This window comes from Melospiza melodia, chromosome 2, assembly GCF_035770615.1.
Source record: "Melospiza melodia melodia isolate bMelMel2 chromosome 2, bMelMel2.pri, whole genome shotgun sequence".
NCBI classification, from domain to species: Eukaryota; Metazoa; Chordata; class Aves; order Passeriformes; family Passerellidae; genus Melospiza; species Melospiza melodia.
This window is the reverse complement of record NC_086195.1, coordinates 108,841,240-109,816,414: the sequence shown is the minus strand read 5'-3', so window position 1 is coordinate 109,816,414 and position 975,175 is coordinate 108,841,240. Positions and strand designations below refer to the sequence as shown.

Below are 975,175 nucleotides of genomic sequence, written 5' to 3'. Positions count from 1 at the left end.
TCTTCAGACATTTCTTAGTGCTGCTCATTAAGTTCATTATCACAAATGAAGTTTGTACAATCCCTGTTTTAATGCTGTGTTGACTCATGCATAATAGAGTAAGAAATGTCTAATAGTGATGTAATCCCATGGGGAGCATCTTTTTTACTTTTGAAGTAATGCAAATAATATTCTGTGTTGCATTAAATTAGCATGAGGCTGATAAAGGGCAAAACCTATCAGCTGTATCCTCCTCAATTTTGCTGTTCACTGGTAGTGCTAGCGGTTGCTGCAGCAAGTTCAGAATGATAAACCTGATGAAAAAGTCCTTTAATAGGAGCTCTACATCTAACAATTCATGTCATGCCAAATAAAAAATAATTAAATAATTAAAAATCATTTATGTATTCATTTTGATTATGTGAAATATGAAATATAGAAATACTGTCAATCTTTAAACAGTATCTGTCATAAGCCATGTGTATCATTGATCAGCTTTTGCAAACTACTTGTTTTGCGCATTTTTGCATAGGCTATACAAACTTGCTTTTCTAAATTTTTTGAGAGGGACTTTTTTTGGTTGTGATTGATTGTTTTTTAATATTTTTTTTCTATTTTAAGGTAAGTGGCATGGCATGAGGGCTGAGATATACTGAAGGACATCCATAGATTAAAAAATTAATTATGTGTAAAGATCACAACAAGTTGATCATATTGGGGGAAGGACACATCTGTATCCTTATGTCATGATGAACTTGGCAGGCAGCTAAATACCACACATTAATTTTCTAGCATCCTGGCCTCAAAGTGGGATAGATAGAGAATCAGAAAAAAAAAAATTGAGATTTGTGGGTTGGGATCGACAGTTTAATAGAACAGAAAATAACGACTACTACTACTACTGCTCCAACTAACAATGAACAATAACAAAAGAATTATACAAAAGAAGTGATGAGCAACAGAATTGCTCACCACCTGCTGAACAATGCCCATCCTTATCCTGAGCAGTAGCTTCTGGCCAACTTTCCCCTGGTTTAAATGCTGTCATTTCCGTTTGCCCATTAGGGCCAGTTTTTCTGGCTATGGATCCTCCCAACTAGTGCCCAGCAGCCTCCTCACTGGCAGGGAAATATAAGAAGCTTAAGAGCCCTTGTTTTAGAGTAAGCACTACTTAGTAATAACTCAAATATCAGTGTGTTATTGTTCTCATCCTAATAAACACAGCACTGTACAAATTACTGGGAGGAAAATGAACTGTATCCATACTGACACCAGGACACACAGCTAAATAAAATCAGTCATCCAGTTGTTCTTGACTTAGCTAGACTAATCATAAACCAGTTGTTCAAGTAGGATTTTTATTTTTAAATTTTTACCTTTATAAAGTATTTATAAAGTATTTTTACCTGGTATAAAGTATCAAGGACTGTTCTTTTTTGTTTTCCCATGTTTTGGGTAAGAATAAATGAGGTGGTACTATTCTGAACTGGTTAACTTTCTTTAAAAATGTACCAGCCACACCTTCTATCATTTATAAGTTTGGGTCCTGTCCCCTTTTCATCCCTGCCCTGTCAAACTCACACCATCTTCCTCACAGTGGAAACAGCAGAACTATTTCTTGAATATACCAGATCAAGCCAGGAAGTATAAATAAGCCCTCCTTGCCCTAGATATCCATAAGAAAACGTAAGCTTACTCCCACAGGTGTACATAAGTGCATGAAATAATGTTATTATGTTAGCAATTTCATCACTGTGGATAAACAACTACAGCAGTTTCACCATGCTTGGCACTTCCTCTTAACTGTTATAGCTGTAATCACAGAATCAAAGAATCACAAAGAATGTGCTGAGTTGGAAGGGACCCTCTGGGATCACCGAGTCCAACTCTTGCCCTGCACAGCACCATCCCAAAGAACCACGCCATGTGCCTCAGACCACCGTCCAAACACTTCTTGGACTCTCTCAGGCTTGTCTTTCAATCCAGCACTTCAGGAGCCCAGAAATTTTCTCTTCATATTCAAAGCCAAATCATGTGAGGTGTCAAGTCTCTTTGAAAGTTGTCTAATAAAATAATGGAATGAATTAGGGTTGTTTCCAAATAGCTCAATTTTACTATTTCTCACATAGTCATTCTGATAATATCAAAATATTCCACCGGCTTTCAAAACTTGGTGAACAGTTTGGCAGAAGGTACATCTAATTTACCAATACTAACAATATTTCAGATAAAATTATATGAAATATTTCCTTTCTTACATGTGATTTGCAAGATTTAAGACTTGTCTATTTTTTATTCTCCTATTATTTAATTTTTTCTGCTCATACAGCCTGAAAGTCATTGAGTTATTTATCATTCACTTACTACATCTGTGTTGTGGCAACCAGTCTGCCTTTTTTTGTAACAAAATAGAAAAATGTTTTAGATTAGATAGATGGCATGCACCTGACTGTGTACAGAATAATTTGGTTGTGACTTTATTTGATGTAAATGAAGTGAATATACTTACCTTGATCAATCACACTGAATAATAATGATGCACTTTACAGTGACAAAAATCAGTTTTCCCAGAACAGCACCATGTGGCTTCATCCTCCAAACCAGACTGGAAAAAATGCTCCACTGCTCTGACACCTGACAACTTTATTCTCCCGTTGCAAAGCTCAAAAGGAATTCTGGAAGTTGTCTGTCTCATAAAACATTAACTAGGTCTCTCTCCAGGAAAATTTTTCCACTATAATGTTCCAAAAGAGTGCAAAATAAAATGGACAAGGAAAACACAGTTATTTGAATAAACAATCATATTCACTAGAAATTGCTTATAGGCACAAAGGATGTAATAAATTTTACTTTACACACAATTTAAAAAAATGATAGCTGTCGCAGAGGAGGAAGAAACTGTTCTATGATATTGACCTAATGCATAAGCCTGATCTTAAATTGCTCTGAATTTAAAGAGTTCACTTTGGGGCTTACTTTAAATTGTATTCTGACAAAACACAAACAAAATCACGTATTCTAGTTAGAAATGTTTCAAGGAAGCAAAGTTTACCAAATGCCAGCTCAAGCCTTGTTAAAATATGTGTATGAAAAACAAGCAAACTCATAATATAAAATTTACCTTTCCCCAAAATACACTTTAAAACATTTATAAATATTAAAAATTAATACTATATGTTAGGAATTGATATGGAACAATTGCATACTTTTTTGACAATTCTAAATGATGTAAGTGGGAATTGTTTCAACTAAAATAATGATTATGATTAAATTACTCATTTAAGTAATTTTTTAGTTATTATTTATTAAAATTTTATTAACTATTCTTTCTCCTTCCTGTTTCTTTTTCCTTTCAGCTTTTTCCTGATGATAAACCTCTCTTTATTATGGGGAAACATTATAAATAAGAGCACTTAGAGCAACACTACCAGTACCAGAACTTTAAATAACAGCATTACTTAATGAAGAGCTGAAGAGACCCAATGGTACCAGACAGGTATATCAATAAGTTGCTCACCTTTTGCAGAATGATTTTCTCCTAAAGTGTTCCAAAGCACTGTGGTAAAGTTCCAGTGGCCATGTTTGCTAAGCATTCAGCCCTTTTTTATATTCTTTAAGACATTTATAAATGTCCTGTAAGCACATCCATTTCTTTAACAGGGTTTCACTCAAAATATGGAGAGAATTGTTCCCTTCTTTTTCCTTCTCCTCTGCTGAGATGGCCTACCCTACCCCATGGTGCCCAGTGTCTAACAGTACATTGAGTGCAAATGTCATGTCCAAAAGACAAAGTTGTTGCTCATGGAAAGTAAACATAAAGTCTTAATTCAAAACTCACTGAAACATTGAAATCTCTGGAAAGGAAAAAAAAAATTTAAAAACTACTGATTTCAGTGACCATGGAAAAAGCCAAGACATGCAAAAAAATGTTTCAATTACAATAGTGCTGTATAGAACATTAAGGTACATTCATTGCAATGAATGCAAGCAATGGACAATGGAAGCCCATAACAATGCACTTAACAGGGAGAACAGTTCTCACAGTGTAAGAGGGGTTGGGGAGCAATTTGACAAAGGAGAAGGTCACGTAGCAGATTATTATCAGCTTGCTCTAGCAACACAGAATGTTATTTAATAGAACATGAATGGTGGATTGTGTCAGGACAAAGATTCTCTGATTTTAACAGAAAGAAATAAAAGTGAGAGGTGGCAGAGAAGGTGGAGTTATACAGAGTGCTTCAAAAAGAGTGAATGGGAAATTAAATTAGGGCAGTCAGTGACCATATTGCAGAAAGATAAAAAAAGGTTATGAATGACAAAACACAAGATCATTTTACTGTCACATGCCAGACTTCCAAAGATGGATGCTGATGGAAAGATCATAGTTCTAAAGACAGAAAATAGGTACACCATTTAGAGCTTTAGGTGGGATGAATTTTCCTCCCTCTGGTTTTGAAGGAGTTTTAAAAGAAAATTGTACTACATTCTACTAAGGAACTGGTATGATGAATGAGAAATGAAACAAGCTATAGATAACACCAAGTTCTTGATTCTTGGAGTAAAATATTCAAATAGGGATTTAAAAATTTTCTATAATGCCTGACATTTAAGACTGCAGATTTTGCTGAGTAGCTGATTTCCCTGTGTAATCTAAATGAAGACCTCAAATTCCACACATTGTGCAAGAAACTGCCTTTTGGGTGAAGACAGAGATATATCAGAAATCCAGGTGTCCTGTAGGGCTGTACATGTTTGTGTCTGTGTATTTTTATCTCCTCAAGAGCCAGTGATGGTAAGTGAGCCATGGGTACCCATCGACTAAAGAGCCTGTGATAACAGCTGATGTGTTCACTCTTACTTGACAATGAAGCAGGTAGAACGACTGATCTCTGAAGGACTCCTACATCTACAAACCATGAGGGTCCAATTTCATGTCCTTTAGGATCTGTGAGTGCCCTCATTAACCTAATTTCTCAAGCTACAACCCACCCCATTCTAAGATGGGGATATTGTGCACTTCTAGGTCTGAAGTGCTGCTCCTGCAGGCAGTTGCTGCCAGAGAAAGTAGCACTGAGACCAAAACCAAGTGTTGACTTTAGCTTGTTGAATTTCCAGGGAATCAACAAACTGACCTGCCTCACTGCTTGCCTAGCCAAAATGCAGGAGCAGAGGGAATGTGATGTTGCAGACATGGAGGAGGTTGGCACTTTCAGCAGGACACTGTCCCACATGGGCTTGAGCCACTCAGGGAGCTTCACTGCCAGTGGGGACAGGAGGAGAGCAGATCACGCTTTATCACACTGAGCAAGTACAGAAGGGAAAAAAGAGCAAATGTGGTAAATAGTACAACTGAAACAAAACAGCAAAGCAAATGCCAGAAGTTGGTGTATTTGAACAATGTATTTAGAAAAAAAATTGTGTTATGCTTTATTGAATAGTAACTACATAAGGGAGCACGTTCATGACAGGTGGATAGTTACCAGGAGCAACTGTTATGGCTGCAAATGTAGGCAAGCACAAAAGATAATGTGACACAACTTGAAATCTTTCTGTAAGGGAGCCTTGCAGAGAAAAAGGAACAAAAGGAAAAAAGAAATGTGTTTTCTTTATGTTTGTACATCAGGAATCAAGACATATCTGCAGTAATACATATCTTGCTATATTCTGATAAATGAATAAGAGCAAAGGCAGAGAATAGAGATTTCCTTTTGCAATGTAACAGAGGCATTCAGAAACAGTGTAGGTGAATTCACGAATATGAAGATATACCAGTATTTGTACCAGATCCATGAGCTGTTACTACCTGATTCCCTTGTGTCTTACTATAATTTGAAAATCAATTTTATTTGATTGACTTTCCATGATTTGTGTCTTCTATTAAAGAATAAAATCACATTACATTAATTTTGTATATTGTACTGATAAAATTTATTTTCTACTAAAAAAAATTCATTCTATGCAGGAAATACAAACAAAAGGATTCACAAACATTTTGAGAGCCTTTAATTAAGTAAACAGAAAATAGGCAAAACACGCACTGCTTAACATTTTAGGCAACTCAACATAAATTTTTATTTTACTTTATTTTATTTTGAGAAAAATATAATATAGGGGGCTTTTAACCTATTATCCAAGGATAAATGTTTTTGTTGCAGCATTTTCTGTTTCCCTTTCATGAGGGAGCTATAGGATTTTGTGGTTGCTTTTTAAAGGAGTTTGGATTATGAATTATAACACACATGCTAAATTCATCCTCAAAGTATTAAATATAGTTTTACCTGCTCTATAAAACTGTTAGATCTTATTTTGTATTATTTAAGTGCCTCTTTTAATGCAATATGTTCTTTTAGTCCCCTGTTACTTGATATCTTGCAACATTAGCCATGCACTGTAGATCCTAAAGGGAAAAACGTAAAAGGTGTTAGTGAATTCTTATTAATAGGCTTATTTTGCCTCTGAAGGTGACAGAAAAAGGAAAGTGGAGGTTGCCTCCCTTCTCTGACGGTGTAAATGTGTAGAGAAAATAAATGTTACTGTTGCCTATAAAATGTCATTAGCTTTAAAATCAAGGAAATGATTATTTTCATCAAGTGGGGATTGATCTACTCTACCATGTCTCAAGTAAAAAGACAAGAGGAAACGCCATATGTAGCACTAAGGGAGGTTCAGATTAGATATTAGAAAAAAAATCACTGAAAGAGTGTTAGGCATTGTAACAAATTGCCTGGGGACATGACCCAGTCATTTTTTCTGGAAGTGTTCAAGAGGTGTCTGGATGTGGCACTTGGGCATAGGGTTTAGAGGTGAATACTGGTGTTGATGGTTGGACTAGATGACCTTCAGAAGGTCTCTTCTAAACTTGATGAGTCTGCAATTCTTTGAAATGCGCTATCAACGAATACAGCACCAATTGTTCAAATTACCACAGAGCCAAAATCTTAATAAAATCCAGAGTGGGATGTTTATATGAAAAAATATTCTGATATACACGGTCAAGAGAAATTATGAAAAATATTCTGACATAGAGGGTCAAGAGAAATCTCCTCTCCTCTCCTCTCCTCTCCTCTCCTCTCCTCTCCTCTCCTCTCCTCTCCTCTCCTCTCCTCTCCTCTCCTCTCCTCTCCTCTCCTCTCCTCTCCTCTCCTCTCCTCTCCTCTCCTCTCCTCTCCTCTCCTCTCCTCTCCTCTCCTCTCCTCTCCTCTCCTCTCCTCTCCTCTCCTCTCCTCTCCTCTCCTCTCCTCTCCTCTCCTCTCCTCTCCTCTCCTCTCCTCTCCTCTCCTCTCCTCTCCTCTCCTCTCCTCTCTTCTCCTCCTCTCTTCCTTTCGCCCATCTCTGCCTTTCCCTCCTTTGTTCTCTGTCCCATCCATCCTCTCAATTTTCCTCTCTCCCCTTCTGTCCCTCCCTTCTATCCTCTCCTTCCCACCCCTCTCCTTCCTGCTCCTGCACCTCTCTCATTTGTCAACAGCTCTTAATACGTGTCACAAAAAAATTTTCCCTGGAGATATGGTAACTTTTATGGTAAGGAAGAAAATATATTGTCACTGTACTTTTTGGCAGAGGCAGGTCTCTAAATTTAGACTTAAAACAAGCTGTTCCAATAAAAAAAATCTATTGCTTAGTAGGTATCATTAAATTCACATTATGTTTGTTATGCAAGCTGATCTTGACTGTTTAACAGAGAGAGCTTTTGGGAGATACAACACAGGGTAATGCAAACAACTCTCTTTGCTCATTTCTACTCTGTCCTAGTAAAACAGTTACTCAATATAAAAAAACACTTCCTGCCACTAACTTTAATATTCTTTTAAAGGGAATTATCCTTCAGTAAGGGTAGCAATAGTTAAAAAATGCATCTTACAGAAACAAAAGTTTTATTTACCCTTTGAGAAGATATTTGTAATAGTGGTGTTTTCAGGAACATTTTTGTGTTTGAAGTGGGCAAGGCACTAGCCTTCTTCCTTCTCTCACGGAATTAAACTAAAAATCACTTCAAAATATTAAAACAGTTTTGGATTGCCATGTAGTCTTCTTTATTCTTAATTTCCATGTCCAAGCAAACAGATTTCCTTGACTCAATATTTTGGAAAAGTTTAACTTGCGTATATTCAATGATAAATATGAATTGCAAATATTAATAATCCTGTCATAAAAGCACTGAGTTATGACACTTTTACATTCCATTTTCATAGCAATTGATATTTCCCTAGAAATTCCTGTTGGAATTTATCAGCTACTGAATGAAGAAAAATAGCCAGTAAATTAGCAGTAATATAGAATTACTGTTAGTTTTGCCACTGGCAAATAGTGTTTTCAGTACAGGCTCATTAGCCTTTGTATAAAGCGTCTCTGAAACTGAATCATATCCTGGGGCAGCCTTACTTTGTAGTCTTGCTTCAAGCAGAAGTTTACAAGCAAAGACCTTTTATTATTTCTGCTTTGTTTGTGTTTGTTGTGGTGGATTTGGTGCTTTTTATATTACATTTTGGAAAACAAAATGAGACACGTTCAGATCTTCAGATTCTTAGCCAGTCTTACTTGTCAGCAGTAAATAGTGTCTGAAACAAGCAAGAACCTCATCAATCCTTTGGAAATGGACTGCTAATGTAATATTTAATCCATTACACATTATGTCTTTGTTCATTAATTTCATTAGCAAAGATCTAAAATGCACCAGCCTTTCCTTTTAGATCCATACTATATCCATTAATATCCCTTGGAAATGTCTTTGGGTTTTTTTGAAGTTTACAGTTAGTAGCAGAAAGCAGAATTTATGTGTGCTCCTGTCAAATTGGGTTTGTAGCAAAGCTAATTGTTGGAAGCTAGAACGCCAGGTTTCTGAATTTTTTTTTTTTTATTTTCCTGTTCCAATCATGGCCTCATGAATATAACTAATCCAAATTCCTATTCCCAGGTCATTACTGCTGTGGGGCTGATATAGCTGCAGAGTTGGCTGGCTGTAATCAACAGATTGGAAGAAAACCGTGTTCATAGATGGAGTTAGGTTGATGATTTTTATTTGCTCTTTGGAAAGGCAGCAACATTTTTAACCTTTGAATTTATCATTAATTTAATTTCATTGCATAATAATAATAATAATAATAATAATAATAATAATAATAATAATAATAATAATAATAATAATAATAATAATAACCTTTCTAAAACAATTTTAATAATTATAATTATATTTGGAATTCCTTGTGGTCATTAAGGCAGTGTCATTTATCTCATTCTTGCTGGACACTGGAGGTAGGGATGAGTCTTGTTATTTACTATCCAAAAGCTTCAGTAACTTATGTAATTTAGTCATCTAAATTCTTTCTAGAGAGAGTTGAAGGAGATGCGAATCTCCAGGGGATAGTTCATTTTTCCTGTCATATAAGGTGGTATTAAAATGTGCTACAAATATTTCACAGATGACTAAGAGAATGTTTGGACAAGCTTGGACAAAATAGTTTATTTTTGGAAGAATGAACTTAGGCGAGATGACTCCTATATCTCCTCCAACTAGTTCAATTTATTTTACATTCCCAACAATGTGTTCATTCAAAGATTTAAAAATACAAGTTTTATTAAGGTAGTTTTCTGCGAATAGTATGCTTCCTTTAAGCAAGACAAAAACCAGTCCAAATCACTGTAATTTTGATCTTTGGTGGAAAAGAAATATGAATTTTCCTTTTAGAATTGATTTCTCAAAGTCTTTGTTCAAGAACTCAAATTTTTATTCATTGAATGACTCAAAATTAAGTCTTTTTAACTTCATTATTAGCTAAGCTATTACTCCCTGGTTTTAGAGCAGACTGTCTGTGTGAGTTGGGCTGAGCCTTTTGCATTGGAGGAAATCCAGTTTAATGGTATCTAGAAAGACTTAGTGTGTTTGATCTAGTGGTTTCTAGGCTTGGGAGCCAGAAACCTTTCACACTGATCCTGTTATTCTAAGTTTTTTTCAAAGAAGTAGAGGATAAAGCTTCTTAAAACTTACTTTTATTTCTCAAAAACCCTTTAGTTGTAGTTGGAAGTTGGGGAGTATTCTGATATTCTAAAACGTTCACTCATTCACAATGCCCCAACATAAATGTAAATTGACATTCAGAGGTAGAGAGAAACCTTAGCATGTTTTCAAAGTTTTAATTAAAACATGAAATATAAAACAAATCAGGAGGTATTGTACAAATCCTGAGTTTGACTAAATGCACAGTGTTAAGGATTAAATATAATCTCCACCACAGACAAGCAAGAAATAACTTCAGATTTTTCATGGGAGGAACCGCCAAGTGCTACATACTTGTGTGTAAAGACTTAATCAGTTCAGTAAAATCCCAGACCCCACACATAACACTTTAGTAACTTCACACATCTTGAAATTAATAGGACTTCATAGAACACATTGCAAGTTATGGGTACAATAATTTTCAATCTGTGGAAAAAAAATTGCTACAACATTCTTTGTGGCCCCCTGGATGCTGGATTGGAGTAAATTCATACATGACTCTTTTCATCATTTAAACTTGGGCCATGTGCCTGCATGGCATCAAGGAGTGAAGATAGCTTCTTCTCTTAGAGGTGAAAAGAGGAATTTGTAGGAATTTTTATCTACTCGAGGTTGTCAGCACAAGAAACTAGCTATTGCTTACACTGCACTATGGAATTTCTTTTTCAAGTTGAGTTTTTTAATGAAAAAGGGTATATAAGATCTCACAATGTACTTACTGTGTCATAAAGGGTAGGGCAACGTTAAAAAGGATATTTGAATTTGACAAATTCAATTCCATTCAGAGACTCACTGTTTTGAAGCTTTTTGAAAAAATGAGATACAGCCTGAAGGGAAGAGAAATAAAGGGCAGAGCTAAGTTTGTTTTTAACCTCACAATCTGAGCGAGTCTTCATGCACATACATCATATAGCAAAGATATAATTTGGTGAAAAGCCAGTGTTGGGCTTTGCTGCAAAGCCATTTCAATACAATGTGCCATAGATCAAAAATCCTCAAGAGCATTTTGTTTAAACCATGTAGCAATGTTTGAGAAATGATAATTACTAACCTTCCTGAAATGAAAATTTAATTTTGCCTTAGCATTTGACAGCTTTATGGGTCTTTTCCACAAACCATTTTTTCTGCAATCTGTCAGACTGACAGTTGTGAGGGACTTAAAGAATGCAATTGCATGTCTGAAAACGCTGTCCCATAGTAGAAGCCACCACAATGGAACTTGAAATAAGAGCATAATGCACAGCAGGAAAGAGTTAATTCCAGGCCTAATGGTGTTAAAGGCAGGCCTAATGGAGTTAAAGGTTTGGTTAGCATCCAGATAAAAATTTCCCACTGTCGCAAGCTGTTGGGAAAGGAAGAAAGTGCTTATGCACATGCCATCTGTAGTTATGGGAATGGCATTTTCACCCCATGGACATCCAGGACCTGGACTGCATAAACACAGTACTTACAGAAGAATGACTCAGGGATCAGCAGAATGCCACTTGTTGTGGTGATATATTTACTTAACCTCTCTCCCACCCTCTTCCTATTTCTTTCTATGTCTCTATCTCACATTTACTGTTGAATAAAATTTGTACAGGTGACTTTGGCATATATTCTTGTTTGCACCTTAGTTTGTGCAGGGGCGTCTCTTCTATTTGGATCATAACAGCAGTGCAGGAATCCAACAGCTTTTATCTAGACACTGAACAAAAATCCACAGCAGCACTGCAGGCTTCCTGACATTGCCCTGTCAAAGACTTTTCTTCAGCTCCATTCTGACAGAATCAGTGAGTGAGTTCGGTGTAGTTCAGCTGCTGCTTGTTCAAACCTCAGCCTCATTGCTGAAACTGCTAATCAGATAGTGTACTAGTCACAGAGTGCCTAAATCTGCAGTGTTCTTCAATGTAGTCCAGCAAAAAGCTATCAAATAAAGCAAATGGTGGTGCTCCTTGTTTGTTTAAATGTTCTAAACCTGAAATAGCTCTTAATCACCTTATCAGTTCCTCGGCTCCTGTGACAACATCCCGTTAAAAAGGCTGGCATATTATTATGCCAGAATTAAATTTCTCCTTCTTTTCTAGGGTCTCTGAAAAGATAGAGGCTAGGGTCTCTGATAAGATTTTGGTATCATCTTAATAAATGAAAGTAGAGTGAAAGTGGAAAAGGTCACTGTGATGAAGAAGATAGTCTATAGAAACAGAAATGGCAAAAAATAATGCCTGCAGAAATATGTATGATGGTCATATGGAGAGTGTAACCTACATAGCCACTTAGCAATGGATGAAAAGGTGTTATTTTCCTTCTGAGACTGAATTGTGTCTGAGCTACTTGAAATTCCCCAACGTTACTTGGCTTATCCTCAAGGGTTTGATACTTATTTAACAATGGGTTTTCTGGACAGTTTTAAGCAATAAATATCCTCTGACAGTCATTGTTGGAGAATCAGAAATTGTAAGTTGGGTGCTGGATCATGGAGCTGGAAAGCAGCTGTGAACTCTTGTGACTGAGAAGTTCCTCTGATCCATGACATGTAGCTCCCCACTAGCTGAGGCAATCCAAATAATATAATCACTTTCCTAAGCATATCCAGGTCTATATGAAAAACAAGATGTTTAGGTTTGGGGTTTTAATGTTTTTCCCATTTGCCTCATCAGGAGACCTGATGAATAAATTCAGTTCTCTGAATTTAGATGATTCTATTAATTTCTCACCTGAAGTCAATTAAAATTAGAAATTGATGTTAAATAAAGTATCAGTATGGAAGCAAAGGCTGACTTTTGCATACCAGCAATAGCATCCCATACTTGATGTCATGACAGTAATTTTTTACTCATCATAGTAATTTTCTAAGCAATAATTTTTGAAGTAGACTCTCCAAGCCTAATAACATAGGGATACCCTTTCAATCGGCCACGAACAAACCTACAAAAAAGGGACATCTCTGCAATTCTGTGGTCGAATTAGAAAGAAGTGCTAAAATTGACAATTATACAGAATAGTAGATAAAATTAGCATGCAAAAAGAGCAATAGGGTATAATGCGAGAGAGAAAACAAAATGCTTATGCAGTTGTGGGCATGAACTATACACATCCCAGTTAGTGGTTATACATCTGTGCTTTCATCTGTTTTTCCAGAGAACAGATAGAGTTCATATTTGTGCAGGGATTTAAAAAACATTTAGGGTAACATTGTTTTGCATGTTAATTACTACTTTTGCCCACTGTTGTTTAAGTTTTACTGGGAAAAATAAGAGCAATGGATATTGACAACATTGGATCTTTTTCAGAGACAAATGATGGCCTTTGAGACCAGATGTTTTCATGCACTGATAAGCAATGCTTTTTTGTTAAAGATTGGTACATGGGCTCTTGACTCAAATAGCAATGAAATATGCTATTGCTTTTGAGATGAAAATGCATAGTTAAATTTTTTTATCATCTTTATTTCCTAAGTGTTCAATCAGTTGTAAGTTGCCTTTTGTTTCTAAAACAGAAAGATTCTCTTCCAAAATAATTTTATGACTTAAAGAAACCATTTGTTGAATAAAAAAAAATAAACAAACCCCAAAAAATTGTGCTACTGATCATTGCTTGTTTGCATATAGAGGCAAGTGTATATATATCACACAATTTTACTTTTTTAAATTTCAGGTGAATTCAGTGCTTGGCTTGAGTTTCAATGCTCAGGACTCTGATTCCCCTTAAAAGAGAGCTTCCATTAGCTCCAGAGAAATTACTGGTTCTTCTATGCCAGAGATCTCTGTGTTTTCAGCAGTGATATGAGTGTTTGTCCTTGCCACAGCAATTTAGACCCTAATGTGTTTCTGCAAATTGCTAGGCTGCAAGCTGTGGCAACTTAGGAGCAGACATGATACATTCTAGGGGGACAACAATAGCTTTTAGAGGCAAAAACAAAAAAGCTTCTCCACCATCAGAACTCAGAGACAGTGAGTTTGTTCACAGAGAGTATGAAATCTTACTGTCTTCTCTCTGGACCATGTCAGGATTTTATCTGGGAACAATTGCACCTAAAATGGAGAAACCACTTAGGAGCAAGAATCAGATTTTTCAGGATGTGCATCACAGATTCACAGATTTCTAAGTATTGGAATAATGTCATGTTGGAGGACTTTTTGTTGTTGTTGTTGTTGCTGTTGTTGGTTTTTTTTGGTTTTGGGTTTGGTTTGAGTTCAGTTTCATGATTTTGTTGATCAATCAGTAAATTAATTGCCAATCAGAAAATTTTATCAGCAAATAAACTTCAAGATTTTGCATTACATTAAGATAAAACTGAAGACAAAATCTAATTAGACAAAAGCGAATTTCACTTGCCTATGGTACAGAATGGTTTATTTTCTTTGTTATTACATATCTACATTTGAAACAGAACTGATCATTGCTCAAATAAGCAAGTATATTCATGGGTTTATAAACTCTCAAATATGATTTGGAATTCCAGTAGTTTTCCAGAAATGTACAGAGAGTATCTTCCCCTAGCTTTCTCACATTAAAAAGAAATTATTCCATAATTATTTTTATTTAGTTTCAAGGTTACTTAGTATCAAGTCGTAAACAGTTTTAGGCCCATGCTGCCATAGAAGGCTATACAGCAGATACAGATAGTACCTGAGTATCAGGGGATGTAGAGGACCAGTCCTGCTAGAGTATATATTCAAATTCCCTGTTCAGGTAATGAAGAGAGGTAACACTTAAGAAGGTTTTGTTCTAGAAGGAAAAGGTTGGATTGAATCCCAGTGTAAAAGTAAATTTTTTCTCTTGTAAATTCACATATTAATTATTAGATATCCCTGAACAAATCTCTTTTTCACCAGAAGAGACATATGTGACCCTATATTTCTTTCTCAGGATGAGAGGAATCACACTTCCAAGGTGACCCTTTGATCCAGAGGACTCAGTTGATCTGAGGCAGGTGTCTCAGACCATCCTGGTATAAATGTGTAGCCTTGGAATATGGCATTGCCATGGCTAAAGTGGCCCTTATGGCTTTGAATGGAGTTGTCAATCCCTCCAGACTGGCACTCCTCAGACTGGCTCTCTGAACGTTTCTTTACTTGCCTGCAGCTTTGTTTTGCTCACTTTAGCTTTGACAAGAGGGTTTTCTCCTGACTGACCTGATGACTACGGCAAATTGGGTTTACTTTCATTTATCTTTGCAAGAGACAAAAACAGTTTTATATAGATAGCAGTAACAAGCAGTCATTCCATGCAGAATGAGATATTTATGACTCTAAGGCAATGTTGTAACACAGAGCAATAGAGGCTTACTGCAAGAGCAGAGAATTGCAGACACAGTTTGTGGTGTAGAGGAAGCACAAACATGGGATGCCAAAGGACAGGGAAAAGGATTGCTGCTGGAGACCCCATAGCTATAGACAACAGACCCTTAGTCTCTGAAGAAATGTAGCTCTGGAGCAGGAAAAAACTGGTTTTATATGGATAACAAAGAGAATCAAGAGGTAGTATCTAACATATGTAAATGGCACCATTTATATTAGATTCAGATGTAATCTGGAGCAATAGATGACTGAAGGAAGAGCAAAGGTATAAAAGCATGTTAGCAAACTTAATGAAAAAATCAGTCCTGAAGTGAGAAATAATAAAGCATCAATGTAATATTCCTCCTTTGAAGGGCCCCAGATGCTGCCCACCCAACATTCCCCCTCTTCTGCAGTCTGAAATTGCCAGTTTTAAGACCCATATAAAGAGTGGAAGGCTGACTATAAAGTTATAAAAAAAGATAAAAACTATTTCATTTCCTCTTTGCCATATATTTAGATTACTGAAATGCTGAAATTTATCACCAGATTACATAATTCACACATTTTCCGAAGAGTCACAGAGGTAAGGGTTCACAATATAAATCTTTATTTTTTACATTAATTTTTTATTTGTTATGGTGTACATATAACCAGGAGAGAGCAGAGAAATACAAATTGCTATTACCTGTAATTTTGTGATGCTTTTCTGAAAACAATCTTATTGCATTAAGTGTATCAATTCAATTTTGCATGTAGACAATACAAAGTTGGTTTACAGTTATATCCATGGAATTCAGTAGCATTGCAAATGTCTAAAAGAAGGAGCTGGGCCATGAACTAATTTCCAGTCTGGTATTGTTCTGAAACTAAAAACAACATATTTTTTATAGCTTGCTAAAGATATACATGACAAGCAACCTTATGCTTTAGTGTGATGTTGCTTTTTACCTTTGTGAAGGCCTGGCATTCTTTTTTTTTTCTTTTTTTTTTTAGTTGATAAACTGTGTTTGTTGGTTTTTTGTAATACAGAGGGTGAAATACATGGGTTTCATGAACACCTCTGTCTGCCAAAAAGCAGGGATGTAAACAAACATGAAAAATATTTTTAACAGCCATCACAAAGGTGTTAGCTATACTTATAAATAAGATGAACGGAAAGTAAACAGGAAAGCACATTCTATACAATTCCAATCCCCTAAAGACAGATACAAAAAAGAGAAATGACTCATCGTAAGGCACACTGATGTATGTATTGAGCAGTACGTTTTTGCCCATGAGCAAGAGATCTGTTATACACTTTCAAGTGTGGCGTGAGTAAAATCAGACTTTACTATGATTTTTTTAATGGCCTTATCCTGCTTTAGAAACTGAATTATGAATCCTCACACATAACACAGTTATGAAAACAACTTTGCAGTATTTTTAAATGCTATTTAAGTGGGGTTTTTTGTTCCTAGTGTGTCCACCTGCTATAAATATGTGGCTAAAATTCCAGGAGCACTATGGCCACACCATCCAGTGTACCAGCAGCATTGTCTTTGAAGATGCAAGGTGAACTAGATCAAGGAGATCCTTTGAGTCAGAAATACCCCGGCCAGTTTCACTGCGTGATCCAGTGAACTCTTGTACCACTCAAATGGGAAAGAGAGTGACATTGAGAGGAGCAGGAAAATCAGAAAATGCTACAGAGAAAGACCTCCGTGTGACTTACATTCAGGAGACCAAACAATTGACTTGGACTGCCTGACAAACCTGGAGAGACTTGGCTGTGACACCTAAATTAGGCATGCACAGCAGGTGATCCTAGCACGGCCCTCCGCGCTGTGAGGGGTGATGAGATGGCATCGACCGAGTCCTCCCAGCCACAGAAGCTCAGCATGAGCTTCCTCCTCAATGTGAACTGGAAAAGAGCCTCATGGGCTACCTGCTTACTGTCTGCAGCGTTTCACATTAAAAAGTAGTAAAATAAATTGAAGACAAAGTTTTTTAACTGCCTGAAATGCAAATATTTTCTCCCCAAATTTGTTCATGTATGACCAGGAAGAAAGAATTAAGACTTAAAACTTAATTAATTTTGCTGAGAATTTCAAGAAGAAAATCTGGATTTTTCTAGAGTCACTAGCTTTTTTAGTGTAACATAGTTAAAAATAACTTTTATTTTAATTCCTATTATAATCAGTTGTGACCCAGAGCACATAGAAAAGCACACCATTTTCTAAATAAGATTAATGCTTACACAATTATTTCAGAGAAGAACTGAATATAAAAGAAAATAAATAGAGATGGCTTCAAATACATATTTTAATTCATTATCCTGAGAAGATGATATGGAAATAATAAGGTTAATCTGAAATCTTCAATAGCTTAATATAAACCCTGTTATAATCTCAACAATATCATTATTTTAATAATATACATATAAATATACAGGTACAGAGTAGTAAAGAAGTTATATGCTTATCTATCTACAGAAAGAAATAAAAAGATAACTTTTGACATAGCTGTAATTATGCATCATCTTTTATTATTTATGAAAAGAACCATGATATTTGCTTTCTAAGGAAACAGGTGCTTCTTTTTCTCTTTCACCAGCTACACACAGGAAAGTTTTCACCTTGAAATGTTTATTTAAAGTGCTAGGACATTAGTTATGAGAATAAGTAATCCAGTCAGTACCTTTTCCCCAGGAGATACAAGTACATTTAAAAACACAGGTACATCTTCAGAAAATAGAAATGGAAAGACAAGAATTATAGAATCATTTAGCCTGGAAGAAAACCTTGAGATCCTCGAGTTAACCCAGCACTGCCAAGTCTGTCACTAAACCATGTCCCTAAGTGTCACATCTACATGTCTTTTAAATATCTCTGGGGATAGTGATTCCACCACCTCAGTGGGCAGTCCATTCCAATGCGTAGCAACCCTTTCTGTGAAGAAATTCCTCCTGATACACAATCTAAACCTCTCTTGGCACAGCTTGAGGCTGTGTCCCCTCATTCTGTTGCTGGTTTCCTGGGAGGAGAGGCCGACCCCCACCTTTGTACAACCTCTTCTCTGGTATTTGTAGTGTGTTAAGGTCTCCTCTGAGCCTCCTTTCCTCAAGACTAAAAACCCCCAGCTCCCTCAGACACTCCAGACCTGCCACCAGCTCCCTTGCACTTTTCCAAGCACAATATGGCCCCTCAGTCTTTTTGATTGACCTTGGGCTTCCTGGAAATCCAGTACCAGACAATGATCTGAGGGCTGTACCTGGGGAGGCAGCAGGCTTCCCTAAAAAATGGGTGTGCTACATGTAGGACCTCTCTTAATCTTAGGGTAGAAGAGGAATGCCTTAATTTTATCAAATAAAAATATTATGGATTTCTGAGGTGTTGTATTTTTTTAGAATTATTCCTTTCCTGGAATTTTATTGTAAGTAACCAGACTGTTCTCCAAGAAATTTCTTACGAGGCTCTCTTGTTTTATGGCTGCTATTTAAAAAAAAAAATTGTACCATGCCAGGTGTCTGTTTCTCGGCTGTTTTAAAGACCTGGAAAGGCTCGGGATGGCCTTGGGCAGCCCGCGCTTCAAAGGACCAGAAGAAGCTTCAGGGTTTTTCTCGGTCTCCAGTGTTTATTAGTTTTTTATCTAAAAGATTTTCTCTTGGCCCGACAGAGGTCTGCACAGCAGCCAGCCATGAGCACACTGAGAGCCCCCGGGGCGGTCACCTATCTTTATACTCAAAATTACTTATACAATATTTATCATTTTTCCCCAATACCTTTTACCCTTATTGACCAGCGCACTTTTAGTAAGAACCAATCCCAAAGTGCCAACATCACTACAGAAGTTGGAGGCGAAGAAGAAGGACAGGACATGCCCCAATTCCTCCATCTTACTTTAGACCCCCCTGTACAGAAATCCCAAGCCCTGTGTTTCACACTCTAATCAACTTATCCCTTCACCATTTACCCCAGTGAAATCCTCCCATCCTCATACAGGTGTCATCTCCCGTGTAGGATCAAAGTCCTGCCACCAGACACTTCTGGCAACATTCCAGGACTCCCGAGCCCCCCAAGGGAGGTCTCGGTCACTCTGCACATCAGTCCTGAGGTGCTGAGATCGCACAGCCAGGTACAGAACTCTAATATTGCAATTTTAGTACGATCAGTCTTTGACTGAGTGTCTGTCAGAGAAATAGCACTTTGAGTAAAGTATTCTGGTTTTAGACCATAACAGTTATAATACATGAAAAGATTATTTAAAAGAAGGCAAAATAAAGCCAAAAGCTCATCTGTTCTGGGAAATACAGAGAAAATTCCGACTATTAAAAATGTCCCAATACAAACAAATGAAAGGAAACAGAAAACAAGAGTTACATGTCATTTCTGAGGTCGTCTGAGGAGCTCAGAGGCGGCCCTGTGCAGCCTGTGTGACCTCATGCTGGGAAAAGCTTCTGCATGCCCAGGCAATTGACCCAGATTGACTCACATACATACTGTGATCAGTCCATCATTTTATGTGGATGGAAGTGGTTTTATACTCTATTATCACAATGTCCAGCTTAACATTATTTTTACTATTTCTCATCTTGACTTCTGTAAAGCATTCTTCATGTTTCTGTACAGTGCTATTCCCCCTTCCATTGTTTTAACATAGCACAGCAACATCAGACCTTTTTGGTCTTGTTTTTTGCCCCTTGCCTTCCAAATGTGGAGTTTTACAAAATTCTGCAGGTTTCCACATTTTCATGCAATGGTACCTCCATTGCAAGGTGGCCTTGGGACAGATTGTCAAAGACCCTTGGCTCCCTTCTCCTTGCTCTGACTTGTTTTGGTGATTATACAATAGTTCTTTAAGAAACTAGAATATTTCTTCGTAGCATGGTAGATTTAATGAAAAAATCTTGATGCAGCCTGGCAGATGTATGACTGAGCAATGATGTGGAGTGTGCAGTGATGCCTAGAGGTGGATGGAACAGGAGGGTGAATGAGGTCTCGTGGCAGAGTAGTGAGTGAGAAATCTCCAGACCTCACACTATTATTCATATTGCTACTAGTTTGTTCATTTGTGTCTGGGAAGGAGAAACCTAATTTTCCACTCCAAAAGGAATCTTTGAATTATTCTGTGTAGGTACAGGGTTGAAGGTAATGGGAATAGGCCAAGAAAACCAAAAGAAAGGTGTATTACAGACTAGTAATTCACATATACCTGAGGAGGTCTTAGGAATTATGACTATCAGTATTTGAAAATGAGGCTTGTGCTTCCTAGATTCTATAGAAAAAACTACTATTCCTGGACCATCTGTCTTTGTAAGGTCTTGAACAACACACAAAACTTACGAATGGAAACAAAGTGCTTCAGGACATAAATAAAATTCTGAGTAATGAGTAATTGTGGATTTCTTTTCTGCATTTCTGTGTCTCCTTTTCAAAGCCTTATTCCATTTTCACTGAAGTGACTGATACTGGCCACTGTTCAAAAAAAAGTTGCTGAACTGGATTGATTACTAGTGTGAATTGACATTACAAAGGAAAAGAATGAATTCTCATTTTCTTTCCCTGAATTACCAATGTCATAATTTCAAGTAAACAAGACAAGTGAATTTGAAAGATTGATTTGCAAAATCTGCAAAGGAAAAAAGAGGTCAACAAAATGTACACACTGGCACACATGCCTAATAATGATATTTATTTGGGAATGGAATTGTTCATAGAAATGTTCATTTGCTTTTCTACCTTTTATATCAGTTTACTTCTTTTTACTGTATGTTTTACTGTGTGTGTTAATGACTAACATATACATTTGGGAATAAAAAGTTTCTTTATATTAGTCTCATATGAGAGTAATGTTTTTTGTCTAGAAAGAGTTCTAGTTATCATGTGAATACATACAATATGAACAGGTGGTTTTTTCCCTCTGGCAAAATACTCTACAGGAGAAATAACTATGAAATATTTTAAAATATTTCCTAGTTAAAATGAAACAAGAATTAGTCATGGCAGAACAATCAAATTTTCTAACAATAATACATAATGTACCATTAGTGCTGCAGCACACTTTTGCTTGCCTCTTCTTATGAAGCATAAGAACTTGAGCTGGGATTGTTGTGATTCAGGTTTGCATTCATGTGCCACCACTCCAACCAGGAATCTTAGCTTCCAGTAATATTGTGGATGTTTGGCGTATGATTCTTGGGCCCACATGTGAATGTCTGAGTTAAGGATGTCTCACCTAGCTGCCAGCTGCCACTCCCCATGGCTCCCAGTTAAGGAAGCCTCTGGAACATCTCAGAAGTCCTGCATCATATATGCCGGTCCCCTGAGGATGTCCTCAGATACTCCAAGAAATCTTAGGTGGCACAAGTCATTTATTTTTGGGCAACTGAGCTGCTTTTTTGAGTGTCTGTCTTTGTATGAGCTGAAAAATGCGCTGGGCTTCACTGACAATGTTGACAAAGGGCTGTGGTCTCTTGCCCAGAGAAAGACCTGAGGCCATTCAGGACAGTAGTGGACACCAGCTGGGGTTTTTTGGGCAGCACAACAGACACTCATTGGTATTTTAGCAATTGAATCCAAGGGCGACAGTTACAGCTTGAAAAGCACATATGTAAATATCTGTATGTTGACATAGATGTTAAGATACCTTAACCTAGCACTGAATCTTAAACCTTGCTGTTACCCCTAGGTAAAATCAGCTATCATATACATACATAGTATCTAACATATAGATTTTTCTGAACTATGAAAAAAATTCCGAATTCAGAGGGACCCGGACAGATGGAAGAATTGGCTTGATAGGAATCTCAGAAAGTTCAAGAAAGGGAAATGACAAATCCTCCTCCTGGGGAGGAATAAACCCATACACCTGTAAAGGTTGGTGCCTGCTGGTTGAAAAGCAGTTTTGCAGAGAAGGTACCTTTTGGTCCTAAGGGATACCAAGCTGAAAAAGAGTTCACACTGTGCCCTTGCAGCAAAGAGAGCCAACTACCTTCTGGGCTGAATCAGGAAAAATATCAGCAGGTCAAAGAAGGTGATCGATCCTTCCCCTCTGTTCTCCACTAGTGGGACACATCCACAGTTTTAAGTTCAGGTCTGATCTCTCAGGGACAATGACAAGAGAGACATGGGCACAGTGGATAGATTCCTGCAAAAGAGCATGAAGATTTTTAAGGTATGGGAACAAAACTTGTGCAAGGAGTGGATGAGATAGCTGGGTCTGTTTGGCCTGGAGAAGATGCAGAGAGGGATCTTTTGAAAATGTATAAATACCTGATAAAGGGAGAAAAGAAGACGGAGCCAAACTCTTGTCCTTGGTGCCATGACAGGGCTTAGTGTGCAAAATGGGCAAGAAGCACAAACTGAAACACAGCAGCTAAAAAATATCTGCTAAGAGTGTTGAAGCACTGGTACAGTTAGCCCAGGGAATCAGTAAAGTCTCCCTCCTTGGAGACACTCCGATGTCAACTGAACTTGGTCGTTGGAAACTTGCAAGAAGTGAGTCTACTATGAGCACAGGGTTGGTCTAGACGATCTCCAGAGACCATTTCAAACTTGGTAATACTCTTCTTTTACAAATTGTTTTTAAGAGAAAGATTATCATAGACAACTTATTTTCAACATAAAATATTAAAAAAGAAAACATGACTTTTTATGACTATACGGGTGTTTAAAAAAAAACCAGATAAAATATTACACAAAACTCTTTGTTAATATTCAGGGCTAAGATCACTGGCTGATCTTATACAAGATATCATAAATTTTGCTATATTCACCAGATCCCTTATTCCAGGCTTGTGAGTAGGGATAAATAGATGACAATGAGATACTTATATCAAGCCAGAAATAAGCAGTTACCAAAGAGTCAGAAGCAGTATTACCAAACTAATCAGCATAAATGTCACATAATCGGCCATTGCTGTACATCCTGCTCCAGTTGTGTCTAAAGTGCTGCCATCGTTGGTTTGATGGATTTGCTTTACGTCACTGAGGTTCGTCTTGTCTGGCATCCCTGCTGAGACAAATAAGAAAATTCAGTATGATGCATGCCTTCTCACTACTGGCAACATATTATAGCAAGAAAAAATTTAAATATCCTCAGCGCACAGACTGTCTCAGTTTGGTTTTTAATTCTCATGTTACTGCCAAATTCAAATGCTTTATAATTGCATCTAGAAATAAGCACTATACTATAGGGCTATTCATCGCTGAAAGCATTTCTGAGCTCTGCCAACTCTGAACAAAGTTGTTCTTGTAGAAATACATCTCAACAAACATTTACAGACTGAAGTGAACAGTTTTGCAAGTCCCAGTAGTACCTGAAAGTCCACTGTTCACATCTTTCTTGGATTTGAAGAAAAAGGAAATAATTTAATGCGAAATTTCTTGTATCTGGGTCTCAATATTATTGCAAAATAAAGTATAACTCATGGAAGTTATGCAGAAAAATATAGTTGTTGCTATATAAAACCTCCATTTTGGCACAATTTAAATAGACTTTACAATCATGTAAAGAAAAAGTTCTAAAGCTACCTTTAAACAGGAACCCTTTTACTGAGTTTCCAGCTGAATATTTGTACTTTTTTTTTTCCAGGGTAAATATTTCTCTACCTAAAAACAGTACTCTTATGGAACAAGGATGTAATCACCCGTTATATTTCCTCTGCCTGATTAAACATGGGAAAGAGAAGGTCTTAGAGACACACTGAAATTTGGTAGCATTGTCAGCTGCTTGTATCTGCTATGCATGCTTGTAGACTAACTGCCTTATCCCATATAATAACTTGTGGCATGCCACTATCAATCAAAATTAACAAGTCTAAATTCAGTGTTATTACATACAGCAAATATTGACATTGTAATTACACCGAGACTGAAAAAAGCTTCAAATAAAGCAAAGTCAATATTTATGTAATTAGGTCAATACATATATAATTCAGAAGGTAAACTCTACTGCTGGAACAGCAACATTAGAAAGAATCTCAGCTCTACTGAGCTGATATATTGATTTTACAGTCTGAGTTTCTGCATCAGTATTCACTGTTTAGGTGCTTTCCTTTCTGTATCATTAGGAAAGATGAATAAACTTGTGAATCTTTTTTTTATTACTCAAAGTAACTATAACAAAGTATAAATATTTTAGTCATGGTGTTATCTTTGTTAAGCTGGTTTAGCAGAAGCTGCAGAGGACAGTCATTCTTAAAAAGAACAATTTTTTTTTTTTTTTTGTGCTTGCGTTAGAAGCATTCTTTTCTCTAAAAGCAGCTTGAAAGCTGCTTTTTGTGAACTTCTGCTCTATGTACTCATATATCCTTCCTGCAGCCTTGAAAAAAAGCATTAAGAGACGAGTCAGTTAAAGTCAAACATGCTGTCTGAAAAAACCTGCTGGATGCTTTCTGAAAAAAAACTGCTAGAATGAATTAATATTCTTGCTGCTGTACTAAGCAGTGTACCCTGATATTTTGTGTGGATTTATCAATTCCATTCTCTTGCTGGAATTTGTGAAAATTAGCTGTATGTGTACAAAGCAAGTGGACACACAAGAAGGAAGAGTGACAGAACAGATGTACAGAAGGAGGGAATACGACTTTTCTTCATCATGTACTTTCAGTAACCAGTGTAGAAAAACATCAGTCAACCAATGCTTCACTGAAGGTATTTTGGGTGGATCATCACTATCAAGGTATATCAAGGGGTTTTCTTCAGGGAAGGTTTTTAAGTAGAAAAAAAGAAAAAAGTTTTCATAATTTTTCAGAGTTTTACTGAGGTCTTCTCATATTTAAAAAGACCAATTTCAGTAAGTGAAAAATTCAACTCTCACCTATGCAGCAAAGCAGTTCAGCAAGTGCTATATGTGGAACAAAGTAGATTTTTCCAAGATTAACAGATACACTATAAGAGTAATGAAAGATTGGGCCTTATTCAGGACATAAATTATAAAAGCTAAATCATATAAAGATGAAAAATATTCTTCGATCTTGCAGTTGAAGAAATAACCAGCTTCCACTGAATATGTTTTGAATCTGAAGACAATGTGACTAGATAATAATGAATGACAGTCAGGTGCAATTTCTAGTGAAAATTTAATTTACAGTATTTCAAAAATAGGGATTTCTTTTGATGGGAATTTATTTTTTTCTTTCCAGCCTCAAATGAAAACTGCAGACTTTGGACATTCCCATGAAAGCAGTGTTATAAAATAAAGTTCAAACCTATCCATATGTTTTCCTTTGATCCATCAATATGCCATAAATCATTATGTATAATCTCTGATCTTAAATAAATACACTGTTAGAACTGTGGTGTAATCATGCAGCAAACCTGTCACCTATTCAGCCCCATAAGTCTATGCCTCACTTTGACTTTACTGAAATAAGAAGTCCAAAAAAAATGTATAGATATCATCTGGTGAAAAAAATCACTGAGAAGAAAAACACTCCTTTAAAATAGCATATTTGAACAGAGCCCTGCTATGCTGCTGGGGTTTTTTTAGCTCTAATAAGTAAAACTATAGATTTAATTCCTAAACCTAGGCTATCTTTTTTATTTAAATTAGTAAGTTTTGTTGTCCCTTATGAATCAGGATTTAAACATATATGCCACCTTTCAAATATCATAATTTGTAAAAGAAGTGATCCTTCCCTGTAAATGAATTTAATTTTCATGGTTCACAGAATACTTGCAATGAGAGATATCCAATCATTTTTAGCAGAACAGACCAGAAATTAAGCAAACTTGTTTGGTTTTAATCTCCTCACATGTCTGAAGCTGGAATTATGTTACAGAAAAGGCATTTAAGTTTCTCAAGTATCTCAAATTATCTCTGATAAATGCCTAGTTTAGTAATACAATCATACTAGAACTAATATTTTCACTGGAAACATGGTGAAATTCAGAAGTCTCATCTGAGATTCAGGGGGATTTTTTTTTTCTGATGAATTTATAATTTCAGCAGAGGAGAATATAAATAGCTTGGGAATCAAAATCCAAATACCATGTTTGCATAAGCCTACATAAAACAAAGCTGACAAGTATCACAGTTGTGTCCCCAGCATCAGCTCTGAAACTGTGTAAATAGCTGCAATTGAAAATATTGTCCTGCTCTGGTTTAGAGAAAATCAGCAAAAGAATTTCCACAAACATTGTGATTAATATTACAGCATCAGAACACAAGTTCAATGTTTGGCAGAGCAAAATTTTATCTGTTTGCTGTGTTGTTTAAACAGTTCAGTTTGTGTCAGAAATGTTAAATAAGTGTGAGCACCTCCCCAAATGCAGCCTAAAGTAACATTATGTTGATGCTGAAGTGATGAGCTTTAGAAGATTTGTAAGGGGCAAATAATTCCACTTATTTCTTGGTATTTTTAGAGTCTACATTTATACCTTGGGTGTAAATGGTTAAACAGCTACCTACAGGCATTTTAGGTATAGGAAAGAGAGGATGTATGCCATTTGGCATACAGCTGCTTGTCCAAAAGTAGCCTGATTTTTATAAAACACTTTAAGGATGCCTTGGACATCTTAGAGCATCTCCAGTGACTTTTGACCCTTCTTGGCAGACAACTGAATCAATGTTAATTACAGCAGCTTGCATTACAGCGAACACAGAGAAATAAGGAAATGCAGAAGAAGATGGTGGAATACTCAGATGTACACATTTGGTCTGAATTTGAAGAGACAAACCCTACACTTAATAACATCACAGGTTCAACACTGAGTGACCAGGGAGTGTTTCCCAATATATCCCCGACCATCAATCTTTATATCTTTCTTTGAAAACTAAAACTAAGTATTGAATCATGTAGCAGTGGCAAATAGACTACATTTTAGAAATTTTAGGTAGGAAAATAAATAATAAATAATAAAAAAAGGAGGAATATTGATCAAGTTCATATTTTTTTTCTCCTGTAGTAGTATATTTTCACTTTTATGCCTAAACCCTTGCCTTTAATCAATTTTGGTTTCAGCACCTGGTGTTGAAGGGCAGGATCGAGGGCTGCATATTGCCATGAAAGTAGCCAATATCTGATGTGTGCAGACATTTATGAGAAGCCAGTACTTCATGAAAGTGTTTCCTGTTAAAGCACAGAAAATGTCATTGCAGCTACATTTACATAGTTAAATATGTGTCCCAGAAGGAGATCCTTCAGGCAAGGTAATGTTGAGTGGCTCATGCCTGCTGTGCTCAGGGACAGCAATACCTAGAAGAAACTGCTAAACAAACCTCCCGTAGATGGTACAATGCCTTGCATGTCTTTTAAGCCACACACAGTGATCTCCCGGGCTCAGGGATCCAGTTATCATTTTGTTTGTTTGTTTTAGTTCAAAGTGTCCGAAATAAAGATGAGGGCTCTGCTGCAACCCACCAGGTGGTGTTTTTATAACATGAAACTGAAGGAACGCATTACAAACTCTGGGATATGATATCCAGGCAAGGGAAAGTGCTTGAAAATAAAAAGCCTGCTGTTGAGGGACTCTGCAGCGCAGAGAAACCCAAGCCTTCAGCCGTCTGGTTTGTGTTGCCTTTTGGAAGCAGTCCTTGGAATGAATTATCCACAGAACTTGAAGTTTACTTTGGAGTGACCAAGATCATTTTCCTTAATGATCACCATTAGTGTGTGATGCCTTGTGAAGGCTGACCTGGAACAGAGACTAGACAAAGCTAAAGAATAAAGTAGATATTTATTAGGAGCCCTCAATGGATCCACTTTGGGCAGCACAAGAACCCAGCCAGGGCCACACTCAGGATGAAACAAAAAATGGTCACCAAATAGATGACTGGTCAGGGGGTCTTACACTTTTATAAGTTCTGGTCCATTAGCATGATGGAGTTAAATGTCTAATTACAGCTTTAGCCCATGAAGTCCCATCCTCCTTGTTTTTCTGTCTTCATTCTGCCATTGTTTATGCTTTTGGGCTGAGATTTGGATCATTTGTCCTTGGTCCCCAGCTAGAGGAGGAATTGTTCTGTCTGCCTACTCCATGAGGAGAGCTTACTATCTCCTAAAATGAAGCTCAGAACTACACACTAAAGTACAGAATGTGAAAAACATAAAAGCTAAAACCTGAGACATCAAGTGAACAAACATCCATGCAATGTGGGTAAACAGAGGTGAAACCAGGAGACAACTCACAAGCCAAGCTACTTGACAATGTAGACATAGACAATGAAATCACTAAAATTTGGAGTCATGCTTAGTATTATAGGAAGGTTTTATAATGTGATATAAAACCTAGCAGCAAATTTTCAATGTCTTCGTAGGTCTCACCTCTGCAATTGGCCAGTCATTTATTTCAGTGAAAAGCAGTCATTGTTGAGTTTTGATTGCTGCTCCTAAGTAGACCATGCAACCTGTATCAACATCCAAGGAGAACTCTGAGTACCAAAAAGCTAAACCTGAGCTGTATGCCACAAAGTGATGTGGAACAGAGAGATCATGTTCACCTAGAAACCAACTAAACTGCATAAATACTCAAGAAATTTTCTGTAATATTTATTTGGAGGAAATAATTTTATCTAAAATCCTCCTTTTGTAACTTTGTAAATCCTAACAATCATTGTAATAGTACACAAACCAACATAAATAGCAATTTTAACTGTAGAGGGAATATCAAGATGGAAGTAATCTGTTGTACAAACAAAGGAATAGTATTACTGTTATTATTAGAAACCAATTAAGAAACCTGCCTAATGATATTAGCTAAGAAAATTCTGCATAGTTAACAATATATTAGGAAATGAATCCAACATACCATATTTAACTGTGCATATTTCATGAAACCTGTATACGCAAGAAATAGAGTGTAACCAATGATCTTACCATGAGTCTGGCAAGTAATTTTAACTAAAAGAGCAGCAGACACTAAGTCTCTGGTCCAGTATTGGAAAGTTTTCTTTCAAAGTTGACAGTGGCATTTGTTTCACATTATACATTAATGAACTCAGTATTTCCATTGAGAAAACAAAGCTTTTATGAGTTAATGTAACACAAACAAATGGTGTCATAGACCAAAACATTTCCATTTGTTTCACATTCTTAAGAATAAAAAAGTGATAACATCATTTGTTGAAATAGCTAACATGTACTTTTTTAACTTGTAGGTCAGTTTTAGCATAAATAACATATATGCTAAAACTATATTGCTAAAATAGCAAGTCTTAGGTGCCTAAAAGACTTGGGTTTATTTTCCAGACAGAGACCAAAAATAACTATGTCTGAAGTAGAGAGACCCACAGTAACCTTCATTAGATCTATTCCTATTGCTTTCTTGGGCCATAGTTTCTAAATCCATGTTCATGACAAGACATGTTCATTATAACTTCAAGGCTCTAGGGTGCTAGAATCAGCATTGCCAATAATGCCTGTTTTAAATGAAGAAATCCATCTTTTCAATCCTTTTCACTATTGAAGGAGTTTTAACCTTTATCATTAACCTATGCAAAGGCTTTGTAATCAATACAAAATTAAAATAAGGCCAGAGTTCCATAAATCAGTCTGTGTAAAAGTAAGCAAATTCTTCATTCTCTGAATTTTCTTCTTATTAGTACTAGTTTCCTTCCTATGAGTCAGATATCCAGATGTCCTATATAAATTACTGTCCTTTGAAACAGTTTACCCATTATTCTTTGATCTTTTTTTCATTTTTTCTGCAGGAGATTTGTAATCAGCAACTCTGGATTATATAAAACTAATCATATAGAAGAAGGAGATGAATTTGAACTGAAACTCCTGAAATTAAGAAGTGAACTAGGTTTGAGGAAGAATGTTACCAGTTAGGGTCATTAAAAAAATGTAATATTTTTCAATTTAGCTCTTTTAATCATTCAGATTCCCCTGATTTATGGCCCAATTTCACAGCAGCAGTTCATTATTCTACTGTTTGTCTTGTTGCTATTTCTAAAATAAAAGTAGCAAAAAAAAAATCACTATTTTCTGGAAAATAAATCTGAACTAAACCCATTTCCAGTATCAAGATATTCAACTAACTTGATAGTTTTTTTCTGATCAGTCTACCTAGAATTCCAGTCATTCCAGTCACTCCACTCTCTGTTATAAAAACATCATCTGTAGATTAACTTGATCCCCAAAATACTGACACATTAAGTAGTTCTTAAGTTTTTCCTGAAAAGCAGATTTAACAGTTTTCTAGAACTTACGTTTTCTTAGAAAACTTCCTAAGTTTTCTAGAACTTAGAACTATTTAAGGGAGAAGTTTTTACAGTTGTTTCCTTATCATGCCTGCAGATGGGAGATACTAAACTCAGCTGTTGCCATGCAGTGGCACATTTAACACCCCCCTTGTGAACCTGTTCCCAAAGGTGAGTGGTCAGATCTGTGATTTTTCTTGATGAGTTGGTTTTACTGCCTCTTGAGCTCACTTTTAGAACCACCCCACAGTGGGATCTAGTGTGTGTTGGGAAGAGGAAGAAGAACCATGCTGTTATAATTTGGAAAAGAATTTAAGCTCTCAGCTAATCATAACATTGTCGCGCACCCAGAAGCAGACTAAGAAAATGTAAAATCTGCTGTTGATGTCTGACTCATCCCACATCAAAGACTGGATTACTGACTCAAAAAGGAAGTGTGGAGCAGTAAAGAAAGTAGATGTCCTTGTCTCCATTCCTTCGCTGTAAACAAAAGCACAGCTTGTCTCCTTACAAATAAAAATGCAACACAGATATTCTCTTCAGTGCTTTCTCTTCCTCTCTAAGTTTACTTTCCATTCCACAAGTTTTAACTCAGCTACTATGTTGAAAATATGTCAAAAGCATAGAATTGAAAAGAATAAATTTTCCAGTATCATCTTAGAAATGCACTTCCTAATCAGATTATGAAGTTTTAAAAACCACAGTTTTTCACAGAAATTTTTCATCTCTGGCTTTCATTTCTGAGACAGTTTTTTCTGGCAGAGCATTTCAATTTCTTTCAGGCAAGATGAATATCGGTGATAAATTCTATGGTGCTTACTGATGAATATTGATCTGCATCCCTCAGTGTGTTTAGTGTTATGAAATGCCATAGGAAGCCTTGTGTCTCAGTGCATCCCACGAGTACAAGATCTGTACTCCCACGAGTACAGATCTTTGATCTGAAGTCACTAAACATAAATAGTTAAACATCAAAATATGTGTCTTCTTTAAGTTCAGAGATAACCACTGGGCAATTCAGAGAACCAACTTGATATCTGCAGCTGTTTAACCTCTCCCTAGGAAAGCTGCCTTGCAGAATTCCTATAAATATGTAGGTTCACACAAATATACAGCTCCAATTCAGTAACACTTGAATAGTGCTGCTTCTGTTTAGCTCCCAAGCATCCATCCCTGAGCAGAAAATGACTGCTAATCACCCTGTGCTCCCACAGCCTAGCAAGGCTGACCATTGACTTGATTGGCTGCGGTTGACTCACTAGAAAAAAGTACTTACCAACAAAAGCAAGATATCAGTCTCCAGGCTAGCAGCAATGCAAGTAATGTAACACTCCTAAACATAACATGTCAGAAGGAGGAAAAGAAATATTGAGGGGAAAAGATTTGTTTCCCAGATTGGTAGTGTGGACATTTGGGAAGCCAAAATAAAAAGAAAATCTATATGACTTCAAGAGTTTATTCTTGAAAATATGTCACTTGTGCCTGATCCTTTCTTCTAACTGAGTGCCCATCTATGTTACCTCACTTAATTAACCTAAATATAAACAACAAAACAGAACTGCTATTTCTGGTTAATTTGATCATTTTGGCATATTTTCTAAACAGGATTTTAGTCACAACCCAGCTCTTCAAAGACAGCAGGAACACAGATGGATGAGAAACAGCTGAACTTTCACAGTTTAAGTTTTTAGCCTGAAGATATTGATCCAAGAGAGAAAGAATTGAGTAAATAATGGATGAGGGCTGAAAAGCGAAGAGAAGAGAGAAAGGTGACCTCTATTTAAAGCTATTCTGTGTGGACTGTAAGTTAAGGACACTATAGGTTTGGACTTAAGTTGGGCTACCATTGTCAGTGAAAAGGTATGTCAAAGTGCAAAAAATGCTTTTTCCACGCATGGGTGAGTCATGGGAACAGAGGGGAAACCCTGTATCAACAGAGCAAGACCACCTCGACCACCTCCTCCACCCCACTCCTGTTTCCTCTGAAGATTTAGCATGCATCAAAAGAAGGGGAGATGGTAACAGTGACCTTGGCAGACAACATATTCACCTCTTTCTTCCTTTAGATGAAGAGAAGGAAGATTGGATTCAGATCCCACAGTCAGTGCAGCAGAGAAAGTTTTGCCAGAACCCTCAACCCAAAAGTCTACAAATGTATGCCAGATTACCTGAGAACAATAATTGACATCCCAGAGTTTGTTTCCCAGAGGTTTCTTTAAGTTGATGTCCCTACCTTAGTAGAAGTGTCATTTCTTGGGAATTATTAGGGAGGGAAATCATTCCAGTGGAGTAAAGCCTGGGTATGAAGCACTTTAAAGCACAATAGAGCTTTGTGCCCTGAAACTGCTTTTGTTTTTAAATAGTCTTCTTCCAAAAAATGGCAGCTGAATAATGAAATGGATACTTTACAGACCACCACAGGTTTGCTTTTCAGTCTGACACCAAGGATTTGTAATTTCATGGAGAGATTAAAGGTCACGGCATAAGTTTGGGTGAATGTTCAAAACAGAGAAAGGACACCCTGGTTCAAATTATACGTATTTCTAGCAGTACAGACAGTCCTGAAGAAAGGTATCTTATCAGGGCAATGGGATTTTTCTCTTTTAAGGGGCTCCAAATAGCCTCTCTGAAGAAAATTAGCATATGTATAAGGTGAAGAATTGGAGTGCCTGGCTCCTAAAGCAAAAAAAAAAAAAGCTCAGTCTACAGTGAAAAAAGCTTGCATCTTAAAAAAAGTGAATTAATTACATAGATCTTCTCTTACCACTCAAGTGTTAAAATAATCCCATGTTTACTTTAAAGCATTTGATTTGATTTTGGGAAGTTAAGTTTAGGCAAGTTGGGTGGTTTTGTTGTTTTGGTTTTTTTTTAATGATATCAGTTACATACATATGTATAAAAGATTTTGGCAAATCTGGCCACAAGTTAAGGTAAAGAAGCAATGGAAACATTAAAAAAAATAGGCTACTGAAGTACTATCATCAGCATCTACAACCAGCGTAAGACCAAGACTGAACTTACACAAACTAGATATTTGGCATAAAAACATGGAAATAATTACATGAGTAAAGAGGCAGATTTGGAACAGAATGAATGAATGCATTTAAAAGGTAATGTGAGCTAAACAACAAATGAAATTCTCCAAAAATAGTTCAGCAGAATAAGCAGATGAGTTAAACTGGTGAAAATTCCGACTGTAGGTTTTTAATAAGTCAATAAAACTACAAGTCTGGGAATGTCATGTAAGTCTAAGTGGTAATCATGACATTTCCTCCCTTGTGGTGTGCTCTCTTCCTAAGAGCCCCCTCTTTTTCCTTCAGTCTCACGGATGAGTTACATCATGTCATGCCTCTCCTCCACACAGGAGGAGTTCCAGGACGTGTTCAGCACACTCCAGTCATGCTCCAGCGGTTTCCACAGTCAGCAGGGAATTAGGGAGCAGCAGAGACTCTCAATGTTTACAGCAGGGAGAAAAGTATCAAATTGCAACACCCTCCCAGACATCAGATCAAGATGATGTCTCCTCACTTTGCCAGACAGAATACCAACAAACAACTCTGATTTTGGGAGCAGAGCTGCAGAAAGGAGAAAGATGGGATTAATTCTTCCAGGGTTTACTTCTCTGTCTGTTTGGGCTCTGAGGGTGACCCTAGTGCAGGCCATGATGGTGCTTGTGGGGTGCAGTCCTTAGCACCTGAGGAGTCTTGGGTTGGTGACTGAGCAAGTTCTGAGCACTGCTCAGTCATACCTAGGCAAATTGAGGTATTGATTGAGACCAAGGTCCATCAAGGAATACCAGTCAGAGGCTAGAGTAGGAAATTGGGCCAGAATCGGGTCTGGAGAAGAGGTTTCATTCAACATTGGCTTGGGGCCATTCAGGGGGCAGGACTAGGAATGATTGTATCTGCAGGATAGCTCAGAGAAGGTCTAGGTGCACAGGACAGAGCTGCCGTGGGGCTCTTGGGCCAAGAAAGTATGGCTGGGACCACAGGTGAGGCCAGTCAGAACCATCAAGGGTTGGCATAGGGACCATGGTTAAATCTCAGCGGCAGCTGTCTGAAATTAAATCTTAATTAGTGTGATTTCCTCAGCACCCTCATGGGAATACCCTGAGGTGCTCAAGGAATACCCTGAGATCTCATCCGCTTTCCATAGCGTTGCTGGATGCTGCAAAAGGTTCTTGTTCCATTTGTGCCTCTGGATAGGGCACAGGCAACGCAGTTTGGATGAGCAGCTGGTACAGCGGCCCTCACACAGCAGAAGTCTCCCTCCATTCCTCATGGTGCTGGCAGCCATCTCAGCCCTCTCGCTCTGCGTTACGGGCCTGAGAAGAGAGGCAGGTAGTTATAAAGGCAGACCCAGGGAATTCCTGCTGGCACTGGGAGTGCGTGCCAGTAGCTGGTAGGGCACTCTCTGAGGAGGAACTTACAGAGTCTTACACTGACCTGATGATTCCACCAAAAGGGCAAAAGAACGCAATCCTATTGGAAAACGCCGGTCCATTTGGGCAAAACTGCTGTAATTCCTCACATTTATTCATAACAGAAGTTGATTTCAGTAGCCTGTTTAGTCAAATGCATGCTGATATTGTCACTAAACTGTGCACCTGCCACTTGATCCAGTCATCCCTTGCTGTAGTCTTTGCATTCCTCAAGCTTCTCTTTAAATAATTCAGTCGAGATCTGACTAGTTGTATGGAACGTCTTTCATTGAGATTAAAGACAGATGAATGTGTTGTGAATAATATAATGCCTCTTGCTTGATTACTACCAGCCTTTTCCATGGGAACTTATTTCATAGTTCAAACCTTTAATTTCCTATTAAAAAATAAAGGATTGAGATAAGACTATGTAAGCTTATACAGGTAATGTTTTAGCACACTAGTATCAAGCATAAAGTTGTTGCAAACAAAATAAAACAAAGAAAAAATCTCAATTTTTAAAATCAAGAACTTCATCCCTTTTACAATTTTTGGTTGGTGGAAAAATATCAACAATAACAATATTATTATATCTTTAAAAATCAGGTACTAAATGACTTTAAAAAGATTTTTCCTGGGAAAAACCCTGTCTGAAAGATTGGCTAATTTAGGCAAATTGTGTAAGTTTTCTGCATTCTCAGGGATGTTTCTAGCTTTCCATGGAGTATTACAAATTTAGTAATAATGTGATCAGTTTTCCAGAGGGGAAAAAAAAAATTTTGCCATTCATAATGCTTGAAAATATTGAATGGTGTACACAGAGTGAACAAAATTGCTAGATGCTACTGAAAGCAGGGAAATATCTTGCTCTTTTAACCTTTTATTGTCACAGTGATCAGCTTGCCAAATGCAAACTACTTTTAGTGGCTTTCTCTGTATATGGAAGGCGGAAGCATAAATAAAGGAGATTTTCTCCACACAGGTGATCTGATTTATAAATAGACAGTGAATAACAAATATATTTAACACCATATATCAATAAAAATCCAAAGGAAGTATGATCAGACATTGTTACAAAATTGTAATTTAAAGACTGATTTCATTCTAAATGTAAAAAAGCCCTTTGGTATTCTTTTAAAACCCATCAGTAAAATAGGTTTTTTAATTTAATCAGGAATATAGAAACTTCAGGAATAAAGAATTAGAGATGCATTCTATTTTGACTGTTAAGTTATTCAAAATTGCATTTTGTTTTACACTTAAACTGCATGCCCAAAATAGCATGTTAGAGACAGTGAGTCGGTCTTATTCTGATTTTTGTCTGACTTGAAAATGACTTGTAAATGGGAAAATGGAGACACACAGACATAAATAATTATTCATTCCCAAGCATACTTTCAGATGACACATCTGGGCTGTGTATGGATATCTTGATATATTAAAATTCAATGGCCTGCACTATGCACAAAATCAGACTAAATTATCAAAATGGAATCCTTTTAGCTGTAGACTTAATAAGCTATGTGCAGATTGAAATCCTCTTGAACTGGAATTAATACTTATTAGCCAGGCTTCCACATTATCTCTTCAACTGAAAACTCTCTAATTATAGGGAATCAGATAAAAATGTTCACAAACAGGGTAGCCTTAACTGGTGAACTTGACTTGACCAGACTCATGGAGGTTGTTTTTAATTCTTGGATTATTTGAAAATTGTTTTCTTTTTTTGAATTGAAAGTAATACCAACATTTTCAATATGTATTTCTACCCTAAATTTCTTACATTTGCATATTTTGCCATATTTTGTTGAACTTTTATAATGTGCAAGTGACAAGCATCTTTCAAAGATATATTTCTTATCACAAGAGACTGTTTTGTCAGGAGCACTTTTGCATCAAAATGAATTCACAGCTTCTAAAGAGATGAATTTCTGAAAATAGGTCTTTACTAGCTGAATGCTGACAGACACTTACCTGAAGCTCTACACTCAGCACTGTCCAAGTCCCCAAGCACCACCTAGGCACTAGAAATTCTGTACCTTGTCTCTTCCCCATGTTTTGTATTCAGATGACATTTTTCAAAGTCTTCCTGTATGCAAATACTTTCCCTGGAAAGATATTTTACCTCTGGGAGTGCAGGTGATTTTTTGCTGTTCTTTATTAGTGATAAGAACCTGAGAAACAGATGATTAAATATGAGAGGCCTTCCTCCATGGCTATTGTGTCAGTACTCTAGACCTTTCTGTCTATTGTTAAAGGAGTATCTCAAAATAGTTAATGGTCTAAATGTTCAGTAACAATATGAAAATTACAGCTAGGCTGTGCTCAGCATTTTTGCCCTGTGGAGTGATTATGAAGAAAGAAAACACAGCTACCCAAATCTGCATCTCCTAAACCACATTTTCAACTTGTATAACAGAAGGTATGTAATTTATTATTACTTTTTAAGTATCCGTTCCAGTATACTGTGGTCCCAGCGTAACCATGATTTATAACATATCCCAGGTTTTCTGAAACATTTGGCTTACATTGAAGTGCAACTTGAGGTGGTCATTTGGCTTAAGAAGACTATTTATGCTAATGTGTAATTAATTATTTTAGCATTCCCAGGCATATTTCCAGACATTTTGAAGGAGAGAGAAACCTTCTTTATTATAAAGAAAAGAAGAAGAAAAAGTAAAAAAGACTATAAAATCAAGGTTAATATTAATGTTAAAGATGTTACATGTTGAGAAGGTGCAAGGTTAGCATGATAACGGTTTGATCATGTTCACATTAATTGGTTTAATTAATGGCTACCCCCTACAACACTCTCCCCATAGAGAAGCAGTACAGCTGTTTAGGGACAGACTGCCCAAACATGTTTGCATGACCATCAGGAGAATGAAAATCCAGAAATCCTGGCCCGGTGGTCCCTCTGCATCCACAGAAAGACAAAGAAAGCAAAGCAGGTCCCACTAAGTCTGCTATAAGATGGATTATATCCACTTTTGAGTCTACCAGTCATGGCAAGGCTGGATTTACAAGGTCAATGATACACTGGCTATGTCCAAGCATTAAGTGTGAAAATGCTGAAATTTTAGCAAAGCTAGCTTAGTGAAAGAAACCCCAAACTTGTTTTTTTCAGGAGAGTTAAAAAAAAAATCTCTATATTATTTATTTTGTAGTTCCTTGCCAAATTTATTCTTTATTTGCACAGCCACTATAGCTGATATAAAAGAATTATTTACAGATGGATTTTTTATTTACTTATTTGGAGACTGTTTGCATTTTGTTTCATATTGAAATCTAAACAAGAGAATTTCTTGACATTAGAATTTCTTAACATTAGATCTGTTAAATGTAAAGAAAAGCTGGAAAGTTTCTTTAAGAAAGCTTTTATTTATATGCACCATTTATGTAATTATTTATGAATGGACAATATTGAAAAAAGTGTATTAAAAAGAACCATTGCCCTGGATATCTTCTGCTCTTGAAATCTTTCCAGTGTCATTAGAAAGCTGACTTCTCTCCAAGACTGGAATTCTTTTGTGATCTTTTAAGAACTGCAAAGTGTAGTAAAAGTCAGTAATGTTTGGAGATTTTCAGAATCCCCTTAATTATTCAGAGAACAATTGTTTCAAAAATGTTTAGATTTTATCAAGTCTGCACTAATAATATCTAGCCCGAGTCAGTACTTTGTCTATCTCTTACTAATGCTATCCAAACCACTAAAGCATCCCAAAGGGAGAAGAGCTGGAAGAATTCAAAACTGTCATGAAGCAATTATTGCTGGGCAGACTGCTTCATATCCATGTGTTCAGCACATCTATTTCAATTTGTTTCTGGCAAGAAGGAATATAAAATTAAGGATTCACACAGAGGAAGAAACAGGAATAATATTCAATGAATTCAAAGTAGGCAATAAACCAATTTATCCAACAGTACAACTACAGATACTTTCAAGTGAATGTAATTATTTCAGAGCATCTGGAGGAAAATTCTCAGGGCAAGAGGGATTTCTAATATTTAATACAGGTAATTGTTTAAATCTATGTGTAACTTGACTTCTGAGAGTACACATGTACATTAGGAAAATTATATATCTGTCTGATAAATTAATATATTTGGGTAAAGCTTTTTTCCATTTGTTTCTATTCTGAATGAAAATGGATATAAAACCCCACTTCAACAAGAATACAAATATAGATTATCAGCTTTAAAAAATGCTATATTTTTGTTTGGTTTGAGGTTGGGTTTTTGGCTGGTTGGTTAGTTGGTTGTTTTGTTTATGGGGGTGGTTTTCTGTTTGTTTTTTTCTTGAGGAAGACTGACTTTAAAATACTTATAGATGAAAACTGATAAGGTAAAAAAGAAAACCTGTGTGCTTGCTGGTGAGCTGCTCTGGACAGATGCAATCAGAGAGGCTCCTGGGGGCTGGCTACCCAGTCAGAGCACGAATAGCCCCAGCCAAGCCTCCTGTCCGTGCCAGGTTTGTAATGGGGACAGGAGTCCATCCACACTACAAAAATTGTACAGATAAGGGGAGACAGATGAACAATCGAAATGTTCAGAGCTTCAGGACTTCAAAATTATCCCGAATGATGGTTCAATTTTGCCTGAGCATTGAAAGCACCTTTACAGGTAGTCGGAACAGTAAAGTTGCCCTGGAGCCTTGACTACAGGCCACTGTTTTCAAAGAAATTGCTGAATAAAATACAGGCATTGCAAGCTAAGGTGGACAGATTTCCAAAAGAAGGCCCTGTAACAGAGCAAAAATAACAAATTGAAGCTTTTCAGCTGGAAGATGTGTTCATCTACAAAAAAGTCCAGCATTATGTGCATAATTTCTAGACTCCAGCATCCAAAGATCTCTCCCATGACACATGTAATTCCTGCATTTCCAGCACAGCACACCCAACCCAATACCCTTGAGTGTATTGAAAAAGTTTGGTACAGGCTAACTATATTATAAGTATTGTTCAAACAATTTATCAATACTAATGTCTGGATTCCACTGCCCAGTAATGTTCCTGATTAATGTTGATTTGGCTGGTTGTCCAAGAATCTAGATGAGAAAACAGCTTCTTGAAGCATTTCTTCACAGTGCATGAGAGGGTTTTTAATTATCTCTCAGACTTATAGAGACATTTGGGAAAGATCATGATGGCCAGTAAATGTAATAACAAGAAATGAAGTGTCAGCATATGCAGAAGTAAAGCAAAGTCCCTCAATGAGAAGGAAATCCTCTTTCAAGTAAACACATTTGTGTGTGAGCATATCTGGGGCCGAATAAAGTGAAATAATAGCTCAGAAAAAAAGGGAAATGATTGACAACTGAAGCAGGTTTAGGTCAAAAACATTATTGATCAATAGAATCTTCAGAAATTATTTTAGATTTTTGCACCCAGTATGGCTGTTCTCATATCCTGATGCCAAAGAGTAGGATGTACTTTTCTGTCAGACCTCTTCAGCAACAGGAGCTTTCAGCTACTGAAATTACTGAACAAGGATACTAGACTTAGTGCTTTTAGGCAATCCTCTTGGTGATTCTTCCATTTGAGCCTGAATATGATACATGCTTTACATTAAGACATCTACTCCAGCTCTGTTGTTTCCCTGCAATTCACTGCTGGTGGTTTTGTGGTTGTTTTAGGGTTTTTTCTTTTTTTTTTTTCCCCTGGTACATGTGCTTGTACACTCACTCTCTGCCGTATCATGAGTGAGTACTAATTTTTCCAAGCAGCCTGTTGTGGTTAGAAAGAATGATGGTGGAGTTGGTGGGACATGGATTCTGAATGAAGCTCAGAACAGAACCAAACAGATTATGGATTTCCACACTACTTTTGCAACAGAGGCCTTGATGCACACACCAGTGAGCTACGGTGGGAGGCCTTTCTCGTAGTATTGTAGAAAATTCCTGGCATGTAGAATGACACTTCATGGGAGAAACTAGGGTAAGGGGTGAATTCCCTTAGGGAATAAGCAAGTTCCTAAGGCCTTTCTGTGCATCTCAACTGTGGAACCACTTGTCTGGCAGCATAGCAAAAGCACTCATCTCCTGAATGTAGACACACACGTGATTCAGCTGCCTGCCTACATTTAGGGGCCCCTGTTTCGGGCCCTGCCAGGTATCCTGCTTTCCTACTTACTCTCAGTTGAGAGGAATGGTGACTTGCTGTGACATCTGTGCTGAACCTGTTGGCCTCCAATCTTGAATACTCTTGCATACCTTGGAAGATGTTATGTACCTGTCAGTACAGACATAGAGGAATCCCACTATTGTTGTCTTCCACTGTGGTATCAATCAAAATTGGTTTGAGTTGTCATCTTGACATTGCATGGTCCATCTCTGCTTCCAATATTTAGAGGTATCGTAGATATTCCTGTCCTTTATTCCTGTTTATAATTAGGCTTGCTCTTTTCCTGTGGACAAATCAATTTCTTTGAATGACAACTTGAATTTGAAGGAAAGCCGTGTCTCATCCAAAGGAATATCCAAATAAACATTTATCAGAAGCAAAACGTTTATAAATTTCTTCCAAGTCTATCAGATCCAGTATCTGTCAGGGAGAATGTGCAGTTCTGGTGATTGTCTGACAGCTGCTGTAGTTGGCTTTCATAAATGGGAATATAATTGATGTTGATGAAACCTTTGAAAAGTCATGAAAGAAAATAATATGCTGGTTGTCTGAAAGTACTAAGGTGGGTTCCTATTTTTCTTCATTTTTCAGATTGTTTCATAATTTGAAGATAGATACTTGCATTTATATGGAAGTGTGCACAAAAAAACTGACTATCTAATGTTTCATACATAACAAAACAATTCTCTTTCATATGTTTTTAGCTCATATTTTTCTCATTCTTGGACTGCGATACATGCATATAATTTTTCCATGTCTATATTTTATGATCAGTTGCTATAAATCACACACCACACAGTTACAGTTATTCACTGACATTACTTAGAAACTCGGGTTTTGTTGCCACTTCCTAAGTGGTGTCTGATGACGATAGAGTGAAAAATGACATTATGATGTACATATGTTACTGACATCTGGGTTTTATCCCAATACCCTTACCTGTTTAATAATTTTTTTCCTATACAGCTATATTGTGTGCAGTTAACACAAAAGTACATGAAGACATGATTTTAGGCACAAAAATCAGGGACTGATCATTCCATCTGTAACTGAAATTAATCCTTTCCAAAAAGTCTGAAAAAGAATGATATATTTGAAAAAAGTAATTTCATGTTAGTGTTAATCAAAATAAACTGACAATTAACAGAATTAGCACTGACTGTTTCTACCAGAAAAAATTCCAAGAACTGTTAAGACCTGCATTTTGGTCATAATGACCTTCAATCAAAGTGACTTTCAGTTGCAGAGAACTGGATAATGGATGCTAGTGCATCAGTCCAGCTCTACAATTCCTACAGCACATTAATGCTGCATTCATCTCCTTCTGCAGGTTGTACCTTTCAGAACATAAAAAGAACATTTCTTTTGCAGGTCTTTTCAATCTCCTTGTTTTCATGAGAACGTGTCTAGTTTTAAACCATCCTATTTCATGAAAGTTCAGAACATATGTTGTAACGACAAGACTGTGCTCTTTAATCTACACTTCATTACACATTCTTTGATAGCTTTATTACTCTTTTGAATTTTATACCTGCACAAGGAACATCTGTTTCTCCTTTTCTTTCTTTTCTAAGTACATTGTGATACATCTATTACAGTAACCGATTTACTTCCTGTTTTCTTTCTCTATACTGCATGTAAAAATAATGTGTGCATCAAAAGCAGTGGCTAGTAGGACTATTAGGAGCAAAGTGAGCATCTTGTTTAATTTCTGCTCCAATTGCTTTTGCATACAGGTCAGACCTGTGTTTATAGTATTTTCTTCAATATTTCCTCTAAATTTAATCTCTGCAGGGGGTGAAATTTATTTCATTTTCCACTGTCTTGCTCACTATTTCACTAGAATCATGCCGATTTTAAGTGTATATGACATTTCAAGTTCGACGGAATGCCCTTATTGAGATATCAAAATTTATATATTTATTAAACTGAGTAAAAGTTTATTTCTTGAATACTTATCAAATAAGATTGTGTATCCTGAATTATAATTCCAGGATAGAAATGCGTATCTTGAAAGGAGCTGATATTTTGTGCCATCAGATATTCACTGGTGTTGGCACTGATGTCATCTGTAATAAAGGCTTTCTGGACTTGTCATTAAAGGTGGCAAGATTCCTGCTTGCCAGATTTGAGTTATTTATACTCAAAAATCTCAGAGTATTTATTGTAGAATGAAGTAAAATTCAACTATTTATTTGTAAATACTCAGAAAAAAATATTTGAATATGCGTGAAAGAGACACCTGTAAAAATACATGTTGATTCCCAAACATTTGCACCTTTTTGCATTTACATCTTCTCTCATGTGATCATTAGTCACCTTTGGTAATGAAAGTGTTTCACTAGCTAAAGAAATGGACATTTAGTGACTTGCAATGATATTTTTTTTAATTTCCCCACTGCAAATCTGTAACTATGCCCAGTTACATAGTTTTGAGTACACTTATGTAGTAGAAAAGTAATTTTCTTCCTTAATATTTCTGAAGAAAGCATTTCTTTGGTTCTCCTTGTTATGATTAAACTCCTCCTGCATCATTACAGTCGGGTAACTGACCTTGCTTCCTGTTTAACATGGGCACAAGTTCAAAACTTTCCTCTGTATTTTTTCCCAAAATTGCTGCTCTTCGAGCACTGTCAACGAAAATAAGGGTGGCCTTCCATCTGTGACAGAGTGGCATCAGACAGACTAAATTTGGGACAGAAACAAAATCTGGTTCAAATGCAACAAATATCTTGTGGAGAAGGGAATTCACTGGTTGAATTTGCTTATACCAAGACTAGGGAAGGGGAAGGAAGAGCTTAGAACAAGAAGAAAACATAGGGAAGACTGGGAACTTTGTCTGGAAAGGGCATTCAGTTCAAAAGAAGAAAGTGACAAAGGGGATGGTGAGACTGACAGGAAAATCAGATTTCTGAATGAAGAAAGTAGCTGAGCTGAGCAAACAATGAGAGAGTGGAATCTGATGAAAAATAGATCAGCTGGTGAGGCAAATTGACCTTGACTTGAAGCTAGAAAGGAAGAGGTGAAAGAATGAGAATGAGATGGAAACTAAAAAGTAGTACTTTAAAAAACAGTTAATTTTTTAAAACTGCATAAAACATTTGAAAAGAGAGATCGGTTACCATTGAGTTAAATAACCTACAGTAGGAAGGAGACTTCTATTTTGGAATTGAAGACACAGTGGAATTGTATAACAGCTGCTTTAGAGAATTTGTTTATTCATTCTCATTTTATCTTTTAGTTGAAACAGCAGAGTTTTGGCAGACCCACTTCAAGACTCACTTCAAGACCCACTGATTGTCATTGTAACTATGTGTATGAAAAATGAGGGGAGAAAAGCAACAGGATTTCTTTTTGTTCTGGAGTGCTTTCTTCAACTTATTTTTAAGACACAAAAAAAAAGAGAAAAAAAGTGCATAAAAACAAAAATACATCTGACTGAAAAGTCAACTAGTTAAAAAAATTAAAAGTAATAATCAAAGTCACTTCTACTGAATTGATTTGTACTTTTTATTACTTTTTATTTCTAACAAAGAACTGTAGGGAATGTTTTAGGTGACTGAAAGTAGAAGATGTGTAATTCTGAATTGTCAGAATGGTCTTTGACTAATGGTCTTTCCAAACCCATTTCCAGTCACAGGCTGTAAGGCATTATGAAGCAGAGACACGTAAGCAAATAGTCACTTTGGGTCCATTCACCCTGTCTTGGAGGGAAAGAGGGCTTAAATTTTTCTGTCCAGTTGGCTTTAGTGCTATTTAAGAGTCTCATGCACATTTAGTTTACAAGTATGGACAAATTCTTACTATCTGACCCAAGAGTTTTTTAAGTTCTAATTCACATGCTGCTTTTTTCTCTCTGCACAAATTCAGTTAAAATTGTCCATTGCAAGGATAAGTAATATTACCAATCCTAAGTAAGTAATCACTTGCATATACAACTCACCACAAAGCTGTTTCTGGAGTTTTCAATGCTAATAAATAATTCAAATTTATTTTTAATGATGAAACATGCTCAGAAATTAAGGAAAACTCTATTTACATTAGTATTGATCTGAGCAGTTTGTCAGATATGCATGCCAAGTGTGAAAAATACTAAAGACTTAGATGTCAGATCAGATTTGAAATTTGGAAGTTCCTTTATAGCCCTAAAAATAAATCTCCTGCTCTGTTATGTGCCTTCTGTAACAGTTCCTTATGTGCCATTGTAAGGTGACAATTAATGACACCGATCTGCCTGAAAAAAAATGCACCCAGTTTGAATGCTTGTAATAGTGACAGAAAGCATGGATTAGACACTGTCTGCCAACAGCAGAAATTGGACAAGAGCCTTTTTCTAAACTCAGTGAGGAGGAATAATTGCTCATTGCTATCCAACTGAGTCTGTTACTTTAGGAGAAAAGAAATCTAAGAATAGGTTTATACAATATGCAGTAACTCTCCCCTGCAGACACAACAGACTTGAGGCAACTAAATGTCTTTAAAAATCTGGCTAAACACTCAAGATGTACAAAAAAGTATGTAGGGCAATCTGTCTACTACCAGAATATTCTTTTGTTAAAAAAAAAATCCAGATTTATATTTTTTTCTTTACTGTGTTATGAAAAAATATAAAGGTTTTGGGCCCAAGGCCAGTTGTATGGGCCAAGAGCTGGGCCCTGCCTGAGTCACAACAACCCAACGCAATGCTACAGGTTTTGGACAGAGAGAATGAGAAGCAGCCCAGCAGAAAAGGACCTGGGGGTGTTGGTTGACAGCCACCAAACATGAGCCAGTGTGTGCCCAAGTGGCCAAGAAGGCCAGGGGCATCCTGGCTTGGATGAGAAATAGTGTGGCCATGAGGACCGGGGCAGTGATTCTTCCCCTGTACTCAGCAATGGTGTGGCCACACCTCAAGTTCTGTGTCCAGTTTTGGATCCCCACTTCAAGGAGGACATTGAGGTGCTGGAGTGTGTCCAAAGAAGGGCAACAGAACCTGTTGGGTAAGTCCTGTAACAAGCACCTGAGGGAGGGGGGGTTGCTTAACATGAAAAAAAGGAGTCTCAGGGGAGACCCTATCACTCTACAACTGCCTGAAAAGAGGTGGTAGCCAGACAAGGGTCGTCCTCTTGTCCCAACTCATGACAGAACAAGAAGACATAAATCTTAAAGTGGGTCAGAGGAGGTTCAGGTTGAGCATCAGAAGTAATTTCTTCACATTAAGGGTTGCTAAGCATTGGAACCAACTGCCCAGGGTGGGGTGGAATCACCATCCCTGGAACTGCTCAAGGAACAATTGGCCATGGCACTTAATGCTGTGATGTCATTGACAAGGTGGTGATCAGGCAAAGGCTGGATTTGATGACCATAGAGGTCTTTTACAAATTAAATGATTCTGTGATTCACTAAAAGGAAGTTATAGTGAGAGGGATGTCAGTCTCCCCATCTCAATTATAAGTGCTAGGACAAGAAAAAACAGCCTCCAATTACATCAGGTGATTGAGATTGGATGCTATAAAATATTTCTTCACAAAAAGGGTTGTCAAGTATTGGAAGAGGTTGCCCAGCAAAGTGGTTGAGTCAGCATCCCTGGGGGTATCCAATGGACATGTAGAGGTGGATATTTTATAGCATCCAATCTCAATCACCTGATGCAATTGGAGGCTGTTTTTTCTTGCCCTAGCACTTATAACTGAGATGGGGAGACTGACATCCCTCTCACTATAACTTCCTTTTAGTTAATGAGACATGGTTTAATGGCAGACTTGGCACTGCTGGGTTAACTGGTCTCAATGAATTTAGTAGTCTTCTCCAACGTTAATGATTCTATGACTCTTTGTTCTTTGATTCTATGCTTTTGTTGTTGTTTTTACCACAAAAATGCAGCAAGGCCATGAATGCCAGAGCAAATATAAATAGGTAGATTATTTGAAAAGAGGTAAAGCCAAGGTCAATTATCTGCCCTAAGTACAACAGAGACTTGAATATTAGCATCCATCAGCCTCCACAGAGCCCTAATCTGTCAGATTTTGTTCCAATTTCTGTTTTTCATCTAAACTATTATGAAAACTCCAGTGGAACAGTTTCTATCATATTTTCAACTATAGCATTTACCATGGAAAATATCTTCGTCACAACCAAGGCAACATGGCAAACCTTAAAACACTCTTTTCAGAAAGAAATAGGGATGCTAAATTTAGATTTCCCAAAAAATTATCTGAGGTGTCACCCTCCATAAATAAATCACCTAGTTTCTGATATTGATTACAGCCTGAGGAGTGCTTAATTTCTACAGTAAATTTAAATTAAAATAAAATGAAATGTTTGAATTATCTATTTCAGAATTTGAAAAATGTGTTTCATGCCCATTTTAATTGGCTTATGGGTTTTACATTGCTCTTCAAAAGTAGTGGTATGACATAGAAAAAAATAAGTTCTCATATGCGAACTATCATTTCCCCTGTCACACTGAGTGATATTTTTCCAGAAAGAGAGGTAATAATTTTTCACCTTCCTAACTGGTCAGCCTTCCCTGTAAACAAATAATAGGCTGAAATATCAGCACATTTGGGAGAAACTAGATTATGATTTCATTTCCCTCAGGAACAGAGTGGAAAAACAGTCAACATGAGCAATTCTGTTGCAGCTTAATCTCACAGACGAACAGATTCCTATGGCCACAACACCTTAACACTCATGAAGAAATTACAGGGACTAGTTCTCACAGTCTTGCTATTTCTAAGCAGGTTCATAATTGGAAAAATCCCACTAAAAATTGATAAAATTTTAAAGAAAGCAGATACTAAATCTAAGGGTTTAAATCTAAGTAATGGAATAAAAAACATTTTGATGCAAAGATTTAAAACAACTACAACAACTGCAAACTACAGAGCAGCAGTAGATAGGTGTGATGATATTCCCAAGACTAGACCCTTAACGCAAAACTGAGAAGCAGGAAGGCATCTTTCATTATCAGCCACCAAGGCGAGATAATCAACATAGCATCCTTTACCATGGCTTTAGAATGATGGAATCATACTTTGTCACATCTCTAATGCTACAGGAATGAGAAAAAGACAAAAATTATCCCAGATGGAGAATTGGAAAAAAATAATGCTGCACAAATTTCCTTTTTCCGTACTCTAGTCCAACTTCATGGAACAGTAATAATAAGTGCTCAAAAATTTAGTGTGATTTGATGTATTACTCTCAGTAATACAACTTCATCTCTTGTGAGAACGAAAAGTACACAGAATTTTCATGGAAGGAAACATGTTCACTTATAATGAAGGTTTCCCTAAGTTTGTGTTCATCAGAAGATGAAATAAAAGGCTATAGGAGAAGCAGGAGACTGGAAGAATTCCTAATTTAATCTTTTTATGTACACTGTGGCTTAAATACTTTGTTAGTGTTTTGGAAAAGTACATTATTTTTTAAATCAATCTTTTCTATTCTTTTCTTTTCTGAAAGTCTAAAATACTTTTCAATCTTCCTCAGTCATATCCTTGAATGGGGGAACTTCTACTATTTATCAAATATTTCAAGGTGTTGCTGCCAACTTTCTTTGCTCTTTTACTGAGGGTACTCTTCAAAAGTATGGCTAATCACAATTCTGTGACATTGATGACAAAAATATTCAAAATAGAACTGAAAGCAGGTTTTCATATACAGTTTTTTTTTATATTTTGAAGCTGCACAGTTTCTACGATTTTCTGGTTTATAAATCTTGTTCCTAGGCATATGAAAGTTACATTTATTCTCAATTTTACTCATCCAGAAGAATCAGATTTGCATGTGGAAATTTAAAGCAAAATATTTCCAGCTAAAGTGAACTACATTTTTCTGGGTAAATTCAGACATTTATATGAAAGAAATATTATATTGATTTCAGTGCTAAAACGAGGTATATTAGGTGACAAATCTATTCAGCATTGATCAAGAGAATATCTCATTTGAGACTAAAAGATTTATTCATTTCACTTTGTTGTACATTACTTTCTGAAATGTTTTAATTCAAAATGCCAAGCAAGATCCATCTTTAAGGCTGTCTGACTCTTCATGGGAGAGAGTACTTCTTGTGAAGGGCCCTTAGTATTCTTCAAATTTTTATTCAGCAGGGGAAGGTGAATGAAAAAAATACACAGATTTAATAAAAAGGATCCTCTTTGTCTCTCTTGGAAATTTTTTATACCTATCTAGCTACTTATCTATATGCACATAAATAGGTGTGTATATGTACATATGTGCATGTATCTATGTATATTTCTATACACATGTATATTTATATACATGGCATTTAATCTTTATGTTTAATTTGGGGTTTTTTTCCACAAAGTTACACAGTTTTATAAGATATTTTTCATTTGAAAAAAACTCATATTTGGTTGGGTTTTTTGATTTTTTTTTAATCTATGTACAAGAACATGAATGAAATGTCTCTGTGCTCATTGCAACATTTCAGATACTTATAAAATATGTGCTCTGGCAGCCAAGATGGAAAGCAACCATCCTGGGGTGCATCAAACACAGCATGACCAGATGGTCAAAAGAAGTGATCATCCCTGTGTATCAATATTGATGTGGTCTCACCTGGAGTGCCAGTGCGGGGCCCTACTCTTTAAAAAGAATGTGAAGGTCCTTGAAAGTGTCCAGAGGAAGTCAGCAAACTGGTGAAAGGGCCGGAAAGAATGCCCTGTGAGAACTAGCTGAGAAGTTTGTGCTTGTACAGTTTGGACAGAAGGAGGCTGAGGAGTGACCTCATTGCTGTCTGCAGCTTCCTGAGGAGGGGAAGTGGAGGAAAAAGTGCTGATGACCCATGTAGGTCCCTTCCAACTGAAATGGTTTATTCTAAAAATATTTTTTTTGAGTTTGAGGTATAGGAATCCAAAGGACAGCATGAATTCTTACTAAATCTGTACAGAACTTGGCAGGAGTAATTTTCTGAATATTTAACCTCTCTTTTTCCTCTTCATAACAAGTTTTATGGTTTTAAAGTCCAAATTTTGCTTCTGAGTTTTGTAACTACCTGAGAACAAAACTTCATGAGCATGATAAATGCTTTGCCTGAGTTAATTTCACTAAGTTTTGCTCTCCAGAATATTTTTCCCCCCCAGGAAAATCAATCTCTTGTTTTCAAGATATATGCTTCTTTAATAGGAAGAACAAAATATTTTGCTTAATTTGAACTTCGCCCAAAGATGCATGGTTTCCAAAATTTTGTTTAACCTACGCTGAATTTTTTAGTCAAAACTCAATTTTAATTGATTTTTAGTTTGATTTAAAATATGCTTCTATCTTGAACACTTGTGAATGTAATGAAGTTTTTATTGAAAAAATATACAACAATAGACCAGAATTAGACAAAGAAAACATGTTGGTTGAGAAGACTAGCAATTTGGGCATCATTTCAGAAAAGCACTTAAATGTGTGTTTAAAAGGAGAGTAGCTTCATTTGAGGCAGACAGTAGACAGTGCATGAGACAATGTAGAAGACTGTCTCAAAAAGTACAAGATCCCAAGACACTTAGAGTTTGGCAAGACAAGAAAGCCTCAAAAATCAAGCAGTGGGAAATTGACCAAGACTGAATAAGCAGTGTTTGGACAACTAAGTTATATGGAAAGTTTTAATTCAGCTTGCAAGATATGCTTCAAAGTTTATAAAAAAAAATGTGTCTGGGATGTACTAGATGTGGTTATCCTTGTGTAGCCCTACTAGCTGGCAAGATCACTAGACAATAAGGCAATCTAAAAAATTATTATCTATTGAAGAGAAAACAAAGGTTCAATCTTCCTGCTGAAAAAGAGGTTTTAGATGCAAAACGTAGTAAGAAGAAACAGAAACAAAACCAAAACCTAGCAAACAAACAAAACAACAACAAAAAAGGAAGTATATCCTCTCACAAAGCACATATGCCATTGGATGCTGCGGACTTTCATGAATTATTTAAGTTCAAGAAGCAGTTGGGTAAAACTACTACAGCAAAGTCCAGCCGGAACAATTATAAAAAAGGCTCAGTTTATTTGCTTTAACTTCAAAATTTAGTGTTGTTTCAGGCACCCTAGAAACTTGCAGGTGGATGTTAAACCTGAAGACACTTTACTTTTTTTTTTGACCAGAGCTGGTGAGATAAACTGGGGTGCTTCAAGTGACACCAGGCATTCATGCTTATGCATCGGATGTTTACTTGAGCATGAACTGAATCTCTCTTGAGGTTCTATTGACTGTCTGGACTAGACAGTTCATTAACTATATTTCAGTGCATTACCTATAATTAAAGCTTAGACATGTAGCTCACAGCTAAGCAGTTGCATGGAGACATCCAAATGAAAGTGTATTAATGTTTTGCTAACTACTGGAAGCAACTGCCTCTGAATCAAGAAAGCCCTGAGTTGCAGACTGACAAGAACAGGGGAAATATTCCAGGAAATGATCAATGGCTTTTTAGTCTTGTTGTTTTTGTAAATCCTTTTCTTTAAGCAGCTACTATTAGTCAATGGGGACAGATGACAGGTAAAGTAGATGAGGTTGAGGGACCCTGAACTGTCTCAGAACAGCAATATAAATGCCCTTGTGTTGTTCTCTGGGAACACAGTACATTGGACACTGTTAGGAGTTAAGGGAATGTCAGCCTAGCAAAAAAAAAAAAAAATAAAAAAAAAATAGGATTATCAAGAAATCCAATGAAATCCAGGTGAGATCAGTAGAGAAGAAAAGATTTTAATGTCTGCTGTATGAAACAAACTTTTGCCCTGGAGGTTTGCTAATATAAAGATCTTGCTGCTTCAGGTAGTACCTTGAATTGTGTAATCTGCTTTATATGAAGGCACTAACACATGCCAAATATCAGGGTACTACTAAGTCTGAGTAGCTGAAACAAATTATTTTCCCCATTCTGTGGCATCAGTTACCCTCATACTTTTGCATCTTTATCTCACTTCCCTTGCCTGATCTAGCAATCTTCCTTACTCTCCCACACTTTCTTTGCATGATCACCCCAACTCTGTAGCAGCAATTTACAGAGTTGTGATCACTGTTCTGATCACTGACCCAGCAATCTGTCCTCAGTAATGGCCAGCACACTCCACATAGGGTTTCAATCCACATTTCCAGACAGAACCTAGGAGTCATTGGGATGAGACAATACAACGCAGGCTGTTTGCAACGCAAGGGATGATTAACACCTTTTTATTCTAGGAGTGAAAAGAAGGAGGAGTTTGCTCATCTGACTTTACAATTCCTTGATATTTATCTTCTAATCATACCTGTCGAGTTTAATTTACTAATACAGATGTAACCGAGTGGGGCTTTTGGTTTTTGGTTTTTTGTTTGATTTGGTTTTGTTGGGTTTTTTTTTACCCCAGAAATTGTTTACAGCACTCCTGCAAAGCTCCAAGCCACCAGAATACCAGAACATTATCTTTTTTTACAATTTTATTATCTTCTTCTCTCTTACCTTTGTGCTTTCCTTGTGCTTATTTTTACATTTATATTTTAACTATCATTTCTGTCTGACCCTACCATGAGTTTCAGATGGTTAGTGTTCACATAAAACCTCACCGTGTTTTCTGTGAAGCAGGTAGTTATGGAATTGATCCTACAGATTCTGTTACTGTAATCCTCCCCCTGTACAAACATAGCCAGTTTTTACTAACAGCTGCATCACAGAGGAGTACAAAAACAAAATTTTTCCTGTAAATAATGTATGGATTTTTAGAAAAGTGTGCACCAAGAAAAATTATAGCCTTATCTGCAAAAGTATAAAAACCCCAAAAACTTTGGGGAAGCAACATATATTTATTCTTCTCTCATAAATTCCCTAATCCACTGATGTCCACTGGAATGAAGATGAAATAAATTCATGCAGTTATGTATTACAATGTCAAAATGTACACTGGGTTCTATGCACTAATTTGTATGTCACAGCTATAAATCAGATAATTAATGTGTTAAACACACTGCCATTGTCTGTGAAAATTTACATTTTTGCAATCACCATTGCCCTATTTGATAGTAGCAAAGAAACCTTTACATGTCCAACAAGATTTAAAATGCATATCAAATGAGTTGAAGTCTTAAAAACCTGACAAATGGAAATAATTTCTGAATTTGTTACTAATGACTCTCTCATAAGTCATACGTTGTTCTCTCAAAAAACATGAATTTGTGACTGCAAGTTATGACAACTGTATTTAAATCCACACTAAGTAACCTAATGTGTGTACATTTGATTTTTTAATAAATTTTCTTTCAAAAGTTCTCAACAACATGCAATAATTTCTATGGCTTTCTGTACTCTAAAGGAGAAATGTTAACAGGATCAATCCTTTTTTCCTCTGCTTTTGCCAATAGTTATTTAAACTACAGTCAGTTTTTAATTCAGCAACATCTCCAAGTCCATTAGTAAAGTAAACCAAGCAAAGTAAAAATTGAAAGCAGACAAAACTGAAATTCTGAGAAAATGCTAGTGACTTGCAAGTTGAATTTCATTTACACTGCTGTAATAATTATTTTCCATGAGAAATTATGTGCCTGGATTAGTGAAGTACATTTTAAATCCACAGGGAATATGTGTCACTTTAACAGAATCAAACATTTTCAGCGAGGCTTACTATTTCTTTGTGAAAGTCATATTATGGAAAAGTAGATTTCAAAAAAAGTGTACAAAAAGAACAAAATGATACTTCCTCTAGACAATATCAAGTCCCAAATAAAATAACAGGAAATTTAAAGGTAAGAAACATTGATCTGAATTTTTTTTATATTATTGGCAGAGCTGACATGTAGGCAGTATACAATCTTTTTCTATCTACAAAGTCAACAGATGAATCAGACCTAAAATGAGCTGGAGATGATTTTTAAAGGAAATAGAAAGCTGTAATTTTTAACAAGGTTTAGGAGTTTTTCTTTTTTTTTTTTTTTTTTTTTTTACTGCAAAATATACATTGACAAAATAGAGAGAGTTACAGATGAAATTACATTAATTAATTTGTAATATATTAGTTTACATAGAGATCTGGGTGTTAATCAAAGAAAAAAGACTTTGGAGATTAAAGTAATCAGTGAAAACTGGTGGTATATTTGCATGTGCCAAATTTACAGAGTGTGATAAACCTATTGTTTTTTGATGAGAAAAAGAAATATTTAAATATTATAAATATCTTCAGTTTTAAAATAGATTTTCTTAACAGAGGATAAACTTTATTTATGGTGTCCTATTCAGTATGGGAAATAAGGACATTTTAGAAACAACAACAGTCTGAACCTTCAAACAAAACTGTCAAGAAATATATGGACACAATGGATAAAATATTTAGAAGAGATTAAAATTTAATTCCCCTCTGAAAGCTGCAGGAAATTAATACACCTAAAAAAATTAGAAAACATTGTATAATTATCATCTCATCATCACAGGGGATGCATAGAGGGGACTTCTTTCCTACAATTCCCATATATGTATCAATATTACCTGCAGAATGCAGAGGTACAGACATGCCTCTAGAAGGAATTCTGGGCTGTACTGTTTCTGCCTTTGCACAAAGTTCTTTCGTGGGGGGGCAAATAAACTTACTTGTATTCTGTCTCCCATATGAGTGAAAAGAAAGAGCTGTTTGATGAGGGGTTTTTGCCTCCTTTTTCTTTTTTGTTAATGAACAATTGTTTCCAGAACACAGTTTTATTCCATGTGTCACTGCTGGACAATTTATCAAGATGTTAAGGTAAAATTTTCCTTCTGACAAAAGAACAATGATTCAACACTCCTAATTGTAATCAAAAGAGGTAAAAATACACAAATATTTACTTCAATGCATTATATACAGTAAAGCAGCTTGATCAGAACTCTGAAGATGTATCCAGACAATTGAGTAAAAAGCCTAGTCCCTGACTACTTATACTATTTTGTTGCCACCTTATCGTGAAGCTCTCATGCCTTCTCAGTGATTTCTCATGGACAGCTCCTCACAGCACTGACTCCTTCCTCACAGCACAGTCAACAGACTGCATCTCTCCTCACCCAGTTACCCCACTCTTTTATAGCACTCAGCTTCTTATTGGACACAGCTGTGGCCTATTAAGGGCAGGCTTGTTCCTAATCTTTGGTGATTAGTACAGCTGCAACTCAGGTGTGAGACTACCTTCTGTAGTATATTTTCTTACATTCTATCCCTCCGCACTATTTAATTTCTAACATGGTTTCTGTTAATGGTTTTGGTCTTTGCCAGCTATTGTAGTTCCACATGATGCCTGGACATAGCTCCAGTGATAACATACAGCAGGAATATTTCACATGAGTTTGGGCCACTTGCCATCTCCTTTGGGTGTAAGAGCTGTGTGGATGTGAGCCAAGATGTACAGGCGACTTTATGTGTTGCTCTTAGTTTGTTTCAATCTTTGAACCCTGAAAAAAAGAACAGCTAAAAGTAAAATATCTCTTGAACACATTTGAGTAAAATGATGTTCTGGATCTGGCTGAGATAAAGGTAGCTTACTTCATGGCAGCGCCTATGTTGCTGTGGTTTGGATTCATGACCAAAACAGCGTTGGTCACACTCCAGGGTTTTAGGTATTGCTGATCAGTGTCTGCATGGGCTGATGCTTTTCCTGTTTCTCACTGTCCCAAGCTGTGAGAGGGCTAACAGTGGGCAAGAGGTTGGTAGGGGACACAGCTGGGTCAGGGATGTCCCACACATTGGGGTACTGTGTTCACCAATAAAACTCAATGGGTGTAGCACAGGGACTATTTCTGAAGTACCTAATGCTCAAGAGACCAAATGGATATTGATCTGCTGGTGGGAGGTGGTGAATGATTGCCCTTGCATCACTAGCTGTTTTTTGAGGTCCCCTTGACTCCCCTATTCATTTTAACTCCATTATTAAACTTGCAAGTTATTCTCAGTTTTATCCATCTGATTCTTTCCTCTATCCCACCCCAACATGAGTGAGCAGTTGTGTGGGGGCTTTAGCTTCCAGCCAAAGTCAACCCATAACAACTGGTTTTCATACCCTACAGTGATAAAGTTGTACAACCTCGCTAGCAATGTAGATTAAGGCTGCCTTTTTAGAAAGTTTTGGGATTTTTCCTGATGTTTAGTTTAATTCTTCCTGCTGTAACTTATAGCCCATCAGTTCTTGCCCTATCCACAGTGAGCATAAATGCAACTTTATTATTACCTGTTGTAAAGATTTTTTGAAGAAAAATCTGGAGGTTGTTATGAATTAAGTATGACTAGAAATACGTGTTTGAAAAAGAAACTGCACATCACAGAGTTGTAAGAGTGGCCTGTATTGATCATAGATGTCTCATCAGTGAGGAACCTGCATACAAGCTCCAGGAGGATGCCAACAAGATTGCAGCATATCATGTATATCAGTCCTTTTCCTTCTAGCCCACCAGAAAAACTTGGTGTTTTTCAATAAAGAAATAATATACAATGGGCAGCAAAGTGGCCTAACAATTAGGGAAGCTGAGTTAAGTAAGGTTCTGAGAAAAATGACCATCCAGCTGTTGGCTCCTACAGTGCATGAAAGATCTGTCAAAAAAATGGTTTGTTGCCACCAGATAGAGAAAAACAAGGACAGGACAAGGACTTGTATCCTGTTCTCTTTTGCACACAAGCAATCCTGAACAGACCACCTAGAGAATGACTGCATGTTGAAAAAATGAAATTTATGAAAGTAAAAGTGTGAGAAATAAATCTATTGACATACCTTGGGGGATGGGGTGGGGAGGAGGGAGGCAGTGGGGTGGAAGGCACCTTTGTTTTCTAGAAGGCCTCTGAATTTGATTACACTAATTTCATTGCAGTTCCTCAGTGGACAGTAACGCGTTGGAAAGTCTGTTATTACAGCAATTTCTAGGCTTTCCTTCTCTGACTCTGGGACCCAAATATTTGAAATTTTTTGCCTTAGGTCCTGTTTTCTAGAGCTTGTTGGTTCCCAGTCTTCCCAAGTCCATCTGGCTCCTGTCCATTCCTAAAATTGCATCTCACTGGGTTCAGAATAGTGAAAATCCAGGTTGATAAAAAAGTATCTGGATGACTGGACTAAAGGGGCACACCTTACCTGGAGGCTGGTAAGGCAGAGGCTCTGAGCAGAAGTTCAACTACAGCTTCCTTCCAGTCTGAATTATTCTGTTTCTTTGGATCACTGCTCAAAGTAAATAATTGGAAGGGAAGTAAGGAAAGTGAAAGCTATTTTGTAAAAGTTTTTGAGGCTTTGTGGATTGTATGTCCCAACAGAGAAGCTATTTCTTCACAATACCACATTAAATGTTGGCAAGAGTTCATTTTGTAGTCCATAATAATCCTCAGGTCCTTTTCTGCAAAACACATTATTTCCTGGTCTGCATTTGTATCACAAGTTTTCCCTGCCACCATGCAATCCTTTCCTCCAGCTGACTTGTATTTTACTTAAGCATATTAGTAAAAGAGATTTTTTTTTTAATCTTATCTTCCAAAGTATTTTCACACCTAGAGCTTCATAGCATCTGAAAATTTAATAAAGGTATTATTTCTTCCACTATCACAAGTGAAAAATATTGCAGAGCTTAGGGCAGACTTTTGTGATACCACAACAAACATTTTTTCACTCTGACAAAGAGTCATAATTAATTCTTTCCTAAAATAGTTTTCCACTAATTTCATATCTATATTACAGTAGTCTAATCTGGACAGTATTTCCATTGTTTGTTTATAAAACTATCATGTGATAACTTCTAAAATCCTTCTAAAACAAAGAGGTAGAGCAACACCACTCTCCCTCTATCCACAGAGTGCATTAAAATGTAATAGATGTTTAATGGGAGAGTTCCAGTTTCTGTCCATATCTATATTGTTACCAATTACAGAGTGGCAGAGTTCAGTATTTCTGAAAATTCATGCTTTCTCAAGGTATTTAATTGAAGCCTAAATTTCACTATTATTAGCTATGGTAATGATTATTAGAAATTAATGCCTGTTTTTTCAAATTAAAAACATTTTAGCAGTAGAGACTTCTGACACCACTTTAATTCACTTTAACCATCTGAAATTAAACAAAGGCAAATGCAATGTCATACAACTGATAAGCTGTGCTTTTCTTAGAGTGAAAAATTTTTGGTATGCAGAGTGCTGAGACTAAAGACAACCAATGATTTCCACTGACACTGTGTTGATATCAGCACACAGAGATAAACTCCACTTATATTAAAGACACGTGAAGAAAAGTAAAAATAAAGAAGATAGACTACTCATAAAATCATTTAACTGCAGAATCTTTTGACTAAACGTCTGAAACAACTTCCTTGTATTACACTAAATCTGAAATTATTTTCTCATAGAGTGCAATGTCATATGTTATTGGTGATGAGGCCCTATGTGTCATTTTCCCCAGCTACATTAATATTTCTGAAGATTCAAAGACATCATATGCCACAGCACTCGATGTCCATTAGCTGCAAGCAGCTGGGAGAAAGAGCAGGGAGGAGAGTGCTTCAGGCTTTTGCTTTAACTGTCTTTCCACCACTGGGAGTAGTGGCAGAGGAAGGAGAGCTGCTTTGCAATTCGTTTTCCTTAAGAAAACCCAAAAAAAGCATAATCTTTAAGGAGCAAACAAAAGATGCTGTAAAGTTAGGTGGTGACACTGAGCAGGGCCACAGGTAGTGAGTAGAACTACATCATAACCAGTGCAGCTATGCTTCTGAGAGACTGCTGGGGCTTTTTTTTTCCCCTGCTCAAACTTTGGCATAGGAAAGGAACAAGGAAGCTATTTGCTGTTGGATTTAAATAAGGGGCAGAAAGAATTGCGCCTGGTTAGTGTCTGGTGATTATTCCCTTGATTCCCTGGCTTTTTCCATCTCTCTTTGATAGGGATGGAAGGACATATGAATATATCCTGGCACTACATTCCCAGTTGCAGATGTTACAATGAGCTGACCCTGAGCAGTGCCAGTGGTGCATTTTCCCATTGACTGCTCAAGTCACCTGCATCTTACCAGAGCTGTGTCCTATTCTATTCTGATAGTGTTTCAAATACTGTACAGGCAGGAAAAGGATATTGGCAGGTGAGGTACAACTCCTTACCTACTGCCTAAGTATATCCAAATGAGAATTTAATGCTTTCAAAAAGCTTTCTGAGGAAACCTGCCACAAGAAAACAGAATGAAAATGCTGCGGTTTGCAACTGGTGATAACCTATCTTATCTGATAACACAGGATTTCCCATGCTTTTAATGGAGGCTAGGCTTGACTCTACAGTAATGAAAAATGTGACATGCTGCACACAAATATAAGCAACATTTTAGAAAGATATTGAGAGCTATGCTGGCAAAAATACCAAAATGAAAGGCTTTTTTTCTTTTTGACACTGTTGAAAAAAACATGTGAGAATATTAGTTTAATTTTTATTCTTGTTTTCAATCTGTTTCTATTTAAGAGTTGGCAAACGCAGAAATATAGTTGTTATTTTGGTTAAAGAACAGAGATACTTCTCTGTTTGTTTCCTCATAAGTAAAACTGTTCCCACAAGAAGGGAAAAATGCTCCTTTCACTTAATTTTCAATGAATGGCTTCCTGATGCTTTGCAAGAAATAGTTCAATGTCTGCCCCAGGAAGCCCAGTCTCACAGTGGAAGAAACATGAATCTGAACAAAGTGAGTAATAGGGGCAAAGGTACCTGAAAGAATGTATTTTTCTGCTGCTCATGGGATGCATTTTGCAGCTCAGCATTTACACATCATAGGGGGCTGACTCCTATAGGCATTCATTTAATGATGTGGGGGTGTTTTTTAATCTTCTCACTGGTAGAGACAAATATATACTCAATAAAAAATGGAGAATTACTATAAAAAACCTGTTCTTGATTCAAGTAAAAAGAAAAAGAATAAGAAAATAAAAATGAGCTAGAGATATAGATCTACTTTGTACTATTCAGTTTCCCTATTAACAAGAAAATGGAGAATGCTCTCATTTAATCCTTGTTAGAATTTCACTGATCAGCTGCAACAGCTGCAAGCATTTGATAGTATAACTTGGAAATAATCATTGAGAATCACTTCAATTTTTTCTGAAAAGCTTTCTGAGAAGGTGAGGAGTTTTCCCTAGTGGTTTCTTCTCCTCTCCAAGTCCTTGCTCTATTTCTGACGCTTCAGAAACCGGAAAATCTCTGAAATCTGTGTAAAGATCTGAAACCAGATCCAGCCCCTCAGTGGTCAGGTACTTCTGTGCATTCCTTCCACAGAAGCCTCATTCACCTCTAAGGATCACAGGCAGCCTATTGCCTTCCTGCTCTGTAGTTCAGAGAAAACAAGTTCCATAGCAGAAAAACAATGAAGCTGTGGCACTATGCAGCACCACATGGTGGTTTTGGCAGCAGCTTTTAAAACCAGGCTTAAATTTTCAAAGCCAGATGGTGCAGTACAGTTGCGTCCGGATCATATTTCAAGACAGAGCATTACACAGTCCACCCAATAATTCAATATCAATACCAAAATAGCTATTTGAGTCACACAAGGCACAGGCAGTGCAACTGAACCAAAAGTAATGGGTTTTTTTAAAACTTCAATACTAACTGCATCCAGTCCTGGGCTCCCCAGTAGAAGAAAGCCATGGAGGCATTTGAATGATTTCCTAGGAGAGGCACACAAAGGAGCCAGAGGGCTGGAATACATCTTCTGTGCAGACAGGCTGAGAGAGTTGGGGTTGCTCAGCCTCAGCAAGAGAAGCCTCCACAGAGACCTTAGAGCAGCCTTCCAATAGCTAAAAGAAGCTAACAAGAAAGCTGGAAAGGGACTATTTGTAAGGGTGTGAAGTGGTAGGACAAGAGGATATAGGTTTAAGCTTGAAGAGGGTAGATTTAAATTACACATAAGGATGAGATTTTTTTAGGATGAGGATGGTAAAAAGTTGCAACAGGTTGCCCAGAGAAGTTGTGGGTGCTCCACCTCTGAAAGCATTCAAGGCCATGGTGGATGAGGCTTTGCATAACCTTATCCACTGAAAGATGTCCCTCTCCATGGCAAGGAAAGATTGGATTAGGTGATCTTCAGACATTTATTTCAATTTGAACGACTTGTTTCTATGATTCTATAAGTAGGAGTTGTAGACATGCTGCAAGAATGCAGTATAAAATAAGCATTATACCTCCAGAAGCTCCCAGTCTCGGAAGTTGTACTATTTTCACCCATATAATTTTAAGCTTGCAGGAAATAAACTGTTCTGAAACAATATCTCATAAGGAAGAAAAATAAAGTGAAGAGTTTGCAGATGATCAATGGGGAAAGACTGGAAAAAATAATAGATTCTATAATTGAACTTGTTAGCTTTGTCTACACATATCAACACTAAAGAATGTTACATAGCAAAGTAAACTTAAAGTGCAAGGACACCATTTTAATGGCAATGAGATGTCTTGATATCCAGATAGCATGGTAAAACTTCCTCGCTCAGGAAAAGGTGGGAATAACAGAACAGTGGATATGGTGTGTTCCATTTGAAAAGCACATTAATCTCCTTGTAGGCAGATGTGGCAGAAAGATGCCAGGTGGATTGTCTCAAGTGTTGCCAGCAGTGAGGATGCTGCACAATTGAGGTGGGACTCCTGCTCCCAACTACACAGAAAAACCTCTCCAGAACAGTTCAGAGCTGCTGTTAGCTGAATTTACCTGAATCAAGCCTAATTTTCTGAGACTTGATCCATCATTGTTTCATTGCTATTTCCCCTACTCTACTAGAATTTTTCAGCTTTTTTTTTTTACATGTGTCTCAAAATCACAGAAAATTTTTGAGATTACAGGTTAGCACTGCAGGTTAGCACTCTGCAGGTTAGCACTGTCTAAGGAATTGATACTTCCTCCCATAAAATAAGGAATAAAACCTTCCAAAGATAGATTTTAGACTGACTTATAAGAAGAAATGTTTGCCCCTTTGAAATTATTTGTCACTTCTCTATTGATTTCTTTGGATTTATGTCCCAGAATATTCCCTTCCTCACTAGCAAAACCTTTCAAAGAACTGTTTGGTCAGATTGTATAAAATTATTAATTTGATCTAAGATCATTAATGAAGGATATTGTAAAAGTGAGACCATAGATATATTTTGGAAGCTGTGACTTTCCTTCAGAGACATAGCGGTTTTGCTCCAGGAAATTGTTCATAGTGTAATGAGCTTTTCCCAAAGCTTCCAGGGAAGACTGCTTACATACTTTTAAATAACAAATGAACTTTTGGAAACTTGACACTTTGTATTTATCATTTAACAGTCAAATGGCATCTGAAACACCCAAGAAAGGGTTTTAACCTGTCTAGACAAATGTTTTATAAATTATAGATGTTCTGCTCAATCAAGATGAGCTATCTCTTTTTTAAAACCTTTCATCCTTTACTCTTGCGTCTAATCTGATGAAAACTGTTTATTTTAAACTAAACCTTGAAGTGATTACTCAACATTCAGATCAATTACTTTTAGTTTTAAAATCAGTAAAAAGCTTTTTTTAGCATCACAAGAAAAAAATTAGTTTCTCTTTCTCCAACATAAAGCCAAATAAGCTTTTTTCTGCTCTTCTTGGGAACAAAGTCTGTGGCAGCAGACCAGGTGTAGAGTTCAAATAAGTGGCCAATGGTGAAGGGTGGCTGAAAGGAATCACACAGATTTTGAGAAGTGTTTGGCCAAGCTGGGAAGCTGCTGTGAAGAGTAAGGATGTTCCTGGCAGTGACTGTAGGCACTCTCTGTTTGAGAACACCGAGCCAATCCTTGGGACCTCTGTCCAGAGCCCAGGGGTTACCAGGGCTCAGTCTTGATCCCTGATTCCTGGGACTCCCAGACGCCCATGGGGAGACCCTTGTGTACTGCCCTTGGAAGCATCAACAGCAAAAGCAAAGGACTACCCCAATGGGAAATGGAGAACAGCTTTTTAGGCACAGTTCTACAGCATCTGATGTCTGAAGCTTCCAGCAAAAGCGAAAATAATCTTGCTTGGGTACAAGATTCCTGCTACTGACAGTGCATGTGTCTTGGATTCAGCTGAATTAATACATTTAGCAGAAAATCAACTCTTCCAAAAGATTGTTTCCTATGTTCATATTTGAAATAGAGGATGGCAAACAGTGGACTCAGAACTTAAAAAAAACTTTAACAGGTTTAGTGGTGATTCATGTATTTGATTACAGAACACTTTTATGTATTCTGCTTGTTTTCCTGGGATAATTCTCTAAAGGCAGAAGATTTAGACCAATGTTCCATATCAAGAGTGTTCTCTTCATCAGTTTTTTGCTGGGAGTAAAGGTGAGGGAGTGTGGGTGATGCTGGGAGGGGGAAAATATTGCCTGCTTTAATGCACACAGCAAAATTTCTGAAAGCACAAAAAACAAATACCAATCCAATCAATACTTGGAAAATGAACCAAGAAATCATGCCCAAAGTCAATGGAGGGAGTTAACTCTTCACAATCTCAAGGTGAATCCACTCAGAGTATCCTTAATTACACATTGTATCCTAGAGCTGGTAATTCAAAACAAATATATGATGAAGTAGGTATGTTATATTTCAAGTAATGTTTTTTGACTAATTGATTTACACAGTGTAGTATTCAAATTGTACTGATAAAACCAGTATTTCTATAAATATACCACTGATGTAGAAAGATGAATCCTGTGTATAATTTCCTGAGTGTGAGACTTGAAGAGCTGTCCTTGCTATTTACATTTCCTAACCACTAAGAACAGGCCTAAAAGGTTAGAGCTGAAAATCTCTTGCCAGTCATTTCTAGCATCGTGAAGGCTCCCTTCATCTTCTTCCTGACTGAAGTTACAAAGGAGATCTTTCTGTTGCAGTATTGCTTCTGGTCTTCTCTCAGTGCAGAGTGTGTGTCCTCTCCAAATTAGTAACTTCTGCTGACTTCGTAATTAAGTGAAGTAAACATGCTAAAGATTTCCTTGGATGCTCAGCCACATTCTGCAGCATTTTGATATTTACTTTTCTTTCTCACTTTTTAATGTCAATTCCACCATTTTAACACTTGCTCTGGCCTTGAAGTTCTCACTGGATAAAATCACTCTTTTGATCCTTTCATCTTACCCCCTGGCCTCTCTCTTACTCTCAAGCACTTGCCAAAACCTTGTGTGACTGCATGGATGGAACTGCTTCCCTGTCTGCTTTTGAGATTCCCAAAAGTGATGTGAAAGTGCTCTCAGAACACACCTCCAGTTCCATGTACTTGGCTGCTTTGATCTGATTCATTTCACCTATTTGTGGCGCATAACATGAATCCCTAAGGCAGGAGTGTAGTCACCCATGGCTTCATTTATAGTTAATGGGAAGTGGCAAAGACCTCAACAGCGCAAATTAGGATGTCATAAAAGAGGTTTTTAGGCAACAGTGCCTTTTCTTTCTTCACTGCCTATCTAAGAACCTAATGCCACTACAGGCCTAAGTGAAATCCCTGTATGCAGTGGTTTGAATGCACTAGTTACTTCTTGATTTGTATTTCCTTCTGATTTATCTTCACACAATGAAGACAGACCTTTATGTCCCCAGCCCTAAGGTATATATTCATGAGGGATGGTCATGCATGATTGTTAGGAGTTTACTTTCCACATGTCATCCCATTACTTTTTCCTACTTCCATTACTATTACAACTTGTATCCTTATTTGTCTTATCATTAAAAATTTAAAAAACCACAAATAAAATAATGGGATTTTTATTTTGCTACAAACTGCGTAAAAAAATCCAAAACCATACACCATGGACTTATGTTTTATTTTTGTACCACAAATGTCTTTTAACAGAAGCTGACTTAACCTAAACTATAATATTTTCAGGTACATTAATGCTGGATATTAAAGTCACAGTAGTTTATGCACTATTATCTTGGAGAATTTACCTGAATATATATTTCCTGAAGCAATCTCACCATAATGCAATATTTTGACCATTCACTCAGTTGCTTGTGTCTGAAATATATTTAATAATGTATAATGCTATTGTTTTTCAAAATTACAAAGCTGGACAAATGAAAAATGAACTCCCTCGCTAGTATGCACAGTAAGACTTATTTTATGTAATCTACAAAAACCTAAGAATAAATGTATATGTGTGCACACAGAGATACTCTTTGGTTAATTTCTTTTCTTTCAATTCCATTTATGAATTTATTTTTTATTTTGCTAAAAGCCTGATAGCTACCTCAAACTGCCAGGCTAAATGCAGAGTGTTGTCCGACATCTGACTGACAGTGAATGCTGGAGCCCATCCTCTTTTATCCAAAGCATTGATTTGTATTCAGGAATATATGAGTCATCTTAGGCTGCTAGACTTAGGAACGTAGCTCTTCTCTTCTAAATAGATGTGTTTAGCAATTTTCAAGCAGCCTAGAAATATCTTCCCAGTGAAAAATATTTGTCAAGGATAAGTTCAAATCCCCAGCCAGGATGTCATTAATGCTGTTCAGTGAGAGTGGCAGAGGCTCACAAGGAAATGAGGAGTCCAGCAAAATGTGCAGCCTCTTCAGTTCCTTTTGAATGAGGTGCAAGTTACTCAGCAGATCACTAGAAATATGCAGCATATAACAGATGAAGCCCAAATAAAAAGCATTTTCAGTGATCTGGTAACTCATTTTACTTGTGCTGAGATTGCTAGTTTCTTGGTACCCTGCAAATGAGGTTCCAAAAAAGCAGACAACACTCCCAGGATAATTAGTAATCAGAACCATAAAGCTTTTTAGAAAATGTATAAAATGAGTACTTGTGATCCTTTTGCCAGTCTGTTAATTCTCCAATTTAAAAAAAAAAAAAAGGGAAAAAGATAAAAAAGGAAGGGGGATGCCTCATTAGAGCTTAAAAGAAGCGAAGGAAAAAAACCCTTGCAGAACAAATAAATAAACAAAAAGCACCTTGCCTTGAAAATCAAAGACAAAACATTAAAGAACTTTTGTAAAATAACTTTAATGTTCATGAAATATGTTTAAAGTGGAAATTGCTTTGGGAAGTTGGGAAATGTTCACGTGGCGCTGGATGTCACTCAGAAGACGCAAGCACAACACGGTTAAAAAACACGAAATGAGTCAAATGCAGAATTAAGATGAGCACAGTATTAAGAGAGTGTGGGAAAAAAAACTCTAAAAAAGGTCCTGAAAATGATATATACAAAATAACTACAAATATTTTTTCATTTTCAGTGTTTAGTTGCTAGATCCTTTGACCTTTCTCAAAACAAAAAATGAAGCATTTAAATCTCATATTACTCACATTTAACTTATGTAATAGACAGATGATGTTTTTATGTCCAGATTCACTAGAATTCAGTGAAATTACTAGACTACACTGATTGAGGGTAACTTCTGTCTTCCGGATACTTTTCCTCAAGGGTAGCATCTGGCATAATAACAGATTATTCCCCTACAACCTTTCTTGCATTTCGGTTTATACTATGCCAGCTGAAACACTACTATTAGGAAATATTATTATTCCAAGGAAGGTTTTCAGATCCTCCGTGTTATATGCTCTTTAGCCAGCAGAAAGCAACAACACTGGCATAATTTCTTTCAGCACTTGAGGCCAAAGCGTGCCTTAGGCTCCCCCAGTGAACACTTGCCCTACCTGTCCCTAGCTGGCTGGATCAGCTCTGTGCTGGAGCTTTGGCCCATGAGATTGGCTATCCCTCAGGAATGACTAAGAGGAGGGAAAATTCAAGTTGCTGCTGACAGCAGCCTGGGTGCAGCTGCGTGATGAAAAGCTGTATGGGATGTGACGCACCATTGCACTTAGATTTGATCTAGGTGTCATCCAGACACAGGCAAAGCAAGGATGAGTCTAACTAGGACTAAGGCTGGATGAAGAGCCTCCAAGTTTCTGTAACAATAATAAGAATCCCCATGCTTCACACCAGGAAATCCAGGCTGAATTGATGCATGCTGTTTTTAGAATAACAATCTCTCTCATGCGTACAGTACACAGTGCACTGTGAGAACAAGATCTGAAAGGTATTTGTAGATGAATACACTGTGCCACCTGGAGTTTTAATAAACCAAACCAAATTATTTTCTCTCCGTCTCATATAACTTTATTTAGGAATAAAGTATTCAGAATTTGACCAAGAGTTTACTTCCATGAATCAAGAATTAATGAATAGATTTTCAATTGGTCTGAGAAAGGCTCATTGGCTCTTCATAAATCACTACTAACTCTGTTATTTGTTAGTATATTTTGGATACTGGAAAAAGGAGGGGAATAAAGAGGTAGAGATAGGTGCAAACACACTACCCAAGTGTGTCTTTCAGAATATTTTCAAATACCAGTATTGTGGGTAAGACTCATGAGAGCTACCACTGCAGAGAAATCCATAACAATTGTCATTTTGGGATTTTTCACTCCTTCTTGTCCCTCTCACTTATGCCTGCCCTAACAGCTATTCTGGCTGTTGTACAGCCTTATTGCATCTTTAGAATTCTGTCTGGATCAAGTAGATTTAAATAGATAGGCCCAAGGTTGAGGCATTTCTATGTTGCTTCTGGCGCAATTGCTTTTCTTTAGAGAACACTTACTCCTTTTTTACTGACTTTTTATCTGGAGAAACCACTAACTGACACAAGAAGAATTCTGCGGTGAAAGTGTGTCTATAGGTTTTTATTTTATATAGAAAGAGCAAATGTCTACAGCTACAAAGTACTTGTACTTCAACAACAGACAATGTAGCAAGTACAAAAAGGTGAGAATATAAATCACATTCCTTTCCTTATAACAAACAGAATACGTCCACTTTTGTCACCTGAAGAAAGATTCCTACTTTAGCAATATGAACAGCTCTTGAAATTGATAAAGGCTTTTCAAGATAAGAAAGTTTCCAGCTGAAACTGGAAGAAATTCATCTATTCAGAAAATAATATGGCTTTCAGCTTTGCCTGTCTAGTAAACAAAGAAAAAAAAGAAAAAAAGCAGTACACAACTTCTGAGGATCTACAAGCATAAGGCAATATATTCTTGCTAAAGCTATAAGAACAAAAAAAAAAATCTCACTTGAACTGTCAGTCTACATATTCTCTTTTCTCCTTGTGAAAGCCAAATTACTGCTAGTGTCAGTAGACTCAGAAGAAACTTTAAAAACCCCCACTGGCTTGACTTTCATTTTTTTTCCTATTAGAATAGTAGGTTAATTTATGTGCAATTTTACTTACACACACAAACAATTTGAAGAAGGGAACAACATTTACCCTTGAATCGCTGTGTGTGAACAAGAGTTTTCAACACAACCCCCTGCTTCCAATACGACCCAGTATTAAATGAGATCAGTTAGGCAGCTTTGCACATTGCCAGATGGAGTCTCGTGTTTACTGATATGAATATACTGCATCCACTATCCAAACCTGGTCTCGGTTTTAATTTTTATTCAACATTGTGTTAGTCCTTGGCCACGAGTCTGACTCATCTTTCTTGGTCTGTGGTTCTGAACTATTTGGTGTAGCAAGGCAAAACTATGGGGTAATTGTTTATGTCCTATGCCAAGTACTGAAGCCTGGAGTTTGGAATCTGAGTACCCTTTCTTCTTACAAGGCAACCACAGTCAATTATCTTAACAGAATGCCTTGCAAGAGTGTCTAGATAGATGACTTAGTAAAGTTTTCAAAAGAAATTAATTTTCAGTAAATGTGATTTTTCTAGGGTTTTTTGGAATTTCTTTTTTTTAATTTGAATTGCAACTTAAATGGAGATCATTAACAGAAGAGTAGGCTGCAAAGCAAGAAGAGTTAGACATAGGCCAGGAGAAATATCCCAGGGCTCCTACTGCTTCCTTTGTAGATGATTATCTGGGAAATGTAAGAACAATATCTTCAGGTATTTAAAATTACCAAAGTGTACCTGGAAGCCTTGAAAGGATATGAAACATCATAGGTCATCAAAAGGTGTGCATGGCTTCAAGATCACTCCATAGAGCAATGAAGAAGAGGTGCTGCTTTATTCCCAGCTGTACTGAAGTCTTGGTCTCTGATCATATTTTGGACAAATGCTCAGTAATATTACATAGCAGAGAAACTCTGGCTTACATGAACCTCAAAGAAAAAGTGTCATCTACAGGATATGAAGAGAATCCAGTGAGTAGCAAGGATGCCAAGCTATCCTCCATAGGACACACACATCTGAAGCAAACCCTGAGGCAGCTAGCACATGCTGCTCCAATCCTAAAAAGATGAACAAGAAGCTAAGGAAGTCATAGCAAAAGTCATAGCAAAAGTCCTGAAATCTTACATCCCTCCAATAGAGTGCCAGGCAGCTTGAAGTGTTTAGAAAGCAGTGTACAAGTAGTCCTGAATCAAAAAACCTGTAGGCCTTAGCAATTATTTCAGCAATCTCCTGCACATGCTGGGGGACATTTTCACCAACTGAGGGGCTCGCACTCTGGGCTCACCTCCTCTAGGCACTGCATCACAAGGCAGTCTGAGCAGAAGTCCTTGGAAAACACCAGGATGAAGCCATTGCTGAGGTCATGTGAGCTGATCCAGCTCTGGGACTGAAGACCTACAGTCTGAGGGACAGAGGCCAGGGAAGTCAGCAGTGGTAGCAAGTACACCGTGTGTGCCATTATTCATCCAAGCATTAAACTGCTAACTCTGCAGAACAAGCAGAACTCTGACAACAAGTTACAATGAATTCCCACCTTTGATAGGCAGTGAGCAATCCAGCAAAGTGCCTAGAAAGCAGAAGTTCAAGGCTGGTCAAATGGCTGGGACCAAAGGCCACAAGAGATGAGGGATGATGGATATGTATAGGATTGGACTTTGCTAAAAAGTTGCTGAGGATGAATCTCATTAGATTTAAGAGAAGACAGCTGCATTCCAGGTAGAAGACAGGCTGTTGCTAACAGGTAGCTGTGAAGGAGGTGACTTGGCATCTGCCAAGATGACATGCACACATATTTATTTCATTTTCATGTCCTTTTGAAAGGGACAAGGTGAGGAAGAGGATACCACATTGTGTCTATTTCAAGCATCTTCCAGTGGTCCAGAGCACATGGCATTTCGGAGCCCTGCAGTCTGGGCTCCACCTTCTTATGGTTTCTCCTCTCATTCTTTACTCCCTCATGTCCAGATCCTGTTCTGTCACCCAGAGCCAGTGGGAAGTGAGGGATCTCATTTGTGCTCACCTGGCGCCACATGTGCAGCTCAAGGCTGCTCTCTCTGCTGAGATATGGCCCCTCAGCTTGGTGAATTTTTTGCTGCTATTTTCTAACATTACTCTGCAAAATAGCCTCCGTGTTTTCAAGAAAATATGTGCAATTTTTTAATCTTCACCTGTAGACAAAAATAGGTGGAGCAATCTATTTAATGGTTAGACATCATGGGTGGAAAACCACTTTTCATCACTGTTGTGCAAACTTCTATTTCCTCCTGTCACAAAGCAGCAATAATATTTTTTTCATACAACGGACTTAAATTAACTTTTTCAGCTGAAAAGAAAGCATTGTTTTTGTCAGCTACATTTAACACAAAATAATGGTTTTGACAACTGGTTAAGCAAGACATCGTATTTTTTAATTTTAAACACCATTTATTACTTGTAGACTTAGGTGGTTTCAAAAAGGAAATCAGAAATGCCATTTAAGTTCTCCTTGCCTGCTGCTATTCACTTCATGTTATTTTCTCTGGTGTAAGACTGACAAACCATTAAGCAATCAGTGGAAGGGCTTGTTTTATCACTTTAGAACTAAAAACAAGTTCATAGACGTGAAAATATGGGAAATCTCACCCATATTTTATTAAAGAACATGTTAATATGTCTTCTTCAGGGATTTTCTCAGTGTGAAAGTACACAAATTCCATTGCTTATAAAAGCACAAAGGGAATTTGATGCACACTGATAAAAAAAATAAAGCCTTTCAGAAAATAACAGGCAACTCACTGGGGCATAACTGACCTATTCCTTTCTCACTTATTAAATGAATCTGAGGACCGTTTCGGGATCGTATTGATCGTGTTTTCAAAATGACAGGTGACCTCCAAATCAGTTCACAGGCCAGTGTCTCCTAGTGAAGCACAGAGCTGCTTGTCAATGGTGCCCTCGCAATTGAAATAGACATTGATGGACAAGATCTTCAGCTGGCTGTTTAGAGCATGCAGATTCCCCCGATTAGACTGGCCTTTTTGGTTGGGTTTTTGTTGTCATTTCTGTTGCTTGGAGTATTTAATGAGCTTTTATTGATTACATGTTTAGCGTTACAGTGTTAAAGAATGTGTGCGATACAGTTGTTCAGAATTTGTATTCACCGCCTTTGTAATACAAAGGGTTTGCTGCAGCTTTATAAAAAGAATGATGCTTTTAGCTATAAATATGTGGTCTAGTAAAAGTACTAAGTGTACAAGCTTGACGCTCATTTCTGTTTTGAAAAAGGTTATGTGAAATTTCTGTAAGTTAACCAGGCTGTTCTTCTAAAATATAATAAGTATTTACTACCTATGACACAACTCAGTGAGATTAGTTTACAGATGTCAGTATACTTGTAGTACCTCAAAATTTGTGGCAGCTTTTTGGTGTTAGAAAGGTGAAAACAAATTATGATTTATCTTTTATTTAATATCTAAAATATTGTTACATAAGCATGCCTTATTTTAAATGCAGCAACCATGTAAAAGAAATGTTGTCTTTAGAAAAGGTGGCTGTTACATGCATTTTCTCAGAGCCTGATTTTGCTCTTGCAGTATCCATTGTTTACATAATACTTTATTATAAGGTGTTGTTAAAAAAATGAAGCTTTGGTCACAATTGCAACAATATGAGTGAACGAAGGAAAAAAAACATGCATAATCATTCCTTCCTCCCTGACTTCCTCTGCAAAGTTTTCCTGGTTTTGATTTTCCTTTAAGAAAAAAGTGAATGCTATAAATTTGTAATTGAATCTAAGTTCCACCACATTAGCAATTCCTCCAGCTCACCAAGACAATAATTTTATAAAGTTCTTTCATTAAAAGCATTTACCGCAAAAGTATTCACAATTTCCTCTCCGATTTTTTCCTCTTTGAATTAGATTACTCTCCTCCATGTTTCATCCTCCAAAAATGCTAATTAAAATGCTCCTGGACCAAAAGCAGACTACTCTGTGAGGTCATAGCATCACTTTCTATCTTGACAATTTCAGTGTAGCAATAATTCTCCATTTGACTGTGCCTTATGTAAGTTGCACATACCCTGGTTTTCACATTGTAAATAAATTTGAACTCTTTCAATAACTTTTCCTCCATTTTGAAGTTCAACTCTCATGATTTTTGAGTGAAATTATTCAAACTATTTGACATGAATCCCATTTATCCTTTCCCAAATCCCACATTCTAAAAGTTTAAGTGAAGCTATGGATGGCATATATTAACTCCCAAAAAGGTAAGATTTAATCCCAAATCTCTAAAGGTGACATTATGAGTATCATATTCTGCCCAAGTGTAGCGCAGGCAGAATTCAGACACATTTGTCTTGGTTAGGATGGACACAAGGCTCTCTCTCTGCAATTTGAGCTGAAGAACCATGGCCCAGCTCAGAAGTCATAGTTGCATTTATCCTGCCCCTGAGACAATGCTTCCTGTCTCTCAGAAAAGAATATACACTCTGTTGCTGTCAGTATGTGTGGAGCACAACCATACCCAGCTGAAGTTCAACCAGCTTGGAAAAATTTATGTTGCCTGAATAAATTCAGAGCTGCAGGATGCAATTTGAATGACTTATTTTTCAAGCATCACCATTACATATCAGTTGTTAGGAGTATCCCTAGGCCAGCTGGTTCAGGTCAGCACCCTAGACACAAAATTGTGTTCTGCCCCATCTTCTCTCAGCTTGGGAGAATTTGTTTTCATGGTCACTGAGAGTGCATTAAACTGCCTGTGCAGAGCCCAAAGGTTTGCCTTTTCTTATTCCAGACAGGCATCATTTCAGTCTGGGAGGGGTGGGCAACCATAAATAAGAAGCCTGAATCTGTCACCTGATGATTAAGACATATTATTTACAGGAGAACAACAACAGGTCCTGGCCCTTGTACCAGGTACTTTTGTGCATTTTCCTTTGCCATTAGCAGGTAAGAGAGACTTTGAGCAAGAATGGGAAACATGACATACCTTCCCCATATTCTACCAGAAAATATAACTATTTCTGGGTGATTTAGATAAATTATTTTTTTAAGTGAGAGAAAATCACAAAAGTATCAGAAAACATATGTTACTGTAAAGTCAATGATTCAACACCTCAGTATTATTTTCAATACATTGTTGCATCATTAGCAATCTGTATAAATCTTGTTAATCTTGTAATGAGAGCCTAGAAACAGATTTTGGAAGTTAGAGTGGCTCTGAAATCCAAATTGCCCACAAACTCAGCAGTATTAAAAAGGGAAAATGTACAAGAAATCAGGCATCTCAAAATCTTTCAAGCAGTACTCAGAGTGTTGGAAAATAATTCTGTGTCATCAGAGTGCCAAAATGCTGGCCCAGCAAAAGTCGTCTGACAAATATTTTTAAAAGCCTGTGGTTTTTTAATTTTTCTAGCAATGAGAAATTGATGTTTCAGAATTCTAAGAAAAGTGAATCCATTAATTGTCAGGTTTCTTTCTATTATTTTCAGAGCATGCAATAGTTGGCAAATTAACTGGGAAATTACTGGGAAAATATGTTTCAATTAAAAGAAAAAGAGAAACAAAACCAGCTTTTCATTATTGTTTATTTTCACAATCTTTCCTGTACAGGTTTTGAACTTGTTCTTACACTTTTTTCTTGAGCAAAGAGCTTAATGCAAAATCTTGACAGCGGTTGAGAAATTTATGCTATGTTCTGTTCCATTCTAAGGCAGTGACCAAAGAGTAAAGGCACTTAATTTTTACATGTAAAGGGAAAGTCACAATGGAATTTTGTAAGTAAATTAATTTTAATGGCTACTCTATTACAAGCTATTCCCACACCAGTTTTACATCTCTGATATTATGTACCTTGGAGTTTTGACTGTTTTGGGGGGAGAGGTTGTGCTTTAAATTAAATTCATGCAGTTATTCTCATGAGTGCAAAGTGTTAATCAAAGCTGCTGTTTCTAATGACATAATGACTTCATTCTAACTAATATTTCCAAGTGAAGGGATGCTATCTATTGAAATGATATAATGCTCTGTAAATGTATACATTCAGAAAAATTCCTATCAAAGTACAGAGGCTATACAAACATATTTAAGATATATTTATGAGATCGCAGTGAAACTAGGGGAAGAGACAAAGAGATTTCCTAGTTGCTTTTGTTGTGTGCCTGTGAATAAAATTTTAAAGGGCTTGCTAGCCAGGAGTGTTATAAATAAAGCAGGACTTGGGGCAAAAGGCAATCCATGGCAAGGGCAAGTTTTGTGGTAGGTGACTGTGGCTTCACAAGCTGACAGGACAAAAGGATTGAATCATCTAAGGTGAAAATAATAACTATTCACTTTTTAATTTTAGAAGAAAACCTATTTAAATATCCCATTCCTTAGGCTACAGTGCAGCATCTCTGGAAAAACAAAGCAAAACTAAGGAGACTGATCAAACTTTGTAGCTTCTGAGCTAGCATGCTCATACTCTTCATATAATAAAGTAATAGCATTGTTGTATGTGGTAGGGTCATCCTCCTGGGTTGCTCTTCTGATTGTAGCCCTCATATTTACTAATCTGAAGCACACTTGTAGTGAAAATGTATTTCATAAATAAATCAGGTAATTTCCCACAACTAAACCTTTGGGACGAAATCCTAAACCTATTTATTCAACAGGAAAATCTCAATTAATTATAAAGCAGGTAGTATTTTACCCTTTACCTTTCAAAGCTCCCATGTTATGAAAGCATAATGAGAAGCTGGTTTACTAGTGCCATTAGCAATACAAGCCTCTATCAGAGGCTATTGCTACGCTAATACCAAGCTTTGTGTGGCTTCACTCTTGAGGTTTCCTCCCATTTCAATGAAGTAAAATAGTCTACCTATAATAATACAACATATTCTAATTGGGATGGTGGAAAATGAAACATGCTTCTGTTATTTCAGGGATCCAAGCGCCTTTGAATTACTCTATAAATACAGTGGGTACATTATTCAAATGGAGTCTGACTGTACTGAATGGTGCACTAAGCCTTTACATTCCACCTCCTGCCCTCAAAGTTTTGAGCTAACACTGACTGAGTACAATAGGTATGCTCATATATTTGTTTTAAGTGAAGGAATGGCTTTTTGGTCAAGGACTATTGGAAGGAAAATTGTCGTGGTAGTGTGAGCCTAAGGGTCAAAAATGGAGGGTGTAAAAAGAACGTGGAGAAGTTCACTGTAGAAGAGGAAAGAAAAAAATCTAGACAAGACAGATTTTAAATAGACCAAAAAATGAGTGAAAAAAATAAGCATGAAAGTACTTTCAGCACATAGGAGAAAAAAAATACTGTTTAGAGCTTCAACATTCCTATTCATAACAAATCCTGCTAACACATCTGAGTGTGTTAATGCAATTCCCTCACTTCTTCTACACTTCTAGCTAATAATGTGTGTTTGTTTACTTTGGTTATTTTTATTTGGTAAATGTTATGGGTCTCATCAGGAAAATCTTCCATCACAGCTTTATTGCAGCTTCATATTGACAACCTCAAACATTCAAAAATAGACAATGTGGCACAAAAATAATAACATTTTCTTTAAATATTCAAGAAGTCACATAAATAAATATGAGGTCTCTGTGTAGGCTGCCATCTCATTTCTGAGTTGTTAAATTACACTTGCTTTCTCATCAGTCTGTGTATTTGAAAAATTAAAAAAAAAATTCTTGCACTGCTGTGCCAGCAACTATGGTTTGATCAAAATTATTTAATTTTATTCACAAATTAAAATTGTGAGTGTGGATAATATAGATTACTGAAAGAGTTAATCTTTCTCCTGGGTATTTCTTTAAGATATTGAAGATTTTTAAAGATCAAGAGATTGTAAAGACTTCAGCTAACAGCTGGACAATAATATTTGAAAGGACCAAAGTCAACATGTACTGCTAAAAGTGTCTCGTCCTGAAGTTACTGTGTACCTATAAATAATTACATTCAGGTTATTACTGAATATTATATACTGAGATAAATTATTCTAGAATGGAATGCTACAATAATATCTATTATGTTTCACTTTTAAACTGCATCAAGCTGTGCTAAGTGATTCAGTGATTTCCCCAACACCCCAGTGTGTTTTGTTTACAGCAAGGCATTGCAACTGTCAAAGATTTTGCTTTACATTTTTTTCCCTGTACAAAACCACTACAAATATTCAGCATTAAGAGAAGATCAGAAGGCATCCTGCAGCCCAGATTTTAAAATTTCTTCATCCATTTATATTTCATGGAGTTCAATAAAATTGGTTACCAATTGTGAAATGTAAGTCCTGAATCCTTCTGTTGTGATGGAAACTGCACAGTTATGCGATGCATGGGATTGATCCGCTAAGCATCTGCCCATCTATTTACTTATTTGTTTGTTTAAATAGCCATACACATGATTCAGGCAACTAGTTATGCAGCCTATGCTTGTTACAAAGTACTTAATGGAAATCTACCTGGAATCTCAGGGTGGTGCATGCTGCAGCAGCCTGGCAGAATTCTGAAGGCCGCATTCACCAGACAGTGGTTTCCTGAGTGCAGCTGAAATTTTTGAGCGTGTTCTGTAAATCCGTAAGGGCTGGCATTTGCCGTTTCACAGCTTTCTCCTTTCTGCTGGTGAAAATGCCACAGACAGATTAAACAATCACAGGCAAGCTTGTTTATACTTGCTAGAAAAACATCTTCTGTAAAAAGGACTGGTTCATTTTCCATGTTACTTAGCACAGTCTGACATTTTTTTCCACTCAAAATCAAAAATAAATTTTTGATTTCAGTGACTGTGCAAGCAACCAAAGTGGGGATTTCAGTTTTGACTAGAACACAAATACCAGTTATTAACTATGCTCAAATTCTTGGGAGAAAGGCCAACAAAAGAGGAGTTCTCATCTCTTTTGTTGCACTCATCTCTTTTATGTTTTTCCTCCTTTGGCTGAAAGTACCAAAAGTTTCTGGTAGTACTGTGGCAGCACATCTTGAACTTTATAAGCATCTTTAAAGTCTTTTGAATTTCAATATTTACTTTTATAATTTTTACATAACTTCTTATATCTTTTAATTTATATTTAATGCATGATAATAAGCATATCTCTAATTCTGAACAATATCACAAGTATTAGCCCACAGTGAGACTTTCATTTTGAAAGTACCTACACTGGAACAGTCCTTTATAATATACTTCTATTTTCAGCCATTCTTTGAAATACTAGATGGTTATTTAATTTAGCAGCACAGAAGGCAAGTACTGTAAACACCACAATCTATTGATGGAAAGTAAAAATAATTCATGGAGCTTCTAATCCAAGAAAGCAAGCTATGAGTGACTAAATCGAACTGCAGACTTATCAACCACAGGTCAGGTTGTGTTAAAAATTTGCTGTAAAAAAAAAGGGAAATTAAATAAAAAGGTGGTTTAAATATTAGTTACTGGTCTCCTCAAACAATCTTTCTGCCAGGAAATTTGTCTGGGGAAGTTGAACTCTTTCGCAGTTAAGCTGTATGGGCACAATTCCTATCTTTTGAAATAAATCATCTATAGAAGTGTCTTTGCAGAAAACATCTTTATGGTGATTAAAATGTAATTGCTCACTGGGAACTTGTTGCATAATTCAGTATCTGTCTCTATAATAGGAACAAACTGTATGGCTTGAGCATGCTTTTAGATGCAGATTGAGCTCTTTTCTATCTCCAAGATGAAAAGAAGCCCTGGACTTCTCTGATAACTGCATTTGATTTTAGAATGAAAAGAGACAGACAAATTGGGAAAGTAAAATTTGAAGATCAAAGCCCCATCACAGAAACTTTTACAAGCCTGAGAAACAGAATACAATGGTTAGGGTGCTTTTATTCAAAGGTGTTATCAAAAGTAGATGCTTGATTTTGGAGACTGTTTTTCTTTATTCTTGGACTAGCACAGAGTGGATGCAACCTAGAAGCCAGAAAAACTAGATTAGAGGAGAAAAATAGCTTCATTCTGGAAAACCTTTTGCTTACCCATTCCTGAGGTCACTAAAGTAAACTTCAAAGAAAGATATTCATATCCCTTATACTTTAATATATAAGTCTAGCCTTTGTAATTTATCTGCCAAGGATTATGAAGAGGCAAAATCCAGCAGTGCTCAAAGTAATTTCATTAAAAAATAAAAAAAAAAAAAACTACAACCCTAGCATTTTATTAGGCTTGATCTCAGTCCAACATCTCTATTTTCTATTCCAAGTTAAAAAAAGTGAAGGGGAAAGGTAAGGGATCTCCAATAAACCTTTTTCATTTAGTTGATCCATATCATGATTAAATTAGTGTTTATATCACCTTAACCACTCACTTTTCCTGCTATTATTTCCTTCTTAGGTAGTTCTAGTGAACATAAGATAATTTCTTTTGTTCATATAAAAATCAATTTGAGAAATAAAATTTCAGAGAAAGACATGGTCAAGATCCTCAGCATATACACACCATATAAGTATGCAGATCACAGCCTCATGGATCCAGTAAAATTCCCAGAAGTTTACCCTTGTTTAGCTCTCAGAAATACTCTCAGACCACTGACATATAGACTAAACCCCATAACTTTGCATCTACAAAGATGATGTCGTCACCTTGGCACTATGCACAATCCGTCAGAGTGGGCTCTCAAAAAGCTAACTCACCAGGTGTAGTGTCTCTCCCAGAGCTCTGGGAATTTCTGACTACAGAACTCACCTCTGTCATATTTCAGTATTCTGGGAAAGCAGAGATACATGAGAGAACTGGGAGTGTTTGCAGTTGCTGATTTATTTGGCGACAGGACATGCTATAAATTGTGAAGCAGGTGGTGTTTCCTACAGGCTGATGGTTTGATGCCCAGGTATGTTGCATTGTCTTAGTCCAGATGGCAAAACACATATGTCTGAGAGCAGGACATAGCCTGCTAGGCTTTGAGCAACTGGATATAATGCATTCTTATGACTGCTGAGGTCCCTCAGAGAGCAATCCAGCAGCCCTCCCAACCTAATTAATCGTGGCCATGAAGAACATGGCTGTAGCTGCAAGAACAGAACATCCAAGTATTTTCTGCACTTGTCAAATCTGCCCTTTTTACCTTCAGTATCAGCTGCTTGACTTCTTCATCTGGGAGCTGATAGCTGTAAGGACTGGATTATTTTGATGGTATTGGATTTTTGGTTGTTTTTTTTTTTTTTGTGAAAAACAGACAAGAGTGTCTGTGGTGGGTGAGGAATGCTCGCACTGGAATCCACAGTATTTCACAATACAAATGATGTTAGTTGTTAAATGGATCCAGCGTCCAATGGTGCTGTCTCTGCTACCATGGTGTATGTGTGTTCATGTTTCTGAATATAAAATCATGCACGTACAGAGACTCTTGCTGCACTTAACACCTTTTGAACAGGAAAGATTTGAATTTCAGCTTCCAAAGGGAAGTCACTGAGACTGTGAAATAAGCCTGGAAGAAAGCAGGCAGGGGAATCAGCTCCCTTTACCTCCTTGATCATAGATGGGGACGTTTAGCTACAGAATATATAGCCTCAGCATAGGAAACATGATTCAAGCAAGCCAGAGGGAAAGGAAACATATGAGAAATGTGGAACCATAGTGATAGGCGTCTCCAGAGGATTTATTTTTTTCTGCTACATGCTTTCACAGCAATTGATGGCTAGTTGTTCAGGCCACCTACTGTCAATTTTTTACCGCTCTGAAAAAACATTCTGATGTAATTATTCGGTGAATTTCCAAATGTCAGTGTTGTAAAGGAAATGATGGGGCTAGGAGAGGTTCAGAGAAAAAATCATAGCTAGTTTTTGGCTTGATAAACAATTTACTCAGTCAAACAGAATATTTTTTGCACAATGCAAGGTGTGTGGCAAATTATATAAGAAATCAGAGGTGGTTTTTTTTCTAAAATGAAACTTTCATTACTTTTTGACTAAATGTTAGTTTGAAGTATAGTCTTTACCCAAATATCTCCTCTTTTCTTAGTTTTACTCCTTTCCATGTAACAGTAATGGTTTGAGTCACAGCTGCTTCACTGGAAAAAACATCTTCCATTTCAATGCAAAGGAGTAAATCTGTTTAAGAAAGCTTCAGTGTTAGCTTAAACTAATCTATTTCACTTTTCTCAAAAAGGGACTGGAAATTAACATGATCAGTTATGGCGTCTCAGCTGCAAGGCTGGTAACAAGCAGCTGTGAAGGATAATTTCATAAACTATTTTATCCAGAAGCCTAAGAGCATTTCTACTTGTGTGGTTGAGAAAATTGAAAAGTCCTCTGAAGTCATAGAGCACAGGCTAGTTACAGGGAATATGAGTTTGTTTATGTCTGCTTATAATTAACAAGCAAATCGCCACAGACACCTTGTGAATGTGGATTGCACCTTGCAGATGACTCTGGATATTTGGATATCTAAGACTGTGCTAAATTGCACCTGGACTCAAATAAAGTAAAGAAAAAGAGTGCAACTGGCAGATTTTTCTCTTTTTTGGCAAAAATGCAAAAGCACTGTCAACAGAACAAAAACTGTCAGCATAGGCAGAGTGATCGTGTGAAGCAAGAAAAGCAAAACTCAGTGAGTGATTTTCTATCAGCTGTGGAAATCACCATTTGACTGTTGTTTGCCAACCTTGTGGTAAAATGAAGACCTAAAAAGGCATGTCTCAGGTCTCGTGGGATAATTGATGTCTAACCACAGATGTCTGATGCTTTGAGATGCCTCGAGATATCCTCACTGGCTTTTCAGCTGCTCCTTTCAAAGGGTGCAGAATCTCTGTGACTCAGGAAATTTTTGCCAGGCTTGTGCCTTAGAAACACTGTAACATCTCAAGGGGTAGGTGAAATACACATTTAGTTAAATGAATTTAGATATTGAACAGAATTCCACTCTATGGAAGGGAATACTAGAATGAAACTAGGGAAGAAATGCAAAGTAAAGGCTTCTGGATTTCTCATTCAAGTAAGGATTTCACTTTGGTAAACGTATTATTGAGTGCCAACTCAGCCCTCACCAAAATTACTCGAAACAGATTTTGTATTGCCTTTTCTGTGGAAACAGTTCAGGAATCCACAGTCTATTACTGTGAGCAAATACTGCAAAACATGCAAAGCTAAAATGAGTCTATGAATTTCCAGCTATGTGACAAAACACTTGTTTTTTGCTTAATACATGCACAGAACCAGATTTTCTAAAAGCTTGGTGTATGCAGTTTTAAACAAATGCTAAAAAATTAAATTTCAAAACAAATAGAAGGTCTAACAATTACAGATAAAAGAAGCAGTGACATGCACATTGTCTCCTTTTAACAGGCTACGTTGTTTATCTTAAGGTGATAAGTCTACTTTTAACATAAAAAGTAGAGCTTCCTGAGAGGGGGACTGAAAGTTATGTCTGAATCAGAACAAAATGAGTTAGTAGCAAATGTAAGTAATCATATAGCCAAACTTCTCTCCATATGCTAGGCCCAGATATCCTTAAATCATTTTCCTGGGAGACTTGCCTAATGATGGAGGCTATGCAATCTTCCCAGCCACCTATTCCAGTGTTTGTACAATTCAAAGATGCGTTTAATTGTTTTCCCTAAAATATATTCTTTTCTGTATTATTTGCAATTTATATGAAAACAGAATATTTTATCCTCTTAGCTTGTTCCTTCCTCAATGAGATAATGAATTTTTCCCGGTACTGACTTTATCAAGCACAGGTTACCATTCACTTTGAAGAGAAGTACACTGATTCTCTCTACAGAAATGCAGTCTTCTGTTGACTGTAAACATTGAACACCTTCCACCACTTCAGGTTATGAGACAAATAGTACAAGTACAAAGAAATTAGTAGCAATATTCTCTTAGATGAATGATTAACAACACCTATTAATCGTGTTCAGGAATTATTTTGTCAGCGAGTAAATCATAGCTTCAAACAGTCTTGTATTCAGTACCTGCATCAGTGGATCTCTACCTTAAATGTCCTCTGCCATCCGTCAAATTTGATGAGAAAATTTTGAAAAGAAATACCTATACTTAGATGATAGCTGTATTATTTAAGAAAACATTAGGCTTGAAACTGTATGATTTAATACATATATTTTAAACCAGTTGAGACATACTGGATTGAAGCCTTGAGTGCCACATAATTATCAACTACTGTTGTCCAGCATTTTACCTTGAGAACTGAAAGTTCAGACGTATCGAAATGTTGCTGTAACAGCAGGACACTGCATAGAAAAAACAGCATTATCCCAGAATATAAGGTATTATAAAAATCACAATGAAAACTATGTTTGAAGAGGGATAAGTCAACAAAGTTTTCCAGAAGGAGGTCTTGCCTAAAAAATCATAGAAACAAATATTAGCATCATACATTTTAAATTTCAGGGTATCCTAGAAAGGATAATAAAATCCCAAACAAAACAAAACAGACAAACAAACCAAACAGAAAACCTCTAATTGTATCAGTCACAGCAGATAAAAAATTTGGAAAAAAACCCATTAAATAGTCTTTTTTCCAATAGAATGCACTCAAATAAGATGCCTCTTTCTCCTAGTATGTGTTGGTCATCGTACTCATTAATTATCTGAAAGACAAGGTAAATAATGAGAATAAAATTTACTGATAATTTTAAATTATTCAGGATTATAAAATTAAAAAAATACTGCAAAGATATGCAGTAGGGTGTCAAAATATTGACTGACTATGTAATAAAGTGGCAAATGAAATTCAGTGTTGATTAGTGCAAATTAGCACACGTAGGAAAACAAATCAAAATATATACAATGACTGATTCTAACCGTCTACTGCCACAGAGGGCTTCAATTTCATGTTCATTTAAACAATGAACATGAATTGAAATGTTCATGTTACTAGAGATGGTAGCATGAACATTTCAATTTCATGTTTATTGTTAAAAAAAAATGGAAATTTAAAGAAATATTGGTAAAAACAGATGAAATCACCCTTATAAAATAACATGCTGAATCTTGACTATATGGACTTCTGATTCTGGCTTGTGAAAGGAGTACAGTAGAACTCAGAGACAGAGAAAATAAACAAGTTTATTGAAGCTTTATATCCAATAACCTCTGTGCTAAGAGAAATTAAATATAATAAACTCATTGAAAGAGGGAGCTAGGAATAATGTGAAATGAAATCACCAACATGAGAAATTTAGTTGGAAGTTCTTATTCAGAGGAGGAAGTGGGATCAACATGATTTTTGACATGATAGTGGACTTTTAAAAATACATATAAACCTTACTAAACCATTTCACCTGCCACTACAAAGAAGCTGCTAAGTAATTATTAAACCCATGAAAGTACACTATTGCCAACTAAATTGGGCTGCTTCAGATCATCAAAAGCGCAGGCTGTTTCATGCAGGCAAGCATGACTGTACATTCTGGTCCTCCACAGTTGGCAAAACTTTGCATGGGGGACCTTTTTGAGAGATAGTTACTGGAGTAGATGGGCAAAGCTATGAACTGAGTGGTACTCCTGTAGAAACTCTTGTATTTTCACATCTGCATTCAGAAAACAATTCAGTGATGGCCATGGCAGGATTGCACCAAATAACAGAACATCCAACGGAATATTCTTTCTTTGAGAAAGGAGTTTCAGGTGAGGGAAATGATTCTGATGATAGACTGCTTTTGGTTCATTTATTTTGTCACAATTCTGGGTAGATCTATCTCTCTGGAAGGCCTGGGAGGAGTGAAAGGCAGCTCTGCTCAGTGCAAATCTCAGCCTCCCTGTTTTATGCCTTTCCTTGCTTGATCACCATCCCTCTTTCATTTTAGGGCACAATTGATTTTAAGCTGCCTCCACATCCCAGTACCCAGGTCTGAAAGCATATCTAGTACATCTGAGGCCAGCTATAGAGCATTAGGACATCCTCCAACATCCATGCCAGTGCTGAGACTCGCAGTGTTGCACAGCCTCATAATGCAATGGGAGCAGAGCCCTCAATAAAAGGCTTTACTAGCCCTCTTTATGAACACAGAGAAATACCAAAGTGCTTTGTTTGCAGAAGGTTCTCCTTTTCTGAAAGACACCAGAATGCATGTTAGAGATTGGATGGATCTTCTTTGGTAGATGACAGAGTTTGCAGAAAGCAGACAATTAGAGCCTGCCCACTGGAAGCCTCCCAAATTATAGCAGCAATGATTTTGTAGCAAACACAACAGAAAACAGACTGCAAACATAGAGAGAAGCTTCTTGTATTTTCAGTGCTGGTTATTTCAACAAAAAGCTGGGGTTTTTTTCAGAAAGAATGAGTCCTCTCACATTGTTAACCAGAAGGTGGTACATACAGGGGCACTGCAGTCCAGCAATGGGGAGACAAATATCATCTTTCTTGCTTTGTAAAAACAACTAATGGATCTTCCTTTATGCTTGAATTAAACTGGAAAAACACCTTACTTCCAAATTGCTTTCACTGTACTTATTACAGGCAGAAACCAGAACAGGAAGCTTTGCTTTTGCTTCTGTTTTAAATCTACCAATTAATTCCTCTGTTTCACTGACTCAATTCTGTTATGCTTATTATACAAACACTGTTTTACTTCAACATTAATAATGTTCCATTTCCCTACTTTTCCATTTTAGGGTTTTTTTTTAAATATATGTTTGATTGTATAAATAAATACACGGATATGTAAAATGAAACATATGCAAATGAAACTCCATGTAGTGAATCCATGCTTGTATTTTATAAATGTTCTATTTTGGAATACTTCTCCAACAGAGCTGCAGTAGAGAATTGGCCTTGTATTGGATGAACTGAATTTAGAAGCTAAATTCTGTCACTTGTCTATTTCACAGATGAAAATTCCTAGGAAAGGACCTAAAAAATCCCCCTTTTTAGGTAGAAACAACTTACAAAATATGCCCCTTTGGGACAAACAGTTCCTTAAGGACAATATCATATAAACTTAGAGTAATTTTGCACTGAGGCTTGATGTAACATTTTTATGCGATGTTTCTATTTGGACCTATTTGTTTATAGTCTTACTGGCAAATGTAGAGACAGACGACCTGGAGCGGAAATATAAAATGAAACTGTTGCTCTGTGAGCCAGTTTTCATTGAAATATAAGCTGTACGTGCAACATACTCATTGACATGGTAGCAGGCTGGTGTAGTGCCCAGGTAACACTGGACTGAGTGTATTCACCAGGCAGGGTGCAGCAACAGGCAGGTACAGCCAGCACACATTTTAGGTGCTTCTTGCTAAGTCTACCTTGTAACACTCAGCCTAATAAAGTCAACCAGGTCTGTGTTAGCTCAGCTGTTCTTGCACTGCACTCTGCAATGCACTGTAAGCATGGATGATGTTTTTTTCCCAACAAACTAGAATTATGTGTTTTTAAAATAAAGGGCAATGTACTTTCACATTCTTGGGGTTTTTACACTATCTTGCATTTATGCTTATGTTCCAGCTTTATATCCTACCATAAAACCTGTTTGTGTTATGAACCTTTTTTACACACCAAATTTCTTTTTTATACATCATTATTGATGCTACTCTATTAGGAAAAGGTTTAATTTTTAAGCTCTTTTAAATGTTACAATGTGAAACTGGTTCAGGTATTCTATTCTTAATATACTCTTAGTTCAGCTATGTGTGCAATATTTTTGTAATTGAATCTCCTGTACTGACAGGGCAGTAGCAAACCACAAATACTATGTAAAGTATAAGACAAGAATAATATCTCAAACAAATTGTCTGGAGAAATTTGAAAAAAAAAAAAAGATGACTGAAATATTAAGAGGAAAATCAATATATCTTCAACACCAAAAGCCAATTATTTGAAGATGGTGGTAGTTTATGTGGTTAATCCTTTACCTCTACTGTTCTCTAATGCTACAACAGCTTTCATGACACAAAACAATTAAGCCCAGGGAGGAGCATAAACTCTTATTCTTTTTGCCTCATATTTCACAAGTACTGTCACTCAGAACACAATCATATATATCCCTCTTCTAGGGATAACAAATCTATGCCCAAATATAAAGACCCCAATATTTGCTATAACCTTAGTTCTCAAGGAGAATATATAATCATGATCATCTCACTTTTCAATACAATAAAGACCTGACTTGCATGTGGCAGAAAGTCTCTTACATCAGAAGGATGTTTTAATGGGAATTTTTTCATGCTAAAGTTTCTGAGAACCTAATCCATGGTTATTGTACACTATACTGTCTGGTTAACAGTTCCTGTATGTTCCCACTATTGTCTATTTAGTTTTTCAGTTTGTCATTGTCATTAGAAATCAAAGCTACTGCTGCAGCTTAATTTGAGTACAAGCCCCTGTGCTGATACAGTCTTTGGATGCCAAACTTTGTCTCAGGAGAAATTTTACAGCTGAGTTGCTTGCAAAGCTCTCATTTACTTCTGATGAAGAAGCATGGTACATGCATAGCAAAACTTGGAATGACTGAAAGAAAAAAGGATAATCTTGTAACACTGATAATTTAAATTAATAAAATGAAAACTCCCAGTCCATAAACTACTGTTGCCACAAAAGGGCAAGATATTCCCGTTATTTGGAAGCTCCTGAACAATCAGATAATTACTAATTCAAATCTAGCAAAAAGAAAAAGTGTAGCACACTCTTCATGTACATTCCCATCAGAAAGGAACTAAAACTCAGACAATGAGCTTAGTACTGTTTTTTAGCATTATTGTGAATGCTCTTAAGGAGTAGGTAGTTACATATATGACTTGTCAAATTATCTAGAAAAGCTTTTCAAAAGTTTTAAGAAAAAAGAGCCATCCCTTTTTCTCAGAATAATGATAGCTGGAAAGTAGAATTTTTAGACAATAATGCCTCAAAAAAGTGTCAGATTTCTTGACCAACTCGTAAATCCATACAGCTGTTCCATCTTTAAACACTTGGCAGCCTGCAGTGGTGCTCTATACTTCTTATACACCAACAAAAGCACTGGAGTGTGAATAAAAACACCAATAAACTTTGTGGTTAATCCTTTCTCAAAGTGGACTGTACCTATTTTTACAGCTCAACTAGTGAATTCCATATACTAATCTTTGGTATTTTCAATGCTATTGATTTACAGGGAACATTAATTTCTTGAGAAAAACTCTCTGTGGCTATCTAACTCTAGCTGACTGTGAACTATTAAAATGTGCTTATCAGAGTTTTATGGGGAATAGCTCTGGAGGTTAACTTCATGTAATGCTCTGATAAGTGCTGAAATTTGGCTTGTCTTTCAAACAAGAATTAAGTAAGCTGGGATTAAAACCAGGATTTACACAGTTCTACGCTCAAGTCTGATTCATCATTGACCTTACATATAAATGAGCAGCAGAGGGTGAGTAAACAGTATATACACCACTCTCTTTGCTTGCTTGTGCACCAAACATTTCAAATGGCAGTGTCTTAGTGCAAGGTATTATTGCTTGTTTGCTGAAAGAAAAGAAGATTGTATAAAAGGAGGTAAAAGGAAAAGGCAATTGGCTCATGATGCAGTATTGTCCCTTAGTCCACAGGAGAGCTGCTGAAGGGTGTCAGCCTTCCCAGTGCTCAAGGCATTCCAGCAGAGATCATGGCACACAGACCTGGAAGAACCTGCCCTTATAAACCGTATTCCTTCAACCACAGTGAGGTGGCTGACTGTTTTATGTCCCATAAACTGTGACACTATTTCCTGCCTTTTCTTCCCAATGTGATAAAAGGTTTTTCATAATGCACCACATAGAGTTTGTGCAGTCTCTACCACTGTGTTCTGTATTTTGCATCCTGGAATGGTCTCTGGGAAATGGAAGCAAAGCAAACAAGTAAACAAAACCACTCTTTATCTTCTGCTTTTCTTCCTTTAAGAGAACATCAATGCCACCTTTTATTCAAGCAAAACAAAACAGCACTGTCACTAAAGGATGCTGTCTGTCGTAAAGCTCATGGTGTTTTGAGCTGAGCAAAAGGACAATTAAACCCAATAAAGTAGTAAAGGAAACCATGGGGAAATTTAACATAAAAGTAAAAGGCGATTCAGAATCCTGAATATCAGATTTGTAATGTAGTTCTCTCTCTTCAGGGGAACAAAGTTAGCTATATAAAAAATTCTCACAATATTCTTAAGTTCCTCTCTGTTAAGATACATGAATTTCAAGTATTTCACTCAGTACAGAAATATCTGAGGCTATTAGAAGTCTCTAAAACTGTGCTTAGCTTTGGCAGCATAATTTCAGAGTTATCATCTATTAACGGACACAAAAATAGTCAATGAAAATTTATTATTGATTCCATGATCAGTGCAGCCTCCTCTAAAAAAACCCCACAATTTCAGCAAAGATGGTCCTTGCTTGAAATCCCTACATGAATCTGTTCTCAGGACTGCCAGGTATTGCATTTGTCATGAAGAATAAAATAGCAACATACAGTGTTCTTGTTGAAATAACCTGTGGATGTGATAATAGAAATATACAAGTAAGGTGAAGTTGCAGACAGAGTTACAGTAAATCAATTAAGCTTTAAAAACTAAAGAAAAAGGTCTAAATTTGTGAGATGTGGCTCAGATAGAAACTACTTATGGCAGATTGCACCTCAAAGCTCCAAGTTCATGGAGACAAATAAGCAAAAAGAAAGTGCTGTACCAACAGATTCAATTGCTTTGACTAACCAAAAATGCCTAGAGCTGTTTGGGCCAGCCTGGGCAATACTCTTAGACCTTGTCTGCAAACACCTGAAGGACATAGGCCAACCTTGTATCTTATCTGCCACCCATGTGTGGTTTCCAAGATGCTTTAAGCTATGTCAAATAGCACCAGATTCCTCTGTGTGGTCAACTGACACCTTCATTGTTCAGAATACATTTTAATATGTGCAGTTTCAGTTTGCATTTCTTAGTCTCTATACGATACCATAGAAAATTTGAATTTATTGCTTCTTGACTGGTTCTAAATTCTTTACCCCAGCCTCTCTTCCTTCTGACTGGTACTACATTAAAGACTAAATAATAAAGGAACAGAAGCATGAAAAATGAGCAAACCACTCAACAAAATATATTAATTACATAGGTCAGACCAAAGTTCATATAGCATGTTACATGAACCAAATTTTGTTATCATTAATCTGATAATGGTTTATAGATGAAGTTTAGGAAAAAAATTGAAAGTGTGATAGTTTTTTTTCTGGCTATTTTCCCAGCTTTAAACAATCTGCACTACAGAGACTTCCTTAAGCATAAGTGATATCTTTGTGTTGATACATTTGTCTTCCACAGCTATCAAAGGTCAACCAATCATTTATTCCAAGTGAGTGACTTGATTGTTTGCAAGGAGTTTATTGACGAGAAAGTAAAAGTTGCTGTTGTGGTTGAGAAAGAAGTAATTGGGAAGTGCATGTGATTTAATCAGTTTCTGAATAGTTCCTTTAAAGAAAAAAAATGAATGTATTTTCCTGTTTCTGATCATAATGAGCTCATACAATGTGACTTGGAACAGGCAATTTCAAATGTCAAGATGCAAGGGTAGCAGAATGTGCTTTATATTGGTTTCACAATCAAAAGCAGGATGAGTTGCATTTTATCAAAAGGAACACCAATGTCAGCAAGAAGAATGACCATATTTGTTCAAGTGTGGCCCAGCAGAGAGAAAACTCCAAAAAATAATTTGAAGGTGTTATACAAAGTAGTTGAAAGACAAATTTGTAGTGAGATGTCTTTTTTTCATTGTGTCAGAGCAAAGTTACCTGTTTATTAAGGAAAGATATGTCAAAGGAGGATGTAAATCCAGGACCAGTTCTGCCTCACAGAATACATCAATATCTTGAAACTCATATGGAGTGATAATATGTGATAAACTCTTTGTTTTACATATGATTTACAGAATCATCTAGTAAAATCACACCTTTTATTTCATATATTATGGGGTTTACTAATTACGCACATTTTTTTACATTGAGAATCTTACATTCTTAAGAAAACATATTATAAAAAGATCATGACTTCCATGTACGTCAGTGAATAAATTTGTTCGTTCATTTTAATTGAATCCCGTTGTTCATGCATAAAATCTTACTTTTCCTCTTCTTTTCCCCAGGAGAAGCCTAATGTGTAGCTTTTACCAATGTAGCTGTTGTTAAAGCTGAAAGGAAGAATAAGAGGAAGAAAGTACACTGTGCCTTTCCATAATTATGAACCAGCGTATTGTTTCTTTCATACGGCTTACAGCCCTATCTCAGGAACATACACATTGAATTGACCTCTGGATGGTCTAAGATTAAACTGTTATAGGAAAAAAATAAGTAACAAGGGGCAGCTTAAAGCTAAGTGTGCTCCAGGCAGGGACATAGAGAGCCTGGCTGCACATGCAGTCTAAATAAGCTGGCAGAATAAACCTTCTATGGAGAGAGCTGGTGGCACCTTTCCCTCCTCTTGCAGGCAGCCACATAAACTCCCCATCACTCCTGCGGATGCTGCGCTCATAAGCAAAGGAGCTCTTGAAATGTTTCAGGCTCTTTACTGACAGAAATTTCTTAGAATATTTATCCAGAGAATATACACTGGGTTTTAAATGCTCTCCTGGAAAACAGCACAAAACCATCTTGGGGTTCACTCCAGACCTTGCCAGCTTGCTTCCACTGATGAGTAAGACAGGACAAGTCCTTGAAAGCCTCACCAGAGAACAATGATTACATTTCAGGACCTCTGTGCTTGAAATATTTGTCTTAGAAAGAAAATGAACGTGTTTTCACTGTTGGATTTTAGTTTCTAAAAATTTTTGTTCCAGCAAGTTTTAGAGAACATAGAATGGTGTCTGAGCATCTAGATGCCCTTCAGAGTTATAGCTTAAGACAAGTAAGAGACTATTCTTGTGGTCTGGGTTTTTATTTTTTCTTTAAAAATTTTGTTGTTTCAATGTCTGAATTATGTCTTTACTTATACCTGCATTTTGAATATTTTCACCTTTTGATTTATTTTTTTCTCCTAGATTCCTACTCTCCTTTGAAACTGGTAAAGAAAAACAGAAAAAGTATACTCTGGTTTATAAAATGTCTTAATGTTTTATTTTTGGTAACTTTTTATTCCTGGATTACAATGCACCTAATTTTTGTAGCAAGCTACAGTCACTGTTCCATTTATTTTCCATCTCATATGGTGTGGATTTTTGTTGTGCCAGAATGTCTTTGGAAATAGATAAAGTTCTTAAGACTTTATCTTTCAAAAACCTGAAAGTATACAGGCATAATCTGAATTTATGGCCACTGCATGAAATATTATCCTGTAGTCCATAGTGGTTCAGGATCATCTTCCCTTCTTTTATGAGAACAGCAATCTCTGGGAGATGGGACAGAGAGTAAAGGGAAATATTGAGCCAACATTCTCTGTCGGAAACAGAATCTGTAAATGAAATGATGGCACCATGGAAAAGAATGGCAAAACGCTCTCTGATTTCAGTAGAGCGGAATTTTGCCACCACTTTAATGAGACAAGTAAATAGAACTACATGAAACGTTTCTATTTAACAAATGCAGGGTTCAGCCTCAGTTTTACATATTAATGTTTAACCTATCCTTTTTTTATCATGTCAGAATATGTTTCACTGATGGCAGTACTGAAAAGGAGCCTAAAATATTGTGTGGAGCATAAAATGTGAAAGAAAAGTAATATTTGAATTTGAAAACACCCTAATTTTTAACAAAGTTCTATTCCCACCTTTTTTTCTTATATCTCTGATGATGATAATAGCAAAGTGTTTATTTTGTGATAGCTTTCTAAGTGGTCATAAACAGGCAAGAATGACAGTGAGTTTAAGGAATACTTTCCCATGCCACTTGATTTTCATATTACAGCAGCAAAGGGATGCTACCAACTCACAAAAGATACTTTTCCTTCGTTCATTTTTTAACAAACTTTCTCAGTGTTGTCAGCCTTCACGCTATTTTATAAATTTTTTTAGTACCTAATGTTTTACATAAGTATTTACCTCTTGAAAGTGATGATTGTGTAAATAATTTCAGATTTTATTAAAAAGCATGTCTTATGGTGTTATCTTGACAGCTCTGAAGACCTAAGTAGCCCCCACCTTACAAGGAAGCATTAGAGCCTTTTGCTAGTTTTCAAACATGGTTTTAAATATTTGGGATCAGAAATGATGAACCTTTGGGCAGTCTTCCCCTATATCATAAACCTTCCCTGGTTGCAGTCAGACTCTGACTTAATTCTTCATTCCTGTATGCCTTTTGTTCTCTGTTTATTTTTTAAAATTTTTCTTCTTTTTCCTCCTTACACCATTTTCCTTCAGTATGAGCCCAAACATTTGATGAGGTGTCAATGTCTACTTCCACAGAATTGTTCATCTTCCATTCATACTGATGTTGGTAAGATATGGATCGTGTCACGTGAGATGATCATTCAGAGAGAATGGGAACATCCAAACTCCTCATCTCTCTCTGTCTTATCAGCATTTTGGTACTCCAGCCCCATTGCTCAAAGGTATTTTTTTCTAATTTTCAGGATGTCCTGTACTTCAAACATGATTAGAGCTTCCCTAACCAATAAGTTAATAATCTGTTTTCTGTTCTTTTAAATTAATGATCACAGACTTTATTCCCTACAGAAACACAGTTAAAATAACAAATATAGATTAATAGGTAAGCCTTTAAAATTTAGGGTTTAAAAAAGTTAATAATATCATCTAAAAATTAAAAAAAATCTTTTGTACTCTATGTTCAGTTGTCTGTGTGTATAAATCAACAAAAAGAAAAAAGCAATCCAGTAGGAGGGAATTTGCAATACACAGTATTACACCAGAATAATCTTACTGTAGATTTTATTGGCAATAAAAAGGAAATAAAACTCAATAAAAAGGAAAATGTGTTAAAAAAATAAAACCTTATGGGTTTTTTCTGTGTGCCATCTTATAAGATGGCACACAGCAGCATAAGAATTTTCATTTCTAGACAATTAGAATGAGTAAAGAAAACTTCATTTTCTTATGGGTCAACAGTTTTTTTTTCATTGTGCTGCTCTAGTTTTATATAATATCTCCTAGCCATTTTACAAGGGGGAATATCTAGACTATTATGTAGAAAGGGCTTCTGTTTTGTAAATATACTTAAGCAAACAAAGGAGCAAACTCTCATTCCTATTATAAGTGCACGCATACATACATACACACATGCATACATACATTCATAAATACATATATATAAAATACATATATGTAGATATATATATATATATATATACACACAAATGAGTATAACTACTGATGGGGTTTTTTTTCAATGGCATTTCAAGGCATTGTTCTGAGAAGATTGTTTTCTTTACCCTTGACTTGTGTTAAATATTCCACTCAGGTTATGGAAGATGGTTGTCTGATTGCTTGCCCTATTTTTCTTTGCCAGAACAGATAGACTATGCTTATCTATTAAAAGCACTCCCGAGCTACATTAAGCTTGGATACCTGTGGAGCTTGTCAGCACAGGTTCTCACACAGGTCACTGGTTGCTGGGGCAGCCTCAAGAACAGAATAACAAGCGCTATTTGATATGGGAAACACACATCTGTGTCTTTTTCTTATCAGCATACTGATGAGAAATCCTTTGGATAATGAAATAGAAAAGCTCTCTAGGTAATTTTGGTGCTTTTTTCTTTCATTTTTCTAACTCTTGTTGTCGCTGGTGCAACTATTTTTTATCCTTGAATCACAGAAAGATTTAACACCTTTGTAGTGGTTGGGATACCTATGCATCACTTGCAGTTCTTGGAGAGATGTCTCGGTTCAGAAAAGAGCTCACAAACTCAGATAAGTAGTTGACCACTTGAAAAAACAGGAGTGGAAATAAGATCCATCAGAGATGATCTGGCATAAAATTATACTATGACTATGATTTTAGAGACTGTATTCAGTTTTGCATAGATGTCCACCAGCTTGGGACATCTAAGGAAGCTGTTTATATATATTTATTTATTTAATCCTGAGTTGGGAGCCGTAGGAGACCTGCAGTTTTCTAGAGATGGAAACTAGTTGGGACAACTCTCAACACATGAAAATGCACAAGACACTTATATTTATGAAAATAACTTGCACTCCAGTATGGTTTGATTTTTCATATTGTGTTGTTATTTAACATCTTAACCCTGGGCTCAATTCAAGTGCCCACACAGAGGTGATAGCTAAAGATGTGATTCACAGCAGTAGCCTGCCCAGCTTTAGATCATCCTCTCATAGGTAGGTTCTCATGCAGATCCTGTGTCACAGCTGATAAACCTGTGTCACCTTCCCTGGAGCACCTCAGGTTTTACCAGATACTCACGTATGGACAGCTGCTTCAAATCTCTGTGTGCTCCTATCAGATTCCTTTTTAACTAATGCTTTCATTAGTCTTTTGTATAAAAATAATCTACCAGGACTGCCAGAACTGCTCTATTATCATGTAAAGACCAATGTACATGATATTTCTATTTGCAGGATATATGAAATACCATAATATTTTCATTTCATATATGCCTGCTGTTTTAAAATTTTGACTTTTTAAAGAAAAAAAAAGCCATAAATTCACCCATTAATTCACCCACTCTCCTTTTAACATAGACACTTTCCTTTTAACATAGACTTCCACACTGTTCAAATTTCAGAGTGTACCAGAATTTACTGTAGATAAATATTTATCTGTATAGTTGTAAACCATAGTAGATGTTCTATCAGTTTATGCTGCATAACCCTGGTCTTACACAATTGCCTAAAATAAATCCACTAACTTGCCAAAAGACATCTGCAGTGGTTTGACCAGGAAAAAATGGGAAATCTGGGATGCTGTGGTCAAACCAATGGGTGCTCGGATTTTGATATTGGCACCTGATGTGGCCAGTGGAGTTTGGACACACCTCTGAGAACACACAGGTGTTAAAAACCTGAGCTTCGGCCCTGGGAGGCTCTCTTGGGACTTTGAGGGAAAGAGGTCGGATCACCCTCCCTCATCCAGCCGCTGCTGCTGGGCAGGGGAGGGGCAGCCATGTGGTAGGCCTGGGCCTGCACAGAGATGGAGGGTGGAAGGGTGGAGGAGCTCCAAGAGACATTGGACAGCCATCCCCCCCCCACCCCCCCAGGAGAGAGCCAGCGACGACGGAATGTGATAGCAGCCGGCCAAGGAGGAGAAGGGGGGGAGTGCGACGAGGAGGTGCCCGGCCAGAGCAGCAGCGAGTGTGGGAGTGCCGGAGCTCTGGGACAGACAGAGACTGAAATGTTTAACCCTTTTTCCTTACATGACTGGGACCTCGCAAAAATGCTGATCCTCCTCGGAGCTGAATGAGAAGGAAGATAGGAAATGAGATAACCAAGAACTAGGCCCGAAGGACGTGGAGAAGACTGGCTGAGTGGGGAGAGAGATGACTGGAGTAGCCTTTTGGCTGGACTTTTCTTGTGTGGCCATAGACTGAACCATTTATATTCCTGTGACACAGGGACTGCATTTAGAAGGAGGCAGTTCCTCAGAACCAGGAGGGTTCATTGTGGAGACCCCTCAGTCTCCACAATGGGGGGGACAGATGTCCCAAAGCAGAGACTGTGCCTTTTTGGAGTGAGACAAGGCATCCTTAAAAGACAGCCCTAGAAGCAGCTCTGGTCCATGTACAGTGGTGAGAGCACTGGGCATGGAAGGAAGATGTCACAAAATGGCAAAAGGACTTTCCGGGCGGTGCCGAGTGACATGGAAGCAGACGAGGTTTCAGCGTGTTTCAGGGGAAGCCTATGGTGCAAGAAGGACTCCTCTCCTCTTCATGGACTGAAGTTTGAATATCCTAGAGGGTGGTGCCAGACTGGGCAGTTGGTGATTGGGGGGAATGTATCAGATTAAGAAATTTTGGTGGTGGGGAGGACGAAAGTGCTTGTTGTAAGGTTTTCAGTTCTGGAGCCTGCTTTGCTTATTCCTGGTCACATCTCACAGCAGACACCACGGAGAGGGTATTCTCATGGGGGCACTGGCTCTGTGCCAGGCCCAAACCATGACAACATCATGCAATGCCTGGTTATTGTCTAAATGACATTCCTTCCTTTCATGTGTCTGTTTGATTCATTAAAAAATCTTAAGGAAACATTGCACAAACTGGATTTCCATTAAGCAGAGAAAAAGAAAATTACCCTAAATAGAAGCAAGCAAAATTTCATTATCATAATTTTGTATTTTTTATTTATTTTCTGTAACTTTTTTTTTTATTTTAAAGAACTATCCAATTTCACTCTTTTCTTCTCTCCCTTGCAAACTGAGCATTGCTGAAACTCCAGCATGACTTCTAAATTTTGAGTACAAATATATACACTGTATGGCTATACCATATAATTGTTTTGGAATTAAGTTTTTTCTGTCTTGTTTTACACACTAAATAAGAGCTAGACAGCTTTTGACCTTAGATCTATCTTCAGGCAAGATTCCTTGTGAGATGAAGAGGTGACTGAGATTGCCTAGCTTTCAGACTGCTGTTTTCAAGATGCAGCTGTGCTTCGGAATCTGGATAGGTTCTGTCTGTCCCACTAATTAGGACAGGGAGCAGATATGAGTTTTTAAGCTTGGAGTCAAGCACAACAGGCTTGACACATATACACTACTAACTTCTACCTAAACTACTTAGACCTACTGTCTTCTACAACACTTTTTTTTCTGAGATCAAGGTCAGAGTGGTCCAAACTAAATATAGAGGTAGCTATCAGTTAAGAAGCAAGTTCAATTGAGCATCCAATCATCCAGTAGTCAATTTCACTCCCTGGGTCTCTTTTACCTAGCAGGGTAAGTGAATGCATCCATGAGGAAACTGAAAGAACCATAGATTTGTGTCAATGTTTTAAGTGAAAAAATAAAAAATAAAAAAAAAAACCCCAAAAATTCTTTACATATAATTCCCCTATTCAGGAGTAGATGATTTTTGAGCTTTTTGTTGAAGTGATGACTTAGGGAACGTCTTGGTTTCTTTCCAAGTCCTAACTTGTGTGAAGATATTTTTTTAAATTTCAGGTTCACAAGAGTGCTTTGCTATTTTGTATTAAGCAAATATCATGTGCAGGACATGGTATTTGGAAATGCAAAGGAAGAACTCTATCACACTAACACTTACAATCAACTTTTTAATAAAGTAATTTAGAATTGACAAATAGCTAGTAACTAGTAGGAAAAAAGCTTCAGAGAGAGAGTAATGTGTAGAATGACACAGAGAGAACACAAGTGCTAGTGGGACAGTTCTACTTTCTCCTGGACTAAAGATTCTTGCTGTACTGCATAAAGTTTTTGCTGTATCCTTGTACTTCTCTACAGTTTTTCCTCCTAGCTGGCAGACTCATAGGTCAGCTGGAGTTTGGTCACCTTCTAAAAAGTGTGTAAGGCAGTTTCTGTGGAGCAGGGTTTACTGTGGTGAATTAAGGACATCTGATGCTTTTCCTATACACTAATACTATACATCAATTAATATAAGTAAAAAAAAAATATGCTTAAGAAAGCAAGTTTCATAATCTTACTTCAGATAGGAAATTTCAAATTTCAGGTCATCAGGTCACTATAGGCTTTTCAAGTCATGGGATCTTTAAATTCCACTTTTCACACAGTAATTGGATTTTGGCAACAGTCTCTTGCTGTGTCTTTTTTTCTTTTGTGCTGTAGTTGGTTTTTTAACTTTTCCTTTCATGCCCACACCTAAATGATCAGTCCAGAAAGTAGGATTTGTGAGACCCACGTTTATTTGGATAGGCAAAGGAGTGTGCAATAAAAAATGTGGAAGCTTGTAGGGTAGTCACATGACAATAATGTTTTTTCCAAAAAGCATCTGCATTAATTGACACCAAACATTTAACTCTGGGTAAATATAGCTACTCTGAGAATGTACAGATATAAGAATCAGCACCGCAATTCACCATTCTCCCCCAAGACCTGCATCTTCAGCAAAGTAGAGGCAAAAGCCTACCAAACCAAGGCAGAGGGAACATTTGCTCTAGGAATACCCCCAGAAGCAAGTTACTCTAGTAATGGGCATATGGCAAACAGGCTCTGTACCTTAGCTGAAAACACAATTGAAGAAACTGTTGGGATAGTGGAGAGACATGCATTAAGAAATTTCTAACATTATTTTTGAGAGCCTTAATTCTATGTGAGTGGATTTGATCTGAAACATGTTATGCAAATACGTATATGACCCTATTAACGAAGTTAATATCTTTAGTAATAAGTTTGGGGATTTTTTTCTCCTGAAGTATATGTTCTTGATTCTTTGGGACCTGTATTTTATAAAGGTCAGGTCAGTTTCTGGTATTCTGTTATCAGAAAAGTGTTCACCTTCTATGATACCATTCAAAATTGCTTCACACTCAGCTAGAACAGTCTACATATTGAATTGGAGGTGATGAATAATTCATACAATCTGATTTAACTTTTTTCCTTGACATTAGATGATAATTTAGCATAGGGTGCAATCAATGATTTCTAAGATACTGACATTCAAGGCTGTGCTTGGTAACACCTAGAAAATGTACAAAAAACTTGCTTTCACAATAAATTTAACACAGTATCTACTCTTTGTCACTATTATGATACACAAAATTGTACTGCATGTGTTTATTGACTCCCTAGACATTTAGAATGCACTCATTAATGCTAGCATGGTAATATAAGTTGAAAGATTTCTTAATATGCCATCATCAGGTTTTGACAACCTTGATATTTCTACATTGGCTTTGGGAAAACTTCCAGACCCGTAATTCACTTTGGGTCTGTGTACACTGACTTTTCCTTTTTACACAATGATTTTAGATACTGTGTAATTCACAGTCTAAAACCAAGACCCAAGACTGAACTGAGGAGATCTATTATGAAATACTAATAGTAATGTTATTAAGGATGGTTGATCTTTACCACTGTTTAAAAATGTGTCAAAATTTCAATACTTTTTTCTAGATTCTGCCATGGATTTTATACCCAACTTTGGGAAAGTGGCTTGAGGTCAATCTTTCCATATTGAATCTGTAGGTATGTATCTATTGTGCTTATTTCTCTTGAGTTTATAAAATGTTTATAATTCCTTGCACCCCAGAAGGCAAGAGACCTTGGATGTTTAACATTTGTGGACATTAGACTGAACTGGGTAATCAGAAAGTATGGTGGCTTGTGATGGTATCCCTTCTTTCCCTGGAAAGGCAGAAAAGCCTGTAGCAGGGACAAAACCTGATGCAAGTTTGTGTAGGCTGCTGTGAGATCACATTCTCATCTGCAGGTTGGCTGTCCCTGCTGCCAGGGCACACTAACTGCTTGTCCATGAGCAGCTTGGATGGTAACTCCTTTGTATGACCCAGTGCTTTTATGACACTAAATGTATGTCAGCCAGGCTGTGTGGCCACTTTTGCCAAATATGAAATAACAATTTTTTTTTTTCTTTTTCTTTTTGTTGTTGCTATTTTGTTTTATTTTTGGGGTTTTCGTGTTGCTGTTGGGGTGGGGGGAGAGTGTTTTGTTTTTGTTTTCCTGACTACTTAGCACAGACTTTGCAGTAGATACTTGTAAATAACAGATTAAAGTTCCTGCAGAATACTTATCGTCAGCAAGTTCCGACAACCTTGAGATTCAATGACAGCTTTACTCCCACAGTTTTAAACCCCTTGCAGTTATCTGATTTCCATGTTGCTGTTAATGAATCCCACTGGCAGAGCTAAGAATTGTGCCCTAAAATACACTTCATTATCATTCCCTGAAGCTTTCTGCTATGGGAGGTGGCAGTGGGCAGTAAATTTGAAGTACAATACCTGTTGTGTTGCATAGGTCAGAAAACCACATTGGTTTAGGGAGTGTCACTAATGCTCATTTTTGTTTTTCTGAAGACTCATTTATCTTCCAGGAGTCAACAAGTTTCTGAGCTAGAAACAACCATTAGTGATTGTCATCAGAATGCTGCTGAGCTAGCACAGGTTGAACAACTTTTTGTTTTACAAAATATGATGAATGAAATGTACTTCATGACAGTAAGTCTAAAGATTTAGAGCTGGAACTGCTCTGGAGGTTCCCAAAATAATTTCTTTGTAAATTGACCTACACTATTATAAACTATGAAATCCCAGAATTTATTTTGTGACAAATACGGCAGTCTTTATTCTACTCTTTAGCAAAATAGTGAAATACCACACTTCTTATTTCTTGGGTAAGAACAAGTAAGAAACTAGTTAGAATAAAATAATCTAGCCCAAGAATCTTGGGTTAATTAGAATAAAATAATTTATATTAGAACAGATTCTAAGAAGACAACGGCTTAAAATTATTGTTGCAGTTTAGGTAATAAATGAAACTATGTTATCTTGGGAATCATAGCTTCTAGCACTAAAGTTGATATAGAACCAGTTTCATTCAACACTTTCTTTTCTGAAGAACATCTAAACATAAATGTCGACATAAAAAGAGGTTAGGTCAGATTTTACATTATTCATTAATGTTTTCTTTTCCTTAATTTTGAGAATGCCTTTATCCTATCTTACCATTTGGAGTAATAATATATTTTAAATGTTGCATAATTTTTTTAAAATCAAACAAATATGAGGCTGGGTGGCAAAATTAACCTTGAAAGATGTATATTTTGATTTTTTTGGAGGGGGTTGAAGATATTTGTATCCTAATATAAGAGGAAAATGATTTTTGCACTATAAACCTCTGTTTTGAGAAATATTGCTTGTGGTTAGGCCTAAGACAGTAATTTTCAGTACTCAAAGTACTTATCTCCTTAATTTCCTATATTTATAAAGCTCATAACATGCCTAATTTATGACTTTATTTGCTTTAGCCTTCTTGCTCTTTTCTGAGTAGAGATACAGGTATTTTGAGTGATTTACAACTTACTTGGATTATTTCTCTCTATTGGCTGCAGAATGAAATATTATTACATCAAGTGAAAAGCTTAGTGTTTATATGCACTTTGCAGCTACACTAATACACAGAGAACTACTTGTGGTGTAGTCAAATACATCTTTAGGTTGGTATAGCTACAAAGAAAGACAATTTGGATATTTCAAAAGACTGGACATCTGGATGAGAACTAAAATAATTTGGTTTATCTAGACTAACAAACCCCTCCATGAGATATATTTGCTGTTTATAGATGTTTTGGAATTCAAACAAAGCAAAAAGTTCAGAAAAGATTTACTTTAGTTGAAGAACATAAGGAAAACCGGACTATGCATAAAATATATTCAAAGAGGAAATCAGAAAAATATTTTTAACCACTAGACTACTGTGATTGTCTTACAGCTTTTCCATAAGCCTTATTGTGAATAAGTCTGTATTTCTGTCTTTCAGATGAGAAATACAGACTTATTCACAAAGTATATAATTAGGCCCCTCCTAAACTGCAGATCAGAAATTCAGTCAGAGATAAACTCTTAAATCAGGGAGGTTTTGATCACATCGTCCTCATTTACTTCAATAGGATTTGGACTGTCAACCCAAAAGACACTGCAGACAGTGGTAAGAGATGGGCTGCATAGAGAATTTCTCCTTTCTAACCTGCCTGCTTCCTGTATTTCAGCTGAAAGTTAAACAGAGTCACTAAAGTAGCTGAGTGGGTATCATGAAGAATATATCACATGCTGGTGAGCTTCATATATTCCAGAGCCTAATGGAAGGTATAAGAGAGGTGAAAATGTATTATAGATAAGGAAGTCTGATCAAAATAGAAGCTATGGGTTCATTTTTGTGAGGCATTCTCTGTGCCTACTGCAGAGAATATTTTGAGTTATTCTCTGCATTTAAAATTACAAAATGCTTTTCACTGTTTTTTTCCCCATTCACCAGAGGTCTCAAAAAGCATTCTGTGTACTCACTCAGGAGGCTATTCTTGCTGTCCTGGCAACTTCTCAGTATAGCTGTTCTTTTTCCCAGTGGATGGGATAAAAAAGATGTAGGCACAAATGCAGCAAGACTTCTTGAAGGCATGTCTCATAACAGTATAGATTGACAGTGAGAATGGCAAATGACTGAAAAGAATTCCCCAGCTGATTAGAAGCCTTCCTAAGCAACCTGGTCTATCTGAATACAGCTTGTGAATGAAGTCTGCCTAAAATTAATTCTGATGTAACAACAGGAGAAGTGAATTGTAGAAATCTCAGGCTTTTCTCTAAGGAGGATATGTCACCCGCACCATGACATTTAAGCTAAATATAGAGGCTGTCACTTTAAATGTCTCAGTTGATCTCAACTACTGATATAAAGCATAGAAGACAGAGCAGGTCTTTAAGATACTTAGGAGTCAAAAGGTAAAAGGTTTTATGGGCAAAATACCAGACCTTGAACTGTACTTAGAAAAAAAATCAGAAGACACGGAAAATGTTACCGGACTGGTGCAGTAGTTCTCTGCACATGAAACACTACCAGTAGCAGAACAGGCATGTTCTTTCATAAATGCACTTTCTGAGTGGTTTGCAGATGCAGATTTCACTTCAGTTGTATACATCTGTAAGTGGTCCGCTGGTGACTCTGACAGCATTTGTAAACAGAAAATCTCCAACACATACTTGCATCAAGACTGTAAGTATTCTGACAGAATGTGATGCAAAGATAGGAGGTACTTCAAGTCATAAGGCAAACCGAGAAGAATTATTATTTCATATTCTTTTGTGATTAGATATATGACTTCTCTTTGTTTCTGGGACAGGACCAAGGTATTTTTATTACATCTATATAAATGTCATGTCTGTTTCACTTATATTACTGCAGAGAGGTTATCATGCTGTAATAAGGAACCAGATGCATAAAAAACTCTGATGTCCAAATATTTAGATAACAGTGTATTCATTCACCCCTCTAAAAATCCATTACAAATTTCACACACAAAAAACCAAAACACTTTAAATCCCATAGAACTATTTATTTAAGAAATCAAAGAAGGTTACTATTTATTTAAGAAAAATATATATTACTTGTACTTGAGAACCATTTATGTCTTAAATATCCTTATAATTACTGCTGATTAGCTGTAGAAATATCGTGTTTAATTGTTTCAAATATCCACTTAACTGCTTAGTGCATATTTATCTGTTACAATTACTTTTTTCTAGAAACACATTTTGACAAAATGCTTAAACCTTAGAAAAAGCCCCTAAATAAAACTAGCTCTTATTTGGTGATCAAATGCTGGTATCAACTAGTGCACTACAAAGAAGGATCTTAGAGTTTTGGGATATTCTTCAAGTGCTTACCTTAAAAATTAAACTTTTTCTTCTAGAATTCCTTAGCATGATAAATAGTGCTCATTTTCCCACATATCACATTCTTTGTTAGTATGCGCTTAAAAAACCTGCTTGTGAGTGAACATCCTAATTTTTCAGGTGAGAAAATTAAAGCACAGAAAAAAATCATCAAATGTCACATTTCATTGGCAGAAAAAATAAAATAAAAATTCTCACATATATCTTGAATTCTGTTCTCTTAGCCCAAATCAAAACCAATATTTTTCTCCTTTGCAAGTACCTCGGTGACTAATAAATGATAACCAAAATGAATAAGCAGATTTTTTTCAAACTTCAGTACACTGAAGTAGCAATTTTAAAAGAAATTAATGTGTAAGAATTATTTTAAATTTTTTTCATTTCCTAATCTCTTAATGATTGTGTTCATGTTGTTGATTATCTCTGCTCATTTTACTTAAGTGACAAGAGGTCAGTGTAATGTTTCTTTCCTCAAAAAATAATGTTGTCTCCATAGAGTAATTCATGTTAATTCATGGTCATATGGCCTTTCAATCCATTAATTAAATTAATGAGACTTCACTCCTTTCACCGATGCACCCTTAATTAAAAAACCTGAGAATGAGAAACACAAAAAAGTAACATATGGCATTATCAGTGTTGTGCCCAAGAGAGCGATTTAATAACAGCTCAAGATAATTTATTGTTAATAAAACCTAGTCACTCTCTCAAAATGCATACGATAATGTGGAAAATCTGTGAATATTCCGACTTATAGAGTCTATTCACTTTTCTCTGCATCAGTCTTGGTGACTAATGCTTCATATTTCCAGTAGCAGCAAGGTGGAATATTCAACTGCGAATCTGAATTTGATTGTATCAGAGCATATTTGATGAGAAGTTGTAACTGCTCTTCTGCTGATGAGATTTTTGGGTAGCTAAAACTCTGTGTCAGAGGAGTTCAGCATGTTTTCTCGACAGACCTGCCTGAAGTCTATTGAACAAAATATTTGCTCAGCATATGATTTACTTTGTTTTTTACTGGATCATTTTCCGAGGCTGTTGATGGAGCCTAGATGAAACAGTAAATCTTAGAAACCAAGGGAAAGAGCTAAAATAAAAAAAAATACAATTTTCATTGCCACGCAAACAATAAGGAAGTCAATGTATCTGGAGTAAAAAAATAGTGCCTGTAGATTCCAATAAAGTGAAATTACTCACTTCTCCTAAGTTAATGGCTTAATACACCCCAGGTTTTGTAGTCTTAAGAGGAATTAATTAGGGTTCTGCACAAGCTCTACTTTCTGATATGCACGTCACCATCCCGAATAACTCCTGCTGGGAATCTACCAGGCAGCTGGCATTGAAGCCCTGCCTGAGGGACCCTTCAAGGTGCCTTGAGCACAGCAGCAGGGAAAAGTCAGAAGAGGAGCAGCCCTGAGGTACTCAGATAACCAAAGGAATAGGGATAGAAAACGAACGGAGAGAAATGGCAAGTCTTTTGCTTACAAACATCTAAATTATCTGAGCTTGCCAGTGGTTCCCTGCATGCAACTGCAACTAAAGAAAAATTCAAATTTTATTCACAAGGAAAACTTAATTCTTGTCATCTCAAAGATGTATAGTAGAGCTATAAGTCCTTCCTTTCAAGGACAGCACAATCAATCATTTCTCAGCTGCCCTCATTCACACACAATCCTCTGACTCCCTCTTGGTAGGAGTTCCCAGGTTTCCCCTTTAGGAACTAAATTAATGCTCTGCAGATGGATTTTAGTGGCTGAATTCCAAACTCTTTGTGTTCATTGGCAGTCCACTGTATCAGGATATATCCAGAATAACTTAATTCAACTCCTTGACTAGTTTCCACTGAATGCTTTAAACACTCAATGATGTATTACATTTCTACTCATAAGAAATGGGCACAATAATATAAATATGTTAATGCACAGGACTGGAAAGACTTATTTTAATTAAACAAATCTCTAAATGAAAGCAAATTATAACAGCTATAATAATTAATAATCAATGCAATGGTCTCTCTAGTCTAGGATGTTTGTTAGGGATTTTTTTCCATACTGTTTTATTTTTAAAATTTCTTTATTAATAATATAAAAATTATACTTAATGGTTGTTTTAGAACTGAATGATTCTTCCCAGTTTCAATTCCTCCACCAGTTTTGTAGTCATGGGAAATACCTAAATCTTGCTTACTATTTTTCACCTTTTCTAATAAAAGTTAATAAAAATGGTGAAAAAGCATGGTTATTTTTTTGCAACTATATGGGATTTTTCTCCACATCACGCTTACATTTTCTCTTTAAAGTTTAATGTATCCTGCATGGTGAGGCTTCCTAGAAACAGTATGTGTCAGTAATTAATCCTAGGTGTTTTAATAGAACTAAACCATTATTTAATTAATTAGATTATTCCAAAATGATCTTCCTTCCCAACACCTTGTTTATCATTCTGGCCTTTCACAGTGTGTTTTTTGCCACCAGATATTGGCTTTCTTCTAGTTTAGTTCTCTGAAATAACCACAACTAAGGACAAAAGAGTGTCAGAGACTGCAAAGCAGGGTCAGAAGTGCAAGAGCAAGTACAGGAGGGAAGAAGCAATTGAAGCAGCACCTCTTTAAATCATCTTAAACTTTTCTAGAACTATGCTTTCAGTTGTTACAAATAACTGTGTTACATGTATTTTATATGCATTTTTAATTGCTATCTAGAGAAGCTAGACACACAAAGCCATTTTAATTCTTTGCTCTGCATTTGTTTCTTTCAAATCCTTAACCAAGTTCCTCTTGAAATACCATTTCTCTTTTTTTCAGCAATCCCTGATTCCATTAGAAATAGTCACAATTATGGATTTTCCTTCACAGAAATTTACTACTACATATCCAACCCCTGGCTAATTTGCACAACATTTAGAACAGGTCTCCTCATCTCTTGTGTGGTAAATTCTTTGAAAAATATTAAGAAAGCAAGAGAGGGAAGGAGAACATTAATTGCATTTGGTCTCCACTACTTTGGATACAAAAAAAGACTCATATTGTGCCTGTATTACTCCCAAATTTTATCTTATCACTCCTGACAAAAAAGGATTTTAGTTGCACACAACATTTTAACATGGATTTTTTTTTACCATCCCTATTCAAACATCTGTTTTGCAATAATATTATTACTTAATGCAAAACAAAATTAGTGAGAGCCCATAATCAAAGGTCTGGTGACACCATCTGCTTTGGACACCTAGTACAGTTGTTTTTGGAAAGAACTCACGCTGCACTGGGAAAACCCAGAATAATCTTTCTGACAAATATACAAGTTTCACGCTATGCAATATGTGGGTAAGACAGCAGCCATTTCCAGCAAACATCTTGAGCAAATCAACTGGACAGTACCAGATTTACCTCCTGCTTTACCATGGAAGCAAGCCATGGTACTGAGCCACCTCCATTTCCTCTCTCGTTAAACATATGCACACACAGAGCCAGCCGCTCTCTGTCACCCCAACTTCCACGAGCATAACTTATTTGCTAAATGAAATGGAAGAGTCCACACAAATTCTGGTGTCTTGAAATTTTTTCTTGACTTATTTGGCTGGAGATAAGCTTGGTTTCATGCAGTATGCATAGGGGAAAGAAAAAGAGAAAGAGATTTTAATGCTTCACTGGCAAAGAGCCAAAATAAAGTGAGCCATAATGAAAATAAAAACGAGAGTATTAAATACTAAAGTGTTCTCTTTTCTACTGGTAGCAGTCTGAGATATGAGAAATGCTTGTTGTCTGTATAAGTAAGTAAAAGCATTTCAAACCAGTTTTCAGCATCTCCCTCAATGCATCCAGATGCTCTACACAATACCTGCATTCCACTGGCCTGACTAGTTCAGGTCACTAAGTTGTTTTATCAGGTATTGAAGACCCATAATCAGTGTGTCCCAGGAGGATAAGAAACAAAGTATAGCCATGTTTAGAACTGATCTACAAGTGGCAAAACCTGTGCTCCAGGTGTTGCTTCTCTTAAGCAGCCTCAAGTACCCTGCTCTTTGGTAGGAGGAAGATTCAAATGAGACTATTTTTAAGCCTCTCACTTCAGCTGAAAGACTGTACAAAAGTAAATGCCATATGCACAAATCCAGGGATATAATAAATAAGTGCAGATTTGCCTCTACATCCAAGTTGAAGAAAAAAAATCTGTTTTCTATATTCCACAAGCTTTGTTTTATTTGTTAAAGAATAATAAATTCACAAACAATATTTGCAGCACAGAACAGTATGTGAAGAATAAAAATGTATTGTAAAGACAGGTCAAAAGTTTAATGATGTCCATAAATCCTTTTTCCACTCTTTGTTTTCTGAGATTTTGAGCAAGACCTCACAAAAGGACTAATATTTCAAGATTTTTTTAATCTCAGATGTTCCAAGTGTTCATATTAAAATATACTGCTGTATAGATAGATAAATTGACAATTTTTGGTGTTTAAATATATAAAGATAAGATTTTATGTCTTTTTTTCCTTGTGCTGATCTTAAATTGAGTCATTTATGTAGTCATTCACTTACCTTTTACAAGGAACTCTTTGGTTTTCAGACATTTCAGGTGTTAATTTTGCATTTAAAAGGTAATTATGATACCACAAACCCCTGATGCATTATTTTCCCTTACCATCATAGAAAGGGGACAGTGGGGGACTGCAGAACTTAATTTTTTTTTAATTAAAAACTTAGCAGGTCACCTTCTAATAGATTTACCTATGCAAAGGGATTTATATATATTCAGTAAAGACATAAAAGTATAGATGGCAATTAAGAACTGTCCTATGGGATATCAGCATATTCAGCCTTCTTTCACCATCTGTATAAAGCTAAGTGTTTCCTATCAGACGTCAAACACCCTAAGAACCACGGCCAATAGGTATTGAAGCAAAAAGCAGTATTTAATGATGCACAGCTTCATGGAGGATTGAATCCCACATAAGATGAATAGTCTTAGATTTTAAATTATAATTGTGATCATACAAAGAAAGAAAAGATATAGATAACTTTATTGCTCCTCTACATGTGGGCAAAAGCCAGAATTGTTGGTAACCCCATGAAAATTCAGCCCTGGAACATTCCCATCCAGGGAGTTGATTAGAAGGAGAGAACTGATAAAAAAATATATCTGATCTAGGTAGTCCAGGATAAGCATTCAGCAAATGAAGATGCTCAAAACCTCAAATAAATTTTCTTTCTCAAAATACAGATGGATAACTTTAAAGTACTAAATATGATGTCTAGGATAGGGCATGGGAATCCCACATCTTGTTAGGACTGTTGGCCACCTTTCAAATTAGTGCAAGGGGGGCAAAATCTTCCTCAGAACAAGGCAGAATTAAAATCCTCTTTTATTTTGTATTTAGTTTTTTTGAAGCAGTACTTTGATTTGCCCTTTGCAGGTATTTTGCATAATATATCAGAGAGGGAGGGACAAGCAGTGACTTTTCGAACAATGCTTGTTTCAAAAAACATAAATGAAGGTATCCAGTAAAGGAGTACTCCTAGGCTGAGAATTAGTCTGACCTTTATGAAAATTGCAATGGCCAAGCCTTCGTACCTGTAATTACAGGAACAGTTGAAGAATTAGCCCTTATGACAAAAGTCATAATTTCTTTAATCACCAGTCTTCAAAATCAACAGTGCTCTTTAGAATTAAGAAGAAGAAAAAAGTAATTATTGAAATACAGGCTTATTATTAAAATGCTAATGAACTCAAAGTGGTGACAATTAAAGGTAATAAAAGTGATTTTGCAATATTATTTATCTCAATTCCCTAGTTTTAGGAGCTGTATTCATTATTCACTTAGGAATATTTAAATACTAGATTTGAATGATATTCATAACACTATGTTTGATGTGTTGGTTGACTCACTGTCTTTCTTTAAAGTGCCTTACACTTACATGACAAACTTCTGTGAGGATTTTTTTTTCCTCTTTTCACCAGAGCCAGGATACTTTTATTCAGAAAAGCACCTGAAGTAATTCTGAACAGTAAATAGTTGTACAGGGAGTTAATAAAGAACTGTGAAGTGCAGCACAGATATAATAAAAGATTATATCACAATAGATAAAAGGCACAGTGGTGCTTTTCTCACAGGGATTTTGAAAAGGACTTGAGTTCAATTACAGTGTTAGGTACTTTAATCCTCATTCTCTGTTTGCTATAAATAAAATCAGAACCATATTTATCAAGTCAAATGATGAATAGCATTCATTATTTTATACTACATTAACCCCCAAAGTTCTTCAGGGTAACAATGATTCACCTCAATAAGTCATGCCCAACTGAGGCCACTTCTAAGAGCTTCAGAGTATCATAAAAAGACATCCATGTGCTTGTACATGGAATATTCTCTGTTTACTCCCATACACAGAGAATAAAGGACCCTTTCTTTGTTCCATATTTCTTTTTTAAAAAATTAAATCTTTCTACTTTAACTACAATGGATTTTTTTAAATTCATATCTTTTCAGATTCACCCTAATTACTTTCAGTACTTAGCTAAGGGAATGAATTTTGGGGTCTAAAGTTGTCTTAGAGTGCTCTTATGGTTGCTGAGAGAGGTACCAACCTCTACAATGTCACTTTGAGCATCCTCCTGCATTTTCCTGTGGAGATACAGATATCGTAATGCCAGCGTCTAGTACATAAAAGAAAGTGAAGAGTTCTGGGAGTTCTCCACTGCACAAGGGAGACATGAAGTTCCTGGAGCAGGTCCAGCAGAGGGGTAATAAGTTGGCCTTGGAGAATGTCTCATACAAGGAAAGGCTGAGGGAGTTGAGTCTGTTTAGCTTTGCAAAGAGGGAACTCGGAGAGATCCTTTCTCTAAATACCTAAAGCAGGGGTGTGAAGAGGATGGAGCCAGGCTCTCTCGGTGGTGCTGAGCAATACAAGAGGCAACAGGCAGAAACTGATGCACAGGAAGTTCCACCTGAACAAAAGGAAGAACTTTACTCTGTGAGTGACCGTGCACTGGAACAGACTCTCCAGAGAGGTTGTGGAGTCTCCCTCAGTGGAATTACTCAAGTACTGTTTGTTTGCAAGCCTGTGCCACATGGATGACTCTGCTTGAGCAGGGAAGTTGGACCATTTGACCCAATGTGGTCACTTCCAACCTGACCCATTCTGTGTTTCTGTGATTCTGTGAGTCCATCTGACAATGCTTCACACGCAAATTTGTTTTGATTCTTCAAATGCACTTGGCCTCCCCTCCAGTCTCTCATGACTTGAAGCAGTGGATTCCACAGGTTCTTATTGCCCACAGCAATGTCATGCTACCTGCGAGGGAAAAGCAGGCTTAACCCTTTTTTTAGACCAGTGAGAAAATAACACTTCTCCAGGATTACTGAACATCAACAACCTGACCTAAGCACTAGCTTCAACTTTGATCAGTGGCCCAGTGTTTAAATGTTTTGAATAACAGACTGCTGAGCATATGCAATCAGTGCAGTGCATCCAGAACACGTAAAGCATACTGTGTGTGTTCTGGCCATCTGTGCAGCTCACAGGCAATTGCTCAAGTGAGTCCCAATGTGTCAGGATAACTGTGTGTACCTTGTACACAACACAATCCCAGGTTTCCTGAAGGTAGCACCCAAAAAGCAGAAACAGAAGAGAGGCATGTCATAGAACACCTGTGTTGCAATCCCCTTGCCTCAGTTAGATTGCTCCTTACCAGCTATTTTTTTACCACCATCAGAAAGGGGCATGTATCAAAGAATGCCATATGACCTGAAAAGTACCTTTGTGTAATACATCTATCCAGGTTTTTTTACTTCTCCTAAGTTAAATACTCAAAATTACTCAAATATTTTCTTCCTCAGAATCCTTTGTATCTTTCTAAATCTTTTTATAGGTTCTTTCTGAAAACTCACGCTCCAAAGAGCTGCAGGAAGGTGAATTGTTGTGAAATGAGACCTTGTTTTTCAGGACAGGCTACTGTCTCATTCTCAGCAGAGCCATTTGGCTGCAGACTCTGACTACTGGAGTAACTCTTTTGGTGGTGTGGTTGTGAAAAGCCTGGGAACAGGAAGACAATACATCACTAATGTATCTTGAGGGTTGCGTTAGTTTCTGGATCAATTCAGGATGAAGCCTTTGGGTGTGATTGGAGTTAATTTGTGTTACAATTCTTCTTCTCCCCTCAGAGAGATTCCCTGCTAGATTCATTTCCAGATCAGGGCTGTAAATGTGATGCATACTTAAGGCTACCACAAGGCATGGGAGAGATGGGTAAGTATTCTCTTGAGACCAAAATGTGGGTACATATTGCAGGCACTGCAATCAGTGGTAAGATGTTGGAAGCATATATTCAAATGACAAAAGCTGAATTATTGACAGATACCTGAAAACAAGCTTTTTAAAATAGTATGGCATACATGAAAGATGACTTATTTCTCAGGTCCCAACTCTTCCCTCCTGTCTGACTGAAATATTTTTTTTCAGCTATGACCTTTTCTGGTCAGCATAATTTTATAAAACAAGGTGGCTTTACCCACAAATACTGCATAAGAAATTTAAGTAGCTTGCAAACTAAAATGACTCTAAAATTCCATGTTGCTTGCTTACCAGGACCTTACTGTCTTCAAGCTGCTTGTTCTCACCCTAGACCATTGTTTCCAGTAATGTAGAAATGGAAATCACACATGTGGGACTCATGTGTCCATGCTGTGCATTTCTTTCTATTTTTAAAAAGAAAAAGAAAAAAGGAGACTACCTACCTGTGCCTTTAGTGTTTTGCTACTGCTCCTCACTGTCCATGATTCTTCAGAAATAGAACCATAAAACCAAAGAATAGCCCTCTCTCTGAAGAGACTTTGGAAGACCATCTGGTCCAACATTCACTGGAAAAAGGAGCTTAGCTGGGTTATTTAGCATCCTCTCTAGTCAAGTCAGGAAAATCTCCAGTGATGAGGACTTCATCCCTAGGGAAGTTGTTCCAATGATCGATTGCTGTCACTGTAAAAAATGTCCATAATATATCTCTTAATGCATCTTGTACCCACGCTCCTTGTCTACTCCATATGGGTTCTTGTAAAGACAGAGCCTCTGTCATCTTTGAAACTGCCTTTTATGTACTTGAAACTGTGATAAGACCTTCCTGGATCTTTTCTTCTTTAGGCTGGAAAGACAACTGGTGTCACATTTAGTGACCATAGCAGAACATGCAGCCACGAGGCTCTTGATCACCACTGACTTGCAGAGAGTAGGACACCATTTGTCCTTCATGGCTTTGAAAATGTCTTCTACCTTTTAAACAGAAATATTAATATCTTGGGCAGGACAGTAGCTCAGCTGACTGATCTGCACATGTTCAACTTTACAGGCAATTTTTCCTTGATAATTACTCATTTTACTTCTTTTCTGAAGAAAATTTTCAAATAAAAATAACATGGCAGCATTTTCTGCCACTTATTTAATTGCCTGCACTACTTTATTCTTTTAATAGATCTACTTTCTCCTCAGTAATTCTTTCTCCACTGATGTATTTGTGCAAGACTGTCTCTTTCCCATTGACCTTTATGGTTAGCCTCAACATACTTTGATTTTTTGCTGCCTTTGTCTTATCCTCGATACCAATAATATGCATATTATTACCCTTACATCCAGATAGCATTATTACCATTACAAGTCAATGAATACTTTCACCTTAGATAATAGTTTTTGCTGGGGAGTAAATTCAAAGTTAAGTGTGTTAAGAATGCATAAATTATTTTCCTTGAAGCCTCAGCAGGTACTGAGTCACAACCCATTAATCTTTTCATATACTTCTCAGCACGAGCAATTACTATCCCAATATAATGAGTATATAAAATAAGTCTAGTGATGTGAAATATTAAAATTTAAAACAAGCAGATAATCAGAATCTTAAAGACTATTCGGAGAATGTTAAGTATTGTTAGATAGAACTGAGATCAGTTCAATGCATATACACAGAATCTAACCATTAATAGTAGAGAATGCATTTTCAACTATGAATACTATCCCATAAGATCTAAATTAAAAATGCAAATGCAATTCATGCTTGTGATAAACTAGATATATAATGATATAACTTCCTCTACAGAAACAAGGATATGTCTGCATAAACCTAGAATAATACACTGTCTTGTTGTTCCTTTTACTAGCAATGGATGTACAAATGTATACAGCCACTGTGTAGTGGCAGAAAACAGAACAATGGAAAAATCTATCCAGAAAGATGATTTGATGTTACAAAGCATAATGAATAACTTGTAAAACCTCATGACAGCCATTGCTGCACTTTTCATGAAATCAAAGTCTGGTGTGGGTCAACAGACCCTTTTCTATAAAATATTGTTGGTTAATTTGGGTTAGCTACTGTTGATGAAATAAATTTATATACTGTGAAGTATCTATGAATTTACAAACCTCAGTGAACACTTTAATTATATCTATAAAAAATCAACCTCTGTCACTATATCAAATTGGAACATAAATCTGTCTACGGTTGGTGTGCAGCAGCAGAACCATTGGAAAACACACTCTGGAATTAAAGGTTGCCAGTTACCCTTATGGTATTGAAATATATTAAACTTTTGAAAACCAGGAAATTGGATCTTGTCTTCTCTAATTTTGTCTCTTAATTGAACTCACAGTAAATAGATATTGCATCAACATAAGCAAGGAGTTCCAATTGCTTGGAGGCTGACTTGTAACAATTCAAAGATCACAGTTATTTCAATAACTGCAAGAAGCTCAGTAGTTACAGCACTCAGTTTTCAAAGACAAACAGAGATGCTTAAAGTAAAGCTCCATCCCTTTTTGATGAGAAAATGAGTCAATCACTTAAATTTATTTCTTAATCTTCAATAGTTTTTCAATTATAGTAGAGAAGGCTATAACAAATAAAACGAGAACTAAACACTAGTAAGGGAAAACAATGCTTTTGGTTAAGATAAATTTCTACTTGAGGCCTTTCATCTTCTTTGTAAGCTCTTGCTGTGCAGGAAAATAGAAGCTGAGTTCCAGTTCAATGAGTTTTCTTCAATTATGTTTGGATTGTCATTAAACCCATATTAAAAGATTCAATATAGCATCATAAGGCTTTAGATCAAGCCTACATTAAAGAGTGAAAGACTGCTTTTTTTCTCTCACATAATTTGCTGAAGTTATCTCTCTCCTATGATTTAGGGATGAATATATGTAGCCTTTGGAATATATATTTGTCCTCCCACGTGGCACTCCTGAATGACCCAGCTTCTCTTTAAGCTTTATGAAAGCCATGCTAGAGGAGCTTTATTTATTGGAGCAGTATGAAAACTGAACTTACATTTGAATATAGATGAACTCCCCTAAAAGAGTGTGCAAGGAAAATAAGTTTATCTTATCTATTGTGGGTTTAGGAAAAGAGAATCAGAGTCAAACATACCATTGATATTACTTATCCTACTCTTGCAACTTCAAATAACTGAGACCACATTAAGCCTTTCTGCAGAACAGGGAGGAAAAGAATCTCTCATTAATTTCACAGGAATGCAGTTAGACTGCATCTAAAAATCAAATTTAGCTTAGGTGTAGAGAAAAGCACAAGGCAATCCAGGTCATCTTGAGAAGGATCCATAAGATAGGTTAAATACCTTGGATTCTTTGGAATTGCTCTTTCCGTAAGCTGTAGAAGCTTCGGCAATCTAGGCATCCAAAGTTAGGTGAAATTAATCATACAAAAATCAGCAGTTTCTGAAAAATTGTCAAATTTGGCTCTTGAAAGCAAAATGTTCTTACAGAAAAAAAAAAATAGCAAGAAATTGTATTAAATGTGTATGGTTTGCTAAGTTTCTTTTTCCTAACAATGAAATTATTGTTTTAACAATCTGTGAACATATGACTTTAATCAAATGGCATATTAAGTTAGCATAGATGAGTAAATCACAAAGCATACTCAGCAAGTGCCATTTTGCTACATGAATCACTTGCAACTTTTTAAAGATTTACATTATCACAAATAATTACACACAAAAAATTAGAATATGATTCCTTCTATCATTTGTGGGAGTTTCAGCAAGTTTCTGAACTTCTGAACAACCTGTTTTGTAAAGGTTAGGTAAGTCTCATGGAATACTTCTGTTCTCTGATGAGATGAATCATGATGAGATCTGATGTGTTAACATATCTGAATATGAATTGGAAATGTAATTCTTGCTTGATTTATATGAAAGAGGTAATTGACAGAAACATATCTGAAAGCGTTTGTTAAAATAGACATAAAATTCAAGGCACTCCTGCTATTTTCCCTTACATGCCTCACAAAAAAGTAGCAAAAATAGAAAAAAGCTCTGGTCCAGAATGGGTATAATACCATAGGAAGACACACAGCTTGGTCTATAAGTTCTGCAGAGTAAATAGCGTCTGACCACTGTTCTTATTGTCCCTTTTAGCCTCCACACTTTTTAAATACTTGACTGTCCACAGCTGGTTACTGACTGGCTATTTGCAGCATCCCTCTGGGAAACAAGGACCCAGCTTCCTCTTCCCAAATCAGTGCTGTCATCACATCAGTTTGGCATCAGGAGAGGTTTGTGACTTCTGTTTCCGTCAGAGAAGCTGAAGCCTTGTCACCAACCCCAGAGACGGGTGGCTGCAGGTGTGCTGAGGAGCCTGGGTCAGCCCCACGTCAGATCAGCTCCTGTTCTTACTCTGCTGTTGGTAGACCCATGGTTGCCACACAAAAGTGAACCACTTTTTGGAGGTGCCTTTTTCTCTGTGTTAATCATTTGACAAGAGCAGGTTTTTATCACTGTGTTCTGCTAGATCCTCCTATTTATGGAGATTATGGTTCTTAACAAGCCACTCCAGCAATCTGACTGCATAATCGTAATTACAGATTATGATTATGATGACAGCTTCAGTGCTGAGTTTTTTATTTCAGATCTACAATGGAATACCTTCCTTAGAAGTCACATCATAAGAGTCTTCAATTAAAAAAAAAAAAAAAAAAGAGATATCGTCATAAACCAGCAAGATACAGAGAAGGGAGGTACAATAGCAAGAATTTGGATGCTCCTCAGCAAAACTCTCTCTGCCTGGTATTATCTTTCCCTTACTTACAGAATGTCAAACCTTCTTACTTGTAGCAGTCAATCAAAATGAAATTCAATGAAATATCTTTTGTGCAGTAGAAGTGAGACTTTGAGTCATGTACTTTTATTTTCTTATAGCTTTTTCTTTGGCCAAAAAATCTGAATTAATTTTAAAGTGGAATTTAATTTTGAGATGAAAAAACCCAAAAATTTTATGCTAATGCAAAATGGTACATACTGAATTAAGTAGGACTGTAATGAATTAATTCTATATATTACATGGTTAAATTTTATAAGTTTATTAAGCACAGAAACTAACTGAAAATAGTAAATGTATTTTAAGAATTTTTTTGTTCTCATTTAGCACCTGCCTATCCATCAATTTTTAAGCAATATTTTCAGGATTTGTTTCAAGATTTCTTCCATCTTCAGGCAAAACTAAAATCAATATTAGGAGTTACCTAATGACTGTATATATAGCATAAACCTCATGAAATAATATAAGGAGTGAATATAAAAATCATTTAACAGGTATATACAAAAACCTTTTTTGCATTAAATCATGCATTTCAGAAATATTTCACTTGAAATATTGGATAAACAGATGTTTTAAATATCTACCAACAAAAATATCTTTAGTGTTTTGTCACTTTAAATTCTCTTATGAGCTGTAATTCACAGCAAGGGTACTCAAATAAAGATTATGATATCACATTGAGCACTTGGTAGAATTTGAATTGGCCTTTGAAAAAAAAATGAAATAAAACTTAGCGTTTACAAAGATGCTTGTTTCAACATTTCTATGTTTTTACCTGTCATTCAACTGGTAGTCCAGTTGAAATAATCTGATTTTCTGAGTGAGCCTTACTTTTAAGGAAATGAGCACCAAGATGCAAGAACTTAACTTTGCCTTATACATAGTGACTTCTGTTAAGACAGAACATATTAGACTTCAATTTATGCTAACCAGGAAAGCCCTTTGCCCAGAAAAAAGGGAAACCTGGGGTTTGGCAGTGTTTTTTTGTGTTTTTTTTTCAGATAATTTTTCTAGATCTTTCTATAAGTCACTTCACACTGTTTTCTCATGCAAAATATACATGATATCCATACACAGGAATCTTTATGCAAATTCTGAAAATGCACAGCTGGAACAGGTATTATAGTCCTAAGCAATGCTCTCTTCATGCATGTTGACAATGCTGTGTGGAACAGAGATCACTGCTAAACTTGTGGAAAGCAGGCAAAGGCACGGGCAGACAGAACATTAACAGGCCTGTTTGCTGCTGTCCAAAACATTTGTGATAGCAGCAGAGAAACCTGCCTCTATGCTCAGGCCAGATGCCTGAACAAGGAGGGGAGACAGCATGATGCTCCTCCAGAGTCAGACAGTCCTGGGGAAAAGAGAGGCAAAAATCCATGCAGAAAGCCCCGGCACCTCAATAAACACACTGTGCAAAATGGCTGTGATTAGCTGAGGTCGTGAGGAAAGGCAGGAAAATGGTTAAGAAAGTGGAAATCTGTCAGTCATACTCACTTGGCTGGTTACAACAGTACTCAAACTTTCTGTTCATCACCTTACTCAGGAGCCCTTGGACTTCCTCAAGACTACAAGCTGTCCTCCCAAACACTTTGCTTTCTCAGGTACTGGCACAGCATCCCTAGCAATGCATCCATGCTTCCCAATCTCCTCAAGTGCAGGATCAAGTCACAGGTGCTCTTTTGTTCCTGTGTTGGCTTGCCTTTTAGTCTATTCACATGGATCTTCCTCCAATTCTGAATGACATAAAAAAATTAGTATTTTTTCTTCAACCAGGTCTCCATAGCAGCAATAATAGGCTTTTCAATCAGCTGGTGCTGCTCTGGATGCTGGTAGCCCTCATCTAAAACATGTAAATAGATTAATCCTGGGATTAATCCTGGGCAGGAAACCCACAAAAAAGGTAGCACAGAGGTGAGGCACTGAAGAAACAAGAAAGAACAAGGGTTGTGGGCAAAATGTTTAACCTGCTAACTTCTGAATGAGGATTCACATTCAGAAAAGTTCACTCATGTGAACTTTTTTCTTTGATGAAATCTCAAATCACTTTGTCAAAAAGGAGAGGAAATGCAGAGAGTTTAATTACCGTCTCCCAACACAATAGGTAGAAAAGTTAGCTCTTCTGAATTGCTTTTCACTGGTCAGAGTGGATTGCAGTAGCAATGCAAAGAAAATATATGTATATTAATCGGTGCTTTAAAGGAATTTATCCCCAGGACATAATGTCACTACCTTTAAACTGAGGGTAATAATAACTGCTGCTCAGTTCTGACATATGTAACAGCACTACACTTAAGAGAGATTCATTTGGCTGGTATTATCCGATTAAATGGTGTGTGGTCATTGGTAAACAGATGTAAAATTTCCAGGCTTTCAGCTGTAAAATGAAAATGGAAAAATAAAAGTGAAGTTAAGAGAACAGGATATTTAACTCCTGTGCCCTTATTTCTGAAGTGATGTAAATGCAAGATATATTTAAACTTTTCAAATCAGGACATTCCATTAACTGGAAAAAACAATGACTGTGAGGAATCCATTATATAGTGATATAAAAGTTAGTACCAGACAGCACTTACAGTACAAAAGAAAGAAAAAAAAATCACTTAACATATGTTCTCAGTGTAAGCCATGTGACTAAAGGGGAAAAAAAAGTGGGGACATATGGTAACTGCCTTCAGAATATGGTAAAAGTAAGTTGAAATAACTCAGGACTGAGATGGTGAGAAGTCCCATGAGGAACCAAGAGTTTTAATTCCTTGTTTCACCTCTTTCTTCTTGCCGCTGCTTTTAGCTCAAATGCACCATATATGTGAACTCTATCAGAGTTTCTTTAGTGGAGGTATAATTTAGTAAAATGACTCTAAAGGATGTTTTATACTGTCAAAATAAGCCCAAAAGTGGGAAATGCTGAAAACCTGAGGCTTCCATTGGAGGGAAGCTGCAATTTATAAATATCTTAGTTGAAAAAGTATCATGTTAACTCAATAAACAAATTGCCCCAGAAATGCTCTGACTTTGTGACATCTTCTTTTCCCCAACAGAAATACCCTCAGCAAAGAAGAAACAACTACATCCAGCATGTGGACTTCAGATGCTGGAATTTATATATGGACAATATTAGCTTGTTTTCATGACAGAAAATGAAAGCAGAGCTAGCCATTGTACGTGGTGTTGTGAGAACAATTGAATGCAAGTGGCAGTGGGAGGCCTCTTTGGGGGCTCAGTGGGGTTTCACCAGCTGTACCTGCTTTCTAGTTTTGCAAGAAACGCATGTGTGTGTGTTCCAGCACATGTAGAGGCATCCAAAGCATACTCTCTTACATATGGACCAACACACTAGGAAGAGCAGTTAGCCTTTGCCCTGGATGGAACTTTTATTCCCTCTTCTTCACTCCTTGGATGAACAGACATATTTTTAGATCATAATGCCAACTGCTTCCATTGAGGAAAGAAAATTATTAAATGAAAAACCAGTCAGCTTATCCATACTTAGCATTTTTTCTGTGTTAAGAAATATAGAAGTACTCTACCTTGTCAAGCAGAAGCAGTGAAGACAATATGGAAAGAATGCATTCTTCATTATTCCCTCAGAAAGGTTTTGTGAGTAAAGTGAAAATAAGCTGTAAGAAAAGGAGTACAGGTTTGTCTAAAAGGTGCATGAGACCACAATGATGCCTTCTATGGAAAGTGTTGTACTTTTCTAACTGCTCTGGTCAGCAAAAAAACCAAACCCTCCTATTATTTGCTATTTATATGGTAGTAGATAAAATGTCTAAGTCATCTGAAGAGTCCATTTCCCAAAGCTTTTCCAAATCAAAATAACTTGTGGCTTCATGAAACAAATACTAGAGAAAATGGGTTCTGCACTGTTGGCTTACACTTTAGGCAGTTACTATTGAGTCTATGGACTGCACAGACTGTAATAGATATGGCATACATAGCTTATTCAGAAAAAATTTCAGCTTTTACTAGTCTCCATTAATGCGATATAAATAGAATCTGTAGTGAAAAAGCTGAGTGCTCACCCCCACATTTAAAAACACAATGTATTAGTGAAGCTACAAAATACTTTTTCTTCAGTGTTTATGTTGATATTTTTAGAAAACGAGATTGACTATATAGTTTGCTGCAAAATTTCCTTATAACCAGATGCTCTTTTGAGACCCGAATCCTGCTGACTGGCACAAGAAGCATCTGGCCAGCTGTCAGCATTGATTTGGCTCAGTAGAAACTGGCAGCAATAATATAATGGAGGAAGGCAGCAATTACACTAGACAGTAACCCCTCCAATTCCAATAGTTGGGAGCATAACCAAATACCCTTGACATCTGGTAAAAAAAAGAGCTGATATAATGTTCAGTTCCTGCATTAGTGAAAAAAGGTTTCATAGAGTTCCGCCAGCACTGCCTTGTCAGCACCCTAAAAAATTACTGCAGGAGTTACAAGTGGAAACCTGAGAAAAAGGATATTGAGAGAGAAAGAAAAACAACCTGTGCTTCCTCCCTAATCCTTTTAACTATCTTCTTCATGCATAAGCCTTCACATGTTTCATTCTGTGACTATTAATGACTCATATTTGCAATGTCTTTGAAAACATTTTTTGTAGCATTTTGGACTTCGCTTAAAGTACTTGAATCCTCACAGGACAGAAACGCCATCCTTTAAGGAGAAATAGGCTGGAAGGATTCTTTCTTCTGCCTTCAGTTAGAGCTGGCACCAGCTGCAGTCAGCTGGCACGTGGTGACTGCATGGCAGCAGGTACGTGTCATTTGTTTGTTGTCAGCTCACACTGACATTAACCAGACTGCAAGGTGAGAAGATGCAAGGGGAAAGGGGAAAGAAGAATAAATCCACAAAACCTGTCTCCCATCTTATTCAGTTTCTTCTGTTCATACTTGAAGGCCATTCTATTTTCCGGTATTGCGAACACTTGTATAAATATATGGTTATTTCATCTGTAAAACTGAAAGATGTCGAGAGGATTTTAAATAACAGAGCTCCTGAAGACAGCAGGAATGTAAAATACCACCATATTGTCTTTCGGAAATCTAGGCCCACCACACAAGCTAAAGTGAACTATTTTATACTTAACCAGGTTTCACTTTTTGCAGAGCCAATAGCAGCATAATAACCTCACTGAGAGCATGTACTATAGTGCAAGAGACTGCAAACTTCCTCTTGTCTTACAGGAAGGGAGTACTACTCCTTCAGTGGAAATAGTACATTTTTTTTTCTGAGAAATATAACGTGGAGGTTGCTAAATTCCTTATAGAGCAAGAAAAATTTTAAAACTCACAGAAAACTTAGGTAAATATGAAACTTGGGTAAAGAATAAGATTTTCATCTCTAAAGAGCAAATTTACATAATTTAAAAGATAGATAGCTTACAAACCATAGATATTTTATGGTAGAACTATTCCCCTACTGCTGTGTATGTGAATTGTTTTACTTTAACAAATGTATCTCTGTTATGCAAACAGGCACACATCCCATCCATCTCCACTGAATCCATAAGTAGCACACTAGTATTTTTCTTGGCTTCTAATTTAATATTGCTTTTCACTAGAATAGCCTGAATGGTTCTAAACACTCTTTCTTTACACATATAGATGCCTCATTCTTTGACAGTCATGCTGGAATAACTGCTTAAAAAGTCATCAAGAAAGGCAGTGAACCAGCCTGCATCCCTGAGGTCTTGTTAATGGAGACGGTGTGCTTTTCTAGTTCTACTGCCATTGTCATGAAGACTTGGTGTTTTCCATGGCTAAGCATGAAAGGGGTTAGATACTACTCAAAACCTCATTACTGTTATTTATTGGTACTAAAAAGTCAAAGAAAAATTACACCTGTCTTGTTTAATGTCATCTCTTACTATGCTTGTTTACTTTAGCTGCTAAAATGCTCATGGCAGGAAGCTATCATTGCGTTTCTTTCCAGGGCAGAGCACACTAAAAGTTTGGATTGACTCTGCTATGTATAATAACTCATGTGGAAACCACAAAGGCTTCTCCAGACTGATAAAAATTAGTGTTATCTTGAATTAATGGGATCTCTGAGCATTCGCAAAGAAATTTTACGTGCTCAGATTACAAAAGACTGAATTTTCAGTAACTCTTTCACAGAATTAAAAAAGATTAAGGTTGGAAGGGACTAATGCAGGTCATCTGGACCAATCCTTTTCTCAAGCTGGGCTGCTAAGAGATTGTTGCCCAGGACCTGCTCAGGAGGCTTTCGAAGACCTCCAAGAATGGAGAATGCACAACCTATATAGGCAAGCTGTGCAAGTGATTGATCAATCACCCTCATCATCAAAATTATTTCCTGGTGTTCAGAGGGAATCTCCTGAGTTTCTCTTTCTGCCCATTGACTCTGGTCCTGTCACTGGGCACCACTGAAGAAATCCTATCTCTGTTCTTTTCACACCCTCCCTTCAGGCTTTTGTATACATTGATGGCATTTCCCCTAGGGGTTCTCTTCTCCAGGATGAGCAGTCTAGCTGTCTCTGACTTTCCTCACAAATGAGACACTTCTGACCTTTAATCACCTTTGTAGCCCTTCAGTGCAGACTCTCCAGTATGTCCGTGGCTTGTGTTACATACAGCCTGTATGAAAAGTTCAGCAGGTATTTAGTATGCAGTCATATATAAAATCTGAATATTATTACAAAGATGTTATATATGAACTTTTAAAATCTGAATAAATTGCTTGGAGATTAACAGACAGAAAAACAAATGTCAGCCAAAATACATAGCACCTAGATGTTCTGTAATCTGATTTTGGTCTCAGGTTTTAGAGAGAAAAAATGGTGTACAAGAGGACAGAATACTATGTCTGATTTTTTTTCGGGAATGGATTCTATTAAGGCAAGAATAAAAGTGTCCATTCACACCCTCTTAATGGATTTAAACCATTGGATCAATAGTAAGGGATAAACTAAACCACTTAAGAAGGTATTGCATTAATAAAATCCTTTGCACCTGTCTCTGTAAAAGAGGATAAACAGAGCAGAGTTTCAGGGGGTGATTAAGAGAGCATCAGGTTGCAGTGAAAGGCTTAAAGGGGACAAATTAGCCTTTGCTGTACATGGAGATAAGGCACAGGGCTGCAAGACTGAGCTACACATTACAAGCTTTTACAGGCAGATTAAAAGGTTTCAGCTTTTTTTAAAGATGCCAGGGGGATACCACATGACAAAATATCTTGAGGCTGTTTATATAACTAATAAAAAAGATGGTAAACTACTGTGCTGCAGCTACCCTTAGGGCTGCTCGTTGATCTTATTTATTGCAGCCAGAATTATACTTGATTCGTAGCTGTTCTTGTATTCATTCTGTAGAAAGCCTTCTGGGACATGTGGGGAAAATGTGAGGATTCAGTATGATTTTATTGCATTTTAATATTAAAACGTACTAGTTGTAATACTTTTATGAGCTTGTTAGTTTATAAATACAATCTAGCCACAGCCACAGAACCCCCTGTGTTCATGCTCTTCACATTCTTCTTCATTCTCAGATGGAAGCTGTCTTCACAGTTTCACTGAGCTGTGGACCAAGGAAGATATTTTATCACCTAGTCTCACTTCTTAGAGGTGAATATACACAGAATTTTACCCCTATGTTGTCACAACTGGGGTTATATGGGGTTATAACAAGCAAGCGCTGAAAGAGATCTGTGTCGCTATGTGTATCACAAAAGTTTATTAGGTAAACTACAGACTAATAGATCTTGGTAAATATATAAAGGTGGTGCAAAAAGAGAATGAGAAAATGGCAGTAAATGGCCAATTATCACTGTGGGACGAGAACATCAACAATATTTTATAAGACTTTGTGTTGGGCCCCATATCATTCAAAGCATGCATAAATTTCCTGGAAAAAAGGTGAAAAGTAAAGTGAAAATATTGGTATTACTAAGCCATTTGATATAGTGAAGACGGGGGTCAGCTATGAAGGATCCAAGAAAGCATTTTAGGGGATTAGGGAAGAAAATAGCTAGAAAAATGCAGCCAGTATAGACAAATATAAGGTGATGTTTGTGGCAAAGAATCACTTTCCCTTTTGAATTTTGAGTAAATTTTTATCAGTCAAAGAAATGATCCTGAAGTTAGACCAGCGAAAATCATTAAGATATTGGGTGAATCTCAGTAGCAATAACTACTGAGTTTTTAGAAATTAAGCATAGAATTAAAAAATGGACAATGTTATTATAAAACTTCATAAAGCATTTTGCCTACTGTCTGTACTCTAAGTACCCAGAAAACAAAATGATAGAGAGGAACTGGATAAGGTTAAAAGAAGGACAACAAAGAATATGAGAAGTATGAGACAGTGTCTTTACAAGGAATAAATAAGTAGTCAGGGACTCTTCTGCTTGAAGAAGAAATGACTGAGGGGGAAATGACAGAGCATGTAGAAAACTGATCTGTTGTTCTCTGCCCCTTGACAGCAAAGGCAGTAGTAGGCATCAAATGAAGCTGTCAGCTGTCAGGTTCAAAACATGGTTACAGATAGACTGTGTATCACCTTGACACAAAGTATTGTGGATGATAAAAATGTAAATGGGCTTGTAGGAAGACTAGACAAATTCATGTCAGAAAAATCCATACAAACCTTTTCTGCCTCAGGAAATCTTGTAGGCTTGAAGAAGTATTACCATATGCTGTTGGGTTTTTCTCTGGGCATTTACTTTTAGTACATGTCAGAAAAAACTCTTGTGCCAACTTAATCTTTGGTTAATCTTTTTTGATGTCCTAGTTTCAATTGCCCTGTGATGCTAAAATCTCCAAAACCTAACAAGACAGCTATGAACAAAGAATGAAGACAATAGAGGCTTTTATTGAAAACAAAATAATAAAACTCATTTTCCTCTCCCTTTTGAACTGTCTTGAGGGAACTGTTTCACCTAGAGTTGTCTTCAAATCACCTTATACCTATAGGATCGCTTTAGGGATAAAAATTTGTAGTCTAATATAGGTAATCGTTCTTACCCAGCCAAATTTTCAGTCAAATGTATTGTATTTTAGGCATTTGAGAAATTAATGATAACCTCATATTTATGGGGCAAAGAAATCAAACATCTTCTGACTTCAACTCTAGGTGACATGAAGGAGTACAATCATAGGGAAATCACTCAGTGGTAAGCCGTGGACATGAGATTCAACCTGCCCTACTGTTAAGAGTCAGATGTTTACACATGAGCTATACACGTCTAAATTACCACCACATTCAACAGACTCAAGGAATACCTCCATGAGGGGGGTAAGGGAATGATTCAATGAGTGGGCTATTCAGATACTTAAGCCAAAGGATATCATGCCATTTTAAGTACTCAGAGGCATTTTCTCAGACATGACAGACATTATGCTAGACCTACAACAGAGCTGTATTCTTCTGGACTCACAGCTGGAGGCTTGGCAGCAGGTGGGAAAGCATCTCAAATGTTTAAGCAACTTAAACACATCCTGTGTGTTTCCCTGATGATGATGTGGTCAGTCTCTACACTTCATCAGCAGTATCAGCTGTATTTTCATTTATTTATAGAGTAGCATAGCATAGCCTGTAATAGAATAAATGGAATAGTTCCAATTGGAGAGGAAGTTACAACAACCCTTTAGTTCAACTACCTGAGCATTTCAGGGCTGACCAAGAATGCTGAGAAAGGGCATCCCCTAATCAGTGGGGCATTGCCCAGGATTGTCTAGGATGCCTTTTCCAGGGTTTACCATTCCCACACATTCTATCATCTCATCCTAGGGAGGAGAGATCAGCTCCTCCCTCTCCACTGCACCTCCCCAAGAAGGCAGAGAGAGGAAATGGCCCCTCAGCCTCCCTTCTCCAGACTAAACAAGCCCAAAGTCCTCAGCCACTCCTCACAGGACATGACTTCCAGTCCTTTCAGCAGAACTGCTGCCCTCTTCTCTATGCATTGAAGGAATTCAATATCCTTCTTAAATGGTGGGCCTTAGCACTCACACAGCACTCTGGGTGAGGCTGTACCAGTGCTGAATACAGAAGGCCTCAAGCCTCTGTTCTCCCAAATTTTACTTTTGCCCAGCCTTACTCTGTCCTAGGTACAGAATCCAGCATATGGACTTGTTAGATTTCATGCTGATGCTCCAATGTATGCAGATCACCCTGCAAGACCTTTTGTCCCTCAGGGATGCCAGCAGGAGCTCCCAGTTTGGTGTTGTCAGAAAGCTTCCTAATGGCATATTCCATTGTCCTGCATCCAGATTGCTGATTGAAGAGCACTGGCCCCAGAACTGAGCTCTGAGGAATGTCACTGGTCACCAGACAGATGTAGCCCCGCTCACTACAGCTCCTGTGAAGGACTCTGCCCTTCAGCCAGTCCTCCACACATCAGTTACAGTATTAGTAACAGGTGTACATTTGCACACGGATATAAAAATAGACAAACTCATAAAAACTATAATTCTAAACACCAACAATGTACCTTTGTTTGACACAAAATCCCAATGTGATAACATAAAATGTATTTTCATATTTCAAAATTCATTGTAGATACTTTAAATATACTTAGAAGGAATGTGTAATGAAAACATTTTCTGGAAGTGAAGTAAGGATCATTGTGGTAGTTGCTGGCAGGATACAATAAACCTTAACACGCTCAAAATGAAATAAAGAGATATAAAAGCCTTCGCATAATTCAGTAAGCCATTTATAATGAAATATGCATCTTTTAAATAAAGAGAATGCATTAGCAGTAGTTAATATGTGAAAATTATTCCTTTCTGTTAACCTGTTGTAAGTTATGCATGCTTATAATGTATTAATTTTTCCTGAGTCATTGACAGACAGGCCTTTAATACACTTTGAAATATCTGTTTCTGATTTAAGCCTTTCATCTTCTGCAGTTAAATCAAGATTGCGTCTTGTGTCACATTTTAAAATGGCAAAATTGTTTGAAATTGATACTCCTTGTTTTAAAAATATTAAATATGAAGTTTAGAACACATTTTTTTAATTATTTGTAGCAGGAAGATAGTGCAATTGTACTTTGAAAAGAAATAATATTTCTCATCAGTTTCATAGTACGAGTCAAATTTTCTATTTCTGAAGGATACAAATAATGTTGTTAAATTTTGGGATTCTGATGTCAAGATGCTCTGGCACACTTCCTTCTGATTCCTTATGAAAACACATAATGTTTGCAATGTTCTTTATTTGAACATACAGTCTTCACTTGCCAAAGTAATAAAACCACATTTATAAAGCTGCCTTGAGAACCTTGGAAAACTATATAGAAATCTGGAATATGTCACTTTTTATTAGGTGACTTTGCTGAATACACCCACAAGTTCGTGTCTCTTTTTATGGGACATTATAATTTATGGCTTTTACACTTTGCTATAGATATTGTGTATTAGCAGGCCTGGAAAAGCCTTTTGCGGATTAAGGTGGATGCAGAATTTCAGGAACTGGATTTCAGGACTATATTTCTGTGATAGGATTGCCTGGCGTGGTGGATAGACAGATCTTTGTTCTGCCCAAGCCCTTGAAGTGTTGAGATGCTGTTTGTGAGGCTCCTCTTAGAAGGCTCTGCAGAGACATTTGTCTGCCAGGGCAGCTTTTGCCACTGCTTGACAAGAACATGTCAGAATTAAGAGTGAGGAACTTGTAGGAGTACAGAGAGGGGCACATGCCATACAATATGTTACTATGTTCGTTGTGTGCAAGTTATAACATTACTGAGTGAGCTGGGTTTTCATGTTATTTTCCATCGTATATTTCCTGTTTTATGTGTGTCTCTGCTACAGTGGGATAAAAGGTGCAACAAGGCAAGGAGAAAAAGAAAGGCTTCATTCTTTTACATATAATTAGAGACTAAAAATCACAGATTTATTTATTAAAAGAGAGGTTTTGCAAAAATTTAATATGTATTCTTTTTCATAGTGCTGATTTTTCAGCCCTGTTACTTGTTAAACTATCCTAGACCTGATATATTACTGGTTTAATATATTTAAGTAAATTTTAATAGCAGGAGTTGCTTATAGAAAGAGCACCCTTTGTGTTCTTCACTTCTAGTTTCCTTTTATAAATTGCACCTCTGATTTTGCTCATCATATATTAAGTCGAAATTATATCTTCCTCATTTCGTTCTTCTTGCCTCAAAGGCCACTGAAGAAAATGCAGGAATTTCATAGCTTTCCTGTTGCTGAAAAGTGCACAGGGACTGATACTAGTATTTATCTTCTGTAATATATGGAATAATCAGGGAAGTAGCTTTCCTCTCAGCCTTCCCACAGTAGAAGACTCAAAATTAAATGACAGCAAGGGGATACCCAAACAATTTTGTTAACAGTTTCACCAGTACAATATTTGCATAAGAACTTAGAATTAATTTTCACTAGGACAAGGATTTGGGAAAATAATTCCACAAATTTTTATCTCTTTAGACGGCTTGGACTGGCTATGTATCACTAAGTTATGAATAATGGGGTTTTTACCTACATTGCTCTTTCTAATGGAAAGATACAATAAATGCCAGAAATGCACATTTGTCTTATCTAAGTCAGTAGGTACTTGAATCTTAAAGAAGTAAGGGAATTAATGTTATTTTGTGTGGTCTTAATTATGGCATCATTTCATGCTGGACTGCTGTAACATCAGCAGTGCTATAACAACATTACAGTTCTTTTATGGTATCTGTATGGTGAAAGGTGGTAAAAAAGATCAGATACTTCTTTTATTTCAAGTGATTCTTTTTTAGGGGTGGAAGAATTTGAGAAGTACAGATTAACTGAACTGATCTATAACGCAGATGAAAAATAATTTTTTGAAGGATTTGAAGGGTGTTCATCTCTAACAATTGTATATATCATAATGAGAATAAAAGATTAAAAGAAGAAGCTAAGAAAACAGGGAAGGGTAGGATTAACCTTATCCACTCTCAAAATACATATTATGAGTCATTGACATCTACATACAGACTGTTTTGATTCTACTATATTCTTTCAAAAAAGGACTCCTGGTTTCAGTTCAGTTATGCTAAGATAATAAAGTCCTGTGGCAGAGAATATAATGTGAGTCCCATCCAATCAATCTCATTAAAAATTTTAGTGGTCAGTGCATCTAGTTTAAGAAGAACAAAAATGAATATGGATAACAAGTACATAAAGCTGTAAATAAACAATCTAAATTACTCTCAGAAGCATTCTCTACATGTTTTGCCCCAGCATGCGTAGGAGTGTGCAAATCTGAACCAAACCTGAGGAAGAGCAGCTAAATAATTAAGTTATATGGACAATCACTGGACAGTGTTTGAACCTGTTCACAGGCCCTGATACAGACATGTCTAAAGATCCCTCCAGACTAGAGCTGGACTCCAGAATGTGTCCAAGTACAGTGACAAAAAAAGAGATTTTGAAGTTAGGACACTGAAAAGATCTGTAACTAACTGCACCTAATACTGATGTGGAGTAGCCTGTACCTGTTTTCAGGTTGTGAATGGCTCCCTTAAGACCATACAAAAATTCTTTCACAACATTCCATTACTTGAGTTTGTGTTGTGAAGGATGAGAGTTTAACAGATTTCTATAAATTTCTGTTACAGATAAATTCTTCTTGATAATTTGAGGTACAGATCAGTGTGATCGTAAACCAGCATGGGGGAAAAACACAATTACAAATCATAGGCCCAGTCAGGTCCTGTCTGCCCTGTCCCACAGGGTCTTATAAGGGATAACAAGCTGGGGAAATGCCATCTTTTTGCTTGACTCAGTAAAGCTCACTGAATGGCTCTGTGCAACCTGGCTCAATATGTGCTAGAGAGAAAAAAAAGGGGGTTCATTTCATGATACATGTATATCAATCACTCCTTTTTGTCAAGATAGGTCTCTTAGTGAAGAGGTTTTACCTTTTAGAAATGGATTCAGGCTAAATCTAGCTATTTGAATAAGAAGTTCTTAACCCAGTCTTTTGGATGTCTCTGATACAAAGATATTCCATTCCATTTCATTGACCTTATTTTGCAATTAGCTTTCCTTACATATGGACTCTCATTAAAAAGAAACCAGATACACATTTGGAAAATGTTAATAACTAAATGATATTTCTATTTGTTCCATTCTGAAAAGTAGATAAGGAAGAAATAGAGCTAGAGATAATTACCAAATTTCAATATTTATAGAAACCAGGCACTTGTGTAGATAATAAGACAATTCTCAATGTGCTTTGATTATGATGAAGTGCCAGTTTTCTGTAAATATTGAAATAAGGTAATTATCACTTGAACTATTTATTATTTATCTGGTTTCAAATCACAATGAATACAGTCTAATTGCCATTTTTTCACAGGAATGTGAAGCTAAAAATAAGTATTGTGTTAACCTTTTATATACTTTCTTTTTTGAAGTAGTTTGAAAAGTGTTTTACAAGATGTAATGATAGAGAATCTCTACATACATCAGGAAGGACAAATTTTTAAAGCTAGTTTTTAAGTTAAGACAGCAGGCTTCTTAAAAATGAACTATCCAATGAGTATTAAATCTCTGATCTCACAAACATTGACAAAGATAAACCTATTTACCATATATGTGCACAAGTCTACTAAATAAGAGCAAAGGACATGTCCTGAGTGGTTGAGTTCTGTACTTTTTATGCCTGCAATTACATTAGTCAATCTGAAAAGCATTAAGACTCTTTTAAAACCAACTGCCTTTGTTCTTTCTGCTAATTTTATGTGAAGGCTGTTTCAGAACCTACGTTTTTGGAAAGACAAATTTTAATTTATCCTTAAAATAATCCAGAGTACCCGATAAATATTTATTCGCATGCAAGTGTTACTAAACACATATGTAGACATTTGCAAGAATAAGTCTTGGCTTGTACTGCGCAAGGACTATATATTAACTTTGTTCTTTAAACAGCTTTAATTACAAAAATAAATAAAGTGTAGTTTTCATGGATAAAAATACACTACAGCACTCTCTGAATGTATCGATTTTCATAATTTTTATAATGTGTTGAATGACACAGAACCACATGCAGATAATAATTTGGAAACATTGTGACAAGAGAAGTATTGAAATGCAAATTAGCACACCAACAAAAATTTCACTTATGATAAAATGATACCTACATAATATAACCTTTATATTATTTTAGTGTCTGAGCATGCTGCACTGAGAATTATATTCTAGTAAGACAATATGGAGTACATTTATTTGGGTCCAGATCCAAAAATGTATTTTGCCCAAAGATTGGAGGAAAGTAAATATTACTTCCTTCAAGAAAGGGCAGAAGGAGGACTCAAGGAACTCAGACTGGTAAGCCTCACCTTGTTCCCAGGGAAGATGATGTAGTAGATCATTTTGGAAACAATTTCCAGGCACATTAACAAAAGGAAAATCATCAAGAATGGTCATCGTGGATTCTTCAAGTTGAAGCCATGCTTGACCAACTTAATGAACTTGTATGATGAAGTGATTGGCCTGGTAGATGAGGGGAAAGTGGTGGATACTACTTGGACTTCAGTTAGATCTTTGACACTGTCCACCACGAGATGTGTACAAAGAGGCTGTTCATGTACCGGCTGGACAAGGAGACTGTGAGACACACTGAAAAGTGACCTTGTGGCTGGGTCTGAACAGTGGAGATTGGCAGTACAAAGTCCAGGTAGAGTGGTGTTCACCAGGGGACAATACTGGGTGCAGTCCTGTGTGACATAGTGATGCAGAAGTTGGGTAAGAGTGAATGCTCAGCAAGTTTGCTAATTACATCAGACTGGGAGGAGGGGCCAATTTATCAGAGGCACTCACTGCCAGCCAGAGGGACTTAGACAGGATGGAGAAATAGGAACAGGAACCTCATAGAGTTCAACAAGGGGAAGCACAAAGTCCTGCACCTGGGGAGGAACAACTCCAGGCACTGGAACAGCCAGAAGGCAGCTTGGCAGAAAAGGACCTCGGTGTCCCTCTGCCATTAGGATAAACATGAACCAGGAATGCGTCCTTGTGGCAAAGAAGGCCAATGGTATGCTGGGCTGCCTTAGCATGAGTGATGCCAGCAGGTTAAGGAAGGTGATCCTGCCCTTATACTCAGCACTGTGCAGCCACACCTGAAGTCCTGTTTGCAGTTCTGGGGTTCCCAGTACAAGCCATGGACAAAACAAGGCAGTCCAGCAAAGGACCATGAAGATGATGCCAAAGAGGCTGGAATATTCCTCTGTGAATAAAGGCTGAGAGATCTGAGACTGTATAGACTAGAGAATAGAAGGCCTGTGGGTGGACCTGATTAATTTTTTCAGTGGTTCCAGTGACAGGAGCAGAGGCAATGAAGTCAGAAAATGCTTTTGGGTTGTGAGGCTGACTATGAACTGCCGTAGACTTCCCAGAGAGGTTGTGAAGGTGTTCAGGATCTGTCTGTACAGGGTCCTGGGCAAGCATCTCTAAATAGCCCTGCTTGAGCAGGTGGGTTGTTCCAAAAGATCTCCAGAGGTCCATTCCAACCTCAACCATTCTGTGATTATTTTTCTGTAATTTTTAAGCAAGTTAGAGAACCAGTATTCAGTCATATCAGACAAAATAACAAAAAGTTTCCATCCATTGAAAATCAAATGTGTCTGTTTTAAAAAATATGATCATGACCTCTTAAGATATGCTTGTTCAAACTTAAATTTGCAGCAGAAAGAAGGAATATCTGAAGGCTAGATGCCCAGGAATGCTCTCTCAGAAAGACAATTAGCTGTCACGGGGTCTGGAGTCCTCAGAGTGCTGCCTGTGCAGGGATTGTGCATCATCAGACTATGTGAACTCTTCTGCACTCAACAATGCTTCATTTTTCTCAACAATATGCTATCCCTCCTCAGCTTCTGAAGAGCAGCAGTGTGGGATTCTCACCTTACTATCAGTGGGTCCCTTGAAAGCACAGTCAGATTAGTTGTGGCTACATGAGGGCTGGACATCAAACAGCCTTGATCTAGCATTTAAAGCAAAGGTGTCAGTCTAATATGCATAAAGATAACTTGAAATATTTTTCCTGTTTGTTTTCCATGAAAGTCACAAGACTTTATAAGAGAATCTTTCAGAAATAGAGCAAGACTAATTTGCGAGATAAAACCTTTCAAGTCAATAAGATATTTCATTGAAGAACACTTAAAAGTAAATATAATATGCCTACAAGCTCAGTGTCAAAAGATCAATTCCCTTTGAGGAAAAACTGTGCTTTTGTTAAAATTAGGAAACTGGTAGACTCTATAGCTGATTTCTATGAGATTCTTTGGGCACATGTTTTTTAGTTTCTGGCTAAATAGGGCAAGAATTTTGATGTCACAGGTGGGATTCATGCATCTAAACATAGGCAGGTAACCCCAAGGTACTCAAAAAACCAGCCCAAAGCTTGTTTTATGACAGGGACACACTACTCACTCTTTAAAAAATGAATGAGTTTAAACAATGTACTGGAGAAAGAAATAAAATTCTGTGGTTATTATATGCAAATGGTGGAAGCTTCCTTGAAAAAAAAAAAAAGAAGACCAGACAAATAAGAATCAAAGAATAACATTTTCACATCTACAGCAGTTAAAAACCTGAGAGTTTAACTGATTTATCCTAAGCATTGCAATAACATTTTTAAAATAATTAACAGATTTTTAATATATACTGTATATTTATTAAAAAATCATTAGGTAAGCAATCTGTGGGATGATGTGAAAAATTACATCTACAAAACAGCTTACACTTTTTTTTATCTTCTGTCTTATGCAACAATTTTTCTAAGGCTATATGGACTCTTAATAGCTTTTCCATTTCAGCCTTTTAAATGCATGTGCCATGGCTCATAGGCACATGTTGGTATGCATGATGTTATGTACAGCTATTTAAATTTTCACGGGGGAAAAAAGAAGTATAAATATGCGTTTGTTCAGGTGGAAGTAGCATAACAGTGCTGCAAGGATGTGCACTTCAATTCCAGAAAAAAATAACGAAGAAGGGGAGTGACTCAATACTGATGAAGATGTGAGCATACTCATGTAACAGGCAGGTGTATATTAGCATTAGCTCTGCAATGCTACAAATAGGAAGCAATTCTTACTCTTGTTTAAATGGTTAAAGTCCTGGTTCCACATGGGCTGCCTACAGCTGGTATTTGTGTCAGACCTTAGCAACTTCAGACAAGGATCATAGCTGTTCACAGCATGTTTCTAACACTATAGCTTACTACAGAATGTATACTATTAAAGCACACGGTGAGCATACCATACATCAGCCAGAATCAGAATCATTATTTTTACAGCATGTTGCTTTTAAGTACAGTAAGGCAAACAGGACAGGTATGAGTAATGACATTAAAGCAGATAGGTAGTGTTCTGTATTTTTTCATATGCTTCATGGCTAAGAAATTTTGATTAAATGCCTCTGCAATTATTTCAAGGCTTAGAGATGTCTATCTGCTTTTCTTTTTTCTTTTTTTTTTTTTTTTCCTATCTGCTTTTCTTTTCAGGTGTCTATCTGCTTAGAAAATGCAGAGCTTAAGAATCTGTAGAATAGTACCACACTGTGACTTGGGAGTTTCCATAACACTGAGGAGAAAGGATATTTTTTTAACAAAGTATCCCCAAGTTACAGATTATTTAGATGGATCCAAGCTGCTGAATTTATATTACTTCCATTTGCCAGATGTATACTTGACCTTTTGTGTTTGTTCATGTGCATATGTTACATCCAAAATATTAATTTTTCTAAGCATGCACATGAGGTAAGCGTAATAGGCAATATTTCTCTGGGTTCACTCATAGGCACCAGAGAAACTTTCTGGCTCAGTTCCCTCCTTTCTACATTAACAAATCCAGACACGACCATACATATTGGCCTAAGAAGTAAAAAGGCTGCTCTCTTTTCCCTGTTTGTAGGTGAGGAAGCGAGCAGGATAAGGCAGATTCAATGTGCACCATCTGATGGAGCTGACTGAGCAAGCAGTCTTGCTACAGACAGACTGCAGAAGAGATGTGTATATGATCTGCAAATTAAATTGCTTTAAAAGAGTGGTTGTGTCTCTACAGCAGCATCAATCTGAAAATTGAAGCAGAAATAGGTATTGATAAGCAGATCTTAAATCAAAATTTTCTGCATCAAATTTATAGCAACAGAAATGTTGTAGATATTGTATCCTATATTTTTAATATAAAATAAATTTTACTTATTGATTTTTCAAGGTTATTTTATAATTGTATGAGTTCTTTTTTTCAGAATAAATGTGTGGTAAGGAATCAGAAATTTTCTCATTGCTTTCTTCACTGAAGACACATTAATTTGAATTGCTTGTGCCTTGGCTTTGTGTTTTTTCTGCATAATAATTCAGTGAATCAACGGACCTATGTATCTTTACTGAGAATTAAAAAATTCAGTCCCATTGAATCAGGTGATTTCTTCCTTGCAACCTTCTCTTTAGCCTATGCACACTGTGACAGTTAGGGGCCACACTAGCAATTTATCTATTCAGACCATGCTGTCTAAAAAGGGAGTAATACCTCCAAAAGGGAGTATAATTATTTCTGAAAAAGCCACACATATAGTCCAGAACACTTATAACAAAACTTTGAGCTGACTTTTAAAAATAGTTAGTAAAAGCAGAAAGGTAATTTGTGGATTCTTAGAGGTAATGATATGTACTCAAATACCTACTGAACAACAAAAATGCAGCTGTCGAGAAAGCTGAAGGAGGTAATAGTAATAATAACAAACTGAGTAAATTAAGGCACAGAAGAATGGCACGGTAAAGAATTCAGAGAGCAAAACCATTTTTGCTGTTCCTCTTACATCCCTTCTAGGGAACCTTCATGCTTTCATTATCTGCCTGAAATGGCTGCACACAAATGCAGGCTGCATGGGGAATAAACAAGAAGAGCTATAAATCTGTGTGAGGTGGAATTGCAGAGACATGGTGGGATAGCTCAGGTGACTGGGGGGCCATATACGTTCATCCATACTGTCATGGATGGCCATATACTTTCTAAAAAGAGCATGTCATGAGGTGAGATGGTAGAGTTGCTCTTTATATCAGAGAACAACTGGAATGCTCTACCCAGGCACAGATGAAGGAGATAACAGCTTATGGGTAAGAATTAAAGGACGTCCTAAGAAATAAGGGTGACAACTTTTGTGGGTTTTCACTGCAGTCCAGCCGATCAGGAGGAGGAGGTTGATGAGGCTCTCTGTGGACAGCTGGAATTTGCTTTGTGTTCATGGGCCCTGGTTCTCCTGGGGGACATCAACCCCTCTCATATTTGTTGGAGGGACAAAAAGGTTTGACACTCAGGAAATGCCTGCAGATCACTGAAGCAAACTTTTTGGTGCAAGTGGTAAAGGCACCAGTGAGGAGAGGTGTGTTGCTGGGTCTTATACCAACAAGCCAGGAGGGACTGGTTGAAGATGTGGAGATTGAGACAGTCCTGGCTATAGTGACCATGAGGTGATGGAACTCAGGATCCTGCTTGGAGGAAGCCAAGCAATAGCCAGGACTGGATACCTACATTTACAGAGAGATGGCTTGGTCTCTTCAAAGACCTACCCAGAGGAATCCTGTGTGCTAGGCTCTAGAAGAGAAACGGAGCCGTGAGAGCTGGTCATTATTTAGGCACCATTTCCTCCAAGATCAGGACCAGTGTATCCCAATGATCAAGAAATGAAGCAAAGGGGGCAGGAGACCTTCATGGATGAATAGGGAACATAGGGAACTTCTAGTCAATCTCAAACAGAAGAAAACAATTTATGGGATGTGGGAAACAGGAGAGACCATGTGTGAGGAATATTGAGCACTGTCAAAATATGCAGGGATATGATGAGGAAGACCAAGGCCCACTTGGAATAGAGTCTGACAGAGGACATCAAGGACAGGAAGAAGAACTTCTACAAGAACATCAGCAGTAAAAGGAAGATTGAGGAAAATACAGGGCTGCTGCTGAATCATATGGGCGTCCTGGTAAGGGAGCATACCAGAAGGCAGAATTACTGAGTACCTTCTTTGCCTCAGTCTTTACTGCTGAGCTCAGCCCTCATGAATCCCAGATCTCAGAGGTAAGAGAAGAAGGCTGGAGAAAGGAAGAATGCGCCCTGGTTGTAGGGTTTTTGTTATGGGTTGGCTAGGCAGACTAAACATCCATATATACATGACCCCTGATAGGATGCACCCATGGCTGCTGAAGGAGCTGGCAGATGTTTCTCTGCAGCTCACCATCATCTTTGAAAAATCATGGAGAATGGGAGAAGTACCCAATGAATAGAGGAAGGCCAATGTCATCTCCAAAAAGGGCAAGAAGTAGGATACTGAGCAGTCATTGTCACTCCCATCCCTGAAAAAGTGATTGAGCAGATCATTCTGAAGGTCATCACCAAGGATGTAGAGGAAAAGAAAGTCATTGGAGTAGCCAGCATGCATTCAGGAAGGGGAAATCATGCTGGCCAATTTCATAGCCTTTTAAGGTGACGCGACAGGATGGGTCAATGAGGACAGAGCAGTGGATGTTGTCTGCCTTGATTTCAGCAAGGCTTATGACAGTGTCTCCCACAACATCCTCATAGGTAAGCTCAGTAATTTGGGGTTAGATGGATGGACATTGAGGTGGACTGAGAACTGGCTAAATGGCAGAGCTCAGAAGGCTGTGATCAGTGGAGTAGGACTTGGTTGAAGTTTTGTAGTCACCTGCATTCCCCAGGGATAAATACTGGGCAAGGGTAGGATCCTGCACCTGGGGAAGGATAACCCCAAGTGCCAGTACAGGTTGGGGGCTGTCCTCCTAGAGAGCAGCTCTGCAGAGAAGGACCTGGGAGTCCTGGTGATGACAAGTTAGCAATTAATTGGCAGTGTGGTCTTCTGCCAGGAAGGCCAGCGGTATCCTGGGATAAACTGGGAAGAGTGTGGCTGGCAGATCCAGGGAGATGATCCTACCCCTATACTCAGCCCTAGTGTGGCCACATCTGGAGTGCTGTGTCCAGTTCTGGTGATCCTCAATACAAGAGAGAAAAAGAACTACTGGAGAGGGTCCATTTGAGACCACAAAGATGATGAGAAGTCTGGAGACTCTCTTATGAGGAGAGACTGAAGGAGCTGGGCCTGTTTAGTCTAGAGAAAAGAAAACTGAGAGAGGATCTCATCAATGCACATAAATATCTCAAAGGGGTGTGCCAAGAGGATGGTGCCAGACTCTTTTCAGTGGCAACCAGCAACAGGATGAGGGACAATGGCCATGAACTAAAATAAAAGTCTCATTTCAAATGAGGAAAAAATTCTTTAGATTGAGGGTGGAAGAACACTGGAATAGGCAGCCAAGCCTCTGTGGGTCACCGAGTCTTCCTCTCTGGAGATATTCAGAACCTCCCTGGATGCATTCCTGTGTCTCCTGCTCTGGGTGACCCTGCCTTGGCAGAGATTTTGGACTGGATGATCTCCAGAGCTCTCTTCCAATCCTAACAATTATGTGATTCTGTGTTAATATATTAAAATGAAAAACAATAGAGTTCTGTGTGACTCGACAGCTTTAATTTTATTACAAGGTTAACGGCAGCCAAAATCTCATTTGAAAATTTACATATATGGCCAGGACGTTGTAACCAAAACATTTCCCTTGGACAACTCATGTATGTGAAGAAAGATCAATGGAGATGTATGGCTGATTTTCTGAGCTGGTGCTTGCTGTGGTCTGTTTGGCATCTCCTATAAAATTCTAATTGTAAATCAAATTAATCCAATAGTGAGTTCAGTTGCCTAAGAATAGGTTTGGAGTGAAATTTTAGAGATTCTAGGGTGTCCACATGGCTTCCATCTGTGTCCCTGGAGGAATATAAAAGAAAGTTCATAGTCACCACAGGGGAAAACTAAAATGGCAACTGACTATTTTCAAGCTTATTAAGCCCTATTTAATATTTATGAAAAAGAAACCAAATACCAGGAGCTTCTTAGATACACGTAGACATCTCTCATCCTATATTGTGTGGAGCATATTCTCTTTCTCCATCCCTTACTTTGATTTACATAAATTTCTGGAAGTGTCATGCCCAAACTCTAGACCATGTCTAATAACTTGGGCATCTCCTAAACAGAATTGTCCTAGGCATCATAGCTGTATTGATAATATAGGTAAGCGGTTTGAAACATGGTATAAATAATAAACAGCTTCCTTGAAATTTAGCCTGCTAGTTCTAACAGTTGAATTAGCCAAAAGTGTAAATATAGTCCTGCTTCCCTCAAGGTAAAATAGGGTATATTATAAAATCTACTTATTCCCATGTGATTTGTATGAAAAAATTAAATTAAGTTTGTCAATGTCATAATGTTTTTTACATTTATAATTTGCATACATCTTGAGGACATTTCAGAGAGGTGCAAAAATATATGCAAATACCATTCCTAACAGTCAATAAGGAAAGACAGATAATTCTAGAGACTCAGAGCAGAAAACTATTGTAGAAGTTATTAACGCTTTCTTCATTCATCAAAAGGAGAGCCTGAAGGATCAACTCCTTGAGACTAGCCCTGGCCCCTTTAGTCATGTGTGTACTCATATATAAAAGAGGAAGGAGGAACAGCAAGCAGGGACTCTGAAAAAGTTCCTTGCTTAGTCCTGGTCCTTCTGATCATGCTTTGGGCAACACTTCAGGCACAGTTCAAGGGAATCTATTTGGCAGACATTAGCATCTATGGGCAGTTTTGGTCAAAGCTGGTATCCTGGCACCATTGCCAGTCTTCCAACACCATTATAGCATTCTTTGCAACTTCAGCTGTTCCAATGTCTCATGCCATGTCCAGAACATCCCTCACATGTCTACTCTGCCCTCAGTTTCATGTTGTGAAAAATCTCACTGTGGCAAGCTACAGGAGAGTATTCATATTCCCTTATTAAAAACAGTACACACAAATGATAATTGTAATTTTTCAAGTCAGAGGCAGTCCAGGGCTAGATGCTATGAATGGAGAACACAAAAAATGTGATTTTCTTCCATCTTCAAGAAAAAAACTCATGTGCTTTATCCATCATGCTCAAATGCTGTTAATCCCCTCCTTTAACTTCCAGGCTACTCTATTCTTGATAAAGTGGACCATTTATATCATGCTTGTTCTCCTTGTTTAGAATGCAAATTGGAACACTTGTGTTACACTGATTTCAGACCTTGTGAAGGTTTTTGCAAGGCTGTGTCCAAAATTACTGCTATCATTTCTTCCCAAAAAGCTCATTTGAAGCTGTACCTTCTACAGACGGTTTGATTTGGTCCCTGAACTATTTCAACAAAGAACATGTCTATTCATAATATCTCAGGCTTCTATTTGGAGAATAAATGTATACAGGTATCTATTAAAAATTAGTAACAGAAATACTGTATCTTATCATCAAAATTGTTTTTAAAATATAGATGTGCACTTCTTCCCCTTTTGCCTTCATAATATCTCTCTTCCTATTAATATATTTATTTCTTTAAGAAACATAACTTTTCTTGAAGTTTCATACATTTACTTCCAAAATATATCTGTGTGGGGACAACACTGTCAACCTTTCTAATTGGATTTTTATGAAAGAATAAACATACTACACTGAAAGAGGCAAGACATAGATTGTGCTCTGAAATTCTTCCAACACTCACTTTATTCCCTTAGTTTCCTCTGAAATCTTCTCTTCAGAACATGAGCATATCAATATAAGTAATCCTGTTAAACTGAGTACAGTGCATGCATGGCAATCACATCATTGTCTCACTTCCATTTGAGATTTCTTAATCTGAATTAAATCTGAAACTTAATTGAAAAGAATGTTCCCACTTTAATACTCTTCTAATATCAAATGCTACTTTTGTCTTTGAATTTTTTCCCACAAAAACCTTTCAATAAACAAAAAAAAGGGTTTTGGTTTGTTTCTTTATTTCTTTTTAAGTGAAATGGATGGTGTTTGCTAAATTTTAAAGACAGAATTTTACTTATTTTATGCATACACTGTCAGATTTGACTGACAAAATGTTATTTGAAAGAAGGTCATAATATAATGAAATTATTACTGTTGGAGATTCAAATGGAGACGGGATGAAGAAGCATGCCAAACACTTTTTTTTTGTTGATCAAAAATCAGATAAATATATATTTCTTCTTTGGATTTTTTGCGCACTTTGAAGCACTGGAGTTGTTACTATGTTCTTTTATTGTCACACTGTTGCAGTTTTACAAAACTTTACCAGAGATTCGACTGCTCATTTGTTTTGCAAGACTTTCTGATAAGAGAATGGTTCTGCAGGGTAAGTAACAGCAGGAACTGGTTTTTTAGTATTTGTGAAGTTCCACTTCCTTGCCAGAACAGATTGAACTTCAAAGCCTGACTAAAACCACCATACACAGTTTATTTGTTTGCAAGATATAAAAAATAAAAGCCAGAGCTCGGCCAGAGCTCGGGTTGCTACAGTGGTATTTCAAATAAGTGATAGCGACAGCCAAGTATTTGTCAAAGGCTGAATATGCTTTTTAACAGCCAAACAATTTCTCTGTTCCCGAAGTTAGTAATTGATCGCTAACTTAACTGCTTTATTGATGCTCAAACTGTCACATTGTATCCAGAGCTAAAGAAAAAAAAGAATTCATATTTGTGGATCTATTCCCTCTTTTAATTTTTTTTAATACTCAGTGTTTTTAATGGTTGCCTAATCATAAATTCTAGTCAGACTCCTTTAATTGGTTTTTGACCTACATTCTATTATGGGCCTGATTAACAATTCCCTAATCAAAGTTGCAAAACATTCTTCTTTGTGTTCAATAATTTAGATATCCATGTGGGAGTTCTATTGTTGCTCTTAGTCTCACTGTGAATTTAGTTCATTCTGTGCATGTAGTCTTGAGATTCACTTGAGCAAAAATAATTTCAAACTCAAAAACCCCGTAATACATCCAAGAATTCAAAGAGTCTCTAAACTGTACTTTTTCATTGTTAAAGACACCTACAAATTGAATCACTGTGTATTTTGCTAATTAGCAAAATGGCATATTTGTTCTACCAGAAGCTCCCAGGACCAAGTCTTAAGATGATTACTTTTAACCATGTGGCCAGAGTGCTTTTGGAGCTATCGAGATGTTAACAGGCAGGTTTAGAAAGGTTGTTCTCCTTCATGAACAAGGCAGAGAAGATGACATAAAATGCCTCCTGTTAGCACTGTCCTTCTCTAGTGCCAGGAAAACAGGAGCTAGATGTGGAAATATTTCCTGGCCACAAAATACTGCAGCATTGTGATTAAAGGTCTATAAGGCCAAATGTCTGCCCAAAACCCATTGACCTGTAAATTACCTCATTCCTGTAGCCTCCAAAAAACAAGAGAGTGATGTGGACATCTTCAAGACCAAACAGTCTTTTCCCAGAGGAACAAATGTCCTTTTAGAGAGGTAGAGATTAAAGTACAGGTGAGGACAAAGGAAGAGGTCTGAAAAGCAGCTCATTGGTCTTAACACGCCTCAGTGACTTCTGCCCTATTGTCTACTTCTTGGTCTTCCTATATCAGGCATCCTACCATGGCAAGATTCCCCTTCTTACCCTCCAGCCTTTCTCCTTTGTCCTTTATCCACACAGAAAATTGCTGGCTTGTTTCACAAGTGTTTTATACTTAGGGAACTATTTCAAAACACATCTCAGTTGAGTTGCAGCTTATTCCCCGTTCAAATTAAACACAGACAAGAATTATATATCTGATCACCATTCTCTTGGTGATTCATTCAAACAGTTGGACAAAGACTTTCGCAACTTAGTTGGAAAGAAAACCCCAAAACCCATTGTGGCCGCCTAGATTGCCCCTGAGTATACTGAAAAATAGATTTTGGCTAAACATTTTATCAAAATATGCACAAGGCTAAACCCAGTGTATTTCAACTAGTTTGCTGATGACCTTAGTTAGCCACCTGGTGAATTAAAGTAATACTGAAATCTTGGAATTACCTAATGAGCATTCTAATACTAAAGATGAGGGAACAAGCTCCCTTGTTGATAAACCTGTGACATATTCTTCACAGCCAGGGAATTTTATGTATCAGAGTAGACTTTTTAAGGAATAGAAAATCTACCTTACATGCATATTTAGTCTGATGCATGATGCTTTGCCAGGCAGTTTTTCCTCAGGGAACTGTGTTGAAATCCATTATAAATATTCAGTTTCTGACATGTCTGCAGATGAATTAATACAATCCAGTAGATAATTCCTTTTTTGCAAGAATCAGACAAAGTAGTTCCATCACCAAGAAGACACAGAAGTGTTTTTAAAATATATGCCTCCTAAATGGTACGTGACCAGCAGCAAAATGCAATTGAATCTCTTGTAAACAGATACTAGGAAAGAACATGAAAGTTGAAGAGATTTTGTGTGCTTAATTGCTTTATAGTCCTAATTTTCTGCAAAGTTTAAAAGTGTAATGAGTTTCTTTTCTTTGTGTATTTTGTACGCAAACATACATATCTACTATTATGAAAGTGCATTTGGTCCTTAATGCCATTTTTATGCACTATGAGAGAAGCAAAATTTTTAATATTCTTAACAAAACTAAAACTCACATCTTGCTTGACTTCAAGGGTTATAATGCTATTTACAGATTCAACAGGGATGCAAAATAAATACAATATGAAATTAAGCGTCAATCCTAAACTCAGCAGAAAGATATAAAATAATAAAATAATTTAATAAAATTTAGACCTTATCAGGTAGGCATTATCAACACAAAGCCTATCAGGAAGTTGTTTGAATGTTTATACTAAAGTCCCCAAATTGCATGCAAATGATAGAAACTGTTAGAGAATACAAGTGAAAAACCCAGCATGACATGCACTTTTATTTCAAGGTTATAAAATCTACCCATTTATGTACCATAATCACTGTGTCTACAATAAATTAGATGCCATAAAATTTAAACTAAAGCGCACATTATGGTTTCTGAAGCTAATGAAGGATCTGGGAAACTTCAGAGACCACACACAAAAATTGCCAAGAAATCACTGGGGGTCTTAAACTACAGGAGGAAGTGAACAGTAATTGCTTAAAATCTTTATCTAAATGTTTAGCTAAGATAAATGATCAAGACTACATGCTCAGAGGACATTTCTGCCTGTTGAGTTTAAAGGGAGTTTTAGATACCAACAGAGCAGGGCATGATCACTTCGGAATAGCAACAGTAATGATACATTCTACGAAATTACATACTGAGAAAACACTTATTTCAATTTTATTTGTCATGTTCCAGTTTTGCATATGAATTTTATTGAACTCTTCACAATGTAACCTTTCATGGAAGAAGGTTTCAATATTTTCAAACCCTAGAAACACAAAAAAGGAACAAAAACCATTTACCAACAAGAAAGATGAGCATCTGAATTACAGAGTGGAATGTGACTTTATGGAGTTAAATGTTAGATATTTTGGGAAAAAAACCGAAACATCTCCCCAAACCAAAACACCAGAAAAAGATACTTATTTTCTTACTTATGATTGTGCTAAAATAATGATTCTCCCATTTTTCTTATGCATTATTTTATGAGGAACTAAATTATAAAACATTCAGATTTTGAAAAGATTTGTTGCTCTTTGAATGAATGCAGAGAATATATATCTTCATCTGTATGATAATATATTCTTTATTCATCTTAAATTTCCAGTAAATATTGTAACAAAGTGATGGTAAATTTGTAAAGATGCAATGAGTTTTCATCTATTTCTGATTCTGTTTTGGAAGTATATTACTGTTTTTATAGATGGAGAGATGACTGAAGAAAAAGAGATAAGGTAGGTATAATATAGCACAGATCATTCTATCTTGAGACATGATTGCCACTTCCAGCATTACCTTTGTGAGGGCAGATGGTATTGGTATTGATCATTGTTGAAATTATACACATATTTCATTGGGTTCTCCAAGAGCTCAATATCTTATATAATTCCTCTGTTTTACCTAAAAAATGGTGAACTTAGTGGGTAATGGCATCCTTGGTAGTATTTATGTCAGAAATGGTTCAAACTCATTTAAAGTTCAGACATGCTTCCAAACCTGGCCAGTTAGAGACATCATCTCCAGAGCTTCTGAAAAATGACAGCTGAGAATTCATCCCTTGTAAGTTAGCCAGTGCTGCTGATATCCCTGTTTGAGACTGTAGGAGACAATCCAACTGCCATGTTACATCTGCTTCCAGTGCATGGGCTGTTTTCCAATGGAAGTATGTCTAGATCACAAAATCATAGAATGATTTGGGCTGGAAGGGACCTTAAAGATCATCTAGTTTCAACCCTCAGGGCACAGGCAGGAAAATCCTCCACTAGTTCAGGTTAATCAAGTCCAAGCTGATCCTGAACACTTTCAGTGACTGGGCATTCACCTGTTCCAGTGTCCCATCATCCTTATCATAAAATAATGTCTTACCTTTGTCCATTCTAAACATGCCCTCATTTGTTTTAAAACCCCTGCCCATTCTCCTATCACTATGCTCCATGACAGAGTCCCTCTCCCTCTTACCCGTGGGTCTCTTTAATGTACTGGATGGTTGCCATCAAGTCTCCTCAGCACCGTCTCTTTAGACTGAACAAACCTAAATTCTCCAGTCTGTCTTCATAAGGCTGATGTTCCAACCCCTGATGACCTTTCTTATCGTCCTCTGGACCCAGCTGAGCAGGTCCTTGTCTTATCCTGAGGGCCCTGGAGCTGGATGCAGTGCTCCAGGTAGATGGTCACAAGAGCAGAGTAGAAGGGGAGAATCCCCTCCCTTGACCTGATGGCTGCTTTTCTTTTCATGCGGCCCAGGATATGAGTTGCCTTTTGGGATGTGAGCACACATTTCTGGTTTATACTCAGTTTTTAATGCCAAGCCCTTCTCTTCAGGGTTGCTGTCAATTCTGGCATCGCTCAGCCTTTTTTTGTGTTTGTGAATCTCTAAGCCAGGAGCAGGACTTCGCACTTCACCTTACTGAGCCCCATGAGGTTTAAAAAGGCCCACCTCTCAAGTCTGCCCAGGTCCTCCTCAATGGCCTTTATTTTATGTATGATGTCTACTGTTGTGATAAAACTTTTATCTTTACTCTCTTTTAAAATTTTATTTTAGAGAGATAGAATATTCTTTACATTTTCCTTCTGCTCCTCTTCAGGCATTCAAAACCTGCTTGGTAGATTCACTCTTTAAAAAGGATAATGTTGAAGTCTATTCTAAATGAGAAAAATCTAGGTCTATGAATTTGGGAAAGAGAAGTTCATTTAGTATTTATATTAAAACTAGGTGACTGGTCTCTGAAAATCAGTGTGTGAAGAGTAATAACATGAAAATGTGTTAGAACTAGTGCTTGGGGAAGCAAAAATGCTTTGTTGCTGTTTTGTTTTTAGAATCAATAACTGGACTTTCACAAAAACTGAGGGAACAAAGTATTTACTGCTCAGTCCAGCTATTTCACTTTTGCCCTGGTACTGCAATTCCCATTGATTTAGCAAGAAAAGCTGTCAAATTTCATATAAGGACAGAAATGAAGAACAAAAATCTTCTAGCTTTCAGGAAGATTAAATCATAACTCTGCTTGGACTGTTTTTTAGTTCCACCTATTTGACACTAATGGCTATGATTTCTGAACTCCCAATAGTCCAGATGGGGTACCTCATACTGCTGGAATGAAATTGAAGATTAAGTCTATTTGCAGAAATTTTTACTTCTTGGGATAGGTAAGCACTACGTTTTTCACAAATCACACACAGACAATATTGGGGTTTTTTTTTCCTTTGCTTCAAATATTTTTCCATAAAATTTGCATCTCTTGAACTCTAAAAAGAAGACATCAGCATCATGTGTTTAAGTGAGATTAAAAAAAAAGAGATACCATCAAAATTCTGAACTAGCCATCTAAAGGTCTGTTTATAGTTTGATGAAATCGATATTGGATTTATTACAATGGCACAATGAGAACATTTCCCACTGAAGTGTCACAGTTTACATCATAAAGTGAGATCAGAGAGAGCAAATGGGAAAAGAATTATGAGAAATTTACCTTATTTACCTTAATACCGTAACTAACGTTTTTTTGTTTTTTTTTTTTTGCAGATCGAACAGCTGTGAAAAAGCTATTTAAATTAAAAGAATTCGGATTCCCTGCATAACGAAATTCATTTCCTTGTGATTAAAAGAAAATGTATTAGATAACTGTTGCTCAGAATTACCAACACTAGTTCTGTGAGCAATTTTATATTTCAAATCTAGTATTTATGAGTTTATATCAGCACACTCTTCCTGATTTTGACAATTATTTAAGTCACTGAAAGGTATGCTTTCTTATATTGTTTCATAACATGTTATCTTTTTTTATCTCAGTGTATACAAACTTTTTGACAATAAGGTATGAGTCCTCCATGCTAGATGCCCTATACAGGTAAGTGGAAAAATGTCCAAAGCAATGTCTTGCCTAATTAAAGTTTCTCGTAAGAAGTACTTTTGAAGTCTTGTGGGACTAGTGAAGAACTATGGGTTATAAAGCTTAATTTTTTAAACATTAAAAGAAAAGTTGTTCAATTTCAAATTTTATTGACATTTGATCATAAAGTACTTTAATAGCTGTACTGTTATATGTGGGAACATGTGTCACTGCAATATGCAGTACTATCTTCAGTAATATATTCCAAAATAGAAAGACCTCTGAATGTCAGAAAACTTCACAAGCAGTGACTTTTTAATGGACAGATACAATTTACAGCAAATTTTTCCACTTATTGAAAGAACTGTCTATGTATTTTGGGCAGAAGCGTGGAAACACAACTCACAGAAAGACATACATATATTTGCTTCAGAAAATGAAAAGGTGTTCAAAATTTTTTATACAGAAACAATCTCTCTTCTTCCCTTCCACCAAGGTAGGCTTCATGAATTTAGTCTAGTTAGCCTAACTGGTAGAATAAAGCAGTGTACCTACTCTTTTAGATAGTAGAAGTAAGTAAGATGCAACAATCCATCTGTTCCAAACAACAGAATATTTGCTTTGTGAGTTCAATTAGATAGACAGCCAAACTATAAAAGCTGATCATCATAGGCAAACATGTCCTGGAGTATCCAGAACAAGTAGGCAACAGTGACAGCAAACTGGGAAAAGAATGCAATTTGATCTCATTTTGATCACCAATGAGACATTTTCTACCCAATCCTACAAATGAGGACACTCAAGAATACTCAGAGAAGCCGGAGGAAGAGATTCCAGCTGGGACACAGAAAAAGGAGATAATGTGAAACTCTGATGGGAATGCCTGACCCTGAAGCATGATTTGGGACCATGACTCCAGCACTTCAGACCTTGTGGCCCAGCCCCAGAAAGGCACATCCCATGGCTTTGATTGCTGCACTAACCTGAACGACTTCACAGCTGCATTGTCTCTCCCATGGAGCATGGGCATTGTGTAATTCATAAAGTTGCATATATCTATGATTAAACTATTTTGGCATCCACAGCCATTTAGTATTCACTTTGTGATTTGGTCTTAAACCACAAGACTTAGGTTTCCATTGCTCTTGGGGTTTTTTTTTTTCACACAAATGAGAAAATCAGATGGGAGTTTTAATATATAATGGTTCCAGAGAGCTGCTATCCTTAAGATCTTCTTCAGAGGCTGAAGATGCAAGACTGAGCAGGATCACAGTATGCAGAGCCACTCACTAGAGCACTTTGAATGGTTACAGCTCCTGCACATCATCCATGCTACAAGCAGTAGACAGTGCACAACCTCAACCTTGCAGAAGGCATCTTAGCATCCTGCACAGGACTAGGTACTTCTCTGTCATCCAGCACTTCTCCTGGGTCTCTTGCAGGCTTCAAATATAACAATAATATTTCTGTGTACTTCTCCAAGTGTTGTGTTGCTCTGGGAGCAGTGTGATGAAGCTTACCAAGCTAAGTTTTACTGCATGAAACAGAGGACACGAAGGAAACACTGGAGACATGGCATGAGGACATACCATGTATTTTGCAGGCCTAGAGGTATTTTTTGAAGGCCAGATGACATCAGTCAGTGCTGTCTCAATCCTTCTTACTGTAAAAGATTCTCAAAATAAAACAAAATATCCTCAAACTCTTTTGGTGCTTTGAATCAGTGAGAAAATTAGCAGTTCTACAGGTAAGATTTTTCTGGGGACCTAGTTATGCAACACATCCAATTTTGCCAGAACAGTCTAGAATTTAACAGTCATAATGGCAGTTTATGTTAACCATAAATCCTAGAGATTGTGTCTGCAGGCATAGCACATAATTTCACTCTGCTAAAAAGCATGGCCAATCTCATTCCCACAGAACCATGTCCTAAACACATTTAATGCTATTAAAATCTGGTATGCCTGGTGTGCTCAGACTATATCTTGCAGCAGTCCTGCATGACTACAAGGTTAACATGTTAAATAATCCTTTTTTAATTTGAGAGCAGTGTTAGGCATTCAAGGCCACAGCTAAACTGTCACTATCCACGCTGTTTTGTAGTGTATAGGTCATAACTCCCTCTTCAGATAAAAGAAATAAGTCATATCCTACCTTATTGACAAATCCCTGTTTCCTTTTACAGTGGGCTATTTTTTTTAAAGATGTCCTCTAAAATTAGAGGCAAATATATCCATACAAAAAAAAAAAAAAAAAAGCAAAAAAGCCAAATAAAAGAAAACAAGAAAACCCTATATTTCTGTATTTTATATTATCAGTTTGGTTGTATTGAAAAAGATTTCTCCAACAGACATGACATTTAAAAATATTATTTAAATTTATAAATATCCACAGGAAAGTAATTTGAATATGCCAGAATTATCCCTACTGCATTTGGCAGAACACTGAAGGAGCCAAAGTTACTAGAACTAGCTATAATCAGATTTCTAGAGGAAACTTTGATTAAATAGATTGTAAAATAAAGGAAGGGATGAGTTTGGAATTAAATTCCATAGATACATATTTTGCATCTACTCATGACCATATAATTGTTCCGTAGAAAATAAAACACTCACATTTGCCTTAGCTGTAACTTCACTGACATATGTAGCATTATGTCAAGGAATTTTGATTGATAGCTTCAAAATATCAATGCTGGAACACAATTATTTGGGGTGCTGTAAGTTTTTCTACTTAACCATCCAACAAGAGAAAAAATGAATTACCTTTATGAAAATACATAAAACACAGAAGGCTTCTATTTCATGGTCAGATCTGCCCTTAATTGCAAAATTATCTTAAAACAAAAGTCTCAGTTCTTTGAAAGCTAAAAATGAATACTGTATGTATTTGTGAAAAACATTAATTTCTTAAGCAAGATACAAAACTTGTGTAAAATAGAAAACTTCAACCTGAAGAAACTGCCTTCTCTGAGAACAGAGCTTAAGATCTTTTAACCACAATATTTTGACCTGATTAAGCAGGTTGAAAAGCCACTTAAATGTATCTATTTAAATTTGCAACCAGTGCACTCACTAGCAGTGAAGGTGACTTGATTTCTTATTTTTCCATCTGCCTCACATTTCTTACCATGTACAAAGTCAACAAAAAAAGGAAATTCAGAACAGGGACACTGTACAGTGGCCCAGTAAAAATGCAAACGAAAGCTTATGCCTACTGTGCAACAACAGTGTCCTGACCTTTGAAGTGTGTTACCAACTTGTTGTGAGAAGTGCTGTGTGAATTTGAGTTTAATACCAGGCGTCTCTTGTTATGATGTCGAGTTCAAGCATGGATAATAGCAAGTGCCTTGAAAATGTATTGGAAAACAGAGGACCTAGACCTGCGAACAATCCCCAGATGTCAATTAATTACTGGTCACTGGGGACCTACAACACTGACGATGGGGAAAAGATTCCTTTCAGCATACTAAAGAAAAGAAGCAGGTAAGCAAAAGAAAAATAGCTGAGCAACAGGATAAGGCACCTGCCTGTGAGAGTAAAACCCTCAGTGCACATTGCAGTCCTGTCAGCAGAAGCTAAAGGCTGAAACTGCCAGAAGCGCAAACATTGTGTAAAATGACAGGATTAGAGTTGGGGTATAGAGGAAGAAGCATTTATGACAAGAATTGTTTCAACAGAATTGGTGAGATCACTGGAGTAGTGAGAGAGCTGCATCCTTTTGCTGCCTGTTCCTGATAGTATAGGGATAAAATGGTTCTAAAAATCATGGGCTATTCAGGAGAGTTGGAAAGAAAGATTGGGGCTGGTAGGCCCTGGGAAAATGTTAGGCTTTACTGGATCATGCGAAACTGCGCCTGTATAATCATTTAATGACTATGATAAATTATACGATTGTTATGTGATAAATGCTATGATTGATAAATGTGATGATTGTTTGGTAATTGGATATAATTATTGTTTAATTGTAACAAGAATCATGAGAAACTATGTTTGGGTGGTTTGATGGAAATTACAAAGATCCATGCTTGGATGAAATCAATGTATACAATAGAACGCTGTAAGTTTGAAAACTAATATGTGGTTATATAATGATACAGGTATAAAAACATGTTCATCCTGAAACCATGGGGGAGTCAGATTTGGGTGTGTACCCCTGACACCCAGAGCTCTTCAATAAAAGCTGGATATAATCATTCTGTGATTATGTGTTTCTGAGTGCTAACACTCCAAGAGCAGCAGCTCTCACGCTCTCTGCCTGTTGCAGAAGCCCTTCATTCTTTTGACCTGCTGTTATCCAGGATTGTGTGTGGGAGGTTGTGTATGTGTGTGCATGTGTGGGTGTGTCTGTCTTGCAATTTCTATGTATTTTTGCCCTGTCACTCTCTAACGTGCTGGTTAAGCCTTATTACAGATAAATGGTTCTGTTGTTTCCTCAGCTGCCCTTTACCTTAGTCTGTTCTCTTCATGTAGCCTCATATAGTATTGTTCAACAGTGCCTATACTATTTTACAACCCAGAAATTATATTTTCGTGAATCCAAGAACTGGTCAAAATATTCTGCGTGCTGTGTTTAGGAACATGCTAGGAATGGGTGACTGCATGTATCTCTCAGTCATTTTGGTATTTTCTAGCTAGTGGCCTTATTAATGGGTGTAACTATCCTCATCCTCACCCCTGATTCATTAATTTGAAAAAAATCTTGATACACTTATTTGTCTTAAATCCATTTTCAATGTTTTTAATAAATCTAACTTAAAGAAATTTGGTGATTATGTAGCTAATTCAGCATTTCACTTTCAAGGGTAAGAAAATCTTAAAACTACAAATAAGAAATTCAAAATAAAAGCTAACTGGTACAGCCAAAGGGAACAGGTGAGATTCACCTTTACCTTAGGAAAATGTGATTAAAAATACAGTGACAGGTTTCATATCACAGGAAATTAAAATAGAAGGAATGAGATTTTAAGAGATGCAACACTCCTGGTTTTTCAAGAGCCTTATTGCTACCTTCTAGCCAAAAATTATTTTTGCTTTTCCTATGTTTTTCCTCTTTCCTGTTTCAGAGAAGGTGAAATATTTTACTGCAATTGAATAGGGTAAAGAATCCCAGTGGTGAAATATATTACATAGTGACACAGTCTCCAAAGGAAAGTAGTAGAAGCTTTATTGCTCCGTTCACTTAAGTCTAGATGAGACAAAGCCCTGGAAAATATTCTTTAGGGAACAATCTGGCAACTACATGAAACAGCCAAGCAAATAGCTGTTTTCAGCTCTAATTTCTACCATTAACATCCATGTTATAGTATGACTTGAAGGTTATTCAGAGATTAATGCGTTACAGAGTTGCTAGATGAGATTAATAATATAAAAATCTGCATTTCACAATATTTTGCTCATTACAATAGGTTCCAGGGCTTGTAATTTAACCACACTTAAAAGAAAGCATAATAAGCATAATAACAAGGACTGAGCTGTAGCCAAAAATAGCCATCTGATTTTAAGTGATTGTTTTTCACACAGCAACTAGAAAATCTCACCTCTGATCTGGCTTTTCTTCATAATGATAGATGCTGCCTAGGAGTAACAATTCAAATAGCATGTCAGTGAATACACCTACTGGTGTCCAATGGGCTGAAATGGACAACCAAGACAGATATAAAATGCTTTTAAACAAAACATGCTGATTTATCAAGATAATCCTTTACTGATGTAACTATAATGCTAGTCTGTATTCACTGCAGGGGTGGTGATAAAATGATCTGGGAAGACCTCTCTCAGAAAATATATAGATCTCATCCAGAGGGAACAGTGTTTACAATTTACCTAATAATGGGAACTTTAACATTCTTGTTGTTGTCAGTTTTACCTTCCTTTTATTTTCCCCTGCTGATTTACACTTGTATTTGAGACTGGGAATGAAGTTACTAAAATAATTCATCAGTACTTATAAACAATACTATTTAAATACAATAAATGGAAATGTGTGACAGAACAAAATATTGGAAGTTTGCTAGCTTTAATATCCTGATACACAGAAACATGTCAGATACTACCCCAGTACTCTCTCACTCCCACTCCTCAATGGGACAGCGGGAGAAAATATTATGTAAGATAAACAAATGAATATCACTTACCAATGAGCAAAATAGATTTCACTTCAGGAAGAGTCCATGAAAATTATCAGAAGGCTGGAACAATTCTGCTTTGAAGGAAGACTGAGAGAGTTGGGGTTGTTTAGGCTGGAGAAGAGAAGGCTCCGGGGTGACCTTATAGCAACCTTCCACACTTAAAACAGGATTTATAAGAAAGACAAAGAAAGATTTTTTACCAGGGCCTGTAGTGACAGGACAAAGCTCAGGGATTTTAAATTAAAAGAGAGTAAACTTAGATTGGACACAAGGAAGACATTTTTTGCAATTAGAGTGGTGGAACATTGGAACGGGTGGGTGCCCTAACAATGGATGTGTTCACAATCAGGTTGGATGAGGATTTGACTAACCTGAACTGGTAGCAATTATTCTTGTCTATGGATGATGGGTCAGACTACATGATCTTTAAAGGTCCTTTCCAACCCTAACCATTCTGTGATCTAGGCACACTTGCTTTGTGCCCACTCTCTGGAAAATGATGGAGCACAGCAATATGAGATGCCATATTACAATCTCAAACAGACTTTTTGTGTGGGACTGGCTATATTACCAAAGGTGAATTCTCAGCTTATTTTTGAAAAAAAAAATGTAATTTATTAGCAATTAAAATAGATTTGTATAGTGAGAAGTAAAGGAAAATTTTGAAATAGTTTCCCATCGTCTATTTCCCAGATCCAACTGCACTTACACAGTCCCAACTCCCATACCTACCCCTGCTTCATGCAGCACAGTGTGGTATTTTCGGGGTTCCCAGGATGAAGGAGAAATTGATGAATCTGACTCCATATTCTTAGAAGGCTAATTTATTTTTTATGTACTTCTATTTTGCATAACATTCTATTAAAGAATGTTATACTAAACTATACTAAAAAATAGAGAAAGGATGCAGATAGAAGTTTGCAAAGAATGATAATTAAAACTTGTTACTGCTTCAGAGTCCTGACATAGCTGGATGGTGATTGGTCATTAAGTCAAAACAATTCACATGAAACCAATCAAACAACCACCGGTTGGATAAACAATCCCCAGACCACATTCCAAAGCAGCAAAAGAGGGAGAAGCAATCAGATAATTATTGTTTTCATTTTTCTCTGAGGCTTCTCAGCTTCCCAGGAGAAGAAATCCTGGCAAAGGGATTTTTCCAGGAAATACAATATTGAGAGCACAGGGAGATGAGGAATGGGCTATCATGATCAGTCAGCAGCACCTCTTATGCCCATCCTTCTTTCTCACACCTTTCCTCCACTTACAAGGGGTATTTCCATGGCTTCAGGAAATGCCCATATGTTTTGGCATAGGGCTGTACACCAGCCACACTGTGGATATCTGCTCCAGCACAGTTCTCCATAGGTTGAAGTGGGACACCCTTCTCCATTGTGTTCTGCCCCACTGTCTGTGGGGGAATCTCTTCTCTGGTGCCTGGAGCACCCTCTCCTCAGCTCCTTCTCTGACCTTGATATTTTCACCATTGTTTCTTCCTTTTTTACCCCCATCACACTACTCTTTGTCTGGCATTTTTTCCCTTTCTTAAATGTGTTTATGGAGGCACCACATGCTTGGCTGATGGGCTCAGCTGTGTTCTGCAGTGGGTGTTTTGTGGAGCCAGCTGGACACAGCTGTGTCTGGCACAGGGTAACCCCTGGTCTCACAGAGATTACTCTGTAGCCCACTTGCTGCCAAAGCCTTGCCACCCACACCCAATGCAAAGCAGGGTACCCAGTCCAAACTTCTTACCCAGCATCTGCTTTAAAGCTCTCTTTAAACCAGTTTTATTGTCTTTAAGATTACCCTCTACAAGTCAGAGAAGTCACCTTGTGAAGTCCATTGCTTTAAAGGGATACCAGAGTGTTTCAAGGTCTATTGACTTCTGAGAGCTCTGTTTCTCAGAATACACATTCCTGATCCTGCCTGAAGTATGGACTGACAGAGTTGCAAGGAAAGCAAACACTGACATTTGTGGTGTTGCCAGCACTATCTGTTCAAATACTGGAAAGGCACATGTATGTGCATTTTCCTGAAAAGGAAGGACTGAAGGACACCTGCAGATAGAACTTTACCTCATATTTCTCAATGGCATAATGTACCAGGATCTAAGAACATTCCTGAACTCTTTATGATAAGTCCTCATCTTGAGGTACCAGAAAGTGTCTCTATTCAATATTCCTACTAGGGATTTTTTGTCCTATTGGTTATTGGTATGAAGGAAAACCTGTATTAATAGAATTCAGCCAAAAGCTTGTAATATTCCTCATCAAGTGATAGTGAAAAGCAAGTTAATGCATGTTTTATGTCTCTTTCCTGCCTAAATCTTTTTTCTCTATTCATATATGCAAAGCTCTTTTGAATTCAGAAAATAACTGCAAATGTTATCTCCCAAGACATTTACCAACATAACGTCACAAAAAACAAAAAAACAAAAAAAAAAAAAAAAAAAAAAAAAAAAAAAAAAAAAAAAAGAGATGTCTTTTAGCCAGCTCTTTAGCCAAGAACAATGTAGGAAAAGATGTAAAATTAATCATACAAAAATTCCTAAGTTTATATCTGCATACATTATGATATCATTCTAAATCATATCTGCCGTCATTTCACTTCACCTTTCAGAGAATGAGATTGTATATTTGTTTTGGTGCTTGAAATATTAAGATAACCATTCATCTTTTTGGCACAATGAAAGATGAATGTTTAATGAAAAAAGTTAGGAAAATAGATGTTTCTTGGGAACATCTAGTTCTTCTATAGTAATTTGAACATGTACAGTCAAGTTTCTTATCTACCTGTTAAGATTTATATTGAAACTGATCTTTCTACAAGATAATGAAAGGATGAACTAAACCAATGAGTTATTATTTTAGAAAAGAAAATATCCTCTCTCTATCACTTTAGCAATACAATTATAAAATGAAATGCTCAGTTAGACTGCTTTCTCATTCTGTTCACTTCAGCTTTGCATGACCATGATTTTTGTGTGACAAACTTTTAACTGGGTCTGACAGAATTTTTCATTTATTTTTTGGGCTAGAGAGTCCAGACATTTTTGAATACATAATTTTTTCTTTGATACTGAGGGAAACTGCATAAAGGTAAACCAAACCCAGAAAATATGGGTGTGGTTTTGTTTTGTTGTTGTTATTTTAGGAAAGCTATTAATCTAAATTTATGCAAGAAATCTGGTTAAAAAATTGTTATTACCTTTAACATTATTCCTTCAGAAACACTTTTTTATAAATTTCTAGTATTAAATGGCAACTCATAGGACGGGAATAATGTCTGTTGTCTATTTTGTCTCTAAGTATTTCACAGTCCTTGGAATATTTGCAAATATACATTTAAATCTTTTTAGGAGTGATAGGAACTCTATGCTACAAATTCCTCTAATACTAGAGCTATGAATTCATTACCTAATGAAACATGCTTCTGCTTCTGTTTTATAGCTTGACCTGATTTAGCTCTTCTATGGAGTTCAGATGTTACTTGTGAAAGACATTAGGCCTTTCCTTCCTGAACTCATGTATGCAGAGATATTACAGAAAAACAAACAAAACTAATAATAAAAAGCTTTTAAACATGAGATCAGTCACTGTTAAAAGAGAGCTCATTTAAATTAAAAAAAGAACAGAATTAAATCAGAAATTAATGAGAAAAAATTCCTAAAGTAGGTGGAACAAAAGGAGAGTTGTGCAAGAAAAACATGTGGAAATCACAGATTGGATATTTCCCAATTAATTAATTTCTCAAATTCTGAGCAACCCAAAATTACCAAGTGAAATGTAAGTACCACCATGCTTATAGTACCATAAGTGCAGGAAGAGTAAAGTACATCACCACTAATAGCAGACCATAATTTGTATGTGTGGAAAACATAAAACAGGATTTGCACAGCGCTTGCTTTGTTCTTTCCTCTTCCAGAAAACTACAGCATGTGCCTTTTACAGCTGGAACATCTATTTGAAATGTGATGTCTGATGGCCACAGACAAACCATTTCTCCGTGAACTTGTTGAAATAATTTTTGACTTTTTAGAAAATCTTGTGCTGAGTGGAAAAATGATTACAGTTGTTTATTTTAAACCTGCTACCTGAGAATTTTTTTAGATCTTTCCACATTCTCATATTGTATGATATAGTCCTTATTCACCTCTGTCATTTATAACTCTCTTATACATCACCCAAGGTCATGCAGTGGTTTCTAAAGGATATATAGAAGAGAAACACAGTAAAATAGTTGCAAAAGGGAGGTTTTAAATTCAATCAAATGAAGAAGGGAAGCTTGAAACTCAATTAAATGAAGAAGCTTCACTATATGTCTTTTATAGACTCCCTATTTAAAGAATAAGTTGCAGCAAGCAACACCTTGCCAACATTCTTTTCTATTTTGTAATTTTTCAACTGTAGAAATGTCCCTTTAAGAAAGAAACTTAATCACCAACCAACCAAAAAACCCAACCAAGCCAAAATCAAACAGCTGATTATCATGCAATCTCTACAAGTACTTGTAAATTCTTACACTTTCTATTTAGTGTCACTATGTGAATTTTCAGCTCCTGAGGCCATTTGCTGTCTCATACTCTCTTCAGTGTTAAACAATGCAGTTTGTGCTTAGAAATCACTCTGTATTTTTCTGATTTATTTGTTCTAGAATCTTTACCTCACCCTCCAGTATTTTCTCTTCCTCCTCTGTTGTCAGCTTAATAAGGGTAAATTGCTATCCACCTGCATTTGTCTTCACTGTAGTCGCTCTCAAATTTTCATCATCACTCCCATGCATCTCAGATACATTCAGAGATCTGTGATTTTCCTCTTGGAACCTTTTCTTGATTTGCAATCAGTTTCTTAATTTCTAGTTCTTGGAATTCCCATGTCCTCTGACATTATAATTTTGTATGATACTATCTCTCCTTTGTCAAGTACTTTGTTTATTTTCTTTAAGTAGAGAGTAATAATACACTCAGATATTTTGAAAACATAATTCCTATTTTATTCTCAAGCTTCAGCTAGAGAGGACGTAAATATTATCCTGCAGTTCATCCTTTTAAAAGGCTGTCAAGTGTCTTAACAAAAAGAAATGAACAAAGGTATCTTATTTCTTATTCCAGGTTTCAGAGTCACCCTTCAATTTCTAATACTAACTGAGTCACTTAATTTTATATATTCAATTTCTCATCATTTTATGTTGTGAGATGGGACCAATGTGTTATTATTCCCTTGTTACAAAAGTTAATTTAAAGTACTGAAGGAAAACATATAGTTGGAAAATCCAATAATAAATACTAAAATAGAAATTTAGGTTTAGTGGTGTGCCATACTTTGGGGCTTGCTTTGGAAGAATCTTTGAGAGATGCTACTACAATAGCCATAAAAACCTTCTTAAAGTGATTTTTATTTTCAAGCACGTCTCAATTCTTTGGAAGTGTAGGTAGAGCATATTGCAAAGGCACTTTCTCACTCCTTTACAGCTCTGCACAGGATGACAAATATTTTGTTTGATTGGTTTGGTTTTGTTTCTTGTCTCTAAAGAAAACTAGAATAAAGAGTTCTTGTTTTGCAAATTAATAGCTCCTTGAAATACTTATATGACACAGAGTAACAGTGCAAAAGTATTCCTTCCCCATCCCTCCCTCTTCTTAGCTATCTACTTAGTCTAAGGTCACCATTTGAAAACAAGAATTGAATAATTTCTTCAGTTATCACCTATGGAGAAGCATATAAATTAAAATTTATAACACCTGTGTGGCAAACTGCCTCCCTATTTCTCTGTGAAGAAGATAATGAAAGAATAGATGCTTTATGTGAATGGTAAAGAGAAAAATGCATTAGAAACATCACCTTGGAATTTTCCTTACATGGAGACTGATTGAGAAAACAGGAATTTCTAATTAATCTACTTTTACTCTTTATATGTGTGGCCATAAGAAGAACATCTGGAGCCTTGTGGGTAAAGTATGCCATGCTTTTTAGCTATGCTTTGAAGTTGGAGATATTTAACTTACTTTTGGCTTGCAGAAAAATAGTATGTGTAGGGCAGCTAGCTTTCCCTGTCTTTAATGTATGGGCAAACACAGCAGAAGGAAGGACAAGAGTAATCACATAGTCCAGAATAAAAAATTCTTTCATGCAGCACCACAGAAAGGGAAGATAAAATGGTAAGTCATCTAAGAATACATTGTCAGTACCTTACCAACAGGCACAAGTATTTTTGACAATTAGATCTTCTCTGCAATTGTCCATATATAAAATTCATTATTCCTGGAAGCAGGCAAGCTATCCTATATCAGCTTTCTATAAGGAATTTTTGCCAGACATTTTTCCAGACAATTATTGCTCTCTACCCCCACCCCAGTATTAATAAGACAGTACTTAGCAGAGAAGTTGTCTGTGGTGGAAGAGGATAATTCTTCAAAGGATTGTCAGCAGAAACAAGATCTTTGGAGCCTTCCATCTGCCAGGGACCAAATTAAGTCAAGCTGTGTATTGTAATGTGTGTATTGTACATCATTTATGGTAGGGATAGAAAAGAGTGTGTGGTTGTTTAACACATCTCCCTCAAGCAGATTGGTGTGAACGAGGACTAAGAAGCATTCTAAATATCCTTGAAAACAAGCAAAAATCTCATTAGATGCCTCAGAGGAACTGTTTCTAACACTCTTTAGCATAGAGATTGTATGTTTTTATTGATCAGTAAAGTAAAGAGTGAAAAAACAAGCCTAAAGACTCGAAATTAGAACTAAAAAAAAAAAAAAAACATTAAATCAGAAGGCAGATAAAACAAGCCTGTTATGAAAGTTTAGACAAAATACTCCTTAATATTTCCCAGCTGAAGCCCACCATAGCATGATGTGCTAAGTATATAGTAACCCTATGTTCCATTGAAAGAATCTCAAATTCTTAGGTATCTAGATGCAAATTAGTTACCTAGACACAAATTATTCATTAGAATCATTTATTATAAAAATAATAAATTTATTTTAAAAATAATATTTCTAATATTTTAAGATCTCATTGTGACTTGATTAATATTGTAAAGAAAGCTGCATTCAATGTACAAGCTGAAAGCTTTTACCACTGTAATGAAAAAGACATTGTAAGCAAATTTACATTTTCCTATTTAATTTTTGCTATGACAATCACCTCTAAAATATGAGCCAGATAATAGAGACTAAGCATGTAAAGAAGCCCCTCTTTGAATAGGAGTGTTACAAAAAGTAACAAAAAGTATGGCAAAAGTATTACAAAAATTTTAAATCTATATTTTTGCCAAGTTGATTCAATATCCACAAGACACTATCAATTTACCAAGATGTTTTAATGCCAAATAATTCCAAACTTATCATAGCATTTTTTGTCATGGGACTAATCTTTCAGTTTGACATAATTTAATAAAATGATATTTTCTTCTAAATGGTCTGAAATAGATAACTTAATAGAAATAAGCCATTGCCAATTAAATAGGTAATGCTAGACCAAAACACCAGGTATTTCTTGATAATGAGGACACCCAAGAGTTCTTCGGGTCATTTGTGGTACAAAGTAATTTTCTTATTGAACAAGCAGGGAATCTGTTTCACTCAAATTGATTGACACTGCTCAAAGGGAAGATATTGACTTTTATTAGCCTCTTTTTAGCTTTTTCTTTCACTCTCAAAGTCTTCAAATAAATTGTTTCAATTGACACACACACAAAGAAATAAAAATGCTCTGCCTTGTGATAGAGCCTGGGCTACAAAGAAAATCATTCACTGTAGTCTTAGTGTGGAAACTCCAACAGAGGACTAATTCAGATGGAATTATTCTTTTCAAAGTGCCCTGAAAATTAAAAAAAAATACAAATGAATAATATAGAAAGAAACAGAGAGAAAAGATGCAGTGGCCAAATGGAGCCCTTATTGGATATCTACAGAGATTTCAATACCATTTCTATTTTCTTCCTAACATAGAAACAAAACAAAACACAACAAATTACTTTTTCTTTTTCCCCCTAAAGCATGTAGTTTAGTGGAAATGTGTATAGAGGCTAAAGAAGTAAAGAGATGACTTTCAAATAGCTGCCTTTCCTAATCTGCAGCTGGCTCATGTTTCTGTTATTTTTATGGCACAGTGTGCCTGTGATTGGCAACAACAGCCTGCCTTCTGACCATTTAGAATTACTTCCTTAAAAATGAAAAGTCTACAAAACAAGGTTAAAATGTAATCCCTTTTTTGGTGTTAATTAAGGATACCAAGTAATTCAAGAACAAACAACAGATGTGTAAGGACCATATTTTTATACTTACTGATAAGGAAAGCCACCTTCAGTGATTTTTTCACTGATACCATTTACCAAGGGCAATGCTACTCAGTATGGAAGAGTGTTAAAAGTTGCTCAAATAAGTTTGTAAATGTTGTGTAAAAAATATTTTTTTCCTAAAATATACACAGTTATGAAGGATATTTGGAACAACACCTTTTCTTGGTTTGTTTCAAGTACATCTGTTTTCTTCCTATGCAGACTAAACACCATGCCCTATGGTTTAATAGCAATGAAACAAAAAACAGGTTTGGTTATCTTTTGTTAACTAAAGCAAGCCAAAAAGATCAGAAAGGGACAGGATGATACCTTGGGTAGATATGTAAGAGGAATAGTATGCTGATGTATTTTTTGCTGGCTTTCTGTATCAGTTTGACTGCTTTCCCTGTTGCTACAAGAGTCTCCGAAAAAAAATCTGAGAATATGAATGGAGGCAGAAGAGGTGGCCCAGTGTAGTGAAGAGTGCTGGGCAGAGAGATTACATTCAGCTCTTGTTTCATAGCATCTCCCAAAATAAAAAGGTCCCAAATGAAATCTGAAAATATACATTTCCAAACACAGTAAGTTTTTAGTCTAAGACTTGGGAAAAATCCCTTTTTTCCTCTCTCTTTTTTCTTGGCTGAAGAAATGGAAGACAGAACACTGGAAATATGTATGTTCTGTAACACGAGAAACAATACCTGCTGATATTCCTATGCTGTCCTTTCACAGATATCCTTTTGAAGAATGATACTTTATTTCCTATAGTTGTGACTACTTTCTAATATTTAAATAAAGGTCAATTCCCAAAACATGCATCTTATATAAAATAATGCACATTACATGTGACACTTCACAGAAATCCTGTCTGAATTCTGCTGTACTAGACTATGGAACATATGGTTCCATAGTCTAACAAGAGATTGAGGCATATATTAATAAGAACTCAAGAAATGAAACATTTTTGATGGATGGAAGTGTTCTTCCTTCTATCACAATATTTCATGAAGTTGTCACAAGTCTGTTCTAACTCAATGTAAAAATGTCATGTGCTGCCTTCTTTCCTTTTCTGTACTTTTGCATTGAAAATCTTCCTTAATCAATTCTGAATATAGCAACTTCAGTTTTTCATGCCAATTTATGTATAGACTTTAAAGCTGTACAACAGGGTTTAAAATGTTTGCCAGATGCTGTCATAAGTGATAAATTACCATTACTTCTACTTTCTAAATATTTTTTTTCAGCATTGGGAAAAGCTAGGGATTTTTTTTTCATTAGATGTTAGAGTCTCCTTCTGGATAAATTCAGCCTGTCATAATCAGAGCAACAGAAGGCTCCAAAAATTTTGTTGTATAACTTCTTTTGAAACATAATAAATACTGTAAAAATAGTATTTTGGAACTTTAAAAGAGATAAAAGTGTTTAAGTCAGAATGAGTGACCAGTATCACTCAGAGTGTTGCTAAATGGCAGCAAAGGAAACTGTGCAGGCAGAACTTTGAAATTTCAATTAAGAGCATATGTATAGATAGATTAGGATTTCTCTTAAACAAATAAAATAGTTCCCACTAGAGGTTAGTTTTATTATGTATTTTTGTAAACATTTGCCTTGTTTCTTCTTTTCTTAGGTTACAGCTGTACTAGCCTCATCTTTCATGCAACTCCTCCTCTGAAATGTTGAAGGTCAGGATTGAGTTCACCTACTGTACTTGTGTAATTTTTCCTTTGTCCTGACTCTTCCCATGAGCTTTAAATCCAGTTCAAGACAAAACTCAATTTCACCAAAAATTTACCCCAGTGTTGATCATCATAAAGAAATATATATTTAAAAAATTAGTTAACTGACCAAGTCCAGCTACACAAAAGAGGATAAAAAATTAAAGCAAAGAAATACAAATATTTCGTGTTCCTGTACTGCAAAGAATAGTTTTGAATCAGGTTCTAGCCTATGAAATAACAAATTCAACAGACTTTTTTGGGTTTTGGGTTGTTGTTTCTTTTTTTTTTTTTTTTAGCTTTTTTTTGGTTAAGATGATCTGCCCTTATCATTCCATAATTAGAAAAATCAATACTTCAATGAAAAGGAAGTCACAGCTATCATTTTAAAGCCAGCACTGTTCCTTGGTGGCAGCCACAAAACTACAACAGAAGAAAGATTTTTTGCATTCAAACTTTTATTTTCTTCTTTTACAGTATTATTTTAAGACCATTCTAATTTAAAACTTTAAAACAAAACTCCCAAACTATGAGTTTCAAAATAAGAAGATAATATTATCAGAAAAATATGCTTAGTTTTACAGATTGTAAAGCTGTGTCTGTTCAAGAGATAATAGAGTTTCTTGTGGATGTATAGAGCAGTTGACACAACTGACCTCTTCCAGAGCTGTCACAGCTTGCAATGTAAATATGCATGAGATTCACATTTTTAAGCTGATAAAAGGCAAATTCAACATATTTGAAAAGTAAGGCTCAAAGGTAAGTGCTGAATCAATGAAAAGGCAAAGATCATCACAAAGCACAATGAGAACAGAAGAGGCCTAGAATTTGTTCAAGGACAAACTTTTAGGTAAAATGAAGGACATTACAGTGGCTGTGGCTAATTATCAAAAGCCATAAAGAGCACATGCTGCCTTCTAATTTTTTTATATTCACAAAATATTCTTTCACTTGCTCAAAGCCATGCTAGCAGAGAGTCTGAAAACATGAACAGGTTATCCCAACACTGACAGCCCAACAAGAAAAGTACTGCAATCAGAGGAATAAACAGTATTAACCTAATTATTGCTGGTTCCTACTGAATTTTATGCATTGTGACATTGCCTATTCTAAGTGCCATCTGAGTAGAATCTCAGTGGCATAACAGATGGAAGGGGCAGTACAAATGTGGGATTTTTATTACCGTGGTTTTTTCTAATGCAGGAACTGCAATAAGGAAAGTAAAATTTCAGGAATGTTGGTCTAAACATTAGCAGCATCAGCAAACAAAGGACATTCACAGTCCTAAAAACACTTGAGAGAGATAGAGAGATGAAGAATAAGGACAGCAAGAGACTTACAAAAACACAACAGCCAAAGCAAAAAATGAAAATATTTTTCTGTGTCTGTATTTATTTTCGTTTATTTGTGTAACAAAGCAGAGAAGGGGTAATGAAAGAAAGGGAAACTCCAAAATATGATCAGTTGGTAGAGAAAATGCAAAAAATAACAAAGAATGAGGAAAGGGATGTAGTGACAGAAGACACACCCTTAAGATGTAAAGAAATGCAATAGCTATAGATTCTGATTTTTGCTATGGAAAAATCAATGGTACAAAATTAATCATCATTAAAACAAATATAGATAACATAGCAATAAAGAACCATGAAATTGAATCAGAGCAAAAATCATTCCTTGGTTAGTTGCAGATACGTAGATTAAAAAAATATATGACACAGGGCAAGTATAAATTGAAATAACCCTAGTTGAAGAACAAGTGTTCAGTAAAAGTTTCAGGCAACAAACTATATGCCTGATATCATTGTTGTGCAAGGTGCTTCTCTTTTGTGATGGCAAACAATTGGGAGAAATTGAGCAGAAAAAGAGGTCAATGCAAATCTTTTTCTCTAGCTTTCCTTTCTTCTATACTTTAACTCTAAATCATGAAGTACAACCAGAAATTGGCCGTGGGAGAATAATCAGAAGTGATGTGCAAGTTTTGCACCGGCACAGATGGCCAATATATGAAAAGAAACCAATGGCATTGGGATCAATTGGTACACTGTACCCAGGAGCCCTTGGCCTATTTTTTATGAACCAGTTCTTCAGTCCACTTGCTTAATGAAATATAAATTTGTTTTTGACGTACATGACTACGTAATTTTGTTGAATCCGTGACTACAGGATGATATTCCCTGAATTTCTGACATAGTGAACAAAAATCAAAGCTGGCTTTGACAGAACACACAAAATTAACTATTTCTATCCATATGATTTATGATGATTTTCCATGTGAAAATCTGTAAATTTTTTTCACTCATTTTTCATTTAGCAATTTAACCTTTTAGAAATCTGCTTTCTAGTCTCAAAATACATATCTTCTATTGTAAATATAACATACTCATGATATTTTCAGAACCAAAAGATAGGGTACATTTTAAGAAAACCCGGAAAAACCCCAATAACAGTGACAGAGCTCTAACACCTATGGCTTTGTAAGAGCATTTTCATAAGAGGAGTTGTAGCCTGAAGAGAAAACTGAAGATATAATAACTGCCTTAATTTATGTAAAATCTTCTGTTCTCCATGTCCATAGTAGAAAAGCTAAAAAGTATGAGACTTGAAATAAATCAGGAAAACTTTAGGCTAGACTTTGAGAAAGATTTTCTATCAGAAGGACCCCTAGGAACTAAACAGGTTACTGAACTAAATTGTAGAGACTCAAGATTGGCAACCCTTAAGACTAGATCTGACAAAATCTGTCAGGAATGACCTTCCTGGAGTTGATAAAGATTAACTCAATAAAGTGGAAGGATATCCCTGCAACTGCTGTAATTCCAGTTGTAGCTCATTATTTCACCTGGGAGTCGATCTCACATGCCTATTAAGAAACAGGGAAAAATGGTGTTAAGGAAGGCTTGAAAGATATTAATGCTTAAATACTTTAATTCACCTTTCACAAAAGAGAATTAATCTATTTACATGGGGATAGGCTTTTTGTCTAGTGTGCATTAAAAAACTCCCAGTCTCTTTGAAAAGAAACTGCTATTTGTAAACAGGCTGATCCTCTAGCAAAAATTATGGAATGACAGTAATAATTGCAATATAAGAAAAATGACAAGAAAATTCAGTTACACTTGTGGACTACCAGTATGTCAGGTCTGTTCCTGTGCACATAAGCAGCACATTCAATCTGTTCCTGGAGTGGTCCAGAATGTCACATCTATTGTGAGCAATGAGACAAGGAACTGATGTGAGACAAAGTGGCTGACTGAGCTGCTATCTGGTTTCAAAGAATACATTCAACAAATTATCACAGAACCTCTTCAGGTGGGAATTTCAGACAGCCCTAATGTCATATCCTTACTCTAGGAAGCTCTTTCTGGACCTACACCAATTGATAGGCACTGTCTGTATGGATAGATGTACTGATAAACACTCCTGGGGACAATTACAGAAACACTCTCAGACAGATCCTTCTGCTTGTGCCTAAGAGATTTCTCTAGAGTCAGTAGAATATTTTCTGGTAGGTATGGAATTGTTCTTTTCACAGAATCACAGGATGGGTATGTCTGGTATGGCTGGATGTGGGTGTCCAACATCCATGCTCAAGCAAGCTCATCCTGCAGCACAGGGCACAGATCTGCACTCATGTGGGTTTTGAATATCTCTGGTGAGGGACACTCCACAGCCTCCCTGGGCAGACTGTTCCAGGGCCTCACCACCCTTGCAGTAAAGCATTTCTTCCTGATATTTAACCTGCCCTCTTTGGAGCTTTCTGGTGTGCAAATTCTGCTCTACCTATGAGGCAAAGTGCCTTTGCCTCAATCCGTGAGCCCCCTCACTCTGAGCCTTCAGATTCTCTCCTGCACCCCACAGTGGGGCAGTGAGCCCTGCTAAACCTGTGCAGGGCTTAACTGACTATGGGGTTAACCCACAATAAGTTTAATAATAAAAAAACAAGAATTAAAAGTAAAAAAAAGTTCACTTTTATGACAAGCATATATATGGGTGCATTTCTGTATATATAACAACAAACCCTATTTTGACCAAAAGAATGTTGGAAAAATTCTTGAGTTCCTAGACTTAACGCCATCTCTTTGTATGCATTCACTTAGCATATTTACACGTACATTTTAATTTTTTATTTGAATATTTAAACAGTGAAAATATGGCTTTTGCACTTCTAAAAAATTATATTATTTTAAAGTATTTCAAATATTGCCGTGACATATTTTACTGGGCCTCTTGTAATGTAGCCCTTGCAACTGTTCTGTTTTAAACTTTTTAAATTTTTTTCTTTTTGTATTTAACTGTGTTAGGCTGTAGCAAATAACAGTCTTGTTCTTACATAAAATATCCATGTGCTTAACTTTGAGCACAAGTAACCTCATAAAAACCAATGACTTAAGCAGATGTTTAAAATTAATCATGACAATAAATCTTCGGAGACTAGAGTTCTTTAAATTATATGTACCAAAAGTTGTATAGTAACTTTCAAGGAATGAAAAGAATTTTTATCAAAAAAAAGTAATTCGCATCAAATTAACACTTATGTATATATTACGGAGTAATAACTTTGGACATTACATTTTCCCTTAAAAATTGAAATCCTAGGCCAAACAAAATTGAGTTTGTAATTTCTAGAAAGAAGAGCCCTAATTAAGAAGCATATGTGGTGTAGGGATGAAAGCAAAAGGAAATTGTACTCAGAAGTCATAAATAACTTTAAAATAATTTCTGAGCACTATATTATTCAGAAGAATTTTAGGGCTGTATTCAATATTGTGTTATGATCATGAAGTGCAACTTATGCGAAATTTAACACTAAAAATGTGATCCAGATACCTTCAACTACATTTTGGTTGAGTTTTTGCAGGTGCTTCAATTTTTACTGTGTCAAATTACTTACACTGATTGCACAAAAGGGTCGCAAGATAAAATTCATAAATGGATTCAAAGAAACAGCCACAACACTGGACTTTTTCTTGTTGCTAGTATGCCCACAAGTCCTGTCTCCAGTAAAATATTTACTCCCTTCCCTTTCCTTTTTCCTTTCCTTTCCTTTTTCCTTTCCTTTCCTTTCCTTTCCTTTCCTTTCCTTTCCTTTCCTTTCCTTTCCTTTCCTTTCCTTTCCTTTCCTTTCCTTTCCTTTCCTTTCCTTTCCTTTCCTTTCCTTTCCTTTCCTTTCCTTTCCTTTCCTTTCCTTTCCTTTCCTTTCCTTTCCTTTCCTTTCCTTTCCTTTCCTTTCCTTTCCTTGTCCTTGCTGGTTCAGACTTTTGTGTTCTTACTGGCTGTGCAATATGGCAACATGGCCCAGCTTCAACATGAAGTGTGCATTCATCCCAGACTGTATTCTGGGTGGAGAAGTCAGATTTGCAGATTTGGGTCCAAGAAGGTAAGGGCCTTGACCTTTTGATCCTTCCTTTGTGTCCACACAGTGAATGCAGAGACCCATCTGTCAGTACCTGAAAGGATTATCTGCAGCACGTCAGTGTGAGCCCAGCTGAGTTAACATGACAGCAGCCCAAACTGGTGGAACACAGGTTATTTTCAGTCTGCAAATGCCTTGCAGCTGCACTCTTGCCAGTGGCAGCCACAATAGTGACTTATTAAGGCCAATCTGATGGATCTATATGCACGCATAGGCTTGACATGGTGTATATACCTATTTTTGGACAGGATCTATCTTATATCCAGTCTCTCCATAGTGTGAGTGAAGACCATGGGTCACACCTCTGCCTCTCTGTGCCAACATGTCATGAGGTGCCTGAGTTACCTAGTTACAATGAGTCTTGCTGGGCAAGGATTTTGAGACATAGATCTGGTTTCTGGGATCTCATTCCAGCTTCCTAAATACTATATGTTAGTACAGTATTTAATTATAAATAAACCCCTGGTCTTCATCTTCTATTACTTAATCAAAAGTATTTTTCCTGATCAGACATAACTAGGAATTTTCATTGAGGTCACATGTATAAGACCAAGTTTTCACTTCTTCATACATTGAAAGTTTTTCTAAATAAACTACCCTAGAGAAAACAAAATAGAAAATTTTTCAGTCAAAATTAGAGAAGTGAACAAGTAATGCATTCTTAATGGACTGCCAGTCCTGGAAAGACAATTTTTGTTCTTTGAACTTGGACCACAAGAGCTATTATGTCAATGACTATAGTACCTTTAAGAATATTTTGTTTTGACATTGTGGGTGACAAGTCTTTCTCCTACCCTTCCAGCTCCTCCTTTTATGGCAAAAGTCATAGCAACATTGGCCTTAATCTCTCAAATAAATCAACAGATCAGCCTTTGCTATTAAGTAGTGTGGTGTTAATTCCTGCACTCTGGAGATAAACAGGTATGTTTGTAAAAGAACATTAGGAAAGCAATTTCAAATTCACAGAGTGCCATTTGTTCTTTTCCATTGTCAAGGCAATCCTGATAAGTTGGAGATGTTTGCTACTGCTCTGCTAATCTGTTTTTATGAAGAGCTGTCTGTCCCCTAGTCTTTCCCAATTTAGTGAAGACATTCTGCTTCTTCACTGCAAGAATTGCATTATATGCAGAACTTTTAGGTCAAAACAAAATTCTTGGTACTTTCCTTCTACCTTTTCAGTGATTTCTGGTCATCATACCTACATGGTTATACTCAAGTCTAACACTGATTGATTGGGGCATTAGACTTTACTTGGCTAATGCATTTTCCATATAATTAATATCCAGTTTCCTTATTATATAAATATATCCCCTTACAGAGGCCATGCAAAACATAATGTGATGAAAATGAGAGAAATTTCTTGATATCCAAGTTCTCTGTGGCAGAACCCAGAGACAAGATTAAGTCTGTCAAGTACTTTGAGTTCCCATCTCCATGATAAAAAATACTCATGTATTCTTGGCTGTATTAGACATATTTATTTCTGAAATCTTACAAGAAGTTCATCTGGCATACTTATCCAAAGTTATTTTTCTATCTGGTCTGCCTAGGTTTGGTCACAGATCCAAAATTTCAGGATTGCATAGACAGAAACTTGTAGTGACCAGACATAACCCAAGACTAAAAAAAAAAAATAAAATATATAGAGTCTCTGATCTAGGGTAGCTAGGAAAGAATACAACCAAGAATGACTTCAGAGGATTGTTATAAAATCCATGGAAGTTAAGATGCAAGAAAGAAAACATTTTGGGCTTAGCAAATAGATTTTTTGCTGAAAGCTGTCTCCAGCTGTCTCCAAGAAAATATCCAGTTAGCTCTGTTTGGTACAGAACTCATCATGAAGCTCCATGCCTCCTAGTAATGGGATACAAAACAGATAAGTCTATATAAAAGTACATAATGCATGATATATGCAGCAGACACATTTGCTCTTTTATTACAATTTCATAGAGGCTTTAATGTGAGAGCACATGTCCCAGACATGGAACTCTCAGTCAGAGGAATAAACACACACATAAAGGTGAATATAGGTAAGTAATATGTTCAGTCATGAACAAAAATAACAAATAAATCAGAATTCTGAAACAAGCCTTGCATTTTCAAAAAAGGTAATGAGGTAAAAAGTATTTAAATGCTTAGCCCTGCTTGCTCAGCATTTATCTACTTATCCATGATCTTAGCCACGAAACAAACCCTTTCTTATTCTATTCATGATTCTAAAAACGGCTGCTTATTTTCAGTATGAGATTTAAAGGCATAAAAAGGATCTCTGAAGTAAGAACATGTTCTTATAAAGTACTTTTAGGCATAGAAAATAAGCTGAAAATTAATTAAAAAATTTTATTTGCCTAAAAATCATTCTACTCAAATACCACTCTGGATGATCAGCTGAGAGAAAAATTGACTGATGTTTTTGACCCATCAGCTAAGTCTTGACACAAGGTGAACAAAACTGGCACAGTGTGTAGGCTGCAATTGGCAAAGAAAAAATTCAGAGCATATTCTGTTTACATTAAAAGTGATGTAGAGCACAAGAACAGTGTTCAAAATCACTCTGTGAAAGGCACAACATGGACCACAGAATTCCTGAGGGATTCTGGAAGGGCACAGTGGGCACGGTCCTTGTTTTTTCTTGCAGGGTAGTGCCTTGGTCCAAGATTTAAATTATCATAGAATCATAGAATGGCTTGTGTTGGAAGGGACAGTAAATGCCATCTAGTTCATAGATCCACAGTGTTAGGCTGGAACAGACCCTTGAGATCATCGAGGTTCTCTCTTGAGATCATTGAGATCATCAGTTGCCTCTCTGGGCAATCTGTTCCAGTACCTCTCCACCCTCACAGTAAGAAATATCTTCCTAGTAAAGAATTTCTTACAGTGATGATGTTGTTTAATTTCTAATCAATCAGGGCAGCAGTGAAGATGTATTTCTTGGAGGCCCCTGAACTTGACTTTCTGGGGATGGTGAAGGAAACAAGAACTCTGTAAGAAGCTGAAGAAAGCCAAATTAAAAACACACATGATTCACTGAATTGTGAAATACCTACCTCAAAGTTTCCCTGCTGAAATAAAGGTGTACATGGTAATGGGACCTATAGCTTCAGAGACTAATCTATGCCAATTGCTTAAAAATAGGTACAAGACACAGATCCATACTTAAAAAAAAAAAAAAATTAAAAGGACATAAACCAGACTGTGATTAAAGCTAAAGTCTTAAATATTAATGTTTGGTTTTGATGATATTACTAGCTCTCTGTCGGAAATACCTATCACAGACTTCATTAAAGTAAACTAATTCAGTGACCTCCTTATTCAGTTTTAGAAGGGAAGACAAGTCTACTTAATAATGTATTCATTTTTTAAATTACCATCTGCAGTCAGTTATACCAGTTTATTGCTTGTGCATAGTGCTCACTCGGAAATGTTTCAAGCAGAAATGCCATTCATTTATATGATTATTATTAGACTCTTCCTCTGTGCCTCTTTCAGGAAGGAAGTACAGGGAGTTTGCTCCCCATCTGTTTAGCAAAATGCAAAACACAGGTGAAATCTACCTGCATTCAAGGGATTTTCAGTTGCTTGAGCCCCAGGACATAGACTGATATACAGATCCAGAGCTGAAATACATAAATTCTGGCATTTCCCGTTAGTACCCTTATACACCTCTGAGGCCTTATAAAATATTTCTTTTAACTATGATATCAGCAAACTTGAACCAGCAGATCTCAACCAGCAAATCTCCTGATTAGCTATTTAAAATACGTAATGATAGGAAGCATAAAGGCATAGATTCCAAAATTAGTATAGACCACAACAATATTTTAAATTCATAACAACTATACACTTATAAGAATATGTGATAGACCTTTATGTGCATAGAGTAGATAATCTCTAAACTGAGTCAATATAAGAAAGAAAAGCAGAAAATCCAGTTCAGATTTCAGATAAAATTCAGACTCATTCCTACTTTATACATGTAAGTTCAGCCAAGCATAATAAATCCTTCACAAACTGTAAGAGCATGTATAAGCTTACTTTGGTGAGAAGAATATTATTTCTGTTTGTCATCACAATAGAGGAACATAATAGATTTGTTTTCTTCTGGAAGCCTTTGTGTATGCATTGCAACCAGCCCTCTGCGTGCTCAAGGACAGGATGGACCTCTTAGAGCAAGTTACAACATCTGCAATGGCTAAAAATTTTTTAAAACAGTATGAATTTGTTCCATTAAATAAATATCTCACATCAATTAAAATCTGTTCCACTTCTGTTAGCTAACTAGAAAATTGCTTAAATTAATTATAATAGATAGTTTTCTAGTCTCTCAGAATTAAGTTGCAAGCATTGCTCACAGCCTGAAAAATGTTTTTATTAAATTGTCATTTCCAAGATATTATGCAACCATCAGTCAATTGTTGTGTTGAGCCATAATACATAAAGTATCTAACAAAAACTTTTTTTCTGACTGTAACTTCTTTCTTTCAACTACAGAAATCACTTTTTCCCTCTGGAGTGATCTCCACGAATGACATTTGAGTCTTCACTGTTTGCTTATGTAAAGAGAAATAATAACAGAATATGTTATTCCTCATTCAGTTCTTATGTCAAATAACTGTGATTTCTATAACTCCTCCATATAGTCATTATGAAGTCCACACTTTAATGTTCAAGCTGCAGGGTAACTTAGGAACTCTTAATACAACAATAAATGGAGTGTCAGTAGGTAGTACAAGTATAATGTTTAAACTGTCTATTTCTTATTCAAATGGTTATGAGGTGAACTGGTTCCACCATGACAGCAATGTAGCTTCCTTGTCAGGGCATCCAAAGACCAAACTATTCTGTCCATGTGCACGTTATTCCCTGAAGTAGCTCTCATGTATCTCTAGAAACAGAAGCTTTGAAGCTTGGCTCTTAACCTGGCCACTAACTGTGAAGTTAAAACTGTTATAAGGTAGGAAGATCAAGTTTAACTCTTCTCTCATTTTGATGCTCAGAATACAGAAGAGTTTCATAACATCATAAATTTCCTGTGAGTATTTATATGCCCCTTCTACATGCAGGGAAAAATTGATTCAATGAAGAATTTTTGGTCACCTGGAAAAATTCACCACTAGAGAAATGGAACACAAATTTTAGGAAACCAGGGAAATAAACTGAACGCACAAGTTTTCTACTCAAATTTTATTAGGTTTATTAGTCAGACTAGTGTTACATATAGGTAAAACCTCATAAAATAAGGGCCTTGTTACCCTTGTAAAAGCCTGTTTCTTAAGCTAAGTAGAAGAGAACGATGGGAGAGTGACTCAGCTGGAATAGGGCAGGGTAGAGAGACATGAGACACGTGAGACAGGTGAGACATGTGAGACATGTGAGACAGGTGAGACAGGTGAGACACGTGCTGCGTGACTGCCGCGTGTCCGCATCATGGTGTGTGGTGGTTGGGCTGGTTCTGCCTTAAAACCATGTAAACTGGTAATGATTAACTGCTTGAAAAGGCCTGGGGATTTTTGCAATAAAGGGGCTCTCCTTTGCACTGCCTGGCAGCTCTGTGTCACTCTGCATGATCACAGGCAAATGTGCAAAGATGAAATAGTCTCACCATTCAAAGCAGCGTGCTGGGTAAGGATGTATCACACATGATCAAAGTCGTGAACAGATCTGTTGATTACAAACATCTGTAATTAGACATTTAGATTACAGTGCCTTCTGTTTTCTGTCTTTACTTTTCCTACCAACTGACACCTGTTCCCTGGTCGTGTCTTTTTGCCAGCTGCACCCAGAGAAGTCTTACATTTGTTTTTCCAACTCTTTGTAAATAATAGAATATGTGACTGTAGAACCGTATTTTCCAGAGAAAAATTGCCTGCAAGACTTCTGAGAAAATTCATTATCAGATTAACTACAGTACTCAGACTGTGTTTTATCTTCTGGAAAGATCTGCTTCTCACCCCACTGCTAAATTCATGTAGGCTGAAGTACAGTCACAGCTAGAACTATACAAGCAGAGTGAAATCATTATTAAAAGAATCAGTATATTAATGGGAGATCAAAATAATTTAGAGCAAAGAAAGTGGCACAGTCAATGTCTTCCAAATTACATTATGCAAATGCATGCACTCCTTAAGACAATCTACAGAATTGTCTTTAAACCTTTTCCTTATTGTGTGTTTCAAGAGAAGATCACAGACAGAGTCTACAATGTGCCTAAAAGATTACTTTCTGCTTCCCTTCTCCAGAATATTTCTGAAATCTTTGTACACTTCTCCAGATTCTGATGTATCAACTACTACTTTTATATGCAGTTCTATGGAACAGCTGGTCTATACAACTTTTTGCTTCTGTTTTGATATTAGATTACGAACACATCTGCAAAGCCTGTCTATAAACACCATGGTGTTAGAACAAAAGAAGATCTAGTCAAAATATATTAGTTCATTTCTCTGAATTGTTCTTATCAAAAAGTACTGAAAGTGATTGATTGAATAAAGGTTTTTACTTTCATACAACTTTCAAGAATTTACAGGAAGCAAGTTCTCCAATAGCAACAGACTAGCAGTAGAAATTTAGCATGCAGAAGTTGTGAAAGAAAACTGTCAGGATTTTTATCCACAGATGTCTAATACGTTAATATATACTTTTTCTGCAGTTCCTTGGCTCTGTTCTGCCTCCTCTCACTCACAATATCAGCCTCCTGACTCCTTCCTTGATTTATAATTGCACACTGCCCTCTTTGTCTTCCAGTCTGTTTACTGACCAACAGTATGTGTTGGCATTTTGCGGCTTTTGAATAGGATTTGTGAAAATATTTGCAGATATTCCTGCATTAGTGTTGCATAACCAACTAGGTGAAGAACTATTTGCATTTACAGGCAGAAAAATGATTTAACTTGTAACCTTTCCAGCTCGCCTATTCTACATATTAATTAAGACCATTAATCATTTCTCCCACCTCCCCTCTTTTTTGTAAAGGTCACATTTGGTTTCAAATTGAAAAGGATTCTTTCTTAAATTTATATATGTGTGTGTATATATTTATAAATATATATATTTGCATATATAAAATTTATCAAAATCTGTCAGTAACATGCTTTATGTCATAAACTTCACTAGCACAGACCAAGTAGTACTTATTTACCTTTCCCCTGTTACTCAGACCATAAACCTTTTGCAACCAATTTCACAGTCTGTGTGACCCTATTCACAGTCAGAGTAAAGAATGACTGGAAATTCAGTAACACAAATTTTACAAAACAGATGAGGGATTAGGTACATATACAGATAACATTTCAAAAGTTTTGGCAGCCTGAAGGATAACTAAAATACATGCATTATGCTTATATTAAGAACTTTTTTTGCACCAGGGTGAAAAAAAAATCCAGCTCATGTGTATATTTCCATATACAGTATTAATACCTTCTCTTACCTGTTATGTTTTATACTTTTTTTCTTTAAATAGCCTTAGCTTGTGTTCAATCTTCTTAACTGAAGTGTCTAATTCACAGTCTTAATTACCAAGGTTTTCCTCCCTAGCCAGTCACCCCTTAAGGGAATAATTTAATAGACCTAAAATCTCTGGAGTGGTTTATCACTTCCAATTAGCTATTGAGGCAGCTGAAAGAAGAAACTTTCCTAAATTACATGTGCTGTACAAGGAGTAGCACCAGTTCATGCCTTCACATTAAAAGGAAAACATGAATCTGTTTGTTCTGCTTGAAAGAGCTTTGTGGTACAATATCCACCTTAAGGTTTCCTTGCCAGATGGAGGTAGGAAGCTTTCTGTTGTCAATAATCTTTCTTTTTACTCTTACTACACTAACTGCTAAAACATTCCTCAGGAGAGTCAGAACAATTCGGGGCACTAAATCTAGGCTTCTTCTGGTGTTTTTTTTTTCCTTTCCCATTGACTGGAGCCTACATTTGCACATCTTGTGACTGAGCATGTGAACAGGCATTCAACTTCTACAACTTAAATTTGAGAGCCTCAATATAGTCACTCACTATATTCCCTGTCTTAAAAGAACGTCAACCTTACGCATTGACGCTTGGGATGAGATCTGCCAGATTTCTAGATGTCAGAGGATGTCTGATATCTAGGTTTCTACTGGAAACAAGGCAAGCAAGTTCCAAATAAGCTCTAGTGAAAGGACATGGTGCAGAGATGGAGAAGGAATTTAATGCAATTCAGAGACACTGACATGTTAACTCACTGCAAATATGACAGTCAGTTTTGCTATAGAGGTTTATTGTATTGTCATAGCATCAGAGCATATCCTGAGCTGGAAGGGACAAACAAGAATCATCAAAGTCAAACTCCTGTCCCTGCTCAGGACAGCCCCTAGAATCATACCATTGTGCCTGAGAGCATTGTCCAAATATTTCTTGGACTCTGTCAGGCTGGTGCTGTGACCACCTCTCTAGGAAGCCTGTTCCAGTGCCCAGCCATCCTCTTGGTGAAGAACTTTTTTCTTGATATCCCACCTAAACCACCCCTGACACAACTCCAGGCCATTCCCTCAGCCTTGTCACTGGTCACTGCAGAGAAGAGATCAGTGTCTGCCCCTGCCCTTCCCTCATGAGGAAGCTGTAACTGCAGTGGGGCCTCCCCTCAGTCTCCTCTTTTCCAGGCTGAACAGACCAAGTGAGCAGCTCCTCACACAGCTTCCCCTCTAGACACTTCACCATCTTTGGATGCTCTCTAATAGCTTTATATCTTATATATATTGTGGTTCCCAAAACTGCACTTGGGACACTACATGAGAGCACAACACCATGGAGTACAGCAGGACAATCACATCCCTTGACCAGTTTGTGATGCTTTTGCAGACACTGAGTGCCAAAGATGCTGTAGATCTAACATATTTCCCCTTCCCAGTATTGGAATGACAGAGGTGAGTGCCTGTTTGCACAACAAGGTGTCCTTGTCTGTCTTAGACACAGTGCTGAAATCTGGTTAATCATTAGTATGTTTTAGAAATTTTCACACTGAAAACCCACCTAGCATTTGACATATTTTTAAACTTAGCAGTGTTATTTCTGAATAGAAAGTTATGTTTTCAAAATTATTTTATGCTTGTAAGTTTCTTTTAAATTTAAAATCATAAATTGGAAATTGGGATCTTACACAGTAAATCATTCTGAGTGCTGTGTTGGGCTCAGTAAGATAGATAACGTGAGGTAAGAATATGTTTTATGGTTCTGGTCAATTCTAAATAGAACTAGAAGCAAGAATCTGCGCTAGAAATTTTAGAAGAATGAAAGTTGTCATGAAGTTTTTAGGAATACTGTAAAATTTCAAAAGACTGAATTTTCAAATGTGCTCAGCACCGTCAATGATGCAAAGTCTCCAATGTCCCCCACCCGATAATTTACTTTGGGTATGATGTGCATGGAAGTCAAAGGAAAACCTTCCAGTCCCAATGAAAGGAATAAATGGGGAAAAAAGGAGAGCTTCTATCTTGGAAAACACATCCAAAGAAGCTATTGTGTTTAAAGTCTGATATATGGGGGCTTTTGCAATTTTACGTTACGCATGGTAAAGATAGAAGCTAGTTTTTTATATTGCTGGTAAGGGAAAATATTAAAAATTAAGCTAGCATTAAGAACGTGATTTCTAATTACAGAGCTGTCCATTATCACGTTTTTATCCTTGAGAAATGGCTCATAGATGGTGCTAACCAGAGTCAATTACTACCCAGTATCTTGTGCTGACAGATAGCCATTCTGCTCTGGAGGGCACTTGCAGAGAGCAGAATTATTTTTAGTTGTAGATACTTGGGAGCTTCAAGTCATTCACTATGGATCATGTGGCATTAAACACCTGCGGCAAGCTGCCACCTCTGACAAACTCTTTACTGTGGCCCGTGAGTACATGCACAATTAATATCAGACTGCACATCATTAAATTTTACTGTCTGACTGAGTTCTGCCCTACAGGCACAGAAAGAAGAAACAACAATGATCCTGCTTACCTGCCCAGGAACTGCTAACTTGCTTTTGATATGTCTTCCCCCATGACTCATAAAAAGACTGTTAATTACATTGGTGATATGTCATCATACTTTTATCCTAATAGGGATTTCAGTAAAAAATTACAGCTATTTATATCAAATATTACTTCTTCCATCACTGACTTAAATTTATGTAATTTAATTAACTTATGCCTCAGTGATATTTTGAAAATGAAGTAGCTCAGAAGTAGCCATTGAATGGGATTCAATTGATATTCTGTCAGAGCATACTGCACCAAAAATCTCATTCTTTCAATAAAATGACACTCTCAATATCAAAAAGGAGGAAAATTGGACCTTTCTACTTAGTATGAAAAAGACCATGCTGTTCAGATGTCCCAGCAAAGTAATTGTGCTGAAGAGGAAAGACTGATGAAAAACTAAAGCTTACTTAAGGGTAGGTGTCTTCCAGAGCAGGAGCTCTCATTGACAGTGGAAATGCTGCATATTTTGCATATTCAGTCTCTCTCAGAATTGATGGGTGCTACTATTAATTTTCATTATTTTGGGCCCATGTTCAACACAGCTGGTTTCCTTTTCATTCATCTATAGACAGCAGCCAAAATAATATTTTCAGTTTTCATATTTCTTTACAACTTGGATTTTCACTTGTCTAAATGCAGACCTAGCTGTCTAGGCAGCATCTGCACTTTTTCTAGTAGCTAGTGATCTAAACTTCCTTTATATTCACCGAGTCATACAGAGCTTTTCTCTGAATTTAAAAGTAACTGTATGAGTCTAGATAATGACTGCAAGATCAAACATTATGAAAATTAATGGACTAAAAGTTAACTTTTAAAATTTTATTTTGTTAGATAAAGCAATTCCTTATTTACATAAAAACATTTTCTGTTGTTTTAAACTGACATTTTTCAGAGAGCCTTTCAAATAAAATAGTGAAGTTTTTTATAGCAGGGGAAGAAAATTACATTATCTTTTGCAAAGTCAATTAATTATTTCCCACATTAAAATAATTTTTAATAGTTTCAGAACATAATATGAGATCCTAAATAGACAGACAAATAGATAAGCAAAGGAAATTATTTTTTTCCTCCAGTGAACATAAATATTTCAGGGAAGGAAAGTATTATTATCATTATAGTGAAAATTTGTGATTTGAATACAGTGTGTAGTCTTTTCACTTTAAAAAAAAGCCCTTAGCCAACACAGAGTTCTCTGTTAATAATAATATTCAATATAAGTCTACTAATTCATGGTGAAATGGAACGTGTACACTACATGCAACTTAAAGCTCCCTTTTCTAGTCTCTTATCAGTAGATATCTGTAGAGTCCTGTCTAAGTGAAGTAAATTCCACTTAATCTTAACTTAGTTTCTAGGATTTTAAGTGATTCTTTTATTGTTTGCTTGGAAACAATACATATCCATGCAGAATCAGCCATTTTGGATGCTACTATGGTATATCAATTCTACTTGACCAACATCAATATGAGATATAAAATAGATAATTAATTTCCTTACAGACAGCATACAGTGTGGACTAATGCAGCTAAAGCCTTCTGCTGCCATGATTCAGTCAGGCTGTTGCTCCTTCTCTACACTGAGAGGACGATATTGCATGGTCAAAAGAAAGCAATTGGTCTCAAAAAAAAGAAAATAAAGGGGTTTGTATTAGGCACTTTCTTGAATCAGGTCTCACAGTTTGTAACAGAAGCAGGGTGGTAAAAATGGTAGTTATGGTTATTATAACAACTGCAAGTATTGCTGTTTGTACCTCCAATGAGAATTTTTCTGTGGCCCTTTCCATCAAAAAACTATGTCAAAAAAGTTGACACAAGGGAAATCTGTTTTCTGTCCCTTCCACACCAGAGAGAGAAAATATAGCTCCCTTTAAGCTTTTTCACAGGAATTAAATGTATTTTTAAAACACTAATGTTATTGCAGATAGACTACAAATGGCTGGATTTTAGGAATGTGCAGAATACGGTGTATGAGTGTTTCTGAGAACCAGGCCTGGACTGGAGATGAGCTTTGTGTGGGCCAAGTGTGGGCCATATGCACCAGATAGAATATCACCTGGTGTGAACAGTCCTCGATGCTCCTCTGCTTCTTGGCACCAACTTTATTCCCTGTTGAGGTCATTTCAGTCCATTTGATGAGCGGGAGAGGACAGCTTCCCTTTAGATCAGGAAGCAGAGTTAACGAAGTCTGTTGCAAAGGTATCGGAGCCAGCTTGGCCATGGGAGGAAATAAAACATTAAGTCATTTCTGATATGACTCAGTTTATGGGTAATTGGTAGTTACCCTCTAAACTACCTGGCACTCAAAAGATAACATATTCTAAATTTCTGGCAGCCATTAGAATGCTAATGCTTAAGGTTGGCATAAATTAGACTTACATGAGCCAATCTATTGCTCACTACTCTTACATACTTCAGCTGAATCACTCATGTTTTTGTTACTGTGGATTGCCTCTTTTTCCTTTATTGCTGTGCTCAGATACAGATGCATTTTGTTTTAATTAAGTCATTACTGCTATCTTGCAGATCTGCTTAGCACTTTCAATGTTCAGCTGTTATCTACATCTGTAATCCTCATCTCTATAATTAATGTTATTTTTATGATATTTTAATGTGAAATCACTTTGAGAGATACAGCCTTTCGCTGCTAATATAAGCTTTAAAGAGATAAAGCTCCCAAGGCTGGAAGTGGCTGGGATCTTCAAGGCTTATTAATGACAGCAACACACTTACAGCTATGCTTACATATTCAAATATTTTCATCTATTTCAAATTGAGTATCATTGCTGTACAAATTTGTCCACATGGCTCAATGGACAAATTTGTCCACATCCAAATTTCCAAAGGCTCTCAAAAAACAGAAAATCTTTTGGAATAATGTGGGCCTAGAGTGGCACATGAGGGACAATGTTGAAGATTCAATAATTTCAAATGACCCTTGTTTTCTTGGTTCTTTTAACAAAAACCAAAAAATGAAACAATGGTGATCAAGCTTAGATTTTGAAACAGAAGAAAATAGAGGAGGGAAACAAATCTGACACAGGATCTGAAAAAAAAAAAAATTGATTTTGAAGAGGGACTTTTGCGTCTATGACCAAAACTACCCTTCATTGTATAACCACCAAATAATTTATTCAGTTATTTCTGATTCACACTTACCTTCCAACTATGCAGCTGAAATTCACTGAAAAAGAAAATATGTACAAAACGGCAAGAAATGGGATGCAAACTGTGCATATGTTCACTGTCACAAGTACAAATGATACAAAAACATGCTTACCTTCTATAGTTAGTTTTTTTGACTGCTTTATGTTTCTTCACAAAAGTAATTTTCACTTTCATTTGCTTAGCCCCATATGCCTAAGGATCTTTTCCACTCCTGAGTTGCTAAAATTTTTTTCTTAACGTATTCCCTGGCTCAGATACCTTTTGATTCTATTAACTATAAACCAGATTGAGCATTAAAACTGGTATATAACATCAGAAGTCATTATGTATGTTGTGAGGAAATGTAATTTCAAGTGATTTTATACTGTAGGTGTCCTAGAAACTTTAATCAGATTTTCCCTTTCCATTTCTAATATCAAACTGTCTATTAATAAATAAAAGAAGACAAAAATACAGCAACTTAAGTTCACACAGAGAAACTCTTTGCAACCAGCCTATTATTTTTGAAACAATAGAAAGGTACCTCATATTACCCAAGACTGCTTTTTCTTTCCTGCTGGCAACTGTTTCAGTTTACATTAAATTGCATCCCCTGGTAAGAAAAAGCTCTTGAAGAGAGAAAAGTAGAGTATTTTCTTCTGAGATTAAAGGAGGCATTTTCTAGGCTACTGCACAACTAATATTAATGTACATTTATTTTAAAAGGTTATATTCTGTACAATTTTGCCATCATTCTTTATATGTAAATTTCACTTTGAAATCTAAATATTAAGAATAAATAGACAACAGTTATATTAATATATCAGTGAAGGTGAAACTGTTTCAAGTTAAAACAGAAACGAAAGCTTTAAAAAATATGACTGCTGTCTTCCAAAAATTATCAATTAATAGAATTTACAATTTATTTTGAAATTAAATTTCAAATTTACTAGAAAATTATTCACTAAAAAAATATAGAAAACATTTTGAGTTGTATCTCAATAAATGTTTTCAACTGCTTATCTAAATAGCATTTTTTGATTTTTTTTTTAAATGACTATATAAAGAAAGTTAACTGTCTCCTCAATGGAGCACCTTTGCTCCACTTAATTTCTCTATTAAGCTTTCAAAGGAACAGCTAAGGAATACAATGGCTTTTGCAATTGTTCTCTGTGCAATAACAAAGACATATTGTCATTTGTTACTCAAATAGGTTGTAAAAAAATATATTCCTTCAGCAAACAAACGAACCAAAATAACCTGCATTCCTTCATAAGAAATCAAACTGGAGTTTAAATTTTACTGAAATGCACTATTGAAAGGAACTATTTTTACTATCACAAAAGCAATTTCCCAGCATGAGTGTACTTCATCGTATTAATCAGTAATAATCATGTATCTGCTTTCTACTATTACTTAATGGTTTTCATTCTGAGTATTTATGGTAAAAAGTAGTAGGTGTTTTGAAAGTTGGGTGTCTCAGTGTGCCTGACAAACATTCAGATGGATAGACCTATTTTAGTCTATCTGAACAGGAAGCCAGGTCACTCAGTAAAGAATGGTCAATAAAAATGGTGAAATAGGTTTTCTCCCAAGGACTGATAGCTGGATAATTTGAGAAAACGATGGAGAAGGATCATGAAATACCTCTGGATCGATGGCTATTAATTTAAGAGCACCACATTTCCTGGAATGAAACAGTTGATGTTGTTGTGTGGAACAATTACCATTTTCAATTAACTGACATTTCACATAGCTTTGAGACTAGAGGAAGACAATAACCCTCAGCACCTAATCTCAGCTCTGCTGTTAGGTGAGCCTTTTGTCAATAGTTCTGTGCTTTTATTTCAAAGGCAAACCCAATACACTGTGAGATGTTACTTTCTTTGTCCTCAAACAGTAAGAGCTGCAGACACAGTTCAGGCACAGTTCAGATGCAATGAGTATTGAGACAACTGCTGTACTAATGTATACCTCTATGTGCATATAGCTTTTAATATAGATAAACAAATGTGTATGGGTTTGTTTGTATTTATGCTTTTAAATAGCTGTATATGTGTACTTCTTTTACCATTTCATCAGCGTGAGCTTTCATGGTTGTTATGGTCTGTCACAAAAAAAAAATGGTAAAAGAAATATCAGTGATACAGCAAGCTATCTCCTTTGAATGAAATTAACTAGTCTGCTCATCAACACTATATTTTATATCCTGCTATATAAATCACCATTTAATTTCCTAGACTAAATTCTTACCACAGCTTGGGAGATTCAGATAAGCCTCTATAATGACAGTCTCTTTAAACAGACTTTAGATCCCCAAAGAGTCAAAAATTCAAGGGGAGAAAAGAGCAAAGAGAAGAGCAACCAAGAGGAGCCAGATGCAGACTATGAGTCTATAGCTGCAGCTGTTGCAATTTTGCCCTAACCAAAATCTCAAGTATGAACCAATACATCTTTTCTGGGACTAAATTCAGTTATCATTGGTTCCTTCTGCGACCCAAAGTGTGGTTTTCTGTGTCACTGATACAAGATGGGTAAATGAAGGGTGCAACAACCCCCAAAGCCAGGTCAAGAAGGGAGGTGAAACACATGAATGAGAAATGCAGCAGAGAGGAACTACAACAGCCAGTGTTTACATCAATTTAGGCTGCTGTGGAAACACAGGATTAGTAACATATTATTTAAATAATACATCTAGGAAAAAAAACTCATAGCATTGCGCTGAATTCTTTGTGCTTTCAATTATTTCTGCTTCCTATCAACTGACTGTTTAGAATGAAAAGGATAAACAGTCCAAAGATCAAGCTGAGAACACAGAGTGGTTCCTTTTAGTTTCAGCCCTTTGAGAATCACTATATACTTCCATGTTTTTAAACTGAAAAAAAGTTAAAATACATCAGAAATTTATTTGTAGTCACAAAAGGGGGAAAAATCAAACCCACAACCAAACAATCATGTTACAAAATTATAAAAATCATAAGCTGATTTGAAATGTAATTAACTAGATTGTAACACTACAAAAGTGTGTGGTCTCATCCTTTTAGCTTCTTAATGAAGTCCTGAGGAATGGAGGTATCCACTGATACAAGGTTTTATGACCAAGAGATAAGCAATTAGTTCTATGATGTAACAGAACAACTTATATGTCCTTTTAATATATTGGGCTGACCTATAACTTGTAAAAACATTGGCCCTTGGCCAGTGTAGAAACTGCAATTGGTAAAAAATCACATCAGAAAATGAATAAAATAAAAATATTAAAGAATAAAAAAGAATATAAATAAACATACTTCCCTAACAGATGGAAATGTTTTCAGTTTTGATGTCCTTCATTGAGTAAAATTAAATAAAATAAAATCCTAATCATGGATGTTAGTTTCTTCTCAAAAAAAAAAAAAAAAAAAAAAAAGAAAGAAAAAAACCCCAAACTCTGAAAGTATTTTAATTTCTTTGTATAGATAAAATAAATTTTATAAGTAAGGGTTGATACAGAATTGCCAGAAATTATTGCAAGTATTTCTTTAGACTGCATCTAGTACTTGAAAGAAATTTTCTGAATATTAAACTAATTTTCATCTAAGGCCACTAAGCAGCATTATCCCAACCTTTAAACATGTGGACATTGATTTGAAAAAAATATTTATTGAGCAGTAATAATAAAAATTTTTCTTTTCTACACTGTATAAATTCTTATTACATAATTCTTTATTTTTTTGCCTCAGTGTATGTTCAATGGCATTCTGAGCGATGGTAGTAACACCTGTCACAAATGTCCTGTTCACAGTTGTGTTCTCTCATCCTCTCTTTAAGGAGAACACACATGCTGCTTTGTTTTGATTGTTTCCAGTTTCGTTTCTCTTCCAAATCAGCAAGACAAATACACTATTACATTGGAGAAGTTAAGCTGAGCTGCAAGGGACTTTCATTTACAGGAAGGAGTATCAGAATTTGTGATGATGTGTAGCTCCACCAGGATTTAGTACCAGAATGCCTGGAAATTTTATACCCAGAAGAAATAATTTTCTTTTTTGAAATGTTTTTGAGTGTAAGAATTGTGCAAACATCAGCCTTGGTTTTCAGCCTGGAATTCTTAGATATCATTGGCTTGGTCCATTGAACAAATCTTGAATATCATTCAATACTTGCAACAGAAAATGGTTTCAATAAGTAAAAGATGTGCTAGACATCCTGAAATCCATGTAGGGTACACAAATCTTCATGATAAAGTCCTTGGCAGATATTTCTTACTGCAGTTATTAAAAAAGAATAATGATCTTAAGGTTGTTGGCTTCCCTCCCAATGGATGTAGTGCTGTTCCTGAGAATTTGGTACAATTCATAGGCTTTCATAGCAAAATCAAGATGTCAATTGCCTGAGAATTGGAAGACCTCTCTTCAGAGTTCAGGATAGCATCTATACTGGGGTTTAACAAATATTGAGCGCTAAGCTGAATGACAATTTGTTCCTGCAAGTTAATCTTCAACCCAATATCTCCAAATCCTGTGTTTCATTTCTTCTCTGAATTTGAAAAAGAAAAATAAAGTCTGAAGCAAACTGCTAGAGGACTCTTTGCTTTCAAATGTTAAGCCAAATATCTCCTTGATGCCACTCTGTTTTCTCAGTAATTGCTGGTTTTCTGACCCTCCAGATTTGTTGTTATCCAGCCAGCCAATACAAGAGAAATAGAGGAATTCTCTTTGCGAACTCTTTGAGTTGTGTAGAAATTCTAATAGATAAAGTTACTTGAAAGTTATTTTTTAAGTAACCTTTACTGCAATTACTTGGTAAAATGTCGAAGAAGCATCACTGATAGATTTTTCAGATTCTTGAATTGGAAATACTGCTATGTAATTGCAGTAAAATTATTCCTAATTAAAAGTAAATTAATATCACAAGTAAATAAAGACATTATCCACCACATTCAAAACACATCAGAATGGTACAAACATATATGAAAAGCACTCTCACCTTTATCCATCTGACTTTCTGCCAGTATTCATGGCTTTGAGGCATTCTTTCTGCACTAACACTTTTTGAATTAACTATAGATTAGATTTTCTTGCTGAATTGTGGTAACCAATCTCACTTTTGAAATCCTCCAAGGGTCCAGACAAATTTAATCTTTCTACCTGAAACTTTTATTTCCTCCTTATTCAAGAGACAGTTTTCTTGTTCTTCTTAATTAAAGTAAGCATCATTTTACTCGCTTAGGGATATCTCTTTGTTAGATTAGATAACATCTCCTGTAATTTAGTGACTAATTAATGTTTCCTCAATGAGTTATAAAAAAAAATCTCATTTTTCCTTCTCCTTTGCCAATGAATACTAAGTTTCACAAAACAGGTTGAAAAAAAGGCCCTGTTTTCATGTGCATAAGATCTAGGTACATGACTTATTGACAACAAAAATGGAAGTGCTGTTCCTTCTCCCTGAACCCAGCTCCTTAGTTTTTTCTAGTTTTTGTCCCTCTCTCTCTCCCATTCAGCTCCCTTCCTTTTTTCCTTTTCCTTTTCCTTTTCCTTTTCCTTTTCCTTTTCCTTTTCCTTTTCCTTTTCCTTTTCCTTTTCCTTTTCCTCTTCAACCACCATATCTGACCTGTTTTGAACTCCTCAGTGCATTTTCTTAGCTCTCTAAATCAATTGAAAACAAAAGTGGAGAATCAAATCTGGAAATTTTTTTTTCAGCTGAATTAGTATTTTTGGACAATCCCTGGCAGTGGCTGCACATACTTGGCATGGAGGAAAAGGTGAAACTGCAAAAGCTGAAGAGAAAGTGGAAGGACACAGGTAGAAGGAAAGAGAGGGGAGGAACAAGAGCCTCAGCTACTGATTGACCCATGCGAGCACAGCTTTATTTTTCCTGTTTCAGAAGTGACTTTCGCACTGAATACTGTTTTCTGTATCATCTGGACATTAATTATATACATCATATAAACATCTAAGTAGCATAAGCATTTGCAACACAGATGTCTCTTGCTTGAGATCACCCACCACCAATTTGGGGTGCTTGCTCTTCATTGTCTGTCTTCTAAGTTTTCTATAACTCTGAGTATGATTTGTCTACCTTTAATTTACGTGTCCACACTGTAGGCACCTGTGTAATAGTGAGCTTATTTCAGTCAGGTAATCACAGGTGTCTAGTAGTTTGAAGTGATATACTTTGTCTGAGATATTCACAGGCAGCACAAAATATGTAAGATCTACGGAGGTCATGCCCATACACCAAGACACTAAAAGTGGTACTAGTGACCTACAAAAAGATAGTTAAATCTCACCTCCTACCCCATGATTTAAACACTTTCTTGAAGAGCACAAATCTAACCTTCATTTTAGAAATTTCAACTCTTTAGGCCCATGCAAGTCTTCTATTCCTCATAAATAGGAGGGAATTAAATGGTGAAGATGAGAATCATGGCTCAATTGCCATGATTCTCTAATATGCTTTTTTTTTTTTCAACTAGCTGGGAAAACTTTTAGCTCAAAATTTTAGCTCAAAATTTTATTTCTAAACATAAATATACCTACAATATATATCATATGCAAACATCTTGTGCCAACACTCAACTAAGAATTAGTCCCACTGCACTCATTCAAGTTTTTATCTGACATACACACATTGGTGAGTTTATATGCAGCATGAGTGGTTATATGCTTGAAGCTATCCATGTGTGAATTATCTTGCAAAATTGAGATCACAATAAGCACTACTGTTTCAGAAACTGTTCTGTTGAAATCTAAATTAGGATAAGGAATCTACTAGATTGAATGATATCTCTAAAAAGCAACATTTTATATAAATTTCATGTTCAGTAATGGGGTCAGAATTCTTCATGATATACTAAAATTTATCTCCTCTTACCATTGAAAGCAAGTGCAAATTCCATATGAGACAAAAATAGTCACCTATTCAATTTCTTGATATGAATTTCAATTTCATGGGTGCTCTAATTATATTAAGTAAGCTTAGAAGCCAAAGTATTTTCAAAGTTTCATATATTTTAAAAGGCATGAATCAGTTCCTTAGCAAGCCAGACACCTACTGCTGAGTTCATTTGTCAGGAGGATCTGATGTTCTCTGTAAATCATCATGTCTGTGGAGATGCACAATAATCTTTCTTCCTGTTATGATATTTCAATTCTTCCTTGTTTCTCTAACTAAACATTATAATTGTTTGGATGAATGTTACTTTGAAATATTTCCTCTTTATTGAGACTCACACTTGAAGTTTTTATGAAATTCCTGGTTAAATACTATATATTATCCCCATAATATTATGCCACAAAGGTCCTGATCCTTTCAGGAATTCCTCATGGAGTTAACATAGTCCCAAATGTTCTGTTATTTAATTGCCTTTTCTCAAATTTATTTTTACAGGAACAGATGTTATTTTTTCAAAGTATACACTTAGGGCTAAATCTTCCATTGGGGCCAAATCAACCAAAAGGTTACTACACAGTGTGAAAGAAAACATTTCCAAGGCACTAAATAACAGTATAGTTAATCTCAACATCAACAGAACTGAATTTTGTATACACAAATGGTTCCAATAAAAATGTGGATACATTTTTATTATCAGAAGCAGTTTAGCTGCATGAACTTCTCTAAGATGATGGATTTGTACTGTTGGAACAGAGCCATATCTAATGTTACAAATGCACTCCAGGTGTTAGAAGTAAAATTCTGCTCAGGAATTTACCCAGAACTACTAGAAACAAGAGGAGATGGATCATTTCCTGTATTGCTTGGACAGATGTTTTGGTCTGGCTGTTCTGGAAGCTTGTGATTTTCATTTGTGTCACCACAAAGGCTATATCCTCAAGGGTACATAAGGAATTGCCAGTCGACATCTTGAAAAAAATTAATTTATCAGGTCAGAGCTCCATATTGAGAATTAAGCAAAAAATGGGTGAATCTAATATCTAGGCCCCTTTATAGAAGACATCAGCTACTATAAAGAGCCTTCTCACTGCATTATTATTTGGAAAAAAAAATTGCAATCATGAAAAAAAAAAGGTAATTCAATCTATTATTTTAGTACACTTGAGAGTTGAGGAAATGGACTCTTTCCTCACTTTTGCAGGACAGTGTCAGGCGTTTTGGAAAACAAAATGCACTACTTGGAGAACACAATCTTGAAAGTCAAGACTTATTTTAGTATTCTGCAAGTAGGTTGGAGGTGGCAAAATATACAGGCAAGTAAATATTAATTGATCATCAGTTGCTCATATTCTCTTACAGGACAAACAGCCTCCAACCTACACTGCAGCTCCAGTTCATAAGGGTTATTAAAATACAATAGGCAGAGAAAATTCCTATGACTCAGCTTATTGTGCAAGTGTACACATATAAGGCACACCATCATAGAAACAGACTGACATGGCAACTGTAATTTATTTCAAGTCTTGGTACCCTTACAAGCAACTGAACCCTTGAAGAAACCATCCAAAAGGACCTTATATATAAAAAGTCAGTGTTCTATCATCAAAGTCCCGAGGAACTGCCAGAGGCAGTTCATATTTTATTCATATTTTCTGAGGACAAAACACCCTACTTGATATGATAATAAAATTTATAGTTAAAGCTGAGCCTCCTGTTTTCACTTGTATGTAATAGTCTCATATTTTTTTCTTCAGTGACTGAGACTTTTCATATCACTTTCCTTATTTTGGAAATATAGCTAGTCAAGGACATCAATACCTAAAATCAAGATCTCATATTTTTGGCAGTCAGTCACCTAGAATCCTGCAGTAGTCAGTAAGCTCCTGCTGCATTGTATTGAGAGAGTAAGGCACAGGTAATATAAGCCTTAGTGAGAATTGAGTCCAAAGCTGTATCCAAAACAATTCTCATAAGAAAAATCCTCTATTTACTATTTCACTGAATTTCCTAAGAGACCTGGAATTATGTTATGAGCTGTCCCAGTTTAAAAATCTCACTATTTTTTTCCCATCTAAATGGATTCCATTAAGATGTAGCAATGGGAGAGGAATATTGCCTAACTTGTGCCTTGATTTTAGGGGCCTAAGACTATGGAAGACAATTATTTATTCCTTGCACACTCAGTCTAATGGATTCCCCTTAATCCTTCCAGAAGTAGGATTTATTTCCCTGACTTAGATTTCTATTGTTAGATGAACTGGACTTATTTTGGAATGACTTACCTACCACTATATATATATATGTGTGTGTATATATACACACATATATATTATCAGGTGATGAACTATGCCTTAGATCAGTATATTTCCTCCTTCTGTCAGCAAAGACAACTTCAGGTAACTGACTTTGATGCAGATACCTGCTCTATAAATTTGGTCAATGAATATCACCTTAGATGTTATTCTTCCTCTGCCTCTTCAGAGTGCCTAATACGCATCAGCAACAGTTTCCTGCAGCTGTGGACATTCTCTTTCAAAGGGAAAGGTAGAAAAGGTGTTTCAGCTTGTCATAATTCGCAGTATAAATTGCCATATCTGGAATAAGTGCCAGATGAGTTCCCTAACAGCAATATGGAATCTCTTTGGCTACCACAATGTTTCAGTACATGTTATATCCTAGAGTGGATGGATGGGGAGTGCACCAGGATTCGTTGGAGGTCAGGGCATAGTGGTAGGAATCAGGAGACCCAACTATCTACATACCAAAGACCATGCTGAAAGTTTTCCTTTTATCTTTCCACCTTATGAAAAAAGAAAAGCAGGAACTGTAACGTTTTCTGGAACCTGATCCTGTCAATCTGCATTAGGCATCCTCAGCATAAGAAACATGTAAGGCATTTGAGCAGAAAACCTGATGATTCAGACCCTAAACTATTTCTTGACATATTCCTGTTCTTTGTGAAAGGCTGATGTTTAAATATAGCAATATCTGAGATATCTGTGGACTTTCAAGATATCCACTTAAGGCTTAATTGCTGAGGATGTATGGGCCATTCTTTGATTTTCTGAGGTGAAGACTGGAGGTTACTTAAGGTCACCCCAAGGTCTAATAGACTACCCAGGATGTCTCAGATGCAATAAGATACCCCAACTGAGGCTACTTCATTAAATTGTAGACTTCCATTGATTTTGACACCTGTTTTACATGCATACATCTCAATCTGGACATCTTAATCTGTCATTAGGAAGCATAGAAAGGAATGGTGTTATTTTCAAATTCAGATAACATCCATACAAGCTTGCACTGAGTCTAATCCTACATCCTTGAATCTTAAAGCTTTATGTATAATACAGATTCGGTATTGAGTAACATTTAGTGGTCTTTCTATTTAATTTGGTCTTTTTATTTAATTAGTCTTAGTACCACACATGGTGTGTAAATTCATTAGGGAAACAGTGCAAAAGAAGCTGGACAGCCACAGACTGTAATTCTAGGTGGAGAACTTCCCTTAAAATATATGGCCTCAGCACATTCTTAATCATGGCAACAAAGTATATCATCATAGGCGCTTTCTATCAAATCAGTTAGGTTTCAATTTATCATACATATCCTAACTCAGCTTTTGTACTCACCTTTGAGAGAAGTTAATCCATCACGACCTATGCAAACACATTCCTTGTCTTTTTCTCAGGGTTAACCCTGCTAAAATCTGGTGAGAACTGGGCTGTGACAATACATTGCTCCATCCTTATTTTCATGGGAATTGACAAATTTTTATTTTCACTTTCTTCCTTTGTGAGGAAAGGGCTTTAATGGTTTTCTGAGAACAAAGAACTTTCCTGCTTTGTGGTTTAACTCTTGTTCCCCTTGCAGAAAGAACAATATTAAAACTAAAAACAGTGTTAAACCACTTCAGTACAATGTTTAATGTGTTAGGCATGCCACTAACTCACTTTCTACTAAAATAATTAGAATTTGGCAATGTGTGTTAGATTAGGAAAATGAAGAACACTTTTCACATCTCACTTTCAAACTCTGCTGTTTTTCCTCCCTTTTATATTCTGCTTTAGTGCACCAAATCCTGGTTGTAGACTCAAGTACTTCCTCAAACCTTCCTTTGACAGTAATAAAACTTAACTGCATTTACCAGAGAGGATTTAAATATCAGGACTAGAGCCAAACCAGCAGAATTCTTATTTGTTATCCCAGATGTGCAGCTTCTCAGAAAGCTGACTCTTTATCTCTTTTTGTCCACAAACATTTACACTTTTTTATCAGTAATAATATCAGTAATAATTTCTAGAGTTAGAATACAATGAGAAGGAAGGCTTATATTTTATTTGATATAATTTCATTTCTCTACCTTCTTGAAAATTCCTGATAAATAAATAAATAAACAAATAAATGTCATAACAGAATAAATACTCCTTCTACGAAATTATGAACCATCAGGAAATTTTTGACACATTAGTAGGTCTCTACACAAACATATGAGACTTCTATAGTTTCAACAATGCTAACAAGCCCTTGCAAACACTCTATTCATCTTTCATGGAATTGCATTGCTCTAGCACTTGTCTTTCCCAGAAGTGTTTGCTACTATTTAACTGAGTATTTGATTTAGAAATCACAGCTGTTCTTGTAAATAGACAAATCTGCATCTAAGTAATAAATGTGAAATTGAGTAAATATCCACAATATGCACTCCAACACTCCAGTCCATATAATAAGCATATCTAATTCAAACATATTCAAGTGTTTCTTTTGTCATCTTTGTGATACATAGACTAAAATCAATTTCATCCATCAATGGGACAATGAAGAATTTCATTGAACAATTTCACAGTAGCTGATTTTTTTGAATTTATTTTTTAGAATGAGTGTAAGTAAAATCTGTCTCTAGACTTCCTGCAGGAACTTTCCCTGACACAGATAACAATATACCCCTACTTTTCTCAATCAGCAAGTTACCAGCATCTGCATGGTCTGTTGTACTCCATTTCTTTGTATTGCCCAGTTGTGTGACCAGTTTTCTGGATGGAGCAATGTGGTGGTTTTTTGTTAGACCTATATGTGAAGTGGTATACTCCCAAAATTCAGTAGTAGTAGAAAAAGCAAGGCAATTATTTGATCACAATGATATATATTCTGGTTTCTTCATCCAGGTTTGAAGACTGGTGTCATACAGAAGCTAGGTCCATGCAGTTATGCTCTGTGTATGTGTACGTGTGTAAAACCCTTGAGCTGTTCTCAGAAAATTTTTAATTCCAACCCCAGTGTCAACAAAAAATGTTGAAAAGGATTTTAAAAGGTATTGGTTTTGTGTTTTGTAAATGTAGGAAATGGAGAAAGGAGGAAGAGCCTCTCTGACAGAAAAGCTGAGGCATGCACTAATACCTTCTTCATGAAGGTTCATACTTTAGATACACCTCAGTTAATCTCTGATGCACACTGGCACATAACCCTGGAGTTTTGATTCCCTGCTCATGGGAGCTCTTTGGGATGCATAAGAAGATTTCATCTGAGTGGATGACAGTGTGAAGAAAGTATACAGCCCTGACAGAGGCAGATGATGAACCCAGGCCTGCAGCCTGAGGCTGCTGGATCAGTGTCATCTAGACACATCCAGAGACACACTATAAATACTTCAGCCAACAATGGCAGTCAATCAACCACAAGATGCAGAATTGTAAGAAATAGGCTTCTGATACTCACAGACAAGAAAATTGCCTGTATTTTCATTGTGAGAAGTTTGGTATTTTTGCTTTTACAGAAACATGGGGTAATTTCTCTCAGTGTCATTCATGCCTTTGCCATGTGAAAGGGACAACTTCACTTGAAATGCATAGCAAGGATCATTATGTTAGAAGTATGTCTTTGCTAATACATGGTTCAGTTGGACACTTTTTGCATAAAATATTTTCCCCTTCTAAAATGCTCAGTCCTTTACCTCTGTCCTTTACCTCACTGCCTTTTGTGGCAACAAGCTTAAACAAGTATCCCCTGCAGTTCTATGTATAAAATATGCATAATGTGAAGAAACATTTTAATTCTGTTAAGGATCTTTTGCTTTTGGCTCTTTAAAGAGATACCAAGTTTCTATTCCTGTGCTAAAATAGTAAGATCAGTTAAGAAACTTGATTGTCAACATCACTGTTATACAAAAAAAAGGCAGCTCTTTCTTTCTGTAGTAGATAGAACAAAGGATCATAATAACTATAATCTGTGATAGTAATATAAAACCAAATTAGGTCTGTCTATGCTGTCTACAGTCTTTAGACCACACACAAAACATTCTGAATTTTTTGCTTCCTGGTTTCATGTAGATATTTATTTTGATTAGAGCTGAATCATTTTCTAACAAACTGACATTCTATTTATTACTTTATATGACCACCATCAAAGCATTATTTTCATGTTTCCCAAACATTAGTCCATTTATTGTTACAAAATCCAATGGTGACAGAAAAATATTGTCTCCATTTCTGCAGTTGTGCCCAAAGACCACACAGTTAAGGATACATCAGACCCTGGAACTGAACCAAAAACTCAGAGTCCCAGCCCAGCACCTTCCTGGTATGACTAACCTTATAAATTTCCTCACAGACTTTCCTTATGGTTGTCATTTCAAGCAACACTCTACAGCATGAAGTGATAATTACGTAACCGTATTTACAGTCCGTCAAGAGTTACCACAACTTGAAACAGGGAGCAATATTTTCTTTGATATAAAGGAAACCCATGTCAGATGTTTTCATCTTCCTTAGAAGTTGAGTAAAAATACTTTCGGCATTGATGTGTTATCTTAATCCAATATAGCTGGCTATCTGGAGTGTGTGTATCACAACTTGGCGTCTAATACGAACAGAAGAGGGCATTTTCTTATGCATGGATGGGCCATTTGATATAGACACAGTTACTCTTACTTCTCAAAGCTTTTTATACCTATCCTCCTGTGATTGCACTTTATCCAAAGATCTGTGTTGTGAGACCATTAAGACAAGGTCTTTATTAGGAAAAGAAGTTAAGGAACCAATACACCCTTTTGTTATTTTCTTTCCTACTTATAGTTTATATGATTTTTACTGAAAGACTTAAATTTTTACGTATTAGGAATTTCCAATAAATTAAATGTTAATAATATAATAATATATATACTCATATATATATATATATATATATATATAATTATAATTATAATTATAATTATATATTAAAATTATGCATTATTATATATCTAGTAATAAGATGTTTAAGTCTGAATAAGTTGATAATGTCAAATTTTACAATGGAGAAGTATGGAGAATGGAGTCAATGGAGAAGAATCTTCAGCTGATTATTCATTTGATCTCCCTTGGAATGAAATTTACGCTTGAAATATCTGTGTCTTTCTGTTGAGAAAATAAAAATACTTTTGAAGACTACAGTTTTGATACTTTAGGAGGCCTAAATAGTGGCAGATTAACTCTATCCATATCTGTAAAAATAGATATGTCAGATCCGAAACAAATATCCTCATGTTTTTCCCCTTCACTGCTATTTTGCAGAATAATATGTATCTTGGTACTGAACAGAAATACCTTTGTTTGAACTGCACTGCTAGGTTGCAGAAAAGCACTTTATTTTAGAGAAAAAGCAAATATACTTTTTAGCTATTTCAAAATTTTTATACAGTGTGTAAGATGCTTTAATTATTTTTTCTGTTTATAAATCAAGAGTATGCCTTTCATTCAGTCCAAAAGATCATAGCACTTCACAAGTTAGTTTTAATAAAGGTTGTCCTCCAAATTTCATGTGTCATTTAATGTGGATAATGTCATAGTTATCTATTCCAACAAAACTAAAAAACAGAAACCCCTCAAAGAATGTCCTTTAGAGAGGCCATTAGAGAGAAACACCAAGTTTAAATTTCATTATCTTTATGTGAGAATAAGAAATATTTTGTAATTAGTTACTTGAGTCCATCTGTCAGGCAATACTGAAAGGCAGCTCACATTATGGGGACACTTCACTGTATTCAGATGCAAGTCATCCACGGAGATATGGTTTATACCTCAAAATTGGACTGGAACCCCCTCAAACTTTTCAGTATTTCTTGATAAAAAACAATTTTTAGAATATTATCAACAGGACTGGAGTTGTATTTGTAGTTTAGATAGTATATCTAAAATTATCGGAGCACTACCAAGGTCATTTAAATAAATGTATTTTATTTGCAAAGCAACAGAACAGTAAGAAACCCACACTTGGCAACTGTGCTTTCAGGAACATCAGGGATCAGGAGATGCAATTAAATTGTTTTAACAAAACCGCAGTAACCTGCCCACAGCCTGAGGTAGGAGAGCATGTATGTTAAAATGCAAACTGGAAATTCAATCCTGTCTGGCATTTTTGGGGCATTGCCACAGGAATGACCAAATGTCTACGGCAATCCCTCGAGTAGTTTATTTTCATTGGTCTAGAGCACCCAGCACACTGAACCCCCTAAACAGAGAAACAGATGAGGAACATAAACAGAAGTTACCCATCAGCAGTCAGTACCACCTTTTTCTACCTTATTCTAGGCCTGTGCAGATACCAAAATACTCCAGTGGGAGAAACAGCAGGTAGAAATATAAAGAAGATATTTTTCCTCTCTTGAAGGCAAATCTGAGCATAATTGTGACCATAAGAAACATGTCCAGTGTTCGCAGGCATTATAAGAAGCTGTGGCACTTATTTTACCTTGACACCTTATATTGTAAAACTGATTTGGTTTTTTTCTACTACATGTGGCTTCAGTGCTCCCTTTCAACCAATTAAAAAAAAAAAACCTATTTGGGGGAAAAAGCTTGACCAAAATTTTGAATGGTCATCTGGGTGTTGAATACTTTCTTTACCAAGGTATTGCTCTTGTACATATACTGTAAGTAATAAATCTACTGTTATATTAGTATTTAGATATACTTAGTTTACTTTTTGATCAACTTTCAGGATGTTGTTTTATAGAAAATGTGTGTTGCATTTTTAGGCTTTATGCATATTTAAAAAACTTATGCCTGATTTAAACACTTGGTGTCTGGGTTATTTATTATTAATAAAAAAATATATATATAACTATAAAGTATAATTAATGTTTTTAATCACTTTGAATTTTTTTCTTTAACTCACCAGTTCTTAGAAACCAGTAAATAAACTAGCTGGTTCTCAAATACACTTAAAAATCATATGGTGTGTGATAAACGCCAGCTCTTTCCAGCTATCACCATATATACTATATGTGCCATGAATACACATCTTTAAACTAATTTTACAAATGGCATTCGTACTTGTGTTATGCTTTCTGAATATCATTGCCAAGTAAATTACAAAATGATTTTGTTAAGTTTTGATTAACAGATTCCTAGCTCTTGGATAAAGATTTATGAGTAAGTTTACCACTCATGTATTTTTTTTCAAACTATATTCATGTTGACTATAAAAGAACCCTGAAACAAAACCAACTGAACAAAAAGATCCCCAACTTAATTTACTGCAAATATTTTGAAATCTATGCTTTCAGCCCTAAATTTTGCATCTTCTAAGACTTTTCAGTTATCTAAATACTATCAAGCAATATACAGCATCTGCCTCGGTGTACCTGCAGCCTTAATTTTTTATGAAGAAGATGGTAATTCACCAGCTCTCTTAAGCCATTTATGTTAAGCAGCTTTATAGATCTGTTACATTTGGGAGCCACATAACTCTAAGGCAATTCAGCCTTATGTTAAAGTGTTTTATCTCTTTGCACTATCTGTCATAAGGTAGAACTCCATAAAGGAAGGTGACTGTGCAATTCCCAGGGATTTCAAGGGCACTTAGGGTTCTAAATAACTTAAGGCATTTGTGTCTTACCTGGTAAAGCATTTTGGGGTGTACTTTAGCACTCTGCCGAGTCAACACCTAATGTCTTCTCAATTTTTGCCACTTAATCTTCAAAAGAAACAATGAGTAAGGTAATTTCAGCTTTAAGCAAGATTTTTGTCAAACAAGGATAGCACAGAAGGAGACTGGCTCCTGCACCTTAAGTGTCGAAATTTAGGTAGGATAAAGTTTCATGAAGCAGTAGGGATCTGCTGAGTTTGTATCTTTAAGTAACCCCTTCATCAATAGAAATAGGCAATTTTGGTATGACAAAAGCAAGTAAATGACCCTGCACTTTTAAAATTTTTTTCATAAAGCTATCATTTTAAGTAAGGAAGCAAAGAAGCAGCAAAAAACACCACAATGAAAATTTTGAGTTAGCTAGTTAGTTAATTATTTTGGTTATTTTTTTCGGAATAATTTGTCTTCAAGCAGGTTAATACTGGTGGATATTTGATTTGAATGCTTTTCTGCTAAATGGTATTTTATTCAACACATTCATTTATCCTCCCCAATTTCATCAGCCTAAAGAGTAATAAATACCAGATTATTTTTCCTCTGCATAGCACACATGTAATTATTTTTCATCCACAGTTTGCTAACAGTATAGGTTTTTAATGCAGCCTCCAAAGAACAACTTTGGCACTTTATATAGGAAAATCAGTATACATAGCTCATGCCAGTAATCTTAGTTATTTTAAAATTAGCCTTTCATTTAAAAGCTTAATTCCTGTAAACAACATGTATTAAGAACATTTTAGAATAATCTATGTTAATTTAAATGGTGGCAAGGCAAGGACTGCAGACACACTAAAATGCTATAAAATAAATATTAAGGGTTACTGTCTTCTGAGAATAAGAAATTAGAGAAGCTTTTATAAAAGATTAAAATGGTCATTATTTGGTTCAAAACCCAACATTATACTCAGCAAAGGTTTTATCTTCCAGTATCTGAACTGTGATGAAGTCATTGTGGTACTCAACATCAATATTTATTATGCTACAGATCTAATGAAATATATAAAAATTAATTGAAAGGGATAATTTTTCTATATGTTTAGACTTTTAAAGGATCTCATAGGTTACTGAATACAGTTCCTTTTGTTACAGGTAAAAATATCTGTCAGGCATTACATGGAAATTGGAATTAGAATTAGATTTCCAGTTTTTTCTGCTTCTACTGCAAGGATATATTGGAATTTTGCTTACACATCCCTGAAAAACCATAAAAGCCTCCTAAAATTCCAGACTAAATTTATTCTTGAAAAGTGACAAATGCTTGTTCTCATTCAACAACACCCTCCAGCTTAACATCCACCTCTCCTCCCAGTGCTTATTCCCCCAATGTCTCTGTAATGTAACTGTATTTCTTCTCCTAACCTCAGTTTTGGTAGAGTTGGTAAATTAAATTCATTTACTCTCCTTTCATAAAATAAAGCTCTCTTCATTCTCCTGATTTTGTTAAAAGCCATTTCTGCATCTCTTCCTCTAAAAATAAATTTTTTAAAATAAGAATGAGCAGGAGTACACACAGGACTCTAGATGATATCTTATGAGTACAATGACTTGTAATACAGTATTTAATAGAAATACAAGATTTTAATACAATTCTTTCCTCTAATAACCTTCAGATTGTACTTTGCTATTCATAATACTAATCTTCATACCAAATATTTCTCTGATTTTTTTATTTCCAGCTGAAAAAGTCTTCATTTATGGCAAAGTATGTTCCTTGTAGATACATCTCAGTCCTGTGTTCAACATCATCAAGTTACATGACATTGTCACTGTGCCAGTCCTCAAGGAAAGTAATATTCCTATTGTCTTAGATATAAATGGTGCTTCTAACTTAGGCAGAAATTTCCTCAGAGTTTTCTCGTACATTGTATTTAAATTCTTACTGTAAAAATTATGTAAGCTTAGTTTCAAGGGTAATCTTAAGAAACCCCACTGTTAATGCTACTGTTAATGTTTCAGCTCTGTATTTCTCCTGATAGACCAGTTGCAATCACTTTTATTTTCATCTCTTTACCAATTTCATAATATTTTAATTAATCCCCATTTTTCCACCTTGAGATATGAACTCTCATGTGGCACCAATACATCATCTGCTGAAATCCAGATGATAAAGTTTGCTGCATTTTCGTATTTTAGAGTCTCAGATGAGATAGATATAGATATATTAGCTATATATGAGATACCGAATGGAATATGGATAAAATTAGATTGTTCTGGCATTTTTTATATTTGTAAATCAATGCAGTATTTTACTCTTTTATTTCTAATGTACTCTAAATCTTATGGATGATAGCCTAGTGAGGTTGCCTGGATTGTTTTTCCTGGCTTTTTTTCCATTCTTCAGACATAGGATAATACTCCAGATTTTAAAATTATTCTATTCAAACTTCTTTTGGTTTGAAATGTCACTTGTGTCAGAATAGTCAGTAAGATACAATTCACTTTTCTGGAGAAAATTGAATTTAGTGCATTGCACTTCTTTAGTTTTATTTCTGTTTTAGCACTGGCATTTTTCATTTCTATACATTTATTCATCTTAACTTTATTGCCTTTGTTTCCATATCTAACATCAACTCCTTGGTGGAGAACTGGGAAATATTTCATGTTGGAATACATGGGCACTGATTTCCAGATTACACAGCATATATCAGATGCAAGCCACACAAGTCATAAGAGAAGAGAAATCTCATAAAAGAGAAGTGGAGAATCCTGAAGCACATAGGGTACTGACCAAAGGAAGACCATGACAGAAGGAAGAAAGCAGCCGGAAAGAATGAATAAAGAAATACACATTTAGGGAAAAGGAAAATTTGCTGATATGAAGACCAGCATAGACATTTGTTTGGCTTGCACAAGGAGGAGAGATTTTCATTAACAATATCTTGCATTAACAATATCATTAACAATAACATTAACAATAATCTTGCAAAGATCTATTTATAGATTTGTTCTTGGGTACAGCAAATAGCCTTATATTAGTGAGTACTCACTTTAGATAAGACACTTTAAAAGCAAGGAGCTGAAATAGCAACACATAAATTACTCTGAAAGAAAAGACAATGTCCCTGTTGTTAGCAACTATCAAAAATAACACATGTAAATCACCTTCAGATTTTACTTTCTTTAATTGTGTACAATGCTTGACATGTTGCATTCCCTGAACAATACTTTGAGAAATATTTTGTGTTTTCAATATTTACCCTAAGGTGGTTTTATTTCAGAAATTGAATGGTTATCATACACTGCAGGTGTCATGTTTGCTTGCCTGTTTTTTCTTTGCCTGATAATATTATTGTGCTTCAAGCATTAGCAAGATATTTCGTACAGTATGTGCTTCATTGTAGTTTATCAGTTATAGGTCCTTTGGTCCAATTATCAAATAACAGCCATTTAGCTTTTTGTAGATTTTCAGAAAGGATGTTTGTACCTGAGCTAGTTCCCTACAGAGAATGCAATTGCATTCTTGAGCGGCATTTTTCTGACACATAGCAGGAACCTGGTTCAGGATAAAAGAGATTTTTTTTTTAAATATACCTTCCATTGCCTATACAGCCACAGGAGTAATCTGGTGCCATATTTTCACCTCCTGTTTTTAAGTATATATGTCCAAATTTTTTATGTGAACTAGCTCTAATATTTTTTTGGCTAATTGGATATTTATTCAGGAATACAATCTCAGTGGTGTTGAGATGAAAAAAAATCTAGGTGTTCTCTTTATAATAAACTAAAAAACTTCTACTTTTGCTCATACTTTAGGATGCATTGCACAGGTATTTATAATCTGGAGAAGAAACTAGCCCTAAATGTCAGTTGGTCATGTATATCCAATGGGGTGCCTTCATGCAAAATTGCACCATTTTTTGTTTGGTATAATAGTATCGTTCGGTCATTTTCATATCAAATAATTGCAGAAAGAACATGATGGAAGAAAAAAAATGAAACGTTATCAGCAGGGTAAACTGTGTGGAGTGCCCACAACAAACCCTTAGTGTCAGTGTCAAGTCTGAATTAAAATGTTTGGGTTTTATTTTTATGTCCTGAATAAACCAATAGGAACTGTATACCTATTTTGGCAGAACTAAAGCCTACTGAATCATGGAATCACAGAATGGTTGATGTTGGAAGGGGCCTCTGGAGGTCATCTGGTCCAGCTGCACTTCATGAACAAATAATAGAAAAGAAAGAAGTCTTTGTAAGTTAAACAAACTTTTCTCTTTTTTTAAGACATGAAAAATGGGACCTCCTCCTCAAAGCATTATCTCATGCCCAACTTCTCCCTCAGCACTGAAGCAGGACACTATTTTAGCAAGAGCTAAAAATCAGCTGTTGATTTTTGTGGCAGTAGGAAAACGTGCGCTGGCAGCAGAAACTGGGAGGGTGGTGGGATTCTGGGTTGCAGAGCTGATCTCCAACTGCACAGACATCTAAAGCAGGCAATCTTTATTTTAGTACTTTTCCTTCTACTTTGCCATGGCCAGGCTCTGGGCACTGAGCGCAAAAATCCCACATGCAAATCCAGGCTCAGAGTCTGTAATTACTTTCTATTGTTTTAGGTTTCTTCAGTTTAAAACAAATATGTTCTGTTCTTTCAATATCATTTTTAGAGCATAATCACCTCATGCATTTAGCTCCCATGTTATCAGTAATAAAAAGTAATTCAACAGCACTCTAATTTTATGTCTGATTGTCAGAGGGATCTGCTAATTTCAGATTTATTAAATTTGGAATCATTTATTCAAGAGCTCTCTTCCCACCTAGGATTCTCACTTCTACTCTCCTCACTATGGATTTCCCATCTAAATCCCCATTTTTGTACATTTTAGCCTAATGCAATGTATTAGCTTTAAATCTTTGATTTTGTCTGGGGTCCAGAAAAAAACACTTTCAAGCACTGGGTGCTTGGACATGAATGAGACTATCTTAGCATAAAGCTATACGCATGTTTTTTAAAGACAAATATAAGGTTATTTCTATATTTACTGTACCAGTAAATAATACTGAAACCTTGGATGAACAACAGCCAAAGCAATATCAGAAGAGCAGAACTGAAGACCCCTGACTTGAAGATGTTTTTGGGTTTGAGGTGGTTGGTGGCTTCGTGTTTGCTTTGTTTTATTTTTGCAGAACAGGAAGCATTCCACTATGACAAAATCATAACAGTCAAACACAAATTCCCTTCCAAAGCCATGGAATTGTAATATATATAGGGATTAAATAGGGATTGCCTTTGTACCTGTTTGGATCAGAAATTCTGAGTTGTAAATGAATAGGAAAATAGATAGATGTAACACTATATGATGCATGAGAGAAACTGAGCGTCTTGGAAGAAGATTAATGAAATATGTATTTAAGATTTAAAGTATATTATCCATTTAAAGAAAATTTATTTTCTATTCTTTAGATCTAATTATATTAATTATTATGAGATAGGGTATTTTTAAATAATCATGGAGCCTAACATGTTTACACTGAAAAAATTTCATTGTTATAGAAAAATAAAATAACTACAAAGTTTCTAGGATTATGACATAACATTTTGCCAGTTTCTTGGGAAGTGAGGTAAAAGGAGAAAACAATGAAATACTTTGTGGTATCAGAAGAGATATTCTAAAAGAGAAGTAGAATACACTTTGGATAAGTCTGAGGACTTCAAACAAATTGTCCCCTTTAAATCCCTAGCATAAAAGCAACTCCTGAATGTTCCTGTTTGGTGGTCTTTTAGGCCACAGCATATTTTAAGAATATATACATTGGGGTTTTTTCCAGAAGTAGGGAGTTGTAAAAAGAACATGTATGAAGAACAGCTGAGTGCGCACAGTACCTAAATGACAGGAGGACAGCTCTAAAGCCTTTCAGACATCTGCAGAAGATTTTATTTGGAATAATAATAAAAACACTTTACCAGCCTGTATAAAAATGTAAATAATATACAGATAAGGAAGCTTATAACAGCTAAAGTTCTGCAAGTCTCACATGGGCTATCAGGATGTTTCCCTATCAAGGAAAGCTATTGCTCCCCTCGGTTTTGTGTTTGGCTAATAGAAGTTTTTCCCTGTTAGGAAAAGAAAATTGTCTTCAATTTATTTTAGTAAATACAATTCCCTTGACCTCTAGTGTTTCAGGAGGGAGCAATTGTATCGATTTCAGAAACTGAATTAATGACAACAATTTATATGCATAACTATCCTTTAGTGCATTTCAGCACAACATTGCCATTTTTGTTCGATGTGTTTGCAGTGTCCCCGGTCCTTTGTGTCAAGCTTCAGCACAGAATACATGCAGCAAGGAATTGGCTGAAAAAATATTTCATGTTGCTTGGATAATATTTGCTGTCAAGTAGTTGGTTTATTTGAGAGCTCATTCTCAGGATGTTGATTACACAATAAAAACATGCATTGCTTCATCTGGATACATATACCAAGCATGTATTCATATATTGATATAGATATTCTATAGATATACATTCTATATGTATTTTAAATATATATATATACAAAATATTTCTATATTTCTTTATGTAAACCAAACTCATATATATATATATATATATATATATATACACATAACAATATAAATCAAGTTAACATCTTTCTGCATTTACAAGCAGGTTTCTATAATAAAAGACAGTCACGTGATAGGGATCGACAATGTGTGTTTCTTTCAACATCTGTATATTTATATGACTAAAAGAATATGAGGAAATTATTGACATAGCCAGGAGGTATTATGGAGAAGAACACAAGCTTGCAAATTCTTTGAGTCATCCCATGTTTAAAGCTGAATAAAAAAATATTTCATTTTAGCTGACACAAACAGTTACTTTAATATTCAAATAATTGAGATTTTGGATTCCTTCCTTTTCATGTTTTTCTCTGACTGAAACAATCTTTAGCATTTTATGTAATGAACAGTTAGAAGTCAGCATAAATTACAGTATGTGGTAATGCAAATGGTCACATATTTTGTGAATGAGACAGGATTCTCCTCATAATTTCAGTCTTTCTCATTCTCTCCTTTTGCTGGTTCATTGGGTACTAACTTGAATATTCTAATGCTCTTCACCTGTTTTATAAACCTAATAATCTCATTGTTTGTAAATCTATGCCCATCAAAATCCCATCAGTATTCCTACTCTTTCCAAAACCTATGGCCTTCTTATCAGTGTTTGTCTATTTTCCAAAAAGTTTGCAATATAATAGATGAGGTTTTTCTTCCCACAGAGATTCCTAGCATCCTTTCTGAGTTCCTTAATCTGTGCCTTTTGACTTAGAAGAGTTGCTCAGGTGTTCAAATCCCTGTAGAGGACGTTATTTGCACCAGTGATTACTTTTCAAAAGAGACTCAATATTGGTCCCTAAAATCACATTACAATTTAGACCTTTTTGGAGGGAAAGGAGTCAAAAAGTCTCTCAGAACCATTAAAAATTTAGTGTTAAGCTAAGATGAAACTCTATACAATGGTCATGAACAGATAGCCTTTCATACCACAGGCAGCTTTGGAAGAAGCACAAATACTTTGAAATGCTCTCAAAACATTCACGTATTTCAGCCTGGCACTGCATTCCACAGAATAAGGATTATATTTCCTTAGGTATCATATCCAGATTAATTCTTCCTAAATCTAGATAATTCTTTCTAAATCTAGATTTATGACTAAGGTGAGTGTTTGAAGAGATAATTTACCTGAACTATGATTACTAAGGGATAGGCACTCTTTATTAAAATAAACAGCTTCCCAAAGGATTCAGAAGTACAAGGAATGGACAGATATGTATAGATTGTTTCCAAATAGTGCCTCGAGACAAAATGAGTCAGTACTCTAGGGATCACCATGCACAAAGACTCTGGGTTTAAAATTCAGATTAATTTTTAACAGTCTCCAAAAATTACTTTTGTGCTAAAGACAGTCAATTTAAAATAATGTGCAAATGTCAACTACAATACTGTGAAGAAACCAAGTGAAACAGGAATTAGAATGTTATATAAAAATACAAGATATTCCGAGTCTAAAATGAAGCGTTTAAATAGATATTTAATCAGGGCAGTTAACCAGTAATGACACCAATTAATCAAGGAGTGGAAGCACATTCACCTTGCAACCCTTCCCCCACACCAAACCCATTACATTTTGAAAGAGATTGATTGTGTTTATTAAAAAAGTCAACAGTGTAATTTAATTATTATAAGACAATGTCAAACAGCTTGTGAATTCTGTGAGCACCAGAACTGTGGCCCTTTCTCAGACTAATGTCTTGTATAGTTTGTAGACATTTTACTGTATAAGAAGTACAGGATTGGGCATTGCATGAAAAGTAGGAGCTACATATTGGGGTAGAAAGAGATACAAAAACAAAAACTTTCCCCCCACAAGGAAAATAGAAAATTACTGAACTTAAATTGTCTTTTTCAAGTATTCTAAAAAACAGGTCTCATAAAACTTAAACTTCTGAACTTGCCCAGACAGTTCTCATCCTGAGACTCATTTTTATCCAGATAATCAAAAGAGGCTTTACAACAAAGTAAGAACAAATTTTCTGAGACAAACATGTTTTGAGACTGAGAAAGCTAGAATAAAAAGAAAAAAAAAAGTTTACTAATGCATCAGTTGAGAAAATTGACATACCTATAAAAATGCAGTAGCACCAAGTGCCTCTGACAGAAAACATGAAGCTATGTTAGTGGTAAGCATAATTTTTAAATTCCAGTTTACCACTCCAGTTGGCTGACATTTAATAATCCTTCTTCTCCTCCACACAAGTTAATTAAATCAGGATTACATATTTATTTGCTCATGTATTTCTTTGTCATGAAAACACTGTGATGACTGCTTAGCTCCTTCTGCACTTTTTAAAGTTTTTTTACAGCCACTCACAGTGTACTCCTGCAACACCAGAAAGAATAAGACTCATGCAGGATTCTGACAGACAGAAGTATTCAGGACCAAATAAGAAAGAGAATATACAGTCAGATAACATGAACTTGACATATTGGTACGAGAAAAAAAATCAGAGCTCAAAAACAGGACTGAATTGTCCTCTTCTCTCTTTAGAAACTTTTTAATGTTTTATAGCTTGTAGCATTCCAGTTACAGAGACACCTGATTAGAAATGCTTTTAGAAAGAGGTAGAAGGTAAGCAATCAATATTTACAGCAGAAGTGAAGATCTGCATGCTTTGTGAGAGGATCGTTGGCTTGAATCTAAACTGTATTTAGCACCTCAAAAAAATCCCAGTAATTTCCTCCTTGGTCTGTATGGTGAAGCAATTACTGAGGAAGAAAGCCAGAAATGGATCTCAGAAAGGGCTGATTGACTCCTGGGGTGCATCACACAGGGCATTGCCAGCCAGACCAGGGGGGGATTGTCCCACTCTGCCCCGCACTGGTGGGACTTCACCTGAAGATCTGCGTGCAGTTCTGTGTGACACAATGCAAGAAGGACAGCAAAGTGTGTCCAGAGGAGGACAAACATGTGAGAAGTCTCTAGGGCAAAAGTTATGAGGACCAGCTGGTTTGATCATCTTGCAGACAAAACGGCTGAAGGATGAACTTTTTGCAGCCTATGATTTGCTGTTAGGAGGGCAGCAGAGCAGGAGCTGTTGAGCTCCTCTCTGGTGATCAGGGATACCAAGGAAATGGAATGAAGCTACATCAGGGACAGTTCAAACTGGACATTAGGAAAAGGTTTTTCACTGAGAGGGCGACTGGTCTCTTGAACAGGCTTCTCAGGGAAGTGGTCATGGCACCAAATCTGTCAGAGTTCAAGGAATATCTGGATGATGCTCTTAGTCATATGACTTAATTTTAGGCAGTCCTGCCAGGAGAAGGGAGTTGGATACAATGATCCTCATGGGACTCTTCCACCTCGAGATGTTCCATGATTCTATGTCTTGATTTTGGATTCTAATTTTCCTGGGGAGAAAAGTTATTTCCCATCCCACATAGCTGGACAGGTGCTATTGCACACCACAAAACAAATGGATAATTTGTTTTGATAATAATTGATAATCATTTTTGTTAATTGATAATTAAGAATGCAGAAGGAGCCCTTTCAATACAGTCTGACATAGAGTAAGCTCTCAAAAAAATTGAGGAGAGACTGAGCAGGCTGAAAGGCTCTTTCAACCCTTTAAACAACTGGACTGCGGCTAAATTTAAGATCATTTGAAGTCTAATAGCTCTTGGCAAGAGGTTTGACATATTCTTCAGCAATTACTGTAATTTAATTGTAGTTATCTTATAGTATTAAAGTGTACTAGGCAATTTCCTGTAATAAGCTTGATTAAGATACCTCTCAAACATCTACCATCAGTTGTAAGTCTGCTTTAGAAGGTGAATCATGCCCCATAGACCCTGTTTCTTTTTATTGCCTGTAAAGAGTGTCCAGATGGTCAGCTCAGAGGTAAAAGACTACTTTGTACAGAGATATACTTGGCCAGTTGAAGATTCTTCTTTGTGTCTACAATCTTTGTTTGTAAAAGAATGGATCTCAGATTTTGAACTAATACTTTGCCTTTTTACTATGTAAGAAAAATCAGTATTATACTTGATTGTTTTCCTTAAGTAGGAACTTCTCCATTTACAAACACATCACTTCAAGCCTCAGAATCATAAGGTTAAAAAGTAGTTTTAAATCCCAAAGAAGGAAGCACAAAGTTGGGATGTGAGTCACACTTCAAGGGATGCTGACTCCACTACTTTACTGGCATGTCTCTTCCAATGGTTTAGAACACTTCCTGTAAAGAAATTTTTCTAATATGTAATATAAACATTCCCTGGTGAACCTGATGTCATTTTCTCTCATCCTTTCCCTTGTTACTTGGGAAAAGAGATTGATACCCACCTCACTACAACCTCTTACAGGAGACCTGTGAACTTTCCCCTCAGGTTGCCTTCCTCTAGGCTAAAAATTACCAGCTCCTTCATTGCTCCTCATAAGACTTGTCCTGTAGCCCTTTCATCAGATTTATTGCTCTTCTTTGGATTCTCTCCAGCACCTCAATGTCTTTCTTATAGTGATGGGCACAAAACAAAACACAGTACCTGAGATGTGGAAAGTCAGTTCCTAATTGCTTTAATTATCAGCTGAACCACAGCAAAGGTCCAGTCTTGGCAATACCAAGGATAATATTTCTCTTTACAAAAGCATTTATGCAGAAATAAAACCAAGTTTCAATGTTCTTCTTACAAATCCCTTTCTCTGCCTATGAAACACAGTTATCAACTGGAGTCTTTATAGTAAGCAGAATTTTTTTGTTGAGAACATCCATGAATTTTGTATTGATGCTTTTTTTAGCTTTCTGAGTTGCAAATCATTAGACAACCTCATTTAGAAATGTCCAGGCTCTTTGTTGTTAAGGTGCTATGATCTTTAAGGTGCTCTTTTTTCATTGATTTAGAGTGAATGAAAAAGATGTATATTGAACTCTTGAAAAACATTTCCTGTATTAAAACAACAGTGAGTACAGGAAGAAGACTGTTTTAAAGATTCTCTCAGGTTTTAATATCCTTGAGATGGAGGTGAAACTTGACTTTGTCAAAGGTCAGTTTCCTGTCCATCAACTCATGAAGTTACATGGATATCCCTGAAATTCTATTTCTTGTGTTTCTCATGCTGTTACCCATTCCATCAGTTTTCTAGAAGTTGTGGTTTTGTTTCACATCTTCTTTCTGGAGGGATGATTCTTTAATAAAAGTTTTGGTGTCCTTAATAAGTGTAATGGCGACAAAGGCATGAGGCAAAGGCTGGCTTTGGTCACCAGACCATTTGTATTTTACCTTCATGATGACAAAGGCTGAAGCATTGAAAAACTAGAAATACAAACTCTTGCTATTAGAGATATGTGGCATATTAGGAAAAGTGACAGGAAATAATTGATAGGCACTAATAACCAGCAATTCAAGAACTGATGTGGTTCATAAGTACCTATGACAAGTGGCATTGATATAGTTAGCAATGCTAGTTGCTTTCTTTGTATGTTTAACAGATATGGAAGGATTTTTCTCTGATAATACTTCAGTCTTCTCTGGAAATAAAATGATGATATTTTATAACCCTGAAATCTTTGTGGCTCATCTGCACCAGAATTATTCTGTTCCAGCATGAAATGGACATAAATCATAAAAGAAAGAAAGAAAGAAACAAACAAAACATTTCAACACAACAAACTAATCATTTTTTTCTTTCAGGTATTAAAAGTGGCCCATCAGATCTTCCGATATTGGTGCAAATTTGCTCTACCAAGGCTTTGACAGCCTACAACTATGTGTTACTTGTGCAAACTGTAAGAGCTAGACTGAGACCTCTTTAGAGTTTGCTACAAAATTATGGAAAATTATCTTTTATAAGTGACCTACTTTATTATCTAAAATTAATTTCCTTCTTGCATAGCTATATTAGCAAGATTTTTATCTATTACTTGAGTTTTTAAACTGGTTGTTTATAGTATGTTTGCATCATGGATAAAAACATGGATTACAAAATAGCTGAGACAAGATGTTTGAAAAAGAAGCACAAAGAAATTGACTTTAAGGCAAGCAAGACATGTTTTTCCTATGGGAAATGCTTTGTTTTACTATAGATCAGCCACAGATTTCATTGAAGTGTATTTACTGACGGCATGTGAGGAAGACACACCATAGCTTTAATTGTCTAGCTGCCTTTATGAATCTTATATAGACATTTGCAATGGGAATATGTGGATAAGTTCCTTAACTACTCTCATCCAGTGAGTTTGCACAAGATCCTTAAGGACATTTCCTGCTTTTTACTCCACTCCATAAATATTGTCAGAATTTTATTTTCTTTCATGTTCATTCCTACTAAGCGCTACTAGTTTCAAAAAGCTGCCTATAAAAATCTTAAGACCTAATTCCTGAGTAATATCACCAGTTATTTAGTACTCTGTGGTCATTTTGCAAATGTCAACCATGAGTATAATTTTTGTTATTAATAAATATATTAAATACTCATGCTCTTCTTGAAACCTTTTATTAATACTATGAACAGCATGGGATATCTACATCCAGATCCATAAGAATCTCTTCATCTAGATAAGCTAATTGTTTGCTCCCTATGTTTTTTGTTGTCTTCAAAACTTAATCCCTAAACTTTTTACAAGTCTTTAGTGGAGACTTGTCAACTTTTTTTTATATCCAAGAGCACTCTAATGGGTATTGTGAACCATGGGTTCATTTTACAAAAGGCATTTCAGCTGTTTCTCAATGTATCATGTTAGTCTGGAGTTAACTCACTCCTCTAAACAGCCCCTACATCTTTCTTAACAAACTCATCAGGCATTTTTTCCCCCTCAGGATTTCTTTTGAAGCTCCATTTAAAAATTGGCATTTGCCCCTTTTGTGGCAGTGCTTTGGCAACTTTCAGGAGCATTTCAAGTAAAAGTGTCCATGCCTATTTTTCCAATTAAATGTTTAAAAATGTTAGGTGATTAGCATGTGGTCCTGGTAATTTGCTGCAGTTCATTTGTCAGCCTGTTGTGCAGTGTCTTCCAGTGACACCTACCAATTTTAAACTTGCTGTTGTGGAGTGTCTTCCAGTGACACCTACCAATTTTAAAATTGCTGTTGTTTTTCACATCTCATTAAGGACCCCCTCCAAGCTTCTCTGTGTGGATCAAGGAATAAAAACACCAACATTTCATTTATGCTATGGCCATGGATTGTTTGAGTGTTCTCTCATACTTGTATATTGATCTAAAACATCCCAGATGTATTTAGAATGGCCAGAAGTTATCTGCAAGTGAATTTTGTAATTCTTTGGTTTAGAAAAGCCAAAAAATATTTGTCGGATATTGACATACTGTGATAACATAAATATTTCTGTAAGGCATGTTTTGGTTTCACCAAGAAAGTTAAAAATGGGCCGTTTTATACTAAAAGAGAAACTGTATCTGATACCTCACATTGACAGTTAACATTGCAGTCCAGTCCACACAAAGCAGCATTTTGTGATTCAAACCCTTTTGATGGAGAAAAAGAAAATGTGTATCTCTACATCTTACATCCATCCCTAAAGAACCTACCAACCAGAAATCGTTTGTCAAAAATGCATTAAAAGCACATTCCAGGAGATGAAAATTCAGCAGAGTATGCAAAGAAAATAAGATATCAGAGCAAGCCCTCTCCCTTTTTGACGCACCTTTCAGTCCCATCTCATGTAAACAGAACTTGATGTAGGTTAAAACATTGAAAATCCCATTCTGAGTAAACTTCACCTGGGTAAATAGGATTCTTGCCTTGAATACTGCTGTTATTTTTCCCTTGTGTAGTATACTCTCTCAGCATGTAAATATATATTGTTTGGGATTTTTTTAAAGTGATATGGATGTATTTATTTCAGCTAAAAAATGTTCTGGTGTTATTTGAATACTCAGGCTCTTCAAGGTAGTAGTAATATGAACTGTCTTTCTTACACTTATTATTGTAAAAATGGCTTTTCTAGTCATTCTTCCCCTTTCACAATGTGAGCAAAGCTGAGACTAGATTCTAGCAACAGATGTTTCAGCTCCTTTATAGTGCCAGGTAACATAAAATCTCTGTGCACAAATATGTCAAACATTGTATTTTCAATAATATAATGGGAAAAAAAGAACAAAGAGTCTCCAGTGAACTTGTGTATGCATAAGCCAATTTTCAGAAGTGCTAGTCCTAAGAATTGCTGTTTGACAGACCTACTTATCCGAATGAAGTAAATATTTATTTATCAAAGATAAATTGTGAATGTATGATTCCTGACAATAGATGTGCTACAGTTCAAAACAATTTCCCACAGGATCTTTTTCACTGCGTTCAGACTAATAAGCTTCTTCACAGAAATGTTTCCTTCTATCTGTGTCAGTAGAAAAGAAGATGGTAAAAACAGAGCTTGCACTGTATTTGGAAAGAACTATTTGTGAGTGCATTGCAAGACCATATTTAGTCCACTTGTCTATGACAAAGATACATGAGCTTTGAAAGATATTACTGAAGTCAATTAATTTAAAGCGATTTTAATTAAAATTTGATTGGTTATGGTAAGCAAGTGGAAAGTCAATTTTTTATCTCCATGATTTTTCCTCAGAGACTGCAGCAATTCTACTCTACATCATTATAACTTTGAACACCATTGCTGTTTGATGAGATCAAAGAGAATGACACAGGCTAAACCAGAACACTCTGAGATGCAATGTGGCTGAGATGCAATAAATCATCAAAATTTTAAATATAATGTTCAAATTATTTAAAAAGTGAATGGGAAAGCTATCAACCAGTGCTTCAAGTGGGGTTTTTTACAGCATTGACATATTATTAAGGGAAATAAACTTTTTCTTTCTTTGTGTATAGAACAAAAAATTAAATGCTAAATATTTTTTCTAACACTCCATAGAAATTTTGAATTTAGTTTTTACCTTAGCAGATGAATGTTTTCTAAGGTACTACCTGAATTTAAAGCAGAAAGCTATTCTGGTAATTGTTTAAACCAATTGAGACAATATTTGAGGTTCATCTTGCCAAATCTCGGACAATTAACTAATTGGCCTACCTTTCTTTAGTGAATGTAGAGAGACCTGGACCTTTTGCATTCCTGGAATGTCAAGGATAAAGACCTGTCTGTCTCAGTGTGACATTGGGGCTGGCACTGCCTGGAACAGGTTGGACTGGAGAGCTCCTGAGGTTCTTCTAAACTGAACAATTCCATGATTCTGATGAAAGAAAGGCAATCCGAAACACATTATGTAAGGTTCCTTTTTACACAATGGTATTTATTATGTTTCTGTTTAGGTTTTTCACCCTGAAGATGGTCTTGTTGCACCACAGCCACATGAGCATCAGTATGAAAGGTAGATGCTTTAAAATTGGTGTTGCTATGGCATCACACCAATGTGTATTAGAAACCAGCTCTGAGAGTAGAATGGGAGGGGTTTGGGGTGAAACAGCTTTTAAGCCAACACATACTGGGAGCATATTGAAAATTATTAAAAACAGAGGCTTTGAGTGCTTTTTTCTCATCTACATACTGCACAGTTGTAATTGCCCTTTGGAAAAGTTTTGTTCCTTGGATTCTGAAAACAAGGTAAATATCCTAGAGATTGTTTATGTATTAATCAGAAACACCTAAAAATATGCAGTTCAATGCTCAGTGATATGATAATCTGGTTTTAAAAAATGTGCAGCTATTTTGATGCTACCTACAAACACGTATCACTCTGATTCTCAGAAGACACATTAAAATCTTATAATGTCTGTTTAAATGAATGCCTGTGTACAAAACAGTGTGGTGCACCATATGACAAATTTTTTCCCTGCTAGGCAATAATTCATTGTGTCTATTTGTTTTAAACAACTACCTCTGAAGGAAATGAGTGATAAACAATTTATGTGAAGGGGACCTGATAGCTATCATGGTCCTCTGGAAAATATGCTTTAATCACAGGTTTGTTTAACAGTTGCAGTTTATAAGTTCATAAAATGAAAGCAAAGTATTCTAAACCAAAATAAAATGCTGTTATACAAACCCATTATTCTTAAATTCTTCCACTGTGATTCATATCATATTCATATTCACATTTAGTTAACTTTCAAATATTACAATGTGATAGCAGATTTTAACTGGTTTAGACCCACACAATTTTTTTTAATTTTTCAAAAGGTTTTTAACATGTAAAATAACATCATGTTTTTTCTTCAACATATTACTCATGATTTGTAATAATTCAGCCATTGTGTTAGTTTCCAGTACACAGGCTGATTATGTCAGGAACTTACATCATGTACTTTATATTAATAAAAATTATGACATATTAAGCATTAAGTTTAAAGTTTGTGTCCCCTGTCTACGGCCTCCTTTCTGCTTTAGCAAAACAGAAACACTGAAATAAAGATACACTATGTCATAGGCACTCTAAAGAAGTTTGAAGCACAGGATACAACCTCCCACAAAGCTGCATGAAGCATGATGGATTGGAGGTTCACTATGGTTAATGATAAAGGAATATTCAGAAAATTCCAAAATTTATATTTCTTGGCATCTGAAAATTCTCCAACTTTATCCCCAGAATTACAGCATAAGTTTAGGAGAAAAAGCTTTCTTTCCCCAGCTAAGCAGAGAAATACACATTCAAACTGTGACAAAGAGAAACATAACAAATCTCTGGGTTTTTCCATTGCCCCAAAACCTATCTCACACACAGCTGCTTTCCCAATTGTCACAGTGAGACTCTCAGATTGCTTCTCACTCAATCCTTCCTTGACAGAGCAGACACTTAAAATTTGTCTTCTTGCCATAAGACTTAGGAAAAAAACCATACTTTTTTCTTTGAATGGGTGATGGAGAGAAGTTATTTATGAAGAAAAGAATTAAAATATCTCAAAAATAAAGAAACTTAAAATTATAGCTTATGCTTAACCACTTTGATATCAGTCATGTCACAAACCACAAATGCCATCAGTGCCATAAATCACTATGACACACTTATCTGTACTTGATTTTTATGGCTGATTGCATAGATAATAGTTTGGGTGATTAGCTGAAATGCTGAATGCTGGTACAAACAGAACTGTTCACTAGAAGGCTATCATTGAGCAGATTGTGGTTTCTACTTCTAAATAACTTGGTTTCTGAAACTCCTGTTCTCCACTTCCTCCAGATTTTTAAACAGATAAACAAATAAATCCCATCTCTGAATTTTATACTGTCACACACAGGACTATCAAGAGGACGAGACAGAGCAGGGGATGACTACAGTGAAAATTTTACAGGTGTTACAGAAATGAGTCTATCATGCCAGTTCATTTAAGCTCCATTTATGCTCAAAGTAGTTACCAAGAAACTAAAAGTGAACAAGCCCTGCAGGGCCTATTCAAAAGCATTAGCAATAAACCAGCCCCCACTGTGTCACTTAAAAGTTACAAGTTCTAATTTCATGTGGGAGTTATCTGGAAAGTTTGTCTCTACTATGATTATATCAGCCTGATTTTATTCCCCCTGTCACACAAAGTCTCAATTTTTTTTCATGCATAATTGGCACACATCGTGGCTCTGTCTCTAATCTGCACAATTATCTACCTACACCGATTTTCAATTAAAGGATCACAGTGCACATGGTGATAGCATATTCTTGAAAGGCCACAGCCTCTATATGCAAGCTCAGAGTTTTGCTATCAGAAAAAGGCTATGCACTAGTTTTTACCTGACATTTTGCCTTTGGTGTAGCTCAGCAGGTACAAGAAATATGAAAAGCAATCCTCAGTCTCTTTCACTGACAAATATTTAACAGAACAGCAGGGGCTGAGAATGTTGGTGGCCTTGGCTGTGAATTGAAATGTCAGTAGTAGCACCATAATGCAGTGTCTATCTGTTCACACACTTCAGAGAATGAAATCCGAGTGCTATCCTTATAGCAAGACACTTTAACATTTACCAGTGCACACACATGGACACAGCAAAGAAACAAATGGCACAAAAATGTTTCAATTATTGCAAGAGGTTATGTGGTATATTCTGAGCTACATTTTCAAAGGTCAAAAAGCTCTGAGTTCTGAATATGGAATTACAGACCATACAGTACAAGTTAGCCAATTAAAGTGTTTTTAATAATACATATTTTGTCCTTCCATAGATGAAGTCTATTTTCTAGAAAGTCAGGTTTTGTATTTTGGAGGGAAAAGATAATGAATGTTGCTTAATTTTTCTTCAGGGAAAAACGCTGCTAAATGTTTTTGTCTAGCAAAAAGAAGGCATTCAAAACAAGCAGACATTGGTTTAGTGCCATCTTGGTTTTGGTTTGTGTCTTCACATTTTTCTCTATGACATCCAGCTCAAGAGCTAATTTCTTTTGATGTTACTTGACTAAAAAGACCAAGAAAACAGTGTCTTGCCTGCAATCAAGCCTATCAAAGTTCAGTTCCACTAACAGATTCTGTATGAATCCTCAGGGAAGATTGTCTGGAACCCCATTTATTTAGTCATTTAGATAATAACAGAGACATGAGCACTGTCTTCTGTGCTCTTGCCTCTGTTTTAACAACTCATTTACATGGTAATTTGCTTGCTTAATCTGCTGTTGTGTACATGAAATTATTAAATTCCTAGGTTTTGATTTTCACTAAAGAAAACCCTTCTGTAATTTCAGTTTCCCAGTATATTCTCCTCACAGTCATGTGCTTTGTAGCTTACTTCTGTTTCTGTTGTCCAGTGTGTCATAGTTTTTCACTTTTCATATGAGCTTTAATGTTTTATTTGCTTCACATCACCCATAAAAATCTCTTCCTCCTTCTTCCTGAGTAATTTGAGTAAAAATCATATGCCTTTAAAAAAATATATATATATATAATTTTTCATTTTATCTTCTCTGGGATATTATTTAATTAATTACATACTCATACCTTAACTAGCTCTGAATACTTTTGGACCTCAGAAAGATAAAGGGACTCTGGGTTATAACTATAATATTACTCATGTACAGATTGGACCACTTGGTGAATAAAAATTTTAGGTTCCTACTGTCTCATCTCTATTTGGTTTACTTGTTAGGCAGATATGAGTTACTTCTGCCATGACCACATATACACTCTTCTTTATTCAGCTGTGTTGTGGTGATCTTTTAATAAATTTGCTTATTTTCTCTGCCTACTCCCTCACATCCTGTCACTAAATTTCCTGGTTTTATATCCTCTACCTCTACAATGAGCATGGACTTTCTCTAGGAAAAAGAGAAGCAGTCCAGTAAATTTTACTTTCCCATTACAACCCCTTCACCTATTACCAATGTCAATGCTTCTCATCTGCCTTTTTAAAGAGATTTTATTTTGTTCATCTGAATTAAAGTAAAAGATTTCAATGCACTGTTAAACAAAGGGCAGATACTTTGAATAGTCTTCCATTATGAATCTTAGCAGTAAATTCTAATGTATTAATTTAATATCACTCTGTGGCCCAGAGAACAGTCATAGATTATGTAGATAAAATATGCATAGTTATCATGTCATCCTCTGCAGGTTTTTTCTCCCAATTTATTATGCTGTATATATTGTCATATATCCGCACACAATGAAAAAGAATGCTATGAATTTCTCCTTGTAGAGGCCTTAGCAAAGTAGTTTTTAAACCTCATAGTTAATTCTAGCCATTCTCTCCTTAAAACTAATATTAAATAATGAAAAGCAATCTAAAGCCAGTTCTTGGTCTTAGATGAATGGTGAGTATGTACAAGGTTAGATTCAATTCTGTGCATTCAACATCTAAGTGTCTGGAGGTTGACTATACACTAATTATCTGTGCATCTATCACAGTCAAAGGGCATCTGGGGATCTATTCAATTTCCTTAATAGAGGCACACTGTGTAATTTGCCATGCTTGACTGTCACCACAGCTTCTTCTTCATATCTGAGGTCTGGCATACCACAGCATTCAGGCTCATTGGCCCTAAGGGCCCCAAAGACTCCATGTTCAGGTGACCTACTTCAGGGATGAAGGAGTAGCTCTCTGAACCGTGCTGGGCACACCTGTCCATATTTTCTTAGGTTCCACCAAAACAAAAAAAAAAAAAAAAAAAGCCCCAGCATCATAGGAAGAGGGGGAATGGATAAGGAAAGCAGGATGTGACAGACATACTCCTCTAGAAGTCATTCTTCTCTAGAAAAGTAGCAGGGTCCGGGTAAGATACTTTAGTGCACCTGGAATGGCAGATTCAGGAAACTAAATCCCACCTTATATTGCTGATCTTCACCTCACCTGCTGATAGCAGGGGTGGGTGGGTTGACCCTGGCCAGCAGCTTGTTCAGTCCTCTTGTGCCAAGCAGGATGGGGAAGAGAATTAGAAGAGCAAAAGCAAGAAAAACTAATAGATTGGTATAAGAATAGCTTAGAAGGAAGGAAGGAAGGAAGTGGCGGAAGGAAGGAAGTGGCGGAAGGAAGTGGCGGAAGGAAGTGGTGGAAGGAAGGAAGGAAGGAAGTGGCGGAAGTGGCGGAAGGAAGTGGCGGAAGTGGCGGAAGTGGCGGAAGTGGCGGAAGTGGCGGAAGTGGCGGAAGGAAGGAAGGAAGGAAGGAAGGAAGGAAGGAAGGAAGGAAGGAAGGAAGGAAGGAAGGAAGGAAGGAAGGAAGGAAGGAAGGAAGGAAGGAAGGAAGGAAGGAAGGAAGGAAGGAAGGAAGGAAGGATTATAGCTAGATTGACAAATGTTACCCAAGTATTCTGTTCTCCTGACAAAAAAAAAAAAAAAAAAGAAAAAAAAAAAAAAAGAAAAAAGAAAAAACAAACAAGAGAAAAACCAAACAAAAAAAAAAAAAAAAGGAAAAAAGCCATTGGAATTAAAAATAAGAAAACCACAATATTTTTTTTATTCCTTTTGGCTCTAATTCCTTGAGTACTATATTCAGAAAGGAGCACTGTAAAAAAATACCTGTCACTAAAAAAAGCCATCATGAGAATGAAAAATGTTAAGGAAACAACCAATTTATCTAGCAACATCTGTACCCTTGTCTCATGGTGCTGTTTTTTGACTCTGGACATGGGATTTTCATGATAATACTCCAAGTTATCTCGCTTTTTTGGTCTGGTTAAAGATGAATGACAAAAGCTTTTTGGGCAAATCTAGGCTGCACCTTGTCAAGGGGGGATAGGAGGAAAAAAATCAACACACACTTTGCAGAGTTTGAGATATTCTAGATGATTTAAAAACTGAGTAAGAATAATTGGGGAAGGAAAAGTCATTATTTATGTAACTGAGTGATAGGTGAACACATTTACAGTTGTCTTTATCTTTAGAAAATCTTGTATGTTTCTTATATTCTTATATTTGATAAATGTAGCTGTCAGAAAACTAAGTGATTATGCTACCATTTTCCTTAGGTTCCTGGTAACTACAATGGGAAGAGTAGATGTTTCCAACTGAAGGAGATTGTCCTTAACTCAGCAGGATCCCAGTACAAACAAGTCTGTCTGTAATATATGCTTGCCTATACAATTCACACAATTACTGCTGTCAGAGCATAGCTCACATTTCTGTCCCTTACCTGCGCCATTTACATTTGATTCCTCGGTAAACACTGCCTCAAAACCCAGGAATTATTTTAAAATAAATATTCTTTATTCTTTGTTTCTTACATGTCATGGCTTTGTACTTTAATTTCCTGGTGAAGGTTGCAGTGTGGTTCCAGGTCACCATCTATCTCACATCTTAGTTTTGGGACCAAGCTCTTGGATGAGCATCTATAGCAAATGTGATGAATTATTATTGACAAAACCATCTGGGTTAGTGAACATGACTTTTTTTCAAAATCTCACTTTTAAATATGATAAAAATATATTCAATATAACAATGTAACTATTTTAATAGTGTTTTTAAAATGTCTTTATATATTTCAAATTTCTCACTTCCACATAGAGAACTGTGGAGATACAAATATTCCTATATAAAGTTAAAAGTACAAAAATCTTGCAATTCACATGAGAAGTTATCCCAAAACTGATGTGTGCAAGAAAAAAAATACTCAAAGGTATACAAATGCAGTAATGAAGAGGCCAGGGTCATAAAGCTTGCTATTTTTTACATGCCTCAAGGAAATGGCTGACTATAAATTTTTAGAACTGAGAATAAAACTGTTGTGAAAAGCTGAGAAGTTTGAAATCGAAAGGAATCAGACAGTATTGTTATAAGTATCTGTGATATAACAGAAATTGGAACTAAAAATAATTTTTTTTTTAAAGTTTCTGCCTCTTAGAAAGGACTTTGTAATCAGTTCTTGAATGAAGGATGACTTCATCTTTTCACCTGATGAAGCTGGAAAATCTATGTTTAAATCATGACTAGAACTCTAAAACTAACATTTATTGATAAGTATGAATTTTTTAAATTTATTAATAGGTATTATTTTTTTTAATATTTACATCTCTTTGCAGAGTATAGTCCGGAGGTTCATTTTGAATTCCAGCTGACATGTGGTGGCCAAAGTAAACTTTCCATCTGCATGTAACAACAAGGTTGCAAACAGATTTTAGATATAATGACTGTTATCTGGGCTTATTTTACCTTTACCAGAATTGACCCCAAACATATTTAACTGCTGAAATAATAACCTAATTTAAACTCATCAGAGGGCTTTTAAAATTTTATGAAAAGATAGATACACCTTCAGAGTGTGATTCATCTAATCTGAAGATAAATATCTAAAATGATTGGGAGGAATAATCACCCTCTGAAAGGGTCTATTTTGTCTCTATGACTGCCAAGCAAACCTATATGACTGTGAAAGGAATGAGACAGTGAAAGCAATTCTACTGACTGACATCCAAGAATAAGAGCACAACATAACTCAAGGAAGAACACACTGAAATAACTGAGCAGCACAGGATGGCATTTATGTCCAAATATAAATATCTGCTCTAAAATGAACATCTAGGTTTGCTCTGTAGACAAAGCCACTGGGAGTTTCCATGGCTTGCTTCTAACAGAGGTGTTTCATGATGTGAAACTGTTTCATCATGTGAAAGTGCTAAAACCAATGACTGTCTCCAAGTAATTTTGAAATATGGATATACAAAATCGTGCTGCTGTGGACTTAAAACCTAGGGGATTGCTCTGTCTTCCAGAGTGCACAGCTGATATTTAACCATGACCAGAGACAGGACTGGAGGAAACAGCATGGAGCTGAATCAAGGGAGGTTTAGGCTGAATATTAGAATAAGATTCTTCACCCAGAGGGTGGCTGGGCACTGGAACAGGCTCCCCAGGGCACTGGTCACAGCATCAACCTGACAGAGGTAAAGAAGTGTTTGGACAACGCTTTTGGGCACATGGTGTGACTCTTGGGGATGTTCTATGCAGGGCTAAGAGCTGGACTTGATGGTCTTTGTGGGTCCCTTCCAACTCCGGTTGTTCTGTTTCTATGATTCAAAGTATCAACAGGAAAATGTTCTTGGGATAGATTGGTTCTATTCATTAGTCAGTAGCTACCCATGCTTTTCTCCTTTGTCTCTGAGGAAAAGTAAACAGCACCAGTGGTGCAGTGCTCCAACAAACTTCCATCAATTTGGACTGATGCTACTTTTCAGTTATTAAAGGAACATTAAATTTATTATAATAATTCAAATACACAGACACCCATGCACTCAATGTAAAGTCCCAGTTTAACAGTATTTTGAACTGTGACCTGAACATTAAGAGGTGCTCCATATGAATACCCTGTGTACTACATAATTTAGGACAATGATTGTCATTAAAGCACCTTCCATCACCACTCAGTCTCCAAGAAATTTTAACTAATTTCCTTTTGGTTCTTCAGAGTACAGCTAAGAAAACCAAAACCAAAGAACCTCAAAATAAAAGATTGTCCAATAAGGTAACATAAGCAAGACTGATTCCTTATTTAAATCACATTAACTAATCTAATTTCTTCAGATAGCCAGCTGAATGTAATGCAAAAAGAAATTCCAAAATTGTATACTTTTATATAAAGTATATTTTTTTATTAATGGAAAATAGTTCTAGTTAATGAAAGATTTGTTAACTCTTTATAATTTCAGTCACTAGAACAAAATGTCAAGAGTAAACAGTGCAGCAATTAAATATTAATCTACTTAGGGCTTATGTATGAAAAAAAATTGTTAAAGGAAAATTCAAGCTCTAAGAGAAAGAAATAACTACGATGAGTATGTGCAGCCCTTGAGCAGTTATGACATTAATTGTTCATAACTAAAGAAGCCATGTTGTGTCAATAACAAATAAAACATCAACAGTACTTCTAAGGAAATGCCTGTAAATTAAGGTTTATGGATTAATGTATATCCATGGTACTTCACTGTCAGAGAAGTATCCAGCTTATCACACAGCAGATCCACCAGAGAAACAACAGCAAAAAATGCTTATATTTGAAAAAAGAGAAAAAAAAAAAAAAAGAAACAAAACCAAAACCTTTCATAACTTAGTTTGAGAAGGTATGTCTTAAGCAAATCTCACAGCAGCAGTAAAACAGAAAGTGCTCATTTTCCTGTTTCATGTGATCTTTAGAGCTGCATCACCAATTATCAATTTCCTACCCCCTGTGGCTCCTGGATGAAGAGTCTGACACACTGATCAAAATGTTACTAAAGCATCAGTTGGCAAGTTGGACGCTATTTAAACACTTTGCCCTTTCATCAGATTCAGAGGGAGGTGGAAAAAGAAAGGAGTTTCCTACCAGACCATAATATTTCTGAAATAAACAAATGCATTCTTATTCAATCCTTCATATATAAGCCAAAAAGTAGAGCTCACAAAAGTAAAATCTATTAATTACTTGTAATGTAAAATTTTACAGGAGTTATACAAGAAAGCAAATCATTTAAACAGTGCTTTCCACTATTCTGTACTTCAGAAACTTAAGAGCTGCTAGGCAGTTTTAAAGATATGAATTACACATGATTAGACAGCAGGGAAAATGTAATGTGACTTTTTCTGTTGCTGTGACTGACAGTGTTAGAAGCCAAGCAGAAAATACGACACAGCCTTCTGATAATGTCAGACTCGGCAGCCTCACAGGGTCCAAATGGAGTCCTCTCATTGCTAGCAGCCTCCAAGTCACTTAGAGCTGGGTATTGCCCAAATTCTTTTAGCTTTAGCTTAGATTGGTACATACATGTGGTACAATGGTTTTTGTTATAATATTTTTGGTGAATTTCTGTAACAAACAAATTGTTAAAAAATAGTATTTATTCCTTGTACTTATAACACCATGAACCGCTAGAGCAGTATGTCAACAACCCCCATGTACAGCTGGGCATATCTGACTTATGGGATCATACCTCCCATGACACTTTTCCACATGAATTGCATCTTGTTGTTGGAGGACAGAAAATAAGGTCAATTTCCTGTCCTGTTTTCATAGGGAACTTCCAAAGAGATTGGGAGGACTTTCAGTATCCACTGGGAATGAAGCAGTAACTACTCCCAGTTGTTTGTTAATACAATACAAATGCAACAACCACTACATTGAGGGAAAAAAAAAAGGCTTAAAAACACAGCCTTTAGAGAATTCGTTCCCTGGTTTAGAAAAACTGCTCTTAACAGCAATAAGCTCCAACAAATATTTAACTTTCAGGTAATAAAGCATGTCCTTGGTATGCATTTTCTCATTTAACAATGCAGTTTTTAAAACTACTGTAGATCACAGATTACCAAAGGACAGGATTTTGAAGCTGTTTCTGGTTTTGAAAATGTTATGTGAAATACACATGGAATCAAAATGCAGTTGTTATAAAATAATAGTGCTATTCTTTGGGGTTACAGTGTTTTCCTGAGAGATATAGAGATAATTTTGTGTGTCTTGATTTTATTATCTCACCTGCTTCTTCTTAATTTCATTCTATTTCTTTCCTCTTTTTTATTATGTATTAGAAAAAAAGTAATACTCTTTGTATTATGTGCCCAGAACATTAACAGATGCATTCAGAACTCTTTTTACAGCACCTTAAGGATTAGAGAGTATTTTATTCCTATTTTAAAAACAATTCTTTCAATATCTGGCAGATATTCTGCTGATCAGATTCCAACAAGATGAATAAAAATATTCCCTCTGTTGCAATGACTTACAAGTTTTATCTCCTAACTCAATAAACTCAGAATATATCCTATACGTTACTGAACATCAGTGAGTTGTATGCTATGAAATGTTTTCTCCCTGCTAGTTTTATATTATCCAGTTTAGAGATACGAAATGTTGAATTTTACCAGCCTGTTGATTTTTACTTTATTTAAACTAAACAGTGTACTTGACAAGTATAATGTTGGAAAATTTGGAGACCTACTTTTAAAGGCTAACGGTAACCTATAAGATTTATAAGTAAAATGGGAAAGAGGGCTGCTATACTAAAAATGTTTTTCTATATGTCTATCTATCTATCTATCTATCTATCTATCTATCTATCTATCTATCTATCTATCTATCTATCTATCTATCCATTTATCCATGTTTGTGTTTATGTAAGTCTATATTGAGATCACTGTATGGTGATTTCTAAACCTAATCAGAGATAGTATTTTAATTTCAAATTTAACCTCCCTTAAAAATCTGCTTAGGAAGTGATATTTTGTGATTACCCAATATGCTAAAATAGTTCACAAAATGATGGATTTTTCACATAGGGATATTTTAAAAATTGAATTGTTTCACAAGATATCTGCATAGGGTGATTAACTTGTTCAGCATTACCTTTGAAACACTTGTTTATATTCCTTAGAATAGTAGCACATAAAAAAAAAAAGAATCTGGCAGTTATATAAGAGCCTGGAAATCTGGATGCCTCAACTTCAATTTCCAGCTATCACATCTCTAAGGCTGATTGCTGGGATCTTGTCCATTGTCCATTATGCAACAGAAAAAAAAATTAAGAAAAAGTTCAATAAATTCACTCATTTCCAATTTCAGAGAAATTATGTTAGTAAGAATTGCAGTTTGGTACGGCCCATCTTGATCCCTGGAGAGGTAATCAAACAACTAATCCTGGAAACCAATCTGACAACCTTCTATGAGTTCTATAAGTTATTGGCAGTTAAATGGGCACAAACTAAAACACAGAATGCTCTCTCTGAACATCAGGAAACGCTTTTTCACCATGGAGGGGATCAAGCACTGGCACATGTTTCCAGGGAGATTGTGGAGTCTTCATCCCTAGAGATATTCAAAAACTGTTTGGACATGGTCCTGGACAGTTGATTCTAGGTATCTCTGCTTCAGCAGTGGGGTCGGTCCAAATGACCTCCTTAGGTCCCTTCCAGCTTCAACTATTCTGACAAAATAGTTTAGTCTAACAGTGGAAAAAAAAAATCTGTTTATATTAATTTACTTCTCTCTACCCAGCTGATCTCCATGTTACAGCCAGCCTTGTTTCAGTCCATCAAGATTTCTGTAAAGACAGGTGTGTCTAGAACACAGCATTTGTACCACAAAGTCCATTTGTAAGTCTTCCTTTCATTGAGGTCTGTCCACTTATACAATTAGATTTTGTCAGAAATTGGTCAGTTTTCCTAAACCTCCCAGTTAAGGGTTAGCAGAAGAGTTCTGAGATCCAGCATATCTCACTAGTTTTTCCTTCTCACTCTTTCACTGTGAGATGATATTCCAGATGCCTGAAAGATAGATTACTATTAGCTTCGGGTTTTTTCAAAGCCGTTTTACTTGACTTCAAGCCAGGATGGAACTGAACTGAAGGAGGAACTAGTGCATTCCAACAGGTAATCACATAATAACAATAAAAACAATATTAACAATAAAAACAATAACAACAATAACAACAACAAAAATAATAATAATTACAATAATTGATGATGATGAAGATGATGGTAAAAACTAGACTGGAGCTAGACTTCATTAAAACCCCTCATATATTTACAATGCTGGTCCTGGAAAACAAGTGTTTTTCTCCTCAAATCCCACCAAGCCGCACTACTTGCTCCAAAACAAAGTAGCACCTCAAAAGGGTCAAAAGAGTGGTTGCTGTCAGGTGCAAAAGAATGTTTAGATGGCTCGCGACTCTCAACCATCTGTGAATAAAAGGGGAAATTCTTCACTCATTTTGTAAGAGCTCCTAAAGAAGCACTTTTTATACTATAGCTCTAGAAATGAAGTTTAAAATACATTTTACTTTAATATAAATTTGCTCACTTAACTACTGCTGACCTGGACTGGATTTCATGAAGAGCCCTACAGATAGTGGCAGCATGTTCTCCCATCACTGGCCTCTTGGATCACCCAAGGAGTCTACTTCTTCCAAACCACAATATTCCAAAAGATCTCCTAATCCAATTTTAGATGTTCTGTAAATAAATAATCTTTTTTCTATAGGAAACAGATGAGCAGATTATCATGCATCTGCTTATTTTCATATGTGAAATTCTTAACTGTACCTACTACTTGACCGCACACTTGAATTCATCTGTGAAAATATAGTGATGCTATTTACCCAAGAGAACCATTTACTCTAGTCTCCTTAAAATAAACATTACAGGAAGATCCCTGGTGTTTTCTCACTGAGAAACGTACATAATTTATAACATATGTAGTTTCTATATAAGGTACTGCATTCAAGATGGATCAAAACTGAAATAATAATGAATTATTTTGCACCTGAAGATTCAACGACTGCTCATGCAAAAAAATAACTCCATGATTTGTAGATAAACTGTTTACCTCTTTGTTTTATTTAGGTGTGTTCAAGTTTACTATTTGACATTAATGTCATCTGTCAATCTATTCTATGACTATCAATGTAGAAATATACTTTTAATTTTCTGCCTTGTTCTAGAAAGATGAGTTTCCTTCAAACTTGCACTCGTGTTACTATGAATTCTGCTCTACTATTTCAGTTTAAAGTTAAAAATACATTGAGCATTTTTTTTCAAGCATTTTGTCTCCTCCTATTTCATCCCTTTGATTCTGCAGCTGGAATAGCACAATCTTGGTTGTGTGTATAGACCAGGGGATGGAGGCTGGAAAGCAGTGCTATGGAAAGGGGCGTGGAGGTCCTGGTTGATGGCAAGACAAACATGAGTCAGCAGTGCCCTGGCAGCCAGGAGGGACAAACCTGTCCTGGGATGCATCAGGGACAGCACTGAGAGCCGGGCAAGGGAGGAGTTTGTCCTGCTCTGCTCCGCACTGAGGGCAGTTTTGGGCACTGCACTATAAAACAAAGACATTAAGCTATAGACAGTGTCCAAAGGAGGGCAATGAGGACCGTGAAGGGTCTGGAGGGGAAGCCAAATGAGGAGTGGGTGAGGTTACTTGGACTGTTCAGCCTGGAGGAGACTGAGGAAAGACCTCACCGTGATCTTCAACATCTTCACAAGGGGAAGTGGAGGGGCAGGGAGTGATCTATTAATTCACATGACCAAATAAATAAATAAATTAATAATCACTCTGAAGTTCATGTTCCAATGTACTGCCCTATTTCAGAAATTAGATTTATGGATTTCAAAATACAGACTATATATCACCATTTTACTACCCTGCCCTTCCCCCCCCCCCCCCCCCAATTCTTTCTGTTGGGAATTTAGCTGACTAGAGACTGGAAAAGTACAAGGCCATGGCTAATTCCAGGTCCTGCACCTGCAAGGTGGCGCGTCCTTGGGCCTAGTTGGGTATGATGATGGGTGGACAGAGAGACGTGGGAAATGAGGAATGCAGACCCAGGGGAACGAGGAAGAGTTGATGGTATAGTTTAACCAATGGATCGCTTGGCTTGCAGAGTATTTGTAAGCTTATTGCTTGCTGTATGGGTGTCTGATGCCCTCTCCAATAAACGGAGCTTGCTGATCTCTCATATTGAGTGTCCGAGTCTCCCCTCACCGACAAATAGCTCATCCCCGACAACAGACCTTTCTGCAACACTTTCTAGTGGGTAATTAAATTGCACATAATATACTTTTCATTTCACAGTAGATGCCTCTCTAGGAACAGTGTAACAAGTACTTGGTATCTATTCAGCCTCCTAGACCTTGCTGTTATCTCATTCCTATTTTCCTCCACAGTCACAATAAACAGAAGAGTAATGCATCCCAATTTTTGGTAAAAGAAGCATGATCTCAGCACTCTGTTAAATCCTCATCATTGTAAGAAGCTTGCTCATTCCACTGAAAGACAATGCACAAGTTTGCAATTTTTCTTTTGTGCGCAATGAGGGGAATGTGGCACACAGCAAATGCTTCTGCTAAATCTCAACAGAAGCTTCCAGAACTAGCTCTAACAAATTTACAAAAGAATACTACATAAAAAATCATTCTGAATCTGCTTTTCTTCTTGCAGTTGTACTCCCTTGAACGAAGACTATGGGCAAAGACAAAGTTTCATTTTTGTATGAAACTAGCTGTAAAGGTCCGCCCACATCTTGATGTGCAGTGTTACCATCTCAGTGATCCTTTTCCCAGTCTTTTGAGTAGCCCTGCATACCTGAGATAAATGTCATTTTTCATGAAGCTTAATAGTGCAGGTTACAAAACATATTTATTCTCCTTCCACAGGCACTGAAAAGTAATTCATGTATGTCAATATTTTATATTATATCAAAGAGCGCCCAAAACATCTGACTGCAGAGAATGGTATGGTTTGATCAACTTCTGTTACCAAAAAATTCCCCATACCCACCCCCAGGTACCCTGAAAAAAGGCTTTGGACTGGATTTAGCAGCGGTAATGTACTTCATGCTGACAGGAAGGAAGCCCAATTGGGAAGGATTCATCAGGGGCTGGCAGAAGTCCTGTTTCCAGTTCCAGAGAGAGGTTAATGGGAGCAGTGAGCTGCACTCTCCTAAAGACTGAGCTGTACTTAGCCTCACGATTGGTCTTAAGAACGGAGGAGTTTCAATGGTTGAACTTGATTATCCTGGAGGTCTTTTACAACATTGGCCATTGCATGGTGGCATGACCTGTGAGAAGTCAGCAGGACACTCAGGAGCAGAGGGCATCAAGCACTGTCAGCCAATGAAATGGCTGTTATTAGTGGGCAAATGCAATGTGCACGATGACTGCCTAGCAGAGTTTTCAGTGTTGCTTCTACCGGGGGTGCCTGTAACAGGGACACCAAAGAACCAGGGGATTCGCTACAGGACCAAAGATGAAAAAGATAAATAGACCTGAAGTCTCCCACTCTTCCTTATCGTATTTAGGATTATTAACAGGAGATTGCTGCAAAGCTTTCCATCATCTTTGTGGCTACATTCAGCCAGTGCTGTCCATCAGGTATTTCCACAATAAAAGAAGATAAATTATTTTTTTCCTTGTACAGTTTCACAATCTCAAAATAAATATATTCAATTAAATTCAAAATCTCCATTTTAAAAAACAACATATGGATTTGATGGGTCCTTTTTAGCCCAAAAGTTTTTTAAATATTCATTGAGGTATAAGTCAAAAGACTCTGCAGTTACCACCAATAAAAAAGAATGACAGAGCAAAGAGAATTCTTCAGAGCAATACTTTCTTCATGTTTACATGTTTCCCTAAGCATTATATTTTGGCTGTTAGGACAAGCTGTAGAAGCAAAGTAAGAAGTGTAATTTTGCAAGCTATCTCTAATTTTAAAGCTTAGAAAATTACTTATTGCCTCATCTTTGCACTATTTTTAACTCGTTAACTATTTGTTGCTGTTTTTGATAATATATCACATGTATTTATCCCTTCTGGAGCTCATCTTAACATTGTACTGCATTGCTGAGCCTAGCATTATGCAGAAGTGTACTGGATATTAATGAGTTATCATCATTCATTCAGACAAAGCTGATATTATTGCAACATCTAAATTATTCTATCTTTGCATTATGCTCTTTTTATTTCCATTAAAATTCTATGAATCTATGATTATCCAAAAATGTTAAACTGGGATCATGGCCTTAAACTAACGATTCTGCATGATTTTACAGGTTTATACACTAATATCTTCTTTAACATTTAAATTATATAAAATGCACAAAAAAATAGTGGTGAAAACATTAGGTCTTTTAGGACATAGCTAGAAGTCCTAATTCCCAGCTGCAGAAATGTGTTGTCTCATGAAGGTTTCTCCAGAATGTTGTGAATCTGAACTTCCTGTATGCAAAGAAGATTGGCTTCAGCAGAAAATAAAGAGGCAACTCCCATCTACTCCACCCTAACCTAAAGCAGGAGTTTCCAACTGATTTAGGCTCTTGAAAAACTGATGTATCCACAGTTACATTTTGGCAATGTAAGGACCAAAAGACTGCCTTTTTGATGAAGAAGTGTCAGGGAACATAGCTATCTGAATATAGGAGTGAGTTTCAGAGACTTGCAATAGAAATTCAGAGCATAAATCCCAGTGAGCCTCCTTTTCAAGAAAACTCCTCTCTGCTGCCACTTGTGTATCCTTTGTATCATGAGGGCTCTGATGACAGTCCTTGGAACTCTATTTTCCTAGTAACAAGGCAGTATGTTGAGTGTAAGATTGAAATTTCATTTAACATTTTTCACAATCAGCATCTTACATGGACTGTGATGTTATAAAAGGAAGAGAATCAGAATGAGCAGAAAAGGAGCTGATGTCCTGGGAAACAGTTCTAGACATGTGAGGTCTGATTCTCTCAGATATTGAAATGGGGTATATGGGACTTCAATGAAGCAGAGAATTAAGACACACGAAAAAAAATTGTTGTGATCACTGCTCAGCTTTAGAAACTATTTTGAGGCTCTTCCTTCCAACCAATAAATATCAAAATTATTTTGAAGATATAATGATTTCTGACCCAAGAGTCATCCTGTGTGCTTCACTGATTACTTGATGCAGTTATGATAACAGCCTAGACCTCTTAGACTACTGAACATCTATCTGGCTTGAAGTTTTCTATTATCACACAGAGGAAAAGACTTGGAAAGAGAAGACAAACCGTGGTGATTAGGCCAAAGTCTTGGCCAGAAAAGAGCATCAATCAGCAGTTTGTTTCATGCATGTGGATACCTTTATCCCATCTCCTCTCATATTCATTGTCCTCAGTCTAGCTAGACCTCCCCTTTCCTTGCCTTTGGCCTTTCCCATAAGCATTCCACTGTAAAGTTTTGCTCAATCTAACAAACCCCTTCCCACATCCCAGGACAGGTTTTTATGAAAATGCTTTTTACCAGTCAAAAATTTGTGGCTGGACATCCTCAAGGCTTTGGCTCCTTCCAAGGCCTATCAGTCAGCGATCTCAGAGCTCTGGACTTTCCCAGTGACTCTGTTTCATCCTGATACTTAGTTTGTGCATCTGGCTGCTTAATTTATTACTTCACATGGTTCTTTATAATGTGAGTTAAAAAATTCACAAGCTGCCTTGCAAACCAGGTGTCCTTACATTGCCCTTACATTCCCTCACACTCTGAGCATGCACGTCTCTCCATCCAACTGCACAGACTTGATTGTAACTCAAATCACTTAACGTGGGACAGGGTTCAAAGAGAATTCCAATTTAAATAAAGCAGAGCCAAGAAAGTTAGTGAAATAAGCAACACTTTTCACAGGCCCAATATCCATACAAAATGAGAAACCAACTACAGAAGGGTTCCCAGGAGTGAGTACCAATTAATTTGTTAATATCTAAAAGACTTACATTTTTGGAAAGAAAAGCATTGACTCTTTTGTCAAAGACCATTTGGCCAGCAAATCTATGTAACAGGTCACCAATGAACTTTTTCATTTGATCAATAAAGAATTATTATTTTATTTACTTATCTTTTTTTATTGCACATTCATTTTTAGTATGTATCACTTTCATGTAGAACTTTAACAGCAGTGGAAAAAATACGTTTTTTTCCATTTAGGAAAAGGAAAAAAAGAAAATGTCTTTTAAAGAAACAACACCTTTCATGAAAGGTAGTCATTCTATGAGAGTCTGAAGTTTAAACATCTATTTTAAGATGTAAGAAGATAATTAACAATAAATGCACTGCAAAAGACAAAAATAGGGTATTACAATCTCAAGACAAAGGTTTATATAATGTGTAAAACTTTCAAAACATAATCTGTCTTTAAATATGCTGACCATGTGGAATGTGCTCTTTGGTTTCAGCAGCAGTGCTCAGGATTTTCCACTAAAGTTGTAAATGTAGAGATATTTACAATGCCTCCACAATGAGAATTGTTAATTAAAGCTGTTTTTCCTTTAAAAGAACACATATCAGGTTAGAATCGTACAATCATAGAACCGTAGAATTCCATTTGTGTTGGAAGGGACCTTAAAGATCATCTAGTTTGAATCCTCTGCCACGGGCAGGGACACCTTTCACTACACCAGGTTAATGCCCTCTCCAGCCTGGCATTTCCAGGGATGGGGGAGATGAAGGGTCCACAACTCCTTTGGAGAATCTATTCCAGTGTCTCATCACCCTTAAAAGAATTTCTTCCAAATATCTAATCTAAATGTACCCTCTTTCAGTTCAAAGCTGGTTTTGATCTCAAACAGTCTTTGTGCTTATTCATGCTCTAGCAGCTCAAGACTTGGACTCTTCTCATGATGTCTCTGCTGTAATTACTGCAGCAGATATTTTGGTGACCCACTCTGGACCCTCACTTGATACGGACTGAAAAGGTTCAGGTTTCATCTGTGCTCCCTGGTAGTGATTGAAAGTTGGTTTTTGGGACACTTCTGGGGCAGTGAGGTAGATGCCTTCTGGTAGGTGCTAAAAGGGTTGGGTACTGCTAGAAAGTAAGTGGAATGAAGTGGTGGCTGGGACCCAAATGGAAATTTAGTTTTCCAATTTACAGGTCATGCAGGATTTAAGGGAACCAGGTTTAGTCCTTACCTCCTCTATTAACAAGTAGAAAAAGCATCCCAAAACTTCAATTTTTCATCTCAGCTTCAACACTGGAAATGAGTTTTGGCTGGTTTGGGGCTTGGGGTTAGTGTGTGTTCTTGTGTGAATGGCAGCCTCTAGAGAAACCAGAGCACTGGCTTCAGGCTAATCTGGGTGCTGACCACATGCCATGATCTGGTGGATGACTGGGTGAGGAGGCCTTTCCTCTGATTAAAGAGAGATCCAAGACAATGTGGTTTCATGTGTGTCTAGGGTCAACAGACAAGAAAAAGCTTCTTACAGCACTCAAGCTGATACTCATTACAACCCTAACAAAATACTTACGTGAGGGAAAAATACATTCAAGTAAAGGGTACCTTTCCACATTCTTTTCAATAACCAAGCTAACACATGCAACATGGTTTAGAGGATATATGGAGGAAATTCTAAAGGAGGAAAATTAGCTAGAGAAACAAAATATACAAAATCTACCGGTCTTCCTGAAAGCAGGTCTGCAGAGATTAAGGCAAACCAAATGTGCCATATTATAGACAAAATATTTAGAAAATGCTCATATTTAAGTATCTGAATGTTCAATTTATGTATTTGGGGTTTTTTTTCATCTTTGATAGCACTTCTTCCATAAAAAAATGAACCTGCTAAATTCTTGACTGCATTAGAAGGTCTTCAAAGCTCTGTTCCCGATAGCAGTTTGGAGAGGGAAAATAATACCATGAGATATCAGCCTACCCTCATACCTGGAAGGAATTGCTTTGACTCTCAGCAAGAAAAAGTATAAATGATTCTGTCTGCAATCCAGGTGTAATCAAGTTCATTTACTCTCTGAAGCCTTGCCTTGGAGAAATACTTTTCTGATGGAGTGCAGCTAATTACATTGGAATTAAAGTGCAATATTTCTGCCTACTAAAGAATTTTAACTCAAACTGAAGTGAGAAAAATTGCCAGATTAAGTAAAATAAACCTGTTGTGGTTCTGTGGGCTGGGCAGAAGAATATTGATGGGCAGCTAGGATCACTTTTTATACATGGTAATTCATCTTAGAAAGGGTAATCCCTAACATCCCATTTTTTTTAACTAGATATGTTCTGAACATATGATAGTCATTATTTTAAGGCCAAACAAGCACTATAGATTTATATGTGTTTCTGAGACTTCAAAAACATGGAAAAACAATCACAAAGTTTAATAGCTGCATTCAGGACACTGATAATTGCTACGACATCTATAAAGATGTGGAAAGAAGGGTACATGAAAAGAGAAACTCATTTGTTTACAATGAAAATTATGGAGAACCATTAATGGTTACATTGCAGTTTCATCTGAGGAAATGAAGTCTTTGATTTATTTAGTATGTATTTGGTGTTAACTCACAAGGGAACTGCATCTCGTGCAAAGCAAATTGCAATGTAAGAAGTTTGGACATACTTTTCCCTGCACTTAATGTGCTATTTCATTATTTGGAACATAAAGTAAAAGTCAATTAGACACTAAAAAAGGAGGAAGGACTTTGAGAAGAAATATTTATCAGCCATTTAGATGGCAAGCTGAAAATACTTAGAGTTCAGACTCAATGGGAATTTATGTTCAAAAATATTTTAACATCATATATTGAGGAAACCCTATACTTCAACTTCTATATGTTTCCTTTATAGGAACTTTTATAGGAAAGAAAATAAAACTGTTTATAAATGTATCACTACTTCAGGTTTTAACATTTTATTTTGATTCCCTTTAAACTGGTTTATTTATACAAACATTATTTAGCTCAGTATGCTCTGTTTATCTCATATAAACACATCTTTTTTTTTTTTTGTGTTTGATATTTTCTGTCTTTAAGCTAACAAATGAGAAATGTTCTTTTCTTCCTTGTTTTTTCACAACTGTTTAGTATACAGTTTCTATTTCATCAATGTCCAAAATCTGAGGATTTTTGGTAGAATTTCTGGGCCATCATTACAAACTTATTTTTGCTCTTTCAGGAAAGATAAAGTTATCTGGAAATAGAAGCAAACAGGTTATGAATGTCATAAGTTGCTAAATTAAGCGTTCTGATGAGGAAAGAAAACTATAATAAGGTCGAACAGGTTAAAACAATGGTTAAAAATACTGTCTCAATATAAGAAGAGAATGCAGACACTTAAGCTCTTACAATTTTCAAAGTTAGAACAAGTATTGAAGAAAAACCCCATAAAGTGTAGTAATATATGAGAAGATACAATATATAGGAATGAAAAATAACACATCAATTAGCTATACGGTGTTTCAGCAATTGGTTATATTGTGTGAAGTATTAAAACCTAGATAGATGGAATTGATTGATCAAAAGGCGAAATTGAACCACTACCAAATTTTCACTGCTAAATTAAAGATTGCCATTTGTCTTCCCTCTATTACTTTTGCAGTCTAAATGCACACAGAGGGAGTCAGAATCTCGGTTTAAACCACTCAAAATAAGACATCATAACCAAATCTTTTCCAATATCTTTTTCATGTGCTGAAAAACTATGAAGTTTGGTGAGCAAAGCTTACAGGAAAAACTCTGCCTAACTAAATTGCTGTAAACCATTTATTATTACTGCAGTAACTAAGAAAAAGAAACAGCAGTGGTAAAAGTATTAAGAAGCTATTAAATCATGTCCCTTCACACGTAATAAGCTCTAAGTATGACGTGAAAATTGAGGTTTTATGAAACATTTACAACTTTTACTCTTGATGGTAGTGCACTGCTATTTCTTACAGAAAATTAGACAGTGGTCAGTGTAAGAAGCATTGCAATAATGAACAGGCTGGGAATATCTGGGAACCTTACTTCTAGTTGGAAAATGCCATGTTTCTTAGTCCTGGGAGCAAAGTCTAGTTAAAACTACTGAAGACAGAATAGGAATGGCAAAAGAGTGAGGCTAGAATGCTCTCCTGAGTGTTGAAAGAGGCAGCTTTTGGACTTTTGATATCACATCTCCAGCACATGCCAAGCAAGCAAGAGTGCTTCCAGTGCCCTTTGTCTCACCTACCCTTTTGAGGCAATTTTAAAATAAAATATTACTCTCCTGCTCTGAAAAGGTTCAAATGCTTACACTCAGGCAAGAAATAAGGGTTATATGTTATCTGCTGAATCAGGTCCCGGGAGAGGTGCTGCAAACACTCCTGTCACCGTCCTCACCATTTCTAATAAACTCATTTCTACAGCTCACTGCTCTATGTTGGATATTGTTAATATTATTCTAACGACTTCCAAAGGCACAGGCAACTCTGCAGCTGCTGCACCCTTCTCGTTTGCATGTGGGAGTGAGAGCAATCTTCCACTGTTTGACCTTGGTGCAGGGTAGGCACATACCATTGAAAAACAGAGATGTGAGGACCAGATGTAGAGTGAACGACTCTTTCTAAGGCAATTGTTGATGGCTATTTCCCTGAAGTTCCTGCAGTGGTGATAAAGTATTACTGAACTGTGGGAAGGACCTGCTTGGTTAAAACATAGGTATTTAAAATTACTTACTAAAGAAAATTCTTAAAGACTAATTGCTCAACAGCATAAGAAATTAAAAAAACCTCTTAACAGTCTTAAACCAAGGTACTCTAAAATGTTTTGGAAGTTATGGGGAAACAAAAGGGTTTACCTTTCAGAATTCTATAGCAAGAGAAGAAGTTTTATTTGAAAACTTTGTTTTCTCTTGCAACACACTTTTCAATAATCTTCTCATCCACCGGGCAGTATCAGTTGCCCATTAACAAGCATTTTATGATAAACAGCTGCACATGAAAACTGAGCTGGATTTGAAGCCAGAGAAGTGGGATAACTGCATTCAGTCTGCAGAAAATAGAAATGAATATTGCCATGTTTTCCGTGGAAAGATGTTACGACAACATATAATATTTTGCCTAAATCCAGTAAATGAACACAACTGGCTCAACTCATCTCAGCAAGGACAAATCAGATATTTCACCCTTCTCAAACCATTTTACATATGCTTGCACATGTCCTGGAACACTGGATTGTGATTAATTATGATTAGTTCAAAACAAGAAATTTAAACAATAATGGTAATTTTTTTATAGAAGATTGCAGGAAATTTTATTTAAAGGCTGCAGCCAAAGGCAACACTGTTGCTATATTCAAGCTTGAAGTTTGTTTCTACCTTTTTGGATTAATTTAATTTGGATTAATTGTGATATGGATTAATAAAGGTACTTGACAAATTAAATTACAAAACATATCACAAAAGCCTGCTGTCATAGTCCTTTTCCTTCTTCTATCACTTAGATTATATCAGACCTAGGGAGAGTCAAACTGTGATGAACCTTGCCTTTTGGAAACTTGAATGCATTCGACTTGCAATCAGTCTGAAGGCCTAATAAACATTTTACTCCTGAAACTGTTCCAAAATGTTAAGAATTTGTAATTACATTTGTCTGGAAGTATTATTATATTGCCAACTGAATAATGTTGACCCAAGTTAGATTTCAGACCCCTTTTACTTTGGGAAAATCTAGAGATACTAAATATAATTGTTAAAGAATATAATTAAATAAGCACATCATTAGATCTCTCCATAGACTTATTTAATTGAATTGAAAAATTCCACATTGAAAAAATATGTAAAAGTATCAGTCACTACAGAAAATTTTAAAAAATTGCCCTGCTATATTGCTGAAAGCTTTATTAATTTTACCAGTTTAAACTTCTAAGCAGAGAACACACAAAATTTTGTTAAAAATTCTCAAATGTGCTCAATGTTTATATAATGATTCCTCTTCACAGATGAAAGAATGAATGGAGAATAAATAAATTGTGACCTTCCTGAAAAACAACTTTACCTTTAAAGATGGATCATGTAGGGTGATGCTTCACTGCATCCAATATATTAATAGTTATTAAGCTGACAGAAAGTCAATTTCACCATAGTTTGTTCTTTACCAGAAAGCAACAGTAAAATGAAAAAAAATAAAAGGAGGGCATTCAATCCATGCTTCCTGTAAATGTCATTGTACATTTTAATAGAAAAAAACCTCTTCATAGACATTAATGAATAAGCTGTACATAAAATTTATGAAACCCAAACCCTATATATATTCCTATCATGTACTGCTCAGGCATTGACTGATTTTGTAGTGCAGTGATCCTTTGAAGTCATGCAGGACAAGTGTGTCAAATAGCCAACAGTTCCTGATAGGAGTAGGATTTCTGCCACTCCTAAAGCAGTACTGGCAGAACATGAAATCATACAGTCATCACTACTATACAGCTATTTAGAAATAAATTATTATAAAGGACAGCTAATATAATTTTCTATGGCATACTAGTTATTGCATACTAATAAGGATATATGAATAAATAACGTTTGACAGAAAACAAAAGCTTAAGCCTTAAAGACAGCAAAAAATTCCAAATTAATATGCTAAAAAGATACACCATAAATGTAGAAAATGAGGCATTTTGGATTCTGGAAATGAAAAATACCAGACAGATTTACACAAGGATTGATTTATATTATTTTTACTGTACCTATTGTGAGTAAATACTGAATATATTTTCAGCCGCTCAGTTATTTTAACTGACTGAACATATGCAGTGCAACAAGAAGCTGTTACATGACATGGTCATGCAATTATCTAGTGTATTTTATTAAACTGCAGTTGCACATTAGGAAGCCACTACAATTTAAAAAGTGATAGCAGGAATCAGGCACTGAAATTCTGATCCCCCTTCAACTTTGCCTAAAATGATAATCTGAAATGAATCCTCTGTGCCTGATGGTGAAACACCAGTGTTTTCACAACTCGGCCATCTCAGAGTTGTTTGCTTCTAATGAGATGAGTAACACAAGCTGTTCACAGAGATTTTAAGAGCTGAGCTTTTCCATATGGAAACTTTAATGTGCAATCTAAATGCACCTTGGTGAACATTGGTGTTGCAGGGGGTCCAGAAATGCCTTACAGAGAAGGGATAGAGAACTATTTCTCAATTCAGTATGAATAAGCACTCCATAAATCTTCTTTTTGTTCACAGAGCACAGGCATTTCTAGAGTCAGAGCCAAAGCGATAAACACTGTCCTAAATGTTATTTCATAAGTGTTACTTGGAAATTTACTCTTTCAAGACTGCTTTTTTGTGCAGACTTTAAACTGCTTATGTATTAGAGAAATATCCTTATATGGCAACTTAAATTAAACACAGATTTATAATTTTTTTAGTCTAAAAATACAGTGCAATGGAGTGACTTGCAAACAGAATAACACAGGACATAATAAAGAAGATACATAACAAGTTCACTGAGACAAATGGCACTTAAAATCTTGCAAAGACTATGAAAAGTGAAAAAATCCTCTGGTGTTAGTATTTCAAAAAAGGGCCAAGCAATTATTTTAAACAATCAAACAGTTTGTTTTCTGTTAAGAGTTATTTATTTCATATACCCTTGTAAATGTGCAGCAACCTTCTGCAGAGGACCATACTTCAGAATGATTTTTCTCAAACATTTTGAGTATTGCTACAGGAGAGGTGATCAAAAGTGAAGGGTCCCGTGGAGGTGGGGCAGCGCTGTTCTGATCCAGCTTCCTGCTGTGCTTTGATACTGGGACTCATTCCCATCCTCCCATGTCATGTCCTGGAGAAGGGCTGGCTGTGCAAGATACAAGATAACACCTGGAAAGTCAAATTTACGTAAGAGGCCTGCACCAGGTTAACTATAAAAAGACAGATTAGAAAGATCTTGCTGTTTAGGGTCTCTGGCATCTCTTTTTTCCTCTCTTCTCTGCTCTTTTGCTTTTTTCATCTCATTGTTTGCCCCAGCACTGGATCATCCAGGTCGGGATCATCCAGGCAGCAGCACCAGTGGAGGATCTAAGGACTGGTGCTATTGTTTGTTTTTTTCCTTGCTTTGCCCAAGCAAAGCACAACCATCATATTCTATTCCATATTCCATGTTAAATCTCTGCTGTGGGAGTGGGGAGTACACTGCTTGTGTGAGGGTGTGTTGCGGCTTGCGAGCCAGACCTGTGAGGCGTTTCTGGTGTGAGCTGAAAACTTTTTGAAGTGTAGTTGGCAAAATAAAGGGCTTGCTATCTGTCACCTGTGGAATTCTACTGTATGAATTTACAGGCTTGTTAGCCAGCACCTTCTCAGTCTAAATAGAGGGCTGATTGCCAAAGTTTTGGTGACTGTAAAATAAAACAAGGCTTCCCAGACACATTTTTTTGTTCAGCCTCATAAGAATTTACAAAGAACACCACAACCCCTACCTGTGGTTCATGACTCTCACTGGTAGGACAAATGATAGTAGCTGTTTTTTATAAGAGCTTAATTGTTGATATAATTTTATAGCACTCTATTAGGTATAAGGTGTGCTAGAAGATGAAAGCCTGTAAAGGGACTAGGAAAAAGACCTGTTCTAATAGAGTTTTCAGGAAAATGCCACAAAAGTGAAGTTAATCTAGGAATTCCAGTAAGAGATGCAATCATCTTACTTAAGGGAACACTTTGGTATGGGGTCTATAATGAATCAAAAAGTTTATAAAGCATTGCTAGCATGTAGATTTGAATTCAAAACTGTTTGATGAGACCCCTGGAAAAAGACAATAAATTATTTTCACATTGAAATGAGTGTAGCTAATATTTCCCCTACAAAAGCACAACATATCTGAGATAGCAATTAAATACTGTGTATCTGATCTGGTTCTCCATTACACTTGAGCAGCACAGGTAGAAACCTGTACAGTACATACAGCCCCCAGGATTTCTCTGTGATTTCACCTACTCTCTGCTACACAATGAACTTATGAGGTTGAAAATTATTCTTTAAAGAATAATTTAACTACAGCCTCAAATTTTCATTCTATAGTGAGAGTTAATTAAAAATCTATTATTGCTGATTTATTGAAAATATGAGTACTACTAGTTTTTTTCTTCATTTCATTTGATCTGTCTAAACAGGTAGATTACACATCAAGAAGACACCTGGGTGCTATAGGTATGCAAATCTTTCCCTACAGGGAATTGTTTGGTTAAGTTTCCCAGCAATCATTCTTATGATTGAAGACATTTAACATTTTTGATTAAATCACCTTGGCACAAAGACCAGGAATGTATTCATGAGGTCTGCTGATGACATTCTCATCACTATGGAGGACTGGAACTTCTCAATAAAGAAGATCCAGAAATAACTGGATCTTTCTGATGTATGAATAACAGTAATTGTATGAAAATCATCAATGGTATAGACTGACTGAAATAAGTAGGGACTGAAGAGAAACAAAAAGAACTGTTTCTTGGGTTGGTTAACTACAATAACCACGAACCATCAAATAAGGCAATGGTGGAGGACAGCGTTGTGCTGGCTTCATCGCATAAAGTATTTTTAGCACAGTTCTGCAGGGTTTCTGTAAAACCACATTTTGAAAGATACAAATTATTATCTCAGATTGGACTTGATACAAAGACAAATGAAAAAAAGCTGGTACTACCAGTCTATCAGTAGAGGTAGTGAATAGATTTTCACTACAAAGCCAATGCATTGTGAATGGAATATAAGGTAGCCTTTGACTGCCCCCAGTGTCCCAGCTGATTCCCTACTTATCAGGAAGCCTGTTTTCCTCAACATTTTAGGGGTGTTGTTGGGAAAAAATGTATTTTTATACATACAGTTAATTCAGATCAGCAAAGACTTTCGGGTAGGTAGAAAATCTAGGCTTTTAAAAATAGAGATCAATTAAATAAAATACATGCTATTCTGCACAATAATGGTATTTTCTTTATTTTTGCTCATGAAATAAAATGTTATTACCAAGAAGAATATTACCTGTGGTAGGGAAGGTAATATTATTAAGCTGACTTTCATAAAAGTGAATGCTAATTATAGCTGTTAATCCAATGAGACACATTTCAGAGGTGTGCATAATCACTACAAATTTCACCTTTCTGTGAATATATAATGAAGCATCAGAGACTTATTTCTAAGCATATCAACTTCTGTCAAGAGATTTTCATTACATCAAACATTGATTAAGCTAAACTTAGGTCTACCACACAAGCGATGGCTTTGAAGTGCTGGTAGGCATCATTTAAAATGTATCTTTGCAGAGACCTCTATTACAGTGTGTGAAAAGGAAAGAAGGGAATATTGTCAACTTGCATAATGTACTTTAAAATTAAAAAGTAGAAACTTTTGTGATTTTTGTTAATTTGAAATCTGGAGACTGTGGGGAAGCAAGGATAAGCAATGGAGGTAATTATAATTAATGCCTTTGACGGTTGTTGTTCTTAATAATAGAAAGCTTCTGTTAACAAACTGTGATAAACTTGTCATGCTGTTAGGATGCATGTGGGATCTTGTGTGGAAAAAAGAGCTAACACATGTACATCCCCTGTATATACAGAAGAACATATACACACTTTACATATACATACTCTGATACAGGGTAATTCTTCCCTGTAAAGAGAAATTCTTCAGTAGTTTATGCAAGTTTTATATTACAGACTTAGACAAATGCTATCCTGGTAATCTGGTCTCATCTGTGCTACAGTGTGTACATTTCTGTCACAGCAAGTTCTGTTTATTCATTTGCTGAATAAAATATATGAATATGTGTATTCCAACATGCTGCACTGCATCTTTATCTGGTCCTGCCAAAATGTACTGCAGCACATTTTCAGGACTGTGCTACGCTATATTTGAAATATTATCTTTCTGTTTTACATAGGCTGGTTTTGAGTGGGACAGAGCTAATTTTCTCCATAGTAACTGATATGGGGCTGCTTTGGATTTGTGTTGCAAACAGTGTTGATAACTCAGGGATCTTTCAGCTGTTGCTGAGCAGTGCTTGCACAGGCAGGGCCTTTTCTGCTCCTCACCCTAACTCCATCAGTGAGCCATCTGTGGCTGTGTGGGGACACTGGGAGGGGACAGAGCTGGGGCATCTGATCCCAGCTTATGAAAGGAATATCTAACACCATATAGTGCCATGTTTAGCATATAAAGATGGGGTAAAAAGAAAAAAGGAAGTGATAGTTTTGAGTGATATTGGTTTTTTTCCAAGTCACCATTATGTGTGATGAAGCTAGGCTTTCCTGGGGACGGCTGAATGCCTGCGTGCCCACTGCAAGTAGAGAATGAATTATTCAGTTTACAGTAGATTGTACTGTTGTAGTCAGTATAAGTACCCAAAGAATACAAAAATGGTACTCAATATTTCATTAATGCCCAGAGAGCCTTCTGTCTCCACAAGCAATAAATCTTTTGAAAGAAAACAGAATAATTCTTCAGTTTGTAGGAGGATCCTGTGTTAAGTTAAGCTCATTTCTCACAGCACTGAGACACCATCTTCTTCCACTATTTCTAATAGCAGTTTAGAACACTATATCTTCCAGGAGCCATTGCTCCAAATTTTATTAAAAGCCTTTTTAACACAGTACTGTGCTTTGAGGAGTCTGATAGTTCTCAGTACAGTCAAGGGAAAACCGAGGTGTTCAAAATAAAGCATACAAAGCAGCTACTGTCAGGGTGTGGCCTCATATATTATTTTTCACATTGAGTAAGATTACAATTTTCTAGCCCTTTACTGTCACTATCCCTCTGAACCATCGCATCACCACTTCATAAAACTCCATGCACAAGTTTTCAAGTACTTGGTCCTGTTTGGGTTCCTGTTGTAGTCCAGCCCCTGGTGTTCTTATAGCCCTGATCAGCTGTCAGGGAGAAATGCAAAGGTAACTCTGAGGGATACAAACAATGTAACTGAGGAGCTGCACACTCCAGGTTAACTCTAAGCCCAGTAGTGTTAAGGAGGTTCATTTTGCAGCTTCCAAGGAAGATTCATGGGATGAAATACACATCCTAGCTCACTCCAAAGGCTCCTTCCTCAGACAATGGAGAGAAGTGTTTTCAACTAGGAAATTATGCACTTCAGCTCCAGGGACTCAGTCAAATTGCCTAAACAAGTCTGCTGAAATTTGAGCTAGGATATCCCACATGGTCTTCCACTGACGCGCCAGAAGGGAAAAATTCTGTTGCAGAACGTATAATATTGGGGTTGGAGGTCTTTTGGAAGCATCAGGAGAGCAGTTTCAAACATCTGCCAAACCCTAAGTTTTGGATTCCTTAAAGCATCTTAGACACCTTTAAAGCCCTCAAATTAGCCCTAGATGTCTGTATGAGAATAAGATATGCCCTAGCAATGCTTATTCCTTTCCTTAGCAAAGATGTTCAAGGGTAATGAGATCAGATACAGATGACTGGAGTCAAGTGAGATGAATACCACTCTCTATTACTGCGACAACTCTCAGTGGTGATTAGGTACTGCTTTGAAAAACATCAACCACAAAATGTATAGGAGTGCTTCTATTACTCCTCTCCTACCCTGCCTGCAGCTATGCTGTAGCAACCAAAACTGCAGAACTTGCAGGTTATATACTGGGGAAATCATGGGGTCTCTGAATACTCTGGCTTGGGGGCAACTTGTCTCTGATATGGTGCATTTCATAATAGTCATCCTGAAAGTGGCATAAATACCACCCATAGTTCTTTCTTAGGGAAAGGTTCTACTAAACAAACTGAATCTGCAGATATGCAAGAATGGTGTAGACATTTACTAGCAATAGCAAGGTTATAAAAAAATCCAGTCAGAACTTCCCTTTTTCTTTTTCACTCTATCTTTACCTTTTAAAATTAAACCCTATATCAGTAATAAATACAATGCTCTTCACTGCTGCTTTGAATTAGTATTGTAGTTTATTGCAATTGCACTGATCTAACAAGATTGTCTAGCCAGCTGTCAACAAACAACATAGACAGGAGAAAGAAAGGAAATTAAAATTAAGTCAAACAGACACAGTTGAAAAGTGCTAATTAGCATGTCTATAGATAATGCTGTAATTTTTGGTTTTCTACTATTTTTAAGACCATATTAAAACATGTAAAAGGTTTTTGGTCTAAGGACACATTAAAGGGTGACCTGGAGTGGTACAATTATCAGGTCTGTTTGTGCACCTCTGTGAGACAGGAAACCCTGCAGGAACTGAAGCGTGCCAACTAAACACTGTAATGGAGTTCCACGACCTGTATTATGTTTTGGGGATGCAATTTCAGTTTACGAAGTCTGAATGGAAGACCAGATTACTGGGAGAGGTCATGTCTGCTCCATGGAGTGGAACCAGAGCTGAAAAATCATTGTTCAAAGTGGCTTTACATAAGAAAGGCTCCTGTTTGGCAGGACAGTTTCCAGCACTCTAGAACTGCTGCACATGTTCTGCAAAGGCGAAATCAAGAGACTTTCAAAAGAAATTTACAAACAATCTTCATTTCATTGGATTTTTAGAACTGGCATATCTATATAAAGTACTGTCTCTCTAAATTCTTTTTTAAATTATGTAGCTAATGTGGGGAGATTGCAGTTGTAGCCTTACATGCTAGTATTTGCTCATGAAAGTTTTGCTGATGAATTGCTTGCTTATTTCTGTCCTCAGTCCTGCCAATCACAGTCTGGAATAAACATGTACATATTTTTTATTGAAATCTAAAAACATAGTGTAAAATGAAAATTAATCACAAAATTTCCTTCAGTATACCAATAATACACTATTTTAGGATTCAAAGTACAATTAAACTGCTGAAGAAGCTATTGAACAGCAAAACACTTTTTTTTCTTTAACTGAGAGCCAATACCTTAGAGGATAATATCCCTGTTAACAAAAAAAAAAGGGAGATAATTAAAATCTTTATAAAGCATCTGTCATCCAGCTATACTCATTAGGGATTGAAAAACCACACAGATTATAAAACATGAAAAAAAAATTAAATCTGAATTTCTTCCCAAAATAAAACAGAAATATTAAAGAAAAACAGATAATGGTCAAACCTTTGCAAAAAAGCACAGATATATTAAACCAAAAAACCCCAAACCCCAAGCCTATAACTTTGAGTATGGTTCTGATGTGTAAACAAAACAATCACCATGTAACATTTCCTGAGAAAAAAACAGAATGATGAGCTACAGTGTGGATCACAGATTATTGCACTTTAATTTCTAAATGAGCTTAGACATCTGTGAAATTAAAACCCCAGGGCGGACAATTTATGTGACAGTATGTTGAGAAAGGAACAAAGCTTTGAGATGCAAATTCCATCTTTCCATTGCGTCAGACCAGGTAACCTTGCAAACAACCTTCACACAGACCAGTCTTCTCCACTCTGACTGATGTCTCCCATATGTATCTATTTCTCCTCTCCGTTTTCCAATCAAGTTGACAGCAATTCCCAGTTCGTTTTCTAAGGAGACTGATAAAAGCCAGGCTGGACCTGTACCTGTTATTAACCTCTCTTGTACCATTATTACTTATTTTTCTCCTTTGAGATAAGCAGTTACGTTGCACTTGCTGATCTTTGCATGTGATGTGTTATTGCATAAAAACGGTACTGCAAATGTCAGCCTGTTACTGGGTCATTAAAGTCAGGTCATGATATTTGAAAATTTGATGTTCTCAACCTTTTCGGGAATTAACCAACATATATTACAGGATTATTTATCTTTGTTTGTTGTTTTTGTCATGGTTGTTGTTGCTTACATCAATTATTCATGAACACAAGGGCATATATTATGCTATAAAAAGCCATGAAGTCTAATTGATTTATTCATATTATTGAAACTATGATTTAATCATTAATAGTGTTTACATATTTATTTTCACTGGCCAGTTTGGGTCTCCTTCATCATTGTGAAGAAACAATTTTGAGCTTTGTATATGCACAGTTACTCGAATGTCTTCTATACATATACACAATAGCATAAGGTTGAATAAGATGGAAAATGGCCCCAAGCTGCAGCAGGGGAGGTTTATTTTAACACAAGGAAAAATTTCTTCACCAAAATGTTGGAAGATTTCTGGCTGCCCAGAGAAGTGGTGGAGTCACCTTGCCTAGAGGTATTTAAAAAATGGGTAGATATGGGACCTTGTGGGCATGGTTTTCTGGTAGACTTGGCAATGCTGGGTTAATGATTGAATTTGATCTTGAATATATTTTCCAGCTTAAATGATTCTTTGAACCTATTATTCTGTGATATCCTATTTTTCTAAGTGAAAATAAGGCTTTTTGTCCTATCATTAGCATTCCTGAATCTTCTTCAGTTATGTACACCTTCATGTTTGTTAAAAAAACAAGGCTAAATGACAGATATTTCTCATTTTCAATTGTAAACTAAAATATTTGATATAATATGTGTTTGAAAATGGGACAATTTTTGTCCTGATATTTTTCAGATATTAATGAACTGCAAATCTCAGGTAATGTTTAAATACATCATATGATAGGCATTCTAAGATGCCAGAAATTATGGCACTTTCTTATGTAACTGCAGCTCCCAAAACCAAAAATCTATGAAGTTCATTAGTTTTTGTAGGCCCAGTATTATTTTGTGCCAACAGCTGAGGGAAAAAAACCAAAAAAGATAGTATTCAAATACCTGCCATGTTTGTTTTGAATTGGAACCAAAATTCTTCAGAGAAGCCTTTCAGAACAGAAGGTATGAACCCAGACTCCATCTTCTACTCACATAGTATAATTTTCTAAATAAATCAATTCAATATTTTTTTTCTTGACTTCTCTGCATACCACATGGTTTCTCCAGACTTTTGTCTTCCTTTTGGTTATTACATTAAAATTATTCTTTCATAAAGAGCATACAAAGAATATTTTTTGCTAAGTGTATACCTAAAAGTTTACTATAAAAATTTTACTATATATAAATATATTTTAATTCATTCATTCAATATACTTGATGAAAAGATGTCATGTAGAAAGTCTTCTATGAGAACCTTCTTTGATTGCTAGTATAATTTGAGTAAAGTTGCTAAACAGCTCTGTGTAGGTATCTTTTGCTAGATTTTATACATGCATTTGTAGAGCAATAATGCTAACAGCATACTGGCCATCTGTCGTAGACATGTTTTATGGAAAAGCCTTTCCTTAGGATTTTTCCTCCTGAGAAGCTGAGAGGCCTCAGGAACAAAATGTAAACATTGATTATCTGCTGCTGTGGAATGCAACAGGTGCATCTGTGATTGGTCTCATAGCGTTGTTTCTAAATAATGGCCAACCACAGTCAGCTGGCTCGGACTCTCTGTCAGAGACAGAAGCTTTTGTTATCATTCCTTCTTTTTCTATTCCTAGCCTTCTGATGAAATCCTTTCTTCTATTCCTTTTAGTATAGTTTTAATGTAATATATATAATAAAATAATAAATCAAGCCTTCTGAAACACGGAGTCAGATCCTCGTCTCTTCCCCCATCCAAAAACCCCTGTGAACACTGTCACAGCCATCTACTGTCCAGCTTTAAGAAATGAATTCTCATTCTTCAAAACCAAGAAAATACCTTTTTTTTCCTGATATTTTGTTCGTGGATAAATACTCTTGAAAATTTAAGACAACTACCAAAGGAACAAATCACTTTTTACAGTGACAATATTTAAATTCATTTAAATCAGGCTGTTTACAATACCATACTAGAGAAGATGATTTGTGTATCTTTTTCACACTCCTGAGAACCACCACTGAAACAGGGCCATTTTATAAAACATCATTAAAACAATCAGTAGTTTTTAAACTCAAAATAGGAACTGTAAGAATGCATCCTGTCATTACAGCAATCACTCTTGTTTAGGAGAAAAACAGCACAAAGCTGTCAAAACTTGTAAGCAAAATAAGCTGCTAAAAAAAATAAAATCACAGATTAATGATTCTAGCAGTCATGAAGATGTAAGCTCCAGAAGTGATTTATTACCTTTCTGGGGAGGTGAATGGGCAAAGTGTGATAAACTAATTGCAAGTATGGGTATTTTTATGGAAAGCTTTTGCTTCATGTCAGCTCAATATGCTGTTGAATCAGTTGCTGATATGACACAACCGACCAGCAACAGTGAGAGATGCATCAAAAAGCCATTCGCAGAGGGAAATATACTATTCTTCCTGGTAGTCCTGGGGTGGAGAAGCTGACTCCAAAATGCTAGCAGCATGGCTCTTCTGACAAAGCAGAATATGCCTTCACTCCTTCTTCTGGGTCATTTTCTACAGTAAACTTCTTTTGTCGTTTGTTATTGTGTTATTACTACCAAAGCAATCCAAAATCACTGGAATGCTCATTAAAGACATTTGTTTTTCCTTAAGAAACCCTCATTCTTTCATGTTTTTTCGGACCTGTGGACCAAGGCTATATATTTCATGGGTGGCTTGATCCCATCCATCAACAAAATCTTTTAAACCTTTGAATTTCTTTTAAAGACAGTGTGTGTCTTCACCATATTAGGACAGGGCTGCCTAATTTACCTTTACTTTTGAAATAAACGTTTCTCTGGAGTTTTGACCATTTCTCCAGGGAAATATTCCCCAGACACACTTGAGAGATAAATTGTCTAAATGAACTCTTTAATAACTTTTTACACAGTATCTAATTGTGGACTAGCCTAGCAGGCAGCCTCAGCAGGTGCATTTCTATCAAAATAATTTCACTGCATTTTCTATATAATTGAATTGACTAAGTTCTGCTGCATCATGATGTTTTCTCTCATTATAATGACAGCTGTGATATATTACAAGTTAGTTCTTGAGAAGGAGAAAAAAGTGAGAAGAAAAAATATACATTTGAACCATAATTTTTCAAACCAAGCATCCAAGGGAGAAAAAAAAATAATCAAGCAACAAATCATTACCCCAAGATAGGAAGCAAATAATCTTGAAAGGCAAATATTTTTGTTCCAGATGTACCTAGACTTTTTTGGAAGACTTAGCATATTTAGAGTAAAAATAAAAATCCTTTATCATTAATATGTGTCCTCAAAATATTATTCCTTGTGGTAGAAGAAAAAAAAAATATTACTACCATAGAGAAACTCATGGTGTTCTTCAGTTTCTTAGCAGTGAAATTAGTCCTGAAGTTCTTCCTGGTGGTGTAAATAAGGCTTTCTTTCACTTTTTTCACCAGAAACACACATTCCAAAACATTTGATAAATATAAGCAGAAAATATATTGATCATCTGAGTGTCATACTGTAAACTGCAATTTGCAGCCATTAAGAAAGTGCCCTAAGAATAACTAACTCTTTCAAAAGCAGAGCTTATTTACTAAAAGAAAAAAAAAATTATTCTGTATGAACATCTGTTTTCAAAAAAGTACAAGGAGTAATTTGCTGTCTTTGAGAATGGTGACCACTGAATTAAAAGTAGCTTTTATACTCCACTGTGTTGAAAGAGTGTGTTCAACTGTCTAATAGTCAGAAACAAGATTCCTCAAATAGGACTTATTTTACTACCATAATTGTGACTTCTTAGTCTGAATATTACTTTCTCTTTGCATTTGTAAGCATACATGGCACAACACATAATAAATTAATAACATTATTGGGCTATTGAGTAACTAATTACTTTCTCATTAATAGTTTTCAAAGATTTCACCCATTTCATCTGAACTGAGAAATTGTTGTTGTTACAAGCAGCTTTTTCATGCTTATTGGAAGAAGTATTTATATTATCACTTTATACCCCCTCAAAACATGTTGCCTCTGTCAAGACCTTTTAGATTTCATTGAACTGCTACTTTTCACTACTCCATGCAGTACTTTTGAAAACAGAAAAAATGATGGAATGAGATGCCAAAGGGAAAAATTCAGTTGTGGCAGAAAGGCAGGCCCAAGGAAGAAAAATGTAAATTAGTTGTGTTCATCTTAGGCAATGCCTTCCATTCCTCATAGATGAGTGTATGTGCTTCTTTCATAGTCCTTCATCTGAATGACATGCAGACCATATGCACTTCTCAGTGGTCAACAGCCTATTGCCAGCTCTAAAATGTTCCCCTGTGCCTCTAGTGCCAGCTAAAGGTTCAGGCATGAGATGGTAGAATGCAAGAGAAAGCTCTCAGGAAATAGAAAATGCATTATTGTAGGGAAATTGTTGGCCCAAGGGGTAACAGGGGTTTGTTCACTGCACAGACTGAACTTTTTTTAGGAAAGCTGAAAGCAGGAATGGACTTCAACATTTAGCCTATAATTCTGCCTTTAGTGGCAAAGCCCATTCCAGGCTGGAGAGTGGACTAAGCCCTTGAACTCCATTGATTCAGATAAAAGTTTATAAACCTGCCATATACCTAGACAAAAACACCTTTTGAGAAGTCAGGAGTATCCAAAACCTCCATTTGGGTTGGCGTATATTGCAGAAGTCTTGTGAGAGGCCTGTGTACTTCTGGACCAGCAGAAGGAGAAGAAAATTGAATCTCTGAATGCATTAAACACCATAATTACAACAACTGGACCATGACATAAGTGTCTGTAGGTGAGTTAGGTCAGGGGATCCCCAGAACCCAGTTCAGCTGCTCACATGCAGACACTATGTTTGGGCACAGCCTGATTAGCTTGGGACAAATGAATAAAGGACCTACATTTGGTTATTTCCTTGTAAATGCCTACAATCTGGAGCTTTACTTGGGGCACAGCTCAATAAATCACTTGAATGATCACTGATCTTTCTTTCATGACACATGAATTCTGGCTAGTGTCTCTTGGAATTTGTTGAAAAGAAAACTGGAATACTATAGAAAAGAGGAAGGGAGGTAAGATAATGGAAATATATTAAAAGCAGCATTTTCAAAAATTTTAGGAATTAATTCTTCAAGAAAGTATCCATTTATTTCCAAGAATTTATGAAATGTTTTCACAGATTTGTGGAAGGACATTGTATAGGAAGCAGGGCAAATTTTACAGTCGTTATTGTTCATTTTTTACAGAAATAAATAACTTATAAAAGCTGCCTATCGGTGCTTTCTCTAGCAGAACTTCAGCACACACATGAAGTAGAAAAATGCACTTACGTGATAACACAAATCTGATTTAATAAAGTTTTGGCACAAACCTTAATATGATACCTAACATTGACTAAAGTCACATAAAATATAGACTGTCTGTATTATTTACTGTTGGACAGTTTATTGATGTAGTAGCTAATTAGCTATGAGAATCTGAAGGTTATCTGCTATGCACTAGTATTTTGTAAAGGAACTATTTTTCTTTAATTTTTGTCCTTGTCAATAACACTCTTGCTTCTCTAATTCTATCTATGGCCACAAGGGAATATTTATAATCTCAGTGAATGATCAGAAAAATTTTGTATTAATTCATATCAATTTCTTAGTACTTCATGTTGAATAATCTCATTTAAAAAGAAATATTTATTTAAAGGTAGGGGATTTTTATTTCTAGTCTCTGAGCACCTAATTTTGACTCTTCTATAATAAAGATATTGTCATAAATTATCTGCCTGTATCAAATCACCTTGGAGGATATTATCTCAAAACCTGCTTTGTCATTTACCACTTTTCCCCAAAGTATTTACATAGTATTCCAGATAGGTCTTCACCTACATTTCATGCATTTTCCAGTTTCATATATTATCAGAACTTCCAGATATGAAAAATCACTGTAAAATAGCAATTCCATTGTGCATGAAAAGCTGATTTCATTTATAATTGATTTACCTGTCCTCAAAACAACTACAGATCTAAGAAAGTGAAAGGATTAAGGGAATTAATATGGTTTTAGGGGACCTACTTATCATGACCTTAAATTGGACAGGGGTTTAAATTACATGTAAAATTACATGGACTAGGGTCAAAGATGGCCTCTCTCAGACAAGTATATGGTTCATCTGATCTACAACAAAAGTGTCTAACATATGCTTTTATGGACTGCATTCAGGAGCTTCTTGATGAACAAGACTGTATTGGGTTTGCATGGCTAGGTTTTGGTAGGGCAGGGACTCCAGGGGTGGTTTCTGTGAGAAGCTCCAGCAGCTTCCTCCATGTCCGACAGAGCCAATGGCAGCCGGCTCCAGGACAGCTCTGCAGGCCAAGGCTGGGCCGGTCAGAAATGACAGTAAAGTCTCTGTGATAACATTGTTAAGAAGGAAAAGAAAGTCATTGTGCAGATGAAATTGTGGCCAGGGAAGAGCAGGGTGAGAACACGTGAGAGGAGCAGCCCTGCAGACACCAAGGTCAGTGCAGATGAGGGGCAGGAGGTGCTGCAGGTGCCAGAGCTGAGATTCCCCTGCAGCCCCTGGTGCAGCCAGCCCGTGGTGAGGCAGCTGGGACCCTGCAGCCCATGGAGGTCCCTGGGGACACAGAGACCCACCCCCAGCCCATGATGGTCCCTGGGGACACAGAGATCCACCCCCAGCCCATGGAGGGCCCTGGAGACACAGAGACCCACCCCCAGCCCATGATGGTCCCTGGGGACACAGAGACCCACGCCCAGCCCATGGAGGTCCCTGGGACACAGAGATCCACCCCCAGCCCATGGAGGTCCCTGGGGACACAGAGATCCACCCCCAGCCCATGGAGGACGCCCACAGCAGGGCAGGGGGTGCCTGGGAGGAGGCTGTGGCCCCGTGGGAGGCCTGTGCTGGGGCCTGTGCTGGGGCCTGTGCTGGGGCCTGTGCTGGGGCCTGTGCTGGGCCTGTGCTGGGGCCTGTGCTGGGCCTGTGCTGGGGCCTGTGCTGGGCCTGTGCTGGGGCCTGTGCTGGGGCCTGTGCTGGGCCTGTGCTGGGCCTGTGCTGGGGCCTGTGCTGGGGCCTGTGCTGGGGCCTGTGCTGGGCCTGTGCTGGGCCTGTGCTGGGGCCTGTGCTGGGGCCTGTGCTGGGGCAGGTCCTGCAGACCCATGGAGAGAGGAGCCCACCCTGGAGCAGGTTTGCTGGCAGGACTTGGGATCCTGTGAAGGGACCCACACGGAGCAGGCTGTGCCTGAAGGATTGCACCCTGTGGAAGAGGGACCCTTGCTGCAGCAGTTTTGGGAGGATTTGTGGGATGGGATCACATTGCAGCAGTTTGCAGAGAGCTGTTGCTCGTGGCAGGGACCCCACGGTGCAGCAGGGGAAGGACTCCTCTCCCTGATCTGCAGGAGAAGCCTCAGGTCATGAACCATAACCCCCATTGCCTGTCTCTCTCTGCCATTGGGGAAGGAGGTTGAGCAAGGAAGAAGAAAGGGGGAGAGTGTTTTTAAGGTATATTTTACTACTCATTATCATGCTCTGATTTTGTTAGTAATAAATTTAATTAATACCTCTAAGTTTAGTCCGGTTTGCCCATGATGGTATTTGGTGAGTTGTAGTAAACTCCTCAGGTTTAGCCAGGGCCCCTTGGAGAATAGAATGCTGACACAGCGGCAAAGAAGTTTCCTGTCTCCAGGGGCAACCGCCTTGTACCTTATCCCTATAGCCATGTAAGGCAATATGTTGTTAACCCTACTATTGGTCACTTATGGTCACTCTAACACCTTTGCCATTTTGTCAGGATTGGATCCGGGCCAAGTGTATAAAAGTAGCATACTGTACCCCTACTAACTCAGAAGAAGAAGAGCTGAGACCCTTCACGGACCCTCCAATAAAGCCATACTCGTGGAACAGCCAGTGTCTTCTCCTTCTCCTCTCTCTACCGTCTGCTGGAGCCTTAGGCCAAGGGAAAAGCTACCTAGCAAGCAAAAGAGCTTGAAATCATAAGAGCTGCCTAATCACTAAGAGCTGAATATTCCCTGCTTGCTAGGGCTGTCCCACGGCCTTGGTCTGAGAGCGAGCTGGCTTCTAGCACCCAGTCCCCTTGGGGACTGAGCTCTGGAGCTGTAACAGCTTGCACAGGATAAGACCAAGCAAGGCTCATTTAGTGAGTGAGCTCTCTCTGTCCTTATCTCAGCTGATGAACTCTTCATTATGTTTTATCTCCCCTGTCCAGCTGCTTAGGGGAGTGATGGAGTGGCTGTGGTGGGTGCCTGGCCTCCAGCCAGGGTCAACAGACTAAAATGTCATCATGGGAACAGAAACAAAACCCCAGCTTTTCCATCACCCCAGGAACAGGTATATTATCCAGCAGAGCTACCAGGACTTCTGTTCCTTGATTTCAGTTCTGCCCCTTGCACCTCACATTGCTGGCTGTGCAGTGGCACAGCTTTGCCAGAAGGACATCATGCCTGTGTGCTCCGTGCTTGAGAACTCTCAGACTCTCATGATGATACAAGTTTAAAGCCCCTGGGGACAGGAATGAAAAGCTCCAGATATTCCAGTCCTGAAGCTCTACTTCACCACTCAGATAACAACTTTTTGTTGAGAAAATTTTGGCATGTCAGCATACACTATAGTGTCTCCTAAAATGCAAACTATGTCATAAAAAGTGAGATGCTGATGAAACTCCCTGAGTAGAGATAGGAACAAGCTGATCTATGTGACCCTATCCATGTATCTTAAAAGCTGATATGCCATTTCTTTTCACATTTTGCCACAGACCAGATGTGCTTTGATATGCAACATGTTTGAACAGCTAATTAATATTTAAAAGTGTCATTCTGGCATAATCTGTATAAACGTACATTTGGAATTCACAACATCCTGTCAAATACAATTTTTAAAAAATTGTATTCAGAAAAATGGTTATGAATGCCTATATGGGTGGCAAATATTTCTGAGTTTATTGAAGAAAACACAGGGTTTTTGCTATTTCTTCCTTCAGAAAATGAGATTCACCTTCAAGTAGATAAATGCAGAGAAAAAAATATTTCCAATTAACAGCCTTTTGAAAAAAATTCATTACATCTATTTTCTTAAAAGTAGTAGGTTTCTCCTTCAAAGTCAGAAGTCATTAAAAAAACTTCCCAGAATAATTTCATTTCAATTTAAGTACAAATTTTAAGATTAAACCATTGGAGAAAAGGGATGCAGTAATTTTATAGTTTTGTAGAAAAGAGAAACAAAATGATATCTTCACTTCCAAAAGTATAACTAGTTTGCATATATATTTAATACTTATATAATCATATTTGGAGTTAACTATAGCTAAATAAAGAATTTACACATTTAAAATCCCAGTGGTATTATTTCCTTAAGAAATGTTTCTCAGACATGCTGTATTGACTGTCATGCTCAGTAGTTGGTTGCCTTTTTAGCTTTACCAGTTCTTTAACTGGTTTTGCGTTTTAACACTTCTCTGAGTGGAAGAATGTGGATGTTCAAAAACTCCTTAAATTCTATAGTAAACATCTTCAGGAGCTTTTCTGCAACACTGGGTGGGGTACAGCTACAATCAAAGAAGACCAACCATAACATTTCTTTTTTAGCCAAATAGTTAACACTAAATATAAGCCACTTATGGCCTTGCAACTTTTCTCAAACAGCTATATTCAGCATTTCAGAAAAGATAATGTGTCTGTGAGCATATGTGTAATCACAAATAGCTTTCCTAGCAGAAACTAAGTTGAGTACATTTTTAATCCAAATGTACCAATAAGTAATAACAGTAAATTAAAAAATCAGTAAGATAATGCACCTACTAACTTTTCATTAAATCAGGACAGTTTGTGGAACTTAATAACTTATCTAAAAGACAAAATCATACTTTGCTAGAGTATTTAATTCAGTGCTGGTAATACATAGCACATTTTACAAAAATACTACACAGCAAGCAGTGGTGCTTTGCATGATAACAATGAAAGGTACAAGTAATCTGCCCCACATCATATACATAGATATTTTAAATCTTTTTTCCCAAGAACTGGTTTAAAACTTTGTCTTTTTCACAAGATGTTAAATATGTCAGATGAATAATTCTCTACAATACTTATTTATGCTTATGGGTTACAAAATAACGTATTTTATTTAAAATATAGGTGTTCTGTATTGCAGACTATAGGGTAGATAAAAGATTATAATCAATTTCCTCAGATACTGAGTCTTACATAGTCAAAGTTTTCCATTTTAATATTTTTGGAGTTAGCTTTGCAATCAGATATTGCCCAAGATCTTGAAATGAAACATGTCCCCTCCTCAGCATGACTTCATACTTTCCAAAGCTCTACTTTAAGTAGATCTACTGGTTTATAGTTCTGTGAAGCCACTGAAAGCTATGCTGTTGTGTGCCCTTTTCCAAGTGTATTTTAAAATCAATTTTTCCTACACAAAATATAATGCATCTAATCAAGTTTGGGTGACTTCTATATTTAATAAAGAAGTAGTTATTTATGGCACACAATGGTTAACAGCAACATGTTGATTCATTAGAAATCAAGTTATATTATCTATATGATAAACTATCAACAGTAGATATTTAATTATTGATATAACCACAGTTTAAAAGATTTTTTTAGGATGCAGTAATTACTACATACCAGTTTTTTTAATTTAAATTTTTTTTGTCTTTTAAAACTCACAGATTACTTTTGTAAAAAGCTTCATATCCCAGGCCACCAAGGGCTTGTTCATATGAGCTTCATGTTCTGAATTTGAATATTTCATGTGTTTTTCAGTGAAAAGGAAAGGAAGGGAGGAAAGAGCTGACATAGCTCAGTCTATGGGGCTTTTTCATACAATACATCAATTGGAAAACTTCCAACAAAAAAAAATGAGGACATTTTTCTCCAGGGAGAGAGGAAAAAAATAGCTATATTTTTGATATATACATGCATGGACACATGTAGCCTGAATTATAAATATATAGTTTTATAGATATGTGAGTGAAGGTAAACAGCACCAGGTAAAAAATTCTTTTCAGTGCCATAACTCTATTTTTGTACTGGCTCTAGGAGATCCAAGTATGATTAGACTCTAAACTATAAATAAATAAATAAAGTGCAATCACATCCTTTGAAGGAAAAAAGCATGATAAAGGAAGAGACGTTGACATTCAGGAGACCTTTTTCTCTCTGACTCTGTTGTTACAGCAATGTAAATTACAGCATTAGCTCATGAACTGTTTCAAAAGCAGACTTTCAAAGGTGATCACTTGAGTTTATTAAGGACATTTCCACTGTTCTCAAAATATGTCATTGAAACAACTTTGTGTTTTCTGTAGCAAACAATTATGTATTGTTGGATTGCTGTGTTGAAAAGTTTAAACCTTTCATCTTTGATGCTCTTGCATTTCAGAGAAACATGAACTCTATTTATTGTATGAAGTTTCTAAAGCCTTTCCCTGTGGAAGACAGACTGTACATAAACATAAGATACTGCATCACAAAACTGGAGAAATCTTCTTTTATTCATATTCTGTTCATACTGACTCCTAATGAAGTAAATGGGAATGTTGCCACTGACTTTGTTAGATCTGGAATTTAACTCCTCAAATTTGTTTCCTATTACCTTCAAGAATCCCAAAGCATTCTTATCCCTTTTTCTCAGACACCTTCTTTACTTATAGATCCTTCCCTCACTAATCCCCTCTCAGGTAGAAAGAAGACAGTGTATCTGCAAACTCATTTTTTGATAGCATTAATGTCTAGACCACAAGGCACTTGGTAATGTCTCTGCTTGTCTGTAACACATATAACTCTCAGGTTCCTTCCCTAAGTGACTTACAGCTTTCAGCTAGCATTTGAGTTAAAGCCTTTTTCCTTGATTTTATGTTTAAATTGCTCCTTTTGCTCTCTCAATTATGATTAAAAGCTTCCTTAAGTGAAAGAGCATTCTAATTTTTTTTGATGTCATCACTTTTAAAATGCTTAATCTGAGCAACTGTGGCCATATTACATTATCTCTGTGATATATCACATATCTCTGGGATAGTTCTCTGTACAGCACAGGAACATAGATTCCTGGAGTCCAGTTCCTTCTTTAATTGATGGGTTACATGAGTTAAGAGTCTGTACCAGACTAGGTAAGGTATATATATATAATATAATATTATATAACAGGATAATATACCTGTTCCTGTACCAGACTAGGTAAGGTAAAGGTGAGGAATTGCAGTATACACCAAAGAGTGGAGTGGGGACGTGGTTTGCTTCAGAGTAAGCTACAGACCTGCAAGTAACTGCTACAGGAGCTCCAAAGTAACAAGACTGAACAGTCTTCACTGAGTATGGAGAGGATTCTAAAAATACCTGGAATGTGTCACATACACTAACATGACAGCATTACTCTACACTTTACCAAGAGATGTGCAATACGTAGGCACGAGGCAAAGCCCAGCTCTCTTTTGCATCCTCATTTATCCAATATCACTGGAGCTACATGAAAGTATGAAGTCATGATTCATAGGAAATTTCAGTGAAGTTGTTGGCCTCTAAGTTCATGTTAAAAAAGGAAGATTACGATCCACGAGATGTTAGAACTGACAATTGGCTGTATGTATCTGGTAACTTGGAAAAGCCTGTGAGTGATAGGGGCTGCACTGAAAAGGAAACCATTTGTGTTCCTCTGCCACTGGACTCCTGCTGAATGCCTGGCTTTGGTAGCTGGAGACTGTGAAGCTGAATTGACAATTAATTCAATGAACTTCAGCTCCAAAGAACACAAACCACTTCAGCCTCTTCCAGTATAAAAGAGATTACTTCTGTTGTAAAGCAAAGAAGAAATATCTTTTTAATTTCTTGCAGTCAATGGATTTTAACTGCATTATAATCTTTGCCTTTTGGTTTTGGAGCAAGTACTCCAAATAAACTCCCATACAAGTTGCTGCAATAAAATCCCTGTTAAAAGAAGTTATAGACAAACTGACATAGATAAAATGCATTTTTAAAGAAGATCGTGGATAAAATATATGCTTGATATTGTTCCTTCCATTATGCCCTTTACTACACTTTGCAATATCAATAACCTAATAATATAGAAGTAAATCCCTCTGTTCAGTGTACTATTCAACTACTACAATAGGAAAACTTGAATTTGTTTTTAAAATATTATAAACCAGACCTGTGACTATTATAAAGAAATGAATTAGAATAATCCTTAAAATAGATATGTTTTTAAAACAAATCCAATTTTTGGAGAATAAATTGTTTTTAAATCCTACCCATTACCCATGTATTTTAACCCCTTTTTTCACTGCCACTTTTCCCTTCTAATAATTCTGTATTTTTTCCATATTTTTACCTAAATATATAAACCTTTAAATACAGATTGCAATCCTGAAATTAAACTAGCCTACCTTATTCATCTGGCCTGCTCCTATGGGTCTAAATATCCACTGGCATCTGGTAACAAGGCAGCCTGCAGCACTGGAACAAGAAATGCTATAAAATCATAGTAGTGAAGATATCATTTAATGGGGGCCATATGTACAATGCACTATGCAAGTTTGCTTGTTCTTTAAACAAAATAATCACCATGTGGACAGAAATATGCACCAAGATTTCTGAAGCATTTAGTCTCAGCAGCCTCTTCTTTTCCAGCTTTTGCTTATTTATGTTCTATTTTCCAGTGTTCAAATCCTAATACATCTCCTAATTTAACTGTTATGTGCAAAAAGATTTTGTGCCATGGAAAATAAATTATTAGTTCAACTTGCATATCATATCTGTTTTATTAATAGGTGAGTGGTTATTAGAAGATACATACTGATCATTTATTCAGGAACATATAAATGTATATGAATCATGAAGAGAGGAAGGGAAATTGTTCCCATTTCCACATTTTCAATAGAAATAATATTTTATCAGATTTTATAAATCAAAGCTGCTCCATGTTTTATTTCCTCTCAAGTGTTCATATTTTCCTTGAATTAAGTTTTTAGTTATATATGAACTTCATAGTAAGTTTTGCTATCTTACAAAAATAAAGGTTGCCATATGCTTTCATAAACAGAACATTTATTTGCTGTTATTAGCTTGCTGCATCAACACAGAGCAGATTGTTTTTGAAAGATGCAGTTTCAGACTGCCAAAGAAGATCCAGAAAAGAATGCACCATATTAAAACTACAGTCCATTTCATGAGGATCTCTTCTTTGAATGAGGTTTGATTATATAGGGCCTACTTCAATGTCAAGACTGCAATCTAAAAAAGGCTGGGGCTCCATCCTGCTTTTTTCATATTTTTTTTCAAACTTCAGTATAACTGGAAAAACATGAAATCATTATAGTAATAAGCATATTGGAAATTATAATAACAAACATACTGACCTACCTTCTCTTTACTTGTTTCTTTTTCTGTTGTTCTACACCTTTATTTGCAATGTTTTAAATATTGCTTTCTTTATACTCTAGAAGTTATATAAAGTTGTTCAACACAGCATCAAAATAGATACAAGGACACGCATTTGAAATGGATATTTCTAACAACTAGATTAGATTTTCAATGATCTGACTGACATTAATCTCTTTAGAAAGTAACAATTCATAAAAAAAACCCAGCTTCAATTCTGTCTGGATTCATAAATATTCTAATCTCATTCTCACAGGTAAATAGTGATAAACTGTTAATGTAATTTAGCATTCTGAACTGATAATTTCAATTTATTTTCCATTATACAGGGCAATATTTTCTTCATTATTTTTGTTTCTTTGTACAGTGTCATTTTGGTTAATAACAGCAAGGTAATTCAAACTTGAATGATGAAGGTAAGATACATCTTATTATCATTCCTCATAATACCTTATTTTTGACATAAATTTCTATGTTGCTTAAAAAAATCATTAAAATGTTTTTTTTTTTTTTTTTTTAAGTAGTCATAAAATTAGAGTGCAGGAATTAGAATGCTGAAAGCTCAGGGGTAATTATATTTGTTATGCTGGCTGCATTGGTACAGAAGTTCCATGAAAAATCACAAGCAGTTAGTTTTAAAGATTCTCAATGCATGTGAAATAAATGGAAGGAAGACAATTTGACAGACTATTCAGTAAAACATCCTCACAGAAAAGGGATCTTCACATCATACCATTATCATGGCGAATAAACTATACACCACACACTGAAAATTTTAGTGTTGCTATTTAATGAAAAGATAAGAATTAGTGTACCAAATCTTCTTTAATTAAGATAAATTAATTTAGAAATCAATTATGAAAAATAATGTAATAAACTTGAAATGTAGTGGAAAATAGATTCTTCTAACCAGAGATTTTATAAATTAGCATTTTCTGAGCATTTGACAGAAGAGGGTTTAGGGAGTTTAGAAATGTTTATGTAATAAACAAAATGCTGATCTTAGTTTAAGAAAACACTATTTTTTGACTACTGAAATTAAGCATTAGGCATTAGACCATGTTCAAAGTTAGTGAATAATTCAGAATTTCTGTGTGGAAAAATATCTATTTTTACTGAGCCTCTAGAAGTAACATCAAGATCATTTAAGTATATAATAAATTAGTGCTAATAACAAACAGTACATTATTGGCACATTTTGACTTTACAAAGTCAGGAAATCAGAATTCACTAGCTATGCACCAGGTGCCCCCAGTGGTAATTTGAATAACTGCCCCTTACTCTTGTCTGCTGAGCTGGGTGCAGTGCCCTGTGTTCACCTGGAAAAGCTTTGTGATTGCACAGAAGAAAAAATGATATGAATGGCTGTAATTTCAGAGAAGTCAGTTTCCCAGTCTTTATTTCTACACAGCTGCACAAGTGCCCATGCCAGAGCAGAGGTGATGCAGGGGCGGGAAGAGGTAACTGGGATGGAACAGAGATTCACAGGATGAAAGAGACACCAAAAAAAGTCAATAAGGTGTTACAGCTGGAATCACATTAACCTCATTATTGCCTCATTAACACTGCAATAAATTAGGGTTGTTAATTTAGATATCTGAGTGAAATACATAAAGACATGTATTGACAGCATTCTTGCCCTTTCCTTCCCAAAGCATATATTTAATGTTGGTAAATAAGGTGAAAGCCAGGAAACAATACAGAATTCTCACCATTTGTGCAAACTAAGAATTCTACTTTTAAGAAGCACTCCAGAGAAATTAAAGGAATGTTGTCAGGTATATCTACAGCAGGACTTCAAGAAAAAAAATTTCTTTTCTTTTTCAATACCATTTTTAGCAGTGATGCTTTTTCTCGTCTCCTTTTCAGACTAACAGTGAACATTATTTTCCCATTTCTCTCTAGAAAGCAGCAAATAAGAACACAGTAAAATTTTTAACAGTTTACTGCAATGTTTCTTGGGACATTAACCATGAACCTTGTACTTAGACCCTATCCTCATAGTTCTAGTATGAAAGTTTTCTGTGTTTTGCATGGAGATTCTCTATTACTGAGATGCCATTTTCTCCATGATGTTTTGAGCTTCTAAAATGCAAACAGTTAAATTGGCAACATTTTTTCCCTAGTCCCTGTGCTAATAGAAAAAGGTTCCTGTATGCCAAGCACTGCCAAATACATCATTTAGGGATTCAATCTGTATTTCCAATCAAACAATAGTAGCTATACCTGTTAAACTAGAAACTCAAAAAGAGAGTAGCAAGGTATAGAAGGAGCAATTGCTCTTTCCAAATGCCATAGGTCACAGTTAGTTTGTATCCAGAGTTTGGGAAGGTAGAGATCATTTAAATCTCAGGTTGGAAAAAAAAAAAAAACTTACGACAAATTGAAATTTTTTCTGACTATCTTTCTTTGGTTTCTGGGATAGTCCTTTTTTTCAGATACTTAGATGGCAGATTTAATATTGCTGTTATATTTGTGAAAACAATGCAGTCCGTAGGGCAAGAAGACTTAAATTACACATAGGAAATGTTTATTATTTTCCTGAACGAGCGAGTGTTAAGAAATTGTCCTGAAATTCAACATTATAAAAGCTTGTGGTACAGGGTAGTAAGTTCCTACCTTATGAGCATTTCCACAGGATCCTAGTACATTCAAGCTCATTCAAGCACATAGGACAAAAATTAAGGTCCACTTCTATTTTTTCCTAACTTCCATGTGTTTGACTTTGAAAATCTCAATTAAATTATTTTAATTTGTTTCTGAATACAATACAGTACCAAGGATATAACTGGATCAGGAAGGAGGTAATAACTACAATGAAACATATTTGCTTCTGGGCACTCTTTTCATGTAAAAATGGAAATAGTTTAATTTAATTTTCTTCTCATTATGGCATGAGGGACAGCTCACCCTATTACTGAATGAATCCCACTATTAATGAACAATTCAATTGATGAGGTAATCATGCAAGCATTATTTTTTTTTACAAATCTTATATTTCTAATATACAAATAATGATTATTTTTTTATCTTACTTAGCTCCTCCCAATAACACTTAGAAGTTTTACTCATCTCCCCTTTACTTCAAACAAAACAAGATTTTCTTATGTATCCTCAGCAGAGGGAGCCAGAAAATTCCCAATCCATGTGAAATCTGAAACTGAATAAACAACAGCAGTGACTGGCCTAGTCCTCTGACATGAATTGTAATATTCACATGACTTCTGAGAGATGCTGATCCAGCATTAAGTGAAATTAATTCTTCATTAGACTCACATGTTCAGCACACTGACCTCAGTTTGCTCTTTTAAGGTGAGTCCAAGACTGGCACTCACAGACACTCCAGACAAAACAAATTCTCCATTAGTATTAGGATGGACTCCATTTTACCACAGATATTTGAAGAAGGAACTTTCTGTCCTCACCAAGCAAGACAGTGCCAATGTCTGGCCACGTATTGGCTTCTACAAATCTGAAACTGCTACACTGGAAACACAGGAGGTCAGAAGTCAGTAGGTTTTATATCAGCCACATGTAACGCAATTCAAAATGTACAAAATAGATCTAATTAATTTATATCTACCTACAATTCTGTCTTTCTTACACCCTTAGGTCATTCATTATTTCTTGTAACAAAAGTACACTCCAGAGGTAAGTTTTGATTGGACTAAGTCTGGATGACAGCAGTTAATTTTCTGGGCCCAAGATAAGTAATCCAGAAACACTTTTTTTTCCCTTTTTATTTAATCCAGTTTGATCAACAGACAAATGGGTTAATTTTATGTCTCCCTGTGTTTGGGGGTAGGCTGCAAGATCCAACTGAATTCTGGATTTCCTGGGAGAGAAAGTAGGACTAGGAAATAATCAATCAATGGCCAATGCCAGTTACTCCTTTAAAATATGGGCCACAAGTAATTAATATTTTAAACCATGTATAATTAAATAAATTTCCTCAAAAGAAGACACATTATTTAATTTAAATTGATTTGATTTAATTAAATAAAAAGCTATTTTGAAGGCCCTATGGCTGAAAAATGATGAAATGGAAAAATACAGTTCATAATAATGAAAAAGAAAGGTGAAGCCAGCATTTCTGTGCTTTAGCACTCTTTTAAGGACCACTTTTAACTAGTTCTGCAGCTAAAAGGTCTTGCCAAGCTTTCTTAATTTTGTGGAATGAGAAGGCCAGATTCCAAGCTCCAGTCTGGTAATTTGTCACAGGTAGCTATGCTGTTTTCCATGGTTATTTTTAACCTTCTAACTTGCTGTCCTTCCAATCTTTCTTTTCATTCTGCTGCTTTGTCTTCCACTAATGACTTCAGTTGTTATTTGTGTGAGGAAATAATGTAGTATTTGATTCATGGCTAATAAGGCTTTGAGAAGAAAGCCTCTGAAAGGAGAGATTATGTTTTGATGGACTAGATATTCAAGTAAAATTAAAATGAAATAGCTGTTGAAAATGCAAATACCTATTGTTTCCAAGCAAGTTTTCTATTTTAGAAAACTCATAATCTGTGCTCTGTGTTTAAGATGGACAGAGATATTAAGTTCATCTGAGAAAATATCATCTTATATATTGGAGTAGTGCAGAACAGGAATGCTTACATAGGTGAAGTGCAATTCTGCCCACATGTCCCCTACAGGGGAATACCTCATATTTATCTGTCCCTACAGGGACAGATAAATATGAGGCATCATCCATCAGGTGTTCTTGAAGGAAATCACTGTAGCAATTTAAAAGTAATTACACACTGTAGTCAGGAAAACTATCAGCAAGGACTCAAGCCTGAAAGAAGAAAGTAGATTGTCTGGGTTTTGGAACCAAAATGTCAGCAGAATTAAATGAGCATTTAACACATTTGTTTCTTCCAGAAAGCCCTCTGGTGAAATAGGATCATGACTTGAGGATATCTTCTTCTCTGTACATTATAGGTAAATATACTGATGTTCCAAAGCTAGAAATTCTTGAAAGCAGAATTTTGTCAATGAGGTTTATTTGCCTTTGAAAAGGAATATAATCAACAGATCCTCTAAAGCATTCTGAATGAGTATCTTCATTTCAGAAGTAGTGTGGATAAAAAATAAGAAATGCCTGTGAAACATTTATAAAATGGGAGACTATCTTGCCTACCCTGTCAAATGAAATAAGATCAGCATTTAATGAGTAGTAAAAGTGAGAAATGCAAATATAATTATCTTATCTTATCTCCTGTTCTGGTCTCCTGCTTCAAATCCAACAAGTATTCCCCTAGAAAAGAAATTGTAAATATTTCTACTCAAGTTGCACCATGCTTTGTGTGGAGAATTACCATTGCACTTACACACATATTAACAGTACACCAGGAAAATTATGCTACTGTGTTGAAATTAGGGACTCAATAGGTTTTTTAATAGGTTTAGTATTTCAAATAGGTCAGATCTGGATGGGTTGACAGTCACAGAATTTGCTAGTAATCAGCACACAAACTGCTTCAAATTGTGGAAATTCTTCACAGACATGTTTAATGGAACAATAAGTGGGAAAAAATTCCCTTGTTTTTTCTTGATTTTGGAAATGACTGAGATAATTCTTTTTCCTTCAGGTTTCCACACACAGAGAAAGAAACCTTAATCAGAGAAGTATAATGTTTGACCAATCAATAAGCAGAGAAGAGCAGTGATTTATAAGAGAAATTACTGCATCACCTTGATTACCTATGATTTGAAAAAGTGAAAACTATGAAGATTTGTAAATAATCAAAGTGAATAACCTGTCTTCCTCCTCTTTCCACAGCACATTTTGATTTAAGAGTACATATTAGAAGTAAAATTATTTTAGAAAGTTAAAAATAGCAATCATAACTTGTTTGTATAGGACATATCTTTCATTTTGACTAGCACCTTCCTTTACAAATCCCTAAAATTATTTCCATGGGATTATGGTGGATTAAATGACTGTTCAGGGTAAAACTGGCAGAATTAGGTCCTAGGAGATTTCCTGTGCTATGCTATGATCCCAGAAGAGAAGGAGCAGGAATTACACTACTAAAATTATTAAAGTCAAATTGGGATTTATTATTTAATATACCCTTTGAGAAACATTTCTGCATTAACAGGAGGACAGACAGGATGACATGGAACTACATATTTTACTTGAGTCTCATTTGTCACTCATAGCTTGGTCTTTGACAAAGGTATTGCTACTTAACTTTATTTTTAAATCTGAAAAAAAATGATTATTTATATTCCCTGAACATATTAAAATTTTCAGCTCATAAAATAAACCCTTTTACAGAATGGTTTGGATTTCTTCATTGTGTGTTTTTACTTGGATTTTTTGGTTCTTTCTGTTTTTAGGATGGAGAGAGAGAGACAGGAGGATACAAAACTATGGCCTGCCTATGAAATGGCAAAAAGCAGGAACTGAGAAATTATATTGTGATTTATTTCATTAAAAGAAAATATAACTTCTCATTGTACACTGAAAATGAGACATTTGAGACACTGCAAAAATGAATTTGCTTAATACATTCCAGCAATTGAGAAATAGCAAATGCAATACTTGATACCCCATCCACTGTAAATATTATCCTTTTATCTTATCTGCTTCAGCTGTACATTTTCTTACCAAAATGTTGCAGTATTCAAAAACTATTCAAAATGTTTTCTGTGAGAGTTTTAGGAGAGCAAATGAATCGTAGTAAGTGTGCATCAAAAGGACTCAGGAGATCTTTGAAACTACAAATAATCAACAAAACTCTGTCATTCTGAGTTCATTCATATAATTAAAAGACAGAGAAAGACACACCTTGCAACTTTAGATATCTGCCAATGGCAAGAATCTAAGGGTCTTAAAGTTCTAAATTGTATTTTAACACACTAATATGTCAGTAATAAAATTAAAATCCTGGCAAGGAGAAGGATGAGTAAAAGCAAAAGATATCTTTGGAGAAATTATGCAAATTTGTGGAGAAACATCAATTTTAAATCTTGAGAGAAGAGTGGCTAAGCGGATTTGATTATATCTAATACTTTTCTTTATTTCTATGTTTCTGTGTATATTTATATACACAGAAACATACTTTTACTATAAAGTTACTATACTTTTCTACATTTTTATGTTTCTGTGTATACTTATACTTTTCTTCATTTCTATGTTTCTGTGTTACTATGTTATCCATAGTCTTCTAAATATGTTCACAACTTTGTGTCAGCAAATCTGCAGTGACTTTTAGTGTTTAAAAACATGTCCATGTCCAAAGCGTACTTTATCAAGGTTAACCATTAGAGCTTTAAATCCCATCATATCAACCATTTTAAAAAGGGAATTATTATTATTATTATTAGTAGTAGTAGTAGTAGTAGTTGTAGTAGTAGTAGTAGTAGTAGTAGTAGTAGTAAGGGAGAGATAGAGATGTAATGCTTTACAGAAGGAATAGTGGTTTTTCAGAATTAGTACTATTGCTTTGCCTTATTGATCCTCACAGAGCTGCTAAAGCTTCATCCGATATGGCAGAAAAACTGTACTGTATACCGTAACACAGATGAGAACTCAATATAAACAAAGTAAATAATTACCTTAAAAGGAGTTAAATATAGCCTGAAATGCACAGTGAGTCCAAGGAGTGGATGTGGAGTCAGTAGAAGGCTTCCATTGTCCAGAATAGAAGATAAAGGATCTGATCCTATTTTGTACTCTCCTAAACTCTCTGTTAGAGACCTCTTCTGTTGAAAAGAGCACAATTTGCCAAAGCAAAATGCCCAGTAACTCTCTGTTGTGAGCACTTGCACCAGGGATTTTCTTTCAAAGTCATGCACCTCTGTCCTCCTATTAATATGAAAGTTTAGTGAGTCTGTGGCTTTTATTTAAACATTTGCTACCACAGACCTGTGCCTGCTGCAGGACTTCCTATCAATTCCAAGGTGTTTTTCCCACAGCTGTAAGTCCCATATTCTCTAAGGAGGACACTGATTTCTATTGGGATGTCATATCACCACAGTCATTGTGTTCTCAACAAGATTTACATTGCACTGTCCCCAAAGAAATATGGGGCTTCACAATTAAAAACTGGCTTCTTTCAGTTTATTTATTAATTGTATAAGAGCAAAGAATATTGCAAGCACCTCACAAATATTGAAGAGGGGACACTGTTTAGAGTAATTCTCATTTTCAGGCTATTTAATAGGTTTGGATTTGAATTACTGCATTAAACTCAGTGTAAAAAAAATCACCAAAAAGAAAGGTCATGAGACTCACTTTCGCTATGAAAAAAGCCAAAAAAAAAAAAAAAAGGTTGCAAAATACAAAGTTAAAAAGGACACTAACAGGATAAAAGTCATATTTTTTTAGTGGATGTCATTTCCTTAGCTACTAATTACATTAGATTTATAAGACTGAGAGAGGAAAAGGTAATTTAATTTTCAGCATTTGTGTTGTATATTGCCAAAGGTCAGTCTCTTCACAGCACAGTATCTACCTGCATCTGATAGTATGTAAATCAATTCACAAACAATTCCAGAAAAAGAAAATAACATTAAAAAATAATCTAATGACACAGTTTATAAGGGATAGGAGAGATGCAGCTTTGTAAAGTATTGAGCCTTGGAGTGATACAAAACAACCATACTGAGTACAGGGCACATCTCCATAAGGAACCAGCAGGGCTTTGTGTTTGGTATTAACCAAATAAGGGAAATTGCCAAATTTTTCATCTCAGCAGAGTTTCTGCAGCAAAAGAACTACTCCAGCAAAAGAACTCTTCCATTTTCTCGGCAGCTGGAGGTCTTCAGACAGTTTAGAAATCCTAGATTAATGATCACTACTTCACCCTAAATTATCTTCTCTGATTACAACAAATGCATTTGGGGCTGAAAGAAATCTTATTGCTGTCTGACTACTTATCATTATTAGTGCTACAGTTTGTAGATGATAGTAACTAAATGCAAATAAAATAGTTCACTTGCTGTTCAGTGCTTAAATAGTAACCTTGAAAAGAGCCAACAAAATCTATTACAGCAACCCTCTGATCTGTACTGTGCCTCAGATCATTGTTCAGAAGTGTCAGGGCACTCTCACATTAAATATTCCCTTCTCTACTGAAGAGGCACAGCAGTCAATACAAGTAGTAGGAAAGATGACAGCACAACAAAACATTTATGAGAGCTCTTGGCATCAGGTGCACTTGGGTACAAAGTGGAAAGAATGAACATAGAGAGACCAATGCTGCTGGAGGGCAGCAAGGGTACGTAAGCAAGGCACAAGCACGTTAAAGTGGTTCACAATATCACTGCAAAGCATAGCTGGATCAAGACAGAATGAGAGGCACCAGGACAGTACTAATCCTAAAAGAGAAGAAGATAATGCACTGCACTAAAGAGACAAACTAAAAGTCTGGTGCTCCATATTGTTTCTTCAAGTTTCTACAGAGCTCTACTGCTTCTAAGAGTAATGGCATCAACTATAGGCTGCTACTGGAAAGAATGGATATTTCAATCCACTTGAAAAGACACTTATATCAGAATAATAGAATATCCTGAGCTGGAAAGGACTCAAAAGGGTCACTGAAGTCCAGCTCCCGGCCCAGAGCAGAACAGCCCCAAGAATCACACCAAGTGCTTGAGAGCATTGTTCAAATTCTTCTTGAGCTCTGTCAGGCTGGTGCTGTGAGCACTGCCCTGGGGAGCTGTTCCAGTGCCCAAACACCCTCTGGGTGGAGAACATTTCCTGATATCCAACCTAAACCTCTCCTGACACAACTTCAGGCCATTCCCTCAGTCCTGTCACTGGTCACCAGAGAGAAAACACCAGTGCCTATGTCAGCACCTCACTTTAAAACAGAATGCTTGAGCAAAGTGCCAAGACTCAGACTTAGAAAAATATTTGGTTTATGAAAAAGTGAGTAGCACCCATTCAGAAAGAGACAATGTAGCAAACCTTTGCAAATGTAATAAAAATAAAGCTTCTGTCCAAAAGACCCATTCTGATTCTAAACAGGGTCCAGTTGCTGGTTACAGATCAAAGGCTAAAGAAATCTGACTAAAATTTAAATGATAGGAAGTTTTTTAGTCTCCTGATCTCATAGCATTGCCTGACATTTTGCTCTTAAATAGATAATTTAATAGGAAAGCAATTTTAAAAAGAAAAAAATTACAGATTGCTGCTTTGCAAAACTTAATGCAAACATTTTAGAGACACCAAATTCATCATGTCTATGTAAGTAGAAAAAAGATTTCACCAGAGGGCTAAGGTTAGTATTCAACAAAAACTTAGTTAAAAAACACATGACAGTAAATTAAATACTATGGAAAAATAAACACATTTTAAGACTTCATTTCTTTCATAGTTAATTAATTCATGTTATTCATAGAAGACATGTTTCTTTCCACAGCCTCTATTGGGCATCCTGACTCTTAAGACAAGACAGCTGTTTTCTTTGAGGAACCGTTTTAGACAGTTAAATCTGCAGATTATTGAATGGTCAAATCTGTAGGAGTCCCTTAGAGGTTGTAAAACATTCTTCTACATTTGTAATATTAATACCTAGTTTATCCTTGAAAAGCAGCAAAACCCATTTCCTGCTTAAGTTAGAAACCTTTTTTGTAATCAATTATGTGAGTACTTTAAGTTCTGAGCAAGGAGTGGCATTGCCCAGGATAAAAAATGGAACATAGGGGATTAGATTTATTTGGTTCTTGTAATAATTGTTCTTACTGGAACAGACAGAAAACATACATGTTTATACTGTGAGACTAGAAATTAAAAATTATACCAAAAGTTTGAAGAAAATTGTCCTGGGGTGACGTTATGATGCTTGTATCCCCATTCATCTGTTCTGTGCCTTTAAGACCGGCTCTGAAGAGTGGAAGTTTTGTTTGCGTTTCTCTTATCAGGGACACAGAGACGGGCAGTACATAGGGCTGTTTTTCACTTCTTGCTTCAGCTTGCTGCTTTGCTTGCTCCCTTTTCTGCTCTTGCTTCTGCTCTGCTTTGGCCTCTGCTTATTAGCTAGTTTAGCTAAACAGTCCACATTCCTTCCTGGACTGTTTCTCCTCTCCTGTTCCTGTGACCATCTCGAACCTGCTCCGGACTGGGACCCGGGAACACCGAGGGTTTGCACTGTTCGGCTGGGGCAGCTGCCCCAGCGCCGGAGGGACTGCGAACAGAGCAACCACCCCCGAAAGAGACTTTCTGATTTTGTCATCTTTCTCAGACCGGTGTCATCGGGCATTGTTCATTTTGTGTGCTGAGGGGTGCTGTGCCTGAAATAAACAGGTTCTTTCCACCTCTCTCCAAGGAATTTTTTCCTGAACTGGTTGGGAGGAGGGGCCGTGTGGGTTTTGCTTTCTGGAGGGGCCCTCCTTTGCAGATTCTTTAACAAATTTGCCCTAAACCAGGACAAAAATTATATGGAGCCATTATTATACAACATTAAACAGTCTTGAGATATTAATAATTTTCCATCTGTTTACTTATGTTCTTAGAATTTCCCTCATGAATGTACTTGAGATTTAGCTCTCCAGTGTTGCTAAGAAAATTTACATAAACACTGAGTTCTCAAAGGACTTCTAAGATGTTACTAATGAAAACTTGGCCAATATCCCCACTATCAGAGTTTGATAAAGTAAATACAAACATAATTATTTTTTAAAAAAAGGAAGACTAAAATCTTATATGCATAATTATGTAATGCGCAGCATGCAAGTTATTATGGTCAGTATTTTTTAAATATACAAATTTCCTTTGGTGGAAAAGCATAGGTCATTACTATCTGTCATTACTGAACCAGTAGACTGCTTTAGAAAAGTAAGTTTCCACCAGCATCAAATTCTTTGACAAAAAAACAGTGCCAAACCAGCCAAAAACAATAGGCAAAAAGCAGTCATATGTTCTGTTATGTATTGCTAGCCTCATCACATATTTGGAAGTTCAAATCTCCCAATTCTTTTTTAAAAATGCATTTCTATTTGTTTATCAGTTGAACTCAGCCCTTTTGCAAGTTAAGGTTTTCTTATTACTTTTGGTTCATCAGAAATTCAAATATAATATTTCCATTTTTTTCCATTTTTTAATATACAGTACACGTAAACGTTTTTAGAAAAAATTTTTATTCCTTTTTTGAAAATTAAATCATATTTAGGCACATAATTATTTCTGAGGATGTAGTCTATAAGAATCCCAGCTTCCATGAAGAAAACCAAAACCTTGGGCATTTAGAAATCAAGATGACTGTCTAAAATGCCTGATATTTTTTGAAAATCAGGTTTATAAGTTGTAACAGAAATATATTTACACATCCTTCAATTTTCTGAGTGATCTAGAGTCTCTGTCTTGTCATCATAAAAATATAGCTACCTATGGGGAAAAATTAATCTATGTTTTATTAATGCCATAGTTTTTGATCAAGAAAACTTTATTTTTAATTATCCAATTTTCCTGATAAAATAAAAGTGAATCTAGAGTAGTCTAGATTTAGGAAATGACCTTTAAATTGAGACAAATCCCATTTTATATCACTTACAATCATTGTTTGAATAAGAAAAGAATTTTTAAAAAATCTGTATTTCTCCCATATTTTGTTTTATACTTGAACTGAAAGTTAGTTATATATAAGCTGGCTAATAATAAAATTTGGACTCTGCATCTCACTAATATATCTGAGAAAAGGATTAATAAAAATGCTGATGGGTGTAAAAAAATCAATTTTGTCTGAGCATGAAAACGTAGGACACATTTATAGTATGATGCATTGCAATTTTGGACATTATTTTTACAACACAGGGAAAAGATCTTTATATTTTAGGAATTCATGAGGGCATAATAGCTTACAGTGGTTACACAGAGTTAAATTCTAGTGTGATATAACACATGGCTTATTTATTTAGTAAGCTAAATAAAAACTGCAAGAAAATTATCTTTTCCCTATAGCCAAACAGACTAACATTAGGTATGAGCTTAAGTCACTCTTTAATAACTCTTTCATAGTTCATTATTAAAACAAATTTTAAAAAGCGATAATGTGTTGTGGTCATGCAAAACACGTCAGACTTTCTCTTGTGGGACAAATCACATGCAAGTTACACTGAAGAATAAAAAAAAATAATGGAAATGTCATTGGAATGGATTTCAGATGTTCTGTGGCATTTACAACTGGTGTGTATAGGTGTAATTACCTGACAGGTTATATGTGGTGGGCTGACCCCAGCAGCAGCCAAACCCCTCCCAAGACTCTCACTCGCTCTCCCACAGGACAGAGACGGAATAGAAGGAAAGCAAGGAGGCTCAGGGTTCAAGCAATTACAATATGTGAAACTGGTTTCTTTAAAGATGTCTATACAAGTCTATATGACTATCTAGTCAGAAAACTGAGGTTTTCTGATTTCGACTTCTAGGCAACCCACTCATTATCAGCAGAAATGACAGCAATTAAAAACTGGGAAAGCACCACCAAGACTATTATACCACAGTGACAAATACTGAACTACTCAAGAGTCAGAAAACTGTTCTAGGAAGGATTTGTTTTTATTTAATTCAGAAATATTTCTTTCACATGAAAAGTAGATTTCCAAATATATTTACATTATTTTGGTTTCTTTGCAAGTTAATAGCACTTAAAACCCTGTGTAAATATAATAAAAAATGTAACCAGTTTGTTGAAAGACAAGGATTTAGAAAAGAATCCTGACAGAGATTAAGCAGCAAATAGAAAATTCTCTGTAATAGAATCTGAGACAATTATAGCACCAATGATTGAATAACCCATTCATTTTCCCTTTTAAAGGATCAAAAGAAAGAAAAGAATTTTACAAGCTGAAAATTTTTAGATATTAAATGTAGCACATTAAATTAAGATCTTCCCTCTCAGCCTGCAAAATGCTTTATAGCAAATGCTCCATCTCATTCATATTTAAATTATATGAGTTCATAGGAACCTTAGAAAAAGTCTGAATTAATTTAGTCTTTTTAATGTTTGCAAAATGCAGGTTATATCAAGGTCCTCAAGTCTACTAAATCTACAGATAAGCATGGATCCAAGTGACAAGAAAAGTATCTACAGGAAACTTTGCAACTGAAAATACAAAATTCCTTCACTGACTGCAAGTTGACGTATATTTCTGAGTATGCTATTACACAGTTTTCCTTTCGGATTAGCACCTGTAGCTAATAGACATTATGCTAAACTCATGGCAAAATGGAAACAAATACAAAAAAATACCATTTCTTAAATAAACTTAGATAATTTTTATCTTAATCTGTCTTTAGATTTTAAAATAAATCATTGAGTTATAAACTCTTGAACAAAAAGAAGAGTATTGTTTGTCACACTGAATTTCTATAATGTAATTGCCAGCACCTAAAAACAGAAGAAAAAACCTACTAATTAAAAGAAAAAAATATCCCCCATTTATGGATTTTTGTTTCTGATAGACAAAAACAAAATATATTTAAATTTATATTTATTTGTAGATTTTAATGCATTTATTTGTATCTTTTATAACAAGATAATTTAATGATTATTTGATTTTTATTTTTATTCTGATGCAGTTCTTATGTTCAATTAAAAATTGAGAAAATTAATAAAGATTAAATATGTACTACTCCTCAAGTATTGTATAATAGGACTATAAAGTTTGGTTACAATTTTGAAAATTAAAGATGTTTCATTTCAAATAATACATTTCATATCCATATAAATATAAATACATCCTTTCAGAATATCCAGGCTAATATGGATAAATGTGTCATTCTAAAAAAATTATTTTCATAATCCTTGATACAGTTCTTAACATATGTGCTTTTCTCTCTCAAATTTGATACTTTAGAGAGAAGCATATTAGTAGCACTGAGTTAATTACACTGTTACACTGAGATTTAATTCAGGAGTTCAAAAACTTCATTTGTTTGAAGACCTTTCTCTGGGATATGGATGGGTTAAAAAAGTTCTGTAAGGATAGGTCCATGTTGGAATACATAAAAACTCAGTTACTTACATTTTGGAGATTTCTGTTTCCCTCAAACTTATCTGTCTGATACTCTTTAGTTTGGTGATGGACAAGATGATTTTACCATGAAAAATATATGCATTCAATTAGACAATTTTTAAATATTCAAGGTATTAATCATAAATTCTGGTATAGGGAAAAAGGCTTATTTACACTCAGTATTTATTACCACATACATTTTGTGGAGAGTCTTCCTATATTTTATTGATACAGCATATAGGCAGGTACAACAATGCTCTATGTTAACTTTCCAGAAATTACAGAAGTAAAATACGGTTACTGAAGTTCACCATATGTGCCTTTAAGATTTTTAAAAATAGGTAACATTTATCTAATCACATACATTTGAAGACAAGGGTGTTTTTTTAGCAGTGATTCTATTCCTCTAGATGTTAGTTTTGATTAATTACTAAAGGCTTACTTCCTTCCTGTGATTCTCCAAACTGACACACTTTAGCGAAATAAAAATGTCAGAATGCCAAAAGCACAACAGTCACCACGACCCCAAGATAAAACAAATGGAAATAGATTCAGAAGTCTTTCTATTGGGTTTAAGAATAAGGGCTATTTTTTAAGAGTAATCTGGAATTTATTTTAAGAGTAATCTGGAATCTACAAAAAAGGAAGATATAGGAGTAAAATTCTGGAAAACCGACAGCTATTCATTAAGGATAAGGCAAAGTAAGACAAGCAATGGAAAATTTTGAAGCATTTGGTGATTTATAGAAGTTTAAAGTAGGAAATGTGATTTAATACTAATGGAGTACAGGGTTGCCACTGTTTTACTGTAGTTGAAATAATCTAAAGGGGTAAAAGAGAAGTACATTATTTAATTTCTATTTTGGATATATTCATGTGTGCATGCAAATTAGTCTCTAAAGAACCAATATCGATACTGGAAATACGGCTGGGATGGTGAGATCCATAAAGAGATTTACCAAAGAAAAAGCCTGTATTCTGACTGGAATGTTTTTCACAACACTAAAGCACTCGTACAAGTGAGTTGTTGCACATTCTGTGTTACATAAATGGACAGAAAAAGCCCAAACAAATAAAACAGTAAATAAAACAGGAAAGGCTTAGAGGCCAGAAAATGAAAAGTTATTGTTTTCTCTAGAAAAAGCAAGGATTCCTCCTAAAAGGTCAGAATTTCTCTTCCTTGGAACCATTCCTTATTGGTAGTAGATCCACCTGGAAGATTTCTTCTTAACTTATAAAAGATGATGTGCCAGAGGAAGGATGTTTCTGAAATTAGTCTAAGTTCAAAACAATTTATACTGCCTTGTACCTGGGAAGGGCTTACAGCCTACTCTAAAAAATACCTGCTAAGACTCAGATGTAAAGTGATAATATGTCAAGCTCCAAACTCAATTATGGCTTATAAATGTCACTGAAAGAAAAGATGTATGCTGATTTAGTTTAAAAAAAATCTACCGCTTAGTAATTTGACATCTTCTGTTTCTACATTTTCCTTTGTAAACATTTTATTTCAATTATTCACCAAGGAAAGATCAGCTATTAATTCTGTAGGGAATGAATGCTAACACTTTGGAAGGGAAGATCTGAAAATCTCTATAGATCTTGTCAGAAAAGATAAAAATAAATGTAAAATATATTATTCCAGACTGTGTCTTTAATGGTGTATGTTAGACAAAGTCATACCACACTGCATTTGAGGGATTTGGTTGCATTTGGTATTAGATAGGAAACTCAATGGCAGGAACATTCATTTCTCTGAAATAACTTAGTGTGGCCATAGTACTTCCTCATATCCATTTTCCCTATTCTTGTTTCTAATGACCTCGTCTAAATGTAGTTTTTTCTCTAATCACTTTTCTGCTATGCAGGAGTTTAAAAGTGTATTGGTATCTTCTCTTTTGATGTTAAACTGAACTTTACAGGGTAATGTGAAGAGATCATGAAGACAGCAGGCTTAGTATCCTTCAAACTTTTTTTATTTCAAGCCCTGCACACATATATCGTGTATAAGTATAATTTTACTTTCAACCGAGAAAACTGCACTACACACAATACCATTGAAAAGTTCTCTTTAATGATAACACAAAACAAAGTTACAAACCTTGCATTCATTCCTATCACTCTTTAAGCTTTCAAATTAAAAAATAAAAAAATAAAAAAATTGCATATATCTACACAGTAAAGAGCTGTGGAAAATAACCTAGGATCAATATATTCACTTAGAGAGTAAATAAAATTTTTTGCAGGTATGTGGTCTAACCCTGACCAGCAGACACAGCCCCACCCAGATCCTAGCTCACCCCTCCCCAGTGGGAGAATGGAGCCATAAGAAGGGTAAAAGTGAGAAAACTCGTGGATTAAGATAAAGACATTTTAATAAAAGGAGTGAAAGCCATGCACAATGCAAAGCAGAACAAAGAACTCTTTCATCACTTCCCATGGGCAGGCAGGTGTTCAGCCATCTCCAGGAAAGCAGATTCCATGCAGCAGTGTGAAGACAAACACCATCACTCTGAAAGTCCCCCCCACTTCCTGCTTCTTTCCCCCTCCCTCCCCTTTCCCCATGCTCAGCATGGCACCAGAAGGGTGTGGGATATTTGGTCACCTGGTCACAGCTGCTCCAGCTGTGGCTCCTCAGCCCCCAGGGAGATTGGACACTGTGAAAAGCAGGAAGGGCCTTGACACTTGATAGCTAATACATTGCTGTGTTATTAATCTAGGTTTGGTCACAAATCCAAAACACAGCACCTTATAAAGGACTATGAAGAAAATTGATTCTATCCCAGTCCAAAACAGCACAACAGATAACTTGTTTAATTCTGTGCAGGGGACAGCTGTTAGAAGAAAATACACAGTTCTAGCCTGGCCCCTCAGTAGCATCAGTCTTACTGACATCCTTAGCCAAGCTGGATAAAGGGCATCCGAAGCACAGCTCCTCACATTTCAGATGTGAGACACAATTCTTTGACCTTGGTTTGCAGAGAATTAAAAATTCTGGTGTACACACATAGTTTATCCATGGGGAGAGAAAGGAAAAACAAACATGATCTGACAGACTATGCCATGTTACTTAAGATTATTGTTGGCCCTCTGATGACAACCATGATACAGGAACCTGAGTAGAAGCTGAAAGCACAATAAGCATTCCTTTCAATCAGCTAGTAAAAGAGAATTATCTATTATTGATTTTTTTCATCATTTTTCTCTTATGTAATTACATCAGACAACAGATGGCCTCGGTTGTTTCACATCATTTTAAAATACAGAAAAGGCCACTCTTGTTTTCAGTCTTTGACTGCCTTCTCTTAAAAAATACATTCCTGTTCAGTGTGGATCTAATTCATATAAAAAAGGCATTGTCTTACTTTTATTATAAGGCATCATGCTGTGTGTTTAACTAAGCTGTACAAAGCAAAAAGAATGTACCTTGTTAGCCAATGTATGCTATTGCATATAAGCTGCAAAACCACTACTATAAATAGGACATTAATTTCAAGGTAAAGAACAAAATAATTCCAATACAGTTGATTCAATTAAATCTTTAGTAGCTTATTGATTTTTCTTTTTTTTTTACTGGTCCTCATAATTAAAGAATAAGAGTCTGGCAGTTGAAATTCATTTTGTGGAGGAATCAATATTTGATATTAAATGTGTTAAAAAAATAATTTGATTGCTTTTTGCAAAGGAAAGGGTACTCAGACCAAACAAGCCGACAATTTTCATTCTACAAACTGTATGGCTCACCTAAATACCCTATGTGTAAAAGAAAAATACAAGATCTGATAGCTTTTACAAACCAGTCTCCAGCCTCTGAATACTTTTTCATTCTTCATTGCCTCAGAAAAGTATGAAAACAGGAGCAGAAATCCATTAGCTGTTTCTTCAGTTCTTAACCTACTTGGCAGAAAACTATTTTTTTTATTTATACAGGTTAAGAGGAGCAACAGAGCAGATATCTGTGCTCTGTATTCACTGAATTGAACAATATGATCAATATAACAGCTTTTTAGATCAATATTTACTGAAGCTGGAGATGGCTTAGGCATGGGGGGGTTTGCCCACATATGAATGCATGGTAACACCACAGTATGTAATATCCCCTTCCTCCTTTCTTGTCCTTACCTTTACTGATTGTAAAGGTAAACTTGAGAATAGGAATAGATAAAGCAAAGGCCATGGCCAGGGCTGTATTTCTCTCTGCTCCCAAAGTCTTTGAATGGATAAAGCCAGCTGAAGTTATGTCAGCTGTCTCAAATGATCAGTTTCTGGATATTTGCTGCCCTTGTAAAAGGCAGAGCTTCATGAGTCATGGGGTCACAGGAAGATGGCCTTTAATATATTTTTAGCATTGCTTATTGTTGTGAAAGAAATTTGAAAATTTTAAATTATTATGACAATAAAAGTAGAATAAAAGGAAACAAAATGCATTAAAATACTCAAGAGGAAATTCAAACCTATTTAAAATCCAATTTTTGAGATGTCAATTTTTGCAATGTATATTCAGTGAGACCTTGTTAAAGCAGCATGAGGGATTACATGACAGCACAGAGATTATGCCCAGTCTAAAGGAGAGTTAGTAGTTGGCTTCAGATACATGGGTGAAATGGAAATTTTCTGTGCCAGGAACGGCCAGAGAAGATAGGAAAGCAAACAATATGGTGAGGAAAATACCACTAATATACTTCAGAAAAAAAAGAACCAAAGGAAAGAGCACCTTCAAGACACATGTTCTGAATTATGCACAAAACAAACAAAACTGCTATTTGCTTCTTACTGTATGCAGGAAAATAATGAGATGTACTTCCATAAATTAAAAACAAAAGAGGTTTTGTCAGTATCAGTTCCTATTCCTTGCTAAAGTGTACACAAACCTGAAGAAAGACTCACTAAATACTTAGATCACAGAAGAAATGAATTGCAGATAATATAAGGAAAATTAACATGTTAATGACTGAAAGTTTCCTGTGATCAAAGATTCATAATTCATGCAAGAAGGGATAATTAGAAAAAATATTTTTCTTTAATCTTTTAATATGAGAACAGCCATTCTCAAGATTGACTATTACATAACCTAATTGGTAGTATGCTAAATATAATATTCATTCAAATAATTGATATTTACAATTTTAAATATTGACTTAATTACTGGATTAAAAAACTATATACAGTCTAAGAATGCATTTACAGGATTTCTTTCAATGCAAAATAAAAATCTAAAGGAAAAGGCATTCTTGGCAAATATTGAATTTTTTAAAAACAAACAGCCAAAAAAAAAGAAGAGAAAGATCATAGTCTGAAAAAGCAACATCCTTCAACACATGATGCCATGAGATATTGCCTCACACAACCTTAATAAAATACACTATATTACCATACTTCAGTCCTGTATGTAAGCTACTGGTTCGGCTTATTATCAAAATCACACTACAAAATTTAACTAAAAGTACATTCATGTTCTGTTACTTTCTGCTTTGTATTTCTGTTATATTTTAATAAAATATTAGTATGTGTTGAATTTTCACCACCGGGGTTCGGTAGCAGGGGGCCTGCAGGGGTGGTTACTGCAAGAAGCTGCCAGAAGCTTTCCCCACTGTCTGACAGGGATAAGGTGAGCTGGTTCCAAAGCAGCCAAGGCAGAGCCCATCAGTGACAGGGCTAGCGCCTCTGGGATAATGTAATTTAAAAAGGGTGAGAAAACCCCACTGCAATAGCACACAGAGAGAAGAGGGAGAATATCTGAGCGAAACAGCCCTGCAGACACCAAGGTCAGGGCAGAAGGGTGGGCAGGAGGCTCCCCTGCTGCACCCCACAGTGCAGACCCCGCGAGCCAGGCTGTGCCCCTGCAGCCTCTGGAGTCCATGGTGGAACAGCAGATAGCCACTGGCAGCACGTGGAATGCCCCATGGAAGAGATGGGTACCTAAAGGAGGTGACGGTCCTGCCAGGACCTGTGGCCCCATGGAGAAAGGAGCCCCTGTTGGAGAAGGTTTAGTGGCAGGACTTGTGATCCTCTGGGGGATCCATGCTGGAGCAGTCTGTTCCTGAAGGAATATGCTCCATGGAAGAGATCCATGCCTGGAAGGGCGCAGAGAAACTCTGTGAGGAGTGGCAGAGACACATGAGGAATCTCCATTCCTGGCCCCCCTGCATGCTTGGGAGAGGTAGAGAAAATAAGGAATGAAGCTGAGCCCAGGCATAAGGGAGGGGGAGGGCCGGTGGTGTTTTAAAGGTTGGGTTCATTTCTTATGACCCTACTCTGATTCCACTGGTATTAAATTTTAATAGTATCTCCAAGTCAAGTCCATTTTGTCCCTGATGGTAATCAGTGAGCGACCTGTCCCTGTCCTTATCTCACCCTACAAGACTTTCCCTTTATTTTCTCTCTCATATTCTGATGAGGAGAGAAATAATAGAATGACTTTGGTGGGCACATGGCATCCAGGCAGAGTCAATTCATTACATAGTGAAATTTAGATTATTTCATAAAAAGAAATATTCAGAAGTGGTCCATCAAAATCTTTCATTTTAATTACTTTAAACATTTTGTAATAATATTTACCACTGATATTTTCCAAAAAAGAGATGTGGGCACAGCTGTGACTAAATGCTTCATCACAAATTATTTTGGATCCATCATACTTTTCTAAAGATAAAGACGAATTCAATGCATCAAAACAGGAATAAGCAGTTTGTTGCTGCAACACTGATGTGCACACTGACATAATATTCACTGTCTATATCACTGGCCTACCTATGAGTCATCAAAATAATTCTCTATTGCATACTAAACACCTCAGCCACACTGTGCTTTGTCTCTCATCTTATATTTGGTGCCTCTGAATAATGCATGTGAACCACAGTAAACGTGAAACCCAGGGACTGTGGTAGAGATTGAGTTAGTTTTTGCTAAAATCAAAATTAGGTTTTATGTGGGTTCTATTTAATTCCAAATATACCTTTATTCACAGTTATTTTTAGCTGTATTTAGGGTAGAATAAATTCTATTTCCCAGATAAAATTGTTGTAATTGCTGGTGAAAATACCATACATTTGTAACAGATGGGATACACATTTTATGTACTTTACCTTCTTTGCCAAAAATGTACTCTGTTGATGCATTTAACATGCACTTTCACCTTTTAATTATACAGCTCTAAGTTAAAAATATAAGTACTCAACTTTAGGGTGTATTTTAGTATTCACAAAACAAAAAGATGCAAAGATGAGTTGCTATGGAGAAGTAATGAAGAAAGTTTTACAGCAATGCCAAATAAAACAAATGTCTCAAAGTGTAATTACTATATAACATTTTATTGGTGGATCCAGTAAGAACACTTATGTTCAGTGCCTAGGACTGACTATTTGCTATTATTACACCAATTTCATAAGCTGTATTCAAGTCATATGATTGTTTCAGCAAAAACTTTTGATGGCTTTTTAATCAAAAATGGCAATAAGCAGGTATGTGAGTTGTTGTTTTTCCTCAGAGTAATCGACTCTTCAATAATCTGCCACTTGACTAAATATCCTTTCCCATTCCTCCCTACATACTTCTTCAGAAATTGGAAAGAAAGGACAGAATGATCAGCCAGTGTTTCATGAAGACAGGTGAGAAAGCATTAACTTCATTGTAAAACACATCCCCAATTTCCTCACCACCTGGTGGAGCTCAATGTGCCTTTCAAAGCCACAGCACAGAGACCAGGCTTTTAGTCTGTATGGAAACTTAAGAATTCTGATAACAAAAATTCCGGTAACAAATTCTGTTTTTTCACTAAAGAGATGATTACTAACAGAGGAGCTACTGAACAGGCTGAATAGATGTGTTGGATGTGAAAACAAACCACTTTTGACCAGTAGACAAAAGGAAGGCATTAAACATGGGTGTTTGGGACTTTAGAAAAGCTTTTGATACTATCACAGCATTTTAATGAATAAAATGTCCAGCATACAGCTAGACATGAACACACAACATGATGGGTGAACAACTTGCTGAAGGATCAGGTTCGAAGACTTATAGTAAATGAGGTAACACCTCTCTGGTGGCCAGTCACTAGTATTGAAAAATCCTAAATTCTGAATGAGAGACCTGCTTGATCTCAAGACGTGAGGTCTTTATATATTAACTGAAAAAAGAGAATATTGATAATACATGGCATAAAATTTGCATTGTGCAGCGCTTGTGAGTAATTTTTCCACCTTTTGTGGCAGAAAAACCTGCATAATTTAAATTGCACAGCAGCATTCTGATTGTCCATTTGATGACACTCACATTTGACAGTGGATTGCAGTGTCCCACTGGACAACTTAAGTGCACACACACTTTGCTTGCTTTCTTATGTAGGCACCCTGAGGACAAACAATTAATTAATAGAGAGCTTGTTCAAAGGAAGTGCTTTTAAAGTGCTTCTTCCTATTGTAATTTTTTATAGATTATCAATTTGAACCTTTTTTGACCATCATACCATTGCACAGTAACCTTCCTTCCTCTTCTCCTCTGTCACCAGCAAGTAGCACAGCTTTCAAAAGGTAAAATGTTTAAATTGCTCCAAAAAGATAAATAAATCAAAATAAAATAAAGCATCCTTTTAGGTAGACCTTTTGGAGAAATATTTTCTGGCTGCCCTGTTTCTTTATCACCTCGGGGAAAACCTAGTTTCTAAAGCTAGTGATGGACTGCCCACTATGAGAATTTTTAAAGTATAGAAAAAAAGGAAAAAAAAAGAGAACCATGACACTGAAGTAGATAGATGATCTCAAACCTCTCTGCGATTAACCGGATACAGAAGAAAATGAAAGAGTAACCTAAGAACACTATTTTTTCAAAGTGATTTATATGTTATATTAAACAGCAGGAAAATCCTCTCTAGAAAAATCCTTTGGAGAAAGAACATGTACTCCTATTAGTGTTTGGTACACTGCTGCAACACATAAATATTCAAGGCAGCAAATACAGGACTAGGATTGCAGTTTATGAAATTATGCCATAAAATAACTATTTCCTTTAATTCCCAATATGTAGTTGGTTTTATTTATTTTTTTTAAAATAAACAAATATTGCAGAATCTCATTCTCTCACCAGATTAAGATGCTGTACTTTTAGGATACTCACAGTAATACCTTCTCAGGTGCAATCAATCAGATGCTGTATCTGATAATATTCATGTTCTTCTCCCCTGTCATCAGCCTTTACTGTTTGTAAGCGAGTGCTACAGTGGCATCTTCTGGCATACAGAAGAATTAATTGCCTTCTTGCTGAGAAAGAACACTGCTATTTAAAAAGGTAAGTTAAGAAACAAGACTGAAGAACTGAAATAAAAAGCACCTGCTGTTCTTCAATTATTCTGTTTAGAGCAATTGAAATAGTAATGAATGGTGAGAAATTAAAATCCACTTCCTTGCTAAGTGGCCGTTTGGACACAGAGTTTATGTGTGAGTCAACTGCTCCTAAGGCTATTAGTATCCTACATAATGACTTATAATTATGTCAGTTGACATAAAATGACAAATGGCAGTTAATTAGAAAAAAGGAAGGAGCAATAAAAAAGGAAGAAAAAAAGCAATAGATAGCACTAACTAGAAGAGAAATAAAATCTGATGGTGCTCTTTTTGAATCCATAGCTAAACACTTTCTTTTACATTTTACGACTTACATTTCTTAGAAATTGCTACACAGTAAAATAAATTAATGTTTATGGATTTGGGGATGATGAGAGTTGTTAATGAACTGAATATTACATTTGAAACTTTACTAGAAAACTACTTTATAACTTCATAAAAATGTTACTGAGCTCACAGCTTTTAATCAGAATCTCTTTAATTATATATTATATTTTCCTTTTCTGTGATACATTCTATGTCATTATGCATCACATGTCTTGCTAAGTGCATTCAAATAAGAAGTGAATCTTGAGAAGCAGAAGCAGCAACTTCCTCAGTCTACTCATAAGAGCCTGAAGGTCACACAGGTTCTGAACACAGGCTGTGACAAGTTGCATTTTTTCTACTATCTGTTGAACTTTTCCCTTTTTTGTGGAAGTTGTTAACACCAGTATCAGGTTATCAATCACAGGGCCACTTTTCACAATGGAAAGCTACTGGGATTTTCGTAGTTAGTGACAGATTCAGGATTAGGTCCTTTGAGACAATCAAAATACTTGGTACAGGAGCATGAGCAGCAGAAGTCCTGAGTGTGCATAAGCAGATCTACAAGCAAATACTCAATAACTTAAAAAAATAACAGATCTTGCCCTCGACAGGCCAAACCACTGCATGTGTGTGCAGCTCTCAGCTGAGTCCACAGGACTGGCCAGAGATCTCACGGCTCATGACCACGGCCAGTGATTAACCTCAGCCAGTCCCCTGGGCCCTACTTCTAAAGGTCATTCCCTCTTGGTAAATACAGGGCTCCCCTGTGTTATCTGACACACCAGTGCCCAACATGCAGTTGCACTGGGTGTGCGTGTAGGGGGATAAAATCTAAGTAAATAAAGGCAGTATAGAAAGTAATCTTACCCCCTAAAGAGTTGCAGCTGGGTTAATTATTAAAGATTAAGAGCAGGCCTGAACTTTAACAGGCCACAGCTGTAGCAGATAATGAGAAGAGTGCTATAAAAGAGTGGATTGGTTGGTTGATGGGAATTAGAGTCAGTTGGCTACTGAGAGGGCAAGGAGGAGTCAGTGCTAGAGGAGTTGCCTATGAGAAACATCAAGGAGGGACAAAACTCTAGCAATATGGAGCCTTTGTAATGTAATGACAATAGAACTCTTGCAATATAATGGCAACACGTGTGTGCCCTACTGAGGGCTGTAGGGCTCATATCTGTGAGGAGAGACTGGCATGCCTCATGCCTGACACAGGCATTTGCAGCAGGATTCTGCAGATCCATCCAGGGCACAGCTCAGCCCCACCAGTCAGGACTGTGGTGCCCCAGGGACAATGTATTTTAAAAAGGGCAAAATTCTGCTTATCACTGAGAAGGAGGAGAGAAACTGAGAGAAACAACTTTCTGAACACCAAGGTAAGAGAAGAAGGAGAGGGAACAGGTGCTCCAGGCACCACAGCAGAGACTCCCCTGCAGCACCTAGAGAGGAGCTGGTTACCACACTGCAGCCTGAGGAGGGCTTTGTGTTGAAGCAGGTGGATGTGACCTGAAGGAAGCTGAAGCTTTTCGACAGGACCCACAGCTGCACAGTGTTGTCATCTTATTGCAAAGCTCCCATACCTTCTCAGTGATGTCTCATGGGCAGCGCCTCGCAGCACTAACTTCTCCACAGCCCAGCCAAAAAACTCCATATTGCTTCTCAACCAGCTAACCCACTCTTTTTTAACACTCATCCTCACTGGACACAGCTGTGGCCTGTTAAGAGCAGGCCTGTTCTTAATATTTGGTAATTAGTACAGCTTTAATTCCTCAGGGGTGAGATTACCTTCTGCACTATCTTTATGTTCTTACATTCTATCCCCCCACAGCACAGGAAAGAAAATGTGAGGAGAAAAGGCAGCAGAAAGGAGCTGTTATGAACAGGCTGCAATCAATCCCTTTTCCTGGTCACCCCTGCAACACCCAGTGTCCGAAGGAGGCAAAGGAGCTGGGAATGAAGAAGTAACATAGATTGAAAAGAAGTGGGTGATGGGGGTGAAGCTGTTTGGTTTTTACCATCTGACTCTATTTTAATTGGCAAGAAATTAATTTTCTTCAATTTGAGTCTTTTTATTTTTGGGATGTTAATTGGTAAGTAATCTTTCTGATTTTATCTTGACACAAGAAAGCTTTTGTCTTATCACACTATATTTTTATCATTTGTTGAGGACAGGGAGTTAGAGAACAGCTGAGTAGCTATCTGGCAATCAACCAAATCAACCCTGCACATCTATATTAATATATAGCACAAGCACATTAAGTTTGCATCAAAGTTTTGGTCTGTATTAAAGAGCATCATTTGTGGTTCAGCTGTAGTGCCTAGAAGAGTTACAGCTCCAAAGGATGGGCAAGGTGGGCAGCGCAGACCACATTCACAGATAAATTGATTTGCAAATGATAATCTATACTCTTAGTTTGCCTGTATTTGAAGTGTGTCTGGGTATCTTATGTGTCTAAGTCTTGGAACTACCAGAGAGAAGCAAATTGTAACCTGGAAACAAACTTATTCAAGTTCCTTATTATCATTCAGTTCATTTAAATGAGTAGGCATTTTCAGTTGTTGAAAACAAAATCCTTGATGTGCACTTTTAATTAGCAAACCCTTAACAAACAATAAATGTTTTAATAAATCTCAAGGTCCTCTGCAAGTCATTACATATGATCAATATTTCTGTCCATAGCTAGTTTTTGATGAAAAATTTTATTAGGAAATACCTAATAGTTCCTTCCTTTTTTTTTTTGGCCAATGACTGTGTTTATATATGTAAGGCAACAACACAATATGTAATAAATCATTATTTTGTAGCTATTTAGTTCGTATGTAGCTACTTCCTTTTAGAACAACTCCCACATTCTGGTTTTGCTCCCTGACATTTCAGAAATAGTTTTTTTTTTAACAGCTAGCTGTCTCCACTCTAGCAACTGACATATTTTGCAAATGTCACTGTTACAATCCATAAGATTCTCTTAAGAATATTATACTTTCTACATCACTATCAGCTGTGCAAGTGCCATAAACTGTGTTTCTCACATCCCAAAGCTGATCACAGGATTTACTCTTTAGCCTCAGAGATGCAGACTTACATTTATGAGCATTTCTACTTTAGACTGTGAACACTGGGGAAAAAAATGAAAAATGGTGGAAGAGACATGGTAAAGGTAGTGTACAAGGACATTTCTGCATTTCTCTCTTACATCCTCCTCTATTCAGACTTGTTCTCATTCAGATGTCTCAATCAAACACTTTCCTCAAAAAATCCTCTTTGGTATTTTCTTATTCTTAGATATTTTATTTCATCTTATCCCTGTTCTCAAGGCTACATTTTTGCTTCTGCAGGCTAGATTTCAGAGACATTTTGGCCCTGAATTAAAATGACATTGATTGAACTATGTCCATAGGGCATTAGTGATAATAAAATAAAAAGTGTTTCATGTCCTTTCTAGAAATCTGACCTATCTTTCCGTGTGGTCTCTCCATGTTTATAACAAGCCCAAATCTTATGCCTGTATGAGAGACGTAGCAGCTACTCAGGAGGCCCTGAACTCAGTTTGTGCTGTAAAAGCATTTACCTGGGGATGACTGCAGGCAGCATGAACTTGAGAAAGGAATAGAAATGGGAGGAAACATCCATGTTTCAGAGATGTAATGGGCTTGACATAAAAAATGCTAGTGACTACATGGCTCCACAAAGGATGCTTTGATGAAGTCTGTGGCTATTGAGCTGTGGTGTAACCTTCTCTTTCAGCATATCACAATGAAGCAGGAGATTTTTCCCTTCCTTAAGCACATCTACTGGCCTTGAGAAGTGTCTGCCTAATGGGGCTTTAAATAGGGAAAATAACTAAAGTTAAGCATGTCTAACCTCACTGCTACTGGCCAATATCTGGGAAAGTTGTTCTTGTTAGCCAACCTGTGAAAACCCAACAACTGGAATTTATGTCCAGTTTAAATTATCTAAATGTAGGTATCTAGAGCAATCAATCTGAGCTAGCTTCTGCCATAGGGACTGGAAAAAGAGTTCATACAATCAAAATAAACCAGTGACAACATACAGAAATGGACTCCTGAAATGATCTGCTGAAATGACAGCTTGTCTAAGCAACAGAGTCCCACCTCTCCACTTGGGTATCTGCTATAATGTTTTGCCTTGCAAAATCTTTTCCACACAGCCTTGCAAAAACCTTTTCCATACATTTAATTCTGGAAACTTAATATCAGTACTAGTGCCTATTATTAGACTGCTTGTAGAAATGAGACATCACAATCCTGAACCAGATTGGAATTATACCTCACTGCTTCTCTTCAAAATAACAAAAGAAAAAGAAAAGTCCACTTGCTGTCTTCCAAATACATTATTTTACAGAATAGAGGTCATAACTGAGTATTTTGAATAGTTTCACTCTTTTTTAGGGAACTTCTGATGATTTTTATAAGTGTGTGTATATGTGTATATATATATATGTATATGTATATGTTCACACAAGTTTTGCAGATTTTAAGATCTAGATCTTTCTTAGGCTTGTATCTCCCTTAGATTGTTTCTTGGGGAAAAAAAAAAAAAGATAGTGCTAAGCTTCTGTATCAAACAAAAATTAATTGATTCTCTTTTATTTAAAAGTTAGCAAATGGTTTGAGCATGAATTACTGAGAAGTAGATTAGTCAAGGCATTGGAGTTATAATCATTAATAGTGGAAGACACAAATATGAAACTAATCTAATTTAAATCTCTGCACAGGTTGCAAAGGGAACTCTCAGGATATCACACACACTTTGATTTTCTAAAAGAATATAATAAAGCCTGGAGATGCATGACAGGCCGAAGAGCTACCTTTGACTATAAATCACCTTTGAGTAAATCCAAGTGTGACATTTATCATGGTTACAGTCTGTTTAAGAAATAGAAATATAACAGTCTGAAATCATTCACAACTTTGAAAAAGGACAGATTCTTTCATAAGTATATTTTAAAAGTGTTTTACAATTCCTTTTTGATTCAGTGAAGTAATTTCTTATTCATGTAATGGCTATGAAAGTTTTGTGTTGTTATATTTTTACATTTATTTTTTTGTTCAAAATCTAAAAGGAGAAACAGGTAAAAAAGATACCAAGACAGTTTGATAACAAAACACATCATGGTATTTACAGACATTCCCAATTGTTTTTTCACCACTACCCACTTTCTACATCACAGATGATGGAGAATAGGAATGATTTCTTCTCCCAGCAAACTAGAGCTTTGAGACAACATGAATTCTGTTTTACAGATCTTATTAGTTGTATTTGCAAGTACCCCTCTATTTTTTATTGCAAGAAGTCATTAGTGATACTGACAATAAGACTGTGAAGTACATTTAAAGATATTTAACCCTTATCTAAAAGTAAAAATCAATATTGAATCAGAACCAGAGTGAATTCAAAAGAAGCTAACTTTGGGAAGGCCTTTTCTAACTTGAGGTATCTGTACTGAAGGTACTAAAGCTTGTCCCTTTACAGACAGTTGAGAGAAACAAGGATTGTAGGGCACAATTCTCAACAGGCATGCTTAATGTAGGCCTAATGAACTGTGTCCTCATGTGCTTACTCATTTTCAGTGATACATGTTAATTCCTTTATAGTGATTATAAAACCAGTCTAAATATTTTAGCTTATGACAAAAAAATCCCGTCTCTGTGTCTATCGTTATTAAAGGAGGATTGCCTACTAAGGAAAGAAATGAAATACACAGTAGCCTATAGCTGCCTCCAATATTCATGTTTAGATTTTGGATGGTTACAAGTAGCATTTTTACTGTAAACTTGAAGTAGTGAATAAAGGACAACTCATTTTGAGGCTTTTGGTCAATAGAGTAGAAGTAAACCAGAAGAGTAAAAGAATCATCCATGGTTGGATAATAAAAGCTATCACAGGTAGTATGGGAAATGGAACATCAAGAGTGAGATGCTGCTCTTCCCCTCCTTCTGCCAAAAAAAAATTAAATGATAGACAGATTTAAAAAGAACACTTCAAAATTATGAAGGATTTCTTGTAGAAAGATCTCCTAGGCACAATAAAATCAGTCATAAGGGTAACTGGAGATGAAAGTGACTATTCAGGAGGTCTGTTCTTTAAAAATGCATTGACTTTTAAGGGCTTATTTGAAGTAAAAACTCTCATGTCTTTGAGGATTAGACATCACTACTTAGAGAAAGGGATTGATTTAAAATACAATTAATTAGGAGGAATGTATTTTTGCCACAAAAGATCTGCTCATTTTTGTTTTGTGTAAAGGAAAACATTATAAATTCTCATCCACTGAATTAATGGAAGTATTTGATTAAACAGTAAATGTGGTTAGAATACAGGGATCAAGAGTTATAAAAATGTTTTCTCTTCATATCCTTAATACATTATTATGAAACACATTTCAAAGAACACATTAAAAATAAATATTTGAATATGATGAATGAATATTTATTTATTTAATTAATTATAATCAATGGCTAATCAGAAATTATTAAAATATAATAGTGAAATTGGTTCAATTAAATATTACATGCATTAAAAGGCTCCAAATTTCTACCAAGTTCAGAAGTAGTGATATTATTAGAAGGTAATGCCTTTAAAAATACAATTAGAACTTTTTAATTCCATCTGAACTTATTACTTGGTCTCTCTGGAAAATACAAATTCATATGAAGTCAGTGAAGTGATGCCTACTCTGAATAAAGTGAATCAGAACTAATTTCAAACCTAGCAAATTAGCCTTATTATTTTCCTATTAACCATACTTTGCATAAACTAGCAGTGTATTTTGACTTGATTTTGCATATATCAGATGCACATGCAAAACTAAATAGTCCATAACCTAATATAGAATAGATAAGGAATTTTATTGTCTAGTATGGAAAAAAAAAGATGGTACACTTATTTTTTTAAGAGTTGTTCCCTTGATGAAATTTTCAAAGTTCTTCTCTGTTAACAGGATGAATCATAAAACTTTAGAAGTTTTTTTAGAAAAACAAAACAAACCTAAATTCAGATCAGACATTGGTGCAGTGGTTATTCTGATTTTAGTCTCTCTGCCAGCTGAATGGTTTTAACTATAGCTGTAGAGACTTTGCCTGATTATTATCTCCTGCTCTGTCCAAATGACTGAAGAGTCTTTGCCCCAGAGAGAGACGCTTACAGTAGGTAGAGCTAGGAAACAATGTACTTGGGAGAGCATGCTGCTTTTCGAAGGATTAGCCTTAACTGGTTTGCCACTGGCTCATTTGAGGGGATTAGATCAATAAATAACACAAACTCTATGGTATCACATAAACCATTTGCATTTATAGTCACATTTTATTCTGTGTTTGTGGAATGTTTATGGTTAACCATTTCTTGCTTAGCTAGAAGAAGTGGCATTTAGTGATTGCTCTTGATGCATTTTAAAGAATTCAATGTCGGCTTTTTTTACCCTTATGAATCAATCAAGAAAAGGTCTGTTTGTATTCCCCCTTTCAAAATTTTTTTCTAGCTGGTGGTTTGCGTTCGAGATATGTCTGAAAGATCCTCTAGAGGAGGAGGAGGAAATGAGGGAACTCACAAAACAATCCACCCCATTTCAAAAGAGGGAATACAACCTTGCCTTATGTAGGACAAAAACTTCCAGACAGAAGGTGTTTTTACTCTCCACCTTTCTTAACAGTACCATTCAGAATTAAATCTTGTAGTCCACAGTAGGAAATTTGACATTCACTGTCAGGTCAATTTAAGCAAGGACTGTATCTGTACTTGGCTTTCTTTACCTCTGTAATTGCTTCTGTGCTCTTTGGCATAAAATTTAGGTGAAATAAGGAAATGGTATTAATTCTTCTATCAAGTTACTTACAAAGTATCTAACTTGTTGATTGAAAGCTTTGAAGCGTTTGCATCTCTGGAAGACTGATCACAAGATTTTGGGGTTTTTTCCCCTATCTCTATTCAAGGAAATAGCCTGAAGGATGTCTATGCTGGTCAAAAGTTAGAAGAAAATGCATAAATCCACAGAGAGGAGTTAATTGGAGCTTTAGTGTTCTCCAGGCTGATAAATTACTCTTTTATTAATCCATTACCACATAAAGTGTCTATCTCCACAAAGATATTAACTTTATTCTGATGTATAGCACACCAGGTCAGATGAGACACAACCTGCATGATACCTTGACCACACAATACCATATTCTGTATTTCTCTGATATTTCCAAAAAGGAGCTCTTGAAGAGTTATAATCTTTATATGTAAATATAGTATTTGATATATAATTTTTTTGTTCTTTTTATTTTTCCTCTCTTCACAGGAGAATCTAGAGCAGAGAAGGACATACTGGAGTATATCTTCTGTCCTCAAGTTTGGGAGGCATAAAGCCGTAGGCAGGAAGTGGATTTTGGAAGTTTTTAAAAACTAGTAATAAGTAATAAACCAGAATTTGTTGAACAGGCAGGTGCTGTACAGTAGCACTTTTGTAAGAGTGGCACTGGCTACTTTGATTCTACTGCTTTGGAAATAAGAAAGCATTTAGGACATTCTCAATCCTGATAAGTAGCTATGACACCTAATATCTTATTAGGTTTCATCAGGAAATATTATAGAATGGATGAGAAAGCAATAAACATTAGCACTTTGCCAGAAGTTTGTTTCTTTACTGGTAACCGCGAGGGAAAATATTTTTACATTTGTACATTTGCACATTATAAATATTTATGCATTTGTTCAATGAAATAATACATGTAGTAAAAGACTCCAGATTTCTGGTAACTTCAGAATTATTGATATTATTATAAGGAAATTCCTAGCCAAATATAACCCCATGTTATTAATGCAGGTTGTTTGTAATAATTTCACTGCTCTGATGTGCTGTTTTAGTCCAGTGAGTGTGCTCATTAAACACTTCATGATAACTTAAAAACTTTGAAGAAAATTGTTCTGCTTTGTTTGTGTGTGATAGCTGCTGTCATAAAAATCTTCATGTCAATGTAACATATTAATACAAGGCAAAAAAAGTTACACTGCTGCAAAATATGAATTTTTATATTATTTGACCTAATTTCAGTCTCTGTGTAAATTCCCTCAGCAAATTTTACATAACCCTTCCCCTTGTTTGTTTTTGAATTAACAGTCCATCCTCACAATACAGTTTCAATCCATTACTCGGGTTAAATGAATCACTCAAAAAGTAGGAATGTTGATTCATGAGACAACGTGCTGAGAGAGAGATGATACTCTTTAAATAGAATACAATCAAAAATTGAAATATTGTCTTTTTTCAAATGCATAATATCATTATGCAGGTCACGCCTTTTTGCAAAATATTGCATAAGAAAGTTGTATTGTAACTTTTCTCAGTTTTTCAAGGGCATTTTAAGCGCAATCCTTTTGGTTTTTCTCTCACTGCTTGTGTTGGTTCTGGCTGAGCTGGAGTTCATTTTCCCATAGCAGCCCCCACAGTGCTGTGCATTTTGGTGGCACTTGGCACCCGTAAACTCACCACAGTGCCTCATGTTGTTATACATCTGACAACTTTATCTGTTCAAACTTCACTGCCTGGTGAAAGTCTATGCTTAAGAACCCAAAAGTGTTTTGGGGAATTTTTCTTTTTTTTGGTAGAAATCTTTGGAACTCGTGCATCCTTTGTCTTTGTTTATGTTTCAATAATTTATATCATCATGTATTTTTGTGCCAACACTTGATCATGCCCACGGAAAAATCTTTGAACTTCATATGTGTTGACAATATGTATCTTCTTGCTTAGTATTTACTAATTCTGGAAATGCAAATTTTTCATGGGAATGTACTAACTGCAATAAATCTCTCTCTTCAAAAGATTTTCAGCTCCACAAAAGACAAGAGCTATGAGAGAAAAGAGCTCAGATTATGATAAGTCCTTATGTGAAAAGGAAGGGTGAGATTCTTCAAGCCTCTCAATTAACAACAGCCTATGAGAATGTTATTGTTAAATTTATTATTGCAATATTTAGACCAAATGTGGCATTCACAGCAAGAACTTTTTTTTTCTTATTCATTTTTATTAGAACTGAGATGTTCTGAACTGAGTGAACTATGAACAGTGAAGTCATGTAGCCCTTCCAAAGACACCTGAATAACACCTCACATTAACATTTAGGAATTAGGAAGAATACTCTAGTGTGTAAATAAAACCTGAAATCCTACTCAGACATAAGGGATGTCTTACTTTACTGAGGTAACAGAATGTAGATGAGAGTTAAAAAGAATTTAACAGATGGCAAACATCATAATGGAGATTTTATTGCCAGCTTTAAGTAGTTTTGGTCCCAGAATATGCCACCAGAATCAGATTTAACAATGAGAAAAGCAACTATAGTGAAGTGGGTGAAGGAGCAGAAAGAGGAGAAAGGACACTGAGACTTGAGAATGCAGTATAACATCAGGCAAGAGACATAGACTGGTTTATTTATATAGAGATCACAACATAAAGCCTTTTCCAAGGCATTTTAACTCTCCAGCATGATTTGAACAAAAAAATTAATAATCCACAGGTTAAGAAGCCTGAGAAATAAAACATTTAGGAGACTTCTTTCTTCAAAGAGGATAAGCATCGGGTGAAATTTAAAAAAAAAAAAAAAGTAGGAGACAAGGTTTGCCCATATATATCTTAAGCACAAAGATATCCTCGATATTTCTGCATATGTGAGCCCTGAGATCAGGGAGATCACTAGAAGAGCTCTGGCTGCAGTGTAGAAACATGTGTGCTGCATGTTAAAATGAGCAAAGAAAGACAGACAAGTGGTAGAGCACTTTCCAGTGAATCGGTGGTCTTGCTAGAAGTATTATGAGAATTTTGATAGATGGTATTGAGAACCTCAATGGAGTGATATTGGGATTGGCCCCTCCTCACAGAGCTATTTGAAAACAGATTCAAATCAATATGTAGGTGATAAGTATTTGTTGTTATTACTGCTGCGTTCCGCAGGGGGTTTCAAAGAGGTAATTCATTGTGGCACACGAAATAGTCCTGTGGGAGCTCCCAGGTTAGAGGAGAATAAAACTAGCAAATGAAGTGTCAAGACTTTATACTACTGTTTATTTTATACATTTAAAGTACACTATCCTTTCTAGTACCATTTCTTCAAATAGCTGCACGATTTACCGTATTTTAAAAGTACTTTTGAAAGAGAAACCAGTCAGCACAATTGCAGCACTTTGAAGCATTAAATATAATACATTGATTGGACTATTTGAAATCTAGATTTTGAAAAACTAGATTTTTTAAAAGATATATATTTTTTCAAAATATAACACATTTTAAACATTTTTGTAATGCAAGGCTATTACTTCTATATTACAAATACCAGATCTCTTCATTTGCCTTCTAAAGCCCAAAGGCTGTCACCACAAATTTGTCAGTCTTCAGCACCAAATGAAATAAATTCTTACATCTCTAACACTGAATGTGGAAACAGGTAATCTTCCACTTCACAAGCTACATGTACACATAAAATTGGTAAAAGTTTGTTTGGCAAAAGTATATCCCTTCCCTTCCTCTCTGTTCCTTCTGGGCTTGAGTATCAGGCACACATCCAAAAGGCAATGACATAGCATCAAAAAAAAAGGTGGATGTGTCTTTATTTTTATACACAGCAATGTAATAAGGGAGGCTGGTTCTGTATCATACTTTAATAGCTTATTAAGATCATTGATTTGTTGCACACAGGATTATCTCCTTGGTGAAAATGTCTGCAGAAGCTACCAAGAGAGCTTGGGCTATGGCTAGGACTTCTAGATTCAACTATGGAAAAAAAAATACATAGCAATCCCCCTTTCTTTCCTGGCTGGTTATGAGAGAAAGCAAAGTTGTCCAGAAATAAACAAATGCAGGAAGTTTTTTGATAAGGAAAAATAATACTGACTTTATGACTCTGTAGAAAAGGTAGTGCTGAGGATCAAAATTACTGTGGTCAACTTGTACGCTTGCCTGAAATTCAGACATACTTTTCAAGTAGCTGTAAGCAATGTCATCATAGTGATTCTATCTCTTCTGTTTAAAAACTATGCTTTTAATTGATACCAGTCACCCAAAGCTAAGAAAATTACACAAAATTATATATGTTGCATAAGTATATGCATAGATGTTAAAAATATAACCCTAAATTCTTATTATGTATATATTTTTTTCATCATAAGTATATGCACATAAGTGCATATGTACATACGTACATTTTTTCAACATAAGTATATGTATAGATGTTAAAACTATAAGCCTAAATTCTAATTATGTTTATTTTTTTTTCAACTCTAGTTCCTCACATAAAATTTTAAATCTTGAGAAGACAATTTTGTTTTCTTACTAAAATGTATTGGTTCCCACTTTAAATCTAACTTTAAATTCCCAAAGTCCTACTCATATATCAGTGATGCAATAGAATAATTTTTCAAGCACCTGTTTCATTTATCTTAAACATACACTTTAACATATACTTAAAGACACAAGTGATTTCTGAAAAAAAATCTTGATCTATATTGTAATAAAATTCTACAAAATTGAATGTTTTAACTGTTCTGTTGGACAGCCCATACCTGATGCCTCAGAACAAAGTAGGACTCTTTCTGGTACACATTAAAGACAACTTTTAAGTTGAATTCCAAAAAAGGAATTCATGCCAGCTTAAATCCATGAAATCACAACATGAGAAGTTGTGATTTCATGGGAGGTACTAGTAGCTCAAGGGAGGTATTAGTAGCTCAAGATTTATGCACAAGTCAAAATATCAAAAATTATGGGTTCATATTTTTGTTCTATAATATCTTAGAAAATGTTCAAATGAAACAGAATTCATGTAAATTTCACTATGCCTAGCACACAGCTTCTAATTCTGGCAATTTAGAAGATGTAGGATAAAGAGGATATGAAGGTGTGAGAGTCTGTCCGAATTTTCCCTCATCTGCCTCACGATCGTCCTTGGGAGACCACTGAAGAGAAGACCCCCCCCATCTATATCTGGCTCTGAAGGAGAAAGTCACACGCCATGGGCCCTGAGACCTGAAAGCTCAGTGTAGAGCTATTGTTTTCACAGGAGTGTTTGCTGTATGCTAAGAAGAGGGCACCATGCCCCATTTGCCACAGTAGCAGCTCTGGAAGCTGTCCCACCTCTCGGCCTGGCTGGATTTCTCCTGAGTTTCAGGTGGTCTCCCACAGAAGACCCTCACCTGTTTTACAACCACCGTGACAGACAGACTGAGATGGAAGAAGTTTCTCCATCAAGGACTGAGACATGAAACTCCTAAAAGGCCCCTCTGCTCCTTCCAAGGATTGGGACTGAAACCCCCAGCCCGGGGGAGGTGTGTGGGGAGGCAAGCTGACCAAAGAGAGGTGTTTGCCTGCAGGTTGTGACCACTGGAGCAAGAAAACAATGGCTCTCATTTACTGCTGAGAACACAGACTACCTGTTACATCTATCAAGCTCATTTACTGCTGAGAACATACACTACCTGTTACATCTGTTCCCTATTGTATCTGTTTCCCCCCCCCCCCCCTCACAGTTTTCAGTAATAAAAACCTCTGAGTTAGCCAGAGCCTTTGAGATCTCCCCAGCGTAGCAGGTGGACCCTCGGCTGGACTGGACCAAAGGACTTCGTCTCTGCGTTGGTAGCTATATTCGCTCTCTCTCTCTCTCTCTTTCTCTATCTTTTTCTCTCCCTTAATCCCTCTATCGCATTTTTGCTGTAGTTATTTCAATAAAACTGCATTTGTTTTGATTATCACTGCAAACCCCCTTGTACCGTGTTGGTATTTTGCACTCTGAGATCATTCCTACAAACCATCAGGTCATCTGTCCATTAGGACGGACCCTGACAGAAGGCTAATTATAATTTTGACATTTTGAAAAGATTGCACTAAATATATCAATATTAAGAAAATTCTAATGCAGTAGAAGAGAGTGAAATGAAATATACTGTTCTTGAAATTCTTTTTTCATTTAATACTTTCTTAATAGCTCTAGTCACATTCTAAGACCATTTTACAGTACTTCAATACCACAGTGTGTCATTATCAAATAGATATATATGCAGTATTACAAAGAACATCTGGTTTTAAATATTTGAACTCCTAACTTCTTTCTCTAAAGTTAAACCTCCAAGGGCACTCTAAGGAAGTAAGTGTCCAAACTTTTTTAGATATTGCTCAAAATCCCATCTAGACTTTTAGTAGGACTTGAAAATGTATAGATTAAGTGTCAGTGCAAGAAGATCTTAGGCTGGTTTCAAACTGAATTGTTAAGGCATACCCCAGAATGTTCTGTCACATTTTTCCAGCAGTTCAAAAAGAAATGGGAAACTACATGATCTCTACAGCCACATTTTTAATTGCCTCTTTACTGTCAAGTCAAAAAGAACCTGGATTTCACATCTAAGCCTGAAAACATGCAACACCCTCAAATTCAGTGAGTACAGATAACACAAAATGCAGAAAAAATAATTCAAAATGGAGAAATGGAGTTTAGATGAAAATATTTATCCATTGCCACCATCTCTGCCTATATTTCTACACTCAAAGAGAAATAAGAAGAGAAATCATATGTGCTGAAAAATGTCCTGATTCAGAGCAGTAGTAACTTACTTTGCTTGTGGTTAGAGTTCTATGCCTATCAAGTGCATAGCCACAGGATTTTTAATGAGAATTATTACAAATGTGAGCTACCTGCCCTAAACCTCATGGTTTGCCACAGTTCCATCAAAAATTAGTTCAGTTTCTCTTTTTAACTGCCAAATCTCTTACGTTAATGTAATAACTCAGAGGGACATGCCACTTTATACCTATTATTTGACTAAAATACTGTGTTAAGTCTATATTGGGCCAAGTGTATTTTAACATGTGTTATGATAAAACTGATACTCATTGATACTGTGCTCACAGAAATCCTATAATCGTAGGCCTTTTCCTGTAAATCTTGCAGCACTACACAGGCAACTTTTCACATATTTTCTGAGATAACATAGTGGCATGTATTAGTGGAAAACATACCAATTCACTCTTAAAATGCATGAAAGAAACAGAATCGTGGACTTACGGTCTGTTATTTTCAGGACTCTTTTGAATTCTCCACTTCCAGATCCTCCACAACCATCTTCATCATCACAATCCCCACTGATTTGTTCATCTACACCTCCACCACTGCCTGTTTGTTGGAGATCCCATTTGTCATATTTTGGAAATGATTTGCCCTGCAACAGCTGAAGACAAGATATAGTATGCAAGTTAGCAGTATATGTGGAGAGCTTCAGAGAGTACCAAAAATTTCACATAAGTCCCTAGTAATTACCTGATTTGAAAAGGAAATTTCAGGATCAACAGAATGAGAATTCTGAATTTTTAAATTTTTTTTCTTTAACACTGACTTACAGATAGATTTGAAAGAGTGGCATTTGGAGATGTATTGTTTTGTTTTAATTTTAAACCCACAAATTGTCTTTATCACTATATAAGAAAATCACCAATTTCTTGCCCAGAGGCCAAGTGGAGTGGTTAAGTACATAGAATCACAGAAAAGTATGGGTTGGAAGAGACCTTTAAAGGCCATCTGGTGCAAATTCCCCTGCAATGAGCAAGGACATCTTCAACTAGATCAGGTTGTTCAGAGCCCCAACCCAACCTGATTTTAAATCTTTCCAGGGCTGGGTCATCTACTGCTTTCCTGGGAAACTTGTTTCAGCATCTCGCCACCCTCACTACAAAAAACTTCTTCATTATATGTGGTCTAAATCAAACCTCCTTCAGTTTAAAACTATTGCCCTTATTTCTACCACAACAGACCCCACTAAAATGTTTGTTGCCCCTTTCTTATAGACCCACTTGGAGCAGACAGCATCTGTGCTGCTTAACAGCTGGATCTGGATCTTTTAAAGGCCCATGTGGCGTCTACTGACACTTAAGATACATTTATTGTTTTATGTGAATTTATCGCATTTGAAATATCTGAAATAGTGTGAGAGCTGTGTTGCAGTTCCATATTGGTGAATCCAAAACACCCTTTTCTGCTCTGAGTGTGTCATACAGAAATGTAGTAGAAGCTGAAAAAAAAAATTGTTGGGATGATATCAAATGCCTGACCAAGGGACAGCAGACCAAACTAGTACATTCAGAGGCAGGGCTAGCATGGAGACAACTGTTTCCAAAGGACATCCAGGTATTACTTGGGTTGAACTAATAAAAGTGAGGTAAAATAAAACAAAGGGGTAGCTGGTACTGGCCTAAGCAGTGTAGATTATTCAGTTCCAGTAAATAAGATTGTTCTCTGACTCCTTTTTATTTCTCACTGTAGAGATTGCAATGATATCTGCATTTTTTATAAGAAAACAATAGAGATCTGTTTAAACATTTCTCCACTCTGTTGAGCAGTGCTGAGCAGTTATCTGAATAATGTTAATCTCTCTCATTTATCAAATGTACAAGTGCTGTCATACCGTATTTAAATACGAGGTGGTACAACTGTCATATACACACAAAGTGCCTTCTTCCCCATTCAGATTCATTTCAGTTTATCTGTCAGATATATATGAACACCATCACCTATAAAAACCCAGGTTCTTACAAATGTTAATAATTCTTATAACCTCATCTCATCCAAAATGCCAGTTTGTACAGGTTTGTACATTACTCATGCTTCAATCTAGGAAGACTTCTTTACACTGGCCAAAACCTCACTGTCTCAGATTCTTTAATTTAATAATCAGATAGTATTTTCTCTTTAGGAAGATATTAATTAGTTAGAAACAGACTCAGTTGTTTTATAACTCCAAAAATGTGTTTGCTTTGTTGTTTAACAAGATACTGGGTTCATATGTTCAACCTACATACTGAGTTTATTTTCAGCTTATGGAATCACTTCCCAGACAAGGATCTCTTAAGTGCTGTACAGTGCCCAACAAAAAATATTTTAATCACTACTGCAATGAGATCGTTCAGATAAATCTCAATGCTTCCATAAAATCCACTTGCTCCTCTGTGTAAGAACAGGAGAATGCCTCTCACCACTGAATTAGCAGAGCCAATTTATGCAGCACTTTTAATTCAAAAGTTTTATTAGACATTTATATGCTACCTGAAAGACAAACTACTTAGCTAAGAGGAAAAAAAGATCCTTGGTACTGCTGCTCTGCTCCCTGCTCATTGTGTAAGCCGTGCCAATTTCTAAAAAATAGTATTTATTGAACCAAAACACAGACTATTTAATGAACTACACTCAGTTAAAAAACACACTACTTTTTCACCCCAATTCATATTGTGACACATTCCCAGGGCCAGTTGTGTGATAAGGTACTCTATTCCTGAGATCTGTGGCATAAACATGGGCAGGAACTGCCAGCAAGACAGACAGTTTTTCAAACAAAATGTGTTGGCAAATTTTCTACAATATGCCATATACATATATACCATATATACAATATATATCTAGTGTTTGTATATATATATATACATATATATATATACACCTATCTGTGTGTGTTTATATATATATATATATATATATATATATATGTAAACACACATTTTTTTCAGCCAGAGAACATGCATCCTCCTCTATATCTCTGTCTCAGTCTTACAAATATATTGGCTTAGTAAGGTTTTATATTTTGTTGCATCTTTAAATTTCAGCATACTTAGTTATTTCTCTTTCCTGTCTTTTTCTTCCTTTTTTTTCTTATTATTATGCATTATTGACTTATGACTAGAAACCTAAAAATACAGATGATCCCACTTAATTGCTTTAAAGGTAGGTCCAGTATTGAAAAAGTACACTAACTTTTTTCAAACTTTTCACTATGCTTGAAATAGTAGAAATTAAATAATGATTAAGCTCATTTGTTATTTGGACTTTGTTATTCTCAATTCAGTCTCCTTAAATGTACAAGAAGAAATTTTGTTTCCATATAAGTTCACAAGTCTCAGTGCTAGTCCTCTACTAAGCAAGACTTGGATCTAGTATAAATTCTTTATTAAACAGAAATCCATGTAGTGCTTCAAAGCTAAATTGATTCACATTATAAATAAAGATAAAAGTTGTTTAGAAGAATTGTTCTCTTCTGCTGCACTTTTTATAAAGCTATTCTTTGAGAGGAAAATAAGTACATGTTCTAACTGGAAAATTCTGTTGTATATACTTCCTGGGTCTTCCAGCTGAATGAGGAGGGTTATTAGCTGTATACTATCTGCCCCTCCAAAAAGTACAATGACTGTTTTCCTGCTGTGTCGTAGTGTAATAGTTTCTTTTCTTCTTTTGTCTAAAACTTATTCCATTGTATCAAATTTTTTGTCTCAAAAACCCTGAAACCACAAACGCCATGAACTGAATCACACATCATTGTCTTTCAATTTCAATTAAAGAGGCAGCAAATATTCTTGGCAACTGTGTTTATTTGAATGAGTGGCAAGGGTTAATTCACCTCTGTTCTGAGACTGCAGTAGATACACCAATATTCTAGATTTGCTGGTTCTTAATGTTGATGGAAGTTTCTTGAACTAAGACTTTGGTATTAAAAGCATTTCCTCTGCTAGTGGTGTTTTATTTTCCCAGAAAATTTGTGCACCACTACTATGGTATATGTGCATGGGGGAATGATTTGGTATAAATCAACTAAAAGGTCCTTGGGAGTCTTCAGCTTCACAGCTTTCCTGCATAGCTTTGGGAAGTCTGGCCTCCCCCTTAGATCTTTTAGTGCTCAGTTGCCAAAATACCTCTCAGGACCAGTACTGATGGCTTAGTGAAATGCTTTCTTTGACCCAAAAGCAATTCTGAACAAGGTTATAATACCAAAAAGAACCATTAATAAAATTTGTGACATTTCACATTTTAGAATGGAAATATTTGCATTACAGAAGTTACATTGTTGTATTAAAGTACTTGCAAGGTTCTGTAAATATATGACTCTGCTCTGTAACATTTCAGTAAGAAAATGAACTGCTTTCAGCAGCTACAGAGGCATCTTATGAGGGTTGTTGAAGCTTCTCAACAAATCTCAGAGTATAAGCATAATTAGGAAAATTATCACTAAGGATGTATGATTATTGTACAATCCTATAGGGCCTTGTAATATTTCAAGATTATTTGAGACTTTTATTGATGATCTGCAAAGCAAAATGAAAAACCAAGTGGTAATGATACATCTCTTATTGCCACGGGAACTGGAGAACTACTAAATAACAAAAAGAAGTGACAAACTTAGAAAATCTCATCTGGCAAGTGAGGCAATTGAGTGAATTTTAAAATACGTACTACAATAAAATACAGACAAAAGTAAATTTGCAAGTCTAAATATTGTATTACATGCATATTAAAGACAAAATATTCTGTTTCGTAAATTAATTGTGGGTGTCCTGTGTAGCCAGTGGAATATGAATTACTCAGAGCAGTGTTCTAGCCAAAGATTTTAATGGGATATCTTTGGGGACATAAATAGGAATACTAAGTCAGATTAGGGATGTTATATTACTCCTAAATCCCATTCTCATTGTCTTTGTTCAGAAAGGATGGCCCAGAAGTGAATTCCATTACAGTGATTAAAATGGAACCAAAAATCCTTTTGTTTTAGCCACAGAGCTCATCCTTTCCTACACTCAGAAAACCTTTGATCTCAAGATTTAACCAGCCTTATAAGCCTTGCAAGTGCCTATATGGCAAATAGAGATTTAACAGATTTGGCAGGCCAAAGCATAATGGCAAATAAATTTCTTTTTTTTTTATTTAAACATTCAAAGTGAATAAAAAAAAATCTATGCTACAGGAATCATACATTTAAAAACATTCAGATTGATCTATATAAAAAAAAATTCAGTAATTAATAGTAATAATCAACAGTTGGGGTAAGGGGGATTCTTTAGTTTGGTTTGGTTTATTAAGACTTTTGGGGGGGTTTTGTTGTTTTTTTTTTGTTTGTTTGTTTGGTTGGTTGGTTGTTTTTTTTCCTGGTTCACATAGACTTTGGTCTTAAAACATGAATTAATTCAGAAGTTCAAGGACATGGTATGTGTGAGGTTAAAGTAAAAAACTGAAATAGTCCCTTCTACCTCTCAAAAATGTATAAATTCATATAAGTAAATCCAAAATGGCAAGAGTGTACTCTGTTTTGTATTTTTCTGCTTAACAGGAAGTTACAAGTGATTTAATCCCTGTTGTTCATCTCGGCAGGAACACCAGACAGCCATTCACTCACTCCTCCTCAGTGGGATGAGGAGAAAATCAGGAAAATGGTAAAACTTATGGGTTCGGATAAAAAAAGTGTAGTAGGACATAAAAGGAATGGCAAATAATAATGGTGAGGGTGATGAAAGAATGTACAAAACAAGCGATGCACAATGGAATTTCTCACCACCCAGTGACTGATGACCTTACCAGTGGATCACCAGCCAGCTCTCCCCAGTTTACATTCTTAGTGTAATTTTGTATGGTAAGGGATAACTCTTGGATCATTTGGGCCCATCTTCTTGCACACCTCCAGCCCTGCTCGCTGGCAGGGCAGCAAGAGAAGACAAAAAGTCCTTGACAGAGTAAGCACTGCTCAATAGCAATTAAAATGTTACTGTATTATTAACATTATTCTTGCCCTAAATCCAAAATACAGCATAATACCAGCTGCTAGGGAGAAAATTAACTCTATCCCTTCTGAAACAAGGACAATGTCTAATGAATGATGAACATTGAAAGGCAATAAAATTTTTGCAATAAAATGTTTACATGATTGAAACTGATGTGATTCAAAAATCTAGTATCCTATTCACTTATTCTACATCATAGACCTTAATGGGAAATATGCATTGTCTATACATTTTATTGTATTGTATTTCAATGAAAATATCTTGATGCTCTCTTGCAGTTCAGTGTGAACTAAGCTCAGTCACAGAATTTCCTCTCTTTCATTTATGTGCACATCATAAGTACTTTTGGAGGGTATCTTAAAGGAGCTCAGCAGTGAATCCAATTTAGCTAATCAAGTCAAATCCAGAAGAATTATTTCTAGAAGTCTTGCTTCCTTGAACTCTTTCAAATGAGAGGAAAAAACTGCTATTTTTTTTACCTCTGCTTATCATTACATATCTGTAGGGTTTCATTTCCTTAACAAAACTATGCATTCCAAATTAGAAATCCAGCTTATATTGGAGACTGGTATTTAGATCACTAGTACGAGAATTCATAGTCCCTTATGAATAGTGAGTGCCCTGTGGGGATTTTTTTTAATTGAAAAAAAAATTATTAAAAAAATTATGTAGTTATGTACTTCACACAAAAATATGTATTTTTGTATGAAGTACATAAGTACATCACCTCTTTTCTTTATTTTTGATAATATTTTCTCAGAGAGGATGAGATTTCTAATCAGCTATAACCTTTATACCTTTGAGATGATACCAAGTACAAGCAATGTATACATTGCTATGTCAAACCCACTGTTTCCTGCCTAGATCCAGAGCTACAACTCTATGTTTCAAGCCTGAAAACTCATTCTTCTCCATAAAATCACCAGTAGCCTGAATTTCTGATGGAAGTAACACAATACTTCTCTCGAGTCTAAGCTAACTCAGCTGAGCAAAGAAAGAAATAGACATTCATTCTGCTTACTGAGCTGCAAAAATTAGAAAGGTGGCTGAGCACCAGCACTGCACAACACACCTTCAACCTACTCTTTGTGCTTTCTTGACATACCTTTACTACCTCAGGATCAAATCAGTTGCTGCCTGAATAGCAAAAATAAAAATCACCCCAGCTTGTTATTACACAACTACTTCAAAATCCTTCTCAGTAGTTATTCATGTAGCATTCAAAACCACTTAGTAAGAGAACAAAATTTTCAAAGAAAGCTAATTGCTAAATCAGGTAGCAATGACTAGCAATTTTCATTGAAGGTACAATTCCTCACAGTGGGACTATGGGTTCAAGCACAAGCACACACTGTACATTTTATTCCATCCCTAGCATGCTTCCTGACCATCACAAAGTTGAATTGACCTAACTAGCACTCTCCAAAAAAAAATGCTTGACCCCAATTTGAGCCTTAGAATAGTCTACAGACTGTTCTGAGTAGGCAGCCTGTATATGGTTATTCTGCCGTTTTTTTGGGATGTCCACAGTGCCAAATAAAAGAGAACCAGGCAATAAGGTACAGTGATAGACACTGAATTCTCAGTCTTTCTAACTTACATCTGTTCACCAACCAGTCCTCCCTAAGCCACTTATTAAGAGGCTCTTTGTAATCACTGGAGATGTGGAGCAGTGTGCTCTCACCCTTTTTCCTCCTTTTACTGAGTAATATAGATACAGCTCCTAAATGGAATTGTCCATTCACAAATACCCTTTTCCCAATTTTTTATGTATAGAAATCTTGCTTTGTATCTGGGATTGCATTTTACATCAAACCCACCAACTCAGGTTCTCACTTGAGTTCTGTCGTGAAAAATTACTTTTCTTTCCAGTTGTTACTGGATCTGAGTGAGTACAAGAGCAAAAGCTTGGCTCTTATCCCTTGGTGCAATCCCTGCCACCACAGTTATGCACACTATCAACTTGATTTGTTTAAAAATATTTACGTATTTCCATCCATAAAAATGCATGTCTTGCTAACATTTCACTGCAGGTTTAAATCAGCCTCAGAAAATTAAGAAAATTAGTTAGAAAGAGTTAGACATTTCTGAGATAACAAATGAGAGCAAAACTAAACCCCAGAACCATAGAAGGTACTCTTATTTCTGGCTAGCAGCTGAAGTAACAGAAAAAAGTCACATTTTATATGATTAATGTTTAGAGACTAATATTCTTTGCCTGTTTCACTCATCCATGCATATGCTTGTTTGGTTTTTTTGTCACTATTCTTTTCTGTTCATCTGTTTCCTCTTAGTTATTTGAAGGTTATTGGTTATAACCCCTTCCAGTAGATATTACAAATAATTTTTCATATAATTTTCAAATAACTTTATCCTTTACCTTCTCCTTATCTGAATTTTTGGACCTTTCTTCCTTGGCAAGGGATGATATAGAGAGACATATATGACATATATTAGACAGTTTTCTTTGGTCCTAATAGTAGAGTGAAATTATGTCCTTCCAGAACAGAATATGTGAATCACTAGACAGCTTAATATCGAGTGCTTTAATGAGTGATTAATGAGGTATAACCAAAAAAAAAAGAAGGATTGATTTAAATAACATGGCACACTGTGATCAGATAAAACTCATTTGAACAAACAGAGCCAGGATTTTGGGTGGGGTTGGGCTTCAGAATCATATACCTGAGTGTAGATGTCAAAAAATTGACATGTTTTTATGTAAGTGAAGTGTCTAAAGTCCTCAGTAGTTAGAAGTTTGATTCAGTTTTGTGAAGATCATTGTTTAGTGCTTTTTGATATGACCTAGAGTATCTGGTGTAGAGAGACAGGAGTGATAGAGAATTTGCAGAAGACATCAAGCAACTGCTGGAGGCCAAGGAACATCGAGCAGCTGGAATGGTTCCAGGCATCTGAGCACATGCAATTGAACCATAATCCTAGTTAAAGCTGGGAGTTATTCAGCTAAGCAAAGGCTGGAATCCAAAGATTCCAGAAAAGAAAATAATATAGAAAAGAAATAACTAAAAAATGTTTATCAAGAGGATTCTTAATTCTTTTAGCCAGGCAGTGCAATTTTTGTTTGTTTGGTAACAACACAGCTCATAGCACAACAATGCACAACTGGATAAAAGCACAGTGGGATACTAACCATCTATCTAAATCCTATAGATATAAAATTCACTGTTTTTCTGTATGTTCCCTCTCTATTTAAACAGCAAAAATAATCAAATTATTTGTGAGGAAAAATGCTGATTACAACTTAAGAATCAAATTTTCTCAAAGAAAGTTTCAAACCAAACATTTTCAGTGATACCAGCTAGAACTTGGAAAAACATATGCAGAATTAACCAGAATTACAGCCAGTTTCAATAACCTCATGACTATCATTACGCAGGATGCAGTTTTTCAAATAAAATAGGAAACCAACACATACCAGTGAAGCTGTGCAACAGAAGAGTGTGGAAACCCAGGGCACCAGGAATATTTCTCTGTCTGCTCTGAAGTAACCCTGACCCCCAGGGGAGCACTGACTTTGACCCTCATTCATAGAGAACATTTCCTAGACTTCAAGATAGACTAGAATCCAAAAAAGTGTGAAATAAATTATAGAGAGTACTGTAAGTTTATCACTTGGTAAAAAAGTTAAGTTTTAAGTTTTTTTATATGTTGTAAATAGAAATAAAATAGAAAACACAAAGTGTCATCCTAAGTTTCTTCTTCATGATTCTTCTCATAAATTTGAGCAGCATTTTGTAATTAAGCAGAAAAGTCTGCATTGCAAGCTTTGAAACCAGTTATTGAGTTAAAAAAGAAAATAATCTAAGTGTCCATTCTTAATTAAAAAGTTTAGTCTTAAAAAACCTTGTAACAAAAGATTAACCATTTTGTGCCTTCTAATGAAAAACTACCAAACTCACAATAGTAAAACTATTTTACTAATAAAAAAATAATAAACAATTAAATTCAAACATAAATTATTATCTCAAATACCTTCAATCCAAATCCAAAAAAACCCAACAACTAATACCCCCACAGAAGAGAATTCACCAACCTGCAAGATTAATATATGCAGACATTACGGACATGAGTACACGATCATTAGCTCATTATCATGCACTGATTTGTACTGATGGTAACATCAATCTGTTATTAGTCTGGCTGTTACTTGGACATAAAAATCATGGCATTAGCAAAATGTAAATGTTTAATTTTATTTTTTAAGAATAAAGTTTGTTCCGTGGTTCAACATGTTTTTATTAAATTGCTACTGAACAATAAGCTATAAATGGGTTCTACAGCAAATTATCTATAATACATCAATTTTCCACCTGTATATTTCCAGTCTGTGGCAATTTGGAGCTTATGGCTACAAAACTAAGACATAAGCTTTGTTTTACTCCCTTGACACAGCTTTTTACTTAACAGTTAATAATCTGTAAACCCTAGTTTCTTCTCATTATCAGTGGAAACAGAAGTTTGATGTTAGAGCTGAAGTAAATTAAGCTTCATGATAGATAACGAAAATCACAGACAGGCTATTTCAGGTTTTGATTTCTTCTTATACTTCACAGATCTGCAAGTGAAAGGGCATAATATTGAGCCATTTAGAAGAAGGACCTTCTGGAACACTTTTCACTTTATAAGAATATGCTACTTGACATTTCTTCTGGAGGGCCATTCAGAAGACATTATAGGAAAAGCTGCATTGAAATAATCTGTGATGCCATCATGAGCAAAATTGTGCCTATACTGTTAGAGGTACATTTCTTTTGCTACCCTATTGTGAGTGAATAATTTGATGATTTATCCAGTGAACTGATTTCAGAGAATTCAGCAGTCAGTGGAGGGGACCCACCAGCAGTGCTGACTGACACACTGCTTTCCTTTATCCAGCAGCAGCATGATAAAGCTACTTTTCTCTTCTGCTTGGTGACATTTCTAGCCCTCCCATCAGTGGACTGGAGTGAGTGAGGAAAAGCAACATCTGCTGCGTAAAATTCATGAAGATTAAGCTGACAGCAAAGCCAATATTGTGTGACTTCATAAAACTAGTATGCTTCTAGCAACAATTGAAAGGAAATTAAATACAAATATAAAATAGAAGGAAGCTTTTACTTTTGCATTAGGCATTGCTCTGTAGATAATGCAAGCGAAAAATGGTCCCATATACTCAAAAAATTGAAACATTAAAAATAGATTTCCCTCTTCAGCAGCTGCATATGTACTTTTCCCTTAAATCAGAGCATTCTAAATTGATCTAGAATATGATATGACAGTAGACACCTATAAAATTTAATGCAGAACTCAGTATGAAACAAAATCCTTCAGTATTCATTTCTCTCATAATGGACCATAGCAATGTTTTCTGTGGAACAGCTTTTGTGGGGAGGGATTCTCTATGCAAATATATTGTCATGTCCCATCTCTCCTACCCCCTCCCCTGCAATACAAAAGATATTATGCAGAACCTTAATATAACTGATATAACTTATAGCCAGGAATCTCCTTATATTAGTTAGACCAAGTATCAATCACAAAAGCATACCTCCACTCCTTATCTGTGACTTTGTTTGGCCCCATCCTAGAATAAGAGATTGCCACAGAAAAAACATGGATCCAGAATCTTCTGCATTATTTACCAAGTTTTTCTTAAGGTCCAATACATACTCTTTTAATTTTCAGAATATATCCTTCAGACAGAATGCCAGTATAAACTCTATTACATAATTTATGCCACACTTAAGTCTTACACTGAAAGTTCTCCAGTCACTGAGATTGTGTGCCAGCACTCTCCAGAATACAAGTGAATTCTTAATGAGGTTAAAACAAGGCCTTCCTGCCACAGAATTTGCTCCTTGTCCCCATTCTCAAGTTGTCATTTCTTTTCATGATTTCTGTATAACTACACTTCTCTGGTTATATTCGTGTAGTAAGGCTGCTTTGCATAAATTGAGACTTACAATATATGAAGGACTGTGTTTTTAAATCTTCTTTGCCTCCAAACTATTCATAAAATAGTTCCCATTGCCTAGTCTTGTCAAAATGCATCATGCCTGTTTTTCAAAATCTTCAAGAGAATTAAGGCATCCTTGAAATATGAAAGTGGTCGAGGAGCAGACATGTACATTACTTGAGAACAGGTTTCTCGGTGCATAAAGAAGTGAACCATTTACAATCAGAGTCTTCTCAGAAAGATTTGCTAGAACAATTCTTTAGATCCCATTGGGTCTTTGTATGTGTGATAAGATTACAACTTTTCTCAGAAAAGCTAGCTTCAAGTTCAAGTAGCTGCCTATGCTATTTCTCTGCAGCATTACTTATTCAGATGCAATCAAGTACCATGGAGAATATTATAAAATAGAAGAAGCCTTTTTTGAAATTCCTGAGAAAGCCTGGCTCATACATTTTGCAGCTGTAATATGTGCACAAAAGTCTAATTATAGTAATCCTAATCTATGCAGACTATGTTATTAAACGTGACATATATTTTAATTGTTGACAGATGGCTTTGAACCATGTATAAATATTTATAAAGTCACACATATTCCTATAGCTAGCACACACAAAATTTCCAGGTATATTAGTCTGTCTTTTCTGAGTCCTTTTATATGCACATGCAAACTCAGGATTTCCATTTTAATAACTATTTTATTGTTTAGGTTATCTGAAGACATAAAAGGACCATTTTCTTTTTAAAGTGAAATGAATATTGCATAGATTACAGACAGTTTTGATTACTGTGGAAATCAGAGTACTTTTTCATCAGTGCATTGTATTGCGTTAGCACACGTGCTCACAGTTATTAAATATTGCCATTGTGTGTTTGTTTCATAGTCACCCATCTTCTCTCATCCCTACAGGGAAGATATCAATAGAAACCCTAAAATCTCCATGAACAGTGCATAAAAACAGGCTCAATCCAGCAAGACTATTCATTAACACACAAATCTAATGCATGTTCCTCTTATTTAGAACTCAGAAATCCTCATGTAGCTGGTTATTAAAAAAACACCTAAAACAAGAAGAAAATGGGTAACATTTACAAGAACTACCATCTTGGAAATACATTATCTGAGCTCTTAAGAGATGTCCAAGGGTAAGCTTAGACTAATGAATAAGGTGAGGGCTGAGGGATCCCACAAGTCAGAGAAACTGCTTACACATCTTTTCAGCTCTTAGGGTGGGACTCACTTCATGTAGCTCTAGAAATCTAAACTTAGGCATCTGTCTCTGCAGAAAGACAGGCAAGTCCAGTGGGTAATTCATCTCAGCCTAAAGTTATCTGTAAGATGTTTGTTGAAGTCAAAAGTCAGATTCTTTGCTGATACATGGTTTTGCAAAAAATCCCAACCCACCAACCAACTGGCCTGCCAAACAACTGCAACCAAACCAACAACAAAAAAACTTGTGCAAGTTTACTTTTTATTTTCCCCTCACATTTGTATTCAACTTAAACACCTCCAGGCTATTTATGTGGCACTAGTTACCTTTCAGAGTCACTAGAGCTTTTAGAGTCAATGGAAAGAAACAAGAACATCCAAAAGCCTGACCTCACCCTAAAACAAATCATGCAGGGATGTATGGACATCTGCATTACTGATTTTGGAAGAGCATAATATGGTGCCACATATTCCAAAGAAGGTTAAATTTTTTTCTGTGTGGATTCTTTCGCTAAAAGCTCATTGTGGCACAAACTGCTTTCCTGCAGAAAATGGAGGGAGGAGGCAGACATTTAAAACAGCAAAGTGAAAATTAGAAACCTTAGAAATTAACTTCAAAAACTGTAGCCATGAAGTGATAGGAGACTAAGTCCTTTCAGGAGGGTGTGATAATTTCGTCCTTGAAAGTCAGGTGGAGGGATGAATCAGCAAGGAAGGAAAGAAAATAAATGTCAGCCATTTGATGTCAGTCTTCCTACTGTTTCAAAAGTACAGAGAAACTATTTTAAAATTTTTGAGAGTAAATTAAAAAGCTATTTGTTAAATTCATTTTCCTTACACTTAATAGAAATTGTTATGACAAGTTTTTATGCATTTTTAGCACAGTGACAGTAAGCTTTCAGTTCTTTTCTTTGTATCAAAAATATTTCACACAAAGTGTGCCAACAATCCAACATCAGAAATAGATGAATCAGCATTCTAAAGAAATACAAAAATATATTGAATTCCTTTGAGATGAGCCATATTTATTGTATTTTATTTTCTCTCATACAGAGCATCTAATTGGGGAAATACTGCAAACTCCTGTTCAATGCAGTTATACATTTTTCATTTTATTAGAAGTATGAATTTCTACCACTAAAAACTTTCATACAAAAAAAAAAGTCATTGTTGAAGCCAAGCATAAATATGATATACTCTTTGCAAGGCACTTTGGGTGTTCTTCAATTTCTTATAATCCAATTACATATCTGCATGTCCTAACTTCTCTGGAGATAATATATGACAGATGCAGTCTAAATTTTCTTTCAAATGCTAGTAAAACTTATATATTGTACTTAACCTGACACAGATTTCATTACTGCAATGTGTTCATTTCTGCATAGTTTTGTAATGTAAATTCATGTAGAAACAGGAATCACTAAGAGATCAAGTATTAATGTCAAAAAATATAGAATGCCTTTGATAAAATATAAGACACAATATATAAAAATGTTAAGTCTGAGGTTTATTTTCAAGAGTTCAGTGTTCCCATTTCTCTTTATATCTTTCAAAAATTGAATGTGTAATAATTTACAGTCCTAGAAGTTGTTCAGGTCAAGACTTTTACATACAATCAACTGGATATGCACAGTATAAATGTTAGTAAAATACAGTTGTGTTTCTAATAATAGAGCTTCAATCCACCACATATAATGAAATTTGATTTTTTTCTTTTACTGTAGTGTTCTTTTGCAGGCAGGGCCGGGCTATACCGCTCCATAAATTGCAAAGAAAGCAGAGCAGTTCTAATGTGAGCTGGTGCACTACAGTGCAATACCAGGGGCTGCCAACGCTCATGCTCCAGCCTGGAAAAAAAATAACCCCCTAATCACAGAATCATAGAATAGTTTGGGCTGGGAGGGACCTCACAGATCAGTTAGTTCCAGTCCTGCCATGGGCAGTGACACCTTTCACCAGAACAAGTTGCTCAGAACCCTACCCGACCTGGACTTGAACAATTCCAGGGAAGGGACATCCACCCCAAGAGGCAAATGTCCCCAAGAGGCAAAGATTTTTTTACAAACACAGCCCTAGGAAAGAAGATACAGCTCAGAAATCAAGCTTTTACATGCCTCACCCTATGTTAAAACTCTGTCAATAGAAGAACAGATATCACTTACTTTCTTTCATATCATAACTTATTTATTAAGGTTTTCATGCAAAAAATGAGAGGCTCAGGCTGAAACCCACACCCAGTTCAGTGAATCCTATCCATATTTTTTCTATTACCCTAAATTTTATACTATAATCTAGTTCCATTTAAAAAGACATGTTCTCAAGATATTCTTACAAAAATGTATCAGTGAAGAATTAATTCTTAATATTTCATTGACCCAAAGTACTAAAGAGAAATCTGAGATTTGTAACCTCTTAAACACCTGAAAGTTATATTAACTGAAGAATAAAATTCTTCCTCCTCAAAGATCCTGTAGTTTTGATGTAGAGACACCCTCGCTAGAATAAGCTGAACTAGGATTTCTCAACTTGCACTTCAATCACAAAATATTATTTGGGAGTGTGGGAACTCAGCACATCACTCCGGATGTCCAGAGTTACCGAGACAACCCTTGGGGGGCTCGGAAATCCTGGAATGTTGCCAGAAGCGCCTGGTGGTTGGACTTTGACCCTGCAAGGTATGTGCCACCTGTTTGAGGACAAGAGAGTCACTTGGGAACGAATGGTGTAAGAATGAAGTATCTACAGGGTGAAATATAGATTTTGGGATTTTGGTACAGGGAGGAGACAAGATGGAGGGATCAGGGCATGTCTTGTCCTTCTTTCTTCTTCTTGTCATCCATTTTCTGTGGTGATATTGGCACTTTGGGGTTGGTCCTTGGTGAAGGTGCACTTGCTTATATGGGTGAAAGGTATTGGGAAATAAAGGTAAATATGATGTACGTAGTTTTTAGTATAAAAATAGACACCCGCCCAGTGGGAGGTCAGAGTGTCCTTGGCTGCCTTGCTGGTCAGACCTCTGTTGGGCTGAAAGAAAATTTTGTAGATAAGAAATAATAAACAATTTGAAGACTGAAAATCTGAAGAGTCCAGATTCATCTTTTGAAGCGCGGGCTGTCCCAAGGCCATCCTACAAGTGTCCATGCAGAGACAAACAGCCGGAGCGGTCAGGGAGGAAAGAAAGAAAAAAGCAACATCTTTTTCTCTTAGATCATTGTTTAAAGACTGTAATGTTTAGAACAAGTGATTAAATTATCATGTCTGCCAATATGAAGGAGCATACCCGTTCCAATGTCTGGAGGGGAACCAAAATCAGCCAGATAGAGATGAACCCCCATCCCAGCCATCCCATAAAAATCCTAACTTAATGGGCTGGGGTTTATCTGTCTTCCAGACTCTATGGGGAAAGATCTCCATGGATCACTTCTTATACTGAAGGAGTTATTTCCTAAGAAATGTGAAACACTTCTAGGATGCAGGGGAAGAGCCTATTGAGATTGCACAAAGCTTAATATGAGATGCTTAGAGGCAGAACCAAAGATGGGGAAACATAGAGATCAAGGGGTTCTGAGGAGGAGCAAACATGGCAAAATAAAGGGGCAAAGAGATTAAAAGGGCCTGTTAATTTTAAACAGGATCTCATCAGTACATTTAACTATCTATGCTCTATATATGACATGCACAGCCTGCTCTGTACTCCATTTGTCTCCCTCTCTAAGTGTTATTTGGGGTGAGATACTGGACAGGTCAGAGGGTCAATGAGTGGGTCAGTAGAAGGGCCAGGAGGCCATTTGCACATTCATGTCAGTATGGGAGGCCACCTGCGACCAGAGGATCCCAGACTGATGGTAGATGTTGAATGCCTAGGGGTAGTTACCAAAAGGACCTCTAGTCTGTGTGCCTGCAGGTATGGATGGGCAAAGGGCATCTGCCCCAGGAGGAGTCAGACGGTAAGCCTGGAAGTGGGATAGCATGCTCAAGTGCCAGCAACTGGGGACATCAGATTTCAGTTCATGGACAAGATAGGTGTCCAAAGGCTAGTTATTGAAGGAATATGGTGTATGTGTGGATGAATATATACTACATATAAATACAAATATAAAAATATATATAAAAATATATATTATGCATAAATATATGTATATATAAATATATATATATATTATTTATTCACAGTGTGTGTATATGTATATATATATGTATGTATGCATTTTTCATTAGCTGGTTTTTGTCCTGACCAGTCAGCCAGGTGAAGAGAATGAGGTAGTTGGTGCAATTTGTGTCTGCATGATCACAGCATTTGCCATCTATGTTGACATGTTGCATATAGCCCTGCTGTGTGTTTATACACGTTTCCTTATTGGGAATACATGCTCAGCCTTGGTACTGACTGAACCTGGGAACATGATGCATCAGGTTTGACAAGGCCTAACATTAGGCATTCACATTAATGAGGTTTTTTTTAAGGACACCACCCTCATGGTCCATGTGTGTTCAGCAATCTTTGAGAATGATTGCAAAAATGAGCTTTCCAGGACTGCTGCACAGAGAGACATCTTATTTTTGTGTCTGCAGTTGCAGAACTTTGTGGTTGTCACAAAGCTCTTCTGGGTAAGACAACTTCACACATGCAGAAAGTTTCCTATTGAAAATTTTAATTTAGATTCTCACCTTCTTGGTTTTGGGGTCTTAGATTTTTGGTTTTTCTTTTATTTTTTTTTTTTTCAGGGTTAGAGGAGGTCCATCTACCCTTTAAGGAAGACGAACAGAATCCTGAAGAATGGCATTGATCACAGCAGATACCCCTATCTGGTCAGTAGGCTGTGCAAGTTTCACATTCTATAAGAGCCCTCTGTATATTGGTGAATAAAAGATAACAGTACAAAGATAATATAATTTTAAAAATTCCCTGTGAGCCACATGACATTCCTCCTGGCATGAACCTCATTCCACAGAGCATTTACTTTCAATGCCTGATGTTGATATCCAAATTCAGACATATTTTTCTCTTTTTTTTTTTTTTTCCCCACAAATAAGAAAAGGCTCCAGGCCAGAACCTCAAGACACCATGCATGCATAAAAGAGCATTTATGAAAATTTCATGCAAATTATAAACAATTGCATCGTATATCAAAGACTGTATATTGGCCAGCCTCTGATATTCTTCAGTGTACTTCTATTGTTTTAAAACAGTTTTGCTATAAACCATCAGTCCTGTTCTACTATAGCATTAATGAAAGCTAGAATTGCAACAGCTTCTTCTTATTCCTTTAGAACACACTCTCACTGTTGTGTTCCTACTTCACAAGCCAAATCTCAACTATGCACTACTTGGTACATATCACTAAATCAACATAAATTAGGGTTACTAGCTGGCCAGATTAGATATAGAATTAATAATTCACTTGATGAATAATTTTGAGAAGACCCATTGCCTAACTAATTAAAATGTAAGCGTTGGCAGAGTAGATTACATATACTACGAAATCCCAGAGACTCATTTGTGTTCCTGCCTAAATTTCAGCCCTACTTATCTGGAATTAACCTTTTCATAGGTCTTTTTGACCTGAAAAATCATAAATTGAATTGTTTGTTAAGGTAAATTTCCTAATTTCCTTCCCTTAACTTGCAAAACCAGCACAATTTGAAAGAAAGTAGTATTTGCTTTGCCATATTTTACTGAATTTAAACAAAAAGCCTTTACTCTCCAATTTATACTCACAGAACACTGTGAGGATACACCCTGTAAAATACACAAAAAAAAAACCCTCATTCAAATACTCAGCTCTAAGAGGATAATTATATGTGGCAAAAAATACAGGTTGCAGTAGCTCACCATATCTTGAGATAAAACATATTCTCAATAATAAAACCCATCTGCTTTCACTCTCTTGCTACTTCTGTTATTTCATTGAGTCACTGTCTCTTTTACCAGATCACTTTTCTCTGATTTACAGCTTGCAAGCAGCATTGAGTCAGGACTTTTGAAATGAGGGCCAGCTATTACAGCAGATAAATATATTCTACCAAGAGAATTCAGAGCAATATACGATCCAAGAGAACATCATTTCACCTATGTAATTTGGACACTGAGGCCTAATTTTCAATTATTCAATTATTCTGTTGAGTTACTACAGTTTTAAGTGTTTTGTGATAATCAGCAAAAACTAATTAGACGTAAAACTCTGAGACATTCATTTTCAAACACTTTATTACATTGTAAATGCTGATATTAGCAGATTACACAGCATTTTGTTTGGTTGCTTCATTAAATGATTGCTAGAGAATGCTCTAAAAGCAGTAACATTTGCACACCAATACCTTCAGAGTCCACAGTAGATGCAGACTACTGCAGGAAAGACACAAATTATGTACATTTACTGTCAAGCATACTAGATGGATAAACAACCACTGCTTACATTCACAAAGTTGCAGAGCGATGTCAGAACTGCTTTTTGTTAGTAGGAGCTACAAAATATTTCTGGACGTGAATGAATTAACAGAAATGGTCTAGCATATTAGCTCAGAATTGTAAACCATCATCTCCACAAAATAAAATCAAATACAAAAACACCCCCAAAACCAAAAGCAAAACCAAAAAAACACCCAAATCTGAAGAGACCACTAAGGTAGCAAAAAAAAAAAAAAAAAAATCCTAACAGCAGCCAAATACATCAGTGGAATAATTCTTTCAATGGAGACAGTACTTTTTCAAGGCCAAATGCTCCAATATCTGCAAGACTATATATATTAATTTTATTCTGCTATTTCCATACAGTTTTCTAGCTTTAAAGTACCACCAATTTGCTTTGTTAATATCTCTGTAGCAAATTACTACCCTGCTATTCAGATTTTTCTTCTTGTAACATGAAGATTATAAATATTAAGCCAAATATATTAGTATGACATACTACTGGAACAAAACACATACAGAACCTTTTCTTAACCCTTGAAAACAATCTGTTGAGATACTGTTTATTCCAGGAGTCTGATTTAATAGCAGAAAAAGCTACGGAGAAGCAAAACAGAATAAAAAACAGCTGGCTGCATTCCTGCCAGGCACTTTCACAGTTCATAAACCCCCAAAACACAAATGAAATACATTAACATCAAGCAATTCTTATATTTTAACAAAAATCTTTAACTTCACAGCTGAAAAATATAGCATAATCTCATTTTTCCTGAAACTGACTCACACTCTATTGAAAGTCTCTCTGCAAAACAATAAGCATGCTGAGAGATTCAACAACAACAACAACAAAAAAGTAAGTACAGGACTAATTTGCTTCTTCCAGGAAATCATACGAAAATATTAAAGACTGCAGCTTAATCCAGAGCTACTGTATTTTCTCTGCTTTGAAGGCAGGCCATGTAAAGGAATGATTACATTTTTATATGAGACAGAATAAGAAAGTATAGACAATGATAGCATGCATAGAATGCTATGGAAAGTTAATATTTCAACACTGATACAAAGCACTTGTATTATTTCCCTTTCTAACTTTAAAAGAAAACTCACCACATATTGACAAAGCTGCACTGTAACTGTACCAATGGTATATTAAGTAGTCTACACACTGAGGACTCATTTTAATGTAGGCACAAATAATAAGCAGAACACTTTGAAAGACAGCCATAGAAACTGAAAAATGCATTTTCCTAAAACAAATAAAAGCTGAAATTTTTGTATGGCCTAGGAAAAATGCTTGGAATGGGTGTTGTCTTCATGCCTAATTAATTTTTGAGTCTAGGAATTTTTTCTCAAGTCAGGGTTTTGCAAAGTTTTACTTGTGTAATTAACTTGCATTCTGAAGACCACACAAAGGTGTCCATACCATTTAATAAACAAGTTGTGGCTGTTGCTCAGTTCTCAGCCATAATCATTCCTACTTTCCTGAGAATGTTGTAGAATATCATCTACAATATCCTCTAGCCTGTATCAGCTGGCAAGGGCCACAACTTGTAAAGAACAAAATAATATTTAAATTGTAGTTTGTCTAAAGTGGACACTTCATTGTCTCCATGCAACCTCCTAGTGTGGATACAGCCATCCAATCCATCAGTTGAATACTTTGTGTATCAACATGAATCCTTTATTATAAAAGCAATATTCACAAACAGATGACAGAGGTGTTCAGCAGTTATCACATAGCTGTTGAAACCCAGAATTAGACTGCCCGTGTACAACCTCAAATTCATAGAAAAGGGAGCATGTTAAATTTGAACAGCAGCTCTACTCTGAATGTTGATACTCTTTATTGCAATAATTAGCCTCATTGAGTTTCTATTCCTAAAAAAAATTAAAAGCAAAGAGCTTAATAGAAATCTTTTTTAAATCAATCAGAAGACTTTATCTGGTTACTGAGGCTCGTGAATCATTCCAAAAGCATGAAATAGGTTCAGTCTGAGAAAGTGAAAGTTTTAAGTAGAAGAGCATAATTGTTTTAAATCTATCCTCTGTAAAAACACATGAAATATTTCCTATGCAGAACTCAGACTGGAAGTAATTGTCAGAAATAAAAATCAATAATACAAGAATCAAGAAAGACATACATTACACTAAAAATGTGTAACAACCTCCTAAGACAAAATTTGAAAATTGAGTTAAACTTTTCATGCAAAACACAAAGAAATACCAGAGAGTTCACTTTCAAGTAAGTGTTTTCTCTTTTGAATTCATTGTTTGGTAGGCCATAGCATAACTAAGCTTGGAATTCATGATTCACATTGTTCTCAGTTAAATATTTCCCAGACAGCTATCATTGCCTACCAGCATAAAGAAGAAGAAATCAGCACAGTAGAATGAATTTTTAATTATTTTTATCAGTGAAGCTAATGTCAGGACCTTTAAAGCATCTGCTATGTTTAAGGAAAAAGTATGGACAACTGGCGATTTTGCTACTGAAAAAAATTTAGAGGAGAAACATATGTTCCAATGGCAATTTTCCCCCTGAGTGCAGAAGGTAAGAGGCAAACAACATGTAAGCTCCACAGTTACTGTTCCAGAGTCTTGCATATTCTGAATTGCATTCCAAGATATTCAGGGTTTTTTTTCTACATTTGCTGGTGGTCAAGGGAGCACAGGGGACAGAGTAAGTAACCAAACTGTCTTAGGATGTATGCACAGTTCAAAGTGAACACACAAGGATTCATATGCTGATGACTGAACCAGCTATCTGATCACTCAGACACATTCTGGATAAACATCCTGGAAACTAACAAAAAAAAAAGTCTGGTTTCCTGTAGATACAAATTATAAACTTCCGTCTCTGCTACTTGTACTATTTCATGGTTCATCCACACTTTAGGAATATCCACTTAGAAGGATTTTATAAGGCCCAAGGCATTAGAAGTGGGCAGAGGGTGTTTTTCAAGGCTGACAAGAATTTTTTTCTTGCCCCATTTGGAACTGACCCATTCTGAAGCACTCAGTATCATACAGGCAACTGTGATAGCTTGCCTTGCCAGCATCTCAGCTGCAATTATTTCCCTTCCTCCCCTATGTTACTGTGAATAAAAAGACAGAACACTTTTTGCACCTGAGCTTGTGCTGAAGTCTGTCTTTTCACAGGACACATGAAAAAGCAAACAGAGAATGAAGCTCCCAACTGATTAAAAAATTATCTGAGAGGTATGTCTATGACCTTGGCAATGCTTATTAGCTGAGGACAAAGAACCAAACCTTTCTGTGACCTTCATATGGCTTTAAGCAAGCTCTGACTCTAAGGTATAACAATTCTTTCATGGGAGTTTTTAACTTCTGGGTCCAGAATAGCATGAGGAAGCTGTGCCAGCTAATCAGATATGTGAGGTTTATGCATTAAAAAGCAAATACATGAGGAAACTTTTCTGGTTGTGGCATGTGACTATGTGGTGGTGCCTGGTGGTGTAAAGCCTGCCTGAGTTACTGCTGAAGGTCGGCAGAGACCCAAGGAGCTCAATGTAGCTGAATCACAGAACTACCTAAACAAAGCTCTCCCTAAAGTGAAGCAATTTTGAATGATGTATTGGAGAAAGATTGGGTTTTACATACATAAAATACATTCATGAAAATAACATTTACACATACATTTGCTGCGTTCTATGGTCCTCACAGAAAGCACTGATTATAAATCAGGGCAATGCAGTACACAAGTCATTTAGAGGCCATCCATGTGAAAGGAAGACATCATGAAAAGCTTATGTAGAGAATACAGCTGCTACTTCTTATTTAGCAAAACTGACCTGAGATGACTGCACACCCTGTTAGGGTTTGCAAAGGACATCAGAATTCCCTTACAGTTTCTTGTACTCAGCAGGCATCATATGCAGTGCCTAAGGAAAAACATTCTTTAGAAAGGGCTTTAGAAGGAAAATGTGATCAGAATTCTCCTTGCAAAAATTCTTGTGAAAACTGCTAAGGAATATGGTACTTTCGAAATTAAATCTCTCAGTACAATGAAAATTAATTAGGGTTGTATACTCTTGCCTGAAATACAAAGCTAGAGACATATTTGTAGAAGTGACAGGTGGGAGGTTCTAATGGGCAACATGCCCAAATCAAAAGGGAGAGACAGAAATGTCTTCTAAGAATTTTAATACAACTATTGTGAGTGCAGGCAGAGTACAACAGAAATAGAGTATAGATTATTACCAGGATCTCATTCTCCCTAAACAGTATCTCCTATTGCTACTGTAGGAGCAAGAGTACTGAACTCAATGGACCACTAATCTAAATGGAAAAGACTTTCTGGTGCTCTTAATCATTTGACACTGAAGGAATAGCCATTTGGGAGGAGTCAACATAACAAAATACCCTTTGTGTAAAATAACTAGTATTAGTTTTTGGTAAAGGAAGAAAATAATAAAAAACTTTAGACGATAGATGAACAGCTCTGATCTAGGCTAGAATAAGTATAATGCTATATTTTAATAAATTTTTGTATTTTGCATTTGTCAGTAAATATAGCCTACTTCTGACTAACATCACATTCTGGTTTTTAGTCTGGGGATACAAAGAGTCTTACTATACTGTGTTCCTCCAAATTCATACAGCATCTGATGACATAGATATCATTGAGTATAAGCACGTTAGTTAGCTTCAGACATATGAATTATAAGCTCATGGGGACACAAATGCAAGGCAAATATTTGCACAGAAGTGGCTCAGTAGGAACATTTGTATGTGAAATAGCTTTTGAGCATTTGGATTAAGAACCAAAGCTGAGTGGGAGGGATGAAAACAGATTATACCAGACACAGATGTCTTTCAGTAATATGCCTTGAGATGCATAACCACAAAATTTATGATTTTACACTGCAGACTTTACCTGGTGAGAAAACTGAAATAAAAGACCAGGTCCTGGGAATGACTTCATTTGAATATTTCACTATTTCAATATTTCAATAATTGTCTTCATATTAATTTGTCCTTCAGCTTTTAAACTGAAGTTTTAAAAAAACAATGAATCTTATTGTGCAACAGTCACAAGTGCATTAATTATGAGAATTTTTGTCAAGAAAATATTATTCATTTATCTCTTTAGACATCTACATTACACAAAAAGTCAGAATTAAATACTATAAGAAACTGGATAAGGGTTAAGTTGCTTACAATCTTTAAACAGAGTTAGATCCACTGGTGTTACTCTAACAAATTTCTGTTTAGTCATACTAAAAAAAAAGTCATATTTCATTTTCCACATGCAAGTCATTATTTATGTAATGCAAAAATGAAGGAAAAAATAATTTCTGCATTCCCCTGAATTGGGACGTTCATGACAGAACATGCACTCCTTTCTGCAAACTTCTGGATTATTCAGCTATTTGGCTGCATGACCAAGCATACTACAGATGATTCAGAAGTATATAACCTAAGATTTATTATTTCTAAATATAATGCAGTCCTTCCACCAGACTAAAATCTAGCAAAATTGGTCAAAATATTAAAATCCTGATTTTTGGCATTCTCTGTTTTGCTGTTGGTTGTTATCTTGACATACATATATTAGATACAGTAACTAAAAAGCAAAACCCCATTTGGGTAAAAAACCTTTGCATCCATATATAAACTGTGGTAATACCTTTAAGGGATGACTAAAAATTTCTGTACAGGATAACCTCTGATATTGGTTGTCCTATTAAAAATGCAGACAGAACACACTGCGAGCATTCAGGCTGAAGGATTGTTTTAAGCTCAAGTCAACCTTCCAAACAGGTCCGCTCCTGCCTGGGTGGTGGTGGTTCCTGACATGCAAGAAAGTAAATACAGTTATGCTTTTGTTCAAATATGTCTGGCATTTATAAATGAAAATATTTTAACCAGCAAATATCTCGTCAGTGACATGAGAGTGGTAGTTGTCAGAGGGACTAGAAATATGACTGATGGACAGAGAGAAAAAGAGAATGAAAGAAAGAAGGAAAGAAGCAATGAAGGAAAGAAAGAGAAAAAAGAAAAGAAAGAGAGTAAAAAGCCCCACCTGCCTTTTCCCAAAACAACACGAATGTTAATCCAGATTCCACAACCAAACTTCCATTGCTTTTAATGACATAATGGGGTCTTCAGTCATAGAAAGACAGCCACATTTCCGTGTAGCACCAAGAACTCATTTACATTGAGGAAAGAAATAGCCACCTAAAACTAAAAGTTTTTGTGCATAGCTTTATATGAAAAAGACATATGACCCAATTTCATTTTGACAGAAACCATGCAGTGAAATGGCCATCTGAGGTAAAATGCTCCCATTAAAATTCATTTGTTCTGTGAGCTTTAATTCTTAATAGAACTTGGGCCATACAGAATTTAGGTACAAATGCAGTTATTAAATCATGCAGAACTTAGCACAAAAGTTCTACTTTCACTTTGAGTCCTTCACTTGAAGGAAGAAATTGCCTACCATGACATTTGCTGTAGTTACAACATGACTGAAAGGCAAAACCCTTCCAGGCAGGAAAGGGAACAATTCCAGAAGAAAACAGTAAGTCAGTAGTGTTTTTCAAAGGTTTTGATTTTAAGCAGGCTGACTACATGCCCTAATACAGCAAAACACTTTCTACACGCTTAGCTTCTTGAATATTTCCATCAAAGTCAATGAGATAATTCAAGTACTTGCAGGATGAAACAAGCATTTGAGCCATTTATACCACTGAAAAATCAGCTTGAGCAAAGAATAGCCTAAACATTATGAACCTTATTCTTGATAACTGCAAATTCCTATTATCCCCTGAATTTGTTTTAATTCCATAGACTTTCAGCCATTGATGATGTAAGGGCATTTAAATTGTTTAAATGCAACTTCTTGGGAGAGGTGCAACCATTTAATCGTTATTTTATCTCTAACAAAGTGGAAAGATAATTTAGATAGTTATAAATAAAGCCTTGTTTACACAGTTATTTATAATAATATTCCACTCATTTATAGCATTTAAATAATCTATTAAAATTGAGCTAATAGATTCTGTAAATTTTATAATATAGTAAGATCAAGAAAAACAGTTAACCTATTCACAAATAGTCATCTTACAGTTTTTCTCAAAGTCCAAAAACCATTAAAGATATGAAAGACACTAAACTACAAAAATCAAATAAAAGGGATTTGAAAATTACATTATTTAAGCATTGAAATAAATTGTGTGCAAAACCACCCCAGAGAATACAATCTATACTGAATTTATTTCTTTCTTATTTTGTGCTTAAATATACGACCTGGCCTCTACTGACATTTTTAAATGCTACTTTTAGAGTTATGTCATGCTTTAAATAATTCCAGTTTGAAATAATTGATTCATGAGCAGTTTATCTGATTTTCTTCCCTACCAGATGGCACAGAAATGTTCTGTGTCATGAGCTGTGCTACTGGATCTGGCTGAAAGACTGGATTATTTTATGCATTGCACCTGTAGTGCTTTTTAGTAATGAGAGCCCTGTAAATTAGCTCAATAAATGAATTTGACATTTATCTTTCAACAATCACTGATTTTTAGACTACAGGAAAAGAAAAATGGTTCTGGATTTGTGTTAGCAGCTATGGTATAAGAAGTTCCCTCCTAGGTATCATGAACATATACCTTGAACAGTCTCATTTAGTGTGATCAAATACAGAAATTCAAGCAAAACCCTCATTAATAGTTCACCCTACGGGATATGTAAACCCTGAAAAGTGAAAAAGATTATGATATAATAAAAAAAAATTAAAAGGGATCAGTCTCAAATTCTGTATTTCAGTATTCAAATTGAAAGGAAAATTATTCTGGCATAAATTTTTGGACCCTTACAAAGTGCCATATAAAATTTTCTCTATCAAAATCTACTTCCATTTAACATAGTAATGCTTTAAAACATTAACTACATCCAAAACTGTAAACATGTAAACTTCATAAGTTTAAGGATAGAGTTAAATTCTTTCTCTTTCATTGCCTGATGCTACATAACAATTTATGAGATGAATATAGGAAACACAGAATCAGGAACTTTGAGAAAACACGCCACTTTATCCATTCAAATCATTAAAGAACCACACATGATTGAACATTTTGCTGGTATCAAGGTAGACACACTAGAATTATGTCACCCAAGCAGGAAAAGGATGCTGAAGCCACAGAAGTGCCTTCCTGGAAAGTTAAAGAAAAACTTTGCAATGCTGATTTATTAAAAAACCCCTGTTGGCATCTGCCAAAAGAGAATGGCAGCAGCTTTTAAATCCAAACTGTCTCACACAGATAGTGAAAAAAACCTGACAAAGTGTTTATGCCCAGAGCTGCCGTTACAGTGAGGAGAGTATTCTGTCCTTCAGAAATATAACACTATGTAAAGTGGTAAATGAGCTGATAGAAGGTATGCAAAAAAAAATTTCATATGAAAATTGAGTTCCATAATCACGAAAAATATTATCTAAGTCAGGTGTGGTTTGCATTATGAGCTAACTGCCGTGGGCTTGGGTTTGTGAGTTAGGGGTTTTTTGAATTTTTAATCTGAAAAAAAAGCAGCAACTGCAAAGAAAAACATTTTTTGTTGGCTCCTCACCTACAATTTGAGAGCAGTGGGTAAGTAAAAAGCTGAGACAAGGGATGAACATAAAAGATGCTAATATGGCAACCCATCACCTGATGCTTCCCAAAAAGGGAACCAAATAACAAACAGAAGCTGGAGGCAAAGAAATCAACAGATGGAATTTATTCAGAGAGGAATCACCGTGTGAAAACCATATCAGGCATGAAGAATTGATACTTCACCTTTGAGGTTTGGAAATAACAGTCACTCTGTCTCAAATCCAGCAGGAGAATTTCCACTAAGGGAATTTATACCCAGTGGTGGAGCAGCTAGAGGGCAATGTAGGGAATGGAGAGACACGGACACCCCATCTGGTAATACTGGTGACCAGACAATGAAGAAGTGACGCGTGGGAAGCGGGGCCCGAGCCATCTTGTCAGGTTCCCTGCTTGGCCATTTGCTGAGGAGCAGCCCTGGCTGGCACCAGGGACCAATGGTGGTTCCATTCCTGACAGATTGCTGAGGAGCTTCTCAGGGGGATGGAGGAAAGCTGAAGGACTGTCACTCATCCCTTCACTACTGATGGAAAGCACACACTTTGACATCAAAGAACAGAGAAGTAAAACTCTGTGAAATGGAAGTGTTAAGCACTGGAGAATGCTCTGAGGCATGTCCTCCTCTTGAAACTGCTGGAGCAACAAGAATGAGCAGCGATAGAAAGCACTGACAACGTTATGATTACTGAATGATAGCTGCTCAAGAAGGCATTCCAACTAGGTGTGTCAGATGCTTGTTCATATGCAAGAGGGTAGACTTTCTCCATGTCATGTATATGTTTCTCTTTAAGAAATGCCTTGATGCGCTCTCTCAGCAGTTGAACATTTCAGTTCTTTATTTTTTAATCACTTAGAGAATTTTGACCTATACTTCATCAGATAAGCAAGCTGAAGGGAACAAAACTGTTTTATTTATGTTATCTTATCTCCTCAACACAATCTGCCAACTTTTAGGGTATATTAAGACTATGTAATGTGGGAACACTTCTGATTTCCTGGACTCAAGCATTAACACCAGCCATACTGCCTCTCTGTCCTTGGAGATGTAAAGGGATGATACGTGATGTTGACATCATGCTATGGATGAAGGAAAAACCTTTCTACAGCATATAAACACAGTCATTGCTTTAATTTTATTCTGCTTTTAGACGCAGGATTCTGAATCTACGCAGGTGATGCTGCTGCTGTTTGTGCACAGTAATACACGCAGACTTGGTTTCAGTGGAGCACACGTGCTTACAGCCTTCCACATGCCATTGAATATGTATTTACTTTAACAACATACATACTTGTTTCACATATCCTGCTTAAAACTGCATATATAGTCAATTTCAGTAAAGAACAGTTTCCATATTTCATTGGCAGATTCAAAATTTAATCTTCTTGATATGTGGATTTAGTGTAGGGATCTGCCAAGCAACCATATATCTGGATTTTATTTCAATATATTAAATCTTATTTTAAGCCTCAAATAATCCCTATGATTAAAAAACTGAACTTCTGACAATATGTCTCTGATTCTACTTGTTCCTTGGGGTTCTTCAATGCTGTGAAGTATAGGTCAATAGAGAGATTCATATAATTGTGTTGATCATCATTTAAATGATCACTAAGTCTAATTCCTAAGAAATCTAAAATGATCCATTATGCAGTTGCATAACTTTTCCTGTATCAAACAAAGTAGCTTTTTCTTTCTGAATTATTATTATTTTACTACCAGTACCTTCAAAGACATGAAGGAGCAGATCTGGTCTGTTAATTCACTTTAACTATAAAACTGTCTTGTGCAACAGATAGCACTCCTGTGAATTTTAATTCATTTAGTCTGGTGTACTACCAGAAGAGTAACACCATTATATGGATGCTTTGAGCAATCAATCAACAGTGCTCCAAGGGAGGAGAAGCTGAGCTTTGGAACATTTCACCAGCAGAAACACAGCTTTTGAGCTTCTGAATGAAAAAAGGTTTCTTGCTGCTTTCCTCAAATAAAACTTAAAAATAAAAATAAAATATAGAAGAAAAAATGAAAATCAAACACTATTCCAGCTGGAGGAAGAGGAGGAGAAAAAGCCAGCAGATTATTCAGTAAGGTCCTCTCACCTATTTTTGCTCTGAACAATGTAATCAATCTCTGCATTACCATATTCACTTTGCATTTTCCCATTTGACTGATTTGCAGATGGAATCACTGTCACATAAGAGCACTAGACAGAATTACTGTGTCTTTTCTGCCAGCTACTGCATTACATTTATATTCAATATCTGGTGTTCATTTTCTTTTTTCCTTTTCACATCCTTATTTTACCTTCTCTCTGACCAGTGTCATCCCTATTCCTAATTACACTCAAGACTTTGCAGGTACTTGAGGATGGATTTTCATTATTTATCAGTAGTTTATCTCCTAAGTGCTCATAATGCGCAGAATAGCCTCACAGTACACTGTATATGGGAATATGCATGTAGGAGCAATAACACTCTTTGAAGTGTTTCCTTCATGCTGTGTGCCAAATCTAACTCCCTATGACATGTTTGCTGCATTAGTCTGTATTCAGGACATGAGATAGATAGGGCTATTATTATCACAGTTTTTGAGAAATTCCTCTTATTTCAAGAATAAAAGTTGAAACAGTTGGGCTCAGAATGGCATTTATAAAGTAACCAGCAGTTTTTACAATCTTTTGACTTATTCTGCTTTGTTAGCAAAACTGAAAAATGCAAGGATTAAATATCAGCGTGTCAAAAATTTCAGATGCCAAACCGTGAAGCAATCAGAAAAGCTATAAAAACAAGCTAGATTAAATAGTTCTAATGCATGTTTCCAAGTTTTTCTGTAAATTATGAGCCTACAGTAAACACTACAGTGTTACTCCCATATTACACTGCTGCTCACAGCTCATGGTACCAGGAAATTCAGAGCATATGGGTCCCAGAGCAGTTCCTTTTGCCACACATAAGGAAACCAGAGCCTTCATGCCCTGCATTCTCTAACTGCACTATGACCCTAAACAAGGCTCCATTTTACAGTGCCCAAATAGGAGTTTAACACCATGTCACCACCTTTTCCTACCACTCCTTCAGACTGATACCCTATCCATCCATTTAACTTCCTGGCACATCCTTGTCACTGATAGCTGTAATCATGTCTGGGAATATATGTAATCCCACAGCCAGAAGTCAGCCCCTCCAGACAGTCAGTTATTACTCTGAGATTGCTGAGTGTCAGAGATTTAGGTTCAAGAACTCCACAGAGGCAATGGTTAATCACTGATATCTCTATTACCTAAGGGATATAGCCTGCAACTAAGGTGAGCTTTTCCTCACAGGCGGTGGAATCATATGGATCTGTTTCCCATAAGAACATTTCAAGGTTTATGTGCACTAGGACGTCTGTAGGGGGACTGAAGCATTATGTTTTTGTCATTTCCTAGAATTTCATAATCTAATCAGGATACCTTTCCTGAGAATCAGGACCTGTCCAATCCAGAATACAGAAAACAGTAGTTTGCAAGTGTTTTATCAGGGAACTGTATTTGCAAGCATCAATTCTTTCTCCAAGGACTGGAGCACTTGAACTTTTTGTCCTGGAAGACAAAATAAACCGGAGATTGTGTTGTTTCATTGCCTGCTAGAAAACTCCTAAAATTTTTTCAAAGAATAATGAATTCCAGAAAAATTTCTTAGAGGGACTGGCATCTACCATTTCTATGTATCTCTTTGGGAATCAATGACTAACAGACATTTCAAAAAAGATGGGAAAGCCTAGTTGTATTTGATTAACTACTCAGCTGTGGAATTAGCAACTTAACATCACAGATGTTAGGGGAAGGAAGCGCAAGTGTCCAGAGATTATGTGTGCACTATACACTAGTAACATGCCTGTGATGGTAGTGACTATATTATTCATTATAATTTCATCTGGACCAAATAAATAATCACAATCTCTAGCCAATCTAATGAGCTAGTGTAGTTTATTCCTTCCATATCTCTAATTTTTGACTTTGGAATTACAAATGTTTAGTTCCATTGTTTGCTTTAATTTTGCCATTAAATTTAGTGTTTAGTAACTGTGAATTATCTAGAAATGGTGAAGTGAAAGTAAGACTGTTATTTGAGAATGGGCAGACCTGGTTTGACAAATCCAGATGGATTATAAGGTTTTCTCAAAGAATTTTGTTATTCAAAAAACTGCTGGAATCTAGCAGTTTTGAGAAGCCACAATTCAAGTAATATGTTTTAATTTTTTAAAATTGATAATACAGGTTGGTACTGAAATAACATTTTGTCTTGAATGAAATACAAAACCACTCCAACTAGCAAAAATTCACAGAGCTTTACTAGGCATTGATGCCACCTACTGGAAACCAATAAAGGCAGAAAATCCAGGTCTGAGCAGTGCTCAATTGCCCAAAGGAAAATCAGTGAATTGCTGTCACATACAATCACTAAACACATAAGCCTGATGTCAAACATGGACAAGCTCACTGAAAAAATCAAAATCATGGTACTGTATAGCTACACAGTAACAAAAGAGAGTGCTTGCAATTATGTGTACCAAAACAAAATCTGTCCATTGTGAACATTAAACTCTAAGCAAAAACCCAGAAGTTCTTAAAGAATTCTTTAGTTTTAAGAGGGGTTTTTGTACAAGGGACAGTCATACAAAATATGTGACAATATGAGATATTTCCCTGTAGCTTTAAGGTAAAGGCAATTTCTTTGTTGAGAGTTGAAATAGACCTTCCAATTACATTTGAATGCATAACCATATATTTCTGTTATAACTTGAAAAATCATGCATCTGCCAATTGTAAAATGAAGTCAACATATTATATAACCAAAATAAGGAGGGTCTCTAGACCATCCCTAATCAGAAATTAGATCAAAATACAAATTACTTTAAATGTTATTTGCTGATTTGAAAGGGAGTTAGTATAGCCACCTAATAATAAATGTTCTAAAGGAAAAAGTTTAACACTTCCACTCAGGCAATTAAAACCTTCTTTTCTTTTTCCTCTCACAAACACAGAGCATTCTAGGCATATTTATTTTGTGTCAGTTCAAATTTTCTGACACACTGAGACATTCCAAGCATCCTCACACTATATATTACATTGTGATCCTAATATTATAGCCCAGTAATCAGTGCCATGCACAACCCACCTACAAGTATGAGAACAATTTTTAATAACAAAGAAAAGTGTAAAAGTACAAATTATAATGGGGGAAAAAAAGGATCACAGGGTCGTGGAATCTTAGAATATGCTAATTTGGAAGGGATCCATCAGGATCATCAAGGCCAATCCTGGCCCTGCACAGGACACTCTGAGTCACACCATGTGCCTGAGAGCATTGTCCAAACATTTCTTGAACTCTGTCAGGCTGGTGCTGAGACCACTTTCCTGAGGAGCCTGTTCCAGGGCCCAACCACCTTCTGGGGGAAGAACCATTCCCTGATATCCAATCTAAACCTCCTCTGACTCAGACTGATGCTATTTCCCTGAATCCTTTCACTGGTCACGTGAGTGAAGAAGTTGGTACCTGTCCCTCCCCTTCCCTCACGAGGAGGTTGGGAGACTGCAGGGAGGTCTCCCTTTAGTCTCCTTGAGGCTGCAAAGACCAAGTGACCTCAGCCATTTCTCATAAGGCTTCCCCTCAATGCCTTCACCAATCTCATGGCCTTCCTTTGGACACTCTTAATGCCATTTTATACTGTAGCATCCAAAACTGCCCCCAGCACTCGAGAGGAGGCTGCCCCAGTGCAGAGCAGAGCAGGACAGTCCCCTCCCTTGCCCAGCTGTGATGCTGTCCCTGATGCCCCCCAGGACACGTTTGTCCCTCCTGGCTGCCAGGGCACTGCTGACTCACATTTGTCTTGCCACCAACCAGGACACCCAGGTCCATTTCCACAGTGCTGCTCTCCAGCTTCTCTTTCCCTGGTCTGTGCACACAACCAGGGTTGCCCCAGCCCAGGTGCAGAACCCAGCGCTTCCCTGAGTTAAAGTTCATGTGACTGGTGATTGCTCAGTTGTCTCTCAGTTCTCTTGAGGAACCTCAGTTGAGGTCCCTCAAGACAGTCAAGAGCTCCTCCTAGTTTAGTGTTACTGGCAAACTTACCTGGAACCTCTTCAAGTCCCACATGGAAGTCATTTATGAAGACATTGAAGAGAACTGGGCTGAGGATGGAGCCCTGTGGAACCCCATCAGTGACCAGATGGCAGCCTGATGTTGCTCCACTCCCTAGAATCCTTTGTGCCCAACCTGTGAACCAGTTGCTCATCCATTGTGTAACCCTTATTCAACTGAGTGCTGGATATTTTGTCCATAAGGATACTGTGAGAGACATTATCAAAAGCTTTGCTGAAATCCAAAATCATTAGATCTACTGGATTTCCTAAATCAAGTTACCTTGTTGTATGAGGAAATTATGTTAGACAAACATGACTCTCCCCAGGTGAAGCCATGTGCATCTTGGATATTCTCAAAAGAAATAAATTTTAAGTCATCACTGTCTCTAAAACAATGTTTTGTGGTCTTGTGTATTGCACTCTTCAACAAAAATAAAACTTAAAAGGTCATGTTGGTCCTTAGTATCTCAGCTGCTCTGTACAGATATACAAATGCAATACTCTAGACAGAAATAGAAACGGCAGAAACAAGAAAGGGCTTAGTGTAAACTTGCTATATTAACTCAACAGAAATAAAGAATCATAAAGATAAAATGTAGTAAAACATGAGAAGAAATCCTGCATCAGATACAAAATCAATTAAGAGTTAAAATTGTTTTAATATTGCTCTAGAACTCAAAATTAAATAGAAGAATACATTCACTCTATGCCAATTCCTTTACAACATACATTCCAACCTCATACAGAGAATTCTTGTCAGACAAGACTTTGTTAATTTGATGTATTATATATTTCAAGAAATAAAAACTTATCCCAAAGAGAACTCTTGTTCCCTTAGTCTCATAAAATTTCAGCATTTTTGCAGTGCCATTGGCAAAGGTAGCAGTAAAAAGCAGGGAAAGATTTTAAAACTGATAGTATTCTGCAAAGCTATAAGCACATTTAGTGGTTATGGCACAGGAAAAAAACCTTATGAAAGGCTGCACAAGACAGATATATGCTGAACCAAAGTGTAAAAATGAATAAATCTGGTCCTAAAACTATGCAGGATATCCTTTACAATTACTGACTGATCTCATATATGCAGTGACTGCATTCTTTTCAGCATAAGAGATCCCGTATCCAATTTCCATAATCTCAGCATAGTTATGGCAACTTTGAAAGGGCTTTAAAGTAAGTGCAGAGCTAAAGTCCTCTTCTCTCCAATGCTGCTTATTCCACATCAATTCTCACTGATCTCAGAAAGAATTTTAGAAATGAGTACAGTGAAGCCTAGCCCCATGTCTCCTGATATTTTTTCAAGTAGTAAAGATGAGTAGAATAGGTTTGTCAAAGTACAGGTGTAACTGAATGTAGAGAACTTTGAGGCAGTAAGATCCCTGCAGCTGGGAAACCCAAGCAGACAAATAGATCTGCAAAAGGAAAAGGGACAGGAAAATCTAAACAAATAAAAATATGCAACTTTTGGCATGGAAGAAAAGTTGACCATTCCTTGCCTTCAAGCTGTAGCCACTATGCTTAAACTTAGAGCTCCCCTCCAGAAGTGCTTTCATATCCTTGAATTTTATAAACCATATGTAAGACAATGTTAAAATCATAAAAAATCTTAGCTACTGGGAAAAAATCACTACTAAAATAATTGAAAAATTTAATTATTCAGATTTCACTGTGGAAATTCAAAATTAAACCCTGTGATAGTTAATGAGCTGGTAATTACAGTGTTTAGGTAGAACATGGACCAAGGTTTCAGACTTCTCTGAGATGAGCAAAGAGCAAACAGGGAAGGTGAACAGGGGAATCCCATGAAAGGATTTGTTTTTATTGCAGTACAAAATGATAAATATTGATGTTACAAATTAACCTTATTTTTCACTGAAGTGTAGATTACACTGATAACAACATTCACTTTCATCTTGGACATTTTATTATTAAATATTTCAGCCCCAGTAGGTCTATATTTGCCATAGGACCAGAGTATTTTGACTTACTTTTCCTTTTCAGTCCCCAACAACATCCACAGAGGCTTCTGTCACACAACCCTGCTTTGGTGTTAATTGTATATTGTTTTCATTGAGCTGTGCAGTTCTGACAGCATGCAATTCTTAAGTCTAGCCTGCTGTCACTCTTTAATGCTTCTCCTCTAAAGAACTAGACATATGCTCAGTTATATTTAGAGCATAATTCAACAAAATATTTAACTGCATGTTTAAATCTATTGCTATGAGTTATGTACTTAGATAACTTAAAAGATATGGGGTTTAAAGTGTTTGTCAGGTTTTATACAGACAGTGTTCTTCACCTTGTATGGGAAAATGTTTTTATTTTAAATATGTATTTATCAGATCTTGTCTTTTCAGTTAGCACTGTTGAAAAGAAAGTGTGAAGAGGCAATACTAGCTGACATACTGTCAAATCACAGCCAAAAACTGGATTTTTTAATCTCTAAGAAGTTAACACACGAACACTGAATCATTATTGGCCATAAAAAGATAGGAATTAATTAAGTCTTGTTAACTATTAATTGTATTTTACTCACATCTATAGGCACCATGATTCATCTTTCATTTTGATACATATAACAAGGAAGGAAAGAAGTTGTGTCTGGTCTCATAATCTTAACAGTTTAAACAGGTTCCTATAAAAAATAATTGGAAGCATTTGAGAATTTATAGAAAACAAAATTCTTCTCAGTGGGTTCATCTGATTTTAATAGGAATGGATCTCTGAAAAAGACATACAAAGCCAAATTCAGCAAAGCTCTCTATGCCTCCAGCAGAATCAATGCCTGCTCAGGTAACAGGGCTGTCTACACTGCTCACAGTAATAAGAGGTGTCTTTGATACTAAACATGGAGATATCCACGGTCAGAAGATGCAGCTCATAGAAAAAATATACAGAGAAAAACAGGGGTGTGAAATGCCACCTTTTTTTCCACAGTTCAAGGATTCCATCACCAGGAATCAGAGCCATTCTTTTGGATAAGTAACCAAAGAACCCACCCACTCTTAGGCTGTGACTGATACCACTTCCTATATGTATGGCTCTGTGCGTCCTGTTGGAACTGCTTTTACTGCTCAGCAAAGAATTTGATGAACAAGGTGAGTAAAAGGAGTAAAAGGCCAGATGAAAAGGCCACTTTGGTAACCCTGTAATTATGGCTGAGAAGATACTTGGCACGTGCTCTGTGTACCTGCTACAAAGGCTGTGTTTTTATGCAGAGGTGTTTAAAATGAGGTTTAATCATTCCTGAAATGAAATGCCAAGTTGAGTTTATGTTATGGTTCTAATGAAATGCCTGTGTGTTGGATTTGACACCTATAATTACAGCCAAATTCATGAATGTAGAAGTGAAGTTCACCTTTATTTTTTTCACTGCTTTCAACCTGGTCTAGGGGGACATGCCCCTGCCCATGGCAGTGAGGTTGAACTAGATGATCTTTAATGTCCCTTATTATAACTATCTTATAAATTAAATATTACTGAATTGTCCTCCTAATCATAAAATGATAGTGAAACCTGGTTTGTCACAGACATCTGTCCACTTTCCCATATGTTTCTTCTGCCTATTTTCATTGATATGGAACATGATCTCACCTCCATCCTATCCTTAAAACAACTCCACAGCAATTCTTCAGCTTTCCTCCAGCAGTTCCCAATTCAACAGTAATGACAGACTCTCCTGACATCCCTATTGCCTGCTTGCCACAATTTAGCAGACTTTCATCACAAAATCCTTCCTAAAATCCCCTCAGTTTCCCCTAGCAGCACATTCCTCCAGTAATACTAGCTCCCTTTCTCCATTTTTGGTACATGGATAAATTAAGTCAATATCACTGCAATGTCTTGCTGCTGAGTGACATCTATTCCTTAATTAAATGTGGATGAAGAAGGGTAAAAGGCACAGAAGTTATCAGGAGCATTGGTAAACACACCACCACTGCACAGGTTTTAGCTTCTTAGGAGGCTGAAAAGATGTTCACATCTGATTAACAAATCCATCTTACTGGAGGTAACATTTGGATAGTCATATTTCTCTAGGCAAAACCTATTTTGTGTTGCAAAGGTAACTGGAATCATGGTACAAATTGATTTATTTAAAATATTTTGCTGCAGTGCTGCTGGGAAAGCGTTTCTCATGTTATATTAAATTAGGTCAATGATGGGCAAGTATCTGTACAGTAGTAAGAAATATTTTCTTTTTCTTAATTCCAGGAACAATCTGCTGTATGAAACAATATTTATGCATCTTATATACATGAATGCATGTTGGTAATGCATACTCAGTTTTCACAGTGTATGGGATGCACACTACAGGCAATTCAATTTTAAAAGCAAAAAAAATTAACAGATTGGCTCCCTCTTGAATCCAAAGTGGTACTCAGACATGTTAGTCAAGTCAGTAACGATGCCTGCTGTTCAAGTTCATCTTGCTATGTGGTTTTGTGGAATTTTAAACCACATCTTTCTCTCATTTGAATAGCCGATTTCTTTATCTGGAAATAAATTACTTTTGGAGGCATTTTAGGAGAGAAAAAAGTTTCCAAGCATTTCTCATACATAAAATATATCAAGCCCATGTGAAATGCCTCAAACAGAACACTCAGCTTCTAGCAGAGGCTTTCAATTTTACCTTTTATTCTCTGTAATAGTTACAAGCCATTTCCCCCTTCTTTTCAGTATTTGAATGGCATATTTCATTCACACGTCCATTGCTTTCTGCCCAGCATGGTAATTCAGCTAAAGGAAAAAGCTTAGTATTTGAAAATGTCAGCTGCCCAAAAGATATTTAGAAGTCTGTGAATGTTAACCTTTCTAACATTTGCTTAAAGCCATCTGAAATTAATTTTCCTCTCTGCCTTCCCATATCTGAATAAGGAAAAAGAACTACTCTAAGATGCCTATTTAAGCAGAAACTGATACAAGGTGTATGATCTCTGGGGAAAACAGGCCTCCTAATATATGTAAATAACTCCCATTCACATTACCATAACTGCAGAGGAACAGATTTTCTCCCAAGATTTTTATTCAGTAAATTAAATTCATGTTCACCTCTCTCAGTTCCTCTTACTTATTCTCATAAAAATTTCTTTTTCTGATGATCTGTGCACACCTTTCTCATCAGTTCACTGTACATAAAATTAAATGAATAGAGATTTACAAGTAGCTTTAAATAATCTTAGTACCAAGGATATTTGTTTTTAACCATTGATTATCAATTCATCAAGTCAAGATTACTGGCAAACACATAAATCCTGAAGAAACCTTTGAAAATATTATCAATTCAAATATGACTTCACTGTGTAACCACAAAACACAACAGAACTACAGAGTAAAATGCCTCAATTGCTGGATCATCATTAATGTGAATGTGACACTGTCTAATATTTGTTTGATTGCATTCTCTCAACACAAAGTAAAATGAAACTGCAGATCTGATTAGAGATAACACACCATGTAATTATTTCAAAGCAATACAACAGAGCTAAAATTGTTTGTAAAGAAAAAATAATGATCTTAAAATGATTTATGCTTGAAGCAAGTAACTTTTTGCTACTGACACAGTTCATTCTCTATATCAAAACAAGGTTTTTAAAAGTATATTCCCAAAAATAAATAGTACGTACTCGACATTAATAGGTCCCATTTGGATAAAACAATGAGTTTACAGAGGCAAATCTAAAATTTTCACTTTTTTTTTTTCTTCCCTCTGTGTTCTTGAGAAAAGGAAAAGTTACACTCTTTCCTGCTGATGTGTAATCAGAGCTCCTGCAGAAAAACCACTCTGGGCCACGTAAATGGAAAGTGACCATGGCAACCAGAACAAATATTAGACAACGTGAGGCCAAAACCAAGACTTATATAAAGTCCTAATTTTTTACTTTTGAAATGCTTAGCTTCTCCTTTTGCTTTTAAAATCACATCTGAGCTCCATCTAGAGTCCACATTGTTCATTGTTAATCCACAGTGTTATCTTCCCTAAAGATGCTAGAGTTGATGTCCAGCATCCCACATCCAGTGTCCTAGCACACATCCTTCTCCTTAACCCATGGCAGATACATCCCAAGCCTACCCCAAGAGACAGAGAGCTTCCCCTTTGCACAGCAGAGCACTGCCCTCCCTGTCAGGAATTCCCTCTGTCCTTGACAGGAGATGTGACACAAGAGACACCTGTACCTACATGTAGGATCTTATCCTGTGCTATTGAGAAGAACATCAATTTCAAGGCTTAAAATTAGGAATAGCAGCATTCAAGGTTGAATCCCTAGGCTTCAATACATATTCTTCAGCATTTCAAGAGCACCTGACTAGCAAGAAAATGCTCCCCACTGTTGCAAACTGTCACATATAAGTTCCCAATTTAATATGAACCTGGTGGTAATCAAAGTCTAAAAAAATTGTTCTTCATTACTCCTGACTTTTGTGGTTTGCATCAACCACTTCCACAAAGCATCAGACAGCTTCATCCAAGCTGAACTCCTCAACTCTCATTAGGGTACCTATGCACACAACCTACAGCCAGATTCAAGATATCTGGTTTCCTTAGCATTTAGGTCTTCCAAAAGAGATTTGTGTGCTTCCATCTGCCTCAAAAAAATCAATCCCTATGTTACTAGACTGCCAGTGTACACTGTGAATGTTACCCTCCTGCTATTTTGAGCCACATATCCTTGTCTGGATTCTTGCAATTTTCAGCCACTACTGAACCCTGTGAGGCTAAAGATGGATATACACCTTCAGGCAAATGGCTCGATACTGAAGGACTTCTAGGGACAGTTTAGAAACCTGCATCCCTGAAACCATGAGGGTTATCATGGTTTATTGCACTTTGCTTTATTTCTGAGAGAAGTCTGGAGAACCACACCATGTACACGAGTTGAAAATACCTCGTTCAATACAATAAAGACTGGGGCAACTGCTGCCATCTCCCTGGTACTCAGGAAGGGGAACAAATTAATGTCCTATGAAATACGTGAATGTTGAGCCCTAAGGGCTCACACCTTCCCCGAAGACTGCTCATCCATGCAGAGCAGCGTACCTGTAGGGAGAGAAAGAGATGAGCCACACTATCCTCCAGGGAAGAAAAGACAGCACAGCACACAGTATCCAAATGCAAACTGGTTTGCAATAAAGCATTCTAAAAGGATAGTGTATCTCAAAATGAAGGCACTAATTAATCTGTGGTTGACTTGCAGGATCAGCCAGTCTGACTGGGAGAAAGGGAAGGGAAGGGAAGGGAAGGGAAGGGAAGGGAAGGGAAGGGAAGGGAAGGGAAGGGAAGGGAAGGGAAGGGAAGGGAAGGGAAGGGAAGGGAAGGGAAGGGAAGGGAAGGGAAGGGAAGGGAAGGGAAGGGAAGGGAAGGGAAGGGAAGGGAAGGGAAGGGAAGGGAAGGGAAGGGAAGGGAAGGGAAGGGAAGGGAAGGGAAGGGGAAAGAAGACACAGTCTGACTACCTGCCGCAGATATGATACATCAGCCTGATTGCCAAAATGAGGTGATAGTATCTGCCTGTCCCTCTTCCCTCTGGATGTCCTGTGAAACTTCATTTATATCCAATTGTTTACAAGCTTTGATAGGGCTTTGGCAATGATTTTACAGTCAAAGGCCTGACAAAAGTTGATATAGCATATCTACTTAGATATAGCAGATAGCAATTTTCAGAGGGTTTTTTCCCCTACACCCCTAAATTTTTATTGATTTTAATTGCAATACCTTGTCCCTTGGACAGTGGCCACCAGGGCTGAGCTTTCCAGATGCTAGGACATAGTCAAGAGGCCTGGAGAAGCATTAGAAAATGTAGAAACCCTGTAGAAACCAATGCCTTGGTCCTTCCTGGGCCTCAGTACTTGCTCCCTGCCAAGGCACTGTTGAGTAAAATTCTCCTCTGCACCCACAATGTAGAAATTAAATAAATAGTCCAGACCAAAGCAAGGGAAGAAAACTAAATTAATTTTATGATGAATGACTTGAGTCCTACATCAAAAAGTAAAGTAGAAAATGATCCAATTTAGGTAATTATCCTCTAACCTTTGGCCACTTAACCTGAAAATCTACAGAGAAGGTTGGTGGATAAGCCTTAACTTCAGCTAAGTTTGGCCTCATGAAGTCCCTGAGATGCAGGGCATTTCAGGAAAAAAAAAAAACCAACGTAATCTTATGCAGCTTTACCTTTCCTTCACTGCCATGTGTTTTGTTCTCTTTGAATATTGCTAGCTCTTCTGAGCACATTGCTGGCTTTTTTTTTTTTTTTTTTTTTTTTTTTTTTTTTTTTTTTTAAGTGGAGTTTCAAATGATGCTGTCAAGGATAAATATTGGAATGCTGTTTCTGGTTATTTGCAAAGCAAATGGTGTTTAATCATTGCCAGAGATGATTTGACATGAAATTTTCAAAACCAAATTATTTTTTACACTAAAACCTGACCAGTTTTAATCTCAAATATGAAAAAACCCATGATTGAGATTGTGATTATGTTCACAGAGCCTACATATTGCAGTCTACTCTGCTTTATATAATTAGAATTTATCACCCATTTCTCAGAGAAATGACATCCTCAAATAAGAAGTTTCTCTTCACCAAGATCATCTGCATAAGCTGTATGTATGAATTCAGTAAAAGTCTTAAACAGACACAGCATGTAAAAATTCATCCTGTCAAAATGACTGAAGATGTCTATAGCCAGGGAATGTTAAATCACTTCCTTTATTCTTTACAAAGTTGACAAAACATTTGCACTGGAACTTAAAAACCATTACGAGATGTATTTTTTGCTTGTTTGCATCTAGTGTCTGTAAATATATGTAGTCAAAAGTCATATAGAAAGAAAATATTTCAATATAATACAGGCCCAAAATCATCAGTCACCTTTGCTTGATTAAAGACTTTGGCCTTTCTATGAAGATAGCCCTTTAAGGGATTTTTATTTGCTCTTTATAGATAGTTGTACTAATTATATCTATTATGATTACTGAACTTTTAAAACTTAGTTTAGATGGGACAGTTTTGTTCTCTATTTTGCAGAGAACAAAAGAGAGAGAAAACTTCAAGTTTTATGGCTGTTTTTATACAGCACTGGATGAAGTCTATAGGTTCAATTGTATATGTGACACCAAGTTTATTTTTAATTTTATAACTAGTATCAGTTTTTCTTTTTCCTCCAAGACTCAAAATAGGAAAGGTGCAAGGCACAACTGAGCTTTTGGCTTGCTCTAATGAAAGAAGGATTATCTAAAAAGCTGTGGTGCCACACCAACTCTTAATGAATTTGCAGGGAGCCCCGACGAGAGGAGAGAGAATGATGCATCTGACTCCATCCTATCAGAAGGCTAATTAATTATTATACTATATTATTCTACACTATATAACATTACATCTAAACTGAATCTGCCAAGCACTCAACTCTGCACACAACTGCACTCCAGTGTACTGAATCTCGTGACTGTCCCCCGACAGTTGTGACACACACACACACTTGGCCCTGATAGGCCGAGGAAACAAAACATCCTTACTTTGGTTAAACAGTCTCCACATTGCATTCTACTTTTGCACAAACACAGGCACAGCAAATGATAAAAATTGTGGGTTTTTTTCTCTGAGGTTCAGAGAATGTGAATCCCAAAAATATTCTTGGGAAGAACCGTCCCTTCCTCTTTGGGATGAGAAATGTGGGGCTACAGACTCTTCCTCTCTGCTTTCAGCTATGTATTCTACCTTTTTGCAACTCACTGTGTCCCAGCTCAAATTGATTTTTCTATTCAGTAAAATGCAAGAGGAAAGAAAGTGATATTAATAGAGGCCCTGTAAATCTTTGTGTGTACCAATATCACAAGCCCTTCAATCATCATCATCTTGCACTGCTACTAAAAATTGCCATCTTGCCTCTGGCGTGTCTGTGACTTTCCCAGTTCTTTTTCACACGGAGCTTTTGCAGCCAGGCAGGGAGCTGAATCTGAAAATTAACTACTGCTAAAAGAAATCCTCCAAATGCATCAGTTTTGGCTTGTGTTGGTTGCCTGATCCTGTTCACCACGTGGTCATGTTAACATGCCTGCGGGTGAAAAGCATCCAGCTGTGCAGGACAAGGAAGAGGAAAAATTGTCTCTCCCAGAAGCCATTTCAGTTGATAACAACTTAAAATGTGACAGCCCAACGAAAGGTGGGATAAGAGGTGCACTAATCATAAATTTTTTAATAGTAATTAGTTAGGCTACATATCCAAGAGGTGTAGGAAAATGTAGTTAGGCTTCAGCACCTCATTGCAACCCTAAGGAAGAGCCAAATATAAGTTTGCAGTATGAAAATCTGTTCAGTCCATTGAAAATTATACAGTATTTAATCATTCTGAAATCACTGTGACACTAATAAGCTCAAATGCAATTTCGTCTTATTTTGATGATTAAATAACAGAGATTCTTATGGGTATTGGAAAACCTCTAAGGTCTACTAAAAAGATATCTGAAAGGATGGTGGAAGCCAAACAAGCTTTTATCAGTTGACTGCCTTTGCTTTGAACACTGGACTGATAACAGCATCAAAATGTTTAGAATACTACCATCCTTCCTGCACTTTAATGATAAAAATAGATAACTTCAGGAATTTTCTGTTGTTGTAAAATATAACCCAAAAGCTCTGAAATTGATTTGTTCAAGAAATTCTCTCAAATATTTTTTCATCCCAGGTACCAACAAAAACCAGGGTTTTGCATCCTTCCAAGTATACCTATTTTATGGTGAAATGTCTATCACCAGGCCTTTCAAACACTTCACACCCAGCTCCCATCTGAATTCAGCACATTCTGTTGGACAGACCAGCCCAAGGAGACAAGTCCTTAGTTAAGAAACCTCTGAATAAGAACTGTGTACTTGTGAAACAAATTTAAATGGAAGTATGATAACTGAATAACAGATTTAATGCGATGGGGTGTGTGTGATTTGAAGATAAAGTCACTTTGCAGTGAAAATGCTTTAAAAGCTGCTGAATAAAAGAACCTGGAAGAGTGTGCAGAGCTCTTTGAAATCTATTTGCGTGGACAAACTGAAATGGTCCACACAATTTTGTAAAAATTGTTAAAATTTATGAGATTTTGTTAATACTAATGAAATTAACTAGTAAAAGTTTTCACCAGAACTTGCAGTGTAACTTAAAGCTGCATGATTTATATTATTGAGTGGCCAAAAAGGAAGACAAACATCAGAAGATGTAAGAAGTGTGTTTCCTGAATTAACAGAGACTTTGAGTCAATTATAAGTAGCCCCGTCCACTTCCAGATATTAGGGATTATGGGGTTTTCTGTTTGTTTTTAATGATTTAATAGTGCTACTCTCATCAGAGTTTTCAGGATGAAAACATTTGCTTCTAATATGGTATTATGGTCCCATGTACAGTGGAAAGAATGGTCTGTGAGATCTAACTCAGACTTCTGTTGCATGGTTGTGGACTGAGGGCATCAGCACTCTGTGATCCACAGGACACCTTCCCAGACTATATTTTCATACAGAAATAACAATCACAGCTGTATAGTCAAAGACTGAGCAAATAGCATGTAGGTAATAGTACTGAAGTTTCTGTTGCTGCCAAAAAGATTCAATTTTTGTAATTTTAGCTATCAATGGGAATGGAATAGAGCTCACATATGAAAGACCTGTAATGCTTTAAATGAGTACATATACAAGAGATTTACTTGCAAATCATCATGGTTTAGGAATGATTCTCCACAATTCAGTGCCCCCACTGAGACTGAAACCACAGGAATGTTTTCTCTCCTTCATCTGTTTTACCCTCCCCCTTCCCACTGCAGTGGGATGGAGCTGAGAATTGGAGACACAAAAGGTAAAGATCACAGGCTGAGGTAAGATCAATTTACTGGAAACCAGAGAGATAAGAAAGCAAGCAGTAGCAGGAAAAATACTGATGACAGAAGGTCAAAAAATCCCCAAACCAAACCAAACCAAACCAACCAACCAACCAACCAACCAAAACTAAACTAAACTATTCGCATGGGAAAAACTTCCTGGTAATAGACAATACCACACAGCTTCCTCCACTGTGCTTTCTTGGACTGTTTTCTTCTCCTCCATGGAAGAGAGTTCTTTTTCCCTGCCCCTGTCAATGATGTAGGTGGAATAGAAAAACCTGTGTCCTAACCATGCTCCCTCAGGCTACTGAAAAAATTGACCCTGTCCTGGGACAGGGCAAAATATCTCTTCTGACTTTCAGGCTTTGTATAATAAAATTGAGACATAGAAATTTGTCAAAAGAAATTAAAACTAACTTCTCACAAGTGATTACTTCCTTACACTTCTCACTTTTTAATTCACCTTTTAGCACCACAAAGTCTTAGTGTAAAAGTTTATGAAAACATTGAACCACATATTTTGCATTATCAGCTCTGGAGCAGTGAAAATGACATTATAAGAGTGATGTTAAATTATTTAAGTTGTAACCCAGTTTCAATCTATGTTAGCATGCAAAAGTTATTTTTACCATAGACTTTCTCATAATAAAAAAAATTGTACATATTTCAGTGTGAATAGGCACAGTAATTAAAATATTATAACAGAATCATTGGGGAATCACAGCCATTCTATTGAAGTAATTGCAGGTATTCATATCAGTTAAGCTTTATTTGGAAAACACTTTAATTTGATTGTGATATATGAAAGTGCATTACAGAAGTTAACTGATACATTTACTTGTAATTAAGGTTTTTAGTTAAACCCTGACAATTTAATAGGCAGATTCTCTTGACTTCATTGAGTCTGCACAAAAGGAAATAAAGGGATTTAATTGGCATTTACAGGTGGGAATGCACACCTACACTTAACAGTAGGAAAATTAGGCTAAATTGCTAAATAGTATATAGCATTTATTTGATTACTAATTAGGAATGAATTTTTTATTATTATTACTTTAGATGAATTCTATTTTTGTCGAGCCAAACTTCAGACCAATATTACAATTTTTTTTTCAACAAGTAGGAAAAAAAAAGAAAACCTAGCAATTGAGGATGTGACTGTTCAGGATGAAACCAGTTACTTATAGCCTAATTTGAACTGACCTCCCATAACCCATAGCTTCAAATCTGTTCTACAATATCAGCCAATAAATATGAAAAATGTAAAATTCCTTAATCACAAAGAAGCTAAATGCAGCATGACATTATAGAGCAGCAATTGGTGTGCTGAGGGCCAGAGAGAAATGTCACAGCTAAGCTTCTGAGTTCTTACTCTTGTCTCCTTACTAACTATTTTGTAACTTCACTACAGTAATGCACTTTACTCTTGCAGGCTTCTTAGTGGTTTAAAGTTCAGTTTAGATTACCACATGCTGGTACTTGTAATTGCCACAGGCTGCACATCTGTTTTAAGAGGGAAAATAGTCTGAGTCCATCATGTAGAAGGCAGTGGAGGTAAAAAGCCTGAAGGATATTTCATAGGCCAAATAAGCCTCACATTCCAGGTGTAAGTTGGAAGAAAACTTTCAGTTATTTCTATTGTAGAATTCTGCTGCCTGGTGCCTTGATTAAATTCTCTATTTGGAAAATCAAAGCAATAAAAAAAATCCATGAAAAATCTTAGTTTGCTTGTTAGGTTACAGAACATTTTTTTTTTTTTGCTTTCTTTAAATGACAGCTAGCAACAAATAAACCCTAACAAAGCATTTCCCTTAAAAAGATTTTGTGCAGTGAAGCAGCCATCTACAACAACCCCTTAGCTAAAGACAGCTGGGACCCAGTTTCAGCAGTTCTAATTAATCAATTAGCAAATATTGTATAAAATATATTAAAGAGCTATCTCAAAGTTAAAGGATTGAATTTATTTGGAGGCAAAAGCTTCATATTTATTCTTAGCTCTTAGAGAGATTTTTCCAAGTTAGTACACTAAAGACACTATCAAAATCTTAAAATGTTAAAAAATACAAAACATACTGTGTCCCATTCACTTGCAGGAGCTTTTTGCACAAATGTAGTCTGCTTATAAGGAAGCAATAAACATTGTATATGGGAGATTTCAGAATGAGTACAAGAAGAGATCACCAAGTATCCCTGGCAAATTTTCAAATACAGAAGTCTCTCCAGAATAAATAAGCCTTCAAGACATTTAATTCTGTGAACTCTGAGGAAATAACTAGTCCTCACAAAGGGCATGTGCCTTCTGACTAGAGAAAAAGAAATAAAAAGAAAAGTACTGATGTAATGCACAAAAGAGCAGCTCAAAATATCGACAGCCATTAACTGGTTTTGCCATTTTACTGCAAAATTAATAATTTTGATTAACATACAAAATCTAAATATTACATGGATTTTTCAAAAGCAGACATTTAGATTACTTTATGGAAAATCTTCCCTTAGTGTACATATGTATCTCCTGCTACACCTATTCTTTTCTGCAATTACAGAAGAATGGTTTTAGCCATCATTTTGTTCAACATGCTGCAACTTTGGATGGCCACCAAAATTGTGCTTATATCCATCATTTCAAAGAAAAATTAAACCTTGATTTTATGAGTAAAGGGTAGAATTATAGTTGTATTTAAGATTTTCATTGTTTCCAATTTACTAAAATCACCTGAAATGAAACTGAGACAGAGAAATATGCAATCTTAATAAAAAAAGAATAAATATTTTCAGGATTTAAGCTCAGTATTTTCTGCAAATGAACTAAGGCATGCTGCTGTGAACAGACCTGAAATCACCATTATCAATTTATGAAGGTAAACAAGGAAAGGAAGTATTCCCTTCTACCCCTCTCCAAGACCAGAGAGAACAAAGAGTCTTTTGTTTTGTTTTTTTTTTTTTAAATAACATTTATGCAATGTGCAAGGTCCCTTTCCTGCTCTCAAAATTGGCAATTGTATTACTTTGGGTGTAGATTTTTTTATGAGTTGTTGTAGTCTCTGTAAACTCGAAGACCGAATGATAGCTCTACATATCTATCTCATTGAAATGTCAATGAATCATACCAAATCTTCTAACAATGATGGTTTTGACCTCAGGCTATTCAAGTTTTCTGCAGAGACCTGTTCTACACAGCATGTTTCTTCTAGAGGCCTTGACATATAAGTAGAATTTACAGCAGAAGACTTTTTTTCCTCTTAAACACTTTTTCTAAAATGACAAAAATGTATTAAGTAAAAAGATATACTGAAGATTTGTGCATAACTGAGTGCTGTGCTTCTTTTTATTTAAGTACCAGCCTAGTAAAAAAAGACCCTAAACAACAAATAATAATTTTTACAAAATAAAAAAAATAAAACAAGTGAGCAAACAACTCCCACACATTCACATTTATAATTACATCTGTGCCCCTTTCAAGCAGTGGCATTAAAAAGGATTATTCTACAAAATCAATTGTGCATTGGTATAATTACTCTTTTTAAGAATGATAACTTACAGTCTGTGTAGTAAGTTTGATGGTATTTTCAGGTTCCTTCTTTCATCACAAACTCAACTACAAGTATAATGCAGAAGCTTCAAGCTACCACTTAGCACTCAGCCATTGCAATTAATACCAAAGGTACAACGAGACGAAACAACGTAAGTCAGATTTTAAATTCAAATGTTTTTCCAAAGGTAGATTTTACATATCAGAACTGGAATTCTCTTATGTTAAAGACATAAAAATGAAATCCATACTCTGCAAAAGTCCTGCCTCAAAGAGCACAAAATATGTGCAAGAAAAAAAAATATAGGAAAAAATCTCTACTGTCCACATTTCAGAAATCCCGAATTTAGACTTAATGAGAATCTCAGTAACCAGCTAAACATTTACTAGACCAGGATATAATGGAGTATTCCTATCAGTAAGTACAGTAAAAGATCAGTCATCCTCTCTAAAGGACGATCCACAGAGAGCCTGAAGCATTGGTGTACTGAATTCCATGACTTCTTCCTCATCAGGCATTGGACTCTCAGGATACTACAGAGGCTGGAAATCACCAAAAGCTTTCTGTGCCATAGAAATCAACCACAAAGAAATGTTGAACATCTAGCTAAAGTGACATATTTTTGCATATTTTTGCAAAGACTCCTATCAGAATAGCCTGAATTTATGTGTTTAGACTGATCTAAGTTATATTTAGAGTCATCAGGCCTTTGTCAATGTGAATTTCAGCACTGGCAATTCATGTTTCCTGAATTCCAAATAAGTAATTCAACCATTAAACCTTACATTTTACTATAAAGTCTTAGTTCTGCAGATAATAGGTGCACTGATGTTGAGCCTTTGATGCTCATGATTTCTTAAATAGTTGTATAATTTTTTTTCTATCTAGATAAGCATATCTTATTAAGCAATTACCTCCCTAGAAGACAAGTACTAGTTTAGGTTTCTTCAGGTAAATCCATCAAGGAAAAAAGGTCACCCTTGTATCTTGTATCACTTCATTAATCGAATTGGGTGAGGGAAGGCAGAGAACAAAAGAACAAAAATACCAACGTAATATAAATGGTTATGTTGGTATTTTTAGAATGGCCATTAATACTTCTTTTATAACAATATTTTCCTCTCCCCAGATTTTCATTTCAAAATGAACCAGTCAGAAGCAAGCATCAGGTCTGTAGGATAACTAAGTGAATTCAACAGGATAAATAAGCTAACTATAGAAAATTTGCAGTAGAGCACAGAGCAGGCACGGAAACCCACAATATCCCAAAATCAAGCACACAATGGAGGTGGCAATACCAGCTGACGGCTTGTATTTTGTAAAAAAATTACCATAAAATTATCGTTTTAACAACTGCATTGGGCTGAACATGTCTTCATTGCCAATCTTTCACTAGTGGCTGTACATTTTCTTGCTGTACAGGGAAAAATTGAAAGAATTTTTTCAATTTGTGTAAAAATACTACTTCATAAAATAAAGCAATTACTCAAATTACTCTGTGTACTGTTTACCTCACTAGTTTATCTCTTTCTCTCATAATATGCTCAAATAATAACAATAGCTGAACAAACAAACAAACATCCCCTCCCCTAGTTTATTATTCCATAGAATTTCTCTTAAATGTAATTGCTGGGAATAAATTTCCTGTGCCCTTCGAAGAGAAATCAAAATCAGTATGAAGAAATTATTTAACTGTGCTGCTTTTAATTAGATAGTGGCAGATCTCATTAGCAATTTTAAACTATTATTCAACTATGAAAGGAAAAAAAAAAAACAACAAACAGAAAACCAGAAGTAATTATTATTCAAAAGTAGAGCAAGAGTGTATTGCCAAGACATCCAAAATTCAGCCGATTCTCTCTTTGTACCTGGAAGATAAACTGAATTTTTCTTCTTTCAGGTACAAGGATGTCTAGGCTTTTTAAAATTCAATGTTTACTTCTAAAAAAAATAATCTTTCTTCAAGATTTTTTAAAATTATGGTTAAATTATGCAACTGTTCTTTGGCTGAACATGTACGGGGACAGAAGGCCATTTCATTTTTTTAGTGTTATTATTAATGGTTAAAAATTGTCTTTCTATTTGCAGGTACATTTTCTTTTCAACAAAGCATACAAAACTCATAAAAATAATTGTTAGCAAACAGTCAGAAGGGCAATTCATTTTTTAAAATTTAATATAGGATTAAACGTATGTGGAACCTTTAAAATTTGAAAAACACCAAATTTTTCTTTAAAAACACAAAGAATATTAATATAGCTTGAAAATGTATTGAAAATTGGAGTAGATTAATTTGATTGACATAGGAAGGACATACAACTTTTAAAATATTGTGTGTTTAAGTATATTATGCTAAGAAATGACAAAACATCAAGTATTAAAACATTCAGTAGTCACATATTACTTCAGCTCTTCATCAATTAGTCAAGGCCAAAGCACTTACCATGCAGAATTCCAGATGCATTGAAGATGGTGACTGAGCAGGTGAATTAAATGCCTAAAGTGTTGAAAAATACCAAGCAAAAAAAAAAAAAAATAAAAGCAAGCTGCTCCTAAGTCAGTTGAGATCTATATTAGCTTGTAACACATAGAAAAGTGATGGTAGAGCAATTATGGATTACTGATTCTTGAACTCAAGAAGACAAACAGGATGATAGAATTATTAGGAAATTACTAGGAAAAAATGTTGCTGAAGAATCACAGAATCATGGAAAAGTTGTGGTTAAAAGGAAGCAGTGGAGTTCAACTGGTCCATCTCTCTGCTCAAGCAGGTGACCTACAATAGGTTTGCCAGGACCATGCTGAGACAAATCTTTAATATCTCTAAGGATGGGCACTCTCACCTCCTGGGTAACCTGTGCCAGAGCTCGATCATCCTCACAGTACAAAAGCATCTCCTGATTTTAGGAGGGAAGCTCCTATGTCCCCCAGATGACAGGGATTAAAACTAGAGACAGCTGAGAAGTTATATTCACATCATAACAGAATTTATAATTGTATGGATATTTTAGGGTAAAATACAGTTGTTGCTCCCTGGACGGAATGCAGTTGGCATGCTCCATTATGTTCCTCCACACAAGCACAAATACCGGCTAAGGGAATGGAGTGGAATGGAATGGAATGGAATGGAATGGAATGGAATGGAATGGAATGGAATGGAATGGAATGGAATGGAATGGAGGGCAGAGCAAAGAAGAAACAGTGGCCAAGGATCTGCTGAACTCCTGGCAGGGATGGGAACTCAAAGGAACTTTGCAGCAGAGAAACCTCATAGCACCTGTCAGCCAGGGATGATAGGGGATGTCTTGCTGCGGAATCAAAAACTGTGGAGAAATCGTTCTCAGGTAAACCTAGTACATTTTAGCCTAGTTCTAATATTTATGCACACCTTCATCCTAAAATTACCAACATTCAAGGTGCGGCCACCTTTCACTGGGCGTGCCGTCTTTATTGATTTTGACTTTATCTTTAAAAGTGAAGCAAGAAAATTCTACGCCAATCAGTAACAAAAATATGCATGACTAGTGTAAGTCAAGCTCCACCTAAAAACAAAGAAATAAAATAAAAGTAAGTCAAAAATGTGGGAAAAGTTATGTGAGACTCCATCATAACTGCTGGCATCAGTCAATGGGCTGAACCTGTCCTCTCCCCCACAGGGATGCCTACTGGATCAGAACCATATTCTGTGCATGCTGAGTACTTTTGTTGGGGATTACAGCTTGTCTGTGTACTGCCTTCAATGTGTCTTTGCAGTCAGAGGCTTTCATCAACAATCCTCAAACCTTAACCTGTCAGACTTTTATACCAGAGAGTGTTATTCTGTAAATTTTTAGTGTGAGTCCTTCAAGGGCACTGGCAGCCACTATCAGTGGGTGATAATACCTGAATTAAGTGGGAAGATGTGCTGAGGGGTCATGAAGTGATGTGTGAGGGGGTGGTGTGTGCCCCAAAATCAAACTCTCTGATCCAGAAGGACTACTCAGTGAAGAACCTCTGACAGACTGGTTGGACACAAGGCTCTTGGCTTTTCTGAAGAACTGACAGACAATATTAAATTGAATATTGAATATTAAAGGTAGAGGCGTTGAGTTTTAATTAAGGCATTGACTATTAAGGGTAGAGGAAATCTCCCCACACTATGGGTTGAGGAGATCTCCCCTTTTTTAACATGAGAACCCCGAGTTCTTTCCACAGCTATCTGCTGTTTATATGGCCTTCCCCCAGCACACACTAATGTGTGGGGCTGTTCTCTGCCAGGTAAAGGACTATGTCTTTCCCCTTGTTAGGGCTCTGTCAGCCCATTTCTGCAGACAGTTTGGTCCTCCAGACTGGCAGCACAAACACGGTTTAAAACTTGCAATCATCATGTAGCTGGATAGAAAGAATCATCTTCAAGACAGAAAGCAAATATGCCATTGGCAAAAACAGTATTCACTGCAGTCTACAGAGCAAAAAAATTTTTCTGTTTAGTTATGTGGATTACACTACTCAGATAAAAACAAAGTAAGTTTTGGCCTTATCAGCTCTTACACTTTGTGTTTGATTTTATATGATGGTTTTCTAGTGCTAATAACTTCGGCACATGTTAATCCTTCAGACAAAACTCCACAGATTGCAACCAATTTTGCCAATGTAAACGACAAAAAATGCCCAATATCAATCACAGATTATCACAATAAGTCTTACAAATCATCAGGTATTTTAAAATTTAAATCATGAATACTTAGCTGCCTTCTAATTTTCAGTTTTTCTGCCAAATAATTTTGCGGGTTCTTCACTGATAAAGAAAATGCTATGCTGTGTACAACATGAGACCTTCTCCTGGCCTTTCTTTAGGCTTCATTGCTTTCCACAGCTGGGGATGTTCTCATTTCCTGTTATATAAATGACAGCTTGGTGTTAAGGACAGAAAAGAGGAAGTTGGCAATGAAAGAACATAATTATGTCAGAATAATTTCTCATAAGATGGAAAACTGGAAAATTAAAAGAACCATGCTGCTTCTTCTTAGCATTTTTACCTCATATTTTTTTTGTCCAAAAAACCTGCATGGTTCCTAAAACATGTATTTCACTCTATAGGTTATCTGCTTTTTTCCTGTGAAGTGAGGTTAAAAAAAAAAGGATGATTAGATATTTACGATCTGCTGTGATTTGATCACCAAAGTCATTTGAGGCCCTGATAACTTCTAGGGACAGACTGCCCTGAGGGAAAAGGGAGTGAGAGCATCTGTGGCCTTTGTTTCACCTGATACAATGCATCTGTCCTCAGTCCTGCAGAGTGCTAGCAGCCACTCAGCTGCACAAATTCCTTTCTGCACACCACTGTCCCAGAGACCTGCTTCCCCTCCATAAATCTCAACTCAAACCATGATTCCTTTCTATAACTATTCCTCTCCTTCACAGTTTGCTCATTAACTTTGAAATAATTTAGCAAAACTTAAGTCTTACAAGCATGTGGAGAGGGCCTGCCATCTATTTCTGTCACATATGTAGCTCATGAGAGGAATGAGAGGCTAAAAGTACACATGGAGAATCCAACATTGTTAATCTGAGGTGGCTTCAAGGAAATGACAAATGGAGCTGGTTTGGGGTTTTTTTTCAAAAATAACTATTTTGCAAAGCATCTTTGTCAAGAACTAAAAAGGCAAGATAACTCAGGCTTAAGATTGACACCTTAATTGCAAACAGCAGCCTAAAAAATGCCATAAAGAAAAGTGATGTCTGCAAATATGGGATTTAACATGTCAATTTGTTTGGATGGAGATTTGTCAAGATTGGAGGTAAAAATTACACATAATTTCTCCTTGGAAATATGTAGTAGGCAACCTAGTTGAAATCATGTCTTCTTCCTATCTCCCCTGCTATCAGTGAGTTGTGCACATTCCAGATAACATCTCATCATGCTGATTCTGTGATTCCCTACTTCCCAATGCATTTCTAGTACATATTACATGGTACAGGATGTAATTTTTGACAATAACCTTTTCCCTGTTAGACAGCATTTCAAGATGTCCACAGCAGCATTCACAACTGATTCTTTGCTGTTTGTGTTTGGGGTTTTTTCTTTTAGAAGTAAGATATAGCAGTGGGTGAATTTGTGCTACTTTCTTATACATTTATTGAGGGCATACATAATTTGTCTGAAATCCTCATTCCATTCCTTGAAACACACAGAATGTGCTTCGGAGATGTATCAAATGTTAATAGCTACCATCAACCTCAGCCACCAAGGACAATTATAATGTATAAAATCCAGGAAGTTGTCACAGACATTGTCAATGAGGGAAGAACACAATAATGAAAAGTGCTCACACGGAGGGCAGAGGGAGAGTTAATGCTGCAGCTGGTTACATTAAGCTCTGAACTGTGCTGTATAACAGAACACAAAAGAAGCAGCAAAAGGCTCTACATGAGATCCTTAAATCCATTAGACTTGGGGTGAAAAAAGAGCTCAAGCACCCCTTACTCAAGAATGGTTAGTAAACACACTGACAAATCTCCATCAGACACACAGATGTCAAGCAAAACTGGTAGGGAAACCAAATTACTGGGTTATTTAGCTCTGCAGCAACCTAACAAAAAAAGGCACTGAAAAGTGATGGAATATTTTCCTTCTCTTTAAACCAAATAAGAATTTGATATTATAATAATTTGTTATTATAATATATAATCTGTAGATTATGATATTTAAAAAACCAAAAAAACCCAATTATGTCTAAGGAAGGTTAGGGGACAGTAAGACTCTATACTGTAAAGCATCCATTGAACAATGTGCAGTGACCAATCAGGAGAACAAAAGTTTGCTCTTAGCCTTTGGTTCCTGGTATTTTGCCTCAATGTACTTCAGATACCATGTCATCTCTGAGAATCTGGGAAACAGGCAGTTCAAGCCACATCTCTGACTGCTTTTTTAAAAGAAAATGTCACCATTGTGCCTTAGCACCTAAATCCAGTATTGGGCATGTGCAACTTAATAAATAACCTTTTCCACCAGGGAGACTAATCTCCTAAAATATGCCAAGATCCTTTTGAGGACCCTTTTAAAGTCAAACCAAACTCTTTTTTTAAAATTCAAACCAGATTTTTTTTTTTTTAATTTTCTATATCTGATTTCAGTATTTCAAGTCTTGTCCAGTCTCATTATCTGGACGGTCCCCTATGGCACCTAATTTATATTTTTGAAAAATATTAGTGCAATATTATAAATTTACCCTCTTCTTTCAGTACAAAATTCTACTGAAATTTCTTGTACTATAATTACCTTTTTTCCTCCCACAGCATGTTTCCATCCTTATCATAGTCACTACTTGTTTCTGAAGGCTATCTTTAAGCCCACTAACATTTTTGACCCAGGATTTACATTATTTTCTTCTTTTTGTTCTTTTATATATTTATACACGCAATTCTACACTTACATACAAACAGAGCATTTGAACTCAAAACTTCAGAATGCTGCATAGAATAATCCACCAGAGGACAAAACAAAATAATAAGACATTGTCTATCCCATTTTGGCTAAGGTGATTGCCAGTGCTACATGGCAATCACACATTTTCATATACTTCAAACAAACATAAGTTTGCTCATGCTAAAAGTTTTATTTTTATTTCTTATTGCCTCAATCAGATTATTTTTAGGTGAATAAGCTGTCTGACCTTAAACAAAATGTAATTTCTTGTCACATAATGCAGTTTTCTTAAATTAGAACAAATATATCTTTTCTTGATCAATTTTCATTTCATAGCTTTGACTTGTGTTTCAGCATGTAAAGATATAAGAGGCCAATCTGTCAAAGTGCTGCACTTCCATGCTGAAAATGCATTTAATGTTTTTCTGTTGATTAAAAAAGCATATGACAAATACAAAATAGAAAAAATTGTCCACAACCTTCCAATACTCAAAGGAGAACGATGTAACTGTTTTAATCAACAGAAAAAGTGCTTTTCTGGATGATTCAATGAATGAAGTAAACAGAGAAGATTTATTTTCACTAGAGGCAAGGGTGAGGAATGACACCTTGGCTACACACTTGCATATATATCCACCTGACCAACATACATCCATTTCAGATGCTGGCAGCCTTTCTCTTGGTGTATTTGCTTTGTTTTTGCAGGTGAAGGAAACCATGGGGGAGATGTTTAATTGAACTCTGGTGTGGAGAACACACAGCTAAAGCAGAATGGTTCCAGCTTTCACTTACAAATGACACAAAATCCTCAGGGATATTTAACTGGTAGACATTTGGAGGAAATTAAATGCTAATGTGTGCAGTTGTACTTTTTACACGCACAGACATCAAATGTAAAAAGACACTTGCTTCTCTTCTGTTGCAGCAAATTCATAATAAATGCACAAGGTATAAGGTTAAATCTCATGAAGCAAGGTAAGAGTTCAGTACCACATCATGCACTTGCAATATAACATGAGCCTAGACATTTTCAGCCTTAAACAGTTTAAATAAATGCCGAACAATTTTTTTTTTTAATGTGCAAAAATATGGCTCTAGTGTGGAATTAGAGAAGGTCCTTGTTGAATACTACAATGTGAATTGTGCCCAGGAGAATACAGTAAATGATGTTCTGGGATGGCATTAAAGCTCTTATGCATAAGCTTTCAACACCTCTATCCAGAGAAGAAAAATGCTTTAAATATTTCCCATTTAGGACTTCAGCAACTCAGGAGAAAGAGTATGTGCAAGTTATGGCACAGGTTGAGTGCTGGTGACAGTGGACTCATGAAAGATCATGATCATATTCTTCTTTTCTGTAGGTTATGACAAACGTGTGCATGTGTATAAAGGACAAATTGGGATAATATTATGTTTGTTTTGCCCTAGTTTCAGAAAGATGCCATCTTTAGGAGAGAGCAGTGTGTAAACAGTCAACTTAAGAAGCAATTATTTGCAAAAATGGTCTGAGAAAATATTGGATCATCCCACAAATGGACTTTTAGAAATCAGTCAGCAGCTAATATACGAAGAGTTGATGAATTATATCAAATGTGTGCTTTAAAAATACAAGGAGAAACAATGGAATTTAAAAGGGAAAGGTTGATTTTGCGGGTTTAGAGGATTCCAAAGAACAAAAAAATCCAATCCAATTTCTAAGGAAACCTAAATATTGGGTCCTAGACGAACACCATGCTGAGTTGTTCCTTAAGAATAAAGGGAATCAGAAAATGGGATCTGTGAGACATAAATGTTATCTATACCTGAAAAAGGCTCATTTTGTAGTTAGTGAAGAGAAATAGCTATTGTAAAGACAACTAGGATTACAAATGTTTAAGTTTCTAATACTAACTGAGATGTATTGTACCTCAAGTATATGTAAGATACAACAGCAATATAGAATACAGAGAGGCTGTATTTGAGCCTAGTAGAAAACATGGACAGAGATGGGATTTGTTTGGAGCTGCAAATATAAATGCTAGGCAAAATTTATTACAATTTAAACTAGCAAGTCTTCAACAGATTCTCATACAGCTGGCTTTAAGTCAGTACACACAGATCTTCTGTTTCACCTACAGAGCTGATTCAACAGCTCCCATTTAAGGTGTTTATCTTTCCTACTTATATTTCTTACCTATCCATCCTGTGCTTTGCAGACCTGCTATCACCAACATGAAATTTCCAGAAGCAATGGAAAAAGCAAGGGATAAAGGTTAAGTGTTTTGAAGTTGAAGTTCTTATGAATCAAATCTTTTGTAAGTGTTTAAAAAAATTAATATAGAAACTAATAGCAGCAGGCTTGTCAGAATATTGAAACAGTCTGATAAAGTAGTACTTCCGGAGGAAAAAGTTCCAATAAATGTGGAAATGTAAAAAAACATTATCTGAAAAAAGAACCAACCCTCAAACCCAAAAATCCCAAACAAAACCCCAAACAAACCCCTACAATTGTAATAATGAATGTAACTCTCTTGCACTTGCAATGTGTTACCATACTGGTATACAAAACTCGGAACTTTGGATAACTTTTTCTTTTTCTTCTGATTTACAGAAGTATGATTTCACTCTAATAAAGCAAAGACGGATTCAGATTCTAATACTTTTTGTATACTTTGTCTGTAATGGTGTAGAGAGAATGTAATTGAGTCTTTTTATGTTTAGAATTCTATGTTTAGAATTCTTAAGACTGTAATGAAGAAGAGCAATTCATCTTAGAAAAAAAATTAGAAACTTCAAAAAGATGGATTAGTTTTACTTTTAAAAAACCTTACTGTGATTAATACTGAAAATATTATAAAAATTTTAATTTTAACTTGTACAATCTGTATTTCTTGAATTATTTTTTCATGAGATTTTGATAAAATGACCAAATATGTTGCCCAGATAAGCTTATAAAATTGTTTTTACCTCAGCAATCCCTACAGCATAGAACATACAGAAAAATTCTTACTGTGTTTAAAGCATATTTTTGTCAGCCTCAATGGTAACTTATCAAAGTATGCAAATACCTAATGGGGATGAGTGAATAAGATGTTGTCAGATGTTTCTTGGTACCACCCAGTGACAGATGAGAGGCAATAAGCACACAGGGAAACTCAGTAACTTCCATCTCAGCGTAAGAGAAAACCATTTAATAGTGACAGTGATCAGAGGCTGGAGGAGGTTGCCCAGAAAGGTTTGGAGCATCCATCCTTGCAGGTATTTTAAATCCAACTGAACAAAGTTCTGGGCAACCTGTTCTAGTTGGCTCTGCTTTGAGCAGGCATGTCAGCTTTGATGATTCCAGTGACTCCTTCCAATCTCATTTACTCGTCATTTTTTGAATCAAAAGGCAATAAAGCAGCTACAGTGTTAATCCAGGTATTTATTTGAAACAAACAACTCCAAAGCAACAGATTATGATCAAGACACGTTCTACTGCTGAAAAAGAGTTTCCTAACACAGATGATCATACTAAACACTGTCTCACTGGAGCACTTTTCATTGAATCAGAGCAGAAATAAATAAGAGTCCAAATTTTTCATTTCTGTGCCTATGCATTGGAAGAATGAGGACTGTACTGACTGTGGTACAAAGAGAGAGGGAGAGAATTACAACACTTTTGACTGGCCAAAAATTGCCTTTGCCTTAGTGATGGCACATCTTTTATTCCAGCCTCCCACTCCTGATGTTGCCAGGCTCAGTTTCTTGCAGTGCACAGAAACAGAATCCTCAAGGCAGTCGTTGTTCTTTTTGGTCTTCTTTACTTATAAAACATTCAATTTCTGGAAGGAAATGTTTTGTTTTTTGAGGTAAGTTCAGAATTTAGGATTAAAACACTCTAGGAAAGCATTTCTTAGTTCTAGTACTAGATACGCTAGCAAAATGAAATGAAAAGCTCTTTATTTTTTACATAGGTGACATGGAAAAAGGCATGCAAAAATCAAAGCACACCAATTGAGAAAGCAAACTGAAAAGCACACCTTTTTCTTTACCTTGTATTAATATAAAGGACCATTTTCCTTAGCAACTGCAATACTGAGGGGCAATGCTTTTTCACTGTATTTCAAGTCAATAACTCTGATAATGGTTTCAACAAACCAAGTTAGTAGCAAGACTGAATGCATTTTAATGGTTTTTTTTAAGAATACTCTTGATGTCTGCAAATAACATCTCCCACTGCATCTGGCCAAGATCTAACCCTCTCCCACCAGGTAGTTTTAAAATACTAGACCACTTTAATAAAATTAGAAGACCCGCATTACTTTAATATCTAACCCTAGTACACAGTGGGAATACCATCTATACTGGTCTGTATTATATACCCTTCTATAACAGTATATAATACAGGCCATCTATAATGCTCTTTATGTAATTAGCTCTTCCACAATTATGAACTTGGAAAAAAGTATCCATTTGAAGAACATCAGTGGGATTCCAAAAATCCAAAGGAAAACAGAAAGCTTGGTAAGTTTCTTTGATACCAAAGTGACTTTTTGTTCACAGACAGGTATTTCTTTTCTTTAAAGTTCCTGAATATCCCTCCCTCAGCATTATACAAAATATTTAATACTTTAATTACTTTAATTCTTGAATAGTTATTTTCATACAATCATGCTGAATTAGGGGACGTGAGATGCCATGAACTTCCAGAGGGCTGGAAACTATCCAATGGCTACTCAGCAGAACACAGACAAGATTTATGAAAAACTATCACTCAGAGTACGTTTATTCTTGTGAAATGTCAGTGAGGTTTATATAGAAAAGTGAAATTCTTTTTTCCAGTCATAGCATATATCAGTTATAGTTACAGCTGACATCCATCATCATTCATTTTCTGGTGAGGCATATATGCATTTACTTTTGTTTAGGGATCCTACTTCCCACACTGCTTTTCAGTTACTGAAGAAAAGTCTAAAAAAATAAACGCTGAGGCATCATGAATTGTTGGGTTTTGGTTTTTGGTTGTTTACATACAGTCTAATAACTTGAGATACCAACTTTTTGCAAATGTAGCTGTACAGGTACACAGAGTATTCTCAAGGCCCTCTCATTTCAGGATTTTCTCTTTCATTAAGTACTCAAAAAACAATCTAGGACTCAAGACATAGAGAAGCTTTGTGAATTATTTTTTAACTGCTAGCTCTGAAAAGAATACCCATTTCTCTGGACAAAAGAATTAATATTTAAGACTGTAGAAGCATAGTCACTTTCTTGAGTTTGCATGCCAGAGTATGCAAAGATAAGTAATTCTCTTCAAATGCATAAGATTAAAATGCAGATAAGCTAAATGTACCTTTTCATCTTTGCAGGTTGCAATGTGCTTTGTAAACCAGAGGATTAAATAATAGCTTTGCCTGCATCTCCCCACAGGAGACCTCCACAGAGGCTGAATTGTCTTTTACAAGAAAGAAAGGATCATTTCACTTTCTTGACTTGAAAGACAGGATAAGTATTGTCTCCAGGGCAGACTTAAAACCCATAAATATGGTTCCCTAGGCTCTGAGAAAGACTAGACTGAAACCACAGCACCGTCAGTGTACATATTCTGCTCTAGGCAATTTGAGGCATTTTAGTCTCTGTGCTGCAAATAATAGATCTTATTCTGAGGCACTTAGGTACTCACAGGATATATATTTTGTTTAAGGTACCATGGCATAAAATTTAGGAGATGAAGCATCAGCTCAGAATTCCCCCTCCAAACCACAAGTAAATGAATCTTTGCTTTCAAAATCCTTGGTTTGATATGGTCTGTTTCATCTGAATCAAGCTCAGCGTTTTCTATGTTCAGGAAATATCCCAGTCACAAAGTCATTGAGCTCTTTCTTTTTTGTTTGGTGTTTCCTTCCTCATCAGGAAGGCAGATGTTGATTTTCATGTTGGCTAGGTAAATGATTAAACTTCTGGGTAGCAAATCTTTCTCTAGTTTTCTGATGCAATGCATGTGTTTGGGGTAGGTACGCATACATTTGCTGACATAATTTCTCATCATTCTTTGCCCCCAAAATTCCTATTGAAACAAGCTCCTCCAAAAATAAATCTAAATAAATTTATGGGCAAAATAAATTTATATATCTAAATAAATTTATAGCCTGAAAAACATCACCCTGGATCTATCTGTGGCTTTTTTTTAATGTATAAACTTTGCATGCTGGAGTTACTTTACATGCTGTTAGCTGTCAGTACAAGGAAGAAAGTTTTTACCAACTCTGATTTGGGGACCCGGATACTACTGCTTACAGGACTTTGCACAGTGCTTTGCTAACACCTTTATCATCTAACTCAGAGATCTTGGAAAAAAAACTGCAGAGATTTTGCTGTTCACTTCAGGAAAAAAAAAAAAAAAGATGCTCCTCTCAGTCTTAAGAACTGGCCCTGACAAAAGCAGATGAACTATGGCTGAGGAGGGGATAAGGGGAAACACAGTGAGCAGATTCTGTTTGTGGTACAGACTGAGCAGAAGGCTTTATGTATGGAGTGGTGCTGCACAGTAGTTGTGCTGCTGTGACTGGGGCTAACAGTTGGAATTTATGGATAAATTTGAAGTAACTTGTGGATTCAGCAAAATATACTGACATGGAAAAAAAAAATCCTGTGCTAGTTTGTTCTGTGCGTGTGTATATATATGTATACATATATAAATATATATATATATAACATTTTAATTGCTTTGACTTAAAATACTGTTTTACATATATCTAAACTACACTGGAAAGAGTGTAAAGAATAAAATGCATACTTCAAGGAAATAGTATTTTTCAGCATCTTGGCTAAACTATTATATATATTATTATAAATGCATGTCTCTCATACTGGGGAGCCCAGAACTGGACACAGGACTCCAGGGGTGGCCTGACTTCTGAGCAGAGGGAAAGAGTCACGTGCCTCGACCTGCTGGTAACACTCACACTAACATAGCCCAGGACACCACTGGATGCCAGGATACCATCTCTGCAACCAGAACACACTTCTGGCTTATGTACAATTTGATATCCACCAGAACCCACAGGTCCTTTTCTACCAGGCTTTCTATATTCTTTCTATATAATGTGCTGATCCATGTAGTTGATGGCTTTTTTCTTGGTGTTGTTAGAATAAATTATTCTATAAAATCTACTTAAAAGGCATAAAACAGTCATGTTGTTGAGTCCAGTGGTTTGGGTTCAACTATCTAAATTAAGTGTCCTGTACTATTTAAGAAGTCCCAGGGTGTCTAAGACACACAAACTGAGATGAAAGTTATGACACAGGAAGAAAATGAAACTTGCAGCCTATTGTAGGATGAGATGGAAGCCATGAGAAAATCTCAGGTGACACTGGATGTTTTATTCTACGTTAACCAGATGAATCCCAAAGAAAGACATCACTGTGGAGAACCTAAGACTTCATTTACAAGAAAATACATGACAAACTATAAAACTCTGTTTTATACCCACTGCTATTTCTGGCCTTTCTCCTTTCCTCCCTCTGCTAATGTGCTTCACATTGTCTAAAATGCAGCTGGTAATATAAAAAAAATATTTAAAGTTTCTTACTTGTCCTGTCCATTTCCCATTTTGCTTGCTAACCTGCTCTGTTCTGAACTATTTATGGCGTAACTGTGATTACAACCAGAAAAAATAAAAATCTAATTCTTGCACAATATAACGTTCTCTGGTCATTGTACTAATAAAATAATAAATATGCCTGGTATATTACTTGTTAAAAATAATACAGCTAACCAAATTGCAGGAATACATTGCCCACACACTCAAATAAATCAGTAATGGCTGTCTGCTATTTCTAACTTCTAGAACTTCTGCTGATTTCTCAAACCCTCATGCTAGACTTCCCTTTATTTCACATTATGCACAAAGGATTAAAATGACTAGACTCTGATTTGTTTTTTGCTTTTTCCTAATCAGAAATATTGAACAATCAATTAAACTACATTATAACTTTAATATCTATGATTTATTCATTTTAAGTCCATTACCACATGGACTGAAAGTTTTCTTACATATAAAAATATATGCTTGTGTTCTTATGTAAGGAATGAGTTCATTGTGTTACATGACAGTCAAATCCCAAAAAAATCTTATAATATTATCAGAAGTTTTATGTAAGTTTTTTAACAGTATTTTTCAGAAAAATGTGCAAATCAAAAACAGAAAGCAAGACTATGGAACGTGTTATCACAACTGAGTAGAAACCTTCTGTGTACATTTGTCCTTCTTTTTCTTATGGACTCAAGTACTATCTGGAATAAGTAATTTTATCAACTCTCATTAAAACTGAGTGCAGACTGTTACTTGGGAATATGCACATTTGTCTATCTCGGAAATACAATTTATCATTGGTTATGAGATAATGATAAATTTTTGTTTATTGTTTACTATTGATTCTCTACACTTTCCACAGCCATAACAATTTAAAATTTAATAACTGATAATAACAATGTTTGATTTTATCTTACCTGTTTCTACAACTGAAAAGTACAAAAATGTGGAATAGAACTAGCTGACTAGACTGGTGAAGATGAGTTGCTACTGTGCTCTTTAAACACCTACTTTTAACACTGATCCTAAATCCAACTACTCTGCAGGGCCCTTTGGCATATCAATTACCCATGCATTCCAGTACTCTGCCTTTGTGGACGTCTGGTAGGAGACTTCAAATTATCAATAGGAACAAATATTTGTTCTCAAGGATTTCTGGTGGGAAAACATGACCAGAGAAATGAACACTTTTACAGAGGTTGCATTCTGTTCAGTCTTAATGACAAGGAACCACCACCAACATACATCACCAATGGAAACATGGAGAAGCTGACAGCCATGTGGTACACATTGTCAGCTGGGAAATATAAGAAATTGCTAAAGGAAAACAAAGATATTAATGAGAGTTATAAGGCAAATATTAAAGCTCATAAGTAGTACATGAGACTGGAAACAAAATATTCTAAAATATGTGACTTGAATTTGACACAGATGGCCAATTCATCAATCAGTCATAATACAGCATGTCAAAACAGCATAAGAACATTCCTGTGTTTGGAGCAAAGCCAGGTGAAATATCTCACTGCAAGTGAAAAGAAAACCCTTCCTATCACATCAGTAAACAAAGTTTTTTTTTCAAATGACACCTGATAAATGTTTTAAATGTAGTTTAGATCCTGTTTTTAAAATAATAAAATTTGGGGTTTGAATGTCACTATGTTGCAAACTGAAAATCTGTAGCAGACAATTCAGAATATATAAATACAAGATAACCCAAATAACTCGCAGGGAAGAAGATTGAAATTACAAATCAAGGAGCAGTCTGGATGACTGGTGTTGATACTTCAATAAATGGCTGAAGTAGACTACAGTGCAAGGCCTGGGGAATTTGCACCAGCTAATGTTCTCCTCAACATTTGAAACTGGCTGACCAAGGTAAGTATAGGTCAATTAGTTCCACATTAATTTCATTTAAAAAAAAAAATCAAAAAAGAAATGTACATCCCATCAAAAAAAACCAACCAAAACCAAACAAACCCAAGAAAAATGTATATGTGATGTGATCTACAAATACTTAACAGATGGCAGTGAAATCATTGCAAACTTAGCACAGCTTACATCTACATATCTATACATATCTATACATATCTATACATATCTATATACATCTATATCTATACATCTCTATATAAATGTCTTCTCAGGCAAGAACGATGCATAAATGTATTCTAATACCCAATCATGTTTATGAGTGCATGTATGATCATTTATAAGAGTGTATTTATTCATATACATAACTATCGCTCAAGGCAAAGAAAATTACTCATAAAATTAAATTTCCCTGGAATACAGCACTCCATTTTCAGAGGTATTTATTAACCAACCTACCTTCTATTTCAGTCTCTCATGGCATAATATTAAAAAGCTTACATTAAATCATTCTTTTGTCATCTTAAAATATCTGAATCATCTATTCAAACAAAGCAGTAAAATATTAAAATTTCTTATGCTGGTATCTCATTGAGGAAACAAGTTTAGCTGTCTATTGAAAGTCAGGAAAAAATTGCTATATGACTGTAATATGGAGCTTTTTTTTCTTTCTTAGGAGAGAAAAGTGTTTTGGGCCTCTGCTTCCTTCTTTTTCCTATTTTCTTTCATAAAAAAAATAAAGAGCAAACATGACCAATCTATATTTTCACCATTTGCTGCTAGAAAAACAAAACTTTAAGAGCTTTATAGAAGCTAGAGATTATTTACTTGCTAGCGAGTTAATACTGCAGTGGTTTTGGGAATTCCTTGCCCGGGACTAAGTGGAATAGGAACAGGAAATAAAGGTTATGCATTCAAGTGAAAACCCTCTTGATTATTACAAAGCACCAAGATAACCTAGAGTTTGGCTAGAACTATGGGGAGTGTAGACAAAAAAGTGTGCAGAAATCATCACAAAATGAGGAGAAGGAGTATCAGCTCTACAGAAATAAATATATGCTGACTATCCAGCAGTGGTTCTCTGCAGCAAAGACTGTGCAGGAGGAAGACTCTAATTTCCTTCTCCTTAGGATTCCTCTCAATCCTAAATTAGATCTATATCCTCTTTCAGATAAATGTTGAGCTTGCTTTTTCTCACCTTTACTATATGCCTTCCTGTTGTTTCATTCAATTTCTCTTTCATTTAGAACAAGTTTGACCAAAAAACCTTCAGGGGAAAAAGTGCAGTCTAAGTCCTTTCAAGTCTAAGATCAACTAAGTGATCTTTGCTTTCTCTCAGAGCAAGATTTGGGTTCAGTTAATTTTTTCTTTTTTTAAAGTGAAAATTTAGAAACTGTAAAGCATTGTTTCATATCTAGAATCTGTGAATTACCTGAGGACAAATGTACTAATATGGCATATATTTGCAAAAACCTGTTATCGTGTACATTGCAGAAGGTTCTTTTTATTCCTGGAGATCTCATGTAGAATACTGTAATTTGTTTCACAATGAACAACTGGTGAAGCATCTTGCATAATGGATCAGATTGCCTCCAGAGGAAATTGAAACTTTTTTTAATAGAATTGAGAAACTGACCTGTGAAGGTCCTTTAAGAGAATACACCTACTTACAGCAGCAGGACAGATATACTTTTCAATTTTCCCTTTACCACCAACAGCTATTTATAAAAGCAGAAAGGCTTGTCCATATTGTGTACATGCAGTTGGTTTTCTTTTTTTCCCCTTATTTTTAGAAAAAAATATAGACACCAAATTTCATAAAATAATTGGCAAAACAATATATCATAAAACAATATATCACATGGTACATCTTTCACAACTTCATAATACTCTTAAATAGAAGTAATCTGATTTTTCATTAGTTTGTATTCTGTGCAATTAATGTTATATTCTGTGGGTAAAGAGATTTAATTATCTAGTTAACTTTGAGATTTAACATGTATTCCAGAATTACTTCAGTGTTCAAACATTTTGTTCATATTTGCAATTTAAAGCAGCATTCCCAGTGCTATCTGACAAGATATTTGTTTTACAAACAAAAAACCCAAACAATTATTTATTGCAACAGCTGAGCAAAAAAGGAAAGAAGACAGCTTCTATGTGAAATCCATACCTCTGGTTTCCACTTTACATGGTGTCATTGACAGTGTGGGTTTTTTATTAATTAGCATAATTACAAAAGTGAAATTTGAAATAACATTTGAAGGACTGATCTGTTCAGTGTTGTGTTAATCAGTAATCTGGGTCAAAGTAGAGACCCAAAGCCTCTTCTTAAGAATACCACATTTTGAAGAAGCAGACAGGTAGTTCATTGAAGTGTTCTTCAATCAGGTTTATAAAGAGGATAATTAAAATACTAGTGACTGCATCAATGTATTCTAATTTTTCTCCTCATAGTCTTACACACAGAGCTATTTGGGAGATTTTCTTTGCAGGCATTATTGTAAAAAGGTGATTTACAAACAGTTTTGGCAATGTCAGTTCAGCCTTTGCATATTGTGAATGTTACCAAAAATAAAATAAAATTACATAGTTTGATGCAGATTTCTGTATCAAAAACATTGTAATTATATGAAATCCACATAGTAGTTTCTCAAAAACGATATCAATAAAAAAGGCAGTCAAATTATACATTCAGGAAAAGTCATATTTGCAGTATTTTGTCACCATCAAACCATCAAACAAGAACTCAAACCTGCAAGTCTTGCTGAAAATATTTTTATCTTTTTAAAAGCACAGAAACTTTAGCCTATACATATAATAAAAAATTAAAGGCGTTAAAATGAATATACACTATTTCATTCTTCATACATAAAAAAGCCCAAAACATTATTTTCTTCCCTTTCCCCTTTTTTGTTTGTGTATTTTTTTGTTTGGGGTTTTTTTGTTTTGTTCTGTTATGTTCTGCTCTTTTGCAGAGGTGTGGGGGAAAGCTCAGTAGAATAATGATGGGGAGAAAAAATATCACAGATCCATAAAAATAAAAATGAGAAATTTAGTAAATGATCCATACTTGTGGATAATTTCTCTATTGTATTGGGTGTGGACAAAGACTAAGAAGTGGTCATGCAATAACAAATATAAATTCTCAAAGGAAGTCTCATTACATTTAAGTAAATGGTAGATCACTGTGCTACAAGGGCATACAAATCTTCATTGGCAGCTTAGGAACATTTTCCAGTACTGAATACTGGAAAAGGGAATATGAACTTTCAATAGACAGAATGTGAAAGAATTTGCAAAACCTTCTTATTTTTTAAGGCAGCTTTTAATTTTTTTAAAAAGAATGTAAACAAATGTTCAAAAATTAATACTGGCATTGTAGACTATTAATTTGCTAGTTCCTTTACTGATAAAAGTGAGAAATTATCCCAATTAAGCTCTGCAATATTTATGTTAAGTAATGTAATATTTTATTCATTGCACCTTGTTCTCAACCGCGTTATCCACTAATTATTCCCTTTTTACTTTTCAATAAGTGTATTATTTTTAATAAAGCAAATTAACCTCAGTTGTTTCTCTGTAAGGCAAAGAGTTACACCGTTCAACTCGGCACTACTTAATCATGCCATTGCCATTTGATTTTAGGCTCACTTGATTGAGGACTCTCAGATACACAGGGGCATACAGTGAGTGTTGCTGGGACTATCTCAGTTTAGGAAAATCAAGATTGATAATTTAAAAGTACCACCCTCTTCATATAGCTTTTCTATTTTTTACCAAATTCTTAATTACCTCCAGAAAGTCCATAAATCTGATGGATCTGAAATCATTCAAGTCCACAGGAAAAACTTAACTAATATTATTGAGCTCAAATCAAACTATGAATAAGAACAGTAAGACCTTTTCCCAAAGCGTTGCTTCTAAATTCAGCAATGTGAAATTTTTTTAAAAAAATCAATTAAACTATTATACAAGTATATAACTATGACAATAAAATTATTTTTCTTTGAAATATCTTACAGGAAAATAAAGAGGGTTTTTTGATAGCATCACTTTAAGCAATGCTTTCACCTCACTGAGTTTCAACATGCTGCACTTGGTTAACAGGCAGCTAGATCTTTTCCCTGCTATAGAAAATCAATAGAAAATGTATCATCGATTTCAGGTAGAAGTGAGAAATAGCAGGGAGTCAAGTCATAAAAGGGCAAAAAAGAGATTTAAACACATTTCTTTTATTGATTTCTTTTGCCTATATCTTCAAACCCATAAACAACTTGATTATAAAAGAAGGGGCCCTAATTTTTTCCTTGTGTTGGACAGAAAAACAGAGTGCATGGAAAAAACTGCACAAGGCAGTTAAAGAAAGGAAAGTGAGGTGAAATGCTGACAGAACTCTCAGGTGCAGTTGAGAAATTACTTTCAGTAAGTTAGTGAAACAACTCAGAAGAAGATATATTTTCTTTATCAGCATTGCCTAATATACAGCTATTCTGCATGAAGAATTACTGATAATATCACAGTATTTCAGTTGATTAAGTAATCTAATGTTAAGGAACATAACCAACTTCTCTACACCTACTTGGATCAGTAGAAATAAATGGTTGGAGAGACACGTTTTTTCCAGAGTAGAGTGTGCACACCTAATTTCAAGGCTTTGCCATAAAATATAGGATTCTGTGTCACAAAATGAGCTGCTAAACTTAGTGGACAAGAAACTGCTCTGGTTTTGCTTAGAAATGTAAGGCACAGCATCAAATACATACTTAATGGCAAAAGTTGGGGTTAAAAACCTTATAATTCATAAGCACTTGGTGTCGTGGTGCCCAATCACCTAAGCTCAGCCACAGTTGTACAGCAGTGTCTGCTTACATCTGAGTTGAGTCTATCCTGAACAAATGACACTAGCAAGTGTGAGAATGCAGGAGAGATTTTAAATCCACAATGTGCTATAGGAATATCCAGTCCTTCCCTGTGCTCCACAAGTGACACATAGCAAAACCTTAAAGACAAAAGACCAGAACTTCCAGAATATATGCAGAGGAAGATACTCTGAATAATCCCCCTCTGGACTGTTCTCCTCAGTAACCAGGACAACAGGCAGTATTGCTTTGCTTGTTTGCTACATTCCCATCTGCTGCACCCCATGTAACCTTCCTTCTATTGTGCTATGATGTAGAGAAAGATATGGTAGAGACCAGAAAAGCAAAAGTGACTTATTCCTCTTGGCATGGCTGAGGGAATAAATAGGTATAAGATAGGTTTATGTTCCCATAGATTCTGAGGCTACCTGAAGGCAGCTCACTGCAGTGCTAACTTGAGCAGTGACAAGCCTTCAGATTTACAGCACCCAATGATAATTCCCCAAACACTGTTGTAGCTGCTAGAAATTCCCTAAGCACAGCCAGATATTGCCTACATACCTGCCTTTTCTGAGAAGATCAGAGGGACAAGCTGATATGAAACAGCATCACAAAATCACTAACCTGGCCCCAAGCCCAAACACACCTATTGTCATTTTGGCAGTGCTTCCAGTCATTGTGTCCTTGTGTTATTTCACATGAATTTTGCATAAAAGAAAAGTTTAATCAGTCTGTTTTTATGCAATACATTTCTAGCCCCCTACCTGACCAGCTCTAAGAGCACCAGCACAGAATACACTCAATGTCACATGTCAGAGGAAAGAATGAAGCCTGCTGTTGTGCACACATGATGCTCACAGAGGCACCTATGGTGCATGATGAGCATAATTTTGTGACATAGGCTGAACAATGAGGCAATTACAGCAGCCATCCTGCATTTCACAATCACCACTTCAGAAAACATTTTGTATACACAGTCATGCTGTTTGGGAAAGAACTTACTCTCAGAAGAGATAAGAGCTGATTGATTGAATCCTCTGCTGAGACTGTTTTAACCAAGCATGCTTTATTACAGCTTACTGCTCTTCAGTTCGTGTTTATGAACATGCAATGCTGAACACGCCTTGACAGACAATGATGATGTCTCTGCCTGACATGACTGCTCTGATACTGTGATTTTATTAGCACATAAATATTACTCCATTAAATCTTTTGGATCGCATTCAATTCTGAAGCCACTCAAATGGTTTCACTAAGCAAAGAGACAAAATAGAGAGTTTTGCAGTCTAGTGCGATCTTAGTACAAAATTAAGTAAAAAAAACCTTGGAAATGGGTTGTTTTCTAGTGCTGAAATCAATCTACTTGTAAAATGTAACTTGATTTTAAACTTAATTCTCAAATTCACTTTCAGTTAATTATATTTAAATCCACTTAATATTCTGTAATAAATGTTATACTTGTAATGGATAGGCTCAGCACATTAAAACAATAATTTTTTTATTAGTGAGATGAGGCCAATTTAAAAGAAAATTAATCTGTGGATGGAATGAGGATTGAATTTCAATAGTCTAATATCTCAGACAAAATACACTCTTACCAAGGGCACCTCTATCAGTATGCAGCATATTATTCTACAGTACAAAGTACACTGGCTTGGAGAGTCTTCTATTCCATTACTATGGTCCCCAAAAACTTGCTTCGGCTTTCTGTTGAATAATAACTGTCTACCTTAATTGATATTTTAACAGAAAAAAAAAAAAAAACAACCCAGAAGACAAACTGAAATCTCAAACCCGAGGAGCTCATTTTGGAAACAATGGTTTTTAATTTCAAAAATTTCCAGTAGAAACTGACAGTCATCTCTGGGCCTCCACATAATTTATGTCAACACTTTCAAGTAAAGCTTGTAGTTCTTATTATATTTGCATCAAAATGAACCTGAAGTTGCAATTTTGTAAGCAAAGACATTTTTAGCCTATTTTTATGCAGGAATTAGTGCTTGTTTCTTAGATTTTTTTTTTTTTCTGGCAGATTTCTGGACTCTCAGGAAAAATGCTAAAAATAATTCAATTCATCATTCTTGATAATTCATGAATTCTCTCAGTAAAAAGAGATTGCAAAGTTAAAGAAATATTCCACATAGAGGAATCTGAATTTTTACTACCTAGCTCTTCTCTGGAGCTAGTATTCAGGTATTCCACCTGTTCTTAGAGTTGACACTGTAAATAAAATTGTATATTATAAACCTTACTTAAATGTTAAAATAGCACAATTAAACAGAATTAAGGCTGCCATACTCATTTAATTCAGTTTCTTACTACTATTATAATCATCTATTAAAAATTAAAATGAGAGTTCATGAAATGGTCAGGTAGACATCTCCTTAATACAGGATTTCTGTTCTATGCTTTCAACACCAAAGAACAATATTTCTCCTACTGAAACTCTCTGTCTCACTCACTATGGCCTCTTACTCATCAGTCCTGTCTTTGAACAAAGTCATATTCACCGAGTCTCCCAAAAACCACTGTTTTCTTACTGATTAATTCTAATCCACATTTGGTTAAGCATTTTATTTTCAAAAGAAAATATTACTTTCATTCAGAGCAAATTGGCAGCACAGGATGATTGCTTGTCATGAAAGAGACTACATGGGCCATTTTTATCCTAAACCCACAATTTAAGTGAAGAACTCCTCCAAAATATTGGAAAATGTTGAGACATATTTTTTTCATCTTATGGCTTCAAATGCACATTTTTTCTAAGAATCCTTTAGACCAATGATCAGGTTCAAATATTAGGGGTAGAAGGGAAGGCACCTATACACTTTACATGTGAATCTCACCCTCCACACATTAACATACAAACACAAATATGTACGAAGTTAGAAAAAGCATGATTCTTGTTTCTTACTGATTAACACACTCCAGGAAGGAGCTGTACAGCAGTCATTACCGAGTCCGCCATTTAAATTAGTTAAAACTAACCAAGACTTTCTTGTTTCAAATGCTAATTTATTCAATGGTAAAGACTATATTATTGCTTGTTATATGTATATAAAATGCTAACTAATTCCACCCTAGTCATTCTCTTTTCCATTCTTCTTCTCTTTTAAACTTCTCTTTTACTCAAATGTAAAACCACCACATAGATCCCATGATGCAATTTATCTACTCACCATAAATACAAGTTTTATATCATGCATCTTAATTCCCATACAAATACAAAGGAGAGGAAATTAGGTCTCATTTTGAGTTCTCTCCTCTTATATTTAGCCAGTAATAGAGCTTGGTTAATAAAACATGACTACTATTAGGGCACTGGACAACTACAAATTATCCCAAAATTATTTAATTCAAGCTTTGTAGAGTCACATAATCACAGTTCTCCAAGTAGCATCCAAAGGTTGTTTTGACGTGCTTCCTTAGTAGTACTTACTTGGTCATTTAAAATGGGGTTGCTATAAATGCTTCCATTACAGCCAATACATGAGTATTAGGAAGTGAATCAAATTACAGAGTACAGTGTTCTCCCTGTTCATCACTGGGGTTTCTGCCACTTTTCTGACTTTATTTTTTCTTTGTTTTTAAGCCTTTAAAATGTCAACAAGAGACACATTACTTTCTATGGCAGAACAACTACTCTATGTTAGAGAGAATAAGTTATTTGGATAGCAAAAATATAGCTAGAACATGTTTCTCAGAATTCGCTTTAAACCAGATCTTTTATGGTAGATTATCACCAGTTCTTTTCCTTATTTGATATGTATATGCTGTGTTTAATTAGTAACTGTGTTACAGTTTGTTAGTGCTGATATGTTATAGATCACTTTTATTACTGAAGAACATCGCTGAAAAAAATCAATAAAAAATAATCACAAGCTTTAGTTACATATCAAACACCTTCTTATAAAAGGCAAAGTCCTTCTATTTTCAACACTGTCTCTCACATACAATTCATGTGAGTATTTGAGGTCTCTTTCTGAATTGTGGTATTTTTGCTATAGGAAAAGCATGAAGATCGTGTCTGCTTGAAAAAGAAAATGTGAGCAGTAGTTACTGGGCTCTCTCCTGCAGATGTGATAGAGGCACCAATATTCTAACCAGATCCCATGACTTGGGAGATGTTTTGGTCAGGGGCAAGTTTAGTGAAGCTCCTTGCAGTCCCTCTGCAAGGCTTCTCAGCCTATGGAAAGTTACTTTTTCCTCACCACAGGCAGCAATCATACTGCCAGCAGCAACCTGGATCTTATCAAGGCCATCTACAGAGCTCTGGGGTGGAAAGATGTGGGCCTAGGAGTTGTTCACCTTAAACTTCTCACTGAGGCAGGAAAGGCTTAAACAGAGATGGAACACTCTATGTTTTTAGACATAAAATATTAAAATTGCCGTAAAAATTTAAGCCCTGACTCAGATTGCATGGAGAGCTTGTGGTATCTCTGTCCTTGCAAGCACTCAAGACTCTACTAGATGTTTACTCTGAGCTATCAGGTCTAATGAAACCTGCTGTGAGAAGGCAGCTGAATGACTGACCCCTGGAGAACCCTGCCAACCCAAGTTATGGTTATGTTTTTCAATGTCTTTATGAATACGTGCCCTGAAAAGAGCATGGGAGTGAAAGACGAAGGATTGTTCCTGTTATAAAGTTACTCAGAGTAATAAAGTCAAGGCTCAGCTGTGACGACCAGTGGAAGAACCTTGTGAGTGGTTTGCCAATAAAACAACTCGTGGAACTTAATATAAACAAATATAAATTGTTTCATAATGTGGAAGAAAAAGAATTCTAACAATATCTAGGACAAAAGGATTTGATATGATCATTACCAGTCAAGGACCTTGGGCTCATGTCAGCTATTTCCACCAAAACACCAAACCAATAAATAGAATACCTTAGAAATACATACAAATTGTTAGGAATTATTAAGAATCTATAAAAAAGAAAAACCACAAAGAGTATTAGAGAACATTGTTCACTCCATCAAAATTCACAAATCACACTCAGATTTAGACCTGTGTGCAGTTTGGCTCATTCTGATCTGAAAAAAAGAGAACCACCAAAACAAAGATATTTGATGAGAAGTAAGCAAAGAATTTTGTACTATGAGCAATTCATTAAGAAGGCATTTTCAATAAAGAAAATATGTCAGGGGAAAGTATACTATAGAGATTCAAAAAGTGACTGGCTTAGATATAGTAGATTGAAACAGACTATTCATCTTTTCAAAAGGAAGAAACAAGAACATGAACTAAGGTCAACTGAAGCTAGTTTCATAACAAGCAAAAGGGGTACTTTGTGGAATGAGGCACAGAATTGTAAAAATAATTGATGTATAGTGCTGTGAATGCTACATGGATTTAGCAGGAAAACATGACCAGTTAATGGAATATAATGGTTATTTAATATGTAAAAATGACCCTGCCCCTGAATGTATTAAGGAAATGCTCTTCTTCAGGCATTTGTTTTAGATAATACGCGAGATGGGGACATGGGATTTCATAGATCTAGTCTGATCTGGGATAGCCATATTAAGTTTTGCGGGACAGTTCATCTGCGTGTCATAATTATAAAACCATAGAACGGCTTGAATTGGAAAGGACCTCAACGATCATCTTGTTCCAGCTCCCTTGCCATGGGCAGGGACACCTTACACCAGACCAGGTTGCTCAGGGCCTCATTCAGCTTGGCCTTGAACACCTCCAGAGATGGGGCATCCACAGGTGCTTTGAGAAACCTGTTTCAGTGCCTCACCAACTTTACAGTAAAGAATTTCTTCCTAATATACAACCTAAACCTACCCTCTTTAAGCTGATCCCAGCTTGTAAAAAGGACTGTCTCCAGGTCCTTCTCCAGATTTCATGTAGCTCCCCGTTAGGCACTGGGAAGCTTAAACCTCCTCTAAGGTGTGCTTGACACATATGCCACAAGTGAGACTGTCTCATAATATACAAAAAAATTAAAGCACACTAGTCAAAAGAAATTACTGTGTTTATTTTTCTTTTCTATTGCTACATAGCGAATAAGAAGGGAAAATTTCAGATACGTGTTTCGTGCTGGATCACCAAGGAACATTTATGACATCACTGTAATTTAAAATAAAGCACTGTGGTACTCTGGTTTGATTTACTTTTAAAAATCCTACTTATTTTGCAACTAAAAATTCCCCATGCTTTTAACATGGAAGGGAATAATTTTCCTGTAATACATGCAAGGATAAATAAGAGCTGACAGATGGTATAATATACAATAAAAGTTTCTATTAGGTTCATAATACATATTATACAAACATATTCCTTATGCTCATATATTCCCAATGGCCTTGGTCTAGGTTCTAGTGAAACCAACAAGACCATTTCCATTAAATTTGCTGTATAGCATAAGAAAATTAACAGTTTTCCAGTAATTTCATATTTTTAATAAAAAATGAACAAAAATTTATTGCTTGTCTGGAGTATTGATATGCATTGATTTTAATAATTTATGATTCCTCTGCGTTTATGTACTGCAGCCTGAAACCACACGATTAAGCTAACTATATACATAGTCAAGACAGCAAGAATTTATAAAAGGAATGTATTAATATCAAAAGAAAATGGTGTTTTCCTTTTAGTTTGACTCTTTGGGCATGCATTCACTCCATAATGCCCAGAGGAAACTCAAAGCTGTGGATCTATAAAAAACAAAGGAATTAGGTAAAGTCAACCATGACAAAAATAATAAAAAAGATGGAAAAAAGTGTATAGTTTTAGTTTTTGATAAATGCTCTAGCTCTAAGAATATCAATTGCCTAGAGAATTTAACCTATTAGTACTACATATTCTATTCTTTTGGGGCTCTGTAGTAGCTAGTTAACTGTAAACAAAATTCGATTAAGCAATGAAAACTTGGAAGATTTTATGCATGACAAAAAGAGACATGAAACTGTCTTTTCTCTTTCTATGTCAGAAGTAACCCCGACCCCATGAGGACTCATTCTGGCTATAGCCCTAAAAGACAATAAAAAATGTTTCTATATATAGATTAGTAACAAAGGGAGGGCTAAGGATAATCCCCATACTTTGTTGAACATGGGGGAAACAGTAACAAAGGAGGAAAAAGCTGAGGCACCTAATGCCCTTTTTTGCCTCAGTCTTTAATACAAAGACCAACTGCCCTCTGACCTGGAAGACAGGGATGAGAGCGGAATGAAGACTCCCGTAATTCAAGATAAAATTATCAGTGACCTGCTGCACCATTTAGGCACACACAATACTAAGGGTCTGAATAGGATAATAGAAATATAGAATCATTAGGGTTTGAAGAGATTAAATCCAACCATTGAACCTTTCCTAATCTCAGACAGTGTGGGTTTACTAAAGGCAGGTCTTATTTGAATAACCTGGTCCCTTCTATGGCAAGATGACCCACTCAGTGAATGAGGAAAAGGCTGTGGATATTGTCTTTCTGCACTTTGGTAAAACATGTGACACCATTTCCCACACAATTTTCCTGAAGAAACTGGAGTGATGGTGAATAGAGTTACAATCAGTTGGCAGACAGTCACAAGTGGCGTTCCCCAGGGCTCAGTACTGAGGTCAGCCCTGTTAATTAACTTTACCAACAGTCTGGACAAGGGGATTGGAAGCACCCTCAGTAAGTTTGCAGACGCCACGAAGTTCATCTGCTAGAGGGCAGGAAGGCTCTGTAGAAGATTCTAGACAGGCTGGATCTATGGGCCAAGGACAATGGGATGAAGTCCAACAAGTGGAAGTGCTGGGTCCTGCAGCTGGGTGACAACAACCTCATGCAGTGCTACAGGCTGGCAGAAGGGCGGTGGAAAAGCTGCCTGGTGGAAGAGGACATGGGGAAGTTGGTCAACAGCCACTGAACAAGAAACAGCGAGTGCCCAGGTGGCCAAGGAAGCCAATGGCATCCTGGCCTGTATCAGCAGGACCAGGGCAGTAATCATCCCCCTGTACTCAGCAGTGGTGAGGCTGTGGCTGAGGAAACTAGAGTAGTTTAGCCTTGAGAAATTAAGGTTCAGGTGGGACCTCATCACCTTCTACAACAATCACCTTCTACCACAACAGGAGATCGTACTGGGGTAGGGGGTCAGTCCCTTCTCTCAGGTAACAAGAAATAGAAGAAGAAATCACCTCAAGTTGGGTCAGGGGAAGTTTAGGTTTGATATTAAATTAATTTCTTCATGGAAAAGTAGGTCAATCACTGGAACAGCCTGCTCAGGGAAGTGGTTGAGTTGCTGCCTTTGGATGTTTTTAAAAGACATGTAGATGTGACACTTAGGGACATGGTTTAGTGGTGGATTGGCAGTGCGGGTTAACAGGTGGGGTCAATGATCTTAAAGGACTTTTCTAACCTGAACAAATCTATGATTCTATAACTGACAACTGTGACAGAAAAAGAAAGATTTCTTTAGGATTTTTTTTTTCAAGAAAATAGCTTCCTTTTGAAAAATGAACACAGAAACAAAAAAGTAGCTTATCCCAGGGGAAAAAAAAAAAACAATTTTATTGTTGCAAACACCTTTACAGTTTGGTTATATTATAATCATTCTGTTGATATGCTGAATAAATGAGAAACTACAAAAAGCTGTCTTCACAAAGTCTTTGAATGGGTGACAGACACAATAAATACAGATTTTTCCCTTTTATTTACCTCTTTCCTTAGTTTTTCTTCAAAAAGCAGGAGAACCATTAGGAAAATGAAATGGTTTGATCTGAGAAGTCTAACAACATGAAACTTCTAACTCTAGAACATGGCTATTGTTTTTGTTGTAGTGTGCAGTTAGCTGTGGATATGAAAAACCTTAATAAAAAACCATTCCCTTGTAGTCAAACAGAATGAACTCCCAAGGGCATCTCTTATGTGTCATCTACATTGTGCTTTTTGATCTGATCAAATTTAATCTTTCATGCTTGCTGAATACACAGGTGGTGTCTTATAATGTTGCCTGCTCCTTGGATTTTCCATAGCTGTTTCTAAAATTTGTTTTCATGTTCTCAGTGCCCCCTGGGGCAAACGCAGCTACACCTACTTTAAATTATTTTTGAAAGTTAAAGTATTTTTATCAGTATCTAACTCTTTTTATGTTTTTTTCAACTTTTTTTTTCCCACACATTTTTCAAACCACCATTTTAGTGCATTTTATAGACTAACTAGAAGAACTTGGGAGGCCAGTAGTTTTGAACGACACTCAATTCTAGCCCACTTATCTGAGCATTAAGTGCAAGCTCATCTAGTACATAGAAGAGAAACTGAGTGTATGACAAAACCGTGATGCCAGAGAGAAGGGAATGTTAGAAAGGTGGGATTTGTCAAAAGTGGTGGTTGAGAGTACATTTTTCCTTTTTTTTCACTGCTACACAAAACAGGTGAGTGATTACAAATACAACAGCTATGAAATAATGGAGGGAGGAGTACTAGTTAGTTTTACAAATATTACTTGAAAGTACAAAAGGTAAAACAGGAAAAGTAAAAGTTTGTGTATTATGGTAACTATAGACAAAGGAATACGGACTTTGAAATTGCAGAAAGAGAATTATCAAAAAATTTTTAGAGGTTCTGCCAACATTTTGAAAAGCGCTGTGACAGGCTTTCAGAGGGTGGAGAGTGAGGGTGCATAGGGAAGAGTGGCTTATATTTTACATTAAGTATAACAAAAAATTATAAAATATTTTGGGAAGAAAATAACACCAAACAAATTTAGACAGCTCTTTCTGATTCCCACTGCTTAGGCTTTTAGATTAACCTTTCAGGAGACCATACCTTTTTAGTTACTGCACTTTGTTTAGAAAACCCCAACTCAAGAACCACAGACCTCAAAATATCTCTTAAAAATTGAGAAATCAAAAGGATTTAACAATAGGATAATGATGGTTCTTGGATAATGAGCCAACACTGGAAAGGAAGGAAAGGAAACTGCAGTAAAACAAAGATGGAGCATATCTCTTTGGATGAGTTATTCCTCCATGCATTTCTACAGTTTTAACAAACAATAGTTTAGCATCTAAATGCATAGCGTTGCAGTTAAAAAAAAAAAAAAATTTAACCAGGCTTTTAAGAATCATCCAGTTGAGCATGGAATAAACACACCATGGTGTGACTGAAGCATACAATGCAAAAAGCCATTCAGTCATAACTTCCTGATCTCACAGTATGAAGAGTTAATCTTCATATTAGTGCACTGGTGAGCCACCCTTACTAGTAAAAATTATTTTCTCTTCAAATGTGTCTAACTTCTTTTGCTCATCATTATTCTTCATAAATTTCAGATTAAAGCTCAATTTCCAGATTTTCCTTCTGAAAATTATAATAGACCAGGAAAATATTTCCCAAACCATCCTCCATATTTCTTCGCTTTAAAGAGGAGGCTAAAGATGTAGAAATAGCAGGTTCTGCCTGAGAGTTATCTTTTCTAAACATAATAGCTTTCTCTGTATCTTCTGTATGCTTCCACACTCCTTTAAAGTATTGACTTCAGGTCTGCATTGTGGTATTGGTCTCCTCAAGGACAGATTTGAATGAAAAATAATGTTTCCTGTCTCTACTGTACACACTTTTGTTGAACCTTTCAAGGATGGCAATAAACGTGCCTGCACATATTGTAATCTCAGACTGCTGAACTTTTTCCAGGAGTACTGCTTGCAAAGGCACAGCCACTGTTTCTGTGGGTATGGCCTACTCACAAAATATAATTATATGCATGTCTACCTTTTTTATTTTTTTCAACATAAAATTCAGACCCTGATCTGAATTTTTAGTTTCTTTAATAGTACTGAAACCAATTCATGTCAGTGCATGGTTTAGGAGTTCTCTACTACTATCAATGAATAAAACAACCTTAGCTAGTGAAAACACTGCAATTCATTTTCACTCACAGATTATTTGCAGCAGTAATATATAAGGACATAGGTTTTAAGGCTAATGGCCTAATAATTCACCTTTTTGCAGCTTCTTAACATTAATTTAATTCAGTGCTCTTTGGGAGTGGTAGTTGGATATATTGTTGCTTAGGCCACTACATCATTTTAAAAACAAAGAAACAAACAAAAACCCAAACAAAAAGAAAAAAAACTTAGCTGCAAATTAAAACACAAAAAGTTTCTTAGTGTTTTGTAGGGAAAGTAAAAGGAAGGAGGAGAGAGAAGCAAATATTTAACCCACATCTTCCAGCTTCTTGCCACAGAACCACTCACATTCCCAGATCACAAATGAGATTTTTTTCAAGATGTTTAATTTAAACAAAAATATTCTGTATGCCAGAAACCGTGCTTGTGCTACAGGATGGAGCAAAAGATGAAAACTGACATGAGAAACCAGTGTGTTCCATGGCTAAAGCACTATTCTTTCTCACTCCATTTTCTACATCAGAATATTTGCTTATGCAAAGATTCTGATGCAGTTAAAAACGCTTGTACCACAGGCACGTATTTATCTCTAAGATAGGAATCTAAACTATCATCACAGTCAGTGAAGATCCACTAAACACAGTCAATAGAGTCTACAGAGCTATTTGTGTCACTCTGAAACCAGACACTGACATTTGATCTGCTGGTTCTTAGACACTATCGGAGCGCTGACAAGAGGCTCAATTCACTTGACCGCAGGTATTGATTTAGTGTCGCCTGAGACAGCAAAGTCTATCCTGCAGGGCCTCCAGCTGCTGCTCCTGTGACACCTGCGGGTCCCAAGCCACGTTTGCCAGCCCCATGCAGGTGCCTGAGGTAGGCTAAGGCGTTCCAGAGAAGTCTTTGATCCACTGAACAGAGCTTCACCCTCTCAATGTGAGAACTGCGAAGGAGGTGAATTCCACGGCTGTCGGAACTTAAACAATACATTTAAAATGTCTCAGCTCACTGTCAAAGAAAGTTCCTGGAAGATAAACCACCACAATGGGCACAGATGTAAAAAAGGGAGGCATTAATTTCAGGCCTACACAAAGGTGAAAGGTTTGGAATTAGCACACTACACAAAACACCACTGTGCAGACTGTGAGAAAAGCACAGGCGGCAACAAAATGAAGATGCCAGGCCTGATGAAGCAAATCCAGGTAACTTATCCAGACAAAAATTCCAGCCATGCCAAACTGTGAGAAAAGGAAGCAACTGCTTACACACATGCCATCCCAAGTTATGGAAATGGCATGTGCACCTCGTGGATACATGGGATTGGACTGTGTAAGAGCAGTACCTCACTTGGGCACCCACACCACTGAGCACACCAGGGTAAAGAAAGGCCAGCAGGAAGCTGCAGGAACCCCTGTGGTGGTGATATCTTTGCTTCATATCTCTCTCTTACTCATCTCCCTTCTCTTCTTCCCCATTCTCTTCCTATCTGTCCCTATCTCATATTTATTTTTCTATAAAATCCATACTGATGGTCTCATTTGCACCTTTATTTGGGCAGAGGCATCCTTTAATAGTTGGACCCTAACATTATTTTAGTGTATCACATTATTTTGATGTCAAAAGTGGGATCAGAACAATGGCAATACTCAGTCCTCTCCTCACACTTCTCCCCATTATCTAGAGCCAAATAACTGGGGACACAATGAAGCTCTTTCATTATTAAGTACCATCATCAAACCAGGGTTTGGGAGGCAAGGAAAAACAATACTTATTCAGATTAAATTCACAAATAATAGTCTATAGTATAAACTATTTAACTAACACTATTTGATACAGCCTTATATATCAAGGTCAGTGATACTATTCACACTATTCACACTTAGTTTGAGCATTCTTTTAGCACATTAATAGTGTAATTGTGGTGCAGAAATATCAAATAAATACAGGTGATTAAGTATTCACAGCTATAGACAAGACTGACATAAAGTCAATGCAAAAATTATGCATTTTTATTCCATCAAGTAAATCAGTTACTTCTGCTAGTTTTACACTAAATATTTGCAGTGTGATTTGGAACACACAGCAGTGGGATTTTAGCTATTTATATTTTGGAATTACATTGCACACACTTCATGAGGCAGCCATTAATCTTCTACAGCTGGGAAGCTTCAGTAAGTTAAGAACTATGTGATGGGTATAAATTAATATGATAGCAAATTTTTATTTAGAGGATTTTAAAAAGGCAATTTTGAATTGTAAATTTTATAACTTTCAATATCTAAGCTTTAGGTGCACTTTGAGTATTGATTTAAAAACAGAAAAACAGGATTCAATTAGTTTTTGCAACCTTTTGGCAAAACTAGTTTTTCCCAAAAAATTTTGCTTTCCCAAACACCCATTAAAAGCTCCTCATTATTAGATTTAGCAATATCTAATATTAAAAAAGTTATAATAAGCACTTAGATTATTAGAACTTATTTTCAGAAGCCTTAATAATTTTTTTTCAGAATTAATGTAATTTGTCTTTCACTTATTTATGACAATGAAACTAAATTAAGTAGAATTAATGTAATTTGTCTTTCACTTATTTATGACAATGAAACTAAATTAAGTAGCCAACTTATTTTTTCTATGTTTGAGTCTTTTATTTGCTGGCTCTGTGTCTCACTTTAGGCTGCAAAATGGAATTAGAATGAATAATCAAAGTATTTGGACTTGTGGGTCCAAAATGACTTTTTTGCAAGGGCTATATTTATCTATAAATTTTTTTAAAAATAAAACTTAATATGTTTTTTCTAATTATTTTCCATTTTGATCATACAAAACCAGGAGCAGATTTTACATAGGAATCAGAAATTCATTTTTTTAAAATCTTAAATAGGTGTTTTTCTGCTCATTCCAAGAAAGTTTCTATCATACTGTAGTACTAATTCTAAAAGGTTTCTGGATGTTTATTCAGGCAAGATTGTGGCTGAGTATTACCAAGATAAAAGAATTATGAATATGTTAAGAATGTTCTGGAGAAAATAGGAGTTTAGTATAAAAACCTTATTTACAAGCTATACAGACACATAAATGAATAATCATTTATTTTATTTATGTCATTATTAATTTTTTACTGTCATTATTAATTTTTTACTGTCAATTTGTGCACTGTGCACTGTTACAATGGAATTTATTGGAAAAGCATCCAAGGTTTTTAGACACCTTAAGGTATGTGCAAAACTTCACCAATTATTCTTTATGCTGACTAAAATTGATCATACAGTTTGTGATCTCTTAATCACTTTCTGCAGTACACATATTTGAACCAGTGTCAGAACATTTTGCATCTTCAAAAAAACCTTTATTTTATTTCTTATTAGCCTTTATGAGCAAAAGAGGAGTTATTGTGTAAGCACCAAGGTTCACCCTTTTGCTTCCATTCTACAATTTTTTATTTTTTGTTTTTTGAAGGGGTGGGTGTTGGCTGTTTGGGAGGTGGGGGATTACAGTGTGAAACTGTCATTAAGCTCTGCTAACTGAGCAGAACTTGTACTTGGAATGATCCTGTCTCTTGTGAAATTCTCTTTAAATATCAGTTGAATTACTGAATTTTCAGTTCAGTGAACCGCTTATCTTAGCATTTGGACTAACGCCTACTTACTCTGCTCTACAAATTAAATGCATTACTTTCCCTTATCACAATATAAGTGGCTTCTGAATCACCCTCTTGCATATTGACATCAGAGCTGTATCTGTAACATTCTCAGGCATTAGTTTCCATCTTCTTCACTCATCACTGCATTCCTCGCTGGTTCACTCTGCAACAAAAAGTTTACCATGCTCTTAATGTTGGGGGGTTTTTTGGGGTGTTCGTTTTTTTTTTCTTGTTGGTTTTTGTTGTTGGTGTTGTTGTTTTTTTTTGGTTTTGTTTTTTTTTTATCTGAGGATGTGTGTCCATTTTGAGCTACCTGTCTACAGTTAGTAAGTTCCCATTAGTACAAGGTTGCATGAGAGATAAGATCTTCCAACTCAGGATTTGTTTTTCTAATGGTCATCATTTGGCTAGGCAACTTAAAACTTAGTTAGACACAGATCATATATTCTGAACATGTATGTGGAGAAGATATCTTGGTTCTGTTTCCCCAGGGTAAACTCCAAAACTAAAAACTTCCTTCATGAAACACAAAATTGTCATTTTATCAGTTTTGATTTTTATCAGTATAACTTCACACATTCTATGTTCTCTTTCTCAAAAGTTGTGGGGTTTGGCCAAGTCCTTCAGTTCACAACTCTGAAGATAACAAATTGCTTCAAACAGTAAATCTTACCTATGTATTTGGTCTGACTTAATTTTTCATCCTAAAATGAACTTCCTTGTTGACCTTCACCTCTAGGATTGCTCTCCTGTTCCCCCAGTGATTTCTCAGTTCTGTAAATCCCTGATACAGAATAGATATACCACGAAATATCCTGGTTTCCTGGTGACATTGGTGAAGCAATGAGTGTCCTGAAGTGACTAGAATTTCATAACTGATGCTCCAACAAAGATTTAATCTCTGACTGTAAGTTACCTACTACAAAGCTCCCAGCCAAGTTTTGATTGGACTGATTGGAATAATTTCTCCCCCAGGCTTCATCTATTCTTGTGCATCAGATTACCATTCCTAAATTACTGGCAATTAAAGATTGTGTGCTGGTTGCTCAGACATTCAAATTCACAGCCTGGCACATTAATCTCCTATGCCACTGGTTTTACTTTAAATAAAAATTGCAATCCACCAGCTGGGAGTAGCTGGAATGTGCTTGTTTCTAACAACCTTGGTTTCATTTGGAGAGTGACTGCTTCCATAAGCATGCAGAGACAGGACAAGGGGAAATGGTTTTAAACTGAAAGACTTTAGAATAGATATTAGGTAGAATAGCTATTAGGTAGATACTAGAATAGATATTAGGTAGAAATTCTTTGCTGTGAGAGGGATTGAGGCACTGAAACAGGCTGCCCAGAAACTTGTGGGTGCCCCATTCCTGAAATGTTTAAGGCCAGGTTGGATGGACTCCAGCAACCTAGTGTAGTGGAAAGTGTCCTTGGCCTCAGCAGGGGACATGGAGATAAATTATCTTTAAGGTCCAAATCAAACCATTCTATGATTCCAGGACTCTATGATTTGGACAGCTTCTGAAGAAAAACATAGCAGAAGAGATGGAAGAAATGGGTTTTTTTAAATTGCATGAAGAATTAATTTGTCTGGAGTTATTTGTCACCCTCCTGAAAAAATATATAGGCTTTAATTCCTTTTGTGAGGTTTTCAGCTAACTTAAGTCTTATTTTACATTTTCTGGGACATACTAGATTTTTTCATCCTCCATTTTCTTTTTTTATTTCATTTTTCTTCCTTCATTTTTGTTTATCAAGGTACAAGCTATATGCACTGTCTCCATGGAAACAAAATCTTATGGTTGCCATCAGTACTGTCTTTTTTGGCTACTTGGTTACCCAAACACTGGGGCTGTGTGGGGTCAAACAGTCCCTATGCAAACAAATTCATTTACAAAGGAAAAAATAAATCTCTTTCAGGCCGCACATGGTCCACCATTTTTCTTCTCTAGCTTTCTCTGTCTTGCAGTCTTGTTGAGTCTTGTGGGTTTTTTTCTCCTTTTCTTCTGTCCTTTTTTTTTATTTTTGGGCCTTGCAAATAAATGTTCAAAGACAATTTCCTCCCCTAAGTGCCTGCCTATGTGTTTATTCTGGGAAGTGATACCAACCTGGGGTTGAGGGCAAGGCTCCTATTGTTCAGTTAACTAGTTCTATAGAAGGTTTTACAGCTTCTATCAAATCAGGAAATAATTATTATCAAATAGTCTATCAAATCAGAAAAAAATATGGGCCAGATTCAGTGACGCTGAATCTGGCCCATAATATTTTCACTCGTCATGGAATCATACTGATTTCTAAGCCAGTTTGCATGACGACATTGCAAATGCTAAACAAAGTAAGTTTTCTTTTATCTGCCAAGGAATTAATATCTTTCTCCTGACACATCTACTATAAGAAAAGCTCCTGAGTTTATGCCAGAGTAATAAAATCTTCAGTGAATTGAAACTTAAAAATAATCCTATTCTAGTAGAGCTAAACAACTTGCTTTGCAGTAATGTACTTAAAATATCAGACAAGAAAAATGTGAGAAGTCTCCACAGCTTTTCTCTAGACACAGCTAGATGATCACTCTGATAGATTCCATTCTTTTGGTCCTTGGTTTTCTCTTACTGAAGTTTGTAATATCTTATTAAAATTATCTTAGGGTGTAGAGATATTTCAAGGAGCTTATTTCTTTCCACTAATATCTAGCTTCCTGATTATCAGTTCATTTATGCTTTCCAAGGAATCATTTATTTTTTGAGACAGTGTAATTTTTGTGCAAGCCTGACCGTTATCTCATTTGCTTGCAAAGTGACAATTAATTCCTGATATATAGCCTCTAGCGTATAGCCCGTGTCAGCTGCACTATGAAATACTCACCCACTCATCTTGAGATCTGTAGGAAAACATACTAAAACTTGTATAAGGTTTAGGGGGGGGATTGTTTGGTTTAGGTTTTTTCCTATAGGAATGAAATTAATGTTGACACATATGTACACATATTATCTGCTCCAAGGCCGCTTTTATTAATTGTATTTAAAACTATACTACTCTGCATTGGATCCTCTAGTTATTTCATTTTCTTTTGAAATTTTCCAGAAGACTGACATTTTAGACATAAAGTCCCTCTGTTCACTTCCTTTAGATGCTCGCTATAAAAAACCAGCTAGTGTCTAGTGAGAACATGTATTGAAGTCACAAAATTACTTTCAAGTAAAAAATTAGACTGAGAATCTTTAAAAATGTGTAGGAAACTTTCTCCAACCACTTAATCACTGATTAACAAAACTATTTGGAATGGACATTTCCATGAGAGGTTAGCAGGGCTCTTGCCTTGACATGGGTGAAAACCTTGTTCAGAGAAATCTGGGATCTAAGAGAAAGTCAGCTAACACATTAGACATCTTTAAATGGATGGTCTGATAAACTTTTATGGACTGAAGCGATGTGAAGGGTAAAAAATAATTTTTAACTGAGGAATGATATTGAGGCAGCAGATGGAGAGAGCTTGAAGAAACTGTAGCATAGTATGTAGGGTAAAAAGTACGTGAAGAGAAGTGGAACACAGGTTTCAATTAAATTTACACATTTGGATCACTGGGGATAGTCCAGATTTGAAAAGACAAAGGAAAGGACATAACAGCGTTCTGCAAGCTGGAACAGAACTTTCCAATCCTCATACCTCCCTTAGCTTTTCTTCTAATGTTTACACAAGATTTAATTTATTTTGCCTCTAAGTTAGAGCAAAGCAACCGGCTAAGTATATATATTCTTTAAAATATTTTTTCATTAAGGTAAATAAAGTCTTCATAGCACTAGTATAAGGGGTTCCATTCCATTCCTGCTGAATTAGCAGTAAATTTCAAAGTGTTTTTAATTAATGCTGTCTACATTAATGAATGTTTAACCAATGTAATATATCTATCCCCTTATCTGCAATAATGAACTCCAGTAGCAAAGACAAGAAAGAAAAACTATACAGTGTTAAAAGATAAGACAAAAATAACCCCAGAGCTAACATATATTATTTACCAGTCACAGGCTGCAATCTAAAGCTTAGATGAAGAAAAAGAAAATTTTGATTTGGTATTGCTGAGCTTAGCAGGGCTACCACAACACCCTCACTAGATTACAACTGCAAATATTTACTTGATTCTTTGTCCAAGATTTTTTCTTTAAATCTCCTAACTATCTCAATTTTTTACAAAGTTACACTCTCATGGAAAGTAGTTGGAACTATACTTGAAGTTCACAAATCTAAAAACGTCAGAACATGAAAATACCCAGGTCTATCAAAACATTTGGCAGAGCAAGTTTATCTATAAGATCTATCAGGCAAGTGCATGAGGACATTGTATGAGGACAATCTTCAAAAAGGGCAAGAAGGGCCCTGGTAACTATGTGCCAGTCAGGTTCCATACTGGGTCCAGCACTGCTTAACTTATTGACCAGTCACTTGGATGAAGGCACAGAGGCCTCTGCAGCAAGTTCACTGATGACACAAACCTGTGAGGAGTGGCCGATACCCCAGAGGGCTGTGCAGCCCTTCAGAAGGACCCAACAGACTGCAGAGATGGGCAGAGGAGAGCCATCTGAAATTCAACAAAGACCAATGCAGAGTCCTACACCTGGGAAAGAATAACGCCGTGCAACAGCACAGGCTGGGGGCTGCCCTGCTGGACAGCAGCTCTGCAGAGAGGGACCTGGGTGAACTTGTGGACAACAAGCTGTCCACGAGCCAGCAGTGTGACTTTGTGGCCAAGAAGGACAACGATGTCCTGGAGTCCATTAGGAAAAGCTTTGCCACTAGATCAAGGGACTACTAAGCCCTAGTGAGGCCACATATGAAGTACCATGTCCAGTTCTGGTTTCCTTGGTAGAAAAGAAACCTGGAGATCCTGGAAGAGTTCCAATGGATGGCAATGGAGACGGTTGCAATGGGCAATGGACTGGAGCATCTCTTTTACAAGGAAAGGCTGAGGGAGTTGGGCCTGTTTAGCCTCGAGAAGAGAAGTCTGAGAGGAACCTCATCAATATCTATAAGTATCTGAAGGGAGGGTGTCAGGATGGTATTTCCAGGCTCTGCTTGGTGGTGCTGAGCAATATGACAAGAGGCAATGGGCGGAAACTGATGCACAGGAAGTTCCACCTGAATATGAGGAAAAACTTCTTTTCTGTGTGGGTGACCATGCATTGGAACAGATTGACCAGAGAGATTGCGTCCAGACTGTTCTTGAATGTCTTCAGTGGGGGAGACTCCAAAATCCTGTGACATGTGCTCTAGGATGACCCTGCTTGAGCAGTGAGGTTGGACCAGATGACCCACTGTGGTGCCTTCCAACCTTACCCATTCTGTGATTCTGTGCCATAAAAAAATTTAAATATATACAGTCATAGTTGCTATCGTGAAATGACATATATATGTATATGTATATATGCATAATCTGCATGTAAGTAGGAAATTTCTTATCTCTAGATACATGCACACAGAGTAACACTATTCCTTTCTTGCTTTTCTTGCCTCTCTTTTCAGCCCTCATTTGTTTGTTTCTTTTCTTCTTTTATTTCTTTTTTTATTACTGGGGCATGTATTGTCTTCCCTTTTTTCCAATGTTTTATCTTCTTGCTTGTCTTCTCCATTAAATTTTTACTAGTATATATCTCATATTTCAGTTTTTTCCCCCTAGAGCAGTTGTTGCATTTTGCCACAATTTTCATCTGCCTTTCAGTGAATATTTTCTGCTTCTACTCATCTTTACTCTTTTCCAGAACCTTTGCTTTTTTTTTTTTTCTCCTCCATTCAGCTATTTAGTTATTATTATTCCGATTTCCATTTGTAATCTTTATCTTTAGGTCACACTCTAACTGTGTAGTGCTAAACTGCATGCAGCAACACACGTAAGTATCATATAATAGTTTTAGGATGCGTTTCTATGCAAAGCTTAAGTTATATTTTAATTCATTTAAATATGACAGCAATAGATGTGAGTAGGCAGAAAAAAAGGTCTTCTTCAGCATATTTGGGAGATGTAGTGTGTGGGATCTATTACTTTAATAAATGATGTATTTCATTCAGTTTTCAGCTTGTTTTGAAACAAGCCCCATTGCCATTCTGTTCATACTCTGCCCAATGTAGCACTTCTTGTTGATCTTAAAGACAGTCAATAAGAGCTACTGCAGCATTACACAGACCTTCTCTGTCTTTTGTTTTCTGCATAGATATCAATTTGTTAAACAATCTGAATCTTTGATGACTTACAAAACAGTTCAGCTAATGGTCCATGCTTTAATGCATCTTATCAGCAGCAAACATCTGCCTAAAAATGGCTGTGCTTTCATGACTGTCAGGCTCTAGGGGAAATGTGAAGATAAATGTCATTTTGCTGATCAGGTTTAAAACAAGGACTGAAAGATAAAAGATTCCTGGTTTTAAGCAGCAACTCCATGTAAATAATTTATAGTCCAAAAATAATATGCTATTCAACACTTAGAGGAAGGAATCTTCTTCTGTGTCTCTGTTATAATAATTCCTTTAGAATTCTTCCAATTAATATTCAAAGATTACCAACTTCCTATCTATAAATGAGTTGCTTATTAATAATACATAAGCTGTTCTCCTTTCTTTTGATGAGGCAGAGCACAACATGCTGCAAAGGGTATTGACAGGAAAATACATGCTTTGGAATTGTTGTGAAGCTATTTACCATTCATGAAGTAACTTACTAATAATAGTTGCCTGCTTATGAAAACTCAGATGTCAAGGTTTTAACAGGGCACTGAGATCAAAAAGGATTAGTAACGAATGACCTAGAACTGAATTCTTTCTTATAAAACTGCATAGAGCAAAGTGTTCAATTTGATTTGCACATACATGTGCAACACATGCAAGAATTTTTGTTTGCTGGAAAATTCAGCGGAGAAATATGACAAGCAAAAAAACTGTTTGTAAATACCTTATTTACTGGCTATAGATATCAATAAATAACAACATAATTAAAGGGATCTTTACATCAGTGTGCCTTTGAGGAAACAGAGGAACTATTCATAAAATCAAAGAATCAAATATGCTGAGTTGGAAGGGACCCATCAGGATTGTTGAGTCCAACTCCTGGCCCTGCACAGGACACCCCAAGAGTCACACCATGCGCCTGAAAATGTTGTCCAAGCGATGCCTTAACTCACTGGACAAAAGCTAAGTAAAGGTTGCCTTCCACACCCAACATCAATTTATCTAAAGCATGTACAAATCAAACACAATAACAATAACTGTAGAGCAGTGATGTACTGAATGAAACTTCATAACTACATGCCGATCATTTTGACAGGTTCAGCTGTTTAATATCATGCCTGACTGCTCCTTTATGGCTTATGATTTTCTTTTGTTAAATATGACAAGTCTAAATAAATTTGAACCCAAGTGAATTAAAACACTGATTTATTTACTTTGGCTAAAATCCCATATGAACAAACTGAATTCATGGTTTTGCTATTGCTAATTCAATGATAGAAATTTACAACCATCTAAGAATTAATCCAATTGCTGCATATTCTGTAATTCCACTGCAGAAGCATGTGTATAGATCCTTTAAGATAAAAGACAGACACTATTCCTCACAGGAGGGACCAAAGCCATTTACCCAGACAATTTTTTTCTTTTTTTTTTTTAATAAGTAGAGAAGCCAAGACTTTGCTGGCTCTTAAAATAAATTTGGAACTGGTTTATATATGGTAAATGTGGCATTGTATTGATCAAATAAACTAGTATGTTATAAACACTAGAATAATGTTTCCTAAAGGACAAAAATGGATTGCACACAAATGAGCAGTCTACTTGGGCAGCATCACTAAGCCACACCAAGATCTAGTTAGTATTGTAAAAACTAAAGTTAATCAGCACAGCATTGGGACGGGAAGGAAAATATATGTGACAGCATTTTGTCTACTTTATAAAATAAATCTCAGTAATTAGTTTATTTTTCTTAGGAGATAACTGGTTTATTTTTCTTAGGACAATCTCTTCTATGGTCCTGCCTTTAAAAAGAACTAGAGTTGAAACAATTTAATACAGACCATCTCTATTTTTCCTTAGATTAAAAATTTTCCAGAGCAATAGGCAGGCACACAAACAGGAAAGAAACACTGTTCTCAAACGCAGTCCTGATTTTGCACAATTTTTCTTACATATGTGACATACATGCTTATCCCTTTATAATTTCATGATATCACTTTCTGTACTTCCTCTACGTGTTGGAAAATGCTGACTGAAAAAATGTAGCTGTCAAAACAAACAAGCAACTGTGAAAGACAAAAGAACTAGAGGTACAAGAGAATTAGGAGGTAGAATTTGTGTGAAAAAATGAGAAAAAGCCTTCTTTCTTGAAAGGCAATTATTATTAAGTTTTCAAAGCTACATCAATTATTGTGCTAAGACAGTACATAAAAAAAGCAAAAAAACCCACCAAACTGTTGCCGCAGCCCCAAAATAGATGCAAAAAGGAAAAAAAATATAAATAATTCATATTTAAATTTACCAAAAAAAACCTAAGTTGCAATTTATATGGAAAATCAGCTTCTTGGATTTTCCTAGGAATTTGTCATGGAAAAGAAAAGGATAGCAATAATGTTAATGAAGTCTCTATTTCCTGTTAATTTGTGCCTCTTAGATACCAAAAGGCCAACTGAAATCTGATAAGAGCAAATTGCAATGAAATTGATAGTATTTCTAGGAAGATTGGAAGGATCTTATTGTTTGAATTTGAAAGATAATTTTCCAAAATAAGCATGACTAATTGCACTAAATTCTATGTTTTCTATTTAAAAACACAACTTAAAAGATCTTCAAAATGTGAGTCAAGTATTGCCTGAGTTTCTGCTGCCTTGAATATGAATGTGAATGTGAACATAGGAACATACAGCTTCCTTTCAGTGCAATAAATTTCACTGAAATACCTTCTTGATAGGGAAGAAAAGCTGCCATCCTCACTGGAGTAATACCAGTAGGGACATACAGTTGCAAATCTAGAAGTTTAATTTCTGAACACCTGTAGCAGAAGCAGCAGCCATGACCAAATTCTGTATAGCAGTAGAACCATCTTGATGTGTGCTAAGGAGGAAGCAGAGGATGACAGGACTAATAAATCCATTCCTGAAGAGCTTAAATCCAGTTTCTGCAAGAGTTTGCTCATTTGGTCATAAGAATTTACCTCTCTTGCCCTGTAAGCAAATCTATCACAATAAGACTGCTTACTCATAGTTGCCCTTCCCAACCCTCTTGCAATAAAAGAAGATGGTAGTTTTTTTAAAAATTCAATATAATCCTATGATATTGATATTTTAATGGATATAATATAATATAATATAATATAATATAATATAATATAATATAATATAATATAATATAATATAATATAATATAATATAATTAATATAATATAATATAACTGAATATAATATAGGCAAGGATGTTGGATATATTTATTTGAAAAAAAACGTGGGTTTAGCGTTCTGGAAGGAACTTCACTGTCAAAGATCTCAGCTTGTTTGCTAGTTGAAAGGTGTTATCTGATTCATAAGATGGTTCAGATACACATAAAGCTCTGCATAAAAAAACAAGAAGCCTCTAAGTCTGTACAACTGCACAAAATGATTTCTGAAGTTTTGGCCAGGTTACTTTATCACAGTAGGGTGGTCAGACATAATTTACCTCTGGTAAGACAATTGCAAGATTTTCCCAGGGAATGAGGCAAAGATGAGCCTGTAGTTCCTTGGGCTGACCTTCAGGCTTCTCTTTCTTTCCAGTCACCATGTACTTTCCCAGATCTCCATGATGTTCCAAAGATGACAGAGAGCAGCCTTGCAAGGACATCAGCCAACTTTCTCAATTCTCTTGGCTGCTGCCCCGAAGTCTGTACACAACTTCTGTCCTTCCTTACTTCATTCAGGGTACTGAACTCCCTGGTTTTATAGTGATTGCAGCCAAAGTTACTGCCAACTGACAAATCCCTAGGAAGTTCCTGTTCTTGAATATCTGTTCTGTCTGAGAGCCTTCATGTAAAGAAACAATAAAAACACTTTCACAAAATTAAGAGCAATTCAGCTGTTGAAGTAAATGAAATTGGAAAATGTGGGCAGAGCTGAAAATTAAAAAAAAAAAGCACAAAAAATATACAGGGTAAAATCCTAAGATTTTACCAACTGTAGCAGTTTTTGGTTTTTTTTTTTTTTATAAATCTCTAGGTTAAGTAAATGAGAACTCTTATTTTGGTAATATATCGCATCTTAAAAATAAATTCAGTTTTCATTGATTTTGAAAGTAACACTTGCAAGTATGAAGGTAATAGCTTTTTGATTGATTCAGTCAGAATGATTTAGGCTTTGTGAATAAAGGGGAAATTAATCAGTAAGGGTTGATTTAGGGCCTCTTTCATAATATGGATTTCCATTTTTGTGTGTCATTGTTCTGTTGTTAAAAACCTGATGGACTGTTTGCACTGTGGTGAATGATTAAATGTCTATAACTAGGAGTGACTGAGGAGTGAGGCTGTCTTTAAAGAATTAAAGCCTTCCTGAAATTAAATTCAACAATCAAATCTAATGTAAGAAAGTCTGCAGGAACCTATAAAGTAAACAAGCAGAAATGAAAACATTTTCCATTTCAGACAGAGCAGCTCAGAAAGGAGAACTATTGCAGAAATTAACTTTCAGCAAGTGAAAAAATTGGTTAGGAGGCAATAAAGAAATTAATTGAGGTATTTGTGACAGGCATTCAGCATGTGAAACACTTCCACTGTACACAGAACTAGTTTGACAAGAATCACCACATAAAGTTGTTCCCTACTGGACTTTAAGTTTCCTTTTTTTTCCCATGTAGATAAATGCTACCTCAGCAAGGGCCAAAACAATATTAGACTTGCTAAGGAAAGCTGTGCTTGAAATGGAGGTTACTGGATAGTGAGCTGAACAAGTAGTTTTTTGGCTTTTTCTCTATTAGAAATAATTGTTCTGGAAATGCTGGACTACAGCAGTAGATACAAGTTTTGTGCCAAAATTTCTGTAAACTAATCTACTTTCATGCCACTGGACTGGAACTATTATGGGACAGAACCACAAATAAAATTCCAAACAATGCTTGTTTCTTTTCCCTCACAGACAAGACAAAAGAGGTCCCTGTTATCTGCTACCTTCAAGCAGAGGACATTCCCACCATAGTTATTTTTCTCTAGCCACAAAACCAGACAAGGTTATAGGATATTTCAGTGATTATGCATAAAGATGCTTTCTGTATGCGCGTGTGTAAGTGTATATACTTATATAACTTGCTAAAAGGAAGAAAGAAATTTATAAAACCCATGTAGAAACAGACATTACGTAGATTATTTTTAATGCTTGCATATATCATCATGTATTTCTCCTCATTATTATCTATAACTCAACTAGTTTAAATGAAAAATAAAGTAACAATCATGGAATAGGCTTGTATCATAAGACCTTGTTAATAATAGCACATATTGTAATAACTCATGAACTTACAGCTTACAAATTGATATTTCACCTGTTTCCTGAAACTGACTTAACTGATTATGATCAGCTAGTCCCTTTTAGAAATTATTCTTTTTAAAGACAACATAGTTTAAAAAAACCTAGTAAAATATTACTTCAAAACCTTGAGTATGATACTATGCCATCAGAGCACTTGAACAGAAAACTGATCCTGGCAAACAGCCTGCATCATAATCAGAAAACAAGCAGTATGTGCATACTTTAATAAGTTCAGAAACAGCATAAAGTAAGATGCATGAATAGAATTATTCAGTTGTTTGTGATGAGTGCAACAAGAGTATTCTTTCCTTTTCCAGATTGCTGTATGGTTACTACCAGTTTTCTCCACTACATTCTGTTAATAAGGCCATGATTAGGCATGGGAGGAAGTCAGCTGTTTGTGTTGATTGCTGTGCTCCAGGTAGATATATAGATAATGGTACAGTCTAGGGAAACAAGATCAACATGCAGTCAGATTCATAAGCAAGCACAAACAATGGCATGAGACTTTTCTAGACAACTCTTCCCTGCTTCCTGTGTTTCAAAGAGGAAAAAGTCATAAATACCAAGCACCTCACTGTATTACCATAAGAAGACCACAGAAAAAGGCAAAGAGAACCCTGTGTAGTTCTTCACATCCCGGAAGTACATGTTCCTGCAGACAATCACACATGCAAAAATGAAAATTGTTCTGTTTTCCCTTGAACATGGCAGATAAATGCCAAATTTACCATCATTTTTATCTGGCACCATGGGTGGCCTGTTTAGAGCAGTTTTGATCTAAAACAACAGAATCATTTCCAGATGCTTATAAAAGAAAAGGAAGAGATATAAGAGTAAAGAGTTTACTTTTAAAAAGCTTCGCTATATCTGAGTTTTACAAGGCAGCACTAAAGACACTACTGTTACAAAACAGTGTGACTAATGGTAGAATATTCTTTTTTTCTAAATGCACTGGAATACAGAGCTATCACTAACAATAAAATTATTGCAGCTTCTTTCCCAAAAAAACCCCAAGAACTCTATGAAAATCATAGTTTGCTTTATTCTACACTGCCAGTGTATGTTATACACTGACTTTTTCCAGTCAGCTAAACTGGCTGGAAAAAAAAACACATATAGACTGCATTATGGATGGAAATACAAAAGTTATAGAGTGCAGGTGGGTAAGTCAGAGGAATCAATTATGGGTCCAACAAAGCTCTTGCAGGGAGCAGATCTCTACTATTTTGGCAAACTATTAGGAGAACCAAAAGAAGACTGGGCTTGGTGTGGCAGCAAAGCAGAGAGCTATTCAGTATCAAAACTGCCAGTGTGCTTGAAAGTCATGTTTTTGCTTAAAGCCTAAGACTGACCTTTGACTTAGGGGAACTGAGAGAAAATAAATCTGTTGGATGACAGAGTGAAGACCACAACAGACAGAAATCCTGGACACTACCCAGCTCAGAAAGTCAGAAAATCAGCTGAGGAAAAAGTCTTTCAAAGTCTAAGTGATCTTCCAAACTCTAAATTGAAGGGTATGGCTGGCAAGCTGGCAAATGCTGTTTGGACACACATTCCTTTTCTCACCTCTCAATATTGTCTCACTTCTGTTTCCCATGACTTTATGGTGTGCAGTACTCCAAAGGCAGGAGGCTTATTGGGAACATCATGGCTTTATATATTTGCAGACTACTCTGCAAGCCTCTAATGATGCTGATATCTTGGCTAGTTTGGATACCTCCTCAGTATTCACCACCACTTGGTTTCCCATTGACAACTTACATAAAATGAGACATACATTCTGAGTGCTTTCTGAAATATTATCAAAAAACCATAAAAAACAGTGCTAAAAATAGTAGAAAAATGGCACAAATAAAATAAATAGGAATAAAGGAATAAAATCTTTTGCTGAAATAGATGTACATTTTATGAAAATTTGGGAGCATGAAGTACTGAATTAATGATTTTTCAAAATGAGTACTTTCAAAGGTCTTTTGATAATAGCTGCACTTTCTTACTTATTTTCTACTGTTCATTTTACTCTATTTTTTTCTTGCTAATACAGAAACAGATTGCTTGCTGTGGTCACTGTAATAAAGGATTTTTTTAAGATAGCAATTTAATTTCATTTGGATATTTCTAGGCAAGAACTGTACTATAAACACTTACTAATGCATTTTTTTGCCACTTCATGTCAGATAACATATTGCAGAGACAACTGTTATACTAAACACTTCTGGAGGACACTTTTCAGTATTTTCTATTACTAGTCCACTGGAAATTGGATATTTTTGTTTTCTTCTACTTGGGAGAGACAGGAGTGCGATGGACTGGAGAGCTGGAACTGCAATTTTTATGAGCAGTTTTGGAGTTTAAAAGTTGAAGACTGATCTAAATATCTTTCTCTTTGAAGGCACAGTATCTACATTCACTATTCCCCAAGTATTTTTATACACATTTTGAATGAGTTACATTTTTGTGTTCAAGTACATGTTATTTATTGGTATTTATCTATCCAAGTGCACAGATTCATTTCCAATAATGAATACAGTATATAAATAATACAGTGCAATTAAACATGTTGCCAAGACATGCCTGTATGAAATCCACAAATTCACAGCAATACACTGCTTCAAAGTATGTATCGAAGTTACAGTCATTAAGAAAAAACAAAACAAAAAAAAAACCCACCAAAAAAATCCAACAAAACAAAAACCACCACCAACAAAAACAAAACAAAACAAACAAAAATACAAAAAAAAAAAAACCACAAAAAAAATTTGGCACTTAGGGAGGAATAACTCCAGGCTGGGGACCACACAATTGGGAAGCAGCTTGGCAGAAAAGGACCTGAGGGTACTGGTGGACACCAAGCCATTGATAAGCCAGTGATGTGCCCCTGTGCAAAGACCACCAGTAGTCTTCTTCACTTTACAAGTGTTGCCAGCAGGTCAGGGAAGGTGATCCTGGAGAGAATCCAGGGAAAGGTCACAAAGATAATTAAGTGACTGGACTACATTTTGTGTAAGAAGAGGCTGTGAGAGCTGAGGCTGTTCAGCCTAAAGAAGGCTCAGGGCATCTCATGAATGTGCATGAATACCTGAAGGGTTTAAAGAAGAGGAGCCAGGCTCTTTTGGATGGTGCCCAGTGGCGACCCACTGAAACACATGAGGTTCCCTCTCAACATCAGGAAGCACTTTGTTCCTGTAAGGGTGACCATACACTGGCATGGGCTGCCTGAAGTGATTTTGGAGTCTCCATCTCAGAGGTATTCCAGAACTGTTTGGACATGGTTCTGGGCAGTTCTCTCTGGGTGGCCCTGCTTGAGCAGAGGGGTTGGGCTGTATGATCACCAGCGATCCTCTCCATCCTCAGCAGGTCCATGATCCTGTGATAATTTGTCTTCAGGCTCCAATACTCTCAGCCAGAGCTGTTCTTGGATTGTGTGTATTGCTGTGCAGCTGCAACACTGCTTGCAGGATGGCTGAGGTAGGTAAGAGCCCATTTTTAGCTGTTGGTTTGTAGTTTTCATTTCTCGTAACTTTTCTTGAGTGTGGTGTTTGTGAGGTCCCCAGGATGAGGTGAGAGATGAGATTTTGACTCCATGTTCTCAGAAGGCTGGTATGGATTGTATTGTATTATAGAAAATGATACACTAAAACTATACTAAAGAAAGAGGATACATCAGAAGGCTTCACAAGAATGATAAGGAAAGCTCGTGACTCAGTGAGTCCGACACAGCTGGCTGTGATTGGGCATTAAGTTAAAACAGTTCACATGGAACCAATTAAAGATGCACCTGTTGGTAAGCGATCTCCAGACCCCATTCTAAAGCAATCAGATAATTATTGTTTTCATTCTTTTCTGAGGCCTCTCAGCTTCCCAGGAGAAGAAAGCCTGGCGAAGGGATTTTTCAGAAAATGTCATGGTGACACCTGAGTCTGATCTACTGCTCCTTAACTTGCACCTATATGCCCACCTTAAACATATGATGGGAGAGAAAAATAAAGGCTTATCTTTTTTCTAATCAACACTGTCATCACTTCATTTACCTTATGTTAATGGAGTAACTCTTTTCCAAATTTTAATCCTACCCATATCGAAATCCCCAACAGAAATTCAAACTGCAGAATGACAGAACTCACAACACAAGGAGATTTAATATTCTGAAGAGCACCTCAGAATAAAAAACAAACCAAGGGAAGGAGACAGGTGTGTTAGTGTAAAGCATTTTGCAATACACACCATATACATTTAAGCTAATTTTACACCATATACATTTCAGCTAATTTATGGCACCTGAAGAATCAAGCTTAAATTAAAATTTATGGCAAAAGAAATCAAAACTTAGCAGACAGACAATAAAAAAAAAATCACAAATAATTAGGAACGCATCATTTCCTGTCTTCCAGATATTAAGAAAATATTCCTTTATTGTTTCTTCCTTACACATACATACACATACATTATGCAGTCTCACCAAATACCCTTTAAATCAAACTCCCATTAAAATCAGAAATTAAAGAGAAATGCTGAATTTTTTCTTATCAGTAGACAATTAATTGTGATAAACAGGAGATATTGGGCCTTTTCAAAAATAACAGGTTGATAGTAAAAACTTTAAAGATAAAACCAATAATTATATTAATTTTATTATCTAACAATGACTTGTATTAAAGTGAAATTAAAATTTTATTCCTTAAGAAAAAATAGGATAAAGGTGGTGTGATTATACAGATGCATCTGAGTAATTCTTATTCCAACAGAGGTAACAATATGTGCAAGCTAGTCAGCACTTAGCAAAAAAAAAAAAGGTTTTAATTTCTTTTTTTTTTTAATTTTAAAGAAGAGTCTGCAAAACCAGTCATTTTATGTCAACGCTATATTTCCCAAACCATTTTCTTGGTAATTTTCAGTGGTAAAGGAATTTCTGAATGAAGTTTCAGCATTTTTTAAACAAAAATTTCGTCAGCAGTTTCGTCAGTTTTGAAAAAAACATGAAAATACAAACACTAAAAAATATTTTTGGCAAGCATTAACACTTATAATTGCAGAAAATTGTATAAATCTATGCCTAAGGAAAAAATGGCACTAAATCAAAACAAGGAATACTACTAAATATTTTTTCATTATAGTATTCATAATAATAATAGAATTAATTTCCAAAAGTGTAATAAGTCATAATTCAAAACAATTCTTTCAGAATTTTCATTTAAATATTTTTCTGTAAAATTAATTTCATTAGTAGCATTATACAAGCTTTAAAAAAAAAGAAAATTAAATCCAGATTTACATTAATCATAATACATAGAAAAATAAAACAATATCTGAATGCCATATGTCATATGCCAATAATCAAAGTAGGTACTGTAGTCAACCCTTTTCATTATTATTAAACTTTCTAAAATAGGGAGACAAAGTCCTTTGATCAAGTCTGATATGGATGAAAAAGACACAAGTAATAAGTATTAAAAATCTTTTTCAAAGCCTGTTTCTACTTTTTTTTTAATCTCAAAACTGCTTAAAAAAACAATTAAGTGTTGGAAAGTATCTTAGGACCTCAAGAGTTTGGTTTTTTCCTAAGAGAGTATTTCTACAATTAAAAATAAAGATATTTTTAGAAGTCTTTTAGTCTTTTTTGCCACATACAGCTAGGAAATAAAAATATTGGTTTACCTGGACATGGCATAAAAGCAAGATTATTTTTTTCATTTTGTTTTGCAAAGACTCATATCTTTTAAAGAGTTTTACAAAAAGCCTGGCTCAAATTTCACCACTTCTACAGTCTAAAATGTTCACGACCATCACGGTAGCAAAAACAAAGAAATGTTCTCAAAACATTTCCATTAAATATTTTTTGATTGCAATTATATCGTATGGAAAGTTCAATGTAGAGAGAAGTTCCTTATGTTTCACTTATGTCTTTTGAAATTATGTAATTGTGAAATTAGATGTAAAAATATCAATAGAGCAGAAAATGGTTAAAATTAATCTACAACTGTTAAAGAGTCAGCAGATATTCAATGTTAATCAATTTTTTAATATATTTTAGTGAAGTGTGTGGAGTTTGGGAATACTCTGAGCCTTTTAGTTCTACTGTGTTTACTAATAGTAGGATTATTGATCCTGTCAAGACAATAAACTGAAATAAAATCACTTTATCAGCTGAAGCACTGATGATCAGTGCATCTCAGAAGCATTCAATAGAAGGTAGGAGATACTACTATAGTAATTTTTAAAGCAGTGTTACTTTTTCTCTAAGTCCCAGCAGTATCCTCTTTTTTTCATTAAAAGCTCAACAAAATGACACAATCCTCATTTTCTAAAAAATACCCAACATTTTTTTACGTTGCTAATACTGCAAAGCAGGTAAGAGATTTTTAATCTCTTATTTTCTAGAATCAGGCTATCATATCTAGCTTTAGAACAGAACTGTTTAATATTTATAGATGGTTTCAAAATATTTAGGTATTTAAGTGAAGCAGAAAGAACTGAAAATACAAATTTTCACTACCATCTTTTCTTGTGACAATATGAAACACTAAAATTAAATAGAGAGCCTGAAAATAAATTAGAAAATGTTGAATATAATACCATAGTGCAACTGGATTAATGAAATAAACAGTTCATATATTTATCCAAAGATTCATCAGTCACACTGAAATATACTACTATATTAATACCATTATTCAAGCTTTTATAGAATAAGGCTTAAAAATAAAAATCTACAGAACTAGCATATAGAATTTGTAGAAAAAATATCAAATTTCATTTTTATTTAGTTTGTTATTCAAGAGGAAGATATAAACTCGAAAAAGCTTTTTAAAAACCAAAACAATAAAATCCAGGTACATTCTACCCTTCCCTCAGTGCATATGTCACCATATTTAAATACTTTATAGAAAATAATTGGGAAGAAGATGAATGAGTGAGAAGAATCTGTTTCTGGACCTGCAGCTGTGAAAAAAATAACAAGCCTTCTATGAATCCAAATTACTGGGAAACAGAGGTGTCTCAAATTCATCTTATGGTCAGTTGCCAGACTTGGATGTGCTCATTTGCTTCCAGCTGATGTGATTCAGCCTCATAGAATTTCTGGATTGTAACAAGAAGCTGTCCAGCAAAAACTCTCATTTCATATTTTGGTATATAATTCTATTGCGATTGTTTTAGTTCTCCATAATTTCCATATTTTCTGAATTTTCTTCAGATTGCCAAATCTTGTAATTTCCAAATTTGTGAATTACCACCTTTTTAAGCCAAAATTATTTAATACTGGCTGCAATGCTGACCTACTATTCCTAGTAATCTTTCTGCAGTCTAATAACCGCTCTTTAAACAGAGATGGTTGTAGGGGGATAGAATATAAGTAAATAAAGGTAGTATAGACAGTAATCTTACCCCCTAAAGAGTTGCAGCTGGCTTAATTATTAAGGATCAGGAGCAGGCCTGATGTTAACAAGCTGCAGCTGTAGCCAATCAGAAGAGTGTGATAAAAGAGGGAATTGGTTGATTGAGGGGGCTGGCATCAGTTGGCTGCTGTGAGGACAAAGGAGAGTCAGTGCCTGGAGGAGCTGTCTGCAAGAAACATCAAGGAGGTATGAAACTCCAGCAGTGTAGAACCTTTGCACTATAATGACAATAGAATCTTTGCACTATAATGACAACAGTTGGTGACACTTTTTCTTTTCCTAGTTTTTTTCTTTTTAACTTAATTTCTTCACTATGAACTCCATAATCCTTATTCTTCCAACTAGTTTAAACTTAATTGATATAGTATTTCAGCAACCATTTTACTGAATTACAGAAACTTTTCTGTGGTACTCCTTCAAGCAAACATTCTAAAACATGATGTTTGAATGGTATATTGAGAAGATCTTATACTGCTGACAAGATATTCTATTGCTCTGTCACAGGCTCTCTGTAAACACAGGTTGTCTCTTTTCACATTTCCTGCTTTCTCCTTTCTTCCTCATTTTCCCCTAAATTGATTCATGGCTGTGTGGTCCATCTTTTGGTATTTAAAGCAAAATTGGGACTTAAAATGTTTTACTTTAACTCCATCATCTACATTTTATTTCCAAAGCCTCATTCCCACTGATCACCCTTCAGATTCCATAACAATTATCATTGTTGCTTGAATAGATGAACAGAAGCTTAGCTCTCTCAAAGAGGCTTTTTACTTTTCTTGCTGAAATTTTTGTTACTATTTATTTTACTCCTGCCCATGAATTTAAATCAGCATGGCTTCTGGAAATTCAATGTAATTCCTGCACTTTCTAATACCTTTCTGTGGAGTTCCTCATTTTCACTAGGACTTTATTTTTTGGCTTATTGATTTTGAATTGGATCCTCACTTTCTTGTAATATTTTTCCTCTTTTTTTTTATAGTTATACTTGACTTTCTATATTTCAGATACATCTTGTACTCCAAAGCATTACCTTTGCAGAGTTGTTCTCATATCCCTAATTTTATACTGCAAACAGATCAGAGCTGGGCAAAAGCAATCCTCCAAACTCCCCGCAAACCAGCTATTGAAAACTCTGAAAACAAGAATAAGAAGAGTGCTGAGATGGGCATCCTGAAGACTGGCATTTCTGCTAAAATTTTGTGTCATGGAAATTTTCCTGAATTTATTATGGTCATTCAAATTACTCCCAACAAATTAGCTTATCGGGGGGTTTAATGGCATTTACATGTCTGGGAAGTTTCTAAAAGGTTTTAGAAACATACAGGATTTTTGTGATGCAGAAAAGCAGTCAATCTATTCTTGACAAACAGCTGCCTTAGGTCCACATGAACAAATGCAAACAGAATTCAGTGTTGCCCACAATGAAGAAAATTCCCTATCCTTGGCCAAATATATCTAACAAAGGTACCTCAGTTTGGACTGTGGTTATACTAAAATGCCAAAATAGAAAAAATGAGACATTCTAGAGTATGATGCACAATATCTCAAGCCTGAAGTGCCTCCAGAGGTGTCTTTTTCCCTTTCCTGCAAAGAAAGCAAACTATTTAGAGTATTTAAGATTTAAATGACTCAAGATTTAAACCCAGGCTACAACTTTGCTTTCAATATTAAAGTAGTGATAGATATTCATGTTACTCTGTATTTTTCTAAAAATACAAACAATATCAATATAGTATATTCCTATCCTGGAGGAACTTGCATATTTCACAGCCTGAATAATGAAACTGTCATATAACTTAGAAAGCAATAAAGGCAAGACTCAAAAATAATCATTAATAGTATTTTAAATGTATTGGCAAACAAAAGAGAGAGAGATTGAAAAGAAGAGGAAAAGAGAAAGAAATTGAGCAGCATCAAAAATAAAATGATTTTAAAAAATTAAGTCTTCAACTAAGTCACCCATTCCTGCAAAATGCAGAAGTACAGTGGAAAAGAGCACAATCTCGGGGTGCACAGATGACATTCCTCGTTGATCATAATACCAAAATGTCTTATGAAAAATTGGCTTAAAATAAACAAATGCGGGTATAGTTCTCCATATTATGCAATTTTTAAAAATTAAAAGTCTTTAATTAAGTCTTTTAAAGCTGAATATGGAATCAAAACTCAAAAGAATGTCTGAGGGGAACATTTTTAATAGAAACTATTATACAAATATCAAATAAAACTAAAATAGAATTTAAATATTCATAGCTGCTTATTTGTTCCTATATTTCAATTATTAACACTTTATATTATTTTTTGTTTATGTTAAATCATTTTTTCTAGGGGTTTTTCCTTCATGTTGAAAAACAATTTTAGGAAAAATTAGAAATTTAATTGAATAGGAAACATAAGAAGGAATTACAAGTTTCATTTAAAACCAATATTTTTTCTCTTTAAGAACTTCCAAATAAATGCTTCCTCAAAATTCCCCCAAATTGTCTACTTTATTATTTATGTTTTCATAAACCATTGTTTCTTGATAAAACTTCTGTCACACAAAAGTTTCTAACTGAAGAAATTTCCTCCTAGATAGGAAGATACACATCTTTTTACTGATGTGCATGAAAACAATTTTCTTAAAACTGATGTTTTATAAGGTGACATCTTCACATATAAGCCCCCAAGATATATCAATCTATTTTATGAGATTTAATTTTACTTACACCAAAATCACAAGTGTCTGTTTGCAACACCTGCAGAGCTTAACTACGATTATCCAGCAGAAAAATACACTTAAATCTGACCAACCCAGTGGTATGTTTTAAAAAGTATCTTAATGGATATGTCCCCACTTCACCAGCTAAATCCTAACTTTACACTCTGCTCTTAGCACATTCCTCATACAAAACTTCCTTAAAAGTACTCAGAGAAAATCAAACAAGTGGTTTCTTGAAGGACCTGCACAGAATGCCAGTAAAAGCAATAACAAATGCACTCTTATTAAATGTAGTAACTAAAGATATCACAGTACCTCACCTGGCTATGGTGAGCCCTGTCAGTTGTGTGGAGAAGATATGTAATAACTTTTGGATATGAAAAAATATTAAGGCTACATGTAGATCTATACAAAACCAATCAAAAAAGCTCTGGAGACAACATTTAAGCTGCTGCGAGAAAAATTGAAGCCCAAGCCCTACGTAGTAGTATTTACTGACATACTTTGAGAATCCCACATGCCTCCAAAAACAGAAGTAGATGAACAATATTAATCTAAAATTGAAGAAAAATTGCAAGGAAAAAAAATCTGATTAATTAATAACAATAGACAGTAGAAATTAAGAGAGCTGTTACAGGAGGAACTAATTGCAGCTGAACTGTAAAGGAGCCAGATGGCTGGCACTTCAAACAAGGCTTCAAATAGGTTGTAAAAGAGTTCTTAAACAGAAGAATGGGGGAAAATTGACAGCTATGATAAAATATGTACTAGGTGCATATATTTAGGTATGTAACATTGAACTGTGGCATGCAGGTACAGAGGTTTAGAGGAGGACTTCTAATGAATTAAATGACAGAGGAGAATAATAGTCAAACAGAAGGTGGAAAAAACAGATTAAATGGATTAAATTATTACAATAAATAAAAACATTTCCCAAAGTGCATTCATGCAACTATTGAATACCATGCTCCATGATTATGATGCTACCTGATTCTTCAAAATCTGTATGAGACTTACTTACTGGAAAGCAGATTGTTACATTTCTGTATATGACAAGGGTGTAAAATCAGATGACCAAGAAATAAAGGAAATAATGATGGATAGTTTTATAAACAGTAGCCTTACTGTGATGGAGGTCTGGTAGAGAAGTTTGCACACTTTTCACAAAAAATTAATGTTGCTATATTTATTGACACATTATGCTGCAGGTTTTTGTCTGCCCAGATCTGTGTGCTTTGATAAACTGAGCATAGACTTGAGTAAATAGTTCTGTTGCAAGGCAGCTGCATTAAGAAGGAAATTACAGTTCAAGGTAACAGAATTGGAATTTTGCAGCCTCTTTCAATCTTATCACTGTGTTTTTATCATAGTCATTCATTATTTGCACTTTGAAATACCTTCCTGTCTTTCATCACAATAAAGACAAAAGTTTTCACAGAGGCTATAATACACTTCTCTCCTCCTTCCCTGCATGAATAGTTAGTATCTAACAGTAAGACTTTAACTCAGATATTTAATCTAATTTTTTCAGTTATAGTCCTGACTGAATGGGAAACAATTTTCTTGCTTTTGAGCTGGGTTGTCATTGTCCCAGACCTACGTACCAGCAGGAAACATAGAAGGTCAGATACCTGTTAAAAGAAATGTTGAATATGACATGGAAGTATTTTATGGAATGAGATGAAACCCATGTGATTATTTCAAAGAGGAAGCAGAAATAAGAAGCTGACAAGGGGAAACTGATCCTGGAAAAATAACACTTAAGGATTATAGAAGGATAGGACAGTTCTGTATTCACTGCAAATATACATGCCATTAACAGGCAGAAAATAAAGGAAAACACTTTTATCTAAAATTAGCTTACAGTACTTCTATCAGCATAAGCCTTGAGTCCTCTTAAATTTTCTTTTCATCATTTGCTCAGCCTGTAGTATGGGCCAGTGTACCCATGAGGACATTTATGCAGTAATCACATGTCAAGTAAACTAGATGAGGATAGTGATTACTTTTAATGACTAATTAACTTTGCTCAACTGAAGTGACAAGCAAGTTACAAGAAGAGAAGTTTCTAATCAAAACATTATCATACATGAAAAGCTGGGCTCTGTATATTTTGTTTAGGAATTTGCAGACACAGGATTGGTTTAGGGTTCTCTTTAGAGATGCAATGAATTGTTCATTGCTTGGGGTTTTTTTATCCTACAGTTGTTTACATCAGTGCAGTGAAGCAGGCCACAGATCAAGCTGAATGACTCACTAAGAGAAAAAATAAAAGTACAGGAAAGACAGGAAACAGCAGTGTCCCACCAATGTCCCCCTGCCAGAGCAGCAGTTTACTACAATTATCACTGGCTTCAGAGAAGAACGAGAAAAATGTGTCTCCATTTTCTCTCCAAAGCATGACCTACAAGGATGGAGCTTTGCAAACAAGTCAGGGTGGGTATTTGGCAGCAGAATGTTTAGATCTTCTGCAAAGTATTCCTTGGTCTGCTCTTAAGGATGAAGCTTATCAGACACAGGCAAGTGTTGAAAAGGCCAAAACACAGCATTAAGGAACTGGTAAGTATGCCGGTTTTAAGCCAACAAATAAGTTAATATTACTTTCAAGATGCAAATCTTTGAAAAGTCACTTAAAGTAATGAACACATTAAAGAATTTAAATTGGACTGCACAATCTGTTTGATAAAGTATATTAAGATTGGTTTGCTTTTTTAAGTGCTAAATTTGAAAAATATTTTTTCAAAGGAGTAGCTAACCTGTCTTGAAAAGAATATAAATCTCTATTCAATCAGGTTACTATCAAAGCTATTATTTTTTTCTATCTTGACAAGTTTTCTTCTGTGAATGTCTTTTTTTATTATATGCTTGTTTTAGAAGGAATTTAGAATTAGCATATATATCAGGCTTCTTTTGGGTTTTGTTTTTTAAATATATCAGTCAGTTAAATACAGGGCAGTGTAATATTTCTGTACTGCAGAGAAGCTAAGAAACCTACCCACAAACCTAGTGCATAATCACAGTCTGCCAGGATATATTTGTATTTTTCTGTATTGTCTCTTGAAACAAACAACTGCTTTAAAAATGCACAGCACAGCTTGTTTCTGACACTTCCTTTTACTCCATAGTCCTGAACAGCTTTGCTGAGACTTCATGCAAATTAAATACTTCACCTTTGGTACTGATTTTTCAACTGTTCGCTGACTTAGTCTCTCAAGACAAAACCAGGGTTGTGCTGAGCAAAATTTCTGACCATAAACTATATGGTACAGTTTCAAATACAGTTTGTGTTATCCACATGGATTTAGGACCCACAGTGTTCAAAAGCAGCTGAATGCTCCATACTGTGCTGCTGCTTTCCACAATTCCAAAACTTCCAAAGAGCAGATGAGTTCTTTAGGCAACACACAGCCCTCATAGATAACATGAGATTTCTGTTTGTAAGATTTCAGAGCAACAGATTGCTTTCCAGATGGATTTTTCTTGTGCCTACAGAACACATTGCTTATTTTGCAAACGGGCAAGGAGAACAAATTATGATGATGCCTGCAGCAAATGACTTGCTCTGTATTGCTCTCCACAGGTCACTGCCTCCCAGGATTTCCCAGGACTGAGACCAAAAGGAAATAGCCTGTCTCAAATAGGAGACATTCAACATGCTCGAAAAGGATTTTCAGGCCAGAAAGTCTGTAACCAGCAACATTTTTCCCTTAACAGTTAACCATTGAAATGCTTTTGAAATGCCTTTTTTTTTAAGGTGTTTTGTGTTGTTGTAGTACCTGTTTCATTTTAGATTCACAATTATGTATAATGACTGTTGCACATATTCTAAGAAATGGTCTTAGGATCACTGGTGGTAAACAATCCAGTTTCCTTTGTGCTTTCTGTTTTATAATTGCTGACAGCACCTTTTCATGTCCATAGTATTTATGACAGATTTCTCATGTGTATTACCTGGTGTTATAGCATATGAGTTCACACAGTATAGTCATAGAGTCAATAGAATCATAGAATAGTTCTGTTTGGGAGGGACATTTAAAGGTCTTCTAGCCCAACCCTCAACCCCCCAGGAGCATTCTCCTCAGCTGTGACACTTGGACTGACACAAGGCAATGCATCCCCATCAGTATTTTCGGAACTGCTGCTGTATTTGAACACTCTCTGCTCCTGTACACAACCCACAGCTGGCAGACCAAGGTGGGACACAGTGCCGAGCCAGCACCAATGGACACCCAGCACAGCCATCCTGCTCAGTGCCTTGATGGGTCAGCCTGGAGGAACCCCTCACATGGGAATCTCCATGGCACCGAGGAGACCTCTGCAAGACCATGGAAACGGCACTCACACCTCAATGGCGCCTACTGTCCCACTCTTCTTTCTCCTTTTTAATGAATTTGCTCGAATACAAAGTATCTTCTTAATGTTACAGAGATGTTGACAGATTACATCAGCCATTCATTAGTACTAACAGGAACAGTAAGTGGCTTCTCAAATTTTTGTTGATACTTTCCATCCTGATCTGATATTACTCTATGGGGTTGCTAAGCTTCTTAAGAGGCTGTCAATTAAGGTAACTATGGGAAGGCTTTGTGACGTGTGTCAGATTTCATAAGTTAGAACTACTACTTAATTTTCACTTCTGACTAGAGACTTGATATCTTCCTTAACTTAAATCTTTTAAAGCCTTATTTGATATTGCTCTATATTTCTCTTCCCTTTTTACCAAACATGTTCCAAGCATGTCAGTTTGAGAATATTCCTCTATCTATTATCAATGAAATGAGAATATTGATTTAAGAAGTACGTATTAGAACAGTGTACAGGGTGTGGTGGTCTCTATGAGGAGCAGGTGGAGCTACTCCAGGCTCTTCCAAAATCTCAAACCTCTCCTTCCCTTTATATTGTAGTTAAAAATGAGAAGGTAGAACAATGGTCCTGTTTTGCTAAAAACCCTAACACAAGCAATTTTTACCAGTTATAACAGCAAACAGTTTAGGTGCAAAATAGACTTTTGTAGATAGGATCTGCACCATAATGAATACTTCAGTTAGCGTCACTATCCACCTAAGTAGCTAGAAAAGGCTGTTTTATTTTCTCAGCCACTGTTCTCTTCAAAAAAAATGGATAAGAATTGACAGTATCTCCCTGCTGTATCAACAAATATGTTTTCTCACTGTGCACTCTGGAAGGCCTTATAAGAAATGCAAGGAGAAAAAAAACATACAATCAAATGTTAAGGGTTTTTTTCTTTTTTAATTAGCCCATTATTAAGAGCTTTATACAAATTTGAACAACAAACAATTTCAGAAAGCCCTTTACAGTGTAGACTTTTTTCATTTCAGCATAAATCCTATTTAAAATAGATACTTCACAAAAATAATCATTTGTTCTAAATGAACAGGACTTTGATTAGCCCTTAATAACTCTGGTAATCTAGTTAGTGAAAAACAGAGTAATCTAGAGAAACTATTACTGGTGTTTTAATTAAATTACTGATCAGAAGGACTATGTGGCTGGTGACTGTTTTTCTCAATTTACCTCCTAAGCATCCCAGCAGTGGGAGATGCATCAGCTAAACTGCATACCCTCCTAATCACTTTTTTTCTGCCTTCTGCCTGTAAACAATACGTAGGTTTGAGTTTACACATAATTTTCCAAGACATATAGTCATCTCAGAATGTTCCCGTAACTTTTAGTGTTTGACTTAAAAATACAGACAGACCACCTTTGTGAGCAACACAAAGGGTTTATACCTTCACTATCGTCACAAAACTGTGAAGAAAACCTTTTCACTCCCAAGAGATGGAAAAGCATCAGCAATCCTGCACTCCTTTGTGTGCTTTTGAGGCTGGAGGTTGAAGTACATTTTAAAGGGAGGAGTATGAATCTCAGAAAATAATTTCCCACCTAATCTCTAACTGCTCAATGTTTTTACAGGAATTCTGCCAATATTTTACATGCAGTGGTAATAGTCAAGCACTTAACATATTGTTGGCACCAGCCAGCAGCCAGAGGCAGCTCTCAATAGAAAGGATAAAAGACTGGAACAGCTCACACAATGATATATGAAATAGACTTCTCTGTCAAGTAGGAATATCCCGGTATCCCTACAGCACTAGTACTCTACTATCATGCCTTGCCAAAACAAAAATATGTTCAAGAGTTTGCTTTCAAAAAGACAGTAGCATTGTATTTCTTCCAGAAATAAACAATTTAAAAAAGAAGCAGTGCCAACAAATCACTGGGGGAAAAAAATTAACATAATCAACATACTGAGCTATTCTTTACCTGCAGATTTGTTCTAACTTTGGATGAAACCAAAAAGTGTAAAAAAAAACCAAATAAAACCAAAATCTAAGGCAAAATTAACATTTAGATATGCATTTGTAATATGAAATAAAGAACAAACTCGTGAGGAAGTCTTTCCTAGTGCAACAAAAAAAAAAATAGGCAGTTTAGGAGCAAACACAGCTGAAAGCAATTCTAATACCAGTGAATGCTGAATGGCTGCTGCAGAAAGTGCACTGAAATTTGGCTTCCCACTTACCTGTTATTGAAAGGTACAAACTGCAGGTTACGCTATATCAACAAAAAGCATTTAGGAAGAGAAGGGGAAAGAAAAGTTTAGAAAGTGAGACTCCAAGAAGGTGCCACCGAAGACTGGGTCAAACTATGTGTCTGTCTAATGCTGTACTCTTGAGAATTCCTTCATTCCATGAGAAAGAATTGTATTTCAGTCATTAAAAAAGTAATTGAAATGTCTAATTTGTGACATGTATACAGCTGTTGGCAGTAGTTTAAGAGGCAGGGAGGTTTTAACTATTAGGTGGTTATCGTAAGTAAGTAGGCACAAATGCCACACCTTGTGGATGAATGATTCCAAAACATGGTTCTTTGTAGGAGCAGATGAGGATTCAGGTAATATATTCCATCCCAATTTCCAATTCATACTTGAACAGCTCTTACAAAAACACACGTTACCTTGACTGTGCTGTGGTACATTGATAAAAGCTTTAAAAAATGCAGATGGAAAATTTAGTTGTTAGCATGCCAAATCAGTGTCAAAACAAAGTCTCATCTCACTATTTTTGCAACCTTTTTGAGACAGGTAAATGGGCAAATGGCAGCATGGTGAAACAGAGCGTTCACCATGCAATAATAATGACAAATAGTAAAGGAAATATTAGACTGTCACCAGCATTTAATGTCATATGAAGTAATGGCATTCACTCCTTTAAGGAATGTAAGCATCAATTCCATTAGGGACAGTTTTCAGCCCTTTGTGGAGAAGGTAAATATTATTTTATGCATATCAGCTAGCACTCTAGTGGTATAGCAGTGCAAGATGGGATCTTCTCCAAATAAGTTCAGACATGCCTTTTACTGCACCGAGAAATTGGAAACCATTTATCCTGAGAGAAGCATTCAAATTTCCAGTGTAGTCACTAATGGTAGGTGCCTCTGGAGATCTCCAGAGGGAGATTTGCTCTGCCTAATTTAGACAGGCAGACATATGGGTATCTTCTGCCATGGCAAGATTTCCTAAAATGAGGAAGACTTTATTTAACTTGTAAATACAAGCTCCAAGTAATGTCAATTACTTTCAAAAGCAGTATTCTTTTGAGATTCTCTTCTGAAAGAAGAAACACGCTGGAAAGACCAATATCCAATTGTCTGTAATCACAGCTCCAAAATATCATATTTACTTCATAACCTCAGTATTTGCACTTGCAGGAATGATGAATTAAGCATGGTTTTAACTTATTGGGGAAGAAAGGAAAATAATTCCCATTACTGTTTACACCATATGAAACTGACTTTGCTTATCTTGATTACCTATTAGAGTGATAGTTGCAGACTGCAGTACATAAAAATGATATGCACTGAACCCATAATTTGCCTGTCAAGAAGATAAATGAATGAGAAGGGTCCATCATTTAAAACTCTCAAAAGTACTAGTCTGTACAAGTAAGGAGTTTTACAGAAGAAGGTGACTTTTTCAAGCCATATTCAGCACTGACTGGTTCATATCAATTCCTGTAACTTCACTTTGTTGCTGTGAATACGAACCTGTGGAGTCCAGGGCTCAGATTACAGGCATTGGGGTCCAACAGAATCAAAAACTTCTATTGATTTTTTTGGTAAATCCACTATTTACAGAAAAAGAAGGATTACTGTGAGCCTCTCACAAAGGAGAGCTACCCAGAAACCACAGCCTGCTGAAAAGAGATACTGTCACTTATGCAGCCAGGGGTTGATTTCAGGGGTTTAAAGTTTTTAACAGGAGACAACCTGGAAAATACAGTTTAAACATTGGATATTTACATATTTTAAAGCAAATTCTTTGCTTGGGATTTTTATGCCTTTGTAAAACCAACAGGAAAAAAACTGAGGAGATGCTAAGAAATCCGTCTGTTTCTGTATGCAGGGCAGATTGGTCTGGATTTGTTTTCCTAAGTTAACATTAAATGTGAGCAGAAAAGGATCTCAAAAATATCTGCCCTTTTGCTATTTTCACCCTAAAAATGAATTAAAGTATACAGTTTGTAAATTTCAGAAATTATTGGTTTTGAAAAACTTCACCAATATGTTTTACTCCCACTAAATTAGCTATTTAAAATTTTGAAGTTCAGAAATACAGCTTGGATAGTGTGTTATGTTTAAGTATGACTGTCTCTGAGGCATCACCACAATCCATTAAGCTCCCCTTATTTTCTGCCCCATTGTAAGCTTACTACGTGATTCATCTTTTTTCATATCACACAGGACAAAAAGGTGATCTTTTGTATTTCAGTCTCTAACTTACACTCCTCATCTTCTTTTCCCAAGCAGTAAATGGTGAAGAAGAAAGCTTTTTTGCAGCTTCTTCAGCTGGGGAAAAGCACTTATATGTCAGGTCTCTAAGGATTTTGATGCTCTCTTTATCCCTTGACCCTATTTTCATACTCAGAGCTACAAGGAAAGAAACTATCCCACAGAAAGAAAATATACTTGGAGGTTAGTAAGCATTTCAGTATGTAAATTGTATGTCCTTTTCCCCAAGATCCACTCAAGTCTTTAGGGACAAGGGCAAGTAAGCTCTCAAAAGGAAATACTTTATAATGGAAATTTTCTATTCCAGTCTTTTAGGTACTCACTCAAGGAGAAAACAACACAACTTCAAGTCTCTAGAGGAAACCAACACAATAAACTATACAGAGCAGTTTCATTATAAAAGGAGGAAAGCATTCCTGATAGATGGAACTTACCAAGTAATATTTACAAAGTTTATCTTTGTATAGTATTTTGTAGTTATTAATTAAACCACTACCATCTCTTGTAGTGAAAATTGCATTGATTTTTCCAACCATTGTAGATGGCATTTTAATAAAGAAGAGAGACAAAAGCATGATGCTGAAGCTGGAGGGATAAAAAAGATATTTCTTTTAAGAAGGAAAGAATAATGATTGCCTTTGAACTTCAAATCTAATTCCACTTCTCCCAGAAAACAACACTACTGATGGAAAAGAAATTTTTCTGGTTTTTTTCTTTTTTCTATTTCAGCACTCTTTGTTTGGTTGTCAGAGCGGAGTTATTGTTCACAATTAGAGATATAAGAACCAAGAGGTTTCGCTGTGAAGCTATCAGTAATATTTCAACTCCAGAAACCATGTGGAAAACTGTACTTAAAACCTGTCAAGAAGATGTAAAAACAGAATTAAAGCAAGTCCTTAGATGGATATAAATGCACTAGGCAAGAAGAAGACATTTAATATCTCTAATTCTCTTGCTTGGGGAATGGGGTAGAGAAGGGAATTCGAGACAATAACAGTGAGAAGCTTCATGGCCTCCCTAAGTAGCCTCTCCTTTTACCAGTGCAGTGAAGAGGATACTGGGTTAAATGGGTCACTGACAAGAAATGCCTGGAGAACCTTTCTGGTCAGTGAGCCTTCAGATCAGAGTGAAAACTTGTATTTTTAAACTGAAATACAAAGCTTTTTTTGTTGTTGTTGTTGTCAAAATAACTGCTGTCTTGTTCTTCGACAGAATTATGCTTTTGTCCTCTAGTTCTGACTATCTGTGCATATAAATGTGACATGTAACCAGAGACACCTGTAATCCTGTAAACCTATTGCAATAATATAACTGTACAGAGCCACGTTGGAATTGACTTCCTTGTAAGCCTTAAATTTAGTAAGTCACAGATATGCATACCAGGTAAATAACACCAACTTTCATTTAGCAGGCATGTGATTTTCATTCAAACTTCCTAGTTTTTTTATCTGCCATCTAAACAAAGTTAAGAAAGAACCTAGATTTAACAAAGAGGGAAGAGGGAAATTATGTCTTATTGTTATGTAAACATGTGCACACAGTTAATATCCCTGAATCATCCTGTTGGTGCTTCTGCATGCTCGCTGCAATGCCGAGCTGTGTGCTCGCAGGTACAGATGGCCCAGCTACCAGAGCCTCACTTCCTACACTTATCTGCCATATGCAAGCCTTTTAACTAAATCATTTTTAATAAGTGAAGTGAGACACAGAGCAACTAGTGTTTTGCTGTGGATGTGCACTCAGCAGAAACTTGAATTAACCTTTATGGTGCAGTAAATTAACACTTTCATTACTAGAGTGGTAGTTAGAACTATACTGTATCCATAGGAAAAAGCTCCTTACCTGAATAACATGTTTCAGCTTGTCAATAATTTGACTTATTACAGGATCTGTTCCCTTCACTTTCACTTCTGGATTTGCAGACTGAGCTTTGATTCCACTGCCAACCACACGGTGTGTATAGCTAGTTTGATACAGAAACACACAGAAAAATGGTTTAGTAACTTACTCTCAGAGAGTCATCTTCTAGTTTGTATTGCCTCTCATGGCACCAGCATACCTCTTTAAGGAGATGCATTAATTTTGTGCGCATTTTTTTCACAAAAAGAAATACAACAAAATGTAATTGCTGCATTCCATAAAGTTCTGTTATTTATTACCATTTTAAATTTACTGCAAACTTTAATAAGGAAAATTATCTACATTTTTTAGCATGAAGCATTCAGCCCTGTGCATGTCTTTTTGTGCGTGTGCAAAAAGACTGTGCTCCTTTTTGATTTTGCTAAATACAACAGCATGATGATTACCTTAATGCGTGACATTTCAAGGTCTTAAAACAAACTCTAGATTCCATACACACTCTATGTTCAGAAATAAACCTGAAGATTTTTAGTGGTTTTGTGAGTGCATGCACAGACTGAATATTTATTGAAAGATAACAACCATATTGTGCATTAATTATTTAGCATTGCATAAATTATATAAGTAAGAGATGGCCAAAATGTACTTGATATGTAGATATATAAAAAGACATAAAAACTAGATATAAGCTGATTCAAAAAAGAACTGCTTCAGAAAGTAGAAGTTATACATTGAACATTGTTTATAATACATCAAAATTTAAAATACAGTAAATAAACTAACCACCGAGCAGAATTCTGTAGCTTACTAAGAAGCAATTCTTCATTCAACTTACCATATTATATGTAATACTCAAGTTATGCAAGAAAAACTGAATATCTAGCTTCTCATCACAGATACTGTACATTATGCAAATACCCTCCATATGCTATATTTTTTCAGTGTACTCTATAAGAGGATAGCTCTATAGCTCTCTGTCTCAAAAGTATTTTGCCAGCTGTTATGCTGTAAGGAAAAGAAAGGAAATAACCTTATCAGAGTAAAGAAATATCTAATTCCTGCCTGCTAGATCTGCATATAAGTGCAGACAACACTGCATATTTAAATTTTGCAGAATTTGTTTTATGAAAAACATTACAGGTCCTCTTAGCTCTGCAGAAAAGCTTGCATGTATGCTAAACAATGAATGCAGTTCAGTAAAAAAAGGTTGCTACATGACAACAATATTTTGTCCTTGATCTTTACTTAAATTTCACCCTAAATGAGATTGAGGATATTCCTGAGGAAGTGTACACACTGAATAAATGAATGGCTCATATTTTTGAAAAGGTGTTACTCTCATTTACAGCAGACAGCTTTTTGTGCTGCCTTGTAGCAATGGAGCCATTTGCCAGCTTGAAATGATGGGGAAAAACTTTGTATATAGGGCTACAAAATCCACAGTCTGCCTGCTTATCTTGGGCTATTGTTTAGTGCAGTAATTTGGACAGGGTCAGTAAACTTTCTGATAATTCTAAGTGTGAAAAAATTAAAATTAAACATGAAAACCTTAAAAAAAATTCTTTGGCAGTCATTTGTATAAAACAAAATATATAAACAAATAAGGAATTATTTATATATTCCTGAACAATGCTGCAGTGACCAGAAAAAACAACTGGTTTAACTCAACATACTAGTTTAATGCAACACCAAAATTTCTCTTCACACCATAACACTATAAAAAATCTTGAAGGTTATGTCTATTCTTTTAATCCAGTGGTCTTGTTCTGTTTCACAGCATGCAAAATCTGTGTTCTCACTTTCTGTCACTCAGAATTTTCCAATTAACACCTTTTTTTCAAATGCTGCAAACCCAACTATTGCACATTTTCCTGTGAACTGCATAACTGTGAAAAAGAATACCCTTTCTCTTTTCTTAATTCAATGATAATCATTTCTCTAACCATGCAAGAAGAAATAAATCATGCAGAAGCTGAAAGTTCCCTAGACTACAATTTTATTCGTATTCACTCACCTGAGAATTAGTTGGCTATGAATCATTCAAGACTGACTATCATTTATTTTTCAGCTATTTCTACAATGAAATCAGAAGTTTTGCACAGCTGGTACTTGCTGTAGGACTGACTCTTTCACATGAAAGAAAGTAGCTGGGATAATGCTGTCTTGAGAGTGGACCTGATATTAGGAGTTTCAATCATGTTCTCCAACCTCTTCAGAGTCAACATTCTCCAAATTCCTCTTCACCTTTTTTCAGTTGAGAGTGGGGAAGGGTAAGAAGCTGAAGCAGAAGTGACATGCATTGAAACAGTGACAACTAGCACACTAGTGCTTGATAACAGCACATCTTTAGGTCTATTAAACAAATATTTGGATCAATAGCTATGTTAGTAACAACCTTGGTATTACTTTTTCTTATTTCCCTGAGCTGTTTAGCATATTTCCACCTTCTTTCTGACTACTGATCCTTCTCTCACCAACAGCTGGCATGATCCTTTCCAGGGTTTACAGAATGAATTTGTTATTTCCCCTGCTTTCTGCTGCCTGCAGGCTTCCTTATCCTTCATTTTCCAACAGAACAGTACACCTTTCCACCTAAAGCCTTCCCAAATACTACCCCCAGACTCTTCAAACCTTGCTCTGTGAAAGCTGACATATTTCATCCCATTCTCCTGACATTTTTGTCTGTTACAGGCTCTAGAAGATCCCGATTAGCATACAAGTTTATGTCAATACAGAGAATACCAATCCTTAGATACCAACACTTTGAACCCAGTATTGGTATAATCACTACACATTCCAAAGTTTTCTGGTTCATCAAATTTACTAATATTTACCATATTCCCACCTTGACTTTTAAAGGAGTTGATATTTTTCTACTTTAAAAAATCCTTATACTTTTGAAGTGATGAGTTGTTATTCAAGCTTTGAAATTATTTTACTCCTTTGAGAGTTTTTAATTTTACATTCCAAGACTTCAGTCTTGAAATTGATCCTCCAGGTTCTGGATGTGAGTTCTCCCCCAGGATCATACCAGAAGTAACCATCACATATGGAAAATGAAGAGCTGGATTTCAAAAATTAAGATTCATTTAAATGGAATTTGATTTGGAAGAATATTTTGCCCAAAATATATTTGGTTTGCTTGGCAAAAGCAAAGCCCAGGGGTGGCTGCAGGAGTGGCTTCTGGGACAGGATGCCAGAAGCTTTCCCCAGAGCGGAGCCAATGCCAGCCAGCTCCGAGACAAACCCACTGCTAGCCAAGCCCGAGCACTTCAGTCAGTGATGGTGTAGCACTCCTGTGACAACAGATTTAAAATGGAGAAAAAACTGCTGAGCAAGAGGAGGTGGATGAGATGAACTGAGAACATGAGAGAAACAGCCCTGCACACCCACATGGAGAGAAGTCTGTGCTGGAGCAGGTTTGCTGGGAGGTGACCCTTGGAAGAATCCAAACTGGAGGAGCCTGTTCCTGATGTACTGCGCCCTGTGGAAAAGACCCACGCTGGAGCAGCTTGTGAAGAACTGCAGCCTGTAAAAAGGATCCAAGTTAGAGAAGTTCATGGACAACTGACTGCCATGGGAGGGACTCCATGTTGGAGCAGGGGAAGTGTGAGGAGGAAGGAGTGGTAGAGAGAGTGTGTAATGAATGCCAAAATGTGAGTACACTCAATGTATTGAAGTAAATTAATGTACAAGTTTCTATTTTTCTTGTTATTGGGAATCCTAACCCGTATTAAATTTGCCTTCACTGCGAGGTGATCCAGCTTTGACCAATTGACATTAAAAACTCTCATTTAACTTTGAGTTTGTTGTAATTATATGCTCTGACAAGTCATAAGGCAGATTGAAAACCTTTTTTCTTTCTTTGGGTGTATAATAAGGCATTGACAAAACCTTATGAAATATTGCTTTTTTGATTCTTATCATAAAAGTAAGATTATGAACATCAACATAGTTATGTTTAATCTACTCTTTGTCTGCTTGAAACACCATCTTTTGCCTGCAAAAATTTTAAATTACTCATAAGTTGTTTCATACTCCACGTAATTGTGTTTAATTAACAAATGTCTAAAAATCTAACATCTTCAAGTATTCTAATGTAAATTAAATGATCTGTCAAAGCTAAACAGGCTGTTGGGAATCTAAGCATGGTACACAAAACTTCATCCCTGTAAACTCACATTTACATGCAAAATTTGTTTCCCTTTATTTGGGGGTGGGGGGAAATATAAAAATCTCAGACTCTTGGTTTGAGAGACTTCATTCATTTTAAAATTTTAATATGGCATTAATCATTTTCTGTTTCTCTAACTCCTAATGTACAAGTAATGGGAAAAATATTTTAAGGATCCCCACAGAGGTAGTCTGACTTAAGCAAGTGTTGCTCAGATTTGAATCCTGGGGAAAAAAAATGACAAATTTCTTGCTAGAGAAATAATAGACCCGCCATCTGTGCTCATTTCTGTACAAGCACGGTAATGTATCACATCACTTTAATAGGCAGACTTGGTCCCCAAGTACTATTCATTTTCATCAGCATTAGGAAAAAACCCCAAGAACTAATATATTTGTATTCTATAAACATGTTTTAAAATGATGAATAACTAGGTGCCCATTTTCTGAGTTCAATATATGAATATTCATATAAATACCTATAAATTACCTATTACTCTCTATTGTATTTATGAATACAATTGGTGGGGTTTACTTGTGATTCTCTCAAGATAAAAGAGAAAATCATGCTTTATTTGCTATCACTGATTTCTTGGTACATGCAGTTGGAAAAGCTATTAGAAGTAATAAATACATAAATTCTTGTATGATTCAGCCATTTTGGATGTGGTGCTTCAGGAAGATCTGTGCATGTATATCCCTCCAGCACAAAATAATCTGTATAACACATCTTCTGATGACAACTAATACATCATGTTTATGGTCAACCACTGATTAGGATTTTCCTTTTCAAGCTACTTTTAGATACTTTGACCATGTTTCATGTGGGAGATTAAAGTAATGAAAAGTGTACTATGACAGAAAAGTTATTGTCCAGAACATCCCTACGTGCACTGGCAGTCAAGCCTCTCCCAAGACACCTGGTGATATTCCACACTTTAGCAAGTTTAGCAGGTCACTCCATCCTGATGTATCTCTTTCAACTGCTACCATCACCACCTGTCACAGCTTTCTTCAGGCCTCCAGTGGTGTTCCTCAGGAATCAGTACTGGGGTTCGTCCTGTTGAACACCTTTATCAATGGTTTGGAGAAGTGGCTCAAATACAGCCTCAGGCAGTTCACAGATGACACCAAATTAGGTGGGAGTGTTGATCTGCTGGAGGGTGGGAAGGCTCTGCCGAGAGATCTGGAAAGATTCAAACAGTGGGCTGAGGACAAAGGCATGAGGTTCAGCCAGGCCAAGTGCTGAGTCCTGCACCTGGTTCACAGCAACCTCATGCAGCACCATAGCCTCAAGGAAAGGGGGCTTGAGAGCTGATCATCAGAAAGGAATTTGGGGGCGCTGGCTGACGCACAGCTGAACATGAGCCAGCGTATGCCCAGGTGGCCCAGCACTGATTGTCCCTCTGTCCTCTGCATGGGTGAGGCCTCACCTCAAATCCTACGTTCACTTTTGGGCAGTCATGTCAAAAACTACATTGAGGCATTGTAACATATCCTGAAAAAGGAAACAAAGCTTATGAAGGGTCTGGAAAACATGTCCTATAAAGAGGTGCTGGGGAAATTGGACCTGTCTGGAAATTGTTTAGTCTGGAGGAGACTTGGAGGGAACATCATTGCTCTCTGCAACTACCTGAAAGGAGGCTGCAGTGAGAGTTTCTTCTGCCATGTCTCAAGTGAAAGAGGAAATGGCCTTAAGATCTGACAAGAGAAGTTCAGATTAGATATAAAAAAAGCCCAGATCACTGAAAGAGTGGTTGGGCATTGGAATAAGTTGCCCAGAGAGGTGGTAGAGTCATCACCTCTGGAAGTGTTTGAGAGGAGTCTGAGTGATATGGTTTATGGTGATAATGCTGCTATTTTGATAGTGGGACTAGATGATCTTGAAGGTTTCTTCCAACCTTGATTGATTCTGTGTGAATCTTGTGCTTTTCAGTGCTTGGGACAATTGCCACTATCAAGAGCTACTCAGGAATCTCTGCATTTAGTTGTCAAGTTACCCTTGGGAACTTGGTAACAACTGGGTAACTTGACAACTTAATGCAGAGATTCCTGAGTAGCTCTCAAAGTGCCAAGGGTGATGAAATTGAGATGACTGTTGTGGTTGGGACAGGGTTACACAGGGCTACATTGCCTTATCCCTGAAATGCTGTGTGTGTCAGATAGTCACACAGCTGTAGGATGTTCAGCGGGGCCAGAGCTGCTGCAGCTGTACAGAGACACTGCCTGACAAAACTTGCTTTGTTAATCACTTTGTGGCAATAGAACTCTCATCTTCATTTGTGATATTTCATCTCAAATGAGATCTTACTGCATTAGAGTAATCTTCATGACAGTAAACAGAAAACAACCACAAATTTCTCATCTGGTAACAATGGTGAAGTCTGTCTCCATCCACCTAATTTTCTGCATCAGAAACCAATTTGGTGTAAATGATGCAATGCTGGCTCTCATCTGCTTGAAGTAAGCAATGAAATGCTAGAAAACTCTTTAAAGTAAGTGTTTGCTTCTACTGGGTTCTTTGAGAAGATCCAGATGATGAGAATATATGGTCAAGAGACCAAACAACTTTTAAAATAGTATATTTATTTACCTTCCCTGTTTTCATATCCTTTAACTGCCATTAATAAAGTAACCAAGCTGCAATTTCTGCAGAATGTTCTCTCCTTTGTGAAATGGATTTTCTTTTTTGTATCCACTAGTTTTCAAAAGTAAGCCTTCATGTACTGGCCTTGTTAAGGGATTTGTTTTGTTCAGCTTCTCACATTAATTGAATTCTAGAACTTAGCTTGTTGGCACTTACAAGTTTCGAGCAAGCACCCGTATATATATATATATATATAGTCTCACTGTGTTTAAGAATGGTAAAATACCACAGTGTGCCCACTACATTTTGTTTTATTTCAGACATGGGATATGATTTTTAATAACTCAGCTTGCTTGCTTTATGATTGCTGATAATTACTGGTTTACATCTGGTATTGTTAGCATCTTCATCACGGCTGGGCATTTCAAAATTCTGGGTAATGTTAATTGAGAAATTAACAATTACCTGAATACAAGTGAAAAATAAACATATGCTACAACAAATGAGTAAGAGTGTTCAGTGGTGTAAATTTTAATTACCAAATATGAACAAATCAAAGAATCTCTGCAATAATAAAAACTACTTGGAACTTACTTATGCTGGCTATTTTTTAGTGTTACGTAGTTTTTTAAGAGTAGATATTGCAAAATTAGCTTCAGAAAGTTTGTAAAAAATATCTTAACACCTAGCTATCAGAAACAGTACTTGCAGTTATTCTAGGGGAGATCCCATTTCCCCTAGATATTTTCAATACATTTTAATTGATAAAAATTTCAGTAAAATAAAATATAAAATAAAATGTATTTGAATTTTTCTGTGTTTTCAGACCTGCAATTTAGTATATGTTTAAAAAAAACCAGATTGCATATACACTTGTTAAACATGGAGAGTGGAAAAAAAACAGAGTAAAGTTGTACCACTGTTTGTGCTTCAGAAAAAAAAATTGCTCCTATAATTATTTAGGCTAAAACATATCTTTAAAAAGACAGGTATATAATTTTCTATCATTGACCAGACCTGCCTTGTTAAAGGAAAACAAAAAATAGCAGATTAGTCTTAAGATTTTTCTACATTTGAAGACTAAGTGACATGTTTTTGAAATAGTGTTTTTAAAAAAGATATTCCATTTTAACATAGCTATTTGAAACTAGGTTCACATGAATAAAACAACACTGAAGTATATAATTAAATATTATAGAGTCTTTTAGAGTATTTATTTCAATGAATTTCCAAGTGTGGCACAGTCCTGTTTTTTATTTTGTACAGTACAAGATCTTTTATCATCAATAATTTCCATTATGTTCTAATCCCACAAAACATTTTTGTGCTCTTCTAAAGCTCATAAACCCCAACATTCCATCACGGCCTTTGTCTGAACACTAAAATTTTTGAAAGGATTCTGTGTGTGGTTGGAAGCCAGTTGGCCAAAGTTTTAATGTTGGCTCAGTCTCCCAAAACTTAGCTCTTAATAGGCCTTGAGAAGTGCTAATTGTGTCCTGAAGGCTTCCTTGGGCAGACAAGTTTCCCTCTAGAGATTTCCGAAAGCATCAACTGGTGTCCAGCTGCTATGCATGGAACATGTATTTAGAAGGATTGTTTTACTGTGCATCTGAAATTCTCTACAGGATGTCTGTAAGTCAGACTCTCCTTTTTTGCAAATAATGTAACTTCTATTAAGAGCTACGTTTTCTTCAGAAGAAAAAAATGCTGTAACCTACATACTGAAAATTCATTTATTAAAGCTTTCTTCTAGCACAGCAAATTTTATACTGTTTCAAAAATTACAGAACTTTTGAAGAATTTTCACTCGAAAGATGCCGTCAAAATTTGTCTTCTTGTCAATTAATGGTAATCACAGTAATAGTTATCTATCTGCACCTATCCCTGCAGTATGTTGCTCTTTTCTGGACAGAGACACTAGTCTTACATGTGATGCAAAATGAATGCCCCAAAAAGCATGACAAAACATGTCTGCAATGCACCTCAAAAAATAAATGTGTTCTAGTAATTGCAAGGTCTGTCAAAGAGAAAAGAAGAGCTTTGAGACCGATATTTCATTTAAACTAGGTGCCTTGGGTAAGTCACATGTTTAAATTGAGAAAATAAATTCTTATTACATTAGAAAATAACTAAACAGCAGACATATGCAAGTGCACTAAATCTATATAAATGAGGACAACAGTATCTCCTTCTTCTTGTAGCATTCTGGAAATCCTCTAACAACCATCATAATTCTATTGTACCTTCATTTAATGGAGCAAGGAAATGAGAGATATTAATTACCATAAACAAGCACATAAATGTTTACAGCAAATAGCTGGCAAAACAAAAGGAATTACCTTGGAAAAACAATTCAAGCAACTTGGAAATACAAAGCTGTCAAGCCTAATTAGTGTAAAATTGAGAAGCCTGCTTCCCCTATAGGATACTGAAATGTTTCTGCTTGGAAATGACAAAAGGGTCATGCAACTGTGGCATTATGTAGAACATCAAACCCCGAAGACAGAAGCATGACGTGCCAAATTTTGTCCAACATAATGCTTCAGTGCAGAGACCAAAGGGTCCTCTAGGGACCTGGAATGCACCTGATAATTTTGGGACTGATGAGGTTTATCTCTCAACCTCATAAGAAGTACACCACTACAAATTATGTCAAAAGTGCACTTATACAATCTGTTCTTTGTTATTGAATGGTTTGGGGTTTTTTCTGAGGTAATTTATGGAAAATTAGCACAAAATGAATGTAAAGCTCTGGTGAAGGACTATCAAGCAGATAATTAACTTGAATATGATTATTGATAAAAGAAAAAAGGTCATTCAGCAAATAAAGGTCATATGGAGGAATCAACCTAAGTCACTGTGCAATGCTAACATGAAGTGCTATTTCAGCAAATTCACTGACATGAGCCACTCAACAGATTTTTTCTTGTTTATCCTAAAGAATTAAATCCCATATGAAAAAGCTGTTTTGTACTGTCCCTCTCTGTTGTCCAAGTACACCCAGAGTTAGCAAAATATTGGTGAATTATTAATAAATCAGTGTAAGTGGCCAATCCATCTCTGTGGCTTTGGACTCCTTTTGCCTTCCTACTTTATCTAAATGTGGATTAATGATAATGATGCATACTAGGACTCGATGACTAGCACACAACAGATGACACTTTTTATCTTAAATGTTTTTTGAAACCTATGAGCCTAATAGTAATTGGGAGGCGGGATGGGGGACAGGAAGGGATTTGTTGTTTGTTGCTTGCTGTTTTGATTTTGTTGGTTTAGGTTTTTTTTTTTCCCCAGTTAAAACACTTCAGTGTAATCTGTTCCCATTTTCAACACTATCAAGTCTTGGAGAATGTAACATTTTCCTGAGGAGATTCCTGAGGATATAATTGCCTCTTCATTCAAACAATTTTAGACTTACTCAAGCACACTTACATCATATACATCTGTGTGGAAGGAAAATCAGTCCCCTGGATGACTCCACATTTTGGATTGGAGAAAACTTTTCTCAGCAACTAGAAGTTTGTTCAGGAGTCAACCTGTAAATTTTTTTCATTTCACGGCTTTATTATTCACAGCACTTTTGCTGGGAGCATTTGCATTCCCTGATTTGCAAACTACCCGCATTGCCTGTTCTCAGAGCACCGTGAAAGCTCCTATGAAGAACAAATATGGAGTTATGTATCAGAAGTTCTACAGCATGCTGCATTTTATTAAATAATAGAAACAAGCATTACACTAAAATGCCATTTATGTGATAGTGTTACTTAATCTTCATGGGAAATTAAGCTTTTTGTACAATGCCATATTTTAGCAATTACAGTAAAGTAACTTTTCATTTTGCGCTGGTGCTTAACAAACCTTATACAAAAGACAAGTACAGTTGCCTTAACCTTTGGTGCTTTTCACCCTCCATGAGAGCCATGATGGGTATTTTTTTAAAGTATTTCAGGACAGATCACGAAGAATATAGACTTCAAATAAAGTTGTACGCAAAGATAGTGGCATATGCATGAAGACCTTCAGTTTCAGAAGCCATTAGTAGCAGAGTAATCAGCTGAACTTCTGTTCCAAGTAACAAACTTCTGGAGAAGGCTGAAGTATATTCTGGGAAGTCACTATGCAGTTATCTGGAATGGCCTGTTAAGACTTGTGTCCTTCATTTCCAATTCTGTTAGACAAAATTATATCAGTACCACAAAAGCATGTTTTAGATGCACATTTTTAATATCTAGCAAAATAGGAATAATGTAAACACTATACACAAAGGACATAATGACACAGGGGACATGAGCAAGGATAAAAACACGTTCGAGGATCTTTCAGTTCTGGCCACAACATTTCAGCCCAATAATTCTTGCATTCATGTGTCATATGGAGCCATCTTTTAATGTTTATTTTAAAAGATGAACTCACTCTTTATCTTCTGTGGGCACAATCAATAAATATGAGCTAAGAAAGCTGATATAGATAATGTTTAACAGTTTAAAGACTGGGATTGTATTAGAGGTTTAAGAGCTTTAATGAACTTAGGGGTTTCCCTTTCTTCCCAACCATCCCTTCTTGTGTCTTTTTACAAATTATACTTATCACATTCAGTTATTTCTTTCTTTATGATAGAGATGAGTGAATGTAAATACATTTATTTTTTCTTCAGTAGGAAAAGGTTCATAGGACCCTAGTGGTAAAAATATTTTAAATAAATTTTATGAAGATCATATTTTCAGGTCCTTGGTTCAGTTTTGTTGTCATATGAATCACAGTAATTGTTCTTTGTCTGGGCCCATTGTGAAAAAAAAATGCAATAAAAATGCAGCAGTGACTCCCATTCAATCAAATCTGAACAAAATACAGCCTTTAGACAAATGCCACAAATTTTTACCCTGAGAATGCTCCCCATAAGAACAAGAAATACTATGAAATAATTAGCAACTGTACTCCACCTACTTATTTTAGCTATTGAAAAATTAGGCATCCATTGCCTAAGCATCTACTTCCCACAGAGTATGGAAAAAGAAAGAAAAAAAAAGGCCCTCCTTCTTTTGGGAAATAAAGCAATAGTGTAGGATGAAATGATGGCTTGTCCTCTCCATTGGACATGCCTCCTAGACAACCAGTCTAGACACAATACTGAACTTTTAAATAACTAAACTCAAATTAGATTGCCTTACCCTTGGGGTACTGCTTTCTGAAGTGGTAAGCTTCCTGAAGCAAGCCTATTATTCTCTCTGTTTTTCAGTTTTCCATTCTAAAGTGATTAGAATTCTTGCTAACTTGCATCATGGAAAGCTCTGTGAAAAGACAAGAGCTAAACATTATGATATGTCCAGCTATTTCAGTAATGGGAATTGTATACCTAAGCACCAATAAAATGTCAAAGAACTTGGCTTTTTTTTCTGGAACACACAGTTCAGTGCATTCTAGAAAACAGGACAGATAATGACAAGATTTATCTTCCCTTTTGTTTCTAAAGAAGACCAAAGTATTTAATTTACTGAAATATTCAGCAGAACCAGACAAATTGAAGGACAAAACTTATAAGAAACTAATATAGATTGTAATGAAATGCTGAAAGCAAGGAAAAGAAGGGTTTCACTTTCTTCCTTTGGGATCAAAAGGAGAATAATTTTATCATCTGTTATATGTTTGGAAGCTCTGTGTGACTGCTTAGTATGCAGTCTGATGAGGGAATCAATCTAGATAAGGCTATTCTCATGGATTTGATTTTTAACTTCACTTGTGATATTGCCTTGGTTACAGAAATTAATGTCAAGTAGGCAACAAGGGGTTCAAGGACAATGTAAGTCAATCAGGCTATCTTCTGTATGGGAAACACTGTCAAAGGAAGACAAGAAAGGGCAGTCAAAGTACTGCCAAGAAACATTCTTCAGGAAAACAGTACCCTACAGCAAATATTTCATGTCTGAAAATACTAAATGGACTTTGTGTTTCAAAAATATGTACAGTTTCTCTGTATAGTTATGTATTTGTATGCATGTATACGTACAGGCTATGATCTACATACTAAGCCAAACTCAAGTACCCCTGTTCTGTATCATGAAATGCTCAGAATGTTTATAAAAAAATGGCTGGATTTTAAAAGCATTGTAACAGTGAGGAATTTCACTGAGAGATAAAAACATGCTTCAGTACCATGGGACTCGGGAAAGTAGGGTTTCACTTGTGTCTACATATTCCTGATTTAACAGTGAACACGCTACCTGTATTACAGTGGCATTTTAGTCATAAGTTTTAGGTCGTTGGCTGATGTCAGGAAATTTCTTATGCAAAATCTCTGGAGGGAGAGAGAGCAGCTTTAAAAAAGGAGTCACAATAACTAGCACAGTGACAGAAATGAATATGTTTCTTGAGCAAAATATCATTTTTTGTTTATCAATACAGAAAAATTTCAAGTGACCTTAAAATATTTCTCTTCAGTGGGTTTTCTTTTATTAATTATATCAATTCTGTGGAGTTTACTTCATTGTCAACTGATAGGATTAAACATAATGATTCAAGTGATTGATGTGCCTCAGATTTATTTCATGCTGTGACACAAGAAAGAGCTGGTAACAGGAAATTCTCCTCTCTGTTGACAGAGTGTTAGTCACATCAGAAGGCCATTCACCTATAGACTAATTTGATTAGAGAGAAAAAGGACTATGGTTTGTTGTAAATAGTTGGGGAGGAAATGAAGGAAGATAAAAGTTCCCAAATCTTTACATATAAGTACATAGCCTTTCTTTTACAGTTCCTGGATAAAATGATGAAATGTGCACCACAGCATGAACTAAGACATCTAATTCCTAGCAAGCCATCCTGATCACTAGACTAGAGGCCTGGTCATTATTGAAATATTTTTTTCAACTCATGAATCTCAAATTATTCCATGTAACCTAAAGAAATATAAGTCGGACAGACTAAGAACTGTGTTCTTGATGCCTGCAATGGCCTATATCCCAGTGGATTTCGAGATGAGCAGCAGCCCTGAACCCTCACTCATACCCTGGTAGTATGTTTCTAACTGCTGAATTAAAGGAAGCAGAAAACTTTGCCAGTTTTTGTTTTGTTTTGGTGTCTTGGTTTGGGGCTTGGTATTTTCTGATGCATCCTAATCCATTACATATGCTCTGATAACACTTAACAGATTGATTACTGCATATAAAACAGCCAAATCCTTCAAACTGTGAAGCCCAAAGAGGTTGGTGCTTGAGCTGGAATTCAGCTCTTCCACACTCTTATCCCTGGAATAGGCATTTAATAGCCAGGGAAGAAACAAAAGTTGGCAAGCAGTTTAAAGAGGAAGTGCCATATAAAGTCAAGCAATAACTATATGGAGCAACATGAATAGCCATGCAAACTTCTGATGTGAAGGGGGTTGTGCTTTTTTTTCTTTTAAATCAGTGCCATTCATTATTATCTGCCCTCTCTGGGAGCTAAAAATATTGTATAAGTAGCCCTTAGTATCAACATCTGAAGTCCATTCTTCAGACTGCAGGGTTTCCTCCCCAGATTTTTTACTGTAGTCTGTCAGTAAAATAACTGTTGAAACAAAAGGACTTTGACCACTAAAAATATTCATTTACAAATGAAAAATTTCTTTTTCTTTCTGCTTAAGCACCCTCTCTATAGCATAAGGCCTGATTGGACTAATAGCACAAAAGATGCTTCACTATGAAGGAGCTGAAACCTTAAAATACAAATTATTAGTTTATCACAAGTCCTGTGAAGTGCTGGAATAGGTTTGGGAAAAGTTGTGGACTTGCCATTTGGGATTTGATGCTGGCAATCCCATACTGTTGTGAGTCTGCTGAAAACACTAACACAGCTTGGAAACAGCAATTTCACCTGAACTGCTGAGCTCTACACACAATAACACAAAACTCCAATATGCTCAATATTATGAATAATATAGTAATATAGTCTATTACTTCAACTTTTTTGGCCTCTTTCTACTTGATTTTGAGTAAGCATTAAGATGTATTTTTCATTAGAATTCATCTTTTCAATCAATATAGATAGAACAAAGTGAAAGTCAAGTCCAGAAAAAAAACCTGGGTCAAAGTATTCGGAACACATCCCAGAAATACTCATTATTCAGGTCACTGATCTTATTACTTTGTTTTCAGAATAGGACTGAGTCGCCAAATAACACTGAATATTTTTTTTTCAACTGGCAGCATTCACAGAGAGCAATACTAATGCAACCTATATTCTCTGACTTAATCAAGACACGATATTATGCTCTTCATTCAAAGGAATTTTCAGTTTAAGGTCCTGAACTTTTAATGAGTTTATTCAAAGAGGTCTCTGTCCAGGCAGGCACTGAAAATATGGACCTCAACTGCATACTGGATTATTTTTTTTAATATCACTGTTTTGGACACTTTAGAAAAATATTGAAAAAAAAAAAGGTGCCACATTTTTGTTGTTTTTGGTTGGTTGGTTGGTTTGGTTTTTTGTTTTTTTTTTATTTACTGGAGTGCTTTTAAAATATGGCAGCAATATTATAAGCCAGAAGACATAACAAGAACTTCCTAAAGAGCCTCCAGTATTATCAAATGAATGTGTTGCTCACCACAATAGGCATGTACATATCCTGCCCTGGGACCCCAACTTTCTTTTGTCTTAGATGAATTTTGGCAAGTGTCATTCAAGCATATGAATTCAGAACCCTCGTTCAGAGTAAGAAACAGTTCCAGAGTCCTTTAGACATTCTGCTATAGATCTACCAGCTCAACTGTTTCTAAAAGCTTTATCAACCCTTAATGGAGGCAAGTAGGGTGGTTGTTATCAGTGACTTTGAACACCCTAATTCCCTTTAGGAAAGTTTGACAGCTAAACATACCTTTTAAAGTGATTATTTTGAAGAAAGAGATTGAAAAGTCAGAACAAAGCACGGAAATGAACGCATATTTCTCAGTTCTCAAGTTGTGACAATTATGAAGTTGTTTTTTTCCTCTGAAGGAACTTAGTTGTGTAATTTTCAAACTCAAATGAGTTGACAGAAATATGAGTATCAACAGAAGCTTATTTGTTCCCAGAGAAAAAGAGATATTAATTACATCAATTATTTACCAAATATTCAGGTAAAAATTAGCTCTTCAATAAAATTTAGATTTATGGCCAATTCTCAGGCATGGTTAAATTAAATTTTTTTAAAGGATACAATATACTCAAACCCTAGGAAAATAATTTGTTAAAAATTATCTCTATTTTTAAATGTTTCTCATTTGTAATATTTAATAGATTTTATATAACTATTTTTATATGATTTCTAAATATCTTTGAACTAAATTCTATACTGAATTTCAGGAATAGACAATACATTGATATGAGAGGATATGATATGATATGATTTATAATTAACTGTAGATTAGGAGGGGGTTGCCAGTTTGCTCCTAAGGATAATATCAGCTTAACAAATTTAACTTTTTTTTTAGTTTGTGCCTCATTCTGATTAACTATTAATCACAGACAGTGATCAATAGTACCAGGAGACATATTTCATTAAATCATCCAAATCAGTTAACCCAGGAGCCTTTCATTATATTTTCTCTCTCCTGTCCAGCTGAGGAGGGGAGTGATAGAGAAACTTTGGTGGGCATCTGGAGTGCAGCCAGGAACAGCCCACCACAGATCTGTGCAAAATAAAATCAACAAGGCATAGAAGAGTTTTGAGATGCTCTAAGTTTTTTAAGTTTCACTTCCAGATTTATCTTGCAAACAACATGGATCACAAACTTGGCAGCACACTGGGCAAGGGGTTGATTTTCTAAACAGCTGAACTCTTTCAGAAAAGCTTTTAGTTGATTTCACTTAAGTATTTCCTTTTTCTTTCCTTAGACTAGGCTTTCATAGATATTGGCTATGTCCAGAAGGACTCTTTCTCTCCCTCAGCTATGCATGTGGTGCTTGAGATGCTGTCAGGTACCACAGCTGGCCAACAGCTGCTGCTTCAGACCTGTGCAATCCCCCAGGGTGTGTCTGCCTGCTCCAAACAGGTCATTCTACTTACTCTGGGTATTGCAAAAAAGCACATTACAAGCATTGTATGTTATTAAACAAAATTCAGTATTATGAATCCCTGGATTGCATCAGGAAAACCTAACATGCTTAGCCATAGCTGTAAACTGACACTAATATTAATATATGCAGTGGTTTCTTACATCTATATTGAAATAGACAGGTTTTTTTACTTATTCTTTAAATCATGACTGCATTGAAATAAAAATTTGACATAAATCAGATATAAATTTAGCCCTTGGGACTTCTTGCTTTGTTTTTGTTTGGGTTTGAGCTTTTATGTTTTTTTGGGTTTTTTTATGCATTTGTTTCATATGAAAACTCCAATTCTGAGAGTTTTTCTCAAGACCTGTGGGTTTTGAGAGATTCTTTTACCCAAGCTCCAAGCTGGATAGATGCCAGCCAATCCTGACCTGAGGGATGTGAGCTCCAGCTCCTTTAGAAACCCCAGTGAGAGTACAGCAGGGTGCTAACAAAGATGCAGAGCTTTCAGGCTGGAGCAGGCTGGCCTTCAGCCAGCTCCAAGCACATGGAAGTTTGAGTGTGGGTGTGTCTGCAAAGGGCCAGGAAGATTTGCTGTGACTTGCAGCACTCCAGACTCCCAGCACCTCACGGAATGATCACACTTTGCACAGCCAGGTGTTGAACGGCAAAATCTCTGAAAGCATCTGTGGCTAATTTTTGAATAAATGTGTTATGTATCAAGAGACCTTTGCTGGCATGATAAAACTGCCAACTACACAAAAATGCAAGAAGGAAAAAATAAGTCCCAGTGAGATCTAGGAAACTAGAAAGATCTACTTGATATCAGGGTTATACACGCAGGGGGCTTTTTACCCAGAGAGACATAAATGGGCCTGAGCTACAAAGATAAAAATGGTTATTCATTAGAAGTGGGGACCTAGTATCTGGACTATTTCACATGTGGGCACTTTGGAAGCCACTAATGTTAAAATAATCATGTACTTGTACCAGACAATATCGTCAAATAAATTTGAAAAGCCACCTGTGTAACTAATATGAATGCAATTCCATAATTTCATACTTCCACGATTTCAAAATCTTTGGAAAATGAAAATTTTGCAGGACATAAAATATGATAAAGGTGTTTATGAGAAGTTATATTTATACCGTCATGACAACTCATTTTGTCAAGCCACATCACTTGAGAAAACAAGATTTTATATATAAGCATAAATAACAGAATTTGAGAAGATTTTGTCTGTTGTTGTTTTGTCTGTTTTACTGTTTTTTATGGAAGACAATAACAAAATAATGTTTACTCATGACTTCTTACTTCTACAATGTGAAATGTGTGATATTTTACAATAATTTTAGTGACTGATAAAAAGATGTATGCAGAAAAATTTTATAGTTCTATTAAACCTAATCAGAATCAGTTAAGGACTTCATCAATATTAATTTTATTGATGATGCCATTTGCAATACATACAAAGAGATTGTTTTCCTGTTGTTATGCTGTTAAATACATTTGGATGGAGGGAATGAACAGAACAAGAATTTTTTGTTCTTACATGAGCAGGAAGTAAAAATTTTGAAATGAACATTTTGCACATATCACATTTTGAAATGTGGTATGAAAGAACAGAACAAAAAAAATCAACAATCTTTTTCTGCTTGTTATAATACTTATGGAATTTATATTAACAACATCCGGTTGACTAGAGCTCCTTATGTTTGGAGCAAAACTGAGTTCACACCAATCAGCTTCTTCATACTTAGTAGGCAGCCAAAAAGTGCCTGCAGATTTTGACTGTTGCTTAAGTGAATAATCCAGGAAAAGTACCAAATAAAATATGCATCTATTTCAATGCAGAGAGAGATGAAAATTCCCTAAGCCGCTCACACATTTCTTACAGTGTAGCATAATGTGCAATGCATCTTGTGATGCAATTCTGTGGTATTTCCATCATCTACCATCCACACAAATTGTTCAGCACCCATACACACAGTGAACATGTCCATGCCTGGAGAATGCGTATGTATATATTCATGAAAGGGCATGTATGTCTAACAAACTAAAAACACAGCAATCAATCAAATCCCCAAAGTGGGATTTTACACACCATTTCTTGGGATAGCCTGCTATAATGTACTGCTAGCAGAACAAAGCATGTAATAAAATGGTCAGAGTGATTGTAATGTAGAGGAAAAGAAAGACTTTTGATCCGCTTTAAAAAATGGCTTTGGCAGCTATCAGACAGCTCTCCAGTGGCAGGATATTGTCTGGGGGTACATGGATTGGCCTGGGTTAATTCTGCCGAAGTAATTGTTTAAAAGTGCCAAGACTGTTTGCTCAGTTGCTGAGCCCCTGTATAGTCAGAGGAGAGACAGGAGCAACTTAAAAGGGAGAATCATCCCAAGTGAGTCTGGTTCAGCTTTTGAAGAGCCCGGCTCTCTCCACTGGTGGCAACCAACACACGACCACCACAACAGACAGAAGACTGAGAGGAGGAGGGCAAGGAAGATGAGCTCAGGGAAGGAGGTAAGGAGTCACTGCAGAAAACTGAGCCCACTTAAACATGGCAGGGACAGGAGGGTGACCTTTCTGGCAGATACCCATTGTACCAGTGTGTCTGCAGGCTGTAATCAGCATTCCCCATGATAATGAGGAGACAGCAATGCTTTCTGAGCTAGCCAGACCACCATCCAATGGATCAACCCAGCAAAAATTATAAAAGCTGCACAGCTAATGAAAGGAAATTATGGCTTTTACCCACATGCTCCTTCACAGCAACTGAGTTGCAGCAACTGGTGCCACGACATGTTGGTGAGGATACAGGGACCAGTAATGGGGATCATGTTTGTTTTCTCGTTCAACTGTGTATTTCAATCCCTCTCTTATGTTTTGTTGTGATTTCTTTCTTATGTCAAAATCACATGTAATGCCAACTACCTTCACACAAGTAAATTAGATGTTCCACATTAAGTTCTCCTTGTGTGAAATATTTAAAAAAACCCAGTCAAATAGTACAGGACTCTGACACCACTGAACATAGAAGGCAGTAGGACACAGACCCTTTGTTTAGGAGACAGGCTGGTCTTAATTGTGATGTGATGAACAAGGGACAAATGGGATGTTCAGGATTCAGGTTACTGGATTTCAAGAAGCGTGGTACCTAATAGGATTTCAGGGACTACACATAGCTGACTTTAATCAATACAGGACAGTCATTTACTAAAGAATACAACATAATTCCATTTTGAGCAGCATTTTTCCAAATGGATGTCTCCCTATATACTGGGTACACTGGCATTGTTGGGGCACTTTGGATGTTTTGGATGCTCTGTGGGTGATTATCTGTCAGTAAGCCAAAAAAAACCCACAAAAAAAGTAAGGAAAAAGTCTATTTCACATATTGGCCTTATTCTTTACCCAGTAATAGACATTTTCCAGGTAGTTCTGTGAGCAAATGATGGCCAATGTATATCCTCTAGAATATGTAACTGTAGTAATCACATTAAAGAAGATGCAAGTGTTCTGTATGCTATGATAAAAAAGGGAGACAGTACTATCAATAGAGGAGTTGCACTTCAGCAATCGCTTCTGGCTGTCAAAATAACTGATTCTAATAGGGAGATTCAACAGAGAAGGGAAAGTGCAACCATATATTATGCAAGGAAAAAATTCATCACAGTATCATGTAATTTACAGACCAGTGAATTGATTAGCCCAGGTTCCTGAATTTTTAATTTTGTCTGCTGTCAGTACAATCACTGTAGCTCATGCCAACACCATATGTTACCTCACATAAACGCCACTCCACTTCTGGGCACTTCCAGATAATGAAGATCTAGGAGAACTCTACTCGCTTGGCTGAGTCACTTGTGAGGTTTAAAGAAACTTGGCTCTGTGTATTCATGTTTCTAAAGTATGCACTTGGTCCATGAACAGGTGTGGGTGTTAGGTAGAGATATATAAAGAATATATATAAAAAACAGATATATAAACAAAATAATCTTGCTGAAATGAACCTTTGGGGAAAAAATGTTCAAGAACAGAGAAGTACATGTGAAAACTTTTCAAAGTAGATTTGTGTTTCCAAATTAAAATATTCATAAAAGTCATTTGAAATGAGAATCATGTAAGTAAAATACTAATGAGAGTATGGAAGATAATTTTATATTTTAAATTTTAATTTTAGAATGAAATCTAACAGATAAACTTTAAGAGCAATGGAAGCAAAGCTAATATGTATAAGAGCTCACAAGTCAAAGACAGACATGAAAATGAGAACAGCTATAATTTGAACTGGAAAATGGTATTCAAGGACTTGAAAAAATATGGCATAATTGAGGAAAATTTTAAATATCTCTTATTCAAAGTCTATAGAAAATCACCTATATCTGTGGTATTACTTCAAGTCTACAGTTATAGACAATTTAAAAACTTATGTGTACATGCTGCCTTACACATCTTGTAGCAAGTAGTTTTCAGACCTAAAATCACTGCCACAATTTGTTTCAGCCCATCACTTAAAGCACCTTAAATAATTCAATGCAAACTGAGTCTCTGTTCTCTTTTGTACAACATAAAGCAAAAATACAGCAAGACTGAATTTGCTTGAAGAATTTACACTAAGCTATAGCAGTAAATGGGCATAGCACTGTTTTATTCCCAAACTAGAAACAGGACTTTTTGCAATGCTGAGCAATGGAACAATTACTTAAGAGAATTAATAAACAGAGCAAGTGGCAGTTACCACCTTTCTTAAAAATAAAACTGGCTATCATTAGAATGTTAGGTGTGGATCTCATCCAGAAAGTGTGTGGACAACATGCCTTCAGATAGGGCCTGTAAGGGATTTAGTGAGAAGAAAACCTAATTTAATGATCAGTGTTTGGATTTGACATGAGATAATCACGTAGCTGCTCCACTTGAAATTGCCTAAGATAATTCTGCCTACACAGAAGCAGAACTTTTGGTTCCCTGTTAGATGTTCTGATGACTGTTGGTGTTGAGGCAGGCATTTTGATGATCACAGCTTCACATGTGCACATAAATTCTGTGGACCAGAGCCAAATTTATTAACCAACTTGCGATGCAGAAAATCTCTGGCAGAGGCATGCAATGACTTGATTCCTGGAAGCAAAGGCAGTTCATGATTACACACCTGATCTGGAATTAAGGGAAATGGCTAGTTTAATTCCCTGCTCTGTCACAAACTTTCTGTGACCTTCACCAAGTTCTGCTGGATACATCTATTTATATGTGTATCTATCTCCAGATTTTTTCTAAATGAATCAATGTGAACCTCTGAAGCAGCACAGTTGCATACACACAGATCTGTGAGGCAGTGCACCCTGGAATCTAATTCGCTCAATTTCTCTTCCAGTAATTCCTTATCAGCCAGATTTCAGGACTGAAAATATCTAAAATAATTAAGTTCTAGCAGCTATGAGATTTTCTTAGAAAAAAAAAAAAAAAAGCCATTCCATTACCTTCTTTTCTATTTCTTTCCTGCTCAGCATGAATCAAATATTTATTTAAAGACACTTCCATCACTCTGATACAGACACAATCCAGATGGTATTTCTGGTTATATTTTACTCCTTACAGAGCTGTTACTTCAATATTGAATGTTTGGCAAATGGAGAAGGAAACTTCACTGCATCATGTGTACAGAACACTAAGTTACTAATTCCACAGATAGCCATGGTCCCCCTGTCTTTGGCATTACTGAAGAGACTTGAGCTATGAAGGTGAAATTTGCTATTCAAACACTTTTAATAAAGAAACAAAATAGGATAACTAGAATTTTGGTTTTGTCACTTCTTTGGTTCAAAGTAATGAAAACATTCTATTAAATTATAAAGAATTTAACCCAAAAAGGGTTGAAGGGGTTGAATGTGATGTTACATATTTACAAAAGTCAGAAACTACAGCAAAAGTGTCCTTACCAAAGGTTTCAAAATCAAAAGTATGGTTACTGTTTGATTTCTACTCCTATTGCAGCACTTGCTTTTGTTTCAGGCTCAGTAAGAGTTGGGTGACAAAGAAACTGCATGAATAAACCTGTCATTCTTTTAAGCTGTGTTTTCAGAAAAAAAAAAAATCTTGATAGTGAAATTGGAAGACTTAAAGAAGGCCATTCATGTTACCCAGGAGAATACAAATCAATAAAGTTCATGGCTCAGAGGTTCTCATTGATTGGAACATACTGGTAGCACAGTAATTTCAAAAACCAATGCAGGGCTTGCCAACCACACCACATTTTGTGATTGTGGACAATAAAACTCTATGACCTAGAAACAGCTCTCTACGGTACAGGCCTCTGAATGACTTAATGTGCTTGACTCCAACATGGATCAGCTAACTACTGACCACTTGAAATGTATTTCAGAAGATTATAATACTCATGCAACATAAAATGTTTAATATAAAGAAATCCATAAAGTAATGTCAGCTGAAGAGCACAGACATTTTAAAGGATAAAAGAAAACTAATAATTCAAGTAAAATTCTTATGAAAACATGCTTAAATGCCATGTAATGCCCTTTAAAAATGTACCAAAGTAAACTCTTCCATTCCTTCATTAGATGTTGAAGGTATTATTGGCTGTCACAGTCAATTCATGCATGCTGCTATGCCAGTAATTAACGTCAAGTGAGCAAGGGGAAAAAAAACCCCACTCCTCTTGCTCAGAGACATATCTCATTTCAATTCTCAAGCAAAAATAGCCTTCTCTATCAGTTGTTGCTGTGAAAAAAATGCAGATTATGTCTGAGCTGTATAGTAGACTACTCTGACTCATGGGACACACTGTGAATGCTATATTCACAGTTCCAAACCATGGAAACAAACGTGAAACAAATTTCTACACAGTGCATTAACTCCTGCAGAGCCGAGCAGCTACACGTGAATATTTAACTGAAGTACAAACACATAATATAGATATATATAATTATAATAATGTAACAATCTCCAGTTAGTAAAGAAGCAACCCTAGGTCTGAGGCAGGTTATTTGTTTGATAAAGTCTGTATGGTGATCAGGCACTCACCCCTCAATGCCTGAGTCAGAAAAAAGTGATCAAGAAGAGCATTAATCCCATGATTTTTATTTTTTTTTCTTTTATATGTGTTTTGTTTTCAAACAAAGGAAGAGGTTTTGCATGGATTGAATGCTTCCCTGAACAGTTTGTCCTTAATAATTTTTGATTTTCACAGTAAAATCTGCATAATCCTTCCTGTTCCTCCATCACTTGTGCCAAGCCTACAGCCTATATCCACAGGACTTGCTCTGCTCTGCAGCTTATGAAGGATGACTCCTTGCTTACCTGAGTCTAGAGAGAAGACTTTGTAAGAACCTTCAGTGTCTGGGAACAGACTTTACAGGGACTACTTCTTCTTTCTTCTTTTTATTTTTTCCAGACTGCTCTAGATCATTCATGCTCCACCTCTGTCTCTAAAGTCATGTATCAGGTGACAGAAATTGCCAGTGTCCAAGCATGGATCTACTGCTGTGTGAATCTGATTCATTCCTCACCTGCTGCCTCCATATTCCTTGTTAGAAGCACTGGCTGCCAAGAAAGGCAGATATTCCCATGCCTTTCTATCTTACCTTGATTATTTTTTTCTTTAATACTTTTAGATAAATACTTCATGATAGAAAAAACCTCACATTTTATGTGTTTGTGTATTTCTGCTTTCCAGTCTTTTTAAAATTTATTATGCTTGTAATAAATAAATTACATTTACATGTCATCTAAAGGACCATTAAATCTTATCCTCAGTGGTGTGCCAGAAAATCACTTGGCTTCAGGCCATGTGAACAAATATTCTGCCAGCCTTTTCCAGTTAGCTAAGCTGACTGCTTGCTATAGAATTTTTCTTTCAAACACCTGATATGCTTTCTCCAACATATGTGGGGTCCTGTCCTTTTTCCTTACAGAGTTCAAACAGTCTTCCCACCTGTCTTCTTCACATCTTTTTTCTTCTCCTCCTCCTAGCAGTCTCCCCCTTAACACCTCACACACTCCAGAAGTGGAAGGCTGTATGACACAACCAAATCTGTAACCACAGCTGAATTTCTCCTAGGAGCACTCAAGGACCAGCAGAGTTTGAGGAGCTCATACATCTTCATTGTTCTGGAGTGCCCCAGAGGCTGTTCTGAGTGGTGTGCTTTTGGGTAGACATCTGGGTGAAATTTAAATTGGGTAAGAATTAGTACAGAATGGACACTGTCTTTCATAAAGAGATAAAGGCAAAAGCAAGAGAAAAGCCTATACAATATCAATTACCTATTACCTATGATTATCATCATAAGAATTGTTAAAATCCCCAAGTAGGAACAGAGTTTTGGCACTAGAGATTTTTGTGGTATCTTGGACACTGCAGATAAGCTGAGTGCATGGTCTGAGCAGTAAAATTCTGACATCAACTTCAAACACAAAATCCTTAGAGATTATAGCAACACTGAGACTAAGCTCACATAAAGCCTGGATGACCTTGATGCTAAGCCAGTTCTTTTTAAAGCAGGTTCTTCTGTGAGGATGACAAACCCAAGCTGAAGTGAACATCACTACAGACACTTGGACACATCTTCACAGCTCTCCCAGGCAGCAGTGTCCCCAAAAGCAAATGCTGACAACACCTCTCTTCATTATATTTCAGTATACTCCATCAAGGTAGAAAGGTCTTACTACACTCTCCACCTTCTACTGCATTACAGGCTTAAATACAAATGAAGTACAACAGAGGTTAGGTTAAAAAAAGTATCTTCACATGCAAAATCAAATTTTCTACTCTGCGAATCACTTATTTTTGCTATTAAGCCAAAAGAATTGCATATCCTACAAGCAATGAAAACTCATTTTCCAGACCTAATATGCTAAAAAAGTAAATAGAGATTCCTTGTGTCCCAAAATTAATAATAGGTTGTTGAGATTTCTTTGCCCCAGATAATTATGACTTCTAATTACAGTAAGGTGTCATTTGCATATATCCCAATCTTACCAAGCTAAGAACAGTCTGAACTGCTGCAAAAAGACATGGCTAAGAACAGGCACCCATGAGAATCATTATAAATATATGGTTTTGGATCACCTGTCAATTCAAAACATTTCTACATATGGTCATGGCTTAATGCTTCCCAATGCTCTTCCCACGCTCATGCTCTCCTTTCAAGTCCCCTCTGCAATTAGTAGTATGTTGGAGCCAGAGAACAGGGTGTAAATCAGCCCCAAACTTGTGTTTTTATGATCCCTCCTGCTGTTGTTCCTCCTCTTCCAGCTGCTTCTCCTTCTGTTATTTTGCCACTTTACAGAATAAGGGCAATAATCTGAATTTTGCAGACTCATCAGTTGACAAACATTTTTGAAAAAGAGTGCCAGCCTTTAAGAATTCTAGTTTCCACAATGCTTGTTTGGTAATTTCCATAATAATTTCCAATCTGGTAGCCAGTTTTGTGCTGAACACTGTATGGAGGCTAATTTGGCATTGGTTTTTGCCACTCTGAAGTCATATAAGTTGCCAATGAGAGTGTGGCAACATTATCTGTAGTTAAACTTCAAACAGGAAACATGGCAGAAAGAACTTTTAGGAATGGTACTGAGATTCAAAAGACTTTATTTTAAAATCTTGACTTTTTTTAGTCCAATTACCATAGTTCCATCCAGTATAATTCAAAAGCCTGTGTTATCCTCCTCACTACACAAAAGCCACTACAGCTACTGAACAATCCTCTAGACCCACATTCAAGTTTGGAAGTCTCATTTGGGGAAGGAAAGTTGTCCCAGTGTGTCATCTTTTCCTCATAAAGAAACAGCTCCAGCAGAACAGTCATCAAGTATTCCTGGCTATTATTTCAACTAATAGAGCTATTTAAGGAGTAGATAATTGGGCACATCATGGATTCATCTGCTTTTCATTTCCCATGCTTGGAAGATTAACAAAATTAATCCAACTGGCAATAAAATTTTTAAGAACTGAAAAAAACATTTGGGATATTGCCAAAACTAAAGGCAGTATCTCTATCTAAAAATGCCTTATTTGCAAATCAACTCTAGAGCATTTCTTCACCCTAATGACACTTACCACATGCTTTCCCTTTAGATGTTCAAAAGAAATCATGTGTGCTCTGTTGGCTACGCAGGTATTTAACTTTTGTCTCATCTTTTATTCTGCATTTAGTGATCCAGCAGAAATCTAAAGGGCCATCTGTTTTACAGACAAGACCACCATGAATTGTACCAGGTAACGCAATTTGAAAGAATTTTTTTGGATTTACCTTCATTGTAAGAAATGATCTTAAAATAAATTATTTTAAATGACAAATAACAAAATTCTGTTTAAAAGGAAAAACAATGAAAGAAAAAGGAACAGGATAGGCCTATCATAAAATTTTGTGTATTTTCCGTTAAGAGGACTTAAGGACACTTTCTAAAAGTGTGGACTATTTTGACCCTAGTTAACAGTACTTTACTTAATGAAACTCCTTAATTTTTAAATAAATTATAACAGGATATCTCTCTCAGTGGGAATGTATTTCATTTCTTACTTTCATTGCCTTTGCATTGCTTTCAACATATTGAAGAGAATATTTTTTATCTTTCAACACAAAAGTTTTTTATCACATCCAATTAGTCAAAACTAAATTGAATTCTCTGTACACTGGTCATATCTTTTTGATGTCTGGGTATTGAAAAAGGAACACAATATCATTGCGTTTCATAAAGAAGGACACAGACTCCTAGCTTCATATTCATATTCTCTTCATATGTATTTTAGAAAATCACAGCAGATTTTTGCTTCTAACATGTCAATTTGCAAGGTGATACATAATTAGCCAGGAAGGAAAAGAAACAGAAATGAGAATATTTATCTCGTGCAGGGTCAAGTTGTATTTTGAATTGTTCCTTAGCAAGGATTTGGAGTTTGCAATCTTCTCTTTAGCAGACTTATGATTTCCCTCAGTTCTGTTCATTTGAAATGCCTGCAGAGACCTTTTTCAGTCTTTACAGAACAATTGAAACTTTCCATCTTTCATCAGAAGTCTTTCATGGTGCAATGACTACAATGAGGTGCAGAATTGAAAAGGCTTCTTCTGTCCTTTGACCTATTCATTACATGAGATATCACGAGCAGCCTTTGGAACTCCTCCTGAATTTCTGACCACACGGGAAAGAAATATGGTCAAAGAGCACAAGAGTTGCTTCCCGCCTAGATGATCCATTTTTAACCCACTCCCTCAGATTTTCTTTACATTCCTATTGTTGTTGCATGATCTCCTGAACTTGTTTTTTCTTCATTATATTCTTAAGCCCACATTTTGCTACTGACCTTTGCTTTGCAAATCTTGCATTTTTCTGTTGATAAAAAATACACATTTTTTCCAAGAAATTTCAGGCATAGTTGTATCATCATATTTTTTATATGGATGAAAACACCTCCTGTCTAAAATATAATCCTTGCAAAGAACAAGCAAAACTGAAACAACATGTATATAGGTATCTAAATTAAATGTTATATCAAACAGAATCCCACTCACAAGCTTCCTTATTTAGGGCCATCTGGAAGATAATAAGCACACTACTGTGTACTAAAAAAATGGAAAACAGATGACAGGAAATCTCAAACCAATTAATCTAATACATATCTATATTTTTTTTTAATCAGTTCAACAAAGGATTCTATATTATGCTCATATGTAAATCTCTCATTTTCCAATTGATTAATTGACTTGCCTATAAGTATAAATATTTCACAGCCTTGAGTAATAACACCTCGTGCACAGCTCATGCTGTTTACCTTGATATGCCACAGTTCAACATCTCCCATTTCATCTCCCACTTGCTTATCCTTCTCCATAAAGTACCATATGTATCTGGTGGCCACCTCTGTTAAGTTTTTTGATGAAATATAAATATACTGTTCGTTATGTCAGGGTCAAATGCTAAGGCTCTCTTAAGCTCATCGTTAGTAATGTTCGGTAGGTCTAGTGCTGCTTGGCTCCCCGCTGAGAGAAAGAAACCTGGCCCTGTCCTGCAGGTTCCACCAGGCTCTGTTACACACAACCAGGAGAAGGAACCTCCCAACCCAAGCCCTCTGGATTACTTTTTGAAGGCTGTCAGAGGCACTTCACTTTCTGGGAAAATAAACAAGGTAAGCACAGGTTTCTAATTTAGGCAGCATGAAACACACTGCTTAAGCATCACATCTGTGTTTCAGATGCAGAATCCAAAAGCTCTTGGGCAACATTAATAAATCGAATTCCATGACATGTAAAGTAAACTATACAGTATACTTTGAATTTTCCACTTTAATTCCAAAGTCCACTCTGCTAAATAGAACACATTTCTCTTTGCTTACTATATTTACTGTTGCAGAGCCCCATCTTCACATCTCCTGTTGCACAGCATGGTTATACATGATTTGCATTCAACTTATGCCAAGATTCATTGAATTCTACACCTAATCTGTGATTTAACAAAAAAAAAAAAAAAAAAAAAAAAAAAAAAAAAAAAAAAAAAAAACACCAAAAACCAAAAAAACCAAAAAACACGTATATTTCAACCCTGCGTTAAGAATCCATTTTTATTATCAAAAGTGTAGAATCAATCCTGTCAGAAAATATCTTAATTCATCTGTTTTTTTGAGAAGCTTCATCCACATCTTGCTTCAGACTACCATAATGGATAATTCTATATTCATAAGCGCATTCCATAAACATAGCACTCCTCCAGCATTGAAAAATTGAAATATTTTTCAGTTCTACTGCTGGCAGATGAGCTCCTTGTTGCTCTTTTTTCTTTCTTTATAAAGTAGTCAGGGTACAAATAAAGTGTGTGCATTCTACTTAAAAGAACCCTGATGTCTACACCTGCTTTAAATACCTGCAGTTATTTAACACACAGCTCTTGTTGCCTTTGTCTTCAAACGTTTGAAGATATTCCCATGAGACCAAAAACTGAAATAAAAAGTGCTCATCAAAATTGACAGAAGCCTTATTCTGAGAACCAGAAAGAAGACAAAATATGGAACAAACTTTTAATTAAAAGAATAAAATAATCTTATTTGGAATCTGACAGAAAATATTTGTTGAATAAATCTTCAGCTTTTCTTTTAGATGCATAGACAGACTGATAAATAGATAGACAATTATCTAGCAAATGCTCAAAATACCATTAATTTTATTGGCACATTGGAGAAAAATATTGGTATTCCTGAGTATTTCTAACTACTTAACAAGACAGGCAATTCTGAAAAACAACAGCCTATTAAAATATGTGTTTTAAATAATGGGAGGTCACTGGAGAATTAACACTGAGTACTTTATTTTCTCTCTGTAATAATAATTAGGACATTTTTATCAGCTGGGCAGTGAACGTTCTTGAAAAAATTATATTAATATTTCCCATGTTATGGTGATAGTGTGGTGAAGACCAAGACAACCAAATGGATATCAGTCATGGTTTTTCTCTGAAGGAGAAAAACTTCTACTTGATCAGCTCTTTCAGATCTATATCTTCAAAAAAAGTCAGTTTTTTCAGGTGTGTAATTTGGTTTAACAGAATACATAATTTTGTCCACAAACACAAATTTTGAATTACGTTTTTTACTTGTTCATCTGAGAAACTAATGATTTGAAAAATGTGGTACAGAGCACTGTGAATATCCAATTTTAAATCTTCTGAGTCACATAAAATGGAAGAGTTGACAAAACTATAGTCTCCTAGGAAAGCCATTTAAAATTCTTACCAGTACAGCATATTCTCATTTATTTAAAACTCCAATAAGAATTTTATGGAACATTTCAGTCTGTTCTAAATTAACATATTTACTCCATTAGGATATGTGGACTGCAACTATAACATGAATTCTGTGACTCAAGAGACACACTCCTTCTCTTCAACTGGTGTAACAAATAAATACGCTTTTTAGCAAACTTTGTCCTACACTGGAAGGGCCTCACAATGTACTTCTTCTTTCAATGATCTATAAATCCTTATCATTGAAAAAAGAAACAAAACTTTGTGTTCCCTTTTCCCTTTGGGAAAAGCCATGCTTCAAATTACTTCAGTCTTCACAAGAGCAAAAAGATGCCTTCTGTCACATTACAAAAAAAAAAAAAAACAAACAAAAAAATAAAAATAACTCCTGGCAGATTTCATTAACCCCTCAATAGGCTACAATTTAAGTCCCAACACCATTGTTGCATATTAAAATGCAGCACTGTACTACTCAGTTTGGCCTCCTTGGTTCCTAATAATGCTTTCAGTGTGCTGTACAGTATATAGGGAGGCTCCTAAAAGAGAAAGACTGCCTTAAAATACTCTTTCTGTAGCAGTATTGAAAATACCAGTTCTATAATAATAAAAAAATTCATAAATTAAGAGGGGAAAGAAAAGGGAAAAGGCTTAGATATCAGTGCAAGACAGTATTTAAAGGTCATATTTTAAATATCTCAAGTATGCAAAAGTAAAACAACCACTGAACAATTACAGGTTTTGTACTTTCAGTTCCTCATGTAAAAATTAAACAAAATAAAAAAAAAAGCAAAGTTTTTCCTTCCTTATGACAAGATCCCATAGTGACCCTGTTTCTCATTTATACTGAAGGCAATCTACATGTAACTGGCAGGGTTAAGGGGACTTTCAATGAGTGTAAATCTAATTTAAGTTCAACCAAAAATGAAGAGTTGATCTCTCCCTGTTCTGCAGTTCCATTCTAATGCATAATTTACATATAACTGAATCATTAATGTCAGCTAAAATAATTAATTTTTGAAATCCTACATAAACTTAGTACCAAGCTTCATTTTTAAAGATGTTGCTAGGTGGCCTTTAATTTATATGATGAACAGTAACCTTTTCCACTGGTAAATGTGCAGTTTGATCTGCCAATTAAATTAAAAAGCTGTTCATGCCAGGAAAGATGTTCAAAGGATGAGCATATTTCTGGTAGGAATAACATAAAGCTTCTTTTCTGTTCAAAATATAACAAGATAACTTTTCATCAGTACCCAGCATTAACACAGATTTTACTACACTTGATGCTGTCCTTCAGCAAATCTCATACAAGAAAAAAAGCCAACAACTTGGTAATAGATCATACTAACCACATCTAATCCTTTCCACTGCACCTGAGAAACTTTTTTGGATTCTTGCTACTTCATTCTGTTTTATTAAATCAGTTGAGCTCTGCATATGAAGATTGAGAGAAAAAATTAATTTATTCTTGGAAGATGATGCTGAGTGTTAAGAATAATCACATGAACTACAGAAATTATATGACAAACCACAAACATAAATAAATAAACAAATGCAAATTGTGAGGACAGTTTTGGTTGCTGATAGGCCTGAAGTTTGGTCTACTTTCTAATCACAGGAACCATCCATGTATTTGTAGATATTCCTCATTCCCTAGAGACCTGATCATTGAACAAAGACAGCAAAAGATAGAACATAAAGTTTTGTAAAAACAAAGTTAGAAGGCATGCAAAACCAGGAGTGGCACGCAGCCCTCATTTTTAGCTTGGAAAGTGAACAGGGATGCCTGAAAGAAGCTGCTTGAAGACCTTTGAAAATTTATACAGTAGTAGACTCAGTAGCTTCTCAATACAAAATTTGCTATTTAATCCACTTAGATAGTTTTATATTATACTGCAGCTTTCCATTGGCTCTATTTTCAAAACTGTGGAAAAGCATAAAAGAGCTGAAACATGTGCCATGAGATTGATCCAGATCTTTTTTGTCACTTCTGTCCCAAATGTTTTTTTTAATGGCAACTTGAGCAGAGAGAAAATCCATTATATAGTACGGAGATTGCTGTGCAAACATGAACATGTGAAATTTTTCTTTTTTACTAAATCATTGTGACACCATCTGCTCAGCATTATTTCCATACCGCTTGACCTATTTCCATATATCAAAGCAAAACCAGTCAGAAAACAGAAAAAAAATGTCACTTGATAGTAAGAGATGAAAAAACAGGATTTGTCCTGCTGTTGCTATGACAAAACTTTAACCCATCCCAAAGCCTTATTGAGACAACTGCTTAAACACAAAATCTATTTTCTGTATTTCACAACAGTCTATTCACTGCTAACGACAAAGACTCAAATAGTCACACTACTAAATTTTCAGATCCACTCATAGTTTTTATGAGCCATACATACTCATGTCAGCAATACAGCAAAATGCTGGAGACAGAGCTAAAGAAAACAGCCAAAATACATTGAAGTCAACATGAATGTAGATTTTGAAGCATGAGCAATGAAGACACCAACAACATTTATGTCATTTCCCCTTGACATCCTCTCAACCAGGATGAGAATAGACAGCAGCAGAACTGCTGCAGTTCTAAGCAGCAAATGAGATGCATGTAGCCTAAATCCTAATTCAAATACTCCCTGTTTTCACTCTGAGACTCATCTCAATCTAACAGTCAAGCTTTCTTAGAGACCCACAGGTATTACAGGAGGATGTGCCCACCCTACAGTGCATTCAGGGCCCTGGCTACTCAGATCACTCAAGCAATTGACTCCCGTGTTGTGCTTACCTGGGTAACATCCCCAGGCTTCCTTTTTGATGGAGCTGGTGCATTGGTTTCTCTCACAGGATTTAATCTGGATATCTGGGTGCAGCACAGATAGTGCCATCAGTAAGGTATTGGTTTGGTCACAGAAAAAGACCAACCACAGACATATTTACAGAGCTTGGTTTTTTTTGTTTTTTTTTTTCAAGCAACTTGCCAATTATGCTTTATTTAAGTATTTTGGTATTCTGCTGTAATCAGCACATTCAGTTTTCCAATAAAATTGAATATCAGCACTAATGAATACAAGCATCATTTGAGATGTGATGGAGTAAGTGGATCTGACATAAAGGTGGAAGATTGATAAAGAGTGACCAAGCCAAAGGATGGTCTAAGAAAATGATCTATGCAGGATGAGTGACTGGAGTAAAATTAGACAAGCCAGTTCAGTGAGCCCAGTTAGAGCAGCTATGTTCATAATCTTACCGGGTCACTAGCAATCTGGAAGTACATTTGAGAGAATTTGGCAGCACTTGGGGCATTCTGTGTGATGCTGTAAACCCACACTGCCAGTTTACACCAAATGGGAACCAAGTCCAGTCACAGCAAATTCTCTTTACTTGGCCATGCAAATTCTTTCTGCTTGGCTGTGCTGGTCTGGGCTGAGGTAGTTTTCTTCACCATGGCTGTGTTTTGTGCAGGGCAGGGTTTTGGACTTGTGCTGAACACAGTGCTGCAGAGAGGTTTTCATTATTGCCGAGCAGTGCTTACACAGGGACAACATCTTTTTGTACTGCCATGCTGGCAAGGAAGTTGGGTGCATGAGAAGCTGGGAGGAGGCACAGCCAGGGCAGGAGACACAAACAGGCCAGAGGAACATTCCAGACCATAGGACATCACATTCAGTATGTAAAGCAGGGGGATGGAGAAGGAAGCATTTGAAGTGATGGTGTTTGTCTTCCCAAGTCACCATTAAGTAGGGCCCTGCTCTCCTGGAATGGCTGAACACCCCCCTGCCCATGGGAAGCAGTGAATTGATTCCTTGTTTTTGCTTTGCTTGTGTGAGTGGCTTTTCCTTTCCCCATGAAACTGTCTTTACATCAACTCATGAGTTCTCCAGCTTTTACTCTTCCTATCCTCTCCTCAATCCTGCTGGTGAGGGAGTGAGCAAGTGGCTGCGTGGGGCACGGGTGCTGGTTGGGGTTAAACCAAAGCATTAACTAATCCAGCTTGTGTTGAGTGTATTCCATACTCTTTATTAGCAAGCAAAATAAAATCTATTACCTTGACTACTTCCCTGTGAAAACAGCCCTCTATCTGAGCATACAGAGATGAAGTATGTGATTTGAATAAAGCTGTTAAAGAGAAAGCTGAGAAAGTGCTCCATGGAAAATGTGGATGTATTGATGAATCCCCTACGAGCTTTGCAGGATGGCACGTGTGACTGAAGGCCTTCTTTCTCTGGAACAGTGACATTCTTAAAATCCTGAGTGTATTGAAAACATCAAGCCCTTGGACAACAGAATTTTGTAGTGCAAGCAGGTTAAGACTGCGATAAAATGTAAAAGCAGAATGGAAAATAAATAGACCCACATTTTGCAATTTTTTTTCCCAATATTCTGAAACTTGTGACTGGAATACTCTGATGTTTTCCATTATGCTAGAGTGTGCACAGACATCATATGGCGATTTTTTTTAAGATCACAGCAATCTCTGTCCCGAAACTACTTATTACAAATTTATATAAAATAGCTGGTGTTCTGCATAAGCCACTGGGCATTTGTTGATACTACACGCAGCAGGTGTATTTACAGTACTCAAGAGAAAGTGGTGTAGTATTTGCTTTTGAAAATTCTAAAGCATCTTCAAGGTACAATGGAAAAAACCCACAAAAATAAAGTCTGCCCTGCCTCAGCTCATTGAGCAAATGCTGACTATTTAGAATTAATTTGTCTTCCACTATAAAATTATAGTAATTTATGTTAACTGCCAGGTGTGGGAAAAGGAAGAGCAGAATAAAGTTGCCCTGGCTATTCAGACACTTCAGGATGGTAAAAGCTACCTGAAAATATAATAGGAATTATTAGAAATAGGAAAACCTGGCACTAAACAGTGTTGTTCCTTCATAGAAAAAGGAATGGACACAACCTAGGTCACTTAGAACAGGTAAACCTAGGAAAGGTTATGGCTTTACTACTTGAGGAAACTATTTTAAAAATCACACCTGAAACAGCAAAAAAATGTCACCTTAACCTACTAAGAATGACTGAAGCCACATAAACTAAGTGATGTTACAACACTGAGTATTTTTTATTGAAAAGTGATAATGAAGTCCATGTCTGCAAAGGAAATTAATTTAAAATTTAAAAAAGCTGAGGAAATAAAAGCTGAAGGCACAGGAGACAGCAAAACCCAAAACTATCAGCATTTCTTATCACTGAAATGTGCATCAGTAATACTGCATTTTTGCATAATTTGATATGCCAAGACATATTCCTGGAAATAACTGGAGTGAGGAAATGAAAAAAAAATAGCTTTTCAAAAGAGTGAAGAGATTACACAGCCAAACTATTTGCAGCACAAAGCTTACAAAACATGCAGGACTGATTGTGTGATTTTCCTTTTGATAGCAGAGCACAGCTGAGGTTCATCAGACCTCATCTAAGTTTATGTAATTATATCTGGCTAGTTGGGGTTTAAGCTGCCTAAACAGAAGAGTTTAACACAAGTACAGATATCTACTCTTAGAATTCATCCTAAACATGGCAATGGATTTACTGAATGTCTTTAAAAGATTTGGTGAAACACATCCTCTTTATGCAGCTGAGAGCATACAGGGATCCCAGTGGTCCTGGCTATCACAGAACCATAGAAAGATCTGGGTTGGAAGGGACCTTAAAGATCCCCGAGTTCCAACACCCCTGCCATGGGCAGGGTCACCTTCCACCACACCAGGCTGCTCAAAGCCCCATCCAATCTGGCCTTGAACACTTTCATGACAATATTGTGGACCCTGCTCTGAAAGTATCACAGCATTGCTTAAGACTCTCCAAATAATCTAATTAATATAAAAAGACTGATTATTTATTCCAGCATTTTGCAGTTTCTGGTCTCTGCTGAAGAAACACTAGTCTGTCCATTGCATAGTTCCCATACTGTGAGATTTCTTTAAGATAAGCTGCACATTTGTGTACACTTTTCAAGTCACAATTTTATAGGTCCTGTGTTCAAAGCCCTTAGGAGGTTAAGTGTCATGTTTCAGCCTAGTATAAAGCTTGAAAATCTTTTTTTTGTTGCACTGCAGGTCAAAAGTGCAGATCCTGACAGGTCACTAGTTCCCACTTGATGGTAAAATATACTCTGTGCTGCAGAGGAGATTTCTCAGCTGCTGCTGAAAAAGATTGATGCCTGGAACCTGCTTAAGGGCAGGCAATATAGGCTCTACCTCAGCATAATCTCTACTATTAAAAGCTTCATTTAAAAATATTCTTCTCTAATATCTTCCTTACTGTAAAAAATATTTACTTTTGGCAGGGTAGAAAGAGCACAAACAGCTTTTCTTCTCTCCTTAGATTCTGTAAACATATTTACATATATACTAGTTTAGAACGTCAAGTTTACCTTCTGCTTTTGTACATCAGAGCCCAGGAACAATTTTCTATTATAACCCAACAGGAGAAAAAATCAATAAATGTTGATCTTGAGTGTCTGCTAGACAATGGTTATGAAAAATGCTGACTCCAACAATATGGAGGGAGACCATGCTTATCTGTAACAAAAGAAAGAATACACTGCTTTTCCTGTTACCTTTTCCTGTTACCTTGTATTCTATTTCAGAAGATTGCTATCCTAGATGTTAAAGCACTTGCTCAACTGTCCAGGTTGATTACTTGGTAATAGAAGACAGGAAAGAAAGATTTATCGTGGTAATTAATTATTTTTGCCTTGCATATAGAACACTGATGCCATCTACAGACATGTGTAAGAGCATTCCTAAATGCATCCAATTCAATCTATGAAGGTTATCTCCTGGATATTAATTAATATGTTTATTTCACTAAGACTGGAATACTAATAGTTTAACCACTAGAGATGAGTTGCTCCGTGACTAAGATCAAATAAAATGCTCTCACCAGTTTGGCAGAAACTGAATTAGGGTCTGAAACAGTTTTTCTTATAATACCACCGTCTCACCACACACATAGACACCCCCTCCACACACACCACCCCTTCCTCTGCAAACCAAATTATTTCCTCAAATTTTTCTGCACAAGACAAACTGTTCCCTTGTGCCCAGTTGATATATTTTGCTTGATTTGGACAGACTTACCAAAGTCTTATAAGAGGTAAACTGTTCTGCTACAGTTTTTCCTGAGAAATTCCAGCAAAATACTAGAGGCGTAATTCCTACAGTCAGGCACAGCCCTGCATTGCTTTTACATTCACAGATCATCCAAACCTTTGGGAGTTTGTCTTCTACTCATTTTTCTTGATTTGGGATTAAACAAGTGCAGTCCAATCTGATTTGCATTTTGGTTTGTGGCCTTTTTTTTCCCTTTTCTCTTTGCTTTCATTACATTCCCTAGGGAATTCCACTATCTCACCTGTCACTACGATTTTGTTCAAGAAATACTTTGTAGAGCAAAAACTGCAACTCTCTATTTCTGCAAATATCATCCTCAATCCAGACACTGTCACTAGTTCATTTCCAACAGCTATGTTTTATTTGCATTTCTAGTGGACTTGGCATTGAAAATGTATTGCCTCCTGAACAGGGTCTGATGAGAGAAGGAAGTTCTAACTGAAATTATCAGAAACCGGAAAGCATGAATGTAACTGTGGTGTTCTCCCTGCTCTGAGATTGTATGTTCTTAAATAAACCCATGTAAATAAACTTCACAGTCTTTATCATGCACCATGATATGCTTTCAAAGATTTTGAAGTTCATTATAATCACAGCCTTTTTTTTTTTTTTAATGGGTAGAAAGAGGAGAAATGAAAGCAGCCCTGAAAACAGGCAGCATAGGTACAGGGAAGGCAAAGTGCCTGACCCTCCTGGGGTCACCACCTGGCATGGTGGCTCTGGGGGTGAGGGGAGAACAAAGTGTACAACCTACTTCAGCAAAGACTCTGAAATGGCCTGGCATAATATTCTTATAGCCAAGCTGATGAGATATATTTTGGGTAAATGGTCTGTAAAATAGTTGTAAAATTGGCTGGATCACTAATTTTAGTGAGCTGGGATCAGTAGAACAACGTTTAATTGAAAACCACTTCAATGGAGTCAGAGTTGGGGCTGGTACTGTTTAATGGCTTTATTAATGACCTTTACAAAAGAAGGAAACACGCTTTCATCAAGTTGCTGGGTGATGTCAAATTGCGGAACAGCAATCAACAGGCTGGAATTGGGCTGCAGTTCAGAGGCACCCCTGACTTGGAGAAATGCCTTGAAGTTCAAGGAAGGGAAAGGCAAAGTCCCACTCCTACACCTCTAGCTAGGCAACTCTACAGGATGTCTGGTTTCTTGGTACCTACCGAGCAGACAGGAATTACTATGAGAATCTGTGGTAGGAAAGCACACATTAGGCAGGATTCCTGATTTCTACATCAAATGCTAGTACCAGGAGGTTAAAAACTAGAAGAATAAAAAGTTTAAATCCCTAATCACTTGGACTACCCTGATTTCATTAAATGCTTTGTCTCATTCTGTGTTGGATACAGCTACTTCCTTCTCAAAGCAGAAATCCACACATACATACTTTGATGTCAGCTTTGTAGCTTACAAAGAAAGGAAAATTCTAGATAAAGACTAATTTTTAGACATTCTGCATTGCAGACATATGAAAATATGTATAAAAAAATCACTGTTTACTTAAATTTCTCTTTTAAATTAAGAGAATAGCAAGAACAATCAAGAACTAAGCCAGCACTTTGACTAGAAGATTCCTACTGAAATTTTAGGAACATCTAAAGCCAGGCTGAACAACAGGAAACTGAACTCAATATCAGATTAATGAACAGAACAAGAAATGTAAGGGTCAGCTGTATACATCTATTGCACAGTTTGCACTGAGCACCCATGTGTGAGCAACTGAAATGTTTAAGATTAATGACTCAAACAATCAGCCATTTGAAAAAGCAGCAGGTGCTTTGCAGAGGGCAGGTTTGGACCTCTCAACCAAATGGAAGAAGATTTTCTGGGCTGGTGGTAGCAAAACCTCAGATGTGCCCAAGAACAGCCCAGGTGCAGAGAGGCTGCCCTCCTGCCACCACAGGACAAACACGGCAAACCAAACTTCATTCTGCAGCAACCTGGGTTTTCAGCCAGGTAAGGAAAAAGGATGATAAGAAGAAGACCCTTTGGAGCTGGAGTAGTGCTATATATATATATATATATATATATATATATATATATATATGTAAACAGCCATCATTCAGGGTTGTTTTACCCTAATCAATCCCAAGGGATCTACCAACAGGAACTTCAGTTACCTTCTCTTGGGGATAGGTCATAACACCATGGCACACTACGTCCAGTGAAGCAGAATTCCAAAGGTGAAAACAAAGAGGTCGAGGTTCAAGCATGAGAGTAAGACTGGAATTTAGTGCTTGGATGGAGGGTGGAGGATTTTGTAATTGGACAAGAGAACTGATACACCAGAGACACATACAGACCATGTGCATTCCTTTAAACTCTAGTTTAAATTCCAGGAATAAGTTGGCAGGTGTAGCACAGCTCAATAGTTTCAGAAAAACTTTTTCATTTCTTATTGTTTTTATTTTCCATTTGTTGAGTGCAATAATATTGTCTTTCTCTTACTGTAACTCTGGGAAGCAAATCAGTAAATGGATAAATGACCACCTAACAATACTTGACTGACTGCACAAGCCACAAACACTTGTAAGTTCTCAAGTGCAGTTTGGTATTTGTCTGAATTGCAAATGTTTTCAAAGTAAGACAAAAGGGCACATTTTCCATCCTGTTTCTCCCTTGCCTGATCATTCCCATAGAATATCCAGGAACATGCCATAGAATAGCAATCATGGCATTTTCCAGCAAAGTGCAAATGTGGAGAGTTACTTTGCTTTTATAGATATAGCTCAGAAACTGAAGAGACACGTTGAAAACCTCAGAAAAGGAGCTCAGTATGTTAAACATGCAACGTCAGTTTGTTATCATGCAATTGTATTCCCTGTATCACTAATAAAAAGACAAAAAAGATTTTAAGTTCTCTAATACTGACACCACAGATGCTATTACCACATGGTCTTGCCACATCTTAGTTTAGAACCTCATTCAGAATGCATCTGTTTAGGTTATATTCAATTTAGAATACACTGTAATCATTTGCTTTAATGAAAAAATGAGCAAACCAAACCCTAAACTCTCCAGCAATGACAGTGTGAGTCTGGGAGATGGAAAATTGAAGGAAAGATAATTACTTTGAAATGGTGAGTGTCCAACACACAGAGAGCCGGAACATTTCAATTCATTCTCTGGTATATGTGATCTATCTGTATTACATTAAATTGACATTTGTGTGCTGGGAACATTTCCTGACACCAAGATAAACAGGTGTGAAGCAGCCCTTGCCTATGCTAGTGAGATCACCCAGCCTTCAAAACAGGGTGATTGCAGCATATTGCTTATTGGGAACAGTGCCTAGAACCTTCAAACTCCCAAATTATGCCTGGGAATTGCTTGGGGAAGTGCCAGTTGATATAAATCAAAACTCTTCCAGGGACTGTTCTAATAACCTAACAGGACAGATGATATTTTTCCAATGCCCTGATACATTCCTGAGCATTAGTTACATTATACACATATATAAAAAATAAACATGTACATATACACATATAAAAATATATTCAAATGATTGCTCATGTGACCAGAAGTTCTGACTGGCTAGGTTAGAACTCCTTATTTCACAGAAATCCTAGTGAAAAAATTCAAAACATTGTTTTGCTTAACCCACCTTCTCCTTCAGACCCCACTGGAAACTCCCAACAGGAAAGCAGGACTTGTGGGCATGGATACCAGCTCAGCCCATTCTAATGGGGAACTTCTATTTATAGAAGTGTCATTCTGGATGGGGAACTAACTGGTACAGCACATACAATAATTTAAACTTCTTTGTTTCTGAATTTTAAATAACAAATGAGAAATCACTGTGAATAAATAAAAAAGAGACTTATCAGCAGTCGAAGGACATACTGAGTTCTATAAGAATATTTAGACATAAATCATCCAGACTCTAGCCAGAGTATATAATTTTATTTTAGATCTATAAATTCACTAATGTCTTGCAACTCACTTTGCAGACTGTTCTCCTCAGTTTAAGCAGCACTGCTATGATGAGCAATGGGCATAAAAAAAATCCTGTATATGTAGAAGAAATGGCTGCCAAGGCAGCATCACACATGTGAACTCCTTTCCTTTGAAATTATCCATTTATTTCTGGATCTAGCACACCCCATAATATTTCATAAAAGCTACATAGTCCATAAACTCTACACTGGGTGGAATTTCTACGGGGAAAAAAAAGGGATGCAGTAGGAATTTTTTTAAGTTGGTCCACTGCTAATGAGTACCATCTGGCTGGAAGGGAAGCAAAAAGCTGCTGGCTGGATCAAGTTTGGTTTGTACCTGCTTTTTCTTGTGTTTTGAGAAGGAAGATACACAAATTCTGGACTGGCAATTTTTGGGAGAGGACTTAAATAAAAGATAACAGATAACAAGCTTTAAAAAATACAGAAAAATAAAAGTGAACTTACTAGTAGTATCCTCAATAAGAGTAATTTCCCTGAGTTACCACTATATATGCCATATGAAAGGCAACTATTACGAATATCATTATTTCTTGCAACATACAGATGAAGGCACTAGGGCTGCATACATCATTCTCTCAGCTTTGCAAGAATGGACAGAGCCCTGCTCAAAACAGTGGTTGTACTCCCCCTGAATGACAAAATACTCTGAAGCAAGTCATGTTTAACAGCAGTATGTAGGGGGTCACCTCCATGTGATGCTTTTTAACAAATAGCTATCTCATATAATGCTACCACTTAGTGTAACCACAGACATGTCTACAGCTCGTCTGTACTCAGATGACTGAAATCCTGACAGTAATTTGGCTGTAGTGGGGTTTTTTTGCAGCCAGAAGCCTGACTATTCCTGTCAGTCCAATGTGTCCTGGACTCCACACCGCCCAGTTTTAAATCAGTTCGGTATGTGTGCAAACATATATATTGGACAGTGAGCTGCAGTCTCATCACAGAATCACAGAAAGGTTGGATTTAGAAGGGGAGGCTGGAGATCATCTAGTTCAATCCCCCTGCTAGAGCAGGGTCACCTAGAGCAGGTAGCACAGGGTAACATCCTGACAGATTTTGATTATCTGCAGGGAAGGGAACTCCAGAACCTCAATGGGCAGCTGGTTCCAGTTCTGTCACCCTCAAAGTAAAGAAACTGTTTGTCATGTTCAGATGAAACTGTGTTTCAGTTAATGCTTGCTGCCCCTTTTCCTGTTGCTGGGCACCACTGAAGAGAGTCTGGTCCCCTACTCTTGCCCAAACTTAACATATTTAAGATTGTCAAAATTCCCTCTCAGTGGCCTGTTCTCCAGTTAAAACAGCCTTTGTATGTAACACAAGTATAGATGTCTGTAACAATACTGGTGTTTCTAATCCAGCCATTTCAAGAAGGCATTAAATATGCATCTGATTCAATGCAACACACAGGGACCATTGCCATTATTAGGTGGCAGTAGTCCTTCCCTTTTTTCCTTCCTTTCACCTTTGGTTCCAACCTGCTGAAGAAGACTGCTAAATCCAGGGTGGGTTTTTCTCTTGGCTAACTCCATGCCAGCAGTAGGCTGAGTCCCTGCTCTACCAGAAGCCCCTGCAACCTATCAGACAGTGAAAAAATATATCTAAAAAATAAGGATGTTGATACCTTTGCTCCATTCTGGAGTTTCATTCCCCATAATCTGGAGTCCCTGCGCTGGCAGTACGAGGTACTGCTGCTGCATCACAAGACTACAGTGGCAGAAATCTCAGCAGCCAGACAAAAGGTAATGACAATTTCAAAGGTACAAGGCTCTTCTTGGAGCTGCAGAAAGTGACAGAGCTGTCAGTGGAATCATAACAGAAGCACCTAAATAAAAAGAAAAAACCCACAAATAACAGCAACAAAACAGAAGGCCTTTTTTCTGGAGATAACTGAAAGTGAAGGTTAAAAATACTATATATGTAATTTAAGAGAAAAAGTCTTTCCCAATACTCCGGAGGTTGTTTCCATTAAAGGAGCTAGCAGGGGAGGGAAAGTGATTTTTTTTCCTAAGGACAGAAGAAATACCTCTAACATTAAACATTTAATAATCTGTCAAGAACAAAGAGTAAACATACAAACACAGATGGCATTCTGTGTTTCTGCAGTGTAAATGCCTCTTGAACTGCAAATATTTAGCTGTTCCATAGTCTGGTCTTTAAAAAGAGAGTATATTTTCAGCCTGCAGACCCAAAGGGAATTAGATGCCAAGCTTGGATATGTACTGTGTTTTACATTTAAAATTTCTTCATACTGCTCAGAAAAAAATACACTAAAATTATATGAATTTCCATGTACATGTGGATTGCTTTGTCATGACCATTTTTAAATTATTGAGTTTAAAATTTTTAGTATAATAACCTAACAATCAAGAAAAATATGCTTAAGAAACAGAAGCTGTATTTTATATGTTTTGTATAGAAAAAGCTATACTCAAACATAAGTCAAGCTTTCTGATATTAATATAGCGCACCAAAAAAGAAAATGACAAATCACAAAGAATATAAAATCCAATGCTTTCAATTCTACACATGTATATACATTTTATACAAATATTTACAAAGTTGCAGATACAGGAAAGAATCCAAAGGAGGAAAAAATAATTCCTGCATGGCATTTGCTCTAAAATGCTGCTCCAAGAATGAATCTTTTAGTAACTTCGCCTGTAATGACACAGGCAAAGCAAGGGTTAGAGGAGAAGCAGCCAGAGGATCACTCCAAAGCCCTTTAGGAAATCTCCCCTTCTGATATGTGGCTTAAACAAGAAGCAGAAACCTTCCTGCAGCATCTCTGCAGCACCTGCTAGTGCAGCAAGAGCTCCCCCTTTTGTTTTCACAAATTTTAACCACCTTGCTCACTTCTGATACTTGAAAAAGAAGATGGGGGTGGAAAAAGGAAAAAAAGTAGCTATGAGCCCCTATGAGTGAGGACAAAAACCCAAGCAAATTAAAAAATTTAAAAAGGCAAAAAAACCTCCACCCCAAAATACAAACCCCAACTCCAAATTCTTTATTTCAACAGAAAATATATAACCTGAGTACTGTGGGATCTTTACAAAATCACCCACTTCAAGCCAAAGTGGACTTGCCTGGAGAGCAGGCTATTGTGAAGCAGTCACACTGGGGAGAAGGCCCTTCTCAAGGCAAATACTTCCATAAGCCTCTCTGATAAGTCAGAATCATTTATTCATGCCCAGATCAAACCCCAGAATCTTCTGAAAACAAACACCTGGCATCTCTTTAAAGACAGGAATTTCTCCAAGCTTTTACCACTTCAGACAAAAATCTGGACACTGAGCTAGGGCCTCTCAGGCTGACTGGCTTCTTTATTGAAAATTTACTGAAGTTGCTTATTTTATTGAAAGTTTATTGAAAGTTGTTTAAAGATCTTCAGTACACCTTGTGAAAACCAGTGATGCACAGACACTGAAAAGCAGTAAAGATAAAAAGAAAGGGCAAACAAACCTGGAAGACCATTTAAGACATTATCTATGAAGATTTACTAAAATCCCTTAAAAAAACATGACTAAAAGTTTGAGTAACTGCACTTTCAGTAACTATAGCAATTATGGCACAGACTCTTAACTTACTTTCCCTGCACACAGACTAATGGTAATAAGTAACATTTCTTATGGTACTCCATTACTGGTTGCTTATGGTAATATGCCTTAATTTCAAACTAAAGCTGCATGAACCAGGAGGAAAGTTGAAATGTATCTTAATTTTTCCAGAGAATGTTTTATCTCAGTCTTGAAACAAGTAGAAGGCCTTCCTATTAGCATATTATTCTTAAGGGAAAAAAATCAGAATAGAATTAAAATGCATTTGCACACACTGTAGATTAACTAATGCTTTTTCTCAATTATATGTTTCCTGCTTTGGTGGACCTGGTAGGGTGCTTCAAAGTTTCTGACTCATTTAGCTGTAGCTCCACGGTGTGGCCAATGTGAGAAAATACTGAGGGAGAGAGAACTGTCTGTGAGAATATACTGAAGGAGAGAGAGAATTGTCCAGTCGCTATGTGCCTTCATTCTCAGGTATCTAGAGCTTTGTCCATAGCCTCCTCTCCCAGTAGGAAAGACTACAGGATGCTAATGGTTTGATTTAATTTTTTTCCCAACATTATTTTCAGGAAGCTTAACACCTTTGTTATATCCTGGAAAATGATGGCTTCCATATAAAATGTCATAATGGAAAAAAAGTTAATACTATTTATATAGTATTGACCAAAACAAAAGCTACATCTGCCTAAGAGAAAAGCTTTTCATTTTTTAAGCAAATTCATGCTCTGGTAAGACACAAACAGACTTCAGCCATTATTTCTTTTCCTGCTGGAACAATCTACTAAGTGAACCAAATACATTATTTAAATTACATGTTATTGATCATTAAATTCACTTACAATTATTTTCTTATGCTGAATTATTTCTTTGAGACCCTTAAAGGTAAAACAATTCAGGTTATTTCTTGTGGTGTCTTTGCATGTGCACAAGCTCGTTTAATTTAAAGCTGGACCACAGATCTAACATTCCCTGAGGGTGAGTGGAGACAATACAGATCTGTTGTTCATTCAATACAAGTACTTATTGAAATGAACTTTTAGAATAAACGCATTAAAAGTTCATTCAGTGTTAACTGCAGAAGTGATGACTATTCTGAGGGTTTAAGAATACAATCAATTCTGCACTACCATTGCCAAACTGATTCATTCTAGCAAGGAAGATTTTAAACTGGGAAATTACAATACAGTTAAGGTTGCCAGTTTGCATTATTCTATTCCTAGCTAAACCTTTCAGGCATTCATAAATTGACCATAAAGATTTGCTCTGCCCTGGGGCTACTGTGATACATATATTAGGCTGACAATCTGTTCCTTATTCAGCTTGCTGTGTCTAGATAAGAAATATCACACGCTATCCTGAGTCTGCTTGCACAGTCTGACAAGGGTGTATGAAGTTAAGAATCCAATGACAAATTTTATCCTGTCTTTTCTCATACCAATTGACAATGAGCTGCAGAATTTTGCTCACCCAGTTTTGATTATCCTCATGATAACTAACAGAGTAATGATGATTTATCAGAATACTTTAAAAGCATGATTTAATTTATATTCATTATACCACCACAAGGCAGCTAGGTAAGTGATGTCACCCTCATGAGGGGAATCAGAGAAAGGCAAAGTGACTTGCAAAAGGCTGTACAATGATTTCATGCAGAACCATAAGACCAAGACTTTTCTAATCATATATTCTCTCTTCTGGATTCCAGCTCCTGCCACATTTATTGGTCAGCCTGGTCTACTGGGAGGTGTCCCTGCCTATGGCATGGAGGTTTGGACCTAGATTATCTTTAATCTTTCTTCTCATCTACACCATTCTATGTTTCTGTGATTTTATAATAAAAGTATTTGATACTAAGATTATATTTTTACAACATATAAGCGCACTGATGTTGTGAATATACCTTTATATTCATATTTAGTTCTGTGATTAAAATTAATTTAAGACTGGTCCTGACTTAGAGTTTGAAATATCTCTTTTAAAGTCATGCTGGCAACATCAAATATACACTCCTTCCACTCATCAAGCATCTGATGTAACTGTATATGAGAGAGATAGTGAGAAATAACACTGTTTTTTTAAGTGAGTCTGATAGTTCTGGGAAAGCTTTGGGTATTTTGGGTTTAGCTGTTATTACCAAACCCAAAAGCTGTTAGCAGGAGCATTGTAACAAATTGTCATCTCTCCTTCTGCTCTTTCAATGATTACTTTGTATTGAACACCCAGAAAAACATCCAAGATCTTAAAAATATTAACTCATTATATGTGTCCAGACTTTTTGTTTTCATTTTAAAAAATACCTGAGAAAATTTTAGTCTTCACAAGTACGTGCTATATGAAAATAGACATTTCAATTCACTTTACCTCATGCCACAAAGGCTTCCTTGGAGTTAAGCCTTCTTAAGAAGTGTTGATCCTCTGCACTGCAGCATGGTCCTTGCTATCTGTGGTCTGACTCCCTCACCACCCTGATTTAAAGGGTGTAGTGCTCTCTCACACCTGCCTCGCTTCAATGAATTTGCTTGAACACTTTAGTTATAAAAAGGTTTTTAAGAAATCTAGTATTGTTAATAGAAAGAATTAACTTTTTTTTTTTTGAAGGAGAAGAATGTCAGAGAAAGAGAAGTAGTTTTTTAAAGAAACTTATTGGACATTTCTTTAGAAGAAGAAAGTCCTGAAAATTATACACCAGTTTTTGGTTTTTTGGGTTTTTTTTATGCAATGCTTGCCAATATGATAGTAGCCAAGAGAACACACAAGTTTGCTGAGTTTCAAATCATTGTTATTATCTGTGTATTTATTTAACTACAATCAGCTGCTGAAGTAATTGAAAAGAGTGTCTTTAAGTTCCACTGATAATTGCAGCCATATCCTTCGTAATATGCTCTCTGCTTGCATGTTTTGAGAGCATCTTTAGTGCAAAGAGCATATAATTTCCTTTTATCTTCCGCTGTCACTTCTTGCCTTCAAAGGCTGTGAATATACCCAATATTATAGTCTGAATAATGAAACATTTGTTTTCATCTAAAAGCATAAAATAATATCAGTTCAGGCTCTGTCTCTGTGCTTTAGAGACAAAGGAAAAAATCCAAGTAACTTTAACTGTATTATAGTAACATACAGTGTAGCATGTAAATATATTATTCTAGGATAAAAACAGTTTCAGAGAAAGGAATCACCTTTAAAGCATTTGGAAACTGTGGCCAAGAATCATAGCAATTAAAATAAAGCGAGAAGAGAAGAGAAGAGAAGAGAAGAGAAGAGAAGAGAAGAGAAGAGAAGAGAAGAGAAGAGAAGAGAAGAGAAGAGAAGAGAAGAGAAGAGAAGAGAAGAGAGAAGAGAAGAGAAGAGAAGAGAAGAGAAGAGAGAGAAGAGAGAAGAGAGAAGAGAAGAGAGAAGAGAAGAGAAGAGAAGAGAAGAGAAGAGAAGAGAAGAGAAGAGGGAAGGGGAGGAAAAGGAAAAGAAAAAGAAAAAAGAAAAGGAAAGGAAAGGAAAGGAAAGAAAAGAAAAGAAAGGAAAAGAAAAGAAAAGAAAAGAAAAGAAAAGAAAAGAAAAGAAAAGAGAGGAGAAAAGAAAAACCCACATGGCTGAGTATTCTCATTAAACTCAAAGTCTGTCAATGAGTATTTATCTTTATTCTTCTGCCTGGAAGGAAAGCCGAAGGAAGACAGCAAAAACACCAATTTCTGTCAATGAGGCTTAGTAATCAACTCTGTCACCAGAAGTCCTCTTGCTGCCAGCTGTCACTCAGATGACAGGTTATTTCAATATATCAGCAGAGGGCCAGCTGGCAGGGGGATAGAAATGACAGCCTTGCTTGAGTAGTGAAAAATATTTTCAGCAGAATTAGCAAAGCTGAGATGCCTGTATATGCCTGAGGATACAATAAGGCCAAAGGAGGGATGCATTTGAGCAAATAGGCAGATTTATTCTCTGCCTTCCAGTGAATGGAGGGAAGTGGTTTTTTTCCAAATAGCATAAAGTATGTCACTCAGAGGTAAATTAATGTTTGATCTGTTTGACAGGTTACCTTTTCTCCTCTATGTATATTTCCTGGTGTTATTCTCCTGTCACATACATTTAACTCTTACAAGTTTCAGCTCAACTCTGTTTTATTGCATGACACACAGTGGTTTCTTTGGACTTCCTTCTTCCTTTTCCTCCCTTCTTTTAAACATCTGTAGGGGTCTTATTAACTAAAGACCCTACATGACTTCTTCATTACTTCAGATTCCTCTCAGTCTCTGTAATTTGTTCCCTGCTGTGCATTCATTCAACTTCCAACCCCCTCTCAGAGGTTTAACTTTAGTTGACTTTAAAATTATCTGCTTAGGGATAAAACTTGTATTTCCAAAACTTCACCACCAAAATTGGAAGGTCCTGTTTGTAGTGCTGCAGTGCAATTATAAGAAACTTGCACTGACTTTACTGGGCGCTGAAGGTAACAGAAGTTGTTGACATTTTATCTCTGATTATGAGTATAGACAGATGAAAACTTGACTTTTTTCTGCTACTCATTTAGTGCATTTCTTTTATTTATCTTCAAGTTTCAAAGTCTATTTTCAGTATTTCTTTTCAATCCTGTCTTTTTTCCATCAAATTGTTCAAAAATTACTGAATTTTCCATTTTCATAGACAGAATGTGGATTTATAGTGAGGGATTGGAAATTCATATGACTTGGAATTAGCTGGTATTCTATATCCTACTTTCAGTTTTCAATTGCAATATATTAAATAACTATTTTCACCTTTAAAAATAATTTTGTTAGAGAGGGAGAGACCTTATATAAGGTCAAATCAAACAGTTATTTCTATGCTGAGAATTACATTATCTACAGAAGAAATTATGTCGAAATTAATGTTTCTTATCACACTCAGGCATGATTCTATCTGTTTCGTATTAAGTAGATATCACCCCACCAACAGGTTGAACCAAGAAAAAATAGTATGAATTTTTGAGCAAAACTCATTTGAGTATCAATAACCTTTCTGGCCCCCCAACAATATTTTAATATGCCATTTATAAATTTTTAGCCTGCCCTAAGGCACATTTTGCTACTCCATTTATCAGTGCCTTTTGTAGGTGCAGAAAGTACCAGAACAGCTGCCCACAACATTCCAAAGCAGTTTAACGTTTTTACTAAAAATACCATGAAGTGTTCTAATGGTATGTTCTAATCTATGTCTTATGGAATGTTATAATCTATTTCGGTATCGAATTTCAGTTTTAAGATGAGATTTCAATAACAAGAGGACTTTTAAAACACCACACCACCTTTCTATTTACAGACTGCTTTACACACATGTGCTTTAATGTACTTTTTTTTTTTTTTCTTTTTGCATAGGTTTGTTTTCCTTTCTATCAGGATAGTGAGAAAACAGGAAATTCCTCAGTTTTCAGGCATTCCTATAATGAAATTTCCACAAATCTCACTGATGATACCTACCTTCTTTTACTGGGATGCTGACACTGAACACTCAGTGAAGAGATTTCCTTGCCATACTTCCAATGCCACGCTGCCAGATTTTAGAGGATAACAGCACAATGCAACTTTTCTAAGAAAACTAGTGAGCTCCTTCGCTGGGTAAAGGGAGGGCGTAGAGATCCCAGTGGTCACTGAAAGGCCAGCTGTGTCACATCTTTATCCAAAATATTCTTTGAGAATGGCCTGACTCTACATTCTTTAACAACCTCAAGGCAGCTTGCATCCCTAAGAGCGATGCTGCTATTTTAAAAAGTGCAACTAAGCAAACTGCAGACACAACACTCCCCTGTTTCTCATGACAGAAGAAGAGATGAAAGCGCTACTTATGTGGCCTAGCAGCATTCAATATTGTTCAGTATTTGGATATCAGAGTGACAGGTGCTGTATCAATACACAGAATTGCTTGAAGACATATAAAAAAGAAATCCTGATTAATGGTAAACCAGTCTTTAAAATGCATGACTGCACTGTGTTACTAATAAAGGTGCCTTGGAGATAATGCTGGTGAAAGCAGAGATGGGTTCTGAGTACCCTCTCCTAATTCTCCTGTGAATTGAGTGCATTATAAGCAGAAAGGGAACAGGGTGATTCTTCTGAGATTGCACACTGGAGAATTCCATAGTGTAGCTTCCAGCACATTCATTAGCATGCTCTTTCAGATACAAAAGAAACATTAGAGGATATGGTAGGAAAATGATCATAAATGAGCCACAAGTCATGAAATTAATTTTTTAACCTCTGGAATGAATCAATCCCTTTTTCCCTCCTATGATACTTTCCCTGACATCATCAAAGGCTGCTTCAAATCAGAACAAACCCAGCTTAAGATGTAATGTATTATTCAGGGCTGGAGTCAGACCCAGTTTCACTGGGACAGCTGCACATCATGTGTTCAGCATCCCCATTTCCCACATCTCCCACACCTGTAGTATCTTACAAAAATTAATATTCACATGGTGGTACCCTTAAGGTTACAGGGAAAAAATAATACATAAAAAAAAAGAAAAAAAAACAAGAAGAAATTAATACTCTTATAATAAAACTCAAGAATTTATGCTTAGGAAAATACTCCCAGAAAAGACAAACTTAAAAGAACTGAATATGCTGTGGAAAGAATTAGGTGTTCTACATCTTTTGGAAATAAAACATCTATGCAAATCCACAGAACAATTACATTAACCTAAGATATCTTAAAGATATCTTAAGATTACTGTATGGATAAGATACCTTAAATTACTGTATGGAAGATATTTTTACTATATCTAGGCAAAATAGTCAGAACCAATAATAATGTTCTTAAAATTTTCTGACAATATATATTTTTAAAATCTGATTGGTCATTTTCAATGATTCATTAAGGTCTAGGGCATAAGCTGATGCTACCAAACATAGCAGATGGGCACTTGAAATGTTGAGATAACTGTCAAAAGGCTACTTCTGAAAAATGCAAACTGATAAGAAAATTAATAGGACTTAGATCAGTAAGGAAAGAAACTCCCTCATTTTTCATGGTAGTGCACAATTCTGCCTACACAGACCTGGCTAATAAAAAAGATTTCTTGTATCAAATGAGTGCTTAAATATATACTAGGCCATTTCTTCCTATTTTTTTAGGAATCTTTGAACAGGAAGAAAGAAAACAATCATTATGAAATATTATCTCATACAAATATTTTAGGAAAAGGGTAAATATTTGGTTGGCTGCATACTGTAGTTCTCACTGACTGTTTAGTTATGAAAATTGCTCAACAGCCTCTGTATTTCCTGCATTTTTTTTTTCTCTGATACTCCCTGGGAAACAGTGATAGAAGGCTTATGTATATTTAACTCCATTAGATGTTGACAAGTTGAATTAATTACTCTGAGTTTTCTGTAGTTTTAAAAATATGGATGTGACCCCTTGTTTCAGATGCAGCAGGCTAGTTACAACCATGAAAGGATGCCACATTTAAGAAAATTAAACTGGTTTAAAAATTGTTGCTAGTATGCCATGCTGTCCAGCACAGATGCTGACTTTCTGGCCCTTATTCAAATGAATTTCCTCTCCTTTTCTTCCCCCATTCTATACAGTTAATCCATTTGTCCTTTTATTAATTTCTCTCATGGTATCTCTCATCTTTTGTCCCCCTAACTTAGCAATAGTTAAAAATCTTCGTATGTACAATTTTTCCTGCCTGTTACAATATAATAACAGTCTCCAGTTCTGCTCTTCCTCTAAATCGCACTCTGTAATTTTGCCACACAACCTGTGCTCTGCTCAAACTCAAACAGTGCCTTCTCCTCAGCACACTTCCATCCAATGCCTGGAGCTAAGCTTGACCACAGCTGATTCACAACCAGATCATCAGACACTCACTGGGCTGCTTTAACTGGCTTGGGCTTTAACCAGGGCACAGCATCCTGCTGGACACATCACCCTACTCCAAGGAATTTGGGAGCCTATCAGTGGGGGTGGACCAGACAGACAGACAGACAAATAGATAGATAGGATGGATGGATGGATGGATGGATGGATGGATGGATGGATGGATGGATGGATGGATGGATGGATGGATGGATGGATGGATGGATGGACGGATGATATAAAACCATTCTGGTTCTGCTTGGTCCATCTGATTTATACTATTTGTTTTCTAAACTAACAGGGAAATAGAGGCTCGAAACTTACTCAGCACAGTTATGGAGAGTTAATTAATAGAATTTGAACATCATGTGAACATCATTTAGATAAACTTAGGTGATGCCAAATCCAGCTGCACTCCCTCTAAAAAACTTCAGTGAGGTGAGCCTGAATTATTATAGGTTGATACAAAGATAGCTCTTGTGACAGCTGCACAACATCAGTAGGTGCACTGGGGTTTTATGACATTGCCAGGGACAAAGAAAACAGCTGATAAGGGAATCTGGGAGGCATTTTTATTAACCTTTTTGCTCAATTGATGGATTTCAACCGCAGTTCATAGAAAAAATTTATGGGACCCAGTAGAGGTCACCACTCTGCATGTTTCCCAGTTACAAGCTTAATCATAAATAATAGGTAAATAATTTACGTACAAGTATAAATGCCTAAGTAGCGACTTTTATGCACAAACAATTAAATTTATACCCTTTGCTATTTCAGCTCTACATAGGCAACTTTTTCACAAGATTTATAGACATTCCCAATATTCATATACACTTGAATAAAAGAACATTGTAGACATTGAAATTTGCAGGTTTTTTATTTTTTTATTTTCTGCACTTTATTATTTGATAGTATAATTAGCATTTTGGGAAAATGTTCAGGAAATATTGGTATGTACTGAAATTTGTTTTTATCTAGGTAAGGGAATAGATTCAATTGGCAAGATAAATGGGAGGAAGATAAGGAAAATGAGTTTAAGAACAGAATCTTATCACTCAATATGTGCTTGTCTGGCTTTTGTAATTAGTGATTGATAATACCTTCTAGAATGAAGAAAAACCTGCAGCTTAAAACTTAAATAATAATAGCAAAATACAAAAAGTAATGTAGTGCTCTATACCCCAAAAAGATCTTAAATTAATAAAAAATATGGACTAAACAAAGGATTATGAAAATTTTAAAACATGAAGATTTCAGACAAACAAATATTTTAATAGGAATACTTTGAGCACATTTTAATATTGCAGACAGGTTTTTTTGTGTTTAATCTTTTGCCCACAGTTTGACAAATCACCATCTTCAATATTAATACGTGATTTGGACATAATTTTCCATTGCTAGCAATTTTTCAGGTAACACTTTGCTACTCTGTAAAATTCCCTCCCTGAAACTACACTTAGAACCCCTTCTAAATTTTAACTGAATCTTCATAGAAGTTGCTGGACTTAGTATTCTTTCCCAAGAAGGCTAACATTTAAATTCCATATTTTTTGTGTTTATTTTATCTGCCTTCAAAGAGCCTTCATCTTTTAATATTTTTTACCAACAGTAATTTGAAAACTCAAATTAATCATATGTATGTCACCTACTTACTAGTAAAGGTGCTGAGAAAAACTCAGACTCAGAAAAACAAGTTACTTCTTTTCTGTGTCAGCAAGAGCAAAAAGGACAAGATTTTAACAGAAAGAAAGAGACATTGAGCTTCCTAAGGAAAATAGTTCTAACTTGTGGATTTATCACTTTAATCACTTCCAAGTCTCCTTCACAGCTTACAAAATGTGGAGGTTATGCTTTAAAAAAATGGAATCTTGATTTTAATTATAATAAGTCTATCAATACAATAAAAAAGAAATTATTCCTCTTGTGAACTAAATGTGCATTGTAACTGAACAGCTTTTGATAATTTAATGGTATTGGAGTCCTGAAATGGATATTTAATCTAAAATAAAAAGAAGAATCTTTAAAGTGCTCTAAAACTGCTTTGACACATAGCCAAATATGTATATTTTAGATAAACTCAACCAGCTCATGCCACAAAAATATGATCTGATAATGGAAATGTAAACATTACTTTACTGTACCCAGTTTGCCTTCATCACGTGTCCAATATCAGAGATTGTCAGGGGTGGTCAATACAAGTACAGTAGAAGGAGTCAGAAATTAAGTGACAGAGCCCTGTATCATTACACTTTGTAATATTCACATTTTCCCCAAGATTATGTTTATGTACTTAACAGAAATTCTTTTCCCTCTCAAGTATACTTGACCACATAATCACAGTGAGCGACCAAACACTGCAGCCATGAAAACAGGATCTTCAAATGCAACAGCAGAACAAACACTGCTCTGTGTGACTCAATATTCAGCTACACTGCTGCCAGGGGGTGGCGCCTCCAACAGTGCAGGGTGGACATGCCAGCTCAGCTAGGAACCTTCTGCAATGCATTCCTTTCAGCAGGTAAGATATGTCCTGGAAGAGTTTCTTTAGCTTAGCAGAACCCTTAGCCACCAGACTAAGGGAAGATGATTGCTTCCATACACACACACTGTTCAAAACCAGGAATGGTCACGAGGTACACAACTACAAATTAAAAGTCAGGTGGCACAAGAACAGGACACAGACTCAATATTCTACAAGCTGTGTAGCAATGTCTGAAGCTCACCTCCCAGGTATGACACCTTAAAGACTTCAAAATAGCTTTAAAATATTTTCTATTATTCTCAAAAGCCTTGCTTAATGTGGGAAAAGGAAGAGAGAGTAGACTCTGGCCAGTTCACAGATCTGCTTGGACAATTGACATGGGAGATGGCTCTGGGGAAAAAACAGGTCCAAAAAAGATGGTTCATCTTATCCAAGCTCAAGAACAGTCCACCCTCTTGTGCAGGAAATCAAGCAAAGGAGACAGGAGGCTTACACGGATGAACAAGGAGCATCTGACTACCCTCACACACAAGAGAAAGTCTGTAGGAGGTGGAAGTAGGGTCAAGGCACAGAGGATAAATATAGAGATGGAGTACAAAGATGGAGGCAAAACAAAAGCCACCTGGAGTAAAATCTGGAGAGTCACAAAGGATAAGAAGGGAAGTTTTTACAGGAGAATCATAAGCAAAATAAAGCCTAAGGAAAATGTGGGACAGAATAGAGCCCTGAGAAAGCAGCCCAGGTGACCCTGCTCTGAGCAGAGAGCTAGACTGAATGTTCTCCAGAGGGCCCTGCAGCCATCCTACGCCTGTGTGACAATCCCAGCATACTCATCTGCTATAGAGCTGTAAAATCCCTGAGCCATGGCTGACTTCAAAGGACTTTGTGTCCTGTTCATCAGGTTTCATTGACAGTGGAGGATTCCTGCTTGCTTTTTCTTTTCCAAAGGAAATGTGAAACATTAATTACAATGTTTACCCTAAATCAGAAAAAGATTTTTCTGTCCTGTGCAAAAATACTAAATACAGCAATTTGCACCTTTAGCATTGTGCATATCAGAGAAGTTAGAGAAGACTTCTGCCTTTGCAGAGAGAGAATGCCCTTACCTATTAATACCATTATGGAGACACTTAATTTAATGTGGAGTAAATGGAGTGTTGCCAGAATAAATTAGATGGACCTGAGATATGTGACGCCTCCACAAATCACCAATTATTTTCTCAGACATAACTATCATGATTTATCTCTGACCAGTGTTACTTCTTTCTGTATCTTTCCCATGGTAATCCTGCTCTGTTTTTATAGCAACACTGGTCAGTATTACAGTGCCAATATCATAACAAAATGACACAAAAGAACTAACAACTAAACAGACCCCAAATTCTGCGAGGGTGCCACAGCTCAACACTGCTTTATGAACACTGTCCCACACAGCTCTCAGCAGGAACTTGCACTTTCCAATCCCTGCATACCCTGGCTGGCCACACCATTCTGGCTGACCCTTCCTTTGTCCTGATAGAGTTGAAAATACACAACTGTTTGGCATCCTGTGATATATGCTTTCCTCTTTCCCAACAGCACACCTCTCTTGGAATACATTCTGACTGTGATGCAGCACAGCTTCTTCACTTTCCTTGGAGAGCTGCTACCTAACCAGTTCGCCCAGTAAGCCCACAACATTTATTTCTGTCTATCTACAATTGCTAACTGGAGCTTTCCCTATTAATTTTTTATTCAGATATTTCCTATGCTATGTCAAAGTAATTTAAAAATTTTAGTGTTATTCTCCACTGCATGAGCCATTAGAGATCCTACACAAATACCCAAAACCCAGAAACCTCCAATGCTGCATCATTCATTCTATTTCAGAGTGCTATTGGTCTTCCACAGCTCAACCTGCTCTTTCTGCCAGCAGGTAATAGTTTGAATTACAGATTCAAATGAGAATAAAAAATTTGTACAAAACCTATGCTAATTTTATATTAATAATAGAAAAAACTATTACAGAAAGTTATTATTTTATAGAAAAGATTTTCTATTCTGACAGAAGCTCCAGCTATACAGCCTGATTGAGTGCCTGACCTTCTTTCTTTCCCTTGAATAGGCCTTTTTATAGCTTGTTTCTGGATAGCTACACTGAAGAAGGGAAGCAAAACCTGCAGTTAATCACCTTCTTCTCTAGAGATCAGAAATGGGTCAAGTGTAACTGTCCAGTATCTGAACAAGTAGTGTTAAATAAAAAGAATTAATGTCTTTATGTTTCTGCATGTTGATGTGAAAATATATTTGAAATTTTTTTTAAATTCAGCCATATCTCTGAAATATAGCAGCATAGTTCTTTCTGTTTATCATAAGAGCCTTTATCCAAAAATAAAACTTGTCATCCCTTGGCAAAAAGCACATGTGAAATATCTGAGTGACTATGCCACTTTAAAAGTCTCAGTCAGTCTTTGCAACAGCTTCAGCATACATACATTTTTATCTAAACACAAACACGAGAAGAAATACTACAGTTATTGACTGCAAAAGTAATGCTGTCTGGTTACTATTTATTTAACAAAGAACTCTGCCAAACAGAGAGCATATTCCTCAAAAACTTTATTATCTAACAACCCAGCTTTGCAAGTACTTTTTTTGTGTGTGTGTGGTTACACACATAAGTAGTTCCTTTGATTTCAGCAATACTTCTCTGACTGCATTTACCTTCCAAAAAGCCTTTTTCTTGTCTGAGTTAAGCAGATGACAAAGTCAAGGCAAAGGAAGCCTGCAAGAAAGATGAATCAGAGGGATTTGGGCAAGGCTTCCTATGTTATCATGGGGGAAAGGTGGCTGCTTCTCCAAAAGAGCTGCTCAGAGAAGAAGCTTAACCCAGGGCTTCCCAATCACCTTCTTGCAGTCTGTCCAGCTCTGGCTGCTGTTTAGGAGATTAGCCTAAGAAAAAGCCCAAAGTCAGATGCCTAAAGCCCAGGTTAAAACCATGCTCCATTATTCCCAGTGTTTGCAGACCAGGAACTGAAGCACATAATCCACCACGTTGTGGCAGCAATAAAATGTATTTTCTTAGGCTCTAAATCCACTTCCCTGACTAGAGTAGAAATGTAAAGAAGCAAACATGAAAGCTTCATCCCCCAGATATTTTAGACAGAAAAAGGTTCAGCTTTCTTTTTCTCCCTAGGCCAGGCATACAGGGATTCCAATTTGAGAAGCATTTCCTTTCAGCAAGAAAAATATTTCATAATCTGTATTTGTGGTGATAGAGGTAGTGTTGCATTCAAGCCCTCAAAACACTTTCTATAGCTAACAAGTACGGAAAATCAAACTATGATATAAAAAGTTACAATATTAGCCAATTTTAATTACTACATGTTGCAGATTTGACAAATTTGCTACTTGGTCTTTAATATGCTAAATTGACACATACACGGACGGATATATGGGATTGATTTATCTATCTAATTAAATTTTTGTTGGTAAGTACCATGTTAGGTTTCATTTACATACTATGTCCCATACTGCTAATACAATCTTTTTAGTCTTCTTGGAGAACATATTCATGCTTTGAATTTACAGAATTTTCCTTTTTCCTATCCCACCCGTGTCAGCACACACACACACAAAGAATATAAGTGCATAAGTCAGGATCATTACATTTCTAAAAGAAACTATACTTGTCATTATGCAAAAAAAAAAAGTCTTAGTAGTTGCCAATTTTATCCTTATTTCTCATGGCTTAAACAATTGCTGTAAACAATTATGTATTTACAAATTTTAAGCATTGTCATTTTAGCCAATTGCTTATTTGTTTTGCTGAGGAAAATGTTATAAAATAACAACTTCCCTAACATACAAAACATGTTTGCCCTCAAGATTTCCAAATTTCAAAGAGAATTAAAAACACCTTTTTGAAAATTGTTCATGTCTTTGAAGACTGATACTTTGAAGGCTTTTCTCCTATTTTCAAAATATCTTCAAATACTGTCATCTCCCCTTATAAGCATAGGCAGGCTTTACAGACTTTAAATTTACATTTATTTTACCAGGATGCTTATACTGCACAGGTAAAAGAACAAAAATATTAAGGAGGAACTATTTCATCTGGATTTAAAGTGTTACCTTATAAATAATGGGTTTCAGTAATCAGTTTTTAATCAAAAGAAACAAGCAATAATGAGGAGTTGTATTTTAAATTCCTTCACTAAGCAGCACATTATATATACTTGAAATCTGGACACATCTGTCACTTTACCCAGTCATCCATCACCTGATGATGAAACTGAAGTGTCCCTGACTGTGTACAATTTATTCAGTGTTCCAAGATTTCAGGCAATAGGATAAAACCATCCTGCAGCGTGAGGTTTTTTCCAGCTCTGAAGTAAACACTAGGGAGTTTAATCCACTGTCAGACACATTCGCCCTTTCAAAGAGCAATGTAATCTCTAAGACTGCAGAAATGCAAAGCAGCTGTTCCAAAACAAGATGAAGTAAGTCTATTAGTTGACTGAATGACTGCTGCACTCAAGAGTTTTCAGTAGCAGAAGAAAATAAAATCTAACCTACCAAGAGCATTTGGCCACCCTTCTGTGAATCCCCTGTATTTCTTCCTTTTCTCTGTTTATCACAGAGAACAGTGTCACATTGCTCATTTGATTTGTCCCCTTTGGTTTATTTATAAGTGTCAGACCAGACAACCTTTTGATACTGCTTATTGGAATGGGAGCACTAGCAAACACGCTGTCCTCAGACCTCCCCTTTCAAGTTCCTGTTTCCTCCAAGAGTCAAAAACTTCTGTGTAATTCTGCTGAGATGATCCCTTTGTTCTAGACAATCACATTGGCAGGATTTTGAAATACATCTGTTCCTTATGTGTAATAGAAAAATAATGTCGAAACCCTGTAAATCAGTAAGAACCTGTAAGATCTTGAAAATTATATGATTTCATGCCAATAACAACTTTGGCTGTAAAAACTGTAATTTTTTAACCAGTGCAGCTATTAAAATTGCTGTTATAGCTCCAGGTATTTCAGAAGAAATGCCTAACGTGTTAAGGTTTTCCCCTTTATGTTAAAAGGATCCATTCTGCTGCAGGCATCTTTACACCCATAATACTGAATCCACACTGAGTGAATAAATGTACCCAGGGAGCAGAACAAGGAAACCTTAATAACAGGCTCAGCAAGAGATCTCAGTCATTCTGATACCCTTTTGTGCAAGACAGGCTGAGAATGCATAAAGAGCAAAAGCTACAAGTAATTTGTAGCATTTCACAGTTACATTAACACCTCTAATTGTAACTGACAGGGCAATTAAGGCTGAAAAACATCCCAATACACTGCTTTGTACATGATGATTGTCCCACTGAAACAACAGAGCATGTACTCTGTTTGGAGGAAAAGTGTTTCACTTTATTTTCCTCCATTGAAGTAGATGCCCCAGTTCATCATGCCTCATTAGAGATTTGTGTTGCTATAAACATGATTATTTCAAACAATCACAAGCCTTTATATCAAGCACATAATTTAACAATTCCCTCCTCAATACAAGTGTCAACAAGGTTCTTTTTTAAAAAAGAATGTTAATTGTTATATAAAACATTAAAATAATGAGTCTTAGAATAATGAATGGGCAACATAGGCTGAATACAAATATATGACCCTCCTTTTTTAATGAAATCCAAACTATTCCCCTTATGTGCCCAGGTTTACCAGGTTTTGCACACTTCTTTTCCTACCAGTCTCCCTTCCTCCCACACACATGCACAGCTCCCTATGGTGAGCCATAACAAGCCAAGTTGTGTCCAATATTAGCAAGTAGCTAAATTATGTAACCACCAATTTACAGATGTATTTTTTTTCTGTCAGAACTTGATGCTTAGGGCGCAATATCTACACTACAGATATCTGTGGGGGAGAGTACTTGATTAGATCTATTTTAATCCCAAGAGACTGAATGCCCATTAGTAGTCAGGCTGTGTTAGATGTGATCTTCAGGCACGCCTTACTGTTTAGCTTCATCTAAAAGGAATCCTGTTTATTTGGCCCAAGACTGTTTCACAACATGAACTGAAGAAACTAGAGATGACTGAGAGATTTATGTCAAAAGCACACTCTTGATCCAAATTAAAATGCTGCTGTAGATGCCTCTGTGTCTGATTCTTCAAGTAAAAAGGCAGTAAAAAGTCCATAATTTAGGAGAAATTAATCCATCTCCAGTTTCTGCACATATATTCATGATTTAAAGTGGGTGAGTTTTTTTTTTCTTGTCTGAGAACTCTCCCCAATCTTAGCTGTTGATTATTTATTTTTCTATTAACCATTTGTTATATACATCCGTATATCAAACATCAACAATATCTGGCCACAATTTACACACCTTTGATTGTATAGGATACAATCTTAAAGGATATATAAGAATAAAAATAGTCTGAAGGCTGTATAATGATGTAACCAGTTCAGCAAATTAAATAAAATAGAATAATAAAATTACTGATTTTAGAAAAATACTCAAATCGATACCCAAAGTGTGACAGAGGTAATTTTAAGGGTGAGCAGTGAATTTCAGAGTGTATTTTGTTACCTTGCCCAACCTACACTCAAGACAGAGCACTGAAGGGAAGAAAAAAAGGACATAACACAAACCAAAATGCTAATTGCAAATGCCACAGCTATATACAGGCCTTTATGGACATGAAAAGAAAAGTGAATCCATTAAGATGACACCAAGATATTAAGAGAGCTGGAGAACTTGACTTATAAAGAGAGGATGAATGAATTGTGTTTATTCAGCCTGGAAAAGAAGAGGTTGAGAGGGGATCTCCCCACACAATTTATAAAAATAGCTAAATTATAGGTACAGAGAAGGAGGGCATAATCTTTCCACAAGGATGCACAGTGATGGAACAAGAGCTAACATGCACAAGTTGCTTATGGGAAATGCCATTAGACATATGGAAAGAAAAAGCAACGAAACATCGGGTGCTATAAAAATTAGCGAAATATCAGCCATTGAAAATGCTACTTAGCTTGCCAGTGTCCTGAATATACTAATCTATGGCCTTGACTTGTTACAGAACTTTTACCAGCAATTCCAGAGGTCCTTTCCTAATGCAAGCTTTTCTGTGCTTCTGAGACCAGACAAACAAAAGAAATGCTACACACAAGGTGAAAAAATATTATCCTTCTTCTTCCCATTGGAATCCTGAACTGCAGCAGTTTATGCATATTTTTACCTTGAAAATTATAAATAACAGCATGTTTTTGGGGTTTTTTTATTCACACTGCAGACAATGAGAAAAATAAAAAATACAGAGGCAGAGGTTTTAAATCCTTCCAAGTTTCCGCCTTATCTGCTACAACCTGGTTTCGTGAGTAAAAGACTGAAAAAAGGAAAATGCTAATGTTAAGAGGGCTTTAAAGAAACAGAACATCTCACAAGAAGTTTAAACACCCTCCATGAGCATTTGTGGGCAAAATTAGCCCTAACCTCCTCTTCTTCCTACTCCTGAAAAAGTCTTTGGGGCAAGAAACTGAAAATTTGAGATACCAGGTAGCAGACTAGACAAGGAGGGTTCTTGTCAGCTGAAAATATGAGGGTCAATTGAAGACATTGAGTTTCTGTTGCTTTTAATCTTTCTAAAGAAAGGAAGCACTCTTTGAGATTGTTTGCTTGGTAACTTGGCCTTTGTCACAGCAATGGCCTACTACAGGCTTCCAAAGACAAAGGATTTACCAGATATGTTTCTCCATTTGTAACTGGTCTCCTCTGGACACTGCTGGACACCAGGGCAAAGTGATGGCTGTTCAGGGATTGCTTCTGACATAGAAGCTACCGGTCACTGTCTTCCATCCAATATAGCTCTCTTCCACAGAGTCCATCAGCACCCTTCCTCTTTTTTTCTGTACTCCAGTTCAACCTTCTGCCCTCCTTTAGCTAAATACTCAGAGTATTTCCTTATGATACACTACTTAAATACCAGTGGCTGCCAAAACTTGCCTATATTAGCTTTGTACAGCAATTGCAAACACTTGGATCAAATAAGTACAGAATGAGTCAGAAAATTCAGTAATATGAAGTGAAAAAACAGGTTTGGAGTTTGGGTGGTTTGTTTTTCTTCCCTCAAAGTTGTGAGCTGCTTGTTTAAACATAGCTAAGGCTAAAAGATGTTTGTGTTAAAAAGATTTTAACAACACATGGCATAACTTAAAGGAAGTTGAAATTAGGATAATTTTTTTCCTAAAATATAAGGCACTGTTGCAAATCACTGCTCTGATCCAGCGCCACATTGATCAGTTTTTACATTAATGTAAATGGAGCTGCATCTTTGCTCCATGTTATATGGCATTAGCACACCGGCCAAACTCAGCACAGAGCAGGGGCAAACACCAGAGCAAGTGAAAACAACAAAAGCAATCAATGTGTCCCCAAAAAGACCACCCCCAAGCATCTGCTGGCAGAATAAAGGGCTACTGTGCAGGGGGCAAGAAGTGGTCACAGCACCAGAGGTCGGTAAGTGCTTGGACAACACTCTCGGGCACGTGGTGTAATTCTTGGAGTGTCCTGCACTGGACCAGGAGTTGGACTCGATGATCCTTGTGTGTCCCTTCCAACTCAGGACAATCTATGATTCCATGATAAAGCTCCTCACTTTTGGAATTATGACCAGGAGAAGTTACACTCTTCTCCACTGGGTGGCAACGCAGGACACAGCATCAGACAGAACAGCTCTCTCCGCAGGAGCGCCAAAACAAGGGAGCTTTCTCCTGTCGCTGTTTCACTTTGCAATGCTGCGACATGTGGGGGGCGGTGGGAAAGGCAGCTTTGAACACGGGTAATTGACTATGGGCTAATCAGACTTGATGCACGTATTAATACAGCTCCCTCCAATTTTTTGTTTCTTTTTGATCGTAATAATGTAATGAAATGTACACTAAAGTTACCATTAAATGCGCTGGAAACTAATGCTGACTTCTCATAAGTGGTTTTGCACATGCATCATGGCTACAGTTCTGCTATTTTTTTATAATGAATTTTTTTAAAGTCATTTGAAGTAGTAGCAAGATAATTTAAGACACAAATAAGATTTAAAAAAAACCCACAAAGACTATGCCTCTGATTTCTTTAAAATACAGAATGCATTTCTTCTGAAAAAATTCCCTAGAACGTAATTATAGTATGCATCTGTACCTCTTAATTGCCAAAAGACAGGTGAAGGTGATGGAACATTACTCTCACATCCACAACACAAGTTTAAATGCATAAGCAAAGAATTATTTCAAACACACATATAAATGAGAAAAAAATAACTTAATTCACTGCCTACTTATCAGGAGATGTTTTTCTAAGACATGAGTTGTTCTGTACCTAGAGAAAGATTTTTCTCTCTTTCTAAGAAATGATAGTCTATTTTATTCATGTTCTATTTAATACTTTTGGAAAAAGGGAAAAAAGGCAGTGTAAATCCCAAAGAGTTAAAATGTTTTGCAGATTGATGCAATTATTAGAGAAAACTGGTCCTCTGAACTGTATCATCTTTTTACATATGGCTTCTCTTCATGTATTCCAGTACAATTTGTGTACACAGCTGAGACACGAGTTTTTCTTGTCGTGAGCATCTGCCTGACCCATGGTGTGTGCTGCACCTACCACTGTGAACCTGTCCAATGGCACTGCTGAAGCATCTGCCACACACGCGCTCTCTACAGAGGATTTCAGAGCCTAGAGGAACCTGAAAGGTGGCAGGGAACGGCAAATCAATGAGCTCTAGCTGGAGTCCAGGAAACGTGAGGGTTTTTTTACCTTCTGATAACACCTAAAGGTGGTGCACGGTGGTGCACTTGTAACTACAGCTCCATGAGGCACAGGGTAGAAGCAACCCATTTCTGTACTTTCCTTTTGGTAGCTGTGAAATATGCTCTGAATTGTGGTGGTTTTAACTGGAGTAGAGCCATTTTTCTTCACAGTGCCTGGTATGGGGCCATGTTTTGGAATTGTGTTACACAGGGTTGATAATATAGAGATGTGTTTGTTATTGTTGAGCAGGGCTCACACAGAGTCAAGGCATTTTCTGCTTTTCGTACTGCCATGATGGCAAGGAAGCTGGGGATGCATGGGAAGTCGGGAGGACACACAGCCAGGACAGGGCCCCAAACTAACCAAAGGGATATTCCAGACCATAGGACATCATGCTCAGTATACAGAGTGGGGGGGAAGAAGGAGGAGGGGGGACATTTTTGGAGAGATGAAGTTTTGTTTTTCCAAGTCACTGTTACATGTGATGAGGCCCTGTTCTCCTGGAGATGGCTGAACACCTGCCTGCCCATGGAAAGCAGTGAATTAATTCCTCATTTTGCTTTGCTTGTGTGTATGACTTTTGCTTTCTCTACTAAACTGTCTTTATCTCTGCCCCTGAGTTTTCTAGCTTTTACCCTTCTGATTCTGTCCCCAATCCTGCTATTGGGGTGATGAGCAAGCAGCTGTGTGGAACTCAGCAACTGGCTGGGGTTGAACCGTGACCATCTTCCCTCAGGGTGCAAATGTTTTACCATCAGACTTACATGTTCTTGAGGAAAAGATTGAGATGATCTAAGCTACACAAGCACTCTGTGCTGCACACTCCCAGGTGATTACAGGGGTTACAAACAGCCAGTCCACTAGCACTAAGCAGGATGTGTCTCACTCCACTGACTGCACTGACTCAAGAAGCCCAAATCAGATGACTGTGTTTGCATAGCTATAGATGTCAGTTGAATCTCACCCCAAAAGATGAAGTTGTACACCCAAAATGTACACTTCCTTGTACACTCAAATATGACATTGTCATCATATGAATACAAAATAATTAACTATACTGACTGAAACATAAGCTGAAATAATTTTCATTTTAAATTCTTCACAGGTGTCAAGGAGAATAAACAACTTCTGGCTGTTTGATTCAACTCTTTTTCACTATAAATATATTCCTTTACTAAGCAATTAAAATTACAGAAGGGGAAGACAGCCTAGCTATAAGCTCTTGAACTAACTGGTAAAAAATTCTTGTTTGAAAAACTAATTCTCTCTATATTAAAATATTTATTTGCAATTAAATTACTACTGTGAATCTCTGTGAATACAGTCTGTGCTGTCAAAAGGCTGAATGGCAGTCTTTCTAATCTCAGATGTTGTTGGGTTTGATCATAGTAAAAACCTTCCTGTACTAGAAATATATGTCGTACAGGGCTAGTAATATTTATCTAGAGATTCTTGTTCAAAAAACCCCTACAATGGTTTATGCCACCTCTCTCCAACAGCTAGCTCCTATCTAGCACCCCAGCACCATTCAGTGTTGTTCTTCAACCATTCAGAAATTGCAATGTGTTAGCTGAAAATGTTTAATACTTTTCACTGCAAGAAAAAACATTCTTATATCAAAAACACTGTTAGGATTATGTAATTAGTTTTTTATTTATTTTAAGCATCTTCTGTTCAAGGATTTCAGCAGGCACTGATTATATACTTTTCTTCCTTAAGTAGAAAAGAGCAAGTTGTTTTAATGTTTGTACTGAATAATATTAGCTGCCTGCCCTGCTATCTCTGTACATTCCAGAAATACTTAACTAAACAATGAAAAAATGCATTTTTATTAGATGTAACATAGGCCAGGCTTGTTACTTCATCTATAACTGTTGTACTAATGTGTGATTCAGATGTTTTAAAGGCATCAGGGTATGAGAGTGATGCACATTAAATAACGATTGCTCATAACCTATTTTATACAGGAACAGAAGAATGTCTCAAATATTGTCATTGTCGTATTTGCAAAAACAACATGAACGTCTAGATTTTTATAGCACTTAATAAGAAGTGCTTTAAGAACTGTTAATTACAGTTTATAATAACTGCTTATAAGAACTGCACCTTGCCCAGAGGGATTGTGGAGTCTCCCTCTCTGGAGATATTCAAGAACTGTCTGGTCACAATCCTGTGCCACGTGCTCTGGGACGACCCTACTTGAGCAGGGAGGCTGGACCAGATGTACCCTTGTGGTCCCATCCAACCTGACCCATTTTGTTACTCTGTGATTCTGGGGCTGAAGACTTAAAACCTGGAGTTCTAGACAGCATAACATCACCCACAGTGAAAACAGGCTAAGGAAACAGGGAAAATTAATCTTCTTTTCATAAACACTCTAATTCTCTCCAAATCTGTGCCCAACTTCATCTTACATTTAAACTGAAACTTTAAGAAACTATGTGAAACGCAAGGTTTGGTGCCTTATTCAAGAATATGTTCCATCCTTGACCTACAGCACTGAGAAAGAATCAAATGATGCTTTGTCTTGCCTAAGTATTTTATACAGCTTAGCTCAGTGAGCTTAATACATCACTTTGACCTGAAGATCAGTACTAGCAAAAATAAATCAACAGTGATATTACATGCAGTATATGGATAAATATGGGTACCTAGTTTTCAAGTGAAATATCTCAAACACTTAGACATAGTTGCCTTGGATTAGTCTACTACATGTATCATTTAGTCTTTAGGTTATTTTGGTTTTTTGTCTCAGCATAGATACTCTGTATTAGCTTGAGTTACTAGATATTTTAACCTTTTATAACATAAATTCTACCAGTACTTTTAGACTGATGCCCTTTGCAAAGGGGAGAAAAAGTCCTTCTAGGAAGTTCTATCCAACTATCTGGAAGACTAAACTAATTGTACCCTACAAGGCTCCACTTGTCTCCTCACTGAAAAAGAGGCCAAGAGGCCCATTCAGACTTGCATTTCTTCACACAAATACCTGAGTATGTAAGATCAAGAATAACACAGGTTTCAACAGGGCAAGCTCTTATTAACATAAGACATAAATGTGTTTAATATATGAGAGATTCACTCCTCAGACTAAGGAAGAGAAGCTACATCTTATTACACAGCAGTACACTAGAATGCAACCCCTCCATCCAAGGGATTTTCTCAAATATGCATAAAGATTCCCAACAGTTTGAAGGAAGATCTTGCTAGTAGCAGAGATATCTTGTTTATTCTGAAAGAAAGACAACTCGTGATATTGGACTGGCTTTTATGCTTCTTATTTCCTTTCTCTCTCTCTCATATATATAAAGCATGGTTTTAGGAAGAATCTGCACAGTCTTCTGTTGCGTGAATGCAACAATTTAGTTCAGCTGCTTTGATCTGTTATAATAACTTCTGATATCTTAGGTGCTACCTGTACATGGAAACCTTTCAGATTTGGATGTGACTATTCACATCAGTGCTTGACTGGATCATTTACTAAGGCTGCAGTATGGCATACATGGGTGTACCTATGTCCTTTTCACTGGGTTTTGCTTCAGTCTTTTTTCAGAGAGAGTTGTCACAGAAGCACTCATAGCAGGTAGGCATTAACTGGGTTGCCTCATTGCATTTCTGTGTGGAACACTACACTTTAAAAATTAAAATTTCTACCGAATTAAAGTAGCTTCAGTTTGGGTTATTCAATGAACTGAGAAAAAAAATGAGCTAACATCACTGATTACTAAATTCATAGTCTTCATTAATGCAGCTTAATTTTCCTGAGAGCCCACTTGTGGAATAGTGCTAAAAATTTCTGACCCTAGAAATGCAGTGTTACAATGGAAATAGAATGAAATAGTAATTTTAATGAATATAAGACAATTTGTGCTTCCAATCATAATTCTAAAGGAATACTAGTAAGTAGAAGCTGAGCTGCTAAAGAAGATAAGAACCCATGACTTTTATTAAGAAGGAAAAATTATATTTTGAAGTACATGCTCATAGACTAACAGTTCTAAATGGGAGATTAGTTTTACTTCATTAGAGAGGATCTAATATTTTTTTGACTACAAAAGCAGCAAGAAATATTTGATAAAACTGGAAAGAATAATATTTATTTCTAGAAAAAATAATGAATGAACTAATTTTTGAATGAATTAATAAAACTATATGAATACCAATCTTTTGTCATCTGTACTATATAAATGAGAGTAAAAACACCGATCTGTACAAATAAAAATCCACAGAATATTCATCAAAATAGGACTACATATTGAATTTTTTTCTTATATAAAGAAAAGCTTTCTGCAAAGTTTCACAATTAGGCTCATAAGAAAAATTTGTGGTTTTCACATAAGTCTCCCAACCAATTTCCAGACCTTTAAAGGCACCCTGCTTGAGTATCTATGTCATCTGTAAAAATGTAAAAAGCAAAACCCTCAGCACAATCTAAGTTTCAAAAGCACACTTTCACAGTCAGTGCAGGATGCTCAACGAAAACCTGACCTATAGCTGCCAAAAGAAAAAGTCTTCAGCAGAGGTTACATAATAATATGAAGGTTGAAAGGAACACCTGTAAATGCTGCAGTGCTGAACATTATTACATTGAAGTCTCCTCTCTGGACTGGTAAAGTTAAGAGAGTTTACAGAAAACTGCTGTGGGCATTACATTGAAAGAAGACCCCATAGACAATATTTCATAATCCAAAATATTGTTTAAATAACTCATTGAGGGAGGTGTATCAAATTGTCATGGCTAGAGGTGATAAATAACTTGGGTTTAGAAATATAAAACGTTTCAGAGTATCAGTGTGTGAAATTGTAAAATATCACTAAACTTACTCTTTGAAAGAGAACCTGTATATCTAAGTTGAATTCAGTAAGAGCATATTTCTTTTATAAGAACTTCAATGAGGCACAAACTTTCTGTCTAGTATAATCTACTATGACTCAGTTATTTATTCTATGCAAGGTTTATTTTAGAACTATGCATCAAAGTCTCCTGCATGAGTTTTCCTTCGTTTCAATACGAACCCTTATACAAAAAGGATACGACAGATTTTTATTTGTATTGCCTCCATTCTTTCATGTTATAAATTGTAGTAAAGTAGTTCTGAATTCACCTGGAAAACTTTTAAGAGTCATCAGATCACTAATATTAAATCGTGCTTCTTATTCTTCTATGATTGTGTAAAATGAAAAGCCAAAACCCTCCAAAATGAAGGCATGATGATGCAATAATTCAAACTTGGAATATTCTTTCTTACTGTTCTTTCTCATGTCTATCTTTGAATAGTCTTCTCTGACTTTATAAATGCTACAGTTTATTTAACATGGTGCTAATCATGTTTTTAACTTTAAAAGTCAATAAAATTTGTAAATTATTACCAACCTAATAGAAATTAATTCACCCACTGTCAGAACACTTCTATTAGAGGCTTTGCTGTGCACGACAAACAAGTGCAATGATTCTAGGCAAACACTGCAGAAAATGATATATTTGCTCGAGCAAACAAAAGGAAAAGTAAAACATTTATTTTGAGGTCATCAAATGCAATACATACTTTGCTGATTTTATGGAGTTAAATCCATTCCATCCTGAAGCGACATGAGATTTATCTAAGCATATACCAAGAACAGATATTACCAATATTAAAGCAGGAATTACTTTTATTGCTATAACTCACAGCAAAATAGAGAACATACCCTAAATTTATTATAAACAAAGGGATCTTATGCCAGTTCATGTCTTTTCTATGTTGACACAGAAATATGTATCATCAGCCCCTCTTAAACTGACCCAGTGCTTTGGTATTTGAGAACTTCTGGTTCTCCTGAGGAAAGATAGTGGTGTGAAGATTTTTGAGTTCATGGGAAGACTGAATGCTCACAGTTATGGGCCAGGCATTTGCAAATTTGCATGTTTTGAGGAAGAACAAGCTTACAGTTGTTTTTTCTCTATGATCTGTCACTGGTCCTTGTGGCAGCAGCCTATTGGGCAAAGCAGTAAGGGCCCTAATAGGCTGTTCCTATATTTTAAGTAGATTAGGCACATCAGGTGTCAAGTGGTGCCTTAGATGGCAGTTCACATATTTCCTTGTTTTAAAAAGTGATGATTAGCTCAAATAGAAGGAAACTGAAATAAATTTATTAATTTCCCTTATATAATCATTTATCTTCTTTTGTTGGGTAAGATAAGAACAGGAACAGGATTGTAGTAGTTTCAGAATATTTAAGAACCAAAAGAGAATATTTCCCCAGCCTAAGAGCTGTGCTAAAGCTAAGCATTTATTTGATGAGAGATGCTTATTATAATCACTTTTTAACGATTTGCTCAGCAATTAAAATCAATCATGCTGTTTAATTTATCTTAATTTGGATACTTCAGATATGTGCTTTATATGAAACTCTTCCTTCAAAACTTGATTAGCTGTTTTTAATAATCTCCACTACTCCTGAATCCTTCAACACACAAAATATTACTATTTTTTTCACTCACATCTATTTTTATTTCCGTTAAATTGCTGGTCCAGAGATGTACAGTATATATTATGCTCTCCTCTGTGTATTTTTAATTTATCTCTCTTCACATTCTAGCCAGACTCTGTGGACAACCAAAGCTGTATAAATGTCAGTTAAACCTCTTTATGTTTGTGAAGTGGAACAATCTCAGTCTATTTACATAGCTCCTGTTACTTTAGTTTAATGCTAAGATGCCACTGAAAATCCAAACTCATGCTTTGGTAGTGCATAACTTATTACTTTCAATTCCTCTTTTTCCATTGAGCTTAATGAATCTTATAACACTAAATTCCAGGTACATCATCAAAACACTTGGCTGTGGCTTTGGAAGTGAACTTTGAATTTCAATTTCATGCTAGACCACTGCAGTGACACAATTGGGTAAGACAGGGGAGGGGCAGAAGACTCCTCTGAGATGTCTTGTGCCTCATCTCATGCTGCAGTGACACAGATCTCATGAGAGTGGTCTTGCTCCCGGCCACTTCTGATCCTGCCAGGCATGAGTGCAGGAATGTGGGAATTCTGGTCTGAGGTCCTCATGAAAGCAAGAGCCTGTACTGTGTGAAATGCTAGACACAGAACAACTTCTAGAATTGCAGAATCAAGGGCCATATTTCCATGGCATTGCGATTTGAAAAAAAAAAAAAAAAGGCTTAAACCAAAAATGGGACAGCTGAAGTGTATGAAATGTAAACTGTTAAGCAAGCTTTCATTTCAATAATACCATTTTTCATTTTCTGACCTTTTCCCATCCAGGCTTGATAATCTCTAGGATAGCATTAGAGAAGGCAAAGGTTACAAGATTTAACTGATACCCAATATTGTCAGTGTAGTGTTAAAACCTTTGAAATGCTTCCTTTAGAAAGATGCACAAAAAAAGAAAATGAAAAACTGCAAAGACTTTTTTTTCCCTCATTCATCCATCTTCAGGGCTTTTTGCTACATGGAGCTTGAAACACAGATACAGCAAGCAGGCTAAGCAATCTCCTCAGGTCCTGGTAGACCAGCAACACATAGCTCATTATATTGTTTTCTTGTGTCAAGTCCAAATTTCAGTCATCAGCAGCTGGCTATGGCACATGTTTTTGAAACAGAAGGCAAAAACAGATGGAAAAGAATGAAGAATCTCAAAACAGATAAAATCTATTTGTTTTTAACTCATGTGAACAATGTAGACTTTTCCCCATCAGTGCCAGAAACACTGGTGAGATGCACTGATGAGTTCATCAGTATTGTTATTTATTATTCTATTAGTGGGAAGGCAGGATGAGGAGAGAAAAAAAAGAGTAAAGAGAGTGAGAGTGAGTGTACAGGTTCTTCAGTATTTAGAGAGAAAAACAATGATGCCTGCTCAGTCATTATCACTTCTAAAATATCACAGTATCCTGGCATCAGGACAATAGAAGTTGAGCAACACAGGATTTAGATAATCCTGGTTTCAGAATCATAGGGCTAGAGGAGATTTTAAGAAGTTATCCAATTTATCTCCACATCACTAAGAAAAATCAGCTTTTGTTGCATCATTTCTCAGTGCCTACCTTGCCTATTCTTAAAAATCCTTCTTTATGTAGATGCTGGACAACAAAGCTATTTATTTTTGTCCTTGTCAGTAGAAAACTCTTGCTAATGTTTAAGCAGAATATATTTTAAATGCTTGCTATGCATCCCAACCATTATAAAAGCAGACACTAGACACTTCTTCCTAGGTCATCACTTCTGATACTAACAGTAAAAAAAAACCTCGTCTTGCTCAAAATGCAGGGAAGCTTTCCCCCCTTCAGTTACAAAAGAACAAATATAAACAAATACAATTGAACAAAGGGCATTTGGACTGAATAAGCAGGCAAAATGAAGCAGTGGAAGATCTGAGTCTAGGACAGATCTGAGTGCCTTCATGAAGATACTGAAACAGGAGATTGTGCTTCACAATGTATTCAGTGTACAATCAGAGGTCTTGAGTAGGAACTAATCTACAGGTCTCAGCTCCATTTGATAATCCAGAGCAACTCAGGGTTTTCTGCTCTTCTGGTTTTAACAATCATTCTGTACTTCTACTATCTACATCTCAGCTCTTTCAGGAAACTGACACTGACATGTATTGACCAAAAATATAAATATATATGCATTAATATATATACAAAGACAAAATATTTTAGTTAAGGAAATTTTTACATTAAAATAATAACAAAGTGTTACTCCTTACTTTTAAGATACAGTGCTTTTGTCATCCATTATATCTTTTGGGTGGATCCAATATTAAAAACATTGTATGCACATATATATATATAAAAGCATATATATAAAAGCATATATATAAGCATATATGTAGCCTATATATATATTAGCATAACTGTTTAATTACATATAATCATATAACATAATAATAGATACAGTATAATAGTATCATATGATAAAATAAGAAAGGGTTTGAAAATATCTAATGTATTAATAGTAAGTATATAAGCAGCCACAAGTAATGATGGAAGAACTTTGTTCTTAGGAAATCTTGCAATTACAAGATCATTCTTTTATATTGTTACTGAAATACTTGATAGGAATACTTTAAGTGAACCAGGGAATGGTCAGAAAAACAAAAGCAAGGAGGTAAAGTTGAGATTAAATCTCAAATACAGTTACCTAAAGAAGGAACACAGCCTCTTCAGAAGATTGTTGAAATCCCTGGACAAAGGATGCCAGTGAGACTGTCAAGGGAGTCAACCACTCACAGGCCTTTGGTGCTGCCAAAGCACGGGACTGCCCGAGAAGATAAAGGAAAGTGGGCCTGTAGCTGTTTGATAAAAGGATGGCCACTAAGGTTCCTCATGTATCAATTAATAAATGACAACTCCCACCTAACTTTTTAGAGATACCTAAAGGTGCACATTGCCTACTGCTCTCTCTATTTGCTAGCTCATGCTTTACTAACTCTCCTCACAGCCTTCTTTGATATGACTTTTGATACTACCTACTAATCCACACAATATTAACATAATCATTTTTACTACAAATAACTGCAACAAACTTTTCAGTATTTTGGTCTCTGTCATCAGGAAGGGAAGCATTTCCTGCTCAGAGAAATACTTGTTTTGGTGATCAAAGCAATAAAACAAAAACATAGAGATCAGCTCTCTGAAAATCTTTCTGCCATCCAAAAATGCTAGTGTTTTATAAGCTGTGTAATATATTAATCCCAGAGATACACATCTAGGACTGTAGCAGTTTATTATCTCTTCTTTGCCACTGCTGCTGAATGATGTCTCCCAAGCTGCTGCATATATAAAAAATACATGTTTCACTTTTAAAATGTTTTATCTTCACATTTAACTTTTAGTTCTCTCATGGGAAACAATATGTATTAAGAGATTACTTCATACTTCAGAGCTAAAGAAGGTTTTAAGCTTGAGTCTCTGACCACACGCTGCATTAAAAGGAGCATTTTATAAAGACCAAGCTCAAACAAAAATCCATACTCTTTTTGTACAACTGTATTTTGTAAATGCCAATCCAGCTTCTTTTCCAGTGTTTAGGTGCTGCAAATTTGAGGGACAAATGTCTGAAGAACATTGGAATTCTTTTTTTCTTTTTCCCAAACAGAGATGCAGGAAGATTTTATTTACTGTGTACAGGCGAAGCCTGAGAGAAGGGAACCCACGCTTATTTAATTTTCAAACTAATTTTGACACAGACACAAGGAAACACCACACCTGACTGGAACAGAAGCTGTTTTAGCAGAACTTGACTTGCAATGCACAGAAAACAGAGAGAAGTGAGCCGGAAAGCTACCTTCCTACGAGATCTTCTCCATTCCAGCAAGGGAGCCCGTCGGCGGCTGCCAGCTCGTTGGCGCACAGCTGATCCGCCAGGCCGCCGTAAAAGGCTCGGTACGGCCGCAGGAGCCTGAGGAACTCCCTGCACACGGGGACACCAGAAACCACTGTCACTGCCAACCAACAGCACCGAGCTGCCCCGCTGCTGTGCACCTCTAAAACATAAGGAATGGCCTCATTCCATTACTCTCCACTGGTTCCGGCGGCATTTTAAATCGATCTGTCAATGGATGAGTTTGATTCTTTTACATACACTTCATTAGTTTGAAAAGTTGATATTCCCACTGGTCAAATTAAAAACCCTACTTTACATATGCTCTGGAACAGGAACTATTTCTTTCAACCTGAAATTTTCTTGCATTGTAGTGATGCAGTTTGCAATGCTATAGTTGGACAAACAGATGAAAAAATGTTCCAAAAAAACCTCATGGCAAATAAAAAAATAGGTGCAGATAATAAGTCTCCTGTTTTCCAAAAAGTGCTGACAAAAAGTCCCCTACTTATCTTTACAAATACTACACAATTTTAAAGTTATGCAGCAACTCAAGATTCAGGTAAAATGGGTTTAAGATGTTGGAGTTCAGTATTTAGCAAAGATTTAAATAACCATCTGAAGAATTGTATCAGTTCTACCATGTGCTGTGCTAGCAGATTATAAACTATGTATTGTAATTTTAAATAATTTTAAAGATGCCCAGAGGTAGTGATAAGGTTTTGTACTTAATTCAAAACAAATGAATTACTTTTTAATTGGTATGTTCTTAACAGAATTGTGGTATTTAATATAAATTGTTTGTTTATGAATTGCAAATCTCTTCCTGGGAGACCCTTTCCTACTGGGAAAAATTAAAATACTTATTCATTCTGAAATGGAACATGACACATTACTGAGTTATCTATGACCTGCAGGCACACAGAAAAGCCCCACCAAATGCTGCACTCATTGCTCTGTAACCCAGCAAGCTCCACTTTATGCTAACTCCCTTTATAGTGTCTGGAGCTGTGAAAAAATGCCAGAAATAGTATATACATTTCCCTATATTTAGTTACCACAGGACCATATGCTATAGGGAATTTATTCAGTATTGTTTACTTCAAATTAAAACAGATAAAACATCAGTGATGTGTACAGTGCATCATCTAAAAAGCCATACATTCTTTCATGTAATAGGGCAAATATTTTACACAAACTACAGTGGTTTTGATTAACTATGTCTATTAAATGTGATGTGAGTGCCCTACTAATTCTAAAAGTGCAGTTCTGAAAAATCCCATGCAGGGTCAATTTTGACTATGCAACATATAATTGCCTATGTGGATTAGGTTTTAAATATGATTCATCCACACTCTCCCAGCCATGAATAATCATATCTTTTATTTCTCCACACACAAAATTGAATCCAGTATGCACAGTGGCTTTGCATTTTCCCTCCAAATGCCATTGAGTGGATTGATTTTGATTTTGTCTATGCTTTATGTTTACATTCTGGCTGAAAAATAGTGTTTAGAGAGTCCTCTCAAAGTGAACAGTTGGAATTTCTTCTGAAGAAGAAATAAAAATAAATAAATGTAGCTGTCATAATATCTTGCCACAAACTGCATTCTAACAGAAAGGTCATTTGGTTTATTAGTAAATATGTCCTGAGGCAAAGATAAATTTAATAGAGAAGTAATAACTGATTTCAGCCCCTGTTAATGCCTGACCAAAGTAGTTAGAAGGGCAAATGGTATGAATGTCAATTTTCACATGATCATCCTCTAGACCAGATAGCATGCAATTATAGGCAGCTGACCACAAATGTGCAATTACAGTCAGTGGAAGCTGAAGATCCTTTTTATCTGTTTATTCAGAAATATTCTTCTTTTATCTTTTTCTTTTCTTTTTTTTTTTTTTTAACAATTTCATCCTCTGTACTAGAAGCTGTTTACAGTTCTGGAGAAAAAAGCATTACAATACTTCCAAGTTGGTATGTTGCTGTGGAAGGGTTCGCTTAGATTTTTTAAAATTCATCTAACAATTTTTTGGCATCAAAAGAAAGGAGAAATTTCTTTTTCTTCTTGTACCAAATAGTACCAGAAAGTACCAGCTTTTTCCAATAGGTAAAGATAATTCAGGAGAAGTTCAGGTAGCAGCAGTCCAACATGTACTTTAAAATGTAAACTTTCATCTGGACATGCATTTGGAAAACAGAAGTACCACAGGAGGTAAATAGGGTGGAGTTAGAGAAGAGCACTTCCTTAAGAGCAGGCTGCGAGCACTTGCTGAAGTCACTTCCACGTGAGGTTCTTGCAGTTGCTATGGGAATATAAAGTGAAATGTAAAGTGAGTGTGCCTAATAAGGAAGGAGGTGATCCAGGAGGTAACAACTGCAGATGATGGCAGATAGGAAGCTGTTAAACTGGAATCTGCATTAGTGAATTTCAAAATTTCTTTGCCTTCCCCTTTTCGGTGCAGTTTGCATGCCATGAAGAAGTGTCTCTAGAATCTCAGACAGGTGAGAGGGAAGGGAAGTTTCTGGGAAGGGAAGTTTCAGGGAAGTTTCAGGGAAGTTTCAGGGAAGTTTCAGGGAAGTTTCAGGGAAGGGAAGTTTCAGGGAAGGGAAGTTTCAGGGAAGGGAAGGGAAGGGAAGTTTCAGGGAAGTTTCAGGGAAGGGAAGTTTCAGGGAAGGGAAGTTTCAGGGAAGTTTCAGGGAAGTTTCAGGGAAGTTTCAGGGAAGGGAAGTTTCAGGGAAGGGAAGTTTCAGGGAAGGGAAGTTTCAGGGAAGGGAAGGGAAGTTTCAGGGAAGTTTCAGGGAAGGGAAGTTTCAGGGAAGGGAAGTTTCAGGGAAGGGAAGTTTCAGGGAAGTTTCAGGGAAGTTTCAGGGAAGTTTCAGGGAAGTTTCAGGGAAGTTTCAGGGAAGTTTCAGGGAAGTTTCAGGGAAGGGAAGGGAAGGGAAGGGAAGGGAAGGGAAGGGAAGGGAAGGGAAGGGAAGGGAAGGGAAGGGAAGGGAAGGGAAGGGAAGGGAAGGGAAGGGAAGGGAAGGGAAGGGAAGGGAAGGGAAGGGAAGGATGCTGCTTTGTGTTGCCCACTGCCTTTCACACCCCTGAAGGTCTCTCAGATGACCTCCCTGAGGTCAATACAGTGTTCTGCTTTGAAACATGGAACAGTCCTGGTTTAAGTGAGACTTTAGAATATGGTATTGTGTTTGCAGAGTGTCAGCAATCAGAAAACATCAAGAACTTGCATGTAACTGAGAAACATGCACCCATGTAATGGGTATTCACTGAAAAACACCTGTGCTGGCTAAAGCAAACTTCTGGTTTGCATATCTTTCTGTGACCACAATGTTTGTAAAACCTATTTATATTTTGCATTGTGTTGGAGTTTTTTTCATTATTTAGTAACTGAAGGTCCTTACACTGAGAAGAATGGTTTGCCTTTGAAGCTCAGAGGCACCTTTTCTTCTCCAGACATCAGGAGTGAGCAATTATTCCCTGCAATTCTCTCACTTCTGTTTCCTTCTGCGCTACAAAGTGAAATGAGAAGAAAAAGAGGACAAAGAAAACTTCTCTGTGTTTTAGCAAACACTGTGACAGAAATGAAATTTCTAATTTTAACTTTGTACTTTATTTGCATAATGGAGCCTTTAATCTTACCTGCAACATTCCTAATGCCTTAGAGTGCTATTATGGTCATGAAAAACCTGACTGACTTGTCTAAATATAGACTGGCCTTTGAGATTCCTTCAACTACCTCAGATATCTGCAGAAAGCTGGAAGCCACCACAGAATCACAGAATCTGCTGATTTGGAAGGGACTCACATGGATCTTTGAGTCCAACTCTTAGCCCTGCACAGGACCACCCTCAAGAGTCCTACCATGTGAGAGAGTATGAAAGTATGTTCCAAACACTTCTTCAACTCTGTCAGGCTTGAACTCTGTGATACAACTTATGGGACACGTGCATCCTTCTGGGCAGGAGAGGATCAGCTGGGACACCCCAGGGTATCTCTGAGTGGCACTGGATGCTTACAGATGTGTGGGCAGCTAAAATGACTTCTCCTTCCCACTGACTGTAATGGCAGCTCAAACACCTAACTCATGCAGTTACACAAAGTTCACCCTGCAATGCTGAGCCAGGTTTAAATGAAATCTCCACACCTCTGCAGTCACTTCAATTCACTACATACCAGCAAAAGTGTCAGAGAAAAATAAAATCAGCAGGTCTTGCTTGAACAAGGCTTTCAAGATTAAGTCCCGAATGCTTAGTTGTCTGTTTTTTTACAGCAGAAACATGTGAGAAAAGTCATTCATTTTTTGTCTTATCAGCTTGTACAAATAGTTTTCTGTAAAAAGCTACAGTCATTTTTTGTCAGATTTAATAATGACTGCTAGTATGTAAAGTTAAATGCAGTTTTAAAATTTACACATAGAGCCAATATGCATAATCAATCAATGTTATACACCCTCCTAAATAATTTAAACCACACCAAATGACTCTGATCATACGTCCATCACTTCTGAAAACAAAATCTAGTCATGAAATTAGTCTTTCTGAAATGTAACAGAGTAGGCTGTGTTGCTAAAATGTTTCATTCTTTGGAGTCTTTATTCTCTAGTAATGCAGGCCATAGCATTGAGCATAATCTACTCTGTTGTAAAATTAATGGCTTACTTTATTCTTTCTTTCTGACTGTAAAACTAATGTCTTACTTTCTTCTGTTGGTGAGTGTTTGTTCACTGTCTCTGGAGAACATCTTCAACACTTGATTATCTGTGTTCTGATCAAAGGAGCAACCTGGAGACTGTTTAGGCTTCCTTACAGGAGGGCCACATATCTTATTCACCTAAAAGGAAAAAAAGCCACAAGAAGAAATAAAGAACACATGTAAGCAACAATTGTTATGTATCTCTCAATTCAGTTTCATTACATTTTAACAAGAAAGAAAGACTAAGCTACCAAAAGAAAATTAATTATCATACTGTATAACACTGTATCCATAATGAATGCAGCAAACACATAATTAGTCATTTCATAGTAGAAAAAATATTAAAAGCATTCCTTTTTAAGGGATACCAAGTGTGTAAGAAAGTCACCATATATTTTGTTGACGGGGGTGCTTTTTTCCCATAAGGAAGTGTATTTTTATGTAGACTGTACCAGAATCCTCAGAGAATATGATGTGTTGTGAACAGCAACACATTTCCATTTTTTCCCGTAATGTAACCCAATCACACTTTTAATATACATTGAACTTTGTGCCTTCTTTCAGGGCTGATGAATTATTACGGCATGTTCAGCCCAGCTACACAAAGATATAGTGAACAGTTAGCATGCTGGAAACTTGCATTACAACATTGAAAGATGTTAAGGCAGTGACCCAAGATGTAAGTTTAATGATATTGGACCACAGATGCTGAAAATATCAAGGAATTTTATGTCCAGCTTTCTGATCTAGTTGTCAACAGATAAAAATTCACATGAAGACTCATCTTCTTCTTTGTAAAACATGATATTGAGCATTTTGTATGACATAGGACATTACATCCATAGCTCATTACTCTTCCTAGTCATTGAATACAATATTAGGCATATACATATATTTATTTAATAAGAAATAGTTATGCTTGTAATCACATCTGATAAGATACATTAAGCAGGCTGAACAGCATGCATTTGTATAAGCTGTCACAGGTGAAAAACTAATACTGTATGTGACACGAAAACTTGGTAGTCATTAGGCAGTCAACTTTTAGAGAGAAAAGGGAGAGAGGAGATCAATGTGGCCTCTAAGGCAGATATCCAGTCTTGAAGCAGAAACACATTCAAAATGCTGCCATGTGAAGGAAGGAGTGTGTATGCTACCCAACAAGGATTATTGTTTCCTATTTTATATTCCCACATGTAAGAACAGAGACAGCAAATAAATCTCATTTTCAGGTTATCATCATGCATTAAAGAGAGAAATGCAAGTCTTACAGACCATCTTTCCAACTAAGAACTCCTATAGAGCTAGTTAAGAAATACATTTAAAATTTTAAATAGAATAAACACATTTAATTTTAATGAGTTTGTTGGCATGCATGTTGTATGTGGCGATAATGAAACATTGCTGAATGCACTTGCTATGGTCTGTGAAAAGAAGAAAGAATCAGCATTATTGCTACATAAGAACTAGTGTTCTCCTTATGATTTGAAATTGAAGGTTAAGTTGAAAGTGAGTGGTCCTTTTAGGGTGTGGTTCACATGTCACAACGCAGACAGCCAAGTTATAGTTTAGATGCCCTTCAAATGACATGCCTGAATTTACCTGCAAGACAATTATCTCTGGACATACGACTGGTGTCCTTCAAGGGATTACACTCTGAACATCACTTGAGGCATGCATCTCAATGTTTCTTCTAAGAGGCAGTGTCTCTCTGGACAGCATCTTACTACAATCCTTCTTGTCTTCAAATTCAGTTTCAAACCTACTTCACTCTATTTCTCCCAGTACTTCTTCCTCAAACACATTAAAGCTTATTCCAGCAGCTTAACTGGACTCCCCATTTCCCCCCCCTTGCAAGGCTCTACACCTTTTCTATGCTTCATGCATCCTTATGCAAGTTTGCTCCTCCAGTGCCAGCCTCTGCAGCAGCTTATCACATCAGCCCCTCTATGCCAATAGAATGGAGATATACCAGAGCCACAAAATTTTTCCATCATTTTATTTTTCTCACTGTTATCATATTCTTTTATGCTCACTGATGTGACACAGGGAGCATTATGCTTATGATCAGCTCCTATGACAAAGCAACTGATTGTTTGAGTTGCCTCAGTTCCAGCTTCCCATACACTCTTCAGCTACTCTTTGTCTTACCAAAAGTAAAAATAAGGTTTAACAGAGAGTGAGAGTGAGATCCAGATGTTTGGGAAGGAGTCATATCCAGATGTTTTGTCTCCTGAAAAGCCTGGGTCAAGTGTGTAGGGTGTTATGGGTCTCAGGTGCCTTGCACATCTGAACAAGGCACCTCTGCTGCCCAGGCAGCCGCAGAGCCTGACTGCAGGGTGAGAGCCTGAGGGGAGAGGAGAAACAGGGTGGGGGTGACCTGCTGGCCAATGCAGCCCCTGAGCAGATGAGTAACAGTCCTTCAGGTCAAGGGAAAAAAAAAAAGAAGACAAAAATAAATAAATTAGCTCCACCTATAGTAAACTGAAAAAACCTCATATACATTCACCTTCACTAGGAAAACAAGAGAATCCACAGCTCTCTGTTTCTTGAATTTACAGTAAAGTCTCATTATATTTCGCTCTGGACAAAAAAAAAAAAAAAAAAAGAAAAAAGAAAATCAATAATCTTTACAGTCATAGTGCCCTGGAATATGGACGATACTTGTTTTACACGTGCTTTACATAGACAGTTGTTTCTAAATACTGTCTTACAGCCTTTCTCTGTTCTCTTTGAGTCAATGTCTCAAGAAATGCATTTGAAAAAGTAGGAAATTTGCATTCACTGATACATGTAAATACAAATCTTATTTTCAAATACAAAATCTTTCTTAAAAAGTAATCTTGGGTAAACTTTATGCATAAAAGTAACATTAAAAACCAGTAATTATCTGAAATGCCTTCTTAACATCTTATTTTTCCCCGGTGTTGAAAAATTCTGAAAATTGTAATAAAAAGCATTTGCACACCACCACAAACACCTTTGCCATTCTCACAAAGATATGCATGACAGTAATCATACTGCTGAGAACTCAGTTCTGCTAATGAGGGCAGCAGCACAAAATTCACTCTTTAGCAGTCACTTCTTATTCAGACACAGTTTCTGAAGGATGAGCTACTTCAGCATTTACAATGGTGATGTCAGCATCTCTGTAACCTTTCTCATATCTGTGATATTTAAACCTCTGGGACCACTGGCTTTGTGTGGTGTTGGCTCTTCTTTCTGTGTTTGGTTACACCAGGCTCATATTGCTCACCCAGCCGAACCCAGCCTGGGGTTTTTTAACTGTTCAGTAGTGTCTGTCACTTCTATGTCATTAACTTAATGTGCATAACAAATTTACTTTTGCCTCCCTCACTAGCCTAGTCTTCATCATCACCTCGTTTCTGCAGTAAACTTGTGCATATGAAAATGTCATGTACTCTTGCCTTGCCTTCAGGTGCCTGTTCTGTCTGTGAGCCAAATAATTAATAACTCAAACATTCTGGTATTCAGTTTCCCAGTACAGGGCTGATGACAGTCTAAAAACCAGAAAAATACAATTCCCATAATAATTTCTGCTTTATATTTATTTTTTAATGCTTTCTTTATATCTACAGGAAGAAGTACATCTGACAAGCCTAACACCACCTAGTCGTATTTCTTGTGCTTTCTGAAGGACTTCAACTACATTCATTAGCTACATTGTTTCCTAATTTTTAGTCTTTGGACTGCAAAATTAACATTCCAATAGAGAAATCATTCAGTGCTATTATTGCCAGTCTTGAGAGACTGGAATCACAACTTTGAGAGAAGAGCAATGCTCTCACTACCCTACTGAACTAATAAATTTTGCAGCAATATCAGGTCAGAATCTATTCTTACAATCTTCCAGTGCCACTGAAATGGGATTTCCTCTGAATGTTTCCACAAACTGAGCATTTTTCTTGGCTTCAAAAACAAGAGAGTGTGAAAAATGATCCTCAAAGGGGATGAAAATAGAAAAGTGACACTGAAAAATCATCAGAAAAATAATTCAGTGAGATACCTCTCACTGAATTTCAGGCAGACTTAAAGATTTCCACAAAATTTTAAAGCAGGAAAGCCTCAGCAGCTTTCTAGGATTTTTTTCTTGTTTTTTTTTTTTCTTTTTTTTTTGAAATGTTCTTAAATACCACACAATATTTAAGGGCATAAAAAGAAACCTCTGAAAATTATAAAACTCCGGATTTTCACAGTTCAGACAAACCTATTGTCATTACAGTCAGCATGCTATTATTACACACAATTTGTATGCCACAGTATGATGACTGAGTTAATTAAAAGCTCTTGTAATAACCATGCAGTTAAATTGCAATTAGTGCCACACATGAACTTTATGGCAGTTTGATTTTCCTTGGTGTGATTCCTTAGAATGCCTACTTATGATTACTCACAGTTTGGAAAACTGGAGCATTATAAACCTTTGTATTTAAACAGGACTGCACAATAATGGGAGCATCATAGCAATAATGGTCAGACACTGTTCTCTTAAGTTCAGACACTCAATATGTGAAATGTGTCACATTCTTTATTTCAGTTTCGGTTTGTGCCTTTTGCTCTTTTTTCCCACTACATAAATGGTTCTTTCTGACCTCAGCATTTCTACCAAAATTATTTTACATCAAATGACTGAAGCAAACAATGCACTGTCCTGTGATGCACTTCAAACTAGATTTACCAAGTCTCAGTAGACTCAAGTCTTAAATGCCTGCATAGACCATGGCTACACTGATGCCCTGAAGGTTTGTGAGACTGGATCAATCTAGTAAACACCTAACACATACTCAATTTACAGGAAATCCTAGAGATATACACATACATGTATGAAAAACTTACAGTGCCTGCAAAATTTACCAAAAAAAAAAACCCAAAAACCACGAAAGAGTTAAAAAAAATCTTTAAATAAAGGAAAGGGCAGTTTTCAGACTCCTGATTCTGACACCTAGCCAGATCTGAGTAAAAGACCAAGAGGTTTTGTACCCAGAGAGGTGTCTTCTCCCCTGTTGCTCAATGCACAGCACAGTCTAAGTGACTAGCTATGCCATGATCTGATTTTATTTAATGCATGCTTTAGCTAGTGATTAGTCTGGTGGTTTTCAATTCTAACTGTCAGATCAGAAACTTGCCATATTCCTTACAGTTAAATCCCCTCAAACACTCGTGAGCAAATGGACAGCTGAAATCTAACAACCCCAAAATAAAATTTTATTTTCTGTTCTACAAATACAAAACGAATACTTTCTTCTAAAAATAGATTCTTGATGAGTTGCCAGGATTTCCAGCACCAGATTAGTAATCAAAAATACCAAAGATTTTGATCAAGGAAAATAATGTATTAAACTGTTATAGTTTCCCTGGTTTGTTTCATTTCAACTAAACCACAAGAGGGAGCATCAGTATTTCAGTGTTCCCAAGCACTTCAGCAGCCTTCCATTAGTTTGGGGGGTTTTAGGGTTGTTGTTTGGTTGTTTGCCTTTTTTTTTTTTTTTTTTTTTTTTTTTTTTGCTTGTAACAGTTGCTCATTTAAGCTCAAACTTCTGTTTCAAAGAAAAATGCATTTTGATATATGAGAAGGTGCACATGGCACGGGAGATTAAAGTATTCCCAACTTGAGACAAAATCCAAGGTTTTGAAAACAAGAGAGCAAGCATGAGGTAATAAAAATCTGCTTTTCCTTCAGAACAGCAAAAATGTTAATATGCAACCATTAATGTCAGGAGAGACTGGTGAAATACCACGTTTGCAACTCAGGAAAACCATGAAGAAATTCTGTATTATTTTCTTTGCTCTCTTTCCAAATTTGTCTTCTTATTCGGTGACTACTTGACTGTAACAATATGTCTCAGACATAGGAAAATAAGCAACTTCTGGAGTTACATTGGGAAATTACAAAATTCATACCTACGCTTAAGCATTTTACAGAATTTGCAGGAGAAGTCCGTGACAAGTGAGGAGGAAAACATTGTGAACAAAAGCCTAGAGAATTAGACACTTAGAATAATACCTGCTAAAATTACTAAACAATTTAGAATCTCCTGTAAGACAAATCTCAAATAGACTTGCCAGCTAATGATATTTTCCAAGAAATTTTATTCAAAATTGAAATTGAAATTTCAGGTGATACACAGTAATGTGCAGCTATAATTTTTCAAGAAAGATAGATTTGGAAGTGGTTTCAAGCTCAAAAAGGACAAATCCAATTCAAAGAAAACTTGTGAAATATAAGAGTTTGTCTCACACCCAGGTAGGTGGTATTGAGGAAAAATAAATGTAAACTGCAGATGTACAGAGGCACACCCACCAGCAAGGCAGTGGTAGCCTCCTCAGGGAAAAAAATGAAAGGATTACATGTTGGAAATAAAAGCAAAGTAATTTTCTGTGATATATAAATTGAAGTACAACTTGGAGATACTGAGCTAATAATTCCACTTGGTTTGGCACCATGCAGCACCACTGCCATGGGGAAATGCCCCATGCCTGGAAGTATTCAAGGCCAGGCTGGATTGGACCTTGAACATCTGGTCTGGTGGAAAGGGTCCCTGTCCATGGCAGGGGGGTGGAACTAGATGATCTTTAAAGTTCCTTGCAATGCAAACCATTCTGCGAGTCTACAAAATCTTCAGTCAAGACCAAGCAAAGAGACAAAAATGCAAACACTTTTCTAACCAGCTTTTTATAATCAGATTTTTTTCATATGATTTTGTAAAAGACTGCTGTTCAAGCTGTTGGATTCTAGGAGTCACAGTTCCCAACTTTCACATGATTGAGATGCATATTCTCCTCCTACTACTACATTTATCAAAATCAGTTATCCTGTCCAAGTTCTTGAGAGCTCTGTTCTCACATCTTATCAATGTTTAATTATCTCTGCTTTCCTTCATAATTTTGCATGTTGGGGATTGCAAAATGAAATCCAAGAGCCTATTAAATATGATCCACTTAATGTACTTTTAATTTGTGTCTTCTGGTCTTGAATCACTAAAATTGTAAATGGTTTTAATTCTGTTGCTCCATTCATGAGGGACTAACACTCAGCAAGTCTGGCAGTAAAAATAGTTTCTCCTCCTGAATGGAGCTGGAAGGGAAGGAAATTATTTTTTCTTTTTTTTTACTTTAAATGACTTAATGTCAGGGGAAATCCAAATGTTCTCAGCCAAGTTACCCTGCAGCCAGAACACAGCACTGCCAGTTCAAACTCTTCAAAGGCAGTTCAACAAAAACTGCTTCTTCTGAGAGGCTGCCAGCTCTCCCGATCCAAGTCTGCTTCAGTGGATGCCAAGGTGTTCCATTTATGCTCAGTGAAAACACTCTGTGGTTCTCCTCCCAAAAACAATTACATAAAACCAGCAGTAGCCCTTTCCAAAGATCAGCTGCCTCTGTGTAGTTTGACTGATTTATTTGTGCTTTCTTGTGGTTCAAATATACTTTATTTCTCCATATTTCTGTGTGCCCAGCAAATACAGCTCTCACACAGAGGGCTGTCTTGTAGGACACAGGCAGAATTGTTCTTTAAATCTAGGTCTAATATTATCCAGGGTCACCTGTGTAAACCAAAAGAAATTCAGTAGAAGTGTGACTGTCAATGAAAGCAGAACTGGGTGTCTATAACCTTTATCAGGCACATAACTCACTTAAAACAAAAAATACATTTCAATTTATAACACATAAAGAATTAGTGAAAGCAAAGCAAGCTGGCTGCATCAGCATATCTGCACAACATGTTTACACTTTATTGCAGGCTGCTATTTACATTCCAAAATTGTGAAGAGCAGAGCAGTTTTGTTAGCAAAATTACATAACAAAAGTATGTAAGCTAATAAAAATCGTGTTCACTTAAATTAGCAGTCATAATACATTATTTCATTTAGCATTAGACATTGTCAATAACTCTTTCTATAACTGGAGGGTCACCATTTCATGATAACAAGAATCAAAAAACATCAGAAAAAAAAGGAAGAAAAAACCCCTATCTAGTTAGTATTTCAGAGAATCTACATGTTTCTTCTCCATTCCAAATTGCAGCTTACAAGATCAATGCTTCTGCTTGCTATATCTGTACATAAGTGTTTCAATGCCTCCTCACTCTCTTCTTTGTACCTGGGAAAAACAGTTTTCCTTGAAGATCTTTTGTAATGTACAAGACAGCCACTTATTCATACATGTTGATATCATTTCAGGGACCAAAATAGTCCAGAAAGCTCATTTGCTTCAAAATCCTTGGATTTGCCCTGAAAAAGGTTTTTCCCTTACAAAGAATTGGTAACAATTTAAAGGCCAACTGAGATACCAGAAGTCTGGCCAGCTCAGTACATCTCTATGAAGTTCCTCTGTTTCACAATGAAAAACAAAGAGCAGAGAAAAAACACATACACAGCTTACAGAAAGGATTATTAGTGCTCTTCTTTGCACTTGCTCATGCCTTCTACTCAGCTTTGGAGAAGGAGTGAAAAATCTCCTTCCTTCTCTTTTTGCAAATATGAAGAATCAGATTGCAGTACTTTCAGTCTCCGAGAGAATCTTTCTCACCTTCAGTCCAAGTGCCCAGTAGCACATTGAGGCAAACCTGCCATTGTGCCAAAGCAGAGTTAGATATCTATCATATCACCTAAAGCCAGACCATGATGGCAGCACAGACTGCTTACTCTTCGTTTTTCAGACCTCTGAGTGCCCTCTGACCAGTCCATAGAAAGTGAAAAGCCATTTCAGATCTGCGCATTTTGCCCAAATTTTAGTAATCTTCTGTTACTAAAAAAAGATAAAAAAGGAAAGGTCCTTTTTTAAAGATCCTACACACTCCTGACATACCAGATCTAAATCTTTTTTTTAAAAAATGCAGCAAAATTGAACAATTTAACAAGTTTCAAGTAATTTCAAATTGTGAAGCAGGTTCATTTAAAACACATTAAATCCAAATGCATAATGCATGCCATGATCTACTCCTACATTATTTACTTGGCAGTCTAGATTGAACAAATCTCATGTAAACCTGCACCACTTAGCATTGCTTGCCAAGGCCATGCATGTGTGTTGATAACTGGGTTGGACTTTGCTAAGAGCAAAGGCTCACCCAGCTGCTCTCTCACTCCCTCTCCTCTAAAGAACAAGGGGAGAGAAATAAGAAGAAAAAGCTTGTGGCTTGAGATTAAGACAAGGAGATCACTCACCAGTTAATGTCATGGCCAAAATAGCCTCAGTTTGGGGAAGACTAATTAATATACTGCAAATTAAAAAGATATTACAATGGTGGAAAACAAAGTTCAGACTAGAAACACCCTCTTCCTATCTTCTCTCTCCTTCATCTCAAGGTAAATCTCGTTCCTTCACTTCCAGCTCTTCTGCTGCCCCTCAGTCCCCCAGGTACTGCAGGGGGCTCAGAGACTGGGGATTGTTGTCAGTGCACCCAAAGCCCATACAAGTAACCTCACCATGGGAGAGAAAGGGGAGGAATCTGGGCAATTCAGCAAATGAATTTTCAAAAAGCACTTTTCACGAAAGTGTGAGACACGAACTTGATACTGTATTTGAACGTCTTCTCACTGAAGGTGAGAAATATGTCCCCTGTCATTTCCATTAAAAAAATGAAAATTAGAAAAAAAGAAGAGGTATAGAAAAGGATGTACCTTGAAAGTGGGACCAAAAGCTGAGATACCATATATTTAAATTCTGAGAAGCTAAGGAACATAGCAACTGATTTTGTTTAGACAGTTGTGGTTTTGTGGTTTCATGGTTTCATGTTCTGCTATTATGTTTTAAAATTTCTTGATGAAAACAAGTGCTTCCAGTGTTTGCCACACATCTCCCAATGTATCACAAACCTTAAAATAAAAGACAACAAGTGTACATCCAGCAATGTGTACATATTTTGTCTTTCCAATTTGTCTTTCCAGTACAATGCCTGGATATATCGAAGGAGCAGATAACCCTAACACCCATTTTTCCACAATGTGCACTTAACTATGCACGTATTATTGCCTCTGCCAATATTCTGTGCATGATTTCAAGGCCTGTTACTACACATCAGAAAAAAGTAGAACAACTGCACTGTAAAAGGACACCAGTTCTGAGGATTATCCAGCAATATTAGGCATAGAACTGCCATTTCAACACACAAAATGCTCTGAGTTGTGATTGCCACGATTTTTATGTTAGATGTTGTAGCAGGTATCTTCTTATTACTGGATAAACACTGATTTCAGTGACAAAAGAAACAGCATAGGGACTTGTAGTAATACATAGTGTGTGGTATAAATGCCAGAAATAACAGCAATACTCCAGACCTCAGTAAATGCAAGCTGCTGAAATATATAGAATGGATGGATCAAAAAAAAAAAGATGGGAAGGGCTGTCCAATTTCTAAGTATGTTCAGGTAGGAATAAAGTCTACTGTTTAATGATAACAACTTTTCATTAGGTAGAAACAAGCCATAAACACTTTATTTGGTGATTTTCACTTTGTTTTCAAAGTTCTCCATTCTCTTTTCTGATGAACAAAACCCAGCTTAGCTTCAGAAGAAAACTTTTTGATAGATGCAAGGAGCTTTTCCATGATGAAACAATGGAGAAGTGAAATACACCCCTAGAAGAGTCTGAATTTGTTCGAGGTCACAAGTGCAATAGGCTTACTTCACATTACATTTAGGAAATGACATATATATAAAAATACGTCATACTGTATCATACAAGCAGTACAGTTTTTCACAACTACGGCTGGATGCATATCTGAATGGAGAGAAAGGGAAGGTGATGGTCTTAATTCTGTGTTAGTTGAAGCAGGAATCTTCTTTTCGAACACAATTGTATTAGACTTTAAATCCAATTACTTTTCAGCAGTTTTCACAAATCAGTTTCTATTGACCTTGTGAAGTAATTTAAAGTCATCAATGTATCAAGTAAATTAAATTCAGCAAAGTTATGATGGCACAGTCATGTGCCAAAAGCATCAGGCAGAATTCCACAATTTTATTCCAAAATCTGATTTGCTGAAAATGTCAAGGGTTTGGGGGTTTTTGGTCTTTTTTTTAAGTATGAAAGAAATTTATGGCAAGTGGCTCACTTGGGAGTTGTCTTTTACAAATTGGTAATGGGAACATACACTCACTGAAAGTTAAAGGAGTACAAGGCTAAGTCCATATTAGGTTGATTTCGTGACAGGAACAATATAATTAATTTTCCCACAATGTCAAATTTAGGTAGTATCTGTCCAAGCTCTAAATCAAAGCTCATTTTTCCTCCATAGCTTAGCACCAATACCTCCACTTCTCTTGAGAACCAAAGTACTACAGCTGAATGGTAGCTTGGCTACCATTTCCTTTGAGAACCTTCAGGCTATCGCTCCAATAGTCTCAAATTTTATCATCCTGTTGTGGGGAATTCTATCCACACTTAGGGACTGTATAAAGAGCAATTCATTCTTTTGCTTTGACCAAAGATCTGTGAAATAAATAGACAGTGCATACAGACTTGTGAGGATTCGGTTTTAGCAACATGCTTGCATGGCAATGTTCACCAGCCACAAGATGAAGCCAGTGCACTATAGGAACACCATGAACAGGACATGTTCCTGCCCTGTCCATGATCCTTCATGCTGGTCCTATCCCACCACAGCTACTGAGTGAAAGATGGTTGGCTCCTCAGTAAGAATATTCCCCTGATGCACCCACCTTCGAAACCATTTCACAGAATCAGATTTATTTAGGAGGGATTTTTTGAGGTCGTATAGTCTAACATCACTATTCAATCAGGGTCAGATACAGCTGGTTGTCCAGGTTCATATCTAGTTGGGTTATGAATATTTCCTAAGATTGAAACTCCAAAACCTCTCTGGACAACCCATTCCATTGCGATTTCATGGGTTATGATGGCTGCCCACTGCCTATTGTCCAGCCAGTGAGCAAGGCTGAAAACAGTTTGGCTTTTTCCTCTCCAGGGGCTTATACTATGTATTTCACAGAAATTCTAGGTTGGAAGAGACCTTTAAGATCATCGAGTCCAACCCATGTTCTAACACCTCAACTAGATCATGGCACCAAGTGCCATATCCAGTCTTTTTTTAAACTCTTCAAGGGATGGTGACTCTACCACCTCCCTGGGTAGATGATTCCAGTATTTGACCACTCTTTCTGTAAAATACTTCCTCCTTAATTCTAGCCTGTATCTCCCTTGGCACAGCTTGAGACTGTGTCCTCTTGTTCTGTCTTGTTGCCCAGAGAAAGAGACCGACCCCCAGCTCACCACAGCCACACTTCGGGAAGTTGTAGAGAGTGATGAGGTCACCCCTGAGTCTCCTTTTCTCCAGGCTGAACAACTCCAGCTCCCTCAGTCGTTCTTCATACAGCTTGTGTTCCAAGCCCCTCACCAGCCTCATTGCTCTCCTTTGGACACGCTCAAGCATCTCAACGTCCCTCCTAAAGTGAGGGGCCCAGAACTGGACGCAATACTCCAGGTGAGACCTCACCAGTGCTGAGTACAGGGGAAGAATGACCTCTCTGTTCCTGCTGGCCACTCCATTCCTGATACTGGCCAGGATGCCATTGGCCTTCTTGGCCACCTGGGCACACTGCTGGCTCATGTTCAGCCGACTGTCAACCAGCAGCCCCAGGTCCCTTTCCACCTGAGCACTATCCAGCCACACCGTTCCTAGCTTATATCGTTGCAGGGGGTTATTGTGGCCAAAGTGCAGGACTCGGCACTTGGACTTATTGAACTTCATCCCATTAGATTCTGCCCATCCATCCAACCGTTCCAAGTCCCTCTGCAGAGCCCTACATCCCTCTAACAGATCAACACACGTTCCCACCTTAGTGTCATCTGCAAATTTTCTAATAAAGGACTCTAAACCCTCATCTATGTAATCAATAAAAATATTAAACAGAACTGGCCCCAGCACAGACCCCTGAGGGACACCACTGGTGCCTGGCTGCCAGCTGGATGCAGCACCATTCACCACCACACTCTGGGCCCGGCCAAGCCAGTTCTGAACCCAGCAAAGAGTGCTCCTGTCCAAGCCACGGCCTGCGAGTTTGTCTCGGAGTATGCTGTGGGAGACAGTGTCAAAGGCCTTGCTGAAATCCAAGTATACAACATCTACAGCCTTCCCTGCATCCACTAGGCGGGTTACCTGGTCATAAAAGGTGACCAGGTTGGTCAAACATGACCTACCCCTCCTAAATCCATGCTGGCTGAGTCTGATACCCTGGCCATATCTTGTAAATTTTGCGTGATGGCGCTTAATACAAACTGTTCCATTATTTTGCCAGGTATAGAGGTCAGACTGACTGGTCTGTAATTGCCAGGATCCTCTTTTGCACCTTTTTTGTGAATGGGTATCACATTGGCCAGCTTCCAGTCATGTGTAACCTCACCAGTGAGCCATGACTGTTGGTAAATGATGGAGCGTGGCTTTGCAAGCTCGTTTGCCAGCTCTCTCATTACCCTGGGGTGGATCCCGTCTGGTCCCATAGATTTATGAGTATCCAAGCATTTCAGTAGTTCTATGACTGCCTCCTCTTGGATAATGGGGGGACCATTCTGCTCCCTGTCACTATCAACCAGCCCAGGCGGGCAGGTGTCTTGAGGGCGAGTCATCTTCCCACTAAAAACTGAGGCAAAATAGGCATTAAGCACTTCTGCCTTTTCCTCATCTTCAGATACTAAGTTCCCTCCTTTGTCCAATAAAGAACAAAGGCTGGTCTTACCTTTCCTTCTACCATTAATGTATTTGTAAAAACATTTTTTATTATCCTTTACAGAAGTTGCCATTCTAAGTTCAAACTGAGCTTTGGCCTCCCTAAATTTTTTTCTGCATGCTCTAGCTGCCTTCTTGAATACTTCCTTAGAGACCTGACCCTTCTTCCAACGCTGATACATCCTCTTTTTATTCTTAATTTCCTCCAAAATCTCCTTGCCCAGCCAGGCTGGACGTTTACTCTGTTGACTGATCTTTCGGCACACAGGGATGGTCTGTTCCTGTGCCCTCAAGACCTCTGTTTTGAGGTATGCCCACCCTTCCTGAACTCCTTTGTTTTTTAGGACTGCTTCCCAAGGGACGCTCGGAATAAGTCTCCTAAACAGGCCAAAGTCTGCCCTCCGGAAGTCCAATGCAAGAGTTTTACTGGTGCTCTTCCTGACTTCACCAAATATTGAGAACTCTATTATTTCGTGATCACTCTGCCCCAAGTGACCTCCAACCACCACATCTCCCACCAGCCCATCTCTGTTTGCAAACAGCAGATCTAACATAGTCCCTCCCCTGGTGGGTTCACCCGCCAGCTGCAACAAAAAGTTGTCCTCCATACATTCTAATAATTTTCTGGACTGCCTCTTTATTGCTGTATTAAGTTCCCAGCAGATGTCCGGTAGGTTGAAGTCACCCACAAGAACAAGGGCTGATGATCTTGAAGCATTACCTAGCTGCTTATTTATACACACTGATAAGATTCCTCTTGAGCCTCTTCGTCTCCAGGCTCAGCAGCCCCATATACAGAATACCTCTATATATATATATATATATATATCAGCCTCTCCATGTATGGAAGATGCTTCAGTCTCATATTCATCTTTGTGGCTGGCCTCACTTCAGTCACTCCGTAACTTTCTCATACTGGGCAGCCCAGAACTGGACAGAGCACTTCAGAGGGGGTCTCAGCAGTGCTGAGAAGGGATGGATCACCTCCCTCAAACCACTGGCAGCACTTTTCCTAATGAAACACAGGAGGCTGGTAGCGTTCTTTACTGTACAGGTGCATTTCTCATGTTCAGCTTGGTGTCCTCCAGGAGCCTCATGCCTTTCTTCCAAAGCTGCTTCCCAGTCAGTCAGCCTCGAGCAGCTGTTGATGCATGGGATTATTCCTCCCCAGGTACAAGACTTTTCCCTTTGTTGAACTTCATCAGATTCCCCTCAGGTCAATTCTTTAATCTGTTCCTTTGAATGGCACAACTATTTGGTGTATCAGCTGCTCCTCCCAGTTTAGTTCCGTCTGCAAACTTGCCGAGGGTAAACTGTTCCATCACCCCATCCATTAATGAAGACATTAAAGAGTATCTGCCCCAGTATCAACCCCTGGGGGTCAGAGCACTAATGATCTGCCTCCAGCTGGGCTACTGGTGACAATCCTTTGGGCCCAGCCACCCATCCATTTTTCAGTCTTCCTGACTGTGCATTTTGACAGTTTCTACTTAAGGATGTTGTAGGAGACAGTCTCAAAGGCTTTGGTAAATTTGTAGACATCATCCAATGTCCTATCCATATCCTTCAATCTGGCTGTCCTATTAAGGATGACAAGTAGGTTAACCATTACTCCCAATCAACTTTTTCTCCATTTGTTTGGAATATAGTTTCTAGGATTAGTTACTCCATCACCTTTCCTGGGATGGAGGTAAGGCTGACTAACCTGTATTTCTCTGTCTCATCCTTTTTACTCTCTTTAAAGATATCACTTTATTACAGCAATTCTGGCTGTTTATAGCTAGTCAATTCCAGGAAAAATAATAGGAAGAAAAATAAGGCTCAAAATAAAGTCTATTAAATTCTTCTTTCTGCTAGCATTCTATGCCCCAAGGAAGACCTTGCTTTCTTTCCAATATCAGACAGCTGATTAAAAAATAACATGACAAAAGTCTCTCTTAATAGAAGATAATTATGCCTATTTTTTAGAAGACACATAACTTAAATATTCTTTCAGGATTAGACTGAGAAGAATAGACTTGAGAGCTTCCACAATATTTAGATATATTGATATTTTTGTGGTCTACAACTGTTTGAAAATTTCTTAGAACATAGTGAAGACACAGCATTTTTGAAAATCCCATTCTGAATTTATGTAGGCTTATATTACATATAAAAAATACATACAAGAATTTTACCAAACCTGTAGCACAGATTGCTCACTTTCAAAATAAGGAAATGCCAGAATTTTTGTGATCTTTTTTTTGTGTTTCTGATTCCCACATTTATATATGCATATGTATCTTTTAGTATCATGGTCACATACTTCATTTTCCTTCAGATCCCAAAATCATCAGTGCTCAGAATAGCCAATGAACAACTAATCAATATTCTTTTTCATCTCTTTTTATTCAATATTAAACTCAGACACCATTGATCTTTTGGGAATCAAGAACAAAACTCATATGCAAATTTTGCATGGAAAATTCAACTATAAAGCCCTGTGAATTTTAGCTTTCTCTTTTCTCCTTTTCCTTTCCCCTTTTCCTTCATCTTTTGCCTGACCTCAGACCCACTTCCCCTTCTCTCAGGTCCTCTGTTTGTTCCACTGCAATGACCCTCTCCCTTGCGGGTTACTCAATGCGTGGCAGCACAAGTCTTCAAACAGCAAAACGAAACTCTAGCTAAGAGCACAGACACTCCCTCAGCCAGCGTGGCTTTCAGCTGCCAGGGCAGCAGGCATGGAGACAAAGGGGGGGAACAGAGAGCTGAGGATGGTGCCAAAGCAGGACTTGGGCAATCCAGGGTGACACTGCATTAAACTGCTGTTGAATCACACTGTAAATGACACTGGAGTGTGTCTTTCATGGCCTGGGCTAGTGACATTAACCCATACATAAAGGGAGTGGGAAAATGCTCCTGTGCTGGGGATAGTAGGCTCCATCCACACCAAAACTTTGTAGATCTTGCTGAAATACCTCTTTGTCCTTCTGTCTTAACATTGACAGTGGTTTCAATAACAGAATGGGGGTGGCATGAAACAATTTATTAAAACTTGTAAAAAAATTTCCATGGATTTTCTGTTAGCTTGGTTTTTGGTTTGTTGTGGTATTTTGGTTTGGGGTTTTTGACATGTGCGTAAGACTTAAATGTGGTATAAAGTTCTTGTGCATTCATCAGGCTGTACAGTGCCCTCCACAGGATTTCTTTGGCTGTACACAAGCTCAGAGACCAGCATGTGGCAACTCAGGCTGAGCACAAAAGAAACACAGGATGAGTCTGCAAGGTGTTCTGTAACAATGGGCACTTTTAGCTGTAATCCAGAGTGTAAGAACCACATAACCTCTTCTTCAGATTATCCTAATAATGCAACTGTTCTTGTTTTGTATGGTACAGCTCTCTTAAACTCCTATTACACTGTATCTGCACGAGCATTCACACAGATGTTTGCTAAAAAATTTCTGTTCCAGCTAAAAAGCATAGGGTGCACTATGCACTGAGCAATATATGGAGATATATAGACTTCAGGAACAGAAGTGGTATTAAATATATGACAATATGTAGGTGTGAAAATACAGAAACACATGAATAGTTGCACAGCCCACACATCTCCACTAAATTCTGCAGAATAGCATCAAATAATGCACAGGTATCGAGATGATGAACAGATGCTGCACTTATATTTGTCAGTCAGCAGAGCTGTGGGAGGCAGAATTAAAGGCAATTCTGAAACAGTAACAAGAAAGTGAAAGATAAATTCCAGATGGACACAGAGTTGGCACTGCTCTGCTGACCCAAGCAGAAAATGGAACAAGCTGTAAATTACTAGAAAAAGAGTTTTGTAAAAGGAAGCCATGCTATATAGGCATTAGTGTTCTTTCCACACCACACAGAGCCTAGAGCATGAATATACGTCAGATTTAAATACTCCTGCAAAGTGTTAAAAAAATCCTTTACATATGGTTATTTACACAAACAGCAATGAATGAATAAAAAGACTGAACAGCTACATGTATCATCAGGCAGGATACTCTAGATTCTCACATTAACACTTGCATAATTATATATGAAACTTCCAAACATTAAATTTTTTTTTTCTCTGTTCACTTCTTTAAAACTCACAAAAAGTAATGAAATTCTCTTTTAAAATGGCAGACTGCTGCGTGCCTAAGCAAACCATTATTTGCTTGCTCATAATCATCCTTTCCCTGTCTGTTAGAGTCACTGATGCATTAATTGCTTATCAAAACCTGAAACAGTTCATGAGTCACTCTGAAGATAAAATAAATATTAATGAGCCCATTTCAATGAAATTCCCATCCCCTGCCTCTTAAAGCTGAAATACTATATTTATTACATGCCAGAGTTAAGTCTTGATACCTAATAAATGGGAAAATATGAAATATATTGACTAGATAACCATTTTTCAAGGGATCATATTGCATTATAGTCTTATTTGACCAAATTAGTGATCAAAGAAAGAAAGGACTGGTCAATTATAACAGAAATTAGGTGAAAGAGATGTCTAGGTCTGGTGCAGTTGGAGTCAAAAATGAAGTATGTGGGTTTTGAAGCTGGGAAATGCTTCTATATCAGATGATTTTAATGCAGCCTTAGTAAACGCATGATCTTCAAACAAACACACTGGCAACAAATATCATTACAAATGAAATTTTAGGAATTCTTCACAAAGAAGTTTTAGAAATTCCTTACATTGAATGAAGGATGGGGAGAAGGAAGCCATGCAGTTTTCAGGAATATCAAATTAAAGTACTATATTTTGGATCAATATGGAATTTTCATTAAGCAAAAACACTAAGTGGAGGGCTCTTCACCCATTTAAAATTCAGTGAAATATATACTATTTTGCACTGTAAAAACTGTCATTTTGAAAACATGAATGTGCTGAGAGATTTTTAAGTCTGGGCCAATGATAACGTACTGTTGAAAATCCAAGTTTAAAACTTTTCAAATTAAATGACACAGGATGAAGTAGGAAACACAAGTCCATCCCTTGAACCTTTACTTGCTTGTTCTAGCTTGTTCCTGGAAAGGGTAGGCAAGAAGGATCCCAAAGAAATCAAAGGAACAACAGGTTATTTCCCTAAAAGGCAACTGTAGGTCTGAAATAACTTGGGAATTAGAGAGACATCAGTGAACCATTTTGAGTCAAAATGTTAGTGAAAAACCCTTTTACAAACAAAATGACAGCTTTTCTCAAGAAGTTGAGCAGCAGGATAGTATGGCTCATGAAGGTGGCTGGTATAAAGCTGATATAGTGGGAAATCTGAAGAAATGAACCCTGCTATTCACAGATTACAGCAGGATAAAGAACTCGTTTTATCAGACTCTGGGTTTTAGTAAGAAATGAAGAAACCTCTATTTCTGATATTAGGCTAAGCTGTTTATTGTCAGAGGTCATGTCAGCTGCTGAGCAGAAGACACAGCTTTAACTTCAGCTAATCAGTTTTGAGGCATCCTAGAAGCGCTCCTGCACCTCAGCTGATGTCACAGCACAGGGACACCCAGACAGCCTCTTTGGGGTGTACTAGAAAACTAAAGGCATCTCCCCAAACCAAGCTATCCGATCCAGTACTTAACACAGAATATGCCACTGTCAGTGAAGTCTGCGTGTAATAATACAAGAAAAAATGTGGATTAAATAAAATACAGGAAATATTTGGATTTTGGTAGTTACCCTCATAAATTAGCATATATACTAGCTTTTTGCCCTAAAGTGGAGTTAAATACTGTCTACTTTCCATAACAGTATTCTAAAATTCTTAACACATCCACAGCTAACAGAGCTCTCACACAATTTTTTTTTCTCTTAATTCTAAGATAGGACTCATTTCATGTTCCAAATGAACTGTGCTGCTTCCTCTGAAATATTCCAATTTCCAAGATTATGGAAATAATATATGCAAAGTCATAGGTTCTTTAAGGCAGGCCAGAGGTATCTAAAATAAGGATTGTTTACATTTATCATAATGTGCACATAAGATAATAATCAAATAACTTTCTTATGTTCATGAAAAGTATCTTTTGTGCTCCCAGAAACTGCTTAGTAAAATAAAGCTGAACTCAGATACAAACGTGTACCTCACCATAGAAATGGCCAAACAAGTAACAGCTATCAGTGATACCTTTCCTACTTTCGTGTTTGCCCTGAGTGTGGATAAAACCAGCGCCTTACCTGCTCAGATACCTCTGGCCCGTTGATCCGAGCCTGTACCAGAGCGTCGTGAACGAGGGAATGGAAGTTCAGCAGCACGTGCTCGATGCTGTGTGCTCCACTCAGGGCTCCTGAGAGCTGCTCCAGGGCCTGGATGTAGCCCTGCCAGTGGAGATCAACTTCTGCTAGGTGGGCCAGGCAGCCCCGGAGGATGTTGAGGCAGTAGCCCAGGCAGGGCTTGCTCAGCGTCAGCCCCTGGCAGTGGGGGCAGTACTGCATCCTCAGCAAAGCCCTGCTGCACTCTCTGGAGAAGGGCAGGTGGTCTGTCGTGTTGATCACTTCAACCCCCAGGTTCAGAGCCTGCAAGAAGCTCCGGCTGGGTAAGAGGGATCGTCCCATCTGCCCTATGGCCTTTCTGGGAATGCTGCCGAAGGGCCTGATGTCTCTTCTCGCCGCTCGGAGGCACTCCGCGTACTCCAGGGAAATGTCAGTCGGACCAGGGTTAATCACGTGGTTGTACACTACTGGAAACAGGGTGTCAAAAAATCTATTCACAAACTCCTCTGTGCTGGCGTCTGTGCCAAATAGGAAGAGCCCAACATCTGTGAAAAACTCCTGCACGTGCACAGCAGCCTCAGCAGCCATGTTTCTATATGCATTGCAGAAAAGTGTGCTTGTGTAATTCTCAGCCAGTCTGATGAGCATTTCAAAGGTTTCTGCAATAAATCAATAAATCAATCATTATTTTTAAGTTTTTTTTTAAAAAGAAATTAGAGTAAGAACATACAACAATTATATTAGGACAATTTACATATATCACAAAATAATTTTTGCATTAGAATTTTTGAGGAGACAAACTTTGCACAAACTACAACAACTGTCAATTCTATATAGGGAAGCACCTTACATGTAATGTTAAAACACAATTAATAATCCATATTTTCTTTGCAGGTTGCATTAAACACAATCTAACAAAAATATATAACAGGAAATAATTGCAAGCTGAGTTATTAAGTTACAAAATACAGAAAAGTCCTATTGTATCTGTCTGTGCATATAAACACATGAGCTCTCATCTCACGACTCAATCTGCAATAAGAGCTGAATGCCATTCCTCTTACCATCCTAAATGGATGGGCAAAATTAACATTAAACAATATAAACAACTGTTCGATTCTATTAAAACTTAATAACTCTTAAAGATCAGTTTTTATTTTGTGTCTTCCAGAGGAAGCAGATGTTCCAAACACACATAAGAACATGATTTTAAGCAGTGTTGTTTCATCTGGCAATTGGCATGGTCAAGAACTGCTTTCCTCAGGAACTGATGGATATTCCCTTGCTGAGCCTCAAAAACTGGATAATGAATAAAGCCTGAATGGACAAACTTGCATTTCCCACTTTAGGTGGTAATCCTTAAATACACTGAGTAGTGTTTAATAAAGCAGTTTAAGTATACTGGAAAAATATCCTCTTCTGACTTGATCTATGATTTGCAGGTAAGGAAAAACATCAGCTTTCAAAACACAAAAAGAATGTTTGCATTGAGGAATTCCCTAGATCTGCCTGAGAAGGTTGCACTTCAGGGAAGGCAATGAAGCAATATATGGATCAAAAAGAAATTTGGCTTAGAATTGAGAACAGAAACACAGAAAGACATATTACAAATATTAACCCATTTTATACACTGAATGGCTACAACTCAGTAACATCTATTTCAAGTTTTACAAGTTTTCATGTATTTTTTTCCCATTTGATTTTAAATAAGACAGTAAAAATAAAGTAAGGAAAAGCATGAAGTACAGTTAATACAGGCTAAACAGTGATGTTAAGTACAGGCAGAATCAAAGTGTGAAACCATGTCAAGCGATTTCAGAAGCAATCTGAAGTCTGCTGGTCAGTCACTGACTGAAAAGTATAGTAGAAAAACCAGAATAAATGTAAAAAAGACAAGACTGGCTACCACATATTTTAGAAATACCTATGCATAAAAGCCTTATATTATGATAAAATGTTTGTTCTATTCAGGTCAGTGAAAGGATTCTTGCTGACTGCAGAGAGTTTGAAATTGCATGCCTTGTGAAAAGATTACATATACTTCGTATTTAGTCCGTCTTTTCTCCAATAAAAGAAAGATACATGCTTCTAAATCACAATCATTCCTCCGCTATCTCTAAGTCTTAGTTTCGTATTTCATGCCACTCTTAAATTGAATTTGCTGTTCTCTTTTCTATTCTTCTAGCATTCACACATGTAAGAAAAAAGTGTTGACAGCTCACAGTAAGGAGTCAGAAAGTGCATCTCACTTGTGTGGTTTTTTGGGGTTTTTTTATTGCTATGTCACATACATATGTGAACTTCCCCTTAAGTGAATTTCACTACAATCATTCATAGATGCCAAATTCATAATGTCAAAGAGATAATGCCAAAAATCAAAGAGATTAATTTGTTTCAAAAGTCATACTCCTAAAGTCAGTACCCTTCATGAAGCTAGGTTCCCACCAATGGAGACCTATTCAACACAGAAAAGCCTCTTGGGTTTATCCTGTGAGTGAAAACGCAGAAGTGCCAGCTGAGTACCTCTGCAGCTCCCAACACCTCCACCAGCCCTCACCCCTCATCCCTGAGCTATGGGACACCCATTTCCCTCTGGAGCAGACAATGAGGCACAACAAATCAAACAGGGCAGATTAAACTGATAAAGATGCCCACTTTAAGGCACCTGAACCAAGGATGAGATCTCCACCAGCTGTACAGGCAGTTTGGAAACTCAGCTCCCATGAAGGCAGGAGTACATGGGAAACTAAATTACAGCCCTACATTATTAAATATCTAACTGTAATATATCTCATTTTTACTGGGGGAAATAAGGAATGCAAAGAACAAGCAGGCCTACTAGAGAAATTTTATTTAGTCACCTAAGAGTGTTTGATAGCATTTTTAATGGTAGATGCCATTTTTATTTGCCTGTCTAAAAGATCATTTGTGTTCTGCAGGTCTTGCGTCATATCTGTAGGCTCTTTATTATAAACATTCTGCATTTAAAATGATACTAGATGGCTGTGCTGAGACCACTGAACTAAATGCTAGGTAACTAGTTATCACAGACTTGACAACCCTTTATATAAAATCCTGGAGCAGCCTAGAAGAGCAAAGACCAAAAAAATGAAGTAAAATTGATTCTTGGTTTAGATGGCTTAAAATAATAAAATGTGAGGAAAATTAATTTTTTTTATTATTACTTTCCTAGATAGAAACCATAAAATCTGTGATCTAAATGTCTGTTACAATCCATGGCTGCAGTATCCTATTACCAAGTGCACAAATATTAGTTGAAAGAATAAATCATGCTGCATGTGGACAATCAATAGATTTTACAATGTGGTCTAAACAATAACAAATCTTCAATACTGAACTGTATTTCTGGTGCCTCAGCAACCCCCAGATGAATGAGTACAATAATCAACTACATAATTTACTGACTATTTCTGCCTTTCTAAATAGATTGTGATGATACTGGCCACTTGTGTTTACAATTCTGCATCATGCTTTTAATTGTCATTTCATGATTTCTTACAGAATTTGTTAAGTTTTTTTCCTACTGACACATTTTCTACTTTATAAACATGGCTATTTCAGAGATTTGTTTTGCTCTTAGCAAATTTGCTAACAGAGAGCAAATCACACCTATGTTTACTTTCAATATTGAATAGCTCCTGTGAATACCTTACGATGGCAATCTATGTCATTTACAGCACATTTTTGAAACATCAGTGACAAGTTATACTGGTTCAATACTGCAAACTAGCAATTTGTTTATCTTTTAAATCTATGGGCTGAGACTAACATAATCAGCATTAATTACTCAGCAACATAAAAGAAGTGATGAGTTTTCAAACAGTATAAATGTAATACATATAAAATACATTTTAAGTATAACTAAGATGAGCTAGACAAGCTCTTTCTACTGTTATCAAATGATTTTTAATCTTCAGGTCTCTTATCTCCATAATTTATGAGATCATCATATTAACTGCTATACAATATCCTATAGATACTTTGTGCAACCCTACTATTATTAATGTCTAGTTTTTACACAGATGACGTCAATTTTGTTTTTCTTTGGTGACAATTAAAACAATTGTTTGTACAATCCTAAATCAAATTTCAGGGCTGTCAATATTTTAACCAATTCTTTTTTTTTAAGAACAGTAGTATTTCTCTTCCTGATTTTACTAAGAAAAAAACATGAGGCTAAGAAATTTATAGATGAGAAGTTGTTTTATGTATAGCATTTTTTCAGCTGATACTTCATATCAGTACATATATACATTATTTTTTTATACTAGTGTGTTTAACAAAGTGATTCCAAAGTGATGTAAAAATAACTATCAGGTCAGTGCTTTAAAGGGTTTGCTCTCTGCCTTTAGCCTTTCAGTTCCTTGGAGCCATGGGTAGGTCTAAATTACAAAGAAGTTCCAAGGTATCAATAGTCCAGTGGATAAATGGGTTTAAAATAAAAATCAGATGAATACACATGACTTGTTTACTAGAACAAAGAGAACAAGTCCAGCTTTTTATTCCTGCACATTAATCAGATTTAATGGAAATACTGCACTGAATGAAATAGAATTTGGATTAGATTTTAAATCAGCCCTGCAATTCTCACCCGTAATAGTTTTGGCAAAGGGTCTTTATACTATAGATACCTTAGAAAATTAATTTGAAATACATTTCTATTTGCTGTTGTAAAACAACTACACTTTTTAAATTTTACCCTTTCTTTACACAGATGTTCTACAAGTCTGCTAAATGAGACAATGCACGGTTCTAGATGCTGAGCACTACCTTTTGAAGAACATACGGTATGTAATGCAGACACAGTCTAATAAATTAAAAATCCAGTATTAGTAGTGGTCCAACAAGTTGTGAAGTCTTATAATTTGGTAATAATTCACCAGCCTAAATTACATATTATAAATTAATTCATATTTAGGGTAACAGATAGAACTCAATAAATAATTACCAGACAGGTTAAAATCCATCCTTGATTTATGACATTGTATTTAGCAAGACTGCCTTTCACAGTCCAGAGGAGATCCAAAATTGACGAGCCTGGACTATTCGACGGGTCAGCCCATAATATACAGGAATCAATAACTAAATCCAAGCAAACCTGGAAAACCTACACGTGTTATAAATTTATTATGATTTGAAAAATTCTATGGGAAAGTATTGCCAGCTGCCATCGATGTTTGGTGATCTTGTAGGTTTTTCTTCTGTTTATGGGTAGCACAAACAAACCAGAAGCATCATGCTCCCTCTACTAAAGATTTATACTACAATCAAATGTACCTTGCATGCATTGTCCTTCCAGAGTCACAACAAATGTCTCAGGTACAAGTTACAGCCAGGTAAGCAAAAGGCATTCAAAAGTTATGAAAAAAAAAAATAGTGGAGAAGAAATTAATCCAGACAGCATTACATTCATTCTATCTTTTTTTAAAATGCATCAAACAGAGAACTATGGGTAGGTGGAAAATTCAGTGTAGTTATTCCTCTTTAGCAAGTGACAGATTTAATGCAAAATCCCTGAATCATTTAGAATATCAGAAAAATGAGCTGGAATGATCGAGTCTTCAAGACATATAAATGAATTATAAAGAATGAACTCATTAGGGCATTGCCTGTGAAGGTTATATGGGAGAGAGATCAATAGGGTGATAGTCAAACAGATTTGGGACTCACTGAAACTGCTCCTCATTAATACAAATTTCAAATTAATCCATTTCACAGACTGCAGACTCACCAATGAAGTCAGTAAGAAAACAGGTGTAACAGATGAAACCTGTAGCATAACCAACTTTGTGTTGCCAAAGGGCAGCGATGCACCTCGGGCTTTTATAGCTCAAAGTACTCATAACAGACTTTAGAGTTTGCCAGGTCTTGTCTGGTCTTGAATTTAATTTAGCTGTCTTTGAAAAAACACAAACATTCAACAAACTTGAATTAGAATTGGTTGACCATTGCCTAAGTTGCTCTGTGTTCAGTGGCATATTATTGATATACTCAAGGAGTTTCCTACATATCCTGTGATTTGGAGTTTGGTTTAGTCATACTGTATTCTCTTTAGTTGGGGCTTGTGTTGGGGATTTTTTCTTAGCATCAGTACACAAGGAAGTTGGCATAGGACAGCTTTAGTTGGAATATTAATAGGAATTAGCAATCATACATAATCATACATAATTCAGGCTATAAGCATTATTTACACTAAAAAGAACTGTTGCACTTTGAAATGAAATAGCAAATTGTCTCAAATCCATATGTAAGGTGTGTTCTTCTTTTTTTCCCCCAAAGAAATTGTGAGAACTCATAAGAAACTCATTCCCAAGTCAACCAATACATAGAATGTAGAGAAATGTCCAAAGCCAGGTAAGATGAATTTCACTCATTTTCGTGCTTCATCTTTTCACTAGTCTGAATTGGTAAGTGTACTTCTCATTCTTGTTTAATAATCAACTCAGTATCATCACGCAGTGTTAGTTTTTCCTGACTAAACCTGACACAAGCTATTTTGCTATGTAGAATTTGCTTTCTAAATCAGCAAATTTAGGTGTGTTTTCCTTTCCTTCTCCATCTTCTCAGGTATGCACTTGAGAAACAGCCCTACAATGGAAAAGGTCATGTTCCAGTGATTTGACATGATGATCCAAATCTTGTCATTTGCTTGGGGGTTTTTGGCAGGTTTTTTGTCTGTTTGCTGGTTTTGTTGGGGTTTTTGTTTGTTTTTGGTTTTGGGGGGTTTTGCTGGTTTCGTTTTTTGTTTTGGTTTTTGTTGTTGTTTTGTTTTTCAATAAAATGTTGGAATAAATTTATTTTTTATCCAGTTCTTTGGAGTTACATTAATTTTTTATGACTTAATGGAAATCATCACAATTGATTCAGAAGACTATTTTTGAACTTTTCAGTGAAACTTGCTGCTGTGGATTTTAAAATATCTAGCCTTTGAATTTGTTATTTAACATACACCTAAGTGGAATGTAAAGTATTTAATCCTACCTCGACAGATCATATTTTAATACTGAATGTCTGTCATATGAATGAAAGAATGAATGAATAATGCAAGGTTATCATTTTATCTAGTTATAAGCAATGATTCCACTTTTCTCTCAAAACTGTTCTTTCCTTTACTTTTCAGTCTGGTCTTATCCTTTTAATAGTGATGACTATGGAACCATTCATCTTGTCATTTTGGCAGCCACATGAGCAGATTGTTTTCTATGGTGTCAGGAGAGAAATAACTAGCAATTAACAGAGCTCGACCAAACCATTTTCTTTTCCTCTTGAATTCTGCTTGCGTTCTCTCGGATTTTGCATTGCACTCAAGGCAATACTTTCCCAGAGGAAATATTTCCAAATTCTGAATAGACCGCTTACTGCTGTGGAACAAAATATGCTCAGAGTTGCAAGCAGGGCATTCCAGGGAATCAGAGCTTTAAAACTGGTATCTTATAACAAAATTGTTTGAAAATATTTTGACATAAACTGCCGTGCATGGTTTGCAAAAGGACATTAAATTGATACCGATTTAAGATAACCATTTTTACACATTTGCCATAATAAATAAGGACAGCAAGTCATCTCAGATGTATGAAAATATATTGTTCAGAATTTATACCAGGATGATGTTGAGATAGGAGGGCAAGAAAATTAACAGAATAGAAAGATAAATTCATTTCACATAATTTTCAAACTATATATATGTGAGTTAAGAAGCACTTCTAAGGCATGATTCATCTTTCTGACAAGCTTAAACTGAGATGAAGTGCTCACTGGAAGTGCTTGTTCCTCTCACTTTTACTATAAAGGGATGTGACACTGAAGCCCTAAGATTTTTGTAGGGAACTGGCATAAAGGGAGGTGTCCTTAAACAAAATTCAGTACTGCAATTTATACAAATAAAGAGCTTGGATGATCAAGCTTCTATCAAGTGGTCTTAATGGTAGATAATTACAAACTTCTTATGTATTTATGCAAATCTTTTTTTCCTCTTCACACTTGTAATCTGCTTTTCTTAGAATGAAATATATGGTTGGTTCCAGGGAGCTGCTGGAGCATTATGTCTATACATGTTACTTTTATAGGAATTAATTATTTGGGAATCATAGAGAAATTGCACTTGAAAAGAAAGAACAACCTCATGAAGATTTCCATAAAGCTACGATGATGACTGACATGAGATGAAGCTTTTGTCTTTCTGTTTAAAAGTTTAAAACCTGACTTTCTATTTATTTTTTCAATTTTCCCAGTTTAATGGTGACAATACTCACTCATCTTCAGTAAGCTGGGGGGGAGGGTATAAAATTAAAGTGAAATGTCAATCAGGTTCTAGCACATGCAACACTATGGATCAACATTTCTTGCACATCAAACAAGTAAATATATTCATTTTGTATCACTGATTATTTAATCTCACAGTTTTTTTCTAAGTGTTGATTGAGATTTGGTGAATTCCTGCATCTGACTGTCAGAGGAATTCAACACCAAAAATTATCAGACCAGTAAGACAAAGGAATTTAAGGAGACTGTTTACTTGACATATGACTACATGTAATAGGTTTCAAAGATCCTCAAGAGAGCATGGTAAGGGATTAGATGGGTTTATTATCTTTCAATTCACTTTGCTTAACTTCAAATTTACTGAAGAGAAAAAAAAATATGGAAAAAAGATCCTTAAGGCTTCATTTCCTAAACAAACATCCATGTTTTTCATGGAAGATGCAAGAACAATGAATTTTATGACTGCATCTATACTGCACTGAAGTATAGTTCTGTATTCCTTTGTAAATATTGGATATCAAGAAGAAAAACTGTATGTCTCTATGTATAGCTCTGGTATATTGGTGATTAGTGACCTTAGCACTGTTCATGATTAGTGATATGTGCAAAATTCTGCTTAACACAGGTGATACAAAAGGCATTTTGGTCTATGCCATGTATTTCAGTATCTATTTTGGCACATGATATAAAAAAGAACGAAGTATGCACTTCCAAGTAAATGCAGCATTTCTCACTTGACAAGGCTCAAATGAAGTGGATAACCAGGCAGCCAAATGTTCTCATTCACAAGTAGAAGCAGAAAATAAAATAGCCCCTGTGAAAAATGTAAAACTCCAGTTCTCTAAACCAGCTAGGAAAGCACATACAGTTGATCTAAGTTAAGTGAAATTCAGAAGATACTTGTACTCTAGGGAAATCCCAGGAAAGAGTAATTGCTTCTTGAACGACAAATGTATGACATATTCTGTGCAGCTGCTTTTGATGATAACATCTTAAAATCAAGCATTGGTACGGATTGGAACAGTTCACTCTACTTCAATTCACCCTTCCTTATCCAGTATGAATCCTGATTTTATACAATTAATTTCTACATCAACTAATGACTCATTCTTTAGAAAATAAGGATAAAATAATACATGTTAAATGGTCCAGAGTTGCTAGTAGCTTTGGCACTTAGAATGAAAGAACAGAGGAACTGTTTAGGTCCCACTGAGACCCCTTCTGTCCCCTGCAGGCCATGAATCTCCAAGCCTTCCCTCTGCTGAGGTGCAGAACAAAGGATCTCCCATCTGATTTCTCAGTCCAGCTCTCTGACCTCACGGCAACAGGGAAGAAGTCAAACCCAAGATTTCTTCATTTAGTCTGGATTTCTTCCAATAGTCTACACACGTTTTCAAGAAGCAGACTACTCTGAAAATTTTTATATCCTGTTTTTAAATACTAATACACTTATACATTTTTAATGAGATTATTATCCCACCTATTATTTTCTGGTTTTGTTTTGCATAATGCCTTTTTATGACTATTAATATACAGTCAGAGCTGACTCAATGGACCAGAGAAAAATTGATGTTAGATTTAAATGCATATCAATTTCCTACTGTGTAATTGCATAAATGTGGGTTGAGTATGGGCTGAATATAATTAAATTATTCTCTTAAATTTTGTATCTTAACGCTCTTTAGACTTCACCAAGTTCCTTTCAAATACACAAAAGATAATTTGCCTTTTTTAAATGATGCTAGTTTCATTTCAGAAAGATTATGAGTATAGTCAGTGCATTATCTACTTTCACAGTCTAGCTTTACCTGCTTTCACCCCAACGCTGTTAGCAGATGTTCTGCTAAGCACTGTCCTGCAAGCACTGCTGCCTCACACGTTCTCAAGGCATGGAATGCTTTCCAGGAAGGACCTGCAGATATTAGCTGATGGAAATACATGTCTTCCAAACTACAAGCCCACAGTAATTCCTACCCCATCATGTGATTTGCCCCATTGCGCAGTGTGACAAAGGTTATGCATTTCTGGCATCACTGAAAAGTGGATCATTACCTCCCCACTCCCTTTACAGTTATGTATCCTAGATTACATAGGACTGGAAGATCTATCACTAAAGAATGAAACCATGTAGAAACACAAGGCTAGAAGGCACTTAAGATGTGTTCTAATCCATCCATTAAACCCAGAGCAGGTTCAACTTGATTTATGACCTTATATTTTAACATCTTAATCTAAACTATCCTTAAGATACTCACATTAACAAAGAAGCCACAACCTACAAGAAAATCATTCCAGTATTTCACCATACTCTCATTTGCTTTTACCAATGAGAACTAATTATTTTCTTCCTCCTCTTAGTTATTTCAGATTAGATTCTCTGCAAATGACAGTAGACATCTCTAAAGACCAAATACATCTCCAAAGCAGATTTGTCCACATCTCAGCTACCAGTAGAGAGGATGATGGCATGATTCATCTGACCTAGTTTAGATGTCCACATGGAAATGAGATGAATCATACTGCTTTTCTCCTCTATTTATACAGAGAAAGGAGGGTGATTAGATCAGAGAAACTGGGAGATGAATCTTACTCCTGAAAAATGTTAAAAATCTTTCCTCTTCTTTTTATTAAAAGGATTAATCTTATTTCAGTCATAAGGGGGAGCACATTCTGCCCCTATGTAGTTGAATTTAATTCTAAATACCAGTAAAAAGGAAGTCTAAATTGCCCAAACTATGTGTTTAAGTGGACATGCTGGATGCTTAGGTGTTCCAAATTCATCTCTGCCTGACTAGCTGCTATAAAAATGTTTTGCTAAACTACTTCAGAATTGCATGGTTTCTCTAAGTCATGTTTACGGTGGGAAACACTAAGCTTTATACATTATTTCAACAGAACAACTGCTGAGCCAGTCCTTCTTCAGTCCTCAACTCAATCTTATTCCTGCCTCAGTGCAGAATTCACATACACCCCATTTTGAATTCTAGCTCTATTTTCCACCCTATGAAAGAGCTCCTGCTGCCTTCCCTCACTGAGAGCACACTGATTACTTCACCATTCAACAGAGGGATGAAAATCGTGTCTGTACCTGCCTAAGAACCACATCTGAAGTGCCTTTTTCTAGTCTGACTGTGAACACTTGCTAATCAATCAAATGAACATTTACAAAATTTTTAGCATCTGTTTAGTGGTAATTTAATCAAGATCACTCCCAAATTACTTTTGAGAATGCCACGTTGAAGATCATAAAGAGACTTAGGAAAGCCAGTTGATTTAACACCTGTGCTTTTCACAAATCCACATTTTGGATCCATTTCTCTACAGGGAAACTTGTAACATTGTTATTGCTTGGTATGTTCTTGTTGTTAGCTTCTAAATAACTCAGATTTTTATTCCCAATAATTGAAATTAGGCTAAGAAGTTTAAAATGGTCTAGTTTCCTCCTTTTCTGTTTAACAAAAAATAAAACATTCACCCTTTTCAGTCTTTTGCTATATCTAGAACTCCAAAGACAAGTACTAGGGCACTTCAGAATGTGAACATGCTTACATCTTACAAGTGCTGCTCCCTAGCTGTACACAGGGGTCCTTTACCTGATAACAGACTGATCAACATGGGTGATAGATGGGCTTGAACAAAGGTAACTGTTTCTAGGGGATCCTGATGGGACATGTGGGAAAATTTTGCCCTTTCCTCCTTTTTTCAATGGATCTGCATCAGAATCTGATTTATGCCCCTAGAGTGATAAAATTGTGATATCATCTATTAAAACACACTTCATATCTGTAATACAAAGTAAGAGGTTCATTATAGAGCTTTCAATTTTATATTTTCCAGTTCATATGTATCTTTGAAGGCATGCATGTCAATACTGATGAAAGTAGTTTACATTCACTAAATAATGACAATGCCAAACTCAAAATCCTGAAGACAGCAGATAAAGATCACATCTGTTTATCACACCTGTCACATAAGTATACAGGGTAGTGATTCATCTCAGCTACCACCTCAGCTAAATGCCATATTCTCTTTTTCTCAACAGTAGAAACTTATGGGATGTTTAAGGTATGATTCATCTGACACATTTCAGATGTTTATGGGAAAATGAATCATGCAAAAATATTTATGTGGGCATGAATCATGCCAAAAAAGTGCCTCTCTCCATTTTATATTGAGGGAGCTGATGGTGACAAGTTCATCAATCCACTCTATTATATCAATCATCATTAGTTTTGCTATTTCACATGTACATCTTGGCTATCTCAGTTAAAAATTTACTTAAACTTCCATATTGTTGTCTTGGAAGAGCTGTATTTGAATTCCTGCTGTAGAAAATTAGATCAAATTCTGTTTGCTCCAGAGGTTTACTTGTCCAGGGACTATTTTCTTGCAAGTAGATAAAATGTTTTTTATTATGTATTCATCTAACTTCCACTGCATGAATGCAATCTATATCATAGAATAAATTTCTGCTAAAAGTAATGAACTCTTAAAAAAAAATACAACCTGTACAAACAATGAAAAATACGCCTGTACAAATCGGATGCCATGTTCCATTTCTTTTTGATGTCACTTAATGTTGATTTAGTAGTCACATGATATAAATTTGTATGCATCTCCTTTTATTTATGCATATTTACCACTAGACATACAATTAATAGCTTACTCCCAGATTTGTTTCAGATCACTCCTACTAGTTCTTTCCAAGAATGCCTGTATGGTTCTGTAAACAGGCTTACCACAGGAACCACTCTGAAAAAACAGTATAGCTGAAACTGTAAGCTTCAGCACTCTCCACACTCTTTCAATATTGCTCCTTAAAGCTTCCCATTTCCTTCATCCTTCTGACACCCCATGGCATACAGCAAAGTACCTTGGGTTTATTTTGGTAGGTGCAGTTCGGCCCTCCTATTATTGCAGACTAAAAAAAATGCATTTAAAAATACCATGTAAAATCAAGAGTGCACACACAGCCAAGCAGTACATGAAAAGAATGTTCCATCCTGCTCTAGAAAGAAGTCCTAAGTGGTGTGGACATGAGCCACACTGTATTACTTGGCCAGCAGTCTGATATTTCTAGAGACCTGTGCAGTTAGCAATGCCGACGCAGCAAAAGTTCAGTGCTGGGCAAACTTTCTCCTGTAATGTTGAGGGCCATGCTGTAGTATTTTCTTGCTCTTGTGTACCTTTCATTTAACTTCTGAATATTGTATATAGTTTCAGAACTCCTCACAGGGCTCCCTCACCCTCTACTAATAGAGATTAAACAGATAAAAGAGGTACAGGAGAGAAAAGCAATACTAATCGTGTACTATCTATTGAAGATTGGAAGTAGCACCACTACTCTCCATTCAATTTACCAAATACCTTTCAATTCCTTGTCAATTCCAGTTTGACAAGAAGATCAAATGTTAAACTATTTTCTCAGTTGGCTACTTAGTAGTGACAAAACCACAGCTCTTTTCCACATTGGAGTCTATGAAGAATGGGATGGGAGTAGGAAAACCAAGAGCACCAATCTGCTGTAACCATCCAAGGAGAGAAAATTTTTGTTTCAGTTCCAATAGTATGTTTCTTTTAAAAGAAAGCCATGGAAATTAGTCCCACTTTAATCCTGAGGGATGAGTGATAATCCCAGCTCTTGAACACAGACTGTTACTCTGAACACAGGATATACAAAAGATGTAAAACCTTTCTCCATAACCATGAAAATCATCTGTCTAAAGCAGTAAAAAACTCCCTTCTCAAATCCCGTGCACGCGGGAATGATTATACCTCCAAAACAGCAAGTAATAAACTGTGAAAACAAGAGGAAGGTGAACAGCAGAGAACTACTCAGTCACTTGAGACTCTTATAAGTGCCCCACTATTCTCTTCTGTGACCAGAAGTTCGTATGGGGAGTTTGTACATATTTAATATTACAGGAATGTTCTGAGAAGTAATTTCCTTCCTCTCTTTATCAGTGGGTCTTAGAGAGATGACATTTACAGCAGAGACACAGGATCATCCTGTTCCTTCTTGAGACTCTTTTGAATTGCTCTCAGTGGTTCAAGAAGACTCCTCAAACCAGCATGACTGTTGATGGAGGACTCTCCTTCTTGGAGACAAGAAACTGCCCTCAGAAACTGGTCATTTGATTCAAAGCAAACAGCAAGGAAGGCATCCTCTCCTAGCTGGCAGATAATGCAAATCAATATACTTTAATATATCTTAATGCTACCCTAAAATAAAATAAAGATGCAACTAATCACCTGGTAGGAGGCTCAAACCCAGAGGACATGTGCACTTCAGAAGCTTCAACGAGCATTACCTATGTGAAGCGGCGTATAAGAACATTTTTTAAACACCTATTTCTTAGATTCTCTGACTTATTCCTATCATGAGGATTTTTCAAATTTTTTTTTCACCTGACATTTTGCTGTATGGTAGGTTCTAGGTGCATAAATTAATTGGCTTTCTGTACATGAGCCATAATCACGGGTCATTTAGGAAGCATGAAAAAATGAAGTAGCATTGTAAGAGTCATTGTGGATCAACTGAAAATATGGGGCTTAGGAAACTTCCATCTACATGAGAAAAGATGACACCCATACATATTTTTTGTGGAAAAACACACCATACCATAAACCATTCCACTGAGCAGACACAGGTCTGTGAACACTCATATTACAGTCATATGTCTTTATAGATAGCACATACAAAAAAAAAGATTCAGAGGATTAATGAAAAAAGGGCAAAAAAAATCAATATAAAATATTTTTTTTCTATTTCAAGGAGAATGTTCCCTGCTTCTTGGGCTTTACTGGTTTTAGCTTTTCTAAATCCACAATAAATAATAACAGAACTTTAAAATTGCAAAGTTCTGGCTTTATTCTGTCTTTTATCTGTTAATACAGTTTATGCATCATTTATAACTTCTTGTTACAATCTCAACAAATCAATAATTTTCAATAATAAATAAGTAAACAAGTCCTGCTGTATGGCTTAGTTAATATGGGCAGGTAACACAACAATGCAGCTGTATTCTCTCTAAACAGTGTACTAGGATGGGGGAAAAATAAAGTGAATAATATTTTATATGAACAATAACATTGTAATTTGTAGTATCAAAATAATGAGACAATTAATGCCCAAACATTATTTTTTCAAAATTTAAAGCAGGATTAATTTAATCTTACTATACTCATACAGAAATCAAACACTTCACCTACCCCATCTATTTGGATAATCAGTGGATAATCAGACAGGCACCTCCTCATATTTTAGCCCTGAGGCAAATATAAGGTTACTAATTAATTAAAAACATGCTTTAACTGCACAAGCCATAGTTCCCACTGACACAATTCATTCTGATTATGGCAACCATCCACCTTAGGATGGGGTAAGTTGAACTCTGGAATTCCCTTCCTTTATGAACCAGCCTGAGCCTAAATGAGGCAGTTGAATAGACACTCTTTTAGCTACTTTATAGTGACTAAAATTAGAGAAGACTAATCCCACTCTTAGGAGTCTGCGAATTCAATTCGGTTCAGTTCTAGGGGGATTTAGTACTGAGTTTGCCTAGTTCATAGGCCTTCAATTGCCACAAAGATAATTTCTATTAATTAAAACACTGAGAGAGGGGAGAGGAGACAAAAAAGGGAACAATATTTTACAGAGTTCTTTACTCTTTGGGAACCTTTATGTGTTGAATACCTTTATATCTACCAGTAATATATTCGCTTTTAGCGTCAATAAATGTGTGTTGCTTGATATATAAGTCTGTTACCATACATTTAAGAATTTAATAACACCCATTTTCCATTCTTACAGTATCTTACAGGGATGCAACACACTGCTATTTCAATACATTTTTTCCTAAAGAATAATCTACCATACTGACATGATTTTTTAAAATTTATTCCATAGAAATAGATATACTCCCATAGAATAGTTCCCATAGAAAAGCAATACTGCAGTGAAATACTTTGCTGACTTTAAGATACTTTTACTAGCAAACTACTATCTCCACTGAAGTCTCACTTGAAACAACTCTCTGAACTAAATCTTTATTTCCAAAAATCCACCTAAAATAAAGCATTCTAAATACCTGGATCAACACAGACATTAAGATCCCAGATTTGTTTTTTTTTTCTGGGTCTGGCTGCAAGACTAGCTAATTTCCTGAATTTCAGATAAAATCCAGGTATGCAGCATTTCCAATTTCCAGAAAATAAAGTTAATTTTCCTAAGAAGGTCTACAATCAAAACAACTAGGAGAGCAAGACGTGAAAGTAGGAATCCAGTGATTATTAAATAGTAACACTTCAATTTTTTAAGAATGCTTGTACACAAAGTTGAGCCAGCTCTACAGAGAGATTTCTAAGCAGCATCCAAGCAGGCTGGAGGTGAATAAAAACCTTTTTGTACACTGATGTTCTCTGGTCTTTCTCACTTAGCTAGGATCTGAAGAGAAGTCTGAGTTTTACCAGCACTTGGGCCAGCAGAAACTTCTCCCTTCAATGGAAGATGGAGAAAACTGCTCACCCTATTCTTCAGAGTTTATCCTTTCCTGATATGCACACCTATCTCACCTTAGGAAGATTATTTATTATTTAAAAGCTAAAGTCCTAAAAAAATTCTGAGAGTTACTTTAGAGCATTATTTGAAAATAACACAGAACATAATATATTGCTGATGTGTAAGTGGCACAAGGTTGTGGCATCCATCTGTGTCCCAAAGTGGCTTCCAGTACAGCATGGGACAGAATAAATAGCCTAGTTCTGCTAATGATCCACACATAATAGTTTTCACACCAGAAGAGAAATTACCCAGTAACAGTTTCTAAGTTCCTCCAAGAAAAACAATGTTGTGTGGGATCACCTATATGACATAATCAGTTACTGATGTTTGATATCAAAGGCCAGAAGGGAGACTGAGCTTAGAATCTCATACTGGTCATAGTGATAAGAAGTTATTGTTTATTGATGTTACTGGCCCTTGATCTTTTTTGTTGTGCTGTACTACGTCTGATCCTTGACTGTGAAACATACAGGAAATTCATTCATGTTGTGCGTTTCTGGAACTCAGTGATTACTTCTTTCCAGGAAGGAAAAACCTGAGCTAGTCTGAGAGATCCTGGATCAAATGCTGACAAAAAAAACGAGACTGCATTTTCAAATAATGTGTTAAGTACACTTATCTGAAGGAAATCAATTATTTGGCTTAACAGTGAGAACAGTTTTGCTCTATTATTTAGAAATCAGGAAAGAAATCTACTTTGGAGAAGAGAGTGTGAAAAGTTTTCAAAGCTACTTGAGTTGCAGCTTATATTATCATGCTGAATGCATTAAAATTATTAAATAAACGTATCTAATTCCTTTAGGTAGAAAGCAAGTGCAACTGGATTTTTTATACTCTGTTCAGTGTTATTAGTAGACAAAATAAGACTATCAGTTCCTTGGAAGCCTCCAAGAAAAGCCAGGGCTATTACAGTATTTTGTGTTGAGATCAATTTAGCACACTCTGTGAGAACCAGGATCCAAGAGATTTTGGCATGGGGACCTCTAATTTTTGCATGCCACCACCACAGTTAATTTAAAACCTGAAACATTAGAAATTGAAGTGCTCCTATATATTTATGGAAGTACACTTTTTGAGCACCTTTGGGAATTCAGAAACTGCAGGACCTGTAGAGTTAGGTACCAGCTAAATGGCATGTTTTCAGATTACAGTTCTGAAGGTAGACAGTGAAGTTTTCTCCAGCTTCTGGTATTTGCTATCAAAGATAAGTTTGTCAATGAGTCATCTAAGATCATTACTGTTCAATAAAATTTGACTTCTTCTCGGTATAACATGAAAGACAGCTGTTAGCTGGACACACAAAGCCTATTCACTCACTTGTATCAGTTTACAGGTTGATACAGAATATTATGCTTCATCAGTCTGTCACACATCACACCGCAATTTGTGTGTCAGATCTTAATGTAGGAGCCCATTGAGGTTGATGCTTAACTACCTGTTTGGTGTTTAATTGCCTCTTTTAGACTTAGTTTCTTGATCTAATCTTTTAAAGATGATTTGCAGACTTAGAAGATTTGCTTTCACTGAGTGTCAAGTGCTAAAATCTGAACAAAAAATTCTAGTTTTCTTACTGTGTGATAATAAATAACACAAAGTACAAATCACTTGTCAGTCATAGTTACAGCAATAGTGAGCAATCAAATAGTGCTTTGAAATGGTGTATTTAATTGAGTGAACAGGTTAGACTGCTTATGCTATTTAAAGCTATCCAATCTAAGACCAGATCTACTTGATTTTTGGATAGGTGCTAATAGCATAGCATTTTGTAAAAAAAAAAACTTGCCCAGCTTCTGCATCATGCAAAAATGGTTCAATTTCCAAGGAAAGGTCTACTTCTGAGTCGTGTATGTTTCAGTAACAGAAATACTGGCAGACTCCATATAAAACTAATGGGTAATATCATCATACATGCTCATTTGATAGGGTATTGTACAGAATCTGTATCATAGTACTTTAATACTGTTAAGCTATAGTGGGACACTGTGTTCTGAGATAATAGATTGAAATTTATGTTATGTTATTTAGGACTGAGAGCTGAAGATATGGAAATAGAAGTAAAATAGTATTTCCCACAATAATGTAGGGTAGTTTGCATCACTGAATAGTACTGAGAATCATGAAGACTCAAATTCCAGTATCCCCGAAATTTTGAGATGCTGACTATCTGTGAAGATCTGGGGAAGCCCTGTAATTCTGTCTGTTAGAAGACAGCTCTTAGACCAGCAAGTAGAAGCATTAACCCAGAACTGCAGTGCCCACCACTAAACCATCCCATTCTTTTGCAATGTTAGGATAATACACTTGTATAGAAGGAGGCTGTAACGATTGTTTATTACTTGATCAGCATGTTTTACACATCAAGAAACATAAATAGTCTATCTACACTTATGACTAAATCAAGACAGGAAATTTGTCTGTAACATCATTAATATTACATCTTTGTTTACATATTCCAAAAATATATAAAATGTATGACTTGCTATATGTGACTATCCTTTTTCCTATTACTGATTGCTCCTTCTATTATCTTTGATAACAATGAGGAAAGAAAGGTGGAAGCTACCGCACCACTGACAAACCACAAAGACTAAATAGATCAAGATAATTCTTACACACATCTAAGAAACACTGCCTGAAAAATAAAATCAGAGACAATTACAATCTCCAATAAATAAAATATATTTTGGGAAAGTAATATAGTGAAATGCAGACTATTCATCAGTCTCTCTGGGTAGACTGATAATAATTTGTTACACAGAACAGAAAGCAAGAAGACATAGACCTTACAAAAGAAGACAGATGGACACACACACCGAGAAAAATGAGGGCACAAAATGTGAAACAACTAGCAAGAAACAAGAAAGGTAAACAAAGAAAAAGATCAGTAAGATCATTAACTGCAAGGGGAAGACAAAGGAAAGCTGGTCCATTACTCAACAGGGAAAAGCCATCAAGTCATGGCACTAAGAAAACATTACTGTTTAATGCATTTACTGTTTCAGTCTTCACTAATAGAGTTAGATGTAATCAGGCAGATAATGTAAATAACACAAACATCAATGCATTTAAGATAGAAGAAAGGAAGAAGGTTAGGGAACACACCCATTAGTTAATTGGCTTTAAATCATTCCAAAATTATGAAATTCAGGGAATTTGCTGAAGCAATTTCAGAGGTTCTTCAAAACCTCAAGGATGATGAATGGGATTCTGGAAGGCTGTGGAAAAAAAACAAACAAGCCACCTATCTATCCTTGAAAAATGGAAAGTAGAAAAAGCTGAAAAACTGTATGTATCAGTCAGACTAATACTCGTTGCTCGAAAAAACACTGGAATATGTCAGCAAACTAAAAACTACAAGTGTCAGTAGAAGGGATGATGAGTAAGACTGAAACAATTTTTTAAAGCAAATTCCTATGGGACGCAAAAGGGCAAAACAAGATTTTACTTGTTTAATAGAAAAAAGCAAGCTTTAGTGAAGCTTCTGATACATAATGATCTCTTAAATTCGCATAAGCTGACTTAAAGTAGTCTAAATTAAGTTACTCTTAATGAGCAAAACCAGTTGGCCAGGTATTTCCAGAGAGATAAAAATGGTTCCCTGCTAAGCAATATAGTGAGAGACATGAAAATGGTTCCCTAATAAACAAGAATATACATATCTGTGATTCCTTGGAATCTACTGTTGGCTGAATCAGTATTTTCCTTAGTAGGCAATTTTGGCATATTTTTAATAAACGTGAAGTTATGAAATACAAAGGTATTGCCAAGCTGAAGCTAACAGTAAGCATTTTTGCTCACAGAACTAAAATTCAAAATGACCAGAACATATTGGATACACAATCTGCAAAAACAGAATTAATTTCCCCAAAGAGAAGTGAAAAATACTTCACTCAGGCAGAAGCAGTCAATGGCACAAGTCCAGACTCTAGAATAACTGCCTACAAGAAATAAAACATCTGGGGGCTTTCATGCATATGAAGTTGAACAGGAGTCTTCTATGCCATGTAGGAAAGGAAGAGACCAGACTAGTGCATTAAAAAAAAAAGAGAACATATCCTGTAAATATGTAAATAATCTTTCTGCTGTAGCTGGCTTTGAGATACATTACCCTGCAACATTAAATTTTATTTTGGAACTAGAATCCTCAAAGTATCTGGATTGTCTAGAAGAAAGAGAAGGGACTATAACAAAAAAATCATCTGAGATGATGATTTAAATATAATATGTAATGAAACCTACAAGTAATATAAATTAAATCCAGCCTAAAAACAGGAAAGGCATGATAGAAGGTAACTGCAGAGAGGAACAGAAAAAATATTCTTCATGTCTATTGTGGGCAGTGCAAGTAGCAATAGGCTTCACCTTTGGAAAGGGAGATTAATTTAGGCATGAAGAAAAGCTTACTAGACGTGACAGCTATGATCCAGAACAGATTGCCTTATGAGAGTGCAGAGTAAACCTCAGTGCGATTTTAAAAAATAAATTAGACAAAAGCTATTTAGTTTTTTCCTTTGTGATTTGCAACCTAAAACATTTTGAGAGATTCTGTCTTGACATTTCCCAGACTTCATTGTTTTCTGAATTCTTGAGCTTCTTATGATACTTGGTACCATCGTGACAAATGAGGAGAGAAGTTTGGTGCTCCTCAAGATCATGTTAAGATGGGAAAGGAGATGCTGTGAGGAAATGCTGACTGTTGGTCACAAAGGTAAGAGATGAAAAGTTGAAGTTGTCAGGTGACCTAGCAAACAGCCCAGCAAATACAGAACCAAAGCTCTACCTGAGCTCAGCTGTCTGATAGCCAGGACGCCTGATAAATGAACATTTCATCATGGATAATCATATGACAGGGAGGACTTTGGAAGACAGATCAATACTAAGGAGAGGGAAAAAAAGTCACAAGATCCAAAGGCCAAAAACCCAAGAGAATATGGCAGGTCTGTAGAAAATGAGACAAGAAACCCTCAACAGTTACTGGTTTTTTATGATGAAAGGTTTTTTCCTACCAGTATATGCCAGAGGAATGTGTGAACTGCCGCTGGATCAGAATTTTCCAGTGAAAACTGCACCACCTACCAAAATACTGAAAAGCGGTTTTCTGTAATGGAATGAAATATCACAAAATCACAAGGGACTGTGTCAGAATTTTAAAGAAAAAAAAAAAGGATTAAACACTTGCTCAGGTGACAATGAAGCCATAACATTTTTAAGTACAGGAGTATCAGTTAAGTGAGTGAGAGTAACATTTGAGTAAGGAAATGAGAAAGATCTTTTGACTGTTGACGTTTGATCCTCTTTTTAACTCATTTCATTTTCACGTGAAGATAATTACAAGGGTGATTACTGGGCCATGTTTCACCCAGATGTTTTGCTCCCTCTCCTTAGTGGTTCTGTATTGCTTACCTGTCCCAGAATTTCAGCAGGAAAAACCAAATCTAGAGATGATTTTTGCCAATGTTTGCACCAATGGAGGAGCACAGCAGCTGTGAGCAACAGAGCAGGGCGCAGCCGTGGATGCTGGCAGCACAGGGGTCAGGAGGAGCAGAGAGCCCTGCTGAGATCCTGGGGTGAGCAGTCAGCACAGGCAGGACATGCACTCGGAGGAATGGGGAAGCCCAGTGGTGTGTTAAGAGAGTTCACAAGAAATGAGGTCTCAGGACAGAACACAGTGCAGGACTCACTGTGGGTAAGGTTTGGGAGACTGTAGGAGCTGGAGCCTCAGAGGAGATGGAATTTGGGGTGGTCTGAGAGAGGGAATTATAAAGAGTTCTGAGCTTTAGAACTTTAGGCTTTAGAGCTAGCACAAGAGGCAGACTTACATAAGAATGAACCTCTCCACTGAGAAGTCTTCAAGGTTCTAGTGCAGATGTGGCAATAGTTCAATTTTGGGCACAACATTTGTGATTTGGCATGTGAAAGGCTTTGAGTCAGGACAAGAATGAGTTTTAAAACCTTCTTCCTCCCTCTAAACATCTATAACCTGATCTTGAGTGATCAACACACAGCTCATCCTCAAGTTGGGATAAAACTGCTGCGTATGTTTTTACCTCCTTTCCACATTATTTTTTAATTTTTTTAACTTTTTATGGTTTTTAATAGGCAATATGATAACCACACAGAATTCTATATGTCACTCTCAGAAGGATGCCTCAATTTCAAAAGCTTAATAAATGAATTCCTGCAAGACCTTAGGAGTACAGCACAACTTCTACATATCACCCAAAAAAGCCAGTGACGGTAAGTACATTTTGCATCAGAAGCTGCTCTGTTTTGCATTCCATCAGCAGCAGCCAGTGCTCCACCATGCATTTGTTACTACAGTATTGGATTGAAACTTCCCTCATTAACTAAGAACATAATGTTGTTTGTTGTATCGCTGTCATTTGGAACTACTGCTCTGCTGTGCTTTGTGGAATCAGTCGTGTGTACAAACAGTTCACTGAAGGGTGGCAACTCCTTTGTGAGGTTAGGAGTTCTACACCTGTCCCTCACTTGTCAGAAAACACCAAAGCAATTATCAGAATTGTTCATGAAAGCTGCTGCAATATTTAGTTAAATCACTTTACCAGACATATTCTATTTGTTACTTACAATGCACTTAAAAATTCCCCACAAGATAATATATTCTCTCATCTGCACTTATTGCTCTGTATCAGCCATTTTAAAGGAAATATCTGAATTCACAAAATTGCATTTCTAGAACTTTTCCACAACAGGCAAGTCATTAAGCATAGGTGATATTTTCAAACTGAATTTTCAGTATCATATTTGGGGGAAGGAGTGTTTCATATCAAAAAATCCTTTAAATATGTATTCTCCTTTCCTCATATCTCTGTCTCGTGCAGTCATGTTCTTGATGCAAAGAGATAACAAGTACACTAACAATAAATACAACCCAATAAACAATTAAGAGCATCACTATCTTACTTTTTAAATGCTTCAAATATATCAATTTGCTTCAGAAGTAATGTTCAAAGCATGACAAAATTAGCTCTAAAACAAACCAATTACTGAAAAAACAGAATATGTATTCACAAAAAAATTTTTTTCTAATTCATGTAATTTGATTAGCAGACAAAATATGCTTGAACATAAAGCCATACACTGCTAAAAGTATTTACTGTTGCCAAGGATGCCCATAACAAACAATTCACACTACATCAGTGACTTCAAAGTGCTCCTTAGGACTTCTAAGATGGGGAGTGGGAAGATGACTGGGATGGTTGCTCAGGAACACAGTTTATTGATAGATCTGGCAACGATAGATTAACAGTTGAACTAGGTATCTTAAGAGGTCTCCTCCAGCCCTAAAAATTCCAAGATTCTATGTTCAAGGTCAAATTATCATGAACTGGAAAAAAATAATCTCAAAACCTGCACAATTCCTGAAGAAATTACTCATGTTCCTAGGAAGAATGATCTGAGTAAGGTTTGTATATGCTAGATACTCAGAGCAAATATACAGGTGAAGAGGGCTCTGGAGACAGAGCCCATACAAATTGCTGGAATTCTGCTGACTAAACAGACTTTGGAGTAGACAATAAAACTACTTTTATGTTCTATATCCATTTGTCTACACTGAGTATTCAGCATGCACACATCAAGAGAGGAATACAGTCAGAAGACCAAATGTGCTTCCAGGGATATATTTCAAAATAATTTTTAAAGTGCAAAGAGCACAAAATTGTATGCATTAAATTAGTTTTTATGGTCATCAAAAGAAAAAAAATCATTATACATATGTATGTGTGTATGTAAGTGTATGTATAATAGAATTTAATCCACTGGCATGTCCTTGAGCAACATTATTACTTTACAACTGTATGTATGATTCTTTTACCTCTAAATTCTCCTGTCACAGCTGCTTTATCAATGTCATGCTTCTTCATTTTCTTGCATGGCTGGCTGCAGAACTCAGAGCAGCCTGATAGAGAACAACTATGAGAAAATACACATTCACTTCCTTCTTTGCTGCCCAGAGCAAATGAAAGGAATTTTGTCAGATGAAAAGTAATTTAGAATCTGGGCATATATGATTATTTTGAGGAAATATTTTACTATATGTATCTTTTGAATTATAAGAAACTTCTGTGGTTCTTGAGCTTTTTTAGCAAGATGGATTTTTTTTTACATAGTTGGAAAGAAAACAGATGACTAATTTAATAGAAAAAGAAAATATAATAGATGAAAATTTCTACTTCATTTAATGTAATATTGTTATTTTACTCCCTTTCATTCCTCTCAAAGAAACAGCTTTAAAGCAGAACTTTTACAACATCTGAACATACTGCTGTACAACACAACTCAGTGGAAAACAAGTTTATAACACTTATACACTGAACAAATATACCATCACTCTGAAGGGCACATGAAGGCTTATGATGCCTTTGTATATATGCTGGTTATATCACAGCTTTCATTTATATGTTATAAATCCTGTCCTTCTGGGAAATTTGTAATGTAGTTTTCTTAATGACACAACATAAAAGCTTGCAGTTCTTTTCCTCAGAATAACTTCTCTTTATCTCCAATTAACAGATGGATTTAACATTCCTTGGGCATTGAGAGGGCAGGTGGGACTAGAAAGTGTTGCTCTGTTTGGCTTTCTAGATTATTTTGGATTAAAATCTTTCTGTATTTCTCTTTTCTGTCTCAACTCACCATTCTCTCTTTTAAATAAAAGTGGTGTTTTGTTTTGTTTTTCTCTTGCTACTTAGAGGATCATGAATCAGTGCTTAAGTCACAAAAACATTGCTTCATACAACAGAGATGGATAAGCAACATGCCCTGCTTCTTCTGAAGTGGGCAGCCTGCGGAATGCAGGCTCAGGTTAGAAATGCTGAGAAGATCAGGGATAAAATTCAGTTGGTTGATCTGGCATCTCTTCAGCATCTATATTATTCTACATTATTTACACTCCATATTGTTACTGTGTATTTACACTTTAGGTATCCGTTCAGTTTATGTTCTGCTGTCTTTACGATCTGTGTGAACTAAATATTTTAAGTGTCCAGCAACTACATGGATATGATAAAAAATGTGTGACCATTCTGAGTACGTTTCACAACAACGTGAAAAACCAGAGTCACTTTTTAATCTCATCTTTTCATTAAACTTTACCAGTTATGGTACAATTAATCTAAGGAAAGACAGACATCTTTAGCATAGGTGTGTATTTCAGATACAAATTCTAGATTTTGTTTTTACAGAGGCATCCAATACTGTTCCAGTGGAGTAAATCTGGACTATGGCTCATTTTTTCCATTGACTATAAAAGGAATGGGAATACTTTTAATATAAACATAAAAGATACAATGGATAAACTCCAGATTAAGTTTCTGAACATGATTTTTTTCTATTGCCTACCGTAAGGCAAATTTTCTTGTTAGCACTGGGACACCTGCACTTTAGTGCCTCCAGATGTTGGAAGCCTTATAAAATACTTAGCGATGAAATCTGCTACTGTACACAAAGTCTAAAACCTTGCCTGAAGTTTCTTTAACTACAACATGTCTCATTTTCCATGGGTTGTTATGTGCAGAATAAAATTATTTTAGAGGAATTACAAGTTGAATATAATAAAATAATATAACCTAACATACTGATACATTTAAATCTGGGTAAAATATGTAGAAGGTTAAAAAACAGTTTATGACAGAAAAATAAATTAATTCATTCCAAATGTTACACTAGAGTAGGTTATGTATTTCTGCCAGATGTTTCTTTTTACACAAATTTTATTGTGCCGCAAAGGGCAATTTGTTTTAATATTTTTTTAGAATAATATTTACTTTGGAAAGCAGTACTTCTCTAGCTCCGCATTCTAATGAGAACAATTTCCTTTGATTCATTGGTGTTACCATTCATACGTTGACTCAGTCAAAACACAAATTAGCTGCACACATGCTGCAAGAGTGAGAAAGCAAGAAAATGCTGATCAGGGTCCCAATCCTGAAAACTCCTGTTTAACACCATTAACTTAGTGGATTTCTTTGCATTAACTGATTGCATGATTAGGAGCTTTAAAGATGCAAAATTACTAAATAATTTGGTCCACTGGGCAGCTATTTTTTAAAATAAAAATGTAAGCACCTTCATTGTTTAAGTTGTGTCATCATCAGCTGGTTGTCCTTCCAGGCTATACAATTGTTTCAGCCCTTCTTCTCCAACATGCATTCAGTATATATTTGTCCCTTACACCTGCTACATATTACTTAGCTAATGCTTCAGACTTAGAATCTGAATTCTGGTATAGACAAAATTCAAATAAAAATATACAAGTGCTCTCGTATTTTCACCTATATCCCACTCTTTCAAGCTGCTACCAAAAAATATAATCTAAATTATGTGCTGAAAAGTTGAAAGGTAAAAAAAAAGGATTTTGATTAAGAAAATGAAATCATTTAAATTTGGCTTTAGCTTGCAGGGTTTTTACATCTTCTAGTTTGGGCAACACAGATTTTCTCATGAAAAAATTAAGTCAGTATTATGTCTAGAAAGACTCAGATGTTTAAGCAAGTAAAAGAAGACTAGTTTATCTTTCAGTGCAAAAATGGGTCCCTTGAATTTCTATGTGTTTTATGAAGTATCTATCTGAAACTGGGATCACAGAAATTTATACAGCACATGTATCATGCATAAACTTAGAATTGTCAATTTCTTCAATTAGCAAGACAAATAATTTATTTTTTTCCTGCAGAGCAATCTCTACAGGTAAAGTTCAGTAATAAAATTACATATTGAAAATACATAACCTTTCAGTGAATACTGTAACTTGTCATGTCAATTTTAACAACTTAATTTCTAAAGATTTGCCTTCTGACATTGATTCTAAAATTAGTGTCCTCTGGCCCCACATGTGAATCATAAAAATGTGGTAGAGAACAGATTTTAGTGAACTGTGTATAAGCAGGAATTGAAATGATAGGGAATAGATTCTTCAATTTTTCATTTTAAATTACAACAACAAATTACAACAAGCAACAAATAAAACCAGTCTGCTGACTTAATGATGGTTTTTGTACACAGTAGCTCTGAGTAATATGTAGTAAGTAAGCTGTAATAAGTTAATGAAGCTTAACAGTTTTATAATAAACTCAAGAACATTATTATAAATTAGAGTTTTGGTTTCACATGGAAATTGAGAATAGCCATTAATCTGAAACTTTTATTAGTTTCTCTGGGTTATTTCAGAAAAAAAATAATCACTTACATAGCTCTGAAACAATCAGCTTACTTACTACATTAAAAAAAGGAGATCTATTTACCATAAATGATATTTTTTCATTTGTTAACAGGAATATGATTAAGTTCATTAAAAATGTTTGTTTTTAGGGACCACTGGGAAAAAAAAATCATAGAATCAAAGTTTCAGTTGGAAAGGGGCCTTAGGATCTTTGAGTCCAACCATTCACATAGCACTGCCATGTCCCTGAGTATCACATCTACAAGTCTTCTAAACACTAACAGGGATGGTGATTCTACCTCTTCCCGGGGCAGTGTCTTCCACTGTTTAACAACCCTTTCCATGCAGAAATTTTTTTCCTGATATCCAATTTAAACCTCCTCTCATGCAATTTGAAGTCCTTTTCTCTCCCTCTATAATTTCTTGCTTGGAAGAAGAGGCCAACGCCCATCTGGCTACAGCCTCCTTTCAGATTGTTGTAGACAGTAATAAAGTCTTCCAGCTGACTACTTCTCTCCAGGCTGAACAACTCAACCTCCTTCAGCTGCTCTTCACAGGACTTGTGCTCCAGACCCTTCACCACTTACTTCCATTGCCTTTCTCTGGACTTGCTCCATGTCTGATGACATGGATGACTTTATGATGCTGAATTGTATCCCCATTTGTCTGTTCAGCCCAGAAATAAGTTTTTCACCTTTAAAGCTAGATCTGAAAGTGAAGAGAGGGAGAAGGAGAAGTGGTGGAATGCCTGAGGTGGCTGTATTCAAAAACATAAAGGTAGGAGCTTCATCTTTCCTTCTCACAGACTGTGTTTTCTGCAGCACAGACAGTGGGAAAGAGCTCTCCTAATTTTTTTAGCTAGCTGAGGCAGAAAGGTTCTCTGGACTGCAGCTTTTCTTGGAACTGATTGGCCCAGCCCTGGACTGAAAATCCAGAAAAACAGAGGAGCTCATATGTGTGGCCCACTGGGGCCTGGGGACATGGCATTTTCCAGCTCAGGAAGGACTGATAAGAGAGTGAGAGAGCTGATCTACAGCCCACAAAAAGGACTTTCTGAATTTGCCATCTCTTCAGAACAACTAGAGGTTTTATTGTTTAATAATATTCATTTCTTAAGCTTGTGAAACAAACAGTTATTCATTTCACAAGCTGTTCACTCTGCTTGTTAAATACACAGGTTTTTTCCACTTTTCTCCAAGGAAATATTTTCATGAACCAGTAGGAGGAGGGGCTGCTTGAATCTGCTTTTTAGAGGGATCCCTTTGGAAGTTTCCTCCCTAAACCAGGACACTCCAGCACCTCAATATCTTTCCTACAGTGAGGGGCCCAGAACTGAACACAGGATTGGAGCTGTGGCCTCACCAGGGCTGACTACAAGGAGACAATCCATGCCCTGGTCCTGCTGACCACGTTATTGCAGATACAGGCCAGGATGCCATTGGATTTCTTGGCCACCTGGGCACTCACTGGCTCAAATTCAGCCACTGTCAAACAGCACCTGCAGGTCCTTTTCTTCTGGACAGCTTTTCAGGCACTCTGCCCCCAGCCTGTGGAGCTGCCTGGGGTTAGGCAGGATGTGAAAATTAACATCAGGATCTGAAAATTAACATCATTGCACCTCAAGCCATTGGTCTCAGCCCACTGATCCATCCTATCCCCGTCCCTTTACAGAGCCTTCCCCAGCAGATCAACACTCCCGTCACACCTGGTGTCATCTACAAACTGACCGAGGGTGCACTTGATCCCCTCGTTCACATTGCTGATAGAGATACGAAACAGGGCTGGCCCCAACACTGAGCTGTGGGGAATCCCACTCATGAATGTCCATCAGCTGTGTCTGTCTCCACTCACCAACACTCTCTAGGCCCACCTACCCACAAAGACTTTCATCCAGCGAAAACTGCACCCATCCAAGCCAAGAGCAGCCATGTTTAAAAGCAGTATGGACATCAATTGATACATTCCTTCTCACACTACTTCTCTGTGCATTTTTAATAACTAATTATCTCACTGCAGAAGTGAAAAAAATATTTTAAATACATCAAACACAATAGCTATTAATTTTCATTTCCAATGCTGTATGTCTATTTTGATTTTTAAATTACTGTGAATACACATTGCTTAAGGTAATGACCCTAAGCCCATTAATAAAATTCAGAAGGAACTATACATGCAGCAAACTGATAGTAATCAAGAAAGGTAACAAGACCCAAGTGCCAGAAGGGTTTTCAGCCATTTGATACATATGTATAACTGTACCTAGCAAATATATCATGTTGTACTTTGAAGTGAGGTTAAGCTGGTAATATTGATGGCTTTATCAACAATGCACTGCTGTTGGTTTTCAGGTGCACTTCCCACAGAATGGAAAGAAGAGAATACCCAGAATATGTTAAAGATGAAACAACTACAGACTGGGCAATAGGTATCACTTCTACTTTTGCCTTTGCAATTCAAAGATGAAACAGAAAGAAAATCCCTGTGAGTCATGCTGTAGGACTGATCCATAAGGGACTGGCTAGTGACTGTATCTAGTGATTTCTCCACTGTGTGATACTTGGCTGCCTTACCGAGAAAACTAGCAGTGTAGTCTTGTAAAACTTGGCACTGTAAGCCAAGTTTTACAAGGTATAAGCCAAATTCAGACATATATTTGAATTTCCTGGATATTTATCATTCCTAGAAATACTCCTCGATACCTGTAAGAGATGTCCCTCAGCATTATTTGCTGGAAAACTGGTGTCCATTTCGATAAATATTTTTAAATATTAATGAAAAAACTATAGAAATAAATGTAGATTCAAGCTTTTTAAAGCACCTAACCATCTGACATAACTGTACAGATGTTAATGTTGAAAAAGAGGCACAATTCCAACAAAACTGTACTCACTCTTGGCTGTGTTTGAGGTTTTATTGTGAGGTTTTTTTACAGCTTTATTTTCCTTTTCTTTCCAAATTAACCTGTCTCAGATCCATTGAATTGTTTATAACGTAGCATACTCTAACTTAAATATTATTAAATATGTAAAATAAAAGTTATTTAAAATAAACCCATTTGTCTTACCCTGTGCTCTTCCTAGTAGATGAATGGGTTATTTATTACTTATTATTCTATCCCATTCCAACTGTGCAGACTGAGAAATAAGTGAAGAGGGGAAAAAACCCACAAAGACATGTAGAAAAAGACAAACACTCAAAGAAAAAGACATGCAGAACATGCAGAAAAAGACAAACACTGCAAATATACAGTGCTAATCTATATGCAGATATGTTATAAGTATATATACATACATGGATGCAAACCTAGGTTGTATCAAGAATTCCTTTGAGCGGATACAGGGTGAGTGATGCCTTCTGGTTACCTTTTACATTGTAGACTGTCAAGGCTCAGCAATATTCTAGTTGGATAGAAGGGATACAGACAACCACATGTATCAGATCTACTGCCCTATTCTTTCTTTTTTAATCACTGACACTAATAATACTTGGGTAATCTGATTAAATAATTGAAATATCATTTTACTTAGCAAAAAAACTCCAACCCTGTGCACTAAACTAACTGCTCGTACACTTTAACTTACTATTTGTTCCAAAGGGTATTCTTCTCATCATTAAAGATTTAATTTAGACTGACAGAATTAATAATGATCATTTCCCTCCTGTCCCCTTCAGTTCTTGAAGATCAGTTCCACCTTAACTTTCTCTCATAATCCTCCAGTGCCTACGCATTTTTTCTTAATTTTATTCTTTTTTAGAATAAATTACATTTGCAATAAACTGTGTTTAAATTCACTGGATCTATACATGTTTTTACAGTTTACAAATTTCTGTCTACCTTGGTTTAAGCCCAGCTGCTATTTACTGAGGCCCAGGCCATAATGCAGGCTGTAAGAGAGAAAAGCAGAGTGAGGAGTTTGCCTGACCAACCAAAGCCAGGCATGGAGCAGCCAGCCTTGCAGAAGCAGAGGTGCCTCACCAGCTGCCACTCCTCACTGCACAGCTGGAACAGTGTGCGCTGGCAGATAAACATGGGCATGATTTGAGCAGAAAAGGCAAGTCACCGTCGGGTGCGGATCTCAGCCTCCCAGACCTGTTTCTCACCCAGACTGCCTAGCTGTGTCTCTCCTGAGACTTGGAACAGACCCTGATGTGCCAACCTGATCATGCTTGCTCATTCCTTTCCTTTTGCTTTCTTCCTGCCCCCCCCCCCCCCAGATTGATTTTGTTTTTTTAAATCACTTAAGCACTTGGCTACTTAAAAGTCATTAATCATTAATTTAATCTGCCTTATTTATTAATAAGCTTACTTTCTCTCTAGCCCTCCACTCTCCCTTGATATTCTTGCAAAATGGTATTGACTGTAACTGCTCCAAGTGCCACTAATCTATTCTTATGTTTTGCTATCCTTACCTTTTTCTTGAATTATAAATCACCTTAAATCCATTCAAATGTATCCCAAGAAATGCCTTGTAAGTAAGTAAACACCAATTGGTTTCTTTCTTGCACAGTCTCATGTTTACAAATTAAATAAAGGAGTGAAAGATTGCACATGCAGTAATTGCTTTACTGCTGGTTATCTACCTGATGGTCACTCAGAAAGGTACTTGCAGAAAAAGCTGCAGCCTGGGTGGCTGAGAGCTGCAAGTACAGATGGTTGAAAAGGCCTGTGAGAAGGAAGAGACTGGAACTATAAAAACAGTAAGATAGGCTGAAATGTGACACTGAAACACAGAGTTTTGTTCACTTGGGATCAACTTCCAGTTAATGCAGTTTCTTTTTTTGATCTAATTATGGATCCATTCTTCAAGCAATCTATAAATAAATGAGCAGCATCTTCTAACAAAAAAAAAAAAAAAAACAACACAGAATCACAGTGATTTTTGAAAACCTACCACTACAGTAACATATGCAAGTGATGAAAAGCAACATGAAATTAATGCAGATTTCAACTCTGCAGGTTTAAATGTACGCTGATTACAGGAATTGAGATGTAGATTACACAACAGTTCTTCTTTGAAGTACAGTCTTTAATCTGGAAAACTTTGGGCACCACACACACCTCTTCACACGAGATACAAAAATTTTTTGTTTTCTCCCATTTTTAAGAGATACTTGCAGCAGCTTGCAAGACAATAATCATTTTCTCTTTGAAAAAAAACATGCAACACTGAACTGGAAGGGCAGTAAGGAGAAATTGGTTCTCACTTTGCCCTGATAATTGCACACATCTAACGCAAAAAGTTTTTGTATACTGTCATGAAAACCTTGAACAGAATGGCAGAAAATTTACCAAGAGATTTCATGTACAGAAAAAGGCATACACATTTCACATTCAGCTTCAGAAATAAAGGATCTACTAAAACATAATCCCACCAGAAATACCAATTCTATTTCCTGTGAACGTGACTATCACAGCATCACTGCAGAAAATACAATTGATTGTATTTCTCACCTTCTAATTGATAGATAAAGCCCAACCGATTTAAAAACTTAAGGAATGACGCTGGTGTGGCATGAAAATTTGGCCTTAAACTTAGACTAGGAAGTTGACTTAGAGAATCCAGCATTTCATAGTTAACCTCTTCTAAGCAGGTTCACTTAACAAAAAAAAAAGCCAAGTAACATCTATTCTAAGTCCACATTAATATGTCAGAACCAGATAATGCCAATACAAAGTCTCAATGATCCCATAATATCCACAAGTGTACCATGAGACACAAAGTAAAAGTAAAAAAATTCAGTATTTTCATCCACTTAAAGTTACAACTATAAAATTAATAATGAAAAGAAACAGGTGAGTATTGTCTTTGTTAATAGACATGCAAAAAAAACTTAGGTGATTGCTGGCACCAGTGCTAACTCTAGTCTGTGCTTTAAATTAAGTAGGAATGCCTCCTACTGAGACTGACTGCCTATGCCAGTGCAGAAATATTCTTTAACAGGAAAAAAATATTGTCAAAAAAACTTGGTTGACTGATCTGGGCATTTTTTTTTCTGCTGCACTTAGCTAATATGCTTAACTCTAGGGATGATTTTATTTATCATTACAACAAAATATTAATTTGAAGCAGCTGAGAGATTTGATACTGATTCATACAAGAATTATCCATACATTTCTTTGGTGTTCTAGTATATAGATGTGAATTACCTGACCCTTTGTTCTTTTGAAAACTAGCTTTGTCTGTATTTAATAATCTTATCATCACTCTTACACAGATTATTTCACATGTTGAGCATAATTCTTACACTCACTTTGGAATGTTAATATACTTTGTTTCTGCTAGGAATTTAACCTGTAAGAGGTGAGAACTACCTAAATATATACCATTAGTCATGGATACTTCTAGGTGTGCAGAATTACTGTGCTAAATCTGTTCTACTGGGACAGATTAGCCCCAGACTCAGTAATGCCCTGGAGCTGCAGTGCCCTTGCAAAGGCATGTAAAGATGTGAGGACTCACTGCATCCTGTGTCTTCTTGCTAGCGTTTCAAAGCTGTATTTTATCTTTTACAGTGCAAGCATTAAGGACATCTCTTGGATCATCATTTCTGATAGCACATTTATCTTTTATTTCCTGTGATTTGTTTAAAAATTTCTTCAAATCCATGAGATAAATTTAGTGGTAAGGTACAACATAATGCCCTACATGAGAAAAAGAACACCAAAGTAACATTTCTAACCAATAAACAGGCAACTGTCTAAGGAACTATAAAACCAGTACAATGCAGCTGCAGGGCAGCAATACAGGACTGACACTGAAAGGGTGCATTAAAGATGACAATTAGACAGGGTTCAAATAGGTGTGAAGATGATACAAACCAGGTAAAACAGACACAGAAATAACAGCACGAGGGTTGAGAGATTTTCTGTGGGTATATGAAAGCAAAGACAGAATTAAGAATGTAAACAAGAGATGAGACAGGTAGCTAGAAATCTTACATTACTATTACATATGTAAAGAAAATAAGCCATACTCTTACACTTTTCCTTCATGAAGCATCATTCTTTCTGGATAAGCAGATCAAATAAAACCCTCTCAAAATAAAGTGTTTCTAATAGTCTGAATCACTCAAAGTTTGACTCAGGCTGATTTACTCCCATAACTCCAAGCTAATGCTCTTTCCAGACACGTTACAGCAGAGGGTTTGTCCATACTGAAGGCTGTGTCTGTGCCAGACTGATGGGACCAAGCACCACATCTGAATTCAAGGAACTCACACATGCATGCAGCTGCAGCCACTACAGATTGGTCCATGACACAGCACAGGTCTCTGGACATCACACAATAAACCAAAACTATGACTGATAAATGGCTGGTGACAAGTTAACAGCAAAACAGGGATATTTTGTCACACAAATATTCAAAATGTCACTAATTATTCCAGTCCTCCTCCTTATTACTATAATGAAAACTCTTTAAAGTTTTATAAACTTTAAAGTTTAACTCTCTGAAAGTGCTAACAGCCAACTGCTTTAATGGCCACAGTACACTCCCCTTGTTTGTCAAATGCATACAGCCTACAAAAGCCTAAATCAGTCAGTTACCTTACAATCTAGTTATTTATACCCCATTAAGAATATTTTGTTATGTAGAGTTTTGTATTAACTATAAATATTCTGAATTTCTACAGCTTGCAGTTTCAGGAGGTAAACACCTGTTGTCTTGCAAGTGACAGGACTGGGCAGCCATACAGATTCCCCGGAGTGAAACAATGCTGCATTAGGATGTAAAAAACTTGATAATAAACTAACTCTTTACAAGTTATATTCTCAATATTTTCCAAGTAAGACTTTTTTCTAAAAGACACAGTCAAAAATCATTACCGGAAATTCTCACGGTTAACCACAATGATGTGAATTTCACTACTACCTCTGGGTATTAGACAAAACTCTTTGCTTATTCAAGGAATTCCATACTCAATAGAAAATCTGAAGAACAAAAGAACTAAAAAAAACAGCCCAATGCAGTTCAAAAGGTGCAAAGAAATGCTTAGGGATTCTACAATATTACAAGAATGTCTTTGCTGATCTACATGAAGCATGACAGGTATAATCCAACTGTGACAGGAAAGATTAGTAAAAATCCTACCACAAAGGCATGCAAAACACCAAACTATGCTGCTATTAAAACATTCCTTTTGATATGTATGCAACAAAATTTCAAAATAAGTAAGTGACTCAGTATTGCTGAGGAGAACTTCTACAGCATCTCGTATTATATTGCATCATTCATTAAGAACACGAGGAGAGGAATGGAATAACAGTAATACCCTATATACAATGAAATATAACTATTGGACCCTCGATTGAAATTCAGGAAAAGACTAACTTTGTTCTTTCATCTGCCACTGATCACCTGTGGGAGTTAAAGGAAATAAATGCACTACTTGTTCTTTGCTTCTCTTTCTCATTTACTTACACTGTCAACTTTTTATGATTGAGACTTTCCTTGTTATGTCTCTGCAGAGCACTGGTAGCATGGGAGACTTGGATAAATATGTACTTCAATGTGATGCAGTAGCAATTTTAGTCAAAATGAGCTCTTACATTTATTTTCCACCAGTGCTTACTCTTAGAGCTTTAGACACTTGTCTACATACTCCCTCGCTTGTCTTAACAGTTTTCTCGATAGCCATACTTTGATATTCACATATCCTAGGTCAGAAGAGTCCTGAGACAAGAACACAGCCAGCTGTTTTCCTTTTATACTCCTAAGTAACCTAAGGTTAAATTAATTACATCTTCCTCCTGCCTAAAGGTCTGAAAGAACCCTCATTATTGAGTCTTCATTGCAGCTACCTACATCTCCTGCAAACTGCTGCTCGTTAGTCATAACTTTGCTTTAATGACCGTATTTAACACCTTTTTCCTAGCAAGACAATTCAAATCTAGATGTTCACCTTGATATAGCTTAAACACAAATACTCCATCTCAAGTAGAGGTTCTTTTCAGGGTACATGCCACAACTGCCTACTCCTTTTGAGAGTTTCTGGCCAAAGAAGCCATAAAGACATGAGCAACACATAGTAAGGGCAATCATGTTAAGAACAAAGTGTGTCAGTGGCATAACTGATAAGGATATGCGGAGTGTGGGACTATTTTTCCAGTTGGGAGGATAAGGCAAGGGAGACAAAATAAAGAGAGACATAAATCCAGGCCAGTTAGCATTAGCAAACAAGAACCAGAAAGCCTATCAGTCACACTAACTGATAGGCTTTCAAAGAACTGTACTTTTTCAAGAGATGAGGATGCAAACCTGGGAGTCCTGCACTGTGGAAGGGGGGTTTGGTGGGACTGTGTCAAGCAGTGGGCAATGAGAAGGAGGAAACAGAGGGGTATACAGAAAGGGCAATAAACAAGATATTTGCATTGCTAATCAGCATTGGACAGAGGCAGTGGGGGTACTTATCCTACAACTGCTGTGAACGGTGTACATATAAAAATAAGCCTGAGGTACTGGGTTGAGTGAGGGGCTCAGAGCTGGTGGCTGGAGTGGGTCTTGGGTCACAGCCCATGTGCCTGGTGTTGGCTGATGGGGTAGTGTGTTTGTGAAGGGGCCTCAGGTCCCGGCAGAGGTCTCAGACAGGCAGAGAGTCCGTGCTGGTATTTAATGTGGGGTATCTGTGGGATGAGAGTGTGAGTGCTGTGTTTGCAGCAAGCACCCAGCTGCACCAGCAGCCTGTGGGGCAGGTGAGTGGGGCTGGGATACAGGCAGAGGTGCCGGCTGTGGAAAGGTACCCCAGGGTACCTCACAAATGTCCATGTGCTTGTGAACCTGGCGAGTGTTGTGTGTGCTCTGCTGACGATGTCCTGAGGCAGCCTGGGTGATCAGCCATGTCGGTGTCCTTGGTGTGTCCCCTCACCCCTGTGTGTCCCTGAGACACAGACTCGGCTTCACCAGTGCCTGAACCTGCAAACCTAACAACCCTTGGCAGACCTAACACACATCACACTGCTTCAGACAATCCATCAACAGTCCCTCTGTCATTGGAGACAAAGGCAGAAACACAACAATCCTTGCTCCAACAGAGAGCAAGGAAAAGGAAGACTGAGTTATAATTTCTGGCAAGGACAGTAAGCTGAAAGGAAGAAAATTAAAACTCTCATTTACTTTCTATCCGTAGATTCACATAAAATGCCCAAGCACACAACAGGCAGAAACCAATGTCTGCCTCTGGTCTCACAATTTCTTTTCTGAATGCTTGACAAAAAAGCATTTTTCACGTTATCAACACACTAACTTTTTCCACTCAGACTGGAATGAAATCTTGCTACCAGCAATCTGTCTTTAGAATGTTCTTGCTCTTTTTTTTTTTGGCAATAGTTTAAATTTTGAATTTTGCCATTCTCATTTGCAGTTTATACTAATTGCATATTAATTATTTCTTATGAAAATGATAAAAACAATTTAGCGAACAAAACCTATTTTAATCAATTTTAAGTTAAAAGCTACAACAACAAAGCGGGGTTTTACCTGCTTATGATTTGCTGGGAGAAGAAGGGAAAATAGACATTTATTTTTTGCATAAATTAAATAAATCAAATCATAGATACATGCATGTCCTAGGTTACAATATTAAGATATATTCTATTCCCATCCTCAAGAGCTGCTGAAACCAGGAGGGGCATTGTTTCTTCCTTACCTCCTGTCAGTGCCTTTCCACATGACTCAGAGATTACTCCCTCCAGGAGCCATTTCTGTTTAATGGGCCCACCACAGGACTCACGGAATGATAACAGCCCATAGTGAGATGCTCTGCCCAGGAGGGAGGAGCTAAGCATCCCCACCTGGATATAATCTGGGATTTGGGACAGAGCAGTGAGTCTTTCCACTGGATCTACAGAGAAAAGGTTGTCTTTTCTACTGGATCTTCAGAGGAAGATTACACCCTTTCTACAGAATCCCTGCTCCAACAGAACCACATCTGCCATTCCAGGAGGACTGCAGCCAACACCCTGACCAACAGGGTGTCAGGCTGTATTCTGACTTTGTCAGTGGTTTTTCTTTTGTATTACTGCATGTATTTTGGTTTTCTTTTCCCTTTTCCTAACAAATTGTATTTCTGACTTGGAGTCTCTCACTGGTTTTGCTCTCAAACCAGAACAATGCAAAATAAGGTTTCTAATTCAGGTAAATATATATGATGCTCAGCATCTGAACTTCCAGATACTTCAAAAATGTCAGGAGCAAAACCATGTAAAATAGTGTCTAACAATGTATTTTTAGGACATCACCATCTGTTTCACCTTGTGTAAGGGATGTGAAAGTATATATTATGTACTGTTTATTGCCATAAGCCAATTAAGGTAGGTAAACTCATCTTAGACTTAAAAATTCAAATATGAAAATGTATAATAAATGTTTTTCTTCACAATCTTTAATGATGCTTTTCTCAGTTCCCTCAAAGAGACAATGCTTTAGAAAAGAAAAATGGGTGTTTCTTCATTTCAGCCTCAGGAAAGAAATCACTTAAGCTGTACCATTTATCATTCTGGAAAGTACTGTATGTATTTCAGATCACTGTGAAAATACCATGTTTTGCTTGATAATGCAGTAACTTTTAATTTGGTTCACTCTGCTTAAAACGGTCCCTTGGATAAGGTCAAATGAAAGAACAGAGGAAAAAGAGAACTGAATGAGATATACCATCCTAGAACAGCCCAGGCTGGAAGGGCTCTTGAAAGATCAAGTGGTCCCACTGAGCCTTTTGTGGGAAAGGGAGCCTAGATCAGATTATCAAGCAACCCATCCAACTGAATCGTGAAATCTTCCAATGATGGGTACTCATCTCTAAAAAGTGCATTTACTCACTGTAAAAACTTTATTTCTTATACTGAGATGAAAGCACTCCAAATGCCACTTGGAGCCATTTCCTCATGTCACCTCCATGTGGCTTTTTATGGAGAGCCTCTGTCCTCCCTGTAGCTTCCTTTTTAAGTATTGCTATGCTGGACTTCAGCTAGGGTTAAAAACCCACCCATCTGATTGACAATAGATAAAAAAATCAGTCCTCTTACTTCGTCTTGAAAAATTTCACTCAAAAATGATTGAGAGATGTGAGATAAAGAGACTCCAACCATCCTTGCAGTCCTTATGGAGAGCTGAACACTGCCAACAGTACTGGCTGCACCTGGAAACCTCCAGTAACTATGTTCAGGTGCATTAGCTTTACTACCTGTCTTGCTTCCATCAACTCTTACACGAGCCTGCTAAGTTCATTGACTTGGCAGGATTGACATTTCAACACAACTGAGCATTTAAATATGGCCTTGTGTGTATTGCCACTTTGGAATGGATTTAGGGAGATGGTTAAATGGCATGCCATGCCATAATCTCTGCAAACCCCAAGCACTGTGTCATTTCTGTGCTTCAACCTCTTCTAAACACTTCAAAGTCACATAAGATAACACGTACTCCCTCGTTTTCTGTAGTTGTTTAGCTGTTGTAACTGACATATAATAAGACATATATACAGTGATGTAATTTTTTAAAGAGTTTTACCTAAGTGCGAGACTGCAGAGCCCTCCCTACCAGGAAATGCTCCAAATTTGCAGCTCTCAATGACACCACTCTCCTTTTACAATTTAGACATCCACAAGACTGAGTCTAAAGAGATCCCAACATATAGTTATAAACCCACAGTATAATTTTTTATCTCTTTCAAGTTTGGTTATTTGATTCTTTTTTTGTTACTACTACTTAATACAAAGCAATACCAAAAAAAAGTCACACAAATGCTCCCAAATGTAATTAATCTCCATTCACTTCAAGAAATCAGAAATTAATATTTCACCTCTTGCCAAAATTAATGCTGTCCCATTAAACAGAAATCTTCATGAAAAACATAATCCAGACGTTCCAGGATGGAACTGGGTTTGCATCTTTGCTCTTTGAATGCATGTACCCTGAAAATAATATCATTCCAATGAACATCTCCCTTTCCAAACAAAAGAGTGCATTCACACTGAAAACAGTTTTTTACTTACCTATACTCCCATGTAAAATAGCCAGATGCAAACAAAAAAGAAATGCATATTTTAAGTACTTATCTCCAGTATAATCCAGATAGGGATGAAAGACCTTTTCTAAGATGTAAAGAAAATAAATTGAAACAGCTTATAGTCTTGACCACAACTGACTTCTCTGTTTCTCCATTTGGAATTGAAAGAATTCATATGTCTTTGCCTTAAGCTGGAAAAAACATGCAGTAATGGAATGGTGTGAACAGAACCATAGTATGGTTGATGCTGGGAGGGACCTCTCGAGTTCAGCAGGCCTGATTTCCCCTGCTCAAGCAGAGCCACCCAGAGTCAGTTGTCCAAGACCAAATCCAGATGACTTTCGTATTCTCCAAGGATGGACACTCCACCACCTCTCTGGGCAGCCTCTGTCAATTTTTGGCCACCCAACGCAACAAATTATTTCCTAATTTTCAGAGGGAATCTTCTGTGTTTCAGTATGTGCCCATTGCCTCTGTTCCTGTCACTGGACAACACTGGAAAGAGCCTAACCTCCTCCTCTTTGCACCCTCCCTTTGGGTATTTACAGATGTTAGTAAGATCCCCCTGGGCTTTCTATTTCCAGGTTGAATGGCCTCAGCTCTCTCAGCCTTCCCTCATATGAAAGATGCTCCAGTCTCTTACTTGTCCTTGTGGCACTTTGCTGCAGTATCTCTGATATATCCGTGTCTCTCTTGTACTGAAGAGCCCCTGCTGGACACAGTACACCAGGTTTGGCCCCATCCATGCTGAGAGGAGCAGCCAAAACAGGATACTGGTCTTATTAGTAAGGAATGAGGAGAAGAAGGAATTGAATACTGTTGTCATCTTATTGTGAAAGCTTCCATACCTTTTCAGTGATTTCTCATGGACTTCTCCTTGCAACACAAATAACAAATTCCAACTCTCTTCACAGCACAGCCAACAAACTCCATCTCTCTTCTTAACCAGATAACCCTTTTGTAGCACTTGTCTTCTTATTGGACACAGCTGTGGCCTATTAAGGGCAGGCCTGTTCCTAATCTTTGGTGATTAGTACAGCTGCAACTCCTCAGGTGTGAGACTACCTTCTGCACTATCTTTATTTTCTTACATTCTATCCCTCCACAGAATACCTCAGCATATTCCATGTCCTTTGCACCATGATCACTGCTCATTCAGCAGCAGGTACAGGTTTTCCCCAGTTAGCATTTGGATGTTTATATATTCAAAGTCTCCTTTATTGTTGCCTTTGTCATTCTTTCATAGTTTCAAATTCAAGTAGGCTTTGACTTTGCTAACTTCATCCCTCTAAGACTGGACAGCAATTCTGTGCTCCACATGGGTCATGTGTCCATGATTTCATATTCTGGATGCTTCCTTAAATCTGATTTTTGCCAGCAAATACTTTTAGCCTCTTTTTCCTATATTCCTGACTGCTGGGGTGGACACCTTTTAAACTTTATCCTTGAATATCAACCAGCTTTCTTGGCCCCTCTAGCCTCAGGGACCTCATCCCAGAGGACTCTCAGGGCAAGGATCTCTGAAGATGTCAAAGTGTCCTCTCCCGAAGTCCAGACTTGTGATCTTGCCTTTTGCCCTGCTCTCTCTTCTCAGGATCTTGAATTCCACTATCTCATCATGGTCACTGCAGCCAAGGTTGCCTTGTCACCCCATCCCCAAGGAGCCCTTCTTTGTTCTTCAGTATGAGGTCTACTTAGGCACTTCTCTATCACCTGTGTCAGGAACTGGTCATCAGTCCTCTTGAGGAACCCTCTCGATTTCCTATGTCCTGCTGCACTGTCCCTCCAGCAGATACTGGGATGGATGAAATTCCCCATAAGGAATAGGGCCTGAATATGTGAGGCTGCTTCAGGCTGTCTGCAAAACTCATCTGTGGAGTAAAGCAGGTGCTTTCCTTTCCGTAGAATAGGCATTTCTTCATTTACAAACTAAATTTGTGCTAACAAGTGATTACCAGCCAAAATCCAAAAGTGCCTAATGAATTTGTCAAGACACAGAACGTTGGGAGGGAGACAGACTGAATTGTTGACTAGGATTTGATGACACTGCAGGGGCCCAAGACCTAAATAAATAATGTTCAGGTGGCCTGGAATTATTGTGAATCTTGAGGAATGCTCTATTTCAGATTTCTACTAGTAAATGTTCTTAAAAAAATAAATCTGATATTGCAGAACTTTCTGTACTGTAGCAGATTAATTGTATATTTAAAGTAACTTCAAGCATTTATAGCAATGCAAGCTCTCTACCCCACTAGTACATTGCATTTTAAAGTCACTATTTTATTACATTTTTACCATAATCAGGGTTTTTTCGGTTTTTAAAACAAATGTTAATACTAATTTTCTGTAAAATGTAAATAATTATGCATTTTTCACTTGTTGAGTAAGAGGGAAAATTAAAAAGAGAAAGTATTCAATACAGAGAAATTAATGATCATGAAAATACTATAGAATGTGCATCAGTAAAACCATTACTCTGTAATAATTGAGAACTTTTATTTTGTTCTGCTGTCGTTAAGTTAGCAGGAAAGAGAATTAAATAAGGTATAATACTTTCCTTTTAAAGAACTGTTGATGTAAGAAGAGATATATGAATGCAGTAGAAAAGTGCTTGACTTCTTTAACTTTTGACTTATATGTTCTTATTAAACCAATTATTCCTGCACCAGCTAAATCCTTCTGAAATAATTTCCCACTGGCTGAAGCAAAAGCCACGGCAGGGAGCAAAATCAGCCAATTTTTTAAAAGCTGCCTTCATTGAAAGCCCACACAACATGCTAGAGAATTCAAACAGATGTTTTCAGCTTTTAAGATTAAGGAAACTTTGTATTAATGTCTTCCAGTGGCCTATTCAAAAAAACTGATGCCCTTTAGCTTCACTGGGGCCTGAGGTCAGCAAGAATGTGATATAAAAATATTATGGTTATTCATCACCAACAAGTAAATCTATGAGCTTGTAGCAAACTCTGTGAATAGGATTTGTATTGCAGTCTAATCCATTATTTTTTACAAAGCAGTAAATTGAAAGGCTTTTTTGTCTTCATGGACTTTTGAAGTGTACTTTCTGTAATATAAAAAAATAAATGCTGTGTAATCACATGTTGCATACTGAACAATAAAAAGTGAGTACTGTCACTAAACAATATATGGATCTGACTGAATATAACAAGCATTATCATCAAAATCTTTTAGAAGTATATATGTGAAAGCCTGCAAGGAACTGAAATTCTTTAGAGATCCTTGTAATAGAGACATGACTTTTACACTTAGCTTTAGGCAATGAACTGCAGATCAGTCTGAGCAACAGAAAAGGAAAATTGTAGCTTATTCTCATTATAAGACATTTTTACATCAGTTTGCTTGGTAATAATTTTTTTTTGTTTCTAGATGCATTTTCAATATTTGGAAAATAAAGGAAATGTGAAGGGGAAAAAAAGGCAGGAAAAAGAGTATGAGGGATGTTGTTTTCTACGGTACAGTTGTCTGTGGAAACCAAAGAGTTGTAACTTACCAAAAGGATGGCCATGAATACTAACTATTGCTCACAGTAGCCAAGTGGCCAGTCCTGAAACAGATCACTTACTTTTTTAATGAGTTTACTTATTTGACTTTATGATAGAAAATGAATATGGGAACTAGTTTATGTAAATCCCCTTTATGTTTTTACAGGGTTACCAAAAATAATTCAGAACATAATATGTTCCCCTACTTTCTGAGTCTGCCTAACTTTGTGAGTGCCAATTCATGCAGCATCCTCTTTGCTCTGGAAGGTCTTTTGCCATTTAATTACAAACCAGTGCATTTGCTTATTTCTGAGAGTTTTACACTTTTCTCCTGCCTAGAATGGCATTTCAATACTTCTTCAGACAGACGGGCATCCAAATCCCACCTAAAAGCCCTAAGGAAGCCCCAGAAACTTGCATCATCTGCAGTAGGTACCTGCAGGGTAACAGGTATTACCTGAATTTTCTATACTAATTTTGATACCAGAAATAGGTGTCAGCTCGACAAACCAAAGGAAAATTATCTTTCTGAAACTGGAAAAGACAGACTGTTTTTTCAGATGAAGAAAGAATCTAATGTATGCAGATTTAACTGTTTCTTAAGAAGCAAATAGAACATCTTACACACATCTGAATCAATTCACTCATAACAATCACAAAAAAATCAGGGAAATATCTTAGAAATTTTGCTTTTTGTCAAAGTTTAGCAAAACAGCCTGTTTATAATGAAGATTAAAAACTCCATGACAAACTAATGCTATCCCAAGGTAATCACTTTAACTAATAAAAAAGATCACTATATAAACAAATACTACTACTATACTATTATTATTTTTAATTAAACAAATTTTAAATTCATGATTGAAAATATCATATTCATAATTTCTCCTAAGACAAAAAAGGTATCGAAATCCAAATCAATGTACATGTTATCTTGAGCTTCAAGGAAATTTTAAAGATACAGCTTAGTTTAAAATCACAGATCGAGGGAGGCTTTACAACCCAACCAAAGATTAAGCATCTGTATAGCCACTGAAAGTTCTGAGGATCAACATAATGAAGCACATTTAAACTAATTTCAGCTGTATGTTTCTACCAAATGAGGATTACATCTCCGTCTTTCAAATCTGTAACATTTTGCAACTTTGAGTTGAAGCCTTTCTTGTTTTCCTCATTTTTTTCAGCAATCACAATGTATAAAGCAATGAGGAGCAAAAACAAATAAAGATTCCTAGGGGATTTTTCTTTCATTTTAATCGTCTGCTATATGCAGAGCTTTTGTTTTATCTGAATTTCCTAAAACTCCCCTCTCAAAAATTAGAAACCATCTGGAACAAAGAAGAAAAAGCTCAGGGGAAGGAAATCAGAGCACTAATATTTGTGCAATATTCAGTGCTCCTAACTCTCTTTGGATTTTTTTGAAAGTGGATCAAAGACCTTCCCAGATATTTTGTACAATAAATTCTTCTAACATCAAAGTACTATAAGATGTCACTATTTTCCTCTAGATGAAAAATGTCATTGGTTTCAAAGTTGGTTTTGGTGCTCAAGAATGAATTGTAGTCAGGTAAGTGTAACATGAAATAGCATAAATTCCCTTAATTACTTGATTTTTAATTAATTTGAAAAGTTTTTTCTTCTACACGCTAATCCTTGTATTTTTCCTTGCATATTGCACTGAAAAAATTTATGACACAAATAAGACAACCAACACGAATTAAAAAATAACTTTGTTGAATAATTCTTGCCAAGTGAGAGGCAGTCTCAGCATTATCATCCACATACATACGCTTCTCAATGCAAGCTGTTTTTCTAGACAACTTCATGAGCCAAGTCTTAAGCCAAAGTTTTACTGTCATTACTGCTTTTAAAAAGTTGCCAGGTGAAGAGAGTGTCCTTAAGGTTTCTTAAGATACTGAGCAAGCAGCAGAGGTCTCGTTAAACATCACGAAGTACAAGAACAGGTATATACAGTAAATCTTTTCCCTGACCTTACAGTTGAGAGCAATTAGCTTTGTCAGTTACTGACATGAATTGATTTACTGTGATCTCAACCATAATTATGCTCATGGGAGTCACTGATCTGATAAATTACTATTTACCTCTTTATGTGAAGCCTAAATAAACCACAGTTTTCTGAATAGCACTGAATAGACTTTTCATAACAATGTTATGCATTTGTTTGAAAGCATAAAGATAAGACCCTTTACTAGTGTCCTTATCTACTACTTTATTTGAAGATCTGTTAGTGATGGACTTTGGCAAACATGAACAGAAGAGCCACACAGCAACATGAGAGGTGATAATTTTTCATTCTTCCAAGTTATCTGCTGAAAAGGTAACCATATGCTATTGCTACACAGTCTTTATTAAGATGATAAAATGAGGTTGCAGCTGCCTGAACTGTAATTTTTTTTGATTGCTTTCATGATTTCTTAACCTTTCAACTCTAATCCTAATTGACTCCAAAGAGTAAGATTTAAATTCTGGCAGAGCAAATCTGCTTGAAGGAAGATGCTCAAGAGCAAGCAATCTGTTTGTTACACTGTAACTGATGCTTAAAAAATTTACAATTTACAAAAATGACCTCAGCTCCAAAATGACAATCTTTACCTAAAAAACAGAGCGTGACCTATTGAAAACTGTGGATTCTTTGACCTCATATCATAAAAATCTAGAAATTACAAACAACTTCTATAAGATGCAAGTATCAGTACTAGTTAGTGTACATTCAATTTTTTTTTTTAATCTAGATATACAGTCATACATCACTGAAAGGTTAGGGCTGAAAGGGACCTTAAAGATCATCTAGTTCCATACTCCCAGCCATATGCAAGGATGCCATTCACTAGATCAAGTCATTCAGGGCCACATCCAGCCTGGCCATGAACACTTTCAGAGGGGGAGAATTCAGAACTTCTCTGGGCAACCTGATCCAGTGCTACATCACCCTCTGAGTAAAGATTTTTTCCCTAAATCTAATTTAAAACTGCTTTCTTTTACTTTAAAACCATTGTCCCTTGTCCTGTCCATTGCATTCAACATACCTCAAGTCTGAATTAAGAAAAATCATGAGCTGAATACCACTTAAGTGCACAATGGTTCAAATTTCACATCTACTGCATACTTCTATTGTGCTGTTCAGATTTTCCCTCTTCACACCCTAACACAGAATCTTTCCAAAGTCCTTAAAAGAGGTGATAATTTACATCATATACAATAACAGATCTTGAAAATGTATTTAAATGCCAACCTTTGCCTTTATTTTATTTCAGTTGGATTTGATTCTGTCCTGTGGAATGGAAAATGGATCTCTAATACAGCAGCCCAAAAGGCTATGGGCAGTTCTCCAAAGCAGTAAGTGACAACAGAAGCTGTTTTAGGAGTGAATCCCATGTGAGACTGTCAGGTGTGACATGAGCCTGTAAGGCCCTTTCTGAAGGCACAGCTAATGGTCAGACAGGGTACTGTAGAAGCCTCTAAAATGGCACCTTCTATATTTTGCTAGCAAATCTTATGTAGTATCTGCTAAATCTTCTGACTCTCAGTGTCTTTTCACATACTGCTGGATGTGTAAAACCATGGTTCTCCTCTCTGTGGAAAACATACAATTATCTTTCAACCACAGCAGACAAAGTTACTCATACAGCTACTTACAATGATCTTCTGACAGCTTCTGCTCCCTCCGATAACTCTGCTTTTGAGTATTTTAAAGCAAGAAGAGTGTAAGAAGTAGTATTTGATTACAGGAAAAAAAACAAGTCTTCTATCTTAACCATTAACAAGGAGAATGGTATCCCTTGCAGCTCCATAACATAAACTATCATAGCAACGTGCTGTAAACTTTTTTTTCTCCATTCTGATACCTCTGGATCTTGATATCTTAGTGTTGTGTGCCACACTTTACCACTAGACTAATTTTAGTTGAACAGAGGTGGATGCTTAGGTTTTCATTCAAGAACCACCTTCATATCAGGAACTTAAATTAGCTATATCTCAAGCAAAAAATACACAAACCGTGTCCACCCTTGATGGAAATTAGCTGCACATTGTTGTCATTATATTGCAAAGGTTTCATATTGCTAGAGTTTCATAATTCCTTGATGTTTCTCATAGACAGCTCCTCTAGGCACTGACTATTCCTTGTCCTCACAGCAGCCAACTCACTCCAGCTCCCCTCAATCAACCAATCCACTCTTTTATAGCACTCTTCTGATTGGCTACAGCTGTGGCCTGTTAAAGTCAGGCCTGCTCCTAATCTTTAATAATTAACCCAGCTGCAACTCTTTAGGGGGTAAGATTACTTTCCATACTACCTTTATTTTCTTATATTCTATCCCCCTACAGCACATGATGAGTTTTTCATCTCACTGAGTTTATTACAGTTGTTTTAAATAAAATTGTTTTAATTTAAATATATTCTACACATTCACTTTACAAGAAATAAAGAGATAAATCCAGAAGACAATTCACTCCTTTCCTAAACAGGTTAAATGGACTGACCACTGCGAAGTTCTGATGATTCTGTAGGTCACAGAAGAGTCTTTCATGTACTTACATGAAAACTATGAGAGACATTAAAATTCATCTGTCCTGATTTAAAATTTTTGCACCTGAACTAATCCTACTAGTCTATACTTGTAGAATCTATATGGACAACTTGGTTATCTAAGCACCATTCATCTGCTCCTAAAGTACGAATTTGTTGCTCTGTAAGTGTCTCTTTCTCTCCACTGACTTTAAATGTTAGCTGAGCAGCTAACATTTGATACCTAAGTTTTGATACCTAAATTTGGACAAAGTTCAAATTCCCCAAAAAATGCAAATTAACCCAGACCCGTTGAGAGAGGTTAACCTCCCTGTGAGAGCAACACCAAATGGGTTTACATTCACGAGTCGAGGAAGAGTATTGAGAGCCTTTAAGAAAATTGATAGGAAAAGGAAAATTCTTTACAGAAATAGCAATTGAAAAAGATATTTTATTCTGTAATGACAAGAAAGTATTCAATTTTATTAAATGAACAAAACAACATAGTGTTCATCCAAGGCTATTACAAATTACAACTGGAAGAAATAATTTGGATCTTCCAAAAATATTTGATTCTGCTGAATTTCTGAAAGATCCAAAAACATGTATTGTAATAATTGTTTTTAAAAAAAGATAAAGAGCTCATAAATACTATGTATGCTAACTGGATACTGTTTCACTAATCTGATACTGATTACAGGCAAAATAATGTTCTTAAATTAGAGTAAAATCACAATTAGTTCCAAGAAGCGTAACTTTGTATTGGAATCACTGCAACAACTTTGTGGAAGATAGGTCTTCTTGACAAGATTGCTACTTTATAATGAGATCACAAGATATTTCAGTTCACAGAAGTAAACAAGATGAGAACTTAAAGCTTGTGAATTAATAATTAAGACAAGAACAAGCACTTGAAGTGAAAATGAAGCAAATACCCCTCTTGGATCACTAAAATTAACCAGATTCTCTAAGATCCTGTGCTGTGACTAACTGCATTTAATGGAAAAAAAGAGAAAATCTTTGCTGATACAATTTGCAGATAACGTAAAATTGGAGAGAATACAAATAATGGTGCAGTAAAACCAATGATACAGCTAAATCTGGATCTTTTGGTAATATGCAGACATTTGCACAGAGATGAAATATAGCTGCCAAATGCAGAGTTCAAAGGAATATAAGAGAGGTAATGCAATATCTTTAAATAATCTGATACTGAGGGACCTAGAAATACTGGCATACAGAGAGCTGAGTTCAAATTGCTTTTATGACAGTGCATTTATAACTCAGTTCTTGGGATCATACTGTGTCAGAATTGATGCACCCATACATAAACCCAGTGCAACCAGTATTAAAATCCTGTGCCATCTTTTTGAGAAGAATGCAGAAAAGTTAGAAACAATTCAGAAAACAACAACCACATCAAAAAAAGTTCAGCCCAAATGAAGACGTCAGGTCAATAAATGACATGATAATGATTAATACATTACCATAGCGTTTTCCATATTTTTACAGCTTTGGCTGCACATGGATAGTGACTGCTATGCCTCCTGAAATCCTCAGATACAAGGGTCAAGGACATTTGCACTAAGTTGTCACGGTAACTCATTACACACTAAGTAGCAGTGTAGTGACAACAGTTTATTTCCTCATGCACATACACACGCCAAATGAATGCCAAACCCATGAAAATGGTGGTAAAAGTATAGAATCTTCAGAAGGCAAAAGCATGGCTAGGAAATATCTAACCCCAACCTGCATGGGGTAAGAGACGTCTGACAGTAAGCGGCTGAAAACAAGACAGAGTGAATGAAAGCTCAAACTAGGCTACATAGTAAGAGAAATAAGATACACCTGTTCTGGGACAAGAGGACACTAATTACTGATGAAATGTACCTTAAAAATACCACAAATCCTTTAGTATAAAAGGATTTACTTAAAAATACTACAAATCCTTTATAATTAGAATCTTTTCATTCAAGACTGGAAATCTCCTTTTAAGATATGGCTAAGTCAAAAAAACCCATGCCAACATGAAAATTCCTAGGTGAGATTTGATGCCAACTATATTGAAGTTATTAACATTAGATTACCACTGGCTTTTAAAAGCTCCCTGTATAGAGTCTTTAGATTACTAGATCCTTTAGCAATATCAAAATGCTTCCAAAATCTTTTACATCTATCTGAATGCTTGTACACTGTTCAAAGAAATTCTATCACAATGCTCTCAAAAACAGATAGATGACTGCCTGTATTTCATATTTTTTATGCTTGTTTTCTGCTTTAATTTGGCATAAGATTGCAATCAAAATTCAGAATTTCCTAAAAATTATATGAATGAAGCCACAACATGAACTGAAACTCCAGGTCATTCCAGGTTCCTTCCAGGTCAAGACTTTGTGGTGGATAAACCAAAATGTTATCTATTCCAGCCAGTCCCTGGGGCCAGGTCACCCTGCACCGGCACACACATTTTCTTCCCAGGCCTGACACAAGTGCAGCAGCACCAGCAGAGTCTGGCAGGTGGCAGGAGGAGGCAGCAGGAGGAGGCAGCAGGAGGAGATGCTGACCCCACTCAAGCTGGCACCTCCCATCTGCACTTGAACTCCTCTGTAAGCTCCACATTCCCAGGAGCGTTTGCTGCCATCCTTTCCCTGTGTCCCCCAGAGGGCACAGTCACCTGCACAGGTCACCACCTGGGAGGAGGGTCTGATGCTGTTTTCCCTGCCTCCCCACAGACAGCTGTCCTTGGTGGATGTCATCTTGCAAAGGGTACTTCCACCATTCCAGGTGTCTCTCTGTCCTTGGGCGGATTGTGAGATTTGGGAATTTTGTATCTAGGGATTATTTACTGTTATTTTCTCCTACTGCAGTTTCACTTGTTGGCAAGTTATTATTTGTTCGCTTATATCTACTCGTGTTTATTTCTCCTTATTAGTGGAAAGGGATTGGTTAAAACAGAGGGAAAACTCAGTTTTGAGTGTTGCCCTTTAAATTGTTTTAAACAAAGACAGAGAAATTATTCTTTGCAAGAAGACCATAGGTCAGGGAAAAACAAATGCCACCAAAACAAACAGAAAAAAATCCAAACAACCAAACAAAAAACACCACGACAAGCAAAGCGTAACTAAATAACTTCTGAAGTAATCTCTTAGAAGTTGCATTTAATATTGATAACTCATGAGAGATTTTATGTGCATATACAAGAATAAACATGTTTTGAGATATATATACAAATAGGTAACCTCAAACATCAATTCCAGAAATTTAACTAATACAAGGAATAACATATATCTTATACTGGCTTCATCCAAATTTTGATACCAATCACAAAGCTGACAAGTAAATTGGGGGTTCAAGGCTAAGAAGTGAGACATATAATTCAGGTACCTGACAGTCTCTCCTGACAAGTTCCATGTTTTCTCTGCGGTGTTTAAGAGTGGCAGAAACCCCTGCTTCAACCATTGTCAAAGATATACAGAAATGAGACAACAGATCAGTTGGGTAGAGATTACTCTGTGCAGATGACAGTAAAACATCAGTTTCAGTATCTCAAGTACAAAGAAAACAAGCAAGACATTTTAATCATCACTCTTTCTGCATGTAGTATTGACAATCATTTAAGAACTAGGTCACAGTATCTGATTAAACTGATTTTTTCATACTTTTTTCCTTCAAATCTCCTTTTAAGTTAAAAAAATGCTACATTATTTTTTTAATCACTGGCAAAACTTTGTCTGTTTTATGAGCAGACTTGGGTTCCTTTGACAGCACGAATGTATCTCATTTAAACAATCTTTATGAAAACCTCCTTGTCACTTTTGTAAACTGTGATAATTAAGATCAATTTATGAGTATAAATATAGCTTTATGAATTTCATCCTGTTTGGTTACCTTTATTCTAGTTGGCTAGACTGTATTTGCTGAGTATATTCAATATTACTTGTGAATGATACTGAAATATCAACAAGTGAGTTCTGATAAAGTATTGGTATGCTACAATTATGCAATATTTATATTTCAACAACTATTACACAGGACAATTATAAAGAAGCTAATAAACAGAAAAACCACATTATCGAAACCTTGAAGGCTATAAAAGTACCTAATTGTTCTTAAGAAGACCTGAAGTATATGCTCTTGCTATTATGTACCTGGAGAATCTATTAACATTCCCTTATGTGAGTGCAAATACTTTCAGTTCCATCCTTTTCTTTATTTTCATTCAGAGGTCACATCCTCTAGCTACAAATAAAATGTGTAACTTTATCCTACTTGAGTCATGTCCAGCGCTTCAGCTAACTTCAATGGAGAAGAGAATATTCACAAAAGAAAACATTACAGATCCTATACATGCTAAAGTTCAGAAAACTACTTGCTTTCTTTTTATACACACTGTAGAGGTGTGCATAAAAGGATTTCTCATGATTCTCCTTCCTCATTCTAAAACCGAAGGACTTCTCATGATTCTTTTTCGTCATTCTCAGTGCCAAGCAAGTTTTTTATTTTTCCATCTCTTTGGCACAATCTGCAGGGTAAATTTACCATTACACAGATCCTAGCCTCTTAAGAGTCGCTAGAATCACCTGTCATCATTCTGTACTGACAAATAATTAGATCATTATAAACAGTTTAATATTTAAATATATGTTTACTGAATAAACAGAATATACCAGGCTTCCAAGAACTTACCAGATAAAACAAGCTGATTGTTTCCCTACTTTTATCAGCCACAACTGGTTCTTCACTTCTGAAGCAGATATAAAGTAGTGCCATTGCTAATGAACTACTGTTTTGTTAGGATTAAACTTAAAACTTAATCACTTTTATGGTAGGATTCCACTGAAACTACTGAAACTCAGAGCTATGGTTTATCATATACTACTTCCCTAATCTTTCCTGAACAATGTCAGGCTCACCTTTGGATTGAGGATTGCTTTAAAAGCCTTTATGAAATACAAAGCGTGACTCCCATACTTCAGCAGTGATTCCTTCAAACAATAATGCACTGCTCTGCAAGCAGTTTGCTATTAAATGGCTTTGTGAAACCTTCACATTTGCTCAGCACATTCTTTTACAAAGTCTAGGAGACTTATTCAATTGACCAACGTGTTGCTTGGTAGCAGCTTGATCATTTGATTCTTAGTGGGAAGATTAAAACTAGAGCATTTCATCATTGTACTCAATTTCTACCACAGTGAGTCAAGAAAGCAAAGGCAAAACAGGTCTTTTACCTAATCTTAAATTCGCATTTGCACAATTCCTAATCAGATGCAGCTTCTGATAAAAATCCCGCATAAAAGCTCTTTGTTTCAGATATCACAGGCAAAAAGAAAGCTCACTTCAGCACAATATTACAACACAGCTTCAAATCTTTTTTGCTTTTAAAAAAAACAAAAAAAAACCCCAAAAACCAACAATTCCCAAATGCCAACATAAGTAGGTAAACTTTCCAAGAATTCTAATTATTATGTGCTTACAATAGCACTTACTAAAAGCAGACTATGAACTGATTGATCAAAGAGGCAAAAACATAATTTTGAGAACTTCAAGATTACAGATATCTGTGACACTTAAGTTTCATCTGCACTAATGAATTAAACATGGCTGTGTATTTTGTCATGGAAGACAATTTGTGTGGAATCCACATCCACTCTGAACCACCATGCTGGCCTCTGGCAGTAGGTGTTCTTGAACCATAACTACTCCAGAAGTCTACACAGAAGTTTTTGATATTGTTCTGGGTGACTAACAAGCAATAATGTTCTGACATAACTTGCAATCATAGGAATGGTCAATTCCAGAACACAGGCATTTGCCTGGATACTCTACTAGTGATTAATTAGTAAAAACACAGCTTGTATTTTCATAGACTTAGTTCTTACAGGTCAACAGTGACAAGTGGAAAGCCATTAATAAACCATCCAGTGCTGATGAATGCAGAGAAAATGCTTCAGCATCTTTAACTTAGACCAGAAAATATCTGAAAGCTAGGTCCTGACTTTGGAAAGGTGATTCACAGGAATGGCAGTACGTGACTTAAGCCCCACACAAATGGGGCTAGGTGTAAACCTCTGAAGTATACAATGATCTATTAAATACTGATTTAATCTTTTAGTAAGGCTGGCTAGATAAGCTCTGCTGCTGTTCAACCTGCAAGTTATCTTCTGTAAATGCTGGAAAATGCTGAACACAAAATTATTTTGGAGTTCCAATCTTCTGTGGAACTTCTGTGCCTTAGTATGTCTATTTGCCACAACTATTTTCTGCTTAACTCTCCATTACCAAAAATCAGATTCTGAAATTTGGAATTAAAGTTATTAAGTAAGTCCTAAAATGTCACTAGTGGTGGCTGTAGCAGTGTACAAAACCACAGTCTTTCTCAGGGAAGAAGCACTGCAGCATTAGTTCCCTGTGTTCTAGAAAGTAAGAAATTTAGATATTCAAATTCTTAGATTTTAATTTTCAAGGAAAATCATAGTTCTTAATGTATAAAAACATAAAAATTTGTCAGCTGTGGTGACTGATCATTTTTTATGTTGAAGACATTATAGTTTCTAATTCTCATTTCAGAGAAATACACAGTTCAAAACGTAGGAATAACCCTAAATAAAATAACAAAAATATATCAAAGGAAAACAGGTCTTTACTGACCATTAAGAGAAAAAAGTACACGTGTACTTTTACCCAAGAAAATTATTCATAGTACATACACAGGATATAGTCAGTAGGATGAAACAGAATTCCTTTAGTGAATAATACATAGGGAAGTAAGGACGAATATATCAAAGCATGAGATTAGCAATCCAAATGGATTCTAAAGTGCCATTTTAGCTTTTCTTTCCATTAATAAGCATGTACTGACCTGGGACATAAAAAAAAGAAGTTATGCTTTGACAGATTTTTTTACCAGAGAGAATTTTGTTACAATTCACAATAATTTAGTTCACAATAATTTCTGGCTTAACAGTTATAAGCATCTACAACACTGCAAATCAGCATAAAAATGCAAGAGAATATATCATTCACCATAACAATCCTTTGAATGTTTTTAAGTGTACTTCAAAGCACACCTGTTAAAAATATATTAATATAGGATGTTCTTTGTAAACATGCCACACAATGCTTGCAAATCAAAAAAATCTTTTTAACATGATCTATCATTGCCATGTTCTGGTTTTAAAATCTTTAGCAAAACACACAAAGTGTAAATTTTGTTAAGTGTACACAGGATTGACTTCCATGTGATTTCATGAAGTGATTTCTTGGTGAATACAGCAAATTTAAAGAAAAGAAATTTAATTCTAAATTTCTAAAATTTAGAATTAAATTTCCTTCAAAATTACATAAATTTTCATCCTTCAAAAACTACATAAATTTTAAATCATAAATATCTACCTTATTAACTCCTGCTTTAAACATAGTTCAATCTTAAATTACACCGAACTTTCCCAATTAGCATATAGCAAATATAATCACACTTGAACAGAAAGAAAATGAAATTTGCTTCTCAGCATAATTCTCACAAGTGTGAAACTTACAGAAAAATATTAATAGTTCCTCCCAGAGTAACAAAAATGGCAACTTGATTTCAGTTAATTTTGTAGTAGAATAGCATGGCTGGTTCCTTTCTTTTTCTAACGTAACTGAAGGAGCTGTGGACAATGTAGTGTACTAAAAAAGTGAACATTTCTTCCTTTTTTGCGCATTTGGGGATAAAATGTTTTTCCATCCTAAGACACTCATACAAAGACATTGGTGGAGAGGCCCTTGACTTTATGATCTGGAAAGTGCTTTTTTTACAGAGGAGGGAAAAAAACCCAAACCTTTGTTTTAATGCTCCCCTCTCTGGTGGTGTAGATTATTACTCTATTCACCCTCTCTGCTGAACAGAATAGTCAGATTCTGCTGCTTTGCAAAGGGAAGAATTTTATGAGCTTTAAAGGATATTGCTTAGATCACCAAGATGTGCAACGTCAGTTTCTGCCATGTGATCCTTCCCATAAAGCTCTGCCAACAAAACTGAGCTGTCACCTTAAAATAAATAATCCTTTCCAAGTAACAAACTAATGGGGTTCTTCACTTATTGTGCTCTGTTTTGCAATAAAAATATATAACGGAAGTGCAGACAACATGTTCTTACATGAACTTTTCATACGATTATCTAAAACTTTACAACAATTCAAGAACATATATTCTTCTATTTATTGGAAAAAACCCACAACTAAAAAAAAATGAAAACCAACAAAAAGAAATAAAACAAAATCTAGGCATCTAGGGAAGAAATAACATATTAAATTTAGAAGTATGGTGCTATATGCTACTCAATGTAGTAGCACAGCATTAAGCATTTCTATGAAAATATCCAGGATTCTCTTTACACTTTGATGTGAAGTGTTTGTTCCTTGAAAGTGTTCTGCATTGCACTGATAAATCCCTAAACTGTTTGATGCAAGGCTGGCTGCATGAGCTGTCCTTAATGGATTCCCTCAGGGCATCTATAACCTATACTCCCATATTAAAATAACAGATTAACTTCTTTTCAAACCAGAAGGTTGAAATCTATAAACAAAATGGTATTTTACACTCAGAAACATAGGACATTTTAAATTTCAATGTTTTCTCCATCTTTTATATTAACAGACTTTCAGTTGTAGATTTCTCAGAAAAATCATGGTACTTGAGTCAGCACAAAGGTATGGAAAACTGTTTCTCACATAGTATTTTATGCAGCTCTAGAATATATACTAGTACTTGATCACATTTTCATTGAGTAGTAATAGCATCCAGCTTTATGGAATAGGGGTATCCTGCAAGTCACTGAAAACTATTGCAGTGGATTTCCAACAGAAGACTAAGTGTGAACAGAGATATCAACAACAGTTTGCAGTTCTTGATTGATTTTCTTGTGTACTTCCCTTCAAACTCTTCTTGATTAAAAGGAAAACAAGGTTCTCCTTTATTCTGATTCAACACCTGAAAATCCTCATATTTTTTATCAAATTTCATATTACTTACAGCTACAATCTACCATCTTCACACCATCCTCATTTCTCTGCAATGTCTTCTGGAAAGCTACACTACTTCCCCCTCATCTTAACTATTTGGTCACACTGTCATGAGTTTCAGAAATCCTCAGTCTAGATTCATTCTCACAGCAACTAGAAAATATTGTAATAAATGCAACTTTTCACACTTCATTGAGCACATTTTTATTAACATGCAGCACCAGTTCTATCCTCTGTTATATACAGGAACATGCATAGTATCATTTCTAATACCTATTAACCTATAAAAAAGATAGGAAAAACTTTGATGAATTTTGATGTAACAAGTTCCAGTTGCCACTCTTCTGTCCGCTTATCTTCAAGTACTGCTATCTTTGTGTAAACTGGACTATCATCTCAAGAAAAGATATTTTAAAAAATACAGGAATTTGAAAATTGTTTAATTAGTCCTCTGTGGAAACAACTGACATGATCCCCAAGCAATAATATTTTGAGCTAACACATACGTGGTTTAATCATTATGGGCTGAACAGAACCGAAAACAGAAGTCTGCTGGGAAGATCTATCTTAAAGATCTATCTTAAAGGGAAGATCTCAGGTAAAGAGTTGGGATTTGTGTGTACGATACCAAGAAAACTTTATCAACGGCCAACACAGTGCAAAGTCAACGAAATACATACAGACAGGATATATGTGTACTCAATTCTAAGTAAGACCTTCTTGCACATACGTCCTGTACATATATATCCTGTGTAACATTCGATTATTCTTCCCTCCTGAATGGTTTGAATATTTATTAGCTAATCTCTGAAATTTCTGTTAACTGAGAAATTAACTGAATCTCCATGGCCAGCCAAACCACAGCCATTTTGAACATATGTTTTATTTCAGAAGAAAGGAAAAGATACCAAATGCCAGGGAAACATTTTTTTTTAGTTGTTAACTAGTGTTCATTAACCTTTGTAAAGGTTATGAGTACTTCAAGAATTCTCTCCAGTCATGCAAAGGAAAACACATACATATGCAATTTAAGGTATTATCCTTACAAAATTTTTTTGTGTGTGTGTGTTAATAGGACTCCTGGGGTACAAGCATTTAGGTTATTATAAATAATCTAAAAATTTAAAATAAATTTTAAAAACCCACACAGAGGCATTAAAAAACCCCAAACAACTGTGTTACCAGAGATACCAATTAGCTTATGATCCAAATTGTTTCTAAATCATCTTGCATATGACAAACAAATACAGAATATCAAAAACTCCAGAAGGAAATGACCATGAGAATGTTTAAAAGGCAAGCATGACTCTGTTTATACAACATTCTCCTTAGAGATTTAAGCTGTCAGAAGATAAAGGGATCTAGTAAGACTGCAATGAAAATAAAAAATCATATTTTCCCAAAGGAATTAGAATAGCTTTGTAAATTAATAAATAGAAGACATTAATATGCTCCTACAAAAGAAAGGCTTCTTAATTTACTACGATGTATGAATAAGTGTCTTTTATTCACACTGTTGAAAGGAAGATGAGCAATAGTTAAGGGCAAAGGCTACACTTTCAGTAAAACAGAGTGCAAATTAATGGGAATTAGATGAATATACCAGATGCAGATAGAATACATTCTTTGGAGAAAAACTTGTAATAGGGATCTATAAAAGTGTGGTTTTGGCATTACCATGCAAGACCAATAGATACATAATTGTTCACAGAGACATCTTTCAGTCACTGAATACATCAGAATTCAGTGTACTAAACTTGCAGAAGTAAATTATCAATAAATTGACTGCAAACATTAAGATGTGTGAAAAATAATGATTAAACACAGGATGCTTCCCTGATCCAATCCTCCATGACATAAAAGTTTGACTTGCAGTATGGCCAGGCCAAGGGGTTTAGTCTACTGTCCTGCCCTCTCTGTTTTGACCTGACAGGTGCTCTTTGCCACCATCCACCACACAGCCTGAACAGCATCTTATCCATTCTGTCATTCCTGTGCTCGCCCTTTTGCCACTCTTGGGTCTCCTTGCCTCCAATCAATCTCCTCTCACACAACCCATCTCTAGCTTTTCCCCTCTGGTGCCTGTTTTGCCACATTCATACTCAAATTTAGAACACGTGCTACCATTCCCAAGTAGTTGTAACTGGTATGTACTGCCAGCCTGGCAAGACTCTGCTCCTCTAAGCATCTCCTCCAATGCTCCCCTCCCACTGCCTGCAGCATTCAGCCATTTCACCCATAACACCTGCTTTAATTACCTAGAAATCCAGCCATTTCTTATTTGCAGTTTCTCTCATGCACTGTCATTTGTCACGAACACCTATTTACATGTCATTATGAGAAGTCTCTAACATCCTGTTTGATTATTCCAGCCTCAGAAGAGGGAACAGTCATGTTCCCATAGTCCCAAGGGCCCATTCTACTTCCCTCCCTGGACTGAGCAAGTAAGGCCACTGTGTTTAACCTCACAAGTTACTTGACTGGAATTGGGAGGAATCTGAGTGGAAGGACACTAAGTGATCCAAGCCTGCAGGGATCTGAGCTTGCTTTGCCTACAGACTTGAGCCCACATACATACCACACGACTGGCCTTCTATCTACAAGTTGTTCAACTGCCTGTGCAGCCTCTAAGTATGGCAGCCTCTCCCTGCACTCCATATTTTGAAATTCTTGGCCTCCAGCTTGATTTCTCCTTCATCTGTGTACTACTCACACGAGAAGTAAAAACCCAACAGTGTTTCTTTACTTTCCAGCTAATACCTTTGCTGAAAATTCCAGGAATATGGAAACCAAAATTTCTTTCATACACCAGAGGTGCCAGAATGTGTTGTTACGTATTTTCAGCCTAAGAAGTCTTCAAGACTCCCTGTGTTCTTCTCCTCACCTGATGTGGGACACAGAGGCCTTCCTCCTTCCTCACATACACTAAGAAAAAAAAGAACTGGGCCCCATTTTTCTGCTAATCCTTTTTCCAAGATGTTGGAAATGATGGGGAAAATCCCAGGAAATTCTCCTCATTCTCCTGGCACTGGAAGAAGATGGCTGGATTGCAAGTGAGCTTTGTTTCTCATGTCAGGAAGGGACGATGGGAAATATTGCCCTGATTAGCTGTGAAAGGATTATCATCCTATCATTCCATCTTGCATTCATCCTGACTGCACACAAGCTTACCACCAAGTCTTTCCCAAACCCCTAGATTCTCTGTGTTTTCAGGGGGCCTAATGCTTCTTAGTTATAGAAAAAAAAAAGTTTATTGGACTTATGATAACTTTATTTGCTTTAACTTAGCTGGGCTCAGTTTTCAATTTGCCATCTTTAACGTTTTATTAGTGTCAGCTCCATTTTGTATACAATTTTCAGGATCAGAGTAGAGTAACATTATCTGTACACTAGAAGTATTGCTCCTTACAAGTTCTCCAAAAGCTCCACTGAGCAGCAGGTGAAAGCTTTAAGTCTTTAGGACAGTAACACCATTAGATGACACTGTGGAGGAAGAAGTGCCCATCACCCCTAATCACACTCAGCTCATCATGGGAAGAAAAGCTGCGGTGTAAGATATGGTAACAAATATCACAGGCAGGTTCAGGAAAAATCCCAATACAAATATGTATTATTAATAATGCAGGAGAAATATAGAGAATATTTAACCCCTGTGTACAGAGCTATGGTGATTTGTATACATAACTGATACATAATTCCCATCACTAACACTATTTCACAATTAGGTAAAATGTTTTACAGTAAAGTACTTAGTGGGTTGATTAGCTTAGTGAAAAAATTATTGAGAACAATATAATGGCATTCACATGGAGAAAATGCTACATATTAGAGAGCTTTTAACATGAAAGATGTTCACTTGCAGTGTGATTACCTACTGAATCAAATGATCAAAGAAAAAAATGGCTCCATATCTCCCTCTTTACAGTTTCAAAACAAAATTAGATACCTCTTGGAAAATAGTTTTAACTACATTTTAATTATTGAACTCAATAGAGATGAAATAACAATGTTTGACAGTAGATGATCTACTGATACATATTAGGGAGATATTTTGTCTGAGTATGGACACAGCTTCAACTGTCAAAAGTAAGGAATTACATTAAAAGATCTTTGGAAGAAAAATAACAGTTTTCACATGCAGCTGGTGAAAGTGATAGCAATTCTCCCAAACTTACCCCTGCTAATCATGAAGTACAAACCAGACATCACAGAATTATACATTAATACTGCAGCAGAGCAAGACACCAAGCTGACACAGGAAATAGTATCATGTGTCTTAAAACATACGGATATCCGTAAAAACAGTAGTGGGCTCAAGAGGAATACCTCAGTCTTTCAGGCTTGACCTCATTTAGCACAGCCACCCTTTCCAATTCACAGTCCAGAATCTGTACATTAAAACTACAACTAAATTAAAAGCTGCAGGTGTTACAACAGAAAATGGAAATTTGCTTCCTTGAGCTTATTACATTTAATCCATCACAACACATTTTTCAATGTGCTTTTTTCTTATGTTCATTCATTTGCTAGATATGTATATTAATGTACGAAAATTGAAAACAACAAGAAGAGATTCTGTGTATTTTTTTACTATTATAGGAATCATTTGTGATTTGAAGGGCAGTTTTTAAATCAATTTCTGCGGTGTGAGTGAATTTGCACGCTACACAGACAAAAAAGGTTAGTATTCTAGATTCAAACTTTTTTAATGTGCATTACTAAAAGTCAGCTAACTGACTAGGGAAAAAAAAAACTTTAACAGATGTAAACAACAGAATGCATCTGTTTAGGTGTGATGGTAAGTAACTGGAAAAGTAAAGCATGCAGTAACTGCAAGAGACCAGACTGTTCTGACCCAACACAAAAATATTTAAGGAAATCCTTAAAAATACATCATCTACAAAATGCAGTAAGAAGAAAGAAATATGTTGTGCACTCTATCTGTCATACTCATTGCCAAACTGTATGAGCAATTCTATGAAAATTATATTCATGGCAAGATACCTTTTCCTCTTCAGCTGATACCTCAAGTACAGGCCTCTGTAGAAAACCAGAAAGCTCTTACACATGACAGATATGAAAAATGTACTAGTTTCATTCAATCTTCCACTTTCCATGTACTCTGGGAGCTCTTCATAAAACTCACTATGTTCAGGTATTAAAAAACTCAGAGATGACCTCATAATAAATTGGGGTTAAGTGCCTAAACGAAAACCAAACCTACTTCAGACTCTGTACCACTAAGAGAGACATCCTGGAGATCAGGTCATCTTTGGGTGGCCTGTATCACCTTTGAAGCACAGGTTCAGCCCACCAAGCAGCTGGTGAACCATAAGCCATCAGCACCTAATTTTCATTTCCTTTTTCAAGTGTCTGAAGGTGTGCCACAGTGAGTTGCAGCACCTTTCCACAGCATGTAACAGAACATAATGTGTTGTGACAATAATGTCTGAGGTCCATGCAGGATAAATACAGCCAAATGTACCACAGCCTCATCCAAATGGCATTTAGGGGTCTGTCTCTGTGATGAACATTTTAGCAAGCACAACACGGCACAAGTCAAACATTATCTGAGAAAACACTAATGATCGGGCAACACAAATGAACAATAGTTTTTACCTTCTTTCCAGGCAATTTGCTATTTATCACTACAGTTGCAGCTCAAACTAAAGCTAGGAATTATGAATATTAACCCAAGATCTTACTATTGTCACTCTGAGTGAGCATAACTACGTGCTGAAGTCACGGCCATGGTGTGATGTCCCACCTCTGTAACCATATGTGAGCAAATGTGAGCTCCCCCTCTCTCATCTAAGTCTACTCCTACATTTGCTAGATGAATTAGGCTTCCTTTTGTTCAAAAGCTTGATTTCCCCTTTGTGGAAACCTTGGGCACCAGCAATATTTCTCTGTTTGTTCTGGGGTGCCCAGACCCCCAGGGGAGCACTGACTTCGACCCTCATTTGTTTCCTAGACTTCAAGATAGACGAGAATCCACAAAAGTGTGAAACAGATTTTAGAGAGTAGTGTAGGTATATCACTTGGTAAGAAATTTAGGTTTTGGGATTTTTAGTATGTGGTGGATGGAAGCAAGATGGAGGGCACAGGGTGTTGTCCTGAGTTTCTTCTTGATGCTTGTTCTTCCTTCTTCTTCATGGGTTTGGATGGCATTTTGTAATTGGGCAGAAAAATCTGCTTTGCGGGCTCTTTGGGATCAGTTGTTGGGTTAAAAGGGAAAATAATCTAGGTGTCATTTCCTAATTGGATGGTTTAGTCTTGTAATAAGAGATTTTCAGCCATTTTGTGCCTTCTAATGAAAAGCTGCCAAACTCACAGTAAAGAGAGTGTTTTACTGATAAGAAATAATAAACACTTGAGTTCAAACAAGAATTAGTCTCAAGTGCCTTCAATCCAGACGCAGAAAAACCGATTACTGGTACCCCCACACCATTTTACTCCTTTGCTACACTTTGTTTGCAAACTGCTGAGAGCTGGTACATCTGCAAGCAGCAGAGCCTTGGTTAAGACAAGATCCCCAGAAGGACCTGACACATCTGGATCAAAAGGAATGCCTGTGACCCCAGTTAGTACAAACATTTGCCTCGTTTTTTTCCTTCACTTCTAAAATCTCTACACCACATTTTTGTAATACTCGCTCCCCAGAAAAAAAAAGACATATTTCACACTCCTCATTGATAAGAAAGACAATCTCTGGAAAACAATTACAATAAAATCTAGCAGAGTCAGAGTGCAACATGACTAAGGAGTACTATGAAATCTGTTGAGACGTAGTAGTTCCACTTCACTAAAAACAATATATTTATGCTTATTTAATGATAAAATGAAAACACAACACTTTCAGATCATAATGCAAAAATTGAATATACTTAACATTAATCAATTCCAAGCTTATTTTGTCCAAAAGTCTCCAGAAAATGTCTAGAGTATATGTGAAGCAAGAGTTGGATGGGAAAGACTTGAAAAAAAATGTAAAAAAGATAAAGAATTGATGGTATTTGAGCTAATTTCTAAATAAATATTACTTATAGATTAATTCCCTGTTCAGAGATTTTTCTGGCCAGATACAAGAGTAAGGAAATATATTCCTTCTTCTTTTGATTAATAACTGTCTTCTGAATTATTAATTATTAATTAACCTTAAATATGAATATTCTCAAGAAACTGCATCTCTAGATGTGGCTGAGACAGACGTCAAATTTCAAAACTGTATTTTTTTCAGATGGATGCAACTTTACAGGATAGAATATTTTAAATTAAATATTATTTATATCTTCCATTGCTGTAACTTCAATGCACCTTAACATTTATTCCCAGATTAAGTTCTGCTGAATTTCAGAGCTCAATTCAGAAATTCTACAGTAACTTATAGATTTAATTTGTGTAGTTGTCCTATTTTATACTAGAGTTGTTTCTGTCAATTGTCTTGAGAGAAGTTTGTGTATGAATTAAATACTACTATATTTTAGCCTGCACTGTAGAGAACTCATGCAAAAAATTTACAAAAGAATCTGTATGAAGTAGACTACAGTTCTGATGCATTTACTTAATTATAAATAATCTGCAGGAATTATACTGTACTACAGACAAACTATGTCAACCTTCTAATTAACGCATTTGCTAAAATGCATTATCATAAAAAGCACTGCATAACTAATAATAATGCATTAGTTATACAAAGCACTGAAAGTTACAAGATTGCCCTACTGCTTCCCTTTCCTGAACTTAAAATAGCTTGTTTGATTCACAGTAAAACAGATGAGGTTAATAACTACATTGGGATGAACTTGAGTACCTACTCTAACAAGAAAAGAAAGACTACAAAAACAGAACTTATGGCAGACATGTAATCATAGCTGCATTTTAATTATAAGCACTGGAGGTAGCTCAAAAGCACCATGACTTAGGCTATGGTTTCACAAGTCTCTGGCTGCAGTACCAGACAGACACACAACTGTTTGTGCAGCTGCTCCATGAAGCAGATCAGGGAAAGGATCCAACTTAAACATAGTACGGCAGGAAAAATTATCCAGTGTTCGTTTCCCACTGTACTTCACTAAGAAACCACAAAAGTGGTTGGGATATTACAAAGAGCAGAGGACAGCACATACCATCAAACAGTCAGCAAGGAAGGAACATGAATAACTTAAAGTTTATATTGAGGCTAAAAATAAATAAAGAGACAAATAAGAAAGAGCTTTAGAAATACCCATGATGAAAACTGGCAGTTAACTGAGAAATTGCCAGACAAATGCATCCGATTCCATTTGAACAGAATACTATTCCTCAGCATAAATGTTTCTGATACAAATCAGCGAAAATGAAGTGATCTCCAATACACAGCTGGTTCACAAGTCTTGGAATAAATTTTATCCTTCCAGAATCACAGATACTTAAAAGATTAGGAGATGTGCAAGCATATAACATGAAAATAAAAGCCATGCTTTAAAAACTCATACTGACTTTAATTCAGAAACCTACATTAAATAAGGAAATTGGGATTACAGGGCGCACCACAAATCCAACAGAGAGAAGCAGATTCTTAAGTGAATCCACTGAAGCTCTATTTGCACAAGAAGCTTGAACATGGATGCTAGAAAACTAAACACTTAAAGACAATGAATGTGCTTTTTAATACTCAAATTCATAATGGCAACCCAATTCCTACTGTAGGAAATCGATGTGACTTGATACCTCATTTAACATTGTCTAACTTTGGGGAGCAACTGAGGCGGGAGATGAAGAAGCAGGCTAATTTTCCTCTGCAAGCACCTTTCTCCCACTGTTGACTACAGAAGAACTCAGGAAAGCTAGGCTCCTAACTCAGTTGCTCAAATAATGTGGAAGGAAGATGGGTTTTGGTATATTTGTGGATTTAATTGAGCTGCTCAAATGCACTTAAGTACAGACGGCAAGGAGCCTCATGGCTACAGGCTTTTTCTCTTGCTAATAGAGAAAGACACCTCCAGGAGTCATGACTGGCGCACCTCGCTGTCCTTCCTCTCCACAGCCTACACTGAGGGCTGAACTGTCTAATTTAGGACAGAACTTTCAGCAGAATTTCTAAAACCTGTAATCGCTAAGTATGAGTGAACAACAGTAAGAAATAGGTACCTTTCAATGGCAAATTCAGATGCTGTGTCTTGGCAAAGTCTTTCAGCAGATCCCCAACAGATGAATTAATTATCTCAGTGACTTCACCACTCAGCTGTCTTGAGTAACTCAATGCCAAATCACCATGCTAGGAAACTGCTCTCCCTGAGTTGTACTTTGCACTTGCCACCTCTCCGATGAAAAATATAAATCCTGGACTTCAAGGTCTTCACATACTCAATGTATGAATGGGAGGGTAGGAAAAACACCTATCCTTTCTTTAAGAATCTGTAAAAAAAAGAAAAAAAGGATATAACCTGAACACATTAGCGTATGTTGCAAAACCTCCTGCTTTTACTGTACCAGAAATGACAACATAAATTGAAAATTGATGAATTACTGTGCTTGTAGGTTCTGAGCTACAGTACAGAAAACTCTTTAGTTATAAAATGTTTTTTTAAACTACTTTCCTTCAAACTGATACTGCAGCCATTAAACACCAAGAATTTTAACTTTCAAAGCAAATGTAACCACAATGGTTTTCCTTATTCTTCTTGAAAGAGAAGTATTAGAGTAACTATATATATAAACCATTACATGCAATCCTTCATGGTTATTCTTAAGAGAGCTTTAAGTGAAAAATTTATAAAGAACAGAACATTGGTTTTCACTTTCATGTGTTTATAAGTGTGAAGTAAAAGGTCAAAGGCAAGAGTAGAATTTCTCACAATACTTTCATTGTGAGTAACAGCTGAGAAGTCTGGAAAGCAAACTAATTGCTTAACTTTCACATTATCAACAAAGCTGTCTTTTGACAGTGCAGTTAAAATCTCTGTCATCTGTTATGTTTGATCAAGTTAGTTTTGACTGAAGTACTCACACTGTCTAATAAGAGAGCTCCTTATTTTTTAAAGGGTTTCAGAGACACCTAAGAAAATGCTGTTTCTTTTTGACTTCTAAGCCTTTCTGGGAATGGATGTAAAAGCCATAAGTACCACCATCAGAAGAATCTAAATGACGAAACAGATGGTCTAGTTAGAAAAAAAGTACATTGAAACAATGAATGTTATCAGGTTATTTTGAGTTTGTGCTACCTTAACACTAAACATTGAAAGAACCACCAAATCTATTAAGTTGGAGAAGACCTCTGAAATCACTGAGTTCAGCTTCTGACTGAACACGACCTTGTCAACTAGAACATACCTCCAGTCATTTCTTGAACTTCTCCAAGAATGATGACTCCTCTATATCCCTGGGCAGTCCATTCCACCATTTAACAATCCTCTCAGTTAAAAAACTCCTCCTGATAAATTCCTGTTGACGTCCAACCTCCCCAAGTACAGCTTGAGGCCATTTCCTCTTGTCCAGCTGCTAGTTGCCCAGGAGAAAAGACTGGCCTTGCTACAGTCTCCTCCCAAGCAGCTGTAGAGAGCAGTAAAGCCACTCCTGAGCCTTCTCTTCTCCAGGCTAAATATCCCCTCTCACTCAGCAAAAGCTCCAACTTCCACAGAAAACAGGGAACATGTGATTCTATCTCTACACATGGCATATCAAAGAGAATGAATGGTTCAAGTCTTGATCCACATCAAAGCATTGTCCAACATTACCCCAAAAGGATTTGAACCTGGCTCCTAGACATTTTAAAGAGCAACAATATCTGAAATAGAAAAAGAAAAATTTCAAAAAATATATGACTAGACATTAGCCCATCTGTGTAATTCTACCGCTGCCATCAGTTCTCTCTTTGGGAGAATCAAGATCTTCTCTAGTCGTTATTGGGACTGCTGGAAGCTTTACATGGCAAAACAATAGTATAACTTCAGTACAGACCCTAAGAGGATGAAACTGTATCATGCAGCTGGTTCTTCCTTGGAAAGCCAGATTTCTGCATGCATCCCAGTAAACTATATATATATATATATATATTAAACTTCTCATGTCTCCTGAGTAAAAAATAGCTTATTCTCCCAGTCTCATTGCATTCAGCTACTTTCTAAACAGCAGTGTTAAAAATGCTGTTGTCCAGCAGTTCAAATGCTGTCAACACTAATATCAATAAAATCTGCTTAAAAGCAACTTGAACAACCATAAATATACAGAGCAACCGAAGGAGCCCCAGAGTATCTGTGATAGGAAGATGTGGCACAACATTCACAGGAGACGTGCTCCTCCAGAAGAACCCCTGAGGGCAGGTAACATGTTTCAGATCACTGAATATAGTATTAATGTTCATGCTTAGGAAACCAAATAAAAAGAAAACTTAATTTTACAAGAACAGAACAGCTTTTTTTTTTTTTTAGTATTACTGATTTTAATCGCAAATGAAAGTGCTAACTAAAAATAACCAAACTAAAAATAGATAAAGAAAGTAAAGTTATGAGTATAAGAAGGAACATCAGATAAATCAGATAGGAAATGTACATGGATGAATAAGAGAATGATAAAATTTGATATAAAGAAGGAAAAGTACATTAAAAAACAACCAGGATCCTTCCTACTCTATGAGCTAGCTATGAATTGTTACCTATGACTAAAGATGTTTTTGTATCTCCACATTTATCTGCTGAGGAACTTGGTGTATCTATCAAAAGCATCATCAGGGATTCTAACATGAGAAGGACTGCCACCTGTGTTTCCTTGGCAAAATAATGGGCTTTATTTTGCAAGATTAATTTTCTCAAATTGGTCTAAAGATCATACAGGCAGACTGCAATCTCTTCTAAAGAAAAATAAGGGAAAAAAAAACCCAAAATAACTTATCCATAGACACAAAGGGAAATTACTAAAACAAATGGTCTGTACACATACTGCAGCATTCTCCTGACATTAGATATGCTAGAATTTCCTAGCACAATATTTTGGAATAAAGTTTAAGATTCTTCCCTGATGAACACATTTCTCCCACCAGCTTCACAACAAGCCTTTCAATCACTTTTTAGCTCACTGCTCAAGCTCCTCTGTATTTTAGGCCCTGGCTCTGTCGTTAGCCCAGCCAGCTGTCTGTGGCCTCCTCAGGCAAGGAAGAATATATCTGTGTTGTACATAGAAAGGGAAAAAATCAGCAATAGAATAAATCTGGATGTCCATGTTGTTAAAATATCTAACACATAAAGCATTTACAGTTTTCTTTAAGATGGATTAAAACCCAAAAGAAGTGGATTAACTCTTTGCACACATCACTCAGGGGGAAAGCAACTAGCGTATTGAAGTACACATACATAAATATTGATCTAAAACACCAAGCAACAACCCAAAAATTATCCAAATTTCAAATTAATTTATTTAAATCTGGAAAGAGACAGATGGGGCTTCTCCTTGGCATTAACAAGCCATGTGGAAGCAAGTATCTCTCACCAGTCCTAGTCAGCTAGCTGGCCTCTGTCCTGGGATATAAAATTCTCAGGGTGGGAAGGAGAGCGGAAAAAAAAGATAGATAGATAGATAGATAGATAGACAGACAGACAGATAGATAGATAGATAGATAGATAGATAGATAGATAGATAGATAGATAGATAGATAGACAGATAGATAGACAGACAGATAGATTTCTATCTATCTATCTCTAGCATTATCATCAAAAACTCAGAGATAAAGACAGAAAGACAGAAAGACAGAAAGACAGAAAGACAGAAAGACAGAAAGACAGAAAGACAGAAAGAACTAGGGGGCTAGGCTCTCCTATGGAGACACAGAGCAAGAATGTCTTGACAAGCTTCAGTGCTAGGTTTTGAATTCAATTCTAGGTTTTGAATCCACCAGCTGTTTAAAATAAAACACATAAATATATAAGAGAACAGAGTCCAAATACCCCCTACTGTCCTTTTCTAGGTAGATGCTTTTTCCCTCCCTGAACAGAAAGGTAGGGAAACAAACACCAAGTTTTGCAGAAAAAGTAGCACAATTAAAGGGTTAGGAAAGATTCTGGCTACTGTGCTCTCACAAAGTAAATACTTGGAAGCAGTTGCTACATCTAATTTCTGAAAACTCATCAAAGTGACAAGAGAAAAACATAAATCACAAGTAAAAATGCTTTCACTTAATCCATTTCTCAGACATCCTCCAAGTCATAATTTACTAGGGTAGTAACAACAAGTAGATTAGAACAGGCTTTGATGTTCAAAGGGCAACTAGATACTGGTGTTGGAATAAATCTGGGAGAAGAAACAGAAAAGACCCTTTAAAAGAAAATTTTCTCAAGTAGAACTCATTGCAGACAGCATGGAGTACAAGCATTTTCTCTTTAGATTAATTTTCTTACATCTAAAGTAGGCTATGTACTAGCATACTGTTCTTATAACTCTGGTGACCTCATTACACAGATAAGACTAGGATTTGTAGATACAGAAAATAACTTTTTATGAGTTCAAAAAAACATAGCTGAAAGTTTACCCACTCAATACATATCATAAGAGAAATTATCTCCATTACAAACTTCTGCTTAACTTATTTTATATAATAAAATCCAGTAAAAGTTAGAATTTTAATGATGGTTTATACAAGTCCTATTTTATTCCTACCATTTGTTTACTTCCTTCAGCTAGGAATGTTCTCAATCCCATATACTTACTATAGCAACAGAGTCATGAATCAAAAGAGATATTTGAAAGCACACCCAAATAAAAGCTCCAAATATTATTCACTAGAGAATCACAGTAAAAATAACCTGGTTTCACTTAATAAGGCACATTAAATTTAGCCTGCTAAAGAATGGAGGCACAATATTACTTACATAAGGTAAAGACTCATTTATCAATTAATAATAAATCATGGAAGCTTGATTCTAATGTCATTCTTTCCCTGCATAGTTCTACAGATTTAATCTGATAAAAGGAAGATGACTCGGGGAAGGAACAGGCAGAAACTGTTTCTTCATGGTAAAATAGCAGCAATGTAATATGTCAAGATGCTCAAAGTACCTCAGTTTTGTAAAAAATAAAGTAGCTGTCAGGCACAACCTTTCTCCCTCTGTGACCAAGTAACAAAAGCTTGGACAAAATCTTTAAAGTCCCATTTTGTTGTAAAACTCGATAGCTTGAAGTCCCATAAATGGATCTCAGGTTTTACTAGTTTCTTAAAAGCCTGAGACAAATTCCGTTAGAGAGTATTAATCACAGAGAAGAGTGTGAAACAAAAAAGAGGAAATTCTGGCTGTTATCTGTTTTTTAAAAAAGCCTTAATGAATAACTATGCAAAAACTGACTGCACAGAGCAATAATGTTAGTGGTGTACAAGTCTGTGATGCTGAAAGAAATAAGTGACTTCAGCACCTAAACAAGTAACGTGACTTGATACTCCTAACCCAAACCATCCAGAAAGTATTCATTCAGGACACAAAAACGCATAAATCCTAAGGTCCTAAAAAATTTATAAAGCCTGCGAAGAGTATCCAAATCAACCATAAACACTTGATGTGATATTTAGACTTCTGTCTAAATAAGAGAACAAAAAATTAACTTTGTGATTCATATACAGTGCTAAATCCCACTTAGGTGCAAAGCTCCTTGGAGAGACTGAATAGCTCAGCGGTCTCCTCTCAAAATTCTGCATGAAGAAGAAATATGGAGGGAAGTGTGTGGAGCAGTCTGCATTCAGTTTTCTGATTAAACTGACACTATACATCTTTCAAAGAATCACTCCAGTGCCAGACTGTACTATGATGAATGCTTTCCTACATTCACACTTACCATTTTTAAGACTGGAACAGGATTGTAGATCTGACTGCTGTAACACACCTTGGGCCTGCAAAATAATCCTTTACAAAACAGGGCAGTGGCTGGCATTTGATTGCAGTGAAGAAGTTGAGATGGGGTTGATATTCTGTCACCCCCAAACAGCCTGTTCCAGTGGCTAATCCCCTTGACTATCAAAATGTATGGCTTATTTCCTACCTGAGTCCATCTGGTCCACGTATATTAACCAACTGGGGAAGCACTGCCTCAGATACTGCTTATGCCTAGATATTGGAAATGAACCTCAACCAGCTGAGTACCTCCTCATTGCTAGAGATCAGCCTGCCTAGAAGCTGCATTCACCACTGTGGATTGACTTGGTAGTTCACCGGGTTCATATGCTGAGTATTTACTCTGTCAATGTGGACCCAAGGAACAGCAAAAGAATGCTACTAACTCTGCATATCTCATATATTAAATAGGTAGAGTCAGCTTCTGAAGGTTAAGTGGTAAAGGAAAAAAAGAAAATAGGAAAACAGAGCTGTAGAACAAACCAGCACATGTTTCCCCAGAATTTGTCCATGCTCTAAAGCTTTGAGTCAAGAGTAACCAGTACCACCTTCTCCTATGTTATTATGGGTACAGAAATAAGTTGGAAGGTTTTTCTGAGAAACAATTTAAACTTTGACTTAAACTCTACCTGCTCTCTTCAGAATATTTTTCTTGCTTCATTTTCCTAGAACATTAAATAGAGCTTTCTTCGTCGTCAGAATTTTCATTTTTAAGTTTTCAAGAAAGTGCTGCAACGCTGTTCTCACACTGTATGAGGTTTTACATTTTCAGGTGTGACAAGTTAAAAGCTATCACTTGTTCTGAATTCTCAGCATGAACAGTGAGAAGAATGCCAAGGCTGGACTTCTTTCAGTGTCACAGAAGTTACTTCCATGTAAATGAGCCAAGTTAGGGCACTGCTCATTCTACTGCAGCTGCAGCTTCTAGCTGTACTGTTTTCACTGAAATTTAAAGCTACATAATGCAGAGGAGTTATAGTCTCCTAAATAAAACCCAAACTTTTTTTCTTTAGGTTACATGAGGAGAGTAGTGTCCTCATTTGAGAAGCAGAAAAGAGACTTTCTGGATTCTCTGCAAAAAGCAATTGATGAATTCTTAATATTGCCTTTGATTTTCACCTTCCTTTCTGATACTTACCATCATTTTAGCTTGTGATCTTCTCACTGTTGGCTTTAGTTATGCACTAGGCAGGTGAGGGAACTGTAAAGCTCTAAAGAAATTAAGAAATTAAAAAGACAGACCTACTTTTCCCTTTTCTTTCTTCTTAATGTCCTAATTTTATACTTCTCTTATTATTTCTCTAAAGATTGGCTTTTAAGGGTTTATTCATCTCAGATTTTTTAATTTGGTTTCTTTAATCCACTACTGTGATGAGTGCACAGACATAGCTAATGCTCAGTTTTTTCTGAAGATCTTTAATTGACATAGATATTTTTAATTATTTTTGTCACTAGGATAAATACTCTTGATTGGTTTTATAAGAGGTGTTGATTTTTAAGAAAATATGCAAAAAGGTTGCACCTTTGTACATCTTACCAAATCCTTTTGACAGTAAGTTTCTGTTCCGGTTGCATTAGGAACCATAGCAACTGCAGGGAGGGAAGCTGAGTATCAAAGAACCATTTCAGTTAGTAAAGCAAGTCTGTAGTTAGAAGCAAGACCAAACGTATGATCATGATTTTTTTTTTCAACCTGTTAACTGGTCTGTTCTGCATCTTAACTCAAAAACTGGCATCTTCCTCAAAAGCAGCAATTTTTAAATCTTCCTTCCCTAGGCTCTAGTGACTCTTCTGTAGCAGTGACATTGTCTAGGGCTACAATATAACTTAGCCCCTTGCTTTCAGAACATACATACATACAGTTGATGTAAGTAAAAAGGAGTAATCATTGGAGCTACTTGACTCCATTTCAAACAGACATATTTGATCTCATTTCCTTTGAACACGATGGGACTAAATTCCCCTACCTCACATGCAGAGACTGCATTGTCGACTTCTACATTCTGCATCATTTGTCCAGTATAGAGTAATTTGCTTTTCTCAAGGTTTTGCAGGATATCTTCTGTGGGACCAGCACCTTGCTGTAGTGTTTGGCCAGGAGGACAGAAAGGATACCCTAAGACAGCTAAAACAGCACTAGAGAGACGCCTGTTGTGCAGCTGAATCAAGCCCAGAATCTCATCCCAATCACCTACCGTTAACACCTCTGCCTCAGGGAGGGTCACACTGAACTATGCCATAAAACCATTTTGTTCTTAGGCAGTTACCTTTTCTTGTCTTCATGGTGCCCTCCTAACTTCTCACTATTTCATCTTCCATGTTCTGGGCTAGTTTGCACCACAGTAACTGAAAGCACTGAAAGAGGAAGCAAAATCAAATTTCTTTAAACCAAAGGGGTCATTAATCTGCCTCACAATAAGGACTAAGCGCAGTGAGTGGAGGCAGAGCTATCTTGAAATCCTAAATTATTGTAAGTACTCAAAAAACATTGTCTTTAAAAGAAAACAGCAGGTTTATGATCCCCAGGTGTAAAAACAAGGGGGAAAAAGCCAGCTTAAAAAACCATTAAATATCAAATGAAATTATTAAATGAAGACCTACATCTTTCCCATGGGAGCAATCACTACAAAATTTCCTTAAATATTAGCTTCTACGTAATAACACAATAAAGAAAAAGACCTTGCATAAAACAAATTACAGATTTTAATCCTCTACTCTGAAGGAAATCCTTAAATTAGATGGCTATCTCAATTTACCTTCAAAACAACAAGAGTAAGTCATGAAGAATCAAGTCTCTCGTGGGATTGATCAAAATTGAATTTGCAGTTTCCTGTGCTATGCTGACAATCATTTACAATAAAATCGGAATGAGAAAGGGAAATTGTCTGTGGGACCACTGAGCCAGGTAATAGCCTCAGTATAACATGGTCACACAGCCAAAATCAAATTAAAATGGACATAGAATTTAAATACGGTTGAACTAAGTCTTACTTTGCTTATAGGATTCTGGCTTTCTTTTAGGTAACATATCTGGAGTGAAAAAAATTACTGATTGGTGATAATCAGGCATTCTATATTACCAGCAATTTGTTAAAAATAACATGATATTAAAATTGTTTTAGGGAAAACAAAGAAAATTCGCTTGTAAACTATTTTAGTTTATTTTTTATGACATAACACAAACACAAAGGAAAGCCATTTTATAACTTAAAATTTCTAGTCCTTCTCTGTACATCTCTAAATCTTGTAAATAATAACTACATTATCCCATCTTAAAAAACTCAAAAGACCTCATAGGCACAACACAGCACAAAGAAAAAGGAATACTTCAAATATTTAATTATTTTCAGATGCCTAACAATAAATAAATATAGTTATATATCCATAATGTGTTTTACACAAGTATGGAACAAAGATTGGTATACTTCAATTTAAAAATAACATATATACTTGATTTTAAAGAAATCTTCTCAGCAAGTCTGGCCCTGCAGAAAATCTTTGCCTAAGTTCATTTCCACAAGCAGCCAGCCCATGGCTATCACAGTGGTAGCAGTGGAGGGAAATGTCCACTGGAATTTAAATACATATCTCTTTGTTCTTAAGAGAAGTTAGTTAATTGTCTCCCAATCAGCAAATAATTCCTTTTTTTTTTTTTAAGTCTGGTGACCTTACAGGATTCACTGAAAAAGGCAATAAAATAGATAAGATCTGGACACTGGAAGTATATCCACCCCACATCTCCTACATATCTTGAAAAAGTTGTTCTAAAGTGATTCAGGCCTGAGAGTGCAGACTATATTTATAAATTATACAAATTTAAAATACTCACTGGAGCAGTACCCTTGCTTTGTGGCACACAAGTACCCTAATCACCAAACTACTACAGGGCTAATTTTTCACTTTGCTTCTATCACAGTGAATATTAAGTAGATATACAGACAAAGACAGCTGGAATAGGAAAGAGTTACACACTGCAAAATAAATAACCCAGAAAATAGCCAACTCTCCTCAGTAAATTCTGCTGCATTTTTAGACACTACTGAAAACCCCTAGATAAACAGCTACTGTGCAAGTACTGAATGGCTATGAAGCTGATCTACAGCAGATCTGTAGATCTGTATTTTGACCTGGAATTAATATGCATTTCAAATGCACTGAAATAGTGAATACAAAATGTTTTCTTCCAGAACTCGAGGATCAGCAGATTTCTATCATGGCACTCCTCTAGTCTGCACAGATCTAAGTTCAGGCCTTCAATACAAGATGAAATTTGTAGCTTTATTAAAAATGGATATTACTTGTATCAATAGCCCTTTTAAGAATCAAAGTACAGCTACTTACACTTGCTCATGATGTGTTTCATATTAGTAAGCCAACTTTCATTACCACTGTAAAAATCACTGTCACCTACTTCGTTACATGACACACATAAATTTCTGCTTAATTCAAGAAGAACAGAAAGAAAAGTAGATATTCACTTCTTATTTTGCATGTAAGCAAACTGCCACAAGATAAGCAAAAGAATGAAGAATAGATTTTACACTATGCTTACAGAATCTTCTTGCACATTTCTACCTCTCTAGCAGGAGGGAAGCAGTAAGCCAACTTCCATTTACATCAGGATAACAGCAATCATCTCCAAGCAGCTGATAGGCTGGAAACTCAAGTGTGAGCTTACTGCTCAATAACCTGCTTTTGTTCCCAAACTCTACTCACAGCTTGCACTGTCAGATGGGGTGGCTGTAAGGTTTCAGAGGGTAGGGAACTTCTGAGGGCTCTTCCTTTGATGTGTAGAATAGGCTCACTGGGGCGCAGCTTCAGACACACCTCAGCATAGGTGTCTAAAAGGTGAAATTTAGCCAAGTGTCCAAACTGTCATTACAGTCAATGGTGACACTGGACTCAGCGGCAACACTCAGCTCCGTTGTCTAACTTTATGTTTCCAGTGATATTTGGCAAGTCCTGGGGTCTTCAGTGACAACCTTCGGTTTTTGTCTCCACTGAAGCAAAATTTTCCTACCAGGTTTATGTGTGCAGTACAGTCCTTTTAATTTTCTCTTTACTATACTTCATCTACTTCAAGTACTGGCTTAACTTTTTTACAGGAAAAGTTAGTGCTTGGTTTTCTGAATTTTGTAATAATGTATTTTAATGCTTGATTAATTCCAATTTAATGCAATTCTACCCTTCCTCACATTTCCTTTTTGCTGTTTTGACACAATCGTTTTCTAATTTAAAAAATCACTTAAAATACAATCAGATTTATCCACTCTAGATGCAAACATACCTATCTTTAAAATTCCCTGTCACACCAGATAACATTAGGTTTATGTCTGTTGGGAAACCAAACCGGTTTTACTACTCACAAAGCCTTTGAAATGCAGTACATGACTCCACTTCTAAGCAGTACGTCAGGTTCACCAAGATGGAAACTGTAAGCTAAAAAAGGTTAAAAATAAGATTGTCTGTACTGTAAAAACTGCACAATTCTTTGAATTTCCCATGTAAAATATGTAGTTCATAATAGCATATCTGCTGAAGTGACAGTGTACAGATCTATTAGCTCTATACACAATAGTTCCACTGCAGAACTAATAATGAAAAAAACCCATCATGTATCAAGTTATGAACAAATTTGTGTTCTTTAAATATTGACAAATAATATTCTAAATTTAAACCCATTCTGAAGAGTCTTTATGACTGACGCAATCCATCCCATTATGTTATAGTAAGGAACTGTGTAATCTTCTTGGAGAGAGATTAATGAACAAACCCTTTTTGGTAGAGCATAACACCCACAGATTAATCTTAAAACTAGTTAAAACATTTAAATCACTTAGCTTTTCTTTGTAAATCACATTTTAAACCTATCCTAAGGCCAAGAAAAGTCTGTTGAGCAGTCCAGTCTAACCCCTGGCCTGCAAGCAGAATTAATCATATTTACAACATAATTCTTAGCAACTGTTTTCTTGTCCAGCTTGTTTCTAAGATGTAGAATTCCCAAAATTGTTAACCAAAAGCATTTTAATACTGTCATTGAAAAATGCTTGCTAATATTGAGCCTGTATTTTCTTTGCTGCAGTACGACACCACTGGGGCTTTATCTACTGTGAAGGAGTACAGATAAGCACTTTCTTATGTGTAGTTTTTTCTATGTAGGTTTCAGAGCATATTTTTTCTCTCCTCTTTCCAATTGGTCCATGTCTTTCTAGTACACTACCCAAAACTGCACAATGTTCTCCAGTTTACCTAAAACAGAAGATTCAATTCACAGATCTCTGCTGTCTTTCTGTTTAAGAATCTTAAAATAGTTGCCTGCCTGACAACAGTGTGAAACTGCTGACTTTTGTCTTTCATTATTGAAGATCTACCATTATTCACAGAACCTCTCCTACAGAACAAATTCATTGCAAGAAATCTCCCATACTATTATGTCTTCCACTGTTCCTCCCCAGATAAATGGAGCCCTTTGCATTTGTTCCTATTGAACAACAATTTTTTCGCACTTTGTCTCCATCATATCAGGACCATTTTGAGTTCTGTCTTTCAACAAGACTTGACTTACTAACTTTTTGGGTATTTACTTTTTCTTAACAGAGAATAAAAACACTAAGTGCAAACTTCCATGGATATTTGAAAATCTTTGAAATCTAAAAGGCTGCAGGCAATTCTACCTTTGAAATAACATTAAACATTCATTCAAAACCATCAATTTTATACTACCTTCTCTGCTGGAGTTCAGTCTTTCAAACTCCTGCATTTTGTCAGCTATTAGCTTCCCAAAGTTCTCAGAATAAGCAGAAAGCAGGCATCCATGAAAATACAAATTTTCTATGGCCACTGCTCCCAAGGGAATGATGCTTTAAATCTGTACTTCACTTCCTTTTTCAAATGCATAAGAACTACATAAAGCATAAAATAAATCTAAATTAGCATATGTGTGTACTGATCACCGTGTTACTGAAACATAAACCAAAATAGTAGTTAGCTGGGTATTAACAAAAATATGAAAGAAATCTTAGTACTCACCGAGTATGAGACTGAACAGTGCACTGACATCAGCTTAACTCTAACTCAGTTACTACTGTAACTCGGAGAAATAATTGATGGTAAAGGAACAGGCTGAGACTAGAATACAGGAACACAATTGCACACTTGAAAAGAACAATTCAAGAAAAGACTGATGTTGGTGAAAACTGTTAGAGAAGCCCATTAAATCCCTGTGCATTTATAGATACATACTGATACTCCAGGAGTGCCTACAGGCACAGCCCACATGTAGGCGAGAAGATAAGAATGAGATAGAGTAGAACCAAACTCCTTTGGAATGATAAAAGACTTGCTTGCAATACAGAAATAAAACTCAGGATTAATAATGAAATTTTAGGTATTAATCTAAATCTCTACATTTCTGCACTTATAGCAGTCCTTAAGTGCTCTGTTTTATGTATATACAGACATACTGGGTCCAAATCTAAGTTATATTAGCATAATGTTTATCCTGCTTCTTTATTATAAAGGACACAAAATACCATATGAATAGATGGTTCCTGAAGAATAAAGGCTGTATAACAGCTTTGTTCCTTAGACCAATCCGTGGGTACAATGATTCTTCTGTGCTATTAAAATTCCCTACTTTTTCAGTCCAGAGGGAAGCATGATCATAGCTGTGGGGAAGGGCTGCAGAGCAATCGAGAAAGAGGAACGTAGCTCTGGTGAACCACAGATATTTTTGAGACTCTCATCCCTCAATATAACAGAGTGACAAATGGAATCTCTCAACCTGTCCACATTTTTGTCTTTTAATAGAATCCCTAAACTTCATTTAATTAAAAGAAGTGGGATTCACCAGTATTTAGATTTAGGTTTATTTATATCACACTTAAAATATAAAGGATTATGGAGATGTGAAAGAAGAAAATATTAGAACATCAAAGCAGTTTGTATTGCAAATGATCTGACAGGCAACATATCATTTGAAACCATGAGAGATATAGAAGCTCTAGCTGGAAGTTTTCTGATCTTCAAATCATTCTTCAGAAAATTTCACAAGTGGAAAGCAATTGAATTAGTGCCAGGGCACATTTAGTTTCACAAAGATAAACAAAAATTCCATTATTTTTATAGATTACCAGAGAAAGCAGCTCAGATTTCAACCCATTTTCTAGTTCACACAATTTACTTTAGCTACTGACTAAAACTTTTTCCTATTTAAATGTAATAATTGTACTGTGATCTCAAACAATATGATGCAACAATTTTACTTCATTTAATTATGCTCTAAGATAAAGTGGAAATTGATCTACAGTGTAGCAATAATTTCATAGAAAAGCATGAAACTGCATCAAGAAAGCTTGATTCAACAGACTTCAGAACTTACATAGCAAAGGCATTAAATTTTTCCTACACAGTAGGAAGTGTCAGGTAATGCTCTATTGAAGAGTGCAGTTTATTACCTACTGCATACAGACACACATTTGCCAAGTCCTCTGCTTCAGTGACAGGCAGCCTCATTCAGAAATGATTGATGCTTCCATATTTATGAAAACTATGCCACATTACCAGAGGTGCCAAATATAGTAGCACAAAGAAAAGTCCATTTGCTTTAGACTCCACAACTAAATTCTTATCTCTGAACTTCCCTTTCAACCAGACAAGCTGTTATCTTGCTCTATGTCATACATGGCCACTTTTAAAAGGGTTATGAGCTCTCTTGTGGAAAAACAGTGAAGTGACACAAGATCTGCTATTCTGTTGCACAGCACTCCCTCCTACTGCAGTTCACCCGATTCTTAAATGCCTACTCAATTCCTCTCCAAATTTCAGAAATTGTAGGGATTTCTTTTTTTCTCTACACAAAAACCAGCACTTCAATGTGACTACACAGTAACCCTGGTGGCACTTGTTAATCTTTTGAGTACAGGTATAGACAAAGGTCAGTGTGAACTTTGAGTAACAGATATCTAAGAACTGTACAAAATGAGTGTGTACATACTGAGATATGTCTATGTCATGCAAATGTAAGGTTTACAAAGGATTTGGGTTTATGGTTACCAGAAGGGAGATGTTATAGCAATCCCTGTACAGCAGCAACAATCTCTTCCTCAAATATTAAGATAAGAAATACTAAAAATCAGAAATGTGCAATAATGTTATCCTATCAAAATTATTGTCTTGGAACAAAATTTTCATACAGCTTAAGTTCTCTAGTCACCTTTCCCAAGGGAAAAATGATATATTGCTCTCCATAATGTATCTCCCAGTTACTGGATTAATATCTTATTTAACTTCATTGCCACCCATCCTTCTGTTCCCTTACCATTCCTCAAAGCTATTAAAAAAGAAATAGAAGATTCAATGAAAAAGAAAACACACATTCTGAAACACCCCAAAACATAAGGAAAAAACTACCAGCACTCAGTAGTACCCAGTACACAAGTGGTGCAATTTGCACCATGTAGCCTGACACGTCCTAAGAGGCATGGAATTTTTGAATCATTTGAAAATTGTCAATAGTTACTGTCAAGAGGCAGCACTTAGCACAATACAGAACCATGGAATTTTCATAACTATTAGAAGGTGACAAAGATATATCAATATATACAGATTAATTTATTCTTACATAAAGACACATGCACACATGTGACAAGTTAATAGACTGATAGGTAGACAGCCGCCTCATTTCACCAAGACAGTCACCATAAAGTCCCAGGTAGTTAGACACCCTGGAGATTCAGGATCTCTAGACTGTATTTAATGATAAATGGAAACACACCTCTGAAGACCTCCAGAGTCAGAGACAAATAGTTTATTTTAACGGCCTACTTCTCTCTACTGAATATATAAGAAACTGAGAAAAAGTTAGCTATTTGTTCTGTTGGGATCTGGTCCACCCCTTTAAAGCCAACCTCAACATACTTTGAGAAGAGGCAGGTGACAGCAGTGACAAAATCCATGACATCTGCTCTGTTCTCTATACACCCCAACAATCCCCTTCAAGCTCTCTGTGTGACTCCTGAGATGTCTGTCCAATTGCCAAAGTAGCAGAAGAGATAATCACATTCCTATCTGCCCAGCCCAGCCTTGTCTAAACATAAAAGGCATGCCTAAACATTTGGTGGTGAGATAGGCACCCTGTCATACTGTAATTCAGATTGAAAGGGCCTTAATAAGTGTCCAGCCCAAAGTCCTCCTCAAAGCAGGGTCAAAACTGAATTCAGATCAGATAGAATGTCTTACTATGTATCTAGAATTCCAAGCTGAAAAAACATCACCAGCATCTTACTATTGTTTCTGAATCTGAAATCATTTAGCTTCAATTATAGTTAGCAATGGTTGCAATTCTTCAAACATTGGCAGTATATTCAATAGCATGCTTTTTCACAAAGCATTACTTCAAAGTTAAACAAGTTTTTAAATCCAAATAATACTAGAATCCATGCAACATTCTCTCTGTTATACTTCTTTACATAAAAAGAAAGACAAAACTACTATAGACTAAAGCATGTACTTCAAAAATATGTGAAGTGTATAAGATATATAAAATAGATTTCACTTTTAAGTATATGCTTTGAAAAGTATTTTTTTAAATGCAAATGATGGACTAAAGACAGCAGAACAAATTGAACATATTATAATATGTACCAAACTCTAGGCTAACTCTTATGGTAGAAAGAAAAAGATAATACACAGAATTTGAAAGGAAGAACAAAGGCAGAAAAGATATGGAAAGATTTCTCTGTACATTATATCAACGATTCCCTGATTGTTACACCTTTTGACAGCTGTGTTAGGCAGCTAAATGGCAAAAGTCCCAAAAGGTGGAGAGCAACTCGCAACTCCAGCTTGTTTTTAGCATTAGACAGCCTAAATTTAAAAAAAAAAAAAAAAAAAAAAAAAAAAAAAAAAAAAAAAAAGGATGCTTTAGGACTCCAAAGTCAACTTTGCATTTTCGGACCCCATTCTGCTATTGATTTCAGCATCAGAGGTTAAAAACAAAAGAATTGCCAGAAGGACAACTTTCCAAGCCTGTATGAAGTTACCATGTTATCCTTTCCAATGAAGCGGCCATAAAGGTTAGTAAGTACATACTAACAGATGAATGACAAGACTTTAGGGCCTTGTCCTCAACACATGTAAACTCTGTATCTCCTTCCATCAGGTACAACCTCATATCTCTATTTTCACATCTTCTCTGCTCCTTAACCAATCTCTGCATTAACTTCTGGCTAATTAAATCAAAAAGAAACTAACAGGATACGAAGCAAAAAGGAAACCCCACCACCAGTCCAAATAACTATTACTTATCAGGTAACCTCCTGTCATTTATTAAAACAACTATGGTTCAACATGCAATTATTTTTTCAATAATATTTAGAAACTCAAGAGTCTGAAAAACTAGATCTGAAAAAAGAATCTCAAAATCAAACTACCCAAGAATGTCTACTAGAAAAAGACAAAGAATATAGTGGGTGGAAACAGTGGTATAAAAAAAACCAAAAATATCTCTTTTGTAGCACTCCAGGCATTAATAAACTTGGCCATTTTAGTATGCCCCAAGTTAAGGAAGTTAAAAGTAATGTGAAGTTACAGGTTTACAATTAAATTCAAAGCATCTTACAAGAATGCTTCCTTACTTTTTATCAAATATAATTTTTTTAAATCCACAAATTCCAAAAGCAAAGCAGTTTCTAATCACATGCATGATTTATTACTACTTATTTGAAAGCATAAAAGCATAGGGAGAAGCTAAAAATTAACAGATAACTTTTATTACATCATAAATAATCAAAGATGAAAATCAATAAAAGTATGAACAAGTTTAGAAACAAAAAGTAGAAAGTTTTACCTTGAAAAGCAGCTGCATTACGAGATATTAAAAATTTTAATGCAGCACTTGATGTTTGAAGCACTTGCTGTATATCTTGCTTTGCTGCAATCTGATACCTTTCTTCCATCTTTTTTGTACAGCATGTTGAATTTTCAGAAGTACAAACCTGGAGATCAACACCTAAGGAAAAGGCAGTTCCACTGATTAATATAAAACAAAAGTATGCAAAACACAAATGCCAAAGAGATTTTTTATTTTTTCACATGGGTATTGACACACAGAAGAAATTTTCAAAGCTTTAAACCATTTGGTCTTGTTATACAGAAGGGGATACTGATTAAAATTCTGTGGGAAGAGTACATTCATTACAGCTAATTAAAGCCACATAACATAATTTCCCTGACAATGTAATCTTGTTCCAGCTGCGAATATTGCTAACTAATGCTGGTTAAGTATGTTGAATATGCATTGTACATCACGAGACAGGTGGCAGATGTCCCACTCCTGGAAACACTCAAGAACTGCTTAGATGGGGCTCTGGGCAACCTGATCTACTTGAAGATGTCTCCGCTCATTGCAGACTAGATGACCTTTAGAGGTCCCTTCCAACACAAACCATTCTGTGATTCTGTGATCCTCTAGAATACTGAAATGCTGGAGCAGCTCATGGCTGCCACTCCTGTCCTTCTGTAAATCTTGGACTAGAAAAAGTTAATTACTTCCAAACGTTACAAACACTCCAGTGGAGAGCCGATTCTTGACAGATGCATAATGAACATGCTTATATTAACTTTTATATGGAGCAGTCCTAACTTCCAGTCTAATGTCCCTAACTGTGTCTTTCTCTAATGCCAAATATTCTCATGAATCCCTGACGCCGACTCCCTACTTCCCTAATAGGCTGCGAGACACTTCTACAAAGAAGGATTTTTTTTTTTTAATTTTGGGCACACTGAAATCCCAGAGGGAAAACTCAGTACTTTTATAACTTTACAACTGGAGCATAATCAAGCATAAAAAGCATTATTCACCTTCCTTGTTATCATGTAGTATTCAAAATCTTTTTCTAATACTGTATCTAAGCAATGCTTTCTAATACAAAGAACAAATATATCATGAAAGAACAAATATGAGAATTTAAATTATATTAATAAAAAACTTAACAGTTCAATCCAAATTTTGTTCTCAAATACATTGTTATTGCAGTGACAGATATGACAAGATTTTGTGGAAACATAGTGAGAAACTTATTTTCATCTGCATGACCTTTAAATTTCTCTATTTTCATTATTAACAAATAATATACAGGGTAACTGCTCAGTTCCCTGTGTACACAGGCACAGACATTAATAATATTTGTCTAATATTAAAATGAAATAACTTAAAATTAGGTTTATTACCCAAACTCTTCTTAGTATTTTAAACAATTGTTAGTCACTGCTTAGCTTTCAAACCTTTGACACTTGTAAAGCAGAAGTATAGATACCTAGATATACTCGTAAAGCAGAAGATATAGGTTACCACTGCTACAGAAGTTAATTTGAAACTTTATCTAGGCTGTATGGACTTGAGTATAGCTTCAAGAAGACACACTTTCAGCCAAATCCTAAAATAATAATGTATATTTGTATATGACTTCAGATGAAAGGTCAGTATTATTTTATTTCCTTGATTTTATCAAAAGTATTTTTTAAGCAGCATCTTTTGAACATGGATCTCATTCCCAATCCTAAGTGAATTTTGTTTTTTAGTTTTAAGACTGTTAATCATGTACATATGAAGTACATTTTATTGATCTACTTTTGCTCCAGCTCATTAAACACAGCTGCTTTCACTGGCCATGAAAAAGTAACCAACTACAACATACAAAGAACCCAACTGACTAAAAATTGAATTGTTACTGAAAACCACAGAGCGGTTTACCAGTTGTTTTTTAAGAGATCTACGGAACAAGGAACAGCTCAGAGATAATGTTTCAGAAGACACATAAGCCAGACCATGAAACAGGTCCTTCCATTTCAGTACAAGCAGTATTAAAAAACCCACACAATTATTTTCTGAGTTTTCACATCTAAAAAACTTTCCATCTTCCACAAGAACTGTTTTATCAATAACCAATTTTGAAATAAAGGGAGAAAACACTTTCTACTCCAAAAGGGCATATTGGCTCTTTTCAGTACCAAATTCTGATGACTCTACATTGTGATCCACTTTGAAACAGGATCACAAGACAACTGGAAGTGAAATACCTTAGCCTGTAATAAAAATATATTGAAGTAAACAGTTATGGTTTAAGAAAGCTTTTAGAACTGAAAATAATCTCAGTCTAGGAAAGACAGTTTGGGAAGAAAAACATAACTGTTCTAAGCTGCAGGTTTATCTGTCTGGAACTGATTTCAAACTTTTAATCATGGTCTCAGCTGTACAAATCTGTATTTTCAGTACCTTGCGATAAACAAATGCTGACAGGATGAGGCCATTAACTGCCAGGAAGAGCAAATGCCAGATCTGTGGTAAATTTCTGCCTGTCTATTTCGACTTCCAAGAGATCACATCCAGGGTCTGAAAAATCCCAAAACATTAGAATTGTCATGACAAACAGTCTTTCAAAAGCCAGCACTGAAATGCCATATGGCTTGGATGCAATTGTCAAATCAGTGGTTTATTTCAAAATGGATTTGGAGCCTGTATCAGACCTAAGTCCTTCTCATGCTTATCCTTTAATATTTATTAACTTATTTTTGTTACAAGCACCACTCCAGATTTAGCATTACTTGCTATCACTACGATTGTTGTAAAGTACTTCAGCTTGGCTCAGTAAAAGAGATGGGGATCAGCCTCAAGCACCTGGCCCTGACTGTCGATGCTGTTGACCCATCATCTCACTTTTTTGTGGCTCTCTTCAGCAGGAGTCAGTATTTCTCTCACCTGCACTTCAAGAGATGGTGAATTCTACATACTGCTTTCAAAAGGACTCCAGACAACACTGCAGCACAAGTTTGGCTCCTTCCTTATACACTCCAAGCTCATCTTCCTGCCTACTAAGAAGCACTGCAGCAAGGTGAAACCATCCCTTTATACGCCCACGCTACAGTTCACAGAACAAAACACGTCACCCTGTCCAAAAGCCCTCCTATTTTGAGACTGCCTGAATGCCACAGTGACTTGGCACTACAAAAGTCCATTCCTTCCCCAGGACACCAGCCTTAAACAGTGTAGACATAACCCTGGTCTGCTCCACTCGTGTGAGAGTCAGGAGGCACTCCTTGAGCTGCGCCACCTTTCAGGCCCACCCAGCCAGATCAAGACCACTGAGCACTGATGACTTCCTGGAGAAGGTGAAAGACGGGAGACTGAGATAGGAGAACTGCTATAGCGCTGAGCTCACTTTTTTGCTGATTTTAATCTCAAAATATTGTCAAATTTCTTTTCACAGTGATCATTTTGTGGATCCAGAGGTGAAATGTTCGCACACACACACAAGATTATGCTGTTGGCAACAGTCCTTACAAAAACAGATGTGATATAATGAACATCAGTAACTGATTTGACAGAGCAATTCACTTTCTGTCTCTGACTAAATCATATTCCAGAGCTCTGAATGCCTGTTAAACAAATACAGTAATTAGAAGTGTCCCTGCCTCCATACAACAAAAGCAAAAAAATTTAATTTGACTTGAGGTAGAACCAAAATCCAAATTACTGGAATGTAAATTATATTAGAAACCCAAATTAAAATTCAAATATGATCTTGGAATTGCATTAAAGTAACCTGCTGGATTTTAAACTGACTTCTATTGTTACTTTAAGGGGAATTAGCAAGAATATTTTAACTTGAATTAACAATAGTACCACAGAAAAACTTTTTCTGCTACTATCTCATCTTTCCAGCATGGTTTTTCTCATTTATTCAACTTCATATTCATAATGGTTCTCTACCAAAAAGCCTTTACAGTAAAATTTTAAATAATCACAGTCTTCACTCTCTTTTATGTTTCTTGTTCTCATAATTGCACACATGATCTCCCTGTGTGTTTGCTGAAAAGAAGCCTAGATTGATCCTTGAAAAAAATAAACCAACTCAAAACCAAAAAAGCAAACAAACAGAAACCAACCAAAACCAAACTGCTGAGAAAAAATATCTCCAGCACTTTCCCCCACCACTTCATTAGGAATTGTTTGATTCTACAGTGACAGTAAATGTAATATTTTTCAATAAGCCACAAAATTCAGCTTTTTGGTGCAAACAGAAGCTTGAATTTTTTTTTTTTTCCCCTGACATACCTACAGGAGGCTCTCTGTGAGGAAGGCAAGAGTGGAATGTTCATCAGCCATCCTATTCTGCTGCTGCTAAAATCGGATCATAGAATGGTCTGGGTTGGAAGGCCCTTACAGAATATCTAGTTTCAACCCTCCACCATAGGCAGGAACATATTTCATTAGACCAGGTTTTTCAAAGCCCTATCATGCCTGGCCTTGACCACTTCCAGGGATTAGGGACACACCACTTCTCTGTTCTAGGTATTCTGAGAGAAAGAAATCAAAAAATAAATATTGTTTGCAACCAAGATAACAAGAAGAGCTCAGAGCTCCCATTTAATCTGTCTGGGAAAAAAACAGCTGCTGAAATTAGCTAAAAGCTCTAGATTTACTAGCATTTAGGGTAAAAGAGTGGAAATCTTCAAGAAATCTTGAGTTACAATACCAGAAAGGATATACAGTATCTTGAACATAGGAAATAAAAATATGCTAAAAAGTATTTTGCAGACAATTTCTTTTTTTTTTTTAAATAATCCAAGTCATATTGGATTACAATACGACATATTGTAATCCAATATCCATACATATCACAAAAACAAAATAAAAAAACTCCAGCCCTAACCTTTGAGTACTTTTTATATTTATTTAATTCTTCATACAGCAAAAAAGTGTCTTTCAGGATTTTTAATTACTGAGGTTATTCTGTACAGTCCCATCAAAAATGTTCTTGTAGCACAGAACCAGACAGGAAAAAAACAAAGTATTTTTGCAACTAATACTTGAAATTAGCATTAAGGCAATTAATGTTCCAATATAGCATGTGATGGGGCTGAGCATAAGTTTGTATTATAGTTCCCAAAACACATGTACAAAAGACCAAGAACAGTTAGTCAAATGTCTTGATTGCCAGGGGTAGCAATAAGTATCTTGAGAGTGGTAAAAAAAAAATATATATCTTGATTATTAGTTGCCATTTTCAACACTATATCCTGTCCTATGTGGATGATAACATGAACTCAAATTTGTAGCTTCCATATCCTTCAAGATCACTTTTATGTACATATACATGTCATTTCTGCATAGGATGACAGAGGTATTTTTTTCTTCCCTTAAGGATACACAACCTCTATACAACAGCTGCAAAACTAATTATATAAAATAATGTATAGGTTTTTGAGTTAACATATATTCAAAATACAAACACACGACAGTCTCCAGAACTAGAATTTACATTATTTACTGATATAAGGCTGCTGGTTTTATTCCTACTGAGAAAAGAATGGGAATGGTACAGCCTTTTTTTATACATGCAATGAAAACAAGGCAAATATAAACCCTGTAATTTTATTGACTTCTATTGCATACAAAACCATATGTCAACCAGCATTGCTGCTGTTCTTCAGCTGGTGATCATGCCCTACCCCAAAGACTCAGCTTAAGACATTTAAATGAACGTGTTCTTAAGTTATGTCTACGGCACCACTAAAATGAAGACAGAGAGGCAATGCAGCAGAGGCATTTATGCAGCTTATTCTGAAGACAACACCAACGTTTGATAATGGAGGAGCTCCAGGATGCCACAAGCTGCACTGGCTGTCCATGGTGGCTGCCCACAAGGAGCACCTCAGATGCCAAAGGTATCCCACCCACTGCACACTGCACTTATAGAACGATGTAAGTTTCCACTACCAGAAAGATGTAAGTTTCCCAGAGTTACTGCATCTGTCAGCACCACTGGGAACATTATGGAAACCCTAAGATAATTAAAATGCTGCTAGATGCCCACATTTCAGCACCAAAATGAAACCTTGCAAAGGCAGCTTGGACACCTATTTTCGTAAGGGGACACCTACAAGAAATGTGTGTGTTGTATGGGGGCGTGCATGCATCTTACACACAAACACATTTCTTGGTGTCATCAGAAAAGGTTTTAAAATTTTTACATCTTGCTTCAAAAGAAGGCTTAATATAGAAGATCAGGAGCAAAAACTGACATTTCTCTTCACATTACGCTTTGAGCCTACTAATCCCTTTAATCACACCTAAACCTTCTAAAATACTCATTTAATCCCCATTTTCTTGTTATTGCACTTCTGGACAGATTTTACTGTTCGCAATTATTTGTTTCATGATATCTGAACAGAGTTCTTAGAACAAGAACTCTGGCAGCCCACAGCTATGTAATTCCTTCAAAGAGTGAAAGGCTGCTGACCATACAGCTGTACCACATCTCCTGCTGCTCACTGTTTGCAAGGGCAGCAGCAGAGAAAGGAATTCTTTTAGATTCGTACAATTCAAACATGGTTTTTACTACGAGCGGGAAATGCAGAAAAGTCAAAATCAAAAGAAGAAAGTGAGCGGTAGTATAAAAACTATGATAGGGGAAAGGAGGAAATCAGAGAAGAAGACCAGAAGAAACCTATATAAAGCACTATAGTTCTTTTCTCTTGAGTCAACATTATTTCCTCCCTATCCCTAGTACACAAACAAAGCATAGTAATCAAAATAAGAAATAACAGAGAAAGCATAAAATTTACACTAGGCTATGGAATGAGAAGAACATAGATAAAGTGATACCATATCATTCATACTGAGATTATTCACACAAATAATCAGCACAGAAAAATTAAATCGTCAACAGGACTGTAACTCAGATTTCACTTTCCAGACATCTTCATTCGACAAGTACCTGTCTCATCAGGCTTTCCAACTGAAGTGTTTATTTTCTTTTTATCAAAGACAATTATAAAATCTTTAGGTTAGGACAATGCAAGAAGACAACCATGCATGTTGATAAATGTACTGTTAATAAATCTAGTACTCCAATTTATAAACTACACAATGCAATATTGACTGTGTCAAGCATTATCTGTCACATTTAAAGCTTGAGTTACTAAAAGCTCTATTTTGGAGGGATTCCTTTAAAATAAACTTAGTATGCCTTATCTCAACTTGCAGAGTTAGTAAAAACCACACAAATTATCTTAAAAAACTCAATGAGGTTAGTTATTGATATTTTAAAGTGAGGGGGACATTAACTCAGCTTTTGTTGCATTCTCTGTCTAAAAAGCACTGGCTCACATTTACTAGTTAACCTGTCAGCCAAACATGAACATACTTTAAAGATGTGTAAAAAAAAAGTTGGTTTTACATCCTATTCCGCTGATCACTAAAATACTTGCATTTTAATCTTCTGAGTTCAACTGAGGTTCTCACAAACCTGGCACCAAAACCTCAAACCTAAAACCATACACCTTACTATATATGTGCTTTGCAACGTCATTCAGCATCTACTTTTAAAAAAAATTAACTGCTGATACAAACGCTAGATATACTCAAATTGCCATGAAGGCTCTACTTTCCCGGGAATTTTATTCCATTCCGTTCCAGTGACGGGCAGATATCCGTACGGAAAACGCGCAGCCCGAGCAGCGGCAGCGGTGTCAGTCACTGTCACTGCACAGCAGAGCGGCTCCAGCAGCCCCAGCGCGGCTCGCGGGCTGTCCCCAGCGCCCAGGGCTCGCTCCGCCGTACGGTGCCTGCCCACGGCCGCCTGCAAGCAGGATGACCCCGGCAGAAGGCGGCTGGCTCCGCTCTGCGCGGTACGGAGGGGAAGTGGGTGGGCACAGGGGGGTTTTAGGCAGGTGTCGGGGTGCCCCACTGCCCACAGCCCGGGAAGAGCGTTTTCTCTCTTTAAGAGGCCAGCCGCGATGTCGCTGTGAACCGGGGGACCCGATGTGCCCGCGGCGCCCAGCCCGGCCACGAGCACCACCCACCCATCGCCGCCGGCGGCACCGAATTCAAACGCGGCGGCCGCGTCGTTCCCGGTGCCTCCTGCCCCATCCAGCTCTGCCTTACCTGCCCGCGGGAACTCCGGGACGCCGCCGAGCGGGCCGAGCCGCCGCAGCTGGAAAACTTTCCGGACCGCCTCGCAGCTCGGCGGCGGCTCCGCACCCTGCGAGGCGGCGGCCAGGAGCAGGACGGCGACGGTCAGGACGCCAAGGCAGAGGCTCTCGGCCCCCATGGCCCGCGACCGCCGCCAGCTGCCGCAGGGACGCGGCCGGGGCGCCCCGAGAGCCGCCGCGGGGGAGGCGCCGCCCCCCGGCCCGCCGGGACCCTCCCCCGGCCCGGCCCGGCCCCCGCCCGAGCAGGGCCCACGCCCAGGGCGGCAGCGGGAGAGCGCTGCCCGGGGCCCGTGTCGGGGCTGGGGACGAGAGGAGACACCCCCGCCCTACCACGGACACCCGGGGCGCGGCGAGTGCGGGCTGCGGAGGGGAAAACGAAAGGCAAAGGAAGCGCTGGCATGGTAGGGGAGCAATTTCCACCCAAAATCACGAAAAAAAAAAAAATTACAGCGCTTTGGGGAACTCCTAGCAACAAGCTTAACACTGTCAGTAAGGTACGCCGTTCAGTTTGGCTTGAAATGCCAAACTTTTCTTTTACTGACAAAAGTTTCCAAGCATTCGGCAGTCTTCAGAAGTTTCAGTTTCCTGAGGCAAACGTGACACGGGACCAATTCACAAACTCTTGTCCTGTCTACAAGCTGTTAGAGCAGCCAAGGAAGCAGCTGGGAGGCATGAGGTTATCTTTAAGAACAGCTTCCTTAATGCCAAAATCAAGAATTTTCTCCATGCACAAATTTTAAATGTCTCACCTTACCCCTGACAGCCAGGAATTTTTCTTAGTGTGCTTCGAAGCTGCAAATGGTCATTCAGCACTGTAAAACATAAGGCTTTCAATTTAAAAGAAATCTTTAATCCGTGTCAGCAATTTCAACACAAGACTGCAAAGCCAGTTCTAAGTGTGGATTATTCCACACTTTCATTTAAATACAGTTAACCAACCGAAACATAAGTTATTAAAATTTGCACAAGAGATCAACCACTACTGAGCAAAGCAATAAAACAATGTCATTACCCAGTCTACTGAATGACAGCTCGTAAGAAGGGGACAGGACTAGTATTTCTCAATCATCCATACTCCTGGGCTTGGCAACTTCCTTCTGTCAGCAAGCTCCAACGTAGATTATATGAAATGTCCTTTAGCAGAATTTGTTGTGCTTTTCTTATACATTGATGTATAAAGAGTGTACACAGACGACGGGTTACAATCTTCTTGATAAAGCACACTACAGCAAAAGCCACCTTCGGTCCCCATGAAAAAAGAGGAGAGGGAGGGAAGAAAACAGTGAGTCCTAGTGCAAATAAAAATATTTGGTTTAGATTAAAGTAAATAAATAAAAAATAAATTGCAACGTCTTGTATGGAAGCTGGTATTAGGCAGTGAACCCCTTGTCATTCAGTTAAATAGTCTTTTTTAGGATATTGAAAAATACCACTAGGGAAAACAACATGAGAGCCAGAGAACATAGGATCTTATTCAGCAATTTGAAGATGGTAGAGCCAATTCTGGAAATGTTGAAATGCCATCCTCAACATCTAATACAAGATGTGCAGCACACAGAGTAAACTTATGAAAATAAAGTACTAGTATTCAGGGAAAAATTCTTGCAAGTTAAGAAAAACATATAAGTATTCCTACTTACAGATTTCTCCTTTACCCCACAACCACATGGAAGTTTGCCTACAGCAATAGATGATGTTGGGAAATCTCTAGAACCCCTTTGCCTCAAATGGAACCAGTCCTTTCTCATGTCCTCCACTCATAGCAATTCAGAGAAACCTATATCCTCCAACTCTACAGTTTAAGGGAAAAGGAAAGTTTTTGGTAAGAAATTGAATGTACATGTTTTAACTAGATCTTACCATATGAGAAAGATTCTAGTTTTGTCCAAAAGGTGAGGTAGGTTTTTGTTTGTTGAGGGATTTGGAGAGTCGGTTTTTCAATTTTTATTTTTTGTTAATAGCTTTAGCATAGGAAGTGTGAAGGAAATAATTAATTTTTGCTCCATTAAAATATTGAATTTAATTTCAAGTTTTATGCTTCAAAGCTTCCCTGATTTTAGTCTTAAAATGTGTATTTTAGCTAACAAGTTTCAAGAATTAATTATTCTGGGATATACTAGACTGAATTTTATTTGCTAGTGGTGTTTAGCTAGTAATGAGTAGGCTCCTGTCTCTTGCCATAGGGCTCACATTTGTGACTGTATTTTGAATCTACTGCTTTTTAGTGGGCACGTTTTGCCTTTGCTTACTGTATTTTGCTTTATGACCTTAGTGTATTGTGCCTGGGAATGCTTTGATTAACAGCCATTCAGATGTGGCTCCAAGGGATGGCAGGTGGCCAGAGTGTGGTGGCTGCTGTTCCTGTCCTGCTGCACTGGACAGGCTGGAACTTCAGTCTGAACTTGAGTTGAACGGTCTGTGACCTGTGAGTGAATCCACAATGGAGAAGAGATCCACCTGCAGCCCATGGAGAAGGTGGATGCCTGAAGGAGGATGTGACCCTGTGAGGTGCCTGTGATGGAGCAGGTTTGCAGAAAAAAGAAACTCCTCTCATTTTAGCATGAGAATATATACCTACATATATATGAAGTTTAAGAGAAAACATTAGCATTGTGTAGACTTGTATCTTCTTGGCCAAAGCCTGAACATATGCACCTGATAGCTCCTCATGGATATCTAGCTGTTAGCACAAGATGACTTAAGAATACCCCTTCTACAAATTCTCCTTTTGTCTCATTTCCTTAATCAGAAACAATACCACTCTATTACCTGAAACACTGGCACAAGACCAGAGAAGGATCTTCAATTTATCCCTCTAAATCACAGGAAGTTAAAATGAAGCTATTATTTTTGGAACCCAGCTAAGTTTCCTCCTCATCTACATAAATGACATTCTCCTTTGGACTGTCATCTTGTAACAACTGAAAACACTTTATATGGCTGTGCCACCTTTCCTGTTTTCATCTCTTCTGAGAGCTACTACAAAAATAACCCTTTCCAACTTGTTGCTTAGACCATGTTTGCTTTTCTCATATTCCTTATCGTGTCAAACACAAGCTGCTTGGCTTCAATTGCATATCCTTTTAAGTGGTCCCCTCTCAGGATGCAAATGGGAGTTTCTACTTCCCAAGGACTACAGCACCTGTCTCCATTTTCTGAAATGATATATACTTTCATGCTATTTATTCTTATGTATCTGAAAGTAGTTCAAACATCTTAAGCTGCCTCATAGTAAAAAGATTTGAAGAGTGATTTAGAAGAATAAGTGTTTTGACTATTATTTCTATACATACCATAGTAAAGGAAGGAAATCAATCTTTATTGATTAAGGAGAAAGACTAGTGTCTGTGTTCACTGCTATGTTCACATCATCTCCCAGTGCCAAATTCTATTTCTGATCTAATATATGCTCTCTGGATACCATCCTTTTGATTTTTATATAGCTTTGAACAGAGGGGGGATCCTAGGACTGAAACAGAACTTCTTGAAGTTACAGCAACAGCATGGGGAGAAACAACAACAAAACAAAAAACACACAACAAATCAACTTTTTTCTTCAGTTAAACAGAGCTATTATAATGATTCTATAGGTAGTAAGGAAAAGAAAAAAAAAACATAGCCAAAAAGAAAAACAAAAACAAAAAAACCCACCCCAAACAGTAACCTTATTTTAGGTTGGGATACTAAAGCTGGTGAACTAGAACTAAAAGCTACACAGCATTTGTATTCATAACAATGCCACACTTACCAATGATACCATAAACTTAATGAGGTCTGTAAAACTTCACACACAACTCTTAAGTTTAATTAATCTAATGATTCATTAAAAGTAGAGCTGAAAGAGTTTATACCAGTCTTGCAAAATTGTAATGTGATTTTGAGATAAATTCTCAAAAATGTTGGTTGGGGTTGGGATATTTTGATTTTTTTTTAAAGAAGGGAAAAATATTAATTTTAACTGAAAATCATTTTGAACTCTTAATGAGAAAACTGTATTATTGTTTCATGCTTGCAATGACAAAGAGCTGTCAGCTGAGGGACACATGAGAGAAGGAACACTGGGGAAACAGATGCAGACCACAGAGGAGTATATTACAAACACAGTAAAGTTTGGAAGGGCCCTTTAAAAGCCCTCTAGTCCAATTCCCCTGTGACTAGCAGGGACATCTTCAACAATGACAGACCACCAGCATTGCTCCTCCCGCCCCCAAGCACGGAGCAGATGCTGTTCTTCCATTAACTTCAGCTGAGGCTTCCCCCGCGCATTGCGGTGCCAGCATCCCTCCTGTCCCAGCTGCCGGCCTCTCCACACTCTGTACATCATCTTCCCGGTGAGCTCAGCCAGCCCCGGCACCCAGGAGAAGCCGCTGGCGGGCAGGGCCGAGGCAGGGCTGTGCCTGCTGCTGCCGCTGCCCCTCGGCTCGGGACACGGGCTGGGGGAAAGGTCTTCTCCCGGCCATGCACCTCCACAGCCCCGGCCCCGAGCTCTGCAGGACCGGCTTCCCACTTCCATTGGAAAGGAAACGGGGGCAGAAGTTCAGACCTGGGATCCTGCCTACACAGGCACAGCTTCCGTTCTTCACAGTAATTCCAAATTCCAGTACTCACTTCAGAGTACTGTACCCAGAAGGCAATTGCACATCTATTTTCATAAAGGTTTTTTCATTTCATAATTTATACTTCAAACGTAGCTCAGCAGACAGCCATTTACTCTGAAAAGTAGTACTTCTTACTGCTAGGTACACTGTTTCCATGGAGACTTCCTTAGATATTCTGGGGTGAACACTCTTAATCTCTTATTTTCTTTTCATTTTAAAAATCAGGACAGACCTAGGCACTCCTGAAAGGCAGTAAAGGTTTAAGCTTCCATTAGTAACAACTCCCATGCATCTATTTTTAAATTACTAGGAGCTACACGCTGCCAGTGCTGAACAGGTGACCTACCTCACCATTAGGTCCCCCCTGAATTGACACACTAAGGTAAAGAATTCGTAGGAAGTCTCGAATTTAGACCAAAACACAGTAACTCTGTTACACCTGATGTAACTAATATCAAAGAAAATTAATGCAGTCACCTTAATTTTCTTTAATACCATTCACACATTCAAGAGTCAAGTGACTAGCTGTCTCTGCTTGACACAGATCCAAACTTTCCCACCTCCCAAGTGAACATGCAAGATACTAATGTATTTTTTTTAAGTGGCAAGGCTATGCAATCTATCTCTGATATTAGCTTAACATGCACTGTAGCAGTTGTAGCAGCTGTCTGGGGAAAACCAGAACACCAGTCTACCAAGTGGGATATGCTTGCTACACATGACCAAGAATTTAATCTAAAAATGCTAGCACTGATTTTTTCCTGCATTATAAATACACAAAATACAGCCACAGCTTTCTATTCAAAGGCTGTTAAACCTCCTACCAAACCACATTATGAGCTCTTTTTATGGATCAGTCTATATTTATCAGGACACAACTTCCATCAGCACAAGAACTTTATTAACTTGATAATGAAATTCACAATGCAAAGTCAATTGTAATGATGTCAATTACAGCAATTACATAATGATGTCAATGGCTATATGTCTAATGCATATAGTTATTTGTTAATAGGTACTTCTCTGCTCTTATAGGTATGAGATACCCAAAATGGCTCAGTTGCAGGAAAAATCTTCAAGTGGAAATAATGTGAATACCAAGGCCATCCACCACACAAAGTTTCATGAACACTGTTATCCCTGAACTACTTGTGAAGCGTACTTCAAGTTTATTTCTCATTTTGTATGGAACAGCAAAATGCAACCAGTACCTGGAAAAAGTAAGGCTAAGGTCCTCATTAAAGAAAAAAAAATAGCGTGCTAAAGGAGATACCTAGCATAAATTTTCCTACTACATCTTACTGCCACACGGCAGACAAATTTTTTCTAAAAGACATAAATCCCTTCACAAGCTGAAACCAAACTGATCCCCACTAATGAATGACTAGTCCTGGATGAGGGGCTCAGATCAGTGTGTTTTCCCCATCTTCTCAATAGCATTAACATATATATTTAACAGGAGCTATATATTACACGTAACTTTGGAGTCCACTGTAGGAAAAAGAATTAGTGTGCAGCATGGAAATACTTTGAGATGTTAGTCTGCTGTTGTCCACTGGCTGTTCTGGAGTACTGTGTAGATAATACAAGTATGTAAGTTCAATCTTTGTACTACCTGGTTTCAATTAAATTTATCAACAATTAATATTAATAGAAATATTATTAAAAATGTAAAAAAGTGATCACAGAACATACTTGAAAAGAATGTTATAGGCTTAGAAGAAAAGCTAAGGGAGTTCTCCAGTAAATATTGTATCTCTAACTATATTCCAGCCTTGTCTTCAAGTGCAGCTCTTAGATGACTTGAATATGAAGAATTTTGAACAGAAAAAATTTTAATTTAAAAAGAAAAATAGAAGTGAGGGTAGGTATTGAACTGATACCTTTTTTTGCTTCACCTTGCCAGTATATGTTGTTTGATGAAATATTGCTAGGATAGTATAATGCTATACAGCACTCAAAATGGACATAAAAATTCTGATCGGCAGGGCTAATTTTTGTTCATCTCCTCCAGAAAGAGAAGGAAATAAAAATGAAGGGCCTCAAGTTTGCACATTATAAAGACTCCTCAAATCCTTTCCCCCATTTTTTCAGCCCCAAATAGAATTTCTTTAGCACTTAACATTCAACTGTACAGAAAGAAAATGCTACATCCAGACTGCACTTGCATGTAACTTTGGGTCACTATATAATTTCATTCACTGTGTCTTCTCAAACTGCTCTTTTCCTCACAGTGGTTTGGAGATCCATGCTGTACCTGGAAGGCTGCATTCCCTCTGATTGTCCTGCAGTGCTGTTTCTACCATCAACTACAAAATTTTCAAGAACAAAACATGGTAATAACAATCCAGATGAAAAACAAGGCAGAATAACACAATACTTACACTGACATAATACAAATATTTAATCAAAACCAGACAGACCGTAGTTTTCCAACAGTGGTGAACAAAAAAAAAAAAAAAAAAATCTACATTTTCCTTTTCTCTAGAACATGGAAAACCTGTAGTGTTCCATCTCTCCAGTCATATTTTTGGGGGTCAAAAAGCTGGAAGAAGTCATCACCAGATGTTTCTAGTCTCATGTCTACACATTTATCTAAGACTTTCTCCAGACTTCTATGACTAATATTTTTCACAACCTTTTTCAAGTTTTGTGTTTATTAAATGTTCCTGCAATGACTGAAAGTAGCACTTGCTCTTCTGTTAAAAGCTGTCATCTTGTTTTGTCAAGTACCAGTGCCCAACAAATCCTTTATTTCCACAAACAAAAGTACTTTGCATTTTAGGTACATAAGCACTTGAGCAAGTCTCAGTTGTCTACATGCTCATCTCTGCCTCTTTTTCCAGAAATTGATTGCTTATTCTCTCCTTCCTTTTTCTTGGTCAGGATAGCTGTAATTTGTTCTGCCTGTGTAATCCAGCAACATGGAGCAGGGATGCTGGCAGCAATGCCGTTTTTAATAACATTGCTACTGATTACGAACTGGCACTTTGTAAAGGAGCCCCTTTATAATTTATCTCAAGCTAGACAGCAATAGTGCAGTTTATGCTTATCTAAGAGCTGAAAAGGGGATATTTACCTAGTGGCATAATACGCAAGTTGCAAGTGTTTAGCTATTTACTAAATTCCTGATTCCAATTTTCCTTTTACACTTCTAATTAGTTTGGTACAGCTATAACTGAACTAACTCGTTTCAGCAGCATATTGTGATAGCTGCAAAGCATTGGAGCCACCAACTGTTCAAACATGGCAACAGCTACTTAACTTCTATTCCAGAATAGTAAATACAGAACACATCATGCTAAGTTTTGGGACCACTGAGTTTCCTTCATTACTTATGACATAAAATCATATTTATCCCATTAGAATTATGAAAAAACTTTACATTTCATAAAAAGCTATTTCATATCTCAAATTATTGTATTGACATCTCTAAAGATATGACATATATCTAATACCCTAGAGGCTCTTCCAGTTCTCCTTTCAGTTAGACACTCAAATGAAAGTTACATATAACTAAGCAGTAGATGCATTTCCTCACACACTAGATCATAAGAAGTTCAAGCAAGCCTTTCATAATGAATTTTACATTTTACATTTGTTACTGCAAACCATTACATCCAGAATTTAAAACACTTGAAGATAATTATTATAGTAATGAGCAAAATGAATGCAGAGTTACCTCAGAGCACACTCTTAAAACAACCACATGTTCTGCTAAAAGAACACCCTGTTGTTTTTTATCTTGAACTTTTATTTTCAAATACATGTATGTTTTAATCCCCTCTATTTAATTTCCTTACAGTGCCTACTTTAACCATAAATTTCCGTAATTGAGCTCTACCAACTCAGTTAAGGCAGCCAAGTGTCTCAGTTGTCCCAAGCTCTGATATTCTGGGGAGTTGAACACAGTATTTGCAAGTTTGCTGATGACACCAAACTGGGACTCTCTAGAAAGTGCTCTTGACTCTCTGGAGAAATCTTGCAGAAGTACCTAGATAGATTGGAGCATTGGATAATCATCAATGAGGTGAAATTTAACAATTCCAAATACCAAATTCTGCATCCAGGACAAACAGAGAGGAGTGGCTGGAGAGCAGCCCTGTAGAAAGGGGTCTGGTGTTGCTGTTGGCAGCAGGGTCAATGTGAGTCAGCCGTGTGTCCTGGCATCCAAGAGGTGAACCACACCCTGGGGTGCATCAAACACAGCATCACCAGCCTGTCGAGAGAGGGGATTATGTCTCTGTATTCAGCACTGGTGTGACCTCACCTCGACTGCTGTGTGCAGTGCTGGGTCCACAACTTAAGAAGGATATTGAGATCCTTGTATGTGTCCAGAGGAAGGCAACCAAGCTGATGGAAGGGCTGAAAGGGATGTTCCATGAGGAGTGACTGAGGATTTTGATGTTTAGTTTGGAAAGAAGGAGACTGAGGAACAACCACATTGTTCGCTACAGCTTCCTGAGGAGAAGTGAAGAGAGAGGAGCTGATCTCTTCTGCGATAGGACATGTGGGAACAGTTCAGAGCTGTACCAGGGAATCATTTCTTTACTGAGAAGGTGGTGAAACTCTGAATCAGGCTTCAGGAAGAGGTGGTCAATGCTTTGATCCTGACAATATTTAAGAGGCACTGGAACAATGCCCTGAGGAACATGCTTTAATTTTTTGAAGTGGCCAAGGCAGTTGGATTAGATGATTGTTGTAGGTCCTTTCCAACTGAACTATTCTATTTTTACCTGAATTCAATCAGCACAAGGATAAGGAACACCTGAAAATGAGTACAACAAAGTTTGAGAATTTTAACCATTAGGCAACAGTATACAGTGCAAATTTCAGTTTGCAAGGCATCTTGGAACAAGATGAGTTTACATTACACCACCGCAGTCTCCAGGTAGAAAACAGAACAAGAAAGCTACACGGTAAGTCAACTGCACAGTTCAACTATGAGAAACCCGGAACTTCGATCAGTTTTACTTTACCTTAATGCAATGTTGCACTCATTACTATAAAATAATAGCTCAAGCAGTTAATATATACACTGAGGCAGACTCAACAGCAACTATCTTACTAAATCAACTACAAGAAGCTGATTATTATAGGGAAACAAGAAGCGGCTGTGAAGAACAATTCCTGAAGTTTGAAGAAAGTAAAAAAGCTCCTGGTTTGTCTATAACCCATTTCTTAGGCCCCTCAAGGACAAAGAGGAATTGTCATTTGGGAGCAAAGTTACTTTTTTTGACCTTGTATGCTTAGGGAAAGTCTAGCTTTAAAAGCAAGTTAGAAGAAATCAGAGAAATTGCAAATACCTATAGTTTTACTAAAAGCTTCCCCAAAATGTTCCCGGAAATCCACAGTACTTATTAAAATTCTGACTAAAATACAGCATGTTTAAACTAACATTGTAATATTTCTAAACAATTAAAATTATATAAAAGTTTAATTATCCACATACAAAAATAAACTTTCTAAGAAAACTTTTAAACAAAGCTTAGGAAGAATGATAAAAAAGCTGCACTTCAGACTTGTAGGCAGATCTTAAAGGAGCCTGAGAACTCTTAGCAAAAGACAAACATAACCCTGATACTAGAACTGACCTATCAGATGAATCAAGATTATAAATGTCTATATCCTCACCACATATGTGCAATTTCCCACCTATCAATCAGGAGCACACCAGAAATCAAGACACCAGGGAAGTTTGATTTTGTTGGGGCCATAAAAAGCCAATCGATGAGGATGTTCTGAGCGAGTAAAACAGAAATAAATCTCTAGTTAGTGAAAAGACCAGCAGAGCAGAGAGCTGCAGCTCTGACAGGGTGTTCAAATACTGATTAATGCACCACTTCTACAAGTTACAGCTACCACACGAAAGAACAGCACCTGCCCTGCCTTGCCAGTCAAGCACATGGTGGTGTTGCTGCCCTATGGAAATGGCACTCGTCTCTTGAGCACACTGCACACCAGCTCAAGTTGTGGCATCGTGTATTTCATCAAGTGCTGGTAAGGAAACTTCCCACTCTGACCATTCAGGGGCTCCCCACCAGTCACACTCTCCAGGGCCAGACTTCCACAGCTGGGACTGAAGCCCCTTCCCAGCAGGCAGCTCCAGTGACCTGATGGGAGCCCAGCTTGGCTCCCTGCTCACCCCACTCACACAGTCAGACAAGTTTCCCACAGCAAGGTCTCCGATGCCTCATTAGAGGAATCTATTTATTCCCAGCACAGTTCCACAGACACAGCCCAAGAAGGTGCCTCTGAGGAAGAACCCCTCAGTCGCCCATGCTCCTGCCCTATCTCTGTGTCCATCCACCTCACTGGGTCACCAGTCCTCATCTCCTTTGTTATCCAAACAATTCCCAGCTCCTGCTGTGTCTCTGTGTCCATTCACCTGGCTGGCAGCACCCATCTTCACGTCCTTTGTTATCCCAAAGGTTGGCAGCTCCTGGCTTCTTGTCCTGGGAGCTCAACTCCCATCTCAATGTGCAGCTTTCAAGCCCAGCTACCTGCACCAGGTGTACTCCTCAGCAATGACACCTTCACATCAAAACCAGACATCCATAAAGAAGACATTCAAAGCAACTTGGGAGTGCAAGACTTAAAAAAGATTTCACGTTCATGCAAGGGATCAATTTTCTCCCACCACCAAGGACCACTTAATCCCAAAGAATGCTTCTGAGCAGCCATACAGACAGGCAAGACATACACCTGCATATTTTTATAAAATCTTAATCTAGATTTTGTTTTGTGCTTTATTAGAACTCCCCAGAAGACTAACAGTAAACTAATTTTACCCATTTGTTGTTTTGATTCTTTGGCCAAGGCTCCCTTTAGGCTAAAGAGGGAAGGCTCATTTTATCGCTAGCAAAACTCGGAAATACCTAGTTCATGTTTTATGATAGATAATACCTTAATTTTTTCTTGAATTCTAGACTGTTCTTTATGTCTGTAAGAACATGCTTACATTCCTGTTGGCTCCCCACACTTCTTATAAAATAATATAAGGCAGAATGTAACCTAATTTAAATGTCCTAGAAATCAGATTTCTAGAAGTAGGTGATCCCTAACATCCTACAGCTTTCCTATTCCCAAAGGAGAACAGGCCTACAAATCTGTACACTTTAGACCGAGCTCTTAATTTAGTACCAGAGAGGAACTTAGCAAGTGAACTGTACTTGCACAGATGGAGCAAATAATTTTCAAGCTTAACTCCACATGGTTACAGACACCAGAATGTGGCTCCCAGCTGTCAATACTGAACACCTCAGCATGTACAACACTTTTGGCAGCTCCCACAAACTATTTTTCCAGGTAACCACTTGTATGTCAGAATACGAAGTATGTCTGTCATGGCCAATAATGCTGCTTAATTTTGGATGGGAACTTTCTCAGTAGATGAAGGATAGAGCTCAAATTCAAGGTTAAGTCCAGACATGCTATTTTGCCAACTGCTACATGAAAGTAACCAGTGCAAGAAGGCTTACTTTTTGATATACTAGGGAATGTTGCCAGGAAACAACTCGATGATTTGGGGAGGAAAAGAAAGTAGTGTTAATACAAGAGTACCTGCATCTTCAGACAGAATCCAGGACAGTCTTTGAATACTCCATCACAAAATACTGCAGGATTCACCAAAGCTCTGATTCCTTTTTTAACCACTCTTCATTCTCACAGCGAAAATTTATTAAGATAGAAGTTTTTAATTTTTACATAAAAAAGAAAAACAATTTGAAAACCACCAATTTGAAGCAGCAACCTATGTTCTATGCTCTGTAATCAAGAAACTCATGTTACAATGAAGAGGACTTCACTTACCCTACTAATGAAATAGTTCAAAACTCTTAACAGTCCTGCATTTAGTCTTATAAATGCAGAAAAAAACCTTCCCCCAAAATCTTCTAAGCCTCCCTATGTGAAATACATCACCAGAGTGGAATGGACTACCTCAAGAAAGTCAAAATACTCTTAGGCACACTCAAGAGCTGTGTTAGAATTAAGACAAGAAATGAAACTAGTCTACCAGTCCAGCAGAATTCTGCAGGCTTTTTACCTCTCGAAAACAAACCAGACGCCCTCCCCTCCAAGAAAAAAAACAAAAACAAAACCCCCAAAACATCAAACCAAACCCACTAGATAAAAAGCAGGAAAATTCCACTCTTAGAATGAAACTTCGTTTGCAATAAATACCACTACTGCAGTATTATGAACCCAAGAATGGCAAAACACTATTTATCACTCCAAGGACAGTTTACCTAGACTTTCTAGGCTTTCTTGGAGAGTTCATGGTTCTAGTCTCCCCAACAGACAAGGTTCTTTTCCAGCAATTATTTTTCTCCCTTTCCTCCCCTACTCTACCCTTATGTTTTAACCTCCATCCACCCCAACCTCCCATTTAGAAACACATCAGTCACATGAAAATATGCTATGTTTTCCTTTCCAAATTTCAAGTCCAGTACATATTTGAATTCAGATGTAACTGCATCTTTCTACTGAAGAAAAATGTGTGCTTAATTACTGGCTGAATTTAATAAACAAACCTTCAAAAGGAACAAGAATAGTAGATACCAACAAGTGAACACCTGTTGTCAAAGTGATCTATACAATCTTTGGACGTGAGTTGCTAGGAAATAAAGGTAAAAAGAATCATCCTTATTCAGAGTACAGCTTCAAACAGGAGCTGACTCAGACCTGGCCAGCCAAAGAACATGCTCACTTCTGTTTGCACTGATCTCCATGGATAACCCATATTACAGACTGCTGGTGCCATCTCCCCGAGCAAAACCTCCTTTCACTGTACTGCCAGAGCAGCCTCTCAAATGCTGCCTGCTAGGATCTATTCATAACTCACCCATTTGGATTTAAGCTGGGATCAGGGAATTTCTTGAAAACACGTGAGTGGGGAGAACTGGAAAGAATGACTTCCCCAGGCACTCAGTAACTAAAGGACAAGACTAAGCACAATTATTTTTTTTTAACATCTCTAGTTCTGTTTTCCCCCAAAGTCTGAGGTATTCCAAACTTCTTGGCTGACCCCTGAAAATACTCCAAGAATTTCTGGTAGGATTGCTAATCAAGCAACCACAAAATACTCCACGTTCATTATCAGAATTACATAAGCAAGCATCTTTGGGGCTTTCCAACACCAGTTCTTACAGCATACTCACGTGCACACATACCCAGTCCAATACATTTAGAAGCACCACATATCTGTTAATGCAAGAGCTCTACCAGAAGATGCTGGCAAAAGCAAACAGTACAATTTGATGACATACAGAACATTTAAAACCAGCCGTGAGACCTTCAGATTGGAACTAAATTATGAACTGAGCAGGTCAGAGGCTACACCTTGCTCACGGAAGTGAACCATCCTGTGCAGTATTATACTGCAAAACTTCCCTGTGATGGCTGAAAGGAGCACTTCTTAATACAAAATCCTCCACAAACCTGAGAACATAAGCGTAATATAATTTCAAAGATATTTGTGACTTACAGTGCATTATTTTGATAGACACAAAGATGTAATGATTTGCTTTTATGCTTCATCTGATAACACTGATACACAAAACCACATCCCAGAAGAGTAGTATGTCACTCATTAAATTACATTCTATCAAAAATGATTTAATATAGCACTACCATGTACGTTCACCCCACATGAAGTAATTCCAATCATAAAATCTAGGTATAAACTATTGTTCAACCAGCTTTTCAAAACCTTTTGCTAGGGAAGAATTAAGATTTTACCTAAATTAAAACCCTTTTAGCAGAGCTTATTGCATGTCCTGACACTCTTTTCTGCAGTTAAGAAAGTTGTCCCTAAGACATTACTGTTTCATTATGAAACCTTTTATCAAATTAGAAAAAAATATATCAGTAGTGCCAAGGTCTCAAGTTTCTCTGTGGAAAAGAATATTCATAAAACAATTCCTTCAAGACATTTTTTGGTCTTTGGAAAACTACTAGGAAAGTTAAAAAAATAAAACCAACTTGAACTCAGTGTTTTACAAGGTTTAACACAAGTATCTTTTATTTCCAACTATTACAGTAATATTCAGGAACTACAGTGTTATTTCCCACATAAAACATGGGCCCTTGCCGAAGTAGTACTGAGTGAGAAAATAAAATGATACACATATATCAAAAAAACTAGTGACTCAGTACTTCCCAAGTGCTTATGTTTTACATCTCTGCAGAGAGGACAGTTAAAGAATTACAGAAGTAACTAGAAAAATACCAGTCCTCTGCAACAGTAGAAGCAGCTTTCTCTCTGCATCAAGTACAATAAGCAGGAACTAGTTAATTTGTTCTGCAGCAGGAAAAATGACTGCCATAAATACACTTAAAAGATGAGGGTATCTGGAATCTTTTAAAGATTCTATAACATGCCACCCAAGGGATTTCTTATTGTTTTGCATCTTACCCATTGTTGAATTCCTGATCATTTCTGTCCCAACTGCTGACATGTCCCACAGCAGGACAGTTGCTCTAACATTCTTGTCGGTCACAGCAGCATACAAAACAGAGATGAAGTAACCCAAGTCATGCTACCCTTCTTCTGCCTTAACTGAGCTTTCTACTCCTTACCATCCATTCAGTTTTTTCATCTTCATTTACTTGCATCCTTGATCACCTTCCACTTCCCAGGGAGTATCACACGATAGGCCTGTATTTTTCTATTAAAAATTGGGCATGGCCAGCTACCACTTACCTGTAGGTCAGATTCCTCCAACACACTTCTAAATCACTAGATGTATTTTGCACTGAATACAATATGGATTATTTGTATAATAGTCTTAAACATTCACCACAGACTTTTTTTTCCTACCAAACATTGCCCCATTAATTGAAACTATATATTGATAGCCAGGCATTAATTAGCTGGGTCAGCTCACAGTAAGCAAAACCAGTCTGAATCCCAGATATGACCTAAACACCAATCATCCAAGTAACCATTTCTTCACTTCAAAGTCTCAGCCTGTTGTTTACAGAATTTGTGTCAAAACTGTTCTATGCAAAGCACGTTGGCCACATGTAAAAACCATTTTTTCCTTTAATTAACTAGGGAGATTGCCTCCCTCAGCTAAAGTGGATGTCTGAACCTGGTACAAATTTAATGCTCGAAGGAATTGGTCCTTCAAGTGCTAATCTCCTTGAGTCATGAAATGCCACTGAAGGCTACCCAAGTCACAACTATTTGCATTTACAGCTTTGCCTGCAGTTTGTGTGAATGTGAAGAACCTGACTCACTCTCACAGAGCCTGAAATTATTTAATAATAATTTTTTTTGATCAAGCATTTTATGTTTGAGCATAAGGCATTTAAGGCATCCTAGTCATGTCATCCTAGTAAGCAAAGTTCAGAAATGAAGAACCCCAATATTCCACCCCATCCCAATAAAAACATCCAAAACCCCAACACTTGAGCCCTAAATTCACAGAATTGCTCACCCATTTAAAAGGGGAACTAGGCAAAATTAAGTTTCGTTTAACAGTAAGAATGAAACACTACAATAGCTTTAGTAGTTTTGTCTTCTTTACAGCAGTGAAAAATCCAGAATAAGAGTTTTAAAACGAAAATTCTCAAGTCTCTACCTACTAGTCAGTTCTCCTCCCACCAAGAACCCAACTGGCTGTAGTAATAAAGTCTTGTATTACTCTATTGGAATGAATGTATGCAGCATTTTTTGTTTGTCCTGTTCCAAACTGCATTCAGAGTTTCATGTGTAGCATGCAACAATGGCAGGGTGGGAACACATGCATCATCTCAGATTGCAGGCAATTCCCATACACATTAACAGGTACCTGCTTTAACACTTCCCTTGCTGTATCATTAGAGACAGATGCAGATACCCATCAGAGCAGATGAAGTAAATGAAGAATTCTAACAGCACACATTTATTTCCCTCCAGTATCTTTTCCTTTAGACATCACCAAAAAATAGGAACAGGAAATTTGCCAGAAACTGGCTCTGTAGAGAACTGGAGACTTAATAGCAAGGTTTCCATGAAGTCAGAACATGATGGAGTCCACTCCTTCCTAGTCTGGATCTGTGTTTCACATACTGAATGCTATTAGCCTCTTCACATGAAGCTACCAGGACCAAAGAGAGAAAAACCTTCAGAGAGTGAATTGTATGATTAATTGATGATAGGGAAAAGTGGTATAGAAACAAATTCCAATAATCCCAGATTTAAAGAAAGCTGAGTCTTTACCAAGACTTCATACAAAAGACACTTATGAACTACACAAATATGAGTGATGTACTGTAGAACACGGAGCATTGCAATAATTTTCTATGGTACAAAGTCAGCTATACCAGAGAAATCCAACTCTGTGCCACCACAGCAGGGGAGACTCCTTTTAAGTCCTGTTCATTTAATGTCTTAGGAACAAGCTCAAAATGTCTGTGCCTGACAGTCATCTCACTAGTCAATTTTGATATTCAAATGTCAGCATAAGAAAGTCAATTCTAAAGAACTGAGCTGTTTTCAGTATCACCCAGTGACAAATTAGTGGAAAAATGTTTCATTTCCCAGCATGCTTTCAGATACTGAGTACACAAAATTTTCTATGGTTAATAGAAAAGGTTTTACTTTTAAGGCTAACTGTGCTATACTAGGACTACAGGAAGTGTTAATACTGCTTGGAAGTTTTTACTTTTTGTTTAGGAAGACAGTCTAAGCTATGCTCTTCCTGCATGTATATTTTGAAAAAATAATTTCATTTTAAACAATTCCTAAAAATCCATGCACGCTTATCTTCATTAGACCAATCTCCCAGAAGTTTGTGTGGTTCACACTAATTCACAGCTCATTGTAAAAATGAATACCTGTATCAAAGCCAGTAGAAATATGCTTCTCATACATATGACATTTCTAACAGAAGAGTGAATATATCTGCAGAAAATGCCTCTTGATTTTAGAACTGGCACTTATTTCAGCCATCTAACCACTCCTCTGTAGTCACATCTTCTACATGAATATTGAAGACAAGGATCACCTTAATTCAGTAAAACCAGCTGAACTTAGCAGCATTACTTTTCTCCCTACAGTCTACTGCCAACTACTTCAGTCCCAGCTACGCTGAAACCAATGTACAGAGCTGATGGTATTTATGAGGAAACATTCAAATGACGGAAAAGCCCGGTTTACACAGAACTTAATGTAAGACAGGACTGGATTTACTTACTACATATCACTGAGAACACCAAGCTGAAGTGTAAAAGTATAAACCGAGTATTAAGGTGTTTTCCAAAAAGAGCACATGACTAATGTGAAACTTTCAAGTTCAAAAACCAATAAGCCAAAGCTGTATTGAAGGCATGCCAAGTAAGACTAGTGTTAGAAAGGCAGTGCCATAACTGCTTCTTGACTAAAGCAGAGCTTAAACAGCATCTTCATGATGTAGTAAGGTACAAAATCACTTGTCATACCTGCACCATGTCAAAATATTTTTCTGGAGTCCAGGCATTAAAAGAATTTATGATGGGAACACAAAAAAATGTCACAGTTTTCATTTTCACATAAAGGCATTAAAACCAGGTACACTGCAACATACTCAGTGGACAAGGCTCCACTGGCATAAAACTTCCCTGGGCAAGCACTTGATATTAAAAACTTTCATTGTCCAACTAATAAACATCTTTGGGCATTTCAAAACTTGATACTTACATGGCAGTATAAACATGATCACGTATTAAAACATTTTCTGCATTTTGAGAATACTGCTTTTGCACTTTAAGGAGTTAAACCTTAAATCACCAGCAGATTACTGCAGAAACTGAGCATCCAGAAATCAGGACAAGACACACACCTCATCTGCTGACTCCACAGACACAAGCTTCCTCTAATCAGCAAGACTAAGAAGAGAATTTCAAGCTTGGGAATAGAGTATTTGGGGCAAGAAACCTTTCTGAGCAATACTTCCTGAACAGAGATAGACACCAAAAGCAGTGGAAACTGAGCAGCATGCACAAGTCCAACATGACTTGGTTACTTCAGAAAGAAGTTCAAGAATGTCATAGGCATCTATGTATTTTTAACTTCCTGCCGGAGGACAGAGTAATATGGCAAGATAGCATTGCAATACCCAGTGTTCAACACTCTTTAAGAACGACCCATTTAGCTTCATATTTCACTTGAATTTGAAGAAGAGCAAGGGCAGCATTGACCCATATTTTCCCACCACAAAGGAACTCTATTCTACTTTAAAGTATTATATAGGGTCTGGCAGCTTAAAGCAGCAAAGTGAGTAATTTGAATTCATAGCATTAGTCCTTTGTAAGCCTGTTTAAGAACTAAACCCATCAACATGAGTGTAGTTTACTGCTATGCAGCTCATTTAACAATGCAAGATATGCTGAATGCTCCACTTCCAGATTTTAGTGACCCCTCCTTGTAGAGCCGGTTATATCTTTCTTTAACAACCAATCTCAGCTTCTTAGAAGCAGGTATTTTTTGGATGAGTTTTCCTCTAGGTAAGTTCTTCAAGAAGCTCAAGAGATGCTTTATTTCATTGCTGTGTGTCACATCCTAAGTGATTCCCTAAGAAAGTTACAAGCTGACCATTGTTACACTCATCAGTGCAGACACTCCACGGTAAGTGGACACATATTAAGATTCCATAGGTGATGAACGATTAAGGCTCTGCCTGTAACCTCATTTGCTGCTCTTTAATTTGACACATTCTGGGTGTAAGAACTAAGGCTAAAAATGCACCCCATTATAATTTAGAAAATGCAGAGTTTCAATATAGTAAGAAGCATTACAAAAGGAAGCTGCTGAATCCTTCATGTAATTAGCATTCGCAAAGCAAGCTTATCCTGAAAAAGTCTGAACTTTCATGCAGATTGATAATCAAGATCCATTTCTTCCCAAAAAATTCATGAAGAAACTGCAAACATGCATCCACCTCAGTTTAATAGAAAAGTAATGATATAAGCTTTGAAAAAAAAATAAAAAACAAACACTCAAAAATTTCAATGAATACATACTGTCAGAAACAAATCCAATACATACAGACAAGAAGCCAAATACAAAAAAATCCAAGTTTGGTTACACAGAGAATTACATGACATTAAAAAAAAATCTTACAAATTTAAAATTTCATGGACCAGTGAAGGAGAAATTCCTTAAAGCTACAAGGGTGTTTCAGCCTCTATCCCCACCAACCTCAACAGGCCGGGACAAGTGCAATACCACAGACACACACAGCATTGCAACTGATCCCAACCTGTGTAGAAAGGGGTATATTTTTTCCACACTCACTGACTGACTTGTCACTGCCACAGTCAGTTTTGCATGGATTTGCACAGCAGAGTATCATACAGCTGGATGCAAACCTGCAAAACTAACCAGAGAACAGTGTTCAATAAACAACAAATAAATTTTAAGACATATTTATCATGTAGTTCTACAGCTAGCAGTACTTTAAGTGCTTATAATGCAGTAGATTAGTGAACACTACCTGCACTATAAGCACTTTAGTGCTACAAGAGCTGTCATTCACTAGACTGCTGTTAAAATAAGGAAGGCCACAAAATATCCCATAACCAGCAGAAAGCATTCAAAGTCCTTGATGTAGATTATAACAGGCCACCATCAGCTTTGCATAGATTTGCACAACCACTCTCTTCTTGTAGTGCAACTATGCAAAACTAACAGAAGTCTGCAAAGCAGAAAACTACTGGAACATCTACAGTCTCAACCTGAGTGACTGGATGAAGACATAACTTCTTATGCCAGAAGGAGCACTTAGGGCAGTAGATGCTAATCTACTTCACTATCTGCACTAGATGCACCTTAGTACAAAAAGCACTTGACACCACCACACTGTACCTTTCCATTCTCTGAAGTCCTGCAAGATCTCCTGAGGCAGTTGTCAACATAATGCTACAAGTGCCTTCACTGCAGTAGGTTCTGTATATCACTACCTGCACTGTAAGCACTTTGACATTACTCTGACGCAAACAGCGTTTTTTTAGTAATTCAAGATATGCTGTCTACCTTGTACCTGCTGAAAGAAAAGAACAAAGTGAGTATTTGATCAGGGTTCAAATTACAAGATTTGGAACAAATATTCACACTTCTGCACTAAATATCTCCTTCAGAGTAAACTGAAGCAACCATCAGCCCCAATCCAGAATACTCCTATGTAATTCTAAGCAGTAACAAAACCAATTCTGATTCACAGTAGAAGATCCAATTGTGAAAATTAAATAAATGCAACTCCCACACTATTTTCAGAATTCCACAACAGCTTGAAGAGTTAAAAATACCTGTCTTCTCAAAGCAAACCTGAATTTGGTGAAGAGCTCCCACCAATTCTTCAATTAAAAGTTTACAACCAAATTCCAGAAAACCGGGAATTTAAAAATTAGATTCAACATATCCTACCGCTGGCTTTGCGATGTCCAGAACCCACCTTATGATGTAGCAGGTATCGTTCTAAGTTTTCCAATTACTCATTTTGCTGTCCAGTAAAGAATATTTGCTGCTACTGCCACAGACACCCTGTCTCAAATTACAAATTCTACTATGGCATTTAAGTTAGCCTATCTAGCAACAAAAAGCAAGTTCTTATGATACCTGTAAAATATACTACCACAACCAAATTACACTTCATTACAGACCTAAGGTTCAGTAATGCAGGACAGCACCATATTCGAAGTTGGAAAAAGTATTTAATTCCTTTTCTAACAGGAATATAGACTTGAAGGAACACATAAATATAATGTCTCCCTTACGTGATACTTACAGCCAATTTAACAATACTTTAAAACTACAATAAAACTAGTTTCTGTTAGACTAACTGAAAAAAAAAAGGAGCTCTGTTAAAAAAAAATCTAAGATATCAAATCTAAACATCTCTTTAACTTCCTCACTGTCAAACAGCTTTAGTCAAACAAATGTTTGCTTGGGAAACTTACATTAGTCTTCTCTAAATGAGTGAAATTGTGGACTGCTACACATGCATCCAATCCCAAGGAACTATTTGGAATTTAGTGGTCCTAACTATAGTCTAAGCCTGAGCCTCTAAAGAACTGCTTCTGCCCCCATACTTAAAAAGAAATTATTAAAAAATAAAAACTTACCATCATCCATTGAAACTAACTTCCTCTGAAAACACACTGCAACATCCACAGAAAGCTTCATTACGTCCAGCTGCACGTGGGGATACTGCGAAAAAAACCCACCGAGTTACTTGCATTTAGTTTCCGAGGAATGAACAAAGTCACCGAGGAACTCCCCAAACCCAGCGCTCCCCATCCCCACTCCACCCCTCCCGGGAGGGCGCGAAACGCGCCGTACCCCCTCGGGCGGCCATGAGCCGCGCCGTGCGACACGCCGCACGCGGGCTCACACTTTGCTCCCGGTACGCGGATGCCGGGCGCGCCAAGGCGGGATCGCTCCGGTGCTGCCGGGTGTGTGCCGTGGGCCCGGCCCGGGCCCGCTCCCCGCACCGCGCAGCACGTGCTCGCCGAGAACACAGAGCCGGCCGCCAGGGGGCGCCGCCGCCGGCAGCGCGGAGGTCACAGCCCGGCTACGGCGTGACGCCCCCCCCGCGCGCCCGCCCGGGCCCCGCCGAGCTCCGCAGCCCGGGCGGACGCGAAAGGGTCGGGCCCGCCCGCGCCCGGGGGCCGCCCGGGCCGGGAAGGGGCCGCGGCGGGGGGAAGGGGAAGCGACTCCCCGGGCCGCAGCTGCCCACACGCGGCTCCGGGCCTAACAGGGAACAATCGGCCTCAGCACGCAGCCGCCGCCATGTCCCCCGCCTCCTCCCCCTTCTCAGCAACATGGCGCCGCCGAGGGCCCGCAGCTGCCGCCGCCGCGCCGATTTCGTAATGAAGCTCGCGGCTCCCGAGCGGCGGCGCGGGGCGCGCCCGCTGTCCCCCGTCCGCCTGCCTGGGAGAAGCGGGAGGTCCCGCACCTCGGCGGAGAACTGTGTGTGGGGGGGAGGGAGGAAGAGACGGGCCCGCCGCCCCCGCCCCTCCTGCGAACAAAAGCCCATGCGGAGGGGCCCGGGACGCGCTCGGAGCCCGCAGCGCTGCCCCCTCCCCGGGGCCCCGCGCCCCCTCCCCCGGGGGGCGACGGAGCACAAAAGCGCCTCCGCCGGGAACTCCCCGAGAGCCCCCCCCGACCCGCGCCCTCCCCCCCGTTCCTCCCCGCCCGCCGCCTCTTTTACCGCCGCTGCCGTTCCCGAGCTGGGCGTGGGCGGCGAGCGGAGCCCCCGCGCCGCCGCCGCGGCCTCTGCCCCACGTGCGGCTTTGTTCTGGCGCCGCCAGCTCCCCCCCGCAGCCGCGCCGGGCACGGCGCAAACTTTCCCGGACGGGCCTTCCCCCCGCGGGCCGCGGGGGCAGAACCCCCGCCCGCGCCCACCCCCGGCCGCCGCTGCCATTGTGCCGCGCACGCCGCCCTGCCCTGCCCGTCCCGGGGGCTCGGCCGCTCCCCGCGCCACCCTGGCCCGGCGAGGCGCCCCGGGCCCGGAGCGCGGCAGGAGGAGGGGGGGCGGGCGGGAAGGGGGCGGCGGGACTCACTGCAGCGGCGAGCAGCGCGCACGCTTTTTCAAATCTCCCTCATTCCAGCCCCTCCCGCCCCGTGTGCGAGCTCGGGAGGCGCCGCGCCATGCGCCCTTCTCCTGGCCCCCCCCGCCGTCCACCCACACCCCCTCCTACCGCCCCGGCCACTCGCAGCGGCCCCACCAGCCACCGTCGCCGCCGCCTCCGAGCTGCCTTCCCGGGCTCGCCCCCCGCGCCGGGCGGCCGCTGCCGCCGCCTCACAACAGGTTTCCTGTCACCGACACGCGCGCGGCAGCGACACTCACCAGCCAGCGGCCGCCGCCACCATCTTCCCTCCTCCTCCTTCTCTCGCGGCCCCGGCGCGGCGTGGCCGGCCCGGTCGAGGGGAGCCCGCTCCGCGCCGCTCCCCGGCGGGGCGGATGAGGGAGGGGGAGGAGAGGCCGGGGGGGGTGGGGGGAGGGAAGTGGCGCGAAGGCAGGTCCCGGCGGCAGCAGCGGCCGGGCTCGGGGACCATGTGGGTGAATGAAGGGCGGCGGCTCCCGCCTCAACGTAAATATCCACAAGCCCCGCTCCGCCCTCATTAGAATAGAAAACAAAGTGCTTCCGAGCGCCGCGCCGCCCAATCGCCGGCCGCGGCCCCCGCCCCCGCCCGTCGCCGCCTGCTGCGATTCATCCACGCACCAGGCATGCACCGAGCCCGCCGCCCGCCCGGCCTGCCCCGCGCTGCTCGGGCACCGCCGCTGCCGCCGCAAACTTTGTCTCCGCGGTTCCGCTGGGGCCGGGCCGCGGCGGGGGAGCGGGGTGCCCGCCCCACCGCACCGCACCGCACCGCGCAGAGCTCCCGCCGGGGGATGGCGGTGCCGCGCGCATCCTGCCTGCGCAGGCGGTGGGGAAGGGGAGGGAAGGAGGGAGGGAGGAAGGCACGGGGTGGGAGATGCACATGGTGGCCCCGCGGTCACGGGAGGGCCGGGGGAGGCCCGGCTGTGGGGGGCGGGCAGGGCAGGGCAGGGCCCGCCCCGCGAAGTTGCGCGCGGTTGGGAGCGCCGCGCCCGTCCCGCCCCGGCCGCGTCCCCGGCCCCACGCGGAGCTGCGGGAGCAAGGGGGTGGTGCCGCATGTGGCTGCACTTGTCCGGAGGAAACTCCTGCGCTTGGATCTGGCGGAAAGGCAGGATAGGAAAGCCGAGCCGGGAGGCTGCGAGTGGGAGAGGTGTGGGGAGGCGAGCAGCATCAGCAGCGTGCCCGGCCGGTGGTCTCGGATGGGGGTCCTGCTCAGACGGAGCCAGGTGCGAATCCCGGAGGCTGCGCTGGGCTCGGGCCGGTGTCTCCCGCAGCCTTGGGCCGGCGCTCTGCGGGCGAGCCCCGGTAGCTGAGTCCCGCTCGGAGCCACCGTCGGCTGCGGCTGCCCCCAGGGCCCGCGGGGACCGGGGCCGGCAGAGGTGCCAGGACCTGTGGGGTGGATGGGTGCTCATTGTCGTAAAGCTGCCTAGGTGAGGGGGCAGAGTGCTTAAGTGAAGTGTGTGACTAGGTTTTCCTATAGCCCTCGGTTTGTTTTGTTGTTGTTTTTTTTTTTCTTGAGTCTTCACCTCAGTTTTCTGGACTGTGATAGGAAATGATAGTTGGAGATCAACATACGTTTCTATCGCACAGATGCTTATTTTACAGACTAGATCAGTCCTGTATTTTAAAAGGTGAAAGTGCCTTTAGTTGCTGATATATTATATTATTTTGCCCAACAGTGATATTTTTTAGGTCAGCATTTACAGATCTACAATTCTTTGCGTCATTATAAACAGAAAAATCACTGTGCCTTCTGAATAAAACACCAGAAAATCCATAGCCTGAGTTTGCCATTTCTAACGCACTTCGGGGGTTTGTTTGCTGTCATTTTATGTTGTTGTTCAGTGATTTCTGCAGACAGTAGTATATTTGTTTTTTTAAATTATTCTAGTAACCTTTCTCACATAGCAGGAAAAGTTTGCCTCGTCTCAGTTTGTCTAATTTTGTAGCTTTTCAGAATAGGGCACCAGTGCTCGTAAATACATTTCAATAAAGCTATAACAGTATCTTTTAGGCGACTTTGCTGTGTTTGAACCTTAGGAGTCTAATAAAACAATTGTGTTTGGTGTTTTGTTTTAGTATTCATATGTGATGTCAAATGTCACAGAAATTGTAAGTTTTTTTCTCATCCACACCTTGTAGTTTTGGTTTGATTTTGTTGCTCATAAATATATATTTACTGATGTACACAAAAAATATTTTACAATTCTGTGTTTGATAAATGGCCTTTTCAGTACCATAGCTGATTTTAAAAAAACACAGTAATGGAAAATGCAATTGGTTTTACATTTTATTTTAGTAGAATGAAGTTGATCTTCCTGGCACCTGGCGCTCTTCTCTTGCACCTTTAGCCCTGTTTACCTTCCCCACACCCCCAAAACCATTTCTGTAATTTTAAATTCTTTTTTTTTTTTTTTTTTTTGTCTGTAATCCTCTAACTTCTGGCAAAAAGGCCAAAAAACGATAGTAAGATGCAAATAGAAAAATATTTTTGCTGCTTTGGATGGACTCTGTGCTTTGCCAAAGTTAGTGGCAATAGTCCCAGTGATTGAACAGGTAAAGTTTCAACCCTTGTCTTACATCCAGAGATTCCAAATGGCTTTTGCAAAGCTGGGCAGGTATTCTCAGAATCTAGAGTAAATTAAGTGATAGGGAAAGTAACATCACAGCACACCAAACTTTCCACTGGCTGAAAGGAGCCAACAAAAGCATAAGTGAGGAAGAAGACTAGACCGATTCTTTTTTTTTTTTTCCAGTGACTTTATTCAGAGAGGATACTGCATTCAGGACCTAAGTGTCTTGTGTTCTCCCCACAGCTGGATGAAGATGATGAAGAAAAATGTATTATTTCATTAACTCAAAAGGTTGGGCTCAGAATCCAGTGGAATGGCCTTCATAAAGCCATTGTGTGTGCAGTGGTCATCCACAAGCACACATGTTGCTGTCTTGTGTTTTATGTTTCATAGCTCTAGTGGTTTCTCCTACAGATAACTTCAGTTAAATGTAACTTCGGAGTAGAATCTACTAAATTGAGAACAGCTTTCCTAAAGAGGAAAAAGTGACACAATTCTAAATGCCCTTAAAGGAAAAAAAATTAAAACAGTAAATACTCTTCTGTATCTTGAAAAAAACATTCAGAAATTAAGGCCCTGAGGTTACTGTCCTTCAACATGTATGAACATGACAAACTTCTGTTTGTCCTTTATAAAGCACTGCCCATCTTATTTTTCTTTGCTACAGTAGGTGAGAGTATCACATCATAATATTTACCTTCACAATAGGGTGGCTTGGCAATTACTATTCCTGTGTAACAGATAATGAATCTGATATAATAAGGTACAGAAATTAGCATATTCCAAGGCAAGAGTGGCTCCTTAACAAAGGCCAGTTCTGTTTAAATTGATAAAAAGAATAAGGAATAAATCGGTATCCTTTATACATCACTCAGAATCACAGGTAATGTGAATGTTGTGCAGTACACACACTACTAAGAAATCTTAGGAATTTGTTACTTTATCAAGCTACCTCTAAAAAGAAAAGAAAAAATACCAGAAGAAAAAATAAAACTTTCATAAGTTGTTAAAAAAACAGCATTAACTAGTGAGATGTACAGTAGTGATGTCAGCTCCTTGTCCTTACACTCTTCATTTGAGTGAGACTTATTAAAAAGAATTTCTAACATTCTTTTTGGAACTTTTAGGGTCTTTTATTTCTGAAAAAAAGGTGCTCTGGTTTGGTATTTTACTCCCAACTTTAAAAAATTCCCTTAAAAAGAAGTATTATTATTTCAAAGTACTGCAAACTGTTTATCTGTAACAGCAGTGACAGATTTAGTAGATTTCAGTCAAAAAGGAGAAAACAGGACAAACAATTCCCCAATATGTTTTTATATTTACTTAGCACTGCTAATGCATGAACCAGGTAAAAAAAAAAAAACTAGTCTAAAGTAAAACATTTTGGAATTACTTATTTTTTCAGAGCTAATTCTTGCTATTCAAAAACAGTTTAAAAACACAACATAAAAGTGCCCAAACAACAAATACAATGGTGCAAAGAGGCTGTTTTTTAGGATTAGATTATCCTTTTAAGTCCTACCATTTTTTAAAAATCAAACCTTTAAAATTCCTGCTCATTTTATCATACTCAAATACACATGAATCATAATTTCAAATATTTATATTTAGAAGGAGGCATGTACTCTGTAGGGAGGTGAGTTATAACAAGATACAGGAGTCCTCAGTCACAGGCAGTTAAACATCTCTATCTGATTATTATTCTTGGGAGCATAGTACTGCTATCATTCAACCATTAATTTTATTTCCCAGTGTTTATGATGTTATCCTATCTGGAGATCAGTGTTTGCACAGACTCTAGCTATTCATTTCACTTGTAAAAATGTTCCCCTTTATATGTTAGTTTCATTTGAGGTATGAAAGTCTTTAATCTGTGGGTATTTTTCACCATCTGCAGAGAGTTGAAAATTTAAGAGCTGAAGCAGCATGAAAAGAAGAAATGTTTATAGATGGAGAGTGTTGCATTTGCAGCAGTGATTCCCTTACCTCTGTCCTCTGCAGTTCAAGTTTTGTGCTCTCTGGGGCTGGAGTGGCTAGGTACAGGCAAGAGGACCCTTAAACAAATCTCTGTCTCTTTTAAGCTGGTCAAAAGCCTCTGCTGCTGTGTTTTTTTTATACAGACAAGTTTTGCTGCAAGATCTGCCTTAGGTTTGTCAAGAATGCTAATAAGAACTGGAAATATTCCCCAATAGGATGTTGTGCTACTATGAAATAGTTTGGCGAGATGTTTCTGTTACTGTGATCCAGACTCAGCTACAGGAAGCAAACCTTGCTGGGGAGAGAAAGACTGAAGATTCGCTGCCTCATCTTCAGGTATTCTGTCCTCTGTATCACAAGCTTACTTTCTTGGCTGTTGAAACTCTCTCTCTTGTTTACTGTTTCAACCTGTTCACTGCCTTCCCTTTTCTCAATTCCTAAGAGAGAAGTATCTTACCTGTGTTCTACACAGTCTATAGGAAGGTATCATGAAAAACACTGAACAGCTGAAGAATAGAAGCCACAGGATTTACTTCAGACCAAACTGAATCTAAAAATATTGTGAGGGGAGAGGGAGGGGAAAAGCACAGGTGTGAGCATGGTAAGAAGGGATTTGGAAAGTAGGAAAAAGATGCTCAAGAACAGACTCTGAAAAGAGGGGAGAGAAAAGGTTGAGAGCGATTTGGACAGGATCTCTCCAGGATGAAGTTGTTCTCTGACACGGTTTTTATAAATGTTCGATAAGTGACTCTATCCTTCAGCCTTTCTCGGTACTGATAGATGTAATTCTTGTCTTGTGTTCCCTTGGCATCCAGCAAAAAGCAGATACTTCTTGTTTGCTTGCAAACATTCCGAATTACTAAGAACATGGTTTCAAGCCTCACAGTGGCTTTATTGAGGCTAAATAAATGAACATGCCAGGAGAGATAATGCAAAGTGGCTGTTGTACCCTTCCCCAGAATTCCCTCTCCACATCAATGGGGCATTTTTAAACTGTTGTGTATTAGTGAATCCTGGCATGTTAATGCAAATAATTATGTGATATACCTTCACAGGTGTGTAAGAGCAGTTAGTGAGATGCATGTGGTTATAGAGACATGGCTGTCTTTTAGGGATGTACCTGTGCTAGCTAACCCAAATGCTTAATACAGCCACCTATCTCCTAGATTAATTAGAGAATGAAGATTAGCAATGAAGGGGTGGGAAAGGATGACTATGGTAGATGGAAGGACTGGGGCAACAAGTATTGCAGGGATTTGGGAATATGGCGATTAATAGACTAAGGGAGAGAGAGAATTAGTATGGAAGAGGGAATTATTGAGTAATGAAGAGAAAATGATGGATGGTGAAAAAACTGGGAATTTGAGAGACTTTTTATGTTCACGTGAGAGTGTGAGCTGAATACCAAGGCACAATGAGACCTTTTGAATGTTACACCTGTAGATATTATAGATGTTCTTCTGAATAATATCTGTAAACTCTTGATATTTGTACTTTAGAAATTTATACCTCTGTGTGTCCATAGAATCTGAAGTATTGATGATAAATTGTACTTTAGGTCTTCTGCCTTTGACTCTGAAATAAGTCAGTGTGTAAAGGACTTGCTCGGCACCAGGATCAAAGTAATACCTCAGAGGATCTGATGCTAACGTTTTTGGAAGCATTTGGCAGCTTTTTTGACCAAACATAGCCCTCTTGTCTACTCAGAGTCCTGAATATTTGGGATGCATATTGGACTGAGATACTTGAGAAGTAAGTGTTTATGGACAATGTACAGTAATAAACATTATACTTCCATTTACTGTCGGCATATCTATTGACAATGAGCATTGCACATCAGACATCCTTTGACAGCCCCTCGTTGGAGTGTATCTGGATCTGGGTACACCCAGTGTGTGCTCATGCCAAGGGAGAATGAAGCTCTCCAGCCTCTGTGAGCTGCCTGCTCTCCATCGTAAAGGCCCCTGCCTTTATTTAGTGCTTCTGCAAGCATTCAGGCCTTTTCCTCTCCAGGGCCATCCTCAGCTCTTACAAAGCTTTGTGGAGCAACCATCCCTTCTAAGGTGAGAAACTGGGAAAAAAATATAGATGAAAAAGATACACATACTCTTCTCATTTTAAATAATTTTACAACATTAGTCAAGGTAGGAACAAACTTCAGGTATTTATTTTCCCTCCTTTTAATGTAGCTTTAGGTCAAACCACTTACTTTATCACAGGAAAATATAGTAGTTTCATTTTTCCCCAACATTATCTGGGCAGGCAGGCTAGCTGTGTGCAGACTTTTGGAAAGCATTCTTGTTAGTGAGAAAAATCACTGAATTCAAGTATATGGCTGCTCATATGTATGTAGTGAAGAACACAGTGACTCTGCCCTTCATTGTGAGACTGTGCTGAAAGTGCTATACAAAACTAAACATATGTGTCAATGCATGTATCCACCAATAAAAATGATAATGATGTCATAAGCATTCAGCCTGCCCTAGTCTACTGTAGAATATTTGGCCAAGATTTTATCTTTCTCCATAGCTTTGTGTCAGTGAGACTAGTGGTTCTTGGTGACATCAATGTGCAGATTGATTAAAATCCTTTGTCAGCAACCTGTGAGAATTTTCAACAGTTGCAAGCTAGGTTGAACACACTGGTTCCAGAAAAGTGATAGGACATTTCTTAAGAAGAATTCCCAAATTGCTTACCTCCCATTTTAGATGTCTGCAAGCAACGAACAAAAAATATTTCCATTATTCTAATGGTGATTTTCACTAGATGTTGCTAGCAAGAAGATGCTGTATCAGTTGGTGCGCCTGACTGATGGAGAGAGCTCTGTTGCTTGGAAGGTATTTCTGACTAGCCCATAGCACACAGTAAGGATAGAGTAGACAACATTTAGCTGAATTTTGTGATTATTCATTGTGGGTTTTTTTCCTATTCAAAGTGGTAGAGACGCTACTGAGAGGTTTAGAAGTGAGATAATATAATAGATGCTGTCACTGCACTGGCAGCAAAACCCACTATTCCCTGTGTCTCCAATTCTCCAATTCATATTCCATCAGTAGGAAAGAAACTTTAATTTCTTCCAGAAATGGAGACTTGGAAAAGAGTGATGTGGTCAGTAGCAGAGTAGTAACAGAGCGGGGGAAGAGAAGAAATGTGATTCTCTGTCAGGACCTGTGATTAATTAGTTTGACCACCATCTGTGACACAAACTTTAGACGTGCAGATAGGTACATACATGTCAGATGCAAATAAAGATGTATTTTCAACTACATTTAGATAAATTTCATCACCTTTTTGTTAGCTTCTTAAATCTTTTCCCAGTTGTGTGTATCTCAGCTATGTTTTTCCAGTACTATCTGCAACTACTTTGAAGCTAATCTAGATTCTTTCATGAACAGAGATTTATCTTAATATAGTGTGTTCAAGAGCTGGGCTAAAATGTAGCATGGAACTTAAAATATTGAAATACAGCAAAACAAATGCCACATATGGTGAGCTTTCATATACTAAAAGTCACTTTTCATGCCCTTGATATACAGTGTCCATTAGCAGAGTAAATCTTCAAAAAATTAATACTGGTTTTTAAAAACAAAATAAATCCACACTTTTTAAAATCTCACATATTTATCTGAAGATAGCAAAATGTGGAAACAATTATAAATACAAATGTAATGAGTGAATGAAAATATAGACATAAAAATGTAATGAACAAATGCTGTTCTGGAAGATCTGACAAATACTATTTGAAAATTAAAAATATGGGAATCACAGCTTTCATATTCAGAAGACAGATAACTTCTTATTAAGTTACAATAGGAATTAGTTATAAAAATAACTTTATTTAAATGTACTAACTGTTTTGCATTAAGAGACTCCCTCAAATGCTCTAGGAAGTAGTATCTTTTTAATATTAACTTAACTTTTACTTTTAAATGTTATGCATATCAGTAAGACATGCATAACATTTAAATGAGAGAGCCCCTAGTTTCTTCTAATGAAATAAATTTAGTTAAGGACTTTTTCTTGTTACAATAGAATTGAAGTTGATCCAAGTGTGTTTAAAGTGTGAAGTATGCTTGTAGAAATTGACTCAGCTTATTCAGTGGATCTGCTCCTTGCATTTAGTCCATGTCATATCTAGTCTACTGATTTAAAAAAATCTGTTTGATTAGTCCTTATTCATTAAACCTAAGGGGAAAAAAAGAGTGTCCATGAAAGACTGTGGTATACTTTTCTCAGTTCTTTTTCCATCATCAATAGAGCTGTTAAATGTTAATTTGTAAAAGCTCCTTATTTCTCCAGGGACATAAACAAACAGCATAGTTTCATACTATTTCAATGTTCAGAGGCCACTGCATTAGGATTTTTAAAAAAAGCAAAAACCAAATTCATTTGGGTTAGCATTTGCTATCTTCATCTTTCTATTTAAGATAAATTAACGACATATAATTTAAATGACAGATTTTCTTAAATGAAAGAAAGCATGTGAATGAACTTACATAGTGTATAAATTTTAGTTCACTTATGCTACACAAGAGTTTGAGTGTGAAGTTAGATCGTTGTAATATGTTGCACAAAAACATATTACAACTCTTAATCTCAACCGTCAAGTTAAAAATTGAAGCCAGTAGTGTTGAATTATTAGTGTTGTACAGGTGTGTGTGTGTAAAAATAAATATTTAATAGTTCTCAAAATAAAAAATCTGTTGCAGTTTCAGCTAGCTGATTGGTCATTTTTACTGTGAAAAAAACCTGGCAGTAATGCTAAGTTCAATCAATGGAATATTGCCTCAGATTTATTAAAATGAAAAAAACCCCTAGACATTGAACAGTGAAGAAATCAAATTTTTTGCCATCGAATGATACACTAAAAATTAAAAATATGCTAAATAATTTTGTTGGTATGCCAAATAATTTGTAATACTTTTACCTAATATAATGATTGGAATGGAACAAATACAAGACAAATGAAGAGGTAAAATAAGAATTTTATTAGGAAAAACAAATAAAAATATTCCATTCTTCTGTAAGAATTCATTGTAATCATTAAGAGACATAACAGTTATGACTGTTAGATATATGTTTAAAAATGTTTTGCAGATTACACATTAATAAAGCTTAGTCATGTTCCTTTTGGAGCAATGGTAAAAGAGCTATTTTTGACCTCAGCTGCACCATTTTCCTACATGAACAAACAATATTATAATCTCTATTTTTAGCTCTGATGAAATGCTGATTGTCCAAAAAAAATCTTAGCCTACTTATTTATTTTTAAGGAAAAAAAATAAAAAGAAAATTAATCAAAATGATCAAATGTTGTTCCACCTTGTAAGATAAAAATTATTTTAATAAAAATATTTTTTAAAAAAAGCCTCAGATGCGTACTTTCTCTACTTATCTTCAAAATATTTTCTCATTTTGTTTTATTTCAGCATCTCTTTTTCCATCTTCATCACTCTCTAGGTTCTTCCTTCAAGAAGGCTTCTCAGGCTATAATTAGCCCAAGTATAGTGAACATGTTTCTGGTACTCAAAGGAAGCTCCTTTAGGTATCACAGCACCACGCTGCAGCAGAGTACCCTGTGCATGCACTTGCAAAGCACTTCTTTTGTTTCCCCTAAAACTGCTGAGCACCAGTAACTTGCAAGATGCTAAATGCCCTGATTGCTCCTGCTGGGGTTTTAATACATTCATTGCCTCCCTATGTGCTCAAATAAGAACAAATCAGAAATACGAGTGCAACATTTTGGCCATGGCATTGGACTTCGTTATTATTAATTTCAGAAATGTACTTCAAATATTTATTGTATAGCTGTGTTTGCACACTGATATTAACAGCATGCTCTCTTGTGTCTTTCAGTTTCTAAAACTGAAAATGATGTTTTGCTGTAATGTCAAAATAAAAAAAAAATACAAATTTATTTTCATAATGCACACATGCATATGTTATTGGTCAGCTGACATTCATGACAAAAAATCTGCAGTGATTCTTGTATCAGACTGATGAATATTTCCTTAGATATTATCATTTTATTATCATTATTATCATATTTCCTTAGATAGTATAATTTTTCTCTGATGAATGCAGCACAGGAAAATACCCATACCTTTTATTTTTACAAAGCAATTTCAGCTTTGGTCAGTTACACCAGTCAGTGTCCTTCCAGTAATCAATGTCCCAGTAATCTTATCTGATCAGCAGACAAGCAATATTAATAGCTTAAAAGTAACCTGAACTTAAACTCTTCCATTTTATATTGGATGAATTGGATATTTTGGGGGTTGTGATGTACCTATGCCATTGTGGCACCTACTAAAAGGTTTACTTTTTATCACAACGGGGAAAAAGTATTCTAGGAGCTCTAAAATGAGAACATCAGGCTCAAACTCTTGTGAATAAGAAAGATAAGCAACACGAAATAATGAGCTTGTATAATATGTAAAAATTATTAATTTTTTTTCTAAAATTTGTAATCTAAACCTTTTTAAGATAGTGCTATACAAAAGGAGGAAAAAAAAGTTGCACTACTCTGCTCTGCTCTGTCTTTTTCCGCAGCCCAGTATCTAAGCAAAATATTTAACATAATATTGATTCTTCTCAATAGCTTTTTCTGGCCAGTAAACATGAGACAGATTTATCAGTAACATAATTTTAGTAGATTTTGACACCTTATGGTAGCTAGCAACTTGATCCAACAAATGCAAGACTGAAGATAAAAACAAATTCATTGCAGAATAGAAGAGGGTGTAGTCAATCTGATACTGACAAAATAAAGTGAATTACAACCCAAGACCTTATGCTCTATCAAACTGAGGAATCAACTTTCGCAGAAAACAGAAGAGAATAAGAAAGTTGTAGATGTAATCATAATAATAAGGAGAAATAGAACAGTGGGAGAAATGTGATGATATTTATTCATACTTTAAAAAAATACAAAGGTGTTCAGTTAGTTAATCTTTAATATCGTTGTCTTTATTCTGATTTTGAAGATTATGGATAATGTAAGATGTGAATTCCCCTGTTTCTTTCCATATGTTCCTATAGCAAAAATAGTTTCCCCTCTTCATATGGATTTCTCCAAATAAGGAATGAAAAAGCTGCAAATTAACTCCTCATTACTACAGTACAAATGCATACTTCCAATATGCTGATTTGAGGGGAGAGAAACGAGGAGACAGCTCTTTGGAAAACTCTGTTGAAATCTGTCTTCCAGAAATTTCCCACTTAATTACAGATTTTTTTTAAACAGCATTTAATTATTTGTGTTTATACATATGAAAGCAACGAAGAAAACAACAACAAAAACCCTCAAACGCCAAAAACTCATCACAAAACTTAATTAACTGGACTTTGCAGTGAGTTTCATTATGTTTGTAAGTTCTTGATTCTGGTAAGAAGGTAGTACAACAATGAGATAGGATGAGCCTGTCGAAAATCCCCCACTACAGGACAACATGATTTAAACAGCTGAGGTGACCAGATACAAAACCAAGATTAGAATGTCAGGCCAGAATTGAGCAACAGAGCTGTAAAGACACCCACAACAGAGAGCTAAATGTCCTTATTGCCATGAGCTGTTGTTCAGACCTGTCAAGAAGTTCTCTTTGGGAAAGGTGGATTCTACCTTCTCTTTCTGTTTTTATGATTTCTTCAGTGCCACTTGTACTTTACAGTAAATACAACATCTGTTACAAGATGAAATAACATCTGCTGTCAACTAACACAGGCAAATAGACTGACCTAGATGCATCAAATGGTCCAGAATGACAGCATTTATGGGTCTCTAACAAAAATAGATATAATAAAAATTAACAACAAACATAGACTTTTGCATACACTAGGATATTAATCTCTACAGCTTGCTCTGAGAAAAAAAAACAAACCACCATGCTGGATCTTTTTCAAATGACCATGCTGCAGCTTTATGGAAAACAAATCCCAAAGTATAGTATAGCTGGGAAATTTTGTATGTGAGTGTGCACATATGTGCTTATATGTGAAGACATAAGGAATCATATTATGATAGTCTTCTATTTAATATCATTATAGCCTGTAAAGTGCTAATGTTTTTTTCTTTTCACATATATAAATTTTTGTAATGAAGTTAATATTCAAATAGTGAAATGTATTTTTGTCTTGTTAATTCAAATGTTTTGACTTTCAGCCTTTTTTTTCACATTCTGGCTTGTTACTCTGCTTGAGTTCAAAGCCAGCATCTGTTTCCCCATTGTTTTACAAGAAGTCTTCTGCAGAACAAATAAGTGATACATTTAATTTCAAGCTTGGAGGTTACAAACAAGTTCCTGAAAGTCACTAAACAGAATTATCTGTTATAGTACTTTTACTTTTGTCATCTTTCATTACACTAGCAATATGTATCCATTATCTCCATTATTTCGCCCTTCTTGCTGATGCTACTACTTTTCCTGGTGTCTTGATCTTGTTTATTGAAATCCTTAAATATTTTATTGTAAACAAATCTGTACCTCTCAAGGTTTTCAGTGCTAAATTTTCAAATATAACTATTTTAATTTCCCACATGTAAAATTTGCTTCTTCTTCTTTCCCACAATAATCTTTAATTTATCTCCTTCCTTGAGATGTATGAAAGTTGTTGTATGAGCTTAGGGCTTTTCTCCAAATTCACTGTATTCTCAGTTCATTATTTTGAAAATTAACTGTTCACCCATTATAAATTGTTGCTAAGTAGAGTTGAATTTCAACCTTGTATAGTGTGCTCTCTCATGATGTGACTCCATGTCTTACCAAATGCAGACAATTTTTGTGAGGTTTTTTTTTAGGTGCCTCTTCAATCACACGATAGTTGAGCTTTCTTTTAAAAAAATTTTTATCTTCCTGGATGCGGAGTAAAACTTGAAGCCGTGGATGCTGTAAAAGTGAATGTAAGTAAGAAAATTACATTTTCATATTACTTTGAATCAGTGTTTTGGTTTAGTTCAGCGAGGATGTATTTTGATTCTGTGTTTTGATTTTTTTTAAAAATTTGGGGTTTTGGTACAATTTTGAGTTTTGACTCTTGTTTCATCTTTGTGTGTTTTTATCTTTTATTTGCTATTGATATCTCATTTCTTATAAATGATTATTTAATAGATATCCAATGCATATCCAATTTGGTAATAGTTCAAAACTTTTAAATCCAGAAAATTGAAAAAAGAGGAGAAGGCTGCTGCTTATGATAAGGCAAACTGCCATTAAGGACCGAATTTCCCAGACATGCTGGACACCCAGCTTGAATACTCTGTTTTTATACATACATACCTAGCTAGAAATGGATAGAGAATAAAAAACCATCTCAAGTATTGTATACCTTTAGATACTGGGAGCTACATATAAATCCTTGCAGTGCTGACCTATGCTGTAAAATTAGTTATAGCAATATAGGTATCCTGACTGGCACCCAAACACTGTTTCTGTGCATAGATGTCCAGTGAAAATCAAAGGCAAACAGCAAGATTCACATATTCAGCTAGGAAAAGATGACAAACTGAAGGCATAACTTAGATGCCTAAATACTGATATATGAAAATGTGTGCAGCTCTCTAAGTTGCTGTTGGATGACTCCAGGAATGTTTAGAAATTGGTTCATTTTTGTATGGATGAAACAGAGCACACAGTTTATGCATCAATGTTAACAACACCTGAACATCAGCAAGCACAAATGAGAAGGAAATTTTGTTTTTATGTCATGCCTGTAACTGCTTCTGTTTCTTTATTTATGGAGGGGCATGTGCTATTAACTGGCATTAATCAGAAAACAATACTACCATTGGCAAAGAAGATCTGGCAAATGCTTTGCTATACCCTGAGAATATGGAGTTTATTTATTCGTAGTTATAAATACAGAATGTGAAGGCCACAAAAAAGTGAAATGAAGTGAAAGAATCTGTGTAGATGACAAGGGGAAAATGCTCTCAAAGCATAAGTGTTTCTATGTTTCTTAAAATATAATAGAAATCTGACTATTTTGTTCTAGATTTTCTCATTTGCAAACAGTAGCTCAACTAGAAACTAAATAGGTGATTGTGTGTCTGATCTGTTTTTACTGTTGCTTGACAGTGTTTGATTGTGATTTAATGAATTTTCTTTGATTTGAAATATCAGTTTAGATATGCTAGCAAGGGTCTACATTTACCTTATGTAACATAATGGGATCATTATTAAGGTACTTAGTAAAAAATGATGGCAAACCAAATTCTAGTGCATATTTATTCATATAGCACTTACACAGCATGTTTTGTCTTGTCTTGACATTTGTTCAACAGAAACAGAAAGGAAAAGTCAGTCTCTACCTGTGGATGGGTAAGTGGAAGAATGAAATAAATTAGGCCTTAAAGTTTTAGAGTGTGTGAGACTGCACAGCCTCAGTACACCGGAGCTTAACCTCTCCAGGTGACAGCAAGTCTGTAATTCTGGAGGACTCTTAATAATGACCACTTTGCTGCAGTGTTAGCATGGTTAGTGTCCAGTTGGTTGTAAGTATGTCTGTCATGTACTACATTATTGTTAGCTTTTGGCATGTTACGTTTTAGTTTGGTACAAAAGACAATGTTTAGCTTTTGGCATGTTACGTTTTAGTTTGGTACAAAAGACAATGTGGGGCCTCTCAGGGCCAAGCTTCACAGAAAGGATATCCTGTCTTTATCAGCTTGGAACAAGACATAATAAAATAGAGTTCTTGAAAGCACCATCAGAGATAAAGGTGAAATGCGAAAATGCATCTTCATTTTTTGCTGCCAGATGTACTGTTGTTGCTGAAGCTCAGGTTCTGAAACCTGAAAATGCTGAAATCTTCAGTTGCCCATCTTGTCTACAGCCATTTGAGACTCAAAGTGTCTCCACGGCTACATGCCAGAAGAACACATACATGGATGGATGACATTACATTAAACAGCAGTAATTAGGAGTATGGTTTCTGTTATTCTCTGTGGGTGCTGGATCCTGCCTTTTGCTGGTGCTAAGTTACTACACCACTAGCCAGTGGTGAGAGACTAGACAGAGTGAGAGACTTGTGTTCTTAAGTTTAAGAATCTAATTCTCAGCTTTCTGGAGATAAAAAAATAATTAAAAAGGAAGAAAAAAAGAAAAGAATTAGAAAAGAATACTATGTAATTGAATGGTGCTGGTATGGCACACCTCCACATTGTCAAAATGTCCCTTTAGTGTCGAAGATAGTTTAACTCATTCATAGGACTCTAGGTCAAACTTATCATCATCAAAGGAGCCTGGCTTAGTGTATTCAAAATTGTTTCACATATTTAATAGTTAGACAGGAAGACATTAAGTTTTGCCCCATAAAGTTACTTTTTGGATGTGGATCTTGAATACTCAATGACTTCTATTCTGCCTATTTTTTATGCTATTGCACAAATTGGGAAGCAGAGTGTGTTTTTTACAGAATGGTTCCTTTGGTTATTTCTTTCATTGTAAATTTCACTATTTTGGTCCTGATGTTTTTCCACCCTATGAAGAACTTATCTTGAGTTTTCTCTAAAATCTCTACCTTCTAATATTCTTATGAATTTAATTTATGTAAACATGCCGAGTATTTTTTTTTTTTTTTTTAAATTTGGACTCTCTACTCATGTTCGTACCACAAACTGGATAAAAAAAGAGAACAAACAAAAACCTGAAGAAAACAAAAACTCTATTACATGTTTCCTGAACCAACTGATTTCCTAATCAGACACTAGCTGAGAATAATTTCAGTGTTTAGTTAGTGAGGGGTGGTCAGCCAATATAAGTCAAGACCTTTTTTGGCCATAGATGAAGTCAAATTAAACAATGTTGCTAGTAAATACAAATAGTTGCTTAGTACATACACATATGTAAACTGTAGGACTCTTGTACATCTTGACTTGATGTAGGCATCTGGCCTTCCTTTTAAAACAGTTCCTTCTACTATGGACTTTTTACATACTGAAGTCCATAATAAATTCCTTAAAATGCCTTTTCCTTTCCTCTACTTACAAATGAAGTCTACCCTGACTAGTTGAAACTTAGGTATTGCAGATACCTAAAACTACCTGAATTGTATTTACTACGTGCTAGCAAATGTTTCATTTCCTTTTCTACTCAAAATAGCATGCCTTCATATATCTGCAGATCAGCCCCCAAGGTCTAATCCAAAGAAGTCCTGCAACCCCCAAATACCTTTGATCACATTTTGTACCCCAAAGTTAACACTGCATGTGACATTCACAATAACTGCTGGATCATCAAGCTCCTTCCAGACACCTGTTGCACAACAGTCTTCTATGCTTTTGCATATACACACTATTCTTCATCTAAACTCTGTCTAAACATGATCCAACTTCCAAGTTCCTTTGTGTCTACATTCCCATCTCATTCAATCTTTCTTCAGGTTTCATGTCTCTAGAGTTTGGAACAACAGGCTTATTAATTTGAAACAAAAAGGTTGTTACTGCTATGTCGGTGTATTTATTGTCCGCAAATAGAAGAATTTTGAAGAGTTCAAACTGAAATGAGAAAATGGTATAACTTTAAAAGTTCAAAAAAGAATACTGAATTGTGTCAAAGTATACCGGCAGTTTCAGTCTGGCACTACTCAGAAAGGATGTTTCACTAGAAAGACAATCAAGAGGTTCAAGGTATGTTTCTAGAAACAGAGCAGAGGCAGAAATAATGACATTCTGGTGGCCTTACCATTGTTCATTTTATGATCAGTTGTGGAGAACTTTCATGTGAGCAAGGAAGCCTACTTAAACATGGAAATATGTGGCTTTGTAACTTGAATGATCGTGACAATGTGATTGGACTTAACTTCAGAGTAATTGTTCTGAAAAGCATGGTTTGGAACCTGACTTTCATAAAAGGAAGATATTTTCTTTATAATTATCATGGACTGTATTATGAAATATTTTACTTGTTACCAACCTGCAATCTTAATATCAGATGAGGGTAGCTGTGGTACCAACAAGTTTGTCCTTTCACTCATAGTTCTACTTCCTTTGAATTCTTGCTTTCAGCTATGCTCTTGTGGCGAGGGAAAGCAAAATGTGTCTTAAGATTATTTTGAAACCAAAGAGAACTGCAGCACCTTAATGGAGAGAACAGAAATATTTATATGGAGCAACAGTATTTATGTCAATATTTAAGAGTATACATCTATGTCTTTAACAAACAAAAAATTATGAGAAAAGTGGGATTTACACTCTCAGTATTATCTCAAGCTCCTTGAATAATGCAACAGCCTCTTGTTGGCATAGCAGTTATTCTATCATTGCTCCAACTTTAGCCAGTTTCTGGAAATGATGAAATATTCTTTCCTAACTCTGAAAGAGATACATGAATTCTGAAATTAGTAGATAAAACAAACTTCCTTTGTATCTTCATTGTAACTTGAAATCCCTTCCTGCTACTATTTTTTCCAAGGTTTGTAGAAGTTGTCTTGAATAGCTAGCCTTTCCTCCCTGGATCTTGAAGCAGAACATCCTTTTAACATTGCAGATGCATTAGAATTAAGCTGGTTGCCTTTATGGGCAATGATGCATGGTCTTTCAAAAGAATGACTCCTTTCTGTGAAGGACAACTGGCATGTACCATCCTTACATTTCTATTTTTCTACAGTAAGAAGCCCAGGTGAAAAATATAGGCCAACTATGATTTAGACTGCTACAGTCAGATCTCTTAATTTGATCCTCCTGTTGGTTATCCTTCCCAGCCCCTTTTCTCTACAGAAATATTTTGATTAGATAGAAGGCAAACCAAATTTCATGTCTTTGTATTGTACTTTTGGAGAAAGACAACAAATACTTTTTTGTTCCAAAGTTTCTACCATTGGTATGACCGTGCCACTGGGGACTAGTTTGACCTTGTGAAGAACATCTAGCTGAGGTTTGGCCACTGGATAATCACTCCAGTGATTGATTAATGAATCCGAAGCACAACAACAGAAGCGGATGGATGTCTTAACAATATTGCCAAAAGTCAGGCATGCCAATGAGATAGGAGACATTCAGGAAAGAAAGAAATGAAGAATGGAAGGCAAAGAGATTGAGAAGAATCATAGAAAAACCCATAAAATTCTGCTTCTAGAATATCTCTAATGTGATTATGAAATGAATGGGCAAGACATAGATTTTTCACGGGATGTGCTTAAGAGAGTATGCAGTTAGAAGAGGGAAACCTCAGTAACACAAACATCTGTGGTTTTGTTTCTGCATAATCATGGACTAAAATATGCAAGCAATACTTTGGAAAGGAAGAACTAGCAAAGGAGCCACAAACCGACAAACCATTAGCAACACAGACTTCATTCTGTCTTTAATCAAGGCTCTGAAACAAGAGCAGATGCAATATAATAATGCTTATAAGACCCCCTATTTATTATATAGGATAAAACCCTGAGGTTTTACCCTATATCTGATGCTTACACATAAGTGACTAGTCTAGTGCAACTGGATACCCACTTTTCTGGATGAGCTGAGTTTAAACAGAAGTGAAGAGAAAAGAGATTTTATTTTCTCAGTAAGTAAAAAACATTAGAGTTGAATACAAAGACAGTGGGTTCAATGTACCATATGACAGGCCAAATTTGCCATGCCACCTGATTAGTCAACCTGATTATAGTCTCCAGGCAGCTTGCACATGTGACTTAAAATAGCATCTCTAATGTCTTTGTAGTAACAGACCATGTTAGGAAGAAATTCAGTTGGTTGTTTGTATGCAATGGACAGTTTTGCAGCCCATAATTGATAACATCCTAAATTTAGGGAGGTGATCCACCTTCCCTAAAGATCTCAGGCATCATGATGTACTCATCATGACACAATCAAATGAAAGGCAGCAATAATGTTACAGTTCAGATGAGTCAATTAGAAATGCCATCTTGCTAGAGGGCACCTTTCACCACAGTCTGCATTGCTCAGAAAGCAGTTCAATTAGATGCATAATGCACTCCAAACAGAAAATTTCCCAGCTGTCCAGTTTAAAGACAAAGTTTTAAATTGGTGTGCATCTTATTTTAAATTTGATTATAACATGGATTTCTGCCAAAAGGAATAAAAGGCTGCCTTACAGAAATATTTCAGTGATATATATTATTTTCTTCAAGACTTAAAGGACAGCACAGAAGGAACCATGAAATTGAAGGTAAGAGAATTTAAAATGAATTGGTTTAGACAAAAGTTTTATGGGAAGGAGAAGAAACAAAAAAATTCTTTTCCTTTCTGTTTATGTTAGGGTATTGCTCCTTCCAGCTGGTTACAACAGTTTTGGCCTTTGGTCCTATGGAATGGTATAAATGACACTAGCTGAAGTTGAAAGGTCTCAAAGAGAGTCAGTAACCTCACAGCATGATAAGCTACGAGAAAAGCACATTTCAGAGCTTTTGTGTATTTTTTGATACATTAAACAACTATACTTATGAAGCTTTCATTTTGCTGCAACTCTTGGGAAAAACATACTGCTATTTGAGTCTGTTATCACTCTGTTGGGCTCTCACTTATATCAGTTTGCAGAGAGTCAGCCTAAGAGAATATATGTAGAAAACTTTCAAAATGACCAGTCCTGTGACTTTAAGGATGGAGGTGGATTATGATAATTTTTGGAAAAAATTATTCCATTATGTCTGAAGCCTTTCTGTATGCTTAACATGCTTTATTATTCCAATATTTTTTCTTATTAAATTATTTCCTAACAAACCTGGTTTATAAAAATATTGATAAAAGTAAGCTAGCATGATGTGCAATGATAAATTAACATCAGGCCAACTGTGTATGCATTCTCATAAAAGCTTAAGGCATATGGAAAGACCACCTATTTTTTAACAAATATCTCAAATTCTTGTCCCAAAACTAGGGACAACACATTACATTGTCTTTGCTTTTATTGATCATTAGTAAATCATCTTCAGATGATCTCCTAGGGAAGACTCCTGTGGCAGCACTGGCCATGTGAATGGTATGTATATGCTACTAACTTAATTTCAGTCACTTTCTGCTTGATCAGTTACTTCTGTCAGAGAGCTGGGAGTACCAAAGATATGCAAGCTCTTGGAGTTATCATAAAAATTGGTACTTTGGTAGAGAAGACCCTATTAATACACACAAAAGAAAATCTTCAGCATGAATTCAGCCCATCATAAAGGCCAGGGACTGCAGAGGAAAAAGAGCTGTAAAAACAAATCAAACCAAATAAGCAGCTTTGGTAGGACAATTCACTGCCTGCTACAAACCTGTCAGTACAAGAATTCAATTTACCTGACTTGGATATCTTGTTCCTACCTACAGCTTAGGTAAGAGTTACCTCACCAATAGTGGCCATCTGAGAGTTATTTACCCAGGCTAGTTGTACTGGCTGTATCTGTAGTCTTGAGTGAAACATGGCTAAGGACTAGCCCTGACTAATAGCACTGTTCTCCCTCCAGGAAACTTAGGTACTTTTTGAGAAGATCTGCTTCTACACACGCACGAAACCTAGGTGTAAGGTATCCGATAAGACCAACAGAGTTCAGCTTCAGATTTGCATTGATTCTGGGGCTCACTTAACAATTTTAATGTCCATGTAGCCAAATCTTATATGGTGGCTAGGACAACATAAGTTGTAGATTTGAGGCACTTCCAAACAACAAAGAATTAAGAATTTTAGGTATTTATCCAGGGTTTGAACTCATTCCCTGATGATTTTTTTAATTTCACAAAAGGGTATCCGTGGTCAGTGGAGCTAACAGACACCTCCAGAGGATAAGATGAATTGTGCTAGAAAAGACCTTTGCTGTTGATGACAGTTGAAATGTACGCAAAAAGGTTAGACTAGACAATCTGATTTTAAACAGTTTAAATCTGGTATGATTAATCCATCCTGGAAGCTACTGAACTGTTCTCACAATACCTGAGTTCCTCATAGAGTCAGTGATGAAGACAAGTTTTTTTTGAAGATACCATAAGGAAATCCAATTAGCTTAACTTTGCTTGTTAAACTGAATGAGGCAAAAATCACCCTCTTGAGAAACAAAGTCTAGCTATTAAATATCCAGGAAACTTAACCACTTGCTTTAAAAATAGCTTCAACAAACTCAAGGCATTTAGGTGTCTAATAAAGATGAGCAGATTTCTTTTTTCAGATTTCTTTAGTCTTGTGTTTGTTGAAGAACCTTAACAACACCAGAGTTGTTAAATTTTAGTATTTAGTATTAAAACTAATGTTCATACTGTAATTTTTATAATCTGTTACCACAATAGGAGAAGATTACTAAAAAATTACAAAAGATATGCAGGAAAAGGCAAAACACGTCCAATTCTAACATGTCCGGTTTTTCACCTATACTGTTAATATAATTTGTATCATTAAGAACTTGTCTAAAATGAGGAACCTAGGAACATTTTCCAGCTAGTGGATCCAGGTGTATGATCCAGCTGCTTTCCTGTTGGATGACAGCAATTACAGCTATTTGGATGAGTAGAGAAGAAACTGTAGTGTATTCAGTAAGACCCTTGCTTGTCACACCATCAGAATTTATGCTGTGAAGATTTAAACAGAAGTTTAGGAACGGCAATTTTTGTGGGGGTATGTGTGTATATACGCACATACATATATGCATACATATATAAAAATATTTCTTTAAGAATACCCATAAAACATTACATGAGTTTTGCAAGCAATTTGTTAATTAGGTGATCATTTAAGGTAGAAGAAACATGCAAATAAATAATACACTAGGAATCAAACAAGTTACATGAAAGAACAATGAGGTCTGTTTGATGGATTTGCTCTGAACAGCAGATATGTTAGACCAAGAATAACAGCAGAAGACAAAGAAAAAAAAAAAGAGAGGTTGCATTTGTACCAGACAGAAATAAAATTGCTCAAGGCTGCAGCACTGTGGATGCTTGGGAGAAATGGTAGTGTTTTCCTGTCCCTGGGAAAGCTTGGAACTGATTCCAAAAGGCAGCACTCAGGGATGGGCCGTAGCTGAATTGTTTCCTCGGTCTCTATGGCCAACATATACACGAGGAAATCCTTAAGCAGACTTTAAAGAGTTATTTAAAGGCATACTCTAAATACCCCTCTTACTTTTTTGTGCCTTTTCTAACTTTCTAATTCTTTTTTCCAATTATTTCACTGAGCAGTTTATCCTACTTTGCTAGGACAATCTTGTGTCCTCCTCTAGGCTTTTCTGCAAACCTTAGCAGAATAACAAACAGGTCATAGGCCCATTAAACCAGTGGCATTCCCATTAAAGCAATGATCTTTTATTTGGTTATCATCTGGCTGCCAAACATCTAGGGCAAACCCTGAGACTACAGCTAAATGAATAAATGAAAGCTGGTCTACTGGTCCTGATGGCAGCAGCAAACACACCCACAAAGATAAAATATTTTCTCATTCCCACACAAGATGGCCTCTTGCTTACTGCCCAGCAGAGAGAAGTCTCTGTCCAGGGGTATTTCCTAGACAGCATCTAAACATTGTCTGACAGAGCCTCTTGAAGGACCAGAAGCAGAGAGGCTTGTGTGCTAGCAAATCACTTGTACAGGAGACCATTTGCTGGTGGTGCTTGAGTACCCACGCCCTCCGCCTGTTTATTAGTACTACAGGTGTAACAGCAGGGTCCAGGCATGACTGAGGGGATAGCATTTTTTAAAATCCTGGTTCCTTAATTATCTTAGAATATTAAAGAATTTTTATCTGTCATATAATAGAAGTTGTCCATACTAGGATGTATGAAGTTAAAAAGAAAGAAAAAATATCAATACCATTCACTTCCCCCTGTATATTTTAGGCTTCCTTCCAAGCCTGTTTTTTTCCTCCATCTCCTTCCTCCAAAAGCTTACTAGAAGAAAATAGAGAGAAACAGCAACCTTTAATACAGAGTCACTATTTCCAATATAAAACCAAAACCAACCTCCAAAAAAAGAAGTGCAATTATGTAGAAAGTCCTACTTAAAACATATTAAAAAAAAGACCTTCTCTGTTAAGTAGGGGTATAAAGGAAAAACCTTGCATAATAAATACACTGCATTATAGAAAGCTATGTTCTTAACACATTTAGAATAATTAATCGCTTTGGTTAATAGCATACGACATATCACTAACATTAACTACTGTATGTCACAGAGTACCTAGAATATTTGTAAGTATTCACAAGCGGCTGCACTCATCAATTTCTGTACTTTAGAAAAAAGTACTGAAACACACAGAAGAACAGACATGCTGGAAAGTGGATCTATGTTTTTAACACAATTTTTTCAGTAGTGCAGTTTTCCAGTTTTGTCTGGAAACCAAGAATCGAGAGGTTTAGCTCATCATGGATTTCTAAAGAATGTGGTTCAGAGGAGCTGCCACTGTCAGTGCTCTTGGAAGGCTGAGAGTCTAACTCACAAAACATGACTTTATCTTTCTTAACATTTATATAAGAATTCAATAGGTTTTTCAATCTATAATGTCTGGGATCATTGTTTTACTCTTTGAAAAGGAATAGCTAACAAGTAACTCAACCAGAATTCAGTTTTAGTTGGCAAAGTTTTGTCTGTAATGTACTGACAAATATTTTCTCTAATGAGTTCAAGCATCCTTCACAGATAAATATGACATTAGGCTGTCAAGTCCTCAGCCAAAACTATTTACTAATGCCACTGCACAAATTTCAAGGAGTCTGGAGTGGAGTAGAACTGAGCCATGTTATATTTGGTTTCTGGAGAACCTTTTGTTTAAGACAGAAAGAAATTTTTGGGTAAATGAAGTAAGTGAGTGCAAAGTCAGCCAAATTAAATTACTTTTCCAAACAGACATAGCAGAAGATTCTGCATATACTTTGTCAGTTCTATAATTTTACTTTATAAAAATAGGAAAGCTAGTAAGCTAAATAATAGTTTTTGGAAGTTTCTCTTAACAATATTTTGATAAAGATGTCACTTGAAGATGACAGTACTGCTGAAAATTTTAGAGCTGCAATGGTGGGAAATTAAAGGTTCATCCTGGAGAAGAGACATATATTTATCTATGAAACTATTAATTATGTAATAATAATTGTTTCAAATGGACATCTCATGCATCACTCTACATCTGCTATAACTAACTCTACAATAGATTCCAGTCAATGATCACCCAATATTGCAGGATTTTCCACCAGGGAAAATATTAACAGAATGGATGTATTGTAAAACAAAGACTGAAACATCTTCTCATTCTGATTAGGGGGCAGTTGAATATGATTAGCAAGTCGCCTAAAAATGTGAAGGACCAGAGAAAATCCTTCAAAAGGCGAAGGCTTCTCTGTGCCTGGAAGCCTGAGCTTGAGATTTTGTTGAAATAATTCTGATATAAAATGGATAAAACAGAAGAGCAGACCAAGACAATGCATTTAGAACCTCAGATATAGAAATAGTTGTGAGGAGACAGTAGACAGGGGAATAATGTGAGAATAGAATAGAGAATAGTTCAATTGGAAGGGACTTATAAAGATCATTTAGTCCAATTCCCCCTGCGAGTTCCCCTCATCCATCAGGGATGAATGTTTAATTTGTAAAGTTAGATTTACTTTGTCGAAGATTTCCCTCTTCCCTACATACTGCTGTAAAAACATGGAAGTAGGAATTTTAACAATCTGTTTAAAATTAGTTGCATTAGAAAGTCAGATTACATTAACCACTGCTTTTTTCTGTTATTAAGGCAATGAGTGCTTTACTAGGGAGTTTGAGGATTTTAGGTTTTGGTGATGTAGATGCCATAATACAACTTCACATTTACACAAAATAAAATCTTCTGTTACATTTTAAACTGTCTTTTTTTTATTTTCAATTTTTCAGGCTTCTACAAGGAATTGAATTTCCCTGATATGTATAAGTTGATTATGACTGTTCACATCAGCTCTTATAAATATATATAACTAGTTTTTATTATAACTAGTAATACTTTATTATATTAATAGTTTTTACCAGTCTGAGATAGTTTTGCTCATATTTTTTAGCTTTGCTGACAATGTAAAGTTATGAGGTAAAGTTCTGTACCTGATATATATCAGTGATACAGTTTATATAGCTCTTAAAATTACAGACTGTGAGTGCTGTACTGGGTTTTTATGTATGTTTTTGAGGCAGTGATGACATCTTACATGCAGAAGAGCACCAGGTAACCACAGCTTTGAACCATGCTTTTGGTTATTTATATCCTTCCTAAACTCAATATTTAGTACAACACACTCTCAAATGCTTGTTCATATAGCACAGTTCCAGTTACATACATGGATCTTTCTGTTCAGCAATTTTTGTACAAATTTTGGTTTTTGTGTATATATTTGTTCTTTTGGCGTAATGAAAATTTCAATTTGAGACACCCATAGAAACAAATTAAGCATATTTGTAAATATTTCAAAACAACTCTTGAAAATCAGGGAAAGAAAACCCTGAACAAGCCAAGTAGAAAAAGAAGGGCTAATATTCAGTAATCCAAGGTACTGTAGATGAAACTGATTCCGGTATATTTTTATGGTTATTCAGGCTCAGAGAAATCAAATTATGTTGAAACAGTTACATGTCAAAATATATAATCCAATAAATCTAGTATTTTAGGAATGCAGGCAGAATCTTCTCTGCTGATTAAATTTAAATAGAAGGCAAAGCTCTAAAGGACCTTTGCGTGGCAAAGGGTAGGAAGTGTCCCAGTCCTTTCTCTCAGAGTTGGTGGAAAGAAGCAGGTGATTATTTGGTGTAATTTGATAAAAATTACTAAAGAAACCTTAAGCTGGTCAGATGAGTTGTATCCCAAGGGTTTTCTCCAAGAAGAGCCTATGATGACTGGTACAGGTGCAATTGTCTACATGACTGATGTTTACAATCTGCTGTGATGAATTTTACCCTAAAAATCTCTTTGGAATGAAGGTTCGTTGCTTTTGTATACCTGAAAGTTTTAAGTGTAAAAAAACTGACACCTATAGGAAGGTTTCAAATGAAACATGAATTTGTTAATGCAGATATTAATGTAACCTATTCATGGAAAGAATAGTTTGTCTTCCAGTCTTAATTTTAAAAAGCAATGTGAGCTGGTACTATTTCCAGCTGTTTTCAAAGGAATGCATTGGAATATTCATATTCTCATATTCAGCTGGGGTGAATTGAGATTATTGACCTCATGTTATTTATACAGTTAACAATGAAATTTTAAATTTAGCTGAAATAATTTGTCCAAATATATCTTTTTCTAAAATTTCATTCTTAATTACTGTTTTATCCACATAATGAATAAGGACTGTTTGGTTAATTTTCATAAACACCATTTTCATGCCTTAAAAGTCAACATAGTCTTTAAAATTATTTCTACCATTCAAAAATTATTTATATTCTTTTTATATTCTGAAGAGATCTAGCATTATATTTGTATTAAAGATAATTTCTTTCCTTTTCTTTATGTGTATTGTTTATATATTATTATTTATATTGTCTTTTAGTAAAGCAATATGATTTACTAAGGTATTTGTTTAACTAGGTTCTTAAGCTGGAAACATAAGACCTTTGGCACATTCTGAAATATGAAGAACAAACCTTTGATTATGATGAAGCTGTTCAAAGCTTAATCTATGATTGGATGTTGCAATTATTATGTAACCAACGAAGCATTGGTAAAATAAAACCCCTCTGTTTATGGCTTTTCCTCAAAAACACACCCTCATAGAAAAAAAATGTAGAATTCAACATTAAAAATAGAAAGAATTGCCATTTGGTGTAACTGGGGAAGTGCTCTGTCCAAATGTTATTAAAAGCACCAGTCTAAGACTAATTCCAGAAGTGCCCAACTCCATTATAATTCCATTAAAAAAATTATGTGCTGACTTTATCGTTCATGTTTCTTTACCATTTTGAAAAGCTGAAAAAAAACCCCAATCCATATCAACCATTAAATATTATTTAAATTTAGTTTTGGATGATGGTGTAAATCCCAAATTAAATTACATTTCAAAAAATATATCTGCCTCTGTATGAAATGGCATACCTCCCCCATTTCCTTCTGAGCCCTCACCTCCTTATTGTTCACAATATATAAGCATTAACGCATTTATGGTCTTTTTTCCTGGACAAAAAATAACCCAAACAAACAAGCCCAGTTTCTTCTGCAACAAAGCCAACAGCTTTGGGGACAGTTCACTCTACCGGCAGCTCTCATATTTTTTAGGTGTAACACTATATAGCTCTTAGCAGAAATCTTTGTAGTCTACTTGTGGATGCATGCAAATGCATATCCACATTAGAGGTTTGATAAAACAAATCTGTATGGTGCACAAACAGTACTAGTTATTCTATCTATTATCACTGTTTATTATCACAACACTAAAAAACTTGAGAACATTCAGCTTTTTTTATGTTGGAAAACTTAAAATTTGGCCTTTATCTTGTAAAAGATTTGGTTACATTTCCCTACACTCCCTTTCTCATGTTTAGCTTTGTGGTGCCAAACAACAGGACAAGAGGCAACAGGCAGAGACTGATGCAGAGAAGTTCCACCTGAGTATGAGGAAGAACTTCTCTATTATGCAGTAAGCTGAGTGCTAGAAGAGGCTGCTCAGAGATGTTGTGGAGTCTCCTTCCCCAGAGACACTCGGAAGATGTCTGAATGCAATCCTGAGTAAAATTCTCCAGGGGACTCTGCTTGAGCGGGGAGGTTGAACTCAATGACCCCCAGTGGTCCCTTCCAACCTCAACCGTTCTGTGAGTACGTGAAGACCTTCACACATTTTTTTGTGCTTCAGTACAGGCTGTAGAACAATATTGAGGCCATAAGGGTGAAGAGAAATGTCATTCAGACATACCTCTTTCTTTCTATTACCCCTTTGCCTTCAGAGAGGACTGAGAACGCTCATGGGAAAGGAATTCCCTGAGGCCATTCTTCACCTCTTAGAAGGGTGTTAGTACTTGTTTCTTGCTTAGTTGTCTTACACTTTGAAAAAGGGGGCTTGTGCAGATAGCATTTTCTTCCTAAGGAAAACCTGACATTCATGGTTTTCTGTGGATGAAGTTAAACACCAGAGCCACAGCACTCCTGACAGAAGCCAGCTCAGGGCTCAGAGCACAGATATCATGCAGAATGCAATGGTAAATATTATTCAGTATGACATCCAGTGTAAGATGAGTTCATTTTTAATTCCAGTCATCCCAACTGACAGAGACATTAACCCTAAAAACATTTCAGCAGGCATTTTGTTGAAGAAACAATTATTGTGAACTATGTTAGGTCACTTATGTAAATGAGATGTTTGTAGAATGAGAAAAAAAGATAAAGACTGGAAGATTTAATTATAAGTTGTTTTTTTTTTGTTTTTTTTTGTTTTTGTTTTTTTTTTTTTTTTTTTTTTTAATTAATACATTGAAATATATGTTTAGTCCATGACTCCTGAACCATAATGAGACAACTTTTCTGATCAAATCCCATACTTCCGGATCCTACAAAACAGCATTCTTTTTCTTGGCTAAAAAACAGGAAACCTGGGATGGTCTTTTAATGTATTGAAATGTACTGATTACTTATAAATCAGTGAAATTATTAAAAAAATCCAATTTAAACCATGTTTGCAAAAATGTAAGGAGATTTCAGCTGCTATGTCTTTCCTTCCTTGTTAAATACCGCAGTTAGGTATTTCTCATTGTAGGTGCCACCAGTAATGCTTCAAATTTCTACTTTTGCCTAAAGCTACAGTTTCTGAGGAAAATAAAGGTGAGTTTTGCTTCCAAAAAAAATGAAAAGCACGAAAACCCACACATGTTTGGACTACAATGGAATTTGTTAGATTAAATTTTTGTTAAGACTCATGTTTGCTTCTAGAGGAGGCCACTTGAATATAGTCAAGTGTATTATCACATATTAATTAATTTTGTTTATATGGTATCTTGATAAATTAGACTTTTTAGTCAGGAGTTAATAGATACAGTTCTCATTGGTAATGCTGCTCCTTTGAGCTACTGAGGGAAGAATAATCACTGTTCTTTAGATTCAGATTTATCATTTGATTACTCCTAGTATCTATCCAAAGATCTGCACGCAATGAGGAAACATAACATAACACCTGCTTCACAGATTTATTATCTTCTAGCAGCATCACCTGATGTCTGAGGCAAAGTTTTTGTCTGTTTAATACTAAAATATAACGTGCTTTCAAACTACCCACACCTAGTGAGCCAAGAGATTCAAAATGGGTCAACTAATTTATTTCGTAAGTAGCTGCAGGACAGGGGTGTCTATAAGCTGAAAATTCCTGTATGAAGGTATCATAGTTTAACCAAGTGGTTTAAACCAGGACATAAGGTTTGTCTCAAAGGAATTTTCTTCCATCATAGAAACAAATGAATTCCTAATCTCATTCACCTAACTATAAAGGGACTTATAGATGCTGAGACATACAGAAATAATAAGCAAAAATAATAAACCACATGTAGTACTGTACTCTTTGTACAACACAAACACAAAACTTTATGGGTAAGTTATACCACATTTTTGTCCTTTTCTGTATGTTCTTAGTTTGTGTAGAGAAACAGAGATGTCAAAGTTGACAAGCATACAAATGATGGAGTTGCTAAATAATGGTTGGAAGGTTTCTGGAGGTGGTAAGAGTCCAATCTCCTACCTGAAGGAGGAGTGCTACCCCACCCCAGGTCAGGGCTGATGTCTGAAGTGCTCCAAGGACAGTCCTGACAACTCCTAGTCTTGAACAACCCTCCCAAAACTGCACATGCAGCACTCCTGCTACATTATCTGGCACTACTGTCACCTTCAGAGTGGCCCTTCAAGTAGTTAGAAGCAATCACTAAGCCCTTCAGGACCACCAAAGTTCCCCACCCCATCTTTCTTGTAGGGCTTGTTTTAGGCACCGACTATCTTAGACACCACTACCGGACCAGCTTCTCCTTTAAGTGCGGGACCCCAGCACTCCCTGTCATCTGCCAGCTCCCAGAGTCCAGAAGAGGAGCACTGTGATCTTCCTCAGTCTCTTGGCCACCCTTTTTGTACGCGATGGGGCAGTGACAGGATGCTCTGCACCCGCGCCACGGCCTCTGCCTGGCGCTGCCTTGGCGCCAGCCGAGTTTGATGCCATAGCGGGTGCAGACCTTGGTGCTCCCTCGCAGCAAGTCACTGCCAGCCCCACCACTCCTGGCAGATTTCTGGCCGTGACCTGAGCGGGACAAGGTGTTTCTGCAGCCGCAGTAGCGGCCAGGACACCTCTGAGTGCCGGTAAGGGGCTCTTTGTTCCCGGCACAGCAGCGCGGTGTCGGGCCGGGCGGGCAGCGGCCACAGGCACGGCCACAGGCACGGCCACAGGCACAGCCACCGGCAGGCGCTGAGCTCGCCCTCGGCCTCCCCCGGCTGCCACTCTCCAGGAACGGGGCCGGCAATCCCCACCGAGTTCCCGCTAACCACAGCTCCCCTCGGCTCTCCTCCTCCCGGGACACCCCCGCCCCTCGGCCCTGACGGGAGCCGCCGGCACCGACCGAGCCCCTCCCGCTGCCGCTGCCGCCGCGCCGAGCGCCCGGGTGCCCCCCAGCGGCCCGCTCAGCCCCGGCAGCAGCGCGGAGAGAGACGGGAGAGCCGGGCAGCTCCTCCCCGGGGCGGTGAGGGACACCCCGCGGGACGGACCTGCCCTGCCCCGGGGCGGTGAGGGACACCCGGCGGGACAGACCTGCCCTGCCCCGGGGCGGTGAGGGACACCCGGCGGGACAGACCTGCCCTGCCCCGGGGCGGTGAGGGACACCCGGCGGGACAGACCTGCCCTGCCCTGCCCCGGGGCGGTGAGGGACACCCCGCGGGACAGACCTGCCCTGCCCTGCCCTGCTCCGGGGCGCGGAGGAGCGGCTCCCCGTCCCGCTGAGGGACAGGCTGCGAGGGCGCCAAGGAAGTCGGGGGAATCAGATGAAATCAAAGGAACTAAACCGGGAGGGAATTTTGCCTGAAAATTGTGAGTGTCAATAATCCCAGGCTCACACCGCTGACAGCAGATTGGTAACCCACAGCGGGTATATATCTGAGTTGGTTGGCACTCCCGATGCCCCCAGCTCTGCTCATTCCGTTTGTGTCAGGAAGAGGGTTCCCCAGTACTTAAGGAAGGGAGTGATCCATTGTTGCTGCCTCTTTAAGATGCTATATGTAAAGTTTGGTTGCTAGGTCCCCCCCCCCCCTTTTTTTATTTTTTTAATGGATACCAGATGTCGGGAGAAAAAAGCAATTTATGTTCCGACAAGCCTACGGAGTGGATGTACATTTCTAGCTGTTAGCAAAACACTTGCTAATTACAATGCTTCCTTCTCTTTATAGCACGGATAACTTGCAGAGAGTCCTTTTTGCTAAACTGTGACTGAACGTTATGGTACCAGTACTGTTTTTTTTCTTTTTTTTTTTTTTTCCCAAAGGAACAGTGCAGTAAATGTTGAAAATTCTACTAAATTCACTAAACACCTTAACTGAAAATGGGAAGAGCTAGTTTTGCTTTTTGTTTTCCCTATTTGAAAGCTAGAGAAAGTAACATCCGAGTCGTGAACAGATGGCATCAATCAGTCAGCACAAATCCTGCCTAACGTCAGTGTTACAATATAGTACTCTACTCAAATGAACATTAATTTTGGAAACCAAAATGATTTTTAAGGAAGTGTGTTGGAGTAATTTTGTCCTTGTCATATATTGCTTCAGTTATTGCAATTTTTTTCTTTTTGGAGCGGCTGGATAAGCAAGTAATTGTTAACTCATTTATAATTCTTAGATAAATTGGAGGTCTTTTTATTTTATTCAAGAAACTCAAGTTTTAAGTAAAACTTCTGATAACTGTCTGATAAGAAATATCCGATGGACCGCTTCTGTTCTTGCTATTATTCACTAGGCAGACTGATCTGTCTTTACCTCTGGGCTAATAGTGTTTTTTCAGTCCTGTTTAGTTTATTTTGCCTTTTCAGTAGTGTATCAATCAGTCTTTCTCCTATTTTTTCTCCTTGCCAGCCCACCCTCTGCCCACATGCATGGGAAAGGGGAAAATTGCCTCACGTATTCTTCTTCTTCCAGCCGGCGAGTAGGAGGTGTTTTATGATATCTTATTCCTCTGTAATAGGGAAGTCACAGATTTGCCCTACTACATACAGTTATTTAAATCTCTTTTTAATCCAGAAATCTATGTATGAAATTTAGGGGAAAAGGTAGTTTTAAAGAAAGTAAACCAGATTTATAACTTTGGTTGGAATCTAGTTTGTGTGTACTTAACTGATTAGGGTTATGGTTCCCCTTTTTTGATAAGCCCTTGAGAACAACTGGAGTAAAAGCTCTTCATGATTTGTTTAATTCCTATGCAATCTGCTGGTGTGGTGGGAAAGCAATCATAGATCTTTCTCAAGCTTCAGGTTGGGGAAGGAAAAGCTTTCACTGTCTGTGGGGGCACAGCTTCTCTTATCACCCTTTTGCTGTGGGAAGCGATACTCCATCACCACCTGGGAACTCAGGGAAGCCAAATCTCACCCTCTCACTCCAACCCCTGGAGCTGTGTAGTAACTACCACAATCTGTTCTGTGCTCCCTGATCCCCCTGGCTCACATTTCTCATGCCACCTACAATTGCTGCCACTTATCCTGTTTTTGTTACCAGTCACAACCCACTTGCTCCTTTCAGTTATAGTGAGCAGACCCCAGGGCTTCTGCTTTCCCACAGAGACAGGAGAAGAAGGCTGCCCCTTCTCTGGCTTTCTCTTTTGAGTTTGTGGTACTGTTTCTTGTGGGGTGACCTAGCAGCCTTGCCATACTTGCCCTTAAGGCAGCTTCCAGGAAAACAGAGTTACTGCTGGAAATCCCCTCTGAAGGGTCAGGTACTGGCCAGCATCTCAGGCCCCTCATTTCCCAGGTAAGTCTTCTCCTGGGACTTACCCAAGAGAGTAAGTCTTCACCTGTGCTCCTGCTTTTCCCACGCTGCACCCTGAAGAAAAGGACTTTGCCTCCTGAACAAAGAGAAGTGCAGTGAAGCCTGGGGGTCAGAACCTATTTCGGTCATGCTTCTCTCCCAGCATCACCTGCTGATCTTTGGGAAACTCACTGTGAGGTGACTCCATCCTTCTGCAGAGACATTGAGGCTTACAGTAAGCAGAGAGCATGAAGACACCAAATTACTCTTTGTAGGATCACAGAGATGCCTTAGGAGGAAGCTGTAGAGTTCTCTTCATTGATAGACTGGTAAAGAGCTAGGATTAATGTTTTTAACTCTGATGAGTGTTTCATGTAACAGCAGGTAGAAGAAAAACATTAAGGAAAAATGGCTTGTGAGGAAAAGAGAAAGATGTCTCAGCCATCCCAGCTTCTGATGTTAGCAAACCACACATATTTTGTTATAGTGGGTGACAAATTTCAACCAAAGCCTCTTCAAGAACCAGTTGTGTTAGTTTTTTCTACCAGTTATATTCAGAATACAGGCTTCTAATTCATGTGCTGAGAATCAGGTTGCTAGGTTTAGCTGACTGTCCTTCTTATCCTGCAAAAGTGAAAATTCAGAGCCTAGTCTGGGCAGTTTGAACATGATCCAGAGGCAGCTGCCTGCCAGAGAACAACCTGTACAGATCCTCTCATGGCTCAATGTTCTAAGTCAGTCAGCTTTTCCCATATCAGCTATAGGAACCACCTGTTATGCAGCTAACAAAGTATCAGCTGCACAGGTAGTACACAGAACAGCCTCATCCCATGAACTGGAAGTTCATATTCATGGGATTTGAATTTCAGAATACTATAGTAGTTCTTACAACAAAAAATTATTCCTTCTCACACTGTCCTTGTTAATATGGACCCAAGCTAATATAAAATGAGAAGAGGGATTGTGATTGCAAGGGGCTCAACTGCTTTAGAGGAAGGTAGCATTTGAAGAAGGAGACTAAGTTTAAAAAAGGGTTGTATTTTTCCCCTTGGATGAATAATCTGGAAGGGAAGCAGAATCATAGCTGTTGAACAATGATAAAAAAATGATTTTGAGTGCTCAGCTGTAACCAAACAGGAGGTGGTGTGTTTTTTACTTTAGACTCCAAATGTTACTGCATTTCTAAATCCCACGTTCCTGATCACTTAGGAAACACATAGTAATGCTTTTTCCCTAAAAAGTACTACTCATCTCCTTTTGAAATTATTTTCAGCCAGTCATGAAGCTTGAGTATTTTATTCCAAAGCATTCTACAGCAAATTACTTCTACTTAACTTGAGATTAGTAAAAAGCTCTATGTATGATGATATTCAATGAAATTATTAAAGCAAAAAAAAACCCCAAAACCAACCAAGACCAAACCCAAGAACCAAACCTACCAACCAACCAACCAACACCCCCCTCTCCCTCCACAAAAAAGGCAAGGAAAAGTATAACTCAAATCTTTTCCTACAGTGATTAAAATTTAAATGTTAATTATGTTCTCATTTGTATAATATATGTGTGTATTTGTGCATGGATGTGTGCTTGCAGATGGATGCTTTAGCTGTGAAAAATGAGACATGTATTTCCAACTATGCAGGAAAAGAAAAAAAATCTGATTTTCAGTTGTTGACCATTTTAGACATCTGTATTACAAACTGAAGAGTGCGAAATTATCAAGATTATGGTAGAACAGAACAGTCTAGAAGGAAATGTAACCATCTTGCTTCAAAAAAACTATGTAGCAAGCAAAAGATTACAAATGCGTGTTTTGTTTGCTTTTAAACTAACATTTTTTATCTTCCAGAAAAATTGTCAGTAAATACAGTGGAAATGAGAGCAATCTCCTATGGATATTAGCAACCTCCCCAATTTCCATGGTTCTTCTAGGAAGGTGGAAAAAAACCTCAGGAGAAGGAATCTTTTACCTGTTGTGGTTAAAAACTTTGAGGAAAGATGTTTTAAATACTTTGAGAAGGATTAAATATTTTATCATTACCTTATTTTTTCATCAATCACTTCAAATTCAACTTGTCAAATCCAAGAGAGATGCCTGCACTTTCAAGAATCAGAATATGATGTAGGTAGAACAGATATATTCTTACCTCCTTTCCTAAGAAGAAACAGTCACTTTGCCAGCAATCTTCAGGTAGCAAAGTAATTCAAAACCAGCATTCACAATTTTGACAGAATTTTAAGGCAAGAGTCACAGCTTAGCTCTTTATTGAAGGCAAAAAGTGCAATGGAAGAAAAAATACACAGCTGCAGCAACAATAACAGGAAACCAGAAGAAAAAAGGGGGTGGGTTCTGCCTCTTGATCTGAACAGGCTCAAGATAAAAGTAAGTGGTAATGCCTCAGTACGTAGTTTCATAACGGGTGTCCTACACACAGAGACACACACACCAGGTATATAACAGTGAGAATCTGGCATCTTTATCTCTTTGGTTATTTTTGGAATTTAATTCTTAATTTCTCAGGCAGACTTAGAGTGATTTGAGAGACTGAGTAAAAGGACTTTTAAGTTTGACTCAGGAAGGAAGAATGCCCAGGAACCATGTGCACTAGTGTTTCACTTTGGAAACAGCTCCCCTTCTGCTTCTTCTCTCCTAGATTTTCATTAAACTTAGAATTTGTAAAAGTTTGTGCTACTGTTCTTAGGAATGAAAAAAATGTTAGATGGGTAGATTGTTTTACAAAGTGGAAATATTCTGTTACAAAATGAGATATTTGTAATTTCTCTGAACCTTTCCAATTCCATTTGGAAGTGTAACTGCTGCAATAGCAATCTTATAGGATGGCAGCTACCTCCAAACTCTAGCACTTCAAAAGTTTAAAAGTTGACTTTGGTTTTGCTCATTTCTCTTAAACAAGAAGAAAAAAAAAGGGGGTTTTGAAGAAGATGCAGGAAATGTATCAAGCAAGAAAGACCTTTATCCTTCACTCTATTAAAGGTACGTGCAAAAGGTCTTTAGACTGCATATTCTTGTTAAGCTGTGCGTGTTATGCAGTATGTACAAATGTATAAAATATTGATACTCATAAAACTCCAGAATTTTGATAATCTGGAATCTACCTGAAAAAAACTAAACCCTAGATACCAGAGCACTGCTTTATTTCCTTCCATAAATTTGTATAAATTACAGAGACACACAGAACTGCAATAATGTAGGACTGTGTCTCTCTACACCTGCAGTTTGCAAACAAGGAGCTCATTCTGGCATGTCCTCACTTCAGCCTTGGCCAAAAAGGAGTAAGGACAGAAGGACAGAAAGGACAGAAGCTACTGAAATGCGCTCACTGACACTTGCCCAGCAAAGGGAATCTGGGCACTGGATAGCAATCTGTGATGACTTTTGTTTCTATAAAATTTACAGGATAGTATTTTTCAGCAGTTTTAGATACCTTAATACTAAAAGATATACAATTATTTAATTTCCTGCACTATTTACTGATTTCTAGATTTACTGATATCTAGATCCTCAGACTCTAGCAATGGCCAAAGAACACATGATTAGATTTAACTCTTAAAACTAGCAATTTAAATTTTCTTTAAGGGGTAAAGGGCTTCCATTAAGTGTTCAAGCTTAATTAAAAAATTTAACTGGTATTTCTGACATGATCTCCTTTAATCGGATATTTTTAATATGTGACAATTAAAGAGAGATAATTTAGTTCTATGTTTTCTTTCACTCAATATGATCTCAGTCACCTGCAGTTCTCATGGTGCACAGAAATGCCAATTAACCTGGAAATAGCAGTAGGAATGAGCTCAGTTCTACCATTGAAACCACCTTTTCTGGTTCATTTGAATAAGGTGATTAAAATAATATAGTATTAAATAAAATGATAATAAAAATAAATGGCAATTTTTAATATATTTGTCTGTCTAGAAGATTCTGCTCTTTCACCCTTCTGTGTTGAATATGAAATGCAGAGGATTTTTTTCTGAAAAGATCAATATTCATGCTTGTAATGACAACAGGTGGCAACATAGTAAAATGTAGCTGCAAAATGGGCATCAGTGTTATCTCCAGTGGGTAACACAGCTTTGGGGTTTGGGTTTGTTTTAAACATAATTGTAGTATCAGAGGAAGTGGCAGGATCTCTCCTGTTTGCCTTTACTAGAGCAGATACTTCTGCAGTGTCTTCAATTGAGCTAAAACAAGGTTTCAGATTAAACTGATGCATTTTTTTTCCAAATTCAAAGGAGAAGGAAATTGGTTTTCTCCTAGGAAAAATGACTACTATGGTCAATTGATTCTAGTAAGCTGGAAGCAGACAGTCCCTAATTGCTGATGTGTGGTGACGGCAGCAGTGCAGGCAGAATTTTATAGCAAATATAGTACCAGAGGAAGAGTGCCAGTGCAAATGGAAGGTGGCACGCACAGTACAGAAATTATACAGAAAAGAAGCCAAGGAAAAAAATATAGGTTGCCATGAGGCACTTTAAGGAAGATTGTGCAGGGACAGCTGGAAGGGGAAAATTGCTTGTAGTGAAATATTGGCCTATGAGGGAATAATCCATCATGAGTCATTTGGGACTCTTGGAAAGAAAGTTTTTCTTAGAAAAATATTTTATGTTCTTGGCTGTCACTTCTTTTACTGGTATCCTTTGTTATAGCTAGTTATTCATTATCAAATGACTAATTACTGTAATAGCGTTAACTTAAAACAAATTGCCTCCATCCTATTTTAGATTTGTTAGGAAAAAATGAGAAATATACGGAATATAATGAGTTTGCTTTTAAAAAATACATATAAAACTGATGAGGAAATAAGAAGTGCCTTTGGAGGCTTTGTAAAGGGACGCAGGTTCAGAGATGAGGCTTGAACTTGCACTTACTCTCAATGAGCTTCTGTCACAGGCTGCATGCACCTATATGCATCTTTGCTTTCAGGCATGTACACTTTGTCTACATTCTAGTTTTTCAAGCCTTGTGCTTATCCTCATCTTTTCCATATATGTGATTGCTTGCCTATAACAGGACCCCGATTTTCAGAATTCATTCTTTATCTGTTTTATTTAGATCCTGTTGCAACATCTCAGTTTCAGGACTGAACAGCCACATCACTACAGCCAAAAGTAACTTCTGAAAGCCTTGGGTTTGACTGTCAGAATATGCTTTGTAAGCAATGATTATTTAAACTTGGAAAAGTGGTGCTTTTAATGGCGGTAGTTTGGTTTTTTTTATGAAAAAACAGTAGTATTAAATTAATGGATATTACCAAGACTAGCCAATCCTGATAATAGATTCACCCAGTATTGGAGTGTAAACCAGTTATTTTCTTATGTTTCTGTTCAAGTGTACAAATTACAGCAATCAAAACAAATTCCATCTTGTTTTTAACAAATCCCAGTGTATTGATGATAGACACAGTAGGAACTGACTGTGTATGGCCCTAATTTCTAAACAGCATGACAAAATTCTGTAAAAAAAAATCTAGCAATTCCAGTATTTTCAAATCTCCTATCAGGGTGTGTTTAAACTGGCTCCCTGCAATGCCAAAGCAAGATAACAAACTATTATCAAGCATTTATTAAAGTTCACTTTCTTGTCTTATAGTTTAGGTAGGTGCTGTGGTCATTTGTGTCCATAGAATTGTAACAGAAGCTATGTCTAATACCCCTAAATATATACAAAATTTGATAATTAAAACAATTGATTTCAGAGAAATTATGCCTTTTATTAGTTTTGTAGACTCCTGGCTTTTAAAATACATATTAATGTATACTGCTATATTAAAATACATATTAATCACCAGACAGTAAGTCTCTGCATATTGTCTAAAAAAATAGTTTTCCAGTTTCATTTATCATTTTATGACATTTTCTTGCAGTATATTATTTAGTAACTATACTATTAGCTTCAAGTTTTTTTTTCAGTGAAACTCCCACTAAATGTCATGTTTGATATATTTTTAGATAACTGAACATGAGATTTGATTTACCCGACTCTCAATTAAAAGTGAAAACAGAATAAAATTAGAGTATTAATATTAATTGTTTTTATTTTGCTAACACTAATGTATAATACAGACAGACACTGACAGAATTACTTAAGTCTCTCTTATAGGTACTATTGTCATATTATTACCTAAGTTGCTACTGATTATCTTACAAAAATAACAGCTTTAAGAAAAGCAAAGAAAACACAACTGGAATAATTTGCACTTTTGCCAACAAAGGCAAGTTTTTCTTTTCCTTAATTTTGAAAGTGTCTAAGTGTTTTAATTAAAAATTTATTCACTCAGCCTCCTGCTAAAATAACCAGACCCACACTTTGTGGCCTGATTTTTAATTTTCAAGTCAGTTTCAAGGAAGCAATCTATGGGAAGACATCAGTTCTGTTTTTCAGGAGAAAAATGACCTTCAGTGAAGCTCCTTGCTGTGAATGCATGATTTCCTTTATTTCCTGACAAAATATAAAGTTATATGCTTGTATTGCTTTGCTTCACTGAAAAAGTAATTTAGTAAATTTAGAGTATATAAGTATATACTATGTCTCAGAAAGAAACCAGAAGTGAAAATTAGTGAATTCTGCACTTCATCTCCTCTGAGGGATATACAAAGACAATAATAAATAGTGGAGGATGGAGCACCCCCCACTGTCTGCACTGGTTGTCAATATATATATTTTTCTCATCTTGAAGTGTCTGAATACCAGCAATATGTATTCATATCATAGAATCACAGAATGGCTGAGGTTGGACAGAACCTCTGCATGCCAGCTGGTCCAACCTGTTTGTTCAAACAGTGCCACCTATGGCAGTTTTATCAGGTGTGTGTCCAGATGAGCTTCTTAAAATATTTCTCAGGATGGAGACTCCACAGCCTCTCTGAGCAATCTGTGCCAGTCCTTGGTCATCCTCACAGTGAAAAAGTGTTTCCTAATGTTCTGAGGGAAACTCCTGTGTTCCAGTTTGCACGCGTTGCCTCTGGTCCAGTCACTGGGAATGACTGAGAAGAGCCTGGCTCTATTTTTTTGCACCCTTCCTTCTGGTATTTGTACACACTCATGAGTTACCCCTGACACTTCTCCACACCAAACAGTCCCCGCTCTCTCAGCTGAATAATAATAAGAAAGATTCTCCAGTCCATCGTCCGCTTTGTGGCTGTTTGTTGGACTTCCTCTAGCAGGTCCATGTGTCCCCTCTAGTGAGGAGCCCAGAACTGGATGCAGTACCCAGGTGTGTCCTCACCAGGGCTGAGTGGAGGGGAAGAACCACCTCCCTTGACCTGCTGATAACACTACCCTTGGTGCTGATAACCCTGCATGCTGATAACCCTCTTTGCCCCAGTGGCACATCTCTGCCTCGTGTCCAGTTTGGTGTCCAGCCGGACACTCAGGTTGTTCCCATCTGTGTGGCCCCCAGCCTGTCCTTGGTGCCTCGGGTTGTTCCTTCTCAGGTGTAGGACTTTGTGGAACCTCTAATGCCAGTGTCTGCATTTTTCTTTTTCTTCTAAAGAAGGAATTCACATTCTTGCTTTTTTGAGATACTTAATATTTTTGCCACCTTTTGGAAAAGCTAAGGTCACTGCTTTGCATGTACAGATCAGTTTTCATTTAACTGCACTTTAGGAGTCTGAGATAAGGACTACTTGCCATGGAGTTTGCTATAGGAGAGTTTAGTTGCACTAATTGACCTCATTCTGGGTTAGAGGGTTTTCAACTCCCTTTTTTATTTCCCTCACTTGTGTATGTGAATGTATTTCTTTTTTACTATTTTAATATTTGAAACATAGCTAGAAACCTTCAATAAAAAGGAAATGTTTGTGTAACAAAGTATTTTTTATCATTAGTTCATATTTTAAATATCCATAGAGTAGTTTCATATTTAAGATAAGAATGACAGTTGAGAATAGAGGTCTTGATTCAGCAAAGTATTTAGTGCCTAATTCTGTTTTGAGACCTTGACAGAAATTATTTCAACATCAAAGCTGCTTCAGTAACTTATACAGCATATTTTTATTATATATTACATTAAAGAACTCAGACCTAATACCCTCAGTTATTTGTATTAGACTCATATATCCCATTTATTTCTAGGTACAATCAACTGTGTAGCTACAGAGCTACCCTGCAGTGCATCTCAATTATTTCTATTCATCTAATCAGTAAATTTAGTATTTTTGGTGGCACTATCTGAAAAGAGTGCTACTTAGCCTTAATTAGAAATTCAGTTAGAGGTAAGGGATGCACAAAGTGAATTATTTAGAAACTGTTTTATTTGTTGCGACAGACTGAAATTTCCAATAATATTTGTTTGGCTTATATACATATATACACACACACACATATACATGTATTTGTGTGTGTGTGTGAGATTGGATCACATACAGCCTTCAACAACTGCATACTTCTGTCTTATTGCATATTTTGTGCTTATGTGTTTCTATCCAGCTGACTTTGTGAATGTGACACATCAGTTTGCCTAAAAAACACAGTGTGTGTTTTCCACACTAAAATGTTGGAATTATAAACAGCACCTAAACCCTCGTATTTATTTTGTAGCAACGTACATTTTTTCCTCTAGATGGCAATATATTGCAAGAAATGTTGTCACTCTGTTTGCAGTACTTGTAAAGATTAAATTTGGCAGTTTCCAGAAGGTATTTAAAGTGAAATTGTTCACTCTTTTCACTTGCATTTTTTTTGAGGGTTGTTAAGTGTAACATAATAAGAAAATCCTATAAAATTGGAAGAAGTAAATGAGTTAAACAAAAATTAGTTATGCTACATTCAATGTGTAAATACTTGCCTATAACCAATGGTCACATGGGCTTTTACATCAAGATAACCTGTAAAAGATTTTCCCAAATATATTAGTATGTTTCACATAAATTACTGTAGGAAATGTGACTTTTACTTTTCCATATCAAGACTTTAAAAATCCATATTGGCACTTTCTGATTTGATTACAAATTAAAATACGGTATAGCAAAAATAATTTTCCAAAACAATGAGAAATACTAACATGGAAAATTATGTGTAATGTATTACAGGTAGAGATGCTGTTGTAGAAGTCTTGATTAAAGAATATAGGAAGACCTAATCAGTCAGGATAGGTAGTATGTTTCATACACCAGCTGATATAAGCAGAGTGTCAAAATAGACATTTTTCCAGGCATCTCAGTCAAAAACTTGTATTTTCCCCTGTTCATGCATTTTAAACCTGGCTTAATCTTTTTCTGTTCTAGTATACCATAATAAAAAGATAGACTGTATTTTCTTGAAAACGTTAAGTAGAAACTCAGGGGTTTCATGCACATCTGGAGCTCATATATTTTTATATACCCTTTCAGAAAATACTGTGTGCACATACTGAAAAATATATGAATTGAGACACTATTTCAACCATATAACACACTTGAGATACCCTTGTTTCTACACATAAACTTGACTTTTTTCTCTATAAAAATAGATGCTGATACATTATTGGAAGACTTTAACCTTCTTTCATTTCAGCAGAATCTGACAGATCAGTAAATCTGCCCAGCAGGTTTATTCATAGTATCTTCTCCTGAAACTTCCAATGTGGATTCCTGAGGAATTACTCAAAAGAAATATTTCCCCCCTAACTTTAGTTAAATGAAGAGATGATCTGGTGATATGATTCTGAGTATGCTGATGATAAACTCTGCATCTGGGAAGCACAACCAGCTGAGAAGTGTGGCTGTGTGAAAAAATGGGAGGGGGCAGTGAAAGGGGGCAGAAATGGCAGTTTTATGGCAATGTGTCTGCAAATGTTTGTAAGTAGTCACACAGTTCACCTCAGGATAGATAGTGGGTTTAGGGATATATTTCTTAGCACTGTATATTTACCCTCTTAAAAAGGAAGTGTTGAACTGGTATTTTTGGCCTTCTGGATATGTTTAGGAGAAATGCAGGGGTACCTGATGCTAATAAATATGGAAAGGGAAGGCACAGATCAAGACATCTGGGCTTTGGTGAACACTGATAGTGGAAAAGCTGTGGGCATTTCCTTTGAGATGGCAAAAGAATGAAGATGAGCTCTCTGTTGACTACAGATTTTGAGATGACTCAAGCAAGGAAGACAGTAGAAAAAATGCTACCTGATTTCACTGTACCAAACAGATAAAAGCTGCAGATATGGGAGAGTTAAGAGTGGAGTAAGGAGTTTGCTAGCTGGTTTCTTTGAGATAAAAACCTGAAGGCTCAAAAGACTAGCGGAGGGGCTGAGCTGTAAAGCATAAGTACCTTAGGGAGGTAAATACAAATACTTGTGAACCAAAGAAATTAGTGCGGGAAGAATAGAAAAAGGCAGAGCTCCAGGATGCCTCTTAGCTACTTGGAATGCAAAATTCCCAGTTTGAACAGTGGCAGTTTTAGAAATTGCCACCAAAATTCAGAATATCACACCACTGTGGTGTACTCAGACTTCTGGAGCCTGCTTGTAGTGTCCAGCTACTAAGTACTTCAAGTGCAGGCAACACTGGAACTGAGTTATGTGGTGAAATCCTGGATGTGTTATGGAAAGAGACAGAGTGTGGCATTGTTGCAGTGCTGCATCTTCTGCAGAAGGTATTGGTGTTTGGTCAGCAGTCTGAATATGCTTCATGCAATACTTCTTTATCAAACTCCTTAAGTGTTTACTGTAGCGCATTAGGAATACCATATTTGCCTTTAGGAGTCAGTCAACAAACTCTTGTTCCTGTTGGTAGGAAGTAAACATCACCACACTCTTTAATAAAACCTTGCCCTTGACACTGAGGAAAGGATCATTATTATTTCATACCCCTAATATTTTTATTTCTGTAACCATATGGAAGAAAAAGTATTTGCGTAGTGGTAGAGACTGGCAGCCAGTTTCCTCTCATCACATTACTAAAACTCCCTGTGGAAAGAAATAAAGATGTTAAAACTTTCAGAATAATGTTCTTTTGAACATTTAAAAGGAAGATTAATCAGTCAAACATTCTGACAGTGTATTTCTAATTAAAAAAAAAAAAACCAAAAAAACAAACCCATTGGGTCAGACAGCAATCTCTTCCTCTGTTTTGCTATTTGGACTTCCATCTACTGATGTTGATTAATAATCAACTCTTAATTTTCTAGAGTAATTATATATGATGGATCATTAGGATTGCCTAGAAGGAGTAATGGAAAATGTCCTAACTTCTGATATTTTTTAAGACAGATTTTGCCAAGGGATTCTGTTTCCAGTAGTAAGAGCCAGATAATAGCTTACAAATTATTGTGACATAAGACAGAGACAGACAGTAAGTAAAATGTATCAGAATAGTTCAGTTTCTTTTCAATGAGTTGCTATCAGTTGCTGCTTTTTTTGCTTGCTGAAGGGAAGAAAAATCTGATTATGCGGAGTCCCCTATTTTAATGTCAGAATACTTGAATGTGTTTCTGTAAGTTTTTTGTAATGATCTGGGCCTGGGTTTCTTCAACTGTAAAATGGTTTTAATTTTCACAGAGGTTTAAAGAGACACAATTAACTGATATTTAGGAAATACTTTGAAATCCACAGATGGAATTTAAAAATGTTAGTTCTTCATGAAGCGTGTTCCAGAGATCTGTGTATGTTACTTGGATAATATTCTGCCAAATATGTAGGTATCAATCAATCTGTAAGAGTGAAAACAAATTTGGAATTGCTAAAACTCAGTACATCATGGAAACTAATTAAATTAAGAGAAAATTGCATGTTTTGCTCCTGGTATGGAACAGGAACTACCTGACGTGATTATTTTGAAGCAAACTTCATCTTCCATATGTCAAGAATGAGTTTTTTTCTTTACAGACCAACCATAATGGGACAAGATCTGGACATGTAATTATAAAAAAGGATTTTAAATCAGCTTAACAAAGGAGTAGGCAAAGACACATTTTGTCTCTAACAGTGATAAACACAGACTGACGTAGCTGACTCGGAGGGAATTGCCCAGTTAAGAGTGCAGTTTTTCAAATTTGTGTGAATATCCACTTAAGAGAAGTATAAATCTCTCAGGACATGAGTAATTGTAGGTTACAGCCTGTTTTACTCTGTGAATAAGGAACTTGCATTCCTGCTATGTTTGACTATAGTCCAAACATGATGCCTCTGTTGCTAAATTTATGTAATGAAAGATATCACCTATTAAATGAGAAGTGAGCAGTGCTAGTAGCAAGTCCAGCTATTCTTTCTGCTTTAAATAAGTAGAAAAGAAGAAAAACAAAACACAGCAACAAAAACAACAACAAAAAACCCCAAGAAAATGCAGGCTTTCTGGTTATTGAGATCTACCTAATTTTTATAGCGTCACCTAGTTCATGACAAGGTAAATCAGTGAAACACTAAAAGAACCAGGCACAGTATAAGCAATGGATGAATGTGCCAAAGTTCTCTTTGTGTTTTATACATAATGGCATAACAGCAGACAGCTCAAAAGCATGCAGATGAACCCCCAGTTTGTCAGGAGTTCAGGGAACAAAGAAGCAGCCTGCAGCTAGCTTTCTCCACCTATGCCTGGCACAAACTAAATGCTGTATTTTATTGCTGAATAGAAAGAAACAAACAGTGAAATTTTAGCATCAAGCAAGAGCTAAAGCTGGCATAAGAAGAAAAACAATAGCACTCAAAGAAAATAACAACAGCAAGGAGGGAGTAATATGGTCCAAAAATGAATAAAAGACAAGGGACCACATCCAAACCCAGAATAGGTTGTAAAACATGGTCAGAGATAAAATATCCCCGGTGGAAGTGGCACTATATCTCATATTATGGTCAAGTAGAGAATTCTGCAAATCATCCTTTATACTGCCACAAAATACCATTTTGTGTCTGTACTGTTATGCATTTTTTGACATTGCCAATTTCTTTCTATGCTTCTTAGGGGTTACTATTTTAATTATTTAAATTCCTTTTTTGTTGCTAGTCGGCTGTTATCAAGAAATATGTGTAGCATATGCCTAGTATTGGCCTTATCAGTAAGAACACAAATTTTGACAAAATTTTAACAAATTTTGAATATGTTAATATGCACTGAATGAGGCATATAAATGAAGTATTTACTCTTCATTTAAATGTTTAGTTTTAATTTTAAGGGCCTTTTGGAATCCCTTATAATTACCTCCCAATAGAAAAACAAAAGAGTCCACAGCTCAAACATACCTGCATATCAGTACCCCAAATGGACATAAATGTGAGGTTATATGACAGAAATGTAAATAAAGCAGGTGTAGAGATTGTGAATCTTGTTCTAGTGAAGTGCTGCATGTGTAGATACAGATCAACAAAATGCCTAATGCAAAATCCAGCTGCCCCCTCCCTGAGTGCTGAGATGGTTCTGCTCCTTCTGTGCCCATCCCAGTGGTTCCCCTCTGCATCCACTCTAGCACTTTCCAGACATGCTGAACAGGTTCTTTGATTAATGAACAGAAAACTAACACGATAAAGCAAAGCTTAGTTTTTGGTCTTTCAGAGGCTGAAATCAATCAAAAGGGCATTTCCAGGAAGAGCCAGAGACACAGCAGGAGAGGAATGTGACCTGCACAGCTGGGTATGCAGGCAGACAATGAGGAGAAGGGCTTGGTGTCCACAGCCACCTCCTGTAGCAACAGCTGGCCCATACCTGTCACTGAGCTACGCCCTCAGAAAGAGAGAAATCCCTGGGAGCAAAAAGGAAGTGACAAAGCATGGCATAACCTCTGTGATAATGTATCTGTCATTCAGTAAAAGCTGAAGAACGTGAGGATTTATGTGAAATGCGAATAGTTACAACTCTAACTCTGGGGAGGATTACTGTGTACACCCCTTAAAGAAAAAAATAAAATACCAAATAAGTGACTCATCAGTTTCTTTTCTGAAAGGAAACAGTTTATGTTTTGTGAATTGCTTATGGCTTTTTAGTTCACAGAAGGCACAGCAAAATTGTCACTGATGCGAGTGGTTTTAACAAAATAGAAGAAAGTTGTGCTGAACCAAAGTGAATTAGTGATTACGGAAAAACTGGAGAAATATAAAATGGTAAAAAACCCTAGGTATTAAAATGAAGGCGAAATAAAATTAAAGACAATCTGATACTGCCTTCCTCTCAAAAACAAAAAAACAACAAACCAAAAAACCAACCAACCAACCAACCAAACAAACAATCCAAAAAAACCAAACCCAACAAAATCCAGAACCAGGACATGTGTTTCGTGCCGTGTCCAAGAAATTTCTGTGGGTGTTCAGAAAAGCCAGTGTGCTTGTTTGCCTTTTCCAGGTGGAGCAGATTGTGTAAATTCAAGGTGGTGTGCCAGGGAACCCCATGCCAAAATGCCACCCAACAGCTCAGGGAAGCCTTTGGTGGGAAACTTTCACTGTATAGTTTTATGGCAGAGAAGAGTGACAGAAAATACATAGAGGTGATCCCTAAGGCAGGAACAGATGAATTGCCATGAGTTGCCAAACTCAAGACAGTGACCAAGAGGTTTTTCTAGAGATGAAGACTACTAATGGAGTATGTTTTTTTTGCAACCAAAAAAAACGCACTGAAATTTGCTAGATGGAGACCAAGACTGGAAAGATGTCAACATTTTCCACGTGTATCTCATCTGTCCTATTGGATGGATTCTGCATTTTCATGAAATACACTGTTCTACTTGGTTTTACAGTAAGAACAGAGACGTATTTTCTTTAGGAATAAATTCCTTGAAAATTCTGTCCCACTGTAAGGATTTTCTCTATTGCCTAGGGAAGCACAACTAAAAAGATTCCAGAATAAAACAAGCAGACAGAATTGGTGGCCAATTACCTAACTCTTATTTAGAAAAGGAGTCCTCCAAAGAAAACTTTGGTCAAATTCCTGACAATGATGAATTGTAGGAAAGTCTGATAGACTTGAAAAATCATCGATCTCCAGGAAGAAAGATCTTGCTTTTATATTGGGATCACACAAAGAATTTGCATAGGATTTAAGTTTTTTTGCAACAGTTATCTACTTTCTGTAAACTGAGACTTTGCTGGAACAGGTTCAATTTGCAGTGAATCTATTTTAAATATTTAGATAGAATTGTAATTGCACTTGAAATTGTTTGAAAATAAGATTAGATCCCTCTGAGTTATGAAATTTGTGAAGCTGCAAACCTTAGAAGTGCAGCCCTGTGCACTTCTAAAATGATTTTGGCTTTTGAGTGAATAGAGAAATCATCCTAAATCCAATTTGTGGAACAGGGAATATAGCCGTAATGGGAACATAATATTTGAGAGTTGATAAGTGATGACATCATCATTTAAAAAATGAAGACAGGTTGGTGTGTAAGAGATATAATGTAGATGTTGTTGTGACTAAAATGTTAAGAGCATGTGTCTATGTTTTGGGTTCCAGCCCCCCAGGATTTATACTTGTGCACTCCTTTTGTGATGCAGCAAAACAAAATAGAGTGTTTGTATTGTCTTTGGTGAGTATATGACACATATTCTTTTCTCTAAATATCTTGTTTGGTCACAATATTTCTTGGTTGCCTACAGAAGGAGCTTTTTATGATTCAGCCTGTAGAAAACATTAAATGTCACCATGATATTTATCTGTGTGTATTTTTTAATCACATAATTTTATTGCTTTCCTGGATCTAGATTTTTCTTCCTCATATAAAAACTGCCTTCTTTTTGTGAGCAATCTCTTTGACTACAGTGGAACCAGTTATAATCAACATTACTATTCAGAGTGAGTAAGGGTGTTGCAATCTTTTCCTTAATATATAGTTTTTTTTCCACAACGTATTTATTTTTTAAATTTCTTCCCTACCTTGGAAAAAATTAGAAGAAGAACAATTTTTCAGTTGTTTACAATGAATTCTTTATGATATAGCTAAGGAGAGGGGAAGTTTTAAAATATTGTTGATTCTTCATAGGCATAGTACACACAGAATTTTATTGTGGATTATGTTTTCTTAAAAGCAGTTCTTTATTGTAACATATTTGGTTGATACAGTACTTATTAAACCCCAAAATTACTGAAAGTGTTAATGTTTTCTAAGCAACTACCCAGGGAAAATGCAGTATCCATTACTGTTTAAGCTTCTGCATTGGCAGAAGGATGACAGATAAACTGGAATGTGTCAGTACTTTAATTCAGTTACATTGAAATGTAAAGACTCCAAAAGAATCTTTGTTAGGTTTTCAAAAAGCTAGCACTTGGATTCCTACCCAGCTGCAATGGCACAGTGCAGTACTGTCTGTTAGTGGTGCCAGTTTCACACCATTGCGCTAAAAGGTTACTGAATATCCCTCACAGCATTTGGGCTGCAGAATGAGCTCCTCACTCAAATGAACATGTCTTCTCTTCTTGCTGTGAAGACAGTACACTGAGAGCATTTGCTAATTCATTCTCATTCTGTTGTGTCTAATTTTAACTTTCATCCCTTTCTCTTTTGTACTTAAATATTTTTTTATTTTCCATCCTTTTATTACCAGAAACATATTAATGTTCAATGAGATAATATTTATAGATGTTATCTTCCAATTGCATGCTCCACACACCAAATTTTAACTTGATAGATTTCTGCTTTGGTCATTGAAAAGATAATCTGTATATTATGGTTTTATAAAAGAAATCTCTTGGCTTTATGCAAGAGAATCAGACTGGGAGAGATTTAATTTGAGTTCTAGGGAGTTAGTTATAATAACTAGGATGGTAGCTCAAATATGTGCATGGATTTAGCTGAGTTGGGTCTAAGCCAAATTTTTCTTCCCCAAAAGCCTACCTTCTGTGCTAAGCAGAATTGCAATTGTACCTGAGCAGGTGCAGTTCACAGTCAAGTGTGTAAAACAGAGCACACCTAATTTTCAGTTCAAGTTCTGAGTTACATATGCTGGGGATACTCAGTTCATCCATATTGCTTCCCCTCGGAGGTGAGCATAGCTAAAAAAGTCATCTGCTGTCTATACCTCCTTGTTCCAAATGGCACTGTGCCAGCAAAGAGCTATTTTGAGTTGCAATTGGGTCTCATTGATTTCAGTGAAACCTCATTTGTCATAAAACTGGGAAATTCAGTTGGAAATCAAACTCCATATATCCTATCACTGAAAAATTCAAATACTTGTCCTGCGGTACAAAGCAGTGAAAGGTGTGGAAAAGCAAACTCTAGAGTTCATAGGGTGGTATAATAAAGTTCTTCAGATCCTTGAAGAGCAATTGCATAATTTTTAATGTAAAGCAGTCTCAATATTTCAGTCTACTTCAGATAGAAGGAAAATACAAGTCTGCAGCAGGATTTTAAAGTCAAATCAGGTGCAGTAGTGTAACCTTATCTGGAATATGAACAAAAGAGTGGTTGCCAAGAATTAATGAATGATCTGCTTCTGCCCACAGATGGCTGACAATAATGATAAGGTAGTTTTCACCTGTTTGGTACCTTGTTTCAGTATTACCATTGTAAATTGGAGTGTGTTAATGGTTTAAAAAACAAAACTGAACCAACTGTTCCAGCAAAAAAAAAAAATATTATCTTAAAGATAAATCTTAATCCTGTTCTCTGGAACATTTTATGGGAAGCCTGGAAGATGCATAACCTACAGTGTGAATGAGTCCTGGATAGTACGTTTTTGGGAACATGTAGGTTTCAGCTGTCAGGCAAGAAGGGATGTATATTCTTCTTTTTGTTAGGATATATTATGATGTTATTGTCAATGTCCTTGTCTTACATATGTGATTTTAAAGCCAAAAATACCTAAACAAAAAGTGTTGTTGATAAAACTGTAAATAATCAAAATTATGAAGTTATGAGGCGTGCTCTTTTTCTGGCTTGTGGGGAATGGGGCTATGCCATGTATTTTCTCCTGTATTCATTGAATACTGTGAACACTGGGATCCTGATCTTCTGTTGTTACTCACAGAAGCAATTGTATTTATTTAAATAAGAACAATAAATATTTATTACCTTTGTATTTTGAGTTTCATGATAGAAATTCCCAGTTCATATTTCTATTCATAGCCTTAACATAAGAACACTGAAAGTCAATGAGTTTTATATTTTTCCATATATTAACTTATATATCTAGAATAAAATGAGAGTTTGTGTTTTGAACACATTTTCTCTGACCTATGTAATTTTAGTTCTTAATTTTGCTTATAGATGATCTGCTAAGAGTTTAAGTGGAACAGTTGCTCATTAGTGTGTGACAAGGGTGAACAGGTTGATTGAAAAAAGTAATAAAAGAAGGCAACTAAATCAATATGTTTTCAATGCTTGTCTGTAGTTTTGACAAATTACTATCCAAAAAAAGGCATAAATTAAGTTGGATTAAATTCTGATTTTTTTGGAAAGGTTGCCTCTATCTCAAAAAGCATTGATGGAATGTGTTGAAACAAAATTCTTGTCAGTTTCAGTGTTCTTTAGGGGAGTTCCTATAGTAAGTATGTAAAAAAATGTACGATTTATTTTTTTCATAACACTTGCTCTATCCCCAAAGTGACACAAGTGGGAAATCCCATCTGTGAATATCATCTGCTGCATGTTAAATTACTTTACTCAAATTGGGTTTGGTTATATCAATCATCCTCAAGCTTAATGCAATTCCTGAGGAGGTGGTTAACCTTAATATCAGTTACTGGCAAGAGCTTAAATTACTATTTTTAACAGGGTATGGGGGCATCCTATTTTACAGGAACATATTAAGTTTCCTCTAGTTAAACTAAATACTGAAATATAGGTTCAAACCCACAGATTTGTGAAGAAACAAGTTCAGTTCAGGCACAGTCGAGTGGTAAGACAATATTCTTTGCATTTAGAACAAGATACTTGAAAATATCACTGTAATAGTAATATTTTGAGTATTTAAAAATGCATTTAATAACTTTAATTTGCTGAACTAAAGTATGAGAACGGACATCTCACTACCCACTGAAAGGATATAATTGCTTTTAAGCAAGGAGCAGGTTAATGGTGAACCTTTCAAGATTTGAACCAACAATGACTAGAGGCAGCTGCTAATCAGTTGATAGGAACTTCCTTGAATCCTCTGAAGTTGAATCAGCTCCTTCTGGACAAAACTGGACTTCATGACAGACCCTAATTTCTAAAATTGGATCAAGCTGACCAGCTGAAATGTATTAATTTATTAGCTGCTATTAAATCAGAAATTTGAACCTTCTCATACCACTGAGGCTCCAAAGAGCTGGAAGTGACACAGCACTGTGTCTGTACTATGTTTCAGGTAGCCTCATATTTTTATTATTTTTTTAGATTGTAATCTGATTTTAACCATTAAGGCAAAAGAGAAATTAGCATAAATCAATCATTTTACTTCCTGAAGATCTTTTTCTGACTTGTTGAAAGGATCATATGATAGAATAATTTGTTTACTTTTCTCATAAGCTACTAATACTAAAAAAAGAATCCATTTAACCAGTGAAGTCTGAATTTATAATGTCAGAATATGAGTAGGCAGTAATGGTGCCAAATAATAAAAGGCAAAGCAATCAAGCACAAAGTGAATGACCAAAGTTATTTAAAATACAACAAACACAAAAAAGAAAAATTGTTTTGGGTATTGTTCTGACAAAAGAACGACTGGAAGATACAGAAGATCATATTGAATATATACATAAATTTTTGCCTATTGTTTTCAGATGGAGAGAAATAAAATAGGAAATAACAATTCATTCCAGTTGACTAGATTTCATTTCCAAAGCACTCTCAACATATATTAAATATAATACACTAGAAAAAACACTGTAGTGAAATTTATGGAAAAAAACTGCATACAATTTGATTCAAAAAAAAGAAAAAGTAAACATTTACATCAAGCTACATATTGTTCTGGAAGGAAGTTAGTGTTGAGGCTCACCCAGAGGTATGTCAGAGATGTAATCTGACACATGCTAAGAGGGTTCTCTCTGCAGAGGCCTTTGAAAGAAAATGTGTTTCCTCTCATTCTCTCAAGATTATACAATACTTAGAAACAGTCAGTAGTTCCAACTTTAGTACTTCCAGTTGGTCCCTGATGTAGGTTATTCATGAATCATTTAAAATTTCCAATGCTACATTAGTAGAACTCTGAAGCAAATTTTCAGGATAAAAAAATAGCTGATTTAGGCTTAGAATGAATGTAAGTAGAATTGTACATAAGAAAGAGAAAATACTCAGTATTGGTCTTTTACATCTTGACAGCTAAATTTATTAGGCTGTGGAATGGTCTCTCAGGGAACGCAGTGAAAATTCAAATATTTGATATTTTTAAAATAGGTTTGGCAAATGTGTGGTGGGTGTACAAGAGCAAACAATTACTTTGGCAAACAGAAGGACTATAGCTGTCACTCAAACTATCTCATAATCTTAATGGGTTCAGTTTCTGTTTAACACTGGCCCCAGCATGTAGCTTTTGCTCAACCAAGCAACTGCTCAGTAATGTAATTTTGAGACCTTACCAATGAATTTTGCAGTTTTGAAGTAGCATGGATAAAATGCACCAAATCAAATGGAGTGGTGCTTTTTGCACATGCAAAATAAAAGCATGAAGAATCTGAAAACTCTGTTTCATTCATTCTCTCTGGGTCATAGAAGGCTTTTTCTTTGTTGACCAAATCAACAGATTTCCTTCTCCTGAGTATGTGATTTGGGAAATCATTTATAAAATATATAGATGATTTCTAGAGGTCCCTTCCAACCCCAACAATTCAGTGATTCTCAAACATGCTTTTCCAAAGATTGACTTTTGGCATCCTCACAGTCAGGACCTAGGAACTTTTTTGGCTTTATGATGTAGTGGGAAAGCAGTGGGATCCATCACTGGCACAGTCTTCTCTGTGACCTTTCCTGAACAGACTATGTGTCAAATTAATTTGGCAATAGAGGTAAGTGGAATAGTTGGCTAAAATAGTTCGTTTCAGGGGTGACTGAGGCTGTCACTATTTCTCTTCAGTGAGGCTTCCTGACAAAGAGAACAGAGCCATCAGTTTCTTTTGCCTGACACCAAGTCCCAGTTTTTGCCACACGCTACCATAGAAAAGTATTGACAGTTTTCCTGTAAGGAGCTGAATTTTCAGGTCTTGTCAGGCAGCCAAGGCTTCTGCAATTATTTGATGCACTCTTTTTAATTGTATATTCCCAGCTAACCCCCCATTTATAAAGCACCCGATATCTCAGTTGCATCTTCAACCATTTTACACCTGTTTTTCCTTAGTCATCTCCAGATCTCCTCTCTTACACTTCAGATGGGATTGAACCTTCCTCACAGAAGCTTCAGCAACTGGCAACCAGCATGGAGCTTTCTAACACACTGGTGACACAGGAGGCAACTTTTCATAGAAGATCTAAGCAGTACTGGTTAGCCTCTGCAAACTGTCACAGCTCCTAATCCTGAGACAAGGATCTGTCTCTGACAGAGGCGTTGTCTCTGCTGGGGAGAACATAGCTGATACTGTCTGTCTTACTGCCTTCCACTGAAACTGACACCATTAACAAAAATTAACAATTTTAATGTCTTATCTGTATGTTGGCATATTACAGGCAGCCTTAAAGAGTCATAACAGACAAATCTAGCAGTCAGTTGTACTGAGAAAAGATGTGACATGTCTGTAGAGGCAAGATCTTTGCTTAGAATAGCCTGTATAGTTGGAAAAAGAAAATACAATCCCTTCTTAACTCTGTTGTAGGAGCAACAGACTTCAAAGTTAAATATGAGTTCACAATGCCTGCTCAGTTTAATTTGTTTTGATTTCTCTTTACATTTGTGCCAAATTACTGGATAGCAGTAACAGAAAAAGAAATTAAAAAATTTACCTTTTTATAAGCTCATTTGAGTCATCTTTTCTTTGCTTCCTTCCTGTACTTGTTCCTGCTTCAGCTGAATTATTTACTCTTGCCTGGCTTTAACATTCTGTATCTTTAACCTGGCTAAGCCCTCCCAGCAGCACTTGTTGGTTTTAGGTTTTTTGTTTTGTTTTGTTTTTTTTTTCTGCAAAGTTAGAGGTTTTTTTGCCAATTTAATGAGGTGAATCAGTTTGTATTGTGATCAAATTATCACCAGCGCTTATTTTAAGTAAGCTGTAGGAGTGTGGGCTAGTGCAGATGGGAATGAAGAGCAAAAGTCTCCTTTGAGAAAGAAAAAGCTTTCAGACCCTGCTGTATTTCAGAAGTCTGCCCTGAAGCCCTGAGGGCAACTTGATGTTTGCTCTCAGAGACAATGGAAGTGTTTCTGAAGCTTATGGACATAACTTTTGCCATATATCCAGCATAGAGAGGTAAATGCATTGGTTTGTGGAATGTGTAACTGAAAAATAGGAGCCAGCATCCAAAACACAGAGCACCTTTGGAAGTAAAATGTTGTTGTTAGAAGGAATTTCCTTAAGACAGAAATTCAGATGAAGCACTGTGACAATATTTGCTGGAGCTAAATGCATGACAAACTAAAAAAATGACCTGCCTGTGGAAGGCATAGAGAAAGACCCAGAGGGAGAACAGAGCATGGTACCAACAACACCAAGGTTCTGGGTTCAATCCCCATGCACAATTACATAAGGGTTGAACTCAGTGATCCTTGTGGATTCATTCCAACTCAGAATATTCTGTGAATCTGTGAATATAAGCCCTTATCTTGCAACACACTGCTTTAGCCACAAGAGACTAGAATGCTAGGAAAAATGAGATTTGGAGTTCTAAGCCACAGTGGTTGTTTTTATTTGTTGACATTTAGAGGAAAGAAAGACGCAAAAATATTTTATTTTCCTAATAGAAAAAAAAAACTCCTCATAAAACTTCAGATTCATCTGATTGCTTGGATAAAATAAAGGGTGAATTTTCTTTATGGATAGAACTATAGACAAAAATATTGGTAACCCATGCTTGTCTTCCTTAAACAACTTAAAAAAAACCTTTGATATTTCAGAAGCTGTTTATTTGATCCCCCTCTTCATATGATTAGCTCATTTCTTGTGGAAAAAAGCAGATAAAGGGACATACAAACCTGTGTTGTTTTTTGTTTGGTGGTGTTATTTTTTTTTCCTCTAACTCTTCCAATTGATGGGTGGTGAAGCAGTTCAGTGTGATCCTTCAGGTGCATATCTCCTGATCAGCTGCAAAGATAAATGGTATTGGAGGAGGGGAGCTGTATAAACTTAGCGAGAAAGCTGAATCCCACTAAAATATTCTAGTCAACACTTTGACCTTGAATTAATTTTTGCTTTAAATGGTAAAAATCAAAAAGGTTTTGAAACAGAGATATGTAGTTATTTCCAAAATCTTAACTTCTTTTTAGGATTTCAGGGCTTGTCTTTCTGCTGATTCTGTGTTTCTCATGGTTCTTTATCTTAGAGAAGAAGCTATATCTGTGGAAAAAAGCAACCAGAGTCAAATTGAAGGTTTTAAATGTTCTTTCCATGCTTTTACCTTCCTTTCTTCTGGAAAATTGATTAAAAAATTTCTTTTGAATCCTACTTTTACCTTCCACTTCTCTTTCTTATCCTGTCTTTCATGTCTCTTTAAGCATTAAACTTTTCCTTTTAATTTTCAGTGAGGAAAAAGGAAGAGAGCAAATAAGCATTTTGATTATTTTCTCTAATTTAATTTTTTTAAATGAAAGGGAACACGGAAGGGAAAAAAATCCCTTTTGAAGCATTATCATTTTTAAATTATAAAAAATCAAAATAATTAAAAATCTTCACCTTTTTCAAATTAATTTTGCATAAACATTTACCCATTTTATTTTTTAATCTAAAATCAATAAATTACCATTTTCCTCTTAGCTTTTTTCTATTTTTAGTGGAAGTCTGGTAGTTCAGGATATCTTATTATTGCATACACACAGCAAAGTGTAATCTGAATGGTATTCAAACCTTAGATATGCCAGAAGCAAAGTATTAGTAAGTGAAGTGACAGTAGGAAATAGACTATAATTATTTTACAGTGGATAAATTTGGTTGAAATTAAAATGTGGAAGTTACCTGTTGAAAATATATAGTTATCTATGCATAAAGTTCTTTAAAAATTAAAAAAAAATATAGCAAGAGAATTATCTTGTTTTACTTAAATTCTGAGAAATTAGTATGTTAAGCCACTAGATACTCATACCAGAATGTATACCATTAATTTTGATTTATTATGCTAATTAAAGTGAACTAAAGAATCACATGGAACTGTTTTTTTTTTAAAGAAAATGAGCATTCCCAAGTATTGATATGCAATTGATCCAGGGAAATTCACAATTTCTTGTTCGACAAAAATACCATGTGAGGTGAGAAATTATTCTTAATGCAGTAAAAGACTCAGAAATATTTGCCTCTATTTTTCTTTCAGTATTATTGCAATTTAGTTTTAGTCAAATATTAGTGAGTGCTGGAGGGTGATGCTCAAATTCTGGTGCATTCTGTTGCCACTCCAACTTGCACTGCTCTGCCCCCTGCCCCGTCCTGTTCCATCAACAACGAGCTTGTTTTTTCTCCACAGAGCAGCTTCCTGCTTTTCATGAAAACATTTCTTTCAGCTACCACCTTAATATTCCCTTTTCTGAAATTTGTATGGAGTGTGGAGCTCCTTTGAACATCAGAGAGAAGACTGGGAGAAGAACAGAGATAGCTGCCATCTGCCACTTCAGCTAAACTGAAGCAAATTGAAAAGGCTCTTCAGCACAAGTTCTTCTTTCTAGGGAACAAAACCCCTTCAGTTAAAAATGCACTCTTTTTCTGACATTGTATCTTTTACTGTTTGAACAGGGATATTTTGAAAATCAGGGTACTGTGTGTGACACCAAATTTAGTTGGAACTGGGAGAAAAAGATGCAATCCAAAGCCCATTGACAGAATTTAGAGTTTTGGAGTATATGCAAGCAAATCCAAACACTCCATATTTTCATGTTGAATGCTACAATAATGAACAGGAAAAGTAGTCCTGTAAAAGAGGATTATGCTGTTAGGGTTAATGCAGTGAGAGAGAGAGCTAAGAAACTGCAAATTCTAGCATTAGCCTACATGAGCAGTCCCTATTGTCCTTATCATCCTTTGAGAAGTAGGAACTCAGAACATGTTTATGTCTGTGGAGAACACAATGTGTTTGGGACTTAGATCAGTCACTAGCTGAGGCCATTGTGCAACTCTTTTGTCTCTGTGAGTCACAAAAGACTGAAATTACTGAAGGCGAGGCTCAGCCTTATTTCACATGGTTCTGGAAGATTTGTAGTTTTTCTCTCATTAGTCTTTTCAAATCTGTACTTCATAACTGAAGAGAATTAAACTAAGGGTAAATTTTGGCCAAATTTGTAGTTTTGGCATAATAAAGTCATGAGATGCAAAGAAGTAATAATGATTTCCAGGAAATGCCCAAGAAGCATGCTGTTTATGCTGTATGCAGAATCAATTTAGAGTCCATATAAGCATCTGGATAAACTTCTGCATGCAACAAATAACTAGCAGTAGGTGTGACAGTTATGAAGATGAATGGGAGAATTTTAAAATTGGAAGTCCACTACTTAGTTTGTGAAATTTACCTATTTAGATGATGAAATGTTTAATGGAATATAGAATCTTTTAGGTAATACTTAAACACATTTCCTTTGTGAAATTTTTTCTTATTTTGTGAAATAATTTACAATGCTATTTGGAGGAAAAAGGACAGTATCTGGCAAGCTAGAAGGTGCTCCTGCGACAAAAGGACTTTCCTTCCTTTGATCTCTGGGAAAATCAGGGAAGTTTGGCATTGATAGATGTCTAAACAGATGTGAGCAGAGTGACCTGAAGTGATTGTAGCCAGGGGGCTGAATATCCCCCTTAGTCTTCCATTTTTCAGGCCACATACAGGCTACTGCATACAGTTCCTCTCCCAGAGGAAGAAAGACATCATCAGGCTGGGGCAAACCTAAAGGATGGTCACCAGGCTGGTTGGAAGTGGATTACTTCCCTGTGAGGAGAGGCTGTATCTCAGAATATAACTGAAGTACAAATGTCTGTAATAATGAACAACCATTTAAGTAGCACAACATAAGTTTTTAGGTAACCCAAAGTGATGAAACTCCTCGATCCATTAAAAATGGTTACAAAAAATATTTAGTCAATATTTAGCTGGTGATAGAATCGTCTGAAGAGGTTGCAGGGTTGTTGTTCACTTGAGTCAATCAGATTCGGGATGTCCCTCACACGGAAGGTAATCCACCCAGACTGGATACACACATGGGATCATGCAGACCAAATGCTGTATAGACTGCACAAGCATATGTGTCTGAAAAGCCCTTTCATTTGGGTGAACAGCAGCTGTTTTGCATTGCATTAATAGTAAAATCGAGCTATTTAGAGTCTAGGAACCTACTGAGTGTTTGCTATTGCTCAAAGAAAGCAATTACTTTATAATAACAACATGTCTTACAATATAAGATCTAGGAATGTCTTTTTCTGGTACTAGAAATACCATTCTGATTCTAAAAGAAATGTAATGGCAGTCTTGGAAGAACTCGTGCCCAAAATTTCTGCATAAATTACCAGAATTGTTCTTATCAATTTACATTTTATTAGTTTTCATGCAGAAATTAAGAGATAGGTTGTACATTTCACACATAGGTCAGGAACTCATTTTAGCAGTTAAAATGAATTGCCTAAGTTAAGCATTTCAGCCTGAAAGGTTAAAGTGGCAGAAAAAACAAGAAAGGCTTTTCTTTTCTGTTCCTTCAATAATTTCTAGTTAAATCCTGAACAGCTATAGATTATTGCAAGATTGTGTCACTTTGCATGTAATTAAGAAGATATTTATGAATTGTGATAAAAACATTCCATGTAGGGCTAACACACATCCTGAAAGTGTCATAGGTAGTTCCTCTTAATAATTTATTATGGCTACTAACAGTGTGGCACATTGACCTGTGGTTTGCATTGAACACCAACTGCCATCTGCACTGATGTATTATCTGCCAACATCATTGCCTCCAGATACCAAAACACATTTAGCAGAGAGTGGCAAGGCATTTCCTGTTTGTGATGTTCCAGGTTAAGGAAACTTGTGAAATGATTAGGAGAAATAGCAGGCAGTTAGGTGGAACTGAATTCTTTTAGGGCTGTGAATTTCAATGAGAATAAAGAAAACAGAAGAGCTGAAAATTACTTTCATTTCTCTTTCACAAATTCTAGATTTCTTGGTCTTGGAAAACTAAATGTCAGAATAAAATGAGAGTTTCACAGTTATGGTATTTCAGATTTAACAGAAAAAATAAGCCTTTTCTTATTCAGTTTACTAAGACTTCAAGAAGGTTTTTAGATTTTATTTCATTATTTTATTTAGGCACTCTCTAATTGTTTACTTGTTTTTCATTAATTAACGATTAGTTAACATGAAAGCAATGAAACCAGTGCTCTGTGAAGCAAAAGATACCCCTGACCAAGCTGGAGACACCAAATAAACCTTTGTTTATCCTGAGGCCAAAACCAGAACTACTAGGAGCATGGACCAGAGACAACCAATTTTATTTCCTTATTTTTTCCATGAATGACATGACACATATAGCAATTTGTGTGGTTAAGTTTTACCATCTTAAGTTATGCTCAGATTTTAGCAGGCATAAGGGATGTGTCCTAATTAAGGCAATAGGGATCAGGAGTTGGTGCTGAGGTTTGTCTCTGCACTGACATAATTTGATAGATTTTGATTTGCGTGTGTGCAACAGTGCTTGGCATGGGCTAAGCTAGAATGTGTCCTGTGAGAGCTCCCAGATGGAGACAGAGTTGAATGCTTTATAAAATCATGTCCAAGGAATTGTGATGTTACATGATGGCATTAGTTCAGGGTATGGTACCGAGTGTGCAGTGCACCGAGGCTTCTCCTCATGACTGCTAAATCCACACTGGAAAAGCTGAACTTCCAGTGCATGGCAAGGCAACCTGTGCACTACACAAAACAAACAAGCAAGCAAACAAAATTTCCTGGGAGCATCAGGGTCTAACTCTACAACCTACTTGCAGTGGAAGCGTGGATCTAGTTTGAACATTTGGGTTTGCCATGTATTGGTGGAGCTACTGCACATCATCTGCAATTTATCAGAATATTTATTCTAAATATTTTTGGTTTTAAGTGGGAGAAATACATGAATTTTACGAGGCAGACTTGAAGGAATAAAAGAGAAAAACCCAAATATTTTGTGAGCTGACACTAAAGAAAACTACTTGCATATTTTGCTGTGTTAAACCACCTTTGAGTCCAGTTTTTGCTTTCCTTTTAAGTTAAATGGGGAGGTAGTGGACAGAAAGTGTGATAGAAAATGATATTTTAGGCTATTTGCACTGTAAACCTAAAGTAAAAATAAATGGAGAATACAAATTAAGGTTTCCATAGCAATAGTAATTTGCCAGTGTTATGTATCTGAAGCATTTGCAACTGTTGACTGAACTACCGTGTACTTCGCTAAACAATTTGTGCATTTATGAGTTAATGACTCTATGGAAACCTTTAGCTCTTATGGTTATGGACTACAATGGAATAAATCAGCTCATTTCCATTTTGGTATTGTTTTTCATCAGTTTTCAATAGCTGAAAACTTCCTATTCATTAAAGAATTACAGCTTCAGATTTTTTACTATAGTTTACTCTTAGTTTTTGACATGTTTTTTTGCCAGTAAGGTCTGGGTAAACTCCCCTTCCTGTCCTTGGAGACCTTTATCTCTCTCCTCCCTGCCCCCATGCCTAATTGTTATAACTAGAACTAGTTAAAAAAAAACAATAATTGGTTCTCTGTTGTCCTTAATAAATTAAAGCTACATACCCTTAATTGGTCTTGTGGAGCATGTTCCCTCCATTGGCACCACAATGATAATTCGATTGCTTTTGAACTATATATATACTTGTATGTTTCTATATTTAGGTATATTTACATATTCATAAGCCTTTTGACCCTTTTATTCTTGAAGATGTTAACAAGACCCAGTCTTAATTAGCTGGGTATCTAACTAGCTTAGCCAGTCCCTCCAACTAAACCGAGTAAACACAAACAAAGACTGTTGCCTTAATTTCATAACTGAACCCTCAAAACCAAATAATTTTACAACCTGGAAACATTGAAGGATGTGGTGAGAGGCGTGTCAATCACAGCCAGAAGATCTTTGTTACCACCGGATCTGATTGCTGCTGGCCGTTGTCTCCAGGAGAACAGGGGGGTTCAGTTCAAATAAATTACAGACAACATCTCATTGAATCAGAAGCAAGACTCTTACTAACTCTGAATAGATATTTAGGCATTGAATAAAAATTTAATGCAGTAGTTGAGATGAAAATGAGACTCGGGGCTTTTTAACTTGCTGCTGAGCATAGCATGGCAGCAACTATTCTTTGATTTTTAATGCTGAAGGAAGTGAGGCATGGACAATTACCTGGACTCACAGTAGGGACTTCCCAGAGACATTTTCAAAGAAGCTACATGGATATTAAAGAATCATTATTCTCTTTTCCTGTTTTATGAAGAGTTTAGTTTACTACTGTAGTGCTCCAAACCACTGCTGGTGTACACATATGCAGACGTTGATTATTCTGGAGTAAATGAATACATTACATCAGCTACAGGCTAGTCATCTACATATACATGTTCTGTAGACAAGCAAAAGTAAATTATATTTCAAAGTCCTGAAAGGCGGGAGAATAGCATAAATCTGATTTATTAAAATAACATGGTGAAAGGTGTTTAGGAAGGGTGTTTGTTTGTTTGCTTGTTTGTTTTTCATAAATAAGTTAGTTAACACAATGATATGGGGACTGTGAGTGGTATCCAATACTGCATTCCTGCTGCATCCGGTGTTGTATGATCAGAATTAGACAATAGTGAATAAACAAGAATTTTCTGCAGATATATTAGACAAAAAGAAATAACGACTTCCTCCTATTAAAAAAACCAAAAAACTGTGTGATGACATTCTTTGAACAAGCACTTTTATTTTTTGGTCAGTTGAAATATTTTTCTCTAAATCTCAGAATTTATAAAAAATATACCTTTTCAAAATACCTTAAAAATGTCATTATTAGTTTGCCAAAGGAAAAAAAACCTCCAAAACCTATCAAGTAAAATTTGGATATTCTTTTAAATTTTGTCCCTTCTGTTGACAAGTTTTCAATGGGACATAGAGCAATGCATTCACAAAAAAGGAAGAGAACAGTTTCTTGTAACTAGTCTCAAGAAAGGACTCTTCACAATTAACTAGCTAGCAGCTTTTAAGATCTGTGTGGTTTATTAAGTGTTCACAAAATGAATCAAGACTGCACAAGCTTTTCCTGCACTGCTCATTTCTTTAAATAGTCAGTAACTCATACATCTTGTATATTTAGCTAATAGGAAAGGAAGAAGCAGCATATTTAGTTTATCTATGTAAAATTAACTAATACAGCTTGGATAATGGGCATTCTACATGAATATAGCATCCATCAGTTACAGTAGCTAAATTAATGGTTGCTTTTCAACAGCACATGAAAATACTATAAATTACAAGGGTCAGGTCATGAGAAGTAGCTGAATTTATTAAAAACAAGCTCAATGAGTACATTGTAAAAACACAGAGAAATCAGCATATGATGCTGGTTTGTTTTGACTACTTTGTGTAATCTGTGTACATCCTCTCATTTATAGAGAGACACATATCATATATATATATATAAATATATATATAAACCTACACAAATAAACCTAAACATGTCATCAGAAGAAGCCTGATGACAGCAACTTAAAAACCTCATTTACATAGGATACTTTACTGTATGTAAAAGTAATTTCCCTTACTTTAGTAGAATCCTAGTAGATTACTAGATTTTTAAGTTAAAGTAGAGAATTACCCCTAATTCCCAATACCATATGGGATTAGAAGGTATTCATTCTCTCATTTTACAGAATGAAGAGGGAGCTTTTCTTTGTCTATACATGTAATGGTGTATGCAAGGATAGAGGAAATAATTGACATGGCAAGTGACATACTGGGATAGTCTTAATAACAATTTTATCCACAGGGCAATTCCAGGACAATATCCAATCCTTCCAGATAAGGGAAGCATTTAATTTTTCATCATTGACATTTGGATTAAATGATGGTAAGTTTATACACCAAAATTTTCTATACTGATGCAAAAATCTTTAGTGACTTGAATGCTATGTTTATTATAGATTCAATATTGACTGCTAGACATTCTCCTAAATAGCTGTTTATATCTTTTAATCTGACTAGCTTTGTCCCATTTTTTGTGAACTTGCTTGTCCTCCAACAACAGTGCCAGGCTGTGAAAGAAAGGAAAAATATATTGTAAGTAATGATATGGAGTAAAAAAGTTAAATGAGAACTTTCAGATTGAAACAGTCAAAAAGATGTGAATTTCAGAGGAACTCCATCAGGAAAATGGTATTTGAAAAACAGGCTGATACCTTAATGTGAAGGGCTTCCTTGACCCTCATAGTAATATATTAGCTATTTTAAGTTCTCAGAATTTAATGACAAAGTTTCTTTGAAGGATAGAAGTTGTGCTCATCTTCTGTCAGATATCCTAAAAGAGTAGTGTGAGAGATAAGATACAAACATCAGCTGTGGTCATAGAATTAAAAAACTAAAGGTATTTATTGCTATGAATTTGTCTTCCAGTAAAGAAATGCTCTTATCACTTAATATAGCAAAGCCATTTTGGGTGATCCCATCACTGACAGGACGGAGAACTTTCCTTTAGAAAATTTCTGAAGCCATGGGTGTCTCTGGAAATACAGTATTACCTGTAGGTAAATTATGAAGGTGAGAAGGGAAAATCAGTACAACATCACACGTGAGACACATGCATCACAGCAAAACTCAAGGGCTTAAAAACTTGCTGATTATCATATCTTTCTTCATTGCTTGCTAATTATCTGCTTTTTATTTCACTGAAAAACTGCTGCTTCTAAACACAAAGAAATTCTCATCCATGTCTTCTAATCCATTTACCACAGTACTCACTGAGGACTGAGGACAGGAGGAACTAAAGTCTGAAACAAGGTCAGGAAAGTGGCTTTCATGGATATGCCAAAGAGGAGATCTGCACATGGGAGGTGAATGTAAAAAAATTAAATATGTCTGCTACTCTCTCATTCCTAACTTAGATATTCTTAACAGAATAGTTCAGACTAATTTTATATTAATTTTTAAAAATTGATTTCCAAAGAATTATTTGTTGTAAATATTTTTTGGTCATGTCCCTGAGCCCCCACCACTGCAGTTTTAGCATTTAGAAGGGAGATTTTTTTTTTTTTGGTAGATAGTTTATATTTGAGTTAAGAGACCTACAAGATTGCCTGAAGACTCAATATCAAAATAGAGGGCTAAGCCTAGAACATTGGCAAGGAAATATTTTAACTCTGTAACCAATACTGAGAATTGCTAAAACAATAGAAAAATGTAATAGGCCTTGAAAAGTAAATGATTGCATGCTATAGTCAACTATGCAAGTAATAATTTTGATGTTCCGGTTACTATTATTATTATTATTTATTTATTTGTTTGTTTGCTTGTTTGTTTGTTTGTTTGAACTCTGATAGCAGTAATTTGCTTTTCCCCCTTGCTGATCCATGTCTCAATCCATTCCAATCTACATCTCAGGAGACCATTTCATGGAGAGTCATCCTTCCTCAGGAGGCAGAAACATGTAAAGGCACTGCAAAGACATCTCCAGCAGAGTGGTTTAAGAGAAGCATCCTGAAGTCAGCTCATGTGCCCAGAATTAAAGGCCAGTGACTGCTGTGCCAGTACATGGACTTGAGGGTAGGATGGAGACAAAGCCATCACAGCAGCATATGAAAAAGAATCTAAGGAAAACAAGAACAGGATAGGTGAGGTGTCCCCCAGGTAGTGTTCAGTTTAGGCAACAAACACATCACCTCAGAAAGTGACTAATTCTGCATAAAAGATGAAGACACTAAGTGAGAGTTAAATAATGTAACAAAATTCTTCTGACCTGAAATCATGATGTTAAATGATGTTGCTGCCAGGCTCATGCAGAGAATAACCTTTGAATTTCTGTTTCATTCAAGCAGGTGTTGGTGAAGGTGTAGGTAAACACCTTATTAAATTCATGCCTGAAGTGTTAGGACATTTGTGCCCAGTCATAAGTCAGCACTGAACATTGGCTGGCCCAAGTAACTGAAGATGCTTTTTTGCATAAATGCAGATGATCACTACTGTATTTGGATTAAAATGAACAAAACAATGCACGTGCTCTCACACATCCACGCCCATGAGTAATCAAGTGTATTAATGCAGGTCTGAAAACAACTCCCCAAAAAACAGTGAGGGAAGCAGTGGGAGCTCCTTTTAGGCTCAGAGCTGACCAAAAACCAGACTTGGATATGTGAATAAAGAGGTAGTCTCCTCTTGTTTATTCTCTTTGAAGAAAGGAGAATTTGCAATCTTCCCTTAAAAATAAGCAGAGTTATAGTAAAGAGAAAGCTGAAATAACTTTGTTTGGTTTGGTTTGGTTTGGTTTGGTTTGGTTTGTTGTTGTTGCTGTTGTGAACAGCCTGACACTGGCTGTTTCCCAGCAGCAGCAGCAGCTCATCTGGGAAGTTATCTTTGTAAATAGCTTTGCATATCTTGGCATTATCTACTTACATTTGGTTTAAGATGCAAAGGATCACTTTTCAAGAATATGACTTGAAAATAGTTTATATTAAAAAATACACACTTAATAATGGCACTTTGAACCAAAGCATGTTCTTGCATGTTATGAAAAGTGTCCAATTCCTCTGAATAAACAATCTTTTCTCTCTGTGCCTCTTTTTCTTCCACTCATTTACAGATCCCATCTGACGCTTCTTTATAGAGAGATGCATTGTTCTTTGGGGGGAAGTAAGCCTGTCAGCCCAGCTTGTGTGATGGTTTTATAAAGATTTACATGGAAAGACGTCACACAGTAAGAGACTACCACCTCTGCTGAGTCATGCAAGGGCTTGGGAGGAGGGATTGCTGATTCCTGTGTGCCTGCGGAAAATGAGATCAGAGATACAGGTGTGTGCTAGAAAAAGGGACACGTACAAACATGTTAAATGAGTGTATTAACCTAAAAGTTCTGGTAAAAACGTGTTGTCTTGAAGGCATAGCTACTGGTAGGCGATGTAGTAGTTTGTCTCCTCTGCTTGTATGTCTAGAGGCACATAGATATCATGCTAAACTGTTCTCCCTGGGATAAAATAAAAATGTCGAGTAAAACTTTCATATTGTTACCCATACGGGGGTTTGGTCTACTCCTAGTCATGCAGCTTAGCTGAAGAAAGTATTAGCACAAGGTGTATGAAAATTTTTGGGTAATGCCCTGTGTAACTGAGAGGAGAGTCCCCATGTGGATAGACCTCCTTGGCTGAGGCTGTAGGACACAGCTTTTCTGCCTAAACAGACTCCTCTTCTACTGATAATGCCAACAATTTCTGCTGTCAGTGGAGTTTAACATTTTTAAAATAGGGAACAGCAAACACCCATGCCATAAATCTTAGTACTTTTTCAAACTGAGAAATAAGCTATTTCTTAGGTAATTTTGCTTTTTTTTGCAGCATTCAGTGTAAATTAAAATGTTTAACATCACAGAAAAAAATTTGAGAAAAGACGGCAGAAATCACGTCAAGCAGAGAAACTGAGATCTACTTTACACATCACTAGTGCTTCTCTGTTTAAATTGTGTTTGCTATTAGCTTCCACAGTGCTAAGTGCTTTAGGTAATGTACTTTTCAAGGAAATTAAGAAAAACATCAAAAAATATCCAGAGAGTGTGTAGGTAGCTTCCATTAGCAGTAATGGGAGTTTGGGCACAGTTGCAACTTACAAAATCCTCAGTTTAAAACCTGTTTATCAGATACTTGTTGCAGGCTGGGAGTGGGAGCACAGGAGCACTGAATTAACACAACATTTTCCAGACACAGAGTCTTTGGAGGAAGCTAATTTATTAATACTTTTTCTTTCTTTTCTTTATAAGTTCAGAATGTGTTTTCAAGAATTTTTATCCTGAATAAGATTTTAAAAATTGATATAGGAATAGGAAAAAAAAAAGGTTTTTTCTATTTGTTTTTTTCCAGCTAAGAGAGTAGCCCCAGTTTTTATTATTTCAGCATCATTTAAGGCCAGTCTGTTACACACGAGATTGAAGGCCCTTAATGAAGTGCTGAAAGTATATTTAGTTATTTAAGGGTAAGACTGACTATGTTGTGTGAGATGTAGTACAGACTGCGTCTTCAGCGCAGGATTTGTGAGGTGGACACATGCCAGAAATCCACCAGATGTAATAAATTGTCTTGGGAAGTTCCTCTGTTAAATAATTGACAGTAACCTGAGGCTGAGTATTCATGAATTTGTTCAGCTTAAGTGGATGTCTTAAAAAGTCGTTTACATCTGGGTATTCGAACAATATTTTATGTAACACTGAAACTTCCCTCTGAGCCTGGAAGGGCGATATTGCAAACCAGAGCCTCTTGAGGCTGCCACCTACCGGGACAGAGGGAAAACACACGGAGCCCAGCGGGGCAATGCAGGGCGTCACTGCTGCAACCGCAGGATTTCTGTCATTTAGACAGAGTTTAGGTGCATTTCCAACCCCCCTCCCCCGCCACTACGTTTAGGAAAATATTCTGGATGAGGACTGGTGAAAAAAAAATCTATTTTTCAGACCAAGACTCTAGGTTATTTGAGAAGTATTTGCAAATACAATTTTTTAAAGTGTTTGCGAATGCCAGTGCAAGACCACATTTTCTAGAATTGTTGTGTGTGCATGAAGGCACCTGTGTTCAGCACATCCAAAATCATCCTTGGCAGCTCCTCAACTACAATTCAGGCACTACCTGCACAGAGCCTCACCTGTGGGATCTCAGGGTTAGGCTGAGACAGTAGCAGAGATATTAGATTTGATACATAACTGAGCAGCACTCAAAACTGAGTGGTTTACGGAGATCCTAACTTTCCATTTATCGTGTGGATAATAAATATGACTGATGCTTTTGGATAGATTTGATTATTTGCATGTGATAAAAAAAATCCAAGAATTGGAGTAGAGAAAACATCAAAAATTTGGTTAAAGAAAAAAGACAGGAGATAAAGTGACATGAGGATTCAGTTTAAATAGAATAGGGGGGAGGGGAGTTTCAGGTAAACCTTTTAGCAAGTAAGAAGCTCCTAATTATCAGAATAAGAGAAAATAATTTCTTGGGTAGATGTTGAAACAGCTGCTTAGAATTTGTATCTCTTTCATTCTGTTTGTTATATTCTGCTGACTTTTTAGAGTTTTTCTAATTCACAATTTTTAACAGAGCATAATTTACATATTCTTTTAAATAGAAATATTATACCCTTAATATTTATTTAGAGTACAACTAAAAACCGCCAGAAATGCATTTTTGGTGTGTAGAGATTTAGCAGTGTACAAATACTTTTTCATCAAAACATCATTTTCATAATGCATCACACAGAAGATAATGGACCAAATAGTTACCTTAAAGTCCGAGCTGATGCTGGCAGAGTGACACAAAGTCTTTATTATCCTGCAGGTATCTATGCTGTGAATTTCTCCTGAAACTCAACATCACAGCGATAGAATTTGGTCTACATTCTTATTATCCCTGCATCAGGACTTTAAGAGATCAAAAGGGATACACAGTTTGACTTCTGTCACTTTGCTTCCACTGGGCTTCTTAATTGCAGTAGCTGTTACTTTTCTCCACTGTTGTGCAGGTCATAGAACAATTTCCATGATATCCTGGTGTTCTCACAACTTTCTGACACATCTCCCTTTGGAGCTGAAGTGTTCTGTGCTTGGTCTCCGCACCAAGAGCAAAGTCCCTGTGGTTGGTTTAAAGTCCTGAGAGAATGAAAAGAAACACATGTTCTTTTTAAGTTGTCCTTTTTCAGCTGCAGACCAGGGAAGTTACACTATTAAGAGTTGCTGAAACAATGATTCAGGCTTCTATGGAGTAAATGACATGAGGCTATGAAGTTTTTATGGATTTGGCCATGTCTGCCCTAAGCTGGCACTTTGTGTTAACAGTGGTAAGATAACTGAATTGTATTTTGTTCCTAAATCTTCACTTCATAAAACTCCTAGTTAAAACAAAAAATATATTTTTTCACTGGCGCCTAAAATATTAATTTTATCCATCTACTGATTCATTTTCATATTTTATTTAAGAGGAATTTAAAATCAAAATTTAATGTGTGGAAGGCTGGTATAATAATTTAATTGTTAAATTGAAGAGTTGTAGTTGATTGTGTTAAACATACTTTCTTGTTGTTCAAAATTGTAAATAACTGAATAAAGCTGAGAAAAGCAAGTCTTTTTTTTCTTTTCCCAACCACATGCCAAATAGTCCAACCAAGTTGCTTCTAATCATGTAAACTCATAGCCCATATTTTTTGATCAGCCATTACTTGTATTTGTTCCTAGCTATAAAGATTTTAGGCAGGGTAACATGGATAAGAGAGGATATTAAAGAGGAATTTTCTTAGAATTTAGCTCAGATCTCCTGTGAAATATGACTGTAACTGACTGGCTTGTTCTTGAGAGTTTTTTTTTTTCCTTTTCCTTTTCCTTTTCCTTTTCCTTGTCCCTCTTTTCCATTTGAGACAATTATGCAAAAGCAACAGAATAATGATGGAAGTTAGAGAAGACATTTTATTTTACAACAAATACAATTTTATTAATTAGCATAACAGACAAAAAGTAAAGTAGATGTGGGAAAACTTCCAGGATCCAAGATATTTTCAATAGCTTTAGTAGTCAGTTGAGAACACTGAAATGTGAGTTCCTAAGGGTTTTTTTTTTTGTGTATGCAAAATCTTAAATAATTTATTCTTTAACAATTTCATTTCAGTATAAAAGCTGAGGGGTTTTCCCTAAATTTATTCTCATTAAACAGCAAATGGTGAAGAAAATGCTTACACTTAGAATTTTTACAAGTTATTTTTCTTAAAAGTCTCAAAAAACCTATTGACCTTGTAGTTCAACAGGAAATCTGGAGAAATGTTCATGTAAATACATTTGGGTTGGTATCAGAAGCACAGTTGATCTTTCGGTTCTTTGGAACTCAGGAGCTGGTGATTTTAGGAAATTTTATAAGGGCATAGTCCTGTATGATGCATCCCGGTCTCTCACAAGTGTTCTTTTAAAAAACTCCACTCTCATGAAATGCAAGGAATAATATTGTTGGGTTAAAAAAAAAAAAGACATATGTGAGGCGATTGTTAATCAGACAACTTAGGAGAGAATAATTAAATATTTTCATTTATGACTTTCATATATTAGATCAACTCCTCAACTGACATAAACAAGGACTTTATTACTGATCTCAGAGGAATTGCATGCCTGGATCACTTTGCTTATGGAGATACACTGCTGTAAAAGAGTATCTCACAAGAACATGGGTTGTTTTGGTGGCTGAGCTCTTAGGTGCATTCTCACTGTAACAGAAAATCGTTTCCACAAATAATCAAAACATGGATGCTTACGATTTTTTTTTGTTTCAGATGTCATATTCTACTCAGATGTATGTAAAGCAGTATATCTTAATCTAGTTCATTTAATAATAGGCAGTAAGATTTTTGAAATTCAAGGACTATAATTTTAAGGAAAGCTGCCTTATGTATTAGGTTGTGGGATTTTATAAATTAAATGTATCACAGGTGACTTGGGGAGCCACTGTGTTCACAAGCCCATGACTTCTCTTTCTGAGCTTCACTGGACATTGCAAAAAATTAACTTAGGAAAATAAATTGCCTAAAGCCAATCCATATGCTACTCAAATTAAAAAATAAGGTGCCAGAAAATCTGGCTTTGCTGACCCCTGAAAAATTCTGAAACAGATAATGGAGATATATGCACTGAATCTATTTTATCCACAAGGCTATGTAGTTGTATAGGCTGGTTTCACAGTGATGATTGTGATTATTTTGTTTTGTATTGAATTCAGAAAAAGAAACCAACAAAAAACGAGAGTCCCCGTGACCTAAATACTATATGCTATAAAAAAGGATGATTATTAGTTATACATAGTTCATAGAATATTAACTGTCTATACAATCCAGTGTCATTTTATTATTCATCTTAGAATCAATTAACAACTGTTAATAGCAGATAAAAGTTGTCACTTATATGCTTGTCTGTCACCCCACAGAATTAAGCATTGTTGTTTACATTCAGCTAACAAAAGGAAGTTAAAATAATTTGTAATCACAGTTGCAAATACAAAAACATGTTCATCCCTTTGCAATCTGTGTGCAAAAGAAGAAAAATATCAAACCCATAGTCTGTAGTAATGGACTTTCAAGGACAGAATGTTTCTATAAAGGAAGTTAATCGGGCAGTATTCATTCTTGCTCATCACTGTTTAGCAGCATTTCAGAGCCCTACACAGACAATGGTGAAGGCCATTGATTTTTCATGATACTTCAGGATGCCAAGTGCTAAATAAAAATTATGAAAGGCATAGTACAATCCCAAAGTGCATGCAGAGCTACATTCATTGCTTTGGATTTGCTGACTCACAGAAACTGATTCCAGTTGAATTCTCATTATGATAACTTATGATAATAAAAGGACTTTCTAAATAATTTCAGTCCTTGCATTAATTCTGGTGATTTTTTTTTTAATTCTATGAGAAGAGCTTTTAGCATGTGCAGCTCTTCCAAAAATATGTATTAAATAAGTGGCTCAGACCACAGCTGTTCTGAGTTCTGTCTTTATCTCTATCACAGAGTGGCTTTCATTTTCTCCTGAGCCCGTGGTATCTGGGGAGTGTGGATACCACGTACAGCCCATGGTTTCATATGTGTATTTTAGAAAGACAGAGCGAGATTCATCTTGCTTGCTGTGCTTCAGAACTCCATTTCTCAGCTAATTATTCAGCATGAGCTTCTGGGATGCTATTTAACTGATAAATTTATGATAAGGCAGATAAAATGTGCCTGTAAATCCCACTTTTCTCCTGCGGACTCTGACGGGAGCCTTAGGTGACGAGTGAGAGATCTCAGTCTGAATGCGTGACACTAGTTGATATAATTAGACATTTACACTGTGATTCAACTCATGGTAGGCATAGCTGAAGAGTGAAACCCCCAAGATCCTAGTAGTACAGTGTAAAAATAGCTTTATAGAAAATTTCAAGTAGTTTTAAAGTCATTCTGGGAGGAATGATTACTCAGGGATCATTCCATTGGGCCAAAACTGTTTGCCTTTTTCTTCCTCTTTTCCCCTTTAATTCTCTCCTCACTGGAAGATATCAAAGCAGAATAGACAGAATATATCTATTTTAATCACAAGAAATGACACTAATTAAGTTCTCACTTAGAAAAAGTACATTTTTTTTCAGTAGGAGAAGTAAGGGACCATTAATTATATCCTTTTTTTTTTGTTTCACCAAACTATGCTAGCCTGGTCTTTGGGGCTTCTTTCCTTTTCCTCTTAAGCCCACATGATCTCCTCTATGTCTATTTGAAATTTTGTTTTATAAACAACCCCTTTCTTTAACAGGTCCATCAGAATTATGCAGAGTTCCTCAAATTCTCAGCAGGACAACAGAACTAACAAACTTCAGTTTGTTAGCCGGAAAGGATTATATTTGCTTTGGCTGTACTATGGTGGCAACTCAGGATGGGAGAAACAAAACTGGGTTTTGTCCTCTTTCCTTTTAAGGCTGCTAAATTTTCAGTTTTAAATTTTCAATTTTAAATTTTCAGAGTATGGGTATAAATTTTCTTGTATGGGTCTCTGAATATAATCTACCATTTTTCACTAATCTTCCCATTTCACTAATCCAGCCTTTAATACTGGTTCCAGTATTAAACATCCCCATTACACCATGTTCAAACTCCATTCACAGCTGCCAGCTTTTAGTGTGATACTCATACAACCAAAATTTTATGTAAAACCAGTTTCAAGAATGATCTGGAATAATGTATTTTCCCCCTGTTTTCAATCTGGATGGTGAAACTTCCATTTCTGCATAATTTGTTGCCCCCTTCACATTTAGGAAGTAATTCACTAAGCTCAACTAATTTACAGATTCATCTACTAATCTCAGTACCCTCGTGTAAATAACAAGCTTCTCAATATGGCATAGCATCAAATGTTTTGCTAGATTTTATAGAGGTGAGATCTTTTTCACCACTTTCATCCAGTCCTCTGTTTGAGCCTGCAACAATTTTCTCATTTGGCAGCTGATTCTCATCACTGTGAACAAAATGGTACAGTTAAGCACAGATATAGCCATTTCACTCTCCCCTTTTCTGTGAACTGCTCCTAATGCTAGCTTTATTTTGATAGTTGTCAAGAAGGAAGGAATAAAACATCATGTCTGAATGAAAGCTTAGTTATTAAATGCACTGAACTATTTTACCCTTGTTATTTTGAAGGAGCTGCTCAGCACAGTGATAATGATTCACAGTATTGTGACTAGGTATAAAAATATCTAAAATAGGCTTGTAGCTAAGTAAAAGCATGGTGTAATTCTATAGAACAATTCATTTATTTTACAGAAGTGTATGAAAACAAGGCTTTTAGAAAACGGATTCCCTTTCCATTCCAGGGTTATGAATTAGGGAAGATAACTTTATGGTAAGTGTCTGCACTGGAAATATCTATGCTGTTTACTAATACCACTGTTGGAGTAAAGATTGAATTTCTAGGGAATTTATCACAGAAATATAGGGGGCAGGCCAATAATATTCTTAGCGATGAGTAGGCTTTAGAATAAACAAATTATAACCTCTTTAGAATGATAATGAATAGATTCTGCTTAGGCTTTCATATTCATTCAGAATTGTAATTTTTTTATTATCTCTCAGCCAGCTTGCACCCAAGAAGTTTAGCACTTGCATCCCTCTTCACTTTCCCAAACTATCTGCCTGCCATCCCATGCACTGATACACAACACTTGCAGGCAGTGCAAGACTGATTGTAAGGAGAAATGCTCTTAATCTATGGCACAGTCTCTCACTGATGGAAAAAAATCCAGCAGGGATTCTATTGGAGGAAGGCATTTCAAGTTTTAGGATCCAGTCCTCTTAAAGCTAACATTTACCTACCCATAAAATCAATGGAGAAAAGCAGATGTCATTGAAAGACTCCTGAGAGAGATTTGTTCAGTATTCTAACTTTGAGTGTAGACACAAATGAAGTTATCCTGGGAGAAAAGGAATATGTTTCATGAATTGTTAAGACTGATTTCTTACCCTGAAAATGCTTGAACAGTCATGATTTAGATTTATTCTAAAATTAAACTGTATCCTTGCAATTATTTTATAGCTTTTGAGATGGGTCTGGTCTTCATCTCCTGAAGTCAGTGGCACTTCTCTATAATTTTATTTCTTTTCAGAGTGTAAGAAAAAAATCCTTTGTCATATAAAATGATGCTGGGAAAGATATTTGAGAAAATGAAATATCTACAAAACATTTGAATAAAAACTCTTATCCTTGTTAAACGACAAATAGTTTACTTTTTTTTTTTTTGTTTGTTTATTTGTTTTCTTGTGGTTTTTTTTGTGGTTTTGTTTTGTTTTGTTTTTCCTCTACATATTTCTTTATGGGAGAAAACCCCACAAATATTTCTAGTGCACTACTCGGCACAAAATCTAAGTTCATCACACGAAGCTAGAATATAATGTTGAATGACAGTTTCGGAGCTATCCCCTTACACACTTCAGTGGATGCCTGCTCGGGAGTAATTGAGGCAAGGAAGGAGCTAAATGGGCCCAAAGTAGGTCAGGGATTTCAGTTTTTCCGACGGGCACGAGATGGCAGCATTGATCAAGGTACGGCTTCACTTCGGGGCGTTCCGCTAAGGGCGAGACACCCCCGAGAATCAACCGTGCGAAACGCTCGCTTTTATTTTCCCGTTTCCAACAAGAATTCGCATTAAATATTTATTGCAAACCTATGCAAGTTCCAGGGCTTACGACTTCATAAAATCGGTTTGTGTGAGTGGTACGGGAAAGGGCAAATAGTGCTTTTGAAGTGGAGATTAATTAAAAACCCGTGAGAATAGAGAGAGAGAAGTGGGGAAAGGGTTGATATAGAACTGGTACAGGTGGAAGGGATAAAGGATGCACACGTTTCAAAATGAGGAGTAAAGGTTAGAGAGGTCACAGGGAATGCCAGAAAAAGCAGTGGAGATTAGTGGAAAAGTATGGGGGATCATAAGATTTTTGAGTAAGGGATCTGAGCATCAAACCAACAGATTTCACTTCTTACGTATCAGAATTACTGATCATTTAACTGACTCACCTTCAGTGCCCTAATACTATTTTAAAAGACATTTTGAATTCAAGCTTTGGATTTTCTCTGCAAGTGACGAGGATGAAATCATAAGCTATGCAGTCGTTGCCCAGTGCCTGGGTTTTCAAAATGAGTCATTACAGTTTATTTGCTTGACTCATGAGATGGTGATGGCAAGACGACTCACCCACCTGAGTCGCTCCCAAGTCTTAGCAACACTTCTTCAGGACAGCTTTTTACCTTGAAATCCATCTGCCTGCATACCTGTCACACAACTGCTGGTCCGACTAATTCCCAACAGGATGCTAAAGCTGCCTGCCAAGCCATCACCTCTGTGCAGCTGGTGCCTGATAAACTGGTCAAAATTCTGCGAACTCCTGTCTGCAAACTAGGGTGACCTCTGTCTTTGTGACCATAACCCCCTTGTTCAGTGGAGAGCAAAGAAGAAATGCCCTGTTCAACCTAACAAGTCTCTGCAGCTTGTTTTTTCTGCTCAGTAGAAAAAGCAAGTGATGGTGATGAATCAAAATTTTATGACAGTGATGAAATTACCATGAAGTTTGTGCACAACATGGTCACAAAGCCATAGACCAAAAAGAGGTTTTGGTTACTTCTGGTCAAAGTAGGAGTTAGTTTTATGTGGTTTTAGTGTGTTGGTCCTGGCTGGATGCCAGGCACCCACCAATGCTGCTCTCTCACTCTCCTCTGCAGCTGGACAGGGGAAAGAAAATATAATGACATCTTCATGAGTTGAGATAAGGACAGACAGAGATCACTCACTGATTAATATCATGGGCAAAACAGGCTCAAATTAGAGACATGACTTGAATTTCTTACTAATAAAATCAGAGCAGGAGGATAATGAGAAGTAAAATGAGCCCTAAAAATCACCTTCCCCCCCTCCCTCCTTCCCAGGCCTACCTCCTCTCCCAGCAGTGCAGAGAGGCAGGGAATGGGAGTTATGGTCAAATCATCACACTTGTTTTTCCCATTGCTCAGGGAGAGTTCTTCCCCTGCTCCAGTTGGAGGTTCCTCCCACAGGAGATGGTTCTCCATGAACTTCTCCAGCATGAATCCATCTCACAAGCAAGAGCTCTCTCCAAACTGCTCCAGTGTGGGTCACTCTTCCATGGGGTGCAGCCCTTCAAGTACAGGCTGCTCCAATCATGGATTCCCCATGGTGCTACCAGGAACCTACTCCAGTGGGACGTCCTCTCTCCATGGGCCTGCAAGCCCCTGCCAGGACCCTGCTCCACCACAGGTTTCTCCCAGGTTCACAGCCTCCTGCAGGCCCTCACTTGCTCCAGTGTGGATCTCATCCATGGACTACAGAGGGATCTCTGCATCCCTGTGGATTTCCATGGGCTGCAGGGTCCCAGCTGCCTCACCATGGGCTGCACCAGGGGCTGCAGGGGAATCTCAGCTCTGGCACCTGCAGCGCCTCCTGCCCCTCATCTGCACTGACCTTGGTGTCTGCAGAGTTCTTCCTCTTGCACATTCTCACTCCATTCTTCTTTGGCCACAATTACATCCACACAATAACTCTTTTTCTCTTCTTAGCTATGTTATCACAATTTCTGATTGGCCCAGCCTTGACCATCTTTGGAGCTGTCAGGGATTGGCTATGCTGGACACTGAGAAAGCTTCTGGAAGCTTCTCAGAGAAGCCATCCCTGTAGCCCCGCTGATACCAAAGCTTGGCCATACAAACCTCGTACAATGTGACTGGAAATGGCATGGTCCTGGGCTGTGGCTGCTCTTCCTGTTCCCCAGGAGCTGTGCTGGCAGCCTGCACCGGCCAGCTCTGATACTCCTTGGGTCTGTGGCCTTGAACCCAGCTGCTGACGGAGTGTGGGAGGAGAAAGAGCTGGGAGAAATCAGGGAGATGTAGGGATGCTCCTGCTTCCTACCCTCAGGAACTGCTCAGGCCTGAGCTATCATGTCTCTGACAGAGCTATCATGGCCTCATTCCTGCTGATCCTGACCCTGTCTTGCTGACCTGGCTTGGCCCCAGCCTGTCTTCATTCCCATTCCGTCTCCAGCCCCAGGGATGTGCCCAGCGCCAGGGGCTGGGGCTGCCCCACTGCCCTAAATTGTCCTGCTCTTGGCAGGGGGCTGTGACAATCCAGGGGGCTGTCCCATTGCCTGGTGGGAAGCCCTCAGCCTGAGGAAAACCTGGATAAGCAACAGTACTGGGGAAAGCAATTTTGAAATCATGCTTGAACACAAAACTGAGCTGTCCGTGCTGTGTGCCACTAAACACTCAATTCCCACTCTGAAGTGCATTAGCAGCAACACTGCACATGAACCGTGGGGAGGAATTCATTGTCACACTCTGGCCAGAGCAGGAGAGGCCTCACACAGAGTACTCGTTCCACTTTCAGCACCAGGTGTTAAAGAAGACATAAATGGTTTAGACAGAATTCACAGGACAAAAATAAAATATACCAAAAGGTTTGGAAAGCATGAAGCAGGCAGGGGGAAACCCTGCTCTGCACTGTTTGATCTTGAAGATAGTTAAGATGGAATTTTTAGGAAATGATCAGTTATACAGAGAAAAAGTTATGACAGTAGTTTAATTGGAAGAATAAAACAACTTTATTTTTAGTATGAGAAATGTTATTCTAAGTTTGAGAATGGTACAACACTGTGAGACTGTGGTATGTGCTTCACTGAATTTTTGCACAGTAACTATAGAGAATGATCTGCCTCCATAATTTCTGATCTCTTGAAATATCTTCCAGACCCTCATTTGTATGGCACAGCAGATATGAACCCCTTCTGAGGTATTTTATTTTGTATTAATATTTATTTAATTTTTTTTCTTATTCCTCTAACATTAGTGGCAGTTCTCCATTGTAAGGAGAGCAGAGTACCCGAGATCCTTTAGTGGCAATGTTAAGATGGAATTTTGCACTAGAATGTATGCACAGCTCAAGCCCTCAAGAGCAAGGTCATCCTTAATAACACTTCATTAACTGCTGTTAAAGCTCCTTGAGATATTGCAACACAGGTATCAGTAGCATCAAGTACACATCATTACGAGATATTTCCTGCATTACCTGAACTGCACAGGTTATAGCTTGGAATTCTAATAACTAGAATCTCAGTGTTATCTTGCAGCATCTGAAAAAGTATCTATTTGGTGAGCAGGCTAAAGACAGGTAGCTTCTTTTGTGGCTGAAGGTTGTGTTTATAGCTTAATAAAAAATGGTGTGTAGCTTTATTACAGCAATCATCTTTGGTTTGTTTTTTGTTTGCTTGTTTGTTTGTTTGTTTTGAGTTTTTGTTTAGTTGGTTGGTTGGGGTTTTTTTGTGACTACAGTTGATTTTTTCTTTTCCCCTGCAGCAAAAAAATACTGTATGGGTTGACAGCGTGCTGTCATCCCTACAGATTTTTACAGAATATTGTGACAGGAATACTGGATTTTATAAAATGGTTTAAAGCTCCATAGGAAGCTTCTTGTTCTATTTATTCTAAGCCATCTTAGTGCAAGAGAGACATAGTCCTTGTGTAGAATTGTTGCTGTATATAAAGGTTACTTTTCAACATTAAATTCCATGAATTTCACTGAAAATATTGCTGCATAGCCAAAATCAACTAGAAGTAAAATTATGAAGTAAGAACACACCAATATGTACTTTATTATTAAAGGAAGATAGAATAAGAAGCCAGAGATCAAAAGGACTAGAGAAATAAGACTTCTTCAGTTCTTGTGGTTCAGCTTTTACATTTAGCTAAGAATGGCATAAAACTGTAATTCAGAGGTTTCTCCTTGTTTTTCTGCTTTGTCAGTACCACCTTTATTTTTCATTCTGACATTTTTTTTCTTGATTTCTAGGTTAAAAATATTTTAATATATGGTATCAAAAGATATGTTTATTTTTATTATTTCCGTACTGAGATTGTTGCAGTTTGCTTTTAAAACAAATATCTGTGTGATTGTTACATGTTGCAATCAACTCTAAATGTTATACATTAAAATAAGAACAGTGTCAAACCCAATAAAAATAACATAAAAATGTCATTTCTCTAAATTATGACAATGCAGGATTCTACCAATAAATATTTTGTTAATGTTCCTAATCCTGCTTAGATATTTACTCTGCCTCAACATGGGAATGCTGCTAAATTGTCCTAGCTACTAATCTCAAATAAACCATTAGATGGCAATGTTCACATGGCAGTACCTTTGCAGCACTGCTGGAAACTTCAAGGCATTGTGTATTTCTATACATTCATTTATTTTTATTCTAAGCATTAGTGTTTTATCACTTTTCTATTTTTTTTCTTTCTTTCTTTTTCCTTTTAATACAAGGCTAAAATAAACCAGACATGAAAAAAACCCCTGAGGTTCTCTTCCTGTAATGTCATACACTGCAGGACTGCTTCAGAGCTGCAGCTTAGTCTTTATTATTATAGTTTCCCCAATAAAACTTCATTTAAGTAATCAGGGCAAGGCCAGGCAGAGCATCAAGTAGTCAGATTTATGCACACCTTAGCTGTGTAATGAGGCATGAGGAAAAAGACCATCACCACCTCATCTGTTTTTTTATAATGTAAACAAAATAGCCATTTAAAGAAATTCAAAGCTGGAGTTTTAATGTTTAAATCTCAATGTGTTGAGCCTTAATATCCTTTGATTTTAAAAAACATTTTTAAAATATAATAAAAATATCTGGTAAACTAATTCCTGTGTATCTCTGAAGTTCTTTGATTGCACTTAATTTTCTTCTAAAATGCTAATATTACTATTAATCTGTCAGGTCATTATTTTAAATTTTAATCCCAAAAAGTCCTGTATTAGACTTGTATGTTGCTTCCTTCTGCCTTACAATGCCATAAAGTCCAAAGAGATTATAGAAGTGATAGCAGGATTCATGCTGTCCTCTCTACCTGGTCATTACAGTGGAACTTCTGGAGAGCTGAGTGATCATGTTAAGCTACTTGGTTGTGTTTTGTCTAAGGCTCAGCCTGTGAGGTTCAAAGAAGGGACCACATCATCCACTGATGCAGAACAAACTAGTATTTTGGCAGTAAGCATAAGAGTATTCTTTGCGGTAATCAGAAGGGAATTGTATGAAAAGATCATATTTTGGAAACATTCAGAAAGGAAATCCCCTAAGCCAGGAAAAGGTAGTACATTTCAAAACAGAAGCTGCTAGGAGACCTGTCCATTATTTATGCCAAAGATTCCAGTAAAGCTTTCTCTGTTAAATGCATTAATAGGTGTGCAGGATAAAGCAGAAATGAATACTTTCAGAACAGAATGAAGCCAATGCTGTTTTAAGAAAGATGGTCACTTCAGCATGCATGTCTAAGTGTGGTGTCCCTACTGTGCATGTCTGTGCTAATAGAATTCTTAAAAAATTAGTAGAGTGAAAAAAGACTGTGATGAAGGGACTGGAGCACCTCACAAATGAAGAAAGGCAGAGAGAGTTTGGCCTGTATATCCGGAAGAAGAGAAAGCACAGGGGAATCTCATCAAAGTCTGTATAAACACCTTCAGACAGGGTGTGTAGAGAACAGACAGAGCCAGGCTCTGCTCAGTGGTACCCACTGACAGGATCAGAGGCAATGGGCACAAACTGAAACACAGAAGGTTCCCTCTGAACATCAGGAAGTGTGTTTTTGTTTTTTGGGTTTTTTTTCTTTTGTTTTTTTTTGGGTTTTTTTGGTTTTTTTGTTTTTCTTTGAGGGTAACTGAGCAATGCCACAGGTTCTACAGGGAGGTTGCGAAGCCTCTGTCCTTGGAGACATGAAAAAATCATCTGGACATGGTCCTGGACAGCAGGCCCTATGTGGCCCTGCTTGAGCAGGGGGTTTGACAAGCTGACCACCAGATGTCCCTTCCAACCTCATTCTGTGCTTCTTTGAAAACTTCTAAGTTCTGCTTAAGTGTCACATTTTAAATGGGTAATTTAGAATCAGTCAAATTTACAAAGTAGTTTTTCTTTTAAAATCATCACCTTTATGTCTATATTCTAAAAATTATAATTCAATGCCAATATTTTAAGTCAATTTGTTTATTCTAGGAAGAGGAAGACAGCCTATTTAATTGTTTCCATCATATGCCTCTATTCAACCTCTGACTATGAAAAAGGTAGAATAATGCATGGTGAAAGAAAGAACTTAGTATCGAGGTCCTTCCTTTCTGTTACTGACTCTCCTATTTTATAGTTTTAAATTCTTCCTTTCTTTTAGGCAGGCTAAGGGCTCTCCTGCACGTGTTATCTGTCTAAATTCTATTAAAAAGACCCTGCTCTTTGGACTTTGCTTTTTTCCTAAATTTTCTTTTCCTTTAGAAAAGCAATATCTTGGTTAGGGGAATGCCATGGGAATTCTGCTAGTGAAAATTAAGTACTTCACTTTTTGTTTTCCTCAGGATAGTTCACTAGTCAGAATAAAAATCTTCTGCACTAAATACAATAAAAGGAACCTTCTAAATAAAGAAATAAAAAAAAAAAACAGCTTCAACCTTTGATTTTCTAAATTAACTAAATAATTTCATCAGGAAAATTATTTACTAGTTAAAATCTAAAAAATGGTGGTGCTGGAGACATACCATGTGGGCTTGAGTCTGGGTAGGATCCTTAAGGTATTCTTCCCTAAGGACTGTTCAAATTGCTCAGAAAGAGGAAAACCTATCTGTTCAGAAATTTAAAGAAATACAGGGTTTATCCATGCTATCAAGCCACTTTAAGGAGAGAAAACATATGTTTTTGAAGGAACTCTTCAGTTGTTATGAATACTTATTTTTTTTACCCTATAGCTATGACAGTTTGCATTGATGGAGCCTTTGCACCATAACTTTCAAATGTTGTCTATAAAGATTTCCCATTGTCATCACTATCACCTTGACATGGAGACATCAAATGTGGACAGAAATGATCACCACATAGGAAATGGGTAAGGTCTGGTAGTGTGCCTTAGATATGAAACATTCAGGTTTTCCAGAAGACGAATGCCACAAAATAGATGTTTTCACTTGTTTGTTGGTTTGGGTTTTGTTGTTTGTTTTGTTATAGTACACCTCTGTCTTAAAGCTATGTCACAGAAGGTCTTTGTGACCCTCTGTGTGTATGCTTATACCGTGTTGACCAACAGCAGCTTTTTTGTTCACCTGAGTTTGAAATGCCTGTGAGACTATGCCACTAGAAAGTGGCTTTGAAAGAGACAGCCTAAAACCCGCTAAATTCTTAACAGATGCTTTTCCTTGCTGCACCTTGCACTAGCACTGGAGCCAGGATTTCAAAAAAATGTCTCAGACAAGAAGTAAGATGAATGTGGATTGTGCTCTGGACCTTGTTTTCACTTCACCCTGGTACAGAACAAGATGGTGGAATCAAGAGGGGCTGGAACTAAAACATGGTCAAAATCACTGTTTTCCACACAGAGCCACACACCCTCATGCTGGCAACTAAACCCCATGCCCTTCTTTGCTGACTCCCCCTGGACCAACGGGGTGGAGGGCAGAACAGAAAGGGTAAAAATGAGAAAACTCACGGTTTGAAGTGAAGGCGTTTCACTAGGTAAAGCAGAAGCTGTGTGCCCAGGCAAAGCAAAGCTCCTTCCCCTCAGTTTACTGGCCGAGCCATGCGCTGTGCTCCCTTTGCTCAGAGGCGGGCAGCTGTCACAGCTGTGGCCCCTCACAAATCCTTGTGCCCTCCAGCCTGCTGGAGTGGGCTGAGAGGCAGAAAAGGCCAGGAAACTGCAAGCATTGCTTAGAAATAACAAAAACCTCCTTGAGTTATCAACACTGTGTTCAGCATGAAACCAAAACACAGGCCCATACCAGCTACTGTGAAGAAAATGAACTCTATCCCAGCCAAACCCAACACACTTCCTTCCTCTAACAAGCAAAACTCACATAGAGGTTTTTAACACAGTTTCCACAGCTGCTTTTTTAGGAAACTATGGGAAAAAACCCCTAAACCCTTGGCTGTCCTTCACCATAATTTTAGCAAATATATTAAGGAAAAAAAAGTACACATAACATATATATTTTACATTTCCTTGTTTTGTATATCAGACTTTTATTTAAAAATGGATTATTGTAGTGAATCCGTGATAGCTCTAAATGAATGACCTATTCAACATGACTTTCCATTTTTATATAGGGTTTTTTAATATGAGGGCACAACATCATATTCTTTATGTTTTCTCAAATGAATGAGGGAAGCAGATACTGTATCTTAGGAGTGTCACAGCTGGTCTTTCAAAGCTGTTAGTATGCTCATGGCAAAAAGGACAAGGAGAGAAAGGATTGCTGAGAAAATTTGGTTTGGGTGAAATCTGTTTCTCTATTTTTAATTATTTTTGAGCATTTCAATTATTTTTTAAAATATTTTTTTGCAATTTGTGTGATTTGATTCCCAAAGAGCAAATGGACATCTAAAAATATTTCAAGGAAAGGGAAATATAAATCTTGAATAAAAAATATTTCTTCAGAAATAAATAACTTCTCTGTGGTTGGAGGGACCAGAACATTTTATTTCGGAAAGAAAGGGGTAAAATCTAACTTGAGAAACAATTTTTCTCAACTTATCTACAAAGCAGACATCGAAACCTGATCTAGCTCATGCTAGGTCACCTTGGTGATCAATGGAGAGAAAAATGTCACCTCTAAAAGGCAGCACATCTCTCACATATCTGTCTAAAATCACATGCATCACCTCCTGAAAATGCTTACTTCTCTCATTTGGTAAAAGGGGCACATGTAATGAACGGGTACACAGAAGTCTTACTTTCAAATTTTCATGTACAAATAGGTTGCTTATACTTTGCTAATTGGGTTTTTCTGTTCTAAGATCAAGTTCCCTTTCAAGATGCCTTTACTTCAGGTCAGAAGCAATGTCATTTCTAAGGGTTTGGCAGCTGAAAAAATGCAGCAAACATAATTTTATGGTGCAATTTTTAATTTCTCTCTATATTGCTGTTGCTCACTTATGACTCAGATTAAAGTCTCTCACTCTTGGGGAACCTCTCTAATTGATTTGGGAACAGGATTTGCAATCGTGACAGCCTTTGAAAATTTTCCATTTGTGGGATCAAAGACAAAAGGGCTGTGACATTGCTGACTTCCTTGGGTGCCCCATCCCCTGCTTGTTCCTGCATGCTAGAGAGGTTTCAGGGCCAAAAGAGTCCCAGATATGCTACTTATCCCCTGGCACTGCCTCCACACCAGCTATACATTTCCATTTGTATTTCTGCCTGGTTTTCCGTATATAATTCTTCTCAGTTAGAGATGCGAATTATTCTCTTAATATTTTCTAAGGGAGAATTCTAAAAGAAAAACATATTATTAATGAGTTTAGATAGAATATATTTACATTTTTTAATTCTTATTTTTATTAATGCTGCCTCTTCTGAATTACATTAATGTTAGTATCAATCTCTTTGCTTAACATTTATGAATACAAAACCTACTGTACTGGTTCTTAATTTCCAGGCACAAAGCAAACCATCTCTTTTTTCAGTTAAAACAGTTTCAAATCTACTTTAAGATGACCTTCCCTTCCCTCTGTACATCTTTTCCCCTGTGACAAATACAGACTTTTTTTGAAATTCACTGTAACTAGTAAAACTCTTCAAGTTTTTCAGCAAATCAACAGTAATTTTGCAACAGGCTTTGTAAATCACTGTCATTAAATAATTCATGCTAGTAGGGTTTACAATTTTTCACTTTGTTAGTTTGCTGTAGGGCTACCCTTGCTAAAATACAAGGTTAAAGGTAGTGTAGGGCTTGTCACATCAGGAGCGTTTACTGTGGGTTGTTACAAAGATCACAGAAGACTTAACTCCAGTTAATGGTAATTAATTCAAATTAAAAAACTAAAATGAGTTCAAACACCATCACACAGATATATTCATGGGTCATTAAGATTTCCTAACATGTTGGTGTGTATTCTGTTTTATAAAATATATGCACTCTCTGAAAGTAATGAATTTACACACTATCCAGACAACTTTGATTAATTTTTGATAATTCTACCTCTTCCTTAAGTACTGTCCTAATGTATCCTCAAGGATAATAAAATGAAACTACATTTTGATACAGAAAAGAGATCAAGATCCCTATTTTCACTCCTCTAAGAAAACCTAAACCCAAACCTGTTGGTCCTGAAAAGCAAAAAATTCTTGGAAACCAGGCTAGTTTTCCCTGGGAAGGTGGGCAGGACCAGGCCCACTAGCAGGAGAACAAAAGACGCAATAATCAAACCCAGCAAAGTCCATTTTGCCGCCCGCCCCGCAGGAGAGGCCCGGCTCCCTGCGGCTGCCTTTGCGCTTTACAGTTTCAAAGCTGACCCTGCAGCAGGGGTTTGACCTCTCCAGAGCTGCTCTGATCACCAGACACCCGAAAGCAGCCTTGTGCTCACTGAAATAGCCCAAGTGGGGATGCTCAGCACCGGGAAATGAGCACACCCACAATGTCACTGAGCTAAATGAGGCTCCTCCGGCTTCAGTTAACCCTCGGAGGGACTGCAGAGCTCACGTTGGAAGCAGCCCACACACTCAGGCACAGCCTTGCCTTTTATTACTGGTGATAGCAGACTTACAGTAGTGCTTGTTGTAGGGTGCTCTGTTAGCTTGTTTAATTGCTCCCCCATTTTCTGTATTGCTCCCCATTTTCTGTAATGGTTCTGCCCTCCCAGTTTTTCCCGCCTTAGCCTTGTCAGTTATTGTGTTCCCATGGCAACTCCCGCCATGGTATTGTCTGTCATTTGGTTGCCTTGGTTACTCCCGCCACAGTCAATCCTCTGTGTTATATGATTTCCCCTCCCCTGTGTTTCCTTACATGTGAATTTGTTCTCCTCCCTGGGCCCAGTCAATCACTCCCCACTCCTCCTAGTTTGCCAGAATCTTCTGTGCTTAGGGAGACTTGATTGGCCGTGGCTCCGGGGCCCCTCCTTTACATTGTTTCTATTGGGTTTTCTCTCATGCCCGTTATCCTAAGTTCACTCCCCTACCTTCCCCTATTGGTTCCTTGTAAACCCCTCCCCGAGATCCCTCCTCCCTTTTTAACCCTGTTGCACCCTTTGTACTTTGTCACTCTCTGGCAGACACGTTAGATTCAACACCTGGGTGTCTGTCACTCCTTGGTTGCTACAATAAATCTGACAAGTCCCCAGTGAGTGTCCGGACTCTTTACTCTCGTCGGCCAGCAGCGATTCCGTCCACTGTGAGCACAGCCCGAAGCCTTCTGACGCCGAGGGGTGCTCTCACATTTGCGGCTGGGTGTTGGCCGCCCTTCTGCCAGCCAGACACCTGACTTTAAGGCCACACCTCGCTGCAAGTGCTGACGATGGATGCTGTGCTTGGTGCTCTCCACCCAGGCACACGAAAGATAGCCTGCAGTCTGAAATTTCCTCTTGTAGATGATTGGGAAAATCCAAAGGAAATGATGAGCAGAAGATTTTCCTTGCAAGAGTGTAGGATTATTAGAATGAACATCCAAGGAGGTGAAATAAGGAAGGCAGATTATTAAAACTGGAACTAAGTAGATGAAAATTAGTGATCTACTGTTAAGGAAAGATCAAAGCTGTGTCCAGTCATTACTTGTGGACTGAAAATCCATGAAACCTATTCCTGGTTATTCAAAATGTTTAAAGTTCATTGAAATATTCAGATAAGTGGAATTACGGGTAGACTATCACAAGAATAATGAGCAATCAAAAGCTTGCTGCAAGGAGTCAGCCTAGATTTAAATAATTGGCCATGTATGGACTGTCTTTGCCATTGCTTTTCTCTGGAAAAGCAAATGCATTCCCAGACTATATACACTCTAGTTTTGAAAAATTTCTCCAAAATGATGCTATTTTATGTGTGTTGAAAGTGTACAGTCCATCTTGAAAATCTGCATAATCTAGTCTGTAAATTCTGTTTTGCATTAAAGTCACTGAAAAAACTCTTGTCAATCTAAATGAAATCTGCATGTAACTTATAACCTTAAAAATCATGGGATTTATCTATTCCTGTGAATCTGACAGGTTTCCAGCTTGTCTAAGTAAATCTTAGAGTGAAGTAAAAAATCCAGGGGAAGTAAAATGTTATTATCATGTTTTATCACTGCGTTCTATGCCACTGTCTTAATTACATACAGAAAATTAGGAGAGATAATTAAATATAAAGTAATCTGAGATGTGATGCCATTTTGTCCTGAGAAAGAGGACACATTATTTAGTGACTATTTTCTTGTTCTATTCAGGGAAGATCTCAAGGAATCTGAAAAAGATCATATCAAGAAACAACTCATATTACTATCATTTTGTTGTTGATGATTTTAAAAGTACTCACTGTGAAAATGTGTCCTACTGAAATGGTCAGTGAAAATAAAGTTTTCAGCTGCCTTAAACCCAATGCAACCATTCCACTTTAGGACTTTCAAGTAACCAAAGAATTCAAATTTGCCTTTTAACATCAGCTGTATCCTTTTAAGTCCAGCAGGAAATATAAAAAGTTATCCAAGGCTAAAATTGATGAAAGAGGGAAGTTCAGCAGGACAGGTGGAGGTGATGATCTCCGGTGACATTCATCTGTGTTTCCTAAGGTATCCTTCCCTGGGTGATTTCTTCTGTTTCCTGCAATGTATTATATTCAGTGCCTCATTTTTTGATAGCAGTTTCCTGGATCACAGGTGACATTTCAGCAGTGGGCTATTTCTTTGTTGGGAGAAAATGATTGGCATGCCGCAGGATAATTTAGCTCAGCTGGTGTAATTCTGCTAAGTGCATAGCTCCTCTTACTAGGTTTTCAACAGAATTATTAAGGTGAGACAAGTGGGTTAAAGATTATTGATTCAATCTTTGGAGTGGAAAGTTCTCTGAAGTGGTCACTGCATCTTGTTTTAAATTTGAACTGTTCCTGACACAACAGACTTGTTCTTTCATAACTCCTTGGAGAGATTTTAGACAGTTCAACATTACGAATTAATATTAGGTTATCAGAAGCATAATTACTAGAAAGTTTATAAGATTATAAAAATATTGACTTTGCTTTATTTCCCTGTTTTTTGTTTTTTTTTTTTTTTTTTTTCTTGATGGTTTAACTGATACTGTACAAATCCTTGTTCAAGTGTGAGCATCCTTGGACACTTGAGAGCTGCAAATTCCTAGTATAAATTAGGTCAGAGTTTACCTTGCTAGCCAGGATAAAAACTTTTTTTTTTTTCCTTCAAAGGTATTGAAAATTATCCTTCATATGAAAAGTTTATGTCATTCAGCTGGTGCTTCTGGACATCAAAAAGTCTCATCATCAAGCCCTAAACCTTCTGTGCTACTGTTTATTCACTCTTCCTTTGGCAATAGACTTGTCAAACTTGGCTCAATACTATAATGGAGAGGTGACATGTGTATAACTCTCTAGATTTCCATGTCCACCCATTAGGAAATAATTGACCAGATTTTCCTTTGAAGTTGTGAAAGCCAGTAGGAGGTATCGTAATGATTGCCTAGACAGAGGTACTTCAGAGCTCTGCATTGTTAGCTTCCTGTCTGTGGGGTTGTATCTACAGCATCAAGGCAGAACTTATTGCAGTACTTTTAAATAATTGGGGTCTCTGATATTGCAGCTTATCAGTAGAATATTATTAAGAAAATACGATTGTAATTCTGTAGAAAACCCTGCCTGAAAGCCTCCCTACTATAATTTTCTGTCCAGATTAAGAATTAATGTATTTTCTTTTTTTCATTAAAGTTTGCACATATAAGTAAGTAAGTCTAACCTGTATCCAAAGGTAAAAAGGTATTGAAAGTTGTCTCGGGATAAATATATAATAAAGAATTTCGCTTTCAACTCTCAAATAGACATTAAAAATTCCAGTTTTCCTTCAACTTCTGGAAATAAATGAGAAATGTTTTTTCAGAGGATTAATATTTAAAATAGAATTTTATCTGTAGTTAAAGATAGGTTCAAAACCAAAGGAATGGTCACTAAAAGAAGCCAGAATCAATCTTGCAAGAAATGCTACATAGACAAATCCCAAAGAGTTTGCTTCTAAAAGGCGTGCTGCTGAATCACTGCTTTGTTGAACACAGAAGCTAATAACAGTAAGAGGTACCTAAAAAGTAGCTGCATAGAAAGCTTTTCTGTATATGAGAAAGCTTTTCTTCAAGCTTACTAAAGAATAAATTCTTGAAGTTCTAAGACTTTTTAGAAACAGACAAATAAGATATTTTTTCAGTTCATGTAATGACCTACAGGAAAGCTTAGTGTATGAATACTCCCTAGACCCCCTGAATCCTGCCTCTAAGTTTCTAATATTTTCCTGTACATTTTGTAGATGAGTTGAATCTGGGGCATATCTCTGTAAACCAAATAATTTTGCTCCTTTGTTAGGGTTAAATAGAAAGAATGCCAGATATCATTGCCCTCCTCCATCTTCTCACATAATGCCATATCTGCCTACTAACGATAATTATCATCTTTAAGACACCTCTTTCCTGAATCCTGTGAACTGATTAAAAGTGATTCAGATTAGTTAATTCTAAATGGATGAACCATTTATTCACCCAAACGAGTACAGCCAGTGAGATGGGCCTATACTCACAAAGTACACATCTCAGAGAAGTTTGCCCTAATACTAAAACACAAATAAGGAACTTTCACCCTTTTCATCCCTTAAGGTTTCTTCGGCCTCCGGGTTTTTCTGTCTGATATGATTTATTTCTGTCTTATTTCTTTTTGTACAACTCCTTTTAGTCAAATCACGTTTTTTAAAGTAGATAAACTGAGTCAATTTTTAAGTAACACAGATAGCTCATTTTCTGTGATGTTGTCAAATATATAAAAGTGATCAAAGAGATAAACTTTGACATCTTGTTACTTTTAATGTTATTTTTATAAAAATATGTTGAGATACCATGTATTTTGAAAGAGTATCTTTATGATGTTTGAAATATACAGTGATACACTGAAAACATAAAGATTGGGACTATGTAGAAAGAACAAAAGAAGTCTAAATCAAAGAATATCACAGCGATATTATGAGTGCCACTGTGGAGGCAAAAAGACCTGTGGATCCTTGTAGCATTATGAGACTGTCTGTGAGTTGATTTGGGGGTTTTTTGATGTGTTTTTTAATTTTCCATAGAAGACAGTATATCATCTCTTCTACAATTATCCTAGAGGGTTCCTGGAAGAAGATGTTCACCTGTCATTGCCTTTTCTGTTTTAGGTTATGAAGGGATGAGTCAGGCGTATCTCATTCCATAAAGAATCAACCCTCTCCTGCATTTCAGATTTTAACATAGGGGAGAAGCAATGAACCTTAACTGTCAAACTATTGTCTTCAAGGATGCATCCCAGCAAATAATTTCCTTTGTCCTTTGACCAGATCTTCCTATGTGCTCATGCTGGTAAATGTGATGCTTGACTCCATCTTCTAATTTTTTGCTGGAGTTGAGGAGCCCCATAAGGGCTCCTCTGTAACTAAGGAGAATTTAGTCATTACTGAGGGAGAATAGATATTGCACTTTCTCTTTTGCTGTGAGCATCTTTTAGGGCCATTTTGGGTGATAAGCTTATTGAATGAGTGGTGCAGATAGTGAAAAAAATCAATAAGTTTACAGTCCAAGGAAAAAAAAATAGAACAAAGGACTGAGAATAGAGGAAAATATAACTTATACTTTGTTTTCTTTATTACTTCATGGGGCAGATTCTGATTTACAACAGTCAAGTTCAAAAGCCTTTCTATTTGAAATGAGACTTGCAGCTTTGTCACTCAAATTAGAACATCTGCTGCCTTCATTTTACTGGTGCTTTATTTCTTAATGCAAGGTTTGTATTCTGAATCTTTCTGGCAAAGGGGAAAGGATTGTGGACGAGTAGATGGATCCTTTACATTAAACTGGTTGTGCAGCTGGTGATGGTAATTGTAAAAGTCAGGGATTTTCATGTCCTTATCTGATCCCATGATATTTGAAATATTGTTTTCTCTCCATCCTGTTGAGCAGGAGTGAGAGGGGCTTGGTCAGAATGTGTGAGACCGTGTCAGTTAACTCACCACAGTGAGCATTAGTGAAATTCATCTCTAATTAAGCAGAAGAAGAAGTTTTCACTGTGAGGGCCATGAAACAATGAGCAGATTGTTCATAGAGTCTGTGAAGACTTCATCCTTGGAGGTATTAAAAACTCAACTGGACATAATCCTGGACAGCCTGCTCTAGCTACCTGCTTTGAGCAAGAGGATTTAATTAGACGACCTCCAGAGGTCCTGTCCAGCCTCAACCATAGAGTGATTCTGAGGTAGAAGTGAAGATTAGTCTACTCACATGAACCCTGGGAAGTCTAAATGATCTAGGCTGACAAGCATGAGGAGTAGTATAATGACTTCACAGGAACTGGACACTTCTAAATTAAAAAAAAAAAAAATTACCCTTTCTTAAGTACTAAGAATTAAATAAATTGACTGTCTTGAGCTTACCTGAATGACCTTATTTAAAAGCTTTTGACATTTTATAAATTTAATCTATTTTGTACTAGTCACAGTTTAATAAATCAGAAAGACAGATGAAATGAGAAAATAAAAAATCAACAGATTAATTACTGATGTCAGTCATAATTTTAGCAAAAGATGGAATATACTTTTCATCTTTAATTTAATTCAGACTTGACAATGAAAATTATAAAAGCTCAGTTTAAAATCATAGAGGGTGTGAATAAAATGGTTTATACTTCTTCTGGGGAAAGCCTCTGGGGAAAACCCTGATTATCTCTGTTTTCAAAGTGAATGCTCACACTACAGAATAATTCAGGAACGTCTCAATCTGCTGTTACCCTCAGTCAGGGATCATGCAAATAGGTCTTCCAAAAATCCAACCCTTCACTGAATGCCTCTGGAACCATAAGTGGCCATTCACAAGTGGAACAGGCTCAAAAACCTTTCTGAATTATACTGGGAACTGTAATAATTCTCATTTGCTTGGATAGGGATGCCTTTTGTTTTGTGCCTTCCCTCTTCATAATGACTAATCCTTCAAGGTTTGAAACATTACTCATGACATAACAGCGTGAGCTGGCAGTTTATACATTTTCATCAATAGCGATTGTCAACCCACAATTGAATGAAAAACCTGACTCTAAATGGTTCAAGTGTTAGCAAAAGCTAACGCTAAGAGCAGACACTTTCCATCTTAATGACTGACATAACTACAACACAGTAATATAATCTTTGGAATGGTACCATGATTTTGCATCACGTTTTAATGATTTGAGGATACATAACCTTTTTCATTCCACAAAAGTATTCTACAATGACTGTAGACAAAATACATAAACAAAAGTTTTCTTTACTCTTGAGGTCTTCATATTAAGTTGAATTAGAGCCTGAAAGTATCAGAATCAAAATGATAGGCTAGAATATTCAGTTGTTCACTACATTCTGATGTTTTTCTCTGTGACGCTCTTCTACATTTGGCCACAGAAAAGATATTCTGCTTCCATGTCTTGTATGTGTCTCAACACTGTTTCCATGAGATTCTGCTCTATGATCTTCCCAGGCAGAGATGGGATGCTAAGCAGTATGCATTGACTTGTACCTTCCTTTCTCACCTTTTTATGAAGAGGGGTGATGTTTCCCTTGTTGGACCCTTACTTGGTCTTCAATATTTTCTAATAATGATCATTATTCAAATAATCTTTAAAAAAAATCAAACCCATGAAAATATTGGGGAAATGCTTATGGAACTCAGTTAGTAATGTTTGGTTTTTTTTTTTTTTTCTTCTGGTAAAAAACAGATAGAGGAGGTGCAAAAGCACCAATATACTTTTTTAGAGCAGCATATTTTTTTGCTTCATCTTTAAAATTATGTCCCTTTCTGAATTCATAAAGAGAAATATTTTTATCTTTTTTTTTTTCTTTAACAAACACCAATTTTTATAAGACACTGATTATGTTAATGGTACACAAAATTATTGGTTCTGCTCTAATAGGCATTACCAGTTGAGGCGAAACATTTATGCACATGATTTCAATGAAGTGCAGTTCCGTACAGAAGTTTGACATACCTCACATAGCTGATGACCATCCAAATTTAGTATCTGTATTGAGTGCTCCCAAGAAACTTTCATTATTCCATTTTTCTCCTGTACATCTGTTGAGGTGAAAAGCTCCAAGGCTATGGTTAAACACCATATAAAAAGACCTTCTGTGCAATTGTCAAAAATTTATGTGGGCACTCAAATTGTAAAGTACAACAGTGGTAAATAAAACAGAGAATAAAATTTGTCCTCAATTCCAACTCTGTGTTGTATTTTTTAATTTTGTGGAATAAGCATGACAAACACAATTAGTAATGAACTTTCCTCTCTTCAGAATGCAGCACTAGTCTCCCACTGGATCTGGAAAATTCCTTTTACATAATGAGCAATTTCTTGCTGTAGACCAAGATGTGACCTTTTATTTATATGACAGATGAGCTTATAAATGAAATTTAGTTTGGGGTGACATGACATTGACAAGCTCGCAAGAATCTGAACTGGACAAAGTGTCATTAGGTAGAATACTTTTTATCTTTAAACATGAAAGTCTCAGAAAGGTTGAACTCTGAGGAAACCCAGACCACCTTAATATTTTTCAGTGTTTTTCTTATACATATATAAGCCCTCAAATTATGGACTTTGGCATCATATTGAGCTTTTATTTCATCCCTCCATTTTACAGTCCTGTTTGAAATGAGTACAAGTTTTGTTGAGGTAACAATACAATGAAGCACAATCTGTTAAATTGAAAGCTTTTTAAAAGCTGCATAGGAAAATTTCTTTTAACTTAATTTCCCTATTCAGAATGGAAATGTGTTAGAAATAAATGAACTAACAAGGAGCTAATTCTACTTCTGTTGATTGCTTTTCAGTTAGTTCCATAGTGTGAAGTTTCCCATTTCAAGATCCTGCTGTCTTGTACCAATATAAATGAATAATTATAAAAGATACAATTGAAATCAAACATAGAAAGGTCTTGGAGTACCAAAGAAAGGTCCTGGAATATCGGTTGATTGCCATATAACTCTTTAGCTGAGAAATAACAGTGCTTTTTAATGTGAAGTGGGAAAAAAAACAAAAGAGAAACTTTTATATAAATAAACATATATGTACCTAACAAAATGAATATATATATCTCAATATGTATGTATATATATAAATTAGAAATTACAGTATGTCAGAGCTTAGTTACAGGTCACTAACAGAGGTTCATGATGCAGCTGGATTTCTCTCAGTGCAATATCATTTTTAAGCTCTCCCTCAAAGATCCATCATGCATTTACTCATTTGTTCTTAACTGTGATTTTATTATTGTCATGTTTTTAGAGGAGCTTTTTTCTAGTAATACTGACTAAGAGAGTGAGATGAAATAATATTTCTTTATGCTACATGTGAAACTGATTTAGTGATTTTCTTCCATTTCTGCAAGAGCCTGGTAATTGCAGTTTTATAGGTCACTGGAATAAATACTGCAGGTGAAACCTGCTGACATTAAAAATTCTTTCCGATGGTAACAAATACCTGAGTAAATATTTAGCTTTTATATTCCCCTAGTTAATGAAGATATTACAAAAGTATATAAAATAATGAAAAAAAGTGCTTTTTTCAGAGATCACTCTTCACTATAATCCTTTTCGTATTTAAAAACTCTAGGAAGTCTGTGACCTCTTGTCACTTTTCCTGAAGAAAGTATATTACATATAACAAAGACTAAGTTTTATGATAGGTACAGATAAAATGAGATCTATTTTGTGGTCCTAAACAAGATTTAAGACCTTAGATGTAATGGTGAGTTGACCTTGGCTGCATGCCGGGTGCCCAAGCTGCTCTATCATTCCCCTTCCCAGCTGGACCAGGGAGAGAAAATAAGGTGGAAAATGGCTCATAGGTTCAGATAAGGCAAGTTTACAAAAGCAAATGTGGAAGTTTACTCCCTCACTAGCAGAGAAAAAAATGTTTCTTCTGTACTTTCTATCAACAAGTGATGTTCAACACCTTCCCAGGAAGCAGGGCTTCAACACCTGTAGCAGTTTCCCTGGAAGGCAAGCATTGTAAACAATGAATGACAGCATCTCCTCCTCCTCCTTTTCCTTAGATTTTATATCTGAGATTCCAAGATTTTACTTATGTGGCTCACTTGTTTGCAGCACATCTCACATTCATGAACTCTTTGATAGCCTCCATGTTCAGGTCTACCCCCCGAGTCACAACCCCACCTGTGTGCTGCATCTCTTCCTAGATGTCCTGATATTCCATGGGCCCATGGGGATACAAACAGCTCACCCTTCCACTCCCAGTCCAAGTCCACCTTAGCTATCTCAATTTTGGCAGCCTTATCTACCTGTTTTGATGTTTTTCGGTGACACAACTTTCGGGCATGTGACCACCAGAGTTTGTGCATATGAGCGTACCTTCAGAGTGGTGTTTTCTACCTGTGCATTGATGTCCTGCTGTCATGCAGCAGCCCAGAGGGGTTCATCCCTGCATTGCCAATTGCTCTTCCATTGCTGCAGCCACCCCCACAGGGCATTAGCCACCATCCAGGAGTCAGTGTAGAGATGGAGTGCAGGCCACTTTGCCCATTCAGCAATCTCTGGGCTAGTTGGATGGCTTTCCCTTTAGCAGATTGACTTGACTTGCTTTTTTCTTCAGCAGCCCCAACAACTTGTTGTGTGGGACTCCACACAGCAGCTTTTCATCTCAGGATCCATCAGTAAATAGAGCATAGCTTTTTTCAATTTCTGATAACTCGTTATTTGGTGGGGCTTCTTGGGCAGAAGTCGCCCATCTCATGCAATATTCCAAAATCTCTTCCTTCTGGCTAGTCCATAATTTTTTCCTGGGGAATTGGGTTTTCCTATTTGGGCTCATTGTGTAATTAAAGCTACCCAGTGTAGCACTGGTTGTGATCTGTCAAGGGGATGTTTCCTTTGAACCTCCAGTGTAGCACAGCAATCACAGCCCCAAGAGGGGACAGGCTTCTCCCCAACAACATCTGAGATGGCTTGAACCTTCTCATAGGATGCCAATATCTCTTTTTCAGTTGGAGTGTAGAGGGTTTCTGATCCTTAATAACCCTGGCTACAAAACTGTAATGGGCACCCTCGGGTTTCTCTTGATATAATTTGTCAGAGGTTAAAATAAACTAAAAATTTCTGGCCTTTGAGTTCTGTGCTCAAAACAGTCAGTATTCTTGATCATGACTGAATTTCTTCTTAGATCTCTACACTGTCTCTCAAGCTACAACCATGGTATCTGAACTACAGAAAAATGTGCTGGCTTACTTTTCAACTCTATTGGTTCCTAACCTTTCATGAGCACTTAATTCCTCACGTGGTAGGAAACAACCACATTGTAGAAGCCTGTGGACCATGAAGGGTAATTGGATAAGATCTTTGAAAGATTTACAAGCCTGCCAAGGATTGTGCCAGCTTAAAACTGTTTGATTCAGTGTGAAAAGATCTGAACAATTCTGACCTAAAGGTTTAAAGAGAGACCTTTTCTGTGAGAGTGTAATTTAGAGCCTGTAATAAAAGTGTATTGAAAAACACCAGAAGGAAGAAAACAGCCATAAATTTTAGAGCTTAATATTACATTATAGGACACTTTTCAGTGACATATCCTCTTGTCTTGCAACAAGCCTCCTTTGCCTCAAACTGTTTTAATTGTTCCTTCTAAGGATTACGATGGTAGCTCATCCATAAAAGGATAATAAGAAAGCCTTTTGTTTAATACACCAGAGAAAGTGGACTTGTTTTCTCTCTCTGTGTAGGGAAACATTTACAAGGTAAGACCAGGTCTTTGGACAGTATTACAACTGAGAAAAAAGGGGAAGACTCACAAAGAAAATTAGGCAATTTATGTGCAAAAGGTAGATTCTCTAACATCTTATTTAATATCTAGAATATCTTGAATACCCAGCAGTATTGAATATGCACTGAATGGTAAAATTCCTTGTGCTTATCCATTTCTATTCCTGTGCAACTCACTATGGGCCAGTTCAGTGCCCAAAACACTGTAGAATACAGAAGGAGGACGATTTCTCCACTCTCTGCACCTGCAAGGTGCAGCTCAGCCCATGGCTGAGAAAAATGTGAAGTAAGGCAACTTCTGGTCTAGAGCACAAGTCCTTTGAGGAGCAGCTGAGGGAGTTGGGGTTGCTTAACCTATAGAAAAGGAGGTTCAGAAGAAATCTTATGGTTCTCTACAACTACCTGCTGAGATGGGGGTCAGTCTCTTCTGCCAGGTAACAAGTGACAGGATGAGGAAATGGCCTCAAGCTGTGAAGGGGAGGTTTAGACTGGATATTAGGAAAAATTTCTACACTGAAAGGGTTGTGGAGCATTGGAACAGGCTGCCTAGGCATGTAGTAGAGTCACAATCATTGGAGGTGTCTAAAAGATATGTAGATGTGGCACTTAGGCAAATGGATTAGTGATGGACTTAAAAGTGATCAATTAATGGTTGGACTCAATGGTCTTAGAGGCCTTTATTGACCTTAGTTGTTCAGTAATTCTGTTTTATGACTCAAAGCTTCCCGGTGGTAGAGCAGTAACAAATCATGCAAAAGTTTCACTTTAGGTGGCACATAGGCATTTAGCTCTGCAAAGAGGCATTTTACTTATCTTTGATTACAAAAACTTTATACACAAAATAACTTTAAAACTTTTGCAACTGAGCTGTACTGAACACAATGAGAAATACAATATAAATTGTCTCTGGAATTTCTTGGAAATATGCTTGTGCAAACTGTGATAAGGATATATCTGAATAGCAAAATCTCTGCATTTCTACCAGTTCTTTGTGTACAATTTGAATAGTATAAAAAACAAATCACTCGTAGTTGTCATTGGTTTAAATGAAGGGGGCTAATTCTCTCTTTCCTTTGAGACGTGTGATTGAGTCAGTCCTCAAAGTGGATGTACAGGGCCAGTGTCTCCCCTGAGAGCCATGTGTGCTGCTTTGTGGTGCCCAGACACGCACTACCACTGCTTTCAATGAAGTCCTTCAACGTTTCTTCCACAGTTTTTTATTGACCTTCAGATAAGGTTTCCCGTCTTCCCCCATACTTTCTGACTGCAGGCCTTTCAGGTTTGTTATTCAAGTGTTCTAACTTTATGGTGTGTGCCCACGGGCAGAGACTTTTGGAGGCACGTGACATGAGTATAGGAAAGAGTAATAACTTCATTCAGACTCACAATTACTGAATTTTAAACTAAGACTTGCCCTAAGGCTTCTGTTTGAATTGCAGTGGTTTGACTAGCATGCCTCTAGGACAGCCAAGAACAACCTCTATGTGGATACTAGAGGGGAGTGTATCCAGACATAATCACAGCAAGGACCTGCAGCACCAGCTGAGGAGTATTCTTGTGAGATAAAGATCAAAGGGCAACTATGAGATAAAGAGAAAAATCTCTGGGGCATTTCCAAGTCGTAAAAAAAGCATCAGAGACTCCACCACAAATAACAGCTAGAGAAGCACAGGAAGAGAGCCAGTGGATCTGCTTGAAGAGGATAGACTGAAATAATGTATTTGCAAATGTAGAGTTTGTGATAAGGGGATAGGAATTTAATAGAGTACCTAATTTGCTGTTGGCTGAGATTTTTTTTTTTTTTCCCTTGGTGAGTTGATTTTTTGTGAATGTGTGTTTGATTTTGTTTCCCCTGATGAAACTGACAAAAACAGCTTTCACTCTGGCCAAATGTATGCTGATGTATACCTTAATTCCATTAAAAGCAATACAGTTCCAGAAAGGCCAAAATACAGGAAAGCAGGTTGGAATCTAACCACAGGGCTAAAAATTAGTTATTTCTTTTTCCCAGAATACATATTACATATAGCTTCTATCTATGTATCTACCTGTAAATTCCTAGGCATAATTTTCTAAACTAGCTGTGGCTTGGTAAGTATGAAGGAAATTAGGATTAGCTCCATAACAGTCCAGGTCACCTCCCTGTTTTCACATTCTGACAAAATTTAGACAAAATGGCGCATGGTAATGATGACAGCTGAGCATAATTTTTTTGGTATTTCATTTTCTGTGGATAAGCCTTCCGAGTGAAAGATTACCACAGACAAATTAGAGAAACACTGTCATGAAAATAAATTAGAGTTTGACATTTTGCAGGTACTCTGTGACATGATGATTGCTGCTTTAGGAATATTTCAAAGTGCAATTAAATTGCGTCTCTTACCAACAGACCATAAATCATTATCTGTAGTTCAGTGGGATATCTTCAGACCATACATTTTAGAGGATTTATTGTAGTTTATCATATTGTGTACCTTTAGGGAGTCTTAATCTTTAAATAATTGCAGTAATAGTTGGTAGGAGACCTGCATTAGATGCGCTCAATAAATCAGGTTATTGACACTCTAAATCAAAGAAATTATGTTGTACTGTTTTCACAATATTTAGGTATATTTGTGGTGACAAAAATACTGTCTATACAATATTATGCAAGATAGTATTTATTTATCATCTTTGCTTTCTTAATCATGTTTTTATCACCTTTGCTTTCTTAGACATTTCTCTATGGCCAAGTAAACTATCTATTAGAACATCAAAGCTAAACATTTTATGCTCCATGAATCACAAAAATAGATTAATGCCATGCAAGCATGCATCAGCTCTTCCAAATGGAAGATTCTCTCAATAAACTCTAGTTACCCTTATGATCCCTTTGCTCTATTATGTTCTGCTCTATCCCATTTTAAACAATATAGAGAAAATCTGTCTTTGAATGCAAACCTCAAACAATCATTGTCTTTTCAAAATTATGTTGAGTGTTACTTAATTATCTATGCAGAATTGTAGACAGTGGAAAATCCCGTTGGGAATATAGTGAGGAGAAGTGCTAAGGCTGCTCTAAGAACAAACCTGGCAGATGGAAAAGTGAAGACAAAAGAGTGACTGGCTGACAGCCAATTTCACTGCTGTTTCACTGTTGTCCATAGCAGAGACTGGGGTAGGAGTGATGCCTTCCACGTCCAACAGCTGTGGTAGGCTGACCTTGGCTAAGGGCTACACTGCCACCAAGACACTTCTCTACTCTCTGAGTGGGGCAGTGGGAGAAAATAGGACAAGAAAGCTCATGGGCCAAGATAAAGACAGGGAGAACATTTGCCAGGGCAAAAAAAAAAAATATTTACTGCTAATTAGAATAGATTTAGGGAGTAAGGAAAAAAAGACAGACCTTAAACCAACAATTTTTCTTCACCCCGTCTTCCCAAGCTCAACTTCATCCCAAATTTCTCCATCTCTTCCAGAGAAGATTGAGGTGGGAGGTTGGCAAATAGGGGTTGTGGTACTCCTCCTCCCTCAACACACTTTCCCTCTGTTCCTGTTTTGGGTCTCCTCATGAAGGTTATCATCCTTCAGAGATATCCATCCGCCTGCTCCAGAATGAGATCCTCAACTGGCTGCAGAGAAACAGCTGCTCCAGGAAGGGTCTTTCACAGGCTGCAGGGGAGTTTCTGCTCCTGGGCGTGCAGCACCTCCTCCTTCTTCTGTGTCTTTGCCCTTTCTTAAATATGTCATCCCAAAGGCACCACAGGCTTGGCTGATCAGCTCACTCAGCAGTGTCGTGTGGTGGGTCCATTCTGCAGTCAGCTTCTCTGGCATGGGTCAGTCCCTGCTCTCATTTCACAGAGGCCAACCCTGCAGTCTCCCACTGCCAAAACTTTGACATCAAGACATAAAATAACTACATATGCAATCTCTGTTCCCCTTGCTTGTTAAAAACCTGGCAAATACCTTAAAATCTTGCAGAAGAGGTAAAAATCAGATGATACTGGCTATAATATTTGTAAATAAAAAGTTTCTTTGAGTTTTGTTATAGGGATGATCTAGGATTTCTATGAGATTTTCTTCTCTTCTGTATTTCTACTTGAACTGCAACTGTAAACAATCCAATGCAGTCCCCTGTTGAGCAGAAAATAACTGAAGGAAAACAGAGAAGGCAGGAAACACTGAAAGATTCAGAGGATTAACTTAATTTAGGACCATTGTGCAGAGAGCAGCTTGCTAAAAAAAATTGTTATCATTTTACTCATTTTCAGAATTGTTTTGATAGGCAAAAAAACCCATACATGGATAAATAGAACAAGTCAAGCGAGGTTTTCATGCCATGCCCTTGGAATCATTCAGCTTGCATCCACCACAGAGGTACTGCACCTGATGGTTGCAGGATACATGGCCTGGCCCTTACCTGGTTTTCTGTTCTTCCATACCTCCAGCACACTGATCTAATTTCTCATCTTCCTTCTGCAGCAACATATGACCAAACAGGCATTTGGCACAGGATAATAATTTGAACAATAATCTACAAGCTGAGATGGGGAAAATCAGTCATTGCCCAGGATGACCTGGAATATGTTTGTATTTTGGGGAAAAAAGAGCAAAGACATTTAAAACTGGATTGTTTGATGTTTCTGGGTAGTCACTTCTTTGGTTCAGCTGTCATAAATTGCCCAAGAATACCAGATGCTGATATATATATATAGATGAGCTATCAATCTCAAAGTCCTCTAAAAACATCCTCTAAAGAGAGTTGGGATTTATGCCAGATAAAATACTGACTTGTTTAGATGAAGCTGAGGGAAGCACCTTAGGAAATTATAAAAGTAAAAGGATTTAAATGCTTTGCTATCACTCTTATCATCCTTCCTAGACTTCTTTTAGGACTTCCACACTTATACTTAAAATTTTAGCTTTGTTGTCACTGGCTTATTTTTTTTTTCCTTTATTTTTTGGTCTTAACTATTGTTCCTGATGTTGCAATGTTATTGGATTCTCTAGTTCTGTCAAAGAAAATAGTATATTCACAAAATCTTATGTGTGCCATTTCAGAACTAAATCCTGATGACTACTCATGTTAAAACAGAGAAGCCCTGTATTTTTCCATTTCCCAAAGACTGATCTTTTTCTTGTTCATTTTCAGCAAGCTCTACTAACTGAAAAATGTGCTTATTAAATACTCTCTCTCGGGTTATGACTTTCTTAGTAATTATTAATGCTACACCAAAGCACAGAACAGGAATTATAGTCATGACTAGGGAATGGTTTTAAAATGTACATCTGTCTTCCTGTATATTTCGAAATGTGGAGATTGCATTATAGTCTCCTTCTTCAGAACAGCCTCTAACTATAGCACATTGAAGTAGAAGTTTCTTTTCCAATTTTCCTACTTTCAACTGTTATTCAACTAATGATTTTCAGACACTTCTAGATATTTGCACCTCTTTTTTTCATGTATTTGCCCCATTACTTTCCCTTATGGCCTGCAGAATTCTTTCATCTTAACAAAAATAAGTCTGCAGTTGTGAGATTGTACTACCTCTGCAGAAGTATGGATTACTCCCAATATTTATGTGCTTTGCCTCTCACTCATTTTTTTCACAATTATGTGAGATTTGCATTTGGAGGTTCTGCACATTCAACCAGACATTTTTTTCTTACATGTGGCTCCTGGTTATACGCCCTTCTTCCAGTTAAATCGTTATAATTTCCTGTTAAATAATTATAACTTCCAGAATCTGTGATTCTGTGATTATAACTTCCTGTGATTACTGATCTAATTCAGTCAGGTTTCTAATAATGATTTTTCTTACATTTGCATTTGATGAGGGAAGATGTATTACAGTTATTCTCTCTATTAGGTAATGTTCACTAAAGCGTTCTCTAGGTAGAAAAAGAAAAAGGTAAAAGTAGATGATGATGACATGGCCTTTTAGGACATCCTTGTTATTCTGCAGTCTGAAGTGTGACACAGTGTACAGAGGGCAGATGTAAGGCAAATGAGAGTTCAGTAACAGTGCAGGGTTATTCTGAGATGATTACAAAAACCTGACACCGATGAGGCTGGTATCATAGCCAAAGTGGATGCGTTTATAAAGTTACAGCTAATACAGACTTCAGGACTGGAGCTGACCCACCTCTTCTCTGAAAAATGAGAAGAATAGCTGCAGATCTGCTCAGAGCTCAGGCAGCACTGCCTCAGCAAAGGGCTGTGTGTGAATAAGTGATCTCCAGCCGCAGTGGATGTATCTGTGGATATACCCATGACATTGTCAAGTGACTGTTCCCTGGCCCTCTGCTCCCTAGGGTCTGTAAAGCAAAAGCTCTTTAAGATACACTAAGGACTTTTTGCTCTTTTGGATTTCTGGTGAACATGCCTGGAAATATCTTGTGCTTGTACAGGATTTGACTCATGACATCTGAGAGTATTCTTCTTACCCAAGGAAAGAAAGTCGTGATCAAAACAATTCTGACCTCTGTGCCATACATGATGTCTCAAATGTATACTGATAAGAAGAATTCAAGAAATAATAAATTCCAAGGCCAGCTAGCCTGACCTCTTGCACAGAGCAGGTCATGAGATTTTATTCTGCAACTCTTTCAAAAACCATAAAATTCCATTGGTGCTGAACTCTTATGTGAAAGTTTAAATCTTTTTAAGTCACTGTCACAATTATGCATTTTCCAGTTGAAGTTAACACTACTGACAGGGAAGGAGAGGATGTGAACTCAGACCCCACTCCAACCTCAGCCCTACCACTTCCAATGGTCTAACTTCACTGTAGCACAACATGAAGAGTAGCAAAACAAAATACTGTTAATATGATAGCATCTGATTTTGCATTTTTTTTCTACATAGCATTCATGGTATGTAATTTAAAAGTTTTTGATTGCTGTCCTGAGCAGGTCAGTTGCTTTGATGGAACTACCATTCTCAAATGCTTTATTTTATGAAATTGAAATTTCATTCTCTTTCTTTTTTGCATACCAATCCCGTTTCCTCATCCTGTACTGAAAAATATGTATAAATGGATTCTGAAACTGTATAAAGACATGAATACATAGAGTGCTTGCTTATCTTATATATGAAAAAAGTCCAGATTTGTTTAATGGGCAGCACATTTCTCAGTACAGGTCAAAACCAAGCAGGAATAAAATATGAATATGTTAAACCATGTAGGAGAAAGGCATGACTGAGAAGTAAACTAAATTGGAGGTAAAGAAACTTTGAATCTTTTCAGAAAAACCTTATTTTCTGAAGGTTTCCCTATCCACTTTCAAGACCTTAAAATTAAAACCGTAGAAAGTATCAATCAAGTTTTGAACTGCTTTTCTCAATACAAGTTCTCCTTCATTGAACACATTTGGTAAATTCCTTTTTCACTGGTGGAACACAGAGGCATACATGAACTGTTTTTTAATTGAGTCTATTTAATTAAGATTTTAATCCTAATGTTATATAGCAATAATACAGGTCATTCATCAGCTACTATTGCAAACTTGATTATATTTTTAACTGTCTCAATCAACATAATTTCAGGAAATGGGAAAGGAGTCACAAGCCAATTAAAAAATGCACATTGTTCTTATTATATTGCTGAATGAAAAAATCTGCTGTCCTGAAGGTCAAATTTCCCTTCATGACCATTTTCCATAGAAGTTTTCATTTCTTATTGCCTTCTGTTTGGTTATCTCTGAATCCAAGATGTTGTGTACTTGTAGTTGCACTTCCACAACTGTAAACAAACACCCAATGCTATTGAAGTACAAAATTAATAGATAAATTGAATGTTTTATGACTTTGTTACTGTTGACAGTTTGTGAGTATTTTAGATCTGCCTCAGTTTTATCACAACATTCTGCCTATTAATATAGCGAAGTAGGTCACAGTGCATGTGCATGCAGATGCATACATATCCTTTTTAATCTCCCTTCAGAATTCTTTTAACTTGTTAACATGAAAATGAAGGCTATAATCAGAACTTTTTAATATTTCCTGTGAGGAAGAAAAACAGTGCAAAACTGATAAAATTGACATTCATCTCTTAATGTAAAAGAAGAAAACGTATGTAGCAGGACGAGTAAGCAAAACAACATTTGTAGTTACACTACTCTAAAATTGGTTTAATTCTGTGCCTTTGAGAGAACACAGCTTCTTTATATTTCTTTGAAATCACTGAAGAATATTTTAAAGAAAAATATTTTTCCTTTATAGTTTCCTTACTGCAGATATTTACTACTCATGTTTTATCTTGCATAATAGGATTATTAGTTGCAGCTCTCTACTTTCAGAGTTTGGCATCATAAAGAATAACTAAATGGAGCAGAAAGTCTAAACCTCCTCAATAGACAGAATCAGCTTTAATACCCAATTCTCTTTCTGATGCAATTCATTATGCAAGTCACAACTGCACACGCTTCACAGCAACAGGAAAAAAAGGTGTGGGTACTCTCATGTCTCCTCTCCTGGATTCTATGAGTAAGTTCTCTCTTTCTGTCCTACTGTTGCAGCTACTTTGTTTTTTCTTCTAGTCCCCCAATATATGTTTGTCTTCAGAACATATCAAATCTGCAGTTAGAAGTAAGATTTTTCTTCTTGCTCTTACCATATTTCTCCTTGCCACATCTTGGAATATTTGACTCTCTTTTAAGCTATGCACAGGCATGTACATGTTTTATTAGGTCTAAATATATGCTCTTCTGAAAACTGAAGATAGAAGCCTGAATTTGATAAAGACACAGATGCTTTATTTTTAGAAATTTCAGCCTACCTTGTAACAACACTATGGAAAGCCATAAAGGAGCTCAGATCAAGAAGCAGTAGGGTGACATTGCTGCAACAGTTTGTGCAGGGTGTAGCTTAAATCCAAATGGGGAAAAACATTCCCATAATATTTCCTGTACTCGGTGTAGTTAGGCATGGAAATGTGTTAAATTGCTGCAAGCAGGTTTTCTGCCTTTGGAAGGGTCGCAGATACAAATGTGTGTAAGCATGCATGGGGAAATTCAGATTCTGATGATGATTTTAGCAGGGGCCATTATATTGAGAAGCAGGATGTATAAATTAATCAACAGTAAATATTAAAGAGAAGAACATTTTCCTCAGGCTTTTCCACAATGAAGCAGCAACACAGGATTTAAGATGTCCATGTCTGCAGTTCAGAAAATTGCTTTGCAGCCTTTATTTTGACTGAAGTAGGTTCTTGAATTCCAACTCCAGCTTTCTAAAACTACTATATGTTTGCTGGGCAGCATATTCCTTGTGTAGCTTCTTGGACAAATTTATTATCTTTCATACAAAATTTGTGTTATCTGGGGATATGATTTAAACTCTTCTATGCTTCAGCTGATCTTTGTCAACTCAAGGGCGGGCTACAAAGACTGCAGAATCCGTTTTTTGTTTCCTATTTGTTTCTTCCTGTATGACTTTCCCCTCCCACTACTTTCAGAAAGGAATTTCTGCCTTAAAATATGGGCTGAGGGTGTTCTACATCTCAGGTGTAGCTGAGAATTAAACCTCTGAATGCTATCATAGACCCAGCTGCATTTTGGAGGAAGCACAGTTCAATATAAAGGGTCTCACTGTCCCTGATCCATCATTATGGAGTCAAAAATTGACCTTACAAGTTGTGTAATGCTGATTTCCTCCAGGTCAGTGAGGGCCAGCCCTCTTTGCTGCCGATTCATCCTTAAGGGGGTGAACTGGAATGGTACAAAACATGTCCAGGGAATAAATGCAGGGGCAGTTTCTGTGCTGAAGTGCTCAGTGCTTGAGCTCCTGGTCCCTGTGTGCCAAGCAGCACAGATGTGCCCGCAGTGGCTCTCTCTGCTGCTGGGGGCAGAGCAGGTAGGAGCTGCTTTGTAAGCCCCTGTAGGACTCAGCTGTGAAATACTCCTGGTGGCCCCGAGCAGGCTGTGCCCTGGGGATGTGTGGGCACGTCTGGAGGCAGAGGCTCAGCTGCCAGCCTACCTGCTTTGCAGAGGCTGTTTGCATAAGTGATGCAGGAGCCCTGAGGATGCCTGGCAGCTGAGGCAGGCTCCTGAGGACCTGCTTCTCAGACCTAGGCAACTGCTGACACATAAATGGCACTTAGGTGGTTTTATGAGCCCCAGCAAACGTTTCAGTTTATGAGGTCTGAGGCTAGTAAGGTTTTCAAAGAATCTTAAATGGGATTTAAGCCATCCAAGAGTTGCCAAAATATTTTGAATATAAGCTTCCTTGGATTCTTTTAAAAATGTCACCTTAGTGTGAAATTGTTATTAGCAATGAAGAAATAATTTTATGACTCTATTGTAAATCACACGTATTTGTTTGTTCTCTGTAAGGGCAAAAAATCTGAGGAAAAAAATGTTTTTCTGCTTCACACAGCTCTGAGGCTGAAGTGGGTGCAAGGTATCCATTTGAGTCTAATTACCCAACTAGGCTGAGCACAGCCAGTCCAACAAAAACCCAGCTGTAGTTTTTAATTGCCTTAAATGAGCTCCTAAATAACTATGTGGAGTTAAACCACAGCACAGAGAACACAATACAAGTGCATAGAAACCCTGAACACCCAGGGCTCTAGAGTGCTCAATTAAACTTTCCTTGATTATTCAATACAACAGAAGTGTGCAAATTAAAGGCTTTCATGCTACAGCAGGCTACGACCTCATTCTCAAGTTTCAATATTGCAATGTAACTTAATTAAGATTTTCCCCACACAAAGCATAACCCTAGAGGTAACTTTTGTTGCAAATACCTCATATAGGTATTTCTCCTGCTGTTAAGTGAATGGCTCCTGGTGAAGCAAAATAAATATTATTCTGGCATTGACTCACTTTTTTGTATACACTGAGAGCAGAGAAAGGAACAGTATGAAATCATTAAAACATTTAAATCACCATGCTGAAATACAGTTGCTGAAAGGCCTCATTCTCATTGCATTCAGACTGTAAAGTGCCTTAAAATAGTTTGTGAAGAACCCACAGTAATTTCTGATTCTGTGGCAGATACTCAGTTTGAATAGGCACAAATTGTGTGGAAACCTGCATGTGCAAAATTTTTGCCCCATTTAGGTCAGTGGTTCAAAACTGGTAAAATCAATATGCAGTAGAAAGAGCAGATTCATCTCAGTATGTTTGTTTGTTCATGTGGTGTCATGAAATGTTGGGGGTTTTAATAACTGTGAAGTACCTGGAGTCACTGCACGAAAGGCCTTTCAAATTCAATGAGGCATTAATTATATGGACAGAATGCCAAACACGTGGGAAATGGTTGTGAGAATATGGTGGGTTTGTCCTTTATACTTAGTTTAGAACCACTAAAATGTATTAATCACTCTCTTTAAATTGGACTATTAAAATGGAAATCTTAGACAACAGAATAATTTAATCTCTGTACCAAGTTACACTTCAGACCAAAAGTCTTACTACAGTTGGAACAATTTGTGCCCTTCTAAATGTTTGAATTAACTGCCAAATTACATTGCTAATACTGATGTAAACAGTATACTGTTGCTTTGAAAAGCTTTTTTCTCCAAATATTTATTAGTAAATTCAATTACTGAAAGCAAAAATACATCTTAATTTTTTTATGCAGTTTATTTGACCACATTCATCTAAGCAGACTGAGAAAGCCATGTCACTTTATAGTTTTACCTCAGTTATTGGACAAATTTATCTGTCGCTTTATATTATTCACACCTTTCTTTGACATTTCCCAGTCTTCCATTATCTTATCATTGTCTTTTATCTTCCTTTCAAAAGGTGACATTAGAAGCTGGTTAGATGCCATTTTTTGACTCCACATCAGTCATTTCTGTTTTTTCCAGAATGAAACTTTCAATCCCATTTCAGGAAATTAAAAAACAAGAGTTCAACATTGACACAAGAATAATTTCCTTTGTCCCAATATTTTCTTCTACATAGTATATAAGCCTAAATCACCCCTGAGGCATCTAAAAGCTATGCTTTGTCATCTCTGAATTTTAGGCACATAAGAACTGTATTAGATCTCAGTAACAACACTGAAGACAGAAATCTCTGTTCAGCAGAGACCCAATATGGATATTTTACTTCTGAACGTGTATGCTTAGTATATCTTCTAGAAAGATTAGTATTTCCCCCCTCAAATTAATTAATCTAAAATAAATTTCAATTGTATAAAAAATAAATAAAAGACAAATTCAATTACAGTTTTCTGATAACTCTCTTAAATTTGTGAACAACATTGGCAACAATGTGAAAATGATGTACTTTTGGCCAGCTCATAGCAAACTCGATAAATGGTTGTTGTGATCTCACCAGGAGCACTTCTTTGGAACAACCAATGGACTCAACGGCTGATGTCTGTAGTCTGTACTTTCTCACTGGGGTGTTAGGTCATGTTATCAGAGAGCAGCACAGGCCTCTTCTCAGCAGTCTGTGTAATCCTGCCAGTCAGTTCACATGACATTTTTGAAAGCCAACTAGGCAGCGACACAAAGGCAGAGGAGAATTACATTAGCAAAACGGGAGAAAAAATGAAGAAAATTTTGCATCAGGTAGCGATAAGTTTGAGGTAAATATTTTATTTCATCATTATATTTCAGGTATTTTTGAAAGTGGGTTTTGACATGTCTCTGTGATCTATAATATATATCTACTGCATAACTTTTGGATATAGACATAAATCTACAGAAGTGGGAAACTTTTCTCTTCAACTTGCTGTCAGATTCTTTAATGGTAGGGAATTCAATCAAGAATATAAACATGCCTCTTCACTCAAGCTCTGTGTGAAATTACATTTGCAAAAATAAAAAGCTAAATCCAAAAAATCTAACTTTATGTCTGTTGTACATTTGTATGTGTATAATGCCAGCATTGGTCATTAGAAAATCTCTCTAAAATTACCCTGTTAAAAACATGAATAATCCTTATGAATTTAGTGTTATGAAATGCTAGAGTGCAAATACAATTCTTCTAAATATTTCACCAATAGGAAAATAAATAATGTAAAATACCTGGTCATTAAAATGTCTTCTGGAAAGAGAGACTAATAGTAAGTGAGATATTTTGTCATTAGGACTTGCTAGGATCAGAAAGAATGAGGTAGGAAAGCACTTTCATCAAGTCAACAGATGATTCTCCAGAAGAATTTTTTGTTCGTTTCCTCCACTGTCTGATGTTTTTTTAGAAATTGTAGTTGAGAAGCATTATTTAATGTTCAGTAAGTCTAGCAAATATCTATGCAATAGCCTCCTAACTGATGTTTAAAACCATTGCACAATTATTTTTATTGTGCAATTTTATAGTATTATGAAACCGCTAATGAAACTATTATCTCTAGCTTCCAATTTTTTTACTAGTTAGCAGTAGTGCAGTATTTTCAGAGAAGCAAATGAAAATCCAGCATTCTTCGTTAAAATAGACTAATATGGAAGTACTATTAAGGAACATCTGTTCTCTTACCATTTTCAGCTGCCCCAGTTACAATGATCATCCTTTTTAATTGCTAAACACCTGTCTTTTATTATATTTGATAGCAATTCTAAATTTCATTTAATTTCCAGTCTCTTATCTGATTTTGAAAATGTTTTACTTCTATAATGCCCATTTACATGGTTTATTACCTTAATTCTTCTATTTAATCTTGAGAACCCTAAAAATGATTATGGGATTAATTGTGCAGGAAAGTGATATTTCTCCCTTTTAGTATAAACCAGTTACCTGCTCTCCAGTCTATCTGGGGAAAAGGGTAAGGAAAAGGAAAAGCAAATGGAAAAGGGAAGGGAAGGAAGGGGAAGGAAGGGAAGGGAAGGGAAGGGAAGGGAAGGGAAGGGAAGGGAAGGGAAGGGAGGGAAGGGAAGGTAAGGGAAGGGAAGGGAAGGGAAGGAAGGGAAGGAAAGGAAAGGAAAGGAAAGGAAAGGAAAGGAAAGGAAAGGAAAGGAAAGGAAAGGAAAGGAAAGGAAAGGAAAGGAAAGGAAAGGAAAGGAAAGGAAAGGAAAGGAAAGGAAAGGAAAGGAAGGAAAGGAAAGGAAAGGAAAGGAAAGGAAAGGAAAGGAAAGGAAAGGAAAGGAAAGGAAAGGAAAGGAAAGGAAAAGGAAAGAAAGGAAAGGAAAGGAAAGGAAAGGAAAGGAAAGGAAAGGAAAGGAAAGGAAAGGAAAGGAAAGGAAAGAAAGTCCTTAAAATTAATAGTTTCTAGTGCCATTAGCTTGAAGATAGAGTCCTGCTTCTCAAGGTACTGCCACTGACTACTTACTGTCATTGTTGAACACATTAATTTGTGAGTATTGCAAATACCATCAAGAAATAAAATTGAGCTAGGGTAAGCCCTTCTTTTAATAAAGAGCAACAGAGAAATAGTATATGTGGACACATTGTTCTCACTTGCTCTGAGCATCTTCTTCCCACTTTCTGTCACTACTAACCCATGAGGTCAGTTTTGGCTTCTATATCAAAACTCATGACATGGGACACAAATTTGGTAATTCCAAATGAAGTTATTTAACCAGACTGATTCTCTACTGTAAATAATTGCTCTTTGGTATGTGTGAAAAAAAAAGCTGATAAGTTACTTCCTCAAAACAACCAATATGTAGATCTTCCATACTCATACATGGGATCAGGATCATGGGAAGTGTCAACTAAGTGGCATAGTAATTATTGGAATCATAGAATAGTTTTGAGTTGAAGAGGATGTTTTAAATGTCATCTAGTCCACCTACCAGTGTACTTGAAGAAACCATGCTGTCTGTCTGTCTGTCTGGAATCACCTCCCTGTTCTTCTTTTGCCTTAGCACAGCTTCTAGGAGGATCTGCTCCATGATCTTCCCAGACACAGAGGTGAGGCAGACAGGTCAGTAGTTCCCAAGGCACTGTTTCAACCCTTCTTAAAGATGGGTACAAGTCTGGCCCCATCCCAGATACCTGACGCAGGAATCTTTCAGTCAGCAGGTACAGTGTGGTCTAGGGGAAAAGTTCTTCTTTTAATCTCATTATTATTATATGCCCTGAAGAATGAAAATTAATTTTTATTTTTTAACTCCTATTTGTTTTAGTTTTTATAAATGGAGTTTGGTACTGTAGCAAGATTGTCTCTACAGGGTATGAATGTACATCCACATATTTATGTATGGGAGAATTCTACAGAAACAGAAGTAGCAGGGCTTTTTATTTTGTCTCAGTAGCCATGCAATTATTAAATAAGAAGATTTGCAAATAAAAACTTCTCAAACTAAATACTAATATCTCTATTCAAGCGAGAGACTATTGGATCTTCCGTTATCATTTTCATGACTTGAAATTCAAGGCACACAGTGAGAAAGGCTCATGGGCTACAATTGCAAACCTGCTGCTTTTAGTGCTGTGAGCCTTCCTCGTTCTTATTGATATCTCTGACATTCATGCATGTAAACAACCTGCACAACACGATTATGCATTTCTATAGTTGTTTGTGTTTTTAGATCTCAAAGTGTTTTTGCAAAAGATGGCAGAACTTTCATATTATGCATGCTAAAGGCAAGCTAAAGGAATGCCAGCATTTCTGCTCTCTCACCTAAGAAAAATGGAAAAAGTGGCAGAAGAGTTGCCTCTCAAAGCTGAATCATTTGCAGTTCTCATTGCAATTTATGAGTCTTCCAGTGTCAGCTCTAGGTATAAACACAGAAAACACTGGCTGAGAGCAGTAGATTCTGGGAATGGCCTGGGTGAGCCTGTGTCAAGCCACTTGGACACACATCTCTGCCAGCCCACAATGGATACTCTGGAGCTGCACATGTAGTTATAAGCCACGAATGCCACAGATCACACAGGGCCCTGCCCCTGGACATGTAGCACACAAAGCTGCTCAGGTGTAGCCACAGAGTTACACTGAAATCAGGAGTACATCTGCAAAGTTCAGTATTGTGATTTTCTTCATTGCTGCAATTATTTTTGTTCAGTTACAGGCTTAATTAATCAAGCCCAAATCCAAAAGCTGAGCTTCATTAATTGAAAGTTCAGCCTCAGTGTTTCAAATAAAAAGCTTGACATCAACTCTAATGATCTTCCGAAGTGTTTAATTCCTTCCAGAAGTACATCTTTCCTCTTTTCCTGTCTTTCTGTTTCAGATGTTAATGGCAATTTCATTATTAATAACAAGGAAATCTCAAGTCTTTAGTGTGATGGTATCTAAGCCAGTTTGAGATTTTATCAGAGCTAACACTGGCAAATCTTAGTTCTAATAGCCTGTGGGTGCCTCTGAAAATAGTTTGATTTGTTTGTTTCTTTCTCTTTTTGTGTCTTACACTGTTATCCAACTGCCAGTGGTCTGAATGAGAGTTCTCCACAGACAAGTATTGCTAGAGCCAGATAACTTATTATCTTTAGCACTCTGCTTCTCTAAAACAGAGTGACAAATTCAGATGTTCAGATGTTTTCCCTTTTTTAGATATTGCATGCTGATTACTATGTGGTTCAACACATTAGTTTGCCAAGTGCTTACTCATTTGAACATACTAATGAACTTGTAAAGAATACTAAATTGGTCTGTTTCGATGAACAAGCTGCTGAATAAGCCTCCAACATAGTGAGTACTGTGTCAGTCATCTTACCTTGTGGGATGTGGGGTTTTGTTCTCAGCCAATTAATTGACCATCTTTAGAAATGCCTAGATATATAAGTAGTTATATTTAGTTATCTTTAAATTGTCAGTAAATAATATTAGATTTTTTGATAGTTTCTATCAACCTAGTTCCATTTAATTAAGAACTTGTGGAATTTTATATGTATACTTTCCAGGAAGAAGAGGAGGGGAAGGGTGAGAGGGGGAATTAGGAGGAGAGATGAGTAGGAGGTGGGAAATGGAATAACAAAATATTCCTCTTGATACATTTTCTCACTCCTACTTCTGCCTAATAGAGTTTAGCTTTGAAAAAGTATACTTTGAAAAAATGCACAATGTTGACTGTGATTAATGCTCACCAGTAGGTCTAGCTAACTTTTCTGGGACTGAAAAAATTGAGAAATATAGTGAAAAATTGATGCTGTTGATAAGTGTACCTGTGACTCAGAAGTGTGCTCTAACAGGTTGACTTAAGATAATTGAGAAATTAATTTTACCCTCTGCTGTGTTCTAAGTAAAAAAGCTTCCAAAAGCTTGCTACCTGCTGTCTTTTAATATGGTAATTATGTCTGAGCAGGTTTTTTTCTGCTGTTAATCTATGCCTTGAAAAGCCTGATGCCTGTGTGTAAATATTAAATTTTCAAACTGGGAGAAATTTAACCATTTCACCTGGGGAAAGACTATGAAAGGTAGTACTTATTTCATCAGATAAGAATATTGTGTCTGTTTTTACATAACCAGATAGTAGTTAACTAAAGGCAACTGCTTCCCCATCTTAGATTTGACCCTGCACTTCTCTGGCTTCCATGTGATTTTCTGTTCCTCAAGGTTGTGGCACAAATGTTTTCAGAAGAAACAGAAGGATGAACGCTGGTGGCAATAAACTGTCTCTCTTATGTTATGAAGAAACAGTATAATTTTTTTCTGGGAAATATTTAAATGTATCTTGGTGTAGGGTCTTTATTTTAGCCTGATAGCACAAAACTGTGAAAAACTCACTTCTGACTTCCCACTGATTGGAAGCTCAAGGCATGCAGAACATAACATGGGAGCTTCATGCTGGGTTGGTCTCTAGCCATCAAGTTCATAGAGACAGTTACTGTGAAGAATTTAGTTTTCTTTGTTTTCCAGCCAAACCCTGTAAGCTGTGGGCAATAAAAACAGTGGCGTGTATAATATTGTCAGAGTTTTAAGTATCCTTGGACTTTATGTACGTTATAACCTTCATGCAGCTTAAAATCATTGTCATGATTTTGATTTTATCACATTGTATTAGGTTTGTGTGGCCATGGGTTTGGTAGTGGGAGGGCCACAGGGGTGGCTCCTGTAAGAAGCTGCCAGAAACTTCCTCAGTGTCCAGCAGAGTCCCTGGTGGGAACCACTAGTCCCTGGTGGCTCCAAAGATGGAGATGCCTCTGGCTGAGGCTGGGCCAATTAGAAATGGTGGCAATGCCTCTGTGATATCAAACCAGAAAGTGAGGGGACAGTTCTGTGTGCAGCCAGAGAAGTGCAGGGTGAGAACATGTGAGAAGAACAACTCTGCAGACACCAAGGTCAGTGCAGATGAGGGCTAGGTGGTGCTCCAGGCACCAGGGCTGAGATTCCCCTGCAGTCTTTGGTGCAGCCAGCCTGTGGTGAGGCAGCTGGGACCCTGCAGCCCATGGAGGTCCAGCTGCAGCCTGTGGAGGTGCCTGTGCTGAGGCTGGTGGAAACCTGGAGGAGGCTGTGACCCCATGAAGAGCTGTGGAGAGAGAGGTCCCTGATCCCAGGCTGGAGCAGCCTGTCCTTGGAGGACTGCACGCGCTGCAGCGGAAGAGTGACCCACACAGCAGCAATTTTGGGAGGACTGTTGCCCATGGGATGGACCCATATTCTGCAGGTTGCCCAGAGCTGCTGCTAGTAAGATGGAGCCACATCAGAGAAGTTCATGGAGAGTGGTCTCGTGTGGGAAGGAGTTTATGGTGCAGCAGGGGTACGACTTCTCTCTCTGAGCAGTGGGAGGAGCCTCGGGTGATAAACTGACCGTAGGCTCCATCCCCTGTCTCCCTGTGCCTCTGGAGTAGGAGGTAAAGCTAGGAAGGAGGAAGGGGTGGGGGTGAGGTGTTTTATAAGGGCTTATTTTACTTCTCATTATTCCGTTCTGATTTTTTAAGTAAGAAATTCCCTTTGTATCTCTAAGCTGAAGCTGTTTTGCCCATGATGGTATTTGATGAGCAATCTGTCTCTGTCCATATCCCAACACATTAACCCTTTGTTAAGTTTTCTCCCCTCTGTCCAGCTGCAGAGGGGAATCAGTGAGTGGCTTTTGTGAGTGCCTGGCATCAACTCATGACACAAATTTCTAGTGTTTAAAACTGCAAGAAAAAATATGCCTCAAGGTCAGTAGAAAATGGAATTTGGACTCCGTTGCAACTATTCTTCTTATCTAAATGATGTGTACCTATGAATGTCATATAGCAAACCATAAAACAGCTTTTGATCCAGAAATGGAAGTAGAGATCCTGCAATTCTGCACATGTTGCCTCTCTGGGAGCCTCCCAGGCTCTGCTCTACTGGCAGGACTGTGAATGGTGTAATCAGATATGCAGCGACTTCTCTTCATCAAGGACAAGCAGTGGATTTTTCCTCAGGTTGTGAACCAAAGTAAAAACTAGCCTTTACTGGGTGCATCTGTGTTGACCTCAGCCCTGTAATTTCAGTATTCTTTGATCCCTTTTTAAACATTCCTTTAAATGCTAAGAAATATACAATGAGGCTATGCATTGTATTACAAGAGCAAGTAGTGGTCCCAGTTGACAATAGCTCACTTGTATATTACAAGAAAGAGTGGGGAAAGACTGAACTAAAACCCACTTTTTGCCTAGAGCCTTTATATCTTGAGATCCAGTAAAGTCACCTAGAAAATCATAGAAAGGTGTTTCTCTGATTAAAAAAGAAAAACAGAAACATATTCAGTACTTACCTACTCTTAAGGAGAGATTAGTAGTCCTGTTTACACAAGGATAATGTGCTGAAACAAATAAATGAAATGGAGTGGGTAGTCTTTCATTTAAATGCCACTGACATTTTCTTAAAGCTCCAACTAGTCTTTCTTCTCATCTTTAGAATGCCTTATAAAGAGTATAACTAAGTTCAGAAATTTCAAATTGAATTTCCCTATAGGGATAATGATAACTTTCAAATCTCACAGAGTGGCCTTCTCCAAAATTCAGCTCTTTACATTACTGTGCCATTTTTATTTTATTGTGCCAACTTCTTTCTGACTTGTTCTTTGGAGACTCTGCAAAATGGTTATATTAGAAATGAATAAAATCAAACCCCAGAAACCCGATTCCAAAGCCCTGAAAGCACTTGAATAATATGAAAAATGAATTATGAAGTAAAGATAGTTATTGTTGGATGGAGTGTAATTCAGTGAAAGAGAAATAAAACTATATTTAAATGATGATTTACAAAAAGTTTCCTTTTATTTTACATGTGAACTATAGTTTCAGGATAAGAAATTATAGAGTTTGATAAGGAAAAAAAATTAATGAACAATTAAATATATTATGAATTTGTTTTGAATAATAGTTGAATGCTCTCTTTCTTGAGTTGCTTTAAATACATGTTATTTTATTTTTTTCTTTCAGGAATGCACAGTATAGGTCCACAGAGACTTCTTTGATCCTCCATTTGGGAAATGGTTGCCACATGGAATTTTGTTATTTCTTCGTTGTTGAAGTAGTATTTTTGCAGCAATGTTTATTTGAAGAAATTCAAGTAGTAGCCAGGGGAGGCTGATTACATGACATAAAGTGCCTTCTTTGCTCTTACCTGGTTAAGATTAAAATCTTTGCTTCACACAATCTCCTTAAATATTTATTTATTTATTTTCATATATTCCTGTCTTTTCACTGTAAAAGTAAGTTATGTGGGACAAAAGTCTTGTCTTGCAAAGCCTCAGGGGCATTAAACTAGAGTGAATAGAAAAAAAGAGTGCTTTTTCACCATTGTTTTGTTGCTTATAAAGTAATTTACATGAGACTAAAGGAGGCAGAAAATGCTACTCTTTTGTTATGAGTAATACAGAGAAATAAATAGGTGCAGCTGCAGCTGCTGTTAATGGTAGGGAATTGTGCTTCTCCATAACCACTATTATATTGTGTAAGTAGAAGCTTGTATATTGAGTTGGTCAGTCATGTTATCTGAGTTATTCTGCTCTTGATTTATAGTTTGCAAGTAGTGCAGAATCAGCCTTAAGGCCTCAGCACAACATAGGATCACAGATTTGAAAGAGTGAGAAGTTTAACTACTTAATGAACAGAAGTTTTTTTTTTTTTTTTTTCTTGTAGGTAAGTATAATTTATTCAATGAAGTTGGTAACAAGAGAAAAATCAATATTTTTTTTAATAAATGCATGTATTATTGTACCTTAATGGTATTTTGAAATGAATAATTAGTTTCTTTACAGATTGTTAAAAATTAAGAGAAAAAACAAGTGATGGTCTGTTGACTTCTATACGTACACATTTGAGCTGTAATTTGTCCATGACTCCCTTGAAGAAGTCCTAGAGATCTTGTGGTAGTTCTCTGACAACATAAACTCAATGCTCAATAGGTCAAAATGCAGTGCAATATTAGGAAATGATAGATCAATTAAGAAATGAAATTATTTTGGTATGGTGTGTCCACAGCATATAATGTGTATATGTTGTTTTTTTTATAGATACATATTTAAAACAGCATATAATCATCCACATCTCGATTAAGGTATGCCCTAAAATCCATACTATTTAGGCAGGACAAAGAAGGCCCACAATATAATTAGGGAAGATAAGAAACATAAGGCAGTATGGGCCAAGATATGGAAGAGTTTCAGAGAGAAGGAGCTTTGTAGATAAACTCTCGTTAGTGAACAGAAATTCAAGGTGCCACACAATGAAACAACCGCACAGTAGATTTTTAAATGGTGGAAAGTTTTTTTTGTTTGTTTGTTTTTGTTTGTTTGTTTGTTTGTTGGTTTTGGGTTTGTGGTTTTTTTTTCCTCTACAGAGACAGAACATTAAGTTGTAGGGCTCATCTGTGACAAGGCGTTCTGGAAATCAAAAGAGTGCATGACTCCAAATAATAGTACTGAACAAAATCTTCTATCAAGCACTGTGTTCTGGAGCCAACATCTGAACCTGGAAATCCTGAACCAGAGGATTTCTACAAGGTGCCTGTGGAACCTTTTCATACACATTTCCTCTTAACATCTGCTACTGGCTAATGTGAAGATGGTAGAATAGGAGGATGCAATGACTGCTTCTCTACTGCTAAATGAAACATGGTAAGGGACCTTCCTCTGGTCTTAAGGCCAAGTATTACATCTTGGCTGAAACCAAACTTCACTTGGCTCTGGATCTCTTCTGGGCTTCATGCCATGCTTTTTTGTTCTTAGAAAATAGTTATAATTTTGTGGGCGTTTTGTTTGTTTGGGTTTTTTTCCTTTTTGTTTTTCAGTTCAAAGTGTCTGAAAGAACATGAAGTGTCATGGACATCTTTTTGTGCAAATCCTTTTCTCGGGATTTTTTCTTCCTGAGAAGCTGAGAGGCTTCAGGAACAAAATGTAAACAATGGTTGTCTGCTGCTGTGGGATGCGACAGGTCCATCTGTGACTGGTTCATCTGCTTGTTTGTAATTAATGGCCAATCACAGCAGAGCTGACCCAGACAGAGAGTCTGAGGCAGCTGCCTTTGTTATCATTCTTGTCCTTTCTATTCTTGGCTTAGCTAGCCTTCTGAGATGAAACTTTTCCTTCTATTCTTTTTAGTATAGTTTTACTGTAATGTATATAACAAAATAATAAATCAAGTCTTCTGAACATGGAGTCAGCATTCTCGTCTCTTCCTTCAACATAAGATCCCTGTGACCACCATGACAATGAAGGAAGTTCACTGGGTTGGTAAACTCATACTAAAAGTCTGAGAATATCTTTTACAAGGTCTGGGATGTGTCACAAGGGCCAGCAGGGACAGTTCAAGCTCCACAAGCCCTGTTGAGATACAGCGTGTGAAGGGAGCCAAGGCTGATGCAGTCTAATCCAGACCACGTATTAGGAATGGCAGACGGCGTGCGGTACATCCTGAACTCTGCCTAGGCACTGCCCCAGGGGATGCTGCTTGGCACAGCTTAACCTGACCTCTGTAGCTAAGAGTTAAACAGTTCAGGTGATGGAAGAACCACTGCTCAAGCTTCTTGCCTTGAGTGTTTTTGTTTAGCAGTATTTCAGATGCACTGAGTGATGCCTTGCCTTCCCAGTGAGGTTATAACACAGCTTTTGTTTGAGTTTCTGGGAAAGGTAACTTGAAAATGTGATGTGTTTACTTTTTATCTAAAGGGAAATCCTGGCATAAATTTTTATGGTGGGGTCAAACATGGTTGACTATTATATTATTCATAAAGACATGTTTATTCTTTGAAGCTGTTTCAAGTTAGGGTAAGCTAACCACAAAGTTCCTTATCCCTAGATTTTTAAATCCCTGTAGGAATTTCCCCCAGCACCTTCTTTGTTTCTTCTGTAGAATATTTTGCTTTCATAAGTCTCCTGTCCCAAAAAAACCCTTGAAAAATGATTTAATATGCACTCTCCATTTTTTTGTGTCTTAGAGATGTATCATATACAGGCTGGACTACCATATAGTTTGCCTAAAATATCATATGAAACCAGAAATTTTATGTAACTTGTCAGTGACTTTCACTATGGTCTGTATTTCTATTCTGATGCATTTTCAACAGTTATTTTATTCAGTGGAAGAGAGATTTCAGTCAACAGATACTGTTAATTTTTATGTAGAACAAGGATGAAGAACTGAGAAGTTTAGTATATAAGTGCAGCTGTGGATAAAATTAATTACTTGAACTAGCAGAAAAAATACCTATGCTGGAATATAGTTGAGGCAGTTAAAAACAAGGCCACAGTAAAGTAAGACTTTGGAGCTTTCCCAAAAATTAGTTGGAAAATAATTATTTGTATTTGGTTGAGAGCCTTAAAACACATTCTGGATGCTGGATGCAGCTGCAGGGACCCCAGAGATGGCAATGAGTACGTGAAGAAAGGGACACTCTCCTCTCTAAAGCCAGCTGAGGCTCCTTGGCTTATGAAGAATACAGCCCTTTTCAAGCAAGATGTGCTGCTTGTGACAGTAGCAAGTCTTGTGCCTTGAAAGTCTTGCATTACAAGAAAGGTGGACTGCAAAAGAAGCAGAAGTTCCAGAATACAGAAACAACCCTGGGGGGCAAACCAGAATGCTGACCCCAATTTTCACTTGTGCCAGGCAGCAACACTGAACACACAAAAGATGAAGGAATCATTGGAACCTGCACAAAGAAGGAAAACTGGAAAGAGACTTATTTACAAGGTTGAAAAATGATGGATTTATACACTGAAATAAAACCCAACCCAGCAGCTGAAAAACAAACAAACAACCTCCCGATGTTAAAATTTAATCCAGGAGACTTCATATTTCATTTTGTTTTGAAAAGCTTAGCTCCAAGTGCAAGTGTTAGAGAGAAGAGCAGTACACAAAACAGTATCTCTGGCTTCTCAACAATGTGTACTCTCTGTGGCAGCTCCTTTGAAATCCCTCAGTTCGCCCCATGAAACGACTGGTGCATTGTTCTTGGAGCACATTCCTTGTCTGCAGGCTCCATCTCAGCTGTTCTTTGAATTCAGCGAGGCACTGAAGTGCTACTCCAGGCCTTTGCCTGGTGATTCAGGACTACAGCAGGTGTAATTAAGCTCAGGCATGCTGGTAGGAAACCCAGGACTGCTCACACAGTACATATGCACTGTAAATGAAGCTCCTGTTGTTATAAAAGAGTCTGTTTTCAGTATCCTGCCATTCCTATTGCAGCACAGGGCTGTTCTGCAGCAGGGAATCCTTTTAGGTAACAGCAATGAGAACTGACTATGATGGGTCGCTTGACACGTGTCTGCAGGACCTGGGTAAAGGAGTTCAAACAGGAGGATTACGGGTCAAATATTTGAAGCCAGAAGAAAATAACCTAGATTCAAAATCAGGAGGATTACGGGATTTTGAAGCCGTGAATACCTGACTTAACTCTTTGATGCTTGCCGTGAGGATTTTCTGACACTTAAACAGCACCAAAATAATTAATGTTAACAGTGCGAATGTTGTTATTACAAAAAAAATTTGCAGAGATTATCTATGAACTCCTGGACTGCATGAACTTTCTATGTCAGGGTGCATGGTGCCTTGTCTGAAGAACTTGCTTAGTACTGAGCTTTTGTCTGAGGAAAGCCCTAGTGGCATTTGTTTGTAGATGTGTGTTTGAATTGCAACTGCCCTCATTTAAATAAGTAACTGTTTCTGGTAAAGCTAAATCTGTCTTATATGCATACAGATATGACTGTGCAGTACACTAAAACTAAAATGTCCTTACATGCCTCTTTAAGAACAGAGACTGTTGCAAATTTAATTTTCCTCATGAAGAGTCAATGGATGGATTTCGCAATCCTCAGAGAAAAACTCCAACTCCAGAATTTTTAGAAGAGCTATAAAATTCCACTTAAACTGTGGATGCAACACCCACGAAACTGATCTTAAGGAGAGCAGAATATTTGCCTTCTTCAAAATCAGTTCTGTAAGAACATATAATAACCTTGGTATATTCATTTGTCTAATGGCCTCTTATTCATCTAGTTCCAGTTCACCAGGATACTGAAGCAGATACATTACTTCAAATGCTCAAATAGTCCCCATGAAATGAAAGTTTATTTCCCCCCTGATATTAACTAATGAGTAGAATCTTATAATATGAGCTGCTTTTGCAGAGACTTTGTATATAATTAACCTCTTTTATGCCACTGTGCAGCTTTAGAGTAATATTGAAATGCAGCATTCGAATCATGCAGCTTGAGAAAATAATTTGATTGCTAGATGGGATGTGCCCAAATCAGCAAGAACTCTGACAGGTCCTCTTTTCTCAGAACTAGACCAAAACTCATCTATCTTCTGCATACTCAAAGTCATGAACATAGTAGCATTAAAAGTGAAATATTTTATGCAAAGAGACATGTTTTCTGTGCAGTTAAAAATACTTTTAATGACTTTATGACTAGAGATTATATAGAATGCAACAATGTTAGGGTTTGCTCTTAGATGAGGGTTGTTTTCCATTGTATTATTATTAAAAACAGTCCTACAGAACAGGCCACTGCTATTTGAACAGTTTATTAGGCAGGAATAAACTGTCTGAAATAAAAAAAACTTCTAAAGGCAATAGATAAAGGCAATAGAAAATAAAAAGGAAGCAGTCAGCAAATGACACAAGACACTGCTTGCTATTCTATTCCCTTCAGAGAATCTGGAGAGAAAATGGGAATGTCTGGATGTCTCAGGCAATTTTAACCAACAAACCAATGAAACTACTACCTCAACATTAACATCAAATATGCTTTCTCATCCTTAAAAAAACCCCTCAAAAATAGAATACAACTCTTATATTTTGCAATCACAGGAACCGATATCATTCTTCCACTTACTCTAACATTGCTGTGATTCAGTTTGAGTTCAAAATGACCACTAGAATCCCCAAATCACTAACTTTTTTCATTTGTTATCACTCCATCACTTTTGTGATTAAGGTAGTTTGCTAAAATAGTGGCTGAAATGTTCTGAGTCTCACAATAGCAGGTAAATGGCAACCTTAATGTGCTAGTTGCAGAGGGGTAATGACAGTACAAATTGTGACCAGTTTTGCAATCTTTCTGTACAGCTGTATCAGGAAATCAGCCAGTTTGGAGCAAACTTCTAGTCAGAGGCTCTTTGATGAAGCATGAAGACAGCTTTAGAGTGTACCTCAGTTTTGGAGATCGTACTGATTTATTAGTTTTTTTATTTCTTTAGGGTTTGTAATGAATTTGCTCATTGAACTTAGAATGTTTTAACAAAAATTAAGACTAGCACTATGGGCAAAAATCTCCCCAAAGCCAGCTTTTCCAATGGGTAGAGCAGCGAGCCATAAGAGCACTGTTTAATTTGCCAGTGCTTCAGCTTCTGCTCTTTGCTGTGTGGAGACAACGGGCCCTCGGGAGCAGACAGCGTGGGTGGGGTTCATTTCTCAAATCCAGACTTCCACATGCGCTCTAATCACTCTGGGCTCCTTTCTAGGGTGCAGCTCATCTCATCCTAATTTGCAGGTCTGAAATAAATGGCAAGGACTCTGCTCTAGAATTGCCTTTTTTTTCTCCCTGGATCCTGCAGGCAGCAGCTCATGCCGTTGGCATCCCAGGCAAGGTGAGACAAACCCTGTCCTTTGTGTTGGTACAGCAGAGCATAACACACACAAGGGACAGTCCTCAGTGCAGGGGGAGGCTGCACTGCTGCAGTGCTGTATAATAGATATTACTTCCTTTGAGATAGCTAGACATTGCTGTAGGCTGCATGTGTTTTCCCCCCTTGCTGATTTGCTCTCTGTGTAAGCATTTGCGCAGTAAAATAAAATAAAACAGCAACAGCAGCAACAACAACAACAGTAATGATGATAATAATAATAATGATAATAATAGTCATCATCATCACCATCTTTTTTGTGTTGTGTTTTGCATCTTTACTCAGAGGCCACAGTCCTTGTGGGTGTTATGTCATTGACTTATAATCAGTAATGACAAATTTTAGGCTTATAGAAATATTCATTCTGAGGCAGAAGGGTTTACACAGCATTAATTGCCAAGGGACATCATCCTTCTGCTCATTTGTTTGTATACTACTAGTTAAGTTCCATGCTGTAATCCTTCTCTTTAGAGTAGAAACATCCAGGTTTTAATGCATGTAAGGGATTGTGCAGGACTAGCTTTTTCTCTTTAATACACCATTACAAAGTGGGCTCTTTTATGGGGCAGATTTACAGATCTCCTGTGGAATCCATCACCTCTAGTCTACATTTTCATTGAAAGAACTTCTGACATGAAATTGTACACTTATCAAAGCCGTACACAGAGAAGACAAGACTATTAGAAGGAAGGAACTAATTACTGCTCAAAACTGATTTTAATAACTTTTTCAGTGCTGTCCCTAAAAAATAAAAATGCAAATTCCCTGTTCTCTATTTGACTGTCCCTTACTCGTCCTGCCCCCTCTGCTGGCTGGTAGGTGCAGGATCACTTTTCACACGGCCTTGGTCCCCAGTAGGTAGCACCTGAGGACTATATTTTATGGATGAGAGCACAATGAAATACATAGGAATTCAGGAGCACCTCTCCTACAACTATGAAAAATAGTATTTTTCCTATGCTGTGAATTTTCTAGGTAATTTTCTCAGTTAAAAGCCAGGCAGACCTTTAGTAACACAGGTAGCAAACCACAGATGACAAGTCTAGAAGTTTTTTAAGTATTCCTTTCTCCTTGAGAGTCTTCATGTTCTAAAATACAGGTGTATAAGCAGCTGGGTACTTCCCCATGGGGCCATCCTCAGCAGAAAAGGGAGTGTTCTTGCAGTCTAGGAATAATTGCAGTAGATGTGTGCCATCCATACAGTCTCTGGGAAAGAGAAGATCCCAAAGGAGACAGGGTCACTGACTTGATAGTTATTATTTCTCTCCGCAGGAGCGGCACAAAGTAACTTTATTTATTAAGTTAGTTAGTAGTAAACCACGATTCATATTTGTGTTTTATTTGGGATAATCAATTTAATCTGACATCTGATAAAATACTCATAGGGATTCCTGAGAAAGTAGCTATGTAGCTTGTTTTAACAATAGATATTGAAAATAAATTGAAGAATCCCACTTTTGACCTTTTTTTTTTCTTTCCTTATAGTCTCATAGTGCAACATAAGGGGAATGATTCTTCTATACTGCCCATGTAACTAGAAGCAGTAAGTTTCACTGACCAGGGATTAGAGAAAAGAAAGTGGAGGGAATTAGTCCATTCTTTGTGATTGCAAAAATGGACATTTTTATTTTCAAAGGATCTCTGGCTTTGCTGCATTCTCCAGTGGTAACCCTGAGACCTGATAATTTGTTAGCAAAGACACCTTTAGTCCTGTCTTTTTGACACCATGACACTCAGCAGGTTGATCCTTTTCTCATGGTTTCCTCAGTTGTAGGTTAATTTAACTGATATATTTAAACCACAAACCAGTCTGGGACTGATTCTTCAGAAATATGTAACTTTTAAATATAATTTATCTAGAGCATATTTTTGTCTTGCACTACCGACTTGTTTTATGTTCAATTTTGAAGAAAGGCTCCAAAGACAGAGGTGTCTAGAAGCTCACCAGCTATCCTAAAAGTCATCTGCTATAATGTGCAGCAAATTACTGGGGCCAAATTTAGCCCTTTATTGAACAAGAATAGGTCTCTGTGGCAAAACTAGTAGTAAGGTTTATACATGTACACAGCATACAAATTTGAATTCTGTGTTAGAGACAGCAAGCCTTGGATCAATATTTGGAAGATAGAAAACAGAAGCAACTTTCCACTGCTTTTAATGGGGAATAATCCACTTGTTCCTGCTTCTTTGTGCTTAATTTCAATTATTAGGAAACTTAACAGTGGGCTGAGCAAGCTACTGCAAGCTCCCTTATTTATCTGAGGGGGATACTGCAACTGCATAAGAGGAAGGTGTTTGTGTGCTCATTGTGTGGACTGAAAAAATAAAACAAAAGGTAGGTGATATCCAGACCAAGATGTGCTATAACAGTCCTTCGTAGTGGTAAATGAAGAAAGCAGTCGCTTATTTATCCTTGCAATCTTAACTATGTTTTTGGGAATTACTGTTTGAGGAAGAAAAGAGAGGCGCAGTGTTCTCAGTTACTTAAAATAAGAGAAACTTTAAATTGACAAATGTTTTTTCTGTTTCTGTGTGTATGAAGAGATGAAAAAGCTTGGGCATATGTAGCTTTTGCCATCTGCATGCTTCACTTGAAATATGAACAGAGCAAGGCATGACCTCTGCCATGACCCTGGGCATTTTGACTGCGTTCAGCTGTGATTTGCAGAGCAATAATCTCCACAAGTATTGAAGTTCCCATGCCACTTGGTGTCACACAGTGTCTAAAGAAGGGCTCTTCTAAAATGCAAAGAGCAGATAGAAATGAACTCCTAATAAGGAAAAAATAAGAAAAATAAAGGTAATTTCTTAGATGATACACCTTCTGGTACAGTAGTTTCCTATTGAAATTAGTGTCTAGTACCTGAAACACACAAGTGGTGAACAGTGAGGCATTAAGATGATTGATGGTATCTCCAATTCAAATCCCCTTCTGCAGAGGGAGGGGGGCAGGGTAAGAGTAAGAAAGTCCTCTTAATGCAAAGCTTGGATAGCATCATTATATGCAGTTATACAGGTCGCTGCTTTCTGCATTTTTATAGTAGCAAATCTCTATAAACCATGCTGCACTTGCTCTGCTGTTCAGAAATATACAGTAAATCCCCTAGAGACCATACTGAATTTCTAGGACAGGTATGTCTGTTGCAAAATGTGACTGGATTTTGAATATGCTCAAAATCTTCTAATGTGCTTTTATTACCACTAGGCCTTCTTGAACTTGTCTGTATATCCTAGGTGTTAAATGAGGCGTTGTATTTGCATAAACTAGTCCGTGCATTTCCCTGAATTACCCCAGCTGGAATCCTCATTATTCGGATAATGTAGCTTCCTGTCATGTTTGGGAGGGATTCTTGTCAAACAGAATAAATTCTGTCACTCTGCTGATATTTGGTCTTTCAAAAAAAGATAGGTCTTTTTCCATTAGTATGTTCTCTTCCTTTTTTTTCCTTCATATATTTTTTCCCCAGCAGAACTGGATGCAGTGGTACACAAGAGGGCTTGAGTTTTACAGTGAGTACAAGAAAAAGCAGCAAGTGGGACAGAAATGAGCTACCTGGCCTGAGACTACATTTTGAACCCAGGTGATGTATGATGTATACCATCCTCTACTCACCTATTCCCCAGTCTCCATGAAAGAGAAGAAGATGGTTATCTGAGCTAGGAATAAACAGCAGCATCTCCCTGATCCGAGTGGAAAAAGCCACTTTGAAGGATGAAATGCCCATCTGAAGACAGTCTTGTTGCCAGCAGTGTTAGCAAAAACAAAATCCCCAGTGTCTTTTTCCTTCCCAGGAAAACAGAAGTAAATAATGAAAGTAAATTTGCCCATTCTGGTATTTAGAGAAAGAGACCAGTGTGATAGATGGACTTGGAGGGCGAGAACTGAAAGCTAACCAAGAACAGAAGAGAAAACGAGCAGACTAAATTCTGCTTGATGTAATCCCCCCAAGTGGGACATTGTATGTTCACAGCTTAAAAGAACTTCTGAAAATATTTAAAAAAATGAAATAAATAATTTAAAAAAGGAACATGAACTTAAATGCTTATATAAAAATATATGTATTCTATATATATATTCCTAAAATGCTTGACATACTTCAAATGAAACACATTCTGTAAAAGTTCCACTTTCTCAATAGCATTGTTCTTTGGAAGGCAGAGGTCTCATTCATGACACATCTTTGTACAGAAAGAATGATATTAAAATTGTAGGTGTTGTGGGCATAAGAAATGCTGAAGAAATTTAGATGGATGTCTTGAAAATGAGAAATACTATCTTCTCAGGTAGAAATAGATTAGAAGGATAATTTGTGATTAAAATAAAAGAATTCTGACATCTGTAATATGACTTAAGGTTTATTCTGCTAGCAGATGGCTTTCTTCAGGCATTAGTGTATTGAGGGGTAGCGCTCAAATTTCTGTTAAGAGGTCGGATGAAGACTGCTGCCTTTGAGTGAAGTAATGCCTCTGTGAAGGCTTGTCACGGTCTTCTTCCAAGCTGACTTGATTTTATTTTAAAAATCTTCTCATGGGATTCAAAAAAATGGTCTTTGAAGCCTAAGGAAGCCATCTTGATGTTCCTCAAAACTGATAGTATTCATAAGGAGGAGCTGATTAAGTGTTGGATTTGATTACCCTAGTGGGTCCCTTCCATCTCAGAACAGTCTGTGAATCTGTGAAGAACTGAAGAATCTTCTTTGCTGTTCAGGGTCTGGGTTTGTTGATGGGGGTGCAATAAGGAATGTGCTCAGATCTGCCCAGGTAAACACTAAATATTTGCCTGTGCTTTAAAGAGAGCTCTACTAATATCACTTTGACACCAACACCATCTCTTTTCCCAAGTGATGTTATTACTGGCCTGACTAGGTAAAAAAAACCTGATGACTGTGCACCGTTGCAGTCAGCTCATGCAAATTTGGTCTCTGCTGCTAAATAGGGCAGTCAGAAAAAGCTCCATGGCCTCAAAGCCTATAGGCATATGTATATACAGTAGGACTAATGCAACACAGGTCTATGGAGAAAGTTAAGAAGAGTGTAGATAGGGAAATCAGTGCTTGAATGTAGACATATCTATAGGGATTCCAAAACAACAAAAGCCCACCACAACTTTTTTTGAGGTTTTTTTTTTTGTACTGTAAAAAAGAGTTATTTTTATACTGTTTATGCATAAATTCAGATTTTAAACCTGGATTATATTTATATATTAAGAGAAGTATGCAAGCACTGAAAAAAGTCCAACATTCATACCTTCACTATGATGCTTGCAGTTGTTACTCATAGGACAATCACCCAGTGGTGTTAAACACTGTGAAATTACAGGCTCATTTTCTTCATGCTGTTTGAATCCCCATTTTTAAAATTACAGCAAATAAAAAATGCGTTTTTCCAAACTATAGATTTATATATTTTTAGAGTGTACCTATGATTTCATCCCTTTTTTATTAGAACATTTTTTTGTCCTAACTTTTAATTTTTTTTATTTGTCTTTTTTTTAATCGTAAAACAATCTAATCTTTCTATTTTGGTTCAGGCAGGAAAGCTGCAGCATTTTATTCTTGCAGTAGGTGGCAGATGTAGACTACATATTTATTTGTAATTTCGTAAATATCTAAACTAGACGATTATTCTATTTTCTAAAAATCTGTATTGATGTTTAGGAGCACCTGCATGTTAAAAATATTATTCCTTCCTAATAAATTTTGTTTTAAGTACCAATGAACTCTCACAATCCCTTATATATTAATAATAATAATAAGTAAATCACAGGTTAGAAAGAGAATGGATTGGAATGAAATTATTTCTACTGCATTAACCTTGAAGTCAAACTTGTTCATTTCTCACGTTTTCATTTTCCTGGAGTTAAGAGTGATCAAAAAAGTTTCTGTAAAAGAACAGTTGTTTTCATATATATAACAAATGCTGTGCTTGATCTCATAATACATTGTCTGGAGCTGTTTCAATTTCTTCCAGTGGCTTTATGCAACAATACAGAGCCTCTCGTGATTAGAATAGATTTGCAGTCATAGAATTTTAAGGGCCAAATTAAAGTATGACACAGGTATTTTCAGTGGCAGCTGCTGAAGGCGTGCCAGACACTGTACGTGTCTTGTTGAGGCACAGATGACCTCAGAGAGGCACATAATACTTAAGTAATCTGGAAGACCAAGGGAAAATCAATCAGTCTGAAAAGCAATATGGGTTAGGGCTAATATGAATAATAGAAAAGAAGCATGGACATAGGTTGTCAAAACCTGTTTCAAAAGAACATTTTCCTAGTGGAATGATTAATATTTGCTTGCTGCTCCAGCTTTTAATTTATTCCAGCTTTGTCAGACTCTTGCAGTGTGGGTTGTTCTATTATTTTTTATATGTGCTCTTACACTGCACTTATCGTCATAATACCTGAGTGTCTTAGGGTAGGTGCATTGAATAATTAACATCCACTGCATATTTGTGCTGTCAGCTTCTCCCAAGGAGCCCAAGTGTGTGTGAGAGAGGTTTCTTTTCAGGCAATTAAAGCAATGCACAGGCGCACAGTGATGTGTGTTAGAGAGGGCAACACATTCTGAGAAATATGGCTTGTAATTAGAGAGATCTGATGATTCTTTAGTTCCTGTAGTAAGGCTTTTAGTGGTTTTGTTAGCTGTATTTTCTGTACATTTGGGTGTTCTGCAAAAGGATGAAGCACCATTGTCTCATGAGAGCATATTTGTATAAATTTTGCTGGTATGCATGAATGTAGAAATGGTGGATGCTTATTTAATAGGTTTGCAATGAAATCAGTAGAATTACAGTGGGAATTGGAAGGAACTCCTATTCTGTTCTCTGTACAATTTATAACTCATTAATTGTTGCAGTCTTACTGTGCCAGTACTCTTCAAAGAATTATTTAAAGTTCTTCTGTAGGAAGTAAGTATATTATCTTGATCCCATTTTCTCTCTTTCCCATTTTAAATGGATCCCATTTTCTCTCTTTTTTTTTTTCTTTCGTTGTTCCCTCTGTTCTTGCTAATCTGATGGTTGCATTGACAGATTAACCAAGGGTGATACATGTTTCCATGATTGCTATTTCTGGGAATCAAGCTATTTACTGGAACCTGTGCATGATAAATTCTCCCATAAGTAACCGCCTGACCAATTTCTGTAACAATTGACATTGTGGATGGGATAGATGAGAGCTCTTGCCATGGAGAATGAAGTCTGGCAAAGTGTGATGTCGGATCCCATCCAAACCTCTTCTGGATTTTACTCTAACTACATTAAAAATAAAATGTTACAGATGATTCCATTTGATCTGATGCTTGATCAAATGGATCAATTTGATAGTAGTGGAATGTATATGTTAATAGTAGTGGAATGTACTTTAATCCAATTACCAATGTTTTGCAATACCAAGTAGAGAGGAACAGCAAATTCTGTGATCATTTGTTTGCCTTATTCCCATTAGATTGCCAGTCAGAGTCTGGAATCTCAGTCTAATTTTGTTTTTTTAGCTAATGAACAAAGACGCAAACCTCTTGTTTACCCCTCATAAGAAAAATAGTACAACTGAAAGAGATTTTTTGTTTTCTGTTCTTATTACAGATAATTGTTTGTATTATCACAGAATCTAAGAATCACAGCCCCAGTAATTGTTATGTACAGTGCGGTAAAAACAGAACAAAAATTCTCAGAGTCATCAGTATATACAGCAGTATCAGTATATACATGTTCATCAGTACAAACAACAAGGAACAGGAAGTGAATCTGTATAAGGAAAAATAAGATCTCCATTTTGAATTAGGCAATCCTGGTTTTTTATTCATCCCCAGAGTGGAAAAAAACCCCCAAAACACCAAAAACCACACAGTGGAAAAGATGTCTACAATATTGCTAAACCTTCCTTCACGAGACACGTGGCTGAGATGCTGTCTCTCACCTCTGTTTATTGATTGCTTTGCTGACTTTTTACTGGATGTTGGAGTCTTGACAGGGTAAACATTGCCATGAACAATAATGAAGAAGCTAGATCCTTTCTTGTAAACCATAAAATGGCCTTAAGAAGAAATTAAAATAATAAATAATAATTGCTGTCTAGATTTCCACCTCAGCATGATTTATGAGACTTGCAGGAAGTTGGCCTTAGATTTGTCATAAGAAAGGGTAGAAGAAACACCTTATTTCTTTTTGAATTATGAATTCTATCTTTCATTAAAACCTCTGACATAATCCAGTTTGTCACTAAGCTAACAGGATGCATTCCTCAGCCATTAATAATTTACAGTAATGATGAATCAAAATATGGGCCAAAAGCTGCAATGACATTTAAAAAAATTTCTGGTGATTTTGGTTTCCTCACAGACATAAAATTTCTGACGGTCAACTAAATCAAATACAAATGCACTAATCTTGTCCCCAAAGACAAAGAATTTGATCCAGTCCTTGCACCCTATTATTTTTATTTAAATACATATTAATATTCTCATGCTTTATTCAAATTTTAAACCAATATTCAAATCTGGATTCTTCTTTTTTGCTTTAGATTACTCTGCAATGGTTGCTCATTTTTTAAAATTTGCCTGACCCCTTTATGCCCTATATTTAACTGTCTAAATTTATATTGATGTCTTAAATTGTTACTGCCTGGAATAAATTGAGACTGTCAAAATAAATTGGAATTATACAATTTATTTCAAATTAAACACAGATTCCTGTAGATCTAGTCCATCTGCTTTGATGCTTTGGTTAGCAGAGTCAGGCTAATTAAATTCTGCTCACTGTATTTAAATTCTTGAAGGTATTTTGTTCATGGCCATCCTTCCAGCAGGAAGATAATTATCTGGTGAAGCTGAAAACATACTGAGCTATTATTCTGAATTTGGTCTTGGAAAGGGCTTCAAATGTTTACACAGGTTTTTGGTTTTGTTTTACTTTGTTTTGGGGTTTATTTTCTAAGCCATATTATGTGCTGCTGTTCTGCTAGGTAAGACAATTACACTGAGTAGATGGCTACTGATTATAGTCAATTCAGCCGACTGTGTTTGTGTCTAAATTGCTGCTAGAAATGATCCTTGATTTACTTTTAAGGGCAGGGTGAGCCCAAATTGCTCGACTCCTTGCTTCCTCTGCAGTTCACAGTGGACTGTCAGCTTGCTCTTACATGTGCAAATGTCAAATTAATTCAGTAGTAGACATGACCTAAAAGACACATGTAATCCAGGACCTCACCATGAGCCTGAATGATTGTGCTTGTGCATTTGCAGAAAAACACCTCACGTTTTAAAATCACAGTGAAAACCAAAATATGCTTATCCACAAGTTGTTTAAAACAATGAAAGACATTTATATTAACAAAAATGAAAAAAATGAAGATTGGCTTTATAGGCAACTCTTTCCAATGCTGAGGGAACAATTGGGAAGAAGTCGGGATAGGACAGGGATGTGTTCAGAATTGCCAAGAGAAAGCTGCTGTTCTGAAAATTGAGTAGTGGATGCAGAGACTGGTCAGCTTCTCACATTTTTCAGATTGTCATAGGAAATGTAAGCTACTGCAAGGATGAGATGGGGATATTTTTTTCCTGCCCTGATGGAAACTGTTCCAGAGACAAATAAAATGTGGGCAATGAACCACTGAGAGGGAATGCTAGAAAGGATGTGTTCTTAAAGTCAGACCTTTCTTCTGGAGAAGATGAGACAGAGCTCCAGCCCTCGTATTGCTCTGGGATCAGTCTGTATATTTTGAGTTAAAGTGTTAACAATGAGAAAGGAAAAAGGAATGCAAAATCTGGGCTCGAAAGGGGCTATGCCTCTTTTGTCACCTGTTGCCATGACTGGCCTGACTTTCTGGTTTTTTTCACTGTCTTCAAACATAAGGTCTTGATAATCAAAATCACACCTAAGACTCACAAAGGATTTAGGGATAGTGTTTAAAAAACCTTTTGGATTTTTCTGTATATGAATTTTAAATTCTAAATACCTATTTATTTCAAAGAAGCATACTAAGGCTTTAGTTCAATAAACTATGTCCACTAAGAGCCAATTTTGACCTACCAAAATAAGAGAAATAATAAGAACTATAATAAGAAGAAATACATTAGAAAAGTCAGAGAAGGGAAAGAAGGGAAGCTAATTTTTTTGAATCCTGCTCTTAGCTGGTGCATTGACACCAAACTCATCATCACTAGCATAGAATCATAGAATCATGTATCAGGGACTGGTTTGTGTTGACAGGGACCTTAAAGATCATCTTGTTTCAAACATCATGCTGTGGGCAGGGACATCTCCCAGTAGACCAGGTTGCCAGTGTTCCATTCAACCTGGCTTTAAACCATTTCAAGAGTGGAACATTCACAGCTTGTCTCTCTCTAGGAACTGAAAGTCTTTCTGGGCTTCTGGCAGATATATAAAGCTAGAATTTCCATAAAGTTATTCTAAATTATGGGCTTTATTCAAGGAAAAAGGAACACTTACATGAAATCCCAGTATATAAGCTGCCTCCACTTGCTTTTGGCACAAGATGAAATTGGTTGTAAAATACAAGTCAGAAGAGATACAAGTAGAAGCCTGCAGAGTATTCAGATTTGGAATTCTGTAATGGTGTTTTATAAGGGTCTTTAGGTGACAGCTTATTTCCCTCAGTTTCCATGTAAAGTATGATATTAGTGTTAAGGAGACTCTTAAACTCTTGATATTTAATTTTAAGCAGCTGTTGAAGACTTCAGCACACAAAAATCTTCTTAGGCATCAAGTCCAACTACTTGAAATTTTAAAGGAGGTTTATTTTAGGTTTCAGCAAAAATATTTATTAAGCTCCTATAAGAGTTGCATCAAGAGATACCTTTTACAGTTACAATTAGTTGCTATTAATATTACTATTATTAGTTATAACTATCCTTGTTAGAATCATAATCATAAATTATAAGAATGTTTTGTAATGCTTTACTGAGTTCTGATATGTATAGAGATCCCACTGGCATAAATTCTTTGCTGTTATTGTTGTTATCAATGTTTATGATCATGATATGTTGAAAAATATTTCAAGAACATTTGGAGTCCCCAGCTGAGCTCACAGCCTCGTTTTGCCAGGCTTTACAAAAACACACAGCAGCAGATTATGCCTCTCTTTCAGTATAAACAGATGTAAACCATAAGAAGCTGTTGGCTTATTGTGATTTGATTAGGAGAGGTATACTTTTAGGTAGTACAAGATTAATTCTTATTTTAGTTGACTAATGCCACGATTTCAAAAAATGCAAATCACTCTGGCTTTAGTAGAGCTTTAGTTCTGTCTTTTTGGTGTTGTTCCAGAATATAAAGGATAATTGTTAATGTGGTTTCTTATTTACCCACTTGAAAATACATTAATTTAGTAATTTGACTTTAGTTTGACTAGCTATAAAAATTCATTTGTGCAATATCTAACAGTTTTCAGCAGTTAAGCCTTCAATCAGATGATAGAAAAAACCCCAAGAAATACTGTCAAAAAACCCCACCTTGAAAAGTTCTTATCATATATTCAAGTGACACAATATGAATTCATTGGAACTGAGTAAACCTGTGGAGGATCTAACTTGGTGTGTTATTTGGCAAGTTAGTGAATTTTGTTGGACCTTTTGTGTTCTCAAAGAACATGGAAAAAGTGATTTAACCTTGAATAATGATATCTTTATGGTAGCATATTCAGAAGCACAGTAGGAAACAGTAGTAATTTAGGATTTTAGCTATAGGTCATGCCTAATGAAAACAAGATCCCTCATCACAGATTGATCATAGATGATAAGTTGTTTTTCTGACTCCTCATTATATGAGAGGAAATGGAACCACATCCTCCAAAATACAAATCAAGAAGTATTTCCTTTCTCAGTTCCACAGAAAGTCCTCTCAGAAGGTTTAAAGAAACTTCAAATTTGATGTGTTTATTTGCTCCTTTTGCAATGTCTGTCTCTGGTTTTTTTCCCTTTTCATGTCTACCATGCCCTTGAAAACAAACAATTGCAGGTTTTAGTGATTACTTTTACATCAGGTTAGAAATAATCTATTATTCTCAAGATTGAGTTAAAGTTTTCTGGACTCTGGCAAAATATTGCTATAATTTCACTTCCTTTTTCAGCATGGTCTGGTAAAGTTGCAGGTTGAGAGACACCTCATGTTTCAAAAGCAAAATGCTGCAGTCTGGATTGGGTGGGTAGGACTTGTACAGTGGCCTCCTGCAGGATACTGATCTGAACTCGGCGCTGAAAATGTTTCATTTGCATAGACATTCACCATATTGATTGCAGCAGAAAAGACAACAGGTAATAAAGGTGATGAAAGTCAGTGCTGTTGAAATGAGATCTTGTTTGCAGCCTGCATGAAAGCTCAGCTGGAGCTTCTGTGATAGGGCTAGTCTCTGAAAACATTTGTCTCATAAGCATTTTTAGAAAATCTGTGTGAAGTGATATAGAAAACCAAAGGAAGTCACAGCTTTATGTTCATGACAGTCAGACAGTACAGTAATTTGAAAATGCTTCCAGTAAAATACGAATGAATGTACTTCCCTTGATCTGACATCTTCAAAACATTTTTTGGCTACTGTTCTTCACAGATATGCTGTGGCATGCCACATGCATTTTTGGCATGTATTGCAGTAGCAACAACTTTACATTTCCTGCAGGTTTGCAGTATTCAGGTAGGTATAATGGCTTTCCATATTCCTTGCTGTCTTTTATTACCTTATCTGGCAGTTGAAAAGGACATCTGGTGTCTGCACATAAGGCAGGCTTCAAATCTCAGATTCACAGAAGAAATCTTGAAGGATATGGACAAAATGTTTTTCTTTAATGGATGATAACCCTTGTCTCTAAGATTGTTAATGGCAGGAAACTTGGGTTTTTCTGTTGTAACAATTCATAGTGACAATGAATCCCACAGACAAATGTGTTTGGCTTCCTCTGTCCTCTGTTAAACGTCTGAAAGTCAGACGCTGAAATATGATCTAGTCAGCCGAGACTCCCTTGTCAGCCAAGTAAGAAAGTTATGCACCTCCTAAGGGTGATTCATTCCTAAGGAGTGTTTAAGATATGTCCCTTGGATTGTCTAGGACTGTGTCTTTCTCCAAGCAAAGGAGACTGGCTTCAGATGTGAATGCAACCTTTTCAAGTCTGAAGGTAATTATGCTTAAACCTATCCTTGAGAGCTTCAAGATTTTGATACCTAAAGACAACAGAAGCTTCAGATGGTACAAGGAATCATGTGAACAGTCCACGGCAAATATAGTACAGTTTAAAAAGCTGATAAAGATGGTTTTATGGTTTTTAAAATTTTTTTTTACTGGAATGAGATAAGGAACTCTCACAGAAAGATCACTAATGCTCTTTTATAGCTGGCAACTGCAATTGGGTGTCTGCAAGAGGCAGTGACTCAAGTTCTTTTTATCTAGTGGAAATGTCAAAAAAAATTTTGTAGTAGGTGTGTGTGTGTGTCTGTGCATCCCTACATATAACACACTTGAAATTTAAGAGAACACTATTATACAAAACAAGAACGGTATAAATTACTCAAGTTATCATGACAGTACTAGCTCAAGGAGGACATTTAAGGTTCTCTGTTGAAACACCCCAAAATTACTCTGATCGAGGTTAAAGGGCATTGCTGCTTTCTCTTTTTTCTTCCTTTTCATTCTCAGCCTTTGCTGCCACAGGCCTGTTTCTGTGAACTTTGGGCACTTGACAACACTGAGTTCTACAGCACATGCATGGAAATATGGGGACTCAGCAGCACTGTAAATGAGCTTGTTTTTTCAGCACTAAACATCTATCTTTCGATTTCATAATGCAAAGGAGGGTCAAAGCAAACACAGAATAAATCTCACAAATCACCTCGAGCATGAAATCACAGGAGAAAAGGGGTAGCAGGACCGACCAGCTCCCTGCTTTTCACGCTCACCCATGTCCCAGCACACCCAGCTCCGTGGCTTTGGGGGTGGCCAGGGGAATCCCAGCCATGGTCTGTGCTCCCTGTGCCACCTGCACTTCCCCTTGTGGTGTGTCACAGTGCTGGCACTGGAGCCAGCGTGTGTCACCTGCCCTTAGCCCCAGAGAAAAATGAAACCAAACAAGTTTTTACAGGACACTTTCAACATTGAATGGGGATGGATCCCATTACACTCAAGACAAGAGATACAACTGAGATAAAAGAAAATCTTTGGTTGGCAGCAGCTTTTCTGACTGCTGCACCCGGTGCCAACAGATTGATTTGAGCGTAGCTTTATCCCAGACAAATCAGTGGAAGATGTAGTATCTGCAATAAAAGGTAAATAGAAGATTTGCAAGTTTAAAGGGCCAGGGGAAGCACAAATCTATCAGCTGGAATGTGAAGGAACTGATCTAGGGCCAGCTCTTGGGAGAGTGGTAAAATTCACTGTAGATTAGGTGATGATGAAATTAACAAGTATGTGAGTAGACAGTTCTGAATTCAGAAATCAAACCTGAATTTTCAAAATTCAGTCCAGTGTCAAAGCCATCAGACTTATTTTTCCTTTCTAATTAAACATCTGAAAGCACATTTTATCGCTACCTATGAAAAAGTTGGTAACTTTTCCATACTTTTCCACTATAAAAAAGCTGTGAACACAGTTGATATTTTGTGCTTATTTTCTCAAGATGTTTTTTCTTCAAATATATGTCTGGGCTTTATGGTAAAGTAAGATATTAAATAACACAGGATCAAAGTCTTCAGTATTTGTTCTGCATCAGGGGAGAATGCTATACTGACATAAAAAGTAAACTTTATTTTTATACATCTGTCTATCTTATTGTCCTGCTTATAACACAGACTGTTGGAATGGAAATAACACCAAGTCTCCAAGCCTTATGATCAAAAAACAAACTAAAGAAAAGGCATCTTTTTTTTTTTTTATCAAGACCTAATAGCCTCCAAAGAGATATTACGGGCTTTTTAGTAAGTGTGTTATGGGTTTCTCTTTTTTTTTTCTATTTAGTTTGGGTTTTAGAAACTCTGAGCTGAGGACGTTTGAAAATCCTCAGTTCTGTTTATATGTTTCTTCTTAAATCACTGTAAAAACCCTTGGCTTTAGGTGTCACAATAATGAATAAATTAATTATGGATTGCTATAAAGTATGAGTGCTATTACAACTGTTTAGAATGTGATAAAAATCTTTGTTCACCTTTTCAAACAGAAAATACAGCATGTAATATAACTTCAATAGCAAGTGAGAATATTTAATGTTGAGCTTCCTGGAGATTACTACAGTGTTATCTTTTTTTGACATTAAGCACCATTTCAAGTCCAAAAATAGTTTTCTTCAGAAGTAATATGTTAGTATTTATGTTACCATTAGCATGTTTAAATGAAGGTCATTTAGATTTATTATTAGTAAATGAAAATACTGCTAAATTCACATTAATATTAGTCTTAGAACCTTATATATTTAAAGTATTCTGTAACATAATTATATAAAGGAAATTCAGTTTTAATATGTCAGATAGTTTTATCATCTTACAGGCAGCCCTCCAAAGTTAATAATGTCAGGAAACATGAAGTGTTTTTGGCTATAAGATTAGACTTTTTATTTGGGAAAAGGCTTTAATTTTAATTTCAAAAGTAGATTTCATGCCCCATGAAATTTAAATGGTGACATTTAGAAAAAGTTCACTTTATTAAATATAGTGACAAATTATAGTGTACATGCTTCTTGCTCAATCCATCAAGACTACCTCTGGAAAGACCAGGAGTCTTTTTGCAGGTAAGAAAAAAGTGAATTCACAAAATAGTCAGCTTCACCAATTGTTCATCCTCAGGAGGCATGTAGCTAGGCAGAATTATTTACTTCCTTAATTGTATTGACTGGAGTTTGGAAACAAAACTTCTAAATGTATTCAAAGCTTTTCTTTTTATTTAATGACACATTTACTGAAAAAGTTTAACTTTCACAGAGAAATTCCAAGAACACCTGATAAAAATTAAACAGACAATGCTGGTAACTCTTTATTAGATGTGACTAAGCAATGTTGGGATCCCACATCACCTTTCAAGTAGTGGGACTTGTCTTACACGAGAAAGATTTGTACATATTCTTCTTTTCAAGAAAGTTAATGGAGAAGAGTCACTTTGATAATATGCAAGTGAAGCCTTCTAGACCAATGCTCAGAATCTGTATAGGCATGTCTTGATGCTCATAATTTCATAAGAAAGAGAGGTGAACATAAAAAAGACTGAAGCAAAAGTGTTTTTTGTTATGTGCTCTGCCATAGGCCATCTCTGCAGGAGTGGAGAGCTGCTCCCAGCAAAATTATGGCCAATCCTCTGTGCAGACAGAGACCAGCAGAGACAAGATGCAGGCAATCAGCTCAGTGGGTGTGCTAATTTTGTCTTCACAGATGTCTTTTGGAGTTGTGCTGAAAACAGTGTTGAGAACATTGGGATGGTTTTGTTGCTGCTGAGCAGTGCTTACACAGGGTCCTTTCTCTTTCTCTTACATCCCACCAAGGAGCTGGGAGAGACACAGCCGGGACATGTAACTGCATCTGACTGCAGGGATGTCCCAAACCTTATGGCATCATGTTCAGCATGCAAATCCTGGGGAAGAAGGAAGGAGGAAACATTCAGAGTGGTGGCCTTTGTCTTTTCAAGTACCTGTTGCACATGACGGAGCCCAGCTCTCCTGGAGATGGCTGAACACCTGCCTGCCATGGGAAATGGTGAATGAATTTCCTGTTTTACTTTGCTTGCATGCATGAGTTTTGCTTGCCCTATTAAACTGTCTTTATCTCAGCCCACCAGCTTTTTCCCTTTTACTCTTCTGATTCGCTCCCCAGTCCTGTTGGTGGAGGCGTGAGCGAGCAGCTCTGTGGTGCTTGGTTGCCAGCTGGGGTTAAACCACAACAGCAGGCTATCTTCAAGTACCATTGATAAAAAAAAGATTTGTTGTAGGGAGGGAACAGGCCAATTTACTGCCCTTCAAGTGCCCTGGCTGTTCTTCAAAAAGAGGTGGGTAGTAAAAAGCAGCCATCCCTTACATTCCCCGGTTGCTCTGTTAACAATACATTTTTTGTTAGGCATGTAGCAGCAATGCAGCTGTGACCTGAGATTCATTAGTTCTGTAGTTGGATAGATATATATGAATCCTGCTGCTTCAGTTAGTATCAGCCAGAAACTGACCATTAATTTAATCAATCAACAACTGAGCCTCATGGACTGGTTACAATTAGTGTTAACTAAATGGTGTATAATAGCATGTGTAAGCCCTGGCAGATGTTGTGATTCTCACTGGGCTTTGCTTTTTTAAAGAGGAACTGCTTATACCTCAAAGAACTTTTTGATATAAATGAGGGAGAAAAAAAGAGAAATGTGAAAGAATAGATATCTCCATATCAAAGCAAAAGTTCAAGACCGAGATCCAGTAAAGAACGTATTGAGCTGCACCCTCCCCAAACCTTTGGTAGAAATGTTATAAAAAGAGATTTCTGTAGAATCATAGAATGGTCTGGGTTGGAAGGAATGTTAAAAACCATACAGTTCCAGCTTCCCTGCCATGGGCAGAGACACCTTCCACCAGACCAGGTTGATCAGATTTCCAGCCTTGAACACTTCCAAAAATGGGGTATTTACAACTTCTCTGGGAAATCTCCTCCAGTGCCTCACAGTAAGGAATTTCTCCCTAATAGTCAATCTAAACCTAGATGAGAGAAGAAAACAGGTGACAATGAAGATAAAATAATGATTTCACTGAAGAAAATACAGAAACAGGAATGTGGTGCATGGTCTCGGTGTAGAAACTGCAGATCAAATGGGAGGAATTTGCTATGTTGGCTTGTCTTGCTAGTTTAGGAAGAATCTTTAGCGCTATTTAAGAATTTACAATTGATTTATTCTCTGTAAACCATCCTGTAATTTTGAGAGAATCAGTTCAATAGAACATGGCTGCTTACCAAGCTCCCAAAGAAGGAAGGAATGTCCTGACAACATTTTGCAGTTTTCCTCAGTTTGTAAAGACAGTTGTTTTATCAAGTGTAATAAATAAATCTGGAGTCTGAAAATAGGGATAAAATTTACAGGCATAAAACTTTCTCCACGGAATAAAATTATATAAAATTAAAGTGACTTTTAATTTCTAAATATGGAGAACCAGAAAAGTTGCCAGTCTAATGTATGAAGTAGTGAGTAAGTGGGTAGTAGGAATATTTTACTGGTAGGAATAAATCATGTCTGTGTATTGATTACCTGTTTCACTTCAGAAGTCAATATTTAAGGACCCAAATTTTCCATACAATTACGAATTAAACAAGGTTGCTGAAGAAGAATGCAATCTTACACACTTGTCTAGACACAAATTGTAGTCAATGAGCCCCATAGGTTAAGATGTTCAGTAATCCAGTGTGTTTAAAAGGTTTTATTAAGAATAATCCTGATAGTATTGATTAATTTATGACAAGATAACATTTAGAAGTGCTAAAACTATTTGCCAGTCTCTTCAGTTTATTCAAAAGGAAGCGTAGCTTCTAATCCTCTGGATTTAATCTTATATTGTATCATTCTCATGTTACAGAATAAATGTTTTGAGAGGATCTATTTCTCTGGATATGAAATGCCATAATATCTATTGCATTATGTATTGGCCACAACAGGAACTGCCCTGCACATTTGGTTTCCTCCTCTGAATCAAACCAGAGCAGAGGAGTGGTCCAGAAGCAGGTGGTGCGGTGCAATGAAGATGATCCAGCTTTCCAGGGGTCTGTCCATCACTGTTTTTCATTGTCTCTGACTCTGGGAACTGAGTGAAGGTGTTGGACACTTTTTTTGTGTAAAGCACTTCCTCTTTTTTATGCTTTTGCTGTCAATATTGATGCTCTGTGCATTATTCCACTGCATTTCAGTAACTGGATATTTCAACCCATAGTCTCTGCCTCTGTCCCTCTCTCACCAGAGGGGGTGGGGGGAAGGAGAAAGGTTTGTTTGAAATTTAATTTCTAACTGGTGTTGAAGCACTCCAATACTTTATGTGCAGAGGCAAAGAGATTAAATATCTCTCCATTAGTGTTATTAACAGTACCCTTATTAATCTCTTTGAGTATTTGTTGTATTCTTGCTCCTGAAAAATGCATTTTGTTTCTGTTAAGAATCAACATTTTAGTTGTACATTGTTTCCATGGTATGACCTAAAATTTTCACAGATTTTTCTATCATCCTCAAAATTGCTCCCTGTGAACTTACTATGGCCTTCTCATCTATATCAGAAGATGAGAAATTTCAAGTCTTTCAGCTTGTTCTCTCTAAAATAAGAATTTTATCAAGTATTCTGTGTACCAAATATTTGTACAGAACAACACAGATAGTTTCTACCTGTGTGCTCTACACACTCATTTTTATAAAAAGAGGAAAAAGAGATTCATCACAACAGATGCAAGAAATTTGGCCCCTATCCCACAAATATCCTTAACTGAGTTTGCTGTTCAAGAAGGCTGCTTTGCAGTCCAAAAAAAAAAGGGTTTTTTTAGCAGTATGTGTTTTCTCTCTCATTTTATTATGTTTTAATTCTTGATTGAAAATAATCACTTTTCTTATCACTTTGGGAAATGAATTCTTTTTAAGCACAGATTAATACAATATTGATAAAAGCCATTGTTATGTATATATGTCTGTAGTGAACAAAAGTAATTTTGTTCCTCTAGACTTTTGAAATCTGCAGCATTATTGGCTGTCTAAATCTCATTGATTTGCCTCATGTAAGCATATGGAGCTTTTTGTAAGTAATGAAATGCTAGGGTTCAGTTTGGTGCATCTTTCATTAAATCTGCAGTGATGAAATCTCTTTAATAATGCGTATGACATTGTTTTCCCCTCCCCCAACTTTCATCGGGGATGGAGATGTAATTGAACTGCTTTTCTTTCATATTTTATGTGGACAGGTAGTAAAATTCGTGATATTTTTAAGACATTGTTCAAAATTCAACTTTTTTGTCAAGTTAGAACCTTGATTTTATAAATATGTATATTTATTGTCAGGAAATATAAAACAGATCAGAAAAAATAGTTGTTCAAACATTGAATTACTAGCCAGAACTAAACAAAGAGCAGATCAAAAAGACAAAGAAAATAATTGTCAAAAAAACACAGACTCAGTCCTCAATCCCAAAAATACTTGATTTTATGGATACTTTTATAGAAAAGAATAATCCATCTGATGATCATGGGATGATTGTTGTAAACAAAATTGAAACTTTGCTTACAATGAAATGAACAAATGTGGCTACACATAAAAAGAAATCTCTAAGCTCTTATTGTTTTAGAAATGGGTAATAATTAATCTTTTTTTTTTTTTTTGGTATTGGGCACTTGGAATATAAGCAGCATTATGTTAAAACATTCAAGTTTTATTTATAAAGCAAGATTCTGAGTCTTGGTCAATACTTTAGTACATTAATCATATGTACATTAATGATATAGAGAACTGGAACTGAAAAGAATGGAGGAAACTGTCCTTTGCACTGCATGGAGAAGTATATATGAATTCAGAGGAAATGTTTTGTTGGGTAAAATATTTGAGCTTAAATTATAGCTATGTTGATGATATGGATGAATCATAGATAAAATTTAAAAAGCCTTTTTCCATGAAAAAATAAATTCATAAATAAAACTCTCTCTTTAAATATTAATAAGGTCAACTTATGAAGCCTGACACTGTCTTTACAGTGTAGCACACTTTATTCTTCAGATAAGGACACTATGCTTGAAGATTACTTTAGTGCTGTCCAATGTCAGAACTTTTGTGTCCATTTCAAAATCTAGATAAAGTTCATAAAAGAAAGCCTGTTTCTACACTTTCTTTCCTTCTATCACGTAAGACAGAGTTTTATATTTCAGCTACACATTAACACCTGAACTTTTCAAAGCCACTAATTCTATACCATGGCATATTATTACCCAGCTCTGATGGGTGCAGTGTGTGGATCCAGTTCTTCAGCTTCCTCTACTTTGAATCAACTTATTGTTCCAGTATCTTCAAATATAAATCCTCTGGTCTCCTTTTCTGCATGTTACAAATTCATTGATGTGATATAGGTAGGAAAATAATGGATTTGTAAACTGTTGTACATTGAAATGAAGGAAAAACACGGGGTTTATTCCTAGGAAAAACAGCTGTTGTGGAACTATGATTTTAAGAGGAGAGAATGGCACTGTGATCTAGCACAGCTGAACCATTCAAAGGGTTGTTTACAGGCATCCTTCAGTTAGATGAAGTGTTATAAGGCAAATGGTTTGCCCTCAGCAGAGTATGTGTGTGTTACTAGACAAAGAATGGTCAGGGGCAGGAGCCATGACTGCCTTCACTGCTTAAATGCCAGCTTGCTCCCTGGATTTGGGCTGGGCTGGCTCTCTCCAAAGCAATACTTGCCTACAGGGGTCTAAATAGAAGCAAGATGGGTACAAATCAGATGGTGTCACTTGGCTTAGCATCATCTTTTAATACTTATCACTGTACATAGTCAGTATGTCCTCACATGCATGAAATGCCCCTTATAATTCTGATGATGCTGGAGAATTTCCAGTTGAAAACTTGTATGACTTTCTTTCCAAGCATTGACAGGATGATAAAGGACAGTCCAGTAGGCATTAGTAAGTGGAGGACATAAGCAAGGACATACCCAAGTCTGTCTTTTATAAATGGGGTTGAGTGTGTGGGGAGTGGGTATGTAATCAGTGAGCCTCCCTGTTCCTTATTTTGTGTGCTTGAGGCCTGAGATCAAATTAATCGGGGAATTAATGTAATCTAGGTACCAATAGTCTGTATCTGCTCTGAGATATCATGTTCCTATTACCCACAAAATAACAACGATTTTTTTTTAAAGGGGACTCTTAGAAATGTGATTTATCTGAAGGTAGAAACATGGATTTTGTATGTCTCTATAGATTATAATCTTGTTTATAATCTTTGTAACAGTCTGCATATAGCCAGCATAGATGTTTGTTCAAAAATGAGTCTAAATACTTTGAAACATTTCATAATTCAGAAGTCTTCTCTGTAACTTTATATTGGTGGTACATAATAGCCTTAATTAAGGTTTAGAGTAATTTCAACTGTTTTCAGAGTTTTTCTACCCCTAGAACCTAATTTTTTTTCCTATACACGCTTTTCTCTTAACCACCTGAACAATTATTATAACAGCCTGAATTCTTATATTACCCTCTCTGCTCCCCACTGTTACTTTGCCTTTCCAGTAAGCTCTCTTCAGAGATAAATACAAATATGAATAGCACTTATAATTCAGCCTCTTCTAAAAGAACATTTCATTAATTTCTCAGTATTTGTATCTACTTATGACATTTATGTACTCTGCTGTTGTTCACTTTTCTCTTGTTTGCTTTATTACTTCTCTGACGTGCAGGTTTTGGAGATTTCTTCTCTCTTGTGATGGAAGGCCACTTGGTATGCATTCCCTTTCCTTGTCCTTGGTTTTTTTTTCCTTTAATCCTGCTCTTTTTTTCCACATATAAGCCACTTATCTGAAAAGACTGAATGTATTTTTCCTGACTTATCTGAAAAGACTGAATGTATTTTTCCTGAACATAATACAATATATATTTCTTCTACTCTGAAGAAACACTGAAATGAAGCAATTTGATTAAAAAAGTAAAGAAAGAAAACCAGTCTGTGTATAGAAAAAAAAGCACCATTAAAATAGCCTTTAAAAAACAAAATCACAAATCTATGTTTTTAAACTGAAACAATTTTATTGGAATCAAAATAAAAAGACCCATTTCTAAAGCATTTAAAGTTCTGCAGCTTTATTGTTTTATTTTAGAGATACTGTAGAAGTGACACAGAAATTGTTAGCATTTACACATTTCCCAGGTTTTGTTTTGCTAAAAAATAATTTAAATTATTTATAATTTCCAGTTTAGGCAAAATTTTATTGGAAAGATAGAAGAGGAACCCTCTGGAGGAACAACCTCTCTTATAAATGTTTTAAAAAATATCACACTAGCTATAGGCACTGATGTTTGGTTTTCGTTAATACAGCTGTCTGAGAGACACCAGCCCGGTGCCAGCAGGACCTTCCCAGGTGACGAGGTGGCCTTTCTTTGCACCTGACACAGACTGGCATCCCCAGATGTCTGAGAGATAAGTAGGAGGGCTGTGACCCACAGAGGGGATGAATGTGGGGTGCTGGTTTGGGAATTACTGGGAGGGGTTTTTGAGTCCCATTTGGAGGTGGGGGGTGTCCGTGAAGTGGCCCCTTAGGCCCCATGAAAGCAAAGTCTCACTCTTGACCACAGTGCTGAGGTGTGCAGGGCAGAGCAGTTCCGGTGTGTCTCATGTCACTTGTCTATTGTGCATTGTGTGTTGTTTGTGTATCCCGTTTCTTTTACGTTAGCCTTTGAGGGGCCTGTCAGACACCCTGGCATCATTGTTGGCATCTCTGATCTCTGCATTCCTAGGCCTGGCACCCAGGCCATAGATGCGATTCTGACACCTGTCTGAGCTCTCCAGTCAGAAGTTCTCTCTTTGGAAGCATCCAGTCAGGTTTCTTGTCAGGTCTTGTTCTGAGCTGTAGGGACAGCCATGCCCCACCTGGATCCATTTTGGTGGATTAGGACTTGTAACAATGTGAGGGCAGGCAGAGGATTCTGACCATAGGATTCCTGGGTGATGTCCCATTTTGGCCTTCCAGGTCACTTTCCCAGGTGTGCCTATACGTCTATCCCTTCCCCCTTGCCCCCATGCTGAGTGAGTCCTGTCAATCAGGCTAAACGTTCCAGCAAGGCGTCGTGTGGTTGGTCGAGTTCAAAGGATGCCCCTATGCCCAGAGGTCATTGGCCTGTCTGGGTGTCATCTTCCCCTGAGACCCTGCCCCTCTCACCTGGTTGGTGGCTCACCTGTACCTCCCCTCCCCCTGTCCCTGAGCTTAAAAAGGTCATCAGACAATGCGGCCACGGTTTTGTTGGGGCAGGTCCTCACGTTCAGACCTCTGTAACCATGGAATAAACCTCTGGACATTAAACCCTCCAGCAGAATCCTCTCCTTTTTCTCTTCACCATCGCCTGAAGCTATCCTCCTGAGGTAACGGGGTCCCTTACAAGCCTGGACTTGTTCAGTGCCCAGCTGCAACCACCAGCAAGCCGAGGTATCTCTGCAGTGACACGCCGCAGTTGCTGCCTTTGGCCCAGCAGCGAGGGTCAGACTGGCCCAGGCACAATCTAACTGGTAATATTGGGAGCCACTTTTTCTCCAATATTTGGCGTCCCTGAGGCGGGCAAAGCGACTCTGCAGCCCAATACAGACCTGCAGTACCTTGGAGAAGCTTCTGGCAGCCGTGCATCCAGCTGAAAGGGGCTTTGGTTTATTCGCCCTCGGCTAGAGACTTAGGGAATATTCCCAGAAGAAGTTTCGTGGACTGTTCGGCGCCTCTGGAAAGCCCAGCTCCTTTCTGGTGAGCAGATTTTCCAGAGGGAGGACAGGGGAGCCTCTCTCGCCCACAGAGAGGTCCTGTTCCGGTGAAGAGACCTGCCTGTACCCAGCCAGCTACAGCTTCCATTTTGGGTGAGTATCTCTGCTCTCGGTAGGGCAGGATCTCAAAAACAGACTCTGCCGTGAGTTCTGTTCCTTTTTGCATTTGCATTTTTGGCTGCGCAGCCCCACAGACGGGAATTCATTGATTTCTAGCTATTAGCTTTCTGCCGCGTGTTTTGCTGTCTTTTCGAATTCGCGCGGGAGCTCTCTCTCTCTTCCTTTTGGCTCTGCAAGCTCGGCTCTCTCCACGTGGTCGGGAGATCTTTCTCTCTCTCTCTGTGCAGGGGAGGGGGGGGTTCTCTGCACACGCGGCGCGGGGGGCCCCGGTTTCGGCTTGCCGCGTGGCGTGGCTGCTCTCTCTGCTCCGCGGGGGGGTGCATTCCACGGCGGGGGGGGGGGAGGCTTTGTTTCTGCCTCGGCTCGGCAGGGCGTGCCCTGCTGCTGCTGCCCGGGAATTTTAAAAGCAGTATATACAGCTGCATTGTGAAGCTTTTGTCGGCTCGTTATCCCTTTCCATCTGTGGTTTTTTTTTTTTTGAAATCGGTAGCTGATTTTGGCTTTGTTTTTGGTCAGGCGGGATTTAGTACTTTGCTTTTTACATCTAACATGGGTTTGAAACTCAGCATTGTACAAAAAGGAGTGTATTATAATATTGTCAGCATTTTAAATAGTAGTAATGTGAAGTTCTCAAAGGGAAAATTGAAACAGTTTATAAGATGGCTTTTCCTCCACTTCCCACAAATCTCCCCTGAAGAAATCCACAATATTCAATTCTGGGATAAAGTTGGAAATGAATTGATAACCTTAGGACAATCTGGCAACGCCCCCTCGGCTAAATTTGTGTTTTGGAGTTTACAAATTCGTACAGCATTGCTCAAACAAAAGGAAATGGAGAAAAAGCCAAATGTAAAGCCATGTACCTCTACTCTCCCTGTTTCTCCCTCTCCTAGTTCTAAAACCCCTAAACCTCTTTCCCCAAAACTTAGTATTTTAAACAGATCAAACTCATTGGGAAGTCGACGCCCAAATTCTGTTGAAATGCCTGAGTTGCCCTCTCCACAAGGCCCTGGCCAGCCTGCGTGGAATCTTTCCCAATCCCTTGTGTCCCCTCCTCTGAAACCCACAGCACGTGTTAGCTTTGCAGAGAGTAGTGTTACCCAAAATGGCCCCCAGTCCCTAGGGGGTCCACAAGATGGTGGATGCCACGTGGCATCTTCCCAAACCTGGTCTTCTTCTTCCCAAAATCCCCTTAAGCATCCCAAAACTCCAGCCCCATCCCCCTCTCCTCCTGTTCCTCGTGACACCTTTCCCCCTCCCCCTCCCTTTCCTGCAATACCCTCAGCTCCGCCCCTCTACTCCTCCCAGGGGGCGTCTGCTGACGTGATGTCACCAGGTGTCCCCGCCCCCTGCCTGCCCCCTGACCCCGCCCCCTGTTCCCACGGTGTCCCCGCCCCTTGCCGGCCCCCTGTCCCTGCCCCCTGTACCCGTTGCATCCCCGCCCCCTCCCCGGGTTCCCACGGTGGGGACACACCCACTGCCATCCCCCAAACCTGTGGCTGTGATCCCAATGCTTCTGTTTCAAGGGATACAGAGCAGGGAACAGCAGATTCAATGCATAGTCCCATGTTGTCACTGGCTCCTGTAACCTTTCAGCCTGCAGCTCAGGGGGGAGCAGTTCCAACTGCTAATTGGAGTTCTTTTGGACGGCAATTGATTAAAGAGATCTGTAAGTCTCATAAAGAATATGGTCCACACAGTCCATATTTCCGTGGCCTTTTAAATTCTGAATTGAGTAGGACTGTAGTGATTCCACATGATTTAAAACAGCTTTTTTCCTGTCTAATGACCTCCACGGAATTTAAATTATGGGAAATAGCATGGAAACAAATGCTAAAAGATGCTCTCCCAGGCTTGCATGCTGATCCAAACACAGCCAAAGACAACAGTGGTAACCCTATCACCATTGAGCTCCTCTGTGGTGAGGGCCAATGGTCTTCTCCCTCGATCCAAGCTACTGCAATTCCTGCAGAAACACTCGAAAAAGTAAAGGAAGCAGCTGAAAAAGCATTCTTTTCCCTACAACCTGAGGGGCCTTTTGAGCCCTATAGTAAAATTAAACAGCTACCATCAGAGCCTTTTTTGAAATTTGTAGAAAGGTTAACTAGAGCTATTGAAATACAAGTTAAAAAAGAGAATGCTAGGGAAGCAATTTTAGAGGAATTGGCGTTTACAAATGCGAATGAACAGTGTCAAGCGGCAATCCTGAGCCTTCCTCTCGAACCTACCCCTACGTTAAAGGACATGCTTCTAGTGTGTAAAAGGAAAGTGCCTCTGATGACTGTGGCTGAAGACACCAGACCAAGGCTGCTGCCAAGACCACCTCAGCGTGTCGCCGTTGCCAGCCCTGCGCCTTTCCCCTCAGCACATCAGTACCCTGGGCAGCAGCGGAGACCAGCAATGGTTGAGCCCACAAAACCATGCCTGCTTTGTAACAACCTAGGGCACTGGAGTAACCAGTGCCCCCTGAAAAGGGAATTTGATGAATTTAGAAATGGCAGGGGAGGAGAACTACAAGCCCTCCCTGGGGGTCAACAACAACAGAAAAACTGAAGAGCCAGCGCCGGCCTGCCAGGCGCGTAGACACAAAAAGAGCAGGCCAAGGGAATAAGGGTAGCAAAACAAATCAAGCGCGCGATAATATTAATGATTGTGTAAGTGAAGCAGGTGCTTCAAAGACTGTGTATGATTTAAGTGATCCTGTGTTAACCACATCTTCTGTCAATGAGCCTTACAGGTTGCAGCTGACTGAGTCACTCCATCTGGAGGACACTGATTGGCATTTTGTGTCTGTAAATCCTGAACAGAAAGGTACTTGGAGCCGGATTCGTTGTAAGTACATCGTCATTGGGGACACCAAACACACACCACAAGAGATCGAAATTGCTCCGGGAATGACAACATCAGATCCTGAGCAATTCGTTCTCGGCCTGCATTGTTTCCACCCACCCCTGTTTCTTCCCAAGGGACAAATTGTTGCACAAGCTATCCCTGTGCCATCTTTACCTGAAAATATCAAAAAACAAGGGCCCACAGTCGCCCGGGTCCAAGTTATTGGAAAAGACAAACCCAAATTATGGTGTAATGTCAGTGGGGGTGGGGAGTCTAAACGCATTGAGATGCTTGTAGACACAGGTGCAGACTGCACAGTGATTCCAGTACAAGACTGGCCAGCACATTGGCCTTTGCAAAATGTTGCCGGTCACCTTCAAGGAGTAGGAGATCTGCAATTGGCAAGACAATCCAAAAGCATTATTCAATTTGAGGGACCAAACGGACAATTGGCTAATATCCGTCCATTTGTGTTGGATTATTCAGAACCTTTGTTAGGGAGAGATTTAATGGCCCAGTGGGGTGTCACAATTGATATTCCAGACTCTCCACAGCATATTTGTACAGCAGTCACTGAACAACAGCGCCCCACCCCAAAACTGAAGTGGATAACAGACAAACCAGTTCAGGTGAAACAGTGGCCGCTAAGTAAACAAAAAATAAAGGTGCTTGAAGAACTAGTGGAAGAGCAACTAAAAAAGGGCCACATTGTGGAGACCATGTCCCCATGGAACTCTCCAGTGTTTGTCATCCAAAAAGCTGACAAAAAGAGATGGCGGCTCCTCTGCGACCTCCGACAAATTAATAATGTAATTGAAGATATGGGTTCTCCCCAGCCTGGTATGCCATCCCCAACAATGCTTCCCCAAGATTGGAAATTAGCTGTTATTGATATTAAGGATTGTTTTTTCCAAATCCCTTTGCACCCTGACGATGCACCGCGTTTTGCATTCTCAGTCCCTTCTATTAATATGGAATCCCCTATGAAAAGGTACCATTGGACCGTTCTTCCTCAGGGATTAAAGGTCTCTCCAGCTATTTGCCAGTGGTATGTGTCTTCCCTGCTTTCCCCAGTACGTGCAGCCGCAGAGAAGGCCATCATCTATCATTATATGGATGATATCCTTGTGTGTGCCCCCAATGATGATTTACTCACGCATGCGCTTGACCTAACGATCGATGCATTGATTGTTGCAGGGTTCGAGCTCCAGGAAAAGAAAATTCAAAAGATGCCACCTTGGAAGTATTTGGGCTTAGAAATTGGAAATAGGACCATTGTTCCTCAAAAATTAGAAATCAATCCAAAGATCAAGACCCTTGCGGATGTCCACAGGTTGTGTGGGTCTTTGAATTGGGTAAGACCATGGCTCGGTCTGACTAATGAAGACCTTGCCCCTCTTTTCAATTTATTGAAAGGGGGAGAGGACCCAGGTGCTCCTAGGTCTATTACCCCAGAGGCACAGAAAGCTCTAGAAAAGGTTCAGATTGCAATGTCCACAAGACAGGCCAACCGATGCCGGCCTGACCTGCCATTCAAATTTATCATTCTAGGTAAGTTGCCACATCTCCATGGAATTATTTTCCAGTGGGAGGAAAAACAAACACCTAAGGCAAAGAACACACCAAAAAAGGACCGGGACCAGAGGGACCCTCTCTTGATCATAGAATGGGTTTTCCTCAGTCACAAAAGGTCCAAGAGACTGACAAAGCCTCAGGAGCTGGTAGCAGAACTGATCCGGAAAGCAAGGACCCGGATCAGGGAGTTAGCAGGATGTGATTTTAAGTGCATTCACATTCCAGTTGAGTTAAAATCAGGTCAAAATACTATGAAAATACTGGAACAATTGTTTCAAGAAAATGAAGTGTTGCAGTTTGCTCTGGATTCCTACTCAGGACAAATTTCGGTAGCGCGGCCCGCTCACAAATTGTTCGAACAAGATGTTCAATTTACCTTAAAACTGAGAAGTGCTCTAAGTAGGAGACCTTTAAAAAGGGCTCTAACTGTCTTCACAGATGCATCCGGGAGGTCCCACAAGTCTGTTATGACTTGGAAGGATCCTCAAACCCAGCAGTGGGAGACAGACATTGCTGAGGTGGAAGGTTCACCTCAGGTTGCTGAATTGGCTGCGGTTGTTAGGGCCTTTGAAAGGTTCTCAGAACCATTTAATCTGATTACAGACTCTGCATATGTGGCAGGAGTAGTATCCAGGGCAGATCAAGCAATACTGCAAGATGTGTCTAACATCGCACTTTTCGAATTGCTCTCAAAACTGGTAAAGTTAGTCACTCACCGAGAGCAACCATTTTATGTGATGCATGTCAGATCACACACTGACTTGCCGGGGTTTATCGCTGAAGGCAACAGAAGGGCAGATGCTCTTGCTGCACCTGCAGTGATGGCCACTCTCCCAAATGTTTTTGAACAGGCAAAAATCAGCCACCAGCTTTTCCACCAAAATGCACCTGGCCTGGTTCGTCAGTTTAACATCACTCGAGAACAGGCCAAAGCGATTGTGGCCACATGCCCAAATTGCCAACAACATGCACTCCCTACAGTGAGTACGGGAGCAAACCCAAGGGGACTGAACAATTGTGAACTGTGGCAAACAGATGTAACACACATACAGTCTTTTGGACGGCAGAAATATGTTCATGTTAGTGTAGATACCTTTTCTGGAGCGGTCTATGCTTCTGCCCACACAGGAGAATCATCTATTGATGCTACTAAGCACCTCTTGCAGGCTTTTTCTTTCATGGGCATCCCTAAGGAGCTGAAAACTGATAATGGGCCTGCTTACAAATCCAAGGAATTCGGGAGCTTCCTGCAGCAATGGGGAGTAGAGCACAAAACTGGCATCCCCTACTCCCCTACAGGTCAAGCCATTGTAGAAAGAACTCACCGTGATATTAAAAGGGTCCTGGACCAGCAACAACAGGTTCTGAAGGTAGAACCTCCCCACATCCGGTTATCCAGGGCGCTATTCACAATAAATTTTCTGAATTGTTCTTTTGACAGCCTGAACCCACCCATCCTACGCCACTTTGGGGGAAGCAATCATAGGTTAATTAAGGAAAAACCTCCAGTTTTAGGAAAGGACCCTGAGACTTGGAAAATGGTGGGACCTTACAAATTGGTTACTTGGGGACGTGGATATGCCTGTGTGTCCACCCCCTCTGGTTTAAGGTGGGTTCCTTCCAAATGGGTAAAGCCCTATGTTCCCAAGGTATCAGAGAAATCTACAGAAGCACCCCAGGTTGCTCATGCTGCCTGGAGAAGAAAACGCCGCACGCGTTCTCTGGAGGAAATTCCATTTAAGCCTCCTATCTGGAATAGTTTATAATATATATTTGTTTCAAGTTTTTGTGCGTCGTGTGGTTGGTCAAGTTTAAAGGATGCCCCTATGCCCAGAGGTCATTGGCCTGTCTGGGTGTCATCTTCCCCTGAGACCCTGCCCCTCTCACCTGGTTGGTGGCTCACCTGTACCTCCCCTCCCCCTGTCCCTGAGCTTAAAAAGGTGATCAGACAATGCGGTCTCTGTTCTGTTGGAGCAGGTCCTCACGTTCAGACCCCTGTAACCATGGAATAAACCTCTGGACATTAAACCCTCCAGCAGAATCCATTTCCTTTTTCTCTTCACCATCGCCTGAAGCTATCCTCCTGAGGTAACGGGGTCCCTTACAAGCCTGGACTTGTTCAGTGCCCAGCTGCAACCACCAGCAAGCCGAGGTATCTCTGCGGTGATACACCGCAGTTGCTGCCTTTGGCCCAGCAGCGAGGGTCAGACTGGCCCAGGCACAATCTAACTGGTAATATTGGGAGCCTTTTTTTCCAATAGTCTCTGACTCTGGGAACTGAGTGAAGGTGTTGGACACTTTTTTTGTGTAAAGCACTTCCTCTTTTTTATGCTTTTGCTGTCAATATTGATGCTCTGTGCATTATTCCACTGCATTTCAGTAATTGGATATTTCAACCCATAGTCTCTGCCTCTGTCCCTCTCTCACCAGAGGGGGTGGGGGGAAGGAGAATGGTTTGTTTGAAATTTAATTTCTAACTGGTGTTGAAGCACTCCAATACTTTATGTGCAGAGGCAAAGAGATTAAATATCTCTCCATTAGTGTTATTAACAGTACCCTTATTAATCTCTTTGAGTATTTGTTGTATTCTTGCTCCTGAAAAATGCATTTTGTTTCTGTTAAGAATCAACATTTTAGTTGTACATTGTTTCCATGGTATGACCTAAAATTTTCACAGATTTTTCTATCATCCTCAAAATTGCTCCCTGTGAACTTACTATGGCCTTCTCATCTATATCAGAAGATGAGGAATTTCAAGTCTTTCAGCTTGTTCTCTCTAAAATAAGAATTTTATCAAGTATTCTGTGTACCAAATACTTGTACAGAACAACACAGATAGTTTCTACCTGTGTGCTCTACACACTCATTTTTATAAAAAGAGGAAAAAGAGATTCATCACAACAGATGCAAGAAATTTGGCCCCTATCCCACAAATATCCTTAACTGAGTTTGCTGTTCAAGAAGGCTGCTTTGCAGTCCAAAAAAAAAAAAGGGTTTTTTTAGCAGTATGTGTTTTCTCTCTCATTTTATTATGTTTTCATTCTTGATAGAAAACAATCACTTTTCTTATCACTTTGGGAAATGAATTCTTTTTAAGCACAGATTAATACAATATTGATAAAAGCCATTGTTATGTATATATGTCTGTAGTGAACAAAAGTAATTTTGTTCCTCTAGACTTTTGAAATCTGCAGCATTATTGGCTGTCTAAATCTCATTGATTTGCCTCATGTAAGCATATGGAGCTTCTTGTAAGTAATGAAATGCTAGGGTTCAGTTTGGTGCATCTTTCATTAAATCTGCAGTGATGAAATCTCTTTAATAATGCGTATGACATTGTTTTCCCCTCCCCCAACTTTCATCGGGAATGGAGATGTAATTGAACTGCTTTTCTTTCATATTTTATGTGGACAGGTAGTAAAATTCGTGATATTTTTAAGACATTGTTCAAAATTCAACTTTTTTGTCAAGTTAGAACCTTGATTTTATAAATATGTATATTTATTGTCAGGAAATATAAAACAGATCAGAAAAAATAGTTGTTCAAACATTGAATTACTAGCCAGAACTAAACAAAGAGCAGATCAAAAAGACAAAGAAAATAATTGTCAAAAAAACACAGACTCAGTCCTCAATCCCAAAAATACTTGATTTTATGGATACTTTTATAGAAAAGAATAATCCATCTGATGATCATGGGATGATTGTTGTAAACAAAATTGAAACTTTGCTTACAATGAAATGAACAAGTGTGGCTACATATAAAAAGAAATCTCTAAGCTCTTATTGTTTTAAAAATGGGTAATAATTAATCTTTTTTTTTTTTTTTAGTATTGGGCACTTGGAATATAAGCAGCATTATGTTAAAACATTCAAGTTTTATTTATAAAGCAAGATTCTGAGTCTTGGTCAATACTTTAGTACATTAATCATATGTACATTAATGATATAGAGAACTGGAACTGAAAAGAATGGAGGAAACGGTCCTTTGCACTGCATGGAGAAGTATATATGAATTCAGAGGAAATGTTTTGTTGGGTAAAATATTTGAGCTTAAATTATAGCTATGTTGATGATATGGATGAATCATAGATAAAATTTAAAAAGCCTTTTTCCATGAAAAAATAAATTCATAAATAAAACTCTCTCTTTAAATATTAATAAGGTCAACTTATGAAGCCTGACACTGTCTTTACAGTGTAGCACACTTTATTTCTTCAGATAAGGACACTATGCTTGAAGAATGCTTTAGTGCTGTCCAATGTCAGAACTTTTGTGTCCATTTTAAAATCTAGATAAAGTTCATAAAAGAAAGCCTGTTTCTACACTTTCTTTCCTTCTATCACATAAGACAGAGTTTTATATTTCAGCTACACATTAACACCTGAACTTTTCAAAGCCACTAATTCTATACCATGGCATATTATTACCCAGCTCTGATGGGTGCAGTGTGTGGATCCAGTTCTTCAGCTTCCTCTACTTTGAATCAACTTATTGTTCCAGTATCTTCAAATATAAATCCTCTGGTCTCCTTTTCTGCATGTTACAAATTCATTGATGTGATATAGGTAGGAAAATAATGGATTTGTAAACTGTTGTACATTGAAATGAAGGAAAAACATGGGGTTTATTCCTAGGAAAAACAGCTGTTGTGGAACTATGATTTTAAGAGAGGATGGCACTGTGATCTAGCACAGCTGAACCATTCAAAGGGTTGTTTACAGGCATCCTTCAGTTAGATGAAGTGTTATAAGGCAAATGGTTTGCCCTCAGCAGAGTATGTGTGTGTTACTAGACAAAGAATGGTCAGGGGCAGGAGCCATGACTGCCTTCACTGCTTAAATGCCAGCTTGCTCCCTGGATTTGGGCTGGGCTGGCTCTCTCCAAAGCAATACTTGCCTACAGAGATCTAAATAGAAGCAAGATGGGTACAAATCAGATGGTGTCACTTGGCTTAGCATCATCTTTTAATACTTATCACTGTACATAGTCAGTATGTCCTCACACGCATGAAATGCCCCTTATAATTCTGATGATGCTGGAGAATTTCCAGTTGAAAACTTGTATGACTTTCTTTCCAGTCATTGACAGGATGATAAAGGACAGTCCAGTAGGCATTAGTAAGTGGAGGACATAAGCAAAGACATACCCAAGTCTGTCTTTTATAAATGGGGTTGAGTGTGTGGGGAGTGGGTATGTAATCAGTGACCCTCCCTGTTCCTTATTTTGTGTGCTTGAGGCCTGAGATCAAATTAATCAGGGAATTAATGTAATCTAGGTACCAATAGTCTGTATCTGCTCTGAGATATCATGTTCCTGTTACCCACAAAATAACAACGATTTTTTTTTAAAGGGGACTCTTAGAAATGTGATTTATCTGAAGGTAGAAACATGGATTTTGTATGTCTCTATAGATTATAATCTTGTTTATAATCTTTGTAACAGTCTGCATATAGCCAGCATAGATGTTTGTTCAAAAATGAGTCTAAATACTTTGAAACATTTCATAATTCAGAAGTCTTCTCTGTAACTTTATATTGGTGGTACATAATAGCCTTAATTAAGGTTTAGAGTAATTTCAACTGTTTTCAGAGTTTTTCTACCCCTAGAACCTAATTTTTTTTCCTATACACGCTTTTCTCTTAACCACCTGAACAATTATTATAACAGCCTGAATTCTTATATTACCCTCTCTGCTCCCCACTGTTACTTTGCCTTTCCAGTAAGCTCTCTTCAGAGATAAATACAAATATGAATAGCACTTATAATTCAGCCTCTTCTAAAAGAACATTTCATTAATTTCTCAGTATTTGTATCTACTTATGACATTTATGTACTCTGCTGTTGTTCACTTTTCTCTTGTTTGCTTTATTACTTCTCTGACGTGCAGGTTTTGGAGATTTCTTCTCTCTTGTGATGGAAGGCCACTTGGTATGCATTCCCTTTCCTTGTCCTTGGTTTTTTTTTCCTTTAATCCTGCTCTTTTTTTCCACATATAAGCCACTTATCTGAAAAGACTGAATGTATTTTTCCTGACTTATCTGAAAAGACTGAATGTATTTTTCCTGAACATAATACAATATATCTTTCTTCTACTCTGAAGAAACACTGAAATGAAGCAATTTGATTAAAAAAGTAAAGAAAGAAAACCAGTCTGTGTATAGAAAAAAAAGCACCATTAAAATAGCCTTTAAAAAACAAAATCACAAATCTATGTTTTTAAACTGAAACAATTTTATTGGAATCAAAATAAAAAGATCCATTTCTAAAGCATTTAAAGTTCTGCAGCTTTATTGTTTTATTTTAGAGATACTGTAGAAGTGACACAGAAATTGTTAGCATTTACACATTTCCCAGGTTTTGTTTTGCTAAAAAATAATTTAAATTATTTATAATTTCCAGTTTAGGCAAAATTTTATTGGAAAGATAGAAGAGGAACCCTCTGGAGGAACAACCTCTCTTATAAATGTTTTAAAAAATATCACACTAGCTATAGGCACTGATGTTTGGTTTTCGTTAATACAGCTGTCTGAGAGACACCAGCCCGGTGCCAGCAGGACCTTCCCAGGTGACGAGGTGGCCTTTCTTTGCACCTGACACAGACTGGCATCCCCAGATGTCTGAGAGATAAGTAGGAGGGCTGTGACCCACAGAGGGGATGAACGTGGGGTGCTGGTTTGGGAATTACTGGGAGGGGTTTTTGAGTCCCATTTGGAGGTGGGGGGTGTCCGTGAAGTGGCCCCTTAGGCCCCATGAAAGCAAAGTCTCACTCTTGACCACAGTGCTGAGGTGTGCAGGGCAGAGCAGTCCCGGTGTGTCTCATGTCACTTGTCTATTGTGCATTGTGTGTTGTTTGTGTATCCCGTTTCTTTTACGTTAGCCTTTGAGGGGCCTGTCAGACACCCTGGCATCATTGTTGGCATCTCTGATCTCTGCATTCCTAGGCCTGGCACCCAGGCCATAGATGCGATTCTGACACCTGTCTGAGCTCTCCAGTCAGAAGTTCTCTCTTTGGAAGCATCCAGTCAGGTTTCTTGTCAGGTCTTGTTCTGAGCTGTAGGGACAGCCATGCCCCACCTGGATCCATTTTGGTGGATTAGGACTTGTAACAATGTGAGGGCAGGCAGAGGATTCTGACCATAGGATTCCTGGGTGATGTCCCATTTTGGCCTTCCAGGTCACTTTCCCAGGTGTGCCTATACGTCTATCCCTTCCCCCTTGCCCCCATGCTGAGTGAGTCCTGTCAATCAGGCTAAACGTTCCAGCAAGGCGTCGTGTGGTTGGTCGAGTTCAAAGGATGCCCCTATGCCCAGAGGTCATTGGCCTGTCTGGGTGTCATCTTCCCCTGAGACCCTGCCCCTCTCACCTGGTTGGTGGCTCACCTGTACCTCCCCTCCCCCTGTCCCTGAGCTTAAAAAGGTGATCAGAGCATGCGGTCATTGTTCTGTTGGAGCAGGTCCTCACGTTCAGACCTCTGTAACCATGGAATAAACCTCTGGACATTAAACCCTCCAGCAGAATCCTCTCCTTTTTCTCTTCACCATCGCCTGAAGCTATCCTCCTGAGGTAACGGGGTCCCTTACAAGCCTGGACTTGTTCAGTGCCTAGCTGCAACCACCAGCAAGCCGAGGTATCTCTGCAGTGACACACCGCAGTTGCTGCCTTTGGCCCAGCAGCGAGGGTCAGACTGGCCCAGGCACAATCTAACTGGTAATATTGGGAGCCTTTTTTTCTCCAATATTTGGCGTCCCTGAGGCGGGCAAAGCGACTCTGCAGCCGAAGACAGACCTGCAGTTCCTTGGAGAAGCTTCTGGCAGCCGTGCATCCAGCTGAAAGGGGCTTTGGTTTATTCGCCCTCGGCTAGAGACTTAGGGAATATTCCCAGAAGAAGTTTCGTGGACTGTTCGGCGCCTCTGGAAAGCCCAGCTCCTTTCTGGTGAGCAGATTTTCCAGAGGGAGGACAGGGGAGCCTCTCTCGCCCACAGAGAGGTCCTGTTCCGGTGAAGAGACCTGCCTGTACCCAGCCAGCTACAGCTTCCATTTTGGGTGAGTATCTCTGCTCTCGGTAGGGCAGGATCTCAAAAACAGACTCTGCCGTGAGTTCTGTTCCTTTTTGCATTTGCATTTTTGGCTGCGCAGCCCCACAGACGGGAATTCATTGATTTCTAGCTATTAGCTTTCTGCCGCGTATTTGCTGTCTTTTCGAATTCGCGCGGGAGCTCTCTCTCTCTTCCTTTTGGCTCTGCAAGCTCGGCTCTCTCCACGTGGTCGGGAGATCTTTCTCTCTCTCTCTGTGAGGGGAAGGGGGGTGTTCTCTGCACACGCGGCGCGGGGGGCCCCGGTTTCGGCTTGCCGCGTGGCGTGGCTGCTCTCTCTGCTCCGCGGGGGGGTGCATTCCACGGCGGGGGAGGCTTTGTTTCTGCCTCTGCTCGGCAGGGCGTGCCCTGCTGCTGCTGCCCGGGAATTTGAAAAGCAGTATATACAGCTGCATTGTGAAGCTTTTGTCGGCTCGTTATCCCTTTCCATCTGTGGTTTTTTTTTTTTTTGAAATCGGTAGCTGATTTTGGCTTTGTTTTTGGTCAGGCGGGATTTAGTACTTTGCTTTTTACATCTAACATGGGTTTGAAACTCAGCATTGTACAAAAAGGAGTGTATTATAATATTGTTAGCATTTTAAATAGTAGTAATGTGAAGTTCTCAAAGGGAAAATTGAAACAGTTTATAAGATGGCTTTTCCTCCACTTCCCACAAATCTCCCCTGAAGAAATCCACAATATTCAATTCTGGGATAAAGTTGGAAATGAATTGATAACCTTAGGACAATCTGGCAATGCCCCCTCGGCTAAATTTGTGTTTTGGAGTTTACAAATTCGTACAGCATTGCTCAAACAAAAGGAAATGGAGAAAAAGCCAAATGTAAAGCCATGTACCTCTACTCTCCCTGTTTCTCCCTCTCCTAGTTCTAAAACCCCTAAACCTCTTTCCCCAAAACTTAGTATTTTAAACAGATCAAACTCATTGGGAAGTCGACGCCCAAAGTCTGTTGAAATGCATGAGTTGCCCTCTCCACAAGGCCCTGGCCAGCCTGCGTGGAATCTTTCCCAATCCCTTGTGTCCCCTCCTCTGAAACCCACAGCACGTGTTAGCTTTGCAGAGAGTAGTGTTACCCAAAATGGCCCCCAGTCCCTAGGGGGTCCACAAGATGGTGGATGCCACGTGGCATCTTCCCAAACCTGGTCTTCTTCTTCCCAAAATCCCCTTAAGCATCCCAAAACTCCAGCCCCATCCCCCTCTCCTCCTGTTCCTCGTGACACCTTTCCCCCTCCCCCTCCCTTTCCTGCAATACCCTCAGCTCCGCCCCTCTACTCCTCCCAGGGGGCGTCTGCTGACGTGATGTCACCAGGTGTCCCCGCCCCCTGCCTGCCCCTTGACCCCGCCCCCTGTTCCCACGGTTTCCCCGCCCCTTGCCGGCCCCCTGTCCCTGCCCCCTGTACCCGTTGCATCCCCGCCCCCTCCCCGGGTTCCCACGGTGGGGACACACCCACTGCCATCCCCCAAACCTGTGGCTGTGATCCCAATGCTTCTGTTTCAAGGGATACAGAGCAGGGAACAGCAGATTCAATGCATAGTCCCATGTTGTCACTGGCTCCTGTAACCTTTCAGCCTGCAGCTCAGGGGGGAGCAGTTCCAACTGCTAATTGGAGTTCTTTTGGACGGCAATTGATTAAAGAGATCTGTAAGTCTCATAAAGAATATGGTCCACACAGTCCATATTTCCGTGGCCTTTTAAATTCTGAATTGAGTAGGACTGTAGTGATTCCACATGATTTAAAACAGCTTTTTTCCTGTCTCATGACCTCCACGGAATTTAAATTATGGGAAATAGCATGGAAACAAATGCTAAAAGATGCTCTCCCAGGCTTGCATGCTGATCCAAACACAGCCAAAGACAACAGTGGTAACCCTATCACCATTGAGCTCCTCTGTGGTGAGGGCCAATGGTCTTCTCCCTCGATCCAAGCTACTGCAATTCCTGCAGAAACACTCGAAAAAGTAAAGGAAGCAGCTGAAAAAGCATTCTTTTCCCTACAACCTGAGGGGCCTTTTGAGCCCTATAGTAAAATTAAACAGCTACCATCAGAGTCTTTTTTGAAATTTGTAGAAAGGTTAACTAGAGCTATTGAAATACAAGTTAAAAAAGAGAATGCTAGGGAAGCAATTTTAGAGGAATTGGCGTTTACAAATGCAAATGAACAGTGTCAAGCGGCAATCCTGAGCCTTCCTCTCGAACCTACCCCTACGTTAAAGGACATGCTTCTAGTGTGTAACAGGAAAGTGCCTCTGATGACTGTGGCTGAAGACACCAGACCAAGGCTGCTGCCAAGACCACCTCAGCGTGTCGCCGTGGCCAGCCCTGCGCCTTTCCCCTCAGCACATCAGTACCCTGGGCAGCAGCGGAGACCAGCAATGGTTGAGCCCACAAAACCATGCCTGCTTTGTAACAACCTAGGGCACTGGAGTAACCAGTGCCCCCTGAAAAGGGAATTTGATGAATTTAGAAATGGCAGGGGAGGAGAACTACAAGCCCTCCCTGGGGGTCAACAACAACAAAAAAACTGAAGAGCCAGCGCCGGCCTGCCAGGCGCGTAGACACAAAAAGAGCAGGCCAAGGGAATAAGGGTAGCAAAACAAATCAAGCGCGCGATAATATTAATGATTGTGTAAGTGAAGCAGGTGCTTCAAAGACTGTGTATGATTTAAGTGATCCTGTGTTAACCACATCTTCTGTCAATGAGCCTTACAGGTTGCAGCTGACTGAGTCACTCCATCTGGAGGACACTGATTGGCATTTTGTGTCTGTAAATCCTGAACAGAAAGGTACTTGGAGCCGGATTCGTTGTAAGTACATCGTCATTGGGGACACCAAACACACACCACAAGAGATCGAAATTGCTCCGGGAATGACAACATCAGATCCTGAGCAATTCGTTCTCGGCCTGCATTGTTTCCACCCACCCCTGTTTCTTCCCAAGGGACAAATTGTTGCACAAGCTATCCCTGTGCCATCTTTACCTGAAAATATCAAAAAACAAGGGCCCACAGTCGCCCGGGTCCAAGTTATTGGAAAAGACAAACCCAAATTATGGTGTAATGTCAGTGGGGGTGGGGAGTCTAAACGCATTGAGATGCTTGTAGACACAGGTGCAGACTGCACAGTGATTCCAGTACAAGACTGGCCAGCACATTGGCCTTTGCAAAATGTTGCCGGTCACCTTCAAGGAGTAGGAGATCTGCAATTGGCAAGACAATCCAAAAGCATTATTCAATTTGAGGGACCAAACGGACAATTGGCTAATATCCGTCCATTTGTGTTGGATTATTCAGAACCTTTGTTAGGGAGAGATTTAATGGCCCAGTGGGGTGTCACAATTGATATTCCAGACTCTCCACAGCATATTTGTACAGCAGTCACTGAACAACAGCGCCCCACCCCAAAACTGAAGTGGATAACAGACAAACCAGTTCAGGTGAAACAGTGGCCGCTAAGTAAACAAAAAATAAAGGTGCTTGAAGAACTAGTGGAAGAGCAACTAAAAAAGGGCCACATTGTGGAGACCATGTCCCCATGGAACTCTCCAGTGTTTGTCATCCAAAAAGCTGACAAAAAGAGATGGCGGCTCCTCTGCGACCTCCGACAAATTAATAATGTAATTGAAGATATGGGTTCTCCCCAGCCTGGTATGCCATCCCCAACAATGCTTCCCCAAGATTGGAAATTAGCTGTTATTGATATTAAGGATTGTTTTTTCCAAGTCCCCTTGCACCCTGACGATGCACCGCGTTTTGCATTCTCAGTCCCTTCTATTAATATGGAATCCCCTATGAAAAGGTACCATTGGACCGTTCTTCCTCAGGGATTAAAGGTCTCTCCAGCTATTTGCCAGTGGTATGTGTCTTCCCTGCTTTCCCCAGTACGTGCAGCCGCAGAGAAGGCCATCATCTATCATTATATGGATGATATCCTTGTGTGTGCCCCCAATGATGATTTACTCACGCATGCGCTTGACCTAACGATCGATGCATTGATTGTTGCAGGGTTCGAGCTCCAGGAAAAGAAAATTCAAAAGATGCCACCTTGGAAGTATTTGGGCTTAGAAATTGGAAATAGGACCATTGTTCCTCAAAAATTAGAAATCAATCCAAAGATCAAGACCCTTGCGGATGTCCACAGGTTGTGTGGGTCTTTGAATTGGGTAAGACCATGGCTCGGTCTGACTAATGAAGACCTTGCCCCTCTTTTCAATTTATTGAAAGGGGGAGAGGACCCAGGTGCTCCTAGGTCTATTACCCCAGAGGCACAGAAAGCTCTAGAAAAGGTTCAGATTGCAATGTCCACAAGACAGGCCAACCGATGCCGGCCTGACCTGCCATTCAAATTTATCATTCTAGGTAAGTTGCCACACCTCCATGGAATTATTTTCCAGTGGGAGGAAAAACAAACACCTAAGGCAAAGAACACACCAAAAAAGGACCGGGACCAGAGGGACCCTCTCTTGATCATAGAATGGGTTTTCCTCAGTCACAAAAGGTCCAAGAGACTGACAAAGCCTCAGGAGCTGGTAGCAGAACTGATCCGGAAAGCAAGGACCCGGATGAGGGAGTTAGCAGGATGTGATTTTAAGTGCATTCACATTCCAGCTGAGTTAAAATCAGGTCAAAATACTATGAAAATACTGGAACAATTGTTTCAAGAAAATGAAGTGTTGAAGTTTGCTCTGGATTCCTACTCAGGACAAATTTCGGTAGCGCGGCCCGCTCACAAATTGTTCGAACAAGATGTTCAATTTACCTTAAAACTGAGAAGTGCTCTAAGTAGGAGACCTTTAAAAAGGGCTCTAACTGTCTTCACAGATGCATCCGGGAGGTCCCACAAGTCTGTTATGACTTGGAAGGATCCTCAAACCCAGCAGTGGGAGACAGACATTGCTGAGGTGGAAGGTTCACCTCAGGTTGCTGAATTGGCTGCGGTTGTTAGGGCCTTTGAAAGGTTCTCAGAACCATTTAATCTGATTACAGACTCTGCATATGTGGCAGGAGTAGTATCCAGGGCAGATCAAGCAATACTGCAAGATGTGTCTAACATCGCACTTTTCGAATTGCTCTCAAAACTGGTAAAGTTAGTCACTCACCGAGAGCAACCATTTTATGTGATGCATGTCAGATCACACACTGACTTGCCGGGGTTTATCGCTGAAGGCAACAGAAGGGCAGATGCTCTTGCTGCACCTGCAGTGATGGCCACTCTCCCAAATGTTTTTGAACAGGCAAAAATCAGCCACCAGCTTTTCCACCAAAATGCACCTGGCCTGGTTCGTCAGTTTAACATCACTCGAGAACAGGCCAAAGCGATTGTGGCCACATGCCCAAATTGCCAACAACATGCACTCCCTACAGTGAGTACGGGAGCAAACCCAAGGGGACTGAACAGTTGTGAACTGTGGCAAACAGATGTAACACACATACAGTCTTTTGGACGGCAGAAATATGTTCATGTTAGTGTAGATACCTTTTCTGGAGCGATCTATGCTTCTGCCCACACAGGAGAATCATCTATTGATGCTACTAAGCACCTCTTGCAGGCTTTTTCTTTCATGGGCATCCCCAAGGAGCTGAAAACTGATAATGGGCCTGCTTACAAATCCAAGGAATTTGGGAGCTTCCTGCAGCAATGGGGAGTAGAGCACAAAACTGGCATCCCCTACTCCCCTACAGGTCAAGCCATTGTAGAAAGAACTCACCGTGATATTAAAAGGGTCCTGGACCAGCAACAACAGGTTCTGAAGGTAGAACCTCCCCACATCCGGTTATCCAGGGCGCTATTCACAATAAATTTTCTGAATTGTTCTTTTGACAGCCTGAACCCACCCATCCTACGCCACTTTGGGGGAAGCAATCATAGGTTAATTAAGGAAAAACCTCCAGTTTTAGGAAAGGACCCTGAGACTTGGAAAATGGTGGGACCTTACAAATTGGTTACTTGGGGACGTGGATATGCCTGTGTGTCCACCCCCTCTGGTTTAAGGTGGGTTCCTTCCAAATGGGTAAAGCCCTATGTTCCCAAGGTATCAGAGAAATCTACAGAAACACCCCAGGTTGCTCATGCTGCCTGGAGAAGAAAACGCCGCACGCGTTCTCTGGAGGAAATTCCATTTAAGCCTCCTATCTGGAATAGTTTATAATATATGTTTGTTTCAAGTTTTTGTACCAGTTTAGATCCCACTGTTCGTGTGTAGCCTCGAGACACCATGAGACCGAGCCTGCTTCTCGTCCTCATGATCATCCCACCTGTGACCTCCTGCATAGTGCCTCAGCCCAAACCACATATGGACTACCTTGACAAAGGCTCTCAGACATCAACAGAGAAAGTGACAACTGGCTGAATGGACTGTTCAAAGGCTGGGGACTCTCGGGCTGGTTGGGATCTATTCTGAAAACTGTGTTTTTAGTGCTGTTTATTTTAGTTATAGTTATTGTAGTTGTCAGCATTGTTTTTGGACTAATCAAACGCATGGTGCTCAAGTTAATTTCAAGCTCATCTCCCCCTCCTGAGGTCTACCATTTTTGAAGCCCTCAGTGGAAAACACTGACCCTCCTGTAGAGGAAGAACTGATTTACCAACCATGCTTTGGCAATCATTCTGCACCTCAAACACAGTCCTCTTCTTTTTAAACAAAACTAGGGGGAGATGTTGTGGTGTGCTGTGATGTCCCATTTTGGCCTTCCAGGTCACTTTCCCAGGTGTGCCTATACGTCTATCCCTTCCCCCTTGCCCCCATGCTGAGTGAGTCCTGTCAATCAGGCTAAACGTTCCAGCAAGGCGTCTGTGTGGTTGGTCGAGTTCAAAGGATGCCCCTATGCCCAGAGGTCATTGGCCTGTCTGGGTGTTATCTTCCCCTGAGACCCTGCCCCTCTCACCTGGTTGGTGGCTCACCTGTACCTCCCCTCCCCCTGTCCCTGAGCTTAAAAAGGTCATCAGACCATGCGGTCTTGGTTCTGTTGGAGCAGGTCCTCACGTTCAGACCTCTGTAACCATGGAATAAACCTCTGGACATGAAACCCTCCAGCAGAATCCTCTCCTTTTTCTCTTCACCATCGCCTTAAGCTATCCTCCTGAGGTAACGGGGTCCCTTACAAGCCTGGACTTGTTCAGTGCCCAGCTGCAACCACCAGCAAGCTAAGGTATCTCTGCAGTGACACACCGCAGTTGCTGCCTTTGGCCCAGCAGCGAGGGTCAGACTGGCCCAGGCACAATCTAACTGGTAATATTGGGAGCCACTTTTTCTCCAATACCTGGGCAGTGATCTTTGCTGTTCTTTGAATAAATCCTTCAGTTAGCATCTTCTTCCTCCAGGGTTCTCTGAGCCTCATCAGCTCACCATCAGTCTCAGCTCAGTCATCTCCTTTTGCATTCTCTCAGTCCTTGCAGCCATTTTCCTTGCCAAGAGATTTCTGTCAATGTTGTGTCCCCATTGTCCATCCTGTCTTGTCCTGCCTGTCCTGTGTCACGGCTGTCAGCACACATATGTGCCGGAGCTGCTCTGCCCTGCCGCACAGCCTGGTGCAATAGGAGAGGGCCGGGGGACCTGGAATGTGTAATGTGGGGTGTACTTGGACTCTAGATGGGATTTGTAGATGGACTCATCATATCTGGACCTCTTCAGTTATCCTGCAACAGTTTGACTCTTGTCCTAACTTTCTTTTCAGATTCAGATGGATTAAATCTGGGCCAGAGGGCCCCATCCCGGGTGTGGGGATTGCCCCGAGCAGGTGAGGCCCCATTTGTCTCTGCAGCAGAAGTGTGTATGGTGACTGTGTTACAGCTCTGGTCTTTGTCTTTCTTTTTAGGAAGTAAATCTGGATACCAGCAGCCAAGGTGAGCAGTGGAGAGAAGTGGTTGTTATTGCTCAGCTCTCAAGCACAACAATTTTTCAGCAGATTCATCATGACACAAGAGGGATCTGCCCAGTGTCAAGGATGATGTTTGAGATTTAAGCTTCAGGTGAGTTGAGGATGGTGACTGGGAGAGGGAGGGTGAGCAGGTATCCAGTTTAGGAGTTCTTGGGAGGCGTTTTGAAGGCAGCAGGGTGAGAAAGGGTGTTTATTTGTTTTAGGGCCCCCCCACACGAGGCTGTTCAGAAGCCTAGCAGAGGCATTGCCATGTCTCAGAGCACACAAGGTGATCCACTGCACTCACAGGAATTCCATTTAACTTTGCCTTTCTCTAACCCACGTACCACTCCTAATAAAGGCCACAGCCTTGGAATCAGGATGAAGCTGGAGCCTGAAGGAGCCAGGCACACTCAGGAGAGGGCAAGTAGCTGACTGGCTGGGATTTGGCCCACATAACTCTGGACTCACACTTTGGTTTTGGTTTTCTTTATTGTAGCTGACCAGAGTCTCACAGGTGATCATGGGGCCCTCCGAGGCAGACTCATTTCAGGTGCAACGTGGATCCACGTCACCGATCATCCGAAAGATAAGTCGGGGGCCACGGCCTGGAAATGGGAGAGTAGCAGGTTGGGAATCCCTGGGACAGATTCAGAAATTGGCAGCGGGAAAAGCAATCTTGTCCAAGGGCCTCATAGGACGGCTAAAGGGAGAGGCTCTGCTTTTGATGGCAGCTTTCAGGCGGGCAGTGCAGAACAGCTCCGGTGTGTGTCGTGTTGTCCGGTGTGCCGTGCTCCCTAGTGTGTCTTTGGGGTCCCTTTTGCCTTCCCACCTCAATCCCCTCAATCACCACAAGCATGATGTGTCGTGTTTCTTGTCCCCCTGTTTGTCACGTTCTGTGTCACGGGTGTGTGCACACATTTGTGCTGGAGCTGGTCTTCCCTGCCGCATGGCCTGCTGCCATAGTAAAAATTCCAGAAGTAAAAATCTTGACGCAGAAATATTTAATCTAATATAAAAAAATATGAATAAAAAGATATGAAAAATATGAAAAACTACTCGCATCAGATCTAATATAGATTATAAATTTAATTTTAAATTGACATTAGTAAAGATAAATGTGTAAGTAAGCAATATACATTTATACATTATAAATACAAATTTGAATATAAAAATTGAACATTAGGATAAAACCTATTTAAATTTTGTTTAAAATAAAGGGTTGGGGTTTTTTTTATTCTTATTGTGTTAGAGGCAGGGTTTTTATTTTAAATAATAAGAATGTAGATATTATTGTCATATATTTCTAAATATTGAGATAAACAAACAAGATATAAATATGTATAAACACAAAATACAAAGAAACACAAATAATAGGAAGAGATGTAATGAAGAATACAAGTAACAGTATACATAAGTATACATTTTCAATGTACATGTGAATATGAACCTGAAAAATAGAATTTTAAAAAATATTTAAATACACTTTAGAAAAAAGGGGTTCTTTTTGGCTTTAATTTGGATGGAGGTAAAGGTTTTATTTTAAATCAACCAAGTGTTACAGAAGTAAAAATCTTAACAGAAATATATACTTACTGTGTAAAAATATGTATAAAAATACACAAATAAATTTAAGTTTTAGGGATATAAGCAATATGGAATAGAAATGTATTTATAAAAAGAAATGTATAAATGGACAGTGTACATCAATATACATTGTAAATACAAATGTGAATATTAATATGAAAAAATACCTAAAAAAATATTTAAATATTTTTAAAATAAATTGATATCTTAGGTTTTTTTTTTTTTTTTTTTTTTTTTTTTTTTTGTGTAGTGTTTTGTTTTGTCTTTTATCCTATTAGATTAGAGGCAGACGGTTTTTTTTCCCTCTTCCCGGTTGTTTTGGGGCATTTATTTCAGAGCAGTTTTCGGCGGGGATCGCCCCTGTTCTTTTTTGCCGCCTTCCCTGCCCGCAGCCCCGAGGCGCGCTGCGCCCCCGGCTGGGGCGGGCGGCAGTGCTGCCGCCTTGTGGGCAGAGCGCGGTACTGCAGCCCTGCACCGAGAGGCCGCCACCTTGGGAGTGGCGCGTTGCTGATGTCGCGGACTTTTGGTTGACCTTCTCAGCATGGCGGCGCAAAGGGCGGGGAAGTGGAGGACCAGATGGGTGTAACTGGACTGCCTGCACGGAATACCGACGTCATGGCGGCCCCGACGGATTTTTCTGTGGCGTTTCATGTGTACTTGAGACGTGCTGTGGGCTCAGGGGCGCCGGGGGCAAGCGTATTTTGGCGGGTTTGTGACAGGCATCTGGGTAAACGCCTCGCTGTGCCGGGGTCCTCTCGCGTACACTTTCCCGCCCTGAGGGAGCCGAGCCGGGCCGAATTGTTCCGAAGAGCCGAGTGTGGCCGGAAACAGCCGAGTTTCCCCGAAAAAAAAAAAAAATCCCTGAAAACAGACCAGAGAAAAATCCCAATATGGGCAAGAAAAAAAATCACAACAAAAAACCAAGATGGGGAAGAAAAAATCCAGAAAAGAAAAACCCAGGGAAAAAAAAAAAAACCTGAAAAAAAACCCCCAAGGGGGGCAAGGAAAAACCAGAAAAAGCACCAAGATGGGCAGGAAGAATCCCAGAAAAAAATGCTAGATGGACCAGAAAAAAAAAAAACAGGGAATAAACCAGAAAAAAATCCCAAGAGGGGCAAGGAAAAAACCAAGAAAAAAACCCCCAAGATGGGCAAGGAGAAGAACTACAAGAAACCCAGAAAATCACAGAAAAGCCCCCAAGAAGGGCAAGAAAAAACCCACAAAACACCCACAGAAAACCAAGGAAAAAACCCCAAAATGGGCGAGAAAACTCCCAGGAAAAAAAACCAAGATGGACCAGAGAAAAACCTTAAAAAACCCAAGGAAAAAAAATGACCGGGAAAAAAAATTGGAAAAAAACCCAAGGATAGGCAAGAAAAAACCCAGAAAGAACCACAGAAAGAAACACCAAGATGGGCAAGAAGAAATCTGGAAATAACACTCCAAGACTGGCAAGAAAAAACCAGAAAAAACGCCAAGATGGGCAAGAAAAAAATCTGTCGTAAAAGGTGCCGTAAAGCGCGACTGTCGTAAATACGGCCGTAAAGCGCGACTGTCGTAGATACGGCCGTAAAGCGCGACTGTCGTATAAGGTGCCGTAAAGCGCGACTGTCGTAAAGCGCGACTGTCGTAAAGCGCGACTGTCGTAGACACGGCCGTAAAGCGCGACTGTCGTAAAAGGTGCCGTAAAGCGCGACTGTCGTATAAGGTGCCGTAAAGCGCGACTGTCGTAAAGCGCGACTGTCGTAAAGCGCGACTGTCGTAGACACGGCCGTAAAGCGCGACTGTCGTAGATACGGCCGTAAAGCGCGACTGTCGTAGATACGGCCGTAAAGCGCGACTGTCGTAGATACGGCCGTAAAGCGCGACTGTCGTAGATGGTGCCGTAAATCGCGACTGTCGTAAATACGGCCGTAAAGCGCGACTGTCGTAAAAGGTGCCGTAAAGCGCGACTGTCGTAAATACGGCCGTAAAGCGCGACTGTCGTAAAAGGTGCCGTAAAGCGCGACTGTCGTAAAAGGTGCCGTAAAGCGCGACTGTCGTAAATACGGCCGTAAAGCGCGACTGTCGTAAATACGGCCGCAAAGCGCGACTGTCGTAAAAGGTGCCGTAAAGCGCGACTGTCGTAAATACGGCCGTAAAGCGCGACTGTCGTAAAAGGTGCCGTAAAGCGCGACTGTCGTAAATACGGCCGTAAAGCGCGACTGTCGTAAAAGGTGCCGTAAAGCGCGACTGTCGTAAAAGGTGCCGTAAAGCGCGACTGTCGTAAAAGGTGCCGTAAAGCGCGACTGTCGTAAATACGGCCGTAAAGCGCGACTGTCGTAAATACGGCCGTAAAGCGCGACTGTCGTAAAAGGTGCCGTAAAGCGCGACTGTCGTAAAAGGTGCCGTAAAGCGCGACTGTCGTAAATACGGCCGTAAAGCGCGACTGTCGTAAAGACGGCCGTAAAGCGCGACTGTCGTAAAAGGTGCCGTTAAGCGCGACTGTCGTAACTACGGCCGTAAAGCGCGACTGTCGTAAATACGGCCGTAAAGCGCGACTGTCGTAAATACGGCCGTAAAGCGCGACTGTCGTAAATACGGCCGTAAAGCGCGACTGTCGTAAATACGGCCGTAAAGCGCGACTGTCGTAAAAGGTGCCGTAAAGCGCGACTGTCGTAAATACGGCCGTAAAGCGCGACTGTCGTAAATACGGCCGTAAAGCGCGACTGTCGTAAATACGGCCGTAAAGCGCGACTGTCGTAAAAGGTGCCGTAAAGCGCGACTGTCGTAAATACGGCCGTAAAGCGCGACTGTCGTAAAAGGTGCCGTAAAGCGCGACTGTCGTAAATACGGCCGTAAAGCGCGACTGTCGTAAATACGGCTGTAAAGCGCGACTGTCGTAAATACGGCCGTAAAGCGCGACTGTCGTAAAAGGTGCCGTAAAGCGCGACTGTCGTAAAAGGTGCCGTAAAGCGCGACTGTCGTAAAAGGTGCCGTAAAGCGCGACTGTCGTAAATACGGCCGTAAAGCGCGACTGTCGTAAAAGGTGCCGTAAAGCGCGACTGTCGTAAAAGGTGCCGTAAAGCGCGACTGTCGTAAAAGGTGCCGTAAAGCGCGACTGTCGTAAATACGGCCGTAAAGCGCGACTGTCGTAAATACGGCCGTAAAGCGCGACTGTCGTAAAAGGTGCCGTAAAGCGCGACTGTCGTAAAAGGTGCCGTAAAGCGCGACTGTCGTAAATACGGCCGTAAAGCGCGACTGTCGTAAATACGGCCGTAAAGCGCGACTGTCGTAAAAGGTGCCGTAAAGCGCGACTGTCGTAAAAGGTGCCGTAAAGCGCGACTGTCGTAAATACGGCCGTAAAGCGCGACTGTCGTAAATACGGCCGTAAAGCGCGACTGTCGTAAAAGGTGCCGTAAAGCGCGACTGTCGTAAATACGGCCGTAAAGCGCGACTGTCGTAAATACGGCCGTAAAGCGCGACTGTCGTAAATACGGCCGTAAAGCGCGACTGTCGTAAAAGGTGCCGTAAAGCGCGACTGTCGTAAAAGGTGCCGTAAAGCGCGACTGTCGTAAAAGGTGCCGTAAAGCGCGACTGTCGTAAATACGGCCGTAAAGCGCGACTGTCGTAAATACGGCCGTAAAGCGCGACTGTCGTAAATACGGCCGTAAAACGCGACTGTCGTAAAGACGGCCGTAAAGCGCGACTGTCGTAAAAGGTGCCGTAAAGCGCGACTGTCGTAAATACGGCCGTAAAGCGCGACTGTCGTAAATACGGCCGTAAAGCGCGACTGTCGTAAATACGGCCGTAAAGCGCGACTGTCGTAAAAGGTGCCGTAAAGCGCGACTGTCGTAAAAGGTGCCGTAAAGCGCGACTGTCGTAAATACGGCCGTAAAGCGCGACTGTCGTAAATACGGCCGTAAAGCGCGACTGTCGTAAAAGGTGCCGTAAAGCGCGACTGTCGTAAATACGGCCGTAAAGCGCGACTGTCGTAAAAGGTGCCGTAAAGCGCGACTGTCGTAAATACGGCCGTAAAGCGCGACTGTCGTAAATACGGCCGTAAAGCGCGACTGTCGTAAAAGGTGCCGTAAAGCGCGACTGTCGTAAATACGGCCGTAAAGCGCGACTGTCGTAAATACGGCCGTAAAGCGCGACTGTCGTAAATACGGCCGTAAAGCGCGACTGTCGTAAATACGGCCGTAAAGCGCGACTGTCGTAAAAGGTGCCGTAAAGCGCGACTGTCGTAAATACGGCCGTAAAGCGCGACTGTCGTAAATACGGCCGTAAAGCGCGACTGTCGTAACTACGGCCGTAAAGCGCGACTGTCGTAAAAGGTGCCGTAAAGCGCGACTGTCGTAAATACGGCCGTAAAGCGCGACTGTCGTAAATACGGCCGTAAAGCGCGACTGTCGTAAATACGGCCGTAAAGCGCGACTGTCCTAAAAGGTGCCGTAAAGCGCGACTGTCGTAAATACGGCCGTAAAGCGCGACTGTCGTAAAAGGTGCCGTAAAGCGCGACTGTCGTAAATACGGCCGTAAAGCGCGACTGTCGTAAAAGGTGCCGTAAAGCGCGACTGTCGTAAAAGGTGCCGTAAAGCGCGACTGTCGTAAATACGGCCGTAAAGCGCGACTGTCGTAAATACGGCCGTAAAGCGCGACTGTCGTAAATACGGCCGTAAAGCGCGACTGTCGTAAATACGGCCGTAAAGCGCGACTGTCGTAAAAGGTGCCGTAAAGCGCGACTGTCGTAAATACGGCCGTAAAGCGCGACTGTCGTAAAAGGTGCCGTAAAGCGCGACTGTCGTAAATACGGCCGTAAAGCGCGACTGTCGTAAAAGGTGCCGTAAAGCGCGACTGTCGTAAAAGGTGCCGTAAAGCGCGACTGTCGTAAATACGGCCGTAAAGCGCGACTGTCGTAAAAGGTGCCGTAAAGCGCGACTGTCGTAAATACGGCCGTAAAGCGCGACTGTCGTAAAAGGTGCCGTAAAGCGCGACTGTCGTAAATACGGCCGTAAAGCGCGACTGTCGTAAATACGGCCGTAAAGCGCGACTGTCGTAAATACGGCCGTAAAGCGCGACTGTCGTAAAGACGGCCGTAAAGCGCGACTGTCGTAAAAGGTGCCGTAAAGCGCGACTGTCGTAAATACGGCCGTAAAGCGCGACTGTCGTAAAAGGTGCCGTAAAGCGCGACTGTCGTAAAAGGTGCCGTAAAGCGCGACTGTCGTAAAAGGTGCCGTAAAGCGCGACTGTCGTAAAAGGTGCCGTAAAGCGCGACTGTCGTAAAAGGTGCCGTAAAGCGCGACTGTCGTAAAAGGTGCCGTAAAGCGCGACTGTCGTAAAAGGTGCCGTAAAGCGCGACTGTCGTAAATACGGCCGTAAAGCGCGACTGTCGTAAAAGGTGCCGTAAAGCGCGACTGTCGTAAATACGGCCGTAAAGCGCGACTGTCGTAAATACGGCCGTAAAGCGCGACTGTCGTAAAAGGTGCCGTTAAGCGCGACTGTCGTAAATACGGCCGTAAAGCGCGACTGTCGTAAAGACGGCCGTAAAGCGCGACTGTCGTAAAGACGGCCGTAAAGCGCGACTGTCGTAAATACGGCCGTAAAGCGCGACTGTCGTAAATACGGCCGTAAAGCGCGACTGTCGTAAAAGGTGCCGTAAATCGCGACTGTCGTAAATACGGCCGTAAAGCGCGACTGTCGTAAAAGGTGCCGTAAAGCGCGACTGTCGTAAATACGGCCGTAAAGCGCGACTGTCGTAAAAGGTGCCGCAAAACGCGACTGTCGTAAAAGGTGCTGTAAAGCGCGACTGTCGTAAATACGGCCGTAAAGCGCGACTGTCGTAAATACGGCCGTAAAGCGCGACTGTCGTAAAAGGTGCCGTAAAGCGCGACTGTCGTAAATACGGCCGTAAAGTGCGACTGTCGTAAATACGGCCGTAAAGCGCGACTGTCGTAAAAGGTGCCGTAAAGCGCGACTGTCGTAAAAGGTGCCGTAAAGCGCGACTGTCGTAAAAGGTGCCGTAAAGCGCGACTGTCGTAAATACGGCCGTAAAGCGCGACTGTCGTAAATACGGCCGTAAAGCGCGACTGCCGTAAATACGGCCGTAAAGCGCGACTGTCGTAAAAGGTGCCGTAAAGCGCGACTGTCGTAAATACGGCCGTAAAGCGCGACTGTCGTAAATACGGCCGTAAAGCGCGACTGTCGTAAAAGGTGCCGTAAAGCGCGACTGTCGTAAATACGGCCGTAAAACGCGACTGTCGTAAAAGGTGCCGTAAAGCGCGACTGTCGTAAATACGGCCGTAAAGCGCGACTGTCGTAAATACGGCCGTAAAGCGCGACTGTCGTAAAAGGTGCCGTAAAGCGCGACTGTCGTAAAAGGTGCCGTAAAGCGCGACTGTCGTAAATACGGCCGTAAAGCGCGACTGTCGTAAAAGGTGCCGTAAAGCGCGACTGTCGTAAAAGGTGCCGTAAAGCGCGACTGTCGTAAAAGGTGCCGTAAAGCGCGACTGTCGTAAAAGGTGCCGTAAAGCGCGACTGTCGTAAATACGGCCGTAAAGCGCGACTGTCGTAAAAGGTGCCGTAAAGCGCGACTGTCGTAAATACGGCCGTAAAGCGCGACTGTCGTAAAAGGTGCCGTAAAGCGCGACTGTCGTAAAAGGTTCCGTAAAGCGCGACTGTCGTAAATACGGCCGTAAAGCGCGACTGTCGTAAATACGGCCGTAAAGCGCGACTGTCCTAAAAGGTGCCGTAAAGCGCGACTGTCGTAAATACGGCCGTAAAGCGCGACTGTCGTAAAAGGTGCCGTAAAGCGCGACTGTCGTAAAAGGTGCCGTAAAGCGCGACTGTCGTAAATACGGCCGTAAAGCGCGACTGTCGTAAATACGGCCGTAAAGCGCGACTGTCGTAAATACGGCCGTAAAGCGCGACTGTCGTAAAAGGTGCCGTAAAGCGCGACTGTCGTAAATACGGCCGTAAAGCGCGACTGTCGTAAAAGGTGCCGTAAAGCGCGACTGTCGTAAATACGGCCGCAAAGCGCGACTGTCGTAAAGACGGCCGTAAAGCGCGACTGTCGTAAATACGGCCGTAAAGCGCGACTGTCGTAAATACGGCCGTAAAGCGCGACTGTCGTAAATACGGCCGTAAAGCGCGACTGTCGTAAAAGGTGCCGTAAAGCGCGACTGTCGTAAAAGGTGCCGTAAAGCGCGACTGTCGTAAATACGGCCGTAAAGCGCGACTGTCGTAAATACGGCCGTAAAGCGCGACTGTCGTAAAAGGTGCCGTAAAGCGCGACTGTCGTAAATACGGCCGTAAAGCGCGACTGTCGTAAAAGGTGCCGTAAAGCGCGACTGTCGTAAAGACGGCCGTAAAGCGCGACTGTCGTAAATACGGCCGTAAAGCGCGACTGTCGTAAATACGGCCGTAAAGCGCGACTGTCGTAAATACGGCCGTAAAGCGCGACTGTCGTAAATACGGCCGTAAAGCGCGACTGTCGTAAAAGGTGCCGTAAAGCGCGACTGTCGTAAATACGGCCGTAAAGCGCGACTGTCGTAAATACGGCCGTAAAGCGCGACTGTCGTAACTACGGCCGTAAAGCGCGACTGTCGTAAAAGGTGCCGTAAAGCGCGACTGTCGTAAATACGGCCGTAAAGCGCGACTGTCGTAAATACGGCCGTAAAGCGCGACTGTCGTAAATACGGCCGTAAAGCGCGACTGTCCTAAAAGGTGCCGTAAAGCGCGACTGTCGTAAATACGGCCGTAAAGCGCGACTGTCGTAAAAGGTGCCGTAAAGCGCGACTGTCGTAAATACGGCCGTAAAGCGCGACTGTCGTAAAAGGTGCCGTAAAGCGCGACTGTCGTAAATACGGCCGTAAAGCGCGACTGTCGTAAATACGGCCGTAAAGCGCGACTGTCGTAAATACGGCCGTAAAGCGCGACTGTCGTAAATACGGCCGTAAAGCGCGACTGTCGTAAATACGGCCGTAAAGCGCGACTGTCGTAAAAGGTGCCGTAAAGCGCGACTGTCGTAAATACGGCCGTAAAGCGCGACTGTCGTAAAAGGTGCCGTAAAGCGCGACTGTCGTAAATACGGCCGCAAAGCGCGACTGTCGTAAAGACGGCCGTAAAGCGCGACTGTCGTAAAGACGGCCGTAAAGCGCGACTGTCGTAAATACGGCCGTAAAGCGCGACTGTCGTAAATACGGCCGTAAAGCGCGACTGTCGTAAAAGGTGCCGTAAAGCGCGACTGTCGTAAATACGGCCGTAAAGCGCGACTGTCGTAAAAGGTGCCGTAAAGCGCGACTGTCGTAAAAGGTGCCGTAAAGCGCGACTGTCGTAAATACGGCCGTAAAGCGCGACTGTCGTAAAAGGTGCCGTAAAGCGCGACTGTCGTAAATACGGCCGTAAAGCGCGACTGTCGTAAAAGGTGCCGTAAAGCGCGACTGTCGTAAATACGGCCGTAAAGCGCGACTGTCGTAAATACGGCCGTAAAGCGCGACTGTCGTAAATACGGCCGTAAAGCGCGACTGTCGTAAAGACGGCCGTAAAGCGCGACTGTCGTAAATACGGCCGTAAAGCGCGACTGTCGTAAAGACGGCCGTAAAGCGCGACTGTCGTAAAAGGTGCCGTAAAGCGCGACTGTCGTAAATACGGCCGTAAAGGGCGACTGTCGTAAATACGGCCGTAAAGCGCGACTGTCGTAAAAGGTGCCGTAAAGCGCGACTGTCGTAAAAGGTGCCGTAAAGCGCGACTGTCGTAAAAGGTGCCGTAAAGCGCGACTGTCGTAAAAGGTGCCGTAAAGCGCGACTGTCGTAAAAGGTGCCGTAAAGCGCGACTGTCGTAAATACGGCCGTAAAGCGCGACTGTCGTAAAAGGTGCCGTAAAGCGCGACTGTCGTAAATACGGCCGTAAAGCGCGACTGTCGTAAATACGGCCGTAAAGCGCGACTGTCGTAAAAGGTGCCGTTAAGCGCGACTGTCGTAAATACGGCCGTAAAGCGCGACTGTCGTAAAGACGGCCGTAAAGCGCGACTGTCGTAAAGACGGCCGTAAAGCGCGACTGTCGTAAATACGGCCGTAAAGCGCGACTGTCGTAAATACGGCCGTAAAGCGCGACTGTCGTAAAAGGTGCCGTAAATCGCGACTGTCGTAAATACGGCCGTAAAGCGCGACTGTCGTAAAAGGTGCCGTAAAGCGCGACTGTCGTAAATACGGCCGTAAAGCGCGACTGTCGTAAAAGGTGCCGCAAAACGCGACTGTCGTAAAAGGTGCTGTAAAGCGCGACTGTCGTAAATACGGCCGTAAAGCGCGACTGTCGTAAATACGGCCGTAAAGCGCGACTGTCGTAAAAGGTGCCGTAAAGCGCGACTGTCGTAAATACGGCCGTAAAGTGCGACTGTCGTAAATACGGCCGTAAAGCGCGACTGTCGTAAAAGGTGCCGTAAAGCGCGACTGTCGTAAAAGGTGCCGTAAAGCGCGACTGTCGTAAAAGGTGCCGTAAAGCGCGACTGTCGTAAATACGGCCGTAAAGCGCGACTGTCGTAAATACGGCCGTAAAGCGCGACTGTCGTAAATACGGCCGTAAAGCGCGACTGTCGTAAATACGGCCGTAAAGCGCGACTGTCGTAAAAGGTGCCGTAAAGCGCGACTGTCGTAAATACGGCCGTAAAGCGCGACTGTCGTAAATACGGCCGTAAAGCGCGACTGTCGTAAAAGGTGCCGTAAAGCGCGACTGTCGTAAATACGGCCGTAAAACGCGACTGTCGTAAAGACGGCCGTAAAGCGCGACTGTCGTAAAAGGTGCCGTAAAGCGCGACTGTCGTAAATACGGCCGTAAAGCGCGACTGTCGTAAAAGGTGCCGTAAAGCGCGACTGTCGTAAATACGGCCGCAAAGCGCGACTGTCGTAAAGACGGCCGTAAAGCGCGACTGTCGTAAAGACGGCCGTAAAGCGCGACTGTCGTAAATACGGCCGTAAAGCGCGACTGTCGTAAATACGGCCGTAAAGCGCGACTGTCGTAAAAGGTGCCGTAAAGCGCGACTGTCGTAAATACGGCCGTAAAGCGCGACTGTCGTAAAAGGTGCCGTAAAGCGCGACTGTCGTAAAAGGTGCCGTAAAGCGCGACTGTCGTAAATACGGCCGTAAAGCGCGACTGTCGTAAAAGGTGCCGTAAAGCGCGACTGTCGTAAATACGGCCGTAAAGCGCGACTGTCGTAAAAGGTGCCGTAAAGCGCGACTGTCGTAAATACGGCCGTAAAGCGCGACTGTCGTAAATACGGCCGTAAAGCGCGACTGTCGTAAATACGGCCGTAAAGCGCGACTGTCGTAAAGACGGCCGTAAAGCGCGACTGTCGTAAATACGGCCGTAAAGCGCGACTGTCGTAAAGACGGCCGTAAAGCGCGACTGTCGTAAAAGGTGCCGTAAAGCGCGACTGTCGTAAATACGGCCGTAAAGGGCGACTGTCGTAAATACGGCCGTAAAGCGCGACTGTCGTAAAAGGTGCCGTAAAGCGCGACTGTCGTAAAAGGTGCCGTAAAGCGCGACTGTCGTAAAAGGTGCCGTAAAGCGCGACTGTCGTAAAAGGTGCCGTAAAGCGCGACTGTCGTAAAAGGTGCCGTAAAGCGCGACTGTCGTAAATACGGCCGTAAAGCGCGACTGTCGTAAAAGGTGCCGTAAAGCGCGACTGTCGTAAATACGGCCGTAAAGCGCGACTGTCGTAAATACGGCCGTAAAGCGCGACTGTCGTAAAAGGTGCCGTTAAGCGCGACTGTCGTAAATACGGCCGTAAAGCGCGACTGTCGTAAAGACGGCCGTAAAGCGCGACTGTCGTAAAGACGGCCGTAAAGCGCGACTGTCGTAAATACGGCCGTAAAGCGCGACTGTCGTAAATACGGCCGTAAAGCGCGACTGTCGTAAAAGGTGCCGTAAATCGCGACTGTCGTAAATACGGCCGTAAAGCGCGACTGTCGTAAAAGGTGCCGTAAAGCGCGACTGTCGTAAATACGGCCGTAAAGCGCGACTGTCGTAAAAGGTGCCGCAAAACGCGACTGTCGTAAAAGGTGCTGTAAAGCGCGACTGTCGTAAATACGGCCGTAAAGCGCGACTGTCGTAAATACGGCCGTAAAGCGCGACTGTCGTAAAAGGTGCCGTAAAGCGCGACTGTCGTAAATACGGCCGTAAAGTGCGACTGTCGTAAATACGGCCGTAAAGCGCGACTGTCGTAAAAGGTGCCGTAAAGCGCGACTGTCGTAAAAGGTGCCGTAAAGCGCGACTGTCGTAAAAGGTGCCGTAAAGCGCGACTGTCGTAAATACGGCCGTAAAGCGCGACTGTCGTAAATACGGCCGTAAAGCGCGACTGTCGTAAATACGGCCGTAAAGCGCGACTGTCGTAAATACGGCCGTAAAGCGCGACTGTCGTAAAAGGTGCCGTAAAGCGCGACTGTCGTAAATACGGCCGTAAAGCGCGACTGTCGTAAATACGGCCGTAAAGCGCGACTGTCGTAAAAGGTGCCGTAAAGCGCGACTGTCGTAAATACGGCCGTAAAACGCGACTGTCGTAAAGACGGCCGTAAAGCGCGACTGTCGTAAAAGGTGCCGTAAAGCGCGACTGTCGTAAATACGGCCGTAAAGCGCGACTGTCGTAAATACGGCCGTAAAGCGCGACTGTCGTAAATACGGCCGTAAAGCGCGACTGTCGTAAAAGATGCCGTAAAGCGCGACTGTCGTAAATACGGCCGTAAAGCGCGACTGTCGTAAATACGGCCGTAAAGCGCGACTGTCGTAAATACGGCCGTAAAGCGCGACTGTCGTAAATACGGCCGTAAAGCGCGACTGTCGTAAAAGGTGCCGTAAAGCGCGACTGTCGTAAAAGGTGCCGTAAAGCGCGACTGTCGTAAATACGGCCGTAAAGCGCGACTGTCGTAAAAGGTGCCGTAAAGCGCGACTGTCGTAAATACGGCCGTAAAGCGCGACTGTCGTAAAAGGTGCCGTAAAGCGCGACTGTCGTAAAAGGTGCCGTAAAGCGCGACTGTCGTAAAAGGTGCCGTAAAGCGCGACTGTCGTAAATACGGCCGTAAAGCGCGACTGTCGTAAAAGGTGCCGTAAAGCGCGACTGTCGTAAATACGGCCGTAAAGCGCGACTGTCGTAAATAGGGCCGTAAAGCGCGACTGTCGTAAATACGGCCGTAAAGCGCGACTGTCGTAAATACGGCCGTAAAGCGCGACTGTCGTAAATAGGGCCGTAAAGCGCGACTGTCGTAAAGACGGCCGTAAAGCGCGACTGTCGTAAAAGGTGCCGTAAAGCGCGACTGTCGTAAATACGGCCGTAAAGCGCGACTGTCGTAAAAGGTGCCGTAAAGCGCGACTGTCGTAAATACGGCCGTAAAGCGCGACTGTCGTAAAAGGTGCCGTAAAGCGCGACTGTCGTAAAAGGTTCCGTAAAGCGCGACTGTCGTAAATACGGCCGTAAAGCGCGACTGTCGTAAATACGGCCGTAAAGCGCGACTGTCCTAAAAGGTGCCGTAAAGCGCGACTGTCGTAAATACGGCCGTAAAGCGCGACTGTCGTAAAAGGTGCCGTAAAGCGCGACTGTCGTAAATACGGCCGTAAAGCGCGACTGTCGTAAAAGGTGCCGTAAAGCGCGACTGTCGTAAAAGGTGCCGTAAAGCGCGACTGTCGTAAATACGGCCGTAAAGCGCGACTGTCGTAAATACGGCCGTAAAGCGCGACTGTCGTAAATACGGCCGTAAAGCGCGACTGTCGTAAATACGGCCGTAAAGCGCGACTGTCGTAAATACGGCCGTAAAGCGCGACTGTCGTAAAAGGTGCCGTAAAGCGCGACTGTCGTAAATACGGCCGTAAAGCGCGACTGTCGTAAAAGGTGCCGTAAAGCGCGACTGTCGTAAATACGGCCGCAAAGCGCGACTGTCGTAAATACGGCCGTAAAGCGCGACTGTCGTAAATACGGCCGTAAAGCGCGACTGTCGTAAATACGGCCGTAAAGCGCGACTGTCGTAAAAGGTGCCGTAAAGCGCGACTGTCGTAAATACGGCCGTAAAGCGCGACTGTCGTAAAAGGTGCCGTAAAGCGCGACTGTCGTAAAGACGGCCGTAAAGCGCGACTGTCGTAAATACGGCCGTAAAGCGCGACTGTCGTAAATACGGCCGTAAAGCGCGACTGTCGTAAATACGGCCGTAAAGCGCGACTGTCGTAAAAGGTGCCGTAAAGCGCGACTGTCGTAAATACGGCCGTAAAGCGCGACTGTCGTAAATACGGCCGTAAAGCGCGACTGTCGTAACTACGGCCGTAAAGCGCGACTGTCGTAAAAGGTGCCGTAAAGCGCGACTGTCGTAAATACGGCCGTAAAGCGCGACTGTCGTAAATACGGCCGTAAAGCGCGACTGTCGTAAATACGGCCGTAAAGCGCGACTGTCCTAAAAGGTGCCGTAAAGCGCGACTGTCGTAAATACGGCCGTAAAGCGCGACTGTCGTAAAAGGTGCCGTAAAGCGCGACTGTCGTAAATACGGCCGTAAAGCGCGACTGTCGTAAAAGGTGCCGTAAAGCGCGACTGTCGTAAATACGGCCGTAAAGCGCGACTGTCGTAAATACGGCCGTAAAGCGCGACTGTCGTAAATACGGCCGTAAAGCGCGACTGTCGTAAATACGGCCGTAAAGCGCGACTGTCGTAAAAGGTGCCGTAAAGCGCGACTGTCGTAAATACGGCCGTAAAGCGCGACTGTCGTAAAAGGTGCCGTAAAGCGCGACTGTCGTAAATACGGCCGCAAAGCGCGACTGTCGTAAAGACGGCCGTAAAGCGCGACTGTCGTAAAGACGGCCGTAAAGCGCGACTGTCGTAAATACGGCCGTAAAGCGCGACTGTCGTAAATACGGCCGTAAAGCGCGACTGTCGTAAAAGGTGCCGTAAAGCGCGACTGTCGTAAATACGGCCGTAAAGCGCGACTGTCGTAAAAGGTGCCGTAAAGCGCGACTGTCGTAAAAGGTGCCGTAAAGCGCGACTGTCGTAAATACGGCCGTAAAGCGCGACTGTCGTAAAAGGTGCCGTAAAGCGCGACTGTCGTAAATACGGCCGTAAAGCGCGACTGTCGTAAAAGGTGCCGTAAAGCGCGACTGTCGTAAATACGGCCGTAAAGCGCGACTGTCGTAAATACGGCCGTAAAGCGCGACTGTCGTAAATACGGCCGTAAAGCGCGACTGTCGTAAAGACGGCCGTAAAGCGCGACTGTCGTAAATACGGCCGTAAAGCGCGACTGTCGTAAAGACGGCCGTAAAGCGCGACTGTCGTAAAAGGTGCCGTAAAGCGCGACTGTCGTAAATACGGCCGTAAAGGGCGACTGTCGTAAATACGGCCGTAAAGCGCGACTGTCGTAAAAGGTGCCGTAAAGCGCGACTGTCGTAAAAGGTGCCGTAAAGCGCGACTGTCGTAAAAGGTGCCGTAAAGCGCGACTGTCGTAAAAGGTGCCGTAAAGCGCGACTGTCGTAAAAGGTGCCGTAAAGCGCGACTGTCGTAAATACGGCCGTAAAGCGCGACTGTCGTAAAAGGTGCCGTAAAGCGCGACTGTCGTAAATACGGCCGTAAAGCGCGACTGTCGTAAATACGGCCGTAAAGCGCGACTGTCGTAAAAGGTGCCGTTAAGCGCGACTGTCGTAAATACGGCCGTAAAGCGCGACTGTCGTAAAGACGGCCGTAAAGCGCGACTGTCGTAAAGACGGCCGTAAAGCGCGACTGTCGTAAATACGGCCGTAAAGCGCGACTGTCGTAAATACGGCCGTAAAGCGCGACTGTCGTAAAAGGTGCCGTAAATCGCGACTGTCGTAAATACGGCCGTAAAGCGCGACTGTCGTAAAAGGTGCCGTAAAGCGCGACTGTCGTAAATACGGCCGTAAAGCGCGACTGTCGTAAAAGGTGCCGCAAAACGCGACTGTCGTAAAAGGTGCTGTAAAGCGCGACTGTCGTAAATACGGCCGTAAAGCGCGACTGTCGTAAATACGGCCGTAAAGCGCGACTGTCGTAAAAGGTGCCGTAAAGCGCGACTGTCGTAAATACGGCCGTAAAGTGCGACTGTCGTAAATACGGCCGTAAAGCGCGACTGTCGTAAAAGGTGCCGTAAAGCGCGACTGTCGTAAAAGGTGCCGTAAAGCGCGACTGTCGTAAAAGGTGCCGTAAAGCGCGACTGTCGTAAATACGGCCGTAAAGCGCGACTGTCGTAAATACGGCCGTAAAGCGCGACTGTCGTAAATACGGCCGTAAAGCGCGACTGTCGTAAATACGGCCGTAAAGCGCGACTGTCGTAAAAGGTGCCGTAAAGCGCGACTGTCGTAAATACGGCCGTAAAGCGCGACTGTCGTAAATACGGCCGTAAAGCGCGACTGTCGTAAAAGGTGCCGTAAAGCGCGACTGTCGTAAATACGGCCGTAAAACGCGACTGTCGTAAAGACGGCCGTAAAGCGCGACTGTCGTAAAAGGTGCCGTAAAGCGCGACTGTCGTAAATACGGCCGTAAAGCGCGACTGTCGTAAATACGGCCGTAAAGCGCGACTGTCGTAAATACGGCCGTAAAGCGCGACTGTCGTAAAAGATGCCGTAAAGCGCGACTGTCGTAAATACGGCCGTAAAGCGCGACTGTCGTAAATACGGCCGTAAAGCGCGACTGTCGTAAATACGGCCGTAAAGCGCGACTGTCGTAAATACGGCCGTAAAGCGCGACTGTCGTAAAAGGTGCCGTAAAGCGCGACTGTCGTAAAAGGTGCCGTAAAGCGCGACTGTCGTAAATACGGCCGTAAAGCGCGACTGTCGTAAAAGGTGCCGTAAAGCGCGACTGTCGTAAATACGGCCGTAAAGCGCGACTGTCGTAAAAGGTGCCGTAAAGCGCGACTGTCGTAAAAGGTGCCGTAAAGCGCGACTGTCGTAAAAGGTGCCGTAAAGCGCGACTGTCGTAAATACGGCCGTAAAGCGCGACTGTCGTAAAAGGTGCCGTAAAGCGCGACTGTCGTAAATACGGCCGTAAAGCGCGACTGTCGTAAATAGGGCCGTAAAGCGCGACTGTCGTAAATACGGCCGTAAAGCGCGACTGTCGTAAATAGGGCCGTAAAGCGCGACTGTCGTAAAGACGGCCGTAAAGCGCGACTGTCGTAAAAGGTGCCGTAAAGCGCGACTGTCGTAAATACGGCCGTAAAGCGCGACTGTCGTAAAAGGTGCCGTAAAGCGCGACTGTCGTAAATACGGCCGTAAAGCGCGACTGTCGTAAAAGGTGCCGTAAAGCGCGACTGTCGTAAAAGGTTCCGTAAAGCGCGACTGTCGTAAATACGGCCGTAAAGCGCGACTGTCGTAAATACGGCCGTAAAGCGCGACTGTCCTAAAAGGTGCCGTAAAGCGCGACTGTCGTAAATACGGCCGTAAAGCGCGACTGTCGTAAAAGGTGCCGTAAAGCGCGACTGTCGTAAATACGGCCGTAAAGCGCGACTGTCGTAAAAGGTGCCGTAAAGCGCGACTGTCGTAAAAGGTGCCGTAAAGCGCGACTGTCGTAAATACGGCCGTAAAGCGCGACTGTCGTAAATACGGCCGTAAAGCGCGACTGTCGTAAATACGGCCGTAAAGCGCGACTGTCGTAAATACGGCCGTAAAGCGCGACTGTCGTAAATACGGCCGTAAAGCGCGACTGTCGTAAAAGGTGCCGTAAAGCGCGACTGTCGTAAATACGGCCGTAAAGCGCGACTGTCGTAAAAGGTGCCGTAAAGCGCGACTGTCGTAAATACGGCCGCAAAGCGCGACTGTCGTAAAGACGGCCGTAAAGCGCGACTGTCGTAAATACGGCCGTAAAGCGCGACTGTCGTAAATACGGCCGTAAAGCGCGACTGTCGTAAAAGGTGCCGTAAAGCGCGACTGTCGTAAATACGGCCGTAAAGCGCGACTGTCGTAAAAGGTGCCGTAAAGCGCGACTGTCGTAAAAGGTGCCGTAAAGCGCGACTGTCGTAAATACGGCCGTAAAGCGCGACTGTCGTAAAAGGTGCCGTAAAGCGCGACTGTCGTAAATACGGCCGTAAAGCGCGACTGTCGTAAAAGGTGCCGTAAAGCGCGACTGTCGTAAATACGGCCGTAAAGCGCGACTGTCGTAAATACGGCCGTAAAGCGCGACTGTCGTAAAGACGGCCGTAAAGCGCGACTGTCGTAAATACGGCCGTAAAGCGCGACTGTCGTAAATACGGCCGTAAAGCGCGACTGTCGTAAAGACGGCCGTAAAGCGCGACTGTCGTAAAAGGTGCCGTAAAGCGCGACTGTCGTAAATACGGCCGTAAAGCGCGACTGTCGTAAATACGGCCGTAAAGCGCGACTGTCGTAAAAGGTGCCGTAAAGCGCGACTGTCGTAAAAGGTGCCGTAAAGCGCGACTGTCGTAAAAGGTGCCGTAAAGCGCGACTGTCGTAAAAGGTGCCGTAAAGCGCGACTGTCGTAAATACGGCCGTAAAGCGCGACTGTCGTAAAAGGTGCCGTAAAGCGCGACTGTCGTAAATACGGCCGTAAAGCGCGACTGTCGTAAATACGGCCGTAAAGCGCGACTGTCGTAAAAGGTGCCGTAAAGCGCGACTGTCGTAAATACGGCCGTAAAGCGCGACTGTCGTAAAAGGTGCCGTAAAGCGCGACTGTCGTAGATACGGCCGTAAAGCGCGACTGTCGTAAAAGGTGCCGTAAAGCGCGACTGTCGTAAATACGGCCGTAAAGCGCGACTGTCGTAAATACGGCCGTAAAGCGCGACTGTCGTAGATACGGCCGTAAAGCGCGACTGTCGTAGATACGGCCGTAAAGCGCGACTGTCGTAAATACGGCCGTAAAGCGCGACTGTCGTAAAAGGTGCCGTAAAGCGCGACTGTCGTAAATACGGCCGTAAAGCGCGACTGTCGTAAAAGGTGCCTTAAAGCGCGACTGTCGTAAATAGGGCCGTAAAGCGCGACTGTCGTAAAGACGGCCGTAAAGCGCGACTGTCGTAAAAGGTGCCGTAAAGCGCGACTGTCGTAAATACGGCCGTAAAGCGCGACTGTCGTAAAAGGTGCCGTAAAGCGCGACTGTCGTAAATACGGCCGTAAAGCGCGACTGTCGTAAAAGGTGCCGTAAAGCGCGACTGTCGTAAATACGGCCGTAAAGCGCGACTGTCGTAAAAGGTGCCGTAAAGCGCGACTGTCGTAAATACGGCCGTAAAGCGCGACTGTCGTAAAGACGGCCGTAAAGCGCGACTGTCGTAGATACGGCCGTAAAGCGCGACTGTCGTAAATACGGCCGTAAAGCGCGACTGTCGTAAAAGGTGCCGTAAATCGCGACTGTCGTAAATACGGCCGTAAAGCGCGACTGTCGTAAAAGGTGCCGTAAAGCGCGACTGTCGTAAAAGGTGCCGTAAAGCGCGACTGTCGTAAATACGGCCGTAAAGCGCGACTGTCGTAAAAGGTGCCGTAAAGCGCGACTGTCGTAAAAGGTGCCGTAAAGCGCGACTGTCGTAAATACGGCCGTAAAGCGCGACTGTCGTAAAAGGTGCCGTAAAGCGCGACTGTCGTAAATACGGCCGTAAAGCGCGACTGTCGTAAAAGGTGCCGTAAAGCGCGACTGTCGTAGATACGGCCGTAAAGCGCGACTGTCGTAAATACGGCCGTAAAGCGCGACTGTCGTAGATACGGCCGTAAAGCGCGACTGTCGTAAATACGGCCGTAAAGCGCGACTGTCGTAAAAGGTGCCGTAAAGCGCGACTGTCGTAAAAGGTGCCGTAAATCGCGACTGTCGTAAATACGGCCGTAAAGCGCGACTGTCGTAAAAGGTGCCGTAAAGCGCGACTGTCGTAAAAGGTGCCGTAAAGCGCGACTGTCGTAAATACGGCCGTAAAGCGCGACTGTCGTAAAAGGTGCCGTAAAGCGCGACTGTCGTAAATACGGCCGTAAAGCGCGACTGTCGTAAAAGGTGCCGTAAAGCGCGACTGTCGTAAATACGGCCGTAAAGCGCGACTGTCGTAAAAGGTGCCGTAAAGCGCGACTGTCGTAAATACGGCCGTAAAGCGCGACTGTCATAAAGACGGCCGTAAAGCGCGACTGTCGTAAAAGGTGCCGTAAAGCGCGACTGTCGTAAAAGGTGCCGTAAAGCGCGACTGTCGTAAAAGGTGCCGTAAAGCGCGACTGTCGTAAAAGGTGCCGTAAAGCGCGACTGTCGTAAATACGGCCGTAAAGCGCGACTGTCGTAAAAGGTGCCGTAAAGCGCGACTGTCGTAAATACGGCCGTAAAGCGCGACTGTCGTAAAAGGTGCCGTAAAGCGCGACTGTCGTAAAAGGTGCCGTAAAGCGCGACTGTCGTAAAAGGTGCCGTAAAGCGCGACTGTCGTAAATACGGCCGTAAAGCGCGACTGTCGTAAAAGGTGCCGTAAAGCGCGACTGTCGTAAATACGGCCGTAAAGCGCGACTGTCGTAAAAGGTGCCGTAAAGCGCGACTGTCGTAAATACGGCCGTAAAGCGCGACTGTCGTAAAAGGTGCCGTAAAGCGCGACTGTCGTAAATACGGCCGTAAAGCGCGACTGTCGTAAAAGGTGCCGTAAAGCGCGACTGTCGTAAAAGGTGCCGTAAAGCGCGACTGTCGTAAAAGGTGCCGTAAAGCGCGACTGTCGTAAATACGGCCGTAAAGCGCGACTGTCGTAAAAGGTGCCGTAAAGCGCGACTGTCGTAAAAGGTGCCGTAAAGCGCGACTGTCGTAAATACGGCCGTAAAGCGCGACTGTCGTAAATACGGCCGTAAAGCGCGACTGTCGTAAAAGGTGCCGTAAAGCGCGACTGTCGTAAATACGGCCGTAAAGCGCGACTGTCGTAAATACGGCCGTAAAGCGCGACTGTCGTAAATACGGCCGTAAAGCGCGACTGTCGTAAAAGGTGCCGTAAAGCGCGACTGTCGTAAATACGGCCGTAAAGCGCGACTGTCGTAAAAGGTGCCGTAAAGCGCGACTGTCGTAAATACGGCCGTAAAGCGCGACTGTCGTAAAAGGTGCCGTAAAGCGCGACTGTCGTAAATACGGCCGTAAAGCGCGACTGTCGTAAAAGGTGCCGTAAAGCGCGACTGTCGTAAAAGGTGCCGTAAAGCGCGACTGTCGTAAAAGGTGCCGTAAAGCGCGACTGTCGTAAATACGGCCGTAAAGCGCGACTGTCGTAAAAGGTGCCGTAAAGCGCGACTGTCGTAAAAGGTGCCGTAAAGCGCGACTGTCGTAAATACGGCCGTAAAGCGCGACTGTCGTAAATACGGCCGTAAAGCGCGACTGTCGTAAAAGGTGCCGTAAAGCGCGACTGTCGTAAATACGGCCGTAAAGCGCGACTGTCGTAAAAGGTGCCGTAAAGCGCGACTGTCGTAAAAGGTGCCGTAAAGCGCGACTGTCGTAAATACGGCCGTAAAGCGCGACTGTCGTAAAAGGTGCCGTAAAGCGCGACTGTCGTAGATACGGCCGTAAAGCGCGACTGTCGTAAATACGGCCGTAAAGCGCGACTGTCGTAGATACGGCCGTAAAGCGCGACTGTCGTAAATACGGCCGTAAAGCGCGACTGTCGTAGATACGGCCGTAAAGCGCGACTGTCATAAAAACGGCCGTAAAGCGCGACTGTCGTAAATACGGCCGTAAAGCGCGACTGTCGTAAAAGGTGCCGTAAAGCGCGACTGTCGTAAATACGGCCGTAAAGCGCGACTGTCGTAAAAGGTGCCTTAAAGCGCGACTGTCGTAAATACGGCCGTAAAGCGCGACTGTCGTAAAGACGGCCGTAAAGCGCGACTGTCGTAAAAGGTGCCGTAAAGCGCGACTGTCGTAAATACGGCCGTAAAGCGCGACTGTCGTAAAAGGTGCCGTAAAGCGCGAGTGTCGTAAATACGGCCGTAAAGCGCGACTGTCGTAAAAGGTGCCGTAAAGCGCGACTGTCGTAAAAGGTGCCGTAAAGCGCGACTGTCGTAAAAGGTGCCGTAAAGCGCGACTGTCGTAAAAGGTGCCGTAAAGCGCGACTGTCGTAAATACGGCCGTAAAGCGCGACTGTCGTAAAAGGTGCCGTAAAGCGCGACTGTCGTAAATACGGCCGTAAAGCGCGACTGTCGTAAAAGGTGCCGTAAAGCGCGACTGTCGTAAAAGGTGCCGTAAAGCGCGACTGTCGTAAAAGGTGCCGTAAAGCGCGACTGTCGTAAATACGGCCGTAAAGCGCGACTGTCGTAAATACGGCCGTAAAGCGCGACTGTCGTAAATACGGCCGTAAAGCGCGACTGTCGTAAATACGGCCGTAAAGCGCGACTGTCGTAAATACGGCCGTAAAGCGCGACTGTCGTAAATACGGCCGTAAAGCGCGACTGTCGTAAAAGGTGCCGTAAAGCGCGACTGTCGTAAATACGGCCGTAAAGCGCGACTGTCGTAAATACGGCCGTAAAGCGCGACTGTCGTAAATACGGCCGTAAAGCGCGACTGTCGTAAAAGGTGCCGTAAAGCGCGACTGTCGTAAAAGGTGCCGTAAAGCGCGACTGTCGTAAATACGGCCGTAAAGCGCGACTGTCGTAAAAGGTGCCGTAAAGCGCGACTGTCGTAAATACGGCCGTAAAGCGCGACTGTCGTAAAAGGTGCCGTAAAGCGCGACTGTCGTAAATACGGCCGTAAAGCGCGACTGTCGTAAAAGGTGCCGTAAAGCGCGACTGTCGTAAATACGGCCGTAAAGCGCGACTGTCGTAAATACGGCCGTAAAGCGCGACTGTCGTAAATACGGCCGTAAAGCGCGACTGTCGTAAAAGGTGCCGTAAAGCGCGACTGTCGTAAATACGGCCGTAAAGCGCGACTGTCGTAAAAGGTGCCGTAAAGCGCGACTGTCGTAAATACGGCCGTAAAGCGCGACTGTCGTAAAAGGTGCCGTAAAGCGCGACTGTCGTAGATACGGCCGTAAAGCGCGACTGTCGTAAATACGGCCGTAAAGCGCGACTGTCGTAGATACGGCCGTAAAGCGCGACTGTCGTAGATACGGCCGTAAAGCGCGACTGTCATAAAAACGGCCGTAAAGCGCGACTGTCGTAAATACGGCCGTAAAGCGCGACTGTCGTAAAAGGTGCCGTAAAGCGCGACTGTCGTAAATACGGCCGTAAAGCGCGACTGTCGTAAAAGGTGCCGTAAAGCGCGACTGTCGTAAATACGGCCGTAAAGCGCGACTGTCGTAAAAGGTGCCGTAAAGCGCGACTGTCGTAAATACGGCCGTAAAGCGCGACTGTCGTAAATACGGCCGTAAAGCGCGACTGTCGTAAAAGGTGCCGTAAAGCGCGACTGTCGTAAATACGGCCGTAAAGCGCGACTGTCGTAAAAGGTGCCGTAAAGCGCGACTGTCGTAAAAGGTGCCGTAAAGCGCGACTGTCGTAAATACGGCCGTAAAGCGCGACTGTCGTAAATACGGCCGTAAAGCGCGACTGTCGTAAAAGGTGCCGTAAAGCGCGACTGTCGTAAATACGGCCGTAAAGCGCGACTGTCGTAAATACGGCCGTAAAGCGCGACTGTCGTAAATACAGCCGTAAAGCGCGACTGTCGTAAAAGGTGCCGTAAAGCGCGACTGTCGTAAATACGGCCGTAAAGCGCGACTGTCGTAAATACGGCCGTAAAGCGCGACTGTCGTAAAAGGTGCCGTAAAGCGCGACTGTCGTAAATACGGCCGTAAAGCGCGACTGTCGTAAAAGGTGCCGTAAAGCGCGACTGTCGTAAAAGGTGCCGTAAAGCGCGACTGTCGTAAAAGGTGCCGTAAAGCGCGACTGTCGTAAATACGGCCGTAAAGCGCGACTGTCGTAAAAGGTGCCGTAAAGCGCGACTGTCGTAAATACGGCCGTAAAGCGCGACTGTCGTAAAAGGTGCCGTAAAGCGCGACTGTCGTAAATACGGCCGTAAAGCGCGACTGTCGTAAAAGGTGCCGTAAAGCGCGACTGTCGTAAAAGGTGCCGTAAAGCGCGACTGTCGTAAATACGGCCGTAAAGCGCGACTGTCGTAAATACGGCCGTAAAGCGCGACTGTCGTAAAAGGTGCCGTAAAGCGCGACTGTCGTAAATACGGCCGTAAAGCGCGACTGTCGTAAAAGGTGCCGTAAAGCGCGACTGTCGTAAATACGGCCGTAAAGCGCGACTGTCGTAAAAGGTGCCGTAAAGCGCGACTGTCGTAAATACGGCCGTAAAGCGCGACTGTCGTAAAAGGTGCCGTAAAGCGCGACTGTCGTAAATACGGCCGTAAAGCGCGACTGTCGTAAATACGGCCGTAAAGCGCGACTGTCGTAAATACGGCCGTAAAGCGCGACTGTCGTAAAAGGTGCCTTAAAGCGCGACTGTCGTAAATACGGCCGTAAAGCGCGACTGTCGTAAAGACGGCCGTAAAGCGCGACTGTCGTAAAAGGTGCCGTAAAGCGCGACTGTCGTAAATACGGCCGTAAAGCGCGACTGTCGTAAATACGGCCGTAAAGCGCGACTGTCGTAAATACGGCCGTAAAGCGCGACTGTCGTAAAAGGTGCCGTAAAGCGCGACTGTCGTAAATACGGCCGTAAAGCGCGACTGTCGTAAATACGGCCGTAAAGCGCGACTGTCGTAGATACGGCCGTAAAGCGCGACTGTCGTAAAAGGTGCCGTAAAGCGCGACTGTCGTAAAAGGTGCCGTAAAGCGCGACTGTCGTAAAGACGGCCGTAAAGCGCGACTGTCGTAGATACGGCCGTAAAGCGCGACTGTCGTAAATACGGCCGTAAAGCGCGACTGTCGTAAAAGGTGCCGTAAAGCGCGACTGTCGTAAAAGGTGCCGTAAATCGCGACTGTCGTAAATACGGCCGTAAAGCGCGACTGTCGTAAAAGGTGCCGTAAAGCGCGACTGTCGTAAAAGGTGCCGTAAAGCGCGACTGTCGTAAATACGGCCGTAAAGCGCGACTGTCGTAAAAGGTGCCGTAAAGCGCGACTGTCGTAAATACGGCCGTAAAGCGCGACTGTCGTAAAAGGTGCCGTAAAGCGCGACTGTCGTAAATACGGCCGTAAAGCGCGACTGTCGTAAAAGGTGCCGTAAAGCGCGACTGTCGTAAATACGGCCGTAAAGCGCGACTGTCGTAAAAGGTGCCGTAAAGCGCGACTGTCGTAAATACGGCCGTAAAGCGCGACTGTCGTAAAAGGTGCCGTAAAGCGCGACTGTCGTAAATACGGCCGTAAAGCGCGACTGTCGTAAAAGGTGCCGTAAAGCGCGACTGTCGTAAATACGGCCGTAAAGCGCGACTGTCGTAAAAGGTGCCGTAAAGCGCGACTGTCGTAAATACGGCCGTAAAGCGCGACTGTCGTAAAAGGTGCCGTAAAGCGCGACTGTCGTAAATACGGCCGTAAAGCGCGACTGTCGTAAAGACGGCCGTAAAGCGCGACTGTCGTAGATACGGCCGTAAAGCGCGACTGTCGTAAATACGGCCGTAAAGCGCGACTGTCGTAAAAGGTGCCGTAAAGCGCGACTGTCGTAAAAGGTGCCGTAAAGCGCGACTGTCGTAAATACGGCCGTAAAGCGCGACTGTCGTAAAAGGTGCCGTAAAGCGCGACTGTCGTAAAAGGTGCCGTAAAGCGCGACTGTCGTAAATACGGCCGTAAAGCGCGACTGTCGTAAAAGGTGCCGTAAAGCGCGACTGTCGTAAATACGGCCGTAAAGCGCGACTGTCGTAAAAGGTGCCGTAAAGCGCGACTGTCGTAAAAGGTGCCGTAAAGCGCGACTGTCGTAAATACGGCCGTAAAGCGCGACTGTCGTAAAAGGTGCCGTAAAGCGCGACTGTCGTAAATACGGCCGTAAAGCGCGACTGTCGTAAAAGGTGCCGTAAAGCGCGACTGTCGTAAATACGGCCGTAAAGCGCGACTGTCGTAAAAGGTGCCGTAAAGCGCGACTGTCGTAAATACGGCCGTAAAGCGCGACTGTCGTAAAAGGTGCCGTAAAGCGCGACTGTCGTAAATAGGTGCCGTAAAGCGCGACTGTCGTAAAAGGTGCCGTAAAGCGCGACTGTCGTAAATACGGCCGTAAAGCGCGACTGTCGTAAAAGGTGCCGTAAAGCGCGACTGTCGTAAATACGGCCGTAAAGCGCGACTGTCGTAAAAGGTGCCGTAAAGCGCGACTGTCGTAAAAGGTGCCGTAAAGCGAGACTGTCGTAAAAGGTGCCGTAAAGCGCGACTGTCGTAAATACGGCCGTAAAGCGCGACTGTCGTAAAAGGTGCCGTAAAGCGCGACTGTCGTAAAAGGTGCCGTAAAGCGCGACTGTCGTAAATACGGCCGTAAAGCGCGACTGTCGTAAATACGGCCGTAAAGCGCGACTGTCGTAAAAGGTGCCGTAAAGCGCGACTGTCGTAAATACGGCCGTAAAGCGCGACTGTCGTAAAAGGTGCCGTAAAGCGCGACTGTCGTAAATACGGCCGTAAAGCGCGACTGTCGTAAAAGGTGCCGTAAAGCGCGACTGTCGTAAATACGGCCGTAAAGCGCGACTGTCGTAAAAGGTGCCGTAAAGCGCGACTGTCGTAAAAGGTGCCGTAAAGCGCGACTGTCGTAAAAGGTGCCGTAAAGCGCGACTGTCGTAAATACGGCCGTAAAGCGCGACTGTCGTAAAAGGTGCCGTAAAGCGCGACTGTCGTAAAAGGTGCCGTAAAGCGCGACTGTCGTAAATACGGCCGTAAAGCGCGACTGTCGTAAATACGGCCGTAAAGCGCGACTGTCGTAAAAGGTGCCGTAAAGCGCGACTGTCGTAAATACGGCCGTAAAGCGCGACTGTCGTAAAAGGTGCCGTAAAGCGCGACTGTCGTAAATACGGCCGTAAAGCGCGACTGTCGTAAAAGGTGCCGTAAAGCGCGACTGTCGTAGATACGGCCGTAAAGCGCGACTGTCGTAAATACGGCCGTAAAGCGCGACTGTCGTAAAAGGTGCCGTAAAGCGCGACTGTCGTAAAAGGTGCCGTAAAGCGCGACTGTCGTAAAAGGTGCCGTAAAGCGCGACTGTCGTAAATACGGCCGTAAAGCGCGACTGTCGTAAAAGGTGCCGTAAAGCGCGACTGTCGTAAAAGGTGCCGTAAAGCGCGACTGTCGTAAATACGGCCGTAAAGCGCGACTGTCGTAAATACGGCCGTAAAGCGCGACTGTCGTAAAAGGTGCCGTAAAGCGCGACTGTCGTAAATACGGCCGTAAAGCGCGACTGTCGTAAATACGGCCGTAAAGCGCGACTGTCGTAAAAGGTGCCGTAAAGCGCGACTGTCGTAGATACGGCCGTAAAGCGCGACTGTCGTAAATACGGCCGTAAAGCGCGACTGTCGTAGATACGGCCGTAAAGCGCGACTGTCGTAAATACGGCCGTAAAGCGCGACTGTCGTAGATACGGCCGTAAAGCGCGACTGTCATAAAAACGGCCGTAAAGCGCGACTGTCGTAGATACGGCCGTAAAGCGCGACTGTCATAAAAACGGCCGTAAAGCGCGACTGTCGTAAATACGGCCGTAAAGCGCGACTGTCGTAAAAGGTGCCGTAAAGCGCGACTGTCGTAAATACGGCCGTAAAGCGCGACTGTCGTAAAAGGTGCCTTAAAGCGCGACTGTCGTAAATACGGCCGTAAAGCGCGACTGTCGTAAAGACGGCCGTAAAGCGCGACTGTCGTAAAAGGTGCCGTAAAGCGCGACTGTCGTAAATACGGCCGTAAAGCGCGACTGTCGTAAAAGGTGCCGTAAAGCGCGACTGTCGTAAATACGGCCGTAAAGCGCGACTGTCGTAAAAGGTGCCGTAAAGCGCGACTGTCGTAAAAGGTGCCGTAAAGCGCGACTGTCGTAAAAGGTGCCGTAAAGCGCGACTGTCGTAAAAGGTGCCGTAAAGCGCGACTGTCGTAAATACGGCCGTAAAGCGCGACTGTCGTAAAAGGTGCCGTAAAGCGCGACTGTCGTAAATACGGCCGTAAAGCGCGACTGTCGTAAAAGGTGCCGTAAAGCGCGACTGTCGTAAATACGGCCGTAAAGCGCGACTGTCGTAAAAGGTGCCGTAAAGCGCGACTGTCGTAAATACGGCCGTAAAGCGCGACTGTCGTAAAAGGTGCCGTAAAGCGCGACTGTCGTAAAAGGTGCCGTAAAGCGCGACTGTCGTAAATACGGCCGTAAAGCGCGACTGTCGTAAATACGGCCGTAAAGCGCGACTGTCGTAAAAGGTGCCGTAAAGCGCGACTGTCGTAAATACGGCCGTAAAGCGCGACTGTCGTAAAAGGTGCCGTAAAGCGCGACTGTCGTAAATACGGCCGTAAAGCGCGACTGTCGTAAAAGGTGCCGTAAAGCGCGACTGTCGTAGATACGGCCGTAAAGCGCGACTGTCGTAAATACGGCCGTAAAGCGCGACTGTCGTAGATACGGCCGTAAAGCGCGACTGTCGTAGATACGGCCGTAAAGCGCGACTGTCGTAAAAACGGCCGTAAAGCGCGACTGTCGTAAATACGGCCGTAAAGCGCGACTGTCGTAAAAGGTGCCGTAAAGCGCGACTGTCGTAAATACGGCCGTAAAGCGCGACTGTCGTAAAAGGTGCCGTAAAGCGCGACTGTCGTAAATACGGCCGTAAAGCGCGACTGTCGTAAATACGGCCGTAAAGCGCGACTGTCGTAAATACGGCCGTAAAGCGCGACTGTCGTAAAAGGTGCCGTAAAGCGCGACTGTCGTAAATACGGCCGTAAAGCGCGACTGTCGTAAATACGGCCGTAAAGCGCGACTGTCGTAAATACGGCCGTAAAGCGCGACTGTCGTAGATACGGCCGTAAAGCGCGACTGTCGTAAATACGGCCGTAAAGCGCGACTGTCGTAAATACGGCCGTAAATCGCGACTGTCGTAAATACGGCCGTAAAGCGCGACTGTCGTAAAAGGTGCCGTAAAGCGCGACTGTCGTAAAAGGTGCCGTAAATCGCGACTGTCGTAAATACGGCCGTAAAGCGCGACTGTCGTAAAAGGTGCCGTAAAGCGCGACTGTCGTAAAAGGTGCCGTAAAGCGCGACTGTCGTAAATACGGCCGTAAAGCGCGACTGTCGTAAAAGGTGCCGTAAAGCGCGACTGTCGTAAATACGGCCGTAAAGCGCGACTGTCGTAAAAGGTGCCGTAAAGCGCGACTGTCGTAAATACGGCCGTAAAGCGCGACTGTCGTAAATACGGCCGTAAAGCGCGACTGTCGTAAAAGGTGCCGTAAAGCGCGACTGTCGTAAATACGGCCGTAAAGCGCGACTGTCGTAAAAGGTGCCGTAAAGCGCGACTGTCGTAAAAGGTGCCGTAAAGCGCGACTGTCGTAAATACGGCCGTAAAGCGCGACTGTCGTAAATACGGCCGTAAAGCGCGACTGTCGTAAAAGGTGCCGTAAAGCGCGACTGTCGTAAATACGGCCGTAAAGCGCGACTGTCGTAAAAGGTGCCGTAAAGCGCGACTGTCGTAAATACAGCCGTAAAGCGCGACTGTCGTAAAATTGCCGTAAAGCGCGACTGTCGTAAATACGGCCGTAAAGCGCGACTGTCGTAAAAGGTGCCGTAAAGCGCGACTGTCGTAAATACGGCCGTAAAGCGCGACTGTCGTAAAAGGTGCCGTAAAGCGCGACTGTCGTAAATACGGCCGTAAAGCGCGACTGTCGTAAAAGGTGCCGTAAAGCGCGACTGTCGTAAATACGGCCGTAAAGCGCGACTGTCGTAAAAGGTGCCGTAAAGCGCGACTGTCGTAAATACGGCCGTAAAGCGCGACTGTCGTAAAAGGTGCCGTAAAGCGCGACTGTCGTAAATACGGCCGTAAAGCGCGACTGTCGTAAAAGGTGCCGTAAAGCGCGACTGTCGTAAAAGGTGCCGTAAAGCGCGACTGTCGTAAATACGGCCGTAAAGCGCGACTGTCGTAAATACGGCCGTAAAGCGCGACTGTCGTAAAAGGTGCCGTAAAGCGCGACTGTCGTAAATACGGCCGTAAAGCGCGACTGTCATAAAAGGTGCCGTAAAGCGCGACTGTCGTAAATACGGCCGTAAAGCGCGACTGTCGTAGATACGGCCGTAAAGCGCGACTGTCGTAGATACGGCCGTAAAGCGCGACTGTCGTAAATACGGCCGTAAAGCGCGACTGTCGTAAAAGGTGCCGTAAAGCGCGACTGTCGTAAATACGGCCGTAAAGCGCGACTGTCGTAAATACGGCCGTAAAGCGCGACTGTCGTAAATACGGCCGTAAAGCGCGACTGTCGTAAAAGGTGCCTTAAAGCGCGACTGTCGTAAATACGGCCGTAAAGCGCGACTGTCGTAAAGACGGCCGTAAAGCGCGACTGTCGTAAAAGGTGCCGTAAAGCGCGACTGTCGTAAATACGGCCGTAAAGCGCGACTGTCGTAAATACGGCCGTAAAGCGCGACTGTCGTAAAAGGTGCCGTAAAGCGCGACTGTCGTAAAAGGTGCCGTAAAGCGCGACTGTCGTAAATACGGCCGTAAAGCGCGACTGTCGTAAATACGGCCGTAAAGCGCGACTGTCGTAAAGACGGCCGTAAAGCGCGACTGTCGTAGATACGGCCGTAAAGCGCGACTGTCGTAAATACGGGCCGTAAAGCGCGACTGTCGTAAAAGGTGCCGTAAAGCGCGACTGTCGTAAAAGGTGCCGTAAATCGCGACTGTCGTAAATACGGCCGTAAAGCGCGACTGTCGTAAAAGGTGCCGTAAAGCGCGACTGTCGTAAAAGGTGCCGTAAAGCGCGACTGTCGTAAATACGGCCGTAAAGCGCGACTGTCGTAAAAGGTGCCGTAAAGCGCGACTGTCGTAAATACGGCCGTAAAGCGCGACTGTCGTAAAAGGTGCCGTAAAGCGCGACTGTCGTAAATACGGCCGTAAAGCGCGACTGTCGTAAATACGGCCGTAAAGCGCGACTGTCGTAAAAGGTGCCGTAAAGCGCGACTGTCGTAAATACGGCCGTAAAGCGCGACTGTCGTAAATACGGCCGTAAAGCGCGACTGTCGTAAAAGGTGCCGTAAAGCGCGACTGTCGTAAATACGGCCGTAAAGCGCGACTGTCGTAAAAGGTGCCGTAAAGCGCGACTGTCGTAAATACGGCCGTAAAGCGCGACTGTCGTAAAAGGTGCCGTAAAGCGCGACTGTCGTAAATACGGCCGTAAAGCGCGACTGTCGTAAAAGGTGCCGTAAAGCGCGACTGTCGTAAATACGGCCGTAAAGCGCGACTGTCGTAAAAGGTGCCGTAAAGCGCGACTGTCGTAAATACGGCCGTAAAGCGCGACTGTCGTAAAAGGTGCCGTAAAGCGCGACTGTCGTAAATACGGCCGTAAAGCGCGACTGTCGTAAAGACGGCCGTAAAGCGCGACTGTCGTAGATACGGCCGTAAAGCGCGACTGTCGTAAATACGGCCGTAAAGCGCGACTGTCGTAAAAGGTGCCGTAAAGCGCGACTGTCGTAAAAGGTGCCGTAAAGCGCGACTGTCGTAAATACGGCCGTAAAGCGCGACTGTCGTAAAAGGTGCCGTAAAGCGCGACTGTCGTAAAAGGTGCCGTAAAGCGCGACTGTCGTAAATACGGCCGTAAAGCGCGACTGTCGTAAAAGGTGCCGTAAAGCGCGACTGTCATAAATACGGCCGTAAAGCGCGACTGTCGTAAAAGGTGCCGTAAAGCGCGACTGTCGTAAAAGGTGCCGTAAAGCGCGACTGTCGTAAATACGGCCGTAAAGCGCGACTGTCGTAAAAGGTGCCGTAAAGCGCGACTGTCGTAAATACGGCCGTAAAGCGCGACTGTCGTAAAAGGTGCCGTAAAGCGCGACTGTCGTAAATACGGCCGTAAAGCGCGACTGTCGTAAAAGGTGCCGTAAAGCGCGACTGTCGTAAATACGGCCGTAAAGCGCGACTGTCGTAAAAGGTGCCGTAAAGCGCGACTGTCGTAAAAGGTGCCGTAAAGCGCGACTGTCGTAAAAGGTGCCGTAAAGCGCGACTGTCGTAAATACGGCCGTAAAGCGCGACTGTCGTAAAAGGTGCCGTAAAGCGCGACTGTCGTAAATACGGCCGTAAAGCGCGACTGTCGTAAAAGGTGCCGTAAAGCGCGACTGTCGTAAAAGGTGCCGTAAAGCGAGACTGTCGTAAAAGGTGCCGTAAAGCGCGACTGTCGTAAATACGGCCGTAAAGCGCGACTGTCGTAAAAGGTGCCGTAAAGCGCGACTGTCGTAAATACGGCCGTAAAGCGCGACTGTCGTAAATACGGCCGTAAAGCGCGACTGTCGTAAAAGGTGCCGTAAAGCGCGACTGTCGTAAATACGGCCGTAAAGCGCGACTGTCGTAAAAGGTGCCGTAAAGCGCGACTGTCGTAAAAGGTGCCGTAAAGCGCGACTGTCATAAAAGGTGCCGTAAAGCGCGACTGTCGTAAATACGGCCGTAAAGCGCGACTGTCGTAAAAGGTGCCGTAAAGCGCGACTGTCGTAAATACGGCCGTAAAGCGCGACTGTCGTAAAAGGTGCCGTAAAGCGCGACTGTCGTAAAAAGGTGCCGTAAAGCGCGACTGTCGTAAAAGGTGCCGTAAAGCGCGACTGTCGTAAATACGGCCGTAAAGCGCGACTGTCGTAAAAGGTGCCGTAAAGCGCGACTGTCGTAAAAGGTGCCGTAAAGCGCGACTGTCGTAAATACGGCCGTAAAGCGCGACTGTCGTAAATACGGCCGTAAAGCGCGACTGTCGTAAAAGGTGCCGTAAAGCGCGACTGTCGTAAATACGGCCGTAAAGCGCGACTGTCGTAAAAGGTGCCGTAAAGCGCGACTGTCGTAAATACGGCCGTAAAGCGCGACTGTCGTAAAAGGTGCCGTAAAGCGCGACTGTCGTAGATACGGCCGTAAAGCGCGACTGTCGTAAATACGGCCGTAAAGCGCGACTGTCGTAAAAGGTGCCGTAAAGCGCGACTGTCGTAAAAGGTGCCGTAAAGCGCGACTGTCGTAAAAGGTGCCGTAAAGCGCGACTGTCGTAAATACGGCCGTAAAGCGCGACTGTCGTAAAAGGTGCCGTAAAGCGCGACTGTCGTAAATACGGCCGTAAAGCGCGACTGTCGTAAATACGGCCGTAAAGCGCGACTGTCGTAAATACGGCCGTAAAGCGCGACTGTCGTAAAAGGTGCCGTAAAGCGCGACTGTCGTAAATACGGCCGTAAAGCGCGACTGTCGTAAAAGGTGCCGTAAAGCGCGACTGTCGTAAATACGGCCGTAAAGCGCGACTGTCGTAAAAGGTGCCGTAAAGCGCGACTGTCGTAAATACGGCCGTAAAGCGCGACTGTCGTAAAGACGGCCGTAAAGCGCGACTGTCGTAGATACGGCCGTAAAGCGCGACTGTCGTAAATACGGCCGTAAAGCGCGACTGTCGTAAAAGGTGCCGTAAAGCGCGACTGTCGTAAAAGGTGCCGTAAATCGCGACTGTCGTAAATACGGCCGTAAAGCGCGACTGTCGTAAAAGGTGCCGTAAAGCGCGACTGTCGTAAAAGGTGCCGTAAAGCGCGACTGTCGTAAATACGGCCGTAAAGCGCGACTGTCGTAAAAGGTGCCGTAAAGCGCGACTGTCGTAAATACGGCCGTAAAGCGCGACTGTCGTAAATACGGCCGTAAAGCGCGACTGTCGTAAAAGGTGCCGTAAAGCGCGACTGTCGTAAATACGGCCGTAAAGCGCGACTGTCGTAAAAGGTGCCGTAAAGCGCGACTGTCGTAAATACGGCCGTAAAGCGCGACTGTCGTAAAGACGGCCGTAAAGCGCGACTGTCGTAGATACGGCCGTAAAGCGCGACTGTCGTAAATACGGCCGTAAAGCGCGACTGTCGTAAAAGGTGCCGTAAAGCGCGACTGTCGTAAAAGGTGCCGTAAATCGCGACTGTCGTAAATACGGCCGTAAAGCGCGACTGTCGTAAAAGGTGCCGTAAAGCGCGACTGTCGTAAAAGGTGCCGTAAAGCGCGACTGTCGTAAATACGGCCGTAAAGCGCGACTGTCGTAAAAGGTGCCGTAAAGCGCGACTGTCGTAAATACGGCCGTAAAGCGCGACTGTCGTAAAAGGTGCCGTAAAGCGCGACTGTCGTAAATACGGCCGTAAAGCGCGACTGTCATAAAGACGGCCGTAAAGCGCGACTGTCGTAAAAGGTGCCGTAAAGCGCGACTGTCGTAAAAGGTGCCGTAAAGCGCGACTGTCGTAAAAGGTGCCGTAAAGCGCGACTGTCGTAAATACGGCCGTAAAGCGCGACTGTCGTAAAAGGTGCCGTAAAGCGCGACTGTCGTAAAAGGTGCCGTAAAGCGCGACTGTCGTAAATACGGCCGTAAAGCGCGACTGTCGTAAAAGGTGCCGTAAAGCGCGACTGTCGTAAAAGGTGCCGTAAAGCGCGACTGTCGTAAATACGGCCGTAAAGCGCGACTGTCGTAAAAGGTGCCGTAAAGCGCGACTGTCGTAAATACGGCCGTAAAGCGCGACTGTCGTAAATACGGCCGTAAAGCGCGACTGTCGTAAAAGGTGCCGTAAAGCGCGACTGTCGTAAATACGGCCGTAAAGCGCGACTGTCGTAAAAGGTGCCGTAAAGCGCGACTGTCGTAAATACGGCCGTAAAGCGCGACTGTCGTAAAAGGTGCCGTAAAGCGCGACTGTCGTAAATACGGCCGTAAAGCGCGACTGTCGTAAAAGGTGCCGTAAAGCGCGACTGTCGTAAAAGGTGCCGTAAAGCGCGACTGTCGTAAATACGGCCGTAAAGCGCGACTGTCGTAAAAGGTGCCGTAAAGCGCGACTGTCGTAAATACGGCCGTAAAGCGCGACTGTCCTAAAAGGTGCCGTAAAGCGCGACTGTCGTAAAAGGTGCCGTAAAGCGCGACTGTCGTAAAAGGTGCCGTAAAGCGCGACTGTCGTAAATACGGCCGTAAAGCGCGACTGTCGTAAAAGGTGCCGTAAAGCGCGACTGTCGTAAATACGGCCGTAAAGCGCGACTGTCGTAAAAGGTGCCGTAAAGCGCGACTGTCGTAAATACGGCCGTAAAGCGCGACTGTCGTAAAAGGTGCCGTAAAGCGCGACTGTCGTAAATACGGCCGTAAAGCGCGACTGTCGTAAATACGGCCGTAAAGCGCGACTGTCGTAAATACGGCCCGTAAAGCGCGACTGTCGTAAATACGGCCGTAAAGCGCGACTGTCGTAAAAGGTGCCGTAAAGCGCGACTGTCGTAAATACGGCCGTAAAGCGCGACTGTCGTAAAAGGTGCCGTAAAGCGCGACTGTCGTAAATACGGCCGTAAAGCGCGACTGTCGTAAAAGGTGCCGTAAAGCGCGACTGTCGTAAATACGGCCGTAAAGCGCGACTGTCGTAAAAGGTGCCGTAAAGCGCGACTGTCGTAAAAGGTGCCGTAAAGCGCGACTGTCGTAAAAGGTGCCGTAAAGCGCGACTGTCGTAAATACGGCCGTAAAGCGCGACTGTCGTAAAAGGTGCCGTAAAGCGCGACTGTCGTAAATACGGCCGTAAAGCGCGACTGTCGTAAAAGGTGCCGTAAAGCGCGACTGTCGTAAATACGGCCGTAAAGCGCGACTGTCGTAAAAGGTGCCGTAAAGCGCGACTGTCGTAAAAGGTGCCGTAAAGCGCGACTGTCGTAAAAGGTGCCGTAAAGCGCGACTGTCGTAAATACGGCCGTAAAGCGCGACTGTCGTAAAAGGTGCCGTAAAGCGCGACTGTCGTAAATACGGCCGTAAAGCGCGACTGTCGTAGATACGGCCGTAAAGCGCGACTGTCGTAAGATACGGCCGTAAAGCGCGACTGTCGTAAAAACGGCCGTAAAGCGCGACTGTCGTAAATACGGCCGTAAAGCGCGACTGTCGTAAATACGGCCGTAAAGCGCGACTGTCGTAAAAGGTGCCGTAAAGCGCGACTGTCGTAAATACGGCCGTAAAGCGCGACTGTCGTAAATACGGCCGTAAAGCGCGACTGTCGTAAATACGGCCGTAAAGCGCGACTGTCGTAAAAGGTGCCGTAAAGCGCGACTGTCGTAAATACGGCCGTAAAGCGCGACTGTCGTAAATACGGCCGTAAAGCGCGACTGTCGTAAAGACGGCCGTAAAGCGCGACTGTCGTAGATACGGCCGTAAAGCGCGACTGTCGTAAATACGGCCGTAAAGCGCGACTGTCGTAAATACGGCCGTAAAGCGCGACTGTCGTAAAAGGTGCCGTAAAGCGCGACTGTCGTAAATACGGCCGTAAAGCGCGACTGTCGTAAAAGGTGCCGTAAAGCGCGACTGTCGTAAATACGGCCGTAAAGCGCGACTGTCGTAAAAGGTGCCGTAAAGCGCGACTGTCGTAAAAGGTGCCGTAAAGCGCGACTGTCGTAAATACGGCCGTAAAGCGCGACTGTCGTAAATACGGCCGTAAAGCGCGACTGTCGTAAAAGGTGCCGTAAAGCGCGACTGTCGTAAAAGGTGCCGTAAAGCGCGACTGTCGTAAATACGGCCGTAAAGCGCGACTGTCGTAAATACGGCCGTAAAGCGCGACTGTCGTAAAAGGTGCCGTAAAGCGCGACTGTCGTAAATACGGCCGTAAAGCGCGACTGTCGTAAAAGGTGCCGTAAAGCGCGACTGTCGTAAATACGGCCGTAAAGCGCGACTGTCGTAAAAGGTGCCGTAAAGCGCGACTGTCGTAAATACGGCCGTAAAGCGCGACTGTCGTAAAAGGTGCCGTAAAGCGCGACTGTCGTAAAAGGTGCCGTAAAGCGCGACTGTCGTAAAAGGTGCCGTAAAGCGCGACTGTCGTAAATACGGCCGTAAAGCGCGACTGTCCGTAAATACGGCCGTAAAGCGCGACTGTCGTAAATACGGCCGTAAAGCGCGACTGTCGTAAAAGGTGCCGTAAAGCGCGACTGTCGTAAATACGGCCGTAAAGCGCGACTGTCGTAAATACGGCCGTAAAGCGCGACTGTCGTAAAAGGTGCCGTAAAGCGCGACTGTCGTAAATACGGCCGTAAAGCGCGACTGTCGTAAAAGGTGCCGTAAAGCGCGACTGTCGTAAATACGGCCGTAAAGCGCGACTGTCGTAAAAGGTGCCGTAAAGCGCGACTGTCGTAAATACGGCCGTAAAGCGCGACTGTCGTAAAAGGTGCCGTAAAGCGCGACTGTCGTAAATACGGCCGTAAAGCGCGACTGTCGTAAAAGGTGCCGTAAAGCGCGACTGTCGTAAAAGGTGCCGTAAAGCGCGACTGTCGTAAATACGGCCGTAAAGCGCGACTGTCGTAAAAGGTGCCGTAAAGCGCGACTGTCGTAAATACGGCCGTAAAGCGCGACTGTCGTAAATACGGCCGTAAAGCGCGACTGTCGTAAAAGGTGCCGTAAAGCGCGACTGTCGTAAATACGGCCGTAAAGCGCGACTGTCGTAAATACGGCCGTAAAGCGCGACTGTCGTAAAAGGTGCCGTAAAGCGCGACTGTCGTAAAAGGTGCCGTAAAGCGCGACTGTCGTAAATACGGCCGTAAAGCGCGACTGTCGTAAATACGGCCGTAAAGCGCGACTGTCGTAAATACGGCCGTAAAGCGCGACTGTCGTAAATACGGCCGTAAAGCGCGACTGTCGTAAAAGGTGCCGTAAAGCGCGACTGTCGTAAATACGGCCGTAAAGCGCGACTGTCGTAAAAGGTGCCGTAAAGCGCGACTGTCGTAAATACGGCCGTAAAGCGCGACTGTCGTAAAAGGTGCCGTAAAGCGCGACTGTCGTAAATACGGCCGTAAAGCGCGACTGTCGTAAATACGGCCGTAAAGCGCGACTGTCGTAAAAGGTGCCGTAAAGCGCGACTGTCGTAAATACGGCCGTAAAGCGCGACTGTCGTAAAAGGTGCCGTAAAGCGCGACTGTCGTAAATACGGCCGTAAAGCGCGACTGTCGTAAATACGGCCGTAAAGCGCGACTGTCGTAAATACGGCCGTAAAGCGCGACTGTCGTAAAGGGCCGTAAAGCGCGACTGTCGTAAATACGGCCGTAAAGCGCGACTGTCGTAAAAGGTGCCGTAAAGCGCGACTGTCGTAGATACGGCCGTAAAGCGCGACTGTCGTAAATACGGCCGTAAAGCGCGACTGTCGTAAAAGGTGCCGTAAAGCGCGACTGTCGTAAAAGGTGCCGTAAAGCGCGACTGTCGTAAATACGGCCGTAAAGCGCGACTGTCGTAAATACGGCCGTAAAGCGCGACTGTCGTAAAAGGTGCCGTAAAGCGCGACTGTCGTAAATACGGCCGTAAAGCGCGACTGTCGTAAAAGGTGCCGTAAAGCGCGACTGTCGTAAATACGGCCGTAAAGCGCGACTGTCGTAAAAGGTGCCGTAAAGCGCGACTGTCGTAAATACGGCCGTAAAGCGCGACTGTCGTAAAAGGTGCCGTAAAGCGCGACTGTCGTAAAAGGTGCCGTAAAGCGCGACTGTCGTAAAAGGTGCCGTAAAGCGCGACTGTCGTAAATACGGCCGTAAAGCGCGACTGTCGTAAAACGGCCGTAAAGCGCGACTGTCGTAAATACGGCCGTAAAGCGCGACTGTCGTAAAAGGTGCCGTAAAGCGCGACTGTCGTAAATACGGCCGTAAAGCGCGACTGTCGTAAATACGGCCGTAAAGCGCGACTGTCGTAAATACGGCCGTAAAGCGCGACTGTCGTAAATACGGCCGTAAAGCGCGACTGTCGTAAATACGGCCGTAAAGCGCGACTGTCGTAGAATACGGCCGTAAAGCGCGACTGTCGTAAATACGGCCGTAAAGCGCGACTGTCGTAAAAGGTGCCGTAAAGCGCGACTGTCGTAAATACGGCCGTAAAGCGCGACTGTCGTAAATACGGCCGTAAAGCGCGACTGTCGTAAAAGGTGCCGTAAAGCGCGACTGTCGTAAATACGGCCGTAAAGCGCGACTGTCGTAAAAGGTGCCGTAAAGCGCGACTGTCGTAAAAGGTGCCGTAAGCGCGACTGTCGTAAAACGGGCCGTAAAGCGCGACTGTCGTAAAAGGTGCCGTAAAGCGCGACTGTCGTAAATACGGCCGTAAAGCGCGACTGTCGTAAAGGGCCGTAAAGCGCGACTGTCGTAAATACGGCCGTAAAGCGCGACTGTCGTAAAAGGTGCCGTAAAGCGCGACTGTCGTAAATACGGTCCGTAAAGCGCGACTGTCGTAAATACGGCCGTAAAGCGCGACTGTCGTAAATACGGCCGTAAAGCGCGACTGTCGTAAAAGGGCCGTAAAGCGCGACTGTCGTAAATACGGCCGTAAAAGCGCGACTGTCGTAAAAGGTGCCGTAAAGCGCGACTGTCGTAAAAGGTGCCGTAAAGCGCGACTGTCGTAAATACGGCCGTAAAGCGCGACTGTCGTAAAATACGGCCGTAAAGCGCGACTGTCGTAAATACGGCCGTAAAGCGCGACTGTCGTAAAAGGTGCCGTAAAGCGCGACTGTCGTAAATACGGCCGTAAAGCGCGACTGTCGTAAAAGGTGCCGTAAAGCGCGACTGTCGTAAATACGGCCGTAAAGGCGCGACTGTCGTAAAGGACGGCCGTAAAGCGCGACTGTCCGTAAATACGGCCGTAAAGCGCGACTGTCGTAAATACGGCCGTTAAAGCGCGACTGTCGTAAATACGGGCCGTAAAAGCGCGACTGTCGTAAAAGGTGCCGTAAAGCGCGACTGTCGTAAAAGGTGCCGTAAAGCGCGACTGTCGTAAATACGGCCGTAAAGCGCGACTGTCGTAAAATACGGCCGTAAAGCGCGACTGTCGTAAAAGGTGCCGTAAAGCGCGACTGTCGTAAATACGGGCCGTAAAGCGCGACTGTCGTAAAAACGGCCGTAAAGCGCGACTGTCGTAAAGAGGCCGTAAAGCGCGACTGTCGTAAATACGGCCGTAAAGCGCGACTGTCGTAAATACGGCCGTAAAGCGCGACTGTCGTAAATACGGCCGTAAAGCGCGACTGTCGTAAATACGGCCGTAAAGCGCGACTGTCGTAAAAGGTGCCGTAAAGCGCGACTGTCGTAAATACGGCCGTAAAGCGCGACTGTCGTAAATACGGCCGTAAAGCGCGACTGTCGTAAATACGGCCGTAAAGCGCGACTGTCGTAAAAGGTGCCGTAAAGCGCGGACTGTCGTAAATACGGCCGTAAAGCGCGACTGTCGTAAAAGTGCCGTAAAGCGCGACTGTCGTAAATACGGCCGTAAAGCGCGACTGTCCGTAAAAGGTGCCGTAAAGCGCGACTGTCGTAAATACGGCCGTAAAGCGCGACTGTCGTAAAAAGGTGCCGTAAAGCGCGACTGTCGTAAATACGGGCCGTAAAAGCGCGACTGTCGTAAAAGGTGCCGTAAAGCGCGACTGTCGTAAATACGGCCGTAAAGCGCGACTGTCGTAAAATACGGCCGTAAAGCGCGACTGTCGTAAATACGGCCGTAAAGCGCGACTGTCCGTAAATACGGCCGTAAAGCGCGACTGTCGTAAACGGTGCCCGTAAAGCGCGACTGTCGTAAATACGGCCGTAAAGCGCGACTGTCGTAAAAGGTGCCGTAAAGCGCGACTGTCGTAAATACGGCCGCAAAGCGCGACTGTCGTAAATACGGCCGTAAAGCGCGACTGTCGTAAAGACGGCCGTAAAGCGCGACTGTCGTAAATACGGCCGTAAAGCCGCGACTGTCGTAAATACGGCCGTAAAGCGCGGACTGTCGTAAAAAGTGCCGTAAAGCGCGACTGTCGTAAATACGGCCGTAAAGCGCGACTGTCGTAAAAACGTGCCCGTAAAAGCGCGACTGTCGTAAAAAGGTGCCGTAAAGCGCGACTGTCAACTGTCGTAAATACGGCCGTAAAGCGCGACTGTCGTAAATACGGCCGTAAAGCGCGACTGTCGTAAATACGGCCGTAAAGCGCGACTGTCGTAGATACGGCCGTAAAGCGCGACTGTCGTAAAAGGTGCCGTAAAGCGCGACTGTCGTAGATACGGCCGTAAAGCGCGACTGTCGTAAATACGGCCGTAAAGCGCGACTGTCGTAAATACGGCCGTAAAGCGCGACTGTCGTAAATACGGCCGTAAAGCGCGACTGTCGTAAATACGGCCGTAAAGCGCGACTGTCGTAGATACGGCCGTAAAGCGCGACTGTCGTATAAATACGGCCGTAAAGCGCGACTGTCGTAAAAGGTGCCGTAAAGCGCGACTGTCGTAAAAGGTGCCGTAAAGCGCGACTGTCGTAAAAGGTGCCGTAAAGCGCGACTGTCGTAAAAGGTGCCGTAAAGCGCGACTGTCGTAAAAGGTGCCGTAAAGCGCGACTGTCGTAAATACGGCCGTAAAGCGCGACTGTCGTAAAAGGTGCCGTAAAGCGCGACTGTCGTAAATACGGCCGTAAAGCGCGACTGTCGTAAATACGGCCGTAAAGCGCGACTGTCGTAAAAGGTGCCGTTAAGCGCGACTGTCGTAAATACGGCCGTAAAGCGCGACTGTCGTAAAGACGGCCGTAAAGCGCGACTGTCGTAAAGACGGCCGTAAAGCGCGACTGTCGTAAATACGGCCGTAAAGCGCGACTGTCGTAAATACGGCCGTAAAGCGCGACTGTCGTAAAAGGTGCCGTAAATCGCGACTGTCGTAAATACGCCGTAAAGCGCGACTGTCGTAAAAGGTGCCGTAAAGCGCGACTGTCGTAAATACGGCCGTAAAGCGCGACTGTCGTAAAAGGTGCCGCAAAACGCGACTGTCGTAAAAGGTGCTGTAAAGCGCGACTGTCGTAAATACGGCCGTAAAGCGCGACTGTCGTAAATACGGCCGTAAAGCGCGACTGTCGTAAAAGGTGCCGTAAAGCGCGACTGTCGTAAATACGGCCGTAAAGTGCGACTGTCGTAAATACGGCCGTTAAAGCGCGACTGTCGTAAAAGGTGCCGTAAAGCGCGACTGTCGTAAAAGGTGCCGTAAAGCGCGACTGTCGTAAAAGGTGCCGTAAAGCGCGACTGTCGTAAATACGGCCGTAAAGCGCGACTGTCGTAAATACGGCCGTAAAGCGCGACTGTCGTAAATACGGCCGTAAAGCGCGACTGTCGTAAATACGGCCGTAAAGCGCGACTGTCGTAAAAGGTGCCGTAAAGCGCGACTGTCGTAAATACGGCCGTAAAGCGCGACTGTCGTAAATACGGCCGTAAAGCGCGACTGTCGTAAAAGGTGCCGTAAAGCGCGACTGTCGTAAATACGGCCGTAAACGCGACTGTCGTAAAGACGGCCGTAAAGCGCGACTGTCGTAAAAGGTGCCGTAAAGCGCGACTGTCGTAAATACGGCCGTAAAGCGCGACTGTCGTAAAAGGTGCCGTAAAGCGCGACTGTCGTAAATACGGCCGCAAAGCGCGACTGTCGTAAAGACGGCCGTAAAGCGCGACTGTCGTAAAGACGGCCGTAAAGCGCGACTGTCGTAAATACGGCCGTAAAGCGCGACTGTCGTAAATACGGCCGTAAAGCGCGACTGTCGTAAAAGGTGCCGTAAAGCGCGACTGTCGTAAATACGGCCGTAAAGCGCGACTGTCGTAAAAGGTGCCGTAAAGCGCGACTGTCGTAAAGGTGCCGTAAAGCGCGACTGTCGTAAATACGGCCGTAAAGCGCGACTGTCGTAAAAGGTGCCGTAAAGCGCGACTGTCGTAAATACGGCCGTAAAGCGCGACTGTCGTAAAAGGTGCCGTAAAGCGCGACTGTCGTAAATACGGCCGTAAAGCGCGACTGTCGTAAATACGGCCGTAAAGCGCGACTGTCGTAAATACGGCCGTAAAGCGCGACTGTCGTAAAGACGGCCGTAAAGCGCGACTGTCGTAAATACGGCCGTAAAGCGCGACTGTCGTAAAGACGGCCGTAAAGCGCGACTGTCGTAAAAGGTGCCGTAAAGCGCGACTGTCGTAAATACGCCGTAAAGGGCGACTGTCGTAAATACGGCCGTAAAGCGCGACTGTCGTAAAAGGTGCCGTAAAGCGCGACTGTCGTAAAAGGTGCCGTAAAGCGCGACTGTCGTAAAAGGTGCCGTAAAGCGCGACTGTCGTAAAAGGTGCCGTAAAGCGCGACTGTCGTAAAAGGTGCCGTAAAGCGCGACTGTCGTAAATACGGCCGTAAAGCGCGACTGTCGTAAAAGGTGCCGTAAAGCGCGACTGTCGTAAATACGGCCGTAAAGCGCGACTGTCGTAATACGGCCGTAAAGCGCGACTGTCGTAAAAGGTGCCGTTAAGCGCGACTGTCGTAAATACGGCCGTAAAGCGCGACTGTCGTAAAGACGGCCGTAAAGCGCGACTGTCGTAAAGACGGCCGTAAAGCGCGACTGTCGTAAATACGGCCGTAAAGCGCGACTGTCGTAAATACGGCCGTAAAGCGCGACTGTCGTAAAAGGTGCCGTAAATCGCGACTGTCGTAAATACGGCCGTAAAGCGCGACTGTCGTAAAAGGTGCCGTAAAGCGCGACTGTCGTAAATACGGCCGTAAAGCGCGACTGTCGTAAAAGGTGCCGCAAAACGCGACTGTCGTAAAAGGTGCTGTAAAGCGCGACTGTCGTAAATACGGCCGTAAAGCGCGACTGTCGTAAATACGGCCGTAAAGCGCGACTGTCGTAAAAGGTGCCGTAAAGCGCGACTGTCGTAAATACGGCCGTAAAGTGCGACTGTCGTAAATACGGCCGTAAAGCGCGACTGTCGTAAAAGGTGCCGTAAAGCGCGACTGTCGTAAAGGTGCCGTAAAGCGCGACTGTCGTAAAAGGTGCCGTAAAGCGCGACTGTCGTAAATACGGCCGTAAAGCGCGACTGTCGTAAATACGGCGAGTAAAGCGCGACTGTCGTAAATACGGCCGTAAAGCGCGACTGTCGTAAATACGGCCGTAAAGCGCGACTGTCGTAAAAGGTGCCGTAAAGCGCGACTGTCGTAAATACGGCCGTAAAGCGCGACTGTCGTAAATACGGCCGTAAAGCGCGACTGTCGTAAAAGGTGCCGTAAAGCGCGACTGTCGTAAATACGGCCGTAAACGCGACTGTCGTAAAGACGGCCGTAAAGCGCGACTGTCGTAAAAGGTGCCGTAAAGCGCGACTGTCGTAAATACGGCCGTAAAGCGCGACTGTCGTAAATACGGCCGTAAAGCGCGACTGTCGTAAATACGGCCGTAAAGCGCGACTGTCGTAAAAGATGCCGTAAAGCGCGACTGTCGTAAATACGGCCGTAAAGCGCGACTGTCGTAAATACGGCCGTAAAGCGCGACTGTCGTAAATACGGCCGTAAAGCGCGACTGTCGTAAATACGGCCGTAAGCGCGACTGTCGTAAAAGGTGCCGTAAAGCGCGACTGTCGTAAAAGGTGCCGTAAAGCGCGACTGTCGTAAATACGGCCGTAAAGCGCGACTGTCGTAAAAGGTGCCGTAAAGCGCGACTGTCGTAAATACGGCCGTAAAGCGCGACTGTCGTAAAAGGTGCCGTAAAGCGCGACTGTCGTAAAAGGTGCCGTAAAGCGCGACTGTCGTAAAAGGTGCCGTAAAGCGCGACTGTCGTAAATACGGCCGTAAAGCGCGACTGTCGTAAAAGGTGCCGTAAAGCGCGACTGTCGTAAATACGGCCGTAAAGCGCGACTGTCGTAAATAGGGCCGTAAAGCGCGACTGTCGTAAATACGGCCGTAAAGCGCGACTGTCGTAAATACGGCCGTAAAGCGCGACTGTCGTAAATAGGGCCGTAAAGCGCGACTGTCGTAAAGACGGCCGTAAAGCGCGACTGTCGTAAAAGGTGCCGTAAAGCGCGACTGTCGTAAATACGGCCGTAAAGCGCGACTGTCGTAAAAGGTGCCGTAAAGCGCGACTGTCGTAAATACGGCCGTAAAGCGCGACTGTCGTAAAAGGTGCCGTAAAGCGCGACTGTCGTAAAAGGTTCCGTAAAGCGCGACTGTCGTAAATACGGCCGTAAAGCGCGACTGTCGTAAATACGGCCGTAAAGCGCGACTGTCCTAAAAGGTGCCGTAAAGCGCGACTGTCGTAAATACGGCCGTAAAGCGCGACTGTCGTAAAAGGTGCCGTAAAGCGCGACTGTCGTAAATACGGCCGTAAAGCGCGACTGTCGTAAAAGGTGCCGTAAAGCGCGACTGTCGTAAAAGGTGCCGTAAAGCGCGACTGTCGTAAATACGGCCGTAAAGCGCGACTGTCGTAAATACGGCCGTAAAGCGCGACTGTCGTAAATACGGCCGTAAAGCGCGACTGTCGTAAATACGGCCGTAAAGCGCGACTGTCGTAAATACGGCCGTAAAGCGCGACTGTCGTAAAAGGTGCCGTAAAGCGCGACTGTCGTAAATACGGCCGTAAAGCGCGACTGTCGTAAAAGGTGCCGTAAAGCGCGACTGTCGTAAATACGGCCGCAAAGCGCGACTGTCGTAAAGACGGCCGTAAAGCGCGACTGTCGTAAATACGGCCGTAAAGCGCGACTGTCGTAAATACGGCCGTAAAGCGCGACTGTCGTAAAAGGTGCCGTAAAGCGCGACTGTCGTAAATACGGCCGTAAAGCGCGACTGTCGTAAAAGGTGCCGTAAAGCGCGACTGTCGTAAAGACGGCCGTAAAGCGCGACTGTCGTAAATACGGCCGTAAAGCGCGACTGTCGTAAATACGGCCGTAAAGCGCGACTGTCGTAAATACGGCCGTAAAGCGCGACTGTCGTAAAAGGTGCCGTAAAGCGCGACTGTCGTAAATACGGCCGTAAAGCGCGACTGTCGTAAATACGGCCGTAAAGCGCGACTGTCGTAACTACGGCCGTAAAGCGCGACTGTCGTAAAAGGTGCCGTAAAGCGCGACTGTCGTAAATACGGCCGTAAAGCGCGACTGTCGTAAATACGGCCGTAAAGCGCGACTGTCGTAAATACGGCCGTAAAGCGCGACTGTCCTAAAAGGTGCCGTAAAGCGCGACTGTCGTAAATACGGCCGTAAAGCGCGACTGTCGTAAAAGGTGCCGTAAAGCGCGACTGTCGTAAATACGGCCGTAAAGCGCGACTGTCGTAAAAGGTGCCGTAAAGCGCGACTGTCGTAAATACGGCCGTAAAGCGCGACTGTCGTAAATACGGCCGTAAAGCGCGACTGTCGTAAATACGGCCGTAAAGCGCGACTGTCGTAAATACGGCCGTAAAGCGCGACTGTCGTAAATACGGCCGTAAAGCGCGACTGTCGTAAAAGGTGCCGTAAAGCGCGACTGTCGTAAATACGGCCGTAAAGCGCGACTGTCGTAAAAGGTGCCGTAAAGCGCGACTGTCGTAAATACGGCCGCAAAGCGCGACTGTCGTAAAGACGGCCGTAAAGCGCGACTGTCGTAAAGACGGCCGTAAAGCGCGACTGTCGTAAATACGGCCGTAAAGCGCGACTGTCGTAATACGGCCGTAAAGCGCGACTGTCGTAAAAGGTGCCGTAAAGCGCGACTGTCGTAAATACGGCCGTAAAGCGCGACTGTCGTAAAAGGTGCCGTAAAGCGCGACTGTCGTAAAAGGTGCCGTAAAGCGCGACTGTCGTAAATACGGCCGTAAAGCGCGACTGTCGTAAAAGGTGCCGTAAAGCGCGACTGTCGTAAATACGGCCGTAAAGCGCGACTGTCGTAAAAGGTGCCGTAAAGCGCGACTGTCGTAAATACGGCCGTAAAGCGCGACTGTCGTAAATACGGCCGTAAAGCGCGACTGTCGTAAATACGGCCGTAAAGCGCGACTGTCGTAAAGACGGCCGTAAAGCGCGACTGTCGTAAATACGGCCGTAAAGCGCGACTGTCGTAAAGACGGCCGTAAAGCGCGACTGTCGTAAAAGGTGCCGTAAAGCGCGACTGTCGTAAATACGGCCGTAAAGGCGACTGTCGTAAATACGGCCGTAAAGCGCGACTGTCGTAAAAGGTGCCGTAAAGCGCGACTGTCGTAAAAGTGCCGTAAAGCGCGACTGTCGTAAAAGGTGCCGTAAAGCGCGACTGTCGTAAAAGGTGCCGTAAAGCGCGACTGTCGTAAAAGGTGCCGTAAAGCGCGACTGTCGTAAATACGGCCGTAAAGCGCGACTGTCGTAAAAGGTGCCGTAAAGCGCGACTGTCGTAAATACGGCCGTAAAGCGCGACTGTCGTAAATACGGCCGTAAAGCGCGACTGTCGTAAAAGGTGCCGTTAAGCGCGACTGTCGTAAATACGGCCGTAAAGCGCGACTGTCGTAAAGACGCCGTAAAGCGCGACTGTCGTAAAGACGCCGTAAAGCGCGACTGTCGTAAATACGGCCGTAAAGCGCGACTGTCGTAAATACGGCCGTAAAGCGCGACTGTCGTAAAAGGTGCCGTAAATCGCGACTGTCGTAAATACGGCCGTAAAGCGCGACTGTCGTAAAAGGTGCCGTAAAGCGCGACTGTCGTAAATACGGCCGTAAAGCGCGACTGTCGTAAAAGGTGCCGCAAACGCGACTGTCGTAAAGGTGCTGTAAAGCGCGACTGTCGTAAATACGGCCGTAAAGCGCGACTGTCGTAAATACGGCCGTAAAGCGCGACTGTCGTAAAAGGTGCCGTAAAGCGCGACTGTCGTAAATACGGCCGTAAAGTGCGACTGTCGTAAATACGGCCGTAAAGCGCGACTGTCGTAAAAGGTGCCGTAAAGCGCGACTGTCGTAAAAGGTGCCGTAAAGCGCGACTGTCGTAAAAGGTGCCGTAAAGCGCGACTGTCGTAAATACGGCCGTAAAGCGCGACTGTCGTAAATACGGCCGTAAAGCGCGACTGTCGTAAATACGGCCGTAAAGCGCGACTGTCGTAAATACGGCCGTAAAGCGCGACTGTCGTAAAAGGTGCCGTAAAGCGCGACTGTCGTAAATACGGCCGTAAAGCGCGACTGTCGTAAATACGGCCGTAAAGCGCGACTGTCGTAAAAGGTGCCGTAAAGCGCGACTGTCGTAAATACGGCCGTAAACGCGACTGTCGTAAAGACGGCCGTAAAGCGCGACTGTCGTAAAAGGTGCCGTAAAGCGCGACTGTCGTAAATACGGCCGTAAAGCGCGACTGTCGTAAATACGGCCGTAAAGCGCGACTGTCGTAAATACGGCCGTAAAGCGCGACTGTCGTAAAAGATGCCGTAAAGCGCGACTGTCGTAAATACGGCCGTAAAGCGCGACTGTCGTAAATACGGCCGTAAAGCGCGACTGTCGTAAATACGGCCGTAAAGCGCGACTGTCGTAAATACGGCCGTAAAGCGCGACTGTCGTAAAAGGTGCCGTAAAGCGCGACTGTCGTAAAAGGTGCCGTAAAGCGCGACTGTCGTAAATACGGCCGTAAAGCGCGACTGTCGTAAAAGGTGCCGTAAAGCGCGACTGTCGTAAATACGGCCGTAAAGCGCGACTGTCGTAAAAGGTGCCGTAAAGCGCGACTGTCGTAAAAGGTGCCGTAAAGCGCGACTGTCGTAAAAGGTGCCGTAAAGCGCGACTGTCGTAAATACGGCCGTAAAGCGCGACTGTCGTAAAAGGTGCCGTAAAGCGCGACTGTCGTAAATACGGCCGTAAAGCGCGACTGTCGTAAATAGGGCCGTAAAGCGCGACTGTCGTAAATACGGCCGTAAAGCGCGACTGTCGTAAATAGGGCCGTAAAGCGCGACTGTCGTAAAGACGGCCGTAAAGCGCGACTGTCGTAAAAGGTGCCGTAAAGCGCGACTGTCGTAAATACGGCCGTAAAGCGCGACTGTCGTAAAAGGTGCCGTAAAGCGCGACTGTCGTAAATACGGCCGTAAAGCGCGACTGTCGTAAAAGGTGCCGTAAAGCGCGACTGTCGTAAAAGGTTCCGTAAAGCGCGACTGTCGTAAATACGGCCGTAAAGCGCGACTGTCGTAAATACGGCCGTAAAGCGCGACTGTCCTAAAAGGTGCCGTAAAGCGCGACTGTCGTAAATACGGCCGTAAAGCGCGACTGTCGTAAAAGGTGCCGTAAAGCGCGACTGTCGTAAATACGGCCGTAAAGCGCGACTGTCGTAAAAGGTGCCGTAAAGCGCGACTGTCGTAAAAGGTGCCGTAAAGCGCGACTGTCGTAAATACGGCCGTAAAGCGCGACTGTCGTAAATACGGCCGTAAAGCGCGACTGTCGTAAATACGGCCGTAAAGCGCGACTGTCGTAAATACGTGCCGTAAAGCGCGACTGTCGTAAATACGGCCGTAAAGCGCGACTGTCGTAAAAGGTGCCGTAAAGCGCGACTGTCGTAAATACGGCCGTAAAGCGCGACTGTCGTAAAAGGTGCCGTAAAGCGCGACTGTCGTAAATACGGCCGCTAAAGCGCGACTGTCGTAAAGACGGCCGTAAAGCGCGACTGTCGTAAATACGGCCGTAAAGCGCGACTGTCGTAAATACGGCCGTAAAGCGCGACTGTCGTAAAAGGTGCCGTAAAGCGCGACTGTCGTAAATACGGCCGTAAAGCGCGACTGTCGTAAAAGGTGCCGTAAAGCGCGACTGTCGTAAAAGGTGCCGTAAAGCGCGACTGTCGTAAATACGGCCGTAAAGCGCGACTGTCGTAAAAGGTGCCGTAAAGCGCGACTGTCGTAAATACGGCCGTAAAGCGCGACTGTCGTAAAAGGTGCCGTAAAGCGCGACTGTCGTAAATACGGCCGTAAAGCGCGACTGTCGTAAATACGGCCGTAAAGCGCGACTGTCGTAAAGACGGCCGTAAAGCGCGACTGTCGTAAATACGGCCGTAAAGCGCGACTGTCGTAAATACGGCCGTAAAGCGCGACTGTCGTAAAGACGGCCGTAAAGCGCGACTGTCGTAAAAGGTGCCGTAAAGCGCGACTGTCGTAAATACGGCCGTAAAGCGCGACTGTCGTAAATACGGCCGTAAAGCGCGACTGTCGTAAAAGGTGCCGTAAAGCGCGACTGTCGTAAAAGGTGCCGTAAAGCGCGACTGTCGTAAAAGGTGCCGTAAAGCGCGACTGTCGTAAAAGGTGCCGTAAAGCGCGACTGTCGTAAATACGGCCGTAAAGCGCGACTGTCGTAAAGGTGCCGTAAAGCGCGACTGTCGTAAATACGGCCGTAAAGCGCGACTGTCGTAAATACGGCCGTAAAGCGCGACTGTCGTAAAAGGTGCCGTAAAGCGCGACTGTCGTAAATACGGCCGTAAAGCGCGACTGTCGTAAAAGGTGCCGTAAAGCGCGACTGTCGTAGATACGGCCGTAAAGCGCGACTGTCGTAAAAGGTGCCGTAAAGCGCGACTGTCGTAAATACGGCCGTAAAGCGCGACTGTCGTAAATACGGCCGTAAAGCGCGACTGTCGTAGATACGGCCGTAAAGCGCGACTGTCGTAGATACGGCCGTAAAGCGCGACTGTCGTAAATACGGCCGTAAAGCGCGACTGTCGTAAAAGGTGCCGTAAAGCGCGACTGTCGTAAATACGGCCGTAAAGCGCGACTGTCGTAAAAGGTGCCTAAAGCGCGACTGTCGTAAAGACGGCCGTAAAGCGCGACTGTCGTAAAGACGGCCGTAAAGCGCGACTGTCGTAAAAGGTGCCGTAAAGCGCGACTGTCGTAAATACGGCCGTAAAGCGCGACTGTCGTAAAAGGTGCCGTAAAGCGCGACTGTCGTAAATACGGCCGTAAAGCGCGACTGTCGTAAAAGGTGCCGTAAAGCGCGACTGTCGTAAATACGGCCGTAAAGCGCGACTGTCGTAAAAGGTGCCGTAAAGCGCGACTGTCGTAAATACGGCCGTAAAGCGCGACTGTCGTAAAGACGGCCGTAAAGCGCGACTGTCGTAGATACGGCCGTAAAGCGCGACTGTCGTAAATACGGCCGTAAAGCGCGACTGTCGTAAAAGGTGCCGTAAATCGCGACTGTCGTAAATACGGCCGTAAAGCGCGACTGTCGTAAAAGGTGCCGTAAAGCGCGACTGTCGTAAAAGGTGCCGTAAAGCGCGACTGTCGTAAATACGGCCGTAAAGCGCGACTGTCGTAAAAGGTGCCGTAAAGCGCGACTGTCGTAAAAGGTGCCGTAAAGCGCGACTGTCGTAAATACGGCCGTAAAGCGCGACTGTCGTAAAAGGTGCCGTAAAGCGCGACTGTCGTAAATACGGCCGTAAAGCGCGACTGTCGTAAAAGGTGCCGTAAAGCGCGACTGTCGTAGATACGGCCGTAAAGCGCGACTGTCGTAAATACGGCCGTAAAGCGCGACTGTCGTAGATACGGCCGTAAAGCGCGACTGTCGTAAATACGGCCGTAAAGCGCGACTGTCGTAAAAGGTGCCGTAAAGCGCGACTGTCGTAAAAGGTGCCGTAAATCGCGACTGTCGTAAATACGGCCGTAAAGCGCGACTGTCGTAAGAAGGTGCCGTAAAGCGCGACTGTCGTAAAAGGTGCCGTAAAGCGCGACTGTCGTAAATACGGCCGTAAAGCGCGACTGTCGTAAAAGGTGCCGTAAAGCGCGACTGTCGTAAATACGGCCGTAAAGCGCGACTGTCGTAAAAGGTGCCGTAAAGCGCGACTGTCGTAAATACGGCCGTAAAGCGCGACTGTCGTAAAAGGTGCCGTAAAGCGCGACTGTCGTAAATACGGCCGTAAAGCGCGACTGTCATAAAGACGGCCGTAAAGCGCGACTGTCGTAAAAGGTGCCGTAAAGCGCGACTGTCGTAAAAGGTGCCGTAAAGCGCGACTGTCGTAAAAGGTGCCGTAAAGCGCGACTGTCGTAAAAGGTGCCGTAAAGCGCGACTGTCGTAAATACGGCCGTAAAGCGCGACTGTCGTAAAAGGTGCCGTAAAGCGCGACTGTCGTAAATACGGCCGTAAAGCGCGACTGTCGTAAAAGGTGCCGTAAAGCGCGACTGTCGTAAAACGGCCGTAAAGCGCGACTGTCGTAAAGGTGCCGTAAAGCGCGACTGTCGTAAATACGGCCGTAAAGCGCGACTGTCGTAAAAGGTGCCGTAAAGCGCGACTGTCGTAAATACGGCCGTAAAGCGCGACTGTCGTAAAAGGTGCCGTAAAGCGCGACTGTCGTAAATACGGCCGTAAAGCGCGACTGTCGTAAAAGGTGCCGTAAAGCGCGACTGTCGTAAATACGGCCGTAAAGCGCGACTGTCGTAAAAGGTGCCGTAAAGCGCGACTGTCGTAAAAGGTGCCGTAAAGCGCGACTGTCGTAAAAGGTGCCGTAAAGCGCGACTGTCGTAAATACGGCCGTAAAGCGCGACTGTCGTAAAAGGTGCCGTAAAGCGCGACTGTCGTAAAAGGTGCCGTAAAGCGCGACTGTCGTAAATACGGCCGTAAAGCGCGACTGTCGTAAATACGGCCGTAAAGCGCGACTGTCGTAAAAGGTGCCGTAAAGCGCGACTGTCGTAAATACGGCCGTAAAGCGCGACTGTCGTAAATACGGCCGTAAAGCGCGACTGTCGTAAATACGGCCGTAAAGCGCGACTGTCGTAAAAGGTGCCGTAAAGCGCGACTGTCGTAAATACGGCCGTAAAGCGCGACTGTCGTAAAAGGTGCCGTAAAGCGCGACTGTCGTAAATACGGCCGTAAAGCGCGACTGTCGTAAAAGGTGCCGTAAAGCGCGACTGTCGTAAATACGGCCGTAAAGCGCGACTGTCGTAAGAAGGTGCCGTAAAGCGCGACTGTCGTAAAAGGGCCGTAAAGCGCGACTGTCGTAAAAGGTGCCGTAAAGCGCGACTGTCGTAAATACGGCCGTAAAGCGCGACTGTCGTAAAAGGTGCCGTAAAGCGCGACTGTCGTAAAAGGTGCCGTAAAGCGCGACTGTCGTAAATACGGCCGTAAAGCGCGACTGTCGTAAATACGGCCGTAAAGCGCGACTGTCGTAAAAGGTGCCGTAAAGCGCGACTGTCGTAAATACGGCCGTAAAGCGCGACTGTCGTAAAAGGTGCCGTAAAGCGCGACTGTCGTAAAAGGTGCCGTAAAGCGCGACTGTCGTAAATACGGCCGTAAAGCGCGACTGTCGTAAAAGGTGCCGTAAAGCGCGACTGTCGTAATACGGCCGTAAAGCGCGACTGTCGTAAAAGGCCGTAAAGCGCGACTGTCGTAGATACGGCCGTAAAGCGCGACTGTCGTAAAACGGGCCGTAAAGCGCGACTGTCGTAATACGGCCGTAAAGCGCGACTGTCGTAAAAGGGCCGTAAAGCGCGACTGTCGTAAATACGGCCGTAAAGCGCGACTGTCGTAAAAGGTGCCGTAAAGCGCGACTGTCGTAAATACGGCCGTAAAGCGCGACTGTCGTAAAAGGTGCCGTAAGCGCGACTGTCGTAAATACGGCCGTAAAGCGCGACTGTCGTAAAGACGGCCGTAAAGCGCGACTGTCGTAAAAGGTGCCGTAAAGCGCGACTGTCGTAAATACGGCCGTAAAGCGCGACTGTCGTAAAAGGTGCCGTAAAGCGCGACTGTCGTAAATACGGCCGTAAAGCGCGACTGTCGTAAAAGGCCGTAAAGCGCGACTGTCGTAAAAGGTGCCGTAAAGCGCGACTGTCGTAAAAGGTGCCGTAAAGCGCGACTGTCGTAAAAGGTGCCGTAAAGCGCGACTGTCGTAAATACGGCCGTAAAGCGCGACTGTCGTAAAAGGTGCCGTAAAGCGCGACTGTCGTAAATACGGCCGTAAAGCGCGACTGTCGTAAAGGTGCCGTAAAGCGCGACTGTCGTAAAAGGTGCCGTAAAGCGCGACTGTCGTAAAAGGTGCCGTAAAGCGCGACTGTCGTAAATACGGCCGTAAAGCGCGACTGTCGTAAATACGGCCGTAAAGCGCGACTGTCGTAAATACGGGCCGTAAAGCGCGACTGTCGTAAATACGGCCGTAAAGCGCGACTGTCGTAAATACGGCCGTAAAGCGCGACTGTCGTAAATACGGCCGTAAAGCGCGACTGTCGTAAAAGGTGCCGTAAAGCGCGACTGTCGTAAATACGGCCGTAAAGCGCGACTGTCGTAAAAGTGCCGTAAAGCGCGACTGTCGTAAATACGGCCGTAAAGCGCGACTGTCGTAAAAGGTGCCGTAAAGCGCGACTGTCGTAAAAGGTGCCGTAAAGCGCGACTGTCGTAAATACGGCCGTAAAGCGCGACTGTCGTAAAAGTGCCGTAAAGCGCGACTGTCGTAAATACGGCCGTAAAGCGCGACTGTCGTAAAAGGTGCCGTAAAGCGCGACTGTCGTAAATACGGCCGTAAAGCGCGACTGTCGTAAAAGGTGCCGTAAAGCGCGACTGTCGTAAATACGGCCGTAAAGCGCGACTGTCGTAAATACGGTGCCGTAAAGCGCGACTGTCGTAAATACGGCCGTAAAGCGCGACTGTCGTAAAAGGTGCCGTAAAGCGCGACTGTCGTAAATACGGCCGTAAAGCGCGACTGTCGTAAAAGGTGCCGTAAAGCGCGACTGTCGTAAATACGGCCGTAAAGCGCGACTGTCGTAAAAGGTGCCGTAAAGCGCGACTGTCGTAGATACGGCCGTAAAGCGCGACTGTCGTAAATACGGCCGTAAAGCGCGACTGTCGTAATACGGCCGTAAAGCGCGACTGTCGTAATACGGCCGTAAAGCGCGACTGTCGTAAATACGGCCGTAAAGCGCGACTGTCGTAAATACGGCCGTAAAGCGCGACTGTCGTAAAAGGTGCCGTAAAGCGCGACTGTCGTAAATACGGCCGTAAAGCGCGACTGTCGTAAAAGGTGCCGTAAAGCGCGACTGTCGTAAATACGGCCGTAAAGCGCGACTGTCGTAAAAGGTGCCGTAAAGCGCGACTGTCGTAAATACGGCCGTAAAGCGCGACTGTCGTAAATACGGCCGTAAAGCGCGACTGTCGTAAAAGGTGCCGTAAAGCGCGACTGTCGTAAATACGGCCGTAAAGCGCGACTGTCGTAAAAGGTGCCGTAAAGCGCGACTGTCGTAAAAGGTGCCGTAAAGCGCGACTGTCGTAAATACGGCCGTAAAGCGCGACTGTCGTAAATACGGCCGTAAAGCGCGACTGTCGTAAAAGGTGCCGTAAAGCGCGACTGTCGTAAATACGGCCGTAAAGCGCGACTGTCGTAAATACGGCCGTAAGCGCGACTGTCGTAAATACGGCCGTAAAGCGCGACTGTCGTAAAAGGTGCCGTAAAGCGCGACTGTCGTAAATACGGCCGTAAAGCGCGACTGTCGTAATACGGCGTAAAGCGCGACTGTCGTAAAGGTGCCGTAAAGCGCGACTGTCGTAAATACGGCCGTAAAGCGCGACTGTCGTAAAAGGTGCCGTAAAGCGCGACTGTCGTAAAAGGTGCCGTAAAGCGCGACTGTCGTAAAAGGTGCCGTAAAGCGCGACTGTCGTAAATACGGCCGTAAAGCGCGACTGTCGTAAAAGGTGCCGTAAAGCGCGACTGTCGTAAATACGGCCGTAAAGCGCGACTGTCGTAAAAGGTGCCGTAAAGCGCGACTGTCGTAAATACGGCCGTAAAGCGCGACTGTCGTAAAAGGTGCCGTAAAGCGCGACTGTCGTAAAAGGTGCCGTAAAGCGCGACTGTCGTAAAGCGGCCGTAAAGCGCGACTGTCGTAAATACGGCCGTAAAGCGCGACTGTCGTAAAAGGTGCCGTAAAGCGCGACTGTCGTAAATACGGCCGTAAAGCGCGACTGTCGTTAAAAGTGCCGTAAAGCGCGACTGTCGTAAATACGGCCGTAAAGCGCGACTGTCGTAAAAGGTGCCGTAAAGCGCGACTGTCGTAAATACGGCCGTAAAGCGCGACTGACCGTAAAGCGCGACTGTCGTAAAAGGTGCCGTAAAGCGCGACTGTCGTAAATACGGCCGTAAAGCGCGACTGTCGTAAATACGGCCGTAAAGCGCGACTGTCGTAAATACGGCCGTAAAGCGCGACTGTCGTAAAAGGTGCCTTAAAGCGCGACTGTCGTAAATACGGCCGTAAAGCGCGACTGTCGTAAAGACGGCCGTAAAGCGCGACTGTCGTAAAAGGTGCCGTAAAGCGCGACTGTCGTAAATACGGCCGTAAAGCGCGACTGTCGTAAATACGGCCGTAAAGCGCGACTGTCGTAAATACGGCCGTAAAGCGCGACTGTCGTAAAAGGTGCCGTAAAGCGCGACTGTCGTAAATACGGCCGTAAAGCGCGACTGTCGTAAATACGGCCGTAAAGCGCGACTGTCGTAGATACGGCCGTAAAGCGCGACTGTCGTAAAAGGTGCCGTAAAGCGCGACTGTCGTAAAAGGTGCCGTAAAGCGCGACTGTCGTAAAGACGGCCGTAAAGCGCGACTGTCGTAGATACGGCCGTAAAGCGCGACTGTCGTAAATACGGCCGTAAAGCGCGACTGTCGTAAAAGGTGCCGTAAAGCGCGACTGTCGTAAAAGGTGCCGTAAATCGCGACTGTCGTAAATACGGCCGTAAAGCGCGACTGTCGTAAAAGGTGCCGTAAAGCGCGACTGTCGTAAAAGGTGCCGTAAAGCGCGACTGTCGTAAATACGGCCGTAAAGCGCGACTGTCGTAAAAGGTGCCGTAAAGCGCGACTGTCGTAAATACGGCCGTAAAGCGCGACTGTCGTAAAAGGTGCCGTAAAGCGCGACTGTCGTAAATACGGCCGTAAAGCGCGACTGTCGTAAAAGGTGCCGTAAAGCGCGACTGTCGTAAATACGGCCGTAAAGCGCGACTGTCGTAAAAGGTGCCGTAAAGCGCGACTGTCGTAAATACGGCCGTAAAGCGCGACTGTCGTAAAAGGTGCCGTAAAGCGCGACTGTCGTAAATACGGCCGTAAAGCGCGACTGTCGTAAAAGGTGCCGTAAAGCGCGACTGTCGTAAATACGGCCGTAAAGCGCGACTGTCGTAAAAGGTGCCGTAAAGCGCGACTGTCGTAAATACGGCCGTAAAGCGCGACTGTCGTAAAAGGTGCCGTAAAGCGCGACTGTCGTAAATACGGCCGTAAAGCGCGACTGTCGTAAAGACGGCCGTAAAGCGCGACTGTCGTAGATACGGCCGTAAAGCGCGACTGTCGTAAATACGGCCGTAAAGCGCGACTGTCGTAAAAGGTGCCGTAAAGCGCGACTGTCGTAAAAGGTGCCGTAAAGCGCGACTGTCGTAAATACGGCCGTAAAGCGCGACTGTCGTAAAAGGTGCCGTAAAGCGCGACTGTCGTAAAAGGTGCCGTAAAGCGCGACTGTCGTAAATACGGCCGTAAAGCGCGACTGTCGTAAAAGGTGCCGTAAAGCGCGACTGTCGTAAATACGGCCGTAAAGCGCGACTGTCGTAAAAGGTGCCGTAAAGCGCGACTGTCGTAAAAGGTGCCGTAAAGCGCGACTGTCGTAAATACGGCCGTAAAGCGCGACTGTCGTAAAAGGTGCCGTAAAGCGCGACTGTCGTAAATACGGCCGTAAAGCGCGACTGTCGTAAAAGGTGCCGTAAAGCGCGACTGTCGTAAATACGGCCGTAAAGCGCGACTGTCGTAAAAGGTGCCGTAAAGCGCGACTGTCGTAAATACGGCCGTAAAGCGCGACTGTCGTAAAAGGTGCCGTAAAGCGCGACTGTCGTAAATAGGTGCCGTAAAGCGCGACTGTCGTAAAAGGTGCCGTAAAGCGCGACTGTCGTAAATACGGCCGTAAAGCGCGACTGTCGTAAAAGGTGCCGTAAAGCGCGACTGTCGTAAATACGGCCGTAAAGCGCGACTGTCGTAAAAGGTGCCGTAAAGCGCGACTGTCGTAAAAGGTGCCGTAAAGCGAGACTGTCGTAAAAGGTGCCGTAAAGCGCGACTGTCGTAAATACGGCCGTAAAGCGCGACTGTCGTAAAAGGTGCCGTAAAGCGCGACTGTCGTAAAAGGTGCCGTAAAGCGCGACTGTCGTAAATACGGCCGTAAAGCGCGACTGTCGTAAATACGGCCGTAAAGCGCGACTGTCGTAAAAGGTGCCGTAAAGCGCGACTGTCGTAAATACGGCCGTAAAGCGCGACTGTCGTAAAAGGTGCCGTAAAGCGCGACTGTCGTAAATACGGCCGTAAAGCGCGACTGTCGTAAAAGGTGCCGTAAAGCGCGACTGTCGTAAATACGGCCGTAAAGCGCGACTGTCGTAAAAGGTGCCGTAAAGCGCGACTGTCGTAAAAGGTGCCGTAAAGCGCGACTGTCGTAAAAGGTGCCGTAAAGCGCGACTGTCGTAAATACGGCCGTAAAGCGCGACTGTCGTAAAAGGTGCCGTAAAGCGCGACTGTCGTAAAAGGTGCCGTAAAGCGCGACTGTCGTAAATACGGCCGTAAAGCGCGACTGTCGTAAATACGGCCGTAAAGCGCGACTGTCGTAAAAGGTGCCGTAAAGCGCGACTGTCGTAAATACGGCCGTAAAGCGCGACTGTCGTAAAAGGTGCCGTAAAGCGCGACTGTCGTAAATACGGCCGTAAAGCGCGACTGTCGTAAAAGGTGCCGTAAAGCGCGACTGTCGTAGATACGGCCGTAAAGCGCGACTGTCGTAAATACGGCCGTAAAGCGCGACTGTCGTAAAAGGTGCCGTAAAGCGCGACTGTCGTAAAAGGTGCCGTAAAGCGCGACTGTCGTAAAAGGTGCCGTAAAGCGCGACTGTCGTAAATACGGCCGTAAAGCGCGACTGTCGTAAAAGGTGCCGTAAAGCGCGACTGTCGTAAAAGGTGCCGTAAAGCGCGACTGTCGTAAATACGGCCGTAAAGCGCGACTGTCGTAAATACGGCCGTAAAGCGCGACTGTCGTAAAAGGTGCCGTAAAGCGCGACTGTCGTAAATACGGCCGTAAAGCGCGACTGTCGTAAATACGGCCGTAAAGCGCGACTGTCGTAAAAGGTGCCGTAAAGCGCGACTGTCGTAGATACGGCCGTAAAGCGCGACTGTCGTAAATACGGCCGTAAAGCGCGACTGTCGTAGATACGGCCGTAAAGCGCGACTGTCGTAAATACGGCCGTAAAGCGCGACTGTCGTAGATACGGCCGTAAAGCGCGACTGTCATAAAAACGGCCGTAAAGCGCGACTGTCGTAGATACGGCCGTAAAGCGCGACTGTCATAAAAACGGCCGTAAAGCGCGACTGTCGTAAATACGGCCGTAAAGCGCGACTGTCGTAAAAGGTGCCGTAAAGCGCGACTGTCGTAAATACGGCCGTAAAGCGCGACTGTCGTAAAAGGTGCCTTAAAGCGCGACTGTCGTAAATACGGCCGTAAAGCGCGACTGTCGTAAAGACGGCCGTAAAGCGCGACTGTCGTAAAAGGTGCCGTAAAGCGCGACTGTCGTAAATACGGCCGTAAAGCGCGACTGTCGTAAAAGGTGCCGTAAAGCGCGACTGTCGTAAATACGGCCGTAAAGCGCGACTGTCGTAAAAGGTGCCGTAAAGCGCGACTGTCGTAAAAGGTGCCGTAAAGCGCGACTGTCGTAAAAGGTGCCGTAAAGCGCGACTGTCGTAAAAGGTGCCGTAAAGCGCGACTGTCGTAAATACGGCCGTAAAGCGCGACTGTCGTAAAAGGTGCCGTAAAGCGCGACTGTCGTAAATACGGCCGTAAAGCGCGACTGTCGTAAAAGGTGCCGTAAAGCGCGACTGTCGTAAATACGGCCGTAAAGCGCGACTGTCGTAAAAGGTGCCGTAAAGCGCGACTGTCGTAAATACGGCCGTAAAGCGCGACTGTCGTAAAAGGTGCCGTAAAGCGCGACTGTCGTAAAAGGTGCCGTAAAGCGCGACTGTCGTAAATACGGCCGTAAAGCGCGACTGTCGTAAATACGGCCGTAAAGCGCGACTGTCGTAAAAGGTGCCGTAAAGCGCGACTGTCGTAAATACGGCCGTAAAGCGCGACTGTCGTAAAAGGTGCCGTAAAGCGCGACTGTCGTAAATACGGCCGTAAAGCGCGACTGTCGTAAAAGGTGCCGTAAAGCGCGACTGTCGTAGATACGGCCGTAAAGCGCGACTGTCGTAAATACGGCCGTAAAGCGCGACTGTCGTAGATACGGCCGTAAAGCGCGACTGTCGTAGATACGGCCGTAAAGCGCGACTGTCGTAAAAACGGCCGTAAAGCGCGACTGTCGTAAATACGGCCGTAAAGCGCGACTGTCGTAAAAGGTGCCGTAAAGCGCGACTGTCGTAAATACGGCCGTAAAGCGCGACTGTCGTAAAAGGTGCCGTAAAGCGCGACTGTCGTAAATACGGCCGTAAAGCGCGACTGTCGTAAATACGGCCGTAAAGCGCGACTGTCGTAAATACGGCCGTAAAGCGCGACTGTCGTAAAAGGTGCCGTAAAGCGCGACTGTCGTAAATACGGCCGTAAAGCGCGACTGTCGTAAATACGGCCGTAAAGCGCGACTGTCGTAAATACGGCCGTAAAGCGCGACTGTCGTAGATACGGCCGTAAAGCGCGACTGTCGTAAATACGGCCGTAAAGCGCGACTGTCGTAAATACGGCCGTAAATCGCGACTGTCGTAAATACGGCCGTAAAGCGCGACTGTCGTAAAAGGTGCCGTAAAGCGCGACTGTCGTAAAAGGTGCCGTAAATCGCGACTGTCGTAAATACGGCCGTAAAGCGCGACTGTCGTAAAAGGTGCCGTAAAGCGCGACTGTCGTAAAAGGTGCCGTAAAGCGCGACTGTCGTAAATACGGCCGTAAAGCGCGACTGTCGTAAAAGGTGCCGTAAAGCGCGACTGTCGTAAATACGGCCGTAAAGCGCGACTGTCGTAAAAGGTGCCGTAAAGCGCGACTGTCGTAAATACGGCCGTAAAGCGCGACTGTCGTAAATACGGCCGTAAAGCGCGACTGTCGTAAAAGGTGCCGTAAAGCGCGACTGTCGTAAATACGGCCGTAAAGCGCGACTGTCGTAAAAGGTGCCGTAAAGCGCGACTGTCGTAAAAGGTGCCGTAAAGCGCGACTGTCGTAAATACGGCCGTAAAGCGCGACTGTCGTAAATACGGCCGTAAAGCGCGACTGTCGTAAAAGGTGCCGTAAAGCGCGACTGTCGTAAATACGGCCGTAAAGCGCGACTGTCGTAAAAGGTGCCGTAAAGCGCGACTGTCGTAAATACAGCCGTAAAGCGCGACTGTCGTAAAATTGCCGTAAAGCGCGACTGTCGTAAATACGGCCGTAAAGCGCGACTGTCGTAAAAGGTGCCGTAAAGCGCGACTGTCGTAAATACGGCCGTAAAGCGCGACTGTCGTAAAAGGTGCCGTAAAGCGCGACTGTCGTAAATACGGCCGTAAAGCGCGACTGTCGTAAAAGGTGCCGTAAAGCGCGACTGTCGTAAATACGGCCGTAAAGCGCGACTGTCGTAAAAGGTGCCGTAAAGCGCGACTGTCGTAAATACGGCCGTAAAGCGCGACTGTCGTAAAAGGTGCCGTAAAGCGCGACTGTCGTAAATACGGCCGTAAAGCGCGACTGTCGTAAAAGGTGCCGTAAAGCGCGACTGTCGTAAAAGGTGCCGTAAAGCGCGACTGTCGTAAATACGGCCGTAAAGCGCGACTGTCGTAAATACGGCCGTAAAGCGCGACTGTCGTAAAAGGTGCCGTAAAGCGCGACTGTCGTAAATACGGCCGTAAAGCGCGACTGTCATAAAAGGTGCCGTAAAGCGCGACTGTCGTAAATACGGCCGTAAAGCGCGACTGTCGTAGATACGGCCGTAAAGCGCGACTGTCGTAGATACGGCCGTAAAGCGCGACTGTCGTAAATACGGCCGTAAAGCGCGACTGTCGTAAAAGGTGCCGTAAAGCGCGACTGTCGTAAATACGGCCGTAAAGCGCGACTGTCGTAAATACGGCCGTAAAGCGCGACTGTCGTAAATACGGCCGTAAAGCGCGACTGTCGTAAAAGGTGCCTTAAAGCGCGACTGTCGTAAATACGGCCGTAAAGCGCGACTGTCGTAAAGACGGCCGTAAAGCGCGACTGTCGTAAAAGGTGCCGTAAAGCGCGACTGTCGTAAATACGGCCGTAAAGCGCGACTGTCGTAAATACGGCCGTAAAGCGCGACTGTCGTAAAAGGTGCCGTAAAGCGCGACTGTCGTAAAAGGTGCCGTAAAGCGCGACTGTCGTAAATACGGCCGTAAAGCGCGACTGTCGTAAATACGGCCGTAAAGCGCGACTGTCGTAAAGACGGCCGTAAAGCGCGACTGTCGTAGATACGGCCGTAAAGCGCGACTGTCGTAAATACGGCCGTAAAGCGCGACTGTCGTAAAAGGTGCCGTAAAGCGCGACTGTCGTAAAAGGTGCCGTAAATCGCGACTGTCGTAAATACGGCCGTAAAGCGCGACTGTCGTAAAAGGTGCCGTAAAGCGCGACTGTCGTAAAAGGTGCCGTAAAGCGCGACTGTCGTAAATACGGCCGTAAAGCGCGACTGTCGTAAAAGGTGCCGTAAAGCGCGACTGTCGTAAATACGGCCGTAAAGCGCGACTGTCGTAAAAGGTGCCGTAAAGCGCGACTGTCGTAAATACGGCCGTAAAGCGCGACTGTCGTAAATACGGCCGTAAAGCGCGACTGTCGTAAAAGGTGCCGTAAAGCGCGACTGTCGTAAATACGGCCGTAAAGCGCGACTGTCGTAAATACGGCCGTAAAGCGCGACTGTCGTAAAAGGTGCCGTAAAGCGCGACTGTCGTAAATACGGCCGTAAAGCGCGACTGTCGTAAAAGGTGCCGTTAAAGCGCGACTGTCGTAAATACGGCCGTAAAGCGCGACTGTCGTAAAAGGTGCCGTAAAGCGCGACTGTCGTAAATACGGCCGTAAAGCGCGACTGTCGTAAAAGGTGCCGTAAAGCGCGACTGTCGTAAATACGGCCGTAAAGCGCGACTGTCGTAAAAGGTGCCGTAAAGCGCGACTGTCGTAAATACGGCCGTAAAGCGCGACTGTCGTAAAAGGTGCCGTAAAGCGCGACTGTCGTAAATACGGCCGTAAAGCGCGACTGTCGTAAAGACGGCCGTAAAGCGCGACTGTCGTAGATACGGCCGTAAAGCGCGACTGTCGTAAATACGGCCGTAAAGCGCGACTGTCGTAAAAGGTGCCGTAAAGCGCGACTGTCGTAAAAGGTGCCGTAAAGCGCGACTGTCGTAAATACGGCCGTAAAGCGCGACTGTCGTAAAAGGTGCCGTAAAGCGCGACTGTCGTAAAAGGTGCCGTAAAGCGCGACTGTCGTAAATACGGCCGTAAAGCGCGACTGTCGTAAAAGGTGCCGTAAAGCGCGACTGTCATAAATACGGCCGTAAAGCGCGACTGTCGTAAAAGGTGCCGTAAAGCGCGACTGTCGTAAAAGGTGCCGTAAAGCGCGACTGTCGTAAATACGGCCGTAAAGCGCGACTGTCGTAAAAGGTGCCGTAAAGCGCGACTGTCGTAAATACGGCCGTAAAGCGCGACTGTCGTAAAAGGTGCCGTAAAGCGCGACTGTCGTAAATACGGCCGTAAAGCGCGACTGTCGTAAAAGGTGCCGTAAAGCGCGACTGTCGTAAATACGGCCGTAAAGCGCGACTGTCGTAAAAGGTGCCGTAAAGCGCGACTGTCGTAAAAGGTGCCGTAAAGCGCGACTGTCGTAAAAGGTGCCGTAAAGCGCGACTGTCGTAAATACGGCCGTAAAGCGCGACTGTCGTAAAAGGTGCCGTAAAGCGCGACTGTCGTAAATACGGCCGTAAAGCGCGACTGTCGTAAAAGGTGCCGTAAAGCGCGACTGTCGTAAAAGGTGCCGTAAAGCGAGACTGTCGTAAAAGGTGCCGTAAAGCGCGACTGTCGTAAATACGGCCGTAAAGCGCGACTGTCGTAAAAGGTGCCGTAAAGCGCGACTGTCGTAAATACGGCCGTAAAGCGCGACTGTCGTAAATACGGCCGTTAAAGCGCGACTGTCGTAAAAGGTGCCGTAAAGCGCGACTGTCGTAAATACGGCCGTAAAGCGCGACTGTCGTAAAAGGTGCCGTAAAGCGCGACTGTCGTAAAAGGTGCCGTAAAGCGCGACTGTCATAAAAGGTGCCGTAAAGCGCGACTGTCGTAAATACGGCCGTAAAGCGCGACTGTCGTAAAAGGTGCCGTAAAGCGCGACTGTCGTAAATACGGCCGTAAAGCGCGACTGTCGTAAAAGGTGCCGTAAAGCGCGACTGTCGTAAAAGGTGCCGTAAAGCGCGACTGTCGTAAAAGTGCCGTAAAGCGCGACTGTCGTAAATACGGCCGTAAAGCGCGACTGTCGTAAAAGGTGCCGTAAAGCGCGACTGTCGTAAAAGGTGCCGTAAAGCGCGACTGTCGTAAATACGGCCGTAAAGCGCGACTGTCGTAAATACGGCCGTAAAGCGCGACTGTCGTAAAAGGTGCCGTAAAGCGCGACTGTCGTAAATACGGCCGTAAAGCGCGACTGTCGTAAAAGGTGCCGTAAAGCGCGACTGTCGTAAATACGGCCGTAAAGCGCGACTGTCGTAAAAGGTGCCGTAAAGCGCGACTGTCGTAGATACGGCCGTAAAGCGCGACTGTCGTAAATACGGCCGTAAAGCGCGACTGTCGTAAAAGGTGCCGTAAAGCGCGACTGTCGTAAAAGGTGCCGTAAAGCGCGACTGTCGTAAAAGGTGCCGTAAAGCGCGACTGTCGTAAATACGGCCGTAAAGCGCGACTGTCGTAAAAGGTGCCGTAAAGCGCGACTGTCGTAAATACGGCCGTAAAGCGCGACTGTCGTAAATACGGCCGTAAAGCGCGACTGTCGTAAATACGGCCGTAAAGCGCGACTGTCGTAAAAGGTGCCGTAAAGCGCGACTGTCGTAAATACGGCCGTAAAGCGCGACTGTCGTAAAGGTGCCGTAAAGCGCGACTGTCGTAAATACGGCCGTAAAGCGCGACTGTCGTAAAGGTGCCGTAAAGCGCGACTGTCGTAAATACGGCCGTAAAGCGCGACTGTCGTAAAGACGGCCGTAAAGCGCGACTGTCGTAGATACGGCCGTAAAGCGCGACTGTCGTAAATACGGCCGTAAAGCGCGACTGTCGTAAAAGGTGCCGTAAAGCGCGACTGTCGTAAAAGGTGCCGTAAATCGCGACTGTCGTAAATACGGCCGTAAAGCGCGACTGTCGTAAAAGGTGCCGTAAAGCGCGACTGTCGTAAAAGGTGCCGTAAAGCGCGACTGTCGTAAATACGGCCGTAAAGCGCGACTGTCGTAAAAGGTGCCGTAAAGCGCGACTGTCGTAAATACGGCCGTAAAGCGCGACTGTCGTAAATACGGCCGTAAAGCGCGACTGTCGTAAAAGGTGCCGTAAAGCGCGACTGTCGTAAATACGGCCGTAAAGCGCGACTGTCGTAAAAGGTGCCGTAAAGCGCGACTGTCGTAAATACGGCCGTAAAGCGCGACTGTCGTAAAGACGGCCGTAAAGCGCGACTGTCGTAGATACGGCCGTAAAGCGCGACTGTCGTAAATACGGCCGTAAAGCGCGACTGTCGTAAAAGGTGCCGTAAAGCGCGACTGTCGTAAAAGGTGCCGTAAATCGCGACTGTCGTAAATACGGCCGTAAAGCGCGACTGTCGTAAAAGGTGCCGTAAAGCGCGACTGTCGTAAAAGGTGCCGTAAAGCGCGACTGTCGTAAATACGGCCGTAAAGCGCGACTGTCGTAAAAGGTGCCGTAAAGCGCGACTGTCGTAAATACGGCCGTAAAGCGCGACTGTCGTAAAAGGTGCCGTAAAGCGCGACTGTCGTAAATACGGCCGTAAAGCGCGACTGTCATAAAGACGGCCGTAAAGCGCGACTGTCGTAAAAGGTGCCGTAAAGCGCGACTGTCGTAAAAGGTGCCGTAAAGCGCGACTGTCGTAAAAGGTGCCGTAAAGCGCGACTGTCGTAAATACGGCCGTAAAGCGCGACTGTCGTAAAAGGTGCCGTAAAGCGCGACTGTCGTAAAAGGTGCCGTAAAGCGCGACTGTCGTAAATACGGCCGTAAAGCGCGACTGTCGTAAAAGGTGCCGTAAAGCGCGACTGTCGTAAAAGGTGCCGTAAAGCGCGACTGTCGTAAATACGGCCGTAAAGCGCGACTGTCGTAAAAGGTGCCGTAAAGCGCGACTGTCGTAAATACGGCCGTAAAGCGCGACTGTCGTAAATACGGCCGTAAAGCGCGACTGTCGTAAAAGGTGCCGTAAAGCGCGACTGTCGTAAATACGGCCGTAAAGCGCGACTGTCGTAAAAGGTGCCGTAAAGCGCGACTGTCGTAAATACGGCCGTAAAGCGCGACTGTCGTAAAAGGTGCCGTAAAGCGCGACTGTCGTAAATACGGCCGTAAAGCGCGACTGTCGTAAAAGGTGCCGTAAAGCGCGACTGTCGTAAAAGGTGCCGTAAAGCGCGACTGTCGTAAATACGGCCGTAAAGCGCGACTGTCGTAAAAGGTGCCGTAAAGCGCGACTGTCGTAAATACGGCCGTAAAGCGCGACTGTCCTAAAAGGTGCCGTAAAGCGCGACTGTCGTAAAAGGTGCCGTAAAGCGCGACTGTCGTAAAAGGTGCCGTAAAGCGCGACTGTCGTAAATACGGCCGTAAAGCGCGACTGTCGTAAAAGGTGCCGTAAAGCGCGACTGTCGTAAATACGGCCGTAAAGCGCGACTGTCGTAAAAGGTGCCGTAAAGCGCGACTGTCGTAAATACGGCCGTAAAGCGCGACTGTCGTAAAAGGTGCCGTAAAGCGCGACTGTCGTAAATACGGCCGTAAAGCGCGACTGTCGTAAATACGGCCGTAAAGCGCGACTGTCGTAAATACGGCCCTAAAGCGCGACTGTCGTAAATACGGCCGTAAAGCGCGACTGTCGTAAAAGGTGCCGTAAAGCGCGACTGTCGTAAATACGGCCGTAAAGCGCGACTGTCGTAAAAGGTGCCGTAAAGCGCGACTGTCGTAAATACGGCCGTAAAGCGCGACTGTCGTAAAAGGTGCCGTAAAGCGCGACTGTCGTAAATACGGCCGTAAAGCGCGACTGTCGTAAAAGGTGCCGTAAAGCGCGACTGTCGTAAAAGGTGCCGTAAAGCGCGACTGTCGTAAAAGGTGCCGTAAAGCGCGACTGTCGTAAATACGGCCGTAAAGCGCGACTGTCGTAAAAGGTGCCGTAAAGCGCGACTGTCGTAAATACGGCCGTAAAGCGCGACTGTCGTAAAAGGTGCCGTAAAGCGCGACTGTCGTAAATACGGCCGTAAAGCGCGACTGTCGTAAAAGGTGCCGTAAAGCGCGACTGTCGTAAAAGGTGCCGTAAAGCGCGACTGTCGTAAAAGGTGCCGTAAAGCGCGACTGTCGTAAATACGGCCGTAAAGCGCGACTGTCGTAAAAGGTGCCGTAAAGCGCGACTGTCGTAAATACGGCCGTAAAGCGCGACTGTCGTAGATACGGCCGTAAAGCGCGACTGTCGTAGATACGGCCGTAAAGCGCGACTGTCATAAAAACGGCCGTAAAGCGCGACTGTCGTAAATACGGCCGTAAAGCGCGACTGTCGTAAATACGGCCGTAAAGCGCGACTGTCGTAAAAGGTGCCGTAAAGCGCGACTGTCGTAAATACGGCCGTAAAGCGCGACTGTCGTAAATACGGCCGTAAAGCGCGACTGTCGTAAATACGGCCGTAAAGCGCGACTGTCGTAAAAGGTGCCGTAAAGCGCGACTGTCGTAAATACGGCCGTAAAGCGCGACTGTCGTAAATACGGCCGTAAAGCGCGACTGTCGTAAAGACGGCCGTAAAGCGCGACTGTCGTAGATACGGCCGTAAAGCGCGACTGTCGTAAATACGGCCGTAAAGCGCGACTGTCGTAAATACGGCCGTAAAGCGCGACTGTCGTAAAAGGTGCCGTAAAGCGCGACTGTCGTAAATACGGCCGTAAAGCGCGACTGTCGTAAAAGGTGCCGTAAAGCGCGACTGTCGTAAATACGGCCGTAAAGCGCGACTGTCGTAAAAGGTGCCGTAAAGCGCGACTGTCGTAAAAGGTGCCGTAAAGCGCGACTGTCGTAAATACGGCCGTAAAGCGCGACTGTCGTAAATACGGCCGTAAAGCGCGACTGTCGTAAAAGGTGCCGTAAAGCGCGACTGTCGTAAAAGGTGCCGTAAAGCGCGACTGTCGTAAATACGGCCGTAAAGCGCGACTGTCGTAAATACGGCCGTAAAGCGCGACTGTCGTAAAAGGTGCCGTAAAGCGCGACTGTCGTAAATACGGCCGTAAAGCGCGACTGTCGTAAAAGGTGCCGTAAAGCGCGACTGTCGTAAATACGGCCGTAAAGCGCGACTGTCGTAAAAGGTGCCGTAAAGCGCGACTGTCGTAAATACGGCCGTAAAGCGCGACTGTCGTAAAAGGTGCCGTAAAGCGCGACTGTCGTAAAAGGTGCCGTAAAGCGCGACTGTCGTAAAAGGTGCCGTAAAGCGCGACTGTCATAAATACGGCCGTAAAGCGCGACTGTCATAAATACGGCCGTAAAGCGCGACTGTCGTAAATACGGCCGTAAAGCGCGACTGTCGTAAAAGGTGCCGTAAAGCGCGACTGTCGTAAATACGGCCGTAAAGCGCGACTGTCGTAAATACGGCCGTAAAGCGCGACTGTCGTAAAAGGTGCCGTAAAGCGCGACTGTCGTAAATACGGCCGTAAAGCGCGACTGTCGTAAAAGGTGCCGTAAAGCGCGACTGTCGTAAATACGGCCGTAAAGCGCGACTGTCGTAAAAGGTGCCGTAAAGCGCGACTGTCGTAAATACGGCCGTAAAGCGCGACTGTCGTAAAAGGTGCCGTAAAGCGCGACTGTCGTAAATACGGCCGTAAAGCGCGACTGTCGTAAAAGGTGCCGTAAAGCGCGACTGTCGTAAAAGGTGCCGTAAAGCGCGACTGTCGTAAATACGGCCGTAAAGCGCGACTGTCGTAAAAGGTGCCGTAAAGCGCGACTGTCGTAAATACGGCCGTAAAGCGCGACTGTCGTAAATACGGCCGTAAAGCGCGACTGTCGTAAAAGGTGCCGTAAAGCGCGACTGTCGTAAATACGGCCGTAAAGCGCGACTGTCGTAAATACGGCCGTAAAGCGCGACTGTCGTAAAAGGTGCCGTAAAGCGCGACTGTCGTAAAAGGTGCCGTAAAGCGCGACTGTCGTAAATACGGCCGTAAAGCGCGACTGTCGTAAATACGGCCGTAAAGCGCGACTGTCGTAAATACGGCCGTAAAGCGCGACTGTCGTAAATACGGCCGTAAAGCGCGACTGTCGTAAAAGGTGCCGTAAAGCGCGACTGTCGTAAATACGGCCGTAAAGCGCGACTGTCGTAAAAGGTGCCGTAAAGCGCGACTGTCGTAAATACGGCCGTAAAGCGCGACTGTCGTAAAAGGTGCCGTAAAGCGCGACTGTCGTAAATACGGCCGTAAAGCGCGACTGTCGTAAAGACGGCCGTAAAGCGCGACTGTCGTAAAAGGTGCCGTAAAGCGCGACTGTCGTAAATACGGCCGTAAAGCGCGACTGTCGTAAAAGGTGCCGTAAAGCGCGACTGTCGTAAATACGGCCGTAAAGCGCGACTGTCGTAAATACGGCCGTAAAGCGCGACTGTCGTAAATACGGCCGTAAAGCGCGACTGTCGTAAATACGGCCGTAAAGTGCGACTGTCGTAAATACGGCCGTAAAGCGCGACTGTCGTAAAAGGTGCCGTAAAGCGCGACTGTCGTAGATACGGCCGTAAATCGCGACTGTCGTAAATACGGCCGTAAAGCGCGACTGTCGTAAAAGGTGCCGTAAAGCGCGACTGTCGTAAAAGGTGCCGTAAAGCGCGACTGTCGTAAATACGGCCGTAAAGCGCGACTGTCGTAAATACGGCCGTAAAGCGCGACTGTCGTAAAAGGTGCCGTAAAGCGCGACTGTCGTAAATACGGCCGTAAAGCGCGACTGTCGTAAAAGGTGCCGTAAAGCGCGACTGTCGTAAATACGGCCGTAAAGCGCGACTGTCGTAAAAGGTGCCGTAAAGCGCGACTGTCGTAAATACGGCCGTAAAGCGCGACTGTCGTAAAAGGTGCCGTAAAGCGCGACTGTCGTAAAAGGTGCCGTAAAGCGCGACTGTCGTAAAAGGTGCCGTAAAGCGCGACTGTCGTAAATACGGCCGTAAAGCGCGACTGTCATAAATACGGCCGTAAAGCGCGACTGTCGTAAATACGGCCGTAAAGCGCGACTGTCGTAAAAGGTGCCGTAAAGCGCGACTGTCGTAAATACGGCCGTAAAGCGCGACTGTCGTAAATACGGCCGTAAAGCGCGACTGTCGTAAATACGGCCGTAAAGCGCGACTGCCGTGAATACGGCCGTTAAGCGCGACTGTCGTAAATACGGCCGTAAAGCGCGACTGTCGTAGATACGGCCGTAAAGCGCGACTGTCGTAAATACGGCCGTAAAGCGCGACTGTCGTAAAAGGTGCCGTAAAGCGCGACTGTCGTAAATACGGCCGTAAAGCGCGACTGTCGTAAATACGGCCGTAAAGCGCGACTGTCGTAAATACGGCCGTAAAGCGCGACTGTCGTAAAAGGTGCCGTAAAGCGCGACTGTCGTAAAAGGTGCCGTAAAGCGCGACTGCCATAAATACGGCCGTAAAGCGCGACTGTCGTAAATACGGCCGTAAAGCGCGACTGCCGCAAATACGGCCGTAAAACGCGACTGTCGTAAAAGGTGCCGTAAAGCGCGACTGTCGTAAATACGGCCGTAAAGCGCGACTGTCGTAAATACGGCCGTAAAGCGCGACTGTCGTAAATACGGCCGTAAAGCGCGACTGTCGTAAAAGGTGCCGTAAAGCGCGACTGTCGTAAATACGGCCCTAAAGCGCGACTGTCGTAAATACGGCCGTAAAGCGCGACTGTCGTAAATACGGCCGTAAAGCGCGACTGTCGTAAATACGGCCGTAAAGCGCGACTGTCGTAAAAGGTGCCGTAAAGCGCGACTGTCATAAAGACGGCCGTAAAACGCGACTGTCGTAAAAGGTGCCGTAAAGCGCGACTGTCGTAAATACGGCCGTAAAGTGCGACTGTCGTAAATACGGCCGTAAAGCGCGACTGTCGTAAATACGGCCCTAAAGCGCGACTGTCGTAAATACAGCCGTAAAGCGCGACTGTCGTAAAAGGTGCCGTAAAGCGCGACTGTCGTAAATACGGCCGTAAAGCGCGACTGTCGTAAAAGGTGCCGTAAAGCGCGACTGTCGTAAATACGGCCGTAAAGCGCGACTGTCGTAAATACGGCCGTAAAGTGCGACTGTCGTAAATACCGCCGTAAAGCGCGACTGTCGTAAATACGGCCGTAAAGTGCGACTGTCGTAAATACGGCCGTAAAGTGCGACTGTCGTAAATACGGCCGTAAAGCGCGACTGTCGTAAATACGGCCGTAAAGCGCGACTGTCGTAAAAGGTGCCGTAAAGCGCGACTGTCGTAAATACGGCCGTAAAGCGCGACTGTCGTAAAAGGTGCCGTAAAGCGCGACTGTTGTAAATACGGCCGTAAAGTGCGACTGTCGTAAAAGGTGCCGTAAAGCGCGACTGTCGCAAATACGGCCGTAAAGCGCGACTGTCGTAAATACGGCCGTAAAGCGCGACTGTCGTAAATACGGCCGTAAAGCGCGACTGTCATAAATACGGCCCTAAAATGCGACTGTCGTAAATACGGCCGTAAAGCGCGACTGTCGTAAATACGGCCGAAAAGCGCGACTGTCGTAAATACGGCCGTAAAGTGCGACTGTCGTAAATACGGCCGTAATGCGCGACTGTCGTAAAAGGTGCCGTAAAGTGCGACTGTCGTATATATGGCCGTAAAGCGCGACTGTCGTAAAAGGTGCCGTAAAGTGCGACTGTCGTAAATACCGCCGTAAAGCGCGACTGTCGTAAATACGGCCGTAAAGCGCGACTGTCGTAAATACGGCCGTAAAGCGCGACTGTCGTAAAAGGTGCTGTAAAGTGCGACTGCCGTAAAAGGTGCCGTAAAGTGCGACTGTCGTAAATACGGCCGTAAAGCGCGACTGTCGTAAATACGGCCGTAAAGCGCGACTGTCGTAAATACGGCCGTAAAGCGCGACTGTCGTAAAAGGTGCCGTAAAGCGCGACTGTCGTAAATACGGCCGTAAAGCGCGACTGTCGTAAATACGGCCGTAAAGCGCGACTGTCGTAGATACGGCCGTAAAGCGCGACTGTCGTAAAAGGTGCCGTAAAGCGCGACTGTCGTAAAGACGGCCGTAAAGCGCGTCTGTCGTAAATACGGCCGTAAAGCGCTACTGTCGTAAATACGGCCGTAAAGCGCGACTGTCGTAAATACGGCCGTAAAGTGCGACTGTCGTAAATACGGCCGTAAAGCGCGACTGTCGTAAATACGGCCGTAAAGCGCGACTGTCGTAAAGACGGCCGTAAAGCGCGACTGTCGTAAAAGGTGCCGTAAAGCGCGACTGTCGTAAATACGGCCGTAAAGCGCGACTGTCGTAAATACGGCCGTAAAGCGCGACTGTCGTAGATACGGCCGTAAAGCGCGACTGTCGTAAATACGGCCGTAAAGCGCGACTGTCGTAGATACGGCCGTAAAGCACGACTGTCGTAAAAGGTGCCGTAAAGCGTGACTGTCGTAGATACGGCCGTAAAGCGCGACTGTCGTAAATACGGCCGTAAAGCGCGACTGTCGTAAATACGGCCGTAAAGTGCGACTGTCGTAAATACGGCCGTAAAGCGCGACTGTCGTAAATACGGCCGTAAAGCGCGACTGTCTTAGATACGGCCGTAAAGCGCGACTGTCGTAAATACGGCCGTAAAACGCGACTGTCGTAAATACGGCCGTAAAGCGCGACTGTCGTAAATACGGCCGTAAAGCGCGACTGTCGTAAATACGGCCGTAAAGCGCGACTGTCGTAAAAGGTGCCGTAAAGCGCGACTGTCGTAAAGACGGCCGTAAAGCGCGACTGTCGTAGATACGGCCGTAAAGCGCGACTGTCGTAAAAGGTGCCGTAAAGCGCGACTGTCGTAAATACGGCCGTAAAGCGCGACTGTCGTAAAGACGGCCGTAAAGCGCGACTGTCGTAAATACGGTCGTAAAGTGCGACTGTCGTAAAAGGTATCGTAAAGCGCGACTGTCGTAAAAGGTGCCGTAAAGCGCGACTGTTGTAAATACGGCCGTAAAGCGCGACTGTCGCAAAAGACGGCCGTAAAGAAAAAACCCGGAGGGCAAGGAGAAACCTAGGGGGTAAAAAAGAAAAAGAAAAGCCAAAAATGCAACAAAAAACAAACCCACAGAAAAAAACCTCGAGATGGGCGAGAAAACCGCCCCCCCCCCCCGAAAAAAACCCCAAGATGGGTAAGAAAAATCCCAGAAATACCACAGGAAAAAAAAACCAGAAAAAAAAAAAAAAACAAAGCCAAAAAGAAACAAACAAAAAAACCCAAACAACAACAAGATTGGCAAGAAAAAAACGCAGACGAAAACCCCAAGATGGGCAAGAAAAAGCCCACAATAGAACCCCGAGATGGGCGAGAAAAATCCCAGAAAAAAAAAATACGGAAAAAAACCCTAAGAAAAACCCAGAAAAAAAAAAAAACAGAAAAGAACCCAAGATGGGCAAGAAAAATCCCCTGAAACTAATCAGGGAAAAACCCCAAGATGGGCAAGAAATAAAATCAGAACAAAATACTAAGATGGGGAAGAGAAATCCAGGAAAAAAAAAAAACCAAAATGGCAAATAAAAACCCAGAAAAAAAAAATAAACAGAAAAAAAAAATCCCAAGGGGGCAAGGAAAAACCAGAAAAAACACCAAAATGGGCAAGAAAAAACGAAGAAAAAACCCCAAGAAATGCCAGAAAAAAATCAAGGAAAAAGGGAGTAAAAGCCCCAAGAAACAAGGCAAGAAAGAGAGGCAATAAAGGCCACAAAAACTCAAGACAAACAAAACAAAAACAAGAAATGCCAGAAAAAGGTACGAAAATGGTTCTGCCAGGCGCCATCAAGGTGAGCAGGTTCAGATTCAGGTCCAGGAGATGAACAAGTGTCAGATTAGCTTGGGGCACTGCTGTGCAATGCAGCTGTGACAGGATTTATGTTTAAATATAGTTTAAATAAATTGGGGATTGTTTGGCTTTTATTGGGGTATAGGCTGGAGATTTAATAAAAAATATAAAACTAGAAATCCAAATATATCATATATATGTCAATATCAATAAATATTTAATATATATAGATATAAGTAAAAGAAATATATTGTGTCAAAAGAATATATCTATTATTATATCAAAAGGTATTCTCTCCAATATATATAATATCTATAAATATAACAAATGGAAATTACAAATATAGATGTGAATAGAATTATGACAAACAAAATTATTCTTAAAATTTTAAATGTGTTTTAAAGAAAGGGGTGTCTTTGCTTTTTATTTCATTAGAGGCAGAGGTTTTATTTTAAATAATGTAAGTACTATAGAAATGTAAATCGACATACAGAAATATATAATAAATATATAGAGATATAAAGATATAATACCAAACTATGAATAGAAATCTATGTAAGTAACATGAAGAGATGCAATATATAATATAATTTTTATTATACAGTAATATAAATTCTAAATATACATGTGAATATAAATATGAAAAATACATGATGGGGGCTCGGAGCAGCCCAGGTGTGAGTGTGAGGGTGATGGGGGCTCAGATCAGCACCAGGTGTGAGTGTGAGGATGATGGGGGCTCAGAGTGCCCAGGTATGAGCTGTTAGGATGGTGGGGGCTCGGAGCAGCCCAGGTGTGAGTGTGAGGATGATGGGGGCTCGGAGCAGCCCAGGTGTGAGTGTGAGGATGATGGGGGCTAGGAGCAGCCCAGGTGTGAGTGTGAGGATGATGAGGGGCCGGCTCCTGCCGGGGCGAGGCTGTTTTAGGGGGAGGCTTTGCCTCAGCTCCCTTTTGCATGGAGCTGCTGAGTGGAGGGGTTTATGGGGCGCTCCTGGCGCTGTCTCATGGAAGGACTGCGAGAGCTTCCCACAGGGTCGGGGGGACACCTGGATCCGCGCTTGGATACGTGGAGCATCGCTTAAAGGAGGTGCCGAGGGACGAATCTTTGTGCCGGGGAGCAGCAGCCGAACAGGCGAGCCCGTGTGGGTTTGGAGCGGGGAATTTTCTCCTTCCCCTTTGCAATTTCATCTTGCCAGTCCCTCCCCGGTTCCCCAGGAACAAAAATGGAGCTTATGAAGACAAAAGGAATTAAGGAGAAGAAAGCAGCTGTTCTTCTTTTATTGTCTGCGTTTGACCTGAGGGGATCCCTCTTGACTTGTGGTTTGAAGGGTGTTGATTGCAGGAAAAGCTGCCTTTTCCCGGCTGTTAGGGGTATCCCGGGGGTGACAGGGAATCCCTGCCTTCTATTCTAAGGGGAATGGGAAAAGTATTCTTGTGGTATTATGGGTTTGATTTGAAGGCAGCCACCCCATTTTCATCACCCTCGGGTTTAAATGGAGGGGACAGCTCTGGTGTCCCTCCTTTTCAAGGGTTTGAATGGAGGTCGAAATCGCCCTTTCCCATCAGTCGAGGCTTTCATTTGGGGAGCACCCCTTCTTTTCTGCTCTCCTAGGGGGTGAAATTGGAGGGGAGAACACATTTCTTTGGCCTTGTTGAAGTGAGGTGAGCCCCGCCTGCGGCATCAGTTTCGGGGTTGGCTTGCGGGAAGCCGCAGCTCCGGCAGCGTTTGCAGGGCTGCAATGGGGCTGTGCCGCTGCATTGGAGGGCGCTTCTCGTGCCCGCGGCCCGGCTAGGAACGTTCCTGGCCCGGAACGTTCCCGCTCGGGAGCGCTGCTGGCACGGCCCGGGCAGCTGCCGGGGCGCACGGGGTTTTGGCGTGGCCGGGCCGGCCAAGGGCGGCAGTGGCGGAGCCGCGCCGGTGTGAGCCGTGCGGAGCCGAGCGGAGCCGGGCCGGGCCGGCCAAGGGCGGCAGAGGTGGCGCGGGCGCTGCTGCACCGGCCCGGGCGGTGCCGGCCGCTCCGTCCGCTCCGGGCTCGGGGCTCGGGGCTCGGGCGCCGCCGGTAGCCCCGGGCCCGGTGCCAGCTCCGCCGGGCAGGGGCAGCGGGCGGGGCTCCCCGGGGCGGCGCCGGCCCCGCGTGCCGGAGCGGCCGCCGCAGGAGCCGCTTTCCTGCCGGGAGCCGCGCTCCGTCCGGGGCCGGCAGCGAGCGCGGGGTTTGGCCGCTCCAAGTTCGGCGGTGCCGTGGCTCGGAGGCGCTTTGGAGGCGTTGATTGCATCGCTGGGTTCGGTTTGCAGCGGGTGTACGCTAAGGGATATGGTGTTCTTCCTGAGTGGTACGGTTCTCGGTGCCGGTAGGGATGATAATGGTTTGTTTTGGATTGAGTTTTTTAGTCGGAGTTTTTTTTTTTCCGGGGAATTATGTTTAGAAGGGCGCGCAATATTTTTTACGGGTCGTGGCGTGAAGCAGCGGTTCGGATTTTAATTCTGTTGCGGTGGCTTTTATTAGCGTGAGTGTGTAGTGTTTGTTTTGGGGGGCTTGCGGTAGCGTCGTGTCGTTCATAGCAGCGGGTTTTTAATCTTTTTAATTGCATGTGTGTTTATCGTCTTCCAGGGCTTTTATTTGTTTGGTTTGTTTGATTGTAGTGTATGTTTTATGGTTCCGGGTAATTTGGGGGACATTGTTTATGGTTACGTTTGTCTTTAGTCTTTGTGTTTGTTTCTAGGTGGTATTTTTATTTTGATAGCTTGAGGCACTATGGGTTTATTCAGTTGGGAATAATTTTTTTGTTGCAGATTTCAGTTTATCTGGTTTTTGTATTATTCTTGTTGTTGGTTTCTTTATTTTCTTTTTTGTTGTTGTTGTCTTTTAATGTATTTGAGTATTGTTTATGAGGGTTTTTTTTTGGGAACATGGGTATTTATATGGTGGTTTTTTAAGTATTTATTTATTTGGGTAGTTAATTTCTTAGTTTTTAGTGGTTGAGATGTTTTTCCATTTTGTTAATTAGTTCAGGTTTTAAAGTTACTTTTACAGAGGATTGTTTATTCCTTGAGTTAGTGTAGAGGTAGAATTTTGTTGGTTTTTTTTTTTCAGTAACGTCGTTCAGGGTGAGTGGCACTGGCTTGAGTTTAGTAGATTGGTTTGACTTTTTTTTAGTACTTTTTGTAATTTGCTGTGTGTGTTTCTATAGGATTTTCTTTTATTTTGGTTCCATTTTTCTGTCGTGATGAGAATTGTTATTGAAAAGAGTGTTCTTTGTTTTTTCGCTGACACTTGTTTGGCTGTTGGAGGTATCTTGATGTTTTTGGAAGATATTGGTGGGAATTTGATGCGGTTTGTTCTGTCATTTCATTTAGGAATTGGATTTTAAAAATACAATTATGCCTCTAACTATATTGAAACAAAAGAAATAGATGTGTAGCAATGGGAATGAGCCAATTTTATTTTTATATATTCGGTCAATTTTTAAAATTTAACATGTAACATAAGTCATTATATGTTAAAATAAGTTATTCTAATTTTAATAGAGTATTGTGTATGTTTATAGATATATGAATAGAGAATATAAATGTAAATACAAGCCAAACAAAAATACAAATATATAAATGTATTGCAACTATATGCAGATATAGAAAAAAATTAATAAGAAATTGTAAATGTAAAATAACATAAATTGATACAATATATAGTACAAGTAATACTATGTATATTTTTTTTAAAATAATATAGGAAATGGATATAAAATAGGCATAAATATGGATGTGATATATCTATCTATATATATCTATAATTTGTTGTATATTATGATAAATATAAATATAAAAAAAATTTAGTTAGTTTAAAATAATGGATGGTTTTGTTTTTTCTTTGCCAAAGCAGGGGTTTTAGTGTAAAAATTACAAATACAAATAATATAAAGGTAGAAATATAAGTATAGAAATATATCATAAACACATTAAAGATTTATATAAAAATTTATATATAAAGATTTATATAAAAATTTATATAAAAAGAAATAAAAGGAAAAATAAGTTGCAGCAATAGATATGGTAAATAATTTTAAAAAAAGTTCCCGTATATTTTTGAATAAGGTGCATATTATATATAATTATTAATATAATGCATCAATATAAACTATAAATATAAATAAATATAAATAAAATATCAACTATCTATAAGAAGGAATAAGAGCTAAAGGGAGAGGCTCTACTTTTGATGGCAGCTTTCAGGCGGGCAGTGCAGAACAGCTCTGGTCTGTGTTGTGTTGTCCGGTGTGCCGTGTTCCCTAGTGTGTCTTTGGGGTCCCTTTTGCCTTCTCCCCTCGAGGCCCTCACCACAAGCATGATGTGTCGTGTTTAATGTCCCCCTGTTTGTCACGTTCTGTGTCACGGGTGTGTGCACACATTTGTGCCGGAGCTGTTCTGCCCTGCCGCATGGCCTGCTGCAGTAGGACAAGCCTTGGGGAGTTGACATTTGTAATGTGGGCTGTACTTGGGCTCTAGATGCTGTTCCTAGATTGACATAAGCTGTTTGCAGCTTGTGAGTTACCCTGGTGGTGTTTGACATATGTTGTAACTTTCTTTCAGGTGCAGATGCATTCCATGTGTGGCAGAGGGTCAGGGTCAGGAGGTGCCGGGCCTTCTTAGGAGCGCGGTGAGTAGCAGAGTGGTGGGGTTTTGGCCGATGTGGTGCCAAGGTCAGGCACTGATGTTTGGTTTTCGTTAATACAGCTGTCTGCGAGACCCCAGCCCCGGTGCCAGCAGGACCTTCCCATCTGACGAGGTGGCCTTTCTTTGCACCTGACAGGGACCAGCATCCCCAGATGTCTGAGAGATAAGTAGGAGGGCTGTGACCCACAGTGGGGATGAAGGCATGGTGCTTGTTTGGGAATTACTGGGAGGGGTTTTTGAGTCCAGTTTGGAGCGGAGGGTGTTCATTAAATGGCTCGTTAGGCCCCATGAAAGCCAAGTCTCACTTTTGATCACAGTGCTGACGTGTGCAGGGCAGAGCAGTCCCGGTGTGTGTCGTGTCACTTGTCTGTTGTGCCTTGTGTGTTGTTTGTGTATCTCCTGTCTTTTGCCTTAGGGGGGGCCTGTCAGAAACCTTGGCATCCTTGTTAGCGTCTGTGATCTCTGCATTCCTTGGCCTGGCACCCGGGCCACAGAACTTTTGACTGGGGAGCTCAGACAGGCATCAGACTCTCTTCTCTCTTTTGTAGCATCCCATCTGATGTCTTGTCAGGTCTTGTTCTGGGCTGTATGGACAGCTATGCCCACCTGGATCCATTAAGGTGGATTAGGACTTGGCGTAATATGAGGTTAGGTAGAGGATTCTGACTGTAGGATTCCTAGGCATCCATCTTTGCAGTTTTTGGAAGAAATCATTCAGTTATCATCTTTTTCCTTCGGGGTTCTCTGAGCCTCATCAGCTCACCATCAGTTTGAACTCAGTCATCTCCTTTTGCATTCTCTCAGTCCTTGCAGCCATTTTCCTTGCCTAGAATTTTCTGTCTGTGTTGTGTCCCCATTGTCTGTCCTGTCCTGTCCTGTCTGTCCTGTGTCACGGGTGTCAGCACACATATGTGCCGGAGCTGCTCTGCCCTGCCGCACAGCCTGGTGCAATAGGAGAGGGCCCGGGGATTTGGAATGTGTAATGTGGGGTGTAGTTGGACTCTAGATGGGATTTGTAGATGGACTCATCATATCTGGACCTCTTCAGTTATCCTGCAACAGTTCCGGAATTTATATTAAAAAGTCAAATCTTGGAATTTCTTGAAAATTTTCAAGAAATTTTCCTGAGGGGATGGTGACTCCACCAACTCCCTGGGCAGTCTGTTCCAATGCTGAACCACACTTTCGGAGAAAAACCTGAACCTGCCCTGGTGCAGCTTGAGGCTATTTCCCCTTTTGTCCTGTCACTTGTTGCTTGGGAGAAGACGTCACCTCCCACCTTGCTCCAGCCTCTGTTCAGGTAGTTGTAGAGAGTGATGAAGTTTCCCCACACCCTCCTTCCCTGCAGGCTAAACAACACCAGATGTGCGGCTGGTCCTCAGATGCCTTTCTCTTCAGACCCTAGAACATCTTGTTCCAAAATGATGAAAGTATGATTTAATGCAAGTGATCTCAAGCAATAGAACAGATGATCTGCATATGCAGTACCAGTTGCCCTCGTTGTCTATTCCTCTGGTTAAACTGAGCAATTCCTGTCCTTTGGCAAAGCAGCTTGACTAATTGTAATTAATTTTTGCTGTAAGCTAGTGCTTTAAATGCCAACAGTAGTTGTGCTTAATGAACTAAGTGAAAATGAAAATGAAATGGATAGTTCCTTGTCAGAGGAGGAAAAAAATTACGAAGAACATGCAGTCTAGAGGAGATGTATATAAATACATATAAAACAACGGTTATAACTTATTAAAGAGCATAAGAGAAATGTAAAGAATAAATCAAAAGAAGTGTGTTGTTGCTCAGCTGAATAGGAAGCTGTCCTAGTTAATAGGGCCAAAATGTTACTGTAATAAGTTCTTCTCCCTTATGCTAAAAAAGCTGAGATAAAGCAGAGAGATGTTCGAAGAAGAAATTCTAAGAAGTTTAAGGCAAGAAGTTAATAATGCGATGTCTTCTGGGAGTGCTAAATGAAAAGGAAAAAGTGTTGAATACTACCTTAAGCTAGGCTGCTGCACAGACTTTATTTTTCAAATTTCAAGGACAGTTACTGCTGAAGGAAAGCTTTTGGTAATAAAGACCTGATTAGTGATAAAAATTGCTTTTAGAATCCCCAGAAACTGTACACTAAGATTTAAAACACAAAGATGAACTAGTAAGGGGGTAAAAAGCTGGCAATGAAACTGTGCATGAATAGATCAATTTTCCAGAATATTTAACAGGACAACTAAAATCAAAGGTACTTTCTGCTACGTTTGTCAGCTTAGTATGAATGAACCAATATATGTTAGAACTGTATTTGAAGAGCTTAGTTTAAACTCATTGTGCCAGCCCTAAACAGCTTTAGAAACTCAGGTGATCTATTGTCTTTTCAAACATTGCACATTAGAACCTGGAAAAAATATATATTCAGCTCTGTTATTTGGTTTGTAGTGGAGGGCACATCCAGTTAATCCGCACAGTTACCCTAAATACAGATGGAAAAACTCCCTAAAAACTTTTGCACCTTACTTTTCTTTCACTGCTGCAAGGACGTCTAAATTTACCACAGGCGTAGAGGGTAGGATTGGATCTGTGAGCCAGATCAAACTTATCACACTCAGAGCACAGAAAAAGGAGTGCAAAGTTGAGGGTGCCATCAAGAGAGGGAAGGGAACTCAACAAATATCTTAGACCTGTGGGACCTCTTTTTATTGGAACAACTATGGACTTAGACCCTGTGAGAGAAGGCACTGATGCTTGCAGTAGCTGCCTCTGTGTGTCCAATCTGTCCTTCTGGCTATGTCTGGTGAATAGTAGTGAGTCTCTGGCTTAGCTTGAAAACTTTACTAGATCAGTAAGAATTGTATTTGCTTTGGCATAAGAGAACTATTTTTCTTCCTAGTTGAAATAGGACAGCTCTCATCAGTTTTTTGTTATGATTTCAACTGAACCTTTGCTGACTATGTCTGTGTTAAGAAAAACCAAAACAAAACATAAGTGAAAAGGAAGAGCACCACCACAAAAAGATATCCCCAAGGGACAGCCTTCTGCACCAACCTGTGATTGTTTTGGCTACTGAATTCTAAGGGTCATCACTGTTACAGTTTTGGCTGGGCCAAAATGTTCACTCCAATTTTGTCTGGATACAAACTGATGAGAGAAGACACCAAGACACACTCCCAAAAGGCATTATGGACAGCACTGCTCCATATTTGGGTCTCTCTGCTCTGTTTACTTCCCCAGCACTGTCCCAGCAGACTTTGAATCCTCATACTCCCCCATATATTTTTTATGATACACTGCAGATCTTCAGTGTATGTGTCATATAATCTCAGAGTCAGCTGTAGATTTTTCTTCCGAGATTTTGAACTGGTAAAAATAGATAGAAATAACAACCAGGTCTCCTTGCCAGAGATGTACTACATAAGGCCTGAAAAAGATATGTAGCCAAGTGCTACGCTGTGAGGAGGTGGCTCTGCTGTGTCACTTTGCCTTGGGGACAGAGAATGAATATTTCTTCAGCGTATTTTGCTAATACCCATGTGCCAATGTCTGCTAATCTGCTGGGCACCTAAAAGAACATTTGTTGTGTGACAGCTCTCTGAAGCAGAAAAGAAATTCAGCAAGATCTCAGCTCTTGTTGGAAAACAGAGGCATCTTTTGTCATCCCTTTCTGATTCTCTTTCTGGCACCTATAAGACATCACTGCAGTTTCTGACATGGTGAAGGGTAATTTTTCCTGCCAAACATCTTACCTTGCTTTCTGATATCATAATTGAATATCAAACATAAATAATTGATGGTTTTGTTTTAAAAACATTTATCTTAACAGAGCAGATGTGCATTCTGAAACATCCAGTAAACATCCAGTAAACTGTCCTCACAGAGGGCTCCACCTTTTCTGGAGCCTCTAAGGCCTCTCTTGCCACTCTCCTACCTGCTTAGCAAGAAGGACCTTGTGAATTCTTCATTTCTAAACACTTCACAGACTTCATCAACAAGTCTTGGGAGAGAGGGCAGAAATCTGGATGCAGTATTCCACAGAGGTGCATAGCTCACACTCTCAGTGAAAACAACAGTCTTGTACTTTAGAGTTATCTTCAGTTTAATAAATAATCACTTGTACACAAAAGGAATGTCTTAGTTTACCCCCAGCTCGCAACTAAGCTTGACACACTCATTCACTGCCTGTGGTGGGATAGGGAAGAGAATCAGAAGAGAAAAAGAAAAAAATCATGATTTGAGATATAGATAATTCAATAGGTAGAGAAAAGCCACACACACAAGCAAAGCAAACTAAGGAATTTGTTCACTACTTCCCAGGTGTTTAGGCAGCCCCAGGAAAGCAGGGATCTGTCATACACAATGGGTGCTTTGGAAGACAAATTCCATTATTCCTTCTTCCTTCTTCATCTGCTTTTCAATGCCGAACACGATGTCTTGGGATATCCCTTGGATCAGTTGGTGTCAGGTGTCCCATCCGTGCAGTGCTGTCCATCAGCTATCCCACTAAGCCTGAATGCCTGATAGCTGTGGCAAACTCCTAGGAAATGGGAGACTAAAGCAGCAGTCCTTTGAAGTGGTAAAGCATTTTAAACACTGTGTACAGTAGGATGGATTCAGCAGAATCCATACAGAACTTCTCAGAGAAACTTAGAAGTACACTCAGTTTGTGTTGAACAACTCTTACAAAACAGGTCTACATGACTGGATGAGTCAGGGCAGATGTAATACAAAATTAGATGTTTGAAGCTTTAGCTAGCAGTCTGAGCATTTAAATTACACTATGATCACTTTTTAAATTCTAGCTAAGGGTCTAAAGCTAACAAAAAATTTAAGTTCCAAAATTAATTTATAAGCATGAACAATAACATGACAGCTAAAAGCACATTCAAAGATGGAGGCAGAGGGGGCCTCTATTGTTCTTTCATACTGAAAAATGCAAAGCATAGGAAAATTATCTAGATAATATTTGTGGAGCTTAGGCTAAAATTCAGTAATGCATAAACTCCCAAGACTGCTGTCATATTTATGGGTTAAGAAGAATGAACTAGTGTATACTGCTAGAAGTTATGGAGCCATCACTATGAAATTAGCATTCACCAGTAGCAAAGTTGTTCAGGACAATTAATTAACATGGAAACAAAAGTGTATATGATGAAGAAATACTGGCCAAGATTTTCTGAGCTAAATATCAAATCACAGTGGAAAATTTAAATGCTAAAGTGCTTTCTGTCTTTATTTTATGCCCTTGCTCATGTCCATATGTGCTCCACCCTTAAACAGCATTTTGCTTCTTTGGTAGAAGTAGTGCTGATTGGAGAGATTAAATAAATTCTAGAAAGTTATTACCTGTAAAAAGGATTATATGATTTTCTTTTGAGAATTCATTGTTTGAGTTACCCAAATCTTGAACAGTAAATAGCATGTCTAGAAGAATGATATTTCTGCAGTGTAATAGGAAATACACCAGAGGACAAAAGTTAATTAAATTAAATATTGTTTAAGATAATTTGTTCATGTCAAGCTCATATTGGTTGTAAGTAATAACTAGTTTAGCAAGATCATAATTTTAAACTTCATTTCCTTGTTCCTAGATTTTGAATGGTATATTTATCTTGTCTAATTATAAGACCATCACAATTTATTTACAGAATAATAATTGGAAACAAACCCACTATCACCAGCCCACACTACTTAGAACTTTTAACTTGTAAAATGCCAAGGCTTTGTTATTCTTATAAGAAACTGCATCTAATTTTGTAGGTACTTCCCCTGGTTTCAAAAATGAATGAGGGAAAATAGATTTAACGCATTTATGAAAATTTGAGTCCTGGGTGCCAGCGTGCAATGAATTTTATAAATACCAAAGGCATAATGAATTTTCTTCAATCTCAGAAGATTATGGAAAAATTGCCACAGTTTTCAGAGACGGCTGGATTGTGTCCCCAAATAAGGCAGAACTGTGCAAATACTGTTTTTTTTTCCTTTATATCTTGTGTCAGTGTGAAATCCATTGGACTTACAGTGATTTCCATTTACTACAGCTCCTTTGCTTGGAGATCTCTTTGGCTGAGGTTTGTAAAGTGTAACATTGTGTAGAAATCGATGACAAAAACTGAAAAATAATTGCATAATGCTATATTGTTCTCTTGAGATTATCTCCCCAACACTTTAATATAGAGATCCAAAGTTTTGATTATTTGATAGTATTTGATTATTAGATGGTATTTGAAAAATTGCTGAAAAGTTAAATGTTATTGCAAATCTTCACACAGTTTCATAGGATCAACTCCATTTGGAAAAATACTAGTAAACAGAATTTTAGTCCAATGCTACAAGGCAGGCAAAAAAAAAGCCCTTTGACAATTTTTAAAGCTATCAAGAAAAAAAAAACCCACTCAAATTTATTTTGGTGTTTCAAACCAAATTAGAATTAAAAAAAAAAAGGAGAGAGAGAAAATTTTGAATGCAGTCAGCAAGATTTTTAATCCTCTGAAGAGTTCCTCTCCTCACTTGATTTTAAAGTATGCTGGGAACAGAAAGGATTAAACAGATTTTGCCTTCATTATGGGAAATCTACAACTTTTATGGGCAACCTGTTCCAGTGCCTCATCACCCTCAAGTAAAGAATTTTTTTCCTAATATCTAACCTAAATCTAACCACCCTCAGTTTAAAGATATTCCCTCTGGTCTTATTACATGTCCTTGTAAATACCTATCTTCCTTGTAGTGTCCCTTCAGGAACTAAAGGCGTTTAGGTCTCATTCCGATTGCCAAAAAATAGACTTTTTTTTCTCCCTAATGAATGTGTGGATACAGTTTTAGAATTGCATTGTGAATGTGCTCGCAGCAATAGCCCCCAGAATCTGTATCCACAATCTGTGTGACACGCTGTGTTTATCCGTGCACGCTGTGGGCAGAGCTGCAGGGGATGTGTAGGATGACAGTGGAGGTTCTGTGTGTTCCCTTCCCAGAACGTGTCAGCTGGAGTGAGTTACAGGCTCACAGACCCCTCACTGATTAATTTGCAGTTTGTTTGTTTCAGTTTTCTAGATAATCTTTTGGGTAGCTAGAAGACTGATGTTCCTTGAATTTGATGAATATCTAAACAAGAATATTGCAACTACTATTGAAACAGAAGATGTTTCTTAACCCATGCTCTACCCTTTTTTTGGTGGTTTTCTTTTTTTTTTTTTTTTTAACTTGAAGAATCCATTTATGGCTAATAAGGAATGCAAAAAAAAATTCCAACCACACTGTAAATAAAAATAATTACTTGAGAGGTATTAACTGCTCCCAGTCAGTGGCAGATCACCATAATCAATCAGCTGCCTTATTCAGGATGAGTATGCTCCCATCTGAAAGAGATGGATCTGCTGGCAGGCACTTTTAATAATGTTTTAGGAGGGTGAGAGGGCATATTAAGGTGAAATATAGTAAAGCTGGATGAAATCTTCTGTTTCAGTAGTGCAAAGAAATTATAGGTGTGCATGAGTAGCAATTCAGTAAGTATTCTTGTTCAGGCTCTATAGGTGCTATCTCGTTAAATTATTTTGTTGGCTTAAAAACATGTTGTAAAGTGGCAGCAAACTCGATATGCTGGTGAAAAACCTTAGGAACATTTTTCCAGATGATGAAAGAAGCAGATGAAGTTGTTTCCCTCAAGTCTCACCTTTAACTTCACTGAGAGAATGGATTTACAAAAATTTACATAAATTTGCAAAACCAGAGCATGTGTGTAAGCCTCTATGTGTACTCATTGGACAATTTTACCTGTATGGACTTTATCTTAGCAGACACACTGAATTTGAGCTGGAGACTTCTGGAGTGAGTAATAGTGGTTTCTGTAATACAAAACATACCATGTCTCTGAACTCAGATCTGTAGTCACAGCCTATGAAAAGCTAGGTAGATAGAAAAAAATCAAAATTCTTTACCTACAATCCCCAAAAACCCCAAAACAAACTACCTAAAAATGTGCTTGAGTGAAGACTCCAAGTGTGGGGTTCAGCTACACCCTTCAAATACCTGGCAGTGTTTGTCTCAGACTTGAGCTGAAATGAATGACAGACAAATTTCTGACCAAGACTTAAAAAAGCTAAAATTTGCACCTATGTTTGTGTCCCTAATCTGACACTGATATCTATGACATGACTTTTTCATGTAGATTTTACCATTTATCAGTGTTATAGCTGTTTTGTAGCAGTATGTTTTCCATGTATTTTTCATTTAAAAAGCATCCACTAATAATCTGCTTTAAGTAAAATTAAAAATCATCAATATGTTTTTATTTTTTCCATGTTTTTTCTGATTATTATAGAACATTAATGATAATTTTTTAAAGCTTTAAATTTTTATATCCTGTAGACTGATAATTTGTTTTGTCTATTCTATATTAATATTTTCACCTATTCTAAATGATTATTACTGTGCCTTACAAGAAGTTGGAACTTGTCACAAAAAAATTCTTCAGATTTCAAAGAAGAGAAATTCAGAGATTAATTTCTGAAAGATACAAAAGACTTGTTTTTAAAACTGTTCTGAAACTAGCATCACTGTTATCTAGACATTAGAAAGCGCTTGCTTAGTACAAGTACTATATCTGCCTTGAAATCTTAATTTCTTTTTCTTCAAAACTTTTAGAAATGTCCCAGTTGATTGGATGATCTTCATTAGTGAAAAGAAATTACCTAAGACAGGGAAGTTTAATGGGGTTTTGCTGTCTCTAAGGGCTTTTCAAGTCCCTGTATTTGAAAAAGGTTTGCTGTGACATGGACCAGTATTCTAAGATTACCTCCCACAGAGAGCTGAATAACCTGTGCATGATGATTTATCAGCATCACTTTAGTCAATTGGGTAAGTTTTCCTCCATTTGTACAGAGAGCATTTCATACTTCAAAAGTACAGAATCATAAGTCATTGTCTGTTTGTTCCAGTAGGCACACAAAAATAATTGAATTAAATAAAGACCCTATGGAATTTTATGAATGTACATACCTGTGCAATAGCACATTAAGTAATGATAATGCAAAAAAAAAAAAAAAAAAAAAAAAAACCAAACAAACCAAAAAACCACGTAGCTTCTAAAAAACATCTTGTAGTAAAATTTTTGTGTTTCCTTGAATTTGGGCTTTTTCATGTTCATATTGTGACACATCTATACATAAATGCTCTTGCAGGGGACTTCAAAGCTATACCTGTTGCTAAGCTGAAGACATAGCCACAGCTCTCTCAATGGCATAAATTCATTTGCAGAGGGAGCATTTCCAGTTACATGAGATATTCAAGAAGGTTTTCCTGCAAGCCTACACAAAACCTAATGAATATTATAGGATGTAATGTAAGTGGATAGGAAAGGTATTTTTGTGGATGCAGACAAATGGCAGACCACAACATATGTAACTGCAGTGGTGATAACTCTGAAAGCATTGAAACCTAGTGGAGGCAGAAGGGTCATGAAGAAGCATCAAAGAGAATGTGCTGAATCTGAAAACACTGTCAGCTATCTTTATTGTGGTGCATAGGAAGGAACCTGTTAGCATGATTTAATTCACAAGCAGCCTAAGCAATTTGGTGTTAAGCCAGGTGTTGGCTGTTGGCTGCTGACAAGGAAATTTCATTCTGAATGAAAAAACCCCCCAAACTTAAGGGAAACGTTGAAGATGTTGGCAGAATTCAAAAGATTTACTATGCTCAGTGATTTTTTTCAACACTATCACTCACATTTCTGTGGTCGTAAAGCAAATATAGTTATGTTAAAATACAATTTGGTAAAAAGGTTTATTGCTACAAGAGAAAAAAAGTCTGCAAAAAAGAATGACCGTGTAATAGGTCAGGCAACTAGTCCATTTTAATGTCATGTACTATAATAAATTGCCCAAACTGACAGTTTAAAATTAAAGAAAGACATTCCCACAAACACTGCTTCTCTTTAAGGAAACATTAAGATAGATGGTAAATTTTTACTTAGTTTACAAACTCCCTGGGAGATCTTGAAGTTTAGGCATATTCCTCAGTGTCCAGAAAGGCATTTAAAAACCTGTGTTTAAGATCAGGCGCTGGCAAATATCTGTTTGAGAGGATTGTGCTACACTGCCTCTGCACAAAGTGATCCATGGTAATTGAGAGAAGAAAGAGCAACATTCAATGATGGCTGGGTCACTGTGCCCCGGAAAGATTGTTTGCAACCTGTTTTCTAAGATTTTTTATTTTCTACATTAAGGAATGGAAGGTACAATGTTTTTGCTGCTTTTAGTCTGAATTTACTCTTTGCATCAGGCAAACTTGAGTAGAAATTAAGCAATATTTTGTTTTACACTTGATGCATCAAGAGTTCAGAATTAAGTTCATAGCTAGCTGGATCTTATCAGCTCCTTAAAACTTCTGCTTCATCTGTATTATAAAATAGAAAAAAAAATTGTTTTATGTACAGTTTTGCTGAAAATGATCTGGATTTGAAAATTCATATAGTATGGTATACAGAGATTAAAAATTCCTTTCTACAGCTAAGCCTGAATATAAGCTCCAGCAGCTTTCTTGAAAGATTATTCCCTGCCACTTCTTATCTTTCAGAAGTGACATTATCACTTTACTGTAAATGTCAGTTAGGCATTAGTAAGTAATTCTAGCTCCCAATCTGATCACAGATAAAAATTGTTGTTAATAGTCCTGATAATTGACTGGACTACACCAAATTTCTAACATAATGTGAATACTGTGTGTTATCAAGGTGTGGAAGAGAAGACTGCTTATCATATTAGCAGACTTTGTATACTTAAATTTATAAATGGATTGTATTAAATAGTTACAAGATATAAAAGACTTTAGTTTAAATGTCTTAGATGCTGGTCAAGACCAGAGACAGTTGCCAAGCTGTTCTTGTGAGAGTGAGTTTCAGACCTACAACTCCAGTCTGCCTTTTGAGAGACCCTCATATCTCTAAAATGTCATCACTGAAAGAACTATCACCTGCAAATACAGAAATGTGCTGAAAGAAATATATTTTAAATCCTGTAAAAGCTGGGCAAAGAACTAATGTATCAATTTTTTCTCTATTAGCTCTTGAAAGAGAAGCCAGGTCAGAGCAAGATCTCTAAGTTCCACTCAGATTTCAAGAATCATTTCCAGAGGTCATATTCATGATATCACGGTAAAATTTATCCACACTTTCATAGGAAAAAAAAAAAGTAATTATATGTTTAGATCTGGAAAAAAATTTGAATTTGTTTCTGTGCTAGTACCTTATATCTATGCCACACCCCACCCACTCATCTCACTCACAGTTGTTAATCTGTGCTGACTAAAAATGCTGCTAAAAATGAGACACTATGCTGTCCAGCTGAAGGATTTCTATGTAAGATTTCAATCATTATATATTTGGGGTTCAAGCTGATGAGAAATCCTATATGACTAGATATGAAAGAATCCCATTCTGTTCTGTAATGTCTTTTCTCTTACCATTATTAGCAACTGTAGTACAAACAATAGTCGGGAAAAATACTTATTGACCTGCTGATCGATGCTAGTGCCATAAAAGGATTTACAGACAGGTAGAAGTGAGAGTTAAATTATTTCAGTGAAATGGTTTTTTTAGTTGCAGTCATTAACCTCAGGACAGAGACTTAGAGGAGTAAGTTTAAGCAGATCAAGGAAGGTTTTGTCAAAAAGGTAATAGACTCTGAACTCCTCCACTCAGCTAAACTTCATGCTGTTTCTGAGAAGAATTTTTCTGGGGTATAAAATTCTATCACTTGGCAACCTGATAAAGTCACGAGACTATATTTAAGTTGCTGAAAGACACAGGAGGAAGTTAAGGAAAAATACTGATAGTATGAAATCTACATAGCACACCCAAGGTCTGGAAGACTAGGTTGCTGCTTTATTTAATTTTCCTTTTTACAAAAACATAAGATTCAATAATTTAACATTAATTTTAGGGAAAAAATAGAGATTATATTTGATGATTTCACTGAAATTCTTAGGTCTTGAAAGAGAATATAGTTAATAAAGGAAAGAATATAGTTAATATAGGAAAGGGCAGATTCTGATTGAGTCTAATAGCCATATATTAAGACCCCATACACTCTACTTGTCCTCACCTGGAAAAACTGGAGCTCATTTAGAATAATTCTCTGACATAATTTTTAACTCATTGAATAAGTGCTAAAGAAAGCACAATAGCTGTATTTTTCAAAGGTTCATTCCTGCAAACATATATAATCTTTCATATTTATGAACCTGTGCATTTTTAACAGATCAACAGAAGAGAAATCTATAAGGCAAAATGCAGTTCCCTTCCCCTGCTGTCCCTGAGAAGAGACTGTTCTCTTGCTGTGACACAATAACAGAAATACACCGTGCTTCTGCCAAAATGACATGGTCTTTTTTTCCTCAAATAGACATCACTTATAATAAGTTCTTCAAGTTCTGCTCTCTGAGTCTTTGAGAGGTCAGAATGACTTCAAGTAACATAAAGGAGCAATAGTGAATAAAAAAAAAAGGCTACTCATACAGTCTTAATATCCATTTAAGGTGCACCAGAACCAGTAGAAAAAATGCATTATAAATTAAGAGACATGATAAGAACCCAACCAGAAAAAGTGACAGAAAATGTTCAATTTTAAAATTTACACTTCAATAAACTTAGTGTTTCTCCAAGTCCTGCATATTTTACAAAAGAAAACTCACAGTGCTGTAGCTAGAAATAAGCTACAATAATGACAGCTTCCATAATAGTTCATATTGAAATAAATAATTCTGAAGTTCAATTTTATAAATTTATAATGAATTTATAAATTGGATTATGACAAGCACTTCTCCATGTATGCACTGAAAGGTAAAAGGAATTTTGAACTGTAAATCAAAGAATCATAAAATATCCTGAATTAGAAGGGAAATGCAAGGATGATGGAAGTCCAACACTTGGCCCTGTACAGAACCATCCCCAAGTCACACCATGTGCCTGAGAGCACTGTCCAAAAACAACTTGAACCTAGACAGGTTGGTGCTGTGACCACTGCCCTGGGGAGCCTGTTCCAGTGCCCAACCACCCTCTGGGGGAAGAATATTTTTCTGATACATAAATTAAAGCTCCCCTGGTACAATTTCAGGCCATTCTCTTGGATCCTGTCACTGGTCACCACAGAGAAGAGACTGGTGTCTGTCCCTCCTTTTCTCCTCATGAGGAAGTTGCAGAACTCAATGAGGTCTCCCCTCAGATTCCCCTTCTCCAGGCTGAACGGACCAAGTGACCTCAGCCACTTGTCATACAACTTTCCCTTGAGGCCCTTCACCATTTTTTGGCCCTCGTTTGCATGTTACCTAATAGCTTACAGTCTTTTTTATGTTGTGGTGGCCTGAACTGCACAAAATGCTCGAGGTGAGGCCGCCCCAGTGCAGAGCAGAGTGGGACAATCCCCTCCCTTTCCTGGCTGGAGATGCTGTGCCTGATGCCCCAGAGGACAGGGCTGGCTCTCCTGGCTGCCAGGACACTGCTGGCTCATATTTAACTTGTCAACACCCAGGAACTCCAGGCTGGGCTTTGTGGCACTGTTCTCCAGAGCCCAGTTAGCCAGTCTGTGCATACATCCAGTGGTACTCTGACACTACTCTGCTCCAGCTGCAGCATGTGGAAATTTCCTTAAACTTCATAAGGTTGATGATTGCCCAGTCATCAATTAAGTCTCTCTGTAGGGCTTCTTTGCCTTCAAGGGAGTTCAAAACTCTTCAGAATTTAGTGCCATCAGTAAACTTACTTAGTGTTTCTCCAAGTCCTGCATCCCAGTCATTTATGAAGATGTTGAAGATGAGGAACACCACTAATGACAAGTCACCAGTCTGTGCCACCCCATTCACTGTGACCCCTTCAGTCTGACTTGTGAGACAGTTTCTCACCCAGCACATGATGTGTTTATGCAGCTTTTTGCTGGCCATGTTGTCCAGAAGGATCCTGTGAGAGCAACAGAAGTTTTACTGAAATCCAAAACGATTACATCAAATGGTTTCTCTTGATCAGCTAGGTGGGTTACTTTGTTGTGAAAGGAAATTAAACTCAATTAACAAGCAGGATTTTCCCACTATGAAGATGCTTTGATGACTCTGTTGTTTTTTCAGGTGTTTTTCAATAACTCAGAATAATCATCTCTATAATTTTACCTGCCACTGAAGTGAAACTGACAGGCCTGTAGTTTCCAGTGTCATCCTTCTTGCCATTCTTGAAAACTGAGACAATGTTAGCCAGCTTCTAGTAAACTGGAACCTCTTCAGATTTCCAAGACTGTTCAGAAATCACAGAGATGCATAAAAATGACATCAGCCAGCTCTTTGGATATACTCTTGCATGAATCCTATCAGGACCCTTAACTTATAGGAATCCAGCTTGAGGAGCAGTTCCTGCACAACTTCAGGCTCCATTGGGAGTTTATCATTCTGGTCCTTCAGCTCAGGGCACTGAGACCCCTTCAGTCCTTCATAAGTGTTGAAGAACAAAATGAAGAAGGCATTGCACTTCTCTGCCTTTTCTGTCTTGTTTGTGAGGTGGCCATTGTCATGAAGTGACACACCAATGTTATTTCTGGACTGTCTTTTCCTAATGACATATGTTAAAAAATATATTATTATTGTCCCCCTTCTGCTGAGGAATTCAAGCTGTTTGAAATTAATGAGTGAAGAATAAAAAATGGCTTTTTCTCAGGCAGTCAGCACTTGTATATGTCACACAAATTGTTAAGCCATATGCTAGCACTTAAGTGTTGAATCTAGAATTAAAGGAATTCCTTCATATGTGTTTCAGAAATTGCTTCTGAATCTTTTCAAATTAATTTAAACCATAAATTATCTTTAGATCTGCAAAATGGTATTTCAGTAGTATTTGCAATTCACTGCTTCTTGCTTAACTCTGCATTGCCTATGGGTACCTGAACAAAAATTATTTTTGGGCTGTAACAGAATAACTTGTTCAGCACCTCAAGGGTGTGTTAAGAATTTGGATAATGTTTTAATATAAAACTACTAATACTGTGGGTCTGTCATTGAGTAAGATACTGATTAATATAAAAGAGCTTCCTGGTAGATTTGTCTGGAATATGCTTTTTGGTGTCTCTGAATGTTCTTAGTGATTTTAATGCTTTTGAAAAATAAATGTGTAGGAATTCTTGGTTATATTAATCTTAAAATTCTCTGATTTGCTTTCCTTTTTAAATAGAGAGGACAGCCTGAAATCTGAACACACAACAAGGCTCTGGGCCTGCCACTCTGAATGGACTAGTACCAGCAAAATTTGCAAGGAAAGCTTACAACATGGTGACCTAGTTTAGCAAATTTCAACCCAGTATTATCTGACTGCAAAGCTATTAAGTGCACATACGTTTTAAAAGGAACAGAAATTATTTGCTAGATAGCATAGTGACAAAAAAGGGCAAACTCTTGTGAGCATACAGGTGTTATTTTTAATAAGGTTGATGCACCACATTTTGTAAATTATTTTATATACTTTTACCTACAATTCAAAATAATTCAGTGTCTTTAGGAAAGGTTGCAAGATAATGAGGGAAATATCTAAGTAAAATACTAATATCTCGCTTAGCTACAAGAACTGATCCTCATAAGAATTAAAAAAAGTTGTGTTGTAAACTGAACAGGGTATGTTGTTTAAGAAAATTATATTAAATGTCCATTTGGCTTTAAAAAAATTTATATGCAAAGTCCATGGGGTACACAGTGCAGACAATTTACTCTGGCAAGTAAAAGCCCCAAGTGTTTGAAGGTGATAAGAGAGTTCCTGTAATAGAGCCCTTCTGCAAAATGTTGCACTTGCTGTTTTGAAACCATGGGAATGGCTGTTACTGCATTATCTATCCAGTAACTACTATAGCTTATGGCAGAAACCATTCACTTTAATGACTTCAATGAGCTAGTTTTATTTCATTAATTATTCTACATTGAAAATACCTAAATGAAATAAAGTAGTTGTTAAAAGGCCTCAGCTCTTCTACGATTCATATAACACGAAACATATCATATTCTTGAAATGCTATTTTAGTATTGGAAAATAAAACTGCTACATTATTGTGATGTAAGTAACCTGAATTCTTTCACCATCTGGCTCAGAAGCATGGAAGACTGAGCTGGGAACCATAATCATGACACTTAGCACTGCTTATAAGGGAACAGTAAAAAGAAAAATAGCTTTTGCAGGCAAAATACTTAAAATACTATGATCTGTCTTCCAGAATTTACTCTTTCAGGGTCCTTCCCATACTATATTCCTCCAGTATGTCCCAGCTTTCTGGCACCTTATGTCACAGCATGTAATATGAAATTTTTTTATGTTCAGAGTGTTAGACAGAAAGAGAACAATGTGATTTCCTTTTCGAATGGAGGAAGAGCCTGTAAAAAAGAAAGATCTTGCAGAGCTGTTACTAAAATTTAATTCTAATATATGAGATCTTCATATTCCCTGCACTTTCTGAAATCTCTGATTGCATTCCATAGGCTCCTACAAAGAGGTCACTTTCAGAGATTTTTGGATGAACTGAAGAAGCGTAGTTTCCACATATGAAAAATTTTCATTGTTTACTAGGCCAGTGGCACTATTGTGAACTTTAATGCTGACTAGAGTGTAAAAGTTATAAATTAAGTCCACTTACCTTGGATTTGTTTTTTCCTCTTCTGCATGAGACCATGATGTAGAAAAGCCAGGTGAAATGTACCTCTGGTTTTTGAAAAGTGAAGAGACATTCATCATTCACTGTTCAGCTTTGTGATGTTCATGACCACCAACTTCAACATCATCTCTCTTTCTCTCTTTCTCTTTCTTTCTCTCTTTCTCTCTCTCTTTCTCTCTTTTTCTCTCATTCCCTCTTTCTCTCTTTCTGTCTTGTGTTCTGCTTTTTACTCTTCCAGTCTGTAGATTCTTAGTTCCAAGTTCCTTCAGATCCTTGTTGATGGTGCTTTTTCTCCTCTCTGAAGATTGATTTAATTACATCCATTTTGAAACAGCAGGACAAGAGCTGTACAAAGTTCAATAGAACCACATGTAATATTAATTTGCAGTAGCATTTTTTTCCTTTGCTATCTGTATTTTTTTCCTAACAAATTTAAAAATTCAACTGAATTTTTCATTGCTACTGAAATGAATCAGAGAATCAAAGGTACTTTTAGGATCTATCCCCTGAATAGCATAGTCATTTCAGAGACCATCACTGTACAAGGATTTTTAAAATTCTTTTTGTGTATAGCTGTAGTTACAAAAAATTACCTACCCTGAATGTCAACGCTAATGGTTGAATTTAATCAAGCTGTTACATGAAACCAAATATTCAAATGTTTTGAACTGAAACAAATTTCTTAGAGTCTCTTTTTTCCACATGAGTGAAAAAGAAAACTAGTCACTTATTTCTGTATATACTGTGTGTAGTACCTAAATCATAAAACAAACAAACAAAAAGGATGAAATAGTAACATGTACTGCAAAACAAAAAGAGCCTGAGAGAGCTGCAAAAGCATTTTTACTCTGGAAGTGATTGATTTTTTTTCATTATTCACTTAATTACATTGAAAAAATAAAATTCTGTCTTAAAATTGATTTATAATCAAGTATAAGATGACTTATATTTTCTGTAGCAAGTCATAGGGAATTAGAGTCTTTAGAAACACATAAATGGCAATCAATATCAGCTACGCTTTTTTCCTCATCTTCTAGTTTTGCCTAATTAAACCTGGGTGACAGGACAAAGAAATTTCCCCAAAGGCTTTCTGATGTCACTTTTCTATCAGCATAATTTCATTGTACTGTGCAGCTCATCTTCAGAAGGTAAACAAGGCTGAAGTAGGCAGTAACCTCAAACCTATCCAAACCACCAACACAACGTAACAGGAGGTAGAAAAAAGGAAATTAAAAATCTTAGCTGGTATAAATCTGTGAATCTATACAGAGTTATCTGTACTGACATCAGTGTACCACGATGACTGACACACTGCTGAGGAATAACCCTGGTGCAGGTAGTTGGGCTCGCAGGATGCAGATTGAGATGCATTTTGAAATGTGGCTTGAGCTCTCAGTGGGAACCCCAAAAAAGAGGCTGGGAGCTGCCAACTTTTGGGATAACAAAGGGCAGGAAGATGGATGCTGCCAGCCAGGTGAATGGACACTGAGAGACACAGCAGGAGCCAAAGACTCGGGAAGATGAATGAGAGTTGTGTGTGCTTGGACTTGGAGGGGATAAAAGACCACCAGGGGGTCCTTTGTTCAAGGTTCCTCCTTGGAGCCACCAGCTCGGGCGGTGTCTGTGGTATTGTGCCAGGAATAAATGGAACGAGACATCTGAGACAACATGGAAACCTGGTCTGACTGTGTGAGTGGGGTGAGCAGGGAGCCAAGCTGGGCTCCCATCAGGTCACTGGAGCTGCCTGCTGGGAAGGGGCTTCAGTCCCAGCTGTGGAAGTCTGGCCCTGGAGAGTGTGACTGGTGGGGAGCCCCTGAATGGTCAGAGTGGGAAATTTCCTTCTCAGCAGCTGAAAAGCTGAGTTTCTTTTCCATAATGTTTCTTAGCTTGTACATCAGATAGTTATTATGAAGTGCTATTTTAAACTCTAGTATTTCTACAATCAAGTATTTCTACAATCCACAGTATATCTACAATCAGCTGTTCTAATTAGCTATTTTGTATAATTAGTCTTAAAAATAGTAAAGAAATTCCCTCTATACACTGTTGCTCAGGTAAATTTGAAGAACTGGACGATAGGGTTTTGTCCTCCTGGTCTTTAAATCTCTTGGTATCCTAGACTAACTTTAATTTGTCATCCTAATGTAAATAATGGATAACTTCATCTAGTCACTGGAGCTACAGGAACACTGTAGAATTCTAAATAATAATTAATGGTATATCTGGAGTCATCACTTTGGCTTAAGGGTGACATCCAATATGCATTGATGAATTGATTAACCAAAAGGCATTGCATGAGGTATAAATTTCAGTGACATATGTGTAAATCCTGTGCTGTCTAGAAAGTAATGGTCTGTCTGAGGGAGAGGAAGATTTCCAATAATGTCTTAGTGCTGAATCAGGAACTGGATTGGTTTCTTTAAGTGGTTTTTCTTTGTTTGTTTGTTTGTTTGTTTTTTTAGAAAGACTGCTCAGAAACTGATCCTGGCCAGCTTGGCTGTCAATCCACGTTTGGCAGAATGGTTATTGTGCTTGTCTTCAAAAGGAATCTGACTTTCTGAGGAGTATTTTAGATGGAAATGGATAAATTGCTAGTGAATGCAGACAAAAGCAAATTGCCTCTATGTGTTAAATATTAAAAATATCTGCTCTCTGGGTCCATATGAGGACTTGCATGAGATTTAACTGTCTGACTATCTCTACATATTTTCCTAATCCAAAACTGCTGATACCTTCATACCAAGCCTGTAAACTGCTGACTGACCATGTAAACATTTATTGGTGCAAAACAGAGAGATTTTTGATATGAGAATCTTAGTGTGCCAAAAACATTTTACATCTAGTGCAGTATAGGTCTGCTTCTACTGTAAAATCTACAGCCTGCTCCGTTGCATGCCTTGTCTGCCAACTCAGATCTGCCCTGCATTCCCAGATGCAAATAAAACAGGCTTTTGATGAGACAGTGAAAAGAGCCAAGTGGAGACTCAAGCAATAGGAATGACTACAGAAGCATCCAACACAGTCTTTTTCACATTCAGATTTGTGCTTTGTTCTGGACTAGTGGTCTGTTTGGAACAAAATGTGCCTCAGCTAAAAAATACTTGGACTTACGATTCCAGAATCTGGACTCCAGTTTCCTGGTTGGAGTATGGTTGGTTGAACCTACCTTATCCAATAGAGCACCCTGTTACATCATAACATTATTAGATTTTTTCATAAATCAATTCAGATTAATATTGAAAAGATTATTTTACTTTTCATTAAGTAATTGGAGTGTAATTTCCAGGTTCAAGTCCTTGTTTTTATGGTAGATTATGTATTTTCTCAAAGATCACTACATATGTATATTTCTGTGATAAATAAATAAACAAACATCAAAATAAATAAATGCATGGGAAAGAATAAGGCATGGAATTAAAATCTTCTATGCTCCTGAAGAGTTTGTAAGAAACTCTTAGTCACACTTTAGAAGAAGGAATTGAGATATCAATTTCAGTTTTGTTCTAAGGGATATGAATTCTGAGAACAGATGGAGCATACTGCAAGGTGTACTCTTAAGCCCAAGAGTTCTCTATTCTGATTAACTAAAAGTTACTCAGTCATTCCAGTCAACCCTTATATTCAAAAGAGAGAAATTGTCATCCTTGGGGGTGAAAAAAAGCTGAGATAGGACAGGTGACTTATTCTTTGAACATATCTACCTCTTCCCAGTCATTAGAAAGGGTGAATAGCTTGAGTATAAGGCAGGTAAATTCCATTCCTACTGCATGCAGGGTCTTTTTCCTTTCTTAACCAATTAACTTTTTTTTTTTTTTTTTTTAATTCTGGATGTATCAGAACAAATTACACTGCACTAGACTGTTAAATGTCTAAAAATAAGGCATGCAGTAATATAGACAGTGAAATGATTTAAAACAAAAGGGGTAACTTAGAACCAAAGTAAATAGATGGAAAATTTTTGCAGAGAGATTGAAAAATGCTTCTGGAAAAGCATTTTTTTGCTTGTTTGTTTTATTTTTAATTTTTTAAAAAAATTTTGTTTTGTTTTGTTTTATTTTGTTTGTTTAGGCTGGTCATGAGGACCACTAAGGATTTGAAGAACTAGAAAAGGGAATTATAGAGCTCAGTTTGGTTTCATGCAATTAACACTACTACCCTCAAATCAGGCTATATTTGTTCTAAAATAAAATGTAGAAAACAATATAATTTTGGAGTGCTGTGGATTTTTTTTCTGACGCTGAGATACTTCAGTTAACACCTTGATAGGACCGTACATAGTAGAGAATGAGAAAGAAAGCACATGCACAAAAAATTTAATCTGTAGTCATCTATGTCTTCCTCTAATTTCTAAGATTTATAACTAAATTATAAAATTGTACCTGGTTTATAGCTCTTTTTATATGGAAAATATGCTCTGTTAAAAAGGAGTTTATACTGACTGTTTATATTTGAAGTGATAAAGACTTGCTTGGCTCTCAGTATGGCAACTGACTGGTTATTCCTGTCTTTGTTATGTTTGGTGGAAAGAAGGGTAGAGGAAATGAGGAAATTAGCTAATCTGTTTAAAACCAGTTTTTACTACTAGCAGGAAATGCACAAGCAAAGGTGATCTGTGTGGAAGAGGGCATAAAACATGAAATAGATAAGACAAAAGCTATAATTTCTTTTCTTCCCAGATGCAAAAATTCAGTTCATAGTGCAACATTTCCCTTTCCTCTCTTTACAGTTCTACCACTGTGACTGGAGGTAAAAGCCAAGAATTGGGTTTTGCTTTTGTTTTTGGTGGGGATTTTTTTTTTGGCGGGGGGGGGGGGGGTTTGCTTTGTTTTGTTTCATTTGTAGTTTTTTTGAGCAGTCAGTGTGGTGCCGTGTTTTGGATTTCTGACTAAAAGGGTTGTAAACACATAGGTGTTGACTTCTGCAGAACAGGTAGGTTCCTACCCCTCTCCCAGCCCACTGGATTTTTGGGGAGAAGACAGCCAGCAGCTGTGTGGGTGCTTCACAGCTGGCAGTGGTCCACCTATCACACAGTGGGGAGGTTTCTAGCAGGTAAATACTACTGTGGAAGGAGCCAAAGCAGAGTTCTTTCAAGTAATTCAGGTGACATGTGTTTGTATTGAATGGGAGAAACAGGAAATGAGTCATCTAACCTATTCCAGATTTCCAACATGGACCACCTTCTCAAAATGTAGTTCTTACTATTTAGTCAGTTGAATTCCATCTTCATGTCAGTAGTTGAGGTCTCATCTAAGGTTCTCTTAATGAAGGTTTAACTGATCAAGAAGCTGAAATATAAGTAATTTATAACTGCAAGAAGAATAAAATAACTAACTGAGGGATGACTTGGATAGGCTTGAAGTGAAAGGCCAACAACATTATTGCACAACAGAAGAAAGTCTCATTTTGGGAATACATATCTAGGAATTAGCAGGAAACCAACGTATTTCTTTGTTTCCCGCTCTATGACAGCCAGACCAATGCTTGAAGGGATTACAGTATCTGCCTGTGGATGGAATATAAATTAATATTGTAAGAAGTTGAGAATGGATTAATGGGCTCATTCAAATCAGATATTACATTCACAACAGTAGAATGGGAAAAATGTGAATAGAAACAAATGACTTTGGCAGGAAGAAGCTGTGAATCAGCTGAGGTGATATAAAATGAAATAAATTTGAGCTAAAGACTTCTGTAATAGGTAAGAACTGTTATCTAATGCAGCAGAAAGAATTTTCAGCAGATAAATGTGCTGGACTGTTATGGGAGAGTTTTTAACAGATGTACAAAGAGTTATGTGGAAAAGGTAAGTTTCAAGAAGGGTATAAGTAAAAATAAAGAGCAACAAGAAATTATAAGGATATGACAAAAGCCAAACAGTTTATAGAACAGATTTTAACAATAAAAGCCAAACAGTTTATATAACAGGTTTCAACAATCAGAATCGATTGAATACCATAACAGTATGAAGGATATAATCAAAATAATAATCCGTATAATTCCTTACATATTTGATGTTTCCTGCTGAGCCATAGCACCTGTAATATATTAGTGGCAAGGTCAAATGTTAAAGTTAGCTTAAGTTCATGAAGACGATACCTTTTAAAAGATGCCTATAATTCTTTTAATAGGATGATATGGAGGAAAATCTATTTCAGAACCTTGCCTAAAGTTAAATTGAAATGAAGTCAAGAGCTGTAGGCTTAGCATGAAATATTATATAGTTCAGAATGCTAATTTAATTTTAATTGCTATTGCTAAACAAAAGGTTAATTATAGAGCAGGTGAATAATGTTGTGGAAAAGGACACCAAAGCTCTGTAAACAGATCCATACTTAAATATTTCAAACAGGTAGATGAAATGTCAGAGTTGTGCAGAAATTAAGGCACATCTTAAAGTGATGTTATTTGTATTGTGCCTGGGAGCAATAAAAATCCACGCCACACCAGAATTCATCTTTTATCAGCAGAAGTAATATATAGCAGACATCTTTTTTATCTGAGCCATTCTGGCCAGCTTCATGGGCAATGTTCTATGCTCCTTGCCTTCTAAATGCAATTGAATGGTCTTTTGTTTCCTCTGAATTCCCTCATCAATCCTGTGTAATAACATCTGCCAATGCACTCTTCCATTTCAGCCATTCTCATATGGAGTCAGTGACACAATAAACAGACTTCACTTCTTGACTTCTGAGTACTTGGCCATTTGAGTAATAGAATTACTTCACTGTTTCAGACAAAATGCTAAGGTTCTTTGGGTATCAAGCACAGAGAAGCAACAGATGCCTAGGGAATTGCTTAAGGTATTTAATGGGAAATGCTAATTTCATCACAGTTTTTGCACTCTAATTTAGAATATCACCTTAATGAGTGGAATATGGAAAAGGAATGAGCTGCTACTGCTTTATTTTCATTGTCCATGAAAATTCATAATGTTGGGTTTTTTCTATATCCAGTGAGCCAAAATCTGCTCTCAAGTATGTATGTATTCGTGACTTTTTTTACAGCAATGGAAATTGTTCATCTTTATATTCAAGTTGATTTTGTCACATTGATTTTTCTTGACATTTTGTCTAAGCCTACAGAGAAAAAAAAGCAATAAATATAAACTTAAATGTGAGAAAACTTGTGGATGTATTGACAGGATGAAGTTTAGAACTACTCAAAGTAATTTTCCATGTTAGCAATTATTTTTGAGAGAGAGTGGTCTTTGAATGCTATTTGACTCTCTGCTTTCATTTTTGGGGAGATGGAAGCCATGGAAACCTGCTTTTAAGATGGCTGGGAAAGAAGTTGTCGCAGAGCAAGCTACAACATTCTAGCAATAACTTTGTCATTACATGAATGTCTTCCAAGATGATTATAGAAAAGCACATTTCCTTCTGAGAGTATGAGTAAGATCAAATCAAGAAGACTGGATTTTTTTTCTGGTTGTTATCTTTGTTTTGGGTTGTTTTGTGGTTTTTGGGGTATTTTTCGGGGTTCTTTTTCAGGTATTTTTTTGGGGGGGGGAATTGTGTTGTTTTTGTTTGTTTTTTTTTTTTTAATAATAAATTACTCTAAAATATACACTTAAAATATAAAGTATAATATCTGTGAAATTTTTAATGAAAGCAGTTACATAATCAAGACTTGATTGTGCTGCATTTTGATTTTCCTTCAGAGATTTTACAGCAATGAGATGCTTTATTCTTTCTGTAAAGGTTGAGTACACAGAGAGAAGGACTAGGTCAAGTTATGTGAGAGGGTTTAATTTTTTCAGTGAGATTTCCCATAGTTTCCTTCTATTAATTTCACTTAGAATCATGGAATCAAGATTGGAAGAGACCTTTAAGATCAAGTCCACCCATCAACCCCTGACACACTAAATTATATAACCCAATGCCAGGTCCAGGCATCTTTTGAACTCCTCCAGGGACAGTGACTCCACCAGCTCACCAGGAAACCTATTCCAATGCCTGACCACCACAACAGTAAAGATATTTTTTCAAATATCAAATCTGAATATCCCCAGTCTCAGTTTAAGGCCATTGCCTCCAGTCCTCTCACTGCAGGCATGGTAGAAGATACCAGCATCCTCCTGGCTATAACCTCCTGTCAGGTAGGTGTAGAAAGCAATGGGATCTCCCCTGATTACAAGGGATTACAAGAAAAAATATTTCTTCCTGTAATTTGAATAGTTGGGAAAAAAATTAAATTTTTTGTAACAATGTTATCTCACTTCATCCTTGTTCTTGCAGGATTACATATTCTGAAGCCTCACAAGGAGTTGAGGCTTTCTAGTTATATACTTAAATCCCTCACCACTCATTATCTTTTGTTGATTTTGACAGTCTTATTTTAGCCTGTTAATCTTCTCACCAATTCACCATTTGTATTAAAATACTGCTGAAGTCCAAATTTTGTAACTTAGATTTTAATTTTAAAAATAATTCTTTGCCAGTATTGAAAAGTTATGCTATTTGTTAGTATTGTAAAATATATAAGCACCTGGAAAGAGCGTAACACTGTTACTCAGAAGTGGTATACAATGGGCCTTTGTTGCAAATGGAATTTACACTAGTTTCTTAAAACCAGTCTACTTAATCTGATGGAAATCATACTATGGATGATCTCTATTTTGACTGAGAATGTTTTTTCTGCATTTAATTCTAATGGAATGAAAATAATATTTTTAATTTCACAGGTGTCTACTAGGACACTTATTACAAATATTTAGGGCAAGACTATTTATCTACAATAGGACCTATTGACTCTACTGTGTTTATGCTGGTCTTATGCCTGATCACAGAACCATCAAAGTTGGAAGAGACCTTCAAGATCCTCTGGTGCAACCCAGCACCACCATGGTCATCCCTAAGTGATGCTCCCAGTGCCACACTCACACACTTGAGCCTTTGGAGTCGGTGACTCCACCACCTCCCCAAGCAACTTATTCTGATACCTAACCGCACTTTCGGTGAATTATTATTTTTCCAGTGTCTAATCAGAACCTCTCCTGATGCACCTTAATGCCATTCCCTCTGATGTGGTCTTGTTCAGCCTGGATAAGAGCAGCCCACAGCTTCCTCATGAGGGAGGGTGGAGGGCAGGCACTGATCTCTTCTCATTGTCTTGACCCATGACAGGACCTGAGGGAATGGCCTGAAATTGTGTCAGGGGAGGTTTAGGTTGGATATTAAAAGAAATTCTTCACTTAGAGGTTGGTTAGGTACTGGAACAGGCTCCCTAGGGAAGTGGATACAGCACCAGAATGTCTGAGTTCAAGAATCATTTGGACAATGCTCTCAGGCACGTGGTGCTGCTCTTGGGGTGTCCCTTGCAGGGCCAGAAGCTGGACTTGGCTATCTTTGTGGGTCCCTTCAATTCAGGATATTCTATGATCCAATGATTTTTCTCATTTGTGCCTTAAGTTTTTCTAGTTTTCTCCATTGGTCTCAATTTAAAATTTTCCAAATAATTCAAAGACATTTATTATTATTTACAGCATCCCTCTGAGGTACATAAAGATCACACAGAAATAATGTAGTGTATTACTGAAATTCAACCTACAGCAATGTGATACCTGCAGCTGAGTAAATAAGGTATGCAAAATAATTTTTAACAATGCTAGGAAGGAAATGAAAAAAAAGTTTTAATTAATAGAACACCAAGAAAAGTTTTAGGGATATACCTTACAATTTAGTGAATTAGAATTCAATTAGCATAGTGACATTGCTATTAATAAAATAAAATTACAGATCTGTGACAGTCACCTGGCATTATATTCATTAACTGAACTTAATTTAACTGCCCAAAACTTAGGTCAGCCATGCCAGGTGTTATTAGTAGAGTTCCTATGGCACTTTTGTGAGATGTTTTTCTGCTAATGGATGCAATAACGTTTGTGATGCTATTTTGCTCATCCTTGCTTATCTGCATCCCAAAAAGACTTTGTATTGCCTTAGTTCAGGCACTCTATTTGCCAGTGTTGTGTGGATGTCCTGGAGACCTTAGATGTCTGAAATTAGTCTGGGCACCTATCCTTATGCAGATGGAACAGGCATGAGGGATTTCAAAGAGACTTCAGAGTGCAGATGCCCAGAGTGGGATTTGGCTCCAAATTAAGAAGATTATACACAAGCATTTATATTCAAATTATATGTCTAAGGTCTTGTAGTCATTGGAAGTCAATGACTTAATTAACTTACCCAAACATAGGCATCCAACACTCTATGATGGGCCTCAGGAGATCCTCCTGACTGTTCCCTTACCTTATATTCAGAACATCCATGCTTCTGTTGGTGCTATTTTGCATCTGCCAGCAATATCTCTGCATCTTTTGTTCCTCAGGCTGTATAAACTGGCACTAAATGCCCACATGAAAGGAAGTAAATAAAGTCCCTAATCAACATAGGGACTGAAATCTGAAGATGCATTTAACTGACTATATAGGATGTATTTAATGTCTATAATTTGGAGTTTAATTTGATTTATAAAGTCCAAAGGAATTAAATTTACTAATATCAAGAATTTTGCTATTGCATCTTACCTGGAAGAGTGTGTATCCTCGCTCCTGCTCATTAGTCTTGGCAAGTACTTTTTGACTTTTGTGAAAGTCAGTGTTGCTCGATTCAATGTAGTAATAACAGAAGGCAATACTTGGTTGGCTTCTTTGCCATTTAGTGTTTATATAATTGCATTTCCTAAGGGAAGAAGAAACTTGAATATGACTTGAGGTAATTCTGATTTCACTACCAGGAAGTGACTGGTTTAGTGTAAGCCACCCTGCAGGGCTAACACAGTCTAGCAGAGATTTGCCATATCTGTATGTGCAGTGTTTGGTCCTGGGGCTTGTTTTAACCCTTCTAGCCTTAGGACACAATTCTTAATGTGTTGATGCTTTTTATCTGTTAAAAGTGCTTGAAATTATATGAGAGTATCTTTTGGCTTATCAGAATTAAGTTGATATACTATGAAATTGAAGGCCTGCAATGAATTTGCAGAAGTGTGGCACAAGGGATATGTGTGGACCTTTCAGGATACCACGTACTGTAGAATGCTGGGATGTGAAAGGATACAGATGCTGTAGTTTTGTGCAACGTTCCTCCTCTTGAGATCCAACTCTGGAATATATTGTCCTTTGTGCTATACTTTGTTTTCACCCTAGAAAGAGCTATTTACTTCACCTAGGAAGAGAGGTAGGTGGTGAGTTGATCCTTGGCATAGAAAATTGTGGAAGAAGGATTCAAGGAATTAGAATTTTAAATTTCCCAGAAAGATTAAAAAAGCTTTTATGACAAGCTTAATTATTGTTAAGTATAGTTCATTTTAGGGTATGAGAATCATGACTCTAATAATGTATTTCTATAAAAGTTACTGAAAAGTGATTTTCTCTGCAAGGACAATGTATTTTTTCTATCATAAGTAAGTATCTTTAAAAGTAAATATCAGTATAATTTGGTTTTGCCACCATCAATTCTATTGTCAGTGCAATTTTCATGTAAAAATAATTATGTTGATCAAATGTTAGCCAATCTAAATTTATTCATTTAAATGATGGACCTAAGTTAACATTCTAGTTGAGCTCTCTGTTTTTCCTACACAGTGTATTGGATTTTCATGGTAAGGTTTTGGTAAAAGAGTGGCTTCTGTGAGAAGACACCAGAAGTTTTTCCTGCATCTGATAATGGTGCTCATACAGAACAAAAGGTCAACAAAGAGTAGAAAGCCTACTGATGACAATAAAAGTCTTTAAAATTGGAAAAGACAGTAATGTAATGCAATACAGTAAAAATACTTTGGTGTATCAGGGAAAAAAACTGTCATGGATATGTAAAGGCTAGCTTAATTTTAAAATTTTTTTCCTTTGCATTTATTAATCATTTCCAGTCAGGAAATGATAATTCTGGAAAATTTGAGGGTTTTTTGTTGGTTGTTCTCATCCTCTAAAATTATTGGTGAATTTGTAGTTCCAAAGGAATGAAAACAAAATTAGGATCTTGAAATGTATTTCTGGGTAATTAAAAAAAATCGGGAAGAGAAGTGATATGAAATGTATATAAAATATATATAAATGTATATAAAATGTATATGCCTATACACACCAGAAAATGAGAGCTCATGTATGCAATAGAGGGTAGTTCAGAATGACTTAGAAAAATAGGGAGAATGAGACCAGTGGTCCCAAGTCAAAAAGATAGCAAAAAAAGATAGCACTAAAATCAGCTATATGTATGTGCTGATTAAGACACTAGAGAAGATGCCTTGGCAATACTGTCATGTAATCAACCTGGAAAGCAGGAGATAAGAACTAATACTTATGTGCACTAAGCTTTTTTATTGATTTCAGACTTGAATAACCTCTAAGGCCACAACTGTTTTGGAAAGATGATAAGAGTAGAATCAATCAGAAAGTGAATCTTATATTTTTTACTGAAGAGTGTGGTTGATTTGATTGTTGCTTTTCTCATTCTTTACATGAGAACAAAGAATAGAAAACTATCAAATAAACTCCTGTGACAAGTTAAAGACATGGGGTGTAGCCCAACACTCTCTTTGCCAAAGTGATCTTACAAACATGATTTATTATATATAATATTTGAACTATTTTTATACATCAAGAATGTACTACTTCCTGCCATATGCTTAGATGAATACTTGTATTTCCACTGTAGGATATCCTAGTCCCCTGTGACTCCTCTAGTGGCTTCAGTCAGAGGTTTAGAGAGAAGCTGAAAGCATTATGCTTACCTAATCCAATCTTCTAAAGAGGAGATTCAATGTAGAAAGTTGCCTGCAATTCCTAATACCCGGTCTAAGAATGGTGATCATATTTGCAAAACAGAAAGTTCTATCTTGGGTTGTGAACATTATCAATTAATCCTTCAAAAAGATCTCTTGTTCAGGTGCTCTAAATAACAGAAATGTGCAAATAGATATTGGAGAAAAAGCATTAGGAGGGTGTCATAAGAGCTGCCTCTAGTTTTGGTGAATATATTCTGGCTGCACATGTGAAGATGACTGAAAATACTTCTAGATTCTAAAAAGAAGCATAAGAAGTTCTAGACACTAGGCAGGCTGTAAAACGATCTGCTTAATTTATCCAAATGAGGATGGAAAAGTTATTTTATGTCAAAAACTGTGAAGTAGCTGAAGCCAATGAGCGAATCTAATGGTGTTACATACTTGTTTTAATCAGCAAGTTCAATATATATTTATTAGCTAGCTGAGGAAAGTACTGTAACTAAAATGGTCATAACTTTCTTCATTGGCTGACCTGAGGAGTCGGCACCAGAGTGTCTAATGCATTCATGGCTGATAAAATAGTACAGAAAATATTTCTTATTTCAAACTGATAAAGCAATCCAGTTTTTAATGAGTGCATTCTATGATTTTTTCTGGTACATCTGTATCCAAACTCCTAAGATAGTGATCTGAATTTCATAATACTGCAATGTAATTAGAATCTCTAGTGTCTTTGCAAAGTGGTCAGTTTACCTAGAGGCCTTAAATGACTTTACAAAGTTTAAAGGCAAGCATCCAATTTGGAGTCATGGTGAGAAATTATGATGAATATTGAGCATTATATTCTTTCAACCTATTGAACTTCCGTCTCTTGAATAAAGATGAATAAAATGAATCAATGAAATGAAATTAATAAATTTCTAGAAACTTCTTTGTTTATAGAGCTACTGCTTCACAGAGGCCAAACATATTCGGACAGTGAGTATTAATTAAACCACAGAACTTCTAGGAATGCACAGGAAGATGAGGAAGTGTGACTGTGCATATCTGAAGAGTAAATTTTGGTGTGCATTAACTTTCTGTTGGCCTGAGGAAACAGGTGAGTCACTCACATGAATGGATCTGAGGTTTGCCTTAGAGTAACTGAGTAGGGATATAGATGAAAAGCATACATTTGTAGCATGCAGTAGATACAGAAATGATATTTAAGCATAAGTTTTTGTTATTAATGTGAAAACATTATTATTTTATGCATGTTTTTTGATCCTGAACCCAAACAAAATTTGACAGTTACTGTCAGTGTTCATGTAATTTTGCTACAGTAGTATATCTATGTTAGCAAAAAGCAAATTTTTGGAAAGTTTTGATATGATGACTTTCTAGGCATTTTCCCTTTTTAAATACAAACAAAGAGACTTTGCACGTACTTAATTCTGGTTTGCAGGTTTGTGAATCCTTGTAATTAAAATCTGTAATCTAAAATACAGATTGCCTCCTGTCAAAGTAATTATCAGTCTATCAGGTACCTTGTATGCTGGTTTATTCCAGGGGTGTTGGGAGCAGTGGGGTGTCAGGACAGGAACCAGGGCCTGCCCCACTCCCCAGTGAGGAGCAAAGCAGCCTGGGGCAGTCTCAGCTCTGAGTTTTGGTCCCCTCCTTGGGGACATGACCAGTTTAAGGCTGGGCTGGGACACTGTCTGTGGGTGGCCAGGCAGAGCAGGACTTTGGGGAGTTGGAAACTGGCCCTGCTGTGGTGTCACTGGGATGGGGGCTCCCACATGGAGAGCGATGTGTAAAAGTCCTAATGTTTCCACCTGTTTGCTAGTCTGTGAGGAGGACTCCTGTAAAAAGGTGATCCTTGGTGCCTGTTATCATTTTCATGTACTTAAGGTTCCTCAGAAGGTCTCAATGCAATAAATTGGTTAATAAATATATGAGAATTTAATATTTTTAAATTGGTGTGTCTGGTCTTTTAACACCATAGTGCCAAGACTCCAAAGAATGATAACATGTGCATTGTGCAGATGCAGTGATGGGCAGGCATAAGTTCTGTAATGACTGCTCATAGCACATTTCCTCTGTTGCTGGTTCCAAATTATGACCTACAACATACGACATGTCCAAACATTCATTATTTCAGAAAAGACATATTTTTTTTTCTCCTGTTCAGTTTTTCCTGCTGGGTTTAACAAAGTCTGCTCTCTTAAAATGGTTCTTAGACACTGACATTTTACTCCTTAAGATGTTTTTCCAAAGACATCAGAGAAGGTGATGGAGGTTTAATTCTTAATGAAAACAGGAAAAGTATATTTCATATATGGAAATCCTCATGTTTTTGTGATGAATGCCATTCTAAATCACCATGCATTTGAGCAAATCTCTCAATTTCTTAGAAGGACAAAGAAAATCCTCTTTAAACATATTAATCAGTGCTTTGCAATAATAAGTAAAAGAAATTCTTTTTGGTAATATCTCAACATGTTTTTAAAACTTTTTTTGTCCTTTTACTGAATATTTCAGAAGGGGTATTTAAAAGAAAAATAGAGTAAAGTCAATTTATTTTTACTTTGTTTCTTTATTATCATGACAATGTTTTCCCCCCCTCTCTTTTTGGATCTAGTAGTATTGAAGTGATTGTTTTTACAACAGATCTGAGGGCTAAATATCTGTTGCATTTAAATCAGACTATAAATCTTTCTCTAGAACAGAAAAATAAATGACAGCCTAGGGTTTACAACAGCTGCTGTGGATGAATAAACCATGAACTTTATATTATCAGGTGAATATCTGTATGAAGGCTTTAGGCACATCTCAAAGCTGTAGGATATTGAAAAATAATTTTGTTTTTATTAACCATGACATCCTACTGAATAAATTAAAAGTAACCTTTTATGGATGATATGAGAGATTTTGTTGTCCTTTAAAATATATAATGAATTTTTCTCAAATTAAAAAAGTTAGCTGCTTCCTATTTATCACACATTTCAGCTTAGTATGCATCTCTTGTCCCATTAAAAATGAGAAGGTAAATCCTCATTAGAGAATACTGGTGAATAGCGTTTCTGGGGCTTTATGGTTTTGTTTTGGCTTTCTGAAAGTGCAGACACCTGTTTGTAAGTTCATTTTTCATAATTGTAATGCACAGATAATGGGGAGGCTTGTGCACAAAGATAAAAAGGTTTATTCAGTTGCTGAGAGCACAGCAGAGACAATGAGGATTCAGTTTCCGTGTTTATTGACAAATGTGGGAATGGTAGTAAAGATGTGAAATGCTTATAAGAGGCAACTAAGTAAAAGTAATGTAAAGATTGAATATTTTCCACAGATGAACTCCAGTATTAATTAAATAGAGCAATGAAATTTGATTGGAGATGCACAAGCCTAAAATTAAGGAATAATATATAAAAATCCACACGAGAAACAAAAAGAAAAATGAAACCTTGATTTAGATCATAAGTTCACACCGTTGACAGAGCTTTGTTTGGACCAGCTCTTCCCTCCCCTCACCATAATCTAAATGCTCCTAATAGTATCCAGCTAAGGCCTGAAGTCACTGTAAGTGTTGAATCTTTTTGTTTAATATTTTATTTGGACTAGAAAAAAAAAATTGCATGAGCAGCATCATAGACACATCTATTTGAGTTCCTAAAACAACAAATTTATTCTGTGCAACAGATCTATGGATAGAATATGTGATTAGCCATGAACATTCTTTCAGTTTTCTTAGAAAGAAGGGGTAGGAGTGTTGCTCTCACAAGGACACCTGTCAACTACTTGTGGTATCCACAAGGGGATGAATATTGGATTTTTCGATACTCCACTAGATTATGTGCAGATGCCCACAGCCTTGTGAGTTGCTGTGTAACTTGTGAGGCACAGGTGAGGGGCTATGAATATTTCTATAAATGTTCATGCAGGTCTTGCCTTGGGGGCTTTTCTCATAGGTACAAGGGTCTGGCTCGTAATGAGCCATTGATGCGGTGTCAGGTGTTCATGTATGAAGCCACTTCCTCTCTGTACCTTTTGTTTCACCTATTTATTCTTTTTATAAATGAGATTTTTAGCTTAAGCCACCAAAGGCAGCTTAAACCGCCATCACTTAAGCCCAGATCAAGTTCTTGGGCTTTCTCCATGTGTAAGACCAACCAGCAGTTGATACCCTGCTTCCTATCACCTCCTTGGCCTCCTGCCTCAAACATGCCACATTAACTGTGAAATCGATGATGGTTTTATAAAATTTATCTATTGCCGTTGCATTTCTGAATAATTTGCATTTAAATTAACCCAGTCAACTCAACATGATAACAAATCTTGGAGTAAGATAATAAAAAGAGACCTATAATAGTAAAAGAAATAAGGTTTTAGAAAAGCTTTTCAAACACAGTGCTGGAAGGGCAAAAATTGGGAAAGTTAACAGCTTTAAAAATGAAGTTGGTTATATTATGGAATTGGCCATATGGCATCCCGTCTGCAGGAAAAAAACTGAATTGGGAATTCTCTAAATTCCTTTTGATTCTACACTCTGTTGCTCGATGTAGTTTTATAAAGACTTGTCAAGGCTTCAGATTTTTATAGAAATTCCTATGTCTTACTCATGCACAAATATTCTGGATCCACAGTTTTTTTTCTCAAATATATAACTTATTAACATTTATGCAATCCCTGTGGTAGTGTTTGCTTCCCAGATTGCTTATCCTGCAGAGAAATATGTAGGTTTTATGCTTCACACTTTATTCAGCCTTGGCACTTCCTTGGATCTCGTGGGTTTTCCTTGAGCAGAGCGATAGTTTCTCTAATTCATAGTTCAGTGTGAAATATAATAGATCTCAAAACTACTACTACTCCTCTTTTCTGTGGAAGAAAATCCTTCTTCACTACATTCTGTCCCACCATCTCTTTTTTGAAGAGTCCTCATTTTATCTGCTGCCTCACTTTTAATGTGTAATATCTACTTCCAAAAATTTTTCTTAATTGGCAAAAAATTCTCGCAACAAATAAAAAACATGTACATTTTTATATTCAAGAATTTGTTTTCCTTTTCTGTGTACTTTTTCACATATGAAGAAAATGCTATGTAGGGAAAAAAGCGAAGAGTTCGCTTTGAAAATAGTATATGTAAGGAAGTTAAAAATTCTTCTTGGATACAGATAGTAGAATAGCTAATATTTTGGAAAGAATTACTAAATTATTTTTTATTTTTAGCTTTTTCAGTCCAAATCTCCAATCCTGCTCATATTTGCTGCAGTCTTATTGAAAACACCTTAGCCAGAATAATTTGGTGTTGAAACCAGGAAAACAGATGCAGGTTGTAAAACATTTAACTTCCTAGGTATGGACTCGAGTTTTTCAGCAATTTTCCCTACAGTGTAGAAGAGGAGCAACAGATTGTAATCCATGGGAGGGTGCCAGTGACACCAATTATTATGTTCATAATTATCCTTTCCCTGTCAAGGATTGTCTAAAGTAGATACTGAAGGATTAGTGCAGACTCAGGCTTCTTAACAAACCTTGTAGAAAAGTAAACAAAAAGTTAAGCAAGAAGATGAATATTACCAGTCATAGTTAATCCCCTTGGTCCTAAATCCCTGCTGAACTTGCTTATCAGCTTAAATGCAAATGACTTGTGGAAATACAGGTCCTGAAAACAGTGATTCTCTTCCTATATATACTGACTGGAGGTATTCTTTGCTGTAAACTTTCCTACTTAGTAAAACCATCCTAGAAAATTGTTTGAAATATTGAGAAAGTAATACAGGACTAATTTTATTTGCAAGGCAAGCAATGGTTTGTGGAAGAGCATTCTGTCTAGAACAGGAATAAGCATTCTTCTACTATTTTATTAGTAACAGGCATTTTACTTTTACTCTACTTTTTAAATGTATCCATAAAATTTGTGAAAAATGCTTGTCTTGTATCAAATCATACAGAATTTGATAGTAAATAACCCAAAATATATCAGTTTTTTTATTCCATTTTTTTTGCAATGTTTTCATTACGAGGAAATACAACATAAATATATTTACTAAGAATGTGCTTTGGCTAAATTGTGGTGTGAAAAAGCCCATATCTTTCTATAGATTCTTGCCAATTAGTGGATTGAAATTAAGAAAGCTGACTCAGAAAATATTTTTTTAAATGGTCAGCAATATTTTAACTGAAAATGTACAAGCATAGCTCCTTAGAGAATGAGGCATCAAATTTCACTTCTATGAAGTAAAAACGAGAAACTGTCATCCTTTCATGTTCAATCCCCTTTTTCTGAGTTCAATCCAGCACTTTTTATCTTCAAGTTTAATGAAAATTAGAGCATATTGTAATTATCACAAATGGATATATTCAGAAAATTTCTTTAAGTTTATTTCTTCTACAATAAAATTTTAAATCCCTCCCTAGATTCTGAAAGCAGTTATACCTCAAATTCATCGTTATAAACTGGAAACAGGATCGCAGGTTTAACTAGAGGGCAGAAGGACACGGCTTTCATAGAACACCCCATAACACACATCAGTGCATTTGCATTTGTATCAGCATTTTGTTAAAGTAGAAAGGCAGTAAACCATTGCTGCAGAGACATTAATCTGCAATTCAGATCCTCTTTTCATTGTAGTGTATACTTGACTATCTTTATTACAAATCAGCAGTCATATATGCTAATATATGCCATGCTAATCATGACATAAATTGTACTTTGTTTTCACCTGCTCAGTAAATATATTGTGTGCATTAAGTGTATTGTGAATTTCAGTTCTTCAGTAAATGTGTTGTGAATACATTCATAGAAATCAGCATCTGTTTGCAAACAAACTCCTGAGAGAACAAAGAGACAAAATGATTTAATAGCTTATTTTCAGGAATAATAACACTGGTGCAGTTAAGATCTTTCTGCTTACTGTCTTTCATTATAAATGATTTTGAATAGAAATTTATCATGGATTATGTCACAACTCTCTTTGCTTTTAAGATGAATACAAATGATATTTTGTAATGTATAATGTGGCGCTCAAAATTTAAATTTATTCTAGTTAAATGATCTAGGAAATGCTCTTTGATTATGGGGCCAAATGGCATGGTAAGCCCATATCCATTCAACTCACATACAAACATCTTGCACACATCTATTTTGTCCCTCCCCAAATAAGGAAGGGAGTTTAAATGTTTATTAGGATTAGATCAAACAGATAACTCCAAATTTGCCCTTAATCTAGAATATGCTAGTCTTCATAGGTTTAAAGTATGACATGGCCTGTGCTAATAATCAAGAGTGTGGACAATTATGTATCTCTGCTAAGGTCCATGTGTGTGTGTCCTTTTTATTTTACAGGTGTAGATTTAGCTTTCCTAATCTTTAAAAAATCCCTCCTCCCAGAAAAGGGAGGAAATAAAAGATTGCTCCTAAATAGAAGTGGCTTTGTGCACCGCAGTAAACAAGGAACAAATACTGTAGCCTAATCAATTTATAAGGTGATAGGAAGCAATGTTAATCAATTCATGAAGCATTTTAGTTATAGACTTTCCACAAAAAGTCTCAATATATGGTCTTTCTAGGTTACTGCACAAGTCACCATCAGCACGTGTCCTGCTGATGTCACATAATAGAGTGTAACAGCATTGGAGGCAGCAGATTTCTAAAACACTGCCTTCTATGAGAGAGAAATGAGGAAACAATGATACAGGGGTTAAGTAGTATTCCCAACATTTTTATTACATTCCTTTTAAAGAGAAAAGTGTGTTTGAAATATCTGCTTTGCTGACATTGGGTGTGTTTTCCTTCCCTCACAGGTGTAAATCCTAGGACATGAGGCCTTGTTACCAAGTGGTGTCAAGGTGTGCTCCCTAAAGCTCTCATCCCACCGCAGTCACAATGCTTCCGTTTGTAGGAAGTGTTCTGAATAACTCTTCTGACTATTTCCAGACATTTAACTAAGGATCCTGATACTCAGATGTAATGATATTTGCATTTACCAAAATTTTGCAGGGACCAAACATTTTAATTTGTCTTTTCCTTATAATGACTAAATTCAGTATTTTCAGTACTCCTGTTAAATAAATTAAAAAGAAATTATTATAGAAAAGAAAACATTGAGAGGCAATGAAGCCTAATCTTGCTTTTGATAAGGGTTCAAAACTGCATTGACTTCAATGAGAATTTCACAAAAAAAGTTATTATAGATTTGGATCTCCAAGACTTCTACACTAAGAAAAGTTATTACATTCTTCCTGGGTTCTTCAAAGTTCCTAAAAATTGGAATCACAGAATGTAGATATTTTTTTCAGAAGACCTTGTAACACTCCTGCTGTATTTTTCCAACCCTATTAACTCGTGTACTTTTTTCTAATCTTGCTACAAAAACACAAAACACTTTATATTCAGTAGTGTAACACTATTTAGTTTGCAGTAGCATAACTGAGAAAATAAATCAAAATAAATAGGCCATGGACAATGTGGCTTCTGATATCTGACTTTCATTTAGATTCACAGAAGCATGAAAAATAATGAAATGAAAAAAAATCATAACACCCCCTCCCTCCCCAGCTCATGCTAGATAGATAGGTAATGAGTGATATCTACATGACTTTGTGTCTATCAAACACAACTAGTAAGGTCAGAAATTGGGAAGAACACAAGTCAAATGCATGTGCTCTCAGGCTATCTTGTGCCATCCAGTTACTGAATTGTTCTACCCTGCACTTCAACAACTGAAAATTACTTCCTTTTAATGATGCTGAAATAGCACTTGTCACCCTGATGTGTCTCACCCTGTATATTAGGCTTTCTATCCTCTCTTTGGTGGTAACTAGAGTGGCAACATTCACCCTTTCACATCAAAGGACTTGAAAAGGGAGAAGAGAGGAAAGAGGCACTAATTCACTGCAGCAAAGCCAGTCCCAGTAGCTGAGTGATAAAGTGTTTTGACAGAACAGTTCAAAAGTCATGTTGCAGTAATTTTTCATTCCATGTTTTATGCTCTGCAACCTATCAACAAAAACCTACAAATCTTTAAGCCTATAAAAGATAAACTGCCTTCAAGATGCATACTTCATCATGAAAGCAAATATACTTTGAACTGTTAATACATTTTTAGATGAGGTAATACAAGCCTTCAGGAGTTGTGTGGACCAATTAAAAACTAAGCGTAAAGAAAAATGTTAAGACAAGGATTATTGCTGGAATTTTGACATTATAATACCAGCATCCATGCCTTCTTATCCAGACCTTCAAGATCTTTTTTTTCATGTTTAGGAACAAAACCAAGTTGAACCCCACAGCAAAAGCCTAATTTTAACATAAAAGCAGAGACATAAGAAAAGAAAGGACCAAATAAAAACCACTTTTTCAAGATCTTCAAATGAAAATGAGGAGTCAGATAAGAGCCTATCTACTTAAAAAATGTTCTTTTGAATGAGATTTTAAATATCTTAGGTATCCAAGGAATCTACATGCAGCTGACTGATACAGCATGGAGCTATAGAAGGCTTCAGACTCTTCCAGAGATGCAGGTTGCTAGGCAGCCAAATGTGTGGAGAAGAATTTTGGACAATGATATCAAAAAACCCCTCTGACGAGATGACTGGGCCACTCCAGTGGCAGGGCACAGTGTCATGGGGGAAGATGCAAACCTCCTGCCTGAGGAGCAGCCTGGTGAAACAGCCTGTTGGACATCCCTGCCAACAAGGGATGGAGCAGTTGCACTGCTCCTGAGGACATGACTGGCACAGAAGGAGGGACCTGGGTTAGATCTTTGGAACAGCTGGTGTCCCAAGGAACTGTAATTCTACTAAAAGTAATTCTAGTAAAAAAAGCCCCATAGAAATGACCTATGTGGCATTCTATGTTCTCTCTCAGTTCCTTGCATGGAAATGTTGATTAGGGGCTACCTGATAATTAATATCAGATATATAATGATTAGAAAGCTATGGGACTGCTTTTGACAAGTTGGCAGCATTTGTGACCATAGTACTCCATGTAGTTACAGGGTAACACAAAGGGGAAATAATATTGCAAAGTGCTTGACAGAAAAATTTCTCAGTGTTAACCCTGTCTCGAAGGGTTTGCCTAATCCCTCTAATAAAATTGATGATAGGTGCACTTTTTGTGAAGCAATTGTGCTGCAGGAATTGAATTTCAGCTACTGGTTAGTTTCACACAGATCACTGACAGCAGAAGGCCATTTGAAAACAAATGATTCTATATTCCAGGACCAGTTCCATGAGATAACTGAGGTCTTGCATTAGAATGAAGAGAAAAACACTAGGGAGTGGAAAGAAATGTCTGAAAGGAAATAAAGGATGTAGCTTGGGCACCCAGTAATATTGGACAATGGTATTCCTGGTGTGGTTGTAAAACTTGCAGCTGTGCTGGAAAAGCAGAGAGTGATCACTTCCAATTAGCTGTGAATCTATGTGTGCAAATGAAAAATAATGTCTTAATCTTTGGACCAAAATACTTGCAACAAATGTGCTCTAAGTTCTAGAGCAGTAACTAGGGCAGAATTTGATCCAGAAACAAAGGTTTAAATAAATAAACAAAGCCCCATCCCTTCCACCTAAGTATACATTTTAAATTATTTGTATTCTTTTGAGGAGTGAGTTAAAGATAATTTTATATCCCACTCCTGTAGAACAATTGGAGTCAACTGCATTCAGCTCCTGGTTCAGCCTCTGTCCCTGTTCCTTATGCCATAGTTTTTGGGACCTGTATAAGAGCAATTACCTAAACTGGTAATTCACAGGCACACGGATTTCTCCTGTGCTTATTGTGTGGCTGTTACGAGTGAAGTGACAAAGCCAAAGATCTATGGCCAGCAGCCTCCGCTCTGGGTTACCCATTTTGAGCAATATTTCATAAATGAGTTTTCTTCCCTGATTCCTTCTAATGCCATTGTTAGATCCTAGCTTTGTCCTTGCAGAACTGATACGCTCATATCCAGAAGACACGATGGCTGCGCTGTCCTTTTAAGGAGATCTATTCTCACCCTGCTCTCATCCAACACTTACCAGGGATAATTCTGTGGAGAGGCTCTGTGTCAGTGATTAAGGGCACGTGCCATTATGGGTCTAACACTGAGGGAGATTAATTTCAGAAATGAAGTAAATATCTTTTATTCTACAGAGGGCACATTTGAGTTGTGTCAATTCTGATTATCAGTTCCCAATGGAATATAATTATTTTAGTATCCTGTCCAAAAAAATTCTATTTTAAAGCACTGTGGTGGTGCATCCCCACCTCCCCTAACACAGACTGCTCTACAGTGTCAGAAATTCTTGTTAGCCTGGGCCTTGATAAATGACTTGCAGGTGATGCTCTTCCCCTTGAGATTATCAGAAGCATTCTGTACCAGGAACTTCTGCTGCCTAACCAAGGAAGGGGATGAGACAGAATCAGTCATCCCCTGCTAGCCTTGGAACACTGCTTTACTGAGTCATAGCCAGAGTGGAACAGTATTATTGTTACTAGACTTTTGAAAAATTCCAGCAATTACCATCTTGGATTACTGCCAGGATGGAGACTGCCAGATGACTGAAGCCAATTGTCTTGTGACCCTATAAACAGTGGTCCTGAGGGAAGGCCTTTGAGCTCTCCTGGATTGCAGCAGGCTGCAACCAGCATCTCCTGTACATGGAACATCTTTCAGAGGTCACATTGAAGAAATAGGTAAAACAGCAGACCCCACATGAAGTAAACCAGAAAGTAATTGATGTAGAATTCACAGGAACAATAGCTGCACATTTTTGAAATAGTAATAATAATAGTAATAATAATAATAATAATAATAATCATCATCATCATCTCTGACATTAAACATTTCAAAAGTAACATCTGTAACAAATTAACAGTATTAGGATCTGAAAGGCTGCTTAATAATATGTTGTGACACAACACCTTTTCCAACTGGTGGAAAATGTATTTTTTTGAAATGTACTTTTAGGTGTAGAATCTAAAGCTGTACTAATATTAAATCATGGCTCTTTTAATTTATTAGAAGCTTTATCTAGTTTGATTGTTAAATGTGAAATTGTTAAATTGCTAAAATCTAAATAAATCACCCTGATTTTGTTTGAAATTCTTTTACAGAATTTTTAGGTGGAATAATTTCACACTTCTTAAGATGGATGCATTTGTTTTGTTTTGTTTTTTTCAAATCTGACATTTCCATAATGACAATAGAACAGACAAGAACAAACATGAAAGAGAAAGATGTTAAGCAAGGCCTCATTAAGGTAAATCTCCAGTTTGAAAAGGACAGCAACTACTTCTGAGCATGTTGTCACCTAAAATTCATAATAATATTAACCACACGAAACATGCAGACAGGTTATTGACATTTAGATTATTTTCACATAGGAGTTTTCCACCAAGAATTTTCAGCGTGTTGCAATTAATAGCTAAAACAGTAGCCAAAACCATAGAGGAACAGGCAAAATTAAATATTAGGAGAAATAATTCTAAAATGACACTAATTTAAACAATTAATGGGGTGAAATTTTGAAGTTTAGTTTTACTTCTTTTATTAATGTGAAAACTAAAGATTTAAAAAAACTACTCCGATATTTCTGATTCTCCTCTGTCCATGTATAGATCTCCCAATTACTCTTCAGTTGCTTAAATACAGCAGCACTTAAGCACTTAAGTGCAGCAGCAATTTTTCCTGCTGTAATTACTGCGAGATTCTATTTGAAATCTAATTTGAGTTAAACCTGTATATCTTCTGCTGTAAGCACGGAATGAGAAGATTTATATTGCTCTGACTTGAAGAAGTCTTGGAATCCAATTTTACATGAGTAGTGAAAGTAATCATTGCTCATGATCACTAACTAAAGTTTAGTATCTAACTAAAATGCTAGATGTGTTCCCAAAGAGTGGTGATTCCATCTACTTTAAAAAATCCCACTTAGATCTCTGTAAAGTCCAAGGAAAGAAGAAGGTACATCCAAAAGCAGAGAATAATTGTTCCTTAGTCATCCAATCTGCATTGACTGCTGGGAACATGGATATGTCAGAGTGGTCTGTAGGCATGTAGGGAATGAGTCCTGCTCTGCAGAGGATCACCAAAGAGAGAGATGTAATAAAACAGCATAAGGGCAGGACTGCCCACCTTGTGCATAATGATCTTGCTCTTTGAAGCTTTCCTCCTGGAAACTGAAAAGTTCTATTCTGGGCTTCCTTTTTTATCTGACACTGAATCAAATTCTCTCTGTAACCAAGCATAATGGAGTGGAAAAAAAGAAAAGGAAAAAAAAAAAAGACAGAACTAGTACACAGATAAATCACGACTCCTGAAAATGCTTTTCTTTAATTCACTGTTCATCTAATGTAAATTGCATTCAGGAAAGTGCTGTTCATGCTTCCAGGTCACCATTCTGCTGTCTCTTCACTCTCCAACTTAGGGGGGAAAGTTAGTTTTTCCCACATTGCAGATTTTTGCCATGAGACGTTTTTTCCAAAACACAGCCCACAAAATAGGCTCCTGCCCAGAGTTTCAGTGCTGTTCTCTTCAAGAGGCAGGGGCCCATCTCTTCAGAAGAAGTAGGTCTGATAATTTCTGGGTGATGTAATTAACTTTTAGCTAAAAAGGAGGAAATACCAGGGTCAACTCAGCTGGAAAAGCAGGCAGACTGAATAGCTGCTCGACACTCAGTGAGCTTTAGGCAGACGTGCCCTGACTGAACTTTCCTTTATCTATGCAGAATCACATATATACATCAGGGAACAGGAGAGTTTTTAGAAATGGGAGGATTTGAAGACTGGAACATACTTTGTGAGATAGGAGAAAAGCTGATTTATCTGCCACTTCCCTGCTCCATAATAGTAGCTGAATAATTCTTATCAGTTCTACACTAATATTAGTAATGGAGATATAAAGGCTTTGTTAGGCTTCTTCCATTTGCTTTGAAAGTGGAAAAAAAAATTCACCAGAATTTCATTCTGTCCTCTAATTCTGCATTCACTAGTCATGTGGTATAACAGTACTTATCACGATGAACTCATTTGATTTAAGGCAGATATATATAACAGATACCTCATTTCTGTTTCTAATTAAATGAAATTAATTAAGCATTGATTATGATTTCACTATAATATAGCTACTTTCTGAAAATATCTTAATAAAAACCAACATAGAAGTAATTTGCAGCACACAGAATATTGGGTTACTGAAACTATAGCTTTGTTTATAAAAGATTTGCATAGGCTGAGCTTTATTGTTTGTGAGCTGTTCCAATGACTTCCCTGCAGTACTTAATGCTGTGTAAAACCTTGCGAAAATCTTTGCAGGATTAAGACATTCCCCATTATAAACAGAATAAAGGTTAAAGAAAAAGATACTAAATATTTCAGTTTATTTCTGTAACAGAAATATGTAAAGTGCAGTCTTGTCTGCATATACCAGAGGGAAGTTTTCCTGGTTTAGCCAAACATTTGTATGACCTAACAATTAAGGAACTTGGGCATTTTATTGCCAGTTCTGACACTAGTTGCCCTTAAAGCATTAAACAAATTTCTTAGCCTCTCTGAGCATCTTTTCTGGTTTTTGAAAGTGGGAATATAACCAGAAGTTATATTTAGCATTTAAAAACAGAGTTCAGATTTTTGAAGAGAAACTGCAATAGAAACAAGAAGACTTACTGATTCCTCATCTTTCCTTTATTGTAATAAGCAAACAGAAGATTAAGTTTGTTAACTTCTCATTTTGAATTGTATGTACTGCATCATTGACATATAATCTTTCCTCATTTTCAATTCTTGAAATGCAACTCAAGCGTTCTGAAGGTCTGAAAAAATTAAATTCTAAATATTTGATTATTAAAAGTCAAAATAATTAGAAACATTGTTAGAAACGGTTGATTCACACATTAGAAAGAAGTTTACATCAGTAAATACGGTTCAGAAAAGCATGAAGGAACATGATATAAATTTAATATGATTACAGATTGCAATTCAAGAGGGAAATCAGTTAGCCTAATTTGCATTTTGAAATGAAAATTAACTTCATAGACTTTTTCTCCTATTAGTTGTGAGAGAAGAAAAGTGTCTACATCTGTACCACATTTGTAAACGTTTAAATCAGCTAACAAGAAACATTGTTGTACCAAGTAAAGCAATCTGTTAATTTGTGACATAATTAAATATGCATTTCTGTAAAAGCTCAAAACTGCAAGCATGTTTAATGAAATTTAAATGACATTTATTTTGCATATCCAGATATGTTATTAATAAAATAAGTAATTTAGAACTAATTTACATAGTAAGTGAATATAATTAAAATCAAACCTTCATTAAAGAATCACTGGAAATCTTTAATTTCTAATGTATTTTAAGGACAGAACCAAGATTAATTAAAGAGTAATGCCAACAATGGCCAATAATACATCTGAATCAGGTGAAATTCATACTACACATGCCAAACAATGTTAAACCAAAAGAAATAATTAAAAAATATTCTGATAACTCATGACTATAATTTTTGCTTTTCAGAAATGTTTTAATTTTGTCATTGAGATACATTGCACAATAATATTGAAAATATCAAATAGTAAGACTATAGAATTTTTCAATTTCTGATATTTCAATTCTTTTTTAATTGTTGATATTGGGAAGCGTAGGAGCACTTTTTCTTCCCAGGATTTTTTTGGTACCTATTACATTACAAATAAATAAATCAATATAGAAGACTTTAAATTATCATTAAATTTAAGGAGTTTGGACTTAAAAAAATTGCTACATTTAACATGAATCATGGTAAGGATATGCATGTTTACAAGAAAGGTGTAAGCTGTAACACAGCTCCCATGTGTGTAAAATTACAATCCTGTTGTCATCGTTATGGAAGAAAAGGAGGAAGAAAACCTCATTTGGTAAATACATTTGTTTTTTCAAACCATTCTTCAGATGAATAAGACGATGGTCCCTCAGGTCAGTGAAATTCTATGGACTCAGCAAAAAACCTTAAAAACCTCTTTTCCAGTGATAGGGATGATGCCTTCAAATTGCACACTAGCATGGTCTTCAAGGTTTCCTTTTATACATGCAGTAGAATTAATTAAATTACTGGTACAATGCTGACATAGTATTCCCACTACCTAACTATTCTTTGTTTTGTCTTGTGGTCTCCTGGTGTCTCCATAGAGGTACACAGGAAAATTCTGTGGTTTGTACATTTAGCATGGACGCAGTCACAGCCAGGAACTCCAGCTTGAGCTTTGTCTGGAAATAACTGCAGTGAATGGGAAAGGGCAACGCAGACCTGCAGTGGGGATGGACTATTGGGCTGGCAGACCACAAGGGCAACCACAGCACCAAGTGAGGCAAACCATTGCTTTATGAACCAGTGTTCAAAATTATACTGAAAAATTATCAAAAAAGGGATAGTAGAAGACACCATGATCGCTAAGAAATAAAAAAATTATTCAGACCTTTCTGACTTCTAATCATTCTGTTCTAGTGTTAGATAGAATTGGATTGTATTAATGACTCTTCATAAAGAGTTTTGATAATAAATTTCTGCCTCCAAAGGTATTTCAGATCTCAATGTGTAATAAAAGCAGAAAAACCAGAAAACCAGTTTCCGTGATGCGATTTTATCTTTTGGTTTAATTTGCTTCCTTTGCAGTCTTGATGTCAAGTTCTCTATTGAAATCAAAAGTAACACATTCCAGATTTATTTCCTATGATAAAACTCCTTGGTGAAGGACAAATTATTACTGAGAAAGTCTAAAAGAAAAAGAGAGATTCCCAACAGTGTCTTTGTGTTTAATGGTTTGTCAACATTTCTATTATAAACCCCGATGTTTTTCTCAGTCTCTTGGCTTTCTACTAGAAACTGAGGATATCAGCTGAGATGTAGTTTAATTATATAGAACAAAAAGCACAACAATCTCTAAAATAATTCTGACATTAAAGAATGGGAGATAATAAAATAATGAAATTCCAATAATTAAATATTTACTAAGCAAAAATGTTATTAAGTTTCCCCACAAAAAACATTGCCACTAGAGAAAATACATACCTTTGTTGTAATCTCACAGTTACTTGTTAAGGATTCAGAGAAAGTCCAGTAATTTACCATATCTATTGTGTACTGATTTTTATTTATTGTATCTTAAAATTGGTATGGCAGGCTTTATTGTGTGGCCAGTTTGATATATAAACCTGCTTTTCACTACTAAAATCAGGTACTTGAATAATTTTTTGTAAGACTGGGAATTCAGTGATAACTGCATTAAACACTGTTACTGCCAAAACAATGTATGAGTGTCCTGTGAACTCTGTCATCATTAATGAAAGCCAACACTGCTAAAAAGCATACTTATCATGTCCCAAGGTATGATTTATATAAAGCACTTATGTGTGGAAAGTGTAGAATATAATATAAATGTATTATTATGCCAAATAATTATTCACACAAAATTGAAAATATTATTGTTCTTATTTCCATTGTTTATAGATACCAGAGGAGAAGGAACTGAAGGTCCTTGCTTCCTCAGGGTCCCCTCATATCTGTAAACAAAATTATAAAGAGAAGATTTTTATTTTCTTCATTTCGATCTCAATGCTTCTTGCTTTGGGCTTACATGCTTATCTTCATACCAAATAAGTAGGCTATGGGGAAAAAAAGCCTCAAATTGGCCTATGAGTGCGAAATAAAATACAAAAAAGAATACGAACATTGTGGTCGTATCCCCACCTATATAGAAATGGAGAAGCAGGAATTTCTCTGTGGGATTCTGAGGAGTAGGAATGGCCCCTGCAGCCCATGGAGAGGAGCACAGTGCGGCAGATGTTTACACTGCAGCCTCTGGATGGCTCCAGACTGGAGCAGGGGGATTTACCCTGAAGGAACAGTGCTCTGTGGAGACCCCACACTGGAGCAGGGAAAAGGCATGCCAAGGAAGAAAGGTAGATAAAAAGTTTAAAAATGACCACAGCTCCCCCATTCCCCAGCCTCCTCTTTCCTTTCAGATTACTGTGTATGAATCCTTAAATTATCCACTTTTGTTCTACTACTATTGTCTGTCTCACCAATATTTTATAATTTTTCTGGTGTTTTGACTATGATTTGGTTACTAGTACACCAATATTAAACAATTCTTTCAAGGAACTGTAATTGGCTCTATTTCAGAATAAATTCAACCCCACATTTTCTTCAAAACACTGGAAGTGAGAATATGTGACTAAGAAAAGACTGAGGTTTACTGACTTATGTGTGTGTATTGAGTTCTGGATGACATTTTTCCTAGATATTTATTTTCAATTTTCCAAATAAGGATAATGATAAGGATTTTCAAAGTCACTAATGATTTTTAGCATCTAAATCAATGGAAACCAAGGAAATTCTTGCCACCTACTGTGTAAGAATATTGGTAGTTATTGTGGGTTTTGTGAAAACATAATTCATGTTGCTGTAAACAGTGACAAGTATAACCTACACAGCAGATTTTAATATATCCTTCTCTGTGAGAATGTAGATTGTAACACATATAAGTTTTTTACTGTTCAGAAAAAGCTGTTAGCAGTGCTAAGCCATTTATTTTCTATGACATCTTTACATTTCTAATGTAAATCTTTTCCCCCCCTTGAAACAGCACTCAACATTGTTTATTTTAAGCTATTCCAAGAATGGAGTAAGGTTTTCCTTTGTTTCTACTATGTGATGCTACAATTTTTTTACCTCTATTGTATCTATTCTTATTTTGTAATGTGTTAGTTTTTATTTTCCCATCAGTGGGGGTAATACCTTATATAGTTACAGGCACATTCACGTTTGAAATTCAAGTGTTAAAAGCTATTTAATGATTTCAAGACAGCCATAAGGGGGACTGATTATTCTTCCTGCAGAGGTGCTCAAAGTAAAAAAAACATCTCAACACAGAGATTCACTTCCATGCCTACTATCTCCTGACAGTAGTGCTAATTTAAAATGGGAAGGCTCTGTCAACATTGCCCTTGAAAACATTTGTGATGTTCTTCATCTTCAGGCTGTTAACAATGTTCTTTCATGGCTCATTTTACTCAATTTAACATCCTCTCCAGATACCATTGACCCTGACATTATTTTACATCATCTTAAGCACCTTGTACGTCTCACTGGCCCTGTTTTAGCCTGGCTGATAACTTTATCTAACTTGACCATAAGAGTGTAAATTAATTACTATAAGTATTTTTTTCTCTGAACTTATTTTCAATTGATTCAGGTATCTATACTGTGCACTATAATTTTTGTTACCCATATATTTCTTCTTCCTTATATTTTAGTTATGGTTAATACAATGCTAGATGATGCTTGTTATCTGAACTTACAGTTGATTCTTCTTAAGTTCTGTTGTTTTACTGCACTGTCTTTGAAAATGGAAAATTACATAAAAAACTCAGTTTAATCAACTGTTTATACATGACAAGGAATTCGTATTTACCAATTTTAAGTTAGGCTTGCTTCTTTTCCTGTTGCCTTCAATCAGAAGTTTACAATAATCTAAAGGCAGAAAATGTATCCTACTGAGGATGCATTTTTTGATGCTATCTGCATTTTATTGCCCAAGAAAAGCACCTTCCTGGAATGAAATTGCTCTCCAGCAGCGCACTGAGTTCTTGATCCATGTGTGTTCCCATCCAGTGATATTTTCTGTCCCCCAGAAGTCAGATCTCATGCTGTGTAATCTAGTGCATGGTCATGTTCTTAGTCCTCCTGTTGCATCAGTTGCTCATATCCTTTCTCAGTAAATCATTCTGTGGATGCATCACCTGCCAACAACTTCCACCCTGCGGAAGGAACCAACTCCAAAGTTTAACACAGAGGCAACTTCTGTCAAAGACAAGCAAGTTCGTTATGATATATGGCCACAGAATTTTTCTCTGTTTTTGTCTTCTAGGTCAAAGAATTCTCAAATGTCAGATTTCTTTTTCATACAAAGCCATATGTAGAGAATAAACATTTTCCTCGTAGCCTTTTCCTGTGTATTTGATAGGTTGCCTCTGACTTAAAAACTCATAGACAGCAGTGGGAACGTTTTTGACAGGGCTACAAGCTCCTCAAAAATGCCTCTGAGATGTTTGAATGTAAAGGTCACTCCCATTAGCCTTCACTTATATGCTTGATTCATTTTCCTGCTGAAATTTGGGTTGTGTGTGTTTACCTTAAGTCGCAGCTGCCTGAATTACACTCTTGAAACTTAGATAACTGTTTCACTTATCTTGGCTACATGCTAGTGCACATGAGTGCAGAGCAGAAGCTAAAACATCTTCAGATACAATATTTGCACACTGTAAGGAGTGTGGTTGTCCCTCTGTCTCAGGAGCAGGGGAAAAAAAACCCCAAGGATACAGATATTTTCACATAATTTCTTTTTATTCATGCTCTCTAACTGGCTAGTTCAGGGAGGTTGCTGCTTTCAGTTCTTAAGGATCGACATATCAATAGGAACATAAAGTGTTTGTAATATATAGGAACATAGGACTTTTTACTTTTTTTTTTTAATGAAGCACAGGGAATACTTAGATACACTTTTGTCTCCTGGTTTTAAGGAAACTGTCTAAGTTTAGAGGTCTGTGTCAGCTTTCACACCTTATTCCTTTGTCTCTACTGCTAAATCATTTTCTATAGGCATTCTAGTTCATTCCTGAATCTTTTCTAAAACAAAAAGGAGTAGGAGAAAAAGGGTTCTAAGCTAGAGGCTGAAGAAAGGCTAGGACAAAAGATGTGACAGATCAACAGAAAAAGTGAGTGGGGAGAAAGAATAGAAAAAATAAATTGGTATTGGAAAACATGGAATAAAAAAGCAAAAAGAAAAAGCTAAAATGGCCATAGCTGAGTATTTATAAAAATAAAACCAAGGACAGTTAAAAAGTAATTAGAAAGATTAGGGGAAACCAAAGTGAAAAAATCCAGACCTCTGAGAACCAAGAAAAGAGGATTATGTGCAGTAAGTAAGAAACTACTAATAAAAAGTATTTAGACAAAATAAAAATAAGGCATGAAATTAATAATAGCTGTTAATTACATTATCACCTTATCAGGACTGCTTGCATTAGTGGAAATATTGGAATTATATGGGATTAGCTTCTCTCAGATTCATCCACTAAGGTCTTTTTAGCATATTCGTGCTTGTGTCAGATGCCAGTTTCAGGATTTCTCACTCTGCATATAATTATTTGGCAGCTCAACTTCTTTTGTTACATTTTTTCCCTAACTCCTACTCTTGAAACTTCTTCCTTCTTTTGACAGTTCTATTTGGCTATTTTTCTTGCTCTGGGAGCAAGTTAATGGTAATGTGAGAAACATGAAAAGAAGCACTCAGGTATGGAAAAGGCCTGTTTTATAAAGGAACCTGTCACGGACAGAGTGGGAACTTTGGACAAAATTTAATAATAGACTGCCACTGAGTTGTGAGAGGCCAAGGATACCCCCTTGCTTTCCAAAACTCTTCTCAGAGGGAAAAGTCTAGGGCCGGATGGATCTTATCTCAGCCTCAGATTATCAATGATTTAAGTTTTGCAACTTTGTCCCACAGGTTTTAATGATGGCACATCACATATAATAGGTAAGTTATTTATTAAGACAAATGAACAGACAAAAGATTATGAATGAAAGATCTGGATCATAATTGCTTACTACACAGTATAAGATGAAAAGAACTACTATAATGTTTCAGTATTACATAAAATAGTGCACTATATCCAGGTACCTGTATTAAAGCTAGCAAAAGAAATGGTATTCATTAGGAATCAATTGTAACTTGCCACTGAAATGACAATAATGTACACAGGTTCCTTCACTTAAGCCCTTGGGAAATAACTGTGAAATAGGCATTCCCACTCATGGGAGAAAATTCACACACTTCTAGGAAAATATGTACAAGCCTTCAGCTTTGTGGAAGTTTGGTGTGACTTTTACAGTTGTAAAGTGAGTAGCTGCCTGTCAGAAATCCAGCTTACCTTGTCAAATCTCATTCAAGAATAAGATGTTTGTTGGCAGTCGGGAAATGCCGCACCAGTGTTAACCCCATGGTGCCAAAAAATCTCACTGGGAGACCGCTTGTCTTGTTAGAGTTATCTGAGCCGTTCACAAACAATAGGTAAGCTCTTAGGGGAGTTAGATGTCCTGCTATGAGCTGCAGTATATGTGCATATATTATGTCCTAGAAGTTTATTACTTCCACAGACAGCTGAGGTTTAAAGGCACTGATAGGACTCCACTGTGCTCCTGCAATAAGCATGGCAGAAACAGATCCAAATGTCCCAGCAGTTTCAAACTTGCACAGCTTATTAGCTCTGGTTCAGTGTCAGCTGCTCCTGGCCTAGGTCTCCAGAGCACCAAGTCTTGATCAAGCTCACTAGGTCAGTCACAGTGCCAGGCAAGAGCTGTCTCTGTGTATTTTTCCAGTGTCCCAGGTAATGGGCCCTTCTGACTCTGGAGCTTAGGAGAAACAGCTGAGTTGCTGTTGCAAAGCTGGGACTGAGGCAAAACCAATAACCCTTGTGAAAGTGAAGCTGACTGTATGTATTGGGATGTCTCTACATCTGACTCCACAGTACTTTTGGGTCTGGGAATGTAATAAAACTGTCTTTTATATGGTTATGGATGGTTTTATTCTCTGCTCCTGGCTTATCACATGCTCATTGTACAGCAGACTTACAACAGGAGTAGCTGGCTGCTAAAGGACAAGGCTGCCTGTTAGGTCCCACTATGGCTACAAAAAACCTAGCTGTGTTGCTAAGTGGTCCTTTCCTCTTCTCCTTTTGCCAGGGGTCTCTTTCTTTGGGCACTAATATTTCAGTGGCCTCAAGATAGCTGAATCAGAACCTTTTTTTCCTTTTTTTTTTTTGTTTTTTTTTTGGTGGTCTGTGTTTCACCTGGATCAGTTCCTGGATTGTATAACTGCCTAAGTGCTGATGGTGGTGTAAAACAGGTAAATATAAAAGTACAGAAGCACATACCTAGAGCTGATTGCCCAGGACCCTGCCGAGACAGCTTTTGAATATCTCCAAGGATGGAGAGTCCAGAACCTCTCTGGGCCATCTGCTCCACTGCCTGATCATACTATCATGAAAATGTGTCAAACATCAGTGTTTTCTGATGTTTATATGTAAACTCCTGGTTTTGAGTTTGTTCCTATTGCCTCTGATTCTGTTACTGGGCACCACTTGAAAGAGCCTGCCCCTAACCTCAGATATTTGTGCACATTGATGGCATTTCTCCTGATCCTTCTCTTCTCCACACTGAAGCATCCCAGCAATCATCCTTTGCTCATTGAGGAGGTATTTTCTGTTCCTTGGTAAGCTTCAATGGACTGTCTCTGGTAGTTCCACACTTTTCTTACATTGGGAAGCCCAAAACAGAACAATGTACTTCATTTTTGGCCTCAGCAGTGCTAAGTCAAGACAGGGCTGGCATCTTTTTTATTTTTGTGTCTTCATAACATCATATAGTATACACCCAACAAGAAATTTCTGTTTGTTCCGTATCAGCTGGTAGCACTATCACCCCATTGCATGAGCTTCCTTTCTAAATGATCTTCTAAAAGTAAGTTTGCAATTTGGGAACAGAATACCCAAATTAAAAACTTGCTTTTTTCTCCTAGCAATTTCTTCAATGGTAAAAGTGCAAACTGGGTCACAGCAAACTGGTCCTAACCTACTCAAAAAGGAATGTTTACCCTTTTTTTTACAGATCAGTTTTCAAAGTCAACTATGATCAGAGAACATATATTAACAAGAAAGGCCAGAGGAAAACATTTTAAAAAGAGAGAGAAAAAGGTTTCTCCCTCAAGGATTGATTGTAAATGTGAAGAATTTTGACAGTTCCAGGACAATTTTTTTGCCTTGTCTTTGATAGGTGATGTCTCTGGTCAGAGATCCAGCTGGATAGAAATCTATCTCAGTGGGTGATTAAAGTTTGCTCTTTTTTTCCTAGTGGCATTAAACAATGCAGACAACAACTGACAAAGAATCAAACAAAGAATCAAAGCCTCATACCAAGACTGTATAAGTTACATAGTTAAACTTGAAAAAAAGCTTTGGCTATTCTCCTAGCAGACCAAACAAATGGGCAAGAAAATATTCTCTTTTCTTTTGAAAAGGTGACATACAGGACAAACACAGTAAAGTCAACTAAAGAAAAAGTCATAGAATTTTTTAGAATTAGTCTATGGAAATAACCCAACTGAAAGTTTTTTTATTTGTTTTTGTTTATTTGTACCTTTTGTCCCTCAAGAGCTAGATCAATTTACTGTCACAGAATAACTACATGAGACTCACAAACATAAATAATTCTGGCTTTACTTGCTTAACTGTGAGAAACTAGAAATGCTAGAAATGCTCAAAAACAAAAGAAAAATGCTGAGGCATAGACTACTGTGTTTTTTTTTTTTCCTAACATAATTTATTACAAATAAATAAGAAAAAAAAGGCAGGTTTTTGAATAATCTAAATCTGTTTCATTTTATGTCATTTAAATTGAAAACCGGCATCTCTGTTTCAGGGGAAATTATTTACATAATTTACTTCACTGAGTGATTATAAAGCAGGAAGTGAAAAATCTTAACTTAAAATGTCATTTTGTTTTCTTTTGTTTTCCCACCCAATTTCATTCAATGATTTGATAAAAATGCTAACTGCAGCTGTAGACTTTGTTTTCTTTAATGAATTCAGAAAAATTTGGCTAAAACCTCATAACTGACCGCCCAAACAGAAAGTTGATGCCATCAAGACAAATGAATTGGTGCTTCATTTTCTATACCTCAAAGCCAAAACCCAAAATCTAAATGCTGCTGCCTATATACCTTATTCAGTCCATAAGGAGAATTTCTTGTCCAAATTACATGCTAGATATTAGATGCGGTAGAGGTAGTCAAGAAAAAATGCTAAGTATGCAGGTTTCCTTGAAATCTCACCCCCCTGAAAGATTAGCCACTTAAATTATTTGGGACAATTTACCTTGAATCTTTTTTTGACCATGGATATTTAATAACCTCTCTTTTGAAGAAAGGAACCATTTGCTCTCCACTTTGAAAAAAAACCAGTGTACACATTAATTCCTTTTATTCTCCAGTATCAATTTGAGCATGAAGTGCAAGGTCTGGTTAAATTGCTTCTTTCTCCTGAGTATGGGAAAAAGGGAGGATTCAAGGTTGTACTTGTGCCCTCCCTGTTCAAGCTGAAAAGATCATCAAGACCGAGGACTGCCTATACTTCTGTAGATGAACATTCAAAGTCAAAGGTACCATGAAGTGAGAAGACAAGAGAAGAAAAATTTCTTCCTAACTTAGTAGATGAAGAATTCACATGAGAAAGAGGTCTTAAATTTGGTCCATTGAGTATTCTTTCTCAAATTCTTTTTTTTTTTCAAATTTAGTATCTGTATAATAAGAAATGCAGTTTGTGTCTCTCATTGAGATCAAACCAAAAATACTTAAAATGAAAATCCCATGTAATGTTACATTTCATAATACCTTTGAATTTCTTTCTCATGTTTTGATTCTTATGGGAAAATACAGGTGATCTAGTAGGTCAAGGAAAACCATATAATTTACACTTGTAGGGCAATAAACAGCATCCTATAATACAATAAAAACTAAATCTAAGAGACAGGAGCCCAAATACATTCACTTTTAGACAAAAACTTACTTTACACCTGGAAATGTTAAAGAGAATTAAAGAATGGTAAACAGTCTAAGTTCAAGTAAGTGGACTGTGTACCAGTTTTTCCTCTACCAGGAGACTCAGAGGTGACCTTATCACTCTCTACAACCTCCTGAAAGGTGTTTGTAGTCAGGTGGGGTTGGTCTCTTTCTCCAGGCAGCAGCTGACAGAACAAGGGGACACAGTCTCAAGCTGTGTCATGGGAGGTATAGGTTGGATATTAGGAAGAAGTTTTTCACAGAAGAAGCGATAAAATGTTGGAATGGCCTGCCTGGGGAGGTGGTGGAGTCACCATCCCTGGATGTGTTCGAAACAAGTCTGGATATGGCACGTGGCGCCATGGTTTAGTTAAGGTGTTTAGGGCATGGTTTGGACTTGAGGATCCTGAAGGTCTGTTCTAACCTAGTCATTCTGTGATTCTGTGATTACTCCCGCTATTAAGACAAAGCATAACTGTGGTGAACACCTGATTCGGGTATTCTAGTATGGCCTATCCTTGATCAGTTAAGTTGCATTTACAAGATAAGTTTATCTCATGTCTATTCATATGTAAATTTAGATGCGGAGGTCCTCACATTGAGTTAGAAAGCTCAGCTATTACTGGCATATTTGTTAAAATTACTTTTTTATTAACCTTAGTCATGAAGCATATCCTTCTGATGACCACACTGATTGGCAGAAAACATACTCCTTAAGCTTTCATTATCATAAATGCTGAGCTAAATTTTGTGTAAAAACTGACCATTTAAAAGAACATTGAATTATGTACAAATATAAATCTGTTTTGTTTCACAAAACCACTCCTGCAGTTTGTTATTTTTTGAACAAAATACAAATAATAGAAAGACAACACTACAGATGCTACTTTGGTTTTGATATTCTGTATAGAAGAATCTATCATGAAATTTGAATTCTCCAAGAATGGTTCATTCATGCACTGGTAACTGAAATGAACATTTTTGCCTTGGTGGTGAAATAAAGCCTTCTTATTATTTCATAGTTTCTGAATAATGAAAATTTGCAATGATATTAATGATGATGAAAACAGTTACATCAATGTATAAAGAATTCATTGAGACAAAAAAGGCATAACCTGCCTAATTACTTCTCACTAATAATTCTGTGACTTGAAGTTTGAATAGACTACTATTATTCCTTCTGCATAAGTACTACCATCAGTTAGGAATATTAAAAACATTTCCATTTTAACAAGTTGAAGTGACATAAGTAGGATTAACAGTAATAACATACATATTCATTGCCTTTACTAACACTTCCACTGGTAAGCTAGGAAAGAATATAAGTTGTTTTTCCTTGTCTTTTCACACTTGAGTTTTATTTGCCATTGTTTTGACAATCTTATTATAAGCAACCTTGCATTGCTTGCAGCTTAATGATTTAACTTCTTTTATCAATCCATGTAGATGTGTGCTAATTTCAGATATCAGTTAATGGCTGCCAGAACATAAGACATAGACCATTCTTGATTTTCTCTTTAAATAACAGAATAAATGACCTTAATTAACATATAATCTTACACTTCACAGTAAGAAAGTGGAGAGATTTTTTTCAAAAGAGACTATTCTATTGGAATATTATGTGGACATGAATTGGAAAAAGAAATCAAATGACCTCCTGACAACCAAAGTCTTTAGTTTGAAGGCTGTATAAAATGTTGTCACAGAATGATAACAAGAAATAATGATTGTTTTCAAAATTCCTACAACACAGCAGTACAAACCACTCAGAGTTCAGCCATCTGTGGAACTAGTCCTTGGAAACCCCTATTACTTTCAACAGAGGTGATATAATTTCTGATTTGAGCTGCAGTTACAACCACATACATTTAAAGTCAAATGAAGTACTTCCGTGTTTAAAAAAAAATAAATAAAAGGAAGTGTCATCTATCTATGATGTAGAATTTTGATGTTACAAAATTTTTGACCTACATTAGCTTCTCAACAAATAAATACTTGTACTTTAAACATGAGAAAGGCAAGGCTCATATCCCATGCATTATTTATGCACATTCTTAACTTGTATTTGGGTAGTCCTACTGAATTCACCAATATTATTCAAGCTCTCTTATTGCTTTTTGTTTCTTTTTTTTTCTATTTTTTTTCTGTTAAGTATAGCAACAATAAACCATGATGCTGGTATGATGAAAAAACAAAGTATTAGCAATATTACTGGGGATGGCAGTAGATTTTTAGAGAAATATTGTAACCTAAAGAAGATGTACAGACTGATCCTGTACATCATACAATTTTTCTATTTGTAGAAGTCAGAGGTTTCTTGCTTTCCTGAGCAAGATATTCCATTTTGCCCACTGTCTCTATCTACTTGCTCTTCTCTTACATTAATTTGTCTACTTGTCCTTACTTGAACTCAAATATACTTTTAGAGTTCACAGCATCCTGCAACTGTGAATTCTACATGAATTACACACTGCGTGCAGTGTCTGTAGGAATCAGTGTTAGCTCCTTCTGTCTACTTGGGAATCTCATCCCATGTATATTCCTTAACTAGAGGCAGAATTTGGTGGGCATTGCTGAAATTTACTGAGCTGGACCCTTGGAAAGTTACCTATATATAGATAAACATGAAGAGAAAAAAGTCTACTTGTACTCTTTTTTAATATAAATGGGATTTAAACACCCTGAACATGTGTCTTCTAGAAAAAAACAAAGGCCTCTTGAATATAGATCAAATTCAGCTTTGCATGAAGTTCATCTTGACTGGCAAAGCACTTGTCACTGTTTCCCACAACATCCTCAAATATAAGGAGACAAATTGAGTTACATAAGTACACAGTGAGGTGCATTGAAAACTGAGTAGATAACCAGATCCACTTACTTTTGATCAGAATCATAAAGTCCAGCCTGAGGCAAGTAACTAGTTGTATAGCTTAGGGTTTGATACTGAGAACAATACTTCAATATTTTCATTAACGACTTGGACGCTGAGACAGAACAAACCCTCAGCAAGTCCTCAAAGATACTGCAAAACTGAGAGGAACAGCTGATGGATGATTTTTTTGCCATCTAGCAGGGCTAGACAGTCTGGAGAAATGGGCTAAGAGGAATCTTGTGAAGCTCAGCAAAATGAAAAGCAAAGTTCTCTTCCTGGGTTGAGTAACTCCAGACACCAGGATTCTCTGAGAGCCAAGTCTGGAAAGCACTTCTCAGCCCTACAGAGAACTTTGGGGTTCTGGTGGACAGCAGAAGTCCTTTCCCATAACAAAGAAGACCAAAAGGTGCTACCATCAGTCCAGGAGAGGCAAACCTTTTTACTAAGCACTGGTGAGACTGCACCTGGAGTACTGTGCTAAGTTCTGAGTTGCTGAGTGTGAGAAAGACGCAGACTTACTGACATTAGTCCAGCATAAAACCTTTGTGGTAAGGAGCTGGAACATCTTTCATATGAGAAGAGCCTGAAAGCTGGTACTGTTCAGCCTGGAGAAGGAAAACTCTCAGAAAACATACTCAATCTGATTGCCTGAACTGAGGAGCTGGACAGGATAATTTCAAGAGGTCCCTCACCAAATACACAATTCTGTGATTCCATCATTCTTGAACCTCATGATGCTTCTGTTGATCAAGTCCTCTGCTTTCTGAGGTCCCTCTGAATTGACTCTTTGCCATGTATTTTGTCAGCCACTCCAACCCATGTTAGTGTCCTTAAAGTCTTTCCTGCTTTTGCTCTGCCATTGTTGTTCAGTTCACTGATGTTGAAAACCAGGCCTCACTATTGACCCCTGCACACTCTGCTTGTCAGGTCTGGCATCTGGACATTGTACTGTTGATCATATTCTTTGCACACAGGGATCCAACAGGTTCTCTGCATACTTAAATATCCATAAATTCATTCAACCATTGCAGATGTCTTCAGCTTCTGTTTTACTGCTGTTATTTCTGTTATTTAGGACAGAACATAGTCTAGAAAGGTCAAATGCCTTGGCGAGTTAGTACTGCTTTCCCTATGGAGAAAAGGAAAGAGGAGAGTAAAAATATTATCCCTGCTTAATTAGTGGCTTCTTTAAAAAACCCTGTCAATTTACTTTCTGATAAAAGAAAGTAACATAGGATTTATTATATTTACTTGGTTATAAACATTCTCAATGATTGACTTGTTAACAGCTTGTATATATTCTTTTCTCCAAAATGTGGTGCAATTAAGATTGTAAAATTAATTAAGGAAAAGAAACAGTGGTATTCTCTGTGTAATGTTTCCCTGAAAGAGATTTTAAAAGTTTGGTTTAGCTATATATGTGATACAGAGAATAATCTGGTTTAGGTGGCCTACCAGAGTGCATAATTATTTAGGTAATGCAGAATTCTGTGACAATTACTAAATTCTGTTACTGGGAATTACATTAGCATTTTGTCATGGTATTAAAGGCTTAGAAGTGGAGGACAAAAAAAAATTACCAGTGAGAAAGGTTAATGAGACTTACACAGGTATTGTGTAACTTAAAAAGTAATATTCGGGACATTATACTCCTTGTGGAAACTAGGAATTGTCATATGAGATCATTCTTAATTTAGAGTCATAAAAAGGGCATACAAAGTACTATATACCCACAAAAGACAGATTCTAGACATTTGATGCCTCAGAGAGAGTTACATGCTGGTTACAGAACTATTAAAACTCTTGAAAAAATGTTTTATTAGATTTTATGTCTTGGCTCAGCATTGGCAATGTGTAAATCCAAATATCTGTCCAGGCTAAATTAAAAAAAAGGAAACAACACAATCTCCAAAACAACACCATCAGTTATATTTTGTAATGGCACTACAGTCATCAGAATTCCTAGGTAACTTGGAAGGACAGGGGATGAGGGCCAAGGCATGATTCTGTTTCAGTTTTAAATTGATGTAATTTATAAATGACATGAGGAGACAACATGCCTCCACAGTGAAAGGAAGCTCAGAAATATTATCTGTCAATATCCTCATTGAGAAGAACTGTCTTTCTGATCCTAGCAACCGTTCAGTCACATGGTAAATGCAGTTAGCCTGATGAAAGCCCTTTACATTATAATGGTTTAAAGTAAGACACACTGCTTATAGAAGTGAGGTATATTTTTGCTTTTCATAATTTTCCATAGGTTTTTATAAGTGTTTAGACATACCAAAATACAGCAAGTCATCTAGTGGCATTTCTGTGGCATGACTTACCTGCACAACAGTTCTAAATGTGTAGAGAGTTTCTATCTACTTAAATATTTTGAAGTCTGACCCAGTTTTGGAAGCATGCTGCAAAGAAATGAAAAATGAGCATCATGAAGAGGGTGGGTAAAAGGTAATTTGTCTTTTCTAGACAAGAACTAGAAAAGCATTGAAGGGCAGTGCCTGTCCATAGCCTGTGGAACACTGCCAAAGGGAATGGCAGATTCAGGCTTTCAAGACTCAAGATGTTTGGACAAGTGTTCAAGGACTGGTTAAATGTTGGGCACTATAAAGAAGATTTAACAGGTCTAAGACAATCCTCAATCCATGGATGGTGTTTGGGAGCTGAAAACAATCTGCGACTGCTAGAGTAGTGGGAACTGCATTATATGTTTATCTAGAGATTGCTCTTCATAGGAGAAAATTTACTGGGCTGATCCAGTGTGGGCATACATGTAAAAATGCTATTTCAGTCCTGAGGACATGAGTTACAGGAAAAAGAAAAGGAACAAAGATATTCATATCATGCATAAAAAAAGTCTGAAGTTTAAGGATGACAAACTAATTATCTCTTGCCAGCAGACAGGGAGAAAATCTGCCCCTCATGCCACTGGGTGAGGGCCCTGGCCTTCCTGAGGAAGGCTGAAATATTCAGCATAAAATGCTCCCAAGAAGCACTGGATTGGGCAGTGCAATACTAGGGGGAAAAATGGTAGAACCTAAGGATTTTCTCTTTAAAAGATGTAAGAAGATGATTAATGAGCCTTACTGTAATAATTAGATTATGTGGACTCTTAGACTGTTAAAATATTAATTGGACTAGTGAAAAGGTCCTGGCTCACAGGAGAGGTGTTTTGCTGATGCCTTAATGAGGTTCTGAGAGTTGCAAGAGCAGAAGATCCACCATAGGGCTGCTGTCACCAAGTCCGTGGCTGGGCACAGCCAAGGTGCTTACAGGGGCTGCAGCCTCACCCTGGCACAGCTCCTGGCATTAATAATGAAGAAAAATCCCTTAGAGGCAATCTTGAAGTCCTCACTTCTCACAGTGCATTAACTTCAGTTTATGTCTTGATCTGGAGGCCAGTCTTTCTGTTTTCATCTAGCCTTACACTTCTAAGTCTTTGCAAACGAGTTTTAAGATGACTACAGGAGCAATTTGGGTGCCTTGGTGATAACACGATACAACAGGTAATCTGCGTGTTTTATGTGTGTTCCTTTTGCAGATCTGTGTGGCTACAGCAGCCAAGCTTCTCATCAGAATGTTTATATAATATAAAAGAGTCAAAATATTTGCATGATTTGCTTAGGACCCAAGTATTGGGGTATTTGTTTCTTTTACTAGTGCCCCATGAATTATTGAAAATATCCCAAATTTTCAAGTTGTGCAGAGGGGATAGTTAATGCTGTAAGTGGAACTTTGGTGAGAAGAGATCTGTGCTTTACAAAAGGTATCTATCACCTGTGGCTTGCTCTACTTGTGTCTGTATAGAATTAATTATAACAAAAGCATAGAGAGAAGAAAAGTGGAGATCACCCATTTTAGCTAAGAGCAGATTCTGATTCTTCTTGTGCCCCTATTCCCTCATGAGAAAATCACATTGCTGAGGAATCTAGAGCAGCTGTATCTTTCACTAGCGCTGCTAAGTCATTGATCTCTCACTGCCACCAGGCTTTTATAATTTTTCTACTAAACGAGATAGGATGATAGTTGCTCCTTTATGTATAAGCTACTTCCTCATCTTGTAAAGTCATTAATTCCCTTTCCTTATTGCTTATGAATTCATCTTGAGGGCCTGACAGTCTTTTTCTAATCTTTTTCCTCTCTCTTTCCCTTCATTCTTTTCCACAGATCTTAGGTTCTGCCTGAGGTTGTCTGAGTGCTCATGGATTATCTGCTTCTCTACAGCAAACTCTCTTCAGCTTAATTAAAATAAAAAAAACAAAACAAAACAAAACAAACTCCTCCAAAATCAAACCCAAATCCAAAAATTTGAACAGTTTTGTTAGACAGTCTGCTTTACCATACCTGTTGTCAGATACTTATGTATCTGTTTAAAAATCCATGTAGAAATGACTGTATTTTTCATCAAAATATTCTGAAAGTAGAATGATAGGTTTCATTTTCAGTTTAAAAAAAAATCAATGAGACATTTTAGACCATGAATTATCTGAGAGATAGCACTCTCAATTTTAGAGACTGAAGAGAACCATATATTTCTATTTAATCAATGAGTAAAACCAAGATATGCTAACTTATGCCAAAAATCTATATATTGATTTTATGAGCGTTTAGGATTGTGTACTATCTATCATGCTTACTTATAGAAAATGTAATTATTTCCAAGGTATTTTATTAGAACCTCTGAATGGCAGTTTTATTAGATGAGAATCAGGACACAAGGGGGCTCACTTGCTCTACTTTTCCGGATATTCTTGTAATACTGATTTTGTACAAAACATGGTATTCCTTGGTATTATCCAGGACACTTTTTATAAACCTATAAATGTGATTGAAGGGTAGGTTATTCTACTTTGAGGAAGAGAAATGTAAGCCTATAATTTTTTTCTTTTGTTCAAAATATATAATTTTTCCTTAATTCAGCCTCCCACAAAACAAGTATAAAAATGAAACCCTGTCCAATAATACATATTAATTAAATATATGTGAGGACATTAATTTCAACGGTGGATGAGATTAGTCCAATCATTACAAATATGTTGTCTTATATGTGTGGACCTTCTTTGACCTACGACAAAGCATTCCACTTTTGGAAAATGTTAATTGCCTTTGACAAAGAAAACAGAGTGGGTTAAAAAAAGCATTTCATTGTTATCTGAGCAGGACTACTTCTCTTTGACTTTAGAGGAATAAGACCATTACTTTTGTAGGACAGAGTTGCTTTGCCAGAGAAAAAGAAGCTTTCCACTTCCTGAATTCCATCTAATTGCCTGTGTACACACTGAAGGTGATGGCTTCTTCACAAAGGAGCGGATGAGGGGTTTTCTTGCATGGATCTGTTAAAGCATGCACTACCTTTGTCTCTTTGACCTCCTGTGTGGATAAGAACTGTTCTTCAATGCCTTCTTGTAGTTCAGATTATCCTGTGCTTGCATTTCAGGCAGAATATATCTCTTATTTTCAGTAATATTGTTTTGTATTATATCACCAAGAAAAAGACAGAACAAATTTCCTCCCTAAAAATTTCAACTTAATTTATTCCTTGGGAAGAAGAAAATTTATCAACAAAAAATAGCTACTTTTTCCTTTTATGCTCTTGAAACATTAGCTGATTAATATTTTCCCAAATAAATTCTGACATTTTCTATGATGCTGAGAAAAAACAGAAAGCACACTAATAATGAAGTGATTCTGAAACATATGCAATGAAAAAATTTTGTCCATTCTAGATATAGAAGAGCAAAAAAAAAAAAATCATAGTTCTGCAAAATAAAAAAAAAGATGAAACAAATGTCAAAAAATATTTGAAAGTCTCTCCAAAGAGAAACAAGAGTTAATTTGTCCTGTTTTACAGAGATGTTAGGGAAAAGAGAAACAAGAGTTAATTTGTCCTGTTTTACAGAGATGTGAGGGAATTTATTAATTTGAGTTTGATAATGGATATATAAGATGTTTCTAAAATGTTGCCTCACCTTAAGAGATGAAATTCTCTTTGAGAGAAACCAACTTCAAATAACTTACCTGTTGAGGTACTGTTTGGTTTGAGGCATTTTTTTTTTTGAAAAAGCTCTTAGAAGTTTTAGGTCCCTCTGGGGCCTTAAATCTTGTGCTGAGCTGGATAAAATATTTGAAAGCTAGGAAAGAAACATAATCTAATAACAGTAGTTACTAGGCAAAGCCATGCTTCAGCAAAGGAAAACAAGTTCTAGACAGATTGTGAACTGTTCGCATAAATGGAGGTAGTCCACTGCTTTACCCCTTTCCAGCTTCACCCTCCCAACCAAATGAGATTAGTTCTATCAGTAGAAAGTAGACATGCTATGAATAATAGCTTTGTGATTTATATTTACCAATCCATGGTATTCTAGCTAAAAAGGCCCATCACAGCATTTTTGCCTCAGATATTTTCATTAGGGTTATAAGACCTTTTGCCAGAAAAAGGGATTCAGATTTGTACACAAAATCATCTCTTTTTCTGCATCACATGGATTTTGACAGGTCCATTAGCAAAAATTTAGAGTTTGAAATATAATTTTGGATTGAGGACCAAATACTGACTGTCTTACTCATGTTGGTTACCTCAGTATGGGCATTGAGAACTTTCTTTTTAAAGGTTCCAGATTATAGAAAAACAACCAGTCTGTGCTAAAATGGAGTAGCTGAAACCATACTACCCTGTGTTTAAAACACAGTCTATGACTTCTAACTGTAGTTTCTTTGGTTACGCAAATACTATTCATGTCCTGTCAAAAAAACCCCAACATTTAGCTGATTGTATTAATACATTTAAGCACATCAAATCCTGATGAGAAAAAAAGCCAATAGAATAACAGATTCAGTCCAAGTACCTGGAAGAGTTGAAATAAGTAATGATGATATGAGTTTTAACTGAGCCCAACCAACCTCCCCATCACATGTGGAAAGAGGCTGCTACATTACTTAATGATACATAAAAATACCTTAAGCTTTCTGTAGACAACCAGAAAGTATTCTATAGATTTTGTTTTTTAGCAGAAATAAGATATGCATGCTGGCAGAAAAGGGACAAAATTGAGGTATTCTTGCTTTCACTTTTCCTGACTACTCACTTATCAAATAATTTGACACAGAAATGCTAATGCAGATTATTGTCCTAATAATTCAACAATTCCAGTAAGGATTGATTTTAGACATTCAGTTACACTGCTTTTGCCCCCACAGTGTTAGGCTCCAGTAAAATGCACTGATTGGATTAATCCATCTGCCAGCTGCAGCTGACAAGGTTAGAGGTGGCAATAAGAATCCATCACATTTGCTTGCTTTCGGTACCATTTGTTTACAGCGTAGGGATTTGGTGAGCTGAAGGAGTCCCTGCACTGCAGTTGAGCAGCTGAGCATATCTGTGCTCAGATTTCCTCCTTAGATGGCCAACTCACAGTTCAAATGGCTTGGCTTCTCCTGTGCACGATCAGTCAAGAGCTGTTCAAGCACCAGTGGCTCATCAGAACACCAGGCTCCTGGAACAAAAGCAACTGTCCACTCAAGCCTGTTTGCCTGAAGCTTACCTTCCTTTCCCCATTACATGGTTCCTTTTTTATTGTTTTGCTTCAGCATCCTCTCTGGTTATTCTAAGTTAGAAGTCACTGTTGCAAAGTTAGTGAGAGAAGTCTGGCAGTTTCCAAACAATGGAGCAGCAGGGTAGCTTCACTGATCTGTTGTCTTTCTTTATTGCAGAGCTTAAAACAGAGTTTATTCTTTTTTAAAAATTAATTTAAAAAAATATTTGTCACAGTTTTTAAGAACTGTCAGCCAGATTCAAGGAAAAGTTACTCACAAGAGGACATGAACACTTACTGACTGAGGTTTTCACTAGACCCCTTGAGAGTTACAAGTTTTATCATGACCAGTGCTAGCAGGTATCTCTCTGTGAATTTGTTTGTTTTTTTTTTAAAAAAAAACTGTCCCTGGATTCTTTTATATCACTGTTTTTTCTTGTATACCAGTCTATTTTAAATCACTAAAACCACATGAAAAAACATTTCCAACAATTTATCATATTCCACTTTTGCAGTATGTAATTCCTCAAAGTGTACTACATTAAAGCACGGAATGCTAATGAAAAACAGTGAAAACCTGTTTCTAGTTTGGATTTCTACAGAAAACCTTCTTTATGGTAATGCAAATTAAAATAAACTTGTAAATAGGTCTACTCTTTCAGTAAGTGAATGACAGAACCAAGTTGATACAGCTCTGTTGAAATTCAAGGGGTTACTTTATTTATGTGACCCAATACTCTAACCGTAACAAAAATTTCAAACCATGTCTTTTTAATTCCTCTTACCAACTAAGAATGATATCACAAGACAAATAGAGTGAAGTCCAGTAGAAAAATTTCTGAGTTAGTGAAGAGCTGGCATGTATTAAAGACATTGTACAAGAACGTCTGTATCATCGCCTACCTGAAGGCTTCATATTAATCACATTGTGAATATGAAATTGTGCTGCACTCTTGTAAACTTTCCTTGTAAATTGAACTTACAGATTTTAGCTCGTTGTTTTTTAAATGTAGCTATAGTATTTACAGGACTAAGTTGCCACAAAGATTAAGTATTTTGGAATCATCAAAATTTCTTTTTACACACCCTATAAAGATGTGCCTCAAGTATGTATGGCTTGAACTTTAATGTTATTTTTGCACACTTCCATATAATGAAGAGTGTCATGGCTGTATAAAAACGATCTAATGAAATCTTCTTTGTTGAAAAATAATTTTAGAGCATCTAAAAAAAATCATGCTCCTATGCCAGATGGTGAAATCTATGTCATATAATTCTCTATTTAACTGTGCGCTATATTGCAGCTTTGAATAGCCTGGCATGCGGGAGGCTGGTGGAAGCGCATCATCCATAAATACAAAACCAGTTATTTTGGGGAAGTGTTATGGGAAAAACTATTGAATGTTTCTCAAAACATAAAGGTTAAAACTGTCAGTTATATGCAACAGGTTGACAGTGTCATTAGAATTCTATAGTGATGTCTTAGAGATATTTTGGCAGTATATCAAAGAGTAAAGAAATAGTGATTGAATATGCAGATTTTTGGAAACTGTCTACAGCCTAAACGGCTATACTGAAAACAAACTTCCATGTGCCTGCCAGCATTTAAAAAAAGAAGTATTGTGAAGAATTGATTTGCAGTCATTGATGAAACTGTCTAAAGTAATCACTGGGTTGCAACATTACAGAGCCAAAATTGCAGCATTACAGAGCAAACTTGTGCAGTTTATGGATTCTAGATTCTGTAGTTGCAGTGGACATCAAATAGAGCACTGGAGCTAAGTACAGTTTACAGATCTTGGATTAAATGGTCTTCAAAATGTTGTAGACTTATCACCTGATATTAAGATTCCATACCCTGAAAGGGAATTAATATTTTCAAAAACTATCAAATAGATCAACTTCTAGAATTTTTCTAGAGGTACTTGTTGTAGTATGCTCTAGTAATTTATCAATGCGGAAGGATAAAAACAGTTTGCAATTTTGAATGGAGATATAAAAACAAAATATAACTTTATTCATTATTATAATGTTTGTACCTCCATATTAAATTTTGGATATATTTCTGCCTACTATTTATAAAGGAGGTGGATCAGTACTTTAATGTAGATCCATGGAATACTGTAGTATGTGAATGCAGTATTCAATTTCTTTAACCAGACAATCCTTTATATCCATCAGGCTGGAAGGACACTGCCTAAACTTGCAGCTCAACACTATTTGAAATGTTCTCTGACAAGCTGTGTTTCTAGCAGGCATTATAATTTAACACCATGAAAGTCAACTCTTCTTGTGGTTATATGAGTAAGTTATTAAGTGTGCTGTGATACTATTTCTAGAAAGTTTTTTGCTTACCTGAAAGCTTCCAAGTGAAAAAATTATTTAAGGGACTAGAAGAAAGAGGTGTTACTCTGTGGTTCAAGCCATTTTTTCATCTTTTTTTTTTTTCTTGAGAACTGAATGCTCATGCTGGACTGAGTTCCCTGGAGAGGTGGCTTACCTACTCTATACAGTATTTGATTCTCTCATTTCAGAAGTAAAAAATTCAATATAGGAAGGTAACCTCAGTTAGAAACAGAACATTTGTCACATCCTTTATAGTATTATAAAAAGAGTCATAGTAAAGGCTTACTTTTGATTTGAAATAGCATGTATAGCCAAATGACTACAGAAATAACTGAAGAAATTAGGTAAAGTCAATGTTATATTGAAATTACACCACCTGTAATAAAATTTATAAATTAACTTCATTGTTTTGTTTTCTTCATCCAAAAGACTGAAACATACATTTTTCACATAATTTAAAAATAATATTTATCAAGGAATTTTTTATTTTCATTCTTTTCATTCCCTTTCTCTTTCTCTTTCCTTTGTAAATGATCTGGAGGCTGGAATCACATGTATATTAAGGAAGTTTGCTGATGATACTGAATTAGGAGGAGCTATGGATTCCCTCAAGGATAAAGAGGCCTGAGAAGGACATCTGGATAAACTAGGGAGTTGAGCAATTATATAATCCAGTAGGTGGAACCTCTACCTACGGGATTGGTGGTTGGTTGGAATTAGATGACTTTAAAGATCCCTTCCAGCACAAACCATTCAATGATTCTGTGATACTATGATTCTATTATTCTATGACCATCTGAAATTCAACAAGAGTAAATGCCAGATTCTGCACTTTGGGCAGCGTAATCCTGGCTGTACATCCACATTGAGGAATGAGAGATTGGAGAGAAGCCCGCTGCAAGGAACAGATCCCCTTCAACCTGTGATAATCTTTGATTCATAGGTCTAGTTTGCTTTTCTTGTTAAAGAATACATATTTACTTAGAGAAATTATTTCCTGTGCTGAGCTGCAAAAGTGACTGTATTAAGCTTAGCAATAGGTTTTTAATTTCTGGCTGCTTCTCCCTGACATCCTCCCTCCCTCCTTTCCCTGCCCTTCCATTTTTGATAATGGCTTTAGAATACCTAGCTAGATGTAGCTAAATAACTGCAGCATTAAGGAAGAGAATTCAGTGTTTGAGCTAGAAAATTCAGCTTCTTTCTACATTCTGTTCAGTGCTGTACAGTCTGATATTTTCTTGTTGTGACACATAGGTGAAAATTATTTGAGCCCCAAAAATTATTTTGGCCAGTGATATTAGCTTAGCCAACTCATACAAGGAGTTTTATCCCATAAAATTGACATTATTCAGTGATTTATCTTTTGTTACTGAAACTTTTTTATTATTTGAATAGATATTGAGAATTGGTCTTTCCAGAAGTGGTAAACAGTATGTTGTTTACATGTGCAGTGACTCAAAGTAGTCAGCAACTGATGATTCATTGCCATATGCTACAATTTGTACAATTGCTGGCAATTATTAGTTGAGAATTTTTATCCAATCTCAAAAGACAGATTAGGAGTTCGTGAGTATTCTGAAGGCAAGAGACCCCAGACAGGATTCATCTTACTTGGCTTTCAACATCTACTGATGGGATGTCTGCCCTTAGTTCTGTTTCTGTTCAACCGAGAGAAATATGTTTATCTGTTGCAAACTTCATCTGATCAAATTTCGCTGATCCCCCTAAAATGAGATAAATTGTACAGTATAAGTTGTAATTGCTCCCCATGTTCTACAAAGGGGAATCTAGACAGATGATCTGAGATACACAGTCTGCACTACCCCTCCCACCACAAAGCTGCCCGGTTTGCCCTTTCACTTCATAAACACTGAGAGAGTCTCCCCTCCAATTAAGGCTTCCCTTGTCCTCCATTCCTTCATCAACTTCCCCTAGATGGTTCAAAGAAACAACTTTAAAACTGCCTCATACTTGGAGATGCTAACATTTCAGTGATGAACACACCTTCTGGATCAGTTTTTACTCCTTGGCCCGTGACTGATGGAGATGTCTCTGCACTTATTGGTGCCAAAGTTCTGCTAGAAACTAAAAAATATTTTTGAAGTATTTCTGTGAGGGTGGAATGTGGTTGATCTGTCTGACATATGTGAGGTAATAGCATTTTGGTCCACAGAAACTCTGCCCTTTATATTCATGTGCTGATATGGTGGAAATCTCTAGCACACGACCTTTTTTTCTCTTATCAGGAAACTGTACTGAGCCTGTCTGGGAAGGAGTTAACTTTTCTTGTAGCAGCACTTACACTGCTGTGCTTTGTGTTAGTAACCAGAACAATGCTGGTAACAATCCAGTGTTTTGGTGACTGCTGAGCAGCGTTGCACATAACAACACCAGGGCTACCTCTTCTAACTTGCCCTGCAATGGCCTGTAGGCTGAGGGTGAGCAAGGCTGAGAGGGAACACAGCTGGAACAGCTGACCCAAGCTGACCAGAGAGGTGTTTCTTACCAGACAACATCGTGCCCAGCATGAAACATTAAGAGAATGAAGGATTGGGCAGGCATTTTTCAGTAAGTCATTTGTCATTAAGGTATTTGCCCTCTGGAGCAACTGCTCTGCATATTGAGGCCCTGCTTTTCAAGAAGTGACCGGGGAAACACAGAATTAGTCTCTTTCTCCTTTGCTTCTCAGCACTGCTTTTGCTTTTCTTTGTCAAGCTGCCTTTGTCTCAAGGATTTTTTTCTCCTTTGTCATGCTGAGGAGGGGGAGTGAAGAGCAGCTTGGTGGACGCTTGGAATCCCACTAAGATCAACCCACTGCACGACCCAAAAGTTGTTACTCAGTTTTCAAAGAGAAGAAGAGGATGATTTTGCTAGGAAAAAAAATATTAGCTGCAAATTATTTATTCAACTTTAATTTTCAGATGAAACAGGAATGAATTATTTCAGCTCTCACAAATTTTAAGCTGTCTTGAAGCTGTGGACACTTAAAAGTTTGTTCTTTTTAAACGTATGTTTTTACTTAATAAATGTGCCTTATATATATATATATATATAATAAATGACTGGCTTCTGTTTATTTGAAACCATGCCCAAAGATTATTACTTTCTAGTGAAAAAATGAAAGATTATCTTTCATATGTTAAAATAAACTGAAATTGATGACCCTGAGACATATAAATGGAAGCAGAACAGAAAACCTAGTTCTGAAAGTTGCTTCATGAATAATTCATGACTTTTCTAGAAATAGTCCATGAGCTTTTTATGAGATTTTGTAAGCCCTAAAGTTTTTATTATCACAAGTTCTAAACTGCTTCAGTTGAAAGCTACTTTTGCAAATATATAAAAAATACAGTTGGAAGGGCAGTAAAATCAGGCATCTTTGCCCCACAGTGCACATTTTCTTGTTTTAAGTTGTAGTGTCAGGCATTTCTAATGAGCTGAAACGTTCACCATAGTACCTGATATATTTGTTAACTAAGTAACTAGGAAAAAACTGAACCAAACCAAACAAAACCTAACCAAAAATAAGAAAAAATATGTAGTCTGTATTTGGAGAAGGGTTTAGAGCTGATAGATTTGCACTAAGAATTCACAAGAAGCAATAAATCCAATTCTTTTCAGTTTCTTTCTCCTTATGTAACTTATGTAAAGTCGCAGCATTACTTTGGGGACTGATTACCTGCTTTGTGTTTTACCTCTTTGCCATTGATTGTGATGATTCAAAGCTTATTTTTTGTTTCACAGTTATGACTGAGAAGATAAATAGTTCCTGACATATATGACACAGTGCTCATGATGATTTAAAATGGAATTCTTGCAAAAAATCTTCCTACAAGAATTCATTGTCTCTCAGTACTTTTAGTAGAGAAATTTTGTCAGAGTATTTTCAGAAATCAAACCTATAGGAGGGGAAGAGAAAAATCATGATGTTGAGGGTTTTTTTTTTCCCTAATTTTGGTTGTTGTTGCTTTTGTCGTTGTTTTTAAAGAAAGCTTTTCTTCCCCCTTTATTTCCCAGTTCTGGTTTACAGCAGGAAATTTGAAAATCTAATAGAATTATTAGTGCTTTTGGAAGCCAAAGTAATAATATAAAACATAATACTCAGCTGATACGTGAAAAACTGGGAATTACACTTAATCAGGGTCTCAAATTTAAACTCAACAACACTGGGGTACATGTGCAAGTCACATGAGAATTCAGGAACAATACTTCAATGTTTTTCCAAGTGTGGGAAACCTAAACTTGGAAATCTAGTTTTTGCATGTTGTTCAAACCTACAGAAGATGTCCCATACTTTCAGAAAGAAAGTTAAAAAATATATTCTTTTTTTTTATTGCCTTGTAAGAGAGTAAACCAAACTTCCCATTCAAAGAGAGTAATATGAAATTGTGTAGTCAATGAACAAGGAAAAAAAAAGGGAAAAAAGGAAATAAAAAATAGTTATATGAAAAATTAGATTTTTATTGTATATTTTCCTTATATATGTTTGTGTCCTAGATCTCAAAGTCAGTCACCATTGATTTAGGTAGTGGCAGCCTTGTTTTTGCAGTTTCCTTTCACAGTCTCCTTTTACTTTTATTTCAATAAAATTTTTTATCTTTCCTTTACACAATCTATTATGCTTTGGCAATTTTTCACTTCAGAGCACTCAGATAATATTTTTTATTTTTGACTTATACATACAGACAATTGAGGCATGCACACAGTCTACCAATATCAGAGTAATGTCTACCATTTTAATAGTGAAACTCTTCAACTACTATGAGAATTTTTGATTTCAATCTTGGATCTCAGTTCACTCATATCTTTTAAGCATATTCTTAAATTCATTTTTATTAATCAAATGCAATAAGCAAATTCTAAGGTGCTGCTGGTTTCACAAGGTATTGAACACAAGCCCCAAGTAAAAGGTAAAACTAATGCCTAAACTTCCGAATTAGGATATTACCAGAATCAAATGAGCGCAGAATTTTCAGGGTTGGAAGGTACTTCTGGAGCTCACTCACTCAAACCACCCCTGCCAAGGCAGGGTCTCCTAGAGCAGAGGGCTTAGGAATGGGTTCAAGTGGGCTTTGAATGTCCAGAGGGGGAGACTCTATTACCTCCCTGGGCAGCCTGTTCCGATGTTTTGCCATCCTCAATGTAAAGAAGTTCTTCCTCTTGTTGAGGTGAAACTTCCTCAGTTTCAGTTCATGGCCATTCTGTCATCATCCTGTCTCTGGGCACCACTGAAAAGAGTCTGGCACCATCCTCTTGGCACACACCTCTGAGATATTTATGTGCATTGATGAGATCCCCTCTCAGTCTTCTCTTCTTTAGAAGAAACCAGCCCAGCTCCCTCAGTCTCTCCTCATAAGAGATGTTTCAGACCTTTCATCATCTCTGTGGTCTCCAAGGGACTCTCTCCAGTAGTTCCTTTTCTCTCTTGTGCTGAGGAGCCCAGAAACGGACACAGCACTCCAGATGTGGCCTCACTAAGGCTGAGCTGAGTATAGGGGCAGGATCATCTCCCTGGACTCGCTAGCCACACTCTTCCCAATTTACCCCAGGCCCTGCTGGCCACAAGGCCATACTGCTGACCAGTTGCCAACTTGTCATTCACCAAGACTCCCAGGATTTTCTGTAGAGAGCTATTCTCTAGTAGGTCATCCTCAGGCCCCAGCTCCTTCAGCATCCTTGGGTGCAAACCCATCAGGGGGCATGGATTTATGGATTTTTAGTCTGCCCAGCTAACCTGTAACACAGCCCCCTATAGCCAGGGGGAAATCTTCCTTTCTCCAACCATCTTCTTTTACCTGTGGGATCTGGGACTCCTGAGGGCTGAGCTCAGCACTAAGGACTCAGACAAAGATGACATTCAATACTTCTGCCTTCTCTGTGTCCTCTTTCTCTGTCCTGGACACCCACATGCTTCAGCAGCACATTTTCCCTAATCTTTTAGTGATGATGTACTTGTAGAAACATTTCTTGTTGTCCTTGATGTTCTTTGCCAGAGTCAATTCCAAGTGAGCCTTGACCTTCTCCATTGCTTTTTTGCATACCTTGATGATGCTCCTATAGTACTCCACTGTGGCCTGTCTCTTTTTCCACATCTCATAAATTTCTTCTGTCTGATATTTGCTAGTGGTCCATGCTCATCCCACCCCCTTTGCCTGATTTAATCATCATGGGATATACTGGTCTTGAACTTGGAGGAAGTGGTGCTTAAATATTGACCAGTTCTCTTGGACTTCTTCTCTTCTAGAGCCCTGTCCTGTGGGACTCCTCTGAGCAGGAATCCTCTTCATTCAATGCTGAATGGGACACAAACAAGGATGACAGTTCATCTTTGTATGCAGGTGACTGTGAGGTGAGTTATGAATGTGTTTTTTTGTACATCCAGGATATTCTTTCTTACAATGCCACTTCTGCACTAAAACTGGTAGTTGCTCCTTCTGACCACCAATTTCCATTTTTTCCACATATGCCAAACAGATATGTCCAGAACTGTTGTCTGACTTGCAGGCCTTATATCTGCTTGTTAAATTGTGGCAATAAAGAACAGGAATAAGTGTGTTTTTCATCTTCCATTCTCCACCCAGAATCATGGCTGCAGACAAATAATAGGTAGAATAAAAGAAAACTTCTTTCCGCATGATCATATGCTGACTACATTAAGAAATATGGAGTTTTTCTTAGTTTGGAAAAACACCAAAATTCTGTGCAAAATTACTTAAAGAAAAAACATCTTAGCATGTTTCCTGGGCACATAACACAATCTTTGTTTCATTTTGTTTTGCGTGGAACAAGAGTTGACATGTTCGATAGATGGTGAAAACAAGAGAAATGGAAGCTGACAAGAATGGGAACCAGTATGTAAGCCATTCAGGCTAATAGACAGACTAGCTTAAAAAAATGCAGTTACAAAGAGTAAAAATCACAGTGAAATCTGTAAATGAGAAAGAAATACAGAAATCAAACTAATTTTAAAGCAATATGAGCCTTCAAGCCTCCATACATGGAGAGCATATTGTGTTTCAGTTGGAGATACTGGAAAGTGGTTAAGGGGAAAAGATGAAAAATTTGTCATGGGATGAGTAGAATAAAGCAGACTGAAACACTGTGTATTTTTAATTCCCTCGACCTGGAAAGCCTAAGCTCAGCATAGGCTAAACATCATCAAATCCTTACTCTTAGTAAGTGTTTGCAGAGAGACCTTGGCAAATTAGAGGACAGGGCAATCACCACCCATATGAAGTTCACCAAGGGAAAGTTCCAGATTCTGCATCTGGGATGGGGCAACCCTGCATGTACAGACTGGGGAATGAGATGCTGGAAAGAAGTGCTGCTGAAAGGGACCTGGGAGTCCTCGTCATGAACGTGAGTCAGCAGTGTCCTGGAATCCAGGGGGGCTGTCCTGGGCTGCATTAGGCACAGCATGACCAGCTGGGCGAGGGAGGGGATTGTCCCCTCTGCTCTGCACTGGGGTGGCCTCACCTTGAGTGCTAGGGGTAGGTTTGGGCATCACAACATAAGAAAGACATTAAGCTATTAGACAGCATCCAAAGGAGAGCAGCAAACATTGTGAAGGGCCTTGAAGAAAAGCTGTATGACAAGAGGCTGAGGTCATTTGATCTATTCAGCCTGGAAAAGAGGAGAGAGGAGACCTCATTTCAGTTACAATTTCCTCCTGAGGGGATGAAGAGGTGAAGCACTGATCTCTTCTCTGTGGTGATCAGTGACAGGACTTGTGGGAATGACCTGAAGTTGCATCAGGGGATGTTTAGATAGGATATTAAAAGAAAGTTCTTCACCCAGAGAGTGGTTGGGCACTGGAACAGGCTCCCCAGGGAAGTGGTCACAGCACCAAGCCTGACAGAGCTTAAAAAGGATATGAACAATGCTCTCAGGCACATGGTGTGATTCTTGGGGATGTTGCTGTGCAGGGGCCAGGAGTTGGACTTTGATGATTCTCGAGGGTCCCTTCCAATTCAGGATATTCTGTGATTCTGTGACTCAGAACTACATGCACTAATTTCGTACTCCTCGATGTGAAGAACTGTCAGGAGATTACTTTGTAGGCTGTCTGCCTTTATCTCTTGATGATTCCTCCAGCTAAACTTCTATGCTTTCTCATAATATTCAATATCAGAACAGCTGACTCAGAACATCCAGAGAGACATCTCACTGCTCTCCCATGAGAAGCATGGAACCATTAAACTCTCCTTTACCATATATGCACATAAAAATGATCATGCATCTGCAGATAAAAACCCCCAGAGCTTCTGTTCATTATTATAATCAAAGTGATTGTTTGTGCTTCCCTTTTGGTTTGGTATATTCACTATTCCCTTTTCCACTTCTGAGCAAAAACTTTAGTAATTTCTTTCTGGTCATAGATGCATTGGAAGGAAATTCTTATCAAGGAAATTTCTTATAAATTCCCAATTACTGAGCTAGAGAGACTGTCTGATATTTATCCCCAAATGGCAACTCCAGAAGACCTCTTCTGTACTATCTCATTAGTGATGTGTATCATATAAAATCAGTGCTCTTTCTCCTTGCTTTAAAATAAGTATGACATTTAATCATGTGGGTATGGTATTTACTTAACAGTTTAGTACATCGCTAATTTAGGTATTTCCAGAATATTTACTCCATTAGCTGGCATTACTTGTTATTAAATATTATTGCTTTGTACCTGATCTTCTGGAATTAATTCTGTTTGAAGAGTGAAATTTTTTTCAAATTAATTCAGTTGTACTTTCTGTTCTTTTGCTCTTTACCTTTCCTTATCAATATTTAGCCACCAGAAAGTTTATTCTTACTGTGTTTTCTTCCTTGACAACAGTGAAAATGTATTTACTGCTCTGGAACCTAGAGAAACCACCCCCTGATGAAGATTTTTCATGGGTGGCTGTTGTGGAGATAGAAGTCAGTTCTCAAAATTTTTCACATAATGAATACTGTATTTTTACTTTAAAAGAATTTTTAGGATTAACAAAATGCCCTCTCCTAAGTTTTTTCAATGCCTTAAAAGGTCTTACTGTATCTTTGTTTATGTGAGCAGCTTTTAATACTTCTGAAAAAGTCAATATTATGGGGAGCCCTCCAAAAATAGTATTATTATAATACAATAATATTATACAGAAAGAGAAGAGTGAGTCAGAATAACAGGTAGCAGTAATATATCATGGTATATTTCAGGTGACTTACAGCGTAGCCTGAAAAAAAAAAAAAAAGATGAAGCGTCTTTTTTAACATATGATTATCTGGTTTTTTAACATATGGTTCTCTGCTGGAAAATGTGTTCAAATTTTCTTGTACAGAAACTAAGGTGCAGAAAGAATCTGCAAAGACCTGTGTCTTTCCTTTTTGTGGAGCAGTGTCGCCATGGGACAACGACTGAAGAACTAAAAAACCACCCCAAATCTGTTGGTAAGATCTTTATTTCTACAAGCTAGAGAAGGAGTAGACAAGTGCATGTGGGAAAGCAAGAACAAGTGAAAGCATAGAAGGAAAAGAAATCATGTTTATCCAAATGCTTTTAACAAAGCAAGAGCCTCCAAAGGCTAATATAAAATTCTGATGTTTAATAGAATGCATTGCAGCACTTTCCAGGAGACTTCAGCTTTGATTGTAGAAAAAGCTTAAATGTAACCCAGAGAAGTCTGAAGAGACATAAAAAGACAACAGAGGCCAATTTAGATTGGAAAATAAAAAGTAATATCAAGCTGCAGACTCTTAAAATTTTAAACAATATGCTAGTGGGGAAGATTAGTACAGAAATAAAAATTAAAAATAGAAAAAGCTAGCTCCAAATCACAAAAGAATAATGAATGCATCATTGCAAGATATTATATGCCAAGTACTTATGGGCTTTTCAAACATATTTGCAATAATCTGCATATGTGATATTTTTCCTATTTTAAATGTCAAAAAATGGATAGACAAAGAAAAGACGAAGAACTGACAAATCTGTCAACTAAATATATTACAGAGGAAGAAAGCAGCAAATCTCTCTTTTAAGAAGTATGTTCTTCTCTCATGCTGTGGCTCTCCAATTAAGATGAGATTTCTTGGAGCTGCCAAAGAAAATATTTGAACACTCCTTTGTGTGCACACAGGCATTCAGGTCCTGCGGCAACCAAGGATCAGGAGTATGCAGAAGATGACCTGGAATTCATTGCTTTCTCCCCTTTCTCTTGTCTCAGCTGGTAGCTCTTGGAGAAACATTTTAAGATCACCCTGATTCACAGCTGACAAATGCAGTTCAGTTTTAAAAAGTGAAATAGAGCACGCTCATACAAGTTTCTGGATGATAATTAAAGAAACATTAAAAATGTCAATGAAAAAGCAATACAATTAAAGAAATGCGAAAGATCAGAAATTAAAGCAACATAATATTTTTCTGGAACAGAAGACATTGGGACATAATTGGTAATTGTGTGACATAATTAATTCTAAACCACCGATATTGAGTATGAAAGTAGGAATAAAAAATTTGGAATGAAGAAACATGAAAAATAATCTTCAAGGTTTGTACAAGTGCACATTTGTATACGAAAAATGACATAATGCTTTTTCATCTTCTATAAAGGCATGGAATCACAGAATCAAAAAATGACTGAGGCTGGAAGGGATCTCTGGAGGTCAACCCCTTTCTCAAGCAAACCCAGCTATCTCAGCCTTTCTTCACACAAGAGATGTTCTAGCCCCCTAGTCATCCTTGTGGCTCTTGTAACAAAGAACTGAATTTCTAACATAGAACTGAAATTATTTCCTCCAGTTGAATTTTTCTATTTGCCACCTCATTCCAGAATGATACTGACAATTTAGACAGAGTTCAGAACACAAGAAAATAATCGCTATCAGCGGAGTAGAAACAACGACTTCTGAGGGATTAACTTTGAGAAAAGAGTAAGATTTCTTATCATCTACAAATATTCAGAAGACAAAATTCAGGGACGAAAGTTGAATTATTTAGGGTAATAAATGAAGGTTAATATGGAATAACAGAGTGAAAAAAAGGGCAGAAAAAATTAGAATGAAGAGTACAAAATTTCCTGAGAGAAAGAAATCAATCTCTGGGCTAACTTTCTAAGGCAGTCCCAGAAACGGATTTATTCAGTTCTATTATTACTACTCTGAACAAAATGTATCAGATCTTTCAGGCATCAGTGGTACAATAGCAGTGCAATGCATTAGGTGATTTAGTGAGTCCTTTATCTTTCTCTCTAATTATCATTTTATTACCTCACTCTCTGTTCACAGTAACATGTTTTCCAAAATACTCTTCAGTATTACATATGGATAAAGACAGAAGAGAATGATAAAATAGTAATTCAGATCTATGCATTCTATTATAACTTAAATATAAAACTGTTACTAGTTACCAGAAGTGGCCAATGCATTGCCATAAAATCGGGAGATTTTTGCTGTAAAGTATAGTCTTAAAAAAACACCCAAAATTGTTTAATCTTTAATAAAATTCACTGTACCTAGTTTCCTACAAATTCCTGATATTTGTTCTCTAGAAATATAGTAATTTCTTCAAGCTTCTCCATTTGCAAAAGTCCATTGTCAATGTCCACAATTGTTCTCCTGTCAGTTTTAATCTTGTCTCCTTCTGGCCTGTTCCTCTGGTGTGCCTTTGCGACATCTGGTCCAGCTGACCAATGATCTTACACGTCTGGCATAAGCTCTTCAGAGGGTTCTGAGAAGCGTCTCAGGTGTCCAGAGAATCCAGAAGTGCTCAGGGCTGGGTTGGATGGGGCCCTGAGCCATCTGATCTAGTGGGTGACATCCCTGCCCATACCGGAAGGGTTGGAGCTGATTTTTAATGACTCTTTCAAGCCAAACCACTCAATGATTCTATCATCATATTCCTTGGGTTCCTATCATTCCTTCCAATGTTTCCTTCATGTCCCATACAATAACAAACCACCCTCATATCCAGTGCTTCACCTCTCAGTACCCCACACCCTAACTACAGATTTCTTGAATAGACGAAAAGCACTGTAGAAAGTACAGATATTTTGCAGCTCTGCAAGGGTTGGGCAGCTGGAAAAAAAGGGATTTTTCTTGTTGGCTTGCATGCTATCCGTGAAAGGAAGCAGAGATTATCACATGGAAACATACGCTGCTTAAGAGACATGTTTCCTCACTGCTTTTTTTATCATTGGCAAATACTGTGTATTTAGTGAGTTATCTCTGGAATTATCTGTAGAATATGAATTATTTCCATTAGGACTAAAGATGCCTGTTTGGCTTACTAAAATGTTTCTCTTGCCTTTGAACTGCGTGTTTGCCTCACTGCAAGTGATGTTACATAAGGGATATTATAGGTGTCCTTCCTTCCTTCCTTCCTTCCTTCCTTCCTTCCTTCCTTCCTTCCTTCCTTCCTTCCTTCCTTCCTTCCTTCCTTCCTTCCTTCCTTCCTTCCTTCCTTCCTTCCTTCCTTCCTTCCTTCCTTCCTTCCTTCCTTCCTTCCTTCCTTCCTTCCTTCCTTCCTTCCTTCCTTCCTTCCTTCCTTCCTTCCTTCCTTCCTTCCTTCCTTCCTTCCTTCCTTCCTTCCTTCCTTCCTTCCTTCCTTCCTTCCTTCCTTCCTTCCTTCCTTCCTTCCTTCCTTCCTTCCTTCCTTCCTTCCTTCCTTCCTTCCTTCCTTCCTTCCTTCCTTCCTTCCTTCCTTCCTTCCTTCCTTCCTTCCTTCCTTCCTTCCTTCCTTCCTTCCTTCCTTCCTTCCTTCCGCCACTTCCTTCCGCCACTTCCTTCCGCCACTTCCTTCCGCCACTTCCTTCCGCCACTTCCTTCCGCCACTTCCTTCCGCCACTTCCTTCCGCCACTTCCTTCCGCCACTTCCTTCCGCCACTTCCTTCCTTCCGCCATTTCCTTCCTTCCTTCCTTCCTTCCTTCCTTCCTTCCTTCCTTCCTTCCTTCCTTCCTTCCTTCCTTCCTTCCTTCCTTCCTTCCTTCCTTCCTTCCTTCCTTCCTTCCTTCCTTCCTTCCTTCCTTCCTTCCTTCCTTCCTTCCTTCCTTCCTTCCTTCCTTCCTTCCTTCCTTCCTTCCTTCCTTCCTTCCTTCCTTCCTTCCTTCCTTCCTTCCTTCCTTCCTTCCTTCCTTCCTTCCTTCCTTCCTTCCTTCCTTCCTTCCTTCCTTCCTTCCTTCCTTCCTTCCTTCCTTCCTTCCTTCCTCCCTTCCTCCCTTCCTCCCTTCCTCCCTTCCTCCCTTCCTCCCTTCCTCCCTTCCTCCCTTCCTCCCTTCCCTTCCCTTCCCTTCCCTTCCCTTCCCTTCCCTTCCCTTCCCTTCCCTTCCCTTCCCTTCCCTTCCCTTCCCTTCCCTTCCCTTCCCTTCCCTTCCCTTCCCTTCCCTTCCCTTCCCTTCCCTTCCCTTCCCTTCCCTTCCCTTCCCTTCCCTTCCCTTCCCTTCCCTTCCCTTCCCTTCCCTTCCCTTCCCTTCCCTTCCCTTCCCTTCCCTTCCCTTCCCTTCCCTTCCCTTCCCTTCCCTTCCCTTCCCTTCCCTTCCCTTCCCTTCCCTTCCCTTCCCTTCCCTTCCCTTCCTTTTCTTCCTGCCTTCTTCTAAACAACTGTTAAGACAGACTCCATCTGTTTGATCCACAGATAGGACTTCTAGATTCACTAGCTAGTCCTATATGCATAAATAAATAAATAAATAAATAAATACACACACACATAGTATCAATGTATCAGTCAAGGCTACTGCCCCACCCAGATTAAAAAAAAAAAAGCAAACCCTGCAATTCCTGAAATAACATTTTATTTTCTAATTCTGCAAACAATTTCTTCCTGTTTTTTTACAAGTATGACAACTTCATATAGATTAATAGGAGGTGATAAACCCCTCATTGTATTTCTGTGATTATTTAAAAGCTGCTTTGCTCACTTCCAGGCTAGGGAGATACCCCTTACAAAACCAATGCCAAAATGAAAGCAAAGGATTTGTAGGAACTTGAATCTATTTAAAGGAATATACAGCTATAGGGTTTTTGGTGCTATCTTTCTTACTGGGAATTACACTTTTAACTGATAAAGCTTCATATCAGAGAGAAGGTTCTGAAGAAAGTGTAGTGAAAAGACAAATTTTCTGTTACGGCAGTTAATACTTACTAAGTAAAAAGATAAAGTGGATCTCTGTCAAGCACCTTGAGCTAGAAGAGATTAAAGAACATGAGCCCCCTCTCCCCAGTTTACAGTGGTGAAGGCAGGATCGTGTTGAGTCATTTTCTGAGTGAAGAATGAGGGTACTATATAGAAGCAGAATTTAATTTTTTGTGAGATAGACTAAAGTACTTAATAAAAAGGAGAAGAAGAAAACTGAGAGAAGAAAACTGATTGCTTTCCAGCTCTGGAAAATCACCAGTGGTAGTGAGAATATCATGGGAATCCCAACTCACATTCTTAAGAGTTTACTAATTCTTTAGGTAGCTGTGATGAGGGTGGCTTGATGGCTATAAAGCAGTCACTGAAACTTTTAAAATTGGGATTTTGAAGCCCAGACATAGTTACTAGATCAAGAGTTCAGACAGGTCTCTGACTAAACTGATGCGCGTTACTTGATTGATCCCCTATTTAAGTGAGCCTTTATGTTGACAGTTCTCCTTATCCCTGTATATGGTGAAACCATGTTCAGAATTATTAACCATGTTCAAATTAAAACATCTGTAGTCCTTCATAAGGACAGTATTTCTCATGTTTAATCATAAATGGTTTTCTAGAAGACAAGAGAAGTTTTTTTCCAACAAGCCAGACCAAAAACAAGTAAAAGGAAGCTGAAATTATACATATTAAAGACAGAACATATTGTGTTTTATCTGGTGTTTTTTTAATGTAATTGTGTTTAAAAGTGGACTGGGCACCCTGAGGAAAGAAGAAGAAAGATATTTCTTTAGTTGATATTTTAGCTGATAGTGTCTAAGAGGCCAAATACATTTTACATCATTTGTGAAATCTTGATACCAGCCTGAATTAAGAAAAGGGCTTATCTGAAGACTTGTAAAGTCCTTTCTCATGAGGAAATAAATGATGCTTTTTGTACTCGTATGTGTTGTAAGTATCTGTTTAAAATAAAGAAAATAAATTTCCACCTATCAGTGTTCGGTGAATAATTACTCATTTTTCAGGAGTGATATGTGTAAATAACCATTATGGTCACATCTGTTGTTGAAATTTTGGGCTTTTTTTCAGACTAATCTCCTCCATTGATTATCAAAATTTGTAAGGATTTTTGGTAGATCTTACCTTAATTTTATAGATGCATAATAGTAAAACTTAATATCCATATATTTAGATAAAAATTTGATACTTTTTATCTACATTCTTTTAGAAGTTCAGAGCATTGGACTACTTGCTATGTTATTCAGGAGTGGCAAATACCTGATGAAGATATTTTCTTTTTATCTTAAAAACAATCTTGTCTTAAAATCTTAGTTTCTGCTGTTCTCTCATCTACAATTTGAGCAACACATGAATGAAAGGCAGGAATGCACTTCAAGATATTATTTAACCCAAGTCCAGGCATTAATTCTGGATCACTACAGTCACTGTCAGAGACATTTGACTTATCTGTGCCTTAAAAATGTCTTGTAAAGAAGATTGAGATTGGTTCCACCAGTAGTACTTCAGTACCCATTCCATCATGCAGTTTTTTCCTGTAGTTTTCCATAAGCCTTCACTACTCTCTGTCATCAGAACACAGGTGTTGTCAGCCTGAGCTCGGAAAAAGTATGGCTGTACTTCTCATGCTCTAATATCTCTTTGAAAACAGTATGAGCATGGGAATGAGGTTTTCAGCCAGAATAATAGAGTTCATATCCAGATAGCCTCATGAGGGATTCACCTGTCTAAGCATATCTGTCTAGTGTCATTATTTATGCCCTAATAGTTCTGAGGCACCTGCAGACATTTGAAAGATAAAATACAGAACTTGGGGAAGACCTGTGGCTTTCTTGGTGGCAGCTGGAGACAGACAGGATGCAATGAGGTACACAAAATGTGTAAGAAATGAATTTTTCAAGAACTGAGTCTTGCCTACAATATCTAAAGCATATCTCCTCTGAGGCTGGGAATGCAGCTTAATGGAGCTCAGAGATGTGTATATCATGAGGCTGGACTACATTGGGTGCACTGGGGATCTTCACTAATTATAGAGCACATTTGGATGCTTAGGTCACCCTTTTGAACCACTATTGAATTCTGTGCATTTAATGTACTGAATTGAACTGGAAAACCAATATTCAGAACTCTGCCCTGTCTGTGAAAAACTGTGAACATGGATGTAAGATTTCTGAGACAAAGGGCATAAATATTACCAATAGAAATCACAACTATTCCAATCAGATAACAGCAAAGTCCTTGTTTTTTATGCCCTGTCTGACATAAGAGATGTGAATTTAAATGATTGCTACAAATCACCTGAAATAACAATATTGCAGATGAAAACAATATCCTTAAGACCCAGTCTGTAGGTTCTACTGAACAGCTGGTGCTAAAAACCGAAATTGAATTGAGGAAAATAACAGGTTCTTTTGTCTTGACTATGATAACTGCTACATGACTGCTCATAATAATATTCCAACAATTCTCTCCACCTCTCCTGAGCAAATGTAATTGTCATTTTCAGGTAGATGCGATACCTAATGTAGAAAGCTGATGCTTATTTTGTATCTTCTACAGTAAGAGAGTCCTGTTCTTTCAGGGGAAAAAAAAATCCAGAGAAAAAAAGAAGAAAATAAAAAAACCCAGCAAAAATCCTGCTGAAGTCCTTTAGAAAATGCCTAGAAAGAATAATAAAGTAAATCCTCATAATTTTGTGAAGAATTTGCAATTTAATAGATTCAGTCGCCCTTAAGTTACATGGAAGTGTAGAAGTGCTCTAGTATAGAAGTGCTCTAAATAACACATAGCAATTTAAGATGTAATTGATGCAGGACTGTTTGTACTTGACTGATGAGAGAATGACAGATTTGATAAAAATTATAGGACACATGCTTTTTTAGTGAAAGACATCTTACTGAACAAAAAAGGCTTTATGGTTAAAAGAATACTAAACAGAGCAACTATTAAGCCTAGTAAAAGCAGTCTTGCTCCACTACATAATATGTGAAAACTAATAATCCCACATACCCCGCTTTATCCAAGGTGTGAAATACTAGTGTAGGCTTAACTCCAAACATACATTACCATCACCTGCCCTGCATGAATGGCTAAAGATGTAAGGAAACTGAGGTCTGTGTGTCACTCACTTATAAATCAATAAAAAGTCTATAATGACTGTAAGTTTCAGAGATGAAAAAAAGATATCAGGAAGTTTTTAACACTAGAAGTTCTTACTGTACTAATTCTCAATAAGTTTGACATTATATGTAAGACTATATATGAAATTGTCTTTGATATCTTATAGAGGTTAATCTTGGATACCTTCAAGATATGCTATTTATATTTCACTTCACAGACTTCAGTTCAATAATTTTTGAAAAAATTAGTAATTGTTTTAAAGTTTTTAAAAGTATTGTTTTTTATAAATTTTCCAAAATGATTACTTGACTGAATATCAAGAATTTTAAAGTTACATTTATAAGCATTTGAGAGGAAAATTCATAAGAAAAAAATCAGTTTTACATAATGTCAGTGACAATGGTCAGTACTCATGTATTCTTACTGATGTGGTAAATTTATCCTTTAAAAGGTTCCCTATAACACTTTTTTAAAATTGTGCACCATTTTTCTCTTTATGAATTTATTGGAACTAGCTGCAATTCTAGTACGGAACTTAGGGTAGTTTCTGTTAAGTTTCTAATCTTTGGCACCAAGAAAATTAAAAAATCTTAGTTATCAAATCTAAAAGACTGTTTCTTGGTAGCTGTATTTAGAATTTTGTAATAAATTGGCCAAGAAGGACCAGAAGTAGACAGGCTAGGCATTTTTGGGGATCATGCATCATCCCAACATTTCCTATCATGTGGAATGAGAGTCTGTCATCCCTTAGGAAAGAACTATCACTGGAAAGGGATGACAGCACTTCTCACTCATTTCCACTCTGGGTCAGTAGATGTTCCTCTGCTATATGTCTATTACTCCAAGTTCATCTGGCATGCAAATCATGCATATGTATAAATATGCAAAACAGTTTAATAATGTAAAAGTGTTAGATTGCCTCTTAATGTTTGCTGGCTTGCATGTTTAATGGATAGAACTTATATCAGTTTTGACATGTCAGCCGCCTATTTTCTCCTTGCATTTAGCCATACGGCAGTCTTACAAGGAGCAGCTGAGGCCACTTGGATCCTTCACCTTCATCTTGGTGAAGAGGAGACTGAGGAGAGACCTCATTGCAGCTTACAAACTCTGTGAGGGGACAAGGAGGGGCAGGCACTGGTGTCTTCTCTCTGGTGACCAGTGACAGGACTGAGGGAATGGCCTGGAGCTGTGTCAGGGGAGGTTTGGGCTGGGTATTAGGAAAAGGTTCTGCCCCCAGAGGGTGTTTGGGCACTGGAACAGCTCCCCAGGGCAGTGCTCACAGCACCAGCCTGACAGAGCTCAAGGAGCATTTGGACAATGCTCTCAGGCACAACGTGTGACTCTTGGGGAGTTGGACTCAATAATCCTTGTGGGTCTCTTCCAAATCAGAATATCCTGTGACTCTATGATTTATGATTGTATTTTACATTGAAACTATGCATGGATTAACCATCATATGAAGTATCTGCATAACATAGTGCTAAGTAGCAGCAAAGGAGGAGGGAATTAAAACATCCCAAAGATTACAGGAAGTAGCAATAGAAAATACTTGTTGAAGCAGCAAAAATTTTCAGACTGGTGAAAGTGTTCTAGGTTACAAGTGTCTGAGACATGATTTTTAAAATTCAGTGATGCAAATAATTTCTGACAGTACCTTAAATAAATCTATCTAGTGTCCAAATTTTAGCAATTTAAAGAAAAGGTTTTTCTACTTTTATTTTTAATTTCATTGGGATCAAGCATGTCTTTGAGAACATGAGAAAACTTTGAAAATGTATTTCCCAGTTTTATAAGAAGTCATTTTGGACTTGGTGTGCTGATAGAAATCCAGACTGCTCGTGACCTAGATGAATTACAAAAAAAGTAAGTCAGGTAGCTCCAGTTTATGTGTCAGTGAAAATAAGGTGAAAAGAATCTGTGGGGAGAGGTAAATATGCACAAAAATCCTTCTAGCTAGAGCAACATTAAGCATAGAAGGATGTGAAGAAAGAACTAGAACCAGAGATGGGGTAGAGAAGGAAAGGATGCTCCTTCCTTTTTGCCCCTAATACTAGGTTAAATGGTGAGTGTCATGCTACTCCTCTCTGTGACTGGAACATTTTTATATGGTACTAATTAATTTAGCAAGTGTTTCAGCTTGACCTTTAAAGTCATGGAGGTCTGGAGAAAATGATAAGACAAAAGCTGCCCACTAAAATGTGCGCAGGAGGATAGCAGTATGAAAAGGGCAGAGATTCTTCTTAAAGGAAAGAAGATCCTTTCACTTATTTCCAGTCTAAACTTACTTCTTACAGACTTGCACAGAAGAGATTGTCTTGGCAATTGGCTTCATCAAGAGGCTTTATTAGGTTCCTGCAGATTAGGGAAACTATTTAATTCCAAAGCTGTTCACAATTCCTATCTTCTCTGTGAGATAACACGTTTGTCCAGTCTTCCTTATTTGAACATATACTCCAGGGAAATATCTTTTTCTCTATAACATCACTGTAGTTTTAAATGTTTATATATTCATAGATATTCATCATGCAAGCAATTTAGATTCATATTTTGTATTTCCCCTTTTGGGACTATTAAAAGTTTATTATGCTTCATGGATCACAGTCATAATGATGCTTGATAAAAAGTACTGGAAAAGAAATCTGAAGATTTATTTTTAAGTAAAGTTTTGAGACCTGAAAAAAAGCTTCATACGAACCATGATTTAAGGGCTGCAGATAAATTTTTACAAGACAAGTAGCAGACATGAATCTATCCCTTTGAAGCATATAAATATTAAGCTCTCAAAACATAATTTTTATGAAAAAACTTTTAACACACACACACACACACACACACACACACACACACACACACACACACACACACACACTATCTTTATTTGCAACATAACTGCTGTATTCTTCCAGATACATTTATTTTTCTAACTTGTATTTGAAAATTATTTTGAGTCTTGAATTTTGAACTAGGGCTTTCAAGGAAACAAATGAATGCCTTTACCTTTGCAATTTTCAGCATCTCTGTGACATCTGATTTAGCCATTGGGTCTATTTATTGATTATATACATACACAATTTCTTACCCAAAATACATGAAACTGGAAGACCTTTATTAATAATGAGATTTTCTTCTGGGAAATTATTAAAGTGAGGAAAGCGACCTCATTTCTTAAACAGCTTTTGAAGGACTGTCAAGGAGGGAAATGAATGAAATCATCATCTTAAAAAATGCAAGGAGAAATTCAATCTCTTATTAAAAAACAGTTTTAATTCTCATCTTTTTTTTTTTGGTGTTGTTGTTGTTGTTTTGTTGTTTTTTTTTAATTTTTCTTTTTGCAATGATTTCTACTCTCTAGCCTCTTAAAATCAGAATATCTGATACAGAGACTTGTGTTTTTTATGCATTGATAAAAGCATTTGATGGCTTCAGCAACATCTATGGTTACACAATCACAAGCAAGTGACCTCTCACCCAGCAAGATATTCTTCAACATTTAATCCTGGAATCTTAAAAATCATTAACTTAAGTTCTAAGTTATCAACTCTCAACTAGGTTGAAACTCCATCTTTTGTGACCACTATTCAGAACAGAGTATTTTCAAACATTGAAGACATCTCAACAGGAATTATTGAACAGTGTTCAACATTTATATGCAATATTCTCTCTGTGTGTTTAGCAGCAGGTATTTTTATCAACCTGTACCCATTGATTATTTCTTTAATTAATGTTTTTCATGTAATTAATACCTATATTAAATCCTTTGTAGGAAAGTTCAGTGTTGGGAATCAGGTAGTTTTCTGACACTAATTAACACATAATTCAGGCAGGCTACCTTTATGCCATAGTATCATTGTTCACAATAACCTGAAAGTGACTTTGCTCATGTTGCATCTGTTATGTGGTTGGAACTTTCCCATATCAAATGCCATTGAATAGAAAATACTTTTTATTCTGAGAACTAATAGCTAAGCAAAATTATCACAATCCAAATTTCTTCTATGGAGCCTAAGGATTATTTTAGAAATAATATTGATTTGATAATTGGATTCATTTCATAATTTGATATAATCCTTTTTCTAAAAAAGATTGTGTAATCTTCCTGGCAAGAACTGACACACAGCAACAGAAGCTGAAATTATATTTAAGGACTTCTTAAAGTCCTTAGCAGACCTGGGATAATTGTATTAAGTTTTTGGGAAAGTTTTATCTAAGTTTTCCATGTGAAGGCATGAAAGTTTTAAAAAAAATAATTTTATTCAAAGGACATTAAAAAGCTAATAAAGGTACAAAGAAATAAGAACACTAACAATAATTAATCCTTACCATATAATCATAATGGTTTTATAGTTTTCATCTAACAATTGACTACCTAGTTGACTTGCCCTTCCTTCAATAGACTTCATTTACATTTTAATGTTTTGAAAATCTTTTACTAGGACTTGCTTTTGCCACATGTGCATTGTTTCTTTACCAGAAGGCACTTCTTCCACTAGCAACTATAACTACCCACTTCTCACAGTGCTCCTATGTCTTCTAGCCACGGCTCTGTCAACACTGGACTCTTCTAGACTCTCTGAAAAACTCCAAAATATGTGGCAAAATTCTTATGTAGTTAAGAATAAAAGTTATTATTATATTTTATTGGAAAGAATATACACAAAAATTGGAAAATAAGTTGGAAAATAAGTGCCATCTCCCATTACACAGGAGGTGTGCTCACAGCTTTTTCCATTTCCCCCTAGTTTAAAGGACCCTTACAGAAAAGTTACTGAATTCTTTGACTCTTGAAAATTTGTATGTCAGTAAAATAAGCTGTTTCTATAGGTTGAACCTACGTTACCACACTTAGGCAGAGTTAGGTGGCTTAGATTACTGTTCACTGCTAACATACTCTTATGCTACAGATTAATTTTTAATAGGAATATCTTTCAAACATAGTGACACAACAATACCAAATCCAAGCATGTCTAAGGCCTTTCCATTTATTTTATTTCCACAGCGGCATCTGTCACTTAAGTGACTCCCTTTTCAGGGCTGTTTTCTTCTCTGGATGTCTGGGATGGGATGGTTTTCTTGCCGTGTTGAAGGATGGGATGGTTTTGCTCACAGCCGAAACCTGAGACGCAGTTTACATGTATTTAGTCCTTCTGGTCATTTAAAATAATACAAACTGTAAATTGAAACACTTTGTGTTAATGCATTCTCTTTGCGAGGTGTAAAGAAGGGCTGAGAGAAATGAAAGAAGCATTAATATTCCATGTGTGCAGTAAGAAATATTTCACTCAGAGAGAGAAGTACCTCTATCATGCCTTAACCCCTCAAGCAGCATTCACTCAGGACAACAAATTACTG

At 38.1% G+C, this 975,175-nt stretch overlaps 1 protein-coding gene across 12 annotated transcripts; it reads right to left on the bottom strand.

The window, feature by feature from the left end:
- Positions 1-15,809: 15,809 nt before the first annotated feature.
- On the bottom strand, positions 15,810-612,769 carry GPC5 (glypican 5). Of its 12 annotated transcripts, XM_063149525.1 has the most exons (9): positions 612,582-612,769; positions 604,482-604,643; positions 519,677-520,371; positions 499,801-499,934; positions 495,064-495,189; positions 419,491-419,611; positions 301,835-301,997; positions 246,918-246,934; positions 240,793-240,904 (listed from the first exon to the last, which is right to left on the bottom strand). In XM_063149525.1, exons 1-9 carry the CDS (start codon positions 612,745-612,747, stop codon positions 240,860-240,862), a joined length of 1,629 nt encoding a protein of 542 aa, XP_063005595.1. In that variant the 5' UTR covers positions 612,748-612,769; the 3' UTR covers positions 240,793-240,859. The 12 variants fall into 12 exon arrangements, with proteins under 12 accessions (XP_063005602.1, XP_063005596.1, XP_063005605.1 ...); XM_063149532.1 differs by lacking the exons at positions 240,793-240,904; positions 246,918-246,934; positions 612,582-612,769 and adding exons at positions 15,810-23,223; positions 586,914-587,180 and having other exon boundaries at positions 604,482-604,561; XM_063149523.1 differs by lacking the exons at positions 240,793-240,904; positions 246,918-246,934 and adding an exon at positions 15,811-23,223.
- Between the last annotated feature and the right edge of the window lie 362,406 nt (positions 612,770-975,175).

What these genes read in the sequence shown, in the direction of transcription:
- GPC5 (XM_063149523.1), bottom strand. Translation starts at nt 612,747, where the DNA reads ATGGGGGCCGAGAGCCTCTGCCTTGGCGTCCTGACCGTCGCCGTCCTG. An exon ending in GGCCAGAGGTATCTGAGCAG is followed by an intron (nt 499,935 to 519,676) that starts GTAAGGCGCTGG and finishes TTTTCCTTTTAG; the next exon opens with GTGAATAAGATATGTGGCCC. An exon ending in ACACTCACCAACAGAAGAAA is followed by an intron (nt 495,190 to 499,800) that starts GTAAGACATTAG and finishes CCCCGTGTGCAG; the next exon opens with GGAGTTCCTCAGGCTCCTGC.